This window comes from Folsomia candida, unplaced genomic scaffold (genome assembly GCF_002217175.1).
Source record: "Folsomia candida strain VU population unplaced genomic scaffold, ASM221717v1 Fcan01_Sc007, whole genome shotgun sequence".
Lineage (NCBI taxonomy): Eukaryota > Metazoa > Arthropoda > Collembola > Entomobryomorpha > Isotomidae > Folsomia > Folsomia candida.
The window spans coordinates 5,231,328-6,328,623 of NW_019091199.1; the positions used below are offsets into that span (position 1 = coordinate 5,231,328).

Here is a 1,097,296-nt window from a genome sequence, read left to right on the forward strand (position 1 = left end):
TTAAATATAGGTATCAGAGAACGAAACTCAAAGAATACAATCCATTTCAGCTTTATCGTGGTTACGGACGGACAAATAAATCCCATTAAGTAGCTCTAGTTCTTTCGCCTGCTTAATAAAGCCTAGCCCACAAGGCGCAGAAACATAACAATGGAAGGGTCGTCCACAAACTCATTCTTTTTACTAAATCCTCCTTAAATTTGCAAATTTATTGGGTTACACTCTTTTTACAAAGTTTAACTGTAAATTAGCTTGTGGACGGATATTCGCGAAAGTATATGCATTTCGAAAACAAATATTTGTGAGCTTTTTTGGCTACCAGCAAATCCAAGCAATGAAATACATGCATGTACAAAATTGTAATGCAATTCGGCAACCTAAGCCATGTTGTTGGCTCAAAATGTAATACTTTTTATCACACGCAAAGAAAGATACGTGCAAAAATTTTGATTGGGTCGACTTTAATGTTATGTACATTCAATTGAATAAGAATTATGAAAGAATAAAAATTGATAAGTTTTATTACTATGAGCTTTTATACGACGTAATACAGACAATTGTATTGTGTCAATACGATTGTAATAAAAAAAGTGGTGGTCTGGTCATTGTTTTCATTCATGTTTTCATTTATTAACAATGTCATTTTTTTTAATATTATGTAGTCCTAAGTCCTTGTACTTCCATGAATATGAAAGTGTTACATACAAATATAATGCATCGTATTTCTTTTTGTGACCAAAAATCTGACTCCAGTAATAAAACTGGTCTATGCTAAAAATGGGGTAGGGCAAACGGCTTCTTTTTCCTGGACGTCATTAATAACAAGCTCAACCCCCACACTAGTAAATAAAAATGGAAATATCCTAATTTGGGACGACAACGTACATATGTATATAACTTCTACTTATGTATGAGCGACGCATTAAAAAATGTTGCGGCTTGGATGTAATCTATTTCCAGATGTAGGTATACATACATTCATATGTATTTACATATGTACATATGCAACAAATCAAGCCTTGGGAGATTTCCTCAGTGACTTCTATTACACATTGAATACAAAATGTGTCCGCATTAATTTACATGCCTTTGTTGAAATGGAAAAAAAATAATCGTTTTAAGCTCCGCACTAAAATTAAGAGAAAATTAAGCGTATTTAATAGTGTATTTAGTAAGTGGTAAATATGTGAGTGCTAAATATTTCAGAGATGGAAATGAAGGGGAAATGAAATGACAACATCGAATGAAACTTTTCCCTTACTCATGTAATACTGAATCTGTATTACAGACAGATGCATGTTATGTAAGTACATGTAATGCCCATATCTTAATATGCAGGATCTATGGTACAAATTCATGGTACACATTTTATCAATAAAATACGTACGTAAAACTAATATGTATTTACATAGAATCCCAGATTGTGAGTGGTGGTAGGCTATTTGTATATGCATAAAAGCTATATTTAGAGCATGGGTCGTGTCATGATCTCGACCAGTCATTGTTATCCTAAATGTCATCGTCGGATAGTCCTAAAAAAAGGTGGTCAGCAGATTCGCATACGTACAATGTGCATATGTATTTTTGGTGGATTTTGTTTGCCTGTTCTCATTGCATTGCCTCGTTCAAAGTCAGAAATTCATGGTCATAGCATTATCAAAAATGTCTCGATTTTCTCCTATCAGGAGTCTGGTCAGTAAAAACGAAGGTTATCAAATGGGAAAATAAGTACACAGCGAGAAAAGCATACGATATTGATTTTTCTTGGTTCAAATTGTAGTATGAGTGACTCTTGACCTTTTACCTTTTTACAATAGGAACCTTCTTGACTTTGATATTTGATCTTTTTTTTCATGCTAACCTATCAAGGTAACGTTCGCCCTATAGTTTTAGAAAATATGAATGTTTACGCCAATACGTATTTCGACGTCTTTTTTGGAAAAAAATAGTTTCTTCCTGAGAAATCATGGTTCTTTTAAAATTTTGCAATTTTTTCGCAAAATTCTAAAATTTTGGCATTTACATATTTAAAACTTTCAAAATTGTGAGTAACTTTTACAGAATTTTGATGTCCTTTCCTTTGCATATGTTGTACTTTTGCAAATGACTTTCTCCCTACATGTGCCAAATGGTTGCTTAGAACGAATATTGTGCGAATAATTTGATGAATTCTGTAATAATAGAAACAATAAAAATATGGTAATATTTTTCCTAAGCTCTAAATCTAAATTCAAATCAAAATTCCAAAATCACTTCGGTTCCAACTTAATTTTTCATACTCTTAATCAGTCAAAATAATGTCACGCATTTTCAGCAGCTTTGCCATGAGATCTTTGGCGATTGGATGCGCAACCCTCCTGACAAATAATTACGTGGCCAGTTTCGTAATTGTGAGAAAATGAAGTCAATTATTTTGAAATTTATTGCATAATCAGTGTCACATTGCATTGTCAAAATTTTGCATAATACAATTTGCATATTTTGCATTGCAGTGTACGGGCCCAAGTATGGAACCGCACCTCAACTCGGGAAATATTTTAATCACGGAGAAAGTCAGCCCTCGCCTCGGCTTGGTCGACGTGGGAGATGTCGTCATTGCAAAATCTCCGGAAGATCGTCGTACGCGTATTTGCAAAAGAATTGCAGCCAAGGAGGGGGACCTCGTCATTTTCAGGCACGAGTTGTATCAGGCATGTCAATTAAAATGTATCCTTTTATAAATCTGGTATAATCATGCTGGCATCGATTTCTCGGTGTTAAAGTTGGCATTAAAATTATACCAGACCCTGAAAACTTGCTACTGATATGGTAAAACTTTAATACCGAGCTATTAGTACAACGTGTTGATTATCAGTGTCACTTGAGTAGAATTACGTCCAAAAGCGTCCAATATTAGAAAATGGGGCAAAGTGTTACGATTTCTTTATTAACGACTTTTTTACAAATCTACATATGCAGAGATATGTAATCCCCCATTAATTATTTGCATTTCGGTGTGCAATACCATGAAATTTTGCAAAACTTTTGTTGAAGTTGAAGTATGTATAGATAACTAGCTTTCTAAAACTGTACATATTTACAATATTCTGGAGATAAGTTTCTCACATATCCATTTCAAATTTTATACACAGATCCCAAAAGACCACGTCTGGCTGTTAGGAGATAACTCAAAAAATTCAAACGATTCCAGATCCTACGGTCCTGTCAGAACAGATCAAATCCGATCCAAATGCATTTTCCGGATATGGCCCGACATCAACCGCTCCGTCCTTTACCAATTCGAACAACCAAAATTAAAATATTCAATGCCCTCTGTTCCCGAACCGACTACAAAATCGACGCAATTGACGAGTTGGATGAAAGGGGTTCTCGACAACGGTGAAAGTGGAAAGCCGTGAAGTACCTACACATCGTTTTCCTTGACTTATAAGAAAAGTTCAAGGCCTATTTACACATTCCATTATTGTATCGAGGAAAAAGGGTAATCTTGGAATTCTTTATGATCCGGAAATCATGGTCGAGCTTATAAATCAACTTCTTTACTTCCAGAAGAACGGGGCTCCATTTGAGTAATTAGCAAGTCTGACTGACGATGGGTTGACATAAAATTGTATTATTGTTATCAAACTATATACTCACTCGATAAAGAAATTATTGCATTTTGCTATGCTGGCTAATCAGGCTTTTATTATCCTTCATTCGTCCATAGAAAAAGCTGGGCTGGATTGGATTACACAGGTCGTAAAAGAAAATGGCTTGCAGTTAACTATGTAATATAACTAATAATGGCAACCTCACTATAATAGATTAACCTTAATTACATGTTTGCTTTGCCTGCCCATGCAATCCGACGACAACAACGAGATCATAATGAATGCATACACGAGTATGTGCCAACTATATCGTAACATCATTTGGCTAGTACTTGATTTAGGATTAAGTAGTAAATGTGACTGGGTTGAATGACTTGCTGACTAATCTAAATGGACCATATCATTCCCTAAGTAATATGCTGCACAGATATCTTTCTCCTATCAGATAAATCTCACTTTCATGGGCGTTTTCGGTCCAAAAATTTTCCAAGAGTGTATGTACACCCTAAAATTTCATGTAACTTTCACCAAATTAAATATGTGGAAATTTGCTTCGGTATCGACTCTGATTTTCATCTCAAATCAAAATTGTACACGTTGCAAGATGAGAATATCTTTTTTATTTACATAATAAATATGCACATTTCGAAAACTTTAGGAATTTGCATGCAAGGTCTGTACAAATACAAGATTTCCATGAAAAAGTGAAAGTGACACCACCAACCATCCAGCCAGATATGTAAACTTGATGGAGGTGAATGTCTTTTCCTTTTGATCATCCTCTTTTAATAGATTATTGTACTAAATTAATTCCCGTGACGTGGACGTGACCTTAATGGACACAAAGAACACATTTGACATTACGAATATTTCACACGTGATCAGAACTTTATGCCTGTAACGATGCTACATACATTATAAATGTACTTTGTCAATTCTGGTATGAATCCCGCCCAGTCAAAAGGTGTCAATTGTTGCAATGAGCTAATAATGTTGATAAATTTATGTATGCAAATACGGACATGTTGTTTCGTATCATATAACAAACTTAATCACATCCATTAGTTTTTTGCAGGTAGAATTTTGTCTGGAACGTAACTGGACTCTGTAATCTGTATGCATACACGTATCTTATCTATGTATGTACATACCCATACCGATTACATGTTGATTAGTTACCTTATCCAAAAGTACACATATTTATTTAAACGGAAATTAGCCTGCATTCATATTCATTTAGATCTGACTGAGCTTTCGCTTATTCCCCGACTACTTAACTGCTAAAGTGCTAATAAACAATATGACCATCGATCAACCAACCATTTTGCAGAATATCATTAAAGAAAATCGGAAATTATTGCAAGATCATTTAAAAAATGTCTTAACAGTAGCGGATCACTTGTTTGAACGGGGGCATTTCAGAAGATCGGACTACCATGAAATTGATCAAGTGGAACTCGCAACTGAACGGTGTAACAAGTTTCTAGATATTTTAGTGTCAAAGTAAGTAAGCTCAATTATGTATAATAAGAGACAATTTTGCTAATAATATCGTTAACGTAGAACCGGATGACTCATCGCCAAAAAAATCAGCACATTTCATAATCATTTTTCAGCTCTGGGAATTTATTTTAAAATTCTGGACGACAAATATGTAGAGTAGGTCGTTGCCAATTTAAAAAAATACTCGAGATTTTGACAGTTTTTGAAGGAGATTTCAAGTTTAAGAAGCCTTCAGAAACATTGGAAATCGTCGAAACTGAAATCATCAACTTAATGACTACAAATTTGTCGTCCAGAATTTAAAATTAATTCTCAGAGCAGAGAAATGGGGAAAAAATGTGATGAGTCATCCAGTCCTACGTTCCAGTCCTACGTTAAATGCAATTAATTCATGAGGTCCGGTAAATCATGTACTTTAGAAATGATGACACCGTTCTGGACGAGTTTATCGATTACCTCGGACAAACAAAATCCAAAGCCAATAACAAGGAGGATAAAAGCGAAACTTTGAACGATAGCGAGAAAGCTAATAATACGGATTTAGCCTCGTATGCAATTCTGTTTGAAAAGTTGACACTTTCTCGAGATAAATTTGCCTCAAAAATTTCCAATGTGGATGGCTCAACTACTCCAGCAGTTATTATTGATTCTGCCGACTTTACATGTAAGTTGCATCATGACTGATTGTGAATCATTCTTCAATTCTACGTGTCTTTCAATTTATTTTAATTCTCAGTCTCAAGAATACAAAATTTTAATGCCTGCGTGATTTGATCATGAGTCATAATGCATTGATTATTTATTAGTTATGATTCCATTCCATACTTTTCGCGAATTTGGATTTTTCTAACTTATTAGCATAGGACTCGATGACTCATTTCATGTTATAGATTTATTAAGAAAATTCGGTACTTTAACGTAGGACTCGATGGACGATGATTCACCCAAATCGTCACAATCAACGCATTTTTAATCATTTCCCGGTTCTAGAAATTTATTTTAAAATTATGGACAACAAATTTGTAGTCAGTAAGTTGATTAATAGAATGACGGTAAGTTTTTTAGGCCAGTTTCAATGAACTCCAATTTTTCTGAAGGCTTCTCAAACTTGAAATAAATTCCCAGAGCCGAGAAATGATTAAAAATGTGTTGATTATTTTTACGATTTTGAGGATTAATCACCAAGTCCTACGTTAATTAATTCGCTGCTATTAAAACCTATGTGTGTATTAATTTTAGTAACTCCAAAAGCTCTGGATGAGATTTGTACTCGGATAATTCTCAAAAATGAGAAAGCAAAGAAAAATTGGAGCATCGTGATTTCCAACATGAACGGACTCGAGGACGTGGAATTGCTAACGTATCACGAAACAAGTGACGGGGAAAGGAACAGATTTGACGATGACAATAATTTACTTCCAATGAAAATGAGACTTCGGTTTAAAGGAGAACATCAAACAATACAAAATTACATTCACTGCATAAACTGGGAGGAAATCGCACATAAATGTTTTGCCTTGTGGAAAGAGAGAAATGGTACAAATGCTACTTTCTTCAGTCTCGTTGGAATTTTTCAGCACAGTCAACTCACCGGAATTGCAGGTGTCATATTTATTCAAATTGGTTAAAATAGGACTCTATGGCTCATCACCAAAATCATTAAAATTAGCACATTTATAATCATTTCTCGGCTCTGGGAATTTATTTTAAAATTCTGGACGAACTAATTTGTAGTCAGTAAGTTGATTAATGGAATGGCCGTGAGTCAGTTTCGATGAGTTCCAATTTTTCTAAAGGCTTGTTAACCTTGAGATCTCCTTCAAAAACTATGAAAATCTGGAATGCATATTTGTAAAAAATTGGCAACGACTATATTTATCGTCCAAAATTTTCCCAGATAAATTCCCAGAGCTCAGAAAAATGATTAAAAATGTGTTGATTTTGACGATTTTGGAGACGAGTCATCGAGTCCTACCATAAATATGCTATCTTCCTTACTTATTAATAATTTTTGCATGGTTTTTACGTATGCTTGCACAGATTGGCTCCTGACCAATAAGGATGACATCCAAAAAGGAAACTTTAGGAGATAACATGAGGTATTTAATACGCACATTTTATTCAATTTTCAAATTACTCCAAAATTTTCCAATACACTAAATATTTTACATGTTCTAGCTTGGAAAACTTTGCCACTATAAACTGACTTGTCCCGTGTACATGTACATATACAAAATATTCATAGTTAGTAGATACACACACATACATATTTATATACTAAAGCTTAAATTAAAGTTAACTTATTGACTTAATTTAATTTGTCTTTGAATAATAAAATGGCTAATAAAAATAGTGGTAATTTTCCCGTTGTAAAATATTTTCAAAAATTACAACTCAGTCGTTTCTAAATGCTTCTTCAAAATGAGGCAATTCCCACTTGCGGCGGATTCGATTCGATTTCCGTAAATGAGATTGCGATGGTACGTTCGGTTGAGGTCGTTCCTGCGACAAAGTTCCTTATCCGACCCGCCACCCCCGGATCCACTCCCCCCGCTCCCCGTCCCCAGAAAACTCCTCATGTGCGAAGAGGGCGGAGAAGTGGACTCCGTTCCGATCGCGTTTTCATCCAAAGAATCCCTCGTGTCCGAAGCTTCACTACGTATTCCACAAAAAATAAGCAAATTAATCGTTACAAAGGCATTTCATACATGCACAGCTTTTTCATATGCGTACATATTTATTATACAAAATACCACCCGAAACCAGTAATAAGAAGCTCCCAACCGTATTTATGTAACAATTTAGCAAACAAATATCATTCAATCAATACATAATTCACAACAATGAGGACTTTTTTGCAACATTAAAATCAGCGTTTAACTTTGGGCGTCCGGTATCTTTTTGGACACTACAAAGTCCAAAACGGTCTAGAAAATAATTTGGGCGTCGAAAATATCCAAAAGCGAAACATTGGAAAATGGGGCAAAATGTTACAAGCTTTGTAAATATTAGCTAGTTTTGTGCAAATTTTTGCACATATATGTAATTTCTCATTAATTTTAAGCGTTTTAGAGTGTAATTTAATACCACGAAATTTGGAAAAACTTTTGTTTTGGCATGTTTTCTTACGAGAAATTGAAAAATTTGCTAATGCCATGTCGTATTACACACCAAAATGCTCAAAATTGATGCGAGATTATATAGACGTCAACAGATTATCGTAACGTTCAATAAGGAAAAACTTGTAGCATTTTATCCCATTTTCTATTTGGCCACTTTTGGAATTTTAGACGTCCAAAATTCGGTGTCCAAAACTGGTTAAAACCGGTTTTGGACAGTGATTAAAACCACAGCTAAAACTGATTAAAATGTACAAAAACGGAAGCAAAACTACCATATCATATAAATATTACACATATGATTTATGCACATAAATATTTACAATGCAACCACTCACACGGAAATAGCAAATAAGTATATGCACTTATTCATACTGAGTTTTCCCCATTTACAAACGTTGCAAAGTATATAAATTTCTCCACAGTCAGGAGCAACTTACTACCTGATCGAGTCTTCTTTGTACCAGTTGTTGTGATAAGCTTGCATCCAAATAGGGTTCGAACCCTCGACGCTGTGCACGTTGGTATTCGGCACGTTCCCAGTTCTAGGAATTATTGATGCACTAGATCCTAGATGAGAAGTGGTTCAAATTTGATTCAGTTATGGGCATTTTTATCGCACTAATTACATCTTTAATTTTTGCTTTCATTGTCAGAAAAGAAAGAACCAGAACCAATAAGCAACCACAACCACAAGTGAAATGCATGAAAAATGTCAACCCATATATTTCGTTTGTGCATAGTTATCAGAATTTCTCTCCATGTGCATGGAATTGGAACTTCCAATTTGGAAGTTGGGAGAAAGCAATAAGAAAGTTTATGATCCGAAGAACCTTTCAATATTGCATTTTGGAGAAAGTTTCAGTCCTTAAAACTTATTTACAACTACTCGCCGCTCATAGGAAAGTGCACGTTAAAAGAAAAGTGGTGGTGAAAGCAGTTAGGTATTTATGGCAGGTTGATTTAATAACACAACTTTAATGGCATAATTATAAAAGTAGGAGGAAATATGGCTTAATTAAGTTACATGTAATATATAGAAGTGTGTCGTAAAGGTTAACTAGAAGGCATCTCTACATGAACAGAAACTAGTAAAACCTTAAGAATACCCATTATTACCGAGAATATGCAGTCGTTAAATCAGTCATTAAATTAAGAACTAGAAAACAATAACTAACGAATAAAGGATAGATTCGTCCCATAATTGACTACTTTTTTTCTACTCAGCAATCTGAAGACGGCGGACTAGGTGGGAAGTCATTGCAAGCAAAATTAACATAACTACCGTATGCATTTGTGGTGGCGGCCTTCAGCTGCCGTTGGTACTTTGACCTTTGAGCAAAGCAAATGGAGATGACGACCAGAAGGAGCAACGCCAAGAACAATGCTGTTCCGATTGCGTAGACGAGAAAGAGATTCTTGGTCTCTTCTCGCCCCTTCGTGGCGAAGGTCGCCCCCACGGTGAATGTGGATTTCTGCGTGTCAAGGACGTTAAACTCTTTGAACAGGTCGTCCAATTCTTCAATGTTGAGGTCGATTAGTTTCAACACTTCGTCCGCTTCTAAAACTATGTTTTGGTCGGGGTGGACCAGGTGGATGTAAAAATCCGTCTTGGTCTTGTCCACGGAACCGTCACGATTTTCGTGGTACTTGAAACTCGCGTCGGCTAATTGAAGAATAATAATAATAGTATTGCACCAGCCTTTATAATGACTTTCATAATAACGATCAGAGGGCTGATATGTATTTACGAAGGAAATGCCAAAATATTTACGAAATATGTACGGAAAAAAAACAAAACTATAAAATTGTCGTAAAATTTGTATTTCCGAATATAACGCTCTGGAATTTTTTATACTTAGAATTTCTTTGAAAAAAAATTTTGACATGTGGAAATTTTTGTACCCTAAAAGTAGGGGACCCGCAAAGCTTGACCGTCGGTCGTCATTAAATGAAAAGGTTGTACCTAAATACATATCCGCCCTCTGAAAATAATGCATATTGATAGTAATATTACCGTTAACAATGGCACCCGTCACATTGGACAATGACTGCTTAAATATCGAAATTTCAGATCTAACTTCGATCGGACTCATTCTCACGGTTATTTTCACCTGCAAAAAAGAACAAATAAATGCCGTGACATCACATGATGTTTGAAAATAGTGCTAATTTAGCGACTTACTTTTTGATCATCGCGTAGCAGATAAACGAGCGCATTGGCTTTATCACTCAGGTCAGTGGTATCATTTACCCCCACATTGAGACTGAAGTGGCCCTTCATGTCTGGCTGAGGGTCAAAAGCTAAGCTAAGGATGCCACTGTTTGGGTCGATGGAAAAGAGTGGATTGTCATTGTTTATCAGATGGGATAATCCCTCGGATAACGACATTGTAATCGGATGAATGATAAAGTATGTGAGTTTCGCGTTGGGTGGGGTGTCTGCATCCGTTGCGGAGAAAGTTAAAATTTCTGTTCCGTAATCACTACTCGTTGATACACCTCCGGTGAAAGTTCGCTGAGTAAAAATGGGCCTGTGCACACGTAAGATGTAACAATTAAAATTTGCTACATTGCTAACAATGTAACAATGTAGGTCTCCGAATTCGACCAAAAAACATAAATTCAATTGATATGAAATTTGCAAAAAGGCACCATAAATGCGCAGGTTTAGCTAAGATTTTGCATCCAAAGAGGAGAAAGTGCACATTTAAGTCGGCAAATTTTATACTTTCCAAATTTACTGTGCGTTTTCTCCTTTTGGGTTGCAAAATCCAAACCAATCCGCCAAATCTGAGCAGTTAGAGATGGTGTCTTTTGCAGATTTCATATTAATTAAATTTGTGATCGATTGACACTAGTTTGATCAAAATCTGCGAGCATACGTTGGGAGACCTCCATTGTAAATTAAAACTTATGCACGTACATGTTATCATTCACGTCGGCCACTTCGATTTGCACGCTTAACAATGATCCCTTATCAAAAACTTGCAAGTGTAGCCGCTTTATGTCCTGATGACAGTTATCGGTTGCCAAAATGGTAAAATTATGCATGGGTTGCTTTTCACGGTCCAGTCGTACTTTGGTAGTTAAAACGTGCGAAAGAGCGTCAACTTCGAACAATTCTGTCGAGTTTTTGGAATCAGAAAGGATAAAATAGCAAACTTGAGACGTTTTCTTTTCTTCGTCGTCTTCATCGTCTCGGTCAATCGTGCCAGGCAGTTGGATTCGTTCTCTTCCCGGAGATATGTTTTCTACACATGGAATAAATTGTGGATCAAAATTAAGAAAATATTACACGGATACAAACTTTCTACATGTTCAGGCTCCACGGAAGCCGTGGGGACATGTGAGGACAAGATCATGGGGGGGGGGCACTAAATAACCGTGGCGACATTGTCCCTCTGTCCCCACGTTTCCGCGGCCACTGTCCAGGTTAAACAAGCTAGAGCATACCTGTCAATTGTGCAATGAACTCATTTTTTACAAAGGCCGGCTTGAAATCATCCACATTTTTCACCACAATTGTCAAGTCTAGTTCCGATGATAACGGTGTGGGTTGACCCAGATCGTAGGCTTCGATTCTTAGCTATTATTTATTTCAACCATTCAAACTAAATACTTTTATGTCTAGTATCCTGTATCGGTAGGCTTAACTTTACGACGGAATACTTACGTAATAAACTTTCTGCCGTTCCCGATCCAACAATTTGGCCAAAGTTAGCACTCCAGTTGTTGGATTAATATGAAAAGTTTCCGAGTGTCGGGAAAACTCTTGGCGAAATCGGTACCTCACAATCCCATTGTCTCCGATATCTGAATCCACAGCTCTCACTTGAATAATCGAAGAGCCCACGGTTGCATTCTGTACGTGTAAAGAAACAATTTGTACTTTATTATTAGATTCCAAATAGTTCGCAATTTAATATAATACTTAAATATTCACAGTACCTCTGGCACTTTAATTGTAAAGTTTTGCGCTGGGTTGATAAATCTTGGCTGAAATCGCATCCAATCAAACTTTACTATCAAGCATTCAATTAAGATTTCTAGGCACACTCTTAGAAATCCGGTATTAAAATAATCTCGGGTAGCAAACTTTTACGGGCCGGTATAATTTTAATACCAAAGCAGCTTTATTACCGAGAAATTAATACCATGTGAATCTGCCAGATTTCTAAAAGTGTAGTCTAATTGAAATATGCTTACTTTATTGTCGTTATAGTCTAAGACACACAAATTGAATTCCTTCGTGGCAACATTCGGAGGTCTTCCACCATCCTAATTAAAAGCATAAAATTTTATTTTCAAATACATAAACAAGTTTCATTGAACTTTTCATGCCACAATTTTTACCTGTGCTTCAATCGTCAAAGTATAATTTCCATAAAACCCTTTTAACGACCTGGCAGGCAGCACTTTTGCAATATTTTTTCCCAACTGCAGTTTAAATAGGCCCAACTCATTTCCTGATTTGATTTTAAAGGTTACTTTTCCGTTAGCGGTTGTTTCATCGTCACCTGAATAGGAAATTTTTAATATGCATAATTTTTGTTACGCTGATTTCATTATTTTTGTCTTAATAAAACACGTACGGTCTTTCGCTCGTATTGTTAAGATGAGTTCTTCATGGAATTCTGTGACTGATGCGCACGTGGGCCCACTTCTTAAAGATTTTCCCGTCGCACTTTGCACATCTTCATCCAAGAATTCTGGTGGCGAATCGTTGATATCGGACACTGCGAGATTCAGTTGTTTGAAGGCGTTTCTACTTTCTCCGGAAGCATAGCCGAACTGGAAGTTGTCCCAAGCTTGGATTACGAGGGTGTAGCTGGACTTCTCTTCTCGGTCTAAAGGTTCCGCTACTCGAATCGCTCTAGAAAAGTAATTTATTGGTAAAACATCGACGACGAGAATTATGATAGCTTCGTATACTTCGCAAACATCGCATTACAACATATACAATTTTGCGAAGTTTGTGAGCGAATTTTCTCAATGTTTGCAGCTCAAGCCTTCGCTCGCAGCACAAACTTTGCATTTTGTTAATTTCCAGCAACTTCAAATTCCATTGGAAATGAAAATACAAATTTTAAAATTCGAGAGAGAGATGAAAAAAATGCTAAGTTTGCGAGCAATTTGAAGTCAGGTCGTTCACGAGGACAATTTCGCAAGCCAACATCATAAATCCCCCCAAAGTTAAGAAATGAAATTGTCCACGAATTTAAGGTTATAAATAGTTTATTCTCACCCAGTTTCAGAGTCAATCGTGAATTTCCCCATGCTGGATTTGCGATCCAATAGATACGTGATTTTCCCATAATTTCCAGAGTCCATATCTTTTGCGACCACTTTGGCTATTATCGACCCAACTTGTGCATCCTACGTACATATTTATATTTTATGATATTTAATATTTAGCCATATGCAAATGCACTGGTCTGTCGATAAAATAAAATCAGATAACTCATATTTGTTACAGAGTTTGAATATGAATAAAAAGTTTCAAAATTTCGTATTGCATACCTCTGGAACCGTGATATTTGTCAAATTGTCGACAAACATGGGGGCATTGTCATTTTGGTCGATCACTCGTAAAAACACGGGTACGGATGAATGTCGATTTTTTGGATTTGTTCCCGAATCTTCAGCCAAAACGGTAAAATTAATCCAATCTGTCAACTCCCGATCTACCCGATCCACGAGCTCAATAACGCCAGTCTCAGGGTCAATTGCCAATGGAAATTTTTGATTTTTTCCAATCTCTTTCCCCGATACAATAGAGTACCTACATAAACATATATATTTGTAACATAAGAGAAATGTATGTAGCGATAATGATTTTATTCGGGTTTAGCTTTTAACCACTGTCCAAAACCAGTTTTAACCAGTTTTGGACACCGGATTTTGGACGTCCAAAATGTCCAAAATGGGGCAAAATGACAAATGTCACAAGTTCTCTATTCGATAATTCTAATTCGATAATTCGATAATTCGATAGTTCTCGATCCGTTGATGTATGTGTAATCTCGCATTAATTTTAAGTATTTTGGTGTGTAATAGAACATGATTTAGAAAATTTCGTAATTTCTCAAAGAAAACATGTGAGAACAAAAGATCTTTAAAATTTCGTGGTTTTACACACCAACCAAAATTCTTAACCTTAATGGGGGATTACCTTTGGAAAATCTTTGGCTGAACTTTGGCAAAGATTCTTTGCATAGATTTGTAAAAAAAGATCGTTAATAAGAACTTGTACCATCTTGCCCCATTTTCCAGTGTTGGACGCTTTTGGACATTTTGGACGTCCAAAACGAAATCCTTGACTTCATACGTGTCATTAAAAAATTATTCAAAAAATAATCCTCACCGTATCACCCGATCTTTATCCGGATCATCAGCAATCACCGTAATTATCTTGGTCCCCTTTTCCGCATTTTCCGGCACGGAAGCCATGTACGGGTTCATTCGGAACTTGGGATCGGAGTCATTCTCGTCTAAAATTGTCACTTCAATTCTCGCGGATGCTTTTTGTTCTCCAGTTTCAGAACCAATGTCCTGCACGACCACGTAAAGTCGCACGGTTTCCATTAATTCTCGGTCAAGTCCACCCCCCACGCTGAGAATCCCTTCGGTAGGATCCAGAATAAAGAGTTTGGATAAGTCGACCCCCCTCAATTTGCTGCCCGGTTTGGTCTTCGTATTCGTGAGGAGGACTCTTCCGTCTTCATTTCTTGCGTCAGACTTGTTGAAGTCGATGTTATATCGGAGCACGGCAGAAGTGTCGGGATCCGACGCTTTCACCTGCATGATAAAGTGACCCTTGGGACTGTTTTCAGCCACTTTGGTGAAATAGACCCCATTGCTTCCACCACCAGCGTTTGACTCCTCTTCGACAGCGTTAAATTCAAACTTTGGTTTCTTATTGTTGATATCTAAATGCACAAAGGTCAAAGATGAGCATCGTTTCTGAACAGGTTTTAGACTGACTGCCTAAAAGAACGTTGATCACGATGAAGGTTTTGCGTCACTAACCTTTCAGAGTTATGTTGATCACGCACGGAGCTTCACTTTGTCGTCCGCCCCCATCCTGAAAATGTCAAAGGTCAACATTAGCTTTCCCTGATTGCCAAGAAGCTGCTAATTTTATTTATGTATGTACTTAATCTAATCAAATCAAGTTCATAAACAACCCGTATGAAAATCGTGTGTACAATTTTGCATAAGGGGTCTTCAAAGTCATATGTCTGCATGAAAAACTTGCATGATTCTGCAAAAAAATTCTATCGGCTCTATTCTGCAGAACCGTTTGGGGATATTATGCAAAATTATGCATAGTTTTCACACATATCGCCCTGCGAATAGTTCTTCGTGGAAAAATTGGCGAAACTTCTGCTCTTGAAATTTTCATACGGAATAATAAAACTCAACATTCTAATATTGCCCCATCATTGTTACAACATTTTCCTTCCTTATAACAAGAAATGCAATTACTAATGCGATAAATACCTGTGCAATGATTTCTAAGATGTGATTCGGCTTTATGTTGTAGTCCAATTGTGCTCCCGGAGTCAGTCTCAGAACGCCAGTTTCCGACTCTATCACAAATTTATCCTGACCTCCGGTCTCAATTCGGTAAAATACTCGGTTGAATGGTGAGCTTCCATCGAGATCGGACGACTCAACTTTCGCAATTTGACTTCCACCGACAAAATCTTCCCGAATTATTCGAGACATGTGAGTTCGGGTGAATCTTGGCTGAAATTATTATTAGAAATTATATTTAACTAAAACTGAAAAAATCTAACTCACTTACCGAAAAGTCATTCGTGTCAAAGACGAAAAGAGTGAGGAAACTTAATGCAAAACGGGATGGAATTCCGCTGTAAAATAAAAATCATGATTAGTTTTAAATAAGCAGTAATTTTTTTAACGTATGTATTTACCTGTCATGCGCCCGGATCGTGAAGTTCAAATGTTTAACATTCGACAATGGCGAAATTGGGGACGTGGAAAGTTTTTCAAAATCGAAAGGTTTCACGACTTTCAGTTTTCCAGAGAGATCATCCACCTCCAGCCAGCCTTCCTCATTCCCAGCAATGATCGTGTAATGTACCTCGCTGTTTGGAGTATCTGCAAAATTAACGATTAAGATTAAGACCAATCATTTCTGTTATTAAATATTCAAAAAATTGTATTAGTTAAACCTTTTAAGTCGTTATCTCTCGCTTGGAATCGTACCGGAGACACAAACTCCATCTCATTCTCAAAAATTCTCGCTTCATATCTCGACTGAAGAAATACTGGCCTGAAAATTGTAATGGAATATTTGCAAACATTATTTTGAAATATTCTGAACTTTATAGTAATTTGTGTGTATGTATGCATATTTGACTTACGACTCATCGTTCTCATCTTTTAAATTGATAATAATCTGTACATTTTTTCTGCAAGTAAAAAGTAATTAGGTTTATGTATGTATGAAACTAGTCAATTATTAATGGATTCGGCGTTAAAAACATGCATTTCCTAAAAGTATTACTAAATGTTAGTTCATAAGGGTCGCATATATATGTAGCACTTATTTTATACCTTTTGTACTAACTAAATACGCTAAAATATTTATGTACATACGGTGATATGTACATACATTCGTACATATGTACATACACACATAATCATCGCCATCGTCACTTTTATTTTCCATTGTTGTTTAGAGGTATAGCAAATGCAATTACTCATCACACCCACAAACACCCACAAATCCATTACTGACACGCAGAGACATCATCCAAATGTACACATAATACCCTCTAACTCACAAAAGAAATGCATCATTTCTCCCTTTTTTCAAGTGATATTAAATATATATTGACTTTTTTTACTTTCATTAGAGTCAGGAAATTCAAGAAAAGCAAGAAGAAAGATACAATTTTTTGAACTTTAAAAGCATTGAACTCCTATTTAGACCGTAAAGTGCATATTAACAGAACGTTGACTCAAAATGCCGGTTTTGCCAATTATGTTATTAACCATCATTTATCCATCATTTGCCCATCATCATCGACACTCTGCGATTTTTCCAGCTATCCCTTATTCATTCGACTTGTTTATTCATTTAACACAGCAATTTGCAACCTTTCCGCATTTTCATGTCGAGCGAGAACAGAGAAATTACTGTCTGAATCCACTATACGCAGAGTAAAATGAAAAATTCGTACACTAAAAAAACACAAAATCTGAAGGATGCACGTAGATAATTGCTACTCGAATACCGAGCGTTGAGATTTATTACCCAGTTTGTTGGTGGCTTTCAAACCCCTCGTTTAACTTGTAAAGTAGCCGACAACAAAAAATGGGAAAAAAACTGCCATAAAATGAATAATACCAGACTAAAAAGTTACATATGTAAGATGAGTTTAGGAAATACGTACTGTTTCATCAATTGATTCACTGCTGCAAACTATTTACTACTGCTGAATTTTCGCCAAAAATTGAAATCCTACGCGAAATTTATGACGGGATCTGACACAAAAATTATAAGTCTGCTAGTATTTAACTAATTCAAATCCAGTTTTGATTACTTCCATTAAAACTAAGCCATATCTCAACGTCAATGTGTGTAGATACATTTACTATATTGTGCATATAAGGATATGAGGAAGTGTAAGGTAAGAAGCCAAGAAATCGTCTCAAAAATTAAGGATTTGCCAACCTGTTTCCTCTTCCTTTGTTATCCTGAGCTTCCACACTGAGGTAATAAACTGTGGCCAGTTCACGATCCAGACTCGTTTTATTTGTTGCCTTAATTGTGATTAGACCAGAAACTGGATCCAAGCTCAATCTGCGGTTTCAAAAGAAGAAAACTTATTAGGCAAAGTCTCAGTTTTACTTTGGAAATTCAATAAGTTTGAGAAATTATTCATTAGAGCATTATTGACCGCAAACCGATTAAGTAAGTAAGTTTGCAAAACAGAAATCATGCAAGTTTCATATTGCAAAAAGATGCACTTCCGTATTCTCGACACGTTTCAATTTTTTGCACCCTTCCTTTTTTGGAATTAGCATACATATTATGTAAAATTGCACGTTGGTATCATTTATTTTGTAGCTTACTCATTAGCAATGGATCCCGTAATGGAGGTGTAGCGGATACCACGCGTCCCAAAATTTCCAGAGTCAGGGTCCGTGGCGTTAACTCGGACGATGACCGTTCCCGGGGGAGAGTTTTCATTAATGAGCACTTCATACTGTTCTTTTTCGAATTCGGGAATATTATCGTTCGCGTCCAGTACGGCGACGGATATTGGAACTTTTGAGAATTTGTCACCCGTCATGTCCTCCGCGATTATGGTGAAGTTGATTTCTACACGTTTCATTAATTAAACTCTTAATATCCAGTATTAAAATAATACCAAGAGGTATTTATGTATGTGCATGATTCTACCCTTTGGTAGAATCATCGTGGTATTGATAAGTAATACCCTGTAGTAATGGGTTGGTATTAAAGTTTTACCAGTTCGGTAGCAAATTTTTTCGGACGAGTAAAATTCGGTAGCAACATTAATACCGAGAAATCAATACCTACCTGACTATATTAGATTTCTAGCAGTGTAGCGAAGAATTTTACACCTAAATTGCTTTATACATATGTAAATGAAATAAGGAACTGATTTTTTCCTTACCCTTCATTTTCTCGTAGTCCAGACGTGCCGGATTTTTCACCCGAATAAGAAATGAGACATGGTTTATCCCCTCTGATGGGGTCACCTCGAATATGCCCCCGTCGCCGTCAGTCTTCAGGCGAAAGGTCCCGTTCAGGCCCTATAATTACAGCCGCGATGTAAATATTGTGGATCTTTGAGAACTGCATGACAAATAAATATACCAAGTCGTGATCGAAAACTTCCGGAATTCCTTTCGCAAGAAATGTGACGGGGACTCCTTCCTGGCTATTTTCCGTAATTTCAGCCAGATACGACGTGCTTTTGAAGCGTGGTCTATTGCATAATTCAGGCATAATTATAACCACATAGATAATTGGTACTTTGTACCTTTGAAATAATCTGAATCATTTACCTTTCGTCATCGATGTCTAATAAATTAACAACCAATGTTGTCTCCACGGACGGCTTTGGACTGATTTTGCTTTGTTCGGTGGCCTAAAAGGTTATCGTCAAATATCAAAATTAACCTCAGGCAGGGTATCATAATAATTAGTAAATATTATTAGCAAATTATTAATAATTATCTAATTGTGAAATGTGAACCTGCATTCCAATAAATTATAAACTTTGAGAATTATGACATTGTGTAGTAAATATTTGCATCCAAACATGTATCATAACGAATTCATACAAAGCATGAAATTCTTTTCTCAACTTTTGTGACCACGATCAACTCATATTTTGTAATTTGAGAGAAAACTTTGACATTTGGTTTTGCCTGTGGTTTTATTCTTGGCACAGGTTAGCCGCATTGTGCGTCAAGATTCAGGAATTTGCAGACAACTAGGTTGTAGGTCTCGAGATTTATTAACTGTTAATTATTTTGCGGAGATTGTACGTATGATTTTAATCAAAGGGGATATTGACCACATGAAGGTCCCAAGAAGTATTTAAAATCTTACAACACAACCACACAACCACGTAGAAATTCTTGTTTTAATCTGATATAATCGAGCAATGGAGGTGTTTCAGAGTATGCTCTCAGATTTTGAACAAACTAGTGTCAGTCGATCACAAATTTAAGAAATATGAAATTTGCAAAAGGCACGCTCTCGCTATGCGCAGATTTAGTGGAGATACATATTTGCAAATATTCCGAAGGGGAGAAAATGTGCACCTAATTTGGAAACTGTCAAATTTGTCAACTTTAGGACTCGTTTTCTCCTCTCCGAATCCAAATAAATATATTTGCCAAATTTGCGCATTGGGAGATCGTGCCTCTCGCAAATTTCATACTAGTTAAATTTGTGATCGATGGACACTAATTTGGTGAAATCGGAGAGCATACGCCTAGAGACCTCCATTGTGACGTGCGTAAAATGATACTACGTCGGCATAATAAAATGCTAACGGATAAAAGCATTGATTGCAGAAATAATCATCTTACCACAATGTTAAGTACGTAGGAACCTCCCCGAGCATTTTCTCGATCCAGGGGTTCCTTCGTATATACAATTCCAGAATCCGAATCGATTTCAAAAACTTTTTCATTGTCGTTAACCAAGCTGTATTTTATGGCGTTATTAATCCCACGATCTCCATCAATTGCGCGAACTAGAAATGTTGCATAATTTAATTAGGAATACTTTCTCCATTACATTGCCAAGAGGCCAGAGGTCACCTACCTTGCAATACAAAAGAATTGACAGGAACGTCCTCCCTAATCTTTGTGACGGGTGGGACGGCGATAAATGTGGGACCTGTATCCTCTAAATCCTGAACCTGCACTACAATTGATGCTATGGCCTGATTTATCTGAAATGACGGAATACATACATAATTAAGCTTGTGGAGAGGCTATTATTTGCTAAAATCATACAAATATTTAGCATAGGACTTGATCACTTATCACCAAAATAGTCAAAATCAGCACTCTTTTAATCATTTCTCAGCCCTGGGAAATTATTTACAAATTCTGAGCGACAAAAGTGTAGTCAGTAAGTTGATTAATAGAATAGCTTTGAGTTTTTTAAGCTAGTTTTGATGAGTCCCAAGTTTTCCGAAGGATTCTCAAGTTCTGTGAATTTATTGAAATTTTTAAATTTTGGTAGATTCAGACGCCATTAGAAATACGGTAAAATTTACAAATGCCAGTTTAGTATATGTAGATTTTTTAAATTTATGATAAAAATATGCAAATCTTTGCCCAAATCTTTGCTCTCTTTTTAGTATCCTTTTTAACTAAAATTTAAAAATATCTCAAATTTGTGAATTTTCTGAAATTAAACAAAAAATGATAGATTTGCACGCCATTAAGAATAAGGCAAGATTTACAAATGTCGGTTTAATATATATAGATATTTTTTAACTTGAGATCTCCTCCTTCAAAAACTCTCAAAATCTGGAGTGTATATTTTTACAAAATTGGCAACAACCAGCTCTACAAATTTGTGGTCTAGAATTTTAAAATTCCAGAGCTGAGAAATGATTAAAAAATGTGCTGATTTTGGAGATCGAGTACTGCATTAAACATTATGCTTTCTAATAGGTATGTACATACCTGAGCCTCGGTTTCCGCCCTGTCCATCGCCAAGACTTTGATCTGGTGCAGAAACTTTCTTTCGTAGTCCAACGGTTTAACCAGCTTCACGACGGCTTGTCCATTCACAGTGTTCAGAGTAAAGAAACCTTCATCCCCATCTTCCAATTGAAGCTTGTAAATCACCTGAAAATATTCAAGCAGTGTAAACACTTCCGCAAAAGTTGTACTCAATAATTAGTCAATTGATTTATTATACATACTTGTCCGTAGGGACCTTCATCACGGTCATTTGCTTCCAATGTGGTGATAATTTGGGGAACTTTTCCATTTTCGGTAACCTTAACTGTGCTTTGATACGGTTTGAATACGGGGCTAATATTCGGATTATTTTACAATTAGAAGTACGAAAAACCTATGAAAAGCGTGGTGACAATATGTAGCAAATAATTTCGTACCGTTCATCATTCGTGTCTTCCACCAACAGCAGCAACGATTGTTGTACTGGTTCCGCCAATTTTCCGTCATTAAGTGTTAAAATGATCATGTATTCGTCCTCAACCTATGAAGTTCGAAATTATGTGTAAACATTTGTAATTTGGGAATAAGAAGTGCGTGGAAAATTCAGTATTCGTGACATTTATTGGAAAAATGAAGACACTAACTCTTTTACCATCGCTAATAAATAATGCGAGTTTCCAGCGTATGCTCTCTTTTTTTGATCAAATTGGCAGATAGTGTATTTTGCAAATTGCTAAAATTTGTGATCGATTTGACACTAGTTTGCTCAAAATGGGAGCGCATACGCTGGGAGATCTCCATTCTTAGGATTTGCGTCATGTTGACTAAATGATAGCGTGTCAACAAAAATTTTGTCGAATTTAGCCATAAATACAGCATTGACATTTAGTTGTCCATACTATCGTGACATTCCTTAAAATGTGCAATTTACAATAATAACATTGGACAAGTACATGTGTGTGTACATAGCTGAAGATACTGCTCATGAGACAAGTTGTAGAGTCCAACTTTGCATGCAATTTGATCTTGATCCCGTTTATGTTGTCACTAATTCAAGACGACGTGAATGACATGGCTGTGGTTTCTAATTACATTTCAAAATATGAAATTAAACTCGAAAGACAATGACATTGTTGAGGGATGTGTCTCAAGGAAGAGCAGAGCAGTCTCTCAAAATGTAATTTGTGTGCCTTCATACGGAAAATAAAAAAGGATTATGAAGCACTACAAAAGTCAGTTTATACTGACAACTGACTGGGCAGATGAATGTAGCTGACCTGCTCTTATTGTTTAGAAGGTTACTCGTAATGACAGGGAGGATCAGGGTGGGAGTGAATGATGGGTGTTTTCTTTGTCACAGGAGCAAATATTGCATACGGAAGTATGAAGGAATCTCGTATAATTTCAGTTTTGCCAAGGAATCGGTGCGTACATGTGTAGCTTATCGTCAGTGTTTCGTCGGTTGCAAGTAACCACGTGCAAGAAATATCTACAAGAAAGTGGTTTTTTGCAGGTATTTTGACCTGCAAGAAATCCAAGGCGCGAGAAACTACGCTCCGCCGCGCAAAGTTCATACGGCGCGTGGCTGGCTGGTGCTTATTTCTTGCGCTTTCTTGCAGTTTCGTGCACCTCATATTTCTTGCATTTCTTGTTTCGCTGTACAAAAAAAATGTAGCTAACCCGCAAGAAACGAAACACTGCTTATCATAACTTTCGAGTTTTGTGCTTGCTACACTGCACATCACCCATTTTTCTTAATTTTACGACTATTATCCGGCAATAAATAGTAATGAAACTCTCGCTACGACAGGATTGCATAAATTTGATCACAATAAATAAGTAGACCTCCCCAAAGAAAAATTGCACAACTAAATCATTACTTGGAATCTAAACCGATGAATTTGAAACACAATAGGAAATGCAATACATTATAGTTTCAGTTGAATGATGCAAAATTCCCAGGACATGGGGCTTGGGAATTTTAAGCGTCTTCTTTTGTGAAAACTTAAATCAGCTTATTTATAACAACTTTGATCAATCGAAATGAGGCGAAATGACGAGAACAAATTTCCTATTCAGTTGAAAATATTCCCATTTTCTTCCTTTTTCCCGAGAGAAACGTGTAACAATGCTAACTCCCAGAGATTCTATTATGCTCTCATCAATGGTATGCAATCAGGTAGGAAAAATCAGCTATTACCAAATCAGTTAACTCGATCTTCTAGAATCGGTCAAAGTTTTCCAATCCATCGATTCAATTTTCAGATGCATGAATTTAAAATAAGTACATAATTTTAATTAAGTAAATCCTTATTTACGTATTGATTGTCTACTTATTTTAATCTTAATCGAGTAATGATGATTGGTTTAGAAATCGTATGTTGGATTGATCGTTTTCTATCTCATCGTGATCGCCGAGTAAGGAAATTGATCATGAATACAGAGTTAAAAGAGCATGTCTCATTTTCCCATAGTCCAAACCGAGTATCGTCGAGTCTCAACTTACCTCCCGATCCAACTCCTTCTTCAGATAGAGGTTTGCCGTGTCTCGCCCTATTTGATTACAAGTAAAAGTTATAATATTCATTATAATTGGATATATATTATTGTAAACCATGAATTTACATATGAACATACATACTATTGGCATTAACTATTTAATAATACCTGGATATGACATACATCATTATCATCATAATTATTTACGGAACCACTACTAAATTTTGTAATGGTTATTAAAATACACCCTCATTATATTTCAAAGATTACAAAATGTTGCTGGCTAAATGAGACTGATATGTATAAGAAATGAATAAAATAAAATAAAATTTTGCACGAAACATACATATTTTGGTAAATCCAAACAGTTTGTAATGTGAGACAAGCATATGTAAATTTTTGCATCTTCTCTTCTAAATGAGTATTTGTCAGAAAATACAGAAGAAATGTACAAGCCTTCGATCTTTTTTCCCAGGTAAAAATGGCACGTCTCATTAAACGGGTTTGTTACATCACATACAAACAAATACATTTACAAATTTGACCTATGATTCATAGGCTATGACCACCCACCTCTATTTTCAATCCTTAAAATCTCATTCGCAATTTGCCCCTTGAGCCCGAACGTCAAAGGATCCCCGTCACGGTCGATCCCTTTCAAGGTGTAAATCAGACTACCCACCGGCGACGCAGGGCCTTCCTTAAGTCTCAACACAATTTCACTTTGTCCATCACTCAACAAGAATTGCGGAAGAATATTTGCATTCACTAGAGTAATTTGAGCTATAATAAAGAGTAACAATGGGGGTAAAAAAACAGTTGGACGACTCAACCTCAACTTTTGTATTATTGTTCTGTTATATTTGCGCTGGTGCGAACTTAAATTGGTTTGACGTGGGATTTGTATGGCATCTGAGTCTGATTTTGCATGTCGCAATCTTTCCCCTCTAATTGACGACGAGGTTGAGGTTGGGCTTTGTTGACCCATTAAACAATCTCGATTGGACACACTTTCCTCTCCTGGTGGACGGCATGGCACTGCATTTCTACAATAATTGGAGTAATCATCATACTGGTCAGTGGTCGTATTGGTGGTGGTGGTTGTGATGTGGCTTCTCATTGTTGGTCGTCTCAAAGACCAAGACATTATTCTCTTGTGAATATTCGTAGCGGAAACACTGCTGTCTCTCGCGATTATCTTGCGATACTTGTCCATTTCTGGGGATGAAGAAGAGTAGTCATTCCGACTGAATTTCTTCTTATGGTGGACCCATTCTGTAATTAAGATAGTATTGTGTTAAGTCAAATGCGTACATATTACCCGTTTATATGCATATGTATATCGGTTTTAGAAATGTAATTAAGATGCAGCTGGTAACAATGGAGGTCTCTCAACGTGTGCTCAGAGATTTTGACCGAATAGTCCCAATCTGTCACAAATTTAATCAATATGAAATTTGCAACAGACACGATTTGCGCAGGTTTGGGGGAGATATTTGCATCCGAAGAGGAAAAAATGCGCCCTAAACTTGACAAACTATGTACTGTCCAAATTTACTGAGAGTTTTCTCCTCTTCGGATGCAAATATCTCCGCCAAACCTGCGAATTGTCAGATATTTTATTTTGAAGATTTCGCATATTTAAATTTGTTATCAATTGACACTAGTTTGCTCAAAATCTAGCATACTTTAGTGGGAGACCTCCATTGTTCAATTGCATAATTTACCAAATCTACATATATTTCTTTCTCTCTTATCATCACTTAACCAAAAAAAGAATACGGATTAAATATCTTCGTCATTATCTTCATTACCGCTATTAAGAACTTTGAAGATGCACTTACTACGTACATATACATACAAATTGTTGCTAAATAATGACCATCAAAAACTTTTTTCAAGCCATAAGCTGTGAACAATTCGTTCCATATTGTTAATTTTGCATCCCACAAAGTGTAATAGAAACCAAAACCAATTCTCATTATTTGACAAAATTTTGTACAGGATTAAACTCAAATGTTGTAACTCAATTGAACCCAACCAACTAACTATTCGCAGCTCTATGATCTTATACTTAAGCCGACAAAACCGTCTATCCTCAGCAGCAGCACACCACATTACGTAAAGGACACGGTGGAAATACTTAACAATCAGAAAATACAGCCAAGCAAGCCAGCGTAAAGAAAAACGCATTGTCATCACGGCTCAAATTTAGACATTACAATGCAAAAGTACAACGGGAGAAGTCAACACCTCTCATTCATTGTGATACAGAAAATGGGATGCGCGATGGAATACTTTCAAACACCACCCAAAGCTCAAGAACCTGTCATCTAATCAAATCTGGTAAATCGGAAGTGGTTTGAATTTTACGGAATTCAGTACCACCACATTCAAAAGGATTACCACGACCAATTTCAACCTAGGATTCCATATTACAGTTTTTTAAATCTTCAAATTATGGTGCAGTGTTATATTTGTAAATTGACTCAGCAATAACTATTATGTATTTAATCACGATAACTTTCAAACGTATTACGTTGCATGATTTCCATTTCATCCAAATTATACTTTTGTCGTTCATATTTGCAGAGGTGGGCAAAATACTGCGTTAAAATGGAGTATTTGGAGTCCGTCCTTCCCAGGGTTTAGATTTCTGGGGCGGTTACACCCACAAAAAGTAGATAATTTGCATGGAGAAAGCAACAGGCTTACAAAGGATTTTTTAAGAAATCAATCTTTTTATTGCTGTCGAAATATTCTAAATTTTTTAAAATCGTATTTTGACAGCGATAAAAGGTAAATTTCTTCTCAAACCCTATATTTTTGTGTGACTGCTGTATTCTCGATGCAGATTCTCGTCTTTTTGTGAGTGTAAATCTTTTTGTAGGTGTAACACCCCTGAAAATCCAAACCCTGAGAAGAACAGAGCTCAAAATACTCTACATTTTAAATTATTTTGAAGTATTTTGCCCACCCCTGTATATTTGCACATATCGTCGTGATTTTAAAATTAAAATCTACAAACATAAACATTTGCTTTTCCTCTTATTTGCCTTAAATGCTTAAAAAACGACGACCATTATCTCTCTCCCCTGCCTTGTGATTGTTCCCTTCAAGTAAAAATACTCTTGCGTAATTTTTAAACCAAAGCAAACACAGAGAACAATACAATTCATTCAATGATTTTGTGTAAAACTGTGAAATCACAGAGACAGGCGACAGTCAGTAGTGACGATGATTTGGCAAGATGATGAGACACCCCACAAACAACAGGTCGTCAAAGATGAAGCCATCATAATCTGTTTGACATGAAGCATGGCATGGAATGGAATGGAGTGACAAGTTGTGCAAAGTGATAGCATGCGCAATTAGAATTTAATTGTCAAATTAGCTGACGATTATTTACAAAATTGTGTTAACGATTACCAGCAGTGAAATGATGCAATGCTGTAAAATCCAAATTCATTTGATCCATCCATACCACAGTTAAATGCATTTGACTGCTTGTTTAGTTGGCAAATTATTTGAACAAGCTTGACAAGTCTGGCGACAAAGGATTTTGTATAATCTATCACCAAATGCAGGGGTTTTTACTTCTATTTTTTAGTTAAAAAGGTGCATACATTCGATATTCGATGACCAAATCAGTGTTTCGGGAGCAAGTAACCACGTGCAAGAAATAACGGCAAGAAGGTGTTTTTTTGCAGATGTTTTGACTTCTAAGAAATGTAAGGCCCCCAAAAAACTACGTCATTCTTCGTACGACACGTGGCTGGATGACGCATATTTCTTGCACTTTCTCCCAGTTTCTTGCACCTCCCATTTCTTGCGTTTCTTGCTTTCCATTACAATTCATTGCAAGAAATGTAGCAAACCCGCAAGAAACACTACAAAATAAGCCCAAATTTAATAATAAATTTAAAAGGGTTTATATACAGCTTGTATTGAAAATAAACCGATGTATAACGTGACCATTTCGTAAAAACATCTGTATATTTAGTCCCATTCATTTTTGCAAAATCAAGGTTACACCTAAAAGTAACTTCCTGTTGAATGAAACTCTGATTTATCGCCATCAAATTAGCCTAGTTTACAATTCTAAATCTGTTCAGAGATTTTAAAATTAATGGAAAATGAAGGTTTTATAACAGCATAATGAATGTGCCGTCAAGTTCAGCAACAGTCCAACCCAAACAATAATATCAACAAAACAAAGTAAAAACGTCAACGTCAGCAGCAGCTCCCTCAGTTTTGCTCCTAAAGTGCGGTTGGAAAGCTCATCCAACTTGTAGCAAGTTCGTCTGTAAGCGTTTGAAAGATTGATGCAACCAAACCAAAGATCATAAAAGATAAGGGCTGAGACTTTGACAGGAAAATTACGCCAAAAATGTTTATCTCAACAATGAATGCGGCAAAAGCAATTAGTGGCGAGCATCTTCATCTCGCTGCTACTACGTACTTTAGTAAAAAAGTAATAAGCAGAACGACGATGTATGTATGCCCGCGATGAGATGAGGTTGCAGACATATTCGCATTTTGTTGGTTGATGTGACATGTCGAAATTAACAGGAATTGCGGATTACTCTTGACTTCCTTTCTACAAAATCATTACCATCACCACCGCATTTTCATTGCACCTTTGCCAACTGATATTGAAAAGTAGTTAATAATAAGTCTCATTTTTAGCCTGAGTCAGGTTGGCTGTCTGTGTATCGAGTACGCTCGTAAAACTTATCGGATCAACTTGAAATTTTGCACACACTTAAAATATGCTGAATTAAGAGTAAACTTTGAAGATGGGCAAAATTTGTCGAATAATACAAAAAAATGTTACCCACCTCAATTAGGTATTAATAACAACCTGACTCGGACTAAATAAGGCTACACTGCATATTTTTTTAATGTGCAAATCCTCCCCAAACGGAAGGTTGCAAATTTATATGTACTACAATCATCTCAAATTAGTCGATTCATTGTTATCTAAAATTTGGCCAAACATCTGCCCCGAGAAGTAACAGGAATATTTAGTTGACATGTCATTCTCCTTGTACATAAAATCTTTTTTTGCATTGCGCCTATTTATGTACATATTTTGTGTACATACAAGACCCACCAAAATACTCGAACGAAATGAAAACAAAATTAAAACTTTCGCCCTAAATCCCTTTTTAGAAAGATTACTTATTTAATATTCTCGATCGTGATCTACATAAATAAAATCTCCTGTGACTAAATAAAAATATTTGCCTTTGAGATCAAACGAGAGAGAAAGTTTAATGGCAGATATACACATTTACTGTATATTGGGTTCAGGATATTTGCGTATCTATTACTGGTTGGGTAACGAATACGTATTATTGACTTGAACAGGTAACACTTTAGTTGTATCATCATTATTTATTTACTTGTTGTATTATAGCCAAATTGAAGTACATCTCTTCTGGCGTTGGAAATGAACTGTGACTAAATTTGATTGGTGTGAACTTTAATCTTGCCATTGCATCTTTATTGTACAACATTGCGACGTATTGAAAAATGTTTCAAAACACATAAAAACCGACACTTAAACTAAATTACTTTTTAGAAGGTTATGCTCTTTTGTTGTCTCAAAGTGTGCAGAAAGTGATGTACGAAAACGCCATTAAAAAAGTAAAATTTAATAAGATTCACACGACCGCGAGACACCATCCGACTTGACAAACTACCCGCGAGGTCATAATTCGCCAGTTAGTATTCAACCTCCATATTGTAAATCAAATTTGACTAAACAAACTCGTACCCACAACAGCTTTGTAATTCTTGCGTGATTTGATCTCGGAAAAAAGTGACGCATGCTTTGATGGATTTATGGATCCATTCGACACGATTTTTCCATAGACTAATTTCTAATTAGAATTAGCAATGCTTAAACTAACCCGTCCAACAGTATTTGTCAGAATATTACCTTTACAAAGGTATTAAAATGAAGAATTTGTTGAAGAAGACTGGGCCGCGGCCAAGTTAGTTTTGTCATATGCAGGGTGCATCGGGGTTGTCTAGTCTGTGAACAAACTTGAACTCGTAAAGTTTTAATGTACACAAATTAAGACGTTACGGTTTGGATGCTGGACTGGACTTTTGGTAGAGCAGACGCCTAGATATTTTATTTTTTCCATGCCTTATTATTAGAATGTTTTCAGAAAAATCGCTGAAATATGTGCTTCATAAACGTCAAAATAATTATGAAATTTGTATGAAAAAAAATCATTATAGGATAATAAATTTCATGAAACTTGGATTTTTAAATTTAACTGGATTATTTGCTATCCAGTTGCTTTCAACTTTGAGCAAAAAAATTCGTCTCAATGCGTCTCAATGCGAAATATTTGTAAAACAGATATATGTATTTTAGATAGAACATAAAAAAGATTTACGTATTTTTTAAAAATACTTAATGGTGGAAATATTTATGCGCCTGAAAACCTAGAAATATTTGACAATATGTGAAAATATTTTGAAATTTTTGTGCTCTATGCGAGTTAGGGGACACACCCACAAAGCAGTCAAGGAAAGAGGGTAAGATTTAGCCGAAGAAGAGCTAAATTTAGCTCCGGCTTTACTTATCCGATCTGGAGCTAGATTTAGCTCCGAGAGCTAAATCTAGCTCCTCAAGCTCAATTTTCCTCTGAAAAAGAGCTAAATTTAGCTGATCCTCGGCTAAATTTAGCTTGGTCAGACTTTGAATAGACCGACCGCCTTTATTATGCACTGACGGTTGCTTTTGTCAATTTAGGTAAATTAAGCAGGGTTCACTTAACAAATACGCAATGGCCCAGCTTTGTGTGATCTGGCCCACCGGGGTCACAGAAACTTAAACGTGAAGGTCATTTTAAATTCATAGTTATAGATTGAATAATTTAAATTTGGCGGAAGATTTGGAGCTAAATTTACCTTTCGGAGCTAAATTTAGCTCCGGATCGGCTAAATAAAGCCGGAGCTAAATTTAGCTCTTCTTCGGCTAAATCTTACCCTCTTTCCTTGACTGCAAAGTCTGGCCGTCGGTCGTCATCGAATGAAAAACTTAAAAATAAATACATATCCGCCCTCTGCTTATCATATAACTTAAATTCATAAGGTTCAGAAAATCAGTACTACTTCTTTATAGATCTATGCATGCGTATGTAAAAAGTGCAATAAACTCTGAACTCCCGCCGACATTTATACAGATAGGTTCGATACGATGTGATCTCGCCGAAACCAGAATGATTTCTCACGAGAAAGTTGCTCCACCTTTTGCTTTTGCTTTTGTTATAATCCTTGAATTTGAGTTATGCATACGGCTGTGGTCACAGTCATGCCTACTTTTTTGCTGACCTTTGCCATGTGAGCCATTTATTCTATTGGCAAATGCAAAGTAAACTGAGTTTCATGTATGAATAGTAATTTACTTAAAGCAATTCTCACACTTGAGCCAGACACAATAAGTTATGGATGAATTGTGCACTTATTACCTACTCGTTGAACACGAGTTAATTATTACCTGCGTACCTCAATCAAACTCAGCCATCCTTGGATGAAATTTTCCCACATCATTGACTCTGGAAACTTCATTAAAATTGATGGCCATTTTGGCAAATAAGGTCTCCTTTTAATAAGTGAGATTGTTTTGCAATGTTTTTGCAAATAATTCGCAACTATCTAGCAGATCCGTATGTATGCATGCATTGTATTCATCGTGACTACGAATTTCAGACGCTAAATATTTTTTATGCATGAATTTCTGTCCTGATCAAGTCATGTCATCGTCAAATTCCATGTTATTTTTAAGATAATTTGTTTTTCGTGGGTTCGTGTCTTACTGTAATTCGGCAAAATTATCTATCAACAAACGTCAACATGGTCAGTGGTTAATTCTTATTTTATTTCACCGTTTTTCTATTCTCTCTCTTGAGAAACGATTAAAATAGAAAGACGGGATTTTAACAATTGGGAAGAATGAAACCAAACCAGGTGATGTGAGCGATGATGATAAGACTGACTGAACTGATCAGTGAAACGGATCCCATCAGTTACACGGTAATTGCATAATTGCCCGCCTGTGTGTACGTAACCTCCGTTAACTTTAATTTCTTGTTGCATGAACCAAAATAATGGTCAGCCATTCTGAACCACTGCGATCCATCTATCTAACAATGGAGGTCTCCAAATTTAATCGATCTGCCAATGCTCAATGCTCAGTGTTTGGCATCCGAAGAGGAGAAAACGCGCAGTAAATTTGGAATGTGCCAGATTTGTCAACTTTTGGTCTCGTTTTCTCCTCGTTAGATATCTCGCAAATATCTGGGCTAAACTTGCCTATTGGGAGATCGTGTCTTATGCAAATTTCATATCAATTAAATTTGTGATCGATTATTGACACTAGTTTGATCAAAATCTGAGAGCATTCGCGGAGAGACTTCCATGGTGCGTGTACTGGTCTGGGAAAATCGGGTTTTTCTACTCTGTTTGAAAAGATGGTCTTGTGTCATCTATCAGATAACAATTAAAAAGCGGTATACACTTTTATTTGCAATTATTTATTCCTATACTTCTCCTCCTTATGTAGCATATCAACAAATCCTTGTCCTCGTCAAATACTTAGATATCTATGAGTACCAAGTTTTCTGAGTTTTATGGTCTATCCTTAAACATCATACGCAAATGTATATACGCAACATATAGAACTTATCAGTACAGTCAAGGTATCAGTTTTTTCCCCTCACTTGAAGATAGTTTGTTTTATTTGATGAGCAAACATGATGGATTTTCTCACCAGCAGGTTAGCAAGAATTACTTAAACCACCACAAAGAAAAATGTAGAAGATCCTGTTTTATTCCACAAATTCCCAGCCTCTCGCAGTGGGAGGGATACGAATTTATCTGCGAGTGGAAGTCCGGATTTCGCATCGGAAGTCGGTAAACGTCTTCTGAAATGGCCACTTTGGGTCTTTACTCCGAACAACCTCTCAAAACATAATCTGTCCAAAGGCAGCCTAATGACTCTTGTCAAATAAACGTAGCTTTTTTTCCCTCGTACTGGTCGGTAATCCGGAATACTTTTCTATGAGTATATATTTTGTTCAATCGTACATAACGTAATGATGGCTGGCGTCTTCACGAAATAGTTTTCAACATCTCACCGAAACCTGCTCGGCTTCTTTTATGACTTTCTGATAGTCTCAGGTCCCTTTGCACATGAGCCTCTCAACTTTTTAGCTCTAGTCTATAATTCAACAACAGTCAGTGTTTCGTTTCTTGGGGGTTTGCTACATTTCTTGCACTACAAAGAAACCATATATGAGCGATCTTGTATTTCTCTTCCATGCAAAGAAACGCAAGAAATGCGAGGTGCAAGAAACTGACAGAAAGTGCAAGAAATATGCGCCATCCAGCCACGCGCCGTATGAAGTATAGCGCGGGGCGTAATTTCTTGCGCCTTGCATTTCTTGCAGGTCAAAATATTTACCTGCAAGAAATCATTTTCTTCCCGTTATTTCTTGCAAGTGGTTACTTGCACCCACCCGAAACACTGACAACAATATGTCAATTGAATGTTGGTAAAAATGAGGGACGAGGACAACATATATTTTCTCAGGCGAAACTGACATGTAGCGTTTGACATCGATTAGTTTTGAAAATACGTTAGCCCCGTTTGATCAGGTTGAATAAGTATAAAATATTTGTGGGAGTTGGTTTGGTTCTTCTTATCGCAGATTGCTTGAATGAAGATCATTCGACCAAATCTTGTGATGCCAAACAAACTGTTTTTTTGGACAAGAGTCTCACGTTGACAATACATGAATACAGATACATGATCGCCGATTCGATTGTCTAGTTTTTACATATATTTGTATGATGCATCATGCTCACAACTCACAACGACTTATCATGAAAATCAGTGGCCGAGGAAGCGTGGGGACAGTGGTGGTGGTAAGGGCTGGACAGATACGTTTCGGTTCGTTTCGGAAATGTGTTTCACACATTTTTCGGTTTTCGAAAATACGATTTTATGCATATGAGGTTTTTATAGATAAAAAGAATCACAATAATTTTATTTTGAGGATGACGCTGATTTAATTAATCTAATTTGTTTTATGAAATATCTTGAAATATTATTAACCCTTAGCCGAGGAGAAACGGTAACTATGTTTGGCGTTGCTGCGGGGCGTTTCGTTGACCACAATTGTGATCATTCGGGAAGCCGAAAAATAATAAAAATTTTTCAAGTTCTAAATCTGGAAACTTCAAGCATATTGAGTTGCCTAGATTCGGGAGAATTTTTTTAAATGCTCAATTCGGGAGAACGGCAAAACGCGTCAGGTGAAAATGATTGCTGCGGGACAACGTCAATAAACGACATGTATTTAAAATAATGAATATCAACATTTAACAATTTGACATTGTAAAGCAAAATTCCTTAACTTATGAGAATTATGACGACCACAATATAACACTTTAAAATTTAACATTTAAGGTAACAAGAATTAAAAGTTTTGAACAGTGTGGTACAATTCAAAGCACGCAGTTGGACACAGAGCAACCTTACACTGCTTGCACTGGAAAACGGTCTCTTTCCGTGGTTTCTTAGTATTTGGGGGTCCGGCTTGTTGTTTATTGGCACAAACGTGACAAATACGTCCGCCATGCTGTCGAGACTTAGTTGATGGGTTGTATTCCAAAAAATGACGCTCCGTTAATCGGTTTGGTTGGCCAGAAGAACTTATTGCGCAAATAGCTTGTGTTGGTTGCATTGATCCAATGATTTGGCGAATTAGATTTAGCCGAAATGATAGAAATTTGGTCTTCGTGCCTGGGTGTATCGACTTGAAAATGACGAAGGAGTTGAATATACATAGATCCACCAAGTAAAAGAAAAGAGTTTTATACCATTTCATGGATTTGCGACGAATGTTGTAAAATTTCTTCATCATGTCACTGTAATCGGTTCCTCGAGCATATTTATTATAATCCAACACTGTTTTGGGCTTCATAACTATACCTCCGCCATAACGCTGCGGAACGGATACCATTGAATGGTCATGACTTGTGGAGATCATGGAGACAACCTTCTTATCCCTCCAGTATTCTGTCATTACTCCTTGACATGATTTAACGATTATTTCTCCTGGTTTCATTTTGTTCGGACCTCGTACTGGTGGTGGGTCAGTGTGCTTCCTATTCTTTCGAAGTGTTCCACATATGTAAGTTGTTCTCTCCAATAGATATTTCGCCAAATTGGGAGATGTGAAGTAATTGTCACAGTAGAGATGATGACCATTATTTAAATACGGTTCCAGTAATTTAAGGACTATTGCATCACCGTATCCAAACGTTCTGATATCCGGAAGAAGTCGATCATCCTTTCCAATATAGATCATGCTGAATAGTACAAATCCTGTTGTTTCGTCCACTATAGAGAAAATTTTGACTCCAAATCGCGACCTCTTACTTGGTATGTACTGCTTGAAGGACAATCTTCCTTTATAGAGCATGAGACTTTCATCGATTGATATGTTCTTGTGAGCCCGGAGAGTATTTTGAAAGTTCTGCATACAAAGGTCCCAAATCTTCCCCATTTTTTGCAATTTGTCTCCATTTGGCTGAGTATTATCCGAAAAGTGTAAATACTTCAATATTTCGAAGTAACGATCTTGCTTCATAATTCTCGTAATGATGGGATATTGTAGAAGTGGATCCCTAGACCAATATTGCTTCATTTCAGGAAGTCTAGTAACTCCCATCAGCATTAGCACAGCTATTAGTTTCAATAAGTCTTGCTCGTCAAGCTCTCTCCAGTTGCTCCATCGTCGTGTGCTGCAATCTCCAGTCTTGTCCGCATACGTGTTGGTTTGTTGGATCACTTCTTGCCTAATTTCTTTGGTAAATAGTTTGAGGAAGAGGTCCAGTTCCGTTTCTGTTCTTGAAAATGGAATTGTCCAACCGCTTATCGTGTCGTCAAAATCGGAAACATCTGCTTTAAAATTCGGATCAGTTTGCCATTGCCAAGGCGCAGTGCATCCCGTCAATCCAAATGGAGTACCGGCAGTGAGTGCTAGGTGTCAAAAATTTCAATATATTAATATGCAAACGGGAAAGTAGAATCAAAATTTCGTACCTGGTGACGCCAAGGCAGGGTCAGCAGATTCATCATCGTCCTCGCCAGGGTCACTTTCGTCGCTCGTGTCTTCATTTTGCAGGTCACTAATTGTGAATAGTGGACCTGAAAATTCGGATGTGATCTGTGAAGTTTGTTTGAATATGACGATTAGTGCATACTTACTATTTTCACAGTCTTCGTCACTGCTTACTGGATCTTCTTCAACATCTGCGAACATGTCCGGTGACCCCACTTGTTCTTCCGAATTGGCATCGCGATCCATCAGCATATTGTATAAGTAATTTTCGTTATTTGGATCCATTTTCCACAAATAAGGATGTTTGTGATGTGTGAATTCGTTTTGAATTTATTAATTTAAATTAATTTAATTAATTTACTAATTTATTTTAGTTTAATTTTTAGTGCCAACGTGTTTTGACGTTTCCCGAATCTGCTAAAAAAAATTTATCACGGAAATATCCGTTGTCCCGCATCTGACATGGAAACGTGAAAACGTGAAAAGCCGTTGACCCCGAAGGCAGACACTTTTTTTATTAACGGCTTTTCACGGCTTTCCGCATTAAAACAAAAACTCCAAAACGTTTTTAAACGGTCTCCCATGGCTAAGGGTTAAAACGGAGTTGTTATATTACAATAATGAATAATCGACAATTTAGTGAATGTTTCCCTATAAAATTATTATAGTTTTTGGTTTGGTATGATTCTACGGAGCACAGTGGTCGCGGAAGGGGTATGGACAGAGGGAAAATGTTCCCACGGTTGTCCAATGTCCCCATCATCCCCCCTTCCACCCTCTATTCTACTTAATGTTAATGTCCCCACGGCTTCCGCGGCCACTGATGAAAACTGCATTTTAGCATAAAAATAAGTGATCAACGAAAAAAACAGAACGCATTCACCCGTATCTTTGAGAAGAACACTGCAGTTTTGCTCCTCAACTACATATTTTTTTTTGCAACAGATCGTAACTAGCTATACGCAAATTTTTGTGGCCTGGCCAGCTAACATTATTAAGGAGCTCCTTCTACGCCTGCATGTCAGGACGTGTATTTGTACTTTATTTGTAGTACAACAAGCCATTCATGATTTCACTTAACAAATTTTGTCGTCGTCGTATGTACCAACAATTTGCAATTTTCCACTAGTTTGGAAAATTGAAATTAGTAGGCGGTGGTCTGGTCTCTCGGCTTTCTTTGATCTTTTTTTCAATTTAGCCTGCAATTTGAATTCATATTCAAATTGCATTGACTGTTTTGTTTTGCAAATGTATGATTGCGTTTGGCATTGAATTTTAAATCTGTAATTAGTCGGTGTTCTTACAGAATGGTAAAAAACCTTGATTTGCTTTTAGTGGAGCAGAACGAATCTTTGATCAACTGCTGCTGAATACCTTCACCAACTGCAAACTGCATGTACCTTGGGTCTACTTAATTATATGAATAATCATTAATTTCGCCGGTTTTCTTATAGATAATATAAAAATCCTTAATTTCACGTACAACTGAAAAAGGCGTGAATTAATTTGCTGTTAAAAAGCTGAAAGAGAAAATATTTCTAACCGATGATGGGGACAAAAGTTGTATGGAATTCAAAATGAATTCATTCAGCATCAAGTTATTACTGATATTATTCTTATGCAGTGTTTCGGGTGCAAGAAATAACGGAAAGAAAGTGATTTCTTGCAGCTAAATATTTTGACCTGCAAGAAATGCAAGACGCACAAAACTACGCTATAGGGCGCATATTTCTTGCACTTTTTCGCACCTCGAATTTCTTGCGTTTCTTACTTTGCAGTGCAAAAAATGTAACAAATCCGCAAGAAACGAAACACTGGGTGTAAGTATTTAGTAGTAAAAGTTGCTCAATTCAGTCAACAAAGTATATTTTTTCTTAACAGATTCTCTATTATTTATCATAATCAAAAGTATTCAGACTGAACTTATTTGTCATCCATGTTAGAAATTCCAAAATATAAAAGCCGATGTAATTGTAATTGACAGTAATTAAAATTTCACAACAAAATTAAGAAATTGAAACTCGTATTAATATTAAAATTCATTTAAAAATGCTGTAATTTTTCTTAATGAGCACCAAAAACGTGAATACATTCATAGATAAATACGTTACAAATAGTGCAGGAGCAATTAGCAATTAATTTTAATTGCTTCTGCTTATTGGATTCACTCTCGGGGTGACAATTGTCAATCGCCGATTGTTGAAATTAAATGAATGAAAGTAAAAGTTAAATATCTACGTTCTCGAGTGCAATGTCCAATTTAGAACGTGGTTTTAATGGGCACCCACTGCAATTGAATTCATTTCGTTAATAAATAGTCGGCTAATGGTGAAACCAAGATTCGCTTTCCTTCCAACGACAATTAAGAATTATTTATTCACAAGATGAACAAAAACACCGTCTTAATTAGCTCCTGAAGCCTGAAGCTGTAGAATTTTGTAGCATGCGTAATATTTTGATTATCTGTGATGTAATTGTATAATGATTACAGTATTTAAAATTTATGTATGTCAATTACGTATATTGTAATCAAATCTATATTGTACATTTACATATATTGATTAGCTTCAATATTCAATATTCGCCAATACATAATTGCAACATTTTCTTTAATTTTATTCATGAGATGAAGTTATCATATGACTCAATAACTCAAAAGAGTAAAAATCAGCACATTTGTCAGCTCTAGGATTTTACTTTAAAATTCAAATTTGTAGAGGAGGTTGTTGTCAATTTTGTAAAAATATACACTCCAGATTTCGACCATTTTAGAAGGAAGAGATTTCAAGTTAAGAAGCCTTTAGAAAAATTGGAACTTATCGAAACTAGCTTAAAAAACTCACCCCCATTCCATTAATCAACTTACTGACTATAAATTTGTCTCTCAAAATTTTAAAATAAATTCCCAGAGGCGAAAAATGATTAAAAATGTGTCGATTTTGATTCTTTCGATGAGTCATCGAGCCCTATTCAATTAGGTGAGAAGTTATGAAGATTATTTTTTGAAGGATCTCATCTCACTCAAGATGAAAATTTCTACTCGTGATTTCCTCTACATAAACAAATTCGTCACTTCAGATTTCAATTTCTACGCATAACAAGCAAGGCAGTGGGTCAACATATCAGGATCGACCGCATAAAATAAATAAATAAATACGTTTTGATGTCACCCTGCGGGGGGTCATTACTTGAAAAGGCGGATGCATCCATAAATCCTCACTAAATTGAAATACGGCTTATGTATTTCATTTCAATCACCATTATTCACGTGCAGCTTTTTAATAAATATTTCACGTCCACATCCACATTCACCAGTTTTAATAATAACATTGCCACCACCACCAAGAAATATCTTTTAAGCTCCTTTCGTCAATCCTTGAAAGTGACGAATCAATCATGTGTGAAGTTGGTGCATTGTTCATTGTATTGGAGCGATGAGAGATGATTCTTGTGTGCGAGATTGTCACGAAGAGAAGAACGGCGTCCTCGCCACAAGCCAACGCCAAATCAAGCTGTAATGGTATCCTTGCGCGTTGGTTACTTGGTGAACTATATACCACCAAGTTGTTCAATATTTTTTGGTACTACTGTTGAATTGACGATACAGAGACGAGTGAAATCTGAATATCAGCAGGCTTGAAATTTCAGAGGAAATATTCAAGTATGTAACTGGTATAAGCTCCTATTCATGTACTACAATTATTCCCAAATAATCAGACAAGTGAGATGAATAATTTCTTCACATCACAATTTCTCATCATGTCTGTTTTGCTGTCATCATCATGTCAGGCTAATCAAAAATCTCTTTCTCCACATTCAGGTTACTGTTCCTTATCCACTTACGTGTGTATCATAATCTTTTTATTACAGGACATTCAAGGGGACGAACAACACTTTAATACGATCACTTTAATTTTAGTCGTAAGCAAACCGAAAAACGAAATTCAACTTTGCGGCATTCAATTAGTGGCGATCTAAATCCACCATAAATAGAAAGGTACCGCTTACTCAGGGTGCGTCGGCACAATTTATAAATTTGCCCTTTTTTCTAACATGCCAATTTGCTTGGGTGCTTGCGATTCCTAAAAAAGTATCATTTGATGTCATAAATTGCCAAAAATTATTTGTGTATACATTACAATGACAAGATGGTAGAGTGAATAGTATCAAAAACTTTCAAAATCTGGAGTGCATATTTTTACAAAATTGGCAACAACTTGCTCTACAAATTTGTTTTACCAGAATTTCAAAATAAATTCCCAGAGTGGGGAAATGATTAAAAATGTGCTGATTTTGACGAGTTAGCATAGACGCTAACTCCCAATTTCAATACACTACATATGTACAAGGAAAATTGTAAACATCATTGCGGAAAGCAGAAACGAGTTCATCAAAACTCTTGAGGACTTTGGTGGAGAGAGACACGTTGATTATTTTTTTTTGCATTAGGTTTTTGAATTGAAGCCTGTGAGAACTAATTCCTTCCTTCGATATACAATATGTATGCAACAACAAAAACGCCACTTTTGTATGCCACAGAGTTCCATAAAAAACCAGAGGTAAGCGAACTAACCAAGTGACATGGTGCATAATCGTGACCAAAGGTGTTGTGAATTAAGTCTGTGCATTTGCACTCGTTTCCATCCATGACACTTCAAGTGACTTTCTTTTCACTCCAAATTCGATCCAATTGCGAATTGCCTAGCACAAACTTCTCGAGTCAAATTGCGAGTCATTACTCGATACAATTTATTTGGTGGGGCATTCTCTCATCATGCAGATTTTATCGTGAAGCGAGAGAATGGCTGAGGTGAAATTAATTTAAATCAAACCATAATTTAATTTGGAATTAAATCTTGATTTAAATTGCTTGCCCATAATTAACCCCGATTAAAGATTAACGAATTAGATTAACCCATCAATAAGTTCTTCAACCCGATAGGGTGATTATGACACGTTATTGTATACAAGTCGACACGTGGGTTGAAGAAATTGTACGCACTAAAATTATGCAGCTCAAAAAATGAAACCTATTTTGTAAGCGTATATTTTTACGTTGGACAAAGACCACACATAATAGGCTGAGGGTGGCTAAGCATATTCGAAAAATCGCTGAAATATGAATTTAATATTTACGAAAATAACGCCACAATATTTACGAAATATGTGCGAAAAAAAAACAAAAATATAAAATGTTTCCAAAATTAGTATTTCTGAATTTAATACTCTGGAGTTTATGTGGTCCAATTTCTCCGAGAAAAAATAATTTCATTTCATGTCATTGAAATATTTACAAAATATGTGTATTTTTGAAAAAATTCTAAAACATTTACATATTTTTCAAACAATGGAGGAAATGTGACTGAAAATTGAAGCTCACAACATTTTTGTTTTCAAGACTTTTAAAAAACTTAAGAATCCATGAATGTATGTAACTTTGCATGTGAGACTTCGTATTTGTCTTGCCGATTGTTATTATTTTGCAGGCAGAAGCTCCTATGTATAAGCGGAGAAGTGTGAAATTCGTCATTAAGACCGACTCCCAAACGTCAACTTGACCAACAAGAACTGCAGCAATGATCATCTTCTTATGTACAAAACGATTCACTCTCTGGCGTCGTAACTACAATGTGACAAGCACCAAGTAACAATATCGTCCGTGAAATAAGGAGATTTTTTACGACCAAGAAAAACACCACCGATCAACCACCTTCTACTTCTCCCCATTTTTTAGCCGAGGAGGAAAAAGGAACTCACATGAGCTGACTTTGACGAAGGAGCTTCCCACTTACAAAGTTGATGTGGGGCTGGCTCAGGCTGGGGCTGACATGATGATCATAAATGATAATGATGATGTTGGACATGATTAATGTCTCAGTTTAGTTTGTCAGGGCCCAGATCTCGACAATAATGTAGAAAGGAGATCATTAGTCATATCCATTAAATCTTCATTCCGAAAACACTCTTTTCGATGAAAATATCTCGAGAAATTGTATCAATTTTATACGCTTGTTCCTTCACGTATTTAGTGAAGAGTGCAGGGTTTCTTCGCTCTGGTTTTAACCATTGGCAAAAACGGGTTTTAATCAGTTTTGGACACCGAATTTTAGACGTCCAAAATAGAAAATGGGGAACAATGTTCTTCATTATTTTTCGATAATCATTGACGTACGTATATGTAATCTCCCATTAATTTTGAGCATTTTGGTGTGGAAGACGGCATGGTTTAAAAAATTTCTTACTTTCTCATAGGAAAACATGTTAAAACAAAAGCTGCTCCAAATTTCGTGGTATTGCACACCAACCAAAATGCTCAACATTAATGAGAGATTACATATCTGTGCATAAATTCGCAAAAAGGTCGTTAATAAAGAACTTGTACCATTTTGCTCCATTTTCCAAATTTGGACGCTTTTGGACATTTTGAACATTTCAAAATTATTTTGGAAAGTTTTGGACAAAAACGAAACCATACTGGATCTTCGCATGGGAGTCTGATCTCAAACTGAATTTATGTCACACTACAACTCCTACAAAAACAAATACCTGAGTCTCTTCCTAATTGGATGGGCAGGGTATTCTCATCCTCATTCCCATTCACATCTGAGATTTATTTTATTTGTGCCGTGTCATCTTCTTCCTCTCCCTGCTGCCAATCCAACATCTTAAGAAAATATCTCATCTCTCCTTTCATACCCACCGACCTGATGTACATACACAAACACACATAGTAGCTACCTGCCTGCCTGCTACATATTTAAATATGCACATTGTACTGCTGCTTCTTGAGCTAAATTGAAATGAAAAATTGAAATGTCTCCTCAAAGTAGTCGAGTGGCCTGGCTGGCTGTTTGAATATCTAGATCAGTTTCAACCATGTCGGTCCGTCGTCGAGAAATAGTCGTCTCTTGATGATTCGAAATTTAAAAGCACTTGTCTCCATATCCTCATCTTCTCGACGATATGATACGATATGCCCAAGTGTAGCATTATTGTGTGTCTCTTCCCTCCCTCTGCAACTTCGGTCGGAGGAGTGCTTCCCATGAAATCGCAAAATTGCCACTGAACAGAAATTCAAATGCGAAAAGAGACAATAAACAGTAATAACAATTTATTCTTTGTTCATCAACCTACTCCCTTCTTCTTCCCGTACTTCCCACCAGCAGTAGTAAATAGATGGCTGAATGAATGAATGCCTTGTAATTGCGTTTGAAGAGCAAAAATCCAAAATAAATGGGGATACGTATTTATACCAAAGACGATTTACCCAGTGGCTTGATCCAATCCAATCCACCAGTAGAGAAAAGGTAATTTCGGCTCATTCATTATTCACACGGAGGTAGGTGGGTGGAAATATGTAGGATTCGCGATGATGACGTGAATGAATGGAAACAATCTGTGCAATTTAATGTAGTTTAATCAGTGTTTCGTTTCTTGCGGGTTTGCGAAGTACATTTCTTGCAGTGCAAAACAAGCTAGGCAAGAAATGCGAGGTGCAAGAAACTGGGAGAAAGCGCAAGAAATGTGCGCCATCCAGCCACGTGAATGACGTCGTTTCTTGCGCCTTGCATTTCCTGCAGGTCAAAATATTTACCTGCAAGAAACCACTTTCTACCCGTTATTTCTTGCAAGTGGTTATTTCTGCCACCCGAAACACTGGGTTTGAATACGAGCTAGATGGAGTGTAATTGGAATATTCAATATCTGTTACAGATAAAAAAAAGTGGGCTGATACGGAAACCAGATAGAGAATTGAAATCATGATGCATATTCTTTCTTCCTAATGTCAATATCACGATCACCCACAGCTATTCGTAAATACATTTTCTCGGCTTTTGGGAGGTGTTAATCCGTTTATTGTGCAAGGTGTGGTGTGGTGTAGTCTTCATCAAGAGAAATTTCTTCGACTGCGCCAGTAAAATATTTTTCTTGTATACAAAGAAAAATTATTACAGGGGTGGGCAAGATACTTTATAGAAATAGAGTATTTTGAGGTCCGTGCTTCTCAGGGTTTGGCTTTCCAGGGCTGTTACACCCACAAAAAGACGGGAAATCTACGTGGGGAAGACAACAGTCATACCGAAAATATAGGTTTTGTGAAGAAATTAACCGTTACCGCAGTCAAAACAAATTGTTTTCACAATTACAAAATAAATAAAGTATTTTGACACCGGTAAAAAGTTATTTGTAAATTCTTCACAAAATCTTAGTTTTCGTAAGACTATTGTCTTCTCCGCGTAGATTCTCATCTTTTTGTGGGTGTAACACCCCTAGAAATCCAACCCCTGGGAAGAACGAAGCTCAAACTACTCTATAGTAATAATTTGCCCACCTCTGAACCTTAATATGAAAGAATACATACAATTTAACTTCATCCCGTAAAGCTTATTTTTTAAGTATTTACGATTTTAAGGATTTATTGTGTTGCAAACCAACCCAGATTTTTCTCTCTTAAAGGAGAAAGAAATAACAAGCTTATGTAGCTTACATAAATGAAACTTGGGCACAGATTAATTAAGAAGTTCTTCATAATTAAAAAGTTTACAACCAAAAAGGTAAAATCTTGTTCTGTTCGCCATCAAAGATTTGAAAGTCACTTCAACCAACGTCCAAAGTGCAATGTTCTGCTGCTGAATAAAATACATAAAACTCTGTCCCATGCTTCACATCACCGCAAAAAAGGACGCGGAGTGCACATATTAATCTCATTCCATTCTTTAATTGTATTATCCTTTCTTCTTCTCTGCATGCATGGCTTATGATTTTCGGCCAATGAAATTTGGGTCACTTAAGTTCAGAAAAGTTAAGTACTTTTTACACTTGCTTGGCAGCCGTCATCGTCGCCGTCATCTTTTTGGTGTCCTAAGCTAAACACTTGAAAATCACACATGTCTAAAATAATACATCCTCTTCAAATTTTAAATCGGGATGTTTTGGTTTCATGCTTTTCTTCTACAGTAGTTAGTAATTGCTAACTTCGTGATGATGACCGACTGTCCTGAGTGCGGCATGGTTTTCTCTGTACTTCCAAATTTGTCAGGTGACATGCGGAAGAAAAGCGGTAGCAAATAAGGCATTTACAAGCCACGGAATCAATTTTATGTTGTAATAACAATTGAAATTTGGCTCATTAAATGGTCATAATGATGCATGTGAAGGATCACATATATGCATCATCGCTCATCAGTTGTAGGACTCGTAAATAAATGGAAGCAGAAAGTAGATTTGTAGGCGATTAAGGATTTTTAATAATGTTTTTTTTGCTGTCTATTTGAATAACTAGGACGATAGGTTAAACCAAGAACTATGTAGCTGCTCTCTTCATTACGAGAATTACATGAGAATTTAAATTAAAATAGGATTGACACATTGTTTGTTAACAAAATCATTAAATGTGCCGTAATTTCGATAATAATTGAATTATACGGAGTTTTAGTGTAATCTATGTAATTTTAGTGTGATAAATTTCATTAAATTCCATTAGGTTAAATTCGTTATTATTAGACGTATGTACATGTCCAGAATTTGAGTATAAAAAAGTATTGTTTTGCTGCTCTCAATTTCTGACCCTGTTTGATAATCAGTCCTGATTATCAATTTTGTATAAATTTTGATTCGATTGCACAAACTCTGCAGGTCTCCACATCCCATATTTTATTTTAATCGTGGAGAAAATTGGATTTCACCTGTGATCCTTACGTCATACATATGCGAACTAAGTACGAATAGTAATTTATACCCTGACGAAACGAAACGAAATGAGTTCAAACACCTTTCCATTGTATCTTTCTTATTATGTATTCTGGAGATAATTATACTCGAGAGAAGTTAATCTTGCTTGATCATTTCGTATTTTCCAGATAAATGCAGACATTCTCGACAAAGAGACGAAAACGACTTGATCGTCCATCCACAATACCAGAGAATAAATTTAATGGCTCAATGCCTCCCTGTACTTGAACTTACTACTTCCTCTATCCTGAGAAAATTTTGCTGAAATTAGCAACAAGTCAGCTACATACATTCAACATTATGTTAATACGAGTGAGAAATTGCTATGTACTACAGACGTGAACAATTCCCATTTCCGTCTAGAAAAAAATTGAGACATTTTTCAATGGGCAAAATTACTTGGTCACTTTCGGAAGATAAATTGTTGGAGAAAAATGATAAAATTGCTGATTTCCTTCCTCTTTGGAAGACTAAAAGGACGAAAAATTGTCAAGGAATTTGGAATTTTTGTCGCTCGCTTGAGTAATGTTTATCGTGATTACTGCTTCTTGTATAAAAAAAAAGTAAGATTATAAACGTGAAAATATCCGGATTCCGGATATGCTCGTCCTGATGGAGGGGGGAGAGAGGATGTCCTCAAGTGGGGCAACGAGTATGAGTCAATCTGATTTTATCTCAGGAAGGTTAGGCCATAATAAAAGGTTGCAATACTGTATTACATATGCACATACGCCATTGTGCATCTCTGCTCGTTCCAGTCAGTGAGCATTTCAAAATCGTACTTACTGAGCATAATATTCATTGTATTTCAATGCCACATGTAGAATGTCATTCACATTAGGCGATGAAAATGATGAATATTGTCTGTCTACACATACAACATATTTAAGCTCATCCTCACTTGTTGTTGTTTTAAAGGGTAGTCCCCCTCTATGCACTGATTCGATACAATGCAAGCCTGATAAAAAACACGAATATTTTATAATTCATAGCACAGAGGTTTAGTGGAAAAGTTTGATTTTATATAAAGTCATACTCGAAAGCTTGATAATATGTTATCGAGCTTTTGAATGTTAATCTAGAATCTAGATTCACTCATTTTCAAGATTAAGAAAAGATGGAATATTTTTGGAAAACTTTACAGGAATATTTTACAGATCTTTTCTCGTCTTTAAACGCATTTGTATACAGTTTGGTTTCAGAAAGATAACAACAAATTTTGATCTCAGCAAGGTCTTGTTATCGTAAATCGTGTAAAACTCCTGAGCCATTGATCTCCGATGTTTATCGGGTTGTTTGATCGTCATGAATCATAAATTTTACAAGTGCGATAAAATTCACTTTTCAACAAACCATGGGTTGACTTTAAATAATCATTTGTCGTAGTTGCTTCTACACATTTTACTTTTATCGAAAAAACAAATCAGTTGAAAAATGTGATGCATTTTCTAAACGCAAGGATCCATTCATTAGGATCACGGCCTCTTAGAAACAATGCTATCAACAACGTCTAGTATTTAAGTAACCTTTGCTAAATTTCAGATAACATCATCATCATCAAATTTTTAAACTCTTGTGCGTACCGGAAAACAAATGATAGCAAAAGTTTCGTATCCACTTTCATCAACTGACTTTAATAAAAAAACACTTTTGTTTCAGTTATTTTTAATATGTTATCTAAATAAGCATAAAGTCTGAAGGAACTCGAGCAAGAGATAACTGTTATGTACGTTCTTTCATTGGTACATATATATATTGCACTGGCCTTAACGTAATTGTGTAATTGGGTTCATCAAAGAAAACAAGATTATAAGCATAAATTGCCCTCAAGGTTTTGACGTAATCTGTAATAAATAAAATATTCTGCACCTTCACTTAATCTTCAACCTTCACCTTTGTGCAAGTGAGTGATATCAACGGTGTCATCCATTTTATATACAATGGAGCGGATTCTCTCTGATTTTGATTAATATATTAATGTGCAAATCGATCAGAAATTTAGTTAATAAGACACGATCTCCCAATGCGCAGGTTTGGCAGAGATGTTTGCATCCGAAGAGGAGAAAATGCGCAGCAAAATTTGGAAAGTGTAAAATTTGTCAACTTTCTGGCTCGTTTTCTCCTCTTCGGATGCAAATATCTCCGCCAAACCTGATCGTGTCTTTTCCAAATTTCATACTAGTTAAATTTGTGACCGATTGACACTAGTTTTTTTATCAAAATCTGTGAGCATACGTTGGGAGATTGTCCCTTGAACACAATCCGTATTACATAATTTTCTCTAAAATCCCATCTCCCCAAGAATTTTGAAGCCCCGTGTACATAAATCAATAAAGCATAACAACTTTCCTATTAGCTTTGGTTTCCTCGTGTAATTGTGCATCCCTCGGATTTGCTTGCTTTGAATAGTAAAAATGAGCGTTTCCTAATTTTCTGCTCGGCGGCATGGCAGGGAACTCTTGTTAACCTTGCCGTTACTTTTAACCGATCCGTTGTAAAATTTGAGGGGAGCACAAACATTTTGCAGATCATGTCTTTGTGCAATAATAATAAACAGTCAGTCAGTGGCAGAATTTTGGTGGATGTAATGCTTTTGTTGCTCTTACAGTAAAACGGAGGTGGAATGGAAGCCTCGTCGGAGGAGTGAAATCAGTCAGCCAAGAAGTCAGGTAACGCACTTCCTGCGGTATTATTGTGCACAGTGCGAATGGCAAAAATGTATGTAGGCAATTCACTCACTGAATTCATATTAAAAGAATACAGTACATACATATTTATTCAGAAACAGCATGACATTACATAACCAGCCAGTTTAATAATATTCGTTTAAAACCAAACTTTCAAGCCCGTGTTCTGTTTAGTCTGAAGAACATTTACATAATTGGTCATTAGTGGTGCGAACTGCAATTTAATACTTTTCTATTAAAAAGTTATCAATATTTGTGTAAACATAGATAATTTGTGTCAAATTGACGACTTTCAAATGTACACGTAGTTACATTCTGTGTATTTACGTATTGCACAACTCTAATTACGTGTCCCTAAAAAACCTAGCTTATTTTACTTTTAGCTTTTGTGTCGGAAGTAAACTATGTACGATTGTGTATTACATTACATATTTTTCAAATTAATTTAACGATGTATTCATTATGTATTAGCCAGAAGTTTGAAAATTGTAAATCAATCACTCATTGTTCACATTACACAATGTAAATACATACACAGAGTAAATTGTTAAATTGTTGATTGTCCTGCCCTAATGATGATTAAACCCACTTTTAAAAATCTCACTGATTTGTATATTGAGACATTATTTATAAAATGCCCATGCACATCACGCCATGCTGCATATGCAATTTGATAACAAATTCAGTCTTATTATTGATGTAATTACCAGCCACCTAATAGTTTCACGTAACATCTGTCATGTAACAAGCTATTCAGTCGCAATAACCATCCAGACGTGATATCTAGTACGCACATATGCCTACGTACCTTTTCAAAAATGGTTATCATTTCATTCGTACCGATAATAAAATAATTACAGACGGGGAAGAATAATAATATTCACCTAATATGCAGCTGCCTTTTCTATACCATGTCAATCTTAATACCGCAAAAATCTCAGGCTTTTTTTTTCGACCTAATAATCATCATCATTTGAGCAGATGCTTTGTAAACAGGACAGAAATTGCCAACTTACTTACGGTCCTCTTGTATTGAAAGAATTACACATGCGTGCCGGACGATAAGACCATATGGAATTAAATATGACGCGAAATGTAATCTTCTTTCTTTTACATTTCCATTTGTAAAGTCGTTAAGAGGGATTACGTACGGACATGAATGACAAATTGCTAAAATTCATCAGAATTAGTGTGAACCATCATCAGCACATCGTTTCATTCATCGTTAACAACATGTAAAAAACATTAGCTGTAAATTACCCAAATGATAATAAATAAGAAAAAATATAAGTGCGACAACTTTCTTTTTAAGGAAATCCCATAAAAAATTGGCTGCTTTAGTTCACAAAATTAATATTAATTTATTTGAATCCATTAATACATATGTACGACTTGCAAATATGTATGGGCACAAGTCATTAGTCTGAATTTGATGAGCCCAAATTTAGACGGCTACATATTTGCATTTGGTACTCTAACCCAACCCAAGTACATACGTAACTTTGTTCCAATGAAAACTGACAGTTTGACAACTGCAGTGACATTGTGGCAATCTTGACTTGTTATCTGACAGGGAAACTCTTACAAACATATGAGACGATAAGAACTTGAAACTTAACGTAGGAAGGACTTGATGTCTCGTCAGCAAAATCGTCAAAATCATCATATTTTTAAATATTTCTCAGCTCTGGGAATTTATTTTAAAATTCTGGGCGACTGTAGTCAGTTAGTTGATTAATGGAATGGCCGTAGAGTTTTTTTAAGCCGGTTTCGATTAGGTTCCAATTTTTCTGAAGACTTTCTAAACTTGAGATCTCCTTCAAAAACGGTCAAAATCTGGAGTGTGCATACTTTTTATGCAAATTGGCAACGACGTGCTCTACAAATTCGTCGTTCAGAATTTTAAAATAAATTCCCAGAGCCAAGAAATGACAAAAAATGTTACGATTTTGACGACGAGTCATCAAGTCCTAAGCTGAAACAAAGTGGGGTCCATCATGATTATTGAAATCAATTGCAACAGAAAAATTCTTCTAACAGCAAAAAAAAGTCTGCCAGCCAACACAAAGCCAAAGGTTAAGCGAGAGTCAGTTTTGCTAAAGGATTTTTATTGCTTAGCCATTGCTCATCACTTGAAAAGCTGCGTGTAGCCCGTACAAAAAGTCCGTTGTTTGACTCTCCGATAATATCAACAGGCCGAGAGGCTGACAGTAATGATGATGAGAAACCACTTTTCATTTCGTTTATTTCCTGGCTTCAGCTTCCAGTTTTTCTTTCTGCTTTTCTCACGAAAGAAGAACTCAAAGGCTGAATTGAATTCGAATCTGTCAGTCGTAACAGCCTGTGAAAAAGAAGACCTGACCAGGCCAACCCGTACCTACGCGCAAAAAGGCGAGCTGAATAAATATGCAAAATTACGATTGAACATAAGGAGTTAATTTATCAGTGGTGATGATCTGCACTCATAATAAGTTTGAAATACTTCCTTCTCATCTTCAGTGTGGGATGGGAGCAACATTTCAGAATTTCAGAATTGCACTTCATAAAAGAAATATGTACATGAAAACTAGTACCCGTCATTGTATGTACATATGTAAACAGATCGTTGGCCATGTATTTTAAATTTCTTAAAATAATTCAGTATCAATTTAACAGAAAATAAATTCTGATTGCCAAAATTTTTTATAATTTTGCAAGCTTCCGAGTAAACATAATTCTTCATCAGGAAAAGCATGCTCAATATTTAATCGAAAAACTAAAAATCATAACAGATCCAAATTAAATTGATGAAAATGTTATAATTTTCTGTTTAATTGGAATGTAAATATCCAAGAATTAAAAGTTTTCAAGCCTTTATCCATCCCTACAAGAGATAGAAATCGGTTCTTGTCTTCTTAATAATTAGACGGGCCATCGGCCCGCTTTATTACACAGGTTGTGTTTATTATGCCAAGATGCTTACTCCTTCGTCCGACAACAACTTATTCTGAAATCTAACTACCTCATCTCGACATCAAGTTTTTATGCAGCTTTTGTAAACCTTAGGTATAGGTTTCCTATGCGGTAATTTACATTAAATTGGTCTGACTGATTGAATTCTCTCATGCCAGGCCATGCCACGAAATGAAAGAGAAAGATGACGCTATAAAGCTCAACACGGTGGTGGGCACTTATTTATTATTTACCAATATATGGGTTGGGATCAAGCGAAATTGACTTTTCTTCTTGAATTGATGTTGATCGAGATTCCTTTATCTCCTTTAATTCTAATGAGCCCTGTCCCGTTATTTCCACTTACTTTACAAACATGTGAACATGGAGTACAAAGTGGATTGCATTCCTGGTTGCATGACCAGATCGATTCTTGATATTGAGAAAAGTCAATAAAGGAAATACTTACGTATGTAATCAATCCATTTTGGCTAAGAAGGAATGATGAGTATAATACAATTGACTGAAAAAAGGGAAAATAATAATAATAAGGAAGATCAATTTTTATTAAATTAACATTTTTGGACTTGTACTTTTAGTTAATTTTATGGAGAAAAACAATTATGTTGGATTACTTTTTATTATACGAATATTGTGTAATTTATAAAAATCAAAATAATCGAAATGCTGTAATGGTCAGAGGGCAGATATGCATTTATTTTCAATTTTTTTCATTTGATAACGATCGACGGTCAAACTTTGTGGGTGTGTCATCTAATTCGCACAGGTCACAAAAATTTCAAAATTATTTTACATATATTTCTAGATTTTAAGACATAAATATTTATAAATATTTCCACTATTATTTGAAAACTATGTAACTATTTTAAATATTTTTTCGAAAATATATATATTTTATGACACGAGACAAATTTTGTTGTTCAAAGAAATTCGACCAAAAAAAATTCCGAGCTATATAAATATATTCAGAAATAAAAATTTTGGGGAAATTTTATATTTTTATGTTTTTTATGTACATATTAAATACATATTTCATCGAGGTTTCATAAATCTGCCCTCATTGCAACTGGATTAATGACAAAATTATCGACAAACTTTATAACAAAATTAAATACTAAACCTTTTATCCGTCCAATCAAACCTTTTAACAAATATGTCCTGCAACTTTTCACATTTGTTGCATACATCGCTTTCACCTGCATGCATGCATTTCGTGCGTGACCATGAATATTCTATTTCAATCTAAAAACACATGCTTTCTGTGCGTTCATTGCTTCATTTCCTATTTATTTATTTATTAATAAACAGAATGAACCTGTACGTAATGCATGAAATGAGCTTCTGCCTGCTCAGACCTGAACTAAATAAGTAAATCGGTCCAACGATGGCAAAACAGGAACACGGTGCACATAAACACAAAAGGAAGAAAAAGGGGTTCGACTTTTCAGTGCTGTGACACATGAAATGAAAAATGGAACAAAAAATGATCAAACAAATACAACCCTCATCTTCCATTACATCAAAACAGGAGACTTTTACACGTAATAATAGCTTGACTTCCTGATAACTCTGACTTCATGGGGATATTTTTTTCCATTTCACGTATATTGCTAAGCACACAACTGACCATCAATTTTTTAAGGCTTCCTGTCCTCCCTCACTACGAATTAAGCATCAAGAGGGGAACCTTATAACGACCAAATGTGATGCGTTCTCTACACAATTTCCTCGTTTTCCGGTCCTTTCTTTCAGTCTTACCCTACGACAATCATGCTCCATACTTTCATTACATATGTACATTACATACATCTGTTCCATTAGAAACTTAGCAAACCTACGTTTTTTAAATATTCGTCCCTATCTTTACCTGGGTCAAAATTTCCGGAACCGATCTTGACATCATTCTTGACTGTCCTCTCATTTTTCATATTTTCTCCGGAAATTGTGACTTAACTCAAGCGAGAGATATGGAAATTTATGGACATTTTAAAATATACATACATAGGCTTGCTAACTAAACTCCGTTCCACATTTGGTGAAATTCACATTCATCACATGTACATTACCCGAATGAGCCGAATGAGCCGAATGAGCCGAATTACTTTATTATTTTACACCAGTTATTTTTATTTTGGCGTTTAAATTATTCAATTTCGTATGATTTTTACGCCAAAATGTGCTCCATTTGATGAACTCACCAAATGTGAAACAGAGTTTACCAATTATGTAAGATTCGACCTGGTCAGTATTTTACGAAGATATACATTTGTGTACATCTTATGCTATTATATTCCATGGATAAAATAATATAAATTCTTCCAACTTACCTTAAAATATATAATACTCGAGCCAGCTTCCAAAACCTTGCATACACGCAAATAAGTAAGTAAATATCTTGAATTTTTCTTGCGTATTAACTTGTGTTAAGACAATGAGGTCAAAACATTGTCCTTTATCACCACTTACAATCAGAGTTACCAATGCAATGCTAAATTCACGCAAACAGCATCAATTAAATCCTTTACTGTACTGCAATATGTATCTGTATTACTGGACGCTTCCAACCTTAACTGGTGCTCAGTTAGGGCATGCAAGATTGTAAATATGCACATGCAAAAATTCCTTAACTGTTCACTTAATCAAAAAAAATCACCAAATTTTATTCTTAGAGTTTCTTAATTATCTAAACCATATTAGAAAAATTAGGTATTAAGTAGTTAATCGAGTTCCGAGTATTTATTTCTTAGAAATGATTCACTACTGGGTCGTACGTGTAGGTTAGGTTAGGATTTGCAAAAGTTGTTTATATTTTGAAATAGCATTGTTCAACACAGTTCAATGAAATGTTTTACAATTTCTAATATTACAAAACTTTTATAGTGAAAAATCGTAACTTCTTCCACTCCGCAGTATCTAAATAAATCACCAAATCGAAATTTCACAAAGGTTAAGGAAACTTATTAAGGAAACCGAATAAATAAAAATGTATCAAAAAACGAATGACAGAGCAGCCCACATGCTTTGCTTGTTACTCATGAGACGCACCGCAAAGTACTGAACAAAGCATTCACGCAACTTGGGAAGCAAAGGTAGAAAAGGTGTTGTGCATCAAATACTACTACAACAATTACATGTATTTCACTACGAGAGACTGGTGGTGGTGGTTCATTGTTACGATGTAAATAATGCAGGTGTTGCTTATTATTGCGTTGAAGACTTGGATGGGACAGCGTTCCATGGCGCGTTGGCTTCCATCAGCAGATAGTTCATCGATACGAGATGACGATGCCACCGGTCAACAATGGGTGAAACAGTATGCACACAAATTAATCCCAGGCGCAAAGCTGTCGGCACTCCTTAAAAACTTGCGACAATTTTATACTTTAACTATGGCGCAAGTTACCATTACTGAGGAGTGAAGTATATATGTAAATGTAGCGTAAACCATTTTTAAGTATAACAATAACTAACATTTGCTTGATTTTAATTGAAATATGAATGCACATCTTGTTGAATTATAATACATTTACAGAAATATTTGTACAATCCAGTCAGTGTTTCGGGTACCAGTAACCATTTTCAAGAAATAACGGGAAGAATGTGGTTTCTTGCAGCGACATATTTTGACCTGCAAGAAATGCAAGGCGCACATTTCATGCACTTTCTTGCACCTCGAATTTCTTGCTTTCGTGCTTTGCACTGAAAGAAATGCAGTGCAAGCAAACCCACAAGAGGTGATCCCAGTGCATAAGGAATACAGTATGCATGCAACCAGAGCTGGGTGATTATTGGTTTTTGAGGGTGGATTAAGGATTATGATTAACCACAAAACAATGTGGATTGTGATTAAATTATTTTCGTGAGATTAATTCATGTCAGGATTAATCCGGATTAATCCATAAATTCTGAAAATTTCGGGATTATGGATTATGGATTAATAATCCGGATTAATTTGGTGATTAATGATTTTTCACTATATCTAGCGCAAAAAATTTCAACTACGTGGTTTCACATAAAAATGATATGTATGTAGCACAGGGCAGCGAGAACATGTTGAATCTTCAAATGGTAGCTGACAGAACAACATTGTGAGAACTTGAGACTTCAAGCTACACTGTGGGATGAATGGAACTATGGGAATTGAACTGAGTAATCCAGATTGAGAATTAATCATGAATACGTAATCATGATTAGTAATCATGATTTGGATTAATCTGGATTAATAATCATGATTAGTAATCATGATTGGGATTAATCAGGATTAGTAATCCGTAATCACGATTATGGATTAATTAAATCAAATGGGATTATTCCCGGATTAATTCTAATTCCAGAAAAATCGGGATTATGGATTGGGATTAATCTACAAAAAACTCACATTGCCGGATTAGGGATTATGGATTAATAATCCATAATCCGGGATTAAAATCCATAATCCTTAATCAGGATTATCCCAGCTCTGCATGCAACAAGTCCAAAACTTATAATGACCAGTGGTCATTGACCACCATCGTACATATTTATACGCATCCAATGTATGTCTCAAAGATTCAAACTCAATTCATTCCCAAATTTTTGCTCGGTTGGAAGAGAGGGTTATCGAGATGACGGACAGAATCGCCGGATGGAGACACATTGTCCTGCTTCGGATAAAAAATCGCTGAATCGTTATGTCACAATTTGTGACGCACAAATATAAAATATTCCTCCAGTAAAATTGAAGAAAAGTAAATAGATTCTGTAAATTTGCTTATTACGTTATAAATAACAATATTTCATTAAATTAACTTAGCCTGAATGGATCTGTTAAATTTGAATGCAATGCATAATAAATTTAGTGTTAAGATTGCTAACGCAAAACGCTCGAAATAAAATCTGGGGGTATATGTCACGCAATCGGGCAAGGCATCAAAAGGCATCAAAAAGACGTAAAAAGGCAAAATGGAATGCAAAATGCATGGAAAAATAATAAGTCTGCCCTTTTTTGCGGACATGCACTCTATGCATCATTTCCTGGTAAAATTTCACCTCTTTTGCTCAATGTAAACGCCAAAACACAAGTTTTAAGCGTACAGATTTTATTTAATTCAAGTGTAGTGGTGGCGCTGGTCAACCTACTTTTGGACCACCATTTTTTATTTTTCGTGTTTTCTACTCATTCTCACTCCAGGTTTTTCGCAAATCATTTCCTAAAAATTTCTGCTCCTTTCCAATTAAAATTTTAATTCCGGAAGCAGAACGATGATGTCAAAAGCCCCTCAATCCGTCCCTGGACCTTCTCACGTCGCCGGAAATACCACCCATCGGGTCATCCCTGCCACCATCACGGCGACCCCAAGGATAAAAACCGAAGTCTTTTCGCCACAACCGCTGGGGGAACAGTTTGAGGAGTATTTGAGCAGTGATGACGAGGATGAGGAAGAAGTCGAGATCGAGGAGAATAAAATGGTGAGAAAATTTGAATTTGACGTGGTTCCGAATAATTTTCTTATCAGTTATGACCTGTTGTTATCATTTTTCTAGAAAGTGGCCGACACACTGATGCAAATTTTACGCTGGGTCAAAATAAAGGAAAAATCCTTCAGGCCAAACAACACAGCGGCACCGGTGAGAATATTCGGTCAAATTTCATCAAATTTGGTTTTATTTTTAAAGTCATCATTTTGTGCAGATTTCCGACGAGAGATATCCACCTTCGGCTCGGATTGTCCGCAAGTTGGAAAAACTTGTCATCGCTTTGGAGAACGTTATTGACGTTGTGGACGATAAGAGACGTCGAGGATTTCCCCTCTACGAGATGAGGAGGGCGCAACGGAATAAACTATGGAGAGCAGCAGCAATAGGGCCGGAAATGATGCTTGACTTCGTTCTTGACGAGGAAAGGTCGACAATTCCGCCAGCCACGTCAAGACCATCACCTCCAACCCTGCCTGTCACCCCGCCAGCAACAACAATGCCAGAAATAGTGCTTGACTTCGTGCTAGATGAGGAAAGGTCGACACTTCCGGAACCTCCAGTGACACCAAGACCGTCAACTCCACCACCACCACTGTCCGTCAATCCGCCAGCAACAGCATGGCCAGAAATAATAGTTGACGAAGACGAAGAAGGGTCTACAATTCCAGAACCTCCAGTGACAGTGACACCAAGATCGCTGAGTCCACCACCACCCGTCACTTCGCCAAGGTCAGCCTCAAGCCAATCTGCAAAATCCAGCCGGACTCCGAGACCAATTCTTAAATTCAACGACAAGTCCACACTCAAATCCACCTCGGGCAGAAAGAGGGTAATCTTTTCTCGCAAATTTCAATGGAGGTCTCGCAGCGTATGTTCCTCGATTTTGACTATAGCGTCAGTCGATCACAAATTTAATCAATATGAAATTCCCAAAAGGCACAATCTCCTAATATGCAGGTTTGTCAGAGATATTTGCATCCAAAGAGGAAAAAACGTGCTGTAAATTTGGAAAGTGTAACATTTGTCGACTTTAGGGCCCATTTTCTCCTCTTCGGGTACAAATATCTCGGCCAAACCTGCACATTAGGAGATGTTGTCATTTGCAAATTTCATACTAATTATATTTTTGATCGATTCACACTAGTTAGTCAAAATCGGACAACACACGCTGCGGAGCCCAGCGTAATCTTATGATGGAGGTCTCGCAGCCTCGGAAGCTAATTTTTGCATAATTATTGACTAATTATATCTCTCATTTCCTTTGCCCATTCAGATTTCTAAAACCAAACGCCACCACCGCTGTCACATTTGTCACAAAACGTTCTCCAGCAAAAATGCCCGCATCCAGCACGGTTTCACCCATCTCAATGAAGAAGAGAAGACGATGGTGAAGCAGAGTTGGAGAATCGGGTGCTTCTTTTGCCAGAAGAGGTTTTCCCACCAGTCTGATTATCATCGTCACCTGGTCACCCATACGAAGGAGAAGGCCTTTCGCTGCGACCAATGTGGCAAGCTGTTCGCTCATAATTTTAGCTTAACATTGCACAAACGCAGCCACAGCGCCAACCCAAGACCCTTCAATTGCACGGAATGTGGCAAAACGTTCACTAAAAAAGCTTGTGTGGTCGCACACAAAAAAAGAGTTCACCAGAAGCTGATGAATGTCGACTGTCCCGAGTGTCCCAAGAAGTTCAGCATCAAGTGGGACATGACGAAACATCTGAAAGTTGTTCATCTACAAATTCCGCACCTCTGTCCCCATCCCCACTGCAATAAGTCGTTCATACAGAAAGGGGATCTTCGAACTCACGTTAAGAAGTTTCATCCCTCATAATTCAACCTTTCTCGACTTCCAACGATCCAGCGTCAACTCAATAAGGAACCTTTTTTCAAGCTAGCTACATCAGGATTGTCCACCAGTGATTAATACTTTTTTCATGAAATTTCATTTTTACTTCTGTTTCCTCTCAGACTTTCTCCCCCGCAAAGAGACCTACTTTGTGTAATCTTTCAGAACTTTTTAAATTTAAATCAGTTAAATTGTAAATCGAAAAACTGGACAAGATTGTGGAGTTTATTTTTAAAATATGAATTACTTCGTACCGAAACATTTATAGGAATGTAAATTTTGTTATTTTGTAAAGTTTATGTCCCCGAAATAATTTTTGCGCAAAGTTTGTTATATTCAGTTCAGGCAACCAGGTGTCTTCCATTGCGTTAGTTTACAATTGGTCATCCTTGTTAAATAATACAATTTTACAATTTAAATAAAATTAAAAATACAATTAAATTACTTTATTATTACAAAATTTTAATTTAAAACAGAACCGGCTTCAACATTACTCAATCTTCACCTATTGCGCTGAATTATTACATACATGAATGACCAACATGTTGAAATCTAGATTTTCAAAAACTCAAATTAGACAATAAACAAAACTGTAATAATTAAATTAATTTGTATCAAATTTGTGTTTACCTTTTCACCCAAACCCAAACAGTAACTTACCTTACAAATGCTATCAGTACATATGTAAATTGGCAAAGAAATCACCACCTGTGCTCCACCAGATGAAGACTGTGAGAAAGAAATTATGGCGTTATTCATGTATCTCTGTAAGCAAAAAGTCAAGGCTATAGTGTTGCAGATGGATATATGCATAAACTAAGTATTTATACTTATTTGTGCACTATTTGTACTATAAAGCAAGTCCTAACTACCTGGAGAAGGTGAAACAAAGGCTTTGGTCATTACTTACAACGCAAAACGGACGACTTTTAAATTTCGATCTAGTGAAATTACTACGAATGCGTTTGCGAATATCGATTGCCAAATAATTTGACAGCAGACATTCAGTACTACCTAGCGTTCCCTATCAGTATGCAACCCTTCTCGCACCCCAGGCTTTTGCAAACCTGTCTCAGTCAATCGAAAGATAGAAAAAAAGCTTCTTTTTGGCAACAATTTTATTTCCGACGCGGACGCGACCCACGAATCACACCACACACAATCGAAAATTATTACATTATCTCACGGCATTATTCTTGTTCAGCTGCTGATTTCATTCAACTCAAAAGTACAGCCCACTTTGCTTGCACTTCATTGTTGAATGTTGAGGAATGCGACTTGTTTGTTTCGAATGTGTAGATTCCAATCCAGGGGTGGGTCGAAGTGCGTCGCAAAAATGTAGCAAAAATGAGACGGTATTTAGGTATACATACAAATAATTGCGTTGTAGTGCAGTAATATCGACCTACATACAGTGCACTTTCTCGTAATACTCAATCCATACTCTTTCCATACGTAGGTACTTATTACTAATACGTGTAACTTAATATCGATTAAGTACGTATGCATAACTGTAATTTTTTGCATGGGTTTAAGCAAAAGATTCTGATAATATGATTCAAAAAAATGCTTATTGTTCCCCAGATTTAATAAAATATTGATGTAAATCAAGGTTTATTTTGTGTGATTAAAGGACCTACATATGTACAATATACGTAGTTTAAATGACAATTTAATGACATTTACATGTGGGTTGTGATCCAGTAAATTATACCAGACACTTATTGTCCTTGACAAAATTAGCAAAATAAATCTGTGCCCTGATTGAATTGGTGACAGAATTAAGGCAACTAACTGCGTCGCATGCATGCATATGCGCCATTTCTAATGCCATGCACATTTACAGGTATTCATTCATTGATTATAAATAATTGCAATAATTCCTTTACTTACGTGCCGATAAAATAATGTAACGTTATTGTGGGCGTAAGTAAATTCAGTATCATCTCATCTCTGTATTTATTACAATTAAACTCTGCACCTGTGATGCGACTGGTTTAGTTAAATTAGAGCCAAAGTGCGAATTTATATGTGGAGGTTGAGGTAGTCTTATTACATATTTATTGGTTATAACCATCTCACATCGAGTAATAAATACATGCAAAAAGGGTTGCCTACTTTTGCGAATTAATTATTTTTGCGAGACTTTCAGGTGTGTTGAGCTGTGTGAGGTCAATTTCTTCTGCCAATAGAATGGAATAAGAAATAGAGAGTGAAATAAATCCAATTATTACTGCATATCTATGTACATTCCACTTGCAATTGCACTTCATAATTGCATCTGATCGAATTCATGCATGCATTGATTCTTAAGCACATTGACATGATAGATCTTCAATGCAAAATACGACTTGATATTAATGTTCATATGCAATCTTCTCAACTATTACGTGAGAATATTATATGCTATCGCTAAAAAAGGAATTTTTATTATTCCAGAGGACGGATATGTATTTATTTTCAACTTTTGCATTTAATGACGACCGACGGTCAAGCTTTGTTCCCTAACTCGCATAGATTATCAAAAAATTCAAAATATTTCCACATATTTCCGTTATTATTTTAAAAATACATAAATCTTTCGCATATTTTGCAAATATTTCAACGATACGAGACGAAATTTGTTTGCTCAAAGAAATTACAAATCCAGAGCATTATAGATAGATATTCAGAAATATTTTCGCTAAAATGCTTATTTTTTTGTTATAAGAGTTCCAAGTGATCCACGATTATATTAGCCGAATCAACCGAATTATCATAGGCTGCCTGGGACGCAGGCACAAAAATAATTTCTTAAGAATGATGTTAAGGGCTCATTTTTGGACATAATGGAAAATGGATCCGTAAATATGTGGGGAATGGGTTTCTCCACATCTGACATCATTTTTTAGAAATTCACTGTCCCAGGCACGGTTAAGACCAGTTTCTTGTATTTTGGCGTCAAAATCATCGAATTTCTCAAATTCTAAACACCTAATAGAAAGAGGTTTACGCCAAAATAAAATAAAGTGATGTGAAATAATAGGGACTCCCAACTTTGTAAAAAAATCGCTTTTTTCGCTCTTTTCTCAAAACGCTTTTTTGTCAATTCGTTCTTGCAATTTCAATTTGCAATTTCGTTCTTTTTTCACTCGTTTGGTCCAAAAATAAAATTATCTTAACCTTGATTTTATTTTTAAGCAAAAATATTGGAAAAAATTTCGAAATCACATGCGGAATTGAGAAAAAAGCGTTTTGTGAAAGAGCCAAAAAAGCGATTTTTTTACAAAGTTGGAACTCCTTAATATAATAATTCGGCTCATTCGGTTAATGTAATTGTGGATCATTTAGAACTCTTATAATAACAAATGGAGCAGTATTTTTCGCAAATATTAAACACGTTTTTAAGCGATTTTTCGCAAATACATATCCACCCTCTGTATACCTCTTCTACCACCTTGGTGCATCTAATATCTATCACGGCGTGATATCTGCAAATGTCTAAAGCAAAGCGTTAATGAATTTTCTTATCCCAAATACACGAATGATTGAATTGATTCTACTATTCAATTACTTGCTACCTACAAACGCAGCTGCATCGCATGTGCATATTTTCGTTAAGGGATCACTATCATCAGGCAGGGAGGATTTTATTCATTTTCAGTTACATGAACGATATATAAATTGACAGTTTGCACGTGTGGCTGCACATTATCATTTCTGCATTCTTCGCACTCTCAGGTTATTCGACGTGCGCATAAAAGTAGATCCGAAAAAATTTGCACATTCCAACATCGGAGAAAAGTGAGTCAGTCTGTTTGTGCAAATTTTATTTGGTTGGTCCTTTGTTGTCTGATGTTAACGTTCCAAGGAATGCAAGCATCAGCAACAATCCCATCAGCAAGCTCAATTTCTATAAAGCAAGGTAAGTTAAATACTTATTTTTAAAGCAGTTATTTCAGGTTCACGTATGACTCATCGCTAAAATTGCTAAAATCAGCACATTTTTACTCATTTCTCGGCTCTGGAAAATTTTAAAAATTTGTAGAGTGAGTTCCAATTTTTTTTAAATATATTTTTTTTAAATATTTTTTTAAAACAGGAGATCTGAAGCCTAAGAAGCCTTCAGAAAAATTGGAATGCATCAAAACTGGCTTAAAACACGCACCGGCATTCTATTAATTAACTTACTGACTAGAAATTTGTCGTCCAGAAGTTAAAAATAAATTCCCAGAGTCGAGAAATGATTAAAAATGTAATGATTTTTTACAATTATGGTGATGCGTCATCGAGTTCTAATTGTAAGTCAAAATCCAATATGAAATGTTACATTTGAACTGCATAAGATTTAAATTGAGGAAAATCCATGCATGAACAAAGACGGACAAACTGCGTAAAAGAAAAATAACTGTGTTTCCGGCAATTCAGACAGGAAGATGACCACAAAGCGCCGTGCCTTACTGAATTCATACATACACATCTTAAGATTGGGTTTATTGGACTACCTCAAACTATTATTGATTGATTATCGATCTTTTACGATTATGTATGAAAGATTGCAAGATTCCTTTCTGAATCCTTTTTTGACTACGATACCATCAACAATGACATGAATGTAGGAACAATCATTCATACCAATCGTATTACAAGCAGGGGTACTAATAACAGGACATATAAATAATAACAAAAAACTAATATAGTTCTGATGCGTGATGATTCATTCATACATATTTTAGCGACATATACCACCACCAGCATTCCATGCACAATTTTTGCACAGATGTAAATACATACAAACATAAATATTAAGACCACTGCCCTAAAATCCCCTTTGGCACTTTAAAACAGATGAACAACCGTTTATCAATGCATGCAAACTGACATAACTTAGAGATGGTTTAAATATGTATGAATCAGTGAAAAGGCGAGTAGCCTAAAACTATTTAATCCACATATTAATGTATCTCTGCATGTGTATTAAATTTCGCAAATTGCATCTCGTGTATGCATACGTATTTGCATGTAAGCAAATACCTGCGAATTCGATTTGCGAATCAGTACCTTCACCAACAAATAATAATGTAACTGTGTAACCCAGAGGCTTTTTTTTTCTTACTGAACGCATCTTGCTTATGTAAAATATGTGCATGAAACCACATTGCAGCCTTATTCTTCGATTCATATTTTGTTATTTATCAATCTTTCATCAAACTCAATTGATGAGTTCCATTGACATCGGCATGTATGCACATACACATAGGAAATAGGCGTAATTATTTACATACATTTCTCTTACACATACAGAAGTCAACGGCAGAATTTCTCTGATCATCAACAGTAAGAAGATCACGCCGGATCCGGAAGTAGTGTCCATCGTGCTCATCGACCACTCATATTCAGAGAATCGGTTCAACCCTCCTGTAAGTAAGATTGCATATAAATACGAAACCACGTCTTGGAAATTGTCCCATTTTAAGTTGACCAGTATCTAAAGAAAGTTGTATTGTTTTTGTATCTAGCCTCCGAATTAGTGACTTTTTGTTCATTTAAATGGTCATCGTCCTTATCTAAAAATGGTACTACCGACAATCCAAGCGTCTTCCTTGTTGCCCATCTTATTCGTCATAAGTGGAAAAATTCTACTCAAGAATGTCGATGGGCTTCATATCAGAAATCCTATTTTCATCTCTGACCGAGCCAACAGAGCGTCCCCATTCAATTTTACGGATAATCGATTGGGTGAAAGTGTACGAGATGGGAAGGCCCGATTGGGTGGACCGGGGTTGTCTTTGAGACCCTTTGGTCATATTTCACATCATAAGAAGATGCCACATCATACGCAGTGGCAGTGTGGGTCGGCTAAACTGGATGGGATTGAGGTCACGGAAAGAAGAGGAAGAATTCTGGGAGGAAGGTCAGTCTCTAGTTCAAGCAATTTATAATCAGTGTTTCGTTTCTGGCAAGTTTTCTACATTTTTTTGCACTGCAAAGCAAGAAAGGAAGATATGCGAGGTGCAAGAAACTGGGAGAAAGTGCAAGAAATATGCGCCATCCAGCCACGCACCATATAAAGTTTAGCGGCGCCCAGCGGCGGGCGTCGTTTCTTGCGGCTTGCATTTCTTGCAGTCAAAATACCTGCAAACTTTCTTCCCGTTACATATTTCTTGCAAGTGGTTACTTGTACCCATTATTAATCCATCCACTCTTTATTAAAAATTCAGTGTTTCACTGAATTTTTAATAAAGAGTGGATGGATTTGTTTTAGATATGACCTCTTTTATTTCGAATTTTCTAAAAAGTTTTGTTTCTCCTTAATAAATTAGGACCCGATTTGAACCCATTCCTTGGCAAGCGAGTCTGCAGTCTAATGAAAACGGAAATTGGCGACATATTTGTGGCGCTGTCTTAATATCGCAGCATCATCTCTTATCAGCATCACACTGCATAGGCTTGGAATCTCATACAAAGTACAGAGTTGTGGTAAGCAACAAAAATCTTTTCAGAAACCAACAAATGCCAACAATCGTATTTTATTGATGACTAAAATTATTTATTTTTATTGTATCAGTTGGGGAAAGTTAACCTGAATGAAGTGAGCGATCACGAGCAAGTATTTTACAGTGAGTGCATGTTTAGATATGTTAAAAATATTATAAATGATACATTTATTTATGTATAAATATTTTTCTCTACAAGTTCGAGACGCGGATATAACCACCCATCGCCAGTTCGGTTTTAGCACAGAATTTGAAAATGACATTGCCATCATCAAAGTTGACGGGAGGAACGGTCGCGGTGTGGTCTTTAATAATTACGTTCAGCCAATCTGTCTTCCAGACTACGACGGGTGGGAGCACAAAATGATCTCGAACAAGGAAAACTGTCTCGTTTCCGGTTGGGGCAGTGCGAAAGGTGCGATCAGAAAAAATAAAACGCTGAATTAAAAATGTTAACGTTGGACTCGATGATTCATCAGCAAAATTAGAACTCATTTCTCGGCTCTGGAAATTTATTTGGAAATTCTGCACAAAAAATTTGTAGTCGGTGATTTGATTAATGGAATTGTGGCGAGTTTTTTCTGCCAGTTTTCTGCAGTTTCTGCCAGTTTTTTGCCAGTTTCGATGAGTTCCAATTTTTCTGAATGCTTCCTAAATCTCTGAAAGTCTGGAGTGTATATTTTTTTAATTGGCAACGAACTGCTCTACAAATTTGTCGTCCATTTTAAAATACATTCCCAGTGCCGAGATATGATTTAAAATGTGCTGATTTTAACCATTTTGGCGATGAGTCCTTAAAGATCCTAAAATAATTTAGTATTTATTTATGTCCTATTTATTTTCTGAACAGGTCCATTTGCCGAGGATTACAGCGTCTCTCTCCAAGTTGCTTCTGTCCCAATTCAAAAACAAGAGACTTGTCGAAAACTTTATAATCATGAGAATAATAATGACTTGACAAATTGGCTGAGATATTCAAATCCTAAACCACCAGAGAAAAAGCGTCGTTTAGGAGCAGGTCAATTTGGGGGAAGTCAGCAACGCTTCTTGGACAGCATGCTTTGCGCAGGACCGCTCACTGGAAGGTACGTCGATTCTTCGAGAGGCGATAGTGGAGGTGGATTGGCATGCAGGATGAATGGTAATTACTTAATTTTAAATTGCATATGAATTGAAATGACGAAATATTTTGTGAAAATAAAGTATTTTGAGCTCCGTTTTTCGCAGGGTTAGGATTTCCTGGCCCTTGCACTCACAAAAATACGAGAATTTGCGTGGAGAATACAGCAGCCATACGAAAATGAAAGTTTTGTGAAGAAGTTAACTTTTTATCGCTTTCAAAAAACTTTATTTACAGAAAATCGCGACAACTGCATTTTTGACAACGAATTTCTTTACAAAACCCATATTTTCGTGCGACTGATGTTCTCCACGTAGACTTTCGTATTTTGGTGGGTGTAACAGCCCTAGAATTCCAAACCCTGAACAACGGGGCTCAAAATACTGTATTTTGATAAAGTTTTTTTGGTCATCCCTGGATCAAATACAAATTTGTATATATGAGTATTTATGTATCTACATTACAGGACAGTACTACTTGGTTGGGTTAGTTTCGTGGGGCGATCATTTCTCAGCTCCAGGCGTTTACACAAGAATTTCGTAAGAATTTAACTACAAAATTTGTCTTATATAATGTCCAAATATTAGCCATTCTTGAAATATTTATTCATAATGTAGGCATTATCTTCACTGGCTTGATACAGAAAAATTACTACTCGGACCTGGATATAGAAAATAATTTAATTTAAAAATTAAGAGTTTATGTGGATGTTGTGTTACTACAATGACTTGTGATGAGTCTACATAGTACAAAAGCTTAATTATTTGCTTCCTATTCTATATATCTCGTGCTGTGAATTTAGTATTGCATATTATTATTACTTGCTGCTGTTGTAACATTTTTAAATATTTTTTTTGTACCAATTGACGACGTGGACTGGAGTCGTCTTCTTAGGTTGTGATTTTAATAAAGTAAGAAGTTAAGTGGTTAACCATTGACTTGTTTCAACTTCGATTAGTTCCATCAGATATGCAGGAATCCTATTTACAATTATCCACTGTTTTATGCACAAGCATGCGTTTGTTTTGAGTAGATGATGTGATGCATGAATCATAAGTCATTTTCATTTAACATTTCCTGGATGAGGTTTTGTAGGAGTTCCATCCAAGCTTCTATATAGCATACTACGCATTGCACGAATCTTCTTGAATTTACTGATTAAATCCAACTTTATCGAACGAAAGTGAATTTATAGTGGGACACATTTTGAAAAGATAATAAAGTTCCCCATATAAAGACAATTGCAATTACCACTGCGTCCATTTATCTTACGTACTTAACGCATCTGTAATTCTGGTTTTCGTGTTGTTTTCAAACAAATACAAAATGTAAAGAATTCTTCTGCTGGAGGCATCTGCTTAATTTCTACGTGATTATGGAAGGAGATGCACCTATATTTTTCTGGTTTATTTATACTGAATCATGGCATTTGAACAAAAGCAGTATTGTAATTTTATACACAAGAAACGCCTAACAAATCCTTCAACTAACCAGCATCATCTAAATTCTATTATTATTACATACAATATTGAATATGCATGTACTTATATACCAATCTGCTCTGGTGCTTCAAGTCAACCTTCACTTGCATGCAGCCTATAATTCGCTGAGAGAATTTATGTATTCCTTCTGCATGCTAATTAATTTCTTGACACTTTGTACCATTTTCAACACTCAATCTCAACTCGGGCTCATTTGCATATAAAGTTGATGCTAATAAGTGCTAATAATTTTCTCCCCACACATTTAATTAAACCGTGTATAGGGAGCAAAGAAAAGTGCAGCTCCATGTAAAACGACCGGTTGCCATTCTGTGCCAAATTAATTTGATTAAACGTAGTGTAATTACTTGCGTATTTATTTGTTTATTATTCGCGTCCGTCAAATTACAATAAAAACGCTTCAAATCAATTGTGTTTTAATAGATATTTGCGCTTTCTATGAAATAATAGTGTTGGTTTAGTCCGTGTAGCATTATGCATTTATAATATAACATTTAAATATTTGTTCCCGTAACACTCCATACAAAAAAAAACAAGCACGATGCTGACGACTTGAATACAACGTGTAATGTTAGGTAATAAATTACGGTAAAATTGCCAACCCTGATAATATGTATGTACACATGTGAAGCTACATAACCGATTCCACAAACCAACCAGTATGCCATAGTACTACGTGATCCCACATTCTAATAAATCCACCCCTTCTACTTTTATTTTGTAAGATAAACGCATGTATGTAACATCAGTCAGCCGATACAAATGCACAACTAATGAGGATTTAGGATGGATTCAAAACTAATCACTTAAAGATTTTGATGCCCTTTGGACATAGATGAGTATATTTACTAAAACCCCCAAGTAGCTTGTCGTTTGACCCCATTTTAGTCCTATGTGCAACTATCTGGATCTACAATGTTGCAAGGATTTTCATAATCAGTAGAAACTTTGATTTTTCATGAAGGTTTTTAAACGATCAAAAATGGGATTTTTCGTGTTTTTTTTGTATCTTTGAGTAGGTGTGGGGGACAAATTGGTCATGGAGTCAAACCATACTTACCGAGCACTACATTTGCAAAAGGGCATCAAAATAGGTTAGTGATAAGTTCTGACTCCCTCCTACCAGGGATAAGTACATGCAGAAGTAGCATTAAAAACTGCAAAATAAGCGGTATATGTAGTATGCATGCATACAATCATGTAATGTACTATTCACTGCAACAATGTATTGATACGATTATTAGTTAAAATCTTATGATATATATATCTCTTTGGTTAAAATCAAACCAAACTAAATCAATTTTCAAATCAAACCCATTTCCCATATTTATACAATTATTCCGTCGTGGTTGGTAAATAACTGATCAGTTTTCATACAATTTTTACGATCTACCTACTCTTAACGATTTTCTTCCTTTGTTTGCATATTTACAGAGAGTACGTAAAATTTGAGCTGTCTCATATTTCTCGCACTGTCCTAAATTTTCCCTTCGTAACGCTACGCATCAACCTTATTTTGTCAACCACACACAAGCCCGTATTTGTTTTATATGTACACTCACTCAAGGTCTCAAAGTTGTGCTAAAACCCTAAAAACTTATCTTTCGTTTTAAATAAGAGATGCGTAAAAAAGTGAATTCAAAGTGATTCCATTTCTTTAAAACTAGATTCACAATCGTTGTGTCCGCATTCAAACTGAATTTTTGTCCGCCATTTAAAAATCCATCACAAATTTAATTGATATGAAATTTGCAAAGACAAGATCTCCCAATGGTCACGTTTTGCAGGGATATTTGCATCCTAAGAAGAGAAAACGGGCCCTAAAGTTGACACACTTTCCAAATTTACTGCGCATTTTCTCCTCTTCAGATGCAAATATCTCTGCTAAACCTGCCGATTTGTAGATCGTTTCTTTTACAAATTTCATACTAATTAAATTTCTGATCGATTCGTCTCGTTAAAATCAGAGGGATGGACTCCACGATTCTGAACCTGCTTTTAGCAAAAACCTTGCAAAGCCCATCTTACCCCAAAAGTCGTGGTGATGCACAAGAAGGGTGCTAAAGAAATGCATTGCATATTATTTATTATGCACTGGCTGTAGTATGTTTTCGCTGTTCATCTTCTTTTCTGTGCCGAGGTGGTGGTTGGTTGGTTGGTGGTTGTTATACTTCTTCTCAATTCTTGCATTTGTGATTTTTTGCAAATATTTATTTCACAGTTGGCCGGATATTGAAGGTAGCGAGAGGACACACGGCGCCCCCACACTTTCCCCCCACGACTACCACCACCCAAAGCTGCGCCCCGTTCCAACCTCCAGATCCCGAGATAAAACGATACGACGGCTCAGGTGGTCGAGAAAAATTAATTAATTAATAATAACATACGTCTTTTTCTTGATAATAACGTAAAAATTCTTCGGCTCGTCTTCTCTCTTAGTAAACAGCTTGTTTCGTTCGGCAGCTAAAAGAATAAAATAAATAATGGTCCATAATTTGGCGAATGTTGTTAGTCAGTTAAAATAAATTTAATTTTTAACGTCACGCTACACTCCTTGAAATTGTGATGTGGATGTTAAGTACAGTTCAGTGTCGAATAAAGAAGGAATAGTGAAGATATTTCGTAATTTGCAATTCAATTTGGTTTTGTCTGGGATCAAATACAATATCGGATGATCTGAAGTTTAAGTTTATTAATAATAAATAAATATCTCAGTTATCTGTCCAAGTTGGAATGAGAGATTAGAGATCTGATGATAACTACTGATAATTAAATTATGTGTTAATTCTGTAAAGCAACTGTGTACATGGAGAGAATCAGTGTGAAGTTGATAAGCTAGTAGATTGTACATAATTACAACAACTGGACTTTAGATAAAATACTTCAGTCCATCTTCTTGCGAATCTGGTCAATTCATTGTTGAATAACTGCTCGTTTATGACGGAAAACGGAACTTCATAAATAATAACGCACCTCCACAGTACGGAAAGTATTATGGAAGAAAATGACGATAAGGTAAGTTAAATAATGTCGTAAACTGTTGGTTTTTGGGTACAAAGCTAATTGTTCCTTCTTGATTTGTAACAATTTATAGATTCGAATTGACAGAATATTAGGATCCTCAGTAACCAGCAATGCTCATTTTAGCTCGGATTCAAACGGCCTCGTGGCCTATCCTGCTGGGTAAGCAACAAGTGGTACATTTAAGTATGCAATACAATAATAGAGTATCGACCAAACAATTTACTACGCACGCACGCAATTGGGAGAATTTATTGATTTGGTATGCTTATTTTTCTTCCCTTTTCAGGAATACCATTGTGCTTCTTGACACGGGAAGTGGGACGGTGAGTTGAGTATATACTTTTGCCTTTTGTTTGTCCACTGTCGTTTGCTATTTCTATCTTAGTTGTAATTTTATCTAATTTTGAATTCCAGGTGGTGACACATATAGTTTTAGAGACGCGGAAATCCATTAGTGCCTTGCAGCTAAAGAGCAACTCCCTCCTGTTTGCAGCGTCCGAAGATTCTAATTGTCTACGAGTGATAAATTGGCAGTCTGGAGTTATAAAAGATATCTCCCCGTGTCAAAATGTTGTTTGCACGGTGAGTTTGTGTTGAATTTTTGTTTATAGCATTGGCTAATTACTGCGTTTTAAATATCAGGCCGTTTCGACCCTACTGGGCGTTCTCGTTACTGTGGGATCGGATCGTGTAGTTTCGGTATGGGATTTCAAAGGACTTCTTGCCAACAGCAACGGCATAAGTCGAAATGGGAACGGTGGTGCCACGCCTACGACTACGCCAACCGGTAGTAGTAGCTCGACGAATCGTGGAAGAAAATTGGCATCTAGCTCTGTAGCTTGTAAAGTTTCCTGCGTAGCATTTTCTCCAGACGGAAATTACTTTGTCACGGGGGGTACGAGGCATCTAAAGTTTTGGTATCTTCAACTTGGAAAGGTATTCTAATGACAATGACCAATGCAAATAAATTGGTAGTTTAGTAGTTTTTTGACGTGACATCTATTTAACATAGAACGAGTGTGTTTTAACGGGTCGACCTGCAATCTTGGGAAGTGAACATTCAAACGCTGACTTTAAAGACGTAATCACAGACGGCAATGGGACTTATGCCGTGGCCAATTTTGATGGGACTGTTTCAGCCACATTGTGCCAGTAAATTTTTAAGTGTACGATAGTTGTAGTCAAATTGTGTTAATATTGTTGATATTTTTTGCAGATTTGATGAACGCCGCTTCCTCGACAAGTGGGTTCAGCTCAAGGTACTGAATGAATATTGTAATCATATTCTGTTGTATTTTCTATAATGAAATAATTTAATATTGCATTGTTGTATTTCTATTTGTAGACTAAGCAAGCGTTATGTATGACAATGGACGATGACCTTTTGTACATTGGCTGTGCAGACGGAATTGTGAGATGCTTTCGATCTGGGAGACTAGATTTTGTAGCAACGTTACCACTTCCACATCATTTAGGAGTCGATGTGAGTGTCCAATAAATGAAGGATGAAATTGAAAGTTGCTTTACTTTGTATGTTTTGATCAGGTTGCAAAAGCTACAGATATCGCATCTTTGTCATCTCACCCTCCTAGTTCAAAGTTTCCAAATGTACTTGGAATTTGCGCTCCAGGCGGTAAGAAAATCATCGCATCTTATGCTGATCATTCATTCTACGCCTGGGATGTTCAAGACATCAAAAGGGTAATTATTTACTTTGCTTTTCAGTTAGATAGGTGTGAACTAAAGATATACAATTTTGTGTACAAAGATTAGTTAACTCTTATAAGCTAGAATAGATTGAGTTGACACACTTGCATAATAATATTATTAACTCTTGAATCTATTTTGTGCGTAGGTGGGATTGTCAAATTCTTGGCTCTACCACTCGGGCTGTATTTGGGATCTGGCTCTGGGACCAACCCAAGCCTCAGGCTTGCCTGGTGGAGCAGTACTTCACTGGCCTGCGTTTTTAACTTGTTCCAACGATGACACGGTAGTTGCATATATACGCAATTATTAGCACATGCATAATAAAAAACTAACCGTTGTCTTATTTTTTAGGTCAGAGCGTGGGATATAACGAGTCAAATGAAGACAAATCTCTTAAGCCAGGTAATATTAACAATATCAAATGTATGACTTCTGACTTTTTATTTATCCCATGTGTGTCATTAACTTTGGCTTGTAAAACCTTTGTGTCAACGCGATGATGACTATGATTTCACCTTTTATTGCAGGAATGTCTGGATATCAAATACATTTCTACTCGATATCTGGATTCGCCCTTATTTATTTCTCACGGGAATGGCGTTCGATGCGTAGGCGTTGGATCTTCATTTATATGCTGTGGAGGTTGGTCATCAACTCTCAAAGTTGTTTATGTTACGCTAAATCTATAAATTTCATGAATGATTGTGCTTCTGTTTTTTTTAGACCGGCAAGGGAACTTTAGATTATGGAGGTCCAAATCCACCAATGAATTAATTAAAATCAAAGCGCACAAGGAAGAAATTTTGTCCATGGATGTTAAAGGCTGTTTGGTGGCTACAGCGTCAAGGGATGGTAGTGTTAATTTATATTTAATTGATCAGGTTAGCTCTTCGTTAAAATTAAAATTAATAAAATTATATATTATTAATTTGCATATAAGTATACAATGAGGACATTTTTCTTTTTTTAGGAAATTGAGCGAATCGCATCGCTTCAAGAACATAAAGGATCAGTGACAAGTGTTAAAATATTAACATCTGACCGAACAGTTCCTCATTCCGTTCACGTGGTATCTTGTGGGGCGGATAAAAGTTTAGTGATTCGACAAATGTTTCCCAAAGATGCTAATCAAGTTCTAGACGTATCACAATTAGTAGAAGGGAAATATGATGGCGAAGTTGACGTTCGAGTTAGTTCAGTAATTACCAGCAAAACTCCACTATTTGACTTAGAAGCAGATATCGGAGGAAAACATGCATTGGTGGCTTGTCAAGATGCCTGTGTTCGAGTGTACAATATTGCTACCGGGAAACATAGCAAAACATTACGCAGTTCAGTTCCAGATGTAAACTTGGGAACTATAATTAAAGTAACTCTAGATCCAAGTGGGTATTATGTTGCCGTTGCTTCCACCGATAAGAGTATTACGATCTTCGATTATTATAAAGGCGACGTTGTTGCATCTCTGGTAAGCAACCCAAGTGGAATTACTATACTACCAACTACTTAAAATAGGACTCGATTACTCATCACCAAAATCGTTAAAATCTGAACACCTTTTTAATGCTTTGGGACTTGCAAATTTACTTGGAAATCCTGCAGAGTTTTTTAAGCCAGTTTCGATGAGTTCCAATTTTTCTGAAGGTTTCTTAAACTTGAGCCCTCCTTCAAAAACTGTAAACATCTGGAGGGCAATGTTTTTTTAAATTAGCAACGACCTGCTCTACATATTTGTGAACTTTAAAATAAATTCCTAGAGCCGATAAATAATTAAAAATGTGCTGATTTTTTCGACGAGTCAGCGAGTCCTACGTTAAATTGTTATTAATTTATTAATTTGTCTTCCAGCTAGGACATTCCGAGTTGGCTACAGCTATTGGGGTAAATATTTTATAATGATTCTTAAAATACTTTTATTTTGCAAGTGGAATTTAATCAAATTATTGTTTTCATTCCAGTTTACTCCAGATTTTCAGAACCTCATCTCCGTAGGTGGAGATTCTTGTATTATCGTTTGGTCTCTTTCAAGAGAAATGGTTGTGACAATGGAGACCCGAATGTCGGAAAAAAGATCTCGAAAGAAATCAATCACTCCCGTACATAATACACCGACACCGGTTACGCCAACACCCACACCTAACCCACCTTCACCTGTCAGAGCGGATTATCGGTTGGTTTATGATTTAGTTTGTTTTTATTATTGCTGTTATATTTGTATTTATAAATTCGGATCTATTGTTTCTTGTTTAATTTGATATTTGACACAGTTTCAGCTTTGGTCAGCTTCCCGATTGGGCTAAGAAGCAAATGAAACCTGCAACTGAAAGTTCAAGTCCTATCCCACCAATCCCACCTAAAAAACCTAACGTTTCAATGCCACAAGGAAAATGGAGTGAAAGAGTTGAACAATCATCGGGGGCTTTAACCATCAAGTCCTTTTATCACTCCGATACAGTAGTTCCTGTTCCATTTAGTAAACCCCAAGGTAGAATTATATACACTGTTTTACTATATACCGTATTGTGTATCCGCACATAACCGAATATTAATTGTATTAGTTGCTCCACCTCCTGTACCAAAAGAAAGCTCACTTGAAAGCCATGATAGCTTCGGAACTGAAAATTATCCTAGAGAAAAAGTTGGCTCTGATCGTGAAAATGAAGGCATCAGTTTAGAAGTGCCTGTCACTAGTAATTTTAAACAGTCACATTACAAAGAGGGGGTAAGTACATTATCTGTAGCTTTTTGGTAAAAATAAATTAGCATACATTTCATTGTAACATCATTTCTTTATTTTTACAGGGTCAGGATGGAGATGACGAAGAGTCGACAGATTTCTATTCAGATGTTGGTAAATCAACTGATGGAGAAACAACAGATAAAAAAGCACAACTTCCCAGACCAAAACCAAGATCAGACAGAGATACGGATTCTGACGGAAGTGTTTCTAGAAGTTTTCAGAAACGATTTCACCCATTCAAAGATTCTTCATCATTGAAAGTTGAGCAAGAACCGTATGAAATAGTTCGAAGTAAAAATGCAGAACTTATTATGTCGGTCAAGCTGAAAAATCGTGAAATGTCGAAAAGTCGTCTGGAGCTTGAAAAACGATTAGAAGAAACCAAGAAAAAGTTACAAAGTGTAATTAGAATACCACTGGCTTATGTTTATGTATTATTTAGTGGATATTTATCACTCGATAATGTTTGTTTTTATTTTAGATCGGGTACAAATCAATGAGTCAATCCACACAAGATCTGAGTCTAAGAGGAAGTTACGGGAAAGGTATGTTGATTATCATTGCACAATTCGGACTACATAATGGGGTGTTGGGAAGGCTTTTGGTGCTTTTGGAAGTATTAAATATATCAAATATATCAAGTATATCTTGTCGTCATCTAACAATGGAACCTTTTCAAGCTACACCGGGATTATGAATTACATGACACTTGTTTATTTTTCCGTTGAATGGTTTCCTCTTTGAAGAAAAATATTGAGGGCAAAGTTCACACATTCGCCTTAGTTTTCGACCCTTGGAGGAAAATTGAAAAAAATTAACTCAAAAATTAAACTTTGCCCCCTAATTCACCGGAAAGATAAGTGTCATATAATTCTTGATTTTTTGATATAACTTGCTAGAAAATCCAAGTGTAGCTTGAAACAAGGTTCCATTGTGAGTACATAATTATGTCACTGGAAAATTGTTACTCTGTTTGTCTAGCAAACCCACCTTCACCTCAAATGTCAAATCTTTCAAATATTAACGGCACATGCCATCCACATCACCAGCTTGAGCAAGCAGTAGCTGAATCAGCAAAACATACTGAAACAATTGGACATCGAAGACCTCAATCGCTTGTCATTAGTGGTGTTGAAGGTTCTTCAACTATGTGTCTTTGTCACTGTCACTGTCAGTCTTTTGGATTTTCACCTGTCAAACTAACCACCACTACTCACACTAAAAACGCTTTATCTTCGACACTTCCTAGTTTTGAAACTGACAAAACTCACTCTCGCTTTGTACATAATAACAAAGATGTCCGTCCTTCCATCAATCCCAGGAGAAGAAGCAGCTTATCTGAAACCGTAAAGGTTCCACACCTTTCGTCCAAACTCTGTAGCCCTGATGTAACATGGAGTATGTATATTTGCTGTAAATAATCAATCTTGCTTGCTTCGCCTGTCATATTGCATCCCAGTTTTATTTTATTTATGTATGTGCATGAACAAAATGTATATAATATGTAAAAGAGCCAACGATTTTGTTTACTATTGTTATTTGTTTAGTAAATATGCAGTGACATGAATGAATTTTATTGATTATTATTAACCCTGTGCTATGATTGAGTTTTTTGTTTTGTGTTGTCCCCTTTTCTAGAATATCTGGAGGATTCCGATGATGACATTGGTGACGACGATGGTGGAAATATTCGACGAGCATGTTCCCTTTCTGATTTAAATAACCTGCCTGCTACCAATGGTTCTTCTACGGGACGAAGAAAACGGTCTTTTCATAGACACAGAAATAATGGTGTTTATATATTTTTTAAGTCTTATCCCAATTATCATTTTATGTCTCTATAACATACAGCAAGCTTGAGTTATATTCTGCATGCTGAATAATGCATAGTCAATAATCGTATTACATAATCAATTGCTCAAATCTTCCAATTTTTGTTATATTTAGCTTTGCGACGAGTAGAAATTGTTTTGAATGTTATGTACATACATTTACTTGCTTAGATTTGTTATATAGATATTATTTATAGTTTATTATGAGATTTTTTACAATGCTGTTGCATATTGCAGAACGGAGCCGAAGTGGAAATACGGGTATATTTGATCCACAGAATCTTTTAACAAGAAGCGTATCGGTGTCTGCTTTAACGAATCAAGCGCAGGTATGAATGTCAGTCTTTTAATTTGTTCCTTGCCCGTACATGATGATATTTAATTATTTACCTTCTCTAATTTCAGAGTGATTCAGACCACGAGTCCTTGCATGCTGCTACACCCTCCTACATGTCGAAAACCATCAGCTCTCAAGGTGCATACATAAATAATTAATTTATCTTAAATAGCCTGCCTACTACGCTAATTTGCCAATTGTTCTCATTCTGAACGAAGAAAGACCAAATTTTTATATAGACCTAGAAACAATGTTTGTAAAAATTTTGAACAGCAATACTTAATTATTATTCGTATAATAATTGATGAATATGCCGGGTAGCAAACGTTCGAGATTATGAATCATAATTTATGATTCGGATTTTCATATTTCATTGGTCTAAAAATAATTCTCGGACTTGCCTCGCCTTTATCGTTTTATGCAATGTTTTATCGTTTGTGTAAATGTTTACGCAAAGTCAGTCACACAACGCATGACATGACAATCATGAGGATGCAATTAAATATGTTATTTATGGATGATGCTTCTTACAATCTTTGGCGCACTCGAACCTGACAAGACTTTCTGTGAAGGAATCATGATTGGTTCTTCTTTGAGTAACTATCGACAATTGAACATTTTCTTGGCTGTTTTATTAGGTAAACTTAGGAGAAAGCCTACGACAGTCGTTTCAGCTTACTCTCAATCGCAAGGTATATATACTCTCCTATCGCACATTCTTTCCTGTTTGTTTATGTATGTGAAATATATGTCAAACCTTTCTTTTCTGCTTTTCTATTCCCTAATCTATTGCCTTTTTTATTCTCATTGTATTCATAAATTTACAAACCAGTGCTATATTTTTTAAACCAACGTTATGATTTTTGTTCAATGTTCAATGTATAAAATTTGATTGGTATTATCTATTTAAAGAAAACTTGATGCGGGATGGTGGACCCAGTGGGGGAGGACGTCTACGTGTTTCCGCTAGCGAGCAAAATCTTACCAAAATTGGATCTTCGAAAGCTCCTACACCAATGCCAAGAAGTAGAATGAATGCACCAAACATGAAAAAACCTCAACAAGTTCACGGTATTGCTCGCGGAATGGTTGGAATTGTTACTGGAGTTCGTCAAGGAGAAAATGATGATGGTTCTTGTAAGTCCTTAATTTTTATAGCGTGCATTAAAATTTAATCAAATATTACACTATCCTATTATTGCTGTTGTTTCTTTGTTTTTAGTAAATGTGGTGACTGCATCGACCAGCGTAGACGCTTTGAAAAAGTCACTCGACCAAGTTATAATGCTTCGACATCGAGTCTACCATGAAAGTATTCCACATGAGGCTCCAATTTGCAGAATTCTTGACGACGGTTTACGATCTGTGCAACGAACGCTGCAAGAATCAATCCACTTTCAACAAGAAACTACCACTAGGCCTAAAATTTTCGCGGAAAATGAACCAACCGTATTGTAACATTATGATCCCGGTCGATTAAACTCGTAAATCCAGAATAGTATAATATGAAGCATAAGTTTCTTTCTGACAAATACATGTATGACATTATCAAAGGAAATTCAATAGGCAATAATAATTCTGGCGAAAAATGTGCTCACCTTATGTATGGTAATGACTGATATTGCAATTTTGTCATATTAAATACTAATCACGGAGTTACATTCATGTCCGTACAGCTAATCTTGTTCAAAAAATAAAGGACCAAGTGCTTCCTTCAAGTCAGGTAGGCGTAATGAGTATTACTCCCTGATGAATAAGGTAGTCAGGAAGTTTTTAATTTTATATGCAATTTATTAAAATAAATAGGACCCGAAATTATCTTACCATTAAAATTCATACATATTATACATTGATTAAAGTATTAGTGTAATTGTGATTTTGTACAATTCAATTAATGTGTCCAACTGGTGATTGCTAAAATAAACTTGAGAATAATAAAATGTACTCAATTTCAGCTTGCCATTTTACACGTATCGTATAAGAATTATGTTACAATGGAGGTTGGAAAAAATTTTCCAAGTAAAAACAAATTTAGGTAAGCAAAATTAAAAGTGGGAATTGATAAAAAATGAAAGCAGATTATGGTTTACAGTTCCTATTTTTTAGTTTCATCATCCTAATCTTCATCATCGGAAAATACGTCAGGATTGTCGGACACTTCATCTTCGCTAGTGTCGTTGTTATGATCCATTTCATCCATTTTTCGTAAAATTTCCATTAATTGTTCTTGTAACTCTTCAAATCCTGAAGCAATTCGCTTTCCTGCTTTCTTCAATGAGGTTTTCAGAGTTGTCACAGTAGACTGTAAGACAATACAGAAATATTTCATACAAATTCAAATCTTGTTATAATTTTTAATTCTTGTAAAAAACTTACCGTTGGAGGCATGGCTGCAAGCTTGAGGAGAACATGTCCGATTTGTTCAATAATGTGCTTAGCCTTCGGTTCTGAGGTGACTAATAATTTTGGAAGAATTTGTACAAGGTCAAGGTTTACTGTTTGTCTGGTGAAATGCAGAACGTGGTCAATAATATCTTCGTACAGGTCTGCATGTATGTGCTGCATAAGAAAAATAAGACTGACAGTTAGCTTAATCGGCAACACACCCGTACGTAAGAAATTGAATAACTGACCATGTCCTCATCCTCTCTTGGTTTCAGATGCACATTTGACAAGAATGGTAGTACAAAGTCTACCAATTTAAGGATGTCGACGCCTTGCAAATTTCTATCATTGGCATTTGCGATTCGAACCACGCTACATTACACAAAAATCAATAGTAGAACTAATAACAAAATCAATAAAGTAATTACGTGCTTCATTATAATACCTATGGAACAAAGCTTTCCCAACTAATCTCGCATTATGTGAAGACATTTTGGTATAAATAGGGAGCCAAATCCCGATATCGTATGGAATCTTTGTGCCGTCTGTAAATAGAGGTTTACCCAATTGAGCGTCAAGTAAATGGTATGATTTGGATTATACTAAAATAAAATAAAATAACAATATAAACACGCACCATATGCAGGATTACACCACATGCACAACACATCCGTAACCACGAATTCTGAAGTGATACGATCCGCAGTCAACAGCCTAATGATTCCGATGGCCTTTACACTTTCTGAATCGGGAGTCTGCAAGTGAAAATATTAGTTCACCAATATTTTTTGTACTACGCTCCATAATACTTATATATTTTATGTATAATGTACGTTAACATCCGATTTTGGAAACCTGTCGATGATTGAAACAAACATGGCTTGTAATTGATTCAACCCAGCATCAGCATTATTGAAGTCAGGTGGAGCACCTAATGACAACACACCAATTATTCATAATTTAATACTATTATCTGCCAATATGTAATTAGATTGACTTTGATGAATTTACAGGAATAGGTCTGGTCATTGTTCGCGTCTCCTGTGTAGCGGAATTGCTCAACATTGTAGCGACACAAAAGATCCACCATGCATTTGAAGGCTGCATTCTTAATTTCAGGATCTGTGTCATGTTCTAATGCCTGCAAAACATAAAACTATTTGTAAAAATTTCCCCTTTCAAGGCTCGACAATCGTGGTGTCTCTACTTACAGTAATAGTAAGTCCCATTATCTTTCGTTTCTCTTCAGCGTCAATCATACCCACCAGGCAGAGAAAACTTAAAAGTTCAATGCGAGTTTGCGTATCGTTGAGATCATCCTAAAAATACGACAGTGAATATTTTACAAATATGTTTAAGTATCCACGGTATAATATCACTAAATCATACTTGCTTACAGTAAAGTGGGTGAGGGCATAAAGTTCGTAGAATTGTCGTACAAATGGCATAATTTTAGGACGGCAACTCAGCACGCGGTTCATCATTAAAACACCTTTTAAAATGTTGTGCATTGAAATTCCAATGCGATCACCACCTGCCACCGTCCCTTGAGAACATGGAAAGTCTTGGACCCCTTTTGACGCGCTGTTGCTCGTAGCACCCCTAATCGTTGCATTTGATTTGGACGTTGGCGATGCATCATCATTTTCCATTACATCTTCCATTTCCACGTTTTCCATCTAAGTAATAATCAATCAATCAGATCACTAATGACTATCTGTATTTATTAATCTATCTGACTTGCTCACCTCCATCATTGATGTTTCATTAGTCCTTTGAGAGGACTTGACGCTGGACACATTCGAAAAATCTGACATACTTGCAATGGTACCTTGGAGTGTACAAAAATAACCGTCAGTCAGGGCGTCCCATCATAACAATAACAATAAATAATACTGGATTATACCATTGGTAAGTTCAAGTCTTCCACGAGTTGCTTTCTCTTCTGTTAATAAGTTATCAATCTTTTGCTGAATGCAATGGGCTTTCAAGTAGTCGTCTGATTTTATCGCATTTGTTTTCTCTTCACCCAGATGAAGTCTTTCCAATGCCAACTTGCATAGCTATAAACCACATTAGATAAATTAAATGATACAAATTAGCACTTTAAAATTCATCACAATTGCTATAATTTGTCGGTATGTTACCTTGTCCTTCAAGGCCATTACTTCTTTTGCAGTAAGAACTCGGCGAGAACCTTGAGTTGGGGGACGAGAAGCGGGTGTCTTATTATTATCATTTCTAGATACACCAGCAACTTCTTCATTGACAATATCCATCGGAGTTTCCACTTCTGCCTCATCGGCATTTATGTCGGGAGAACGGCTAGAACGTGGTGGAATCACCCTCTCTACTGAATTAGTCTTACTACGTCTTCCCTCAGATCCAGTACGTCGTCTTGGTGTAGTGCCCTCCACACTTTGGTCCATAAGTGTTTGATCGGGCTCAAACACTGCTTGGAATATTTCCATCATTTTTTCTCCAAATTCACGCTTATCTAAAATCTTGAACAATGCATCCACTCCCATTTTGATAACTGGAGCCTCGTCCATGACAGGGTCGAGCAAAATCTGTCTCAGGATCTCTCCCATCCGCCTACGATTAGCTTCTTCTAGGCCAATTGCAAGTACAATGGGAACTATGTAGGTCATACAAATTAGAAGTGTGCCATCTTCATCTCTGTCATCTCGTCGTGCATTTCTATGCTCAGTGTGGATTGCCTCAATAACCCTGCAATTTGCACCAACACAGGTAAAATATAGTCACGGTCGTACACAATAATATATGGAAAATTCACAAATTACATCTGGAGGTAATCAAGCATGATCTCTGCGTTTGGCAGCATCTTATTTGCGTTATGGCGAGTATTTCCAAACTTTTTAATTAAATACAGCCAGAACATGACGGATTCCAAACTCAAGTTTTCAATCGGAATTAATTTCTCTTCATTTAGGAAGGAGAGGTCGATGGTATCAAATGTATCGGTAAAATTGTTCCTATAAATATATGAGAAAAAAGACAAGTTAGACATTAAGAGTTCAGTCAAATATGTACATGTGTAATTTGCACTAACAAGTAAATTCCATTCATCACAGTTTCCACAACGCTGGGTTTCCTAACTATCCCAAGGTATTTTAAAAATTCGATTGGACTATTATTACAACGCTCCATCCATGCAGGAAGCAATTTTGCTACCACAACAGTCTTGGACTTGTCTGAAAAAAAGTTTTACCCAAATCGAAGTTATTTATTTTGCTGTATAATTCAATTTAAAAAGTACGACAATATACCATCATGAGATAAGCCCCAAACAAGTGCTTTGCAAGCCTCTCCAGCCTTGAGACTGATAAATGGTCTGGCCGCCAAGCCGTTAAACGCCTCCACTCGTACCTTGGCATCAGAGTCAAATACAAAGTCGTAAAAGAATGCGGACTTCATTAAATTCAAGTTCGAAACTGCAGCAAGCACAGCCTTTCGAACTTCAGGACTTGGGTCAAATCTTGCAAAATATTTCAACCGCCGCAATACTTCTTTTTCGGAATCGATGTATAGAGCCAAAGAGGCAACAGCCAAGGCACGAACGGGCGCATATCGGTCCTAATGTTAAAATATGTTACAGTAACAATGGAATATTAAGTAAATATATTTATGCATATTTAAAAAAAACAATAGCACACCTTCAATCGCTCTAAAAAGCATTGGACTAACTGATGTTTCATCCCAGCATTTCCTGCGATAGGTGCAACATTGGAGTACTGGCTGATAATCGCGTGCGCCAAAGAAATTAGCCGAAATCGAACAAGTGGCCGTTCATCCATATGACACTAAATACAAGAACAATTAATTAAATTCTGCACCAATTTGCATCATTTTCTGATTGGATTACTACCTGCAGATAAAGTTTCAATACGTAGTAATATAGAGGAGGCGTGTCCAATTTGCACCCTTCTTCCAGCTTATCATTTGGGGTTCCAGCATTTAAAAAGGTGTACTGTATGAATTTGAGACCGCTCGAAACCGGTTGTGAATTTGCAGCCTTAAAAAATGGGACGGAAAACATCCACATAGTTTGTGCAAAATACTTTTGATAATCATTTGCAGTCTGCAAACAAAGTAAAAGATGGATAATAATAAATTAAACAAATAAATAAATAATTTTCACCATTTGCCAACTTTTAGTTAACACTCACCGCAGTACTCCTATCTTTGTAAAACCTCTTCCTAAAAGTTTTATAAAGACCTTTTCTCTGATGTGCTGTGAAACGTTGGCAGTCATCCAAACATTCTTTCACAAATTCAGTAATTTCCGATTTCACCTCTGCCGATAAGCCCGATCTGGTCACGTCTGTGGCTGTAGTTGCTGTGCTTGTCGTGGAAGAGGCTACACTCGCCGTGGTAGTGTTGGCATTGGATTCAGTCCCTTCAGACGTTGTCGACTCGGCGTCTGCGTCTTCCTCCTCCTCCTCCCGACGTCTCCCTCCTCTGCGCCTTGTCTGCACCATCTCTCAGCTTGTAAACTTGATTTGTAATTATTATTCGGTATGCAGTACTATTCCAAATTCTTGCAGAATTAGTTATCTAATTTTTGAATATAAAAATAAAATATTCTCTTGAAAAAGGAAATTAAATCAAGATTAGAAAAGACGACGAGAATTTAGAAGAACCACTTGGCTTGGAAATCAACAACCAACTGAAAACTGGTCCGTTGTTGATTTTCATGCACGAAAACCGCCGTCGAATATGAACTCAGCGCGAGCCGGTGTCTCACACAAGATTCATCAGTCAGCCAGCCAGCAGGAAATTATTAATTTTAAATTTAATTCCGATTTAATTTAAAGTAATGCTTGTTTAATTTAATTGGCAGTTAGCAAAGCTACGTTTTTCAAATTCCCGTAACTCTCCATATCTCTCGAGTTGGGTCAAAATTTCGAGAGACAATATGCAATATGAAAACGTTGAGGGGAGAGGAGTGATTTTAAGTTTCAAGAAGTTCTATAAATTTTGACCAACAAACTCGAGTGATAGGGAAAATTACTGGAATTTTTGACTAACTTCCTATTATATATTTATATACGCAGTTTTGACAAAATGCCCGGTTTGCCGAGAAAACTCAAGATCAACGTGGCAGCTGACTTGAAGCAGAAAAACATTCTCAGCTACTTCAACAAGAAATCGTCCTCAACCACCACGACCACACCCACGGCGGAAAGAAATGTAAGAAGGTTAAAGTTAAGAATCTAATTTTCTGGTATAAATTGCACAGTTAAATTGGTTTTTCAAACAACTTTTTCACAGAATGATGAAATGACGGACATTGAAAAGCAACAAGTTGGTGAGAACGTCGTGCCCTCAACTCCTCCCAACAAGAAGGCAAAGCTGGATATTGATAAAAATTCGCCAGCATCGTCCTCAGAATGTTTGACTCCGGAACAACGGGCAATGATTAATCGTAAAGCTGTGAGTGAGGGTTATTATTTAAAAATTGGTGGAGCAAGAATTTAAAGGGTTAAATTAATTACAGATGACGGCCAGGATTTTGAAGACTTCACAATCCTTGAAAATCATAGACCCGCTAATGGGGCCAAGCTGGTATTCCGCTTTGGAAGGAGAGTTTAAAAAAGACTACTTTTTGCAGGTAAATAGAAGCAGAGAAAGTTGTAGGACTAGAGTTGTATACAAATATTTTATATGCACATTTATATTAAAGTTAAGCGAGTTTGTCACTGCCCAAAGAAACCGTGCCACAATTTACCCACAGCCCGGTAACGTTTGGGAATGGACCAAACACGGACCAATTGACCAGGTGAAAGTCGTAATTTTGGGACAAGACCCGTACCATGGTCCAAATCAAGCACATGGCCTCTGCTTCAGTGTACAAAAGGGTGTCCCTCCCCCTCCAAGTTTGGTGAACATGTACAAAGAACTGGGAACTGACATCAATGGATTTGTTCACCCACAACATGGCTATTTAATTGGATGGGCTGAACAAGGTACATATAGATACATCAACGAATGATCTTTGCACGTAATGTACGGTATTTCGTTTAATTTTCATTGCTGATGTCGTTCTTTAATTCATTTATAGGGGTCTTGCTTCTTAACGCTGTTCTTACTGTGGAGTCTGGAAAGGCCAACTCCCACAAAGACAAAGGCTGGGAGAAAGTAACAGACGCCGTGATTTCTTGGATCTCTGTGAATCTCAGCTCTGTTGTGTTCTTACTTTGGGGGGCGTATGCTCAGAAAAAAGCTGCATTTGTTGACAAGGTTAACATTATAATTAACTTCATACTTGAGCAGAGCTAATCTAGTTTTCCGTGATAATTAGAAACGACACCACATCCTTCAAACTGTACATCCATCTCCACTTTCTGCACATCGAGGGTTTTTGGGATGCAAACATTTTTCAAAGTGCAACGAGCTGTTGATCCAGAGTGGAAAAACCCCGATTGATTGGACAAAACTTTGAGCATCTCATCTCTGATATCAAATGTATGTACAAGTTACTTGACAAGTCATAACGCATGATTATTTAATCAAATGTAAAGCATGCACGTAATTGCGTTTAAAATTGATCATGCAAGGTTTATTTATATTCATGTTGAACTTTATACTCTCTTGACTCGTGTATCAATTTATTTTTTGCGTTTCAATACTGTTAATGATGATATTGAATTTGATTGTAACCGATGTGGCCAACATTATATAATTCAATGTTTAAAATATGAATTTATCTATATGACAAAAAAAATTGCTGTGATGACATGATTTTTATTGTATAATTGCTTCGAAAATAATAAATTTACATTTATAAAAGTGATCTGCGATGAAGGTAAAATCGACTTCTTCCATTAAGCTCAAACATCATCGTAGCCTGAATTTCTGTCGCTCTTAAAAAGTCAGCCATGCTAACAGTAACTGATCCGATGGGGTCATCGAAAAGTACATCTTTGTCGATCAGGTCAAATCTCCACCTTTGCATTTCCGATGGGACGTATCTAAAGTTGAACCGTTCTTTAAACAATGGAAAGTTATCGTCACCCATTTCACCAGTGATTCCACATTGACGCCAATCCGACGACACAGAGGCGCACATGATCTTCACAACGGTGTCGCAGGCTGACAATTCGTCGCACCCGTTCAGGTCCCTACACATTTTGGTTAGTTAATTGAAGTTAGTTAATGTTACATTATCCATTATATACTTACGTTGCAAACAAGGTCATGGCCACGTCAGTCTCTTCTTGACCAGTCACCACACCCACCACCGCGATTAACAGAGTTATTAACAGTTTCCCCATTTTTTAGGCAATAAAAAATTTATTAATCACTTCAATTTACTGGCAATCGATGAAACACTGGTTGAACCCAACCCGAGTGGCTTAATGACAGTGTGACATTTTTTATCAATTAAATTGGATAATTTACACTATCTTCATTATTATACGACAAGTGCTTATCATATTACTGTCAATCAATCACCAAAATCAAGGATTGCAGTGATTGCATAAGTGCGTCAAATTTTGCATGGATTTTTCAGCATTATGAAACAAAGTACACCGAATGGTCAAAGCGGCGGGCTATCACCGTTGACTGTTTACATCCATGAATCGTGGATTCGTGGCCAAGTAGAAGTTGATATTTTTAGTAATTTTTGTTTTAAATATACAGTATATTATATACTGTACGAAAATAAGCTAATTGGCAATTTTTTAAGTACAACATGGAGTCAGCCATACAATCAACGCTGAACGAGTCGAAAAAAATCGAGGATCAGATATCTTCAATTTTAACAGCGTTGGAAATGGACGAATTGATTGTAAGTTTTTTGATTGATAGTCATTTATTCACATGTTATTCATTGATCAGTACAATTTAATGACTGGTTTACATCAAGTAACACTAAAAAATAGATTGAGTAAAGAAACTAAATTAACTACATGATGTGGTATTTATTAATGTTAATTAAACATGTTTCTAGCAAGAGGCGAATCTATTGTCCTTGCCCACGCCTACAGAGAATGAACAACTTGCAAATTCTGTCCGCAAGTCTACGATGACCGGCAGGAAGGGAAAAGTGGGCGCAATGACGGCGTCACAACAGAAAAGGAAATCGATGGAAATGGATTCTTCAAAAATGCCCATGCCAGTACAATCCAGCATGTCGAAAGATGGTCAAAGACGCCCATTTTCCAATTATCAAGTGATCGAGTCGTCAATATTCCTTGTTCCAGTCATGGATGAATGGGTTTTCGGAATGACGATGGTTAATGCGTCTGAAATGTAAAACAATCATTTTTTAGACAATTATAACACCTTCGTCTGACTTGACTTGTCATAATTAGCTCACTGGTCTTGTATTTAATTATTTAGAGCTCAGAACGTGCCAGAATTGGTGTTAAACCTCGCTCCACAGGAAAAGGACGCGGTGGACAAGCCCTGCAAGGTCTTTCATTACACGGTGCAAATTCATCCATTGGATGTAAAATTCGGAACGATGGAAAGCAGGAATGTTGGAGATGGTATCCCATTCCATGACACGTTCGTTTCAAACTTAACTAGTGATCAGACTATACAGATCCAACCAGGGTGTCAAGTTCTTGCCACGGGTAAGTAAATATTACGACTTAATATGATTGTATGAATCCTGTTTTGACCAACTATTTATTTTGATTTAGCAACTTTTCAACTGAAAGTTCTTGGTAGTACAAATTCATTGGATCTTATCGTTTCCGTGATGTTAAATGGGACGCACATACGGTCTAAAAAGGTTCCCATATTGGCTGACAGTTTGGGAGAGTTGAAATATCATGGTATTTAAAGCAAGCAATATAAAGTATGAAGCTAATTACTCTACAATTGTTTATTAATACTATCCAGAAACCACATTCCTTCTTCACCAGTCCAGCATTTTAATGGCATTGGGAAAATATAAGGAATCTTTCGAAATGAATCGTTTGTTGTCCCAAGGCGATAAAAGTCCTCACAAGGCTGTTGAAAAGTTTCTGGGTACTTTAGGATTTGAAAAGATATGTGACGGTAGGCATGAAACTACAGCTCATGAATTTTTTATTTGTTTATTTATACATTGTCTATGATGTCCGAATAATTAATACCTTCTTATTTGTTTCAGATTCTGTAGGTATTGATACCGTGGTGGACACATTTTCATTAGTCAGCAATCATCTTTCTCCATTATGGGGGAGCACAGTCAAACTCAAGAAATGTTTCCGGAACATCAATACAATTCAATGTGTATTTGCGGCAAGGTACTGTAAAGGAGAGGATCACAATTTATCAGAAAAACCATTCTTTACAATTATTTATCCCTCTTTTTTTAGATCAACTCTACAGTTCCACATTTTTACACAACTTTTTCAAACCTGGCTGGAAAGAGAAGGACGACAAGAAAGAAACCAGGGCCTAACTGGACTCTGCGTTCGAGCAATAGCATCGCCGTCTGATGACAAAAATGTACTGAAGACTATTCACAACGAAGTAGATATTATTACAGATCTCGTAGATTTAAAACATAAATCTCTAGTACAACCTGAAAAGGATTCTTCTTGGATTAACGAGTTTATTGTTTGTTTACGTTCGACGGATGATGTATTCATGAATCATTTGAGTGCTTTATGAATTATGATTAAAATAAGTAAACATATTTTACCACTTGTTTAAAACGAATGTTATTTTTTCCCAAAAATGCACGAGAAAATACACTTATTGTTCTTAAAATAATATACAGGATACATGTTCATATACACATTTTAAAACGGACGACAAATATAAAGAATAAATGCAAGCTTGTAGGCGTTAGTGGTGACGAGCTTTCACGGCTTTTTGGGTAAAATCGCGAATGAGGGAACACTTGTAAAAAGCTCGTCTGGTGCGGTAGACAAGTTTAAATCTTAAAATAGTTAATTGGTAGTTATCTTTCATGAAAACACTGAATTATATACAGCTTAAAACATAAAGTATCATGCTGATACATAACTGGTATGGCTAACAAAATGAAGTAACGAAGTGCGTTATTAAATGTGTAATGCTTAGGACTAGACAACATAAATACTTGGGTGATGTGATTATTACACATGGTGCATTAATCCAAGAAATATTTTCTTTAAGCCAAATTATTATTGTCCAAAAAATCCCACTTGATGGCATCCTGCTCCTTACGAATTTCCTTAATTTCTTCCATCGAGTCACTTAAGCTGTTGATTGATACCTCCGTCCTACAAAAATATTCAGTAAGTACACACACATAAAAATATAAAATGACTCGGGCTCACATGAACACATGCAAGGAATTACATAACTTACTGCACTTTCAAGATTTGCGACTCCTGCATCAGTCTGGTGACGAGGGGACATTGATCCAAAATCTTAAACCCTGTGTTGAGACTAACGCTCATCTTTGCCCCAGTTTTGGTTTCAGTCTCTTCTAACGTGGGTGAAAGCGTTGATTGAGACACTCTGTTATTCAGCATGGTTGAAGAGGTGGGACGATATCCACCGCCACGAACAGTGTAAGGGTTTGGACTTTTGGCAGGATTTGTACTGTTGGGTGGAGAATTTTCTTTCTGGTGAACATCGCCACTTGGGGGGTCAGCAATTCCACTCAACATTTGCACCATCAGAGACTGTTTGCTACACCGTTGTTGTAGGATGTTGGCAGTTAACTGATTCAATTGTGTTACCACTGATTTCATTTCCTCCATTAGCTTTGCGTCGGATTTTACTTTGTCAAGTTGGGTTCTGAAAATATATATAAACGCTCTTAAGCATTCCAAAGTTCAAACTGCATTTTACAACTTTTGTTAACACTATAACAGACAAATGAATGATTTGAGATTGACGTTGGAAAATCACTTTGATAACAAATTAATATTACGTCTAGTAACATTATTCAACATACATAAATGCTATTTGTTATACCTTATATTATATAAGATGGCGTCATCAATTTCATTTCCTTTCACAATAAACTGACAAACACTTCGAAGTAGAATCTCAGTATAACAAAACGGGGAAGAGCTGGTATCGGACGATTTCCAATCACTGCAGGCTTTTAACACTTTGTAGTACCTGATAAAACAAAACAATTGTCCCAATATTTTTGAGAACAAGCATATTTGTAAAAAAAAGTTTTTATGCATTACAATTCTTCCAGTTCCGTAGTTAGTACAGGCTTAAGAACGATGTTGTCAGTCCACGTGTCAAAATAGCCTCTGTAATGATTGTGTAACTTGGTCATCTCAGCGCTCCAAAAGCGAGTTCCCGAGCTCTGGTCACCTTCTTCTAATTTATTTTGCTCTGATGACTTGGTTCCATTAAAATACTGAGCATCGATCGACTCCAATCTTCCTTCGAGTTCTAAAACTGTTCCCAGACTAGATCCAGCTTTTTCAATTTCGATTTGCAGCGCCTTAATTTGATTAGTGTAATTTATGGAGCACCATAATCTACAAACATTAAGTGATAATCATTAATCTTCTCAATATATGTACATACATATATAACTTTTGTTTACAGTACGAGCACGAAAACTCAGTGGTCATATACTTTAATTAGAAGTTACTTACTTGAGAGCCTCAATAGTTTTTTTCACTATCCCAATTTTCCGTAACTCTGCTTGCAAATAGAAAATTGCACAAGCCCAGATTTTTCTCAGTTTCGTGGGGTCCTTCAAACTGTCCCATTGAAGTATGAAATTGTTTACGGCAGTTGGAAACCGAACCTTTAATCTGATCAGGTCTACAGATCGAGGAACCAGGTACAAATCCATCTAACAAAATCAATAAATATTGTATATCACTAAACTCCTCTAAAATTAAAAGCCACTTAAAAGTAAGCTAACTAAGTACCCCAATATATTTCGAAGCAACGTCCGTCTTCAAAACTTCGATCCCATCACAAGTCAAGATAAGCTGGTTTTCCTGAATTAAACCAGTTTTGACAGCAATTCTTTGATTAATGTCCGAAATCTTTGTATGACCCGATTCTCCAATGGGAAAGACTAGTATTTCTTTAATGGCCTGAATTTCTAGAAACTTTGTAGATAGCGTTACGCTAAGTAGCTTCAAATTGAGAAGATCTGATGAAGGGGGTGACGATGAACCTTCATTAATTGTACCGAGAGAGTTGTGTTCTGGTGTCGTCGTTGTAATTCTTCGACCACGACGAGCTGGATCTAACTGAAGCATTGTTCTTAACCAAGCTGTCAAGCACTCTTTCATGGCGCTGAAAAGAAAACAATATTTTGACACAAATTGTCAATCGTTTACATGTGGTCCTCATTTGCATAAATCGCACTAGGTTTTGCACTATGTGTCCGTCTCGGCGATACGAGAATTTCATAACTCCACCACGTCTCTCGCTAATGTGTAAAAATATGCAAATGAGGTAACACGCCGGGATAATTCTAGAGAAAGTATACATACTCAGGTAAATGTGTGTGGAAGGGGATTGTGTTCGAGAAGACAATCTTTCCATCATTATTTCTATAAATGCAAACAACATCTTTTGCTTTTTCTTCAACAAGTGGCAGCCTGGTGAAAAAACAAATATTTTACTCAATGAAAATGAAATGCATGTATGTATTCAATTGTGTGTTAAATTAAACAACGCACCAATTAGCTGGTGACTCTCCGTGTAAAAATGGCCGAATTCCGCACATAATCTCGAACGCAATGATCCCGAAACTCCAATAGTCTACGGTCTTGTCATATCTAGAGTTAAATTTGCAGTTTTGTACAATTATTATTTCATTGTAAATAAATAAATCAAAACTCATGAAGATCCTTACGACTTTCCCATGTAAATTTCAGGTGCTAAATATTGTGGGGTTCCAACAAATGTGCTACACTGATTCTGGGTTTTTGACACGTCTTTAGCAAATCCCAAATCACTAAGTTTGTAAATTATCTGGAATAATGCAAGCAGTATTGTCATTTTAGTACAGAATTTTAATAAGAAACCAATTTCTCTAACCTTATTTCCCGTGTCAATGAATCTCAGAATATTATCTGGCTTCAAGTCCTATGAAAACAAATATAAAACAGTTCAAATGTTTGGAATCATACAATAATTTCACATCGAAAATACTATGCTCACTCTGTGCACAATGTCATTCTTATGAAGAAAGATAATAGCTTTTGAAATGTGATCCAACACTGTGAGAACATCAGTTTCCCGTAAACCACATATATTCTCTGGAAGCTTCAATATATTTCGAAGATTTCCTCCTTGGCAATACTCCATAAACAAGATCGGAGGGACCACAACAGTTCCACCTAAAGTATTTGAAACTTCTTCAGGGACTGGTTCTGCTGACCTGTGGACAAAGCATTTGTAACTGCATAACTTGAGGTTACATTTTTATAACGAAACCATTTCAGAAATGGTTTCGTTAGAGTAATTCAACCATATAATGCTTTATATATCTTAGAATTACTTACACAATGTACGGACAATGTTGAATAGTGGTCATTAATTCGACTTCTTTCCTCCAAAGCCTCTTATACTTTTCCGTCATTTTTTCACTGCTTTGGCCGGATTTACGAATTTCAAAGCGTTTCACGGCTGAAATACAATGTAAAGTATAAATTCAACAACTTTTGCCTTTATAATACCCTAAAACTTTATTTTATACCGTTCATTTTCCCAGTTTTTGTATTTTTCCATAGCTCGACGACTCCAAAACTTCCATTCCCAAGATTTCGAATACATCTCCATTCTGACTTTGATCCTTGTGCCATCATTACCTCTTTATAAGTAATAATAGTATGTTCCTCAATAAAATATGAAAGTAAATATTAGCAGAGTATTTGTATTTGTAGAAGAAAGTACGAGCTAAATGTTTATAGTTATTTAAATACTGAAGTGTAATAATATTTATACTAATGCCATTTCTTAGCTCGTATTTTATATAAACGTATTTTATACTTTGAATGGATGAAAGTGGTCAAATTTTGTGCGATTTTGTAAGTTATTTGGGTGTAACTTTAGGCAGTTAGTTGGGTATTAAATAAATGATTTAATTTAAATCACTCGACTTCACTTGAAATTAAATAGCACCCATTTAAGTGCAGTGAATAATGGCCCAGTTAAAAGTCGTGCTTGCTTGGTGATGATTTCACTATTAGATTTGGAGTCGAGCCAAGCCGGGGAGAATGAGCCTCGGTTTTTAGATTTATCAACGTTGGACTCATGACATGACTCATCACCAAAATCAGTACATTTCTCAGCTCTGGGAATTTATTTCAAAATTCTGAACGACAAATTTACAGTCAGTAGGTTGCTTAATAGAATAGCGGTGAGGGTGTTAAGCTAGTTTCGACGAGGTCCAATTTTTCTGAAGGCTTCTTAAACTTGAGATCTGCTCCTTCTAAAACGGTCAAAATCTGGAGTGGGTATTTTTTTAATTGGCAATGAGCTAATTTACAATTTGCCGTCCAGAATTTTGGAATAAATTCCCAGAGGATTTTGACAATTTTGGCGATAAGTCATCGAGTTCTACGAACTCTTTCTGTTCTGGGGGGTAGTTCTTGAGGAATAATAGTGCTCATTTGTATGCAAAATATGCTGCTAAAAATGCAAGAGGAAAATATAGCCTTAATCATGAAATTTAAATGTTTGCTTTAAATACGGTCATAATTTTAGTTTATTCCAACTTTCAGAAACAAAAATAATGTGGAATGGCATATTCAATATATACTTGCTTTTATTCTACAGTAATAAATCTATTAGAATTATTTACATTATTAGAATGTATTCCACGAAATTCATATATATATGAATTTAACATTAAAATACTCGTCTAGTTAACATTATTTTCTAGTGAACCTCTTAAAGGATGACATAATATAACAATAATATTCAGCTAACGTAACAATGCATCTGCATCTGCAATGTAGATTCTGCATTATAACAACAAAATTGTCATTCTATAAATATTCTATAAATACTTATTTAATAATACAGTAAGTATAATGTGTATGTACATGTACAACTTATGTGTATACCAAAATATTAAATAAAATTAATCACACTAATCAGTCTAATTCATTACAGAATGTTTGTATGTGAATTGTAAACAGTGTTTCGGTTCTTGTGGGTTTGCAACATTTCTTGCATTGCAAAGCAAGAAACGCAAGATGCAGTGAAGAAGCTTGCAGATTTTTTTTCAGAAACTGCAAGAAATTGCAAGAAATATTAAGCCACTCGTCCCATGAAGTACAGAGCCGTGGCGTCGTTTCTTGCGCCTTGCATTTCTTGCAGCTGTCAAAATACCTACAGAAAAACACTTTCTCCCGTTATTTCTTTCACCCGAAAGACATAACATAAATGCATCCTCCTGTCTCATTCATGGGTATTACTTGAAGCTCTTCTTGTATAGGAAGTTTTTACCGCATATATAAATCTAAAGTTTTTACATTGTAAATTGCTTGGACTAAAATGTTGTTGTTTTGCATACTAACATCATTTAACGACACTCATCATTCACTAAATAGTCACCGTATGCAATTAATTACTTAAATGCTCTGAATGAGATTAAAGGATCTCCCGTTACTCCTTCATCTTCCGTAATGGCAAACTCTTCGGGTGCACCACTCCCATTTTTGAACGCCGCGACCGTGTCTGGTAACACGGTTGGGAAATCCATTACGTCATCGTGACTAATTTCAGTCGCTGTGAAGGAGGAGGACGTGTTGTCGGATAATTTGTCGTCGCCGTCCTCATGTTCCACCACTGTTCCGTTCGTTGGGTCTGAAATTGTGGAATTTTCCCCACTTTTTTTCGGGATTATGACCGAAGAGGGGGCATAATCTGTGTTATCGGAGCCAAATCCGGCAGTATTTATTCGATCATCGACAAACACTGATCTCACATGGCACACGCAACATGCTGGAAGACGAAATGTATCCGTGGTCGCTTTACCGTCACGAGTGAAGGCGAGCAATTTTCGATAAATGTATTTCTGTCGGCAAGTGCTTTGATATCCGGTCAGACTTCCTTCCAAGTAAAGGCAGGGGGAACCTTCTTTTCTGAAATTTGAGAAAAATTATATCAATATCGTATTTGCATTTGGTTATAATTTTGCTGGTCAATGTCAAGTAGCCAATACAGTCGCCCAAAACTGGTTAACGCCGAATTTTGAACGACCTTAATGTCCCAAAGTGTCCAAAATAGAAAATGAGGCAAAATGTTACAAGTTCTTTATTATTGAATCTTTCGATAATCCGTGACGTATATGATTAAAATTTCTTAATTTTTCATAAGAAAATTGAGATTCTGTGGATAGATTTGCAAAAAAGTCGCATTTCGCTCCATTTTCCAATGCTAGACGCTTTTGGACATTTGGACAATTTTGGACGGTGTCCAAACAAAAGTAGTTTTGGACGTCCAAAATGAAACACTATAACTAATTAATAGCCTCAAATTCTGTTTAGGTATCATATTAATAAGAGTATACTTACACGCATTTCTCGACGCGAACGCCTTGAATGTACTCGTCATGATTGACAATGTACATAAATTTGCCGTCCTTGTTCTCCGCAACTTTTGGATAGATTGTGTGTTCCTAAAAGTTCCAAATTGATTATTTTTTAAATTAACAAATATAGAAAATATAAAAATGGAAAAATTATATATTTTCATACAATTGACGAGCACAATGGGGAGTCCAGCATAAGATTTAGCCCATCTCTTCCTGCGAGGTCTGACGCCTGTTGAGGTAGCAAATAAATATGTTCACGTAAGTAAGGTAGCCATCAATTACTAGAATTAGCAAACTTGAAACTACTAATTAATTCATTGCGAATAAATGTACTTGAGATGGATATACAAGATTGCGTTGGTAAGATTGTAGAGATACTTGATTTACGTACTACAGAATAAGGAATATATAGCATTATGCTTTACTTGTATTGATCGATCCTTCAATTAATATTTTGTATACTTTATTTTGAACGTTAGAATGACGCACTTATACCTAAAACTACTATTTATCAAGCAACATTACACTAACAACGTCAACGTCTGCGCCCGTGTACTTGGTAAACAAGTTATACAATAATTACAATTGTTAATTTAAGTCAAGTGCAAAACTTTCGCTTACCACTGTTTTATTGTCAACGCTGTCGCCAAAAACCTCCTGGAAAACGTCGGGCGTCAGTGTCAATGAGTTTTTGAGAATCGAATCGAAAAAATCTCTGCAAAAATAGAAAGACAGCTTGATTAGATAGGTAAAGATGTCATCAAGTATGCATTTCATGATTTCATGGCGTGTGTATGAATGACGATATAAGTGAGGTGGCTTAATGCGTAACTTTATTTAATGGTGCCCGAGCCCGACAAATTTCCCTTTCTATTAATTAACTGGATTAATTAACTATGATTAACTAACTGTGAGTGCTAATTAATAAATTAACACTCCATCAGTTCGTTCAACAACTACCTACATACATCAACTAAATACTTAATATTCTATGCAGATTTATACGCCTTTCTGCATCTAGTAAAGTGAATGCATACATGCGAAAAAATGGTTATTGAGCTTAGCACGTGTAAATAGGAATGATAAATTCTCAACGAGTTGTAATATACCGAATCGATTATTTTGTGGTGGACAGCACCAATTGCAACTGCAATTTGAGAAGCTTGAGCTAACCTATTTTAACGATGGATGATTCAATTAAGCCTGAACCACGTAACGAGTTTTATAACTGTCTGTGTAGGGAGTCCTATTTACCCTTTTTAGATACACACATAATGCAGGTCTCATTGTCAGAGAGCGGATATGCACTTATGAAATATAGCGAAAATATGTATTTCATACTTACAAAAAAGATAAGCCAAAATCATATTTACGAACAGAACAATAAAACCTATCAGCACAGCTTTGCTTAGCCCGAACCAGGTTTAGTAAACCCATGTTTGTCAGTAGTTTTCTATAAAATTATGTGCTACTATTTTACACTAATTTTTGCATTAACTTGCATTAATCTTTCGTACTACTAGGCTCCAAATTCTAAAAATATTTACTATCCATTGCCCTTGACTACTTCCCAGTGGGGGTCGCCTCTACAGCCCATATGGTTAATTTGTGTTCATATTTAACTTCGTATTATTTCATGAAAAAGCAGTAAGGATCTCTGGTCCAAATTTCAGCTTTCTATGTTAATTTCTAAAAATCGACATGGGTCACTCCATAGGGTCGCTCTAGATTAAAATTATACCAATTTCATGTCATATTCTTGCATTAGGACCCATAAGCAACCTCTCCACCAAATTTCAGCTTGATATGACGATTTTGAAAAATCAGTATGGGTCACCCCCTAGGGTCCCTCAAGATGAAAATTTTTCCAACTTTAACTCATTTTTATCTATTAGGAGTCATTAGTAACCTCTGTGCCAAATTTCAGCTTTCTAAGACAATTTTGAAATTTTGGTGCATAATACCCCACCCACTCCGATGACCCCCACCGGTCCAAAACTTTTTTGATCGAACCCATCTTCGAACTCGGTCGTTGCATTACCCAGATGCATGTCTGTACCAAATTTGGTCCAAATCGGTCAACTCGTTCGAGAGTTATCGAAAGACAGACGGACAGACGGACGGACATGACGATTACATAAGCCCTGGTTCGGGCTAAAAATACAAATGTTTGCAAAATTTGTATTACTGAATTTAATGCTCTAGATTTTTTGTGATCCAATTTCTTGGAGCAAAAAACTTTCGTCTCACATCGTTGAAATATTTGCAAAATGCATGTACATATTTTCTAACAAAAATATCTACAAGGTTTACGTAGTTTTCAAAGAATAGCGGAAATATGTATAAATATTTAATGTCTGAAAACCTGGAAATATGTGGAGATATTTTGAAATTTTTAGGATCTATTTATTTATGTGAGTTAGTTAGCCAACACACTCACAAAGTTTGACCGTCCGTCGTCATCAAATGAAAAAAAGCTGAAATAAATACATATCCGCCCTCTGCTCATTGTGTACAACCCATTAATTTTTATGCATACCAATACCCATAATTAAAAGCAATAATGCCACTTGAGTCACCCGACTTAACCTGTCAAGTAGCGAATCTCCCTTGTACTTACTTTGGATAAGTATCGATCTCATCACAATAGCCACTGTTTTGCGTGGCACACTTCGGCCTGCCTCGAATATCGAGGGTTGGCTGGGTCGTTGAGGTTGGGCGACCACTCGCATATCCAGAACCAATTTTCGGACTTGCAGTCCGGGCATTTAGCAATTGAGATATTCTTTTCGTTTCCAGGAGGAGCTTGAGACTCTCAAAGGCTGCTTTGTCCAAGGATTTTAGTGGGGGTGGGACATACTCGTCGTCCGTCGTGGAGAATTGTGGCGTGGATGAGGTCGCTTTTCCAGGACGGACGCTACCCCCACCGCCACCACCGGCACGCTTATTCGGCGATCGGTAAACGCTTCCTGCAAACGAGACACGTTTTATAAACATAATTTAATTGATGAAAAATACAAATTTCAATACTAACGAATTCATATTTTATAACAATTTCTCAAAATCCCTCCCAATTTTACCTGGAAATACAATAGCCGTATCCTGCTCTTCATTCGCCATAGGTTTATGCAGCTTGGGTTGCCTTATAGCCACACTTTTCGGAGTGTTTGGCGAAATAGCTTGATTACTAATACCATCCCGTGACATTAGATCTCCTCCACCATAAACATCCTTCATTTCCAGCGTACTACTTATACTCCCAACTTCCGTGGCTGGAGCGGAATTCGTCTTTGATTCCGCCGTCGTGGTCGTGGTCAAGTGGTGTTTCTCCACTGGCAAATTAAAGTGGTCATTATCATCTCCCAACAAACTGGGGAGATTGACGCTGATATCGTTCTTCTCTTGCGGACTGATCTTCTCATACTGCTGAATATTGCCGTTGTAATTATAGTCGTCATTATTGTTGTCGTTGTTTTCCCCATTCGAGAAGATGTTACGATTCCGATAAAGACCCGTGTACCGGTTCACGTTGTGCGAGTTGGGGCTGGAACGGATCGGCAGGATGCTTCTGTACGCGAGGCCGTACGAGTTGAAATTGCTGGCAGTGGCCAGTGATCCTCCTCTGGGTCTCTGGGTGGGATTAAAGGGGGGAACGAGCCAGTCTGAGGAAGATTTCTGATATTGTGGCGACGCAATAGGATCCCTTCTCGTGCGGATGTACTGGCTGCTTCTGCTGGAACTGGTACTTCTGCTATTTTGCGACTTAGATGATGCTGTGAATGGCCTTGTTTTCCCATTGTTATAAATAATTGGGGTAGTGATATTATTTCTAACGCTCTTACTACTACTACTGCTACTGCTAGGTCTAAATGGTAAGTCTGAGGCGCTTCGCCCTGCCATTGGTGTCGTCAAGTGGGGTGGTGGAGGATGAGAGAGTGACGATAAGAGGGGGAGATGGAGGGGAGGACTGGGGGTCGTGGGTCTGCCAGAGTCTTGTGGAAATGCGAGTGTCCTCGTGTCCATGAGGAGGATTTGGCAAAGGAGTGTCTGAAATAAATAAATAAATGCATATAATACAACATTATTTTCGTCAGTGTCTAGTTTTGCATTTGCAAAAGTTAGACTGAACAGCGTCCAACATTGGAAAACTTTTGTTTTAACATGTTCCCTTATGAGAAATTAGGAAATTTTCTAAACCATGCCGTGTTACACACAAAATTAATGGGAGATTGCATAAGTCAAGGGATTATCGAAATATTCAATAATCAAGAACTTGTAACATTTTGCCCCATTTTCCATTTTGGGTACTTTTGGACATTTTGGACGTCCAAAATTGGTTAAAACCGGTTTTGGACGGTTATTTTGAGTAGTGGTTAAAATCACAGTGAAACCCTGTATTTTCATAACGTTTCTCTCTCTTATATTTTCATGAAAAACTAGGACGATTATGTAATAAGACGGCCCTATTTAATATGTACGCTGCTACGCCCAAAAAATACAATCAGAGTGAAAGCAAGTACAAAAACCAATTTCTGAAATGGTGCATGTGTACGTACAGGTACATGTCCAAGACGGATATTACAGGTAATACCTTTAAAGATTCAAGATTCTCAAACTCCAGTAACAACAGATATCATGTGCAGGCAAAGGACTATAAAAACAAGATTTCTCCTCCGTCCAATTCCAATCATCAAATAAAAGACAAGGCAGCCATGGAGCAAGATTTTGGCATCATGCACACAAAGTGAAGTATAGTGTAACAAATGATGTCTTCCAGCGTATGCCCGACGATTTTGACCAGACCTGTATCAATCGATCACAAATTTAGTTGATATGAAATTTGCGTAAGACACGATCCGCCAATGCGAAGGTTTGGCAGAGATATTTGCATCCCAAGAGGAGAAAAGGCCAAGTAAATTTGGACAGTGTAAAATATGTCAACTTTAGGGCACGTTTTCTCCTCTTCCGATGCAGATATCTTTGCCAAACCTGCCCATTGGGAGATCGAGACTTTGCAAATTTCATCTTAATTAAATTTGTGATCCACTCACAAATGGCCAAAATCGGGGATATTCGCTGGGAGACCTCCATCGTAAGATACTATAAAATCAGAACTATGTACACTATAAAACAATGAAACTAGCCATTCTCCACAATAAATAATATGTAGGGCCGATTTGTAAAATTATTATTGAGCATTATTCCCTACTACTTACATATTAAACTAAACATGAATGCACATAAACTTTTGCTGAATATGTACAAGCTATGTATGCAATCTCAACAAAAATTCTCACATCATTTCACAGAATATGCATCAACTTAACGTGATCCACAGAACATTCTGAACAAGAAGACATCACAGATAATGAATGATTGTATGTAGTCAAACATTCCAAAGAACGACTCCAGTAAGTTTTTGCCCAAATTCTCAAAATGAAAGGGTTGGATTTTGTGGTAAATTGGCAAAATGAGAACAAACGAGTTGGTTAAGACCAGGATACTGCTTTTCATCATCATCATCATGATGCGATGCTCTCTCTCAAGTGAAGTCATACATAACATGATTGTGAAATGAAAGATCCAGTTTTTGCGATATATAAATACTTATATATGCAATATCCCGGTGAGCTTTTGCCATTAAAAATTGGTTATACGCATAGTATTCTATTCTATTGTAGATTTGCAACAAAATTCCGAGAACAATCAAGCCCATTAAGCCGTATATTCCTTGTGCAATTAATTTTTAGCAATATGAATTGAAAGACGAGTATGTATCTATCTACTGACGTCAAGTGTTGGGGTATCCCTGATTTAATTATGTATTCTGAGATGGACATATGTACATCATTGGACTTGCTACATGTATGTACATTTTGTAACAAAATCACTTTTCTACAATATGAGACTCGCATTTCGAAAGAATTCTAAAGAACATCTCCCCAAATTAAAATATGCATGCACTGTTAAAAATCTTGTAAAGTCAGATATACACTGGTATTGATTTGGTAATAACTTATTTCTCGATTGGTAGTAGTTTGTTTCTGATTGGTAAATTTTTCAGTGCCACAAGATTACTAAACCGGAATGTTCATTATTACCATGCCGGTAAAGTCAAACATATATGTACTCCGGCCAGTAATAATTTAATACCAGTTTTCTAAGAGTGTATGCATGTACATACTGTTATTTCCACATATATCTTTTTGCGCATATCATGGAAATATGTATGCATTTACTCATTCGTTTTATGTATTTCGTGCTGACTTTGTCCCCTCTTCTTCTTTATGATAATAAGTATGCGGTATGTGAACACTGTATCTCATACCCAACCGGATATTAAGAATGTCTCACGCTTGGCAAACAAACAAATCTGCACTTAACTTACATGCACGTCCACCCTAAATGAGTTCTCAGCATATCATCGTGATAAGATTTTGCTTTATTATGCAACTAAAAGATTGTCACTCACGTAAATACTTTATGTATCTTTATGTACGTAGCAGTAAATTGACTCTGCCTGACAAGTAAGGATGCCAACTACTTTAGTACTTAAAATGAGAACGACGCCGTGTTAGTTACAAAAGTTAGGAATTAAACCTTATTTAAATTCAGAGAAAATGAAAGTGCACAACAATTGTGTGGTGGTTATTAAGCACTGGTTAAGTGAGTTGCTTATTGCTGCTATGTAACGTTGCTCATCACGTCATCCACTTTTTACTTATGCAAAGAGTGCACCTGTTTCTCATGCAAACGTCGAACCACAGTCGCAAGAATTTTGTATTTAAGTACGTCCCTACATATATAGCTTTCAACACCTTTGTTTAAAGGCATCGTCTCTGTCTTGAGTCCCGTGCTGTACATACCTACATAGAAATATACGCTGTATCGAGTCATCCAGCGTGTGTGTGGAATTATGAGATGAAAATAAAGGGTTTTCTCACAAAACTAAAAATCCTGAGTTGGCATCAATACGTAAACACGATATCAACATCGTAGTAAAATGACGCATGATTGTCTTGTTTTTATAAGGAAAAAAATTTACTGCCCATCAAAACGGAATTATGGATCGCCATTGACGAGGGAATTATTTGAAAAGGTTTTACCCAAAGACTCGATGACCCATCACCAAAAGGGTAGAAATCAACATATTTTTAATCATTTCTCTGCTCTGGGAATTTATTTTTAAATTCTGAACGACAAATTTGTAGTCCGTAAATTGATTAATAGAATACCCGTGAGCTTTATCAGCGAGGTTCGACGAGTTCTAATTTTTCTTAGGTTTCTTACTTGAGATCTCCTCCCTTCAAAAATTGTCAAAATCTGATGTGTATATTTTTTTAATTGGAAACGACCTGCGCTACAAACTTTATCGTCCAGAATTTTAAAATAAATTCCCAGAGTCGAAAAATGATTAAAAACGTGCTGACTTTGATGATTCATCCAGTCCTACGTTAGCTCCCTAGTAAACGAACAAACTTTCACCACAAATTCCGCTCAACGCAAGCATTTCCGGAAGAGATTCATTTATTTCTATTTCACTTTTCAATTTCTGCCATATTATTTTGTGGAGCGATAAATCAGAGAAAGCGGTCTTACGAGGATCATGGTTGATGACTTTGATGGATGGAGTCCAGTGGAGATGTTCCGGTGGCTGGCAAGACCACCCCGACGCCTCCGCTGGCTCAGATGCACTTTCTCCTCCAGTCTTTATATTTCTGTGTATATATTTGTGTGGTTTGGTGGCAATCCTCCTCCCACGTCCCACCACCAAATTAATCCACCGACACGGAAGTCCTCTTACTCTCCGAGGTGAGAACTGATTAGGTCAAGCTGCTGCTGCTGCCGACTAATTAATTCCCAATCGCTCTTCCTTCTTTTCCTCACTTTCACCAAAGTGAGACCACTTTTCAGTAAGCGAATCCCTTGTGCCGGGTTGTATTCTGAAAGCAAGAAAAAGAGTTGCATTTTATTTAATACAGCTTCAGAAAATTATTTGTTTGTGTATTTTCATTTTCATTCAAAGTATTTAGAAAAGTCTACTGGAATCTGGAAAACGTGCTCCGAACAATGGAGGTCTCCCAGCGTAGGCGCCCCGATTTTGACCAAATATTTAGTGCTAATCGATCACAAATTTAGTTGATATGAAATCGATCTCCCAAAGGTCCCGTTTGGCAGAGGTAGTTGCATCCGAAGAGGAAAAAGCGCGCTTTAAAGGTGGAAAGAGTTACGCTTTTACAGTGCGCTTTCTCCTCTTCAGATGCAAATATCTCCGCCAAACCTGAGATCGTGTCATTTGCAAATTTCAAATTAGTTAAATTTGTGATCAATTAACGCTAGTTTGGTCAAAATTAGTAAGTATATGCTGGGATACCTCCATTGTAAATAGCTACGTACATATATGCCTATGCTAAATTATATGTACATACGCCATTTATAACATATGAAGAAAAAAATTTCTGCCCATGCAATGATAAATGCAATTTGTATGTGGTGCTTACGACTATAAATTGAGAAATGGTTTCATGACTGTGCTGTGGTCAGTACTTTCTTTCACATGACTGTTGCATGTGAGACATTCAGAGGACGAGTGGGCGAAAATTTCTGGTACGGCATCATGAACCATGGGGTTCGGTAAGATATGCTATGAACAAACAACCCGTGAAAGCTTTCTTATTAGGCAAAAATCTATACCCAGCCAGAACTCATTCAGCCTCTTAATTTTGCATTGCCTTGTCTACCACCGTGCTCACTAGTCAAAACTTTCTCCCTGGCTTGTCACTGTTCACGAAAACCTTTTACGGGCTTTCACGCTTAGGAAAACTAGTATCGATTTTTTTTTTTAACTTTTTGCATTATTGTCGTGCATTCTTGCGTAATTCTTTATTCTCTTTATGCTATATATCTTCATCCTCATCACAATTATACAAGGCATGAATGCAAAAAGACACTGTTAAAAATCTGGTAGAGTCAAATGTATACTACGTACTGGTGTTGATTTGGTAATAACTTCCTACCGGATCGGTAGTGGTTTGTTTCTGAGTAGTAAATTTTTCAGCACCACAGCATTACTAAACGGTAATGTCCTTTATTACCAGTGCCGGTAGAGTCATACATATGTGTACTCCTGTCAGTAATGATTTAATACCAGTTTTCTAAGAGTGTACATAATCTTTCTGTTACAAAATACTTGTAACAATGTACATATTTAGTTTCTGTTTTGACTCATTACAGTCTGCATTAGTATTTGCATGGTTCTGACATAAATAACAAGTTGCGCCATGTTGAAGACCGAAAATCTAAGCTACCGATGCCAACAAAGGTTCGAATTTGACTTATGAAGTAAACATGCTTTTGATGTTTTCCCACATTTGAAGAAGACCGCCTGGGGGGTCTTCAAATCCAATGGGCCATTCTATTCGATTATTTAAAATAGTGGGAACTCCAACAGAGCAAATTAATTTTGCCCGATATCTCTCCCTTCCAGCCCTACCCACCCATATTTGCTATAACCACAATACAGGCAGACAATAGAACAAAGCCCGTCGGAATTTAACGCAATTCACATCCAGTCCAGCTCAGCCATCCGAGATAAACCTGCAGAATAGGCAGCAACAAAGCGACAAACAACGCTAATCGCAAGAAAGATACAGCCCAGCCGATTATCCTTGTCGATCTCCCAACCAAACGTGGAGCATTTACATAACTGGGGGGGAAAGCTCAACCACATCAAGTAATCTAATGAGAGGCTCAATCAAATGTGTTGCCCGCAATTCGAATTATCTGAATGAAACATAATAAAGTGTTTATCCCAGTAGAATTATAGTGTACGAAAATATCTACATACTTATGACGTAAAAGCAGATAATCTACATAATCGGTCTCTGCTGGATTTTGTCCTTTAATTCTCATCCATATCATCATTAAGTTATTAAATTTGATGGGATGCTTTAAGTACCAGTTGGTTGGTTTGCTTTCTCCAGAGAATTGCATTTCCCCGGTTTGAGATACATACAGATAAATATGTAGATAGATAAGTACAGCCCATTATTTTAGGTGGCTGAAAGTTTGTCAAACAGATTTCTATATTTTCATTATTATTGCAAATTATCTATGGTGCCAGGGTAAAAATAGAATCCCGAAATGACGTCGGTATGAATGAAACCCGTGTCAAATATTTACGTCGGGACTTTTTATTCAAAGGTCTCGACGTACTTATTTTCAGACATTGCGTACGTAGTATGCAAGCAGATGCAAATTAAGTACGCCTGCTTTCTCCGGACTTGCATCATTTGTTTTATTTTATATAATACGTACGTACATTGATGGATATCAACAAGGTCTCACGTTTCCAAAAATATCGCAGAAACAAATGGAAGCATTACTTCCTTGGTCTTGTGTACTGTTCATTTGCATATTTACGTATATTTGCAAGTTATTGTATTTTCAACGCGACACCCGACCCACCCGAACCCCGCAATTTCTTACTTATTACTTACACGTTATACGTATATTTATTTATACATGATGGATATAAAACATGCAAACGGTCGATTGCAAAATTTTACAGGTCGCGTCACTTGTTTACTGATTCATGTATTTATATATATCGCACCACACGCTGCAATTCGTAGAAATATTGGAAAACTTGAAATCCCTCGCCACACAGAGACACAAATATACGAGACACGTACGTAATCATAAAAGTTTAAATAGGAAACAAATAAGAGGTAAGCAAAAGCTACCTAAAATCAAAACCACATATAAGAAAAATGCACAATACTTTGAATGGAGGTCACACAGCGTATGTTCTCAGACTTTGACTAAATTAGTGTAAATCCACCACAAATTTCGTTAGTATGAAATTTGCAAAATGCACTATTTGCCAATGGTCTGATTTTGCAGAGATATTTGCATCCGAAGAGGAGAAAGCGCACCAGAAAGTTGACAAATTTTGCACTTTCCAAATTTACTGCGCGTTTTCTCCTTTTCGGATGCAAATATCTCTGCCAAACGTGACCATTGGGAGATCATGTCTTTTCCAAATTTCATGTGACTTAAATTTGCGATGGATTGACACTAATTTGCTCAAAATCGTAGAGCATACGCTGAGAAACCTCCATTGTTAGTTCCATCCACCAGAAGGCAGAATCCAATCCAAAACGATAAATCACACATGGTGGCAACAACGCCATGTAGCTGTATAATTCTAAGAATGCCTTTCCTTTCCTACATATATATAAATAAACCACAAGTATGTAGCATGTGTACATGCGGAGACTACTTATATACACTGCTGGACATTCGGTTTACAACCAAAAAGTAAAACATTCCGTCCTAACAGAATAATAATAGAGAAAGCCTCGTCATAAATAAAATGTCTGCTGAATTCTAAATTTAGCCAAGAAAAAAAATATACAGCCCACAAGACGTTCATTCAGTTTTGTACACAAGCCTTATGCCAAGAATTGTTTTCCCTGCAGCCAAGGAAAAGTTACATGCATGCAAGTTTGAGAAAATTGTCGGATGTACTTGGGTCGGATTCTTGCTGTTTCCATTATTTTTGCTCACACTACATCAATGCAAGTGGCTCTTTGTCTGCTGGCCTAATCTTCCCGGAGCTACTTACTTTCCAAAAACGCGAAATGTATTTCTGACCAGGGAGTCATAATGCATAAAGAATCATCACACTATTCACACGCCATAGGGAAAAGTTCAACCTTAAGAAAATTAGATGAAGTTCGAAGCGTCTTGTTGACTTGTCCGCCGTAATAAATAAACCATTTTTAAAAATAAATTGTAGTAGGTATAAATTAAACTCGGTGTTCCGTTTTTTTGCGGGTTTTCCAAATACATTTCTTCCACGGGAAAGCAAGAAATGGGAGAAATTCGAGGTGCAAGAAACTGGGAGAAAGCGCAAGAAATATGCGCCGTCGAGCCGTATGAAGTATAGCGGCCGGGCGAAGCTTCTTGCGATTTGAATTTCTTGCAGGTCAAAAAAAACCTGCAAAAAACCACTTTGTTGCAGTTGCAGATATTTCTTGCAAATGGTTACTTTAATGGTCACCCGAAGCACTGATTAAAATGCATAATGCTGAGATATATAGCTTCAGATATTGATAAGTACATGTATGATTCGTGATCTTATCGATACTAAATATTTATAAAGGTTACGTTTTAAATTTAAATTTGCTGTGATATGCGCTAGTTATATTTATTTATATGCAAAAGTACAAACCTCAAATGATTACAACGAGATCTCGATTCTTCAACACTTGCTGAATAAATACTTGGACTGGAAACAAAGTATTTCTCTTTGTTCTTCTGGCAAACACTTCCTGGACAAATCAGAGCAGAAACTGTGTGCGTGTAAGCCTCAGGCCAACTCACGGCAAAGTGAAGTAGTGGAACTTTTGGAGAACGAATTTGTACTCCCACGACCGAACTACAGACCCCAAACAAAATGCATACCAATGACTGAGCAGTAGGGAATTTTACCCATCCGGCGAAATCGTGTTATGCACTCGACCATATAAAGACTTTCTGATTCACCATTTCACCAACCAGCCAGAGAAGATCAGGAAGCAAAGAAAACTTCATTGTTTGTATGGTATTTGCTACTCTTTCTTACTTATTACCAGAGGGCGGATACATATTTACATAAAATTTTGAAATATGTATGTACATCTTCAATATTTACGAATAAAACGCCAAAATATTTACGAAATGTGTACGAAAAAAACGTATATTAAATTTTTTACGTCTAATTTCTTTAAGCAAAAAAAATTTCGCCTCACACTTCGAAATATTTACAAAACATGTATTTTTAATAAATATGTGAAAGATTTGTACATTTTTGAAATAATGGAGGAAATACTGAAAACTTAGTGGAAGTATTTTGAAATTTTTGTCATTTATGCGAGCTAGGGAACACACCCACAAAGTTTCACCGGTTGTCGTGATTAAATGAAAAAGTTGAAAATAAATACATATCCGACCTCTGCATATTACACTTACTGACCGTCACCTTTCCTGCTACTTAATAATGTTGGTTCGGTTGCTTTGCTGGATAATCAATCAGATCAAGTGGAATTGAATGGAAGGAAACGTTATTTTCAAGTTGAGAATAATAGTAAATGGTCAAGTTGAGACTTTGAGACTTGCTTACGTAACTTCTTGTACAGTAATTTACTATGTTCCTGCTCCAACTGTCACCACAAATTCTAGAGACGTTTATATGAATAACTAAAAGGTTGACGTAACTACGTCCCATACAGAACAAGATTGATGCAAGGCGTTACAATCACAACAGATAACACACTTAGCGGAACTCGCGAGTGAGTAATTAATGAATGACCAGTGTGAAAATAATGTCACAAAGTATGTATTTATATGTGTAAGAAAGCGAATAAAGACCAACCACCCAAAAATGACAGATTATAAATAATTATGCATATTTCATGTAAATATGGATCGACCGGAATTTGAGCGAATTAAGAAAGTGACTATTAAGTACATTGGCTAGAGAAAGAATGCCAAATAGTTTCCTTACTCCACGATTACAGAATGTGAGTCAACGTATGTAAGTATGTAAGATGCCGAGCTGAAGGAAATGATGACGTGAATTGACGTAAACTTGATGTGCCTAAATATTTGCAATTAATTTCGCACGACATTTATCAGTGGTTGGTTGGTTGAGGCGATGGTTGGCAAATTATAAGAGAAATAGCTTCTGTATAAAGGGTGTACTGTAAAATAAGGTGCATGGCAAGTTTACAAAATGTGGTTAAAGAACTTGTAAAAAATCATATTTTACTGAAAAATATGGACGAAAGTCTTCAATTTGCGGAAAGTTGTAAATTTAAGGTGAATAACTAACTATCACCATATTTGAGTAACGAACCTTCAAATATTTGCAGATATAACGAGACCCAATTTATTGTATCCCCTTCATAGCACATACGTACGTAGTGAAATTATATTGCCAAATGTCAACCTGGGTGGACTGGTTTTCTAATGGATTTAAATGAAAACAATTTGTCTCATCCTGAAAACGTTGGATAAAAGTGATAATATCACTGTGATATAGAAACAGGACCACAAATTTGGCCATGTTTTTCAATAACAGACTCTTCTTCTTGAATGTCAAGTATATTTTTGTCGAGATATTGACCTTGCCTCATGTCCTAAATGTGGGTCGCATACTTCAACAACCAGCTTAGAACTACTTATAAACAGTTCGATTCCTTTGCCTCGCAGGTGTTCAATTAATCAATGGCCCATAAATACACATGGACATCAATCAATGGACACCAAACGAGGCTTATTACATGTGTATATGATTCGCCATGTCGTGTACATAATCCTCGATTACACTAAACACCGACAAATACATATACATAAGTTGGTATAAATTCACCAATTGTTTACTCTTGAACAACAACAACATTATTAATTATGTGTTAGTTTACCTGAAAATGGAGGTATCCCAGAGTGTGCTTTTGGATTTTGACGAAGCTAGTGTCAATCGATCCGAATTCCGAAATTTATTTTATATAGCGAACGACACTATTTCTCAATGGGCAGGTTTGGCAGAGATAAATGTTTGCATCTGAAGAGGAGAAAACGCACAGTACATTTTTGGCCGTCTTTTCTCCTTTTCGGATACAAGTATTTCTGCCAACCCTGCGCATTGGCTGATAATGCCATTTGAAATTTCATCCTAACTAAATTTGTGATCGATTGACACTAGCTTAATAAAAATCGAGTGACGCTGGAGACTTTCATTGTGTGAGGTGAGGAATTATAGAATAAGATCGCCTTGCCCTTGTACGTATTATTAGCAACACTTTCTCCATCCATAATTCCGTTCTTTTGATTATATCATTTTCTACTCCTTAACGAGAAGACGCTACGTATAAAATTAACCATATATGTATTTAATTGGAAATAAATACGTATTTATTTGGTTCCTTACTTTCGAGAGCTAAAGTTCTCTATTTTCTTTCATCATTCTTTTGATCATTCTTTTAAAAATATTCCATTACGAGTAATTATGATGAAAATAATTTGATGTCGCAATCATTTCATATTATTCTCTTGTTGACTAATAAGCAAGCAGGCTGACCACTTTCCTGGAAAATTGTTTTGTTTTCCTGCTTAAGTTCAGTAAGTTATTTAATTATTTCTGAATTTTGTCCAAGTGTGTGTTATAACCATAAATTCAACCACACGACTAGAACTAGAATGAAAATTGACCTTTGTAAACCCTCCGGCTAACTTAATTCCGTTCCATCACTAACCACAAAATGCATTATGGGAACAAAACCTAGTTATAAAACTTCGCAATATTCACTAACCTGCATGCATACGTAAGAATCACCGAGTTGTTTGGATAATGGATATGTATTATTTATTAATGATCCATCACATATTCGTATATACACAGTGCAAAAAAATCCTTATGTAGTGTTTTTTTTCTAATCCGTATATAATCCGTAATTATGACATAGGTCCTTATTTTACTACGCTAATTTGCAAGATTAGATTGAATTGAAAACTAAAAATGATCAAAACTGCGTAGACGCACTTATGTAAATACCAATTTTAACTTTTTAACTGTTATGCGAATAATTTTCCGAGAAAGATGCTTCTATTTAGAAAATGGTTATCGTATTACGTTACGTATGTAAAAAAATATTTCTCTATTAACGATTTTGATCATGCCAGATTAGCTGGATGCACGTAATAATGGCGTGCGTGTTGCATAATTTGATCTGATAATTCCATCCAGTGGACTTAAACAGTACGTACTCCGTGGCAAACTATTGTGTCGTTTTGCTGAACAAAAATTACAAATAATATGCACAGCACAAGTTCTTAAATATTTAGATTTGGCGTTTGACCCCAACAAAGTTTCAATATTTAGGCATTAAAAATGCCAAAACGGCGTCGTCTTGTGTACACTGGGCTTAAGCATGCTCATGAATTACGCAAAACTCTATTGCATACGTTTCGAATTTGAAGTAAAAATATGTATGTACCTGCTCTTTATTTTAAGTAAATCCAAAATCCTTTTATCCAAGCCAATAAGTTAGATTATACGTTTTCACTAAAAAAAATATTCACTTTCTTTTCCAGAACTTGATGAAAGTTTCCCAAAAACGAGAACACTTTACACAATAATAATTAATATGTAGTCTTCTTCTGATGCACTTTTCGTATGCATCTACGAACGGAATTATGTATCTTCCACAAAGAGGGTTACAATAACGTCACATGAATAATAAGAAACAACCTTCCTTGGATTGGACGACTTGGCTTGAATGAAAAATTGACTTGCTCTTCAACTGTAGCACATCAACCATCCATTCTTGAATAATAAACGATGAACGACGAGGCACCACACCACCAAAATTGCAGAAGAACATTGCCAGTAAAGTGAATATTTTTCTCTCACATAGCCCAAAATCACGTTGGTAAAATATAAAGGGCAAAAGATAACTCGAGACAAACCAAACCTGTCCATGTAGATACAACTATTGCTACGTGCTCACTGAATACGACTAAACTAAACTACTTCATGGCACCTTCCACCCCACCAACGATACTTTACGGCTTGGGTACCAACCAGCTAGATACAATTGCAATGCTTCTTAATAGATAAATACCTGCTCCATTCCATGCCAGTTATGACATGACACCCTTTTCTTTCTGCTAAGAACGAACTATTTTAACAGGTTTCGAATCATGATATAGTTGGATTATTAACCAAACTGTTTTACTACTACTGTTCCAAAAGGTTGACGCAGGCAGATGTCCAGTCCAGTCCTGCACGCTATGCAGGTTACCACTTGCAGGATTTATGTATGAATTCAGAGCAATTGTTCGATCCACCAGTTATTACGTGCGAACAGTGGCCGCGGAAGCCGTGGGGACATGAACATTGTAGGATAGGGGAGGGAGGGGTTTATATAACATGGGGAGATGATGCGGACATCGAATAACCGTGGGGACATTGTCCCCAGACTTCCGCGACCATTGCATAAGAAAAAGAAGAATTTTGTTAAGGAGATACGACGCAGAATTACAGATATTAGATTAGGTCATAGTTTGCTACCTGCAGGAGTAACTTTACTACAAAGTATGTAGGTAATGTAGAGCATAGTAAATATATCTTTAATTGTATTTCATACAATGCGGTTGCAGTACAGTAGCGATCACATAATGTATTTGCCTTCATTATTACCTTCTAGATTTCATCCATCCATCCATCCAGTAATTCATTTGTATGTCATAAGTACTTTAGAGACACCACTTTTGCCTGCACTGCTTCACGCTATTTTCTTTGCACTTTATCCTTTGGCATAAAAAGTTGATTTAAGTAAATGAGGTCCTTCCAGAATTCACTTATAAAATACGTTTACATTTCTTTCCTGAGAGAGAATTACTATACAATGTACCTAGTCTTACAATATGTACATAATAGATAGCTGGTAGTGAAGTAAGTAGCAATAACTTCTTAAATAGTAATGTTTTATGGTATTGCATACCAATGGATGCAGTCCCTCCCAATCCATTGGCTACTATTTTAAAAACTGTGAATTTTTCATCGCACGTAACAAATAACAAGTCATAAGAATCATAAAAAATCGCAAGAAATCATAAAAAATCATAAGAAATCCTATTGTATTTATTTTATCTGTTGAAACGCTTACTATCAATTTGTTACTATCAGACTAGGTACAAAGTTAAAAAAAATATGGATTTACTAATCAGCTTTCCATCAACATAATGACCAAGGCGTTTAATACTCGATTTAATTAATTAATTTTTCACTTTCATATTTGCTTTGCTCCAAAAATTTTTGAGAATAACTTTACAAAATTATGGAAAAACTATGTATATCAGTAAAGGTATGTATCACTCGAATCGGGTACGAATAATATTTTCATGCTACACAAGCCACAAACTCTTTAAACTTTAAAACCGAGTTGTCACCGATATTCCATTCCTTGGCCACATTTTAAAACTCGGTGCACGATATTATGTAACACAAGTACAAAAGGCGTTAGGTGATGGTTTTGACGAATTCTCGGGTGAATATCTTTGGCGGGGAGTTGAATTTTGGACTGATTTTTGGTAGGTTGCAAGATAATACTCTCAAAAAGATATCTTTAAAATTTTAGGGTGATAGCTTCACAAATGCACCCTACAGTGCCCCCGGAGTTGGTAGAAGCCAAAAAAACACTTTCCAAACTTAATTGCTTATATAGCATGATAACCAAAGAGGTCAGAGGTGAATGATTGTTAATATAATAACCCTAGATAATCATTGCATGTAATAATAAAAGAATCCGTAATGAATCACACAACGTGGGCCTTCCATCATCGCGGATAGTTTGCCCAAAAAATGATAAATCAGATCGTGCGCGGAAAAATTAACCTGCTGACCTTGAAAGTTGACCCACCGGGTCAAATGCAGCTTGAGGGTAAAGCTGGAAGTGTCCTAAGTAATATTAAAACAAACAGTCAAGATTTTGTGTAAACAGTTTTATAGAAGGACCCGAGCTAATCAGCTGTCGCAGAATCCTAAAAAACTCGTGAACTTATTTGGAAAATTAATGGTCAAATTTTTCGAAAATAAATTTTAATAATCTTTTGGTGTCCCCTGCTGCAGAACTATTTTATCTACAAGGTACATGTGACAAAATGATAAAATTATTGCGTTTTGGTTAGTTAAATTATTTCTGAAGTTCGACATCGAAAACGACGGGAACTTTTCCAAAAAGTTTATAAGGTCTGATGAAAACTCAGTCCGTGGGGTGTAACCACTTATCAAAATTTTGTCAAAAGTACTTACAGTGCAATATACTATATGTACCTTGGATAAAAACCACGTTAGGGATTTTTAGCATCAAAGTCGTAAAATGTGGGGGCCTTAAAAGTGGAAGAGTTGCGTTAAAGAGCGCATTTCATTAGGACAAGTATGAAATTAGACTGTAAAACGGACTTAAAAGATAAGCATGAGGCAAAAGTGGTTTTATATAGTGAAAAGCATGCTAAGTCCCTTAAAAATAGTCGCAAAAACTATTTTTGCATCAGGACCTCAGAAAAAAATATTTTGTTCAACGCCATTTTATAAGAACACTGGTTTGGAAAACTAAAAAAGGACACCTCTCCAAATTTGACCTTGCCTCATTTCGCAGAGTACACAAAATCGGAAGCCAGATATGCTTACCTATAGTTTGAGACATGGGCTTTCAGATAAAAAAAGTTAGAAATCTCTACGACTAAAATCCATCCCGCAATTAAGGCATGAATTCGTCAAAACCATGTCCTAACGCCTTTTGTAATATTTTGGTGGTGTTATTATCTAGTGTAATTGTCTGTTAGAGGAAATAAAAAACAGAAATGGCGTGATTTGGTTTGTTATTTCTTATGCATTATTCAACATTTCGTGATAAAAGTGAGGATTCATCATTTCATATGCATAATAAGTTTGACAATTATTATAATGTATTTAAGTGTGTATATATATGTAAGTCTATGAATGTATTTCATTTCTGAGTCAGAGGGCGAATATGTATTTACTGATTCAGTATTCTCAACTTACCCATTTGATGACAACCGAGCGTCAAGCTTTGTGGGTGTGTTCCCTAACTCGCATAGAGCACTAAATTTTCAAAATATTTCCACATATTTCTAGGTTTTCAGACGTATATTTATAAATATTTCCCCTATTATTGGAAAAATACGTAAATATTCAAAAATACATATTTTGTAAATATTTCAACGATATGAGACGAAATTTTTTTGCTGAAAGAAATTCGACCACAAAAAAGTCCAGAGCAAATACAAATAATACCAGTACAAATTTTGCGAAAATTCGCATTTTATGATTTTTGCATCCATATTTCGTAAATATTTTGCCTTTTTTTCGTAGATATTAAATACACATTTCACCCATTTTTCATAAATACATAATACATATCCACCCTCTGCTTCTGACGCATGATGTGATGGATGATAAGTAGAACTCTATGAACATTGTTTTGTGCACTTACCATGAAATTGAAAAGCCAGTAATATTTCCAGCCAACAAACCAAACTGACTGACTGACAAAAATTAAATGTCACGATTCTTCTCATTATTTCTGTCACTTGATGCATGTCAGAGCAGAAAGAGTTTTTTTACATTCTGCAAGTGACACAATTAGACAAATTAAGTCATGAATATGGATGGATTAGCTTTGTTTTTTGGTGTATATCTTCTTTCTTCAAGTGGTTATATTTTAATACAAAGGATCCAATATCACAAAGGGTTATTCCCAATATTAAATTAAAATTCCAGATCCATTCAATTGATAATGAGTCAGTGTAAAATAAACCGTCTCAAACGAACATACACAAGTGGCGTCATACATTAAATTACAAAATGACACTGCATGAAAATTATGCGATTTATGACCTTTGACTCACGGCCAGGGGTTGGTCAGAGGTCAAAAATATTGACGACGTTGATTTTGTGGTGAAGTTTCCTTTAAAATGACACCTTATATGCAAATTAAGGTTAAATTTAACTTTGAACCACACCCCCTCGCACTTGGAGGGGTGGTCCGACTGGCCCCATTATCCAAGTCAATCGAGAACTAAAAATTAGAGGCACAGTGGCAAAAACGATGTTTGATTATGTTGAGGCGTTCTGGAGATATCCTGCCCATGGACGGACGGACAAAGCGATCACAGTAAACGGCTGACGCGACTTAATAATGATGATTTTCGTTAAACAATACTAATTTATTTACATATGACAACTTTAGCCAAGGTTGATTGGGTGGTATATAAAAGTGCATTTTAAATAATAATAAATAAATATTTGCATATATCTTTTGACATAGAATTTACGACGCCTGGAAATGCTGTCATAAATTTAAGCAGATAAATATGTATTTGCATATCACACATATTAGGCATCTATGTGCGTCAACGTTACGATTAGAAATAGTCATTTTGTTGAGGACGTTTATATTGCATTGCAATTAATTAAGATAATTAAGCTCAACGTTTTAATCAGCATTTGAAGAAGCGGCTGCTTCTAAACTTACTTTGCATGTAAAATAAAATTAGTACATCGAGATTTTGCAACCTCACTCAACTATTAACGTTCGATGACAAGATTCACAATTGTATAAATCTAAATTATCATATAATAATTATTTCAAAAGATTTCTTAACCTATGTCAAAAAAATAAGATGAGCTATAAACATTATGATTATTTAACCCAACCCACGTCTTCTTTTTGACTTATTATAAGCACACCCAAAAGGTGTTGATTGACTCATATTGACTATTTTGTAATAGTATGGACGGGTTGACAATGGTAAATAAGACGTTACCATTTCTTTATCTTCAAATAACTACAAATACGTAGGCAGTAAGTATATATATCACAGTAGCAGGACTTCATTCCCGAAATTCTTACAATTGTCGACCACCAACCAACTTGAAATTAAGAAACTTGCCACTGTAATAAATTAGACACCAGTTAATTAATTACAGATTATAGGAAACAGCCCATTAATCAATTAGACAATACCTTCAGTCCCCCCGAAGTGTCACCTCTCATGATCGCCTCCCTTTCCAACCGTTCTACTTCATCTTGTCTCTTTTGTTGGCGTCTCACCGCTTCGAGATCTTTGACACCGCGATGATCTTGAGCTTGTCTTCTCTTTTCGGCAGCTTCGGCTAATTGACGCCGCTTTTCTTCCTAACAAAATAGTTGAATTTGCAGACTCGTAGGTTGTAAATGACGTTTATAAGGAGATTTTATGTACCTGGTCTGGCTGTACCGGTCCTGGGCGCTGTATTTGCCCTGGTGGGCGCTGTACTGGTCCTGGTGGGCGCTGTGTAGGAAATGTTTGATATGTGTCGCGACCAGCACCGCTGTGGGCATTATTTTCTGTTTCATCAGCACCAATACAACACGACGCAATTGCACCCATTATTTATTATGTATTATCAAAAATAATCTCGTCAGCAAACTATTTTTGCCTTATGTGGATAAAAACCGAAGATTATCAATTACTACTCATTCCCCCAAGCTGTCACGTTTAAATTAAGTCTGAATAATAGTATTTTTCAATAAAACTTTGCTAATTTGTAATCTCAAAATCTTAAAGCAGCAATAATCAAATCAGTGCGTGATATAATTGTACCCGGGTCGTCTCTCTATGTGCCTCCGCTTGCATGGATTTTGTTGCATTTTGCGAATTTGAGGCGAGCAAATGCGAATTATTACTTGAGGATTCATGAGAATTGAAATTAACTGCACAATTAAAGACGCTTTTTAATTAGACATTGCATTGCATTGTTTTATTTATTTGTATTAGCGAGATTGATTAATGGCAAAAAAATCATGAAATATTTTAAGATTAAGGTTTTAAATCCTCCTCTTATTTTAATAATACTTTTAGCACACTTTACTATAATTAATTATTAACTGCTATGTAATTTACATAATCGTGTCAGTAGGATAAGTACTTAGTACCATAATTTCAGTAAATTCATAGATGTGACGAATTTCGGCAAGATTTCATTTTTTTTGTAAATTTTGCAGAATCGGAAATTATCAGAGATGTAAGACTAGTTTTTATCCGTGTTTTTTTGGTGGTGACGACATCCTTTCGACCTCAATTATGGCGCACTTTACTTTTCTGAATCGTTGCAATCATGCTCATGGGAAGGAGTTTGGCGTTGATGAAGGTCACGGAGCCGAAGTGACCTCTGAGCTGGGGTTCATAGTATGAGTACAGCCACATGAAGTAGTTGCGCTCCAACTCGTCGCCACGAACCTCCTGCCCCAAAGTGTGGTAGGTGTCGGACACGGGGGGATATTTGGGTCCGGGGCGCTCGAGAAGGTGCAAGTAGCGGTAATACCAGTGCGCCAAGTCGGTCTCTCGGGACGCGACGTACTCCTCCCATGTCGGCAACTTCTGTGGAGGGTGGGGCCGATGGGGAACCCCGAACTGTTGAGGTACCTGATTTTAGCGTCAAGGTAAAGATGTCAAGGCATATTTTACATATGTGAGGTCATCATTTTCAGTCAAAAAATGCTTACATGGCCATGAGGTTTTAGAAGATTTTAATGCACGGAAATCGATCGTACGAACGAACGCATTTGCATGAATTTTGTTCAAACATAAAATTAAATTAAAAACCTTTTACAAAATATAAATTTCTACTTTGCAAAAATTGTGTACTAAAATTGCATGGTTCATCGTTTACAATTTTTGTCCCAAAAATTTCATCATACAATTCATAATATTTTCTGAAGAACTCGTTTCTCTATTGCAACATTTTAAAAAAAATTTTGCAATATGCATGAATTGCGTCTTGTGTCCCAACAATTTCGTACAAAAACCTTCCTTATTTACAAGGACTAGATAATGTGCAAAATTCTACTATTTCCTGTCATCATCAGACTCACCAATTTTATCTTAAAAATTCATTTAAAAATGATGAAGAGATAGCTTTCCAGTGTGCAAAAATCGTGGAAAAATTGGGCTAAAATGGGACTCACCATCTGACCTCCCACTGGCTGTACAGGCCCATAATTCTGCTCCCACTGCTTCTTCAACTCCTCCCACTTCATCCGATCTTCCTGCGGCAGACGAGAAAAGTCCAAGTCCAGCGGCGCCCCTTTCTCCGCCTCGGCAAACGTCTCCCTCAACGCCATCACAGCAATGAAAGGGTTCACCAGCCCCAAACCTCCTCTTTCCAGGGGCCAATAAACCCACCCATCCACCAGCTCCCCACCCCCAAAGTCTCCCAGGATGGCAAACTTTGACCTCAACAAGCTCACCGGATCCCGCCCACTGCCCCCCAACCCGGCATAAATCTGATTCAACGCGGTTACAATCTGATCCAAGTGCTGTTTTCCCGACGCGACGGCGCTCTTGCCGAAATTTCGGATGAAAAATGTGAAATACTTGTTGAAAATGTTGATCCATTCCAAAACGCAGTCTGCCTTGTCGAGCAGGGTTTTCATTTCGGTGAGAAATTTTGCCACGGCGGCGGTATCGATGTGCCAAACGCCGTTTGACCCGAGTTGTAGGTATCCCCAGTGGATCGACTTTTGCGGGAGGGGCGCCGGACCGGCGACCATTTTGGGAAGGGAGGCGGTCGGCGTGTCGGTGGTGGAGGTTTCGATGGGGCCGAATTTCTCGACGAATTGCTCCCCGGAAAATACTGAGACGGAGCCGGAACGAGCTTCGTTGACTTTGAGGCCGATCATTTCGCCGAAGGTAAGGATCGTGGTCCATGCTGAGGTGATCGTGGGGGCGGAATGGTGCCAGAACCAAAGTTCGTCAGAGATACGGTAGATTCGCAGGCCGTCACATTTCCTGCGGTTTAATAAAATTTAACTTACAATTTCAAATTTTTGCATGAAATTGTCTGAAATTATGTAAGTAAATTAAGTTATAATTTTCATGGACAAATTCTCTGCATTGAAAGAAAATGGTCATAGTTTGCATTCCCTTTTCATCACTTGTAAAAACTTGTCAATTTTTACGAATTTTTAATTTCTCGCGAATTTCTCTGATTTTAAGAAAATTTAACAATTTTACCCAAAAAATTGTAAATATTATTTTCGCAACTATTTAAATTATTTTTTCCAAGAAACCCCCACATCAAACTCACTTTCGTCAATTTTTCTATAAATTCTCTTATTATCCTAACCTGTTCACTAAGAAGTCGAGCAAAAAAAGCAGTGTCTCTCCGAAGAGGTTTGACAAGGCGTGGGCCGTGGGGACGCCTCGCACAACTTTTCTCGCCCCTGCTCCATCTTTACCGAAGTGAATCTCTGGGGTGAGGAACTTGCCGAAAAATTTGATCCAGTCGTCACTGACGCCCAGGAATTGGAGCGCGATGAGGGCAGCGTCATGGATGACGGAGGGGGAAAAAGAGTCCAGGTCAGCTTGGACGACGAGCAGTGGGGTGGTCGGACGAAGGGTGGCGTTCAACTTGATCTCGGTGGTGAGCAGGTGGAGGAACTGCTGTTTAAAGTCCACGTCGGATGGTGGCGGCGGGGGTGGTGGGGGTGCTCTGCGAGCCATCTTTTTGCTCATCAGCATCGCCCTGGGCGCAGATGGACCGCCAGCAGCACCTCCAAAGGCAAAATTTGCAGTGCTCGGCCCAGCTGAGGAAAGCAGTTCGAAGTCGTCGGCTTCATATTCCATGTCCATTGCTTCGACCTGTATGGTACCGGGAAGATGAGAAATAATCATCATCATTATCGAATATGCCCCCAACGGGCATTAAATAAAAACACGTTCAAAATCAGAACTTTGAAGCATTTTGAATGAAAAAATACATCATGTGTTTATAAATTTCGTGGAACTTTATGGTCTTAGACGCTGTTCGGAAATGCATGAAACCAAATTTTCCTCATTTTGGAAGGAATTTTATGCATTTTGAGGACAATAAAATACACCATTTTCAGGTCTTCCCAGGGTTGGAATTTGCCGAGGTGATGGAAGATACAAAAATATGTACAGGTTTTGCAGAAACATTAACTACTTTTGTCAAACTACATTGTTTTCACGATTTAAAAAAAAACTAATAATTTGACAGAAATAAGAAGTTAATTTCTTGACAAAACCTGTAATTTCGTAAGACTACTGTATTCTCCACGTAGATTAGTAGATTCTCATCTTTCTGTGGGTGTAACACCCCTGGAAATCCAAACCCTGAGAAAAACGGAGCTCAAAATACTGGATTTTGACAAAGCATTTTGCCCATCCCTGCTAATCTGCATATATTATTTCAAATATTCATACTTACCCTTGCATACTCCTCCTTGTTCTTATTCTCCTGTTCTGCCACCGAGTTTGGGAGGGCAGAGAGGAAGGCAGAGCGGAAGAACTGACCTCGATAACCCTCCACGCTGGTGGGCTTACAGTCCTCGCGCATCCACCCCTTCGAGTCGTAGATAGCGAAGAACTGGCGCTTGAAGTAGGCCGCCCACTCGACCCCCACGTACTGCAAGAAGAGCGCAGTGATGATGTCCTCATTCAAAAACGGCTTGTACTCACCCGCAAGACCGCGACGAAGCTCGGTCGGCTCGCTCGAGATGTTGGAAGGCCACTCCCACCTAGAATTAAATGATTAAATTAATTAGTAATTAATTAGCTACATTAACCAGTAATTAATTAATCAGATTGGTGGGTAGTAAATAAATCAACTTAATCGGCAATTTTCATCAAGTTAATCGATAATATTTTATTAAATCATGATTAATTAATCGGTAATTTGGCAATTAACCGATTAATGGATTAATCAGTCAAAAAAGTCGCTTGACTGAAATAATCGAAGTTAATCAGACTAATCGATTAATTGAATGGAAATCAATCAATGAATAAAATTCAGACGAATAATTTGATTATTCACTAATTAAAATTTTAAAAAACTTCCCACCTGTCCAAATTTTTCAGCCTAGTCGTCAACAAACTGGCCACTTCCTCCAGCGCGTCGGCATTGTCGGACAATTCCTTCAAGGCGGCTTTCTTCTCGGAGGACAACAGCTCCTCGGAACACAAGCCCTTGATGCAGGATTGGACATCGAAAGTGGAAATGTAGTAGTTTTCCGGCTTGAAAAAGGTCTCCGTGTCTTTAATCACTTGTTTGAGAACGGTCTCGCCAGCCACGTTTTCCCCGAAGGAGAACAACTCTTGGGACAAAAAGGCTCGGAACGTGGCCGCGTTGAAGGACGTGGACTCCGAGGGGGGCGTGAAGAGGAGCGAAGTCAGGGTCGACAGGGCCTTGTCGCGAGAGGCGGAATCGTCAGCCTTTGGCGTGGAAGGTGTCGTGGCTTCAGCTGGAGATACTGGTCAAAATAGATCATGAATATGCTTTGAGAGGTCAAAATAGGTCACTAATATTTTTTGACAGCATTTCGAAACATTTGAAATTTAAATATGTCACTTTTACTTGTGTATAAAACATAAGTGTCATGAATAAATGTCAAGATTTTTAAAATAGGTCACGAATATTTTAGACAGACACAAAAATATTAAATAAACATTTTTTGGTAGAGGATGAAACAAGTCAAAATATTTTTTGGCAGTACTTTTAACAGCATTTTTCTTGCTATGTTATATTTCGAAACATTTAAGTGTAAAATTTTGACCGGCAGATAAATGCCAATCATATTTTGACGCTATGAAAAGGTCAGACTTTTTTAATAGTACCCCTAAAATGTCACTCCAAGGTCATTACTAGATAAAAAATATCTCGATAACTCACCCTCTCCAGGTTCTGCGACGCCCTTTTTTCGCCGTCGCTCCTCCGCTTCCAACCATTCGGAAAGGAGGGATCCGTAGAGGTAGGAATATTCGCACTTTCTCAAGGAGAACTCCACCTCGCCCTGCACACGGGTCGTCCAGGCCGTGATAAGTTGGTCAGAGATGGAGGGATCCTCCGCCGAGTTGGTCAGTACGGATTTGAGGTTCTCGATAAGCACAGCGTCCATCGAGTCCGAAACGGGCGAGGACTTAACGGCGGAATAAAGCAGGGCCAAACGATCCTTCACGCCGCCCGATGTTGCTCCCACTTTCGACAACACGGGCAGAAAGTGGGACGACATCAAGTTCTTTTGGAGCTGGAATTATGTAGCGATAAATATGTAAATTTGCATGAAAATTTAAATTGGATAAGAGAGGAATATTTGGTTTATTTATTCGGAAATTTAACTGCATAAGAATATTGCATGCAAAAATTCATCATACGAAAAAATTGTAATTCGCAATTTTTCTCTGTTGATATTGATAGACATTAATTAATACAATTGCATTTTAAATTTAATTGTTTTTATGCAATTAAAAAATTAATCTTGAACGATATTAACGTCGATTTACAAAAATGTAGAACCTGTGAATTTGTCAAACAATTCAACCAGATTTACAAGCACCTTCGAACCAATTCGTTTTGGGAAGTCAGCCAGACTTGCAAAAAACTTGCATAAAATTAAAAATCTTACAAAAACTCATTTTTTACTTTGTATGAGAGAGTAGAACGTCATTTAGCAAAAATATGCCTCAAATACAAAAAAGATGATCCTTTCTACTTGACGTGAGCATTTTTTATGTAAAATATTTATTTGCATAGCACGTACCTTTAATTCCTCCAACTTCTCTTGGGTAACTTGCTGCAAAATGCTGCGAAACGAGGCACTCATCTTGATCCTTTTCTTTAATTGTCAGACTTTAATAAAATATAACTTGCTATTCAATTCGCAAATGCAAATGCAAATGTGCGACAAAAATCGGACACAGGAAACGGTGCGACGTGACTTGTATTAAGCACGGTCTGTTTAATACTGATCCTAAATACGCATCTATTTAAGTAACAGCAATAATTAGTAATTAGTCAGCATCCGCTCTCCTGAAGGTGGGTGACGTTACTTGACGAATATGTATGCATGTAAACTGTACTAGTTTAATTATCTTATCTTGGCTCCAAAATTAAAATTATGATGATAACACGTTATCTAGTAATTGCTCAGTTAAAAATCCATCCACTTTACGTTACTGCACAGGGAACAAAAACGAAGTGTTGATAATCCTGACTCACTTGCTGGTTAAATTTGGTCTGAAATTGACGATTCTCATTAGACGACGAATTACGGATGATCACGATGATATAAAACCACGAGAAAATGAGTGTTTGACAAACCCGACACGTTCTTAATGGCAAGCGCAAGGGCAGAATGGATCTGGTAAATATTTAGGATGAGATGACTCAGAGGAGAGAAACGTTTATGTAAATATTCGCAACTATAAGTATGGAACGATAATTTGCATCAATTTGTTTGCTAAAAAGACAAACTAGGGAATGAGTTAGAAAATATGCAATTATAAATTTTTTGCACACCTGCTTTGTTCTTGTTGTGGTTTTGATGTCAAATTCAATGTCAAATGAGAGTCGCCAGCCAGCCAACAACGAAACGATAATACGACGAGTATGTATATGTATGAAAGTGTGGAGAACGGGTGTATGGTATGTAAGAGAAGGAGAGTGAATGCTCGCAAAAAAATTGCACAGTATTTTGCGCATACATAAAGATGGATCCTACAAGCCGGTATAGATACGAGTTATATCATGATGACGAGAGACATGACCTTGTCCAAAGTTTGGGTTCATTAAGCACGCATAATATAAAATGCAAAAAAATTGTGTTATTAACCAAGTGAAAGGGAACCAAAATTTTAATACGATTAAAATTAAAATCTCAGTTGTCAATAACAAAGACTGATTTGCATGCGTATTTTTCGCAGAGACATGAAAAATATTTGATGAGGTTTATATTACTAAATATTTCGCGATTTTTTTTAGCAAAGTAGATCAAACTTATGCAACTATTAAAATTGAATTATTTTTAATTTTTTTAAAGAAAATTGTTTTTGTACATCTATTTTTTATAGGGAAAGCTTAAATGTAAATAAAATACAAACTAAATTACAAAATTGTAGAACGTCGACGACGGAATTTATATTTTAAGAGAATTCGACCAGTTCAGATTTATTAATAGATTTCTTTGTAAAGCTTGGTATCTATTAAGACGATCGTATTGGGCTAAATTTCGATGAATTATAAAACGATGAAGCCCACGAACGATTTTTCTGATTTTTTTATACGATATCAAACAACTTTCAAACTACCATTCCTGAAAATTTCAGCAATGGTACATGCCCACAAGTGGAGAAACAAATATTCTCCTGGGCTATGTTTAACACGTATTTAGATAGGCCAAAAACAAAAACGCAAATTAAAATACGAAGCCCACGAACGATTTTGTAAATATTTGCATATGTTGATGATCATACTATTGGTGATTTTTCATCAAAGAATTTAAGATGGTACATTTCTAGATTTCGAGCAATAAATTCAAATGCATAAAAAAACAGGAAACAGGGAATAAAATGGAAACCATGCAAAATTACCACAGGTATTAATAAAATGGTAACCATGTTGCGCGTTGCTACAATTTTGCATAAAATTTCCAATGTTTATAAACCAAAGCCCGACAAGAAAAAAACATTGATTACATTCATGGGTTGGAAGTGACTCAAACAGGACCCTTGGAGTTATAGTAGACATGCTGAATAATTGTTTGATAGTATAATTTGCCAACTCGCCAAGTTTGCAGTTAATCGGGGTTCATTTGACAAAGTTGAAAATGAACAGACAGACGAACAGACAGACTGGCAAAACGGTTCCCCAAGTCTTAAATCGGGGTAAGAATCATTGAGCTCTATTTACCAATCAAAAACCACTGACAACCAAACGAATTTTGATAAGATATATTAGCCCAAAAAATCGCCTTAATTTCTTATCAAAATAATTCAAAACTCATCGAAATTTAGCCCAAAACGATCACCATAACAGATACCCTTCTTTGCAATAAATAATTAATGGCCATTTTTTAAATACAAAAATATTTATACATTTGTCGTGAAAAACAGAATTGAAAATTTAAATTTTACACATTTTGTATGGAAATTGGTCAAAATTTCCCATTTTTCTTAAACTTTGGATTAAAAAATGCATGGTTATCCATGCATATGGAAATGTGTACGAAAGTATAAAAATAGACGCACAGAAAACAAAACAAAAGTGCAGTCTGGCACCGATTTGCATACGTAGTTGACGAATCTGCTTCTCTAATCGAATCAACATGCACACTTATTTATTATACTTACTTATCTTAAATGGCGACACATCACGAGCACTAACGGAATTTTGATCTCAAGATTACAAAGATGTGGTGGAACACACCCTTAAAAAAATTTATGCAAATTTCCATTACGAATTATTTTCATCTCCATTTTATCCGCAATATGAATCTTTATATGAAAAGTTTAGGACAATTTTCTACATTTTTGCTAAACGGCAAATGTAAATAGCAAACGATCATTTTTTTGCGACTGTCTAATTTCGTGCAAACTTCGTCTCGCAAAATGTACAGAACTCGCTGGCGAAATTGCCACAATTTCCAACTAGATATTATGCTTCGAAAATACGTCGTGCAACCATAATACACCTAATTACGTTTATAATCAATAAATTATTTCTGACTTTTTGCATATTGGCTTTTATCTCATTCAAGTTTATGTTTCAACGGCAAATAATTTTCGTGAGGGTTAAGAATGCAACAGAACAAACAGAAATATTTGTGCCAATCTTGCAAAAATATTTGCAAATATATTGAACGCTTTCCCATAAAAATTATGACCATTTTTTTGTAATGGGACAAAATTTCAGAATTTTCCATAAAAACTTTCAGCCCACATTTTTCCCAGTGTGTATCGTCCCTGGTCGAGGTGGGTGCGAGTGGTGGGAGTAAAAGTGGGAAGTTATATCTAGTTAATGGTTGTGTGGTGGTTTGGTTATGCAAAATTAGTTAAATACCCGGGTACGGGTTTCTTCCATCCGAAATGTGATATTAAACTGGATAAGCGCACATATGCCAGCATCCCACATGCATTTCATACGCAGATTTATAGGAAAAAATGTTCGTGCAACCGAGAATAGAATAGATTTCGCCCATGTGGTTTGCCTTCCTCCTCCGTCGGCGTAGGTACACCTAAGTAAGTGAGTGAGTGGATTAGTTAATGAAAAATTGGACCATTTTCTACTCCTGAGAATCCGCTTAAACTTGTCGGAAATCGGATAAATCCCACTTTTCAAATGTGGACGGCTAGAAATGTGGAAACAGGATTGAAATTAAGGGAACAAAGTTGTAAAATTACATAGTTGCATTAAAAAACGTCGACATTTTAATTAAATTCATAGAAAAAATTAAGGTTATTGATAAATGTTTAATTTAAATTGATATTAAACTACTTGCGACAAATCTAGGGTACAGAAGCAATCTACAATCTATAACTTATTACAAGACCCAACGTACCAAACGCCTACATATCTAAAGTGAAATTCTAGTTTAAAGTTTACACTTCTCAAAATCTAAATTCCGTCTTCGAAATTCTACAATTGTATTTTCTCCGGAAAACTCGTAAACTCGTAAATTCGCGTAAAAATTAAATGTAAAAATTAAAAGTCGTCAAAATACACTCGTAAAAGAAAGTATATCTATTTTAATAATATCAAAATTTGGATTCACTATCACCAATAAGAAAAATGAGTGATGACGAGTGTGGCGACGACGTGGACTATTTTATCCAGCCCGAGAGAGAAGAATCCATTCGGGCCGATTTGCTAAATCATATCGAAATTTTGAAAGAAAAAACCATTAATTTCGAAGATCTCTTAAATGAATTGGTCCGTCATGGATGTCTCTCGTTTGAAGAAAAGTTTAAGATTTTAAGTGGCATTGTGGACGAGGTGATCAAATTTTTTAAGCAAATTCGTTTTATATCGAAAAGAATTTAAAAACTGTGTTTGAATTTAAAAAAAATTATGAAAATGAAAATTTTACGAATCTTTTTTTATTTTGTTAAATTAAGCTGATTTTATACGTTATCTCGAAAATTTTGTTTCATGCAAATCATTCCCATTATGGATGGCAAGCTATGAGAATGTCGCGATATGTAAAAATTCATGATTTTTTCATGATTTTTGTTTTCGCGATAATTTGTACTGATCAAATTAATGATTAAAATTTTCAATATGCTAATAAATTTTATCAATTTTCTGAACCATTCTTGTTCAATATTTTCAGAACACGTCAAACAAGACGCTTGGAGAGAAGTGCAACGAGCTTTATCAGACGTTGCTGGTCCGAAAGAAGGATCAGATCGGGTTGGGGAAGGTTTTGCAGGCGTGGGAGGTGACGGGAAATTCCTACCTCGTCGGCCGATTCGACACGCACTTCAGTCTGGAGGGAAGGGACTCGAAGTCACTCAAGTTCCACAAGTTGAAGGCCTTGCCGTCCTACAGGACCGAGTTCCTCACGCACCTCCACCTCAAACAGCTCACCTTGTCGCCCAAAGCCCTCCTTAAATGCTTGAGGAAAAGCAGTCGCCTCGTCGACATTCGGCTCGAGAGGATCAAAGTCCCCTATGGAGGAAGGTGGGTGAGGCCAGATAAAGTTGGTCTAATGAAAGATGGATGAAAAATTTTGGGAGAAAGTCGGAAAATATTTAATTCTCTGGATAGCAGACTAAGAATTTTGACCTGTTAGGAAATAAATTAACTAGTTTTTCATTTAAAAAAATCTTCATAAAATTATTCAAATTCAAAATAGTTGAAGGAAAAAGCGGAGGAGAAATTATTGTTAAAATGAACATTGAAGTTTGGGGGAGAAAGTCGCAAAATATTTAGCTCCTTGGAAAACAAAGTTTGGCCTGCTAAGAAATACTAACTGAACAAGTCAACATTTTCTCATATAACCAAGAATTTTTGTAAAATTATGGAAATTCAAAATAAGTCAAGGAGAAAGCAGAGGAGAAATCGGAGACCAAAATAGGCTTAAAATTTAGGGACAAAGTTGTAAAATTTAAATTACATAGCTGCATTAAAAAAACTTAGAATTTTAATGAAAATAAATATTTAAATTAGTTTAAAATGAAAAAAGTTGTCATTTTTGCAAAAGGTATTCTCAAAAAGATGCAAATTATAAACGTTTGTGAAAGTTGGGAGACTATGTATAGTTGACTAAAAACTGAATTTATATTTTTTTCTGAATTTTATAGAATCACTTTTTGCAAATACTTAATTTGTAGAAATGTTTTCAAGTACACATTTGCCTCTGTCCAGTTGTGAAAGCTCTCTTAAATTCCGGTGAAAGTCATATAACAAAGCTTCCCATTAGCAGGCGTAATCGTACAGGCAGACAGAGCGAGAAGGAAGAAGAATAAAATCCTGTAACGTCCAGATTTTTGTAGAGATGAGAGATGCATACGAAATGATTATCTTATGATTTCATGAAAGTTGAAAGTCAATATCCCGAATAAAATTAGCTTATTTTTTATGTAACAGCTTAAAGTCCAATGTGCAAATGGGAGTAATTTAGTAATTTGGATGTATAGGAGATAGCGCGAATGCATTTGGGGGATATTAATTTACAAAAAATGGCTGGAATATGTATTTATTTAATATTTATAAAAAAACGTTAAAACACGTACGGAAAAAATAAGAAAGATTTGTTTTTGTAAAATTTGTAATTCTGAACATAATGCTATGTACAGATATTTTCTCTAAATTATTCACAAATTTCTCCTTTTTTGGAAGGTCAAGCGACGACCCCTCCTCGGATTTCGACCAGCCCTTAATCCTCCCCAACTTGAAGACCTTCTATTTCGAAGAGGTCTCAAAAGCGGAGCCCTTCAAGTCCGTGAAAGACGTAAGTTAACTGTATGCAGCTATATGCGAAATTTAAGCACAATAAATTCAAGCACTAAAAAAGTTGCAGAAACGATAATACTTATAAGTTTTGTTTAAACCGTTTCGTAACCATATTTTTTGCATGCAAAATTTCAAAATTCATGACCGAATGAGCAAGAATGCATGAAAATGTAAATTTATTAAACGTGTTAAACTTTGAACCTTCTAACAGCATGGGATATCTCAGTCAGTTTTGAAGCTAGAGAGCTGAAATTTTGCCAAATTCTGATGAGTAGATGTGCGCTTTTATATATATACGGCCCAGAGTAAAATTCATTATGAAACGAGTTATTTCATAATGATTTAGATAGAGATTTAGATGATTTAGATTTAGATTTCATAATGAAATTTAGATTTTGGGCTTTTGATTCTGTCTGCTTTGCATTCATTTACACATTGTAACTTTAATCACAGTTCACACTATTGACCATTGTTTATTTTAGGTAAATTTCTTTCTCGACGAGCTCAACCTTAAACCCATGCTATTTTTCGGACTGAACTCGAACATGGCGTGGGACGCCGGGATTCGGATCGAGGTGAGGATGCGGGGTGCAGTGCTGGTCATGATTGACCCTTCCACTGAGGAAGAAGAGGGGGAAGCAGGAGGAGGGCACTTCATCTCCATGTTGAGACGGAGGCCGGTCGAATACGGGGGCTTCATTAATCCAAACAGGGTCGAAAAGGTCGCCTTGTACGAGTGCTATCTTCCCAAAGCACCCTTCTGCGAGGCCTTAAAGGAACTCGTCATCTTCAGGTGAGACGAGAAGAATAATTCGGTTTTCCAAAAATATTGCGAATAGCCAAAAATTTATACGGCAAGAATGTAAAAGCAAACTTCAATTGTAAGGAAAGCGAACATTATAGTCAATAGTAGATTTAACATTTTTAAGTTTTGTTTAGAACGTTTGTAATATTTTTTTATGATTTTGAAATTGTACAACTAAAACGTCAAAATTCATTTTTTTTCGAAATGTTTATTAAAAAAATCGTAAAGCAGATAATAATATCAACGATTTTTGATTGGGTCGCCCATAAAGAAATATATCATGAATCATGATGTATTGCTTTATGGGCGACCCAATCAAAAATTGACCATAATCCTTAACCCAGAGCTGTAGTGTGTATATATGACATATGAAAAAAAAATATGATTTTTATTAAAAAATAAACTTGATATTTCTCTCCTGCAGGTGCAAAGTTTCCGCTTTTGACCCACTCCTCGCCCCCTGTCCAAACTTGACCAAGGTGACCTTGTACGGCGAAGCGGAAGCCAACAACACGGCACAACTTGACCTGAACTGTTTTTCTGCGTCAAAATCGTCCCTTTCTTCCCTCACCTTGGGCTACACGTCCGTCTCGTTTTCCAACTTTTGGGACAACAACCTCGCCATTGGCCTCACCCTTGACTCGCTCTGTTTGGAAGGCTGCCTCGTCAAGTTGGGCGGATCCTCCGACGTTTCCAAAGTTTTCGAAAAAATCGGGAAACTTTCTCTCCTCTCGGTCGGAGCCGGCACACTGGGAGACTTTGCCAAAAGTGGGGCTCAAATTGGGGAGATTTCCGTAGCTGAATTTTCCTGGGAGGATACAAACGTGACGAAGAATAGTGACGACGAAGCGACGCCATGTGAGGACGAGGATGACACCGCAAAGAGGATTCGTTACGAAGAAGTCGTCTCCTTTTTGGGGTCAGAGTTGAAACGAGGGAAAGATTCTGGGTTTAATTTGGAGAGGACAATAATTAGTGAAAGTGGCGAACTTGAGGGGGAAGAGGAGGAGGTTAAAATGGGGTTGAAAGATAAGTGGATCGTGAAAAAAGTGAAGATTGGTGACCCCGCCAAGATAAGCTTCGACCTCGGCGGATTTTCCAGTTTTGTGGGCGAATCGGGGCGAAAAGGCTGGTTTGACTTGCCCTTTAAAAGTGGGGGTGGCGATGGGGAGGGTGACGAGCCGAGAAAAGCATTCAGAGCGATGCATGGATATTAGTGAGTAATTCTGGGATTAAGAATGGTATCAAAAATCGTAAATCCTTCACCAGTAATTGTATTATTTTTACTGTAAAATTTTAAATTTCTTTACCGTGAAAGGATTACATATTAAATAATAACAAAATTGATGGGAAAAACGTTGGTAAAAGTTTAAAATAAATTTTTGAAATTATATAAAAAAATAAAGCGTAAATTTTTTCTTGTAAGTTTTTGGAAAATGAAAACGATACGGAATTATGTGGGCCGAAAGTCAATAATATACAATAGGAATTTCGTACTTTATATTATTTTCCACCCAAAGTGAAAGTAAATACGAAATTTCAACCCAAAATAATTTTAGTAGCTTGACAAATCCCATGAATAAATGTCACTTTGTAATTCACACGTCGAAATTGGAGAGAAAGTGACAAACAAACGGATGGACAGAATAGTCCGAAGGATTAATCCAGCTCCACCTCCACCACCCTGATCTCTTTGACATTTTGGACGTCATATTCGCAAATTTCGCGAACTGTGCGAAATATTTGCTTGGACTTTTATTGGCATATTTTTGTATTTTCGTATTATGAGGTAGTAGTAGAAGAAGCCATTCTAATGCCATCACTCTGTTCGGCCTGAGAGTGACACTTGTGAAATGAGTGGTGAGATTGGATTTTGGGATGAAAGTGGAGTGGAAAGTGGGTGAAAGTGTGTGGATGGATTAGATTCAAATTATTTGGACAAGCAGCTTGTTGTATGTCATCATCACGGTAAATGCTGCATAAGCTCCCAAAATGCTTCCGTGGTGTGGTTCGTGGTTTAGGTTTGGTTATTTGGTGACCCTTCACCTTCTTCTGAGAACAAGTGGGGCTCCTCCACGTGGGGCAGGTCCCACCCAAGGCCAGCACTAATTTCGGCCAGATTGAACTTTAGATAGGCAATAAATAGGAAACTTAATTACCTAAATGTTGCCATTTGCACCGCATCACACGGTAATTATGAAAGCCTAATACTTTCATGGACGAGAAATGGTTAAAAGTGAGTAATTACATTTTACAGGTCAAATTCGTTTCGAAATTCATTCAGATTTTTGGCAAAATGCATGAATTTTCGCATCAAAAAAGTTGCTAAAAGCATGACGAGATTTTGTGTAAAATACAAAAATTAAGGCCTGAAAGGTTAATATTTTAATAGAATCGGGTTAAAAAGCGAATAATTAGATTTCACGGATAAACTTCTTCCAACTTTTGCCACAAAGTAGTGAAAAGTATGGCTCGAAATTCATTGCAAAATGGATACAATTGAGCCCTTTTTTGACACAGATATTAATAATACAGTAATGAAATGAGACATCGTGTTATAAAAGCTATATTTCGTACGTACGTAAATCTCATCCAGCTTTTGTGAAAAATGCATACAATTAAATAACCTTTTGGCAATTATGGTTTGATTTAATAACGCACACGCAGCATCCCACCCGACAAGGTACAAAGTGCAGACAAATAAGCAAAGTAATGAGTTACACGAGGCAGGCAAAGGACAACTATTAGTACATTTAATTTAACAAGCCCATAACGACTCTGAGGATTTGATTATACATAAACGGCTCTGATTTTGATTGAACCTTTTCCCCTTTCAATCAGGCCAGGCCAGCAAAGAGATGAAAGACGAAGATTAAAGGCGAGGATGAGATGTATTTACGTCCATAAGATGACAACTTCTCGTCATGTAGTCGTCGTCATCTCAATTTGTGGAGTTGGTCCTTCTATAATTTGTTTTCCTGGAGAGAAAGTTAACGTCAGAGAGTGGGCTGGTTGCAGAGGTGGCCAAAATAGAAATGGGGGTCTCCATGCGTATGCTCTCACATTTTGATTAAACTGGTGTCAATCGATGACAAATTTAATTAATATGAAATTTTCGAAAGGCATGATCATTCAATGATCACGTTTGGCAGAGATATTTGTATTTGAAGAGGAGAAAGTGCGCAGGAAATTTGGAAAGTGTAAAATCTGTTAACTTCAGGGAGCGCTTTCTCCTCTTCGGATGCAAATATTTCTGCCAAACGTACATATTGGGAGATCGTGTCATTTTCAAATTTCATACTACTTAAATTTGTGATCGATTAAAACTAGTTTGGCCAAAATCTCTGAGTATACGCTGAGAGATCTCCACTGTCAGTTAAAATACAGTATTTTGAGCTCCGTTCCAAGAGCTTGGATTTCCGGGACTGTTACAGCCACGAAAAGATGAGAAGAAATTAGCTTTGTATCGCTGTCAAAACGATTCTACGATTAAAAAATGATCAGATAAATTTTGACAGCAATAAAAATCTAATTTCTTCTGCATTTTCGTTCGATTGTTTCTCCATATAGATTCGCATCTTTTTTGTAGCTGGAAATCCAAGCCATTGGAAGAACGGATGCTTATGAAATATTGTATTTTGACCAAGTATTTTGTCCACCTCTGGCTGCCTGGCACTGGTTTGGATGGTCGGTCGGTCGGCCTTTGTGTAAAAGTAGGTAAAGTAAACTGTAAATGAGTGTGAAGAAGACAGGGATTTAAGCCTTTGCATCCCTGGTGCTCGCACGGTTTCCTGTAAGCCATGAAAATCCTGCTGGTCGGTCGTCATTTCATCGGAGAAAGTTCGACTCCACTCGAACCTAGGCCGATCCAAAGTATGTAAGTACATAACTTGTGTTCTTCTCTTCTCTCCTACTTACGGACGGACGGACGGAACAAGTAAAGCAAAGTGGTGTTCTCTCTTCTTCATTCTGAGCTCCTTGTTCTCTCTGATGTGTTCTCTGTTCTTCGTTCGTCAAGTGAGGAGGATGATGATGATGATGCCAAAGTAGCAGCAGCAGCACCAGTGGGTTCATATTCTTCATATCTTCTTGTCGAAAATCCAATCCAGTAGCGAGGACAGAGCAGAAGAAGGGAGGTAAGTATTACTTACTTGCATAAGAAGTACCGCAGTTCTACTGCTGCAAAAATAAGGTTTGCAGAAAAATTTTTTTGCGACTATAGTTTTGAAACTTGTAAATTTACTTAACATAACTCGTTTACTCGGTGGGAGAAAATTTGGCAAATTTTTGCGACTAATTTTGCCTTAACTTAAAGTTGGAGAAAGTTGTACCTCCACAGCTTAAAAAAAAACATAATTCGTTCACTCGGTGGGACGAGATTTTAGAGACAAATTTGAGATTGATAAATTATTGCGACTAATTTTTGCGATCTGTGAATTTACTTAAAATTGAAAAAGTTTTAAATACCTCAACTGTTACAAAAAGCCTAAGTCGTTTACAAGATTGGAGAAAAATTCGTAAAATTTGTGAAAATTTGATCTGTGAGTTTATTAAAAGTTTGACAAAGTATGTAGCTTCACTGTTAAAAAAGTAAATATTTAGTTTGTTAACTTGGCTGAGGAGGTTGGAAAAAATTGACAATTGACAAAATTGACAAATTTTTGACAAACTTTGACAAATTTGCGACCTTCGAATTTATTAAAAGTTGGACAGTTTTGCAAGAACGGAAGTTGAGCAAGAATTGATTGACGGCCAAGCTTAATTTGTTAACGGGATGTTATTGAACTTTGCAGTTACGACGATTGGATTGGCTTTCTTTCGACGTAATTGGAAGTGTGACGGACGGGAGGGGAGAGAAAGGAGAGAAAGGTGAGAGAGAAAGTTATTTATTTATTTAGTAACTTGATGCTGGTCGAGATAGGTATCGATTTCCCGTAATTTTCGGAAAATCAGACGACTTTTTACCCTCAAAATCAACTAATTAACCAAATATTTCATTGTTTCATTACGAGAGAGAGAAAGAAATTAATGGTTTGATTAAAATTCACATAAAATTGGACAAGTTTAGATCCGATTTGTGAAATTGTGTGTAAATTAGGTTTGCAAACACTAAAATTGTCAGATAGAGGTTTGCAGTTGACTGTGTTTTATCAGCCCATAATTAATTAAACACGTACTCGTGATAAATTATTAGCTAATCCAGACAAATCTTTAATAACCCAGTGAAAGTAAACATTTCTACTTAAAAATGTATACTGGGGCTCCTCAGTCACAACTCAAAAAATTCGCTTGATTCGCTTGGTTAAAAATTTCGCTGCATTAAGCGAACTAGCGAAGTAAATCTGACTGAACTCTTTTCGCTTAATAATTCGCCCAAAGATTTGCTACAGCAAAGAGAGACAAACTGTCAAGGTGAGACTGTGCGCGAATTTTAAAATTCACAGCAGCAGCAGATGAGGAGAGAAAAAGTAAGCGACACTAACTCTACTCTGGAGCCTCGCTTCCCCAGATTTTCGCTCGCTTAGAATGGCGAGCTCTGATTGGTTGTTTGAGTGACGGTGATGATGCACCTTCGCTAACGTAAGCGACATTTCTAACCAAGCGAAGCAAGCGAAATTTTTGAGATCTGTCTGAGGAGGCCCACTATTTATATTTCTCAAACAAAATGTTTAACATTTTCATTTCATCCAAGTTACATAACAATAGTAAATTCCATTATATGCCTGGATTTGTTTACTTTTAACAAGTTCTGTTACTTTTTAGGGGTCAGGAAAGTCAGAAATGTAAACAGTTAGTAAGTCATTCTCAACAACAATCTAAAACTTTGTACACTTTGCCTTACATTATCAGAAGCGATCAGAAGAGACCACTTTTTACCGACTTGTACCACTTGCAAGTAAGTTTTAAAAAGTGCGATATTATTATTATTTACCATCCATCCAAACTTTTTAACAGGTGAGTGAGGAGACTCACAGGTAAATAAGTAAGCACAGGGAAGATTTGACTGCAGATTTTGCACATACATAAGAGTTCTCTGACCACAATAATAATAACACGGTGCAGATTTGCAGATGAGATAATACGAACGAAAAAGAGGTGCAGGATAACAAACATAGCAAAGAACCGTGTTAAATTGAATCCTGGTTGGTTAGCTAGTTAGTTAATATTGGTCGGTATGCAACTTCATCTCATCATTTTGCTTTTGGGAATGGGATGGTACGTAAGTAAGTAAGCAGAGTTTATTTTCTGCCTCTTGTATTTCTAGTTGGATAATGTTATTGTGAATCATATTGGATTTGGACGGACAAAAAATATTCTGAGGGCATTATTTGTTATATTGCCATTGTTGTTCGTCGGTTCGTCAATCTGTTAGTTTTTTTTGTGGTGGTGTAAAGTGAAGTAGTAATAATAGTGATGAGATATATACATATGAAATAATTACAAAATTGCAATCTGGTCGGGTTTTCAGTGCTGTGGTGAGTGACAGAGATGGTCGTAAATTTGTGTCCAATAAGATTAATTTCAATTTGTTTAAAGGCTGGATTTAATTTCGTGTTATGTAAAAGTTTAGTGTGATGTGAAATTGCTGGATGTTTTGTTTGTGACTGGAATTTCACGGGTGGATTGGATTTGTCGCTTTTTCCCTGTAAGAATTGATCAATTTCGTTTAATTAATTAGTTTTGGCATTTTTTCATATAACTTTAGTCTATAAGAAAGGTATGAACCTGACGAAACGTAAAGGCTGAGTTTAATTTCGTGGTAGTTTGTATTGTAAGGGAAGTTTTGTGATGTGAAAAAATACCTATACATAAAGTGAACGAGTTATGTACTGTGCGGGTGGAGCTTAAACCTACGGCCTCCTGAAGTACCTTGTGCTGAGACTAGGGTTTCTCGTGAGTTTAGCTCCATTCGCACAGCACATAACTAACTCACTTCAAGTTTAGTACTTCACAACTTACTTAGGAGGGGAGCTTGCGAGGTTGATAATAACAGATATTGGTGCCCTTTGGATATGTGGTAGGGACCCATGAGTGTACTAAAACCCTGAAGTAGTTTGACTCCATGGCCACATTTGCGCCCGCCACACCCACTCAAAAATGTCCAAAAAACGCTTTCACCCCAGTTTTCACTCACTCAAATCCACGCCAAAAATCCAATTTTACTCGGATTTTGAAATTTCTTTCACCATTATACTCCCAGATAGTTGCTTTCTTCAATCCAATATCAAACTCAATTTTTTCGAAATTTTTAGTATTTTTAAAATTTAAAATTCTGAATGAGCATTGTTGTAGTCATCAACAAAACAAATTATGTTTGCGAAATAATCATCAATAAAATTGAGTTTGATATTGGATTGAAGAAAGCAACTATCTGGGAGTATAATGGTGAAAGAAATTTCAAAATCCGAGTAAAATTGGATTTTTGACGTGGATTTGAGTGAGTGAAAACTCGAGTGAAAGCGTTTTTTGGGCATTTTTGAGTGGGTGTGGCGGGCGCAAATGTGGCCATGGAGTCAAACTACTTCAGGGTTTTAGTACACTCATGGGTCCCTACCACATATCCAAAGGGCACCAAGATCTGTTATTATCAACCTCGCAAGCTCCCCTCCTAAGTCACAACTTTTGACAGATTTTGCATAAATGTAACTTCAGTTTAAGAAAGGCATGAACTTTGTTAAAGTTGAAATCCACAACACAACCAGATCTGATCACATTTTTAAATAGGATAATCATTAATTAAACCATTTGCGTCGTTTTGTCCCGTCAATTCTATTCTCGTCTAGTCTCCTCTCTCAAATGTCCTCCACTTGACACTTTATTGTGCAAATTGAGTGGACAAACATGAATTAATTTGATTTTTATCGTCGACATCATCATCATCATCGCATCTCTACGTACATAATCTAAAAGGGCGACGACGTCGTTGTTTATTGCGTTTTTTTTTTACACACGCGTGCATTTTCCTCTATCAATTAACAACTAATAAATGATTTCAACTCTGATTACATCAAAAATTAGGTATAAAATATAGTTTAGAAAGTCGTATTGTTATTGTTATGCTCCTTGATGCAAAAAGTAGCTCCTTGATGTCGAAAAAGTGCCGAATTTCACAATTTTCACTTCATCTCGCCCAATTATGTGTGCCTACCCATGCGTCTAACTCACCTTCCAATTATATTACCCCTTAAAATTTGGATGATATTATTATTATTAAGCAACAACACAACCCGACTCATGATTTATTTAACAATGTGAACTCTTCTTCTTTCTTCCGGCAGGAAAGAGGAGAGAAAATCGAATCACGCCAAGTGGAATTAGATCAACCATTCATTTCATCCTCATCAAAAGTCAACTCTCTCACGGACCGAGTAACAAACTCTTATCTGAATTTGCACAGAATTTTGCAATATGTGACTACATACTTACGTATACTGCACGCAAATAGTCTAAGAGAATATTGCACCCGAGCGAGGAGTCAATAACAGAACGCCGTTTATTTTCTCACCTCCATCCAGTGCAATCAACATGTTTTCGCAATTTGGCACCTTCTACTTCCACCTCACCGGGCCAGGTAACAAGTATTAATGAGATGAAAGGAAGTCGCAATTAGTCGCGAAGAACGGATGTTGACGAGAAGAAGATGAAGATGACACGAGGCGAGGACGACATCCCAACGAATTTCGCAACGTTTTAACAACAAAATTTGACTTTGAACCTAGCCAATTAAGAAAGCTGCAGATTGCAGAATCAAATCAAATCCGAAGAATAATAACTTCCAAAGAAGTTTCAAATTGCATTACTTACTTTTGAGATTTAACTAACCAAGGAGTCAAAATTATTTATCTATTCGTTCGTATTGTGCCAAAGAGAAAGTTTTGCAGTTTTCGTACGTGGGCGGAGGATATTTTGCGAGTAGGTAGGAGAGTTCTTCTGAGATGGATTGATAAGTGTGTGTCTGTGCAGAACTATAAATTCGTGATCATTATTATTACATACGTACACCATCGTTCATTCTCGAGGTGAAAGTAGAGGACGAAAAACTTTTTGAGATCACTTCTACTCTACCCACACTTGACTCGAGAAGTGATCTTATCTCCAATCTTCCAGAAGATAAGTCTGGAGAAAAAAGAATTTGTCTGGAAAAAATGACGACCAAACTTGAACGGCAAGACTCCGTGATTTCCATCCTTTCTTCAGGGATCGATTTGTGCAGGTAAGAAGAAAACGAGTCAGGATTTTTTTATTGATCAATTAATTCGTCACGTATTGATTGAGGTGCAGCAGGTAAAGAGAGCGGTGTGAGATACATTGCATTACGTGAGAAGTAAATATGCATACATGCAAATTAGCCAGTGAGCTATTAATTATCCATGATTACATGAGCCATTAATTAAGGAGGTGCTGGTGAACCTGATTCGAAAAGGAAATTGCGAATTTCATTCATTCTTCGTTGCAAATTTCATTTTTGAGGTCACGAGTTACATACACTGTTAAAAATCTGGTAGAATTACATATTTACTCTATTTAGGTATTGATTTGGTAATAATACTAACTAGTAACTACTACTACCGGATTGGTAGTAGTAGTATCACGACATTACTGAATCGCAATGCTCGTTATTACCATGCTGGTAGAGCTGATACATATGCAAATACTCCGGTCAGTAATAATTTAATACTAGTTTTATAAGAGTGTATTTGCACTTTAGTTCGATGCAGGGGGAAAACTTGAGGAAATAATGTTTTTAACGGCGTCAAGGATTCACTGAGAAATTTGCTCGTCATGAAAGATTCCAAGTTGTGTTGAAGTGTGTTTGATCCGCTCTTGTCGAAAAATTTATGATTTGACACGTGCTAAATCATCATCACATTCATCTTCCCATGTACCATTCCAGTCAGTAGTTAGTAGTTTGGTAAAGTGGTTATCTTCACACTTTAAAGAGTTGGGCTCGAAAGCAAGCATGTGAATTGTGAATACAATTCATTCCCATCCATATTGCATTTCATTTTAGGTCTTTATTTGTAGTACATCCTCTCCACGTCTGGTTTGGTTTGGTTTGGGATCTTGTTCGCAGAATTGGTAGATAGCGAATTTATGTATTTATGAATGTACATATGTTCGTCTATCATCTGACATCCTTGCGTTCAGGATGTGTCTGAGATGAATGATGAATTCAAACCAATTCAAATAATGGGATTACTTTTATTGGTTTTGTTTCCCATAAATTTGCGAAACGATTTCTTCTTCGAACCGACTTTTTACTTAGGTACGTGATTCTGTTCCGTTATTTGATCAATATTCGAGGTGAAATAGTATGCTAAATTATTCGGGATACATATGTATGTTCATATGTCGTAGGAAAGAGTTGAGATGCGGATTAGAAAAATGTACCCAAAATTTAAGTAGTCTTTCTTTTTCTGAACTTTTTGATTTGAGAAGGAAATTTTGACGTGTAGATTTTTTTATTTATTAATATTTTTTTTGTATGAGTAGTTTTTTTATAATATAAGTTCTACTCCGAAATAGCATTGATTTTAAAAGTGCTAAAATGTTGCCAATTTAGATCATTTAGTGCTGGAAGTAAGAATTACTAAACAAGTATTTCGCGTTTTATTTCCATTTTTGTATAATAATTTGGCATTTAAAGGCAAAAAGAGTTATTATGTTTCTCCATAAAGGAAACTCTTGAACGATTTTTGTTTCAAGTAGTGGTCAAACTTTGCTCAGAATTTGGAGCACTTTTTTCTCAACATTTCTGCTAAACTTCTTTTCTTCCCATTGTCACTAGATATTTTGTGGGCATAATAATTTGTGTTAAAATAATTCTGAACTTTGAGTCTAATAGGTGTTTGAGTTAAGTTTTAGGTTTGAAGTTTATCGTGGAAGAATTCCTAATAATTTACTACTTGGTTTTCCATTGTCCCGTTTACGTCCTTCTTTTAGTTGGTTACTGGATTATTATGCATACATGTGGCTAAATATATGTAAATTATCTAGCAAACAAAGCAAGCAAGTAAAGTTGCTTCCCGTATTTATGTATTTCACATACATGTGCAAAAAAACAAGGTCGAACCGGGGATAAAAATATTCCGCAGAAAAAACTACTCATTTAGATAAGAACAACATGTACATATTTACATACATATACATCCTCTCATTAAATAAGTAGGATAACAAACAAAACGCGGCCAGAAAGAAAGAAAGTGGACGAAAACGTGTGTATGTAAATAAATACTTGACGAAGAACAAACTGGTCAAGAAGACTTGTCTTCTTCTTGATTACGGAGGAGAGTCGATCGAGTACATAGAAATGTAAATGAAATGAAATGTGATTAAAGTTCGTACACAACTAAACGATGAGGATTTTCCTTTGTGTTTCGCATATTCTTTTTCATATTCAAGTATGTAGTGAGTAAGTTACGCTGAAAAGTTGACGTGAAGAGTGTTTGCACAGTTTGTCTGCTTATGTATGTGGATTAGCGAAACATATAATGAGAATAATGAGGATAATTTTGTTTGTTGGCAAAGGATGAAAACTTGTTATGCAAATAAGTGTATAAGTATATTTTTCCAGGGGATAAGTTGCGGTTTTTTGTGGAAATAAATACGTATTTATGACGGAAGAATTGATTAGATGCGCGTTCTTAATTAGTAATTTGTCAAACTTTTTGGAACAAATCTACTTTTTATATGTTGTATGTACATATTTTAATTAAGCATGATTAGGAACCGAGTTTGGCACTATTTTTTGCACCGAATTCTAGTAGTGGGGAAAATATTAATATTAATACTTTGTGAAAATAGAGTATTTTGAGCTCTGTTCTGCCCAGGGTTTGGATTTCTAGGGGCGTTGGCGTTACACCCACAAAAAGATGAAAATCTACGTCGAGAATACGAAAGTCATGGGAAAATACAGTTTTTTTTAAGAAATCAACTTTTTTTCTCTGTCGAAGTACATTATCGTCACAATTATTTTAAATACAGTATTTTGACAACGATAAAAAGTTAATTTCTTCTCAAAACCTGTATTTTCGTACAAATGTTGTATTCTCCACGTAGATTTTCGTCTTTTTTGGGTGTAACAGCTCTGGAAATCCAAACCTCGGGAAGAACGAAGCTCAAAATACTCTATTTTCACAAAATAGTTTCCCCACACCTGACGAATTCCATGATTTACGAATTTGTATGCATGTATGTGACGTAATCGTACAGGCAGGCAGAGCGAGAAGGAAGAAGAATGAAAAACTGTAACGTCCAGATTTTTGCAGAGATGAGAGATGCATACGAAATGAGTATCTTATGATTTCATGAAAGTTGAAAGTCGATTTATTTATCCCGAATAAAATTAGCATATTTTTATGCAACAGTTTAAAGTCCAATGTGCAAATGGAAGTAATTTAGTAATTTGGATGTATAGGAGATAGCGCGAATGCATTTGGGGGATATTAATTTACAAAAAAATGGCTGGAATATGTATGTAATATTTTTAAAAACGTCAAAGTATGTATTAAAAAATAAGAAAGATTTACTAAAATACTAAATTTTAGTATTTTTGTAAAATTTGTATTTCTGAACATATTTAATGCTCTGTACAGATATTTTTTGTGGTCGAATTTCTTTGAGCAAAAAATGTCGTCTCGGATCGTCATTTACTAAATATATATATAGATATTTGAAAAAAATGTAAAAGGTTTACGTATTTATTACATCGCAAATATTTATAGGGCAGAAAACCTAGAAATATGTAGAAATATTTTGAAATTTTTGTGATCTATGTTAAGGCTCACAAAAATTGACCGTTGGTCGTCATCAAATGAAAAAGTTGAAAATAAATGCATATTCGCCCTCTGGTTTTATGAGGCTTAAAAAATTGGATTCGCACAGAGGAAGTAATGTAACAAGCGTGCTTTGATTTTATTGCAGGATTTGTCACTGTGACTCGTCCTGTGGAGAGTTGATTTCACCCTGCTACTGCTCCGGATCGATGCGATGGGTTTGTCTGATAATTATTAATAATTGCTAATAATTAATAATTACTAATAATCGATAAACACATCAGGTTCATCAGATTTGTCTCCAGCACTGGATCCGCGCGTCAAACAACAAAGCATGCGAACTCTGCCGGTAACGAATAATTCATCGATTAATTAGTTTAGTAGTTAAGTTTATGTAATTCACTAATTTGAATATTTAGTTATCCGTACGCAATGAGGACAAAATTGAAGCCGTTATGTGGCTGGGAATCGTTACCAATGTCCACCTCGGAAAAGAGGCGTCTCTTTTGCTCTGGTATTTTCCACCTTATCGCGCTCGCCTGCGTCATTTGGTCACTTTACGTTCTCATTGGTAAGGTCAACCACCATTATTATACCCTAATATATATATTTATTATTATACCCTTTGACATCAATGACAATGACCTTAACCTGTTGCTTATCCAGACCGCACCATCGATGAGGTAACCCAATCCGAACTGGAGTGGCAATTCTGGACAAAAATCGTGGTCGAAGCGATCGGTTGTTTAGGCGCAGCGATCCTAATCTACGTTTGGGGCAAGTCTTACCTCTCCATCGCGAACAAATGGATTGCTTTCAACCGCACCTTTATCGTCGTCTCGTCGTCCCCTCCACCCATAAAGAAGGTCATGCTCCACACTACCACCACAACGACAACCACACCCTCCGCACCTCCTCACACCACCACACCACCCGGAGCTACGCCCACCTCCTGTGATAATTCCACCACCACCGCGACAACACCCTCCCTCACGAAGCAACCGCGTGGCCCGCCTCCTCTCAGATCTCCACCCCCCGTCCTGACCCCACTCCCTCTTTCGCAAAACCCCCGGGACATGGATGTCGACACGGATGCTGCGACAACCACGGCCACGGCGAGTTGTTGTTCTGGATCTTCTAGTCCGTTGATGATGGTGGGATCAGGATCTGAAAGGTGTCGTCGCGTCGGGAGTTTCGGCTCCAGCAGTGATGACAGGCTGGATTTAGAATTGGATCTGAGCAGTCCGGACGGCGAGAGTGGGAGTGGTCGCAGCGGAATCATGAATCGGAATCGGACCGACTCTTCGAGTGATACTGATGGGAGAGAGGTCGTCAGGGCGTTGTTGTTACCGCAGGTCGTCTACGTACCGCCACCTCTGCCAGGAGGTGCCACCCGAACGGAGGAGCAGTATAGGTTGCTAGGATTTAAGAAGGAGGAGGGATAGCGATAAGATAGAGGAGCTTATCGATCGAGGCGATAACTGAATGGGAAAAAATTATTATGGGATTTGTTTTTTACTTTTGTGCTGCGTGCTTATGCTGCTCATTGCTAAATGGGAAGATTTTTCTGTGTACATTTGGATGGCGTATCATGTCGTCGTCGTTGTCGTCAGTTTTAGGTGCATATTTATGTCGTCAAATTGTTATATACTCACATTTTTGGGTACAACCGTAACAGTAATCGACTCGTTGTTAGCTTTTTGATAAAAAAAGTCATACCTTTTGTTTTTATGGTTTTCGGCTTCGGATGGAAAGACTGATATTTTTTATAATTGTTGTGTAAATTAGTTACTTAATTGATGGAATGAAATTGACTCTTAATTAATTATGCATTGTTTTGAAAATGTATGCATGCTTGGAAAAAAATCGGGTAGATTTTTCTAAAAATGTGTAGAAAAGGGGAAAATGTGAATTTTTAGAAGTTAATTTATTTACGATTACATATGCAATCTTTGGAATCGAATGTGATTAAAAATCTAGTTTTTAAATGAAAAAAAGTGACAAAACAAACTCATCCGTACCTAACAAAACAAAATACAATTTACATATTTAAAAATAGGTGATTAAAAACGATCATAATTAAATAATTAACACACAAAAACTAATCATTAGTCATTTAATTGCGCATTTATTTGTATTATTAATTAGTTATTATTGTTAAATACTTAATTTAATTTACGCCGGAATCAAGTATTTATTGAAAGTATTTATCATTTCATGGATCAATGCAAGTAATTTTTTATATCGTTTTTGTACCCTTTTGTTAATTTCGTTATAAATATTAGTATGAAATTTTGTCCTCATGTTTTCTTCTATTAAAATGATGATATGAAATAGTATTAAAAATTAACGTGTTTAATTAAAACTAATTGTTGTTGTTTGCTTTGATTGTTAGTTAAATCTAAATTATCGTCAATGATGTTAATTAATGGACTGACTGTTGGAAAATGAGGAGTGAATTTTAGGAAATATAAAATCGTATATTTTCTCATATGGAGAGAAAAGGGTTGAATTTTTTATAGACTGGGTTTGATTAAAATTTTGACCAGAATTATCCGTGTTTCAAATTAATCTTTGTTTTTCATGTCGTCTAAAAATATTATCGGTTTCAAAATCTGAAATTGGCTGTTGGGAAAGTTTATAAAATTGGTGCGTTTTTAAGGTGAAAAAAATTAGTGTGATGTGATGAATAAACACTTGTAACTCAAGCCATATATAAATGCATGAAATTGTTAATTGCAAATTTTGTTTGTCTTTCCATGCAAGATGTATTTAATAAAATGATTATTGTGAATCATAAAAAAAGTATTTACTTCACATTTTACTTTTCATAAACTTTTCAGATTTATCTCGATTTTGATAACATACATAAATAGGATGTAAAATGTTAAAAAATATTAGAAATTCCAAGTTTTGCAAGCCTAAAAGCCGAATTTAAAATTTTGAAAAAAATGCAATGGGAAAATACTTATGAAAGGATCAAAGTTGACCAACTCCACGCGGGAGAGAAGCGAAATGTGCTGCTTGCTGAACTGCTTGCTGAATTTTCCTCAAGCAAATTAAATTGTTAATCAAGCAAATTGTTAGTCACGTTGATAATCTTCCATCCTGCTTAGGGTTTCTTGCTGCATGATGCTGTTCGGATAAGACGAAGATAAGCTACTTTTTGTTACTGGATTGAATAAAGAATGGATAACGCTGAATTGAGAAACGTGAGTGTTTTTTTTCTCTTCGTTAATACTTTAGAATTCAATTTTGTGGTATTGAACTACTGGATAACGATAAGCTAAAGAGTGCTTATCGTTGCTTTTATCTGCGTGTAAACCAACTAATGATAGAGGCATTGCTAAACTTTTTATCTCTTTAAAATGTAATATTAGATAAACCAATTTGGATTACACGGAAGTTTTAGTAGAAAACGAGGAAACTTTTTATTTTGTCAATATTTCGAATGCTATTTGCATAAATAACAAAGTATAATTTCTCTTATTGCAAATGTCTCTACCTGTACAATATTATTAATATTATGTAACCATTCATGATGTGCAAAAGCTGTTGGCTATGATGCAATAAATCAATTATTATTATGTCTCTAGCTGAAGGAGTTCCTCCTCCTGTACAACAAGATTAGCGAAGACTGTTTCAAAAAGTGTGTTTACGACATGACGACCCGTTCCCTCCCGCCCGGCGAGTCAGACTGCATCGCCACTTGTGTCGTCAAACATATCAACGTGAACCACAAGACGATGGCGCTTTTTGCCGACATTAACCCCCCATTCCAACAAAGAAAGGCGACCGAAAGAGAGGAAGAGTTTCGGAAAATGCAGGAAGAGGCGAAAAAAGCTGAGGAACTTGCAGCCCTCCCGAAACCGTGGTATATTTCCATGTGGGGAAATTTGACAGGAAGTTCGACACCCGTCGTGGCGACAACGACAACCAAGCAGCAACAAGTTAGTGGGACGTCCTGATTTGGAGAGGGGTTCAATAAAGGAGTCTTAAAATTGATCGATTTATTGATAAGTTTACCCAGGATGACATGCATGGCTTATCATTTATTTTTGGTTTAAAGTTTACTAATGCGTTGCAATTTTTGTAGATGCCAATTATTCGACAATAAAAAGTGAAGAGTGTAGTGTAGTTTTTAAAATTAAATTAAATTTGTGTGTCAGCAAATTTTGAACAATTTCGTACTGCGTAGTGTAGTTTTTAGATGGTACAACTTATCTAAAAGAACAATCTAATCTACCAAAGTTTAGTACTATCATGTCGAAAAATCGTCATTCTATCTGTCTCGTCGCCCTTATGGGTCTCCCCGCCTCGGGAAAGAGCACCCTCGCCCAGAAGATTGTACAAGAGACAAATTCCCCTCAAAATAAGACTGGAATGTTTGCCATTTCCCTTAAATACGATGACTTTGTCCCTCACAAAGTTCAAGAGAGACTCGTCGACTTGTCGAGACAGCAACAAGACAAGAATAAGATAAGCCAAGAAGGACACGAAGAAATGATAAGTGAAGAAGAAACAGGAACGAAAATATTTAGACGAAAGTTTATACAGTGTGTGAACCACGTAATTGTTTCAATTCTCAATCCTCAAAACCCAGACGTGACAAATTTTCTGGAAAATCTCGAAATTTTGGAAGAAATTCTACCAAATTCGCACCTCGTGGAGATTACGAGGCATATTTTGGCTAAAATTCATACCGAGCTTAATCCCACTTCCGCCGACCACTCCTCAATCCTCCTCCTCGTGGACGACAACCACTACTATTCGTCCATGCGGGCAGACTTGTTCGCCCTCTCAAAGCGGCACACCCTCGGATTCTGTACCTTCCACCTAACCACCCCTGTCGCCATTTGTCTTGCCAGAAACTCTAGCAGGCGTGACGAGGAACGCGTACCGGACAGCACAATTTTTGAAATGGAACACAAACTGGAGCCACCACGATCCAATGAGCCATTTTCCCTCGAAATAAACACTGACGACGTGTCTGGAATCCTTGACCTCGTCCGTGACGCGATTCGACATCCCGTCCTCAATGAAGAAAACGGTAAAGAGGTCGAGCGACGAATCTGCCATCGGAACGAGGTCCATCAGGCCGACAAGATCTTGAGGAAATGGGTCGCCAGTGAAGTTCAGAGGTTGAGAGGTGAAGAGCAAGAACATGGTGCAAATATTAATATTGGTAATCAACTCAACTCGAAACGGATCAGGTTACTGGATCGCTTGAGAAGTGGGGACGCTAAGATAAGCGCGGAACTAGGTGACGATGACGAGATTAGATCACTCTTTCGACAAGAAGTTATCTCCTTGGTGGAAGAAATTTAAAGTAAAATGTTAGTCAAAACTGTAGAGTGATAATTCATAATTTAGAAAATACTTGTGTAAATATTTATGAAAAATGTTATCTTTTAAAGATATAAATTTTGTGAAATTTTGAAAATATAAAAACTTTAAACAGTTAAATGGTACAATTTATTTTGATAATTGGATTACACGGAGTTTTAGTTTTACACGTAGAAAAAGTTTGCTTTATTTGTCAATATTTCGAATGCTATCTGCCATTCATTATCAAGACATAGAACAAGATGAGGAATTTGTCACTAACTTTATTTTGGGATCAATTCATAAAAATTAAAGAAATAATGAAACTTGTACATTTAAAAAACAAAGTTCAACGCTATCGCATTTCCCATAAATTTTCCACTTCCAGTCCAGAATTTAGAAATGTGACTGACTAATGAACATTTCCACTTCACGAATCTGCAAAATAAAACAAAATATTTAAAAACCTATCAGTACACCTTTGCTTAGGATTAGTCCGAATCAGGAATGTTTAGTAAACTCATGTTTGTCAGTAGTTTTCTATAAAATTATGTGCTACTATTTTGCACCAATTATTACAGTATTCTTAAAATTTCGAAATTCAATCCTCCTAAATTCTAATCCAAAGTTATTTTTCGACTCCATACAAAATTTCAGTTGAATATATAAATTCTTAGAAACCGGTATGGGTCACCCCTCTGGTTACTTTTTGTTCATATTTGACTTTATATTATTTCATGAGAAGCCATTAATCGCACCTCTCGTTCCTTCTCCGTCTGATCCATGACCAATTTGTTGAGCACGGTTTCGAGGCGGCTTTTGAGCGCCGCGTTATCGGTGGTGGCCACCTCCATTTCTTGAATCGACCTCCGCCCACTTATCTCCGTCAACTGCATTTTCAAATCGGCCAGCTGCAGCTCCATTTCCGCTGTAGGAAACAACACCATAAATAATGTACATCACTTTTAAACACTCATAATGAAGGTCAGGTCTCCCAGCATATGCTCTCCCAACTTTGTCCGATTTTGACCAAATTAGTGGCTATCGATCACAAATTTAATTAATATGAAATTTGCAAAAGACACAATCTCCCAATGCGCACGTTTGGCAGAGATATTTGCATCCGAAGAGGAGAAGACGCGTAGTAAATTTGGAAAGTGTAAAATTTGCCAACTTTATGGCGCCTATTGACACTGGCTTAATCAAAATCTGAGAGTATACGCTTGGAGACCTCCATTGTTTAAGTAAGCAATTAGGTACCCTTGGTAAGTGAGGTCTTTTGTTCTGCGGAGGACGTGCGACGTCGCTGTTGCTGTTTGCTCTTCTTATCAGGCGACTTGGAAGTTCGGCCGTGGGAGGAGGGACCAGAGGGCGTGAGAAACATATCTTTCGAGAAGGAGGTCACATAGCTCGACTTCTTGGACGACGAAGGCATGTCCTACAATTAAACTATATATAAGGTAACAGTTTAGATGAATGAATAAAGAAATACTGCTCGACCTGATTTTGATATGACATCGACTGTGAGTCCGACAACCGGCTGCTGTCTTCTTCGACGGAAATCCTACTGTTATCTTCGTCCACATCGCCACGGTCGAGAAGGTCCTCGTCATCCCCATCTGAATCACTTAACGCGTCTCCGAACAGTTCTAGACAGAGAGAGAAATTAAGTCAGAAATGTATTTAATTGAGGATTTTACAATTTTCGTACCGGCAGCACCGACGCGAGAATTGTCCGCGTCGGTGGAGGGTTCATTGGTTTTGGAGCCTTGCATGAGAACATCTTTTACTCCGCCTTCCTTGGTCTTGTCTTCTTCTTCGTCAATTACTTCCCAAGAAACATGGTGAGCCTCATAGTCTGTGCGCAAGAGGCGACGAACCTCCTTCTCAATCTCAGGCTGGTCAAGGTATTGCTGGGAAATAAAGAACATATAAAAAAATGTAAAAACCTATCAGTACAGCTTTGCTTAGCCCGAACCAAGATTGATTATTATAGTAAACCCATGTTTGTCAGAATGTTATACTATTTTTCACTAATTCTTGCATTAACTAACGTCAGTTGGTAGTATTAATTGGCACCAAATACCACGAACAGTGGAGGCTGTTCCCATAAAATTTCGAAATTCAACCCCCCTAAATTCTAATCCTAAGTTATTTTCGAATCCTCACCAAATTTTAGCTGAATATATAAACTCTTCACCTTTTTCTTCAGCGTTTTCCTAAACCTACGTTTCCGCACGTTTTTGAGTGGAGGAGTAATGCCGTGCGGCCAAATAAACTTTTTATCCACTTTGACGCCATCCTTCTTCTTGGGGACCACGGCTTTAGAGGATTCGTCTTCTGGGGGCTCCTCCTCCTCCATGCAAAGCAACATCTAAACAAATCACGGGATCTTTGCAACTATTAAATTTAACTATGTACTATTAATTACTAGTAATTAAGATTTATAAGACATAATTTTTGATTTCTTGATATGGGAGCCAATGTGTATATTATGTATCATAAGTCATTTGAATAAAGATTGAATTGAATTTATTACCTGACAAATATCCGCCGTTTTGTAGACAACCTTCTTATCAATACTTTTATGAGATTCAAGCACACAGGGGAGATCTACGACCTGAAGTAAAAACAGATAAATTATTGATCACGATAGCCTATCAATTATCTTGCTTATCGACACCTCACCTTTGAGGGGAGGACGAAATGATCAAAGTACAACGTGCCGTGTCGCATATCCTCGTTTAATTTTAGTTTCATTCGATCCTTCAAATTTGGATTCCCGATTTTCAGTGCTTCTCGCAACGTAGAGGCAGGGGCCTGCATAATTTATTATATCAATTAACTAATACAACGAACTAATTGCTAACTAATTGCTTAATTAATTAAAATAGTTGATAGGAAAAGTGAAAGGATAAGGGCTCACTTGTAGTATTTGGAGGGGTCCGGATTAGGCCTTTTTTGTCAACGTTTCGACCTGAAGCAATCCTCTTCGTCGTCCTGAAGAAGACCCTTTGAGGTCGAAACGTTGACAAAAAAGGCCTAATCCGGACCCATCCAAATACTACAAGTGAGCCCTTATCCTTTCACTTTTCCTATTATATCCTCACAGCACAATTTACATATTATATTAAAATAGTTGATAGGTTTAGTTAAGACCACATTATGTAGTTAATTTAGTTTCTTTACTCAATCTATTTTTTTAGTGTTACTTGATGTAAACCAGTCATTAAATTGTACTGATCAAGGAATAACATGTGAATAAATGACTACCAACCAAACAACCAATTAAACTATAAATTATTAAAATTATGTATGTTTACCTCTGGAAGTCGTAGAATAAACTGCGATTCCAACTCGGACGGACCATCGGATAAGTATTGCGACATTGTCAACTTGACCTTATATATAACAAAATTTACTTTAAAAACAAGTGATCAATTAACTAATTAAAATATTAAACTGGAAATAAATAAGGCAAATTTTTCAGTTCGGCTGATCTCGGCTCAAACTCAAACTACTCTCAATCCGCCTCGTCTCACTTTCTGTTTCATGATTTCATGAATCTCATGAACTTACTGAAAGAGGTTTAAGTAAAAACTAAGCATTTATTAATTTAACAATTAAAATACATACAAATTAGTTAAAATTGCACTGCACAATTCTACATATTTACAAAACAGAAATGTAAAAAACATAAGAGGAGAACAGAAAAATGGGAACGGCATTATTTGTTTGAGATCCACTTCCAGTAGACGAGATTGCTGCTTCTTATTCCACTATAAAAACAAGGAATGATTATTTTTTGCACGGCAAATAAGATCAAATTTATTATAAATATGGGGTTACTCTTGAACTTCGTCTTCTCCCTGGTCTGGAAGGGGAGTTGGGAGGAGAGGCGCTTCCGAACGCGCATAAATCCCAGAAAGATTAGCGAAAAGCAGAATGTGATCGTTAACAGCATCACGACCACTAATTTTATATGATTCAGCTCGTTCGAGTCCGAATAAACCTGTCACAAAACCGAAAAAGAGGTCAAACATATCAAAATTTTTACCAAATTGTGCAAAACTTGGGTAAAATGTGCAAGTCGTTTTAAAGTATTAAAAACCTATCAGTACAGCTTTGCTTAGCCCGAACCAGTAGTAAACCCTTGTTTGGCAGAATGTTATACTATTTTTCACTAATTCTTACATTAACTAACGACAAGTATTACTTGCCACCAAATACCACGAACAGTGGAGGCTGTTCCTATAAAAATTTCAACCCTCGTAAATTCTAATCCTAAGTTAATTTTCGACTCCTCACTATATTTTAGCTGAATATATAAACTCTTAGAAATCGGTATGGATACCCCTCTGGTTACTTTTTGTTCATCTTTGACTTCATATAATTTCATGAGAAGCCATTAAGTATCACCGTTCCGAGTTTCAGCTTTTTACGACAAGTTCTGAAAATCGGTATGGGTCACCCCGTCGGGTACCTCTGGTTGACAAATTTTCCAATTTAACTTCATATTCTTTCAGTCTAAAAAAAATCCGCCCAATTTTCAAAAATAATTAGGAAAACGAGTACCGTGAAGTAGCCGGTGACCTCTCCGAATGAATCGAATTTTCCTAGGCCGGCCTTAAAGTGGAAGAGACCCGTTCCGTGGAGGGTGATTGTGATGTTTTGAGCATTATAGAACGGACCACGCCCTTCGTGCAGGCGAACGTCACTATTTATCGCTACGTACATAGAAGTAGAATTACAAATTAATTAAGTCAAGTCAAGTAAATTAAGAAAAATGAACTCAATGCGATAGTTGACAGTCTGTCGTCTTACCGTCCAACAGCGGGGTGGGTTGGCCTGAAAACAGTATTACTTATTATTAGTCTAATGGAATTTCATGAAATGCTGTCAACTAATAATCAGCCTAACATACTGTAAAGTGTGAACTCGCGTCGATTATTTATCTCTTCAATGTACACGGAAAAATGGTCCTTCGGCCGAAAAAACTCTGGAATCTGGTCCTGTTCCCGCATAACAGGGTCATAGTCCAAACTGACTTGAAACGATTTTGCTCGTGGGACAGTGTACACCTACAAAAAATTATGGACAACGAAAGTGTAAAAAAAAACAGGCGCAAATTTTATACAATGTTTTACCATTTCTTTACAATCGGAAACTTCTGGATCATCAGCTAACTTGTCCGCGTCGGAACAACCACATTCACTCCGATTCGAACGGAAATTACATTTTCTAAGTTTTCCTAGAAGAAAACGAGAACTTTTGAATAATTTGTGTTTGAAAATGTACACATTTCATTTCGTACTTGTATCGTTCGTAATATGGTAGTAATTGTGGTACGCGGGTTTTGACGGGTCCGCATTGTAGGTGTGGGTCGACAGTGGTATTTCTTCCCCACGGATCGAAGGAGGTCGATAGTTTATCTGAGAAAAGAAAACCATAGTAAAATTTTGAAATTCAATTTGTTCCTTGGCCAAAATTCGAGTCTTTGTAATACCGGAAGTTTGATAAATATGGGGGTCGAATCTTGGATATGGATCTTTTTCGGATGAGATTCACTCGACACGGCGTTTCCAGCTTCGAGAATGACGTGAGGATCAATGCAATAGGGTTTGTCCTCTTTCCACGGCCGATCTCTGCCAAAGTGACCACTCTTACAGATTGGGATCCTAAAAAATTGCACAATTGGCAATTATAATATTAGTGAAAACCTACAGTGTGCAGTGTTTATATAGCCCGAGTCAGGGACAGAGTCCCTGACTCGGGCAGAGTCCCGGACAGAGTCCGCTTCTAAATTTTTGTCAAATGACCCGTACCAACTACAATTAGCAATTGCGAACTGCAGTTTGATATTTTTGATGTTTAAACGTCAAAAATGTTCCCATTATCCAGCATGCAAAATTTCAGCTTACTTGGCCAATTTCAAAAATCAGTATGGGTCACCCTACTGGGTCCTCCTTGCAAAAAGAATCTTAAAATCTATTAAGCTGCTCTAACCCTGCAGGATTATGCCAACTTTTAGTCTTTTACGATTGTTTTCCAAACCAGTGGGGCTGACCCTACTGGGTCATTTTGTTCGTTACGACATTGCACTTTCACTTTAGTACTCAAATATATCCCGATTACCAGCTACCAACTTTTAAAATAGAAACTTTTAGAAAGCGGTGTGGGTCACCCTTTGGGGTTGCTTTTGTTTCACTTTTACTCGGTTTTAACTTCATAAACTTTCATAAGAAGCTATTAAGTATCATCGTACCGAATTTCATCTTTTGAAGACAATTTCTAAAATCGGTATGGACCACCCCTAGGGTCCCTCCACTTAAAATTTTACCAATTTCACTTCATATTCTTCCATTGGGGGGCTATTAGCACCTTTTCTACCAAATTTCAGCTGGATTGGATGATTTTCAAAAATCGGTATGGGTCACCCCCTCGGGACCCTCCAGACGCAAATTTTTCTAATTTCAATTCATATTCTTCAATTAGACACCATTAGCAACCTCAATGCCAAATTTCAGCTTCCTACAACAATTTTGAAATTTTGGTGCATAATACCCTACCCACCTAGATGACCCCCACCGGTCAACCGCTTGACCGATTTGGCTCATATTCGAACTTAACTCCTCATTTGCCCCATACTACATGTGTACCAAATTTCAAGTCGATAGGATGACTTTAACGAGAGTTATCGTAAGACGGACAGACGGACGGACGGACAGACGGACATGATGGTTCCATAAGCCCTGACTCGGGCTAAAAATAGTATAACATTCTGACAAACATGGGTTTACTAATCAAATCTGAAATAGTTTTTTTAATCGGAAACCTTTGCAAAATTTTATAATTAAATGTAAAAATCAGAAAAGTGCTGTGTGCATAAAACTTATAAATATTATATTTAACAAGAAAAATTTACTGCCGACAAACTAACATTGTCCCAAATTTAGAAAAATTCAACCTACGGAAAGTTGACCCAAAGCCGGCGTCCCTTTTCGTGATCGACTTGGACAGTGTAGGTGAGCTCATTGGGTCCAGCACACTGGATGGAAGACAGCGTAGCTCGGATCGTGATGTTCGAAGTCCCAATCGACTTCCCCGTCGGTGACAACATGACCTTCGCCGTCTGTATTTTCGCCTCCGAGTCGTACTCGTGCTTCTTCACAACGCTCAAAACCTCAGGGTGTGAGTTCGTAATGACAAACAGCGGCCGGTACATGGAGAGACGCCCAACTGCGAGAGGCACACAACACACGTATTCCAATTTTGATACAAATTTGGGCAAGAAAAATAGTCAAAATCAGCTCCAGACTTACTCGCAGTCAGCGGCAGGGCCCGAATTGTGAAGGAAATGGAATCATGCAAGTCCCTGTGAAATCAGAAATACAAAAATTATGGAAATTCGCATGAAATAACTTTTGCAAAGATTTTCTCACAACGTAACGAGCCCCCCGTCGCCTTTGAGGACGGGGTTTTCCACCAACTCGATCCTATGATGACACCCAGAGTCCTCAATCCTCCAGAACGTATCTTTCTGCTGAACTTCAAACTCTGCACTTGGCCGACTCCCATTCGCCCGTGGGTTAGAAACATTTAGTTTGGCGTACATGCGATGAGCCACCTCTTCCAAACGCTGCAACGAATTCATAATTAATAACTCCCAAAAATATTTCTAATTAACTTCATTCGAATTTTCCACACTTTCCAACAATTTTCTAACTTAACCAAAATGAAATTCAAGATTTTCAAGAATTATTCCAATGACGTTCACATGTACCTCAAGAGGATCAACAAATTCATCTCCTAGCATTTCTTTCTTCCGTCCGACAAATTCTCGCCACTCAACCTCGTCTAGGTTCTCGCCGCCTGCAAAAAAAACAAAAACATGTAACTGTTTCTTTTATGGATTAATTTCGATGCCCACCCACCTCCAGCTGGGCGACGGAGTCTTCTCTCCCTATATTTTTTGGTCGACATGTCCAAGAAGTAGTTATTGTGAGGGTCTTGTGAGAAGCCGACCTCCGAGTAGGAAAACTGTGTGGCGTAGCCCCACATGATGGAATGGTCCTCAGGGTATGGGAAGCCTTGGAGGAGGACGGCCGTGAACGTTGGAAACCACTGCGTCCACCCGACCTGCAACTCGGTGTAGTTTAGGGCTATCCAAAAGAACAGAGGGGAAAATCGATTTTTATTTTTTTTTGTTTTTAAGGCTCATGATTACGTGTTAATGATTTAATTATATCAGATTATTTTATTGTATGTACTAAATCCTAGTTTTATTTTTGCTATAAAGTTAGATAATTCATATAGTTGTTTATTGTATTTGTCACGTGTGGAAGAGCTGGTTGATTACTATGAACGTGTTAGACACTTGAATAAAGCATCATTCAACGACTTTAATTAAATATAAATTAAAACCAAGAACTCAATTACTTGTCATCATGACGAGCGCGACGTTCGACTGCGGCACGAGGTAAATCACGGCGTACGTCGGGCAGAAAATTAACGCAATCGGTTTTATCACCTGCACAAAAATGGGTGAATTAGTGAAACCTGAAGTTAAAGTGAAAGGAATGAGCCTACCGAGGCGAGCATCATTTGACGGAATCCGATGAGGTGCGAGATCGGTTTGATATGGCGGATGTACAAGTTGCAGTTGTAGTCGGGGTAGGTTTTCGGATCGAACAGGCCAGTATTAGGGTCGGGCTGGCTGTGAAAAAAAAACGGAAATTGAATATTCATAATGTCGCACAAAAATTTAAACTTTATTACAACGACTCACGTGTACTCGCAGGTGATTTGCTTCCCAAGATATGTGGGCGAAATGTAGCTGTCCTCCTCGTCATCCTCGCCCGACAACACAGCCTCGTAGAGGAGCGTGGTCCCTCCTTCGATGAGAAAGGGGACGAGGGGCCCGTCCGTGGGGGGCAGTGTCGTGTTGAGCTCCTGCCCAGCATCAGCCTGATGTAGAGAGGCGTTCAAAATCGCATCTTTCAATTCTGGCCCACGCCCGTCGGAGGTGCGGTTTATCCGACTGGGCTGCGGCGCCAGTTGGGATGAGGTCGAGGAATGCAAGTGGGCAAGGATCGCGACGAGGACGAGAAAGGGCGAAGCCATTTTGTGAAAGAAATGACGACGAATTTTAAGATAACAAACAAGCAATGACCTTGGATTATAAATAACACAACACAATAATTAATTATTAATTAATTTAACAACAAAACGCAATACATTTTAATATGGTACCCTAAATCCTTGTTTTTAAAAGTGAATGACCTAAGGTCGACCCATATATCAAATTGAAGGAATTAATGAGTAGATCATTTCTTCATAAAAATAAAAAATGCCCAACTTTCACACTCAAAATTTTTCAGGAAAAATCAAAATATGCTTAAAAAGTGAGAAAAAATGCGATGCTCGGAACTTTCGAGTATCAAAAAAGTTCGTCTAGTCTTCCCTACAACTTCAAAAAAAAATTTTTTTGACAAAATTTAAATTCCCAGAAATTTCCTAGCCAACGGGATGCGTGGAAGGAGAGCCGGCAAAAATGAGAGGTCGTTGTTGGAGTTTTCTTGCCAGTCGGCTGCAAACATCGTAATCAATCAGTCATCTTCATTCGTCGTCCTCCGGGTGGAATTACGAAAATTTGGAAATAACCTCTTCCTCCCCTATTTTTTGTCTCTCCCCACGTCCGGTCCACCCCCTCTATCCGTTTCTATTGATCAGGTAAGTCGTGGTGCGACTATTTCATCCAAATTTACCGTCTTTTCTGACAAACAAGGACGAGGGAAGTCTAGCCTCTGCCTGCTCTCGGCTTCTCATCATAAATTTTCGAAAAATAGGGAATTTTAAAAAGTTCTTTTTTGGGGGATAACACATTAAATGATGGAATATTTTGGATTTTTATTTATTAACACACATTGATGAAATATAAAATACACTTTGTTTGCTTGGGGTGTAGAGGAAAAACCCGATGTTGGTGAGTTGGGAAAACCTTTACTTGATCCGGATAGGGTCCGAGATCACCATTCTGCCTCTTACACGATTTTTGTAAATAAAATGACCTATCATTTAAAATATAAATAATTCCTCATGAAATTGAAGAGGAGGGCTAGACTTTTGGGGGTAGGTTTTGATTGGTGGGATTTTATTTCAAATTGTCTCGTTGTTGAGGGAACGGATTTTTTGGGATGTGTAGAGCAAAAGTGAGGAGAATCTTGTTGTCTGAGTTTTCGTCGAGTCGTGTGAGAGATAGATTTTTTTTAAAAACGCTTAATTTTCTCTCCTCTCCTTCCAGTGTTAACCACACCCTCCTCCCCTTCTACCCACCACCACAAGAAGAAGAAAGATGGGTGCCTGTTGTGGAAAGAAGAAGCAAGACGCTGGAGCCACGGACGAAGCAGCCGCGACCCCTTCGGAAATGCAGTGTCCTAAATGTGGAGGATGTCATAATGACGGGTCCGCCTGTCCGAACGAAGACCAGGCCCCTCCGGACAATTAACGCAGCGGAGACAACATAAGACTGACACACCAAACGGAAACCTAAAAAAGACAAATCGAAATTGTACGTGTTGAATTGTGAGTAAAATTTCTCAAGTTTATTTTATGACCTTATTTTTTTTACGATTTCATGACTAATTGGTCTTTTTTTCTTTGTCTCAGACTTTGGTGAAGATCTTCTTCATGGCTCTTCAAAATTCGTTCACATTATTTTGTAAGAATGTATCTTTATTATAAACAACTTTTCTAAATTCGAATTGGACCCATTGTTCATGTAATTATATCGATCGATCTGGTCAGAGGAAAATGTGGTCATTATAAATATCAAATAAAAATCTTTGTTTAAAACAGCTCAATTTTGGGGATGTGTTTTCGAGGGGATTTTATTTCTAGTTAGTAGTAATTAACTGACTTAATTAATTAATAATAATTGATTTATTGCATCATAGCCAACAGCCTTTGCACATTACTTAATTTAATTATTAAAGTAGCTTTAATGACATCTTTTTGCTGGGTTGACGGAAATTACTCCAAAACTTGTCATCCTAGGATATCAATATACAATTATTTTGGTCTTCAATTCAATTTACCTTTATTCAAGTGTTAGTCACATTCAGTCTGGTCTTGTCATCCCAAAGGGAAAAAGTGTCAAATTGGTCACGTGTCAGTGGTAGAGGTCAAGCTGGGTCAAATTATAAGACGTCACGAATTTAAAGGATAGTTAATAGAAATTATGGCATCAAATTTCTCAAACAACTGAAATGGTGACAATAAACGCTGTAATAATTCCAAAGAAAATACCACCCTTTCGCCCAACACTACCACTACCACCCGGAGTCGTCGGCGTCGTCGATTCTGTCGTTGTCGAACCTGTGGAGACACTGTCGTCCAAGGGAACGTTAATGTCCTCCCCACGGTCGACGCCATAATGGATATCGACCCCTTTACTGTACGCCCACGCCATTTGCTCCGAGTTCCACTCGAACCCAATGTCACCATTCTTCCCAATAGCGATCGCACCACCGTCCGCGTCCTGAATTCGTGACGCCATCCCACTCAAAACCGTACTTATCGACATGGAAGCATTCATTCCTGTTGAATTAAGAGGATAAAATGGTTACGACCTGAGGTCAACGTCATCCAACGTTCCGTACCCACCTCCCTCCATCAATCCTGCAATACGGGACGCGACCCTGTATCGAATAAAAGCTTCGCCCCACCCAGTCGCAGAAATCCCGCCGATTTCGTCATCCGCCAACGTTCCTGCCCCCACGATCGGCGTGTCGCCGACACGACCATCCATCTTTCCCGATAAGCCACCAGTCGACGTCCCTGCGAAAATTTGTCCGCGTGAATTCACCGCAACGGCACCAACAGTGCCGGCTCTGTTCTGTTTGCGGGGATGATTTGAAGTCCAACCTTCATTACTTGTGGTCCAGTTTGCAATGAGGGACGAGGTGGGGACGAGGTTCATTTGGTTCGAGTTCAGCGCAAAGAGTTCGGCTTGATAACCGACGAGGAAAACGTGCTCGGACGTGTCCTTCACGAGACGGGCGAGAGTTATTGGGTTCTTGATGTGGCGGACGGCACCCACGGCGCCTGAAAGGTCGAGGGTCAAAGGTCATGATAATAAACAGCGTAAAATGATTGTCACCTGTGCCAAGATCCGTGCCATTTATGATTATCGCGTCCATCTCTACTTCACCAGAGGCAGATCGAACGGATCCCGTTCCTAACAATTTTCGTAATTTTAGCAATAATTTTCCAATGATTCACATCTCGTCGTCACACATAAGCTAAGCACTTATCAATTCTTACCCGCATTAAAGGCGGGCGAATCCTCCATAACTTTAATGGCTTCGATAACCGCAAGCTGGGCGTCATCCTCAGTTTGCAGTGCTGCATACCCAGCCCGGATCGCGGCCAGCATGGCGACCTTTTTTGCCGTCCCGTGCGCCGGGGTTATCGTACCTGTAATTGTTATCGAGTAGTTATCGCATAGTTTTAGAAATTGTCTACTTATTCGGACACTACCTGCACCCCCATGAATTATCAAGATCTTGTCACCACCTCAAGAAAAAAGATAAGCGTTTATCATCATCAGAAATCATTACTCTCATAACATTTTACCAACTAACAACTCACCTTGAGCAACAGCGTGAGATATGATCATGCAAAACGTAATGCATGCAAAAACGACTCCTCTCCACAACTGCCTTGCCATTTTCTTACCTCACTTTTTAACCGATATGCAAATTAAGTAATTAATTTAAGAGCGATTTAAACAACTTTAATTCACACACGACCCAAATTCCATTGCAGATCACAAGGAATTCTTATACATGTTACATAATAATAAAATATCCAATTATTAAGTGTATTTAATACCACCAGCATTAAAGATAAGATATATGTACACTCCTCTATATAACTTGGGTCTGATAACACATTATCTTCATCGTACTCGAGGATAACCACCACATTAATAACTGGATTTCATATGATCAATTCAGCTAATTTCAAGTGCATATTTTTTTGTGATATGAAAGTTATACCGTTATTTTAAGTATTTAACTGTGTTAACTTACTTATTAACTGACAAGGTATTTATGTATTTGGTGAATATTTATGAATCCGATTTAATTATAAATACAAACTTAGAAAATATGAGCGGATATTAATTTTGTCGGTGATTATAATTTGCATGTAAATATTTTATTGTTCAATAAATGGTTTGCGTGCAGTTTTGTAATTGTTTGTTTGTCAGACAACAATGGAATGGATACATTTGTACCTTTAATAAATACCTAAACTCTTAATATCAACTTTGCCAAAGTTTTGAAAATATTATTCACTTACTTATTAATAGAAGATCCTATTTCAAAAATTTCATTTCATCATCATTTCGTATTTCTCGAAAGTTTAAAATTTGTAATGGCAAATATGTAAAAACATGCAAACATGTAAAAACGAAATTTTTAATATATTTTTGCACATCATGCAAAACATCATATCTTTAATTTCTTCAAGATATTAACTTCAAAATACTTTCAAAAGGTTATTATACACAAACAGGAACATATTTGTAACAATGAAATATGCAAATGTAGAAGATGCAGTAAAAAAATAATGAATTTAAAAGCATCCATCATCATCGTTGTTAATTTTTCATGGAAGTTTAAAATTTTTAGTCACAAATAGCAATAAACCAATTGTAGACAAAATACATAAAGTACGTATGTACCTTTCAATCACACACGTTAAGCTTCATTCGAAATTTCAAAATTTGATAAATTTGAACGCCACCAAAACTTTGTAGCCAAAGAATTGTATAAATTTGGAACAGGTTTATAGATGAAAATGACTGATTGGTGCGGAGGTTGGCAGATATGTACATATCGGATAAAAACCTAAAAATAATCCAGGCCGAATTATTCTCGCCTCCAGTACCCAAATATCCATATCCATTTAAAAATCTCGCCCTCCAACCTTCCAAATATCCATCTCCAAAGTGGAAATGGATATTCTTTCATGCGAAATTCTTTCAGATGGAAAATTACGAAACGGGCATAGGCCTACTTATTTAATCTTTCCACTAACTAACTATCTAATTGCGACAGAATTAAGTGTGTGACTCAATTTTTGGCATGACATGACAATTAATATTTGGTCAAGTTCAAGAGTGATTCGATCCATTTTACTTCTGGTGACGATTATGCACATTAATTCGAGAACAATGGAATCGACATATGTATGAAATCTCGATATGATTACTAAACTCGACACTTTTAAAATAATTCAATCAAGCTCCTGTGCAAATGGAAAATTCGATTGCGACACAAACCTGTCAATTATGCAAACCCAATTAACCCGTGGCACTACTGCTAATTGACCTTATCGAATCATCGATACGGGAAAATTCGTATCGACGATGATGATGAAGACTCGATAAGGTTGTCAATCAATTAAGCAAGAGAATTGATTTACAATTTGATAATGATTAAGTGTCTCACTTCGGATTTTGCGTTGGTCTGAATTGGATCATTGATTCGATAAAGATGGCAGTGAGAGGCGTTTTATTGGTGGTTTTAGCAGGCGTGACCTTGACATGGGGTCAAGGCACCCAGGTCACTGTGGAGCATCCCATCTTGGGACAAATTGTGGGACAGCAGGGAGTCACTTCGAGAGATCAGACGGCTTATTGGACATTCCATGGAATTCGTAAGCGTTTTTTTTTGTTTGTAAATTGTGGGGAAATGCGTGTGCATTTTTGTAACTGTGCAAATTTCATTTGAGAATATTCACTCGAAATTTCCCATTGTGTCCCAAAATTTTTTGTTATAAGGTCCATGATAAATTTTCAAATATTCGTGGCTTTATCGAATTTTGAAGCATTGAACTTTTGTAATTCAAGGATGATTTATTTACAAAGTTTACGAATTTTACGGCGGTTTGAATTTCAGACAGTTTGTACATAATATAAATCTACATAGTTTACAAAGTAGACGTGACTAATTTTTATGATAATTTCACATTCACTTATTAATTACAGCATACGCCGATAGTGATTCGTACATGGGAGTCAATCGATTCAAGGTAACATTTATAACCCCAATTTTATTTATTTCAGGATTTCACATCAATCTTTGTAAACTCTCCGTTTTTTCGTAAATAAATTTTACATGGAAAAAATCCACTCAATTTGTGCAAACTGTAACTTTTTAAAAAATCCTGTAGCCAGCCCAAGTCCATCGAAAACCTCTGACCGAAAACGGTGAACCGTTTTACGCCAAAGAGATCTTTTCTCTCTGTCCGCAAGAGGCGATCCTGGATATTCCGGGATCACGAGACGACCCGTCTGCCGAGCAGTACTCGAAACCCGTTGACCTCGTCGAGATCATGAGAGCGATTCACACCTCGAGAAAACAACGTGGCGACAAGTTCCGAAGCATTTCAGGGAGGTCAGAAAGGAGGCGAATCTTCCAAGAAGAGCCCGTCAAAGAGATGGGAAACGAAGACTGGTACGCTCATTTTCTACCAATTTGCGCAAATTTGTAGCCTAACTATGGCGCAAGTTAGTCAAGCCATTACATCAATTCACACCTGACTCTTTTAAAATTGACACAATTTTCAAAAAAATTATGAACAAAAAAAATACATTATTTTTCCCTCTCATTTCGTACACCAACTAACAAACCTGCATCAAATTACTTAACTATGGCGCAAGTTAGTAACTTTGTTGAATAAAAAGTAGACCAATTCATGTTCAAATTTTTGTAAACCGTTTAAACCTGACGATTGTCTACAAATTTCTGAACCAAAAGAATCTCACTTTCTTTTTCTTCTCATTTTGCATATGAACTTGCGCCAACGTTGTGCATTAACTATGATGCAAGTTAGCAAATGAGTAGAGCATGGAGTTCACTACCGAATTTTTTGCAAAATGTGCACTGAAAAAATCTTACGTTCCTTTTGCGCCTCACTTTGTAACTTTTTTAAAAGTTTGGTTTACAAAGGTGCCGAGTATGAGTGAAAGTTGGAACTTTGTAAAAATTACCAGGCCCCTATTCCCTATCTTTGATTACTTTTTAATAGAATTCTTCTTCAGAATTATAAAATGGCGTGAAAAAATTACATTAGTTTTTCTAATTTTTTTAGAAAAAATTATATAGAAAAAATGACATTAGAAAAACTAATTACATTAGTTTTTCCTACTTAAGAAATATGTGTACTTCGTCATTTCGAGAATTCTAGTTTAGAGTCAATTTTTTTTAAATAAGAAGTTTTCCTTCTAACATCATCGAAATATTGGTGCATGACATGCATTTTATAGGAATAAAGCTAATTTACAACAGAATAGTATTTATGAAAACCTAGAAATAGATACTTGAAATTTGGATCCTTTTTAGAAAATGTAGCAAAAGCATTTACATTTTTGACTTGGACAAAATAATAATGAAAAGTATTTTAAAAATATTAAACAATTTGAATATTTCTTGATTTCATTTAGAAAAATTGCGAAATTGTGGTAAAATTAATTAAGTATCAAACCACTATTTTTATGATTTTACATATTTCTTTCAGCTTGACCCTGGCGATAAACACGCCCAAAATTCCAGCAAACCCGGACGAGGAGGAGTTACTTCCGGTCGTCGTATTTTATCATGGTGGTGGTTCCGACAGTATTTGGGGCTCTGCTTTCACCGGGCTGAGAATGATGGAGGACAAAATTGTCCTCATCACGCTCAATTATCGGTAAGTTTATTTTTTTCAAGCGTCTTTTGCTAACTTGTGCCATAGTTGAATCATAACATTGGCGCAAGTTGGTAAATAGCGAGTCAAGTACTTGGATATGATAACCACACCTTTTATTCTTCACAATGTCTCGCCGACGAGCGACATTAATATTTTAATTGTCAAACGTTTGTCGACTCAACGGACATTTTTAAATAAGTTTGTACTCCACAAAAAAGTTTATATCAGGAATATTTAAATAATTTACATAATGTAATAACTAATGAAATATTTTTTAACGATTTCCTAAATATTTTAGTTTGGGCGTTCTCGGAGCCTTGAATCTTGGCACGGACGATGCTCCCGGATGTGCAGGAATGTACGACACCGTCACCGCGTTGGAATGGGTTCAAGAAAACATCAAGTGCGTCCACATTTTCATTTTATATTAATCTTCGAAATTACACAACTTTTTAAATAAAAAATAGGTATTTTGGTGGAGATCCGAATCGTGTCACGGTCACTGGACAATCTGCCGGAAGTATGATAGTCGGCAACCTTCTGACAACTCCCCTCACCAAGGACAAAAACCTCTTTCATGGCGTTTGGGGTAAAAGATGCAAAATTTTGAGCCTTTTCCTAGAATTTTCAAAACTTTTAAGAGAAATTCAAAAAATTTCAAGAGAAATTCGATAATTGTTCAAAACTTTTTTCATGCATTTTCCCCTCCAGGATTTTCCGGAGCTGCTATCAGCGTGTGGGCCGTATCGGAAGAGCCCGCGATCGATAACCATCTCGAAATCGCAGAACTTGCCGGTTGTTACGATCCCGAAACTCAAACTCGCGCTGATATCCCAGCCGTTACAGCGTGCATGCAGGTTCGATATTGACCTGAAGCATTAACTTCTTTGAAGACGCATTATTACCTAATTTGCATGTGGACAGTCCTGTACACAAATTGACACATTTAAAATCAAGTTCCACAGATGAATGTGCAGAACTCTGTAGAATTTTGTAAGAATTTTCGGCACAAACTTTCATCTAGCTGATATCTACAGATAAATCGACCAATTTTCATCACGTACATTTTCACACGGGACTGATTATATTATGCAAATGAGGTGGAACATAATGCCCCTTCAATAACAACGATAATTCTTAAAAGTGTGTAGTTTTTCATTCAATCTTGCGTTCCTTCAGACCGCATCGCTGCAAACTTTGGTTAATGCCCTCGCAATTTGGCGTCACGAGGAGGAATCTGTCGGAAGGTTGGGATTTGACGCGAAAATGCCAAGCATTCAGTCGCCCGGGTTGACCGTTCCTTACTTCATGCCACAACATCCGTACGAAGTTTTGGAAAAATTGGAACAGCGAAATGTTCCAGTCGTCTTTGGGGCGACGAAACATGACGGAACGTTCGCTCTGGACGATATCGTGACCAACTTTATCTTGCCGAACGAGCTGGATAAAAATGAGACGTACATGAGGAACGAATTGTTGCCGAATTTGCTGAAAAATTTGGGTAATTAAGTTTTTCTTGTCACGGAATGGGAAAAAGAAAGTCAGGACAGAAACGGGTTCCATATGTCGGTGCAAAATTGTTCTGTATTTCTACGCAGAATAAAATATACAGGATTTTTGCTCCTGCTCACAATTTTCTACATGAGATATGTATTTTTCACTGCCGAATATTTTGCAGACATTCTTCTTAAAATCATAGCAAAGTTTCAGCTCAGACAAATTTAGTCGTTTAAACCCTTGTGAATGAAGATGAATAATATGATTTACAAAATTCTACACAATTTTTCTTCATAAATATTTTTTACTCCGACCCGATTTTCATACTTGCAACTTTACTACTAAGTTGATCTAAACCAATTCAATTTGACCTTTGACCTTGCCAGGAATTCGTGACGCGAGTGGGGAGTTGTACCACACGATGGTGAACACGTACTTGGGCGATGCCGCACATACAGGAACGTTGGAGGATAAATTGCCCGGAATGACTGATGTAAGAGGAGAACGTTTCTAATTAAAATTATGTATGATGCCGACCTGATTATTTTTACCTGTCCATGAAAAAAGATGGTGACCGTGATGGCTTTTAAAGCCCCGCAATACGAGACGCTCAAATTCCAGTCGAGGCTGACGAGGCACGCGTATTTTTACAGTTTGGACTACGTGGGTCGCTGGACGCTGTACGAGCTCATTCTTGGACGCCACTACATTCCGGGAGGAATTGCGCACACGGTAGAAATATTTAAATATTTCGCATCTTTTATCATCATGAGACGCGCATGTAAACTTCGGAAATTATGCCTGCTCCTATCGGAAATTCTGAAACATATGAATTATGAAAGGAGAAAGTAGTAAATACAAGTCTACTTTAAATGGATAGAACAAATTATTTTTGTAAATAAATTTCATACGTATTTCCTTTGTATATGTGGGTCAAAAAATACATATTTAATAATTTGCAGGATGACTTGATCTACTTTTTCTGGTTGGGACCACTTATCAACGAAGACATGAAAGTGAGCAGACGCTGGATGAAGTATTTTATCAACTTCGTGAACCACGGGTTAGTCAAGCTTATTCAAATTGTACACATACCTATATTCGCAGTGATCTTGTGGGTTTACTGCATTTCTTACACTGTATAATAAAGCAAGAAACGCAAGAAATGCGAGGTGCAAGAAACTGGGAGAAAGTGCAAGAAATATGCGTCATTTAGTCGTATGAAGTATAGCGGCGAGGTGTAGTTCCTTGCGCCTTGCATTTCTTGCTGGTCAAAATAAATACCTCCAAGAAACCACTTTCTTGCCTTTGTTTGTGGAATTTTCTAAAAATTTAAAAACCAAAAAATATTCATTTCTTCCCCCCCCCCCTCATTTTGCATACCAACTTGCGCCAAATGACTTAACTATGGCGCAAGTTATGTACTGAATTTGTAAAATAAAAGGCTCTTGAAATCTAATTTCTTAGAACTTTGTGACAACTAAACACCCCCGTTTTTTGTCATCTTTGATTACTTTTTAATATCAATTCTTCGTAAGAATTAGAAAATGACGTTGAAAAATTACATTTAATTTTTCCTTAGTTAAGAAATCATTCATTTCAAGAATTCTATTTTTTGGAGTCCAATTTTTTGAATAAAAAGCATTTTATCCTTACCCATCGAAACATTTAAGCGTTATGCATTTTATAATAACGGCCTACAGCCGGAAAAAGTATTCACAAGAAATGTGGTATTTATTAAAATTTAAAAGCATTTTCCGAAATAGTAACAAAAGTATTTACGCATTTTTAACGTAGGCGTCGTTTCTTGTGCCTTGCATTTCTTGCAGGCCAAAATCCCTACAAGAAACTTTCTAGTGAAAATTTCTTGCAACCAGTTACCTCCACCCGAAACACTGCATATTCGCGATTTTTGATTAAGTCACCTCTAATAATTTGATGGCAACAAAATTTGCAGTGATCCGAACGGTGCAGACGGATCCGCCGTGATTTGGGAACCTTACGACCCACTGACGCATCCCTACATGAAGCTCGACCGTCACGACAAGATGGTTTACGACGCCCCGAACCACTGGGTGGGCAACTCGGACGAGCTCTTTGTCGACTGGACTCCCCCCGTGGACCCGTCCCCCACTCCAACCATGTATTTCTACGAATGGATTCGAACTTCAAGTTTATTTAAAGATTTCTAAACCAAAAATTGTACATTTAAACTCTGTCTTAACGTAAACTTGAAGTTGGAATTCGAAATAAATTACATTTCTAACCAGTCTTGGTGTTTCATTTTTTGTAAAATGCATGCATAATTAATTAGTGATCCACCAACGGGATCAACCACACCGCCACCGACGGGACCCACCACACCACCACCAACGGGATCAACCACACCGCCACCGACGGGACCCACCACACCACCACCAACGGGATCAACCACACCGCCACCGACGGGACCCACCACACCACCACCAACGGGACCCACCACACCGCCACCGACGGGACCCACCACACCACCACCAACGGGATCAACCACACCGCCACCGACGGGACCCACCACACCACCACCAACGGGATCAACCACACCGCCACCGACGGGACCCACCACACCACCACCAACGGGACCCACCACACCGCCACCAACCACACCGCCAGCTACTGGACAACCAACGACGACGACGACGACACAACCAACCCCAACAACAACCGAACCTACGACAACGACATCGTCTGGATTGGCAACGAATGTCAGCGTCCTTGTCCTTTTCATTGTTGCGCTTTTTTCCGTATTTTTTAAGCCTTAATTTAAAAAAAACACAAATTAATTATTCAGTGTGCAAAATGAATTTTAAAAGTCGTCGAAAGAGATCCATGCAGTTTTATTGTTTCTGCATACAAATATTGAAATAAAATGGGTGAAAGTGGTCCACTGGCAAAAACATAAATGGCATTTCATCACGTCTGCATCCACAAAATGTTTGGTTGCGACATATTTTTTTGCAAAATTACATAATTACATGTTCAAAAAAGATTATTTCGCAGAGATATTTATTGTAAAAACCTACAGTGCAGACTAGAGGTGAGCTGGATATCCATTTTTTTGGATAATGCATGGCCCGATCCAATCCAACTGGATTTGGATGAATTGGATCTGAAATTTTTTGGGCCAAATGGATTTGGATGGATTGGATCTGAAATTTTTTGGGCCAAATGGATTTGGATGGATTGGATCTGAAATCTTTTGGGCCAAATGGATTTGGATGGATTGGATCTGAAATTTTTGGGGTGAAATGGATTTGGATGAACAGGATCTGGGTGGATTGGATTTGGTCGAATTGGATAAATTTCGTCACCATAAAGAATATCAGGAAGTGTTCTTTTTAACACTCCGATCTCATCCTAACATTAACTGGGCCCTACTTTTGTTGCATGGAACACACTGTGACACGTATACAGTCCAATCAGATTTATTCCGAACACTAACCATGAGTTTATATATATAATTCTTTGGATAATTCATGCCCTGATCCGATCCAACTGGATTTGGATGAATTGGATCTGAAATTTTTTGGGCCAAATGGATTTGGATGGATTGGATCTGAAATTTTTTGGGCCAAATGGATTTGGATGGATTGGATCTGAAATTTTTTGGGCCAAATGGATTTGGATGGATTGGATCTGAAATTTTTTGGGCCAAATGGATTTGGATGGATTGGATCTGAAATTTTTTGGGCTAAATGGATTTGGATGGATTGGATCTGAAATGTTTTGGGCCAAATGGATTTGGATGGATTGGATCTGAAATTTTTTGGGCCAAATGGATTTGGATGGATTGGATCTGAAATTTTTTGGGCCAAATGGATTTGGATGGATTGGATCTGAAATTTTTTGGGCCAAATGGATTTGGATGGATTGGATCTGAAATTTTTTGGGCTAAATGGATTTGGATGGATTGGATCTGAAATGTTTTGGGCCAAATGGATTTGGATGGATTGGATCTGAAATTTTTTGGGCCAAATGGATTTGGATGGATTGGATCTCAAAAAATGACGATCCAGCTCACCTCTAGTGCAGACTCCATATAGCCCGAGTCAGGGACAGAGTCCCTGACTCCTCCAGGGTCACTCTGGTTAAAATTTGCTCAGTTTTAGCTTCATATCCTTTCGTGAGAAGCCATTAGGTATCACCGTGCCGGATTTCATGTTTTTAAAGTAATTTCTAAAAATCGGTATGGGTTACCCCATAGGGTCGCTCCAGATAAGAATTTTACCAATTTTATGTCATATTCTTCTATTAATACCCATTAGCAACCTATCTACCAAATTTCAGCTTGTTATAACGATTTTGAAAAATCGGTATGGGTCACCCCATAGGGTCCCTCAAGATGAAAATTTTTCCAACTTTTAGTCATTTTCATCTATTAGGAGCCATTAGCAACCTCTGTACCAAATTTCAGCCTTCTACGACAATTTTGAACTTTTGGTGCACAATACCCCACCCACCTAGATGACCCCCACTGGTCAACCACTTGACCGATTTCGCCCATCTTCGAACTCGTTTCCTAACTTTGCCCTATATGCATATGGTAAAAATTTCAAGTCAATCGGTTCAGCCGTTTTGGCTCTATCGTGCCGGACAGACGGACGGACGGACGGACGGACATGACGGTTCCATAAGCCCTGACTCGGGCTAAAAAGCGTAACAATTTTGATCTGCAATTATTTTTATTTGGTAGCTTAAAATTTTTAATGTTTGTATCGTTTGACATGAGCAATTTTTTTGAGTAGACTTGAGATTTTGCCAATAATTTTTGCAAATATGCATTTATTTTTGCAAATAGATAGTATACGCATTTTTATTTTTTATTTCAAAAATTGCAGAATTAATTTTGGTTAATTATTTTAGTACGTGTAAATCCCACAAATAGTCACGACACAGAATAGGTTGTCCTGTTAAGTAAGAAAAAAATGATGAGATAAGATGATAACGGTTGCAGGATAAGCACTGACAAGTTCTCACCCCGAGATAAGTGTAGGTCGCGTACATATCAGAATCCGCGTCCCAGCAGCACTTCATCCCAGAGTGGAAACCACCCCCAATGTGCTCCCCCAACACCACGTGACCCACAAATTTGTACCTGCTCAAAATAATCAAAGGAAATTCAGACAAAATTTCAACATGAATTGGCAAAATCATGCTTTTCATAGTTATACAAGAACTCTGAAATCTGAAGTAAAATTTGTAAAATTTCTTTAAATTAGTAACTACAATTTTGGCGTCGATAAACATTTTGCGTGTCTTTTGCATTTTCGGGTAAGAAAATGCGGATTCGCAAATTTGCAAAAAAAGAATAGTACAAACATATTTATTAAAGACACAAAACCGTACTTCATATTTACATTTACCAAATATTTGCTTGCGTATTTAGCATGAGAATAGTCACGATATAATTAATATTTGTCACAAAAATTTAATTTTTTTATATTTTTTCCCAAATTTTAGCTTTTAATACAATGTTCTAAGTTGTTTGTGACTGACCTTCCTGACGAATTGGACATGTCTTTCTTGACCCTGGCGACACATTCTTTCGATACATGCTCCACCCAATCTTCAGCCTCTACAAAATCGTATGTTTTCCTGGTTGCGAAAAATTCTTCTAAAAAGGCCTTCAAAATTGCACGGACGGCTTCGGCGGAAAAGCGCTCGTGGAAGGCGGGTCGCATCTGGTAACCGAGTGCGGTCAGGTCAGCGAGCACTTGAGGCGACAGGGTCGAATTTGCGGGTGGTTCAACCTCCACAGTCACAGCTTTTCCCTACAAAAAAAAACAAAACCGAAAGTCAACCTTGAAGTCAATTTTTTTGACAGGAAAAAGTCAGAATTTATGAAAAATATTGAAAAATTATGAGAAAATTTACTATATATAATAAATTCCATAATTTGCAAAAAAGTAACCTTCAAATTTATAAACATATCTCGAGACACACTCAAATGCCTAATATCTGTAAATTACAATTTTCGAATTTTTTAAATATAATTTTTTACATGAATTTTTTTACATGTGCAAGTAAAAGTTGAATTTTTAAAGTAGGAGAAGTAACAAATTTTTTTATAAATTGAATACTTTATTTGCGGAAACTTTGTAAGGTCCATAATTTATAAATACAATTATCCCAGAATTTAAAAAAATATTTCCACAAAATTAAATTACAATTTTCCAATTTTGTTTGCAAACCAGAATTTTTAACTTAACCTAAAACTGGGGTGACCCACCCTGTTGGCTGCACTGCCCCACTGACCACCCCCACTACCCGACACCCCATGACTTATACTCCGCTCATCACTTTGACTCTTTTCACGATCACCGCGTTCCATACTGGAACGTAAAATGGGTTGAAAGTCGGACATTTCCAAAATTTTCCAAAATTTCAAAAAGTTTCCAAATTTCTAATTCTTGTCACAAAAACGGAGAAAATACTTCGAAAATCTAAACCACTAGACGAAACAAATCCAATCTAATCAAAGCGAGGAAAAAGTATGGCTTAATTGACTACTCTACTTTCACCTGGCTTAAAAAATAGGTGGAAAATCAGACATTATTCCCATTTCTAAAATTTCCAAAATTTCCAAAATCCAAATATTTATTTCGCTCTATAAAAACCTCGAAAGTAATTCAAAATTTAAACCAGCGACGAGACAAATCAAACTCAGGTGACTGTATTGATTAATTGATTGATCCAACTTTCACCTGAAATGGAAACAACACAACAAAAATCGACCCAAAAAGTTGCATGCATTTCTTTCAAGTCGAATTTTAGTCGGTCGGTGATCCGTTATACAATTTACAAGAACTTTTTTTAGTCAAACTTCCACAAAAAATTGACCAATCTCGTTTTGTCTTTGACGTGTCTGGCTTTGTAAAATTTTCATGAAAATCAAATCGAAAACTGCAGAATTAAGACGCATCGTTGTTTTTCAAGGGTGATTATTTCACTTTCAGACATATGTATTTGCATAACTGTTGCCCATGTTATGAAAGAACATTATGCGAATGAGATGACATAATCAGTGACATTTAAGGATGATAATAAATATTTTAATTATCCGTGCAGTTTTTCATGAAATTTGTTGGCAACACGTCAGTCGAAAAAAAACGACGAAATCGCATGAACATGGTCGTTCTTCAATTCTAGGAATCGAATGGTAAATAAACTAATCCTAAGATCCGCCTAAAATGGATGTAAAATTAAAATTTAAAAAATACAAAAAAATTTGAATTAAAAAATTATCCCCATAAATCGGAGATCATGGTTTGTAAATTTCTTAAAATTTTCGAGGGCAAAAAGACAGAAAAAGCACATATTTAGATTTCTGGTGTTTCATTTATTGTGCTTTCGTAAAGTTGAGACTACTTAAATTAAATTAAATTACGGTAACTATTAACTAACCTTTTAACTAACCTAAATGTGAGAATTCTCAAGTGCATAAGCATACGAAAACTACAATATTTTAATATTTTTAACCTTTGCAAAAGTCTCTTGTTAAAATAAATTCAAATCTAATCTAGATTAATTATTTATATAACATAATAATATTTAAAATGATCTTAAATCAACATTTACATATACATACATTTAAAAAATGTTTCCAAAATATGTATTCTAGCGTATTTATTAAATATGTCAAACTTGTAAAATTGTGTGAATGCATGTATTTGTGGTGTTGTGCTAATTTGATTTTACTTGACATTTTTGATAAAATTTCAAGTTTGTACTCCGTTTTTTAAAAATGTTGTTTGACATAATCCAAACTTACAATTGCTGTTTGACTCATCATGTCAAGAAAATGAAATTTGACAGGACGGTGTTTTCTTATTTTTTTTTTAAATATTTTAAACCTTAAGGAATTTTCTGCATCTTAGATGATGCCTTATTATCAACAAAATTTACGAAATCAATTCAATTTCAAAATTTATATATTTTTTAAATCTCTTATTACCATCTAATTTACGAGATATGCGAAGATTGACGTGGCAAGCTTTTAATACGCACAATAAGTAGCAATAAATATTTAAAATAATTACAAATCAACGTATTTATAAAGCTATTATTCTCCTACTAATCCTAGGCGATATTTTTTTGCAAATTGTCAAACTTTCACACCGGTGGTTAAAAATTTGGAACAATAAACAAATTGTTATAACTGACAATGAGATCCACTCATGTTTGGTGAATTTAAAAGTCTTCTAAAAAGTTTTGATCCCTTCTTGATACACCTGATTTTTAAAATATTTACAAATCCACATATTATTTAAACATGTTTCCACTTAACGAGTTCATGCAGATAATTCAAATCGATGCAGCATTTAATCACGTACATATGTAAATAAGTTGGAGTTTAATTGATCAGGAATCCAAAATGGAGGCGATCATCTTCAACTAAACCGCTTATCAAAGGGAGCAAAAGGGTGGGGACGTTTGCCTCTTCTTCGTCCCCTGGAAAACCATCAGTTTGGATTTGGCGTCATTTTTCGCCCCACTTTTACCCCCCGTGACGCTGCCAACTGGCGAATCTGATTTGGTCGTGGCAACGTTTGTGTCCGTGATGGAGGCGGGCGCAAGGGGGACGGGGCTGGCGTTTGAGGGGGGATTTTTTCCCTGACGCCAAGTGGCCAGCATCTTGCTCACGGAGAACTTGCGCTTGGGTGGGGGCACGTTCGTCGCGATGAGTGAGGTGATCAGCGAGTGGAAGCTGGAATAAACTTGGGGTGAGTTGTCGGCCACGGACAGCTCGTAAAATTGACACCCGAACCTGCGACAAGAAGGGAATGAAAGGAAAATTTGGTTAGCCATTTAATTTCCTTTGCAAAATTAAGGGTTTTTCCGATAGAATAATCAAAAGTGCAAGAATGTGGCTTAGTTTTTTTAGTATAAAAATCTAACTATTTTTCTGAATATTTCTGATTTTTGGACAAATCTAAAAAATCTTGCAGGGCTTGCAACATAACTGCAATTCTAAGAAATAAAGCCCAAAATCTTGTCCTGATTGAATATCTGGATTGGATTTTTTTTTGGAAATCAAACTCCAGAAATCTGGCCCAATTAAAAACCCTCAGTTTTTGGAAATTAAAAGTTTTAATTTAAAACCCTAAAATCTGACCCTGTTTTCTGAAAAATTCCGATTTTATTTGACAAAAAGCAAAAATCTGTCCAGGTTTACAACATAAATGCAGTTTTTAGAAATAAAACCCAAAATTTCAGCCCAGTTTTCCAATTAAAAAGTCACGATTAAAAAAAATCAAACTTAAGAAATCTGTCCCGGTTTAAGCCTCCTTGTTTTTGTATCAAAAGCCAAAAAGTAACTCTTGTTTTTAAAAAAAAAATATACTTTCTAAAAGCCGTTAAAACTATGTCATTCATATTATTTCGTACTGTTCTGAAGCTGCGATGCCCTCCAATGTGGTCACCCTTCTGAGATGGACGAGATCAGATTTGTTCGCAATGAGGGCGACGTGCACGGGAAGGCGTTGTTTCCCAGTCCCCTGCGCGGAAGAGGACGACGAATAGGTCGGGGCGCTATCAGTGGAGGGCGATTTGTAGATGTTGTGCACCTTCAGAATGTCGCGGAGCGCTTGGGTCGCGGTGTCAAAGGTGCTCTTTTCCGTTATGGAGTAGACGATGATGAACCCGTCGGCCCGGTGGATCTCTTCGAGGGGAATGCTTTTCCGCTCAGTGACCTCAGCCCCGGAGACGAAGGAGGTCGAAATGTCCACGATCTCGATGTTCACGGAATGCTCGCTACTAACGGCGAGGGTTTGACGGTAGAGCAGATCTATCGAGAGAGAAATGCTTTAAGAAATTGTCATATTTTTTCTTAGGTGAAGGAAAAGTAACCATAAGGTGATCATGTTAAAAGATCACCATGGTTACGGCGAAGCCTAGGTATTCAATCAGCTGCAACTTTGAAAAGGTCGCACTGAGATTTCGCCCAAACCGTTCGTTGCATGGAAAACATGCTGAAACAAAAAAACCAGAGAATTCTGTTTTACAGATACGTTCTTTTTATTTTTTCAAAAATTCTAATTCCTTCAGGTAGAAAGTCCGATGCCTAAAATTTCAAATCCATTTCTTGGCATCAAGGAAGTGTTTCCGACCGGGGGCTTGTCATTTTTATTATTCTCCAGGATAATACGCAAATTGTAAGCCTTTGTTCGACTTAATCGGATCAAAACTGACGGAATTAGAGCTTTTTGAAATATTTGCATTAGGCAACCTATTTACGTGTTAACGGGGCATTATAGTTTGCTCTGGCCGCTCTATCAGCCAATACAGTCTCTCGCTCAATATTTCTCCCGTATGTTACCCCATGCATTATTTTTTGCACAGGTTTTTGATCTTGTAATTCGAAAACCGAGATTAAATGTGCACTCAAAAATGTGAGACTTGATGTATTACAACTATTGATAGTTGCGCAACAAGGGAGCATGCCCTTTAAGGAATTGATATGCTACTTTTATTTATATTAATCAATTAATCTCGAGGAAAACAAAATTTTGATGGAAATTGATATTGGTCATTTAATATAAATAAAAGTAGCATATCAATTCCTTAAAGGGCATGCTCCCTTGTTGCGCAACTATCAATAGTTGTAATACATCAAGTCTCACATTTTTGAGTGCACATTTAATCTCGGTTTTCGAATTACAAGATAAACATTTTGCAATTTTTCCTGATTCGTCTCAACTCGTCATAGAGTATGTGTGGTGGGAAGCCACCACCACACATACTCTTCCCATTGGAAACCACTAAAAACATAAACAACTCCAAAAACTTTTTGCAGTTTTTTTCAAAAAATTCAAAATTCCCACTGAAACTTGTGAACTTTTTACCCCACCGAGTTCATCAGTTTCGCCACTATGTGATTTATGAGGATTGGTTTAACATAAAATATTGTCAACTCTTAAGTTACTGGTTGCTAACGTGCGGTGATAGTTTATTCAGCATCGCTATTCAATACTCAACATGTCCAATGTTGCTAGACAATCGAATTACGTTATTATTAGATCGCTAAGTGTCAAGGCATCCTTGACAGAACAGAACAATCCTTAAAATTTTGAAACTGGGGGATTAAATTGGCATGCCACGCATCCACACACACTGCGGAATTAAATTGGTATGCCAAGCGTCCACAAACAGGAGAATTAACAACGTTTAAGATTTTATAATTGAATATGATTTTATGCATAAAAGTTCACAAATCACTAAAAATAATTAAATAAATAAATTTTAAAAAACAAACTTAGGTGAAGGACGCGCTTAAAATATTAAAACAAGAAGCATTAAAAAATGTCATAAATCGCTTAATATTTATTAACTTTTACTTCACCGGGGGCCCAACTGTTAAATTTTCAAAGCAATGATAATCAATAATAAATGTAGCTAAACCAACGACTTGATTAAATATGAAGGGCAGCATTACAGAAGTTATTAAAAATACGCCAGAACATGAGCAAATTTCCTCTATAAGAGGTGTCGCGATTTATTGAAAGATAATCATTCAAATCTTGCAAGTTTAATATACAAATACATATTACGCATTTCGTATAATTGTTCCAAATCCTTGAAAGTATACCTTTTTTCCTGTGTTAGTTGGGCCCCCGGTGAAGTAAAAGTTAGTAAATATTAAGCGATTTATGACATTTTTTAATGCTTCTTGTTTTAATATTTTAAGCGCGTCCTTCACCTAAGTTTGTTTTTTAAAATTTATTTATTTAATTTTTGATTTATTCGTGCATCGTTTCTGGCGGGTTTGCTGCATTTCTTGCACTCTAAAGCAAGAAATGCGGGGTGCAAGAAAGTGCAAGAAATATGCGCCGTATGAAGAATAGCGGCGGGGCGTCGTTTCTAGCGTCTTGTATTTCTCGCAAGTCAAAATATTTAGTTGAAACCACTGGGATTTTCTAAAGAGTTAAAACCAACAAAAATTAATTTTTTATTCCCTCTCATTTTGTATACCAACTTGCGCCATATGGCTTAAGTATGGCACAAGTTAGTAAATTTGTGAAATAAAAGGGTCATAAAATTAAAATAAATAAACATTTTTTGGAACTTTGTGAAAACTATATAAACCTTCATCCATGATATGAATGCATATCACATAAATCCTGCTTTATACAGATGCAATCAGGATATCAATCTTTGACTACCTTTTAATATAACTCCTTCCATAAAATTACAAAGTGACGTTGAAAAATTACATTTAATTTTTCCCTAGTTAAGAAATACTTCATCATTTCGAGGATTCTATTTCTTGGAGTCCAATTTTTTAATAAAAAGGATGTCGTCCTAAATCATCCAAACATTGACAGACTTTATGCATTTTATAATAATAACCGAAAAACCAATTTACAAAAGATCAGTATTTCTGAAAACCTAGAAATATATGAAATTTGTTTCTTTTTTTTAGAAAAAGCTGCAAAAATATTTACACATTTTTAACGTAGGCGTAGTTTCTTGCGCATCGCATTTCTTGCAGAAAGTACGTGGAGAAACCACTTTCTTTCCGTTATTTATTCCTTGCAGGCTGTTACTTGCTCGAAAAAGTGGTCATAAATTTTGGAGAGAAAAGTGTACAAAATTTGTATTCAAAAATAGAAATTTCATATAAAAAGGTAAATATTTTAAGACAAATCTGTATCAGTTTGGTTAGAAAATAGTGCAACAAAGTTAACTATTTAGCTATTTTTTTTACCCGTGTTGGACTTGTACTCGCCGATGTATCTTCGCGTCAGGAAGCGCACGGTTAAGGCTGAATTAGTTTAAAATAAAATTAGCAAGATTATTATTCCCGTTATAATTTGACTTGATGAAAGGCTAGTTAGTTAAGTTAATATGCAAATAATTTAAATATTCCACAATTTGCGCAGATTTCCACCTGATTTTCCGACGTCGTGCTCTCCAAAGACGGCAATTCTAAGTTTGCCGATGGTTATGGTGTGTTTGCCTCCCCCTTTCTCGTCTCCTGAGTGTCGGTACATCCCAATTTTTTTAAAACGGTGTCGATTAATTAATATGGAAATTTTCCCTTGGGTTCACCAACCACAACTCGGAAGTTTATGAAAAATTTGATAGTAATTAGATTCCGAGAAAAGTGAGACTTTTTTTAAGGACGAGACGTTCTGCTTTCTTCCAACGATACCTGAACACTGAGGAGAAAGTTGGGCTGCCAGAGTGATAAATATGCAATCATCTCCAGAGAGGAGAAAGGATACCCGGGTATTAGGATGGGTACCCGGACTGTGTTTATACCGTATTGGATGAGGCAAATTGAGACTACGAGCCAAATTCACTATTTTTTGGTATACGTGGTTCAGATATTGTTGAAAAGTGGGGAATTTGAGAATAAGCGAGAGTCGGCTACGGTGAGTTTATTTATTACAAGAGAATCCACAGGTTAGGAAATTTACAATATTTTCGTCCCTCAATTTTTTTAGTCTGTCTAATCATCCTAAATTTTCTTGAGTATCCAACGTATCTTTTTTTTGATTGAGTGAAAGTAGTAAAATTTTCTTAGTGAGAGCAATGTTTCGGTTCTTGCGGGTTTGCTACGTTTTTTGCAAAGCAAGAAATTCAAGGTACAAGAAAGTGCAAGAAATATGCACCAGTTAGTAACGCGCAGTGCGAACTATGTCGGCGTGGCGTGGTTTCTTGAGCCTTGAATTTCTTCCAGGTCAAAATATTTACCTGCAAGAAACCACTTTCTTTCTTGCCCTTATTTTCTTGCAAGTGATCACTCGCACCCAAAACACTAAATCGTGAGAAGGAAATGCTACATAATAATATGCAAAATGCAGCTGCATAAAACTCTACCACCAAGACCATCTAAGGAAGTGACGATGTATAAATAAATTTCTATTTAATTTTGCTTTGTCGGACTTAATGTTACGCAATATTTGCAAAAACTAATCTTATCAAAATTTATTGTTCAAAACTTACTCATATTCTACACTGTGAAATAGTGAGATAATTATCCAAATTTACGCAGACTTCGCGTTTCATGGGTTATTTTAATTTCTGAACTGACACGACTATCAAAATGATGACATGACACTGATGTAATCCTTGACCTGTGACATTTCCTGGAGACGATTTACACTGTTACACAACTTTCTCCTTGTTTCTGTCACTGGATTGAAATGAGACTCAGAAATGTCAAAACATGCTCGAAATCCTCAAAAATTGTCAGAAGAAACTGTCAAAATACGAGTGCAATAATTTTTACTACGCATTTCCATCCGAGTTTTAACCTTATTAATTAATCAATAATTTTACCTGCCGGGTTAATTGTTTCGCTTATGCAAAACCTGCCAACGCGAAAATATTTGCATTCACTTTTTTGCATTATGTAAAGTTCCTGGAGTGACATGTTTATGGTTTTGGTAAATTTAGCGTTAATTGTGGCCAAGTGATACATACGTAAGTAATTACTTAACAGTAAAACTGTCAACTTTGTTTGACTACATAATCGTACCTACAATTTAGCAGTCTTCTTGACAATCCAGAGTGGAAATACACAATTGTTCTCATAATTAGTGACTGACTGTCCACTTAAATATTTGCACATCTACTTCATTATTGGTAGTGACATTGATTGCAAATTTCGCACTAATTGGAGTCTTCTCTCTTGAGCAGGTGGAGAAAGAAAGTAAAGTAAAATAAATATTGGCATGTACTTATGTACACATATGCAATCAGACATCTCCACGATATTCGGGCATAATGGATTTTATTTGAAAATTGCTAGCATTCAATGACCTACTGTCACCTTGATCCGGCATAAATTTAAAGACTTTTTTAAAATTTTATTTCGTATTATGCAAAGATATTATTGTTTAACTCGGTTTGATATGAACTTTGTCCAGTAATTCAGTGTTTCGGTCACCGTTGGAAAGAAATAACTGCAAGAAAGCGTTTTTTCAACTTGCGTAACATGAAGTATTCTCGTAACATGAACATCAAGTCAGACAAGGAAAAATTAAATAGCGTATTAATTGAACGTTCTTTAGATGGTTTTATGAGTGCATTTGATAAATTCTGACTCACAAAGGAACCTCTTTTCAACCTACGTCGGGATTTTCTAATGACTTATATAAAAAATCAAGACAAAAATTAGGAATCGTGCGGAACTTATCTTTCCTGTAAGAAAAATATAGGGGACAAAGTTCAATTTTCGAGTTAATTTTCTCTCGATTTCCTCCACGGGGCGAAAAACAAGGCGGGCGCGTGACCTTTGCCCCCAATATTTTTCTTCAAAGAGGCCATTCAACGGAAAGATAAGTTCCACCTGATTCATAATTTTGGGCTTGATTTTTTGATATCACTCGCTAGAAAATCGCGGTGTAGGTTGAAAAAAGACTCCATTATTGTCAGTGCTTCGGGTGCAAGTAATCACTTGCAAGAAATAACGGGAAGAAAGAGGTCTTTTGCAGACATTTTGACCTGAAAGAAATGCAAAGCAAGAAACGACGCCTACGTCAAAAATGTGTAAATCAATTGTTACTTTTTCTAAAAAGAATACAAATTTCACATACTTCTAAATTTTAATAAAAACCGATTTTTTGCAAATGTTTCGATGAGTAAGAACGTAATACTTTTTATTGAAAATATTGCACTCCAAAAAATTGAATTCTCGAAAAGAAAAAGGATTTCTTAACTAGGAAAAAATTAAATGTAATTTTTCAACGTCACTTTGTAATTTTATAAGAAGATTTATATTAAAAAGTAATGAAAGATGAATACGCTGTGAAAACCATTACCTTTTTATCCTTCCTCACAATTCGACACGTGAAGTCACAATTTCTCAAAATTCTTCCCTTCCGCCGCCGTTGAAGAAAAATAAGAGTTCGAAACAATTTGGATAACACCTCTACGAAGTGGTTTCCTCCTCCCTTTTTCCTATGACGAATACAGGAACGTGTATAAAGTGGTATACATTCATGGATGAAGGAAGGTGTACAGTTTTCACAAAGTTCCAAGAAATGTTTATTTATTTTAATTTTATAACCCTGCAAATTTACTAACTTGCGCCATAGTTAAGCCATGTGGCGCAAGTTGGAATGCAAAATAAATTTAGATTTTTTGGTTTTAAAATTTTTAGAAAATCACAGAAACAACCAAAAATTTACTGTTTCATACAAAATTTCTATTTCCGGACACAAATTTTGTACACTTTTCTCTCAAAAATTTGTGTTTCGGCTAATTGTAAGTAACTACATGCACGAAATAACTGGAAGAAAGTGGTTTCTTGCAGGGATTTATTTTGACCTGCAAGAAATGCACGGCGCAAGAAACAACGCCGCCGCTAAACTTTTTACGGCGCGTGGCTGGATAGCGCATATTTCTTGCACTTTCTCCTGCAGTTTCTTGCACCTCACATTTCTTGCTTAACAGTGCAAGAAATGTACCAAAGCAGGAATATTAAATCCATAGGATTTTTTAAAATCATAAAAAATTGAATCTCCTCAATTTTTAGTAATTTTTTATTTATGCAATTTTGAGTTATTCAAGTTATTAAAATATTTAGCCGTGCTTAATTTAATGGTTTTTTGTGGTGGTAAATTGCTTTAGCGAATTTGTAAAGTAAAAAGATGAGTGAAATCTGTTGGATTAAAGAGAAAAGGTTCTTCTGGATGATCAGATCTTCAATTTTAATTTTATCGTATGTTTTAATGAAATTTCGAGTTAAATTCTGGCTTGTCAATCATTTTTTCTACATTTTTTTTATAAAAATGGGACGAACCTCAGGCTTTGAATGAAGGTTTTCCAGAAAACCATGCTTCATTTACGAATTGCAAGTGTTGTTCACTTTGCTTTAAGCAAACTCTGCGCTCGGAAAATTTGACGTCATTTATTAAATATTTGTTGTTTGTACTCTTATTCGGCAATCTAATGCAGTCCCATTTAAGTCGAGGCGTGGGTATCTCTAAAAATGACAGCACCACAAGTTTTGCAAAAAAAACTGCGACACGCGTTTCTAATGTTTATATGATGCATAAGATATTTTGCAAATCAGTGGAAACTTAATTATCAAAAGTTTTCCAATTTTATACAGAAATTGGTATATTTATTTATTCTCAAAAAGCATCTTATGTCCTGGTGAAAAGTTGAGACAAAAGGTAGCACAGATTCTCAACCTGCCTCATTCACTTCTCTCACTGGTGAGGATGGGGCAAAACGAGATTTTTGCATTTCGTAAGGATATCAAAGCATAAATGAGTCCCAGAGTTAATTTCATGCTCACAAATACATACATGAAAAAATACATAAAATTCCTGACATTAATTAATTTTGATTGACTAATCCGAAGTACAAAATAAGTAAATCGCCACGAGATAAGTTCTCAGCCTGCCTCGTCCACTGCTGAATAGATATGTAATGAGGCAAAATGAGATTTCTGCGTTGCAATTATCCTGGATTTACTCTGAGCTTCAAGCTTCAATATTAAAACGAAATTGAGTCCTGAATTAATTTTCGTACTTGTAAGAACTGATTTTGTAATAAGTATCAAGCATACATGAAAGACGTCCGTACCTACTAACACAGAGATGGCTGACTCCTTCATAAAATAACTTTTGACGCTTAACAATCACAAATTTCATCTTTAGCTGCACTAATCATTAATTTTCGAATTTAAAGACAAGATTATTTTCACATTTATATACTTGAAGCACAAAATCTATTTTTGGCTTTACAATTTTCATAACCAAACCGTAGACGATATCACAACGAAATCAAGTACACAGTTAATTTTCAAACTTGCAAGAACCGATTTTGCATTTTTGAACGACGCATTTACACAAATACAGTGTTTCGGGTGGGAGTAACCACTTACAAGAAATAACGGGAAGAAAGCGGTTTCTTGCAGACATTTTGACCTGCAAGAAATGCATAAAACTACTCCTATACGTCAAAAATGTGTAAATACTTTTGTTGTTTGTTACTTTTTCTAAAAACCACAAATTTCATGTATTTCCAAATTTTCATAAATTCTAATCTTTTATAAACCGACTTTTATTATAAAATTCGTGAAGTTTTACAATCTTTCACGAAATACTTTTTATTGAAAAATTTGACTCCAAAAAAATAGAATTCCCGAAATTAGGAAGGATTTCTTACCTGTTTTTGTTAGGTTTTTTGACCTGCAAGAAATACAAGGCGCAAGAAACTACCCTTTATGTATTTTCTGAAGGAGACAATATGAGATTTCTGCGTTACAACTCTTCTCATGAATTTACACAGATAATACAGATAATACCAAACCGAAATTTAATCGCAAGAACTGATTTTGTCTCGAATAAATATCAATATAAAATTTTTACAGATTTTTGCATAAAGCAATAAATAGATTTATTTCGTGTCGTTTTTATTCTTCACTTTTACTTTATTCTACTGTTTTTCTTGTAAAATAATTAATAATTACCTCAGCCCCCTTATTCGTACAAACAAATAAATCATCCGGCCTCGTCAACTGCTAAACAGATATGTATTGTAATGAGCAAAATGAGATAAAATGAGATTTCTGCGTTACATTCTTCTCATGAATTTACCCTCAACTTAAAGCTCGGCATAAGATACATAATATTAAACGAAATTTAGTCCGTAATTAATTTTCATACCTGTAAGAACTAATTTGGTCTCAAATTAGTATCAAGCATAATACATGAAGGATCTATGGACTTATTAACACTAATTGACTCCTTCATAAATTAACTTTTGACGGTTACTTACAAGTTTCAGTTTGCAACCTTTTTCCTGTTATCGTATTATGTAAATGAAACTTTACTAATCATCCATTTTAATAAATAAATCATTTACCCATCAATTTTCGAATTCAATGACAAGATTTTTTCCACATTATTAGCACGAAATTTATTTCCTGTTGTATTTTTGACTCTACGGTAGTTTTACAATTTCCATAATCAAACACGCCTTAAGACGATATCAAACAAAACAAAATTGAGTCCAGAGTTAATTTTCATACTTATTAACAAGAACCAATATACAGAAATTTGTGTCTCCAAAATGAATATCAATTTCATTTCATCGAAATTTTATATTTAATGGGTAAATATTTAGATCCACCAATTTCTTTTAATTGGCGATTTGACAAACTTTGGTACAAAGCTTGATTGGAAAGTTGGTGAGGAATGAGGACCAAGGTTGTCCAGAGGTGAAGGTGACAGGTGGTCCGAATTTCACGCCCAGTTTATCCAACTTTCACTCGATCAAAAGTTTGACTGGGTTTAATTTAATCATTTTGTGGGCAATATTTACCACAATTATTTACATTTTATTTAACCCGAGTCTCTCCTATAATAATGTACGACAAATAAAATACCCCCAAAAGTTGACAAAATTGTGCACTTTCCAAATTTACTGCGCGTTTTCTCCTCTTCGGATGCAAATATCTCTGCCAAACCTGTGCATTGGGAGATCGTGTCTTTTGGAAATTTCATACTAATTAAATTTGTGATCGATTGACCCAAGTTTCGCCAAAATTTAGAGCATACATTGAGATACCTCCATTGTTAATTATCATCTAAAGTGAAAGTCCGATCCGGATTTGTCATGGATCTTCTTTGTTTATTTTTCTTACCGTCTCGCTTATGTATCATTACTAGTTATCGTCAATCGTCAGTGCCAAAAACAGGTGGACTTTCCACTACCGTTTTTTGCGAAAGAAGGATTTCAATTGCTTCTAGTTGATCGCGAGATTTGGAGAGTATTTGTCTTTGTTATTCGGCACGGTTTGGATGACGGGGTCGTACGGGAAGGGTCTCGTCATTTTTTAGGGCGGGATTAATCTAGGACTCATCGATAGCTTATTAATCATTTCTCAGCTCTGGGAATTTATTCTAAACGACAATCAGGTAGAGCAGGTCGTTGCCAAATCAAAAAAAAATATACACACCAGATTTCGAAAGTTTTTGAAGGATGAGATCTCCAGTTTAAGCCGCCTTCAGAAAAATTGGGACGCATCGAAACTAGGTTAAAAACTCAGCGCCATTCTATTAATCAACTTACTGACTACAAATTTGCCGTCCAGAATTTTAAAATCGATTCCCAAAGTGGAGAAAAGCTTAAAAATTATGTCGACTTTCGATTTTAATGATGGCGGACCATGATCGCAAAAAATAGACCTGGTTATTGATCGCTATTTAATGGTTAGCACACTTTATGCGGGGTCCCTGCCAATTTTTGGGTTTGGTTTTTGAGGAGATTATCAAGTGTTTGAGACTCATATTTACAAAGGACTGAACTTGTCAATACGCCAAAAACACACGCTCGTTCTACCAAAGATCAAATACATTTCGTGCTTTCACATAGATTTGAAAAAATCGTGTCCTTAAAAATGGTAGATTAAAGGTCAGATATTGTTTTTCTAAAATGAGTAAAACACGATCAAAATATGAGCCCTGAATAGATATGTAACATTTAATTAAGTAAATAATTAATTGTCAAAATTTAATTTATTAAAAAATAATGAGTTAGGTTTGTGGAACTTGGGAAAATTAATAAAGATTTTTTTTCATATTTACAACAAAATTTAGAATTTTCTGAGTAACTACGGACTCAATTTTGCAAAAGTTTTCATTTAATCGTAGCATCATGATCAGATTTCAGTAATGTAAAATTTTTACGGAAATCGGGCCCACGCCAAAAATAAGATTAATATCGCATCATCCTCATCAAAGTAAACCAGCCGAATTAAGAAGTATCCAAATGATCATTATAAAATACGATAATGAGAAGAAAAGTGTCCAAATATATAATGCAAACTTTCCTTAACCGTGACGATTTGTAGAAAAATTGCAAAATCAAGCAAATCTATAAATCGTATCAGTTAGCATCTCAATAATTGATTAAAAATACGATGTCATTCGCATCTTCGTCTCAGTACAAAAATCAATTTCATTATTTATTTATTTAACAGCAGTCTGCGTACCACTAGATAAAACTCTCACAAGAAATCGTCTCACTTTGCCTCACAAACCAAGATCTATATATTTCCTTGAAATACAATTACTTTCTTAACCACAAGGAATACGAGACCACTTTCTTATTACTTTCTCGACCACATACACACGTCTTGCCATTCCGACGACGCGTAATAAAACCAATACTCAACAATTTCGTCGCCAGATATGATTAGGATTGCATAATTTTGATGCTGCTTCTATGCACAAATGTATTGCCAGTTCTTTACTTCGGTCCCTTATTGCATCTCAAAGTGTCTCAATTTTCCCAAAAATCCGCATTCTACATACTAATAAAAGCCTCACTTTTCCCAACTAGTCTATACACATGATAACATCGTCTCAAGTGTATGTACATGCATACATGTTCACCACCTAATTTTCTAATTAATTGGTCAAGAATTTTAGCCTAAAATTGCATCACCTCAATTTTTGGATAATTTTGTTATAAAAATATTTTAAAAATCTCATAAGATGAAAAATACGTTCGTTTCATTTATGCGAGACAAAACCCAAAATTAAAATCTTCAAAGTCATAAAATCCGTTCCCTTCGCAACGATACGATACGTTCTCACAAAATTCGAAAGGAACCCAGACATGAAAAAAAAATTCATAAAATTGTACAAAATCTGACAAGAAACTCTTCTCACTCATCCCTCCCATCTCAATTCTCCACTAAAAACCAACTGTTTTACTTAACTATTTCCTAAAAATGGTTGGTGGGGGTGGTGGTGACGGTCCTGTCGACCCTCCAACCGCCGGCTTCGTGTTCGCCGTCGCCTACGCTATTTTTGCCCACCTCAGCGATCTCGAAGTACGGAAATTTCGACTTGTATCGAAAACATGTGCAGCAGCCGGCGGAATGATCCTGTCCCGACGGAACGGAGCGAATAAACAAGCCTACCTCAAGTTTGAGAATGAACAAGATGCAAAAAGTAAAATTGCCCGCCTCGACAAACTTCTCTCCGGAACGGCCTCGCCACGATGTCTTTTACCGAACTATGGAGCCATGGTCATCACGACGAGTTGCATGCGGTATGTCCACCCCGACGTTCCCAGCGTTTCTAGAAAAGTATGGCAGCCACCTGAAGGCCGTCGAGTTCCAGAGAATAGTGGCGACAGTGAACGATTCTGGGATAATGAATGAGGTCAAAACTATCTTTGTCAACTGTCCTAATCTATTGGAATTCGCTTTTTTTTCGTACAAGGCGATAATCGGGGCACAACAGCAGGTGGGAATTTTCCGCAAAAATAAATTGTACATGTTTCCTGATCATGTTCTTTTTTATGTGCAGCCTCACACTTTTCTGGAAGCGATGCGTTGGACACCGACTTTACATGTGAACGACTTTTCGGCGAATTTGCAACCTCTCAAGGTAACCACGTTGGTACTGCAAATTTGTCATCCCCGGTATCTCGCAGTGGTCATTGCTTCATCCCCAAGTCTGCGAAATCTGACCTTCCTCGCCCCCAATACGGGAACACGGACGGATGCGGACGTTTTAGCGGACTGGGAAAATTTCCAGGATGTGGTGAACGAGTTGGGGGGCATGAATCAGATTGAAAGCTTGGCCCTCCAGGATTGGGATCTCATCCCCAACGTTGGAATGGAGAAGTATGCAATTACATACATAAATATGTGAATTTTACTCGAAAATAATCAAATTTTTGCTAAAAATGACGTATCATTTTGATCTCCAATTGTTATTTCTTCAGTTTGAGAACGGTCAAGTTATTCGTTAGAGGAATGTCCAACGTCCCCCAGTCTCAGAGGATCACTTACACCCCCGTGTATCCCCAAGTATAAAAAATATATATCATTTCGATCGGGAACGAGTCCTTAAATTAATCCAAGTCTTCATTTTCTTAAAGGTGACCACGGTTCAGATTTATTTGCGTCTGCCACGGGATAATGTGAGAGAGAACGTTGCCATCCACCGGTTCATGAATAGATTTCCGTCCACTACCACGGTCCTTCTTCATTACCACGACGAACTCCCAGTGGCCAGAGCCGAACGTTATGAATCGTTAGAAGACGCACTTGAAGTGAGTCCAATTGTCCAAAAATATGAGCTTATTCAAAAAAAAAGAAGTACGTACTATTTACGAAATAAAACGTCAAAATCATTCTATGCTCAATTTTTAATCATATTTATTTCGTCTAAAATCGGTGAAATCTTGGCAAAGCTTATGTACACAAATGTGGCTAAAATACATATGCATACAATTTGTATAACTAGATATATGAAAAAATGTGGTCAAATCGCATCAAAATCTCCACAAAGTTTGACCATTATTCCTCATCAATTTAAAAACGACTGAACTAATTGTAAGTACTTAGCTTAAATAATTAATTGTATTTTTTAAGCACCTTGGAGGAATCATCGCCTTCTTCTACCCCACGGACTGTCTCGTAAACGAAAATGTCACAAACCTGCACATCTTCAACGTGCAAATGATTGCATTTCACCGACGAAATCTTGACTGGAAACCACTCACAAATTTCACAAAGGTTTTTCCAAAAGTGAAGGAGTTGAAAATTTCCGTAAACCACAAGGAGACATACTTCCACCGGTGAGTACTTACCATTGGGAAAAAACTCTTATGAAAATACAGTATTTTGAGCTTCGTTCTTCCCAGGACTAGAATTTCCGGGGCTAGTACGGCCACCAGTGTTTCCGGTGCAAAGTAACCACGTGCAAGAAATATCGGGGAGAAAGTGATTTCTTGCGGGTATTTATTTTGACCTGCAAGCAATGCGTGGCGCAACAAACTACGCCGCGCCGCCATACTTCATACGGCGCGTGGCTTGGTGGCGCATATGTATTTCTTGCACTTTCTCCCAGTTTCTAGCACCTCACATTTCTTGCTTTGCAGTGCAAGAAATGTGCTTCGCAAACCTGCAAGAAACGAAACACTGACAGCCACAGAAAGACATGAATCTGCATGAAAAATGCAATAGTCATGCGAAAATACGTGTTTTATGAAGAAATGAAGTCTTTCTCGCGTCAAAATACAAACAAAATACGTCACGTTCACGTTCACGTCAAAATACAAGCATTTTCATATGACTGCTGCAGATTTTCGTCTTTTTATGACTGTTTTATACAACTCGTTAGAGCTCAAAATACAGTATTTTCTCATAGTTTTTTTTACCTACATACTCCTGTTACTTACAGATTTTTGTTAAAATTTTAAATTTTCGTCATAATTTCATCTTTTTTATTCTGTCAGAATGCAATCCGTCAGGTTCAGAGTGGATGACCTGTTTCCCATTTTGAAAGAATGGAAAGAGCTGAGAGACATTGGCGTGGCGATGTCGACCTTTGGAACTGTTGAAATTGTCCAAGCGTTCAAACAGACTGAATTGATGAATCGTGAGATCATTCAGAATTTTATTCATGATTTTGATGTTGACGATCAATTATATTTTTTCTCAGAAATCCAAAATCTGACCCTCCACTTGGCCTCGGTTAACAACATCCGGAACCTCGAGAGGACAAACAACGTTAACAAAGCGGCAATGGACGCAGTGATTTTGACCGCTTCGAAGCTGCAGTCCTTCAGATTGAGTGATTTCCAGGGGGTTAGTATTTTAAGTTTTTTTTTAAATAAATAAAATACCTTGCTCATTTTGGGAATTATTTTATTACAGCATATCTTTTTAACTCGCGTGGCCCCATTTTTGCAAAACTTGACGGTGGAGAAGCAAAATTTTGATGAGCTGTCGGAGACGGGATCCACGGTGGCAAGGAATCTCAAAATAAAATTGTGATAATTGAACAGAATTTGGCTAAATTGTACCAAAATTTATTGAATCTCAAATAATCGGGTTTCACTTCAAATCAATCCTCATTAAAAGTCTGAAGCTAATTAATAAAATCCCCGATTTAAATGTATAATTTTTACCTGGAAATTCCTTCCCTTCAAGAAAAATCTGAAAATATTTGCACCTCAAAATTGCATCCATATAAAGTAATCGTTTTGTCAAAAAAAATCCCCCAAAAAATGGCACATTAAACACCCTCTAATTATCTCATCGCACTTTTGCATTCAATTTCTTATCATTATTTAGGCCGTACATGCAACTAGATTATTAGCGACCCTTAAGGTACCACAAGAGGTTGAATATTTCAATTTTTTCTGGACTTAGCAACATGATTTTTTAGAGAAAATGAGTCAAGACATGAAGTACGGCTCCGCATAACAACAAGGGCATTGGGGCATTTTTAAGAGCTCCCCGAGATGGAGGGGATGGACTTTAAGGTCATAATGGTTGTTATTTGGAATCATTATATATTTCTGCAGGGTGTATAATCGGTTTGTGGGCTCATTTGTGTCTGGTAAAGAGATGTGAACCATTTTTGTCCTCAGAAACATAAAATAATATGGAGGGGCAAGTATAGAAATGCTATTTCGAAAAGTATGGAAGACAATATGGAAATGAGACCCATTATGCTCCCTATGTAAAACTATTTCGCACGATGTGGGAGTCGTTCCACATTTGTGCTCCGTATGGTTTGGACGCTAGGACGTTTTAAAAAAAATTCATCATGTTCGACTATTTTGGCTATAAATACGTAAGTATAAGTAACAGCAAAAGGGGACATTTAGCAAAATTTAGAGTAGTATATTTTTTACAAAATTTGTATTTGAACCAAATTTCTACCTACTATAATTTCTGAGAAAATTACAATCAAAGTGAGTGGTATAATTCCTTGCCAACTCTCTTGTGGTACCTTAACTCATATATTTTTATTATTATTTATTGTCATTTTAATTACCGTCATTTGTAATGGGTTCAAATCCTCTCGAAAATCCAACATCTTTGCCAGCGCATATTTATCATCGCGGAGTTTAATTGTAGGAACGTTAATAACTCCTTTTTGGGGATGTAACCACAAAGGCCGTCGGTCAGTTGCTTCAAACAGATGAGGACTTGGTGCACCATTGCGAGGGCTTTTAGCGAATCTTGACCATTTCACTGTGTACGGCACAACCGTCCATTCCGTAGATGACATGGCGGAGAAAATACGGCTGAGCGATGATCGTGTATCGGATGAGACGCTGAATATTGGTCGAGCTCATGAGGGCAAGGGTTTCGTCAATATTAAGTGGGGAATAGTACTGATGCATTCATGCACAATCTAACTTAGATATTATGAAAAACCAGTCCAACTTTTGGTCGAGAAGTGTCTCACAGTTCTCGGTAAATTCGCCATAATCGTCTGGATTCTTGTCCTTTGAATAAAGGCGAATTCCGATCGCGATGTGCGTCCAATGATATAATTAATTGGGCTTCTCTGTCCCTTTGCATGACGCATGGACACTTTGGTTTCGGACAAAAGGTTCACGTCTTCCTTGGAGAAGACGCTAATCAGGACGGCGGACATTAATTACACACAGAAAATGGGCATAATTCTTATTTATGTAATTATTTAAACTAGCAATGCGATGGTGTGAAATGGAATATGGTTGAAATTTTGAAATTACGTACGTTGTTCATGTCAATACAACTAACGTTTCATCAAGCTGTTTGTACGATGGTCAGATTTGCCAAAATATTTTATGGCAAAGTTAAAAAATATGGGATTTTTAGCACGGGAAGGAAATTTAAGTTGAGTTTGCTTCCTCCGCATGGTAAAAATCGCCCGTTTTTTGTCCTCAAATATTTTGACTAATTCCCACCATCGCACACACTGCCGGAAGAAACATTGATTGTATTGACATGGACCATGTAATTTCAAAATTTCTACCAAATTAGTATCATGATCAGATTTCATTAATGCAAAAAATTTTCACCAAAAATAAATAAGCCTGTTGCAGGATTAATATCGCGTCATTCTCATCACAGTAAACCAGCTCAATTAAAAAGTATCCAAATGATCATTATAAATATGAAAATACGACAATGAGACGAAATGTGTCCAAACAATGCAACCTCTTCTTAATAGTGACGATTTGCAAAATCAATCTCATCAGTCAGCATCTCAATAATTGATTAAAAATACGATGTCGTTCTCAGCTTCGTCTCACTGCAAGACTCATCGTTATCATTTCAGTATTTATTTATTTATTTAGGATTAGCAATCTGCGCACGACTGGATAAAAAAGACTCTACCAAGAAATTGTCTCACAAACCAAGATCGATTTATTTCCTTGTTGCTTGTAGGAAATATTCACAATAAAAGTCTCACTTTTCCCAACAAGGCTGTGTGCATGTAAAACCCTCTCAAGTGTATGCACGCACATACATACATGTTCACCTCATCCCATGTAATTAATTGGTCAAGAATTTTAGCACAAAATTGTACCACTTAAATTTTTGCATGATTTTGTTAAAAATATATTTTTATTATAAATCCTCATAAATATGTTCGTCTCATTTATGCTAGACACGAATTTAGCCAAAATTTCTCAAAATTCTTCAAAATCATAAAATACGTTCTGTAGTCGCCGTATGTGATTTGACTAATGTGTAGTGATATTTTAATTTATTTTATCATTTGATTTCATTATTTTAATATTTTCTTGTATGAATTATGATTATGTATGAATATGGGATGATGCTTAACATTGAATTTGGACAATGAACTTGTCTCTGATTGGTTGAAAAGTTTTAACTAGTAATAACATTGAGTCTACGTGGCAGTTTTGGATACTGCATGGGTGGAAAAAAGAGACCCAAAAATCAGACCCGATTTAACTTTAGAGTGGAGAGGAGTTAGTCTCACCTCTCATATTCAATTTCGGAATTATAAACTTATTTGAATTGGTGTTAATTTGAAAACAACTAAATTTTGTACAGTGAAAACGAGAGAAGAATTACAGTGTGTCAATAAAGTCCCGTCAAATTAGCTCATTAATTTTGCTGGCTTTGAGTGTACTTATTTACAACAAGTCACCCAGTCGCCTTGCATAGTTGGAGCTGCCCCTTGGACGGAGACGCCACCCAGGTCAAGCTGAGGATCCGAGAGTGGAAATAAATAAAAAGCGCCAGAGCGCTTACACGTTCCCTTCGCAACGATACGATACGTTCTCACAAAATTCGAAAGGAACCCAGACCAAGGTTGCTAGACAACTTTAGTAATAATAATTACAAGGTTGCGACAATTGCTTCGACGATGAAAAAACTTCAATTTTCGAAAACCCTGGTACCTTGGCACCAGTGTGCGTCGCACAAACTGTCGCCCAGAAACAAACCGCACAAAAATTGTCAATACTTTGAGAAGTTCAGGGTTTCCCTGCGCGACACTAATTTTTACTTTGCATCATCGCAGCAATTTTTTAAGCAATTTCACCAGCAATCAAGAACAAGTATTTTGTTTGTTTCCTCTCATAGCAGTGAAAGCAGTTATCTCACATCAGTTGCCCCTCACCTTTTAAACCTCAGTGGACAAGAAAAAATGAAAGTTAGATATGCAGTAGTACTCTTTTCTACAACCACGGCCGCGTTCTGGCGCAAAGTTTACCTCAATCGCCCAAAAGAAGCGGAATTCATTTTGCTGATCAATGACTGGTTTGACCTCTTCAATTCAAGAACAGTCAAGGAAGCCAAAAAAACTAAGGTACCCTTTGGACTAAACTTAGCTCAACAACTAGACCTGCTAGATAGGACAGAGTCGGCGATTTTGGAGTTACGAGTAGGAGACGCCAAATATCTGTATCCTTTCCAGCGAGGCTTCTTGATCTCCATCAGCTCAATGAGAGGCCTTTTCCATGAGCTTTCTGGAAGTCATCTGCGGATAAGCTACATACTGACTCATCGTGTGAATCAAGATTTGGCCGAAAACGCCTTCAGCGTAATCAGAAAAATCGGAGCCGGACATGTCAAGCCTTCTGCCGTAGACGCAAAAAGGAGGCTCAAATTGCTGTGCCTAACGTGGGGAGCAAATACATTCAAGACCTCTTCCGTGGAAGCTGAAGATAATGAGCCATGCTTGTCAGCCAGGATGATACATTCTCTAACCACTGTGCAATCAAATGATGCTGATAATTCGTCACCAAGAATAATTCTCCCTAGGTGGAGATTAACATCAAGGACCTGAATGAAACCAATGCCGACGAAGTACTTCAATCAATGGGGATGCCAGAAAGTTGTGAACATGGAGGGAAAGAGTTTATTGCTGGATTTGTTGCCTCCAAGTTGTGCAATATTCTGCCTGGTTTGAAAGCATCACCGGAAGAAGTGGACATGCTGAATCAGAACAGCTGGGTCAAATCCTTGGGTAAAGAGCATCTCACAGTACCATCGTTGAAGTGGCTAAATTGGGTGGAATTATTAGAATCAGAGTTTAGAACATACCATCGTACTGGAGATAAATACAAGATCAACGGAAACCCTGGCGTACTGAAAGGATTCTGCGAAGCCCTATCGAACAAGTACCAAGAAATACCTGTCAAAGCTCTGGAAAAGTACATCAAGACGAGACTTTTCATTAGGATCAAGAACAGGAACAAACTAATTGTGGAGGAAAGAAGGAAAGCTGCCAAGTTGAGAGCCGATCGTTGGACTCCGTACCAGGTTCGCATCAGTACGTCTACGCCATGCGATGACGAGACGGATGAAGAATCATACTCTGATGACGACGACGAGTTAGAAGAATTTGAAAGGGAATAAGGTGGAAGATGTATTTTGTTGTCTTTTTTATTGCATCAATTTAAATAAAATGCTTTTAAATCGTTACGTCACTTCTTGTGTTAGCGTTACAAAATCTTCCAATTTTACTTTTAACATTGTGTTAGCATTACAAAATCTTCCCACTTGACTTTTAACGTTGTGTTAGCATTACAAGATCTTCCCACTTGACTTTTAACGTTGTGTTAGCATTACAAAATCTTCCAATTTTACTTTTAACATTGTGTTAGCATTGCAAAATCTTCCCACTTGACTTTTAACATTGTGTTAGCGTTACAAAATCTTCGTACTTGACTTTTAGCATTGTGTTAGCGCTACAAAATCTTCCAACTTTACTTTTAACATTGTGTTAGCGTTACAATCTCAACCTGCCTCCAATGTAGAGTGCACGATCCGCGAATCAAAAAAGCACACATCAAGTTGCAATTATTGAGATTCTACTACCATGGAATATTTTGCCGAATTAGGAGTCAAAGCTGGAGCCACACCCACTCATATTTACAAGGTGTTTAGGAAGCTGGCCCTCAAATACCACCCCGATAAGAACAAGGACCCTGCAGCAGGAGATATTTTTAAATTAATTAACCAGGCGAAGGAGTTTTTGTTGTGTCCCACCCCTGCAACGGCGAAGAAGAAGAATAAGGTTCCTCCATGTGAGATCTGCGGAAAACTGTTCAACAGCTACGCTGCGAAGTCGCAACACCGTTTCAAGCATTTACCGAAACCGAAATGTCCTGGTTGTTCGTGTCTCTTCGCAAGACCTGATTCACTGGACCGGCATCAAAGGACTTGCCGTGGTAATTCAGAATCATTGTTAATGTTTATGTTAATAAATACGTATTTAAAATTTTAAAATAATTGTTTCTTATTTTTTTATTTAAATAAAATTTATCTTATTATTGTAGGCTATAACAATTTCCTCATGTGTCCTCTGACTTGCTTTGTGAAATTGGAAAGACTAGTGGCGACCAATTTACCAACTGCGCCACAAAAAATGATTGCAATCGCGGTGAATAGGCCAACGATTCGACGACGACTGGCCCGTAAAAAGCTGCCCAGAAAATGTCTCCTTGCAATCAAAGCTCGGATCTCCACGAGCCCAATACGACCGTGGAACCGACTTAAGATTAGGATACAAAAAAAATAATCCCTTCTACGCCTTTTGGCTAAGATCAAAGTGTAGTACCCCCCCCCCCCCCGCCGCCCCTCGTCCCCACCGCAAGATGGATTCTCGTGCCCCCACCCGTGTTAGTGATACCCTCACAGTTCTCCACCCACCTTCCTCATCTTGGCCGTGCACAGAAGATTCGTGTAATAAAGTGTTTAAAGTGACTACCGACTGGTCCTCTGGAAAAAGAAGCCTCATCCGTCATCTGCTCCAAGAACATAAGGTTGAGATAAAAAACACAATTAACATCTGTTTTGGCTGTCGCGCAACCTTGGGGAATCGACCATCTCTCCACAAGTGTCTTCTTCCCGTCCAGTTCGAGGTAGAGGTACAAACTTTCAATCATGTATGTGCTACGTGCCTAGAATCCTTCCCCCACAAAAAAGGCCTACAAAATCATCAGAAAATACACAAAAATCCGGGTGCAGGCTCAAGGACAGTTTCTCAGTCCGTCCCATCCACCTCTCGTCAACCTACACCACCGCATTGCCGTCTTTCCACCCAAGGAGAGAACCACACCCAAACCACACAGTCAACTCCCCTCACTGAGTCCCCCCGTTCTTTGCACACTGCTCACGCCCCCACTCCACGATCACTCACTACCCCAAATCGCCACTTGACACCTCTAATGGCGATCTCTTTCGCAACCACAACTCCGCTGTCCGACCACCTCCACTATGGAGAGGAGGAGAATAACCAGGAGGGAACGCTGGTCAACCACAATCTTAGTCCCTCACATCCTACTCACATTGACCCAAATGGTAGGTCCTCCCTCTATCAATACCTGCCTGACCTCCTAAAAATCCTTAGATCTCTGAATCACCCCGACAAGTGGAAAAGATTCACCGAAATCCTTGACTCCCTAACAGAAGAAGCACGAACCGAACTTAATATCCGCCCCCGTCCTCAACAAGCTGCCGTCCCCCGACGCCCACCAACGGTCACTGAAGCCTTGGATGCAAAACTGATCCAAAAGCTCTACAAGAGAAACAGAAGACGAGCAGTTCGGCTCATCCTGGATGGGGATTCTCCCCCGTGTGTCATTCCCACCAACACTCTCCACCAATTTTTCACCGAGCGTAGGTCAGAAAAACCCTACGATAATTCTTTCTACCAACCATATGGGGGCTCTCGTGAACCACTCCCTTGCGACATGTTCTCACAAACCGAGGTCATCAAACGGCTTCGCAAGTTTGAGAACTCTGCCCCCGGTGACGACCAAATAACTTACCGACACTGGCTCAGCCTTGATCCCGAAGGCAACGTTCTAACCACTATCATGAACATATGCCTAAAATAGCAAAGAATTCCCGAGACATGGAAATCTTCCCGCACCATCCTCATTTACAAGCAGGGAGATGTTTCCGATCCAGGAAATTGGAGACCAATATCAATAACCCGAACTCTCTACAAACTCTACTCAGGATGCCTGGCGTCTCGTCTAACAACGTGGCTAGTCAACAACAAAGTCCTCCATTCTAGTCAAAAAGGATTTCTTCCTTTTGATGGTGTATTCGAACACAACTTTGTGCTTCAACATCGGATGCAAGAAGCAAGGACTCGAAAACAGGACCTTTACGTAGCATGGTTGGACTTCTCTGACGCATTTGGGTCCATCCCCCACGCTGCTCTTACTGACTCCCTCCGCCATTATGGAATCAGTGACTACTTATCTCCCATCATCCAAGATATGTACACTGATGCATCTACACACGTCGTCTCCAGTGACGGTGTCACCGCACCCATCCAAATACGATCTGGAATACACCAAGGTGACCCACTTTCCAGTATTCTATTCAACATCGCGATAAACCCCATCCTAGAGAGGATCCACAACTCGGGCGACGTCAACCACCAAGCCCTCTCCTTCGCTGACGACCTAACCCCGATGGATGAGACTTATGAAGGACTGCAAAATAAAATCAACATCATCAACTATGAGTCCCAACGTCTCTCCATCCAACTCAACCCTAAAAAGTGCGTCTCTCTACATCTCAGCGGAAAAACTCCGGTTGGATCAAGACCATCCATTTTCAGGATCGAAGATACCCCCATAGAATATCTCAATGACCACGAGTCAACTCAATTTCTAGGGAAGCCAACTGGCTTCCAACTCTTCAAAGACAATTCTTCGGTCGAATCTTACATCCAAACCGGACAAAAGATCTTATGCTCTAACCTCGCCCCGTGGCAAAAGATTGATGCAATGAAAACTTTCTTCTACTCCTCCCTAACCTTCCCAATGAGAACAGCGCAGCTTTCCAAGACCCAGTGGGAGAAAGTGGATAAAGCCCTCCGTCCACTTTTCAAAGATACCCTCAAACTCCCACGTGAGGCCGCGAACGAATATCTCTACGGTGGAAGAAACTCCGGATCCTGCGCCATACCATTAGCTGCGGAAGACAGTGATCTCCTTCTCATTGACAACGCCTTCAAACTGCTCACCTCCAATGATCCCACCATAAAAGAATTAGCCCTAGCCGACCTACTCAACACCACGAGTAAAAGAACCAGACCCCAAACTCCCACCCTTGAGGACGCTGCCCTCTACTTATCCGGCTACAATGAAGGCTCATACCGCACCACCACCAATGCCATATCCAACGTGTGGACACAAGCAAGACAGGCATCATCCCGTATAAAAGTCTCATGGACGATTGATGATGACGGTCCCTCTCTCCATCACTTGGACATCACCCTCGAACCACGGCACAGGCAAGCTATCGCCCGCACTCTCCGCCAACAAACTCGACAAGTCAGAGACAAACGTCTCCACAGTCTTGCCAACCAAGGAAAAGTGATGGAGGTTGTTGCCCAATCTAAAGCAAGTCATCATTTCATTCAAAACGGTGACTACATCCGATTTGCTGACTGGCGTTTCATTCACCGAGCAAGACTCAACCTGGTCCCCCTTAACGGTGCTAAAATGTGGCAACGGGGCAATAATCAAGCCTGCAGGTGATGCAACCACCCACAAGAAACTCTACCTCACGTCCTCAATCACTGCATGAGGTACAGTCAAGCCTACACCCACCGCCACAACGCCATAGTCCATCGACTGAAGACCGCTCTTGCCAAGTTCACCATCATCGCAGAAAACCAAACGGTCGTCCCCAACCTAGACATCCGTCCTGACTTACTAGCAGTAAAAGATAACCATGCCTTCATCATTGACGTCACCATCCCGTTTGAGAATCGACCCGAAGCATTCACTAAAGCCCGAGAAACCAAGATGGAGAGATACAAACTTCTTCAACAAGCCCTTCTCTCAAGATACGGTGCAGTCGATATTGTCCCATTCATTGTCGGATCTCTTGGATCATGGGATAATAACAACGACCAATTCCTTCGCTTAGTGTGTGCCAAATCCTATGCAAAACTCTTTAAAAAACTTTGTGTAGTGGACTGTATTAAGTGGTCAAGGGACATCTACATCGAGCATCTTACCAACATTCCCCAATACAAAAAACCATAAAGCAACTTTACATATTTTTCATGTTTTTAGATATAATTATGATCTAGTCTTAGGTACTCATTATTTAACACATTATTTAATTTACTTGTATTATATTATATTTATTTATGCACATGTCAGGTAATCCACTAACTGAACCCCTTTTTCAGATTCTAAGTGATTAGTATTATCTTTTCTAACCAGTTACAAGCCATATGCATTATTTTACCACCTAGTATAAGCTTAAACCTATATTTATTCTCATTTTGTAAATTCAATCATTCCAAACATTCGGTAAATAAAATCTGTTCTTATCAGCTTATTTCTATGTATTTTTATATGCTTAAAACTGATCATGTCGTCCGATAAATCCAATACAAAATTAAATTTGTCAGTTAATCGATCAAATAAAAAAACATTTATAACGGATCATTTTGTAAATGTGTCGGCTATTTCGGCGTGGTAGCAGAAATTTTTGTGCTTTAATTACCGTTAGCGACAGCCCAAATAATTAACCCTTCAAAAATGAAGGTTTTTGAGGCTCTCGAAGCAATTGTCGTAACCTTGTATTATGATAAATTGTCAAGCAACCTTGAACCCAGACATGAAAAAAAATTTCATAAAATTGTACAAAAACTGACAAGAAACTCTACTCACTCATCCATCCCATCTCAATTCTCCACTAAAAACCAACTGTTTTACTTAACTATTCAATAAAAATGGTTGGTGGGGGTGGTGGTGACGGTCCTGTCGACTCTCCAACCGCCGGCTTCGTGTTCGCCGTCGCCTACGCCATTTTTTCCCACCTAAGTGACCTTGAAGTGCTGAAATTTCGACGTGTGTCAAAAACCTGCGGTTCCGCCGGGGGATTGATCCTGTCCCGACGGAATGGAGCCAATAAGCGAGCCCACCTCACTTTCCTGCCTGAACACGACGTCAACAACAAGTTGGCCCGCCTCGACAAACTTCTCTCCGGAACGACCTCGCCACGCTGTCTTCTCCCGGATTATGGTGCCATGGTCATCTCAACAATCTGCATGCGTGCCAAGACCTACCTCGAGGCCACTCCAATCTTCCCACCATTTTTGGAAAAGTAAGGCAACTACCTGAAGGCCGTCGAGTTGCAGAGATTTTTGGCGAGAGGGGACGATAATTTGATGATGAATGAGGTCAAGACGATTCTAGAAAAGTGCGCTAATCTCTTGGAATTTGCGTTTTTACCATACAAGGCGATCTTCGGGGAAGATCAACAGGTGGGAATTTTCCGCAAAAATAAATTGTACATGTTTTCTAATCATGTTCTTTTTTCCGTGTAGCTGATCCCTTTTCTACAAGCGATGCGCTGGACACCGACTCTCCCGGCGAACGACTTCTCAGCAAATTTACAACCGGTCAAGCTCACCACGTTGGTGATGCACATGTGTCATCCTCGACATCTCGCAGTGGTCATTGTTTCCTCCCCAAGTCTTAGAAATCTGACCTTCCTCCCGCCCAATGCGGACACGCAACGGATCCAGAAGTTCTGGCAGACTGGGAAGACTTCCAAGATGTTGTCAACGAGTTGGGGGGCATGAATCAGATTGAATGATTGGCTCTCCAGGATTGGGATCTCATCCCCAACATTCAAATGGAAAAGTATGCAATTACATACATAAATATGCGAATTTTACTCGAAAATAATTAAATTCTTGGTAAAAATGACCTATCTAATTCGGATGTCCAATTGTTTTTTTTAGTTTAAGAACAGTCAAGTTGTTCGTGAGAGGCATCTCCACTTTCACTCAGTCTGAGAGGATCACGCACGCCACCCTATTTCCTCAAGTATAAAAAAATATATCATTTCGATCGAAACCGAGTCCTTAAATTAATCCAAGTCTTCATTTTCTTAAAGGTGACGACTGTCCAGATTTACTTGCGTCTACTACGACAGCATTTTATAGAGAATCATATAATCCACCGGTTCATGAATAGATTTCCGTCCACAACCACCGTCCTTCTCCATTACCACGACCAACTCCCAGTGGCCAGAGACGGGTTTTTCGAATCCTTAGAAGACGCACTTGACGTGAGTGAATTGTCCAAAAAATATAAGTTCATCCCAAAAAGAAGTACATATTTACGAAAGATTTATAAAAGAAAACGTACAAATGTTATTTTTGCCAAGCCTTATTTTTTTAATTAAATTTTTTATCAAAATTATTTGCTCTAAAATCGTTCAAATCTTTGCAAAGTTTATGTAGCTGAAATATGTATAAAAAAAATTCAGAAAACTAGACATATGAAAAAGATGTAGACAAATTACATAAAAATTTCCACAAAGTTGTTCCTCATCAATTTAAAAACTACTTACCTACCTTACATAATTAATGTTAATTATTTTTTTAGCACCTCCAATCAAACGTGGCCTTTTTCAACTCCACTGACTGCCTGGTAAATGAGAACGTGAGGAATCTCTTCATCTTCAATTTCCAAATGCTCGCATTTGGACGCAGAGGAAAGCGCACGCCCGAATGGAAGACGCTCCCAAACTTTGCAAAAGTTTTCCCCAAAGTGGAAAACTTGAAGATATCCGTCAAGCACGTAGGGACGTACTTTGACCGGTGAGTACTTACCATGGGAAAAAACTCTTGTGAAAATACAGTATTTTGAGCTTCGTTCTTCCCAGGACTTGGATTTCTGGGGGCTATTAAGGTCACTAGTGTTTCTGGTGCAAGTAACCACTTGAGAAATGGTTTCTTGTGGGTATTTTGACCTGCAAGAAATGCAAGGCGCAAGAAACTACGCCCCACGGCTGTAAATACTTCATGGCTGGGTGGCGCATATTTCTTGCACTTTCTCCCAGTTTCTTGCACCTCCATTTTCTTGCTTTACAGTGCAAGAAATGTCCTTCGCCTGCAAGAAACGAAACACGGACAGCCATAAAAGACAAGAATCTGCATGGAGGATGCATCAGTCATATGAAAATACGTGTTTTATGAAGAAATTAAGTCTTTGTCGTGTCCAAATACTTTATTTTTACAAACGCGTGAAAAAAATGTATTTCGACAGTGATAAAATGTTAATTTCTTCACAAAATATGTACGCATTTTCATATGACTGCTGCAGATTTTCGTCTTTTTGTAACTGTTTTATACAACTCGTCAGAACTCAAAATACGGTATTTTCTCAAAGCTTTTTGCCTTTCCTCCTGCTACTTACAACGTACAGATTTTTGTTAAAGTTTAAAATTCCGTCATAATTTCATCTCTTTTACTATGTCAGAATTCCGTCCATCAGGCTCAGAATTGACGACTTGTTCTCCCTTGTGAAAGAGTGGAAGGACTTGAAAGATCTTGCCGTGGCGATGTCGATCTTCGAAACTCCAGAGATTGTCAATGCTTTCAAACAGACTGAATTCTTAAATCGTGAGATTATTCAGAATTTTATTCATGACTTTGATTTTGATTTTGACGAGCAATTTTTTTTTTTCAGAAATCCAAAATCTGACCCTCCACTTGGCCTCGGTTAACAACATCCGGAACATTGAACGTAATAACAACGTGGACCAGGCGGCATTGGATGCAGTAGTTTTGGCCGCCTCGAGGCTGCAGTCATTTAAATTGAGTGACTTTGAAGGGGTTAGTATTTTGTGATTTTTTGAAATTTTGAAAAAAAATACTTTCCTCATTTTGGAAATTACTTTATCACAGCATGCCTTCTTGACGAGCGTGGCCCCCTTATTGCAAAACTTATCGGTGGAGAAGGAAAATTTTGACGAGTTGTCTCAGACGGGATCCACCGTGGCAAAAAATTTAAAAATAAAATTGTAATAATTGACGAGAATTTGGCTAAATTTTTCATGTAAATCAAAATTTACTGGATCTCAAATAATCGGGTTTTCCTTCAAATCAATTAATAAATTCCTCGATCTAAATGTACCTATAATTTTTAAGGATGAGACTTATTTCGCGTTGATTTCTTCTATATACTTAGGATTAGTTAATTGGCAATTAAAATTAATTAATATCAGGGGTTTCATATATTATTCAAAAGCGTATTTCACGAAATGAACTTAGGACTCGTTTAGGTTTTGATATCCTTTAGACATGCAAAAATCTCATTCCGTCTCGTTTTGCCTCATCTCAAGGAGACAGAGAGAGAACTTCTCTCAGAGAAGTGGACGAGACAGGTTGAGAATGTATCTCATTTACGACTTTTCAAGGCGAAAATCTCATCATAATCATGACGAGATTTGAGAATAAATTCGTTTTGCTTAAGTTTTGTTTAGAAAACTTTTCATTAACTTTCCTCTCGTTTCAAATTCATAGAAACGTATAGAAATTTGTTTTGAAAATTTGGCATAAATTGCATAAATAACATTGGCCCTATTTTCTTGCCGAGTGTTATCATTTCTCTTCCTGTCAAATAATGATGACTGCCCGATGACCACATCCACCTTAAAGAACAAGGACAACTCTACGACCACCCACATTGCCGACGCCAATGTCCTGTTTCTCGCCACGTGCGCCGTCCCGCTTCCGTCGTTTCGTGCTCATTATCGTACTTCATTATTACCCATAAATTCACCCTAACCACACCCACCACACGTTGCGGTGGATTAGTATAATCATAGACAAGTCTTTAACATGGGTTATTTGTTTGCGAAATGTCGGTGGGGATTTTTTGCTTAAAAAATCCATCCAAAAATTGGGATTAGGTATTTTAAGAATGAAATTAACTCGATAACTTCTGAGCGGGCAGAGCTACCGAGTACCTAAAAATCTCGACCGCCGACAAGCCATGATAATAGGCTTGTTTACTGCTATATGTACGATCCCACTGCAACAAGCACATACATAAATCATTGTTTCGTTTCTTGAGGGTTTGCTACATTGCTTACACTGCAAACCAAGAAACGCAAGAAATGCGAGGTGCACGAAAGTGCAAGAAATGTGCGCCATCAAGCCACGCGTCCTATGAAATACAGCGCCGGGGCGTAGTTTCTTGCGCCCTGCATTTCTTGCAGATCGTCAAAATAACTGCAGGAAACCACCTTCTCCCCGTTATTTCTTGCACGTGGTTACTTGCACCCGAAACACTGACAAAAATTGTACGATATATATTTTTCCAGTTGGAAGAACTCTTCATCGTCACGTTCTACCCCGTTCTGCCCACTCTGGTCACGTACTTCTTCTTCTTCGATCGTTGGGACGATAGCCCCCCAGCCACGCCGTCACCCCTCCCCCTCAATCTCCTCCACGTCGGTATCTTCCTCCTCGTCGTGTCCTTCCATGGGCGGAGGGTCTACTGCAATCCGACCTCCAAATCACGATCAGCCTCACCCCTTTGGGCCTACTTCCTCCGAATGTCGACATGTCTCGGCCTCCTCTTCGGCGCAGTACCGCTCCTTCTCCGCTGCCTAAATCAGCTCTACGCCACTCCTCCCATCGTTCCCTTCTACGTCGCAGAGGTCAGACTGCTCCTCACTTTCAGAGCGGTCATTTCCACCACGGCTGCCATCGTCAGGTCAATATTTCTAAATATGATAATTGCAACTGCATTTTTTTAATTCCTAAAATTTTCTACTCTTGACATGTCCCTCGTCACATTTCTGATTTGGATGACCACGCTTAAAGATGACGATTATGATTAATTTTTAATGTATGTAGGACTCGATAACTCGTCGCCAAAATCATGACATTTTTAATCATTTCTCTGCTCTGGGAATTTATTTTAAAATTCTGGACAAATTTGTAAATCAAGGCGTCGTCAATGTTTTAAAAATATCGCTCCAGATTTTGAGTGTTTGAAGGTGGAGATCTCAAATTTAAGAAGGCTTCAGATAAATTGAAACTCATCAAAACTGGGTTAAAAACTCACCGCAATTCTGGTAGACTGACTACAAATTCAGCGTTAAGAATTTTAAAGCAAATTTCCAGAGCCGAGAAATGATTTAAAATGTCCTAATTTTGATGATTTTGGTGATGAGTCAAAAAGTTTTGGATAGATTTTTATAGTTTCTGAAATAAAATTTCCAAAGTATGGATTTTTTTTCAAGCGGTTCTCTCTTTATTCATGTATGGCGATTTTTGATAATGATCCAATTAAATAGTTTATATGAGCGTACATCATCTTCTTAATTGTTTGTTCAAAGGGTAACAATACTTATTAATTAACTAATTAACATATTTTAATTATAACTCAATCCTTAATTAATAAAACAACTCGATTAAATCAAATCCGTAAAAATTAGTAATTTCGCAAAAACATTTATTTAACGCGAATTATTAAATAACTGGCTCCATTTCAAAACGCAATCAAAGCTGTGTATAACAAGAACAATTAATTAACTGACTTGAATAATCAATTTAATTATAACAATAATAACGGCACTTTTAACAATATTTAACTAATTATAGTTATTGTTGTTCTCCAGAGAATATGCATAGATTGGTGTATGTAAGATAAGGTGATGATGATGATAAGAGCAATTAATTGCAGAGCGAAGGTGTCATAATAAAGCAATTGATAACGTAAATTAATTATTGGATAACATGGTATCATCGCCCTAAATTAACTAATTAACTAACTGTCGTCGTTGTCAGCTCACTCACTTGCATAGTTTTACATCCTAATCAAGGTAATTAATTAACTTAACTGCTATTATGGCGCGCACGGCACGACACATTTTCGTATTTTTAACTTTTTGGCGTAATCGTGATGTCGAAATGGTTCATTAATTAATTCCGTCGTCAGTCTGTCTGTCCGTATCTTAATTATTATTTTGACGAGGAGGCGACAAGATTATTAAATAATTAATTACGCTTATCCACTACTAGATAACAACTAAGCTATTTATTTAACTAACTAAATCTTTAGCGCCATCGTCCTGGCTTATCATCACCTCGTCATATAAATTACTATTACTTAACTACACTTGTTGATAATTACTTATCATAATTATTGCAGTCTTGTCAAAACGTTTGGATTGCTTGCGTACACACTCCACGGTTTCTTCACTCTTCAGGTATACTTTTCTCATGAGTTAATTAATTATCGTAATTATTAGTTAACTAAACCAACTAAATTAACTAATTACAGGATAATTAATTAATTAATAGTGGAGATTATCACATTATAAAGTTTTTTTCCATTCGAAAAACAAAAAACAACGAGGCAAAAAGATACGCAAACCACGAGACGTACAAACCACACCCACTCATGCCAACAGTTAGTGTCATTTTTTACTTACTTAATAATTTGGATAATGCACAATTATGTTGCTAATTAATTACATTGTTACCCTAAATTATTATAACTGATCATAAATTAATGAGACATAAAATCAATCCGGGCATTGGAGCACGTCAGAGGGTGTGTTCTTTTAGTTAGAAGTAGTCCATCCTGCTAAATCTTTACATGATATTTAAACTTATTTAGTACTAAGGAATAGGAGAAGAGAATGAGAAGAACAGCGCGATAGTTAATATTTAGTTAGTTGTAAATAGTTATGGAATTTAAGTTCATTAAAAATTGAAGCCTCCTTGAGGACCGGCCGCGTTGTTGGGGTCGAATTGAAACGTTCCTTCGACCGTTGCTTCTGGAACGAGGTTGGGATCTTCGTCGATCTGTAGATACAAATTTTTCGTGTAAAATAAATAAATTTTTACCCAAAATAAAATTTTGAAATTAATCTGAAATACGTACATCTTCCGAAAAATAGTTTTCAATGATGTCATACGCAATTTTGTAAATGTCGAGATTTTCGTGATTCTGTAAACTCTCGATCTTATCGAGTCCACCGCACTCTTCGATCTGGCCGCAGACACGTTCAACCTCTTCGCTTGTACCGCCACCAATCATCTTTAACATGTTGTGAATCCCATCCAGAACGACTTGGATGACCTGATTAATTCATAATTAGTTAATTAATTGCAAATTTTCCTGTATAATTAATCAGCACGTGTTCAGCTGACTTATTCACCACCACTATTGTTAACCGACAAGACAAGTGGACATTTAGCCGTGGTGCACCACGGCTAAATGTTTTCATTTTCGCATCGTATTTTGACTTACAAAATGTTATTTCACATTTTAAAAATAATAAAAATAAGGTAGGTTAACACGAGTGGTAATGAATTGAATAAGTCGACTGGATCTGTACCCACCTGTGAATCTTTACAGGACAGCAAGTTACAAAATGGTGGAATAACACCGCACGAAATTAGATACGAGACTTGTTCCTTATTCCCACTTATCGTCATGTTAGACACGGCCCACGCGGCTTCCTTCTGAGTTTGGAACTCACCCTGAAAAAAATCAAGTAAGATAAGTCCGTGCAACAATTTTATCCATCACATTTATTTAGCTTATTAATTTTTCTACCCACCTTTTCCAAGTGAGAAATAATGAGCGGGATCAACCCCGCGTCGATGACGGCTTGCACCTGTGCGTAATTTCCGGCCGTCACGTTGCTCAAAAACCAGACGGCTTCCTTGCAAATCTTTTCCTTCTGATGGGTCAGCAACGTAGTGAAATGTCCGAGTGCGTCACAATTGAGGACGGCCTGGGTCTGCTCGTCCGTTCCGGTGACGATGTTTCCTACCGCCCGAACGGCCGCTGTCTGCACCTTGACTTCACGATGGGACAAGAGGGAGACGAGTTTGGGCAGGACGCCAGAATCGATGACCATCTGGATTTGGTCGTTCCCTCCGTCCGTGAGGTAACTGAGGGCCCAAACCGTGTCGACGAGAACGTTCGTGTCCGTGTGGTGGACGAGGACGTTGAGCGCGGGTAGGATTTCGGCCAAACTTTGTTGTGGCGGGGCGGGATCTTTATTCCTGCAGAGGTTGACAATAACCCAGGTCACGTTGCGGAGAAAAGTGATGGGAATCTCGGGCTGGATGAAGTTGAGAAGGGGGGCCACCACACCCATGGAAATGACGTAGTCGCGTAAATGTGGGCCATCCCCGATTATATTGCCCAACGCCCAGACCGCTTGTTCACACACATTTTGATGTGGAGAGGCCAAGAGGGCGAGGAAATGGGGCACGGCGCCGCACCCGACGACCGCCTGGGTTTGCTGGGACGTCCCGGAAGCGATATTGGTGAGGGCCCAGGCTGCTTCAAATTGGAGGGTGGAACTAAAATTAAGAAATTACTTATTCATAATAACTGCGTTTGCGGTGGATTTCGTATAATCGTATGCGACACGCTTTTAACATGTGTTATCGAAATGTCTGTCAAGATTTTTTGCTTAAAAATCAATTCAAAAATTGGGGAAATATAACAAAATATTCAAACATAAAACAACTTTGACCTGCGACAACTTTTGAACGAGGAGAACTATAAAATTTACTTTATTTTGAAATAATAATAATCCTCCTTTTTGGGCTGATTTTTAACCAAAAACCTCGACGGACATATTTTCCAAATCAATAATAACACATGTTGCAGGCTTATCTATGATGGTACGAATTCAATTTTAAAAAGTCCTCTTACTTGTTCGTGCCGCCCAGACAGTTGACCAAAATGGGGAGGATGCCACAATTAATTAGTGGATCGATGGGTGGATTACGATCCGAGGAGAGTAACTTGCGCACCGCGGTCACCGCTTGATATTGGATTTCTGGTTGTGTCGAGTCGGCCGCTTGTTGGACGAGGGCTTGAAGATTGGCCCCCGCGACGGGGGTTTTGTCACTCTCTTCATCCGTCAACTCGGCGGAGGGAACGTTTCGCCGCTTCTGCAATGTTTCTTCCCTTTTGTTCTTGCGAAGCTCAACCGTCTGCTCATTCCGGCGGCGGCGCATTTCCTGCATAAATAAGATTAAATTAATGCAAATTATACATTGATTTATAACAAGTTTGAATTATTTATGTAGCTAAACATCTCATTGTTCGACAAATTAGCGCATTAAAAGATAACCACCGCGAAGCAAGATAAGCTGGAAAAATTCATTATTCACTTACATCCTGATCTTTCCCCTTGTTCTTAAAATGTTCCATGCGACCTCGTGGTTCCGACATGATGACGATTTAACTGTGCACTTAAATAACTGATAAATAATAAATATTGTCTCTCTTCTTTTTCCTCGTCTTGTTGACTGATTCCTGAAATAAAATATTCACAATTTAAATTTATTGTAATTTAATAGTCAAATGACGAAATAGTACATTTCTTTCTCCCCTCTTCTCTTCTTACCTTGATCCTCGGAGACGCCGGCGTCAACCTGACCGTGCCCTTAACGTTTCACTTAACTTAATTGAAATTTGAGACGTTTACGAGGTACGTTTTGCAAATTGGTAAAAAATTGTGATGATTTTTTTTCTCGCAAATTCTCCGTCTCTTTTGTGTGTCTGCTGGATTGATGATGATTCTGGAATGGAATGACTGTTATGTTAGTTTTTCTTGGGCTGCTTGCTTGCACGAGACTCGTGTATGGTTTGGTTACACGAGATGCACTTCGTTCAGCCCTTCACAGGTGGCGACTCGTGCCCCACACGCCAAAAACCAGTAATTTGGGAGGAAATTTTATAGGAAATTTTGTGGAAATTTTTTGTTTTATCAAAATTATGATAATCCACTGTATTTGGGAAGTGTAGATTTGATTTTGTGCATGGATACTGGTTAATAAGAAATAGTATGATTTTTATATTTTATTTTATTTTGCATGAAAAAACGCATTTCGGCGAATTGATTTTACATGTTTTTTTGAGGTAACATTGTGCAAAAATGATAATTACAAAATTTTATATTTACATTGTAGCTTGATGATAATATTAATTTGGAAATGTCGATTAATGCTTTTGTTGATACGTTTCGACAGAAATTCAGCGTGCAATATTTGCATGGACTTTAATTTTAAATGATTTCGGCAAAGTAATTTTATCATGGGCAAAAATGTGAAGAATCATTTTGTTGGTGTATGAAAAAGTCGTTAGTGAAAAAGTATTTTTGGGTTGGGTTTGACCCCAAATACTGCGTAGATGCGATTATTATCTAAATTACGTTGACCATTCAATGATAAATAATGTACTTGACCACACCTCTCTTTCTGTTTTTAACTCTTTATCATTTATTTACTCTTATCTTATCTCTCCACTTGATTTACTATATCGAAAATATAGAAAAGTACAAAACAAATACGAAAAAGTGGAAACTTTCGCTAAAACTTTAATGTTAAATATTATTACTTAAAAATGTTTTATGACAAAATATATAAGAAATCGTAATATTTAAACACAGAGTTAAGGGAAGAAATCTTTAAATATTCGATCAATTTGATTAACGAGATGTGAATTGATGGATTCATGAGATTGAGACGAGTATTATTCCAAGGGATTTTAACTAGTAATTAATTCATTACTAATTGTCAGTGTATATAATTAAGTAAATGAAGGATTCTTGTATTTGATCACATTTTTGTTGGGTAAATAATTAATTAATTAATATTACGATGATGAGTGGTTATCTGAGACGACGAAGTTCAGGTAATTTGAAGATACTTGCGCCACAACATTGGCGCAAGTTACTAATAATACAACGAGTCAAGTATAAACGCACCTTTTGTATAAAATATTACATTTATAACGGAGAGAAAAAGTTATAAAAAAATATTTAAAGGATGATGAGAAACATTTCAGTTTATAAAAAAAACGATATAAATTATGTAACAAATTTCCTCTCTCTCTCGAAGTAAATAGCACCCAAAAATTTCAAATTGTAAAAATTCCTAACTAAAATCTTACTCTATACAATTTTTCGAACTCCATTTCGTTGCATTACATAAAAAATCTCGATTTTCCATCAATTGGCACACTAAAAATATGTAAATCTCTGCTGGACTTTATCCCACCTCTGCCCAATGTCAGGTCGTCGCGGGGAGGACGCTGCCACCACCACCGGCGACAATAATCCCTCCTCCACCCCCTTTATTTAGGCCACTTTTGCTCTTGTTTAAATTCCCGTGTCCCCCGTGATGTCCTCCGGCCGCTTTGGCAGCGTGGGTTTGATGGTGTTTTGCTAAATGGGCTTTTTGGCGGAAGGCTTTTCCACACAGGGCGCAGGCGAAGGGCTTCTCGCCAGTGTGGGTGCGGACCTAAATTAGATTAACGAATATTAATTAATTGAAGAAAAATTAATGAAAAATGACGGAAATATAAATGTAATGTCCTCACGTGAACGTTGACCGAATACTTATCCTTGAAACCCTTCGAGCAGATTGTGCAATAATGAAGTGACCTTTCCTTCCTTGCAGCAGCCGCCGCCGCCGCTACGCCACCACCACCACTCGTCGACTCGGAGGAGTGAGACGACTGCGACGATGAGGAATGGTTCGATCCTTCCTTTAGCAGCGAAGTGATCGTGGGCGTCGTTGTCGTCGTCGTGGAGGAAATAATTTGCTGCTTATTACTCGTCGATGTTGGCGTCGTGGACGAACTCGTCACCATTTTTGCCGCTTTCTTGACACGTTTCCGACCTGTCACTAATTAAATCAAAATCAAAAACTGCCCATAATTTGACTCCGTCTCATCCAAACCCACCTTTCGGCGTCCCATCCGCATTCGTCATTGTATAAGTCCACTTCGCACTGAGAGATTGATTGCTATGCGTCGTTGTAGAGATCGTAAGGGTTGACGTGGAGGAAGGCACTGCTCCCCCGACGGCGATTACTCCTCCCCCCGCACCCGTCAAGGTCAACGTCGACAGTGACCCGACATCGTGATGTCTACTCTTTGACAATTCTTCGACATGTGTCGGAATCACGATTTCCGGTTCGACGAGCAGTTCATAGTACACGTTCCTCCCACTGTTCTCTTCACAATGGGGGGACGAGGAGGAGGACGAGGACGTGGGGAGGGCCGTGTTCGAGACGAGGGTTACATCACTAAGAATAGGGTACGTTGAGAGGAGGACTTTTCTGTTGTGCGGGGTCAGCGCGTTGCGGAGGAGGATGGAATCGCTGGTGGAGTGGGTCTGGTCAATCTGATCGAGCTGTCCTTGGTCCTGCGACGACGGCCAGCAGATGAGGTGGTGGTGATTGTGACTATTTATTTCCCCTGGCGAGAGGGGGCCTTGGCTGGAGGGGTGGTGACTCGTGGCGAAAGGGTCGTCCGACGAGGAGGTGCATGGCTCCCAGTCCACCTTGTTCGAGTCAGTGTCAAAGGGGAGGAAGAGCGGGTCGGCGAGGAGGTTGGTGAGAGGGGTGACCTCTTCGGAGGACGACCAGGTGGACGAGTCCCACCCGAGGAGCTCGACCGGAGCGGCGGACTGGGCGGAGGAGGGGGCAAGGGGGAGGAGAAGGTCGTCGTGTTGCGAGTGCGCGTGGTGGTGAAGGGATGTCGTGGAAGAGGAATTATTATTATTCAGGTCGATTATGAGGAGGGAGGAGGCGTCGTGTTTCGACATGGATTTCGACGAGATGAGCAGCTGCTCCATCGGTGTGGGGCGGTCGCTCTCCTAAAAAAATCAATAAGTCTTCCTTAGTAATTAATCAATACGTAATTAAGTATGTATGCTAATTATCTATTACCAACTTTTCATACCAATACTAAACTAAATATAACAAAAACTATTCTCTCTGCATGCAATCTCATATCTCGTCACACGTGGATAAGCTGTAAAAGCCGGTGAAAAAAAATCATCATCTTATCAACACGTACACATTTTGTCATCGGTATGAATGATTATTCTCCATCAATTCGATTCTCATCTATATCCAGCCATTCCGTGTTGCATTTTATGCAAATATTTATCCGCAAACAAAGCCTGCTTGAAATTTGCTGAATTCGACCACAACAATTTTTTTTGTCTATATGCAAGTTGTATAATTATGCAGATCTACTCCACCACCACCACCACCACGGTAAAGATGCATACCAAGATATGTTCATAATCTCTTCTACCTCGTCTTCATATTGCTGTGGTCCTCGTCGTCGTAATATTCGCAAAAAACTTTCTCTTTTTCATCGTGACAAGGAAATGGCATCTCCATTTGCGTTACTTACTTACGCCGTTACACGAACGAGTGTGTCTCTAGCTATGACTATGACTGCCTATTCGTCCATCCATTAACTAACTAATTTGAGACCATAAGATAGCCGAGACATGAGAAGATTGGTTACTTATTTAGCTCTCTTGCTTGGTATGTATGTGGTCATGTCATGATGCAGCGAATTGTGCGGAGATTTCTATTTGAGGATTTGCAAGTCAACAATAATGTAAAAATTATATGGACGTACATACTTCGTCGCCTGCTGTCCGCGGGGACATCATGGCTTTCATTCTTTGCACAGAATTACGAATTATTTATGGATGGACGCAGCACATATTTTTGAAGATGAGCCAAATTATACGTACCTGTGAGACTGACAATGACTCAAAACGCACAAATTATTTAAATCAAGTGCAACCAACAAATAAAACACTTTCTTTCTCGTGTAAATCTATAATGTAAAGTGATCCTGACCTGACCTAGACAATAATGAGATGGGAAAATAGAAATATTTTTTTAAAGCTCGTGAATTTAGCGAAATGTTGTGAATTTTAGAAATTTTGGGATCAATTCACTACTAAAAACATGTGAGATTTACTTGCACTAATTTCTACATTGACATTTCTGACCCCGAGATGAACTAGTAAAAAAAAACAATGAAAGTTTAGATTGCCACATGTCACAAGTTTACGATTGTGCAAAAAAAGAAGAACTTGTGCACTCGTAAAGTTATTTAGTTACGAAAAATTATGATAATAATAAAACCTTCTTCCGTACATGTAAGTAAGTAAAGCATGCTTTTGTAAATATATCCCCCAGGCCTGAGAGGGGAGTAAATTAGCACTTTACTTTGTGGTGGTGGTGGTGGCCATATGCATATTGCCACAGAAAATCGTGAGGAGATGACTGCGAGGTGTCATCTTTGACCTGGAGGCGGATTACAACAATGCTACACAAACAATCGGAGATCATATCGCGCATCGTATCATCTCATTTTAACGAACCATTCGAATCAAAAACTGTTCCCAATTTGGTTTAACATGTTCAAGATTTCATAAAAAAAGAGGAAATCAAAATTTAGCACCGGTATTTACGACTAGAAATTCACGCCATCAATTCCAACATTTAATCCTCCTATCGTTATTAATTCCGTTTTTTTTCATCTGACAAGAATCAAATATATCAAAATTTCATAAAACACAGCAAACACAAAATTTATTCCAGAATTTTGTTCCTAATAAATAAAAATTCATTCTCATCCATCCACCGTCCCTATTTTTGTCTCATCCAATATATCAAAATTCCATAAAAAAAAACACCAAAAACAAAATTTATTCCGGAATTTTGTTCCTAAAAAATGCATTCTTAACCTCCCGTCGTTAGTAATTCATTCCCTAATTTTTTTCATCTGAGGATTAAATATGCTGCTCTGGCCTGGCCCGAATCTACGAAAGAATGCAGAATACCGCACTTGATCCACCACCACCAGCACCACAAATGACGACGATGTCGACGACCATGATGCTGAATCAATCCGACGCTACACTGCTCGACGTAAGTGGGCCATCTTTTGTGCCCATCACACGAAATAATACAAGTCGGCCAAGCAAGTCGTGAGCTGCTGCTGCCAATCGAAACACACAATCCAATCCAATCCATCCATCCACCAAATTTAGCAACAATGCAATGCAAAATACATCGTCCAAGGATACATGCATAGAGCCAAGCGCCACATACATACATTCGTATAACGCGTCCCTTTTATGATCACTGTTACTTACTTATTTATTTACTAAGGAAGAAACTAAGTCATCATTTAATTTTGTTACTTGGGTTTGGATTCGATTGGATTTTGAATGAATGTCATTTCAAAAGAGAGAGAGAGGTCCCCTTTTTATGGGGACTTGTTGTATGTATGTAAGATGATTAATTAAGACTAGTTGATTGCTAGTTAGTTCGTTAATTTGTACGTACTTTGTTATTGTAGAAGGAGTGACTTACGGGGAGAAAATGGGAGAAGGAGGGAAGGTGACCGGCCGGCATTTTGACGACAAAGTAGAATCACTTGATGATAATGGCGACCAAGTCCGGTCCTCCTCCTCTTTTTCAGTAATTAATCCACGCCAGGTCGTGATAATGATGCCGGCTTTATTTAGCTAATTGTAGTTAAGATGAATACATCGGCCTAGTCTGGTTTCGGTCAGGAAATAAATCTGCAAAAACAAAAATCAAAATCATAAAATTAATGCCAGAGAAAGAACATGCCCACATAATTTGTCCGACACGATAAAAATCACTCATTCCGTGACACATAATTAATTATAAGTAAATAACTGACCCTACCATAAAATAAGCTGAATTAAATTATTACGACATAAAGAAATGCACCCAATTCCTCCTCCTCCCCCTTAAAAAAATTGCATTAGCTGTAGTCTATCCAAACCAACGATTAATATTCTATCGACAATAATAATAATGCACTCGCAAAAAAATACGAATTGCAATGTCAATTTAATCGAATGCAACAGCAGAGTAAACAAATAATGCAATTCTATTCTGCCAATCCAAAACCAAACCCACCTGTATCGAATAGTTTAGTATCGATGGCCATGCAGCCAGACAGATATAGATCAGCACGTACTAAATTTATATAACATATAATTTAATGCTATACAAGATCCCAAAATGACACTTGTTGGTTGCCAGTCTAGTGGTGCTACATTTGATGTCATTTTATCTGCAGATATTATGCACAACCTAACCTGCTCATATTATTATTGCCACTTTTTTACACCAACCACGATAGGACGACGGCGTGGGAATCATCATTACGCAAGAGTGACCTCTTTATGTGGTGCTCAGTTTTGTGTTTGCCCTACACGATGAGCACACCACACGTGCCTTTCGTCACCGTACATATGACGATGCCATTGTTATTATTGACATCGACAACAATATGTTGCACTCACTGAGCTGGTCCCGAGGGAACTAAATACAATAAAATATGGTGTCATTTCAGTACATGTTTGTACTAATTGATGTCCTATTGTCTTCCCTGCACCATTTTTTAGCTTGTTGAGCGATAAATTTACCAACTAAGTAGCACCACAACAAACTAATTATTGCAGTTACACTAATTACTTATTTACTTACTAGTAAATGAACAATGAACCTGAACCTGAACAAAAAAGGCAAGAAAATTCCACGGGGGAATGGGGACGATTTTTGTCACACACGAGTACGACACAAACCATGAATGAATAATAAAGCACGAAGATACGAATCTTAAATTCTTAATTTAATCGTATATATTAATGAAATTTAATTCTTCAATTAAAATCTGAATCTACATACGTAATTTTACCAAATTTCTACATTTGCACGAAAACCAGTTGCAAAATTAAATATCGATGTACCTCAAAATATAAAACAAGATGTCATATTAAAAATAATATTGCCCACTTTTTAACGACTTTAATTTCCAAAAACAGGAGAAGAAGATGAGCAAATAATAAATTTGTAAAAGTCTCGTCTTGTCGTGTCACATTATAAAACAAAACAAAATTCATTCCATTTCATCCTCCTGATTATTACAGGTACAAACATACAAGTTTGACGAGCACGTTATCGTTGTGTGTGCATCTGCATCTGCAAAACTACATCCTCCTCCCATTTAAAATAAAGACATGGTTATTGCGTGCCTGCATTTAAAAATGTTTGAAAAACTTGGTGCATAAGATGAGAAAGAAAGTGAGAGTGAGTTAGTGAGACGACGGTGGTGGTGGTGGAGGATTGGATCTCTGCAAAAGTGACGCTAATTTATGACCACTCGCATCTATCTCTACCGGTGTCCGAAAGCAGATATCAATTTTTTGCTATAATTGGGAGCAGGCATGTTCATATTTGTAAATGCGATGCAACTCGCCTGCATGCAGCTAACTAGATGCATACTTAATTAATTTAACGAACAAACAAACTAGTCGTTTTTAGTCAAATGTTACACACACGAAATGTCAGAATGGAAGAAGATTTGTCTTTCTTTAAATAAATTCTGGTTATTTTTGACCTTTTATTTTTCTTATGACTTGTCGAGGATCAAAATTCTGGTTATTTTTACAACTTTTCTTATTAAAATAATTTGCCCAAGATCAAAATTCTGGTTATTTTTGCAACTTTTCTTACTAAGGTGACTTGTCATGGGTCAAGTTATTTTCGAAAAAGGAGAGCCTCTTAGGTCGTGAATAAGATGTAAAATATTATTATTAGATATTTTTATTAATAAGGTTTGTCTTCTTAATTTTTGGTTTTGTCATTTGTATTTATTTTTCTGTCCCACTAAATAAATTTGTGATTGAACTGGTAGGAGTTTAAGTAGTAAAACTGAATGAAATGAGATCCCGACCTGCAGTGCATGATTCGGTTCTGATAAATTATGGAAATTAGATTTTTACTTGTTTCCTTTTTGTGGTGAGAGAAATTTCATGAGGAATTGAAAGAGATGGAGAATATTTATAATTATAAGAAGAACAATGGCGAATTCATGAGCGATCTTCTCCGAATTTAGTTATTCTGATTGAACAGAATTTTATAAAGTGTCGTTGAAACTCAACAAATAATTATGGACGCGTTTTTATTTATACGTTTACAACTATTTAATTGCCCAGGCTAATTAATGAAGTGACAAACTATTTAAATTTGGATGAGCATGTTTATTTGCATCTTGTATAAGTAGGTAAAAATGTGAAAATATTTGGGAAAATGAGACCGATGTGAAGTTAATTTAGATTAAAAGAAAGGCAAGCAGAAAAATGGTAATAAAAAAGTTGCGAAAAATGGACTTTTGTTGGAATGCAGTTTTTTTAGTTGACTTTTTATTTTTAGGGTGAAAAAGTCGGTTGAGAGAAGAATGTCGTTACGATTAGCGTAGGACGGCTATTTAGTTATTTTCAAGTTTTGTATGTAAAACTTTGCCGAAAAAGTTGCAAAAAATATTCTTCAGCATTTTTCATAGGTTTTCATAAAAATATTTTGTAAATATTTATTTCTGCGACCACTGAACAATATGTACTTATCTTTTAATACATAAATTTTATCAATATTTCGATGATTTTGAACCTGCATGAGAATTTGACCATAAAGAATGTAGATAAAATTTCAAATGTTTCAATATTTCTAGGTTTCCCGAATGTCTATATTTTTCTCACATTGCCTACAATTATATACTTTCAGCTATTATCATAGACTTAACAAAATTTGTAAATTTCAGTTGTTTCTTCACGTCGTCAATATGCTACGATTTTAGTTCAAACAAATTTTTTACTGCAAAATTTTGACTTCACAAAAACAAAATGTTGAATTTAAAAATTAATTTTGGCAAAAAATGTCTGAAATTCATAGTTTTACTCTTTCGTCGCAAAATACTCTGCAATTTTTCAAAAATACATAGCCGTCCTATAGCGTTGACTAATAAAGAAGAGGAAAAACTTGTCACACGTAAATATTTACAAGAATGAACAGAGCAATAAAGTAAACTAGAAGAATTCGCCTTCTTCCCCCTTTAAAAACTGTAGCAATAAAAATTTTATCATGAATTCTGCTTCACTATAATTTTTGGCAGTAATTCAGCAGAAGAATGTAGAGAATTCAATCCACGCATACATGATGAGCCGGTCATCATTGCATACATAGTGACCCAATCAGTCAGTCGGTAATGGTATACTTAAAATAAGTGACCATGTGCTAGGTACATGTCAGGCTAGACCACCACGTCGTGACGTTCTCCCCTCCCCCCCAAAAAAGACAACAAAAACAAGTATATTTAAGTATCTATAACCGGCGAAACATTATCTCATTCTCGACACAATATTTATTTAGTCGAGAGTGAAATCACCACACCAGCACCATTTTGTTTTCATTGGTAAAAAGAAGAACCCCACCCACACGAATAAAATATTTTCTTGCCGGCTTGTGATCACTAACCGTTCATAAATTATGTTATGCAAAAATGTCGATTTTTTCAGACCCTCCATGTGTTACACACTCTTTTAACATGTGGCGCAAATCGGCCTGTCACGCACCACTTTAACCCTCCACTCGAACCCCGCAACCGAGACATGCATAATTAATGGACATCCCCATATTGATGAAATGATGAAAGAGTAAGAGAACCGATACAAACAATTTGCATACGCCAAACTTGGCCAAGTCCATTCCAGGAGGAAGCGTGGAACAAAAAACGGCATATGATCAACAACAATGTGTGACGTGGAGTAGAAGGAATGGGTTTGGTTGGATTTAAAACGAGGGATATTCAGCAGATTAAAAAACAAAAATTTCTAAACTTACCGATTTTAGTAAAATGTAAAATTTCCTTCTAAGATTTCAAAACTTTTCGAAATCCAGACAATGAGCGATGTTTTAACAATCCATGCACTTTTTAACTCATGTCACAATTTGTCTAAAACTCTCTAGACTACGCACAATTCCATAATTCTACACTCGTTGATACGACCTTATCGTCGGGGTCACTTTATGTATGCATAAGTGCAACGCCCAACCCCACAAGTGTAAGTAAGTGGTTGGTTCCTGATGATTGATCGATGACACTTTTGCTCCTTGTTGCTGACTTGATAAATAAATGCACTCAGGTTTTCGTCCTTAATTCAGTCTCGACATGTGACACCAAACCTAGATTGAAAAAAATACAAAGAATATGTACAATCCAAATTACAAAACCATGAAGAAACTAAAAAGAAAATCTACCAACCTTTCCAACTTTACCAGCTTTTATTCATTATTATGCATGCATTTAAAACTCAGCCTACTAAATTGTGTATTCATTCACATTCACAGCACAACAAGTACTAAACCACACTTGACCGACTGGATTGGATTCGGTATTAAGAAATCTAAATTCTTCGCATGGATTGTACATGGATTCTTATTTTCATGGAAGGAATAGAATCGCTTTAGCAGCACGACATTGACAAACAAACCTCTGTGTACGAACAAAAAAGTGGTCTCATTTTTAGTTTCTGGATGGAAAATGCATTTTTAGTCTAACTTCACCAAAAATCCAGCAAATTGTCTACATTACGATACAAAAAAGTCGCCCGGCCGAAAAATTAAAGGTCAAAGGATTTTTCAAGGGTGACGCTTACATTTAAGATTGGCCAAAATTTTACCGAAAAATTCTAGTGAGTACTGTAGCAGCAGGTTGCCTTGTTGAGTATTAAAAGGACCCCGTCCAAAAATACGCACCATTATTTTTCCTTGCGGACCCTTCTGAATATTATCCTTCTTATCAGATAAATATGTATGCACACACATACGTATTTACATGCGTCCTACCTCGTCTCGTTTTAAGTAACAGGATTATCCGAGGAATGCAGCCAAGTAAGTATTTACATATTGTGCACCTTCAACCCGTCCTATTTTTAGCCACAAGTCCCGTAGCGAACCCTTCATGGAATTAAAAAAGTGACCATATTGTCAAGAAATCCTACACAAGCGACGTATGCACTTGTTGACGAGGAAATTGGACCAATTTCTCTTCTGGTCACTCACTCACTGTAAATACGTATCACTGCGTATACCAAATCTGGGCGTCTCAAGATTTGTGATGCTGCTGCTGCTGCCCAACTTTTGCATAGATTACTACTCTGTCCATACCTCATTTCGTGGGTGTGGTTATCTCGTCCACCTCGTCGTCATCGCCGTCGCCAGCGTGTCGTTGTCGCCGTCGTCGACGTCGTCACCTCCGCGTGGTGGTGATCTTGCTAGCTTGCTTGGTTATTATTATTATTATTGAGAGGCTGTCGCTTGACTATAGCAGCAGCAGAGCGACGGGGCGAGACTGGTTGGGGCTGCTTGTTTAGTTTTTTGAAACTGAGGAGGAAGGATTCTATGCATTTGGTGGCAGTGGTGGCTGGTTGGTAGTTGCCGCAGGGCTGCACTTTTGTATTGTTGTGTCGATCTCCTCTCCACCCAGAGACCCACTTTTCTACGAGCCGGTTCATTACACTCAGCAGCTACATGCAGCGTCGTCGTCGTCGTCGTCCTATAGATGCAGATGGATGGATGGCTAGAATAATATGCACAAATATACGCTGTGTCATCTCATCAACATCAACATCTGTAAAGCAAAGCAAAGTTGTAACAGAATCAAATCCAAGAAAATCCAATCCAATGTTTGGGACTTGCTAATAAAGAATGAATATGAAAATCACAGCGTGATCCTACTAGCTGAGGATGAGTGAGTACATGCTGCTGCTGCGTCGGTGGTGGTGGCGTCGTGGCGTGGCGTGGCTTGGCGTTGGTTGCACAATTTAGAAGAATTCTTTCAAATTAATAATATTCGAATATTTTCGTGGCTAATTGTGCTGGTCCTCTGGTGGATCACAGTCCAATCCTGCTCGATACCATTAATTGCGTGGAGTGGAGTCAAAGATTGTGGGACGTTGGGTGGCAGCAGTGGCAGAAGCAATTCCTATTTTGGTCACGACAAATAAATGATGTGTTAATCTGCAAAATGAAAATTTTGTAAGAATTAAAATTATTTTGAGCCAAATTTAATTCGAAAATTATAGGTCGATATTTTTTAGCATGCAAAATGAAATTTGTGAAAACCGTGAATTTGAGTCGAGTTCAATTTGAAACTTATTGCAATTTTGATCTCTTTTTTATATTTCATGGATCAGTTTATTTTCCGAAATGTAAGGATAAAATCGTTAAAATTAATTATACCTACAATTAGTAGTCGATTTATAAAGCGGTGCGTAAAATTAACTAACAATATATTTATGTAAATAGTCAAAACTTTAACGTGACCAGCCTTTTAAGAAGTTCCTGGCGGAAGTGGTGGAACGTAGGGGTGCTGACCTCCTCCTCCTCGCTGCTGTTGAGCGGGGAGAGGTGACTGCCTCCGCCATGGGACGCTGGGCGGGTTGAAATGTTGGTACGGATTAGCATTATTAAAGCGTGGTGGTGGTGGAGGGGGAGGAGCGCCGTGTAGAGCGGCTGGGTGGGTGTGCCACGAATAATCGGGCTGACGAGGGAAATAAGCATGTTGTGGAGGTCGGTAGTAATTGGAGGCTGTCAGATTAGCCAAATATTGCTCGTACTCGAACGCATGTCTGGGGGGTTGAGGTCCACCGTAAGAATTTGGGAAGTTGTTTCGATACTGGGCGGGGCGCTGGTGATGAGGAGGGCGTGGGTTGTAGTGGGGTCTACCGGGTTGGCGCAGGGGTGGTGGTGCCGGTGCGGATCCATTGGACGGATTTTGATTAATTCCGCCAGCACGAACTGGACAGAAAATGAAGACATGTAAATAAATTCGATACAAATTTGGATATGAATTTTACTTCAAGCGCACCTCTAACTTTCCTTTTCTTCCCTTTCTTCTTGACTTCGCGTTCTTTCTCATCATCGGAAAACTCCTGCACTTCGGGGGGAGGTTCGATGTCATCTTTCCATGAGGCGTCCGTCCCTCGCAATTTTTCAAGCTGGGCGAGCAGCACGAAACCTGGAATGGAAATTCATACTGATTCACGATCGATTTTTTCATGTAATCTGGACATGGACAAACTCTGAATTTTTCACATCTTGTTTTAAACTTCGATGAAACTGACACAACTTGCGAAGTGCCATCAGACCAATATGCAAAAAACATGAAATATAACAATAATTTTACAAATTTTGCATCACTTACTTGCATGTTGTGTCGTGGGAGCGCAGTAGACGAGACTCCCCACAGTTACCCCGTTCGCCTCAATGTGCAGCATAGAGTTGAATCGGACGCAATACCAGGGCTGCTTTACAGGCCCCATCACATCAAAAACACGACCCAAGGCACGGTCACCTTGATCCAGAAAGAGGACAGAATCCAAATCTAAGGCCGGCGTTGACGGAAACGCTTCAACGATCACTGGAAGTATATTCAAAAATAAAATTGAATTTTAAAACTGGATAAAATTAGGATTCATACACATATTACAAAATACAGTTGAATTTCAAAATTGGCAAAATAACTAAAGTTTTGACTGACCGAGCGGATCGACAACGCTTTTAATAACTCCGATCGGTTTAGCTTTGTCATGTGGGACGGAAATTGTGAGGTCTTGGATGGGCGGAAGGTCATCAAAGTTCATCTCCCCTTTGACCCGAGGCGGCTGCTTTTTGGCTTTGGATTTCGCATTGGATGACGATAAGTCATACTCCTCATCGGAAGAACTGGAATAAAGTTAATATTCAAATAAGATTAAAAGTTAGGTTACGCGATAATATAAATTTTGTACTAACGATAAGTCAGCATCGTCACTATTTCCGGTTTGTTTCTTATCAGATTTCTTCCCCTTGTCGGTATCGTCATCCGAGTCGAGAGCACTGTCGGGTTCGGAGTCCTCCGTCTCAACGTCATCTGTGACCTCCTTGTTCCGAAATGTGGTAAAGGGGGATGATGCAGGAGGCATAATTGCAGCGATGGAAGTGTCGCTAGTCCCATTTTTTTCGTCCCCTGTATAAAACGATGATTAATTAATGATCAACTTGTATTAACTGAATTTAATCTTGAATTCAAATTTAACTGACCTTCCTTCTTTACTATTGCGAGTAGTGGAGGGACTGCAACACTATCTTCTTCCATTTCGTCTGCTTAATATAAATTACCAATTAATTCATTCATAATTCCAAGAAATAAGAATTAAATTGTTTAATTTGACGTGCCCTTAATTTAATTAAGACCTAAAACTGACCTTCTTTTTTTACAATGGCGAGTGCCGTTTCAATTTCATTCTTATCTTGCTCCATCGTAGAAATTTCGACCTTTTTCACGATACTCTTATCATCTTCTGCCACAACCGCTTCCATCTTCACCTTCTTATCTACCTCCATGTTCTCCCCGGTCGTCGTCGTCGCTATCACCATCACAATGTCCTTCTTGTCCTGTTCTTTTTCTTCCTCCCCTTCGTCGTCATCGTCGCCATAATCCGCTGCGAGGGCGGACAGCGCACCCAGGCGAGAACTTAACGCCATCCCGTCAAAATATGAGTGGTTATCCAAGCTCCTTGTGGTAAGATTATCGAAATTACGTAAAGTTAAGTAGAACAATTAAATCTTACTTTTAAATTATTTGTTATTTTATTTTGAGGCACAGTACAGCAGAGTACAGCGTACAGTTTACGTGAGATTGAGCACGTGCAGTGTCGCGCTCATGGTTGATCCTGTCCATCCATCGAGAAAAGGAAAAAATGAGCCAGCCAAAAAACGGAAGCCAACAAACATTTTAATTTGTCGTCGCTTGAAAAGTTAATTAATTGTTATAAATTAGCAAAGGGAACTCTACCTTGATAAGCCAAAAGTGATAAGGATACACAAGTTCTAGGTTTACAACTGTATGTAGTTAGTTTGATAGAAGAAATAATTAGTGTTAATTAGATGTTGCTATTTCCTTTGTTCTTCGTTAATTTTCATTTTTGTTTCGCGAGTAATTTACAATTTGAAAGCAAGTTTCGTAAATGAATATCTCAACGCTGGAGGGAAGAACAACCAAGAAGAATCAGCCACCTCCACACCCAAAATTTTCTGGTGGACGTGGCGGTTATTATTTCGCAGACATTAACGACATGAACTACAATCATGGTAAGTTACTAATTAATATTGCACTTGATTGATTGATAGTCATTTATTCACATGTTATTCCTTGATCAGTATAATTTAACGACTGGTTTACATTAAGTAACACTTACTTAATTGAGCCCCCCAATTTTACATTACTATTAGACTAATAGTAATGTATATATAACTAATAGTATTAGTTATAAACAGTAGGACTAAACTAATTACGTTATATAATAATTTACGAATCGTCCCTTATTTGAAATTACCTTGTACATTTCTAGCTAATTAAGTTTTGTGCATAGGTTACTCCGGCGGCCCCCCACCTGGCTACGGTCCCCCACAGGAAGGTCCCTACTACGGCGGCCCTCCTCCCCCCGACCAAAACTACTATGATCCTAACTACGACCCCAATTACGCCCAACCAGGTCCGCATCCACCACCACCAGTTAATCATACGCAATACTATCCAGGCGCCGGCTACCCACACGCTCACCAACACACGAACCCACCCCCTTTCCCTCCACCACAACAACAACCACCGTCCGGGTATTACGAAGATCCACAACAGCACCCGCAGCCCCAATTTGCTCGGAGAGAAACGGCACCACACCAACAGCAGCATCAGGAGGACACGAGAATCTTAAGAAATCCACATCCCCACATTCCACTCGGGTCGACAAGGGAAGAAACCTACGATCCCAGCTTGCCCACTTACAATGCTACGCCAATCTACAATCAGCCCCAGCTCACAGGACCACCACAAGTAAATAGATTAACTAATTAACTTCCTCGTCGTCACTTCCCTTCATTCAATAACTAACTAACTTGTTCCTCTAGAAAACCCCCATCGTAGCCCCCACTCTCAGCTCAATCTTTGAAATAGCGGCGGAACGTGTCTCTAAAAAAATCTCGGAACAGCATCAACGCCCAGAACCTGCTGCTGGAGGAGGACAACATGTCGATCCTCGCATACGACAAAGACAATCGGAAGCGCCACCACCACCCACGATGAACGAGGGAGGCGGCCACTACACAATTCAACAACGTGGCGCGGGACAAGAATGTCAGACTGAAATTATTACCGGGGTGGTGACCCAAATGCAGGAAATGTTTGGTATGGTTAGCTCGGAAATATTCTTTCAGACGAGGTAAGCAGACTTATTATATAGTGGTGAATGAAAATCTGGGATGAGTTTATCTTTGTTAAATTAATTACTACCGTGTCAAAAAATCGTCCATCATTCATTTAATTCATTCAGCACGGTGGTTGGAGCGCTACCGGCTGTGGGGGACAAAGTGGTCGTCGAGGCAGAACGAGTGTCCGGAATGCCCTTCAAGTTTAATGGAAAAAGAGTGCAGATTCTCTCGAAGGACTTGACCTCAGAGGCTCCCACTTCGACAGGGACTGACAATTTAGACTTTGAGCGGAGACAGCGCCCTTCGAGAATGTCGATGGACTTCGGCCCCCTTCCGGAGCTGCCCAACTCGTTAAATCTCACTAGTCCGAAAGGGGAACCAGCACCGCCGTTAAAATCCATTCTGAAGCGAAACCCACCTCCACCACCCATGTTGTCGGACCGTGCCCAGGGAAAAGTCGTGTACCGACCGGAAAGCCCGATTGTGGAAGAACAGAAATTTGACCGTAACCGTGACCGTCGTGACCTTGAGCCGCGTAATAGTGCAGGGAAACCTGGCCCTCATCCCCTCTTCTCGCTCGACTTGAGGAACGACTTCCCCATAATCAAGCCCCCCATTCAACCCCTCCTCTCCATTCAAGATCTCTACCCAGAGTTGCTATATGTTAAGAATAACCCGACCAACGGGGAATCTGACGCTCCACCGACTCTTGTGAGACGTAGGTCGAGGACAAGATCAAGATCAAAAGAAAGAAATGCGAGACCTTCGAATAGGAGGTCAAGAACTAAAACTCCACCGAGACGGAGGAAATCAAGGTCAAAGAGTCCAGAGGGGCGAAAAAGGTCACATTCCCCTTCGAGTCGAAAAAGGGTGAAATCTCCGAACAGAAAAAGGTCAGTTTCACCCCCAAGTCGAAAAAGGTCACCTTCTCCGCGTCGAAGAAGGTCAAACTCTCCTCGTTCATCACGAAGAAGGAGATCAAATTCTCCAGTTCGAATTCGAAGGTCAAAATCTCGGAGTCCAGGTCGCACTCGGAGGTCAAAATCTCGCAGTCCAGGTCGCACTCGGAGGTCAAAATCTCACAGTCCAGGTCGCACTCGGAGGTCAAAATCTCGCAGTCCAGGTCGCACTCGGAGGTCAAAATCTAAGAGTCCAGTCCGTATTCGGAGGTCGAAATCGCCTATAAAACGGCCTGGAGGAGAGAAATCTTCGACGAAGACTTCGAGACGAAAAGGCCGTGACGACGAAGGTGGCGACGAAATTCAAATCATATCAGAGAAGAGGAAAGAGCGCGAGAGACTGGAGCGGGTATCCTCATCCCCTGAAGAGCAGGATCCCGACCAACCAACTAATAACCCGTTCGGGGCGAAGAGCGAAATTAAAGCTGTCGTCCAGACCTCCAGTCTTTTTCCCCGATTTCCCAGAAAAAGCAGTCCGGACGAAGACATACACCTGAAATTCTCGGCGCCAGGACCATCAGATTTTGACGAGGCGAAGAAGGCCATTCTATCAGGAAAATCGAATTCGGGGAATTCAAGTAAACCTAAGTCTGCTCCCCCGATTCCGATCAAGTTTCAGATTGGGACTCCACCAGCGCCCGTACAAGCTCCAAAAATTGTGCCAAATCCCACCTTCGGTAAGGTCATTCGGCCCTCGACAGGTACTTGGATAAAATTCAGAGCTGGGCAAAATACGTTGAAAAAAGCAACCCAATTTTTAGTAGAAATTTTGTGCACCAGTACAAATTTATGGAAATCCAGAGTCAAATTTTTAAAGTGGATGGAAAAATACCCTGCACAGTATTTGTTTCAGTTTCAATAAATAATGTTTTTTCGGCTTCCATGAAGGATGATAGCACAGAATTTGCTTTTGAATTTAATTTTGAGTAGATAATCAGTAATATTATTGGTGGAAAGGTTTTCGAGATATAAGGCTAAATGTGCAATTTTATAATTTTCCGTCGTTTCAGAATTTTAATTATAATTTAAAGCGAACTTTGCGACACTTGCAAATCGTGTTTTCTTAATTTCTTACATTAAAGTAATGCTAGCAATTCCTTATTCTGTTCGCAATACTGAATCTTATCCTATGAACCCTATTAACGAAATTTGATCACCAATTTGAGGAACTTTCGACAAAATTCTTGTATTTTTAACCCGAACCAGGGCTTATGTAAATGTCATGTCCGTCCGTCTATCTGTGTTTTTCGATAACGCTCGACCGAGTTGACCGATTGACTTGAAATTTTTACCATATGCATATTGAACAAAGTTAGGAAACGAGTTCGAAGATGAAGAAAATCGGTTCAGTGGTTGACCCGTGGGGGTCACCTAGGTGGGTGGGGTATCATGCACCAAAATTTCAAAATTATAGTAGAACGCTGAAATTTGGTACAGAGGATGTAAATTGGTCTTAATGGAAAAGTATGAATTCAAATTATGAAATTTTCTTCCGGAGGGACCCTACGGGGTGACCTCCACTGATTTTCAGAAATTGACAGAAAAACTGAAATTTGAAATGGAGATCCCTAGGCTTTCTTATAAAATATTTTGACGTTAATTATGAACAAAAGGTAATCAGAAGGGCACTTAGAGGGTGACCCACACAGTAAATATTTTTAGAATTTGGTGCTAAGTAGTACAAACGAAGAATTTACGTTAGTTAATGTAAGAATTAGTGAAAAACAGTAGCGTAGCACATAATTTTATAGAAACTAGTGACAAATATGGTTTTACAAATCAATCCTGGTTCGGTATAACAAAAGTAAGTAAAGCTGTACTGATAGGTTTTTTATGTAAATTCTCAGCGCTCTAAAAAAACTATTATTTTGCTTCAAAATATTTGTCAAGCTTTTATTTGAAATACATTTTCAAACTTCCCAATTTCCAATGTTGATAAAAGAACTATTGTATAAATGTATTTTGCCCATCTCTGCCTAAATTTACCAAATTTATCTAAATTTGTAGTATTTTAACACCCAACTTTTAAAAATACGTAGCTCCCAACAGCGGCGTCCTCCTACAAAACCCCTCCTTTTCTGCGAACCCTTCCACCGTCGTGGCGCAAGTCGAGAGAGCCGTGAAACTCGCAGCGAAAAAGAAAAAGAAGGACGAGCAAGCTCCCGCGTACGTCATCAAGAGCGATAAGCCCACCCCGACCAGCACTTTCACCTCGCGTCTGGGGGAGACCAAGGAACAAGAGCAAGCACGTCGCATCGCCGAGTTGAAGAGTTCCCTCCAGGCGAAGAAACTGGCGCAAATTCAAGCCCAGGAACAGATCCTTCTTGAACAAAAGGCCGCCTTGGAGGCGGAGATTTCCAAGAATCGCGTCACTGAAGAGATCTCCGTTCGTCGGGTGGAACTGCAAAAGAGCGTCGAAGGGAAGTTGAAGGACCTCCGGAGCGCGTGGGAGGCAGGGCAGCAGGCCAATGGGGGTGGTCCCACCGTGATGGCGACAACGAAGGAGAACGAGGAGAGAATTCGGGAGGACATGCATTACAGGAGGTTTCTAGAAGAGGAGAAGCGTCTCCAGGGTGAGTCCGGTTTTCTTGACGTGTGAACTATGACCTCAATTATTGTTCTTCCTTTAGCCGCTGGTGACACGTACGGAATAAGTGAACTGTACAAGCGGGAGGATCGTCGGCGTCGTCGCGTGGAGGAGGATCGTCTCGTCGAGCTGCGCATGGAGGAAATGCGGTTGAAAAAGGAGAAGAATTGGGAGGCGATGAAACAGTTGCGAGAATCGTTTGGGGGGACGGCAGAGCGAGAGACGGAGATCATGCGGCTCCGCGAGATGAGGAAGAAGGAGGAAATGGCGGATGAAGAGGCGGCCAGTCTGCTGGAAGAACAGGAGGTATGCATTTGTACTTAATTGCCCAACTATTGAGTAATTAATTTGAATAATTAAATACTCAGGTATTTCGTCGCGCTGTTGAACGTTCTCAACGAGGTTCTGAAGGTCCAGTCCGACGACTCGTCATGGACACGCAGATGCGTCAACTCGCTGCTGCACAGATAAGCGTAGGTGATGGAGAAGTTCGTGGAGAACGGCTGCCGTCACCACAACCTCGGAAAAGGTCGCCTTCTCCAAGAGTAGAATCGTCCCGACGTCGACGATCATCTCGATCCCGGTCAAGATCACGAACTCGCGTGTTACGAAGGTCGCGATCACGATCTCCACGATCACGGGTCAAGCGGCATAGCCGGAGCCGAAGTAGGGATCGTGGCGACAAGAAAAGTAGAACTCGACGAGACTCTCAATCTCCTTCTGGACGACGCGACCGAGAAATGCGGTCCCACCTTGACGCCGATGCGGCCCGCATGGCCCTGAAAATGGAGGAGATGCAGCGTCACGAGGAAGAATTGATGATGCGGGAGAGAGAAATTCAAGACCGAATGCAGTTCATGCAACAGCAAGAAATGCTCCAGCAGCAGATGCATCAAGAACAACAGTTTCATCATCATGGGCAGCCGCAGTACTTTGACGACCGGGGAGGAGGTCTACACCAGGAAGTCCACTATCAAGACAGCTTTCTGGAGGAAGATGACCACCGACCCGAGGCGGTCTACATGGTGAGAAGGTATTGATCTCCAATGTGCATGGATTTTCTCTGCTGGATTAATCAAATTGGATGGCGAGGTTTGATTAACATCTTTCATAAACGGATTAATTAATAATTGTTCTATTTAATTACCTTCGCAGTTATAGATGAGGAGATCGCTTTGAAATGAAAAAATAGGATTGGACTGATTGGAGAGATGCAGTCAGGACTCTTGTTGGATGACTGAATATTATGATAATTAAAAACACAGATGAATCTTTTAGTCATAATTTTGATTAACTTAATTTTGATTAACTTACTTAAAGTATAAATGTTAATTGTACCTCTTTTTATATTCTTTTGATTTGATAAAAGAATTTAAAAATAATTGTTTTCAAGTGCCATGAACGAATGCATTTAAGTTTCCCGAGGTGAAATTTTGAATGTAAACTTTATACATTGAATAGTTCCTTCTACTCATGATACCGTAGTTTTGTAGTTAATTTAAATAATTATTTTAATTAATAATTTGAAATTATATAGTTAAGTTAGTTAACTATATAATGATGAATCTTACATAATTCTTGTGTTGTACCTGGTACATAGAACTTTGTTGGAGATTTTTTTTCGTTCAATTATGTTTGAAATTGAATAAAATAAATATTACGAAATTTTGGAAAAGTTGTGTTTTTTATAAATCTCAATATATTTTTTATTGATAACATTTCATCATTAATTCGTAATAAGTCATAAAGATAAAGGCGAGAGAGTGATAAGTATTTACGTAAAAACATAAGACTCGGTCGGAACACATTTTTTAAAATTATTATTCATTTCATTCATCTACAGTCATTTCATTTTTATTTTACTTAATTATTTATCTTTGGTTTCATACATATCTTTTTGATAAGCTACAATTTTTTTAAGTACTCAAGTAAAGGCTACACAATTCTAGAGGTCACATTTTGTATTATTATTTTTTGGATTAGGCGACACACAACCAGCTTGATTTATTTTGGCGTTTGAACCTGCGCAATCCGATGAGAGATGAGTGACTGCATGACTTCCAAGCGCTTCATGACGTCCTCCGCCAGCTCGTCGAGCGTCGTGTAACGCACGTCTTGAAAGGAGAAGATCGCGTTGAGGAATTCGAGGAATTTGTCCTGCACAAAAAATTACAGGTTCACTATAGTTTATACATATAACATATAACAGCTAAATCGTAGACAAGCTTTTTAACATGCGCTTTTAGCTTCCGAAGTAGATTTGTTTTAATTAACCCAAAAATTGGGATTGTTGCAAAAATAAATTGACTCGGTCCACTCAAAAGTTATTAAAGGCCAGAGTTTCGCAAACCCAAATCTTATACCATCTAAAACTTTTGACCTTCAATAACTTTTGAACGGGCAGAGCTTCCGAGTTCATTTTAGTTTTGAAATTATCACAATTCTCGATTTGATATTGACGCAAGAAATTCGAGGGATACATTTCTCAAACCGAGAACACGTGTTAAAAGGCGTGTCTACGATTTAGCCGTTATAAACCATAGTTGTTTGTGTGAGGACGATTATTATTTTTAAAAGTTGACCCACTTTGAAAAAGAAGCATATTTCCTGCACCGTTGTGGTTGGGCCGAGAAAGCCCCACGCCAAGGTGGGCATGATCTGTTCGGAGAGGGTGTAAAAGTGAGCCATGAATCCGTCCGAGTAGCGGAGCCATTTTCTCTTAGTTTTCAACACGGACCACACCGCTGTTCCCAGAGCAGATTTCTAAATTTAAAAATACGACAATAAGGCATGCAAATTATGGTGATTAGACAGAACCCTAACCTTGAATGAGTTTGACAACCAACGATTCTGTGTGACAGCAAGAACGGAGGCGGGCGGACTTTCGAGGTCTTCAAACGCATCGAGGAAAATATAGTCAAGTACAATGTCGTAAAATGTGAGGGCGCGGAGACCCCGGTCTTTCAACTCGTTATCGATCAAACCCCAATTTCCGCTTTCTTGTGACCAGTTGACTAAAAATCAAAATAGTTGTGACGAGATAAGTCTTTTTTATTGCTTATAAGATAAGCAATCAATTCAATCAACTCTTGTACCGATTTCGTCGTACGATGACTCAAACTCGGTGGGATCCTGCAGAAGGGATTCATTCATTTATTTAGAACGTATTTCTTTAACATGCCATTTATTTTATAAATTTACCTTATCCGCCTTGATTAGCAACTGACAAAAAACTTGCTTCCCTTTGAGCATGATCCACTGCCGTTTATCCGGATTGGAAATTATTTTAGAAAACGCACCTCGGAGGCAGTGGAGCTTGGCGAGGTACTCATGATCACCACCCGTCGTGCACCCAACCATTTCCGTCTTCAAGGAACTATAATCCAGCAGTAGCAAAAATTTTAGGATTCAAAACATTACAGAACATTCAGTTTTAACCAAAATTTCCCTACCGATACGGCACCGCACCCGCTTCCACGAGTTGGAGGGCATGTTCAAAGAGAGGATGCCGGACACCAGTCCCATCGCTGTCACCTTGACCGCCTGACTCGCTTAATTTGAACGACTGAAATCCAGCGGAGTCCAAACTTTGAAGAATGTCTTCATCGTCGCTCAGCCAGTCTTCTGCAGACATGAAAGAATCCACAGAGCCGACGGAGCGGAGACGACTGCGACGATCGTACGAGGTCAGAGAGCCACCCCCGCCATGCTCCGATTCTGCGTAGAGCACGGACCCCTGACAAAAAAGTTTTAATATTAAATTGCTCCCTGCTTATAATTTTAACAAGCTGCCTCGCACCTCGTCCAAGTAGAGCTCCTGCGCTAAATGTTGCAATTGTTTGGCCGCCTCGAGTATTGGTTGTAGCTGAGCGATCGTGCGACTGACGTTGTTTTCGTCGTCTTCGTCCATTTCGAGCAGACTGGCGTCCCTCTCTTGCTTTAACAGTTGGAGAGACTCTTCCCAAAACGAGACCGATTTTTGAAGTGTTTCCATTCCTGAGAAAGATATAAACAGTATGATTAATGATTATTACTATTTTATGAGGTCACAGGTCATACCTAGAATTCCAAGTTGCGTACAATTCAGCCCGGATTGGCCTACGCCTAGATCCAGGACGGAATTGGAGACGAGGGTGGACTGCGTTAGGATGGAGGATGGCCCACTCCTCCGGTTTCCGGGAAGTTGAGGGCTGATCGTGGAAGTTGATGAGGAATGACCTGATAATTATAATGGTGTGGTAAGATACTTATTTGTTAGATGAGAAGGAGTGACCTTTACCTCTGCCGAGCAGTCTGAGCGCAAATCCACTACTGCCCACACCGTCGGGAATGTCAGCACCACGTCCTTTGCCGAGCAGCGATGACGAAAACGTCGGACTTGAAGGAATGTTCCGTTGTCGACGGAAATAATGAGCAATCAATCCCACCGTGGTTATCCCGGCAAGCGAGGTGACCACCACAAGAAGAATCTATACGGTAATTTTATTTAGTATACTTATTATGAAAACTTCACCTTAAAATTGACTCACCTTCTGACCGCGAGAAAGTCCCCCTGCTGATTCGACACCAGCCAAAGGAAGGACTTGGAGGACGGTGACGGCTGCGTTACTGATTTGTCCAGAGACCGTCGTCACGACCTCCTCGGCTGGCGTGGGGACCATCGTCCCACTCACGCGAAGAAGTGGGGGTGGCAAATGTTCCGCCAGGTTGACCTTAGATGGTCACCTATAGCAATGATTGCGATAAGTTAATTTATAGTTAATTTTGGGTTAATTTTAAACGTGGCAAACCCCCCACCCACTTCTCTTCCATAATGAGCCAATTAAAATCAAGAAGATGACCACTACGAATATTGTTTTGACGTCATTACGTAATTCAAGTTATTTAATAAATAGACAAATAAGGTAATTTTTAGTTATGACTCAGTACAATTTCAAACAGCTAACAATGTATACGAGTTTTTGAGTAATTACTAGTAAATTATGTTGCTGTAAATATTTACCTTTTATTAATAGAATTCATTGCCGGAGTGATGAAATAAAATCTGCTGGAATCACATACTTCTTTGCTGCTCACTAACTTGAATATAACGCCCAGCCCAAAACCGGAGACTGCCCCAAAAAAGTACGTTTTCAATATTTTCATAATTTATTTGTCGAAACTGTTGCATTAATTTCAACAATTAATCTACAAACTTTGTAGTGCAAAGTAATAGTAATAGTGAGCAATACAATAATTTTTCGAAAAATCAATAGCAATTATAAATCTAGACTAGTCTTGCTTGGGTCAACTTTGCATGTATATGTAATAAAAATGGCAATGGTTATCAAGCGGTCGTCGTTGTCGCTATTTTTTCTTCTTCTTGGTCAGCATCTCCTTGTGGGGGTTGTTCTTCATCTCCTCCTCTCTTAGCACCAGCAGCCCCACCCTTCTTCTGCTGCTGTTGAAACTCGACCAAGTGTGGTGTCAAGTCCACCTTAAACTCCTCCCTTGGCCGTCCGTGATGCTTCACGCGAAGGGTGCAACTGATCACAAAGTCCTCCGGACGCTTCCCACTCACCCGGCGGGGAACCACGTCGCGCAGAATTGACATAAAATTAGACTCTAGCTCGGGCGTGGTCATGTTCAGCTAAAAAAATATACATACATTAGTAATATTCAAGAATTGATTAGTGCTGCTTGCTTATCCGTCTCACCGTGCCAATTGGAGTCTCAAAATAGCCATAGTCCGGCTCTCTATCATTCTTCTCCAACCTGATCTTAATTCCACTCTTCAGCCGAGTAATTTCTGGGATCAGGTCGGTACTGATTGTCTTGTTTTTCACCGTGGGAAAATTTCTCTTGATTATGCCACGAATCTGGGACAAATCTGGCACGATAGACGGATGGGCTACGATGTACTCATACTCTTTCGCGTTTATCTCACCCTCCTGGTTAATAAGTGGGTTAATTAATTTTAGAAATTCGGGATTAGTTACTATTTTTCGTACCAATATCATCTTAATAATTTCCTTCGATCCAGCCATGTCGGCCCCGGCGGCAAAAACTGATTCAATATATGTAACGTCTTCCGGACAAAAGGCGAGGATCGAGGGACGAACCATCCCTTCGAGGATGAAGGGTGCCTTCATCTCAATCACGGAGCGCCAACCGTCCTGAAACCTACAATATTACAAATTAAATACTGCTTGATTTTGATTATATTGTATGGACTGCTGACTTGTTAGGTCTGTTGGGGTAGACGAGGTCAACATTGACTCGGAGAATGAGGGGGGCATCTGGCACATTGTACATCGTTGGGTGGTAAAGCTCTTTAAAATTCTCCACCGCCGTGGCGAAAGGGTAGCGAGTGAAGCGGAACTTGTATGAGACGAACACGTCGTCAATCGGGAGAGGGTAAATGGTGTCGTCAAAGGGGCGCTGTTTCTTGTAAGGTTGGCTAGATAGAGGGGAGAGTAATTGTTTAATGCTTAGTTAAACAAGGTAATTAATTACTAGATAATTAATTAAAATATGACCCTTACTCGAGCTCTTTTCGGACTTTGTCAAACATAAAAACCTTTTTAACCTCTTCTTTCTTCACTTTGGCTTTTTCTCGCTTGGTTCTTGTCCCCTTTCTGGCGGCGAAGGAACGGGAGGGTTGCTGAAGGAGGAGGACAACTGGGGGTGGTGGTAATGTAACATTTGAGAATTGCGAGGGCAAGGAACACGATAAGGCTCGTATCGTGGATAAGTTAAGGATTGATGAGACCAGTTTCTTAGAGGAAGACGAGAGCAACATTTTGATAAAATTTGAATCAGATAAGGATCTGTAAGTTAGTCAAAACAAAAATTAAATCTTTGTTAAGTAAAACAAATTAAAAATTGACGATTTCCACACATTTTCTCACCTCTCTTGAGCCAAATTTATGAAACTAAATCTTCCATCGGCTCCCGACTTGACTAATATTTAAAATCAAATCAAGATAACTCCCGTTTTTAACAATTTTTCAAAAATGAATTGAAAATTTGTTTTATTCCGGTGAGCACAGATTTTGCTTTGCGGGCAGGGTTGTGATTGGTGGTGGGGCAAGGTGAGACTTTCTGGATTTGAACCAGCACCGCGTAAGGGGACGAGAAGCCAAAAAAGAAGGGTCAGGTAAATCACAACCGACAACTGAACGTACACAGCTCGCACACATTCCAAGTCCCTCTCATTTCGTCACCACCATAAAAATTGTCGTTTCTTGCGACACTTCCGGTTTTTTTGGCTGACTTGGGTTCGACCTTATCTTGACTTATCGAACCAAGTCCCAAGTCAAGGTGTTCACTCGTTTTTAATGAAAATTTAGGAGGACTTTACGCTTACTTTACGCTTACTTCACTCTTGGTACGAATTTATTTATTTATTTTTTTTAAATATAATTTAATTATTCTGCTGGAAAGTTAATTATATTTGGTTGAAAGTCGAGTTTATTTGTAATTAAAAAATTTAGTCTCTCTCTTGGTACGAGTTTATGCCGTATTTTATAGATTTTAATCATTATTAAATTTAATTAATTCATGTTTCTGCAAGAAAGTTGTTTTTGACCATAGTTAATTAATCTCATTTATATCTTAACTATTGCAGTACAAATCAAACTATGTCTGAGAACGGATCTCCAGTTCGTCGTAAGAGACCCAGTCCAAGGAAACATCCTTACGAGAGGGCATTTGGTGGGGGTGCGGCTACTTCAGAGGAGAATGGGCCCTCCGCCGCACTTTCTTCCGCTATGGGGGCGCGGTTTCCTCTCAAAACTGCTGCTGCTGTGACATCCTCATCATCTTCGTCATCTAACTTCACTACTGTGACCATCATGGGAGGAAAGATCCGCTCACCGCTGAAAAATATTCAGGGTTCGTCAGCTGCACAAAAAGTGGGGAAGGGGGCATCTCCGATCAAGAAGGTGAATACTGTTCAGTCCAATATTGTCCGCTCGCCGTTGAAGAAAATTCAGCCAATTGGTCAAGCACAGTCAAACCAGCCAAAACCACAATTCCCACTTTTCCATCAGCAAGCAAAACAACAGAAACATGCAGCAATTAATATTTACACAGAAGTGGAGGATAAAGATGAAAGTATGGCTCTCGTTGCCCCTCCTGTCGCTCCCACTGCCACCATTACTTCTGCAACTGCAGCACAGAATAAATCGGCAGCACCAACTTTTGCCAGTTTATTTAGGACGACACATGATGAGCCGGATGAGGCCAAAATCCAAGTGGAGGAAAAAGACGAGGGCGATGAAACTCTGTCCTGGAATCCGTTCCAAAGCATCAACATCATGGGGGGAGTTTTGGGACAGGTAAATATTTAAATAAATAATGGTTACTTTTTATTTAAAGGATTAATTAACTTAAATTTGAATTGCATTTATATTTTTGCAGTTGCAACCCCACGGCCTAAATTCGAGCTTCTCAGAAAAATTTGAATCCCGTCTTGGCATAAATTCTGATCCCAAAGTCAAGGATCTAGAGCTAGCCGTCACGAACGATGAGAACGTGGCGAAGGGGAACAATGAACCAAGTTTACGCTTCACAATGGGAGGATTGTGTCGCGGCGTGTTGACTGAGCGACTCACACCACTCTTCCAATGTGGAGAATACGTGGGGAATATTTTGCGCTACTGGGGCCAGATGGAGGCCAAATTTCGTATCAAGTGGGACTACATGGATCGGCACGAGGGGATCTCACACGTCATGAGGACCATCCTCATAGACTGGATTGTCGAGGTCGTGTCAGAATATGACCTCACCGAGGAGTCGTTACACTTAACGGTCAACTACATCGACAGGTTAGATTTTGAATATGAACTATGGTTTACCATGATTTTTAAAATATCCTCCTGGTTTTCAGATTTTTGAGCAAGATGAACGTGAAACGAACCAAACTTCAACTCGTCGGTGCTACAGCGGTATTTATTGCGGCAAAGTTTGAGGAAATGACTCCCCCAGAAGTCTCCGATTTGGTCTACGTCACCGATGAGGCTTATACGAAGAACGAGGTTGGTTGGGTTGATTGGCATATTCTTATTTTTCTAAATTGAGAAATTAAAACATGGCGAATTAATTTCTTCTTAGATTTTGGAGATGGAAAAGTGCATGCTCACCTGTCTCGAATTTGACCTCATGATGCCCACCGCTCATAGTTTTGGTGTCGCCTACTGCTCTCTGCTCAATCTTGGAGATCCGGGAAGGTCACTGGTCTCATACCTCGTCGACTTGTCTCTCATGGAGGGAAACGTTTTTCTCAAATACGTTCCCTCCATCGTGGCTGGAAGTGCCGTCGCCTTGGCCAGATTCGTCTTTCATGTTAGATCCACAGACTTACTAGTTTTCGCTATGTATGCACATTTAACCAAGTTAATAATATATTGCAGAACAAATTTTATGACGCTGATCTCCGTCGCTACTGCCGTCACAGGAAGAGGACGCTTATCCCGTGTGTGCGTGATTTGCATGAGGCCTTTTTCATGGCCCCCACAAAGGGACAGACGTCACTTTACGAGAAATATCAAGCAGTCAGATATTGCTCCATTGGGGACGCCTTAATCCCCCACAATGGGCCTTGGGATGAACAAACTCAGTGATTTTCTCGACTCTACACAAGCCCAACCACCATTTGAGAATTAATACGTATAAATAATTTACAGATTCTATAAGATATAAGATAAGAAGAAGCGGGCGACGATATACATCATATTTTTTACAAGATTATCATTATTTTAAACAATTTTTATACTGTTCCTCTGTTCCTACTGGAATTAGTTGCTTATCAGGAAGAATGAATGACTGGTCGTGTGTTGCATACCATTTATTTTTAATGAAGAATGCAGATTATTTATTATTGTTATTGCGGATTTGTATGTACAATTATATCACGGAATGAATATTATTGCTGTCTTGTTTGTGCTCATGTACGAATATTTATATTGATGTGCGATTTTTTTCGCAAGATTATATTATTACTCGTATAACTTACCTTTTTAATAATAGTTAGGTTAGAATGCTAATTGAATCATGATGGTATGAATGAATGCGTGTTGTTTTTTTTATAAAAAAAAATAAATGGTACGAAAGAAGTAAATCAATAGTTTGTTTAAATCGCTTCTTTTTTATCACATTTTTGAGATTTTTTTGTACAATTTTCATCTCTCTCTTTCTCTCTTTCGGAGACTTATCATCTAAGGATAGTGGAAAGATAGTCGATTTAAGCAAATTCATTTCTCGATGGCAAATTTAATTAGCTTCAAGTTTGAAGTTGATAATAATATTGATCAGAATGGATGGATTATCGATAATAAATCATAACAATTTGTAATAATAATTGATCAATTACATAGGCACAAAATTTTCCAAAAAATTTCGATCGTGTTTCCTTTGCTTTTTTGTAGTCTTTAAAGTTCAACAAGTAAGAAATCTGTCCAAAAAAAGTAAACTATTTTTGTATACTTTTAAATACTAATAGTTAATTAATTAATTAATTAATTGTCACCGTTTAATCGATTGATTGGTTATGTAAATATTTTCATAATTAATCACTCCATTCCGTGATTTTTTAATAGTGGTTGGTTTTCTGAGCATGAATAATTAATTTCAAATTTTTTAAAAAGCTCACAACAGTCAAAATTACTTGTATAGTAAAAAACAATTTTGAAATACAAATATTTTTTATAAACTAAAAAAATCAGTCTACAAAAATTCTGAGAGACGATCGAAACCAGTATTATTTTTTTTTTCTAGAAAGAAACTACTATATGAATTACGTTTTTTTTACATACGTGAAAAATTTTGAATTAAACAAAACTTCTAAATTTAATAATTATTTAGCTATAATTTTCATCACAAGGAATATATTTAATAATTTTAATTTGTCATGTCATATTTTTGGCGTGGGTACAAACAAATAAGTCAAATCAGCCCAGTCACAAATAAGTTCTCCGCTCGTCCGTCCCCAACAATTAAACTACTTATAACTAATTAACAATCTTATCATCTCTTGTGTCAAAATGATAACAATAATAATACACAACATAATATTATTTACCATAATAATAATGTTTTAACAACGCTCATGTAATAATGATGCTTAAAACTATAAATCTTTTTCATACGTCTCTCTCTCTCTGTATTTTCATAAATTTCTTAATAAATTTAGTTAGTTTCTGGAAGAGATATTTCAAAGGAAAACCGACTTGTCAATCCAAGAGTCAAATCTGTGAAGAAAGTATGTCATCAGTCATGACATGGCGACGACGACCGGGTTGGTGGTATTGGTTTTTTGAAGAAAAATTTCCAATTGTTCTCTTTTTTCGTTGAAATAATGTAGTATTTTAGGCATTTTTATGGACTTAATTTCCTGGACGTAGTTAATTTTAGTATAGAGTTTGGCTGACGTATCGTGGCACAGATTGACGTGAATTTGATTTACAAATCCATTTCGAACTGCTCAGAATCATTCGTTTGAGCCCCGTCTCCTGCAAAGATTATTGTCAACAATTAATTTCAATAATTGGGAAATTGTACAAGTAATTAATTAATTACCGGTGGGAGATGGTGGTTTATTATTGGCCCCGGCATTCTTGGCGTTGAGGTTTTTCGTGTTGTCGACAAGCAAGCCGGATTGTGCCTTGACGGGGGAGAGGCCGCCAGTCACTCCGGGGATGAATTGGATATTCTTCGGTGGCGTTTTTGCCATCGGTGAGTTCTTCAGCTGCATCAGAAAGTTACGCTCGTACACGATCCGGGTTCCTGTAAATAAGACAGAAATATTTAAAGCACACATTTAAATGTTATCATCATCATCATTATTTATTTACTATTCAATAATTCATGCCCAGTCAGCACATCAATAGAGACGCAAAATGTTGTAAATAAACCACGACTTCATCTCGTGGAGGAATAAATCATCAATTCTTCGCACATTTTACAAAGCTGCACTTTTTTTAGACACATTCAGATCACGGACATGATAATTGCGAACATGACTCATTCAATTTTTAGAGTCAGTCATAAATACAATACAATTTCATGGCAGGTGGTGATCTGGTCTGCGGTGCGGTGCGCGGTGTCATATGTTACTTTATGTACTACGTCTGTCCGCAGATGAATTCATACTATGCACATTTTCAAATCAAAATCTCTCATTTACAAATAATAAATCCACCCCAAAAATTATTTTACTCTTGACAATTTATCATTAGCTTCAATCAGATCGATTTGCCCAGAGATTTGTTTGGCTAATGAACCCGCACACGACGATCGATCCCTGGCCAGTTATTTAACAAAGTAACTAAATCGTCGTGTCCCCCACTATGTACAGAAATAAAAATGCATGACAATGGAAACTCGTTTGACATCAATAACAAAACGTATCTATGACCAAGTCAATCCGACCGATAAGTCGAAAAAACAAAGTCCGACTCGGTGGGCCGCATGTGTGTTATTGTGGTGGCGTAGTCAAGCAGGCTTTCAGATAAGCGCACGAGGCCTCTCTCTCTCTCTGAGATGACAGACTACAAACTTATCATCTTTTGGTCATATTTTTCCCGATAAGCGCATACACACATAACATACGCAACGCACCAACCAAACATGAATCTCATCAACGTCGACACCATGATAATGAAATCCAGATAAGAAGGGGCATAAAAATTGCGAAACTTTTTTCAACTTTAAACTCAACATTATCTGGGATCAACAAACATTTTCGTGAGTCAATAATAAACAAAATCCACTGACTGAGATAACAAATGTGCAAATTTTGTTATACAACAGACACATAGGTCGGTCCACGTATGTGTAATAAATATGCACGCATATTTATTAATGGGGTTTAAAAAGAGTAGCAAATTTAGCAAATTTATGCACACACTCTCAACGTCAATAAATAGAGAGGTCTTTCCGTTTAGGATCGATGCACCTGGTTATGGTTACACTTATCAGGTTAATTCAATTATTTTCGTAGGTAGGTGGTTGACTTATCATCACTTTCGAGTGCAAGGATCAAATAGTTTCGTCGCAAGTTTGCATATTCTTTTAGTTTTCACCATGATTTCATCATCCCAACCGAAATATAGTAACGATCCTAATTTCCGCTATGCTCTTAGAAAACTCAAAACTGGCATTTAATCATTACGACCAGAGTACATATGCATTTGACTCTTACCGGTAATAATGGGCATTATCGTTTAGTAATGTTGTGGTAATAAAAAATTTACCACTTTGAAACAAACTACTACCAATCCGGTAGGGAGTTATTACCAAATCAATACCAGTACGAAGTATATATTCGACTCTACTAGATTTTAACAGTGTACCGATCTATGATTGCATCCATGTGGACAGGTGGCGATGACGCAGGCAGTTAAGATCATAAAATGACAATTTATTTTTGCCAGTAGCCATAATAATGCTTGCATAACAATAAATTCGTCCACATTTAAAAGGCGAAAGATTCTATGAAATAATAAGTTGACGACGATGGCAATTTGAGCGACTTGTTTTTTACGCCTTCTTGCCCTCAAATATTAAATTACAAACGACTCCAATTTATAGCTCAATTTCTTCATGCATGTCGACGTATCCTTATTTTATTCCTGTAACCGGATACATAACGTCAAATTTGCATGTTGTCGAAATGTGACACAACACTAGTTAAATAATTGCTCTTTCTCACAACATCTTGACAATTGGAAACCATAAGCAGCGACTAAAGTTCAACCACTAACCAAATTAAGTATTTCGACAACAACATCAAACTTTGCATTCATTTGTACAAAAACATGAATTGTGATGTGACTCGAAAATTGAAACCTGATCACTATTATTTTCGCCAAGTCAAAACTAACTATTGTCCTAGACAAAAGTTTATCTAGACATTTCCAGACCGAGGAAAATGCAGAACAAAGAACACTACGAAAACAGAACGATAAAATATAATGTGCATGCATTCATATGTCCTCATCCCTGCCATGACATTTCTGACATTGGAGTAGAATGGTATTTCGCTACTTTGTCATAATATACATAACTTGAGCCATTATTTATACATATTCGCTACTAAATGACTCTCCTACTCTTCTTTCTGCTGATAAGTACAACTTTTCGCATCGAATTGCAATCTTTGCCGTGATAATGTGATAATTTACAGCGAGTCCACTCCTCACTAAATTTAATGACAAGGTAAATTAACAATGGAGGTCTCTCAGCGTATGCTCCCAGATTTTGATCAAACTAGTGTCAATCGATCACAAGTTTAATTGATATGCAATTTGCAAAAGATACCATCTTCCAATGCTCAGGTTTGGCGGAGATATTTGCATCCAAAGAGGAGAAAACACACCCTAAAGTTGACAAATTTTACAGCTATTAAATTTACTCTTTAGTTCTCTCCTCTTTGGTTGCAAATATCTCCGATAAACCTGAGCATTGAGAGATGCAATCTTTTGCAAATTTCATACTAATTAAATTTGTGATCGATTGGTACTAATTTGGCCAAAATCGGAGACGATACGCTGGGCCACCTCCATTGTACTAGTAAGTTGACAACAAGTAAATAATCCCTATAAAAATTACGCCGCCATTTCCATCACTAATGTCGCATCTTCTTCATTACTAATTTATCCAGAAGAAAAAGACTACAAAACAATAGTTACTTTTATTCCTATTTAGTTACCAGCCAGCCAGCCACGCCAACGCACTCCTGCTGCTGGTGGCACCAGACCAGACCATGCATATTGTTGCCATATTATTCGTCTCTCCCTCGAACGAAATGACCTTCACAAAGAAATGGCAAATCTCCATTGTGTTATGTTACACACAGTCGATTGTGAATTGCAGATTACTTTATGTACATGTGCCAACCAGCCGGCCAGCCAGCCAGCCAGAGAGTTCATTAGCATACTAACTCAATTACTACCTCAAATAATTACTAGTCAACAATTACCGGGACATGAGCGAAACAAAAATACGCCACAATTTCTGAGAATTTTATAACTAGGTCAGATGTAGCTTTATTAAGAAAACCCCTCAGTTGTCAATCAATCGACTCCATTTTTCACGGGGAAGAAGGAACAAGTCGCAAAATATTTGTCAATCAATTAAGAATAACTCAGTAATTATTATGTATAAACAATGAAATAAAGAGCACTTTGTAACAACGTGTTTCATTGTTGTGCAGCGTTTAATATAGGAAAAAATACATGGTGAATTACCATTCATAAATTCTTGGTAATACTTTTGTTAATAAATATTTTCATGGGGGATCAATTCAACGACAAATTTGCACAAACCGAAAGGTTACTGGGAACGTTTAATTGGATATTTCTCATCTTCAAGTCTATTTTTGACAGATGGTTGGCCAGAATTCGCTTGCGATCTTTAAATGATACTGATTGGGGGCGTAGCAATATCAATTTGATGCTTAATTATCTACTTCTGGTCTTGTACATACTTGATTTTTGGCCACAATCTGACAAAAATGATGGCTTGTTGATTCAATCAACTCCAGTTTCCTGTCTCCTGAGTCATAATAAATCGGCAGGGATTCTATCCTATAGATTCCATTATCCTTCTTGCCGATAAGATAACGAGGATTTTTCTAGCAATGAAAGGGCGAATCCATACATCATACTTTCATCAATAACGAACGGAAATTGACAATAATAAGGATTCCATAAATTCCAGATAAATAAGTAACTCAAGAAATCGAACGTTATCACGACTGGAAAAATTTGTCACGATTCTATTCCATGATTTCTACCCTTTATTTAATATCTTCCCAGAAATATTGGCCGAGTCAGCAAATTTCAGCAGCCTTGAACTTGTGTGTATGCATCCATATTAATGCTTTTTGGCAGACCAAAACTAGAGCAAACAAACTTGACAAAGAATGAAGGATGCACATATGTAAAACCTGGTCTGCATAAATTACATGTACCTCAACTACCTCCTCCTCCTTTCTGTAAGTAAATATTCGAATTTTCAGCCTCATTAGCATTCAATTAGCCATTGAATGCTATTGTCATTTGTCCAGCGAGTAATGAAAAATCATCGCCATCACAGAATGAACAACCACTTCTCAAACGTGATCAAATTGTCAAGAAACTCGTACATACATGATAAAAGTGTGGTCTCTACGTGATTAATGCTCTTGACCACCTTGGCTGACGTGACCATACCCAGGCACCCCGACGCTCAAAAAAATCTTTTCTACGCAAAAATACACTCAAATCTGGCATGAATATTTTTCCAATTCATCAAATTAATCGTACTCGGGCACCCCAACGGTAAAAAAAGAACATATTTTCTAATTTCTACACAAAAATGCCCTCAAATCTGACACGAATATTAAGTCATATAATCGTACTCGAGCACCCCGACGCAAAAAAATATGTGCAAATCCTTCAAGAATTTTTATAAATAAACAAATAAATCGCGTGCCGAAAAGTAGATGGATTAATTGTCCCAATTAAACGAATCATGGACTCAATTAAATAAATGTGGTACATGCCACGCCAGGCCACCAGACACAAAATAAATAAATACAAATATAATCCTCCTCCTCGTCCTCTTCCTATAAAAACAATGATAAGAACAGAGCAGACCAACGCGACGAATAGTGCGAAGGACAAGACGAACGACGACGCGACGCAGTAAAATAAATGCATACTTTAAACTTACAATGCGATGGTGTGAAGTGTAACCCTCCGATTTGGTTAAAATTTCGAAATTATGTGGTCCATGTCTATACAACCAACGTTTCTTCAGGCAGTTTGTGCGATGGTAGGAATTTGCCAAAATATTTGAAGGCAAAGTTGAAAAATGTGCAATTTTTAGCACGGGAAGAGAGTTGAAGTTGAGTTTGCTTCCTCCGCCTGGTAAAAATCGCCCGTTTTTCAACTTTAACCTCAAATATTTTGACAAATTCTGACCATCGCACAAACTGCCTCAAGAAACGTTGGTTGTATTGACATGGACCACATAATTTCGAAATTTCATCCAAATCGGAGGGTTACACTTCACACCATCGCATTGTTAGCAACTCAGGAGAGATTAGTTTATCGCCCTCATTTCCTATCCAGTCAGATTGTAAATAAATAGATAAATAAATAAATGTCCTACGACTACTACGCACAAGCGAGACACCAAAGAAAATCAAAACCAAACCCTCTAATTAAAATTTAATTAGACATTTAACCACCAGTGATCATCATCGTATCATACGACTACTTTTTTCTTTAATTGTAGTTAGTGCAAGTCGTCATCTATTTAACGATTCCTAACCCCATTCAATATTAATTTGGTCAAGATCACCAGGACGCGATGCGATGATGATTACTTGTATAATTTTAGCAATTAATTAATTAATCAATCTTATACTTAATGGTGTGATGTGAGATAAGCAAGTGGACTGCGTAGACTGCAAGATGATAAGTAAATAAATGCGATTCAGCTCGATTCCTTCCTTTATTTATAAACATTTTGTAAATGTTTATGCAACAAAATTTCGCAACTTTGTGGTTTAAGACGAGAAATAAACCGACTTTTCTCACCTCCTAACAAACCTAACCTAACAAATTGCTTGTTAAATAACTGGCAAAACTCATTATTCGCAAACTTTTGCAAACTCTCTTCCGACCTGCACGGGGACAATTATAAATGAATGGCATCGTTGACGCGATAAATATTTCATGTACTTATAAAACCTCGCAGAGTGCTTGACTTTAGATAATTTTGTGAGATGCAATTTCATTTCATTTCATGGACAGGAGGAATCTTCGTGGATTGGATGGATGGATGGATAGAGATTGCTGAACAAATAGAGGACAAGCATACGTACGTATGAAGCCAATGCCTCTAAACTAAAAGTATGACCAACCAGGCCAAGACCAGACCACCACTCAGAGAAGAACATCTCTCGTCTTTAAAACTCCGGATTATAAATGGCATCGCATACACGACGCTATATATACTGCGCACCACCATTTTGCACATGCAGATTTATTTGCACTCTGTCTCTCCACCATGCACAAACAAACACAGCCAACACACACATGGGTCTCCTAACACAAGATGAGAAAGAGACCTCGACAAAATGTGTGATGTGCTGGTGGGTTCAGTGACGATGATTTCATCTCCTATGCCAAAATGTATTTGCGAATATCTCTCTATCCGCCAATCTTCTACGTAAAACCTCCCCTGCTTGTGCTACGACTTCTCTTTCGGACAACTTTTATTGTACAACTTTTACTCCTCAGTGCTAAGGTTAAAAGTTTGACTTTTAGTTGTATAAGTAAACTGGAATTGGCACGGGCAAATCATGATCAGAATTATGGACGAATGTAAAATGAAATACGTACAGTCTGACTCAAAATTATGTATGCATCTTGGTAAAATGAACTCGGCTGGACTGGAATTTGGTTGGAATTTTTGATAGGATAAGCTATTCCATCCATCCAATAAATTTCTTACTCAATATTAAATGCATGCAAATCACTCATTATTATGGAAATATAAAATATAAACGAGATTTTGCGCAAATTAAGTCCTGACCCAGTTTATTTCCTGCAACGAACTCAACCCAACCCACCGACAGGAAATGAAGATACAGCGAATGTTACGGTATGAGAAGAACAACAATGAAAAATAATTGCGTAGTGGGTTTGCTTTCTTTCAGTAAATATGTATGCATGTAAATACCTCGTCGTGTTAACTAGTTAACAGCCTGCAAATTACGTAAGATCCAGTTGCATCGCAGTTTTTACTCGTCCATCTCGTACCTAGCTACGTATGCACATATCCGTAGTAAGTACTTTTACACTGTTTTATGCGAATATGTACATACACGAGTTATCTCTCTCCTTAAACATTTTCATAAATATTCATCCACCTATCTCCACCACCACGATGTCCAAAAGTCTACAGAGTGAGTGGAATTATTATTGCGTTGCGAAATTGCACAACATATCCAATCCATCTATCCACTAACCCGTTTTTTTTCACGGAGAGGAGAGGAGTAAAAGTGACGCTGCAATTTATGTAACGTGTCGGTCGACAAACAACAACACACCACACCACCATGAACGAAGAACCTGGTATAAAAACTGCTGATTATCCGACTGACTAAAACATTATTTTTTTTTGCAGAGTATGACATTAATATAATGGAACTACGCGTCAGTCAGTCAACTACTTATCATCTTATGTTATGTAATGTGCAGATTACTTATTGTTTAGTGGAGAGATACAACTTGGCCTACATTTTGGGAGATCGGTCTACCACAATGCGGCCTGGACTATGTATAAAATAATGTCCGACTACTCGTGTAGTTTTTGCGAATAAAAAATTGGCACTTGCGGCGCTATAGGTATGGATGGATGTATGTATAACTTGTTGCGAACCGAAACCTTGTGCATGTGGATATATATGTGCGAGTCGCAATTTTGCACCAACCACCAATGAACCACGACACCAGAGAAAAACGTGTTTATTATTTTGTTTACTAAAGTGCAGAGGTGGCTAAGAAATAAAAATGCTGTATTTTTGCCATATGACGATGACTTTGTTGTATAAATTAAATTTTGTGTATGTATGCACTGCTTCTCTCGAACTATACTTCGAGTGAAAGACCGAGGAGACGAGACAAGGTCAAGGCCTCCCCGTGTCGGAGTAATGTCGTCATTAGATAAGCTTTAAACGGGAGATAAATTAAATGTGATGGTCACACATCACACATGCTCGTCGTGAGGACATGGACATTGCGAGAAGTTGCGTAAAAATAGGAACATTTTCTTTAAATGACGAGGTCTTCTTGTGAATTGAATGAACTTGAAAAAAGAACCAGATTTGCGAAAAAGTCAGGTGTCTATATTTTGACGGATTGATTTGACTGAATCTGGCTGAACTTGAATTAATAATTTGGAATAAATTTTGACTGCTCATGCAAAAAAATTGGGAGTAAATAAGTTATAAAATTCGATAAAGTGTTGAATAATTCAAACACTGGGGAAAATTTGAATGAAATGTTTTGCCGAAAATTGATACAAGATGAAGAAGAGTAGCGTTTCCTGCTGATATTGTAGAAAAAATTGGCATATTTGACTTAATTTGAAGGCAATTTCTAACCGAGTGACCAAGTTTTGGTAATGTCTGGTCTATCAGTGCGAAATTGGACAAAAAATGCATAAAGCATGGTCGGATGATGGTTTGATTTGAATATTTGTAAAGAAAAGAAACAAGGAAAAAATCAGACTTGACAAGAAATATATTTTGATAAGATTTTGAAACGAAATGATTATATAAATGATAGTCATCCTTGATAATTGAATATTGAAATTTGTATCTACTATTTTGAATACGATTCAAAATAAACACAAAGCAATGGATAACAGGTAGATGGATAAAACCGATATCTTGTCGCCTATATTGCACCTACGTTCACCTCCCTCTTAAAGACTGTGACATGACCTGTGACCCATTTATCTAATGATCAACGGAAACCTTGTCAAACTGCGAAATGATCGACTAATTTTTTTTATGCTCTGCTAAAGATTACCCGAACTATAATGTATAGTATAATATGAAATAGTAAGTGGGTGTGGTTAACCTTACCGCCAGGGGTTGTGGAGTAGATCGTCCCTCCCGGAGTGGTGGAATAATCTAATTTTCAAATAAATAATCAACAATTAACGTTTGTTTAGTGCCGAAAATAAGTTTTAGTATAAAATGATAAACTTCTAACATTATTTCACAAACTCATGCTTAATTAAAAAGATTAATTAAAGATTAATTAATAATCAACACCAACCTAAGGGCAGCTGACTAGAACTGTTGATAACGATCCGGCGAGACGGGATGACCTGGCTTTGCGTCACTTGACGGGCAACGGGTGAAGCACTCATCCTTCTTCCGATTTATTTACTTATTTACTGAGTTAATTAGGTAATTAATTAATTGTTGGATGGATGGATTGTTGAGCTGATGGAGATGAACACAGGCAGCAGCAGAGCAGAATTATTTACCAGGATCGAACAGCACGAGGAGTGGAGACCAACTGAACAGAGGACGAGAATGATGAAATGAGAATGAAGATGGTGATTTGCCGAAACGAACCACGTTTTGCCTGCTGCGGAGTTTCTTTGTTGTTCATCAGCTACGGCCGTCCAAACATTACGTCGTTGTCGTCAAGCTCTCATATGATAACCACAACCACTTATCCAACCAACCATTACCCGTTGGATAAGTGGTTATCATATCTAGTTTCGGCAAGGTTTTCGCACCTTTGTGATCTAGCGTCATGTCACGCCAAGAAGAAATTTGTGCACCGGGCTGATAAGACGCTGATAAGTCGATATCGTTCTTAGCTTTTAAAGCCCAATACTGGAAACTTGTTGGACTAGAATCTAGATTCAAAGATTTTTACAAAATGTTTATAAAATGTATCTGCTAGGCGTCACAATTTAATTCGAATAATAGCTTTCCACACAATTAATTAGGTATTATATTAAATAGGTAATTAAAATATGTGGGACTATTACTAAGGATTGAAATACGAATAGTTATTTTATTCACTTTTTCTTGCACCATGAAATTTCAAGATTGTATTTGATTCATGTTTTAAAGATTGACCTTAATCGGTCAGAAACAGACTTGCTAATTTCTGGTGCGCCGAACCACCACACCTAAGTTAAGTAAGTGAGCGCACCGGTTCGCCGAGCCAGAAACTAGCAAGTCTGGTCAGAAATAGAGGAAAGTTATTCATGACATATCAGGAATTGGGAAAGACTAGACAGTTAAGATGGTAGGCTAAATTTTCAACAAATTTTTCCTTAATAGTTAATTAAAGGTTAAATGTAATTATTTTCCTAATTTCATCTACAGTCAGGCCGATATCGTATAAAATATGGCACAGATCCATTTTTCAGCAGTGATTGGTTTCAAATTGTTTCAGATGTGTTTTTTTTACAGCAGATTCGTATGTTTTTGGAAAGACGTTTTTTGTTAAGAGTATTACAATTACTCAGTAATTGTGATTACGCACTAAGAATCTCATCAATTATGAGCCATTAAACTTAAAAATTTAATCTAGCTCCATCGCAGATACATAATAAATAAATAATAACTTGAACATGCATTTGCATCGTTGCCCACCGGGGATTGAGTTAGTTATTTAAAGTCTAGACGATAAGAAGCATTATATGAAAAAAATTAAATCCTACCTTATCAAACATAATTAGACTCGTCATGAGCTTAACATCGATTAAAAAGCATAACATTTAAATTAAATAGCTGCCACATTTTAAAAACATTTCGTACTTTCTAACGATTCCTCCATTTTTTATGGCACTACATACAAATAATAATTTGAGTTTTGACACTTTTGACACGATAACAAGAATCTTTGTGTGTGACGATTAAAAAAAGTCTTGAATTTGACGAGATGAATTCTTCTTGGAGCATTTTTTCTCCTTTACGGTACAGATTTTAAGAAAGTCTCGATCGATGTGATAATCTCGTCGCAACGGGGACTTGCCCCTCTAGAGTTGGACGGCGGTGGTCCCACCATCTTCACCAGACCGGGTACCTATGTACCCAAAGGAGAAGAATTCGTTATATTGATTGAAATTAGTACATATTTAAGAATTAACGTCGTCACCTCAGATCTCGCTAGCTGACAACATCTCAAGAGCGACTTTAGTCCTCGCCAGAGCAAAGCTTCCACCGGCTTTTCAGACATGAATTGTAACAACGCCATGGCCAACTCTACCGCAACATCGTCAAATATCTGAAATTTATGGGGCACAAAATATTTAATCCATGAAACAAAATTAAGGCAAGCTTAGGTATTAGGCACGCACTACTTGCTCAGACTTTCCAACTCGGTTACAGCAAAAAAAAACTCGACAAAATTTAAAAAATAGCTTTTAGGAAATCTAAATTTGTAAAAAGCCTTTGACCTGCAGACCTGGTGGGAAAGTCTTGCTTCCACCAACGTTACACATATTAGTTGAGCGATAAGTTAATTAATTTTTATAGAGAAAACAGTTCACACCTTCGACTTGGATCTCGCCGGAAGGATCGACCTCACCAAAGAAGTTTCTCCTAGACGCTTGAAAAAATACACGTACCAGGAATTAGTTTGATTAGTTAATTAATTAGTTAATTCGAACGTAAGTTAATCTAATCTACACACTCTTCTCAAAAGAAATAAAAATCACACATGATAGTAAATAATTTAAACGCCACGAAGGAAAGTATTTATCCATGTGAATCGATAAATCATTTTTCAATCTGCAAAATAATGGAGAGTGTGTCAAATTAGGTTTCGTTACCCACCGCAGATTTTACCTCCTTGGTCACAATATTATAAATCAGGGCGGACCCGACGTCTTTCAATTCTTTCGAGAGCAATGCGTGCACCCCGATTTTAGTGGTGACCCGGATATTCGACGTTGCACCTTTCCCTTCGTTGTCCCATTCCGAGATGTACCTACATACGATCACACGGAACGGTGAGGACAAGGACATTTTAAGGCGGTGCGTGAACTTGACATTGCGGTGGATTCGTATAAAGACAAGCGTTGTTATCGGTTTACCAAAGATTCCTCGAATTTTTTGGTTAAACATCAACTTTAAATTTAGATTATTTCGAAAATAGATTAACTTGGTAACTCCGTTTACAACTTCGTTTAACCTTATAAAAACTAATTAATTTTGACCTGGATACCATTTAAAAACGGAATTAAAAATGGTTTCTATTGCATTTGGGGGCGGATTTACTGGGGGGCAGAATACCATTGAGACCGACTTGTGGGGCGGTGATAAAATCAGTTGGGGACTGAATTAATGCAAACCGATTTTGAATATTCTACTGATGCAGTTATGATTTATTAGGGACCTGGAACTGATTCGACAACAAAAATTAGAACATAATACATTTTTAACATGAAATTGCAACTTATGACTGAACCAAATGAACACGACACGATATTAATTTTGATAAAAAGATCGGATTTGATTTTCATAGTACTACAAAAATAAACTAAACGAATAAATCGTCATCATTCATGTCATCAATTTGATGACACTGATTTTGGGATGCATTTTATATTTTAAACAAGTTATTAGCTATAATTTTGTCCTTCAGTGTTCTGTGACTTGTTCCGATCGGTGGTGACACTATTGCGAATATATATTAGCTAAAGAGAACGTTGTGATAATTTAAAAAAATATGAACTGTATCATATTTACAACATGATACAGGTCAGAGGTCAACGCCGACCAATTTATTAGCGGCGCCAATGTTGGATAATTTTTCGGGGGCGCGGCGTGATGCACTTCCTCTGATGCACTTCCTCCGAGTTCCTCCCCCCACTACAACTACAACTCTAAACTCTAAAAAAATTAGTTCAGGCTTGAAGAAAAACCAACGACAAATAAGGAGGAAAGAATGGAACTGAGAAAATTTTCTCGGTCATTTTATTTTTATTTTTTCCTACACCTTATTGATGTAGCCCGGTCTCAACGGAATTCTGTAACCATACACCTTATTGGTGGAATCCGTCGCCAACGAGAAAAAGTTGGCCTACACCTTATTGGTGTAGTCCGTCGCTAAGGCGAAAAATTTGGCCTACACCTTATTGGTGTAGTCCGTCGCCAAGAGATCGAAATCGCCCTCCACCTTATTGGTGGAATCCGTTTTAGCCCGAGCCAGGGCTTATGTACCCGTTATGTCTGTCTGTCTGTCCGTCCGTCCGTCTGTCTTCGCGATAACTCTCTTCAAACTCAACCGATCGACTTGAAATTTTTACCACATCTATATCTACCCAAAAGACAAATCAAGTTCGAAGATGAGCCGAATCGGTCAAGTGGTTGGCCGGTGGGGGCCATATGGGTGGTGGGGTTATTATGCATCAAATTTTCAAAATTGTTGTAGAAAGCTGAAATTTGGTAAATATGTAACTAATGGCTTCTAATGAAAAGATATGAAGTGAATTTGCGAAAATTTTTATCTGGAGGGACCCTATGGGGTCACTCAAACTGATTTTTCAAAATCGTCCAATTAAGCTGAAATTTAGTATGGAAGTCGATAGCAGCTTATAATGGGAGTTTATGATGTACAATTTTGAAAATTTTGACCCAGAGGAACCCGGTGGGGTGACCCATACTGATTTTGCAAAATCACTCAATTAAGCTGAATTTTGGCGTAAAGATTGGTAAACAAATTCTAGTTGTACCCACCCTGGCTCGGGCTAAGCAAAGCTGCACTGTAGGTTTTTAAAAGTCCCAAAGCCCCAATTTTATACTAGCATCAAACTATGACCATTAATAACTTTTGGGAGGGCAGAATTACGGAGTTAATTTTATGTTTCAAATAATCTAGGTTTTTGATTGATTTTTTTAAGCAATAATCTCGAGTCACATATTTTGCAAACCGATAAAATATGCTAGCGGCTTGTCAATGATAGTGCGAATCCACCGCAACCTGTGCAGTTGACATTGATGCAAACTCACAGGAGCCACTCGGATGTGGACAAGTTTTCAAACAGGTTGCAGAGCAGGAGGGCCACAGCCTCTTGGCAGGGTGGACTCATCTGGTCGATATTATTCGCGTAGCGCATTATGATGTGGTCCCGACGGTCCTGGTGTAGGACGAGAATTACGTCGTCCTTCGTCACCTATGTGAATTAATTGACAAACTGATTAATAGGTTTTCAAACCAAACATTTATGCAACTAGTCACGTACTGCCAACCAGGCTAGAATCTTGCAACAGAAGACTTTACTGTCGTCCCCAATTCCGGCTTCGCCTCCTATCAGGATTCGTGCTGTGAGGAATAATTAATCCGACACTGAATTAGCATATAGCTTTCTTATTTAATTTGATTAATAATTTGTATTGTACCGATGAGTCCTAAAAAGTCATCCGAGAGGACCCACGAGCCCTCGTCGCCGACGGAATATTCTCGCAATTCTTTCAAACAACGCATCTCCTCTTCGTTCAGCTCCACTTTGGCCAATGACTTTTCCAAATCGTCCAACAACTCGTCAATCGAGGAACATATGTCTCTGAAAACATAAGAACAATAAGTCAGTAAGGGCAACGTTCTTCGTAAATTGGTCATCAATCAGGAGAAATATTTTATTCGTTTGATTTATGGTAATCAAATCATAGAAATACCGAGGTAATCTTATTTTTGAAATAATCTCAATTTTTGAGTTGATTTTTAAACGAAAAATCTAGGAACATATTTCTCAAACCGATATTAAAAACACAAGTTAAAAGCATTGTCTTGTTGGGTACGATTTTGGCACGTGGTAGCAATGTGCTTGGCATCAAAACACTTGGGAGTTCTTTTCACTTGTCATCGGGTACTACAAAAGGGCATCAAAATCCTCCCCTTAAATTCTTTCACCTGAAAACGATGGGTGGTTCCCTGTTCTTTTTCTTCTCCTCCATCTCCCTCTTCTCCTCTTCTTGCACTTCGGCCATGAGGTCGCGTCGTTTGATGTTGGCTCGTGGTGGGGTGCCCTCATCCGATGAGTCTCCCATTGTCGCTCCGAGTCCGGTCGCTTGTAGAACGCCTTCACGGATCAGATCCTCCAACGGGGATGGATTATAGGTAAGTTGTTGCTGCGCCGTAGAAGAATTCGTATCGTCCAGCGACGATTGAGCGTTTGGATTGGGCTGGTGGACCAGGTAATTTTCAGAAAAGCGTTGAATCAATTTTCCAATTGGACTGCAGAATTAATTAATTAATCGCAATTTTAACTAATTTTAGATAGTTGGTTATTTATTTATTCATTTACATACGTGTCTTTCACGGTTTCTGAGAGATTGAGAATGTACGTCGGGATCCCTTGACCGCACAAGAAGGAGGCAAACTCTTCCGAAAAGTGGTTACAATTGTGGTGGAAAAGGTCGTAGGTGGCACCTTGGAAGGACGTTTCGCGTAGTTGGAGGAGCTGTTCGTCAACCACGTCGCGGGGGAGGTGTGTACTTCCGAGGGGATGGATATGCGTGGGGCGTCCAAGAATTGTTCCACACTAAATAGAATAAAAACACGAGATTATTATTTAATTGGAGAAAGCACAGTGCAAAGAACAACGACACCACGACGACCACCACCACAAAATAGAGATGACTATCACTACCTTATAGACGCCCTATGCGCTTATTCTAAATATTCTACTACCCGGTGGATGGATTGTATTAACTTAATTTACGGATGGGCGAATACCTACCCGGGTTAAAAATCCAAATGAAACAGAACAGACGTAAGACACGGGTTAAACCAGGTTTCATATTAGTTTGGATATTTGGGTGGGTGGGTGGTGGTGGTGGTTCGAGTTGTTGGGATATTTTTGGAGAGACTATTTCAATCTGTACTTCTATGCAGTGTGATGATCATCCTCATGCCGGGGAGATGCCAAAAAAATAGGGACCGATGCATACTTTAAATACCCGGATGAGGATTGTTTAGAGAGAGAGATTCGTACATTCCGTCCTGTGTGTGAATACCGCCTTGTCGTACGTGTATTTATCATCATCGTGATAAGATGGGCAATGATAGGGCGTTGTTTTGCGAACGGGGACGTTACCCTTTTCATGATATGGAATGCTTTCTTTCTTTCCGGTCTGGCTGGATCATTCATGTCATGTCGGTCGTCGGAATTGGATTGGAATATTACTGAGGTACTGATAAAAAAAGTGATCCATTGCCAGCCAGCAATTTATTGGATTGAGCATGAAACATGGCAAGTTAGATACGCTGCAGTTGCGTGTGTATATGTCAGTATGCCACGACAGAACTAACTTTCACTCTGACTTTCACCAGGGGTGGATTTGGATAAATACTTTGTCAAAATACAGTATTTAATAGAGTTCCCTTGTTCGCAGGACTTGGATTTTCAAGGGGTTGAATACAATAGTCTTATGAAAGCAGAGGTTTTGAGAAGAAATTAACTTTTTATCGCTGTCAAAATCCTTTACTTTTAAAAAATTGTAAAAACTCTAAATTTCGACAGCGATAAAAAGTTAATTTCTTCACAAAACATGTATTTTCGTACGACTGTTGCCTTCTCCAGGCAGATTCTCGTCTTTTTGTGGGTGTAACAACCCTGGAAATCGAAACTCTTGGAACAACTGAGCTAAAAATACTGTACTTTACCAACGTCTGACTTTCACCAAGAGATACATATTGGACTTGACTCACGGGTGGACAAGAAGTAACGCCGCCTGCACCAAAGAAGAATTCCTCCTGATAAACGACCACGCTCGTGTGCCAGATCCCCTCAAGTTGTTGACCTACGACAAAAGAGTTAAAAGAGGTCAATTTTGTAATCGCTAATTTATATTAGTCGTCATATTTACCCAGTAAGACTGAGGAGAACGACTTGGCGAAACCTCTACTGAGGTCGTAGACGTACAAGTGGACCTCGTTCGGTTCCGTGGTGGCTGCTTCTTGGACGGATATAGTTCCTGGAACAGTAGTTCTGGATTTCTCCGAAGAATTCGTATCCTCTGGTGGAATTGAGGATTGCGTGGACGATGACATTATTGTAGTTGACAAAATGACAACAATTTAAGGTCAACTTTTATACAAGGCAGGTCAAGTGAGACAGACAGGGGTACTTGGGAGGGAGGGAGAGGTCACAGGTACACACGACGTTTTGCTAGGGCTACTTTTTACACGACTCCTAAACGAAATAAAGGTCAGGAGGATTCATTCAGGGCGAGGGTAGCGTTTCCAAAATGCAATTAATTATTGAATTAAATTGCTTGCATGCAGCATAATTATAATTTCTGGCTCTTCTAGACAAAAATAAAGGCAATCAATTAATTGACGATTAAAAAACTGTAAATATCTATTTAGTTAATTAATATTTCATTCAATATCGAAACAAAGTTTTAAAATAAGCTCGACCACATTTACGTTTAGAAAATACAATTTAGTTAATTAAAACTTACCAAATCAGCAATGATTTTATTACGAGGCCGAGAATGTTTGATAACCACAGGAAATTTGACAGCTACATAAATAAATACAACACATAATCTTTATTTAGCTTAAATTCCCGGCAATTATTTATAAATAATTAAGTAAATGGCAACGCGCTCGCGACACAAGTTTGTCGAAAATTGCAGCAACCAGACTAAACCCAACTTGACTACTTTGCAGAATGATTTATATGCCCAAAATTAATTACCTGTACAATTACTTCAATGATTTAGCAAAAAAATACATATTCCTTCCTGTCACTTCATAGAAATGACTCGACTTTTTCGCTCTGACTTTTGTGCCGTATCATCCTTAGTGACTCGCACTTTTTGGTGAGAAATGTCTCAATTTTGCAATCGTTTTTGTGCACAATGTAATTGCACAATAAAATCCGATCCGAATTCGGATTACATTAATACGCAAGACAAAGACGACCCGTATCCCGAACTCGTGAGATTCTAAGATTGTGAAATCACGGCATATGCAAATAACAAGCATTTTATCTATGCAAACTTATGCCAATATGAAAGCATGAATATTTTTAACCCATTCATTTCATCATGATACTTCTCAAAGCTCTGGCTAAAATAAAGTTGCAGAGTGATTTGAAGAATATGACCGATAAGATCCCGGCGTAAATATAAGTATTTATTTCATTCCTTATTATTAAAATGGATGACTGACTAATAATGCAAACCTCATTTCGGAGACGTCCTTTAAATATTATTAGATAACTTTAGCTAATTTTTTTACAGTAATATACAAAAATATCAATGAAGATCTAATAACATAATCTATACTCAAGATTCACTTCCAGTCGTAAAAAAAACATTTCCTACTTGTTAAAAAAACTAGTTTATTACAACAAAATCAGTCCTTCATAAAAATTATAGCATATCTTGACTAAATACAATAAATATAGTTTTAAACCAAGTTGTAGATAACCGGGTAGTAATTAATTCATTGATTAAATCTTTTCCCCGTATTTAATCAATTTCAAAAAACACGCAAAAATAAATATTCAAGAAAAATATAAAAATAAGCCAAAAAAACTGACAAAAACGCATGGAACTAAAAACTTATTGGTTGGTACATGCTTAGTAGAAACCAGGATCAAGTTAAGCTTAATTATAATTGTAACTAGAATGAGAACTTGCAATATAACGACTCTTATCATAATTAAGAATATTTAAACCCGAAAGTATTGGTATTTGGTGGCATTGTAAAATATGTTCCCAGTTCGGGAAACATTCACATTTTAAACTTATTACGAAACTAAATTGTTGAGGCGTTTTTACTTTTCTAAAGATAATCAGTCTTGATGTTTCTTTCTTCGTGCAGTATTTGATGATATTAACGATCTTTTTCTAAAATTGAATTGACAACACAAAATAAAATGACGAAGCTGAAGTTCACGGGTTCCATTTCATAAATTCTTCTTCTTGCTGATGTTCGAAATACCATTGTTGCCTTGTCCTCCAAGAGTCTCACTTTTGACGCTATTCTTCCTCTTTGTCGGTGTTGTGGAGAGGTTACCGTTCGGAGACTTATTATTGGTGTGCTGTTGCTGCGGATCGAGATGACTGGCTGGTGGAGTCTTATTACTAGTGGGAGGAGGTGATGGCGACCCTCTATTATTTCCACGAGGCGAAGAAACCCCAGGACTGTGACCACGTCCTCCGTTTAAAGGACTGTTCGGTCTCAACGATCCCATCGTCACAATGCTATTATTCCTCTGGGGGAGAAAGCGGGGTCGGAATGCGCTCTTCAGTCTGTAAATAAATCATAGTTAAAATATACAAAAAAAATCAGGTAACGTAAAATTATCAAGTTCACACCTCATGAATAACTCTTGTCGAATGGCTCTCGTCACCTTATTGACGAGACAGAGGGTGGACGCCACGGAGAAGATGATGTTGTACAGGAAAACAATGTAAAAGTTCCCTAGCCACTCGATCTTTCCATAATTTCCGAGCAAGTCAAAGTTTGTGATCCCTAAAAAAGAGATATGCAAATTGTTACATCACTTTTTACTTGCATTCGAAGTTGGCAGTTAATCACCTAAAATTCTCGAGAGGAGTGGCAACGCAGAGGAGAGGATGAGTACTAGAGCACAATTATAAATGATATGCGAAGTCGGCGTCTCTCCGCGGCGGGGTTTAATCCTCCGCACACCGGGCAGTGAGTAAAGCCCGATGAGTGATGTGGTCATCAAGTACAGAATCAAAATGATCTCCAACCCGGCTCCCCACGCACCTAGGACAGACATTGACGATAGTCCCAGAGAAACCGTCTGCAAAATGGAACCAAATTTAGCACAGAAAAACACATGCCAAGTTTCGCCTTCGCCACATACTCACCTGCGCACTTAGCGGCAAGGCCTTCAACCCGACCAGCAACTGTAACGTGTTCACAACGACGAGGAGCACGGTCAATCCGGTGAGGGCGAGAACCACGAGGAAAGTGGATGGATACAGAACGTTCCGCTTCCATCCGGGCGTCTTTTGTAATTTTTCTGCACAACAAAAAACAACAATAATTATTAACCTGCCATAATTTTTCAACTTTTTTAAGATATCTGAAATACCGAGGACATTCAGTTCTTCCTCCATCCCGGCAATCCTTCCCCTCACGCTGGCCTCACTTTCACCCACAAAATCGTCCCCCTGCTGAGTCAGGGTTATCATTTTGTGATAAAGTTTCACAAACTTGGGATTCCTCTGAGCCAAGAGATCCTCCACGTCGGGGGGCGAGCGAGCAGAAGACGACTCCTCATCGGACGACATCCCACCATTGTTCCACTTCTCCCTCAAGGCAGGTATGTCGAGAGGAGGGGATTTCTTTGTCATGGAATCATCCCCACTGCCGCCGTTGAGAGGAGGTTTATATCGGTCCTTCGGCTCATAGTACATCTCAAGATATCGCTTCATTTCAGAATCGTTACGTAATTTCCGCTTCAATCCATTTTTCAGCTCTTCAATCTCCAACGCTTTCACCCTGTGCTCCTCGCTCAGGTTGCGGAGGAACTGGGGACCGACCAGGAGTTGGGAGAGGACGGTGAAGAGGTGCCCAGCTCCGAGTGGGGTGCACACTATGAGAAATAAGTAATTTATGCACAAATTTTAGTGCCTTGTTGACAGGATCTGGTCAAAATATTTTGTCAAAATACTGTATTTTCTGTTCTGTTTATCGAAGGGCTTGGATTTCCGGGGCGGTTACAGCTTAAAATAACCAAAATCTGTGTGGAGAATACACCCGTCAAACGAAAATACGTGTTTTGTGAAGAAATGCTATGTGAAAACTAAGTACTTTGACAGCGATAATATTAATATTTTCGTATGACCGTTGATAGCCCTGGAAATCTATGCCCTTGGAAGAACGAAGGTCAAAATATATCCTGCATTTTGACCTCTGCTGGCTTCTAATTCGTAGAACAAACTTACAGAGGAGGAGAAGTACTCCGAAGAATGAGATGCACGAGTAGATGAAGGGGAGCTGGTTTGAGAAACCGATGAGGTTGAAAAGCCCTCCAAGAACGGACCTCTCTCCGGGCGACAGTACGGCCGCCAAGATGTGTGAAATTCCCCAAATGGCAAACCCTGACAGAATTAGGACCACCACCGTCTCGTAAAATTTACCTGCCAGTCCCTACAAAAGATTATGACATTTTTGTACCGATTTTTTTATAATCATGTAAAACTGTAGAGTTCGCACCTTCCTGTTGCCCGAGAATCCTTCCGATTCGATGAAGAGGTGCGCAAAGGGGAGCAGGATAAACAAGGAAATGTTGGCAAAGAGGAAGATGAGATTCCAAAGGCCTTGGATAAGCATCCCATTCAGCCACTGGACATAGTAGGTGGACGGATAAAGAAGCAACACCTCGTTCGAAATGATGGAAATTGGCAAGAGTAGCGTTGCCCCCATTGAAATGCTCAAACTGAAGACGCACAACCAAAAACTGGAGGAATTTATAATTAATTAAGTTTAACTAAGCCCAGTTACACAATTATTTAAATTAACAATTTTTACCATACCATATTCGGTACACGATAGATTCATCATCGTCTGCGGAGGATGTCGAGGTTGTTTCCGAACTTTTGTCGTCCTCTTTGTCCTTTCGCCGCATAAAAATACCAATCGCGGTCCAAGATATGATGCACAAGGTGAGGAAGAAGAGGAGGAATATCTGAGAAAAGTATAGACAAACTTGACCCTAGTTTTCATCCAAACACTTAAATCTATATTAATTGCTGCTTACGATATTCTCTCGAACTGTGTTGTGAAATTGTTGTCGCAAGTCGAGAATATCCTGATCCGCGTCTTCCGCATCCATGACGTCCTCAAGCCCTGGGAGGAGGGCGGAAGATGTGAAGATCTTTCCAGCCGAAGACGACGATGATGGCGACGAGGAATATTCATCACTAGATATCCGATTCTTAAATGTGCGCCCCTCTGATGCAAACAGGCTGGAGCCCAAGCCCATAATATTATCTTACGTTCAGGATAATTACAGAGTTAATTAATTAATCAAGTTAACATTAACAGTCGCAGCAAACAAACACAACAATCCGTCTTATTTCTTCTTCCTTATCCTTCCGTCGCCGCCGTAGTGATGAGATGACATTTCGACCTGCACAGGAAGAAGACGACATACATGACCCAGTCAATAATTAATTATTGATACAAAATGTAAACCACCAATCAAATAAATAAAGGTCTTGCTTACTTTTTAACTAACTGTCACAATCACTGGGTAAATAGCTGCATCTACTATTCTCACCCCTAATTATAGATTAGTAATTGTCAAAAGATAAGAAATTTTAGTAGTTGTTAATCAAATGTTAAAAGTTTTAATTATTTTCTTGCAACGACGTTAAATATTTTGCTCATGTTTTGCATTTGCTAAAAATATACAATTTGTGCTCGCTCGCGCCTCGTTCAGACTTTAGCTCCTCACCTGTTCCTCTGCATTTTCCATGAAATTCCTAAATCCAGACCACCTTTGACCCCACTCACTGAAAAGATAAGGATGAATAACCCCATAAACTACCCACCCTATTCGACAAGATAACCCCACAACTACTCAGGTGATGATCAAATATAGCACATAAAAATAAATAAATAGAAACCAAACATTGTACATTTTAACTCTTTTTTATTCCATTTCTAATGCAATTTTTCTAGTAAAAATTTCAAAACAACAAAAGAGTAGGAAAGAAATTAATTAATTGATTAATTAATTAGTGAAAACAAATAATTACTTGCACGAACTCAATTAATAATCCAATCCTGCTGCACCTTAAACTCGACCACCTGCCCATTATCGAGAACAACTTGAAAGTCATCCTCGCCCCCTCCTTCCTCGTCGTCCCCATTCTCTCCGCGCAGCAAGTCGCCATACTCGGTAACCACGTTGACCACCTCGTCGTCACCCGGGTTGCTGGAGAACGAGGGGATTCCGACTTGAGGTATTTGCTTCGCCAAGAAGACGACCCTCTTTCGCTCCACGGTCAAAGCCTGGATGAACGCGGCTTCCCTGTTCTTCGCATCCTGCACGAGCTTCTTGTTTTCTTTCACCAGTCTCTTCCTATCCTTCTCCAGATTGAGCAGATTCTTGTCATAGTTGGACTTGTTTTCTTCCATGCGAGCTTCGTATCCATTCTCATAGTAGAATTTTTGTTCCTTTGAATTCTGCAAGGTGTTGGTCAACAAAAGGTTGCTCGTCTCGGACTTCCACTCAATTCTGAAAGAATCGTTGATGTCCCTCACCACCTGCAGAAAGTGAAGGATTAGTAATCAGGATTATATTAATTGACCCGTGTTTGTGATTTCTGATCGAAACGCCCGAAAATCTCAAAAAATTTAGAGGACATTTAAAAGACAATAACCGAAACAAATATTTCGCATACTGCAAAATAAAAAGAGAAATCTGACACCAATTAGCTCTAGAATTAATGATTCCCACCTTGTTCAGTTTCTCGACTTCATTTTCCTTGTCCACTAAACGCTTATGCCATATTTGCATATTGCTTTCCAACACGCCCACCGTCCCGACAGAAAGTTCCAGCTGGCCAGCCTGTTGCACCTTTTCGTGTTCTAAACAGCGAATGCGGTCATTCTTTTCCCTAAAAGATTTAGATTAGGTAAAATACATGACGTAGTGACAAAAAATATAATAACGCGATCACTATATTTACTTACCTCGTTGACATGTCATCCAGCTCAGACATCTCCATGTACTCTTCTTCTTTATGCTCGGTCACTCCATGCATATCGAGGATTTGTCGTGGCTCCAGGCTAGTCGTGGTCATCGCAGCGACCGTCGTGGAAGTGACATTGACCATCGTGCTGGTTGATGGAACTGCTTCGATGGGTGCAAGTGCGAGACAAGTGGGAGATGGGTCCACATTTTTAGGGGGTTTCGGAGCAGCAGCTTTCTTCACACTTTTTGAAACTATTTCTTCCTTCGGTATCATGGGCTCCTCAGCCTTTTCTTTCTTCGCGATGATGGGTTTCAGAACTTTTTTTTCCTTCGCCGTAATGGGTTTTTCTTTTTTCGCTTTGATGACCTTAGGAGCCTTCTCCTTCTTCGGTATGATGGCCTTTGGAGCCTTTTCTTTCTTCACCATGATGGGCTCCGAAACCACCTTTTCTTTCTTCCCCCTGACGGGTCTTGAAACCTTTTCCTTCTTCGCTATGATAGGTTTTGAAACCTTGTCCTTCTTGACACTTTTCGAAACCTTTCTCTTCGCCATGATGAGTTTGCCGTAGAAGTTGGAGAAAAATTTTCTGCTTTGAAGGAGAGCGAGGCAGCGACCTGTGGACGAAAGGAAAGCCAAACTCCGACTGAAGAGGAGACTTGCCCATGCCCACCACGTACTTGGAGACTGGCGGCACGATGCGGCGGCCTTATGGGGGCAATTCCGGAAAATCCCCAGACATTTTTTTGCAAAAATTTTTATATGCCCTGCCATCCTGAGGGTTGGAATGACCCTCAGTGAAATTTCGTTGGGCCACACCCCCTGGGGGCGAAGTGCCCCCCCGCTTGACCTTTGACATTATAATGTGGCTGAGATTGTAGGTCTATGTGTGTGTAGCTTACATTCCAAATTTGGAAGCATTTGGTCAACCACAACGCCGGGCGCAGTATGGCGACACTCGCAAAACCCCCCTTTTCGGCCCTTTTCAACCGCTTATAACTTCGCTAGGTGGATCGATAGAGCTTAGCTGTTTGGGGGATAAGATGACACACATTCTCAAGATTCATCCCCTGCTAAAACGGTAGACCCACTCTTCCCCCATTCAAAGACATAACGTTTTGAATTTCGGCGTAATTGAACAATGTCGACATTCCCACATTGTCGACACTTCCGTGTCGACACGATCAAAAATATTTGCATCCATCATCTTGTACATATGGATGCGATCACACATATTTTTGATCGTGTCGACAATGTGGGCATGTCGACATTGTTCAATTACGCCGAAATTCAAAACGTTATGTCTTTGAATGGGGGAAGAGTGGGTCTACCGTTTTAGCAGGGGATGAATCTTGAGAATGTGTGTCATCTTATCCCCCAAACAGCTAAGCTCTATCGATCCACCTAGCGAAGTTATAAGCGGTTGAAAAGGGCCGAAAAGGGGGGTTTTGCGAGTGTCGCCATACTGCGCCCGGCGTTGTGGTTGACCAAATGCTTCCAAATTTGGAATGTAAGCTACACACACATAGACCTACAATCTCAGCCACATTATAATGTCAAAGGTCAAGCGGGGGGGCACTTCGCCCCCAGGGGGTGTGGCCCAACGAAATTTCACTGAGGGTCATTCCAACCCTCAGGATGGCAGGGCATATAAAAATTTTTGCAAAAAAATGTCTGGGGATTTTCCGGAATTGCCCCCATAAGGCCGCCGCATCGTGGGCGGTGAGCAAACATAGGGAACGTCCATACATTCCGTCATGGTCTATTTTACTCGTGTTAAGCTTATCATGAATAGGATAAGGATGGGGTTGGTCAAAAAATCGGCATTTTTTTATGACGAATAAATGGACGTTCCCATCCTCGATTGGATCCCAAAAACATTCACGTGGGGGAAAATGAGATTATCTTTGAATCATTTTAATTTTAATTTAATTTAATTTTAGTGAATTAAATGTTAGTCAGTTAATCCTATTGTAATAAGATTACCCATATGAAGATTAAGATTATAGTTTGTAATCGAAAGCTTACGGACAAATAAATAAATCAATTTCTATAATGCCATCCATTCCATGATATCCGTTCTTGAAAATCAGTAACAAAAATGTGCAGAATTTTTCCAAAATCTATTCATTTGGTCAACTTTATCTAACTTCACAATTTCACATATTTAATTTTGACAAGACAGGTAATTTGATGAAACGCCCAATTTGCACGCAAAAAAATCCTGCATAAAAAACATGAACGTCATGGCATACAATTTAGTCGACTCTGATTACTCTAGGGTTTTTCGTATGAAATTTTGAAATTTACAAATTGTAAATTGCAATTACGATTACAATTTAAATATGCCAATAATTATCTTCTGATTTATTCGAATTTGGAATTTAACTTTGAAAGTTATCCGCAATCATAAATATCTGCTAGTCATACATGCACAAAGTTTCCTGGAAACATTTACATCCCGTAACATCCCCAGATCATCATCAGTAACAAGACCTTCACCGCGACCGAAAGAAGTGGTTGGGGGGACGATCCCGAGTCCGATTCCCCTCCCGAGCCCCCTCCTTCCTTTAGGTACCGGAACTGTACACTATGACCAGGAATACTACCCGCTGTAAAAAAAATACCAATTAAAATTAAAAATGCAAATGTTCCACTAATTTGAATATTGTTTTTTACCCTCGTTGAAAGTCCCCATGGCCAAAAGATGTGCGTAGTTTTTGTCGTCAAGGTCAAACTCTTTCTCCTTTTCACCCTTTGGGTGAACCTTAAACTTGGGTGGCAATTCGAACTGGCAGAAAGTCCGTCCCTCGGGGGAAACTTCTTTCACGATGACATTTTGCAATTTCGGTTCGTACACCTACGCAAATTTCATCCATACAAATTTTTGAAGTAATTAAATCCAAAGTTGCTTACCTCTTCCGGAAAATATGACCCCGAAGCCCAGTGTGTAGTCGCAGTCTTGTTTTTGAATTCAGAAGATCGACAAATCATGATGAAGGTGTTCACCTACATAAATAAATGCGTTGTACATTTGCAAAAAAAATTGCACAATATTTATTTACATAAAATTTCTACGTATTAAAAAGTATGTGCATCTTTCTAAAAAATACAAAAAAAGCGGACTATGTTCTCGTATAATTTCTGCATTTTGAAATGTACGTTAATTTCGTTTAAAAAGTTGCACACTTTTTATTCTTAATTTCTACGTCAGAAAGTATTAAGTTTGCAAGGAAAAAACTTTCAGATTTGCATATATATCTACACTAGGTATGTGTAAGCTTGGGGAAAAAATTTCACAATTTGTACACAAAATTCGTGTATGATTTCTATTCTACATGTTGAAAAGACTCTGCAGCTTTGGAAAAAAAGTTGCTCCAATAATTGGCACATATTAAAAAGTACGTATGCATACCATTTTAATACCTTCTTCTGCAATTCCAAACCCCACCCAGGTTGGTTTGTCGGCGTCCTTCATGGTGGACATCGTAACCACGAAGACGGTCCCGTGTTTCTGCAGGGAGACCAAAGTCGTGCACGTGCCTTCTTTGACACAATTCTTCTCATGCGACCCCGGAAGTCCGTAGCAATCGTCCGGCGACTCCTTGCACTCTTCCCGAATCTGGGCTAATGTATCATTCGATGCGAGGGGGGCCTTTGTCGTCATCGTGGTGGCTGCTGTCTCATTCAATACGTCAGGGTCAGCATTCACCTAATTTCAAAGGGTTATCAATGAACTCGCGGGGTATCATGTCATCCATCGGCCTAAATTAATGGACAGGGGTGGGCAAAATACATTGCCAAAGTCAAAGTGTACTATTTCAGTTCCGTTCTTCCAATGACTTAGATTTCGGGGGCTATTACAGCCACTAGTGTTTCGGGTGCAAGTAACCACGTGCAAGAAAGTGGTTTTCTGAAGCTATTTTGACCTGCAAGAAATGCAAGGGCCTTGCATTTCTAGCATTTCATAGCGGCGGGGCGTAGTTTCTTGCGCCTTGCAGCAAGGCGCAAGAAACTACGCCCCGCCGCTATACTTCATAGCGGTTAGATGTTGCATATTTTTGCGCTTTCTTGCAGTTTCCTGCACCTCGCATTTCTTCGCATGGCTTGCTTTGTTTGCAGGGCAAGAAATGTTGCAAACATGTAAGAAAAGAAACACTGGCAGCGACAGTAGAGTGGAGAATACAGCAGAAAATACTCGTTTTGTTAAAAAAATTAACCTTGTCTCGCTGTAAAATACGGTGTCAAAAAAATCGTGAAAACTATGCAGGTACTAAAGTTGTATGTGCATTGACATCGATAAAAGGTTAATTTCTTCACAAAACCTGTATTTTTGTTCGACTGATGTATTCTTCATGTACATATGTAGATTCTGTCAGAAATCCGAGCCCCGAAAAACGGAGCTCATAATACTGTATTTTGTCCACTCCTGTTAATGGACACCTTGAAGGACATCGCGGCGACGAAAGTGAGTAAAGTGGCAAACTTTAAAGTCGCCATTTTCAGGTTTTGTTTTTCCTCCAGAACACGCAAAAAGCGTGGCGTCGATGAAGATGAAAATGTAGCTAATTTTCCCGTCCGAATTTATTGAGGAAAGGGACGAATTATAATTGCTGGAAATTTTTTGGGGCATACAAAAATGCTGACATTCCTTGACAACCCCTGTACATCCATTCAGATGTCAGCTTTTAATTTCTAATATTCAAGTTATGGCCAATTATGATAATGCTGGATGGAGTAAAAGGAGAAGACAACAGTTTGACAATAATTTTCACAAATATACCAATAAATATGTAAATTAAGTCTGCATATTTCTGATCAAAGGGTCACATTGTGTGTTATCTTTAAAGGTCGCTGTTTGTGCAACGATTTTATTTACCAAACCGAACTGGACGACGACGTCGTAATAACGCCACGTAAAAAGTACCCTTCGAATACGTCAGATTTACTACATCGCATAATTCCAGGTTTGTTATGCACATATTTTCTTTGCAAAATTTGCGGTTTGCACACAAAATACAAAATGATGTTTGGACCTCAACCTCTGGTATAATTAATGCTATTTAGCTTAATTGAGGTCCTAAACAGCATTAATTTGTTTAACTACCCAAGCAGTCATTCCCTCATTTTGGTAGATACTATGTATAACTTTTAGGCACAAATTTGCATTTTGTACAAAAAATGCATGTAAAAATGTGACCATAATTAAAACAGAAATAATTTGTCCCTTACTAAATATTAAAACTATCCATGCAAGTAGTACTACATACTTCAAAACTAGTCGGAATGGTTCAAAAAGGTCCGAATTTCTAGAACCAGGCTGAAAACAAAGAAATTTCCAATCAATCGCTATTTCACTTATTTGATATGAATCTCTTTAATGGTTCCGCTCGCTCGGAAAAAAATAAATCAGAACCCAATTTCACCAACCAACCACCAAATGATGACCATAAATAAATAGTCCAGTCTAGCCCACATCCACCCATGCGTTCGTTCGTGTACATTGTCTCCGTCTTATCAAGATCACCACCTTCATTCCCTTGGGGAAAGTCAGGGTCATTTACAACCATCATCATCATTTTCCCCTTAATAAATAATTGTCTCGTCTTCATCTCCTCCTCCCACGCGTACAAACGCTTCATAATCGGTTCAGATTTAACTTTTCCTATTTTTTTAAAAGATTATTTATTTTATTCTGGAATTTTTACTGTTTCATTGCTTTCGTTTCCCATCCCAAATTTCGATTTTTTTTTCGTGCATAAAAATGCAAACAGATTTGGCTTGCATAAAAATATGTCTAAAATCTTTCCCAAAACTGTTACTATTTCTTTTGGTCATCAATTCCATAAATTGGCCTCATTTGCACTCAATCCAAAATTTCAGGTTCATTTTTTCACGAAAATACTATTTTTATCTTTAATTTTTACGAATTTTTTTTTCTGGTCATCCATAAATTGGAGCAGTATGTAATCTAAAATTCCCATTCTTTCTTCTTTACTTACCTTTACGAATAACCCTTCAATTTTTACCGTCTCATCCAACCAAACTTGATATTTCCTCTGGCCATCCATCCATAAATTGCTCGTCGCCCAATAATAATTCACTCCTCTATCTTTCCCCATCTCCATTTATTTCCCATCCTCCTCAACAAGTACATGCCCTTTTCTGACCTGCACGACCACCACCGATTACACTTGATACATTCAATTACCGAGGTGGTGAAAAAATCAGTAATTTACTTTCTCTCTCTCTCAACTTTCTTCTACTATATATTTCCCGTATAATAAAGTCATCACTCGCACCCCATTAAGAAACAAGACAACCCAAAGTCACCCCGATAGCCTGAGAAGAAGACCACCGAATAAATTCAAGGAAGGAAAAACCTAAGACTTTTTCGACACTTACACTTCCTCCACGGACTTCCCGTCACATTTCCCTTCAACAAACCTCCTCCTTCCTCACCGATTCACGAAAAAGAAGAAAATGCATAAAGTAAAGTAAAATAAAATGAAAAAAGAAGCTCGACCCTCAAACAAAGCGTTCAAAATGATTAACTCCGCATAAAGAAAGTGTGCATCACAGAGAAATGCGTCCCGTAAGGAAATGAGGATCACCGAGATCAAGGGAATCTTATACCACCAGAAATGAAATGGCACGACATTTCGACCAGGCCAGCATTTTATTATATTTTATCTAGCTTTTCAATTTAATAAGAAGAAAGCGACACCTTTTTCGTATCCTGGCGTGTTTTTCATCTCATTTGAAATTCAAATTTTTCCAGACTTGGTTCGGCTGAAGAGTGAAAGTTGAAGAGGAGGAGGAGGAGGACGAGCTAAGTCCGTCGGTACGATGGGGTGACGGAGTGAGGGAGGAAATCCCCATAAGCACCTGGGGATTAGGGACGGGTCGCAATCATTCCGACCACCCGGAGTGCCCTGAAAGTACGTCGTCGTCCTGGTGGTGGTGGGTGCTGAGTAAGTTTCTGTGAAAGAAATGACGGGAAGAAAGTGGTTTCTTGCAGGTATTTTGACCTGCACGAAATGCAAGGCGCAAGAAACTACGCCCCTCCGCTATGAATACTTCATACGGCCCATGGCAAAGGTGCAGTGACTGTGGAAGCGTGAGGACAGAGGGACAATGTCCCCACGGTTATTCGATGTCCCAATCATCTCCCCAAGTTATATAAACCTCTCCCTCTCCTATACTACAATTTTAAGGTCCCAGATGTCCCCACGGCTTCCTCGCCCACTGACTTGGGGCGCATATTTATTGCACTTTCTTGCACCTCACATTTCATGCATGGCTTACTTTGCAGTGCAAGAAATGTAGCAAACCCTCAAGAAACGAAATACAGATAGTGGTGGAGCAAAAGCTGAGGAGAAAAGTCAAGTGGACGGGACGGATGAGGTGGAGAAAGTTATTTAGCGATGATGGTCACCACGATGGGAATAATTACTCTCCTTCGCTCGAGATGGATTGACATTTCTGATGATTCAATTCGATATATATTTTTTTTGGCTGGGCGCAATAATCTGGTCGACCCATTGTGTGGTGCTGAGATTTCCTCCTCTCCGCGGGGGGTGTTATCCTATGCTTTTCCTTCCCTTCAATAATTCTAGGAGGAGAAATACGGCTAAAAAAGGGCGGAATATTTTATATCTGCTGTCGTGGTTGGAATTATAATTATTGTGATACCAGAGTGCGAAAGGTCAAATGCTTCATAATTTGAATTTTGAAGTCGAGTTGTCAAAAGGGATAAGAATTTCGTTCCGAAAATTTGATGAAAATCTGACCAAAAAATCGGTAAAGTTGGTTTTTAAACACATGAAGTTTTACAATTATGTTTTGAATTCTTAAAATGTGCAAGAGTTTTGTATCAAGAATTATTCAATTTGATTAAAAATCTGACCAAAGAAATCGCTAAAATCGTTTTTTACCACAAGATCAAGTACATATTGTACAGTTATACTCGTACTTTGAATTCGCAATTTGATTCACTGAAAATCACATCTCGTTTTTTTTAGGGAAGAGCATTATTATTGTCTCATGATCTGTCGGTGCCTTTTTGTCTGTGTAGCACATGGATAGGTAGGAAACCCGGGTGTTGGTAGAGGATACCCGGTCCGGAGACAGTCTCAAGTCCATCCCCTTCAGTTGGTCGTGTTCTTGGGAAATTGTTCCCTTCCTGCAACCACCACTTCACCCTCGTCGCCCTCTTCTTGCTCACTTCACGACGGATACAGGTCACGGCAGCATCGAGAAGAAATAGTCTCACTTTCCTCACAATCGCTTCAATTTCTTCACAATCTTCTCAATTTCCCCAAAATCGTTTCACTTTCTTCAACATCGTCTAAATTTATTCAAAATCGTCTCAATTTCCTCGAAATCGCTTCAATTTTTTCAAAATCGTCTCAATTTCCCCAAAATCGTTTCACTTTCCTTAACATCATCTTTTATTCAAAATCGTCTCAATTTCCTCAAAATCGTCTCACTCTCCTCAACATTATCTAAATTTCCTCAAAATCGTCTCACTTTCCTCAACATCATCTAAATTTCGTCAAATCAGTCTCCAATAACCATAATCATGTGGTTATCACACCACTACCAGAATAACAGTGGTAGGAAACCTCCCTCCCACCATCATCACCACCACCACCCCCACAGCCAGGCGGAGGCAACTCCACTTCTGGGCGGAGACGGTGCTGCGGCTGCGATCAAGCTGCACAGTAAGTTTGGTACGTACGAGTTGCCTCAAATTTCATTCCTTATTGTCTTTTGTGTAAGTTAATATTCAACTACTCTCAAGATAAGGTAAATCCAAACTCGCACAAAGTAGAATAGCTTGCCAAAATAAATCTCATTCTCCCCAATTTGTATTTGCATGTGTTATAAATCCGTGCAAAACTGGAAATCTGGTAGAGATGAGTCGCACTTTGCCTCAAATTGAATTTCATTCGTCTCACATTTGCAAATAAGCTCGCATAAAGTACAAATCAAAATTAATTTCATCTCGCCAATTTTTATTTTCCTGCTAAACAAACTGGAGAAATTTTACGCAAGCAATTTGCACTTTGCCTCAATTTCACACTTTTGTCTCACATTTTCATTTTATTACGTATATAAGTGTTATTGAGCTTATCTGTAGATAAGGGAAATCCCAACTCGTATAAAATAGATAACCCTGCCCAAAGTAAATCTCCACCTCTACACCAATTTTTACATATTTGCACAATAAATCTGTGCAAACTGGAGGAAATTTTGTGCAACCAATTTGCATATCAAAGCCGAAATAGCTCAGTTGGGAGAGCGTTAGACTGAAGATCTAAAGGTCCCTGGTTCAATCCCGGGTTTCGGCAATTTCTTTTTGAATTTCTTTCAAAATTTCCGAAATTTTTGAAAATAGTAAAAATTTTGAAGCATCTTATTTCACAGAACTTTGTGGAGGATCGAGCAACCCAGTCGGAACTAATTCTGGTGCCTCATTTTCTACTCGGAGGGGAAGTCATGCAACGACGCCGTGGACGCCATATTATCACCCAAATGTTCCCACCGCCCCACCAAATGTCAATTTTCAAGGTATTTGACATAAAGATTTCCGGATGTTGGTTTATGTACGCAACAAAATGCGGAAACATTTACATTACAAGCATGAAATTCCAGCAGGTTTTAGTCCGAGTCAGGGCTTACGGAACCGTCATGCCCGTCCGTCCGTAAACATGATAGAGCCAAAACGGCTGAAAAACGGCTGACTTCAAATTTTACAATGCATAGTATCTTGTTCTATGATGTGCACACTTGGAAAAGTTAGAAAACGAGTTATGCTCTATTACCCATTTTCACCTGCCCCACCCACTCAAAGGCACGAAAAGTACGAAATAACCACTGTTTTTCCACCTTCGAACCATCATCAAAAATCCAAGTTTAGTCGGATTTTGAAACCTTTGTATTTTCTTCAGATTTCATATTTCATAGCTGGATTTATGATGCCCAATTGCCCAACGAACCAATATCAGACTATTTTACTAATACAAATATTCGTCAAAAATAACTAGGTGGCGTTAAATAATTACATTTTCCCAAGAAGTTCAAAAATAATTACATTTTCCCAAGAAGTTCAAAAATAATTACATTTTCCCAAGAAGTTCAAAAATAAAAAAACCTGAATTATGAAATACCACCATAATATCAGGCAAATATTGACCAACTATCCCCCCCCCAAAAAAAATAAATTTTCTTGTAAAAAATGTTTAATCTTTAGGATCAGTCTTTAATCGTTAGAATTTTTAATATAAATTAGGTACAAAAGCTTGCTTAAATTAATTAACTTGCTTTAAAGAACTTTAACGAAGTCGCTATTCTCACAATCTTGTTCTCTCCCAGAAGCGTATAATCAACTCATGCTCGCCACCCGGACCTCATTAACGACACATCATCATCACCATCAAAGCACTTCAACGTCCGGGACAACGCCGTCGCCCCCAATTTCGTCGACAACCACCACGACGCCATCCTCGACGACGACGACGACAAGCTCCTCCTCCCCTACCACCACGACGACGGGTCAAATCCAACTCTGGCAATTTCTCCTGGAATTACTGTCCGATGGGGGGAACACATCTTGCATTTCGTGGGACGGTCACAACGGCGAGTTCAAACTGACGGATCCCGACGAAGTGGCGAGACGCTGGGGTGAACGGAAGGCCAAACCAAACATGAACTATGACAAGTTGTCCAGGGCCTTGAGGTACCTGTGCAAAATTATTTTTTATTTCGTGTTCCATGAAGTGGAAATTCTGTGAGAAGCGTAAATAATTTCGAAGTTGCTTTGAAGTGCTTAAACGCCAAATTGATTTTCTACCTTTATCTTTATTAATATTTGTGTATGTAGATATCTTCGACTTTTCGTCTTCGTCTTCGTCCTCGTCTAAACGAATGTTCGTTATGGTTTATTTTCTACTAGCGTATAGCCCGGCCAAGGCCGGGTTCTAGAGTTCCAGTGGGGGGTGTGCCCAAAGCGAAAAATCCGTCATACTATATTTTAAATAATTCCCAGTGGAGACTTTGTCATACTACATACATACATCAGACTGAGGGTTTGCCCAAGTCATACTGCATTTTAATTAACCTGGTCACAGTAAAATTTGATTCCCCCCTGTGGGAGTAGTTGAATAGCTAATTACTTAAATTCCCGTCACGTGGGAGTAACTGCATAGCTAACTATTTAAATTCCCACGCTTCACGCTCCCGTTAAGTTCCATAAACCCCGTTAACTTCTACAATTAACGCCAAGCTATTGACGGATTCGGATTCAGCGTCAAAAATACATTCGAATTGATATGCGACATCACGAATAAGCCAGATTTGGACACCACGGTCACGGCGAGGTCACGGGGGCCTCGCCGGTCAAAACCATTGACGGCGTTGGATTCAGCGTCAAAAATACATTCGAATTGACATGCCACTCGCTGTGGGTAGAGTTTCTCAAACTAAAATAATTAATTAATAGTGTTTATCACGATCACTTATCATGATAACCACTATTGATGAGTGATGTATGTATGTGGGGTGTACATGTTCATGTATTCATTTATTCATGCAGTGCAGTGCATGCATGCAGTGGTTGCTCCGCTTCCTTCTTTGTCTACTGTATGGGGCAATTTGCATTGCGAAGACGGACCCAGGGACCCAGGGATCATACTAACACTTTATTAGAGTAGATTTTCGTTTATTTATTTTGAGAATTTCGTAAATATCAATGTTTCCTAAATATTTTAGCCAGTCAATTCAATATGATCAGAATAAATAGAGACGGTTAAAATTGCAAATTAAATTTATGTCCACACTTTTGGCAAAAATTCCCGAAAATCTATATCTTGCATTCTTTTCGTTATTTTCTCGTAAATATAGCTTTATAGCACCATCGTCCTCACCAACTTTTTAAAACTAAAATAAAATCCGGATGTAATTTATTATGAACGAGTTTTGTACAGGGGACTTAATAAATTTTTCTTATTGCAGATATTACTACGATAAAAACATTCTTAGCAAAGTTCACGGAAAACGGTACGCGTACAAGTTTGACTTCCAAGCCCTCCTCCAACAATCGTGCCAAGCCGCGGTAGCATCTGGATCCGCGGGGGCGGCGACGACAACGACGCCAAATTCTTCGCCACCGGATTACGCCAAGTTCAACTGCCCCTTTTTCACGCCACATGCTGTCATGGGTGTCAATCCGGGTGGTTCCGTGGGGGCCAGTAATCATCCATATTTTCACCATCAACATCATCCCCACTTTCCAACGGCACATCCACACTGGCCCGTTTATCTTAATAATCGATAAGCAACATAGATAAACGTATCTGTATTGTGATTAATTTAGAAAAATAATATCAAAATTATCATTTGCAAAAAAAATTTGCAAAAAAAACATTTTGAAAGATTTATTTCATAAACTGAAATTTATGTCCAACCTTTTTCATAAGGCATTACTGCAGTGTTATCCTTCACTATGGCATAATCTACCAACGGGTGAAATATAAGCGCAGTCGCGTACGAATTATTATTTGCAACCTTTGTTGAAAACTTTGCTTCATAAATTTTATATTTGATGAGAAATGTGGAAATCTTGCATTAATTATTTTTCATGAAAATGTGAAACATCTTGCAAGCTACTAACCCCGGCGAAATACACCACAGTCACACACATAATTACTGAATTAACTTTTTTTCCCAAAATTTTTACCAAACGGTTTCCCAACCGACGGAATTTTTATTTTCTTTTCTTCGCGTCCTCAATTTTCTGACTTGCACTTTTTCATTCGCTCTTCAAATTTTGTTGAGTGCACCTCAAAATTTTCCGTCGGTCCACTCCTCATCCCCTCAAAATTTCCTGTTTTACAATCCCAAAACGAAACTACTAATCAACAATGGCTTGCTGTGCTCCACCCAGGTGTCCAGGAGGTAATTAAACATATATTTCCCCAAAAAAATATCAAGTTTTTCTTCAATTTTTACCTTTTTTGTCCTCTCCTCAGTGACCTGTCCTCCCATCATGATCCAGGCCTCGATGTGTCCTTCCCCCTGTGGTCAGACGTCCCCATCCTGCTGCCCGTCCCCACCATCGTGCTGCTCCCCGTGTCTCGGTAATGGTCAAAAAGCTCTCGAAGGATGCCCTGGGTAAGTCGTCAAGTAATTATGAGAGGTCATTCTCCTCAAGAGAAAGAATATTAATTTTTGCTCAAAATTTTTGAAAATAGGGGACGAAATCGTCGTGAAAAGCGGTGGAAGCAGTGCAACTTTTTGAAGCCTTGCATCGACACGAGAGTCTATCGGAACGGAGAGGCGATGTGCATTTCGTACGCAGGTCATATTCCTGGTGAGTTTCTTCAAATTTTGCACATTTTTCATCAAATTTTGTATTTTTTTCCCTGGTTTTGAAAATTATTATTATTTCAGGCGAGCAATACATCCATGGGCGAAATCTACCCACCACGACGACCTTCGCCAAGAGGAGATTGTGCCAATACACGCCGTACGAGTTTGTCGACCCAGACGGTAAGGAGGACTTTACTGTTAAATTAAATTTCTAGTGAATTTGTTCACTAAATTTGTTCCTTATTTTTTTATGGGCAGGTTGCTGCTCATTCTGCACTTATCCTTGAAGAGGAGGAGGATTCATCCCCTCGGACAATGCTCGACCCGACGTCCCGACGTAATCGTTCTATGACGGAGAGTATTTCGTTTCAAGATCGTCTCGTTGGCCGTCAAGCTTGCTAATTGTTGAAATATAATTATCATTCCTCCCACACAATGTCTCGTACCACGCCCCTTTACCCCAATTTCTGTACATGCATTATTTCTGTGTAAATTCATACGAATTTTTCCCAAATAAATAATTCGTTATTTGGAATTTTGGCGTTCAGATTGTACAATATTTATACAAAAGTTGTGTAATTTATTGTGGTTTATTTATAGTAGTAAGTAAATAGTTGAAATTTTGGATAGTCTATTTTTATAAGGGTCCAGCAAGTATCTTAAATAAGGTAGCATCATCATTCACAGCCTTATCTTAGAGACAGAACGCCACCCAAAAAGCCAAGCTAGTGGAAAGTGGAATCAGAGTTTTTTTAAGTTCGAGTCAGTCAGAGAGCCAGTTGAAGTTTGGACGGCCGGCAAGAAACTACGCAAAAATATTCGCTCTTTCCGAAGCACGATGATTTAAATTCGACAACGTTTTCGCCACTCTCTGAATTCATTATCGGATTGATATCAAGGTAAATTAATTGTCTCCTTAATTGTTTTAAAATTTTTTCGAGTAAAAACAACTTTCTTAATCATCCAGCCATGTGATTTCCTGCCGACGATCCCTTCAACTCCAAGAAGATCAAGATTTTCACTACTCTCTGAATCAAGAATTTAATTAATATCATTGTAAGTTAATTGTTTACTGTACGAATTTCTAGATTTTTCCAATTTAAACAACTTGTTAAATAATATAATTTCTAATATCTCACCCAGGTCACCTTCAAGATGTTCAACTGGACAGAATTCAATAAATGTCTCCCATCTACTGACGACTCTGCTGTTGTTGGTGGTGCTGTCGGTGGCGCTGGTTGCGGCGATGGCGACGATGGCGACGATGAACTATTTCTTCCTCCGGTCCCAAATCGAAATGAAAGTCATCACATCATTGACGAGAAATTGACTTTGACTAGTAAATGCCAAGTTGTGCTAATAGAGGAGCCTTTAGGTCCACAGGACACCTTGAAACTTCAAAGTATCGTCCAACAAGCAGCCTCCGACCAGCCAGCCATTCAACGTAATGCGATCAACGAGATAGTTCAACTCGTCTCGTGGCGACGACAAACTCCTCCCCCGATCGATGCCCTCATCTCTTGTGGAGTTTTGCCCGTCCTCATGAAATGTTTGGGGGTGTGGGAAAAGTAAGTGGGGCAGATAATTAGCAATTAATTCCGTATTTAACTAATTTTCCACGTTAAACTAATTATTTGACCCTGCTCTTCCTTTTTTAGCCCCGCCCTCCAATACGAGGCAGCCTGGGCTATCACCAATATCGCTTCTGGAACAACCCCTCAAACCCACGCTGTCGCCCAATCCGGCGCCATCACCCCACTCATCACTCTCCTCTCCTCAGATAAAGAAAACATCCGTGAACAAGCGATCTGGGCGCTGGGCAATATCATCGGGGATGGTCCATTCCTACGGGATTTTGCCGTTTCCGCCGGCGTGGTTGGTCCCCTACTCTCCTTCGTGCGGCCCGGCGTGCCCACCTACTTTCTACATAGGGTCATCTGGGTCATTCTCAACCTGTGTCGACGTCACTCTTCCGACACCTTCAATTCACCACCACCTGCCTATTTGAAAGACGTTCTAGCTGCCCTCGCCATGCTCCTGTATCATCCAGACATCGACATTCTCACCGACTCCATTTGGGCCATCAGCTGCTTGACGGATGGTGGAACCCACAAAATTCAGTTGGTCATTGAGTCCGGCGTTCTGCCCCAATTGGTCTCCCTCTTGTCCAATTCGGTCGCAAAGGTGCAGGCCGCCGCGATGCGGGCGCTCGTAAATCTCGCCACGGATGGGACCGAAGCTCAACAAGGAGCTGTACTGGATTGCGGCGTCTTGCCAAACTTTCATCAGTTGCTGCTCCACAAGAAAAACCACATTTGCAAGAACGCCCTCCTCTTTTTGAGCAATGTGACAAGCGCTGCGGAATGCGAGGCGAGAATCCAGGAAATTTTGAATATGGGGTTGATGCCGGCGATTATTCCACATTTGGAAAAGGTGGATAATTACTAATTCATAATTTATTAAATATAATTAACTACATGATTTCGTATTTACATACATTTTGTAGGCCTCGTTCCCCCAAGGGGCCGCCTTTATCGTGACGAACATGATGGTGAAAGGAAACAAGGACCAGCTCGTTTGTTTAGCCTCGTACCGGATTATTGGGCCATTTTGTAAAGGACTTTCTTTCACAGATGAGCAGGTCAGTTAATTAATTACCAATTTACTCTCATTAATTTGTTAATTACTGGTTATTTTGTCCAGCTGATTGAAACGATGCTGTTTGGCATACTGACGATGTTAAGAACGCTCGCGAACTATGGTCGTAGCCACGTTGTAGACGCTATTCGCCATGAGCTGCGAGAATGTGGCGGATTTGATAGGATTCGTGGATATGCAACGGTCCACGGCATTTACCAATCGGCGTATCAAATCGTTTCGGAATTTTTTCCACAAAATGTGAGATTTACATAAAGTTTTTAATGTACTCGATTCCTAAACTTTGAACTAATTATGTTTTTTTATAAATTAAGGACGAGGAGAACAATAACAATATCCTCGTCGATGATCGGAAGAACCATTTCGGTCAGCCAGACATTACAGATATGGAATGAAACAGGACTTCTCCGATAAAATTGGTTGAAAAGAAAATCAATTGTATTAAGGCTTATCAAGATTATTAACATATTAACATTCAGATTGTTGGTGACGAAATATGTGTCAATATTTACCACTTTTATATGAACTTTTGTTGCAAATCAAATGTGAACTTCAATTTATTATGAAATATATGTCTCAAGGTTAGTTTGTTATAAAATATGCCACAATTTTGCACTCGTCCTTCTTTGTTATAATGACGATAACCACATTCTCAATAAAAGTGTACCGAGGAGCATAATAATTTTCCATTGTGGAGCAGGATTTTCAACATAAATTAAACTTATTTTTAACACAAAAAAATCAATTTTGTATTTTGCTAGAACAATTTCTCAAACTTCGGTCACACTTTAAAAATGATTTTCATATTTTATAAGTTTCATACACAAACTATTTCATAATTTGGAAATAAATACCAATTTCAGTATTTTCCACAGGAATTTATCATATTTCTCTATTACGCTTTGTCGAGATTTGGAAAATGATGATGTCACAATCTTGCCATGATATTATGCAAATTCCACTTCAACCTCATATTACTAACGAACGAGCAGTAATTTAAACCAAAACTTGCATCAAGGTATGTATTTCAGCATGTAATAAGTTGCAGAATAGGAACTGGACGCATACTCATTGACACTTTCATTTGTAATGTACACTATTAACTTCGTGTTCCATTTGTTCTCATCCTGCTAGATCTTTCCTCCACAAACAGAACAACAAAACAAACCCATAAGAATTATAATTTTTCCCTGGGTTTTGCGCAGATCTGCATGTTTGCCAAAAGTGTATACAACAAAAGTCAGTGAGAAGGAAGATTACGACGATTACGTAATAAGTATTTAGATACATTCATCCAACACTGAGGAAAGAGTATCAGTTTTAGTCTTGGCTTGTGTCTCGTCATACTGAGAGTGACACAAATTTAAGCTTTTTAGGCCACCAACCAACCCCACAAAAATGAGGTCCACCCATATTAGCGGCGTCACTCTCCTCTTCGTCTGTCTTTCCTCCGCTGCCCTCCTCCACGCAACTTCCGGTACTCAAATCCCTTTAAATTCCTTACTAAAATATAATCTGTGATTGCAGGCATAATATGAAATTGTAAAATCGAAATATTAACAAGTAAAAAAATCCAGGTTTGCAGTGTTACGGTTGCGCCAAAAATGAGCAATCTGGTCGATCCTGTGAAGACTTTAAGGACGCGGATGACACCGAAAGAAAGACACGATTCGCCATAACATGCTCATCCTCGGCAACGGGTAAGAAAAAGCAAAAAAAAATCACTATTTATCCCCCCAAAATCTAAAATTTCATTATTTTTTGTTTATAAAAATCCAATTATTTCTTGGGAATGTTACAGGTTGCGCCTACATGAAATTTAATATTGACAACGACCAGGCCAAATTCGTCAGCGAAAGTCTCGAATGTTACGTTCCAGATGCGAAATTGGTCAAAATTTCGGAGATGAATGCCTGTGTAGATACGGTGGAAGGGAGGTCCATGTTTAAAGTGTGTGCTTGTGATGGGGGCAATTTCTGCCTGGATGGCGCCGCCTCTCCGAGACACGTGGGGGGTGGAATCGCCTTACTCCTCCTTATCCCACTTTTTGCAACAGCGATGCAATAAGAAATTCAACAAGTTTAAAAATCTTCAAAAACTTTACTCTAGAAATCTTGAAAAATCTACACTGGAAATTTTAGAAGCTACGATAATCTGGATAAAATTAGGATTAAAGGAACATTCCTTAATAAAAAAAGTGCTAACCTTTTTCACAAACTTGTGCGAAATACGTAATGACTTCATTATACATGTTTCTCCTACGTGGGCTGAATTTGCAATTTCTTTGCTAAATATGTTTTTTCAATGTTCGTCCATTTTTTAATGGTTTGTTCGTGCATGTCAAGCCGCAGTTAGAGTACGTATAATAATGACGTTATTTCCTTAGCTTTCCTAGAGGAGATGAGATGAGAAATAGATCCTCTGGTTTTCCATCCGGTTCGGCGCCTGGTTTTCGTTTCGTGTTTCGGATAAAGAAATCGGGCATTAGTCGACTCCATTAAAAAGCCGTTCAATCTTTTCTTATCCTGAATTTTCGGATTACTCGGTGACATTAAAAGCATGGAACTATGTATCAGCAAAATTTATATAATTTGTTGCAATTTTTGCGAGTCGATATTCAATTTAACAATTAATATTAATTATGTAACTTTCGCTAATATTTATTTAATTATCTATCAAACAAGTAGTAAATACGCACGCAAAAATTACACAGAAAAATTTTCGGATTAAGTATTCTGGTGACTTTGATATTAAAATGAATTCCTCGTAAACTCAATAATTGAAATTGAACCCATGTTATAGCTCAACACGAGTATATATGAATTAATCAACAAATAAATATCCACTCCATGATAATTACATATGTATCTTACATAATGCATTGCTATTTTTTAATCAAATATTTAATTTAATTATTAATTAACTCCCACAAAGATTTAATTATCTGTCCAGTAATAATTTAGCCTATGCATGCGAATCAAAATCCACCCACAAATCCAATCCACCTCACCTATGCAAAAATGTACGCGTGTCAATTTCACTTCGGGCGACAATTGACAAATTGGACACAGTTTTCAATCCATGGCCATCTCCACTGACTTTACCATGCATTCCACACTTAATTTATTAATTGCTTCTTCTTCTCCCCTCCAATTTTTGCGACTTGTTTACAACGTCTCGATGACATCATCATCACCATTACTCACCCACCCCTCACCATCACCAATTAATCGTAAATTGCTGCCTGTCCGTGTACATAAAACAGCCACCATGAAAATGGAACCCTATCATTACAGCATAAACAACGGTATAGCAAGTTCAATTGCACATCACGATGTACTTGTTATGCAGGGCGCAGCGTTACGTATGGTGCCTGGCAGACCCAAGTTTGTCCTTGGATTCGTGTAGGAATTAAGTAAGAAATAAAATAAAAGGGGATCGAGAACGGGTCGTCGTTCAGATTAACTTTACTCGCATAGTACACAATGAAGACCAAGAATGGAGGTCTCCCAGCGAATGCTCTCCGATTTTGACCAAATTAGGGTCAATCGATCACAAAAATTAATACGAAATTTGAAAAAGACATGAACAAGAGTTATTCCCATCCAAAGAGGAGAAAATGTGCCCTTAAAGTTTACACTTTCCAAATTTATTGCACATTTTCTCCCCTTCGAATACAAATATCTCTGCCAAACCTGAGCATTGGGAGATCGTATCATTTAAAAATTTCATATTAATTAAGTTTCCAATCAAGTGGCACTAATTTGGTTAAATCGGAGAGCATACGCTGATAGACGTCCATTCTAAGATTCCTTCTTAAATGAAATGAACGGGATTCTTCTTCGTCCAGCCAGATATTAGTGAGAGTGATGTATGTTGATACTACTAAAATAGTATGGCATAGCAAAAAATGGGAGCTGCTGGACCAAGCAACAAACTGTATTTGTAATACTGGCGTTGGTTTGGTGGTGCAAAATCGATCCACAGGCGCACGCTGAACAGGGGAAGGAATTGTTTTTCTTTTACGACCATACCGATTTTGCATACATACATTTCTTGTCCAGTCGTAATTTGTGTGTGAAGGGAAGCACACGCACACCTTGATTTTCCAGAGTTTTTTAAGGAGGAGAAAAACATGACGCGATCAAATAACGGGATCCATTTGATGTCTTGGATCATCTTAATTGTGTCGGGGGTTTTCCTCTGGGAAAGCTGTGAAGGTGGGAAAAAATAGAAATTTGGAAACCAAAAGTTGGAAAAAGTCTTGAAAAATTATTAACATATTGTAAAAATAAACCAGGAATCATGTGCTACTCGTGTACAACAATTATTGACAACGGCGTTACAAAACCGGGCAATCAGACGTGCACTTTATTCAACACGGCGACAGAGGAGGAACGAAGGGCGAGATTTAGCGAAATTTGTCCCCCAGGAGTGAAGGGTAAATATGCAAACCCATAAGTTTATATTGACAAAACTGCGTAAATTTTGTCCCAAAAATTAAATTGCTAAATTAATTAAATATACGTATAATTATTAATATAGCAAATTTGTAAAGGAGGGAAAGTTAATTGCAAAAATTTGCAAATATGCAGATATATAGGGAAATTTACATACATTTAATCGCGAATGTATATATGTCAATCAAAATTAGCAGGAGTCAAAGTTAATATATAATGGAAAATATTAAAAGATTTCCAATATGCAAATATTTATTTATGTACAAGCACGTTTTCAATCGAAAATGTTCAACTTTTGTAATTTTTTCAGTCTGTTCGCAGTCGGAGAAGCGTGGTTTTCTGGGTCACAGTTCTGGGAGCAGTTACGACATAATTCAGAAGGGTTGTTACGCCCGATCCTTCGTGAACAAGGCGAGATTTAACGTTTGTGAGAACGTGGGGGGAGCGAGCAGTGGGGACGATGCGAGGAAGGAGCGGATTTGTCTCTGTGACACGGATTACTGTGATCTCATGGACGTTGGGGGGGATGACGAGAGGGGTGACGACGACGCTTCTTCAAGTGCGGATGGCACAAGTGTCTCATTTTGCCTCAACTTAATTACATTAAGTGCATCGATAATTATGAGAAGAATTTCACAATTTCGCAATCTCTATTAAATTTCTTCTCCAGTGAAGGACATAGAATTTTAATATTTCCAGCATCAGCGCCCCATTTCATTTTAAGTTTACCAAAATGTCTGTACATAAGCAACATGTATGTATACATGTACATAATATGTACTACATATTATTAAAAGTCGCCCATGTTAGGCTACACCTGTATATCATGTATCAACTTTCAGTATATTTGCAAGCATTCATAATTTTTTAGTGACAAGAAAAATTAACAAATGATTTTAATATTTCTCTCTGCGTTATATTTCAAATTTGATAGTTTATTGTATACGAGCGGAGAAGCCAGTCCTTCGACTGGCAGACATACGAAGCATTTGAGAATGGTCGATAAACTAAACCTCACAATGGAACCTTTTCTCAGGCTACACCGGGATTGTCTAGCAAGTTATATTAAAAAATAAAGTAAAAAATTAGTAGTCACATGACACTTATCTTTAGGTTGCAAACATATATTGGCAGAAAAAGTTCAATTTATACGAAAATTTTAGCTCGCTTTTCCTCCACGGGGCGAAAACCAAGGCGGACGTGTGAACTTTGTGACCAATATTTTTGTTCCAAGCTGTCATTCACGGTACGGAAAGTTTCATGTGACTACTAATTGTTTACTTGAGTTTTTTTATATAACTCGCTAAGACCATAATAGTTAATCCCGTTGAGACAAAGGCATGTTGAGAATTGTAAATGTGAGATTTTTCTGACAAACTGCTGGATTCTCTCTCTCGCTTGCCATCTGTATTGGGATTGGGAGGAACGACGTGTCATCTCACCCCTCCAAATTTAACGTTGCCAGAGTTTGAGCCGGACGGCGTGTCACTTGCATATTGTTGTATTTCTCTCACTTTCGAAAGTTTTTGAAAATTGGTGTTGAAAAGTGTGAAAACTATCATCATGGCGCAGTACGACCTCACTAGCAAAATATCCCAGAATCTGGATCGTCACTTGGTTGCTCCTCGGTTGGAATTTATTGCAGGACAAAATGTAAGTAGAAAATATTAATGATAAATGAATAAATCTTTTCACTAAATAAAATTAGGCGTATTACTATTTTGATGTTTACACTTGACATTTCGTTTTTTTAGATCTACAACCAACAAGAGGTTTTGCAGTCCAAGTTGGATCTCCTTGTTGAGACGAAGATGGTCTGCAATTGCAATGCAATTGATGTTTTTAAAAAGTTGCACCCGGAAAAAGAAATTCCTCCTGTTAGTTTTTAGTTAATTGGCGCATATGCGTCAACTACTAGGAATAATTTTAGAGGTAATTACTAAACGATCATGTTTTACTATTTTATAGGAATTCATGGAGAAACGAACCAAAGTCGTTGAGGAGTACAAATCCGTGCAGGAGAGCTCGAAACCGATCACTGCAATTTTGGAGAGTGCCGAACTTGCTGAACAAATTTCAAACTCGAGAGACTATCGACAACTCGTGGAATATTTAGCAAAGGCTCATAATGTAATTTCAGTTTATTGGAGTTTACTAAAGTCATTGGATTTATTATCTTTTCCATATTGGTTGTGCATCTTGTATATATTGTTTATAGTTCAAACCGGAAATGATTGACTCCATCTATGACTATGCAAAACTATACTACGAGTGAGGCGACTATTCCACTGCTTCACAGTATTTGAATCTTCACAATGAATTGGTCCCCAGTTCTGACAAGGTATCAACTTGTAAATATGCCATTGGAAAGAAAATATCTATTTGTTTACAATTTTTATACTTTCTTCTTTATTTATTTTTAGAATTATTTGAGTGGTCTTTGGGGCAAGCTGGCCTGTAACATTTTACTTCACCAATGGGAGTACGGGTTGGAGGATTTCGAAAAGCTAAAGACTTTTATTGACGAAGATCCCTTTCGAAATGCTTTGCAGGTATAAAATATATAATATAACTAATCAATTAGTTAAGAAAACTTAATTCGTTATGCAATATTCCAACAACGGCATTTTTTTAATTTGCAGACTCTGCAACAACGTACGTGGCTCCTCCACTGGGGGCTATACTTGTACTTTAATCACACCAAGGGCTGGGGCTTTTTACTTGACTTGCTATCCAACAATGCAAAATATTTGAATGGTGAATAATCTAAATATATTTCATCCAATTGAATAGCAACTCATTTATGCAAAAAATATTTCAAGAATATCTTGGATTTAACCTATGCAAATTAAAATTATTTTTAATTTATTGCAGTAATTCAAACAACATGTCCTCACATTCTACGATATTGGGCTACGGCTTCATCATCAGCAAGCACAGTAGACATTCAAGTGCCATGAAGGAATTCGTAGCTGTGATTCAACAGGTTAGCAGAGACATATGATGCAAATGATACAATGGAAATGCTAAACTAATCTACTTTAACTACCTGAATCTTTTAGGAAACGTACACGTACAAGGATCCCATCACAGAGTTTATCAAATACCTGCATGTCAACTTTGACTTTGATGGAGCTCAACAAAAGTTAAAGGAATGTGAACGTGTTTTGTCAAATGACTTCTTCCTCATCAGCTGCTACAATGATTTTATTGATCACGCTCGCCTGATGATTTTTGAAACCTTTTGCCGAATTCATCAATGTATCAGTATCGGGTAATTTTTTTTTTAAATATTACTAACAAATATTTGATGTTATTGCCTGGTCAAGTGAACGGCGTGATTCAAGATTAATTGTGATATATACACAGAATTTTGGCTGAGAAATTTGACATGACCACCGACGAGGCAGAGCGATGGATTGTCAATTTGATTAGGAATGCCCGTTTGGACGCAAAATTGGACTCGAAGCTTGGTCACGTCGTGATGGGCACGAGCAACATATCACCGTACCAGCAAATTATTGGGAAGACCGAGTTTTTGAATATGAGAAGTCAAGTTTTGGCAAACTCAGTGGCAAGAAAGCTTGGAGGTAAGTCATCTTACCAAATATTCTAACTTAGTACTGTTTATAAATCTGAATATTTAGATTAACATTACATATGCTAAATGGTTATCATATTTTCCTTGTGTTTAAGTTGGTTGTAAACTCGTAATACATTAGAGGACTCTAATTTTTTCTTATTTTCAATTTCAAGAACTTGAATTACAAGGCTAAATAAACAAAGTACTTTTTTGTATTTGTCGAAACACAGTGTGAATAGGACAAATTTATTTGCACTGCCAGTAGTCTTCCTCGGTTACTGCTGTGCACACACGGACGCATTCATTTGTTCTTCTCGCCCCTTCCTTCTTAGCACTATCATTTCCGAGTAAGAGAAACTTTATTCACACACGATCGCTTGACTTTTAGGATCCAGGTAACACTTCTCCCTTATACAGTGATAACGTATCAAATAATCTTGCAATGCTAATATTAGATTGTCTTACGATTAGCAACATTGGGTTTCCTGTAATAATCTCGAGTCGAGATTTTCAAGTTGAAAATTTCAACTCAATCCACAAAATTAGACATAGTAGTATGCATACTAACTAATCAAACTTAACTTTTGCCTTTATTATGTTTTTCCAGTGACAATGGCTTCAAGCAAATCAAACTCCGACACTTCTTTAGACTTGCTTGACGAATCTTTCAAGTCGGCAATAAGTAGTCAAGGGGAGAGTAATGAGGAAGATCAACGTACACAGTCTCCAGCATTAAATCTCGGAGCCTCAAGAGATGGATTCATACCAGATGCCGAAATTTCAACATCACATAATTCAACTACTGACGAAGAGGAGCACTCTAATAATGCCGAAGATGATGAATTATTTGAGAATTCGCAATCTACTAGCCATTCCATTATCGAAGAAGATGATGACGATGACACTAACATAGAGGACGACGCAAGCGAAGGACATTCAATTATGGTTCCAGAAACCCCCCCAAGGCTAGATGACCATTCCGAGGCGGTGAGTTTTAATGACAGGAGAGTCACGCAAAACTATTTTTTAACAATTAATATTTGTTTTTTCTTGTCTGGACCTTTAGGTTTCAAAATCTTTGACCGGTGGCGTGATTATGCCCACACCATCCTCTACCAGCATCGAAAAAGAGCTTGCAACACTAACCATTGGCGCAAAGAAAAATGTGGGCTCGCCTTTGTCAGTTAAGTCTCAACGGGATTCAGGAAATGGGTCTGTTCCACAAGTTATTGACCTTTCAAATCCTAGCAGTTTGCCTGTGAGGTTGCCTACTGTGGTTAAGAATTCAATTCCCAGTCACTCTCCTGTTTCGGGCTTGCAAGACACGGTAAAGGTAGGGTATAAATTTTAGTTATCTTCTAATTTAATTAAAATGCAAATCTAGATATGCATAAACTGCATATGCAGTCACATTATTCTAACGAAGTTTCTTTGGTTAACAGGACTTACCGAGCAGACAACTATTCACTCAAAAATATACTTTTAAAGAGAAAAGACGGGCTTCTGGAGTTGAAGCTGAGCAAATAAAATCCATGGCATCGTCGTCATCTCCTCAATTTTCGTCACTAGCTCCGACTTCTTCAAACCCACCTTTGACTAGGAAAATGTCGACCTCAACGCCTTTGTTGTCCAACAGAAAACAGGTATATGCATAAGCATGCATTTAGTTTTGACATTTGTGCTTTTCATCCATTCATTTAATGTGATTTTTTTGCAATTATTAAAAATACACTTTATTTCAGATGAAACATGTTTTTGAAGAACTTGACGTCACTAGTATAGGGGCGGCGGAGGATGGAAATCGGCTGAACTTGACTGGCAATTACAAGGAGACCATAGACTTGTGTGACTCAAACTGCAATGCAGCTACGGAGGTCATAACTTTGAGTCCCAGCATTAGTGGTACACGTACACCCTCTGGTCCGAGAAATCCACGTCGCGGTTCGACCAATGATGGTAGTGATGACGTTGTAGAGTTCAGTGAAGATGACGAAGACACTGATAATGGACCACACCAAATGAACATTCCCCAAAATAAAGACATTGACGAGATTACTGCACGTATGAAGAAACTGCATATTGAGAAAAAACCACTGGAACCACTTCCTATACTGCATAATCCATTTGCAAGCTCAAAACCACGACCAAATAACAATACATGGATGTCAGTTGCCAAAATTAATGAGTATAAAACTGACGTTTTTAAATTAGCCAAGCTCCTGATGGAAATTACTCAAAGTATGCCACACGTTGATGACGACCATGCTGATTTTATTATACCTGAACAATTACGAATCGAACTTTATCCACATCAAATCTATGGATCAAAGTATAATTTCAGTCATTTCATTGTTATCAACTGAATGTATTTAAATGTTGTTTGTTTTTTATTTAGATGGTTGTGCTGGCGTGAGAGACAGTATCCTGGTGGAGGCATCTTAGCTGGTAAATTACACTTGTACCTGTGACAATGTATAATTATTTTCAAGCCATTTTTTATTTATCAACAGACGAAATGGGATTATGGCAATCACGTTGATCCTACATGGGAAAACTGCAGCAAGAGAGGACACAGAAAACTGGTTTACGCCACAGAATAAAAAGTTGGTGCCGTCACGAGCCACATTAGTAGTTTGCCCAGTTGGCTGTATTGAACAATGGGACAAAGAATTGAAGACGAAGGCGAAAGGTCTCCAGGTGCTCATGTTTCATGGATCAAATAGATCTGCGGCCTTGCTATCCCAAAACGACGTGGTAATTACAACATATCCAACCTTATGTAAGTTTGATTTACAAATCAGTTCAACAGACTTCAACATTTCCTCATAATATTGAGCCAAGTTAATTTGATTTTGTTTCGTTTTAGCAAGTGAAATTTCGAAGCCAGATGATGATCCAAATAATAATTGCCGTAGCCCACTTTTTCGAATTCATTGGGAAAGAATTATTTTAGATGAGGGACACATCATTCGGAACCCCAAGACTCATGCTGCTCTTTCTGCTTGCAGAATTAGCGCCCATCATCGTTGGATTGTTACAGGTAATAACAAAAATAATACAAATGATAGTATAATAAGAAATTTGAGAATGTACCACGTGTACTTACTTACATGATGATTTTTTAGGTACCCCTGTACATAATAAACCAGAAGATTTTTATTCTTTGGTCAAGTTCCTGCAGGTAGTTACTGTTTGATTATTTTTTTATAATCAGCAAATTCTTACTATTAGAGAAATAATAGTTTATGATTACTTAATCTTTAGTTGAGTCCATTCGATGACGTGAAGGTGTGGAAGCACTGGATTGGAACAAAAGCAGTGCTAAAGGGTTCTGAAGAACGCCTCCATACAATTGGAAAAGCTCTTATCTTGCGTCGTACAAAAGAAGAAGTCAGTTCCATGTCTCCTGATGCAGGCATAATTCTTCCAAAATATATAGAGGAGATCGAGGTGACCCTATCAGAATCAGAAAATCAGGTGTACACGTACCTATTTGATTATGCAAAGTCGGTCATGAGACAATTCTTGAAAGCCCAGAAGGATCGGCAGGATGAGCTGCAAAATGCTGCTAATAATTACGTTGCAGGCGCCATACGACGTGGAAATAAAAAGAACGAAACGGCCAAGGATGCACGGTTCTCTCAAATTCTTTGTTTGTGTGTTAGACTTCGTCAGCTTGCTGTTTTGCCTTTCTTGATCAAGACAATGCTCGATGACGATGATGTGGACGAGTCAGACTGCGACACGAGTTACAATCCGTTAGATGATCCAATAAATGCAAAAAATCCAGTGTTTGAGCCTGGGTTCAAGTCGGCAAAAATAAGAAAGGTAAGTAACCATTTCTTTAATTGTTCTAAATTTTTTCTCTATGTACAGAATACCAATTGTCTTAACATTTACAGGTCTTAGAAGAATTACACAAGTTAAAATTGGTTGCAGAAGAAAAAGGACAGCTCATGGATAAAGTCATTATTGTGTCACAATGGACTTCGTTTCTTGATATCTTGGCTCAGCACCTGCGCAAGAAGGGTTTCAGCTATGACAGTTTGGACGGACGTCTGAAGGTGCAAGAGCGGACGGAAGTAATGAATAAATTTAACGGAAACCCAAAACGCCCTCAAGTGCTGTTACTCTCCATTACGGCTGGTGGAGTTGGCCTTAACCTCACAGGGGCCAATCACGTATACTTTATTGAGCCTCAGTGGAACCTCCAAATTGAACGCCAAGCTCAGGACAGGGTTCATCGCTTTGGCCAAACTAAGCCGGTGTACATTAAAAGGTAAGACCAGCAATGTCCAATGTTCAATTATTCAGCTAGGACATACATGAATTAATGATGAATATATATATAATTATGTATGTACTAATTTGCTTGCAGATTTATCTGCCAATCTTCATTTGAGCAGAGAGTTATGGAAATTCAACAAGTCAAGAAGGAATTGGCTAACAACTTGGTAAATAACTCTAAAAAGACCAGATCGGCCGGCCTTAACGTGATGGATTTGAAAAACTTGTTCGATCTCGCCTAAGTTATGTATTTACTAACTCGAATAATATATTTTAAACCTGTGACTAATTTAAACCTGTATTTTAAATTGCAAATGATTAATTATTTTATGAAATATGTATATATTATGACAATCCAACCCCACCAGAAGAATATTATGCCCCTCCTCCACCACCCACCGCGGAGACCCCAACAACTCAGCCACCCGTCGTTTACATTCCTCCACGACCAAGAACTCAGCCACCAGTCGTTTGTGTTCCCCGAGCCTGAACCACCAGTTTACGCTCCTCCCACCCCAACCTACGGCGTTCCTCAAGGCCAGCCTCTTGGATACGCGTACACGTACACGAGTAGATTTGGTTACATGGGTATGGGGGCTATTATGGAGGACTGCGGTTCAGACTTCGTAAGTATTTCGTGGGTGTCGGATTTTTGGGCTAGAAAAGACATGACTTGACATGATAATGGACATCAACGCTTTTTATCATCCTTATTGACGATAACAGACATCAAATTATTAATTAACCCTGTCGTTGTTTTTGTAATTACGACAATCATTATATACACTTTTATCACGAATTATATTCACTTACCATGTGACATTTTAATTTATATACTCCAAACGAGTCAAAAAACTTAAGCTATGTATAAATAATGTGAATTCGATTCATTATGACTGGTTCAATTTTAATTCAATCGCACACGATAAAAGAATAAAAGTCATACAAGATAACAAAACAAAATTGTGTATGTAACAAACTGTATTTTATTTCATTTATGAATAAGAATCGCATCAGACAAGAATTTACGGGGATCAGGGAGAATACATGTTGCATAAAAAAATCGACTTCTTTGCTTACATGTGTATTATGTTAAGCTTTTGAGAAATCCCCACAAAAAAATCTACAATTCCTGTTTCAAATTTAAATAATTTTGGTTATCCGCATCTGCATCTCGTCTGTTGTATGTGTGCAAAACTGAAACTTCCTTGGCATCTCCGTACTTATGAAATTCCCATTGAAATCTGTATAGCTTCATTTTCTTAAAGAATCTGATTTGTCTAATTTATTTTTTCCCTTGGATGATGAAACCCGTGGAAAATTTTTATGTTTCATCGCTTTCGCCAATTTTGTTTTTGGAAGACTTGCGGATTTCGAGGATGATGATGCGTCATCGTTTGGTAATAATTTGCTGAATTGTTTCTTTGGTAGTTTGATTTTGGACTGAGATCCAACAGGTTTAACATTCTCGTGTGAGTTTCGATTTTCTCGATTCTTTGGACCTAATGGTCCTCCAGATTGGGACGGCGTCAACACCTAGGAATATTAAATGTCTTGTTTTTAGATAAACAATTCAAATAAATACGAGCATAAAAATGACGAATTTAAACTAACCTTATTATTAGATTTTAGCTTTCTGTTAATTTTTGAACTTAAAGGTCCAGCCTTCCCGTCCAGGTCTAGAGAACTCGAATGTGGATCAATTTTTATGGATGGCTCCGGTCCACCCACAATGTTTATTGCCGATTTAAACTCTGGGCTTAGTTTCAACCGATGGACGAGGGAGCGTTTAACTCCCTCCACAGTTTTCAACTCGGTTGAAGTCAATCGCGAGAAGGGATTTTGTCCCGAGATGTCTAACACCGTCTCAGCCAGTGATTTGCCAATCTATTCATTTATTTATTAATTTTACTATATGAAACAGAATTTATTACTTTCTGGGGTTTTCGTTTATGTTACCTGTTCAAATAGTTCAATTGTATATTTCGGGGGTTGAAATACGTTTGAAGAAATAGCATCGTCAATAAATCCCGCAGCAGAGGGACGGGGGACAATTGCGTTAACGACTCGTCCAGTGTTGTAATTACACTCTAGGGTGTAACTTCTGACCAATCCTGTTAATTTCAAACAGGCTACACGCCCACTTCCTTCTCGACTTAGGCCATCTTTCTTGTCCCTTGATAAATCAATAGATTAGTACTTTTCAGAGCCGACAACCAATGTAAGTAGTTTGATCAAAATTACGTAAACGTACTTGCAACACATGAGCCGTTCAGTAAAATTACAAGCAGCAAAATCGAAATTAGGCGAATTTATACTCATTATACGTGGTAGTAATAAGCATTCTGCTTGCGTATTCACATCAGGAAAGTGGTTTCCATACATGAAAATTCCTGAGAACATTAAGAATTAACTAATTGTCACGTAAAGTTAGATTTTATGATCAGTACCAGTTACCTCGTTTTGTAGTATGGCCGTGCATATCAACATACAAAAACAGACCAGACGAAGGATCATAATATCTGCTTGTACTGCTTGTACTTTTGTACGGTCCACTTTTCTGAGATCGAGTTAGCCTGGAAGTTTTCATGTCAAATGGCCACTTCATATTATCAAAGACACCAGAAGTGCTGGTTCCTGGTGGTTTCTTCACCCTTGTACTAGCACTGCCCAACAATTTATCTCTGGAAATGGTCTCAGAACTTTGGCGTGTTTTCTGTTTTTTATCTTTAACCGGCGATACTTTCTTCTTTCTCCTGTGGCCACAAATTGACTGATATTTTAAAATTCGACTATGATTTTCTCGTATTATTTATTTAATGTAACGAACCTGCTGGATTTGATTCGGCTTCCAGACGACGACGATAATGATAAATCCTCCACGTTCCCAGGTTGCTGCTCAATCTCCATGTTATTATTAATGGAATCATTGAGCTTCATATTTTCATAGAGTACGGAATCTTCATCACATGCTTCAAATGCGCATTGATGGGTGCTGCCTAAAGATTCGTTCAGCGAGTCACAACGGCTTTGACCTCCGGAAGGCATACTCCTTGAAGAACAGTTGGCAGAATCGTCCAACGGTACACATCCCGCGCAAATACTGTTGGTATCACTGAGAACGAAAGTGTAGGGTTTTTTGGACGATGTTGATGACTGGCAGGCTTGATTGTGAGGATTCAAAATGCCTCCATGTTCCGCAGGACCAGGAAGTGGATCAAAGCAGGTGTCCTCAGAGAAAAGTGTAATGGATGAGTCGTGATATTTTACATCTATTTCACAACTATTCGTTCGTCGAGGAATAGCGGTATCGACGCTAATGCTTTCCACGCTGGAGTTGGTACAATCGTGCTGCAATTCAACGTTTTCCTCTAATTCTTCTTCAACTTCGGATGCTTCTGGAGGATCAACTCCACTGTGGTAGTATATCAACAGTTTCCTAGCGGCATAAATCGAAGGATGAAATTTTGGAGACGGCGATAGATATACGCGATTTAAGTTGATCCCGCGTGGATCCGTTCTATAATGTCCTTTGAAAACACCGTCAGGATTGAGGATCGGAATAAACTTAAAAACAAATAATTTTCGTAATATCACAGCTCTTGGGTCCGTTTTGTGCATGATAAATCGTAAAAATCCATTCAAAACCTATACAAGAGAATGACAGTATAAATTTAGTACGTAATTGTATGAAAATGGTGAATCATGCTTACAAAACTTGACGGCGTTTCTCCTGGGTGGACGCGAGCAGAAAGAAATACAACTTTCTTTCCTGGGAATTTAAAAGGTCGAGGTTCTTGAAGAATAGGGAAAAGGTTGGCGAGTCGGTCTTCTCGTTTTTCCGATATCCCATGAATTGACGAGATTGTCAGGAGATCTACCCTTCTCCCTTCAAGGGAGTAACACACACATTCCCGATGATAGTAGATATCATTTTCGGATGATGATGCTGCTAATGGATTGAGCCGCAAATCTCTTCTATTTAGCTTAGCTTTTGGAACAACAAGTTTGTTCAAGAACTCTGAATCCAAGTGGTTGAGGACATCACATAATTCCTGGTATGTATATGGATACGTGAAAGCAACATACAGGGTGGATTTATTAGTATCTTCAGGAAGTTTTATGCGGAAGCTGATGCTGCATCCGTTATCTTGAGGCTTATTTTCCTATAAATTTACACCACAAACGTAATTATTAGTAATTAATTGTGCGTTACAATTTTTTATTAGTATATTTGTGAGTGGAGGTGTATAACACACACGCTAAATACTTACATTTATTATGATTCGATCATCAATTCTCTCCCACTTTGATTTATCAGGCAGGATCCGAGAAACTGGTTGCATTCCTTGTAAAACTACAAAAATAGATTGACAGATAAGTAGAGGATATGCAATTTGGATTTGCAACGTTACGAAAATAAACGTAAGCTTACATAGCTTTGTCTGTTTATTAAGGTTGGCAATGTTAATCTTGACGACGCCATTGGACTTGCCCCCTGAAAATAATTAAAGTAAGCTTTTTCTAATGACATAGCCATACTTGATTAACATTAATTGTGTAATAATATACCATTAATTCCGAAATAGAACCAAGTTCTATTTCCATTTTCGAATGATGTTCCGTAACAGTCAGGCCTTGTCCAGACGTTGAGCTCGTAATCTGCGACGAAATTATATAATATTACAAAACGCATAATCTTAATAAAATTATCAGTTCCTACCTTGATTTTCAAATGGATATGCGAGAGAAAGTGACGCCGACGACGTGGACGGAAGTGCAGCAACTTTTGACCGAAGTAGGTCAACCGGATAAACAAGTTCAGCTCTTAAAACATTTCCAGAATCAAAATCAGCGGAGATGGTCAAAGGTCCACAGCGAATAGAAGTCGTCATTCCAATTTACAAAGTATTGACATTTCCGTCAAAATGGGCGAGGGGAAGGGGATGGAATTCTACAATTTGTACTCGACACAGCCGGTGTAATTAGTCTTTCCTGTGTATAAAACAATAAACAAAGTTAAAATAAAATAAAATATGTGCAAATTTACCAGATATTAGTAAACAATAACAATCGATTGAATGCAATTTTTAACCTCCTTCTTCGTTCAAGCCTTTGTGAAGAGATACTTCCAAAGTAATTTAATCAATTGTATATTTTCACAAGGTTTACTTATGCGAACTACCACGAAACTATTGACAAAAGTTGGTTAATTAATTGTTATTGCATACTGTTCATTATTTACAAATAAATAACTCAACTGTTTGTCCGAATCCTTTACCCGGTGTTCTTCTGAGCCAAAACTGATCAAGGCAGGCAGGCAGGAGATAGTTTGAGATTATTATTACAGTTTGCTAATCAACTTGGTGTGCTAAATCTAAATCCTTTATCGCACAACAACTCGTAAATAATCACCCTTTATCTGTCACCACCACAGCACGCAAACAAATCCAATCTAGCGTAAATAGCTAATCTGGACTGGATAAATAACTAAATCTTGACCTTATCAGTGATAAGTTATCACAAGGAATGTGTGTACATTGTAGATCATCTCTTGAATGTGTCACTCTAAAAAAATTGGGTGTTTTTTTCTGAAAGGAGGAAATTCAGGATGTAAATAAATACCAGCAGATTTGGTGGTGGCTCTGAGCCTTCTTTTCGAAAAGTTTTCCTTCCACGACAACAGAATGCAGGCTCTGTTCGTCGACTCACAAGAGTTCGCAAAGTGTTTGGCGATTGTGTAAATTGCAAAAATTAAGATTCGCAGGGCCACAGATACAAAGAGAAAGTTATGCGAGATGAATACGTCGAACACGAGAATTTTTATGTTTGGGGATTTACTATAAATCGCAGAAAATGAAAATAAAATCGATGCATTTCATGATATTTTATTAGTAAAAACATTTACGTAAATTGAAATTGACATTGACACAAAAATACATTTTTTATAATGATAAGAGTTAAGTATATGGAATAAGGACATTTGAAGTACACGAATAAATATCAAGTAACTAAATACGATTATTATTTTACATAAGTTTTTTTTTAATGTTACGATATATACAACAAATTGTATTTATATTTAAAGAAAACTGTAGGGTACCACACAGTGTTAAATGACGGTAGTGTTTTTCAAATTGTAAAGTAAAACCCCTAATATACAGGATCTATGAGTAAACTAAACCAGGTACAAAATTTCTAAATACATGTTAAAAAATACATACATACATTTACATAATTTACAATACATACATGTATTTAGTGCATCTGCAATTTTGTTTTCGAATATGATTTTTTTTACTGTACATATTTTTTTAGAGGATTTTATTTAATCTAAAACATTGGTCTTGGTCACAGAGAGTTGACGAGCAAAGGTACGTGAGTTAGCTAAATCTACATGCTTATTCATTAGTTTTGTGGAGTGCATTTAAAAACATTTAAATATAGGTACATAATACTGTACATATATATATTGAGTACTTGATAAGTAATTAATTAATTTGCCACTTATCTTGAAATACTGACATTAGAAGATAATACGTTACCCTAAATGATACATAGATGTAACGACATGAATATACATACATTAAATACGGATAAGCCCCATTCATATAGCACGCGTATGTACATACATAAGTTCCAGGGTGAGATATGCACATTTAAAAACTTACTTGACTTCTCCTTAATAAATGTGTAAATAAATTGTGAAGTATGTAGTTTTGTATTTATTCAATGCGCAATGGTTCTCACTTTTTACATGAATTCGCTATTACAATTCGAGTTTTTTCCGTGATGACGATGATTGTGAACGTTATGAGACCGGACTCGCTGATTTTGCCCGTTGTTGTGATACCCATAACCGGGTGGGGCGAGGTAGTGGGTGGTACTGTTGGTGGGGTTGGACTTTTTGCTGTCTGTCGTCGAAGTCAGGACGTGCAAAGGGATGTGCACGTTGGACGAACCTGTATATAGGAAAATTATTTATTAGTCATTAGTGGTTGGTCATACAGGCTTGGTTATAAATAGTTAGGCATCTAGCAAACCTGCGTTTCTAAAATTTCCGTAAGTTGAACTGTGTCAAAATTTCCGGAGACAATATGAAAAATGTTCAGAAGACAGTCAAGACTCTTGACTCAAGAGTGATTTCAAGATCAGCTCTGGAAATTTTGACACAATCAGAGAGATGGGGAGAGTTATGGAAATTTTAAAAGGGTTTAAAAAATTACCATTCGTGGTGACCCTGGCGTTTTCATTTTCCGGTGAGCCTGACACACTGTACCGGGTAGTTTCGGCTCGAAAGCGTCTGTTCGTTTCTGGGTAAAGTACCACTCCCGTTGTTCCCTCAACCTCGCTGTAGTGTATGAAAGGACACCATCGAAATACTTTTTGAAATCCTCTGCGAAATCTGCACAAAGAAAGTACTGATTATGAAATTTTGAAAAAAATTGGGATACGGAAAGCGCAAAAAAAATCACATAATTTAAAAGTAATCGTTTTTATTATCTTTTCGGTAATATAATAAAACCGAGGAGAGCATAAAGCCATCTCAAACACTGCCCAACGTTCAACCATTGCAGTTTATTTAGATTTATTGTAAAAACAAAGATGCACTAGGGTCACATTCTAGTCTGAATTGCAACTACGTGTACCCAACACAATTTTATGTTTCTGAAAATGGCCTCAGATTTTTAAATTGCTTGTTAACCTCAATCCCTAAACTGCATTGTGCAAAAAGAGTGAAAGATTTCATCCTGACAGTCATGTTTTGTAAGAATGACATGTTTTCGTACGTCATCTCATGATTCATTGCTCTTATAAATCTTACTCCTTTCACCCAAGCAGTTTAAATCCGAAATTTATTGTGAAACCGTTCTCGCCTCATTTGCGTTATGGTTTGGTGTAAGATTTTCTCGAAAAACTCAAACTGTCCGTGATACTCATCTCATCATCGTCATCATTGCGGTCAAGTCAAGAAGTAACTTTAGCTTGTTATCATTACTATTTGCTATTTTCTAAAAAAACGACAAAAAATATATTTTTATGTCGTATTTACTTCCTCCAAATTGTGACGAATGAGATGAACAAGAACGAATAAAGACGTTATTGGTACAATACATACACGAACACTGTTTCAAAGAGCGTCGAAGCCAGCCATTCTCACCAGTGGCCCCGGAAGCTTGAGGGGACAGAGGGACAATGTCCCCACGGTTATTCGATGTCCCCATCATCTCCCCATGTTATATAAACCCCTCCCTCCCCTATCCCACAATGTTAATGTCCCCACAGCTTCTGCAGATCCTGAGTTTCGTTCTCTCTATGTTGCGAATTTGTTCTGACACTTTGTCTCGAACAAAGTAAAATTTATAGGGGTGCACCCTTGGTCTGAGTGGTCTCAAAGAAGTTGCCAGTTTGAATGAGAGAACGAAATTCAATATCATTTGAAGCCCTGCATTTCTTTTCTCCTATTTCATCCGTACAATTGTGTTTCTCTGTGTGTAAGCCGACGGAGGAGTGAAATGTCACGGATCATTTCACCGGCCACGACATCGACACTCCGACCACGGCGAGGTCAGTACGTAGGCACGGAAATCTATATGGAAGTTTGGAATTCATATAGAGAAAAGTAATGTGTCGTGGTTGGTGTAAATGTACGTTGGAGAAAGTTGGACAGCCACCTCTCAATCTTTTTCCAGAGAAAAACACCACTTTATACTTTCATTATTTTCTACACTCGTCGTAACAGGTCGCATTTTTTAACAAGTAAAATCCAGTCCTCGCCAGTGGTAGGAGAAGGTCGCATTCAGTGGCCACGGAAGCTTGAAGGGACAGAGGGACAATGTCCCCACGGTTGTCCGCATCATCTGTCCATCTTATATAAAGCCTTCCCTCCCCTATTCTACAATGTTAATGTCCCCACGACTTCCGCGGCCACTGGTCGTAGAATAATTTGTCTTCCCATGGAGGGATCAAGAATTCGAGGGCTCAGCTATATTTAATCCTATTCAGACATATGTACACGCGAAACAACAGGACGAATCATTTGAAAGTTCAATACTTGTTCAAATATTTGAATTCATATCTTGGAAAATTGGAAAATGTTTATTTAATAAACAAGATGGACACTGGAGAGGAAAGTGTGTTCCTCTCTGGGGAGAAGGAAACCGTTTTATCCGGATTTGCGGAATGGACTCGTGTTGATCATGCGACTCGTTTCCTTATATTTGATAAGCTAGCTTTCACTCCTCCCCAACTTTTAGTTTTCATTTTCAACGTTATGAATCAATGCTTTCACAAGATTTCGCCTCGGAGTGTTCAACTACTTTGTATAATCGCTTAAAAAATCGTTCAACTTGTCGTCCAGACGTCGCATCAGGGGAAAAAGTTAATATGTTCGCTTCGTACTTATTGCACTTTTGAAGATTACTTCCCCTCAGTGGCTGCGGAAGCTGTGGGGACGTTAACATTGTGGGATAAGGGAGGGAGGGGTTTATATAACATGGGGAGATGATGGGGGCATCGAATAGCCGTGGGGACATTGCCCACACTTCCGCGGTCACTGCTCCCCCTTCAGTCAGAGACTCATCTGACATTGCACGCTCTATTATTTTGTCCTATCTGCATCATCACTTGACGAGATTCGGCATTGAAATTGAAACCAAGAACTCGAAGGCTGAGGAAGATTGAGATTATCGGGAACTTCCCATCAAACTTTTCTCCATGCAGTATTCACTCACGACTTGCAATGTGTACGTAACTTATATAACTAAAAATGGAGGTTTCCCAACGCATGCCAACAGATTTTACCCAAACTAGTGTCAATCGATCACAAATTTAATTAATATGAAATTTGCAAAAGACACGATCTGCCAATGCGCAGGTTTGGCAGAGATAGATATTTGCATGCACCTGAAGAGGAGAAAGCGCCCAGTAAATTTGGAAAGGGCAAAATTTGTCAATTTTTTAGGGTCCGTTTTCTCCTCTTCGGATGCAAATATCTCTGCCAAGCCTGCGCATTTGGGAGATCGTGTCTTTCGCAAATTGCATGCTAATTAAATTTGTGATCAATTGACGCAAATTTGGTCAAAACCTATGAACATACTTTGGGAGACCTCCATTGTAAGAAGTGGTGGCCGAAAAGTTGTTGAGTTTCATTCTGCTCAGAGCTGCGATAAATCAAGGAAGGCTGACTGACATGACATGACGTTCTATTCTCTGTAGGGCAGTACCATAATCGTTGATGGGAGATATTCACTTCACTCGGATAAAGTATTCCGAGAATGTTTTTGTCTAAAGTTTCTTCGCATTTGAAAATTACTCGGACCATGATCGCATCGCGTATGCAGTACAATGGGCAACGCAGCAACGGATCAAACTGTTTTCTCCAACATTTATTTTATGGCAGACAAGTTAGTTATGGGTCTGCCAGAGGAGAAAACACAATATGCATTAATCAGTCATGACTGAGGAGTGTTGGGCAGAAGCAGAATCCTTTTGGCAATTCCTCCTCCATATCCGTTTAATCTCGAATCAAAATGATGTACATTTCACTTTTCTGGGAAAAAATTATATAAAGGGTTACAAATCTACAGATTTGTAATAATCAGAGGGTGGATGTATATGTAAATATGTGTTTATGAAAAATCACTGAAATGTGTATTTAATATTTTCGAAATGTGTACGAAAAAACCTATAAAAATATGAGACTTTTGAAAAAATTTGTATTTGGTACTGCTCAGCATTTTTTGTGGTCCAATTTCTTTGAGCGAAAGAAATGTCGTCTCTTTACAAAATATATGTATTTTTTTAAAACATCCAAAATATTTACATGTTTTTTCTAATAATAACGGGAATATTTATGAATGAATATATTTGTATGTCTGAAAACCTAGAAAACGTTAAAAAAAATTGAAATTTTTGTGATCTATTTATACAAGCTATGGAACATACCCACAAAGTTTGACCATCGGTCGGTCGTCATAAATTGAAAATAAATACATATCCGCCCTCCGCGTATTAAACGAATTATTTCAGAATCTCAGATTTGCCAAGGGTGAGGTTGATGTGCACTTTGAAATGCAAGCTGTGATCTTTAGATTTCCATAATTGAAAAGCTCCGATTTAAATGCTATGTAGTCTACTTATGTATGTATTATACTTCCTACAAGGTTAAGCTATTCAACAAGGGCACAATTTGGACTGCATGGATCTAGAGACAAAAGTTTAGAGATATCTTCCGCATCATTATCATCCGCACATCGTAACTTTGCAATCTGGTCGGGTGAAAGTAGGAGGACAAAGGACTTTCGTTAAGGAAATTCCCTTCGCCACTGGTGAAAAGTAAATAGTAAATTTATGCTCCATCATTTCGTGGTGTTGCACGAATGAAATGGTGTGTGTCGTTAATTTATTTCCATATTGATCATAGCAATGCACGAGGCTAACCACCGCCGTGCATGCAGCAACTTTCGACCAGTGTTTCGTTTTTGGAGTCAGAAACTATGTACTTTTGGACTGGGCACCGTCCAAAACTGTGCGAAATAATTTTGGACGTCCAAAAGCGTTCAACATTGGAGAATGGGGCAAAATGTTGGACGAAGTTATTAAAGTTTTTTTGCAAATATATACGCAGACAGATATGTAATGTCCCATTATTTTTGAGCATTTTGCATAATACCACGATATTTAGACAAGCTTTTATTTTGACATGTTTTCCTATGAGAAATTGAGAAATTTTCAAAACCATGCCATATTACACATCAAAGTGATCAAAATTAATGGGAGGTCAAGATTCAATAATAAAGAACTTGTGACATTTTGCCCCATTTTCTCCTTTGGACACTTTTGGACGTCTAAAATTCAGTGTCCAAAACTGGTTAAAACCCCCGTTTTGGACGGCTGCTTTGGTCAGTGGTTAAAAAAATCAGTGCGAAACCCTGCCTCGACATTAAGACCGTTAAATAAGTCAAACTTGGAACTTTTTGAGCAAGGAATTTGCATTGGCAGATGCGAACAGAATGAAATTCAGATTCAAGGTTTGAATCTCAATGCAGAATTCTGGTCGAATTTTGAAGAGGAAGAAGACGGTCTCTGGAGATAGACTGCATGCAAAGTGAGTGAGTGAGCTGTACATATGAATGCATTGAAGAATGGATAAGGTAGCCTGTTCTTCTCCTTCTTCTTGCGTGATAACAGTCAAGTTTCATTGAGTGTGGGAGAGAAATTCTGTATTTTAAACATTATTTGAGGAAACGAGGTCACTATATTATTCGCTTTTGTGTATGTATGTACATACACAAACAACACAAAAATATTCAACCTTCAACCAAACCAAGGGAGATTTTCGGATAACAATATTAAATTGCATCTGATTTTCAAAACTCAAGATTCTCAAAGAAAGGAGGAGAACATATCAGTCGACCCAGAGCAGACCACCCCCCACTCAGCCCTCCGTTCGTTCGTTGTGTTGAATAATAATAATAAATATGAGAAAATCGAATAACAATAAAAACGGAGGAAACTAACCTGGAAACGAACCAGCAGTAGATGATGGGATTATACATGCAGTTCGACATGGCGAGCCAATAAATGCCCAGAAAGATTTCGCGAACAAAGTAAAATCCAGTGATTTCGGGAAACAGTGAGACCAGGATGAAATACGAGTGAAATGGGAGCCAGCAACAGGAAAAAATTATGACCTGAGAAATACAAATTTTTTTAAATCCGTAATTTATATTTGAAAGATAAGTATAAAGTTAATTTCTTAGCTACTTACCACCACGATCATCATTTTGACTACCTAGAGAAAAAAATAAGCAATTATTTACATAATATTTAGGATGTTATGCACGATCCCAGCTTATTTTTGGCACGGGACTGACTTTCTTTCAATCATACGTAACACAACCTTCGTCGTATCATTATTTGGCAGCGTCTTTCATTTTGAAATTCAGACAATGGACATTCATATCTCTACGAAATTGAATGATAATATGAAATATGAAAATCGAGAAACTTAATAAAATGTAGTGGAAACAAGGAACAATGCAGACTGGACTGGAATGCGAATTAATTTGTCCAGTTGATTAGATACATGATTAATTTACGCTTCAGAAATAATCTATATATGCATTTACTCTAGTGCGTTCTGCAGAGATTTTCGAACCTTTGGGATATTTGTCACACAAATTTTTGGAAATTCTTACAGCGGAATATATTGATTATCTGGTCTTGTGTGCAGTAGAAATTAGTGCATGCAACCTGTTTCGCCCTGGTTGTTTAGTTGATTCTTGGGTGTGTGGAGGCAATAAGGGTATACTTTTTAACAACTGGCAGGTTTTGTTTAATCAAGGGTACCAAATCCGAGATTTTGGATTTTGTTCTGGTGAACGAGGTGACACACTATTACCGGAGGGATGATTAATGGCCTTTTCAATGACATGAGAGCAGCATTCCTGGCTTGGCTTAAATCAATACCCACAAAGTATGTACGTACGTATGTACCATCGGTTGTTCGCTGGTGACCAAAATTGGACCAGAAAAAGGAAGAAGGATGTTCCTTTCTTCTTCTTCTTCAGCAACAAAATGGAGGACCACGTACACTTTTTTGGTACATTTTACTTTACACAGTTTTTTGTAGAAATGTTGGTTAGGGAGAAAGTAAGTGTGCGTATGAACACTCTAAGAAATTTTACGACCGGATTATCACCGACCGAAAGGCATACCTGTTCACTTTCATTCATTTGACTGATTATGAAGGTGAATGAAAATGAAGTTCCCGTCATTTGAATGAAAATGACTGAAAGATTCCGTCATTTCAGATGAATGAAGGATTTTAGGAGGAACACCCACCAGCAGCTGGGTGACAATCTATCACCAAGCGGAAGCACCGCTACTACCACCGAAATGGTAACAAGTTGTTACCAACAACCCCTGGTCATGTTTGTAACCGGATTTTTTAGAGTGTACGTACGACCAGACATCCCACGCTCGGAGGACTCAAACCGTTCTAATGTTCTTGAAATCATAGTATGAATATATATTCAAGGGTTCCTTGGATGGATGGATTTTTGTGTTTGACTTTACATACATATTCGAGTGAAAGTTGAGTATACCGGATTTAAGGAAGAATTTTCCAAGCGAGGAGAGCAAATGTGACAAAGTTGATAGAGCTAAATGTTATAAAAAGGTCGCAGATTTTAAGGCTAGATGCACTTGAATTTGCTGCCTCAGCGATTTTTTTTTGACTAAAACCTCAATCACCGTCAGTCCCATTGGTGGCACTTGAGTTGGAAAGCTGTTCGTCCCCAGTGAATCACTTTTTCTGCTTAACATGGAAAATGGGGAAACTTTTGTGGCGCATTTAAAAGGGAAAGATTTTTGATAATATTTTCCGCCTACGCGGATGCGAGGATGATAGAAAAAAAACTTTTCAGATTGTTTTTTAATCGATGCGGTACTCATAAAAATTAAATTTTAAGATGAGTTTGTGTGGTTTGAATGCAAATTAAGGTACAGAAAGTCATGATATTTCTGGGTGCGATGATTTTATAAGGCGCTATCAGTAGTGATATGTATGTAAATGAGATACTTGATGGGAGTGATTAGTTAGTAGTGGCCGCGGAAGCGGTGGGGACATCTGGGGACGTTAACATTGCAGGATAGGGGAGGGCGGGGTTTATATAACATGGGCATATGATGGGGACATCGAATAACCGTGGGGACATTGTCCCTCTGTCCACACACTTCCGCGGCCACTGATTATAGTTAGTGGTAGGAAGACTATGACTATTTTATGAAAATTTTAGAGTAATAAACTTGGCTAAAGTGAATCTTAATTGTGTGTCATCATTACTCAATTTTATTGCGACGACAAGAAACTGGTGCCCGCTTAGTTACTTACTTGGGAGGCTAGATGGATAGAAATAAATAGCAGATTTGATCAAGCCAGACAGGAAGGAACATGGTTGATTTACTTATCGATAAAATATTCAGTTTGACTCTGCTACGCACAGAATTGTGATTTGATCTCTGATATTGTATTTGGCAGAAGCCATGAATCAAGGGAAACGAATCTCGGCGGAAGTTATCTCGTAGAATTGATTTCGTGCGATATTCGGCTTATTTGGATAATTGAGTTTGATTGATGATGTAATATTTAGTTGTGGCGGTTTAAATTAGAAGATATGTATCATTGCATAAGAAGAATTATGAAATCAAAATCTAGAAATGGAGGTCTCCCAGCGTATGCTCTCAGATTTTGGCCAAACTAGCGTCAATCGATCATAACAATTAATATAGAATTTGACAAATACACTATCTGCCAATGGCCAACGGAGATACTTATTTGTATCCAAAGAGGATTAAATTTGACAAATTTTACAGTTTTCAAATTTACTGCGCGTTTTCTCCTCTTTGGATCCAAATATATCTAGCAAACCTGAGGAGATCGTGTTTTTTTTTGCAAATTTCATGTGACCGATTTACACTAATTTGGTCGAAATCTGAAAGCATACGCAGATACAGATACCATTGGTATCATACCAACGAAGCAAATATATCATGGATCAAACACAATCTAATAATTAATACTTTGTATAACTATAATTCTAGAAAATCTAAAACGGCGAGAAAATCTTACAATTTCGTTTAAATTAATATCTTATTTTGGTAAAGAAAGACCTCCATTTTTAGTAAAGTAAATCTCTAAATCTGTAAATTGTGGGTATAGATTATTGATTTTTCCTTCGATTCATTGGGTTCGTAAAATAAATCGTCAACTCAACAATTGTGTACTCCTCCTATTACGCTGAGCCCGCTTCGTGTCCGGATGTGTATTGTTATATCGTCGTGATCAGAATTTCGAAAATGCGGTTGTTAGGAATGTGTGCACCATGGAGTTGTATGTACATGCCTAGTTGTTTGTGACCTAGTCCTGCCACGAATTTCAAGTGGATGTGGAGCAAATAAAACTCTGATCTGAAATAGTTGTCATCTCCCATCCCGTCATGGACTATGTCGAAGCAAGGTGCAGATTCTCAATGAGTTGGGTAAAGAACTATATATCACCGTTTTACGCCATGTCAAGCTATTTACGATGTATGTACGTAGCAATAAGGTTGGAAACGACGGGGGTTGTCGATAAGGTTTAAGTCGTCTCAAATCGCCTCGATATACAGTACTCACCAGTTTTCATTCTTTGTTTTTATGTGCGTCGTTATCATTCCTTTTTGCACCAAGTATTTCCAATACTCAGTGCAAAATATGATGAAGATCTTACAATGGACGTCTTCCAGAGTATGCTCTCTGATTTTGACCAAATTAGTGGATCAATCACGAATTTAAGAAATATGAAATTTACAAAAGACACGATTTCCCAGTGCACATGTTTGGCAAGGATATTTGCATCAGAAGAGGAGAAAACGTGCAGAAAAGTTGGAAAGGGTAAAATTGATCAACTTGAAGCACTTTTTCTCCTCTTTGGATGTAAATATCTACGCCATGTAACTTGCGCATTTGCAGGCCGTGTCTTTTGCAAGTTTCATACTAATTAAATCTGTGATGGATTGACACTCATTTGGTCAAAATCGGAGAGCATACGCTGGGACACCTCCATCGTAGGAGACCAGACGTGACGGGGTTTTATATAATCTTATATTTTGTCCAAATACATAATCCGACTATTTTTGGCGTAATTATCCCTCAAATTTATGAAAATATGAAAATGAGCCTTTTAAAGAGCCTGCCTCAAATTTCCGTTTGATTAGCACTATTGATTAATAAATGGGCAAGTTTTGCCAAACTTTGTCAAGGCGAACCTCGTCGTCTCGTCGGATGAAGAAAAGTATAAGTGGTGCAGAGACCCACTAAATACATCTTGGCTGCATCTGGCACTGACTTTTTGTCCTCCCCGTTTTCCGAAAGTATAGCATTACGACTGGACTACAAAGCAGAGAAGTTAACTTGCAATCGAACAAGTGCTTATCGATTACCCATCCCGATATTTCCAACACGGCACACATATGTAGTTCACGAAATTGCGTAAGGAAGGAAGCGAGTGACTATTTATGATGAAAACTCAGGGCACGTTTGATCATAGGATTTGGAATTCATGAGACATGGGACCCACTCTGCCGTCCCACCCACTCGAATGCCTCCTAATCGGTATGTAGATCAACTCACTCACTGGTCGATTTTGGAATTCAATTTAAAGTTACGACGATTCACTACGATACATATTTGTGAATGTGCGTCATATTATGTATGAGTAAAATAAGGTCGCATTTCTACCTCCTCAGTCACACACATGACTGCAATTTATTAGATAAGCAGAGGGCGGATATGTATTTATTTTAAAGTTTTTCATGTGACGAGAGCTGGTCAAACTTTGGGGTGTGTTCCATAACTCGCTTAGAGCACAAAAGTTTCAAAATATTTTTGTATTTGGTTACATATTTCTAGGCTTTCTGACATAACTGTATTTATAAATGTTTCGCTATTATTTGAAAAATACGTAAATATTTTAAGTATTTTTCGAAAATTAATATATTTTGTAAATATTTCAACGACACGAGACAACATTATTTTGTTCAAAGAAATTCGACCACAAAAAATTCACAGCTCGCGTATGTAGATACGTAAAGCATTATCAAGCAAGATAGCCCGGATTAAAATCGACCTGCCGAAAATCTTGCCATTTTTCTGAACAATTTCTTCGCATAAAGTTTTATCCAAAATAAAATAGATAGGATTTTTGGCTGGAGGAAATTTTCATATAAGAAATTAAATTCTGGAAAGGCTTTCCAGAATCAGAATGGAAGACGAATCTTTCTTTATACTTATTTTGGACATATTACAATTTTCTTACAAACGACGTGCAACTTAAACTTAAGCAATAATATTTACACATTTTTTACTGAACAATTTTTCTACATAAAGTTCAACTATCTACTTGTGAAATAGTTAGTTAGTAATCCTTTAGTTCTCTTACATAGTTATATTGCTATTTGTGTCATAGAATTTAAACCAGTTTTTGTAAACTGATTTCTATTAACACTTGAATAAAGGTTTAAATTAAAATCAGATCAACAGGCAGGATTATTTGCTGGAGGAAATTTTCATATAATCCTGGAGATTCTTTCTGAAGAAAAATTGCCAGTACTGTAACAGAGAGATTTTACTATCTTTTTTGTAATTAAACTCGAAAGTTTTGCTACAATTTTAATTTCTTCGTGCACATTTTCGTAAATATTTTGGCGTTTTTTTTCGTAAAATTTAATGCTCAGCCCTTTTTCGTAAATACATATCCGCCCTCTGTTTATAAGAGAAGACTTACCCTGCGTTTCGACTTGATATTGTCCAACTGCCTCTGGGTACACTCGCCGATGGACTTTGAACCCCATAATTCGATCCCAACTCTTGTGTACGTGTATCCCATCGCAGTGATCGGAACGACATAGGTGAAGATCAGGAAGAGTACGTTGTACCTGCAGAAGGAAAAAAGAGACTCGACATAATTTGACCAAATTATCTCGACAAGCAAACCTGTGTAGCAAAGCAAACATTGTGGGCCCAAGACGCACACAAAGCAAACGCAAAGTAAGGAAACTAAACAAATTGAAAAAGTAGCAACAGTCAACATTTCATGTCAACGCGACTATAAAATTGAGTAGATTGTCCGCGACGGGAGTCGAAAGGGGAGAAAGTTGGAGTAAATCATTGTCGGTTAAGGTAAAATTACGCTCTTGCTGAGGATGAACAAGGAAACCGTTTTCATTCACTTTGCTCTTCTCATCTCATCCTTATCTCTCATCATCGCATATCGTGCTCCTCCACATGGCATACGCGAACTCGTCCAGGTTCGCGATGGAGCGAACCATACTTTATTAAGTGGCGTCGAGTCGACTGCTTATTGTGATCGTTTTGTACGTCCGTCTGTCCGTCCGTCCGTACATAAAATATCTCCTGAACCCCTCAATATAATAAACGCCGTTTTCGCCGTTGCGCTTCTAAGCTTTAGTTCTCGATTGAGTTGGAAAATGGGATCAATCGGACCACCTCCTACAGCGCGAGGGGGTCTGGTCCAAAATTGAATTTACCCTTAATTTTCATATGGGGTGTCATTTTAAAGAAAATTTCACCACAAAATCAACCCCGTCAATATTTTTGATCGCCGACCACTTCACGACCGTGAGGACAAGGTTAAAGGTCAAGAATGCATAATTTTCACGTGGTGTCGTTCTTATACTGTATGAATGACGCCACTTTTTTATGTTCCCTTGAGACGGTTTATATATGGGTCTGCTTCAGTCATTTGTACACCTACGTAGTTCCACATTACGCCGAAATGAGATAAATTGTAGGAAAAGTTTCCTTGGTCGTAATTTTGTAGATTTTATAGCTCTGTTTTTGCTAATTTAACCCATTAGTGCTAAAACAGCCTAATAGCCACACTGTGAATGAGTAAGTATGATGATTAGATGTATGTATATTATCCAAAGCTTTATACAACGCAAATTTCCCGTATGAAATCCGCTACACAACATTACAGTCACATTTGTGGGTGGACGTGGACGTACCAATAACGTACAAATAAGCAGTGCATGCGGAAGGGTGGGGACAGAGGAACAATGTCCCCACGATTATTCGATGTCCCCATCATCTCCCCACGTTATATAAACCCCTCCCCTATCCCACAATGTTAATGTCCCCACGCCTTCCGCGGCCACTGCGCCTAACATAAACTTTCTCCGCATCATCAACCGCAAAGTACTCGGTGGGTCGGTACGGAAAAACAAAGCCTTTTCCTCTCTCACTCCATTTCGTGTTCCATTCATTTTCCCTGCGGATGCAATTTGTGCAAGTCCAGGGAAGGAGACGCCATGGTCCCAATTATGATGGGAACCTTTTACCGCAATTAGGCTGGCTGGTTACCTTATTCATTATTTATTGTCAAATACGGATTTTCCATGTAGCGTGATGTGAAACATGAATAAATAATTGTTTGAGCAATAAAGTGATTGAACACGCAGGTTGAGTGCATGGTGTATGTAACATGTCCGTTTGAAAATATTGGATCGTTTTGTACCCATCACTTCATTTGTAAGATTGAGTAATCTTGTGTTTATCGATGAGTAAATATTTAGTGGAATGTGGAGTATATTTTGGGACGTGGATTTTTATGAATAAATTTCTGGGTAGATTGAAAAGATATATTTAGATTCGGCTCGTTATTGAGATGATAACTCGGCCAGATAGTGTTTCAAGTGCAAGAAATAACGGGAAGAAAGTGGTTTCTTGCAGCTATTCTGACAAGCAAGAAATGCAAGGTGCAAGAAACTACGTCCCGGTGCTATACTTCATTTGGTGTGTAGCTGGATGGCGATATTTCTTGCAGTTTATTGCAATTTTTTGCACTTTCTTGCAGTTTCTTGCACCTCGCATTTCTTGCTTTGCACTGCAAGAAATGTATGTACCAAACCCACAAGAAACGAAACACTGGCTGTAAAACTTTCCAGGCTTCCAGGAACGCAAATCTCCATCTCATTAATTTCAAAAGGTTGGGGTTGATTTGATTTAATTTTAAGTAATCAATCAAAATTTTGCCAGAGGGATATCAATTTCGCGAGTTAAACTTGTCAAAATTTTCATCGTCAGATATCAAACTAACGCCAACAAGATCAAAGCCGCACGGTGGATGAAAACATAAACCTGTGATTATTGGTGGTGGATGGAGGGACAGGTTTTGATGGAATGGGATCAGCAGTAATGTCGAGATTGAGGCTATGATTACTTACACACATGTTATGTACGCTTGAGCCATTTGTTTGGGAATTGCATTTCGGAATTTATTGGAGGCAGTGAAACTAGAGGTGGATGGAATTAGTTGCAATTTCGAATGGTGGTAATGATGGAATGATTCTGTTAACGACTACATCCAGCATGTAAAAGTAACCAACGTATTGATGTATTTGAAACAAGGTATACTTCGTACTTTGTCTCATTACAAATGAAGGAGAGACTTGAACAAAGTGCGGAACCGGAGAGATTTTTGAGTAGAATTGGAATGCCGTATTTGATTTCCAAATATCCACACGACAAACATTGTCTAAATTGTAAAAGCTTCATGACGAATTTAAAATATTACTGTGACCCTATTCGTCGTATAAATGATACAATTTGCTTAAATTATATGCACTACAATATTTTTTATTTAATTTGCATTAGTAGATTTATAGAATGAATCGACTGAATCATCAATCAATCAGTCATACAAGTCATCCCTTAATAAATGATATTTCCTGAATCGTTATAAACTTGATATTTTTTTCCTTCGCATCATAAGAACTTGTGTCAATAAGTAAGAAATCCTTGCAATACAATCATGCTGTTTACAAGCATAAACATGAATTTCCTGTAAGAAATAAAATTTCCAAAGTCTCTCGGCAAATTGACGAAGAGACTTGAAAAGAATTGTTAAGTTTTGTCTTTAGATTAGATTAGAGTGGGCCGATCCTGACTGTACTGCAATGCCAGGCCGACCCTTGGACGGGCGGAAGCAAGCTTCACGACCCCATCCCCGTTCCAAAAATCAGTTTAATATACTGGAAGGCCAATGGCCTTCGTATCAGATATTAAGCTGATAAGAACAGATACTACACTTTGATCTTAGCCAAAAGGCCGAGAAGCGATACCCATCAAAAAGTGTGCCCTCTGACCACTCTCCTCAAGCCCTCAGAGACGAACTCAGTCTGACTTTGCAATAAAAAAATTACTAATGATAGTCAAAGGAAGGCCTAAATTAGTATTATTTTTATGTTCTGCTTAACATTGGCTTTGCCGTAATGCATTAAAATTTTCTAATTGTTTAGTGGGAACAAAAATAAAAATATTTTAAAGTAACTTTAAATTTTACCATGAGAGTTGCGGCAAGTACTCTCCGTTCTAAATGTCTACACGACTTTTTGTACAGCACAAAAAAGAGAGAGACATGTAAATTCGTTTGAAAATGTAGTAATTTCGTATCAAAAAATGTGTGGTATCAATTGACCCTTGACCCCCACTTGAAATATAAAAAATTAAACTTGCCTTTACCCTGAAAAAAACTTTGTGCTGCAAAAAAATCGTGTTACCAACTCTCAGACTTTTTGGAATGTAGAGAGAACTGCACATTTCTACATTTTATGTTGGAAATGAAGTATGTGGGAGTAAAATAATGAGAACGAGGTAATTACGCGGAATGATGCATATTTATTTTATTTTTGTTAACTCTTAATTATATTTAAAGTAGGATGAGTATCCTAATTTGCATAAAATAGTCATGTTTTAGTGCTTTAAATTTGTCAATCTTTGCTTTGCTCAAAACTTTCTTATGTAGAAAATCCACTAAATTGCCTTCACTACTTCACTACAAAGAACTTCGATGAAATCGGTGCCGTTATTGGAGGTACCAATTCCGCAAGCATTTTCAGAACATCATGCACGCTGATTAGTTTCATTATAGCTTTATGCATAACATTAAACATAATCTTACGTAGGCAGATGGAAATACCAGGAAATCTGGCAATATCCTGTCGTTTGAGGAAGAAATGTATGTACATAAAAGTATGCACTACACAATGATCATTTATCATTAGAAGGAAGGACTGAACTGCAGTGTGTGTGGATTGCCTAAATTTTCCTCAAAGAACTTCAAACGACTGTATCAATCCTCAATCTTTTTCGTGGTGTACGTACAATTTGGCGAGAGTCAAACTGGCTAAAATAAATTTTCGCGAATGAGGTAAAAAAAATATCATGAAAGTGCGAAATTCATGTCACATTTGGCGTTTCATCGTCATTAGAAATACCTTTTTTTTCATAATCCTCATTTCCTCCTAATGCGAAATTGTTTTCGCAAAAAAGGCGCTTTAAACATTGGGCGTAAAAGTACTGCAGAATTGAGTGAATTTTTTTCCGAAAATTGAATTATTTTATGGCGAAAGTATTTCGTCAAACGGGTTTTGCCAAACTGGCAGTCTTCCATGTGGACATATGTACGAACAAAACTTTGTTGTAACAATGCAGGGCAATTCTATTGTTAGACAATATTGATTTATTCCTCGCAATGTACATCCGTCCCGACTAAAATGATACTTATTACAACCCCGAACTTTCTCTCCCACTACTTTCACCGACCAAGACAATGGAAAACTTGTCCAAGCCAAGCAAAGAAAATAAATACATTATTAATGAGGTTGAAGTCCACAGAAGAAGCAAAAAAAATATCCTGGATAGATAATAAAAGCTCACCAAGATTCCTGATATGATTCCGTTTGAGGACCGTCGGGCCACTCGGCGTAACAGAGAACCACCCCCATTGACGTGTCCTCGTAGGTCGTAAAGAAGAAAATGTTGGGTGCCCCGATAATGCTTCCAACGACCCAAATTGCCGCGGCTATTCCGAGCGTCACTCTTTTGCCCATTCGTGGCCGGAGTGGGTTCATGATGGCGGAGTATCTGCATTTTGAAAAAAAATAAGAGACAACATAATTAGATTTCTTTTTTCGGGGGAAAAACGGTAAGTAGAAAGTATGTGTATTCATACTGTAAGTTCGATTAATGTGCGCAAGCATAAATTTAATTTTACTTAAAAACATTCACTTCATGTCGGACTAGTTGGTTCTGGTCGGTTAACCGTTGGTGGCGGGTACAATTTAATCAAAGAAGAATGTCTTTGGCAGTGTTTCGTTTCGTAGGTGGTGGGTTTGCTACGTTTTTCTGCACCAGGAACGCAAGAAATGAGAGGTGCAAGAAACTGGGAGAAAGTGCAAGAAATAGGCGTCATCTAGCCACGCGTCCCATGAAGTATTTATAGCGCCGGGCGTAGTTTCTTGCACCCATTTCTTGCAGGTCAAAATAAACATCTGCAAAAAAACACTTTCTCCCCCTTATTTCTTGCACGTGGTTACATACTTTCACCGGAAACACTGGTCTTCTTTTTTTCCCTGAATATGCACATGCATACCTGTGTCCATGCACTGTACGAACAAACACGGAAGAATTCCTGCCTTTCGAGTTGGATGGAGGAAGTGGAAGGAAAGAGAGTTTTACCGGATTCACGGATGTCTGAAAGAGCACGGAGGAAGAACAACTTTGTCCACGGTTGAGAGAATTTCTTACCAAAAAGGTTGTTCAATTATGCAAATTGCTTCTGGCAAAAGGGACACTCCACTCATTTGTATCTCGTTTAAGGAAGTGTGTGTCATATTTGCAACGTGTTTCAGCCATCTCTTCTCGTGTGTTGTGTACGCAATAATGATGCAGAATACTAATGAATGCTTTGTTTTAGCCGAACTTATTTAGTACTAAATGTTGCATAAGCATAAAGAAAGTGCACTCATGGAACGATTTAATGGAAAATTCCGACTAAAAAAATAATAAGAGTGTGCATGTGCTTTCTCTTTTCCATGGTTCATTGCTGCTGGCTGGGGTATGCACGTATGTTTCCTGGAGTATAAATCAAACCACAAGGAACGCATGTGATTGTGAAGGGAGGAAAAACAAGAAGTTTTGCGAAGGCTGAGATGTCGGTGAGCCAAAATGGTAGTTTGAAAAAGTTGTGGCAAAAGTAGAATAGTAAAGTGTAAAATAAACATGTTTGTTTCAAGGAAATCCTACTTTAATCCCAAATCCCGTTACAAACAATGAAGTGAAGCGGACATGTACATACATACGTACATTTCTCTTTTAGCCATTTGAAGTGGCAAAGTAAATGGCAAAGTAAGATTAATTTGCAAAGTTTGAAAACCACTAACTACATAAATAAGTACGATTTTTTTGGAGGAAGAGAGAAAAAAGAGGTGCTTTTTTTGTACGGGATTTAAATCGGAGTGTTTCGTTTCTTGGGGGTTTGTTACATTTTTCTGGACTGGGAAGCAAGAAATGTGAGAAATTCGAGGTGCAAGAAACTGGGAGAAAGTGCAAGAAATGTGTGCTATCCAGCCACGCGAAGTATGAAGTACAGCGACAGAGCGTCATTTCTTGCGTCTTGCATTTCTTGCAGGTCAAATACCCACAAAAAGACCACTTTCTTCCCTTATTTCTTGAAAATGGTTACATACTTTCACCCGAAACACTTTTAATCTGTGCTGGAAAAAAACACTAACGAATTTTTTCCTGATTATTACTGCATTAAAAAATCTATAAGTAGGAACGACCAGATTATTATTTTTAATTAATTTTTTCCCGTCTTTTCATCATCTTGAGTGAGTGACTGCTAGCGGCAATAATTAAAAAGAATGTTGTTGTTTTCTTCTTCCTAGTTTGAAGAAAGATTAAGGCGTGAAAAACTACGCAATTAATTTCCGATGGGAAAGGTGCTAATCCACTATTTAGTTAATGACTAAAGTAACTACGTCCTCGTACGTGCGGGGCGGGATGAGTGGCTGTTAAATTGCATACTTTATTGCGTCGTGTACAACCTCGATAAAAGCGAAATTCGGTACTTTCTTCTCCTTTTTTGACGTCCAGAATAGAAATTGTCGCAAAAACAATTGTTCTCATCTGCATTATGAGGCCATTCATCTCGACAAAATTGTCCCATAATTAAATAATTAACAGCAATTATTTCTGCATATACATTAAAGATTACGGCTCGCTCGGCGTGTAAGAAAAGTTATAATTTCACCCACCAAGAAACCCGTTAAATTAAACGAAGACCAAAATCGGGTTGAGCTGCTAGGAACGAAGAACGATTATATAAAAGTGAATTTGCATTTACATAAATGATGAGCCCAGCAGCACTTTCTCAGATTTGCAATTTAACTTAAAACGGGTTCCTTTACAAAAGAGGAGGAAAGTGTTGGGCGAGTAAATTTGAGCTCTTTAGCTCAGCCGGGATCTCACTCAACGCGTTCCTGTCCTGAGAACGGAGTGAAAGCCAACTTTCTCTTTGGAGGCCGTCTTATCTTTATATTTCCATGAGGAATGTTTCCACCAGGGGCCGCGGAAGCTGTGGGGACGTTAACATTGTGGGATAGGGGAGGGAGGGGTTTATTTAACATGGGGAGATGATGCGGACATCGAACAACCGTGGGGACATTGTCCCTCTGTCTTCCGCGGCCACTGTTTCCAGGCTTTTGGATTTTCATGTTTTCTCCACCATGTGCTCCCCCCTTGACATACATACATCCCTGCTTCCACAAAAAGAGAGAATAGCATAAAACCCGGTGTGGGTTTAGAGCATGATTTAAAAAATATTTCATTTCATGATTGTATAACTTCTTCTTCCGCCGAGGAGAAGTAAAAGAATAAGGCGTCAGATCTCATAAAATGTTAAAATCTACGTTCATGGATAATAGCAATAACACGAGAAACACTTTTGTTACCTAATCCTGCAAATAATATGCTCCCATCTAAAACTGGGTATGATGACTTTCTCCAAGGCATTTAGCACACCTTCTTTCGTCTCCTCCTCCCTTCCAAAACCCCCCAAAAAAGAAGAAGTAGAAGGAAAAATGACAACCCAAAATTTATTCCTGACATTTGACACACAATCAACATTTGGGAAATAATGGATAAAACTTGTGCATTATTATCGATTTTTTTCATACTTTGACTTTCACTTGTTTGTGTTTGCTCCCGGCACTTATGTGAGAATAAACATCTGCAAAGAAGAACCCAACGCGGAGTACAATGTGGAAGAAGAAGAAGAGGAGGAGGAAAAATTTATGGAGTTGAGAGACAAATACGCGACGATGGATAAGTACAACAACGAACCAGTGACACTGAGGTAGATACTTTCTCTGCAATGTTGTTACCTTACCTTTTGTCACTTGTACATAAAGAGAGATGGGAGAGTCAGGGTTTCGCTGTGGTTTTAACCACTGTCCAAAACAGGCTTGGACACCGAATTTTGACCGTCGGAAATGTCCAAACTAGAAAATGGGGCAAAATGCTACAAGTTCATTTCGATAATCCGTTTACGTATATGTAATCTCCCATTAATTCTGAACATTTTGGTGTGTAATTAATACTGCATTAATTCCTTACAAAATTTCTTAATTTCTCATAAGAAAACATGTTAAAACGAAAGTTCTTCCAAATTTCTTGGTATTACACACCAACCAAAATGCCCAAAATTAAGGGGAGATTACATAACTGTGTAAAGATTTGCAAAGTCGTTAATAAAAAATTGTGTATCATTTTGCCCCATTTTCCAATCTTGAACGCTTTTTAAGACGCCCAAAACGAAACACTGGGGAGAAAGTACATTTGCACAAGCGGTTGTCACAATAGGAATAAAACTGCGTCTTCTGTTACTTTGTTCCATCCTCCAAGTCAAGAATCCGCTCTCAGGCAGAGATGATGCCGGGGACAGGAAAAATGTGAACTGTTTTGGTTCACTCATGCCTTCTTATCTTTGGTTTTCCTAGTGTTTATTCGATCTCGGAAGACTTTTGTCCCATTCCCGAATTAGAATATGTTTGGAAAAAGTTTACTCTATTTTCTACAATTGGCCAATCCAATTATTTACCAAGATTGGGAAACTTCGTTTCGCTCTCGAGATGCTAGTTCCGTTACAAAAATGAGACTGAATGATAACTTATCCGTATTTGTGCCTAGCCTGAGGCCAGTTTCAACATCGACTTGGCTTATCTAAGTTGACATGAAAATAGTGGATAATTGAAGACCCGTGTTCGCAATCGTAGTAAAAAAATAAGTCAATGCTCTTTAAAAACAATGAAATAATAATGTATCGTAATGTACTCAAGGCGGAAAAATAAATGATAAGATAGGCAATAATAAATACGAATTTTTATGTAAACACGATGCGTAACATTTAAATATGTACAAAGCTGAAACCAGTTTGAACTAGATTTTTCTTTGTTGGTGAAAAGCTGTCCGAGTTCCTTTCATGTAAAACGTGTATTAAATATGACTACATAACGGTTAATCGACAAGAACCAATTCCGCGTGGATGGACGAATGATCATCATAATGTTGGAATAAAGTATCAAATACAGTATTTTATGATACATAAATAATGACATTCCGTGCAACAGTCGGCACCCACGATATCGAGGAATAATACTTATGTACATTTCTCCACTAATCAACGTATTTACATACATTTACAGAAAGTAGTAACCAACCTGTCAAAAGCAATAGCCATGAGGCTAAAGACACTCCCACAAATGGATAATACAGCCACGAACTGGACAAGTTTACAATAAAATTCTCCAAACGGCCAGCTTAAAAAGTTTTAAAAACACATGGGGTTATGGTTTTGAATGAGTAAATAGATAGGTAATTCTTACAAGGGAGGTCTCCCAGGGTATGCTCTCAGATTTTGAGCAAATTAGTGCAACAATCGATCACAACTTTTAATTAGTATGAAATTTGCAAAGGACACGATTTGCAAATACACAGGTTTGGCGGAGATATTTGCATCCGAAGAGGAGAAAACGCGCTGCAAAGTTGAAAAATTTTACACTTTCCAAATTTTTTTGAGCGTTTTCTCCTCTTTGGATGCAAATATCTATTGCGATCGATTGACACTAGTTTGCTCAAAATCACAGAGCATACGCTGGGAGACCTCCATTGTTAGGTTATTTTTTATTTATTTTTGGCTTACTGTCCCGTCAGCATGTAGATGAAGTTTGGTAAAACGTTCAGGGTGGACACCATAGCGTCGGCAATGCTTAAGTTGACTAGAAGATAGTTAGTCACTGTCCTCTGAAAATGCAAGTTCATATTTACTTTGTTAGTAATAAGATTACATAATTTCTCCCTTCCAAGGTAAAATTGTTGGGGCAAAAGGGGAGACGAAATGCAAATTCAGCATGCACACATACGTAACCTTTACGCAAACTTAACACGGAGTGAAAAGTTTCTTTTGAAAACTTTGAGAAATTATTTACAGGTTTTAAATACTAACTTAATTTACAGTTCAGAAAGCACTTGGATAGCATACAAGTTAGCAGGGGCGATGTTGATACACTGTTAAAAATCTGGTAGAGTCAGATATATAGTACTCCGTACTGGTATTGATTTGGTAATAACTTGCTACCGGATTGATAGTAGTTTGTTTCTGCGTGGTAAATTTTTCATTGCCAAAACATTGCTAAACGGTAATGCCCCTTACTACCAGTGCCGGTAGTCTACTATAATCGGTAGTGATTTAATACCAATTTTCCAGTACTCCATACTGGTATTGATTTGATAATAACTTACTCCCGAATTGGTAGTAGTTTGTTTCTGAATGTTAAATTTTTCTTTACTATTACGTTACTAAACGGTAACTCCTGTTATTACCAGTGCGGTAGAGTTTCGCAGATATGAGTCATACACATGCATATGTACTCTGCTCGGTAATGATTTAATACCAATTTTCTAACAGTATAATGATAAAAACCTTATCTTATTTACCATCCGCTTGTGTGCCAGCACTATCCAAATCACGGTAGAATTTCCCACGGCCGCCACGATGACCATGACACTGAAGAGAATTGACCATAGGAGTTGTCGCCACCATGGGATGCTCCAGCCAGCCATGTCGCCGTCCATGCTGTCATTACCACTGCGTGAGGAATCGTTCATTAGCGATAATAGTGTCATGTTCTCCTCCAGGTCGAAGTATGGCCACGGGGTGGACGAAGATAACGAGGAGGATGACTCATGGTAACCCTGGTACGTGTCTTTCCCCATCTTTTCTGAGATTGGACGTCACTGGCGCAGAAATTTGGTCGAGATTGGTCGCTCGAGTATGTAAGTTGGGTTGAGTGTGTCGTAACAAAGGTCTGAAAATAGCACAATAATAATGTTGGTTAAGCAGTTATCCGATTTTATTGTTTATCAATGCGGACAATGACAAGTAGCCGAGGGCGGGTGGGTGGATGTACCTAGCCCTATTTTTTATTTAGTATTATTGGCTTGTCTTGTACTTATTTTTGGCCGCCTGTGGCAAAAAGGTACACGATTGCGTCGGTAATTCAATACTTTCTCCGAGACTGCTTAATTTGGTGGAGGGTTTTTTTGTGTCTTTCTTTTCTATGTGTGTACCAGGTCCGCTACAACAAGTGTAGATGACATTTTTAGGATCTGGTTACGTGGCACAATACAAGTTTCGTAATAATTCGATGAAACCAATTATCGTAGAATGACTTATTCGGCTTCTTTCTTGAATTTTGGGGAGAATGGAAGATAAGATTTTTGGCGGAGTCTTGCCTCAAGGTTAAGGTCTATTTGTGGCCAAAACACTGTTAGAAATCTCGTATAGTCAGGCAGGTATTGAGTTCTCGGTGTTAAAGGAGCTACCGTTTGGTATTAAAATTATACCGGGCCGTTAAAATTTATTACCGATATGACAAAACTTTAATACGGAGCTATTACTACACGGTATTACTTATCATGTGTTGCATAGTGTCATAATGAATACCGCGTGGTATTATTTTAATACTGGATTTCTAAGAGTGCAGCCAAGATCCTAATTTTAGATATAATTAGAGACCTCGGGTCAAATTATTAAGAAAACTAATGTTAAACTAGCCCCAAATAAATGTAGGTTTTACGGTAAACGTATAACACAAAGAGCGATATATTATTATTAGTCCGTCATTGCAAGTGCACAGCTTGAGAATCTCCGATAATGATCCGATGTCATGAAACGGAACGAGATGAGACATTAGTGCTGAAACCAAACAAATGGTGAAAGCGTATCGCATCCGTCTCATCACATATCTCACCAACTCACTCCACTTGTCCGCTCCTTGTCTGAGTAATCACTGAGCAGATTACACGGCGGATGAGACGACGTGACAAGAAAAAAAATTATCCGGCTGTTTTAGCTGAAAAGCATTAGCATTTAGTCCCCAGACGAAATAAACGCAAAAAGAATTGCAGAATTAGGTGGAAAAGCAATGGAAAATGCTGTTAAATGGATAAAATAACCCTCCGGGTCGGTATGAGATTTTGTCGTCTCCGGCGTCGCGATAATTTTTCACCGAAGAAAAATAGCAGAGGTGGGCAAAATATTTTTTTAAATGCAGGATTTTAAGCTCCGTTCTTCCCAGGGTTTGGATTTCCAGGGGTGTTACACCCACAACAAGACGATAATCTGCATGACGGATAAAAAAGTTATACGAAAATACAGGTTTTATGAAGAAATTAACTTTTGAATACTGTGAAAGTATTTTATTTTTTAAATCGTGAAAACAATGCATTTTAATTAAGAAAAAAAGTTAATTTCTTCGCAGGACCTGTATTTTCTATGCAAATTTTTCGTGTTTTTGTGGGTGTAACATCCCTGAAAATCCAAACCCTTTAAAGAACAGAGCTCAAAATACTTTAAACATTTCCCCACAAGTATTTTGCCCACCTCTGAAAAATTATACGCATCAAGTGTCATAGACAAATGAGCGGAATGCAGAAACCGCTCTGTTTTTAGTAGAGGAACCAATTTTCATGTCTTATAAAATACTTAATTTAACCAACCACGGACAGCCACGGGTTTAGTTTATTAAGTCGGCGGCCGTGGTGGGGGATCTGTCGTTTCAGAGATGGAGATGGAGAGATGAGTGCGTGATTAGTGTCACGCAAATGATCCTGACTGCTGGAAGGGTAACTAAAGTGCACCCCGTTAATAAGAAAGCAGCCCGAGAGCTGAATCTATTTGTTTTGCAAAGCACACAAACCGATCGGATTGAAGAAAGGAGAAAGCAGAGAGATAAATTCGAATCCGTCTTCCGAATCGAGGGAATAAGTACACATAAGAGATTGGTGGGTGATTAATTCCAACCCAAACTCCACTTTTTCAGATTCGGTCTCATTTTATGTATAAGAAAGTGCAAGCAATGTCGCGTCGTCTCCTGCGCTTTTCTGTATTCCATCCGAATAGGTTTTGCTACTCATTGTTGGTCGGATGGGAAGAATGTAGCGAAACGAAAGGAATGATATCTGGCCTGGGATTTGCATCAGATTCGGGGAGAGAGTTTTGGGGAATGGATTGTTCTCGTTTGTACAATGTGGATGCACTCTAAGAAATTTTATTACCGGATTTATCACCGACCGGTGAGTATTCATATAGTGGAATTATTTGTGCGTGTCACCACCTCATTTGCAAATTTTGACGCATTCGCGAGAGACGTAGAGATGATTCAGCATGGAAAGCCCGTATTGCTGAAAATGGGAATAGTGAGATTTATGCAAATGAGGTGATAAGCCAAAGTAAGAGCACAGTATATGATTTTACTGGATGGTAATAATATTTCACCGCTCGGTTACAGCGGAATTACCACGTGGGAACACCCACCAGTACCTTGGTGACATTCTACCAAGCGGAAGGACATGTACTATCACCGAAATGGTAACAACCCCGATCCACCAAGGCACGTTTGTCACCGGATTTTTTAGAGTGATATGTATACCAAGATTGCTTACGAGATGCAGATAAAGAACGTGATGGGACGTTATAGGATCATTTGTCACTGGTCGTACTGCTCCTGCTGCCGAGTTTAAATGAATTTCGAGCCTTGTTGCTCCCTATCTTTCGAGTGTTCCATTTACGTGAAAAATTTAATTTATCTCATGTCACAACAAAATGTTGGAGTGTATAATGGGGTGCATTTCAATAAAGAAGTTAGCACCTTATACACATTTCTACACCTAGCATGACAGGTGAAGCAAGTAAGGTGTGAATATTTTGCATATATACAATTCTGTCCTCAATGCTGCATTGTAGTTCGGGATGAAAAGGTCCAGCGGACATGAATGCCGTCGTCGTTCGTACCAAATTACAAAAAAATCCCATGGGCAGAAATGGAGAAAAATCGAGTTCACACACACGCGTCACACGTCTCAGAAGAATTTTATTGACAAAGTTTCTCCAATGAAGGTGCCCTTGATCTTCAATTTCGAAGACAAATAGAAATATGAAAATTGAAAATGTGCAGAATTCTATATTGCTTTGCTTTACTCCAGTTTGATTAAACGATTCCAATATTTTGTGAAAATTAATCAACCACCGTCACGTTTCGCGTCTTATGCGGAACAAATTACGTATATGTTCGATTCGTTTAAAGGAAAAATAGTGAAGGAGGGTGAAAGTTTGTGGCAGTGGCCACGGAAATGTGGGGACAATGTCCCCGCGATTATTCGATGTCCCCATCATCTCCCCATGTTATATGAACCCCTCCATCCCCTATCCTGCAATGCAAATGTCCCCAGATGTCCCCACAGCTTCCGCGGCCACTGGTTTGCTTGCGGGGTAGGTTGGGAAAGTTTTTAACAAAGGAGTGAACTCCTGATCCTACTTTTTTATACGTCTTTTCCTGGGTGAAGCCTTAAGAAGTATTTCGATTCAGGATTCAGATGAGAATTGTAAGAGCCTTATTTTTGTCCATTTCTTAAACCAATAAGAATTGCATAGAGGATCAAGACAGCTTCTTCTGAACTGAATAAAGTGTATTTTCCTTGCCGTGGCGTCATGTCAAAGTAGAATGTGTTAGAGAATGGAAAATGCATGGAAAATGGGTGTGTATGACGCACGACGTTCCTAAATTAGAACATTTGTTAATGACTATATTAAAAAGTAAACGCTATCAAATTACGCATGCAAAATATGTGTATCATATTTAATCGCGAGAATGAATAACTAAATTCAAGTTGTTCCAAAATTAGAGCAATTTTCTACAATTTCAAAAGCGTTAACTTAACTCTGATCCTTTACAGGTGATCGATTTCTACTCAAATCAAGAACGTAAGTAAATACACCTTGAACATTCTCGCCTTTCTCGAAAAGTTTTCTTTCTACGAACGACAGGTGTAGGCAGGAGGCATAATAATGGGCCCGATAATTGTTCCTCGCCCATCGCACGTTTCCTTAAACCTGGTCAGCGTATGCATTCATAAAATAAAATCCTTAACGTAAGACTCGATGACTCATCGCCAAAATCACAACATTTTTTATCATTTCTCACCTCTGGGAATTTATTTCAAAATTCTAGCTGACAAATTTGTAGAGCAAGTCGCTGCCAACTTTTCGAAAATATGCACTCCAGATTTTAAAAGTTTTAGAAAGAGGATATCTCAGGTTTAAGAAGCTTTCAGAAAAATTGGGTCTCATCGAAATTGGCTTAAAAAACTCATCGCTATTCTATTAATCAACTCACTGACTACAAATTTGTCGTCTAGAATTTTAAAATAAATTCCCAGAGCGGAGAAATGATTAAAAATGTGCTGATTTTGATTCACAATTTTGGCGATGAGTCATCGAATCCTACCTTAACAACGTGGGTAGTGCCATTGACAATAAGTTGTACTTATGTACAACCTTTGGACGGTTGAGTTGTCTCAACTATTGTACTCTCGTGAGGCCTTTTCTCAATGACAACAAATATACGTCGGTTCAATCGGACAAAAGATTTCTTCACCTTTTTTTCAAGGCTGCACGTTGCCTCAAGAAGTAACCAACTTTCACTATTAGTTGATCGTGACGTGTCAAAAAAGCTTCAACCAAGTGGTGAAAGCAGAAGTGTTGGTGGATGGATCGACGGACGGACGGGGCTGGTTGCGAAAAAGAAGTTTAACAATTATCATTATCAACAAGTGTTGCCCAGAATAGTTAGTTGAGAACTTTGAGCCTTTGTAATGATAATGTTTGTTTTGCATCGCTTGACACATGCTATGCTTCGTACGTATCGATGGTCTGATCCACTTATGTATGGCGACACGCTAAATCAAGCTAACGACTCGGTTTGTTTGATCACACGGTTACATTTAACGAATTTATTTATAGCATCTCCTGAAATTTTAACAACGGATGTGCCGACATTGAAGTACTCGTATTCTACTAATGTAAACAGAAATCCACTCCATTTTGTCCTTCTGTTGGTAGATTTAGTCTTAAATTAAGTACACACACCCAACTATGGAAATTTCTCGGTGTTTGTTTAGTATAATGTGGAATTGTAATTTCGGGTTGGACTGCGTATAATTATTTATGAGCGGCATATGTATATGAATTCCATGTAATTGTGTGCATTAAGTGATGCGATGGCAGTCTTCTGGTAATTGAAATTGATCCAGTGAGTGATCATGTAGTTTAGCAGACTAACAATAATTGAGAGAGAGACAGAGAGAACAAGAGACAAATGTATTAATATATCCGAATATTCGGAATCCGAATTTCGGATATATCAATTATGAGCCTATGGACAAGTTCAAAGCTCTTTTCTGACCACGATTTCGCACTTGCCGGTCAGCAGGGGTCATAATTCTGTTATATGAGCGAACTGATGGAGGATTCCCTCCTGGAGTTTGGACTGGACTGAAGTTATCCATAATTTTTATTTACAAATTGATGAGTCGTAATTGAGATATAAGTACAATTAAGGATCTGTAGAACAATTAAGTACTTACATACATACATGAAAATTGATAACAGCGTAGAAAATATGAAATTGATTAACCTTTCCCAGATAAATAAAGGACTTAACTTGCTTAAGTAGAAATTTGTACAAGAGAAGGAAGGCTAATAACTTGTACAGGTTGATGATTTATTGCACAGACGGGGAGTTCAGGAGACCACATTTGTAACGAAATGTGGATATCTGGATGTGACATTTCGAGATAATGCCAGCCAGCCACATATGATGATAAAAAGGACCATCGGATTTTCTACATGCAGTGACTAATCGTAAGAGCACACATTTGTTTGTGTAATTAGTCCGATCGGGAAGTCAGTGAACCCAAAATATGTATGAAAAATTCCACTATTTTACAGACGCGTACGTGCGAAACGTAGTGAAAGTTTCCGATAAATTGATGAAGATCGTCATTCCTACGCAGTGGCCGCGGAAGACAGAGGGACAATGTCCCCACGGTTATTCGATGTCCGCATCATCTGCCCATGTTATATAAGCCCCACCCTCCCCTATCCTACAATGCTAACGTCCCCACAGCTTCCGCGGCCACTGTTCCTACGTATATAGAGGAGGAAGGTGTAGGCGTTTGAAGGGAGGTGAGTCGAAAGGTCGACTCGTGCTAGATTTTTTTTGCTCACTTTTGTACAAACCTTTTTGTGAGATTTGAATTCATTAAGAATTGAATTAACTGGAATTTCGGGATGGAACATTCTCCCGGATTTTTGGATGACTTACTTACTTTAGATTTGAAAGGAAGTCTACTCAACTTACTCTCCGGACTGGATTAGATTTCTTTTCCGACAATGTTTCAATTGAAAAACTAAATGAATCTAAATGGCTTCCTTAATGATCTCCATTCTTCATAAGAGAAGTGAGACACGATGCCATGCGACACTCGCTGACGAAATTCAGCCGAGTCCACGTTTATTAACTTTGTTGCTTTTATTTTCATTTTTATTACACTTTTACGCCGTTTCCTTTCCCTTTTCTTATCTCGCCCGGGTCCCAATATGGTTTTGCGCCTCTGACGGAAGCTGACTCTCGAAATAGAATGGGAAGCCGGTGGATAAAAGCTTTTTCAACCAAATATTTTTTTCTGGAGCGATTCTCCGCCGAAAAAATTGCAATAAGATTATGTACCATTTCGACAATACGGACATAGAAATGGGGTTCATTTCTTCCCAGTGGTGGGACTGAATTCGAAGTCACCTGGCAGTTTTGGGCGACACTTTTCTTGTTGAAATGTCCCAAAATGTATCGGAATGTTGGTTCAACTTTCGATAAAAAATTAGGGATGGACAATATTTCGATGGATTGTGGGACATGCTAGGGAAATTTTGGTCGAGGGGAAGGTAATACAATATAGGAGGCTAGACTACAACTCATTTTTATGCACGAGAGGCAATCGACAAGGGGAAGGGTTTCGGGGGTAAGTAACCACTTGCTAGAAATAAATAAGGGAAAGAAAATGGTTTCTTGCAGTTTCTTGCACTTCGCATTTCTTGCGTCTTTTGGTTTTTAGTGCAAGAAATGTAGCTAACCCGCAAGAAACGAAACACCGGGTGAAAGTAGTCAATGCTGGCCCCTTGTTTCGGGTGAAAGTAGCCATTTGCAAGAAATAACGCAAGAAAGTGTTTTTTTGCAGGTATTTTGACCTGCCAGAAATGCAATGCGCAAGAAATGACGCCACGCCGCTATTCTTCATACGACGCGTGGCTGGATGGTGCATATTTCTTGCACTTTCTCCCAGTTTCTTGCACCTCGCATTTCTTGCGTGGCTTGCAAGAAATGTAACAAACTCCGCAAGAAACGAAACACTTGAGAACGCCAAGTTTAGCCGAACTCCATAAAAACCCGGGCTTTTATTGCCCACCGAGTCATAAGTAGTGAGAGGCATATTCTTATCAAATTTTTTACCCAAAATGAGTGCCGAAGCTCTCCTGACAACTCTTCAGAATTGTTCGGGGTGATTCTCGACGATAATAATGAAGATGGAAGGGAGCGATCGGGCTTTCATTTCACTTGGGAAATCAGTGCAAATTCCAAAGTGCACGCAAAACTCCTTGACAAGGTTAAAGGTAGATTTATTTTTACTTTCACCACCACCAACTTGCGCCAATGCTGTAGTTCAAACATGGCGAAAGTCGAAGGGAGTTGATTCCGTCAAATCAAAAGACAAGGACCAGCAGCAAGTTCATTATTTTATTCCAAATATTATTCCAAGAAGACAAGGAACTCGTTGTAAAGTCGAGATCAAAGTCATTTTCGAGGGTTTTAATGAGGGTTTTATTTCTAATAAGGTATTTAATAATGCCTAATACGTTTAATAATGCGGTTTCATTAGTTAGTGATCCGCCTCTGCGAAATATTTATTTTTCAGGAGAAAAGATGGAGAAACGAGGCAGTGAGTGGGCTGCAAGCTTACAGCTTACTTTTGGGGCGACTAGTTCAATAAAACAACCCCAACGAGATATTTGAGAAAGTCATTATAACCGCATAAAAGACGACGAGAGGGAAAAAAAGATGAAAAAAGATACGTCCACAGGCAAAGAAAACCCAGATTTTTTGTATGACGTCCAATCTTAGCTAAAATTGCGATGAGCAGTAAGTAGCAGCAAAAAATAAAAATCGTCCACTTTTTTCGCCGAAAATGAGATTGTATCTTGTCATCAAACCTCTCGAGTTGAAATATTATATGTCCTTCAGTGGCCGCGGAAGCTGTGGGGACATTAACATTGTAGGATAGGGGAGGGATGGGTTTATATAACATGGGGAGATGATGGGGACATCGAACAACCGTGGGGACATTATCCCTCTGTCCGCGGTCACTGGTTGGTGCCCTTGATTAATAAAAAATGGGGCTGGAGTGGTCAACAAATATCTGCCTGTGTCAAAATCATCTCTCCCTCCACCATCTTCGGCTCACAGGTTGGTCATTAAATAATAATGCTGATAGGGGTAGAAGTAGAATATGGTATTTAAGAATTGTTTTGCGGCGGAGGCACGTGTAGGCGATGGGTCTAACTTTCATCATCCACACACACACAGTTTACTCACAAATGGGTCAATTTAGCAAAAGCACCACAATTTATGAGGGCAATTTGGACAAAGGCGAGACTTGGTTTATTTCATGTGACTACTTTCTCCAGAAAAGTAGTAGCGGAGGATGGAATAATCTCTTCCGCTTATGGCCTTGAACCTGCCTGCCTGCAGTCCGGATACATTTTTCTCGGGCTCTCCGCTTGCATTTAAGGGGGGCTTAAATGCAAGCAGTAAAAAAGCGTATGAGTCGTCTTTTAGCTTTTTATGTGGGGAGCGAGCCCCTGAGAAGAAGGAAAATGACGACGAGGGACAAGGACCACAAACAACGGGTCGTAACTTATTTACTATTTGTTCATTCAATAAACTTGTAGATTTTAATCTTGAAATTAGGTTTGGTCCGAATGACTTGTTTCGTGGAGTTTCATTTCATTCTAAGAAGGGGGGCGGTGGGTGGAATTGTAACTTTATTTCAACCCTGAGAATGGAGGTGTACCAGCGTATGCTCTCCAATTTTGGCAAATTAGTGTCAGTCAATCGCAAATTTAATTAGTATGAAATTTGCGAAAGACACGGTCTCCCAATGCGCAAGTTTCGCAGAGATATTTGCATTCGAAGAGGAGAAAACGCGCAGTAAATTTGAAAAGTGTAAATTTTGTCGACTTTATAGCGCGTTTTCTCCTCTTGGAATGCAAATATCTCTGCAAACGTGCCCATTAAGAGATCGTGTCTGTTTGCAAATTTCATGCTAATCAAATCTCCTCAAAATCGGAGAGCAACCGCTGGGAGACCTCCATTGTGTTGTGTGTCATCTTGGTTCCCATTTAATTTCTCGTCTCAAATCTAATCATAACTTGTGAAGAGATATATTTATCCAAGATACACCAAGACCGGAAGCTATGTGACAAGTCTCGCTCTCTCGTCGAGGCCACCTTTGCTGCCGCTTTAATTTTAGAACCACCAACAAACTAATCTTAAACCTCACACGCCAAGAGGAAACCAAACCACTTATGTACAAGATTTTACGAGTTGATCCACTCGAGTGCTGTGGTGGTGGTGGCGACTATCATAGATCGAGTTTCTCCAAATTGGACCAGACCACCAGCCACTAACCAACAAACGTTGTCACAATAATAAGAAGTCGTCGTCGCCAGTGGCCGCGGAAGCTGTGGGGACATTAACAGGGGAGGGCGGGGTTTATATAACATGGGGAGATGATGCGGACATCGAATAACCGTGGGGACATTGTCCGCTCAAGCTTCCGCGGCCACTGATCGTCCTCGTCGTCCATTGTACACCGAGGACATTACATTTCTCTCGATTAACTTGATTCCACTAACAATAATGCTTTCGACCTTGGGTTAGCGAGGCTGCCAGGCTTTATGCTGCAACACCCTCTCAGACCTTTCCCTCAAGTGGCTGATGACGACGAGACCGAGGTGATATTTGTGCTAAATGTCGCCTTAAGCTAAGTATCCAAGTGAGCTTTTCACGCGTGAAATCGACTTCTGTGAAAATTCCACCGGAATTTCACTCGAACGTATCCAGGTCAGCGATGAAAAAGTGGTGGAATTTTACGCGCGTGAAATTTTCACAGAATTGCGAGTGAAAAAGTGATGAAACGGAGGGGTATTATTCCACACGAATGAAATGAAATTGTCGTGAAAAGTCATGCCGCGAGGTTCAATTTTTTTGCACTTCGCCCCTGCTGATTGAGTTTATCTGTACCAACAATATTTACAGTAATTAAATAATTAAATAATATGCTTGCACGAGTATTTAGTGAAAATTTGAAGAAAAAGTTTTGACTTTATTTTCTATTTATAATATTTATAAATGGTTTCTTGATCAATATTGATGCAGCTGCCAGCACAATAATTTATTCCTCTATTTCAAATTACATTAAATACACTTGATACAAAATAAACTTTGACTGATTACTTACTGGATTTTAAGATTTTGGAATTTGGAAAAAGTTGTAGATTTTATTGTACAAAACGAAGTTATTAATTTGGAATTTAATAACTGTTGGTGACTTTTTGAATAATAAATATGATTTTCGCGGACTGTAAGTCCACTTTGAGACATTTTCATCACACTTTGACCTGGATACGCCGAGATGAAAATGGAGTGGAATTCTCCATTTCACCGTTGTTTAACTCGTGTGGAATTTCGCATGAATGAAAAAATTTCACTCGAATTTCACTTTTGTGAAATCTCTCACTTGGATACTAGGCTTATTAGAACAAAAGGAAGGAGGAAGAAGGCGAGAAAGAAAAAAAAATGTGATGGGTTCTCAGCTCAGCCAAACCACTCAACTTCACTCGTCGTCTTATATACAATGTCATCTCCAGTAGAAAAATTCAGTGGCCGTGGTCGTGGTGATCATATTAAAAAAACTGGATGGTCATCTTATCTCAACCTGGATCACATTTTCGATCACCCAATTCTTTCTTCTCGAGAAAAAACCTAATCTCAACTTTCAAAGGATTTGTCTTACTGCAAACACAAGGAGAAAGTTGAGACGACTTGTTTGAACGAGGAGAGAGACAAGTAGCTTTTTTTGTAACATCCGTCATCAAAATATCTTGTATCGAATTTTGATCAAAGTTTTTTTTACTTATCATCAGGATAAGTACATATGTACACCCTTTATTCTTTGAGGGTATAGTGCACTTAAATTGTTTCAGTCAATAAAAAGCCTGGTGGGCAAGCTGGAATCTATTTATGACACAGTGATTACGACCGTCTGGTGAAAGTAATCTGACATTTCCTACATAAAAGACACGTATACAAACTCTTTTCTCGAGCAGTTTACACCGGAGAAAACTGCGACTCGTGTAATCTCTCCCGTACAAAAGGACGACGTGATCCTGCCTCCGCAATGTCACATCAGACGTCACCAATACCAATTGACAGTTCCTGGAGCAGTGCTTCGGGTGAAAGTGACCACGTGCAAGAAATAAGGGGAAGAAAGTGGGTTTTTGGGGGTGTTTTGACCTGCAAGAAATGCAAGGCGCAAGAAACTACGGACCGACGCTACACTTCATACGGCACGTGGCTGAATGGCGCATATTTCTTGCACTTTCTCCCAGTTTCTTGCACCTCGCATTTTTTGCGCTTCTTAAATACCTTGCAGTGCAAGAAATGTACATAACAAACCCGCAAGAAACGAAACCCTGTTTTGTACTTCGAGGGGCTGAATTTTACCAATATGTGTACATATGTACGTATTTACGGACAATACTATCCCACCAAACCACCACACGACTACTCCCAATCTCTGAAAAAGCAACGAGATTCATCCATGGTGCAATGAAAACCAATCCAGTTGAGCGAAAATGGGACAGTTTATCTCTAAAATGTTTTGATGGGGTTTTCGCCGCTGGTGAAAGTGTACAAACTCTCATGTCTCACAAAACCACCACCACCATCATCCTATCACCATCACGGGGAAAGGATGATCCCTACAACTTGAAGGTTCAAATGATGTTGGTGGATAGATTACTTTGTCGACTGAATTTCGATGGAATGATGATGATGATGATGACGACGGAAGGAACGGTTTTGCTGTTACAGACTCTCCTCCTCCGTCTGTTAAACGAACTATTAAATAAACTCCAATTTATCAGTGGGCGCCCTTTTCCTCTTGTAAATTCAGGCTACATAGAGGAAAGAAGCCCAATTCGATTCATGACCGACGACCGACCACGACCACGACCTAGCCACCCAGATTAGATTGCATCTCTGTTGTGGTGTACCGTACCTCGCCTGCATCAAGTGAACAAGTAATCAAATCAGTTTGGCTTGCAAATCGGAGAGCTCAACTCTTTGCAATACTTGGGAATTGAGGAGGAGGAAAGTTTCACCATCGGGCATACATTTTCTCTCCGATATGTAAGCAGAGGGCGGATATGTATTTACCAATATGCTCAAGTTTTTCATTTGATGAGGATCGACAGTCAGAGTTTGTGGGTGTATTGCCTAACTCGCATTGATCGCTAAAATTTTAAAATTTTTTCACATATCGCCGCATATTTCTAGATTTTCAGACATATAAATATATTTATAAATGTTTTCGTTATTATTTGAAAAATATGTAAATATTTTAGATTTTTTTCAATAATACATTTTGTAAATATTTCAATGGTGTGAGACGAAATTATTTTGCTCAAAGAAATTCAACTGCAAAAAAATACAGAGCATTATATTAATAAATAACAATTTTGTGAAAATTCCTATTGTTTAAGATTTTTCATGCATATTTCATAAATATATTTGTGTTTTTTCGTACATATTTTGGCGTTTTTTCATAAATACATATCCGCCCTCTGCTTATACATATTATTCAAAGTGAGTGGATAAATGTGATGTGCATTATCCATCCACCACGATCGGTATGCGGTACACTACACTAACGAACTTTTAGTGTTTATTTAACCTTGTACTTTTCCCAACTATGTATTTGCATAGGATCACTTGTAAGTAAATACATGGGATTTTAAATTCGAAAATCAAGCAAATTCGCTAGACTGTAAAGCATCCGAATCAAATTCAGTCATTGGAGACGTATGAATGTAGGTGTAGGTAGAAGAGTGAGTGGTGACCGTGTGGTCTGGTTGATTTGGTGGACTGGTTTTATCCAAATCTTCACTTTGTGACTTATTACTTGAACTATCTGCTCTTTTAAGAATTGGCTATATTTCATGTTAAACAAATCCTTATCCATCACATAGTGGCGAAACTAATGAACTCGGTGGGGTAAAAAGTTCACGAGTTTCGGTGGGAATTTTGAATTATTTGCAAAAAACTGCAAAACTCATCTTAAGTTGTTTACATTTTTAGTGGTTTCCAGTGGGAAGAGTGTGTGGTGGTGGCTTCCCGCCACACATACTCTATGACGAGTTGAGACTAATCTCAAAAAGTAGTACAATTTTTACATCATTTTTCACTTTGCGGGTTTCAATGTACACGCATAAGTTTGAAATTTTCAGAATATAGCTGTCAATAGTTTTGCAACAAATTACCATTCATCGATAAGCAATTGTGATTGTAGTTTTATTTATATTAATCAATATTTGTGCAAATTTCGGTAATATTGAGATTATTGATTAATATAAATAAATCTACAATCACAATTGCTTATCGATGAATGGTAATTTGTTGCAAAACTATTAATAATTATATTGTGAAAATTTCAAATTTTTGCGTGCACTTTGAAACTCTCAAAGTGAAAAATACGGTCAGAGTTCTGGACTCATGCGTAGTATAGAGAGGAAATGCAGAGCGAGAGCTTTTCTCGCTCAATAGAGCGAGGAGATAAAATATCACGCAGGCTTAAAAGGAAAGGATTATGAATATGAATTTACTTTTTACACTTTATGATTTTTCATTCCGACCCACTGCGTTGCCACCAGCATTTCCAATCCAATTTGGGTGGACGGAATTGAATGGTGTCTCAAAGTATGTGTGTATGGATGTGTAGTTAGTGGGATGAGGAGGCAAGGCAGACAGGAAGACTAAGCTGGGACGGAGAGAAAGTCCGCACATAGAATTTCCTGAGATAAGATGACCTCAAACTATATAAGCTGGGCTGGGCACGCTTGACTTTTGGACTTCGTTATGAGTAGGATGCATATGTACAGGGTTTCACTGTGGTTATAAAATTATAACAGCCGTACAAAACCGATTTTAACCAATTTTAGACGTCCATAATGTTCAGAAGTGTCCAAAGTAGAAAATGGGGCAAAATGGAGCAAGTTCATCATTATTGAATCTTTCGATAATTTGTTGACGTAATCTCGTATTAATTTTGAGCATTTTGGTGTGTAATAGATACGGCATGGTTTAGAAAATTTCTTTATTTCTCATATTACTAAAACATGTGAAAACAAAAGCTTTTCCAAATTTCGTGAAGGTACAAACCAAATAAAAAGCTCGAAAATAATAGTAGATTACATATCTGCACTGATTTGTAAAAACGTGTTACTCAGGAGCATGTAACATTTTGCCCCATTTTCCAATGTTAAATAGTTTGGAACGCTTTTAGATAACCTCCAGTTCAAAAGCTGTTTTAGCATTCAAAACGAAACACTGGCTTCATATTATGAGTTCAGAGAAAGGAATTCCTTGTTTGTGTGGAAATATGGAAAAGAAAAAATTTGTTATTTCGTAATAAAATATTTATTATGTATAAACTGAAATTAGAGATTTTCTCATATTTTGGAACTCGATCACAGCCCACATGGATAATTGAGTTTAGTCATATGGAAATTAATGCGATTTGCATCAAAACCCAAATTTGCAATATTTAAACTTTCTCCATAAAACTTGCATAATATTTAAGTTTACATATTATATTATTTAAACTTTCGCAAATTCATATCACCAGTTTCCTGGAAATGTTGGGAAATTGTGTTTCAATTTTGAGGTGAATCTTTCCTCTTCGTCTGCTCAGATAAGTAAACAAATAAAGCCACACTAAATTTTGTCTCGTATTCGCAATTTTCAATTCCAATCGGAACTCAGACATACGAAACGATGATTACGAAGGCCTATTCGTCGGGATGCAACCTTCCATCCACGGAATGAAATTGAAGATATTGTGTTTTAATACCTAGAACCGTGTGGTTACGGTTTACATTCTCCAATCATTTCGTCATTACTGCTGCCGGATACGCGGTGGCCGCGGAAGCCGTGGGGACATGTGGGGAAGTTAACATTGCAGGATAGGGGGGACGGGTTTGTATAACATGGGGAGATGATGGGGGCATCGAATAATAGGGGGGACATTGACCCACGCTTCCGCGGCCACTGCGGACATACGTAGGTATGCATGTAACAGACTTATGTAGACTCCACTGTCCTCCAACTCCAACTTTTGACCCATTTAGTTGCACAATGGCCTTCGAAATTATTCGCTCATTTGATCCGATCATTTTGAATTTTAGGAGACCTAACTCTAAATATTTTCGAAGCTCTAGCTTTCTTTTCACGGGAATATATTGTATGAGACAAGAATGATGTTGGAGGAAAGCTGCGATATTTTGTGGGATAGATTGCTTTCATGAGAAATAGCGTGCTCTTTCCTTCCTTCATATTATCACATTTTGGTCAAGTTTTTGTGCTTACCAAGAGAAGTGAAACAGTGTTTCGTTACGAAACTTTCGTAAATCTAATTTTTAGACCTCTCACTGTCCAAAAAAATTTTTGGCGTCCAAAATTCATAAAAGTGACAAAATAACAGAATGGGGCGATATGTTACAAGGTCTTTATTTACGACTTTTTTGCAAATTTATGCACAGATATGTAATCTCCCCTTAATTTTGAGCACTTTGGTCAGTGTGTAATATCACAAAATTTGGAAAACTTTAGTTTTAGCATGCTTTTCCTATTAGAAATCAGAAAATTTTGTAAACCATGTCGTATTACACATCAAAATCCTCAAGATTAATACGAGATTACATATATGCCAACTGATTATCGAAAGATTCAATAATGAAGAACTTGTAACATTTTGCCCCATTTTCTATTTTGAGCACTTTTCGATTCTTCAGACCTCTAAAATTAGGTGTTCAAAACTTGTTAAAACCTGTTTTTTACGGTTGTTTTGGCCAGTCGTTAAAACCATAACGAAACCCTGATAAAGGGTTGAGCAGTGAAAGTATTTTTAGTGGAGAAAGCCTGCATGTTCTTGAATAAGCGAGTAACTTGGTGCAGTAAAAAGCAGGATAGATAACTAACAGACACATGTAGGGACACACATGTGCATAAAAATCGTTTGTCAACTCAGCGAAATGTCAACATGCCGCAGTGATCTCGTTTAGAATCGAGCAGGTCATCATTTACGTTGCAAAAGAGGGAAAATTATGGCAAAGCTATTAAATTTTACGAAGTTCCAGGCACAATTAAACACACAATAAAATCGGGAAAATATGAGAATCGTTGCATCGTAATTAAACTAATTGGGGAGATTTGGTAACTGGTACGTGCATTAAAATGGTGTAGTTTATTTGGATACAATACAATGCTTATCTGGGTATGGAGATAACCTAATTCGGCTTTTATAAGCGCTGCTGCTATCAAATATTTATTGGGCATGCAGCAATAATTTTTGCAGCCTGGTTCAGCAAAAGTTTATGCATACTTAAGGATGAATCTCGCCTGGAAAAATTTGCAGCAACTTTTAGATTATTCATTTCGGAATCCGGTCCGCTTTGAATAAATTAGTCCGTGCAAACCTCCTTTTTCTGGTTTTGTGCAGCATCCGAACCATCCCATTTTCCGAAGTTATGTAAATATACGTAGGAAGTGCCAATCATATATATCTTTTTAAAGTTACGTGTTCGAATAATTTACAAAAATCAGTCTAAAACTTACAATGGAGATTTAGCAGTGAATGCTCTCCAATTTTGACGAAACTAGTGGCAATCGATCACAAATTTAATAAATATGAAATTTGCAAAGGACACGATCTCCCAATGGGCACGTTTGGCAGAGATATTTGCATCGGAAGAGGAGAAAATGCGCAGTAAACTTCGAAAGTGTACAATTTTTCGACTTTAGGGCACGTTTTCTCCTCTTCAGATGCAAATAGATATCTCTACCAAACCTGTTTGGAAATAGTGCCTTTTGCAAATTTCATCCAAATTAAATTTGTGATCGATTGACACTAATTCGCTCAAAATCGGAGAGCCTACACTGGGAAACCTCCATTGTGAGAATATGGACGAAAAGCTCTTGTTTCAATAGCACTTTACTTCTGCATGTATCACGTTGATTTTCGTACATCGTCATTGCCAGTGTATAATATTACTACGAGAAAGCCAATACCCAGCCTGCCTGGAGGGAAGTGGTGCTTGACTTGATTCTGCATTTACCAGAATGAGAACACTTTACGAAAAGTGTAAGAATATGGAAATTGATGTCAATGAAATTAATAAACATGAATGAATACATTTCTTTGAAACGCCACTTGTTAACTTTGCTTCCCTTTGTCACCCAATTTTCTCACCACGCCAGACCAGACATATCCCACGGCAAATAATGAAGTAATTCGCCGTCAAAGAAGGATGGACGCATTTGTCGTAGCCACAACTTCATTTTGTAGCAGGTTGCCAATAGTTTGGTACAATTTACGTTTGAAACGTATGTACCAACACGGAAATAAATGGGCGCAGATTTACTGAGAAAGTGTGGCGGTTAGAGAAATTGATGAACACCTGTTTAGGTAATAATTCTATTGTACATTCGTCCACGTGTGTGTATTGTACACCTACACCTGACATCATCCCACGCATTTCACTTATTAACGAGTTTTTTTCAGTGTTTCGGGGGAAAGTAGCCACGTGCACGAAATAACGGGGCGAAAGTGGTTTTTTGCAGGTATTTTGAGGTGCAAGAAATGCAAGGTGCAAGAAACTACGTTCCTTCATACAGCACGTGGCTATGCAGATGGCGCATATTTTTTGCACTTTTTTTGCAATTTCTTGCACCTCGATTTTTTTGCGTGGCTTGCTTTGCAGAGTAATAAATGTTGCAAACCCGCAAGAAACGAAGCACTGCGTTCTTTTACTGGGTTTATGCGAGTTTCTAGTTTCAAAAAAAGGTTATCTAAGGCTAGGTTTCTAATTTCACGGAAAGCCAGAGCAAGTAATGTAGATGGAACAGATACTAGAATTTGACAGCCAGCATAGAAATCCAATAATCCAATGTATTTTACAAAGCTATAAATATATACTGCATGAGGTTGTCAAGTCACGTTATCTCGCACGTGTGGGAACAAAAAGAATGTTTGATATTTCAATTTGTACTTCAATTCCAGATCGGAAATTGTTTTTAAATTCGTTTTACAAGTGAAGCGTTATCCATTCAGAAAAAAACAGGTAGGTAGCATCCTGTCAAATCACATTATATAAGTTCTGGAAAACAAATTACACCAATTTTCGTCATAATTGTGACGCTTTGGTTTAATTGAATTTGAAGAAAACAAGGTAACATTTTTGGAAGCCTTGTGCTATCTGCACAAATGTGGTTCAGGTGGTCGTGTGGTGCTCAAAAATAACATATTTTGACTACGCATATATTTCAAGTTGATTAAACTCGAGTTCTTTTTTCTTTGAGAAATGATACCTTCAAACCCACGCACTAAATTGCAGAGACGCGCAAAATACTTTGTGGATTTTGTTATTCCAAGGGTTTGGATTTCCGCGGGTCCACACCCACAAAAAGACGAGAATCTGCGTGGAGGAAACAATATTTGTACGAAAATACAGGTTTTTGAAGAAATTAACTTTTTATCGCTGTCAAAGTACTTTATTTTTAAAGAATCACGAAAACAATGTAGTTTGACAGCGATAAAAAGTTAATTTCTTCACAAAACCTGTATTTTTGTGTGATTGTTCTTTTCTCGATGCAAATTCTCGTCTTTTGTGGGTGTAACAGCCCCGGAAGCCTAAACCCTGGGAAGAACGGAGCTAAAGATACTGTATTTTGACAAAGTATTTTGCCCACCTCTGAAATTTAGTGTGTGGGTTTGAAGGTATCATTTCTCATGAAAAAGAACTCGATTTAATCAACTTGAAATATATAAATCTTTCACACGTTTTGACAAAGTATTTCGCCCACCCCTGCATTAAATTGGCATACTTTGAGCTAACAAATGGCGAATGAACAGCAGATACACACACCGCGTTGAGCTGAGTTCGTTATCTAACTAAACTTGGCCTGAAATAGTATAGATGCAAACATGTCACAAAGTATGGTTTTTAAATAATGGTTGATGCTATTATTAGATTTCTAATAATACGATAAAGTTCTTCTCATTATGTATGTATGTAAATTAGCTATATAAATATTACGCAGGGGGAGAAAGTTGAGTCTCATAATGCCCATTACGTAACACGTACATATTCCTTTCTCTAATCTCATTTTTGCCTGGTAAATGCTGGATTATAAATACCTACTGAATATAAAATTGAGTTTCGAACCTTTGATCAATCAGCAGGACGACGTTGTCGACTCGGAAACTTCAGGAACTAGGGGCATCTTAATAAATCAGGTTATTCGTTCAAGAGATACGACGAAAATGTCAAAGAAATCAAGAATGCAGTCCAACTTTAAATTATTTTTTGGTTATTAAATCATAAACTAATTTCGAAAAAAGTTACGTCTTTGAGGCGACTTTCTCGTTTTATTATTCTGCTTCTTGCCTCCGCTTAATAATTTTCCTGAATTTTTGTCCAAGTACAAATTACTTATGTAACTTTCTACATTTTTACACAGTTCGAAAGTGCACCACTTAAACAATGATCACGATTAAACAAGTCTCCTAAAATACTTGAACCCACGAATCTACTTATCCTGCAGAAGTAAAAAGACTGACTCCGAGCAAGAATTTGCAAGACTTTGTCAATTTCACAGAGAGAGAAAGTTAGTTGTCGTTTTCTTTGAAATGTTCACACTTTGCTCTATTTTGAAATGAGATACGAGTCTAAATAAGTATCTGAAACAACAACAACGGGATTGTTTCACGTCGTCGCGGTGCTTGGTTTTCTCGGCGTGGTGAATGTACGTATACTCCTTCACATTGCGACTAAATCGAGTTTTGTCCTAGTTGAAGAATTGAATTGAAGTCACTTATTTAACACCTTCTTTATTTTATTGGTGGCGGTGGTTGGTTGGTATTGTGTCCTTGTTGCTTGTGTAGTTTGGCGTCTCGAAGTAGTTGCCGAGTGGTTTGGTTTTGATCAAGTCACAAGTAGTTTTGCGAGTGAAGAAAGCGGAGAAAGCGAGGAGAAAGACGAGACTCGTGAAGTGCTCTGGAGAAAGTCTTGCTTCACTCCAGCCCTGGTCTGGTCTGAGACTGGGCTGAATTTGCCCATTTCACTCTTGGTGTTGCCTTTCTGCCTCGTAAAATAAGGGAAATAAGAGGGGAGTAAGTGGAGAAAGGGAAAGCTCAGTGTGCTCGGACTGAGTGACGTCCTGTTTCTGAAAATATGTGTATGTGCATATGATACGATACGGTTCTGTCTCTTTCAGGGGAAAGTTCTTTCGCTGTGATGGTGATCATTGTGCAATTAAAGTTATATTTCACTGTCAATTCCATCAAAAGTTTGAGCCCCACTTTAATTCGAGCTCTTTTGTTAAGCCAAATCAAACGGGGCGAGAACAATGGGAGAAAATTACGGAGTGTGGGGAAAAGTTGGAAATATGTTATTTTAATATTTTAATCGGGTTTGTAATTAATAGGTTTTTGGAGACGGTGTGAGTAAAGTCGTATAAATTTTAGAGGTATTGTACTCAAGTTATAATGAAAATACGTAATAAAAATCTGGTAGAGTGAGATATACACTCCGTACTGGTACTGATGTGGCAATAGATAACTTATTACTACCGGATTGGTAGTAGTTTGTTTCTGCGTGGTAAATTTTTCATTACCACAACATTACTATAGGGTTCTGCCCCTTATTACCAGGGGCGGTAGAGTCATACATACATACATATGACGTACATATGTGTCAGTAATGATTTAATACCAGTTTTCTAAGAGTGTGCATAGCAGAAAAGTTAGTAATATTTTTGAGAGTATGGTAGATCCGTCTTATTTTTTTGTCAATTTTGCTACGCGAATTATTTAAGAATATGAATGCGTAATACGATCGAGTGAGACAAGGATCCAAGACGAATGTTATGTAGTGCAGATTGGTGCGTGTACTACACAGTTTAATTTACTGAGCTCGAATTTCATTTCATTTCACTTCATTCCTTGTCCTTTAAGAAAACGGGACCCACATCTCAGCCACAACTACATACTACAAATTTCTATAGCAGTAGTCATTCCAGCATAAATTAAGGAACCCGCAGCAGCACTAACCAGTCAACGCAAGAGAGATCCGATTTATGACCCAGGACACAATAGACGAGAGAGTATTAAGAATGCCAAAATAGATTTACATACAAATTCTCCAGCAAATCTGCATTGTTTCAAGAAAGTAAATTGAAGAAGAAGACGACGCCGTAAAAGGTTGTGTGTGGGTGAAAACAGATAATGGTTGACATTCTGAGGTGACTTTATGTAGTTGCACTTTACATACGTGAGAGAGTCCCAATTTGCAAGACAGGACATGAAATTAAGGACTTTCTACTTTCTCTCGCGAGCTGAAATCACTCATTATCCACGAGAGAATGGTGACGAGAAAGGCCGGATGAAGTGACGGAATTAGTTTACAGATCACTGCGTAATTTTGTCCTCGGGGATACGTAACAATGACAAATGGAAGATGTGCATGTTTAGATAGATGCCGGAGTGTCTCCTACTTGAGTGATTTGTGGCAGTGCCGCGGGGAAGCTGTGGGGACGTTAACATTGTAGGATGGGGGGGGGGAGGGGTTTGTATAACATGGAGAGATGATGCGGACACCGAATAACCGTGGAGACATTGTCCCTCTGTCCCCACGCTTCCGCGGCTACTGATTTTGAGACATTTCACGTTATATAATGTCTGCAATATTGTTTTATGTGGTGATCATTCAAAGGGAAATAGATAAGGGGCAAATCTTTCCAGGAAATGGATACATTTAACGACGCTAATTAGTATTATGTCGAAAATGATGTAACTTGGGCTGTTAATGCACTTGATTACTCGAGGGAAATTTATATATAAATACATATTTATGCAATTCAGGAAACAAACCTCGTCCGGAATTAATTATATTTTGAGTTTTATGCAAATGGATTAGTTCATTATTAAGTGATTCATATGTGCACTTTATAAAGTCTCTAAACACTTAAGCAAACATTAATTATTTAGTAAGTGCAGATTTCAATTGTTTTACGAAACATTGAAAGTTTTCAAATGGTACAAACTACAAAATAAACTTTACGTTCGTCACACATCATACTTATTTGTTTATGCTTGAACAAAGCTTTTATCCAAAAGGTGTGTCCGTCTACTTAAAAGGAAATGTAGCCTGAAATGTCTGAGTTTGGACTAGTTTTACACCACAATCGCATTTGGAAATTACTGGACAATCTTTAAGCATATGATTTAATTCGGGCAGGTAATCTAGTAGAAAGTACATTACATGAGAAATCCATAGTCTATCGAACAAATTCTCTCGTCTAGCCATGCAGCAGTGGCCGCGGAACAGAGGGACAATGTCCCCACGGGTATTCGATGTCCCCATCATCTGCCCATGTTATATAAACCCCTCCCTTCCCCTATCCTGCAATGCTAATGTCCCCAGATGTCCCCACGGCTTCCGCGGCTACTGCTATCAGCACTTGTATCTCGGCCCATGTTTCAGCCAGTGACCGCGGAAGCGGTGGTGAGGAGAGAGGAACAATGACCCCACGGCTATTCGATGTCCCCATCATCTGCCATGTTACATAAACCACTCCCTTCCCTATCCGACAATGTTAATGTCCCCACGGCTTCCGCGGCCACTGCTAGCCTTTCCAGTTACTTAATACTGTTTTGTTCTCGGAAGCTCAAATTTTCCCTGTAGTGTTACGTACGCATTAGTCGTGCTATTGTTCCACCAAGCAAAGCATGATGTATGTAATTGCATGTGAAGAAGTCGTAACACAATAATTAATTCCTGGAGTTTGCTGTGTGCGCCATCCTGTAATTCGTAATATCTGTATCAGTCGTCCGTCCCTTTTTGATTACTTTTGCTGAAATTCAGTGAACCTGAATTTCTCCTGAAATCTGTTACACAATGTATTTACTCAATTTTGCAATAAGAGGATCTCTGAAGTATTTATCATCGGGATAGGTGGGAAATAAATTTCAATCAAATGTTGATTCACAACGTGGGCAGGATATATGTGATGGAAAATCAGACCAAAATCCGGGATTTGAAGTATTTGATACTCTATTGTTTAGTGGTTTTAGTGGCTGGAAGAATAAAATGAAGGTAAAGATGGATGCAAAAATTTTCCCGTTTTCACAGAATGACATTGGTAGAATAATTGTCTCAGACGTATTGCGCATTATTCTCAGACGGACTTAGATTTTTCATGAAGGTTTGTTCAACATCAAGGTCTATTGGCTTAAGAGTATCGTTAGTAAATCTGTGTATTGTACAAGTTGTATGCTTAGATTTGTATTGTTTTTCTCTTACATATTTCAATTTAAGTAAAAACCTTGTTGTTCCAGCTTCTAGTTGTATGTATGTAAGTAATTCACATTTCTGGAGAAATTAAAATCATTTGTTTGATAAGAAAAACCAATTTGACATTTTTTTCAATTTTCAGATTTGGATATTTTTAAATTTCTCTGAAACAATAAAATATAAGATTTTCAATCTTGCTTATAAAATAGATCTTACACATTATTTACTATCAAAATATGTTCAAAGGTTAATAAGCTCCATTTTAAGGATTAAGTTTATCGTTATAAGTTCCATTTCCATCTTAATAATATGCAAATAATGGATAAATTGTGCAAAAAAATCTCAAAATTATTAAATTTGATCTACAAATGTAGTCCAAATCGGCGAATATCACTTCATGCATCAGTTTTGATATGTGGATCAAAAGGTGAAAGGGTGAAACACGCCTTGTTTTTTGGTAATAAAAGAATAAATCGTTTTATTAATAGCAACATATGTAACTTATTTCCAAAAATATCGAAAATGTTTAATAAATTGTCTCAAATGTGACGAAATCCCTAGAATATCACGGTTGTACACCTACTACTACAAGAATAATGAACCAACCCACTCCCACTGGAAATCAATTGAATAGATACCCATGTCCTTCCACGTGAATTATTTACTCACGAAATTTGATCTTCTTTACGCAAATGCCATTTCCAAAGAAAATCCCATTATTATTGTAAGAGAAGCAATACGTATGATGACGCAGGAAGGTGGTGACATTTACTCAACTTATTTACACTTCTGCACCTCCGTAACTTTGAAATAAACAATAAAAAAACTTAATGCTAAGATTTGATCTAATTTTTTCCCCTCGTCAATATTTGCTTCCAATTAAAACTTCCCAAGATGGCGAAGAAAGACAAACGAAGAAATAAATCCAATTAAACGTGTACGGGTTACGAGGTACAAACAGTGACCGCGGGAGCTTGAGGGGGTAGAGGGACAATGTCCCCACGGTTGTTCGATGTCCCCATCATCCCCCCATGTTATATAAACCCCGCCCTCCCCTATCCTACAATGTTAACGTCCCCAGATGTCCCCCTGGCTTCCGCGGCCACTGGGTACAAAGACTCAAAATTAAGAAAGTGTTTACTGTATCTGTTAAATTTTTTTGCTCAAGTGCATTCGTTACATGGAAGAAATCATGTTCTTGCATTTGCTTTGCTCGCATAATTTGTTGTCTTAATAACTGCGACGACTAAAACAAAGAAATGCGTCTCAACTCAACTATTGAAAGTTGGGAGAGAGAAATGTATGGCTTTTTTGTGAATCTGGGTCACATTTTAAAGTTGATTCGAATGTATCATGATGAGCATTAAAAAAATTGAAAATATCGATGATTCAACGTCAACTTAGAAAGTAATGTGTGTATGAATGAAGCACATGGGTGGCGAGTATATATGTGCATATTGCAGATAATAAATATCTAGATTTGATCTTGAATCTGGATCTACGAGTAAAATGGGCTGACTTCTTATAATATGCTCTTCGGCAGGGGTGGGCATAATACTTGATCAAAATACAGTGTTTTGAGCTCCGCTCTTTCCATTATTTAAATTTCTAAGGCTGTTACACCCACAAAAAGATGAAAATCTGCATCGAGAAGGCAGCAGTCATGCGAAAATGAAGGGTTTCTGAAGAAATTAACTTTTTTATCTCTGTTAAAATACTGTATTTTTTTAAATCTTGAGAACAATGTATTTTGACAGCGATAAAAAGTCAATTTCTTAACAAAACCTTAATTTTCGTATGACTTTTATATTTTAATTAAATTCTCTATGTAGATTCATTTTGTGGGTGTAACACACCCGGAAATCCAAACCCTGGGAAGACCGAAGCTCAAAATATTCTATTTTTCCAAATTATTTTGCCCACCCCTGTTCTCCGGCAATATTCACCCATGCAGACACAGACAAGAAAAAAGTGATACATATATTTGCCTGCAGTACATACACATAAAACTGAATTATGGAAGAATAGTAGACTTGCATCGCAAAAAATACCGGTACGACTTTTCTGAGACGCACGTACGATTCTACCAAAAAACTATGTCAGTACTATCACCAATCGTATAATTAATGGGTGCAATAATCCGACCATTGACTCCAATTAATCGCCCAGAAGGTAACAAGTAACAACCATTAAAGGGGAAATCCTATCCAAGTGTGAGGATTTAATTAATAAATTATGCAAATTATGTGAACTACATCATACCTACGCACATAGATAATTTCGTCATACAAATATTAAGATGCACACGTTTAAATTCGAAACAGGTCTAATTTATCACGACTACCGGTAAAATGTGAATGAACTACATAATTGCAACTTGACTTATGTACATTTGCTATGTCTGCCACAAGTTCAGAGTTTTACTTACTTATTATGTGACATACAGGTTCAAGTGGTTGGTTGGTGGTAAGATAAATGCATTTGACTGGTTTGTTCGTTTGTGGGTAAAATTATGATCCGTTACTTGTGATGCAAATTGCAGCGATTATTTAGTCAGACAACACGTTAAACAACACATTCCTGAAGATGAGTGAAAGCGAGAGTGGAGTGAACATACATAAGCTTCACCAATTAAATATTAATTAATTAGGATATATTTTCCTTATGGTACTGCAGAAATGTGCAATTGATGTATTTCCGCTGTCGTATAACAATTAAAGAAGGACAAGTGCACGAATAAATAGGTATGAAAAGTTGAAAGTTCATTAACAACTAGTCAGAATTATTGATATGATGAAGGCGTTCAATTATGTATATTTCAAAATATAATTAGTTTTTACTGAAAATTTGTATGTACAATTTGCAAGAATTTTTATTTTATTGAAATTCACAAATTCACTGGTCTAAAAAAGTTATGAATTTTTGACATGATATGTTCAATTATATTTCGAATTTCGAAATGGAAACTTAATAATTATTTAGTTTTTATTCAAATCATTTATAATTTTATTTAGAAATTTTATTTTATTTTATTGAAATTCAGAAGTCGTCTGATAAAAAGTGCCAAATTGGGATTTCGTTGAAGGAATTAAAAACGTTTTTATTTTTGTGACATGATAGATTTATCGTGCAAAAACTAAGCCAGTCAAGATTTACAACTGACAACGAAGATGCCACTCCTCGTTACAGAAGAACGCATTGAAATCGCTCTCATGAATAGTAATGGGTTTACGAAAGAAGAAAGTGAACTTGAATTTATTAAGTAAATGTTTGTAGATAATAAAACTGTTTCATAAAGTTTTTTAGGAATTTTTTTCCCAAGGGAGAAGACCCAAACAATGAAAAAAAGTGAGATTATGGGCATCTTTGTGAGTTAATTGTATTATTACGAATGTGCTTAAACTTACAAATTAATGAACATTTAAGCATCATTAACAAATTCTTTAATTGAATAGATTATGATCCATTGTAACTTTTGCTTAAAGAGTAGAAAAGAAAGGTCAGGTACATATGTAGCTTAAAATTTCAGAAATGCTATGCAGCGAATTCCGTCATCGCTAAATTTAAAAAAGAAAATAAAATTCAATTTATTATGACTTTATTTGGCATTTAATTATTTCTACCTAAAACCTGACAAGGTAAAACATGTGCCAAAATTGACTGAAAGTATTTACATTCTTGACACGTGATGAATGATAAACTGCATGCATTTCTAGTGCAATATCTGGTTTAGTAAGTACATAAATAAATAGTTGCAGATATGTGCATACGCTAAATTTATCGCTTATCTACATATCTTGTATTTACATACGTACATACATTCTAAGGCTCAAACTATTATTTTGAATTCTACTCTAGATTATTTCCTGATAATGAACAAATAGCTGACAAAATTGAAATCTTGAACCTTTTAAAGCACGCGCAGTATCTGTATTGCAATGCAAAAGTTCATCCAGCTTGCACTTATGTACATATATATGTACATTAAATCATATAATATCCCTAATTTTGAAATCTAATGAACGTAACCAAAAACACTAAAACTTGTGTTTTTACGTATGTACGTATTAGTGGACCCACACGCTACACAACTTTCTACTGCACATTCCTATTTATTTATTGGAGATGCTACTATGTACAAGAGAATAACAACAATAGGATGAGCTTGTCGTCTTCTTCTGCAACAAAATTGTGCGTCTCCACCACTCCACAATACCTACCTCGTCAAGAATTCAAAAAACCGGAAGTTTTCTAGGTCAACACATTTCCTTTCGATGAACTTTATCACTTATTTCATACGTGATTGAACATATCCAACAACGCTGTTTTGTGCTTGGCTCACACGCTTATCTTGCGGTTTTGCAGCATGTGCACAAATAACGTAAACATACGTATGTACATATACTTTTATGGCTGATGCTGCATCCGTCCGTTGCCCTACCCTTAAACCAAGTTGATTTTGAAAAAAAAGAATCTCACTTTCATTTGCTGTATGATTTTATGTATTATGTTTCCCTAAAATGCAGCAGTGTGGTTGAACTCAATGTGTGCAATGTCAATGCCTCTCAATGTGTGATGTACATACATAAAACCACCAAGTAAAGTAATGTCAAGTCTTAATTCTGTGCAGGTGTATTGTTGTTGCATATGACCAAATCCTATGGGGATAAGAAGACACTCGATATGGCTGTGATGATAACGTAAACGGTACGTAAAGCTGACTGACAGAAATCCCCCCTCAAATGTGGCAGTTAGTTTACGTACGTATGTAATGTTATAACAAAGTGTTTTTCCACTTATAAAATCACAGCAATATAAAAACAAAGATAACGAGGTCAATTCCATTTCAGTCCTGAGTTGTTCTTCCACGGCGTGTTAAGTGTGGTTATTGAAAGTGAATTGGAGGATCATGCCTCGTGTAAGTGTTTGATTTGAAATCTCGCTTTAAAAGATAAGATAAGATTTGGGCAGGGTTTTTTAAAATTTGGATTAGACGGATAAGTTTTAGTGGAAAATGGGGGAAATTTTTGGCTTTGTAGGGATTTAGAATGTTATCTGCTACTCGTTATCGTAGAAAAATACGAAAAATTGTCAAAAAATACGATTTTTTTACAGGTTGTGGAAAATAATACACACAATTTCGGAAATATAAATATATTTTTTTCGGGATCGGGATATTTAGAATTCTATCTGCCACTATCAAGATATGCGTAGAAAAAAAAGAAAAATTGTCAAAAAAGACGAAAATGATTTTTTTACAAGTTGCGAAAAATTCTTCAGAAATATAAACATATTTTTTCGGGATTTTGTCTATTTTTGGCTTGGTTTTCTCGTGGCGTAACATGTTTTTCTTCTCAGATTCTAATCGAGAAAGGGGAATTGAATATCATAAATCGTTAAAGGTCTACGTGTGGGTGTTCACGGAATAATTTACGTCGTGGTGTTAACGATTCTATTGAAAATCGTTGTGGACAAGGGGTCCGCAAAATTTCCAGAATTTCAAACAAACAACAGGATTGCTCTGGACAGTTGGAAATGGAAGAAATTGAATTCCACAGGAATAAATTAGATTATAGGAAATTGCATTCTCTTTTCGGTGAGGGTGAGACCCTGCTTTGGGCAGATTTGTGTGTGTGTAGGTGTGTAGGTGGGGGAGATCAATAACACAGAGAGAAAATTGAGGCTTTACGCAATATCGTCATTATACATAATTCCAGAACAGGTTTAATAATATTTCGTACCGTGAGGGATTACTTTTCACGGTTTAATAAGGAAATCTATTTTGAGACGCACGGGTAGATTTCTGAGCAAGCAAATTGGTAAAGTTTGTCCTATGAAAATGGGCGGGTGACCTGGCTGAGGATTTACATATTGGATTGCTTTAGTCCAACTCCAAAAATAATGGAGTTTGCATATGTATGTATGCGAAAATGGTGTGGGTGTGGGTGTGGATATGCACGTGTTAGGTAACTGCCTCGGAGAAAGAGGACAGATTTAATTTAATTGCAATACTTTGTAATTTCTTTGTTCTCCATTTCCAACTTTTAATTAGCCATGATTATTAAAAATATGGGAAAGTTATGGGATTTAGGTTCGTTTACGGGTGGTATGATAAATTGACAAAGTTGGGGAGTGCAGCTTGTTGTTTAATTTGGGTTAAGGAAGTATTAAATAAGTTGATAATTTAAGGATGGGATAAGCAATTATAATTATATTTATTCGACGGATATATAATATTTTTGTTCTGTTTTCCTGGCATATAAGTGATGTATCCATAATAGATAAGCACTGATTTAGTGAGGGTGGCTGAAATGGAAAGTGGTGAAATTTAAATTCCAAGTTGAAACTGAGGGAGCAATTAGTTTATTAATAATCTCAATTTTACTTATTTATTTATATTTTAGAAATACTGAATAAGCAGTTTTTCAATTATGCTCATGACAGGTCTTAATCATGTCGTTTTTCTTTAATTGTTAGACACCGGCGTTTCAAATTTGAACTCAATTAATGTGTGTGATACATGTACATATATACCATAGTAGGTACACATACACACATAATATGTATGTATGCGTTTAATGGGTGTATAATGCGTACAACAATGACCGGAAATAAATCCCGGCTCTGATTTCTGTAAGTCTCGTCTTTTTATTTCTTTGATTTTTTACTCAAGAAAAGTTCTAAATGTGTTTAACACTAGATTTTTTCAAGCTCTGTTAATCAAAAAAACATAGCGAAATTAATTTAGTAATGTAGCCACTCAATTAAGTAGATATAATCCCTCATAAATATTTGTCAGATCAACAACCTTGAATATTGCATTTATGCAAATTATAATTTTAAGAATGAAAGTGATCTTACAACTTTGGCAGGCTTACGTAGCTCCCCACCACCACAACGACTTGGCATGCACATAAACAAATCAGGTAACGTAAGTGGTGGTGGCGGAGTGAAAGTGAAATTAGGAAGGAAGGAAATAATGCCTTATCCCAATCAAGCCGTGGCCTTAGATATCTGCCACGGGGGAGAATGAATCAATAAATTGTTCAGTCTGAGGCTCGCAATCTGGCCACAACAAACACATGCCAACATTAATCAGACACTGTTAAGAAGGAAAGCAAGTTTGGTTAGGTATAAATGCGAAAAGTGTAGAATACTGAGAAATTGAGGTCATTTCAGCCTTCTCATTTCAGGTGAGAGGCGAGGATCATGTATGTACAGATATTTAATCCGCAATAAATTCGTGTTTTAGTCAAGACAAATAATAATGTAACACGAGCGAGAGACGGCTTCAGCTTTTGAGAGAATTAGTTTTCAATACTATTTAGAAAATAACATGCCGCCGTTGGTGGTGGTGATTTATCGGATGGCGATATGTTCATCATTACAAACTGATATGTCACGATTCGTTTTGGTTCATTAATTTGCGGCGGCTTGAATCTTGCTTGATTTTTCATACGTTTTTTACATGGAAAACTTTCGATTTCTTGAAAGATAACGTTTCAATTGCCATAATGTTTTTTGATGAAATACAAAAATAAATATGTGTGAAAGTTAATCCATAAAAGTTTGTAGCTAATATGACGAAATATGCAAATGTATTTATGAGATGTGTTGCCATTTTTATGCAAATGTAGAGTAAACATTTTGCAATTCTTATCTTTACCAGGTGTTGAATTCCATGAGGTGCCTCGCATTCGTGCTGACATCGTCCTTATGCAGCACGCTGACCTTAGCCGAGCCCCCGGGGGGTGGGCCCACCTATAACGGAGTGAGATACGCCGGTCCCATCGTGTACAGTAATGAGATGCCGCCAATCATACATTTCCCACCGCCACCAAAAGTACGCAGAATTTAATTTGCATAAGAATTTTTTCGGCCAATTTTACTATAAGAATGTTTACGTAGGGGGCAAGTCTTTCCGGGTCTGGATGGGGAGGACATGGGCCAAGTCAAATTAAATATATTCCAATGCCGCATCACGACCTGCCCGTTTTAATCTATCAGTCCGCAAATAACCCTCCGATTCATGTGGTATCTCCGCCTCAAGGATCGTCATCGTCGTCGTCCTCTGCGGTATGCAATTTCATGGGAAACGTGTAATGAGACGTGTATTTATGTATGTATCTTTCGACAGGCTGAGTATGGTCCTCCTACGCAGAATTCGTTCGAATTTTCGAATAACAAGGTAAACAAAGGGTCAAAGTTAACATGCTACACAGATTAAAATTGGGTTGATGTAGATATGCTGACGTGTGTTTTGGATTTATTTGTAGGTCGAGTACGGAGTTCCTAGTTCGGAATATGGGGTAGGCCAATCTCAACCTTCCTCTTCGTATGGTCCGCCACAGGTTTGTAGCAATCAATTATTTATCTGTGTTGGAGGGTGCATCATTAAATGGGAATTATAACTATTTTTAGAGTCAGTATGGAGTACCAAGTCAAAAGCCGGGTCCAGTTTATGGTCCACCCCCACCAGTTTCTCAGCCACAGGCTTCCTATGGTCCACCCCCAGCTTCTTCGCCACCACAGGCTTCTTATGGCCCTCCTCCAGCTGCATATGGTCCTCCAAAAGTAACAGTTTTAGCGATTATTACAATAAAATTGTGTCTTTAACGAAATTGTTAACTTACTTTTTTTGTTTAGCAGGCCTCCTACGGCACATCAGACCACCAAGAATCTGGGGTATTCGATATTAATTATGAGAATTTAAATTTCCACAATAATTAACTACATATGCAATCAATTTTAAATTTTAGTGGATGCCAGGCCCACCACCGGCGAGCTTATCTGGCGGCGGGTGGGGTCGACCACCACCTCCACCCCCACCACCACGACAAAGGAAACCAGCTCCCCACATAATTTTCAGGGGGCAACCACCCGTGCATGTGATGAATCATGCCCCACCACCACCACCCCCACAGGCTCCCTGGTCCTTCGCTAGCTCAGTAAGGAAAATATCGCCGCACATTTTTTGACTGTCTGATAACACTTAGATTTTACAATTCAATTTTCAGACAAGCTATGGTCCCCCAGCGCATGGTGGTGAAACTCAGTACGGGACATCGTTGTCCTCATTTTATCAGGACAGTCAACAATATGGTCCACCAAAAGTATGCAAGAATAATGAAAATAGTGTATCGTTATCTGCATTTTATTTATTTTTTCTCCAGCAGCATTACGGATCACACAATAGTGGACGTGGATCAAAAATGATAAGTTTTTCTTATGGTCCACCCACTTTCGCACAGAACAACCATCAACATCAACCAGTTGAATCTTACGGTCCCCCAGCTCAAAGTTCACCTTCGTACGGTCCCCCAGCTCAAAGTTCACCTTCTTATGGCCCCCCAGCATCCACACCCGCAGCCTCGTACGGAGTCCCACTTGGCGAGCCAATCTCATCCTACTCGTCTCACGTTGGATCCTCTTACGGAGCTCCCGAATTCGGAGGATATTCGTCCTCAAACTCCTTTTCTTCTCACTCAAACCACCACGGATTCGTCTCAAATTCGTACGGCCGACCACCACAACGTCCAAAGAATAGCTTGCTCTCCTCGATGATTTCATCCTTCGCGTCTCCCTCCTCTTTTAGACCACAAAAGCACAGGTCTAAATACGCCATTGCACCGACGAGTTGGCATAAACCACCAATTATCATCTACGCCGGGATTAAGCCCCCAGTCCACGTGTACAAGAAGGAGGAGAGTGGTGGGTATGCAGAATCCGCGCCCACTGCAAGTGTAGCAAACCCTACGCCAGCATCGACAGGTTATGAGCAATCGTCTCAATCTCATTTTACGGACAATGTCGATATCACGTACGGTACTGGGAATTCGGGGGGAGGTAAGTCGTCTAAATAATTGTGGGGATATAATCAACATAGAGTGGATATGTATTTATTTTCAACTTTTTCATTTGTTGACGATGGTCAAACTTTGTGGGTGTGTTCCCGAAATCACGCAGGGCTCAAAAAATTGCAATATATTTCCACGTATCGCTACATATTTCTAGGTTTTCAGACATAAATATATTTATAAATGTTTCCGCTATTATTTGAAAAATACGTAAATATTTTAGAAATTTTTTCAAAAATAGGTACGTATATTTTGAAAATATTTCAACAATACCTATTGGCATCAAAATTTGATAGACGAAATTTTTTGCTTAAAGAAATTCGACCACAAAAAATACAGAGTATCAGAAATACAAATTTTGCGATTTTTTATTTTATTTTCTGGTTTTTTCGTACAGATTTGGTAAATATTTCAGCCTTTTCGTAAATAATGAATACATTCTCCAGCGATTTTTCGTAAATACAAATCCGCCCCCTGATAATCAAGCACCTGGTAAAATCTCAACTCTGTGTACTCTTTCTTAGGTGAAGTCTACCTTCCTTCCGCCTCTGTTCCACGACCAACCATCATCAAACCACAGGCGCAACCTTCTCTCCGAACAATTTATGTTTCCGGTCTATCTTCCTCCGGATCGAGCGGACCCTTTAAAACATTCCTGGTCACAAACACGAATCCCGTGAAGGTCGAAAACGTGGGTTTCACCCGTCCCAGCGGTGCCCTGCCTTCCGTCGAGTCCTCCTCCTCCTCCTTGACTGACTCCAGTTTCGACCTGGACACGGCAGCCTCGACATCCGCAATTTCTCCGGAAGCGTTCACCGCCCAACTGCAAAACCACCTTCCACGCAACTCGCTCGCCACCTCGTTCCAAAAAGCGACCGTTATTCATGAACATGTCGCAGAATCTCGCATCTTGCCGTCCAATTTGGACAACATTTTTGAAAATTATAAACAAGCTGAAGCTGAATCAGAGTCAGCTCAAGCGGAGCGGAGGTCAGATTCGGCGGAAAATGTGAGCATCAATGTCCCCCTTTCGCTAATAGTGTCGACCGAGTCGACGGAAACTGTGGCATCGACAGAGTCAGATCACACTACCTCCACAACGACGGACGCTTCAACGTAACGTATAACGTAGGAGTCAGGAGTCCGTTATTATGTGAAATAATGCAATGCAAAAATTGTTGTCATTTTGTTTGCTAAATGTGCTCAAAGAGTTTATACTTGAAATTTACATTTTTGATAATTTTTGAAAGATAATATAAGTTATAAATAGTATTTAATTTAACTCAAGTTGCCAAAGTTTAAAGGGGCTCACATACGTAGTGGAAATTTGTTCGTTTCTTGTTGCAAATTCCGCATATGTAAATGATATGTATACATGGATGGAAGTTTTGTATGTTTGAATGGTTGCTGATTTTACAGTTCTATTATTTAAGTAGAACATGTGTATTGAGATTTTAGTAATTTTCTTACTCAATATTATTTATTGAATTTTATATATTTTTATATCTTCTTCACAAAACTATATGTGCCTATTTTTCTATGTATTTCATCTCCTGCGACTTAACGAAAATGCATGTTGTTACACACACAGGTTCAAATGAGAAGTAATAAATAGTATTGAAAAGTAAAGTCTCACGTTATTCTCACGGGTGGATTAAATTTCAGTGTATTTAAAGCCCTCATAAATATTTACAAAATTCATGCGTCATTCACCCCACAATTGATAATAAATAAATAATAATACTACTCCTTAATTATCCACAACATTAATTTTTATTCATACATATATCAAATTTTTTTCAATTATAATATAGAAATTTATTGAATTAAATTCAACAATTATGATTAAGCCGCTTAAAATAAATTTCCCAAAGGTGGTGATAAGTAAGTAAGCTGATTATAACTTTGTATTGGTCGAGTCTCGCCATGATTTCTACCAGACGGACGGACGGGGTGCGATTCGTGAAATGTATGCATGCATGAAAGTCAAAGTCAAGGTTTGTAATTCGATCTGAATTTGTCTTAATATTAAAAATTGGTTTTACTTTTTCCACGATTTTATCAATAGACGATTTTCTCATGCAAAAAAATAAACGACAAATTTCACGCGTGCACTGCATCAACAAGACTTTTAGTTGAACAATACGATACGTTTTATCAGTGCGTATCTCGCTGTATGGCATGCGAACGATGGGATTGTGCCACTACTTCCTCTCGTTGCAGTGGCCGCGGAAACGGTGTGGGGACAGAGAGGCAATGTCCCCAGGGTTGTTCGATGTCCGCATCATCTCTCCGTGTTATATAAACCCCTCACTCCCCTATCACACAATGTTATGTCCCCAGATGACCCCACAGTTTCCGCGGCCACTGTAAGCGTAAGCATATTTTTGATAGGGGTACAGTGGCCGCGGAAGTGTGAACACAGAGGGACAATGTCCCCATAACTATTCGATGTCCCCATCATCTGCCCATGTTATAAAAACCCCTCCCTACCCTATCCTACAATGTTAACGTCCCCACATGTCCCTACGGCTTCCGCGGCCACTGTTTCGTTCTATGCACAAAGTGCTGCTTCCCCAGTGTGCTGCAAAAATATGGCTAAATGACAATTTAATACACCGATTCAATCTTGTAATTACCGAGTCGCATCAAATTTTGAGTCTACACTTTTCCTCGTACTTAGAAATATAAAATGTACGTATGTATGTAACTGTACTGAATGGTTGAACTGTGAGCGAAATGGCATTTATCTACTAGAGTGATGATAAGATCATATTCTATACGATTAGTTCTGCCCAAATGGGAACCATTATTCACGCAAATTACATTTTGAGCAACGAAGACTTGAAAATCGTTCACTATTCATTTGAAGTTTAAATATTGACGAAAAGGTATGTAGCTGAACAAAAAAGAGTTTAAATTTCTATCTTCGTTTGGTCACTGAAAGGGGTCCGATTTCAATTTCTACTTATTGAAAACAATGGAAAAGCTCAAGTAAATGTGAAAAGTGAAAAACATATTAGAAAAAAAATATTACAAATATTGGTGCAAATTACATACGTCTGTGCAAAATTTCTATCCAAGTGCCATACATACGTAATCCGATCACATTGCCAATTTAGAAATATTTATAAATGCTAATTATACAAATTAATAAGTAAAAGTGACTCCCAATCTGGCACGATACCCAGAATTACACCGCAGTTTCTCATCAAATCTAATTAAAAAAAAGTAACTTATCGCTGTATCGCATCGAAAACGAAACCAAGTCAAGAAGCAGAAGAAGAAGATTCCCCTAAATAAAACGCAGGACGCGACTATTTAAATAGTTAACCACGATGAGTCGTAAAGTTAAGGCCTGCTCGTAATAACAAGTTAAAATTAAAAGTGAAACATTTAATGGTAGTAATTATAACCAAACGGGGAAAGGAAATGACATAGAAAAGTGAAGAAGACGAGGAACGAGGTGAAGTTTGTTGCGTATCTTAGGTATTCGCCATGAAATAGAATTTAAATACAAATTGGGAGCACATTATTATTTATCATGAGAAAGTTCTTAGGGAACAATGTGAGACTGGAATTATAAGCAAAGTAAACCCAGCGAACGTTTTACCCACAATGTTTTCTCAGCAAAGTGTGTGTGCACATTCAGCTTAAAGGAAGTGGAAGCCTCAATGTGCTCTAGTTTTAGATAAGTTGAATGTCATGCCTTGGAACTAAGTGGTGCTTATTAAACAAAGCTTGAGTGTGTGTATGACTCCGAATCAGCATCATTTCAACTTCCATTTTTTCATTTCAATCTCGCCAATCTGAATGCGATTATTATTTGCTTATTATTGGTGGGTGGAGGAGGGAAATAATGTAATTACTGGCGTCCGCCGAGTTCAATTTCAATTTCAAGACGTACACACATTTTATGCTCCCCTTTTTCATGCTATCCTTTAAACGGTATGCAGATATTTAGGTAGGTAGACATGCATACGTACATATACTTAATGTAACCGTTTAGAATTCTAATCGAGTTAGTGCTTATGCGCGTGGGATTATTTTTCTATAACTGAAAGTGTTTTGCAGATAGGACAGTATTATTTACGATTGACGAAGTATGTACGTACGCAGTGGGGAGTTTAGTATGAAATTAACTCTCGGGTAGAGCAGCAAATATCAATTTGTTTTTTTATTCGGTACGGTTGGTTAGTAAAGTTTAAGGATTTTTTATTAGGGGAAGGTTAGGAATATTTAGTGACTAAATAAGTAAGTAACTTTACTGTTGATCTTGGGAGAAAGTAAATATATACGAAAAAGTGTTGATAAACAAAGCATCTGCAGTTTAGAGTGACGTGAAAAACCACAAATTACAAAGTCTACGGAACGAAACAAATAAATTTTGTTGCAGACATACATACCACCCGCAAATAAATTTCCGCGAAAAAGAACCCTTGTTTACACAATGCGCCCATTTAGTAGTACTCGTGCGGTTTCTCCTTTACTAATGTTTAGAACCGTGTTGTTGTTTTAGTTTTGAGGTTAAAACTCGGAAAGTGAAGAAGATATGATGAGGAGAAAATCAATTTTTGGGTTTGCACCCCAACGTCAAAACAATTTGGTCGCGGTGTTGTCATCGCTGGTGGTGTTTTTGAGCCTAATTCAGAGCAACAATGTGGTGCAGGGACAAGCCTTAATAAATCAATTGGCCGCCTTGTTCCGGTCGAGATCACCGTGGCCGACGACGTTTCCTTCTGGGACGACGACGGGAACGGGAGGAGAAAGTGGTGGTACTTTGACTGAACCGGGCTCATTCAGTGATATGATTACGAGTCAGATAGGCAAGGATCTCAGGCTGGAAGACTTTTCTCATTTCAACGACCTCCTCACGGGACAATCGATCAATCAATTGAATTTGGGCGAGCAGGACCTTGGTGTTTCAGGTGGTAATACGAACAGTAATGCGGGTGAAAGTGGTAGCGATGGGTTTTCCAGTCTGCAACTCCCCATTCTCGCCACGAGCCATCCACTTCCTCAACTCGAGATGCAGCACGGGAATGGAAAATCCGTTTTAATCGCACATCCCGTCCTGGGACCAAATCCGAACGAACCCCCGGAGAAAGTTGAGCATAAGTTTAACGGGATGGTGATGACGAATCCGTTGAGTAGTCAGATTAATAAAAATGCGGGTTTGTACAATAATAATGGGAATAATCACCAACAACAAGACGGTCACAATCAGCAGGCGCCACGACCTTCCGCCGTGCGATATCCGAATAATAATGAACGGTTGAAAAATAGTTTTCAAAATTTCGCTCAAAAATTATTCTACCCGAATAAGAATAATAATATAGCCAATAAGCAGCCTCACTATCAAAAAGTGATGATCCCAATGATCGGGAAACCACCAGTTGGTGGGAAAATAATTGCAATTCCGGTCCCCGTACCGTCAAATTCACCGTTGTTGAAAAACTTTCATGGCGGCGGAGGTGGAGGGAGACGTCCCACGCCGCAAATTATTGCGGTGCGACAACCATTTCCCCCGATTACATCAGTGCCCAGTCAACCTTACCAGCAGCAAGAGCAACATGTCACCAGCTTTCTGGGGAAATTCAGCCCATCGCCGCTTGACATGTCGACGTCCTATGCACAAGCGACCAATTTTAGTTTTACGGAAAGAGAAAGTAGTGGGAACGGTACGACGGCAGCTTTTTCTCCGCCGACGACGCTGGCAATGTCGTCATCTGTCGCGGCGACGACGCCATCCCCTCCGATTTATCAGAGTCATCGGTATGTCGGGGAACAAATTAGCAGTGGGAGCAGTCATGAATATTCTAGCACGACCCTGGTGACGACGCCAGCGCCCACGACGACAATCACAACAACGACGCCAATCACGACGACGACAACGTCTCGACCCCCGTACAAAAATATCCAGGATGTCATTCTGAACAGTTCTCAGCAACAAAACAGCTTACACAGCTCACCTTCCACACTTGTTGGTTCGTTCCGTTACCCGGACCCTCCCACGCCACCGAAAATGCTGAATATGAATACGCGCTACGAATTGAAACAGAGTGAGAGTGAAGACACTCAGAAGTCCCAGTGGATCCCACAACCTTCACTTTCTCAGAAAAAGGCTGCTTATTTCAGTGCAGAGAAAAATGTGAACAATAATAATAACGCTAATGGATTTCTGCTATCCTCCTCCGCTCCAATCTCGTTGACGCCCAGGGGTTCTCGGTCTAAATGGAGACATGACGACGACAATTCAAATTCTGCATCTGTCCCGGCTTTCAGCAAGTTTAATGGACACAATTCTGGAGATTCGGGTTTTAAACCGTCTCTGCAACTTCATTCTTTTGAGGATACGACGTCAGGGGTAAGTAAAATAAGGAGGAACAATGGAGGTGGCACAGCGTATGCTCGCAGATTTTAAGGAAAATTAGTGTCAATCGATTACAAATTTAATTAGTATGAAATTTGCAAAAGACACGATCTACCAATGGTCATGTTTGACAGAAATGTTTGCATCCGAAGAGGAGAAAACGGCCACTAAGGCTGAAAAATTGTACACTTTCCAAATTTACTGCACGTTTTCTCCTCTTCGGATGCAAAATATTTCTGCCAAACCTGCGCATTGGTAGATCGTGTCTTTTGCAAATTTCATACTAATTAAACTTGCGATCGATTGACACTAATTTTGCCAAAATCTGTGAGCATACGCTGGGAAACCTCCATTCTGACTACCACAAACAAGATATTTAAGTAATTGGTATCTTTTTATACTCTCCAGCTCCGAGAATTTATCACAATAAACCCGCTTTCCAATCGCAACTCGAAATCTTTGTTCCCGACGACAACCTCTCGGAGTACCGGGTCAAACGAGAATGTCGACTTGCCCGCAATGGAATCTGGCTTCCGACCTTTTAACCACTTCGCATTTTCCAATGGGATCTCCAGCGCGTCCGTCTCGTCAACAACGGAGTCCTCCATGATGAACATGCTAAGAAACGAGTTCACAAAGGACATTGTGACCGCGAACGTCTGGAGTGATATGGACCCCACGAAATCATCAAAACCGTATTCTTCTTCTCCCGGAATCCGACAAAACCGACAGTTTTTCTCCAATTCGGGATACGCCAATACAAAGCCATTTTACGCTCCGGCCCCCGCCAGCACCAGCATCACGGTCGGAGCGAGCTATTCAAATGGAGGTGGAGGATACAACTACAACAGAAATGACATGCATAAACCCACCCAAACTGGGAGCGATTGGGTGGGAAGATTCGGGTCAAATTTTCAATTTCCTCCTTTCACCACTGAACCAAGTCATTATTCTGGCGATCATCACGCGGCGAGTACGACGGCAGCGAGTTCGAGCCTCGTTTCGGAGTGGTTGGTGCCCACGACGAAGAGGAAAAAGGAAAATAAAGATCATCATAAAGATGCCAGTGGTAAATCAGAAGCGAACTCGTTCTCAATTTCTGCATCCTCTTCTTCTTCCCTGGAAAGATTTAAGAGCCCACCGGACTGCGAAAAATTCCATCGGTTTGGATTCTGCCCGGTTACGTCGTACTACCCACTGTGAGTGCTATTTGTTAAAGGGGTGAAAGCGCTTTATGAGATCGCTATGTCCGTCCGTGTGTCTGTCCGTTGGTCTGATAACGAAAAATCAGAGACTTGAAATTTTGAACATAAACTCACAGCGTAAAGCGACAGTACTAGTTCAAAGACAGGTCACTGTAGGTCACACTCAAAAACGGTCACCAAATGTTAAATATGGTATATATGTCAATTTGAACTGAAATTTAACCCCGAATTCAATGATGACCTCCATTTTGACCTCAAATGTCACAAAAAGGTCACCAAATTTTAAATTAGGATAAGATGTTATAACTGTCGAAAATACGTCAGCCGTGTAAATTTTAACAGATAACAGATTTTCGATGCAAAAACAATATGACATTCATTTTGCCGTATAACACACTGCTTTCACCCCTTGGTTATATATGTTGTAACTGTTTACTGCACTTAACTAGGATGCATGGCGTCGTAAAATAAGTGCAGTTTGAGTGACTCTTTTATGTGTGTGGTTACAGGGGCAAGGTTGAAGCCGTAGGTGCGAGATGTTCGACCTTGTTATCTCACTTGATCGCCCCTCTGCCGAAAACGGATGTACGCTATGACGTAATTGTGACGAAGAACTCGACCTCAAGTAGTTCTTCGAAGGGAAAAGGCTCCTCCTCGTCTGCGAAAAATACGGCGGGGTGGAGTTGGAAGACATTTTCTGGGAAGCCTGTTTGTGACACGAAAGAAGTAAAAATTGTGCCCGGCTGGGCAAAAAATGAACAAGGACAATGGCTCATCATTCTTCAGGTGGTTTGATTTAAGTACAAGCCGTGGCCGCGGAAGCCGTGGGGACATTAAAATTGTAGGGTAGAGGAGGGAGGGGTTTGAATAACATGGGGAGATGATGTGGCCATTGAATAACCGTGGGGACATTGCCCTTTTGTCCCCTCAAGCTTCCGCGGCCAATGTTTTGATCTGAAATATGTAAGTATGAAATTAATGCATAATTTAACATTGCAGACACAAGAGTGGAAACAGGAAGCGCAAATCAGCCTTTGTGCCCATAATTCCCACCCGAGTAGGGATGACGATATGAAATGCGTGCAGAGATTCACAGCCCAAAGACTCGTCGTTTTAGACCCGCAAAATGAGGAGCGTTGTCCCGTCGTCCGATCTGTATTTTTGCCATCTGCCTGCGTCTGCTTAAACGATGAGGAAAAGCATGGCAAGCAGAAAAAATCCAAGAATCGTCACCATAAGAAAAGCAGTCACAACTCGACGACAAAGTCTGGCGGAGATAAAAGTTCGACTTCTTCTCTCTCGAATTCGAAAACAATTTCTGGTAAAATAAAATAAAATCGGTTTCATCATCAGTCTAGACTTTTGTACAGTGGCCGCGGAAGCTGTGGGGACATTAACATTGTGGGATAGGGGAGGGAGGGGTTTGTATAACATGGGCAGATGATGCGGACATCGAATAACCGTGGGGACATTGTCCCCACACTTCTGCGGCCACTGGGCCCCCACACTAATTTATGTGTATCAAACTACTTCCAATTATTTAGGCCGATCCCTGCTGACATCACTCTTTGGCCTGGATCTTGATCCCGCTTCGTCAGAAGTCGTCCCCGTCCCCCCAACCTCATCATCTATCGAGGCTTCCCAAGAAGATTCGCGTTCTGATAATGCAAAATCAGAGGAAGAAGAAGAAGCCAAAAATCCTTTAACTCCGTCTAATTCTCCTTTTATGGTTATTGCGAATGAAGGAGAAAGTGAGACTTGGGCCGAATCTGGGGAAGAGTTGAGATCGAGTAGTCCCAATAAAAGGTCTGTTCTCGGGTCTTCCTTCATCCTCTCGTCGAGAAACAGTAGCAGAATTAACGGGACAATAAGACCAGATTCAGATTCATCCTCACAACGAAACGGCAATTGATATTGGATGAATAGAGCAATTTTATAAAACCGACAATCAGTATTTATTTTTATAGCTTAGTTTTTTATTTATTTTATTCTCGCTAATAATAAATATCGGGTATGTATGAAAATGTGTTATATTTTGTATTTTCCTGCAATAAATAAAGCTCGAAGATAAGGATTCAAGCAAAAATGGGACGTACACGGTTAGAAAACTGGTATTAAATCAATCCTGGCCGGAGTACGCATATGACTCCACGGTAATAACGAGTATTACCATTTGTGGCACTGAAAAATTTACTACGCAGAAACAAACTATTACCAATCCGGTAGGAAGTTGTTACCAAATCAATACCAGCACGGAGTACATATGTGCCTCTACACCGGATTTTTTCAGATTTTTCAGTGTACGTTTCTATATTTAGGTATATAGTGAGCCATCTAAGATAAGTAGATTCTGAAGAAAAAGTCCCCCAGCAAGCTCATTCTTCTATTTACTTCCTACTGTACATAAAATAAATAAATGTTTACTATTAATTAAGCTGACAATGATGATTTCTGCCTTTCGTATACAGGGAACCGTTTTGGCGAACTCGTCGTGATATGACCTGACGTTGAAATAATGGAAGTCGAGTTGAGAACACTCATCGAAACTATGTCCGTTATGGCCGTGCTATTTCTACTTTTGTTAAACTTTCTGCGTTTCTCTTTGTCTGTTAACTCTTGTTCAAACATGTGTGTGGGAGGCGTGACTGTTATCGCGTATTGGTAAACTTGTCGACTTTCCTCTTGGTCATTATCACCACCACCATTTAATTTCCCCTCGGACTCATTATCCGTGGAGAGGACCGAGTCCAAGAGCGGATTTACGGGATATCCTCCCGAACCGGATATTATACTTGATAAAGGTCGGCTGTATATGTAATTTTGGTGGTGATTGTTGTTGTTATTGTTGTCGCTGTCATTGTCTAGGGTCGGGGAGGGTGATGTAACAATATTTAGTTTTCGACGACGAGTAGTGGGGCGAGAATAATGGGGTCGGGATGATAAGTTTGTACTACTGCTACTACTACTACTAGTCGTTCTTAATTTAGTGCCGTCCGAATCAGTCGGGATGGTTGTAAAATCGTGATAATAATAAAGGTCCTTGTCATCGTCGTTTGGAAATTTAATATTTGGCGCATTTTGAGTGGTGGTGGTGACGTTAGTCGTCTTGTCGGTACGTTTGTTGTCATTGTTGTACTTGGGTCGGGTCTGTAATTGTTTAAGAATATTAGCTTTATTACGTAATTCATTATTCATGGAGGGAGGTGGTGGAGTGGTGAGAGGTGAAGTGGGAGGGAAAGCTAGAGAGGAGGGAGGTCGTGTTACCAAAGATGGAGGGGAACGACGAGGGGGAAAGTTAGAAGGAGCAGGAGAAAAGTTGGAAGGCTTTTGAAATTTAAGCTCATCTTTTCTGCCAGAGTAATTTGATAGTTTGTTGGCTTTCAAGTGTGAAGTGGGGGGAATACCGTATTGTGGAAGGAACTCTTGTTGTTGTGATGCGGCATAGGCTGGATTGTTACTCGCCGCATTCTCTTGATCCTCGGAAACAATGTCCTTCGGGTCCACTTGTGCACCTATTTAGAGAAGTAAGTAGTGGTTAGATGTAAAGTTGAGAAGAATGGGACAGGCCTGACAATGGGATGGAGGTTTGGCAGAGTATGCTCTCTGATTTTGAGCAAATTAGTGTGAATCGATGACAAATTGAAGTAATATGAAATTTGCAAAATACACGATCTCCCAATGGGCAGATTTTGGCGGAGATATTTGCATCCGAAGAAGAGAAAGCACGAATTAAAGTTTACAAATTTTTCAAATTTACTGCGCGTTTTCTCCTCTTCTGATGCAAATGTCTCCGCCAAACGTGCCCATTGGGAGATCGCGTCTTCCGCAAATTTCATGTAAATTAAATTTGTCATCGATTGACACTAATTTGCCCGAAATCTGACAGCATACCCTGGAGACCTCCATTTTGAACTCGAATTTCGTTGAAAATGCCAAAATCAAATTACTAACCAGGCTCAATCATGGAAATGAGTTGGTTAATGTCGAAAGGATGACCACCATCGTACGTGGGAGCGTTCGCATCTGCAAAAACTTCGAATGTCGGATTCCCATCGGCCGCACCATGGTTCACGATCTGAACTTGTTGCTGCTGGTTATTGCTCTCTGCTACTTGAAGGTCTTGTTGAGATTGTTGTTGAACACCTTGATATTGGAAGTTGGAGGGTGGTTGGACCACAGACATGGCAGCGGATTGGTGGGAGTAGTCGGCCTGCATGTCTTGGTTATCGGGGGAGGCGTACTGCTGTTGTTGTGGGGGTTGAACATAAATTGGTTCCTGATGGGATGGAGCGACTTGTTGCTGTTGTTGCTGCTCTTGTCCGTGAAGAGAAGATAAGTCGTAGATTGGGGCAATATCGGGGGAAACGCCGTTCAACATTGACCCCAAGTTTTCATCGATTCTTTGCACTTGTTGTCCTCTGTATTCATAATTTCCTGGAAGACTGGGGTGAGTATATTGTACTTGTTGTTGCACTTGCTGTTGTTGCTGTTGCTGCTGTTGTTGCTGATAATACACCGGATAACCATTTGACGCCGAGGTAACCATCCCATCCAAGGACGCTTGGTATTCAGGATGCCCCGTGGAAAGAACCTGCTTCTCATAGGATACCATTTTTGACGGGATTAGCTCAATATTCCCGGCAGCCTTGGCACCATAAAGGGGCTGTTGTCCTGCACTGTGGTACACGACTTGGCCGAATTGTCCTTGCTGTTGGACCACTTGGTCCATCGAGTGGACGGGTAAGCTTGGTCTCTGTGGAGGAGTTGGGGGTGAACGAGAAAATTGGCTTTGTTGAGGTGACGATCCTCCTGGTTGTTGTCCACTGAAAAAGTTTTCATACCCTGGAGGCGGACTGGCCTGATATCTGCTCGACCCATCGGCAGAAATTATTTGGAAAATGGTATTTTGTGGCGTCATCGAAGCTGAAGGGGTCGTGGAACCGGGCGGCATGTAAATATGGGAGACATCTCCTCCTCCCCCGTGAATAGAGTTGACCGATGAGCCTCCATATTTTGAGGATGAAGACGAAAAGATTACTGGCAGTTTTCCACCTCCTCCTCCGCCATGAATTTGCTGCTTATATTTTTGTTGTGGGAAAGGATTCGAAGGTCTAGCAGACCTAGTGAACGATGGAAATTTCGCCATTTGCGATCCCAACCATCCAATCAAATTCGGACCGGTGGACTTCCCCGGTTTTTTGCCATAAGGCGAGTAAGCCTGTGATTGTTGTGGGTATCCTAAACCTTGCGTGGGTGGGGAGGGGGATCCACGACCAAAATAGCTTGATATTGGTGATCCACGTTGACCATTAACCACCAATACGGTACCGAGGGTGACGATGAGTAAGAGTGAAATTCTTGAGTTGTGCTAAATCCATGTGAAATGAAGGTATGTTACAAAAATTATCATAATGTGGAGTATGAAAATGGAAACAGAAAGCCCAAAAGCGTTGGCGTACCCCGCGGCATATTTTTAACAATGACACGCTTAATTTTCCCATCAAAATCGCTCCCAAGGCGAAAAAATGTATCACTCACAGTTTAAGCTGCATGTGTCAAAAGTTTAAACTGACGAGACATCTCCATACACAAAATTCATAGCTCATTCATTCATTTATAACAACCGAGTTTCCTAAATGGAATGTGTTACACATGAAAGTTGATCTCTCAAAAATTGGTGATGATTTTTTCTTAACAAAAATTTTATTGGTGTTCTTCCAAATATTATTGACGAAACGAAAGACTAATTTATTTCGCTAAAGTGGCAGAAAGGCAAGTTTTTTTTAGAGAAAACGTCTTCTATAATAACTACGGCTAGTTTGTTATGTGCGTGTGCATACATATGTACATACATGAACTATATGATTGTTGTACATATGTACCCTGATGCATGAAAGAAATGTTACCTGCATGCAAAAGGATTTCTTTCTAAGCGTCGGTTAACTGGTTTATTGTACTGCATGCAAAGCGATCAAATAAAATCTACTGGTCTGGTAGATAAGTTGGTTCCACAAAAAAATCCAACCACAAATCAGGTTTGATGATGATCATTCCACGCACGCTTGATTTGATTGTTTACGAAAATGCATTTCTTTTAGAAATCGAGAGTGGTTACAGAACAGACAATACAGAAAATAAATTGTTGCTAAATTCAGAATGTTAATAAGCTGTCGCACGTAAAGTTTTAGAATCCGAATCGGTAAAATACTGACCATTTTGTTCGTTCAGAATTGATGACCTTGACGAACCGTCCTTTTTTAATATGTCAGGCACGATGCTTAACAAACAAATGTGGGAAATTTGCACAAAACTGGTTCCAGGTTATTTTCTCCAATTCACAAAATCGTATTCACTTTATTTATCACTGCCTAAGCTTTAATGTGGTCTTTTAAAAACTGAAAACTTTCTAGAGTGGTGCTTGACTCGGGATAAATAAATAATTTAAATATTGGAAGAAGTATTTTCTAGAGCCAAGTTGCAAATTGGAGTGCAACTGAAGGAGATGATCTTTTATGCAGCTTTCTTATAGACTCGGAAGGAAGAAGCAGATGAAAAAGTCAATCACATTTGCACTTGAAATCTTGAATGAGTTATGTACGGTACAACGCAACGCTGTCGTCGTTGTGGTGCTGAGATGAGATTTGGAGTGCAACAATATTTAAGTAGGTATATGTAGCAGTTTTCACACAAGATAGAGATAACAACTTGTGCCCCCCAGATACGTGTACTCGTATGTACACGCCAGTTGCAGCAGTAGTTCTATATATGCAGTAGTTGTTGTCGTCGTCGTACTTCTATTCTATAATTTGGATATGTTAAAAATTGGTCAAAAATCTTGCACTCGCTTTCTCTGCCTTTCCATCGTACTTACTTATTTGCAGATGCAGTCTCACATTTCTGCAATACATTTGGTTGCCAACTAGTATGTTGGGATTCGTACAGTTTTAAACTTTAGTTCAAGTTTTATCCAAAATAACCTTCAATAATCATTATGCTATGCTTATTTATTTATGTAATTTTGTGCACTGACTTGAGTTCATTCCTTATCGTATTTTACATTTAAGTTACCCATGTAACTTCATTTGAGTAATTGTGTACGAGTTCATTTCCTTTAATCTCTATTGTGACTAATAAGTTGAACCCGAGTTCTAAGTATTCTTATTTTACCTTGACAGTAACTTTCCAGAAGGTCTAATTTTACATACTTAATTGCTCATTTACTTACCATAGGTTATAAATACAAGTTACATATTTTTCCTCGTTGTCATTCTGCTTACACAATTTGTCCAAGTCAGTCAGGTCACGTCAGTCTATTTTCCTAATCTCAATTTGCCTCAATTTGTATGAATTTAATAACTTGTATAAACTGACTACAATCAAGTACTTCACATTGCCATCTTATTTCTCACCGATCCATACACATATTTGCACACATTTCAATACCCATAATCAGGGAACACTCATTTTTATCACTCACACAAACCCCCTGCTCGTTGGGAGCCGTCATCCCCAACATTTTGGTCTCTCCGAACCGGATATCTCTACCGGTAATTAAAGTGTGATAATAGTGATTAAAACCCCCTGAAGCCAAAAGCAACACCCATGGCACCTTCAGCGATCGACAAAGCAGTGCACGACCGCAGCAGCATCAGCGACACCCTCGATTTCCTTGAAGTTGAAGTCACCAACCATGCAACCACACCCCTTGATGAAGCCGGAATCAATCATCTCCTTGTAATGGCAAAAACCAGTCAATTAGAAGTGATGGATATTCATAAAAAGATTCAAGCAACAGCTCCTGCCGATATGACTCCCCACGTTACGGAATACCAACGTCTTCTTCGCAAGGCGTGTCGTATCGTCACAACGATGACCGGTTTCAAGCTGAAGATTCCTGGCACCCCCACCGTCTCGACATCCACAACCAACAGCGAAATCCGACTTCCTATACTGGAGCTACCCACGTTCGACGGTAATCTCCACGAATGGGTGTCATTCCGTGACATGTTTGTAACTGCAGTCCACGACAACACCAAGTTAAGTAAATCCCAAAAATTCACTTACCTCAAAAGCCAATTAAAGGGTGAAGCAGCCCGACAACTCCAAAGTATGATAATCACTGACGCCAATTACGACATCGCATGGAGCCAGCTATCCGACCGCTACCAGAATGACCGTGAGCTCCTTTTTGCAATCATGCGAAAGTTTACAAATCAACCAATTGTTCAGTCCCAATCAGCAACAGCAATTCGTCAACTTGTGGACGTATCAAGAGAATGCATCCGATCCCTTCAAGTCCTCAAACTACCTACAGACCAATGGGATGCTATTCTACTCTTCCTAATGATGATGAAGATGGATTCCTCCTCCAAAGAATTGTGGGAACAGAGCCTGAACGATAGCGCTATCCCAACCCTCAAGTCCTTCTTCGATTTCCTAGAGCAGCGTGCCCGCGCCCTCGCCGCCAGCGGAACCAGCACGACCCCAAAGAATGCAAGCAAATCCAACAACAATTATCATGGCGACAAGAGCCGAACCCCTCGAAGTCTTGTCCATGTCACCGCGACGAAGTCGTCCAATTCCTGCAAATGTTGCGATGAGCCGTCTCATCCCATCTACCGCTGTGAGAAGTTTATCCAATTTCCCGTCCAGCAGCGTTGTGAAGTCACCCGTAAGCACAACTTTTGCTATAATTGTCTAACTGAGGGACATCAGGTCTCAAAGTGTACGAGCAACAAGGGTTGTCGTACGTGCGGTGGAAGACATCATACCATGCTACACCGACCCACGCCATCGGATCACTCAACCGGCACCAGGCCAAGAGATGACCCCAATGGTGGTGCTATTGTGCACCTCACGTCTACTTCAACATCCCAAGGCTACAACAATAAATCAAATGTTGAAACACCCCCTCAATCAAGTCGTTCTTTCTCTTTGGGCAAGGAGTACGACACTCTCCTCGCCACAGCACTGGTGCAAGTCCTTGACAAGCACGGTCACTACCATACAGTAAGAATTCTCGCTGATAACGCCTGCAACACCAACTTCGCGACAGAATCCTGCGCCCGTCGTATCGGCCTACCACGTCGACGATATCTCACGTCAGCAACTGGACTCGGTGGAGCAGCAGTAGCTACGTCATCAGGATTCACTTGGTTCACAATAACTCCCCATTTCGACACATCCGTTACCTTTACTGTCTCAAGGTGCCTCCTTACAAACAAGATCACTGGTAAACTTCCAACTTCCAAATTTGACCACACCAGGTGGCCTCATCTGCAGGGTATCAATCTCTCAGACCCTTCGTACCACGAACCTGAAGAAGTGGATATGCTCCTGGGCGCAGAATTTTTCTTCGCCATCCTAGAAGGTGGAAAGAGGTCCGGTCCTCCCAACAGTCCCGTGGCTCTTGAAACCAGTTTCGGTTGGCTGATTGGTGGTGGATCTAGCGATTCTCCTCTTATCCAGCCCACGGTGCATACCACTCTCACGCCAAAGGAAACTACAACACCAAACTCGACACACTTCTCATCGACCAGTGATCAAGAAGATGAACACCTTGACAGCCTCCTTCGCAAGTTTTGGGAAATGGAGAATGAACCACCCACACGACTACTTTCCCCTGAAGAATCGGCCGCAGAAACACACTTCACTTCCACATACACCCGTGATGATGAAGGAAGATTCATGGTGAGAATCCCCTTCAAGACCCCACGACCAAAGCTGGGTCATTCCCTCAAGATTGCTGAGAAGCGTCTCATGTACCTCGAGCGACGACTTCAAGCAAACCCTACCTATCGCCAAGAGTATCACTCCTTCATGAAGGAATACGAGCAGCTCGGACACATGACAGAAGTTACCAATTTGGACTCCGAATCGGGTAACAAATGCTATTTGCCCCATCACTTTGTGCTGAAACCCTCAAGCACAACAACAAAGTTCAGGGTCGTCTTTGATGCATCTGCCAAGACATCCAACAACATTTCTCTCAACGACACAATGTTAGTTGGCCCAACTATTCAAGATCCCCTCATTGACTTACTAATCAGATTCAGGCTACACCGAATAGCATTTACGGCAGACATCGCCAAGATGTACCGTCAGATTCTTGTCCACCCGGAAGATGCTGAGATGCAGCGAATCTTGTGGAGAGAAGACTCCTCAGGCCCTATACGCCACTACAAACTCAACACTGTTACCTATGGTACAGCATCGGCATCATTCCTTGCCACCAGAGCAGTCAAGGAGGTCTCAACCGTAGAAAAGAAGAACTACCCCCAAGCAGCAGAAGCCGCCGCGCGCGACCTATACATGGATGACCTGATGTCCGGTGAGCCAACTATCAAACAAGCCCTCAACACCCAAACTCAGATTATTGCCCTTGCCAAGTCTGCATGTCTCAGCCTACGCAAATGGAGTTCCAACTCGCAAGCTGTGTTGGACTCGCTGCCCCCAGAAATGAGAGAGACCCAATCTCTCGACCTCTTCGATTTGGATTCAAGCGTGAAAACCCTCGGGATAAGTTGGAATCCAAAATCTGATCATTTCTTCTTCAGATTTAACCCGCAACCAAATGGTAATAAGCCTCTCAACAAACGCACCGTCCTGTCCGAAATAGCTCGCCTCTTCGACCCGATCGGTTGGCTAGCCCCCATCATGATAAACGCCAAGATTTTGATGCAATCATTGTGGAAATTGCATCAAGGGTGGGACGATGAACTTCCCCAAGACGTTCAACAACAATGGATGGAGTTCAAAGTGGACCTACAACAACTTTGCAAACTAAAAATCAAGCGTTGTTTCTTCAAAGATTCAAGCATAACCTGCCCAAGTCTCAATATCCCCTATCCGCTCACAACCCTCAAGATTTGCCTTGCTGGATTCTGCGACGCGTCTGAGAAAGCATTCGCCGCTGTCGTATACTTATGCGCCTACCAAGGGTCATGCTCATCAATTTCTCTCATCACATCCAAAACCCGTGTAGCCCCAACCAAAGTCGTCTCTCTTCCTCGCCTCGAATTGTGTGGAGCAGTTCTATTAGCCGAACTCATTCCCAAAGTAAAAACAGCTCTCAAGATCCCAATTCACTCCGTCAGCGCCTGGACGGACTCCACAGTCACACTCGCTTGGATCAAGTCCAATCCCTCCCGATGGAAGACCTTCGTGGCCAACAGGGTCACAAGGATTCAAGACAAGGTTCCCCTCGAGTCATGGAGTCACGTTCGCGGAGACGACAACCCAGCCGACTGCCCATCTCGTGGAATCAAATGTGACGAACTTATTCATCATCCCCTCTGGTGGAATGGTCCATCATGGCTCAAATGTGGGATACCAAATCCAACCAAGGTCCAAGTCCTCGAATCTGAAGACGTGTCCAAGGAAGAACGCCAAGTAACTTGTCACATCACGTTATCCGATACCGATCAAGCATTGTTATGTGGGACCTCATCACTCCGAAAATTGCAACGAGTCACCGCATTCGTACTTCGTTTCGTAAGGAATTGCAGAAATCCCAATCTCCACCCGCAAAAGACCAAGTCTCATCACCCGTTGACCCCAGGTGAACTACATCAAGCTTTGAATCACTGGGTCAAAGTCGTTCAGCACCAAGCTTTTTATGAAGATCTTCAACAACTGAAGAAAGGACAACCACTCCACAGCAAGAGCAAAATTCTCTCCCTTTCCCCATTTCTGGACGAAACTGGTGTTATCCGTGTTGGAGGTCGTCTCAAATCCTCATCACTTTCTCCAGACCAGAAAAATCCAATTCTCCTTCCGTATCATGGCCAGTTAACCCACCTCATCATCCAAGACGCCCATATCCGACACTTTCACGCCGGACCTCAACTAATGATGGCAGTGATCCAACGCCAGTTTTGGATCATCCGAGCCAGGGACGCTATTCGGTACTTTACACGAAAGTGCGTGAATTGTATTCGACAACGAGCCAGCACCATGCAGCAAGTGATGGCTGACCTACCAGCATTTCGCGTCAATCAATCCCGACCCTTTCTCAAATGTGGTGTGGACTACGCTGGACCCTTCATGCTCAAGCCCCTACTCAAAGGAAGCAAGATCACAATCAAAGCGTATTTAGCAGTATTTGTATGCTGTGTAACTCGTGCCCTCCACCTAGAAGTCGTGAGTGACTTAACTACTGAGGCATTTCTCGCCGCCCTGAAGAGATTCATTGCCCGCAGAGGTCGACCCACCGATGTCTACAGTGACTGCGGTACCAATTTCGTTGGAGCCATGAACGAGATGAAGGATGTCATGAGACTTCTCCTTTCAAAATCCCATAATGACAAGATTGCAAATTACATGTCAACTGATGGAATAACCTGGCATCTAAATAGTCCTGCCTCTCCCCATTTTGGAGGACTCTGGGAAGCAGGAGTGAAATCTATCAAGTACCACCTCCGCCGAGTGATTGGCTTGCAACGCCTCAACTTCGAAGAGATGACGACAGCAATATGCCAAATAGAAGCAATCCTTAACTCAAGACCCCTCACAGCAGAATCCACTGATCCCCAGGATTTAGCTGCCTTAACGCCAGGCCACTTCTTAATCGGTGCCCCCTTGACTGCAATCCCTGAACCGTCACTCGACCACATCAAGCAAAATCAATTATCCCATTGGCAACTGCTGCAGCAACTGATGCAGTCATTCTGGAAACGCTGGTCTGCAGAATATCTCACGCGCCTACAACAACGCCCAAAGTGGATGGCTGGAAACAAGAAGATATCAGTTGGTGAACTGGTACTTATCAAAGATGAGAACCTCCCCCCATTGAAGTGGAAGCTCGGACGCGTTCTCGCCCTTCATCCTGGACCCGATTCAATCGTTCGAGTCGTCACCCTCAAGACATCCAACGGTGAAATCAAACGCCCCATCGTGAAAATTTGCCCACTTTCCGTACCTTCATCCGACCCCAATCAAGACGACGATTTAGTGCTTACTTTGTAATTATTTTTGAAATAGTTATTTCAACCCGGCCGGAATGTTGGGATTCGTACAGTTTTAAACTTTAGTTCAAGTTTTATCCAAAATAACCTTCAATAATCATTATGCTATGCTTATTTATTTATGTAATTTTGTGCACTGACTTGAGTTCATTCCTTATCGTATTTTACATTTAAGTTACCCATGTAACTTCATTTGAGTAATTGTGTACGAGTTCATTTCCTTTAATCTCTATTGTGACTAATAAGTTGAACCCGAGTTCTAAGTATTCTTATTTTACCTTGACAGTAACTTTCCAGAAGGTCTAATTTTACATACTTAATTGCTCATTTACTTACCATAGGTTATAAATACAAGTTACATATTTTTCCTCGTTGTCATTCTGCTTACACAATTTGTCCAAGTCAGTCAGGTCACGTCAGTCTATTTTCCTAATCTCAATTTGCCTCAATTTGTATGAATTTAATAACTTGTATAAACTGACTACAATCAAGTACTTCACATTGCCATCTTATTTCTCACCGATCCATACACATATTTGCACACATTTCAATACCCATAATCAGGGAACACTCATTTTTATCACTCACACAAACCCCCTGCTCGTTGGGAGCCGTCATCCCCAACATTTTGGTCTCTCCGAACCGGATATCTCTACCGGTAATTAAAGTGTGATAATAGTGATTAAAACCCCCTGAAGCCAAAAGCAACACCCATGGCACCTTCAGCGATCGACAAAGCAGTGCACGACCGCAGCAGCATCAGCGACACCCTCGATTTCCTTGAAGTTGAAGTCACCAACCATGCAACCACACCCCTTGATGAAGCCGGAATCAATCATCTCCTTGTAATGGCAAAAACCAGTCAATTAGAAGTGATGGATATTCATAAAAAGATTCAAGCAACAGCTCCTGCCGATATGACTCCCCACGTTACGGAATACCAACGTCTTCTTCGCAAGGCGTGTCGTATCGTCACAACGATGACCGGTTTCAAGCTGAAGATTCCTGGCACCCCCACCGTCTCGACATCCACAACCAACAGCGAAATCCGACTTCCTATACTGGAGCTACCCACGTTCGACGGTAATCTCCACGAATGGGTGTCATTCCGTGACATGTTTGTAACTGCAGTCCACGACAACACCAAGTTAAGTAAATCCCAAAAATTCACTTACCTCAAAAGCCAATTAAAGGGTGAAGCAGCCCGACAACTCCAAAGTATGATAATCACTGACGCCAATTACGACATCGCATGGAGCCAGCTATCCGACCGCTACCAGAATGACCGTGAGCTCCTTTTTGCAATCATGCGAAAGTTTACAAATCAACCAATTGTTCAGTCCCAATCAGCAACAGCAATTCGTCAACTTGTGGACGTATCAAGAGAATGCATCCGATCCCTTCAAGTCCTCAAACTACCTACAGACCAATGGGATGCTATTCTACTCTTCCTAATGATGATGAAGATGGATTCCTCCTCCAAAGAATTGTGGGAACAGAGCCTGAACGATAGCGCTATCCCAACCCTCAAGTCCTTCTTCGATTTCCTAGAGCAGCGTGCCCGCGCCCTCGCCGCCAGCGGAACCAGCACGACCCCAAAGAATGCAAGCAAATCCAACAACAATTATCATGGCGACAAGAGCCGAACCCCTCGAAGTCTTGTCCATGTCACCGCGACGAAGTCGTCCAATTCCTGCAAATGTTGCGATGAGCCGTCTCATCCCATCTACCGCTGTGAGAAGTTTATCCAATTTCCCGTCCAGCAGCGTTGTGAAGTCACCCGTAAGCACAACTTTTGCTATAATTGTCTAACTGAGGGACATCAGGTCTCAAAGTGTACGAGCAACAAGGGTTGTCGTACGTGCGGTGGAAGACATCATACCATGCTACACCGACCCACGCCATCGGATCACTCAACCGGCACCAGGCCAAGAGATGACCCCAATGGTGGTGCTATTGTGCACCTCACGTCTACTTCAACATCCCAAGGCTACAACAATAAATCAAATGTTGAAACACCCCCTCAATCAAGTCGTTCTTTCTCTTTGGGCAAGGAGTACGACACTCTCCTCGCCACAGCACTGGTGCAAGTCCTTGACAAGCACGGTCACTACCATACAGTAAGAATTCTCGCTGATAACGCCTGCAACACCAACTTCGCGACAGAATCCTGCGCCCGTCGTATCGGCCTACCACGTCGACGATATCTCACGTCAGCAACTGGACTCGGTGGAGCAGCAGTAGCTACGTCATCAGGATTCACTTGGTTCACAATAACTCCCCATTTCGACACATCCGTTACCTTTACTGTCTCAAGGTGCCTCCTTACAAACAAGATCACTGGTAAACTTCCAACTTCCAAATTTGACCACACCAGGTGGCCTCATCTGCAGGGTATCAATCTCTCAGACCCTTCGTACCACGAACCTGAAGAAGTGGATATGCTCCTGGGCGCAGAATTTTTCTTCGCCATCCTAGAAGGTGGAAAGAGGTCCGGTCCTCCCAACAGTCCCGTGGCTCTTGAAACCAGTTTCGGTTGGCTGATTGGTGGTGGATCTAGCGATTCTCCTCTTATCCAGCCCACGGTGCATACCACTCTCACGCCAAAGGAAACTACAACACCAAACTCGACACACTTCTCATCGACCAGTGATCAAGAAGATGAACACCTTGACAGCCTCCTTCGCAAGTTTTGGGAAATGGAGAATGAACCACCCACACGACTACTTTCCCCTGAAGAATCGGCCGCAGAAACACACTTCACTTCCACATACACCCGTGATGATGAAGGAAGATTCATGGTGAGAATCCCCTTCAAGACCCCACGACCAAAGCTGGGTCATTCCCTCAAGATTGCTGAGAAGCGTCTCATGTACCTCGAGCGACGACTTCAAGCAAACCCTACCTATCGCCAAGAGTATCACTCCTTCATGAAGGAATACGAGCAGCTCGGACACATGACAGAAGTTACCAATTTGGACTCCGAATCGGGTAACAAATGCTATTTGCCCCATCACTTTGTGCTGAAACCCTCAAGCACAACAACAAAGTTCAGGGTCGTCTTTGATGCATCTGCCAAGACATCCAACAACATTTCTCTCAACGACACAATGTTAGTTGGCCCAACTATTCAAGATCCCCTCATTGACTTACTAATCAGATTCAGGCTACACCGAATAGCATTTACGGCAGACATCGCCAAGATGTACCGTCAGATTCTTGTCCACCCGGAAGATGCTGAGATGCAGCGAATCTTGTGGAGAGAAGACTCCTCAGGCCCTATACGCCACTACAAACTCAACACTGTTACCTATGGTACAGCATCGGCATCATTCCTTGCCACCAGAGCAGTCAAGGAGGTCTCAACCGTAGAAAAGAAGAACTACCCCCAAGCAGCAGAAGCCGCCGCGCGCGACCTATACATGGATGACCTGATGTCCGGTGAGCCAACTATCAAACAAGCCCTCAACACCCAAACTCAGATTATTGCCCTTGCCAAGTCTGCATGTCTCAGCCTACGCAAATGGAGTTCCAACTCGCAAGCTGTGTTGGACTCGCTGCCCCCAGAAATGAGAGAGACCCAATCTCTCGACCTCTTCGATTTGGATTCAAGCGTGAAAACCCTCGGGATAAGTTGGAATCCAAAATCTGATCATTTCTTCTTCAGATTTAACCCGCAACCAAATGGTAATAAGCCTCTCAACAAACGCACCGTCCTGTCCGAAATAGCTCGCCTCTTCGACCCGATCGGTTGGCTAGCCCCCATCATGATAAACGCCAAGATTTTGATGCAATCATTGTGGAAATTGCATCAAGGGTGGGACGATGAACTTCCCCAAGACGTTCAACAACAATGGATGGAGTTCAAAGTGGACCTACAACAACTTTGCAAACTAAAAATCAAGCGTTGTTTCTTCAAAGATTCAAGCATAACCTGCCCAAGTCTCAATATCCCCTATCCGCTCACAACCCTCAAGATTTGCCTTGCTGGATTCTGCGACGCGTCTGAGAAAGCATTCGCCGCTGTCGTATACTTATGCGCCTACCAAGGGTCATGCTCATCAATTTCTCTCATCACATCCAAAACCCGTGTAGCCCCAACCAAAGTCGTCTCTCTTCCTCGCCTCGAATTGTGTGGAGCAGTTCTATTAGCCGAACTCATTCCCAAAGTAAAAACAGCTCTCAAGATCCCAATTCACTCCGTCAGCGCCTGGACGGACTCCACAGTCACACTCGCTTGGATCAAGTCCAATCCCTCCCGATGGAAGACCTTCGTGGCCAACAGGGTCACAAGGATTCAAGACAAGGTTCCCCTCGAGTCATGGAGTCACGTTCGCGGAGACGACAACCCAGCCGACTGCCCATCTCGTGGAATCAAATGTGACGAACTTATTCATCATCCCCTCTGGTGGAATGGTCCATCATGGCTCAAATGTGGGATACCAAATCCAACCAAGGTCCAAGTCCTCGAATCTGAAGACGTGTCCAAGGAAGAACGCCAAGTAACTTGTCACATCACGTTATCCGATACCGATCAAGCATTGTTATGTGGGACCTCATCACTCCGAAAATTGCAACGAGTCACCGCATTCGTACTTCGTTTCGTAAGGAATTGCAGAAATCCCAATCTCCACCCGCAAAAGACCAAGTCTCATCACCCGTTGACCCCAGGTGAACTACATCAAGCTTTGAATCACTGGGTCAAAGTCGTTCAGCACCAAGCTTTTTATGAAGATCTTCAACAACTGAAGAAAGGACAACCACTCCACAGCAAGAGCAAAATTCTCTCCCTTTCCCCATTTCTGGACGAAACTGGTGTTATCCGTGTTGGAGGTCGTCTCAAATCCTCATCACTTTCTCCAGACCAGAAAAATCCAATTCTCCTTCCGTATCATGGCCAGTTAACCCACCTCATCATCCAAGACGCCCATATCCGACACTTTCACGCCGGACCTCAACTAATGATGGCAGTGATCCAACGCCAGTTTTGGATCATCCGAGCCAGGGACGCTATTCGGTACTTTACACGAAAGTGCGTGAATTGTATTCGACAACGAGCCAGCACCATGCAGCAAGTGATGGCTGACCTACCAGCATTTCGCGTCAATCAATCCCGACCCTTTCTCAAATGTGGTGTGGACTACGCTGGACCCTTCATGCTCAAGCCCCTACTCAAAGGAAGCAAGATCACAATCAAAGCGTATTTAGCAGTATTTGTATGCTGTGTAACTCGTGCCCTCCACCTAGAAGTCGTGAGTGACTTAACTACTGAGGCATTTCTCGCCGCCCTGAAGAGATTCATTGCCCGCAGAGGTCGACCCACCGATGTCTACAGTGACTGCGGTACCAATTTCGTTGGAGCCATGAACGAGATGAAGGATGTCATGAGACTTCTCCTTTCAAAATCCCATAATGACAAGATTGCAAATTACATGTCAACTGATGGAATAACCTGGCATCTAAATAGTCCTGCCTCTCCCCATTTTGGAGGACTCTGGGAAGCAGGAGTGAAATCTATCAAGTACCACCTCCGCCGAGTGATTGGCTTGCAACGCCTCAACTTCGAAGAGATGACGACAGCAATATGCCAAATAGAAGCAATCCTTAACTCAAGACCCCTCACAGCAGAATCCACTGATCCCCAGGATTTAGCTGCCTTAACGCCAGGCCACTTCTTAATCGGTGCCCCCTTGACTGCAATCCCTGAACCGTCACTCGACCACATCAAGCAAAATCAATTATCCCATTGGCAACTGCTGCAGCAACTGATGCAGTCATTCTGGAAACGCTGGTCTGCAGAATATCTCACGCGCCTACAACAACGCCCAAAGTGGATGGCTGGAAACAAGAAGATATCAGTTGGTGAACTGGTACTTATCAAAGATGAGAACCTCCCCCCATTGAAGTGGAAGCTCGGACGCGTTCTCGCCCTTCATCCTGGACCCGATTCAATCGTTCGAGTCGTCACCCTCAAGACATCCAACGGTGAAATCAAACGCCCCATCGTGAAAATTTGCCCACTTTCCGTACCTTCATCCGACCCCAATCAAGACGACGATTTAGTGCTTACTTTGTAATTATTTTTGAAATAGTTATTTCAACCCGGCCGGAATGTTGGGATTCGTACAGTTTTAAACTTTAGTTCAAGTTTTATCCAAAATAACCTTCAATAATCATTATGCTATGCTTATTTATTTATGTAATTTTGTGCACTGACTTGAGTTCATTCCTTATCGTATTTTACATTTAAGTTACCCATGTAACTTCATTTGAGTAATTGTGTACGAGTTCATTTCCTTTAATCTCTATTGTGACTAATAAGTTGAACCCGAGTTCTAAGTATTCTTATTTTACCTTGACAGTAACTTTCCAGAAGGTCTAATTTTACATACTTAATTGCTCATTTACTTACCATAGGTTATAAATACAAGTTACATATTTTTCCTCGTTGTCATTCTGCTTACACAATTTGTCCAAGTCAGTCAGGTCACGTCAGTCTATTTTCCTAATCTCAATTTGCCTCAATTTGTATGAATTTAATAACTTGTATAAACTGACTACAATCAAGTACTTCACATTGCCATCTTATTTCTCACCGATCCATACACATATTTGCACACATTTCAATACCCATAATCAGGGAACACTCATTTTTATCACTCACACAAACCCCCTGCTCGTTGGGAGCCGTCATCCCCAACATAGTATGTATTTAGCATGTTTGCTTTACCGTAGTTAGAGGTGATGGACGTATGTAAGATAGATACATGCAACTGTATGATTGTCATGATTTAAATACATGATTATCTTATTGCTTGATCAAATTTGTCAACCTAAGTAGCATCAGAAAGTATCAAGCTGTACACATAAATTATCAGTGCAAAAATACTTAATTCCATTACTTCAAGTAATTAAGGTCGTAGTTCATTTCTATTTAAATATGAAATAAGCCTCCATTTTTCCTTGGCCTGATTGTAGGTCGTTGTTACTTACTCATCCCAAGTAATTTTCGAAATGACAAAAAAATAATAATTTGAATCATTCAAAACGTGACAAAATGAAGCGAACCCAAGGCATTTTATTCAACCAGAATGATTTCGTTCCTATAAAATTGTATTATAGCACTGCCATTTGTTTTATTGAAATTTTGACAATTTTACTTGCTACCGTTTCATATTAGGAAACCGCACAGTGCGAAATGCTGCGAAATGTTGGCAAAAGCTGCCGTGGTACATATAATTTTTATGTGATCGTTGTTACTAACTAGTAATAATGATAAGAAGCGCTTCACCGCAAGAAAGATGCGATAGAAAACTTGCTCGACGAGATTTACTTGTACTGCATTTTTTTAATAGAAGCAAACAATCGTTTTTAATTTTAATTCAGAATACTTGAATTATTGAAAAAGTTTGATTTCGCGCATAATTAATGAGATTTTTTCATAATGCCGATTTCGAGGTTTGCATAATAATAGTAATCGAAACGGGGCAGTGAACCTGTTTCTGATTCGTTATTTTATAGCAGCCATTCACTTATTTATGTAATTTCGGTAAACAACTTTCTGTTTTTATTGGGAAAAATAAGGAGTTATGTATAAAAAATAATTACAATTAGTCATGCAACTTTATATTGTGTCTAAAATAATCAGGATATTTACGAGAATCATTCAATATTCAATATTTACGAGAAATCGATGTAATGTATATTTAATACTTATAAACAAATGGCAAACTATTTACGGCGTATATGTACGAAAAAGCTGTAAAAATACATATTTATTTTCACAAAATTTCTATTTCTGAGTATAGCTCCGGATTTTTTTGTAATCGAATTTCTTTGAGAAAAAAAATCACCTCGTTTCGTTGAAATATTTACAAAATATATATTTTTTAGAAAAATATCTGAAATATTTACGTATTTTTCAAAAATATTATCCGAAATATTTATAAATATATTTATTCCTCAAATATAAACATATTTTGTGTGAATTTTATGTGATCGTGTGGGTCGTCATCAAATGAAAAAGTGGAAAATAAATAGGTATTTAGATATCTACCTATGAAAATACAAACAAAAATTATTATTATTTTGGGAACATTTTATTTTCAAAAATTCACATTTTTACAACATTTAATCACAACAATAAATCATACCAACAAATTATAGCCTCATTTGTTCACAATTAATATTTCAAGCGAGACATTCATTCCTAAAATTCACACATAATTCTGTAGAACACATACAACATTTTCTCATCAAAAACAATAATTAAGAAATTTTGAGGCTGAAATATTTATCTATTTAATAACAATCATTCTCTCATTAGGCTTCTTCTAAATAAAGCGTTTCATTCATAAAAAAAATAATTATATTGCATTGTCCATGCTAATTGTAAGTAAAAAAAGACGTATTATATCACTTTGTATTAAACCAAAGTGTAAAATATCATGGTTTAACATACATAAACTTAATGAAACACATTTCACTTAAGATCATACGTAAAGTTGTCGCAATCATGAAAAAAATTCATGACCACGAATAATTAATAATCATTAATCAAACACAAACATTTCATATTTTTTGGGAATTTTAAAAATTTTCCATTTTTCATACCACTCATCTTAATATGTACCACGTATTCCGGAAAGAGATTCACACAAAACAGTGAGTTGAGCTTGATGCATAAAAATAAAAATAAAAACTTTTTCGTTATTTTGACACATTTTCACACCTCATTCAAAAATTGTTTCAAAGATAAGCATGACACTGACACAAGCTCATTTTTATACTTATTGATTATTGAATATTTACGTAAATTCACCTCCTAAATTATGAAAATATTTAATACGAATATTTATGTAATAATGATGCACTTTACAGAAAACTTTGGGACGGATTTTGATTGGAAACATTTTTCTGGAGGGTGGTCTTCCTCAATAATACTCTGGCATTTAAAAATAAGGAAATATTTATGTGAAAATTATTGCATTGACATTTTAAAAAAAAGATAAGGTTTTTTTCATATTTTTACGAAGATAACATTGATAAATCTTTCGCCTATGTAAAAAAATAAACTGTACAAGTTAAAACAAAAGTAATAAAATCTTGATAAAGTCGATTACAATATTTTAATAAATGGATGCATCCAATTCGGCTGTCTTCGTTCAGATAATTTTTCAATTTCGCCATTGGAAATTTTTAGATTTGGGAATTTTCTAGCAGAGTTTTCGTTCATGATGAATATCCTGTAAAAACGGGGAATCAATTAGTACAGCTTTTTTTGCATGGATTATTTTATGAATTGGACAATACGCAACATTTAACAAGAAGAGAGTTAAATATGTACATTAGTGAGATGAGAATAGTTTATATTTAATATGGCAGAAGGAAATTGAAACTCGTTTTCAATTAATATTTGTATGCAAGCCTTGTATGTATTTGTATCGTAAAAAAGTGTGATTGTATTCAAGAATACATTTTATCGTAGGAAAAATCTCTATTTTTTAAATATGCACATGCAGTTTTAGTAGAATTTACACTGACTGAAGCACATTGAAAGCACGTAAAGTAGTTAAAGGTATTAGTAATTTCTTACCTTTTCCAGCCAAGCGATCTACTACGAGCTACATACGTCTAACAGTTGCGGTTAGATTATTTTGTTAGTAGAACTAAATATTTAAGTTGCATTTAAGGCAAAAATCAAAGTTAGTCAACGTTTGTTAGTAATTTATGAGGAACATTGCACACCGAAAAACAACACAAATTTAGTATTAATTGTGGTCGAGCTTAGAAAAAATGTCCATTTTCGTCAACGTCATCATCACTACTGAAAGACGTGTTTGACGTAAAGTCATGGTCCAAATTAAAGAAATCTGGCTCTGGTAGAGAAATAGGTGCACTCTTTTGAGTAGAAGGTTTAGCTTCTAAAGTTTTATTTGCAACGGAACGTGTGTCGGAAGAGGAATGTGCGGAAATTGTGTCGTCGTCGTTGTTATTGGCGTCGTCGCCATCTTCTCCATCCTGGCCCGGATTTTGAAGCCTACTCGCAACAACTTTCATCAACATGCGTTTAGCCAAGTGCGAACGAGACGGGTACAGCGGTTCGAGACCGAGGTATGGCGTGTCAAAAGTATTACGGGCTTGTTGATCTGCGTCCTTGTAGTGGTACTCGTATTGCAGGGGGACTTCGCGGGGATGTTTTTGGACATCGACATAATTCGAGTAGTCGTCGTCGTGCGGGGGTCGGGTGGACGAAATCCCGCCGGTTTGGTCTAGTTTTTCGTGGATTGGTCCTAAATTGAATGAACACATTTGGAGGTTAAGTATCTAGATTATGACAGCTTATTGGATTCCGGTGGTGATGTGGGATCGCTGTGCAGTGCGTGTTTTTTGCAGTGGTGCAATGGGTCACGTGTGCAAGTTACGTGGCGTAACTTGAGTTGGATTTGTGTGGGTGTGGGTGCGGAAATAAATAATTGATTTGTACTGCGGTGATCAGAAGCATGAAAAAAAATCTCTTTAAGCTGCGGAATCTGTAAATTGGCTTGGTCTATTGGACTTAATCCTCTTGTGTTTCAGGAGACGTTGTCTTTGTCTTCGTCGCCACTCTGCTACGGAGAATGTTTTATTCGGAGGTGGTGATTTTGGACCCAGATTGATCCTTCTTCGTCTTTGGGGTATATTTTCTGAAGGGATTATTGGAGTAGTTGTGGCGTTCTCGTCACTTTTTGTGAGGATTTCCTCATCAGTCTTGATATTACTTAAAGTAGTACTGTTGACAACACTTGCTGCCAACATTGTGGCGTTGGCTACCTTTAAAATAACTGGGAGAGAAGAAGACTGTTGTGACCTATCGTCTATTTTAAATGGCGGAGGAGTATTGCAATTGTGATGATGACTAGTAAAAATGGAGGGCCTAACTCTCCTCATATTTCGGAGCCTTCTCATCATCCTACGCTTTTCTTTATTAGTCAAACTTTTGCCTATTAGTGGTTCTGCATTCGGTAAAGAAAAAGGTTTATAGTTAAAATTTGAATGGGGAGTTAGTGGTACTGCTCTTCTGGGCAAAATAAACTCTAAATTTCCACCCGATTTTGCACCACCTTCTTTCGCGATAGCGATCTCCTGCGCGGTGGGAACATATTCTTGACTACTTTTGATTTCAAAGTCGTTTTTGGAGTAGATTTTTAACCTGTAACCGGCCCCGATTTCTTTTGAATCGGAAAAAGAAGAGTTATTTTCTGCAGAACCACTTTCTTCATAGGTTTCTAATGAAGTATTGGTGGTGGGGGAATAGTCTAAAATTTCAGGTTTGGTGGGGGCCGTGGCCTCGAAACTGTCAAACTCTGTCGTGGAGGGGGCTTCTATTTGGGTTTCGAGTTCAAAGTCTGGTTGAGAAGTGGCTTTAAGATCTGAAATTTCAATTGGGTCAAGAGGTGGGTCTGATTTTATGAGGTCGCTGCTGGCAGATGAAGATGAAGAATAGGTCGTATCTGGATCTGGGTCTGGAATGTGTTTAGAAATTGTGCTTGGTTGGACTGGGCGACGGATGGCTGGTTTCTTGGTCAGAGTGCTAATTGGGAAAAATTTTCGTTCAAATTTCCTCCTTGGTTTAGTAGTCGTTGTTGTTGTGGAGGTCATTTCTGTCGGGGTTTCACTGTGAGGATCAGATTCTTGGTGGTAATATGCGTCGTTATCTGTACTACTGACAACAATGGTGGCAGAAGAGGAAGACATGGTTGAATCCATGTCATCATGCTGAATTTTCTGCGAATCATGAGATAATTCATTGTAGTCTGGTTCGTCACTTTGTTGCCGACTCTCACCATTATTATAGACATTTGGTTCATCGTCATTCGTCACTTGTGAGTCTGTAAAGTCTTCTGAAGCGTTATGCGTATTGTTTGCGGATATTGAATCTTGTTCAGATTCGTTAAGCGATGATGACGAGAAAGCAGTAGCGTTAGTGGCGGAATCATCATCAATTTCAGATTCCGAGACAAACATTGGGTTAGTAAAAGCACGAATAGTTTGGTTATTTTTATCAGACAAGACAGCAACGTCACTTTTTTTCTGGTTTATTTGAGACTGCTCAGTATTCATCGTCGTTACGTTATTATCGTCAGCTAATGATAAATCTGGAGAAAGTTCTTGTTCTACGAAATCCTCACTTTCACGACTGACACTGGAACTAACGGAAACTTTCGACTCGCTCGAAGACGTCGAGTTCGTTCTAAACTTCCGTCTCGGCGATGGTTCCAGGTACGGCCTACCCCTATTTTTTAACGGATAAGACATTTCATACGTCCTATTTTCTATAACTTTCTGAATATCGTGCGAAATGGTGGGGTCCGAGTGGAAAAATTTAACTTTCTGATTCTGAGGGAATATTACTTTTCTCCTATTAAAAATAAACGGTTTTGGAGGAGGTGATGTCGACGAGGAGACAAAAACGGGACGATTCTCAGACTCACTTTCATCCGAATCATCCAAATCAACATCCTCACTTTGCATGTTGTTGTTAGTCAAAAAGAGTTTGTCTACTACATGAAATTGTTTGGTTGTGTGGCTCAACTTGCCTTGAGTAGTTGTGGAGGAATCTGTTGATGTCGAGGGGGAGGAGGAATCGTCAGATTCCTGAGAAGTGGAGGAAGAAGAGTACCTATGTCCAGGGTGTCGATATACAGGGCTAAGGTTTTGAGAGGAGGATTGGTAAGGATCAGGATTAGAGGGGGACCCATACTCAGAATTTGACGCCGGCGCAGGACCCAAAGATAAGCTGCTGGAACACGGCGTGCATGGGAACGACGGCATCACGGATGGCTGTTGTTGTTGCGGTTGTGCTTCTTGCAGGAGAGGGCGATACTCTTGATCCGGTATGGACGCCTGTTGTGGTGCGGGAGGTTGTTGGTACTGCTGGTGGTCATAACTTTGATCGGGTTGTGGGTGGTATCCTTGGTCCGGTTGATAAGTAGGCGACGATGGTTGGAAACCTTGATCAGGAGAGGGACCATCTTGATAACTTGGTTGTTGATAACCCTGGTCCGGAGTGGGCTGGTAACTCGGCTGGGGTACCGGGTACCCCTGGTCGATCTGATTCGTCGTGATGAAACCTTGCTGTTGAGGGGCCGGCTGTTGCGCCGGGATTTGTTCGTAGGACTGAGTATGAGCTAGGGAAGCGGGTTGCAGGGAGAAAGAGGAGGAGGAATACCCGGTAGACGGGAGGTTTGTGGGTGGGGCTCCATAGTCACCTTGTGGAACGGGTCCGGCAGGTTGTCCTCTCATTTTGAGCGTCTCGTAAACCATGAAAACATCTTTATTGTTGGCCACGACCGACGAGTCAGGTGTCCCATAACTGTTTGCGGTCGGTCGGTCGACGGCATATTGCGGAGAAGGAGCTGATGACAAGAGCCCAACAACCCGGTCAGAATTAGAATTAGATTTTATCCTTATTCGCACCCCGTGCGGGGGCAGCATGCTGGCATCATGAGTTAGTTTGTCAGCGTTAGTATTATATTTGTTAGTGTTAGTGGTTGAGTTTTTCTGGTTAGTTGGTAAAGCCGCACTGGTGAAAATGTTAGTTTCAGCGTTGTCATTGTCAGTATTATCATTAGAAAGTTCGTTCAGGGCGGGAGTGGCGGTTGACGAAGCACTAATTATTATGTGTCGAGGGGGTTGAATGGTTGGATGATGATGATCAAGTCGATTACTGCTATTCGGCCGATAAGTACTTGCCATCGGGGTAATTGTTCGTGGTCGCCACGTGGTACTACTACTATGCGCATACGGAACTATGACCGAGGGCGTGGGGGGAGTAGTACTAGAAGCAAGTGCGGTGGTAACTACTACGCCGGGGTGGATTTTACTGGGGGCAGGGGAAGAGTCAAGTGCTACAAGTGGTCGTGGCGTTAGTTCCAACTCGTGTAAAACTAAGGTGGGCGGGGTGGATGGGAAGGTGTTAGTCCGAAAATAAGGTCGCTTTCTATTCTTACCGTGTTTGTTATTGTTATTTTTCGTAAGTTCGATATGATATTGCTTGTGAATTTTTAAGGTAGGGGTAGACTTTCGTCTGTAAAGTTGTCTTTTTTTACCTGGACTTTGACTACTGTATCCAGTCGAGGAGGAGTGAGAGTTAGGACTTGAGTAGGTCATTGAGGAAATTTCTATGGCGGGTTGGATCGACGAGGAAGATAAAGAGTTTGCGTTGAAGCTAGAGAAAGAAGGAGTATTGTAGCCCGATTGGGGGGCTGGAGCATTATATTCCGGCTGTGGCGCGGGGGAATTGTACCCGGGTTGGGGGGCGTTGTATTCGGGGGCGGGGGAGTTGTAGCCGGGTTGAGGGGCTGGAGCATTGTACTCGGGCGCTGGGGTATTGTAACTTGGTTGTGGGGATGGCGCATTATACTCTGGCGCAGGCGCGTTGTAGCTGGGTTGTGGGGATGGCGCATTGTATTCGGGCGCTGGTGAGTTATAACTTGGTTGTGGGGATGGCGCATTATATTCTGGCTGTGGCGCGGGGGAGTTGTACCCGGGTTGGGGGGCATTGTATTCGGGAGCTGGGGAGTTGTACCCGGGCTGTGGTGCGGGAGCATTGTACTCGGGCGCAGGCGCATTGTAACCTTGTTGTGGGGCTGGAGCGTTGTATTCCGGCGCGGGCGCGTTATAACCTTGTTGTGGTGCGGGCGCATTATATTCCGGCGCGGGCGCATTGTAACCTTGTTGTGGGGCTGGCGCATTATATTCCGGCGCGGGTGCATTGTAACCTTGTTGTGGGGCTGGCGCGTTATATTCTGGAGCAGGCGCATTATATCCTTGTGATGGTGCTGGCGCATTATATTCCGGCGCAGGCGCATTATAACCTTGTTGTGGTGCGGGCACATTGTATTCCGGCGCAGGCGCATTATACCCAGATTGTGGGGCTGGTGCATTATACTCCGGCGCTGGCGAATTGTACCCAGGCTGTGGAACTGAAGGGGCATTGTACTGTTCTTGTGGGGTTGGGGAGTAGGAGTTTGAAGGAGCGTTGTTATAAGCTTGTGCCGAGTAGCCTTGAGTGCCACCGTGATCATTATTATTGTACCCATTACCAAAATTATCATGTGAGGGCAAAGGATCTGACGCAGGTGCATTGTACTCAGGTGCTTGAGGCTGGTACTGTGCAGCCGTTGACCCGTGCGAGGAGGAAGAGCTAAAATCACCTGAATGGCTTCCACTGAAAGACCCGTACGAATCGGACGGCACGGGAGGAATACTTCCTCCGTATCCGGGGGATGGGCTCGAATATCCGGTTGAAGGCACTGCCCCATAGCCAGTGGAGGGCACTGCCCCATAACTTGAGGAAGGCACTGCTCCATAACTTGAAGAGGGGACTGCCCCATAACTCGAGGAAGGTGCCCCATAACCGGAGGAGGGAGCCCCATATCCAGACGAAGGCACTGGGGAGATGACGATGTACCCTGCATTTCCTGGAAATTTATAATGAAAAGATTTCAAAACCACAATTTGGAAATGTTAACACCGAATTTTGCAGTGATTTTCAACGCAGACCTTTTCCACCGCTGTATCCACCACCGCCACCGCTGTATCCGCCGCTTCCTCCCTTTCCATACCCTCCGGAACCAGAACTCCACCCACCACCTCCGCCCCCACCCTTACCAAGTCCGCTGAACAGGCTGGAGAATTTTCCCTTGATGTCGAAACCACCGCCGCCCTTGCCGCCCCCACCGCCTGAGGACCAACCGGAAGATGGTGGTGGACCATAAGTAGCCTGGAAGATAAATTGAATTTTATGCATGGTTTCATAATTTGGATTTGTTTCAGCTTTTGATTTAAATTATTACCTTGGGTGGACCGTATGAAGCCTAAAAAGTGCATATTTAATTGTATTAAAAATATGTATTTTTTAAATTTTCTCGGAAATTTATAAAGTCGAATTATTACCTTGGGTGGACCGTATGATGCCTAAAACGAACATTAAAATGTGTTAAAAATATGCGAAATTTTTATTTACTGGGAAATTTATAAAGTCGAATTTTGCATGTACCTTTGGTGGACCGTATGATGCCTAAAGCGTATTTAATTGTTAAAATGTGTTAAAAATACAGATATTTTTTATTTACTCCAAAATTTATACACTCAATTACCTTTGGTGGACCGTATGAAGCCTAAAAATGTAAATAATTTGTTGGTCATACACATTTCAAAAATTTCGTTCACAAGCTATTATAATATTAATAATACCTTTGGTGGTGGACCGTATGATGCCTACGAAGGAAATTAATTTATCAATTAAAATTATTTCAGAATTTTAAGTCAAAATTTAAATATTTATTGAATTAGCTACCTTGGGTGGAGGACCGTATGATGCCTAAGTAAAAATATACATTAATAATTATTTAATAAATTATCACAATTTTAATTATTCAATTTTAAATTTTATTAGACTTTAAACCTTAGGTGGACCGTAAGACGCCTGAAAAAACAGAATCAGTCAATTAATTACTTAATTCCTAAAGTTTACATTTTCACATAAAATTGGAAACCTACCTTTGGGGGTGGTCCGTACGAAGTGGAAGGTCCCTTGCCTAAAATTAGTGCAAAAATTAATAAAGACGCAAAATTCGGCATGGTTTTACTACAGGAAATGTAACATGTTCTAAATAAAGAGCTTGACCATCAAAGAATACAAATTCTTTGAAATGGTGTGATTGAAAATGTGTAAAGATTTGAAATCATTTGTATCGATTTCCCGTGTCGAAAAAAAGTGTAAGTAAAATGCAGTAACGTGTAGGTGTCCAAGTCGTGAGTAATTACCCGTAATTAACCAGGTATAACGGATAGATAAGGTGTAAATAATGACGAAAAGGCGTGCATAATCATAATAAATAATGTGTGGTGTAATGTAATGTAGCCGTGATTGAGCGATATTCAGACATAATTTTTGAAAAATTGTGTGCATGAATTACTGTCACGAGCGGTTGTCATCATCTACGTATTAAGAAAGACGACGATATTTTAAGGATTAAAGTTTGAAACGCATTTTCTTGTAGAATGAAAAGAAATTCGTGTGAGTGAAAAAATAAACCTACAAAAATTACTCGGCAAACAAATTGTGACGAAATCCTGGTACACGCACCTATTTAGTTTAGTGCTTGTACATATTTAGAATATGCCACCGTAATCACTTTCCTTTTCGATTTTAAAGTATTTAAACTTAAGCGAAGGAGCAAGTGTGCGAGAAAATTGGTGACTTCCGTCTTGAATTCAATAGCATTCTCTGTAACACCGCCGTAATAGCAGTGTCAGCAAAGGTGCTGTTATTAATATCGCTACATACACAAGTACTTAAATAGTTAGCAGATGAACTACTTATTTTGGATGTGTTACATATGTGCAAGACATTAGTTTTTTAAGTGACTCGCATTATTCAATAAATTGCAGTGATGTGATGTGGTGTAAATGTCTCTGTGACATTTTTTTGGGAGTGGCTGCGGCGGCGGTGTATTGATTAAGTAACATTTCCTAAGATGATGATTACCTTCTTCTTCTCCCTTATCTAACTTTGTATCGGTTATGTTATTAATCAAACTGGCTAAAACAGTGTCAGAAGAGTCAGCAAGCGTCAAGTCTCTTTGCGTGGCGTTAATATTGTTGTCAAAACTATTGGCACGAAGGAAGTCTTGGTGGTTTTGTTGTTCAGCAGAATGACCACCACCGGGGAATGGAGGGTGGCTAAATATGGGATCATGACGAGGATAATAACCATCATTGAGGACGACAGAGTCCGTATGGCTGTAATGGGGGAAGGGATGTTGCTGAAGATCGTTGATAGAATTTGAGAGATAGAGCTGATTTTGTATTATCTGGTCATTCCAAAGATCATTATGGCCATTGGGAATCCCATTGTTGTTCAGTTCGTAATTGTGCAGGGTATTCATCATCATGTGAGGAGTCATTTGCTGTTGAAGCAGCTTTTGTAGCTGAAGGGGGGACGAGGAGGGAAAGTTTTTTAAGTTATTGGCATTTGAATCGCTGCCATCAGTTTTGTAAAGGGTTGAATAGTTGCTGACTTGATTTTGGCGTTGGCTCATCATCGCTTGGAGAAGGGCGGCTTCGTCCATCATCATGTTCGGATTATCGTTCATAATGGACATGCCTGGTTGCTGTTGTTGCTGTTGTTGAGTCAGATATGCGTCCTCTTCTTGGGAGGAGGCGGTTTGTGGCGGAGATGAAAAGTAAGGTTGGTCAAACCAGGGTAGGTTTTTGTTCATGGGCATCATGGGAGGGGAGCCAGGTTGCTGCATCATCGCCATCATGGGGCTTTGGGGAGGGGGACCTTGTGGGGGTGGGGGTGGTCCTTGTGGATTTGGGGGTGGAGGAGGCCCTGGTGGACCCGTCCCGTTATTGATACTTTTCCAAATTTCGTTCCAATACGGGTCGAAGGGAATGGGTCCAACTGGTCCGGCGCCGGGGAAGGGGATGAAGGGAGGTGGTACACCGCCCGGAGGGAGGAAGGGTGGCAGTCCTCCGGGAGGAAAGGGCCCTCCAGGGAGGAAGATGGGTTTATGCGCGTATTTTGGGAATGGAGGAGGGGGAGGAGGTGGAGGTGGCATTGTTGGGGCTGGTGTAGTGGTCGGTGCAGGCGTCGTAGTGGTTTCTTCACCCCATCCCGAACTATTTGTTTGCACCCATCCACCCCATCTTATTGGGTTTCGACCTCTGCCTTTTCCTTTCCCGTTGAAAAGTCCCTTCTTGAACCATAACGTGTCCTTATAGGCGGCCAAGAGGAAGGAGAAGAAGTCCAAGGGGGGCATAGTTTTGGGCGCGGGGGGTGGAGGTGGACCGGATTGGCTTGGACTGGGCGCAGTCCAACCCCAACCCCCGTTTCCAATAGGAGCACTGTGATTCTTCGGACTAACCCAGCGAGGGTCAACCCAACCCGCACCATTGTTAATTGTGGTCGAGTGAGGGGCTCCGAGTGAGATGGTGACCGTGGGCAGGTGGGGAATGAAGCCCTGAATTATGTGGATCGGGTTTGGAATTAGGGCGAGGATAAACTCGTAAATATTCTGGGGTCCGACGGCTGCCGGGGCGGAGTAGGGGGTCAGTTGGACGTACAAAGTGGGGAGGTGCACTTTGGGAAATCTTGGCAAGAGATTCATCGTGTTTTTAAGACCGTAGGCAAGGTCGCGACCCGGCATTCGGAGAGACCACCGATTTTTATGGTAATTCATCCGAATGTGATCGGGGTACCCGGGGATGGTAAACCAAGGTCCTTCTCCTTGGTCGGTCCAAGGTCCAGTGTCTTTTTTTAAGTCAATGGTTAGTTGGTTAGTAAGAAATATGTACAAATAGAGAGGGATTTCACGTCAAGTTCGTAACCTACGTAACTGCGTTAGGTTTGTAAGTTTACACACTCTTGACGTGAGTTGATTTTGTAAACGTTTTCGTAAACATTTTTTAGTGAAAAAAATATCGCATATAAAATGTCATCAAAATGTTGCTAGCCAACTTTATCCTACCTTACACCAAATGACATGTAATTCTTTTTGAATTTTTTTGCCTAAAATATCAGTTTTTCAGGAATTACACAGCCATTTCATAGGTCACAAAATTCTATAATATACCAAAATCATCGTATGATCAAGACCGATCGATTGACACCCCACTGGATGAAGTGTGTCAATTTAGCCCGGATTTGACATTTGGGGGCTGGTCGGATAGCGACAAATATTTTCGGCTGGCAGCAATCTTTTGTAAAATAATTAAATTAATTTGCATTTGCGGGACGAGATCACAAAAAATTTACAATAGACAATTCGTCTCTAAGACAATTTCAACCGAAAATGTAAATATCAAACTCGAATTATTTACGAACTTTTGTTTACGAACCAAAAACATGCGTTTGAAGTGCGTAAGATTCGTAAAAGTTCGTAAGTCAATTTTCCTTAGAAATGTGTGTAAAAGTTCGTAAAAGTTTGTAAGCTTACAAACCTTACGCAGTTACGAAGGTTACAAACTGTGACGTGAGTTCCCTCAGAGAGAAATCCCACATTTTGGTTTGTAAAAGTTACGAAATTAATTTGAAAATAAAATTTCTGAAAGTATTTGAACTTCAAAATGTGGAAAGTCTCAAAAAGTAGAAAAAATTGGTCTTGTACAATGTTGTCAATTTGTAAGTTTAGTATTGTTAAAAAGGGCAAAGAGGCGTCGTCCGGTCGGTCTCGATTAATTACTTGTCATAGAAAAATCTCATTAAATAAGTGTCAATTTTACATTAATAACTTTTTACAAAAAAGTCATGACATCTTCATATTTTCACTGAAAATGCAGATTATAAAATGTCATTACCACCACTGAATGAAAGTTATAAGTATTTAATTGAGTGGAAAAGTGAGTGTGAAATACTCTTAATTTTCCAATGTCATTGTTCCCCGTACTCACACGGAAGAAAATTTGACATCATTGTCAATTATTATTGTCTCTTTAATTAAAACCGTCCCGCCGTTATTCCACTGATTAATCACATCGTGGTCTCGTAATGTCGACGTCTTCCTTCACATCGTTATTATGACAAACAAAGGAATAAAAAGTCAGTGTCATTGGCGTCTTGGGCGGAAATAAATTGCATCCAAATAAATCTGTGCAACTTCATTACGGCATGGTTTCTAAAGCATAAATTAATTTGTATGCGTAAGTTATGGTCAAGATGGATACTATTGTTAGTCAAAAAGCTAAAAATTGGGTGGATAATTGGCAGCCAATATTGACAGGGTAATAATGAAAATTCGAAAAATTTCGAAAAATTTTTCAAAAAAAGTGTTTCGGGTGCAAGAAATAAACGCAACAAAGTGGTCTCTTGCAGATATTTTGACCTGCAAGAAATGCAAGGTGGTAGAAACTGCGCCACGCCGCTATACTTATGGCGCATATTTCTTGCACTTTCTCCCAGTTTCTTGCACCTCGCATTAAATTCTTGTCAAACCCGCAAGAAATGAAACACTACTGCTCACTCACTTCTCAAGATCTTTTAAATTTCAAAGTTTTCACCCTTTAAAAAATTTACATGGTTGTAACGTGCCTCATAATTTTGCCTGTTATTACTTTTGACAGGAAGGAAAGGGAAATGATTCCCACGAGAGGGAATTAATAATACAATGGCATTTATTTTATGGCGATGCACCTGTTCGTTGAACTGAACTGAAGGTAATTTTTCTACATACATAAATATGCATGCAACGCATATGTACATACACATTCCCCATTTAACACCACTTACTTACTTACAACGCGTTGAACTAGGTTAAGCAAATATTGAGCATGTCTCTCTCCCTACTAAATATGTACACCAACCAATGTTTACATAATTTATGCAGCTATTCGACAATAATACACACGATTAAAATTTGAAATCGCTAAATTTTCTCATATGTACATTTGGAATTCGTCGAAATACAAATGTCTCATCGTTCGTCAAAAAAAAAATAAGTCGCATCATCATTCCATCCTCACTTTTTTTCTGGGGATGGACGACGACTGGGGACGGTTTAATTACTCATTGTTAAATTATTCCCTCTTCTCCCGCTAAATATGGCCATGTCCAAACAAAGTTGTTGCCATACAATTGACCACCAAGACTTGACTCCTCATGGTAAGTAATAAATAGCCATTTTTCTATTTGTAGTATTGGCAGTATTGACAGACACATCATCATCATCGTCATCAGAGAGCGAGGTGAAAGTTGCTTAATTTTAATGATTTAATTTTGTTTAAACTTTTCAAACTTCTTTTTTAAACCAACGAACCAACGACCAATCCCTTTTGTACGTGGAATATTATCTCTGACTGCACTGACAGAATGCATAATTATTACATGGAGGACGGGACACCACCTACCCACCCAGTGCCAATTCTAAATTTGCAATGATATCTACACTTAGTAAGTAAAATGCACTTCCTTGTACTACTTATGCACGTAGCTAGATGAATAGAAAGATCTGCATACGACAAGGTTTAGGGTTGGCCTGGCCAGGCCAGGGTTTTACCAACGTTTTTGAAACGACGTGGCTCCTCGCACGACTCGAGTATCATTAACGGAAATGGAGAAGTCGAAATGAAATAATGTTATGAAGTGGGTTCCCCCTTTTACAATTAAAGTATTAATATTCAGCACCAACCACACAAGTTGACAGTTAGTATTAGATTGCTACTTGAAAGCAGTGTTGGTTGGAATGTAAGTGAGAGTGAAAGTTTCCGCATTTTTATATAACGCATTGTGTCAATAGGACACATTTACTGGGTTCCCCATTCTTTCCTGAATAAAGATTATGAATATTATGACTCCCATACGACACGAGAATGCAACAAAGATGATACTTCAGTTGCGTACCCATTCATCATTTAATATGTATGACTACGTAACAAGCAAGATGCATCATTATTATTTACTTTTACGAAAGAAATGAGTTTGTCTAATCATGGTTTGGTTGGTTGTAAATAAGCCATGTACATAAATGCGTAGACCGGATCTTGACGCGAAATTGCATACCTCTCAGAAGGTGAGGCGTACGTATGCAAATTGTTGTATTGTATGAATGAAAGTGGTAGATTTTGTGTGTCATCGTCATGATTTGTGGGGTATTATGTATTTTGTAATTGTGTTTTTGAGATGTTTGTATGGAGCTCTTATGAATTTTTGGTATGTTTCTGAACCCGATTTGCAAATTTCTTACCGTAACCACCACCTCCGCTGTAACCACCTTTTCCACCTCCTCCTTTTCCGCCAAAGTTAAGATTTGACAATCCAGACTTGAGCCCTTTGCCTTTTTGAGCAATACCTTTTCCAAAACCTTCAATAATACCTCCTTTTGCGGCGATGAGATTTCCCTTGGTTTTGATCACCTTCCCCTTCACTGCGATGATTCCTCCTTTGATGGCTTTGATTGCTCCGATTATTGCACCTGGAAAAAATTAATGGATTTTGTAGGGATTTTTCCATTTTTTAGTTAAAAAATAGGTGGATTACTTACCCTTGATGGCAGCCTTGGTGCGGATAATGTCTCCGATGATGTTACCAGCACCTCCGCCACCCTGAATTATGCGGAATTAATTGTAAAAGGGAAAGGTGTGAGATTTATTAAAATGAATCTGAAAATGTCTCACTTTGCCTCCACCGGAATTTCCCCATCCTCCACCACCCTTTGGAGGGCCGTAAGAGGCCTTAGGAGGGGGACCGTAGGAAGGCTGTTAAATAATTTAAAGTTACATTAGTGACCTACATTTCCTCATTTTACTCGATTATCCAGTTAATTATTTTGTTTGTGAATTGGCAAAAGTTAAGCTATTCCCGAGTGGAATAGTCGAACGAAAGACCACGCAGAATAAAATTGTCAAGGTATGAAACCTGTTTTAATATTATTATAAAGTTTGCAAATTTTTGTCTCAACTTCCCCACATTTTTATGAACTTGCAAAATCTCGCATAGTATCAAGTTCACTTTTCTTTTACTACACTTGACTCCATTTCTTTACGTGTAAATAGAATTTACTTACGGCTGGTGGTCCATACGACGCTTTTGGAGGGGGGCCATATGAAGGCTAATTAATTAATTAATCAATCAATTACGCTGTTTTGAAACAATTAATTACTAATTAATTGCTGACTTACCGCTGGTGGGGGACCGTAACTTGGTGCGGGGGCATAACCACCCCCTTTGGATGGAACACCTACAATTTTTTGCCATCAATTAGTTTGCAGTTCTTAATATGCATTTGAAACTTCAAAATACTCTGAAATTACCATAATCTGAGGCTGGAGCTCCATAACCGGATGACGGAGCACCGTACGAACTTGGAGGTTCTGCGCTGCTGAATACTGCTAAAAGCACGACTAGACCGGTACACTGAAAATAACCATAAGGAAACCAGCATTTAGTACTTAATTGCATTCTTCAACACGTAAATAAAATATCTAAAACTGATTAGGAGAAGAAGAAGCCTGCTAGAATTTCTCCTATCCGTTTAACTTAATTATTAATCCTGATTAGCACCTTATTTATCGCTTTTGTGTGCCACAATGCAGATAAACACTAAAATTAAGGTCATCATCACATGTTCTCTGTCATCCAACGATTCTCAAATGCTTGATTTCTCTGTGTATGTGTCAAGTCGACGACGACGGGTGCACATGAATGAGCATCAAACCGTTATATGTACGGACATACGCTCCATCATCCCAATTTTTTTCCTATCATCTTAAATATGTGCAAATATCAGTAAATGTCCATCTTTTGTCGCTTCCCGTTAATAAATATCTATGAAGTACTTTTTATTGCAATAATTCACACGGTATTTTTTTCGTCAAGTTCGGGGCTACACATTTTTACCTCAATATTTGCCTGATTTTTGTCGTAATTTCCCAATAAAAACGTGTCCAACTTCGGGGAAAATTGATGACTACTAGGAAAATTCTACAGATTCACTGATTCTGTCATCGTACGTACATCAATTTAATTTTAGTTTTTTTTGCATCGCATTGTTTGTTACACTCTGCATCCTATTGTCTTTATTGTCCCCCCTCGATTTGCATATTTGCCAACTTATCATCCCCGAGATGCGATCGCTGTTACAGGGACGCATGCGGAGACAACAGATTAATCAACTTGTAATACTTTCCTTTAATAAAAATAATATCTGTGTGTATGTACAGCTTAAATAAATTAGCTGACGCGGGCTGAATACTTAATGTGCTGAAAGTGAAATTAAGCCGTATTATTAGGCACTATTAATAACGGTTTATTATGGCTCATCAGTAAGAAAAATGCATAGATTTTGCTGATGTGCGCATGCGTATGAAATTACACACATAATCTACCAATTCAAATTAACTGAGCTTTTCCAATAATCTGGAACGTATTATTATCTAAAATTTTCAATTTTATAAAAATCTGCATCCCAATAAATAAATATTTATTTTTGCAAGAAAGTCTTCTTTGATTGTTTTGCTTGGAAGGCGAAACGTGCATCAAAGTCATGCATTTCCTGACACAATAATAATAATAATTCTTCTACTTGTATTCAGGCTCACTGATCGCAATCACTACAAATACAACGTCGCGGCCGCAGCATCCGGAGTAAAATTAGTAATTGAAATTAAAATATGAAATGATACTTGTTTCATATTTGCTCGCATGCAAAATTTGACAGTTGGAGATTTAAATCAGTTTCATAAAGGATTGGATTTATTTAATACGGAGCAAGCAAATGAGTTGGTTCATCTCATGTGAATATTAATGTGGTTGAGAAGACAATCGCCTCGGAGGAAAAGGGAGTCAGTCAGTCATACGGTAGTAGGAACATTTTGATTTTTTTATTCAATCCAAACGTGGTGTTCGATTCGATTGAGCCACGTAATTGATCTCGAGATAAATAAATCTCAATTCAGGAGGAGAAACTTTCTTCACTAGTCAAATTTCCGATTCATTCTAATTTTGAATTCATATCATGATCTCGTCTGGTCAACCAACTTCTTTGTAAGAATAAGAATGGTACTGCAAGTCCCATAATGTAGCAGCTAAAAGCAGAAAAAGATAGTAACGGGACGATCCGTTGTGGTGAGGGATCATTTCATATGCATAATTACTCTGGGGACGCCACGCCACGCCACGCCAAGCCACACCGCGACCATAGTCAATCCACATCCACCTCCTGCAGTGGCATGTCATGATTTTTTGATCGACAGAATGACTGATTACTCAAAATTAATTGATTATTTGGTGTCATTAACGCTAATCATGATTTAGGAAAATTTATGTAGGTACGTGTTTTTGGTGAAATAGATAATTGTGTATGGTAGAAAAAATAAGGTGGTAAGATTATGGATAATTGTTATGTCAGAGTAATTGTACCCCAACAAATATGGATGGAAAAATTTTGAATTTTTTACATCTCAATATCCAAGATTGCAGCATATCTGGTGCATATGCAACAGTTGAAATTGGTTCATAAGCCTGTAAACTGCCCAATTAAGTAAGTAGACGAGAGCTAAGTGTAAACTCAGTCTCGTGGAAAACTCGCCTTATCGTTCGTGCATCACAGTTGAGTAATCTTAATCTCCGTCAATCTCGTCATCTTTGGATAACGCGTAATGATGATGATGAATAATGAATGAATAAAATGTGACTAAAAAGTGATGAGTGAGATCTCGAAAAGTGACTTTCCCATCAGTTCAGATAATTGGAGAAGAACTGGAGTAACGAATTGTGCCCTTATCCATGTGCATAAGCACGTTAACGAGGCGTTAATAAATAAGTAGTGCGGTTTTGAGCACATAGAAGGGAAAAGTTGTCCCATTGTTCTTGTTCACAAAAGTATTGATGTAAATCAAACGTAAGTAGATGACACATACAAAGTCAGATAATACATATGGTCACTCTTACTTTTTAGTCGAGATGGCCTAAATATTTAGGTATATGCACATACATTCAATAATTATAACCAGATGTGATGAATGTGCATCAAATCCTGCTTAAAATCGTACCCATTTTACTTTTAATTGGTCCCCTTATCACACACTATTTAGCAAAACTGCTCAATTTCTTCACAAAATGTACTGCATGCTAACGTAGGAAATTGTATGTAAACTTTGCCGTGGGTGAGTGACCATTCAGTCTTTTTTAATTAGCTTGATATGCACCTACCTACCTTAATTTTAGCAATATTAATACCTACAAAAGTATTTATGTGCTTCTTGTGGAGGGCATCAAATTAAAATTAATAGCATCCCCTCCAAACAACGGGAGGTCGAGAAATATGCAAGTAGACGGGTTGCCGTTGCAGACGATGTTTTTTAACAGGACGTAAAAAAAATACCTACAGAGTGCGGATTTAGGAAAATGAGCTTGTCCAATAAATCCTCCACCTCCACCTCTGCTGCCCATGACTTTCTCGTCAAGTTTAATTAGTGTGTAGACACAAATTGAAATAAAAATAGAAGCAGTCCATCCATTGAAAAGTTTAGTGTGTCAGTCAAATATTTGCTGACATCGACATCGACACCAATCGATAATGCAATGGAATAATCGGTCCCACCTTCGCTTTGACATTCAACCTGTGCGAATTAGTGTGGCGTCACATCACAAATATGCGAGAGGAGAATAATGGAGATGAAATTATTATTGGGAGAGGTTCAATAATTTGATCCTGCATTTTAGTTCAGGTATGTACACACCACGCTAATGGAGCATTTAAGCCGTATTTAGTTACTTAAGCGTGGTGGTAGTAGCATGAAAAAAAATTCATGAAAATATATTTCTCTGCAAGAGTGAACGTCTCAATAATCCATATGTAAAATAATAAATAAGCTGCAACGCAATCGTTGAGTGGAAACATCCGTTTCATTTCATTTCATATTTTCCAACCCTTTGTTTTCCTCAGGTAATCTCCATTTGTAAATAAGTACACAATCCGTCACAAGTGTGTGTTCTGAAGAAGGTGGTGGATGAGCCAGCACGATGGATGGAAGGAATTAGTCTTGTTTGTTATCATAGTTTCTACCTCTTGACTAAAAAGGAAAGGGTTGCTTTTGTATGGCTCGCTCGTTGTCATCTTGTAAATACGTTGGTTGGATGGAATGGATGCTAATTCTAAATCGTCACCAGCAATAACAATATTGGCGGACTTTGGCAAAGCAGGTGCCATTATGTTTGCGGTAGAAATTCTAAAGTGATAATTTGTAGGCCTCCTAATGTACAAACCTTGTTGGTTGCTTGGTTAGTGGCTGGGTCAATCATCTTTGACCTACAAATTCCTCGGAAATTGTTTGACAAAGATGATCGGGAGGATTAACGTTTTGATTTGGATGAAATTTTCAGACAATTTTGAATTGAAATTTATTGAAATTTTCAATAATTCCCAGCTTTATTTAATGGAGGAATCGACAATAATCTTTATATTCAAGTAGCAGTATGAAAACCGTTAAAAAATTATTACCGGTCGTATAATAAATAATGCAGTTTTTTACGTTCATATTTATAGAACTTGTACATAAATATGTGTTGCATCTAGGTTAATGTTAACTACAACCTCACACATGTGTACTTATAATAATGCTTAATAATAATTTCATAACATGAAGAATTAATTGACTCCACTTTTTTAAATGTTTTTGGGTGAAACGACTTTGAACTGATTCCCGTGAAAGCAAAACAATCAGATTTATTAGGTATTTCAATTTCTCCTAAATATTTAGCAATTCATGAAATCTAGCAGCAAAGCTGCGAAACTGTGAAATTCAATCTCATTCATTTAAGAATCAGAATTATAGAAGTATTGAAGAGGAATTATTATTGCTTTAATCATTTCAAAAATTTAAGAAATTCTAGCTGCTCCAAATTAAACAAAGTCGTCTGTAGTGTCACCCACCAGTCATTCACTAATCGCAAAAGATGTGCCCACAGCAAGAATCTCTTTGTTCTCATTAACGATCAAACTTTAATTTCTTTTCTCCGCGTAATGAAATCTGATCTAGAATCTAATCCCTTATTAATCTTTTTCCTAAAGATGAACACTCACTTAATGACTTTACCAAGCTATGTAAAAGCAAAGCCAAGTAAAATAATGTAAAGCAAAATAAACATGACACACACACTGTTTGCATCCGTTTGTACGTACCAAACATCTATCATTTATGCGATGCCGCCTGTCGCCTGATTTTTCCCAAGCATTTTTTTCTGCCGAGTAACGACAGGCATCTAACGGAAATGTTTTCACGAATCAAGAATACAATATCAAAACAGTAGAAGAAGAAGAAGAAATAGTAAATATGATGATGAACGTCGTCGTCCATGTCACTCACTCACGTTTCAAACAACTGAATAGATACGTATAAATATATTTAGAAATAATAACGTTGCGTGAAAATGAATGCATTGTCATTGTCGAGTTGGATTGGATGGTAATGATTGTTCAAGAGTGAGTACTTCCATATCCACTTATTCGAAAAATATGTATTTTCTTGAATCACTTGTACTTTCAGTTGAAATATTACTGCATATTGCGCTTCATAAATAAATATGTAGCTAGAAATTATTACCTACTGCGTGCTCCTGACTTTGTTGTTTATGCGTTTCCCACACATGAAGTAAAATAAAAGTAAAACTGACTGACTGGTGGTGAAAAAGTGGAGCTTTGAACTTTTATTTTCAGTGTGACCTTCCTCTTATAAAATTATTAATGAAGGGAGGATGAAAGAAATTGATAATCAACTAACACATTGTTTGTCGGGTACAAATTGAGAAATTAAAAAAATGCAGGTAATTGAAGTAGTAATAATAATAATTATAGAAATATTAATTATTAGAATTTTTTTAATTGAGAAATTGAAAAAATTCAGGTACATAAACCAGTAATAAAACTAATTATAGAAATATTAACTATTAAAATTTAAAAAAACTGGGAAATTAAAAAATGCAGGTACATAAACTAGTAATAATAGAAATACTAATTATTAAAATTTCCTGCAAAATAGAATCGTTTTTCTTACCTTATAGTGTTTCCAATTCATTTTGGAATAATTTCTGAAACGAGGAAGGAAGAAGAAAAGTCAGAGAGACGGATGGTGTCTCTCACTCCCTCCAAAAACGGTATGGAGGTCGACGCGGACGCGTACGTTTCCCAAATGTTTCTTGATAAGTGTCCGATTTTGCACTTTTTTAATTAGTCTCAGTCACTTGGTGGCACTCACTTCTGCAAAAAATCCGTGTCGTGCTTAAACCGAAGAATGAATTCAAAATGCCGTGGCCCTTAAGTTATTGGAAGAACACAATGCGATGTAATCGGGCCAAACGTCAAAAGCACAATGGTCTTCGGGAGGGGTGGGTGGCTCACTATTTATATTTTCAACCGTAATTAAGTGGACACTGCGTCTGGTGGAGACGCTTCGCAGCAGATTTTTAAAGAGTGAAAGGGCTTTCAGAAGATCACTACTGCGTCGTCTTTTATGTGACCACGGTCCGCACGGAATCCTGGCCCAACTGAGAATAAACCTCGTTCAGTTTTTACCTACCCCTTTTATCCCTTCGTCGCATATTATGTATTGCTAAAGCCGGATGGATACCAACCACATATGTACGTACTCCCTTAAGCGTTTGTCCAATTGCTATTGCAGAAATGTGGTGCAAATAAATAAATACGTATAACACGCGACTCCTAACTTAACTTATGTACCACGGTAGATGAGAATTGCATGGGAGTCACTGTGTTAGGACGGCGTAAGGAAAAGAAAAGTGAGTACCGTTGGGTGCAGCAGGACGCATGCATCGCAGCGTCGTCTTAAATATGAAGACGTAGTAGTAGCAAAAGTGCAGTCTTCTTTACGATGCGGGGGAACGACTTGCCGGCAAATCGAGGAGGAATGCATGCACGTATGGATGATGTACATTTATGCATATTCTCGTCGTCGTCGTCGTCGTCGTCAAATAATGGGTTGACTTGACTTTCTCCCCCTTTCTGTTTGGCGTCTGACATCATCTTAATGTATGTTTGTTGAGAGTTGGAATCGTTGTGGGTCAAATATGTGGCAGGATGAGGTTTGACTTTGGGGGATAAATTCCAGTTGGGATTGTTAAAAAAATAGTAAAATTGAGAAAAGTTTGGAATTGCTAATTTTAAAAAAAGTAGCAACATTTGTAGTTTGATTATGACATTAAGTTTCTGTCAATTCTGCAATGTTGCCAATTTTGGGATCGTACTTGCCTGTTTTTTTTTGCTGATGGACAAAGAGCACGATTAACTGACATCGTTTCTATGGGCGGTGCCCCATACGGTTGCGACAAATGAATTATTTTGAAAAAAAAAATTCATTTTTAAATCTTTGGGCCGAAAGTCCCCTTGTCCGGCCCAACGACTTTAACCTTGAATAACTTTTGAACAGGCAGACATAGAGACTTAATTCCTGAGGAGGAAATCATCCTAATTTTTAGCTTGATTTTTTAAGCTAAAAATCTCGAGTGTACTATTTCGATAGCTAAAACGTTTATTTTGAAGAATATCTCCAAATTATAAGTTTTTCAGCCTATTCTTATCTCACAAAATTCTATAATATACCAAAGTGATCGTATGATCTAGACCGATCGATTGACACCCCACTGGATGGTGTGAGATCACTTGACCCGGATTTGACCTAGGGGGTCATCTCAATCTTCCAACTTAGCAACGGCCCACTCACACTATTTTTTCAGTACATAATAATTAAAATTTAATTTCTTCAAAAAATGAAAATTTGTGTTGGAAACAATTCATTTGTCGTAACATGTATAGAATGGTAAAGTGTCAAATAATATTGGACAAAGAGGTTTTGCCGTCATCATAATATAATAAACCGTAGTAACGTTAGAAGTAGCTCACCCTGGAATAATAATTAGGATATAGTTTTGCACCGAAGGTGCAAAATAAGCGGACAAAATGGATACATAATTTTCATATAGGGTTCGATCGGAAAGTAAAGAAACATTTGAAAAATGCCTGTAAAATCCGGAAAACTTAATTAATTCCAATGACATTTTCAGAGATTATAAACAAGGTCTCGACCATTCAATTTTTTGCTTGATACGAGCCATAGATCCCCATCCTTCCTATCTGGCGAATTATTTGCCTCGCGGTCTCCAGAAGTGCTTTGCCACTCTTTCTCGCTACCACTTTTGAGGTGTGTGTCCAAATGTGACGGAATCTTACCAAGTTTTTGGCTGGTTTTGTTCGACGACTATATTCTCTGTTGCATAATGCCCAAAATCGTTCAATTGGTCTTGTCCGACGGACGTAGGGAGCATATTCCTTTTTTGCAACAAAGTCGATTTTTTTCGACCGCAGGTAGTCCACAACAACTTTTGACTAATGGCATGTTGCTGTGTCCGGTCAGAAAAGTACATTACGATTATTGATAAAGGGGATCAAGATCTTCTTTACACAATCGTTCAGATATCTCTCCGAGGTCATGGTGGCTGTGGTCACGAACGGCTTTGAGACGTCCCCCAATGAGTCAAATCCTTGCCGATTATGTGCTCTGTGGGAATTTTGACTTTGGCGTATATTTGAAGGAATCTTTAAACGTTTTCTTATTAGTACATGAGTAGTACTTCCTCGCAGGGACTTCATCTGGATCAATCGAGCACTTGGTCTCATCATCCATGAGAAGAATCACGGGCATGTTTTGCTTGACTAGTTTTTCAGCAATCTGCCAAGAGTTGGGCTTTGCTCTTTTTTGCTGACCTTGGTTGTACTTTGGTGCAGGGGTCGCCCTATAGGATTTGACCCCCAACTTCGTAGATTTAATGTCATGTAAATTTAATTTTGCTATTTTCAATTTGTAGCCCTAATTATCATCTGATATCCAAAGGTTATTTTGGCATCCCTGCTGAACTTCACGTATTACTTTGGGGGACGCTACACGAGCAGGACGATTTTTTTATTTTTTGAATTCAGCATTCCTCCTCCCCTCATACATATCTAAAACTCTGCAAATTGCTCCATTATGAATTTTTTCTCTTTCGAAGTGGCTATTAACCATTATCCGAACGCGCCCGCACACGTTTTCGTAGTAGTGGCAAATTCTTTTTTCTAGGTGTTCTGAATTTTTTGTTCTCATTTTTTAACTATTCGAGATATCGACTTCTGGTTTTCAGATTCGGGTAGAAAATCGCATGGACTACAAAACTACCGCGTTCCAACTCAGTGACAATTTTTCTTTCATACAAATAAATATACTTTTTCAAATGTTTCTTTACTTTCCGACCGAATCCTAATCTTGCACCAATGGTACAGAATAAACGGGGGATAACGGAAATTTGATATAATGTTGCACCAATGGTGCAGCCGAAATGGTTAAAATGTGGACTAAATTTTGACACGATTTCAAGGTTAAGTTATGTCAGCCAAGGCCAACTAAAACTTTCAGTTAATCCTAACCATTGGTGCGGAATATATCGATTCCTCCAATTATTTCGCACCATTTTGCGTTAACAATTGTTTGATACCAATTGTGCTACAAATTAGGGTTAAAATGGCCGTGGGACTTATTAATTAGCATCAATTGATGCAAAAATATCGCTAACAGACAGACAGACAGACGGACGGACGGACGGACGGACGGACAAGAGGAATTCAATAGCTCTCATGTTACGCAGGGTGAGCTAATAACGAATCATCCCACATATTGATATTCCACTCAGGAAATTATGAATCCTTTTAATGCTTAAGGGATATGAAACTGTGCCATTGTTAATTGATTGAAATTGATCGGTCTAAAATTTAAAACATTTAAAATTTAGATTTTGAAATGTTAAATTGGAAAGCTATTTAAATTCGTATTAAGTAAGCGGACCCCGAGCCCATTAACATGCATGGGAGCACCTCCACCGTCGTCGGCATGTGGCGGATTTAATGTTTCAGGGTGATATCATATACATATTGCTGCTTTTATGTATGTATATTATGAGTCGATATTGATTGATTGGAATTTGTTGACTAACAATGGAGGTCGCCCAGCGTATGCACACAGATTTTCACAAAATTAGTGTCAATCGATCAGAAATCTGATTATATGAAATTTGCAAATGACACGATCTCCCAATGGTCACGTTTGGCAGATATATTTGCATCCGAAGAGGAGAAAACGCACCCTAAAGTTGACAATTTTACACTTTGCAAATTTACTGCGCGTTTTCTCCTCTTCGGATGCAAAAATCTCCGCAAAAACTTGACCATTTGGAGATCGTGTCTTTTGCAAATTTCATACTGATCAAATTTGTGATCGATTGACACTAGTTTGCTCAAAATCTGTGAGCATGCGCTGCGAGACCTCCATTATAAGTACATATTATTTAAAATGCATATTTTAAGGGGTACATTTACAAACTATGGAACAAGTACCTACCTAAAACAATCGAACGTATCTCTAAGAACAAGCTGAACAAAGTCTAGACGTTAGTGAGCAATTTACCAATACTTTTAATTGATTGGAATTGCATAGATTAACGAATGAGTCAAAAAGAATGTTGCAACTTTTTTGTCTCAATAATGTCTGGCTTTACTGCATAGAAAGATGAGGATAAAGCCATCATCAGATTACGTTTATGCATATGAAGTCTTTTATATCTACATGCTGACCAATCCTCTTTAAAAAAACGTGTAATTTTGGGCTCATCCGTTTTTATACAACTTCCTAGAACAAGAAAAACACGAGTTATATAATACTTTTTTGCGTACGCATGCATACATAATCTCTTCCACCCGAGGCCCTCCATAATATAAATATGTCATAATAATTTTATTAAGTAAAGCAAAGTGCAAATGAGGATAATCCGTTCTGCCAAATTAGTTGAAAGTCAAATCGTCATGTCATGCGAATTCTGCTCCGTTTTCATCAGTGCCACATAATAATTCGCCAATTATGTCGTTTGAATGCGATGAATTACCGTCACTTAAGGATGAGGATGAATAGTCGCTCTCTTTTTAACAATGCTGTAAAATTATCCCAATAAAAAATGATAGATCATACCGAGAGGAGCTGACAAGTAGCCAAATATTGTACCAACCAGCAGCAGCTTCCGCTTTCTCGTTCGTCTTATGAAAATTCTGTATGCACATATTTAGACAAGTTTCCCCCAATTAAGTAAATCATTTTTGTCGCAATGGGGGCATCCTAAATGCGAAATATGCAAGTTTTTTTTACTTATTTCATATTTCATGTACAGATATTTCGGAATATTTTCAATTTCAAAATTCTGTTTCCTTTTTGGACATAATTTTAATTATCTAGGTTTTAGGTAGCTGCTGAAAATGGCACGAGTTTCGTGGCACTGGGTTAAACGACACGATACGATATGTATGTAGCTTATTAAACGCAACAGATCGGAACAGACAATACGTAGATACGTACGCACATTGAGTAATCCAAGCAAATTGTAACACAATTTGCAAAGATTTAGTTAATTCGAGGTTTGTTATGTGTGTGTGGAACAAATGTGTTTAGGGTTCTGATGAGGAAACTATAAAGTAACGGTTGATGACACTAAATTTAAGTTAAATGTGTGTTAAAAAACGTTAAAAATTCAGTGGACTGGGCCGATTACCTTCCGATTTACAAAAAAAAACGACTAAAATAACCAGAAATTATGTGATTCTCAAAACTTTGCGATTCTCAAAAAATTATGCGATTCAAAATTGTGCAGCGAAAATTGCCCACGTTAAAATTTATTGATCTTCTTCGCATACTTACTTCTTGTTAGCACAAAAATGATCAGCAATTTTACGATTCTCAAAATTGCAATACATAATTTTCTTCACATACTTAACACAAAATGAGACATGAATTTATCCACCTTCCTTATAAATTACAAGTAATTAATATGATGTCATCATCACCACCCTCACTCTACAAATGTGCATATGAGGAAAGAACAATGATTATGTACATGCAAATGTATACATAATAATGACACATCAACCAGTTTTTTTTTGCACGTGCAAATTTTTGCCCAGAACATAATTGAGATATTTACTTGGAAATTGCATAGAATTTTGCATCATCCTACCTCTGATGATAATGACAATCGAAACACATAATGAATGGACTGCGAATAATAACCATTGTAACAAACTGGGCAGAATCTCAGCTCCCAATCTCACACTGCGAATTGAATTGTATGGCCAAACTTGCGCGCACATGGCGTTTGTTCGTGCCACGTTATTGTTACGATATGGCTCAATTTAATGCATTGCTGACTGGCTTCTGCTTGCCCAAGTTGAGTTAAAAGTTAGCTCGTCTTGGTCCCAATTATTTATTACTGATTCAACAAATTAGACTTCCCATTGTTGTACATATTGCCGAAAAAGAGCATTTTGGTAATTGTTTATTAGCCCAAATTACGTAACTTGCTACCATTTTGTGCAAATTTGGCTGTTTAATTCGTACTAAAACAGGGGATTGCTAGAAAAAAAAATTGCAATGACAATTAGCAAGCAAATTTTCGCAACAATGTGCAATTCGATATATGTATGACCAAAAATGGATATTTCCTTAAAAAAAACGTGTTACATGTATTGTCTCGGTTCCAATCTGGTGATAATAAAAATTGGCCAAAGTAGTCAATTTGTGCGAACATTATTTTAATAACATGTTGCATTCTGTAATTAATTAACACCGCGCTTTGTAATCAATCATAGGTAAATTTAACCTTTGCCTTTAATTAAGATGCGGTTTAAATCGCATGATTCAATTCAAGTCCATCTTGTTACATAATCGACGCTCCTTCGTTGTGTTACATCCACTTTGTAACATTGCTACAAACAATGTTACAACAAACTCCTTGACGTGATTGGAAATAAATTGGCGTGGCCAAAGCGTGGTTTTTGTACATATTTTCAACGAGATCAAGTCTAAACTTTGTATGTTCATGGTGTTTAGCTTAATTTCAATTGAACTGGATGTACATATCTGTAGTTGTTAACTAATTAGTTTAATTATAATATTGAGGGAACTCACGTCAACGTTTGTAACCTTCGTAACTGCGTAAGGTTTGTAAGCTTACAAACTTTTACGAACTTTTACACACATTTCTAAGGAAAATTGACTTACGAACTTTTACGAAACTTAAGTGGTGTTTATGCTTCACGTCATCGTCACGTCCTCCTCCAAGTCCGATTTTTTGATTGGTTAAAATTTTCAATTGTCGTAGTGACAATTTCGCTCAGCCAATCAGAAAATTGGATTTGGAGGAGGACGTGACGATGACGTGAAGCATAAACGCACCTTTACGCACTTCAAACGCATGTTTTTGGTTCGTAAATAATTCGAGTTTGATATTTACATTTCCTATTGAAATTGTCTTAGAGACGAATTGTCAATTGTAAATTTTTTGTGATCTCGTCCCATCAACATGCAAATTAATTTAATTATTTTACAAAAGATTGCTGCCAGCCGAAAATATTTGTCGCTATCCGACCAGCCCCCAAATGTCAAATCTGGGCTAAATTGACACACTTCATCCAGAGGGGTATCAATCGATCGGTCTTGATCATACGATCATTTTGGTATATTATAGAATTTTGTGACATAAGAAATAGCTATGTAATTCCTGAAAACCTGATATTTTAGGCAAAAAAATTCAAAAATAATTACATTTCATTTGGTGTACGCTAGGATAAAGTTGGCTAGCAACATTTTGATGATGTTTTATATACGATATTTTGATTTTACTAAAAAATGTTTACGAAAATGTTTACAAAGTCAACTCACGTCAAGAGTGTGTAAGCTTACAAACCTAACGCAATTACGTAGGTTACGAACTTGACGTGAAATCCCTCATTATAATTAACAGATTATGTAAATATGGCTGGTTGACTGGACTGGATGAACACATTTTTTTGTGGCATTGACATTTCAAATCTTAATTAAAACTGTGATACAATGTTGTGCAGTCAATATTTTAAGCTAAAATTGGTTTTAATGGTGGAGAATTATCGCTAATTTTAGCTAGAATCAAAATTAATTACTACTTTAAAATCTTTTTAAAAAATCTTAAAATTGGCACAAAATAATAAAAAAAACTTCTTTTGGCGTTGACATTTCAGATTTTAATAAGCTAATGAGCTGTTATATAATGTTATGCAGTTAATTGAATTGATTTTATGGGAGTAGGATTATAGCCGATTTTAGCTAGAATCCAAATTCAGGTTGATTTTCAAAATCTAGAAAAAAAATCTTAAACGTGCAATTTCTGGCACAAAAGTAAAAAAAGCATAACGCATTAAACCCGAGTTTCTATTTCATACATAGTTTTAGCAATCCCACCGCACCCCACTTGTTCAATGGAGATAAGTACGATTGCTACTTACCTACACACACTCTTGAGATGTTCATCATCAAGATAAAAAGTGAAAATTATCTCGAGGCTAGACTTTAAGTTAATTTAAAGTCATAAGTCATCCCAATTTCATAATTGCAATGCTGCATGTTTGGTAGACAAAGGATTCACCGTGTGTGTGCACCTACCTACATTTCTCTAAACTGAATGTGTAACTATACACACATTTGAATATTATATTTAAAATCTGTCCTTATCTTATTCTTGCGGCAGATAAGCGGTGGGCCAATACTCGTCGTCAAGCCTGGCGTGGCAGAAGAAGAAGAAGACGACGATGATATTGTATGGTGATCGCTGGCAAGATTACTGTAATATTTTTTGCATAGCATTATTTATTGATGATTACCCAATTTTCAATACTTTCAATTTTCTTTTCCACTGATTCAAATTTCAATCAATAAATTATCAACGGGATTGTCGGACGGGGATGTTTTGTAAACAGGCGAACAATGTTGGAGAGATAGTGTACATGTCAACTTGTAAAGTGAGCCTTATTCAGACGCAGTGGCTGCAGAAGCCGTGGGGACATCGGGGGACATTAGAATTGTGGGATAGGGGGGGGAGGGGTTTGTATAAGATGGACAGATGATGGGGACATCGAATAACCGTGGGAACATTGTCCACACCCTTCCGCGGCCACTGTTCAAAATGACATGACGAGTGTGTAAAAGCTTTTTTTATGATACAGTCGCATTTCACAGATAAATTGACGACTAATTTAGCTCGCACACAAGTCTTTTCATGGCGTGCCTAATTGATTACTTCTTCTCCTTGTGGAATGATGGACCGTGCAATTGGCCATTCTTGCTTGTTTGAAAACCCATTCACAACTTTGTCAAGTGTGTAGAAAAGGAATGTTCGTGTTTCAGAAATTACATATGAGAACTTGCGGAAATTGTGGCTTCCGTGCTCTTCACCAATTGTATTATTTATTTTCCAAATAATAAATCCTGCATCGGAAAATTGTAGCTTATAATCCTCTTTTTATTAATCCTCCTTAACTTTCATTTTGTAACAAATAATTGTGAGAATTACATTCAAAATTTGGAAAATAAAAAGGATATTAGTAGCTTTTTAAGTTCAAAATATTTATTACCAGAAAAATTGTTGACCGATGTACAATACTCACATGAACATATGTACGTACATAGATATGCGTGGTTTGTATTGTTCATTTTATGAGTATTATTACCACTCCTGTGATAAAAGATGACTTTTACATATTAAATTTTTAAAAAAAACTTTGCAAAAACGTAATATAAGAAAGTGGCGAAACCAAATATGCTTTTTAATGTAATCCGCAGAGGGACAGACGGATGGACGGACGGACCAGGAACAAACATAAAGTGGGGTTCTTGTTCTCACTTAATAATACAGGTAAAAGTGACAGCGCTATAAGTAAACAGGTAATTATTAGGCATGCTCATCAAATTACTTAAAATGCTTACTTGTCACTGCAATTTGTGCAAATAGTGACATTTTATGTAATCTGTGGAGAGACGAATACTACAATTTTCTCATTCTCAACTTTCTTACCTCACTAATGTCACATTAGTACACGTGACTGTCTAGCGTCTTTAATTGTCCTGCTGTAATACATACATATTTAGCAGGTGTAAAAATTCTTTTAAAATCGCTGCACGACGAGCCAACGAAAGTTATGTAAGACGATGCGGTAAAAATTTTCTCTGCGAATTTCAACTTATCAAACGTTATTATTATTTGATCTTAAAGTGAAAATGACCAACCTTGGCCTGGTTAATTGATTCATGCAGTCGGGATTTCCCCCCATTTTTACACGGTTGTTGTACTTTCGTCAATAGAAAAGTGTGACACCTGTCTGTCCACAGATTTGTCTGTGTCATCCTTACTAAATATTGAATCATCTTTTGCTTATTAACCAAGCTGACTTTTATAATCTGAACTTGTTATAAAAATAGCATGCAGTAATAAATATGCACTTATGCACACTGATGCAACTTTCATAATAAACATTCCACCGGCTGCTGCCACATCATATTTTTACTGGCAAAATGACAATGACGAAAGTAAGTGCATCGTAAAAAATACATTTGGTCCTATCTCCATTGCACAAGACTTCCCATCCCAAATTGTTTAAATACGGGCAGTGGCCGCGGAAGCCGTGGGGACATTAACATTGTAGGATAGGGGAGGGAGGGGTTTGTATAACATGGGAGATGATGGGGACATTGCCCTCTGTCCGCGGCCACTGAATATAAGCACGAATTAGTTATTCATAATAAATACACTGTAGTAATAATAATAATGCTTTTGCGGATGGGGGATGTACCCCTTAAAAATCGTCATGAAAGTGTTAATGTGTTGGTCCTTAATTTAATTTGGCTGCAACGACGCCTGTCTATGACGAATTGATAAAATAAACTTAAACAAAAAGCGTTGTGCAACAAATTGTGAGAATTTGCTCTTCAACTTGGGAAATGTATTTATTTTGAGTGATTAGTTAGTTAGGATGACAAATTGTTTTCAATGCACTTTGCTGCATTTCATTTTTTATTTCATCCGTTTTTAGTGAAATAAAGTTCAAAATTTTGCTAAAAAATGCAAAATGAATGGACAGACGATGGTGAACACAATGCATATGCAGCACAAGGTTCATATCTGCACTTTATAAATAACGCCTATTGTTTCAAAGTAAGTCAAAGTCAAAACCAATTTAATGCTATCGCTACCTTTTTTTTAGCGATATGAGGTTTTAAATTCAATAAGTGCATTCATTAGTGCAAAAAAATTATCGAAAATGCAAACTTTTTCTCATCATGCTGTTCAACATTAAACCTTTATGCAGCTGCTGCTACCACTGTGATCCTATCCATACAAGTGCATACATACATAAGCTAATTAATTTATAATTCCTCTTATACACAGCTAAGGGCAGACTATTTCATGCTGCGTGGATCTGCTGGCTTGTGCCAGCAACGAACCATTCAAGTCTGAAGTTCATTATAATTGACGAAAGAAACTGAAGATAAATCATGATCGCGTCGTTCTTTCACGTGAATCACCGGAAGTTTTATGTACGATTTGATAAAAAATAATCAGAAGCAAATCCTTGTGCTCCAATTTTATAGTGGATACAAACAGGCAAACTGGAGAATTGAAATTGAGTTGCATTTCTGCATTTGTTGTGAATTGATAATGAACTGCTTAGAAGTTCAACCCAGATATCTGCATATGCATTATTATCTCTGGTAGAAGGATTCACCTTTTTTGGATAGATTTGAATAAAATTAATCCACTTCCGGTCGTATGTGCATGGGTTACAAAGGTTTGCCTTTGCTTACATGCAACGCACACGTACAGACTGATTTTAAGGCTTGGGTTATGTGGACAACAAAAACGATCAAGGTTCAGAGCACTTGTAACTAATTTACCAACACTTAGCTATTTATGTACACAATGTTACAATGAATTGTAATTGAACACACGGACTTACTTATTGGACACGGATTAATAAGTCTGAAAATTATTAAATCATAATTATTAAATCATAAATACATGTAACGTAGCCCTTGTCCCATTTATTGGAAAAATTCGTAAAATCTGTTCTCATCTCTCTGTTTAAATAAACAAAATCTCTTGTATGTACCTATTTTCTTTTCATACAACAAAATGTGACCGAATTTTATGAATGTATTTATGTATAACATATATTTATTTATGCATTACTTAATAAACCCCATGCGACAATCGACTTCCGTGAAGAGGTGCACCGCCCCCACACACCACACACCCGAAGGAAATGTAAATCTGGCGTGTCACAACTAATTAATAAAATGTTGCATAAATTCCTGATGACAATTAGAATTATTCTGAATTACATTTTGAATTGTTGCATCAATTTTGCTCAAGGAAAATTCGCCCTGAATCTGCTACTCCTCGTCATCATCACACACAACACACTTCATTTACAAAGATGAGAAGGTGATAACTCAGGCTAGAGTCAAAATTAAGATTTGGATGGGATAGATACGAGATGGTGACTATTGACAATGACGATGGCCGATTAACGGACTCGAAACGTCTAACTTACCAAAGTTAAAATAAATGAAATGCTTAAAAAAACTTTCTCTTTCTGTGTCCACTAATCTCGGTCACCAAACAGTATGCTTTCAGACGTATGGATGGATGTATTTTGCATAATAATAATGCATGAAAATGAGAATGAGACGCAGACGACGGACGGACCTCATGACCGATGATGATGATGATGGTCAGTTATTTATTTCGCTTAATATTAAAATAATGCTGATCAGTAATTCTTCTTTTTGACACGCTGTTAAGAAGAGCAGTTATGTATTACGCGTTGGGAATTAGGCAAAATTTGTATATGTATTTTAATAAGTAATTAATGCAGCTTAATTAAAGTAGAAAACATACATGCATACAGCGATTTTGCTACACGATACATGAAAACGTTTGCGATTTCGAATATGCAGAATCATAAAAACATTACTTATCTGTGAGGGAAATATAATTTTTAAAATGTGCAAAATTTGTTACATTTTGAGGATTTTTTGTATATTATGAATATATATTATGCATATTATAACAATTAATGAATGTAGCTTGATTAAAGTACAGAAATTTCATTTTACATAGTTGATAATAAAATGATCTGGCTACACGATACCTGAAAATGTGCACAAGCTCGAGTAAAATCATGAAACCCGTATTTGTCAGCGAAATCTTACAAAAATATGCGAAATATGTCACATTTTGAAGATTTTTCATTAAAGGACTGAAATGGGTATTTCATACCAATTTCAAGAACACATTATTATTGTAGCTACACACATACCTGAAAATATGCACAATTTCCAGTAGAATCTGCTAGCGAAATATTATTAAAAAATATGCGAAATTTGTTACGCTTGAGGATTTTACTGTACGTATATTTCAAACCCATCCTGAAAATTTACGCAATTTTAAATAGACTCATAAAAACAGTATCTTTGAGCAAAACATTATTTTCAAAATATGCGAAATTGGTCACATTTTGAAGATTTTTTTTAAAAGGACTTTAAACATATACATATTTCAAATCCATTTCTGGAGCACATACTTAGGTATCTATTTAGCTACACACATCATAACCCACTAACTTTACGTATGCGTACGTGTAGATGGATTGCATAATAATTTTGAGGAAGTTAATATTTAATCAATCATAATCAAGAGTCATCAAAAGATTAGGACGGTCTTAAATGCAGAATCGTACTCAATAAAAAAAAAGTCCACCGCCTTCACACACAATGTTAACCAAACCAATTTTACGATTAATGATATTATCAATCAAAGACAACAGGTGTATTCAGCTCAGCAACCGTTTAAATTAATCCACTCTGTAATTATGGAATAAATTGGAAATGGGGCGTTTCTTCTACGAGAATTAATATACGTACGTACGGATTGTTTTATCATAGATCATGATAATAATTATTGTTTATTTACTTTCCTTTGCATGCATTCAGCTTACTTTAGTAGACGAATATGGACAGGATTCAAAAATTTATGTAATCCTTACTCATTCAAAATAATCTTTACAGTTTGAAAAAGGATTAAGTAACGAGGAGATCACATACTTGTAACTAAATAGTACACGTCATCCCTCCTCTGTAACAATAAATAAACCGTGGAAAACGAACGTAAAAAAGTGGCGTCATACAGTAAAATGTGAAATGACACTGTATGAAAAAATTATTTTATTTATGACCTTTGACCTCGTGTTCACGGCCATGAGATCAAAAATATTGACGGTTTTGTTTTGACTTCGTGGTGAAATTTCCTTTAAAATGACACCCCATTTGAAAATTAAGAGTAAATTTAATTTTGGACCACACCCCCTCGCGCGGTGGGGGTGGCCCGATTGATCCCATTATCTAACTCGACCGAGAACAAAAAATTATAAGCATAATGGCAAAAACGGCGTTTGATTATGATGAGGCGTTCTGGAGATATCTTTTGTGCGGCCGGACAGACGGACAGACAGACGGACGAACGGACAAAACAATCACAAAAAGCGGCCTGACGCCACTTGACTAGTATACGTCATCCCTCCTTCTCTGTAACAATAAATAAAGTATACGCGGACTTAGTCACGAAAATTGTGTAGGTATCTATTTATGCGCTTTTATTTCTTTCAGTGAATCACGCAGTAAACATTTTATTGGCCAAATTGACACAAAACGTTCCTCAAATGTAACGGAATTGTGTGTTTTAAAAGGGCAAAATAAATAAATTTTTGCAAAAATGTTTACACTCTTTGCCTACATAGAGTTGCACAACTTCAAGTGTGCACATTGTCTGCTTGCCAGAATTTGAAAACGAATTAAAGAGATCATTTCAAGAAGGGAAAGTTCCATAAATAAGTAGTAGCACAAGTATTTGGGTGAGTGGATGACAATCTTTGCGTCATTTTGTTATATAAGAAGAGGAATCAGAAAGAATTTGAAATTCTCATTGTAAAAAAACTGGTTATCTATTGAACATGATTTTCACGTTTTTTAATTGATCTTCAATTTAAAAACTATTTTTAAAAATTGCAGATTATGCAAATCTGACTCACCGTACTCTTCCAAATAAACGTTTTTTACCTATGTAACATGCCCATGAAACTGTTCCTTAAATAAATAAATCCTTCTTACAGGAAGTTAAAGTGTCCACATGTGACCACACCAACACGCATCTTCTCCTCTTGAATGGGATTATTGACCCATTTAAAAAACGTACAGTAGACACTTTTCCTATTGCGAAATTAATAAACTATACACGCATTGCGTAAATTATTTAATGAGTGATTACTACCAAACCAATCTGGTTGTACATGCATATCAATGTACATAAATTGACACACTTCGCTCAAATTCAAATGATTCATGCACCCGATTGACATTGTATCCTGGCAAAATGTAAGATTATTATTATTACCACTGATGCATTCGGTAATACATTACCAAAGATCTGTATCGTCCATTTTTTCATACAATAAACTGCTGACTCACGAAAATTAGGGGGACTAATTACTCTGAGATGAGTGAAGACTGAATGAAGGCGGATAAATTGCGTGTGTGTTATCGGATGTTCAAAACGTTTCCTTCTTGCCCGATATGTGTAGTTGGACATTCTTTTAAAATAAATTGTCCATTGAGCTGTCAATAGTCTGAAATTTTAAAGCCATTACAATGAATGACCACAATTACAATTACAATTACTTGACAATTATAATACTTATGTGTGACGATTGATGATGGAAAGATGTGGGTGACGAGGACGATGGCGATGTCATGTCGCAATCGGAAATGGAATCATTCATCATCACTTTAAACGTGATATAAATATGCATCCACTCCGTCATAATATTGTTGTTACGAATTTGTTAGTATTATTGTAAGAATTACGGCATATTATTAGTATTATTCGTTAAGTTCACCATTGTTGTGGGGGAAAATACGAGTAGATCAGTGGCCGCGGAAGGTGTGGGGACATTAACATTGCAGGATAGGGGAGGGAGGGGTTTATATAACATGGGGAGATGATGCGGACATCGAATAACCGTGGGGACATTGTCCCTCTGTCCTTCCGCGGCCACTGGTCGCGGACATGCATATGTATATGCACGTAATAATTAATATTGCATAGTAAACGTATAATTTGTATGCATTTTATTTTAGGGAACATATCGCCTCGATCGACAGCCATACTACGAAACGTTGTACGTAATTACATTTCTCATTGTTGTAAATTTTTAGAAACACTTTCACCGTCTGGTCTGGTCGAAATTACATTGTATCGATTAGCTCATTGACTTTGTGTCTGTCTACTCAGAGTTTTTTTAGTGGTCTCATTATGGATGGGATAACATTCGTTTTTGTAGCATGTGCAATTTCAAAATTTGAAATTTCAAAATGCGTGCCTAACTAACGATCATTCTCGTCACGGCCATAGGACGAAGGAGCATAACAATGTGAAAGAATTGCATTTGCAGCGAGATTTTATCCGCATTCTTTTGATCCATCCAAACAGAGGGGAAATTCCTTGCTGCACTTTCCTCTTTGTCAAATAATTTTAATAATCATCTCAGGTGCGAAGAAGAGATGAAGATGAAAGTTAAAACTAACTGGGCAAGCCATTATTTATAGTTTCATACATTCATCAATGCAACATTATCCTCGGAGGTCAACGAAGAAGAATATGATAAATATCGAGAAATTTTTTACTTATTTAGTTACTGGGAGCGTCTCTTCTTAAGTACAATTAAAAATTGTACGTATACATTTCTATAAAAATAAGCAAGACTGACACTGCAGCATTATTGGTAGAGGATGGATATGTATTTATTTTTAAGGGTTTCATATGATGACGACGGATGATCAAACTTTGTGGGTGTGTTCCCGAACTCGAATAGATCGCAAAAATTTCAAAATATTTTTCCATTCTATTGAATATTTCTAGGTTTTCTGACATATTTATAAATATTTCCGCTATTATTTGAAAAATATGTAACTATTTTTGATACTTTTTCTAAAATGCATATATTTTGTAAGTATTTCGACGATAAGAGACGATTTTTTGCTAAAAGAAATTCTACTACAAATAATTCAGAGCATTATATTCAGAAATACACATTTTTGCGATTTTTTTTTGTTTTTACGGGTTTTTGGTGCATATCTTGTAAGGGTATTTTTTCGTAAATATTAGATACATATTTCCTCTATTTTTTGTAACTACATATCCGCCCTCTGATTATTGGCGATTTAGTGTCGTCCCTCGTAAGAGAATCCTCACTTGAAGACGAATAAAAAAGAAGAGTTACGTGTACCACCACTAATTCACGTTGGATTATGCGTGTATATAGCGTATGCAAAATAATAATGAGTGGTCGATGAAAATAAATAGCGACGCGAAGGTTGAAGTGACCAATCGTGGCATCCACCAAGCAGCAGACACACTTGTGCATGTATAAATATCCATCTGAAAACGTCCCACTGCCAAAATAGCATCGCCGAAGAAGAGTGTTTCCTCCTGACCTAAAAACAGTTCAGCGACAGAAGATCCTGCTAATCACACTAATCAATCCTACCATTTCGCTCTGTTCTTCGTGTCCCTTTTGCCTACAACTAATCGTAGCAGCAGCCAGAGAATTCTTATCAATTTTTCGCATCAGTATTCTTAAAGAGTGGACGACGATGGACGAGTAATATGAAAGCAGAAAATTATTTCGGCTGAATTCCTGTAACAAAGAATTATTATTGGCCTTTGCGTCTGCCTGTACCGCGTTATTTTATTGTCACACTGAATAAATAACTGACAATGGAGGTCTCCCAGCGTATGCGATCCGATTTTGAGTCAATCGATCAGAAATTTAATTAATATGAAATTTGCAAAATTTGCAAATCTGCCAATGTGCAGATATTTGCACCTGACGAGGAGAAAACGCCAAATCTGTCAACTTTGGGGCGCTTTTTATTTGCAAATCTGTAAGCATACGTTGGGAGACCTCCATTGTGAGAAGAATAATTATTTATTAGCGATTCTAACTGTAATAAATTACTCGGGGATGCATAAATACACAAGAATTTTGTATGGGCATGGATAGACATTTTTGGCTTTATCGATACATAATTCATCGGAGAAACTAGTTAAGCACACACATTTTTAATTTCGTCCGAGACAGCTTTTCTACTACACTTTCTTTGGAACAAAGTCATATTGTTGCCTTGCAGCTCGTACTCTGCATCTCTAGACAATTGTGTATTGTTACAATTAACTAAATTAACAGGTAACAATGGATCAAGTGTGAAAAGACAAACAGGTGAGAGCACATCTTCTTCAGCAATTTCATGGCAAAGGGACCGCCTCTACGTACATATTTTTAGCCATAAGTATGTATGTACACATGTACAAATACAGATAAGTAATGTATGATGTCGATGAAAATAATAATGATGTTCACAAAGTGATAAGTTTGTCCAACTGTTTGGGAAAACCATCGGAACAAAAGAGGTTCTCACACAAACTGTTGTTTGTTTGTGGAGCAATTGAGGTTATTTATAGCTCAATGCGTATAATGGCGACGGGCAAATTCTTGTCGGACAATGTGGACATGATTAGAAAACAATTACCAGGTTGGTAAAGATCAATAGAAAACGCGACTTGTTGTCTGTAATGGATTTTGATTTTGACCATGAGTGGCTGCACACAAATTTGTTTTCATGCAAGTTTCTACAAGACATGTACCATTATTTAGTCGTAATAATTGCAGGTGCTAAATATGAAAAGGGAAATGAATTTTCCAGGTTTTCAATGAAAGAAATTGAAGTTTTCTTTAAAGTCTGAAGGACGAATCTGGGTCGTACATTGTAGAAATTTGAGTATGAAAATCTAATTCTGTTATGTTGGCATATAATCTCAAATCTTCAAAAAGTTGGGATTTTTTTATCCAACTTTTTATCGATATTAGTTTTCTAGATGTTTACACGATATCCTTATTGAATTATTGATGAATACATAGAGTAAAGTGGATTTATACTTATTGTTGTTTTATTGCCGCATGTATGAAAGCATCACAATAAAAAATTCATCGGATACATTAATAACAATTTCGCTTCTACACGCACTAACACTTGGATCGACTGGAATCGATATCATAAATCTTCTCCATATCTGTATAAAGTTATATTTTGGTGTAGTTAGTAGTGGTTATGAAAGGGTAAATGTTTTGTATGTATGTATTTATGTAGTTTTCTTGGATAGGACGTTGGTTGCATGTTACCAGACCAGAGGTATTATTTTATTACTAAATAGCTGCATGGGTTAATATTGTACTAGATTCAGCCTCTACTACCCTAAGAAATTTTACCACCGGATTATCACCGACCGGTGAGTATACATGTATGACTTTACCGGATGTTGATAATATGTCACGGCTCGGTTATAACGGAATCACCACGTGGGAAAGATCACCACTAGCTCGGTGACAGTCTATCACCAAGCAGAAACATACTACCACCGAAATGGTAACAATAATCCCTGTAGTCACGTTTGTCACCGGATTTTTTAGAGTGTAAATAGTTATACAATATGTATTATCATAATTCCAGTCGTATCTTCATTTAATTTTTGCAATCTTCATTTCGCATGATAAACTATGGACTATTTCGCTTTGCTTGTGATTTTTCTAAATAAATACCTTTTTTACATAGCAAGTATACATGTGGACTATGTTCTGATTTAATAATTCTGCAAAATGTATTGCTGCCGTGTGCATGACAAGCATTTATGTAGTTCCAATACAAAACTAACATTTGCCTTTTTGACACTATTGAATTTGATTCCTTCGTTTTGTCACGTTTATGAATTTTGATTTGATTTGATTTTATATCACGCTACGATTTTTGGAATATTTTCAGACCTTTTTTGAACTACAGTGTTTCGAATTCGAAAGCCGCCTATGCATCTGCATCAGTCTAGGATCACTAATAAAGTTTTATATTCAACGTAAAATGCAGTTTTGTTATTATAAACATGGACTAAAATAGGTGGGCGATATGTGGTTTGTTGGAATCTATCCAGTATTTCCCATTGCAAATCCAGTCATCTCCCACCTTATCGAACCACACGGGTTTATAGTCGGCTTGATTATTTGTTTTGAGAAATTTTCTTTGTTTTTCTTCAATTATTCCTTTCTCCTCGGCAGCCTTGTCTAAATCACCTTCTTCCATTTTCCGAATGTCGGGTCGAAGCCTGTAAATTAAAATGTTGCGCAATTATTTCGGTACTATTATTGCAACGAACAATGGAGATATCCCAGCGTATGCTCTCCGATTGTTGTAAAATTTTTAGTGTCAATCGATCGCAAATTTAATTAGTATGAAATTTGCAAAAAACACGATATTCAAATAGACACGAATGACAGAGATATTTGCATCCGAAGAGGAGAAAACTGGGGAGTAAATTTGGAAAGTGTAAAATTTGGCAACTTTAGGACCCGTTTTCTCCCCTTTGGTTGCAAATATCTACCCGAAATCTGAGCATTGGCAGGTAGTGTATTTTGCAAATTTTATGTTACTTAAATTTGTGATCGATTGAGACTAGTTTGGTCAAAATCAGAGAGGACACGCTGGGACACCTCCATTCTTAGTTTAACTTGATTTAAATTAATACTTATTTACCTAGAATCCGTTGGACAAATGGAACTCATGTCAGGAAGAACTTGATTTAAACTCATTGCAAATAGTGTGAAATGATAAAACTGTAAAAGATATGAAACAAAATTATCAAATTTCTGTATGAAGAAACGCTTCTGAACTGCATTGCATATCTACATTTCAGCTAGAGTTTTTTTTGAAATTCTCACGAATTCCTGTTCAAATCTGTAAGATCAATCTTATCTCTGGCCAGACCAAACAAACAATGGTAAAGATCAACTCTTCATTCACTTCAGTTCAGCAATGTTCTCAAAATTCCCAAAATTGTTGTAAAGTAATTGAAGAAGCAATCATGGAGATTGGTCTCATGTGGATGGATGCGTTGTAAAAATATTATCAGAGGACGAGGAGAAGAAAATAAGAACTTTTGACCTGACTGACTAGCCATATGCTACTGGTTCAGTTCAACAACAACAATTTCATTTCGTACCAGTGGCCGCGGAAGCAGTGGGGACATTAACATTGCGGGATAGGGGAGGGACGGGTTTATATAACATGGGGAGATGATGAGGACATCGAACAACCGTGGGGACATTGTCCCTCTGTCCCCACGCCACTTCCGAGGCCACTGTTTCGTACCATGGAACTTTAGATTCTGAACAAACATGTGATGAGAAAATTGGAAGCTGGTTGGTAACCAACCACTTACGCCTCCCATTTATTACCCGTCGTACGAACTCAAGAAGTGGGTTCATGAATTATGAAAGAGATTTGTTTGTAGAACAAGTGGGGGCATGGCTGACTTTTGCTCTCTGAGATGAAATTCAATTCTGAGAAGAGCCCAAATTTCGCGTGATATTTCAAAGTTTTCTGAAATTTTTGGGGAAGATTTGTTGGTCGGATATCGCCCCTCTGATTGCACAAACACAATCGGAATATGCAAGTAGGCCACGGAGCAGGATTAAATTCGAAGAGCTTGCTCTTTACCAATTAAGGTCACCTATTATTTCCACATTTGCCGAAAGAGATCATTGCTAAAGTGAGGGCATACAAATTACAGGATAATAAATGCATACCAGCCTAATTGGCATTTAATACCGCAACGTAACCTTCACCCATCAAAGAAAACATAAGTAGGGCTGAACATTTTACTCGGAACTCTGTCGTCAATATACTCTATCCACCAGTGGCCGTGGAAGTCGTGGGGACATCGGGGGACACTAACATTGCAGGATAGGACAGGGGTTTATATAACATGGGGAGATGATGAGGACATCGAATAACTGTGGGGACATTGTCCTCTGTCCCCACGCTTCCGCGACCACTGTTCAAAATGACATGACGAGTGTGTAAAAGCTTATATCCAGTGGCCGAGGAGGCTGTGGGGACATCTGGGGACATTAACATTGTAGGATAAGGGAAAGAGGGGTTCATATAACATGGCCAGATGATGGGGACATAGAACAACCGTGGGGACATAGAACAACCGTGGGGACATAGAACAACCGTGGGGACATTGTCCATCCGTCCCAACGCTTCCGTGGCCACTGCTTTCTACAACTCTACACTGAAAGGAAAGGGTTATTTATCCTCCTCAAAACGCAATTAGCCCACCATTAATGATGGTTTTATGTATAACAAGATTAAGCTCATTGTTCGATCACGTTTCTGTCCTCAGAACTAATGGGAGCTCACCTCGGCGGAATAATCTGGTCGGGCACGGACCTCCCAGAGAGTGACGGAATTGGGGATCTCTGGTATCTCTCCGTCCAACTTGGGAGGCTCCTCGTCATTCCCGGGCGACAAGTCACCATCCTGACCAGAGTTGGGCTGTGCACACATAAACAAACAAGTCAAAGGGTATAGTTCAACAATCTGGAAAATCATAGAGCAATTTTGTGTCTGTAGGTTTGTTGATTTGCTGAAGGCAGAAGACCGGTAAACAATACGTACATCACTAAACGGTAGTTGTACTTGTACATCAAAGAAAAATCGGATAAAAGGAGGATTCAGTGATTCGAAGATTTTGTTATTTTTTTATTTATCAAAAGTTTCTGAATTCCAGTTTGTTTGAGATAAATCGGTTCTCTTTTAAGGAGGAAATATCTTTCATGAAACACATGTTTGTAACAAGTGGAGGAAAATGGGGCAGAAAATAACAAAAGTTTTTTTAGGAGAAAGTCTAGTTTTTGCAAAAAGTCTGCGGTTGCAATTTCCTTTGTGTGAAAAAAGTTGGCAAAAATATATAAAAGTCGGGGCAAAACCGTGATAAGTAAGAAGTAGGAATGAATTATTAATAACACTCTGTTTTTTTTGTCGACGACAAGGTTCGTTCGTCGTAAATGTCACCAAGTGTTATAAACTCATATCCTTTATTTAAGAATGGCCCAATTTGAGCAGCTTTTTTCTGTCAAAGACACGCCAAGAAATATGAGGATTTGCTTTTTCTCTAGGTTAGGAAATCATGGTTAATTATATTTCCATTCTATAAAAGAAGAAGGATAAAATGCAAAGGAGAAAGGTATCCAATTACTTTTCTGTCAGCTTCATTACACTTGAGCAGAGATGTTAACAATGGGATAAAAAGATGTGCTAAAGAGGAAAAAGATGAGATAAATCCAATCCAGTCGGAATATTGCAGGAGACAAGAAAACTTCCAACTTTTCGGATTCTGGGAACATTTGGGCTGTCATTTTTTTTTGGCGAATACTATTCTTGCGCCATTAGAGAATAAGAATGACTGAGCCGTATCAGGAGTCGACATCATTTCTCGTTTTCATTTTCATCCTCTTAAATTCAGTATTTCGTAGAATTTCCGAGACTCCTGCCTGCCCTTTAGAATTTGTGTTGTTCTCTTCTTCATCCGCCTGCTTATTTGGATGTAAAGGATCCTTGACATGGACTGACAAGCGGGGAATAACAAGTAAATAGATTTTCCTATCTATCCTTCTCCTGTATCGAAGAGGGGAAAACAGAATTTAAAATTCAAGAGATTCCGGGCTCATCCTTTTCCATCATTTACATACATGCAGATGATGTTTTCTAGCTAGTTTTTACGACTATAAATAGATAGGTTTCACATTGTGTGAAATAATCCTGGAAATTATGTACATACGTCTTTACACACTGGTTGAAATCTGGTATACTTAGGCAGCTATTTATTTCTCGGTATTAAGGTTGGTATTGTACCACTTTGTATTAAAATTATGTTTTGCGATCCGTAAATATTTGCTACCGATATGGTAAAACTTTAATAATGAGCTATGGCTACTAAGAGGGATTATTTATCAGTACCAACTTGGTAGAGTAAAGTAATCCTGAAAATTACATACATACACGTACGTCTTTACTTTGACACACTGTTAGAAATCTTGTATAATCCAGCAACTATTGATTTCTCGGTATTAAAGTCGCTACCGCTTCGTATTAAAATTATATCGGTCCTTAGAAAGCTGCTACCGATATGGTAAAACTTTAATCATAAGCCATTACTATACGGTATTACTTATCAATACCACTTTGGTAGAGTCATATATATATGAATATGGCTGGGTATTACTTAAATACCAGATTTCTAAGAGTGCATTCCTACCAGATATACACATTTGATGCCATATTTATCTCGAAAATGGAATGTCTCTCTATCCCTGGGTGCAATTTACTTTGATTTCTACATGCTCATCTTCCTCCAGTCTGTACATACGTTCTCTCTGACAAACCATTACGGTCATCCATTCCAATTCTGGCGGCGTTTCTAACAAGGGCAAAGCTTAGCGCATTAAAGTTGCTGGCGGTCTAAGTCATTTATTTGTCTTGCCTCCCAAGTTGGATGGAGAGAGCAAAGAGAAAGTTTCAATAAGCTACGTGAGGCACATTTCAATCGCCAAATATCAACTTCTCTCTATCTGTCCAGACCAGAAATACCGAGATGTTTAGAGAGACCATGAAATTAAATTGCAAGCAGGCGAATAAGTAGTTTCGATGCGACGACTACCTGAAGACAGGCGAATGAAGGTTGTTTATCTAGCTTGAGGAAAATTATCGAACCCTGGTGAAAGTGAGGTCAAGGTGTACACATAAAAAGAGAAAGTCAATACAAAATTATATCTGAAAACCTCAGCAGTTAATAATACTTATAGGAGACGGAAAATGTGTGTTTATGGACGGGGAATGAAGAAATATATGTTTAAACAGCGTTGTCTCCCAAAAAACAGTATTTCTTTTTGCAGGTTTGCTACATTTTTTGCACTGCAAAGCAAGAAACGAAAGAAATGCGAGGTGCAAGAAACTGGGAGAAAGCGCAAGAAATATGCATTAGCCACGTGCCATATGAAGTATAGCGGCGGGCCCTACTTTCTAGCGCATTGCATTTCTTGCAGGTCAAAATACCCGCAAAAAAACCACTTTCTTCCCGTTATTTCTTGCAAGTCGTTACATTCACCGGAAACATTGCCCATAAGACCAACTAGAGTAATGTGTGTCACTTAATATGTATCACGTTTCATCATCATCATCATCATTTCGCTTATCATGAAGAAGAGAGAAAGTATAATAACTCTTTTTCTGCTTTCTCTCCCTCTGAGGCGAACTGAACTACGGGGAGAAAGCGTAATTAATTAAGATCATACAGGACGAAGACACGAGTGAACTTTTACTCTCTGAAGAGACTAAAACTTAATTTGTGCTGTAACAAGGCGTATCAAAGGAGAAATCTCACTTACGTCCACACTCGTGCTGAATGATTTCCCCAAAGACAAGGAGTTGAACTTGGCGAATATCTTCTTTCCTGGGATCGGACTCATGATCGGTGACCTTTTCGACGTGTCCGAGGCAGGTTCTCCAAGTCTGGGGGAGAATACATAATTATTAATATTAGCAGTACGGCAAATTAATAATCAAGTATCTGACCTACATATGTACACTAAAAAAAACTGGTATTAAATTATTACTGACAGGAGTACATATGTACATATATGACACTGCTGGCATTGCATGGTAATAACGGACATTGCCGTTGTGGCAAAATTTACCACTTATAAACAAACTAATACTAATCCGGTACGAAGTTATTACCAGATCAATACCCATGTGTCACTCTACCAGATTTTTAGTACACTCTTAGAAATCTGGTATTAAATCGTTACCGACAGGAGTACATAGATATATATGTATGCTTTACCGGCACGGTAATAACGGGTATTATCATTTAATAATGTTACCACAATGAAAAATCTGCTACTCAGAAACAAACTAGTACCATTCCGATAGAAAGTTATTACCAAATCGCTACCAGTACAGACTATGTACGTGACTCTACCCCATTTTCATCCATCGGTAGAAAACCCCCACCACAAAACTATTTTGATTTATCTACTTTTGATTACAAATGTAATGATACATATCTAATAATGTCTTTTTGAACGAAAAACTTGTATCAATTTCTATCAAGTCGAAGCCTTGTTCCGGGACAAATCTCCTTTTATGATTGAAATTGTTATCCAATCTTCGACTGTCTGAGTGAACCCGAAGAAATGAAATGTCACCGCAGGCCGAAGAAAGAAGTACTTACTCAGCCAGGAGAAAGCAAAGAAAGTCCTTGAAACTTTTGCAATTACATGTTTCCCAATATTTCAACCTGTCTCTGCTTTAACAAACTCGCCTTTATAATACACTGCCTGCCTCCGCTCTTCTTCTCGCCACTCGAAACGGAATATTTATTTACTCTCTACTTGAGAGGAAACTGGTCGAAAATTGGTGAAAAGGAAAGTACATTTACACACCTGAGCTTGTGAGCGTTTGCTTTCATGTAATCTTCGTACGCCTCCATATCACAGGAACGCAGGGTTTCCGTCCACTTTCCGTATACATAGCGGTGCTTCGTCTTCCTGTCAGGGGAAAATTAAGCCATTATTATCAGTGGGTGGGTGGGTGGTGGGTGGATGATGGTGTTTGTTTTGTTAGGAAGTATATTAAACAATTTGTGGGACAATGGATGGATGAGCTTGCTTGGTTCGTACGTATGCAATCTGGTGTGGGTGGTGTGTGTATATGTATATGAGACGGCTTGAGTGTTATCAGCGACGGCAGAAGTTGGGGGGACATGTGGGGAGAATATGGTGTGTGTATTAAAATTAGACCTTTTTTGTAGCTATGTGGACGATGGTGTTTGTTCTGTTAATAAGTATATTAAACAATTTGCGGGACAATGGATGGGCTGGTTCATACGCAATCTGGTGTGGGTGGTGTATTTATATATATAAGAGGATTTGAGTGTTTCAGAGGCGACAAAAGTTGGAGGGACATGTGGAGACACTAACTATGATATGTGAATTAAAATTAGACCATTTTTTGTATGTTTCTTGTGTTAAGAATTGGATCTAATTATAAAATACCAAGCATAGCATTGTGTAATTGGGGGAGAAGGGACTTATTAACATTGGAAAAATGTGCAAGATTTTGCTGAATTTCTGGGAGGACAATGTCCCCCTGCTCTTCCTTCGCCAATGGGCGTTATTGTGCCCAGTGTTGTTGAATTTGTGGTGGAGTGGAGAGAAAGGTAATTAAAAATCGGTGAGGTGGAAGGTAAAGTAATTGCATGGGCGAGTGGGTGGGCTTATTAGTCAAGATTATCTACACTAATGGACTTGAAGAATAGACGCTTCAAAAGTTCTAGGCGAGTTTCGTATGGAAATTTAAAAAGGACAAGAACAGCATAGTTTTCGCAATAAAATAGAAGTTTGAAGGCATGTAAAAAGTGCATGTGTATGATCTTACTTTGAATCCGTTACGAATCCCTCTACCACATGGAGCTCTTTGTTAAACCATCCGGCCGGTTTGAAATGCAGACTAAGGGTTAAACCAGTTTGGACGCAGTGAAGTTCCATCGTTCCGTGATGCTCGATCCACATTTTTCCACCGATAATTCCATGGACCTGGGGCAATTGGCAACAATAATAATAATGAATGTGCACTCATAAATGCTATATGGACCTCTTTCAGTGGTATAATTTGTATATAAAAATAATTAAGGAATAGATGTCTCATACTATTTACTACGAGAACTCGACTCCCAACTTTCTGCTTAATAAGACACTCATAAAAACGTAGCTTAAGTTCCAGAATTTCATAAAATTCGTGCAGCCTATCCCAGAACGAAGAAGTACTCATTATTTCTTCAAAATTTTTAATATAAAAACATACACTTCCAAATTCACGTGCCTAATAGGTAAGCAATAAGCTTTTTTTATAGCTCAACATTTAGGTACACGTCTATTTGCCCTTGCTCAAACGCATCCATCTTCATATAATAAAGGAAGAGAAAGCTTTACTAACCGTACAGTTGATGTTTTTCCACGTGTAGCTCTCATTGAACCTGTAAAAGTGGGTAGAAGATGATAAAACTTGTATCTGAAGACAAAGAGAAAGTAGGAAAAAGGAGAATAAAGTTTTATTGCCTGCCAGGCTTACTTTTTCATGTGCAGCTTCATAACTCCCTTTGGGTGGATTTCGACAGATTTACCCCAAAGCTTCAGTTTTGGATAAACCCAGCCGTGGAAGTCGAAGGAGGGCGAGTCGGCCTGAAAGGCGGAAACTGGTGGGTGGTGGGACACTTGTTCGCAAATTAGTCTAGGGCAGAAAGAGGAGAAAGTGGCCGTTATAAATCTGGAGCTGGATTAATTCCATGCATGCATCGGATGACAAAAAAGTAATAAATGTGACTCACTTGTAGTCATTTCGTCTCAATTCGTACGTCTCTCCAATCACGGGATTGAACGGTTTTCCCAGTCGGTTCCAATTAGAGGCAAGCGCTGTATTTATCAGTGACATAAATACGTATGTAGTTTAGCATTTGAGCGAGTGACGTGTTTAGTAGGGGAAATTAAAGGATAATAAATATCAATTAGCTTACCACTTACGGCAAATGCTGCGACATGCTGTGCGCAAAAAATGTATGCATAATTACCGGAAATACTTCGTCATCCAGCAGTGGCCGCGGAAGCTGTGGGGATATCTGGGGACATTGACGTTGTAGGATAGGGGAGGGAGGGGTTTGCATAACATGGGGAGATGATGGGGACATTATTGTCCCTCTGTCTCCACGCTTCCGCGGCCATTGTATGTATTCACTCGCGAATAATTTACCTGTATCCTATCCACCGGATTTTGAGCTAGTTCCACATTTCCCAACAAATCTGCATACTCCATGTGCTCCGCGGCCCGTTGGAGGAATGAGATCGGCTCATTAAACTGAATCGGCATCGTCACCTTGGACAAATCTTTTCCGACACAGTTTTTCAGCACGGACCAAATCCCACAATCGTTTTTAGACGCTTTCGCCGGCAGTTTAGTTCTCAACGGCCCGTTGGCTTCTTCTTCCTCTTTTTCTGGTAACGAAGCACTCATCTTTTTTTAGTGCACAAAATATGTATGCACAGTCACCTAAAAAACACTCTCCCTCCGCCGCCGGTATCGATTATGTCACACTGTTGATTTTGTCTCTCCCACTCAACTCGTCAGCCTTTCACTTTCACTTTCACCCAGTTTCACCAATAACCACGAGCCCTGTTTGTCTTATCAATCAGGAAAACCAAGACAAACCGCGGCGCGGACTACATAAAATCAGACACCAGTGACTGAAATCAAATCAAACTTAATTTACAAATTGGTCCGAGACACCAGAAGAAGAATCAATACAATGGGTGAAAGTCGGAGTGAAAAGTAATTGGATTAGGGGACTGACTAGTCAAAAGTCAAGAGTTTCTGTGTCCTCCTCCTCTCCTCTGCTGACTAAGAAATAAACAGTTGACTGAGGAGACTTTCTCCCAGTTTCCTGCTCTCGAGAAGCAGAGAAATGCTGTAGGGTCACACGGTGCCTCTTCTAAAGCGAGGGCAGAATGTTACACATGGAGAAAACACTACAAGAGTCACGAGTAAATACGTACATTCACGTCCAGTCAAGGAGTGAAAGTAGTCACTCCTCCTGCTTTCTCTACCACATAAATTCACCGTTTTCTCCAGGAATTCATTGAATTTGCAACCCGACATACATAAAGTTACGTTACGTTACGTTATTCACTCACTGCAAAGTCGGATTGAATCCACTTTTCGCATAACTTTAGCCCCGTGCATCAAAGGATTAGTGAGAGGAGGAAGTTCAGATATATTTAATGGACGAGGAGCAGCAGCAGAGTGGGTGGGTTATCCATGCAGCATACATAGATAAGTACTTATAAGTTCTTATAATGATGAATCCCTCTGTTCTACGGGTGGTGCTGTCTCTTCGACATCTGGTATCGACTTGAGCCTCACTTTCACTCTGCAGCAGTTTGAGAGAAGAAGCGACACACACAACGAGTCCAAACCAATTTTGCCCGCTTGGCTGGATTGAATGAAAGAGAAACTGTTTTTAACGAGGTATCAGAGTATGAAAGAGTCTCGGCATATTTCATATCAGCCAGAATTCCACTGCTTCTTTTCACGGTGATGATATAAGCGGATGATGCTCGCGATCCTCCCGCTGTTTCATGGAAGGAAGGAAGGAAGTCCTGGTTGGAGAAAGCAGAGAAGAAAATTCTTCTACCCGATGAACTTTCCCAATCAAGAACTGGAGGGTAAATACGTACACAATGTTTAATGGAAGGAGATTGTTGCACGACGCACAATGGGTGTGAAAGAGAAAGAGGAAGGTTGATATGATGGTGCAGTTTGTAGTTTATAGTTTCTGGCCGGTTTTTGTATGTGGCTGAAAAGCAGGGAAATAAATAATATGGCGTGATACGATATATGTAGAAGTATTTCTATGATTAATCGTTAGCAAGGAAAAATTTGGGGTGATATGAAAAATATGGAAAACGTATGAAAGTTATTAATCGAGAAGAAGGTGTGGGAGGACAAGTTGTTATTTGTAAGCAGAGAGAAAGTAAAGTAGCATTGTTATATCAATACCTTGTTCCTCACTCCTCCGACCTTCACGTTACACGAGAGAAAGCGAGAGTGGGAGAGAAAGCTCTCTCTGGAGAAAGTGCTCACTGGTTTGGTTTGGTGGGAATGGTGAGAAAGTGTTAGTTTTCCTCCTTGGCAGGCCTGGTGATACTCTGGGATTTCCATTTTACATGGAACGCTTCTTATACTCAAAGAGAGAGAGAGAGATGCAATTTCAGAATTTTCCTACTAGTTTGGTTCCCGTTTCGTGGGAAGATTCAAGTCCATGCTGTGTGCCGCTTTATAGTACAGACTCGGATCGGAGTATTGATTCCTATTTCAAAATTTGCTGCGCATGAGGACACGACACGAAAGCTTTTCGTGTTGCCAGCACCACGGCCACTGCTCTTCTGTCCTAGAACGGTGATAGTTTCGTGCTATCAAGTTTTCTCTCTGGCTGACTTTCTCTACTTTCTCCATTACCTCGTCTTTCTTCTTGCGCTTTCTAACTTTCTCTGGAGATGAGTCGGATGGATGGATGGATGATTGGGGTGTTTTGATAGTCATTGGAGATGATGCATGGGAAATCACGGAGTCAAAATGGGACCAAGATTGACTCGGTGGAATCAAAGTGACAAGTGAAAAAGAGAGAGTGGTGAGGCTGTCGTATATTTAGGAAAATAATCCCCAAGTGCACATTAGCTTATAGAAATAGCAGGGAGACTTGCTAAATAATTTTACCTGGAAGTGGAACTCTACTCGTCCCAGAGATATTTATGGGTACATAGACTGGATGTTTGCTTTGGAGAGAATTACACGAGGGATTATATACAGATTGCCGTTCTGGGAAAGCAGGAGTAGTGCTTTCCTGTGGTTTTGGCTGGATTCAAGACATGTTTTCACATATGTATGTACATGTTTCATGGACGTATGCACACACGCTGGCTGGCTGACTTTGGCCACATTCATTATTATTGTGACTTTTCCCTGCTCGCACGAATCCCTAAAGTTTTATGAACATCAACGCAACGTGGAACAAATGTGTTTTTTTTGGCGAGGTGGTTGGTTTGGGAAAGAATGTATTCGTGTGAGTTGGACACAATCTAGCGAATTACTTACTTAATGGAATGGACGCTGATTGTATCTGACCATGAAATCCGGGATACGTAAAAATGGAAAGGTTCGATATTATCGGGATTATTTTTTATGTTTTATAACGGGAGAAAGTTATCGGGAGACTGGACTGGAGTTCGATATAAGAATATATGTGGCTTATTTTGTAAGGGCGCATGCTAGCCATCTGCACATTATTTGTATGCACATGTACGTACAAACAGTCGCCGCGGAAGCCGTGGGCAATGTTAACATTGTAGGATAGGGAAGGGAGGGGTTTGTATAACATGGGGAGATGATGGGGACATCGCATAACCGTGGGGACATTGTCCTCTGTCCCTCCGCTTCCGTGGCCACTGCATACATACTGACCCAAATTGTACGAAAATACGTTTCAGATTTTCAACAGAACTTAGATAACCCTGTATTTGACATTATTACGTCAACCACACCTGCGGCCTGAATACATATGCAATAAAGTTTCACTCCACATACAACTGCCAAACTAAACATTTCAACTACATTTCCCCCATAAAAGGTCAAGCATTCACTATTCAGACTAATTACTGGCATTATGCTGATGTCTAGTAAAGTGTGGTAACTAACTTGTAAGGATAAACTTGTCGGTATAAGTTTATGACGACAGTGGCCACCAGACCACAAATACCACAATGTATGTACAATCTAATTGATTTCAATGGTATTGGTTTTCTCTAAATAAAGTGCGGATTAAGACACAATTGGAGTGCGAGACAGTTAAATTATACGATGTTCTTCTCTCCCGACCGAAATGGGTCAGCGGACATAAAATGTATCCCTACGTGATTGTAACAGACAGCGGAATGCCGTCACTACATCAACTTCAACACAGTTCATGATCAGTGGCCGCGGAAGTTGGGGGGACATTAACATTGTAGGATAGGTTAAGGGAGGGGTTTATGTGACATGGGCAGATGATGGGGACATCGAATAACCGTGGGGACATTGTCCCTATGTTCCGCGGCCACTGATGTTCATGGTGCAACTTTGTGTTAAATATTTGCGAAGAATAAATGTAACGAAATTCTGCACGTTGTTGATAATGTCGTCGTCTTGTTGCCCTTTCTTCGCTCTAATGGGAAAGTTCGATTGAGTTAATGAATATTGAATCACGACTTGGTCAGTTAGTTTAATGTTGTTCTTTTTGCCCACCCCTTCCATTTATTTAGAAGCTGTCGGTCGGATAATGGACAGGACACCCACCACACCAGACCATCAATTCATCGGCTAATGCAACAAACTCGGCATTATTTATAAATCCTGGGGTGCACAACACACATCACGTTGATTCATGGAAGTCGGAAATAGTAGAAATCGTGAATTGAACCATAACTTAAGTAAATATACGAACGAATGGATGCATGTTGACCACAGATTTTGAGGAGAAAAAGCAGCACAAAAAAACATACACAAGTCCAACCAACAACAGAAATAGAACTCTCCGTATGTATCGTGGAAAGGGTATTAAAGGGCTTTTGTGGTGCAATACAATGTGTCGAATAAGCCGGCGTAATATCACTGTTAGACTTTATTTATACCGAATTGCGCAAAGAATCTTGAACTTTTTGGTAAAATGGGGCAATTTTAAGCTTTCTTTGGCATCAAGAGCTCAGCCGAAGCGGATCTTGGCTGCTGCTTGGCCTCGATTCTATCCCGCAATTGTGCCACCATTTCCAACAAAGCGTCCAAAAATTCCAAACTGCTCGGGATGATTTGATCTGCGGGGAGGATGAAGCCGTATCTGCCGGTATCGCGGAGCTCGAAGGCGAGGACGAGGGACGTATCGTGGATACCTTTCGCCCAATCAACACTGCCCCCACTCGCTGGGTCTGGAAATAAAGAAACATTTCAAAGAATTCAATTACCTCTCCGCCACAACAACAAAAAGCAAATTACACAAAAACTCGTGGAAAAGTCGCCCACTGAAACTAAATAACACATATTGTGCTCCGCGGATTCCTCGTAAACTCATCAGAGATCGGGGAAAAAAATCGCATGAAAAGAAAGCACGGCTTTCTTCAACCCGATGAAATGACGAGAAGCAATCTCATCAAGAAGCAGTGTGAAATTAAGTTAGGGGACAATTGAGTTGGTTGAGTGAGATTTGGTGGGTTGTACATATTCAGTAGATACTTTCTTCCGCAACTATTGCTTTTTTAGGAGGCGGATATGAACTAGTTACTGGGAAGGAATGAAAGGAGCGTTCTCTTATCTTTAGTTTGATTTTTTTTTCTAAGCTTACAAAGAAGATCGACAATGTTTCCAACGGTGAATTGTGTGTTGTATCGTCGTGCAATGGCGGCCTTGGCAGCGTTTCCAATTCTCATCTGGAATAGAATTTGTTGTTATCAAATTTGTTGTATGGTTCGATTTAAGATGGAGGTCTCCCAGTGTATGCTAATAGATTTTGACCAACTTAGTTTCAATCGACCGCAAATCTTAATTAGTATGAAATTTGCGAATGACACGATCTTCCAATGGGCACGTTTGGCAGAGATATTTGCATCCGAAGAGGAGAAAGCACGGAGTAAATTTGGAACATTTGTCGACTTTACGTGCCGTTTTCTCCTCTTCGGATGCAAATATCTCTGCCAAACGTGCCCATTCGATCGATCTTATATTTTGCAAATTTCATATCAACTAAATTTATGATCGATTGACACTATTTTACTCAAAATCTGTCAGCATACGCTGGGAGACCTCCATTGTCACTTTTTTGTCTCGTTTTTTTACATATTCGTTATAGTCTGGGTAGCGCGTGTTGGAGTATCCGTACGGAAGAAGGATGAATTGACTGTAGCTGTGCACGCTCAAGAAAAAGACGGCACGATCAGCAATGGTGTTGAAGTAGTCGGACATGGCTTTCGTCTCAACTTGGGAGAAAGCAGTGGTTCCGTGATAAGTGTCGTCGCAGGGGAGGCCTGAAGACCCTCCGGCTATGGAGCAAAGCAAGAAATATTATGTTTCATGTCTCATATATTTTGTAGTGAAAATTTGAGTGCTTATCGAACTGATAACTCACTGTTGAACTGATACCCCCAATTGCGATTTGGGTCGGCTCCTACAAAAGTAGTTGAAAATACAGTTTAGAAAAAGAAATTGATGGAAATGATGATTGACACTTTCTTCAAACCTTTGCATCCCAAAGGACTGGTCGTATTGGAGCGTGTCTTTCGCCACATGCGGTCGGTCGTGTGAGTGTAAACGTATCTGGGGAAGGGAGAAGATTGGCGAAATTTTGAAAATTGCGATAATAAAATGTATCTCGTTCATATCATCGCATTTCAATAAAATGTCATTTATCATTTACCCGTCTGGATTAGCGACACACATTATTTTCCAGTCAAAGTCCACTGTCAATTGAACAATGGCAGGGTCAGCGCTGTTCAGCAATTCATTGACAATGTAGGTGCACGTTGCTCCACTGATCCATTCCCTGGCGTGGATGGCTATACAAGAAAAGATAACATTTTACATACAAAGTTATTTAGTGACAGGAGTGGGGAGAATAATTCTCATTAATGCACGAGTCCCATGTATTTCCAATCCTTATCAAAATCAGATATGTTTTGGCATTGTGCAACATTTGGGAAACTCTGGCGTATCAGTGGGATTTCATTTGGGGTACGTACAACAGCTTTTTGGTGACACTTTATAAATGACAAAGGTGAAGGTGACAAGTGACGGGTTTATTCCGCCTCGTCTTATCGGAATAGGCTTTGAAATGACGCTGTGGGAGGTTGCCCGTGATTGCAGTGGCCGCGGAAGCCGTGGGGACATGTGGGGACATTAACCTTGTAGGAAAAGGGGAGAGAGGGGTTTGTATAAGATGGAAACATCGAATAACCGTGGGGACATTGCCCATCTGTTCCGCGGCCACTGTGTGATTGTTATGCAAATGGAAATTCCGAAAGAGGCTAAATCATTTTGCACCACAAACTCTGATATGAGAGAGAGATGGATTCGACACAATTCAAGTATTTGCTTTTGCCAACAAACTTTTCTCTCTCTCTCTTGCTCGCTCTCTGATCGATATTAGTTTTGCAAAGCGAATAAATGTGTTGGAGACTTACTTGCATCGTACCAAATGGCAGGCTTAGTATTGCCAGATTTAGAAATGCTGAGTACTTTAAGATCTCGGCCTTCAAAACTGGTGCCGATGGAAATGACCTGAAGAACACGGAGTTGGAAATTAAGCCACTTTCACTAACAATGTTTACATTATGCTGTATAAATAGAAATATTATGTGACATACTTCAGCAATGTCGGAGTGGGCGGCGGCTTGGGCGTCCAAAAACTCATAAATCTGGGGAAAAAAATTAGTGGTTACATAAAGTAAAATACATAAGTTTTTTTTGTAAATATTAAGTGTTTCGTTTCTTGCGGGTTTGCTACATTTCTTGCACTGCGAAGCAAGAAATGGGAGGTGCAAGAAACTGGGAGAAAGTGCAAGAAATATGCACCAAACAACCACGCGCCGTATGAAGTATATCGGCGGGGCGTCGTTTCTTGCATTTTTTGCAGGTCAAAACACCTGCAAAAAACCACTTTCTTCCCGTTATTTCTTGCAAGTGGCTATTTGCAAGCGAAACATTGCAAATAATTTGTATATACGTACATCGGCCAGAGTTCCGTACGAAGTCCAATCCAGAGCTCGTCCCTCTTTCAGAATGGTGAGAGCTTCTTGATCGATGAGTTTTTGTACGTCTTCTACAAAAACAGAGACGCCCATATTCTCCCGTCTGGTCATGGCAGGAAGTAAATCCATCTGCACGTGGGGTGGCACCATCACATCCACCGGCTGCCCCACAGACTTGACACCCTTCCAGAACTTGACCTACGAAAAAGTTAGCGTCAGAAATGCAGACCACGCAAAAGTTATGCTTTCTCCGATTATTTATACAAAAAAAACAACTCACTCCCAAATTGGATTCTTGGAGTTGGATCAAAACCTGTCGCTCTTCCTCAGTCTGAGGGATGAAGCGATAAACCTTGTAATTGTCATATTTGACTCGTTCGGCCGAGATTTGGTTCGAAAAAGCGAGACCGAGCAGGGTCAGAGTTACGACAAGGGCAAACTTCATGGTGGATTTTAAATCAGAAAAGCAAATTGAGAGACAAGAATGTGCACTGGGAAGTGTGTGAGATTCGGTTTTATGCAAATTCTTATCAGCTTTGGTGTCAAATTAGTATTTATATAAAGTTATTGATAAAAGACAATGATGCATTAATATGTCAGTTTAATTGGTTAATTGGATTGTGTAATTGTGATAGATCACATTTGTGTGTGACACGTATGATGCTGAAACTTTATTAAATACGTAATGATGATAAGTTACGTGATGGATAATACCTGTTTTAATATCTGGTTTGAAATGACGCATTAAAATTGTAGATAAACTAGATATGCGCATCTGTACATTAATAGTTAATTTGAAGGAGAATTCTCGGATTACATGATTGAAGGAGAAATCAAATTTATTTTCAAGCTTATTATATTAATATTAATATTAATAGCTAATATTATGTAAATATATTAATAGTTAACCCTGAAGAAAACAATATTGAATTGTCGAAAGCTTGCTGTAGCAAAAATAAATCTGCAAAGTTTATTAAATAGTTCAGACATGTTTATAAAATTTCCGCTATTATTTGAAAAATACGTAAATCTTTTACATATTTTTTCAAAAATGCATATATGTATATTCGTAGACATTAAATACACGCATATGTATTTCAGGGATTTTTTGTAAATACATATCCAACCTCTGTTGTAATAATGTAGTAAAAGCTGTAGTAAAATTCATTTTTCATAAAATTCATTGCCAATACATATGTACATGCATAATAAGTAATCAATGGACGCATGAAAACAGTGAACAAACTCAGACTGGTTGTATGATTTAATTTTTTCCTCCGTACTTATGTATACAATTCTACATTTTACAACTCTCTCATCTACATACCTAAGTACATTCATTGAAATATGATTGCAATATTGCAATTTTGACCTCACTTTTAAATGTCAACTTCTAATTTCGACTCAATATGATTTTGGATAGGATAGAACATCGCGAGACAAGAATGACCGTGAACAACTGATTTTGTTTTAGATACTTTGATAACTATGTCTCCAAATATCGCAGCAATTCCTAATCACAAATACTGAAATCATCCCCGTGAAATGAAATGATCGTTGATAGATTTAATGCAATTTTAATTGTGGGGAGGGGGAAGTATAGGAACAAGTAGGATGGTTTGTAAAATTATGTAATTTGCATGTTCTCATAATAAAAACGGTGTCAATTAACCGAATTTTTATGGATTTTGTTGGTGGTCATTCATGAATGCTTCACACGAGGTACATAAATAAATATATTTAGTCTCACCCCAAGCTGCTAAGAATGTAACAGTTAATGATAAAAATATTTTGATTAAATATTATTATACCTGCAATTGTTCTGTAATTGCTCTAGTTCCAGATAAACTTGACAATGAAATCCAGAAAGAAATGATACCGAACTTTGTAGGTCAATTGTGCTAAAACTTCTTGTTCATCATTACGAACTTAGTAAAACTTAAAACTTACTTAAACCTTAAAACATTGTAAATCATGTCATCAACATTGTTTTTCATAAGCTTTTTCGTTCTGTGTGGAAGTTTTGTGAAATTTGGAAAATGTGGGGAGGTCACAGACCTCCTCCTCTTTTTATATCGTGGGTAAGTTAATCCTTGTAAAAAATTATATCAATTAAAGTCAATAAATCCATTCTATGCACATACTAAAAAAATACTTTTATGTATATTATTTTACAGGGGCAACACGGACAGTTTCCCTGTCCGATTTGACTGCAATGGACCGCAACCGGAAGACCTGGATCCTCAACTGGAGTCATTCTGGGTTATGGATGGCTTCCTCAGTTATGTTAACACAAATATGTCCCAGAATTCTAGGAAAGGTTAGTCAGTCAGGTTATTAAGGCTACCCTAACAGAATTCCGCCATTACGGTACATAAATAAATGTGTTACTTTACATAGCCCTGCAGAGGACACACCCGACGTCCAATGTCCTCGTGTTGGATTGGTCCACTTTAAATGGACATGGAACGGGTATGACACACAGGCTATCGACAGGGCATACCAGCAGGCGACAAGGATTGTTGCCGAATTAGGAGACTTCCTTGGCACTTGTATGGTGCGCTTAGGCATCCGGATGGACCACGCACACTTCATATGCCATAGTTTGGCATGCCCTGTTGGTATGTGCAGCTACTGTTAGAATGATTCTTTATATATGGTCTTATTACAGACGTTTTTTACAGCTGGGGTAGTGGGGACAACGATAGAGCGACTAGCAGGTCAAAAATTAAAGCGAATATCCGGCTGTGACCCAGCCGGGTATTCGGTTGACAATGACGCTGACTTCGCCCGTTTAAACAGTAGCAATGCCGCACTTGTGGATATCTACTACACCAATCGCGAAAGGATGGGGACCAGGCATACTTCCTAGGAACAGTTAACGTTCTTATTAATGGGGGCCAGCGTCAACCCGGATGTGAGGCAATGGACCTTTATTGTGATGCAACCGTTGACAAACTTTTGGCTTGTAAGTCAGCCTAAATTTTATGCATATTTAGAAAATGTTACCTATACTACTCCTAAATAGATTAAGCCAATGGATGATGAGACTCTCATTATGGGAGTACTAATTTCCTTGTTCTTTTTAGGTTTCTGCTCTCATTCTTATAGCACGAAGTTTTTTATAGCTTCGATGGAGTCGAATTATTTTGTAGCTTGCCGTTGTGACGGAGATTCCTGCTATTGTACACAAGACTGCCTTACCTGCCTGGACGGGATACGTGTGGGATTTCAGATGGCATTATTAGAGTAAGGAGAAAATAATGTTCTTATAAATAAATACAATGTACATCAATGCAAGGCTGATCCTTCAATGCATGTAGCGATGAAGACTACGGGACGTACCATGTCGTCGCTGGAGAACTCTAAAGATTCTCATCATCGAACTTCCTCTCTTGTACTGCACCCAACTAATAGTTCGTATATTTATTAATGGTTTTCTTGGGTAATAAAACACGTCGTGACATTTGCTAAATTAAATATTAAATATGCTCACACCGGTTGAGAAAGTTTTTAATTTGATCTAGGACGTAGTAACATATCGACATTTTTAAAATCTAGACATTATAGATTTCTAAATGCTCGAATATAGTTCTCGTAAAAAAACTTGCTCATACCTCAGACGTTTATGGATTTAGGATATTTTTTCAAAATTATTTCCAAACTTTATTCCTTTGTTCATTCATGGATTTAGTATTTTAATAATCTTGTAGTTGTTCCAAGAATAAATTTAATTACGGCACCCTACGCTAAAATTTGTAGATGCAATCTAAATAATAGTAGAATGCGTCCATGTATTCGATGGGATAAGTCTGTAAGAGTTTTAGTACTACAAATTTATAAAATTTGGCATAAAATTAAGTAAGAAGGTCACTCACCCATATGAATGAGTTAATGCTTTGTCGCACTTTATCCGCGAACCCGAGCTTTATCTCAGGTTTGCTCAAGTCACGAAACAATCTCTTTTTGAAGTGTTTGTTCCATTTCTGCACGTCAAACTTCTTGCCGTCAATTCGTAGGTCACCGAAATTCAGGGACAATTCGTCAAAAGAAAGGTGGTCGATTTCCAACTCGGAGAAATAATAATACAAACGCCTGTCTATTGACGAGAAAGCGTAGACTGGGGTGCCTCGTCCCTCCACGAAAAAGTTGGTGACTTGAGCCCCACATCGTGACGAAGAATTGCAGGTCAAGGAGAAATTTCCAGATGGAAGCGTGTGTGGCGAGAGCGGACGGGCGTCAATGTGTCCAGAAATATTTAAATCATCAAACATTACTTCCAAGAACTTCGCTTGTATCGAGAAGTTGTGATGTTTTTGTTCTTCATAACTTGTATAAAGATGCGAAAAGAATAATCCTTGGATGTAGCTAGTGGTCTCAACGGTGCGGTTCGGTTCGGTTCTTGGAAGAACCGGTTTCGAACCGAGAACCGGAATTGAAGAACCGAAACAGAACCGAACTATTTTTAGCTGGAACCGAACCGGAACCGGACCAAACCGTGACCGAACCGGCGGTTCGGGTCAAACCGGTAGTGTTATTAATATGCAATAAACAACAAACAATGCTAATTGACGTGTTTCTGATGAAATTTCACATACAAGCCAATAACTTATCTGTATTTAAACATGCAAATTCTAATACATGTCAACAGCAAAACCACTTATGTATTATTGACGTTAGAAAACAATTCCAAGTTTGGGGTGCAAGTGAATCAATGGAAATTTCATTTCGGAAACTTTGGGGGTGTAACTAAGTTGGAATTTCATTTCGGAAACTTTGGGGGTGTAACCAGATCAAAATTCCATTTTGGAAACTTTGGGGGTGTAACCAAGTCAAAATTCCATTTTGGAAACTTTGGGGGTGTAACCAGATCAAAATTCCATTTTGGAAACTTTGGGGGTGTAACCAAATCAAAATTTCATTTTGGAAACTTTAGGGGTGCAGTCACGTCAAAATTTCATTTCCGAAACTTTTGGGGGTAAAAATTTTGTTTAGGAAACTTTGGGGTGAAAATATCATTTTGGAAATATTGGGGGTGTAACCAAGTCAAAATTTCGTTTTGGAAACATTGGGGGTTTAACCAAGTAAAAGTTTCATGTTGGGAACTTTGAGGGTGTGATCAAGTCAAAGTTTCATTTTGGGAACTTTGGTGGTGCGGCCACGTCAAAATTTCATTTTGGAATCTAGGTGTATTTCGGGAAGTTCGGAAAACTTTTTCGAAAATATGATTAACTTCGCTAATTGATTTATGTATGAAGTTCGGTTCACCCCGAACCGGCCGGTTCGGTTCGGTTCTCAAAGACTTGGAACCGGAACCGAACCGGTAATGAAAGTTTCGGTTCGGTTCGGTTCTCAGTATAAACCGGAACCGAACCGAAGCCATCGGTTCCGGTTCGGTTCTATGAGAACCGAGAGCCGTTGAGACCACTAGATGTAGCTTGCACCAATGACTATTATGACCCTGCATTAAGTAGTTTATTTACATTTACTAAATTTGTAGAAAATAGAAATCCACAAATATTTTGACAACATACCCGTAATTGCTTCCTTCTCGTAAATCGAGAATGGGCGACATGGTAAAATTTACGGTTCCTGGCATAATGATCCAAGGGTCTCGAGGGTCTGGGAAAATCAGTTGATATCTTTAAAATATTTTTCACCAACTTGACGAGTAACTTACGACAAAATTTGTTGGGCCACGGCCAAATGAAGGGGTCCAAAGAGGTTAGAGGAGATGCCAGAAGAAGAGGAACGAGGAAGAAAAACTTGAGAAATGAGTACCGCTTCATGACGGAATTATGTTAAACGGTTAAATAGTGGTTAACCTTTTGCAGTGTTTAATCCCCTGCGTCGTTTGATCAGAAAAGTGAGAAATTATACATTATATAAGACTTTCAAGGGTTGTCGCATTTATTCTTTTGTCTGATGCGTATAAAATGATTCAAATTTATTTTCAAATCGATAATATTTTTGCAAGAGTTTTCCTCAATTGATTACCCGACTAAGATAAGCGAATGTCACACCAGTTGTAGTCGCAGCTATGATTTTATCTGCTGCGTATAAAATGACTTTACCGTAGGTTCATTTCAGTTATGATAAGCGACAGATTGAAGTTTGACAGAACATGAAATATCTGATTTATTTTCAGACTAAAACTGGTGTGATAATCGCTTATCTTAGTTGGATAATTAATTTAAGTCCAATGAGGAAAACTTTTGCAAAAATAAATATCTATTATCGATTTGGAAAAACTTGGAATCATTTTATACGCATCAGACAAAAGCAGAACTGCAATAACCCTTGTAATTCTTATATAATGTACAATTTCTAATTTTACTGATCAACCACATAGCCAACATAATTTCGCCATGAAGCGACACTTAATTCTCAAGTTTTTCTTCCTCGTCCCTCTTCTTCTTGTTGCACTTCCTCTGGCCTTTGGGGTCCATTCATTTGGCCGTGGCCCAACGAATTTTGTCGTAAGTTACTCGTCAAGCTGGTGAAAAATATTTTAAAGTTCTAGACTGATTTTTCCAGCCCCTCGGGACCCTTGGATCAGTATGCCAGGAACAATCGGAAATTTCGCCATGTCGCCCATTCTCGATTTACGAGAAGGAAGCAATTACGGGTATGTTGTCCAAATTTTTACGGATTTCTATTTTCAACAAATTTAGTAAATGTAAATAAACTACTTAATGCAGGGTCACAATAGTCATTGGTGCAAGTTACATCCAAGGATTATTCTTTTCGCATCTTTTTACACCTAATCAGGAACAGAAACACCACAACTTCTCCATACAAGCGAAGTTCTTAGAAGTCATGTTTGAAGATTTAAACATTTCTGGAAACATTGACGCCCGTCCCCTCTCGCTACACACGCTTCCATCTGGAAATTTCTCCCTGACCTGCAATACTTCATCACGATGTGGGGCTCAAGTCACCAACTTTTTCGTGGAGGGACGAGGCACCCCGGTCTACGCTTTCTCGTCAATAGACAGGCGTTTGTATTATTATTTCTCCGAGTTGGAAATCGACCACCTTTCTTTTGACGAATTGTCCCTGAATTTCGGTGACCTACGAATTGACGGCAAGAAGTTTGACGTGCAGAAATGGAACAAACACTTCAAAAAGAGATTGTTCCATGACTTGAGCAAACCTGAGGTAAAGCTCGGATTCGTGGACAAAGTGCGACAAAGCATCAACTCATTCATAAGGGTGAGTGAACTTATTACTCAATTTTTGCCAAATTTGATAAATTTTCTGTACTGAAACTTTTGCAGACTTATCCTATCGAAGTCGTGGATGCATTCTCTTCATATAGAAAATGCATATACTATTTGGACGGCTAGGGGCCGTAATTAAATTTATTCTTGGAACTATTAAAAATATATTTATACATACTTAATCTATGAGTAAAGAGTGTCATTATATATGCATCAAGTTTTTACCCAATAGACTCGACTTTTTTGTCTGAACTTGAAACTTTATTAACAATAAAAAATGTATCAAGAGTATTTTGTCTTGTACGTACACTTTGTGAGATTACATATGTAATTTACATAGGGCACAATTAAACTTATAGAAGTGGGGTGCTACGTTGTGGAATGAAATTGAGAAAGCAATAATTTTATAAAATTGTATAAAATTCTCCTCCATCTTCTGTGTGTAAAGTCGTTGTCGAGTTTAAAACTAATTTTGCAAAAGTATTCGTGGATGAAACAAATAAAACCAAAGATAAAATACAAATGTGTACAAAAATGTACGAAAATTAGTTTTTTTACGAGTTAGTTAATTCAGAAAAATACCCTGCGCATCAGTAACCCGTTAAATGGCATGCATGCAACTGTCGCCAGTTTGTTCGATAATACGATACCTTGGAATTAATAGCATGATTTTATTGGTCTTATCACAAAATACAAATCACTTTACATATTAGTTTGATGGACATGGAATTAGCATGGAGGATATCCATATTGTGGGTAACAATTTTGCTGTGAATAATATTCCCCTTGACTCTGGCCGTAGCAATAAGGATACTGCGGTTGCTGATAGCCTTCGGAGTAACAGACTTGTGGGTATTGCTGGCCATATTGTTGGTAAGGATTTCCGTACATGGCGTTCATATCGTACCCCTGCGGCATCATGTTGTTCTGTCCTTGGTCAGCGGAACCACTGCAACAAGCCTCAGCAGCAACAGGAGCGTTGTTATCACACGTTGGGACAGCATTGTTGTTATCCGTGGGGACGTTGATAACCACAGAGTCACTACTGCCTTCAGGAAAGTGGGTCAATTTAATTGTCGTTTTATGCTGAATTCTCCCCCTGCAGAAAAATAAGATTTGGTACATTGTTTCGAAAGGAATAAGGTGAATAGACTGCATCGTCCTACGGTAACTGTAGTCGGATTGCTCCCTTGTCTGTCATGCTGAGCATGGGTTCGCAACATTCCTCGTCTGCTGGGAGTTTCTCTTTTTTTGACTTTTTACTTTCCTTCTTCTACAAATAAAAGGTTTGCTGAGTACGTTTGAGTCCAAATTTAACTTATAACTTGGACTAACCTTTGACCCTTCGCCCTCATAATAAACTATGCTGCCAGTCTGTCCAGCTTCATCAGAATATACATGTTCCGACCCTGTTTGGCCTTCCGCAAGCGTGGTGGTACCGTCACCCGCGTTCGTTTCGTCTGGGGGTGGAGAGCCGCTGGGTGAGTTTAAAAAGCCAAATTCTGACTCCAATGAATCATCTCGTGTCGCAGTTGTTGGGGGAAGATCGCCTCCCCCACCGGAAGCGGAACCATGTGTCATCATGTAAGTTTGGAAGTTCTGCTCGTGTGGGGGTTTCGACTTGCTTTTACTCCTGCTACTGCCTTTCTTGTTCTTCTTGCTGCCTGGTTTTTGTGATGACGTAGCTTGTGGTGGAGGTGGAGGTGGGTCGAAAACGAAGGAGGGAAGTCTTCCTGGTACCGCGACATTTTCACCGTCCCCGGTGATTATAGTGTTACAGTTGTGATCCAATTTTTCGGTGGGGGGTTTGTCATTTTTATTAGTATCCTTGTCCACGCGGGTACTATTACTGCCTCTGAAAATGTCTGCGGGAATATTTTGCTGCGTGGTCTGCATCGGTTCGACGGCTTGTTTCTCTCGTGAAGTGGTGGTTGAGTTTAGACCGTTTCGAATGCTGCTGTCCATTGTGTAGGGGAACGACTTTCTGGCATTTCTCTCCGTTTTCTTGGTGTCTTTGGAATCTTGCCGTCCTTTTCCGTTCTCTTTGGAATTAATGGGAGGATGCGTGTGGGAGTCTTGGATGTATCGTTCAATTAGGAAATTCGGTTCCTTATCTTCATCGTGGTTTCGGTGGGGTGGGAGATCCCGGGTGTTGGATGGTTCGAGATTTTGAGGCTTCATACTTCGTCGACGTTCCTTGGTAGGGGATGGGCCAACTTGTGGTGGTGGTGGTGGAGGTAATTCTTGTGCTTTTTGAGATTTGTAACTATCAGGGGGAGGAACCGCTTCGGATTTTCGACTCTTTCGGCGTGGTTCTGCGTTGGAAATGAGTGCTGTAGCCGCTGTAGGTGCTGGTTGCGATGTCATTGCTTGAGGGGGCTGGGCTCCTTTGTTGTGGTGACTTTTCCGCCGTGCTACTGGTCCTAAGGTTTCCGGTTCTGGTTCTGGTTTCAGACTTTTTCTTTCTTTTCTTGTTTCAGGAGGAGGCTCTTGCACAACTCCACCAGTATTTTCGATCTCACGACTTTTTCTATGATGGTGATGATGTTCGCTCTCGTTTGCAACGGATAACCTTGTTTTATCCTTATTATCTTGTGGGGGCGGTTGTAATGTTGGCGAAGCGTCGACCGGAGGTACATGGCTGTGTCGATGTTTATGAGAGGTTGTAGGTTCCTCCTGGGTTTGTTGTGGTTCAACTTCCGGTTCTCTGTGCGAGTGACGATGATGCTGTCGGTGATCAATTTTCTCCAAGACATCGACCGACAGTGCGTCACTTTTTCTAGAGTGGCGTTTAGACCGGGGCGTCTTATCCTCATCGGCAGTTTGTCCTTGTTTGTGTTGTTTGTGGGTGTTTTCCACCTCGTCGATGATATTACGCATGGCTTCAATTTCATGCGTGGTGACGGAAGGACCTCCTTTTCCCGATGGCTTTGGAAATTGGTTGGGGTCGTCGTCTTGGCTGTGACGGTGGTGGTGACGATGTCTGTGATGGTGCTCAATGTTTGGATCATTTGGGTCAATTTCGTCTATAATTGTCTCTTCTTCGCCGTCTTTATTCATGGTTTGGTCTTGGTTTGGTTTGATTGAGTGCCTGTGCTTATGTTTCGCAGCGGAATCGAGAGTAGGATCATCCGTCAAGTTGGCGTAGACTTGGATATTTTGGAAATATGGGTTATTTTTATTTGATGATGGGTTATTCTGTGCTGGATCTTTGGTAATTATAGAAGAGCTTGTATGCGGGTACCCTGCTGTGGTTGTGGTGTGCGTGGGGGATGCAGTGGAACGAGAATCAACAGCAGGACGGATCCTAGGAGCGTTTATGTCACGAAAATTTGACGCCCGTTTCAGAGGAAATCCGGAGGAAAGAGGCCGCGTATCATTTTCCAGATTTGTGGATGCATCAGCACGTCGAAGGCTTTGATTTTGATCCATTATGACGATTATGGTGAAAACGAATTATGTATTTATATAGATTTTGACTTTACGGGAATTCTCAAATTTTCATATTGCTCAGAATAAGAAATTTTGAGATCTCTAGACAAAATCGGGATTGAATGACTTTTATTATTGTCCAAGTAACGCTGAAGGAGCGATGTTCACTTTGATTCATTATTTTGTGACCCACACGCTACATTTTAGTCTAACCAGAATCAAAAAAAAATTCATATAAAAAATATTTAATATAAATATTTAAAATCATAGCATATTGATAAAACGTGTTAAATGAAGTTATATTGGTTGGACTGTATACAAATTTATGCATTAACGATGTTGACACTAATTTATAGTTTGTGAAGAGAACGTTCGGTTTTCTATTTTATTTTATTCCTTACGAATTTTCGTTTTACAACTTGAATTAGTTAAATTTTGTCTTTCGGTTAAGTTAGTGGTCGAGAAATTGACTTACATTCTAAAATACATTTTCGATAACGTCGTTTTTGATTTCATTAATTTGTAGTCAACTATGTATGTACTTTTGGCAGTAATTTGTACAAACGCAATACTTCCAAAAGTTTATATAAAGCAGTACCAAAACCGGAATTAATTGATAATTTTTCATAATATTTAGTAGCACAAACAATACTAACCGTTATAAAATTAAAATTAATTAGATTAGTTGCATTAGTTAAAATGATTTTCGGAATATCTGTAATATCGGAATTTTAGTTTTAATTAAAGCTTAACATTGCGAAGAAGTAAAATCTAAATAATAATTTTCATTTGGTACGGATTGCTCACAAAAACATGACTAGAATGAGTATTCATAAATGAACTTTAACGAAGTGATTAACAAACGATTAATTATTAATTAATTAATAATAACAATACTCTTGCAGGTAATAAATGCGATAAACAAGCACGTTAAAATTTCAACTGAATTTGTTTTTACAAGACTGTCTCCTTGATTGGATTTGGCGCAGACGAAACTGGTGGATCTGCTGATAACGCAGAGAATCCATGCGGTCCAGAACCCCTCCTATGGATTACTTGCGGCGGCGGTGGGGGTATTGAGGACACATTTCCATTACTATTACTGTTCCCATTTCTGTTGTTATCCTCGTTATTGTTTTCAGACGTCTTAGAATTTCTCCTTAAACCAAGACTTCCTGACGAGATTGAATTAACGAAACGATTTTGAAAAATGGGACGGGACGAAAGTGGCGAGATTCCATTACTATTATTATTTTGTGGTGGTTGTGTGCCGTCTAAATTCTGAAAAAAGTTTATCCGTGCCGCAGTCAAAGATGCGCCTTTGGAGGATGGATATCTCACGGATGAACTTCGTGGCGAAAATGGAGAAGGTGACGTGGGGCCATTTTCTGTCGTGTCACTCGGACTGGGTGACCCTCCTCTTGGATATTTTCCTAGATGTGGTTGTTTTATTGGAGAATCCAACTCGGATGGTGGTGTCTTTACAGTCTTATTTTTATTGTAGGAAGTACACTTTGGAAACAGGGGATGTTCTCTGGGCGGAGAAGCATCTTGATTTATGTTGCCTCGTTGTGTTGACGAATATGTCGGAGGAACACTAACAACTCTGGTTGTCCTATCAATCGCCTCAATACTGTGAGAAAGTTCGGATGACTTCTTTTTCGTGGTGGTGATTGGATTCCTCTGACATTGTTGGTTATTCAGGCACAGAGATGCCATCGGTGGGAGTGTCTGAGATTTATTCGCCTCTGACGAGGTTAACCTTTGTCCTGTTGAGGACGGAAGTCCACAACTGTTTTCTGGATTGCATGCATATTCTGTGAATTTTTTGGACGTCGAGATAGAGTCAGGAGCGACATTGTTCGCATTTTGTGGAGCAGTTGAGGATTCCTCGGACGAGATAAAGTGTAAGGAAGAGGAGTTGATGCAATATCGAAGGCCGGTAGGTTTTGGGCCATCTTTAAACAAATGACCTAGTAGAAAAAAAGTGTAAAAAATCGTAAATACATTTTTCGCTCTGATTTCTATCACTCGCAAATCTACATCTCATGGTTCTCACCTAAATGGGCGTTGCAATTCGCACAGGACACTTCCGTTCTGGCCAAGTCCGGTTTGGCAATGAGGAGGAGAAGATTTGCTCCAACTATGCGGTAAGAAGATCGCGACATTATGCACTATTTTAAATTATCATGATTCTCATGTAATAATAGAGTCACTATTACTGTGCGATAGATCCGCCGTCAACTTGACCCTCTTGGGATCTACGACATCTGTGAACGCAGGCCACCCGGATTTCGAATCAAATTTACTACATGATTGAAACAACTCCGCATCACACACGACGCAATGGTAAGTTCCAGACTCCCAGTGTCGGTTGTATTTGTTACTGTAAGGCCTGCAATTGTAATTATTATGCAATTAGAAAATAGTAAAGGTGACCCACATTAATCAAAGTTATAATCTTATGTATAATACCTTTCAGTCTCTCGTTCCTGAAATCACAAAGATTGTTTCAATATCAGGAATATTCTTGTTAATTAATTACAATTGTATTTCAAATCACTACCTGTGTAACACGGTACTCGATCGGCGTCAATTGAGCTTTCCTTTCTGAAAAGTCCTTTTTGTTGTTGTTATTATTATTTCCATTTAAGAACGACTTTTCAGTTTTAGAAGAATCTCTTCTAAGAAATCTACTCGACATTTAAAAAACCTGTAGATTTCCTTCTGTCCTTATAATAGTGGCAAAAAAATACTCTGGTAGCTGCACTTGTAGATGAGAATGAGATAAAAGAACGAGTATTTTTGGCTTATTATATGTTCCCACTGTCCCAACTCTTTTGACAAATTGAATTATTTATTATTTATGGAAGATCATTTTCAATATTTATTATGGAAATTAAATTAGTCAACTTTGTGGTCGGTCTCGGTCTGTTTAGCAACTGTTGTTTTGTTACGTCAATTGCGTGAATGTACATGTATGTGTGACCGTATATGCGAGGATGTATTTATGTGTGACCTGACTAGGATAATTGGTAATTGCCTCAATTAAATGACCTTCACTTTAATTATTATGCCTGCAACACGATACCTAGTAATATGTAGTTCCAGCCTAATTTTGAAAATTGTATATTTATTGTTCGTAATTTATTCTCTTTTTTGCAATTTCCAGTCTCTACTACTGCTCCCGTTCCTCTGCAAAACTAAAACTACACATCACACAGTGCAATCCTTCACATTTTAAAGAGATATCTAAAACACGTAATGATCTCGTCTGTGTTTCTGCTAGTGGTGCTGTCATTGTTTTTTAGGGTTATTTTTACCCAGTCGTTCGTGCTTTTAACTTTTTTGCCCTACTAAAACCAACCAACCCTGTCTGACACTGACACTATTTCTGGTAGTTCGAAACGAAATGCTTCCGTTTTCGACAAGCAAATTCCAATCCCACAAAAATTTTATGTATATTAAAGGAAACTTTGGTACAATTTTTTAAGGCGAATGAAGGAAGAGATCTCTTCTATTAATAATATCAGTTGAAAAAGATTCCTTTATTATTGCTACCAACTAAAATGACAGTGTAAAATAATACTTGAGTTACTTCCTTTCACAATTTTTGCCACCTTATATGTCGTCGTCGACGACTACATACTTCCTGCTATCTAGAAGTCGTTAAAGTAAACCCCCATTGTACAATACCGACTTAACTAGACGATACGATAAAGAGACGAATTATGATGATGACGACAATGAAATGAGTGGTTGGTGGTAGTGCTAGTTAGTAGTTATTATATTAGTTAGTACAGCCTGCTAGGTGGAAATTTCCTTTTTAGTTCTTTTCGCCTAAAGCGATCGGATGATGATATATTCTAAATGTTGATCATGTTTTTTATTGCTACTGCTTCAGCAGACGAGATTCTGCTTTGCAATATATGTGTTACGTGAGAAAAGTGGTGGATTTTTAGAGGCCATGTGATGTTTACACTCAGAGTTGGTGGGTGAGTCAACTACTAGTCACTAGTAACACAGACCATATACATAATCTGGACATTGCTCTCCTCCAGCAGAATTTATTGGCAAATTAATTTAATTACGGTGAAAGTTATACTTGTCCTAGAGAAAATTGTGTGTAAGTAATAGGGAGTGAAATTCGGTAGGTGTAGGTAGCAAGAAATGGCGACATCGCTAGACCCCGAGGAATTTAAACGGCTCGAGAGACGAAAACGTGTCTTGATTGGTGCATTACCTGAGGGATTTTTGACCCTGGGAGGTGCAGTGCGAGATGTTCCGGATGGGACACCTTTGACCCAGCAACAAATTCAGGAACAATTGGATGAACAAGCAGCCATTGCGTTGCATCAACAATTAAATGCTTCTGCCGGTCCGAGAAACGCTTATCCACAACCACAACCTATAAATATCAGGGGGAGGTTGCTTATTTCTGTGATGCAGGTGAGAAGAAATGGATGGGTGGTTATGTGTTAATTATTAGATGCAAGGGTTATGGGGCGTTGATTGATATTTGAGCTCAAGGAATGAACGTTTCTGAATGAAAATGGTGTTTTTTTACTCAATAGGCAAAACTATTGAAAAATTATGGGATGACAAGAATGGACCCTTATGTAAGGATTCACATTGGTCACCACAGTAAGGGATTTACTTTATACATCAATCCAATACCTGTTTTTTAAAATAACTTTGTCTTTAATTTGCAGTCTACGAAACTCCTACGGATGTTAATGGTGCCAAAAATCCGAAGTGGAATAAGACGATCCAGTGGTACACACTTATAATTGTCAAAATGCTGATATAGTTTCAAAATAATAGTTCTAATTCTTCTCTTTGAATAGCTTTCTCCCTGTGGGTATCAATCAGATCTACCTAGAAATATACGACGAATGCAACTTTTCCGTGGATGAACTAATAGCTCACGCAAACATAACGATTCCAGAAGAAATCTTCAAGGGAGAAACAAACGAAGAATGGTATCCCTTGAATGGAAAGCTGGGCGATGGAAAAGAGGGGCAAATTCTTCTCGTGTTCAGTTTTATGGTAAGAAGATCATCCTCGATCAGTTAACGACACATAGCATTCTATGTTTAATTAAATTCCGTGTTTTATTTTAGGCTGCACCAGTGGGGCCACAAGCTCCATTCGTTGGCTCAGTACCTTACATTCCTCCCGGCGGTGCGGCAAAAAGACATCATCACCACACGCCCCCCGTTCCACAAGTTCATGTCAGCGGCCAACCAGTCAGTCAAGTTGTCCCGGACGAATCTAGACCACAGTTTAGCGAAGATGATTTCAAGCAGGTAATCAATCATCCCTTCTATTGCAACTAAAAATGTGTAAATTTGATAATTTTTAATCTGAATTGGAAATTTATTCCAGCTGAAAGAAATGTTTCCCAACATGGACGCAGAAGTTGTCCGTTCGGTCTATGAAGCTGGGGGGTTCAGCAAAGACTCTGCAGCAAATGCCCTTTTGGGAATGTGTGACTAAATTATTTTTGTGGTTCCCATTCCGCACAAGTAAACTTTATAATGGAATTTCCTAATTAATGTATTTATCCTGTAACATATATATATTGTATATTGGATACATTGTTCATGTATAGATTGTAACGAGGCTTTAGCTTATTTTTGTTGGCCGATGACTGCTAATGAACCATAAAATCGAAATATTGTAACTTTAAGCTTAACTGTATTATTGAAACTGTGCTTAATATGCTAACAATATATTTACAAATTATCCATATAATTTTCATGGTGGCGATGATGAATTAGTATTTTTGTTACAGTATTGTCTTCTCTGTATCGGTCGCGGTTTAATTTAGGTTGAATTGCTTATTGTAACAAAATGTTGATTAGTTTTACGACGTTGTGAAATTGTGATGAAACCGTTGTTAATTGGCTAGTTTAGTTTAATTTATATAATCGGCGAACCGTTAACAATTTATTCTATGGAACTTGAAGTACCTTTTATAATCAATACTTGTCCTGATTTTCAACGAATATAATTAATTATATAATAGCTCATTAATTGTTAATTAATTATCGGTATTGGTGTGATTGTCCAGTGAAACGATTATAATGATTTTTATTTAAAATTTACAAGATTCCAGTCAAAATAAGTATGTAATATTGAATTCTTTGGCCAAAATAAGATATGCGCTTTGGAATGTAATTTAATCATTTCTATCAATTGTTGTACTCGTAATTATTGTACTGTTTTATGTTAGACATAATTAACTACTCCACAAATTATTATACGTACACAAGTCCCATGAATTGTAATCTCCCAACTATACGACCACTACTAATTAACTAATTATAATTATAGAGTATGCATGCATGTCTATCGGTGTATTATGCAAATTTTCCATGTTGTATGTACGTGTCTGCATTTAATAATAACGATGCTACCTATTTTTGTGTATTGATGTCGTAATCTTAATTGTTAGTCTTTGTATGTGTAACATCCTCCTCCTCCTTACTTCATTGTATACCAATTACTCAGAATAATAAAGACATGAATCAACACACATTAAACAAAGTAGTATTATCTTTATTTATTTCTCCTAAACATTTCTGCTTCCCCCACACGTCCAATCCAATTCTGTACTTTTCTTCATAACTTTAAATGATCAATAATTATATTTACATAACAATTCTTTTCTTCATGATGAACATTTCTTTGTCATCGTCAATATTTAAAAACCTAGCAGTATTACATATTCTTTATCTTATTACACGTTTGTACCCTAGAATAATTTTATAAAGTTTTTTATCCTCCATTCAGACAGGGTTGGAATTATAATGGTTTCTTTAAAGTTTAATATGAAAATTTCACTCCCATAATTAAAAGAAGCTACTTGATTACTTGCTCACTCGGATTTTAGCTAGACTTTCTTTCGAATTTCGATACATCGGGATACATATTTTTCTTGTTTAGTTATTAGTTACCATTATTAGCATCATTATCGAATTATTGATAATTAGTGTGGTTAATAAATGTATTAATTAATTAAGATAATAGCAACATCAACAGGTAGGTTTAGTGTATTAATAGTGAGTGAGGTGCGTGACTCGTGTTAATCAATATGTAGTATCGTTAATTATTAAATAGGTAGATTTTCAATAGAATTTGGTGAGGAATTGCAAACAGTGTGTGTGTACTTAACGGTAAATAATTGATTTGATTTACAAATTATGACAACACGCAGGGAATCGCTTCATGTTTTACGTAGTATAACAGAGTTGCAGATATGTAAACTTTGTATTAAGGAGAAAGGAAAGTTACATTTGTGATTGATTGATTTTAACACAATTTACAATTATTCCTACACCCACGTTAAAATTTTCATACATTTTGGTTGACTATGATCCATTAATATTTTTTCATGTACAGTAGATCTTTGTGGATTCCGTAATGCATACACGTAAAATAATTAAAATTAACTTGAGACAGTGAAAGCATCATAATTATACGTACATAATTCTTTTTACACTGTGTTAATTAATTATTCTGTGAAATAAACATGCTCATTTCACAACTCTACAATAAGGTCAGAGTTTCTTTTGACAATTTTTTGACATTATCCTTGGCTTTTTTGCATAAGGTATGTAAGGTAAAAGTGGGAGTGATGGGTATTGGTAGTGATTTCTGGTTTAATAATATTTAGTAGATTAGTCGTACTACTCGTAATTAGTTAATTAATTGTAGTAATACAGACTACTAATAACTTTCTCTATATCTTCCTACACATGCATACTTCTGTACTTTCACAACAATGACAACATATGTACGTGCATGCAACATACGTCTCAAGATACGATTGGATAAAATTCTATATTAATAATTACATATTACACTATTTTTAGGTACTCTTTTACATAGAGTTATTAGACTTTGACATCATCTCTTTCTTGGAATAGTGAACTCTTGTCGAATATTTTTTTTATCTCAGAGTAAATTAAAATTGCTTTAAAATTGGTTTTAAATCCGGTACAAAATCAAGGAAATTCTTAAAAGGAGTTGCATATTTAAAATAAGTGTAATGCAGAAAAATAAAATTAATTAAAACTCAACCTGGAAAATATATAGTAAGCGGAACGATAATGGCAAAACATTTTCCATCCGTCCTCTTGATCATAAATTTAGTAGTGTGTAAACAAACTTGTATTTTAAAAACTTGATAATTAATTAATATATCTGTATTGTATTGTATTGTATATATAATATATTCAGAATAAGATCTCATTGTTGAGTCACAACATTTTTAAGGATAAAATTGCGATCGTTCATAATACTTTATAATTTTACTTAACGATTTTGATGATTTTTAAACTGTGATGACAAACATTTTTTTCTTATCTTCTTTGGAAAACTGACGTGACATGCGATTCAACAAAAATCCAATAAGTAGTAGAACGTAGTACACTCTGAACTGCTGGGTGTCTTTACTTTTTCTTGGCCATTGGTTTTTGATGTTATTCCATGATTGTGTATTATAACGTGATGTTTCAGAAGAAAACGTTTGGATTCATTACTTTGGAATAATGTAGGATACGGGTAGGTGGGATATTTTTGGGGGAGAGATTACTGCTGTGATTTCTATATCTTTTCCTTGGAAGGAACCCATATATTTGGACCGCCTTGATCAGCGATGACTTGTTTTACTTGGTCATGAATCTCCTCGGGAGTGTCTCCCGACACGATGGCTAAATAAATTCAAAGGCAAATGTCAAACCACTTGTATACATACAAAGTTCAAGGTTGCATAAAATTGCCATGATTTGCAGATAGCGAGCATACCGGTAAAGTACTCGACGAATTCCTGCTCCGTCTTTTGTGCTCGCTCAAATGTTTTTCTTGCATTTTCCTCCGTCGTTCTTTTGTTCATATCCCTGCATTCAAAAATAATTTGCATATTATAATCTTTTGTGCATCAAATATTTAAATGATGACGGTAATGATCTTCCTTACATAATGGACTCGACAGATTTTGGTCGTATAAAGATGGCGATGGGGTAGAGCTGAGCCGAGTGGAGTCTTTTGATTGCGTTCTTAAATATACAAAATTTGTGTTATAAGATGAGACTGACCTTTTTTTAGTATGCATATTGTTTGAAGTAAAAACTTACCCCACTAACGTCCAAAATGCAATGCTTTCCCTGAGAATAAATAAGGAACCATAAAAATTTGTACAAGCTGCATTTACAAACTCGAAGAAAGTAGTCAATACATAAATGATGAGCAACTCACCTTGTCTGCAACCTCTTTCACGGCAGACAAACTAAACAAGAAGAGAAATAAGCAATGATTACGAATTTCAAGTTGCACTTATTCATATTTTGTAGACTCAAACTTAGTATGCATTTATCGTAAAATCATACCTTGTCCCATACAAATTGTCATTGTATTGTCCAGCTTCAATGAAAAGATGGCTTTGAATGTCACGTTCCATTTGTTCTCTTGAGCTGACAAAGTGATAGTCACGTCCATCAACCTCGTACTCACGGCGTTGCCGCGTAGTGTCTGCATAAATAAAGTGTGTAACAAAGTTGCATTAATTTATGCATGTGTATTATTGAACTGTCGAATAAAAGTCTTACGTGGCACACAGCTACCGAATCGTTCAGGAAATTCGGAGATTAAATCGTCATTAATGCGGTCCTTCATAGGGCCGAGAATTATGACGGGTCTATTGGAGGAGCAAAGAAATTTTAGATTTTGCTGGTTGAAATGAGTATCTGTCGGTGTGAGAAAGACCGACAAATTCAACCCACCGCAGAGAAAGTACGAACAAATATTTAGTTCTCGTAGTCAACTTACCTAGCGTAATTTATGGCTGCTTGCTGCACTCCCTCGTACAGCGCGACATCTTCCCCAGCTGCAAAATCCATTTCTAACATTACTTTAGTATGTACAAGAGGATTAAAATGTTTCTCTTCTTTTCATGCCACATGCGGAAATGACAATCAGGGAGAAAGAGACGAGAACGACTGAGAAAGGAGGGATGAGTGAGACAGAGAGAGAGTGAAAGCACAAGCAGGACGAAGAGTTTGCAGGAATAGTATTAGATACATACAAACAGCAGCGAGAGAAACAAACAGGGAAATGTTTTATCTGTTTCAAATACTACTTTTCTTTTCGGGTTCGACTTATTATTATTGCTCGTACCACAAAATTACATAAGCTACTTCCATATAACATACGAATTACAATACGAATACAAGAAAATACAATCTGAAAGTAAGGTACCTTCTAATCTATCATCTTGCATGTACACCACGTACGCTTTTGTGTTTGCAAAAAATAGATCAAACCGCTCATTAATTATAATCATATAATTATTAATTATAATATAATATAATTATAATATATAATAATATAATATAATATAATTATAATATATAATATATATATAATATAATTATTAATTATATTATTAAATATTAATTAAAAATCAATCACATGACTGTTATGAGTCATATATAACTTGTGACTCATGTAATGCACGTTTTACATAGATATGTATACATAATAATGAGTAGTAGAGAAGAGAGAGAAATGTCACACATGAGCAAGCCTTATACAAATGATAGAAAATTGGATGTTTTAAAGTCGAATAAAAAAGAAACATCAAACAAAAAACAGACAAAATGATGCAGGAAAAAGTCCGTATATATATTTAGAAAAGAAGAAATTACACAAACAGAAACAACAACGAAAAATAAGAGAAGATAGAAAATAGTCCCACACAAAAGTCGTTTCAGATATCGCTTTTAACCATGAACCAACCAGTACCACTCCCATCAAAGATGTGGTCTCGCACACTTACGAATGCTTGAAGTATCACCATCAGGACCAGGAGTACTCTCTGCAAATTGTTCATATACACAACTCAAATCGTTAAAAAATAAATAAGTACAAATCGTAACAAAAACCTTGCCCGGAGACTGATTTGAAATAAAATAAAAGAAAACACTTGCTCACTTTTGACATGTTTTCTTACACGAATCAATAATCGATGAGAGAACTATACTACTGTATGGTATAAAATAATGGAACTTACGTTCATCCGATGCATCATCAATGTTATCCCTGCTTTTCATAAATGGGAATTTTCGGGTGAAAGAGAAATTTTTCTTTTTCCTTTCCAACGTCGACATTGACATTTGCTGCAAAAAAGGAAAGAAATATGACTCAAAATCCGGATAAAAAACAAGAGTCACGTACCACCCACTAGACACACACACATAAACGCGACAAATACCAATACAACATATTAGTGTACCACACAAACCTCTAGTGATTTTGATTCCGTGGTTGGGCTTCTTCCCTGGAATTTTACGGAACGATCTCTCGCCTTCTGTTTCCTACGATGGGGATACGATTAAATGCATATAAGTTCATGGCACATAATGCTACAACAACAAAGATTTGGGCGTTCTTTTTCAATGTCGCTGTTATATGTACCTTTCCCATCGCTTCTTTGAGGGCACGATTCCTATTCCTTCCTCTTGTCCATTGGAGAGAACTTTTTTCGCCTGGAGCACAAATAATAAAATAATAATTGGATTCTATTTAGTGCATTACAGAATCAACACGTTGCATTCTTTTTTATACCCACCTGCCACCACTCATCGTCAGAAGCGTTGGTAACATGAAGAATGTCACCGAATTGAAATGCCAACCCCCGAGAGGGCAAATTGTCATCCTTCGCAGGGTCGAAATCATTTAGAGCACGAACGTACTGTGAACAAAATTTAAAAAATAGACAGAGTTCAAGGTTGAGGATATTTTCATGTTGCACATCTTGTATGTAAATCTGTACCATTGTCTTCTTTTGTGAAGTCCGCATCAAGCTTCCCGATTGGCATGCAGAGTTTATGCTAGAATTATTCAAATATTAAAGTTAAGACGTATGCATTTTTAAGGATCAAAGTAATGACTTGTGCACTTTGGCAGATGGGTTTGAGAAATTATTTGCTGGGAAAATGAACAATATATCCTCATATGTACCTCTGCTTCATGTCGTGAATCTTGGCTTCAAATCTATTGTATTCCTCGGGCTTATACTGCACCAACAAGTTCACGTTTTGTCCAGCGTTCTGAAATGAGAAAAAAATCCTAAAGAATTCGTTTGATCCAATGGGGCACACAAAAATAAATTCATTTATATTGGAAAACCAATATTGTTTGCGAATCTGATATACTTTCTCTTCTCCATGAGAGATAGCTAAACAAATGGAAAGTACACGAGATTCTATACCTTTAACGCGTGTGCGGCTTCCTCATGACTCGCAGCTTTTATATCGTGTCCATTAACAGTAATAATTTGATCTCCACGCCTTAGCTGGCCACACTGATCTGCCGGGCCGCCAGCCAGGATGAAAGAGATAAAAATGCCTTCGCTATCTTCCCCTCCCACGATGTTAAAGCCAAGTCCGGACGCCCCTTTGTTCAAGGCCACGATGCGAGGTTCTCTGGGTATATCTTCGTCCGAGAGGGCTCTCGACGTGGCGGAGCTAAGACCACCGCGATCTCCACTCGTACTCGAAACGGAAGTTCGACTTTGTGTCCCACTCACTATTCGTTCTTCACTTGTGGCAGAGCCCATCGTCATGTGGGATTGAGATTGGGTTGGCGTCGGGGTCACTGGCTTTGCCGGTGGAGGAGTTGTCATTCGCTTAAAATCCGTTTGTTGAGATTGATGATGTGTCGGGTGCGTTACTCCAGAATGAGGAGGAGGTGTTCGAGCCCCTTCAATCAGGATGGATCCAGTACCACCAGCAGCGGATGATGGATCTGGTTTTTGCACTAGGAGAACTACCCGATTTTCAGTCGCCTTTAGTGCCCCAACGGCGTCCTCGTGGGTCACATTTTCCAAGTTTTTGTCTCCAGTCTGTCCACGGAATGGAATAGAATAAAACATATGTCAACAAACTTTAACTCGGCAAAACTATAAAGTCACATTAATTTTCTTTCATACAACACAAAATAGCACAAAACTGACCGGAGTGTGGCGAACGGCTATCAATTTATCGTCGACGGCAAGTCGTCCATCAGCGTATGCTGTTGAAATGCAAAACATGTCAGAGTTCAAGAAATGTTGCATAGATTTTAACAATTGTGAAAAAAGAGAGAGCTGCATAAAATCGTAAACGTACCAGCACCACCTTCGGATATTTTGGTTATGTAAATTCCATTATCGCCTGAAACAATTAAAAATAAACAACATTATGTTGATGAATAGAATATCAATTGTAACTGTGTACACATTATTCATTGATATGCAAATTAATATTTCCAGTTATGGTACATATGTATATCCTTTAGTTACCAGGAATGTGTTGATTGCCAATTCCACCCGCGATGCTGAATCCCAATCCTTTATTCCCTTTTAACAGCTCAATCTCCAAGAACCGTGGACCAGCCATCTTTGGTCGTTTACGTTTCACATGCTGCGAAAAATAAATCAAAATCAATACTACTACCACCACTCTTGTGTCACTCACAATCATCATCATACATCATCTGGACTGATCCCACAGTCCAAAATAAAGTAAATCCCATGATAAATATGATCCATAGCAGAACACGAATATATATAAATAGCACTTACCAAACGAACAGTGCTTCCAGCCCGCTTGAGCGCACTGGAATTAATTTCATTTTCATTATTGTCAAGAAAAATTAAATAGCAAACGCAAGATTCATGTCATTTAAGCATAAATGAAGTCAAAGTTAACTATTTTTTAAATCTCAGCACAATCTTAAAGATAGTCATTTTCAAGACATTCGAAAATTTCCGAACAGATGCAGACATACGTCAAAATAAATAAAGGTAACACTAATTCTAGACTTACTCCACCGCCGAAGCGTGAGTTACATCCACTACAGAAACGTTATTGACACGAGCAATCACATCCCCGATCCGAAGGCGTCCATCTATCGCGGCTGCTCCACCTGTTAAATAAAATTAGCCGTGAGATTATGGGGAATGAAAATCAATCACGCCAATTTTATATAATCAGCCCAACAAAATCTACCTGGAATGAGTTTCGTGATAAAGATTGACGGGTCATTATCGACGTGGGGGTTATCCGTTCCGCCAGCGATGCTAAATCCAAGCCCAGAACTACCCCTCTCCAGTACGATTTCTTCATAGACAAACTCCTCCTCGCTCCCGTTGCTCGTCTGTTGCATTAAAATATAGAAATAAATAATGGGCAATTAGGAAAGTTACGTTTTTCAGATTTCCGTAACTCTCTCGAGTTTGGTCAAAAATTTTCGGGAGACAATGCGCAAAATATTCAGATGACACATAATAATGAGCTCCGTAAATTTTGACTAAACTCAAATAAGAGTTACAGAAATTTGAAAAAAACCATAACTTTGCTAACTGCATAACGTACAAAAATCGTCATTCCAAAATATTTACATCATCATTATCACTTCCGTCAACAGGACTTACATGTTTCGCATCTGGAGAAAAGTCAACAGGTGAGAAGCCACCTCCAGAAGCAGGAGTGCTATCCAGCCGCCAACTTTCCCCACCCGAGCTTGCCTGGAAAAACAAAGAAACCAGAACTTAAGAAACAATGTCAACATTTTACTATGCACCACCTGAGATTTCTATCCCTCTTTGTGTCAACGTCACCTCCACCCTACCTCTACTCTACTTATGCAAAGTCTCACTCCGACATAAATACATCCTCAACTTGTATGCATGGAAAGAACTAATTAATGAATTTTTCACTCCTCCTCCTCAACTCTTTCTCTTAAAACAAACCTCCAACCCTGCAGCGAGCGCTCCGGTCCCGAGAGAGAGGTTAATTACGTCGATGGTTTTAGCAAACCTGACAACTTTCCGCTTTCTCCGCTTCCTTCGGGACGCACAGTACTCTCGGTAGCGGGATTCAAAGCGGGGAAGGCAGACGGAGCACATTGCCGTTGGACTTGGTTAGTTAGTATGGAATTAAATATACGAAACAAGATCGAACTATGTTACAACAACCCTTCGAATTCTACGTGGTTGATAACTACATGTGTAGGTACATATGTAAATATGTACGTATTTGCACAAAGTGGTGGAAAAATGGACCGAACGACAATATCGCAGTCAACAGGTTACACTACAGATTCCGTCAAATTCTCACTTTTTTTACGGAGCACACACTTTCTCTTCTTCCTCCTTCACTCACCTGACTAACGCTATCACTACCCCCGCACCACTTCCCCATCAACAACCACTTTCTCCCGACAAGCAAGATTGGACTAATACACTGAGAAAAAAAGAAATTGTGTCCATCTAACTATTCCAGCGATCAAAGTGATCCACATCAACAACAACAAGTCCGAGAATAACGGCATGACGCAAACAAGGAAGAATTGGAATTCATCTTCAAGTGGATTCAGTAAATACTTTCCCTTTGGCGAGGTGTACAATTCCTTTTTCCAAACCCCAGCAACCAAACCAACTCGGATTTCAAGTAGTTGGACAAAATCCTCCCGTCCTCGTCGTCGTCAATGATGATGAATGAAATATGAACACTAAACAAACACCCCTCGGCGGAAAGGCTTATATGTACGAGTTTAAATTAAACTTTGACAACCAAACTTTGTGTAAGTACATGTGTATTTTGTATGTAGGACTTTGTGTGTGCCAATTCTTTTTTACTTGGCAGAATCAAATTCCTCTACATATCAAGAAGAAGAAAGTAAGCGGTGACCGACCACGACGACGACGAGTGTCTGTTCTGTTTATGAATGTTACCACACACGACATAATAATGCTCAATGTTGGCATATATAGGATTCCAGAAAGTGCCTGCCACTCTCTCTCTCTCACCAGCATTTCATTTGCTTATCGACCATCGACCCATGCCATGGATGGAATGGACATATGCATACCCGATATAATCCCACCACCAATGAATTCGGAGTATTCATCCAAAACTATTGGTAGTGCTGCGACGATACAGACGTATAGCACACAGACACACAATAAGCAGCTGTCCTCCTACTCCTTGTGAACAACAAATTTCCGTTTTATCCCACCGCACGATCCTCTTCAACAAATACCAGGCGACTAAACCTAGGCGATATCAAACGGAATCAGATGGATGGATGGATGATGGAATGATAGCTGCTGAACAAACACCGGATCCTGTGCTTTACACTGAAAATCGGATTCACAAAATACCCGTTTGTGGGTACCAACCATGTGGGGGATTAAATTAAGGGGCTGCTTGTCCATGGAACGGTCACATTCACATTCTTTCTCCTCCTCCTGTCCTCCGACTTGACTGGACTCATAGATTTTAAACATAATAATTCCACCAGACCACAAACTCAACCAGACATTAGTCGCAATTAAACACCGTCATTAAAATCCGACATAAATGTTGGTAATCGTCCCGCTTTCTGGTTGAGGAATATGCGGCATAATTTCATGTAAATAGGCGGATACTAAATGTTGCAAATATTTACTATATACTTAGCTTACCATTCGCAAAAACCGATTAAATGACCGGCTCGTCACTCTTACATTCCTTTCACCAATACGGGATCGATACCCAATTAATTTATAAAGAAAGTATTGATGAGTTACATACCGGCAAAAGAAAGAATCGAAGGTCGTATATATCCTTTCACCGACCGGGCAATTAATTAAAATCAAACGCAGTTTAACCATGCAATTTTGGAACCCGCCCGGCTTTCATTGTTTTCATTTAATATGAAAAGAAAACTTGCTTCACGACTGGAGGGAGGGGTAAAAACAATGATGATAAGCGCTGTCATACGAACATGTCGATAAGTGAAGAACAAATTTCCATATTATGACTTTCACTTTGTTGCTTCACGGTGCAGCGGTTTGGAGTGAACGAGAATCTATAAATGTTCACCGGCAGCAAAATGACAACGACGGGTATTTGCTCCCACGGCTCAGAGTGCACACACAATGGGATCAAAATCCTATTTATGAGAAGCATATGAAAAGCGACCGAGGGGGAAGGGAAAGTGGAAGCGTAGTCAAGCGAATGTACATAAATGTCCCTGCAGAACAAGGTACATAGTTAGCTCCATGTGTGTCTGGGAGAGTGAAATTCTTCCCATTTATTACCACTCGCTCATCGCTACTACGGATGGAAAACGGAATCTGGAGTTTTATTGTTAATTATAACAGACCAAGACCCGGCTACGATAGTCTCATTATTATCAAACGTTCATCCAGCACAAGATTTGGTTACTCGTAGCCGGAAGGGATTCATGCAGTTGGATTCATCCAACCAACCAACAAAAGTGAACCCGGTTGGTTTTGAAACTCTCTCTGCCATCATCAAATGTGAGTCAAACTGCTACTTTCACTTTGTCAAATCGTCGGACGACTGAACTCTTGTACAAATAAGGACAAACCTGGTCGCTGCACGCTGCTGCCAAGGGTGGTTATATAAACAATTTTATGTGTGATTTGGGGTTTGAGAACGGGACAAATTTTAATGAAGTATTGACAGAAAAAAAAACTTTTTGAAAAAAGTTGCATGCTAAAAAATTTCCCACGTTTTAGAAAAACATGAAATACTTTTTTTTAGAAACTTATATCCTTCTCCAAACTTGGCAAGTTGTATAACTACCATTTTCTTCAAAAGGTGTTCTGTCCATTCCACATTTTCTGTATTACACAACACTAAATTCAATCCTAAACTGATGTTATATAAAATTAAGTAAATGCTTTCTCCGTCTCGTGGCTGGAATCCTTACATACTCCATTTCACCAACTGCTCAAATTCGAATCGAATCTAATCCAATCCTACCTAGTGGCCACGGAAGCTGTGGGGACATCTGGGGACATTAACTTTGTAGGATAGGGGTTTATACATCATGGCAGATGATGCAGACATCGAACAACCGTGGGGACATTGTCCCTCCGTCTCCACCCTTCCGCGGCCACTGCTCCTAGCTACCTTAGCCTCTCGAATAATGCAAAATCAAACAACTTTCTCCCCATCAAAAGTGTGATAAAGTTTACCTTTGGGCTTTTCGGGATCTCCTTTCCATTATGGTGCGCCGGAGCGGGAACGTTGTGCTGGGTGAAGGGTGACCGTTGACCTGAGATGATGGTCGTCGAGTCCAAAATGTCCGAAATCGCGGATGGCAATTGTTGTCGGATTTGGTAATCCTTCACGGGTGGAAGGCCCATGTTCTCGTCCCCGTAAGAAGATGTTTTCTACGGAAAGATAAACACACCACTGGTTAAGTAAATATTACAAGACGTGATCAAATCATCACATTTCAGGCGTCGTCGTTTTGTAACGAGGAGAAATTCAAAGAAAGTACTCCCAGTAGTTTCAATTATTATTAAGGAGGAGAAGGAGCCTCGCTCGTGTAATTTTCAAGTGATTACAAAACGACATTAGTATTGATTGTCAGGTTCGAGGAACAATCTGTTACTCGAGATCACAAGTGGGTAGGTATACGTACGTACATCATCTTCGAACACTTCATCATCCATCATCACACACTTTACTGGCTCCTTCAAGAGCTTAAGTTGAGGAGACCAAGCAGTACGGCAGCCACGACTTTCAACCACACGGCTCTTGTTTATCTTGTCACTCTTGTTGCGCGCTTATTATACGATGTTAGTAAAGTGACGGGGTTGTTATGCAATAAGGTAAACTTTACCACCGTTATGATTACTATTTCTGGCAGAGATTCAATTAATCAAATCAAACGACCAGCCAGCAGTCCTCCAGATTTGATTACTCACCCGTAATAACAAAATAACTACTTTGAATAGATTATAAACGACAAAATTTAGTTAAGAATTATTACGACTTGGAAAACAGGAAAAAATCCTATATTAATTTTACTCGCAGAGAAAAAATCCGCGAGATACACACACACTCCACAAACCCACCAGCTAAACCGCGGAGGAACGAGTAAGAGAAAGGCGGAGACATTAAGAACACCTTGCCAAATCTTATTTCATCTCAAGTGAATTATAGGCCCAATCAAGTTCCGTCACATCAACCGGAAAATCAATACATTTAATTAAACCACCACGAAAACCGACCAGACCAACCACTATCCACTTGCTCTTCTTCTTCCCCAATATTCTCCCAAAGTCACGATTCATTTCATTTCACTCCTTACATACCCACAACACCAACATAAACCACGCAAAACGGTGCAGGAAACCAGACCACTATTCAAATTACGCCCATTTACTGGCTTGCACCCACGCAAGGAAATACCGAACCAAAATCTCATTTAGTTTACATAAGAACAAGAACAACTTTCTCCTCTTTATTTGCCAACCATATGTCAAAAATTTACCGCAAAAGTTTCCCCCGTAGTAAAAATGGTCTGCCTTTTGTGTATGTATCACCGGACTCATCATCTCATCCGCGAGGAGGAGGAGGAGAGGATCACATCAACATCAACATAAATAACTTTCTCCTCTACGGAGAGGATAAATTGAGGCAGAATTTCGGTGGTGGTGATTTTGTGCAGCAGGACAAAGAAGGAAAGTTGTTTCAATTGAAGACCTCTGACTTCAAATGTCCAGCCGTGGTGTCGACATAACTTCTCATTTGGTCTGGACAAAATCCAACCACGAAACTTATACGTTGCCTCCTTTTCATCTAATTTACAAGTTTGTCTTCTTTTGCTCCCCGGCTATGATACTACTAAATCAAGTTCAATTCGGAGAGGGGAACATTAAATCAAATAATCAAGGAGGAGGAGGAGGAAGAAGATAAGCCGAAAAAACATGGGCAAGCTTTCTTCCCGTGAAGTTTATCTCATTTATTCTCATGTTGAAACGAATACGTCTCATCTCATTTCGAGAACACAGGAGGCGAAGGTAAATAAGGTGAAAGACAGACGTCCGAATAAATGCTACGGAAAGAATGAGGAGTCAGAGCAGCACTTGTAGAAAACAACGGATAGATCAAACTCCAAGTGCTGTTTTTCTCCCTCCTTAAACAAGAGAAAGTTGTGCGACTACTAACTACCTGATGTAAAAAGTAGGAAGAGAAAAATCAACCATGTATGTATTCGTAGGTTGGTAACAACCCCGACCAAAATTGCGGCTAGGAAGAGAAACAAACAGAAACAAACATACGTAAACAATCCGTGATTCTCTTTAATCTCTCCGTGGAAAAAAACTGACCAGGAAGCGAGGGGAAGTTTTAACTTCAAAAGAGTTTTGTTGGAGACTCGACTAATTAGATTAGGAGAGAGAGAAAAGAGAGAGATGGTCAGCATACGAGGCTTCAGTCCACAGTGGCCGCGGAAGTCGTGGGGACAGAGGGATATTCGATGTCCCCATCATCTGCCTATGTTTATATAAACCCCTCCCTCCCCTATCCTACAATGTTAATGTCCCCATCGCTTCCGCGGCCACTGTCCGTCCATTATACACAATAGTACAGGCCGCCCGAATGAAATGGATCATCACGATGATACTGTCACGATGATAGGATTTTCTAGAATTAAAGATACTCCGTGTGTCTTTCTGAGAATTGTGAAAACACATTTTCGTAGGAAAAAACAGGAGGAAGGAAGGAGTTACTTGACCCACATAAACCATCCTCGGGCAGTATGGGCAGCAGCGTACCTTCAACGTCAACCTCTTCTTCGGTTCAGTTCAGTAAAAGAGAAAAAAAACGGTTGAATTATCAATTCTAAAAATACGACGGCGGCGGAGAAAGTCGTTTCATAAAGAGTGTGCCATGCAGGGCACGTCGTCGTGGCGTCCGTCCTCAGTATTATTCGCAGCACTCACTCGCTCTTATTAAGGGGTGAAAGCCCTTTATAAGATCGTTATGTCCGTCTGTCTGTCCGTCCGTCCGTCCGTCCGTCCGTCTGTCTGTCCGTAGCTCCGATAACTTTTGAACGAAAAGACATAGACACTTGAAATTTTGAACGTAAACTCCTAACGTCAATAGAGAGGACGAGTTCGAAGATGGGCACTGTAGGTCACACCCATCAAGGTCAAAAGGTCATGAAATGTCATTTAAAGGTCAAATTGCATACATGCATCAATTTGAATTGAAATACGGATAACACACTTCTTTCACCCCTTGGTTACATTCGTTGTGACGGTTTATTTTTGTTTTATTTCTCTACGTACAAAACACAACATAATACGCACACAAGTCGAAATAAAGTGGATGTGACAGAACCAAGTCAAATTTCAACTTTACTTTCGAGCTTGAATGAAAAGAGGAACAAACACATTTTCGTAGTTTGGCACCCACTCAACTTCGCCTCTGATCCAGATCCCGAACCTCCGTGGTGGTGGTTGGATTGGATTGGTTCCGTGGTTCTGTTGTGGTTTATTCGCTACGTATGTACATATTTATGTGGTTTGTTGGTCGGCTTATAAAGAGACCAAGAAGCTAATCGCATTTAATTTAGGGTGGTCTGGTTCCTACTTATGTGTAATTATCATTACATCATGTCAAGTCATGAAAGTGAAAGTTTATCAAAAACTTACAAGTTTCCCATGTACCTCACACAATGAGTTATGTCTAAAGCTGCCTGATCCGGGACTACTCCCACTCAAAGAGGGAGTCGATAACCGTATTGCCCCCACTCCTCCGCCGGGTGGGGATGAACCAGTCGGGGAACTAATTGCAGAAAAACTGGAGCTGCGAACCGTCCCACCACCAATTTCATCAGGATACATTAAGCCACAAATACACTCTGGTCCTCCACTAATGACCCCACCCCCACTAAAACTACTACTTCCCAGCCCCGCATTATTAATGGCATTTGGTGGACCACCGCTGAACACCTGCCTTTGCAAAATTTGGTCATGCTGCTCCTGCAAGCGACGCTTTCTCCTCTTTCGACGCACCTTATTTGGCACCGAGTTCACAATCACGTTCGAAAAGCGCTGACCCGACGAGCGGACGATGGATACCCAGTCGATCATGGTTGGTGGCGCTGTTTATTTGATGCTCTGCTCTTCTACCTACTACAAAAATCTATTACTGATCACTTTGACTGCTAAATTCACTTTGATTCTGAAAACACAAAGTGTATCACGTCCTCTTATTCGCTATTCTTACACATGGATGAACTCCCTCCCATCCACTATTTAGTGATAACCCCATCATCACCAGCAACACCACCATCGTCAACATCACAGTCATAGGAAAAACTTGGCCAAGTCAGCTATTTTTGGCGTCGCGACAAAGCCATCCCATCCAATCCCTCTAGAATATCGGGACACGACAAAATCTCTGCGAGTACATAAGAGTCAAGAACCAAACTGTCCAGTTTTTAAAGGGGGCACGGATGTGACGACGCCTCGCATCATTGTCATCGGGAAGGAGAAACGTCGCCAAAACGGAGAAGGAGACAAAGTTACGCCGCACTTTATGAACGTGCCACTGGCAAAATCTCACTTTCGCAGTTTACAATCCACTCAATCCTTTCAACAAGCGAGTTAAATGTTTTATGCGAGCTATCTCTCCCCTCCCTGCTTTGTGATATCATGAATCTGTGACATGAATCCTCAATCCTCCGGGTTTTCATACCCAAAGACAAAAAAGTAAGAGTAAGTTCCACTTAAAATCACAATTCACATGGTTCTCTCCTCTCTTTCTCTGCCTGTTCAGAAAATCAGGACAAATGCCAAAACATGTAGAGAAGACTAAGGAAGTTTTGTTTTATCTTGAAAAATCAGGAGACATATTTGAATCCAACATTTTTTCTAGGTTATGACACCCAAAAGGAAAGGACCTTGAACACACAAAGTGCTTAAATATGCTGCTACATACAGAGGTTGAGTATCTCGGGTTTGCCGCGTTTTCAAACTTGAATATTTCTGGCAAGGACTTGAATTTTAGACTAATTTTTGGCAGACTCGAAGACAACACACTCGAAAAGATATTTCCAGAATTTTAAAGTGATACCTTCAAAAATGCCCCCTCCAGTGCCCCCAGAGTTGGAGGGTGCGGTGAAAACACTTTCCAAACTTAATTATTCGTATAGCATGATAATTAAGGAGGTCAAAGGTCAGGGATTTTCAATATCCAAACGTTCGATATATAATATTTTGAAAAATAAAGGAATCCGACGTGAAGCACATGCTGCTGGACTTCCACCACCCCCAATAAAGTGCCCCCTAAGAATGCTAACTCCGACCGTTTTGAGAAAAATTGACCTTTTGACCTCAAAAGAAAGCCCACCAAGTCAAAGACAGATTGCACGCAAAGTCAAGGTGTCACAGTCGACTGTAAAAAATGCAATAAAAGTTTTGAAGAAAAAACTGAGGAGGAAGACCCGAGTCCATCAGCTGACCGAGAAGCACAAAAAAAATCGGCGACGAACTTGCAAAAATTTTTATTCAAATTATTTGACAAAAGGAAAGAGTGAATTTGTTGTGTCACTTGATGAAGCATTATTTTCTTTACAAGATGTAAACGGAAAAAGAAAAGTTTACTACGATTTAGTCAACCAAAAAAATCCTTCAAAGTGGGCCTTCCAGCACAAGGAGAACTTTTGTAAAAAGTTTATGGTTGTTGGTGCAATATCTGGTCGTGGGGTCCTGCCTCTAATTAAAGTTCCCCAAAAAGTGAAAATTAATGCAAGGTACTATGTTGACTGTGTGCTAAAACCACTTTTAGAAAAAGTTGTGCCAAAACTGTACGCAAGGACACTCCAAAAGTCGTAGTCCATCATGACGCCGCAACCTCGCATACCGCTAAGTTGACCCAAGCTTATGCAAAGGACCTATACAGAAGGCTCGGGATAAAAATTATTTCCAATAGTGAAATACCTGTTAAGTCTCCCGATGCAAGTCCCATGGACTTTTTCGGGTTTGGATATCTAAAACAAAAATGTTTTCTACGACGCCCTTCTACAATGCTAGGAGTTTGGAAACTTCTAAAAGCGGAGTGGTCTAAAATCGATCCTGCCACAGTGACCAAAGTGTTCAAAAGTTGGAACCAAAGATGTCGACTTATAGTTTGAGAGAAGGGCTCTCACATAGAAAATATTAGAAATCTCCATCACAAAAAACCATCCCGTAATTAAGGTATGAAAACGCGGCAAACCCGAGATACTCAACCTACATATGTATGACCGGAAGTACCTACGCGCTACAACTACAACTGGTTTAATCTTGGTAACCCGAGATAAAAAAGAATAAATCCATATCACGTACGTACGTATCTGGCAAAACTTTCTACGTTCGTTCGTTCCCAGTCTGTTTTTTGTTGAGGTGTAAAATGAGTCATACGTACGGTTGAAACTGACAAATTATAGGAACACCTGACGACGACTCTCGACGAGAACGAGGGATCTTCTCCGCTTACATGAATCATCGATTCGATAAATATGGGGACCACGAAGGCAAGAGGGAAGAAGAGATTCAACGAAATCATTACCCACAACCAACGCTGGGTAACAAATCACCCAAGAAAAATAATGATGATGATGTTGCGATTCATTATAAAAATAAATCGTTTCTCACTCAACACAAGACGACTCGAATAAAAAAAATCTAAAGGCCAATCCAACATTAAATATGGCATGTTTTTCGGAGAAATAACGATCTCGGCGCTACTTTTTCCTAAAAAATACACTATTAGAAATCTGGTAAAGTCAGGAAGGTATTGATTTCTCGGTATTTAAGTTGGCACCGCTTGGTATTAAAATTATACCGATCCGTAAAAAAATTGCTACAGATATGGGAAAACTTTAATACCGAGTTATTACTAGAAGGTATTACTTATCCACTTTGGTAGAGCCAAATATGAGTACCGCTTGGTATTATTTCAATACCGGATTTCTAAGAGTGCAACTAAAATTCCCTACTTCATTCAGCTACGGGACGTGGTATCGTCAAGAGTGAAAGTTTGAGTACCTTACGTTGTACAATGCTATATTTAAATACGTTTAATTAGTTTAATTTCTCCAACCTCAGGTTTTTCGTTCACGCCTTTTTCTGAGGATTTGTTAGTTCTTTCTTGTCTTGTAGGTAAATTGAATTTATTCAAATGAGTCCCTCATCAGCGTGACACTTGACAGGAAACTTCAAACATTTCCAAAACTATGTATTTATAAATAATTATTAGAAATTGTTAATTAATTCAAACCTTTGAACTTTTACAAACAAAATGAAGTCATTTGTGCGAAACAAAACTTTTGAATGTCTTTTGTTCTAATTTTATGGCACTTTACGCACCCACACAGCTTTCATCCTACATATTATCACTATTTGCATATGAGAATGTCCTCCTATGTTCTTTCCATCAATGCATGACACCCGTCCCGTCTCGAGTGAGTGAAAAGACAAGAATAAATTATGCTGACAGGTTGACACGAGCACACGCTAAAAAAAATCCGGTGTCAAAAATGACCACACCGTCACAATTTTGGTGATCGTGGTGATAGACTGACACTGAACTAGTGGTGGATGTTCCCACGTGGCAATTCCCCTGTAACTGAGCGGTGACATATTATCACCATCTGGTAAAGTCACATATATTCGCCGGTTGGTGATAATCCGGGGGTAAAATTTTTTAGAGTGGGCATGCCAGGTTTTTGACAGTCTGCTGCCGCCTCCTCGTCAAAATTGTACACATGAAGCAACAGAGGACAGAAATAACAAGAAAGTTGTCAATCCATGCTGATTATTAGTTTCGTTATTTGTGCTATGCTGTGGTCACTAATAATGTCCGCGTGTCTGTCTCATGACATTCCAAAGATATGATGTACACATGTGACGACAGTTTGCGTTTTGTTATTAAACGGAGTTGTCACAATGCCAATTTAATTTCAAACCGCTACAAATAAGCCAGTTTGCCAAAGTCTTCATATTTTGTTTTCTCATCTCATCCACAGTTTATTGCAAATATTTCATTCGCCAAAATAAATCAATCGGAACCTTATACCCGAGAAAGTGTGCGTATGTATGAAACAGATTTGTGACCCAGATTCAATAAACATCATAATTTATGAAGAAGAAAAAAAACATCAAAAACAGTTCTCCTCGACATAATGGGAGAAAATGTTGCCAATTTTTTTAAACAGAGTTTTCAAGAAATTTTCTAGAAATATATAGAGCTACATTTAGTCACATATTTTAAAAGCCATACACAAAATAAATAGTTCAATTATTTTATTCCGATTGAGAATGCATGCATGCAAGTGACGACTATATTTCAAAAAATCAGTCCATAATTCTCTTCAACTTTCTCCTTATTTCTTCCGAACAATTAAATTCAACAAGAAAGCCTATTGATTCAGACACGTGACACGTTTCCCCTTTTTTTGTGAAACATCTGGAGCATATTCGCTTCATATTGGGACAAAAATCTAAATAGTTCATCCAATTTCATACAAAAGTCCACCCTCCCCCTTCATATTTACTACTTGTTTCCTTTCATCAACAAGACCAAATCGAGGTCCGTGGAGAAAGCAGCCTAACCACAAATCAATATTTTAGATGATGTACAATTTCCTACACGTTTTTCCACACTCGGATAACTCCTCATCCAACCAAACAACCAAGTCCAGTACAACCAACCACAAAATTATGACCATGCTGTCCATCCCAACGTACATACTTATTGACACTAACAAAACTGCGTTTTAAACTTTGTCCTCTCCTAACCGTTAAATATGTATGTGTGTGTATTGCGTCAGTGCAAAATTTTGGACAACTTTCTTCCTTTTTTCCACCTCCTCCCACCCACACAAAGGATGAAAACATGACCAGCACAAAAAGTTGGATAACTAACACCACCACCACCAGAGTGGATCCCTTGCATCAAAAGTTTAAACTTTTACAACCATCTATCCACGGTGGGTGATCGTGGCGTGGAGAGTTAACTCCCATCCACATCCACCTCCCATCAGATCAAACATCCAGCTAACCAATATAACTTTACTTTACCACTACCATTATGCTTTAACAAAGTATAATAATACCCGCAGATTTACGCCCACATTGAAACCTTGTGATGGAACAAGATGAGAATATCATTATGCATTACGAGAATATAAACCCGACTGCGAGTGGATGATATGATGGTCGACTTTGTAAGTATATTGCGAGTCAAAAGGGAAGCAGCAATGATCTCCTTCTTCTTCGCTACATGCCGCAATGCAACTCAATGTATAAACTTAGGTGGACACAAAAGATGAAGGAAGAAGAAGTGGAAGAACTATTCATAATGCGACGCACGTCTCTCCAGCCCATCACGGAATATCTACATCATCACACAACACGCTGCCTCCTCTCCTCGAGTAATTTCCACTTTCACTTTCTCCACAATCTGTTCGCTTCTCAAACCGAACAAGGAACGCCAAAGCCACCACCACCACCGCCCTCATCATTCTTTTCGATGCAGTTGATTTCCTCGACGACTTTGTGCGTGTGCACAAATCCGACAAAATCCACGCATTTTTACAAGTTTACTACATACCTGATTTGGACAAACACTGGATGGAGGACGAACTTTGGACATGGTCACGAGTAAAAGTACGTTACAAATCAAAATCCGGGCGAAACTTTCTATCAATAATTTTGTCTTTCTCTCATGAATAAACCAAGGCGAACGACCAAAAGCGCACTTATACAAGGGACAAAAAGTCTTTATCTCGATCCGAATTGGGAAAGAGCATCCGAAAGGAAGCAACAAATTTATATCGGGGACATAAGCCGTGATTTGTAGGAGGGAAAAGGTTACAATAATTCTGCTCCGTAAGCCGGAGAAAATAGGAATGTGGGAAGGAATAGGATTGCACTGGAAACGTTTAATGGTCATGTCCACTCATACTTTTAAATAGTGCAGAATTTTTTATGGTAAAAAAAGTTACGTAATTTTTTTTAGACTTTATAAAGATCCTTAATTCCTAATGTGTCAAATACTTTACTAGCGACATGATTAACCTGTTGAACTAACAAATCTTTGAGTTTTGCCACTAAATTATGATGTGTATGCGACCATAAATAAGAATTGTACTCATTACATAACTTAAAATTTGAATATGTACCCACTAATTTTCCAAGTAAAGATCTAAATTCAACAAAATAAACACCCTCCCCCTCCATCCTGCATACATATTGAATTCCTCATTTCGCTGCACTTTCCAGATAACACGATACTGCCGTTGTACATAAGCATTTATTCTCCTTATCAAAGTGACGTCTAGACCGGAAGCCACACATTTCCCTTCTTCCATCAACAAAGATGGGAGAGAAGAAGAGGACATGATACGTACCATGTGCATGAAACTTCTTGCGTCATCTTCTCCTCCATGTCCACAATCAAATCAACTCTACTTCCGCTAACAAAGTGGACGTCGGATGTGGGATGTCACCCAGTGGGCTACCCAAGCCGTAAGTGTCTCGTCGTCAACTCCTCCCGTGAATATTTCCACTCAAAATGCAAAGGAGCAAGGTTTGTCCGCCTTTTTGCATACTACTCTCGAAAATGAAACACCTCTTTCTTTCTTTCTCCAAGAAGAAGAAGAATGCTGCCCAGAGGAGAAAGCAGGAGAGCAGGAATTTTTCCTACGACCCATTGCCTCTTGGAAAAGGATGACACAAAGTGCTACTTAAGTCCGAGGATGCATGCACCACGCTTAACTCATACTCGAACATATCTCGCGTAACGTTATGGTCGGCACATACAAAACTTGACGTGGCATTACATTACGTCTCGTACGTACCAGCGACCAGTGGCCGCGGAAGCTGGGGGACATTAACATTGCAGGATAGGGGAGGGAGGGGTTTGTATAGCATGGGGAGATGATGGGGACATCGAATAACCGTGGGGACATTATCCTCACACTTCCGGGGCCACTACCACCGACGGCAACGGCACCACTAGGATTAAATGGACACGGGAGATTTAAGTGGGACATATATTGTGACGACATACATACCCACGAGTGAGGAAGAGGGGGCTACTAGATTAGCCTAAAATATTGAAATACTTACAGAATTCGAGAAAGCAGGGGAAAAAACTTACTTGGGCCTGAACCGCATTCAGGAGGGGCATCGGACCATCGGACCCCTCCCATTTTGAAGCTATACGAATTGTCTCTTGCGTCTTTTCTTGCACGCTTTTAGTATCGTCCAGCAAAGTCAGCTCGTAGAACTCTTGGATATCTGTGACATGGATATAAATAAATAAGGATGAGTTAGAGTAATATCCAGATATGCACATATTTTGTGCGAGGCAGGCAGGCAGGCAAGCAAGCAATAAGATCTCGTGATAAAAAGAAGGATTTTTATAAACACAAATCACACACTTTCCTCGGAATGGAGTACATGTGACATTTTATAAACTATTGAGAATTCCAGGCTCTTATGCAACACAGAACGTTTGCGTAGTTGGTGCAGAAGAGAGTAATTCAATCCCAACAGTCGGGACGATTTAGTCTCACAAACGGGTGTAACGTAGTTACTCCTTAATGCACTCGGATACCTATAGCTCTCGTCTGGTTTAATCATGACGAGAATCTCTTTACAGTGCATCTTATCTAGTTTGTTAACTCGCACATGTTCCCACTTTTGCTTTGCACCTTAATTTTATTTACTTATTTACTAGTGTCATTAAAAATTAACGGGGAAGAACAAAAACTGCAAATCGAAAGAGATTTCGTGTTAACACAATGACTTTCACTTTCTTCTCGTCGTGTGAATCTGCGTCATAACAAGATAACAAAGTAATAGAGAGGTTGAGCAGGAGTCATTTTTTGTGATTGTGATTGTAATTTCGATTGTAGATGGATCACCTAGAATATATTTACAATCAAAATTACAATCACAATCAGAAAAAATTACTCTAGCGCAAATGTCCATAATTGCAGTAGAAACAAATGGGAAAATTTACAACATTGCATCCTACTTTTAGCAAGTATTGTATAAAATTTCATTTTATGATAGAAAATATTAATCAATTTTAATTTGGAAGGAGCAGAATTTTATCATATTTCTGTTTCTCCCGAGTTAACTAGTTTTTCTAATAAACTTTCAATATCTATAGAATTTCATTTGCAAACTTTCTCTCTCCTGTCAACTCGTACATACATTTTCACATACAATCAATTCGAACTTCCATCCATGTCAAGGTGTGCACACTTATTAAAACATTTTAGTAATTAGTTCGTCAACTTTTGGGGAAAACTTGCCCTGGAAAAATCTTGGAATGCTTGAACTAACAGAATCTGAACCCTGACCGATCTTTCTTTTGTTAAAAGTGGTGGTGAAAGCAGAAGGAATCTGTCAACCCCTTTCTTTCGTTCGACGTCCCGCAGTGCGCACCACGTTCCGTTCGTGAAATGCAATGCACAACTTTTATTATGGACCCTGTTTCACAGCTATTCATCAACCTACATAAACTTGATTTACTTTCCATTTTACGTTGTCGCAACGATTTATCACCCCCGGTTTCAACTTTACGGGAAATAATATCACTTTTACTCGGACACTAAAAACAATCTCGTAATAAATATGACTTGATATTCTGTAAACTTTCTACGTGCTGCTAAAATACCGCACTAAACGTCCTCCTACTTTTGGCGATTACCACCTTTAATTAAAATGATATTACGTTTTCTAACAGCTCTCATCAAGCTCATCTCGCCTAGAGTTTGGCACACTCTTAGAAATCTGGTGTTAAAATTATACCAAGCGGTATTATTCATGCATGACTCTACCAAAGTGGTATTGATACAGGGTCAGGCACGTAAGATATAACGATTTTGGCCTTGAATAACCCCGGAACGGTTTGTCGTAGCGGGTCAAAATTTTAAACCGACGAGCATGTTATCCTCAAATAGCCGTGTGCAAAAATTCAACTCTCTACTTTCAAAAATGCCTCCCCCACAGTCCCCAGAAGGTGAGACAGTCATTTCAACTTGTTCCAAAAAAAATTTCGCCGGTGTTTGCAAAAAAAATTATTTAAATTTTCTGTTGAGGAATTGGAGTGAGTTATTGGTGTCAATTGACGAAGAACTATTTTCCCTACAAGTTACTAATTGGGTTCGAAGAGCTTAGTACACGACAAATGCCGAAAAAAAATTCAAGAAATTTGGTGGTTTTCAGTGAGGAGAACTTTTTCAAACATTTTATGGTTGTGGGTGCAATGTCCGGTCGTGGTATCCTCCCACTTATCAAAGTCCCGCAAAAAGTGAACGTATCTGCAAAGTATGATGTGGACCGTGTTTTGAAACCACTTTTAGAATAACACTTTCCTAAATTGTACGGTGAAAAAATAAATAAGGTGATTTTTCATCATGACTCAGTGACTTCGAAAACGACAACGTTGACTCAAGATAATGCAAACGACCTTGAACCTAGAATGGGGATAAAAATCATTTCGAATAGTGAAATACCTGTAAAATCCCCCGATATAAGTCAAATGGATTTATTTGGTTCGAATACTTGAAAAGAAAATCTTTTCTGCGGAGACCGAATTTTTTAGACGGAGTTTGGAACGAGTTGAAATGACTGTCTCACCTTCTGGGGGCTGTGGGGGAGGCATTTTTGAAAGCAGAGAGTTGAATTTTTGCACACGGCTATTTGAGGATAACATGCTCGTCGGTTCAAAATTTTGACCCGCTGCGACAAACCGTTCCGGGGTTATTCAAGGCCAAAATCGTTATATTTTAAGCGCCTGACCCTACTGTAAGTAATACCGTTAAGTTGTACCTCGGTATTAAAGTTTTACCATATTGGTAGCAAATTTGTATAACTTTAAGTAATACCAAGTGGTAGCAACTTTAATACAGAAAGATCAATACTTCATCAGACTTCTAAGAGTTCAGTGGGTGAAATAAATTCAGAGAAGTGAATTTAATAATTCATTTAAACACGGAACAATGAAATGACACGATGACTGACTACTTGTCGATCACTTCATACTAAATACTCTCTTGGCCAATATTACAATTCAAGAGTTCAGTTGCAAAATGAGAATTAGAATTCAAAACTCATCTCATTTCCAGGCAAGCTAAACTCCTACGCACATACATGCATATTACTATACCTACATATTTACATGAAGCACTAGATATATCATCATCATAATCTCTATGCTGTCCTAGTCAGTCAACTTTCACCGCAAACCGTGGTCTGTATTAGCATCCGGATCGAATCCTCGCCATCAAAATTCTACACTCCAACCGCATCGCATCGCATCGCATGGTGCCACTTGGATTAAGGGTTACCGTTAAACCATGAAAATTGGGAATCATTATAATTTTGGATGTTCATTCTCATTCTGCAAAGCGCAATGAAATTCAACGTTATTGCGGTTTCCAGTGGCTGCGGAAGCGTGGGGACAATGTCTCCACGCTTGTTAGATGCCCCCATCATCTCCCCATGTTATATAAACCCCTCCCTCCCCTATCCTACAATGTTAATGTCTCCACGGCTTCCGCGGCCACTGGCGGTTTCTCTACCCGAGAGTAGTAAACCAAGCTCGAATTATGTTTCAAGTGTGAAACTCTCTCCCTTTTGTTGAGAGGATTCTAAATTTGGGATTCAAATTCGTCCTATTTTCTTGTGCGTAAGTGCAAGCTCAAACAATGTGGAGGAAGAAAATACAAGACGGTTGGGCTGGATTGGCCGTATTTGAATGTAAATCAAATTCGGGTGTAATATTTAAGTAAGCGACTTGTTGGAGAAGGATATACATAGATCTTTCCCTTTGATCTAGTTCCATACGTATGTAGCTCATCATAATCGATATGTACTAAATCCTACTTAACCCAAATATGGATCCTCAATGGTAAAAGATGTTAAAAATACTTGTCATATTTCACCCTAGAAAGGATTCATTCGCATCACAAACCTCACTCGAATCATCAAACAGCTCAAAAATCTTTGCATAACACTTATTCACTTTTACTTCCCGACCAATCTCGCCCACACGACGAAAATAGCGTTCACCTTTCCACCCAAATCTCGTCTCCCACGTAGTCAAATTTTTGTTCAGAAGTTGCATGCACAATAAACGTATCAAATGCTGGCTCAATTTCATAAAAAAATTGCATTATGATTGCAAGACAATCCAAAAAAATGCTCTCAATTTCATAAAAAAAATTGCAGTATGTACACCCATGATTGCAAGACAATCCAGGAAAAAACAAATAAAACTGAGGGTAGGGATCAAAAATCCATTCGAAATAAATCTAGAAAAAAATAAAATACCCATCTCTCAAAATGGCAGAAGCTATTACATAACTTGACATTATTTGCATTCTCTCCATGATCGGTTTCTTTCTTTCTTCCCGTCTCTCCCGTGTCACAATTTCTGTTAAATTTAATAAAAACATGATAAATAAAATAAACATAAAAATGGCAATACGATTTCAGGAAAAAACACATTTTGGGGGGAGCAGCAGTAACACAAAAATTCTGGAATAGGATTATTATTTGATTGCATACACGGATCAAATTTCAATCCGACTGCAATTTATGGACCGGATCTTCATATCTGACCCGGATTGATGGTACAGAAAGGAAAAGTTGGAATTTGGGGGCATAAAATGTGAACCGAAACCTTAAACAGGACACGATTTCTTTTTTACTTTTTCTCTTCCGAAATGTATTTTGCCTTCTTTCCACTTGAGACCCATTTAGGAAAAGAGAATAATAATTCTCCAGCTTAGCATCATCATCATCGTCGTCGATACATGTACGTATACTTATTTAGAATTGCAATAACTAAAGAGAAAGTAAGTAGCTCAGTCCACAGAGCACTTTCCATTCGGAACAACTAAACCGTAAACAGTACAATGACTGACTTATATAACAGACCGACCACCACGACACGACTTGGTTGGTCCCTTAACTGGCGTTTCACAATGTCCTGTAAATTCTCATCAAAATGGTTCAGCCAAAAAAATAAAGGGAGCCGAAAAGAAAGTCCAAGGAATTGGGGCGGTATGGGAAACTACCGAGTTAACGGGCTCCACAAGAACTTAATCTCCAGAAACGATTTAAGTCAACTCAACTGTTTCATGGGATAAAGAATGTGACTATTTTACAACAGTCAGATCCATTAATATCATTTTTCAAGGGGAAAGAGAAATAATGCGCATTGTTACTCCCATCCAGAGTATAGATTGGTTGGTGGATAGAAACAAAAGTGAAAGTATATACAAGGTCCAGCCTACTTTTTCTCTTAATGTAATGGTAATACAAAAGTGGAGTAATAATGGGTCTCTCTCTCTCTTTCTCTCAATCTGGAGTGGAATGCTCAACTCTTTTACTCTCTCTTCGAGTGGTGGAGAAAGTCAAATACATTCTTTACCGGGGTAAACATATTTCACTCGTCGGGAGGCGAGGTTGGTCCTGGTCCTCACTCTTTAGACGAAAAGTCGCTGCTGTGTTTTGCCAGATTTTTTACACCGAAACAAAAAAAAATACCGATACGTATACATCGACATGTGTATGTACATGCTGTTTCCTTTCCCATCTAACTTATTCCCGCGTAATAGCTTACTCACTCTTGGAATCATCAGTGGGACGGCAAAGATCACATAAATACGACTTGTTTAACAATCTTGTCGTGGGGACGTGGATGTAGAAAAAAAGAAACATACACACAATCAATGACCCAAAGGTCGCAAGGGGAAGGGAAAGAAAGAAGAAGAGAAAGTCCTTGACTTAGACTTGACTTTTCCTCTTTCCTTGGAATGTGTTCAAGTGAAAAAATTCTGAATTTTGAATGGCTCCTTGTACTCGTTGTGGTAGAAAGATTCTTTTACGACACTTTCTCTCTCTCTCTCCCGGCACGCCTCAAAGACACGACCACGACCACCCTTTCCTCGAGTAGTTCAACATTTTAACATGACGTCCAACACGCTGTAGGAGTGGAACGAGGAATGTAACACAAAATAAAATAAAAGAAAGACGTGAATAACTTTGTTTCTGGGAGAGAAGATCTCTCACCTAAAAAAGCCTGCATTCACATTTTTACCACTTTATCTAATCTCAAAGTCACCACCACCACTGTATGTATCTCCTCCTGCGAAGAAGAATGGAGGCAAGGTTACTCTTCTTCGAGTACAAGTGGTAGTTGGGTAGCGACCTTTTAACCGGAAGACAGGATTTGGCCATATTTCTCAAAAAGAGAGAGAGAAAGTGAGTGAAAGGCGGGCATTATTACGAGTTTAAAATCACATTTCCTCTCCTTTTCACCGTACTTTTTCGGGTCCAGGAATGATTTAAATGTAAAGAAATATCCCGGCATGAAATAGTCTACCCCCTCCGAAGCCTTTCTCCTGCGGAATAATAAGTTACAATAAAATAACACCTACTACTACCTCTCATCGTGTCTTTACTTTGAGGTGACCGAGTAATTTGGACCAGCTGCCAATCCCACAAAATGAATGAAAAAAAACGAATATTCATTCCAGCCAGGGATTTTTTTACTGCAAAAAATTCATTCTAGCGCAACAGGGAGGGAGGGAGAAACTAGTACAATTCATTCACCTCTAAAAAAATTTTGCCTTCAAACAATTTATTTCCCACCATTTCAACTCTTCATAAAATCAGCCCCCACAAAAAGAGAATAAGAAATAGTCTCGTAAAACACAATGATGTTTTTCATCCCATGGACTCACCAACCAACTTTGAGTCCAATCTGAATTCCAATCCAAATGAAAAACAGATCAGGCCAGAAAACTACCAAGTATCCAGGACCATTTCCAAAGAAAGGAAAAGGAAAAGAAACAACACATTTTTACCCATTGTCTTCTTCTTCTCTTTCCCTTCAAAACCACAACAAAACACTGCAACACACATAACATCATACATACGTCTCGCGAAAGAAAGTAGCGATGCAGTTAACGGAATCCAATCGATAAGTCGGAGCCCCGTTATCTGCAGCATATTCCCCCCGTAAACTGTTGCTACATATGTATGTACATACATACCAGAGCAACATTATGTGCAAGTAGTACAACTTCACGGGGCATAAAAGTTGGAGCAGCGTAATATTGTCGCCAACACCAAACACGATTATGTCGGCGGTACCTCTGTCGTTGTGTCATCATCACTAACCCGCCCAGTAAAGTGAGCTCAGATCCACGTTTTCTCATTCCATGTATGCGCCCACTTTCGCTTGACGGAATAAAGTTAAAGTAACAACTCCGCTACGGATCGGATGGTAAACATCAAAATCTAAACGATAATCATTTACTCCACCCGCGACGATGACCCAGGAAGGAAACAACAGGAGGCAATTACCAAGAGACCAACCAACCACCCACCAAATCATGTACCAAGAGACTCTCAATCCGATAAGAGGGTAGCTGCTGATAAGCACCACTGTTTATATATAAATATAACACAACTTGTAGTGCTGACACGAGAGAATCAGGAGCAGATGGGGGAGAGGAAATTAGATTCGATTTCCGAATTGAAACTTAAACCCGTCCTTCTCCAGAGATTAGTTTGGATAGAGTTTATCTTTTTTTGGGAGAGAAAGCAAGCAAGCAAAACCACCCAAGAAGGCGGAGAATTCAAAGGATCGGATAAAATGATGCGATCCGATTCTCTCTCTGGATGCAATTTCTATTTGTGCAAGGTTCACTTAATCTCGAGTAAAGTTGGAACGAATTTACTTACATATACTTTACCTAGTTTCGTTCCTTCACAACTTGTACGCACGTACACCAGAGATTATCTTCCCTGTGGTTTCATCATGATGCAAATAACAAGTAAAAGAAAACTTGTTTATTTATTTGCCCAAGCGATGAGTTACAGAAGAGAGAACCAACAATTTTAATTGAATCACTTTCCCTAAAATTTTATCTTCTTCCTTTTCGCATTTATTGCGAAAATAAATTACGGAAAACATTGTGTCAATCACCCACCAAACCAACAAATAAAACGACGACTACTACCCTCCGACCTCTCTTCTTCATCCAAAGGATGCCTCAACTTAACAAGGAAAACGAGAAGAGAAAAAAACTTGAGAAATTACACCCACTTCAATTCAACTACTCGTGTGTAAAGAGAAGAGAACTGAGCAAACCTTCGCGAAAAAAGTGCTAGTTCCTTGCCTTGCCTTCCATCTGTCTCTCTAGAAGAACAATAAGGTTGGCAAGCTTTTGTGTATGTGAAGAAAACAAGAGTGTGAGTGTTTTTTATCACTTTCTTTCCGGCCATCCAGACATTTGTTCCCTTCGTGTGATAGATGCGGACTAAGTCAAGTTTAATTCCCTGCAAATCATCCAACTTTCACTTTCAACCCGGCTTTTTCCAATCCTAAACAGACTTTATAACTAAACTGGACAATGTTGGAGTGCAAATTCCTAACAAGGAGAACATCTGCCCCCCATTTTACTTACTTACTCGGGTTTCCTATATTGTGAAAAAAAAATTTCTCTCCCCGTATAAAAATGAGGACGGGAAAATAATAAACTAGCCGTGTCCGTCCATCCAACCAGCTTTTCCCAAGCGCCGGTGTACATTTTCTTTCGGATAGTACAATTCACGTCATTGGTATCCTCCAAGTTTTTAGCCGAGATCTGTATGTACTTATACCGACAACAAACCATCCACGACCAACTTTTTCTTCTTCTCTTCTTCTCAAGGAGTGAAGAAGGAGATTGGGTTTTGGCTTTACTTCATCCATCAAAAGTTGGTGTCAGCTAACTAGAAGCGTGTGAAAGTATTCCCTCTCCTCTCTCGTGGGTGAGTGAGGATATTATCAAGTGCATGGATAAGAATGGGAGAAAGTTTTCATTTCTCCGTCCGTTTGCAGCATGAGAGATGCACACACAAACACAAAGTAAGAATGAAAGCAGAATCTTGGTCGGTGGTGGTGGTCAGTCCAGTCAGTCACCAAATAAACCATTTTTCCACATCCCAAAACTAAACTGCAGCAGAAGCCAGTTTTTTCTTTTTCATTCTCTCTCGCTCGTTGTTCTCCAAATGGGAACAGGATTTGAGGAGAGCTTGGCTTTGATAATGATGAAGTTGAACTAGTAAAAAGATATGGAATTTGGACCACCACCACCACCACCGACCGTGATTAGTCTTCTTCTTCTCCTCGTGAAATGAAATATTGTCCTTTTTCTCTGCTGCTTCTTCTTCTTCTTCTTCCCACCGAGAGAGAAAGTTGAACCATCTCAAGCGGAAGATTGTGCTGTATGTGGTGGTCGAGTTACCATAATTTATTGTACAACTCACTTAAACGTGCGTGTTTTTGGTGGGGTGTCGTCATACACCATGAGACTGCACCTTAAAAACTTTCTCCTCCTGCCGGTTAGACTTACAAAAGATTTCTTGCTCTATACTTGCACTGTCAAATCTTTTCTCCATATCTCACTTTCCCTTTTGCTTCTCTCTCTCTCATCTAAATCTCGACCGACGAGTTAAAGCCACGTCGTATAAAATTTACATTCTCATCACATTTATTTCATTCGCGGAAGATTTAGCGAGGAGGAGAAAAAGAAAGAGAGAAAAAAAAATTGAAAAATTAAAACGAGGTGCAAAAGGCCCCCGTTTAAATGGGTGGTAAATAAAAGAAGGAACATATTTTTTACTAGGTGGCACAGGACACCAGCAACCAACCAACACTACACTACATAAAAAAGGCACCGTTTAAATGCCAACGAGCAGCAGGACTACGCACAGGAAATGGATTTCGAATGTAATAATCGTAAAAATAAATTGCATTACGGGGGAAACACAACCGCGGAGAGAAAGTTGGAAAGGGGTGAGGAGTTTGGAAGTGGGATGATGATTCCATAATGGAGAAAGCAAACGCCAATTTATTTATGTGGGAAACGTGCCACCCTAGTTTTCATCCACTCTAAAACAATATTACGCCACCAACTAATAAATTAAATTAGGAGGGACTGATTGTCATTTAAGTTTTCATTATGGGACATTAAATCGTCAAAAAGGAAAATGTGTGTAGGCTCGCCTCCCGAGAAGAAAAAGAGTTACGGAGGGCAGACAGAGAAATCCCATTTCATCGCCAAAGGTGGGTCGCAAGAGATATAAGTTACACGCATTTACACGAATATAGAAATCATAACTCGACCCGGGGAAAGTTGTAATAAAGAAAAAGCGCAAAAGTTTACAAAACCTGTATCAAACTTATTTTTACAACGGGGCCTAAAATATCTACTCCTTCTTGATAATTTATTAATTAACACGGCACCAAGACATGATTAAAGGTGGTAACTTTATCAAAAAGGTGTCTCAATAAAATATCAAGAGGTGCCGGAAAAACATGACGCCAAAAACTTGCCCCATTTCACACCAAGGAGTCAACTTTCGTCTTTTTCATGTATCGTCTCACTCACTCTTTCAACTTTATCATCACTTCTTCTAAAACGACACCTTCTTTCTCTGGAATTCTTAACACGTACTTTTTTCGCTGGGGAAGCATACCAGAGAAAAGTAGCCCGTTCTTTTTGCACTTTAGGCTCACCCAATCCAAAAAAAAGTCATTGAGCAGGAGGCAGGAGTAAAGTTGCAAAGTTTACATAAGAAGTTTGAAAGAGTTTAGTTTACAATGTGACAATCACTCGGTCCTTTTCTCTTTGGGAGGAAGAAAGAATGCGCTCAAATTGACAAAAGACAATGAAAAAGAGCGACAACTTTCTAAATTTACAAAGTTCAATATCCGTTCTGCCATTGAGCAAGGAAACGATTGGGATTGGATTCACATTCTTTAAGAAAAAATACGGCTTCTCTAATAATGCTATAGGAGAATTAGAGAAAGTCAAAGGTGAAAGTCAAAGTCGGTCTAATTTCCGAAATAAACAAGGTCGAACGGCGGCATAAGAAGAAAAGAAAGTGGGAGAAAGTACCTCTTGGAGAGCGATTTAAATTTAACGGAAGACTTAAAGGTCCATTTCCCATCGGTGGCGCGGCGTTGTACATAAGCGGATCCAAAGGATTACAGTCATCAAAGGAGTTAACGTTACTGTTACTGTTACTGATACCACCACCGGCCGGACTAGGTCCTCCATAGGTGAACATGGATGGGCTATTAGCCAAAGTCATAGTCAGGGTGGGATCATACCCACCATAGTCGAGCACACCCGCGCTCACGCTGGGTAATGGAAGTGTTCTGTTGTAAAAGTCGTCACATTGACAATAAGCTAGAGAAGCATCGTAAAATTCGGACGGCATTGAATGTCTTTGTCTCCCTCCTGTTAGAAAACGGTCGGGCTGGTGCTGCTGCTGCTCCAGATCCAGCAGTGGGGGTGGTGGTGGGAGCAGCGAGCAGTCGGTCGAGGTGGACGTGGAGATTGAGGCAGATGGGAAAGTTTGCATCTGTCGATCTCCTCGGACAGAGGAAGAGTTGGAATTTCGTAGGATTCCTTGTAACTGGGGAGGAGCCTTTTTAGCATCTTTCCCACCACTACCACTACCACCTTGTTGTCCAGATGTTGTCTGTTGGAAATATTGGGGATCACAGCACGGATTTGGGGGACACAGACAACGAAGCTCGGATGCGGAGGGGGGTCCATACGGACACGAGAAGGGATCACAGTCGTAGTATGGAGAGGGTGATTTTGACCCTGTGTGGTTGAATACCCTTCGTTTAAGGGAGGGAGGTGGTGGGGGTGGGGGTAGAGGAGTGTCGAGGGAGAGGTCACCCTCACTTTGGCTTTGACCTCGGCGAGGTTTCCAACCAAAGAGGGACCCACCCCGGCGGACGTCACTGTTACCCGGGTGACCTTGATAATGCTCGTTATCCGAGCTGTCCAAACTTCTATCGCGGAATCGTCGTTGTTGTTGCTGTTGTTGGACCATTTTTCTTCGTGACCCGCCCAAAGTGGCGGTTCCACCGGCATCTTGACCCTCTTGGGGACCTTTCGCATTTGCCAGGACGAGGTCGCACATGACCCGGCCATTGTTGTCCCTCGTGGAGAGGAGCCGCTCCAGCCCGACCCCACCGTTTCTGAGTGGTTTAAAGCCACCATCTTGTTGTTTATTGTAATGTGGATCTGGTGGACAGGCACAGTGGTTGTGGCGACTGCTAGTGTTACTTTGTTGGTTCTGAGCCAGACCAGAACTTCTTGGCGAGTCTTTCTGGCGATGGCTTTCTTTGAGCTCGAGGACGAGCCCGTCATCCAACTCGGTCGTGGGGTAAGAGTCGTACTCGGAGTGACACTGGTCAGACGAAGAGTGACGTGGGTGAAGTGGGTGGTGGCGGGGATGGTAGTGTGGATGTTGATGATGGTGACACTGGCACAATGTATGCTAGTAATAATAATGAGGGGAAGTTTAGTGGTATTCTTATCAAGATCACCGTCATCCTATTTTTTCTTGACTAATTATTTACTAAACAGCAGTAGCTGATCCGATTGGATTCAATTCTCTCAATTTTTTCCCCTTTTAGAAACTTGTACTCTTCTTTCTGCTGACAACTAGCTCTTAATTCAGCAAGGCTTTGTTTTTAGCAATATCCAATTTCCTTAAATGGTTTTCATCCCAATCCTACTGCCATTTTGGAGAAAGTAAAACATAAACTTGGGGGTAATTTATGACCGTGTGTATTCTTGGTATGGTGGGTAGTGTGGGGGGAGAAGAAAACGTGCCAAAAAACAGGATTTGGCCCACCACCAGGATCATAATACATGTGAGTGAGTGAGCTCTTCTGCGTATTCTTCTAGCTAGCTTTGCATTATTACAGGCAAAACCGAATTCAACCAACTTCATCTCTTATACGCAGTGGCCGCGGAAGCCGTGGGGGCATTAACATTGTAGGATACGGGAGGCAGGGGTTTATATAACATGGGGAGATGAAGGGGACATCGAAATACCGTGGGGGCATTGTCCACGCTTCCGCGGCCACTGGTCATTCTATCCCTCCAACTGCGGAACAAACTTCCACTTGGACATACACAGTCGACCTTATGAACTACTTTCACTCACAACTTTCTCTCCCGTCTCAAAACTCAGAATTACAATGGATTCACTAAACGCAAATATTTCATGGAATAAAAGAACGAACCCAGAGTGACACACATTCTCTACAAATCTGTGCCTGTTTTCTGGGTCCCTTTTATCTCTCCACGCTCATCCATCCATACGCCTCGGCACACGAACGAATGGATGAACGACTTCTTCTTGGAGGATTTCATTTTCCGAATAAAGTCAATTTCTACTCTCTCTCTCTCTCTCACCATTATTATTTCAGCAGCAGCAAAAAAACAGAGAGAATTGAATCGAATCATTTGATGCTGACTAGCTTTTTACAGGAAATAATGGATGAACAGTGTTGTCTTGTAGAGATTTTTTTAGGGAAACATACCCTATTCCCACTCGTTCTAATATCTGCTCTCATCTTGAGCAACCAAGCCATTCCGAATAAGGCCATTATTATTGTTTCTATAATTGGCCTCAAAGACAACAGATTGGGGAGCCTGCTTCCTTTCAACTCGGGCTTGTTGTGGGTGTGGTGATGGTGGTGGTGGTGGTGCTGCTGGTAGTAGAAACAATACGCTGTCGCCATGCCATGAGTGGAGATGATGAGGAGTTCTGCGTTCCAACAAAGTTTTGGTGAAAGCCTGCTGCTGCTGCTTGCAAAAAACTGTGTCGTCCTCAACGAGACGGGGAGAAGAAACAAGTTGATGATGAGGGCCACCACCACCACCAAACACCCGAACCACCATTGCGAGCCGTGATGTTGATGTTGATAATTAGACTGGAGAAGAAACTGTCTGGCTGGCGGTCGTCGTTGTCGTCTAATTTGACATTATTCCGCCACGGGTTGGGAACGAAATCGGGCCTATTTACGAATTCGGATCATTTAACACTTGTCGTGAAGGGGAAGATAATGAGGTCGTCATCTTGTCTCGGGGACTAATCAGTTGTTTACTTTTATCTCTTCACATTCTTCTCTGCATTTGATCCCCAGCAAAGTTTCGCCCCATTGCGTTTAAAGAGTATGGTTTCGTTTCGGGTTGGGGGTAAATGTGAGGTCACTTCTTGTCGTGCACCGGGAAGAGGAGGAGAAAGTAGTCGTGATGCAATGTCAACCAACATCCGTTCTCTTTTCACCCCTCTGTTTTACGACACGGCAAAAACGACGACACGTACATAGATCTCCTCTCCGATCAGAAAACAATCTGGACGGAACTCGAGAACAACTCGTAAAATCTTTGGTTCTGGTTTTACTGTAATTTTATTCCTTCCACTTTCTCCCAGATTTCAATTGAACACACAGACACAGAAGAACACACTAAAAATGGAGAGCACTCATCAAACCAAAATTCCTTTCGCTTCACCGGACGCGAAATATGTACACGAATTCGTGGCAGAGGAGATCGTAATAAATCCGAATCACCAACCATTCAAAATTTGAATTGTGAAATGGAAGAGGATTGTCATTCAACTCGACTTTCACCGTGTCAAACGCTAAATTTCGAAATCCTTCCGTCTTATACTTTCACTTTCTTCTTTTCTCCGAATCAATGGTGAAAGTGGGACGATGGCTTTTAGTTTTTCGCTAGAAAGCCATCCCACAAAAAAGCGATGACACCTATTTCATCATCATCTTTGCACACATCAAAGGATATCATCAAGAGGGTTGAGTTGAGCCGGGGCTTTCACTCAATGGCGAAATTCTACACGACTTAGGAACAACTTCAATAGGTGGTCGTGGTCGTTGGTTTATTCGCTCTACAAGAAAAGTTCGACATCAATTAGAGGGGGCGAGAAGGAGGTATTGATGCATTCATGGTTCCTTTTTATCGAAATAAGTCATACTCTTTTATTAGTTTGAATAGTGAATTGAATTGAATTTCGTCACAAAATTCGATCCGTTTCAACAATCAGAACAGAAACAATTTACGTATAGTCACAAAACTCACGAAATATTTATACATATTCCGACCCCGAGAAATAATAGATTACTTATTTATTCCCGCAAGGACACGATTTCACTCACGCGTCTACTTTTGGACGCCTCGCACATGTAAAGAATGAGCTCTATTCTCTTTTTCGGGAAAGACATCACAAGACAAATGAGTATCTATCTCTCGGAATAAAACCTTAGAGGAGCAAACTCGCTCGACACATGTTTCACAACTTGCGCTGCGATATACAACATCAACCAAAACGCAAACAAAAGATTGCCCATTTCCCTGTCGGTAAAGACAGATCGGCTCATTCTATTCTCCTCCCTGCACTATCCTATTTCTCTCCTAAATATAAGAACAAGGCTGGAGAGAAAGTGCGAACTAATTGATCCTACTCTGATAAAACTGTCACGTCCACATCAAATCAGCCCAATTTCCTTCAAAGAACTGCTCGCACAACTTTTAATCTTGCTTCTTCTTCTTCGCCTCCTTCTGTCGGCAATTAGACTTACTTTCTCCTTTTCACACGATCAAGACGAAGAAGATGGAGGAACGCGAGGGAGGAAAAAAATACATACATGGAACGACAAAAAATAAAATAAACCTGGACGAAAACACGCTTTGTGCATTTAAAAAAGTAAACCACTTTAAAATAAACGTATGAAGAAAGGAGAGAAAGCAGCCGTTAAATTACGACGAGTTGTGTAACTTTAATTAAAAAGTGGACACCGACCGAGAGGACAGTTCCGCATTTATTACACAAGTATTATTATGCCAACTTATTGAATCAGAGAGGAAAGAGAGACTAGAAATTCAGCAACCTCATCAGGAATGAATACCAAACTCGCAGAAATGATCATATCAATATACCAGGCAGTTTTAGAGACCTGCTTTCTCCATCATCACGAAATAATCTCGAGACGTTAAGCTGAGCTTGGAGCTTATAGCTGATGTAATCAAATCTTCTTCTTTTCATCTTCCCCATTGTTGTGTAGGAGATAAGAGAGCCAGCGACCGTCCAACCAACAAACGCACCGTCATACTCACTCACTCAATTCCACCTGTGTTGTTGCTGACTGAACGGAAAAGCACAGCACAACCTCAAAGGGAGCAGGAATAAGACGACAGAGAACAATTATTATTGTTGATATAGAAAGAAACGACATGGTCCAATTTATTTAAACGAACCCCTCCCTTTCAATTTCATTATTCGGGAGGAGAGAATGGAGAAAATGAGAAAAAACGAAGCAGATTCATTCATTCAGAGAGGAAGGAACAACAATTTACGTAAGAAGAAGAAGATGATGAGATGACTGATTACATAACTTAATTAAATGATCCAGATCACAATTGAGAATAAATGTGAGGCCGGGGTGGATAGAGTATTGATTTTCTATTTATTCCCGAAGGGAGAAAGTGGAGAGAGAAAGCACATGCATGAATGACAGGTATTTTCTTTGTAAAGGAGGACGAGAAGAATAAGCAATCAGTAAAATGAGATGGGTAATTGAACCTGCTCCGCCTCTTTCTTGGATTGATCAGAATGTAAGACGTTACACATTTATTAACATTAACAGGCAACATACATACGTACATGGAGCATTATTTTATGTATGTATGTACGTGTAGGAAGTCTGATGGAAATCCCAAATCCCAATGCAAATCTAAAATCTTGCCCTCAATCCGGCCAGCATTTCGCTGGATTCAAACCAAACCCACTTTTGGGATTTGGACTCATCTGATTTTGATCCAATTGTTGGCTCACTCAGACAGACAGACAGACAAAGAAGGGAGGATAATGTATGTAGCGAAGGAGAGAGTATAGCGAGGGGATGATGGAGTTGGACTTCTTTCTGCCAATAATAAGAACAAACCTATTCTCCAATTCTATGGACAATATGTAAGCACACATGAGACGTAATAGAGTACAAAATATGCTGATGCCGAAATGTTTGTATGCACAGTTAAAAATCTGGTAGAATCAGATATATATACTCCGTACTGAGATTGATTAGGTAATAACTTCCTACCGGATTGGTAGCAGTTTGTTTCTGACTGGTAAGTTTTTCATTGCCACAACATTACTAAACGGTAATGGCCGATATTACCAGGGCCGGTAGAGTCATATACACACTTCGGTCAGTAATGACGTAATACCAGTTTTCTAAGAGTGTACAAGAACAATAAATAATTTCATAATATCCAAAACTACAAAATTCATCAGAAGTCTACGATTACTTAACCTTTCACAACATGATTTTAAGTTATTATTACGCAAACACTAATAATCTTTGTGGACCCTGGGCCAAAAAAATGCCCCTTTTAAAGGTCAACCTCTCAATGTTTACCAACACATAACACTAACTTTACTTGGTTTCGTACATACCAAACCCATGAAACTCTCTCCTCAGGGTCCGGATCTCGCCCGAAAGTGTTCCGGTCCTGTGACATGGATGCAATTTTGAATAAATAACAACTCCTCGTCGAACAAGAAGGAGAGAGACGACGATACTAGAAGAACGCACTGATTTCGGGAAAAAACTAACGAACCGATGGTAAAGAAGATGTTAAAAAAACCTTTTACAACATCCTTCTATTCCTCATTTCATATAAATAGGATACAAAAAAATGGACACAGTTCTGTATAAATGCACGACTTTCTCCCCGCTCACTTCCTGCCCGTGTGCACACATCCACGTGGAAGAGGCAGTCTTGCGTAATTTATATGAAATTGGATGACTCCATGGGAAAATATTTGACACAATTTATGCTACTTTATAAATGTCGCATAAATATCAAAATGCAAACCAAACCAATATTCGACGTTCTGGAGTAAAATTGATGGACGGATAAATTCAAAATGTGCCGATAAAGCATAACAATTGTATAATGTTATTTTTTGGTCTTTATGCAACCCGAAATTTGCAAAGTATCAAAATCAAGTGGATGGATCCTGGACACGGTTCAAAAACCCGGCACCAAAACAGTTTCGACATCATTTATGCGTCTTGTAATCATAACACGACCACAAAAAAGTTGTGTTTCCTCCCTTTCGTAAATCTATCCCTATTATGCTCTCAGAGATGTAATGTCAGCAATTTCCACATGCATGTATCTGGCTTCCCATCCGTTGACAGCAGACTTCTTTGTAAGCTATGTATGTTATAAAAAAACTACGTGTCCGGATAATTACCCGGGTATTTTTGGTCTGGAACTACATACCACCACCACTTGACTGTATACATATGTATTCATCCCGCATACAAACAAATCTAAACCCATTTCTAGAAATGGAACGACGTGCCTATTTAATCCGAGGCATTGTTTTGCTTGAAAACCAACAATTCGGGTAGTGGTAAAAAAATAAAAACGGGACTTTCTCCATTTTACGGACGGAAATTGCGAGATCTGGCAAAAGTGTAATGGATGTCACATCTGCATTCATTAATCCAGAGACTTATTCTCGTCGTCGTCCTCCCTCCCTCCCTCCCGCTCATCGAGACCGTGCTACACATATATTATCATCCTCCTTCTCTGGGTGGGTGGTTCGCAGTTAGCCAAAGTTACTTACGTATAATAATATTGTATGTATAGTAATGGGACATTGGCAGCAGAACGTAGTTGGCCCAGAATCTGTGTACTTATATGAATACTGAGGAGCACAAAGGAACGAAACGGTCGAAAAACCGGGAGGAGGAGTGACGACTGACTCATCGATTTCCAGTTTCCTTCTTTCAGAACTTTCCGTAGTCAACTTACTTCTTAATTCGATCCTTTACTGGTGGCTGGCTGGTCCAGAGAGGGGGAGTCACTCAGTCACTCAATATCATAATATGACCACATTACATATACGAACCAAGGAATGAATGAATGAATGAAAGGAAAAGAAGACCGAGAACCACCAGCCCCATTATTCCATCTTTTCGTCGAAGAAAAGACATAGTTTTGGCAAGCAGGCCAGTCTCAACGCCCAAATATGTAGGTGCCTACGTAATAGACGATTCAGCATGCAGGGTTGGAAAAATGCAGCAAACAAAACTCTCCATCTACCCCATTTTTTCCTCGTTATAAATACATATTTACCGTCCTTTACATACTTACAAGATCACAAAAGTGACCAAGTAAATGGGAGCCCTTAGAAATGCAAATGCTTGCTTTGCTCTGCGTCCATGGTCGTTCCCCATTCTCATTAAACGAACGAGACGACATCTTGGACAAGGGCCTGGATTGAATCTCAGGCTAAGAATAGCTTTTTAGCATACGCCGCCGACAAGCCACTTGAGAGTCCGAATTACGAATCGATACTTAGGAGGACCAACTTCTTCTCGGTTATCATCATGTCTCTCATCCAGATGACAAGAATTACTTTGTGAAACTACCACCATCACCTAACTACTCACCTCTTTAAACGTCACGTGTATAGCCATCCCCCAAAAATATGTGTAGCCATTGGAGAACCCAATCGTTTTATTACTGCGATTGACGCCAACTTGGAAGAACTAACTTTCTCGAGGGGGAAAGGAGTCTCTTCTAAAAAGTAAAGATGAAGATCGGGACTCATTATCACAACCACATCGCGATAGTCGGTGGGTCGTCACTTTCTCTTATTCACCGATTCCTCTCTCTCGATGAGTATGGAAATTGCCACTTCACTTTATACCCAATTTTTAAGTGTTACGAGGACAGAGTACTTTAAACCTTGGCGGAAGAAAGTTTGCAAATTCGATCTCCATTTTTTCATACGTCTCACATTTATTATTCGAGTTAATCTTCATTCCTGAAGTAAAAATAGTAATCAAAGTTTTGAGAGGACGATTTCCTTATGGGTGCAATTAACAAAAAAGTTTTTTGAGTTATGTACGTTTGATGGCTGGTTTAGAGGAGTTTTGAGAGTAAAAGTTGCTGCTTAAAGTACCAACTTCTTTTAATCCTAAACCTGTATCCAAATAGGTAAGTAAAATTAATCAATTTTTAGGAGAATACTCCCACTTTCTGAAACATGTCTAATTTTAACTTTTATGTCAATCTGTGCTTAAAACTAACACACGACAATTGAAGAATAGCCCCGAAAAGAGTCACATTTGAGAAGAAACGACTACACAATCTCCTATTTTAACACGAAATTAAACGCACCACCTACTTACATACATACCGACTAAAAAAGCAAGATAGACAGACACGACACATCCTCCGGCGGTATGGTAAAGAAAGCTACTTTGTCTTTTTCCCAACAATCTGGCCTCTTGAATCCTACCTTAAACAATTTACTTAATACTTTCCCTCATTTTCTCTCAACTCCTCACCTTTGATCCCGACGGAGGAAAATCTGTCCGACACAAGGAGCAGATTCACAATTTAGAATCTAATCTAATCTTATAGAGGAGTCAACTATCTGCTCTCCTCTCCTCCTGCCAGACCAGACGTTCCCTTCTTCTTTTCCTCTTCACCTACTTTCACCATACTTTCTCTTCTCTTCTATTTCTCTCCGAAAGTGAGTGACAGGTCAAGTTATTCAAGTTTCATAAAATCTTTTCTTCCCTTTTTACAGCTCCTCTATTGTGCTCCTCTCGAACAAAGTGAGTCGACCTGTTTTCTTGGCAAATTTGCATAAGTGAATAAAAGCTGGGGAGGGATGGATAAAGACAGTAAAAAATTGGACGGTGTGGAGGAATAACTCGGGTAAAATCACACCCGGTGGATGAACAGAAGAGTGAAATTAACTCGGTAACAAAAATTGGACTCTTGCATAGAATACTTTCTCACTTTTTAAAAAGAAGCATTGTTGTCAAAAATAAAGAAAGGAGGGAAACATGCAAACCTCATTTTAAACTTTGAAACTTGGCGGACAACATTTCTTATTTGAAGAAGTCACGTCTTCTTGCCCGGAAACACAAATGATCCTTGTGCACAATGAACATGCTACAGAGCACATTATTTGCAACCAGGCGCCGCGGAAGGTGTGGGGACATTAACATTGCATGATAGGGGAGGGAGGGGTTTATATAACATGGGGAGATGATGCGGACATCGAGCAACCGTGGGGACATTGTCCACACCGCTTCCGCGGCCACTTTTTGCAACGAGGCCAAACCGAACCTAAAGTAAGTTTGTATTCCGACTGGGATGCTGCAAAGAATAAGAAATCTGTTCTCCTTTCGCTTCGCCCCTTCTTCCTCACAGTTGGGTTGAGTTAGTTAAGTTTTTGAATCTAGAATCTTGACATGTCCCTCAAGAATGGATAAGATAAACGAGGCCGAAGAAGAAGATGACTCAGTTCAAAGATTTAAAATATCTTTGTGTTCCTCCTCACCAAACCAACTCAACTTTCACTCCTTCAAAAAAATAATACTTTCAGCCCAGCCCGCCTTCTTCTCCTCTTTGTTGGTGGATGAACACGTAAACTTAAAAGGTTGGGATGGGAAGCGAGCGAGAAGTCCAAATTTACATTTTCCAAGGGATTTAATGATTCCTGGAAACATTTGGACTGACAGTGTCAAGGGAGGGAGAGAGGGAGACGAAAATAAAATTGAATATGTCGTAAACCAGGCATCAATCAAGTCAAGGCTTCTTCTTGCACGGGATAAAGTTAAATTGGACAACAAAGGTGGCAAAATTTGAGGACTTTCACTTTCACTTGCTCGAAATATCTCCTTATATGCATGCGTATACATCATCACGACGGTATTCATCTAATGAAAGCATACTTGGAGTAACAAGTGAAGTAATTAACCAAATTTTACGACTAGCTCATAATAATTGCGGTAATGGTGGTTTTCGGTTGGTTTGTTGTTAACTTGTTTGGGAGAACTACAGAGGTAAAAGTTAATTTCCACTTTGGGCTGCTTCTCTCTCTCTCTCTCTCTACTTGTTTTTGTTGGGGAGAGAAAGTAAGGAAAATAAACCCTTCAAACGAATGTAAATAAGTAGCGTCAGAGCGATTGTAGTTTCTTTAATGTTTCTCCGTATATGACCTCGTCCTAACGGTCATGAGGTCAAAAATATTAACGCCCTTGAAATCGCAGTCAAATTTCCTTTAAAATGACACCCCATATGAGAATTATGTATCTTTTGACCTTTGACCTCGTCCTCAAGGTCATAAGGTCAAAAATATTAATATCTTTAAATTCGCGGTGGAATTTCCTTTAAAATGACACCCCATATGAAAATTATGTATCTTTTGACCTTTGACCTCGTCCTCAAGGTCATAAGGTCAAAAACATTAACATCCTTGAATTCCTGGTGAAATTTCCTTTAAAATGACACCCCACATGAAAATTAAGGTTAAATTTAATCTTGACCACACCCCCTGGCACAGTGGGGTGTGGTCCGATTGACCCCATTTTCGAACTCGACCGAGAACTAAAAATTAGAAACACAATGTCGAAAACGGCATTTGATTATGTCGACCCGTTCTAGAGATATCCTGCTTACAGACGGACGGACGGACAGACGGACGGACGGACGGACGGACAAAACGATCACAATAAGTAGCTGACGCTACTTAATAAAGGGTGAGACAATGGCACTCTGCTGTCAGTCTGGGAGTCAGGGGTGAATTCACGGGTTTGAGCTGTGAATTCACAATCCTGAAATGCTGCAGGTTCACGACTTGCAAGGTAAGAAATGCGATGAATTCAGAGTTAGGAAAAAAATTAAATTCTAGAATTTCGCTTCCAAAGAATCAGTTAAGACTTTGATTCGATGCATTTGTGTAAAGTTTTCAGAAAAATTAAAACTTTCTAAAAACCAAAATAAAAAATTCTGAATTCTGTAAATTCACAGCTAAAAGCCGCCAATTCACCGCTGATCCCTAGACTAACTATTCTCTCCGTTTAGTTTCCACGATTTACATATACCTTCTACTTTTCGGTGTACAAAGTTATTTGAATTTCAACCTTTGGAACAAATACATATCTCGGCATACTCGACTGCATACTTATATTCCAGAATGTTCGAAAATCCACGTTTATATTTATACTTTTCCCAGAAAATTAATTCACTCTCTCCCTTAAAACTTTCATTTTGCCAAATTCCCACAATAAATAAGACTGAAAAGGATGTGTGCAGTAAATGAATAAATAAATAGTCGCGAAACAAATCTACAAAATTTCAAAATGCCGCTGCTACACACAAGTCATCATCATGAATAAACTCTCATACCCAACTTACATATTCGCACCACTCACCTTTTTACACCACCCACGAAGTCATTTAAGCTCCCAGGGAGCATTCTTTCAATGGGTTTCAACCGCCGTCGAGTAGTGAAAGTGTGGGGTGTAACCTCTAAATGGTCACGACATGTTGTGCTCGTCTACTACTACTCCCAGTCCCCCCAGACCAAAGTAAGTAAGTAAGTAAGGAAAGAACCCAAGTTTTCCTTTCTCTCGAAGAAACAGGCTTAATACGTTTGTACCAGAGTGACTGTGAGGTAAACAAATACGGGGAAGAAGAAGTTCTCTCTCTCTTAAAGTAACGTGGGATGACGGAAAAGGTAGTCTCACTACAGACTTTACCCACCGTCTCTAAAAAAAGAGGTGGGCAGCAACACCAACCACTCAACTCAACGTTCTTCTTGTACATAGGTAAACCAATCCAAGAATAACTTTGTATGTATGTATGCTGCAGGTGGGCGAATAGCGAAAAGTGGTGGTACGTACATACTAGTAGCCACAAATCACTTTCTCTCCCATGTCATCAAGGGATTTCTTGTATTTTCTTCATTTCGCTCCCTTATTTCATTTCATTCTCTCAAAGATTCAAAGATACCTAGCTAGCCAGCTACGGACGGAGATGGGATGCAAGTAAGATTTCGAGAATCAAGTAAAATAAAAAAAGATTCAGGAAAATGGAGCTTTCTCTTTTTCACATTCTTCTCTCTCTCCTTTTCCTACTCCATCATCAACTTGTACGAGTAAGACGACCCAGAGAAACATCTGTATGAATCAGTGACTGTATAAAAAGAAAGAAGAAACGGCTCAGTCTTCAATTTAGAATTTAAGACTTGATTTGATGATGCTTTCTCTCTCCGTACATCGCTCGCTGCTGCACATCTCTCCGCGCAGTTCATTATCTACGAATCATCACACATTTATTTAGTTAAGCATCATTGGAGTAACGAGCGAGTTCTTGTTCTTCTTTTTTTACGCAGTTTTTCCTCCTTCCCCTTCGTCTTCATATTAAATTAGTAGATGGTGGAGTAGTAAGTGTAAAGTGAGCGTGTGGGATGTTACATGTATCGAAGGAGAAGAAGACGATACTTATTTTAACGATGTATCTAACCTCCCACTTTATTCAATTTGATAAATAATTCACAAATGTATGTACTGTTATTGCGAGCGAGATGGTGATTGGATCGGGAATCTGGGCGAGTTGTTTACCAAATTGGATGCAGCTAGCTTCACGGTCTGCTGGAGGTAGACTACAGGGAAGCAAATCAACCTCCGATTCATGAAATTCTTGCCAAAATATACATCAATCGAGACCTATTTAGTTAATGCCCACTTAATAAATGTGAGGATCCTGGTAAATTGGTGCCCTTTGATGCCGAATTATTTACACTTTTTTAATTTATAACCTGTACCAGTTATACGTGAAATTGGGTTGTTTTCCATAAAATAAAATAAAACGGGATACTTCCCAGATATTGGTATTTTATTATTATTATTCCACCAGAGTCGATCCCAATCCAATTTATGGACACAAACCCTTCAAAACAATTGCATTATCAATATGTTATCCTACTGGCAAAGAACAAGTCTAATCTGGACTAATGATCTGTGAAGGAACTTCTGGTTTACCTCATTCCCTCGAAATGAAATCCAATCCCAACTTTATTTCGCATTGTTATTATTACCAAGCAAGCAAACCAAACCACTAAACTCGATCCGGACCAAACCAGCCAGCCAGCCAACGGACCATCCAATCCACCCACAAATAAATAAATGGAATGAACAGTAATGCATGGAAAGAATTATCAAATTATCTCTGCGTCAGAGGAGAGTCGACTAACTAACCAAGCAACCAAGCAACCCGTATGTATCATCCGAGGCAAATTATCTTTCCCATAATACAATAAATATTGCACAAATGCCGGCATAATAGTCATAAACTCGCATGACATGTTGGTTCCTGCTACTTTATTATTATTAGGACCATTATATAACAAACAATAAGTCGAGGAGAGAGATAATAGCAAACCGAGGCGGAACATACATTCATAGGCACCCGCAGTCAGTGGCCGCGGAAGCCGTGGGGACATTAACATTGCAGGATAGGGGAGGGAGGGGTTTATAACATGGGGAGATGATGCCGACACCGAACAACCCTGGGGACATTGTCCCCCTGTCCGCGGCCACTGCCCCCCCAAAGTCTGAAAAGTTTTTGACATGCAAGCTTGGTCCGGATTTTATCGCAAATATGTATTCGCTGGCTACCTCTGGCTTTTAGTTTAGAAGAGATGAAACTATTACAAAGTTAAAACCCTGACATAATCCAAGCCTCGTTTGTTACCTTGCAAGCAAAGTCGGGATGATCTCAGCGTCCATCCGACCTAGACATATATGTACACATGCCGTGCACTTATCCTTCGCCTGACCAGGGAAACGAAGCAGGAGAAAGCAAATATTAGCCTAAACGTGGAACATTTAGGGAATGAAGATAAGTAGGAGAAAGCTCGTCGTGAAGAGAGAAAGTCGACGGCGGTGGTGGTGGTGGTTGAATGAATGAAAAGAGAGATAGGGTGGACATCATGGTTTATCACGAGTGAGCCTTACACTCATATGTACGTAGTAGCGAGAGAGTTGGTCCTCCTGTCCCCATAAATCCTGCCCTTCTCGCAAGATGAGAACACGGATAATGCATTTCCATCGGGTTTACGTTAACTTGAAAATCTCCCAGAAACCAGAACGACTACTACAAAGAAAGCCGACCCGGTGGGGAGGACATGTTGTTCTTTGTGTGGTGGTGGTGGGAGACTAATTTAACTGGCGTGACCTCTCATTTGTGGTCCATTTACATATTCTTACCTCATTTAAATATGTATGTGTAAGGGAAAATATTGACAATTTTTAAGTCTGCATATCGACACAAGGGACCCACTCACAGGAAATGAACCCCATCCATAATAAACTCAACTCACCGGACACAGTAGAAACCTTTGTAGCGTCGTCCCTGCATAGCCATAAACAGGATTTATTGCTTTGCCCATTTAAATACTGCAGTAGTAAATTTGCCCACTCATAAAACAAATAAATGACCTTAATACGTCTAATGTAATGATAAAATAAACAAGTGAGAGAGAGGAGAGGCCACTACTCCTACACGGAACTAATAACGAGAAGAAGAAGCCTGCTGCCTTAATTTCACCCGAGAAGGAGAGGAAGAAGCTAAATCTAAACTCTACAAGTTAAGATGACAGCTTGTTTCGAATAATATGAGACCGACCACCAGTTCGTCGTGGCACTGAGCATGAATTAAATCTCAAAGCAGTAGTAGACCCAGTTCCACGAGCTCACTCCCTGCCTGCCGCCGACAGCCTTGCAAACTTGGTGAAAGCAAGTAGTAAGCGTACATACTTAAGTAAAAAGCTAACGAAGTATGAAGCGCTCGAGAGAGAGGATGGCTTAAGGGAATAGGCGTAATTATGATGTACAGACAATTCCTGGGGGCAGGGCCCATTTACATTTTTAAGAGTGAATAGTTAGCCACCCATGCACCACCAGTACCACCACTTACTTACCAACTTCAACTTCCTCCTCCAGCTATTTTCCCAATCTTGGACCAAAAACATGCATGCACTTTCACAACTAAACACTTCATTCTTTCACCACCGTAACGAAGTAGCTAACTAACTTGTAGCTGGAGAAAAAGAAGGAGGAAGAAAAAGTGCTCCCGGATCTGTATGTATGCTATCATCTATTTCTTTTAGGTTGGTTAGTTAGTTGAATACTTCTTCTCCTTGGCAAACTCGAAATATCAAGTCTTCTCTTCTGCGAGTGACTTTGTAGAGTAAAAGTTTCTCGTGAATTTACAAATTTAGCATAAATGGTGTTAGACCTGCTGTGCTGTGATGTAGAGAGTCGGCTAAAGCTAACTGATACTTTTTAAGTGAACGAACTTAATTGAATTCTCCACCCTTCTACATACTTGGAATAAATTTGGAAATAGACTTTCTCCCACCACCACCACCACCAAAAGAGGAAGTAGAGTGAAAGACATTTCAAAATTGGGGCAAAATTGCAAGAATACGTAATAAGTTCAAAGCAGTTGGAGGTTTGCAACCAAATTGCATTCCATCCTGGAGGAGCCATGCATGTATGTACAACTAAACTATGTAGACCAAACAACCCCTGTTTTTACTTTAAGAAATTAATGGGTATTAAATTATGCAAATTGTGAAACATCAAGGAGAAATGATTTCTTTTTGGGAATTTCAAATGCAAATTGGTAACAGGAAAAAATACATGTGTGTGTGTGGGAAGTAGGCTGATCTGACAAATTGAGAGTACTCACTACATACTTGTATGATGAAATATTCAATTATTACTAATTTATAAAATGGTTGGATGATTTTCACCGTGTCGAAGTCAGCAAAAATTTCGCAATAATTTCAAACTAGCGACAGAATCTTCAACTTTTACTTTATTACGCAATAATAACTAACGCCTTGATGTCATACGTAATTATCACTATTAATCGGAGGTGAAAGTCGCCCACACGACGCCACTCATCATTATCACAAAATTGCGCAATGATACTCGATCCATTTCATCATCAACATTTGAATCAAACACGATTTTACACTCATCCATCCAGCCCCTTACTCTAAACTTACTCGTTAATGATAAAGCTACGCAAAATCATGTTATTACACAACCGAAAAGTTATTTCTAGAAATTATTATTTTTTTTATTCAACCTTTCCGTTTCTCGATGATGGAGCGGAGAGAAAGTGGAATAAAAGTGTATTATTCTATATAAATCCGAACATGTCATAATCTCAGAATTGTTATTTCAAGAAGCGAACAACGCCTTCCCCTCGAGGCATACACATACATAATATTTGACTGAATAATAAGAGAACAGTGAGAGAGCAGCAGTATGTATTATTATTACTACGGAGAGAAAGTATGCTAGCATTGTCATGAAATCATGACGGGTGTACATTCTGTCTCCTACTTCCACTTCTTTTTTAACCATGTATGTACTTACATACGTACGCAGACAGTTCATCTTTGCATGCAGAAAACAGGAGGCTGCTGCTGTGACGTGTATTATCGTGGTGCCGAGCTATTCTTAGAATTTTAATATGAACAAAGAAGAATGCAAAATTGAATGAAGAATGAACAATTTCTAGCCTCTTTTCCCGATCAATGAAAAACCATGGGGGACTTTGTACATAAAAATATGCCATTTGCGCAATATCGGTCTTGTACGAATTATTATTAAAAACGGGGGAATGATGCAAAAGCAAAAGTCGAAATTGAAATCGAGATTAAATTTTTAATACGTAAATAGCACCCAAATTGTGGCTACCTATGTGTATCAGTCGGTCTAGGATGCCACTAGAGAGGAGCAGATAGCATAAAGCACTTACTAAAATGAAACAGAGTCAATCTGCCATAGCTATTTACACCACATCGTACCATTAAGATTGGCCATAGTAGTTTCCACATGCAGACCGTGGTGTCTGCTGCATTTCAAAATGGTACAATATCCATATCCGACCGAATTACGTAACCACAAGAGAGAGAGAGAGAGAGGAAACCTGTCATGCTGAATTTCCAAAGAACTTGGTCATAAATTACTTTCACTCTCTCTCATTCCACAATTTTCACTCAGAAGAGTTAAAATACCACCACAAGATAAGTAGTGCAAGCGATATGTGCATATAGGCACAACAACAACTCCCCTCTCTCTCTGTTACTTACTTATCTAAGGATAAGAATATCCGTCCCCTTTGATCCCGCGTACTGAACCTGAACCACAAAGGATGTGCAGTACAATATATCTTTTACCGTATTAGATCTACCACCACCACCACTTCGGTAATAGGTACAAAGTAAGTAAGAGAGAGAAAGTAAGTAAAAAGTAAAGACAAATAACACGGCTCAGCCGTAAACAACAAGTGAAAGTGAAAGTGAGTGAGTGAGTGATGATACGTAACACTCATCCCGTACATGGTTCAAAAATTAGAAATAAACTGAGGAGGACAACCCTTCACCGACAGAATGACCGATCTTGATGCCCTTGGGATATGTTGTAGTCCTAGGTGAGTCTAGCAAAAGTGAAGAAGGATTTCATTCCATGGCCCCATTTGCGCCCGCCACACCCACTCAAAGGTGCAAAAATACCCTGTTTTGGTTCATTAAAAAAATCACCAAAAATCCAATTTTGGTCGGATTTTCACAATTTAAGCATTTTTGTGACCTTAGATAGTTGCTCTATCATATCCAATAGCAAACTCAACTTTTTTGAAATTTTGATTTTTTTGAAATCCACGAAATTTTCGAAAATATTCAAAAAATTCAAAAAATTGAAATTCATGTCGGATACGATAAAACAACTATCTGGGATCAAAAAGGTGCAAAAATTATCAAATTATCATTAAAAATGGATTTTTGGTGAATTTTTTAATGCGACCAGTTTGGCATGGGATTCCTCTTTGAGTGGGTGTGGCGGGCGCAAATGGGGCCATGGAATGAAATCCTTCTTCACTTTTGCCCAACTCACCTAGTGCTACAACATATCCAAAGGGCATCGAAATCGGTGATTCTGTCGGTGCAGGGTTGTCCTCCTGAGTAACGAGAAGGGGAGGAAAAAATATAACAAAAAATGAGAAACGATGCCTCACCGTAAATGAATTTGAGTCTGAACGGAAGTGAAAGGTTTCAGAATTTTGGACAAGGAGAAGAATCATCTTCATCTTTACAGCTGGCCGGGTGTACAAGTACACTAACCAGTCGTGACGATGTCGGGGAGGGAATTGGTCGAGTTAGTTAACAAGAAACAGATGGATGGATGGATAGTCTGCTCGGTCTAGCTCTCTAAATAAATGACATCGCGAAGGACCACATAATCGTTCCTAATATGAGCTGACGGCCCTCCAAATTGACACTGCTAGTGGATTTTTTTTGTCTAGGAGACAAAGTACAAAAAAAAGTGCAAGAACGCAATCATGGCGGTGATGATGGTCTCATGTCCAGTTCTAAACTTTGGATTAAAAAAGGGACAAATGTCACAAAAATTGGGAGAGCGTGCTGCATGTCCACTTTCTTTTGGAAGAGGAGAAAAAAGTGACATGATAGTATTGACACCTAATAAAATGGGAAATTGATATTTTCTTCATCCAATCCTCTACACTAGTAATGCATAAGGTGGAGACTTTAATCCTGTGCCCTACTCCTGGAGGGATCTCTCACATTCTTGGCTCGTTTTACTCCACAAGTACGTTTCTCATATGTGTGTACACTCTAAAAATTCCGGGGACAAACGAGCCTACACGGCTCTGAGATGTTACCATTTCGGTGGTAGGATGCTTCCGCTTGGTGATAGACTATAAGTCACCGAGCTATTGGTGGGTGTCCCCACGTGGTCATTCCGATGTAACCGAGCGGTGCCATATTATCACCATCCCGTAAAGTCACACACGGTCACCGGTCGGTGAAATTTCTTAGAGAGAGAAAGTTATTGGTAGGAAAGGAAGAAAAGGGACCCAGTCAGCAAGGTCTAGATTATACGATAAACTTTGAAATGTGAGTGAGTGAAGGAGGGTTTTGGAGGAATAAATCCATCCGTCATCTGCACTCCGTACTTTTCCTATGGCCTGGCCTTGTGGTGATATGAGGACGGATGACATTGGGACAATGGACTGGTGGCAGATATCAGATTAGAGAGAAGAATGGCCTTTGTCTTTTTCAATCCGTCAAATTTTACCCTTTCCACCTTATTCATTTCTACTCGGAGTAATCTCATGTCCCTTCAGACTTTCTGTTCTGAGCGACTTAAGAAAGACACACATTTTGCATACGGGTAAAAGATGATGAGACTCTGGAAACCCGTACTTGTGCGAAATTGAAATGGGCAAAAAGATGGAAAAGGATTTACCCGGGTGACGGGAGACAATGGATCAAGGGAGAAAGCATATCGTTTCTACACAGTTTTTTTTGTGCGAAAGTAGATCACACGGAGAAATTTGCTCTACAAGAAAATCTTAAAGTGACAACTAATTAAATCCAATCCAACTTTCTTCAGGTGTAAATTGTTTTGTGTTAAGTGAGACAAAGATTTATTAGCACTCGATCTACGGGATAAATAAACAGGTATAATTTATGAAGGGAAATAAACCGTTTTTTCCCCTTCCCCGATAGTATAACAGCTATTTCGACGAGGAATTCACAAATTTCCCTCAGGTCCAATAATCACAGCTTAACAAAATAAGTAAAGGATGCGATCAGGTAAGTAAGTAATCAAGTGAGGATGAGAATCGAGTACTCTTCCGCTTTCTCTGCCTGCTTCTTAAAATCCTATAATAATCTTCCCTCCATCTTTCCACCGGGGTTTGATTTTGCGAGAAAACTTGGCATTTGTTAAACCTAGCGTGGTCTGGCAATTACATTTCTCTGGGTATTAAATTCTGCTCAATTCTGCAATTTACCCACTCGTTAACAACTTAACGACGGAGAAAGTCAGGCAATTTATTATTCCGTTCTCCTAAACTTAAAGTAAAACGAGGACAAAAAGTGATACCGCTTAATTAATAATTTTGAAAATTAATTTAATCGATACATACCTAACGTAACGTAACGTAACCGATGATAAATGATACTTTGAAAAGAAAGTGGCAAATTTACCGTGTCGATTACCCAGCCTGACCCCATTTACCAAGACCCACACACAAGAACAGACGGTGCGAGGAGAGAAAGTATAAGAAGCTGTCCTTTCCACCTGCCTCCTTCTTCCTTTTGGTCTATATTTTAACTTTGTTTATCATTTTACATACTGTCACCCACACCACGACCACCACGACCCAATCCACATATTATAAAATTATACAATATCCAAAAGTCCGTTTTCTTAGCCAGCCCAGCCAGCCTTCAACTTCTTCCAAATTAATTATCCACCCTAATGACTCTTTCCCTCTTTCCTCCCTACTTTGCTAATTACTTTACAAATATGGATATCGAATCGGAAACTTTCTCCTCCTTCACGTGTCTCAATCCAGCTTAATTAAATACACATTGCCCCCCGAATAAATAAGGTGGCATGTGCAGGAACAAAAACAAAATTAGTTTCAGGAGCAAATCCTTTGCTTCTTAATAATATAAAATCTTTTACAAATTATAATCCGAAAATAAGTCTTCTACTTGGTAGTTTTATTGCTTTATAACTTTCTCTTGGAGGAGAGACATCAATAATTTTAATTTCTCGGGGAACTTTATCCCAACAAAAGAGTATGACACATTTATGTAGGATATAGAGAAACGTAGAGATAGAGGAACCATAAATTGCATCTGCATCTCGGGGTTTGGCCATAAAATAGGAAATATTCTCGCTGGGTTACCTTCTTCTCGTGGTGGTTCCGCTTCTTCAAAATATGGTGGGGGGAAGAAGAGGAAACGATTTTCTTAAGAGGACCACATCTTATTCCAATTTGTTAACCAAATTACAATTAATTTCGAAATTAATTAAAAGTTTGATAGATTGCAAACAAATTTCTGTTCCTTCCTTCACGCCACAAAATAAGCCCAAGTTCTCACACCAACGTCACAGTTCGAAACCACAATTCAATCGCGTAAAGTAAAGCGAATCATGTCCTTACGTCGGAATTCATTACAAACAATTTCCACTCGGTCGGTTTGCTTTCCCGTCCGGCTTGGACAAATTTGGGAATATTATAAGATCCCCGAGTGGGACCAGACCAGACTGCAATTTACTAAACTAAATAAACTCTTGGTTCAAGTTTTAGAGGGATTTATTTACACTAAGCAAATCCAGTATCACAAATTTAAATTAAACCTTGCTTTCACTTCATTGGAGGAAACTGTTGTATTTCGTTTATTAGAAATCTTGCTAGATTTTCACGATTATTTCACCACTCGTCCTGTATTGCGACAAAACCAGTCATAAAATCCGTTACTTAACGATAAGAGAAGAGAAGAACTACTGCAAACAAGACGGGGAAATGTTTTTATGATATTTTCGCACGGAATTTGAATCGCAAGTGAAATCTTGTTCTGCTTCTGGAGAGAGAAAGTCTCGATGTGGAGTAAGTAAGTAAACGGTGTATGTATGTCGTCCTTCTCTCAATTTCTCTCACGCCTGCCTCCCTTCTCTCCTGCCGACAACAAAGAAGTGAAAGCAGAGAAAGAGGAGCACCCCGACTCACAACTTTCTCTTTCCATCCAGAGAGAGAATATTACGAGAGAGAGAGAAGCAGAGAAAACAGGATGGGAATCGGGGTTGAAAAGTGTATGTGCTGCTGGAGATTGGAACTGGACCGTGTAGAACAAACAAAGTGCAACTACAGTATTCTGAGGGAAGTAGATACTAACCAAGCAAATTCTTCACTATAACAATGGAAATTTGCAGGATGAGGATGCGGATGCAGAATGTCCGACGTTCAAAAGTAGCCTAAACTATGAAATGAACGCGATAAAGTTAGGAGTAAGTAAATGTAAAGAACTTGTGGAATAAATAACACCTTGAATATAATAATAATAATAATAATCCGCATTCGGAACTACATAAATTGTAGAACTGCGTATTTTTTCCATTTCATGGTTTGGTTTTGCAATTGATTTTCTCACCACTATTGAAAAAAGAAAACAATATTTTCCATCTTTCTTCCCATACAAACATACATGACATTGCCCAATTTTCATTTTCATTTCTCCGCAGTACAATAAATATAAAAAACACGAATTCTTGTCACAATCAATTGGTCGAGCAGACCCACTTTTTGAATCCAATTCATGATTTCATCAGCATGAAGGAATACCAATTGAAAAAAAAAATCTTAGCTTTTTGCTACGCTACGCTACAGTCCAGTCACGATTCTTCTCTACTTTTTTGTACTTTTACTTACAACAACTATTCAGAGTTTGAACTATTCCGTGGTGGTGGTGGTATTAAGCTTAAATATCACACATACTACGTAGGAAATCAATCCACAACTACATATATAGCATCATAATCATCATGCCTTTTCTACTTTCACCTACTTTACTTTCACTCTCGATTTCAATTTTCAAGTAGATCCAATTCCACACACGGTCCTTCTTTTTTCTCAGATCGTATATATTTTTTTGCTCACTTCTTCGTCTTCTTGTCTATCTATCTGTCTCCATGAGAAGACTGGGTCGAAATCGGAAAGAAGGAAATGAAAAAAACAGCTTGTGAGAACTTATTCACGAAACAATTTCAGGTATATTTCCAAGGCACGTTCAGACCAAATCTTCGCAGACCAAATGCATAGCAGGAAAAATAACAAATAACAAACAATCCCAATCGGACAGATGTGACGTGATGTAGTATATGGATTCGTTCGTGTACATGCATGCATAGTATTGGCAGGAGTAATAAGACAAGGAAAAGAGGTATTAGACAGACAGACAGACCGACAAAGTCAGGTTCTTTGGCTCCCTGTCAATCTTAGCGGAGAGAGAGAGAGAAAGTTGGGTTGTTTTATTCAATTCTATTTTCCAACAGTCCCACAACAGTTTTCAGGTAAAATTTGTCCGAAAAATATCCAACCAGAAATGTTGCCACCTTATTTCTATTTTATTTCTATGTAGGCGAGAATGTCGCGTGTGATTGATTTCTTTTTGCAGTACGGTGCATGTCAGTGTCAAATTGAATCTGAGAAGAAGAGGACTTGATTGACAAAACATATTATTTTTACAAAATAATTCTCAACAATAATTTGTCATGTATTTCTGTCTGTCACAGGCTTTCGCTTGTCTAGAGCAGAATGAAAAGAAAAATATTCGTGTTGATAAAAATAAGAAATAACTTTATAATTATAGCGTATCTAGCTTCTAGGAACTAAATAAATCCGGATTTTTCAATATTCTACACTCAATTTGTACGTCAATCAAATAAAGTTAATTAATTTTTAATAATTGAAAAGATTCAATTATTAAAAAAACTCAACTTGCATGAAATGAAGGAAGGAACCGACTTTCTCCTTGGCAGAATCTGGCAGCCTTGCCTTCGCCACCTAGCCAGAGAAAACCCAACTTTCCCCACTTTCACTGTGCCAGAAATTCCCGTCTAGATCGGGTAAGGGTGCAGAGAGCTGGTTCATTTCCTCTTCTCCTTTTATAAACTAAACTGCGATTCGTGTCCTAAAATCATCATCTAAAACGAACAAACGAACGATATATCTTGATACTCGCGTACATGTACGTATAAAAAATTTAGGCTGGACAAACGATTAATAAATTATCTCTCCTGCGCTTCTCCAGGGAATTGAGTGTACATTGCATGAGAAAACTTTCACAGTAGTAAAATTAAAACCTGTGAAAGATAAATGCGATACGTGGACTTGGAGCAGTGTTCACGAGAGGTTCATTAGTATGCCGCTGCACCGATGAGTTTAGTTTGGGGACACTTTTGCAGAAATTGCCGTGTTATGTAGTTTCTGAATTTCGTCCTAAAATTCCACCCATACGAGAAGAAGGCAAGACTTCCATGCATTCACCAAGTTTAAGTAGGCCTGGTGGGCCAATCATTTTAAAGAGGGGAAAACCATTGCAAGGCTGACCCTTAACTAGTTTGCTTTCCCAAAAAAGAAGCAACAATTTTGATTATATTGATTTCGAGTAGTAAAAAAAGGTTCATGTTCGTTAACTGTACAAATTTATACCATGTTTTCCATGAGGTCTACCCACCCACAAAGCGATTTTTTTCCGCCTACACACCCTTCCACGAAATGAATCGCTCTCTCCAATTTCTGACAGCTTGCACAGAGAAACGGTGCAACTGTTCAGTTCATTCCATTTCATTTTGGTTGGTCCCAATCCCAACTAAAGAAACCCGACAACCGAGTTTCGTCAAAACCTTTCAGCAAAAAAATATCCTCATTCTTTACTGCGGCTAAACCTAAGGGTGAAAGTAGTAGTCGTATAAAATAACAGCGAAATAACCAACCAGCAGCAGCCTTGTCTGCCTTTCTCTGGCCAAACAGTCATCATAACTTTTCTTGAAGAAATCTTCAAAACGTATAAAGAGAGCAATTCAACCAACCGGACAACGAGAAGAAAGCCAGTCTTGAGGAGTAATCCGCTCAAACCATTCAGTCGTTATGTAGCAGAGTACATACACAGTAATCCAAAATTCAAACAATAGAAAAATTCTGCTTTTCCTTCACACAAAGCAACAGTCATGAAATGAACAGTGTATATAAATTCATTCATTCATCATGAGAAAAACTTTCCGGGTAATTTTCACCAGCCGAATTAACACGCTTTTGTATGTAGCTAAAATTCTGAACTTCCTTCCTCTTCGTATTTATTATGAGAGGGATGCTCGTGAAGTAAAGTAGCATTAAGCTGAGGACAATAGCACACATACACTCTTAGAAATTCGGTATTAAAATAATACCAAGCAGTAGTAATATATAACTCTACCAACGAAGTAATGCCGTGTAGTAATAGCTCGGTATTAAAGTTTGACCATATCGGTAGCAAATTTTTACGAACCGGTATAACTGTAATACCAAGTGGTAGCAACTTTAATACCAAAAAATCAATACCTGCCTGACTATACCAGATTTCTAACAGTGTGCATATAACCGCTAGCATTTTTACTATTCTGAGATTTCAGAAAGTACAAGCTTACATTTAGAAAGCAAGCTGCGCAATTTTTATCTGCGAAATAAAAAAAGAACAAGACTCACCGAGAAGAGCTTGGAAAAGCCGAGACTTAAAAATGCGAATCACACGCTCAATCGCCAATCGGAGCTGCTTATCCTGCGGTCTTGTCAACTTTGAGTGGTAATCCTCCAACAATTCCAGGGCCCGGTGGGCTTCTGAAAATAAAGTCGTCATCTGTTAAGCAATTTCATAATAAAAATGGCCAACCAACATTTTTACGATAAAAAACCTCTCATATTGCTGGGATAAAAATAAAATAACACTAATCGTAGCGGGGAGTCGTTGCATGTTCATGACATTTCATAACCATCTATATTTTGTGATCCCATTTTTTAAGAAATATATAAACAAGTCAAAAATAAGTTGGTGACACAGACTATAAGCTAAAAAATGTAGCAATCCAGCAGGTGTTGCGGTCGTGGTGTGGTGACACCCGAAAGAAATGTAGTAATAACATTATCAAATAAACATATTCCAACTTATTCGGCATATGTATGACACACATCACGTTTTCCTTCCTTTTGGCAGGTGCGTGATGAAAAAATGTATTATTTTGTTGTCACACGCAGCCAGCCATGATTTCATTTCACGAGATAAAGCAATATTCATCACATACAAAGTAAAGTAACACAAAAACATAATAAACCACACACACCACCCTCCACGCCACACACTTAATTTGCATGTTTCTCTTTCTCTTCTTATAACGTCTTAAAGGCAAACATGCGAGGAGACGATGATAAATAAAATACGGGCACAAAAATAACGGGAATATTTTTTACATAATGTAAAAATCACCCAACTGAAAATGGACCTTGGATATTTCTTCGTTTTACGTTTCTTTCGTTACATACACAAATAAGATTTGTCTCCTTAAAAAGGCAGATATTTTTTAAAAAGCCTTGTTTTTTTTTCAATCAGACTCCATGAACATCAATCTCATTGTCTTCTCCCATTCATGAATTGAATCCCACAACGGGATATAAAAATGCTAAATGCAACAACGTGATGTGATACCAGAGTTCCTGCTTGGAATCTGTTAATAGTTAATAGGTCGTTCATCCCACTTAGCACATGCAGCACACTGACTGCGTTACAGACTCACAAGTCGTCTACGAATACATTAGCGTAACTTAACTTTCTTTAATTTAAATACCTTCATGTGCATACCAGGCAACACTCTAGTCTTTGTATTGTATGTACAACCTTAATTTCAGTTTTATTGCATAGATGTAGGTACATAAATAAATTTTGTTGCAGCAATATAACGGAGGATCTAATGAAATGCTGGGCATTTAATTTAGCACAAAAGTTACATTCAATCAGTCAGAGTTTTAGTGCTTGCTCGCCACCGACACTATTATACTTTTTCGTTATATTTCCTGCAGCGAAAATAAGTACACGATTGGATTGACTTCTGTGCGTTTGATGATGATTCGCCATCGCCATGCCTCCCCCGCGGCGCAATGACGACGAGGAGCAGAGTGGAAAACCAGGTTGGGAAACCTTTTGGTTAAATGGGTGGGGTGACAGTACACGGGGAAGAATTGCATCTCATCTCATCTGCAAACTTCGGGAGTAAAAAAGCCTCGCCTTGTATGACACTATTTATTATGGGTTTTCTTTCTGTCCAACTAAAATAAACGGGGGTGCTCTATCACGTCAAAATAAAGTAAAGAAAGGATGAGCGATCTATCCTTGTCTATTATGGAGTCAGATAGAATGCCACATATCTTAGAAACCTCATGTTTATTTATGTTACTTCCTCCAACAACAATTAAGGAATAGCACACACATCTCAGCTTTACATAAGTCTCTCCAGTCTCCAGCTAAACTTTGCTTTTCTTTAGTGTGCTCACTCACTCCTACGTAAATTACTAACTTCTCCAGCCAGGTCTACTTACTTATTTAAGAAACCATTTAACCTGTAATAATATCACTTTGTGAGGAAATGTTAAGAAAATGGAAATTGAGATTGCGTGTAATGGGTTCATGCATGATGGGAAGTTGAGACGCGCAGTGGGGATGCTGAAACTAATCCTAAATACCATTGTTCTTAAATCATTACAGGCAATTAGTAAATATTTGGGGACTTTGTTTATATATTACACAACGTTCTTCAAATATCGAATGTGTCATCAATCATCGTTAAAAATACTTTACGCAACTACGTCTTCTTATTTAACGATATAATAATAATAATCAAGAAACTCATATTTTTACTCGATTCAAAAAGTAGTAAAATTTTGTAATCAACTTTACCTTGTTTGCGCACAGGCATCCTGATCCGCGGAATATCCTGGCGAAGAATGTCTGCTAATTCCTTCAGCTTGACAGAAATAATTGTATAGCACCGGAGGAGAGTCTAATTGAGCAATTTAATGCTGTATGTATGTAATACTAAACAAATAACACTTTAGTCTGGATTAAAGAATTTCCGGTAACAAAGTCAAATCAGGCAACCTGGTAAATCGTGATAGACACTTCTTCTTCGTGTGATTATTTTACAATGTATTCTTGAGGTGGCAAATTGCCACTGGCAATATGTAAGTGGTTGTTTGTTGTAGTAGTGTAGGTCCAGTTTCTTGCGCTTGTTTTACGTATCTGTTTGACGAGGTGAAAAATGTTGAGCAGGAAATAAGTGTTAATCCGAACTCTTTTTAACGACACGAACTATTAGGATAAACTTGTTTTAGGTATTTTATTTTCTCGTGTTAATACGTGAAGAGGTTTAATTTTCTGAGCAGAAAATATGCCAAGTCCAATCCTTGCGCTTTTATTGCTTCATCCTCGCTGCAGGAATACAAAGGAGAGCAGCTTATTCGGGTTTATAATGGAATCTGCAAATTCACAGAGGAAATACGAACAACAATTAGCAATTGCATACTCATTCTCTTTAAATGAAATGAAAAGGATTTAGTTCGGCTCGTTGGGTGCATTGGATTGCATTATTTTGCCAGATGGGGTTGCGAATCTTTTCAAATCAGCTACTATTACTACTGAGAACCAGAACCAGTTTGATTTTCTGGATTATAATCTCCGTGAAAAAATGTTCATTAAAATTGAAAAATCGTAATAATAACGAATAACTTGTTTCAAAGCGGTTTTACAGCGGTTTACTATTCGTTATTAAGATGATATTTTTCTAAATTGTAATCATACATAGTTTGGCACTTGTAATGGGTGAAATAATGTCATGAAAAGTGGACGAATATCATGACATGTTATTAGATGGGATGTGCAATATTTATTTACGAGATAAGTCTACCCCCTAATCTAGTAGCTGAGTTGAATGAAACATGAAAATCGTTGGCATGTAACTCGAGTAAAAAAAACGAATTAAATTTGATGACCACCAATTTATATTAGCCATACACATAATATTGCATCACATTACACTTTGCAGACATTACACCATGTTGTTAAGTAAAACTCTTGGTTCATTCATGAAGTGGGTTATTGACTTAACTAATAACGCTGTACGATTATCTATATCACTGTAACAGACTCACAATGGAGGTCTCCCAGCGTATGCTCTCCGATTTTAGTGTTAATCGATTACGAATTTAATTAATATGAAATTTACAAAAGACACGATCTCCCAATGGGCACGTTTGGCAGAGATATTTACATCCAAATTGGAAAGTGTAAGTTTCAATGCGCGTTTTCCCCTATTAATTAAATTGGCACTAATTTGCCCAAAATCTGAGAGCATACGCTGCGAGTCCTCCATTGTCAGGTCAGCAGACAGTCTGATTTCAAAATTTAAAAAGCTCTATATCCATCTACATAGAATAAGTAAGCTAAGCATGTCGATTTTCAATTCAGACAGGGTAACTAACTAGACGGACAAAATGAACGGACGGAAATTAAATTCAACCAGAGAGATCCCTATTTATTAAACGGATTCAGTTTTCCCTGCCCATTTCCTCACTATACGAAATAGCTCCAAATTACTCATCCATGCAGAAATATACTGACTCTCTCGTCCCTTTAGTGAAGTCATTGTCATAACATAATTGCATTTCATCCCATCTCCTCCATCCCCAACCCGATGACTTGTCGAAATCAGTCAGTCACATCAGTGCAGTACTATATTCATTATCTATACGAATTTAGTCGTATAGTCATGCTATTTGGTAGCAGCATACACACACATATTGCATGTATTTGACATGTGTATTTTGACACGCTGGTTTTAGGTGACACAACCCTACATGGATGAAAATAAGAGATGAAAACACAAACCACCACATGCTGCATCCTCTCTAATTGCATTGAAACGACTGACATTATTATTTTATACTTGGTGACATTGACCAACTATGTATGAATCAACTAACTAACTTGGATACAATACATGATGCACAAAACTAAAACTTGGATTTGGCATTGGAGTTATTATTTAGAAAGTATAAAGTGAGCAAAACAGAATATAATACACCCACCCACCTTTATAATCAAATTCCAAATCTGGTGGGCATGCAAAATCCTATAGTCGTTAAGACCAAGAGCGAAACTAATTTCATTAATTTGAGGCATATGTAACTGGAGCGTGAAAATTCGGAGTTTTCAAGAAATTTGAGCAAACTTTTTCAATGAGAATTTTCGATTAAATTTGAAACCACATGTCGTGTCACCTTTCATTTGATTCTGAAGTCTGTAATGAATTTTGAAATTGGTTCTTTGACTTGTGATCTGACTTGCAAAATGTCATACTCTAAATAATTTGAAACGCAATGTTATTTACATCCGAGTTTCAATCTTGGAGTGTTCAATGTTCATGACAAAAACATAAAAGTCATTTTCCGACACGGCACACAAAGTTTTATGGTTTTGTACTTGTAGCAGAAGGCACAGGCAGTTCTTTCGTCAAACTTGTCAACAGTTTAACAATAGAATATTTATTTTTGTTATCCAATGATCACAAAGATCAGTGACTAAAGGAAAAGATCCGACCGGATTGATTATGCAGGAAGGGAAATTATTATTGTTATCGCTCAACGTCTAGTATTAATAGAAGAGAGTAAAAATAAGATGTAAAATGAAACTTTAGTGAATTTGCATATTTTTCATGCCAATATTGAAATTTACTAATAAATGGCCGGGTGGTGTAATTGAACAATTCAAGTGTTTATAGAGAACGGCAAAGTGTAAATGCAATTAAAAATGTGAAATGAAAGCTTTGTTAGTGAAGGACGGATGATGGTCATCATTGGTTAATTTCTTCATTTTAGAGTTACTAGAATTATTGGTCCATCAATAATTATGACTTAGGGACTTATTTATTTTCAACCTCTGATTCAAACTTTAACGACTTGCATTCTCAAATTGACGATCTATTCAACTAATTTTGTGTTTATTGATAATTTCAACGATCAAGAAATATTGCCAAATATCGCCTAAACTGCGAGTGTGAATGTACTGTGAAATGTAAATAATGCAAAATTATCAAATATTGATGTTACACAACATACAACAAAATCTCGTTTATGCAAAACAAAAAACAAGTAGGAATAAAATTATATATTTCATACTCTCCTAGAAATAACTTCCCTTCACGGTTATGACCTATTTCATTTCACCATCTATTACTTAACTTATTACGTAACCGTCAATCTCCGGAAATACTAAACTTTTCTTTTGTAAAGCATAAAAAAACTTAAGACTTAAATTAACAACAGGAAAGAACGTGTCAACAAACCTATAAAGATGTAATGAGCTTTATCCTTTAAAATCCCATTGGAAATTCACTTCACCAATTACAATTTAAAAATCACTGTTTTTAATACAAAACAAAGTTAAAAATATTTCACTGGCAGTTTCAAAATTTGTGATAATCATAAATCCTTAAAAATTCAGAGCACCATAAAACATTTACAAGTCTTCACCTCAGTTTAAAAAATATTACTCAGTACAAAACACAAAATAAAACCGTTTTAAAAAATTCCGGTAGTCCAGTTTTGGAAAAACAAATGATTCTAACAGTTAATCACCTCCCACACGAGGAAAATAATTATGTAGCAGGAAGGTAAAATTAAGTAACAAGGTGATGAACACTTTTCGATTTTTTCGTGATTGTTCCACGCTTTAATTATTCGCCAGTTAATTGTTGTTGCAGATTTTGGTGTATATTTATTTATTTCTTGCACAAGCGAGTAACGAGACTGACAGGAGAAGAACTCTGGCTGGCAAATTCTCAGGGAGAGAAGTGAGAAGTTGGCTTACTAAATGCGATACATAAGTAAAGACTAGCCCTGCCTTTACGAATCCTGCTGCAGAGCAGATAGAGAGCTTTACTCTATGCTATCAAGTTACCTCAACACTTTTTGGGTCACAATGGTGTCAAAAATATTTTGTCGAGATGTCGAAAATACGGAAATTTGAAATTTTTAGGAAATCTAAAGCTGACAATGAAGTTTGGGGTATGTTGGAGAAGTGGTCGCGTGGGCGGGAGGGTATAAATTGGGATACGAATTGGGAAGTTTGGTAATGTTTTTAAACTGCAATAAGCAAAGTGGAGCCTATTTTTGGGGATAATGAGGCAATTAATTATGCAGCATGGCATAAATAAATTGTGAGCTTGAATCTAGTAGTTTTGGTTTTATTTTCAATTTTTGTACGAAAAATGACTTGGTGTGCGTTACATCCTCTGCAACTTGTTCATATGCTTTTTCATTTAATACAAAACAAATCCACGTGAAATCATTTCTGCGCAATTTGAGCCGTTTCTCGGTATTATCACATTGCTTGATTTGTTGATGTTGAAAAAATTATTGTTGTAATTTGTGAATTAGGTAGTTGTTATTTGCTCCATTAATTGTTAATTGTGTGTGATACAGCAGTTTGACACAATGAGTTACAACGATGAACCGCGACCAGAGCGTGAGCGAGCAGTCCAAGTTATCGAACGAACTCCGGCACAATTTATGAAAAAACCGGAAACGATTGATAAGGAATTGAAGTCAATAACTGCACCCAAACATAAAGGAATGATGGTGATGGGGTTGATTTCAAAGTGGCCTAATTACGATGTGTAAGAAGTTATTTCTAACAATAAGTTTCTTTAATTTTAATTATTTGTGATATGTACATAACCTTTAACCATACATATCATTTACAGGTGGCCATTCAGTTATGGACTTGGAGTCCTCGGTATTTCCTCTGCTGCCACGGCAGGATTTCTTAACAAGACTTTTAGGGACGCGTTATATCTCGATTTCCGTTTAAGGTTTTCGTCCTACATAGGACTCATGGCTCTGTCGGGGGTATCTTCGGTTATTTGGCACCATATCGTAAGTATGCAAAGCTGATTTGATTACCGATGACTTATTAGAATAACATTAATGTATCATTATTATTTTCAGGCCGTTAGCAATCCAATTGTTCAAGAGTCCAGCAGATACAGTTGCCCTATCTGCTTACAAGTCCGAGCAGCAGGGGTCCAGTTGGCTACTGGCTTAGTTTATCCAATGATTTTTGCTCCGGTTGTTAGTTATGTTGTAAGTTTTTCTCCAGAAGAATCAACCAAAATTGAATTTATTTCCCGTTTTTTTAAATGAATTCCTCTATCATCACAGGTCGCCTCCTCTTTTAAAGACAGACACCTCCCCAGAATCTACAATCGTCCCAAAGATGTTCTCTCGTACACAACATCCGTCTACAAGCCGCTTAAAGGGACTTTAGGCGTTCTTGCTGCTGCTCACGTCTTGATATCAATGGGAATCACGTATTTCCAACAAAAAGCATTTTTCAATTCCGTTCTTCCAGTACTGCAAGGAAAAGATTCACTTGTAAAGAAACCCACACATCTACTGTCCGACTAGTATTAATGAGATATATTTATTAGTAAGTAACTTTAATGTTCTAGTCGGGAAAAGTTTTGAATGATCATGATTAGTAAATTTTTATTTACGACTTATTTATTCGCTTTTTGTTCAGTTTATTTATTATACACATTCGACTCGACACTCACAGATTACATGACGCTATAATATTCAAAAATGGACATATTTTTATTTTTATTCACATTGTCACCAATTTCGCAAAAAGCGCTTCTAAAATAGTTAATTATCATGCATGCGCTTGCTACTTTACTTTTACTGATTTTTTCTCGATTATAACAAAAAACCTTACAGACGAACACAGACACCACATTAACCATTTACCTCGCAAATCTTCATCCTGAATGAATCATTCCCAATAACCTTATTGTATAACCCATATTTATAATTAATTATTATGCTAAACAAGTACTAAAACCCATATGTGTAATTTGTGTGGAGAAGTTGCTCATAATTTCACACACTTGGTAAACCAAAAAACCAATCCCAATTCATCGTCAATTCATCATCCCCAGCACCCAAACAAACCTATTAATATTATTATTACATAGCATGTTATGTACAAAACCTGGAACACTGGCTTTTTTGAATATTTACCTACAAAATGTTAACTATATAAAGTTAAACAAAAGATACACACCACGCCACTACCTTTATACAAACGCATAACCACTTTAAAAAAAATGTATCGCATGTATCCACACCAGAAGTTTGTTAGATTAACATTTGTCTTAGTCAAATCAATCAATCATTCGCCATTTTTTTAGTCGTTGTCGTCTTACTACACATCATCAACCGTTTTTCTAATAAGTTATTACGATAAGTTACAACTTCAGTTCACATTTCGTCACAGTTTTTTCAGCAGCCAGTTAAATAATTCAGAATTCCAATTTCAGTTATAAAAAACATTGCATGCATGACCGCATAATTTAGATTCAAACAAGAGTTTTCAGCAAACTATTAAATTAATCTTTTTTAGGCAGAAATACAAAGTTTGGAGTGTTCATCACATGACTTGATATTAGTCGGTGTTTTAATAGCATGGCCTTTTTAACTTCGGTTTTCAGAGAGTTGTCCTTGGACAGGTTTTTACGACAAAACGTTAGTTAATTGCTGTATAAGGCAAAACACAACCAGTAATGGTTGCATTGTTGGACTACGGGAGATAGTATGGGTTTTCGAAAGCGTACATATATATAAACTGCCGTTTTCCTAATCTTTTCCACTTTATGCCAATCAAAATGAGATAATTTTTTGAAAACGAGGTAGTTGAGTATCACTTAAGCGAAGAAAAAAACGTAAACAAATCATTACGAATTTTAGTAATTCTTTTGGGAATCATTCGAAATTTTGGTGTCTAATGTACTATAATTTTGATGATTTCTAAATTTCCACGTAACAGGAGGAAAGAACTACTTTTCGTATTTACTGCTGGATGTTTTATTGGTTGGTTGGTTGGACTGCCTGTCAAAAAAATGCCTAATTCAGTAGGATCTTATACTACCGTTTTGCCAACGATTAGCATAATCAGCGTAGCTAGCAGACACCTTCTCTGACTGGTAGCGAGTTAGCTTGATGGAGGCTCGAACTTCTGGAGTGACGCTTCCTTTATAGCCCCCTTTGCGGAGCAAAGAGTCGATTGTCTGCGTTTGATTCCATCCTTTCGAAATTGCATAGAAATATAATAATAAGTAAGTCTTCAACGGGAGCTCGAATCTAACAACGAAAATTTATTAATTTAATATAAAGTTACCTTGTTCTGGAGCAACTTCCGGAAGATAAGTTGCCGTCCGCTTGGAGCCACGCTCGTTGTGAAACTCTATCCGAATCCCATGAACGCCGACTTGCCAGTCCAAATAATTCGCCCCCTCCTCGAAATGGCAGAGAATGGAGACGGAAACGTGGAGCTTTGAAAACTCATCGCGAGTTATTTGCGGAAAACGAGAATCCTTGAAAGCACTGAAACAAAACTCGATTGAATTAGCGATCAGTTCAGTATTTCACAATATATTTCTACTTATCCTTAGATTAGATCTCTTTATACCTTGTTGCCGCATACTCCCTTAATCCAGAATGGAGCTGCAGCAGAAATAGCATCCCTAATAAATTCGTAATTGCAAAAAAAAACTTTGTGAACTTACAGATAGCGCATTAAATGTTCCCATACAACCCCGAAGACGGTGATCTTTTCCAATTTTCCAAGTGACGAAGAGCGGACTAGAAATAATGATAGTTCATTATTTAGTTACATAGTTGTAATTTCAATTTGTTAGTCGAAAATGACTTGAAAATATATATTGTTACAATGCATCATTAGTGAAACCAGGTGGTTTTGGGGGTTCCACGTTATTCAAGTTGCTGTACAGCACGTCAAAGCAGTAGAAGCACATGTCCGGATGCGCGTAGCGAGTCAAGGTTAAACCATTCTTGCCAGGAACGAGTGCCGCTGCACCATGACCATTCATATGCGCGTGACCGTTGGTCATAGTCGGAGCAGGAGCAGAATGTCCGTTGGTGTTGCTATGACCAGCAGCGGCATGATTTCCATAGCCGTTGCTAGTTCCGCCTCCATATCCATTGCTCATATGACCGTTGTGGTTATGATAGCCATTGCCATGACCGTTGTTCATTGTATGGGTCCAAAAAGAAGAGGATGAGTAGTAAAATTTGTATTGAGCGTCTGTTGTATGTCAGAATTAACGCAGCAAACTGCACTCGCATAAACTGAGTCGTAACAATAAGCCTCCTGAGTTTTTTTTATCTAAAAAACAAGATAAAAAAATAAATAAATTGGGATTCATTTGTTACAATACAGATTCCAGAAGAAAAGAAACCACATTAGGATGACACGACCACACACACGCTCGTGTAGAAAATGTAAATCACCTACTTTATATTGAAAGAAGCAAAGAGAGGAAGAATATATTTATTTGGCATGCTTCCAATGAGGTCAGAAGTGCCTACTGGCGACTTATCTATCGTAACTCTGAACTAGGGTTCTGCTTTCGAACTTATATTCTTAGATTTATTTGAGACTTGAAAAATAGAAAGTTTGGGAAATTTCACGAAATGATGAAAGTTTGGCTCACTTGAATATAAATGCTGCTTGCGCAAGGAACAAATCAGTGTTTTTTTTCGATAAGTTTGGTCTGGTCCAACCTTCTTAGATTAATGTTAACCTTTACCTAGAAAAACAAAACGTTTGAAGAAAACACTATAAATGAGATACCTTATTTAATTATTCATCATTTAGTTAATCTCACCTTTGACCTCTTTCTTTTGTGATGTGACGAAGGCTTGTTTCTTGATCGCCTGCAATCAATCCTTATTTATTGGTCTTCTTCTTTCGTCGTCACTTCACTTCAACGCCACACCGCAACGCCACACCCGACCAGACCAAACGGCCGTCGCCCTTAAACTTCAATGATGATGAAGTCGATCTCTAAAAATGTTTTTTACGAATAATTAGCCAAATTAAATATAATTTTTCGTGACTCATCAACCCCACCATTATCTCCCACAGCAAAGGTATTCATTATCTTTGCCATTTAGTAAATCCCTAATTTTTAATTGAGAGAAAGCTAATCCAAACAGTGCCAAGTACTCGACTCTCTCTCCCACATAAAATACTTATCAAAATCCCAAATACTGAAAAATAGGTCACCTCTCACTTACTTCGCACTTCCTCGTAACAGATGTGGTGATGGGTGACGTAGTTGAAAGAGGTCAAAGGGTACCGTCTCTCTCTCCCTCCAACTTTCGTGTCCTTGTACAAATCAGAACGGGTGGGTTATCTATTCCAACGACTAAACAGTCCAGGTATCCTTCCCCCAAAACGATAACTTCCAGCCCCACTTCCAGCTCCAGAGAAGACCAAGGCAGGCAGCCAACCAACAACCAACCAACACTTTTTTTTACCCGAGACAAAAGAAACGGCAAGCCCACTACTAAAGCGACTCAGCTGCTGCTGTTGGAGAGTTCATTTCTCTTTTGCTCATAGTAACAGTGGGCCTTGTTATGTGGTGGCGTGTGTATAAAGTATACGCGATGTTATGCTTATGCAGTGTAACGAGATGAAATGTAATGCTGGCTTGGCTTATGCATTCTCTTTTGTGTGCTTTTTTTCCCTATTTCTCTCATGCAATTGTGCTGCGAGGCTTGAAATTATCAAGGTAACAACAAGAACCAAACCACTCGCAGGTAGGTTTTAGGTACCTGTCGCGCGTGGCGTACTTGAGAATTTAGTAGGAAGAAAATTGGAAAAATTTTGGCCTCAGTGACACACCTGCACAAGACAGGTCAATAATTGATGCATGGTAATTACAAATCTGACTTGATTGAAGGAGCGAAATAGGTAGAAAGTTCGATGAATCGACCCCCCGTGTTGTGTAATCTTGCTTAATTGAGTTAATTACTTTCCTTCCTTCATCGTGTTTTACCTGGTTAAATTAGAGAGACAGGGCTGCATATAGAGAAGAAAGTGTGTTGCAGTAGCTAAAGTGCCAAGGAGTCTCATCATGCATGACACGGGTTTGGTTGGTGTTACTAAACATACATCAAATAAGTTTTGAGTTGCGCAATGTTCACGTCATAAGTAGGTAAAGTGCAGGAGGAGAGAAAGTAAAACAAAGGAGTTCATTTCCTGCTTTCTTCGTCCCTGCTGTTCGCTGCTTTGGTTTTGAAATACTGGATGAAAGTGGAATTTCAGTGAAAGCATGTGTGAAAGTATGCTAATTTGACACCGATTTGACTTCGATATAAAATATTAGGTCGCAATGAATTTCACCCGACACCAAACTGAGCTGCGAAAAGGTGCAATTTCCATGAACATGTCGTTGCTAAGTTTTATGCTTATAATTTATGCATGTAGGTGAAATACTTTCACACAGGATTCCATCACATGTAAAGAAAATCATACTTCCGTTTTAAACTGTGCACTAGCAAACAAATCATAAACTAAAATGAGTCCGATTAACCTTTCTCCACTAATAATTATGCTGATATCTTTCCAACTTCGCTCGTCGCATGCGTTGAATTTCACTTCAGACGAATTGGACAAAATCAAGGAGATTGTTGACCTGGAGGTAGCCAGAACGACGTACAACAAAAGCCTCAGCGAGGTTTTCAGACAAACAACGGGTCACAGGTGGATCCACTTGATAATAATTATCAAGTGGATTATTAACTCTCCCAAACGTAAAATTTAAAGTGAAAGCTAAATTGCATTTGCTCTAGCCTCGAAACCGTCGTCATCATCTGTGTCATTGTTATGACCATTCCGAGCATTTTGATCAACGTGCTCTTCTTTGCGGTACAATGGGCCCTTCAGACTGGAGCCACCGTGGTTTGCTGCTGTTGCAAGTTGGGAGTAAAAGCTGGAACTACGGCAGTTGGTTGTTGCTGTAAAACAATGTGTCCTTGTCAGAATGATCCTCCTTCGGCGACAGAGTCTACCCCACTTCTACAGAGTTCAGTCGAGAAGGAGAAATGATTTTTATGATACTACTTGAACAAACACTGTAAACAAAACTTGAATATATGCACAATTATAGACGTATACTAATTTGCATATTATTAAGATACAGTAGTAAGTAATACTTTGAACATCAAGCAGCAGCATAATATTGTCAAAATAAGTAGATCATCACCGGTCACCGGTAATTATTTCATGTTCTTTGTGACATTATAATTGCATATAATTGCATAAAATATCACGACATTATTATAAGATAAAAGGTCACTTTAAAGAGAATGTTGTTAGAATTTGCATAGCTCAGGTAAAATTCAAAAAGTTTAGTTTCACAGTTTGTCCATGCTAAAGTCACATGAGCTCTCCACTTTCAGAAAGAATGGACTCTCACTTCCTGGTTTAAAGGTTGTCGGGATAATATGATAAACGCCTGATGGGACGTGGTCAATTTGTAGTACGACGAAGCCGGGTCTAAAAACAAGTAATTATTGTTACCTTTTTTGTTGTGTATAAAAGTAAGAATCAATGAAGGGCTATAAAATTATATGTTACCTATAATTCCCACAAGATTTCTTATTAAAAAATCCGGGAGCTTTCGGATCTGTGACGTTGGAGCATAAAATGTCAAACCCAACATGAAAGTCTTTGGGTCCTTTCAACTCGATGATGAGTGTATTTTCATTGGATGACGTTTTCAGGGCAATTTTGTAACAAGGGTTATTCTGGTAAGATTCGGGATGGTTCAAACATCCTCCGGCAGATTTTCCCTTCCACTCACCGGTGATTTGCTTCTGATATTTACCCACTTCCGGTATTTCGTTCATTTGGAAGGGACACGACGAGTAGGCACGTAACGTGTAGTGGATACTTTTCATTTTCTCGTACTGAGAAATTACTAAGGTGAATCGTTTCGCGGTGGTGCCCTGGACGCGAATCTTGCACAAGTAGTGGGGACTATTAATTCTTACACCATCTATCATTGGGGGTGGCTCGTAGGGGTAAAAGACGCGTTTCCCGTCCGTGTCATACACGACGACGGTGATGTACTCCCGATTTTCCTTAAAGTCTTCAATTTCCGTAATGTGTCTTGTTAAGAGAACCCAAACAGCTGCTCCGTCAGGTGAGGAAGATTTTATTTCTAGACGATACTGAGGATTTTCACTTATGTTGTAGACATCTTTAGCAGGCCCAACTCCGGCTGACCACGTGCTGTAATAGTCAAACACAACAAGTTATAATCAAATTAATGACACAAAATAATAAATATACATCATTAGGCTGATGGTCACCATGTTCGGCCGTTTTGTAAGAAAGAATAAGTCTCAGGGAAGCACGCCGATTGACAAATACTGCCGAATTACATGAATTTATGTCCATTCTTATGAAATCCAATCTTATATTTATTTGTAGCTTTATAATTTTTTGTCCTCAAGTCAGCTATACAGAATCTCATATAAATTAGTCAGATTATGTCATGCCCATCAATCGACTGTCAAAAAAGCCCCTCGCTTATTTTAAGTAGATGTGCTTCGTCAAAGTGATCCAGTACGTTTTAGATTCAATTTTATGTACCTATTTAGAAACTTCATTGCCATGCCATGTGTTCCTTCCTATGACCTCGCAATCGAAAAACTGATCTCAGATTCGAAATCAGCGACCAAAAAACTATAAGAATCGACATTTTCGCAACCTCAACAACGTTGAAATAATTATTTTTAACAATTGTAAACACGGAACATGTGAGGCCGCTTATCTAAGGTGCTATTAATATACATAGGCTATTAATAGCACCCAGTCATGCAGTAGCATCCAGTATGACTGGGTGCTATTTATAGCAGAACTTTCACCGGGTACTATTTATAGCAGAACTTTCACCGTGTGCTATTTATAGCAGAACTTTCACCGCCCTCCAGAGGGTATAAAAGGGGCTGCACCAGAAATTTTTGTCAGTCTGCGGGAGGAGCTCGTGGGGGACGTATCCCTGGGTGAGCTCCCCATTGCAGCTGCGCCCTTGGGCCGCCCTGCCTCTCTGGGGAGTCGGGTCCACCCGTGGTATGTCCCACAGCCCCGACTCTCGTTGGAGGGGTGGTCCGGGGGAGCAACGCTGCAAGGGGAGAGCCTTACGGGAAGGTCCCCCCTCCAATGCTCCTCCCACCAAGCAGGCTCACCGGGTGGGGAGCCGGCGGGGCTTGCCAAAAGTGCGGGTGGCGCTTGGCAAGTGAGAGGGGCTCTCTACCTCCAACCCTTGGGTGACGCCGCTCTTTAGCGATACCTCCCCTTGGGGCCGACCGGGTTCCCGAGTTCGAAGCCTTAATGGGGGCCGATTTACGGGTGCGCTCCCACCTCGTAAGGCGAAGGTCAGACGGGCCCCCTTGGGGAACGCGGTTGCAGAGGCGGTGACGTGGGCAGGGCTTTCCCGGTCGGTGGAGGTAGACCCCCCTTGCGCCTCAGGGCGCAAGTGGGGGCCCGCCCGCGTGGAGCACGAGGGAGCGACGTCCTCGTCGTGTGCTCTGGAAACGCCCTTTTAAGGGCGGCTAACAGCTCCCCCCTTATAAATGCAGGGCATGGCGACAACCTTTGTCGCCATGCCATAATTTCGCCATTTCTCGTCCGATTCCCATCTAATTTCGACAGAGACTTCTTATTGGTGTAGTCGACATGTCGCAATGCTCCACCTACCGCCACCACCTTGTTTTCGCCAAATTTCGTCGCCATGCCATAACTTCGCCATATTTCGTCCGATTTCCATCAAACTTCGACAGAGACTTCTTTTTGGTGTTATCGACATGTCGTAAGGTCACATTCATCGCCACCACCATGATTTCGCCAAATTTCGTCGACATGCCATAACTTCGCCATATTTCGTCCGATTTCCATCAAACTTCGACAGAGACTTCTTTTTGGTGTTATCGACATGTCGCAAGGTCAAACTCATCGCCACCACCTTGTTTTCGCCAAATTTCGTCGCCATGCCATAACTTCGCCATTTTTCGTCCGATTTCCATCAAACTTCGACAGAGACTTCTTTTTGGTGTTATCGACATGTCGCAAGGTCACATTCATCGCCACCACCATGATTTCGCCAAATTTCGTCGACATGCCATAACTTCGCCATATTTCGTCCGATTTCCATCAAACTTCGACAGAGACTTCTTTTTGGTGTTATCGACATGTCGCAAGGTCAAACTCATCGCCACCACCTTGTTTTCGCCAAATTTCGTCGCCATGCCATAACTTCGCCATTTTTCGTCCGATTTCCATCAAACTTCGACAGAGACTTCTTTTTGGTGTTATCGACATGTCGCAAGGTCACATTCATCGCCACCACCATGATTTCGCCAAATTTCGTCGACATGCCATAACTTCGCCATATTTCGTCCGATTTCCATCAAACTTCGACAGAGACTTCTTTTTGGTGTTATCGACATGTCGCAAGGTCAAACTCATCGCCACCACCTTGTTTTCGCCAAATTTCGTCGCCATGCCATAACTTCGCCATTTTTCGTCCGATTTCCATCAAACTTCGACAGAGACTTCTTTTTGGTGTTATCGACATGTCGCAAGGTCACATTCATCGCCACCACCATGATTTCGCCAAATTTCGTCGACATGCCATAACTTCGCCATATTTCGTCCGATTTCCATCAAACATCGACAGAGGCTTCTTTTTGGTGTTATCGACATGTCGCAAGGTCACATTCATCGCCACCACCTTGTTTTCGCTAGATTTCGTCGCCATGACATAATTTTGCTATTTCTCGGTCGATTTGCATGAAATTTGGCACAATGCTTCTTATTGGTCTTGTTGACATGTCGCAAGGTCCCACACGCCGCCACCCCCTTGTTGTCGCCAATCATCGTCGCCATGCCATAATTTCGTAATTTCTCGGTAGATTTGCTTGAAATTGACCACAATGCTTCTTATTGGTGTTGTTGACATGCCACAAGGTCCCACCCGCCGCCATCACCTTGTTTTCGCCAGATTTCGTCTCCATGCCATAATTTCGCCATTTCACGGCCGATTTGCATGAAATTTTGCACAACCCTACTTATTGGTGTTGTCGACATGTAGCAAGACTACACCCATTGCCATGACCCTGTATTCCACAAAAGCTGGTTCGCATGTCATAATTTCGCTATTTTTCATCCGATTTGTCATGTTGAACCAAATTTGACCGAATTTTTAGTCATTAATTTTGTTACATTTAATGTTTAGGAACATTTAATGTTTTTGAACAACCCCAATGTGTTAAAAACACGCTATGGGTCGTATCGCGGATCGACTCCCTTCACCAATATTTAAAACAAAATATAAAGTTGAGGCCACGAATCGGCTCTGATTTACGTAGTCCGTTTTTATGTACATAAAATTACGCAAATTCTAAGCTACCATTCGTCAAAAGCGTTGGAATGTTACTCACTTGTGGATGCAATATGTGAACGGAAACAGGGCTGAAATACCAAGAAAAAATAAGTTCATGTAGGAGTGAAGCGAAATTACATCAGTAAAAATTGTAAATTATGTTATATGGATATTTTTTTAAGATGCTAATAAAATGTCAAACCTGGATTCCAATTCATATAAATCACATCAAAGAACTTGCAGATGGAGTCATAATCAATCCAGAAAACGCCATTATCAAACATACTGGCACAGCTAGGGTCGTAATTTAGCAGTCTTTTCATCTCATCGGTCCAATGCAGGGCGTCAAGTTCTGAATAGTTTCCCTTCCAGCGCAAATGTGACCAAGGATTCTTGACTAATAATAAGCGAACTCCTTTTACTTCTCGAATGTCCAGAACAGCATCTAAAATATACACAGGACTTTACTAAACATGTGTCTCATCTAGTTATTAGTTTGTGGCTAAATAATATACTAACAGGCATGCGTTGGAACCAGTCCTGCCCGGGTAGCCTCTTTGTCTGTTAAATTTCCTGTGGCCACAGTTACAAGGACATCTCCCCTGGCCATTCGGTCCTGCAACTTTAAAAACGTCTTGTTCTTTTCAAATGGAGCATGCTCTGTGGAGTGGATGGACAGACGTTCAGGAATCCAGCCGGTCAACGCATGGAGATCAATGTTGCTGTTACTTCCAGGAAAATCGTATCCTCCCATAACTTTCATGTATGCTTTCTCCAGTAGTGACACCTTCAATAAACCAATAAATAATAAATACATAATACGATACATACAGTATATAAATAATTAAATAAATTATTTTTAACAATCTATAGATAAATTATCTAGATAGTTACCCAAAGTTCCCCCTTATTGTTAGAATAAGAACACAACAGCTCCCCATTCTTCCCCACGGGTAGGTAATCATCGATTCTATTGGGAAAATGTGAGATGGGAGAACTTATTCATTTACTCCATACTCTTTCAATCTCTGCGATGTTTAAGGCCCCATATCTTCGTCATAGAGTTTTTAGTCTCACTTAACCCTTGCTCAATGGCCTCAAATGCAGTTTCTAAAATCGCATCAACTCCATGAGTTTTGAGATAAATGCAACTTTTGATAGCTTAATCGAAAGCTAATTTTTGGTAGTACAAACAAGTCGATTTGAAAAAAATTTAAAAATTCATTTTCGAGGAAATTTATCGTGAAAACAATGGCAAACGAATTTTTAAATTTTTTTCAAATCGACTTGTTTGTACTACCAAAAATTAGCTTTCGATTAAGCTATCAAAAGTTGCATTTATCTCAAAACTCATGGAGTTGATGCGATTTTAGAAACTGCATTTGAGGCCATTGAGCAAGGGTTAAGTGAGACTAAAAACTCTATGACGAAGATATGGGGCCTTAAACTACTCGACCCGACGTAGTCTTTTAGTAAACAACCTGGTGCTTGTTACAAATTAATTGATGTCAGTCACATTAACTAATTGTCTAGTCAATTTAGTCATGTCGTTTAGTGAACTTGAGGAAGTTATTGAGTTAAAGTTTGGTGAGATTGAAAAAAATGGTAAGTTCAGTCACAAATTTGTCTTAAATGAGATGGTGAAATTTTTATCTTGTCTTTTTAATAGTGAAATCAATTGTAATCAGAGTGGAGAGAGTTGGGTCGGACAGATCATCCGAGGAACTTCCTAAAGTGTACGTTGTAAGACTTATGATGCACACATTTAAATTTGCAGATGTGATATTGTTACTTTCATTTTTCGTCAGGGATCGACTAGTGGAGAAAGCAAAAAAATTGGTGCTGGAGACAAATACAGCCATGTGTGAATTACACGATGTCGAGCTGGATTCCACTTCCAAACGCATCAAGACACGAGATAAATTGGCAAAAGATTTCGGAGAGATATTGGTCGGGTACCGTGAAACAATGTGGTATACAAAATTGTATATTTATTATTTATGATGCAAATGTTGACATAAGTATGACATAAGTTTCGATGAACATTGTTAGGTCTGTTCTTAAAAAGAAGAAGAGTCTGATGTCAACTAATTCGGACCAGCCCCCCAGGAGGCAATTGCTTCTTGACGACGTTCCGGATGGTACTTCAGTCTATGTCATTGAAAAAATTGATGATCAATACACCGTGTACGCTAAGCAAAAAACCGAACTGCTTGAAATGAATGGTATAAATTGTTGACATTCAGACAGTATATCGTGTTTCTAAATGTGCATGTTATTATCTAGGTGTTGAATTGAACCGCGTTCTGATACAAGTATACAGAGATGCGTTATTTAGACCAAGGGAGTTGACATATGGAGAGTCTTCCCTGCAAGATAAGTTTCTTTGGGCAAAAACTGCAATTAGATTGACGAATAATCGAAGCAAGGATAACGGTGTGACTGGGGGATCTTGTAGTTATCTGTGAGTTATTTTGTCATATGCAGTAACTAATTCACATTTCATAGTTATACAAAACTTTTAAATTTCAGCGATAAATGGACAATCCCATTGTTTGCTGATCCGATCGAAGTAATTGACCCCTCACTTTTTGGTGCCTCTTTCAAGAGCGCTGGAGCACTAAAAAATTATACCCGAGACTACAAGGAAGCTAAGTGTTCAATCAAGCCAAAAACTGTAAAGAAACTCTTGTCAAGACACTGGGATGTCATAAATTATGCTATTAAGTAATACCAAATGATGAATTTGTAATTGTGTATAGATGTTTACATTATGGCGACTTTTTTGGGTTTGTTTCCTAGTTCAGCAACAGACAACGTCATCGATGTTGTCGAAAAAGAAGATGAAGTGTGCCTTGCATTGGGTGAACCAGAGAAAAAGAAACGAAAGTTCAGAGGAACGACCGGCAGATTAGGATGCGATTTCTGTGATTATAGATGCGACAAGCCTTCAGTCATGATTATGTTGGTTTATAAAAACTGCGTCGGAATCCATTGTGTATTGTTGTAAACATGTTTAATTTTTTAGTCATGTCCGGACTCACACGGCTGAGAAACCTTTCGTTTGTGAAACCTGTCACGTCGGATTTTCAGATAAATCGACTTTATCTCGACACATAAACAACGGATGCACGTTCAAGGGGAAAGGTCGGAAGGTTGGATTCAAGCAGATCGAAAAAAATAGGTATGCCTGTTTACGTAACTTTCGAAGTTAACAGTTTTACCTTGCAAATAATCATTTTTTGTTTCATTCATAGACAAGTTGTCGTTCTACCGTCTGCGCCCAATGAAGGTTCAACTGCCAACACCGAAGTTGCCGAACTGAGGAACGAGATCGTCACACTCAAGTCAAATTTGCAGAAGAAGGACGAGACCATCATCTTGTTAAATCAAAAGATTGCCGGGTTGGAGAAAAAGTTGACAAAAACACACCCGTTTTCCAACGTGCAACCCTCAAACGCCATGCAACACATAATTCCATTTCCGCTGAAAAGAACCTCACAGACTGACAACCCAAAATCTAATAAAAAATCATCAACGGGCAACGATAACAATCATTAATAATATTAATAACATTATTCCCATTTGCACAAATGGCAAAATAAAGAAAAATGAATAAAAAGTACAAACTTACATAATCTTTCTTGGTACACCATTTAGCAGCAGTTTCACCATGTATTTACCACACGGATTGTACACTGGATCTCCAGCCTTATTCATGGGATAGATTATACTCGTAATCAACTTTTTCTTAAACTTTTTCTCATATAGGGCACTGACGGAAAGGGACGCGACAAAACTACAATCGCTAATCACAGTCTGTTTTATACTAAAACAATCAATCCGTTCAATCATTTTTGGGCTAGACCAAATCTCATCCGGTCTCGCCCACCTGAAAAAATTTTTTGCTTGCTTGGGGGAAAGTTGAAGGTATCCGTTGTGATCAGAAAAGGGAAGATGGGTGGCAAACTTTTCTCGGAGATCGACATCCATAAAGGGTAAATAATCGATTCGGTTGATTTTGGAGGTGAACAAGAGCACTTTTTTCTCATCATCAGAATAATAAGATTTTCCAGTCACAGTTTGCGGAATGTCGGAACCATGGGCGGACTCTTGTGGAGGTGGACCACCACTACTGGATGATGATGTGACATGTGGAGCAGGCCAGGGACTAAATTGTTGCCCGGCTCCCCCCTTTGAACCTGTTGTTGTGATGCCTTTCAATTTTTCTGCCCTATCCAATGCTTGAGAGGCTAGTTTAGCTATTTGGTTTGCCATCAGTTCGTCAATTTTAGGGCTGGCTTTCTAAACAGGGATTAATTAATTAGTTGGTAATAATTTTCTAACTATGCAAAATAATAACTTCCTTACAGCTGTAAGACAAAGCTGGACCGCTTCGGTGTACAATCTGACGGCCTCCTCGTCTACTCCGACGGGATCCTCTTCGGCATCGAGTGCCTGACTCACTAGAAATTTGGCCTGTTCGAATAATTGTTCCTCCTCCGATTTTAATTTAGTCATGTGCATATCGTTCAGCTGGTTTTCTATAATTACTAGAAGAAAATTGATAATTCAACACAATGCCCGTATGATATGCTTTATATACTATTTTAGACTCACATCTCTCTAATTCTTCTATCCTTCTCTGATACTCTCGCATCTTGCGGTCAGTCATAGATAATTTATCCTTCCAAAAGTCGACTCGTCTCCCACCCCTACCAGACGATTCACTATCATCATTCCCATTGTTCTCATTTGACGACGTCGAATCCTCCAATTCAGATCCGAAGAGAGAAACAATTTCTACTCTAGCTCGGTCTAGTAAGGATATACTTTCTCCATAAAAGTAAACAGCTATTTCATAGTTTTCCTCCTTATCTTGAGCGATGGCTCGATGAGCGAGTTCGCCAGCATCACGGATAAAGTCGGTGATTAGCGTTTCCGCGGAATCGTCCATAGGAATTGACTAAGATGACCAAATGACGGTTCTCAGAATTTTCTGTAAATTTAGATTTTAAATTTTACAAACTACTTCTTGAATATAATGTGATTCAAGTGAATGCCGATTTTTACGGTATTTAACTAACTGTGATTTCTTCCAATTGGTAATTTCAGCTTTTAAATGTACAAAATAGTTTAATTTTTCAGGTCGTTTAAAAACTTGACACAAATTCCAACCAGATGATGAGGATGACTGTCTTGTTTACTCGAGAAATTCGTGAGTCACACATTTCTGCAACCGCCTCTCAATTCTGGTGGCCCTCGCATTTCGCTGCCGGGAAGAACTCGACGTATTTTGTCAAAAAACGAATATATTTTGTATTAATTTAATTTAACTAATTGTAATTTAGAAATACGACAGATTGTTCCTTCCCTTAATTAAGTACGTTTAATAACCAGTGTGAAGCAGCCACAAGTTTTTTGGAAGAAAGTATGAAAGAATTGTATTATTAACTTTATTATAAATAAAATAGTAGAATTTTTAGTGGTTTTTGTAACATTTGTTTTGTTTATAGAATGGAGCAAAGCGATCGGGATAAGATTCAGGTTGAACACAATAACTGAAATCTTTATGCATTATTTATTAATTATGAATTATTTAGGTAAAAGTTAACTGACTGTGTTGCTTTCAGATGAACTTGGTGACTCTGTCGAAACTAGTAAATGTGCCGCAAATCGCGAATCTACTTATCAACAAAGGCGTAATCGATCGAGAATTTGTTGAACGGACTGAAAAGTTTCCCACGACTTCGCAAAAGAATCAGGAATTTTTCCTAATGTACACGAAACGTGGACCTACCGCATTTCGTCATTTAGTCGACACTTTGAGAGAAACTGGTCACATTAGCGAAGCCCATTTGTTGGCTGGAACTGGGAGTGAACCTCAATTAAGTCAGATGAATAATCGTGGCGTTTTACCTGTTCCCCGTCCACATCATCCGCAAGTGGGACGTTCGTCATCCCTCGAGTCGCCATCCGAATCGGAAAGTGTCTCCAGCAGTGAGGGGAACAGTGCCGAACGGACTCTTTCAGAAACGCCAGAGTCGTCCACGTCTACACAGTCAAGTCGTGGTTCTGGAGAAGGAGTGATCATAGAAGCTGAAAAGAAATTGTATGTCTTGTGTTAACTAAATTAATGAACAAAGTAAATTAATTCATAAATGCATCGTAATTCTATTTTAGACCAGCTACGCTCAGCACTGCAAATGGGCTCCACAACATTTTGCCGAATAATGCCATTCGAGACTTAAGCCTTACTGGAGGTCCAGTGACCGCTGTTCCAACTCCACCAGCGTCGCCTATTAATAGAAAACCAATTAAACGCGCTACACAGTATAATCAGGGAAAAACATCGGATGAAGAGGTTCCTTAATTTGTTTCTTACTTGTTTCAGCTTATTTTTTTCAAACAGAAATTAATTTGTTATTTTTCTAGGCTTATCCAATGATGTCGAAACCCAGAGGTTTCGCTCTCATCATGAATAACATTGACTTCCCTAATGACCCCAATGCTAAACGGACTGGGGCTGAGCACGACTCTGAAAATTTACGCCTTCTATGCCAGGACCTTGGATTTCACACCACTGTTCGACACAATGTTACACGAAACGATTTAAAACATCCAACCGAAGGAATTTTACGTAAATTCCGCGATCAATTCCTTCCGGGACATGAGGACGTGGACGCTTGCCTCGTCGCAATTATGAGTCACGGAACTGGAAATCTGATCAGAACGAGTGATCCTGGCGATACGTATATCGACTTGAAGGAAGAAATCATTAAGCCTTTCAACAATTCCTTTTGTCGTCAGCTAATCAACAAGCCGAAAATCTTCATAGTCCAAGCTTGTCGAGGTGATAGTCGAGATAGGGGAGCGATTCGAACGGAACAGGATGGAAAAATTATGGCCGACATTCGACCCCAGTCACCACCAGGAAATTTTTGTCCGGCACCAACAAACGGAAGTGGAGAGTTGCTGCCAAGTAATGAAGATATTTTGGTGTGCTATTCAACCGTTCCAGGCTACGTGGCCAACCGAGACACTGAAAGAGGGACCTGGTATATAAATTGTGAGAAAAAATGAAGAAATCAACATCTATTAAATCCCAATCCAAGTTGTTTGTTCAATTCTAAATTTTAATTTTAATAGGTCTTGTGGAAGCGTTTCGTGAACATGCTCACGAACTTGAGATTCACGGACTCCTACGAAAGGTAGGAATTAGTTAAACTTTTGATTAAAACCTGAATAAAATACTTTTTAAACATGGTCTTGATTTGTTATATATGGTTCAGGTTGGGTTGAAAATGAGATCTGTGAACAATGAATATGGCGACGAGAAGCAAATGTCGGCCTACGAAGGTTATGGATTTCATCGGGAACTATACTTCAATCCTGGGCTGTACGGCAACAGTAATGATGAACAATCTCAACCTAGTTCTAGTCAGTAATTTTAGAACAAAATACGATACTGACGGAAATCTACTCATGTTTGTCTGTTCCATAAATAATTCATTTTGTTATTTCAATTGCAATTTAAGGTCTGACTTATAGAACACAAGTGTTGTGTTGCTCATGTTCTAAGACTTTGTTAACGTACTAGTAGGTATATGAGTGTAATAATTTATATTTGAGTTTTGCATGTCATTTGCAGTACTTTGATTTCATATTATTTTGGATGCAGTGAAAGTTCAGACTTTCAGACAGAATGATTGACATGCATGCTTAAATGCATTCCATTTTGTATAATGTTTTTTTACAGATTTTGATCTCACTGCTCATTTTGATTTTGTGTGAAAATAAATCAGCACTATAAGGAGGTAAACTATCCTGTCACGTCTATTTATTCACGGATGATTTCAGGTAAAAATACTTTCAGATTGAGTATGTTTTAATTACTACTTCATTTCTGAGATCTAATCGGGATACACAATCTTCGACTTGTTCAGCTTCCAAAAACATTGCATACTTGTAAACGTTAATTGTGATTATATAACACAAAATACGGTTGTTTAATTGCATGACTTGGCCAGTAGCGTCATGTTTTACATGTGTCATTATCACAAAGATAAGGTATTGAAATTGATTGTATTTAATTCTTCTCGTGTTAAACGGCTTATCTGACATGTGTCGACATACCCTTGCCCTTACCCAATAGAATTTCATTAATTATAACCAGGTGTTGGAATCCTATTTGGACCATTCACTGGATTTGATCATATCTTAACTATATATTTACATATTTATAAATTGGGTACAATTAAGATTTAAGATTGCTTACAATTCTTGCAAGAATGGCGTCCGAAGTCGACTGGGTGGATTACTTCGTTTTTGGAATCGTTCTCTCAATTTCTGTCGGAATAGGAATATTTTACGGGTGCTTTGGCAGCAAACAGAAGACGACAAAAGAGTATCTTTTAGGTAAGCGTAAAATGCCATGTCGATAAGTTGTTGAGAACGAGAAGAATCAAATGTCATAAATTATCTATTAAATTGTCGATTTTATTCAGCGAATCGTCAGATGTCTTCCATACCGGTAGCTTTGTCGATGATATGTTCCGCAGTCTCCGCAATTACGTTATTAGCAAATCCTGTCGAGGTTTATAAGTACGGGTTACAATATTTGATGGTCATTTTGTCATTTGTCCCCTTCAATCTCGCCCTGCTCTACCTCTACATTCCTGTTTATTTCAATCTTAACGTGAATTCAGCATACGAGGTGAATACGAGATTCTGATAACACGAAAAATTGAAACAATACGTATTAATAGTTGTAATTTCCACTGGAAATTTGCAGTTTATCGAGATGCGATTTAGCCATGGGGTGAGTGAAGCTACTGCTATTTATACAATTTTGAGAATTGATATTGATTATTAATATTATTTTTGATTTTGATATTGATGATTTTATGCGTTTTTTTACTATTTAGGTGAGAGTGTTCGTATCGGCGTTAGCAGTTTTGCATGTGGTATGAAACTGGTACAAGATTGGAATGATGCGTTATGTAATGCAATTTGAATGAAATATTCTGCCATTTCTTCTAGATTATCAGCATGGCTATTGCGATTTATGCTCCTGCCCTTGCAATTAATTACGGTAATTTGGCAATTCTATTGAGAAATATTTAAAGCAATACTTTGGATTTAGTTATTATTTTTGTAATAGTCACCGATGTCTCCGTCGAGTTGACATGCTTCATTATCTATTTTGTCTGCATCTTCTATTCAGCTATCGTAAGTATTTATTATTGCAGAGAAATTCATTCAAAGACTTTTGTACCATTATAATTTCGTTTTTTTTCAGGGCGGCCTAAAAGTGGGTATAGAATTCAAGAAAAAAATATAAATGGTGAAGTTGGTATACAGCAATATTTTTACGAGTGGGTGTGGTGTCGTTTCATTATCGTGTAGGCCGTTTTATGGACTGATGTCTTTCAAGCAGGAGTGATGCTGCTATCTTTATCAGTCATTGTTGGGAAAGGCGTTGGTGACGTGGGTGGGATGTCCATCGTATGGGAAAGAGCAAAGGAAGGAGATAGGCTCGGAGTTTTAAAGTAAATTGTTACGTAATTTCTGTCATTAACTTAATTACTTACTTGCAAAATTTCAAGCTTTGACCCTGACCCACGTACTCGTCACACAATTTGGACATGTATTTTCGCTGGTTATTTTTTCTGGCTTCCGTCATATGCCGCGACACAACTGCAAGTGCAACGCTTTCTCTCGATGCCAAACATGTCGAGAGTAAAACGGTATGATAGAACGACGCTTTATGGTAATTTTGTCCAGAATTCTGCATTTTTCGTTTTTCGTAGAGCTTTGGCCATAAACTTTTTCGGACTAATTGTCATCGTGGGACTCTGCTTCTTCACGGGGCTCGTCATATTTGCCAAATTCCATGATTGCGACCCTCTTAACAAGGTCAGTGTTTTTAGGTATTTGTATTTTAGCATAGTTTTATATTATTAAATTTCTTTAGCATTATTATTAACTTTCAAGACAGGGGCGGACCCACATGTCGAGAACTCTGACCAATTGCTACCTCTCTTTGTATCCGAGACTTCGGACGGGATTCCTGGCTTGTTGGGGTTATTTATTGCGGGGTTAACTTGTGCAAGTATGAGCTCTTTATCCAGCGGACTAACAGCCCTCGCTTCAATTACGACCTACGACTATGTCAACAAACTCTTCCCAAACTTATCAGATCTGAAACTTTCTCTGATTTCTAAAGTTAATACTTTTGTCTTGGGAATGGTCTCGTTCGGATTCGTCTTTGTTATTAAAAATATGGGGGACATTTTACCCGTACGATTTTCATAATCTTATTGTTTCATGAACAAGGTTGAAAAGTGTCCTTCGATTTTAAGGTGACGAGCTCCTTTCTTGGCGTGATTTTGGGACCAACGCTGGGGATATTTTCTTTAGGAATGTTTTTTCCATGGGCTAATGCAGAGGTCAGTCAGCCAATAAAGTCAAGCTTGTTGCAGTTTTGTCATTTGTAGTATTTTACGTATTTAGGGTGCAACGGCTGGACTAGTTTCAACTTTCGCCATCATGATCACCTTTGTCCTCGGAACCAATTTAAATTCGATTAAAGACCAACTTCCCGTCCAAACGTTTCCCCTGGATGTGTCCGGATGCCCTGGATCTAATGACACCATGTCAATCTTTAGCAGCAATAATGGTCACACAGAATGGAAGGATAAAGAATACTCAGGCTTAGTGAAAATGTTGTCGCTTTCGTACATGTGGTATGTAAAGTAATAAGCCATAAAGCATAGTTTTCTTCCGCTTTGCCCACTTATGTACATACTTATCTATTCTTGCACTTATTTGTCAATTTTATTCAATTCCACAGGTACTCTGGTTTAGGTTGCTGTCTAGCAGTCTTTCTCGGTTTAATTATGAGTCTGATTTACAATCAAGTAACGAAAAGGGAGAGAAAGTTGATCAATCCGCTGTGTATTAGTCCCCCGATTTTAAATCTGCTAAAGAAATTTTGTCCAGATCATATCAAAAACTGGGTGGACATTTCGGCCAAACCAACAATAACAATTAGTATCACTAATGAAGATGAAACTGTTGAGTATAATAAATCGTTTTAGTTATACACGTGCGCTTGAATAGACTCTGGACGTACGTAAATTATGCATATGAACTTATGATTTTGAACAGTATTTCTTCATTGTTTAAAATAATTTTTGCATAATTCGTCACAAACTCCAGAGTTTTCCAGAAAATGCATAAAAGACCAAATTTTGTCATAGTTCATTTATTGTTAATGTTAAAAAGGTAGCATTGCATTGACAAGTGTCAGTATGTATTACACATACGTGTAGCGTGGTATTGGCCGGTTATATGTTCTATTATTTGCATATGAATTAAAGGAAAAAAGTCATAATTCATGACAGAGTTTCTAAAAATTGAATTGAATTAAACACATGATTTATAACAGTTTTAACAACACTACATAATGACCAATTAAACTTATATGTAGCACTAAAACAATTGAAAATATATTTGCCATATATTAAAATATAAAATAAATATATTACCAAATTGCACAGACTTTCTTAAAAAACGTGAATGGAACTTTACCAAATTGCTAACTCAGCATAAAGCTAACATGCTTGAAGACAGAAATAGTGCATTATAATTAATAGTAAATAGATTGGTAAAATTAGAAAATTAAGATACCGATAAGAGATCAAGGAAACAAACTGCAAAATCGAAACAATTACCGACGTAACGCCCCTGCTTTTCCAGCCGTTAGATCCAAAGTGACTCTGCCACCACGGCCCCGAGCCCAAGTCGGTGTCCTACTAGGATGATTCTTTGTTGGCTTTGTTGTTGCGTCGTCAGTCTCTTTCTTGCCGTCTTTGTTCATTAGTTCAGTTTCATACGGGTCTGCGAAACGTGACTTCAAGTCGTTATAATTCATACCGAGACCTGGGTTAGTCGCCACCTTTTCCAGTCTGGAACTTAGGTCATCATCCAACGGAGTGGAAGTGCTTTGATAAATGTGCATCCAAGAAGGAGTTCCGTTCAGGAGAGTGTTCTGAGATTGATTGCTTGCTGAGAATGCAGCTCCAAAGCGTCTCCCACCACTACCTTCATTATTTGTAGCAGAGTACATTTTTGAGTGGGCTGGTTCATTATTATTGGACATAGTGGGGCCAGTAGAGGTTGAATGCGCAATTGGGGAAGGATTATTTTGATGTTGTCCAAGTTGTGAGTTTGCACTCATGGCTAGATTTTGTCTAAACTTTGATAAGTTGGAAAGGCCTTGAAATTCGTTGAGTTGTTTGTTTAACCATGAAATCATGTTTTCATTCGATGTAATCGTTTTCTCCAACTCTTGTATTTTTACGTCAGCATCTTGTTCTGATTTCGTTAGCTTGTCGACATCGGCTTTTGCTGTAGACAAGGATGCAGTTAAAGAGGAAATAGTGGCTTCCAGATCGTTAATAGCTTTGTCTCTGTCCGTGATGACACGTTCTTGCTCCGTAGTTACTTGAGTCTAGAAGAGAAAATAGAAACAAAACAAAATCAATATTTTTTAAGACTATTTATGATCATTCCTAAAGAAAAGTAAGCAATGCTCAACCTCAACGTCGGAAGTATTAAAACTTTTCAAATCATTTACGAACAAAGAACAATAGTCTACTCACTTGCAATTTCGTCTTTGAGTTCAAAGTGCGAATATCATCCTGCAACTTTTTAATAATCTCATTCGCTTTAATCAACTCTGCTGAGACCATTTTGTTCACATTTTTCACCCTTTCGACCTCATTCACCATCGCCGTGGCGTGATCTTCAAGAGTCTTTTTGGTTTCGGACAACTGCATAATCTGTTCATGATTTTTTTCCAGAGTGATTTGCTTCTCTCTAAGTTCACTTTCCAAATTAGTGACGCGATTGTGTAGATTCGTACTCAGGCTTTGCTTCTCGTGGTAATCGTGATCCAATTTGTCATTCTGTTTCCGAAGAAGCGTAATTTCCTGTTGCAAAAGTTTGAGATCGTCTTCGAAATGCTTTATTTTGTTGGCTGCGTCTTGCAGAGCTGTCTCACTTTTATACTTGCTTTGAAGCAGGTCACGATTTTCTGTCTCGAGACAAGATATTCTTTCCTCCACAGTAGAATTTGTCTAGAAAGTTTAGGTTACAAAATTTAATTCATTGTTTGCCAGCTAGTGATATAAGTAAAATTATCTCATCCTTACAATTGAGTGTCGCCTCTCCATCTCGCTCCTTTCATATTCAAACTTTGCAGCAAGTTCCGACTGCAACTTTAATAGCTTTTCCTTTTCTTGCGTCATATCTTGGAAATGCTTGGTCGAGAGGGAATTAGCCTGGGCGTGAAGTTGGTCTCTGAGATGACCAATTTCTCCATTCTTAACATCCATCTGCTCCTTCATCCTGGCAGACTCACTTTCCATGCTGGACATTAAATGATTATACTTGTCTCGAAGGAGTTCGTAGTCCTTTTTTAGCCCGCTAGTTACATCGCAAAGGTATTTCTTGACCTCACCATCCGTCCCGGCGTTGATGTGGAGAGACAAGTGACAAAGGTATTTGAAAGGGTTTGATTCAACAATGTCCAATACTGCGCATTAGAAAACGTTAAGTACAAAATTTATAACCGTATGCAACAATTATGTACTAAATATATATTAAAAAACTCACCAATTGCATGTGATCCAATTTTCATGACCATAACGAACTTTGCTCCTCCACCACCTCCAAAAGAAGAGCCATCCTCGCCCCCATAATTTCCATCGCATCTTTCCAAAAGGGTCACTAACTGATTTGGAAAGCCATAAAAATCCACTAAAAGTCCTTGCTGCGATTTTAATTCGGGGAAGTCAGCCTCGGTTATCTTCAAATGATAGAAGAATCCTGGATTTTCATCGTTCGTGAGGCGCAGTGTGATGTCCTTGTGAGGATTCATGGCTCCACATGCGGGCGACGGATAGGTCAGCGTGACCCGAACGTTTTCCTTCGATTCGCCTTGGGGACGATGAGGACTGGATGATCGCCTACCTCCTCCGCTGGCGGAAGAATCTGACACTGCGGAAAATGACGCGAGTGAACCATCTTTTCGAATTGAAAGGGGGAGAATCTTTGTGAACTTGGAAATCGTGCTGTCTGACGTCGTATTGCTGGATGATATCGGTGGCATGATGAGTTAAAGCAGAAGTAAAATCTAGAAAGTGAAGGGATTTAAACTTTTAACTGATTATTTATCAAACATCAAAATGTTCATATCAAATATGTATTATGAATTATATTTTTCAAGAAATTCAGTTTTACGGTTCAATTGCTCACCTGCAAACTCTTCAATTAGCTGAATCTTTTTTAATTTTAATTTTTAATTTTGTTTTGAAACAAAAAACGGTTAATATTTTCTGCAAAAACCCGCACAACATTTTAATCGTCTTTACCGCAGGATTTTAGTCACTCGATGCGCCATACTAACATATGCTACATGTCTGAGTCACACGGTGCACACAATTCAATTCAACATTGCAAAATAATTGGTTAATTAATTTGTCTAATTAACTATCAAGACAATTGTAGGTGGTTCTGGCGCTAGTGGTTAATTAGATGCACAGCAAACCGGACGCAAAATAATTACCAAAAGTATTCAGCAGCGAGATAACTTGTAAAGGTTTGACTAAAATTTATAGAAATCTGATCTTATTATTTTTATTTTATTTGATGTTAAATTCTTGCAATTCATCATTAAAATATGTAATACAAATTAAATGATATTTTCAGATTTCTATATATCTGAGGTCTGACCATGGCGCATGTACAGCAGTTGGAAGGGGCGAAGTATATTTGCTGTTGTGGCAGTTTAAAACCAATTTGTTCAATCTACTTTTGCCGACATTGTCTACGTCTTCGATGTCCGTATTGTGTCTCGCATGAAGTAGATTCTCATTATTGTGGAAATTGCTCTGAAAATATGCCGTCGGCGGAAGCGAAACAAAAGAAAAACCGGTATGATATAACCGAACTTAGTCCAGAAATTAATTTAATACACCAATTTTTTCTAATTTGTAATTTATAATTTTAGATGTGGGACTTGCTATGATTGTCCAAGTTGTAGACAAACTCTTACTATTCGGGCAACAACAATTCAAATACCTTCGGAGGCAGATCCGGCTAAATTGGCAGTCCAGAAGTTGTACTATCTTGCGTGTGGATTTTGTCGCTGGACTTCTCGTGACGCAGGTCTGCCAGATTCGCCAAGCACATCAGGAACTTGGCAGGAACCAGAGTCCCCTTTTTCAAAGGAAATTGTGCACATGCATGACTATCTGAGAGTGTTGGCCTTACGGGAGAAGAATTCGAAAGAGAAGAAATTTGTGCATAAAAGCAAATATTTGGCTGCGGTAAGTCCACAGATTGCTGTCGCCTCTCTACCATTGTCGCCTCCTCATCCATTGTCGCCTCCTCACCCATTGTCGCCTCCTCATCATTGTCGCCTCCTCATCATTGTCGCCTCCTCATCATTGTCGCCTCCTCACCCATTGTAGCCTCTCAATCCACTGTAACCTCCCACTGTCGCCTCTCTAGCACTGTAGCCTCCCACTGTTTTACTGATAATGAGTTCTCAAAAATAAATCAATAAATAAATTCGATATGTATTTCTATATGTGCAGGGACGCCATGGACTAGCACATCTCCTCCCGAAGAGATATCCAATCTCTACTCCGGACGAAATGTATAAGCCAATTCCTCCTCCTGAATATGTAGCACCCACGAAAGGAGACGATGAATTTCAGGAACTTTCGGACAAGTTTTTTGAAGAGGAAATAAATGTTCCGAAAGGTAGTGCCATACACAATAACTCTTTTATGCATTATGTTAGCCAAAATATAATTTTAAAATTTACTTGACTGTTTATTTGTCAGTAACAAGTTTGGAGCAACGTTTGCATCAATTGGAAACACAACCACACGAAACTTCCGCACTTTTACCGACTCATAAGCAGCTACTTATTAAAAGATCGTAAGAAATTCATATACAATTTAATGTAACTAATTTTTATCTAAGCAAATTTAATATTTTATGCTCCTTCGTAGGTTGCGATGTCGTGTTTGTGAAAGAAATATTAGCAAACCTGAATATTCTCCTGTATCTGTCAAGTTTAAAATTCAACTGAATGCCTTCTACCACGTCGTTCAAGTCCGAATGGCTGCCCCACTATCACAACCATTAAATCCTGGAGGGACAGCTACTATTTTATTAAAACTGTCAAATCCAACCCAATTTCCAACTTCGATTAAATTTCTCCCATTTGCATTCGTGCCTTTAAGCAAGGATGACTTATCGTCACAAATGGGCGCTCTGGATGTAAAAGTTGACCCAGCAAGAGAATCATCAACGGATGTCTCACTCCCATCAAATATTAGCAGTCCTTCGACATCCATTACAATCATAGCCAGCCCATCGCATGGGGGACGTTCTGCTCTTCCGAGTGAGAGTTCATCATCATCTCAAATGATGAAGGAAGTTCACGTCCTCCCGATAAGGAATGAAAAATTTGTCAATAACTGCAGACTCGTTGTCGTACCGGAGGCGGAAGTAGTGTTGCCCCCGAAGGATGAGACATCTGACTTTGTCGACGACTACGCCGACACTCCAGACTTTAACGATGACCCGAAACTCGTCCCGTGGCGAAAAGCTAATAAGGCAACGGTCTGTCTGGACATTGTACGAGACCAGAATTCCAACCCGGAAGAAGAACCCGTTCTCGGCATTACTATCGAGTATGATTACGTTAATACCATAGTTGCTCTTGAAAACAAGTCTTCCCCTGGACCCCAAAAGGTCCGCCTTCAGACCCACGTACTTATTTCCTTAAACACGGGGTACATTCAATAGGAAGTATTATTTTGATGTTAAAAATATCTGTAAATTTAATTATTTGGTTGTTTTGCTATCTAATGTAATTTTGTCCATACATAACATAATTTTGTTAAAGATTAGATAACGCTACTACCCAATAAACTTTGACCAATCGGTGGTATAGCAAATACTATTGATTTAATGATTTGTAACATATTCGGCATTCATTCATGCAAATTATGTAATAATTTCCTTCATTATATGAATGATATATTTCACGCGTTCAGACTGACTGGTTTAATTGTGCTAAAACTTTCATGGAGTGAAATCCCTGACGCGATTGATATTATTGTTAACCCTACTTATCATCATCACCCTGGGCGGAACTGAAATGAATAACCTCCAGCAAAACATCCAAAAGCAATCGTCAATGAAAACAAACAAACAGCATTCCGGAGATAGATAAGTCTCACCCACCCTTTTTCTCATGATGAGAATTACATACGTACACTGACGTACAGCGTGGTTGTAGTTTATTACTACAAATCAAACATACTATGAGGATATTGAGTGACCACTGTGACCAGTGTCAAATCCTGACATGATATGCATGCATTTGTCTCAATAAATAAATACAAAGTCACAAATTTGACTCATGGGTGTGCATGTTCATCTCATGTTCGTTTCATGTCAGATAAATAATGTCACATGTAAAGAAAAAGTATTACTTGATTTGATGGCATGTCCATAAAAATCAAGCAAATTCAAAATATCTATTGTTTTTCATCCTATGGACAAACATACGTATGTCGAATCTCGGAAGAATTTTCCTTATGCATCAAATCACCAGAAATCCTTGAGTTGTCTGAATTTTGTGGATTGCGAAATCGAATTTCATTGATTGAATCCCAAGGCATTTGACTCTACCCAAAAGAATACTGCATTAAGTGGTTTGATTATAATTTTAAATGAATTTCTTAAAAAATCCGTTATGTTAAAGTTGTTGGAAAACATTTGCCTACTGTAAATGAACTGAATCGAGGGCAAAATTATTACAAGATTGACACATGAGAAGAGTATACTAATCTATTCCAAATTTATCCTTATAAATTCATCCCCAAGGTTCAATCACTTCAATTTTTGCAATTGCATATCAATTTATTTAAATCGGAAAAGAAATCGCTTCAATTAAAGGATTTTTGGGTATAAAAGTAAGCCTACGGTATGAAATGAGCCACTTTTACTGCTGCATCGGCAGACGATGCAGTAGAGGAAAAAGTGTTCCATAAATTGGGAGTGGTTTCTGCTCGGGCCGCACCCAGTTTTTTTCGGTTCAGGACAAATTTCACTCATTATTTTAAGATTTCTGTACGGCATACAAGGTATTTTTAACCTTAAATATTTCCATTCTTCTCCGAATTTTACTTGTGACGCATAATCCATTCAATTCTATTTTTTATCTCAATTTGAGTTTTGTTGATTCCTTTGTTGGTTTTTTTAAGTGGAAAGTACACACAAAATAATCCTATTTATGATTAGTCACCATTTTTTACATGTTTCATAAATAATTTCATTGTTGTCATTTAAAGTTCAAGATAAGTAATAGAATGCATATTAATGTGGAATTGGTCGTCATTTTGTAACTTTCTTTCCAGACATTGATGTTACAAAGATAGACAAAGATAGGTCACAAAGATAGGTCAGATAGTTATGTAGTATGGAGTTATTTAACATGTGAAAATTATGTATTATTCGGTCTGCAGAATTTCATAACGCCGTATTCCATGGATGGAACAAGGGCATGCAAAGCTCGGAACTGCACGATCGACTTTTCTCCCACCGAATTCGCTTAAAGCGAATAACCCGACTTGTTCGCAAAAACTGAATAAGTATGTTCTCGCAAACATTGAGCCGTAGTAGTCTTGGGTAAGCATGGCATAATAATAACACAGCCACCAGCATGAAGGAAGAGATATTTGTAGCAGATTATACCTTATTATAGGCCGTTAACTTTCCATAGAGTTGATTATAATCTTGGGGAAAGGGTTGTTGAATTGAGATAAGCCACTTGGTTAAGCCAGCTAAAAAGGTTGAGAGGATTAGCGATTACACGGCTCAAGTGCTAATACTTAACACTTATGTGTGATATACATAACTAAATAGAAACCCTCCATAAATAGATAAAAGTTCGGCTAGTCAATATTAAGCTAATCCTAACCAAATTAAATACAGAGTCCAGAGACCAAATTATAAAAATTGATTGTACCACTTGATAAGTGAGGAGAGGATTGGCTGAAATGTCATAAAACATCAAGCCGCATGAAATTCTTTGATCAGTCACGTTTCAGCAGTCGGATTTGGCGTTCCAATAATTACATATCATAGTAAATCGGGTGCTAATTTATTCTTTTTCGTATACTTACATAATTTTGTCAACGGGTCACGTAGTCAAAAAGTTGTCATCATCAGAGCAAAAAGTGAAATTTGTAATTACTTAATACCCAAAAAATAATAAGACTAGCTAATTCGTCAATTTAAACAGTGATATTTACAAAATACCATAAAGTGCTTCGGTTTAATTACCAATCTAATTATAACTTTTCAATAAAAAATGGAAGCTCTTCCTAAATCTGATACTGTCCGTCTTCGCAAAAGGCATATTGGGTAAGTAATTTATTTATGCAGTATTGATTTTTTTATGAAAATTCAATAATAGCGTGACAATTTTCAACCCACGTTTGAAGATAGAATGAGAATTTTAAATTTTTAGTCCGAGAAAATGACTATGTCAAGTCTGCACTAATTGACTGTAGGTTTTTATTATGTCAATTTCATGCCACACTCTCCTTAATTATTAAGAACATGAATCCAGTCACGACATTTTCCAATTAACATTGTTAAGCTTTCCATGCAATATGTCACTTCCACACTTTCTCGGTGCTAAATATCGATTTTTAATGCATAATGCAATTAATTTTCAATTGATTTCTCCATTTTTTTAGGCCATCTTGTAAACTCTTCTTTAAAAGCGACCCCATAAAAATTGTCCGAGCTGAAGGGCAATACATGTACGATGAAAAGGATCGCTCATATTTGGATTGTATCAACAATGTGGCTCATGGTATGCACCACAAAGACGGGAAATTTATGAGAAATTTATGGGAAACTTATTTTTTGCATGCAAAATCTTTTAACCAGTCGGACACTGCCACCCCGCCGTGGTCCAGGCTGGAGCGACTCAAATGTCCCTGCTGAACACAAACTCAAGATTTCTTCATGATAACTTGGTTATCTGTGCTCAACGATTGACTGACCTCTTTCCACCCCAACTTTCCGTCTGCTTCTTCGTCAATTCTGGATCAGAAGCGAATGATTTGGCACTTCGACTGGCTCGGGCTCACACCAAGCATCACGACATCATCACATTGGATCAGTGAGTTTGTACATATTTGCATAAATTATTTTAAAATATATTTCTATATTTCAATCAAGTCTCATTATTATGAGCAAGTCCTTGCAAATGACCAGATTTTTTCGGATTGATAGCGCATGAAATGAACTTCATTTAATGAAGCAGGTTAAGGCAGGTTACGAGTGTTGGCCAAATCAATCTCACATTTTATTACTTTACACTTTACGTGTACTTCTTGTGTATTTAGTTTCTGATAAAATTCATAAAATGATCTTGAGAATGAGAGGCCAATGGATTTGCTTCGCATGTGTATGTATTCATTATGCAATTTGAAAGCATTTAAGCCACATGTATTTTCTTATCGGGATAAATTGTTGCTCAATTACAGCTAATTCGTCATATCTGGTTATGTATGTATCCTTTTGTGACAATCTTTGCATGTGATGTGCTGTGAAATGTTCTACACTTTTTGACAGATTTTCCTCAGTGTGTCAAAATGTATTATCTTTCCTTTTTATCACTGCATATTTTACACTTTTTTATGACCTTCGACTCATCTCTGAATGAACTTTGATCACTTGCATACAACAAAATTCGAAGGTTTTTTTTGGAAATCGTTGCCAAAAATTTCACGCATTTTTATGCGAATGAATGCCAACAAGATGTCAATGATGTGAATTAATTCTTTACTTATTGACTGTTTGTTAATTTATTTGCAGTGCTTATCACGGTCATGTGACATCATTAATTGAAATTTCGCCATATAAATTCAACATGCCGGGAGGTGGTGGTAAACCTGAACATATTCATGTTGTGAGTGAGATTTATTTTACTTGAAGGAAAAGTGCTTGCAAAAATTATTGCATGTGTTTTGATCTTTTGCATATTTTGACTACTTTTTGACAGGCTGCGTGTCCAGATTCATACAGAGGCAAATACAGGGACAACGAATTTACAGTAGAAGAACTTGGCAAAAAGTACTCAGACGATGTCAAGTCAATGATTGCAGAGGTCACCGCTGGTGGCCGTCATATTGCTGGATTTATTGCAGAAAGTCTTCAAAGTTGTGGTGGTCAGGTCATTTTGCCACCCGGATACTTGAGGAATGTTTACAAGTGAGTAGAAAAAACAATAAAAATTTATCACTCTATTTGATTGATAAATTGAATTTTACAGACATGTCCGCGACGCTGGCGGTGTTTGCATAGCTGACGAAGTTCAAGTTGGGTTTGGCCGAGTGGGAAAGCATTACTGGGCTTTCCAACTTCAAGGGGAGGATGTCGTTCCGGACATTGTCACGTTGGGAAAACCAATTGGAAATGGTATGCAGTTATCATTTAAGATGTATCAATATGTTGTTCAAAGTTCAACATAGTTATGTGATTTGCAGGTCATCCCGTTGCCGCGGTCATTACAACGCAGGAAATCGCTCAAAGTTTTGCAAACACTGGTATCGAATATTTTAACACGGTATGATTTCTTTATATTTCCAAGTCTGCAAGTCCAGTGCACACAAAATTGAATCGTCGTTAATAATAATACTCAATTTGCAGTATGGAGGAAATCCCGTTTCTTGCGCGATTGCTATTGCCGTAAGTGGTTTTGTAAATTCTGTATTTTTGTTAACTTTTATTCAAACTTCACCTTTCAGTTGAATCATGATTTTTCAGGTAATGGACGCCATTGAAAAGGATGGACTTCGGGAGAAGTCCACCCGGGTAGGGAACTATTTGGTCAATTCGCTGACCAAGTTGATGGACAAGCATCCGATAATTGGTATATATTTTTTAAATATTTGGGACACATTCCTTATCGGAATTTACATAATGTTTTCTTTGATCTGTCAGGTGACATTCGTGGCATCGGTCTATTCGTGGGGATCGACTTGGTTCGAGATCGTGAAACTCGAGAACCAGCCACTGCCGAAGCGCAACACGTAATTTCTCGCATGAAAGACGAGTACATCCTCCTGAGCGCAGATGGACCTTATCGAAATGTGTTGAAAATGAAACCACCACTCGTGTTTAATCAAGATAATGCTGACCGATTCGTCTCCGTGCTAGACGAAGTTCTCACCGAATTGAAACAATCCGAGGTAAGTCTACTTATTTTTAACTTTTAATTGGTCCAGAATTTATGAAAACTTTTTCGCAGTTAATTTTGCCCACTGAGCTCTCCTCCGCAAAGGACGCAAGTTCGACCGAACGGAAAAAATTAATTGACGACCCAATGAGCGAAGGTCCCAATGGAAAGAAGCAAAAATTGGCTGACACGGATAACAAGAAGAAAGTTGGGAAAACTGTGAAAGCTTAGAAATCTATTAATTTATGATCTCACACAACTTTCTCTTCTCTCTGTGCTCTAGAAATCTATATTTGAATCTGTTGCTTAATGTCTTCACTTGACTTTGATTTCTTCGGAAATTTAGTATCTGTTCTTGGATACCAAATATCTATTATCAATTACGGGACATGATACACACCATTTTTAAGAGTAAGAGATTTCATGGTGAAGGGTACTTGTAATTTTGTCAGTGAATTGTCTTCTAAATTTACTATACGCACAAAATCCTGTTATAGCATAATTAATCTGCATACGTAATTAACATATGTATTTATAACATTTTGAACGGCATCTTCCAGCGAAGCACACTTGTCAACCTACTGTGATGCTCAAATATAAAGAATTGTTAGTAAAATTAGAATTTGTTATAATTATCTATAAATGACGACAAAAGTACAACTTACCATTTTCGATTCGACAGCTACAACAATAAGTTACAATCTACTTATTATAAGTTATTATTTTTGATTAAAAAATAGATAAATATGTATGATTTGTTAAAGTTATGATTCGGTATTTAGTCATCATAGCATTTCATTACAGCACAGATTAAATGTAATTCTTGAAATCTGATTTTTGTATTATTTTGACTGATTGATTACCCTTTGCAAATAATGCATATCACATCACATACACGTGAAGCTTATCAAAATATGTGGATTAAATTAGGCACAATTTGATGAATTGATAAATATTTTCACGTTGCAATTTGCGGATAATTATTTAGAGGTCAGTCATGAGATATAAAATAACTTTTGTCAGAGACTAAAACAGAGTTATTTTGTTGTGTGCAAATTGTGCAGTTAATTGCAAATATTAGCATTAAACAAAATGGTAAAATCTCAAGGTTTTTTGGCGTTTATCATTCTGGTACTTTCCGTCTCATCCATTTCCGGGCAAGTTTGGTATAATTGCATCCTTCCCAACCAGTATGCACTAACGTTTGGTAAATACATACAAAATTTTGTACATGCATAATTCTAAGATCCAAATTACATTCACGACTGATAACCCATTCTTATCTTTTTCAGACGATGGCCCACACCCATCTCAAACTGCACAAGTTTTGGATCTCCTTTTATCCTACAATGTCACCGCTACCTTTTTCTTCATTGGCGTTGGAGCTTGGGAAGCAGATTACGAAAGATATCAACAATCTGTACGGAGAGCCTATAGAGAAGTACTAAAATTATGTATTTGCATAATTTACTAACTGATCTATTTATTTTCATAACATACGTAATTAATCTGGGTTAAATTAGGGTCATCAAATTGGGAATCACGGCTGGTCCCATCTCGACATGAGGGACATTACGGAGGCCGAAATCCGCTCCGAACTTTCTGGAGTGGAGACCTTGATTTACGGAACGATCGGCGTCCGTCCCACCATCTTCCGACCACCATTCGGTGGATATAACGACAGATTGATTCGCATCGCGAAGGATGAATTTAACTATGAACTCATCATGTGGAATATCGACACGGGGGTAAATTTAAACCTTAAATTCAATTTTACACACAGTTCATTGGGGTGAATATAACAGGACTGGGCACACCCTGGCGACACCGAGGCCGGGATGGAAGAATATTATGCTGCCGTCAACTCGAGTCTGCACCAAAATTATATCGCACTTCATCACGACGTTCAAGGGGGGGCCGTGAATTTGGCTGCAGCTGCAATTGAATTCATGGTCGGGCAAGGGTTCGACTTGGTAACGGTGTCAGAATGTATTGGGGTTCCGATGTATCAATAAAATTATGACAAAAATTGAGGCAAATTGAGACGAGGAATTTATGTCCATGTCCTTAATTTATGCATTTACAAACTCAATGATACGAGGTTAGTAGCAAGTGGGCGATTTCGATTCCGATTGGATTTTTTTTCGATTGGACAGTTACACCAATAAGTTACGATCTTAATCTACTTATCACACTAATACGGTTAACTTTAATTGTTGCATATGCAAATACTTAAGTCTGATTAAAAAGTAGATGAATATGTATGATTTGTTACAGTTATGAATCGGTATTTAGTCATCATATTTAGCATTTCGTTATGTTACAGCATCACAGATTAAATATAATTCTTGAAATCTGATTTGTATATTATTTTGACTGATTGATTACCCTTTGCAAATAATGCATATCACATCACATACACGTGAAACTTATCAAGATATATGGATTAACTTATGGACAACTTGATGAATTGGTAAATATTTTCACTTTGTAATTAGTGGATAATTATTTGGAGGTCAGGCATGAGGTATAAAATAACTTTTGTCAGGCACTAACAGAATTAATTTGTTACATGCAAGTTGTGCAGTAAGTTGCCAATAATAGCAAAATGGCAACAGCTCAAGATTCTTTGGCGTTTATCATTCTGGTACTTTCAGTCTCATCCATTTCCGGGCAAGATCTCAAAGTTTGGTATAATTGCACTCTTCCCAACCAGTATGCATTAACATTTGGTAAATAATAGAATTCTAAGAACCTAATTACATTTATGTATGATAACCCATTCTTATCTTTTACAGATGATGGCCCACACCCCACTCAAACTGCACAAGTTTTGGATCTCCTCCTATCCTACAATGTCACCGCTACCTTTTTCCTCATTGGGGTTGGAATTTGGGAAGCAGATTACGAAAGATATCAACAATCTGTCCGGAGAGCCTATAGAGAAGTACTAATTACATATTTGCATAAATAATTTACTAACTGATCTATGTACTTTTATTAACATAACTAATCTGTGTTAGGGTCATCAAATCGGGAATCACGGCTGGTCTCACCCCGACATGCGGAACATTACTGAGGACGAGATACGCTCCGAACTTTCTGGCGTGGAGACCTTGATTTATGGCACGATCGGCGTCCGTCCCACCATCTTCCGACCACCGTACGGCGAATATAACCAGAAACTGGTTCGGGTCGCGAAGGAGGAATTTAACTATGAAGTCATCATGTGGAATATCGACACGTTGGTTTTAATTAGAGTTGCATTCATAGTGCTGTTCCAACGTAAAATTTTGGGTTATATTCAAATTCTGGAATTTTACAGTTGGGACTGGTCACACCCGGGCGACACCGAGGCCGGGATGGAAGAATACTATTCTGCCATCAACTCGACTCTGCATCATAATTATATCGCACTTCATCACGACGTTCAAGGAGGTGCAGTGAATTTGGCTGCGACTGCAATTGAATTCATGGTGGGGCAAGGGTTTGAGCTGGTAACAATGTCAGAATGTATTGGGGTTCCGATGTATCAATAAAATGACGACTAAATAGAGGCAAATTGAGACGAGATTGAATTTATGACGTTATGTCAATGTCCTTAATTTTTATGCATTTACGAACTCAATGATCCGAGCTTATGATGTAGAGCATTTACGTAACTTTTTGATAAGCCGTTTCAATGTCCAAGATGAGTTCTCTTGCACGTACACGAGTGGCTTATCGGACCGAATTATCTGGAAAATCCAACTTTTCAATTAAGAGTTATCATTACTTGAAATCGTGTGACCAAATGCTCAAATTGATCACACCAGTCTCCGACCTCGACAATTGTTCTCCATTTCCTCATCTTCCCCAAAAAGTCAAACCACCCCCTTTTACATAAAATGAGAGGATTTTCTATCATTTTCGTCGCCCTGATGGCGACAGCGACTGTCTACGGGGCGGACTATGGGGAATTGTGCAACGGTCTCTTACTGCAATGTAATCGTTACTCAGAAACGGTACTTTGCATGTCTCGTACTCGAAACGAGACGGTAGGCGGGGAGGTGTGCCAAGTGGGCGTCGATGTCGACCTGGGTCGTTGTCAATGCAGGAGGAACTGTGGGTCCGGCGGTGTATACATTTTGGACGGAGAATTCGATACCACTCGACAAAAGTGTGTCGGATTTGTGGAAAAATCTTGCCAGGTAAAGAAATGGTCATTAATCTGTATTTCTTGATGCCGTTGAAAAATATTTATTTTAATTGAAATTACATGAATTTTTTGCAGGTTTATCCGGACTGTACTGCAAACGCATATTGCGAACCAGTTCTCCGAGTCTGTAAATGTTCTTCAGGATTTTCCCCAACTCCAGACGGTCTTCGTTGCGCTTAAAGACTTAATCATGAAACAATGTATGCATTCTTATCAAGTGTAATTAAAAGTCAAAAATGTCAAGTTATTTAAAATTGGAACATTTATTATATATTTAATTAGTTAAATAGTAGACATTTCAAATAGTAAAATCAACCCATACCATTTCACCCAAATTACTTACACTCACACACACATATGCAGGATATTATGCAATAATATCTAGTCTCTAAATATGTGCTAACGCAATTAAAATATTGTCGCCCTTAGAAAAATCAGGCATTCACAACAATGCAAGAGATAATTAATTGAAGATTGTCACTATCATTATATTTTCACAAGTGTATCATTCAGGATAATATATTAGTTTAGTTCACAATATTTTTCTAACTTAGGAGCCACAATATTAGTGCACTGTTCATATGAAAATGATAAGATGCATTAAAACGAAACTAATTAATAATACATAAAACGATACGTGCATATATGATTACATAATTTACTTATTTTTACGAGTTATGGTATTATAACAGTTTAGTCACCAAGTTATTTGGTGCGATCAGATTTAATTTAACTAAACACTTTTAAACTATTCTGAATTAGGATTATTATTATTCTAAAGATACAATTAAATTAGAAAACGTTGCACCAAGTGAATTGGAATTTCCACAAGTTTGTAATTTAGTTAATGGGGAATAATCCGCTAAAGATGATCACTACGTGGTATGATGGGATACACTTTAATGTTTCAAAAAGTTTTATAAAAACAGTCAACTTGATGCAAATGTTTTAGATTTTTCGCAAGTCCAAGACAAATACGGAGCCATCGGATGCGGATGCTCCGACCTTATCTCCACGAGAATTCCAGCACACTTCGAATATTCCACCAGTTCCTTTGTAACTGTGGACTAGTTGTCCAGTCTGGGTACTCCAAATATGAACACATTTATCAAAGCTGCCAGATGCTAGCAATGTCCCGTCTGGTGAAAAGGCAACTGAGTACACCGGTTCGGTGTGCTTGGTCAATTTGTGAATGCAGTTGCCACGCTCGACATCCCATAATCTAACGGTTGAATCAAATGAGGCGCTGGCCAGGATTAAGTTCATATTCGGGTTTGCTGTTCCTGGACCGGTCGGTGACCATTTAATAGTATAAATTTCCTTGGAATGGGCCTGCAGATCATGGACGCAACCATCCTGTGTCATTGACCAAATCTGGAAAACAAGCAACAAAATTAGCAATTGAGCGCTACGCACAGATAATTTTTATTCACCTTTAATGTCATATCGTCAGAGCATGAAGCCAATAATTTTCCTTGGGGGTCCCACTTGATCGCATTAACTTCATTCGTATGACCCTGGAAGGATTTTATGGGCTTATCCATTCCTAGTTTACAAACATGAATACACTGATCCGTAGAACACGACGCGAATGACGTGTTCGACTGCCAGTCCACATCTAAAGCTGGAGCAGAATGGAAAGCAAACTGTTGGGTACATTGGCCCGATCTGAAAATAAGTAGATTCATAATCAAATAAGCAAACTCAAACAAATGGGCTGTAACTCCTCCAAAAAATCTTCTATTATACTCACGCAGCATCCCAAATAATCGTTGTTTTATCAACTCCAGCAGAAAGTATGTAGTTTCCTCTCTTGTTCCATTTTAAAGCAAAGATTGGCCCTTTATGTTGTCCCAAAGTGGACGCTAGCCTTCCTTCCGTCGTCCAAATTCGGGCGTAACCATCATACGATCCTGTCGCGAGGAGGGTTCCATCGCAATTCCAATCCAATGAGGTGACATCTTTATTTGAAGGAACTTCTGTTCCACCCTTTTGAATGCAATGTCGCAACACTAGTTGGTTTCCAGTGGTGGCGGCCGAGCTATCTGTCATGTTCCAAATACGAGCAGTGGAATCTCCAGATCTGTGCAATAATTTTTACATCGTGTTGAATTGTTTGCAACTTATTATTTAAACATGTTCACTTTGTGATAAAGATATTGCAAATAGGTAGATTTATTTGATTACCCAGACGCTAACAAATCTGTTGTGGGATTCCACGCACAGATAAACACCTCAGACTCATGTCCTCTAAGAACAGTTGCTTTACTCGCAGGAATTTCAATGGCCGAGTCGATTTCATTATTTCCTTCAGAGCCTCCGACATTTGCTATATCAATTAAACATCACCTTATCAATCAGACTATCTATTTACTTTTTAAATTAGCACTTATTTAGTTAAAATTCTTACAATATGACGCGTGCTTTACAGCATTCTCTTCACTGTTATTGTTTCCTTCTTCATTCTTTGATTTTTGACGATCTGCCTCCTTCTGCCTGGATGCGACGACATCCGGCATCACAGCGTCGATAAGGGAAAGCGATTCAATCATTCGTTCTGAACCATCCTCCCCGATTGAGATCTCCGCTTCGGTATATTGAAGCCCTTTCTGGATAATTGAAAGTAGTGCTGCCGGAGGAACTACATACAAGGGCAAACAGTTTTAAATTAACGTCATCAACCAAAAATAACCTAACTTTGAATTATACATACCAAGGGCTCCATTTATGTTGGACTGAGAAATATGTGATTCTATCCCAAATGTGTATGCGGAATGCTGGAAACCTGCAAGTATAATTTTAATAAGCAATTATCACTAAAAATCGCAAAACCCGATCGTTTAACTACAATTTATATTTGAATCATTAAACAGCAAACTGTCAAAAATTACCAGATTCTTGGAGATACCGGTACACTAAAAAGTTAACTTCGTCGCTTGTAAAACTCATCGTAAAACAAAGAATGTCCCACTTTAGAAAAAACTTTAGTATAACCCCGTCGTCAAAAGGCGAATTAATTAAAGTAAATAAATTGCTAAAACTTAATCATTCTTCTTCATTTCAAAATTAAGACTATAACTTGTTAAAATACTTAACAATGGTCAAGCCCTTTAACAAATTGGTGACTCACTCCCCACTTCTTCAACTCTTGACTAAAATTATTATATTTTTAAATTATAATTTTATTAAAGATATTTTTTAATTTTTAATTAAAAATGTAACTGTTTTTACGTTTAAACCGAGGATTAAACCAATACAGGGAAGCGGAGAGCAGATTTGGAAGTGGACGCCAGAAAATGATGGTGATGGAGTTGTTCAGGGGCGTAAGTAGCAAAATTTCGACAAAACAATTAAAATATTTAAAATTATTGGATACCAAATTAATTAAATTGTCCATTATTTACTTAAATAAAAGTGATATATTATGTTTAGTCGGTAATTGATCTCAGGTATTTCTGCCATTGACATGCATCCCTCCACTCTAACTAAACCTGGTTTTATGCAGTTCTCAGAAAAGCTATAAACAAAAACATTAGCGGAGTTTCGATGTGCAGATTATTTTTTGCAGAGAAATTGTAATTTGCATATTTTATTGATATTTATTTTATTGCATTGAATTGCTCAGTTAGTTAGCAATAATAATGATACAAAGTTATAAATGAGATCATATCATAATGTAACAGTCTTGAATGCTAGGTATGTTTTTTTATGAAGATTTTTTTACTGACAGTTTTATAAACTGCTTCATATCTGGAATATGTAAAGATTCCCAAAATTTGGCGGATTTTGTGTAAGGATTATCAATCATTTTCACTTCTTCGTCTATTTGAAGAATTTGAAAATTTTCTGGATTTATGACACTGTCCCAGAAATTGTATAAGTTTCCGTCTTCTCCGGTGAACGAGGGGATGCTAGAAAGTTTAATATTTGTATTATTATGAAATTTCAAAATATTTACAACGTTCGTTGATAATAAATTTCCTCACTTCGACTTCCCAAAATTTGCATACATATTTGTAATCAGTTTAGTAACAGCGAAACCGTAATGGTTTTCCGTGATTGGGGGTTTGTTTGTACTATTTAGGACGAAAATCAAGTCGTCCGTGTGACTCACACCTGTAAATTCGCCAAGTAATTATTAAAGTGTTATAATATTTGGTGATATATTTCAAACTCACCAAATTCTTTCGGGTCTATTCCCAACCTTTCAGCTCGTCCAATTGGGTTATTGGTGTAATTAAAAATCCCAGCATATGTCGGTGCCAATTGGGAGTGCATTTGGACGCTACGGTGAAATGGTACCGTGAAATATCTCGCGTTCCCAACCTAGTTAGAAAAACATTACGTCAAACCTTTACCACAAAATATGACTCATGATTATTATGTACGAACTTGTGTAAATAATTGCCTAGGGATTAAAACTCGTCGTCCACTAATTCCATAATAGCTTCTAATCTTGTTAACCGTGCTGCGCTCTGAGGTGGATGGAATTCTTCCTCGAAGCCCCAACAGGCTGGCAGCATCGACGTCAAATAATCTTCAAAAAAAATTAAGTGGTAATTTACCAGTTTATTCTTTTATTATCCCAAAAATATTTACCCATTCAGGATTCGTATCCCACCACGTCCCGTTATCTCTGCAATGTAGGCATTGATTTCCTCCGAAGTGACGGTCGTTATGAGAGGAATCCTCGCCACGTGACCCTTTTGATAAGCAGAGTCTGGAGTTTCGGACAGAAATGCTCCCGGCACGGGGGGCTCAATCATGGGGACGGGGAGGGCAGAGCCGAACGTGAATATCTGGTTGGCCACGAGCACTTCGGCGGATGCGTTTTGCATGCAGGCCAACAATGCGGGGGACGCTTGATTGGGGGAACATCGAGCAAATCGGGCACTACTTCGACTCGCACTGAGACCTTGGTCGAGACTGTTGAGACCTGATCGTTAAACAGTAAACACGTTATTCTAATTTATGAGGTCATTATCGCAAGATATTCGAGAAATTCATACCCCAAAAATTATAAGCGCCACCGGAAATGGTTATGGCTGCTCGTAACTTGTCCCTCGCTAATGGGGACATCATTTGAAGGTGGGCACACACTCCGCCGGCGGATTGACCCATTATTACCAAATGGTCAGGGTCACCTCCGAAGGAAGAGATGTGCTTGTGCACCTTAAATGTGGATTTAATGTGTGAAATAAATAGCATTTTTTTTAATTGGGTTGTTCTACATATACAAATAATATGTACCCAATTGATCGCAAAAGCTTGATCCTTTAACCCCCAGTTTCCCGACGCTGCAGAATCCCCCGTAGAAAACGCTCCTGAAAATAGAGCAGGCAATCAATTAAATTTATGTCGCATGGATGTTCAATGTTAACAATGTGCTTTAATTGTGGAATGGTGCATACCCATAATTCCCAACCTGTAAACGAGGACAAGGAAATAATAAAGGTTTATTTAGTTTATTACTACGTTCTCATGAGTCGTGGGAAAAAAGAAAAATGATTATTGCTGTGTATTTAACAATGCAACAATTAAGCTGTTTTACTTGTCAATTGTCTCACCTGTAGTTGAATGTGACTAGAATTACGTTTTCTCTGAGGAGATATGCAGGACCGAAATTTGACCCCGCTCCAGCAAGAAATAGACCTAAAAATGTTTAAAAGTTTTGTAAACTGGACACTAATTTTGGTCACAATTCTTTTTTTCATACCTCCATGAATGAAGATGATGACGGGATGTTTTTGCTGTGTTTTTCCATTGGGAATCTGAGATTTTATGCAAAAAAACTATAGTCCTGCATTTTTTTATGTAGATCATTCATGTTAAATACCTTTGGAGAGTAAATATTTAACCGTAAACAGTCCTCCGAACCCTTTATTCTTCCATAAACCAACTGTATACAAGGCGGTCCAGGGTCTTTAGCATCTAATTTAGTGGCATTCCATCCCAGATGAGGAGCAGTTGCCTATATAGAAAAAATGTGGATCAATTAAATGAGCTCAACTCGCACGTCATAAAAGTCAAGTTGCAAAATTGACATGCTTAATCATGACGAACATGTATACAGAAAGTTTGGTTTCAATGAACCATTCCTTAGCACCTAATTAATTATTGGTGTTGATTTTGGCATCGTCATCTCACCTGAAATCTAAACTTGGTTACGGGCGCTTGTGCGTAAGGAATTCCTTCAAAAGCGTAAATCTGTCGACCACTAACGACCCGCATGTGATACCCTTCAACCCGTCCAAGACCTGGTATTTCGACGATTGGGGGCAACATGACGTGATCATCGTCAGCCTGGTCCAGGTCGTCACCATCTCCGATTTGATTACTAAGGTCGTCATCATTCCTTAAAAGGTGACCTTTCCCTGCGAGGCGACCCCGTCGTGTCACAATTTTTCCCTCGGAGGTGGAACCATCCTCTTTGACGACGATGTAACTCGGACTGTTCACCGTGTTGTAGGCTGACGCTGATAATTGCGGGGTCACGATATTCTGAACGGGGGCTGGATACTTGTGCTCGCATCCCATCATGATGCATATCGCACTCAGAAGCTGCGTGAAGGCGACGGATGCTGGGGGAAATTGCATTTTGGTTGTTTACCTATTATATTTGGCCAAGTGATTTGACCTTTGAGTCAGAAGACCACTTTTTATATGCACACTTTTTTAGGCACTAATAATAATATGTGCAGGGATATGATCAAGGTGATGAGATTGAACTTGGCTTGAAGAACACTATCATCATCACTGGAAAATTATTAATATTCACAAAACTCGTGGAACTTTTTGTTGCAAAAACGGTTTAGAAATTCTGATGAAGAAGAGAGGAATAAATAAATTATCCTCCTTCTTCTTGATACGACACGGTAGAAATGTGAGAGAGAAGTGCCACACCGTCGACGTCGTCGTCGTCGGTACAATAGATGAGACGAGATGAGAATAATATCATGAAAATGAACGGCGATGACGATATTTACCTTGTTTAATAATCAAACTATGAAAGAAATGTAGGAAGGGTGCTTCTTGTTCATTCAGCTCGCTAACATTCACTTCACAAAGAATTTGCAATTTATTTGCGATAGCTTTTTGCACAGAGCTCTGTGAATCTATGTGTGCAAAACTACTAAACATGAAGTAGAAATAAGTGGTGTGGTGGTACAGTATCTAGCAGAGAATCTTTTGTGCGTGGAGTACGATCGCGTGTATGTACAACGAACAGAGTCAACAGTGGTCAAATGACCACTTTTCGCTTCATTTATACCAAACAAGAAGCACTTATGACGACATGTGTATGTACATATGTAGTAAAATTACTGGTAAGAATCAATTTTTTAGCCTTTTTAAGCTGGTTTTTGGATTAAAAGAACAACACATTGTTGATCTCATGATCCTCTTCGACGCATTATTTCATAGCATTGTTTTCATGAGTCAAACGTTTGTTTGGTTTGTATTTTGTTGTTGTCGGTTGTTTATGCATTTGCATCGCATGCACTTTTTTGAAACTGGTCGAGTTTTTAATAAGTGGTTGTAGTTTTCAGACTTTTGTGCGTAGTAAATAAGTACAAATAGTTACAAAGTGAACTGTTATTGTATTTATGAAATGAACCTTTGGACTGATGATGATCAGGAATAAGGAATTAAGTAAATCCAGGATGCAATGACAAACTGCATTTTTTTTTACTTTCGCTACAGAATATAACGATTAAACAAACAATAATGTGGTCAATCTAGCTTTTTATGCTACTTAAGATATTCCTCACACAGAAAAGTGTGCATGGATGGAGCGAAATAATTATTTACAAACTGAATATTTTTGTAGTTATTTAATTAATTGCAAGTTTCTCATCCCACATGGACATGACACTCGTATCAAATGAAACACGAATTTTATTTGATAAGACGAATTGAAAGAATAATAATTTTGACCTATTTTACTTCACTTCCTAATAATTGGATGCAGTATGAAATTAAAATAAATGAATATTTACATGATATTGGACACTTGATAATGTACCAAACCAATGACAAACCCATAGAATAGAAAGAAAACAAACCTGTGCATGTACTTGTAGCACATTTCATTTATCCTCATTTTACTATAATTAGAGAATCCACATAACCGGATTAATTTTATTATGCGTGGTAAAAAAGTATTAATGTTAACACTTCTTTGTAGAACAAAAGTCGTCTTATTCCATGTTTGTCATTTTATTTATCGCGTGATGAAATAGATCTTGAGAGGAACAGAGAAAGACAATTTGATGATATAATAAATCCTTTTTTCTTCAAAATGACAATTACACATGCGAAATAATGTTGCTTTAATTCTAAACTTGTGCTGGTATCCAATCTACAAAAGAAAATTGCGAGCAATTAAATAACGAAATTGACTTGATATAGGTATTCTTGGCTCATGGACAAAAAAATCATGTCGGTGTTATATAAGAGTCATCAAATCAGATTTTTCCAAGACCAGTTTTCAATCAAGAAAAAGACAGGTGCTTCGTGTAGAGGGGTAGAATTCGGCGAATTGTACTGGAGTCAATACTTACATACGATACGATTGATTAATTGCTTAGATAAGATATGTAGTAGTTTAGCTGTGTATTATGTGTAGATTTTTATCCATTAAAAGAAGTTGATTAGCTTAGGTATTAGGACAACAAATTATGTAACACCGAATTTAAAAAATGCAGCCTTTATATGCAAAAATTGGAGCGTGACAAAACTCCTTTGTTCTGGAACTACTTACGGATAAATTAAATGATATGTGACGAAAGGAGTAGGAGATTGCTTTATCTCAATTTCTTCTTAACTTGCATGAAACCATTAAAGAAAGAATCCCAAATTATATCAGCTTCCGTGCCATGAAACTTTAAGGTGCAAGGAGTGAGGGTGAGGATGAGATTTTTTAATCTTAATTTCTTAACTTGTTGCATTCATATTGCACGAAATCATCCTAAATTATATCAGCTTCCGTGCCATGAAACTTCATAAAAGGAACAAAAATTGCAAAATTATGGCAAGATTCATCACATCGCATCTTATAATCTCCACATAATTAGACTTTCTTAACATCAAATTGACCTTCTTTTTTACCCTGTTTACAAGTAAAACTGACCGCAACGGTTTTTTGCTGCCACAAGTCGCAATAATTCGTACTTCTTGGAAAACTCTTGGCAAGATTAAGAATGTATTTAATAAAATAAGTTTCAAGCTGTGATAATAATTTTTTATGAGATATGTATGACATCTGATGAACTATTTAAGCTTGCTGATTCTATCTTGATTAACTGTGGTGCGAAATATCTATACGCAAATTGTAAGAATGACTAATACATTTTAGAACTGGGAGTATTTAGCTTTAGGTTTAGCAAAAAAAGAATTACTTTGCAGAGTAATCCAGTTTGAGCCAACGTTCTTCCCAAGTACGTACATATGTATACGGGTACATCATTTACAGGATCAAAAACTCAGACCAGTTTAGATGAGATTTTAGATGAAAATCATATGTATGGACATGGTATGGACGATACGATAGAGGCAAAAATTAACGCGTCAGCATGACTTATTGCAAACCCAATTCTTGAAAGAAACCTATTCAATGGTCCGGAGAAACAAGATTGATGGGAACAATAGTTTGCTTTCTACTTTTTTTTGTTAAAGATCAGGAATAACAATAAAACAATAGAACATGAAACATTTTACTGATTATAATTCGTGCGGTTGTGCCGTTTAATGATGGCTATCAAATTCCAGCTTTATGGATTCGCCGCAAAATAATGAACTGCAACACCGTCAAGGTAAATGAAGGTGAACTGCGTACAAGACATGCGGAACCTCGATATTTGCAGGGTTAAGGAGAACTGTTAATACTTAAACAGTTTTTTTAGCCCAAGCTAGCAGGACTTACGTTAAAAACATGACAGATTGACTTAAGATTTGAAACATTATCCAAAGTTTTTTTGGTTTTCACATTGGTTTCAAAACTAAAAAGAGATTGACTTGGATGCTACATTGTAGGTTTTAATTAATAGATAAGTCAGACTTATGAATTGTAGTATTAAACTTTATTTATATTCGAGTTGACAATTCGATTAATAAATAGTAGCGATGAAACGTACCTAATAACAAGTATTTATCAAATTAATACGATTTATAACGTAATAACAGTCGAGTAAGAGGATTAGGAGAAAGTATGCTTAACTTGTATCAAGAATTAAAATCCGTTATAATTAAATCTGATATTTTCGAATTTTCACAATAATCTTTGAGGATTACTTTTTTAGTTGTAAAAAGGGTTGTATGTGACCCAGTGGGCTCTACCTTGATCTGCTTCAGACTGATGCGTTGTAAAAAGGGACTTGTAGACTTCACTGGCATTTGGATCTTTTGCCACGCTGTACGCCGAAGTCCCAGCTTTGCTCAATAATTTTGACGTAGAAGCAGCGGCCGTTGGGGGTTTTGGGGGTGGAATAATTTTCGACTTTTTAGAAGTGGATGGCGAATCATCATTATCTCCATTCTTGCGGTGGGCAGATTTTCCATTGCTAGTCACTGCTGATGCGGTTGAAGATGAGGAAATTGCAGATTCTCCATTTGATTCTGAAGTACTCGTCGCTGTTGCAGTTACAGCGAGTCGTTTCTTGCTTCCAGCTCTTTTTGCTTCCTTCTTGTCTTTCGCTATAATTCGACGAAGGCTCATTTTCTCTTGAAGGGTGACAATATCTCTTTCCTCAGTTGGGTTGAGGGTGATGATGTCGAGAAATTGGAATGTTTTCAGACATCTAGAACATTATAAAATTATTAGTCAATAAATTTAAACTGAAAATGATTAGCAGAGTAACTAGCTACCCGGGCAGTAGTGCAGGATTTATGTACTTACTTTGGGCATTCATTTCCTTCCTCTTTCACCTTCATCATCTCTTTAAGCGCTTTCTCGCTAAACACGCATCCACACGACCACAAATAGCAGAATCTGAAACGACCATTCATCTCCATTCCAGAGACGGGACAGACCCATTTAGCTTTTTGCACGTCGATGTAACTATCCCCAGTTTCGCCACGGACTAAATCCACCCACAACGGATTTTCTGTAAGAGCAAGTTCTTTCACGTCCTTTAAGCTTTTCACGTGGGGTGCAACCTAGAAGAAATGCGATAAAAACGTGTAAGAAACATTCTAATTTTGCAATATTTGTATTATTATTATATCAGTGTATTACATCTTTTAATCCATTTTCTTCAGAGGTGTCCAAGAGTGCTTCGATAACTGATTCCTTCGAGTAGAGACGTCCCATTTCGCAGGCAACAATCGGCGCTGTTAGTGATTGCTGCGTAATTGCGCAGTGTTGCCACCGGAAAGATAACTCGGCTGCTTTATCTTTCTATAAACACAAGAACAATTCATAATTAGTTATCTCCAACAGTTCACAGAATCACAGAAGATGCTATTTTTGAAACACTTTACCTGTTCTGGTTTCTTCTTAGTTTTAACGAGCTCATCCCGTTTGGGAATTGTTCCACCATCACAACCCATATTAATTATTTGATACTTTTAATTTTTTAATTGAAATTAACTTTTTCAAAAATTATTAAAACAGCCAACAAAAACAATGTTTGTTGGTTTATTAAGCGATTTTGTAAGGACCGCGTGCATGGGGCAAGTTGGTAAATATCTTAAACTTTCACTTTGTTCGATGCATGCATTTTTTTAAGGATTTTAAAAATATTTATGCAAATAATTTCCAAAAACTTCAAAAAGTACTGTGTTACGATGAATGTAATATATTTTAGTGTTTTTATTTCCAATTAAAACTAGTCAGTAAAATGCACGAGTCGATTCCAGTGATCTAAGATGTGACTGCAGACATTGCTTGAATGTTTTCATAAGAGTGCTTCTTTGCCTCTGCTGAAAAAGACATAAGTCCAGCTGGATTATGATAAATAATTATGTAATTAATGCTCTTGTAAGTCGTGATATCCTCACGTTTTCGAGGAGGTTTATTCGGAAGAACGGGACTATCGGGAGGATCAGCGGTCGGTGTTATTGGCGAATCTGAATCCTGAATTATGTAAAAAGTAATGTAGGAGTTTCACAAAGGTTTTAATAAAATGCATACCGATTTGGAGGACAATTTTCGTGGCGGGCGTGGCGGTGGGGCTGGCCTTGAGGAGGGCACAGGTGTCGAATGGCTGTCCATTAGAAAAAATTGGTAAGGGCGATGCCGGACTAATGTTGGATTAACTATTTACGTTGAAATGAACGGTTTCCGCTTTATACGGTATTCATAAAGTGACGACGTGACAATGAATTGACACTGTATGTACATTGGAAAACACAAGGAAAACCACAGAGAAAAAAACAAATTTGGTTCAATCAGGCTGAATTTTGGTTGGTTTAATTATGTATCGTACTTCCAATTATCAGAGTTGTATAACATGTTTATTTAATACTTTATTACCATGAATCAATAAAGCAAATCGTACTACATATAAATTTATAATTACTGCTAAACTCTAAATATATTTTGCAGCGCGTCCTTCATAGTCGAATAACTGACTCGCTTTTTAACAACTATTTAATACTTAACCATATTTTAAATGCATGTTAACAATGTCAAATATAACAACTTTATACAATATTAAGTTACAACTAGATGTATTATTTAAACACGCATTTATAATGCTATTTACTTGTCAAATGTACATACATATGCAAAACCACAATTCTTACTACATATTTATGATAAAGGTAGAAAAACATTATTGCTATCAATTAATAAGTACTCATACTCAGTCCGTTAAATTTTCCTTGGTCATTGTCATTCATTTTTGTCTTCTTTTAAATTGTCATACGGCGATGGACTTCTTACTACTATATAAAATTATTTACTTCGTTTTACAAAATATTGCCAATGGATAGATTTGTAAACTTGTGGTTAATTTGTTAGTACGATACCTGACTTGTTAGTAGTCGTTCCCCCTCGTGTCCCCCGACTCGAATAGTCGATATACGCAAAGGGGTTAGGCTTACACTATAAAATATCGGATCAAATAAGACTATAATGTAAACAGAGCAGATTTGTGTAGTACTTATAGACGCTTTAGATATTTACATAGGTTCTTGGTGGTGGGGGTGGAGGATTTTCACTGTCATCTTCAACCGCTCCCTTCAAGTGACTAGGTTTTTGAGGAATGGCTGGTGGCTGAGGGGCATCATTGCTAGAGCTTTCATTTGTTTGAGACCCTGGAACAACTCCTGCCCTTGCAGGTTTTTGTGGCACCTTTGGGCTGTTCAGGGGACGAGGTGGGGGAGGGACTTGGTAATCAGCATCGCCTCCTGGTGAATCAGTAGCTGATCCAGGCGGGGGTTCTCGGGGGACGTATGAAGGAATAAATCTTCGGTCCAAAGGATTTCGGTATATTTTTGGGCTACTGGAATCATAACCACCACCACTGCTGCTACCACCCAGATCCTTATTGTTGTCATGTTCCCGTTCTAAGTCCAGCTCGGACACGCCAAACCCACTGTCAGGCACGCTGGTACCGCTCCCACTCCCGTGACTCCCAAGACTCTCACGGTCTGCTGAAGGCCGAGATTGCACTAAATGATTTATGATGGTCATTATTATTGCACATAGTTCGCAAATTTTAAACTACTCATAGCATAAATACTACATAATATATGTATCGATTACATCTTTGTATGTCGTCTGTAGAAAATTTTACTCCTCCCAAATGTTCAAACTTTGGTGATGATGTGACACTAGTTTTTTTCTTTCCTAAAATTATTTTCAGACAGTGTTAGTTTTACATGAGTTCCAAACATTGTAACATCATCAGTTTAAAAAACGATTTTACCAGTGAGGACGACTTTTATCTTGTCCAAAATGGAAGCACCCTTCGTTGTTTGGGTCGATTGTAATCTTTTATACTCTTCCCGAACTTTCTTCATGTAACTTTTCTTATCCTCAATGGATTTTTGGACGTCCGGGCGACATTTCCAATTCTCAAATAATAGTTCAATTTGCGAGATTGAATATCCTGCGTTTGTAAAATCTTTCATCAAGTGAATTAATTCTTCGTCCACAGGATCTAACATGATATTCGGTTCGATTGTTAGACTATTTTTTCGTTCTTCGTTCTTAATAGGACTGGTGTTCGAATTATTCGGAGGTGTTTTCGCCCCTTGCGGTGGGCTGATTGGGGCAGTGTCGAAAGAGTTAGAATGCTGAACCACGCCTGCCGGTTGTTGTACTTGATCATTCTTTGGTGTATGCGAGATTGAAACAAAGGTTCCTTCCTGATATCGAAGATGTTCTTTCAGGACAATTTCTCCATTTTGTTCTTCATGGTCCATGATAAGATATCCGTCATTTGTGATGGGAATAGACCCCGTAGTTTTCTTGACTAATACGGGAGAATTGTCAGTTTTTGATTTTTCTGGGAGCACTGGCCTTGAATCTGGTGGAGGAATGGCGTACTCCTCATTGGAGAATCTTGGAATATCGTAATTCTGAATGGGGGAAATAGACTTGCGCCTTAAATGGTCCCTTGAGGGTCTTCTGTTCTCTCTTGGATGACGTAGACGTACTTCGTCCTGTGATACTGCTTCCACTTGAGCTTTTCCGTCATTCAAAATTTCATCTGCAACATTTACATACGGCTTTTTCAACTTGGAACGATGACTTCTCGCGACAGGCTTTGGCTTTTGGGGAGTTTGGGGTTTCGGCTGATCTGTGGCTTCAGATTCGGCAGGATTTTGATTGAAATTCCACGATATATATGATCCCCCACTGCTAACACTCTTTTGGTCGTCGGAAATAATTGCTGGTGATAAAGATGCATTATTCTCTTGTGTTTCTGCTTCAGTGTTGGACTCGTCAAGGATTGCGGTTTCAGGTAAATTTTCATATTCCGGAAGTGATATCTTTGGCTTGTCAGCCTGCCTGCTTTTGCTCACAATTTCCTTTTTTCTCAATTCCAGAACACTGTCACGAGAGTAAATGTTCTTCATTATTTGATAAGCCTTGTAGGACGCACTGATTTCTTGGTGGACATGATAATCCATAATGATTTGTACGACATTGTCGTTACTTCTGTACTCTGCCAAATCCAACGGTTTCATTTCATTGTCATTGAGAATTTTGCACTGTTCGAGACCATCAGCTTCGTCCAATACGGTAAATGCGGTATGTTCCAGGCCGTAAAAGGCAGCAAAATGCATAATTGTAGGAAATTCGTCCCCTAATTTGAACATGAAAAGTCAGTCTTCCATCCACACATCATAATCCATTTGAGAACATACCTTTACAAATAAGAACGTCATTCATCAGTTCGATGGCAGGATCTGTGAGGTAGTCCGTACACTCGCGGTAGTTCTTTATGAGAGTCTGCTTAATATGTTCGTCAAATAGCTTCAAAAACCCAGGTACCATCTGAAAACAAAAATAAATCATTCAAAAACTGTACTTTCCTTCCTTCCGTGTCCTCCATAAGTACATAAGTAGCACATGTGTGCGAAAGCAGGCAAGACATAAAATAACATAACACACACCTTTGTCATCTTCTCAACCACGTCATCATCGCAAATCCTCGCCTGCATATCTGACTTTATGCATGTGGCCCCCAATTTCTGGTTCGATAGATAAACAGAGATTTCGACATAGGCTACTTTTTCCGGGCATAATGAGTCTGCAAAAAAGGGTAAAGCACTTTATTATCAACATGATGATGGAAATTGGGAACATGCAAATAAAAAAAGTATATATTCCGTCTATTTTTTTAGAGTTCAGTGATCAGTAGCATTAAACAGTGGCCGCGGAAGCGTGGGGACAAAGGGACAATGTCCCCACTGTTATTCGGTGTCCCCATCATCTCCCATGTTAATAAATCCCTCCCCTATCCTACACGTTATATAACGTCCCTAGATTATCTGTCCACAGTTTCCGCGGCCACTGGCATCAAACAATTATGAACTTGCAAAAATACGGAATTCCAAGGTCGCTTGCATACATATTTGCGGTAAAAAGGAAAACCATAAAACGCCGCATGATTTTTTGACATAAATTTTAAACATTAATCAAAAACACGAACCTGGCAGGCGGACAGAAAGAGTGTATGGATTTTCAATTTTGATGAAAGTGGAACCTTCTGTTCTTCGACCGCATGAAAACTCAACGCGCACGTCATCCCCCGAGTCTAACGGCTTCTTCAATATGATGATAATCTTTGGCTGGTCCCGAGTCACCTTCTTGGGAAATACTGTAAAATTGTTGGTGTTGCATTGTTCCAAGTTGTAAATTTTGACGAAATGGTCGGTAAACTTTTTTGAAAATTCCAGATCCAATTTGCAAGTTGATCGTAATTCGACGGGAAACCATTCCCCAAATCGGGCCAACACTAAGAAATTTGATAAATAAACAAACTGTGAGATTGAGATGGCTTCTTTTGCATGGGGCAAGAAAGTAAACATTCCAAGTGAATGTGGTCGTAATTCGTCGAGTCATTTATCTTTCATCACAAAGATAAGAATATGTATGTATGGCTTACCCATTTGGTATCCGTCGCTAATTTCTTGATGGTTCACTCCACCAGCGAGAATGGCGATAACCCTTTTTGAACGGAAAACCCTGTTCACGGGAGAAACCCTGACTCTCGACGACTCTTCGATTTTCAGCCGTTGAAGAAAGTGGTGCGAGATTATAACGATTTGTACTTTGGACCTGAAATTATTGTCGTCAAATTAGTTGTACATATTTACAAATAAAAGATACTTAAACTCAGTTTCACATTTGGTGAGTTCATCGCATTGAGTACATTCCCCGAATTATTGAATAATTTGAACGTCAAAATATTTTTTTTAAATTTTATATGATTTCGATTTTGTATGATTTAAACGCCAAAATAAAAATATGTGGTGTCACTCACATGTGGAACGGAGTTTACATATGTTGTTGACCATGTTCAAGATTAAGAAAATATGGAAAATTTTTGGAAAATTTTAAATTTTGTTCGAAATGTTTGTTTGAAATGAAATATAATTTCTCACTTGTATTATACATAAATCATAGGATAACTTGTAGTGCGGTTAATATGCTCCTACATTTTCAGTTTTCATGTATGAGAACAAGTCTATGAATACAAACCTGTGAACATCTGCAGCTACTTTGGAGTGTTCGAGATCTTTCATATCATAGGACTGGAGTCTGCAAAAAAAGACAATAATGTTGAATGCAGCAGAACAAACAACATTCCTGGATCGACACTAGTCGTTAAATTGAAAGAACAAAGAAAATTCCTCATCCATTCGACTAGACTGCGTGTCACATGAAGAGTCATCTTTAGAAGCACTTACTTAACATCCATCTTTTGCTTATCCGGTGTGACCAACTTGTCCAGGAAGCCACGGATGTGAGATTCGGCATTTTTTGAGAAAAAACACTCGTGGCACGAAACTATTGCCACGTCCATTGTGGGTTCTGAAAAAAGGATACAAGTACAAATGGGTATAATAAAGGCACGGCACGTATTTAATAGGCACTGCACTATTTAGAATCGCAATAAATCAAAAAGGGCGTGTAATCAATTTTATTCTGCTAAATTAAACCAATTAATTGATCATAAAACAATGATCGAAATATTGAGTAATAATTTTTAAGGAGCACATTTTGAGACACCTTTATAAAACTTGTCGTTGTACGAAAAAATTATATGCATTGCTATCTTCTTGTGCAAGTTTCGGTCAAGTTGACAAATAATAAAAGTTACAAAGTCACACAAGGAAAACCACAAAGTCTTAAATATATTGGATTTGGACATACCATGCATATACATACATTTTTACCATGTATTTGTGCTAAAATTATGCAGAATGCAGCTATGTAAAGATACCATAGTGCGTCTAGAAGAATAATGACTTACTATTATTCGATACTGTGTATGAGATACATACTTATTATGTCCTGGACCATTTGAGAAATAAAAACCGGAAATCAGCCATGATACAACTAAATCGAGCACCCATCCCAGTATGACATTGGGAGTCGATAAAGCTTGCAAGTGTGAACAAGACTTGCTTCTAGCTTATAAATATGCAAATATGAACAAAAATAGCTATGGTATTTCTCAATTTTGGCCGTCATATGCAATAACTTTAAGCACTTGTCAGTTTATAAATAATCCTTCCTACGTATTTATAACTAAATACGTGGATAAATATTCCCCCCAGACAAATACTAGGAATATGTACACATAACATCGTTTTTTTAATCCGTTCTGTCAAAATTCTCTGAATGTCACTATCATTACATGGAAATGCAAACTTAAACTTTCCTCTCATCTCAACTATACTGATGAAGATGATAAATAGAATAACGAAGTAAAACTTATGTAGATACATCTTAAATTTAACATTACATCCTTCCTAAAAAACGCAGAGACGGCGACGGCCGTAAAAAAGAAGAAATCTTTGTATGTGTATCATCAAACATGAAATCAAAGCATGAAAAGGCCCATTGATCCCCTTTTGACCTCGTCCACTCGCCCATGTCAGTTATACTCCTGACTTGAGCCGAGCTAGTCGAACAAGTCATAAAACTCGAGGAATCATATCATAATAATACCAATGAACGAACCAGCAGCGGCGGAAGTTGGGGGACATTAGTATTATAAAATAGGAAGAGGAGGACCTTATTAACATGGGCATGATAGGATTTTTATGAATTTCTGAGGTCCCCCTGCTTCCGCCGCCACTGCGACGAACGGCAAAGTAAAAGCCTCTAAAGAATTATTATTACTGGAATCTGGCTGGGAATGAATGCATAAGTGAAATTGAAACCTGAAAGAGCTCGAAAATTATGATGATCACGAGATGTTTGTCCCGTTTGACAGTGGTTTCTCTCATATCTCGAGAAGAGAGAAGACTCCATTTTTTACAGGGCTGAATAAACAGAAGCACAAGGAGATCATCTCCACTAAATGATTTAGATTGAATTAAACTGTAATTACAAGCATTATAGATAGATTAGTGAAGGGTTGATACATAAAAAACTGAATTTCGTCATAAACAATCCATATTTTAGGCGCTGTCTGTTTATCCAACAAGTAAACATGAATTATTATGTTGGATTAAAAGCTTATTTCATTCCTACTGATCTTATTGACATATTTATTACGTCAATTTAATGACGAACGAAACTGAGAATAAGATGCATATAAATGAATTTTGAACAACTTAAGAAACTTTGATAAAATTTTTAAAATTAGGGTAAGGATTTACTTTTAAAGGTTATAAGTACTCGAAAATGTACATAGGCGACGAAACAAAATATGTGTGAAAGATGGATAAATATCTATTTAATATGGACCCAAACCCAATAAAGGACCCACAAAGACGTATTTATAAAGAGACAGATCATTCTCTTATTTTAAGTACTTAAATTTTCCCATGACAAGATTAAAACTGTCGTCCCACCCAACCACACACAATCATTTCCAATAATACATAATCCCACAAAGGACCCAGCCGAGAAATGGAAAGCGAAATTTTGAGATGACAAGTTCTCAAATGAAATGAAGGATTGAACAAGTAAACTCAAGTTGGAAAGAGTTTTGTTTAATTTTTGGGTAAAACGGAAATATCGCAGTCCTTCATTTTAAGTAAGTATGTAAGAATCTCATCTAAACTTCTTCATCCATCCATTTCATTCACTATTGATAGTGATAGTGTTTTTTAAACAAACTTCCGTTGCACTTTTACTACCACGTTCTTACTCTCTCATTTAGTTCAGTTCCGGTGAATTTTATTCGTGCTCTTTAAAACATAGTTTTCATTCATCCATGAAATTTTCTCTCTCTTCTTTTTTTATGAAACAATCTCCACATATTCGTTAATCAACTGCACTCCATCCATTTCCTAAAACTTTAAATCTTCGCTTCCGATCATCAAGGAAGGAGTGTCAAAATTAAAACGAAGGAAGTCAAAGTCCATCCTTCGTAAACAAATCGTCGTCTCGCCCATCTGCATAACAACATCAGTTCAGAAATCAAAACAGTCTCGATATTCAGCAATTTCTACATAGCCAGCAGCCAAGCGCATCGTGTGGGTTCAACCAAGTCGATCATGCTCCTGTATAAGCTGCTTAAATGACCATTTTGCCGTGACACCCGACGCCAGCATTGAGGGCAATCTGGTTTTCACAATAATAATCTAAAACAAGTTGAAATAAACTTTGGAACAAGTTCCTCCATCCAGTTTTGAGACCCACACGCAAGACAGACAAGGCTCAAATAAATGAATTGAGAAGTTTAAACAAATTATTTAAAAAACGCCTCTGACCTACGCCCGAACCTTACAATGCAATGTGTAAATAACCCTTTTAAATGAAAATCTATGTATGAAAGTCTTCTTAAATGTTTAAGGAATTTAAGATCTTAAGGAAATTAAATCCGGTACGGGAAATCGTATACAATTTATGTAAGTAATGCATCTTTGGCTTTCACACGATGTATGAGATTGATTTACATACTCGCCGAATCGGGGAGACGGTCAGACACAATAAAATATGGGAACTCCCAAATTTTGGAAGGTTCCCACACCACAGATTTTATTAAGTAATATTAAGCAATTTATAAAAACTGGGAGATTTATTTAATCAGTCTTCTCAATTTGGACGTCTCAAATTTCTTTCTTTTTACACCCAAGCAATCCTTTCTTGATTGAGCAATTTCCTGTCGTCACTTCTTTCTTCCTTTCCAGATTTAGGTAAAATCCTTCCAGTATTTTTTTTAAATTCGTAATTTAATTGAATAATGGAACACTTGTAAAAGAAAGATTTTCATTCATTCATTAAACTTTGGGTTAAGTTTCGGAACAATGAAACACTTAATTTTCCATTCATACTGAAATTAGCGGATCCTCAATCTTGTGCGAACCACCTCAACGGTATCGTATTTCAAATCTTTTATTGAATAATGAGTCGATCTGAATCAACCCTACATCAACAATGACTAAACCCACTTGTTGAACCTATAAGATTCTGCATGGGAGTTTTAACCCCTCGCACGAAAATAATCTTACAGTAAGCAACCCCTTTAAGTCTACTAAATTCAGTCATATTTCCATTTTCATTCATTAATATTGGACGAGAATCTAAAACAAAATACTGTCAATTCATTGTAAGTAATGTAATATGTTGGTTAAAATTGCAACACATACCAATAAACCACCTACGAAGTTTGCAGTCGAGATATTTTTTGGTTCTTTCTCTGCGTAAAATCTGATTTACCTGATTTCCACAGAGAAACCAAACACGGAACAAAGTGTAAAGTTTATTTGACTCGAATATAAGACAAGAGATATTCAATTACAAGAATAATATCTGTAGAACGAACCCGGCCCACATTTAAATGCTCAGCATGGACTCCCAGTAGTACATACAACTGCACATTTGTAACGCAACATAAATACTGCACAACTGGGATTGAGTTTAAAAGTAAATTTAAAATGAAATGATAACAAAGAAGCAAACCAAAACATAGGTCTCAACCAGACCCAGGCCAAGTAAACTGCTGAATCCTTTACACAAATATTACAAATGCATATGAGTAGCAGATAACATGTTCCTTAAATAATTAAGCCATACTGCAAAACGAAGTTCTTTTAACGATAACTACTGATGATCAGTAATGAGCAGTTAACAATAGTGCGGATGATTTCACAAGTAATTCATAGGTAGAAAAAAATCATGCGTAATGACTTCGTCCTCCTACTCATCTCATCACCACAATTTTGCTCTAAATATATTTATTGTCATCTTATCTCCGACATGAAGAAAAACAACCAGTTTAAGATCACCTTACGTCTCTAGAGTACATAACACAGTTTCATTTTACTTTACCCATTGTCAATCCGAGTCGAAATGTCACGGCCAAAAATAAAACCGGAAATGCCATATTAGTCCGCTAATCAAGTTAACAAAGCGAAAAGCATGGCACCCTGATTAACAACTAGCAAAGCAAAATATACACAATCATCACGAGGTGTGTATATGTATTAATAATACATCATATTTATTGCTACATGTGTAACACCCACCCACGAACGACAACACACTGATTGCGCCTATTCTCGAGCTCATCTCTGCACAAAAGTAATGTTGCACAAATCCCAGAATAAATATTCCAACGGAAGAAAGAGAAAAGATCCGATGAGATTATGCATTTGTAGCCCCTCGGAAGTTAATAGTTCCATAAATAAATGTTCATAGTCATCAACGCCACCATTCCACTCGACATGAATATGCTAAAATATGTATTCCTCCCTTAAAAAATTGCAATGGAAGGTAAGTAAAGCCTCGGATGAGATTCATTACTACGAGCTAACTGACACGGCTGGAAAGAGATGAGCTTCTTCTTTTTTTTATGGACAAGCAGAGAAGGCAAACTCATCTCATTCCTCCAGTTCCTCCAAAGCCAATAATAAGTGGCGTGGCGTGGCTGGCGTAAGTACGGAAGTGAAGTTGGTTCAAAATCACTCGCTTGCTTGAACTTATGACTTCCTTCCACCCTTCGTGTACAATAATGCGACACATTACTTACATTTACGGTTTCACTTATCCGCAGGTTAAGCTCAGAGTTAAGTAAAGCCGTGTTACGTATGTGCGTAAGGACGTTATCTCCTCCTCCCGATTTTCTCAATGTGTAAGAAAAGCCATATTTTTTACAAAATGAGGAATCGGATTAGTGCAGATCTTTTAACATGCGAGGTTTAATTTCATCAAGTTTTACTTCATTAATTTACTCACACCAGGCATATAATCAAATTCCAAATCGAATGATGAGATTTGAAATGTAAAACTACATATCAATTTTGAACTCAAAAAACGAATGACAAACTGGGTTTTTGAAATTTTTTTTAGCAACAATAACAATCTTTTCAACACGTAGTCACTCATTCTCATTCATGAGTTAACAAATGCAAGCCCAGCACCAAAATTGGAAAGCAAATTCAGAATGTATTCATAGTATTTGTTTTCACTCCCTCTATTTTCTTAAAACATTTCAAAATCTCCAAGTTTTCATTTCCGCCCTGTCTCTTGTCGCTCTTAGTCACTACAAAATAAGCAATACGTTATCCACCCGTGTGTCGAAGAGAATCAGGAAAATCTTTGAGAAAAGTTAACATTCTTTTTAAGACAACTTTGGTGAGTGGAGAAAAGCAGCCAGACCAGATTTATGTAGAACGTATGAGCAAACTTAAAAATATGTGTACATTTCTAAGTATTTTTTACATCGGCATCATTAGTTAAAATAATCTGAAACACAACAGGAGCATTTTAATTCTTGGATTCGTTGTCTTTCTTTTTCCTCGTTTCAAACTTGACAATCAAGTCGGGCTGAAAATTTAGAGGAAATGCGAAACCGATAAGTTTTGTTTAGTTTTGGCCCATTGCCACCACACTTTTTGGAATAATAAAGAAGAGAAGAAGCTCAAAAAGTCGACATAGATATTTTTGTCTCGTTGTGAATCCGACAAAATTTCACATCCTCTCGGACGATTATGATCTCAGAAGACAAAAAGAACCAATTTTTATCCACTTTTCACGCAATAGTTGACACATATGGTAACAAAGTTGGTTTTTTAACCTTTTTGCCTTCAAATATGGTAACACTTTAGCGTATGTTTCAGTTCTGAGAAGGTAGGACAAAAAGTAAGCTGATCTCGCACAAGTTCTCGTCGTAACGCTAAAAATGTCTAATCGCTCAATCGTCCCTTTTCCCATCTCTCACTCTTTCAAACATCATCCATCATCGTTCTCTTACGTAATAATTAGTCGAATTCTGTATGTAAGAAAAAATAATGCAACAAAATGTATGTATGTAACTTATCCTTATTTTGCGTATTTTTGAAATGGTAATCCGACCCAAGAATAACCAACTACCTCAATTTTTTGACACATCTGTGTCCAACCGAACAACAAAAATGTATGTATGAATCAATGTCAGATACATAAATTAAGTATGAAATCATACTTTGATTTAGCCAACAAAGAGCAATCCTAGCAAAAAATATCCTCCGCAGTTAATGCTCACCCACCATGACTTCTTCTACCCCTGCAAAAGCAGACCATTAAAACATCCGAACATTCATAACACCCCATCGCGCATATGTAATGTATTGGTTTCAAAGGGCAAAAAAAGTGAAACTTGAATCTGTCTTTCTCCGCAATAATATAAAATGTTTGACTTGAACCGAGATCATAACATGAACATTGAAATGGCACCACCCAAAAACACACAATTTTCACGATGACATCTATTCGACTTAAAAAATGGTTTCGAATTTTACAAATCGCACGAAACGCATTTGCTTGTTTGGTGGTTTGGATAAGCGCAACTGACAAATGCAATAGCGTGAAATGGGATTAAGGAAATGAATCAGGGGTTAAGCTTCAAAGTCAAACTATCAAAATCTCACGGATTGAATTTGCCCATGCATTTCTAATCCGGAGAGGATGACATGTCACAAATCAAGAAGAAACAACAATTTGGCACGAGATCTAGAGTGCAGTATTTCCTGGCAAAAAAATAAATTGCGAATTCATGTCAAGGAAAGGAGGATACTAATTTATGTATCTAGTGTAAGGTTATCGGTGGATAACCTAGTAAACATTATAAAAGCATTGCAATGTTTACTATTACAAGAATAATACAAGCAGTGTATTTTGAAGAGTGTAAAATAAATCTGTAACACAGGTTGTGCTGATGATGATCATCTCATCGAAACGAAGTGGATATCAACATCTTTCTTGGCTAAATTTTCAAAAGTCAAACATTACACAACCGCGGCGGCAGTTATCCTCCTTGTTAAAGGCGATCTTAAAGTTCACAAAGATTTTAATGGCTCAATTATCCCAAAGACGCTCTTCCTGAATTTTATGACAACAATAAGACTTCAAGTTTAGCCAGCCTGCTGTCATCTCCGGATCGTTGAAGCATATGGATTTTATTTTGTTTTCGGAAAAGCAACAACAATCTTTTAACTACGGCTGGCTGGCTGTCCAGTAGAATTAAGCTTAATGAAGAGTCAAAGGTCTCCAAAGTCTGGTCATAGCAGACATCACTGCGTGTCCTCGATCCTTGGAGTAAATGGGTGCGTTTCACTCATTCTGCCAGTCAGTCTTTAACATTCTCCAACCACTATCCATCCATCAAGGAAGTACAAGTAATGTCATGTGTCACATATGCAAAGCATGCTGGCAAGCAAAATTTGGAAAACAAACCAATTTCGACATATGTGGAATTACAACTGATGAAGTATTGAACATGGTATTTTTACAAACTTAATTGTAAAATGAATAGAGCTGAAGCTACAATAGTCCGCAGGAGGAGGTAACTCTGCTGGACAAAAGAGTAAAGGAAACAAAAGGGATATTGACACAGAAGAGACAATGCGATGCATTGTTTCAAGTGGGAGTAGAACAATGTGGCAAAGGGACCATAAAGGCCCAGAATGAATTGCCCCATACACTTTTACATTTAATTTAAGGCAGCTTGCACAATAATACACACACATGTCCAACACACCCACGCATAACCTTTCAAAGTGAGGTTCAAAGTTTAGTCGGGGACAGTAAAAGTGACTCCGAGTAGGGTTCGGTTTAGGGCATGTAATATCGATATCGATATCGATATTTCGGTATTTCGATATTTCGATATTTGAATATCGAAATATCGATATTTCGATATCGAAATATCGAAATACGAATCTTGCAATTTATGAATTACTTTAATTAATTTTATCTTTTCGCGAGTGCCAAGAATTCAATTAGGGAATTTAGGAACTTTGGGGGTGTAACCAAGTAAATAATCACTATTGGGAACTTTGGGGGTTCACCGATTCAAAATTGAATTTTGGAAAATTTGGAGGTTTAACCAAGTCAATCTTCAATTTTGGGAACTTTGAGGGTGTAACAAAACCTAATTTCAATTTTGGAAACTTTGGGGGTGTAACCAATTCAAAATTCAATTTTGGGAACTTTGGGGGTGTAACGAATTCAAAATTCAATTTTGGGAACTTTGGGGGGATAACCAAGTCAAATTTCAATTTTGGGAACTTACGGGGTGTAACCAAGTCAAATTTCAATTTTGGGAACTTTGTGGGTGTAACATAGTCAAATTTCAATTTTGAGAATTTTGGGGGTGTAACCAAGCCAAATTTAAATTTTGGGAAGTTTGGGCGTGTGACCAATGCAAAATTGAATTTTGAATACTTTGGGGGTGTAACCAATTCAAAATTCAATTTTGGGAAGTTTGGTGTGTAACTAAGCCAAATTTCAATTTTAGGAACTTTGGGGGTGAAACCAAGCTAAATTTCAATTTTGGGAACTTTAGGGGGTGTAACCAATTCAAAATCCAATTTCGGGAACTTTGGGGGATGTAACCAATTCAAAATCCAATTTTGGGAACTTTGGGGGGTGCAACCAATTCAAAATCCAATTTTAGGAACTTTGGGGGTGTAACCAAGCCAAATTTCAATTTTGGGAAGTTTGGGCGTATGACCAATGCAAAATTGAATTTTGAAAACTTTGGGGGGGTGTAACTAAGCCAAATTTCAATTTTGGGAACTATGAGGCTGTAACCAAGTCAAATTTCAATTTTGGGAACTTTGTGGGTGTAACCAAGCAAAATTTCAATTTTGGGAACTTTGGGGGTGTAACCAATTTAAATTTCAATGTTAGAAACTTAAGGGGTTGAACCATGACTAATTTCAATTTTGAAAAATGTGGGGTGTCGAATCAAGTCAAAATTCAATTTTCGAAAATTTGGGGGTGTAACCAACTCAAAACTTATTTCTGGAAACTTGGGGGTAGGGCGTAACCATGACAAAAGTAAATTTTGAGAACTTGTGGGGTGTTATGAGGTAAAAATTCAATTATTGGTACTTTGGTGTGTATTTGATTTACCAAGTAAAAATTCGATATTACAATATCGAAATTTCGATATTTCGATATTTGAATATCGAAATATCGATATTTCGAGATCTCGAAATATCGAGATTACATGCCCTAGTTCGGTTCCCTCCAACCAGTTTTATACTGTACGGACAATAAACAATTTAACCTGGAAGTTGAAACAATCCGTTCAAAATATATGTGCTACGATAAATAAATTACGTCTTAACTTTACCTATTTCAAAAACTCATTTAAAAATTTTACCAAAAAACGGTCAGTGCATGCATGTATGTATGTACTACAAAAAAATCAAGATTGAAACCCGATGCGACTACGTGAGGAATAATGGGATATTCGACCCGAAAAGAAAGTCCCTTCTACTCCCTTGCATTTCATTTATGGTCCAGTACAAAAATCGTACCCTTGAAGCGGGCTGTGTTACCAAGTGCAACAACACACGTACGTACGTACACTTTACGTCTGTAAAGATCATCTGCTACATATATTCCCTTCTAAGGATAAATTCATTTATCAGGGAAGGAGACACTTTTTGAAGTCAAGTACTTAATACTTATGCGTGCCGCAATTTCGCCCTCCTCCACAAGAGGACGAGATTAAGAAGGAAATGGACTCAACACCATTAACATCAGTTTCAAAAACCGTGAACGATGCAGAAGGTGCAGCCGAAGCAGATATCTGCAGATAAGTGTCTCCTACTTGTCAGACTCTGCTCGAGCAGTGCAGATGCATTCATGATCAAGAAATGCCGAATGTAATGCGTACGCGTGCCCTTCGAACTCGTAACGGTCCATGTGTGCAACATCCCTTCATTTTCATTTCACTTTCATACAACTCCCTTCCACCCTTAATAATAGCCACCTTCCGCTCTCTGAAATAAGATGCTCCTCATGAAGATGATGATGATCTAACAAGCATCTTCTTCTTCTTCTTCTCCATCACTTCCTCTTTCTCTCTCCTCGCTAAATGAGCTCTGGGCAGGATGATCTCGGGGATGAAATGGAAATTCAAGAAAAAACAGACCCCACTATCTCGCCACGCAAGCCAAGAACAAGTACAAAACCAGGACGAGTGGTGACTGGTGTACGACAAAAAGACCAGAACGATGTAGTAGATATTCTGAACTGCAGCTTCATTCACTGATTCATCCCGAGAATATCGTATCTCTTTATATTTACACCGCAAGAAATAACAAAACTGAACAAATTCATCAGTAGTAAAACAACATGCAAGGCTATGCACCGACTTGGCAGAGGAACACACACCCACGCTCACAGAGAGAGAGAGAGAGACTTGTTTGGCTTTCACATCCGGCCAACGTCTTTGTTTTTAATATCATGTTTTTAATATGACGACCCAGAAGATACCAACCAAACCACAGATGTCAAATATGTGCATATAAATACCTCTCTGGTTTATAAAAAAATGTTTATCAAAACAATTACTAACAAAAAATATTAAGCATCTGCATCTTCATCTTTATTAAGATCAAGTGTCACCACTTCAAGAAACTTATTGGTCTGACACTGGAAGTAAAGGGTGTTAATAAAGTCCGATCCCATGCATTTTTTGGAGCGTGGTTGTTACAAATTCAGCTGGAACTTTTGAACCAGTGAAGTTATTTATTTCAAATTTTTACCATGGGAGGAACAACTAAACGTGTAAGTCATGAGCATCTTAGAGTTGAGATACAAACATTGCATCAGCAGGGGCTTAAACCTACAGAAATTGTGCAAAAATTGGGCTGCAGCCGCAGAACTGTTTGGAAATGGAAGAATAAAAATTTTGTCCACGACAAAAAGCGACCAGGGCGACCCAGAAAGGTGTCACCTACCACAAAAAGAATGATTAAAAACAGACTTTGCAAGAAAACCGGTAGTTCATTACGTAATTGAGCAAGGGAGTTAAATGACTCAAAACGCTATAAAGAGAAGAAGAAGCAAATTAACTGTGTGACCGTGCAAAAATTTGTGAAAACTACGAAGTGGGGTCACACAGCTTACAAACTAACCAAAAAAACCTCTCATGTCACAAAAATATATCGGTGACCGTCTGAAATTTGAAGAACTCCTCCAGAAAAGTGCCCATTTGAGTGAAAAAAGACTTGGTGAAGAATTGCGCAGTCACATCCTTTGGACTGACGAATCTATTATTGAACTATATCCAAAATTGAACCAACAAAATGTTCGTTACAGGACAGAAAACAAATCGGATGTACCATCAAGAGCGATCCCAAAATTCGGGCTTAAAGTTATGGTAGCGGGTGGATTTTGTGCACGTTGCGTGACCCCTCTACATATCATACCAAAAGGCCAATCAGTCAATGCAAAGCATTATATGGAAAAAATATTACCTATCTATTTCGATAGCATGGGGAACAAGGAAATATTTCCGAATGAAAGAAAAATAGTTTTCATGCAGGATGGTGCTATAGCCCATACAGCAAAAGCGAGTTTGAGTCTCATCAAGACGCAAGTTTCAACGGTCTGGAGCAAGGGGGTGTGGGCCGCTAACGGCCCAGATTTGAATCCCCTGAAGAACCAGTGGTCCATACTTAAGGAAAATGTATACAAAGAGCCACAACCCCGAACGAGGGAAGAGCTAGTAAAAAAAAGTTCAAGATGTATGGAATTCGATTTCCAGAGGCACATTGGAAAAATTAGCACAGAGCCTTAAACAAAGAGTTGAGGGCATGGTTAAAGTAAATGGTAACAAGACCAAATACTAAGGTAAATATGTCGAACATTTTTTGTAAGTATCACGGGTAGTTTTTTTTTATACTAGCCTTCACTTTTTTACAGGAAAAATGGGATCGGACTTTATTAACACCCTGTAGATAAAAGTAAATATCGATCTAACACCAAATAAGATGACTGACCAAGTACATATTTGTATTTTTTACACACTTTGACACAAATGTCGTAAATTGCATATTCCAGTAGTTCGAGAGCTCCTCTGGATTGGATGATGATGGTGATTTACAACTTTTCCGCCTGCACAGACAGTGATCACAATAAATGCAACTGTTCGAAACTACCTCGTACACAGAACTGCAGCAGTAGTTCGTACGACACGTACTGAAACATCTAACCAAGTTTTTTTTTCGGTGAATGCCATTCCTCTCATCTCGAGGACCTTATGTCATGTCATGTTTGGGCACAGTTGTCGCTTTTCTCCTTCATTGAAATTGCACTCGTGTGCTCAAATCAAACCCAAATGTTGTCACTAATCCCCATCTTCTTTTCGGTCCTTAACTTTAACTTAAGCCCTTACGCTGCACACATTGCCTCGAGACCAAACCCTTAAATCAAAAATACTTAAGCAACCCGGCTCAACAAGACTGATCTTCTTAACACTAACGAACCGCACAACAAGAATCTGGTTCGAATAATCGGGTCTCAATTAGTTATCCTATTTATTATTGGGATATGTCATCAGCATGGGTAAAGTTCAACCAGATGCGATTTTGGGTATCACGTAGCATTTCAATATGCAAATTGCAAGTTTTTATTTAGCATGTGAGCATCTCTTAGGAGGAGATGCTCAATACTTGGATTATTGCAAACCACAGACACATTTATAGATCATCGTAAAACTGGGTTGAAAAAATTGCATAGGAAAAATATTGTTATCAGCGATTGCTATAAAACAGACGTTCTGACTCATCGTCATCCAGATGCATTTATAAATATCAGCAATAACCAGTGGCCGCGGAAGCCGTGGGACATTAACATTGCAGGATATGGGATGGAGGAGTTTATATAACAAAATAAGATGATGGGGACATCGAATAACCGTGGGGACATTGGGTGATATGAATAAAACCAGGGAAATCCTTTTTCCGGAAAAAATCGGGGAAATGCCCGTAATTATATGAATAAAAATTTAGGCATTTGCTTTTCCCCGAGGGAAAGGAAAAAGGGAATAGCCTTTCCCTCAACCTCAAGATTTTCCCTGGAGACGGGGACTTTTGTATGAATAAAACCAAGGTGAAAGCCTTTCCTTCAGGCAATCTCCCCAAAAATTACCGATCAGCTATTATGCTGACCCTAACTAACGGAATTACCAGTAAAACTTAGTTTTTAAGCATCTGCTGCACCTTTTATGAACGTTGGACACTAGTTGGACATGTTAGGGCCTTAAAACTTACAAAACAAGATTTATCGACAAAAATATGCAGATTTTTATTTGCTATCGACATCGAAAAAATGTACTTTATATTTTCATTAAAAACCTGAAAATGTTTTCTGAAACTTTTTTAAATTCAAATTTCGGGCTCGATATCCAACGGGTCAAGCTACCGGTATCTCCCAAATTGCATATTAAATGCACTTATGTAATTGCAAATGTTTAAAATTTTCCAAAATTTTTTTTTTGGAAAAATTCCGCTTTCGCTCATTTATTAATCTTTTAAGGGTCTATTGCGTGCGGGTTTTAAACTCGAATTTTCGTGTCTCAACTTTCCCTTCTTCCATTTAAAGGCGATTTTGAAACCTGTTCATCGCCGTAGGTTTTTCTTACAAAAATTAGATGATTTTTAGGTCTATACAAACTTAGGAAGTTAGAATTTTAATTTTTTTCCTGGTTAGGAAAATTTCGAAAATCTATAAAAATTCAAAAATAAGTTTGATGTTGGATATTATAAAACAACTGTCAACTGTACGACAACTGGGACTAAAATCGTACAAGAGTTTGTAAATTCCGAGAAAACTGGATTTTTTGGCTAGTATTTGAAGATGGTTTTTTCGGATTACTCTGATTGAGTTTGGAGGGTGTTCAAAAAATCAAATACATTTTCAAACACATGAAATCAAATACCTACACTCATATACAACACTGAAATTTATTTAATTTTTGCAATTCTGAGATTAGCCTGTACCATACCGAATTTCAGCTTTTTTAACCAACATCACAAACCAGTGGGGGTCACTAGGGGTACATTTCTTTAAGAATTTGATCAAAAACATGGTCAGAAATTTTGGAAAATGCATTTGTCTTAGTTGCGATGGTATTATTTTAATTACATGTAATTAAAGTTAGGGGAATTGCCCGAAACCAGGGGGATTTGCCTGGCGAGAAAGGCAAAAGTTTATTCATACGAAAAGGGACAATAGCCTTGACCTGAGAGACTTTCCCTCAGGCAAATGCCTTTCCCTTTTCCCGTTTCCTTGGAGGATTTCCCTGGTTTTATTCATACCAGTCATTGAGTGATATGAATAAACTTAGGCAAAAGCCTTTTCCCTGAAATTTTATGGAAATCCCCGATTTTATATGAATAAAACTTGGGGTCCTTCCTTTTGCCGAGGTCAGGGAAAAAGGCAAAAGCTTTTACCCAATCCTTGACCTTTTCCCCCGTCACGGGGGAAATTGGTATGAATAAAGTTAGGCAAAAGCCTTTTCTCGTACAGCAATTGCCCCTAAAATGCCGATCAGGTCAAACCCATCCCCGATGCCAAGAGAAAAGCTCATTCCGGTAATAATCCGGTGGAATTGGCATTACCAGGCGATGGCTATATATGTGTGACTACCGCCATGGTGGTAATTAATTTGTTACCGAGTGGTATTAAATTTGCTACCGAGTGGTAGAATATTTCTTACCGAGTGGTGGTAAATTTCTTACCGAGTGGTTGTAAATTTATTACCGAGTGGTATTAAATTTGTTACCGAGTGGTAGTAAATTTCTTACCGAGTGGTACTAAATTTCTTACCACGCTAGTAATAAATGCAACCAGGTAGCAAACTAAATACTACCACAGTGGTAACAAATTACTATAAGTCGGTTCCACGGTTTATACCAACATATATAAATATGTATGTATGTACCTGCGTATCATTATCAAAGATTTTCCTATATTTATTTGCACTCAAAATTAGGATTTTATGACAAATTGTAAATATCAACTTTTTAATTTTCATTCAAACTCTAGGCCAATTGATATTAAATCATTACTGAATGGAACACGCTCTACGGGCACTGGTAATAACGGACACTACCGCGAGTAATGTGGTAATGAAAAATTTACCACTCAGAAACAAACTATTACCAATCCGGTAGGAAGTTATTACCAAATCAATACCAGTACGGAGTATATATTTATGTGACTCTACCAGATTTTTAAAAGTGTAGAATTTGCTAATCAGATCAGCAAATATGACAATTTGTTCACCACTTACAATGCAGGTCTTTCACATGTAAAACTCAGATTTACATGGGACCAATTTAAGTTAACCACAAAAAATAAGCATACCCGTATTTTTGCAATTTTCATAATGCGCTAATTTGAACGCGAGGTGCGAATTTTAAATTGTTTTCCAGCCGAAACCCTGGGTTTTCAAAATCCTCTAACTTTTCGAATTTTAGGGCGAATTAAAAAATTCGGAAACATATCTTCTGAATGACTTGCTAAAAATCCAATTGTCGCGAAATTTAAAATTTTTTACCAGCCTTTGAAAATTTGAAAGACAGCAATTCCCGTCTATTCAGTTTTAAATTTACAAGAATTATTACTAGAAATTTGCACCAGAACGAATAAAATAAAGGCAAATGTAATTTTCCCCAGGGAAAAGGGTAAGGCAAAGGCAAAAGGTTATTCATACCACGCAGGGCATTTCCCTTTACCTTGACCCTTTGCCACAGGCAATAGCTATTCCCTTTTCCCCTTTCCCCGGAGCTTTTGCCTGAGTTTATTCATACCAGTGATTGCCCCTCTGTCCCCTCGCTTCCGCGGCCACTGACAATAAGAATGAATGTATGTATACAAGTATTATGCGCCTTATTTTTGCTTGTGTAATGCGTATGTGTGCAAAGAAAAGTTATAAAAAGCTGCAACCTAAATCATAAAACTAGGCGAGCAAGTAAACTAAAGTAAAAGAAAAGATCAGGGTTTGACTTACTAAATGTTGAGGCAATCATGGTGGAAGCCAAGCCACACAAGGAACAATATGGTTCGCAGTCGGACCCAATTACTCGCCGGATCCGGCTTAAGCAAACAGGAGCGAATTTGCTGCCACTGCCAATTTTCTCATTATTATTGTTATTTTTGCCCTCATTATCTGCCTGACACTTGCTCCCGTTGGCTTCAAAGGATAATGACGAGCCTGCTCCATTTTGATAAAACGGGACGTACGATCCAGAGCAAATCGAGCCCGCAAGAAGCGTGGATTGAGAATCCTCCGTCGTAGCACTTGTCTCAAAATCCCGACGAATGTGATTCCTTGATGATGAGTTCAAAGCTTCAAATTCGGTGGTGTCGTAGCTTAAGGAGGAGGAAGCAGACGTGAGGGTCGGTGAATGGACATCTACATGAACTTGATGAACTTTTCTTCCACTTTCTGCTGGAGACTGGGGCTCATTAATGTAATAGACATTCCTCGAGTTACGAGGTTCATTAGGTCGCAAAGGTTTTAGGTAGCCATCCTTGTCGTGTTCAATGTCGATAATTTGACAATATTTCTTAGCCTTTCCTCTCCCAGTTTGCTTGGCCTTCCCAACATTATCGGAGGATGATGTAGCCGACGAGTAAGCTACAGAGTGTCGGCGAGCATTTGGAAATGTTGAGAAAGTTGGATTCATATAGTAATCATGGATTTCGTTTGGGTTATCTCTAATAATTCCTCCACCATCAGCGGCTTTGGACGATTGATGCGTAGTGGCAGCAACAGGCACGGAATTATTTCGAGGACGAGATGATGACTGCTGTACTCGGCAAGTGGTATAGTTTTCACCCATGTTGTAGTACATGTTGGCTGCATAGCGTTCGCAGTCATCAAATCTATAAAGGGAAGCACGTTCTCGTTCCTCTTCAGCAAATAATAGGCTGGGAGCCGTTCTTCCATTCAATTTGTCGGTGGACCTTCCTTCTCCTTCTTCATCTCCGTCCTTTGGAGAGATTTGGTTAGAATTTGAGGATGAATTGGAAGAGTGACGATCTCCTTCGCAAGAATTTGTGTATATGGAGAGGGACGAGTCTGGAGTAAATCTGGGCGAGTTGGGGCCATTAGATTCATCAATCGTGGAGGATCCACTTACATGACTCTCACTGCCGAGAGAGTGCTTGGACTTTGATTTCCAGAAAAACTGACCAAACTTTTGACTGAATCCTCCTTTCCTTTGATGGTCAGAGTTGCTGCTGCTACTGTCGTTTCTTCGATTTCTTGCTGATGCTCGGATCGACTCGAAGGAAGTTTCTTTGATGGGATGGGACATTAAATTATCTACGAAACAGCTACCACCATTGCTTTCACAACTGCTCAAGAAGACGTCTAGCTCAGTAGCGTCAGTATCTTCCGAGGACAGTGGTTCTCGGCGTCCGCGTCCAGTAGTAATTGGTTCTGGGGGAGGTTTGCGATTTCTGTTGTACCCGAATTTCTTGTAAAGGGAAGGGTGCATGTCCCCGTCGTCAAAATAAGATGGGTTTTCTGGAACGAAACAGAGATGACATAAGAATAAATGTGTGAATAGTAGAACAATGTATTTAGATTCATGTAAGGATTATAGGCGAAGGAGTGAATTTGATTCTCATTTTGAGACAAATTCTGCAATGTGCATTGAATTATTATTTCATTAGGTTTCATTAGACCAAAACCAGCAATAAGAAAGGCTATGTCTCCACCGATCCCAAAGGATACATAAGTAAAGATAGACTACGTATGTATGTACATACGACAGGTTAAATGGAAGGGCAATAATTTTAGTCAGAATATCAATAGGAAATAGGATTCTGGTGTAAAAAGCGTAAAACAAAAACCAAAATTCCAGAATTTCCGACTATAAACAACTTAATCCGAAACCCAAACAAAGACAGACGTCAAAAACCACAACCATTATCTTTTATAAGTTTAAAGACACAAGTATTTAGCACCCGTGAAAATTAATGGGATCCAAAAACCTAGCTAAACCTAAAAAAAAAGGGTGAATTTAGATTTCTGGATTTTCCTTCGTTCCTGTCTTAATCAGATTATCGAATGTTTACACTAACGACAAACCTCTGGATACCTTATCTCGTAGAATGTTGACAAATTCCGAACCCTCCAGCTCGAAAATTTAGAAAACATTGAAAACAAAACACGTCGAAACAAAAGGTGCATGACTGCTGCAGTAAATCTCAAATTGTCAGAGAGAGCACCCACTCACAACACACAGCACGCACATTCACCCACATATGTACAACATATAAGATTTCTTTTGTCTTCGAATTTAGCAAACGATTCCTGATAAGAACATATCACCCAATAAAATTAAGAAAAAATTGATGTGTTTGTTTGTAACAAAATGAGACTTTCGCCGAACCGGATGTGCCTGTTACACAGAATCTGATGATGCGAATTCTACGTAAAAACTAGATAACAAAAACCCACGCCAGAATCAGATCTGGCTAAAACTCAAAACACCACCAGGAACACATACAATAGCAGCACAAATTAATTCACAACGCCAAAAAGATAGTCAACAGTTTTGTACACATGTCAGAGAGTATGCATACGTATCTGCATAGGAAAAGCTAAAACTAAACTGAGAAGTAAGATGAGAATTTGGAAATTGGAATTGACGAGCTTATCTCGAGCTACATGAAGATGCCGTCGGATGAATAAAATTATTCTTGGACTCCATTACATGGGTGTCAACATGATAAAATGAGAGCTTCAACTTTTACATGCATATGAGCGATGATTCAATTCATAAATATACAAATCCATATACATGAAACGCAATTTTACTGATACAGAGCCGAGCTGGTAACGATTAATTAATTAAACCTAATCCAAAACTACACATGTCCGATTAAGGATTTGACATTAAAATTAATGTTTTTAATAGATCATACCATTAAAACCTGTCACAACTGGGAGACATGTTGGAGAATGAAATAAGAAATGAATGAAAAAAACTGTTTAAAATTACCTTGAATGATCGGCATGGTGTTCTTTTCTACGTATGCTGAATGGTTTGGCTTTAATGAAGCGAAACAAAGGAGAATGGTTTCGTGTAGTGGTGTAGCAGTGATTTGCAACTGTCAGATTAGCAGCCAATTTTCAGCATTCCATGAACAACATCCGTGAATCTGGAAGAGCTTTTTTCTTTAGTTCACGTTCTTTCTTCCGCACTTTTTACGCACAGTTTATCAGTCCATCCAGTGACAAAATTCCCGAGATGGGAACGTGTCACAGCGTCGAGTCAAATCTGAAGAATGACGAACAGATCTGCAGCGTCTATTTTGCAGACATTACAAATTTCAGGATTTGACCAGTAATTAAAGTTGGGAACTTATTTTTACCACGAAATTGTCCCACAAGTGATTCTCCTATGTGACAAAGGCGTTACGGGAGAGAAAGGGTTGCGTTGAACTAATAGTTTTGGCAGTAAACTAAAGACTGGCACCGGGACGGGTGAGTAGTCCAAGATATCCCTCAGGATCAGTCACTCTCATCCTGAGTTGTTGGCAACTCATTTGGTTCGAGGTTTGTTTGTGAGTGTGTATGTGTTGAAGACCTTTTAGTAAATGGTGTTGTATGTATGGGTACAGGGCGAAGAGGGTTTAGTCGGATGGCCGGTGTATGAAAATAGGATCATTTTTCCGTCTTCGGAGATGAAAGAAAGCCTTCTTCACAGCTTGGGTCTGGTCTGGCTTGGGTTTAGAGTTGGATCTTCTGCTCTTCTAGCTGGACTGAATTGATGTACAAGAGAAACAAATCATTCATAAGGATAGCATTGTTTGTAGCTAAAAACAATTCATAAAAACAATTCATAAAAAGGGTTGGAACTTAGAAGAGATAGAGAGGAAAGGCTCAATTATGTTGTACTTGAAACAACTACTTTTGAAGTGGTTCATCTGTGGACTGGACGATATAAACAGCATTTGCGATGCTAAAGTTAATAATTATCGCAAAATGACAGGAAGAATAAATGACTCATCATCACCATATGCATAAGAAACACCGGCATAAAGAATTATTTTTGTTACCTGTCAAAAAAGGTGTAAAAAATGGGAATGGGCATTTTATGAGTCACACAGTCCTGATGGATTCTAAGAAATCTTCCAACTTCGATTTCATTGAGTTTTTTTAACCTACGTTGAACATAAGAACAAATTGCCTAACCAAAATCGACAAATTCATATGTATTTAATGCATCCTACTTAATAGTCTGTTTCTTAACAATAACTTACCAACGATGATACTGATGAATTGATGACCCTTATTATTTCGTCCTTGTCGTCGAGGTCGAACTATCTCGTTTCGGGTTAGGCAGGTCTCCGGACTGGACTTGATAGCATAAATGACAACTTCCCCGTCTTCGTTCCCACCCGAGATAAGATAAGCTAAATTCCCCTACATTTTTCTCCCCCTCCTTCGAACAAATTGTAAATACAAAAATTAGTATAAGATTCAACTAACTAACTAATTCACTAACTGCTGTAGCAGCCAGGACCTAAGTGTACACATATCAAACAAAAGTTCCACGTTCTTTGAACAGATGACGTGTGATAAAGTTATTTTTTGTACCACTCAAACTGTATTTTGGAATCAAATCGCTACATTTCATTTGAGTTATAATATGAACGTCAATGACAAAAATTAATATTACTAATTTTCACTTTATTGAATTTTCAATTTTCCTCTCAGCTTTAAAAATTTTTTATTTGATGCATTTTCAATTTGAAACATGCGAAAATCTATTCAGAAAATTCGAATGTTTTATTATTGTGTAGGTATGAACTTCTAATTTCAGGAAATGCGTTCATAAAACAGGATACCGTGGTTGGGGAAAGCACATCCGGTTAACTTTCTCCTCATTCTTGGGCAGTGGATAGTGTGCACCTTCCATGCAATTTGCCTCACTTTATTACTTTAACATGGCGTGTTTAATAGCAATTAATCAAGTCAACGTTTGCATAATATGTATGTTTATTTGACAGTAAAAGAAATTCACAAATATGAAATTGCGTAAAAATTAACCAACATCTTGGCTTCACACGTTTATCCATTCATCGCTTAAACTTGGTCAAAATAAAATTCAAGTATTCCATCTTTTTCAAAGCCAAATTTTTCAGCTTATTCTCCGGCACGTCCAACAACTCGTATTTAAACGAATCCACACACTTTTGCAAATATACCTTCGCCAATTTCACCGTTTCGGGTTTATGTCTCAAAATCTTAAAGTCATCATCAACCTCACCCCCACCCATCGCCAAAATTGCGGATTGCATCTCGTAATAGATAACCGCCGTGTAAATATTCAACTTTGCTAGTCCGGGGTCTAATTTTTTAATAATTTGAACAATCCTGTTACAAAGGGCGACTTTGTCTTCGAGCATTTTTGCATTGTGCATCCTCACGTTTTCATCCTCGGAATCATTCTCACCATCCTTATCGCCATATAATTGAACGAGTGAATGATTTATGACGAAACTCAGGTAGTAGTCAGGATGGACTAACTCATCCATTTTACTGACGAGGTTCTTATAATTTGGCAGGCTGGGTTTGGTCTTTGACACCATTTCGCAGAGACGAGAATCCAGCTTCTTAACTTGCCAGGGTGGAGTTATCTTGTTACATTTGGTGCATTTCCACTGCATTTCTGGAGTTGGAGGAGTCACCGGAAATGGGACGGCGTACCCTTTGCACTTTTCTAGTAATTTCAGTTAGAAAAACAGCTTTAGAGATATTTTCCTTGAAACAAACTACGTATCAGAAAGGAGATAAATTACATATTTAAATATGTATACCTTGGGTACAAATGATGGTGGAGAAATTCGACCCCAACTCAAAGGGATCACTACACCTGACGCAGTTACAGAAAAATCCTCTCTCCTTTTTGAGAAATTCTCTCCTCTTTTCCGTATTCCACATCAAGTTTGAGTAAGAAATGGCCAAACTTTCGCCTGAAAAAAAGTCACACCTTGTTACATATCACGTAAGTATGTAACCAAAACCTTCCACAATAGTTTAGTTTGGCAACATACCCTTCTTGATTTTGACTGCGGATCGACAGAACAGCTCCACCACATATTTTCCACTAGATCCATTCCCAGCGGTCCCTCCGACCGTGGTGGTGTTGGTAGGACTGAGATAAAACTTGACGTTCGGGACGCACGAATGTTCGAGCATGGAGAAAGTGGGGAAAAGTGCGGTGAGCTCGATTTCTTGCGAGATATTAAAGTGAAGCGCATTAATGTCGAGAATTCCGAGAATTTTATGAATATCTGGTTTGTGCACTTGATTAATCGTGGCATGATTGATGTGGGAGAGAATGGTCTTGATCAGGGTGAAAACTCGCGTCGTCCGTTCCAACTGTGGCAGCGGGATTACTACGCCGTCTTTTTGACGACTTTCTTCATCATTTTGTGATTGGAGACTCATCATCTGATCCCATTGCGTCTGGGAAGCGAATTTGAGCAAAATGCACCGAAAGTAAATTAAGTTGCGGAGAATTGTCTCACGAACATTGGTGATGGCATTGGTGGCAGCCCCACTTTTCCCAGTTGAGCCTAAATAAAGTAGAGAGAAAGTCATCACGAGAGTCCTATGAGCACAGTATAAATAAAGCGTCAGCATCATTTTTAAGTAGACTTGACGATGACGACTATTTGATCTGCTCGTCTTTTAATTCCCTGGAGGGAACCCTTCTCCACTTTTCTAATGTGGGTCTACATAGTTTAGTTAATGTGAGAAAATTGGGAAAATTGTGGTCGTCTTTTCCCCTAAAATTTCCCTAGAGTCGTTACATATATCTCAACTTTGAGGGAAATTATGACTGAATGATTCCCTTCCGCGTAGCAAAGCGAGACGGAGATGATCATCATTGCTGCTTTGAGGGAGAGAATGTCTGCATTTAGAAGTATAGCACGACCATACATTCAATCAGTGGCCGCGGAAGCTGTGGGGACATTAGCATTGTAGGATAGGTGAAGGAGGGGTTTATATAACATGGGCTGATGATGGGGACATCGGATAACCGTGGGGACATTGTCCCTCTGTCCCCACCCTTCCGCGGCCACAGTACTTACACCCAATGTCTTTGTATAACTGGATAATTGAGTTCCAATAATAACAATCCATTGATTTACCTTGCTCATCACTTTTCAGCTCTGGTGCGAAGGGGGGAGCTTCAGAGATGAGTCGACATTCCAACACTTTGTGAAAGTGTTGTGAAGCGCATTGCTTGGAACAGACGGGTAGGTCGCATTTGGAACAGACCTGCTTTCTCCGGCTGCTTTCACTCCTTTTCCCACCACCACTTTCACCCTCAGACTCTGATGACGAGGAGGAGGAGGAGGAAGAAGAATCAGTTGATGATGAGTCTGACTCGTCGTCATCAACTTTTATTTCTTTGTAGCATCCCAAACAGATCTTGTGCGGGGTGAACTCCAAACTGTTTGCTTTCAGACTTAGCACGATTGGTCGATCCTTCAGGAGAATCCAGTCTGGTTTGATATCCTCGCTCGCCACCAAATGACGACCCACCGTTTCGCTGCACTCCAACTGAAAATAATGACGGGAGGAGATAATAATAATACAAATCTCTCTCTCTCTCTTTGAGCCTGATGACGATAATTATTTTGAACGGCTCCATGCCGAATTGCATTTCAAAGACGTCATTCTCCATATTGAGATCAACGATACAAAGTTATTCGAATGAGATGCGGAGTGGTGTAAGGACGTTTCAAAGCGGGGAGGAAATTGGCTCCACTTTTTCACGGACAATTTACAATTTATTCTATCATAATGCCCTGCATTGGTTGGTATATGGAGTGATGGCTGTTCGGGTATGGTCCGATTTTTCAAAAGGATATGTACGTATCTATCTAGTCCTTCCTTCTTCGGACCAATTTCGCCATGAATGAGATGAAATCGCTGTTGCACTCTTTCTGACTGACTGAGCATGTAGATTGTTCGTTCCCCATCTGCTTTATGTATCATTATGGGCTGGTTGGATGGAATAAATTCGAAAAAGTGGATGAAACATTCATTTTTATTTTCTGAAAAGTTAGATATTCGCATTGGGTGGGATACAGGCTGGAAAAATCGTGTCAACCGGATGCTGGAGCACAGCAGCAGAAGGTGGCTGATTTACATGTCATGTATGTATATGTTCCTTAGTGGGTATATGTAGTTTTGTAAAATAGTATGTGCTACTTGCGGGTTACGGTTGAGTCGACTGGTGAAAGCTGTTTCGTGCATATGACATATGAACATTGTGTAACCGGTATATGTACATACTAATCCAGATTATCTATACCATCCAAAAAGCAAATCGTGACTAGCCGGAAGGTTTTTCATCTCTAGGTTTTGTAAGCACATATCAAATTTTATATTACAAAGTCATGCATGTAAGCCCAGAGGAGTTACGATAAATTAAAGGGAAAACAAAATGAGAATATGTTATGCATATGGAAATTGCAAAATTTAGAATTGCAAAATTGACCCATGAATTATACCCGGGTACTTCCTCTCACGCGAATGTGTACACAGCATTTATAGCGCTTTAGACACGGGGTCGTCATCCCTCAGAGTAGTATAAATCTTTCGAAATGACTGTGTGGACTGGACACATATGCAAATGCGTTGTGGTGACCAAAGCCGCTCTGCAGCAAGAATCAGAATTATGTGCATTGAGCTTTATGCATCATTTACAGGATTTTACGTTGCAGTGGTCGCGGAAGGAGTGGGGACATTAACATTGTAGGATAGGGAGGGAGGGGTTTATATAACATGGGGAGATGATGGGGACATCGAATAACCGTGGGGACATTGTCCCTCTGTCCCCACCCTTCCGCGGCCACTGCTAAGAATCTATCCAAGTTACAAAATACAATATATGCCTGGTTATGTCTATTATATGATTTCTCTGCATTGTTAACATTTCATTTCATACTTTTATACAAAGTTTCAAGTAAAAAAAAAATATTAAAAAAATAATGTGAACTATATTCTCACCGAATACTTCTTTTTATTGCAAGTCGCCTTGTGAGCCTCCCAATCTTGCTTTTGATGTGCTTTCGAGCAGTAAAACACGAGACGACACCAAGAACATCGTGATTCCGAAGTTTTCGAACAAACTTGGCATTTCCCCCGTTCAGCCATATTTCATTTCTGCGGAATAATAAGTAATGTAATAATCACTAATAATAATAATAAGTAATGTAAAAATCTCATAATTTTTCTTCTCGAGAAGAAGAAAAACTATGCACAAGAGTCAAGTATATGATTAGCCGAGAAAAATAAATTTATTTTCACGCAAATCTTGACACTTGCTTGGGCAGGGTTCAAAAGAAGGGATAAATCTTAATAATGGGGTGTTGCACTTCTTTCCGAATTGTATAAATCCATCCCACCAAATTAATACGATATATTTTTGTTACAATGAAATTATGATGTTGATATTCTCCCCCCGCAAGTTTTTTTTATACTTTTTTGTTCCACCAAACCAACCATGCAGTCAACATGAAAGAGTTTGAAGAAAAGGTGAAAATAAGCCAAGTGAACAAAAGAACAAATCCAAGAGACAAGAGAAAGCAGTGTGTTTTCCTTTCCGGAGAAATTTTCCACCACTTTTTGGATTTGCAGAAAATACAGTGAGTTGTAGCAGTGAACTAAAGGCCAGTGACCGCGGAAGCAGTGGGGACATCTGGGGATATTAACATTGTAGGACAGGGGAGAGAGGGGTTTATGTAACATGGGCAGATGAAGGGGACATCGAATACCCGTGGGGATATTGCCCTCGCTTCCGCGGCCACTGCTAAAGTCGGTTGGTAGTGGTTTTCTCTTCGGTAATAACACGAGCAAGTGATATACTATACGTTGTGTTCTTCTGTCGGAAGTTTTGTGTTCCTGCTTGAAATATGGGACAGAAGACCCCAGGAGGCCAAGCCTGCTTGGCACATAGTGCAAGGGGTCTGGATCACTAAAAGCTTCGAGAGAGAGAGAGATTTTCAAGTCGAAGGCTGAATTGCTTTTCCCACACCCACCCACCCACAAACAAGCTGAAGGATTGGAATTAGAGAAAATAAGTTAAGTTTTAGTAGGTGGAAATAACACACGCGGATAGTTTTGGAGGAATTACAACTGTATTTTTTTCCAAATTAATGATTACCTGACCAGCCTAGTAATTTGAAAACTTACCCAATTTATAAATACGAGGAGATGATTTGTAAAAATTTCGGAGAGAAAAATGAATGTGCACGCACGTCTTACTTAAAAGATGGAAGTGTATGTGTATGAGACGAAATGACTAAAAATAGTTTTAAAATGGTTCCGAATCCGTACGAACGTTGAGACCGGGTCGTTAAAAAACGTATGTAAAAATACATGCACGAATAGGATTATGTTGTGCAGATCAAGGCAGTGCTTTGTTCGGAAATTATTTATGTGCATGTGAGGGAAATTGAGACAAAGTGGTACATTTTTCATCATTTCATTTGTACACACATTTGTAGTGTGGATAGGACAATTACACTAATTTTATTAATTAGATTCTGAAAGCAACATGCAGATAGCACTAATAATTCTACATATGAATGTACATACATCAAACCCACTACTGAAGAAATACGTCACACGTGTCTGAATAAAACTTGATAAAGTTATTTACATATGGTTAAGCTGTTAAGCTATATCTACACTATCGGCATTGGTAATAGTCCTGTTGCTGCACAGACAGTTCTCTACCCGTGATCAGTTTACCTCTTGATACGTACATATGTACATAAGTTGTGCACACATCTTGATAAATATCCTTGACGTTAAGGAAGTTGTTTCAAATGCAAATCGTTCCTCGGTACCGGTGGAGGAGGCGTGTTTCCATCCACACATTTAACACAAAGCCCTTTGGGTGAACAGCACCGATAAGGGTTTCGATCCAACTGGCTCTAAATGCATAAAAGAAAGAAGAAAGAAGCCATCCATATTAGTATAAAATATGTACAACTCCTCGGGAGCAATAAATGATGAGGGAAGATAAAATAGAATAATTGTCCAATTTACAATAAAGTAAAATAAAAGGGGAATTGGTATTGATACGGATCCACAAAAGTGGTCTCCTCGTACATAACATATCACATCATTTTATCTAAGCGAGACACACAAAAAATAGAATAGAAATAGAATTGCTTGCACCCATCCGACTGACACAGGACAAGGACACGATGCGAGTAGTGTGACAAAGACATGAATTCACATTGAGGCGTGACAGAAATAAGTTTGCCTACGTATAAGTACAATATGTACGTACCTCGGGACAATCCGGCGTCCAGGAGAGGCGATGCCCATTTGACCGCTTCCTCGTGAAGGGGTAGTGACACCTACAGATTTGTATGTGGGATATAGTAATAATAACCCCTTACGAAATTCCTTCTTCTTTTGCTCAAACTTGAACTCACCCACAATGATAGTCTTCCCTCAATACGCTCATAACTGTAAAAGGAAGAAGAAATTACGAAGAGTGAAAGAGACATTAGTGTCAACATTATGACCATCCTTGAGACTCAAAAGAGAAAGTTATGGGGTGGCTTTATACAAAATGTATACATACGACCACCACCACTCACTCACCCACTTTCTCTCTCTCTACAAACTTTCTCTCCCAAAACCATTCTTTTCTCGCTTTCTCTCTCTCTCTTCTAACACGAATGTAAATGTAATGCAACGTGCCCGTAGTAGTGGTTGTAATGGTGTGGTTGGTACGTACATGGGAAAAAAGTAAAAGTTGGAGTGAGTGCAACTAAGGAGGGGAGCTTGCGAGGTTGATAATAACAGATCTTGGTGCCCTTTGGATATGTGGTAGGGACCCATGAGTGTACTAAAACCCTGAAGTAGTTTGACTCCATGGCCACATTTGCGCCCGCCACACCCACTCAAAAATGTCCAAAAAACGCTTTCACCCCAGTTTTCACTCACTCAAATCCACGCCAAAAATCCAATTTTACTCGGATTTTGAAATTTCTTTCACCATTATACTCCCAGATAGTTGCTTTCTTCAATCCAATATCAAACTCAATTTTTTCGAAATTTTTAGTATTTTTAAAATTTAAAATTCTGAATGAGCATTGTTGTAGTCATCAACAAAACAAATTATGTTTGCGAAATAATCATCAATAAAATTGAGTTTGATATTGGATTGAAGAAAGCAACTATCTGGGAGTATAATGGTGAAAGAAATTTCAAAATCCGAGTAAAATTGGATTTTTGACGTGGATTTGAGTGAGTGAAAACTCGAGTGAAAGCGTTTTTTGGGCATTTTTGAGTGGGTGTGGCGGGCGCAAATGTGGCCATGGAGTCAAACTACTTCAGGGTTTTAGTACACTCATGGGTCCCTACCACATATCCAAAGGGCACCAAGATCTGTTATTATCAACCTCGCAAGCTCCCCTCCTAAGGCAAAATGCAACACCACGGCTAGACCAACCATCAAATGAAATGCTTTCCTTCCACTTCCTGACTCCACTTCAGCACCAATTTCAACAGCGTTTTCAACTCACTTTCTCTCCCTCCTTGTCTTCCTTTCCCATCTCAAAAGGCGAGGAACAGCATGCCATATGCGGCTAGCTACCAGGAATATAAACGTAGTACTGCTCCAGTGGGAAAGAAGAGAAAGTTGAGAGAGAGAATGAACTGTTGTAATACTGCGTCGTAGTGGTGGTGTGGTGAGCTAAAGTCGTTACGTGGTTGCACACATGCATTACATATTCTCAATTTCTCCGCATTTTTTAATAGAATCGTCGTCGTCTTTTGAGAAAGAGAAAAGACGACCTGAGTGAACACGAAATCGGTCATTCTTTGTAGACGAGAGGAGCTCTTATTATAAAACAAGTGGTAACATTGTTCATCATGCGAAAAAAGCTATATTCATGCATAATTCCGTATGTATGTAAGTACCCACCTCCTAAAACAGCCCCGGGAGCATCTCTCAAGTTCGAGAAGCACTTGTCATTCCTAAGATAACATTTATGATCTCGAACCACGACGGCGAAACACGTCTCTGTGAAATAGCACCACCGCAGACAGTCGATCCCCGTCGAGTTGTCCAGCATCACGTCATCCCCGACAGGGTTGGACCAAGCTTCGGCACTAAATTCTTCACCGGGACAGTCCCTGTCAACTTCCGCCTGACCGGCGTAACTCTCCACTTGAACTGTGGGCCACAAGAGAAAGTAAAAAAAAAACGTCGAAAATTTAGTTTTTTTCAAGGAAAACAAAGTCGAATCGTTTTACATTCCCTGAAAAAATCTGTATGACAAAGTCAACTCGAGTAATAAAAACGATCTCGCCCATAAATCAGAACCTGTCCATGATGATAACTTAACTACTAGTGTGTAAATCATTTTGAAAATCCGTGAAATGTTCACTTACACCCGCAAATATTGACTCCTCTCGTTTTATTGCAGTATAAGTGGAATTCCTCATAGTAAAAGCAGTCCTCATTGGTCAAGCAGGGACTCCCAACTTTGGAATCGATGCACTATATATAAAACCAATTCGTACATAAAATTCTCACCATAAAAAAGATCATTCTCATATTTTTTCTAGCACATCATCACATCGTTTTCTACCTGTTTCGCACCCCCAGACATGCACAGACTCAAGAAAACAGTTATTATTAACAGGACTTTCCCCACTTTCTCCGGCATCACGGCTTCCATCAAATTCTTACTTTGCTCCGACTTGATTTTTGCAATCTGTTACATCATCACATAGTTTGGGCGCTCATTAAGTTTTGCAGTCTTGTGTTGTTATTATTATTTTGCAAGTTCCGTGTGGGCCAAATTTTTGTCGTTTTAAGAAATCGTCCCTGGGTTTCGTGCAAAATTAAAGATTTTAAAAAATTCGGGGTGCTTACTCGCTATGCCAACGGAGAAAGTGGACAAGTCAGCTGCATTTGGCTGGTTTTGGAGAAGAGGAGGAAGACGGAGATGAGTATGAGGAAAGAAAATTCCGCCCAGTCGAGTTTTGCGTTTCGTTAGACGAAGACGTCGTCTCTCTCCGTTCTTCTTCTAGTTCTCTTGTTCAAGTTTCAGAGTTCTTGAAAGTTTTGGACAACATTTTTGGCAGGTATGTATATAACTGGGTGCGTGGTCTTTGTGGTGCACGGGGGGTGAGAAAGAAGGATGACCTCGTGTATGAAATAGTGTGTTTTTTAACTCGATCTTTTTTCCCATTTCTGACTACCACAGGACGGAAGAGAAAGTTGAAGAGGAGGAAATTGGGAAAATATAGAGAGCTGTGCTGAATGCAAGAATTAACAACGGAGTCTCAACAAGATCAGTACACTAAAAATTTGCGGTTCTGTTGCATCCAGAGGTGAGGAATTTTGTATATTTATTTTTATTTTTTTGGGGGGTTCGAAATTTTTGAAGCGTTTTTATTTTGTTTTGTTCGTAATCATTCCTTCTATACCGTGACAACGGACGGACCTGTTTGAAACATTTTATGCAAAGTCAAGTTTGATGAAGTTTAGAAAACCGTTTAGTAGATTATTAAATAATTAATAAATTTTATTAATTTTGGGTGACGGCTGTGGTGTGCTTTGCACTTTGGTTTAGTGGTCTTTATTGCCGTTTATCTTTTAATAATATTGATCGCTTTCAGTCAGTGTTTCATTGTTGCGTTGGTTTGCTGCTTTCCTGACGTTTCCTTCCTACAGTCACTGCCGTTCGTTGGATTACTGACTGACTGAGATTTGTTCTTGTTTCCGTATCATCGCTTTGCTTGGTTGGTATTCCGTCACAATTTGTAACTCGACTATTACGGATATTTTGTTTCGCACTGTAACCATACTCTTATCTTTTTTGTACCAAATTCCAACAGCAAGGATTGACAGAGAAGAACACAAGATGGAAGTCGAAATGAACGGAAATCTTTCAAATTCCAGCACGAATTCCAATTACAACGGTTTCGAGTCCAACACTGTTGGGTGTGGTACTGATTCCGGCGGACCATTGACTTCGACACCAATTTCCGACCGGAGCATTGACGGTGAAGTTGAGCAACCCACTTCCACATCGTACATTGAGAATGGAGGAGGAGGAGGAGGAATGACAGCACCGAAGTATGGGACGTTGATTCCCAACCGGGTCTTTGTCGGTGGGATTTCATGTCAAACGAGGTACTACATGCATCCTTGCTCTATAAGTCGTTCTATATATTTTACTATATGTATGTATGTATGTTGTGATTGTGAAAACAAATTCTTCCCATTTTTCACCAGTGAATCGGAGTTGATGCAGCTCTTTTCTAAATTTGGTGCAATTCGGGGAACCAAGATTATAATGGACCGTGCCGGAGTTTCTAAAGGGTATGGATTTGTTACTTTTGAGACTGAGGATGAAGCAAAACGGCTTCTCAACGCCATGAATCATCGGGTATTAAAACCATCAGATGTAATAATATGTAGTTCAAATTTTAATATGCCTGTCAAAGTACACTCCAATTTTTTGTTAGCAGGAAATGGCACCCATAGTTCATCGCGACCGTCGGTTAAATATTGCTCCCGCCGTAAAGAAACAGGTAATATTAACGTGTTTAATAAATTAGTCAATAACATTGCACAATTGTACCATTAGTGCTTTTACACACAATTTCAGCCAATGATGCAACGGCAAAACGTAACTTATGGGTCGCAAGGCTCCATCGGCGCCTCTTCAACTTTTTCTCCCCCACCATTTGATTCTTACTACTACGCTCCTGGACAATCCCCACAAGGGGAATTTTTTGTGCCACCGGTGCCAATTCAAGACAACTATTTTCAACAACAGACACACGGATTTAGCAATGGTGGATTCTCAAATGGTATCTCAAACGCACTTTCGACCGGACTCACCAACGGGTACTCTAACGGAGGACTTGCCAACGGCTACTCGTCGACAACTCAGGTGACTGACGGTATGGGTCAATTTTACACGGTTCCAAATCTCGGAATGGGACAAGCTATTCAAGGACCGAACGGGAGTATCATATTCGTACCGATGCCATCAATGCCGTCAATGCCGCAATGTCAGCAACTCAATTCAGTCAACTGGATCGTGTAAACTTATTAGCTAGTCAGTCAATCATCAATGAAGTTATAATTTACATTCATATAGAAGATATTGGAGATACTATCGTCACACGTTGTTAGCTAGTGAATGACATGAAAAAATGAATAGATTTATTACCGTATATATATTATCTCAAAATGTGCCACAACTAAAATGTACAAAATATTTATTCAACACTTTTGCAAATTAGAATATTTAGCAGTGCAGTATAAAAAATGTGACAACTGCTTTATCTGTGATGTAGTAGAACATGTACTGTAATAATAATTAAGTAACGTAAAAAAATGGCATGTACTGTAGATTTGTAGTACACACTGCAACTAAGAAATTGTTAATTTAGTCTAAGGTAATCATTTGTTAAACCCCAAAATTCTTTTGTACCTTGCATTATTAAATGTAAATCCACGACTTGTGGAATAATTGGTTTAAAAAACTGAACAAGTGGGAGAAAATCTTTGGAAAAGTGACTAGTTTATACCGTAGTTCAGCACATAATACGTAAATAATGAATTATACTTCAATCGTATCAAATAACAACCAAACAGTGTGAGTGACTACCTATCCTGATGCTAAATATGTGAAAAATATTACACCTTGAAACATGAAAAATAAACTATCCTTATGAGGAAGTTGATCGGGTAAGAATATAAAACATTTTTACATTTCATGTGAAATTATTTATTACCACCTGACTTTTTCCTGCACACGCTACGATGGTCTGGATGGACATATTGCATTTAATGTAGCTATTAAATTATATAGCTTTAAGTGAAATGATGAAATGACGCTATATGAATTTCATTATTGTGAGAAATTGAGAAAATATTGAACCTTTGGAGCGAGCAGCAGGCAGCAGCGTGGAGTTCAGTAAACCATCATATTTAATCATCTGTATCCACAATCCAGTCAGTCGGTGAGCTGTCATTCCTGCAGCTCGTTCTTTTTTTAACTTTTTACATATTTTTTTTAACCTTTATTTCATACTAATTGTGTATTTTTTCTAAAGGAGTGTTTTATGGCTCTATTTTAATCTTTAATGTGAGATAAATACGGATCACGGTGTATCTGATTCCTGCTCAAATATATAGGTAGGAATTGAAGCAACCACCTGTTGTGTAGCAGACTTGAAGAGATTCTCCTCAATGAATGATATCGTAATTTAATTGTGTAATTGTGTTCACCGTCGTGGTCTAATTGTGAGACAACTCCTAGAATTAAATTCAAGGTGGAATCAATCAGGTAAATTTTGACATTTCTGCTGACCATGTGGTGTGACATACATTTTTGAATTTTTGCTTGATTTTGTAGTGTAGGATGTATTGTAAAATTTGATGATGTATTATATTCCTTCTAAGCCAGTTATACTCTATTTTAAATTGACTGTTATTGTTTATGGCTTTGCAGTGGGATTGTGATTGAACATTGGATCGTCAAACAAGAATCACCCTCTGCCTGCGTGTCAGTCTGTTCTGCTCAACTTCTTTTATCAGTACAAGACCGGTATCAAAGCCAGAATTGCCTTAGAGTAGAATAGAGAATAAGTATAATTTACATAATTGCATAACAAGATTTAATCTCGGACGAGGCAAGAAGGAAAGTTTATTGCTACACGAGGTGTTTTTTTTATTTCAGATTTTGTTCACCAGACCAGGCTAGTCAGATACATAGCTGTACTACTACAATTTCCAAACCACGTTGTGTCCACTTTGAAGTTTAATTTGTACGAGAGTCAAAGAAACTAATAATTTGTGAAATATCATCATGGTGGAGCTCAAAACGGGAGAAAATCTCGCGTCGGATCTGACAAAAAGGATCCTGATTATCGATGGAGCAATGGGTAAGAAATTGTCTTGCTATTCATGGACAAGGTAGTAAACATATACTTTCGTTATGCATTATGCAGGTACAATGATTCAAAGAGAAAAATTAGAAGAAGAAGATTTCAGAGGAGAACGCTTCAAAGATCACTCGAAATCCTTGAAAGGAAATAATGATTTGCTCTGTATTACTCAGCCAAGAATAATAATTGACATTCATAAGGTTGGTGGATTTCTATGAACATCAATTTTGCAAATACATACATACAAACTTTGCTCAATTTCATGCATGAATTTATTTTAGAAATACTTGGAAGCTGGTGCAGATATATTGGAGACCAATACGTTCTCGGGGACAAGGATTGCTCAGTTGGATTATGCCACTCAGGACATTGCGTATGAACTTAATCTCGAAGCAGCGAAATTGGGTTAGTAAATTTGAACGACAATTTACAATTATCTTTCTTCATCTTCCCCGTGATTGAAGTGATTATGAAATGATTTCTGTAGCGAAATGGTTGGCTAATTTTGATTACTTTTATCTTGTTTTGCGTTTAATTTCAAGCCAAGCAAGCTGTCAAGGAATATCTGGAAGAAAATAAAGGAGAATCAGGAAAATACGTAGCTGGAGCTTTAGGACCCACGAATAGAACGCTATCCATTTCTCCATCGGTTGAGAAGCCAGAGTATAGAAATATAAGTATGAACTTGCATAGCATTTAAACATTATTTTGCATTGAGACTTGTCCTTGGCTAATTCCTGCTTAATGTTTGTAAATAGCTTTTGATGAACTAAAAGATGCGTACAAGGAACAAGCTAAAGGTCAGTTCATTTCGTTATAGTGTTTGATATGAATTCCCGTGAACAAGATATGATGGGTCATATAGGTCTCTTGGATGGGCTCGTTGATATTCTACTCGTCGAAACCATTTTCGACACGGCCAATTCAAAAGCTGCTCTTTTTGCCATACAGGAGCTGTTTGAGGAGGAAGGATATTCTCCCGTGCCGATTATGGTGCGAATTATCATTACTTATTAACGGCCCTATTAATTTTGATTATTGTTTTATATATAAATTTACTTGTTGCAGATTTCTGGAACTATTGTAGACAAAAGTGGAAGAACGCTATCAGGGCAAACTCCTGAAGCGTTTGTGATAAGCGTGACGCACTCCAACCCCATGGCGTTAGTGATGATAATAATATGATATATTTCGTAGCATGTTTTTATAATTCAGTTTGTGCTTACAGAATTGGGCTAAATTGTGCCCTTGGAGCGTCAGAAATGAGACCATTTATAAAAAGGCTTGGCGATATGACGGACAAATTTGTAATTTGCTACCCAAATGCTGGTATTTGGACCAATATATTTATTAATCTTTACTCTTGACTCTTGACACGTTTTTCAATTAATTTGTTTAGGTCTTCCCAATACCTTCGGCGAGTATGATGAAACGCCAGAAAATATGGCTGAAACTTTAAAGGGATTTGCTGAGGACGGAATATTCAACATTGTTGGTGGTTGTTGTGGAACTACTCCTGCTCACATTCGGTAAGATCATCCCAGTTTTTTGTCCTCGCTTAAATGTTTTAACCAGTATCTCGTCTTTCTTAGAGCCATCGCTAACGCCGTGAAGAACATTAGTCCTCGTGAATCGGGTCATAAGAGGTTCAGTGACGACATGATGCTCTCAGGACTAGAACCAATGAGAATTGGGTTAAACACAAACTTTGTAAATATTGGTGAACGATGCAATGTCGCTGGGTCCAGGATGTTTTGTCGACTCATAAAGGACGGGAAATATGATGTAAGAAAATAACAATTTTATTGTTTTTCTATATTTACTGTATCTCACTTTTAGTATTGTTATGATATTGCAGGAAGCCCTTAGTGTTGCAAAGAAGCAGGTTGAAAACGGAGCCCAAGTTTTGGATATTAATATGGATGAAGGAATGGTAATAATGTCTTGGTTTTAGTGCAAGTGTCCATTTAAATATCAATCAATACCTTTTTCAGTTGGATGGCGTATTTGCGATGGGTAAATTTGTCAATTTGATATCCTCAGAGCCAGAGATTTCAAAGGTATGATACAACATAACAAATACTTAAACCAGTATGTTAAGCTGACTATTCCGGTACTTGTCTACCTTTCAGGTTCCATTATGTATTGACTCGTCAAATTTCAACGTAATTTTGGCCGGATTAAAATGCACTCAAGGAAAGTGCATTGTTAACTCGATTTCCTTGAAGGAAGGTGAAGTTGACTTTGTAGCAAAAGCAAAGGTTGTAAAGAGATTTGGGGCAGCAGTTGTGGTCATGGCCTTTGATGAACAAGGGCAAGCAACTGAAGTGGACAGAAAGTTGGAGATTTGTGAACGATCTTTTCGAATTTTGGTGGATAAAGTAGGATTCAATCCCAACGATGTCATCTTTGGTACAAATCTTAACATAATTTATATTTATAAAAATATCTCCCAGTTTGAATATAACGTACATTTATTTAAATCTTAGATCCAAACATTCTCACGTTAGGTATGTGTTTTTAACCATAAATGTGCATTACTTTTCCACGTACCAATTATTGTAATAGCCTGAATTTGATAGGGACTGGCATGGAGGAGCACAATGAGTATGGAAAAAACTTTATCGAAGCGTGTACTGCAATCAAGGTATATTTATTACTTAGTCGCATCAAGCCAAACTACATATATAGATTTATTTACTCGTATTTAGGATAGTAACATTAATCTACATACATATTATGTTATATTAATTCATAGAAAAGATGTCCAGGATGCAGAATTAGCGGCGGAGTTTCCAATATTTCGTTTTCCTTTAGAGGAAATGACCTTGTTCGTGAAGCCATGCACTCAGTATTTTTGTACCATGCAATTAAGGTTAGAAAAAAACTGTAAATTGCTTTGATAAATAAAAACTCTTAAACAATCTTCGTTCTTCTTTCTAGGCGGGTATGGATATGGGAATCGTGAACGCAGGAATGCTTCCATTATATGACGACATTGACAAAAAATTGTTGCAGCTCTCTGAAGATATTCTATGGAATAAGGATCCTGAAGTGAGATTATCTAATCTCTTAATTTGAATCTTATCCAGTTATTGTTCATGACCTATTGTTTTTAGGCAACTGAAAAATTGCTAGAATATGCTCAATCAAATGCGAAAACAGCTAAAAAGGAAGAAAAGGAGGCAGAGTGGCGAACATTAAATGTAAAAGAGCGTTTGGCACATGCGCTCGTTAAGGTATGCATGCTTTTGTGAAAGCTTGATAATATAATTCACGACCAATTCTTACAATATTTGTGCTTATTTATTATCCAGGGAATTGATCAGTATATTATTGAGGACACAGAAGAATGTCGTCCCTTGTATGGCCACCCTCTGAACGTTATTGAAGGACCATTAATGGACGGTATGGGACAAGTCGGAGATTTGTTTGGTTCCGGAAAAATGTTTTTACCTCAAGTGATAAAATCAGCACGAGTGATGAAGAAAGCAGTGGCATACCTGATTCCATTTATCGAGGAAGCAAATAAATCGCAGTCGCAGGAGGTACACATTTATGATCAACAATCAAAGTAGAATTTACAACAGAGAAACATTTCATTATTTCAATATTTATCTGTTTGTACATACTTTCGTAGGCCCACAATCACGGAACAGTTGTCCTTGCCACGGTCAAAGGGGATGTGCATGATATTGGGAAAAATATTGTTGGGGTTGTATTAGGATGCAATAATTACAGAGTAATTGATTTGGGAGTAATGTGTCCGTGTGACAAGATTTTAGAGGTAGCCATCAAGGAAAAGGCTGGTACGGATCACTATATAATTAAACAGTTAATGCTCAATTGAGATATTTATCATGTCTTTTTTTTCTGGATTTCAGACATTGTTGGATTATCGGGCCTTATTACACCATCGCTCGACGAAATGATTTATGTGGCAAAAGAAATGGAACGCCTCCATTTCCAAGTTCCGTTATTAATTGGAGGAGCCACAACGTCCAAGCAACATACTGCAGTGAAAATTGCTCCTCGATATAAAAATCCAGTTGTGCATGTGCTTGATGCATCGAAGAGTGTGTCTGTGGTAAGTAGTAAATATGATCATCCGAAACGGATGAGGTCATGCGGGCATGAAATAATAGACATTTAAATTAGTATTTTTTAATGACTTCAGTGTTCCGCCCTATTGGATAAAGTGAATCGCGACACATTCTTGGAAGATATCAAAGATGAATATGAAGACATTCGAGAAGACCATTATGATAATCTTAAAGAAAGGAAATACTTGTCGATTGAAAAAGCAAGGGAAAAGAAATTGAATATCAATTGGAATGATTATCGTCCCAGTAAGCCTGTACTTTTCATGTGTGATTATTAAATACAAGTTATCATGGTTGACCTATTTTTTGTGGTTAATTTTCAGCAACACCTTCTTTACTTGGAACTGCGGTCTATAAAAATTATGATCTAAATAAACTGTTGGATTACATTGATTGGAAGCCGTTCTTTGATGTGTGGCAACTCAGAGGAAAATACCCGCACAGGGGGTTTCCAAAGTTGTTTAACGATCCTACAATTGGTAATATTATCGAATTACTGTTGGGATTACATGCTTATGGATATTGTTTTTATTTTACTTATGCCTATGTACAGGTCAAGAAGCTAAACGAGTTTATGACGAAGCTCAAAAGATGCTTGGTGAATTCATTAAAACCAAGAGTTTAGCAGCACATGGAATTGTGGGATTTTATCCTGCAAATAGTAAAGGAGACGATATTTTAATCTACGCACCTGGTAGTGAAACCGGATCTGAGCCGATAGCAGTCTTTCACGGTCTTCGTCAACAAGTAATTTTAATTTTGGAAGATTTTGTACGATATATGATTCGTATAAGTGTAACATGAATTTTCTTATGTAGGCCGAGAAGGAAGTTAGTACCGAGCCGTATTTATGCTTGTCAGACTTTATCGCCCCTGTGGAGTCAGGCATTGCTGATTACATTGGAGTATTCGCCGTGTCTGCTGGATTTGGGTGTTCCGAAATCGTTGGAAAGTATGTAATCAAGACCATACAGATGTTATTGGGAAATAAAGTGTAAATCTTAACAAATATTTTAAAGGTTTGAGAAAAACTTGGACGATTACAACTCCATTATGGCAAAAGCTATTGCTGACAGGTTGGCAGAAGCGTTTGCTGAAGAATTACATCTCCGAGTTCGAACCGAGTTATGGGGTTACAATTCCAAAGAAGCCCTCGAAGCTGGAGATTTACTAAGTATAAAATACGAAGGAATACGCCCTGCTCCGGGTTATCCCAGCCAGCCCGACCACACGGAGAAGAAGACCATGTGGAAGTTGTTAAATATCGAAAAAGATACAGGAATAACGCTGACCGACTCGCTGGCGATGGAACCAGCAGCTTCGGTGTGCGGTTTATATTTTAGCCATCCTAAAAGCACTTATTTTGCGGTTGGAAAAATACAAAAGGACCAAGTACGATAATACCATTCTGAAATATTACTTTTTATGTCAAACTGACATATCATCAACTTTTGTTCTGTTACAGATTCAAGATTACTCCACCCGAAAGGAAATGGGAGTGCCAGAAATAGAAAAGTGGCTCAACATCCAACTGGCGTACGATCGAGATGAAGAGTAGTATTAAGTTAACAACAAACGTTTTCAATTCATCCATTAGTATTTCAATTTGCAACTGTTTTGTTAAATAGTTTAAAGGTTAATATTGTGTTGTATGCATACATACTCGGTGATTTCATGATCTATTTTGCCAAATCGGAAATATATATCTTATCTAACAATTTTGTTTCCCCAGACAACTCTTCCTTCCCATCAAGGAAGCCATAAACATATTTCCAAATCTCTATCTCTATTAGCGAACCTACATGCACGCCATCCACAATCATCCTCATCATCAACATATTTATGTATTTACGTATTTAATATAACTATCCAACGAGCATTTCTTCCTACATGCCGTACCAAAATTCTAGTATTTTAAAAATTATTACTTCCGCTTGACTACCGTCGAATCATGCCTTCTCGAAAACCTTCGGCGTCGGATACTGCAAGAGTCACGTTCAGAACTGAGCCATCCACTGGATCCATCAGCAGAAGATCTCTTCGACCCACTATCGCCCCACCTCCAAGAACGACCTACCAAACTCCATCAAGTTTAATACCCAGAACGCCACCAATTTCAATCCCATCCACGATCCCAGGAGTGCGGTCTCGAGTAGGATCGACTCGTCGATTTGAACTGAGTGACCTTTCCACTCGTAGGGCAGTAACACAGAGGGCAACCCTCGTAGGTAAAAAAAGTGGTCACAAGTATCCTGTCAATTATAACCACCCTGTGATTAAAATGTGTTTAATAATTTAACCCACAGCTGCACGGAGGGGGAGAGGAGCTACCGCAACTCCAACGATATCCACAACTGGAGAAGAAGGAATAAGATTCGAAAATCTTGACGCAGCCCGCAGAAGTTTTACTTTTGACTCTCCAAATCACAATGCAAACGATCGATCCAACGAATTCGAAGGGCCACAAAGAATTAGTCTGCTGTCCTACACGAACAGTCTTCTTCGACGACATCGCGACGAGTCTCCATCCATGCGAAGAATTAGTCCTGGAATGAGGGCGAGCCGGAGCCGCGGATGCATTTCCAATTCCAATTTAAGTCGGGGATCAGTCAGCAAAGTTTTGGAAGGAAAGGGGGATAAATATCTGCCAAAGATATTCCAAAGTTTCAACTGGGCCGAGTTACTCCCGATGCGGCGTGTCTGTAAAAAGTGGTTGGAGGTGATTTCCACAAACCCCGTCGTATCGGATCGCTTAGGAGTCATCGTGATTACGAGTAACAGCTGGGAAGATCAGCTTCAATTGTTCAATGAGTCTCCAGTTATTTGGACAAAGTTCAGAATTGAAGCCAATCTATTTATCGATTTGATGGATTCAATTCAGCTTCAATTTTGGATGAAGCATGGGTCCATGATGAAATCGTTGGAAATTAAAAACAAGTCTATGACGCTTACTGGATTGGTGGAAGTGTTGTCACGATGTCCAAACCTGTCACGATTCCTAGTTCGCTGGACACCGGAAATGTACCCGTTTAATGCAGAGTTAATCAAGAAGGTGTTATGCTTAGAAATTTAATGTTTTGCTCAAACTTATGATTTACGTTGTATGTTCTTCCGAATTGCTGCTTAGTATTACGGAATCAATTTTTACAATGGTACATTTGCAAATATGAGAGAGATCAGTGTGGAACGAAGCTGCTACCTTAATGACAACGCGCTGATGAGTCTTCTCAAATGGTGTGGTGGTACTTTGAAGTAATTAGTTATTCATAATTTTATAGTTGTCATATAAAAATTCCGTAAAGGAGTTAATATATTAAGCTTAACATTTAAATAACTTTGATGGATTTAGATCGGTTTTATTGACCTATCCTCCCGAAGAAGAGCAAGACCCACTCACACGATTAAAGCCCCGATGGACTATCCAGCCCTTGAAGAACTACATTGACCGATTTGGCTACACAGGAAATCTTCAATACTTGGACTTTTCGTGGAGTAACATTTCTCCTGCGGATATGCATACGCTCGCCGATATTGATAACTTGTCCATGTTGAAAGGAATTTCTTTAAATCATTGTAAAGTGGATGATAAATCCATCTCCTATTTCCTGGTGAGAAAGGGTGGACGACTAGAAAAGTTGGAAATTGAAGATACTCCACTTACCGATGTAATCTTTAGGACTTGTGAAATTAAGCAAGGTGATTAACTAGTCAGTAGTCACTAACTGCTAATGTTACCCATTATTTACCAATAATTAAACCTATGAATTGATTTTCAGTGTCAGTTCCACGACTCAAGTCCCTCAACATTTCTGGGCCTCAGGGAGACTACCAAAATATAAATTTTCTCCATCACCTCCAATTTTTGGAAGAATTTATTGCTCGAAATACTTCTTGGCTTGATTACAACAAACTCATGCCTGCCATCCAGTCGAGAGGGAAACATTGCAATTTGCGAGCTGTCGACATTTCCGGGACGATTAAGGTTGACGGAACCAAGCAAATCGATTGTAATATGAATCGTGTCTGGTTTACATACTTGGCAACTACTTTGTCAAAAGTGGTCCGATTGAACTTGAATCAATGGACACAGTTCGGCAAGAACGATAATTTTCGATTGATTTGTCAATTAATGCCACTTCTGGAAGAACTCCGCCTACGAGGATGGAAAGATGTGACTGATTCGGGCGTTACGGGACTTCCTGCGGAAAAGTTGCACAGTCAAAAGAATATTTCACTTGGGTCTAAAGAACAAAAGGAGAGGATTTATGTTGGCTCACTGACCCGTGAGCTGTTTAGTAATCAGTTATTACTAAATTACGTGACAGATTTGTCCCCACATTTTCGCATCAAACAGGTTTGACTTGCCTCGATCTGAGTGAAAGCAGTATCACGGACGCCTCGATTAAATATGGAATTAACTCCATCCCGTATTTGAGAAAATTTGCGTTCGATTATACGCAGGTAAATTAATTACATGTTAACATAGTACTTCAATACTAATTTTGATGCTTCCGTAGATCAGTGACTTTGGCGCCAGCTCATTAATCCACGATAATCGAACCATTGACAAAATTTCATTTACCGGCTGCAGCAAAATGGTTAATAAAAAACCAAAACTACAGCGCGACGATGGCCGAATTATTCACACCGGAAGCATTTAAATTGAAATGGAGATATATTTAACGGAATATGATTCCTCATGCTATTTAGAAGAAAATTGCTGCGTATAATAAATTTCAAATTGATGTATGTATGCCATATCACGGCAAAAAAGTATATGTATGTTGTAGACACCGATATTTCGATTTTATTTCACCATAATTCAGTGAATTAAATACTCTGTAGTTTGTAACTCTTGGTAAATTTATGGTACATATATATGTTTAAGTAATTTAGTTGATCAGTTCGTTTTGTTTACGGCAACGTCCCTTCGTCCTTCAGCACTTGCAGGGCAGCAAGGGCCCCTTGAAATGCGGCATTGTAGTCGGTGGCCACCTCATTTTTGATGTAGTCACCTCGGTCATCAACATAATCGTCGTTTGGCCCAGGTCCTCCGACAAGTGCGCCCCACAACGTTTGGTAATTTGGACCTGGATTGTTCATTCCATTATTGTAGTCGCAAGGACTTGGTCGGTTTGGGCATGAACTATAGTTTATAGTAAAGTTTAGGATTAGAAAATGATAGATCTGCGATTAATATGTTAAAATGTTTCACCTTGATCGATGATGCGGACTTTTGGGAGGATTTACTCCAAATCCGACGACAAAGCTGCGACCCCCATCGCCCAACGCGTAGTTGATTTGCTGCTTTGCAAACGCTCGATATACGTCTGGTTTTATTCCGACGTCGGCTGCTTGGAGGCAAATAAACGCCACGTTGCTGGAATGTCGGAGGGAACCCCATTCCGAAAGCCACACGAGACCTTTGGGTGTTCGACGCACGTCGTTAATAATGTAGTCACAAAATGCTTCCGCGGAGTCCTTGTACATTTGGTTGTTCGTTATGCGAGCCAGAAGAACCTGGGATAGTAATAAATACAGTATTGTTCAGCCCATATTTCGTCATTCAACAAACTGCTGTACTAAAATAGAAATTGCATGTACCTGGAGACCAGCTTTCTTATCATCCCAACTGAACTCCAGTGGACGTTCCCCTAAATTAAATTCCTGCCAATGTGTAGCGACATCATCCAAGTAACGTGTAACGTTGGTGGCCCGATAAAGCCACGCGGCTGCCCAACCAAGCTCATCACCATAGCCGGACCATGAACTAAATATATGATACATCTTCAGTGATAAGGGTTGAATAATTTCATTAATTTGTTAAAGCAATACTTGTAAAATCCTCCAGCAGGAATCGCGTCTGTGTAAGTTCCACGGAACTGGTTGGCAAAGTCGTACAAGGTGGTGGCATGATTTAAAAGCGTGGAAGCGTAGGTTGGATTTACATCCTTGAAAGCCAAGTATCCTGAAGCAAATGCAGCCGCAGCTTCTCCAGCCAGTTCGGAACCGGGTTGTTGTTGCGTAATTTTGTACGAGTTTCGTGCCCCCAAAGTCCAATCCTCTGGGCGACCCCAATAACCGTGATCTTGTCCTCCATCGCCCGTTTGTCCGTAAAACTAGAGTATTTAATAATTATTACACATCTAGTTTAGCTGGCTGGATATTGTGTCTGATATTATCGGCTTATATGTAATTACCACGAAATCTGAGGGATGTGCTTTAATAAAATAGTCCAGTGACCATTTCACAGCGTCCAACGCATTCTGCAACTCTCCAGCCGACTCGTAACCTTGTTTGTAATCGACAATTCCCCAATTAAGAACCGTGGTAAAGTAGGCGAATGGAAATCTAAATTAAATTAAAATTTTGTGTGAAATGAAATTTAACCTAAATTGCAGCTAAATTTTTTCATACCCAAATTTTACGTGATCTCCAGCTAAAAATTGACATTAAAAATACTGTAATTGGTACAAAATGTCAATTATGAAACAACTCACCATCAAAATATCCACCAACCAGATCGATGTCGCCGTCCTTGTCGTCCAAGAACGAGTCACCTCGATACATGATTCTGTTACTTTCAGGAAGCCTTCCAGATCGTTGAGCTTCATAAAATTCGATCGATAGACCAAGAACTTCCTCGTAATGATAATCACCGTCTGGAAGTGGGGGCCTCGTTGGACGGACGGTTGGAGGGGGTGGGTCAATGAAGTCTAAATCATGATTTAGTTAGACAATCAGAAGCATACATTAGTAGAACTATCAGATAATTGACATTTAGGTATGTCCACACCTGTATTTAAGTCTTCCCCATTATAAACTGCAAATTCTAATTGAGGCATGGCGCAACAATAGCGGACATAAAAATCGATACTCCATTCGCCAGGGCCGTGTTGATCCTGCGCCGCATTTCCAATGACCACGACATTTCCTGCTTGTTCTCGAATCTGAGAGCCTGGATTGTGAATCTGTTATTCCAGTCAAATTCATATCAATTTGATTCCTTCAATCCTTACAACAAGTAATAGATAATTACCATAAATCCATCGATGTCAAACTCAAAGGTGAACCTGGCTTCCCAGTTGATCACTGTTTGGCTCAGGTTAAGGTACAATTTCGCCTCGTAGTTACCAGAGTTATGTCGAACATACTCCAGTCGACCATTCGCCGAGACAAATTGTCCTCCGTGAAGAAGAACAAATATCAGGACAAATAAATAGTGCTGCATGGCTACTTTATTTCTTTTTGACAAGCTAAGCAAATAAAACGCTACCGAAGACTAACTTTTGGTCAACTTAGCCGAACCTTTTTATACCCGGTGAAGTGCAGATAAATACGTCAAAGTGACAAATTGGATCAAAATTTGATTGATTAAGGTGAACTACACCCATATCGACACCCTTTAACATGACTTCCATTTGCACACGAACCCTGATCTGTGTGTTGTTTATGTTTTCATGTTATTTTTCCCATTGCGGGTAGTATGATAAGCATACGTCGGATATTAATGAAAAATAACTTTTTCTATGTATTTACCTACGGTCCCCAAACTTTCTGAGAATGTTTATGGTCAATAGTAGGTCACGTAGGTCAAAGCATATTTTCTCATATTGGTCATATTTTCGGGTTTTGGGATATATTTATTAATATTCTCGGTCATATTTTGGGCTTTCATCATTCATTTTATGACTTTTGGCCAAATTTTAAGATGTTTTATACCAAATTGCCAGAAAATAACACAAATTCATTTTTTTTTCAAAATGATTAATTGTGAGAAATTTACAGGAATTTATACTCACTTTTGTCTTGTGCGATTTAATTCATTGTTAACGAATTAAATCATCCCATGCAGAACTTGTTTTTTTTATCAAAATAATCTCACACAAGCCAATACATAATTATAAAAATTAAGTCATTTTTGTGGTCATATTTTGGGAATTTTTAAGGTAATTCTGCATTCATATTTTGAGGTTTTAACGATCATTCATATCCGACGCACTTATCGTTGATAGGTGCGTTGTCAACATTTGGGGACGTGATATGTATTTAGGTATGGATGAGATTCGCATATCACATCACTCAAACAATGGTACTTTTCATATCTAAACAATTCAAATAACACAGATAATCAATGTCACTTGCATGCAGTTTATCAATTTCATGTGGCATTAGAGTTAAAAATAAATACTGGAGGTAGTGATTAAATACTCCAACATTTGTAGACTTGAAAAAGATTAACCAAACATTCTTGAAAATGGTTATATAACTACTGTACTCGTACGCAAAAATACTTATGAACGGTAGACCGATCGTGCTAATCTTCGAGATCATGTAAAAATTGCATATGAATAAATAACTGGTCAGGGTTTCTCAAGGCTATGGATTGACGACATTTTTGTTAAATGCATATGTATCTAGGATAGGGGAAAGTCCATGAGAAAGCTGGGTGCATCCAGTGGCCGCGGAAGCCGTGGGGACATGTGGGGATATTAACATTGTACATACGTAGGATAGGGAAGGGAGGAGTTTACATAACCTGGCCAAATGATGGGGACATTGAATAACCGTGGGGGCATTGTCGTTCTACGCTTTCTTGGCCACTGGGTGCATCAACGAGAAAACTTCAAAAACTTGAAGGAATCCTGGTCCTCGTTTTGAAAAAGTGTCGAAATGACGCCTAAAAATCAGAGGGGTAAATTTTTAAATTGGTAGGTCACTCTTTGTATAAAATGTATTCCAGAATTTAAATAATGCGATCAATTTATCGATAAATCGCATGCTGTCGACTGGGTTCATTGATGGTGGGGTGGAAGAGACGCAGGGTAAGTCGGGGGAGAGGGGAGTCGGAGCAAATTAATAATTCGAAGAATTACAACAAAATTACTACAAAACCCTTATCAGCAAGTAAATTATCATGGCTTAATTACAACCTTCTCTTATTTCGCAAGGAGCATTAGTTATTTATTCATAGAAAAATTCTTAGATAATTCATTTATTAATGGGTTAAACATTCGTCGCAGTGAATTTACGGACTTAGGATTAATTTAGGGCGAGGTCATTCCGCTTGATGGAAATTCGAGGAAGATTTAATATTAGTTGTTGTACTGTACCCATTATTTTAGATTCTTTGTTGGCTTCCGTCTAGCGTTAATTACTAACACCTCATTTCACGGCTATTACTTATTTTAATTTTGATGATTCCGTAGATCAGTGACTTTGGCGCTACGTCATTAAACAACGATGCGGTCGCCACACCCACTCAAAGTTGTCCAAAAAAACTAGAAAAGGAGAAAGTAGTACTTTCACTCATTCAAATCTACGCCAAAAATCCTTACTGATGCGGCGTGTGTGGTAGCAAGGGGTATTTTGGTAATTGGGTGGCGTTGGTAAATTTTGCATCTGTCGATTTAGTATTACCATAGCCAGCTAGCCTATGGCCAGGGAACAAATTTACGGTCGATGCCGGCCTCAATTCACTCAGCATGTCTCATCTTACGAGAAATTAAAACCCTCGACTGTAAATTTGTTCCCTGGCCTGCCTTAGACTAGCTGGTTATAGTAATACTGGAAGTATACAACATATTTGGTTTGAGACATAATAACAAATTATCACAATTTATGACGTTATAGAATACAAGTTAAATGAATGAACAGAAGAACATTACCGCGTGTAATGACTTTCAAATTGGTCTATGCATATTGCAAAAAAGTATATTATTACTAATAATTTGACTTTATTTCACCATAATTCATTGCACCACATACTTATTTAGCAGTGTACAACGATTGGTAAGTACATGATTTAGTAGGTCGTTTTGTTTACGGCAGGTTCCCTTCGTCCTTCAACACTTGAAGGGCAGCAAGGGCCCCTTGAAATGCGGCATTGTAGTCGGTGGCCACCTCATTTTTGATATAGTCACCTCGATCATCAACATAATCGTCGTTTGGTCCAGGTCCTCCGACAAGTGCGCCCCACAACGTCTGGTAATTGGGACCTGGATTGTTCATCCCATTGTTGTAGTCGCAAGGACTTGGTCGGTTTGGGCATGAACTATAGTTTATAGTAAAGTTCAGGATTAGAAAATTATAAATCTGCGATTAATATGTTAAAATGTTTCACCTGGATCGATGATGCGGACTTTTGGGAGGATTTACTCCAAATCCGACGACAAAGCTGCGACCCCCATCGCCCAACGCGTAATTGATTTGCTGCTTTGCAAACGCCCGATATGCGTCAGGCTTTATTCCCGCGTCGGCTGCTTGGAGGCAGATATACGCCACGTTGCTGGAATGTCGGAGGGAACCCCATTCCGAAAGCCACACGAGACCTTTGGGTGTTCGACGCACGTCGTTAATGACGTAGTCACAGAACGCTTCTGCGGCGTCCTTGTAAATTTGGTTGTTCGTGATGCGAGCTAGAAGAACCTGTGCAATTCAATAAATGCGGATTAATAAATGTTCTGCTATCACATTTTCGCCGTTCGCCAAATTCTGCATGTACCTGGAGACCAGCCTTTTTATCGTCCCAACTAAACTCCATTGGACGTGCCCCTAAATTAAATTCCTGCCAATGTGTAGCAACATCATCCAAGTAACGTGTAACGTTGGTGGCTCGATAAAGCCACGCTGCAGCCCAACCAAGCTCGTCACCATAACCGGACCATGAACTAAATATTTGAAACATTATCATTAAAAGTTGGACAATTTCATCAATTTATTAGCGCCATACTTGTAAAAGCTTCCAGCAGGAATCGCATCTGTGTAAGTTCCACGGAACTGATTGGCAAAGTCGTACAAGGTCGTGGCATGATTCAAAAGGGTGGCAGCGTAGGTTGGGTCTACATCCTTGAAAACCAAATATCCTGAAGCAAAAGAAGCCGAAGCTTCTCCAGCCAGTTCGGAACCGGGTTGTTGTTGTGTGATTTTGAAGGAGGGTCTCGCCCCCAAGGTCCAATCCTCCGGGCGACCCCAATAACCGTGATCTTGGTTCCCGTCTCCAGTTTGTCCGTAAAACTAGAGCATTTGTAATAATTATTAGCTTAGCTGGTTTGGTGGTTATTGATTGTGTTGGATATTTAAAACTGTAGGCTTCATTACTTCGAAATCTGTGGGATGTGCCTTAATGAAATAGTCCAGTGACCATTTCACAGCGTCCAACGCATTCTGCAACTCACCAGCAGACTCGTAACCTTGTTTGTAATCGACAATTCCCCAATTAAGAACCGTGGTGAAGTAGGCGAATGGAAATCTAAATTAAATTTAAAATTTTACGTGAACTGAAATTTAACCTAAATTACAGCTAAATTATTTCATACCCAAATTTTACGTGATCTCCAGCTAAAAATTTGACATTAAAAATACATTTATAACTGTAATTGGTAAAAAGTCAATTCACAAACAGCTCACCATCAAAATATCCCCCAACCAGATCGATATCGCCGTCCTTATCGTCCAAAAATGAGTCCCCTCGATACATGATTCTGTTACTTTCAGGAAGCCTTCCAGATCGTTGAGCCTCGTAAAACTCGAGGGAAAGACCAAGAACTTCCTCGTAGTGATAATCACCGTCGGGAAGTGGGGGCCTCGTTGGACGGACGGTTGGAGGGGGTGGGGCAATAAAATCTAAATCATAAGTTAATTAGACTGTTAGATGCATACAAATACATTAGTAGAACACTTAGATAATTGACATTTAGGTACACACCTGTATTTAGGTCTTCCCCATTATAAACTGCAAATTCCAATTGCGGCATCGCAGCTAAATAACGAACATAAAAATCGATACTCCATTCGCCTGGACCGTGTTGATCTTGCGCCGCATTTCCAATGACCACGACATTTCCTGATTGTTCTCTAATCTGAGAGCCTGGATTGTGAATCTGCAAGCCAAGTAAAAACCAGATTAATTGGATACCTTCAAAGCTACCTTAACAAATTAATAATTACAGTAAAACCATCGATGTCAAACTCAAAGGTAAACCTGGCTTCCCAATTGACCACTGTTTCACTCAAGTTAAGGTACAATTTCGCCTCGTAGTTGCCAGAGTTATGTCGAACATACTCTAGTCGACCGTTCGCCGAGACAAGTTGTCCTCCGCCAAGAAGAACAAATATCAGGACAAATAAATAGTGCTGCATGATTTATTTATTTTTGACAAGCTAGGTAAGCAAATAAAACGCTACCGAAGACTGACTTTTGGTCGACTTAGCGGAACCTTTTTATACCCGGCACCCGGTTAAGTAAGTGCAAATAAAAATGCTTCAACGTGACAAATTGGATCAAAATGTGATTGATTAAGGTGAAATACGTACACTCATCCATATCAAATAGTGTCACCCATTAATATGATTCCCATTTGCACACGTCCCTTGCTTGCACCGTGTGTTGTTTATGTTTACATCATTACATGTGATTTTGACCATTGCGAGCAATACGATAAGTGCGTTGTTAACATTTGGGGACGTGATTGCTTCAAGTAGTTAAGTAGCTTCATGTTGGTATTCATGAGATTCGCGTATCACGTTCAGACAATGGTACTTTTTATATCTACAGAATTCAAATAACACGGATAATCAACGTCACTTGTATAATGCAGGTTATCATTTTCATGTACTAATTTCATGTCGCAATTGTTTTTTAGTAGGTATGACGTTCGAGTTAAAAATAAATATCTACTGAGGTTGGTCAAGTATTCCAACGGTTGAAGACTTGAAAAAATTTAGAAATTTGGACTCATATGCAGAAATATTTATGAATGGTATAGGGCTCATGTAAAAAATTGCAGAAAAATGACTTAATTTCAAGTCTATCGGTTGACTACGTTTTGGTAAATACATCCAGAATGGGGAAAAGCCTAAGAGAAAGCTGCTGCTGCATCAACGAGAAAACGTCAAAAACTGAAGATTCTCGATTTTGAAAAATGTTTCGAAACGCAGGTTTAAATCCTGGTACCCTCTTTCTGGGTATTGAGGACAAGACAAGGACAAGTTTTTAAAATTATCATTTAAAAACCGTTTCATAATGGCTTATTTCACTGCAGCATGAAAGGAGCATGGCATCCCCGTGCTCCTTTCATGAAATCATCCACTTGTTTGCATTATGTAGCAGAATTTAAATAATCAATCGCATGCTTTCTGCGGGTGCATTGACGATGAAAGAGGTGAAGGGTGAGTCGGAGGTAAAAACAATTAAAGATTGCGAGAATTAGGACAAAATCGACATTATCAGCAAATAAATTGGCATGACTTATTACACCCTTCATTTCGTAAACAACTTTTGTTTATTCATAGAAAAATTTTTAGTGCACAATTCATTTCTTGTTATTGCACATTCGTCAGGGTGAATTTACGTACTTAGGTTTAGTTTAGGGCCAAGTCATTCCGCTTGATGGAAATTCGAGGAAGATTTAATATTAGTTGTTGTACTGTACCCATTATTTTAGATTCTTTGTTGGCTTCCGTCTATTTACATATTTCAGAAATATGTATTAACATTTCAAAATGGTACCAATTTTCATGTTTTTACCTTCTTTACCCCACGACCATATTGCAGAGGATGGTGGTGGACTTGGCAAGTCTACAAATTTAATTAAATTTAATTATTTAAATCGTAGATTGATACAGTTCGAAATTCGTATCGTACTATTGTCCTGAGGTTCCGGTGGTACTGCTGGCCCTACAGGTTTACTTGGTTGTGGGGCGTATGAAGAATTGGGGGCTGCTAGAAAAATATGTGTGCACGATTGACCCATGAAAAACTTATTCTAATTGTATTCAATTAATTACCGAAAGTTTGTGGCTGATTGTGTTCAAAATTAGTCGTACATTTTGGTTTCTGAAAGGTAACACACTTGCAGCAATAGCAGCATAAAAATATGGCAAGCATTATGACCAAGTTTGGTACGATGATGATCACGATTAAAATTGCAATTGCGGCGCCCACTCTATTTATTTATTAATTGAGCGAAATGCACTACACCTTTAGTGCATAATTACAAGTGGTGAAAGTCTGTTTAGTGCCTTACGTAATGCCGGTTAAGTCTTCAAACAGTCCACCGACATCGATATTATTAACGACGTCGTTAATGATTTCATTTTGCTTGTCCTTCTTGTGTAACTCACTTTCGATTAGGTCAATTATTTCTTTCTTTTCTCTACATGAAAGTCCGGCAGTTATTTCCGTCAGGTAAACCCCAAGAAGAAGAATCCCCACGAAATATTTCCTCATGAAAACTTGTCGCATTTTAGCATCAATTATAAATACTTCGCAAAATTCGAGTTTTGTTATTGATAAAATATAAAGCACATTTAGGATTAGTTGGCTTGGGGAGTAGAGGAACATGATTCGGATAAGCGTCCGAGATAACCATTCGGCCATTTACAAGATTTTATAAATAAACTGATCTATCATTAAAAATATAAGATAATTCAATCGTTGTTGTAACTGGGAATTCATTTTCCACCTCTCTGATAAGGATCCGTTTGTGAGTCAGACTTCGAGAGTTGTCATTTGGGAAATATTTTTTTAATTTCTACAAAATTTTGAGACTTTTGTAAAGAATCATCCGAAAATTATATTTATGCAGATAACTAATAATTACGATTTATTTTTAACATAAACAATGATAAACTATGAAATACACTTAATTGGCTTATTTGTAAAGAATTCAAAAATTCCTGACACTTCTATTACAATGCAATTTGGGTTCCTAAGACACCAAAAGTAAAGCAATCGTGGTGCTAATGGTAAAGCGTCCAACCACGATTAACCTTATAAAAACTAATTAATTTTGACCTGGATACCATTTAAAAACGGAATTAAAAATGTTTTCTATTGCATTTGGGGGCGGATTTACTGGGGGCAGAATACCATTGAGACCGACTTGTGGGGCGGTGATAAAATCAGTTGGGGACTGAATTAATGCAAACCGATTTTGAATATTCTACTGATGTAGTTATGATTTATTAGGGACCTGGAACTGATTCGACAACAAAAATTAGAACATAATACATTTTTAACATGAAATTGCAACTGAACCAAATGAACACACGATATTAATTTTGATAAAAAGATCGGATTTGATTTTGATAGTACTACAAAAATAAACTAAACGAATAAATCGTCATCATTCATGTCATCAATTTGATGACACTGATTTTGGGATGCATTTTATATTTTAAACAAGTTATTAGCTATAATTTTGTCCTTCAGTGTTCTGTGACTTGTTCCGATCGGTGGTGACACGATTGCGAATATATTAGCTAAAGAGAACGTTGTGATAATTTTAAAAAAATATGAACTGTATCATATTTACAACATGATACAGGTCAGAGGTCAACGCCGACCAATTTATTAGCGGCGCCCATGTTGGATAATTTTTCGGGGGCGCGGCGTGACCTCTGATGCACTTCCTCCGAGTTCCTCCCCCACTACAACTACAACTCTAAACTCTAAAAAAATTAGTTCAGGCTTGAAGAAAAACCAACGACAAATAAGGAGGAAAGAATGGAACTGAGAAAATTTTCTCGGTCATTTTATTTTTATTTTTTCCTACACCTTATTGATGTAGCCCGGTCTCAACGGAATTCTGTAACCATACACCTTATTGGTGGAATCCGTCGCCAACGAGAAAAAGTTGGCCTACACCTTATTGGTGTAGTCCGTCGCTAAGGCGAAAAATTTGGCCTACACCTTATTGGTGTAGTCCGTTGCCAAGAGATCGAAATCGCCCTCCACCTTATTGGTGGAATCCGTTTTTAAAAGGTTAACTGACATCGTTTCTATGGGCGGTGCCCCATACGGTTGCGACAAATGAATTATTTTGAAAAAAAATTTTCATTTTTAAGGTACCACAAGAGAGTTGGCAAGGAATTATGCCACCCACTTTGATTGTAATTTTCTCAGAAATTATAGTAGGGACAAATTTGGTTCAAATACAAATTTTGTAAAAAATATACTGCTCTAAATTTTGGCAAATGTCATCTTTTGCTGTTACTTATACTTCCGTATTTATAGCCAAAATAGTCGAATATGATGAATTTTTTTTAAAACTTCCTAGCGTCAAAACCATACGGAGCACAAATGTGGGACTCCCACATTGTGCGAAATAGTTTTACATGGGGAGCATAATGGGTCTCATTTCCATATTGTCTTCCATGCTTTTCCAAATAGCATTTCTATACTTGCCCCTCCCTATTATTTTATATTTCTGAGGGCAAAAATGGTTCACATCTCATTACCTGACTCAAATGAGCCCACCAACCGATTATGCACCCTGCAGAAATATATAGTGACTCCAAATAACAACCATTATGACCTCAAAGTCCACCCCCTCCATCTCGGGGAGCTCTTAAAAATACCCCAATGCCCTTGTTGCTATACGGAGCCGTACTTCATGTCTTGACTCATTTTCTCTAAAAAATTATGTTGCTAAGTCCAGAAAAAATTGAAATATTCAACCTCTTGTGGTACCTTAAATCTTTGGGCCTTGTCCGGCCCAACGACTTTAACCTTGAATAACTTTTGAACAGGCAGACATAGAGACTTAATTCCTGAGGAGGAAATCATCCTAATTTTTAGCTTGATTTTTTAAGCTAAAAATCTCGAGTGTACTATTTCGATAGCTAAAACGTTTATTTTGAAGAATATCTCCAAATTATAAGTTTTTCAGCCTATTCTTATCTCACAAAATTCTATAATATACCAAAGTGATCATATGATCTAGACCGATCGATTGACACCCCACTGGAGGGTGTGGGATCACTTGACCCGGATTTGACCTAGGGGGTCATCTCAATCATCCAACTTAGCAACGGTCCACTCACACTATTTTTTCAGTACATAATAATTAAAATTTAATTTCTTCAAAAATGAAAATTTGTGTTGGAAACAATTCATTTGTCGTAACATGTATAGAATGATAAAGTGTCAAATAATATTGGCGTCCAACAATCTTGCCTTCTCATGTGACTAGAATATTTATTAATACATGTATGCCACAAAGTCTTGTCTTTCCTACTAGGTTTCCCGTGATGGCTTGTTCTGATAATTCGAACCTTTCAGAATTAGAAAATCTACCAAACCGCTCACATTCGCCCCTCCCACAAAACCGAGATGCATGGGTGTCCGAGGCGTTAGACTTGTTTTACAAAGAGTTTAACTACGTTGATGTCTGCCCTGAAAAGAAAGCCGAACTTTCAAATGAGAAAAATGGCAAATCGTGTTGCTGCGATTTTACCCAGCTCACTAAATTCATGCAGCAACAGATCCAACTTCAACTCCAACAGCAGCAACAATGTGGTGGTCAACAATCCGGTGGTCAACAATGCTGTGGTCAACAATCCGGTGGTCAACAATCCGGTGGTCAACAATGTGGTGGTCAACAATCCGGTGGTCAACAATGCTGTGGTCAACAGAACCAGAAACAACAATGTCCAATGACAAATACTGAACAAAATGCATGCCCACTTAATCCACCAGTGCCACCACCACCACCCGCACCTGCATCAATTTGCTCATCAGTCCAACAAAGTCAGGCATGCTGTTCGCAATATTTCACCCCTGTCGCCCCCGTACAGCCACCATGCCAAGGTCAAGGTGAAAGTATTGCTAGACCCCCACAGAACTTGGCGTGCCCTAACAATGGACCCACTCCGAATTTTGGGGGATGCTGTGGTCAAAGATGCGGTGGCGCAACAAATGTCTCAAATAACACAGGTTTCAAGCTTTCACTCAACAACTTTCTTCACATTGAGTTGAGTGTGATCATCATGCTCCAATTTTTTGTCCTGTGTGTACAGCATGTCATCAAACGCCTCCTTCCACCAGCGAAGGTCAAGCTCGTTGCGGATGCCGGGCAGCAGCTCTAGGGACGAAATCCAACCATGCGGGAGTCGGTGTAGCAAAATGCCCGCAGCCACCACCACCACCACCACGTAAGTCAGCCAAGCAATGTGGCCACTCATGCATGAAGCCCGTGTGTATTACTTTCTCCTGTGTGTGACATGATATGGCAGAGGTTCATTAATAATAACATATCGTCCCACCCGGATTTTATTTAGCTTGTCCACCACCTCAAGCAACAATGCAGACTGGTGAATCGCCTCCAGACCCCGGAACGCAAAAAAAGGAGATGATTGAAGGAGATGGAGAAGAAGACGGTTATGGGGGCTGGAAGTTGAAAGACATTGGCGAAACTGATGGAAATCGGGGAAGCGGCGGTGGCGGTGGTGGAAAGGACGGGGAAGAAAGGTCTTGGGCGTTGAGGGACATTGGCGAAGTTGACGCAAATCGTGGTGGTGGAAGCGGCGGTGGTGGTGGTAAGGACGGGGAAGAAAGATCTTGGGCGTTGCGGGATGTTGGCGAAGTCGGACCCACTTCAGAATTAGGTGTTGTAAAAAAAGACATCTGCTAAGCCATGCTTAAGAGATTTGTAATCTAGTAAAAGAAATATGAACAGGGTGGAAACCAATGTTTGGCAGTCGTGGTGGTCCGCCGGGCGATGGAAACGCTGCCCAAAAAGGAGACTGGACCGCGCTGGATGTCGACGTGCAAAAACCTGAGCCTGTAAACGTGTCTGTCGTTGAAAATGTGCAAGCGAACGCAGCAGTAGCAGGGGCACGAATGCCTATGCCTACAAGTACAAAAACACTAAAATATGTCTCATCTACCCCACAATTATTTATTCAGGAATGGCTTATCTTGTTGCAGATTATCGCTGTTGTCCGCCCTGTCCTGGACTCCCAACAGCTCCACCAGCTCAAAATAGCAGTAATAATGCTGTTAATGACCTCCCTCCAAAATGTGAAACTGCACAAGAAGGTACAAAATACTGGATTTGATGCCCCCTTTTATCTCCGGTCACTGTGTATTAATCGCCAAAATCGTCTAAATTATTGAAGTTGTGAATAAACCAAAAACTTGTTCAGATGCATTTTCCCCCTTTGCGTATTCCTTCCTTTTCGGTGGTGTCGTGGGTTGAGTGAATTACCCCGACAACGTGTTATCATTATTTCATGTCTAAATATGTATGTCTGTAAATTTTACAATGTCTGAGAATTTGAGTAATTGGTGTCATTTTTTTAGAGTCTGAATCAGAGAGTCAGTAGGGTCATTATTTCATGTACGTATGTCAAGTTAGTACTTATGCATGATTACTGATGCCCGATGTATGTACTCTAAAGTAATAAAGCCAAGTTTATAAGTTGATCAACACAAGTCGTTGTTCAAAAGTATATTTCGGAAGACATAAGTCGTCGCCCGAAACAGGTGGATTGGATATACATGCCTCGAAAGTAGTCTCAACCCGGGTAGTTTTCTCCCAGATTCGGACGGGTGAACACATACATAAGCTACTGCATACATACATTCACCGGTCTCTCTGTGTTTATCTGTTTTCAGCACACATTTCCACATTTCACGGTTTTAATTGCTCAGCCGAGACTCGAACTGTTAGTTTGTACTAATTTGGTAAATTGGTTTGTTTTCGCGAGGTGGTGACGATTATGCTGAAAGTTTAAACTGCCAGAGAACCTGCATGGGCACACCCACTCACCCGAGCCAGTCACTCAGTATTAATTTAACGTGCCAAATTGAGACGAAGTCATTTCTGCATACGTACTTACGGTAAGATAAACAGAACGCTTTCAGTATATCGTGGCATACGAGTTGCATTCTCATTCGTTTAATGTAAGTGAAACGAGGAGGATATAAAATTGTTTGTTTTTGTGCGATAAAATAAATGGCGTCATTTTTTCTTGGGTTGAGTTACACTGATACATTTTGACATGGTTCTAAATAATTTGGCTTAAAGTAATGTCCAAAAATAATTTATGGATGTCTCTGTAATGTTTATGATTCAAGATTTTTTTAAAGTTCAAAATTTGTAACTGTAAAAAATCTTTAAACATTTGAAATTTGCGTAGAAAAAAATTGTATGCCGCATGAAAATGTGCCCCTTCAGTTTCTTGCTACGTAATCTCTCAGTAATTATTTATAAAGACTTATTTATGCAGCGGTCTGGTCGGCCAGAGTCAAATTACTGCTGCATTTATTGTTTTACAACACCATATCATATCCCACCACCACAACTGGTGGTACTAGATATTTCCGCACAAAACTCTGTTTGGATACGTACGTACGTGTTTACGTACTTATTTCCAATAAAATCAATCAATTTTTATACACTTTTCTCTCTCCACGCTGGTTGACCACTGAGGAGTGGTTGTAGTAGCCGAGAAAGAAAAATAGCCTGGGAGCCATCGAAGCTCTCCAAGTCTGTTTGGCAGAGTGTGCAATAACTAAATAAAGCTAAGATGGGATCAAGTTCAAGTCCAAATAGGAGAAAAAAATACGAGGTCTCTGTCGTTCCGGTTGACTGGGTTTGCATCCTTTTCCCACAGACACGGGAGGAGAAAATAGTCCATTCAAGAGAAAGTAAATAGTCGTGACATGCAGAAGAAGACGTTATCAGCAGTGGCAGTGGTCAAGAAATATGTAACCACCACCACCAGCCAAGGTCTCAAGAAATCCTTATTTTTGTCCTAATTTAAAATTTGTGACCAAAAATTCATTCATCATTCGTCATATGAAGGATGGTTTTAAGTGCGGGGAGTGGTTATTCGTGTCAAGCGTGACTTTTACATTTTGGATTTTTTGCCCTTAGAGAAAGTTAGGACGAGGAAGAAGGAAAGGTTGTCACCGTTTTTCATCTATGTATCCAGTCGCAGCATGGGAAAGTAAAGTGTGAAACCGACGTTTATCGAGATGACCAAGTATCTATTGCGTAGTAGATACTGCATTTTGGTTGTTTGCACTGAAATTTAATATGATCTGCCTGCACGTCTTATTCAATTGACATCCGTCCGTGATGATACGGCTTTTTGCCCGACTTGGTTACTTTCTCCACCAAGCTTTACTTTGTGTCATCCTCCTCCTGTCATCTCGTATGTTCTGTCTCGATGGTTGTGGTGAGGATGGTAAAAGTCGATGTAAATTATTCCTTGTTTGTTCCTTCATGTCGTTCGTGGCACGTTTACTTTTCGTTTAAAGTGGGAAAAATCTGAGGAAAGTGTTTCTCTCTGTCTGTTGAGAATGCAAAGTTCCCTGATTGTGTGATTGGTAATGATGCTGTGTGATGTAAATCTCTCGTTCTTGAAATGAGGCACGTTGAGACAAAGCAGTTATATGTCACTTAAATTATTTATTTGGGGCAGTTTGCGACTTAAGAGCTTGAGTGACAAAGTAACTGGTAGACCATGGACAACAGAGTGACATCGAGATAAGAATTGTAACCAATATTTATAAGCTTCGTGTGAATGGCCGGACAAGGTTATGATTAACATGGAGACTTGTAAGTAAATTACATTTATGCTGGAAGAGCAGAACAAAATGATAAGCCGCAAACTCTTAACTAGTCATTTACCTTTAATATTAATTAGTCAAATTAATAAATAATGCATGTGCGTCAGAGGGTAGGATAGGGAAATTGAATTATACAACCTTTTCATACATAATCTTAAAAATACAAATGCAGGAGTCAAATACTTAAAATTTCCTCAACATTCCGCCGGCCTTGAACCAACGGCTTCAATAAAATTAAAATTGACAAAACTGTATACATTACAAAAATTAGAGAATTTCATCTTGGGAAGAATTTTCAATTGGGAGCAAACATAACCTTACAATGGGACGCTTGAAAACACCAGTAGACGTCTTGACCGTGACGACGCGCACTAATGAGTCATTTCCAGGGTGCAGGGCGAGGATACGACCAAGTTTCCAAACGCATGGGGGTAGGTTCTCCTCTTTAATGACGACAATATCGCCAACTGCGATCGCTCGAGATCCACTCATCCACTTCGGGCGCTGTTGGAGTCGGGATAGATATTCGGCTGACCAACGCTTCCAAAAAGCCTGGATCATTTGTTGGATTAACTGCCATCGGGAAAGGCTATTGATTTTGAGATCCAACAAGTTCGGTTCTGGAACGGCTGTTAATGGAGCACCAATGAGGAAATGTCCAGGGGTAAGAGCGGCGAGGTCTTCTGGATTGTTGGACTCAGGGGTCAACGGACGGGAGTTCAGGATCGCTTCGATTTGGCACGCTGCAGTGGTCAGTTCTTCGAAAGTCAATCGGTGCGATCCCATGATTCGCTTTAGGTGAAATTTACAGGATTTGACACCAATCTCCCAGTTTCCACCAAAATGGGGGGCGGCAGGAGGGTTCCAATGCCATCGGATTCCATCTCTTGATAGGTTATCGGCCACTTGCTGGTTATGGGATGAGGAATTTACCAATTGAACCATTTCCTTCATCTCGCGATTGGCACCAATGAAATTTGTACCATTATCGCTGTACATGTCCGTGGGTAGACCTCTTCTGCTTATGAATCGGCGAAAGGCAGCGATAAACATGTCGGTTGAGAGGCTGGTAGCTACTTCCAAGTGTATTGCTCTGGTGGTGCAGCACACAAATACTGCCAGATATGCCTTTAGAGTTATTTTGCTTCGAGGCTGGATGGGCCGAACAGAAAAGGGTCCAGCGTAGTCCACTCCACATTTCAGGAAGGGTCGAGCTGGGTTGACGCGAAATGAAGGGAGGTCTGCCATCACTTGCTGTAGAGTTTGAGCCTTTGTTCTGGTACATGTCAAGCATTTTGCAATTTCTCTTCGGACTGCATCTTTCATGCGGATGATCCAATAACGCCGCTGAAGTACTGACATCAGAAGCTGAGGACCAGCGTGAAAATGTTTCAAATGTTCAGATTTGATGAGTAATTGTGTCAAGTGATGATGGGATGACAGGAGAATGGGATGTCTTTGGTCTTCAGAAATCTTGGCATTTTTTAGACGACCACCAACCCTGAGCAATCCTATTGAATCGATAAAGGGCAGCAGAGAAATTAATTTGCTCTTCTTCTTGATAGGTAGCCCATTGGCGAGGGAGTGAATTTCCTTGGAAAATTCTTGCTGTTGAGAGTGCTTAATCCAGTATGAGAACGCCTGGTCAAGTTCTGCTGGAGTCAAAGGGGGCACATTCGTGGTGGATTTTGTGGACTTGGGGCGAACTTGCTTGTGGACTGGGTGACGTGGTTCCACTGTAGCGACATCTTTACCGGAACGAGTGACGACATGGCACAACTTGAGATCTTGGCGACATTTGAAACTTTTGACAAATCGGAATATGAATGCTGTTATTCTGACAAGTTTTAGTAGAGATGAATATCGGTGCAGGATTGAATCATTGAATTCTATCATTGAATGGAATACGGTCGGTTTTGGTTTTCTTTCTTCACTGGCAGCTAAGGAGTGATTGAGTGGGACACAGCATTGGGGATCAGGTATTCCGTTCTTGAGCCATGGAGGTCCTTCCCACCAAAGGGGGTGGTAGATAAGATCCTTTACAGTGATTCCCCGTGACGCGCAATCTGCAGGATTTTCATCTCCTCGGACATGTCCCCAACGCATGGGCGGAATTTTCTCATGGATACTTGTGACCCTGTTGGCCACGTACGTCTTCCATCTTAAGGAGTCAGACCGGATCCATGCAAGGGTAACGGTCGAATCCGTCCATGCCGTTATTGAATGAATCGGAACTTTTACTGCTGATTGGACGGCGAGTGTAAGGTCGGCGAGAAGACTGGCTCCGCATAGCTCAAGACGAGGCAAGGATATCTTCTTCAAGGGCGCCACGCGAGTTTTGGATGTGACAAGTGAGATAGAACTATTTTGACCATCGTAGGCACAAAAATAGACTGCGGCTGCATAGGCGTCCTCCGAGGCATCGCAGAACCCGGCGAGGTAGTACTTGGTGGTGGTAAAACTAGGGACATTGAGACTGGGGCACAACAATTGAGAGCCTTGCAAAAAATAACGATTGATGGAGAGTTTGACTAAACCTTCGAGGTCAGTGCGAAATGCATTCCATTGATTGTGAATCTCCATCGGTAAAGATTCGTCCCATCCCTGCTGCAGTTTCCAAATTGATTGCATTATAATCTTGCCATTGATTATGACAGGGGCGAGCCAACCAACAGGGTCAAACAGGCGAGCGATCTCAGAAAGAATGGACCGCTTGGTTACTTGAGTAGTGGATGGAGTTGGCAAAACCATAAAGGTGAATTGGTCTGCTTTAGGGTTCCATCGAATGCCAAGAGTCTTGATCGAGGAATCAGTGTCAAAGTTTAGAAGAGATTGCGTCTCTCTCATCTCAGGCGGTAGGGTATCTAATACGGCTTGGGAATTCGACGACCATTTTCGTAGGCTCATCTTTGCGCTTTCCATCATCTTGATCAATTGATGCTGGGTTTCAATTGCCTCCTCGACTGATGGTTCTCCAGACATCAAGTCATCAACAAAGAAATCGCGGAGGGCAACTTCTGCTGCTCGAGGGAAAGAGTCCTTCTCCAGGGTTGCAACTTCCTCCAAAACTCTGGTGGCTAGGAAGGGGGCTGCAGCAGTTCCATATGTGACGGTGCGAAGTCGGAAATGCTGCACTGGTTTGCTAGGGTCTTCACGCCATAAAATGCGATGAAACTCTCTGTCAGGCGACGAAAGCAGGATCTGCCGATACATTTTCGCGACATCGGCTACAAAGGCAATCTTGTGGATTCTAAAACGAGTCAAGAGATCAGTTAGGCTATCCTGAATGGTGGGGCCAACCATCATCGTGTCATTTAGTGAAACACCGTTTGATGTCTTCGCGGAGGCATCGAATACAACCCGAAAACTTGTTGTTGTACTGGATTCCTTGAGGATAAAATGATGCGGGATGTAACAGGCTGAAGTTGAATCCTCTGGTGTAACACGTTCCATGTGGCCTAAATCTTCATATTCTTTCATGAATAGTGCATATTGTTTCTTGTGGTCTGGATTCTTGGCAAGACGTCGTTCCAAATAGAGGAGACGCTTCATGGCAATATCCATAGATTTACCAATTGCTGGTACTCTGATTGCAGGATTTGACAGACCTGCTGACGGTGGAGGAGGGTGGCATACCTGAGATTTGAATGGAATCTGCACGGTGAATTGACCATTCTCTTCTCGGCGATAGGTGGAGGCGAAGTGAGATTCGACCTTTGATTCGTCTGAGGTTTGGAGCCGCTGCAAGGGCGCACTCTCAATTTCCCAGAATCTCCGTAGCGTAGCGTCGAGGTGCTCATCCTGATCACTGGCAGAGGAGATTGAATTGGTACTGCGACCATGTTGCGAGGCGAGGGTGGCATGGACCTGAGGATTGATTAAAGGGGCGTTTGGGGCACCACCACCAATCAGCCATCCGAAACTAGTTGAGATAGCGAATGGACTGTTGGGTGGGCCTTTCAACTTGGTACCCTTGAGAATGTCGAAAAAGAACTCAGCACCCAGGAGCATGTCAATGTCTTGAGGCTTGTAGTAGTTGGGATCGGCTAATTGGAGGTTTTGGAGATGTGACCATCTGCTGTGGTCGAAGGTTGAAGATGGGAGTCTGCCAGTGATCTTCGAAGTGATGAGACACCTGGAGACAAAGAATGAAATGGTTGAATCAAAATGTGGGCTGACTGAGAATTCAGTAATTCCAGTAGCATTGACAAGGGATACTCCACCTAGACCTGTTGCCGTTGCGAAGTACCGTCTGCGAGGAACTCCAATCCTTTTGATGCAAGAGTCCGTCACATAGTTTGCATTGCTGCCATTGTCGGCCAGCACTCGGAGGGTGTGGTAGTTACCGCTGGGGTCTGCTACCTGGACGAGGCATGTTGCCAGTAGGGTGTCGTATTCCTTGGGAGTGGAATGAGACTTGTCACGTGGGGGATGAGGGGCGCTGTTTTCTGCATGTAGCACCACTGGAGGAATGGCTGCGGCATCGGCTTGCCTGGGTTTGTGTAGAAGGGTGTGGTGCTTACCATTGCACGTCCTACACGTTCTGTTGCTGGGACAGTCTTGGATTCTGTGGGGCCCAAAGCAGTTGAAACACAAATTCAACTTCTTGACGCCATCAACTCGTTGCTGAATTGGGAGTCCCAGAAACTTCTCACACTTGAATAGAGGATGAGGACTTGCTTCACATAAATGACAATTTCTGCTGGCATTTGTGGTGTGGACCATATTACGTGTCTGAACTCTGTTGCCATGCGGGTTGTTGGGGTGCACGGGCTTCGATGATGATGATAATGATCCACTTGCTGCTAGTGCTCGAGCTCTCTGCTCGAGAAATTCGAATAGGGATTTTAGTGAGGGAATGGAGCTGTCCTTGAGCGACTGCTCCCACAATTCTTTGGATGTTGAATCCATCTTCGTAACTAGGATGAAAAGGAGATGCGCGTCCCACTGATCTGTAGGAAGCTTGAGGACATCCAGTGATCGGATGCACTCACGAGAGACATCAACTAGGCTACGGATTGATGTTGATGACTGCGGCTTCACAAGAGCTTGGTTGTGGAATCTACGGAGAATGGCGAAAAGTAGTTCGCGATCGTTCTGATACCTATCAGACAACTGGGACCACGCAATATCATAGTTAGTGTCCGATATTATCATACTAGAGATTTGCCTGGATGCTTCATTCTTGAGTAGAGATTTTAGATAGGTAAGCTTCTGTGACTTACTAAGAGACAAGTTGTCATGCACGGCAGTGACAAACATGTCCCGAAAAGTGACCCAATCTTGCAGATTGCCGTCGAAAGAGGGAAGTTCGAGACGAGGGAGTCTGATATCCGTCGTGGTTGGAGTGGTTGAACTGGTTGCAGCACTTGAACTGGAGGCGGAAGATGAGACTGGGAACTTCATCTTGATTCCAGTAAATGCTGATAATAACTTGGTGGACTTGGTCATTAGTCGCTGAAATTCTTGTTGGTGTGGTGTCATGTCTGGAGGTGATGCAAGCTGTATCTTACGGTGAATCTCCATTACGTCGGTCTGGCAGGCTTTCACCATCGACAGAAGATGACTGGTGTGTGCTTCATCTAATGGGGTTGTCGCGTGAGAGGTCAATTCTGTTTCCAGATAATCAATGAGGTCGCTAGTGGTGGAGCGTTCACTGGTTGCTTTATCCAGCACTGTGGGTGCCATGATTGTTGTTGCTACTGGGGTTCAACCCGACGCCCGATGGCCGATTCTGAACCTCCTATCCAGTAACCCACAACAATGGACTTAACGAAAGACAGCGCTTACCAAATTTACACACTTGCGAATGGACGGTTTATATCCGGTTGAAGCGAGACCAAAATGTTGAGAATGCAAAGTTCCCTGATTGTGTGATTGGTAATGATGCTGTGTGATGTAAATCTCTCGTTCTTGAAATGAGGCACGTTGAGACAAAGCAGTTATATGTCACTTAAATTATTTATTTGGGGCAGTTTGCGACTTAAGAGCTTGAGTGACAAAGTAACTGGTAGACCATGGACAACAGAGTGACATCGAGATAAGAATTGTAACCAATATTTATAAGCTTCGTGTGAATGGCCGGACAAGGTTATGATTAACATGGAGACTTGTAAGTAAATTACATTTATGCTGGAAGAGCAGAACAAAATGATAAGCCGCAAACTCTTAACTAGTCATTTACCTTTAATATTAATTAGTCAAATTAATAAATAATGCATGTGCGTCAGAGGGTAGGATAGGGAAATTGAATTATACAACCTTTTCATACATAATCTTAAAAATACAAATGCAGGAGTCAAATACTTAAAACTTCCTCAACACTGTCGATTTGGCATCGAGTGTGTGTGTGCATTCATTGAGATACATATTGAGGTAATTTTTCTTTTGTAGCTGTGTTTTTTTGGGGGTTATGTAACAACACGTTTTGAAAATCATAGATGAGAATGGAAGCATTATATTCTTTTAGGAAGGACGTGTTGTTTATGTGCATGTAATTTTTTGCGTTGGTTGGGTTCATCGATGCGTGGTGAAAGTTTGCTAACTTATTAATGTTGCGTAATGGAAATTTAATGTATTTTAATTTAGGTATGACATAAAACCAGTTACATAGTGCATGAAAAAGTAAAAATAGGTGGTAGAAATTTGTAAGGACAAGTTTGGGGCAATATGATAATTTCAGCCTAAAATGACATACAGATTGTTTAGCATAAATGCATAAGTAATATTACAAAACTATTGGATTTTGCAAATTCTCCGAATTGCAATATAATTGTCACTAGTGTGTGTTGGATTTGTACACAATTCGCGAATTGTCGGTATCAATGTGACATATAATCTGAAAAAAAAAAGATTTTCATACCCGTCTATATAAATAAATACGATTTGGCGTTAAACTCGCACATATACTTTTATGTAGTTGAGTACTCAATTCTTTAGCAATTTAATACGCACACAAGTAGATACTTAACCTTCTTAAGACAATTGTATCGTTTTGAATCAGACAATCACCATAAAATAAATCCACCCAATCCATTCAACTCCTTATATTGACGGGCAATAACTTCATCCAAACGTAAATACTTTCCAACCAAAGTCATTCATGAGGAGACTAATACAACTTGGTTTATATCATCATCGTTTGAAAATTCACCACCCATTCATCCCTGATCTCTTCCTGGATCAAATCGACTTTCCTCCTCCCCAACCTTGTCGTCGTCATATATATAAAACGTCAGGAAACGAATCTCTTCTCCTCGATAAAAGATTGATACGTAAATAGATCTCTTTCCGCACTCACTTTCAGTGACTCACTTACGCCAACTTTTTTTAACTGGGGCATCAATGACGACGACGAGGATGAGATGAGATCAAATATCCACTCTTGCTTTCGTTTCGTAGTCGAATTCGAACCCAAACCATTTCAGAAGAAAGAAGAACGATCCACTGCGTGTATGTTGTGTTCTGTGTCCAGTTTACTTAACAAAATGAAATTGGTCCACATCATTGCCCAGCCAGCCCTGGGTTTGGTTTCATTTTCGAGTTTCTTTTTTCTCTCTCGTATTTCTTGTCGAATTCAAAGTCAAACAGACTTCAATAAAGGTTTGTTTATTGTTCATCAGCTCGACTACTTGGGAAAAAAGGAGAAGAAAAACATGGAGGAGGATGGATGATAGTCTTTGATTTAAATTTAACCTTTTTCGCAAACGAATCGAATGGAATAACAACTTTTCTTCGGTTGATGTATTATTTACCCGGTCCGGCTTCTTCTTCTTTTCGAGATTTAGATGAGTTTTGAAATCTGCCATTTATGAGTTTAATTGCTGCTTAACTTATTTTTTGAACTTTAGATTCGTGGTTCAAGGCTGAAAATAATTTGGGAATGGAATGATTATGGGAATAAATTGCACAACTTTTTTTATTTCGCTTTTATGTATTATGCGACAGGAAACTATTGATTTTTTTCACCTATTATATTCTAAGTAATGCATAGCCGAGGAGTAGATTGGATTGGATTTGACGAGATTTTCACCTTGATTTCACCCCCGGAATCATTAACACTTTGATCACGCACAAGTCCCATTATTTCCTCGCCCATTGTCAACATGCCCTACCATCCAATCCACTATCATCCAAGTATAGTGATCATCATCATATTTACGGTGGGTGAACATTCATTTGCCTGGGCCAACACCTCGCAGGTTCAATTTACTATTTAATTCTGACTGCTTTCACCACCACCTACTTTCTCCGCCTCCTCCCTCCTCTCCTCTCCTCTCCTCTCCTCTAATTGACAATGTCAACACGAATCTTGCTCACCGAAATCTGATTATGGCTTTCGCGAGAAGAATTAATGGGAAAACCTCTTCTAATTAGATTAATCACCTTGCGGATGAGTATATCATGGAATAAGTAAGTAATGTAACGGAACGTATTATGCGGGTTACGTGTGAGACTTGATATGTGTAAAGGTATTCGTAGAGGTGAGCTGGATCGTCATTTTTTGAGATCCGATCCTCGCAAATCTGTACAAAAATTCCAGATCCGACTCACCAAAAAAATTCAGATCCGACTCATCCAAAAGATTTCAGATCCAATCCACCCAAAAATTTCGGATCCGATCCACCTAAAAATTTTCAGATCCGATCCATCTAAATCCGATTCGTCTTAAATTCTCCAGATTCAATCCATCAAAACCCAGGTCGGATCTGGATTGGATCGGGTCGGGCCATGGATTATCAAAAAAAAAATTAGTTATCCAGCTCACCTCTATTCTATGCATTCATGGGGGCGGTGTCGATCCTATTTAACCGATACCTCACTTACATAAATAAAAGGAAGACATTCCTTGCGCAATAAATCTTGTCCCATAATTTCGAAATTATTCTGATCAATACTTTCCCCGTGACGTATGGCACTACTCGTAGAGACACTGACATGTCATTCATTGTTAGTGGTCTCTCTAGTTGCGTCGTCAAAATGAATGACAATCGACGTGAAAGAGACGGATAAAAGAAAGGAGGGCGGCTGCTTCACATGAAATTTTGTACCTTCCCCATTGCAGTGTTGTGCATTGCATAAATATCCTTCATTCATTTCGTACCTCCTCGTCTGCTGTCTTTTTTTAAAAAAAGAAAGAGAGAAATGCACCCATTCCATGGAATGAAGCTCTCATTTATTTCATTTTATGTATTTACACAACGAGTAGGCAGAGGAATGTGGTGAAAAATAGTTTTCTTTCCCATTTTATTTCAATGCTAATATAAATAATGCCGTAAAAAATCTCGTAGTAAGCACTTGTCGTTGTCGAAATACGAATACTTTTCCCATTTCCATACAATACACATTCAACAGCCTAACAATCCACGCATCCGGGCGACTAACGCTTCATTTTGCTTTATTTAGCGGAAAAAGCGGAGAAAGCAGACAGCTGCTGGTGGGCCAGGCGTGCTTTCGTTTCACATCATTTTAACTGAATCCAATTACAAGAGAAATAGAGAGATGAGTGCATTACCAAGTCAGTCGGCCCAGTTGTTACTCAAGCAGGCAAGAGGAAGAATATATGTACATGCATAAGCAGTGACCGCGGAAGCTGTGGGGACATCGGGGGACATTAGCATTGTAGGATAGGGGGAGGGAGGGGTTTGCATAACATTGGAGATGATGGGGACATCGAACAACCGTGGGGACATTGTCCCTCTGTCCCCACGCTCCCTCCGCGGCCACTGTGCATAAGCACCACGAGTAGCGGTTGGTGGACCGTTCTGTTATGATGAGATGAAAGTAGAAACGCCAATTTTGCATAAAATTCACCGCAATGGAACCCAAACCGCGAGGCAAAAGGAGGGAGCAATAGTAAGTAGGAGAAAGTTGGGTATTATTTGCTTTCACTTTTCCAGACTAAACTAAGGAGACGAGACTGCATGGTTATTAGTTTGTAAGAGGCCAGACCGCAGCAGGAGTGTAACGTGGTCAAGGGAAAAAGGATGAACAGATTTCGTTTCCGTTGGTTAAATTAAAATTCAGTGGGGAAAAAAATTGACCTTTTGACTTTGGGTTTTTTGGCATATTTTCATAAATCGTGCAAATTTATTAACTTTTCAAGTTCAGAGCTGTTACCTTTTTCTAATATATTTCCAACACGAGAGAAATAAAGGTTTAAGATATTACACAACCGTCAAAGGGACTTGGTCCTTTGTAAGTTTTTCCTGAGTAATAAATAGATTACGCTCTTAGATTACGGCTCAATCTGCATAATAAATGATATATGTACTATATATCGTAGTACAAATTGACCGTATGAATTTTTAGTAGGTTAGGTAGGTAGGAAGAAAAGCAATAATATCTTATTGCCCCAGAATGACTCGAGACAGACTTTCCTTGTTGTTTGGCAATCGTGCAGAATTGCTACACGTTCACAAAGAAAGACTGAATTAAGGAATCAGTCCCAAAGGCCACCTTTCACTTTTGCATGCAGTCTCATTCTTGCCTAACACTCTCAATCGGCAGAGCAGTGGCCGCGGAAGCGGTGGGGACATTTTAACATTGTAGGGGAGGGGAGGGCGGGGTTTATATAACGTGGGGAGATGATGGGGACATCGAACAACCGTGGGGACATTGTCCCTCAAGCTTCCGCGGCCACTGATCGGCAGGAAAATAGGAGAGGTACATAGAAATAGAAAAGAGAAAGCAAAGCATGTGGTGGCTTGCCTTTTGTTTACGATATGCGGTAAGAAAATTAGAAATGCAGCGTTGATTTCATACATTCTCCATCCACCTTTTACGACAAAGCTTTAATACCTTTTCTCCGTGTGCATGCAATCATTGCAGACTACGCGCTGTTACTCCGGCTAAATACTAACGAACTAACGGCATGTGAAATAAAGAAGCAATCTTGCCTTTCAGGGGGACGAACTGCTTTTCTTTTTTTATTTTATGTATGTACGCAAACATATGCATAATTGGATTGGTTGGTACGTAGAGTCAGGTCGCATTATGTATTGATCATAGACGTAATTTGGGTTTTGCAATACTTAACATTTCCACAATTTAGGCTTAAAAAAGACTTTGTACACTGTTAAAAATCTGGTAGAGTTACATATGTACTCGGGACCGGTATTGATTTGGTAATAACTTTTTACCGGATTGGTAGTAGTTTGGTTCTGAGTGGTAATTTTTTATTACCACAACGTTACTAAACGGTAATGCCCGTTATTACCAGTGCCCGTAGAGTCATATAAGTATGTATGTACTCCTGCCAGTAATGATTTCATACCAGTTTTCTAAGAGTGTATGTACTTGATGAAGGAATTTATGCAAATTTGACATAAATAATATGACTCTCTAGGTTATGTACAGTTTATCATATTTAATAGCGCCCCATTTATTTTAGAGTTGTATAATTGTCATTAGAATTTATTTAATAATTTACCTTGGTCTATGCATTACGGGTATTGATCCATTCTGTAACATTGCTTGGTTATGTATGTAGAGAGACATTTATTATTTTGCGGAAATATATAAGCAAGTCGTTCTTGATGGAGTGGAATGGATCTTCTTCTTCTTCCTCTTGAGGTGATTTTGCGAAAAAGAAATAAAAAATGAAACGAAATACTTTTCCGAAGGTAGCTAATGCAAAGGAGGAGAAAGTAATATGCCAGGTAAAACCATGGCTGGGGGCGAATCGGTAAAGAAAGTGTAGTGTTTTTTATAAGTTAAGAAGACAAAGTAAGTGCATTAGCATTAATCTCTTTTAAAATCCCCTTCTGCAAGTTACTTATTTTCCACTGAGGAACATTTCCTTACTCGCTCGCTGTTTTTTTCTACCACGACGCGGCGGCATTAAGTTTAGTGGAAAGTTCGATATTGATACTATCAAATAAAATAGTGGAATGGAGAGAATGGAATATTTAATGGGCATATATGTACATATTCCGATCGAGTTCAATATGGTGGATCCATCCGGTTCAGTCTGCCTACATGCGTGGCATGGCGTTTGAATTAAATAGATCGGGTCAGGTCAGACCACGTGGAAAATGGAATATTTATCGGGTTAAACCCACTTTTTGGTAGAACAATGTACATAAATACGCGATGGCTGCGTGATATTACAAGGTGTAGAAGTACATGCAAATCTAAATATGAAGAAGAACACGAAGTTTGTTGTGGTTTTAATTGATTTTAAAAGGTGCAGGGGCCGCGGAAGCGGTGGGGACATGTGGGTACATTAGCATTATAGGATATATAAGGGAGGGAGAGGTTTATATAACATGGGGAGATGACGGGGACATCGAAAGACCGTGGGGACATTGTCCCTCTGTCCCCATGCTGTTCCGCGGCCACTGCAAAGGTGTGTTTTTAAGGGGAAGAAAAATTTATTCTGGAATCTTCATAACAATTTTGATTTTAAAACTTGATACTGAAAACTTGTTTAATTTAAGATGTTTTTCCTACAAGAAAAGAAGAACGGAAGAAAATTCCTGTTGGCTGCGTCAATATTTATTCGGAAGGAAAGTATGTACTTGGCTTGATTAGTATTTAGGATAAAAAATTTTTTAGAACAACTTTCCTTGGCCAATATTGATGAATATTTTAGATTTGGTTTCGAAAATTGCGAAGCTCTGGGTGGTCAGCTTTCTGGCATATTAATACATTCTGAAAGTAAGTAATAAGCTTGGCCTTTTGTGCCGTAATTATTTTACAAAATGGGTTTTTCTCTGAGGAAAGGTAAGAGTGAGTTGTCTATTTGTTTGGTCTATTTCATAAGTAGGATGAATCGTAGGAAGGACAAATTTACTTTTGTGTGATGGTTCGTAGGTAGTGAAATAATGTGAAAAGTGACACTTTACCTTTGCTTAACTTTATTTCATGTTGGTTGGAATGTGGTGTTGTCGATATTGGCTCATAAATTATTTGCCCTTTGACGTGACGACTGACTTCATTCGGCTAAATTGGTCGTCGTTTCTGTTTGGAAGAGTTTTGGCTAATTATAGGTCAAAGGATTATATATTAATAAAGGGTTGCAGAAATTTATTAATGTGAGTGATTATCTCGGAAAGTATTAATAAAAATTTTTATATAACCGGAATTTTACACTGTTCGAAGCCTGGTATACAGATAGTCAAACAGGAAGTATTGATTTCTCGGTATATTAGATAAGTATATTAGACTTGGAAATTCTTGGTATTAAAATTATACCTGACTGTAAAAATTTGCTACTGATATGGTAAACTTTTGTACCGAAAGTGCGAAACGAATGAAAACTTTATGCAAATACCAATTATGCGAAATTGTTGTTTTGCATAATTAAAAAAAATTGTTTTAAAATGTAATAAAGTTGTGTTGCACAATGTGAAATTTAATAGACCAATTCCCTTTATGCGATATGAATGTTATGCAAAATAAATTATGTAAATTAACCGGAGGCGTAGCTTATTCACTCACAAAAAATAAAATTTTGTATACGAATCGGATATTCGGATTTGATATCTTTCTGGGTCAAACTTGTTGCCAACTTTCACCCAGAAAAGTACAAATAAACGACCCGTGAGAAATGAGGATAAAGTTGACTTTTGTCTGTTTGACTTTTCCCATTGGAACATAACCAACCACCACCATCGAAATCGTTCGTAATCGTTCATGCACAATTGTCCGCAAGTTGGTATACATACGAATTTATGACGGACGTTGATTTCGCCAATGTTCTTTAATCATCGTGTTCTCTAACGTGGCATGCGGATGGATATGAAATGAAAGTTGAAAGTCTGGTTGGTTTGATTTTGTGAAGAGAAAGCAAGCAATGCGAGTGAGTGAAAGGCGTGGAAAGAGCACATCGTGAAAATGTGGCGTGGCTTATTAAAGTGTATCTCTGCTCCCAGTGGCCGCGGAAGCCGTGGGGACATTAACATTGTAGGATAGGGGAGGGAGGGGTATATATAACATGGGCAGACGATGCGGACATCGAACAACCATGGGGACATTGTCCCTCTGTCCGCGGCCACTGTCTGCTCCCTTTGATATTTGACGTTTCCTACGAGTTTGTTCGTCTCTCGCACTGTTTTGTGTAACTTGGAAAGTCCTAGAATTTCACAAATTATCTCTCTGATTCGCATTTGATCCATGTGTGTGGTGCGTGAAGGAAGGGAATGAATTTGCACAGCTCGCCGATTTCGGGAGAATTGGAACGGATGTAAACTAAACTCTGGACTTTGTTGTAGGTTAAAAAGTAATAATTGAAAATGAAAGGTTTCCACCGTCTGTCTGCAAATAGCCGAAAGGGGTAAAATTTTGTTACAAAACTTGAAATGACAGCCTGGATTTTAATCTTGATTTCTGTAATTGAATTGTTATTGACTAAACGAGCCAGCCTATAATTGTTTCCTTTTAATTTCCTTGGACAGGAAGTGGAGCAGCGTGGGATCGGAATTACCAGAGGGGAGGGAGGGAGAGAAAACTACCATTTTGCAGAGTTCAAATACAAGTCTGAAAGTAGTGCAATCAATTCGTATTCAAGAAATAGTCGAGTCAATCATTCCGGACAATAAGTAATGGGACAGCATTCATATAGAAAAGTAGTAGAGACCTACATTCTACTAATAAGTAATCCTCCCCCATCATGGGACGTGGCCACATGTGCGAAATATTTGACTGGTGGAGAAGGAATCTAATTTTACAACCGGGGAGCGATGAACGTTCTTCTTCTTCCAGTGAAAGTGAACTCGTAAAGTGATCAATTCAGTCAGTCAGTCAGTAAAGCAGAACTAGACTTCCGCCTACTAATGGGCGCCTATAACTGAGAACTAAGGATAAGTAAACTACGTACGGACGGACATAATTTCAATAACCGTAAATAAGAGGACTCGTCGACGACATCGACGCTGTAAACAACCATGGGACCACCACCACCACTGCTGGTCCTGGTGCTGCTGCTGGTTCTCCATTGTGACCAGTATACCGCTACCAGTGCCGACTTTAATGTGGTCATTCCGGAAATATGCAGCGTTTCGGGGGAAGTACAAAGTCCCGTGAATACATCTCGTATCAAGGAAATGGTTCTGCTGGGAATTCGAGAGGACCGGCCGCAGCTCTCGCTCAATATCGCGTCACAACGGGGTAAGTACTCTTCAAGCTTTGGACGACAGATTTTCACTTTTTAGCAATGAAAAAACAAGTTGAGAGGAAATGAGAGGTTTAATTTTAGTATTTTATAGGGAGTTGAAAAAGGTTATGAATTGTTGAGGTTTGACGTCGTAAAGTGAATATTGAAAAATTTGATGAGTGAAATATTTTAAAGATTTGTTTCAGGACGTCTTTGAATTATCCCAAATACCGTAAATATGCATAGTTTACACATGTTTTCGTCACAATCCACCCCATAACGGAACGTCTCTCCAAAATGTAATAATCTCATCTTATCTCTCTGTCCAAGTAAACATTTAGGGTTTTAATCACATAAAGCAGTCTTTCCGTCTTAAATAAGTATCACTCTGGTCGTTATCTCATCCGACCAAGCCCTTAATTAAGTTACTTATTCATTAAGTTGATACCCCGTAATTACGCAAATCACATGCTACACTGGCCCATTAAATTCCACTCAGTCTCAAATTACTCGTGAGAAACCTGGAGTGGAGACACAGGATGAGATGGAAAAGTTAAGAATATGAAAACCACTACCACCGTCGTCAGCTTGCTTATTACTTTCACGATATGGTCATCTTATCAAATTTTGGTGTCTTTCACCCAAGGAGAAGATTGTCACATTAAAAAAACTTTGCCTTATTATGTCATCACCAACCAACCACAACTTATCCTTACATAAAGTTCTAATTGGAGAAACGGGATGATGACTCTTCATTTCGTGTTTGTTTGTTTGTTTGTGAAAGAAAACGACTTTTCTGTTTCTGCAACTTCATCACGAATTGGCAAACTTGGGGAGAAAGTCGACACTTGTTTTCTTCCAAGGAAAGGAATGAAGTGAAAGAAAACACATTATTTCTAACGTATCTAGCAGCCCTTTCTTTTTTTGTGACACGTAATCAGCATAAATTATAAAACGGTAGGAAAATAAATTGAGACGTTTTTAATTAAATTTCTGGGGGGAACACATTGAATTAATTTTGGAAAAGTGTCATCTATTCTTGATTTATGATTGGGTTTTACGCAAGGAAAACAAGTGGTTTTGATGAGTCATGATTATTTTAAAGTTTGGAATATTTTGGTCTATAGACTCGAGTATTTTTGGGGTTAATAATCAATAAAGTCGATAAATGGGGAATATGTATAATCCATCTGATGAGATCTTATCGCATTTTTGCAAGTTTTTGTATTACTCGTTATATAACCTGCTGAATACCGGGCGAGGTACACAAATTACAGAGGATACCAGACCAGACCACCAATGTGATTATACTGTGTATATACGACTAGTTGTGCTCATTGAAACGGAATAAAATAAGCAAGAGTCGCCGTAATTTCTAATTTAATTGGATTTGTCTTTGTTTCCACTGCTCGCCTTTTCAGCGTTCAAATGAAAGAATAGCAAAGTCTCATAAATATAATTTCCTAGAAGACCAGGCGACTCTATAATTGTCCCCATCCATCCATCCACTAACTAACGCTGGATACATAGCAGAATTAAATAGAAAGAACTAACAACGAGAACGACTGCTCCAGTTGTTGGCTCAAGAACAAAGAAAAGGATGGAAATCCAATTATGTAGAAATTCATTGAAATTCGGAAACATGGTTTGTCTCAAAGTTGCATCCATCCACTCCATTATTCCATCTCACGGAGTACAAATAATAAAATTCATTTGCTAATAGGTTTAGCGACGGAGTGAGAATTACTGCAAATTTTAAGCACTAATTCAATAATCATCATCAGAGAGGATCTTGTATAAAGATGAAAAATACAAAAAACACTTTTTTAAGCGGATCTACATTCCTCTTCTCTCTGCGTAACGTAACATAACGTAATTAATAACGAAACGAATGCCCAACTCTGACTTTCACCTCAGTCAGTTCAGTAGAGATAACTTGAAGCGACTTGCCATACATATTACACCGGCAACAAGAGATTTTGCCTATTTTCTACCTCAGTGGCCGCGGAAGCTTGAGGGGACAGAGGGACAATGTCCCCATGGTTGTTCGATGTCCCCATCATCTTCCCATGTTATATAAACCCCTCCCTCCCCCCATCCTACAATATTAACGTCCCCATTGCTTCTGCAGCCACTGTTCTACCAAGGTGGAAATTCCAACGTAGGTTTCCGTTTGATGATTCCTACAGAATTTAGAAATGAGTTATTACATTAATTTAAACTTATTCTATTTTCTGCGAAGCAAGTGTCTACCTGTTCTCTCTCTACTAATGGTTGAATTTTCTCCTCCTTAAATAATAATTCAAACCCTTTCCTTCCCAAGAATTTGACCTTGCTGAATGAAGATGAAAAGGAATATGTATATGAACCAGTAGCAAAGAATTTTCATCCCATTTCCGGAAAACGGTTGGAAATGCTGCAGGCCAAGAAATTATGTGGAGACAAAGACAAAGACAAAACCAACCAAGGGATGTGACTCCGCGAGAGAAAGTGAGATGAATAGATGGATAGCACTTGTCGGACAAGAATAGAATATTATTACTGGAAAGTTGAGAAAAGATGAAACGTCCTTAAAGTAAGTACTTTACCTGGCCGTAAACTTCTCAAATTACACAACACCATTAAGAGTGAGTATAACTCGAGTCAAAAGAGGGGAGACAGAGGAGGGCAAAATATAAGTTTCAAAGTCAACGGTTAGTTTGGTTTTGGTTGCCTATCAGTTTCATATAGATTATTAAATTTCCTAATGTGATCAAACTTATATAAGAAGCAGTGAATGTAAAAGGATCCAAATCGTACATTTCGTAACTTGGAGGAACAAAGCTTGTTAAAAATTTAAGTCATTTTCAATCTTCTTATGTCCTACTCGGGGGAGTCACTCAATACGAGATACGTATCAAATTTTGGAAACCTTTTATAATGATGACAAGATTAAAAGGAATTGTTTAACACTGACTCAACTTTTGTATTGTTATAACAGAACAAGAAAAACGCTTTGTTGTTTTTATTCTACGAGAATAAATGTAGGAACAATAGGAGTTTTTCTATGTTACGAATTAGTTTCTGTTGAGCAATTGTCGTTGTAGTTTCTTTTTCGAGAGTTTTGCTTTTTTGAGCTTTTTAACTCGGGCGGCTGATTGTTCTTCCTTGGCTGGCGCGACGTAGTCCTCCTTCTCGGTAAGAACCATTTCGATATGGCAAGGACTGGTCATGTAGGCTGTAAGTAAGATGAATATAAACATAAGGGTCAGTCAAAAATGAATCGAATTGTATTGAATTTTGAACGTATGATAAATATCTAGCTATATATTTTCGAATTACCTGTAATACGACCATGTGCACGATAAGTTCGTCGTCTAGTTTTGGTCGCCTGGTTGACCTGAATATGTTCAATCACCAATCTTTCAGAGTCCATCCCCTTGTTTTCCGCGTTGGATTCAGCATTTCGAAGAAGATCGAGCAGAAATCGGGCCGACTTTTGAGGCCAACGTCCTTGAGTTACGCCCCATTGTTTAGCCTTAACATAGAAACAGTATTAATTAGTTAGTAAAGTTCAATTATCATATAATTAATTAAGCCATACCTGTGCACAACGGCCAACACCGCCATTATAGCGTTTAAACGGGACACATTCCTTCCGTTCGATAACGTTCCTCAAATATCGAACCGCCCGAGGAAGGGCCATCTTTTTCAGGACAGCAGCTGTTTCATGCGTGTTCTGGAACAATTAAATAACACCAATTAAATAATTATCCCAAAAAATCCAGTACTGTCAACTTTCCATACACCATATGTTTCTCAATTTCTGCTTACCTTGAAATGCACCCTCAAATTAGTACCTCTCGCCTTGACAGATTTGCTCGGGTTTTCTGGTTCTCTGGAGTACTTGGTCATCTTCGCTCTAAATTGCCTTTTGGCCAACGTAAGTTGTCACAAAAGAAAGAAATTTCGAAAATTATGATTATAATTTTTCAAAAAAACTGCAACTCAAAAAAAAAACTATTCTCGCTCGACCACACACACTCTCTAAACTAAACCGACTGCCAGATCATGACGTACTTTGAGGGTGTCTCACATTTCCCAACAAAGTGAGACTTCCGTCGGTTGATGGATAAGTGGTTGGTTGATGGATGACCGATGATTACATACTAAAAGAATGTTGATAAGCAGGATATCATGTCCGATGGTCAAAGGACTGGAAAATATGCTCCATACACCATCACAATTTGTCCCCAGAATTCACAAATTCTGGGCACATCTGCCACCACCCAAAATTCAATATTGTTGTCGAATAGTAAGTAGCTGCGCCATAATGACGACGAGAAAAAAACATGTCATGAATATAAATGACGCGGACATCCAGTTTCATTTAATTGAATTTGCAATTTGCATGCAATTTTGAGAAGGATTTTTTAGTTGAAAAGACCAATAATATTTGTTTACGAGGACGACGATGATTACGAAAGTTCCGCAAAATCAATACAGTGCAAAATATTTATTTATTTTTTGCCTAGTGAGCAGTGGCCGCGGAAGCGTGGGTGTGGACAGAGGGACAATATCTCCACGGTTATTCGATGTCCCCATCATCTCCCCATGTTATACAAACCCCTCCCTCTCCCATCCCACAATGTTAATGTCCCCACAGCTACCGCGGCCACTGCCCAGTGAATGTCTTCCTGGTATGAATTTTCCCTTCCGAACCGACTCGAAGCATAAGTACCTACTAAACTTTCTCTTTCAGGAGAAAAAAGTCTCAATTTTATTTATTTTTATTTATTCTCCTTTCCACGTCCACGTCCACGTTCCATCATCCGTCTCATGTCGAGTCTCCAGTGACTGACTTTTACTCGTCGACTTGATCTCATGACATGACACGGGGGAGGAACGTTCAACAAAACAACGAGCCGTCATCCTCCCTCCCTCTCGTTTTTCTCCTGTTGAAAGTTGACGTTGAGTATACACAGGAATTTTGTTGACTAAAAGGAGCAGAGAAAGTTGGTCTAGCCTGACAAAAGCTAAACCTCGAGAGAGAGCTGCTGCTTTTCTATGCAGGACCACAAATAAGTACGTACCACTTCTTGAGAATATGATGTCGTTGCATTTCCCATTTTCTCCGTGATGATGACTTTTCTCTTCTGCAAGAGAAAGTCGTCGTGGAAAGGACGACAATTTGCAGTTTTGTCTGTCTCCTCATCATCTCATCGTGGAATTTATTCTATTTTCTAAATTAGGTTTAGTTTAATGGAGTGCGAGATAAGGGAAGAGAGCGAGAGAATAACAACTTCCGCTTGAATCCTATTTGTCAGCCTCATTTAAAATTTAAAGTGTCTGCCTTCCTCCCGTCTGTCATCCTTATTTTGAGGAGAGTGGACTGAAAAACAGATAATTTTATAAAATGACTGATTTTTATCAACTTTTTGTACTCTTCTCAACTCCTCAACTTTGGTTGGACGTGATGATGTAAGAAGTTTGGAGATTAGGGGGAAAAAATGGAGGAGCGAGTGGGAGATAGATAAAAGTTGGATGTCCGGATTATCGGAGATATTCCACAAGTTCGTCTCTCTCTATGTGTGTGTACACCGAGTGAAAGCGATTCCTTGCCCAAATTCCAATTCAATTTTGATAATTGAGTTAGCAAAATTCAAGCCGGGGTTCAAAAAGTTTCGAGATAAGGACGCAATTTAAATTAGGACACTCTATTGGTTTTTCATTCACGTTTCGAGGAATGGAACGAACGCTTTTGCTCGAAAAGTGGAAATAATTTAAAGTGCACACATTTAAAGGACTGGCGAAAAGCAGGAACGGCTGGAGATGGATGAAAAAGTCTCTTGAGACTGTTTCTTCTTTTTCTTTGCAGAAATCTGCGACAAAAGTTCGGGATTGTTGGAGTTTATATTTGCAGCCAAGCAGGAGAGCGCTGGACAAATGGTGGGCTCATTAAAACCTCATTACTTGTGCGAAACGGCCGCAACTTTGCTTCACTCACAGGGACGACATTTCACATCGTGGACGTGTCCAAAGGTATTTCGTGACATTTTGGAGATAATGCTGCATACCAAAGTTGCCTTAACGAGTCGTTCGTTTATTAAATTTGTCAAAGTAAATGACTCCTGAAATTGACGGGCAGTATGTACTTACATACGGACAAGTAGTAATAATGACGGGGAAGAAGATATGTTTCTTGAGTTGGGAGTAATTTCTTTGAAGTTTGTGAGATGGTGGACGAACTAGTAAAGTAAATTGAAATTGAAGATGAGGACAAGATGGGACCTACGCATTTAGATTTTAGTGTTTCGTTTCTTGCGGGTTTGCTACACTTCTTGCAGTGCGAAGGGAGAAACGCAAGAAATGCGAGGTGCAAGAAATTGGGAGAAAGTGCAAGAAATGTGCGCAATCTAGCCACGTGTCGTATGGCGACGGGGCGTAGTTTCTTGCGCCTTGAATTTCTTGTAGGTCAAAATACCTGCAAGAAACCACTTTCTTGCAGTCATTTCTTGCAAGTGGTTATTTGCACCGGAAACACTGCTTATCTTACTCATCCTTTGTCTTATGTACATATTTCTGTATTTCTCTGTATATATGCAGATGCCCGGAGTGGTCTCCATCAAACCAGCCCCCACTGATGTGATATTAGCAATTAATCGTCTCGTGACACACTTGTCCTGGAGAAACTTTGGTTTCGCCAAGCTACAAGCGGGTAAGGAATGAATCGTTCATTGCAAATCTATGGGTGGTCAATTACTTTGTGGTTTTGATATTCAATGATATGATTTGTGGGACTGGTGGTGACACGAAATTCTATTTTGCGATTATTAATGTAATTAATACCCAGACGGGACAGGTTGACGAACTTGTTCTCACCATACCATTTTCTGTTCTCACAGATAAAAGTCCGTACTGCGACGAGATTGGATCATCTCTCGAACAGCATCGCAATCTCGACCCAGACACGAACAATTCTATCGTGATTCTGGCAAAGTATGAGGATGTAAACTTGCCCCAGTATGCTCCAGTCGTGGAGAAACTTCAAGGTGGGTGGTGTAAAGCAGTGGCCGCTGAAGCGGTGGGGACATTAACATTGTGGGATAGGGAAGGGAGGGGTTTGTATAACATGGGGAGATGATGGGGAATCGAACAACCATGGGGACATTGCCCCTCTGTCCCCTCAAGCTTCCGCGGCCACTGGTGAAAGTGATAGTACGCACACGTAATATGTTAAACAACTTTCACAACGTGTCCAAACTTACTCCTCCAAACTTTCCGTTTCGTAATAATATCCACTTCTTGTCTCTTTTTCATAGGCATCTTTCTATGCATTTCATACGACCACGGTTTTACGCACCAAAACCCAAAGACTGAACGGGTGAAAGCACCCCCGTCTTATCACAGAGGTCCGCTCCCTCTCGTCCTCCTGCCCGAATGGCCACTTCCGCTTGACGTCGTCATGCACTCGTCACATGACCATCATGACCATGACCATGACCAAAAGTCGAGATCGAATCCGGTCGTCCTGGCCCTTTTGTCGCATCCACACCCGTACAATTTCAAGTCGCAGGGAGGAGCCCAGTCGTCGTCCTCGTCGCCAGAACCGGAGGAAGCGATGCGACCCTCGTGGGAAAGTTTTGCCGAATTTATTCCGCTTGAACCCGCAGATCGGAGCAGTTCTTCAAAGCAGAGGATTTTGGTGAGAGAAAGCTTTACTGTTAATAAAATGATTGAGTGGGCGGATTTTAAAAGTACAACTGTACTTATTTGCTCATGGGATGGAGAATTTCGTAATATTTATTACATAAGGAATGACGTGCAGGAGGCAGGGTCCTTTTATACAGTGCTAAAAATTCGGCTTATGAATGTCCCCTGAGGTTTGGGACTAACTAGAATTTTTCGTTTTGCGAACTTTCACTTTCACTTAGAGACAAGTCATGTACATTAAAAAGTGTTTATGAAAGAATGTATGGGATTTGAGTTATCCAACCAAAAAATAAGTGCAGTTGACAGGGAAGATAAGCGTGCTGAATTGTTCAGCGTTTTCATGCCCATTTGCGATAACGCCAAGGACAAAATCATTTATGGTTTGATTTTTTTAAATAGAAGCTTTTTTTTAATGCAAAGGTTATCGCGGACAGGCATATCATTTAAATAATCAAACCATAATTATTGAATGTTCGTTTAACTATCCCGAAATGCTCGTTTAGTTGGTAACTTGCATATTTTATTGCAAATATTTACGAAAACTTTCACCAATCCTCAGTCTCACCTTACCCCAATCATCTCTTCCCCAATCGAGTCATATATTCCTCATTTTTATTCTTATAACGAATTATCAATCTAATTTTGACTCTTGTGAAGAAAAACTGAGTGACAAGATAATGAAAATAGTGACTGATTTGGTCCTCTGCTCGTCACAGGAGCCGTTATTGGCCCGCCTCATCCTGCGAAGTATGAAGGTATCGATGGAATACGACGTATGGAAACGGATGAGAGAAAATGAGGTGGATGAAGAAGATGATCAATCAGGACCAAATGCAATCAGTAGGCGACGGGATGACGAGGCGAAAGCGGAGAAGAAGCAGCAATTCCACCTCCAATTCAAGCCCTTGTCATTCCGCTTTCTCGTCTTCAAGTTCGAGAAGGACCGGTAAGTTGGTCGGATTTGGAATTTGGATGGATGAAATTATGCAATCTACTTTTTTCTCATTTCTTCATTTCACGACATGATGGAATGAATTTCTTCGCCATCTCTCATCCCGACGATCCAGTCTAATCAAAAACGTGTCAGAATTTATTAAGTTTAAATTTTTATGATGATTAATAGTTCCAGGGCATTTTGATTTTGGGCCAAGGTTTGATCAGAAATTCGGGAATTAAGGGAAAGTCGAAGAGAAGAAGGGAGTTAAAATCAAGATTCAGTGTTTCGCTTTCACCATCCAAAACCTCAAACCTGCTCAAAATGCCTGAAAAATGTGTAACATTGTAGAATAGGGCAAATTGTTGCAAGTTCATTATTAACGACTTTCTTGCAAATAAATGCACAGGTGACAGGCACAAAATTTTGAGCATTATTTGGTGCGTAAGAACACAAAATTCGGAAGAACTTTTGTTTTAACATGTTTTCTTGTGAGAAATTCAGAAATTTTCTAAATCATGCCATATTACGCGACAAAACGCTCAAAATTAATAGGAGATCACATATAAGTCCACTGATTATAATCTAATTAAGAACTTGTAACATGTTGCCCCATTTTCTATTTTGGACATTTTTGGACATTTTGGACGTCCTAAATTCGGTGTCCAAAACTAGTTAAAACCCGTTTTGTACGCTGTTTTGCACAATATTTAAAACCACGACGCGAAACCCTGATTCTGTCGCACAGACAAAATCTATTTGCCCGATGGAGATTGCCAATTACTAATTTTTGCTGTCAAATTGATGTGATCATTACGAACTTGCTGATTAACTGGCTACGTATGTACATAAATACGCACCCAATCAGAATCAGTCGTCGTCCTATGTGCTGTCCCGGAATTGATTGATTAGCCAGATTTTATTGAGCCGGGTTTTTGCAGGTGGCACCCGGTCGTAAATCTGGTTCCTGGTGACAACCTCCCACTCCAATCCAGCCCTCTGGGGGAACGCCACCATCACAGTCATCACTCCGAAGTGGGGCTCCTGGATCGGGGCAATAATCGAAACTTCGGTATGTTCATTTCATTATTAATTTGTCCCCACGACGAAAGCGGAGTGTTTTGTAACTTGTTATTGGGCGATTATGTGTAGGTAGGCATCGTAATTAAGAAATGACTACATTTCTTGAGCAGGTTAAATTACAGGGAGACAAATATATGTATACATATGAGAATGCACATATCGTCGCTTTTCGTACAAAAGTGGTCGCCCTCAAAACCATTCAGAAACATAAGTTATCAGATGAAAGAAAATGCGAGAAAAATGTGACACAATGTTATGCTTATGACGTCTCATATTTCCCAAAAGTGCATCCGACAACCTGTTTCCGACTGATTTAGAAACTGTTTAAAACTGAAAAAAACTGTTTGACTCCTGTTTCCGACTGGTTTCTCAACCAACAACTTTTGCACGAAGAGCGATGATATGTTGGCACCCATTCAGACCGGAATATACAAGTAATCGATTACAACGCCTTAAATCAATAGCTATTAATGATCCATGCCTCGCACAAAGCTACTTTTACTTTGCTCCATTAAGACATGAATTTAGAATGAGGTTAGGATGAAGAAGTGCTTTCGTTTTGGTGGCATTAGCGCACATTTGGTGAGAGAGACACGTATGTATGAGTCCTCTCGTATCCAGTGACCCCGGAAGCTGTGGGGACATCTGGGGACATTAACATTGTATGATAGGGGAGGGAGGGGTTTGTATAACATGGGGAGATGACGGGACATCGAATAACCGTGGGGAAATTGTCCCTCTGTTCCAACCCTTCCGCGGCCACTGGTCGTATCCGATATGACAATGCACCTTCAAATTGCAAACTAATTGAACGGTATATGCACTACGCGTTAATGACTCCGGTTGAATAGGACCTTTGCCTTTTAGAAATTGCGTAATAAAAGGTAATAGCACTTTTGTTTTCTTGAAAAGGTTTAATGAAGCGGTTTAATTGGTTGACGTGTGCATTTTTGAGCTAGCCAAAATTATTTACATGTTTAGTTAGTTAGTTGAAAAATGAGGATAGGTTTATGTAAAAAAAACTGTATAATGAATATGGTTTTAATTAAGGTCACAATTGTCCAGGAATAATTAGTTCTACTTATTTTTGCAATAGGGAAAAATCGGGGATCGATTGTGGGATGGGCACAAATCATGGGATGCATTGCAGGTACGATTCAACGATTTCTTTCATTTTTGTGTAAAACTATGGGCCAAACTAATGATTATTATGCATATTTATGCATTGTTTTAGGTACGATTGCAGTCACTGGACTTTTTTTGTGGGGCGCAAATTATGCAAGGTGAGTATTTTAAAATAATTCTGAACCAATTTGCTTTTACACCGTTTGGAGACCTATACACCTTATAAATACGCGAAAATTAAGCTATACGAAAATTGACTTTTAACCTTAACAATTTCCAAAAAGATGATAAATAACTCTTAGAAATCCAGATTAAAATTATACCAAGCGGAATTCATATATATGTATGACTACCAAAGTGGATAAGAAGTTAAGATAAGATAAGAAGTTATAGCTCGATATTAAAGTTTTACCATATTTGTACAGACCCGTATAATTTTAATACCAAGCAGTAGCAACTTTAATACCGAGAATTCAATGCCTGCCTGACTTTACCAGATTTCTAACAGTGTAATTTTATTTTCACCCACTTTCTCAAGTACGTTTGAAATTAAATTTTATCACCTTACAAAGTTTCACCTAAAACTCCTGAATAAAAAGAACTGAGAGTCGAATATCTGCTTACTTAGCGCTGATTTCCCTAGATGAAATATTTCAATTTGCGCAAAACAAAGAAATTCCTTTCCAACCAAATAAGATTATTATTACTTGCAAAGTTTTGTTCCACGAAATAAAATAAGTAAATAAACGAATCGTGTTGTGTATACAGATTCAAAATTGACTTTTTGTTTGCTATTTACTCAGCTACACGGAATGTGTGCCTAAATCAGGCAGGTGGTGAAAGTTGCAAGTGATAAATAACTCGTGGTTTTCCTGGTTTTGGTCGGGTTGGTCCTTGCCCACTTCTATTTACAGAACGATAAATCCTCCTCTGTCAAGAAGTCTGCTGTGGTATTCCATTTCTCTGTAATTGCGTACGTATTGTTTCTTCAGAAGTGCATCAGCAGCCAGCAAGCAAAGTTAATTTTCTTTGGGGGAAACACTGTTTAAAGAACAATATGCCTGAGTTACTCCACTTCTGACAGATTTTGATGCTCCTCTTGCCACCACTTCTTTTCATGTGCTCGTCAAGTCAACTTGCCTTTGTAACGAACGAATCTGATCAAAGTGCATCCATTAAAATCGAGATCAATCAATCAATCAGAGTTCAAAGGGAGCAGAATAACGGTATATTTGGCAGAATAATGACGAGGTTTGCCTCAGATCTGCGACATCCAAACGAAAACCAGAGTCTTTTGATTATGTATTCGCTCAGTTTAAAATGAATAACGGATTTGATGCAGTGCAACAAAGCGCAGTTTTTACGGACGGATGAAAGTTTCAAGTTTTTTTCCACCACTTGTTTGTTAAACCTGTCACTAAAACATATGTCCATTTTTAAAAAAAACATGACCATGAGCCAGAAACATGACGATTTACGTACATAGGAGAAAACAAGCACTACATAAAAATGTAAAAGTCCGCCTCCTTTGACTTCCAAACTTTTTTTATGACTTTGAAAACTTGAAATGACTTTTGTTCCCAATTTGTGTTGTATTTGAGATGGTGTTTGACAACTTTGAAGGGAAAGTTGATGAATTTTGGTTGTATTTTTTCAGGGAAAAGTATCAAAATCACGTATACAACACGACCACAAATAACTCTGCGGCAACCACCACGCAAAAGAATCGCCTCGTCAAGAGATCCCAAGGACCGTACAAACTTCTCTTGACGAGCAGGGATATCTGCTTTAGCAACAATGTGCTCCCCATCATCTCGAGTAATAAATCTGTAAGTGAAACTATGTACAAAAATGTAGGTACCGGCTCAGCAGTGGCCGCGGACAGAGGGACAATGCCCCCACGGTTATTCGATGTCCCCATCATCAGCCCATGTTATACAAACCCTTCCCTCCCCTATCCTACAATGTTAATGCCCCCACAGCTTCCGCAACCACTGGTACCCAGATAGTGAAATTGAGTCAGAAATTCACAATTTATTGGGTCATATAATCCAATCGATATAAAGACTTTCACCCCAATCTCCGTTTTGATGATGATGATGATAATAATGTCCATTGAGTTTGACATGATGATTTTTATTGCCCCAGGTACAGCCCTCCCTGGAAGGGGTTCCCTCCACCATGACCACGACGACGACAACAACCACTGCAATTCACCATCAACAACAACAAAACTCTTTGGATCCACATAGCAATCTCTCCTTTTCTCGAGCTTCATCCGCAGAGGAAAATTCATCCTCTGGTTGCGGAACTGCCACTGCTGCTGCTGGTGCTGCTGCTCTTGGCAGCAGTACTGAGAGACCAGACTTGCTTAAAGTCGGGGGTGTGGTGGCCGGACCGCAACAAACTCTCAAGAAAACCCTGAGCATCGCCAACATGAAGAATGACTCCATAATTCTGTCAGAAAATCAGGCCCGATATAAGGTGAGGGTACTAGTTGGCTGAGTGTGTGGGCGGTTTGTGGAGAGAAAGTAGTTAGTCGTAAATCCCCTCGGACTAACTGGAATCTCATGTTATTTTCCTTTTCGTAGGGCGATTTGGTCCATCTCCGGAAATTGAGTGAACCCACGTGCGAACCTTTCGAGATAAAAACGAAGGCGATGAATGTACTGGAAACGGTAAGAATTTCTATACGTACTGGATACAAATTAGGAAGGAAGGTTCTTTGGGGGGATAATTACTTACGTCGCATTAAGAGGATAATTGCGTTACCTTACTTAATTAGAGATTTGTTTGGGAAGGTGGACGATCTTTTTGGGGGGAGGAATCAATGAGCTTTTTCGATTAGTTGGGAAGGATAGGCTTTCCTCTGCCCGTTCTTTAGGTTATTTCACTTCGATTGAATTTCTATTGGCCTGATTGGGCTTTCAATTTCAATAAAATCGCATTACTTTGCTATATATATCGAGATTTAAGTCAAGGTAAGAGCTATCTATATATAGCAGATTGGGGAAATTCGCTTCGAGCTTGGTTACATTTTCTGCTGGAATGTGAGTTAGATACCTGCCTATAAACCTTATGTTTCCAGCTTTCTCTCCAATTTTGTTAGGCCACATAGTAGTCACAGAAGATCGGTATCATCCAATTCGCATCTTCTTCCTGGAACAGAGCAAGGACGCGTTACTGAAAAAAAAGATTGGTTTTCTTTTCTCTCCTGGATGGTTTTTATACTGATCTCAGAGTCATGAATGAATGGGTAGATGAAGGAAAGTCCAGGTGGTAAAAAAAATGCTACACTGTGTGAAATCTGGTATAGTCAGGCGGGTATTTATTTCTCGGTGGTAAAGTTGCTACCACTTGGTATTAAAATTATATATGTATGCCGGTCCGTAAAAATTTGCTACCGATATGTTAAAACTTTAATACCGAGTTCTTACTACCCGGTATTATTTGTTAATATCATTTTAGTAGAGTCATATGATACCAGTTGGTATTATGTTAATACCGGATTTCTAAGAGTGTATTTCGGTATTTTTATGTTCGCACACATTTTTTTAGCATTCATCACGAAGAATGAATGTCCTTGACTTTCTAAATTTTACATATCTGCGAAAAATGAGAAAACCCATTGTTTCTCGAAATGGTACATCTCTATCTCCTTTCAAAGTGGAAAAATAAATATGAAACGAAATATGAAACGTCAAATAAGAAACGTGCATAATAAAAGTTTTAATCTTAAGACAAAATGTGGCCATACATACATAACAGGAAAAAAAACATGAAAAACTACCATGTTTTTTTCTGTGCCACGAACAATGCGCGTCTTTCACGTGGAGTTCATCTCCATTGTGAATTGAATAAGTATTTACTTGTCCACTTTTTCTATAGATTCACGGTCTGCGTCATGAGAATTTGGTGGCGCTTATCGGCGTGCTGACTGAGGGGATCCCAGCCCAGGTTTGGGAATACTGCAGCCGTGGCTCGCTCCATGATATCATCCGACAACAAGACATCAAGCTCGATTGGGCCTTCAAACTTTCCCTTCTCACGGATTTAGTTCGGGTAAGAAAAACACGGACAAAAAACAATAGGACCAAAGAAACAACGGCCGCCGCCGTGAAATCATTATGTCCTAAGACTTGTTGCAATACACTTTTCGCGTATTTATTGTGGAAAGAAAAGCTTGCAGTTTTGTTGTTGTCGTACACCCGCCAACGTGTACTTATTTATATACGCCCACGATTTAATCTCATCTCGAGCATTTATCTGTACTTCATTATCGGGATGAGCAGTGTTTCGTTTCTGGTGGGTTTGCTACATTTTTTGCACTGTAAAGGAATAAATGCAAGAAATGCGGGGTGCAAGAAACTGGGAGAAAGTGCAAGAAATATGCGCCACCAAGCCACGCGCCGTATGAAGAGTGTAACGTAGTTCCTTGCGTCTTGCATTTCTTGCAGGTCAAAAAATCCGCAATAAACCATTTTCTTGCAGTTATTTCTTGGAGGTTGTTACTTTCAAACAAATCACGGAGTCAGCAATGACTACTTTCACCAAGTGTTTAGTTTCCTTCGGGTTTGCTATATTTTTTGCCCTGCAGAGCAAAAAGATGCAAGAAACTGGGAGAAAGTGCAAGAAATACGCTTCATCTAGCCACGTTCCCTATACGAACTATAGCGGCGTGGCGTAGTTTCCTGCACCTTGGATTTCTGGCAGGTCAAAATACCTACAAGAAACCGCTTTCTTCCCGTTATTTCTTGCGCGTGGTTACTTTCACCGAAACACTGAGGACGAAAGACCAGACACAGTAAACGGAACGTTTCATACTTCTTGACAGGGTAATGTTTTGCCTGGTCAGTGTCTGAGTGAGAGTCAGCGTGCTTATCTCTCCGAGTGAGTGAGTGAATTAACAAAAGAAGGCTTTTCTACTTTCGCTCAGTACATAGATATTTTCCACCCGATGAAAAAAAGTAAGTCGCACGTTTTCCCAGAAAAATGAAAATGAAATGCGTTTTAGTAGTGGAAAGAAAAGTGGAATAGGATAGAATCACGGAAGAGCAGAATGGTAATTTTGCACCCAGATTTTCCCTTTCTTGTGACTTTCTTCCCGTTATCACTTTTTCCGCACTTGTGAATCCGAATGAGATTCTGGAGAAGAATCCGACTAAAAATCAGGGAACAAAAGGAACAGGAAATTCTCCGATTGGAGGATGGGAACGACGATCTATTGCGAATTTATACCATTTGATGTGGAACATACGAGATGAAAGTGTGGGACACGATAAGTACTTATCGAAACCTGTTCCTTCTTCTTGTCGATTGGTTCATCCTCTCAATACGAAATGGCAGAAAGAGATGGCAAACTTTGCCCTGCATTTTGGTCCCTCGTGCTTTCAACGTGACTTTCTTCTTCCCCGACTTTCTCTTCTGACTGAATCTCATCTTTTTTTGGCGTGAAGTGGTGGCCCAACATTTTACACTCTCGATCCTTTTGTTCTAGGATGAGTTATGATGTCGAAATAATATGTGGGTTTTATAGAAGGTCAATATTTCACCTCACTTTTTAACAGACTTTTCGAGCACAAGGTTTCAATTTATCGCATTAGAATTCCGAACGTTACTTACTCTTTCACGAAAGGCCGCGGAAGCCGTGGGGACATCTGGGGACATTAACTTGTAGGATATGGGAGGCAGGGGTTCATATAACATGGGGAGATGATGATAACATCGAATAGCCGTGGGGACATTGTCCCTCTGTTCCGCGGCCACTGGTTGGTCTAACAAAGTCAGAAAATTTAAGTGAAAAGGGGCACAAATCTTGTTGACATGATAAGATTTCATTGCGTATTCGGGACATGGTACAAAATATGAAGTGGTGTTGGTCCTCCATAATTTTTGTCTTGTTATTCAGGGAATGAAGTACCTGCACTCGAGTTTGGTTCGAGTTCACGGTTTTCTCACGTCGTACAACTGTGTAATCGATGCCCGATGGGTGTTAAAGATAACGGATTATGGGGTGCTCAGCTTCCACCATAACCAAGGTCTGCCACTCTTGACAAGATCGAATAAAGGTAAGTGAACCGAGACGCCATAATTTCTCGAGTTGAGGTCGTGATCATGCACATCCTTATTTTCCGTCTGTCTGTCCGTCTGGCTGACTGATCGTAATAATGATTGGTCTCGTTTTAGAACTCTTGTGGACAGCACCCGAGCTATTGCGGGAGGAGGGTTTACGCAAACATGGAACTCAACCTGGGGATGTTTACAGCTTCGGAATTATATTTCAGGAAGTCCTCGTTCGAGGTGAACCCTACTGCATGTTGAACATTTCAACAGAAGGTGAGTGTATTCAGTAATGTGTAAGTAAGTGTCTGACAATGGAGGTCGCTCAGCGTATGCTTTCAGATTTTGACGAAATCAGTGTCAATCGATCGCAAATTTAATTAATATGAAATTTGCAAACGACACGATCTGTCAATGCGCATATTTTGCAGAGATATTTGCATCCTAAGCGGAGAAAATGGGCCCTTAGAGTTGGAAAATTTTACACTTTTTCAGTTTTCTTTACGTTTTCTCCTCTTCGGATGTAAATTTTTCTGCCAAACGTGACCATTCGGAGATTATATCTCTTGCAAATTTCATATAAATTAAATATGTGACCGATTGACACTAGTTAGTCAAAAATCTGAGAGCATACGTATGGAGACCTCCATTGTGAGTACCGTACGTATTAAATACCTACCTGATTGCATGGCGAGACGAATTTCTACCCAAATTATATATCCAACAATGCATAACGAGCAATAATGGATAACCGGACAAGAATTCAATTGTGAAATCCAATCCGGTCCAATAATAGTGACGCATCACAGGAGTAGCACTTAACTTAATTGAATAAGATTTCTCGGGGTTGGTCGACAACAATGACATCCGTCCAATTTTTTTCGCTAACGATCCAATCCTTTGTTGGCGAGCACGCACGTTGACTCGAATGTGGGACAGGCTTGTGCTATATACTCCTCTTTTACAAATTATTGTCATCAGCTTTTCTCACCCTTCTTGACAAATGTTCATTCATGTATGTTTTTGCTTCCGCAGAGATTTTGGAGAAAGTACGAAAACCACCACCGCTAATCCGACCCTCCGTTAGTAAACAGGCTGCTCCACCCGAAGCTATCAACATAATGGTAAAATAATATATAACATCTTGGCTAAATATGTATGTAATAAAATGTATTTAATAAATAATATTTTAGCGTCAATGTTGGAACGAAATTCCTGAAATGCGACCAGACTTTGTCCAGATTCATGACCAATTCAAAACTCTCAATCACGGCAGGTATGCATTCACATCGCGTAAAGAAATAAGTTTTGGTTTTTCTTTGCAACTCATAAGTTGTGTACTACGCCGTAAACGAAACGTCTTGGCCAGACAAGCCGGATGACGAAACAACATTCATTTTATTATCCCAAGCACTCACAATGGAGGTCGACCAGCGTATGCTCTCCGATTTTGAGCAAACTAGTGTCTATCAACCAAAAATTTAGTTAGGATGAAATTTGCAAAATACACGATCTGCCAAAGGACACGTTTTGCAAAGATATTTGCATCCGAAGAGGAGAAAACGTGCAGTAAATTTGGAAAGGGTAAAATCTGTCAAATTTCGGCGCGTTTTCTCCTCTTTGGATGCAAATATCTTCGCCAAACGTGCCCATTGGGAGATCGTCGCTTTAGCAAATTTCATATTAGCTAAATTTGTGATCGATTGACACTATTTTGCTCAAAATCGGAGAGCATACGCTGCGAGACCTCCCTTGTTATCGTGGGAAAAATAGTTTTCCCAAGAAATGAAAATGTGGTAGGATTTAGTTTACCAAGGCAGAAAATAATTTAAGAATGGAAAAGTCTTTAGTAAATAGTCAGCGAACTGAATGAGTGGCTGGAGTGAAGATTAGCCAAATAAATACGGTTTGCCTAGATACAAACTTGGTGCTTTCTTCTCTCCAGCTAATCTGTCAGGTTCTCTCCACGATCTAGGCACGACTAAATATTTGTAGCTTGACCGAGTGAAAGTAAACTAAAGCGGAAATGGCTTTTAGACTAATCTTTTAGAAGCACGGAGTCATCCCAGCAGTAGAAGCATGGCAGAAAACTTGAGGTGACTTGATTCACCGATATAAAGCTCTCGTCCTCCTGTAAATAAATCCCATTTGACTCGAGTCGACACTTTTCCAACTCTAACTCTAGTGGAGAAAGTGGAGAAAGTAGAGCTACCTAACTTGAAACTTTGGGGAGGGATGAGAGTGAAAAAAGTCCACACGAAGGAACGAGGTAGCTTCTTTTGGTCAGGGAGTGGGTAGTAAAAGGCTTATCTTAAGTGAGAAAGTTATTGATTTCTTATTCTTTACGAGGACTAGAGTGCATCAGAGTATGAACTGATTGCGGACGATTTATAGGAAAAGATTCTTTTTACCTTCTGAGTAAAGAAGATTCAATGTCATCCTTAAAATCTCAAATTTTTCTCTGATGGGAAACTGGTCGTGATGATTCTTTTATTCTTTCTTTATCATTCAGAAAGGCGAATATTGTCGATACGATGTTTGAAATGCTGGAGAAATATTCGAACAATTTGGAAGAATTGATTCGAGAAAGGACGGAACAACTGGATTTCGAGAAGCGGAAGACGGAACAACTGCTGAATAGGATGCTACCCAGGTAAATACATACACTTTCTCAACTCACGCGAATCTTACTCATACCTGTTCAAAAATATTTCTTCATTCATTCAAAATTCATTCAATTAAAAAATATATATATTCATTAATGATTCATTTATTCAAAATTTGATAATTAATATTTATTCATTACTCATATTTAATTATTTTAAAATTATTAATTAATATGAAATGAATAAATATTTATTCAATATTTATTCATTCATAAATTTTGAAAAATTATTCACTCATTATTCATGAATTTATAGAATTACGAAAGCCAAATTAAATAAATGAGTATGATACAATTTTACCTAAACTAAAACCCTAATTATCACAATTATTTAGCACGGTTGCCGAAAAGTTGAAGCTCGGCTTACCCGTGGATCCCGAAGATTTCTCCGAAGTTACGATCTACTTTAGCGACATCGTCGGCTTCACCACCATTTCCGCGTACTCCACCCCGTTCGAAGTGGTTGACCTGTTGAATGATCTCTACACCGCGTTCGATGCCACGATCAACGACTACAACGTGTACAAGGTAGGTGCCTACCCACCCAAATCCATCCATTCGTGTGTCTGGTCTATGTATCTCGCTCCTCAACTTGATTAAATATTAACTCTGGTAAACACGTTTATGTTGTCGTTGTCTTTCACACAGGTCGAGACGATCGGTGACGCGTACATGGTTGTCGGCGGGGTCCCCGTCCGCTCGCCAGACCATGCCGACCAAATTGCCACGATGGCGTTGGATCTGTTGCATCAAAGTGGACGTTTCAAAATCCGACATTTGCCATACACTCCGCTCCGCTTGAGAATTGGCATTCATACAGGTGCGCATTTATTTTGCGAAAGATTGAACTTTTGGGAAAAGAGAAAGCAGGAGAAAGCAAAAACAGGACAGAAAGAGGACAGAACAACCACGTACGCAGTGAGAATTCTCACCCGCGTTGTGTTTTCATGCCATGTCGTTCCCATTATGCTTGGAGCAGTGGCCGCGGAAGCCGTGGGGACATCGGGGGGCATTAACATTGTAGGATAGGGGAGGGAGGGGTTTATCTAACATGGGCAGATGATGGAGAGATTGTCCCTCTGTCCGCGGCCAGTGCTTGGGAATCCCAACTTTGAACGGAAAATGGGGACAACGCTAAACTGAACTGATCCCTAGTTTGGGGATTAACAAAGTAGAATTTACTTTTGACTTACTTTGCTTTACACTTTGCAGGACCTTGTTGCGCTGGTGTCGTAGGACTCACGATGCCACGCTACTGTTTGTTTGGAGGTATGCATAGTATTTTTAAAACATGTAATAAATTGATAAAGTCTTGCATTACAGTTCTTGTGAAATTCAACAGATACTGTAAACACAGCGTCCAGAATGGAGTCCACGGGTATGTAAATAATATCGTTTCTCGCTAAAAGTTTGTTAATTTAGAGAGAAAATTACTACAAAATCTGGGCGATCGTGACATTTTGTGGGAAAAGTGCGACTCATTTTATGCATAATCCAACAATTTTCATACTTTTACTCTCACCATAATAAATAAGTAAAGTCCTCTTAAAATCCAAAATTTTGCTGAAAGCATACCCAATACGTAAAATTTTCTGGATATGCATTCATTTTAATGACACGATTTATAATCGAATCCTCTGAAGGAGCAATTCCAATATGAAAGTAAGTAATCCTCCCGTCTGTCATTTCCATTTGTCATGTTTTTTCAGGCGCGCCCTGGCGAATCCACATCTCGGCGAATACCAAGTCGAAATTGGAAAGCATTGGAGGCTACGTTATTGAATACAGGTGAGTACTTACATACATAAGGACCTATATATATATACCTACGTGCAGAGTTGCTACATATACGTATTTACTGGATGGATGGCTTGGTCGGTTATTTTCATCTCTCTTCACCAGCAACTAAACTCTACAACACGCCATGTAAATTGCTGTTTTCTTCTCTTCTCGCACCGAGATTTACTTACTTACTTAGTTGAAGCAAGAATCAATTTTCCGGGAGAAAAAGCACAACAATCTGAATAAGATTGGTGTCTGGTTGGATTTGTGCTTCTTGCGGAGGGATTTGCACTTTCTCCGCGGCAGCACCATTTTAACAAGAATTTACAGCTTTCTTCTTATTATTCCGTGTTCTTATTCTCTCTCTCGAGCACGTTATATATGCACTTATTTGTTGGCGAGTATGGAGAACGTAATGTCGGTCGTTGATGGGATTTCTCAAGTTTTATGTGGTTTAAGTTTGCATACGCTTCTTGTGACTTGGGGGCTTCTGGGGGCTTGAGATTAAGGAGTGATTCGGCATGAAAGCGATTTATTTATCCGCTCCCTCTTCTCTTCTTTCGCAACTTTTCATTTATGTATTCATTCTTTGAGCCTGTGCATTAGATTTGATAGCTTGCACAAAGCCGGGCATGAAAACGTGTTCATTTCCGATATGTATGTATGTAGGATATGTGATGTTTAAATGGGTTTATTAAGGAATTGACCGTGTATGTCATCATTATTCTTCATTTCAATGTATTTATTATTTTTTGGGTTTGTTGTTTGCAGGGGGATCACGGATATTAAGGGGAAAGGAAAAATGTCGACGTATTGGCTTCTTGGGAGGGAAGGGTTCGACAAAGAACTCCCACGACCGCCACAACTCAAGTGAGTCAAAGAAATTATTATTAGTGTTTCGAGTGAAAGTAAGCACTTGCAAGAAATAACGGGGAGAAAGTGGTTTCTTGCGGGTATTTTGACCTGAAGGAAATGCAAGGCGCCGCCGCTATACTTCACACGGCGCGTGGCTACATGGCGCATATTTCTTGCACTTTCTCCCAGTTTCTTGTTTTGCATGTAGCAAACCTGCAAAAAACGAAACACTGATTATCATGTACTATGTGTTTACTAAATATGTAATGTCTTATTTTCCTATTTACAACCAATCCAAACAACGAAGTGAGGATCACGGGTAAGTAAAGAGTCAATTGAATATCTAAGCAGACGGATAAGCCGAACGACATTATTGTCTCATCTGCCATTTCATAAATATACAAATGCACCGAGTGAAAGTTAATCTCTCATCTCTTTTCCCACCCCGTGTAGACTGGATGAGAAATCAATTTTGTACGGAAGAACCGGAATTCCTCCCAGCTCACAGGAAACTCTCAACCCGAAATCGGTAGGATTTCGTGATTCCAGACCAAATTCGACGGAAGGAAGTGGAAGCGTTGGTGGTGGTTCGAGTAACACTCTTGATCCTACCAAAGCAGGACCAACTTTCTCCGTACTGCATGGAGAAGCGATGCGGTGTTTGTCTCCGGCGGAAGAGGTGATGATGACGATGATCATTTTATGACTGATTTTTTATTAATCGATTTATCCCTCAGGTTGCCCATCAACTGCTAAACGGTCGTCCCGCAATGCGAGGACTCCGGAGACAATTTAGCCTCGACCAAGGCTCCAATTATTACCTCCCCCTCATCCCCGGTGGCTCGACCCCGGCGAGACCATCCTACCGAAAAACACCGTCTTTAGAAGAGACCTTCATCACGGATCATAACAAGTTCTCCTCCTGCCATCCCCAGCTATCGATAGAAGTCCCGTGTAAAGTGTACACACCGAATCAGACGTCATCATGCTCGTCCAACACGTCCCCCACTTCCGCGTTCTCGTTTAACAGTAGTTTTAGTCCGAATAAGTCGTCCTCCTCGGGACATCCTGCTCCTCCCCCGGCAAAAACCCCGCCTGCTCCGTTATCTCCGTTAGAAAGTAATATTATTACAGCATCGTCATCACTTTTGCAACAATCCTCATCATTATCATCAGACAATAAAGAGCTTCATTCCACTTCTAGTCCCAACTCATCATCAGCTACAAAAGTATCAGCATCCAATAAAACGTCTACGCTTAGTCCGAGAACGGGGGGAAGGATTTTTATAAAGTCGTCGTCTCTGACGAGAGTTGAAGAAAGCCCGACGCAGGAATAGATTTATTTTAACTTATTTATATGAGTACTTGATCCTAAAATTGTGAAATCTGTGTACCTGCGTGTGCCGCTGGAAGGTGTGATTGTTATTTAATTATAGATTTATAAATATGTAAATATCTGACACTTGTACATATATATTTCGAGGACCTGATGCCACCCAAACGAAACAAATCATTTATTATCATGGTATTAATTAAGTATATTTAAAATGGTGTACAATCAATCGTATGTATATGTAGTTAGATTTTATCATGTATGTAAATGAGCATGGATTGTTGTGCATGTATTTTAACAATACAATAAAATGATGGCAAAAGTTTAGCATTGCCCATGCAGCTTGGACTTTGGACTTTGTCTCTATTTGTACACAAAGCGGATAAAAGGTCTTCATATACATTCATTCATACCATGAATTTGTGGTGAAAGTGGCTGTTTCATTTTCATTGATAACAAAATATTTACTGACTTAATCATAATGGCGATTCGAGCAATCGACGCCTGGGCGCAAATAGCGATGCCCAACTTTTTGAAAGCCTTGCCCGAAGTGCGTCGTCTCTTTGTGCAGTCGAAGGCACCCATCGCCCTGCTGGAGAAGGGGCTCGGACCAGAACAAACGATCGCGTTGATGGACCAGGGTGGCGTGGATAAGGTTTGTCTCTCTGCGTGGACACGACCGGGTCAAGTTTGCATCAGCAATGAGGTCGTTGCGCAGTGGACGGCTGCACATCCCGACAGGTTTTATGGGATTGCGGGAGTGGACTTACTTAACCCGAGAAAGGCTTGTCTCGAGTTGGAGAAAGCTGTGAAAGATTATGGGTTCAAGGGTCTCAGAGTTATTCCTTGGTTGTGGAAACTTCCTCCAGATGAGAAACATTACTATCCCCTCTTTGTCAAGTGTATCGAGCTAAATGTACCGTTTTTTACGCAAGTTGGTCATACAGGTAAGGAGGCAAGAGAGCCAAATGGCCAGTAGCAAGATAACACAAGACATGACAATATTGTTAAATTAATTTGCTAAACTTTTTCTTTCTTTCTTTCTCAAGGTCCACTTATGCCATCTGAAACGGGACGACCAATCCCCTACATAGATCAAGTTGCATTAACTTTCCCCGAGCTAAAAATTGTTGGTGGCCACATAGGATACCCGTGGTCAAATGAAATGATCAGTCTTTGTTGGAAACATGAAAATGTTTATATTGATACATCCGCCTATCTGCCGGCTTACTATCCGCCAGAGTTGGTACATTACATGAAAACGTATGGAAAGGACAAGGTTTGTTACGGATCGAACTTTCCGCAACTTGGATGGAAAGCGACGATGGATCAAGTGAAAGATTTGGGATTGGAGAAGGAAGTCGAAGAGAAATTTTTGTACAAGAATATTTCAAAGGTTTTGAATATTTAGGTAAAATGTGGGACTAAACAAGTTAATTTTTGCTATATATCGTATTTGTTCTATTATTTTCTGTTTATGCATGAACATAAATAAAATTAAGACTGAATTGTCTACTTTAGTTTATCCAAATCCTTTAGCGACACATCCGGCCTTTGTTGCGGTAATGGTTTAGGCTGGGAAGGGTCAGGTTTCCACGCAATCATGTAAATTATTTGAAAAGTTGCAGGAATTGAGCCGTCTTCATTCCCATACATTTCTGAAAGACGTACATTATATTATATATTAATTAACAAATCCAAGTGTTTTGAGATATTAAACTATTTGTACTAACGTTGATAAATAGACCCGGCTGCAAATAAAGTTTCTTTATTTATTCTAATTTTCCTTCGCCAGTTTGCATTATTTTCTGCCATCCCTTTCAAGTCGTCCATGAGTTCAAAAATTGTTGGATAAGCGACTTTAATTTCTTGTGTGTCCTGCGGATATTAACTGATTAATCAATTTTCTAATGAATATTTTCTGTTGAAACGTACAATGGTGAGCATTGTGAACCCATTAATCGTTAAAAGTCCTCCGATATCTCTAATTTCAGCAAATGGTGAGACATGCGAACCCATTCCCTGTGGTTAAATGGAGAAAATTAATTTTTAAACAATTTAAAAAATGACAATTGGATAAATCTTGAGTGCTTACCCCTTCCCTCTCTAATTCAGCCAACTGTAATGCACATCTCAATTCAAATAAGGTTTGACAACCAAACATTGCTCCTATAAAGAAAGTACGTAAAAATATCATCAATTTATGACCATACTTTCTCCAAGATTTCTGCATTACACACCTATGAAGGCACCGTCCGGTTTTAAGCATCTTTGAATAGTTGAGAACGTCTTTGGTAAATTGTTAACCCAGTGTAAACTGTAATAATTCACAATTAAATTATACGGTTCTTCAAGTAGGATCTCTATTTTTACGAACTTTAGACTAGAGACGACTAGATCAAAGTAATTGTCTTTAAAGGTAATATTTTCCTCGTCCATCAATATTTTATGGGTCGGGATGTCTTCAGGTACCTCAGCCGAGTCAAGCAATTCCTGACAGCTATCCGTCGCAATTGCGGACCCCACAACACTCTAATCACAATAATTAATATGGTTAATCATTTTTTAGATTTAATTACTAAGTAGTTCAAACCTTACGCTATTGAAATGCTTCATCACATAGCCCTTTCCGCAGCCGAGGTCCAATACCGTGCTCAAATCCCGTTTTATGTCAATCACTCGGTCAGCCATGATAAAACCGACCTAAACAATTTAATCAGTAATTAAACTACAAATCAACAAAAACTTCAGACTTTATGAAATGAAGTAAGTGAATTCCTTAATTACCTCGTCCTTTAAATAGTCAAACACTCCCGAACTGTTCCCCACGAGTGCTCGTTGTCGCTGCAAAAGTTTGGCTTTGCGATCAAACACATTAAGATAAGTCGGCTTTGCCGGCGCTGTTTTTGGCGAATTGGTAAAATTTCTACATTGCTGGAGTCGGAAAAATTCGCTAAATGAAGGAATTTCCTTTAATTTTAAGCTACAAAAGTGTCTACTACGACGAGTTACTGAACAACACGACGACATGATGATGACATTGATGACATCAAATTATATAAATCGCAATCAAAAATTCACTTCACACTTTCAAAAAAATATTTATTTATTGTCAACAAAGTGAAATCCATTCCCGGCCGGTTTTGCTCATTTCATTTTACCCAACTTGGCATTATGTTTATGCAAAATAGGTTCTATTTCATATTGAAATACCGATAACAATTTTTCCTCTAGTTTGTGGTCATGCTTTTGTGGTTTAGATGAAATTTGGCCACACCAAAATATTTGTTAACTAATGAAATATGCATTATTAATTAGTTTGATTTGTGTGCATTTGTAGAGTTAATCCCAAGTTGAAACAACGAATTTTATCATATTATTTATCATTTTTGGCATTGACTAAGGAGTTAATTACATAATACAGAATTGCTTACCACTTAATAATTAATTAGCCTATTTTTCTATTAATTTTTCAACGACACCCACTTCTCTTGAGTCATCTTAATTTATATACACTGATGCTCAACATTTTCATTTCATAAAAAGATTAAAACAGAAAAGCTTGACAAAATTGTAATTAAATATAAATAATGGCGTCACCTCCCTTGAATTACAAAGCATCCAAGAAATCAGTCTCCAGTGACGGTAAAATTCAACATCTTTCTTTAGCTGAAAGGTCAAAACGGTTAAAAATTACGGTCGTGGGCGATGGAAATGTTGGCAAGACCTCTTTGCTTATGTAAGGAAAGTATTTAAAATATCGGAAGTATCATTAAAATAAATTTTTCTTATCTATTAAGGTCGTACACGATTAATGGGTTTCCGGAAGAGTATTTACCTACTGTGTAAGTAGAAAACTTTATGCATAAAAAAAGGACACTTCAAAGCGAAGTATAGCGAAGCTTCATGTTAAAATTAAGTTTTGACTTTGCAAAAAATGTCGAAAAATCCCTCCAGACCGTGTCGGTGACCGTCGTCGTGGCTCAATTTTATTTTAGCATGCTCCCTTGATGTCAGAATAGCTTTAGCTCCTGAATTTGAGCGTGATTGGGGAATTGGCCTGATGCAAAATGGCCAATCCCTTCGACGCTGCGTGCGCAATTGGACGATAAGAAAAATATTGGTTATCTTTGCAGATTTGATACTCACCCCATGCACATCAGCCTCCAAGATGTCGAATATCCGACTTGCCTGTGCGCAGATAACATTTAGATTTTTCGAGCTACAATCGCTGAAAATTCTCCACGAAGGACAACGCGTGATTTTGGGGGCTGTATGGCCACTGATCTTTTTGCCCTCGATTTGGGCTTAACTATTGTCTTCCTCACGTTATTGATTTGTTATTACTCCATAATAATCTTCAAAATTAAAAAATAAAAGCCCGTGGCCATCCAGCCCCCAAAATCACGCGTTGTCCTTCTGCGCGAAATATCCGCCGAATCGATGGCGAATCGCTAACGAATTCGTAGAGAAGACCTCGTGGAGAATTTTGAGCGATTTTAGCTCGAAAAATCTAAATGGGTCTTATCTATGGGTGGGACACTGCGGGACAGGAGGAATACGCAAGATTGCGACCCCTTTCCTATCCGAAAGTATGGATTATCTAACAAATTTTTAGACATGAATTTACATTTACCCCAAATGCATAGACGGACTGTTTCATCGTATGTTACGCTATTGATAACCCAACCTCTTTCGGAAATGTGAAAACATTGTGGATTCCTGAAGGTTTTGCATATTTTGATATAATATTTATGATGTGACTTTCCAAACTAATGTTATTTTTTCCTATCCTTTATAGTTCGGAAGTACTGTCCGCGAGCGGCAGTGGTACTTGTAGGAACAAAACTCGACCTAAAAGAAAGCGGAACGATCTCGACCCTTGTGGAATTGGCTGAAGCAAAAAAACTAAAGCATAAAATTGGAGCTCAATTCGTTCTTGAATGTTCTGCAAAAACGAGAGAAAATTTGGAGGAGGTCTTCACTCGAGCGATCCTTGCAGTGATTAAGAAACGCTCTGCAAACAAATCGGCGAGGTCTGCTTGCGTCTTGTTATAAAAGAAATCTTTAAAAATAAGAATGTATTGCGCCATAGAATGCAAGACTTTTATATTTATTTTCTTTCAAACAACTCGTCGACTTGTCAATAAAATCTTAAACACTAGAAATTAACAATATTATCGTCTACTCAATTATCATCATCATCAGTCTCAATGGGGGTGACAGCAACCAACAACCTACCAAAAAAAGCTAGTGGGCTATCCTTAATTATTTTTAGGCCCTCCGCTAATTATAATTCTTCAACAAGGAAATATTTTTTTAACAAGTTGGGTTTTGAAAGACTGTATCGATTATCATCTTCAGCTAAGTATTAAGAGACATATCAATTAAGAAGTAGAGAGGGGACAAGAATTAGAAGGAGGAAGGAAGGAGGGTGCACAAGACCAGGAGAATAAAATATGTATGTACATAATATTCTGATATATATTTCGTCAAAGCCTTAAAAATATTTTACTTCGGAAACATTCAAGCAACAAGGGAGAAAGTACAAACCAAAAGTAGAGTCCTATCAAAGAAATTTCAATTTTTACTCAAGTTCAATACGTTTCGTATCCTGAGTTTCATACTTACACAGATTTGTACTGGGGAGCTATGTCATATGTTATCGTTAAATATAGGGTATATAATGATGGTATGGTATAATAGGTACCGAATAGCCTCTCTGTTTTCTTTGTTAACTTATTATACTGGTTTTTAGGAGAGGTAGGATAAGTAGGTTGATAGAGCTTACAAGTAGACAGTAAAAGTTTTACACGCTCTCACTCCGTCAACGGAGCCCTTCATTTCGTTACAGATTCTCGCAAGAAGAAGAGGAAGAAGACAAAATTTTAAAAAAATTTTAAAGACTTTCACTCAATCTACAGATATATTATGTCAACTCTGATATGCCAGCTCGCAACATTTTTAAACAACTACAATCAATTTCATTTAAATTAGACCGTGAACACAGTTCAGTAAAGTTGACAAAGGCATTACGACTCGACTATTTTACTCTCAACCTATGTAAATCATCTAATAAACCTAATTATTTAGTATTTTATACTGAGCACAAATTGATTGATGATACAAATAATAATCCAACTGCTTTCTCAGAAGAAAGACAATCGATTACAGATGTATGTATAGCCGAATTTCAAATCAGGTCCGTTCCACATTGGGGTTTTCTTCTTTAAACTTTGTCCATTCAACTTTCAGAAAGTTTCCATAAGTCGTTGCCTCATATTTTGGGATGTGATGGTCGCGGCGAGTCGTCCGGGGACGTGGTGACAGATGCGAGGGGGGAGTCAACAGGTCGAAAAAATGGCGAGTCGCATCCACCAATGGAGGAAACGGAAGATTCAGTCTCGTTTGAAAATGGTGAGTCTTCAACATGATTTGTAATCATGGACATTAAGGAATTAGAAGACGTAGAAGAGTTGTTTGGATTGAATGAAGAGGTTGACGAATGCTGCTGTTGTTGCTGCTGCTGTGGTTGATGAGAGGAGGAGGAAGGGTTATTAGTTTGCTGTAATGGGAAGTACTGTTGATGAACTGCAGTGTTGGTGTAGCTGAACGGATATCCTCCACCAGGCCCCACAGTAGAGCTAGGACTTGAAAATTGACTAACAGGACTTGCACTACCACCAGCGGCAGCATTAAACGAGGACAAAAGACCTGGGCGCTTTGCAGGTTGGGGGGAGCAGTCCATTTGATTAGAAGATGAACCGTTCGAATCCCAATCACATTTTCTTTTAACGCCTACGGGAAACAAAGAAATCAGTACTTGAGTATGTTTGAATTACAAAATTTCGACAATAAAACAGCGTACCTTGTTGACCTATGGCTAGCACACTTGGACGAACTGCAATCGGAGACAGACTTCTCCTTGTCGTAAAGCTTTTTCTAGTTGGGGAAGGTGATGAAAGACTTGGCGAGAAACGAGACATGACTCTAGGTGATGCTGCGGGGGATGATGGTGCTGATGATGGTGGCATTGACAACCATAACTGATCCGATATACTCGGTCGTCGAGTTCCCACTTCCATCGACATGGAGTCCTGATTTGCAAAAATAATAAGTCAATTGTTCTGTTAGATTATCTTTGATTATTCTATCAATAAATACTCACCAAAGATAAATCCTCCCATGACTGTGCAATATTTATCGTCCCATGAAACTCTTTTTCACTCATCGTCTCCCAATCTGCAGTATTTTCTTGGCGTAGTTGACTAACTCTGTTGGGTGCAGGGCCAGGCGATCCCTGATTTAAAAGAAACAAGAAGTTATTGTATTGTTATGCAAAGCAATTTCAATTATGAATATTCATTATATGAGTTTTACTCACGGCTGGACTAAAGCTGGCCGAGAACCTTCTAGGTCTCCCTCCCAGCGATGACAAGAAAGACGAGGCGTAAGAATCCAAATCCGCGATTGACTCTTTATTTCTCGCAGAACTGTGGTGCGGAAGGCTACCCGAACTTGGCGTTGACGACGGAGATATATTATTCATCGTTTCCGGTACAATGGCACCAATACCGAGTTGATTTATCATTGGAGCTGAAGATGACCGTTTCAAATGCATCCTAACATAAAACCAATTATAAAATAAATCCACAAAAGGGGCGTTATATTTATACATAGTTTGTATTGTCTCACTGATTTAAAGCTGTCCCCACAATGGAAGAGACAGGACTTGGACACGCTCTTGAAGGCCGATGGTGATGTCGCAACATTTCCGTGCTTCCACTCCGTGACCCCGACGTCATTCCAACCTCGGCGTCATCCATCGAGCGGATCTGCCCTCCACCAAAAATTCTCTGGCCAACAACCCCATTCCTCATACTCACATCGTTATCGTCGTTGTTATTGTTATTGTTATTATTATTATTGCTCATTAGGATCGCACCGTGACCGTGAGATATACCACGTAAGTGACCTCCCCCACCCACCACCGTATTAGTGGAAGGACCAGTGGGGTTGGAGGAACTCATTTTTTCGTCATTTCCGGACGTATATAAATTAGTTTGTTGCTGCTGCTGTTGATGAAGGTATGACTTGTCCGGCTCCGTCTCCATACTTTTTTCATCCATAGTTTTAAAATCACGGTCACAGTGGGGGCACTTATTTGTTCAGATTATCACTTTCAATTTGTCACACAAAAAAACACATTTACTACACAAACTAAAAAAAAGTAATTAAACAACTTAACGTCGCCGAAATTAACTAAAGTGGTGGCTGTTACTGCTGCAGCTCCCCCTAAACTTCCAACGCCTATCCATTTCCAATAAATTTCTTGTCGATAAACCGTTTAGAAAACATTATCTGGTTATTCTATTGTTGATTAATTTCACGACATCAAATTCAGGCCGGTGTTGCTATCAACTGTCTGAAAACCACAAAGATATACCAAATTAACCTCAATCTCACACAACTTTAATGAATATGCACAATTATATAACTTTAATTTCATGCCCAATCCGACCTACAGTTAACCGGATTATTACTACTTTTACTACATTCCACATTACTACAGCTGTTACGTTACAATTGTCCGTATCACTAATCATCACTTCTATCTCCATTATACTATTAACCACTCCAACTTTGACCCTGATTTCTAGTACCACATGAGTTGGACAATCTTTATAAAAAAACGTGAACAACTGTTCCAGGTTATATTAAAATATGTCGTCGACTTTGTCGGTCTCTTCCCATTGTCACTTTCCCTTCGCTAAATTGAACCATAACAAAACAACAAAGAGCCGGAAATGACTTACACAACAGTATTTTCACCTCTAAATTGATAACTACCATAAGAATAAATTAATACTTGCTTAAATACTTAAATACTTACCTTATTAACTAATATTATAACTCTCTCATAAACTCTAACTCACGGCTTCTTATTTTGCCCACTGATGATGGTGATGAGACCATCCATCAGCACCGTTTTGCAACAAAGTATATGATAATACGTTATCGAAATTTTGTAAATTTTTCGAAATTTGATAAATTTTCAAGTAGGTTTTTCAAAATTTGGATAACTAATCCAAGTAATTTGTGGGACGACGGAATGGATGAATGGAAACTCAATCCTGTTGCCAGAGAAAGAACGACAGACGCATTCGTTCGTGTAGTGAGCGTGAGACATGATGAGATGACGTGAGAAATTGAGAAATTCATTGAGAAATTAAATTAAATTATGGAATATGAGATTTCTTTTTGTGTAATGGGAATTTGAGATTTTTCAGAATTTATAACTTTTCTAATTGAGAAAGGTTAATATTAATAATAATTTGGATAAATTGAACACTGACGTTGAACTGTGCCAAGTCTAAATAATTTTTTAGAGTCCACACCCAAATTCATAAATTAATTAAATATCTACCGCATATATACTTTCCCCACTTTCATGTCACTCGATCACGGATGAGGTATCACAAATGAAGTTATCATTATGACGATCAAAGAGACCAGACCACCACTATTTGTATGTAAATACTTGATCATTTATACATTTACTACCGTCTGTACATTTCGTATTTTCGTTCGTGATCTGAGAAAATGTAAAAACTTTTTTAATAATTCATACGTGGAATTGCACAAAAGCTCGTGTGTGGTTTGGTCTAAAAGGTTGAGGTGGCGAGGGATCACATCACATCCTCTTCGACGGGCACGCATATAAATAAGTACATACGTCGTTTAGTTATCATCAATTTGAAAGGGTTTCGCTCCTCTGTGGAGATGATGACGATGATTGCATTGCTACATTTACTTTACTTTATTAGCGGACAAAAAGACGCTAAAATGTTATTGGGTAACTGATCCTGAGCAAATACGGCTAAAAGTCAAGAATCAAGTTGAACTTTGTTAATGAAACCTGGTGTAAAGTTAAATGCATGTCTAAATTGTTGATCAATTGTATTTGTTCATAAAATGTATGTATAGACGTGTTTAGTTTTCTGAATGGAAAAAGTTTGCAATTTTTTAGTGGCATGATTTTTTAGGGAAAATTTTGTTTGCACATTTTTGTCAGTTATTTATTTGTTTCTATTTTCATACTGAATATGAATAGATAAAATCTTTATTGTACAACGGGTTGCATAATATGAGTTTTGTTTGTAAAAAATATGCATGTGCAAATAAAAAAAGACGCGGCGATAATAGGACGAAATGGTAATCAAGTTTAAAGATGTGCTCACAAATAAGTAACACCCAACATAATGCTTTAAAAACGTATCGCTAACTAAATACTATTATTTGTGTGAGTCTGGTCATCGTTGTTGGTAAATTTTTGAATAAATTTGCAGGCCCGATGATCACTTACTTGCACTTTTAGTGTATCGCAAAGATGAGGTTTAAGTTTAACGACTTACTTCATACTGACCGATACCTAAAACGGAAAACAGGGCAATTAAGGTGTAAGGTCACATTTTGTTAGCGCCTTGGCTTTGAGATGTTCTCAGTATGAGGGAAGTATGTATAAAAGGCCTGCGTGCACGGGCACTTAAATCATTCCATGAAGAGGAGCAAGATCAGTGGTACAATTTCATATTTTTTAAATCATGACGTCCAAAAAGATAATCTTGGTAAGGAAATATATTTAGAATTCGGGTGCAGTTTACGTATTTAGTATTTTGTACGAGGATAAGAATGATTTACTATTTTTTAACTGGCGCCATAGTTATTCGACCATGTCGAATTTGGCAAGCTGAAAATATGTAAAATATACATAAACCCGACTAATTACCTAATTACCTTTGATTCCAGGCCTTATTTTGCCTGGTCACCTTATCACACCAGTCGACATCCTCTAATTCCATCAAGGAATCGAGCAGTACTTCGCTCAAGGCGTTACTAAAATCAAAGGACCTCTCTCTAAAAAAGCCCATCCAGATGGACCTTTCTGACGACGATCTGAAGAAATATGTTCCCTTGGCCATTGTCGAATTGGAGTCTGAGTTGCTAAAGTCTTTAGAAACTTCAGACCAGCAGAAGCATCGCAGAGCTAAGAGAACCTTGCTAAAGAAGAAGCTTATCATTGCCAAACTGCTTATCTTGAAGGCACTCTTGGCCGGGGCGGGGGCCGGTGCGGGGGCAGGAAAACTCAAAGGTGGTGGGTATGGATATGCGCCTTCCGTACCTTCCAAATATGGACCTCCACAAGTTAGTAAAAGACTTTTGGAAATTTTTAAATTGATGGAAATAATGATTTTTTTTTAAATTTATTAATTTAGCAATCATACGGACCACCTCCAGAACCAAGTTATGGACCACCCCCAGAACCAAGCTATGGCCCACCCCCTGCGCCTCAATATGGGTATGGACGATAAGGCCTCGTATTTTTTATATTATGCAAATTGTGGCATTTAACCACGGGATTCGTGTTCTTGGGAAGTTTTTCCTATTACTAAACCAAATTGGATTTCAGGTGATTATTGTGTTTTTATAGGGTCAGATTTTTTATACGATTTATAACAGTTAATATTCAATGTTTCAATAAAAGTTGAAAATTGATTCGAACTTGGCATGCAATTTCTTTATGCAAATCAATCGTATTTATTACAAAAGTAAATGGTTTTCATATTTCATTTTATTTTAATAATGCAAAAATATGTAGTAGTATTGATTACATGATTGATTTCATATTTACTTACACGTTAATTCGGTAGAAAGTTTTATCTTGTTGTTCTAATCAATAATTGGTGAGTTATAAAGTCCTAACAAAGAAAATACAACATTATCGTTAATTATATACACACAAATTAATTAATTATGATTACAATTGTTAGTAGTTTCATACAAAACTAAGCATCATCTTAACCCCTGTTATTCCACCGTCTGCAAAAATGACGTGAGTGCAAATCTGCAATACTTAAAACTATTTTCTAGACAATTATGAATTACAGCTAAGAATTATAGATATTAATTACTTTTAATTATATTAGTTACTTATTAATCGTATAATTTTGCATTATTTTATCGTGTATCAGTTATTAGCTATGTATTAAATCTACTGCAAATCAGTTTTGCAAATACCTCTCAGTTTTAATTTGCAAAATAAAATGCATGGCCACAATTCAACCCCTCTAATTTTCATCAATCGAAATTTTCCTTTATCAAAAACTAAAAAATTACAAATAATATTGTAATATGCACACTTTTACTTATTAAAAATCGCAAACATTCCGGCCCCAAAGCTCATAAGTTATAAGTACGTTTTTTTTACAAAATTGCAATGTTCAAAATAAATACTTACCCTCTGCTAATCGAACTTACTTAAAATAACTAAAATAATTCTGAAAACGTAACAATTTAGTACAAAAAAGTGACAGTTACACAAAATAATACTATCCATGCATGATTTTTACTACGAGAAAGGGTCACACAAACGTAAATAACACGGTACAAAAAATATTCAGACATGTAAATATAGCGAAATGCAGGTCAGGAGAAAGTAAATATGTATAAAAAGTCGTACATAAGTACGTACGTACGTACACAAACAAAGTATAACATATTTCATTTTTAGAAGCACAATCCAGTCAAAAAATAATAATTTATTAAGTAATTAATTAATTACTCATTACGTAAATATTTATTAAGTAGATTAAGTTAATTTAGCTTGATGGAACGACACCGATGGAATGTTTCAGATATTCGGGATTGTCAAATCCGCCCGCAAAGACGGCCGTTTTCCTGTGAATGGACCTCACTCGGACGAAGAGGAATGCGGCGACGAGCGACGCGACGACGAGGAGGAGGAGAAGCATGACCAATCCGACAACAAAGGATGACACTGACATGCAAATTCCATCAATATCGCCACGAGAAGAAGATTCAATCACTACAGAGTCTTGGGAAGTGGAGTTGTTGTTGGATCCCAAGGAAAATGCGACATCTCCGGGAGCCACGACCTGGAAATTCATAAAATATTGCGATTTTTTGTAAACACATTATTGCATGGCCTTTGCGGGACTCTGCCGTAATGCAACGAAGCAACCCCCAAATTTTGGTCGTTCATGTACTACATGACTCAAACCCCACGTGGGAGCAATCATAAGGGTTCGTATTTTTGAAGTTGCTTCCAAAAATTATATAAAATACGAACTTGTAAGAAAATGTTGGTGTAAGGTCTCAGGTCATGACCTTGAAGGTCACAGGTCACATGGACGACAAATGTGTCCTCTTTACCCCCCTCAAAAATGGTGTCATTCGAAAGATAATCTCAAGGGCTTCAACTTTAGTCCTTATCGCTTATGCTCTCCGACCACACCCAAGGCCTGTGGGAGTGGTTAAAGTTTCTTCAATATTTATTTGTAAGAAATTGATGCAAACTTTAACCACTCCCACAGGCCTTGGGTGTGGTCGGAGAGCATAAGCGATAAGGACTAAAGTTGAAGCCCTTGAGATTATCTTTCGAATGACACCATTTTTGAGGGGGGTAAAGAGGACACATTTGTCGTCCATGTGACCTGTGACCTTCAAGGTCATGACCTGAGACCTTACACCAACATTTTCTTACAAGTTCGTATTTTATATAATTTTTGGAAGCAACTTCAAAAATACGAACCCTTATGATTGCTCCCACGTGGGGTTTGAGTCATGTAGTACATGAACGACCAAAATTTGGGGGTTGCTTCGTTGCATTACGGCAGAGTCCCGCAAAGGCGCTGCATTATTGTTTTTTTGCAGCGTTTCGTTTTTTTGTGGGTTTGCCACATTTTTAGAACTGGAAAGGAAGAAACGCAAGAAATGCGAAGTGCAAGAAACTGGGAGAAAGTGCAAGAAATATGCGCCATCCAGCCACGCGCCGTACGAAATATAGCGACGGGGTTGGTTTCTTGCACCTTGGATTTCTTGTAGGTCGAAATAGCTGCAAGAAACCACTTTCTCCCCGTTATTTCTTGCACGTGGTTACTTGTACCCGAAAATCTTTGTCTTTGCACTTGAGGTTAATTTTTTACCTGAATAACTCGCGTCGTCTCAACATCCGTCATTTCCTGTGCACTCCTCTTATAAACGTGATTAATATGAACGGTGAAAAATTGATGGTCCGGATTTCCCCCGATATTCTCAATATCACGTCGTCTCCTCGCACTTGGGGAAAGGTCATGAGCTCTCGGCATACGTTCAGCCTTATCAAAATCGACGGATCGTGGTCTTCCTCCCAACGCGGCGAAGGATGGTCCACCTCCGCTGACGGATTGTTGTGGTTGGTCTTCTTCCTCTTCTTCCTCCTCGTCATCCTCATTGTCCGCGACGGTTCCTTCCCTCTTGACGTTGGGATAGCCGGGTGGGAACGGACCGCGTGGGGGTGGTGGCAACATGACGTGGCTGGGTTGAGGCAGTGGTCCGCCGAGTGGGTGTGGCTTGTTGAAGACGGGAAGGGGTGGTCCGTGTCCAATTTGCTGTTGTTGTTGGTGTTGCGGTTGTGGGGGTGGCACTTGAACGGGTTTAACAACACTTTGAGCGGAACTTTGGTCATTTCCGGCGGGCGATGGGGACGCGGCGACGTTTTCTTTTGCTTCGGAGTAAGCACCGTGTGGGATTCGGGGGTCTGAAATATTTAGAAATTAAGCAGTGGATGATGCACTAATTAAATTTACGATGTTATCTACTTACCGATAGGACCACCCAACCCGGGAGGACCGTAAACTTCCTCTCCACCACATTTCGGTTCAGGACACTGGTAGCGACAGACTTGGATGACACATTGGAAATGGACGTTCATGCTGTCGGGGAATTTAAAGGCTTGGAAATAGGCGTATGACACGACAGAAGCTGACGCCCCAAAGTTTTTGATTTTATGGAATCGTGACATAATCTTGGGTCGAGTTACGCATCCGTATTGATCAACCAATTGGATGGGAGCACGCTTTCCGTCATGTGCGACGCAGTTTCGGACCTAGAAGATATAGAATATGGATGCATAAGATTCAAATATGCAATTTTTGTAGTATAAAACGTTTGAAATGTGCTCCTTACAAGCATGTCAAATCTGAAATGAAAAACAACAATAATTGTTATTAAAGTATAATAAATTATGAGTGGCTCAATAAAAAATGTGTCATACTTGTTCTCGTCGTCCTTAATTGCCAGCACCATGGTCATGGTTTGACCTATCTTTACAATTCCGGAGACTTCTGAAGCCCATGGTCCCTTTCCGACCTGTGTACATTAAAATTGTATCATTTAGGACTGACTTCTCTACTCATGGGGCTCGTACATAAGTTTATTCTGGATTAAAATTTTACCTGGATTTGCATCCAACACTGCAAATTATCTGTAAATTGGATTAGCACAAATTAGTTTAAATTCTCAAACACTTATTTTTTTATGGTGTCACTCTCACCTCCGAGAAAGTTGGCAGTAACGGCGTGCAGCATATCGACCTGGAAAGGTCTGAAGGTGACGGACTTTTCATAAAAGTCGTACCAAGTACACCTACATAAACGAGAAATGGATTACAAAATGTTCTTATCACCAATTTTTCGCAATATTTTGTAAAAATTAGTCTCAAAATACCTCAATTTCCTCGCCTGATCCCAAACTTCCTGCACTAACGGATCATACTGAATGATGATCGTGTTCTCCACAAACGTTCCGGACGGTGCTGGCCCATATCCACCATTATTATTGGCTGACGACGTCATTCCACAAGCGTTAAGATAAATATCAAAGGTTGCAGAGAGATGTCCAGATCCGGGGGCCAAGTGGACGCAGTGCGAATCGGAGTAGTGCCCTTTGGAAAAAATCATTCCGTAAAAGGGTCGATCAAACTCGATGTTGACGCGCATATGGGATTTTTCGCATTGAACTTGAAGAATCTTAATTTGCGGCATGTCATGCGCCGATTGGAGTGGCCAGGCCTCGACTTCGCCTCCTTGTGCGGGGTGTGGCCCACCAACGCCGCCACCACCTCCACCGCCAAATCCTGGCGGTGCTGGACCATACTGACCCCCACCCCCACCGCCACCACCACCACCACCGCCGGGGTGAAGCCCGATCCTGTGTTCGGCAGCCATGGCTATTTGATCAGGGATGTTCTCAGAGGAGGCAATCTGACGAGGAAAAATCATCATTTAATATTTTGTATGGATTAAGTGCCGTATTTTGATTTTAATCAAATCATTTAAAATTAAAAGTACATAGGTCCATCGGCCACTCAAAATGTCTGGTTATTAATAATTATTACTTATGATTACTAATTTTTTTATAATGATAGAAATAGATTAATAATTATAACATTTTCATCCCCAAAATAAATTTTTCTACATGAAAAACAATTACTAATTACTAATTCATCTTTCTAAAAATTCCTCTTCATTTTTCCTCCGAGATTTTGCCCGTGATTGTGACAATTAATAAATAGAATAATTTACTCCTCTCATTACCAAGTGTGTAAGTAAACCTTTCCTTCGTTTTTTTGTAACGCAGCAAAGCATTCATTACTTCCGAGAAGCCCACCCCTAACCAACCACGATACGTATGCGTACATATCTACACAATAAGCTACTTCTGGCTTATCTATGTGGATCATCTTCACCAAAAATCAGTGAGCATGGCCAGAAGAAGAAGAAGGAGCAAGCAAGTTGACCATTTTATTTATATGTTGATGGCACGGGTGCTCAGCTTTTGATCATATTTTATGTAGCTAGAGGCAAAAGCGAGCAAAATTAATATCGCATTTTATTTTAAGTCGATCTCGTATCTCGAGAATTGAAGTGAATGTTTCACATCCGACCAGTTTTCCAGGTCAATCCTGTCCGACATGCTCATCATATTTCGCTGCGTCTTCTTTATTAAGTGCAATATTTTTTTTAGACCTCGCATTTGTTGTACTATTATTATTGAGACCGAGAGTTGTTTGGTTTTTGGTTTGTTGAAAATTGGTACGATGCGATGTGGTCTCACATTGTTTATGATTTGGAATGAACGCACTAATTTATTTTTTTTATTTACTTAGCCATAGTCCAAATATTTTGTGAGGCAAGAACCAACTTCTCGTTTCGTTTTGCTGAAGAAGTGTTTGTATTATTTATTGGGAAAGAAGAAGACAAAGTACTGAAGAAACTGAGAAGATTTTGGCAAAAAATGCGAGTTTTTGGTATTAGGGATTTTCCTAAATTCGTCAAGTACTTACTTGCCTTGAATTATTTATTAAGAAATTTGGATCTGGTTTAATTCTATTATTAAAAAGTAATAACGTTTTTAAATAAAAAAAGATGAAACAAATGGAATAAATTGTTATTACGAAATTTCCTGTAACAAAATTGCATCCTCGGCTTACTTACTTACACATGTGACATGACCCACCCAAAATGTTTCTCAACAGATGGATGAGATTTATTGGCCAATGGATACGTGGCTTGGCTAGTGTGCATAATTATAATTGGATCTGTATTACTTATTATGTGATCTGGTAATATATTTTTTTTCTAGTATGTAGGTCAATTAAGGGTAGATTTTGCTAAATTGAAGATTGCAACATGATGCACCTGAACTGCACTTGACAGGTTGTGGGAATTGGAGAAATTTAGAAAAAGCATGAATCCGGTTGAGAGAGTGTAAAATAAGAATGAAAACAAGGCAAAGGGAAAATTTAGGGTATACTAAATTTAGTAATTAGTTCAACCGGAGGAGTTGAAATAGGGTCATGTACATACATATGTCACTCATTATAAATCAGAACAATACCTACAAAATCCAGAAGAATTTACTAATATTTACTTGGATGGATTGGTCAGCGGAATTTCAAATAGTTTTTCATAATATAATTTTCATAATGTAATGTACTTCGTAGTCTTGAAATTTTCAGCATTTTATAACCGGGTAAATACATACATCTCAAATTGAGCAATTAAATGTTTCTGCTTAACTTGAATATATAAATAGCTTGATTTCAACGTCGATATACATAAAATTCTGAAAATATAATTACCAGTCAAATCATAGGTCAGAAGATTATCATCAAACATTGATAGCAATGCCAACAAAATTTAGGCCTATACAAAGTAATTTTATGATAATGCATATCTCATAAAGAGCATCCACTAAGGTTTTTGACTGACGTAATAAAATGCTCAGAACTTTTTATAAAGTTAATGGAATTTCAAAAAAGTTGCATATGTTTACTACCAAAGGGTTTGGATTGCCATACAGTTCAAATTTTAATGATTCAATTCCGCTGTCTGCTACAGATTGCATTTTCCTCTTCCGATTTCGCGTCAAATTCCTCCCATAGACTGCACCTATTTTCAAGCTGATTTTCTTCTATCTGTTCTTAAATTTTCGTAAGGTGTCTGGCGTTTCTGAAAGCTTAGAATGTTTGGACTTAGTCAGCGCTCAGAATTTCTCAATTGGTCGCAGTTGAGGAAAATTTGGTGGGTTTCCATTTTTTGGCACAAATTCAATTTTTTTCAGATGTCGGTACTGAGTGACCTTTTTGGCGTCATGGGACCTTGCGAGGTCAGGCCAAGACAAAACTTTATTTTTTTATGATCTTTGGTAATAAAAGATTCCAATCCCCCTTTAATGCATGATTTAAGATAAACCCCCTGGTTTACAGTGCCCTCCAAAATAACGGGATCGGAAAAATGACCAATGCTATACATGCGTTGCCAAATTCTTCACTGTTTTGTGAATTGGTCTTTCATTTGGATTTTGCCTTCATACTTTACTTCACAGGGGTTGGGACTATGGAAAAAATGCCTTCCTGGAAGATTTGAAGTGTCATCTGTGACGTGGGGCTCATCGTCCATGATGACCACTTTTCCCCGAATCTTCTTCAACAATTTCTTGCAGCACGCATGAATCCTTTCCTGTTGTGTTGGTTTGTAATTTGGTGCAGGTTTTTTTGCCCTGGCTACAATCCCTAGTTTATGGACTTTGATTTTGCACAGATAGCTTTTTGAAATCTTGACCTTACTTGCGGCGCCAGCCGTTGTCGTTGATGGATGATTTTTGAAGATTTTTTTTATCCGATTTTTGACTTTTGTCGTCGCTGGCTTTGCAGGTCGACCAGTGGGGACTTTGAATTTGAGTTCATTGGATTCCTCGTACTTTTTTATGAAAGAGTTGACATTTGAATGAGGAATACCTTCTTGTTTGAAAAAGTGCCAAGTGATTTTAGAATCATAGTTTGTTCGATTTTTGTGAAACTCAATCACTCTTTTTTTCAACCCTTGCCTTTCAACCCAAGTTTTTCTAGTCTTAGCCATGACTCAATAATTGGTGACATATATCAATGGAAAGCTTATAACTTGGTCTATTCAAAAATAATTTTTTCGAAATTTAATTTCGCTGTGTTCCCGCCTAGCGCGCCTTTTACGGGGCAGTCAAAAACCTTAGTGGATGCTCTTTAGTTTACCTAAATCCGCAATTCAAAACTCATTACTGCCGCTTAACCTAAATTTTCAACGTTAGCTTATCCGCGATATGAATGAGTGTCACCGTAAAAATGTGTGTCTTCACAAATATTGCCAAGTACAATATTAAATTACATAAAGGAAGGGTATATAACGACTTTAGTAATGTTTGCCGGTGGTGGTTTGGTTTAGTTTTCACCCGAAACTTACATACTCGTTGTCTTAATATTGCCACATTTTTTAACGTTTTGAATTCAAGTGTGACTTCCTTTTGTTTTTGCGTGATCCTGCTAATCCACAACTTAACACTGTACACATTCAAACAATGGCAAAAAGCACGCTGAAATAACTCGGAATTACTTACAATCCTTCGTACATACGACTTTGTGCCGGGGTGCAAATGCAGTTATGTTATGTACGTATTGTGATGTGATTGTGTCGTTGTTACCGAAATATTATGCATCTGAGGAGTGAAACGAACCCAATTTCCACCCACTTTGACCACACCACACGCTACATTTATATTTTTCTTGAACAATGCTTCATATTCGCACTGCTTCATCAACCAAACCACGTACTGTGCAAATCTAGGGACGATGAGATGAGATGAGAGGATGATCAACTACTGGGTTTTCTTGGCCCATTGTTTTTGACACATTATTTTTGCAGTTGTGGATCGGAGTAGGGTTGACATCACAATGGGAAATTGCCTATTTGCAGTGATACATATGACGATGCGAAACGTGAAAGAGTGACAAATTTGATGAAGATTTCACATACAAAGAGTGTTGTCTTAAGGGTCAAGAACATTATTTTTGGGGTGATAAAATATTGTCGGATTTGTTATTTAGATATTGTATAATTGAACGAAATAAGGGATGAAATGAAATGAAAAAGCGGACCGTAGAATGATTACGATAAGAGCAATTTTCAAAGTGACAATTTTGATTATTGATTGACGCAAAGTTTTAAAAGTAAAATTAGGCCAATTTATTATTACATCAGGAGAAAAGTTGTGCAACTACAATTAAGAATGTAATATATGAGAACTGATATTTAATTAATTATTGCTAAAATCCAGCCACTTTACTAATTGTTTTTGCCATGCAGTTCTCTAATCACATTTGCATATTTATACTGCATCTCAATCTAACCCAGCCACTTTCCAATCATGAATACATACCCTCTTGGCCTCTTATTATTACTTATTTCCACGAAATGTATAAAACTGTCCCCAATTTCGGCCCCCAATTTTACAAAAACAATCTCCTAATCACTACCTCAATTGAGAGAAAGAATGTAATAAAAGAGTAATTAAAGTAATTTTCAGTTTTTTTACTATGAAAAAAAATCCATCCAACAATAATTACACACACACATCCACCCTCTCCTCCCAGTTCATTTTTATTTCTCGTAGGTTTTCTGAATATGCGGCACACATTTACATTTACCATTCGTCTTATGTACATATGTGTGCTTAATTTGTTTAAAGGTCCTAATTGGACTTTTACCTCTGTTAATCAAGACATGTAAAGTATGCTGCTGAATAAAAATGCAAGTCTTTCTCATCCTCCCTCACATGAAATCGTCGTCGTTGTCGTCGTCGTCGCCCTATTGGCGACAAGACGACTTTGCTGACTAGGTTGGCATCCCCACCACCACCACTACTGAAGCAACATTGAACTTGAAGCAGAAAGAAATTGAGATTAAAGACGAAATAAAAATGAATGTCCTTTGTCATTTGGATACGGTTTAGTTGAATCCTATTCACTAAACTATTCAGAAACTGGGATGCAAAGGCAAGTCGGATCGAGAGGAGAGGAACGTTGAACGTTGGTGTAGAGTTACTTGGCCCACTTTCGGATGTGATGTGACATGCCGGTCTTTTATTATTTGCTCATTCATTTTATTTATATCTTTCATTAGCATGTCTTAAAAAAATCAAATGCGCTACCAAGTTTTCTGTGAGATTGAGAGAATGAAGAATATGATACAAAATAGTGAGTGCAGTGCTGCTGCTTTTAGAAAATTAGTGCACCTTGTTTAAGGGGGAAAGGGGGAGGCGAAGTGGATTTCATAATTTTGAAGGTGTCGCACGTCGAATACGAAATTTTGGATAAAATTGGAATAATTCTGATTATAAAAGATGAAGGATGAGGGGTCTAATTCAATTTGGAAATTCGAATTTAATTTAGTCGCCTGTACCAGGCGGATTTTTTGGATAATAAATTTGCAAAAGTTTATAATTTCTAAATCTCCTTAAAAATTGTCACTCTTTCCATTCCCCACATCACTTACTACATGATTACTTACACGAAGGCAGTGTTTTTCGCAAGTAACGAATAATAAGAAGGAAATTGAAGCCTCGTTTACTTTCTGCTGCTTCATGTCATGTCACCAAGAAGATCGTGCTTTTTTGGTTGCATGGAATAACGAGACATGTTCGTTGTATATGCATGTAAATACATGTGTATGTATCATGTCTGCGAATCTATTCTTAGGATTATTTCGTGGGACAATTGTTGCGAATTTTTCGCGGAATAATGAGGGAAAGTTATTTATCCAAAATTATCCCTACCTGTGAATTGATGACTAGAAGGAGGCAGCACGTTAACAAGGACATGACGACCGCGGTGGTGGTAGATCTCCCAGTCCAAGACGCGAATGGAAATGATAATGACCTGGAAGAATTCCTCCTAAAAATCAGTCCATGGTTTTTGTTCCCCGAAAACAAATTGGGGATGAATTGTGTCCTCTCGTCCCCCTGATTTTTTTCTTGAGCGTCATTTGAACTGTGGGCGGCGGCAGTAGTGCTGCTGCTGCTGGATAATGATGATAACGTGTTATCGGCCGATATCAAACTCCGACAACGTCTCACGGCTCCTCTTCTCGTCATTGTGGATGATGACATTTTTTTTGGCAGGTTGAATAATAAGGGTGGATTATCTGTGAGAAAATAAAGTTTTTGTTGTTATTATTATTAAATTAAGATTTAATTTTTAAAGGGGTCGTGGCTTACTAAGAATCATTTATAATTAAATTTATAATCAACTAGTACACACTTTGTTAACCGTTGGTTCCGGATCGTTAAAGTTAAAACTTATTAATTGTAATCAGATTGGATGCACTTCACGCTTAACCAATTTACTTACCCACATTCGACTCGTGTCGATAGTGTAATTTCTCACTGTTTGATTTTCTTGCACTTTTTTGCATGACAAAACCAGCGTTCTTTTTTAAGAAATTATAACAAGGATATTAAATCGAATTCACTTTTACGTAAAATAAAACATCATCCCAAAGGCAGTTAAACCAGCCCAATTTTAATGCATGCATAATAATAAAATAAAATCGAGATAAATGCCCAGACAGCGTAATTCCTACAATTTCCCCAAAATTAGAGTCGTCCTTGGAGTGCAGAAACTAAGTAAATGCGAATAAAATATTATTCATTTTCTTCTCTTCTGTTGGAGTGATTGATAGATGGACATCTTACAGAACGACAAGAAAAGTGGAAGTGGCAGCCGTGCATGAAACTTTGAAAATTTCGAAACTTTTTGCCTCAAAATAATTTAATACGTAAAATAGGAGAGTGTTATAATAAAATGGAGAATTATTATCTTCATGAAATGAATGGCCTGCACAAAGAACTGAACTGATTTGTTGCAGGTGGTGGAAAGAAAATAAAAAGTGAATCTTTTCAGTCAGACTGCAATTTTCCACTAAAAAGAATCTAACGGGTATTTATTTATATTTTAGAGTTTAGAGTTTCATCAACCGACTAAAACTAAGTAAGTAACTGGTTCACTCTCTTTTAAACAAGATAAAATATTGCTCAAATAATGGAAGTCGGGTCCACCAACTCCTAAAAGTAAAAGTTGGCAAAACTTTGTTAAATTACAAACCCACGTATGTACCTCATCTTAAAACGGTTAATTACAGATATTCCCATGTAAATCTCTTAATTGGAGAAGAGAGAAAGTGCATACATGGTGACCCACGACACCACGGGAGCATTTATTTGGAACACACACACCCCAAGTGGCCTGTGGCCAGAATTATGTGTGTACCACCCTGACCTTTTACTGCAACATGGTCAACTCAAAACAGCCAAGACAAATATTAATGATCCCGAATTATCTCTGTGTGTTAAAGAAAAGTGACCGTTGCGAAACGTGTAATTGCCATTTTTTAACGACTGTAAACACTTAATAAGGTGAAATGTATGCGTATTAGCAAGCGACCCACCACAAGTTCTGGTTCACAACTGACCGTACCCTGATTATTAATGATTTCTGTCATAAAATTAGAAATTGAAATGGATTGAATTTTTTAACTCTATCATCATCCCATTAGTAGCGTAAAGTCATGGCATGCTGATTATAAATGTGTACGAGACTGTCCGTCCGTCCTTCGTTCACTCATGCTGGCCCAGATTAAGTGACAAAGTGACATCCTGCTGATTCGATTCGGCCATTTCACTATTCAAACTCAGGAGGGGACTCGAATTAGTAACAAGACTTCATTCATCAGATGCGATGATGGGGGATGGTATTCAATAATATTTGTGATTATTGACGCAGTTGTCCCATTATTTCGTGTCTTTCCTGATCTCGATATGCGATGCGAGATGCCCCCATCCGGTGTAAATAGGTAGGCAAAATGAGATTGCATTTTTTTGCGTGGTGTGAGAAAATGGAAGGATTTCCAAATTGAAAATTTTGGAATTTCGATCGACTAAATTGTTAAAATCTGTATCAGTTAATTTGTATGTTTTTAATTAAGTTCAAAGTCGTGACCACTTTTAATTCCAGAGAAGACCAGGCTATTTAGATGCAATTACGATGTTTTTTATGCATGTTGGGCAAGGTCGTATGAGATGAGAGCCACCAAAGAAAAAAACGTGCCGAGATTTTAACCACCACAACACAAGAAATCTGACCCAGAGATGATCTTTCCTTTCATTCATGACTTGTTCCTCGTTAAATATTTTGAATCTTTTCGAAGAAAAAAAACTGATCACCTCGACTCGACACGATACACGTCTCACTTTCCGTTTCTACTTGTCCGACAACTTTTTGAGGAGAAAGAAGTCGTCGTTTTACGTGCATATTACACAATATTGAAACTTTCTTCCCTTGAAACTCGTTTCTTACCTTGAATGATAAGTCTCGATTTCGTATTTCCTCGAAACGTTCTCAATTTTCCAGAAATTTTGTTTTTCACTTATTTAAAAACTGAACAGTTTTTCATTTCAACACATAATTTTGTGTAGCCTTTCTTCTTCCCTTATCTTATCCGACAACAATCCGCAAATCTTTATGATTAACAAGTCCCATTTTATTAAATCGGCACTTATCCACCAGACACAGTTAATTAGGTATGTACGGATTCACTGAAAATGGGAAATTGAAAACACTCACGAAATCTCACACACAAAAAATATCACTGACAGCAAAAGTACAGAAATCAAGAAAAAAGAGATGCACTCCAACAGGGAAAAGTAAGACTTTTTCCTAAATCGGAATTTTAATTTTGAGAAATTATGAATAATTGTTACAGATTTTGGAAGACAACGGTGTATACGAGTTCACAAGGTGTATGTTCACCCACTTTTACGTGTGGCGTTACAAATTTGACCACATATGCGACGACGACCGACCACTGCGACACAAGGCGTCTCTCTCGTGCGATGTTGAAAATCAAACTGAGATTGGAGTCTGTTTGTCGAACTGAAGTGTAGGCCAGGCTCAGGCTCAGGCATAAGAAGCGTACATAAAGTAAGCAAAATCAAACCAAGTAAATCTTTCGTATTTGTTTCACCCCACAACAAAAGACGTTCCTTTCGTAGCGTTGGTGGTGGTGATGGTGGTGGTACTTTACGTGGAGGGCTTATTGCAATTAGAAATTTGGTGGAAGGAGACAGTGAAGAAAAATGCATGGGGAGATGATGTTCTCTGAATTGTATTCTTCTTCATCGTAGTCGTCGTCATCAATCGTAATAATAACTCTTCTGCTACCAACCACTGCACATTATACTACTGCCCTACTAAGGAAAGAAGAAGGAATCATTTCACCAGAGTGTGAAGTAGCGTCGGTAGGTCCGTGGTGGAATAAGGTTTGTTAGTTAAATCAGACAGACATCCATCCTAATGTTGTCTTATGTTAATGTGTGTATGTATGTACAAATGCGTATGTATGTGAGGAAGGTAAATAAGGGATCATCAAAATTTTGGGGAAGGTAAGAAATGGAATAGGTGCAATTTACTCTCCTTCATATTATCGTCATTACCGTGGATTTGGTGGTGGTACAGGTACGCGTGGAAATTACTCATGAAACAGGTGGATGGATGGATGGATGGTGAGAATTCGTCTTATTTGGTTTTGGCTGAGGAGAGTGAAGAAGAAAGAGAGAAAGAGTCCCGTTATTTACGTGAAGAATTTGGGTAGTGTGTCAGTCTCGGCGAAAAACAGCGAATTAAGCGTATATGCACTTCCTATCTTTGTAAAGGTGTATGTATGTACATATATTGGGAGCCGTATGCACCGCAATTACGAGATTTACGTGCTAAAGATAAATCCACAAAGTCATCAATTGTGAAGGAAAATTAAGGCATGAATACACACCGTTTAGAGGAATGAATCCCCAAAAATGTGGGAATGCCAAATATTTTTTAATAATTGTGATGTAAAGGAAATACCAGAGGCTGAAATGAATGAGAAAATTGGGATGATTTGCCTTGTTTTTTGGTATTTAGTGTAATCCCCCGGCATTTATTGGCTGATTAGCATCTCCTCTTCTGATTTATTTAGTGTAGTGCTTAAAAAACTTGATTAAAATGCGTATGGACGTATTTATTTACATGCGAATTCGTGATGATTCGCAAACACAATATTTGCAGATATGATTATTAATATTTTTACCCGGAGAGGGTGAAGATGACGAATGAATGGAGGAGATGAGATGATGATACTGCACTATTTTAGCATATTATTTATTATCATTGTCCGACACGGTAGCATCAACGGCAGCATGAGACATCACATCTTAACAAGTAATGAATCAATAATATCAATGAAATCAATCGGTTACATCTCGAGATTACAATGTGTACTTAATTTGCATAAATGATTCAAATATTTTTTCGGCTAATCCTAAAACCAAGTTCGTCACGGTATGCATACATATTTCGTTTGACAGTAGATAATAAAAAATTAAGCTATATCCGCCTCTACGTAATGGTAAATATTTGCCTAGCTAGCTAACTAATACCCACACCTCCTTCATCCACATTCCAATTGTTTATTATTTTGGCAGGATTAATGCCAAGATGAGATGCGGTACGGATGAGATGCAAGTAAATTTAATATGCATGAAAATCGGGTACTCTAAAACAATACGAGAAACAATTTAGCATCGCAACAACAACCTAATTTCATTCTGTGTGGTGGCAAATGAAAACTTCCAATTAGTTACAAACACAGGGCTTGAAGGCTCAGAAAAGTAATGAAGTAATGCATCTCAGGCATGTCATAACTCATCAAAGAATTGGGACACCTTTCTCACCGTCCCCGGGGACTAGAAGAAGAAGATGTAGTCGTTCTGCTGGGATTATCATATTTAAGACATAGCAGAAATTAGGATTAAGTGCACGTGTACATACATACATATGCAGAAACAGTGGCCGCGGAAGGGGGAGGGGACAGAGGGACAATGTCCCCACGGTTGTTCGATGTCCCCATCATGTCCCCATGTTATACAAACCCTCCCTCCCCTATCCTACAATGTTAATGTCCCCAGAGGTACCCACAGCTTCCGCGGCCACTGTTCAGAGGAGGAGGAGGAGGATCTCGTAGATTTTTTAGGAAGCGGATCAACCCTGCCAGGATTTATTATTACGGTAGAAGAATGACGCCGAGCTGCTTATACAATTACATTTATGCGCATATTTAAGAAATGTGTGTTTGCTAAATAAGTACGATTTAAGACAGACACAGATTTAAAGTCAAGTACAACTTCTTAAAGAAGATATGAAACGAAATGAACCGCAAAAATTATCCCATTCTTTCTTTCTTCACAAGTATTTCGTTGAGGTGGGATGGGATGCGGATGAGATGTAAATATCTGAATGTAGTACAGAAAAAAGCGTAATGTGGGTAACTTTGAGTGTGACGTGTTCTACGTGTTATAATAATCTGGAGGCTTTGTCAATGTCAAGATTTCAATTGTTTTTCTTGTCGAGCTACATCGCTACATCGTACTTATTTTGTGTTCAATCTGTGTACACGTAATGAGATGTAGGTGCACAAAAGATGCACATTTTTACTCGGTGACATGACAGTAGTAGTAGCAAACTAATCAAGGTTAAAGGAATTTTTGCCACCACTTGTCACTCTACAATGGAATATTTGAATCGCACAAATCTTTGGATGACAGATTACCACATCAGGAAGGAGAAGAAGAAGATCGGCCTAATTTACGTACGTACGCAGTGGCCGCGGAAGCCGTGGGGACATTAACATTGTAGGATAGGGGAGGGAGGGGTTTATATAACATGGCAGATGATGGGGACATCGAACAACCGTGGGGACATTGTCCCTCTGTCCGCGGTCACTGTGCGTACGTACCCTTTACGAGCAACTACCCCAAGGTGGTAACAAATCATTTATGTATAAAAATCAGACCAACCCATCCATTATTTTGTTTAATTTGACCAAAAGGAAGATGAGATGATTTCCCAAAAATATTTATTGCACAACAATCAACATCACATCAGTCGCAATACTGTACTTACTGTATTATGATTTGTGTGTGTGACGAAATGTAGATCAGTGGAGTGTGTACGTATAAAAGTCATGTTTTATTTGAGGTTTTATACTCCAAAAAGCGGACTAAACTGTTTCCCCGTGAAGAAGAAGAAGTTACTACTGACTGACAATTGCAGACTTTGTGTAGAAATATAATATACATAACATAACATAACAACTTGACATTATGTATCATCATGTTAACAAAAAAGTGGGATGGATCCACATACTGTACACATTGCGATAAATTGCTCACAAAAAAAATCACTTTACTACGACAAAACTGAGACAAATTTCGTCGAACATGATTATTTTGCCGTAGTTTTGAGTGGATTTTTAAAATGGGCAAGGCAAGGCGATGAGCTGAGTGCATTCGTTATTATCGGGCGAGGAGGATATGATGATATTATTCTTCCCGTTGTTACAAAAAGTGTGTAACGTTTATGTGCATATGTGTAACACTAAAAATTTCAGATGCAGTGGCCGCGGAAGCGTGGGGACGAAAGGACAATGTCCCCATCATCTGCCCATGTTATCTAAACCCCTATCCTGCAATGTTAATGTCCCCAGATGTCCCCACAGCTTCCGCGGTCACTGTAATCACATGCATTTATAGATGACACTAATTTTCACAATTTTTTCTCTACAAGAGACAAAAAATCAGTCCACATTAGTCGGTCGGTAGACATGTAGGAAAGCACTTTTACTAATTAGAATATCACCCCGGATAAGGAACGACTCGTAAATGAGTGAGCAGCAGTAGTAGCAAATCAAATCACGCATTAATTGCAGGCACGCAAAACAACTTGTAAAAATAAGTAGAGCACATTTTTCATTATTTACTAACGAAATTTTTTTGGAATTTTGAAAAGAAAAGACGAGACGACAAATTAAAAAGGTATACATTTGGCATGATTAGAATATGTGGAGCGAGGAAATTAATTGATGTTTAATTACTGCATTAAAATTGTGGACAAAGTTTGCCTAAAAATTTGCAAGAGTAAAATTAAAATTCACCACGTGAAAAAATATGTCGTATTGTTGACTAAATAATTTTAATTTATTGGTCCAATTCTTTCATCTGTATTTAAAAATAGAAAAGAAAACTAGATCAACTTTTACCTAGTCGACTTATTACTTACTTATTGGTACCACCCAATTTTCTCGGTACTTGTGCCTCAGTGGCCGCGGAAGGGTGGGGACATTGTCCCCACGGTTATTCGATGTCCCCATCGTCTCCCATGTTATGTAAACCCCTCCCTCCCCTATCCCACAATGTTAATGTCCCCCCAGCTTCCGCGGCCACTGCTTGTCTTCTCCACTCTCGAATTTAAAATATTATTTATTTATGTATCAGCCCTTTATTTCAGACGTGACTCACGCTTAAATCGTGGTATGAAATGTTTTCTGAATAATAAAGACACAGCGAGGAACGGATTAAATGGCGAAGAATTAAAATTGCGATCGAAGTGAAGATGAGATGAAAACCATCGTCGTCGAGTCGACAAGGTATCGATTTCACTGCCCGAATCCAATTACCAATATCAATATTATTTCTTTTTTTTGAGGGCACGGGAAAATTCGTGATGTTGTTAATACAATTGGAATAAGTGACACTTCATTGTTTCTTAAAGAGGTGGATTGCAATTTAAAGGGGAGAAAGAAAACGGTGGTAAATTCACAATTAAAGAAATCGACACGAATCAATGTCATCCAATCAGCGGTGAAAATTTTATGTGCGAATTAAATCAAAATGTTGAATATTTCGATTTTTTTTTACTTAAGCTGACCTAAAAACTTAGTGGGGTCGTTCATTCTTTTTTTCGTAATACGACGTACGTACGTAATATCCGTATCCGGTCAGGTAGGTAGGCAGTTATCCATGCATGCTAAATATTTTGTACATTTTTGCACTGACTGACGTATGCAGCCTGACTGACTCATTCACTTTTACTTTTGTCTTAGTTTGGCCAAACCCAAACTCTTAACCCCAAGAAGACGAAGACAATCTCAAAATTATACGAGACACAGAGTCAGTCCTGTTGTTTCTAATTGCGTAAAATCCAGTTATCTCATCCCAAACGAGGATGTTGAGAATATTGGAATGAAACTGGTTTTAAACTGCATTTGGTATTGTGCACTGCAAAAAATGAAACTCGATGATAGCGTTCAAATACATAACCAAGAACTTCCAATATATATACCTCCAAAGTATTTAGCACCATTTCAAAATTTTAAATTTCCAAATTTGTCGCGAAAACTTGTCAAATTTTTTTTTTCAAGACGGACTTTAACCTAACAAGATAAGTAAGATAAGATCAAACCCTAAAAGAATCCCAACATCCGGCAGTTTTCACATACTTACATACCTAATTGTCAACACTTTAAAAGTAAAATTTAATTTTTTTTTTGCATATTCATTTCTCACAAAGAGATGACATGCCGATACGGCAAGAGCTATATATGTAAAGTGTGTACAAAACACTTCTTCTTCGTTACACTAAATATTCATTATCTGTTCTTCTTTCCTTATTGTCATCCATTATCCGAGCTCATCACGAAACCACGTATTTAGTAACATTCACACCAAACATTGCTCTCTTAAAAGGACACTTTTTGACTTTCAAACTCATTTTGTGTAATGGATGTACTTTTGTGTTAGTAAACATGTACTCATCAGCACAAAGAGATATGCGTACTATTCACATGATGGGGACAATAATAATTATCATTGTTACCATTTATTTCTCTTGTATGCATTTATTACAAAGTATAAAACATGGCGATGATGACAATGGAGTAGGAAAGGGGAAAGTTAAATTTAATTTGTAACTTAACTCAAGTGTCCAATCCAAATTTAAATTTCTGAATTATTTACTTATTTATTACGCGGATTAATAAGAAATTTAAGGGAGCAGGAATGTAACGTCATGCACAAAACAAACCTTGGATTTTGATAATGTGTGGAAATTGGTCTCATTTTTTATTTTTATTTTGAGGACATTTGCATTTTCATCTCTCTCCTCGAATTAATTTATGCCTACATTATTACACTTTTTGGTACACGTACATAATAAAAATAGCAATTTTTTCTTGACAAATCTGGCCCAAGGATTAGGAAGGAGAAATTTTTCGGTGTTATTACGAACGATCTTCCTAATGTATCTCACACCCAAAAAGAGACGAGTGCTGACAGTTGTACATACTTTTATAGATATAAATATTCAACCATTGTTGAAACAGTGTAAACCCAATAAATTGCTCTTTTTAATAAATGTCACAAATAAAATAGTAACGCTAACAAATGATTGAAAACCTGAAAATTTCTCCATTCTTCTTGTAAAAAAGGCAATTTTGTTGTCAAATTTATTTCATGTTTAGAGTTGTCGTCTGACCAAAAATAGTAAGCAAGTAAGCGAGCCATCCCATAATAATACGGCTTATTATTAAATAGTTGGTAGTGTCACTATTTGCAAAGCAAATACCGTCAAATATTCCCCCTGAAAATTCCTCCCCGTTAAAAAACATCTCATCCAATGTACAGTTTGCTTTCGAATTTTAAAAAGTAAATCTGAACCGAGGCCAACAATGCAAAGGTGGAGCGGATGCTGGCTGGGAGTGAGGACCATATGCAATCTTTTCCACTACAAGAACTCAATAATACTCATTGTATTATTGTGTGAGATTCATGCTTAATCCGTCCAACGAAAGTTTCACCCTGCCTGCCAATCTCGTAAACGAAGCCTTTAGTACAGACAACAATACCCCCAAAAATTCAAGATTAGACGCTTAGCTTTTTTAGCAATGAGAGTAAAACTATCCGAGATAAATTTGTATTTTGCAAATTTGGAGCAGATTAAGAAATGATGATGGCGAAAAATCGGATAATTTCATTTCACTTCTTGATGATAAAAAATACTGCCAAATTTTGTTTTTACTACGCATATTTTATGTACATACACTTAACTAACCGTGTCTCTTTTGGCGTGTGTTAGTTAGTCGTCAGGTGGTAAAGTTATTTATTTATTATTCATGCATGCACATTTTTGTTTAAATGTGGGTATGGGTGTCAGTCTCCAATCAAGAATTAGAATTCAAAGGGTTGTAAATTACGGGTAAGAAACACTTTAAGAAAGAAAAAATATTAAAGATGTGTACATATTCATGAACATATGCACGTACTAGGAGTTAGTAAATACCTATGTTCGTGTTCACATTAGGTTTCGTAAATCTTGGTAAAATGCAAAATTAGTGAGGACTCAATGAACATGTAACAAATGGTCATCATCCTGTTATTGATGCACCTGTTGAACAATCATGTTCATTGTAAAATTCTTCTTCTTAAAGGACGAAGTGAGAGTACGAGGTGTGGATCTCCTCCACCCTTCTTCCATTATTAGCACTACTTTACTAAATAATTCTTGTCCCCCATTCAGAAATTATTCTACGATACGTTCATGATCTAGGTCTTAATTTGAATTTATTTAGTTGACGAATGCGACAGAGGAGAAAAATACAAACTTTCATCGCCAGAAGAAAACCAAGAAGGGATGAATTCGAGACGCGAGTTAAATTGCTGATAAATCGAGTATAAATGTAAATTGAACCGATTGTGTGAACAGAATAACGAATGAGAACGAGAGTGACAGTTTAATTTTAATTCACAATTAGCAAGACAGACAGACATTATTCATTCACTTACCCACTGTAAGTAAGCGAGTAAAAATGTGGAATTTAGTGGGATAAATTGTGCTCATTTTGTACGAAACCTTTAAATGTGCACCGTTGCTATTTAAACTGAAATGTATGTGCAGTTTTTCTTTTAAAAAAGAGGACTACACACAAATAATGCCTGCACTTTTGAATCGAGAATCTTATCCGAAACTTATCTCGCAGGACAGTTTTGTTCTTTGGTTGGTGGAAATTGGGCCATTTAATTGTACATGTTTTGTTTTTTGATTCATGATGTTCATTACTCCACCATGCTATCAGAATCCACCATGAATATATAACAATGACGAGAATAAATGGATGGTTGAGACAGATTGTTTTCCGTAAGGGAAATGGTAAAATAAGACTTGTGTATGTATCAAATGGCTTTATTGTGAGAATCGCACTTCAACTTCACTTCTCGTTCCCTTGTTTGATTTGACATTGACATTTGTTAGATTGGGTTTGATGGGTTGAAGAGAAATCGAAATCTGTATCCAAATCCACACCGGTTCGCATCGTATATTTTGTTTGTTTTATATTTAAAAGTTGAGCAAACATGGAAAATGAATTAAACGAGTGCACACAGCTTCTAAGGATAAGTAAGAAGATGGCAAGTAAAAGTATTTATGTACACAGATAAAGTAGAATTCCGACAGAAGACGGACTCATCCATGTATAAATGTCCTTGTTTATATAGGTTTTAATTGTTTGAACTGTGTAATTGATGAGATCGAGATGAGAGTAACCAATTGATAAGTACCTATCTAAGGGTGGATAATGATGCTTCCGACTTTTGGGAGTGGAATATGCATCTAAAGACCAGTGGCCGCGGAAGTGTGGGGACAGAGGGACAATGTCCTCACGGTTGCTCGGTGTCCCCATCATCCCCCCATGTTATATAAACCCCTCCCTCCTCTATCCTGCAATGTTACTGTCTCCACATGTCCCTACGGCTTCCGCGGTCACTGCTAATGACATACTTATGACTTGTAAATACATATTTTTACTGTGTATGGTTCCTCAATACCTCCTCCCGGTTCTGTTTGCATTGTCAATGTGCATGCATCTTTAATTATAAATACGTCGTAAATTGTGTCCGAATGAAAAAAGTTTTCAATTTAAAGATGGACTGACATTCAATCATATAAAGTTTGAGTGATTGATTATTGATTTATGGATTGGACGGATTATCGGTATTTATTTGCTCCCGGCCAGAAAAAAAGACGGACAACATTGTATTTCAAAGTCCAACCGGGAGCGATGGTCTTCCGATAAGGAAAATAATCAATCATTGTTATTTTCCATTTATTTATTGCGAATGGTTGAATTTGTATGGTTTAACGCCGTTTAAATTATTTTGAGTAAATGTAATATTCTAGTTTGCAACGTAGATAGAAAGGAAATTGTTCCGTAAATAATTTGGCACATTTGCTAAAAAATTTTGGACAAAAATTCAGGTCATTTTTACAAAACTCAGTCAATTTTCACCCGTCTGTGTCCGAATTCATGAACAAAATTCATTTTTGCACAGACAATCGAAACATAAAGTTGAACAATGAAATCTCATCACAGCACTTTTTGAGAGTGATCATTAACAAAATCCACTCGGACAATTGCACCTCCTTCCTCTTTCCCCCACGACGTTAAACATGATCATCATATTTCTCTCCTGTCTTCATTATTATGCAGAATATGTATATGAAGGAGGGATAAAGGAGGTGGAGAAGAGGGGTAATTACACGTCAAGTAGACTTTTGTGTCATTCTCAAATTATTATGGATAATATCGGGATCAGAATTGGTACACACTTTTGTAATAAATCGCCTCCGTCATGATGACCCACACTTCTTAATTCTTTTAGGGTGCTGGCTGATCAAACAAAAAAGAAGGGTGTATAATTTCTTGCAGTGGCCGCGGAAGGGTGAGGGGACAAAGGGACAATGTCCCCACGGTTGTTCGATGTCCCCATAATCTGCCCATGTTATATAAACCCCTACCTCCCCTATCCCACAATGCTAATGTCCCCACACAGCTTCCGCGGCCACTGAATTTTCTAGAATAAATAATAAGCGTCGTTCGTGGACTGAACTTGATAAACTAAATATCTCCTCACTTTTTTTACCGAGTGAAACATTTCACTTTTTGTAATTTATTTAAAACAAAGAAGTCTTACATTGTAAATATATGGGACATTTCAACATTTCTTTCCTTTCAAAATTAAAATGTAATGTATACAATTTTCTCTGCGTAAAAGTATGAAATTAACCCATTCAAAAATTTGAATGATGATGAAATGGAAATCCTACATTATTTTCGTCATACGTAAAATAGCATTCTGAACTCAATTGTTTTTGTCTGCTTATAATAAAAAAAGAAGACGAAGAATCTTCATTTCATCCTCACAGATAGTTCGGCATCATCATCGTGATGAAATGAGTCCTGCTTGTGCCAACTCAATAACAATGAGGGTGTAAAATGTAATGTTGTCGAGTTTGAAAATTGAAATAATCATATCGCCAATTATCCCAATTCTCATTCACTTCTGGTGCTGCGCTGGCTGGGCTGCAGCTACCCTCAATTATTTATTAAGCTGTGCTTCGTAGTAAGTAAGGTCTAAAGTTGGGGGAATAAAATTCAAGTAGGAGGCAGAAAAAATGGCCAACAGTCCGTGAAACAAGCTCATCTCTGAGATATTACTATTTTATTCGTCTTCTTGGTCAGTTCGTGTGGTTTTCCTTATTAATTTCTCACTCACTCACTCACCTCGCGTAAATAAAGAGTAATAATGATGATAATCCTTCAATATTAAGATGAATGGGGGGTGATTGTTGTAATAATGTCAGTAATAACAGGGTAGCAAGGGTATAGTTACGGAGTGAGATAGATAAGTAAGCACTACTTGATAAGGTGAATATGTATATCAATCATGTCATCTGTAAATGCATCGACTTGCATTTTTTATGAAAAATGAGACGCCAAAAACATAAAACTTTACAAATGAAGTGTTCAAATTTCAACAAAAGTTTTGGCGTTAGGTGAAAATGAGACTTTTGTTATTATGCACTCGGCATAATTTGATTTCTTAAATAAAACCGAGATTTTGTTTAAACCGTGGTTTTTTCCTGAATGTATATTTCGTTTCGTTTTTAACCTCACACGATGACGAAGTCGAGCTCTTTCTTTATTCTCTACTTCTTTTTTTTAATGGAGCTATTCCCAGTAGGAGACTTTTCCCAGTTGGTGGTTTGGTTACCAACAGGCTTTTCATCGGGACAATGGGCAACATAAATGTAAAACATAAACACAATTATGCCAACTTCGTCCCTGACCAAAAGAGCGAGGATGAAAATAAAGCAGCAGCAGATACGCCGAGTTTGCCATGGTTGGCGGAAGTCGGCTTTGTTCTCGAATAAAATTTGGGGGCGATAATTGCATCTGTCAACTTGGCAGAGAACAACTCTTCTTGTTCTTCTTCTCCGAATCTAATCTTTGCAATCGCTATGTTTCGAGATGGAAAAACAAAACGCGGAGTGAGCGATGACGACCTGAAGAGAAAGATGTGAATGGAATGCATACAAAGAGAGATGGCCGATTATTATTTGAACATATGTACCTGCTCCATTTTCGGCAATGAACATGTCATAAAAAGTGTCAATTGTGTGAAAAACAAGTCTTTCTTGGAGATGAGAGTCACAGATTACGCACTTTTTTTGCGTCACCACCACTTTCTTCACATACTGTAACTGACACGAGATTAAGAGATATGCATGATTTGTGGACTGGACTGGATTTTATAATTGGATCACTTTCTACACATAAATATCCAGAAGAAGAAAAGGATACAAATTGAGAACAAATTGACCCCGTCATAAAATATGCCTAACTCTACATGCGGATTAGTTCAGCCCCAAAAACTCGTAGTTGGGCTAAAATAAGCTCAAACTTAGATAATAACATACTTTTAATACGTAGTTGAGGTGAAGGTAAAACTAAGAAGATTCCGACCAAGGGAAGGAGGAATTCTCTTTGTTTAACCAGAATCCCGTTACAGATACGCAATTCCAGGCTAAATTTATATCCTTGTTATTGTCAGCGTCTCACGACATCCACACCGCAAAATGAAGGGTTGAAATGAAAATAAATGACAAGCAGAAGTCCCAGACCACCAAAACTCCAGATAAATATTAAATATCCGACCGACCAACTTCCGGGTCCCGTTGGGTAAACCTTAATCGCAATAATATATCTTCGAGTTTGGTACCCTTCACCCTGTCCATCCTTCACCTACGCGTACTTAAATAAGTACCTGTGCGTCTACGTATCCATGTCTTGCGTGGTCCACTGCCTTAGTTCTGTCATCCCAACGTAAGTACACGCTGGTTATTATTATTTATGCCCGAGACCAATTTCCCTTTTCAGATTTTATGTCTTTCTAAAAATAAAATTATTATTGCGAGGACGACCACGACCCTTCCTTCCTAAACAGAATATTTACTTATGGATCCCCATCTAAACAGGACGCTACTACTAAAAAAACTAAAAGTGCAGCTTTATTTAGCCCGAGTTAAGTTGTTATCAAGAATTGACGACCACAAAAACTGTATATTTTTCGAAAAATTTTGCTCATCTGAAAACTTGATTCGTAATTTTGCATATTCTACATGTGCATGTGCAAAATTCCAAGTCGATACATTGGATTGTACGTTTTACGAGCGTAATCGATAGACAGACAGACAGACAACCATGCCTGGTAGATAAGCCTTTATACTCTCCCTAAAAAGCCGACATTTTCTTAAGCAGCGCTTTAATAACGTCTAACAAGAGGAATTATTATGACGGAATGAGAATGGACAATTAATACGTGACCAACCAAATTAAGGCAGCCGCACTATTTGCATTTTCTACATACACACACGATGAAAGTGGATGGATAGATGAAGAAAAATCCTTTTTGGACATTACCAAAAATCGCCCTGCACCTGACCATCGAATCGTGTGGAGCTGCATTATATCGTAAAAATATGTGTGTATGCATGCACAATTTAAAACTCTCATCATACGAAGAATGGGAATCCTTTCACTGCCAAGGAAGGATGAAAAGTGGGTCAACCAACAACGTGTAGCATTTCTTCCTCTCTCATCAACATGATTAACATCGTCTTCTTCTTGAGCATTAAACTAAATGTGCATCCAAATCCAACACCCTTTCCTTCCTCCTCTTCTTCGTTAATATATGTGCATAGAGAGAGAGATGCACTACCACCACCAATTTCTTGCTATATGCAGCTGCCGTATCTTTCTGCATTCATTTTGGTTTACAGATACTTGGTTATGCCTGCATTTTCAGATTGGTTAGTTTGGGTGAGACGAAGCTTGTGAGATGGACGGTGGGCATTGTTGTAATGAGAATGTCCAAATCTAAAATGAGGTCAAATTCCGACTCTGGTCTACATTCATGCATATGCCGAGAAACGAGAAACACAAGTGTGTGTGGGTATTGGGGAGATTATTAAAAGTAATTTTGGGCATTATTTTGAGCAATTAAGTATATTTTTTAATTAATAGGCTTTAATTAATTTTATATCATCATGCAAATATTGTGAGGTTAATATGTATGATGTTCGAAAGTTACATGGTAAAGATTGGAGTTCATTGGTGGCAAAAAGGTTTATATAATGTATTTACTGCTTATAAACAGTGGCGGGTAAACCGGGTATGTGGCATAGGTGCCACCTAGGGGCCCCCGCGGAGCGGGGGCCCCCAGCCTGGCGTCATCCCGGTGCAGTGCTGGGTAAACCGGGGAGGTGAGGTATTTGTGACGTAGGGACCCTCACGCAGCGGGGCCCAGCACGCATAGTCCCGAGTGGGACTATGCGTTTGTTACAAGAATTGCAAGCGAATTTCTAAGACTAAATTCATGGATACTACGGCAATGCAAATATAAGAATTAATTAGTTGCATTTACTCATGTTCTAAGTAGCTTGCGAAACCACGAACAAGTGGTTCAGCAGCTACATACATACGTAGATAATGTAGACATAAACGAAAAAGGTACTATTTAAGGGTTCCAATCATTTTTGCACGTTATTCCGCCAAATTTCTGCATGTTTGCCAGATAAATAATATTGAATACAAGTGGGGGCCCCTTGACATGCTAGCCAAAATACTCGATTTTTAACGTATTCTTGCGATTCATGTTGTTGTGCATACTTATTTGGTCAAATAGAAAAGAATTAGTTCTGTTTAAATTATTAAATTTCTCTTAATCTAGTCTTTAATCTGTTATCCGGGTTGCGAATTCTTGGCTTCCCGTCTTGCCGAATGAAAGTCAGATTAATTCTTGGCAAATAATGTAATTTTCACCGTCAAGCTAGAACTAATGATTTAATTCAGTTGAAAAATTGCGTATGCCTGCTAACTTAACTTAGGCATGCTCAGGGCATTTTCACTGAAATAACTTATAAGTTATTCACGCTCATAAATAAATGAGAGAACCCTTATTTTGAATTTAATTGAATACGAGTATTGCCAAACGTGAAGGGATTTTTGATAGATTTTCAGCATCTGATTATGAGTTGTTCATGACTTTTCAAAACCGCTACAGCATCTCAAATTTTAAACAAATTTCAAACATTAAAGTACACGTTTACTCAGAATTGCCTTACATAGCTTTACAAAATTCCCTTACCAAAAATATCTATAAGGTTTTCAGTTATTTTACTGTATTTTGCATTTGCTAAAATTTTCAAATACATGGATGAAAATTTTAAATGTCACGTTTTTAGAAGTGTATTTTCCTAATTTGAGGTAGGCAATTTTCAGGAAGCTGGTTTTTAAATTTGTGACATCGGCTGAAACTAAGAAAAGTAATAGGGTTTTGAAAAATCCTTAGTTTGTCCGAAATTTAATTGAAAATTCCGCCACGAAAATTGCGAAAACACGCGCCTTCAAGCAAAACTCTAGGTTTCTTTTTTGCTGAGCAATTTAAAATTAAAGGTCAATGTCGAAGAGGCCCAAGTCTGCACGTTGTAATTATATTGAATAAATCATCACAAAAAAGTCACATAGGGGCCCCGAGCTGGCTAAACCCGCCACTGCTTATAAATATTGTAGAATTTTGGCAGGTCGGAATTTCCGACTCGGAAAATATGTGGAATTTTAAATGAACAATACACAGCACATCTACAAAGTTGCTTACTTTATTTTCCAGTTTTCCAAATTTAACCAATGCGACGCTCCACTATTGCAATTCTTCTTCTTTACAAAACAGGTTCAATCAAGCTGGCTTCACCAAAATTTTGTATGAATTTGTAATTGAGAAATACCGGTCCAACATCAATTTCTCTTTCGTCCGTCAGTCAGTTCACCTCACTTTTTTAAATCTTTCACGGAACACTCGCTTCCTAAATTTACTTTCACAACAGATAACGGTCCAGTCAGTTAGCAATAAAGCTTACGAGATACACGAGCTATGTAAACAATTTGTTCATGTATCTTACATACAGTATTTTTGCATGCAAAATGCAGCCAAGCCTGTGTACGTAGAATTGTCTGAAACGGATCCTCTCTTCACGAAAAATATTACGGTCTTAATAACTCAAATCTGCTTTATCACATCATCACAAAGGAGTAATAGTTGGGCAGTGGTTTAGTAGATCACTCACTTGCAAGCTCGTGTCAGGGTAAGGATCGTGTGAAAATTTAGGTAGTCTTATTTATTTACCATACGAATTTTGCCCTAGACGAATAATTCTTAAGATGATAGTGCTACTTAATTTGCTCAGAAGGAATAACGCACCGCGGTTGTTGCAGAGATTAAAAAAATAAACAAAAAGTGTTAAGATGCCGTTAGTTATATATGGCTGCGTGATGGTAGGAAAGTTAGTTAAGTTGTACATATTGCATCTCTTGGTAGGAGGATGGATGGATGATAATGATGCAGTAATTGTATTTTGCTTGGTAGTGAAATGATGCCGAATACATTTGTAAAGATGTACATATGTAAGTCATTTATCTTTGAATGATGCATATTTGTGCACTTGCGGATACTGATACGCACGTCACGATCGTACAGGTGGATGTATGAGTATGATTAAGGAAGAAGATCACCCTTACAATGGCGATGCTAATTATTAAATGGAGTGGACAATGTCCTTTTAAAAGCGTGGTTGGTTTGTCCACCTCCCCCACACACAAAAACTATGGGATACAAATTGTATGTGTGCGAATTTTGTATAGGAAAATTTGGGGAATAACGGTGTCGATTCATTCGTTCAACAAAGGTGCAGTAGGATACGCATTTTGTAGGGATTATGAAAAAATTTATAATTAATACGCATAATTAATGTACAATTTTAATTCCGTTTGGGAATTTTGCAGGATGTTTGAATATTTCAAGAAAAATAAAAAGGTTGATGGTGGGTTGCCCGTTTGTTAGGATTAAGATTGATAAATTTTAAGCAATATCAGTAAAGTGTGAAGTCGTTCTTAAATTACTAATTAATTCACTCTCAATATTTGTCATATACTAGAAAAACATGACCTTACCAAGGAAAACTAACATACACAACAACCTGCTGCGAAATGGCGTTAACGATCTAATCGAGAAATCCTACCACGCCACACCTCGCCCACACCCAAATTCCTTTTTTCGTAGTTTTCAGTTTTACTACTCGCTGCATAATCAAGTCGTCTTTTACCTTAACGGAAGTCTATAGTTTGGCAGAGACTGCAGTTTTATAGAGGATGTTATTTTTTAAACGTTGCATCTCTCATCTCATTTTAAACCCACTACTGACCTCACGTACGTATACATCTGCTTAAATACGTATGTATGTACATATGAATGAGAGACTCCTTCTTAGAAATGGATGCATTGTTCATTATGCATTTTTTATGAATGAATGAGTCACCTGGATGGGTGTATGTACATAAAAATATTTAAATTATGGAAAGCAATGCATATCGTATCGCAATTATAGCCAACAAACAAACACAAAAACAATGGGCATAACTGTGTGGTGACGTTAAGAAACACTTTCACCCGGACAGACCGGATGTCATCAATAAGTAAATGTGACGGACCCAAACCCAATTTGCGACAATACGTAGATAAATTCTACATATGTCGAGTTTTTATAAATTTCATAAAATTTGGCGATATTCTTCTCGTACAAAATTATGTTAGAAAAACAAAGTATAACAACAACCTTCACCTAACTATTTATCTATTTGTACCAAATACGAAACATGAGGCACAAACATCACGCTACTTTTGTATGTTAATGTAAGTAAACGTGTGCAACTAAATAATTGAAACGTATCTAGGAGCAGATTTATAAAACACGAATTCAATAGAGAATTAGTCCTGCTTCGCTTATTTCTTCTTTGAAGCTTAGTGGGCAGAACTGTAGGTAAGTTAAGCAAAAGAAAAAAATTTCTCCTTCCACAATTGTTAATCAACAATCGACAGCTCTCAATGAAATAAAGTCATCAATTCTTTAATCTGTAAATAATTGAATTGTTTTTCAACCTTTTTCTCCTAAATTTCGACCATTGATATTATTTCATCCAGTTGAAGTAGTAAAAGAGGAGACCGGCCACGACGACATGTTAACACGTCAAAAACAAGCGAATCGACATGATTTCGACGAATTTAAAGGAAAGTGAATGCTGCTTAGGAAATTATAATGGAATCCTCGTGCTGGTTAAAAGCCGTCATGCCATGCAGACCAATTATTCAGGGATGGATGAAAGGGCTTTAAATTGGGACAAATAATTGTGAAATGGGTGCCGCGCATACATAGTTTTCAGAAATTTTCAATCCGAATCTAAAACTATGTGCAAACACTGATTTTAGAAACTCTAAATCCAAATCTTAATTAAGGGAGTACTTGACTCTTTAAAAATGTAAGTACCAATTTCTCCCAAAATTTGTCTCATAATGAAATCGAGTATGAAATGCAATGCATCGCCAATTTTTTAAGATTACGACAATTGTAAACAAGAAATTGCATTATCAAGATTTTACTTCCACACCACCACAAGTAGTTTCGTTGGACTCACCTGTCAGCAAGTCGTAAGTATGAGATGATATGATGCTGAGCAAAGATTATATTTCGAAATTGACTTTTAATTCGAAATTTGGCAATTTCCATCCCTTTGTTATCGACTCAGAACAAAGGAGCGGAACTTGGGTGTAGGACACCACCGCCTCCACCTTTGACATCGTTTTGTTGAAAGTCATGCATCGTCATCAAAAATGTCTGTACATATGTAATGGCATGTCACCATACAAACGCACACACAATTGTAATCACGAGGGTTGAGTGAGAAGTGACATTTTTCTACAGAAGAGAGAAAGCTAAAGAGCAAAATTGTCCTGACGAAATGCAATGAGTAACATTGAATTAGCAACAAAAACAAACAATGCAATGTATAACATTCATCATGTAATGGAGAAGTTTGTAATTTTTTAGAGGAAACCACAATTAATTTTTGAGGAATTACGTAAAAGACAAGGCAGACACTTAATTAGGCTACATAAATTGGTGACATTTTGGTAAAATTGTGCATCAAAAGTCATGGAATTTTTGCTCAAGTGGCTGAACTGACCTTTAGAGTGGAAGTATGAATGAGTGAAAGCCATATGTGAAGTCAATGCTTATGCGAGGTCAATAATTGTTTGTGATGGGGAAATTGGGAATGTTTGGTGACAGGACAAACAAAGAAACAGTTATTAATGGAATGTAATTTGACTTTAATTATAATTAAATATTTTACGTTATATCACAATGCTATTTCTTGAAGAGTGAACAATACGCACACTTTGACCATGGCCGACAAATTAAAATGACAAAACTGTTAAAATCCTTTTAAGAGAGATACCTAAAATCTACACGTATGTAAGTGTCACACAAATGGTGAAACTTTAAAGAATATTTTGCACAATTTCAAAAATTTTTTTGAGCAAATTCACTGTAACTAACCTGTAAAAAATATGTAATTCTATTATAGTCGTATTATGCAGTGATGCTCCGTGTCTTGGGGAGAATATTAAATCTACTACGCTCAAAACAGTTAAGGTTACACTGTGTAATTTCTCACATACCTTAACGTTTGGGGGTAGTAGATTTAACATTCTCCCCAAGACACAGAGCATCGCTGGTTGTATGTAGTATTTTTTCTAAAATTAGTTTAAGATTTGGTAGGACTAGAAATTATTCCAGGAAGAGAAGGAGTCTCGTATGAAAACACTACCGAAAAGAGATCTCCTCCAAACCGATTGGCCAACCACTTGTTCTTAATCACTGCCAACTTTATGACTTCACATTTAAACTTGGTGTAGAGATTTGTATGAATTGTTCGCCCCATTCCCTCTATAATTACGAGGTCTGTTTCCATTAACATAACTAGATTTATCAGGTCTTGCGATACTCGAGATAAATCCAGACATGGAGACGCCTGCCCTGTTCCTGCCAGTTTAAGTTGACCAGAATCCAATCCTTCGCGCAACCACTGTTGACTAACGGAGAGCTCTTGAAGAAGTCCAACCATTTCGGGATAAGTCATGTCGTTTACGGCAGGGCAGGAGTTTGAGCAAAGTATCACCTAAAAAAGTTTACATATTTCAATTTTCTAAACTATTACTATATTGAATTGTTAATAGACTTAAGTTTTATTAGCCCGTACTTACTTTTGTGCCTCGAGAAAGAAACTCTCGAACAAAGGGTAGCACACCCAGGACAAAATCAAAACCAGAATTATCCACAAAAATTGCCACACATTTATGAATTTTGGACGGATCTTTAAGTCGGTTTATCCATTCGTCTAAACGGTCGACGAGCCAAGGTCGTTTCTGAACCTTTGCTCTCGCCTCAGCAAAGCCAAACTGGTCTGGACCTTCGAGGAGGGAAGTAACCTCTCGAGCTCCCCAGTCGAACACGTTGCCAGCAAGGAACGAATAGATAAGCTAATGAATGCATACATTACGGTTACGATTATGTTCAAACCGGTCTTTCATTTAATTTTCTTAAATATGCACATACTTCTGCTTGGCGATCCTTCCACTTTAATTTGTCCAAATGGTCAAGTTGTAATTGCAGCTCGGAAACGGCTGCGGCATTTTCACATTGCTTTAAATTCCAGTATGGATCTGGGAAATCATACTCTCGCAAACTTTGCTCAAAAGTGTCCAATAAACTTCGAACGGTAAGAAGACCATATGCACAAGGGTTAGATTGTAAGTAGTTGAGACGAGATTTCAGTTTTTGTCGACAACGCAGAGCACGGTCTGTCGAGGTGGGTGAATCGGTTTGGCTCTCCATTGCAATTAGTGTAATTCGTTCAACCCAACCTGCAGGATATCAGTACTGATTATAAATTTTGTGGACTAATGACAACTAATTTTTTGTGATTGACTCACCTTGAAAGCAGGTTAACCAATAATCTCTCGCTTCAACTTCCTTTGTGAGGTCGACACAGTCAGGAAAATACTCAGAAGAGGAGCAAAGCAAAGGGAAGAAGCCAAAGGGTCGCTCCGTTCGATCGATCTCTAGCTGTTCGACATTAATTCGGAGAATATCACTAGATTTTTTCCTCGTCAACTTATGACCGAGACTGTTATGTCGAAGATGCAATTCTGGAGCAGTTGGGATCAGCTCTTCAAATTTAGGGATTTCTGTTGAAATAACCAGAAATTAGTATACATTGTATAACATTTCATAGTTTTTTAAAAAGTTTTATTGGTTTTATTTTACCTATTGTTGGTGACCGTTGATTATCCACGTGAATAAGACCAGAACTACTTCCAGCAAAGTTTTCTTGCCACGAGTACTTTTCACAGTCCAGTTCCTCTGTTCCTTTAAGGAATGCTCCAATTGCGCCAAGATATCCTTCATGTCGTAAAAAGAGCGCTTCCACCTCCCCCTTGCTCCAATACTTGATTGAATAACTAACAGCGTACATTGAGAGGGGATGATTTCTTAGAAAATAGCCACCAAAATAGATTCGCTTCAATCCATGTTGCAAAGCATAAAGGCACGCGATTTGCCCAATATCGTTGGAAATGGTGAAGAGAAGGGAACGAATAGCGTCATTAGGGTTGATATCATTCGGACCTTGGGCAACCGCTTTGCCAAACGACGAAGCAATTAAATCTCCAGGAAGGCCTGAGAACATGTCTTTTTATAATATTATACAAAGCTTATAGTTTGTGTCGATTTATTTCATTTACCTAATTTCGCGTAATCTCCAGCATAAATGTCTCTTACTAGCATGTCCACATTTCGATGATCGCCCTTCTCCGCCATTGATAACAATTCGTCAAATTCCGTCACGGATCCGCCGGTGAGGAGTGAACCCAGTCCCCAAAATGTTCCACCCCCTGATTCATATAATTATAATATTAGCTGAGATGCACCTTACAAAACTTGTCAATATTAAATATTTACCCGTCGCCGTTCCTCCAATCCGCTGATATTTATCTTCACCCTCGACCTTAAGAATACTGACCCCAGATCCAATATTGACCAGAAGATAGGGGAACATGACGGGGCCCGCTGATTGAAAGCGGTACTCGGGATTTTGCTTCCTTTCAAATACAAACGCTTCGTCGGGGACATTTTTCAAGAGAAAGTTTGCTCCTTGGATTAGACACGAGATTTCATCTTCTTTCTCCAAAGTGAGACCAAGCTTCTCCTGGATAAGTTGCGAATACTTGTAGCTCCCACCACCTATTTTACATTAATTAATTAATTAACCCGGGCTATACATAATTACAATTTTAAAAAACCTTAAAAATGTGACGAATTTTAAACTCACCTGTCGCCTTAATTCTTTTTCCCGTCGAAAAAACGCCATCCTCCTCCTGCTCCACTCTGGGAGCTAAATGTTTCTGAATAAAGTCCAAACATTCCTCAATAAATAAGGTTTCAAACTTGATAAAGTGAAGACGCGCCCCTTCCCAGACGTCATATTCGAACTCATTCCCCCCACTTTGCGACACCTGACTGGAAGATAAGTCCTCATCTCCAGATGTCGGACTGCTACTCGACGGTGGTGGCGGAGACGTTGGCGTCGCAGGAGGAAATGGCGACTTTGACCGTGACCTTATTCGTCGGTGTGAAACTGTAGAAAAATATGCAATTTTTGTAAGTGAACCACCAATGTCAATGGCAAACCGTTTCGCGTTCTTCAAATTGCGGAACAGCGTTTCACTCGTGGTGGGGTCGATGACGGGTTGATCCGTCGTTGATGATGACCCACCCCCCGACCTTCCTGACCCTTTTGGCGATTGGGAACGGATGGATTCTTCTGAGGCTTGATTTTGTGCAGCGAGTAGATTTATTGACTTTACGGGGCATAAAATTTCCCCTGGGGGTAATTCAGTGTCACCCATATTTGGTTTAAAACTTTTATAAAAATCCGTGCATGTTTTAATTGATAGTTTAACTAAATATTTACACACAATAGACACAGATCTGACTTCAGAACATGAATGTAAATACTATAGTATTTACATTCATGCTTCAGAATCAAACAAATCAGATGATGATAGTTTATTGACTTTTATCGCATGTTGCTTGTGCGTGGTTGTGTAAAGTTCACGGGTTCACGTGTAATAAGCTGAGCTAATCATGCATCACCTCATGATCACCTTTCGTAGGTTATCTTGACTCAAAAACGCTGAGTAAACCGTGTAAGTGTAAAATGACGAACATTTGCAAATACACAACTCGATTTTCAGCTCGCACGCTTGCAAATGACAGTTGGGCAATGTGCTAAAAATTTAGTAGCATATAAAATTAGAAACATTTTCATATGAATTTGCAGTGACTTGTACTATTTCATATTTGGAGGAAAATTCAGAAAAATCAATTTTTACAAAGGATGAAATAATTCTAGGCACGTACTTATAACGTTATAAAATGAACTACTTTGAAGCATGCATATTTACATACATACATCACCTAAATAAGTCTTTCTAATTTTTCGAGATTTATAAAATTCCAGTAAACAAAAATGTATTTTAAAAAGTTTTTCATCGACGTCAATAAACCTCAAAGTTTTTTACTTGACTCCAAAGGAGGAGACGCTCTTCTTCGTTATCTTCACGATTGTATTCATCTTCATAGTTGCGGTAACGCGGATCAAAAATGAACCATCTAGAAGGCAAAGATTTTAAGGGTCATTATGTAAACTTATGTTTTATATAATTTTATATCGTATTATTACAAATAAATCAGAAATCCTGGAATCGAAAGGGCTGCCGAGAGGAGGAACACTGAGCCAGGAAATGTTCCCACATATTCTGCATACATCCAACTGTAGAGGGGGATGAATGCGAGGGGTGCAACCGTCTCGAAAATCATCGTCAATGAAACCGCTTTCCCCACGTCGCTCTTGCCCACGATTTTGGATAACATTGACCTCGCAATGACGTACAACAGAGCATTTAACATATCCACTGCTGGAGCTGTTCGTAAAAAATTATGTAAGGATACGAAAAATATTGCGCACAATTCTGGGAGTGTTTCGTTTTTTGCATTGTAAAGCAAGAAATGCAAGGTGCAAGAAACTGGGAGAAAGTGCAAGAAAAATGCGCCATGTAGCGACGCGCCTTATTAAGTATAGCGGCGGAGCGTAGTTTCTTGCGCCTTGCATTTCTTGCAGTGCAAAATAGCTGCAAAAATCCACTTTCTCGCCGTTATTTCTTGCAAGTGGTTACTTTCACCCGAAACACTGAATTGTGACTATTTACTTGCCTATATAAATTGTGGTATGATTTATGGCGAACGCATATATAAAACAGGCGGCCAGTTGACTCCAGCCAGAAATGAAGCCGATGCATGGGTCGCTAGCTTGTAACCATTTGCTAAACAGCGTCATAGCCACGCTCATCCCGATAACTTTTATGACGTTGTCGTAAATGGAAAAGTAACCATATTCAACGACATCCCAACCCAGACGTTGACGCAGAAAAAGGTACAGGATGGAGGAATCGCCTAGAAAATAGTAAAATATTTATGTATCATCTTATTAGCTTTGTAAAAAAATTTCCAATTTTTGTACCATGAATTGGAGCCGCAGCCAAAATATGGAGAATAATTATCAACCAGATAACCACCTTGCCATACAACGACCTTGGTTTTGTTAAAGGTCTAAATACTTGACATAGTGAAGATCCTAAAAATCCGCACGTTGAGGAATCTCTTTTCATCTCTGATCGTTTCATTAAACTTGAATAGTTATTGTTTCTAAAATCTGATGGGGCCCAAGTTTTCTTCTTTAAACCAATTAGCACAATTACTAACGTAATCAGCGAGCAAATTAACGCGACTCCGAATCCGACTGTGTTCGGGTATTTCACATCAGATCGGATAATCAAATTCAACAGACCAAAGCCAACTAGTGCGCCCAGTTGATAAGCAGCACTGAACATGCCGGTACGAAAAGTACGTGACGAGAGGTTCGTAATGTCGCAAATGTGACCATAAGCTGACATAGTAAAACCTACTTCCCCCTAAAAAAAGGTACAATATCTTCATGTTTATGCTTCTCCCAGATCTCCCAGAGTATTCTCTCCGATTTTGATTAAATTAGTGTCAATCGATCACACAAATTAGTATGAAATTTGCAAAAAGACGCTATCTGCAAATGCTCAGGTTTAGAAATATTTGCATCAGAAGTGGAGAAAGCACATCCTAAAATTAACTTACACTTTCTAAATTTACCTACCCTTCGGATGCAAATATCTCTGCCAAACCTGGGCGTTAGTGGCTCATGCCGTTTGCAAAATCATATTTATTAAATTTGTGATCGGTTGAGACTAGTTTAGTCAAATTAGGAATTATTGTTAGTATTTAATTTTGTCAATTTCTTACGCCAAGAATAGAACTCGCCGCGGATGTAATTATGGCCAGCCAATACGGATCTATCCTGTCGTATAGCAAGGACCCAGCTAACATGCCGGCACAGGAGACCGTGTTTCCTACTACGGTCAAAATTAGTGGAGTTCGTCGCCCATTACGGTCACTCCATGGCCCCGCAATCAGAATGAATAGCAGTTTGAAGACGTTGTCCACAATTGAGGAGTATTCTTGTACGCTGGCGACAACTTCTTGAATTGCTATTTCCTCGTCTTCAAAAGACCCGTTACTAAAATTTAGTAAATTAAATTATTTAAATACGAATATGAAATTTATCTGATTATGTAATGGCACAAACTTTTTAACGATTTCGCTGCAAATTTCTCTACTATTATTTCTCGTTACGGTGCAGACAGATTCGATAAGCACGTTTTGCATAAGCGTCCCACTTAAGACGACAGAGATCATCATGAAAAAGCTGGCCGGCTCGATTGTCACGGATCGAAGTTTTTGAACCCATGATTTTAATTCTAATTTTTTATAGCTGCAGTAAATAGAATTTCATATCAATAAAATTGCATAATTCAAAAATTATTTACATATTTCGTATATTGCTGTTACCTCATTTTTATTACCTCATTTGCCCACTTTTTCCCATTCCAGGCCAAAATATTCTCCTCAGTTTTGTGTTGTTAGTTATATGAAATTAAATGTTACACTATTTAATAGTGCTTAATCGCAAAAACTTAACCATGTGATTTATGCAAGTGATGCTTATCATTATGATATTAGGAGGTGACGATAGCAAAATATTAATGAACTTTAATCATGCAACGATGCTTATCTCATTCATTCATTTATGCGATAAAACAATAGATCTGCACAGTGAACCGAGAAATTATGGGCAAGTTCATGATAAGTATGAAACGTATTTATTTCCATCACTTTCATAGTTGATAATTCATTACTTTTCGTCTTCTAATCTAAAATTCTCGACAACCGACAAAATTTCGTGTCAGTCAGGATGAGGTATATTAGTTAATTGTTTGTTGGTTGTGTTAAAATAACGTTAATTATTAAATAAAAACAAGGTTTAAAGTACTCATGTACGAATAATGATTGTTATCAGTCCATTATGTTTTCGTTTTTTTGGAGCACAATTATTCTCCAAAATTGATCAGATCAGTATAAAATAGGTTGAAATATCACAATATCTTCTATTTAGCAACTAGTAAAATGTCGACGTGTAAAAATAGTTCATTAGAAAAAAATGATGGCAGTTTTGCTAAAATTTTGCATGCATACTTAATTTGGCCAGATAGTTGATTGATACTAGCAAGTTATTAATCAGTGTGGAATCCAAGATTGGTGTGACCACCGTCAGAAATAATTCCATTTTTTTTCTTGGTCGGTTCCGCACCACTCGAAGTTTGCACGTTGGGTGGCAATGAGGGCTGGTCACAATTTTCCTCGATTGGATTCTTTTTAGAGGTGCGATTTTTAATAATGAACCACCTGCAAGCACGTCAATGTCAAAATCAGTGATATTTAGTCACATGCAAGCATTAATTTCTAGTCAATTATTCAATTATTCCTTACAAGTATATAATTTGCGGCGGAACGGTCAGTGCCGCCGAGAGGAGGAAGAACGCCCCCAGAAAATACCCGTTTTTCAGCGTGAAATGGAACAACTTGGAATACGTGGGGTCCATTGCGAGTGGTGTAAGCGTCTCTAGTATTGCAATTAGCGAGAAGAGTTTTCCAATTTCATTGTCATCGACAATTTTTGACAACATGCTTCTCGAAATGACGATCATTGTTCCATTCATCATATCGATTGTGGAAGCTGAAAGTTCATTTCATTTATTTTTTATTAATTAGTTAGTAAGTAGGTTAATTTAGGGTTATGTGGTAAATTCTAACCAAGATAAATCATGTATCCACAGCCAGTGCAGATAAAAGCGTACACAAGACTCCCAGCCATTTGACTAATGCCTGCAATAAAGCCGACCAAGGGATCCGACAACTTCATCCATTTAGAAAATAGTCCCATGGACAAAACGACACCTGTCATATATGCAAAAAAGCTTAGTTTCCGAGTAAGAGACGCCACGCTTCATATTTATATTTGTGCACACACCTGCCACGCCGATGAGCGTGTTCACACTGGAAAAGTACCCATATCTGCTCGCATCCCAGCTCAGCTTGCTCGACACGTACATGAAAATAACGCCAAACTCGCCTATATAAAGGAGGAAGAGGGTCACTCAATAGCTCAGTCTTGGCGTGACCATCGACTCACTCACCATGAATCGGAGCTGCCGCGCAAAGGAAGGCGACCAGCAAGAGGATAAATTTTATCCTTCCAGAATTCTCGCGTTTTCGAAATGGTAGTGAGACCACCTTGAATAAAGTGTTTTTCGGATTCAGTACATCTCTCCACGTAGGATTCGGCCCCAAGATGTCTTCCTCCTCCGCGTTTTTTCCACCGGTGTCGTCATCCCGATCACCTTTCTCCACCCTCTCCAGCGCTAACCGGTCAGCCTTTGTCAAATTGTCAGCCCTGAAGAGAAGGATCAGCAGTCCCGTGGTGACGAATGCGATCGAGATGGCGAAACTGGCGGTGTTGGAGACATTCTCGTCGGCCAGAAGTCCTCCCAGAGAGAAGCCGCAAGGGACTCCGATGGTGTAGGCGGCACTGAGCAGACCGCTATAGATCAGAGAGACGTAAGTTTATAAATACGTATTTTTGAGTAGTTTTAAGGTCTTCCATCCACAGAATTCAAAATTTGGAAAATTACGATTTACGCACATGTATTTTTGAAAAAATTACAAAAAAAATTCTCTCTAACCTTCGAATCGTTCGACTTTTATGCGTCGTAATGTCGCTGATATACGCATAGGCGGCCATGGCGTAGGCAGGTTCGCCCTGAGAAGTCCGTAAAATAGATACAATTTTAATTATGAAGAATAAACGCTGCCAAATTTTTATTATTCGTTCCCCCCCGATAAAAAATCGATTTCATTTTCGTACCCCAGTAACACTTCTTGGCAGGGAAGTTAAAATGTTCATGGTGAAAGGGTCTGCAGAATCGATGAAGAATTGGGCGCAGATTAGGTAGGCTATTGACTGCACGATGTACCCCACGAATGGGATGATTAGTGACAATTTCCGTCCATAGTGGTCACTCCATGGCCCCATAAAAATTACGTAGATCACGGGAAAGGAATGGTCTAAAATACTGCGGTAGATCTTCGTCTCGGCGAGAATTGTGTTGATCTGTTCGGTATCATTTTTGTAGGTTTCATTTCTGAAATTATGTAAAATTTTCATATGTATTTTCAGGTTCTTTTCCAAATTCATGAACAACGGACATACTAATCAATTCATCAATGGACGTATGCAAATACTCAGTACCTTATCGATAAATAAGTGTAAGCAAATATTTGCAGACATATTTTTGATAACAATTTGCAAACAATAACATTTGGTTAATATGACGCAGAGGCTAAAAAAATTGCATATATGTAAGTACATATGTAGTAGTTGGTAGTTTCGTTAGTTAACCTTAGGTTGGTCGTGAACTTGCATAATACGCATATGTAATCAGGATCAAGATCATGATGCTCAATTTTATGTATGTATTTGCTTAACAGGTTGCTGACGAGGTTGGTGAACCGTGTTTGATGAACATGTCATGCAAAATTTTGGCAAATCCACAAAAATTAAGAGCAACATTCAAAATGAGAACAAGGTTATAGAGACAGATTTCCAAATGCATATTTCTGCTAAGAAAAAATAAATACATTTTTAGGAAACTTACGCCTTTATGATTTCTTTGCAGACGTCATGGTCCAGTTTGAGTCTAACTCTGCAGATATTTTCCACCATGACGTTCTGGAAGGTGAGATATGACATGAGGACTGATGTCATCAAGAGCAACGATGCTGGCTCGACGGACGCCTGGATCATTAATCTTCCACATTCTGCAACCTTTTCCTGGAAAGATTTCTTGTCCTCGACTTTCTCCAGAGATTGCAAAGATTGCGATTTTCCTTGGTGGTCCATATTTTATTTAATAAGTTACTGTAAAAATTTGTAATTCAACTGTTTCTCACTTTCACGACACACCTGCAAATTTTGACTAGATAAGGCAAAGTGTTATCTGAATGTTAGAGTCACATGTCTGCCGTATAACTGATCCCATTGAAAAGTTGTAAAGTAATTTATTCCATTTTTTATCCAAGCAGACGGGAAACAGTTGATTTTATTTAATGTCAAGAAACTTCTTGTTATTAGTTTTCTAAAACCCGTTTGCCTTGCCTTGCATTGAAGGAAGTCTGACTGAGGAGATGTCTAAAAGTTTGTAATCTTGGGAAGAGCAGAGCGATATTTTTATTTACACAGTGAATCACGTATTTCTTTTCACCTAGAAGTGTAATTAGTCTAAATATTTGTTTTATCCGCAGCTACACGGTGCGTTATGTTATGTCAAATAAAAATTAAAAACAAACAAAAAAAATACAATGGTTTAATGTCTTTATTGAACGAATGCATGCTGACAATCCAGCATCCTCGACTCGAATGAAAAAATTGGTAGCATGTTCCCTGGTTTTAAAGTTTAAAGTAGTTAATAGTTTAGTTAGTGTGCAGAATTTGATGGGCATGTGCACGAATCTGAATGAAATAGTGCATCATGATGATCATTAAGACCACTTGAATATACTTTTGACAATGATAAGCAAGTCCTGTCCGATCTTTGCATCGTATTATCGAAATAATAAATGCGTACACGGGCAGGGTCGGAATGTGCATGGGAAGTATGTGTATGCTACAGAGGTCAAATCAATGTAAATTGTGGGCAGATTGCAATATTTTCGTAACATTTTTGGAGTAAACATCGTCTCGTGGTTATCTGCATGATGCGATGACATTTGCGATTTACATATGTACCTGTTAAAGAAATTGACAGAATTGAGTCGCTTGTGAGAAGTTAATGAAATGACGGACGGATGACATTGCGTTAAAGTCTGGGATCTGCTATTCCATCTCGGCATAAACTTTATCTAATCCTCGACTCTGTTGTGGTGAACTGAACTTTGTGAATTGAATGCATGCAAGGAATGAAAGCATGACTATTTGTAATGGGATAATGAACTGAGGTGAATATGAATTACCTGCTCGCACATTAAGTTAAATATTCTTCATTTATGTAAGTAGTTAAATCCATTGTTGAATTCAATCAAAGTTATAGCAGAAATTTTTGGAGTTTGGCAGATTTGACAGGAGTTTTAATGCTTTCCTCGTCTGTACAAGTGGGCAAGTGTAGGTATTCAATCCAGTAATAATAGCAATACATACATACATAAGACCCACACGTCGTAAAAGTAGTAATATATTCCAAATAAGTTTATTACTTATTGTGTGAATCTCATTTTTGCCATTTGAACTCTCATTTCATCTCACTGCATGGATTTAAGTCGTGCTAATGCATGTACCATATGAAATGCAGGCTGGACTTGACTGGACGCAAGGTATTTATACTGCCTGCATGTGTGAACTGTGAATGGGACAGAGTACAATGCACCTGTCCATTACATACAATGAGATGATGAATTATATAATGTGTAAGTAAGAATAATGTGGGGGATGTGGCAGTGTCGGGAGGATTGTAATTTTGCATTAATCAAACACTTGACCGAGACGACGGAGAGGACAGCATCGACGAGACGAGAGATGATGAGAGTGAGAGAATTATTTTTACAAGGTCTTTTACATAGATTTGTGCATATGTATTTAGTTTGTTACCGAATCCCTGAACAAATGATTACTCTAGCTAATAAGTATGTTATCAAATCTGTTCTAACAAAGTTCTGCTGTAAGTCTAGGATATAAATAGATAAATATATGCAAATAAATAATTTCAATTTCTTAACTATGAGATTCAAAAATTCGACACGCGCTTACTTTCACTTTGGTAATTGACGCCTGGACATAAAATTTTCATTGGATTTGGTAATTTCCACATGTGGGTTTGTTGGGACGCTTTTCGGGTGAATTTTTCTTCCACAAGAACCAACTGCAGGAGATAAATCAACAATATTCATTTGACTTGTACCCTTGTCACGAAATTAATTGTAGAATCGTACATGAAAATGAGTTGTGGTGGGACCGTAAGTACGGCGGAAAGGATGATAAACGACCCCGAGAAGGTTGCGACAGTCCAGCGATACACGGCCGAGTAAAGTGGAACCGTACAAAGCGGTGTTAACACGTCTAAAATAGAAATTAGCGACATGAGTGTCCCAATTTCACCTGGTAGGACAAGCTTGGACATCATGGACCTCGACACCACGATCATCGTTCCGTTCATCATGTCCACGGCGGGGGCTGAAATGTTAGTGGCAAAATTATGTATGCAACTTGGTCAGGAATTTGTCTAAAATGTGTAAAAAATAAAAATATATATTTACCTAAATACATCATGACCTTATTAATGGCTACAGCATAGAGAATGCATCCACCAAATTGGCTAATTCCTCCAAGAAATCCGACCATTTGATCGGATAGTTTTAACAATTTTGAGCATATTCCCATCGAAAGTATGACTCCTACATAAATGAGAGAAAGATTTACTTTCAGGATTTCTGAACCTGTTTTCACTTCAACTTTCCCATGTCAAATGATACAAAAAACCAACCTGCCACAGAAATGAAGGAAGGGTACGTGGAAAAGTCGCCATATTCGACCGCATCCCAATTTAGTCTTTCTCGGAGAAAAACATACATCAATGGAAATTCACCTGATATCATTATAATAATTTAGTCATTTTCAGATGCATAGAATTTCGCATTTCTAGCTATGTAGACTCATCACCAAAAATCGTCTACATCAACACATACATATTTAATCATTCCTCAGCTCTGGAAATTTATTTTAAAATTCTGGACGACAAGCTTGTAGTCAGTAAGTTGAGTTTTTTATATGAATATCGCCAGCAAGTCATAAGTTCCAATTTCTTTGAAGACTTAAACTTAAGATCTCATCAGTCAAAATCAGTGAAAATATGGGATGTATATTTTTTTAATTGGGAACGCCCTGCTCTACAAATTTGCCATCTAGAATTTTAAAACAAATTCCTAGAGTCGAGAAATGATTTAAAACGTGATCATTTTGACAATTTCGGCGATGAGTCATCGAGTCGAGTCCTATATTAAAGTATGTACATACCGTGATATGGGGCTGATGCGAATGTAAAAGCGATCAACAGCAACCATATCTTTAGACGGTCGTAATCTTCTCGTCGCCTAAACGGAAAGCGTAATACTTGATAAAAATTATTCTTCGGGTTAATCGCGGCCAAAAGTCCGGGAACTTTCTCCGATTTTTCTCCCATTTTCAGTTCAGATTCAATATTTTCTTCTTGCTGGTCATTCTGAGAGAGATTAGTATTTCTTTTTCGTTCCGAATATTCGACGTCCTTCACCCTCAAGAAGACTATGATGACACCGACGGCCCCAATGACAGCAGAAATCCAGTAACTCTTCGAATATCCCCACCCCCTCCGAATAGACTGCCCAGCCAGCGAAAATCCTATTGGGAGGCCGAGATTAAAGCATGCGAATAAGATTCCGAGCCGTACCGTTCTCGTGTAACTGTTCGATATGTCGCAGATATAACTATTTGCACTCATCATGAGTCCAAACGTGCTCTGTAATCATTTTAATAAATTAGTTTCATTATTGAATATTAGGGAATCCAAAATCAGTTTTTCACATTTTGTAAAACCGGTTTTCGATTTAACCGAAAACTGATGTTACAATTCTCAAACAAACCAGTCTTGTAAAAAAACCGGTTCTAAATTTGTTCTAAAGACGGGTTTTATATACCCGAAAATCGGTTTTCCATTTGTAATAAGACAAACTGTTTTGGACCTAATATTTAATATTTCTTATTGGTGAGATAAGAATCAATGGTTATGAAATACCTTATTCCCAAATTTATATTTAATTTTAATTTTGTATTAAATTTTAGCTTGACATACTATATTTCGAAACTTTTTTTAAAATTAGCCCTAAAATCGGTTTCACACAGAATCTAAAACCGCTGTACCCAAATTTTTTAAAACTGGAATAATCGAAAACCGGTTTTTCAAAATCTTCCGATTTTGGATACCCTATATAATGAATATCTGCAGCATTTGTACTATGCGGTCTCACCCCCATTAAACATTGTGGAATTCCTGCCAATAGCATGAGAAGAACAGGATCCATCGTATACATCCTGGAGGAGAGAAAATTCGTCAAAATGGGATAAGTCATCCATCCCAGGGTGCTACAGAGGAGGGGGATCTTCCTCCCGTAGTGGTCACTCCATGGCCCCACAAACATTATGAAGATTAGTGGTAAAGCATTATCTAGGATGGCACGATAGGTTTGATTTTGACTAAAAATCTTTTGAATTTCTACTTCTTCATCCGCAAATGTCTCATTTCTGCAGAAAATATTTAATTTACAATGGGGACCCAAACCATGTTCAATCCAGATTATTTTTTCAGCACCTCAGTTTGAAGCATCAACTCTTTAGTAACATTTAGTATGGAACTTGCGCAGATTAGCAAAATTCAGAGCGTTATTGGTGCCGCAAGTTCGCGAAAAGCTCGATTTTCGAGCGGAATCCCTACCTTGCGGCGACTTTTTTCGCATTAATTCCTCGTGAAAACCAAGCCTTCTCGCTAATTTTCGGCACCAATAACGCTCTGAATTGTGCCCACGTGCGAAGTTCCGCACTAAATATTTTTTCTAAAGAGTTGGTCCTTCAAACTGAGGTGCTGAAAATATAACCTGGGTTGAACATGGTTTACTCCCCCATTGTAGTACACTAATTTAGACTCAATTCATATGAATTTGCACAACCAATATCCTCTTACACTTTGACAATCTCTTCGCATATGCTGCCAGAATTGTTTCTGTCGACGAGACAGATATTCTCCAGGTAGAGATTTTGACTGATTAGATGCGTCATTAAGCAGGACGTCATGGTACAAAGGATGGCCGGCTCTACGGAGATAGACTTCAAAATAGGGATCCATTTGTGACGAAATGTTCCCTTCTTCGTTTCAGAATTTTCCGAAAATTGGGAAAGTTTCTCATTCAACGACATGTTTTAAAAGCTCTCTCTTATTAATGCAACTGACCGTTGTCTGAATATTTAGTAATGCCATTTAAAGATTTATTTAAATAGGAGCTAATTTATTTATTGTTAACAATTATATCATTGATGAATATGTAGATAATCGGTAAAAATCGCTTCATAATTTTGTGATAACCTGTTCTGAGAATCGATTTGCGTCCATGATTAAAAATTGCATGTCTGATGGCATGATATAAATATTATATCGTATTTATGACTTAAACACAGTACTAAATTATTGTATAATTTGTATTATATTGTAAAACAGTTGAATGCTTAGTTTCAGATCGAATGACCTGATTAGCGTGAGAACTATTACCCACTTGTAATTTTCCAGATAATAACGTATTTAAAATCAAGCCTTACGATTAGATCAACTATAATAGACATTATGTGAAAAATTGTTGTGTCCATTTTCTGTAATTTTATCAGAGTCTGTAATTTATGAAATTTATGAACAGTTTCTGAGTATCAAGCATCCATTACTCCCATTAATTAAGTATTTGTACAAGTCTATGATTAATCCTTAACATTAAGCATTATTTATTGTTAAAACTTATTGCATTTTTTAACTGCGCGTTCAAAACTTCCCCGAGTATTTATTTACTTATGTGTTATGGTAGGTACATGGATTTAATATGGAAAGCATTTAAAGCAAAGTAATTATATTACCATTTGGATAAATATTAAGCTCCACTTTCCCCAAATTTCCCATTTTTTGAAACTTTGTGGCCAAGTCTATTGTTCCCCTCTTGTCCAATTGCCTCCTGTTCGTGTCCCTTCTTGTTACAGATAAACCACCTGAAATAAAAATCATTACATATAAATTTTCAAACTATGAAAAATGAATCAATACAATAAATAGCGTGTATTCTAACATGTAAATAATTTGTGGTGGGATGGTCAGAATTGCAGACAAGATGATGACCGAGCCAGAGAAAGTTTGGACCGTTAAGCCATACACGGTCGCATAGACGGGAATTATTCCGAGTGGGATGAACGACTCAAGGACGGCAATTAGTGAAAATAGTTTGCCAATCTCGTCCCGATGGACAAGTTTTGACAGCATCGAACGTGCAATTACGACCATCGTTCCGTTCATTAAGTCCACCGTGGAAGCTGGATTGGAGAAGAAGAAAGTTAGAAAAAGTACTTGCACGCATGGACGTATACTTGAAATAATTAGTATTTACTACTTGCCCAAATACATCATTGCAGCATTTGTCGCCAGAACGTAGATTAGACAGCCACCCATTTGGCTCATTCCGGAAATAAAGCCTACGATAGGATCGCGAAGTTGCATCCATTTCGACAGAATACCCATGGACAGGGCAACACCTAAAAATTGATGAGAATTTCCGAAAGGTACTTTAGTATTCATTGTATTAGTTCAGTTTGGATGTACCAACCGGAAACTCCAATGAACCAATTGAAGCTGGAGAATGACCCAAATGCAACCACGTCCCAGCCGAGTCGCTCCCTTACGAAGAGATAGAAAACCTGGAATTCTCCTAGATAAATATTTCAAAATTCAAGTTACAATTTCTATATTTTGCCTTTTACCACTCACAAGGAGGTCTCCCAGCGTATGCGTTCCAAGTTTGGTCAAACTAGTGTCAATGCAGTCACAAATTTAATTAATATGAAATTACAAAGGACATTATCTGTAAATGCGCAGGTTTGGCAGAGATATTTGCATCCGAAGAGGAGAAAATGTGCAGGAAAGTGTAAAATTTGCCGACTTTCTCCTCTTCAGATACAAATATCTCTGCCAAACCTGCGCATTGGAAGATCATGTCGTTTACAAATCAAATTTTACACCAATTAAATTTGCGATAGATTGACACTAGTTTGACCAAAATCGGAGAGCATACGCTGGGTACGCTAATAATAATAATAACGGATACGCTAATCTCCATTGTGAAATTCTCTCTATTTTTGATGTACCATGAATTGGTGCCGCTGAGAAGATAAAGGCCAGAAGTAAGAGTAAAATATTCATCCGTGCATTTCCCTCCCTCCGTTTAAAGGGTAGTGCAATCACTGAAATAATATTATTCCGAGGGTCGATAATGCTCCAACAAGTCGGATTACTTTCACCCGACTCTCTCTTTTTTGAGACGATGCCACTCCCCGAATTCCTCATTCTGTCAAATTTCGTCTCGTTTTTCACCGTCAGCGCCACAATCACGACGGCCGAGAGAGAAAAGACGACAGAAATGGAGAAGCTTGTCGAATAAGATAATCCCGATCGGGCAGCCAGACCAACCAGGGAGAAACCGAGGGGTACCCCGAGTTGATAACCCGCATTCAACATTCCCGTCCTCACGGTGCGATATTTGTGATCAGTTTTGTCGCTAATGTAACTGTAGGCTGCCATTCCGAATGCGACCTCGCCCTGAGATAACCAAAAATTAGTTTTGCCGATGAGTTCTGATAGTTGTGAATGAGTTGAAGATGAGTTAGCCTTATTATCTGTATAACTAGTCACCAACTTGTGCAAAATAGAATTTTTAAGCATTTTGTACACTCAGATAAATTTGGGATGAAATAGGTAGTAAATAAATAACTAAAATGCAAATTGATAATTTTTAGGCCAGCTCATACGCTCATTAACAGTTCCGACTCAAAATCAAAAAGTTAATTGTATTTTTATGAAATTTGTACTATTTCATCCCGAATTTATTTGAGAGTCCAAAATTACTTTAAAATTCAATTTTGCACAAGTTGGTGACTAGTTGTAACGTCCCTTCAACTCATTTAAAAACTCTTCGGCAATACTATGCATTACACCGCTTTCGAAAAATTTTAAAACTTTTTTTTTGCTAAATTGTATACCCACCCACCCCGGTCAGACAGCGAGGAATAGCAGTGATAAGGTTGACCCAAAGTGGGTCCATCGTCCCGACATGGAATGAACAGTAGAGTGAGACCATCGCATACAATGCTGTCCCCGTCGACGTGACCAACAGAGGAATCTTTCTCCCATAATAATCACTCCACGGACCCACGAACAAGACAAAAATTATGGGCAAAGTAAAGTCCAAAAGGACCCGATAACTTTTATGGTAGGCGAATATTTTCTGAATTTCTTGCTCCTCTTCGGCATAGGCAGGATTCCTGAAAATATTTACAAAATAATTTATAAAATTTCGAAATTCTTTCTTCTTAAAAAATCACTTACACGCTCACAATCTCTCGACAAACTTCTTCCGAATGGTTGCGCCCAACTCGGCAGATATTTTCGATGAACAAGTTTTGAAAGAGGAGGTACGTCATAAGGTTTGACGCCATCATGCACAAGGCTGCAGGCTCGACGGACACGGAACTCAGGACTCCTACCCATTCTCGTACCTTTGCTTTCACCCTGTGTTGCTGTTCGACTTCCGGTGGGGGAGATGAGACCATTTGGTCGGCCGCCTTATCTTTCTCAGCAGGTGGCGAGAACATGATGTTTATCGACACCTTGCTCTGTCGTGAAACGTCTTATTACTGCTCGACACTGTGATTGACATTGACAGTGACGGAGGAGTGAGATATGTATGAACATGCATATGCAGATAAAAGCATTGAAATGCTGTATGTATGTATGTATGACGAGCAGTGGCCGCGGAAGCCGTGGGGACATTAACATTGTAGGATGGGGGAGGGACGGGTTTATATCAAATGGGGAGATGATGCGGACATCGAACAACCGTGGGGACATTGTCCCTATGTCCCCTCAAGCTTCCGCGGCCACTGATGAGGAGACTGTATGGGGATCTATTAATGTAATGCATACGTTATAAATAGGTGCGACTTGTTTCCACATAAATCTCGTCCATGTCATAATAATTTTTATTAGGAGAGGCTGGACTGGACTGGACTGGAGCTGAATTGAGGTTACGACATTATTTTGGCTACTTAATTGATAAATACATAACAAATATTCCACCTTTGTTTTCTGATGCCGCTATTTAATGACTCAACTCCCGTTTTAGGCTGAACTATTATCCTAGATTTTTTGTATCCCACGATTCCCACGGCTTCGATAACGTTGAGACGACACGGTAAATATTTTCGGGGTGGAAAATTCCAGACGGAGTGACATAATTTCATCCCCATTAAATTCCAAATTCCACTCTGGAATTAGGAAGTAGTGATGAAAACGGTGTTGGCCATGTTAAAGCATGAAATTACGTAATTGAGACATTTGCACATGCATAAAATGTGTACCAGGAAGGGAATACTATTGGGCGTCAAATGTCAATCTGAACGACGGGAGGGGAACAAGGTTTAAATAATTAGAGTACATTTTTAATAATTAAGTATGATGATCTACTTGGATTATGGCCAAAATATTTAATTATGCACTTAATACCATAATTTAATTAAAGTGTGACAAATAGTTAGAAAATATTATGTATGAATGTGTATTTAGTTGCTTAATCACTTTCATATTAATAATTAGATAAGGAGACTCAAACTAACTGTGTGAACTGGTCAAAAAGCACGGCCAGTTGAGCACACTATGAAAATTACTGCGTGAACCTGTCAGTTTAAGTTGAAGGTTATTTTACTTCGTGATATTGAGAAAATCTCATATATTTTATTTATACGAGAGAAATGATATGTATGAACGCATATTATGGGTTAAATATGTATGATTAAGATAAATACCAAAGTCACCCTCCTGTCAAAAACTGAAAATATTTTATGTCTTTTATGTATAAACTATTTAAAGAGAATCGTATTTAGCTATCGTAAATAGTAAAATGAATTAGATTTTTCTGCAAAACTGTGTCAATTTATTCCTACCATTTTACTTAAATACGTACAAAAAACTATGCTACTAAATATTAACTCTAATTACGTAATAACTTATTAGCTATAATAAATACTTACAAAAATTAACTTATAATAAATAACAATACTCTCTAACTAAACTGAAATAATGTCATCATCTGAACTATAATTCTTCGCTTGTTCCGCTTCCCTGCCTAAAACGACGTCATCATAATCCGACTCCAGCAAGTTTGCGGTCGAGTTGTGGACGGGAGGCAGTGTGGGACACGCCCTGTTCCAGGGCTGCTCATCCGCCGACGCGAACAAGAGAAATACCAACGTGTCCACAAAGTAGACTGCGGCCGCGATGTAAAACACGATCTGCCACCTTTCCAACGTGGCCTTTTTTAAAAAGTGGGACAATTCGTAATAAGTTTTAAACTCTAATTAAGTAATAATTTCGACAGTTATTTACATTTCCATTGATCAACACTCCGGCGACGTAAGGACCCAAAAATCCTGAAATGTTTGCCACCGTGTTCGTCACACCCATCAAAATGCCGGCATGGTTTGACGCAATGTCGATGTGGTTAACGCCAAAGCCGCCGAACGCGGCCCCATTTGCGCCACCCGCTATGGTGAGGAGGATCACGGTCATGGTGGTGTTGCATCCTGAGTAAGATGCTCCGATGAGGGCGAGGGCACCACCGATGTGGGCTGGAGAAAAGGAAATGAATGACAATTAATTTTTTTGTGTGAAAATGGGACTGGGTTAAAAATTATCGTGATGCAAATTTAACTCACAGATGACTTGACACGCCTTCCTGACGTTGACCGTCGCCAACCATTTCCTTTTAATGAAGACGTCGGCCATGGGTGGAATTATGAAGCTGGTCACGCACATCAGAGCGTACGGCATGGCAGACATCCAACTGTTCTGCAGGGTTTAGAAAGTTTGGGTTAAAAATTTATGGACATCTTAAGAAATTTTGATATGCAAATTTATGTAAATATGTATGTACCTGTTTAATGTCAAAGTTGAGAATGGTCTTCATATAAGTTGGCAGTTCGGTGAGCAGTGTGTAAAGTCCCCACTGAGAAAAGGTTAAGATTTAATTGGTTACTTATGTATTGCACACAGATTATAATTTTACTGTATAATTTTATTACCGTGTGTCCCGTATGAGCCACAATGATAACCCAGAGTGGAAGTGAAGTAGCCATTTTTTTCCACGGCGTGGGTGGTTTGACCTGAATTAATTATGAAATTTGTATTTATACGCGTCGATTTAGGTATGAAATTGTGTTATGGATGAATTTTGTACCTTTGACACTTGATCTCCAATCGACCTCTGAATATAGTACAGTTCATCGCTCCCAACTCGTGGATGTTCTTCCGGGGAGTCGAAGACGAATACGACCCAGAGCACGAACCACGCCAGGGTGAGAGCTCCTGAACAAATGAAGACGGAAGGCCACCCCCCAAATATATTTTCTTGGATTAGATATCCGCTCGCAATCATAATTCCTGCAGTCCCAAAAGAACAGCCAGAGTACGTGATACCTGTGCAAATATACGTTTCGGAATGAATTTAATAATGAAACTAAAATGATATTTTTGATATTTTTTTTGTCGGAAATTGCAAAAAATTAAATTAAATTAAATTACTTGCAAGAGTTCCCCGTTCAGCGGGGGGAACCCATTTACTGAGAAGACTGTGCATGGCAGGTGTGGTTAGACCCTGTCAAACGACACAAAAATTTATGACTAATGTTGGTCACATTTAATGCTTAAATATGATGATTACCTCTCCAAAGCCTTGGATGACTCTGGCAGCAATGAGGAGTCCAATATGTGCTCTTTAATAATGAGGAAAAATTATAAAAATTCAATTAAATACAAAAATTTCCACTGAAATGTTTGTAATTTATGTAGATTTTTCAGAATTTACTTTACCTGGCCATGATTGGGGTCAATAAAGCGAAAACCGCAGTGATCAAGAGACCCAGCCCAAGAGGCCATTTGCCTCCATATCTGGGCAAAAAATTCTCAAGTTATTCATATCATTCCCAATTATCCTATATTATTATGGCCAATTAAATATTTGCATACATACTTTTGTGCAATTATTCCCCCTGGAAGTTGTGTACACATATACCCCCAGAAGAAGCTGCCCAGGATGATACCTTGTTGGACTTCGTCCCACTCAAATTCACCTTCATCGGATGATCCACCCGCTGCCGGGTTGGAGTTAAGTCCGAAAAGTCCGGAAGTATGGACCGGAATTGGGCACGCTTTTTCTGCCGAGAATGACTTGTTGTTGTACGTGTAGTGAGAAGAAGATAGGAGGAGGTCGTCGTGATGTAGGGAATTATTTAGTGGTGGAAGCACAGGAATCGGAATGTTGGACGAATTACGCTTCACCATTGCTACGATTGCAATGCTGAGATTAAATCGCATCGCGTAGGACATGGCGAAACCCCAAAAGCCGAGGAAAACGACCAAATGTCGAATTCCCCATCCTAAAAAGATGATAAGAATTATATGATAAGCATAAAAAATTTGCAAATAAATAGCTTACCCTCAGGTTTATTTAGCGACGACGGCTTTATCGAGTCTTGTGGAATCATTTTATGTGTGAGTTGAACTGAACCTGCTAATCTGCTGCAGAGATATTGCACTTTCACTCGCGAATTATTGACTGCTCAAATGTCTACCAAGCCACATCCGTTTTAAATAAGATTAGGACTGCAATTAAAGTCAAGATTGGCATCATGCCTGGCACCACGCACAGTAGCAGCAGAAAGTCCAGCAGGATTCAATGCACTTGGCCTCTTTTAACTTTATTGCAAGTAAAGTTATCCTCATTCATGAGTTTCTGTAAGAGTTAGGTCATAATTATTTTGTGCAAAAATGGTAGGCACACGAGCACATATTTCGTTCGGGTATCGTGATTTGCATCACACACCATCATCCCACAATCTAAATCCATACTTAACACAGATCGACCATGATAAGTCTTCATGAACATGATCGTCATCATTTTGTATTGGGTTGACCTTAGCATAATATTAAATCGATGAACGAGGACGACATTGACCCACCAGAAAAAGTCACTTTAAGCAATCAATCAAGTGAGAAATCCCATCCCACGAAATAAATGTTAAGTAATAATTAATGAAGAAATCCGGACTTTGGTCACGGTTTCAAAATAATGCGCAATATTCATTTTTTTAGCAATTAATTAAGAGTTACGACATCTTCCTGTTAAGATTAGTGGCGTCTTATGACGATTTTGATAAGAGGATACCCAACATAATAAGTTTAATGAACTTGTTCAAATCGGAATTAATCATAAATCAAAACACATAACAGAAGATAAGCACACATAGTAAAGCTGCAATGCATTCATTGCAGTGGTACAAACATTGTGAACCAATTTGTTAAGATAAGTTCTTATATTTAATGGTCATCTTGGGGGAACGTGCAGAACGGCCTTCCTTTTAATCAGGATTTAGCTGGATAGCGCAGAATTTTGTATGAGTTTGAAGAATGATGAGATGAATGGACGCCTTTGTCCGTGGTCTGGTCGTTTAATTAAGCGTTAAATTGCTGGCTTGTTAGGGTATGACTGAATTTGATCGAGATGTAAAAATGTAATGATAATTAATTAAGTAATTAATTGGTTATGCAGAGATCATTCAGTATGTACATATTTACTACCAAGTACCACCAAGACATCGTCGAGGTGTAACTTATTTCCATGTCTAGACTATTAAATTAGCTTGTTGTGGTATTTCTGACATTATTAACGATATTTACATGGTCAAACTGTTTTCATATGTATGCAAATACCAAATATTTAGCATTTTGCGGTACTGGAATGACCCATGATCAAATTTTATCACTGGAATTGGGGTCATTTTCATAAAAGTTGTCTTTGCCGTGAAGGATGTCTAGGAAAATGAAAGTGTATAATAAATTAACTGGATGAAAGTGTGAATTCAGTGAAATTCATGGATTTGGGTTGAGTCCATGAAATTGACAGGAAGACAAAAAACCCGATCCGGGTATTTTGCCGTGTATGATGTCTCCATGCAACCCGTCAGCACAACAAATAGCAAAGCAAGACACATTGACTGACTAACTCACTCAACTTATTATTGACATGTTTTAAATTACTTGTACAATTAAACTCTTTCACTTTCATGTGGATTTCCTGAAAAAAATGAAGCTAAAGTTGACCTTGGACAACAAACCGAAACATTCCGACGTTGCGACAGGAGTTGCTTGGAGTACTGCGGACACTATATTTTCCTTAGGGTAAGAAAAGTCCAGCATTTATTTGAAACCATTAAACAACTATATTTTAATTATAATTAATTACCGTTCTGCCAGCGACGATCACCAACTCCTCCAATGGAACCTGGCCAAGAACGAGACGACCAAAGTAACGGATGTTTCTTCCGAATTATTCCCCACAGGGATGCAGTGGCCTCCGAAAAACGGTCTGGTCGGTGGAGTTGGCGGAAACGTTAGGAAAGGGACAGAACTTCTCCTTGTTACGGCGGCTGATGGTCACTTTCATCTTTTGGGGAGGGGTGGTCGTGCCGAGAAGAGTGTACAGGCACACAAAGGTTACACAGCTACTTATAATCAAGGTCACCCTTGATTATAAGTTATAAAGTTCCTAAATTATAAACACCCTATAAACATTACGACATGTGCAAAAGACACAATCTCCCAATGGTCAGGTTTGGCAGAGATGTTTGCATCCAAAGAGGAGAAAACGCACAGTGGAAAGTATAAAATTTGTCAACTTTAGAAAACGTTTCTCCTATTTGGATGCAAATATCTCTGCCAAACCTTAGCATTTATAGATCACGTGTTTCGCAAATTTCATCTTAATTAAATTAGTGCTCGATTTACACTAATTTTCTTAAATCAGAGAGCATATGCTGGGAGTTAGGTGTCGTCCATTGTTAGTGAAATTAATATTTTGCAAGCCTTTAAAAAACTAGTTTAAAAAATTATACATCGATTTGCAGGCGCCGTGCTGTGTGGTCAGTGGAACTGGGACGGTTCAGAACTTTTAACTTCTGGGGAAGACGGTTGCCTGCGAATTTGGTCGAGGTCAGGAATGTTGCGCTCAACGCTGGCACAAGCTCCTGAACCTATTTACGCCGCCGCTTGGGCACCCGATAACCTCGCCGTGATTTACGCCATTGGTCCCTCTCTAGTCATCAAACCCACCGTTCCAAACACAAAAACGGTGCAGTGGAAGGGTCACGAAGGCGTAATCCTTTGTCTGAGTTGGTCCCCTACGTCGAAACTGATCGTGTCTGGGGGTGAGGACTGTCGTTACAAGGTTTGGGACTCGATGGGACGCTCACTTTTTTCCAGTGGACTGCATAATCATCCCATCACTTCGGTAGCGTGGGCTCCCGGTGGGGATCTTTTCTCAGTGGGAAGTTTCAACATTTTGAGAGTTTGTGATAGATATGGGGTCAGTAGCTTATTGTGCACTTTATGTCAATCTGACTTTGATCAATGATCATTCATCACCAAAATCAGCAAAATCAATACATTTTAAATCATGTTCACGGCTCTGAGAATTTATTTTAAAATTGTGGACTCTCAATTTTGGTAATAAGTTGGTCAATAGAATGACAGTGACGTTTTTTCATTAAAATTAAATTGCCAATTTTTAAAATTGGCAACGATTTTATCTACTGTCATCCAGAATTTTTAAATAAATTTCCAGAGCCGAAAAATGATTAAAAATGTGCTGACTTTGACTATTTTATTTTGGCAATGAATCATCTCGTCCTGCGTAAATTACTAAAACTAATTTTATTTTAATCAGTGGTCCCACTGCCTCGAGAAACTCAAAACCGGGTCCATTTACAGCATGCATTGGGGTGCAGATAGTACACAATTTGGCTGTGCGACATCATCTGGTCATGTCTTCTTGGCGAGTGTGATTGAGCGTGCGGTGTCGTGGGGGACGTATGAGGCCGTCCTCAAGGCGAGAAGGACCGTGGTGGTGACTGAATTTTCAGGAAATACGCAGGACAGGCTGGAATTTCGGGACCGAGTGATCAAAGTAAGGATTTTAAGTTAATGAAAATGAAAATTAGTTATAATACGAATTATAATTATTTCTCTCAAGATGTCGATGGATTACGGTTATCTTGTCTGCGTCACGATTTCTCAGCTCTATATTTATAACGTGAATAACGTAAACACTCCAATGGTCACCGAGTTGAGGGAGAATAATTCAATTAGTCTCATCCTTCAGGCACCCAAGTAACTAAATACTTTCATATTCATAGTCTATAATATCTTGATGATTATTGTTTCATCTCAGCCACTTTGTCCTCTGTGGGGGATTATCCGTCACGATTTGGAATTACGATGGGAAACAGATCGGGACCGTGAAGTGGGGTGGAATGCGAGGGGAGATGATGAATCGAGAAAATGTGACGACTTCCACCGACGTGGTCGCTTTCATTGACCACTCGGACCCCAAAGTGGTTCGTCTCTTTGACACTTCTTCCGGGAAACCGTTGCCCGAACTAAAGATGAAATCTGACCTGAAACAAATCGCTTTGGCGAGAGACAACTATCCCGGTTCGACAGAGAGACAGCTCGCCATCCTCGACAATAATCTGGACCTGATTACGGTGGTCATTCGCAAATTTGGTGCCCCCGTAGAACCTCAACGATTAACGACGATGGTGTCGTCCCTCACGTGGCATAATCAAGCACCGATGCTCGCCGTGATACGGGATGGACGACTAAGAATTTACTATTTTCCACAAATTCTATACGTCGACGGAGCACTGTTGGATTATACGTGGGAGGATCGTGACTTGGCGTGAGTGGTACCGATTTAATTGGAAACTGATTAATTAAGTGGATAGTTAAAAAAGTATTAATTTTCTCAATGAATCAGAGATCTTGGTCGCCAACCAGAAATCCTGACTTATGAATCGAATCGTGTCTCCATCCGTAAACCGGACGGCGTCCTCATCGTGGGGACAGCGTCCCCCTTCATGGCTCACCTACATCAGCACGCAATGCTGGGAAAGTTTCCTGAAGCAAGGCGGATATGTCGATATGTTAATGTGAGATTATAATTGGTCATATAATTAATAAATCTTAATTAGTAATTTTCTGCTCAGAGTAAACTCGTGTGGGGTGTGATGGCTGGGTTGGCCTCGTGGAAGCAAGATCTCTCCCTGGCCGAAATATGTTACTCGGAACTACAACTTTACGATAAGGTCATGTTCGTGCAGGATATCAAGGTAATCAATTTGATAGGTTTATAAAACTGCTTATAAAATATTGTGGTGTATTTTTTACGTTTTTAAACTTCAGGAAAACGGTGCAGATGAACCAACACGAAACGCCCTGCTCGCTATCCTCTCCGGAAATGTGCAAGAAGCAGAAAACATTTTAATGCATTCTGGCCGAATTGAAAATGCGATCGAGTTGAATGTTAACTGTTGTAAATGGGACAGGTTAAGAATATTAAATTAGTTACATATTTAAAAGCCACCCTAATTAACTATTTGTACAAATTATTTTTATTCAGAGCAATCGAACTATCTACAAAGCACAACCTCCTTCTAAACCTTGTCCTCAGCGCACGGAAAGAATATTTAGAAGAAATCAATGCAAAAGAGAGTAATCAACTTTACATCGACATGGCGAAAAAACACCCCTCCGCTGGAAAGAGTAAGAGGTCGACACAGAATAAGAAAAAGAAATCGGCCGGTACTGAGCAACGCCAAGCACCACAAATGGAAGAGGACCCCTCAAATCCGGTCGCATCAACGAGCAAAGCATCAATAATACATTCATCTAACATTGGCGGTGGCGATGCAGGGTTGCGACCTAAGTCTAAACCTCATCCAGTAGAACCAAGAAGTTTAAGCCCAGATCCAGCAGATGAAGATCTCGAAATGGAATTACAACTCAAAGGAAAGTTTAAAGAGTTGGAATTGGAACAGGACTTTTATTAATAAGTGAATTACTAATTGAACAAAAAGAACAAGGTTTATCATATTCTATCAAAGTTTAAAAGTAAAAAGTATTCCAAATATTCTAGAATTTTGGTTAAAGTAACATATTATACAATAGCGTAATTGAAAGTATTTCTACTTTATGTACTTTTGCATGAATTTGCGGTGAAAATCGGACCTCAGACAATCGTTAATAAAACCTTTATTTTTATCGGCATCGTCCACACGAGCACAATTTTTGAAAACGACGTCTTCATCCCATCTTCGCTTCACTTTCATATCACTTTTCGCCACGGCGGAGGATGCAGAGGTCACATTGAGGAGCGGGTTTCCACTCAGAATGTTCTCGGCACGGATTCTTTCTTCCTCTGCGCGTTTTTCAGCCTCTTTCTTCAATTGTTCTGCAGCACGTTCCTTTTTGATTCGCTGCAATTCTGCCATTAGGGCGGCAGTGTCGTCCTCATCGTCGGAGGAGTCGTCTTCATCGGAAGCCTCAGAATCGTCAACGGGATCATCCGCGTCAAGATTTGTGTGATCAGAGCGAGCTTTTTTGGCAGGTGGGGGTTGTATGGCGACTCGGGGTTCTTCTGGTGGTGGTGGAGGTCGATTTCTGATGTCCTGAAATATCAAAAGCGTTTATGTTAAGTGGTGAGTTGCTTGAAATGACAGTTCTTATTTTGTATTAAAATTTGCTTAATTTGTGTGCACAATACCTTATCCTTCTCCTTGCGAATTTGTCTTTCTTTCTCTTCCAAGTCTCGTCGGTAGTCCTTGTTCTTAAATTCATCCGAGGTTCCCTGGCCTGGTTCTCTAATTAAGTTAATCATATATTATGAGTCATTAGTAAAAACCATAAATGCGATACTTAATTGTACATAAACTGTTAGTTGGAATCTAGAAAAGGTTAGGTCAGGTCAGGTCTGCTAAAATTACTAGCTAGATTCTTATCTTTAATTCAACTTACCGATATTTAAGTTTTGTTTGTCCTGGCAAATCCCTGGACGAGTATTGTCTGGACAAGGCGCTCAAGTCCTTCTCCCCCTTGCCACTCCCACCTCTCGCGGGTTCGAATGTGGGACGAGCTGCTGTCGTCATTTTCAAAAAGTTTCAAACTTTTTGACCAAAACGACAAAAATCAAGTTTTAACTAACGGACAACAAAATGTAAATCTGTATAAAACTTCGGTGTCACAGTCGGTTCTACTTTCACTAATCACCGTTCCAAACTGCAAAAACAATATATTATTGAAATTCAAAATTTCAGAAATAACGTTTTAAGTTTCCAAAATCAAAAATATTAGAAGAAGCAAGAGCAAGCTTTCACGACGAATAGCAATTCAATTGTGTAAGTTTAGGGTTGCGCGAATCACGTGGTACAAAGACTAGCGGCAATTTTAAACCTCACGATCCGTCTTTAGTGATTTGCGTGTCGGGAAATTTTAGGTTCATTTTAACTTTTCATTTGTTTATCGAACAAAGTATTATGCAAAGTTGATTAGTGATTTTGCACAAGTGAAGTTTGGCCTTATCATCATCATCGAACAGAGGATTTACTGGAGATCAAATAACGTCTTTTGAAGGTAAGTTCAACTTGGTTAATTCATGATTTAAAAGTTATTAACGATTCGATTACTGGTTAAATTTAAAAGTGTGATTTGAATTATTAAATAACTTTGACATCGTTTGAATTTCAGCAATTAGTTCTTTAAGCTATAACCAAGATGGACATCCCAGAACCGATGCAAGTTGACGCCAACGACATCATGCTCGTGGAGGACATGAACGAAAACAACGAAAACGAAATGATCCAACCTCCCCCTCCGGGTGGAGGTGGGGCGCAATTTCTTCTCGGAGGGGAGGAGGAACCACCAGAAGATGCCAATTTTTCCGTAGAAAATCCATCCTTGGTATGGCATCAAAGTATTTCTAACTAAAATGTGAATTATAAATTAAGGCAGTAATGTTAATTTAATTGTGCAGGATTTGGAAAGCTACGCTGCAAGTTACACTGGAATTGCCAAGTTATTCCGACTCATCCACATTGCTGATCATTGCCCTTCTTTGAAAACGGATGCTTTAAAAATGGCGATTGTTCATGTCAAACAAACCTACAGTGTCGACATGTATCAACATCTCCATAAGAAGATAAGAGGGACAAATACCGTGGCGTCGTCAACTGGGTATTTACAATAAATAATATTGTGTAGAATCTTATGGAGCTTCCAGTTATTTTGCAAATTATAAGGGATTGATTATTTTGATTTGATAGGAACAATAATAATGCCGCTGTCGTAGTTGGTGACGCTGACGCTGGAAATGGAGCCGTGGCCGCACCGGGGGTAAACAATAACGCCAGCGAAAACGAAGCTGGTGGAGAGGGTGGTGCCGCTGCTGCTGCTATTGTTGCTGCTCCACCCAGTTCGACAGATTATCCTCCATTGGACGCTCAGTGGATGGAAGCAACGGTCAAGAAGAGTATGCTCATGTTGGACAAGTTAGACGCAGAATTGAAGAATCATAAATCAAATTCCATCAAGGAAAGTATCCGACGGGGATACGATGACTTGGGAGAATATTGTAAGAACTGTCAATAGTGTCAATGGCATATAATCCTTATAAGGGGTAGATATAAAATTTCGTTTTTTTTTGCAGATTTAGAATGTGGGGATTTGTTAAATGCCTTGAAATCTTTTACACGATCGAGGGATTACTGTACTTCAGCGAAACATGTTATTAACATGTGCCTCAATATTATTAAGGTGTGAACATAATTCGTAGAGCTTTAATTAAGAAAAGGACTGGTTTCAAGTACATTTCTAAATTATAGGTTTCGATTTACTTACAAAACTGGTCTCACGTAAGTCTTACTTTACCGCAGTCCCCAAAACTGTTCAAGATTTTAAACATTTAATTTGCTATTTAAGGTTTCGAACTATGTGACGAAAGCTGAAAGTACCCCAGACCCCTCAGAAGATAAGAGGGCAGCAAAGACAACGGTGAGTAAATTATAATATTAATTGAAGTTGCGCATACATAAAATTGTTAACCTTGTATTTATTTATTTAGACGAATGCAAAGGAAACGGGTCAAGTTGCAGCGAAACTCAGGTGCGCCATGGGGTTGGCAGATCTTGCTCTGAAAAAGTACAAGACGTCGGCGAGATGTTTTCTTCAAATAACTTTCGACCATTTTGACTGCCCCGAACTTTTATCTCAAAGTAATGTCGCGGTATATACGGCTCTCTGCGCCTTGGCGACTTTCAATAGGAAAGAAATGCAGGATGAAATTATATATAGCAGGTATTTTCCTACGAGCAAATGTGGTATGATTAACAATAGCTAATAATAACAGTTAAAATTAATTACTTTTAGCTCATTTAAATTGTTCCTGGAAGTTGAACCACCAATTAGAGAAGTAATTCATTCGTTTTATGACTCCAAATATGGAAAATGTCTCCAATTGCTGGATGAAATGAGAGTAAGAGTTTTGATTAAGCATCATTATGTTATGTTTTTGCCGATTAGTAATTAATTACCACATTAATCATTCTGCAGGACAATCTTATGTTGGATATTTACCTAGCTCCACATGTGAGAACGCTATACTCTCAAATTCGAAGTCGAGGACTGATCCAATATTTCGCTCCATATGCTTCCGCTGATATGAGTCTAATGGCACAAAGCTTCAACACGTCAATCCAACAATTAGAGAACGAACTGATGAATCTCATTCTATCGGGTCAAATTCAAGCCCGGATCGATTCTCACAATAAGACTCTCCTCGAAAGGAATGACGACGAAAGGTGTGCCATCTTCGATAAAGTTTTAAAACTGGGGAGTGAATATGAAAGAAAGACTAAACTTGGGATTTTGAGAACGGCAATTCTTCGGGCACATATTCAAGTCAAGGTAAGTGAGCACTGATAATTAAGTAATTAGCAGTCAATTTTACATAAATATCGTCACTCTATTGTTTTAGAACCCATTAAAACAGGACCAAGAACAGGCTTCCGGTCGAGGAGGACGTTCTCACCATTTCAACAACCACATTTGACCCCGATCCCTCTCAACGCGCCTGTGACGTACCGTACCGTATATCCATTGTCTTCAAAAATATAGCGTACCAATCGATTATTTGAAACCAATACTATTACTACTACACCGTACGTACCTTATACTACAGAAGTTATGATATGTGATGATAATTCATGTCATTATTTAATCCGTCGTTTGAGAACACTGTTAATTTACATCTTATTTCTTAATGTTTCAAACTCAATTTTCATTCAATTTAATCAACAATTATCATAATAGTGTAGGAACAACAATAATAATTATTTATAAGAATTAAAATGGTTTAAAGCTATTGGTATTGAAAACAGTACATGTAATAACTTAACATCTATTTAACAAAAAAACTGGCTGAATAGGTCCATGCATTGTTCGTGTACTTTTAAAATTACATAATTATTCAGTCTTTTCCCAAGCAGCAGTTTTTCGTGGATACTTAATTTTACATGAATATATTTTTAGTCTTAAATCTGGATCAATACGAATCATGAATAATTATCATTTCTTTCACTCAATTAACACTAGAAACTTATAAAACCCTCGAGATCTTTCAGTCATCAATATTTCACTCAATTTTGTATGTCTAAATATTTATATCGAAATTTGGAGAAATTTTCATACTTCTTAATCTATACCTCTTATATAATCTTATTTTATATCAAACCCCATTTGCACAAAAAAACATTAGTATTTGTACCATCTATTCATCTACAAGACCCAAACTCCTCCAAAACTTAACCCTCTCATTAAACGGGTCGTTGACCATTTCCGGTTGTAGCTTAATGTCCATAAAATTGATGGGGGACGTGGGCGTCGCATTTCTTGGGACTGGGGTCCAAGTTAGAGTATTTCGCAATTCGTTGTTGTTTTGGTTGTGAGTGCTGGTCAAGTATGGTCGCCTGATAAGTAAAATAAGAACCAATTAGAAATCTGATTATTAATTGTGTTACAAATTTAATTACCCTGTTCTTGCAAAATTGGACCACATTCTCGTCATAATTTTCGACACCTCGTACTCTTCATCCTCCAAAGCGAGGTTTGGATAGTAGACCGTGTTGTTGAAAAGGTAGATCAAATCGTCCAAGTGGGAAACGCCATAATCTTGCGGGCTTTGTCCGAGGAGTTGAACAATACTATATTTCCCACGGTACGCGAGTCGATAAGCGTAAACTGGTTGAGGGCTGTACCGAGCGTGAAGTTGCATCCCTCGGATTCCACAAGTAATGACGTATCGGTCTCCAAACATCTGAAGAATCGATTTTAATTATAATGTCACAAAACAAGAATAATAATGTATTTAAATACCTTGATAAGCTCGTCTCGATTTGCCAGAGAAATGTTCGAATTTCCCAAATAATGATTTCGAACTTGATTCGAGAGGCGGGCAGAATTGTTGGCTTCGGTGTTTTTAAAGTCGAGGAATATCGAACCGTACTTGTCCCATTCGGTATTTAGTTGGTCCACACTTCCATTTCCGATAAACAGGACGGCAATATTGATCCCTCCTTCGTCCGCGTTAAGCCCAGTGATCCAGGGGACGGGGGCAACCCCACCCCTCTTGTAAATCGTCTCTGGTAATTCGGACAGGAAGGAGCCGGCGTGGGCGGGTTCCAGGACGGGGCCGAAGATGACGACGGGGTACATGGTCCACTCCTGTAAATATCGAAAATATCTATGAATTCAATAATCACTTTTGAAGAGAGAATGTATGAAATAAAAACGGGAGCACGTACCAAAAATGCGAGTTGCATAAAGACCAAATCTTTAGCGTCCTTTTGTTTCAAACATGACAAGATTTCTTTCGAATTTCCCGTGCAGTTGAGAAGTGCAGAGTATTTCTGCGCATTTTCAGCCGCTTTTTCAGTAATGCTCCAGAAACACGTGGCACACCCACTTTGGGAAATGGCACCGTGGAAAAGGCCTGCAAAATTATGCATGCATCTGAATATACATATGTAAAATAATAATTTATTCCTTTCCTACCTCGAGACATTGGAGAAAACATGTGAAAGTGGACAGATCCTGCGCCAGCACTCTCCTAAAAAAAAGAAAGTACTTGCTTGAAATTTTGTCTAACTTAAAAAAATGAAAATCATTACTAATCTCTCACCCCAAAAATCGTAATTTTGTTGGGATCACCCCCAAAGTTGGCAATATTTTCACGGACCCTGTTACATATTTGAAATTTTACTTATGCATTAATATTTTGCATAATTTCGATTTCATATATTGAAAAAATTAACCATTTTAGAGCCAGGGTTTGATCTTTGAGGCCATTATTGCCAGGGCTGGTCATATCCCCGGTGGACAAAAAGCCTGCATAATAAGTAAGGTAACATATGAACAAGAATATTAAGAATTCATCAAGATAAATAAAATTATTTGTATTAAAAACATGAAAACAGCATGGTAATTAATGACTTGGAACTTTTCTCGAAATAATTAAAGTCTCCTCCTGCCATGCATTTTTACAAAAATCCACACTATCAATATCATCCATCAATCTAGACGGGAAAGTGCCAAGAAGGACAAGGTGCAACAAGGTAGGTTGGTTTTTCTCATGATAATGAAGTCATAATCATGTGGGAGAAAACACCAGACCGGATTTTCCAGTAACATCAAACTCTTTCTCACCTCACCGATCACTCACTCACTCAATTCAATTATGAATTATGATTGGCTTAATGTGTTTGAGAGATGATGTCAGATCCGCATACAATAAACTCAGCCTTTTGCAACAAAATTAATCTGTGCATAATCAATTGCAGGAATACTATGTATCTACTTCTTGACTGAGGTACCTCTCTAATCGTGTCATGATTATGTCCAGATAACCATTTTTTCCCAGACCTACACGGACTTGCAGAAGTAGGAACGATCCTGTGGCTCCCATTTTCAACGTTAAAATGCCTATAAAGCATAAACCGGTCCAGCTTTTTGTCAATTTCATAAGTCAAGATGCCAACTTCGTTCATCACGAGATTTGGCTATTTTGATCACAAAAAAAGCATAACTGACCCTAGCCAATTATTCATCTGTGAACCTTAGCCCATTTATAGATAGGGAGATTACGTGATAATTGGTATGTCGACTGACTGCCTACATATGTAGTCGTAAAAACCAATCTTGTAGGAAACAAGTGCACAAATTTAGCGAGAGAAGGTCACGAATATTTAATTGGCAACTATCACAAGAAAGAATGATGACCATTATTATTTAAGTGGGCAGGAAAGTCACTGTGCAAAAATAAGATTTTATGCAAAAACCACCATAATAACCCGGCTACCGAACCTTCGTCATTCATCCTGGTTCGCTATTAAATGTGTAAAAAGTGGGACCCAATTTTTGTCCCTGTTTGGATAAGTACCAGGTGTATGGAAAATTACCAATGACTTTAGCTGTGGAACTAACTTTGCGGCTTTGTGCATTCGAATGACGTCTTTTAATTTTTGCCGAGGTGTCTTGTTACTTATTATTTAATTATTGGTTCATTTAATTATTGTTCTCACAGCCTCCATATTATGTAAGAAACGGGTTGTTATGCAGAACTGGGACGGTTTTGACAAAGGGTTTCATGCAAAATGTTTGCTATACGGCTTGGTCAGTTTTTTGTCACGTTCTTTTTTAAGAAATGCATAACTGGAGGTATTTCATAACGTCTTACATAATTTATTTACTTTGTATGTATGTCGTTTAGTTAGCTTTAAGCACCTTCACGTTTAACTGACCATGTCCAAAAAATGTGCATAATGAACCTATTAAAAAATCCATGGACATAATTACATCTCGAGCTACTTGTATGCCACCTTCATTTGCTACATTTTGATTTTATGAGGCTGGAGAATTCTCACGAATGAATATACGTGGGTGTTTTATTATTAATTTTCAAAAGGTATGTTCCGCACTGTTTCTCGCCAAAATTTTGATGAAAGAACAAACTTCAAATACATTTAGGAGGCTGTGATTTTTTTCAGTTCTGTAGGTTAACATTAACACTAGCAATAACCCATTAAAATTTACCTCGAAAATATGCCAAAATTTACGACTTGATTTCATTATCATCCGAAAACCGTTTTCCCCTGATGTTTTTCTTTAAGTTTCGAAACGAATAATAATCACTAAGGGTCAAGTCCGGACTGCACGGGGTGTGGTTTGTGCAGGTAAAGCGATTTTCGTCTGCACTAACCCTCGCAAAAAGCCAGGTATGAGGTGACGCGTTGTCGTCTAAAAAAAAGGCCAACTCTTTATTTTGACCCCACGTTTCTTTTCAACCGGAGGACGCAGCTCCTTCGGGGTTCCTGCATACACGGCCCCATTTATTGTAGTATTTCCAGCAATAAATTTTATAAGGAGGGGACCTTTGGTATCCTTGAAAATGGTCATCATCATTTTTTTGTCAGATTTTTGCACTTTTCAATTTACGGGCGGTGGCAACCCCTCGTGCTTCCATTGAGGGAATTATTATTTGGTCACCGGGTCATAATAGTAAACCCAAGTACCATATGCAACTAATAAAATATTGAGCAGGTTCAAGTCTTCATTTAATAGGTTAAAATTGGCATTGCAAAAGTCGACTCGATCCTGTTTTTGAGATGCTGAAAGCAATTTTGGTACCCAACGGGCGGAAACCATTTTCATACCTAAGTCTTCAGTTAACATGGAACAAATTGCTGGTTTTGAAACACCCATCTCATCTGCTAAATAGGACAGTTTCAATCGCGGATCTCTCATTATTTGTTCCTCTAGTTTCCGGAGCCTTTCTGTGGAAGAAACGGATTTTGAGCGTCCTGGCGACTTTTTGCCCGAGACCTCGTTTCGCCATCATTTAAAATTATTGACCCAATTGAATTTGTGTTTTGTGTTGGGCAGTCTTCATCGTAAATTTTAAGCATTCAACCATAAATCTGCGACACGTATTGCCGATCCAGCATTAAAAATTAAATCACACTACGATATTTAATTTGCAAATCTAGCATTTTTTCCGTCGAGGTAAAGTTTGCCGATTTATTGCTAGTGTTTATGTTAACCCACAGAGCTGAAAAAAATCACAGCCTCCTAAATGTATTTGAAGTTTGTTATTTCATCAAAATTTTGGTCAGAAACAGCGCGGAACATACCTTTTGAAAATTAATAATAAAACACCTACGTATAGTAGAAATACCTAAACCAATTTCTTAACTCGTTACAATTATGCATATAAACTTTGTATTACAAAGTGGGACTGACTATAGTGTTTGCAAATTTTCATGGAAAAAGCATAACTTTTAAATATATGCAAATTTATGGACAAAGCGTGGCATAAGTATGATTAGTCGTATATGTAATTTGAAATTCAATTGAATATTATCTTACCTAATGACCCCAATCTGAAATTCCAAAAAAAATCTCAATTATAATATACTCTTAGAAAACTGGTGTTAAATCATTACTGACCGGAGTACATAGGTGATTCTACCTGGACCGTTTAAATGTTTTGGAGAAGAACGAGAAACAAACGAGAAACAAACTACTACCAATCCGGTAGGAAAATATTACCAAATCAATCTTTTAAAAGTGGTCAGTGCGAAATAACGAACAAGGAAGCCATTACATTATTATGACACTCATTTTTGACCTTTGACCTCACCTGTAATTCATCGACACAAGGACAACGTCTTCATCCAAGAGGTAAGCTGGACCATACAAACTACTCGATGAAAAGAACCAGCCCCCTCCGTGTATCCTGAACGAAGGCAAAATCATTCTTCAATAATTATCGGTAATTTCGGTAAATTGTAGTTAATTACTTACCAAACCATAACTGGCAGTGGGGCATCTTGTCTCCTCTTGGTCGATGGAAGCTGCAAAAATTTTGGTACAGATTATAATTGGGTTGCATTTTATAATTATTATTGCTGAAAGTTATGCATATTCTCAATTTGTATCAATTGAGGCTTTTGGACTCTTTAATTCATTGGATTTATTTCTGCTGAGGTGGCAAAATTACTGGACAGCAATGACTCTGACCTGACATATGCCATGCGGGTCAGACACTTTGTTTTGATGAAAGAACAGATTGATCAGCAATTTATGCAGAATTTAGTAATTTAGGTAATTAAATTTAGGTAATTAAAAATTACTAACCTTTGGAGTGTACACGTTTAAATAGAGGCAGTCTTCCTGTCCATGAATGTTGTATTGGAGGAGGTAATCGGCCTGAATGCAGGTTGGGCTGTCGGCCATGGCGTCACGGATTCCGGTCCAGGGGGAATTTTTGACCGGGGGCTGGATAAGTAGAAAAACGGTGTGTAAAAAATGAGGTATGGCTTCAGTATTGGGGTCATAAATTAAAATGAATTTTGTCCCAGAAAGACAGTCTCATGAAAATTTGCATAATTCATACTCATTTAATATGCACATCTCATCCTGTAAGGTCCTCATTTACACGCGGAATTGTAATGATCTTGCACATTTTTCTTATCACGGAAGGAAGTAAACTTTGACCAGTATACGTATATGTGCATCTCAAGGAAATTATATTCTGATGACCACAAACGATGGAACTTTAACCAATTAAGATAAGCTTAAAGGGGTCAGTTGAGAAAAAGTGATGAATTGCATTTCCTAATCTCTCATACAAAATTTCTGAAGGGATATTTTTACAAATATTTAACCTTAATTCCAAACTTTAGATAAGTACTTACCTCAAAACGTAACGCTCCCACTGGCGGCTGGGCGAACGGGATGCTTTTGAACGCGGAAATATTCCGATTATTGATCGTCTTCATGGTAAACCCTTTCAAAAACCCGTCCAAAATTCCAACCACGGGATACTCATCCGCCTGCTGGGAAGATTCGACATGTGGCGAATCCGCGAGCAGCGGTGGCGGCAGATATTCCCCACTTCCCCGGCTTTCTCCCCCCTGAATAACCCCCCCTTGATGATCACTGCTATGAATGGCGACATAGTTGGGCGACACGTTATAAACTTTGGGGTAAATGACACCATTGATGGGGAGGTAGTAGATCGATGTGTGTGGCGCCTTGGTCAGGTCGACCTCAATTTGTGCACTCGTCGGACCTTCGACGACCTGGGTGCAAGGCAGCAACGTGCAGACGAGCGTGACGGCGAAGTTGGCAAACATTTTGAGAAGGGTGAAAGTGTGACACAGTTTATACGGAACGAACTTGATCCAGTAACACGACGATCACGACCACGACCACCTCCGCCTGGAAGACAAAGGACACGAATGGGGAAAATTTGAGATGCAGTTGCGAATTTATACGCTCGCCGAGATCGAGATGAGATGATGCCGCATTAAATACTACGATGAGCTACTACATGCAGGCATACACCTCTCCCTAGCTAAACAAAGTAAGTATATTCTGTGTAGTAGTAAATAGTAGGAGCTTACTTAATAATGTAGTTGTAACCAAACCAGTGCTGTGGGAAATGTAACCATTTACATTACTTAATTTTTATATGTGCATGAGATGCGTACTTATATATGAATAAATGTGCAGTGGCCGCGGAAGCTTGAGCGGACAGGGGGACAGTGTCCCCACGGGTATTCGATGTCCCCATCATCTCCCCATGTTATATAAACCACTCCCTCCCCTATCCTACAATGTTAATGTCCCCACATGTCCCCATACGGCTTCCGCGGCCACTGCAGATGTGTATGCTGTTCTATAAATAAGTAAATTTTTGGGTAGTTTTAAATTTTTTCCATTTTTTGTATTACCCAACCACGTCTGAGTCTGCAATTCAAAGTTGTGGCTAGAAAAATAGTTTTATATGTGACTGGTTGAGGTTGGATTAATAATTAAAAAGTTGGACTGGTCAGGAAGTTTAATGGTTGTTTTGTGTGGCGGTGGATGGATGAGGAATAAAAATGGTTATGAAAGGGTGTAGGTACTTAAGCATTTTTGCAATCGGAGCTAAAAGTATTAAGCCTTTTCTGGTGTAGAAGTACCTAGAGCAGGAGATGGCCGCATGCAAAATTTGTTGATGAATGAGTAGGTTTTAAGTAAATTAAAGAGAAGGGTGTACTTAAGTATTTTGGCAATTGGAGCTTTTTCTGGTATGGCGGAGATATAGAAGCATGCAAAATTGTTGATGAATAAGTAGGTTTTAAGTAATTGTTCTTTTAATAAAAATAAAAATGAGTGTGGGTTTTTATGCCCCAATTTAAATAAATTATTACGGACATGAACAGCACTTAATTTGCAAAGTGAAATAATTAGGGCTGCATTTATCCGGTTTATTGTGTGTGGTTAGTTCCAATATGGTTTAATTGAAGTATTCAGGGCGCATTTTGATTTTTTGATGGAAAATTATCAATTTTTTTGCATTTAGTGGAAAAAAGCTAACTGAATTATGTATGTACTCATCGCTATTTAAAGCCGTTACGTCAGATTTCATGCAAATAAGGCAATTCACAAAGTACTTAATAACTTTGTAAAACGTAAATTCTATAAATAATTTTACAAATCTTTACTAAATAAATAGACGCCTAAAAGTTTGTGAGCTAATTTTCGTTGGAAATATTTGTAAAACCTTGTACGTTTACAGAATTTATGGGTTTTACAAAGTTACATGCAAGGTCCGCGTGCATTTCCTCAAGAATATAAACGGCGTCAGAAACAACGTTTTCTGAAAGACTCGTTTGGTTTTTGACTGGATGGATGGGATGGGACGAGGAGATGATCTCCACGTGCCGAATTTTTTTCAAAGTCCTGTTATTCAAGGGTCCCCTACTCACTCTCAGGCTCATTCATGCCATAAATTTAGGCTGTACTTTTACCTTTACATACATACATTGGCTCCCCTTCACTTTGAAAACTCACCTGTCTCCACTTCTTCCTGATGCTATTTAGGCCAAGTTGCTTCTACACGTCTCGTGGCATGAGATTTCATTCCATTTTTTGTCCGGATTCAATGCTGGTCCCCTCCAGGAAATACTACGCGTGTAGCTACACAGATTAGAATAAGCATGGAGATGATGCACGGGTACTTTTGCATGTCTTCTCGTACACGTGGAAAGAGGTCCAATCTAAGTGGTACATCTGCTTTTTTAAGCTGGAATGATGACCATGATTTTAAAACTACAGACCTAACGGACAAACGTGGAGCATGTTCTACGTTACGTTACGATTTCGGTCCGTTGTGTCATGCCTGTGAATTTCAAAGTATTATTTGGAAAACGTTGATGAAGTGGGACGATCATCATTCATATGCAAATTAATTAAGGGTTCTTCCCATGTCGGAAAGTGTACAGGTTTTAGGAGGGATTTTACTCAGCAACCCTTTTCATGAGGAAAAGGGTTCAAATCATGACGTTCCACGTGCCGGAGGAGGACTTAAGGATCAGATTTAAGGGCCGCCTCTATTCTACAAATACGTAGGTTTCATTTGAGGTAACCGTTTTTCATACACATCTTCACAAGAATTAGGATCTCATGATGCCACTGCCTGCTTTTGGGTTCACCAGAGATAATTTTATTGAACAATAAGTTATTACGCACGTACATAAACACAATTCAATTGTCAATAAATTAATGTAATAATTATATGCAGCATGACATTCATACAGTTCAAAGTGTATTTAGTTAATGGGTACATTTTGAAGTGCAGAGTTATCTGCACTCTAAAGTACAAATACAACAATTATTATATTCTGTTACACACAAAATTATCAGATGTTCATGTTATCGTGAAGAATTTCCATTTATATAATCCCCGCATTTTTGTATTTATACTTATCCGAAAACTCTGTTATGCAACTCTGCTATGTACCAAACAATTAATACTACACGGGTTGTACTTGAACGCGTATGTACATATATGATTTATTCATTCGAGTATAGAACTGCATTCGCATAGAAAGAATGTGTTTATACATAAGTATGTTTTTCGCAGAATATTATTATCATTTGATGAAATTGTCTCGCATTTTTCAAATAAATGTGCATGTGCTATCAATCAAATCCTAAAAGTCAAGTGTCCACTCGACTTATTACATATGCAACGTAAACAAAATTACACACTACGTAAAACGTGATATAGGGGTTAAACAATCGTATAAAAAATATTGATCTACGTGCAAATATGTGTTAAATATATGTGTCTGGCTAAAAAGTACCTCGTGGTGTGGTATCTCTGCTCTGGTGGCGTGGCGTGGGTGAAAGAACTCACGCCTTTCTCTCCACCTTCTTCGCGTGGAAGAAGCTTTTTAGTGATTTCTAGTGCATTTTACTTGCAGATTTCCCATCATGCTCACAATGCCCACGAGGAAAAACAGATTACTTAGTGGGCTAATAAATGCTAACAGCTACTGACTGAACTTTTCATTGTGGTTAGAATTGGGAATTTCGAGGTGTGAATGAATTTGGAGCGGATTTCTAAGAATTTCTTAAGCAGTTTCATCCACCTTGGGGAATTCCGAACTGAAAATGACGGCATAGCTGAGAATACGGGGTGAAAAAGTGGCTTGTTTTACCACTACAAATTCATTGACTAGACTCCTTGTTGGGACATTATGTCATGCATTATGTAACAAGAAGACGTTGGTAAACCCCTATTAATAGTCACACTTGAGTTATTTTTTATGTTTTAGTAGTGTACATATGCACATATGTAAGTAATAGCTCTATGCATGCAGTCGGATGTAAAAAAAAAGAGGAGCCAGACCAGGCACATGCAAAAAAATGTTATTTGCGAATGGCCATTCACTTCATTGGATGGATGGACGGACGGCGGATTAAACTGGGTCCAATAATTGGCTTTAGTGCAGGTACAAATAGTTACAGTAATCGCGGTAACGTATTGTAACAGTAACGATACGACACGTGTATGTCTGCAGAAAGATGTACGCACACAATTGGGAGTTCATCGGGATGGAACATGGTTTGAACTCACATTGAGAGTGATGATCTTGTATTGTATGTAATTTTTTGTAAGATGTCGCATTTTTAGGGCAACGTAATGCTAATTTACCATTTGGAGAGACGTAGTAGTAGGGACAAAGATAAGGTAAAAGTCAGGTGTATGTAAAGAAAAAAAAGTTGAAAAAGAAACGACGACCCACTCCACGTGTGTGCCTTGGAGGCTTTTTATATACACATATTTCTCATCCATTTTTACATATACCTGGCCCTGGAGATCTGCTGGAGACATGCTGACGATGAGATAGATGCTACATTATCGGTAAAATTAAAAGTGCAAAGTTTTTTTTGCATACTAAAAAATGCTAAAAATCTTAATTGACGAGCAATTCAATCAACTATACTTTATACAAACTGGTTGTTTTCTCGATTTTATTATTTCTTCATGTGACCAACCAAACAACGTCATTTCATTACAATAAAAATCGCGTTACAATTGAAAGAGGTTTTTGATTGGGGATCTATTCACTCCCTATTAAATTGTTTTGACGGATTATTAAAGAATATTACATGTTTACTTATGTACATACAGTGGAATTTTGCTTGTATGTATGTATATTTAGGACCATTATTAAGTCATTACTTGAATAAAAGTTATCAACCCCGCAGACAATCATTGACGGTCTAGACTTTAATTGGTATGATCCAATTGTCTAATTTATTTCGTTACTAATTTAGGTTTAACAAAGGATGGGTTTTAATTTATAAGGACTTGCGCAATTTAAAAAAAATGTTCAAAAACGAGATCTGCTAAATAATTATATTGAAAGCAGGTTCTTTAAACGTGTAGAATTTTTAGGATGAAAATCTGCTCAGTTTTTTAACAACCGAGTGAAAAATCCTGTTGCATCGGGTTATGCAATATTACTACTTGCTCGAGTATCTATGTAGTTTGATCTGTGCGTACACGTGGTGGGGGTGGGTGTAAGCATAATTCACTTTTACTTTTCATTCGTACCCAATCACACAATTATATTGCAACTGAATGCATCGCATCACGATGACTGAGCCAAAGCCAGCTTTACAAACTTATTATCTACACCTTGGACTTGGACTTGAGAGAAATTTCAATGTCACACGTGTGCATAATTCGTGTTAACAAGTCCCATTTTATAGTTCATCTTTGCCTTTTGGTTGGCCACTTTGTAGGCAAGTAGAACCGTAATTTGGGCTGGTTTTGCAGTTATATTTCTTGATTGTACTGGATTTCTAGTTTACTATACGTGTTCCAGACTATGCGAAAAAATTAAGAGGCATAAATTAAGAGGCAACATTGTTTTTGGGCAAAATCGTTGTATGTAATCAGGAAGAATTTGTCCTCATTTCGATATCAACATTTTTCACACTCGCAACAAAACAATTTTATTTTTCATGGAATTCTTGCGAAAAAATCGCAACCTTTAGCTCGTACATAGTTCAAGTACACACAATTCTCAGTATGTATTTACAAAAGTTCAGTCATTGTCACGGCCAGGGCCAATATCATCGCCAAGTTCGAGTATTTATTTACAACGTGGAATAAAATCTGCATTCATTACTCACCCATGAACAGTGGAGAATTACTAAAATACATGGATGCAGGTATATAAATATAATTGACAATTAAGTATGCTGCACGTGCACCTACGTATTTATGTTGTATGAAGAAGTCTAAACCTGCTCAAGCTACACTGTATGAGCAGTTTTACACATTGTCGTTAATTGCCCAAATAAATTATATGTGTCGAAAGTCAAGTTCTTCTAGAGACTGGACATAGATCCATAAATAACAATGAAACGTGTTGTCCAGTCCCAACAAAAGGCTATGCATTCCAGCACGAGACGAGTTGCTGCAATTCATTTATTTAGTTAATTAGCATGCACAATTATACTTTGCAGTTTGCCAAAATTACACCACGATCTACGTCTTTCTTTTGCATTTGTTATTGTTTTGTGTTGTGTATTATTAAAAATCAGTGATGCATGCATGACTGGGAAACAATAGGAAATTTAGGTAGCAAGTAAGTAATTCCTGCAAATTTATAACGTTTAATGGAGGAAGTTTAATTGTACATACATGTGCGAATGTGAATATGTACTTATTTACTTGATATAGGTACGTCTTTTTTAGTTGGTATGCAATAAATGAATGAGATTCATGAACGAATGTCATGGTCAAAGAGAGGTGTGTAAAGAAAAAATGATGCATTTAATGGCTTAATTTTTACATATTAATAAAAAAAAACACTTCAATTATTGTACGAGATGGGAAAAAACGAGGCGAATGTATTTACCTTTAATTTAGCATATTTTTGGATAAAACATTGCTCGAGACTGATACAACAAAGATGAGGAGGATGGGATCAAGGAAAATATTCTTATCTAATGCAGCCTTGGCCTTCCAGTCTGAAAACTTGTAAAGTTTGTGTTTATTTGTTCTCTTTTTTTGTGTACTAAAAGTGCGAATTTGAGGGTTAAACCAAAATTCAATATGATTTATTTGGGACAAGAATTCTGAGAAATGTGTAATTTTTCACAACGAAATTTTAAAATTCATCGATTGTCTGACTGATAGGATAGATTCAGACTGAAAGTAAGATTAGCATTTTTCACGACAAATTCAGAAAATTGTCAGTCTTTGACGTTAAAAGTTGAAATCAATGATTTTGACTTGTTAAAAATTAAATACAGATATCATCTCTATCTTCAAGAACAAGAAATTTTACCCTATGTTACAATTCAACTTGGTCGTCCATTCAGACAAGCCTTGAATCGTGGTTCCTTGTCCTCCAGCCTGAAAGACAGGGTCAGAGTTGTACTCGAGACCGATCCAGTTTGTGTATTTTGCTTTCTCTAGCACATCAAAGATGTAGGAATAGTTTAGCTCTCCAGCGAGATGCGGCTCGTTTCTGAAGGGAACTTGTGCTATTTGGATGTGACCTATTGAATAAAATGAGTGAATAAATTGGATGAAATATTTGTTTCAAAATTTGCTGGTAAAATTACATTATAGAATTGAAATTACCAGTAAATGGGAGTAACTGTTGCAATCTGTGGGTCACATTTCCATGAATATGTTGCAAATGAAAGATGTCAACTTGCAGCTGAAGGTTTGGACTGTTGACTGCTTTCACCACGGATAATGCTAGGTTAAATATTTTCATGGATTAATTTAATGTATGCATTTTTATTTGAAATTCTATATTTATGTCGGTATGCATGTATTTATAAACCTGCATCAAAATCGCTGAGTAGATAACCAGGTATAGTCAAATTATTGATTGGTTCGATCAATCCAATAATTCCTCGCTGTTGCAAGTCTGGAAGAATGCTGGTTAAGTTTTTCTCCAGGGTTTTCAATACAACGGGACTGTTTTCGCTGCCAGGGTCGAGTTTGCCAGTCATAAAGTGTACCCTAAGGATTTATAAGGACGGAAATTGTAGTTCTTTTGTGATAATTGGAATTGTGATAAATGTTACTTTTTGCATTGCAAAGCATCCGCATATTCAAGAGTAAGTTTGACGGCGTTGTTAAAATCGGTTTCACGCCCGGGAACACCAGCCAATCCAAAATCTCCACTAGATAAGTCGCCTTAATGAGAAGAAGATGAACAAATTACGAATTTATGCCCACAATTTTAATTTCGTTTTATGAAGCTCACCTGGATAAGCGTTTATCAAAATCTGTTCCAACCCGGTTTCTTCCTTTTTTCTTTGTATCTCTGAGATAGGAATTTCATACGGAAATCCGATTTCAACAGCGGTGAATCCAGCCGATTTTGCGGCATCGTAACGATTCAGGATTCCATCAACCTCTTTAAATAGAAAGTTTAGATTTGCACAGAATTTTAGGGAACGCATTTCTAGCGGATGGAGATTTATCAAGTTATCAAAATTCAAATTATCAGATTTAGATGATCAGATTGTTTTATTATTTGTGCAGGGAAAGGTTGTTCTTTCCACATGGAAAAATAGTGAAACCCGAAAACTAAGATTATGTAGTCTGATATATACATAGATATATTATGTCCATATTATATACAAATCGTCTTATGTACAAGTTACAATCATGACAAAACCAGGTAAGAACAGGTTTTAGTTAACTTGGCTTTTATGGAGGTACACAATTGGTCACACACGTACGCAGTGTTTGACATCGTGCAATAAATTAATCAATTAAAAATTCTTTCGGCAAAAAATATACACCTGTAAAAGAAGCATTATTTTATTACTTTGTGCAATTTACGGTGTGATCTTGAAATGCCGTATATCATTTCCAAATATCCACATGACATACATTTTATCTACAATGTTATGCATAATATGCACTTTAGGTCAGTCATGCATGCAGGTCATCTCCTAATAAACGATATTTACTGAATAAACCCCATCGTTATAAATTTGATCATTTTTATTTCTTCATAATTCATCGCATCATGAGATGAGAATTTGCGTCGATAAGTACGAGTAAGAAACCCTTGAAATGCTGTTATGTTGCTTGTTGCTTAAATACAAAAATACGGATAAAATTTCCAAAGTCTCTCGGCAAATTGACGGAGAGACTTGAAAAGAGTATTGGTAAGTTTTTCTTTGGATTAGATTTGAGTGGGCCGATCCTGACTGTACTGCAATGCCAGGCCGACCCTTGGACGGGCGGAAGCAAGCTTCACGACCCCATCCCCGTTCCAAAAATCAGCTTAATATACTGGAAGGCCAATGGCCTTCGTATCAGATATTAAGCTGATAAGAACAGATTTTATTTACCGAATGTTTGGAATGATTGAATTTACAAAATGAGAATAAATATAGGTTTAAGCTTATACTAGGTGGTAAAATAATGCATATGGCTTGTAACTGGTTAGAAAAGATAATACTAATCACTTAGAATCTGAAAAAGGGGTTCAGTTAGTGGATTACCTGACATGTGCATAAATAAATATAATATAATACAAGTAAATTAAATAATGTGTTAAATAATGAGTACCTAAGACTAGATCATAATTATATCTAAAAACATGAAAAATATGTAAAGTTGCTTTATGGTTTTTTGTATTGGGGAATGTTGGTAAGATGCTCGATGTAGATGTCCCTTGACCACTTAATACAGTCCACTACACAAAGTTTTTTAAAGAGTTTTGCATAGGATTTGGCACACACTAAGAGAAAGAATTGGTCGTTGTTATTATCCCATGATCCAAGAGATCCGACAATGAATGGGACAATATCGACTGCACCGTATCTTGAGAGAAGGGCTTGTTGAAGAAGTTTGTATCTCTCCATCTTGGTTTCTCGGGCTTTAGTGAATGCTTCGGGTCGATTCTCAAACGGGATGGTGACGTCAATGATGAAGGCATGGTTATCTTTTACTGCTAGTAAGTCAGGACGGATGTCTAGGTTGGGGACGACCGTTTGGTTTTCTGCGATGATGGTGAACTTGGCAAGAGCGGTCTTCAGTCGATGGACTATGGCGTTGTGGCGGTGGGTGTAGGCTTGACTGTACCTCATGCAGTGATTGAGGACGTGAGGTAGAGTTTCTTGTGGGTGGTTGCATCACCTGCAGGCTTGATTATTGCCCCGTTGCCACATTTTAGCACCGTTAAGGGGGACCAGGTTGAGTCTTGCTCGGTGAATGAAACGCCAGTCAGCAAATCGGATGTAGTCACCGTTTTGAATGAAATGATGACTTGCTTTAGATTGGGCAACAACCTCCATCACTTTTCCTTGGTTGGCAAGACTGTGGAGACGTTTGTCTCTGACTTGTCGAGTTTGTTGGCGGAGAGTGCGGGCGATAGCTTGCCTGTGCCGTGGTTCGAGGGTGATGTCCAAGTGATGGAGAGAGGGACCGTCATCATCAATCGTCCATGAGACTTTTATACGGGATGATGCCTGTCTTGCTTGTGTCCACACGTTGGATATGGCATTGGTGGTGGTGCGGTATGAGCCTTCATTGTAGCCGGATAAGTAGAGGGCAGCGTCCTCAAGGGTGGGAGTTTGGGGTCTGGTTCTTTTCTGCTTGATATGAACTTTGACATTATGCATTAAAATTTTCAAATTGTTTAATGGGAACAATTGCAAAAATAATTAAAGTAACTTGAAATTTTAGCATGTTGAAGTCCCATTCATTGAGTGAGACGTGCTGAATGCGCATTCCGTTTTCTGTCTTCCGTCTTCCTGTCACTTTCATGCAAAAATTTCAAGTAATTTTGTTTTTGTTCGCACTAATTAATTTGAAAATTGTAATGCATAATGTCAAAGCCAATGTTAAGGAGCACATACAAATAAAACTAATGTATGACCTACTGTGACAATAATTAGAAGTTTTTTCATTGCGAAGTCAGACTGCGTTCGTCTCTGAAATCTCTTCGTTAATTTGTCGAGAAATTTCAGAATTTTTATTCCTTTTTTTTATAACATTTCATGGATTTCTTACTTATCGACGCAAATTCTCATCTCGAGATGCGATGAATTATGAAGAAATAACAATGAAATATGCATAAAACTGTCACTTTTGAATGGCTTTTTAAAAATAAAACATGTGTATTTCGGAAGTTTATTTTTGAAGTAAGGTATTACAGATTTATAATTTGATAAAGGTGAACAACTTTTTTGCTACATTGTGAAATCATGGGATTACTGGATGCATGACAGAATGGGGAGTATAGTGCGGTAAACTGAAGATGAGACGATGATTGAGTTTGTTTACGTTTCTTGAAAAGTCAAATATTTCCTATCTTTTAAATATGATATTATTTTAGAAAATCTTTGTAACTTTTTTTTACGCCAAGGGCCAATTGTTTAACTTGAATCGAATCAGAGAGATTGTTAAAAATGCCTTCGCAAAGGCAGCAATTTTGGTAACTTGATAAATTAATCATCTGATCTCTCTAAATTGTAAATGTGGTTTAATTTCTGTATTTTTGTTCAGGTATACAAATGTGAATGCATACAATTGGAAGAAATCTTCAAAAGTACAATTAGAAAGGGAACATGTAGGGAAACACCCACTGCAAAGTTCTCCAGCACATTTGGTAAGCACTTTGATTTAATTTCGTGACAATTCAAATTGAAAGTTTTAGTCAATCATCATTGGTAAAATAATAAATATTGCATTTGTACAGGTGAAAGTAAAGTCGGACCCTTTCGATGGAATTGATCCACTCACTGCAAACCTTAATGAGCTTGACCCATTAACCAGGATGGTCGTGGACCAGGAGCAAATAACGCCATATTCAAATACAAATATTCGCTCGTCTAGGGACACTTTCGAACCATGGTCGTTTCGAAAGTCTGCAATTTTGAGTAGATTTACAACACAGGAAAAATTGTCAATTACAACTTCAATTTATGTGACAGAGAGTGGTAAGTCTGTTATCCAGTCAAAACTCTGCCAATCTTTATTAATTTGTGTCATTCTTATTAAAGAAGTTCGAGGTGTAAGCGAGAAAGTTCTGCATCGTTTGGAACAATTAGACCTTGACAGTGGATCCAAACAATTCTTTGGAGGTCTTTCTCAGGAAGAATATACTCATAAGGTTTTTTGTCAAGTTAAATTACTACTATGTGCATAATAATTGACCGCACTTTCATTTTTACCGCAGATTAATCAACTTCATCAACAATTAACGGAAGCATGGCAGTCAGATTTACGAGTTAACGCTCTTAAAATTTCAATCCAGGTATTAAAGTTTTATGGCATAATTATATATATTGGAAACACGTAACATGATAAAACTTTCATTTATAGTGTTGCAAATTGTTGGGGGATACTTCAGTCATATCATTTTATCCCAGCAAATTTGTCATCATTACAGACATCCTGGACAAGTTTGGACAAATGGTGTACACCCGACTGAAAGGGAAGCAAAGGTTTGAATAGAACTGAAACTACTATACGAGAACAATAGATTAATATATTAATCTAATTTTCACTATTAGATATATTTAATAGTGAAAAATAAGTAAGTAAATGTATGCAATTTTTGAAACAGTGACATCCTTCCTCCTGAAGTAGCAAAGGAAACCTGTAAAAATTGGTTCTTTAAAGTTGGATCAATTCGGGAACTTCTGCCGAGATTGTGCATAGAATTGGCCATATTGAAATCATATTCTTTCATTAATCCCAAGTAAGATTTGATTTAATAATACTGATATTATTGTACATGCATATAAAATCTTACACAGTCGTTAATAATGGATTTTAATTTTTCTATATACAGCCCAGAATACAGTAGAATTTTAATCCGGTTATTAAATTGCATGTGGGGAATTGGTGACCCTGTCGTTGCAATTTATCTAAGGTGCTACTTGTGTCGAGTGGCTATGGAGCTGGTGCCAAACGATAGGGAACTTTTCATGGTGAGTAAAATCAAGTTTGATCGTGTCTAACTTTGCTCGACTCCTGTTGAGCCGAGATGTTGTGACTTTTGATCAAAGTTGGCATAGTGGGCAGTCAGTAGTGGTGGTCAGGACGACAGTTATAATGTGAGAGAAATTACATGATGAGTTTTAAAAGGGCACAGTCTGAAATTACCAACGACTACGAGGGAGTAATTAAAATAAAACCAGGACCCAAGTCCAAAACACAAGTAGTTGTGCAAAATAGTGACAGTGATTCGGACGGCAGTTTATATGACGAAGATAAATATTTTTTTAGTGTCTGCCGAGGTTATCGTGTCCAAATTTTTCTTGACCTAACTGACCCAACCAACTATAGTTTAAAATTATCTGCTGTGACAGGTATTAGGGGTTTCGGTCGTGATTGACGTATAAAAAAGTGGAGGGGGAAGAATTTATTTACACCGAAATTCAGAATCCCAATTTCCGACTTTTTCGACTTTTTGAGATTGAATTTCAAGAATTAAGTGCTAATAATTCCTGTACGAACGCTTCAGAATGTTTCTTGTTTTTGATGTCAAGAGTTATGAAAAAACAATATAGAAAGGACAATACTAAATATCTAGGTTTATCTCCACGAAGTAAAAATACAGAAGTAGCAAAGTATGCTCAGCATCTTATTGATCTGCAAACTTTAAAAGCAACAGTGAAGAGTTTGTGGAGAACAGACATTTTTAGCATAGTTGTGGATGAAAAACTAAATGATGTGTTTAAGGGACTTAAAATAATCACGACAAATTTTTACAACATTCATTGCACCAGGGAGGATATTACAAAACTTATGAAAACCACGATTCATCCAATCATAAAAACTCCCAAAGTTAGTGCAAATACGGCTCGGCAGTCTGAACAATTAAAGTGCAGTTATTGTGACACTTCTTTTTCATGTCAGAAAACTCTGACACATCACCTAAAAGCGTCTCATAACAAAGAATCGAAACGCATTTGTCCAACGTGCAAGTTTCAAACAAATAACTCTGACACATACCAAAATCACTTGGCAAAACATCCTACATTTGACTGTGCAAAATGTAGACGACCTTTTGTAACCAACCAAAGTAGAAAGAAGCACCTTACGAATAAACTCTGTCCCCTAAAGATCCAAAGTCACTCACATCTTAGTAAATAATTGAAAAAATGCTAAAGAACTTTTCTTTTCGCCCAGAAATGTTTTCAAGATTTGCTTCTTTTACACGATCAGGTATGCACATAAGTAAAAAGTTAATGATATTGTTCTTTATAAATGAAGAAAACTAAACCATGTTGCAAAGGTTCTCGACAATTTTCGTAACTCGCCTCAACTTGCCGAAGCCAAAGTGTCGATGGAGACCTACATGATTGTCCTGAGTCCTGCGATTGACTGGATTTTACAATGTCTAGTGCATCGCGGAGAACATTTAAGGTAAGTAATCTTTTATTTAAATTTCAAACCATATCAATCATGTAATTCAGACTCAGCAAACACACGTATGTTCAAAATGTATTAAAATTTTTCAGTTACACACTACAATTGGTGTCGAATGTTCCTCCATTGTACGTAAATATGTTACGTTTATTTCCATGATTTTGAAAAATTATTATCTGAATAGAATTGTCCTTCATGCTTTGACAGTTGGAAATCCGTCTTGTTAAGTTCTGTTTTGGCCACATTTCCTCCATCATTTGTTGCAGAAGAGTCTTTGAACATATTGGACGTGATTCTATCTTTGGAAACTAATCTTTCCGAAATTATCCGAAACTTGGGACTCTGCCTAATAATTGTACATCCACAACATATCCATTCAAAGGAAATCTGGCCCAAAGTTTGGTTTCTTATCAAGAAACTTCAGAATCGAGATTCATATTTGGATTGTTCAGTAGTGTGGATGGAATTTGTCGTAAAAAACTTCGGAGTAAGTTATCATGTTATATACACGAGCACCACCTGCTAATCCTGCATAAGTAGTCGAGTTATGTCACTAGAACACTTTACTTATTATGCGTTTCTTCTCATTTTCAGCCGGACCTTGTCAATTTGTTTATTGAAGATATCATGAATCACGTCTCGCTTAGAAATATTGAACAATATCAAGGAAAACTGGCGAATGTTGTCGATAAATTGCTGACCTACTCAAGTGATATTACTCAGTTGTTGAGAATGGTGTGCATAATTGATTTGAATTATTTTTTTACACTAAAGTATTAAATATTCAATGATTATAATTATGTTGATGTATGCAGAACAAGTTTGTCAAAATGGTGAGCATTCTCCCTGTGGATAATGCCAAATCCGTCATTGCAACATTTAACGCTAAACATCAAAACGCACTGGGCGACAATATTCTGATTAGCACAATTATGCATTTTGCTTGTATGCTTCATGATTCCGTAGAGTAAGTGAAATATTTCATAATTAAACAAGGTCGACATTATCTAATGGTATGATGTTTTTGTATCTCAAGTGCACTTACACCGGTCGATGAAGTAAAACAGATTGGAAGTCTCATCAATGGATTTATCCTTCGAGTAAATTATGGCCGTGATTATGAGAGACAGATACAATTTTATGACGAAGCGAGAGGTTCCTTCACCAATATTGATACCGTCCTAGTGGAGCTAATTCAGGTTTACTGTAGATTTTGCTTTGCAAACTAGCTTAGGAAAATGACTGAATGAAGTTTTTTAATCTGCAGTGTGTTTGCCGACTTGGAATGGAAGTCGGATATATTGTCGGAGGTCATCATACTAAGAGAACCAGAGGATTTCTCTCAGCTTGTATAGCATACGCTTTCATTACCATTCCATCACTAGAAAATTGTTACACCCAAATTCAACTTTATCATCTTACTAGTCAAGTGGCTTATGCGAATCAGTGTGTTAGTCAAGGCAAGTAAAAGTTGTACGAATAATTGTTATATAATTTGACGAATTAATGAAGATGTAATTCTGAGTAGGCGATGCATGTCTGAAAGCTGCCATAAATTCTTTAAACGAAAATCGGAACGAGTTTGATTGTGGAGAACCAATTTTGATTGAATTTGTCTGTAATCTGGTAAGACTATAAGAACTTTTTTGTTCACGAAAATTATTTTGCTAAAAAATTGTATTCCTTTTACAGCTTGGAACACTTCTTGCCGTTCCAGACCATCCAAAAGAAACAATGCTATACATGCTTAAAGCCTTGATGACTATTCAATGGAACTCTGACGTAGTTCAACTGCGATATTTGGCACTGCTTGGAGCCTATGGACAAAAAGAATATCCATACAAGTTCAATTTGGGTGGGTAATTGATGATTTGATGTGCGAGTACATAATTCTTCATTCTTTTTTATCAGAAATTATTATTGCTTATTATAGTCGAGACTAACAGCGAACTATACGGAACTGCCAAACCCTTTATTGCAGAAGTGGACCTGTTGGCGGACAACGTTCTAAAAGAACTACTCTCGCACCTCAAACAATTGAGTGACCAACGCCAGACGAAGGCTCGGGCTAAACTAAGCTTAGACATCTTTTGGGAAATCGTTAATTGGGGGGACATTTCTGTCATGACAAATTATGCTCTCGATTTATGGGAAGTGTCCAAGAAGGGATTGGATCCAGCCGTTATAAACCGTTCCACCGAGCCATTAAGGAAAAAAGCAAACGTTAAACAGGAATATCAACCCTTATCTTCCAAATTGATGATAACCACATAGTAGTAGTAGTAGTAAAAATAGCAATAATGTTGAAACGCTTAAAGATTTAATTGCATTACGGACATTAAATACTATTTATTCTTGTTCAGTTAATTAATACATGTATAATGAGTGCAGTAAATATATAGACTCGGACACACATAGATGTTGGAATCAAAAGTCATGAACGGTTTGGTTTTTAGCTAGCTGTTGTTATAATTTCTTCTTGGCTGCAATAATAATATTGTGAGTGACATTACTAACCAAGAGTAGGACCATTGTATTACCGGTTAAAGGTATATTTCTATTTCTAGTTTCGTGTACTACGTGGAGAGGAGTTTGGAAACTACATCAAAAGACATTCTGTCCTTATTATTACATTCCACTAATTAATGTGAATATTTCAGTACCAGTCAAAACTGAATATCAAATCATTTCAAAATAAGTAATGTAACATCCAGCACACCAATAATAACAGGAATAAATGGCGAGAGACTATAATAATGATTTACGAATACGGATACGTGACACTATTATTGTAATGCATACTAGTAACAAGACATTGATTATGATGCGGTTTTTCTACGTCAACAATCTAAAGTAATACTACCAATTATTACTCAAATCTTGTTAGAGTTCTGGCGACAGTACCATAATTCTCACAAGATTGGAGCAATCATAATTAGAACTAACGACAAGTGATGATTTCTAATGGTATTAATTTAAACGAAAATGTGTGATGATCGTGCAAAGTACATTATTATCAGCGAGCGAAACGAACATATTATTGTTTCCATTCCACAAAACCACTGAAAGTTAATACAAAGCTTACATTCGTAAATAAAATTACAAGTAATTAAATCAATATTCGTAGCACGTTGAGTTTACAGTAAGATATATATGTATAATATATATTATAATGTGTACTTTTTGTTTTTTATAGCGATGCATTGTTAGAAATACACTAAAATTTACCTCTTTGTTCTTTGATTTGACACATTATCAAGAAAATGCACGAGTGATTTTTATAGACAGATATTTGCTATTAATTTTTTGCCCTGACTATGTAATACATACATGTGGTCTTGTCTTCTACCGTTACATCAATTAAATTTCAATAATCAATCATTCAAATTCCTTCAGCTCAACTGAATCGATACTTAGCGTCATGGCGTCATTGTACGCTATAACTATGCAGTAGTGATCAAATAGTTGCTTCAATAATTCGTGCTCGTCAAGCATCTCGATGGATTCTATTCGTTCGATTTCTTTCGGAGCTATAGACGCGTAAACGTCATTCATCGTCCATGCCTTTACTCCTTGCCAGCCACAATCGGTGAATCTAATTGTCATGAAAGAATAAAACAAATTATGAATAACTTGTGAAAACATTATGTTATAACAGTTATAAAATGGGGTATACAACTTCGGTGCGGCTGTATATGCATACCTTTGCCTCTGCGAGGTTAAGTCTTTACAATAATCGACACCAGCCAAACGACATCCCCTCAAATTAAGGTTGTTTAGCATAACTTCTGCGAATCGATCCGTCATATTAACCTGCACAAGGAAATGTAAGTAAATTAAAAATTGACCATTTCTTGATAACTACAAAATGAACACACTTGTTCATAATTCAGAAACAGCGAGGTTCGGAAATGATCATTAATCCACTTAAGTAAACTAGCTGACGCCTTGGGATCCATGTAGACTAGAACACACTCTGCAATAAAGATTGTGGGGAGATCGAATTTGATTCCACAACTTTGTAGCTTGGGTCCAAGCTGTGTAAATTATTAGACACGTTATAGCACATTATTTTCAATAATAGTTAATTATTAAAATTATATACTAACCTGATCCACATCTCGTAAGTCAATGCCAACAACGTGGTAGTCGAACGCATTAAGTTCATACTTGCTAATGCTAATTTCTCCGTCTGAAATTAGACCACGAAAAATTAGCTCAGCCTTTCTTACTACTGTCCATTTTAGTATTGCTTTTATAAGTAAAGTTTCAAGTACCATCATTGTTGAGAACTGCCAACAAAGCCATTGTATTCTTTATGTTGTGCACCTTCTTCATCGTTGTGGTAGGAAAGTCGACATCCACGAATGACGAGATCCTTATCTTGCTCCATTTTTCACGAATATGTCGATCATGTTTCAACCGCCAGTACAGCGTGTCAAAGCCACAACCCAAATTGATGATTTGGACTTCCGTCTCACAAACAGAGTTACTCCTACTTCTATTCCCCTCACCAGGACCAGCCTTTGGAATATATACCTGCACAATAGAATCATAATTTTAGTACACTTGCATTTGCATAATAATCATTCATTAGTTAGCTATTTACCACATCCGATGTCGCAATCTTCTCTAAAGTCTTGAGTATCAGCCTATACACTCCGTAAGTTCTGGCATAGTAGCCCCTATTGATCTCGGGAGGTTTTCGAATCACAGGTCCCCTCATAAAGTACTGAAGGAAGGGGTCGTTCCAATATCCTAGCTGGATGGCAGACCGTTTGCAAATGGAGGCGTCGTCATTGGTAGCTTGTACTGCTTCGTCCCCTTCTCCAAGGGTGTGATCCGGCGATGGAGGGACCGAGTGGGAGTGTGGTCCACCGTGGTGACTCAACCCAATCAGTGAACTCAGCCCGGACGAGGATCCTGAAGGAGTGAGGGGATTAGAATGCGGATGGGCGTGTGGGGGTGGCGATGGCGTCGTGGAGGGAGGTGGCATCGACATCTTGCTTGGCGCAGACAGGTCGAGTCAGATCGCAAATCACAACTATTTTTCTTAATCACGGTGTATTAAAAAACAATTGAAATAATACTGGTTCGGTTTCGTTCGGGCTTGATTGCGTATACTATTTAATTTTGTGTGCACTAAAAAACTTGACGGGTCGCTCTTTCTAAAGTCTCGTTTATCCTTTCCCAAGTTCTGATACTGTAAAACCCCCAACTTTTGATAAGTGGATATCCACCAACTGCTCCATCACGGTTCAATCAACAGCGTCAACAAGCAAACTTGACTAATTATTGATTGAAATCAATTATGTAAATTTGCGCAGCGCATAAAAAATAAACACGAAAACAAATCAAAATACACGACCCAACTATAACTCGAATCAAGTAGCGATCCGGTATAAACTTCGGTGTGAGAAGCGGACCAAGTTTTAGCAACGATTTTCAAATTATTTTCGAAAAAAACTGAATATTTTCATCAAAAATAATAAAAATTTCAGCTCCGTTGTTGACTGGACTAGCTGGACTGCTGATGGGCGACTGGAGTGGATGGCATAGAGCAGTCGATAATTAGACCGGCAGCGGGTGAAGGCTGCAATGCGGAGGCAAACCAACAACGAAATATTATCGTAAAAATAATATTGATTTTGTACCTGATTAATTAAAGTTAATTGATTATTAATTGTCTATTGCGGAGGAGATCTTATCGACATTAGATCATCATGACGTTACCGGTAGACCAAGTTTACCTTGAAAATTTGGAGGAATATATCTTTGATGATGAGAAATTCGTAAGTAGTTTAAAAAAAACGACATGTCGACGATGACAACGTTTTAAGGTTCGTTTACAGTGATAAGCTTTGAATTTATTGCAGGTTTCGTACAAATGGCTCAGTTGCAAGCTTGGGGTTCATGTGAATTTATCGAAGCAGTAAGAAATACATGCTTTATTTAGATTGACTTGTTTCCGAGAAATTGATTTTAGAATGGGTATTTTTTCAAATATGATTTCAGAATGCTCTACCAATTTCTAGAAATCCAGAAAGAAAAGGGCAAGAAAATCCATGCCATGTACTACATTTCCGGAATGGCTCCGCAGAAATGGATTTCAAAACTGAATTCTTCTGATGACGCTGGTTCCAATGGGTCATCAGCATCTTCCTCCCCGGAATTTGTTGAGAATAAGTCGCCCCCAGCGGATGAGGGTTCCCCAGACATGTTCCTCTTTGACAGCAGTGACGAAGAGGAGGATGACGACTTTGATGAGAATGGGGACGCCTTCATAGTCTCGATTTGCAAAGAGCAGGAAGTTGAAGAGTATCGAAAACACTTTTCGCAAATATTTTCACTCCACGTTTATGGGCTCAGCTCGTTTCCAATGACCAAACAGAGATTGGATGACTTTACCAAAGTTTCATTGTTTGATGACGACGGGAATGTGCCACAACAGTGAGTGGACCAAGTTTTAATGTATCTTTAAATGTGTTGTTTAAATTTTCTTAAAAAACTTCTTGGACTTGCGATTTGCAAGTTCCTGTGTCTCTCCTATATTATGTGGGCCATTTTTAAATTAAATTAAATCATTAATTAAATTTACAGTTATGGACCTATGGTGGTTAAGACAAACATTGAATTCAGACCTGATCCACGCAACGTTCAAAAACTGAAAGACATCGCAGAGGTGAAAGCAATGGTGAAAATACAGAAGGAAAAATGGGAGAAGGAAGAAGCATTGAAAGAACAGAAGAAGAAAGAAGAGGCTGCCAAGCCCAAAACGTTTAGTATTTTCCCTCAAACTACTACGTCAAAAAGTAAAAAGGAGGAAACGACGACCAAGAAGGATACAACTAAAAGTGGTGGAGGTGGAGGTGATAATCGATTAAAGAATATGTTTGCTGCGGCAGCAAGTAAACCCCCAGCGCCGAAAAAGATTGTCGAGGAAGAACCGAAAAAAGCTGACCCTCCAGTCAAAGAGAACAAGCGTAACACGAAAGAAGCCAGTGATGATGAAGGTACGAAAGGGGAATGAATGGGAATTTGGAGCGTCGTTGTATGGTGATTAGTTTTTTAATAACAAATTAAATTGTATTCTCTTTGCAGGATCTCCGTTCCAATCCAGGAGAAATAAGCCCAAAGGAAAGGGATCTTCTACTGCAAAGAATAAAAAGAAACAAAGTGAAAGCCAAAAAAGGAAAAGAATTCGCGACGTGTTTTCCTCTTCAGAAGACGACAGTGATACTGAGCGCAATGCAAAAATGTCGGATAATGAAGGTATGCTAACAGTTTAATTCCAAACTTGTACGATTGAAGTTGTTAACCATTGTATAATATTTGGATGGAAAGAACTTCCCGAATCTCCAGTTCCTAGGAAGTATCAAATTCAGTCAGACTCAGACTCAGACGACGCACAACCTGAACCGGCCCGTCCCAATAAAACTAAACAAGGTTCTAGTGAGGATAAAGTTGAGAAAACAGGAAGGAAGCGAGTATGTAAAACTGTTCCGCATCGCCACGTTGATGATGAAGGGTTTTTAGGTATGTCAGGATATATAATAAAATAAAAACAACAAACAAACTATGCAAGTTACTGTTAAATTATGACAGATTGAATGCATTTCCATCATTTAAATTCTAGTGACCGTAATGGAACAAGTGATGGTATCAGAGTCAGATCATTCGGAAGGGGATGAGCCAATGAACACTGACGAGGAACCAGCTCCTGTTCCCCGTGACATTGTGAAGAAACCAGAAGAACCATCCAAAACTTCCTCATTGCCAAAGTCAAAGGAAGTTCCAAAGCCTGCGGCGACAAGCAAAGCTGCCAAGGGAAAATCTGCTGCTGCCGGAACATCAAAGCAAGCATCTATCATGTCATTCTTCAAGAAAAAGTGAGGGCTTCCGGTTCATGCAGTGACCAATCATCATCTGACTGATTATATTCAACGTATTTCACAAACAAACCAAAACCACGAGTCTTACAATTCTTAAAATTTATTAAAAATTCAATTTTTGGAAACCTTATAAATATTGTAGTTTGACAACGTAAAAAAACTTAAGTTTTGTTCTGTATTACTTTTTCTATAAGTTATACATACGCCATCCAGTTTTCTGCTAGGGTTGATTCGAATCTATTCAAGCTGCTGCCATTCGTAGAGAAGTGCAATTTCAGCAAGATTGATTTACAAGTTTACAAATCAACTTGCAAGAATAGGATCAATCTAAACATTTGATGAATAATTGACCATTATAAAAGTTACAAGGTTATTATTAAGTAAAGTTAATGCATTTCATAATCAGCTCTACTCTCTTGTCTGCTACTTTAATTCACTACTCTATTACCATCTCTTTTATGTATTTAATTCAATCTATTTTTGCCTCAACTTTTTCAACAGGCTAATAAACCGATGTATTATCGATGAACAAAAGGACACGTGATTAATTCAATCTCGCATTATGCATACTTAATTTACAATAATTCCAATTCACATATCCCTAAAAATCTTCAAAACGTAGCTAGCTACATAAATAGATAATAAACTGCACCACAAATTCAGGTCGTCGTTTTATGTCAATTAATGCCATCCTATCAATTCTGCTTCATTTCATACATTGAAATAATTAAATTACACTTTTTAGTCTTTGTCAAAAATGGATTGAAGATAAGTACTTATTTCAATTACATGATGATTGATAACAAGACGTGCTCAATCTCACCTAATATTTATAACAGGCTAAACTCGATTCATTTACTAATTTTTACTACAAATACTTTCATTTTAAGTATAATTAGGTAAAATTTCAGTTCTTCGTGTCTCAGATTTTAGAATGCATACATATCTTTCAAATTTAATTAACCTTAATTAATTACATAATTTTTCATATCAGAGATCTTCACACAGTTTTTGATTTCAAGTGATTTCAAGTTTTCAGTGAAAGATATCATGCAAATTCGTAGGTATTTTCTTCTTCTAACTGCAAATATAAGTTAACTAAACCATAAAAAAATTCTAATTTACTAATTTATTAAAACCTTACACATTTAATCAATTATAGCAGCTCGTATTTAGCACAACTCATTTTTTTACACAGTGTTCTTAATTTACACAAGATAATGCGATTGACAAAAACTTTCTCCAGTTATTATTTCTTTAAATATGTAATTAATTAACAGATATTACGATAATAAATTGATTGAAGTGAGATAAATATTATTACAAGTTTTTATGACATTATGATGTCAATCCAGTTCAGGAGGAACACTGATTGGTGTCATATCATCATGGTTTGGGTTGATTCAAACGAAATTTCCCATCGTCTCAATAATTATGAAGTATTTAAGTAAACGATAAACCTGCCGATTAAAAAATAAATAATAGAGAAATACTTTTTTTAACAAAATGACTGGTGCAGGTAGGTATATTTAAATTATACATTTACATTTCTAGGAAATTCTTGATGGAGAGAAAATAATAAGTTAACCTGTTTTCCACACTATTTAAAAAAAGAACGGAAAGAAAATAAATTCAAAATAATGAGAAAAAAATATGTATCATGATTTTATCTAATTGTTCCATCCATCTTCTTAAGTGTTGACTGACCGTTCATGCATTAAACATTGCTTCCTCGCGATAAGTCTGTAATAATTAAGGGTTGATAAATTATTAACTTATCTTTTACTGTTAAAAATTGCAATTTGCATACCTATGTATTCTGAGAGATCGTTCCAAACTTGAGATCCGTGCAGCGCATCGAGCGACGCATCCTTTTTTCTCCAACTTCTTTTCGCGTCTTGTAAATTTATCGAGGTTTTCTGGACAAGAAAATTACAAATTTTTGAAAATGATAATGAAAGTAGTGAAATTATTGAAATTACGAAATTGCTTAACTTAATTACTTTCATTAGTTGCGCCGAGCAGGGTAAAAGTCTGTCTGGTCTTTATCTCATTAAAGTCAGGGAGAGATATATACTTTGTGGAAAACTGTGTAATTTCGCCATCTCTTAGCGTCCATTCGTGTAGATCGACCTGTGGGGACGTGTTGCGTCGCTGCTTGATGAATGCAAAGTTGACCAGTTCCGTATTGTTCAGCCCGATGCCGTGCGATCGGAGAGCGGTCACTTCTTGTTTACCAGAAACGCACATTTTCGACCCGTCTAAATAATTCAATATATAAGTAAATTAAGCTTTGTGATTTAGTATGTACAACTTGAGATATGGGTTACCATTGCTTATCATTGAGGTGCAAATTGGGCAGCAGTGACCCTCCACCTTGACCGGTTTTGCACACGGGAGTTCCTTCTTTGGGGGGCATTTTAGACGGCCACAGTCAATCTGTCCTTTCATACACTTGCATACGACACACTCCATTGTTCCGAAGGGACCAATGACTGGGTGCCAGGAGGATCCGTGCATGTAATATCTGAAAAAAATGCATATGTCATCGAAATGCTAATAAAATAACGTGTTTCTTTTCTTGTGGGCTTGCTAATTTTTGGCAACCCCAAAGGAAGAAATGCGAGGTGCAAGAAACTGGGAGAAAGTGCAAATATGCGCAATCTAGCCACGCGCCCTACAAAATACAGCGGGCGGGGCATAGTTTCCTGCGCCTTGCATTTCTTGCAGGTCAAAATACCTCCAAGAAACCACGTTCTTCCCGTTATTTCTTGCAAGCGTTTGTTACTTTCGCCCGAAACACTGCTAATAAAATAAAAATAACCCATCGTCTCATCTCACCTCCCAGCCGAAACACAGTCATCAAACTGACTAGTTTTCTCCTTGTTGCCTCCTCCTCCTCCAACACTACTCCCATCAAGATTATTACTCATCGTAATACTGCTCCCACTTCCGGGCGGAAATGCTCCCCCATCTCGAAACGTGATGGAACTCTCAATCGACCCCGAAGAGCCACTCCCACCCTCATCAACAGGTCGTTGGGTCTGGTCTCCGAAACGGTCCTTGGTCACGGAGAGGCTCGAATCACCCCCAAAACCGAGGGACGGTGGTGACCTAGCCTTCGGATAGTCGAGGTCCCCACTGTTTGAGGTCTGGTGCTGGTGAATAATGTTCGTGTTGGACTCCGACCCGCGTGGCTTTCTCCATGCTGTGAATGAAAAAAAGGCGAATAAAGTATTATCATTGAGCAATAATAAAGCAGAAAAGTGGAGCAAGTTTCACTCATCAGCAGAAATAAACTACTTTACGGGCAAGTTCTCAGACACGATAATTTTATGCTCTCGCATCCCCGAATAAATTGTGCTCTGGCACTAATAATCCTGTCAATGGAATGGAGATCAAGTGTAAGATCAGAGACCATGCACCGACAAGATTACTCACTTAGTTAGAGTAGTAGGCCACGTTCCTATGTATGTATACGGATGAGATTAATAGATTCGGTAAAAGTTTAACCGTCTCAAAGTCTAAGATACGATTTGAGCTGAGACGGACGGACGTATTCGGGGAAAGCAGACAAGAGTCAGACAGCATTATCAAGTGTGCACGTATCATCCGCATGGATGTTGTTGGCTGAATACCTTTGTGTATATGTACGGTATTGTAATTTTACTCTTTTTTTCTTTACTCTGATATTTCGCAATTTGTGCATTTTCGCAAAGTTTATAGAGTAACTATCTGCAAACTCGTGGTGGCAGTGATGTTGTAATCCGTACTCCGGCGGCGGCATGATTGATTGATGATGAGAATATTCAGATTCAGTGAAATTTCTCCTCTTTAGCTTTACTATTTTTTATGGGGTTTTGTGTATCTATTTCAATCTGCAAGTACGTGCTTTCACTCTGCTCTTTGCCTGCCTCCGATCCGACCCAATTTTACTCACTGTACTATTTATTTGGGGCATGATGTATATACAGTTTGTCAGTTTGTTAGTCAAACTTTCACTCAAACCTGGACTGGATATCTATAAAAAGAAGAAAAGCCAAAGTCATTCACTCAGTCAGTCAGTCAGTCGTCGGCACGTCTGGTGGCTAGAAAAGTAACGAGATTCACCATATTTATGTAAAAAAAATGTGATTGTATGCACGTGCATTATTGAGAAATATGACACCTACACGTCTACAAACTTGGCTTTGTTAGTACAAATAATTCCGAAGATTGGGAAATGTTTTTATTCTGTTTTCAACTTCCTCGACACGTTTACAAGTTAACAAAATTGCTGTCAAGATATGATCTCGACATGATTTTCACTGTCTCCACCAACTTTCACCCGAAGCAAATCATGTACATACATACACAGTTCCATAATCTGTGTAACATCACGAACGAAAAGTGACAGCAGCAGCATTATCGGGGTGGGTGACGCATCCGAGTGAAATCTACCCCAATCCAGCCACAACATGTATACATACATACAGATACATGCACCCACCCAACTGACAAAAAATGCCACCCAAAAACCTGGTCATTAAACCCTCCCACCCACCCACGCACGACCCCTACAACCGATAGGAAATCCAGTATTTTGATTGAATTCAATTTCCCATCAATCCTCACATCCATCCATCCGTCTATCCATCATCAACTACTAAATCTCGACACACTATTTAAAAGAACAGGAGCGAAGAAGGCAGGCGTTCGTTTCTTGTTTGTCTGGCTGGTCCTTGTTACGAGGGTTCCATTAGTAATCCACCCTGCCAAACCAGGCTAGCTGCCCTCCTCTTTTTCTCAAGCCTTAGTCTCGATATAAACTGTAAAAGAATGATTACAAAGAGAAATAATGGGATGGTTCTTCCCGTACCACCAGCAGCACCAGTTTGTGTACGTATGTATCTAGTTTGTAACACTGTTTGACGTCAATTCACTACTACTGCATTGATAAATGTTCTTATCCGTCCACAATTCACGAACGAGGTAGGCACCTATCTGGTACTACACTTCATTCAACTATTCCATATCCGGTCGTGTTAGGTATTACGGTGGTGGGGACACTGTACATACAAATTGTGTAAGGAGAAAGAGACAGGGATTGTGTAACCCTGTGCATATGCTTTCTCCTCAAGAATGCGTCATCCGTATACATACGCAAACGGAGAGGGTCTTCTTGGCGTCTCTGGTTTGGTACGCGAGGACATTATTAAAAATGTTAAGAGTGGTTGTGGTTCGATTTGGAGGAAAAAGAGTTTCACTTCATTACTAATCCGCCGCAACACGGAGAGAAGAGCGAGACCGGCTTAAAAGGTTCAAAGCACCCTGCCTGACATCCCTCGCCCCCTATAAGACTGACAGAAAAGGCTTGTCTGCCACCAGCCATTCTTGCCAGCGATGTGTGGGTGGATTGGATGGATATATTGGATTCCTACAATACGACCACGACAACGACGACGACGATGTCGACGACAACGTCGAGGAGCAATGTGATGATAGTGAGTGCGCTACTGGTGCGGATCGGATATGAGGGAACGACTATTAATCTAAGCTGGGCAGCAATTGCTTTCTCTCTCTCTCCTTCTTTTTTTAGAGGTGAGTGAATCACTTATGCACTCCATTAAGCGTTTGTTATTAGTTGATACGTACGTACAGCTGCCTATGTCGTCGTGGGCAGTATGCGTATATCGAAATCTGGTCTGAGGGGAAAGGCACATGATGTTATGAAACCATGACCTATCCCACGACGTAGTTGGTTGGTTAGCTAGACGAGAAAAGTTTTAGCACACAATGTATCCAATCCACACACACACAAACACATGCAATGCAAAGCTTTTTCTTGCACGAATGCCGCCAACGTCTGTCTGTCGAGTTATTCTATAATAAGCTAAAAGATTGTAATCAATCATCCACTTGAATCGTTTCCAGCAATTTTTTAGAAGATTCTGATTCGTTCCTCTCTCACTTTTGCGTATTTACAGCAGACAAATGTTTAGCAGGATTTCTTTTCTCACTTCTGTGAAAAATATGCTTAAACAAAGTCAATCATGGGGCAACGGATGGAAAAGAGCAGCTCAACCCACAGACAACGCCACGCCACAGACCATAAGCCATTTGCTATTAACGCTAACTATGATAAGTAAAAGTGAAGGCGACGACGTGAACGTGGTGGATACGAAGACCGAACAGATTTTTAGCTCTGGTGCATTTTTTATGATCTAAATAAGTGACGTCCGTCCGACTTTGACCATGATTCTCGTTTTCGTTTTTCTTGACGATTAGCAACACCAGCAGAAAGGTTGCGGAGATATGTAAATATACACACTCACGGCGTTACTATCGGTTAGGTTGGTATTTAGTGAAGTGTTTATATTAAAGGTTACCGAGGAGCAGATGTAGGATAACCTGTGTCATACGATACAGCCATAATAAATACCGGGACAGACCAAAGACATGTTCTCCGATAAGTACTTATTTGCTGATTGGGTCTGGTTCTGGTTCGTGAATATGACATGACGTTACCCGATATTTTCACTGATTCAATCCCATCTTAAATTTTTTTGCTCTCACGACTTACGACTTACGACACTGCAGTGATGATAAGTGTGTGCGTGGGTGGGTGGGTTGATTTATCACGCCTTTAATTTGTGACGGATGCTCTCCTCTCTCCTCTGATGGATATTTGGATGGAGGATAACGACGACGAGGATGATGATCATGACGATGATATGAAATGAATGAAACGCAGTGCAATTTCCGACTTTTGGACGTCACCTTTCATTCATTTGTGCCGACGTGTTTCAGAAACAGAGAGCATTCCATTGAACCCTCGGGACACAAATGCATGTGTTGTCGGCTGCTTGTTACATTATAAATTATTATTGAAATTTACTACACGGGCGAAATTTCCGTGAGAATTTGTGAGAACTCTTTGGAATGAATGAGGTGAAGTATTTATTGCCAATTTGGCGGAGACTTTGGGGAGAAACACCTACGTACACAAAACAAACGCTTCTACATATTTCCCAATTGTCTCCTTTACTTTATCCATCCAGGAATCAGGCCGCGGAAGCCGTGGGGACATTAACATTGTGGGATAGGGGAGGGCGGGGTTTATATAAGATGGGGAGATGATGGGGACATCGAACAACCGTGGGGACATTGTCCCCACACTTCCGCGGCCACTGATTGTGTATCGAGTGAGCCACGAAAAATGGTGAAAACACGATACATACATGAGAGAAAGTTAGTAACCAAAGATAGCAGAGAAAGTACGCTGAGGGGCTAATGGATATACGTCCGTTGAATTCCGGACGAGAAGAAGAAAGGTTTAGGAAACAGTAAAACTGGTTTCCGTCGGAAATATTAATGGGCGAGGGTAACAATAAAGGCTAAAAGTGATGGTGATAATAATGGCATATTGTAGTCCTGGGTGGGTGGATGGATGGATGGATGGGTGACTATTATTATAACGTGATCCGGTCTTCTTGCATGCGGGGACGGTCTGATTATTTTATGAGGTTCGGCTAAAACTGGAAATATTTGGCCATTTTCCCTTTTCCATTTCTAAAAAAAACACACAACTTTCCCCAGACGAAGAGAAAGTGGTGGATGGATGTTTATTTATTTTGAAATTGGGACATTTATAGATCCCATCGCAATTTGGTGGATGGGTGAATCATCCTGTGGCATTTGCCATTTATCAATAATAATCAGTGAGTGACTGAGTGACCAGTTGGGCAAAAGTGGAGTGGAGATAAAGATATATAAACAACAACCTGTTATTCCTTCAACAACTGGACTGGACTAATTAGGCTTGACCTTTACATCAGCCAGCCCACTACCCTCCATTGTCATGTCATGTCCAGGCCTACTTTCTCCCACCATGAACGAAACATCCCGCCCGTAGATACATGGAAAAGGCCTTGAAATTCAAATGTGACCTAAATACCCGCATAATTGTGTTAGTGGTGGTGCGTATGAGCACATAAATGTATTTACAACAACGTTCCTCCGATGGCGTGATGTGAGCGTGTCGTAGATTTCATAAACAACAAAACAATCCAATCCAAATGCGCATTTCGTACAGTCTGCCCCCACAGAATCACTTACTCGAATCGTGCCTCATGACGAGTGAGTGACTTTAAGAGTGACAACTTCCCACGCTTTCACCCAATTTCGCTCAGTGAGTCAGATAACGCAGAAAATCTAGTTAAGCTGGTAAAACTAAAGTACATACACAGCTGTAGGCAGACTCAGGTGGGTGGTCCGATCTGTCCTACAAAAAGTCAGTTGCAGAGTGGGTGATGAATTTCTGTTTGCCGGTAATAATATTTTTCCGATTTGCGCATCAGTTACGATTTGGCAAGTACATATCAACTTGCAATGCAAATCTGTATGCATAAAAGCGAAACTGAGTAGATTTTGGAACAGGTTGTATCAACAAATCTCAAATTATTCACAACGCACTTTCCTCTTTGTTTACTTTACCTACCCCGGATCAGTTCTACTACATCTTCGCCTACCTCCTATCTACTACCGTCGAGAGGAAACTTATTTGTACGAGTAGAGAAAGAAAGCATCATCACACGCAAGGGAAAATAATGATCCATGTCTCCCACAATTTTTGCTCGTATTTATCTAAACCTACGCAGAATTCTCGTGTCTCGTCTGGTTAAGTGTGATGTTGATGTTACGCAACATTTAGCAATATTTTCGCCAAAGTTCTGTATGTATCCTTCTTCTACCACTTTTCTGGTAAAACTGCTTCCTTTCTTTGCTTCCTAAATGTATGAATAGTTTCTTAAAAGGAACAGAAAAACGGAGGAATTGTGCAGAAACTATATCATTTTGCCCCATGTTTTAGCTTTGGCTTTCTTATTTACAAGATTTACATTAACACGTCAAGGGCAAGTCATTTGTAGATACGTGGATCTCCTTCTTCTGGATTGGAATGGATTGGAAAGTGCATCGCATCACGGGGCTGATGGAGGAGAAGAAAGTGAAAGCCATAAATTACTGGGCATGCATCGTGTATGTTTATCCACTAGTCTATGCATTTACTAAACGCACCCACGTTACGGACACAAAAATACATATGTACGGCACTCCTGGGCTTAAAAATCCCCCCATTTCGTGTATAATCAAACTATAGCTAACAGTGCGTTGTATGTATGCAAGTCGATGGACGTATCTATATTGTTATATTGCGAGGCAATAAATATTTAGTGGTTGTGCGGAAGGAAATCGATGAGTGAAAGTAAAAGTGCAGAATTGAACCGGGTTGGGTTGCATCTGTTACGTACGTAGACTTCATTTTCCTGGGTTTTGTACCATGTTCCATATTTTATTTGGTACTAATTTCCATCTGTTTACAGAATCTATCTACTACTTTTCCAGAAATTAGTCGAGTCTTATCGACTAGCATGAAGAAATTGAAGGTTCTTATCGACTAGCATACATAAATTTGGAGGTATAATTTGTCAAGAAGGAATGGAACGTACCGATGTATACACCATGTCCCATTATTATTATTAAGAAAGGAGGCGAAATGTAGCCTTGCTTGGTGAAAGAAGCAGTCATGATCCACTCTAAAATCCAATCCACCCACCCACCCCGAGATCTTGTATCTCATCGCTTCCTCCCTCGTGAAAGGTTGTTATTTAGCTGATCGCCCAATAAAGGTGATCATTTATCATGCTTTCTTCACTCGAGTTCAGTCACTTACGACGACGACTATGTACCTACTACGACGCATTTTTCCGAGGGGACGATAAAAAACAAACGCATCTTCTCCTCCAATCTGGGCCTTCTACTCTAGATTTTACTGGTGAAACCAACCGATAAATTTTGTTCGAATCATGTACTCGCAAAACAGAAAATTTGTGGTGGGCACAACGATACAAAGAAAGTAAATAAGCAGAATAAGTAAGGAGGAGACCCCGTCGTGCCGAACTTTGTCCTCCCGGCGAGCATGCTGATGACGGAATCATTGACAATGAAAAATAGATTTGGTCACACGCACCTTACGCCACGCTCGTAGGATATGCGTGTTATGCAATTTGTTTGTTTTTCAAAGGGACGATGATGTAGTATTTAGTCAGTTGCTGGAGGAGGAGGAGGATGGTAAAATTGATGGAAAATAAGTATGTTACGCAATGTTTTCCTAAGTTATACCACCACCACGAAGACCACTACTACGAAAGACAGAATAATGGATGGATGGAATCGCAAGGTGTGGATGGAGAGGGATTGATGAAAAATAAACGTATGGAAATACGGGGCACGACACGCACCCAATTTCCTTCCGGTGGTGGTTTGGATGGTTTGTTTGTTTGGACAAGTTTTTTTTATTCATTCCAATTTTGGAATGTTTTCGCATTTCGTCCAGTTCACCTTTTGTACGTAACACACTTTTGTCTCATTTTCTATTTTCTGTGTGTTTTCAGGTCATGCTTTCTGCCGATATACGTAACGAGTGACGATTGTTGTAAAACCAAACGAACTACCAGCTTGAAAGGTTCTACTTCTTAAAAAGATTGGGTCGTTGCTTAAAAATACTACTACTGTGGTGTAAATGAAATTTGTATAAAAACTCAAACTTTAATTTTACTCACATCGAGCAATAACAAATCAATTTATTTAATTATTTCAATTTAATTAAATACTAGACAAAACCTTTACTCTTTCTTGATGCTCTCTCGCATACATACATTCACCTACTCACTGACAAAAGAAAGATCTGGAAAAAATGCTGATACCACCAGCGCTCAATTTAAATTCTTGGGGAAAAATAAGACTATGAATTCAAACAACGATATATAATAGTTTCTAGACCGACGTTCCGAGTGGCATTTACGCCAAGCAAGCAGTGGCCGCGGAAGGGGTGGGGACATTAACATTGCAGGATAGCGGAAGGAAGGGGTTTATATAACATGGGGAGATGATGGGGACATCGAATAACCGTGAGGACATTGTCCCGCAGCCACTGCGAAGCAACTAAATGTCACAGGTACAATTGCACACAGAGAAAAAATCTAGTATAACTGATTGATTAATTATCTACCTCACTCGCACATTCACTTTTATTTGTTTCATGATAACACGCGACACAGCTCTCTAATAAGGATGACGTACATACGTATAATTCGTCACCCGTCCTATTTTTGTGCGTATCCAGGACGGACGGAATGGAATAATGATGGGAAAAATTGAGTCGTTATTAGGACAAATTATTGTTATTTTTTCCCCTGCGTGGGTGTTGGATGGAGATATTGAATCACAGACTGGGAATGAATGAAAGTAATTTTGTTGTTGTAAAAAATTGCGACATTTGTGAGCAAAGTTTTCTAAAAATACGAATAAGTTAGAAAAAAGTTCTTTAATAATAGGACGACTTTTGACTTTCAGAGAAAAATATAATTTTAGGGGGAGATGTTGCCGAGTCGTAATTAGTGTCGTCGTTACGATGTCAGGTTTGTATTTTGGGAGGTATCTAGTGGGACAAGGTCGAAGGACAATAAGTATCTTGGGATGTATGTATGTGGAATAATTGGGGGAGCGAAGTTTTGCTGTAGGGCACGACGTGATTTTAACAAAAAATATGTCGGACAGATATTTATGGAATGGACTTGTCAAATGAGAAGGACTGAATCTTTTGTGAATTAAATCTTGTGACTAGGACTGCCAATGAGTTGAGTTGAGCTGAGTTGAGGGTTAACTCAACTCAACTCAATAAGAAAAATCACCGACTCAAACTCAACTCAAGAGGAGAAAACTGGCCTTAGAGAAAACCCGCAGTAAATTACATAATTTAGACTAATTATGTAATTTACTGCGGGTTTTCTCCTCTTTGGATGCAAATATCTCTGCCAAACCTGTACATTGGCAGATCGTGTCTATTGAAAATGTATTACAAATTTGTAATCAAATTTGTGATTAAATGTCACTAATTTGACAAAAAATCGGAGATCATACCCTGAAAGACGTCTATTGCACGTGCTAGTTAAATTTTGTAGGGTAGCCTAGACTCTAGACCTTGACTCGGTCTATTTAAAGGTACCAAATTAATCTCGACATTTCATCTGGACAGAGGATACAATAAAGCAGTCTTTTCTCCAACTCTGGTGCATTCATTCTCTTCTCTTGTAGTCCTGCAATTTGACCAGTGCAGTGCATGCACACCCTGCATGTTTTTTTCAATGGTTCCTTTCTTTCTTCCTAATTCCATCATCCACTCTTTTCAAGCCTTCTTAAGTCTGCCGTTTAGCTATTGAGGACACAACCTCGAATCGGATTCCAGCAGGAAGAAGAAGACGAAGCAAGTCTCGATTCATTCATTCATTCAACGCCCACATCAAAGTTCATTCATTGTGGAATCCTATCCGACCACTTTCTTCTTCCCCACTTTGTCCACCACTTGAGTTCGATTTAGTGCTAAACACTAAACTGTGCAATACCACGACAAAAGCCAACACATTAAACAATATGTCACCGTTTCGTTATATAAGTCTAAAAAAAGTTCCACCAAGTTGGTCTTGAAGCTATGTACAAATTTCTAAATATTTTATTTCCTCGTGGAAATGAGACGGATTAAACAAGCGTTTAAATGGACGTGACTTTTATAGGTTAAAAGTAAGTAAGACACGAGACAGGAAGAGTTAACACGTCCCTTTTTCAACATGATTTCCCTCCCACTAATGGATGAACAGAGACCAGACGGTCCTCAATTACGTACAGTTGGCGAAACCAATCTGCCATTTGTCTACGAGCCGATAAGTTAAGCTGAGCCGGTACACTCTTTTTTGGTAAGTACTAATGTGTGTATATATACGTGATATCGTCGTCGTCATCGATAAGGAAAATAGGCTAAAGAGGAATGATCTCTCTTACCTGCACATCGTTGACAGCAGGCTTCAATGCTGGACTGGCTGGACGCCCCGGCAGCCCCACCCGGACCGAAACTGGACGTGAGGGAAAATCCGCTCGAACTTGAACCACTCCCACTGCTCGAACATTTAAAGGAGGAACATGCCTTCATCTGACAGAGGACCATGCCCGTCTGAAATTTTAATAATTCTCATTATAAGACCTTGAAATGTGTACAAGTCAACGTATTGATTGCCGACTATTATACTACCTGACACATGCACTGCATACATTGATCCGTGGCCTGAATCGGTAAACCGCTAACATTTGCAGTGAATGATTCCCCATCTCGATAGATTTTTCCTTGGTGGAGACCTACAAATTAAATAATTTTTCCTAAATGTTTTATTTTTGAAATAATTTTTGAAATAATTTTTAATTACAAGAGACAAATTCCGAATTCTCCGTGACCAAGTCACCATCCTCGTCTTCCTCTTCGCCAGATTCTGGATCGGATGCCGTAACGACGCCGCCACCACTGAAGGATTGTGCTCCACCCCCGCCACCCGCGCTCTGAGACGAGTCGGAATCTCCTGTACGGAAGTACATTAGGAATTTTATTTGGCTTTACTTTGGAGAAAAATAGTGAGAAAACGAAGAAAAAACTTCTTACTTTCATCGCAAACTTTACAACACGGATGTTTCAAGTGACTCGGACGATCGAGGTGACAGTCGGAGGGACATTCTTGCTTGGTGCAGTTTTGACGCCCAGTCTAAAAATTAAGTTTGCCAACATTATTTATCATGTTTGAAAAGGTCCCCGGTCAACATGCCAGCAAATGTTTTTTTTAGGAAATATGCATTTTTTTACCGAGAGACACGTGCAAATTATGCAGCTTGATCCATACGAGATTGACGACGTGGGGTACCAAACATCGCCTGGAGCATACTCCTTGTTCCGGAAACGACAAAACACTTTCTCCGGGAGGGACTGGCTGTGGACGCCTAGAGAAAAATGGGAATACAAATCGGTTAATATTCGTATAATAATGAAACGCATCAATTCGGTGAAGATGAGACTACTCACTCAGAAATCATCTCTAAAATGTATTTACATAACCACCCTTTTATTTCTGAGAACAAAATTTACTGACAACTCTGGACTCACGGATTTTTCCCATTTATTCGCTCGCATCTTGTTGACAACAAGAATCAACAATACCAGGAAATTCTGTCACGACCTAATTTCTATCTCTCATCCGGAACATACACATTTCTTGCTTGTGTCTTTCGTTCATATAAATTTCCATTTCTAATCTGTCTCATCATGATGAGACTCTCATCTCGAAAAATTAAGACAGTCTCACTTTCCCCAAAAATCAGTAAGGACATTTTTCTTGGAAAAAGGTGTTTTAATTACGACCTAAGATATTGCTTCGCACTTTTTCCAATCAACATGATGAACATTCTTGGAAAATCGTGCCTCTTTTCCTCCTTCCTTATCACGTATTTACATTCTCCTACGTACTTCCGCACTCTACGTTCGTATTATTGCGAGCAGAATCCACTTGATATATGCAATCTGTCCCTCTACATGCTATGTCCCGTTCTACGTACATTTGTACATATGCACAGAAAGCCGTACAGTTTTTGTTTGTCGCCTACTCCTCCGGACGGTCTGTGTCTACGCCATAAAATAAAATAAAATGAAATAAGTCGACATAGTCAACAGCAGCACAACCATGACCGTGGCTTTATACGTATGTACAAATTCATATCTATACTTTCACTACAGTGGATTGACTCTTTCTCGCTCGCATTAAAATTTGTACTTGTTCCACTACTACTGACGGACAATGGAGGTCTTTCAGTGTATGCTCTCCGATTTTGAGAAAAGTGTCGCTAGATCACAAATTTAGTTAGTATGAAATTCGCAAAAGGCACGATCTGCAAATTCTTAGGATTGGCAGAGATATTTGCATCCGAAGAAGAGAAAACCCGCAGTAAATTTGGAAAGTGTAAAATTTGTCACACCTTCCCCTCTTCGGATGCAAATATCTCTGCCAAACGTGCCCATTGGCAGATCGTGTCTTTTGTAAATTTAATTTTACTTAAACTTGCGATCGATTTACACTGGTTTCCCCAAAATCTGAGAGCATCCGCTGGGAAACCTCCCTTCTGAATGTATGTAGTACTACTGGTGTGTAGTACGTAATAATAAGTGGAGAGATTATGAAGACATTGGAATTTTATGTGTTTTGTTTGATGTGATACATTATTAGGGATATAAAGAATAAAAGTCTTATGCAATCATGTAGGGCTGGGATGGATGATGGTATTATCCGACAGGGTTATTATCCTGCCGAGCTTGTTCATTTGGACAATTTCCCAGTTTCTTATCTCACTTATGGAAATAATGGACGGACCAAAAACAAGAGAAAGTTGTGTCCTCGTCGAGTGGGCTCTATACCAACGTACGTACGTTCCCAGCCAAGAGACGTATTAGGTATTAGTGTTAAGTTTTGTGTAATCAAGAGAGATAGATGTGCAGTATGTAAGGCAGTAAGTTAGTTCTGGCTGGAAGGAGAGTGCAGTCTGCTGCATCCCACTTTTTTATGGATGTAAAAGGCACAGGACAAACAATCACCAATGTTCCTGCTAAAAATTTTCGCAAGTAAATGCGCAATTTCGAGCTTTATTTTTGCATCGGATTTTTAATGAAATATGAAAAATTTCGAATCCGCACGTGTTAAATCGTCCACTTTCACCCTGAACGGATCAAGAAGGACAAATCTACTAACACTTTTCGCAAGTACCAAAAATGCGCAATTTCGAGCTTAATTTTTACATCGAATTTTAAATGAACACGGATTTTTTGAAAAATTTCGAAAATTTCGAATCCCTACGGGTTCAATCGTCCACTTTCACCCTGCCGGATGAAGCTAGGTATGCCTGCATGGATGCACACTAGCGAAACGGAAAAAAGGCCCAAAGTCAGCAGCCAAAGAAGAATAAGGGCTGGTAAAAAATATAAAAATTGCATGCATTCCGTCCACAATATGGCTTCGACTTGTCCCATTTCATTGCTGCAACGCAAGGCCGTCTCCCCGAAAGAAGGAGTGAGATATCTTGGACAGCCTCTGATAGAGAGGAATTAGATGATAACACCATGTGCACTCATCCTTGTGTAGCAAGTAAGCATAACTCTGTGACTTTCTTTTTCTTCTACTTTTCTCCTCCTCGCTTTCCAATAGTTTTTCTACGAAATATTCTTCTTCTTGTTTCATCATAAAGGAAAATGAAATGCAATTTGGTTCAGGCGACAGGAGAGGAATTCTTCTTTTACTTATTTTTTGGCTGCGAGAGGCCCGGCCTTGTTCTGGCACAATCAGTACATAAAATTGAGGCCTGCTTTCTTTCTCTTTACTTTCTCTTTTTCTTTTTGTCCTTATTTCAGATAAGAACAGAACAGAGCGGAACAGGACAGACGAGAACGGAGAGTCAGCATCAGGCACGACTTGGAATGAATGTCGGATGCAAGGGAACGTCATTCCGTTTTGGTGATTGCGAGAGATGATGTTGTTTGCAATTTTGCCCGGCTATATGGCCTGCATAGTTAGCTGGTAGTTACAGTGGCCGCGGAAGCTTGAGGGGACATAATATCCCTACGGGTATTTCATGTCCCCATCTTCTACAAACCCCGCCCTCCCCATCCCCCAATGTTAACGTCCCCACAACTTCCGCGGCCACTTCTAGGACAATATACAATCCGAGGTGAGGTGGTTGTACTCATGAAGTTGGCGAGCTCGTGGAGGAGAAAGCCGGTGAAAGTGGTTTTTCTCCTCGCCTTCTTTCTTTTTAAGACTTTTTTGGCACGATTTTTTCCCCTTGATGTGCTTGCATATCGAAAAATACATAAAAGGTTGGAAGACTTGCTGCAAGTAAGACGTGCAATAATTGATTCGATTTTGATATTTGTGTAAAGGGGGAAGAAAAAGAAATGCTATGCATACATGAATAGTGTCGAGTTATTCGAGCGGAATAAAAAAGGTCTCGTTACGTAAGACGGGAAAGAAACACATAAAGCTAAATAATGGGAATGCCAACGAACCAGTATCTCGTTTTGAGGCATGCACTGCTGAACAGGGAGAAGAAAACCTGGTACAGAAAAAAAAATTACTTTTGCCCATAAACCAGAACCCAGGATTGGCAATCAATCTGTAAAATTTTCTGGGAACAAATTTTGCCTTCGGTAAATCATAAATTCTAAATAAGTAAACTGAAAAGAGGGCATCATGACCTAGGACAAGGAGGCAAAGGCCTTCATAAAATGGGTGAGGTTGACTTTCATGAAGGATGAAACTAACCCAGGGCAATATTTTATACGCCAACCTTGATGGACTATGACTTGCTACCTGTCATGTCATGCAATCGACGACTTGCTGCAAATTTAGCTGCAAATTTAGATATTCGCTTTTATGGGTCGTTTCTGGGAGAGAAAGGATCACTCAAATTTTGATGGTTTCTCATCCTCTCTCGGGGATAATTTGAAGTGGAGTTGGGACCATCAAAGGAGAAGTTTAGGATTTGAATCAGAAATCAATCGATGGTGGATGGATGACCTGGAAAATTAATTAATTTCTGAAGATCAACGAGAATAATGGGCAGTGTTTCGGGTGAAAGGGACCACTTGCAAGAAATAAGGGGGGAGAAAGTAATTTCTTGCACCTCGCATTTCTTGCATTTTTCATTTTGCAGCGCAAAAAATGTATTTCGCAAATCCACAAGAAACCCTGTAAATGCCCCCAAAAAATCCCATTTCATAATCTTTGACGCCTCTCTAGGACCATGTAAGTACATCCCTGTTTTTGCCAAGTACACTTTCCCCGGATTAAAAATTCTACCCGATTTCTTACTTTTTCCCCAACAACATTTAATAGTTGTTGTGTCTGAAAAGTTTGTAGGACAATTTCCTCGTAGAGACGATGAAATTGGCAAGGAATTCAACTCCAACTAAAGTAAAATGTGATGTGGATATGACGTTTGAATAAATGGTCAAGTTGTGAATTGTTTAGCATCCAAACAACTGCGTATTTCCTACTACCGGTCTGTCGTGTCCTTGTCTGGTCTGTCTACTACTTACATAAGTTTTAAGCCGATGCGACAATCGTTTGTCTCAAAAATTTACGAGGAACAAGAACGGACCGCCTTTACAAGCAGGGCACATGGTCGTGGGTCGCGGTATTGTTTCATTTTATTTCAGTTGTCACGAGGTCACAAAAACTTAGTCCGGAAATGTTTTCATCCTAAACCAAGTTAGTTAACGTAGGTACGCGCCGAGGCCATCAATCTCATGACCTTTGTTTAAAAAGTAGGATGAGAAAGTTGACGTGAGCACATATTATTATTACGAATTGAGCCAAACGACAGGCCAGTCTCAAGTATCGCCATACAGAATTCACCACCAAACCAAACAGGCCGATACTTTACGACTTAATTTTGTCTGCAATAATACAATTGCACCACTCGGATTAAGTATGAGAGGTAGGAATGAACGTAATCCGAGACCTTGATGACTTAACGGCTGAAAAATATTAGTCTTATATAAATTCCCATTGCACATTATGTATTTCATGTCTGAACCCCGATTACCGCAGACTGCATGTAAAGAACCCACCACGGAAAGAAATTATGTGCCACGGTTGCATAATAATAATTAATTAGAGATGCAGTAGCGGTGGTGAGATGGGGATGAAGTAAAATAATTTGGATTTGTGGTTGGTGACTGTGAAGATTGGTGTGGCCTGTCCTGTTTTGCAACATGTACTTTTTGCGGTGGGTAAGTACAGTACAGTAATTGTGTAACTACATATATCGTCAGTCATCTCTCGAAATTATAACGTCCTAATAAGCTATTTTTCTTATTAGCCAGGGAGCCAAATTAGGGAACGTGTGACTCGCTCTTTTTTCCAGGATCGAATCTATCCATTTATGTACAAGAATAGAAAACTCAGCAAAAAATAAAGAATTGCCATTTCAAGGCTCTTTTTTTCACCCTATTAAAGTCAATAATGGATGGATGGGCGAACGTTAAACCGCATTTGTTACGAAAGGTCATGACTCAAGTGTGGTGGAACTGGAATAAGTTTATGCATACGTAACTATACAAACTCCATGTTAAGATATTTATTATGAGCTACTACCACCAAACTGAGGAGACGGAGGTGTTCTCCTCTCCTGCCTGCCTGCCTGACGACAGATTTATTTGAGTAAGGTTAAGATTACTAAGAAGTCCAAGTCATAAAATAAAATCAAAGTGGGCTTCGAATCCTCTTTTTTAGTACCAGAACAAACCAAAGAACGAGTAATAATAAAGACAGATAAATAAAATAAAGATGCCACTAGGTTAAAAAATTTGAACAGTAAAAGTGGGTAGGAATAGTGATCAAATGGAGGCAAATATTCTGGAAATTTACTCAAAAAACCAAGTACAGACTGCAAAAAAGTGCATATCTTTACATGGAGAACAGGGGGACAAAGTTGTTCTGATAGGAAACTGGAGCACGGTGCGTTATTTTATCCTGTTACCATGCGGTATATTCTTCTGGGTGGGGATGAAAACGTGCTATTTTAATGCTCCTCATAAAATGAGGCCCTTCCCTCTCACCTCCAGAAAAAAAGGACCATTACAAGTTTATATGTAATAGAATTGCATCACTGCACATTTCACGGATGCGCAGAAATTAAGTACTTGAGGGGAAAAGTCAATGTCGTCAATTCCTTCTTCGTACCCAACGAACGCCTGTCCCAAAAATCTATTCTTTCCGCTGCTAAGTATTTTAATGCCGCTGATTTTAACTACCTTTTATTTTGGACACACTAACAAACACACATGTTTCCCTATAAACTGCACCCACACTTTTTATGACCCGTAATGGCAGCGGTAGGACCGCTTGAACTTGACGACAAGGCCTGGATATTTTTTTCTCTCCGCCAAAATGGGCATGTTTTGCCTAGTAAATCGAGCTTAATGGTCGCCTTGTGTAAGACATGAAGGCGGATAAGTAGAAGATCAAGAATAATGAATAGTAGTCTTAATTAATTCGTTAACTTTGCTGTGGAGGAATAATGAGGTGGATGAGGTCGTAATGAAAGGCGAGTTAGCGTGCCTTCTTCACTGGTGATCTTATCCATTTTCCTCACAAGTTTATGTGTAGGTGTACACTTAATCGAGGCCCGCACGCATTTTCTTGAGTCTATAATTGAATCAGAAAGACAAGTTTGCAAAGTTTTATTCGAGAGAAAGTTCCCTTCTTGACAGATTTGAGTGGGAGGGTTGATTAATTGAATTGAGAATATGGTTAAAAGCATACATACGCCGTAGAAGAAGACGATGATATCTTTGGTGGGGAGATATCTATCCAGCTAGATTTTTAGGAGGACGAGTTGTGTCTCTGTTTTCAAAGAAAGTTTGCCTACCGAGGAGAGTGAAAATAAATAAGGTGGAAAGTATTTTGGGTACGCTGAGAGAGGCCTTTGATCCGTAATCGCATGTTCTTTTAAGGATACTCTCAGAGACTAATCAGCGTCACATTTTGTTAAGGTTGGGCAGAGTGGGGACTTGATTTGGCTGTCGAGTTTTTTATAGTTTTTGTGACACCTACATATGTAACGGGGATCTAAATTTAGTCATGTCAGAGTTAAGATTTAAGCTGAAAATAAGTGTTTATTGATGGTTGTGTTACAAGGCGAGATAAGGTTAAGAATCGGTTCAAAGTTTCCGATTTATCAAACTTTCACTTTGGACTTGGACTTGTCAAAGTCAAGGACGAACATATGTAACGAATACGAGTAGGAATGTGTCGCGCAATTTTGCAATGTCAATGCAATTTTGGCAATCCAAATTCTTTATGAGACGTGCATATGTACCTATTTAATCGAAATGACTGCATCTTTATAAACAACATAAATGATCTAGTAAAACTGGAATTTAAAGATTATCTATTAATAAAATTCCTCCTACAACCAAGCAAAATTTATCATCTGCACGTTGCTTATATGCAATCGATCGAGGGAAAAAACCATATTATCGGAAATATAGATTTCTTGCCACTAATTCCACCCAAAAAAAACTTGTCCCTTTGCCAGAATTAAATGCAATGAATTGCAAACAAAGCACCGCTTCAGTAAATTTTCGTCATGCAACAAGAAGAATACTTTCTTATAGCACAGACTGCATCTGGTCCATTCCAGAAAGGATGTGGATGCAATAGATCGTATTTTACGGAGAGATCCAGTTTTATTTAAGTTTTGCCATAAAGATTATGCTCCTCGAACGTGGCTGGAGGTTGGTTTGGTGGATTGGATGAATGGTTCTTTTCCCTGGCCTGGTCTGAATTAAAGGCTACCAGAAAAATGAAACCAGATCCAGTTTTCCTCTTATTTTTGCATACTTGAATAAGAACAATGATTGTCTCAAGTTCGAGGTTTAAGTCATAAAATGACGAACCAAGTCATAATGTGGTTGCTGATTTAATTGCGTGCAAAAATAGAATTCGTACAAAGGGATGGACTTAGGTTAACGAATAATTTTAAGAATATTAAACCTGGTCAGATTGCAAACTAGGTATGTTCAAATCTCTAACAAGGGAGGTCTCCCAGTGTATGCTCTCAGATTTTGGGAAAATAAGTGTCTATCGATCACAAGTTTAATTGGCATGAAATTTGCAAAAGACATTATGTGCAAATGCTCAGGTGTTGCAGAGATATTTGCATCCGAAGAGGAGAAAACGTGCCAAAAAGTTGACAAATTCTACACTTTAAACATTTACTTTCACGTTTTCCCCTCTTCTGATGCAAATATCTCCGCCAAACCTGCCCATTGGGAGATTGTGTGTTTCGCAAATTTCATACTAATTAAATTTGCGATCGATTGACACCAGTTTGTCCAAAATCTGAGAGCATACGCTAGGAGACCTCCCTTGTAACGTTATTATTATTATGCTTGTAACTACTCCTGGTTATTTTTTATCTCGTTCTGAATCACTACACAAATAGAACTGCTGACTCGGCTTGTGGAATAATTTGTAGTTTTTTTCTTTATAAATTGTTACAGATTTTATTTTATGGTTATCCTGTATGTACATACACCCAAATAAATAAAGTACACATAAATAGTACCTGCCTACCTAAAAAATGAGCTGATACATATTTACTTTACGCCTATAGAAAATAGTAAGCATATTATGGTCCCCAATTTGGCCAGAATTATGACCAAACTTTCCCCATTGGGGGGCACTGATGTGAATAATTATTCTGCACACGGTGCAAGATTAAGGCTTTCATAATACTTCATGAAACAGTCAAACTGGATTAGAATCGGTTAAATGTATCGAAAAAGTATGTGTAATTTCGTCCCGTCGTCGTCCTAGTCAGATCAAACCCAACTTGACAATTTCTCTGATGGGTGGTTTGGTTTGCTTGGTTTTGTGACATCTGTACTAAATCAGTCTGGATGAAATTACAGAAGAGACGAATGACATAACGAGTATTGAATTCGTATATACAAACATGGGAAATTCTTGATTTATCCGCATTCCGGTGAAAGTGGCGTACGTGGAGCAAGTCTCACTCTGATTTCGTCGCGAGATAAGAACGAGCACATGATAAGCAAGCGAGTCAGTTAGTGTGCACCGCATTCTTTCTTTCTGGCGGAGAAAGTTGCTACATTTTCATTTTTCTGGGGAGAAAGTATGCATGGAAAACTTTGTGCCGGCCGGGTCTCCATCTTCTTATCCGTGATAATACGTACGTACTGTCTGCTGGCCTAGTGGGGTATACATGCCACTATTATGCACTACTACTACTACTACTACAACTACTTACTATTATCACCACCACCACTTGGGAAACATTTGCCAATTTTTTGTCTAGTCCATCCGACTTCCCTTTTCTTCTTTCCTTTCCTTTCTTTCTTTCCCCCTTTTCTCAAGTCGTAATCGCGATCGTAAAGTAATGCGTTATCAAATCATCGTGACACTACTGTTGCCTTGTAACGTATAACATTCCACATTTTAGAGGAAGAGGGAAAGTTTACAAATTATGTGTACTTATTTAAATACTACTTTTAAATTTTGTCCCTGCCCGGCCAGACTGGTTACGTATTTTGACAGGGAAAAACAGTTTTTTGAACGGTGACACAACACGTGTTTGACCATTGCGGAAGGAAAGATGCCAGAATAGGAAGGCTACTACGTATGTACGTCGAGTTACTACAGAGTCACAGACAATGTCACAACTTACAACTTTCTTTTTTGTTGTGACATTGCTTGCATCCCTTCTTGCAAAGGGTTGACTTGACGAAATATATAACATAATTCCTCCACGGGACAACAAGGTCTGACAAGTTTTATGTGCGGAAGTGAAAAATAAGGTAGTGAAATAACAAGTAACAATGCACGATACGGTACAATTGATACATACACGACTGCTGCATGCAAGTTATGCCAATCCCGTCAACATTTCCGGTTTGCTTTCTTTACAACTTTTACTTTTGCTTGTCAGTCTGGGGTAGATATGTACGTAACGATTCGGATTACGTGGTATGATTGGAAGGTCGGTCGGTCATTGGGTGCAAAGTCCGAAAAAAAAACAGAAATTGGTACGTATTCAGATCAGTGTTATTTTTTTAGGAAAAGTGAAAGTTGAGTCGAGTCGAGTCCAGTCTATTGTCTGTCCCAGGGGCACGGTTATTATGTTGGGGAAAGTTGGCCACTTTGTTTTCTGGTCATGTCAATGTCGGGAAAAAGTTTTACACCGAAATCGGGATTGGATTAGGCTACGGCTACGATACTACAGATATTTGCAAAGTGGATGGAGTAAATATTTGTGGTTCGGTAACATACAAAGGAAAGAAAGAGGAAAGGATACACGGTTGTCTGGCCGGAGGGAATCGGTGTGGTGATAAAGTTACCGGGAGAGGAATGGGACTTGTAAGTAGTGTCGTTGGAGAGAGGTGATTGGTGTGAATTGACTCGTTTGTGGGGTGTAAACTGGGTGAAAATGTGTGTAAAAAAGGGTACATTTTTGAAAAAATCAAGGTTTTTTCGAATTTCGCAACGTGCTATATATAGATTTTTGTTTGTTTGTTTCCAGCTACTTAATCAGTTTTGAATTTTAGATGTGCCCGTGATGACGCAAGGTGAAGTCATTTGCAAAAATAAATGACACTATGTGATGCGAAACTTTCATTTGATTCATTTCGCAATTTGCATATTAGTCTGGATTTCACTCTGGAGATTTGATATAATTTGATTACGAACATGCAGGTGAGTGAGAGTTGAGCAGAGAGACACAAAATCAGGGTCACTTTCTCCCGTCATGCAGTATTTTGGCGAGGCGTGGGTGGATTTTGGGTAATGTGTTATCATCCGGAATTTGCGCAACTTTTTGTGTAATCTCTCTCGCTTGGGTTAATATTTAATCAAGTCAATTTCAATTTTGAGCTATGTTTTGTCACTCAGAACGACACTGTTACGGAGGGTTTGCATTGTTCTGCTGGTAAATTTATATATTTACATAGCGTAGGTAGAGGTTCATACCCTTTTTCTGGGATTACCTGATTTTTATTAAATTATGATATGCATAATTTTGATCTATTAAATGTTTAATGAAATGAAATGAAAAACAAATTACGAAACTTGAACCTCTTAAAATGAAATCAAATCCTCGTAATTCTACCTGAAAGTTGATCCCATAAAATATTCCGCCTTCTTACAACGTACTTATCTACTAACTAACTAATGTCCATACCAATTCATTCATCCCCGTCACTTTGTCTTCACAATTCACATATCGTGACCTGAACTAACATACACACGGACTGACGTCAAATGCATAATGTACATCATCATCTCCTCTGTTATAAATGTGACGCAATAAAATAATAATAATTATTGATTGAATGAATGTGACTGAATAAAAGCAAAAGCAACGCATGATTTCCAGCTAAGAAAGAAAACGTTCCTGTATAACATGCATGACTTGATGAATTGATCTTGATCTGATGCGTGGTACGTACAGCGGTCGGTGGTGGTATTGGTCATCATCGTGCAATATTTACCCAGATAGTCGTCATTTCGTGTATGTAGTATGTCGTTAGTTTATTACATTACTCACTCACCTGGCCAAGGCATGATGTCTCATCATCATCATAAACAAGTTACTTATTAGTTCTAGTTAAATCTATGCTTTTCTTTCATATTCGTCATCAATATTTTATGCCGAACCACTTGGCCAGATTCTTGCTTAAGTAGCAGTGTCACATTTTTAGCCCGAGTCAATAGGTGTGCTTGTTTATCGATTAAGTACGTTCGTAAAACTTATCAAATCGTCTTGTACACTTGTAAAATATGCAAAATTAAGTTCGCAGATGAGGAAAATATGCAAAAATTTAAAGTTGTAGAGGTCGTACCCGCACCTCAATTATTACCATTAAACAACCTGACTCGGGCTAAATATGTGAGGCTGAAGTGTGGATTTTGTTCCTCAAATCAAGTCAAACCAACCACCTGTATATTTATGTATTAAAAACGACAAGCATGAAAATATGACGACGACCGACGCCACCTTATTCTATTTGTTCTTGTACCTCATCATTTCACAATTACTGTTATTTATCACTCTCTTCTTCTACCCTTACCTAGCTCACTTTATGGTATAAATTCAACATTACAATTCCTGGAATTATTCCAGTATAACAACAACATTCAGGCTGTTTAAGAATCGTTTTTTTTACACAGTTTTAATCAATAAACCGGTCGCATTTCATTGCTTGGGGTGGGAACTAAAAATTCATGTTTTTAATGAGCGTAATTATTTGTTTTATTGGGTGTCAGGTGTCACGCGGAGAAGAATAAGTTGTTAAAGATTTGTAAATTGAGCATCATTCATGCCGGTGAGCGATTGAACTTTCTTGTTATTGGTTTAAGTGGAAAGCACTTGACACTTATTTGAGTGTGAAGAATGTCGCATAACTTTGCCAAAATAAGTAAGTTGAATGCCGGATGGAAATTTTTCTTTCTTTGCTTTACGATGACGAATGAGGATCTCGAAAGATCAAGCGAGGCAAGGCCAAGTGCATTCCTTTTTTTTTGTTGGGTGTAATATTTTTATTAGTCATTCATCCTCTGGGAATGAATTTATTGCTGTTAGTGAACTGGAAATTTCTTGTTTTTCTGTTAGTTTGTAAAACGTTTCTAAGAATTTGAGACGAAATTAGTGTTTGTTTCTTGTGGATTGTCTACATTTCTTAAAATGCAAAAATTGCAAGAAATGCGAGGTGCAAGAAACTGCAAGAAACTGCAAGAAATATGTCCATCTAGCGTATGGTACGTGCATTAAAATTAAACCCTTTTTTGTACGCATTTCTTATATAGAGAAAGGTCTAATTATAAAATACCAACAATAGTTTCTTGCGCCTGGCATTTCTTGCAGGTCAAAATACCACTTTCTTCCCGTCATTTCTGGCAAATAGCTACTTACACACCCGAACGAAATACTGGACTCGATGATAAAAAATGTATGTATAAATTACCAAAAATTAGCAGGTTCAAAATAGTAAAATTGTACTACTTGGATGTCCGGTGGGTTTATTATTAGGATGGGCATCCATACATACTCCTATTTCCGGTGGAATATTGTTATGTCATAATAAATTGTAATGTTTCCGATGCCTTCATAATTTGAGGCGAGAGAGGAAGGTGAAGCCTGACTGACACGTGTATCTCTCCTAAGTGGGTTGCATTTTGGATGCCGTTTTCGTATGCACATACCGAGCAATGTGTTCCGGAGACAATACGTACGGAAAATCAGTAATAATTTACCCCTCGCTATTTAATACATGCTCTATACGTAATGGGCATGGATAGGTCAGATCACTTAATTGACATATGTAAGAATTATTAAATACTAATGATTTTTTAACCGTGCCCCATAACTTGTCATTACCGTTAACCCAGTTTTTTTACTGTCAACAATTTTTCGTCATTTTCAGGCCTAGGTTAGTTAAATTATTGAACCGGCTTAAATTCATGGTCAAGCAAACAACAGATAAAATAATTATGCTATTTTTGGAGCACATAAAAAAGTGACATTACTATATACGAATTACGTTAATTGGGGGGCTAAAAATAGCAGAAATAAACCATCCAGGGGGACATAAATTGACGGTTTGGGGAGGAAACACCGGCCGGGAGTTTGTCACCAAAGTTGAAAGTACGAACGTCTCGTATTCATGCTTTTATGTATGTAGGTGCTACTACTTTACTAAATATTACCCATGCAGTGACAGGTCTGGATAAATTTGCATAATAAAAAATACACAAGAAGAATCATTTTTTATTACCTTGCATCCACCAGGAAGTGAGGACGATGAGGATGACAAAGGAATAATACGGGCAGCCGGAGCAGGTGGATTGCAGGAGTCGACCCATTTTCTGTGTAGATTTTGATTTAACGGAACTTCTTATTTTCTTGTGGATTAAGTTAATTTCCGAAATATTTTTCCGCTTTGTTTTCTTGATGGAATGTGTGTAACAATTAATTTCTGACAATTAGTTTAATATGAGATCAAAAAATTGTAAGTATTTTTTTCTTAAATGTCTTCTCGTTTTCCACAATAAATAAATGTTCAAAAAGTTTTTGAGACTTGTAACTTTCTCAGTTTTCTCGAAAAACTTAGGAATACTTTCGACCAAAGTGAGACTGTGTGTGCCGTTTAGCGTGGAGCCGAAGTTGTGTGTGTAATGGGTGACGTTTGTGGAAGTGGTGTTTGCTCGGGCAGAGGTGAGCTGAGACTGATTCTCAATATTTTTGTTCTCATCCTTATCATGAGATGGACAAATGGTTGGTGTGTGTGAGTGTGTGGACGTGTATTGTATGTCGTGTATGGTATGTATATTTAGTCAGTTATGATTACGACGAGCTTCTACTTCTTGTGGATGGAGAAGATGAGCGACCGGGTAGACGGATTCGCGTACTGACGAGCTAAACCACCAAGCTGCAGCAAGTCTTTAGGAAGAAAAAGAGTCAAAATTCAAGAAAGCCAAAAACCGGCATCCATACCGTATCCATTCCATGGATGCCTATGGATCGCTACAAATGGACAGAATCAGCCAGCCCTACGTTAAGTAAGTAAGTGGTTGACTGAGGAGAGGAGTCTTCTTATGTGCGAATATGTACTTATAACACAATCCGAAAACCGGGCAAGTACTAGAAAAGCATGTATGTCAGTGCGATGATGGGGCTTATGTACATATGTATGGATTATTACTGTAAATGTGCATACATGCCAGTAAGTAATTCCAGCGGGTGTGTAGTAAAGTATGTAACTGGTGGTGCTCATTTAATTGGTTCATTTAATAAGCTCACTAGATTAGCACTAGTTTCGGTATAAATTAGCAATAATACTAAATTTTAAGTATGTATGCGATACACGATTGGAATTTGAATATGTTGTTGCGTAAAGATTTTTTTTCTACCTTTATTGTGTAACATATTTATTCGTCTGACAAATTGATTTTGTGAAGAAAAAGTTATTTTAAGTAGTTGAAAGCACGTCTTAAAAAAATACAATAAATTCTTCAACTCACTTTAACTTCACTTCCAGTCCACCCACGCCGTTCCACGTGTGCACCTTAATCCAATCGAGACGACCTTCTTTCCTGATTGAAAAATAAGAGTGGAAGAATCAGGAAGGAGGTAGCCAGTGGTGGCGGAAGGAGGGGGACAAGTGGGGACAATGAAAGTATGGAATTGGAGGATTAGGAACTTATTAATGTGTCCAAGATATGTACGATTTTGCCGATTTTTTGGGGACATTGTCCCCCTCCTTCCGCGGCCAATGGACGCCATATAATATCCTTGTCCTTGTCATGTCATCTGAATAATACGTGTTGACGGATATATTTTTTGAGGCCGTATTTTCTCTTTCTTCCAAATGGAGAGGAATATGAGATTAATCTTTCAGCAGGGCTAAGATGCATTTTTATACAGATACGTTCGTATTATTCGCATCCGTAATAATCCAACAAGTGCAAGGAAATAATACAGTCACCGGATTTTCTCCAAGTCTCGAGATTTATTCGTATTCTCAGAATTACGATGCCCGTTTTTGTTTATGGCTCTACTTTCACTACTCATCCGCTGGCTGAGTGATTGTCATTCCTTGTGACATGCAGGAACTAAATATAGGAAATATTAAGCCAAATGGTGACTCTCTTTCTCTCTCCTTGTTGATAAGATGGGAAGTATTGCCGACAAAATTAGGAGGAAAGGTCGCTCTCATCATAAATATCTATCCATGCACTCGACTGATTTTATGGTAAAAATGAATGAATGGTAAAAGTGTGTGCGAAAATTAGAAGAATAAAATTTCAGTGTAAATATCTTCCCAAATTCCTGCATGGATTTGTCCTTGGTTGATTTTGTTTGGTTCACTTTCACTTTTTTGGTAAAAAAATTCTCCCGAAATGTGTGATACATTCGAGCCTATCTACTTACCCATATTATGAGAAGTACATATTAAAGTAGAGGCTTTTCTCTCAAAATGTGGAGAAATTGGGTCAAACAAATCCCTTCTAATTTTATCGTTATTGTCACCAATTCACACACTTTTTACACTTCCTCCTCCTCCCTCCCTCCCGAAAGTCGGAAACACTTAAAGAAATTGGAAAAATTTTTGCTATGTACCAAAAGACGAAAACTTTACTAATATTTTACGACTTTATAATAATTCCAAACCAATCCACAACTTTATTATGATGGGATGAAGTAAGTGAAAGTTGTGTGTGTGTCTGGCTGGCTGGGTGAAAAAAAATATGTGCGTTGCGTAATTACATGATGGAGGGAAACTTACATATTTATCTACTTACACAACCAACAAAGGCATTATTATGATAACCACCAACGAGCCACAAATAGCACACTACTTTTTGACAATATTTATTATTCTGGGGTTGAAATGTATCCCAATTCGTCTCAATTTATAGTTTAATCGTCTATTAGGCTTTATTTATTTAACTTTTGCATGTCGTGGAGTGGGTGGGTGGATATGAGACTCCCTCAAGAGAGAGGTTTTGTTACTTGGTCGGTTATACAAGCCAGCAGTGGCCGCGGAAGCTGTGGGGACATTAGAATTGTAGGATAGGGGAGGGAGGGGTTTATATAACATGGGGAGATGATGGGAACATCGAATACCCATGGGGACATTGACCCTCTGTCCCGCGGCCACTGCAGCCCAGGCTAAAAACGGATACGATTAAACTATGGTTCGCTGCTTGGTGAGTAAGTAATTCGATTTAAAAACGATTTGTCCTCATAAAACGATTATATAAATACAACGATTGGATTGGATTACATAATATTTTTTCTAACTGGACTTGTTTATAAATAAGAAGCGTTTTGTTATGTTGTGTTGTGGTCCTGGTATTCCGTCCCGTTCGTCCTCTACTACTTAATTAATTCCATCGTTAAGAATCACGAGTATGACACGGGATTAAAAATTCCAGAAGGGTCGGTCTACAAAGTTTGCTTGTTTTTGCTTGGTATGCAAATATGTGTACATATCTGTACAACCAGGAAGTAGGCATCTCGTTTAAATGAATGGGAATAAGAGAAGTGAAAGTCAAGAAATTTGTATTCCGGGCTACCACCTTAGACACAATCTTTCCCGGAGGACGAGGAAGGGCAGAGAAAGGACACAAAACGAGTTGAACTTTCAGTCAACTCAACTTTCTCTTGCAGAAAGTACATAAACTAAATGCCTAACTAAACAAGGAAGGAAGGAAGAAGAATCCGTCCGGAATGAAGGCGAGACGTTTGGAATTCTGGACATGCAAAGGGAGGAGGAGAACCTCAACCCTGAAAATTAAGGATCCCATCCGGGCGTAGTAAGTAGTAAATAGTATTTTACTGGAACCTTCCACGCGCTGTTTGTAGAATGGAGAAGAAGAAGTGTGTGTACCCTTTCCCAAGGTCACGGAGGGTGATAATATTGAAGGCTAGAAGGTTCAGTGTTGCGTTTCTGGTGGGTTTGCTACATTTGAAAGGAAGAAATGTAAGGTGCAAGAAACTGCATGGGAGAAAGTGCGAAAAATAAGCGCCACCCAGCCACGCGCCGTATGAAATATAGCGTCGGGGCGTAGCTTCTCGCGCCTTGCGTTTCTTGCAGGTCAAAATATTGACCTGCAAGAAACCACTTTCTCCCCGTTATTTCTTGCAAATGGTTACTTGCACCCAGGCAAATTGAACGCATACATATATTTGCAAGTCGCATCCATACGTAGGTAGCTTGCTTTGTTCCGTGGTGACAAGTAGGTTTTCCCTGCGATGCATGAGATAAAGGAAAAGAAGAAGTGTTATTTTCTGCTACCATTTGACCTTCAAGTCAACTTGGGTGCTGTCACCTTGTCGGGTTTCATTCCATTTTATCATTCGAAGATAAAGAACTTGGTCAAGCTCTGGTCTGGTTATTGTGTCCCACTCAAATTTTGTATTGTTCCTGAGAGAGAGAGATTCAGATCATGGATCATCAGACAGGAGGAAGTAGTACAAGTAGTTTTCGAGTAGGTTGTTGGTGGTGGTTCCATTTCGTGATATTTATCAAGGTAAAGTAAAACTAGGGGAGAATTTCTCTTGGCCTTTTGTTTGTTTGGTTTCTCCTCCTCCTCCTCCTCCTCCAGTTCGTCTGAAGGGGTCCGCATATTTATTTTAAGGATTCGTGTAGGAGGTTGTTTTGTACACATTTTCTCCCTGAGTGAAGCAAAACATGATACAGTTCAATTGTTTGGTAAAGCTCGGCATTGTCGTCGTACGTACTTGGGTTTGTTCTTTGTGGTGGTTTGGTTCGGACCAGTGGCCGCGGAAGCTGTGGGGACATTAACATTGTAGGATAGGGGAGGGATGGGTTTACATAACATGGGGAGATGATGGGGACATCGAACAACCGTGGGGACATTGTCCCTCTGTTCCGCGGCCACTGGTTCAGACTGGCTGAGGACCCAGTTGACGTGGGCATTTAGAGGTAATTACTTTCGCCAATTACGCGGAAATTCACGTGGGTGAAAGTCCTCGTAAGAAGAAGTTGACAATATTTTGTCTCATATTTACTTGACATTTTAAATATAAGTTTTCGCGTACGGGCAAAAATTTACGAGGAGAAAAACTGTCGCATATTCTTTCTTTGAGGAGACATCTTCCCCTATTTTTTTAGCTCTTAGAACGTGTAAGGTCACGGCCGATGCTTTTTGTTAATAAAAATGGAGTACATACACAACTAGAGATTTACGTGGGGAACATTATTATACGACAAAGACTATATACCTACATTTCAGAGGGGATAGATTGGTCCAACTGGTAGACTGCAGTGGCCGCGGAAGGCGTGGGGACATTAGCATTGTAGGATAGGGGAGGGAGGGGTTTGTATAACATGGGCAGATGATGGGGACATTGAACAACCGTGGGGACATTGTCCCTCTGTCTTCCGCGGCCACTGGTAGACTGTACTGGACTTGTAATGTGATGACCATCCCACTATTCAGAAAAGTAAGCAAGCAGTTTTACTGGGTAGATAAGGCCGAGCGAAATGTGTGCAGAATTTCAGCCATGAAATATGAATCCGACTCAGTCATCCAGAATTAAGTAAGATTGTCATCATCAAAGTTTTTTGCAAGTACTCGTATAATCATAATGGTACAAGTTGTGTTGTAAGTAGTGCAAGAAATGATAAAAAGGTCATCCTGGTGGCATGGGCTGGCTTTTTGGCGGAATTTTATTGCCTGCTGGGTATTTGCAAAACTAAACTACAAAACACACACACACGTGTCGGCAGTAAATTTTTGCGAAAAGGACGAATTGTACTTTTCTTTTCAAAAGTTGTTGATGTTGCAATTGGTCCAGGAAACACTTCCTCGTTGGGATCACGTTACTTTAAGAGAAGAAGAAGAAGGCCGCCGAACGACTAATTTGGGATGTTGGGTCTTGTGCGGAAATGAGTATTTTGATCTCTCACCACGAACCATGAAAAGTCGTCTTTATTTTTGTAAGGTGTGTACTTATCGGAAATTTTATTGCTCAATGATAACTCCACCAACATAACCTATTTATATATCTGGCCTAGATTTGAGTGTTGCAATTTCCTGGAATTTTGAAAAGAGAGAAATGTGCTCAACACTTTTCGCTCGGTAGTAAATTAAGTAGTGTGAAGAGAATAAATGTCAAACCGGAGGAGGCATAAAGTTATAATGAGTGATATGAAATGAAATCACGGTGGAGGAGGATGATTTTTGGTTTGAAGGAGCCTTATGTACGCGTTATGTCGGTTTGTCGAGGATAGCTTGATCCGCCGATTTTCATCCCATTTACATACAATGGAGGTCTCTCAGCGTGTGCTCTCCGATTTTGACCAAATTAGCTTAAATCGGTCACAAATTTAATGAATATAAAATTTACAAACGACGCTATCTGCCAATGATTTGGCCGAGATATTTGCATCCAAAGAGGAGAAAATACTCAGAAATTTTGGAAAGTGTAAAATTTGTCAACTTTAGGGCCCGTTCATTGGTCAAAATCTGAGAGCATACGCTGGAAAACCTCTATTGTTACGTACAAAAGGCGTTAGGTGATGGTTTTGACGAATTCTCGGGTGAATATCTTTGGCGGGGAGTTGAATTTTGGACTGATTTTTGGTAGGTTGCAAGATAATACTCTCAAAAAGATATCTTTAAAATTTTAGGGTGATAGCTTCACAAATGCACCCTACAGTGCCCCCGGAGTTGGTAGAAGCCAAAAAAACACTTTCCAACCTTAATTGCTTATATAGCATGATAACCAAAGAGGTCAGAGGTGAATGATTGTTAATATAATAACCCTAGATAATCATTGCATGTAATAATAAAAGAATCCGTAATGAATCACACAACGTGGGCCTTCCATCATCGCGGATAGTTTGCCCAAAAAATGATAAATCAGACCGTGCGCGGAAAAATTAACCTGCTGACCTTGAAAGTTGACCCACCGGGTCAAATGCAGCTTGAGGGTAAAGCTGGAAGTGTCCTAAGTAATATTAAAACAAACAGTCAAGATTTTGTGTAAACAGTTTTATAGAAGGACCCGAGCTAATCAGCTGTCGCAGAATCCTAAAAAACTCGTGAACTTATTTGGAAAATTAATGGTCAAATTTTTCGAAAATAAATTTTAATAATCTTTTGGTGTCCCCTGCTGCAGAACTATTTTATCTACAAGGTACATGTGACAAAATAATAAAATTATTGCGTTTTGGTTAGTTAAATTATTTCTGAAGTTCGACATCGAAAACGACGGGAACTTTTCCAAAAAGTTTATAAGGTCTGATGAAAACTCAGTCCGTGGGGTGTAACCACTTATCAAAATTTTGTCAAAAGTACTTACAGTGCAATATACTATATGTACCTTGGATAAAAACCACGTTAGGGATTTTTAGCATCAAAGTCGTAAAATGTGGGGGCCTTAAAAGTGGAAGAGTTGCGTTAAAGAGCGCATTTCATTAGGACAAGTATGAAATTAGACTGTAAAACGGACTTAAAAGATAAGCATGAGGCAAAAGTGGTTTTATATAGTGAAAAGCATGCTAAGTCCCTTAAAAATAGTCGCAAAAACTATTTTTGCATCAGGACCTCAGAAAAAAATATATCGCTCAACGCCATTTTATAAGAACACTGGTTTGGAAAACTAAAAAAGGACACCTCTCCAAATTTGACCTTGCCTCATTTCGCAGAGTACACAAAATCGGAAGCCAGATATGCTTACCTATAGTTTGAGACATGGGCTTTCAGATAAAAAAAGTTAGAAATCTCTACGACTAAAATCCATCCCGCAATTAAGGCATGAATTCGTCAAAACCATGTCCTAACGCCTTTTGTAAAATATGGGAGATAACTTTGGTGGGTGGCGTCTTCTGTGAAAAATTAAGTGGTCATAGAACGCCGAATTTATTGCCTATGTAAATAATGACTTCTACAATTAAATGAAATGATACCCAATTGCAAATATTCAATTAATTCATCTTTAGCGTTATCATGTAGCTACTGAATCTGGTTCGGGCATTTCAAGGCAAAGTATTTTTTTATAACGGGAAGGTCACAAGACCTTACACTGAAATTGGGACGACACGTGTATTCTCCAATTATTTAACTATACCAGCAAGTTTTATGGTGTTGCTTCATGCACAATTTTACACTGCGTTTATTATCATCTTTATTTTTCTATTGCACAAATTTAACTATTCATCAATCGTCACATGTAAATCTTTATCGTGAGGCAAGGTGAGCTAAAAATGGTCAATATGAAGAGGAACATAAAACTTACAGGTATTAAACAAATATCAAACACGAAAATCTGCTAATATTCTTTATGTAATGTACTCCTAAAATATATATTCATCTATTCAAAAAAGTCCTCTTTTTTCTATAGATCACAAATCAACGCGAATCAATGCAAATTGCAACTTTGAAGATGATTTGATCAAGCGAATCGTACATTTTTTCCAGGTCTCGTCGGACGTAGTTTTATAACCAAACTTTCTACATTCCTATTAATTACAAGGAGAGCTACACACATACAGTGGCCGCGGAAGCCGTGGGGACATTAACATTGTAGGATATGGGAGGAAGGGGTTTATATAACATGGGACAGACGAAAGGGACATCTAACAACCGTGAGGACATTGATCTCCTGTCCCCACGCTTCCGCGGCCACTGTACACACACACATAAATTGTAATCTTTTACCTACTTTGCTTTGTTAGTGTTTACTTCCAGATTACATATTTCCATGAAAAACTGAGACTCGAAAATTACTTCCATACGTCTAATCATGCAGCCATTCTTGCACGTAGACAAATTTGATATGATTTCTTCTACCCGTTCAATAAATTATAGTGTTTTACTTACTTTACCTCGTCTCTTTTTAGGGGACGATATGATAACTGGCACCACGACCACCACCACCATCGTTAGTCTACAATTAAGCTAGACACATGTACATACACACACGTCCATTGATCTTTAATCGGACGTAACAAGAGCCACGATTCTAGTGAAATCGGTTGCAAATCGGGCATACATATACTTAACCAAAGAAGAAGACCAGACCACACAGAGGAGAGAGAAGAGATCACAAAGATCTCATGATGGTGAAGAATAGTTTGACAGTACTTGGTAAAAATATGAAGGAAATGGATGGATGGACGTGTGTATGCAGTTTGAGGTGACTAACACACTTACTTCGGACTGGTTTGGTTATTTGGCTGGGTTTGATTAAGGGCAAAGGCTTACGAAATACAATAAATGGTTTAATTAATTTGGGACTGGCTGGCACCACCACCGACAAGTCTTGAGTTTCTGCAGGTTAAGTGGTTATCTACGTGTCACCAGTCGGCAGACGGCATAATTAGCACGATTAGATTGACCGGAAACAGGAATTAGAGAGGAGGATGGAATATGTACACCTTTTTTTTGCGGGGCCAAAATCTTATCCGCTAGAAGAATGAAAGAAAATGTAGGTACATGATTTTTAAAATGGCTGTGTTCCATGTAATGTAATTATTTAACGTCGATAATTATTAAGAAATATGTGTGACTAATTTAAAGTGTGGACAGGTTCCTTCACTTCTGTTATCAATTACATTATTTTTTGGGCTTTTCAATATTATTTTGCTCAAAATTAAATTAGTTCATACTTGATAAGCACTCAAAGTTATCCTTTCATTATACGAATTACTGGCGCATATACATAGATGCACATTACAACATACGAATTTAGTATATATGCAATATCTGCATGTGTAGTAATATGTTCGGACTAGAAGAATCAACCCTTCATTAAATTAACATCCGAACCTCATCACATTTTATGTCCTATATTTAACAAAGAATTGTACGTTTCATTTCATGCGTTTCTGGTGAGACTCGCACCAAAAGAAATGAGCCCGTACTTTTCCACTATCTTTTATGAATATGCTTACTACTCATAATATGTTTTATTCAACTTCTTTTTCTTTTACAGATGTATCCATAGTCCATACACACACCAAACCAACGAATTTACCAAAATTCAATCCAATCCAGGAAGAAGGAACAATAAATAGTTAGCAAATGGAACATGTTACGCATCACGCATTATTTCTCACACTGTTTCAAAGTTGTTCTCTTTCTGTTATATAATTATTACGGAATGGGTGCCCATTTCCATGCGTAAAAGCAATGCCAGCAGTTATGTAACAGGCATGAAATGAATACAATTGACTGCGGTGAGGTTCACGAGGTACGTGCATAATCTGGCAACTTCTTGTTGCATAAGTAAGTATGTAACATAATAAGTCGGTGCGTCGGAACTTCTTGGGGTGGATCGTAAAAAAATTGCTCGAATCCGGACAGAACCAGATTTTTCAGACTTTAATAGTTCAATTTTCTGCAGAAATAATGTCCCCCGCGTGTAATGAACAATTAAAACTTTGAGTCCCCTTTTAACCAGCTCGTTTTGTGGTACGCATCACGGGGGAAGGATTTGTTTTGCATGGAAATGAAGTGCACATAAAGCAAATGATGTGTACAAAATGGTTTGGTTTACTTTTGTGGTTAAACTTTCTGATAATGCATAATTATTGGTATTTAAATTTAATGGGGTGATGTAGCCTGGTGGATTTTGTGCTTTAAGGGAGTCGTCATCTTATCAACAACACACTCATTATTTTTGGCCTGGCTTCTAAATGCGTATGGTGAATGGTTGGATGGATGAACTGTACAGTTAGTTGTTCTCCTGGAAAACAGGAAACTCGAGCAGCACTAAAAATTCTGACTAAACGGTTTCAGTGTACATAGTAGAGTTGAACCTTGCCACACGAGCCATGAAATATAGATTTGTACCTATTTCCTTACAAAATTAGGGGTATTTGTTAATTTTGTAGGGTTAAGTTTTAATGGGGAACATTTTTTAGAAAAATTTCGAGCTAAATTCTCAAAATACAAGATTAATCTAAAGAATTTGGTAAGAAATAAAGGACGAAGTAATAAAACGAAGGGTTCGAGCTTAGCAAAACTTATAATTTGTGAGAGGTTTATTAATTATTACAAAATTCCCAACCATTAACTACGTACATATTTTTGATTTTATGTCAACATAGTTAATGGAATAATTAAAATTAGCAGTGAACAATGGTTCCTGTCTGACTCATCACACCATTCATGAAAAACGTGACGTAATACTTGTGTAAAAATTGTCCTCGTCAATGTCACTAATTAGCACTACGGGACGGAATACGTAGCAAGTGAATAGTGCGCAAACCGTCTCAACTCAACCCTTTCTGGAAATTTGCATACAAATAAATGGAAAATGTGTCACAGAAAAAGTCTCGGAAATTATAATTATAAATTCATGCAATTGTGGTTAGCTAAACACAATTAGTTGTCTAATTTACCCAATGACAAGTTCAAGCTGAAATCTCCATCCAACCATTAATTACTTCCCTGAACTGAACAATAATAATATTTAATAAGCACATACTTAAAATAAAAAAGTGCGATTGAGCGAGTGCATGTTTGCCCTTCGTTTCGTGTAAGAGAATCATAATAATTGTCATGTTTTCATCAGTACAATAAAAATACGTATGTATAACAAACAACGTCTCGTGCATATGCATGCAGTGAATCCTTTACTTAATAATGTGAACAGTGTTAAGAAATTCTTTGCGATAAAGCGAACTAAAAAAACATTTAATTCTCACGATTCATGGTTTGTTTTAGTTTTTCTGTTTTTACATAAACTTCAAGTTACGAACGATGCACCAACAACCATCTTCGTCCAGCCTGTAAAGAAGATAGCAAGTGACGTGAAGAAGGGGGATTGGATTTAGCAAGATTTTGCTTATTTTGCATGCATAGTTTCGCAACATCAAAGGGTTGTTGATGCTGCATGCAAGTTGTTGTGTCTGCTTACCTTCAGAAGAAGAAGAGCTAAATACTACTTACTTACTACAGCAAATACTTAATAATAATACCATCATCGTAACGTAACGTTTTAACTCTGGATTTTTTAGTCGGATTATAAAGAAGAAATCAAGTTTTCCGTGTGCACGACCGTGTTGTATGTGGTTCCCAGCCAGCTAGCGTCATCATTAAAATATGATGAGAAAAGTATACTGTACTGTATGATTTTATAATATGAGGGATACTTCTGGATTGGATTGTTCACCTTGTTCTTTGATATGAATAAGCTGGGTTGGTTGGTTTGCTGGTGGTGTGAATAATTATTATTGTTCTCCAAATTACTCACCTGACTTGAAAATATTTGGATTTAGAAAGTTTGTTGATGCATTTCGTTTCGTGGAATTGACCTGGACGGTTTTGGTTCAGAGTCCAAAATTGAAACTATTTTGTGCAACAAATACATATATCCAATACAAGAAAAGGGTTGAACTTTGCGATTCATGGAGTGAAGTGGAGTGCAATTTTGTTGAAAAACAAAAAAGATCCCAAATTGGAAAGGACCTTTTTTAGGATAGACTTAATTATTGCGTAAGAAGTCGACTTTTGAGCAATAAAGCGGAGAGATATTTTGTTTTGTTTGGAAAAAGAAGAAGATGAAGGAGTTGGATACCTTTGTAAAGATTGTGGTAATCGGGGACTCCAATGTGGGTAAAACTTGGTTCCTCTCAACGTTCGTGAACAACCACAAATTACCTGAAAAATGTGAACCTACGCTGTAAGATGATCACAACTATTTTTTTTACACGAAGCAGAAAATATATAACGTCATGTTTATGCAAGAAGGGAGGCATTATGTAATGTAACTATATATGTAAAAGAGTAGTTTAGTGGGCCCGATGTGGTTCTAGATTCGAGTATTGATGGGCAAATTGGTTGGTGCGGTTAAAAAAACGGATAGATGATTTAGAATTAATAGGAATTTTTTAAAACAGAAGTTCAATACACAAAGCAACCGGTTTTTATTTGCGTGTGTTATGTAACAATGTGATTTAGGATGTAAATAAATATGGGTAGACCTTTTAAATCGAGGATTTGGCTTTGTTTTGTTGGATGGGATCCAGTGGAAAATTTCCAATTTTAATTAATTAAGTTACAATTTTAGACGAGATGACAATACATAATATGCAAAATCTAGAAAGCTTTTACAGTTTGATGTGTGTATGTAAAATACGAAATTTTAAGTTTTTATTTTATGAATTTTTCCCTAGATTTGACAACCTATCGACACAATTTGTATTTCATGGGATTGAATACGAGCTAAGTTTGTGGGACACTTCTGGGGCTCCTGAACGGAAGAAGCTACGATGTCTTTCTTATCAAGATGTATGAAATGAAATGACATTTTGAACAAAATTAAGAAATTTACATAGAGATCATATTTTTCTCGCCTTATCAGGCCGACGTGTTTATCATGTGCTACTCAATTGATAACCGAAGTTCCTATGATAATATACGGTTCCGATGGCTGAAAGAATTACGGCGTCGGTGTCCCGGCGTGCCAAGGATTTTGGTCGGTTTAAAAAGCGACCTTCGTTCAAAACTGACTTATCCATTGTTACCAAAGGATGGCGAAATTTTACAATTCGATATCCAGGCTTCAGCCTTTTTTGAGTTTTCGATAACTACGCCAAAGAAGCATGCAGGTTGGTTGTGCTCTTATAAGTTAGCAAAATTAATTAGTAATTAGTAAATAATAATAATTAATTGGTTATTACTCGCAGATATATTCGCGGAAGCTGTAAGACTCGCATTGCTGAAGAAGGTGCATGTCCGGAGGCAGTCATGTTGTATGCAGTAGTTTTAATTAAATATACCAATAATTACTTGAAGGGGTTATGTTTTAGGATGGTAAATAAATAAATAGGTGACTGATTTATATATTTATGTTTTTGTAAAGATAATTTGTAATTAAATTGAATGTTACCTTTTTAAAGCATATTTATCGGGTGGGTGGGGTGGGATAGCTAAATAAACCAGTCAACTCTCAACTACAGTACGGTGGGGAGTAATTTAATAATTTAAAAATTAAAGTATTGTCAAAATTTGGAAATAAAAAGTTGTTCTTATCTTTCGCATGTGTTAAATATTTCTTTTAGAAATGCGTCTCATATTTTGGGAACTTTATATTTTTGACATATGTATGATTTTGGCGACCAAATTGTAAAGTTTTACTTTTAAGCCTACCTACACACCAAATTAATCAGATTCATCTCTCAATCCCCGTTCGACGTGGGAGTCACTCAAACTCTGAACTCCATGTGCAAAATTCTGCACTGCTGCATTTTTATTGGAGCAGTTATTTACTTTTTAATTGTTTAAACTAAGTTGCAATTAACAAAATGAATATTTGGAGCAGCAGTGTTACGAGTAAGAGAAAGGGGGTTGATGAGGGGCGTGGTAAGGCAACAACAGTTCCAGTGGAGGAATCTGCCATCGCTGACGATGAAGTAGGCGACGGAAAATCAAACATTACTTTTGAAACTTTAGGCCTTAGCCAACTAATTTTGGAACGAATTAAGAATCAAATTGGTAATTACAACTTATAGATAATTGTTATGTAGTATTGATTCTGATTTAAATAGGGTTTAATTGTTTTAGGACTGGTGAAACCTACAAAAGTTCAATCAGCCTGCATCCCTGCCCTGCTGAAGAATCAGAGTTGTATCGCCCAAGCCCCCACAGGAACCGGAAAGACGTTAGCCTTTGGGATTCCCATGATTCAGAAATGGGGGCGAGATCCGTACGGAGTTTTTGGACTTATTGTCACCCCCACGAGAGAATTGGCGTTGCAGATTAAGGATCAGATTTTATTTATGGGAGGAGAAAGGGCTAAAGTTTGTCTGGTGATTGGGGGTGTGGACTTTCAGGAACAAGCGATAGAGCTATTTAGCAAGCCGAGTTTTGTAGTGGCGACTCCTGGAAGGTTAGTGTTATTTGATAAATCAAATGGGGTGCATATTCTGAAAGGTTTTTTGTATATTATTTTTAGGTTGCTGGATCATCTCCAAAGTGCGGAGTCTACGTTTCGAAATACTTTTAAGAACTGCAAGTACCTCGTTTATGACGAAGCCGACAAATTACTAGATGGCCAGTTTGACGAAAATTTGACCGCGATTAGTTCTGCGTTGCCAAAGAAGAAACAAGTCATGTTGTTCAGTGCGACTATGCTGTCGCATGAGAAGATGGTCCCTGTAGTAAAGGAGTTGTCACAATCGACGGAAATGGTGAGTTTAAAGAGAAGTTGGCCTGGTTAAAAATTATTTAACTATTTAAATGAACTTGATTTGACAGCCCTTCATTTACGACTATCAAGAAGAGGATGAAGATAAGAGTAAGGAAGACAACAAGACGCCTGAAGATGGAGGTCTTGAAACTCCAGCTAAATCCTCTGAACCACTACTTTCCAAAATTCCCCTTACCCAGAAATACATCCTGTGTCCGAGAGATTTTAAAGATGGTTATTTAATGGAGTTGTTGCGTTCGATTAGAGATAAAGAGATAAAATTACCTGTTCAAGTGCGGTCCATGATTATTTTTGCGGCAACAATTCGGTGAGATGGACTAATATTTGTAAAATGATTTGAACTTTAATTTCCTAACTTTTCTTATATTTTGCAGAGAAACTCAAGTATTATCCTTGCTACTGTCAAATTTGGGATTTACCAATACCACATTACACTCACATCTCGATCAAAAAGCTAGGGCTAAAGCGTTATCAGATTTCAGATCATCTACGGTAAATACATTGGTTGCGACGGATGTGGTTAGCAGAGGTAAATCCATCATACTTTTTTATTCTCGTTGTACATATTTGAGATAAATAATAATTTACATACTTCTGCAGGCCTCGATATTAGAACAGTGGACCTCGTCATAAACTACTCCATTCCAATGCCTCCAGATTACGTTCATCGAGTTGGTCGAACAGGTCGTGCCGGTCAACCAGGGCTAACCATAATGTTTGTCATACCCACGCGCGACATTCCTTTTTTGACCAATGTGGAAAATTATATTGGGGAGAAATTAACCGAGATGAAAATTGACGGTAATTTTTTCGTCCACTGCAACCCTTTCAAGATATACCTGCATGTTTTAACTTTTTATATGCATACATTACAGAAAAGAAAGTTCTAAAAATACTGACGGACGTACAAGCAAATAGGAAAATTGCAGATTTAACAGTGACAGAAAATGATCCCTTTGAAGAACGAGCTAAAACCAACAAATTAAAGAAGGAAATAGAAGCCGCACTAGATGGGAAACCAATTATTAGCAAGAAAAAGAAAAAGCGACAATTATTGACAACTCCCACTCCTCCCCATAATCAGAGTAAATTACAAAAATTACAAAATACTGAGAAATAATACATACGTAAAGTACCTGCCAATAAACTATTTTATTATGACTCTTATATACACATACCTACTTACACATAAATTCAAATTATGCATCGCATTATGCGTAGCCAAAATAACTGTTATCAAAATTTTTAACGAGGTTTACACTATGTACACTTTTCTTCACGCTTCTTGACCTACGACTGCATAGGTATCTGCATACAGTGACTTGCAGTGGGAGTAAGCTGTAGTACTAGTAAGCAGAATTAAGTGAAATTCAGTTTAGTGTCTCTTACATTGTTGTAAATATTATCACTGTACAGTTTTGCTTTACTCGCTTTACTATTCATTTCTGTTTTAAATATTCCTATTCATTTGGAATTTTTTTTATGAAAAGTAAAACATGATTGACGAATTTCCATCATTTCTTGATCCTGATTCAATCATAATTAATATTTAAGTGCAATGGTGTGGCAGCAGGCGTTGTATTTGGTTAATTTGTTGTGCAAATTCGTCCCCTGTGATTACAACTTTCCATACCCGGATACCTCGCTCAGTGAACCACAAGCATTTAAGGTAATCCGGAACAACTTTCTCGTATTATGCATGTGTTGTTTTACCCGGCATGGCGTGGGTGAAATTTTGAAATGGGTGTGGTGGGCACAAGTGTGGCCAGGGCATCAAAACTTGGGGGTTAGGATACCATAACATGTTCAAAAGGCATCGGAATCTGAGAGGGACAAGTAGGGAAGCTCTGCTCCTTAAGGAAATCGCCTTGTTGAGACGGACCCCCGCCCGCTTATCATTCACAGTCTTATCGCATCTTATATTTATATTGATTTTCTTAAAGGATTTGATCACCATCGGTTTTGACGAGAAGGACAAGAACAATCCAGGCACGTTGCGGATCGGTGGGGGAGATGGGAACGGATGGGGGTGGAATCCACAAGGTCACATTGATGAAATCGACTACACGGAGAATGATCCTCTTGTCGCAATCACGAAAACGGGGAAATTGCGGGGGTACTGGATGCAGGTTGTGGGAGGGAGGAAGATACGTGCTTTCGAAGGGATACCTTACGCAGGTGCATTTTAAGTATAAAAATTTGATATATGATGATTTGCATGGTCATATCGCTAAGGCAAATTACCTTTCGTGATTGGTGATAACATGAGCAAGTGTACTGATGATGCACCATCCCCAGCTCCAAAAAGAGTGACGCGATTTTTGTCGCCAGAAAACTTTCGAATGTTATTCTGCACCCAGTGCAAGGCCATAACCTGATCCTTTAATCCTAAATTTCCTGGAACTACATCATCTTCTGTGTGTAGGAATCCTACATTTCATGTGCATTCATTTAAAGACATGTATATATATTAAGCGAGACAAATTTGGACAATATCTGAGTATTGATATGTACATGCCGATGCCGAAACAAAGGGATTAATGCGATCAATTATTATTACGCAGAGCCACCCATTGGCTACTTCCGCTTTTCGGTGAGTGAGCACGCACCTACGCATGAATACAGATTAAAATTAGTTAATGTTTTATGTTGCGTGGTATTTAGGAACCTAGCCCAAAAATTCCATGGTCTGGACTTCTCTGGGCGAATAAAAAGGGTCCAAAATGTCTCCAGTTTTCACAAATAGAGCTAAAACGCATAGTCGGTAGTGAGGACTGTCTTTGTCTTAATATCTACTCCCCGCAGGTACGTGCGACGCTATTGGTCATGAAATGATGCTGGACGTCTTACTATGTATTTGCAATGTTCTGATTGGATAGGTCCAAAGTGGTGTATTGGCGAAAAAAGAAAAGGAAAAATTTCCAGTCATTGTATTTATTCATGGAGGTACGTTGTAAAACTTTTGCCAGTCTTTGGTCAAAAATATTAAGTCTGATTTTTGTGCAAAGGTGGTTTCCAAATTGGTGGCGCAAATGATTACGGACCGTCATACCTTCTACAACAGGTACTTTGTATATAATCTTTATAAATAAACGATTAAAGTTTAAAAATTCAAAATAAAATGTACTTGACCAATTAATAGGATATTATTCTGGTTACTTTTAATTATCGAGTTGGGGTTTTTGGTAACGTTTTCAATATTTAATTACTTACTAATCTTACTATTAAATAGACTATGGAATATATCTGTTAAAATTACGTATTTGACCATTTATTATTTTCAGGATTTATGAGTACCGGCGACAAAGCTAGTCCAGGTATGGATTTTTTTTATTTTTGACTTCCCTGATTTTAACAAATTAATCATATTTTGAGAAAAATTTATATATTTTTGTAGGAAACTATGGACTAAAAGATCAAGCAATGGCGATCCAGTGGGTGTATGAAAATATTGAGCATTTTAATGGCGATCATTTGCGAATCACGTTAGTTGGACAGGAAGCTGGTACAAATATATAAAATTTGCAAATCCTTAAAAAAGACACTGCATGGTATATCTCCGTGTAAATTATTAGGAGGAGCAAGCGTCCATCTGCAAATGTTATCGCTTAGAGCAAGACCATTTTTCCAAGCTGGAATTTCCATGTCAGGGACAGCCTTTAATCCGTGGGTATTTTGTAGTAAAGACGCAGCTCGTGATCTTACAAAGTACTACGCGAAAAAATTGCATTGTCCAGTGCACTCTTCTGATGCCATTGTTTCCTGTTTGAGACGAGCTGATGCTGCCGAACTGGCGAAGGCACAGATTCCGCTTTTGGACGATCTTCCCATCCCGATTTACTTGTTTCGGGCTGTCCTTGAAGATAATGACCAGAAAGAGGTTCCCTTCATGACTGAAACTCCGGAACAAATATACAGAAAAAATTTGGCCGCACCGATACCTTGGATTGCTGGGTTTACAGAGGACGAGGGACTCACTTTTTTACTACGTAAGCAAATTAGATGCTTTTTTATTGAGAAACATATTTAATAAGCTCGTTCTTTATTTTAGCATCCGTTTTCCGTGGAACTATAAAACAATTGAGGTCACATTGGAACATTTTAGCTCCTGATTTCCTGGATTATCAGAATTTGAAGAATGTAGATCAAGACGACGTTACGAAAAAGATTAACTGGCTTTACTTCAAGCAGAAAACGCCACTCACTGCAACAATCAAGACGTTTAGCGATGTAAGACATTTTGGTGAATTTGTTGATTGATAAGATTACATAGATTGATAAGAGTTTTAACTTTGTTAAACATTGTTGAGTAGGCTGTGTCGCTGAGGTTTACAGTGGCTGGTGTCCACAAAGCGTTACAAGCACATTCCACTCTTGCTCCTACGTATGGCTACATGTTTTCGTATAATGGGAAGTATAATTTGGCTACGCTTGCAGGAATTAAACCACAGGAATGGGGTAAATCGTGATAAGCTTGTAAATACTACTTGGGGGATGTTAATTAAGTGAGATATTTATTAATTTATAGGCGTCGGCCAAGGGGAAGATTTATTTTACGTCCTGAACAGCACCCATTTGTATCAAGGTAGGCAAAAGCATTCAACCACAATTTTTCGATGTATAACATTTTTTGATGTATGACATACTCGCTTTATTTTGATAACTTTTAGGATTTCAAAAAACCGATCATGAAATGATTCTTGCAAAAATTATGGTGAACTTGTTTGGAAATTTTGCATCGAAAAGGTGAACATTTTTCGGATATTATTTTGCTCATTTTTTTGTTATTTGCAATTTGTAAAACTTGATTTCTTATTAGATATCCAACATTTACTCTTGAAAATCGAGAAGATTTCCAAATTTGGCATCCCATCACGGATCCTCGAAACATGTCATTTTTGTTAATTCACAAAAAGATCAAAATGATTCCAGAGCCATATTTGAAACAATCCGTGTACTGGGAGAGCATTGGACTTCCGGATACAACGCCGTACATAAATACTACCGAACACTATCGGGATTATCATTTCATTACGGCCACACCTCAGCCTCCTCCCCCACGAATTTTTTATTCAGTTTCCAACCCAGATATTTTTGATTTGAGGGGAAATCTTAGCCTACGCGAGGCGAAGGCAGAGCCCCCAGAAGATGTCAAGCTTGTGGAGGATGAAGGAGATAATTCTTTAAATTCGAAAGAGGTTCAAGACTCAGAACCAGATTTTAAATTCAATTATAACGACGTTTTTGATGGGATAACGTCGACGAGGGCTATTTCTACAACAAGTACCACACCAAGTACAACAACTACGACTACTACTACGACGACTACTTCTGCTACAACTACCGAGATCCCACCACCTTTTGACGAAAATATGGTATTTCTTCCTCCCTGGAATCCATACGGTATTAAAATTACTCCCTCGACAATGACAACTACCACAGAAGAACCACATACCACTCCAATTACTACAACTCCTAGTAGTACGACAGATCCAAGCATTTCTACAAGCACTACAACTACCGAAAACCCACTAACTGTAACTACTACAACAAGCATCTCTCCATTTCAATTTGAAATAGACGCTCCGCTCCTACATGTTCCAACAGACGATTCCCTTCCAACTCAAGAAGTGATCAATGAAAGTGGCAATGATGCCACCACCACTACAACAATATCGCCAGAAATATATTTAGACTTGTACAAATTTGAGAACGAGCTATTGAACGACATGATCAACAAGTACCCTGTTTTTCCATCTATTCCACCACTTCCCCATTCTTCGCTGCCAAATAGCTTTGATTTACTGGAAAGTGTTGATGTTACGGACAACTCACGTGAAAAGGAAACTGAAAAACCAAGCTCAGAGGAAGTTATCAATCCAGTCAAATCTGGTGATGAAGCTGTGCACCCCTTAAATCCTGATGTCGACCCCAGTACTCCAACTCCACCAACTACTTTACATGAGAATACTTCTACCGTTAATACCACTACTCTACCGCTACCAGCAACAACAACCACGACCTCACCGGAAAATATTCGTCACCCTGACAAAGCATTGGACGATGACAACATGGACTTGGACAAGTTCGCTCTGGAATTTAAGCAGGATCCGTACCCAACCGATGACACGTCTTCCGAAGAAGCAGAAAAGGACAAAAATATTATTGTCAGATCGACATCTTCGACCCCAAGAGATTACAATTATCATAATCATCATGACGAACGGTCGAGATACTCGTCAACTTACAGGATGCCACATTCTCCACACATATCCAATGAAATATCGGACCATGAACAGTATAATATTATGAGATGAGTCGATCAAATAATTTAGTTAATTTTACAACTTTATTTTAGAAAGTAGATATATTTCAAATTAAATCAAGTTAAAATAGATAAAATTATTAGGTTTGTACAGTCAAATGTATAAATTAGGCCAGAATTGTGTCATTTATACTAAAGTTGAGCAGAATATGTCCTGTGCGGGTGGAGCCTAATAGTGAAAAACCATTCATTTCTCCTCTCTCCAACCAACTCTCTTGTCCTGAGGCCTACGGTTTTTCACCATTAGGCTCCATCCGCACAGTACATATCCTGCTCAACTTTAGTATAGTGACCATTAACTGTGAGAATAATTGTCCACAATGCAACCACTTTTTGCGGTGGGCTGAGAACTAATTTGGTACAATAATGGTGGTGGGTATTGGTCAGTCGGTGTTGGTCATTATTCTTTTTTGTTGCGGTATTATTGCATACGTGAGATTTTGTTTTTCTTCACTAGGACTTGTTACATGTATTTCAGTTAAATTTTCAGCTTTGGGATACCTATCGCAGTCAATAATTTGTAATGATCATTAATTTTATGCAACAAAGTATGAAAAACGGTACCTTAATTTTATGCATTTTTGCTTCTGCACAACCACCAAACTGATTGAATTATGACATTCAACAAAATCGTCATCCTGTGCGTTTACGCGTAAAATTAAAGATTTTTTGCGACAAAACCGCAGATCTTATTTCTCTTTTTGTATTACTAATCCTAAGAGCTTTGTCCCAGTTGATTGGTGAAAATAAATAAATGAACTAAAATTGTTTATGAAGCGTGAAATTAAGTGGATCAAATTAACAACTAAAGCTCTTTCTTTACGCAACATGCATCCAGTACGGATTCTCTAGGCAAAGCTGTTGATCTCATGAAATAAAGTTTTGGACATTTTTCACAATTTCTGAAAATTACAATTTATTAATATGAACAAAGTTTCTTAAAAAGTATTTCAAAATAATAATAAATGGTTCTCGCAACCTCTGCCGTGTTTTTGGTCCAACTTTTGTGCGTTCTAGTGCCATGCAATCCTCGCTATCCAATTCCAGACTTGTCACAAGATGAGGACAAAGTGAATGATCGTTTCGCTGGCATTGCGGGGTCAAATTTTCTAAAGAGGTTGTGGCATAGTCATTCCGACGAAGGTCACCATGCCCTTCCACCTCTGGTTAAAACTGAGGGGGGAGTGGTGGAGGGCTACGTTATGAAAGTGGTGGGTGGTCGAGAGGTAATTATTATGAATTTATAACTGATTGATTAAAGAAGAGACTCCAACGTAGGACTCGATGATTCATCATAAAAATCGTCAAAATAAATACATATTTTGAATTATTTCTCGGCTCTGGGAATTTAGTTTAAAATTCTGGACTACAAATTTGCAGAGCATGTCATTAATTAATAGAATTGCGGTGAGTTTTTAACCCAGTTTCGATAAATGTCAATTTTTCTCAAAGTACTCTACACCTTCAAAAACTGCTAAAATCTGGAGTGTACTTCTTTATTTCTTAATTGGCAACAACCTCCTACAAATTTATCGTCCAGAATTTAAAATAAATTTCCAGAGCCGAGAAATGATTAAAAATGTGCTGATTTTGATGATGAATCATTGAGTCTTACATTACATAAGTGACACTTTGAAGGTGTATGCATTTGAGGGGTTGCCATATGGAGAACCTCCCACGGGAAATTTGCGCTTTAGGGTGAGTACGTACATATTTTCAACAAATTGTTACATATAATAATAGTAGAGTAAAATAATAATTGGCCGAAATAATTAACAATATTTTTTCAGTCCCCAGTGCCAAAAAGTCCTTGGAATGGGATCCTCAAAGCTGTTTCCCCTGGGCGACCATGTCTTCAATATAACGTTCCGAAAGGTTTCCGCGTTCTCGGAGGGGAGGATTGTCTGTTCCTGAACGTCTACTCCCCGCAGGTCATTATTTTTCAACTTTGACTGTAACTATTGTTATTTGTGAATAGAATTTAATGATTTTTGATGAAATTGTTCAGATGCCTTCTCCAGTTGGCCTCGATGCTAAAAAATTACCAGTTATTGTATTTCTTCACGGTGGTATGCATTCAGTTGACGAAATTAATGTAAATTGGGTGATATTAAGAGTCTGGTTTGATTAATTAGGAGGATTTTTCTTCGGGTCGAGTGGATTTTATGGTCCATCCTACTTGTTGCAAAAAGATGACAATAAAAATGATGTCATCTTATGCATTTTGCAATACAGGTAAATATTTATAAATGCTTACAACCATTTGTATTTTAAATTTCGTAGGACTCATGACTTATCGTCCAAATCGACACATTTTTATTAATCTCTCGGTTCTGAGAATTTATTTAAAAATTCTGGACGAAAAATTTGTAGAGTAGGTCATTGCCAATTTAAATAAAATAATTTGACAATTTTTGAAGGAGGAGATCTCAAGTTTAAGAAGCCTTCATAAAAATTGGAACTGTTCGAACCTTAATTTAAAAATCTCACCTTCTATTAATCAACTTACTGAACAAATTTGTCAGACCAGAATTTTAGTCTGTAAGTGATAGAAAGCTATCTTCAGTTCAGATTATATTTATTTTATTCTGATTTTCTAGGTTGGGCGTTTTGGGTGAGCAATTTGCGATTTTCAATTCGTCCAATTCTTATAGAGTGTTTTCCATAATTGAATTTTATCTGTTTTTCTGAAATATAAATAAATTAAGGTTTCCTGAGTTCAGGAGATGCAGCAAGTCCAGGTAAAAAATATGGCGTAACAAACTAATTGAAATCTTAAACAATGTGGATCGTATTTATTTTTAGGCAACTGGGGTCTCAAGGATCAAGCTCTAGCGTTGGAATGGATTTCCAAAAACATTGAATCTTTTGGTGGGGACAAACATCGTATCACAATTATGGGACAATCTGCAGGAAGGTGCAGAAATACAGAAATACTTATGCAAATCAGGAAATTAAACAATTATCTTAAATTGCTAACTTATTACAGCGCACTCGTTCACTTTCACCTGTTATCTCGACGCTCTCGACCCTTCTTCCACGCCGCGATATCAATGAGTGGGACCGCCTTCAATTATTGGGCCCTTCACAGCACGCATCAGGCGAGGAATTATAGCCAAACTTTGGCAAAATTAGTGGGGTGCCCCTCATTTGATTCGGAAGAAATGGTGGAATGCTTGCGATACACGAATTCAGCCTTGTTGGTGACACAGACCCAGTTCTTCTTGGTATAAATCTATATAATTTGGTCGAATATTCTGTATGCAAATAAAATTGATAAGGTCATCAATTTGACCCTCACACAATTCGGTTGATAGGACGATTGGCCTTATCCATCCAACGCGTGGCGACCCTGTATTGAACCCTTGGAAGGAAATTTGGACCCGTTCCTGACAGAAAGTCCACTTGCCCTGTATTCCAGAGGAGATGTGGCGAAAGTTCCCTGGATTGTGACAATAGTTTCGGGAGAAGGATACCAATTTTTGTTATGTAATGAAATATATAATCATGAATTACTTAATCATGAATTATTGACGATTATGCGCCTTTTCTGCAGATCCGTATATAACTTTCCAGATGAAAACTTTAAGAAAAAACTGGGAAAGACTTGCTCACGATTTGGCTGACGTCGACACGTTTCAAGATTCTCTGGACTTGAAAAAGATCACGAAAAAGTTGACACGATTTTATTTTAGAAATGTACCCCCGGAAAAGTCTCCCGTGCATAATTTTGCTAATGTATGTAAATATGACGCAAAACGGTCAGATTTTAAAATCGTGATTAGATGATAACTATTTTGCATTGTCTTTTTACAGATTATCACGGACAGATTCTTTCTTAGTGGAATTTATAAATCGATCCAAGCTCATGTACAAATTGCTCCGACTTATTCGTACATTTTTGATGTGAATGGGCAGTACAATATTATTGAAAATTTTGGATATTCGAGAAATGAATGGGGTATGAACCTTATTCATAAATTGTGACACTTGATTTTGGAATTTCTTATTATTAAGAAATGTGCTAAATATCTTTCAGGTGTGGGCCACGCTGAGGTGTTCGATTGAAAGAACAATTTTATATTTATTTCGTACAAAAATACAAATTACTTACATTAATTTTATATTTAGGATTTGTTCTACGTGTTTAATAGCTCGTTGACATATCACGGATTTAATAGAGAGGGTAATTTTATTTTATATATGCACCAAAATTTGTAACTTTGATACGTATTCATAAATATATATTTTAGACCCTGAATTTCAAGTTAGTCAATTTTTGGTCAACGTGTTTACAAACTTTGCTGCCAAAAGGTAACAAAATAATTTTAACTGTCACTCCAACGAGGTCATTATTGACCTATCGACTTATCGTTTAGACAACCACTCTTCACTCGATCGGACGGGAATGCCATCCAGCTTTGGCACCCACACGAGAGCCCCACGCAATTAAACTTCCTGAAAATTGAAATGGACACTGCTTACATGGTGTCGGATCCTTTCCGGAAAAGAGTCCGATTTTGGGAGAGGATCCGCATCCCTGACACGCCCACCGAAACAGACATACTATTTGTTCACAATGAGGCAGCAAAATAATAAATTACTCAACATACCCTGCATTTCAAGCACTTGGCGTCATTATTCCTGCTAAAAATCGTCCTCTTAAACTTGCACTTGACCACGTTAACCGTTCCCATCGAACTATTAATACTCGAACCACCACCACTCTGTCCATGCTCGAGAACTTCGAGCCTGTCCCCACTCACCGAGTTGAGAACATGCCCCCACCCGTAAACCCGCAAAACCTTCTTGCACACCACATTCTCCAGCTTGTGACCAAACCCGTTAATGAGGATGTAATGACACACGACATTCCTCAGTATAAAGTAATTAGCCTTTGTACTAAAACAGCTGAACCCCCACTCGGAGAAAGGTCGTTTAGAAATGTGGCACGTTAAACCGTCAACTTCGTTCTGATTTCCGGTTCCGTGACGAACCCCGGAGTAGCCCATGTCCAAATTGGTCGACTTTGCGGTGACGACTATGGCACTAAATTGGTTTTGGCTGCCGTGAATATTCACTCCGGCATAGCCCGATGCGCAGGACAGATTTTTGACCCGGTTACAATTTCCATGGATGGATAAGCCGTTCCACGTGGCAGATTTTATGACCAGATTCGTCACGCTGTTATTGGCTCCGTGTATCGTGACGGCGTTCTGGCTGTCTTTAATTTCCAGGTTTTTAACCGAGTTGGAATCTCCGGTGACAGAAAGACCCCAGTGAACTTGCGTCGAGTCGATGGAAATGTCCCGAATTAGGCAGGAATTTCCGATCACTTGTAAAACGGCGAGGGTGGAGCTGGTCAAATTGTGGGACTCGTTCCGGATTAGCACGTTCCCAGACTCGACCCCTTTTAAAACAATGTTGTTCTTCTCTCGAAGGATAAAAGTTCCGCTGTAGACACCGCTGTGGATCAGGATGTGATCCCCGTCGTGACAATGGGCAAAACATTGAGCTAATTGAGAGGCACTGGAGACATTTAAGAAATCAGAAGTGGGCATGAAAACATCTTCAATTGAGGAGAATCGATCACTCGTCTTTTTTCGGGTGAGACGAATCACTACCTGTTTTGCATTCGGGATGAGGCAATGTTCCAAAATTAGGTCGGTTTCATTGTCGTTGACGATCTTGTCGAAAAGTGTGTTCCTCTCGGAGTGTGGGACGAGTTGGAGGACTTCGAGGAGAACGAGGCCCAGAGCGTAGAGATCGGCAGGTTCGGCGTAGGTGTGAGAATTCATTTCTGGAGCGCGATAAGCCATAGTTCCTGAATAAATTAGGGAGAAATTATTAAGTATTTTGAGATGAAAGGTGCAGTGTTTCGTTTCTTGCGGGTTTGCTACGTTTTTTCCACTGAAAAGCAAGAAACGCAAGAAATACGAGGTGCAAGAAACTGCAAAAAAATGCACAAAAACATGCACCGTATGAACTAAAGTGACCGGAAGTAGTTTCTTGCGCCTTGAATTTCTTGCAGGTCAAAATACCTCCAAGAAACCACTTTCTTCCCGTTATTTCTTGCCAGTGGTTCCTTGCACCCGAAACACTCCTGAAACCTGCCGTTTTTCTCACCTTGATTTATCGTCAGTATCCCCGTACAACTTTGTTCCGTATGTATCTGCCTTGATAACCCGAAATCTCCAATTTTAACCGGAAGAATATACCCAATTCCAGAAAACATGACATTTTCCGGCTTAAAATCTCTATGAATGATTTTATTCCGATGTAAAAACTTCATCCCGTCCAATAATCCTTGCACAATGGCGGCCTGCACAGTTAAGAACGATTTATCCCACAGTTTACCCTCAACTCGTTTCTTATCAGGATGACACTGACATTTCAACCAGTCTCGCAAAGTTTCTCCGCACAACTCCATTTTTAAGCAGAACGCACGAACTTGTCCGAATTCATGGACACGATCCAAATAGTAGGCTCGCATCATGAGGTATTGCCTCTCATCTTCGATTGTGGGGGAGGACACGTTACTGAAAATGTCGACTAGTTCCCCTGGACTGAAACACTTTTGGATGAGGTGCTGAGCGGAAACGATGTGCGGGTGGGTCTTGCCTTTGAGGAGTTCGTATTCACGGGAAATTCTGACCTCTTCCTTGTCAAGGTCGTGGTCGCGGTCGTCATCTTCCTCGTCGTCGGCATTGTTTTCGAGAAAAATTATTTTCACGGCGGAACATTGTTGTAATTGTAAATCTGATTTTGTTTGTGTGCTGGTGTCGTCAACGGCTTTAAAAACGAGACCAAAACTTCCAAAGCCGAGACAAGTTTGGAGAATCGTGGAGTCGAACCAGCTCATTTTGTGACGAAATTTCCTGAATTATTAGTATTAATTTATTTAGATTTAGATTTTGTGCGCACATTCAGCCAGGTGCATTTATATAGATTCGATAGAGTACATATTAGTATAGACAACTTTGTTTTTAAAGAGTTATAATAATCTTACTTGCCGTATAACCTTTTTTTCATTCGGTTTGGATTTTCCTTAGGAGGACAAAAAAGTTTATGTGCCCTGCCTGCCTAACTTTTAAGATTTGACTTGCTAATTCGCAGTGTAAATAGAGAGAATACAAATGAGCATAAATAACTGTCCGATTCCTGTATGAATTTTAGCTTGAGTAGATAATATGGTAAACATATGTATGTATTTGTATAGATAAGATACGAGTCAGTCAATTCCGTTGTACTGCGAAAGCATCAAAATTTCAGAGAGCCATTGAACTGCATGGCACGCATGCCTTGGGAATTATTATCTTAATTGTGTGTGCACAAGACAAGAATTTAAATTTACAAATTGATTAAGGCGACAAAAACTAGATGCAAAAATATTTTAAGAGATTGAAGCTTATGCATACATGAAAATATTTTGATTCCTAGTAAAAATTTATTCTTCCAGGGATTATGCAGATTATAATTTAGCAATTGTTAGTAACTAAATATTGTTTGTGTGGGTGTAACTCGGAAACCCCCTGCGACGTGACTTCATAAATCGAAAAAAACCCACAAATCTCATCTTCATGTAAATATGCAATATTCATTCATTATCTCCTAAATATTTAAGCCAACAAAAACAAAATATGTAAAATCATGCTGGAGAAAAATCCCCAAAAAAACGTTATCATCTATGAAACATTATGTCACAGATGGGATAGAATTTTTTGAACAGAGGACCCAATCCATTCCACTTCCGGTGCTGTTGTGGAAAAGAAGAATACATACATATGTACATACACATAGTATAATAAATATGTAATAACGTACAGATTTTTATAATAAAAATCCGGCCACATGCAGTTCTTAAATGAGTCTCTCTTTATAGGTTTTGGTTCTCTGTCACCAACTGGGATTTGATACGTTGCAGTAATGAATCAAACGCTAGTACAATAACGACCCTACCAGTCGACATGACGCCTCAAATTGATTTCGGAGGGAAAGGTCATAGGTACTGGGGGATAACACGTGAAAGAAATATTAAACCGTCTCAAACGACCATACATACAAAAGTGGCGTCATACAGTAAAATTATACCAAAAATTATGGAACTCATGACCTTTTACCTTGTCCTCAAGGTCATGAGGTCAAAAATATTGAGGGTGTTGCTTTCGTGGTGAAATTTCCTTTAAAATGGCACCCCATATGAAAATTAAGGCTAAATTTAGTTGTGGACCACACCCCCTCTCGCGTGGGGGATGGTCCGACTGACCTCATTATCGAAATCGACCGAAAACTAAAACTTAGAAGCACAATGGCCAAAATAACGTTTGATTATGTTGAGAAATTCTGGAGTTTTTTCTGCCCACAGACGGACGGACGGACGGATAGATAAAGCGATAACATAAAGCAGCTCTGAAAATACTTACTAAATACAAATAACATCTGTATTAACCATACTTTGAGAACCATCAATGCAATCGTGACATTCAAAATTTAATTCTCTCATATGTAGAATAAATCCTTTCGTGGAAACAGATAATTTCCAAAAGAGGATGAATAAAACTTCCATCCGAAAGGTGAAGATACTTAAATGAGAATACTGCGAAATGAGGTGAAAGAGACCTCGGCCAGCCAAAGCAAGCAAGCGACCCACACCTACGCACTTTCCCTCTGTGCTTTCTTTCCCTGCTTCGTTTCCCGGCTGTTGTACGTAACTCGACTCACTTGTTCTCACTTGGTCTCAGTTCTGTCCCAACTTTCACCCCGAGTGGAACAACGTTTCGTCTCACTTTGGATCGCCATCATCATTTTCGATAGCATTGTCCAGCCTGGAGGTTTTTCGAGGTGAGGTGAGATTACGTGATTTTCCTTATCTTAATTATATTTGTGACGGGTTAGATAAGTAGTAATCGATAATTACATATTGTTACAAAATGATTGCGTTACTTGCATTACGAGATGTCGTACATATTTAATAATGAGGAGAGAAAGAGAAAAAAGACTCCTGAGAAAGTAAACAACTTTCTTTGATTGTTTGTCATTGTGTGTGTGTGTAAATACTTTGGTGTGTTTGTTGAAGCTGAGGTTTGAAGTTGAGAGGAAATTGTTCTTCGTTTTTCGCAGTTTTTCTGAGTAGTGGACAGACAGGGATACATATCGTGAGAAGGACGAGACAGATATGAAATGGAATCAATTATTAGTTTATGTATGGCATACACTCTAAGAAATCTGCTATTAAAATGATACCAAGCGGTATTCGGATATGACGCTACATACCAAAGCGGTATTGACAGGTAATACTGTGTAGTAATAGCTCAGTATTAAAGTTTTGCCATATCGATAACAAATTTTTACGGACTGGTATACATAATTTTGATACCGAGTGGTAGCAAGTTTAATATCGAGAAATCAATACCAGATTTCTAAGAGTGTTTGTACATACGTATTCTGAGTGGATAAAAGATTGGTCAGATTGTTGAACAATAGTTGAAGTGATGGTGGGCGAAAAAGTAATAAAAAAACACAAGGAGATCAAGTCCCGATAATGTAAAGAAACTTATCCATATTTTTCCTAGTAACGTTTTTTTTGCATGAGAGCACATCGCAAAAATTGATCGATAATTTTAGATAGCTGACACAAAATTGATTCACGATTCCACAATCAGCGCTTACATACTTTCTTCTCACCTTGAAGAATATTAGAATTTTGTCGTGTCCAAACAAACACGAAGGATGACACGACCATCCATCCATCCATCCATAAATAAATACAGATATGTCTGCAGCATGACGACCGATTTTGATGTTTGGTTAGCAAATAAGTCGTATTTGCATTTGTGCTTTCTCCAGCCGTGTGGTGGTTTGGTTGGACTGGACGAATTGTTATCTGGTGCTTTACTACTCAATATTTGTCCAGCTTAGGTGGGATAAATTCAAAGAGACGAGTTATTACGGGAGGTGGTAGTGGCTATACTTACAAATCATATTTTGTGTTTGCATACATATACAGTTGGTCGGATTTTGTGCTACTTGTCATATTTAGAATTTGAGTGAAAAGGAATACATACACGTCCAAGGTCAGCAGAAGTGATTTAGTTTTCGCAAATCCGCCATGAATTGGCAAAAAAATGAAAGGGAAACTTTCTCCAAGTTTTTATTTTTATCTTCACCTTCGCAGTCCAGTAGTCCACTTGAAGAATGCAATATACCGTAAAAACTCAAATAGTAGCCGGGGGCTACTATTTAAAAAATCAGTAGCTGGGACCCGGCTACTATTTGAGCAAGGCTACTATTTGGGCACGGTCACTATTTATAAAATTATGAAAGGATGCACTGCTACTATTAGCAAACAGCTATTGTAATTTTGTTTCCAGAATCAAACTCAAATTATATTTTAATAAACCGTAGTAACGTTAGAAGTAGCTCACCCTGGAATAATAATATGGATATAGCTTTGCAACAAAGGTGCAGAATAAACGATCAAAACGGGCAGAATTTGGATTTCATTTTGCATCAAAGGTGCAGAATAAGCCGACAAAGGAGATACATAGTTTCGACACAAGTTGATACCAATAGTGGGACGTAGGCGTGAAAAACACATACATAATTTTAACATAATTTCGACTCTTATCCAGCTCCCCCAGAAAACGCGGTGTCAAGATTGCTTAATTGACACTGCACATTCATCAATTGCCCCCATTGTTTTGCACTATACAAACTAGATACATAACTTTGATATAATTATGCACCAATTATGGAAAATAAGCGGGAAAAATTGTTAAATAATTTTGACATACATTAATGCATACCAAATGTGCAACCAATTAGGGTAAAAATGGTTTTGGGACTTTTTAAATAGCATCAATTGACGCAAAAAACTCGTGAACACACGGACGGACGGACAGACAGACGGACAAGAGGAATTCAATAGCTCTCGTGCTACGCAGGGTGAGCTAATAATAGCACCAAATTCTCCCTTAGATTCGTATTAGATGACAATTCTATAGGTTAGGCCTGCCCTTAATTTTAATAATTTCTTCGATGATCCGAATTTCGTATTCAATTCAATTTTGTATAACTGAGATTAAATTGAAGTGTGATTTAATTACTTAAATGAGCTGGCTAAGCGATATCTGGTTGTATGTATGTACATTGGAAATTGACGAACGCCTATAATTCGAATAAGGCTACTATTTGGGCAGGGCTACTATTTGAGTAGGGCTACTATTTGAGCACGGCTACTATTTGGGCACGGCTACTATTTGAGCAAGGTCACTATTTATAAAATTATGAAAAAAGGCAGGGCTACTATTTGGACACGGCTACTATTTGAGCAAGGGCTACTATTTGAGTTTTTACGGTATACTTTATTTTTTCTGTCAGGGTTTAGTCTTTCCAAGAGAAGAATATTTGTGTCACGTAGGTAAGCAAACTAATGATAAGCATAGACTCGTTATAAAATAAAATGACGTTGAATAATCTGTCCAGGATGAACAGAATATTCGTGCACGTAGATAAGTGCGTGGGATTTTGGGGGCCAAGTGGTCGTGGTTTGACTGACTCACTTTCTTGACTTGGCTTGGCTTTACATCCGACAGGGAATTTGTCAAAAACGAGTCATATTATGCACACTGGCGACTTATGACTTTGAAAGTCAGACTTTCACCCTAGACGCATCATGAATTTTGAGGTTTGGCTATGCTACATGGACATGGAAGTAATTTGACTTTCTCTTTGAAGTGCTGGTTGGCTAGCGAGTAGGTGGGTAAGCACGAGGCGACGGCATAGTGTTTGTGGTCTGGTCGAGTGGATTGAAGAGTGTCGATTGAATTTTTATTGGGTGCCAGACCAGCCACGTTCGCTTCACGTAGAGTTGAAACATTTTATAATTCATGTAAAGTGTTCGACGAGAAAGTATGTATTGATTTATTTACACGAGGAAGAGGAACGAATGAGTAAAAGTGATGTGAGGACGTGATGTGTTTGCAACCAGCCTAATCGGAAAGTGCATGTGTCCTCGTAGGCACTTGTGTTTCCCGACTGTCACTTACTTGACTTCTGGCACAACAAAATTTAAAATGCAGGCAAAACTGTTAACTTCATTTTGAGAGAGAGAAAGCAACCAAAATTCATGAGGCTGCGGCCAGGCCACGGGTTCGACATGTTTTTTTCAACTTTCTCCTTCAAAATTCCGCAAAGAGAGATGGATAGATGTGACTTATTTCCTGAGTAGGTCGGTAACATTCTAACCAGTTACATTGATCATCATGCGGTCGTCTAAATCGTGATTTCCTCCCACTTTTCGCAAAGGCACGAAGACGACAAAATTTCCAGGTGAATTCAATTGTCTTTTCTTTTCTCGGCTCGGGTCTAGAAATCTCCAGCCAACTTCCTCGCCAATCTGACTTCGCCAGGAGGAAAGAGGTAAACGAATAGTGCAGCCAGAAGATAGTGATGCTGCCAGGAGAAAAGAAGAATTGAGTGAGTGGAGATCACATCTTCTTCTCGTCGACGACGACATGATCTAATCTTGTTCCAGATAAAATTAAATAGTTTTCCCAACGGGGGTAGGTACGTAGGTAGGAAAAGAATCAAAAGCACGGCTTGTTTGAGGACGGGGAATTATTTAGACTGGGCTGAATAACGAAAAGTGGACGTAAAATATATGTACTTGTGGTTTCCTTGTTGTTGTTGTGGTGCGGACCAATTTGACATGATTGATACTTGAACCAGTGGTGAAAATACGAGCGGAATCGGACACACCGCAGATTAAGAATCATGTTGTCAGGAGAAAGGAAGCCAAACCACCAGCAGCCGCAGAATGGATGCCACACTACCGTTGAGACATTGCCAGTGTGAATACTGCATTTTTCAGCAGCGGTGATCCTACACCGTGGTGAAAGTGAAAGTGAGAATATTTACTTCGCTTCGAGTGACTGGGAAAAGACGGGGAAAGTTTTTTTTTCCTGGGACGAGTCATCAATCGTGTCAGAATAATTAAGTGACTTGTCTTCAGCTTCATTCACCTGCTAAGACGGGAAGTGGAGAAGAAAAAACTTGAGAAAAAGTTGGGACGGAGAGAAGTGCGTTGATTTGTAATTATATTAGAGCTGCTGTCCGTCTATTCGCCACAATTAATGCCGAGACCACCTCAAATCCGCAGGGGGAGTGACAAGGTACGTACGTACATACGTTAATCAGTGTTTTGGAGACGTTTTTTCCGTAGTTTTTTCGTGTTGCACTTTTTATTGCCTCGTGTAAACAGTTGGTAATTTCGATGTAAAATCGTATTATCCAACGAGAAATTGGCAAAAAAAATTTGCAATTTTAGGATAATGATCACTCTGAATAATGAAAAAAGGCGCTATGTCGCGAAGGAAAGGAGAACGATCTATGAATTACGTAGGGCTGATTGCATTACGTAAAGTCAACTACTAAATTATTGACGGAATGCACAGGAATTTTGATGGGGGCGGGTTGGAAATGTCAATTGTTATGTGGGTACTGCATTAACTTTTTATCTTTTTAGTCCGCTGGGTATCGAGTGATTTTTAAAGTTCAGGCTAACTTTTTTCAGTCCCTTTGGACAGTCTGGTGGTATGGATAGCTCTTGACTTTGGAGTGTACACATTATTTGTTTGCGGACCTAAGTAAGTAGTTGCATAGTAAGTTACAATTCTGGTTTTAGCAAGTTATGTAAGTCATCATTTCGTGTTGGTTGTTCGGTCAAATGAATTGGATGGGGCAACTGGAAAATTTGGAAGGTTAAAATGCCAATTAGGAAAAAATGTGAGAGATCACTATTAAACGTACACTTTAGGTTGATCCATGGAAGAGTGTTAGAAAATAATAGTTCATGTTGTAAATTTTTGCGTGATTTTGAAATTCCATAAAGAACGAGATAGTTCATGACTGCAAATTAAATATACGATTATTTGTATATTTTACATTAAGCATTACTGGTGTAAGTACTTGTATATTAAGTTGCTTAACTTAATTAGTTAAGTCATTATTTCTTGTCGGTTTATTTGGTGAAATGGATTACGTAGATGGGGCAACTTGAAAAATTGGAAGGTTAAAAAGCCAATTAGAAAAAAATGCATCAGATCCTATTTGATGAACACATTAGGTTAATTCGTGGTTGGTTGTGGTAGGAAATAATAGTTCAATAATAATAGTGCTGTAAATTCTGGCATGATTTTGAAATTCGATAAAGAACAAAGATGGTTCAGGACTGCAAATTAAGTATCCGATTATTTACATATTGGATTAAGCACGCATGTATTTAACAATGTTTTTTTGTTAAATGGATTAGATGGGGCAAATTGAAAAATTGCAAGGTTAAAATGCCAATTATGAAAAAATAGATCAGATCACTATCCAATAATAAATATAAAGGTTTGGTTAGCGTGACGTATTAATAACTTTTCTCCCATTGTGACTTTAGGAAATATTAATTCATGCTCTAAATTTTGACATAATTTTGAAATTCGACAAAGAACTGAAATAATGGTTCATGAAAGCAAATACGTGATAAATAGCCGATTATTTACATGCTATGGGTTAAGCATTTACATATTTTAGTACTGTTTTAAACTCTTGACATAACTTGAACCTTTTTAAAATGTACTGATGACGAATAAAACAAAGTGAAAATCAATCCCTCCTCCCAAACTAATAGCATTTCACTACTCGCATATTTACACAAAAGTTGAACATGTACTTCTTTCTGTAATGTCTCAAGTGGTAGTAATATTTTAAACTGTTTTATATACTAGCCTGCGTCATTCCAGGGAATAAATACATCTAAAAGTGACACTAGTTTATCATCACGTCGGAAATGGTGAGGTTTGAAGGGTCTCATCTCGTCCCACCTTCTTTTATTTCATTCCGAGTACTTTCAGTTTCAAGAGAATTTCGTTACTGTCACTCAACATTTTTCCGCCTTCCTTCCTCCTCCGCGTCCTCCCACCTCAATTACGTCACTGATTGAAGGGCGCAAATAAAAATAAAGACGAAAATGTAATTAACACCATCGTCACTCTTCTCCTCTTGATCGGCGTTTCTACTAGTTTGGAAAAAAAAGTTTTAATTGCAACAAGAAAACGATGTGATGATGCAATTCTGCTCTTTGGATGTGCTACATTTCCTACAATGTTACGAATTTAAGTATGTACATATGTACTTACAAGGGAGGTCTCCTAGCGTATGCTCGCAGATTTTGAGCAAACTAGTGTCAATCGATCACAAATTTAATTAATATGAAATTTGCAAAAGACATAATCTCCCAATGCGCAGATTTGGCGAAGATATTTGCCTCAGAAGAGGAGAAAACGTGCCCTAAAGTTGACAAATTCTGCACTTTCCAACTTTACAGCACGTTTTCTACTCTTCGGATGCAAATATATATTAATATAAGTAACCTGCGCATTGGGAGATTGTCTTTTGCAAATTTCATACTAATTAAATTTGCGATTGCGATTTAAATTTATTTTGTCAAAATCTCTGAGCACTTGGCAGATAGTGCCATCTGCAAATTTCATATTAATTTCTGCAATCTATTGACACCATTTTTCAAAATCTGAGAGCATACGCTGAGAGACCTCCAGTGTTGCTATTTACTTATTGCTAGTTGTGTACAAAAGGCGTTAGGACATGGTTTTGACGAATTCGCGGATGAATATCTTTGGCGGGGAGTTGAATTTTGAACTGATTTTTTGTAGGCTGTAAGATCATACTCTCAGAAAGATATGTTTAAAATTTTAGGGCGATAGCTTCAAAAATGCCCCCTCCAGTGCCCCCAGAGTTGGAAGGAGCCAAAAAAACACTTTCCAAACTGAATTACTCATATAGCATGATAACCCAAGAGGTCAGAGGTGGATGATTGTTAATATTACAACCCTAGATAATCATTGCATGAAATAATAAAAGAATCCACAATGAATTACATAACGTTGTGCCTCCATCGTCGCTGATACTTTTCCATGAAAAGTGATAAATCGGACCGTGCACCGGGAAATTGACCTGCTGACCTTGAAAACGGACAGACTGGGTCAAATGAAGATTGAGGGTAAAGCTGGAAGTGTCCTAAGTAATATTAAAACAAACAGTCAAGATTTTGTATAAACAGTTTTAGAGAAGGACCCGAGTTAATCAGCTGTCGCGGAATCCTAAAAAACTCGTGAACTTATTTGGAAAATTAATGGTAAAATTTTTTCGAAAATAAATTTTAATAATCTTTTGGTGTCCCCTGCTGCAGAACTATTTTATCTACAAGGTACAAGTGCCAAAATAATAAAATTATTGCGTTTTGGTTAGTTAAATTATTTCTGAAGTTCGACATCGAAAACGACGGGAACTTTTCCAAAAATTTTATAAGGTCTGATGAAAACTCAGTCCGTGGGGTATAACCACTTATCAAAATTTTGTCAAAAGTACTTACAGTGCAATATACTATATGTACCTTGGATAAAAACCACGTTAGGGATTTTTAGCATCAAAGTCGTAAAATGTGGGGGCCTTAAAAGTGGAAGAGTTGCGTTAAAGAGCGGATTCCATTAGGACAAGTATGAAATTAGACTGCAAAACGGACTTAAAAGATAAGCATAAGGCAAAAGTGGTTTTATATAGTGAAAAGCATGCTAAGTCCATTGATAATAGTCGCAAAGACGATTTTTGCATCAGGACCTCAGAAAAAAATATATCGCTCAACGCCATTTTATAAGAACACTGGTTTGGAAAACTAAAAAAGGACACCTCTCCAAATTTGACCTTGCCTCATTTCGCAGAGTACACAAAATCGGAAGCCAGATATGCTTACCTATAGTTTGAGACATGGGCTTTCAAATAAAAAAAGTTAGAAATCTCTACGACTAAAAACCATCCCGCAATTAAGGTATGAATTCGTCAAAACCATGTCCTAACGCCTTTTGTATATAATCAGCCAATACACACAACAATTTTGTTCTATTCCCCCAAAAAAGTTATCTGTTATCAAAAAGTTTTGGCAATATTTTTACTTTTTTCTCCCCAACTTTAAACTAAATAAGTGGGTGGTAGTGATGGTCATTAAATGCGTAGGTTACATCACGTATTCATTTTCTGCTCGAGTGAATATCCACTTTAAGTGGACGAGTTTCAATTTATGTAAGTAGTTCGAATAGGTGAAAGTTATTGCACCCCGAAATAGCGAATAAGTAATATCGCTTCGTTTCACAAAACAAGACGATAACTCATACTTTCCATCATCACCACGATGCCAACAATAGCCCCGCTGGAAAATGGGCTTATCACCTGAATAATTTATGTATAAATTCAACTCGTGCCTGATCTCATGTACGTACGTAAAAGCAGTGGCCGCGGAAGCCGCCGTGGGGACATTAACATTGTAGGATAGGGGAGGGAGGGGTTTACATAAGATGGGCAGATGATGGGGACATCGAACAACCGTGGGGACATTGTCCCTCTGTTCCGCGGCCACTGGTACGTAATAGCAATACATGGCAATATTGTTTCTTTGTTAGTGTTCACGGTTAAATTTATTCGCTACGTATTTTCGTCCGCATAATTTTATCCGGGTAAGAAAACCAGGCCAGGTTGATCTGGCTGGTCGTAAATAAAGCGAGGCGATATATCTATACCCATACCGAAACGGAGAGAAAGAGGTGGCTTGAATTACAAACAGGTGCAACACAACACCTGCTTAATTACAATTCCGCGTGTGGCGAACGAAACCTTTGTTGTAATAAATCTGAGCCAGAAATAAATCCGTGTGTGTGTTTTAGTCACCTTCGAACAGGTTCAAGTTCACGGAGCTAATATAAAATCTAGTAAAGTAACAAAGAGAAAGCACATATATTTGTGATCCTTTTCCATAAACATTAAACTCTTCGACCCACACAAACCGTGGATCGGTGGTGCTACCGTGGATTGGATTTGTTTGTTTTTAAAGCATTCTTGAAAATAAATGGATTTTATATCTGATAAAAATAGACATTTTTAGGTATATTCCTTTATCTTCAGCAAGTCCGGTTTTTGCCTCTTGTTTTTTATGGAGCCTTATTTTTTTTTGGTGGTCTTCTTTTGTTGTGGGTCCAATTTGCGTAGAGAATTGGAAGTTGGAATTTAGGAACAAAGAAGAAGACGAGAAGCAATTCCAATACTTCAATTTCTTTTATGCTATTACTTCCAGACATGAATTGTAAAGATGGCATTTGGTGCGTTGTTCTACTTCTGATGCTGCTTGTGCTGGGTGGACAAAGGGGTTTGGGAGAAATCATTTCATATGCGTGGATGGCAAGGAGGGTGAATCGTAGCAGTTTTTTATGTACGTGTATTGGGAAGAATTTGCTTTGTATTGTTTTTTTGTAGGGGGTTTTCTCAGAATTTCAAAATTACGTAAGGGTTTTTTCTTAGATTTTCGAAATTACATAAGGATTTTATCGAGTTGGTAAACTTATCTAGTTTGTGCAACCCTGAAACAATATTATGCAATCTTAATTACTGAATAGAAAAACAAAACAGACCCAAAATTAAATATTTGCTAGAATTGCATTACGTGAATAATCTTTTTTTAGCGATCATCTTATATACCATCGCATACTCGTGCTTATCTCTAAAAGAAATAAGGTGTAAATTGAATACGAATTTTGGAACGCAACTCCCTCCAGCAAATTCCATCAAGCGATCTAATCTGATAGAATATAGACAGATATTTATGTACATTCGAGTAGATAGTCGACGTACGTAGGAAAACTGGAAGATCGTGCCTCACCGAAGAACGATATATGTACTTTCTCCCTCTCTTCAAAATTTAATACCACGTCCAACTTTTTTTTCTATATGATTTTCAACTTTTTTTCTTCTTCTTCTTCGCGTGGTTGGTTGTTTGTTCGATGAGAAACACAAATGTGAAATTGGCAACTTTTTAAAAAGAAACAAGTTCACTGGAGAAAAAAAAAGAGTTTAAAAAGTAGACAAGTTCAGTTCTCAGGTTAAGTATAAAAAAAAGTTTCGTGTATGATCCTCCATACTTTTTTTTTGAAGAGGAGGCATATTTTTGATGAGATACTTAACTCTTATTATTTTGAAGAGGATATATGTTCAACGTGCGCCGTGTTGTGGTACGCAGCAGTGGCCGTGGAAGCCGTGGGGACATGTGGGGACATTAGCATTGTAGGATAGGGGAAGGAGCGGTTTATATAACAAGGGGAGATGATGGGGACATCGAATAAGCGTGGGGACATTGCCCCCTGTTCCGCAGCCACTGATGGAACGTATAGGTCATGCTGATGAGGATCGCTCGAGACATAAATCAACCATAAAAACAAAACGAATCGCAGACAGTAATAAATTCCCGGTATATTTTTACATGTTCGATATTGCCCATTGTTGTTGATGCTGGTGGTGTTATTATCCCAGTGAAAATTCGAGGACCTTAGTTTAGTTTGGTTTCTGTGTGAGAATCATTCAACTCAAAAACTTATTATTGTCAGTTGAGGATTTATTGTGGGAATTGGGCCAATTTGCGCTGTTGTCGAGAAATGGAAAAAGAGGAGAAACACTCGAGTTTTTTTTACTGGTAGATTTTTTTCGACCGAATTTTTTTTTCAATGGAAGATCCCAAGTTTGGTTTGGAGTGCGTCTCAAAATGGTGAAAGTTTTATTCGATTGAGTCTTGTTTCGTGTCAAGTGATGATCCTCTCCGTGGGTTGGATGAATGGGATCCTAAATTCTGGTTGTACACGCATTTTTGATGCTCCTCCTCTTCAAAAGGTTAAGTTAAACGCAGGAATGTTGGGAATTATGAGATAAGAAAGTCAATAAAATTCCGAGGCACGACATAAAAATATTTGTGTGCGTATGGATGAACGGATGGCTCGTGTGTGGTGATAACCGTTCATGGAATGATGACCCATTTATCTTTATCGTACGTACAATAATGATTCCGAGTATCTAAAAGTGAAAGTTCCTGTTAAGAAGAAATCATGATTGGAATTTTTAGGAGCAGTTTTTACGAAGGGAAAGAGATATTTTTTATGAATTGGAGGATCATTGAGTACGATAGAAAAGTGGTGGTGGGCTGTATTGCATTGTGAGAATTGGATCGGGTGGGAGAAAGTTGTTGTATTGGAGATGAGCTTGATTAGAGGAAATGTTACGTTGTAGGTACGTACACACAATGTGGAGTAATTTGCAATAAAGGAACATAAATATATTTTATGTAGTTAGATACGTACGTTGTAGTAATAACGATCCAATCCAAGTATTGACCAACTGGGAGAAATAATAACATTTCTGTCTTGTAGTTTTGTTCTGTAGCTCTTATACGATGTCAACATTTCCTTTCTCGCTTGGTTGGGTTGGTCCAGTGTCATTAACTTTGTACATTCGTTGCAAACTTGTGTAGTATATACATATTGAAGAATGTGCAGTTTCTTCTGCCGATTCATGTTTGCATGGTGGTAAATTAGGCAGTGTTTTGTATGTCTAAAAACTAGTCTTGTCCAGTCTAGCATAACCAAATTGATGTACATGCATACACAGTGGCCGCGGAAGGGTGAGGGGACAGAGGGACAATGTCCCCACGGTTATTCGATGTCCTCATCATATGCCCATGTTATACAAACCCCTCCCTCCCCTATCCTACAATGTTAACGTCCCCAGATGTCCCCACGACTTCCGCGGCCACTGTACATACGGCAGCAGAGACTGTGTATATTATGTGACGTGCCCCTGTAATTAACTAATTGAAGCATGTTTCTCTCATTGAGACAGACATGCTCTGGGAGATGTCATTAATTTGGAGGACTCGTCCCAGATGAGATTATTTATTTGTTATTGGGATCGTCTCGTCGGTCCTTTTCTAAAATGTTTGTGTGGTTTGTTATGCAATGTAATGTAATGTTTGGTTATTTATTCTGTTTCGCTTGCAGATGGAGGACGACGAGGAAACAGGGGACGCAGGAGGGTGGCGTTGCTGGTGTAAATGTTGTGATCCTTGTTGGCAATGTTTGAACGGACTTTGGTCCTGGTGCTGGGGGCGTGGGGAACGAAACAAGGCGATCAAAAAGGAGGATATCACATACATTTTGCAGGTGAGGGAAAAAAATCTGTATATTTTTTATAATTACGAAATTCAGAGAAAATTAGGCGTAATAATAGTTGGAGGAAATTGGAAAAGTGTACAAATTATTGGTTCATAACCATTTCGATTATCATCACATCAAATAAAGACAAAATTTTTGCGATAAGCTTGTCATAATTTGACAAAGAAGACCCGAAGCAATTTCCTTTTTACTTCGTCTCAAAATCCCCTCTTTATTGGAGTTACATAAATAAAATACATATGCAAGTATGCCCAATATTAGGATTTCATATACCGAAACGTCACTCTATTTGTTATCATTGCTTAATGAAGACGAAGAGCGTGTCTTGATTCTGTGTGAACTCTGGGACTGACTCCCTCTCCAGAAACGGCAACAACTTTCTCCACGATCCTTACTTACTTACTTGTGTATCTGTATCTCTGTACTTGTGTAAATAAGGAGTGGGAAGAAGCGAAGCAGATAAAGTTGCGGTCTTTCCTACAGCTTCTTCGTTTTCCTCTTGCATGATTGTCCACCGATTCGGACAGTGGCCGCGGAAGCATCGTGGGGACATTAACATTGTGGGATAGGGGGGAGGGAGGGGTTTATATAACCTGGGGAGATGATGGGGACATCGAATAACCGTGGGGACATTGTCCCTCTGTCCCCTCAAGCTTCCGCGGCCATTGAATTCGGATGCCATGCCACCACCACCACCACCCCCGGTGTCATGTGTCCCAGTTGAATCCGGGTGGATTGCGTGACAAAGAAATAACGAACCATCTGCTCGTCTTCTTCATGCTCATCATATCATTCACATGACGAGAGAGGCTCAAAAAGGGACTGGAATTCTTCTCATGTCGGGTGTAATAGGGTGGAAAGAGAGACAAATTTGACCCAGTGAGGGTTAAATTGGGTCGAAATTAATTTCCGGAGGGGTGAAAATGCCAAATTATGATGTATGTCTATATCGTAATCTAATTGGTGATGATGCTCCTTAATTACAGGGGCCTTCCGAGGGTGAAGGTGAGAGTGACGGGGGGTATTCTGAAGGTGGTGGGAATGGGGAGCGTCACGGCTCTTTTACGTCCGCTTCCTTGTCCATGGGTTCCAGCCATTCCGCCGGCGGAGGTGGAGGTGGGAATGGGAACGGGGGGAGTGGGAATAATGGGACGGGAGGGGGACATCGAGACCTAAAGGAGTTGCATTATGATATGATTGAGGTGATAAATTTGGCGTAGGGGCCGGAAATAAATTACGTAACGCGAAAAGGGGGAAGGGGTCTAAGATTCCAATGATATCGTGTCTATCCCGAGTAAAAATTTGAACAGATTTCCTGCGGAAAATTGGCCCAATTTTCTGCAGAAAAGCTTTATGCAGAGAGATTTCTGAAGAAACCTATGCAGAATTATGCAGATATGGTTCTGCAGAATAATAGCGACACAAATTTTCTGCAGGATTATGTAAAAAAAAATATGCATAATACAATATGCATAGAGTTTTTGTCGATTACTGCAGAATTCGACACATAGGTTTCTACTCGGGATGTTACACATGCTAAAGGGAATCGCAATTTTTGCGTTACGAAATTTATGGACGGCCCGTACGAATTTTTAAGACGGTTTGTTAACAATGAATTTGTTATGTATGTCCCACAGCAAAATCGGAGAGCGAGCGGATGGACAATGCGAAAGGAATCGACGGCCACAACCGCGCCATTATTGGACCTTAGAGCGCTCGACTTTTGGAGCGGTTTTACCGGAAGTACGAGATCTTCGACGTCCGAACCGCAACCAGTCCAGCCCAAATTGTTGCTAAGTCCGGGACGGAGGGATACGATCAGTTCACAGGTTATTCAACTTATTCAATGTCTTAAAATAAAATACTTAAGAATAAGTTGAGATAAAATTATGAACAAATTATGGGCAGATTTAACAAGAAAAGTTTTAAAACTTACATTTACTTTAAATGATTACTTATTTCTACCGTTTGAATAATACACTGGCAGAAAATAGTAAGTGATATCGCAGTAGAACGCATCTCATCTCATCACAAGAAGAACTTTCACTTTTCCAAGAAACTAGCCAAACTTTAGATCTGAGTTAAGTTGCGTACAGTGGCCGCGGAAGCCGTGGGGATATTAACATTGCAGGATAAGGGAGGGTGGGTTTACATAACATGGGGAGATGATGTGGTCATCGCATAACCTTGGGGATACTGTCCCTCCGTCCCCACGCTGTTCCGCGGCCACTGGTTGCATAACCATTTTACACATAACTGTTATGTCTACCCACCCACCTGACATTACATTTAGCCGACTTTTGATTTGGATTTTCCCCCCAGGGAATTCAAACTTTATTAACGTTTGTGACATACATATGTAACAATTGCATAACAATCCTCTTTCTACACGTATTTCTGCATGCATGTATCTGACAGGGCTCTGCTGACCAAATCCGACCCGACCTTTACGAAACGATATCTGCCGAGGACGACATGGCCGCGAGCGAACCATGTCCATCCGGACCTTTCGGAGCACTCCACTTCTTCCTCAGTTACGACATCAACTCGAAATCTCTCATCGTTCGGATCATCGAAGCTCGCGATCTTCCAAAACCCATCCAACTCGACTCTTCCAAAACTGATCAGGCTCATTCCAACCCTTACATAAAGGTCAGTGTCGCGTCTTATTTTCCCATAAAATTTGAGTTATAATTAGAATTCCAAAAACCAGAAAGTTTGGAGAAAGTTTGTGTTTTCGCGAATCACTCAACTTACTTTCGTTACCAATTTAACTTGCAGATTTGTCTCCTCCCGAATCAGAAAGACTCAAGACAAACAACGCTCCGGAAGAAGACTCAGAATCCACGGTTCGATGAAAGTTTTTCGTTCGAAATACCCTTCAGAGAATTACAGAGAAGAACTCTACAGGTTAATTATAGATATTTATTCTTCCTTTTGCTTGCGTGTGTACGTATTCCTTTGAAAAGTGAGTAATCTAATCATGTCACGACCACGCGTTTTCGTTCCAGATCGTCGTTAAAGACTTTGATAAATACTCGAGACACCGCGTCGTTGGGCAGGTTATGCTCCCATGCGAGGATATCAACGTGGTGAAAGGAGTCCATTTCTGGAAGCAGTTGGAAGCCGTGCAAGCCGTGAGTTTACTTTTTTTTATGGATACATTTTTTAAGGGTATGTTTTTTTATTAAGGTCTTCGGAACAATTGGGATGATGTAATTTTGGAAAAATGTATTGCATCGTTAAGTTAAGAGTTGTGAGAGTGAATCATGAAGGCGAGAATTAGCTGGGGAGCATGGGCTACATAAATTTGTAGTCATGTATTTATATACAGTGGCCGCGGAAGTGTGACAATGTCCCCACGGTTGTTCGATGTCACCATCATCTGCTCATGTTAGGTAAACCCCTCCTTCCCCTATCATACAATGATAATGTCCCCACATGTCCCCGCTTCCGCGGCCACTGTTTATGTACGTAGATTTCCATTGAGAACGACTATGTTTTTTCAGTTGCTCGTACATATATTTTTGTATGTAATTCCGCCTATTTCACGTTATGAATGGCGCACTTATACGAGATAGGAAAGCACTCGAGAAGACGTAATAATTCTTAATTAACTCGCTCAAGTCGAGAGTCCGGTCTCTGAACTTGGAGAAAACACAAAGCCCAGTAGGACATGAATGTAATGGTCAGTGGCCGCGGAAGCCGTGGGGACATTAACATAGTAGGGTAGGGGAGGGTGGGGTTTGAATAACATGGGCAGATGATGGGGACAACCGTGGGGACATTGTCCCTCTGCCCCCTCAAGCTTCCGCGGCCACTGGTAATTCTAGTCGGGCTGGATGGAATTCTTGTCAGAAATGGTTTTGCTGCCCAAAGAAACAAATGTAAAATGAGACAAAAGAAAGCTTCTTCTCTTCAGAAATCTTGAGACAATTTACCCAGAAAACAAATAAGTCCTGAATTTGGATGTACTTTACTTTGGTTTGATGAAGATTTCTAAGAAATGGTTTTGACTTGAACTGCTATTCAGCGCCACGTCGCATCACATCGGATTGCTTGATGGGTTAATCTTATGATGAAATAATTGGATAATTAAATGATTGATGTTTCTCTCAGATGTCTCAAGAGGATTTGGGCGAAATCCTTTTCTCCTTGTGCTACCTCCCGGCCGCTGGCAGACTCAATGTTGATATCCTCAGAGCCAAACAGCTCGTCCCGACGGATCTCGTCGGTGGGGCGGGTAAGTTATTTAGAGAAGAATAATTGATCAAGAAAGAGCTTATTCCTTCTTGATCAATTTCTTTGGATGACATTTTCATCTCACAATACATAACATAACGCCATAAAGTACACTATACAGGCTGCTGGTTGACTGAAATATTGATCTTGCAGCTCCATATGTCCGAGTTTCTGTCGTAATCAACGACAGACACATCAAGACTAAAAAGACGTCGTATAAAAAATACACCTTGGACCCCGTTTTCAACGAGAGTTTAAGGTAATCCATTTCACTTTTGGGCGTCAATCTGTAAGAACAGATAAGTATTTATGTAAATCTGCGTACGAGTCAGTGTTCGGGTGGAAGTTACCACTTGCAAGAAATGAGGGGGAGAAAGTGGGTTTTTGCGGGTATTTTGACCTGCAAGAAATGCTAGGCGCAAGAAACTACTTACGCCCCGACGCTGTACTTCATACGGCGCGTGGCTAGATTGCGCATATATTTCTTGCACTTTCTCCCAGTTTCTTACAGTTCCATGCACTTTCTTGCAATTTCTTGCAGTTTCTTGCACCTCCCATTTCTTGCTTTGCAGTGCAACTAATGTAACAACCCCGCAAAAAACGAAACACTGATCCCACCAAAGTTATTGCGTCAATCCTTAAACTGCAAAAGTTTCGTAATTCCAATGCAATGCACCCAAACTTTGACCGGGCATGTCTCCCGAGATAAACTGCTATCATCACCAAACTTGTTTGGTTTTTCATACATATGTACCAAACAAAAAAGTACGCTCCATATTGCACTTTATTGTTGTTTTGTGTCTCCTTATTATGACCTCTCTGCCTCCCACTCGCACTTCATCGCGTTGTTTGTATCGTATTCGTATGTTGGCGTTATCGATTATTGATGAGGCGAATGACATGACATGACTGACTGACTAACTGATGGGATAAGCAGGATAGAAAGTAATAGAAACAACACAGCACCACATTTATTTTACCGACTGACATGACAAGAGCTGACGGACGGACGGATGAGGAGAGAAAATGCATGCTCCAGTTTTCTTCGGGGAGGCAATAGTAATATAATTCTCGGCAAGATACTACATACGATTGCACTCTGTTGTGTGTCCTCGCAGTGGCCGCGGAAGCCGTGGGGACATCGGGGGACATTAACATTGTAGGGGTTTATATAACATGGGGAGATGATGGGGATATCGAAATACCGTGGGGACATTGTCCCTCTGTCCCTACGCTGTTCCGCGGCCACTGTGTCTTCGTGTATATCGTGGTTGGTCATTATTATTGCTATCATGCGTGACGTGTCATGCTATGTACGAGCAGAAAGAAAGAAAGCATTGGTCCAACTTTTGCTACTAGACTACTTGACGCAATTCTTCTTGTCTATTTATTCTGGAGAAAGCAACAGCATCTGTTTGTTTATTATTGCGGTGGACGGACGTACGTATGTTGGAGTTATTATTAGAAATTTTATATCGTAGCTCGGATATGAAATAGGATGTGCTGATCACATAGATTTTTTTCTGTTATTTATTGTCTCTGGTCAAATGTTGGTTATAAATAGATGGAATAAATCACAATTTTCTGGCTTTCATGAAAATTTTGGGTTGTGTTAAGGAGGAGGTCACTGATGCATTCTTTTCACAGATTTTGATGCCCTTTTAGGATGTCATAGTACTGCCAAAAGTGAAAAAGGGTTTTACTCCAGGGGGTCCAATTTGCGACAATTTTTGTCCTTTAAATAAAATACAAATTGTTAAAGTATAATACGCAAAAAGAAAACACTTGTTTATGATGTGTGTATCAAAACAGAAAGAAAACAAAATTTTTTTTGAGTAGTGCCCAAAAGTGCAAAATATGGAGAAAGTGATCTTCCCCCCTTTTAAATAAGTTTTGTTAAAAAGAAAGCAAAAAAAGAACATGTTTTGTCTAGCTAGACAAAATACAGAAAGATTAGCTTCGTTACATCATATGTTGTCATGTCATGCAATAATGGGATGGAGGAGGAGGAGGTGCGAATTTGTGGTGAAAGTTGATATGCGTAGGTTGGACTTCGTAAAATACATACATAATAACGTCCCCTAGGCGAGGTCACATTAGAGAAATGGTTACCGTTATATGCATAGTTTACTACTTGTTCGCATTGAGTCTGCAATACTTCTGTTTCTCTACGTACATACTGCGAATTGGATGGATTTAGTTTTACGCAGTTTCGTACATACATAAGATTTAGCTCGTTACACATTCTTGGAAGAGAGAACAAAGCAGCCCAACCAACCAACCTACACAGTTGATACTGCTGCTGTCTACATCCTAATTGCAATCATGGTAATGAAGCTGGGAGAAATATGTCTGATAGGAGTTTTGTTGGTCCTTTATCCTGACCGAATATAATGGTTTCCAGGTAGGCAGACGTATACCCGACGCAATTTGACTTGATGGTCTTCTTGATGTTTCTTTTGATTGGGTATTTAGTTTAGTTTACCAGTTTAGTTCCCCGTGTCAAAAGACGACTTTTTAGATTAGGTGGCTGCACTGAAACCAGATCAAAGTCTTTTCAGGACGACGATTAGCCGAAAAACAGCATACATATCATGAAATGGAAATGTTGTGTTGGGTGGAAAATCAACTATTATTCTTCTTCTTCAATGTCTACGCAAATTGCGAAATGTCAAAAGGCTGCTTCGCCTTTGAGACACTTGTCCTTGGTTTTCGGAGTGATTTGGCAAGATCCACTTTGATGGATTGAGAAAGGAATTCTGGGATTTTGCATGAATCGAATGAATCCAAAATCAAAATTCAGACAAAGACTTTGGCTTTAGGGTGACAATGAGTGAGTGGATGCTTAATTGCGTTTGCTTTTAGGTAGACGTACAATCTTTCTTCTTCTTCTAGAGAGAGACCTGGAGCAATACCACGTCTTTATCTTGTAGAGTTGGACGACGAATTCGTGACGAGACTCAGTTTTGGTTGGGTTACTTGCTTAGTTAGTTTACTTGCTTGGGCACCTTTCTCTCAAATCCAAATGCAGTCCAAATATACATAATTGTGCAGTTTCCAAAAGTTGGGAACATTGCATCCTCCTAACAATCAAAAACTTTCTGTAACAAATTCGTGACACATTTCTTCCATAAATATTTGTATTTATGTCTCCGATGCACATGTTTTCCTGGTATTTGAGACATGTCAAGGGACCAATTAGAGTCAGACGCAACTTTCTCCGAGAGAATTTTTACACACATTTTAATTCTAATTTCTATTTCAGCTTTGACGTCAACTCGGTCCAACTCGCGGACTGTGTGGTGGTCGTGTCCGTCATGGATTTTAACGGGGGCGTGGTGAAGGACAATTTCGTCGGGAGAGTGATTCTCGGGAAAGAATCGTCCGGTAATTTCCTGAATAATTAATCACCTTACATAATTATATATGTGTTTATACTCATAATCATCACATTTTCTGATGGGAGCGAACCACAGTAAAATCAACGACCTATGTAAAAGATTTACTAGTCTTGCATACTTGATCTCTCCTACAAAATATATAAATTCCCGACTTTTGGACCAACTCAAAAACAAAACTTTTCCCAAGAAGAGCAGTAAGAATGCAATCCTGCAAATAGTGAGATTCCAATTAGCAAGTCGTTCATTGTTTGGCTGCTCTGTCGTGGCGGTGTGTCGTGTATTTTCCAGTTTGAAAAGTACAAGGAGAGGACTTGTGTATTATTCAGTCATGCATTATTTAGTGCCTCCACTTTCACTCGGGTGGTTGCTGGCTTCCGTCTTCAAGCAAGAGTTCCATTATTCACTTACTTACTTACCCACCTACGTACGTACCTTTGTTCACTATCTTTTACATGCCACCGCTGCTACTATTATGAATGTACGACGACGACACGAGGGACGTAATGCAGCAGGGACCAAGTCACGCTAACTTATTGTTCGAACAAGTCAAGTGAAATAGATTTGGAAAGTATTATTAGCTTTGTCAAGTTTCTGGTGAAAGTTGAGGAGAGGGTATCAAAGCTAGATTTAGATTAGCGCACATAGCCCCAAAATTCCTATATATGTAAAGGATTGATTCAGGTATATTTTGAGCTGCATGCATAGTTAGTCCGTAATTTTAAGGTGATTACCCTATCTCGTATGCATTTCTATAACATTGCAAGACAGGATAATCACCGTGAAATGATGGACTTTGGACCCTCTAAAAGCTAGGAAAGCAGTGTGGGTGGGTCACTCACTATTTGTGGAAATATTGCTAACCAATTTTATCAAAAAATAAATTTTCCCTTGATGACTATAATGACATCAAAAGTTTCTCAACTTTTTCTAATTTAATCTCACCCTTCGCCAAGCAGAGAGAAAGAACGGCCCGATTTTATTTTAGAGAATGGCTGTCAAATGTCAATCTGTTTACAGCGTTTAGTGCGAAAATGGAAAATGTGTAGGTTAGGTTTCACGAGAAACACTTTCCCTTATTCGACAGGGAAAGTAAATGGGAGCGAAATTTCTCTCTTTACGTACAAACCTCAAGCTCAAGTGGATCGGTTTCCGCAGTTCTGCAAAACTAAACCACAAAAGCTTACAAGTAATATTACGTAGTATTGATCCGTCATCATCGACGTCGTTATGAAGGGTGACACCCACCACTCAGGCGGGGGTGGCTCGTCATTATCCGTGGCAGCCTGAAATTTTTTAATACCAGCAACAACAGCAGTGGCCGCGGAAGCCGTGGGGACATCGGGGACATTAGCATTGTAGGATAGGGGAGGGTGGGGTTTATATAACATGGACAGATGATGGGGACATTGTCCCTCTGTCCCCTCACCCTTCCGCGGCCACTGACCAACAACAACAACATGCAGCTTTTCGCATCACAATTTTGTAGGTTAAGTAAGTGCGTCCTTGTTTAGTGCGATCTTCTCGTTCTCATCGTCCCACTTTATGTTAAGTGTCCCAAAATCATTAAACCCATTGGAGAGGAGAGAATTCGCCTGTGAAATTGTGGTAGCGTGGTTTCCGAGATTTTCCATTTCTACGTATCTATGAACCAAGAGAGAGAGAAAGCTGCAATTTTGCTCGTGCGTGTGTTTCGTGGTTATTGGGAAACCTAAAACCGCAATATCCGATTAGAGAAATTGAGACAGGTTGGGTTCGAGAGCTGAACAGAGATTGATGTAAAGATTGGATTCTCTTGTTTCCATTTTATTATCATTATTATTATTACTTGTGCCCCGGAGGAGACAAGTACGGAGGATTATTGCATGAACATATGAGCAGAGAATCTATGCATACTTCTAAAAATAGAGTATGCAAATGTATCTGTGCGAAATGCAAATATGCAAATATGCAAGATGACACAGAAACCAGATCAGATCGCGAATCTGCAAATTGTGATGGATGATCGGGATGATGTACGATTTTTGAAATTACGTTGATCCATATTTTATTATGCATGCTTCAGGTCCGCATGAAGTCAACCATTGGAAGAACATGGTGCAGTCGCATCGAACCGCCATCGCGCAGTGGCATTCTCTCAAATCCAAGTCCCATTGTGACCAACAATCCACCGCGTCGAGGGCGATTTCTTAACACGGACGGAACAAAAAAACGAGGTGTTATTTCAGTTATTTATATAACTCGAATTTTTACTTAGAAATGTTTTCACATTCTTTAATTTGATAAAAATTAATGAATTTCGTAAACTTGTTTATGGTTGGTCGAAACTTTTCAAACGCAGGTTAGCATTGAGAAATTTAATCAACTTGTACATAAAACGAAACCCTACAAATAGTTCATAAAAATAGTGTTATGTACTTATACACACGTATTAAGGTCGTTCTAAATGTCAAGTTCTTGTAAGACTTCCATGCATTACTCTGATGAGGTAACGACCAATGTCATGTTAATTATGCAACCTAAAAACTACTCCTTACTTAGTTGACAAATCATGTTCGTGTTTATCCCTAGAAAGAGAAACTTTTACGAATTAAATACGTTAGCAAATTGTTACAGATTGTGATTCTAAAATAAAATATTTAGTTAGATAAGTACGTGAGGCTGTGTAAAAATAACGTGATGAATTTTCCGGTGCTGAGAGAACAAGAGAAAAACCAGACGTATTGTGTTACATATTGTGAACCGCCTCGGACTAGAATTGCATAAAAGAATCCTCCGATCTGACCAGCAGGCAGACCTCTCTCGTTGGTCACACTACCAGTCGCTGCGGAAGAGTGGGGACAATGTCCCTACGGTTGTTCGATGTCCCCATCATCTCCCCATGTTATATAAACCCCTCCCTCCCCCATCCCACAATGTTAATGTCCCCACGGCTTCCGCGGCCAATGTACAGAACTACACAATTCCTTTACACCAATGACCAACGGCAACGGTTACTGCTGGTGATGACATATCAAAATCAGACCTTATCTAAACAAAGGGGTTTCTCTCTTTGTTCGTTTAAGTACTTTTAGTCACTCTTCCAGTCCAGTCATGCCATGCGACGGCACGGTTACTTGAATACAATGGGAGCGATGCCGAGAAAGTGCTTCTGCCCCTTGTAATGGGATGATTCGGAGAAGTGTAAAAATAAAAATGTTGCAACAACATGTTTTCTTCGCCGTTTTTTATTATTCTTTTTTGGCTTCTTATATGAGGGACTCGAATTTTCTCCACGTGAACGAATGGTGCTAATAATAATTATGATAAGTACTTATATATATTTTAGGCTAAATATTTAACACGACTGGATTGCGTGAATGTAATAAATCTTATACCTACTAACCTTTTACCATGGTCTGGTACTAAATAGTTGTAACTGTATGTAACCATTACCGTAATTAGTTCTGTTACGTATCTATAATCTAATAATTCGATGTATTTCTGTATCGGTAGCATTTACCTAATTAATAACCTTCACCTCCTCAATCAAGGAATGACAGGTCAGGTCACTCACAACGAAGCTTTTCACGTACTATACGGATCCTGCTGGTATACATGCATGCATAAGAAGAAAAAGTCAGTGGCGGCGGAAGCAGGGGGACATTGTGTCCCTAGAAATTAAGCAAAATTGTATTTGTCCCAATCCCAAGATGCAAATGTCCCCCCAACTTCCGCCGCCACTGGAAAAAGTCCCTTCATATGCAGCACAGAACAACAACTAGCCAGTAATATAGACAGGTTTCTGTATGTACCTTTATTGCATGACTCTAATTAAGTAAATCCATGTATCTATCATTAGTAAATGATATTCTATGTAGGTAAGTAAATTGTACTAATAAATGTACTATATTTTAAGAAATATGTATCTACTATATGTCAAGTCAACTTTAATGATGTCCTCCTCCCAAAACTTATTACGATACGATAGCCAATTCCATGTAATGTAAATGTGCATGCCTGTTACTTGTCATGTAGCAATAAGCCAACAATTGAAGAGGGGGAGTGAAAGTAAAGTACGGAAAATAAAGTAAATTTTGATAGCACAAGCGGCCTTATTTGCATACTTAATTTAATCTTTGGAGGCAATAAGCAAATTTAAAACCTTCATCTTTCCTCCAAGACAGAATCGTCAGAAAGTAAAGACGACACGACAAGACAATGACAAGGAGTCCCTCGAGATGAAGTGGCAGCAGCAGCAGCAGCAGAATTGCTATTACTTTAGTAAAGCAGTTTTCCTCCGCTTTTACTTTGACTTGCATTATATTTTATTACGTTATAAGTCTCCCACCCAAAGCAACAAAAATTTGCACAGTTTCGCGACATTGTGCTGAAAGAGGAGAGTCCCTCGAGTTTCGTGCTGTGGAGAAATTCGCAACGAGAAATCCTGTCATCCTTCGCCTATTCATCCATCCATTTGTGCATCTCGCTGTAAAGGAGTTGTATGTACGTGTAATTCCCTGGGTGAAGAAGGAGGCAGCCTTGTTGGTTGGCTGGTTGGTTGGAATTGCTTCCATTCGAGGAGAAAGTGAGAGTGGAAGTAAAAGAAGAAAATGTTGGTTGGTATGCAGGGAAGAATGTCTTGTCACTTGTTGTTGGTGCTATTTATTGAATTCTGCTGCATTCACATTCGATTTGGGAAGGTTTATTTTATTCGAGTTTTAAAAAAGGGAAAGAGGTTGATTTTGATATGATCCGATTTTTCTATGTTTATGAATGAAAAATTTTAAGTGAGTTTTTTAGTTGGATGGATTTCTTACAAAATTCAATGTGACACCATACATACATAAATAAACTTATTATTGCATAACACAAGTCATGGCATAAAGGACGGCAAAATTTAAGATTGGACGAGCTGGCTGCAATGTAAATAATCTTATTAATCTGCCAAATGACTTATAGTATGCATTATTTAAAAAAAACAATGTGACACCATACATACATACACTTTTTATTGCATAACGAAAGTCCTGCATAAATAAATGGATGGCAAAATTCAGGATTTGGAGAGGTGGCTGAGTTGAAAATAATCTTATTAATCTGACAAATGACCCTGTATGAATTATTTTGCAAAAACAATAAGAAAATTTAAAATTAGACGAGGTGCCTACAATGCAAATAATCTGCCAATTGACCCTATGCATTACTGTGCAAAAACGAGTGCTGATTTTCCACACGCGTCAAAGAAGTGGCCAAGCGTAGAAACATAACAGATTCGTTAAAATCAATGGTGTCATTTGGCAGATGCGCAAAGAAGACATGCAAATAAGATATAAAAAACTGCTCACAATTTTTAAGTTGTAAATATATAAATAACAACCAATAAAAAACGTATGGAACCATGTAACAAATCATTATGAGGATTAAGGATAAAATATTACATATCATATTTTTTTTATCGTAGAGATGTGGCACACTTATCCATATGAATTATTGTAAAATACACGAACGTCCAATATTTATTATCCGTTCAATCAGTAGCCGCGGAAGCTTGAGGGGACAGAGGGCCAATATCCCCTCAGCTATTCGATGTCCGCATCATCTGCCCATGTTATACAAACCCCTCCCTCCCATATCCCACAATGTTAATGTCCCCACGTCTTCCGCGGCCACTGCGTTCAATTGTCCTTTCGAGTTGGACAGAGAATGCATTGTCTTTCGTTATCTCGTATCACTCACTTATGTACGAAAAGCGCATAAGTATTATTATTCTAACCTGAGCTAATCAGCTTCTGTGCATGCATACGTAAAAAATCAGGGTCGACCATATTAATAATTTCAGCCAGACCCAAAGCACTTCGGAGTCAATTGTTTCTTAATTAAGTTGTCCGGTTTGGTTGGTTGGTGGCATTAATAAAACTGAATCAGAGAATGGTAATGCTGCCAATAATGTAATGTGCTCGGCCCGATTCATTCACTTTGCATGTCCATGTGCAGCCAAGCCAAGAGATAGGGTTTTATAGAGCCAAGTAAAAAGCACATGTAAATTATTAAGTGACGAGTCAAGTGCATAATCTAGTCGTCTCGTCCACTCCACAACCCACAATTTACTAAATTGCAACTATTTTTGATGACCAAGGGCAATCTTTTTTTCTAAACGAATCAGTTAAACAACAGCGGAAAAATACGTATTATTTATTCGTGACAAGATGAGCAATGACAAAAAAAGTCAGAATGCGATTCAAGACTTGAATGAATTTTATACTAAACTGAACCCAGAAATGGAACCGTTGAGCAGTCCGACGAGTGATACGGGGAATGAGGTAAATTACTATTTATTTTATAAAATGGGACGATTTTTTTCAATTATTATTGAGAAATTATTGTAAATCAGAGCCCCAACACGCTGAAGAATGGGGGTAAAAGTGGGGGTAAAAATGGGAGGAAAAAATGCACCGATTTTGACGACATCCTGACCATGATTGGATCTGAGGGAAAGTTTCAAAAGATTATTTTATACGGGGTCGTGTGCCCGTTTATCACGGTTTCGCCCTTCCTAGTTTTAAACAACATTTTTCTCCTGGACATACCCAACCATTGGTGCACCGTACCGGGGATGGGGAACGATACGGATATCGAGACTTGGAAAAATTGGACTTTGCCGACGTATGTGCATAATAATTTTTATTGGAATTGTATTTTAAACCAGGGTTTCGTTCCTTGGGGGTTTGGTACGTTTTTTGGACTGCTAAGAAAGCAACGCAAGAAATGCGAGGTGCAAGAAACTGGGAGAAAGTGCAAGAAATGAGCGACATCCAGCCACGCGCCATATGAAATATTGCGTAGTTTCTTGCACCTTCCATTTCTTGTAGGTCAAAATACCTACAAAAAACCACTTTCTTCCGTTATTTTTTGCAAGTGGTTACTTGATACTGTTTCAAAACTGGAAATTATTTGTAGAGAGATAGGACCCGATGGAGAAACGCGATACAGCCAATGTCTCATGTACGACCCGTCCGATCCTGACAGAAATACGACCATGATGTGCAACAATGGGTGGACGTATGACAAAACTGATTACGACTCCACGATACCGTCCGACTTTGACTGGGTTTGCGACAAGGTGGGCTATGCGACGGATACTTTCACCGTGGGCACGCTCGGAAGTGCGATAGGAACTGTGGTGTTTGGAATCCTGGCTGATAAGTGGGTGCACATTCTCTTATCAGTAGAAATATTGTTAAATTTACAAATATTTTTTTAGAATTGGTCGCAAACCCGTCTATTTTGCGACATGTTTGGTCAACATTTTATTTCGAACGCTGAGCTACTTTGTTCCGCATCATTTCTGGGCTTTTCTAACCCTGCAGGGTTTAGCTGGGACGGCATTTCCTTCAATTTTTTCCATGCCGGCGCTTATCGTTGCTGAAATTTGTGGAGCAGGTACAAAAAGTCACAGAATAACGATGAGTACGTATTCCTTTATCATTAATTCGCTGAAATTGGATAACATGTTTGTTAAGAGTATCGTTCTTGGACGTACGCGGCAACGTGGATGGTAATCTAAATGCATAAATTTTTATTATGTTTTTAATTATCATATCCATTTCATAAAGATATTTATAATCCAGATCTGGGTTGTGGGTAACTCACTCCTGCCATTTGTGGCGTGGGCGTGTAGAACCTGGTTCTTTTTCGGCATAATTTCCGCACTGCCGGGGCTTTTTCTGTTCTTGTATTACCCAATAATTACAGAATCACCGAGATGGCTGATAACTGCGGGGAGGGGGGAAGAAGCACTTCAAGTGAGTGAACATATGCATAACTATGGACTATCACTAACAATGGAAGTCTCTCAGCGTATGCTCACAGATTTGATTAAATTATTGTCAATCGATCACAAATTTAATTAACATGAAATTTGCAAACGAAGCTATTTGCCAATTCTTAGTTTTTGCGGAGATAAATATTTGCAAGAGGAGAATGCGTGCCCTAAAGTTGGTGAATTTTACACTTTCCTTTGTTGCACGCTTTCTCCTCTTCGGATGCAAATATCTATCTCCGCCAAATCTGAGGATTGGCAGATCGTGTCTTTTAACTATTGACACTAATCAATTGACACTAATCTGGTCAAAACATGAGATCATGTGCTGGGAGACCTCCATGGTACATAAGTTATTTAAACAATTCCACTTCAAATCATGGTGATTGTGCTGCACAGATTATTAAGAAAATTGCTAAAACCAACCGGGTTGAAATTGACAACGACGAAATGGCAGAAATGGTAGCAGAATTGATTCAAAAACAAAAGAATGACCAGAAAAGGAAAAGTATCGGATTTTGGACACTGTTTCAGAATTATCGTTTAGCAAAGTAAGCATAATCAAAATTATTTCCAGTCTGTATTGAAATTTAAAAAAAATCCGAAACTTATTTACTTAGAAATACGATATTCCTGGTAATCGCGTGGTCTATGAATTGCCTTCTTTACTACGGAATCACCCTGAACACGACTTCCATGGAGGGCAACAAGTTCGTCAACTACTTTCTCCTCTCCATTATCGAACTTCCTTCCGGTTATTTGGCCGGAGTGCTTGTCGAAAAGACGGGGAGAAGGTGGACGCAGGCAGCTTTCTTCTTAATGTGTGCCATCTCATGTGTCATCTGTGCCGTGGCCGTGGTCCAAACGGGCGTCGATTATTTAGTTATTGTGGGAGCTTTGGGGATCAAGTAAGTCGATGAAGATGCAATTTTTCGCGATATATAATTAACCCCACAATTTGACAGGTTTGGTATCACCATCACTTCGATGGTCGTTTATCTTCAAGGAGCTGAAATATTTCCAACACAGTTGAGAAGTACGGGATCTGGATTGGCGTCTACGATCAGTTCAATCATTGGGATTACTGGGCCGTACATTATTTTCACGGTATTGTTTCAATGTTAACGTAGGATTCGATCACTAAAATCAGCACATTTTTAATCATTTCTCGGTTCTGGGAATTTATTTTAAAATTCTGGACGACAAATTTGTATAGCAGGTCGTTATCAATTAAAAAAAATATGTACTCAAGATTTTGACAGTTTTTGGAAGAGATTTCAAGTTAAGAAAAATTCAGAAAAATTGGAACTCAAAGAAGCTAGCTTAAAAAACTCAACGCCATTTTATTAATTACTGACTACAAATTAGTCTTTCAGAATTTTAAAATAGAGTCGAAAAACGATTAAAAATATGCTGATTTTGGGAATTTTTGGTAATGAGTCCTACGTTAAAAAGGATTACAAATTTTACCCTCCTTTTATAATTACTTTTACAGGGTAAATTTAATGCATCTCTACCCTACGCAATTCTTGGCTTGATTTCTGCTGTTGGCCTCTTATCGTCTGTCAGTTTGCCTGAGACTTTCAGACAGCATTTGCCCGAGACAGTGGAGCAAGCTAACAGGTTCGGAAAGGGGGTGAAATTTTGGAGCTATTTACCGAAACCGGACCACATAACGGAAGATAATAATAATGCGAGTGATATTGAAAAACTTAAAGAGAAAACTTAATTATTACTCATTTTTAATAAAGTTGAAGAAATGTTTACAAAAAACCATATCTGGAGAAAAAAATTAAAATTAAAAAATGTCACAAATTAAAAAAAATAATCTAGTTTTCTTTAACATACAGCGATTTCATAAGTGACGAAATACACGTTTCTCACGGGACTTGTTCTTTGTCCACAATTCAATTTCGTCAGAAAACTTCATCTTTTCTTCCACACAAATCAAAAACTTCTTCGTATTTGACTTTGATGACGTATTTAGTTACTCGCCTTAAAAAGTTTATTGATTGTGGCAAGGTCACATTTATTGGTTACATACATTCTTTAGCTGACCGCGGAAAGTTGTCGGATGACCAATTGGGATTTATTTAATCAATTCTTCAAACTTTTCTTCCGGTCAATTCTCCGTTCATTTTCCCTTCTACGATCTCATCAACCTTTCCAATACAAAATTTCAATCCAGTCAGTGAAAGTATATCCAACCGAGAGTTGGACAAATTTTTTTTTGACCAATCCGTCCTCCAGGGAGAAAGAAAAGTTGTACAGAGTAAAATGGCACCTTAATTGGGTCAAGATGTAAAGTAAAAGTCCTCTGTGCAAAAAAAAAGACGAGATTTCTTTGCACTCTTTCCACTTGAAAGTATTTATTGTGATTGGAATAAAATTAGCAGATGTCAAATTGCAAAAATGAATGTCTCTGTGTGACATGGCTGGTGGGTTGTTAGGCGAAAATGAAAGTGTAGAGTGGATTGGATTCTTTTGAGCTTTAAGTAAGTAAAAAAACGAGAGTGGAACAGCTTTCTCTTTTCTCCTTTTTCTCTCACTTTCTCCCCACTTTCTCTCACCCTTAAAAAAGAAATCTTGAAATCCTGGCAGGCTTAAACAATCATGCATCCATCCATACATCCCACTCCTCCTCCGCGGCCACCCCATCAAAATGCAAAGGCAGCAGGATCTCATCAAAGAGAATGTTATATGTCCCGTTAGCTCGGTTACATGCAGTTGGTTGGTTGGTGGATTAGGTAAAAGAAGAAGACGGGGAAATAATAGGGTTACATTTTACTTGCAAAAATCTTAAATCCGACGCGAGTAATCTTTTCCTCTCTTCTTCTTTTCACTCAAAGGGAAAAGAAGGAGGAGGAGGAGAAAGGTGAAGGTTATGCTTTATTATGGTTCGCTTTCTCTTTGCTGTTTGAGTGAGCATCAGTGATTCGTATTTTGAGGAGGGGACATAAATCCGTCTTACTAACATTGACACCATAGAGAGAATAGAGGTGTGCCGGTGCCTGTGACTACCGATCTACTGTGGTACCCGAAATCCCCGGTTTTTAAAGTGAGTGACCTCGGGGAGACCTACATATATATCAAATTGAAGGTTTTAATGAGTAGATCATTTCTAAATAAAAAATTCCAAAGTTTTACACTCAAATTTTTTTTAGGAAAAATCAATATATATGGGCAAAAAATGGGAAATTTTTTTTTTTTTTTTTTTTGTAGATATCTATTCTGATCTTTCCTAAAAAAATTTTGAGTATGAAATGTGGGATTTTTTTCTATAGAATTGATCTATTTATTAAACTCTGTTTCACAATGGATGATCGCGAAATTTATGGGGCCCAAGTCACGCGCTTATTTACTTAATATTAGAGCTTGGCTGAAATTCAATTTGAATATGCAATTACCCACTGTGAAACAAAGTTTAATACCTTCAATTTGTAAATATTAAATAAGTATTAAATTAAATAAGTATTAAATTTAGGGTACCATCCGGTAGCTAAGTGGTTATAGGTAGCGGTACACCTCTGCCATAGGCGTTCTCTAACCGTCGTCTAGCGCTTTCCCTACTTTCTCCAAAGCCTGACATTATCTGAAGACTTGTAGAATAGAAAATGTGTCTGCATTGGCATTCTAGTTGAGACAAATGCATGTACGTAGAATTATATACGCGAAATCCACACTGCAGCTGGTCCTATTACATACTTTTTCTCTTGGTCAAAGTGCAATTTTTTTTGCTCATGTATGCTACGAAACGTGATACTTGCGATTGTGGGCGATCTTGCATGCAACTAACAACTAAACTCTGCTTCGTTTTCCGGTTCTTTTACACTTTTGATACGTATCCGATCCACCTGCAGAGAAGAAATCCATCCAGACCCACCCAATCCAATTGTCCAATTTGTGATTGTTCAAAAGTTTTCCTGGCCCATTCAATCCGAGAGGATGAAAGGTTGGTTGGTAAGTTTTAGGTGGCCACTTGACATCAAGTTAGTTATACGGACGAAGGGTGAAGAAAACGAGGAGAATAAAAGGTGATGGAAAAAGTTGGTAAATCGCATCTTATTCCTTCACAACTGGATTGAAATGGATCCTCCGGTCGTGACAAAATCAAGGTGAAAGGAAAAGAGAAGGGAATTATTTTTAACTTGCTTATTTTCTCCCATTCTTTTTTAATAAGGTGGAATAAATACTTATACTTATTTACTTATTTAACTGTTACGGTTGAGATATTTTCTAAAGAATGTTAGGTTCAGAGTTACTATTACGACAGTGGCCGCGGAAGCTTGGGGGGACAGAGGGACAATGTCCCCACGGTTATTCGATGTCCTCATCATATGCCCATGTTATACAAACCCCTCCCTCCCCTATCCTACAATGTTAACGTCCCCAGATGTCCCCACGACTTCCGCGGCCACTGTACATACGGCAGCAGAGACTGTGTATTCGATGCCCGCATCATCTCCCCATGTTATATGTATAAACCCCTCGCTCCCCTATCCTACAATGTTAACGTCCCCACAGCCTCCACGGCCACTGGGGTCTCATTATTATTAGATTATTGTCAAAAATAGGGAGAGGAACACCTTGTAAATATTTGTGGTTGGTGATTTGAAGAATGGATAATAATGACTCCAAGTTTTGTTCCAAGTTTTTGAATAGAGTTATTTTCATCTAACTTAAAGCTGGGAAAGCCTTGAGGCTACAAGGTGTGCATGTATTGAAAGAGAAAGCACAACGTCACGTCAATACCAGACCAGGGTCCACATCGATCAGGTTTAATCTATTTCGAGCAGTTCTTTCTTCTGGGGGCAAAAGGGTGACGGTGGAAAGTTATTTTCCCAGAATTCTCACCCATTCTAAGAAAGTATGAGTTGCATAAGTTCCCTTTGCGCGGGAATTATTTATGACACATTTACATGCTGAAAACATGAAAGTGCCGGATTTGATCGGTTTTTCTGAAAGGTAAAATTTCCATAAAAATTATGCAATTTTGTTAAAAATATGGCGACAATCAATTGATTCAAGAATACAACTTACAACTTACAAACGATTATGAGAAAATTATGAATTAGCAAAAAAACACGTGTTTGAATTACGTAGCTAAAAAAATCCTTGCAAAAATTTTGCAAGGATTGCATAATAAGACACGTGTTATATTATATAATTCTTTTCCATCCTTTCTCTCTCTCTCATTTCATCTCATCTCAACGGATAAAAAGGAATTGGTGTCGTAAAGAGTTTAATTGAATGGACAAGACATTTGTTTGTGGGTGGATGGCTGGTAGCGTAGAATGTGGTTACTTACACACGAGATTTGCTGGCCCCATTTTATTATCGTGTCACCAACATTACAACTAAATCTAATCCACTAACTTTTAAGACCACGACGCTTCGTGACAATCAGCTCAATGAGACCGGTTTATAAAAGGTTGGCTGCCCAGAAACACGTTTCGTTCCCGAGAAGAGAAGTACCCAGAAATCGCAAGGTTTCATCTTTAGGAGAAATTTAACAAGATTTCCGAGCGGAATCCTCTTGCAATTCAGCCGTAACACTTTTGCGTAGCTCACTTTATGTAACTTGCGACTTGCGTCCGTAACATAATAAATAGAGTTACATACACACTCCGACGGTAAAGACAAGGCAGCAGAGAAGAAAGTAAAGTGGTTCGTAGCATTTCTTATTATTCTTTTCCATCACCTTATCTCACTTATCTTCTTCTTCCCTCCAAAATAATACCACACATGCAAAACAGGACTTATCTCTGGTTTTGCATGTGGTTAAATTTATTCCCCAGAGCGGCACTTTCACCTGGAGGCTTCCACCATACCACCCCGGGTTTGGTCGACTATGCGTATCTGAGCATAAATGGGGCACATAAAAGCAGAGAAAGTGCAACAATAAACGGGTTATGCTTTTGTATTTTATTTAATACGTGGCTTACTTACGTCTCTCTACGTTTTACGATCCTGCAGGGAGGAATGCATACGGGTGCGATAATCTAATAAAGCCGTGCAGATTTTAATATGCGAGGAGAGAAACAAATATTGAAAGACTTGTGCAAACTGTCCGCCGATTAAAAGAGCGAGATAATTGCAAAAGATTCGAGATTTCGCGTATGCCCATCGCTTATATATTTCGCATCCCATCGCCGGGAGCCATTCTTCTTCTCCAGACTGACATTTAACTCGACTTTGGGACTAAATAAGAAAGATTTTCTTGTTTCGAAGAATAAGAATCAGAAGTTTTGTTGGATTCCGAGAAGTGGATTTGGTTGGTTTCGTGGGGAGAGAAACATGTTCGATCTTCTGGACGGATGTAGTGCCCCTGAGGAGGAGGAAGAGGTGATGGAAAGAGATGCGGTTTTAGCTCTGTCTGTGTTGGATTTCTCTACGATACGATACTATGATGATAGTACTTATTTTGCTGGGTTTTGTACTTTTAGGAGGACGACGACCAAGGACGCTGAACAAGAGGTGGAATTTTACTCTCTGCTTAGTTTCAAAGAACGATAAGATAAATTGGAGGAAAGAATTGCTCCCCAAAGGTCCATTATCTGCAAAAAGCGTGTAATGAGAAGTTACAAAGTGCACATTTTGTTGGACTGTTCACTTACTCATTCACAAGGTGGGAAGGAGGATGACGACAATGGGGGAATTGTTGTGTTTAAGAAGAAAAACTGTGATGCCAGAATATTTTGGATTGCTTACTTGCTAACTAAACACAATTTTCAGCAAGAAAACACGCATCGTTTTCAACTTTTTTCACAGCTAATCTCTGTAAACACATGCACGCATGTTCCCGAATATTTCCATTTTTTATTACGATTTCTCCACAAAATCTTGCAAATGTCCGTAGTAAAAGGGAGAAAGTGGTTCCAGGGTGCGTGGGTATTTATGTAGAATGGTGGCGTAGTAGTACGGGTGCCATAAGCTGTAAACCGTTTCACTTGATTCCATGATCTCTCCACAACAAAATGACTATCGGGTAATTCCTCGAGGCTGTAAAGAAGGGAAGTAAGTTGACCCAGAGGAAGGAACATTGGATTGGATAGTGTAGAAGCTGAAACGCTTTCCAGAATCAGGAATCATGAGATAAATGCATTTAAAGGAAATGGATTGTAATATAAAACATAAAATCTCCGCCACCGTGAAAAGCAAATGTTCTTTCATCACGGGAACAATGCAAGCTCAGAGTGGAGGGCGACCAGCGTATGCTGGCAGATTTTGGGCAAACTAGTGTCAATTGACCGGCAATTGGCAAATGACACTATCTGCAAATGCGCAGCAGAGATATTTGCATCCAAAGAGGAAAAAATGCGCCCAGAAACTACACTTTCCAAATTTACTGCGCCTTTTCTCCTATTCGGATGCAAATATCTCTGCCAAACCTGCGCATTTGGAGATTGTGCCCTTTGCAAATATCATACTACTTAAATCTGCGATCGATTGACACTAATTTGCTCAAAATCTGAGAGTATACGCTGGGAGACCTCCGTTGTCAGATTTAAGCAGAGCAGTTCTGATAAAAGGGAAATGAAATGGATCAAATCAAAATTAAATTGGGACATTTTCCTAAATGTTGTTTATTATGCATTCCTAGATGTGTATCTAAAGTAGGCATGTTTTGTTCCCTCTAAATTGCGTGTGTTCTCCCCTAAACGATAAATTTATTCAGTGCTATTTATGTATGTATAAATTGTGTAACTTATCTTCGTAAAAAGAACACAATGTCAAATATATTGCATACATTTTTTCTTGTGTTAAGAACTTTTTTAAAACGAACGAACCAAGGAAAGACCACCACCACTAGATCGGATAAAGGTTCTTTGAATAGGTGTTGTTTAAAGTTTTATGTCCTCGTTCTGAATGAGATTAAATAAGTCGCACTTTTTCATTGACGAAGATAATAGAGGAATATTTAATGGAGTTAAAAGTATAGATTTGTTTGTACAGATTAATTTTGTTGTTTCGATGTTTTTCTTACTTAATATGCAAACATACAAAAGAATGATTTCTAGTGATTCTATTTTCATCTCTTATTAATGAGTTTCACTTATTTTTTAAGTTTGTCTCATTGCGTGTGCTTCCTTTGTCTACAAATGCGAACAGTTAACTAACTGACAGAGCCAATCCACGTGCGTAGTAAAATAATGGAGAACAAATATGTAAACAACAAAATGTTAAGAAAGGACACTTTTTACATTGCTTGTGCAAATCATCCCTGTCATTAACCTTGGCGAGGTGTGTTGCATTGTAGCTGTCCCTTGGCGTTGTAGTTCACATGTTATTCAGGATCAGGTTAATAGGTATGTAACAGCGATGCATATCAGTAGATAGCTCAAAGTCCTATCCACTTCATCCTGCATTTTTGGCTAAAACAATTCCATACTTTTAGGTAATGCATAGTGCGAATTGGCTTGATTTGTGCGTGATAGCATGCAGCGAATCTGTGTCGCAAATCTATTCCTTACACATATGCTACACAATCGTATATACTTACATTTGTTATGTACTACAGGAACATGAGTACCTGCATTTAATAGCTAAATGAGATTAGCTTTTGCATCTTGTATGTGCAGTATAATTACTTAATTGTATTGCATTATTATCCTGAAATGGCTGGACATACTTATTATTATTCACTGGCAGGAACTAAAAGCAATTACACATTTCTGGTTCCGGATATTTTTTTTGAGGAAGTTGGATCAGAAATACAAATACACATAGAGGAATCGTGATTAATGACATTTTCTTATTCGACATGACAGTGATACATACTTTTTAAGGTACATAACTGGACTGGATGTCGGGTAGTTGCTTGTTTGTTTCTTTTTTTGGCTGTGTTATGTACATTTTAATGAATACGTAATGAAACACAACCCGAAGAAGAATTTATTACCGCATTGCATTCAAAATACTACAAGAGTCATCCCCCAAGATTGCGAATGACGTAAATGTTCCATTTGTAGTAAAAAGTCATGCTGTTGCACTTTCCTTATTTGGTGTGACTTGCATTTTTTAAACAAATAATGTTGAGGTCCCGTTTAATTTAAACGGAGTATTATTATTAATTGAATTCAAAGCCATGTAAATAAACAATAGTCTCGGTCTTGTAATACCTACAAAATAGTTGGCAAAATACCTTCAAGAATAACCCCGACCATGTCTCAAATTAAACGGTAGTCGAGCCATGTATTTATTTATAAGGTGTTAAACTAATTTGCACCTGTCACCTCCCATATATTGCAAAAACCCAACCCTCTTAACAGGCAATTATTATAAGTATGAATGGATGATCAGTCGTGTATATTTTCATGCAAAGTAAGCGATTCCATGAAAAAAGCCGGAAAGTTGAGCGCAAGATATGTTAAGTGCAGTTATCCAATGCATCATCACGAATGTAACCAAGTCATGATCAAAGTCAAAGTCATCTTCTTCCTGAGGAAGCAGTGTCTGTGGTTTGGTTGGAGTGAGGCGTTGATGTGCAAGAGGTGTAACTTCCTTCCAAATAAATTAGCCAAGATCAGTAGTTTCCTCCTTCCTTCCTGAAAACCAGTTCCACTTTTTTTCGTGTATCGCACATGTACAGATTTACGTATGACGTTTTGCTGGAGTAACGACAAAACAAGATTTCATCACGGTAATAATGGTCAGTTCACGGCAATCGTATATTCGGCCAAGATCAAGATCATAACGCCACGCCAGGATTTAGCCTTATTTTTAATAGTTTAAGTTTAAGTTGGGATTTTTGCCCAAAATAATAATACAAAATGGTACTGGTCTCGGTATTTTTTATGAATTTGCTCTGCGCCATGGTGCCTTGTGATCCGGCGAATAGTTTGCCGGAAATTGATGGCGTGAGGGTATCAGGTATGAGTGGTTTTCGTGGGAAGCGGTTGATCAGTGGGGGTGGCGAGGATTATCCAGTTGTCGAGTCGAGAAACGGAGCTGTGAAAGGGTTTCCGATGATGGTGATGAGTGGGAGGAGGATATTTGCGTTTGAGGGGATCCCTTACGCCAGTGCGGCGAGATTTCAGGTAAGAAATTCAGGATTGTCTCAATTTTCCCAGTCCGGAGTCTTAAATGCAGTGATAACTTATCACTGATAAGTGTAACGCAAAATTTTGGTGGTATCGTTTAGGACCCTGTGCCAGCCAAGAATTGGACAGGGATAAGAAAAGCGTTCTCTCCCGGGTCTTATTGTCTGCAGATTCATCCGGGTAAAATGCTGAGGGTGTTTGGATCCGAAAATTGTTTGACGATTAACGTTTACTCGCCAAAGGTAACATTTCTGGAGTATGCAAACGATAATTAATTTCTGCGAAACTGGGAAGGTTTCCAAGAATCTATTGTAAGTAATGATACATTTTTACGCAACTAATAAAAACAGATACCGGCGTCGGAACAGGCTAAAAAGCTGCCAGTGATTGTTTTCATCCACGGAGGATCATTTACTTTCGGTATTAAAATTTAACCGAAATTTTAAATTTTAAATTTTGAAAATTGTTAATTTTTATTCATAAATAGGAAGTGGTACTGAATTTGGCCCCTCGTATTTACTAGAGAAAGACGTGATCTTTGTCAGCTTTAATTACAGGGTATAATTTTTGACTTCTTGTTTACTGAATGTAATCATAATTGAGTAATGAATTGTATGAATTATTTAATTACAGGTGGGCGTCTTGGGTAAGGGTTGATAAAATATTGCATGAATTTTAGAAATTTCTCAATAAATCGTATCAATTGAAGGCTTCATGAGTACCGGGGACAATAACAGTCCTGGAAATTATGGTAAAAAGCCGAGTTATCAAAATTACTTGATATCTAAAGCAAATAATCTGGATCGCATTTTAATTAGGCCTCAAAGACCAAGGTCTAGCGTTGAAATGGGTTTCTGAAAACATTGAAAACTTCGGTGGTGATAAGGACCGCGTCACTTTGATGGGACAGGTAAGCACATTCGACTCGTCCACGGTTATCATAATCTCATCTGTAATTTGCAAAATTTTTATATTTAGTCCGCGGGGTCAGTCAGTGTCCACCTGCACATGTTGAACCCCACCTCGCAAAAATACTTCCATCGTGCCGTGCTCCTCAGTGGGACTGCCCATAATCACTGGGGCCTCCAAAATTCGACCAGGGTTCTCAAACTGACTCGCGCCCTGGCAAAATGGGTCAACTGCGGGACGGCAAGTAACCAGGAAATTGTGTCATGTTTCCGAAAAATTGATCCCAATTGGTTGGTCGCTGCTCAAATGAATCTCTTCGTAAGGAAAAATCTTAATACCATTCGCCCATCAAGTCGAATCTGATTTTGCATGACATTCCATCCTCAAAATTATTTACATAGGACTGGATCCCATTCCCCGCAGTCTTGTTCGCTCCCGTTATCGAGCACGCTGAAAGCCCATCGCCTTTTATAGCGGAATCTCCCTCGGTGATAAGTCAGAGTGGGAGAGAGGCTAAAATTCCTGCCATTTTTCAAATGACTAGCCAAGAAGGGTTGATGTTAAATTATGGTAAGTGTGGAACTGACGCCACCTGCTTAAAGCCTTCTTCTTACGTAAGAAGAAGCATAATATCCATGAATAAAGCAGAATTCACTTTGCTCTCCCAATAATTTAGCGCTTAACGGCATGATGAAAATTGGAGGGTTTCGTAACGCCGTGAAAAAGTACTTGTCCAACTACCTCGACTACGACTACGTCACAAATGATAACCTAAATCTACAGGGGAACATTACGGATCGGATTTTAAACTATTATAATGTTACGAATCCGAGAAACGCCCCCCTGTCGGCGTACGGAGAGGTATGTAATGTACATGGATAAACTTATAATGGAGGTCTCGCAGCGTATGCTCTCAGATTTTGAGCAAACTAGTGTCAATCGATCACAAATTTAATTAATATGCAATTTGCAAAAGGCACAATCTGCCAATGGTCAGGTTTCGCAAAGATATTTGCATCCGAAGAGGAAAACATGAGTGGCAAAGTCACAGATGACATATTTGGATTATTATACATGCAAATTTAGATTGGCGTCCATGCGCTCATGATACGCAATGTAAATAGTTAAACATTATTTTATAATGAAAAATATTTGCAAAATTGTACACACAGCAGAAAATTAATAGTTTTCAAAATTTCCCAATGATCTGAATTTCTGACTTGAAAAGTGGTTATAATCTGCTGACACTTTTAAATATTCAAAATTGTAACAAAATTTATATTGGCGTCGAGCACGGTCGATCGAAAGTTTTGCTCTCTTGATGCACGATGCAAATAGATAAAAAGTATTTTGTAATGCAAAAATTTTGGCAAAATTATACACAGAAAATTAATGCTTTGTAAAATACAATAATAGCCAATGCACTGGTTTGGCAGAGATATTTGCATCCAACGAGGAGAAAGCGTGCCCTAAAGTTGACAAACTCTACACTTTACAAATTCGCTATTTCCTTTTCGGATGCAAATATCCTCGCCTAAACTGACCATTGGCAGATCCTATCTTTTAAAAATTTCATATTACTGAAATTTGCTATCTATTGACACCAGTTTGCTCAAAATCTGAGAGCATACGCTGGTCCATCTCCCTTGTCAGTCTAAAAATAATCTTGACCTGAGATTGTCAACATCCATTAACATCTCACAAACTACGCATCTTCTCCGTCCAGATGGGGACTGACAGAATGTTTTCGGTCGGGATTTCCAAGGGCATCAAGCTCCACGCCAGAATTGCTCCCACTTATGCATCCCTTTTCTCATTCTTTGGCAAGTACAATCAGGGCAAATTCCTCGGAGTGCCGCAAAATGAGCTGGGTAAATCTGAGCATAAAAAACTCTTGGGTTGTAAATACGTAATAAATAATTATGACCATATTCTTTCCTCAAAAGGTGTTGCGCACACGGAAGACCTATATTATTATTTCAGTAATTAATTCTTATTTTAATTAATTAATCAATCAATTAGTTAATTAACTAATCTCTCCAAAAACTTAGACGCATCGATTTACTTGCCCGGATTCAAGCAGCACGACAAAGAAGCAGAATTGAGCAAAATTATGGTCAATTTGTTAATAAATTTTGCGTCAATGGGGTAAGCTCAGGATTAATTAGGTAGTTATTACTTATTTGCATATTATTCAAATTCATATTTAAATAGGGAACCACTCTACACTGATAAAAAGAGTGGGAAAGATCACAGGATTTGGGACGCCGTGTCCCCCACGGACGAAGTGATGCAGCTTCTTCAACTGGACAGGGACGTTTTGATGGTGGACGATCCGTTCGCAGAGCGGAAAAGGTTTTGGGACTCGTTGCATCTCAAAGATACAATTCCACTCGTAGATTTTTCACCACTGTTAAATGAGACAGGGACTGATAGCAGTAATGATATTTAATACCATGACATACACAACCTCAACCTCATTTCGATAGATTAACCTATGGGAATTAGTGCAAAACGGTGAAGTTCCTATTTTGTCGTAGGATTTGTTAATGATAATTTGTGTTGTTTTTATTGTTTTTATGTATTTATTGATTTTTGGGTTTAATGAATTATGTAAATTATTTATTTGTTGTTGATCATAAATAAAACGTAATTTAATATGAGATTTGTTTGTGTGATTTGTGAAATAAATTTTTAATGAATGATTATGTAAGAGGGTCTCTTTGCAAATTTGACCTGATGCAAGTTCTCAAATTGTATAAAAATGGAGGTGACCAGTCATTCTGTGCTCAGTTGGATATTAAGACTCAAAAAGTTTTTTTTACATATTTTTTGAAATTTCATAATAATGGTGCTAATTCTGCCTTCATTCTTACTGAACATTCTCTGTTCCTTATTCACTTGTCGGAGTAATCATGTCAGTGTCGAGTTGGGTTCGGTCAAGACAAAAGTGGGGTTGATTCCCATACGGTTTATGACATTTCCTAAAATCGGGCTAAATAATAAACCTCTTCATCCTAGCGTGAACTTCAATCCGAATCAGGTATTTTTAGTGTTGTAGTGCAAAAATTCAATAAATATTGATCAGCTACTAATTTATTTGCAGATTTACCGATATGAAAACTATTATGGTCATCAAAAACGGTACGGGGCCAAATTTCTTGGCAGACGGAGGAGAAGATGAGACTCATTTGTTTCTCAGTTGCTAAATTTAGATAATTCGCCAATTTTTTTCCACGCCTAATAAAAACCTCACGGTAAACATCACCTCCACAAAGTCAAGAGTGACAACGACGCCACGAGTCAATCAAAATCATGACCACATCTTTTTAGCTCTGTAAAATGTTAATAAAAACAATGTTTTAATTAAAGTGATGAATGCAACAACTGTCACTTTTCACTGTTTAAAATAATTAAGGATTAGCATTTAATTAAATGGAATGGATAAAGAGTGATGTTGATGAATTGAATAACGAGGCTAATTTTGCTTAGGAATAGAACAAGATGGTCATGTTCATGCAGAGGGCGGCTATGTATTTACGAAAAGTTGTTGAAATATGTATTTAATATTTACGAAATATGTGCAAAAATAAAACAAAAAATAAATATTTATAAAATTCATATATGCGTTTTCGAAAAAATTTCTAAAATATTTACGTATTTTTTAAATAAAGTGGAAATGTGAATAAATATATTTGTATATCTTACCACCTAGAAATATGTGGAAATATGTGAAAATATTTTGAAATTTTTGTGATAGATCACATGGGTGTGTTCCCTACCTAACTCTTACAGATATTTAGGTAACACACCCACAAAGTTTGACCGTGGGTCGTCATCAAATGAAATAGTTGAAAATAAATACATATCCACCCTATGATAATTCTGTTTAGGAATAGAACAAGATGGTCATTTTCATCATGATGATGGCCAGCCTTGACATTCATCTTCATCTGACATTCAGTTCTGAGATTTGAAATCACAAAATGCCTCCACGACTCGGCAACAATATATCAATCGTCGTGCATGTATAAAACAATCTCATCTGTCATTGTTTATTTGCATTGTTCAGCAAATGCTTAATTAGTTGTATCCAATCATGCTGGCACGTACGCTTATATATTTTGCTTTGTACACAACATGTGCTAGTAATAATTCGTTCGTACCAGTTTACAAAAGCGAATGAGTTAGTGATCTAATAAGTGGTGATGAAGAAATATTCATACCAAGTCGAGAGGTGTTAATCAGCAATAAAAAGGAAAAAAGGTGGATATACAAAAATTATCATGTACATTTTTTACGAATCCGAATTATGTATTTATTTATGCATTGTGTTAGAAGTACATATACGAAGTAAAACTTAACATTTTGTTGATCAGGTTTTAACAATTTCATGGAACTGTTTCGCATCAAAAGTAAGAAGAAATCCGATTTTGGTCAATTCCAAGCAAACAGAAAGTTTTATTTACCAATGAATATCCTACACGTTCACCTAACATTTCTTATTTTATTCCATTTCTTCGGTGGATTTTGATGTTCGGCGTTCAATTCCGTAAAGGTGTCGTTTATTTGGGGAATTTCTGCCCAAATATTATTTCATATTTTTTATCATTTTCGATTTTTGTTGCATTCTTATAAATTCGATGCTCGTAGTTCTAGTATTATCCTTCCTGACTACTTATCATTCATACAACAAGTACCGCACATAAATTCCTGTCTGCATGCATGAAAACCCATCCTGGAAAAATAGAATTACCATTGTTTAAACTTTTTGTGTAAAGTTGTTAACCAAAAATAGATATGGGAATAATGCAAGTAAAGTAAATTATTTTTATACGAGAACACGCATCTTTTCTTATCCTTCTTGACCGTAATCAAGTAAGTTTCTAGATTGGACATCACAAAGATAATTATAAGGATTGTATCGTGCCACGTGGTGATAACAATGGATGGAGGTGGTGGTGGTCTAATAATTTTTATTTTTGATAATTGTACACCCACACACAATTGTACATTGCATGTCTCCAGTGGTAAACAGTAAAATTTTCTTGTGCGAGCAATTATTTTTGCCTTGGTGGTCATAATTTTTAACGAATTGTGGCAATAAATGTAAAAATGAATTGTTTTTATCATTACACAAGTCATAAGCAAACGAGCGCATGACGACCTTCATTAACCTTCATACATATTGTCATTCCTCCAGGAATGATAATCCTGGACTTGAAAAATTTAATAATTGTGTATGAATGAATCATGAATTAGAACTGCGCATCGCGTTCATTTCATGGTGTTTATTGTCCAATTATTGTCCATACTTTAACTAAACGGCTATTTTCGAGACGTGGTTAATTGTTTAATTTGGAGTCGTCAACATTTTCATATTGTTGTCCACTTGTACATAATTTGAACCCCTCACAACAAATACATATGTACAATCAGCGAGACAAATTTCTTCACAGAATGTCACTTCAACTGGAAAATGTCCTCTGGGGGTAAAAATATGCCAGGGTTTCATTTTCTACGGGTTTGACACATTTCTAGCATTGCAAAGGAAGAAATGCAAGAAATGCGAGGTGCAAGAAACTGGGAGAAAGTGCAAGAAATGTGGGCGTAGTTTTGTGGGCGCCTTGTATTTCTTGCAGGTCAAAATAAGAAACCACTGCAAGAAACCACTTTTTTGCCGTTATTTCTTGCAAGTGGTTAAGTATTTGCACCCGAAACACTGAAATATACGCTACTTTTCATTTCATCCAAGTCTCTAGTTCAGGAATAATTCAGGAAACAGACCAACAAGCACGGCGACAACATCTTGTCTCCTCTCCTCTCCTTTGACAATGACAACAACAATTTTGAAAAAACAATGACATAAAAAGTAATGAGTGGAACAATGCTTATGGAAATAACAATAGGAAGATGAGTCTAGTGTCAGTTTCATGTCAGTCGGTCTTATAATGGCAGTTTTTTTAGGGTTTTGGATGGGATTTTGCCTGACTCTCTTGGATAGAGGACTGGACACGGTGTACAAACACGTTAATTACTTTTTTACATGGAAGGAATATATACTGTGCCATTTCTAAAGATGAATTAACTGATTTCTTTTGATAAGGATGAGGTTGTCGAGGATGAATTAATTTGAATTTAGATATAAAAATGCAGCTTCATCCTCCAATTAAATAACAAAGTCAGTGTCAGGGTCAGCAATTAATTATTATCACATTATTTTAGCCTAAGGAAAATGACACAATTCAAAATTACCAGTTAAACACCGTGTAATGGAAAAGTTGCTCAAGTTCGTCTTCATCAAGTAATAAATGGGTAATTGCCATCTAAAAGTGGTACTGACGCACGCACATAAAGTTGCAGGTGAGGTGAGAGGGCAGATTTTTGTATCTCGTAAAAACTTAGTCATTGAATTTATTACTTAAATTGACCAATTTCTTGATCTTGTTGTTAAAAATTTTGCCGAGTGATTGATGATGATGCATGCACGCGAAGACAAAGTCCACACAAAAATTTGCACATTTTTACGAAATTGGAACTCGGATTTGACATAGATGCAGGATCTGAGAAGTCATAATGAGTGATGATGATGGTTATTGTCTCTACTAATCTGATCCACTGACGCAATTTAGACCCAGCAACTTTTTGACGTACTGAATTCTGAACTGACGCGTGGGTCGAGGTTCGATAATGAAAAGTGTACCAGCAATTAGCACATTCTCACCTGCTGGATAAAAAAAGGTAATCATGGACCCGTAAAGATCGTCCTATTTGTGTTGGCAACAAATTTGAACTTTTGCACTTTACCCGTCTCTGAATCATTTGTAATTGTGCAACCATTTCCAGGAAAAAAGTCACATAAATTAGTAGGTTTTATGCAATATTATGTACATATGTAACTATTTATCGATATTAGTCATCAATTATTTAAGTCGTTGATGCGCAATAAACCGACAATTAGTTACAGTTTTTTAATATAATTACTAGACTAGTGTTTTCTTCTGGGGCGATAACCACATGAAAATATCTACATAAATATCTGCGGATGTACTCCTATTACTTGCCGACAGACTGGTGTGGTGATGTATTCCCACGAGGTTAAATTTTTTGCAGTCACCTTCAGAAACCGGTCCAGCATGGTATTTAGCAGTGTGTATAATATCTACATATGTCCGTTTATATTACTTGAAAGAAATGAAAAAAAGGTAAATTTTGTACTGCACCGTGATTATGTTTGGGGGGAAGTTAAATTAATGTGGTTATGATACGTGCTTTTCATACTTTCATACAGATGTACATATGCATTCATATGTACGTATTTTGTATATAATTGCGCAATCAAATCAGAGGCTGGTACTGGATATGAGGCGGTGATAGGGTATACCGGGAGTACATCCCTTCTTTGCTTAATTAATTACTTAATATGTGCCAGACATGCGAAGAAAAATGTGTGAAATATGTATTAAGCGTACGTAAATATCCGTGGGGGGTGTCGTGTAATAGAGGAGGTTTAGAAAATTAGGCGAAATTAGTTTTGAAATCAGGCGAAATTAATTTTGAAATCTGGCAAAATTAATTTTTAAATCTGGCTAAATAGTTTTGGAATTTGAGGAAATATAAAACCTACACATGAATGTCCACGAATGTTTTGAGTTGACCTTGATTTAAAGACGAAACCCGAATTATGCATATCCGAGCAGAAATTAATTATAGGGACGACTACTGGATTTGTCTTTGGACTACTTATTAACTCCACGAGTCGAGACCTTTCTTCCCCCTCCACGTGTCGTATGCAAATGAAATTTACCTACAAAAAGTCTCGAATTCGGCGATGTTTTTTTGTAAATAAATGCGAATTTGTAATTTACCCAGTTTTTATCCCTGTATCATATCAGAAGAACGTCTTGAATCTTGTTCCTTAATGCTTATTGTGGTACATAAATAACTAGAGGAACAACTTTTTATCGGTCCTTCGGGACACGTCGATGAATGTAGAACAAGTTGATGTGTAAATGTGCGATGCGCATTAACTAATATGCATAATAATATAAAAGCCAAGGTTTTAGCACATGTGGGGAGACGGATTGCACGGGGGGAATAATTTGATGCAAAAACCTGGAGCTGATTATTATAACTCGATAATTTTCCCTTCTGTGTGAAAAATTGTGAGACCAGTTTTTTTTTGCCTTTCAAAACTTGTCTGACCTGGATGACTGGACCGGTAATTGATGAATTCAAGAGATAACTGATGGCAAATACTTGGTATTGATGACAACTTTTCTGTGAAATGGACTCGTCACAGACAATTAATTAGGCAAACTTATCACCCAGTTTTATTTACATACTTACTTATATTCAAGCTCACCTTTTGTTTTATGGATTCCAGACAAACTTTATTATGCAATTATTTTTACATCGTCTACTTTATGTATTTTCATCTGCTGAGAAGGTTCTGCTCCATGCCGTAAAAAGCATTCATATAATAAAAACTTGCCTTATGTATTGCGACAAAGAGATTTTTGCATAAAATTCACTCCATTTTCTGCCAGACCTTGTTACACGCTTGATTACCTTTTAAATTAAAATTCCGGTTTTTTATTCGATTTAAATCTGTTTATGTTCTTTCCCACGAAGAAAGTCAAAGTCAAAGAAAGTGTTAAGAATAATTCTAAATTTTCCGGTGGGAATCACAATTGTTTGCAAATTTTTGCCAAATTAGCAAATTTACCTGATGATAATAGTAATGATATTGAGGAAAAAGTAACATGTTGTAAAGCTAGGAATGTTGTACTAATAAGGAAAATTAAATTAAATGTGGCATAAAACTTTATGATCGGACAAAACCTTATTTTGATGATACAAAACGTGATAATTCACTCCCATCCACAAGGTAATTGTTGAGAGGTATGCATGTTAGTTATGCGCATTATTTTATTTTACGTTAACAAAAAAATTATTAAGTGTGGACATGCATACGACGAAATTTCTTGAAAACTATGTAATTTCCGAATGAATAACCTACATTCATCCTGCCACCTTTCCAGAATTCCCCAAATTTTCGTCTGCTTCCCTTCCGTCCGTTCGTACAGCAAAGATTGGAACGTGCAAGAAAAGATAGTTCCGGTCCGTTATCACAAGTTTGGAGGAAAAACTAGTCACAAATTAGATAAATAGGTGCATTTTAATTGCATATTTACCATTCCAGGCAATTTTTAACAATTCACAAACATATGCATCTTACATCCGCCAATCTATTATGTAATATATTATATATTAGTTGTTGTTTTGTTTTGTTAGTTTACAATGTTGGCTCAAAAATCCAATTCCAGAAGGACGTCTACCTGTATGTAGCTTGTTATCAAACTCTGTGACCTGTTGATTACAGATTTGCCCATCAATGTCTTAGCAAAACTACCCAAATCACCCAATTCTGCACTACATTACTTCCACACATAATCATAATTGCATCCCTGTGTAAATAATAATTGACCAGACCACAAAACTCTCCAGGTATACGTATACATAATTGTTCTTAAAAAAACGAATCCTTCCATAAATCTGGGCTTTATCATTTATATACCAGTCGAGTTTTGCTTAATACCTACGAAAACCAAGCGAAGCAAGACTTCTCAAACAATAAAAAGGAAGACCACTCATTATACAGGACTAGTTCTTAATTCTGATCATCACACAGTACCACCACCTCCTCTGCAAGATTAAGATTTACCATTTTTCTATCCCACATAAACACTTGCACTGGCACGGAAAGCGTCTCAATTGTTGCCGAGGCTTGGTCGAGTTGAGATAGGACAAAACATAGGTTTTATCTTTATTATTTACACAACAATATTGTGCTAAGTGCGTTTACGTCTCGTGTAATTTGTTACGTAACGTAACGATAAATCGTAGATTAAGTATTTAGTAAAGGCCTCGCAGTGCCTACGTATGGAGAAGCATGGTCACCAAAATGTGAGGTAAAGTAATTTAAAAAATTAAGATGTATTTATTATATTTCTCAATAGTCTTTTTACTTTGATAAGATACACATTGTATTGTCTCATCAGTTGGGCAAGTAGGTAGTGCAAAAATATGTAGATATGCAAAAATATTGCATGTGCGTGCGTGAGGCAGAGTGAGACGGTCAAAGAAAAAGTATTGCTATTATTACAGTTTGCTCAAGAGTAATGCGATAATAACAATGTGTGATGGATGGCCAGGGGTACGATTATTTAATCTCACTCACTGCCTATTTACTTACTTACTTGGAGAGGAAGGTTGCCTTATATTTAGTTAGATGAGTACACACCTGTCAATAATTAAGACGCTTTTTTGGACCATTTTAGAGGACGTGGAGTTGCAGTATCTAGTAGTCGTAAAGTAATAACCTTACTAGCGTGCAAATGACCAAACAATGGTGGACAATGTCATCTCCTTCCTGCAGTTTCTCAATTTCATCTCAATGTGATCCACTAACTCCTAACTGACTTACTTACTTACTCAGAGAGCATTGCAAATTTAGTGCCAGTCGTAAAATCAACAACAACATCGTAAAACAAATATATCCAGTTGAAACGTCTAAATCAACCATGGTGTTCACGGCAGCGGCTCATTTAATCAACATGTTTTGCAACATGGTCCCCTGCTCGGTTACACAGCCCCCTCCACAAGCCTTCATTCGGGACAATTACAACTGGGCGGGTAGTAGTACCACGACACCGACCCCGTTTTATTATGATGTTCCCCCAACGTCGCACCTCCCTAAAAACTCCTCGAGTGGCCAAGAACAATTAGAATTCAATTTTAATTCGGATGAGCTTGCGCTAAGTGCGAGATCCAAGCGGCTACTTGGACATCCGAGACATAGATCCAGGTCTAAAAATCCATACCCGCAAAATAATCGGGGACAGAATCAAGCAAGACAGTCTAGAATGACGGTGACCACTCCGTACTCGACACCGGTGGCGAGAAGGTCACGGACAGACCAACTTTCTGGAGGTTCACCGGGTCAAAGTAGAGGGCTTAATTCCGTACTGCCAAATATCTTCTCGGCCGTTCCAGTGATTCCGGTTTTGTTCAATAATCTCAACGGTCTCGTGAGGTCGATGACGAACACGATCGAGAGTTCGGTGGGGGGACGAGGAGGGGACGGAATTGGGGATCGGAGTGGGAGAAGTGGGGCTGGATTTGAGCCCCCTCTGCCCATCGTGAGCACACAGTATGGAGATTTGGAGGGGTATTTCATGGGGACGATGAAGGGCAGGAGGATATCAGCGTTTGAAGGCGTGCCTTTCGCAGAACCTCCCATTGGAAAGTATCGATTCAGGGTGAGTAAACAAAAATGCATGCACAAAATTTTCATGACTGTACAAATTTGTGCAAATAGTAGGTGCAAATTTGGCATATTTTTTGTGTCGTAAATACAGAAGTATGTATTTACTGTGTAGTTTTGCGATAAACTTTTCCGGGTTTGTCCAGCCATTAGTAGATTAGTAGGTGACACATTTGTTTTGTCCAAGGCGAGTTTAGTATTTGCTTTAATTTTATGATTGCATAATTACATATGTGCGCAAAAAAACTTGGAAATTTTTAATGATTACTTTGATTGAAAATCTCACCTTGGAATTATGGTTGACAAATTACATGCATGCATTCATTATTACTGCACACCTTTAAACAAGCAATTGACTCGAGAGAATGCAACTCATAGTTTTGTAGAGTGAAGATGACGACGGTTACGTAATAATGATGCCAATTTAATTGATTATGAGGGATGAGATGACATTTGTATTTGTTTGTTTGTGGCATATGCAGTTGTATTGTATGAATAAAAAGGTTGCATGCAAAACCTTACATAACAATTAAAACTAACAATTGACAATTAAATCTGTTCAGCCACCCGTTCCAAAATTCCCGTGGAAATCGATCTATCCCGCAAAGAAGACGGGGAGCAGTTGCAGCCAGGCACACCCACTGGATTTCTTCATGGTGACGGGATCAGAGGATTGCTTGTTTTTAAATGTTTACACTCCACAGGTGATTAAAGTTACGAGTTCATAAAAAATGTAGACAAAAGCAGTGGCCGCGGAAGCTGTGGGGACATCTAGGGACGTTAACACTGTAGGATAATGGAGGGAGGGGTTTGTATAACATGGGGAGATGATGGGGACATCGAATAACCGTGGGATCCCTCTGTCCTCACAGTTCCGCGGCCACTGGACAAAAGCCATACATAAATTTGGAGATAATCTGCACACATAATCGGTTTTTTAATATGTAAATGTACACAAAAATAGATTCGGCAAGGGTCAACATCTCCGAAATTGCCAATCCTCTTTTTAATCCATGGGGGATCTTTTCAATACGGTAATGACAATTCCAATATGGTGAGCTGAGCTTACATGCATACTCCACCCGATTAGATCATTTAATTTAGATGACATAATCCGCTCAAGATTTACATACAATTTGATGGATATTCGCAGGATCTTCGGCGGAGTATGGTCCCACCTACTTGCTAGACGAAGAGGTCATCTTAGGTGAAAATTTGTTTGCATATTAACACCTACGTACGTACAATTCTTGTCCAAATAATAATGCGATTCATTTTTTTTTGTTGAAATTTTAGTCACGGCTAATTACAGGTAAAATAGAGGATAATACTAGTTTGTAGGTACACAATTTGCAGATATTAATGAGATTTCATTGTCTGTCGGAATTCTAGGTTGGGACCATTAGGTACGATTTGTACATATAATTGCATTGTTAATTATTGTGTAAATATGGACGGTTTTTAATGAATGTGATAATCCGTGCAGGATTTCTGAGTACTGGAGATGAACAAAGTCCAGGAAATTATGGTAAAAATATTTACAGAGGTATTAAAATACTAGCAAAAAATAATTTGGATCGTGTTTTGATGGATTAGGCCTCAAAGACCAAGCTCTAGCGTTGAAATGGGTTTATGAAAACATTGAGGAATTTGGTGGGGATAAAAATCGTATCACAATAATGGGTTAGACAATCTTATGAAGCATCTTCATTTTTGGAATGCAATGTTTCTAACAAATTTATAACTTTTATACTTAATTTGCAGGACAATCGGCTGGAGGTAAGTATACGTAATTATTTATCACAATTAACCTAAAAAACTGATCCGACTAAAATTTGTTTCACTTTTCCCAGGAGTCTCAGCTCACCTCCATCTTATCGCGAATAAGACGACGGCCTATTTCCAAAGTGGGGTGAGCCTTTCCGGATCAGCCTTCGGATTTTGGCCCATCGTTGAGAAAAAGAGGTCACAAGAGTTGGGACGAAAATTAGCATCTGCCGTAAATTGTAGGCGGTCGAGTTCACGCGAGATGATGAGATGTCTTCGATCCGTGAATCCTCATGTCATCACGGCAGCTCAAATGCAACTCTATGTAAGCATAATGCATATAAGACTTTATTATTCACTAATTATAATAATTAGTAAACCCCAGAAACTTATTACTTACTAAATTTTAACAGGAATGGATCCCATTCCATCCTCTCGTGCTGTTTGCCCCCGTGATCGAGGACGAAACTCCCGACGCATTTTTAACCCGACGGCCCGAACAGGCTTATGAGACCGGAGAAGTGATGGATAAACCTTGGATTTTCGGTCAAACTTCGCAAGAAGGACATTTCGATATTTACTGTGAGTTGCACTATTTTTTCTGTTTTATTTAAACCAACAAATATCTGTGTACATATTTAAATCCATGAAAAACTGAACGATCTATGTATTCAACAGTCATGAGACTGATGATGCAAGCCCCCAGCATTGCCTTGAATGGGAGGCGTTATCTCCCCATAATTCTGGACTATGGGCGAACCACCCGACAACCCCTCACGAGCCAAATTACAGAAAAACTACTACAATTTTACGGAGGTGCATTAATCGGTCAAGGGATAAATATGCGTTCGATAAGTGATGTAAGCTATATATTTTAGCTAATTATTTTCATAATTTTATGAAAAAATGATTAATAATTTGACAATAACTTTCACCCAGATGTACACGGATCGTTTTTACACTTCCACGATAAGAAAAGCCATCAAGTCGCATTCAGCCATTGCCCCCGATTCTACATATGCGTATGTCTTTGATTACAAAGGGAAATACAATTTGGGATCCCTGTTCGGAAGTCCAGAATCAGAGTGGGGTACGAAAGTGTATGAAACATTGTGTAGTACCAAAAAATATTAACATTTTCACTTTTTAGGCGTTTCCCACACCGAGGACATGTTTTTCTACTTTAATTCCTCCGTCTATCACCACGGTCTTCAGCGAGACGATAACGAGTACGGATTGAGCCAAATAATGACTGATTTCCTGGCGAACTTTGTGTCGACGGGGTGCGTAATCCATCTCCTGAAAAAATTAAGGACATTTTCATTAAATTAATTAACAAGTAATTGTAATTTAGGACACCAATGCACATGAATGCCAATAATTCCGAGGTCCCATTTTGGGACCCTGTGAACCCTTCCTCCACGAGTGAACCACTCCAGTATTTACGGATTCGGAAAGAACTCTCCATGATGGCTGACCCATTTTCTGAGCGCGTTCAATTTTGGGAGTCATTAGGTTTAGATTAATTCGCCTCCAAGAGAACATAACATTTTTATCGAGAGATTATTGACTGATTTGCATAATTAAATATTAAATACTTATTAATCCTGTTAATTAGTTAGTTAATTATGCAATGTATTTAGGTAAGTTATATATGGTTGTTTAAGTTTGTAAAAAGGATTAATTAATAATAACAAATGAGTAATAATGACAGATCAATTTTAAAATTTTTAGATAAAGTTTATTTTTCATCATCAGGTGTTATTATTTTTATACTTAATTAATTCATCATCATTACATTTTATGCAGTATGTATGTAACGTAGTGAAGTGGACGTGGCATATTTATTTAGCATAGATTCAAACTATTCATTACGCCATTCGCATTACGCTTTAATTGCAACTTTCTGGAACATATTTAATATAATATTTAATTAAGAAGAAGGTACCAATGTCGTCGTGTTTATATTATCATCATTTTCATGTCGTCATCCATAAAATCAACATCTACCCGACAGAAAAGGTACACATTTTTTATTTAAATTATGTAAATTAAATTCTTTACTATTCTCTTTTATCTAGATAGAATTTTTAACCACACTTATTTATAAATATTATTTAATGGTCAATAAATTTATTCACGGAGTATAGAAATTTATTCGCAGAGATATTATTTCTACCTAAAAGTTCAGTTTTTAAACGGGTCACTTTTGATTTAACTAAATAATTAAGCTAGCATGGGCGTATCCTTTCTTTGGATAGTGTGTAGAATGCAAGCATATTATAAACTATCATGATGATGATAAGCTTTGATAAGTTGGGCAGTATGCTTTTCTATATTGGTTTAAAACTATGTACAAGAATGAGTAGAAAGTGATTTGCATTAATTATGTAGTTAACTAATTATCATATAACAAATAAATCTTAAAATTTGCAAACTATAAGAAAAAATATGTGATGTTTTTTTTATATACGCAGATATACAATTTTGGGTACTTTTTTTACACAAGAGAGAAAAAGAGAAGGGGTAATCTTTAGTGAAAATAAAAAACGAAAGCATTTCAAAAATTTGTATGTAATTAGTTGATCTATTTTCTACGAATATGTCCAAAACCTAAGTGGTAGTAAAGTGGCGATTTGTACATTTCTTTCTTACTCTTCTTCTCTCCTTCGCTTTGTTTATCGTAATTTCGGTATATCAAAAAATTGTGCATACTCACTCAACTTCCTAATTATTTACTAATTATTTTACATAATAATTAATTTACTAAAATTAAAAATGATTTTAAATCAGAGACAAAAGTAATGATGGGACGAGAACTTATACATTTTTGGCATAGTTGGTGTTAATAAGATTTCTTATTGCATTTCTAAAATTATTGAATTTTTGTCTCATTAAATTTTCAATAATTTTCCCAATAAAATAAAAATATATTTAACACTTAATGTTTACTTGAGGCAAAGAAGGATCATGCATGACAAATACTATTATTAATGAATTGAAATTGGTATATTTTACATGAAATGATATCAGGGACGATATAATAATACAACATTGTGTGTGGGTGTGGAATTATCTAACGATACTGTTTAATTATTATTATTTTGCACGATATAACATTGCTACATCTCGCTATTAAAACATCATTTGTAGTGGCTAAATAAATATTTTGCATGCAATAATTAAATTCCTATTGGTTAATGTTAATATTTTCAGTGTTAATATTACAATTCACGGCAAAGTGGTCAATTTAATGGTATTATCATCATCATTATCATCATAAACCAAGTCAAAAAATAAGGGATTTGACTTGTTCATCAATTACGTATTTCGTAGTCTCTTAACAAAAAATAGTGAGGTGAAGGTAAATCTTTCGAAATAAATCATGATGTCCTTTCTTTCGATCGTTAATTAATTTATGTAGTCAAACTAACTAACTAATCTACTACTATACCTCTGAAAATTGTCTGGCGAGAACAAAAATGGAGGAAAATACTAGATGAGAAAAGAAAAAAAAACATCAACAGCATCGTCATCATCATCGGGTCATGTCCATGTCATCCATCTGTCTTGCTGCTCCAGAAGAAGGTTTCGATCTGCTATCCGTAATAAGACTAAAGAGATTTTACGAATTATCATTAAAATGCTAACCATTTCTGGTAATATGGTGAGAGTCGTTCCTATGGGCTAATTTCCAGCCGAGCACATTCTTTGATCTTTCATAACTTGTTTACACTGTCATTTACTCTGAGAGAGGGTCGTCGTCCTCAGCGTCATCACCATAACTTTCTTCGTCCATGTCACCGTCATCAACTAAATCTTGAGCAGCGTCTGGGTGAAGGGATTGGATAGCTGCTTGCATTTCAAGATCTTCCACAGACATGTTAATCCCGGATAGGTCTCCGGTAGTGGAGAGACCGAGGGTAGAATTACCGGTGACTTCGAAGCAGACATTTTCTGCGTTGTCTTCCTCCATGTCGCCATCTTGGTAGTACTCTTCATACTCTAAATCTCCAAATTCTGCACGCCAATCATTCGTTCGTTTGGCAATTTGGTCGACATAGATTCCCAGTGCTTTGGGAAGAACGGACTTTGCTTTTTCAACGTCCTCGTCCGTACATTCGCCCTTGTCCAAGCCGAGAGCGAGGCCCATTCGTTTCAATACTTCGATGTCGTCGTGAATTTCAAACGTTCCATCAAAGTTGAACAAGTACTCCATTCTATTATTAAACAGAAATTTCAAGGTAGGGAAAATGATAGAATTCTTAAAATAAACTCGCGTGTTAACTCACTTGTCATTGGAAATGGAGCAATCGATGACAGTATTTTTCGCAGTGTTGACAATTAAGAAGGGTAAATGAATTGATCCGTGAGGAGGTGGAGGACCGGTTTCTTTTTCTTTCTGCTTATTACGTTCCACCAGAGATTTAAATGCCACTTGCTGTAAAGAAATAGATTGGGCAAAAATGATTAAAATTTGTTCAAATGATTCGATTCTATATCATTGTCGTCGATAATTGTGATACTAACCTGAATTATGAGGTCATGAAGTTGTTGAGTTTTCTGTTTGAGTCTTTCAATCCTTTTTTGTCTATCCTTCTCAAGGGTGGTACATTCTTGCATGGAATTCGTAGGAAGGCCTAACCACTTGATTTCTTTTTTCTCTTTGGAGATGATATTCATAGCCATAAGGACGTTGAGTGCATCGTAAACTCTTCTCCGAATGTTCTTCTGATCAAATTGTTGCTCTATTGTGCTAAAAAGCGAGAAAAAGTATGTTACTGCCTGATACAAAATAGATCGAGTAGTTCAATAATTAACTAACCTAAGTCCAACACCGGGAGTGGCAAATTCTTGTACTAATTCATCTGCGACCTCATTGTACGTTGTGATGCCCTAGATTCGTAATTAAAGCAAATGTTAGGTAACAATGAAACAAATGTACAAATTATATATGCAAATGTAAAATTTAAAATCCTAACAAAATGTACTACTCACCTTATTTCTAACTTTCTCACAAACTTTCATACTGAAATGTCTTAAACCTTTCCCCCCCTTTTCGGACTTCCTTCTTTTGCTCTCATAAGAAATATCGGAAGGAAAATCTACCCTTTTTCGGGCACCCGTGTGATCAAGAATAGGAGAGATAAAGTTTTGCTTGAAATTTAGATTGGAACCAAGGCTGAGTGTTTGTGACCCTCCTGGCGAAGAAGGGGATGCTGCCACTAATTGAATTTGTTGACCCATATGGTTCCCTTGACCAAACTGAGAAGTCTGCATCAATTGTGGACCGTTGGGGGTTTGTGTGAGGAGGAGTCGTTGGTTCCCGTGCTGTATTACTTGCTACAAGTGATATTTTCAAGATTTTAGTTTGGGTGTAAAAGAAGCAAGAAAGTACTGACAAAAAAAAACAATAAATAATGTTAACCAACCATAACTTGGGAATTTCCAACAACCATTTGACCTCCGCCTGATCTCTGAATAATTTGATGTGTGCCAGGCTCCATTTTAATATTGGCTGCATTAAGAATTCTGGTCTGACCCATTCCTCCCTGATGCTGAATTGGAATTGCCATCATTTGACGACCTAGTAAAAAGTACACAGAAATATGCATTAGCAAAAGACCCGGCTGGTTTTCGCTACATCTTAATCAACAGTACCTCCTTGTGTCACAACGCCGCTAGGTTTTGTAACAATGTTAGATGTTCTAATAAACTGCGACGATCCACCGGTTATTATATGTTGGCCCTACATTATTGGTATAATGGGTCGTTACACAAAATGCACCAATTTGTCGCATGCAAGTTAAAAATATTCTGATAATTACATATACCTGCGTCCCGGACGATGTCCTAATGATCGTTTTGACACCTCCCGGCGTCCCCGCCGCCTTGATTGCATGACCACTTGCTGTCACAAATTTTCCCGGAGCCGTCTGCACGACTTCGATCATTTGAGTATTTCCTGTAAGCACAAAGTTGCTCATGACTAATGACATGAAACTAATGACTTGATTAACCCAAACTAATTGACCGACAATAGATAAGCACCCCACCAAATCAAATCACAAAAAAACTGACATCGCATCTTTTGCCGCCATCATCTCCACCCCTTACACCACACCCATACCCACCCCTCCCTCACCAATCATTGACACAATGATGCCCCCAATTAATGCATCATTACATGTTATCATCTCCTTAACAATGCATTCGATTCATTCATTCATGAGAGTGAGACCGAGAGCAGCTTTTTATGAAATGGACTCCTCCGACCACCACCATTTATACAGACGGCACATAAATATACATTCCATCCTACCCCGGGCATAAAAAACCGAAAGTTCCCTTACCACTGGCATCCTTGATAAGTAGATTCTTAACGACCGGATTCCCCGTTGTCGTTGCCATGCTGCTTCAAGAGATGATAAGCGCCGAAATGACGACAGTATAACAACTTTTAAACGGGCCACAGTTTAATACCCGGCTGCAGGTTAAAACTCGAACTATTTACAGGGAGGAATTTGGGGTCGACAATTTTTTTATGCCGAGATGTTGACCTGACCGTGACGTGACGACGTAGGCGTCAAGGGACGACTTTGGCGAAAATCTTGTGGCGTGGTTGGTGACGACGGATCGTCGAGTCGTATCCAGTTTTGTGAGTGGTTTAGTATATTTCTTGGTCTTTTCTTTTCCTCGCTGACTGGCAAGCATACAACTAAACTAAGCTCGGAGAGTTTTGGCTTGGAAGGTGGGAAAAAGTTGGTTTTTTGCGCTAAAAGTCCGACACCATCTGCACAACCAGGATCCAACAACTCTTTGCCACCGAAGGACACAAACATAAGAGGAGGATTTTAGGACGGTGGCTAAGAGTGAGTTCAGATACGATGTGATGGGATGAAATTTTAAAAATTTTAAGAATATGAAAATTTTGGAATTTTGTTAAAAAAGGAAGTTTGTAATTTGCGGGAGTCAAATGGGGAAGCAAAGACAATTTTTTTAAGTAGTAAAGATAAAATGGGAAACGGTTAAAGAATCATTTTTGACTTGGGTATGCTCTTTAAGAAACAATATTATGATTATATGATGTAAATTTATCAAAATTTTATAGATTTATGTTTTGATTGAATAATTATCAAGGTTTTGATTAGAATTTAGTAGATTTGGGGTGTAATTTAGTAGAAATTTAATTTAGAATTGTAGATTATAGTCAAATTTCGGATTCTGGCGTTCAGAAATTACAAAACTGAGCTTTAGCAAGTCAGGTAAATCGTTACACTTGACTTATTCTCCATTCGGATTGATTTTGAATTAGTTTTTTAACGATGCATGATTTGCATGAAATTGATCTCGAGAACAAAGAGAAATCACGAAATGTCTGATTTATCCAAAATTTCACCTTTTTGTCCGACCATTTGTACAAGTCAGGTGATATTTCTGGTTCGAAAAGTGTAATCCTTAGATGTCACATCAATAATCCTTAGGCAGCGCAGTTGGCGCAATTTGAGAGTTAATTAATTATCGTCATTAAAGTAGAATCATAATATTTATAAGTTTTTAACCACGACAAACAGTAGGTGATGTAGGTTTAAAGTAAAGACGTATATTTACGAAACAAGTATTAAAAAATAACAACTTTGACGCATTCCAAAAACCACAAGTACAAAGTAAAGAACAAAAGTGATTTTTATTTTTGAGTGATTTTAATAAATGTTTGATTTGACACGTTTGCAAATAATTGCTGGGCTGCTGAAGGATGGGTTAGATGCGAGGGTTGGTGAGGGGGAGGGGTGGTAATGGGAGAAGGACAACAGTTAAGAAATGTGCAAGGGATTTAATAATAAGATTGGATTGAAGATAAAGAAATTTCAAGTTTAGGTCGATGGTGGTATTCAAATTGTGAATTACAAGTTGTGGCGACTTCAAGTCACATCTAGTCAGTAATAATCTAGTCAGTAAATAATTACCCAAGTTGTACAAAGTATAAGTGTCTACAATTGTGGAGAAAATACTGATCTGAAGTACACAATTTAGTAAGTAAGATTTCAGATGGGTTTGATTTTACTGCAGAATAATGACAACAATATTCAATAGTGTATATTATTGCAGATGTCAATTTGACATTTAATTTGTTCTTCTAGGTGCTGAGTGACTGATCTCATTGTACGCAATACAGTACCACACCCTGATAAGATAGATGTCTCATCGCCAAACAGGCCCACCTCCTCCTCCTCCTAAACACCAGTCCCCCAAACCAAGCAGTAACAATCACCATCATCACGGAAAAACTCGTGCTGGACCGAGCAATGGGGGACCCAACGCTACGACGACGACAGGAGGATCACCCTTGATCTCCAGTCCCACTCACAAGCAGAATGGTCGAATAGCAGTTGCCGCCCTACCATCGACGTCGTCGTCGTCATCATCATCAGCAACTTCTGGACCTTCTGTTACTCCTACTGCTGCTGCTGGTGCTGTTGGTGGGAAGAAAAGTCCCCTCTTGTCCAGCCTCGCCCAGAACAAACCTTCGACATCCAGTGCAAACTATAAGGACATGATGGCAGCGAAAACCTTACAGAGCCCGGCAGGCGTCGTGGGGGACGAGAACAACACTGTGGACGATGTCATCGATCCTGCTGGAGGGGAGGGTGTACCACAAGATGAAACCGCCACTTCGCCAGATCAATTTGAGGTGCTCTTTGGGTCAACGGATTCAGAGGATGACCAGTCTAGCAGTATTAGCATGATCCCGGATAATGTTCTCGAGAATTTGTTCACCTTTCTCGATCTTCCCGACATTGTGGCGGTTGGGTGCGTATGCACTTTGTGGAACAGGGTCATCAGCGATGAAAATGGGGACGTGTGGCGGAGTCTCTGTCTTCGCAGGATGGATAGGGAGACGCTAAATTCAGAAATGTTGGCAATGTGTCCGTCATACAAGACAAAGTTGAGGGCATTTTATCACGCGTGGAATCCACTCGATTGCTCGAGGAATATTTATGTTAAGCCGAACGGATTCACGATTCATAGGAATCCTGTCGCACAGAGTACAGATGGTGCCCGTGGAAAAATTGGTAACCAACAATAAATCTCAATAATAATATTGTGGGTGTAGTTGTTTGTTTGCAAAATATTGTAATATTGCTGTTTCTTAATTTAATTAGGGTTTTCCCATGGAAGACACGCTTGGGAAGTAAAATGGGAAGGACCGCTCGGAACTGTGGCCGTTCTTGGGGTAGCTACTCACGACGCAGACTTGAGGATGCAGGGTTATATTGCTCTCTTGGGGAAGGATGAGAGATCGTGGGGTTGGAACCTTGTTGAGAACGTTCTTCTCCATAATGGCGACTCGCAGGGGAATTATCCTCTCGTTAATAATGCGCCACGCTATCAGGTAAACTCAATCAATCGCTGGGTCAATTTGTCGTGGGTCAATGTGACTGGGTCAATTTGACGCGTCACCAACTCAATCACTTAATTTTTGTTGAAAGATTGTCTAATTGAATTGACTGTTGATTTAGGTGGGTGAGAAAATACGTGTCATCTTAGACTGTGAGGACAACACGTTATCATTTGAGAAAAATGATGAATTTCTTGGCGTCGCTTTTCGGGGGTTACCTCAGCACGAACTTCTATTCCCTGCAGTGTCTGCGGTGTACGGGAACTCGGAAATATCCATGATCTATCTGGGACCTCCGCTTGACGGATAGAAACATAAATCTTACTGCCACCGGTTTGAATTGGACATCGCATTTCGATAAAACACATAATCCCCTTTCCCTCTATCCCCCTATTCAATTTCACTCTCAGACAGAATCAGATCAGGCATATGTGTATGATGTCTCAGTTACAAAAACAAACAAATCGTCGTCATTTTCCACCGTTTTAGTACTTAAAACTATGCAGTACAAGTGATGGATGATTCAAAAACATAATGTCAGTCAACTCAGTCGCTGTAAAAATTAAGAATTCCATTCTTCTAGTCGTTGTTGAACTTGTCAATCGTGCTATTCCAGATTAACACTGATTAATTAATATATTACTATCCTGCGATGATCTCACTCATGCTATATATTGAACCAAATATAAAATTCCACCAACCCAAGAATGAAAACGAATAGAGAAAACTCTTGCACTCTCTCTCCATAAAATTTTAAAAGCTGCAGAAGCTATAAATATTGTGTACCAAATCAAACCCAAATCCATTCCATTTTAATAAGTGTTGCATAATTACTAATATTTTATCACGACAATGAATGAATTGACTAAAGCTAAGATAAAGAGATGCAGAAGGGACTTATCACTCGTATAGGAAAGGAAACTCATTTGAAAATTATGTCGATCTCAAGTTGAATCTCAATATTGTTGTGCTCGTAGTTTCGTAAAAAATTAAATTATTACTTATCTTGCTTGCACTGCAAGTAATCATCATACTTCAGCTTCCATTATGACTCCTCCTCCCCCAAAAGAGAGACGATCCCCATGAGCATGAGTAAATTTTAGAAAAATTGTAACAAATCTAGTCGTCAGTGATAAATGTACACCTCTAACTATGTAATAATCTATCCTCCTAATAATCCTATAATTACAATTGTCGTGCTGCCGTACCGTTTATATAGTTGTTGTTGCTGAAAAATACATGCACTCGAAAGGAAATGAAGAATATGAAATAGAAAAGAAAAATGAATCGGTAAAAATAAGATGAAAAACATAGAAGTCGGTTTTAAAAAAGGTCACGCAAATAATGATGCAATGAAAAATCAATGAAAAACGAAACGAAAATGACACGAGTTTAGCTTTTAGAAACACAAGTGGAGCTTTGGACTGCAATTTAATCAATGTTTAAAATACTTAATATTCGTATTAAATTTAAACAAAATAATCTCGGTATGTTTAAAATATTATGATTGTTTATTTATTCATTATGATTACGGCGAACATTTATTGTGATATTTGAAAGCTTGGTTGGTTTAATCAAATAAAGATTTTTTTGATCGATGGCTTAGAAAACATGCAAAAATCTGCCTTGACCATCACACTTTTTAAGCTGTATTAAATTTCATAATGTAGCAAAGTAATCTAACCAGGAGATTCTTATTTAGTGCGAATAATCTCTTGCCAACCAACAATTGCATAATTTCTGTAAGACTTGAATCATCGAGATGAGTTGGAACTTGAGGAAAAGGATGCAAGTTTTGATCTTGATCTTGAACTTGGTTTCATGTAATTGCTATGCTCACTCTGCATCAAGTATCCTATAGTGATCTTTACTTACGCAAGTAACAAAAAGTTAGAGAACCACTTGTTTTTCATAGCATCATCAACATCACGCCATGCATTATAACTCATCTTCAACCTAAAACGGGACCAGATCTCCCAAAATTCTCAACCTGGCCTGCTGATGGTTTTCCTGGTTTGACTCGTGCTTACAGATTCCCTAAACCATAAATATCGGACAGAGGCACGAAATATTTTTATAAAATTAGAACATTACAATGGTGGATGTAAATAGTAATAAGAATGGTGGGGTCAAGGAAGCCATGGATCAAGCTTTCTCCACTCTGCAAACAATTTTTAGCTATTTCCTACTTCCGGTTGCATTGCCGTTCGTCTTCTTTCAGGAATGTTTAACTTGGTTTAGAGAGAAAGTTGGGCTTAATAAACGCAGTATGGAAGGAAAGGTATGTAAAACTTGGATTTCATGTAATACAAGGAAAAATTGAAAAATATGGTGAAAGTTAAAGAAAAAACATTTATATTTCAGGTTGTGCTCATAACAGGAGCAAGTTCCGGTACACAAATAAAAAACAGATCGCATAAAATATGGGAATTTGAGACACATTGTTGTAATTTATACCATTTCGAAATGCAGGAATTGGAGAAACTTTAGCTCACAATTTTTACAATTTGGGATGCCGACTAATTTTGGCGTCAAGAAGGAGAGAAGAACTTGAAAGGGTGAAAGATGACCTCGTTCGTCAAAAGTCGGTTGGTTAAAAATATGCATAAATAACACAAAATAGTGATATTTATTATTTTGCGATGCATATAATTAATTACGTATGTGTTTCTAGACCGGATGCAGAGTCTACGTCCCGGCAGTGTTGGAAATGGACCTCGGTGAAATTAAAGCCATTCCTGCCAAGGCGAAAGCTGCTCTCGCAATTTATGAACGGATCGACATTCTCGTCAACAATGCTGGGATTCTGCATACCGGAAATGTGCTAGCTACTGATATCGAGGTGGATAAGAAGATCATGGATGTAAACTATTTCGGAACACTTTCACTCACAAAAGGTGCACAAACAAGTTACTAAATCGACGTTTTCCTGATCATGAATGGGAATTTGTAAAATAATAAAACACTATTTTTTCTCCCTAGTTGTCGCCAATAGCATGAAGGAGAAGAAATCCGGTCACATAGTTTTCATGAGCAGTGTTTCCGGCAAGATTGCAACCCCACACAGGTGCATTCATCATCTAAAATTGTCAAATTAATTATGTTTCCTAAATATTTTTACTTCTTAATTTCTCCCCAGTTCGGCTTACTGTGCGTCGAAACACGCCATGCAAGCTCTCGCCGACAGCCTTCGTGCAGAAGTTGCCGATGACGGGATCGAAGTGACCTCGATCTGTCCAGGTTACGTCAAAACCAACATTTCCGTAAATGCCTTGACCGGATCAGGCTCAACTTTTGGACGAACCTCGAAAAACATTGCGACCGGACTTTCTCCTCAAGTTGTTTGTGATCGGGTGGTGAAAGCGGTCCAAAACGGAGAGAAGGATCTCGTCATTTCTCCCTGGATTCCAAAGATTGCTATATTTCTGCGATATCTGACCCCGAATTTGTTCTTTTACTTGATGCGAAGAATGGCTAGAGCTTACAATAAAAGAGATAAGGATGAAAATTCGTCCAAACAGTAAAACAAAAACTTTCCACTAATGTAAGGTACCTTACATTATAACATAACATTGTCACTTGTCACAAAAATGCAACGAAACCAAAAACTCTTGTTTAATGCAATTATTATATTAGGAATGGCGTATAATTAACTGTTTAATAAACTAAAATCATTTACTATTTGAAGTTACTTTTAGTTATACTTTCACTTACTTTCACCATCTTTCATTATTCATTAAAATACATTGATAACCAATTTTGCGAACATTTTGTAGCATGAAATAATAACTTTACTAAAGTGCAGACTTTTGGCAATTCGTGCACTTCGTTCTTATCTAACGAACGATAAGCACAAATCAACGGCCAAACAAGGAAAACTGCGAGGACGGGAAAATGAGACGAGTCGAGTCGAGTCGCGAGAGAGACTAAATTTTGGTGAAAGACGTGCTCATTATGTTGATGCGGGCATAAGAGTGGAGTATAAAACATGGCAAACAACTTTTTATAAATTTCTTTCAAGTCGAAAAAACAAATAAAGAAAATAATGTCTTCATTTTGAAATTTAATTTTTCGACTCTATATTTAGTACTTGTGTGAAAGAAATTTAGCGATAAGTCGGTGGTAAGTTGGTTATCTCAATTTGTCCTTGTACTTTTTTGTGAGGAGGGGTTTAAGTGCAGAATATTTAATTTATAATGGTTTTGTTTGATTACTTGTTGAAGTTCTATAGAACAGAATATTGATTTGCTGATTAATTATGTATGTATAGGATAACATTTGCTCGGAGGAAGGCTTTATACTAAATAATCGATTTGACTGACCGAGAAAGATCATCTCGAACTTTGACCCGTTTCTCTTTACCTTTGGGAGGATCTTTTTCAAAATGGAGCCCATTATTTGTGAATATTTATAGGTATAATTTAATTAAAAATGTAGCTATTATTAAAGTAATGTAATTTGTGGTGTATTTTTTCGTTTTTTAACTATATATTTGAATATTTAGGTTAAAACTGTAAAGATGAACAACCGATCTCCCTTCATTCCCAATATCCCCACCCCCCAAGGTCACTGGAGTGACCCCCAACTCTTCGGTAACCCTAACCCGTCGTCATCATCATCGTCAAATCAATCGAACGGACAACAAGTCCCATTCACAGCTCATCAGCAAATGCAGCTTTCCTCATCATCTTCATCGTCATCTCACCAACACCATCAATCTTCGTCACAGCCACAATTTTACAATTTTATTAATACGACCTCCCCGTCGGCAATGAATACACCGGGCAGTATTTTCACCTCGGACCCTTGGGCTACAGCGAATCTAAATGTGACCTCCCTCTCAAACCAGGTCAACTATTCCTACCATCAACTCAATCAACAAGCCAACAACTATCAGCAACAGTTGCAACAACAACAGGTCCAAGTTATGCAAAATATTGTGAATCAGACACCACGAGGGATGCAATTGACCCTTGATACGCCACATTTTGTTCACTTTCCCGTAAATCTGTCGCCTCCGGGAGGATTATTTTCGACCGGGCAGACGAATAATAGTAACAACTCTCAGCGGAGTAGCTCGAGTGGGTCTTCGAGGCCAAGTAATATATTTCATGGCGAGAGTCCCCCACCATCTCCAGGATTGGATTCCAGATCCATGGAGTCGATTTATGCTAATCAGCAAACAGTTTCAAGATCATCTACTGGTGGAAGTAGCAGCAATAATAATCACCACCAGACTTCGAACATGATGAATGCAACGTATCTGCCCTTTTTAAACTTAAACTCACGCCTCCCATCCATGCCCTACCCGTCCTCGACATCCCCGGCGGCATCCCCATCTCCTTCATCAAACATGTCCCCCTATTCCGGAGGATCTTCTTCCCCCAGCCCAACGCCACAGTTGCAACAAATTAATTCCATCTCTTCTGGAAATATGGGAAGGTCACAACAGACTGGCCAGCAACAGCAACAATCGTCGTCATCATTTCATTCAAGTGGTGGAAATAATACGTCAACTTTCAATCAGACCTCACCTGGAAGTAGTGGTGGCGGTGGAGGCGGCGGTGGTGGACGGATAAGTAATAGTTCCAGATTGCCACAAAATTCTCCATCACCCGCACCCTCCCCTCTCCCTTCAATGATAATTGGTGGACACCAATATTTTAGCTCGTCGCGAACCCCACAAGCCCCACAACTCCACCAACTTCAAACTCCACCAGCGGCTCATATGTTGTCCAGACAAGTAATACCCACGCCTGGAGCGTACGTTCCCCTTCCTTCGCCAAATTCACGATCCCCTGTTCACCATCAGCAACAGCAACAGCAACAACACGCTCAACAAAATATTCATTCTCATCACCAACAACAAATTGGAAATCAAATCCAACAGCAGCCAAAGGCACAAAGCCCACCTCCACCAAAGCCCAAGAAACCACGCGCCCCGAGAAAAAAGAAGGAACCACCAAAGAAACCTCTCGCGATACCAGGAAGCACAATCCCTCCACCTGCATCCTCTCCCATGATGGCGAGTCACCTCAGCATGCCAAACTTGACTAACTCTTGGGGACATGTGTTGGATCTCCCTCCCTTTCCGGCACATTTGGCCGCCTTAGCTCAACACCAACAGCAGCAGCACCAAAAACATCAAGCTGCTTCGCGAATGATGACTCCAACTCCTAATAATATGAGGCAAAATTTAGGTCAATCTGGGAACTATGTACCGATTCAACAGCAGCAACAGCAGCAGCAACAACAACAACAGCAGCAGCAGCAACAACAACCTCCTCCTCCTCAGCAGCCTCCTCCTGTGATGAACATTAGATTTACTCCACCCATCGGAGAATATCCGAAACCACCGAATTCTACGAGCTTGCCACAATCCGTTATACGAACCACGTCCGTGATACATCAGACTCAGCCTAGTTTTGTCTCGTCAGCAGCGCACCGTCAATCTACTCCGGTCACAGTGACGGCTTCACCACAAAGAGCGCCTCAGCGAAGAACGTCATCACAGCCTCAAGCTAAAAATGTCCCCACCACCACCACCCTTACTGCCAGTACTGCTGTCAGTAATACTACGACTACGTCAGCAGCCTCGAAACAATTGTCTATGTTGGACTATGCGATGGAGAAAGCGGGCATCCCCTCCAGTGTGAATCAGATCAAGGCGGAACTATTTAGTGGAGAGGAGGACGCCGAAATTATGCGACTCGTCAGCGAGTTACCCGATCAGGCGGGTAGTGAAGCTGGTATCCGCCCCAGCGGAGATTTTGATCTCGAATCGGAACTGAATCGCTTCTACAGTCCACCATCGCCAGGGAAAGATCAAGCGAATAAGTCAATTTCTGTGACATCAGCGACGCCCACTACTGGGACAGCTAGTCAAACTAAAACTACAACAACTACTACAACGACGACGACTACGAGTCAGTCATCTACGAGTAGTTCAGCCAAGCCAGCAACAAAACCACCCCAGTTTTCTGACGATGACGACTGCGAAGTCATCCTTGTAATGCTGAATAATAAGAAGAGGAAGCCGCCTCCTCAAAGGAGGCCACCCCCTAACAAAAGAGCAGTTGCTGGTCAAGGACCTCGTGGCCAAGCTCCTCTCCCTGGTCGACCAAACGTTACAGTGGCCGTGTCCCCAAATACAAATGCGTTACGACATGCTGCCCCCAACACTCGAAGAAATGCTGCAGCACAGGAACCCAAAGGAAAAGATCCCATGGTGCGAGCTGCATATCCCAATGGCAGAGTTGTTGCTGTAGCTCCAAAAACTACGGTGTTAATTCCACCCCTTCGTCGAGGAGGAAATGCGAATGCAGACAAAAAGCCCAACACAAAGACTACTGCACGCAAGAGTACGGCACCAATCCCACAACCTCGTAGTGGGCCTGCTCCTCCTCCAATTGTTGTTGCTACCGGGAAGCGTGGTGCTCCAAGCACGAATAGTAGACAACGCTCGAAACGGGGCCTGGACGAGTTTGAAATCTACCCCATTAGTGATCCAGAACCGGAAAAGAAATTGACCCGACAAGCAGCAAGGGCCCTTCTTGAACGGGGAATCAAACAGGAATTAGACAGTTTAACCCTAAACTCACCAACGACCAGCTCATCTTCTGCCCAGTCCGTGACAAAACGTAAATCTTCAACGGATAAGCCACCCATAAAGATGAAGTTGAATTTGAAAGATGGCACAGCGAAAAATGTGACTGCTTCATCTCCATCTTCATCTCCTCCAAAGCGCCCTGGCCCCAAGAGCAAGACAAAAGCAGCTGCTGTACCGCAAGCACAGAGTAAAACCAACCCAGACGAAGATGACTTGGTAATATTAGACGAATTTCTTGCTGATTCGGACGACTCATACGATCCTGACGGGGAGCGAGATGAAGCGTCTTCAGAAAGTGATACTGAACCTGAACACGATGACGATGATGATGACGCACCCGTGACGCGAAAAAAGCGATCAAGCCCAGCCAAACGGTTGAAAGGTATTGACCTAGACGAGGAAGAGACGCCAATATCAAAATCAGTGGAAAAAGTAGTCAGCAAAGAGGATGATGGAGCTCTGCCCATTCCTCCACCGCATGACGAAGACGATAACGAAATGATCTCTGCCCCATTCGATGATGGCTATGATTCTCCTACCAGTTCCTTCTCACCGCCATCCCCTCCATTCAAAAACATTGTGTTGGAACCGGAAATGGATATTCAAGAAAAAATATCACAGCCTCCTCCCTCCTTCACCGAGACTGAAATATCAGACCAAAACTCCTCAAATCCTGTCAATGATCACGAGTCAAGTGATGAGGACGGCGACGACGACGATGACTCGACCGTTGCCACCCCCAAGTTTGAGATGCCCAAACCCGCAGTGATTCTCAAGGGGACGAAGGAGGACGCAGACAAAGCTGTGAATAACATGAGAGAAACGCTGGCCCAACTTACGAAGTTTAAGCTGCCATTTTTTGGTAGATAAATGGAAAGTATTTCAATTAAATATACAATTCAATTATGTATACCTTCTTTTTAGTTAACCTTGTGCCTGCTAATTAATACTATAAAATACAAATCTAGTTAATCTGTGGCACTATTTGATATGAATAATTCTAAGAATTATTATACTTATAATCCAGCCCAGAAGGATATTCATATTTATATATATGATGTTATGAATTGCTTTTAAAATTTTGATTATTTTATTTTTTATTGAAGGAACCACAAAATGCGTTTGTGTATATTCATGAGTTATATTTTTTGTTCATCTATCAAAATGGTGATTATATAAAAATGTATCGTGTGTGAGTGAACATTAAATATCGCCATTTATTAAATATGAGAGTACCTCAAACACGCTATTGTTGTGTACCATGTAAGTTTTACCTTGTCTGTTGACAGTTTTAAAATACTTAGTTCTAGTATTAAATAATCATGAAGGTTAAGTTTATGCTATATTGTTGTACAAAAATTGTTGATATTCGTTACATGTAAATAAACTGATCAATCATCACAAACACAAGTTGTGTTCTTTTATATTTTTTATTATTTTTACTTAAAGGAACAATTCTAAAATAAATTATCGTAAGAAATTAGCCCCATCAAACCAACTAAAGGACTAATAATAAAACAAAAGAACTGCCAAAAATATTCAACCTCACACAAACAAGCCTAACATTGCATGAACATTAAATATTCGGATTTTAAAAAGATTTAAATAATTCTTCAGCTTTTCTGACGAGTTTTAACTTTGTAAATTCAGTACATAACTATGTAATAACTGTTAATGACTAAATGAAGCTGAAGAATGAATCGCATATCACAAATGTATGTATTCCAGACTCGATCATACTAATATTAAATACACTGTGTGTGTGGGGACCAATTCTTGAAACGACAAAAGGCACTCATCATGTCGTCAATCATTTTTCAAGTATCTAGTTTGCATAATGTAAGATTGTTGAGAAAATTAAATCGAGTCAGGCGGCGGATCAAGATTGTTCATTTGTTCAATTAGCTATTAGAATTAACAATTAATCAATAAGAAACCCATCTTCAGTTCATATCATGGCAATATTTTATGAGCTACGAACTGTATACGAACTTTGAGAGAGAATAACCAGTAAACATTTTTTTATAATCAAAACCTATTAATCTAGTATAAATATTATGCGATCGATACCTACGTACAAACATCCGAATTGAGATAACGTCATACTTATCATATTATTATTTAAACCATTGTAAACAGGTAATTACATCATTCTTGCACATTTTTTTAAAACTTGAATAAAGTCGAAACCCAGAAGAGAAGTCTTAAGTCCGCGTGATCGTATCAATTTGTTTGGTCAATAATGGTGGTGAATGTATATAAATTGTGATTGTTGTTGGTATCACCACATTAATTGGAGTTGGTTAATTTAAACGCTTTGATAGCCTCGAGACCTGGAGCGGCGTCTTCCAATGAGATAAGCAATTAGGACAATCACCACCAGTCCAGCAAGAGCAGCTCCTGTACAGGAAAGTTAACAAGAGATTCAGAATATTTTCACAAATTAGGATTGTAAATGTAAAATTGACATTGACTAACAACTTACCCACAGCGATGGGGACAACGTCAGAAGCATCATCAGCAGGGCAGTCGATTGCTATAAATTAAAGAATAAAAAATTATGTATATGTACATATTGCATACCTAGATTAAAGTTAAAGGCAATTGTGTAATGTATATAGTTATAACATTTCACTTGGGTTAGAAATAAAGTATTTCCAACGACAGGATACACAATGTTTAATATTATAATTTATAAACTCGTGTGTTTAAAGCTGGACTATTTAATTTTCCCTTCATTTAAATAAACCATAATAGCAATTGAATTTTATATGCTTATTCTGGTGCGTTGAGAGGGAGCGTGCAGTTTCACAGACTCATAATTACTGCCATACTACATAAATAATTAAATCAATTACATGGGTTGAAGTTTGTGTCATTCTTTCCGGTTTTCCTGAAAGCATCCAGCCTCATGTCAGTCAATTTGAGGGTGACAAATCCATCTTCGGACTTTAGTGTTTCTTGCTGCAGACAAGAGTACGAGTGGTTGAATGGTGTTTGGAAAGCAGCCTTATCCAAGATGTTAAATGTAAAGTCTTTATCTGTAATACACAAAATGAGGACACATTTACATGCATTATTGATTTAGCGATAACGCAGAATTATGGAATTCTGTCGTCTGAGCTTGAGCACGAGTCTCAAAGATTTATGCTATAGTCTTCTACACAAGTTGAATATTTCCATCGACAGGATACACATATCAAATATTAATTTAATCATGAGTTTGAGATGGAATTTCATAATTGATCTCCCCATTTGTAAATAAAACCAACTCAATCAACAGAACATGAAAGAATTGGGCGTTGAATGGGGTTGATTAATACCTAATTCTTTTTAAAATTATTGCTTACTTGGGTTGGTGGCGTTCACAAAAACTGCTGGATCCTTGTACAAAGTTCCGGTGACGTTTTGAAGGGCATATTTTCCAGCGCTAATTCCATCCGTGGTGATCGATGCAGTTTCATTCTTTTCAAAAGTGAACTCAACAGAATTTGTGTGATTGGTAACAACAGTCCATGTCAGTTTAATAACACCCAGGGAACAATTGCCAGAAACAGTGACGCCTTTAATAGGAATATCTACATTGGCTGTTCGATTCTGTAAAAGTATTAATAGAATAGGTGATAGTTCATAAGTTGTAAGTGTTGATGGTAAATGTATCAAGTCTAATGTACGAAATAATGATTACCTTTTTCTCAACGTCAAGATAAGTAATGCTAACTTCGATGGCACCCTTGATTATGATACAAGTCTCATTGTTCGCATTTTCCAAGGTCCATTTACCATCATTTCCTGGGTATTTTGGGGCTGGGGCTGGCTTAGCGGTTGTCGTGGTAGGAGCAGGGGCTGGTGTTGTTGGCGGCGTTGTCGGTGCTGGCGTCGTTGTTGTAGGTTTGACAGTTGTAGTTTCTGGAGGGTCTTGCTGTGCGGAGACTCCGAAAAGTAAAACTACACAAAGAAAAAGATAATCAATAATACAAGAAGCAAATAAATCAATTTCTCATATCAACAATTCTTACCAGAAACTCCCACAATTAGAAGGGCGCTTCTTAATGAGCTCAGCATTTTGAAAAGTAAAAATCCAAGGACCAAACTGTTTTCTTTTTCCACAAAACAATGATCTATTGGAGAAGAAACGACATAATAAAAATAATTTAGCTTGAAATCTTGAATAATAAATAATTTAAAGTAGAACGCCCCTTTATATATTAATTATTCTAATGTGTGACGCATCACATTTAGATTTCTTTATAGGTTTCTATTATCAAGAAGTAAAAGTGAGTCCAGACGATGGTCTAATAGTCTAGAAGTGCGGTGGGTGGATTCCTTTCGAGTTTAATCTCTTAACCCCTAATGACTAACAGAGAAAGGAATGCTATATCGCCATTACAGAAATATAGATGAGTCACACGGTTAACTCTCATGGACGGGTACATGCAATTTCCTTCAAGAAAGGATAAGAAACTGTTTCCATCGACAGGATACACGTTATCAAATTTGTTTTTTTGATCATGCGTTTGAGATGGAATTTCATAATTTATTTCCCCATTGGTAAATAAAACCAACTCAATCAACAGAATATGATAGAATTGGGCGTTGAATGGGGTTTATTGAAGGCACAATACCATGCAAAATAGCAGGCTTAACTAAAACGTCATGTAATCAATTTTTGCAACCTATGGCTTGACTGATCATTTGCAATATCTTTATCTACTAAACTAATAATTTCTATTAAACTTGCAAGATCGACAAAATAATAGAAGGAAGACATGACTAATGTGATGCATAAAATATGATATTAATTGTATTAATAGAGTGGAGTTACTCATCATATTCACCCAAAATTGCATAGATGGGAGTTAATAATTCTAATTTAAGAAAAAAACAACGCAAATCATGTAATGTAACCAACCACCACCAATTCCAGTCGAGCCAAGCCAAAACGATACTCCTGCTGCTATAACTATAACGTTTTATACCGTACTTTTCCAATTGTGTAATGTAATGTGGTACTATGCACGACTTGTAAGAGTGAACAAACGAGTTTCGGTGTTATATATAGTTTTTTCTTTGATTAATCGATGATCTCGATCTCAATCGACGAACTTTCTTTGCTAAAAATATCAATAGTTACAAAAATCACGCTATCTAATGTACAGACACTACCTTCCAAATTTAGAAATATAATATGTGAACAAGCTAAAAAAGATACGTGACAAGGGACAATGCAGTATGAGCCAATTAATTTAATTTCCAAAATTAAAATGAAGCCCTCTCTTACCAATTAGTTTCCTCGTTCGCAGAGCCCAGCTGCTACAATTTATTGATTGCGTAAGTAATACTTGACTGGACAAGATGCGGATTTAATTGGATATTAAATCTGAGTGACAATATCTTCGTATTTAACTTTTCTAACTGCAATGTCGCTGGTTTGCGAGATGGAGCATGAATAAGTGAACTTTGAAGTGAATGATGGAGAAGGAAGGAAGGCAAAGCAATGTAAAGTTAGCTGTTGTGCTATGGTTGTGCTAAGGAGCCTATTCTGTTGTCGCGCAAAACAAAACTCGCACGGGTAAGGATCCATCACATAATGTGTGACGAACAAAATATGTTATTTTACATAGAAAAATATTAAATGTATGTGTTGTGAAACTCGTTAATTTTGTTGAGAATTATATTCCAGGTTAAATACGGCAACAAAATTGATGGGAGCTATTTTGTGTACTATTTGATACGAAAAATTGTGAAACGCCCATTTCCATCTCCTCGTAAGCTGGGAGGACAATTTAACATGATCAGTATTGACTAAACATTGTGTGTAAACGCTGTAACCATAAAATTATCCCTGGAAGCCGTATTATTTAACACGGGCGATCAGACTAAATAAATGTTGGTGGATGGAATTATGTTGATTAATTATGTTTGCATGTAGCTAATATAATCTACAAAATATACATACATTTTAATTGGCTTGCTACTGCTATGCCCGTAAATAATAAGTAGAACAATTGTAATGCAACGACCACCATCATCCAGTCAGTCCATTCTATTACCTAACAGATGAATTATTATTCTATTCTACCCAAAATTACTTGTAAAGTTGGACAGAAATTTTGCATTCATCTCAATCCACCCCTGTAAATACAGCATGCATTGCATAATTAATGTCAACTCCAGTCAACTCAGAGTCACATGACAGGAATAGACAGACAAAGAAGTGTTATTATGTTGTTGTTATAATACGGGTTGGGTTGTTGGCAAGGGCGAAGTGACGAATCTCCTCGACGACCAGATGCAAAATTTGCTACTCCCGCTTCCACGTAATGGACAAGGTTGCTCGAAAACGTTGCGGGCTCTTGCATCAAAATCGGGCAAAATGTATGAAAACTTGTATCAATTCAGTATCACTCTAAAGTACAATTTCATGATAAAACTTGTATTAACGAGTTAAGTTAATGCATGTAAATCTAAACCTAATCAGCATTATCTATTTCTTTGCAAGTAACCAATGTTGGCAAATACTATTTTATCCTCAATTAATACCTTGATTTTGTAATTATTTTGTTAATCAGTTTGATAATTAATGAATTGAAGTTTGATACAAAAACAGAGAAAAAAATCAAGAAATTGATGCAGGTTCCCCGTTGCCAGTGGGGCAGTGTGACTGTTTTTTGTGTGGAGTTTTCTAATGTGGAGGGCACGCTTAACGCTTTTCTATGCTCAGTAAATGCGAGCTCTATGATGATGAGTTACATCATACAATACACACACACAGACAAACTCTTGTACTTCATCTTTCATCTTCTCTCTCTCTCTCTTCTCCTGTTCAATCTCATCAATCAAGTTTTGAAAATAAATCAAATTTAATTATCAATTATTCACCATAATGGAGAGGAAAGGACCGAGTTTAACACTGTTCCCTCTCCCACGTTGGTAAGAGAAAGGTTGTCAACTTTGATTGCAAAGTTTGTTCGAGACGAGTGACGAGGGAAAGCTTTTCTTTTTGGAAATTAATAAAATAAACAATCAGAAATTGAGTAAGTTGGTCAATTAGCTACATTGCCGACAACAAACAAGGTGGTTTAACGACATGGTGGAAATTGGAGGGCGACGATGGGAAGACGGGTAAGAAAATTGAAGAGTTTGATAATTGGTCGTTTTTTAGTGGTACTTAGATATTTATTGTGTATTGAGGATTGAGAACTGAACCGATTCAAACTTATTTATTAGGGTGTATAGTGTATAGAATTTTAATGATTGCAAAACTATTGTTTCTTTGATTTCAGTTGATGAACACAACGTCAAACCTCGTCCAGGAATAGTTAATTTGTAAATAAATTGAAGAAAAGCCACATTCTTTAAATAGAAGTAAAAAGAGAGTTCAATCAATCCGGACAGAATCGTCTATATTGAAGGTGTATCATCATTTTGACGGATGTTAAAACAAATAAAGACCAACAACCTGGTCAAAATCGTAGTCGATGAGAAAAAAATGGAGGGAAGCACTAGAGTCAATAATAAGGCGAACAATGTACAGCCGCAACAAGATAATGGATCAAACAAGTGGGTTAATAATAATATATTAAGCAAAAATTAAGTAAATCTAAACAAAAATGAAATCGTTGCAGGGTTTTATCTGTCGGGGATAGAGTTGAAGCAATTTGGAGCTCGGACGGACAGAAATATCCAGGACGAATTGTCCACGCGTTTCCAAATGGTACTGACTAAAAATATCTAGTTAATATTAATTTCAAGTTCACAATTTTCTAAATTTTGTATAAAATTACTTGTAGATTCATATGAAGTGCTATTCGACGATGGAGTCAAGTCACGTAGAAAAAATTATCAAATTTTTAAACTCAACTCTTCATCTCAACCCCAAACGACAGATTCTCCTCTTCCACCTCCACCCCCTCTCCTACCAAAAGGTCGGCAGACTCGATTTGTTGGAAGAAATAATGCGGCACATAACAAAACGACGCCAGTCAAATCATCTCTATCAAGGCAATCTTCCACAACTTCAGTGATTCCTCCACCTCCCCCACTCCGGCTTGGAATTGTTAATTCAAATAAGAACAGCATAGAATTGATAGAATCATTAAAAGAAGATGAAACCTCATCTCCAACTGATGTAACGTTATCAGGATCCAATTCCTCTCCCTCTACTACCACCAACACGACAAGCACGGCCCCAGCCCTCACCACAAAATCCTCTGTGTCATCAAAAGCTAAAATAAAACACGGAGCGACGGGGAGACCACCCACATTGATACCCAAGCCGGCCAAACCTTCCAACGCGAATTCCTCTCCTAAAAATGAAAGTCCTCTCAAGAGGAATAAAGTCACGAGTGCTGGTGATGATAATGCCAGCATGTTATTATCATCTATAAATTCAACTACGACGATTGACGACGGCGTGGGCAATGAAGTTGTTTTAATCAATACCAACGGAAATGCAAGTACTAGTAGTAGTCCTTTAACTATCACTACAAACCGTAACAGTGATGAAAGTCTTGTTAATAGTGATGCTAAAAGTTTAGAACATATTGCACATTCTTTAAATTCTCCATCATCCACTGATTCTAATTCAAGTACAAAGAAAGGATTCGTATATGTTCAACAACCCCACTATTCAGTCTTTGACCCACCCCCTGTCGACCTGGGGAAGCGGCAAAGGAGGGTCCACAACTATTCCATGCTGGCAAAAGGTCCTTCATTGAAGAAAGGATTTGCTACGAATGGACTGGAAGAATTGATTGATGGAGAATTTATTACCCCAACTTCGACTCCCTCCTCCTCCAAGCCAAACTCTAGAAGTTCTTCGCCTAGTATCTTTATCTCTTCGTCGTTAATTAATAATGTTAATTGTACCGCAACCTCAACATCACCACTACTTCCTGGAGCAACGCCAACAGCAACTGGTACCAAAGGCACATTGTTCTCTACCAAGCAATCAGTTGCACCACATGTCAAAGTATCCTCATTACCAACCCCTGAAGGAGGCTCCCGATTCGTGAGAAAGAGACGCTTTCTTAAATCTCCCACAAAGTCGACAGATAAATCACCAGTTCCTAAAAGTGACAGCAGTTTTGATTTGTCAAACTTGAATCCTTTTGATGACACAGATACTTTATTAATTGGAAGTAGTGAAACAGCAGCAACAACGACATCACCGACAACACTCAATTGTGAAAGTGTAGCACCACCTCCTGCTGAAGCTGAAAAAACTACTCTGACGACATCCGCGACGACCCCAAACGCACCATCACCAACGACGCCAAATATTGTAGAATCTTCTGATACGACTACCCCACCCGTTATTAAGAGGAGGAGGAGGAGGAATTTACATTTGATCAGTACACCAGAATTCCTAACTCCGCTACCACCATCGGCGGGAGACTCGGACGGAGATGCAGTTCCATCGAAGCGATTGAGGAAGCCTTCCTTTAGATTTAGCGCAGAGGAAGGATATGTCAATGTTTTCGCGCAACAAAGAAGAACAAGACGATCGGTATGCTATAAAATTACAATAATTAAGATGCATTTTTCCTTAGTTGTCAAAGTTAATGTTTGGCTTCATATTTCAAAAATGATTTGATGTTGCAGTCGCCATTATCTACGACGCCACTAAAAACGAAAGTCGATGAAACTGCTACTAAAGAGAAATCCCCCGCACCTCAAACCCCAACAGCACCATCACCAACATCTTCAACTACCTCGCTTTCAAAATCTCACGGAAGAAAATCCAGAAAAGGGCTTGGCCATCCTGAACCTTCACCTGCTTCCTTACTACCTCTTCCTCCTCCCATAGTTGATGCTGCAAAATCCAGCAGGAGTCCGAAAAAGGTGTCACAAAAACAAGACGAAATCTCAGAAGAGGAAGAACTTTTAGATATTGGAGAGTACACGATCCCACAATCTTCTCCATCGCCATCCAAACAACAACGGGTAAACAGCAAGTCGCCAACTAAAAGACCTACCAGGCACACGGCCTCTCCAACATTATCGGATAAAATAGTGCCATCAGAACTCCGTGTTGAATCTCCTTTGACAGCAGAAACAAAATCCACGGCCGACACTAGTACCACCGAAACCTTGAATAATAATCTAGTCCATTCTCCTCCTCCTCGACCATTAAGACAAACTTCTAGGGGACGGATAGTGAGACCGGTAAGTAAAATGTCTTGATGGTAGAAATGTGCACACACATACAATAAAATTAAACTAATATGTATTTTCACTGTTTCAGCCTCCTCTGAAATCGGACACTGCTGTCAAAGAAGCCTCCGTCGTACTCGACCGTCTCCAGGCTATTCCAAAAGTTCAAATTCTCGTTGAAAAATGTGATAGTGCGATTCCAGCAAACCAGTCCAGCATTGGGAAGAAACTTGGGGAGAAGCCAGCATCCATTAATTCTTCCTCCTCCTCTTTTCGTAAACTACAAGACAATGACGATGACATTGTTGTTGTTGATATTGATGACGGAAGGGAAGCTGACATTCCTCGTTCAACAACTTCAAAGTTCGCTCGTAGTAGGAAATGGAAAAACAAGAAACGTTGGACCAAGGGACGTGGGCTTCTTCCTGGTATCAGGTCAGGAATGAGAGTAAGTGATTCACATGCGATGCATCTGCTCAAGAGGTCACGACTGCAGAGAAGATTTGATAACCGGGGACGTCCAAAGATCGTTTTACTCAAAGGAATTACAAAGAAAAGATTCAAAAAGATCATTGAATCCATCAAGAGAAGGAAGATAAAAAGGAAGAAAATCTCTGTTCTGACCAAATTTAAGGATGTGCGTGTCGATATTATTAATTGTGTTTGTGGAAGAACTGATGAGTTTGGTTTGATGGTTCAGGTATGTTGAAAAATATGTTATAAAAAAATGTTGAATTAATCGAAACTATAATTAACTAATTTACTTAATTATTACACGTTTTACAGTGCGAAGTATGCATGTGTTGGCAGCATGGAAATTGTTTCGGTTATTTCGATGACTCAAAACTCCCAAGGTTTTATGTTTGTCAATCTTGTGCAAATCCAAAACGTGTCCGTCCATCGTACCATACCGAAGGAGTGCGACAAGAGACTTATAAAAAGGGAATTTTGCCAACGTAAGTCGTCTCCATTAACTCTCTTTCTGCTTAATTAAATTACTCCATTATTTAGTCAAATCTATTCTTGCTAGATTCCAATTTGCACCGAAAACATCACTCAAACAGCAGCGGATATTTAAACGATGCAACGATCTCACCAAAATGATAAGTGGAATCGAGAATGCTATCCGGCAAAATCGACTCAAAGAACTTATCGCCACATCCGAACCCGAGCATAAAAAATTGTACCAATGGAGTGCTCCCAGAACTCACCCGAAAGATTTAATTCAAAAGTGGCAGTTTCGTAAATATTATAAGGCAGTCGTACGCCGCCTTATAATCAGACACAAGGGAAAGCCCGACTACATGGAAAAGCTTAATAATACGATCGCATTCCGAGAAAAACTGAAAAAGTACTCGCAAGCATTTGACGAAGCCAAGTTAGCAATCAGTCGCAAAATTGGATCCCGTGGCCTAATATTGGTAGAAAAGCTATCCGAACAGGAATCTAAACTTAATAAAATACATAAAGTCAAGGACAAATTGGATTCTGAGCTTTCAATGATACCCGAAGCTATGAGGACATCTCTCTTGTCTCAAGTTATGACTAATCAACACAAATCTCTGCTAACCACTGCGAGTGGATTTAGTCTTTCTATGACCCCTTCAACTTCCACCCCAAGCAGTGAAAGTAGTGACCCGTTGGCTTCTGCTCCTACTACAATTGCAACACCTTCTATGATTCAAGAATTCCTTTCCCAGTTTGATGGACTAATAGATTCAGACGATTCGGACGATGATGTACTTCAAGAAAGTGTGAAAAATGCATTTTTAAGCGCTGGAGAAGAAAATTTTGTCAAAGATAAAGTGGACGACGATACTATTGGTGCAAGTAGTAGTACTACGGCCGAACAACAACCTGAAAATCTTGACGACTCCAACAAGTCAGAACTAGACACGAGTCTAACAATCACAAATAATGAAAATGCAGACGTCATTGAAGATATTATTCGATTCAACTTGGAACAACTGAGAGATCATAACATTCCCATCTTGGAGGATGACGATAGCGATAATTGGATGGAAATGAAAAGGACTTCCATTTCTTCCACATCTGCTGACAGTGACATGATTAAGCTTACACTGCCAAAAACTAGCAAAAAGGCAGCCTCGACAACACAGAGTTTAGGAACAGAATCGTCATTATCCGTTCTTGCCAATGTGGACGTTGAGAGTGAGAGTGAAGCTACCCTTTCAGGAGATACAACTGTTTCTGTCGAGGATAGTGAGGGCGGAGAAGAGTATTGGTACAATCCCATAAGTCATCTCAATTGTGAACATGATGCGATGCGGAGTAAGTAGCCATGAATTTTCAAGTCTTAATTAAGTCAAATAAATTTTAAATTAACGGTCTAATTGTAATTTAGAACTCCTTCTTCACGACCCTTTGATTGAGTATGACAAGAAGACGGATGGCTTGTGGAGATCTCGAGAACTTCAAACTTTGAAGCGTGATTGGATCGACGAGCTTGATTTTTATCTGAATGGTGATCTCGGCCTCGGTCTGGACTCAATTTCTGATTCGGATTCTTCATTATCACCATCCGACGATGAAGACGATTGTCCAGAACTTGCCTCCGACTCAACAGATGAAAGTGAATCGGATGACGTTCCTACTGCTGTAGAAAATGGAAAGGAAATGGCTGAAGGGACGAAACAAAAATCCTTGCGTTATTGGCAAAAAGAAGTCTTAGAACTTGGGAATAGGTCTCCACGCGAAGAGGAAGATGATGAAGAGGAGGATGAAGAATGGAAAGCTGATGAGGATTATTTGGAATCAGATAATGTCATGTCAGATCCTGAAGAAGTTGACATGTCCTCTCCTACTCCGAACAGTTCTAGTACTATAAAGAGACAATTTTCCTCAACCTTAACAAGTGAGACCATTACTCCTCCAGAAGTTAGTGACATGATGTTTGTTACCAGCAGTGATTCAACAGACACTTTGGCTGGGGTCGGAGATGTTATTGATGTTCGTGTCAGAGTCGAAAACAAGCCTGTCATAAGCAAAGCCATCATTCTTGGTGGAATCAGAGGGGAAAATTTTGTTAAACTGATAAGCACTGAAGGAGTGGAAAAGGATCAGCAGAGTTTAACAATGTCCAATTTCGGAAATATGCCAATCTCGCAGTCGCTTCTATGTAAATCGTGTCAAGAGTCTGTAGGCGTAAAGTGGAATTGGAAACAACTAAATTCTGCAAAAGGAGTCAACATCGTTTTGGAGGATACGGTACAAGTTTTATCCACAGAAATTAACCGTTGCAAGCAGCTCGCGCTTAATACCTTGGATGCTAAAGCTTCTCTAAATCTTGGTCATATTTCCGACTTCAAACCTTACCTCAGAGACGAGATGCAGATGACGTCCGAACACAAATTCTTGCCCCCTTTTCCCAGGTCATCTACATCCATGCTTTATGAACCAAGGAAGCTGACAGAATTGTGTCGTGACGTGTTGAGCAAACCAAGAACTCGTACAAATCGAAAAGTCACGAATCACTTGTCCAACAAATCCAGCAACAATAATACTGCTGCTTCTGCCGAAGAAGAATCCATCCTCACTCTGCTCTCCCTAAGTAAAGCTCCTGTAGACTCCAACGGTGAGAATGTGAGTGAACTCAGCATCGAATCTCTGAGAAAGTTGACAGATCGTCTCCAACACAACGGACCTCTGAGCGAAGACTTGGCCAAAGCAGTGACCGGCCTACCTCTTACAAATGGCAAAATTGGTTTACAAAAACTAGACAAGTTATCGTCACAAGTAAATACGTTGTCGTCACCATCTTCATCCCTCTTGCCCTCAACTACAGAACCAATTTGCACCCGTTGCAATTTACAACACGACAATGCTCAAAAGTTATACATTCTCATCACTCAGAATCCATCTCTTGTAAATTGTGAAGAAAACAAGCAAAAGTTGCAACTCTGGTGTAGCAGAATTTCTAAAGCCATAGAAGATCTCCGCCTAGCGACGCATGCCATGAGGAGCATTCTCTACTTCAAAGTGCAAGTCATCGCGCAGAGAAAGAGAGCAGAAAAAACAGCGAGGGATCTGGGCGTCAAAATCACTCCGGACAGTATGAAAAAACGACTCCAAATCTTAAAGCCTGACCACTACCTGACTAAACTGAAGGCAGAATTTGTCGACGCTCTCATGCCCTACGCGACCTACTTTATCAGCCGTTTTACCAAAAAGGATGAACTTTCCGCGGCCAAGAAATCTTGGATTGGAGGCATGATTCAAAATTATAATAATGTCAAGAAAACTCTGAAATGTATGTACTCTGTTGAAAATGAGGATGGTCGCCTTCAGTCGGAAGATAAGTTTTACGCATCACTGGACAATTTAAGGAAATCTTTTGATATCGTACTCACCAAGAAAGATATCAAGATGAGAAGACAAAATCAATCCTTTAGCCAATCCGATAGTACCCAACAAGGTGAAAGTGGTGGTGGAGAAAACCAAGATGCTCCAAAATCTGAACAAATGGAAAAGTCGGCAGAACCAGAGCTGGAACAAGTTATTAACGCTAATAATAACATGGATGTGGATGCCGACACGACCACCCCTCTAGTCAATGGTCTCAATAATGATGATGAAATTACCACCGCAATCCTTGAAGAAACTACTGCCCCTGAAGTGAAAATTGGAGATGATAACCCAGAGAATAAACCGAGTCCAGAATTATCTTCAACAACAACTCAGGACGACAATGGGACGTCATCTCCTCCTCCTCCTTCCTCACTACCAGAAATATCAACAACAAAAGACGAAGAGCAAACTACAACTAATAACGAAGAGCAAACTACTACAACTAATAACGATCTTCAACCAGTGGTAGTGGAACAAGAACCTTCAGTTGATCAGAATAATATGGCCGAGCAAGTCGACGCGGCAACCGCTCGGCAACTACAAGAATATGAAATTTTGACGCGTTTAGCCAACTATCCGATTCAAGTTGAAGATGTCAATGCGTTACTTGGAATTGCTAACGAGGTGGCTGAATCCGCAGCAGTATCGACGAATAACACCGAATGCCCCGTCCCACCATCATCAGTGGCAGAACAAACAACTGACCCTCAACAACAACAACAAATTTCTAGCAACAATAATACCGTGACAGAACAACCAATGGAGCTGGACGATTTCGGCACTTGTCTCGAAAACTTGTCATCATCCGGAGGGAATTTGGTGGGGGATTTGGACTTGATTAACACGATTGGCTCTTTGGGTGCAACTGGAGGCCTCAACAATGGCGGGACAGCAGAAGAGTCCGATCTGCTCCTTAATGTTTTTGACGACCCAATTTTCTCTGATCCACCAGAAGAACCAGTTCCATGTTCTAGTCGAAGTATTACCAATACAAAACAGACCCAACCGTAAGTCTTTTCTTTATTTGGAAGTACTTGCTTCAGTTCGAGATTTTTTGCCTTTAACTAATGACCCTTTTTTCCTTCAGATTACCACCACAGTCAATGGCACCATCCCTTGCAAAACTAACTCCAGAAATGTGCAAAGGATTCTTACTAGATGACATAAAAGCGCACCAACAAGTTATAGATTCTCAATTGGATAAAGTAGACGGAGAAATTATGGGTAAGCCAAACTAAACCTAAACTAAGTAAATTAAACCGTTCTTAGATATGCATTCATTTTCAAAACTTCGTTCACAGAACTTGAGAGACGAAGAGGCAACGGACTAAAAGACAAAGACGATCACAAACTGTTTGAATTTCTCTACGCCAACATGCAAATTCTGTTAGAAAATGCAGAGGTCCTCAAAGAATTAACGAATAACTGTGCGGGATTGGACAATGCAAAAGTGCGCCCTGATGACATGGAACTGGACGACGGTTTCGACATGGACGCAGTAATACGTGAAAATAGCATGAGGCGAGATGCTGCTTACGAATTTTCAGATAATATCTCATCGGAGTCAGAGGAAGAAAAAGAAACAGATAATAATGTGTATGGTTTAAAATCGTAGCGACAATTCTTAATGGAACATTATATGTAATGTGTCCCCTACCCGCTCTCTTGTATTCGCTGTATTAGTTGAAAATATTTATGTGATTATTTCCTTTCTGGATTTTATTTACTGAACAATTGTTTTGTTAAATTTACTACGTTGTCCCTATCTTATAGCAAAAAATTCAGAATTGCAGACTTCTCAAGCGTTGTAACGGAATTAAGGAGCCCAAAACGCCATAATGTATAATGGCCTAGCTAAGTAAAGTAAGACTAACTACAGAAAGTATTTATATTGCATTTATCATGGATTTTTTTTATCATATTTACAATTTAGCGCACACAACACACCCACTTTGACTACTTTTGTAAACAATCTCTCACTATTATTTGCCATTTTGCAGAATAATTTTTATATTCTCTTCTTGATTAATCTTTTTTTGTGAGCTTCCTCTCAAACCAACCACTCTTTTGATGATTATCGTTATCATCATCAGGCATGTAAAAATAAAATTATTATTCAAAAGAAAGACCCGAATTTGTGTACCGTCAGTCAGTCCGATTTGGTCTTGCTCTTGATGAGACTGAATTTTAAAATGCATAAAACGATTTGCATATTCAATATTTTGTGTGTGGTATAAGAATTATGTGAGTGAAAGGGTGCCTGAGTGATGAGCCTGTATGTATTTAGAATGATGTACATTTATAGATAGATTATTGATCCAGTCATAATATACACAAATTTATATCAACTGGTAAAATTTCGGGGAAAATAAAATGATGGTGATGATATCTACGTTTTGACCGTGTAGTAAAGTAGTAGTTTTTTAGTAATGCTAATGTATGGTACGGTCAGTCAGTTAAAAAGAAAAAAAAGTTGCTACTTTGTAATTTCAAGATAAGAAAAAATAAGAAACAATTATGTACCTTGTCTTTGATGAATTGATTGACAACTCCAAGTTTCTGATCGTACTCCTCCTTCTCCTCAAACAGTAGCAGTGATTTTAACTCCGAAATCTTCAAGTTGATGATAACGAAAACTTCCGTCGTGGTGAAGAAGAAATATTGACTCCACTTTTAATTATGTATGTCCAAACTCTTCCTTCCCCTCATTCACTTCACTAACCACATATTTTATATATATCTTTCGAGATACAAATTATTACTTTCTTCGTATTGTTTCTTGTAGCCAGTTGTTAGCATAATATTAATAATAGTAGTACGATTCCACTAGTGACGAGGACATAATTATTTACAAGTTTCTTGTTAAATATTTGTAAGTTAAATTATATTTAACTCATGATAAAGCTATGATTTAGCCTGATCGAGCAGAATTTAACTTTATATAAAAATGATGAATATATTAAATCTGTATTTTGTACTGGATATTTAGATAGAAGAAGATGATAAACTTGTTGTTGTTAACTAAAATTTGGTCAACGGATTCTCCGAAATATTAAATCTACGACACTATCACCAAAAAAGTGCTACTAATAAAAATACATACTTTTATCAAATCTTTTGTTTCTTTAATATCACTGATGATCATACTTTGCCGTTGGGTTTCTTCTTGTTATTATTGTCATTATTTAAAGTTTCGTATAATGATTCGCCAAAAACAATTTCTTCCGGTTCGGTTTCTTCCACTTCTGGAAGGAGTTTTGCCGTCTTCCGCTTTTTGTTCTTTTTCATGTTGTCCAAATTGTCTAAATACGAATCGAATCTCGTCACGTGTTCGTCATCCCCTTCGTCATCAGTGTTTAACTGAGTGGAGTTCCGATGCCATAACCCATCGCCAGAGAAGTGAACACTTTTTTCTAAAAAGTAGAGAACCATATGAAGAAAGTAATCGTCTGTTAGGCTGGCTTCCTTCGAGTCGAGGACCGCTTGGAATTTCTGCTGCAAGTTCTCCCTCGGATACAGGATAATCGGCAGGGCGGAAAATATTTGAGATTTTGTGAACACTTTGAATTCTTCAATAAATTGGAGTGAGTCTTTCATATTTATTGAGCTGCTGTTGAGCCAGTGGGGCTGCATGTGAATCGCTTGGCGAATTTCTTTCTTCGTTTTGCTAAAGTACGTTTTTAAATATGTAAGGATATCCAGTCCCCTCGTGCGTGGTCCACCCTTTTCCAGTTGCCTCTTGAATTTATTTTTGTCCAATGAAAGTAAATGTAACGAAGCTCCGGTCATATTGATAGAGCGGAAGTATTCGACGCGTGCTTTTGCCTTCTTTTGATAATAGATCAGCCTTGACACGCGAGGATGATTTTTTAAGACGCTAAATTCTGGGATGCTGTCAAATTCCTCGAGTCGTTCTCGAAGAGTATTTGCCGACAGGGTGTACAACTCGGGATGTCGGAGGAGGGAATCTGGAGGGATGCCGTGTTGAGTAAATAGAGATTCCACTTCAAGCAGTGTCTTTCTTGACGACATTAAAATTTTGGGACGTTTGTGTAATAATTTTTCCATCGGGATGCCTGACAAGGACTCGATATTGCGGAGGACGTCGGCCGTATTCTTTGGATTTGCTTGAAGGAGATAGCCGTGACGTAAGATCTTAGAATGAATGGAATTACAAAATTAAATTATTAATTTAAGATTATTAATTATTACTTAATTAATTAAGCATTATTAAATTAGAGGATTATTAATTTAATAATGTTTTACCTTATCCTTTTCCAATGTGGTTTCCTCCATTAATATTTCGAGTGATTGTTTAATCCAATTCAGGCATCGATGACTGATTCTTAAATACTTTGGAAAGACTAGATGCACTTCTGCTGGATCACAGTTTAATTTCCATGCGATAAATTGAGCCATCACAATTTGTCTGAGTTCCTTGAGAGTCAACTGCAATCGATTAATTAAGTAAAAATATAGATAATCCAAAATAATGACTAATTAATTATACTAATGTATTGTTGTTGCACCCTGCTCATGTCATGCGGTAACGCATTCCATACGGAATCTTCAGCCTGAGTATTTTTCTTCATTTCCAACACGGCAAAATAACTTTGAACAATTTCTGGTGGCGTTGGAGTCACTTTCATTTGATGGAGAAGTTCCACCGATCGTTTTTGCAATGGACTGAAGCTGTGGAAGTTTAAAATTCCAAGCATTAAAGGTAAGTACATATTAATACATATTTAATGCATATTTAAGTACATGCATTATTCGCATACTTTAAGATTTGAGACAGTCCCACGGAGGTGAAAAGCGACTCCTTCATGATTTCGATATAGTTAAACGTAGCCATCGGGGACATCATAAACAGATCAGGGTAACAAAGCACTTCTCTCGCGAGGAACCCATGCTCCTGAATAACGAGAAAAGAGGACTAGAATTTCATTTTTTTTTTACAAAATTTCATAATTTGTTTGAAAATTCTTATAACCAAATATAATTTAGTGAATATTCTCGGAAATTTTTAAGACGGCAAACAAAACATTGTGGTATCTATTTATTAATATGTATGTACATATATGTTCCCCTATGCAGCTGGGAAATGAAACGGGCTTCCGAATTCTACCAAGAAAACACGTGTTCGTACTAGTTCGTGTATGCTCACGGTCATAAGTAAATAAATGACATTCATAATGCACCCATTAAATGATTAAAATTTATATTTAATTAACCACTCACCTGTAACACGTTGAAAGTTTCTCTCGCATTTTCCTCCACAATCAGCTTTCTTGGAGGTTTCCTCACATCGGATTCTGACACACCTGTGATATTATTTTTCGATAAAATAACGATATGAGGTGAGATATCTAAAAAAAAAAGTGTCCAACAACTTTCTCCATCATATCTCACCAACCACTATATCATTACCATAACATGATGCCTAGCATTTAACATGTATAGAGCACCACAGTCTTTAATGTCACGTTGAGCAATTATGTATTAATACATAGAGTATGAAATGAATGCGAGTCAGTTAACTCTAACCACTAAACTAATAAGTATTAACATGAATATTATACAATCCAATATTAACAATACCTTACTTCTCACACTCTATAATATTACTAAACAAATCGATGCGCTTCTTTCCACAGCCTACTTTGTGTAGTAGCCATATGACTTCTGATTCGGCTATCATGTAATCAACCTTTTTACAATGGGGCCAGCATTCTTAAAGATGTAGATTTATGGCACAAATTCGGAAAAAGTTTTCCTGGCCAAATTTCACCTCCAGAGTACCAAATTATAAAATAATAAAATGAAAAAATCCTATAAATTTTGCTACACAGAAACAAGAGAGAAAAAACGAGAGCTTCTTTCTACTGCATAAAACGGGACACATGTTGGCTTTACTGGATGTGGAATTATGTGGACGGATAAAAGGATGATGCTTTGCTTAATACGAGTATGAACATGAATGAAGGCCAGGTTGAAAAGCAAGGGTAAATTCCGATGGAATATGTTGTAACGCTTTGTAATGTATGTTGGGGTCAAAATTTGTTTAAGGTAAAATTTTGAAAATTGTGTGACTGGGTGTAAATTTTGATGGAATTGTTCTTCTAGTGAGAAGAACAGCAATTATAGCTTTAGTAATAAGGAATGACTAGTTAATTGCTGCTACAATTATAATTAAACGGGTGATGATTAGATTGGATGAAACCATTAAGAATTACTGTACACTAATTGAGGGGATGATGATTAAGCAATTATTTCAAAATCTTGGACTAATAAAGTGATAATTTACAAATGTTTCACTTGCCTTGTTATCATGATGATACTGAACTGAATGAATATCATATGGATTGGTTGGATGGAGGAGGAATGAAGGAAAACGTAGGCTAGCTAATTAATGGGTTTTGGTTGGTGCTCGCTTTTCTTTTACTGTCAACTCAACAATATAATGAAATGAAGTCAGCTATCTCACAATAATGATGGAATGTATTAACTCATTAGTTAGTTAACTAACTAACTATTGACTATTGTGGTGGAGAGTGAAAATAAAGATATGCTTTCTCTAACGAAAAAAATGTTAATGCTGGGAAAAAATATTTGTGTGTATAAAAAGATGATCCTCTGAAATTTTGGCCCCGAATAAAAGATTAGGGTGAAACTATTGTTGACAAAGTTCACATTCATACATAGGCGAACGAGTTTTAGTAAACAGACTTTAAAGTACAAATTCAGATGGGCAGTAAATTAAATAAGTAATATAATGCAATGATGCCGAAAATTATGAAATCTTGAAATATAAAACGAAAATATAAAATTTTATGAATGTGATGTCAAAATGAAAGAAAAGCGATGCAAAAGAAAGTTTACTTTCTCCCAGCCAATAAAAAGTGAGTAGAACGGGGAGTGTATGAAAATCAGGAAATGGTCCGACTGTTACACCGATGCAAAATTATGATTTAGAAATTGTAAACAATGCACAATTTTTTACCAAAGTTATGACACTTATCATTACATTATTGATTATAATAATCCCAAGTTTTTATGTGTTCATTCAACTCAAAATTTAATAAATTCTATTTACCCAAAATTCTTGCAATAGTTCCAATATTCTTCTCCCGAAAATCTGGTCGTGCCGATTTCGATTCCTCCGTCACGCTATGATCTTCTTCCGGTGGTAAGGATGACGATGTCAATATTTCTTTAGACCCTGAAACCTCACGCAATCTCATCTTCACAAATCTACGGGTGAAAGTCTTTAATCCCACGCTACCAGCATTAATTTTCATCAATGTGGGAAACATTTTCTACAAGAAATATGGAATCAATTAAGCTTTAAGTTTATAAAAATTTTAACACAACGACTTACATTAATTGACGATACTAATGGTCCAGATTCAGAAAGTAGATCCAAGTTAGTGAGACCAACAGCGCAAAAAGGTATGGCTTGACGTCAGATACAATTTTTGAAAGTATTTCAGAAATATTTATGCAGCTTGTTTCGAAATCGTAATTAGTAACTTAATTGGAGGGGAGCGGTCTTTATTGGTGTGGCGTTTGTTATGACGGTATGGGAAATGAAAATGCTTTTCATTCTGCGAGAAGAAGAGATCATGTAAAGTGGTGTAAGTTCTGGTTTTCTTTCGCGCTGGGGTAATCATGCACAATGTCGTCTGAACCCGAGACAGGTTCAACTATTTCTCGGGGCTTTAAAATTAAATTGTGCAATTCGGGGGGTGCGGATAATTGTTGCAAAATGCCGTGTAGCGAAACTATAACTAATGAGAATGGAACATTATTTCTGGGGTTTATTCTAGTAGCATAGATCATTCATTTAGTACCATTTAGGGCTTGTTTTTCAAAGCGATTTACTTAATTTTTGTCAAAATTTTTTTGAGCTTTGGCCTTCATGTCCATTCGTCCGTCCGATCTACACGATAGGATGATTGCAAAAAATATTTTGTATAATAATTATACAAAATATTTTTTGCAATTGGGTGTGTAAGTAATTATTACGTACACTAATTAATTGCCGGATGGTTAAGTGTTTCCATAAACACTGACCTTATAAATTTGAAGTAAAAATGTCTGTCTCGTCAGTCTGTATTTATATAGACTTGAATTTGACGCTTCACTTTTGTTTATGTTAAAAATGTTAGTCAAAATTAAAAATTAGTGAGTATAAGTCAACCTGGATTTTGTAATATGCCAAAATCAACAAGGTCCTCCAAAGAGGATAGTAGTACCAGTAAGACGAAGTCTGAATATGAGTATGACCCCAACAATGGTTTCGATCTTGTTGAGTATGAGAAAAAGTAATTGCTTTATAATACTGACATTACTTTTGCTTTATGCTTGTGTTAAATTTAGTATTATATTTATTTATGTATATGTTTTTCAGGAGGAAAGGCATTTATCTGATCGGTTGTCGGTACGATGTAGTTTTACGAGTCGCAATGGAGTTCCATTTCAAAATTGTGAATGAAAACGAACCGTGGGCCATGTGCTGGAGTGACCTTCCACTTTTGCCAGATAAGATTGCCGAATTAAAGAGGAAACAGGTGTTTAAAATTGGTTAATTGGTTAATTGACTGATTAACTTCTTATTAATTTTACACTGCTTACTGTTTAGTTGGTGGGTGGACCAAACTCGCCTGTCGTACAGAAGTTCAATCATTTCCCAGCAATGTACGAAATATGTCGGAAGGATCGCCTGGGTCGAAATCTTAACCGTTTTAAACGAGTCTTTCCTCAGGACTACAATTTTTTCCCGTTAACCTGGGATCTGCCGTCAGAGTTGGTATTCATTTATTTGTGTAGTCTTAAAATTTGTACCAGTTTCGAAATTCTGCAGCATCAGTGAAGTGACCGAGTACTGGAAGAAGCACAGGAACACGATTTTCATTATAAAACCGGACGCAGGAAGTCAAGGGAAAGGAATCTTTCTGCTGAAGAATATCAAACTTTTGTGCTCTTATGTGAAATGTGTGTGTCAGCAGTATATTTCGCAGGTATTTTATAGAATTTAGAAATTAGAATGAATTTCATCTTTTTTTCGGAAACATTATTGTATCCTTGCAGCCACTTCTCTTGGACGGATTTAAGTTTGACTTGAGGATTTATGTTCTTGTCTCGTGTGTCGACCCGTTAAGAATTTATATTTATCGTGGTGGAATTGCGAGGTTTATGAATAATTAATTGTTGATAAGGTTCATATAGTTATGCATGATTTGTAGATTAAGTTCGGAATTTTTGTTGTAGATTTGCCACAGTGAAGTACGAAATGCCATGCGACGCCAATCTGGAAGTGGCTTATATGCACTTGACAAACTACAATATCAATAAATTTAGCGATGATTTTTGCGATGATATTGGCGGTGGTACTAAAAGGTTTTATAATGTCTCTCCTAAACCTTTTAGTTCTATAATGTAGTAATAAAGTTAATTATTTTTCATGCAGGCCATTGACTGAAGTTTATAGTCAAATGTGCGATCTTGGTAAGAGAAATAACGGTATTTACTTAAAACTTACAAAACGTAAGACTTATTAAATTATGTAGGATACAACGTTAAGCAACTCCAGGACGATATTGATGAAATTGTCATAAAAACAATCGTAATGGTCACCCCGTCTCTGCGACATAATTACAGAGCGACTTTCCCCAAACGGGACAGAGGTTGCTATTGCTATGAACTTTTAGGATTTGACATTCTGGTTGATCGTGATCTAAAACCTTCACTGATTGAGGTGAAGAATAATGCAAAAATAGAAATATTTCCAAACAGTTTTATGAATAATGTTTTAATATATAATCTAGGTGAATTCTTCGCCCAGCTACAATCTGGACACTCCGGCCGACAATGTTATAAAATTTAACCTGGTGCGTGACCTTTTCAGCATGATTTACTTCAGCAAAGACTCTATGCCACCCGGTCATTTGTGGAAGAGCAAGTTAGGCGCTCAGGACAAGTTCAACATTCAGCGAAAACCAGGCACCGCTTTTGCATCTTCAATTCCTGACGCTTTAAAAGATCAGTTTGTTCACGAGGAGAGGAATCAGAACAACTTTCGACTAATATTTACGGAAGAGGATCCTGGAAAGTATTCGAGATTTATTGATCAAGAATATTTCATAATGGATGATGACGACGAAGATAGGAGATTCTTCAAGAAAAAATCGGACGCGTCCATGTCCATGTATTCCGGGTGTTCCGAATCTTTTCACCACGAAGCTGGAAAAATGCCTTCACCGTTTCGACATAACCCGATATTTGGGAGTCGACTGAACAATTTATTCAAGTTCAAGAATAATTATTCCCATTTTACGGAAAGGACAAAGACATTATTATTTAGACCGCAGATAGGACAAGCTATAAGCAGGACGTCGACTGAGTTGAATAGAACAGCAAGTTGGGAGAGTAGAAGCAGCATCGTGTCAACTCCTTCCTTAAAGTAAATAGGAATTTTCATGCGTACTGGAAACATGCAATTTGTATACTTTGCCATAATTTCTCGTTTTCATTTAGCACTGATATCGGGAAACCTCCCCAAGTACCACGATCTCCCCCAAACCCTAGGAAATTTACTCTCGTCAATGTCCAGTCTTTAGATGAATATGGCATGCCCATTCTCAGCCCAAGTCAGCGTGTCCAGAATGCACTCGAACAGCTTAGGAAAAAGAACTTGGAAAAGTTTAAGCTCATCACGCAGCAGAATCAGGCCGTGTTGTCACAAATTTCTGGACTTGACATGACCCAGTTGACACAATCGTGTCACCCATCCTCGCCAGTACTTCAGCCCGACGCCGAGTTACAAGAACCAGTGAAGGTGAAAAAGGGGAAGAAAAAATCCGTCAAGTTTGATGAGAGTGTTATTGCAACTAACAATAAGTTAAAGGTATGTGTGTCAATTTATGAGTGTGATGATTTTAGTTTTTAAAAAATGCAGTAATTATACAATTCTTCAGGAATCAAATAGCAGGGACACCATACTGCCTCGAGATAGTACCACATCCTTCAAACCGCTTGCTATGGACATGCGAGAAGAACGGAGAAGAATTCGAACCTTGGCTTCTAGAAAAAGAGCTCTTGGTGTGTTTGGAATTACAGATACGGTATATTAATGTTTTTTTAAATGCAAACCTCGTTATTAAGCTTATTATTATCAAGCTATGCATTTTACAGATACGCCAAGTCGTAGAACATGCTGCCTCAATGAATCCAACACAATCTCCTGAAAACGAAACATAAGTCATCATCACCGAGGGATGGATAGCGAAGGGAAAAAGTAATGATGATGAAGTTAATTAATGACTAATTAATCATCTCTGTATGAAACCTTGTGGGCCCAAATTATCGTGTTTAATAATTAAACCAGTGTTAAGATGAGATTTTACTGTTTTTTTTTCTGGAGAATGGTGGAAGGGGATCACCATGAAAGACTTGCACAATGCGTTACATAACGAAGGATAGCAGTCAAACTCATGAATCATTGTCCATTTTTCTGCATATGCGAATCGTTACGTGACAATCAATCAAATACCAATTTACCGACAAGAACTTGAGTTAATTGTTAAAATTATTTATGTATTTATGTACCCGTTCTGCTCATACTGAGAAAAACAATTGATACTAAAAGCTGAGTATTTTTCAGCTCTTTCAATTCACCATATAGCAAAAATATAATACATTATATGAATAGTTGGAATGAAAATATTGATAGATTGATTGATTGACCTTCGGAATATTGAGAGAAAAAATGTTACATTATTAACTAAACCCACGTATTTAACTATTGCACCCACTTTACAAATAGTTACATAGACAGTTAGGCTCATTTAGCGAAAAGAAAACCAAACTTTCGCTTTTAAAACAAAAATAAATTTCTTTGTTTCGTTATTAATTAAATTGTACAATTGCAATTGTTGTCAAATTATAGTCTACACAATAATTCTACGGGTCCACTGTTACCTAAACTTGGTTATGTAAATTGAAAATTTGTCACAGTTTTTTATAAAAAAATATCCAATTTTTTAACCAAAAGTAGACATGAAAATTAAGGTGTCACAAAGTTGTAAATTTTCTGTAAAAAATTTAACCCTTTATTTTCTCTTAATTTTCCTCCCGTGTCGCCTAAATGGGGCTAAATTGCATTCTCAAATGAAAATGCTGGTGTCCTCGAAAACTTTACATGTCAAAAATTTCAAGCCTGGCGTTAGCGCAGATGCTCTCCCGGAAGCGATTCATTGTAAATTAAAATACATATGTATTTACAAGATATACATCAGATTTACATATATTTTGAATATTTGACAGATAATAAATACATCCCCCTCGTCTTCCAACTCAGGGTCCCAGAATGGTCAACAGAGACGCTCCGATTGAATTCAACCCTGCACTGCAACTCGGACTCAAGTATTTTTTTATCACATATTCTGTTGTCAATATGCGTGAAATATTAATCACACTGATAATATTGCGTCTTCCAGTCCAGCCAAACCCTCTTTGTCCCGTGGCGTATCATTTGGACCGTCTCTTGTCCCCGATTGCAGACTCGATGAGATTTTCCAAGAATATTTACACCCCAACGGAAGGTATGTATTACTAAAGAAATTATAACATAATCATTATGCTAGAAATTTATGAATAATTAAATTAGGATGGGCCTACTTTGGAAAATTCAGCTGCGAAGTGATTGAACCTCACTTTTTCCACTTATCCGCTCACGTCGATGAACTCCACTTATACACTGATAAGTTAAAGAAGGACTGTCCCCTTGCAAGAAACTTGAACCCTGTCGTCAAAAACATGACGCTTGCCGCTGCTCACCATGTCGTCATGGCCAGCACCAAGTTCAACAGTTACGCCCCCTCGCCGGCCACAATTAAGCAGGACTCAAATGAGGCCAGCTTGGTCCAAATGGCTGGATTTATTGGGCTTCAGACAGCCCATGTTTTGAGCAAGTATATCGACACTGTCCGGTGGAACAACGCTTTCACGCAGTGTCAATCGGCACGGTTGAGTATTGGACTTGTCAACTCTTTCTGGTTGCGGAACGCGTTGAACTCTGTGCAAAGGACGGCGGAGATGAATGGGTACAAATTGTCCATTCCGGTGCATGAATATCTTCCCCATTACTACAAGTTGCCATTGACTGATTGTGTTTTGGGGATTCAAACTACGAAGAAGACCGTGTTGATGTTGCGAGTACTCATCCCAGTAATGAAGAGGGACACGAAATATACCCGATTTCGGTACGAGAATTAATCAAAATTTTGGAAAATAAGGTTTAGGAAACACAATTTTGTAATTACAACAGGCTCACCAAAATTCCCTACCTCGTGACTGAAGGAGAGGAGAAAAAAATATGCGAGATTGACAGTTTCGACCCTAAGGATGATTTCCTCGTGGAGGAGACACTCGGCATTCCCGGCGGAAAACCGGTCGTGACCATGGCCCCAGAATGTTTTGAAAGTGAGCTCTGTCATATCTCTGAACAGCCGAGGTCACTCGTTGTCGACCCGTGCCTCAAAGGGCTGATGAACGGATCGGTAGACCACATCCGGGACTATTGCTCTTTTGAATGCTATCCAATCGAGAATGAGGAACTGCTATTGCCCATCATTATCAAAGTGGCGAACAATCAGTACTCAATTACCGGAAGCCATAAAACCATACCGATCAATGTGTATTGTGATGACCACCTGCAGCGGGTTCTGGGTGAGTTACTTATTAATGGAAACTTATTACTATAGTTATTAATTAATTAATTATTTCATCAATTTTAGATCCGAATAAGACGAATGGCGTGATGCAGGTAAATAATACGCAAATAAACATGTGAATCATCATCTCTTTACTACCATCACTTTAATATTAGCTGTATTTGTAGGTCATTCTTCCCTGCAATTGTGAGATTCGTTTCAAGGCTGAAGTATACCGAAGTTCACGTCCCTGTGAGCAACCTTTCGAGGTAAAAATTATTTATGTACCCACTCTGCATGCGTATGCGGAAAATAACAATAGATACTAAACACTGAATATTTTTTAACGTTCAATAGTACCACTACTTGAGCTCAGTCCCGTTCAAGGTCGATTTTACCGGAAGTCATCCAACTCCCGAGGCTATCGCGGACAAGATTGATTCCCTGGATTCAACAAGTAATCCTGAATCGAAAACGGAAAAAGAACAAGAAAATGTCGACACTGCGGATCAAACTATTCCCGCAAGTTATATTTTGCCTCCTGAGGGCAGTGGCGTATTCGAAGCTTCCTCTGGCATACCAGCCGTACCACCTGCTTCCTTATTGACGGGTGGATCACACCCACCCCCACCGTCACACACAGGACAACTCGTCATTATTTGGCTCCTCCTGATCCTCCTCTTATTGAGCAACGGGCTTCTCATTTATGTCGCATATGTCAACCGACTCATCGATCTGGGTGGGATACGAGCAACCCTGACAAGATGGGGAATAGGGGGCACAACCCCTCCCAGAAGTCGGTTAGAAGAGGATCCCCCAAGTTATCCTGGAACGATAACTTCAGTACATCACACTAACGGAGTTCAGTCTCCGAACGTGGTGCAGGAGAATAATCGAAATAGTGCGGCTAGTTTACAATCCGACAATACGATGTGGCCTGCAAGTTTGAATCGGTTGTAGTGCAAGATTTTTCCGGATTTGTAGTTATTTTTATCTAGTAAACTATTTAATTAATTGATTCATTAAAATTCTGACTAAATTTAGACAATTTGTTGTCGGTAATGTACAGGTTTTTGGACAATAACTTTAAGCATTTTTCATTCTACACCTACTTCAACCTGTCCGTATATCCACTCCACAGTTCAGGTCATTATTAAATAGATTCTCCATAAATATATGGACACCTTCCTGAATTCCATGACTCTATTTTACCTTTTATTACTGTCGTACCATCCACATTGTTAACTTGCTCCCAACTTCCGCTCTATTCAGGAGATAAAATAATTTCTATTCCTGTTTATCTTTAACTGTATTCTGACTATCTCGCTCTAATGTAGGAAATACCGAATGCATGTCCTGTACGTATGTACATACGCTCAACTGTAATACCGAGTCATCAAGGAATTATAAATATATGGTGAAGCAAATCACTAATGATGAGCGTAACCGGGCCAGATTGTTGTTTTTTTCGTTCAACGAACGACCGACTAAAGCATCTATCTACTGATATGAATGCATACGACGTAAAGTTTGTGTGGATGGAGATCATGATGAATTTGCAAAAAAAACTTTGCTTTTTCATCTAATTCAGGATAAATGTGACAGCAGCTTTCTAGAAGTACCACCAACCAGCGATCTGTCCAGTAGCAGGAAGCTTAGCTAAGCTTGGCTAAATAGTCAGTCATTTTGGATTACAGCATCAATCACACACACTCATTCACGATTTTATGCAGTGCGGAGGGCAATAATTATAAAAGACATTGAGTCGTTTCAGTGACATTGGTGGCCACATTATTAAATTTTTACCATTAAATTCATCATTATTTATGAAAATGAAGACAAGCTCCAAATTTGTCCTTGTGCTGGGTGAGTAATAAATTATGCAATTTTTATTTATTTATTATTTGCATATTATAAAATCTCATCTGTTGAAAGGCGTCCTTGTCTCATCATCACTGGCGGAGCTTCCCAGTCTGGAGTATAACTCGGCCGAATTAAATTTCGTGTCAGGAACTGTAGCCGAGTACTTGGAGGATCCCATCTTCTACGATGCTTATCTTCCATTAGTCTTCCAATTTCAAGTCCCAAAGCATATGGATAATGCAATGAAAATCATGTGGCAACACGCCACCGTTTGTAACGTTTCAGATTCAAGGTATGAGGGCAAGTTGTGTCCCGTGGTGCATCATTTGCACAAAGTCGTGGCCAACTTGAGTCAAGATATGGGATTTTGGAAGGATTTCCTACCCCACATTGATACAGGATTGGGTAGGGAAAAATTATGGAGACAAATTTCTGAAATTTATAAAACTACATAATTTACGCTTCAATCTTTAGCCGATGGAATGACCACTTCTTCCGATCAACACGACATACATGGAAACCTCATCCCCACCACGCAACCCACCACGACGACAGGGAAACCAATAAGTCTCACAAAATCGACCTCTCGTCCCCCCGTTAAACCAAACTGTGCTGAAATAACGTCACATTTTCGCCATACTTACACCTCCCCGGAACACTTGGAAGAATACTTGGACGCTTTACAAGGCTGTCCACTCGGTTCCCACGTCCATCCTCCCATCACCCCACCGAGCAACTGGATAATCGACAAGCAAATCTACTACACGATGGTGGACCGATTCTACTCCGAGTTTTACCGGACCCTTCCAGGCACCGGGAACATCGACTGGGTCGTGACCCTCAATTCCTACGTAACAATCCAAAGCCTCCTTCTCGCCAATAATTACATGGAATCGAACCGCGTCATGAACGCTTTTTTGCAATGTGGACAACAACTGATTCCAAGCTCCTTCATAAAACCGGAACTTCTTCGAGCCGCCTTGATCCTGAATAAGGCCAATGTTTACAACAATCACCTACAATACTTGTGGGATTCTGATTCGACGGAAGAAATTCAATCCTATTACAAACTCCCCATCGCGGATTGTACTTTTACAAAGGATTTCAAATTAGTTATCAGGATTCTCATTCCTGTCAAAGTTCCGGACGTGGAGACGAGACTGCTGCAAGTTAGAACGTTCCCGTTTATGGAGAAACTTCCCCTAAAAAAGGACAATAGCGATGTCACACGTTCCCATCACGATGAGGAGTATGCTTTACAACTGTGCAAACTCCAGAGTCCCGGAAGTATCGAGATGATCCAGTCCAATTTCGGGCTCTTGTTTGAAAACAAGGATAATTGTGCGTCAGGAAAGCTCTGTGGGAGAAATAACCTCAATTCCTTCCTCCCATTGGATGGGTGCATTTCGTCAATTTTGTCCGGAAATGAGAGCCTGGTCAAAGGTGGGTGCAGACTGGGCTGTTTTCCCGTCGATGAGAGGTCACTCCCCATCTTTCAGAGAACCTCGTCCGACACGTTTCTCGCTGTGGGGACTTCGAAAAATAAAATCTTCATCCAATGCAACGGACAACCTTTGGAGAAATTGGACCTCGTTGATTTGGGCGTGTTGGAAATTAAGTTGAGTTGCAATTGTCAGATTTCGTATAGGAGTTTAGTCCTCCAACCGAGCTCTCCGTGCAGCAGGGAAGAGATGCCAAAAGTGAGACGATTACTTCCTCTGCACTGGAATGATTTCTTAACGGGGAGGAATAATGAGACCGTTTCACTGGAAAAGATCATGGCTGACGAGAAGGACAATTACTACCATTACGATGTCGATAAGCATGATCAGCACCAATTTACGACTACGACTGGGGGGTCTGCTGACCAGCATGAAAAGACGGACAGACAAATTTCGATCCAACCTACTCAGGATTCTGTTTCGACGGGGATGATTGTGCAGATTTCTTTGCTTTGGATCCTCGTCGTCGTTTTGATTGTGGCGAATGCCTACTTATTTTACGAATTGCATAGATTGCTGCAATGGAAAAAGATTCAGGTTTATAAAGATACCAGGATTGTGTATAGTGTTCCTCCCTCGCCACAATTTCCGAATAAGTTTTGATACAATAAATAATAATGTTGGAGTCGATGGCTCTTCACCCAAATCGTGAAAATCAAAACGTTTTTGATCATTTTTTCGGTTCTGGGAATTTATTTTAACATTCTGGACTGGACGGGAAATTTGTAGTCAATAAATTAAATCCCGGTGAGATTTTTTGAAGTTAAGATAAGTCAGTTCGATGAGTTCAAATTTTTCTGAAGGGTTCTTCAACTTTATATATTTTTAAATGGTAACCATCTGCTCTACAACGTTGTCTTACAAAATTTTGAAATAAAATCCCAGAGCCGAGAAATGATGAATTTGAAAATGTGCTGATTTGATGATTTAGGTGATGAGTCGTCGACACCTATAAATAAATATTTTGATTTTTGAGGAGAATAAATTTTATAAAGTTATTATTTATTTGATTAACGATGTGTTGTTATTAAGACGATGGCTACCGAAATATAGAGATTGGACTGGTCTCCTTTATTCTTTAAAGTCATAATCTTCTTTAATGAGACTGGATTTATTGGGATCGATTCTCGTGATTTGGCGTCGTCACATAATTATCCGTTCCAGCAGCCAGAAGAAGATTGATCCTGTCCTGAAAGATATGAAAAGTTCAATTGGTTCGACAATCATGTCAACCGCAATTATAATTATTTGAATTCAGTATCGACGTATGTATTGGAGGCGTTTTCATAAAGGAATGTCAAATTGACTTTTGATCAGACAAATTAAAATGTTCTTTCAATTTTCCTCAAAATTTCGTAAATTATTCATTCCTTTTCTGTTTGTTTATTTTCCTACGTCAACATTTTCTGCCGGAACAACAACAGTTTTACAATCTCATCCTGAATCCGGCATTATTAAATATTGCACAATTTTTGCTACTGTTTCTGTCCGCTTAAATCCAATTCTTCTCATAAGTCGCCCGTTGTTTCATTCACTGGAGGAAAAGATATCTGAATTATCAGACATCTCAGGGAACAAATAAATTGTTGTGGATCTCTCTTTGCATACTTTTTTTTCCTGATCCGCTTACACAAATCGTCATCATCATCATCTCAGCCCACATGTCGTGATCGGTATTGGACTCAAGGCGTGTTCTCCTCCAAGTTATTAGCAACGAGGACAAATGTGATTATTTTATTATACGGGATAAATCGTGGATTAAGAAGCAGAGGCATTAATGCCCTCGTCGTCGTCATAAAGGGCTTACACAGTTTGGATGGAAAATGTGACGCTCTTTTTAATTCCATAAATCCAATCAGTATCGATCGACCCAACCTACTGCCTGCCCACCACATGACACGACACAAGACTGGCTTCCAGCCCACCACGTTCGCATGAAATGATAAGCGTCTGATGGACAGTCGCCGCGGAAGACTGTCTCTGGGGACAGAGGGATAATGTCCCCACGGTTATTCGGTGTCCCCATCATCTGTCCATGTTATATAAACCTCTCCCTCCCCTATCCTACAATGTTGATGTCCCCACATCCTTCCGCGGCCACTGCTGATGGATATGAGGTACATAACATAAGTCATAAGTCTGTACATATTCATTAAATATGTTCATAATTATTTAAATTTTACATGGCCGAGGTTATTGTTCAAAGTAAATAGTGTCCAATTTTAACTGGACAATGTCACGATACATAGATGACTAATGCAAATATGACTACTTTAATAATAGTTATTGTGTAAATCTATTGTGTGGACTAAATAAATATATATGCATATAAATAGAAATAAGGTTTATTCCCCAAACTGATACCAGTACCTTCCCTGGGGCAGTAATCCAACTTTTGCACAATATTATCGTCCCACTTGTGGACGGGATTTGGACTTGACGCATGTAGGAAAATTAAGAAAACGTGTGCATCCTCCAGTCCAGACCCGTTAATAAATATGTCACGAACAAGGAGCTGCTTCTTAATTATAATATTTATGAAATATAATCCGTCCCAGGCGAGGAATTGAATGAAATATAATGCAGGATGAGACATTGAACACGAATTAGTTCTGATCTGTTCTGGAATCGGAAACAACACTCAACGATCAGTCTTACATTTCAAGTCGAGGATAAGAGACAGACATTTTTTTTTGAGGAAAATCTCACTTTTCTCAATTTTCAATAATTCAATAGTCAACTTTCAGTAATTTAGATTTTAATTGAAAGTAAGAGTAAAATCAATCCAGGGAAATGACTTCCTTAGAGAAATCCTATCTCCCCCAATATATCCAGTACGACTCAAAACCTGTCGGCGAATATGCCCGACTGGACAATGAGGTCACTGAGTACTCCGAAGTTCCTGAGGTTGTCACCTTCCCCGCAATCCCCCACCACGGCATTGCCATTCACAGTGACACCGGCGGATATCAGCAAAACCTCGCCAATCAGACTATCTATCCACCCCTGACGCCACAAAAAAATGGGATCGAACCAACCCACAAGACTCCACTGCTCGCCAAGAAGAAGAAAATTGTCCCGACAAAGACTAACTTTTTCGGAATTTTGTTAGCTTTCATTTCTGGAGTATTTTTCACCCTGTGTTCCGGTACTGTCAAATATTTGACGGATATCGATCCGATGGAGTTGCTCATTTTTAGGTCACTGTTTCAGGTATGAATTTACAGTTTGATTTTAGTTGAATATTCAACAAGGGAAGAAATATATTTTTATTGTGAAAATTAATTTACAGGTCGCAGTGACGCTGCCTATCGCAATATACATGAAACAGAACCTCATGGGTCCGGAGGGATCAAGACTGCTACTCTTTTTCCAAGGAATCATTGGAGGTACGACGCTCGTCATGTTGTTCTATTCCTTCAGGCTGCTTCCACTGGGAGATGCGGCCACCATTATTTTCAGGTTAGTTAATAACTCAAGTTAATAATTTAAAATACTCTCACCTTTCTTAATGAGAATTTACACCTCAAAATTTCACTTTTTTACGTAGTTCTCCCGTCTTCGTGATGGTCATGTCCCACATCTGGCTTCGAGAACCGTGCGGCTTTTACCGCACTTTGATCGTCTTCATGCTCGTTACTGGCGTCGTTTTCATCACAAAACCACCATTCCTCTTTGTCCGTGAAGGTGAACACGAAGATTACAACATGCTCGGATATGCAGCCGCCATTTCTGGCACGATCTTCACCGTGAGTATTTACGTTATACATATCGGTCATTATAGTATAAAAAAAGAGCCTCATTATTTTTCCAGGCCTTGAACATTGTCATCATGCGAAAGTGTAACAAGTGTCACTTTTCCGTGGTCGTGTTCCAATTCTCCTTCTGGTCTCTGGTCATCAGTACGATTATCCTGTTTGTTGGGGGACAACCGGAAGTTCCGCATTTAGAAACGGTGCAATGGGTGTTGGTCCTTTTCGTGGGGATTTTCGGACTTTCTGGTCAAATCTTGGTGGCTATTGCGCTCACGTATGAGGGAGCAGGAAGAGTGGCGGTGACCAGGTCGATGGATATCGTGTTGGCTTATGTCTTACAAGTATGTGCATCTGATAAGTGCAAAAAATGGTGATGTCTCAACTTATCCAACTTAATTTTTACTCATTATTAGGTCATCATCTTTAATGAAGTTCCCGACTGGCGATCGGTCATGGGGGCGAGCATGGTCATGGTACGTATTTATCAATATTTGCCTTTATCAATGCCAATCTCATTCAAATATGTGCATCTCTAGATTTGCGTTATCGGGATGGGAATAGAAGATGTCGTTCACAAATGGATGCATAATCTCCCTTAAAAAAATTGATCCCATATAATTTTTTCACGAGATACATACACAATAGTGGGTAAAACTCGCCATATTTATTCTACTCTAATCATACAAACTTAATATTACTCTAATCGACATTGTACATATAAATATGTTACTTGATACCTTAAAATATTTATGGTTTATTTTACAATGATATGAAAAAAAACAATGGAACAATTAATGCAAGCATCTTGCTCTCTCATGACCCCATCGTTCTTCACATTAATACTAAATACATATATGTACGTACGTACTGCATGTCATTATATTGTGTAATACGAGCAAACAAACAACGGACGGATGCATGAAATGGAAATTCTGTGTACAAAACCAAATAGCAACAAAACCGAGATGAGCAACGCTAAAAATCTGCACAACCATCATCACCTCGTTTGACTTTGACAGTTGGCAATGAACCAGGCCACCAAAGGAAAAAACATGAAAAGCAGTAAAGTTAGCACAACGGCAAAAAGTGCACAGAAAAATACGCAAACCTACCAAATTGCAATAAACCAGAGCCCAAATCTTGACTCAATGTTTACACTATACACCAAGTTTGCTAAAAGTGACACTATTATAAATGCAAACAAGCCCCCAAACAACTAATCCTTATGTGCATGACATACATTACAACATACGGCAAAATATGCAAATATATACGTCCAGTTGCACATCCATCGATGGATGGCCATCCAGTAACTGGTTTTCCATTCAACATTGATTTGCATCTCGTCCATGTTTGTCATGTTATTTATTTACATTAAATTTGCAACACTTTGTTTTGCAGAATAAATAATTCATCCGCACTAGATAACATACATATCAAATAAACGTGTCGGTCAACGTATAAATTGCAAAGTCAGGACTGAACTCGACTCGAAATTATTTATATTCCTGTCATCAAGGAAAACGTTCCTGTTTTGTTTGATTAAGTAGTTGAGTCACATTTCTGGAACAATGTAGAAATTTTTGCATTCTTGATTACCCTCAAATGTGAAAGTTTGTTGATTTGAAAATTACAAAGTTATCATCATGATAAGCGTTATTTTTGCGTGGACATGAACTCTTACTGTTTACTTATTACTCATCAGTTCTTTGGCTTGTTTTTAAAAGCCCTCTAATTTATGCATTGTTGTCGATCTGTAAAATAAAATAACTTATTTATTTACCCCCCTTGTTAGTAGCTAGTCATCACACATACATAATATGTACTCAAGCATTGTTGTTATTCGTTTCATACACATTATTACGTATTCCTCAACAATATTATTATTTATTATGCAGGCTACACACTTTTATCAAGGGAAATGCTAACTAACGAAGCCGTGATAACGTCTAATATTAGTACAGTACCGAGGAGATAGATATTTACATCACCACCACCATATAAAGATATCCACATATATATATATATGCTGATGATGACTAAAACGTCTCTCATGGTCCAAACAAACTGCACTCTAACTAATATTCCTTCACAAAAATAATCAACATATTATTATTCTCCTTAATAACATCATGTACATCATCATCCACTAACTAACTAACTAACTAACTAACTAAAACCACGAGTCAAAGTCGAACCTTCGTTAGTTATTTTGCACTTTAAAAAACACACATCGGCATCATCACCATCCAAATCCAACCAGTCAGTCACATCACATTTATAACATTTTAGTTTGCATTACAACACACATTGCATGAAAGTAAGTAACGTCAACAAAGAGAAATTTCAATCCAACTGCATCCATCCACCAAATCCTAGGAGAGCCGACTCGCAACTCGAGGCTTTTAAACCAGCTCCTCAGTTCTGTTACCAAGCAAGCCCAGGCTGAAAAGTGCAGTTGGTTTGGTAGCAGCAGGAAATGGGAAGGTTAGGTTTTTAGCCAATCCATTTCATTTGATGGCATGTAAAGATCAGCTGCTGTTGTGCTGGCACTAAGGCTTTTATACATTTCTTCTCTTCTCTTCTCTTACCTAGTAACTAGGCGAGAAGGAGGAACGAGTCCCGTTTAATACCAGCAGCTCAAAGTAAAGAAAGAAGCAGTAGGGACCCGGCTTCTCTGCCCAAAAGTGCTATCTCATTCCCTGCTCCTGGAAAGATAAGATAAGATAAGATAAGGTTACTTTCTCCTAATAGTTTCCAACGGAAAGAGAAAGTTGTGATAATGAGGTCAAAGTCGTCCTCATTTTCGGGCGAGGTGTCGTCCTCCGGGGCAGGGGGAGATGTACGGAAGTTGGTTTTTATTGGGGATGCCGGGGTGGGGAAGACGTCCCTGCTAAGTTCTTATCGGAAAGGGGAGTTTCACGATAATGAGAAGGAACCCACACCGGTGTAAGTTATTTGATTAGTTTTGATTGGATTGGAGAAAGTAGGGGTTAAAGAAAATTTGTTAATTGGGTAATTTTTTTTTTATAGGCTGGAAGGTTTTACAAAATCTGTTTCTGTACAAGAGAAAGATCACGTTTGTCTCTTGTGGGATACGATTGGATCTACAGACTTTGAAAGACTAAGGCCACTCTCTTATCCTAAGGTGAGTGAGAGGGTGTGACAAGTGTGGTGTGTTATCATATGGAAAATATTTTGGGAAAAAATTGTACAAAAACAAATAACTTATTTTATTATGAGTAGACTGACTGCTTCGTAATCTGTTTCGCAATAAATGATCGGACTTCATTCGATAATTTGAAGACGATTTGGATCCCAGAGATTGGACTGCATTCGCCAGATGTGCCGTATATCTTTGTCGGTAAGGTTTACATAGTTTTTTAGAAGGTGAAAGTCGGAGAAAGTTTTCATTGACAAATTTTTTTCTACTAAAGCTACCAAAACGGACATCAAAAAATCAATGGAACCATTATCATCCAAACCATGTACTAAATCAGAAGATCTCACTACCACCCCACCCTCTACGATTCTAAATATTGAAGAAATTATGGCCTATATCACTTCGACGGATGGACTGGATTATGTCGAATGTTCCTCGCATGATTTGGTCAGTGTGGAAAATATTTTAAAATCCGCAGTGAAAGCCATTCTCACGCATGAGGAGAAACTGAAAGCTATCGAGGAGGCAAATAACTCGAAATCTTTTTGCGTCATTTGCTAAGAAGAGTAAATAAGAATGATAACGACAACTTTCTCCACTTTCTCCGCTGCACATGTGCAGTTAAAATTAACCAAACACTACCAAACCCATCGTAACTTTCACTTTTGTTAAATTTTGATTGAAAGACATTTCTGAAAACAAAGCAACTAATTATTCAGTCGTATTATATTAATTTACTAGTAATAGTAGTTTATAGTAGCTAAACTACTAAAGGGAGGGCAGCCTGGTGGATACGAATTTGGCCTTGAATAACCCCGGAACGGTTTGTCGTAGCGGGTCAAAATTTTGAACAGAAGAGCATGTTATCCTCAGATAGTTGTGTGCAAAAATTCAACTCTCTACTTTCAAAAATGCCTCCCCCACAGCCCCCAGAAGTTGAGACACTCGTTTCAACTTTTTCCAAACTCCGTCTAAAAAATTCGGTCCCCACAGAAAGATTTTCTTTTCATCTATCCGAACTCAAACAAGTCGATTTGACTTATATCAGGGGATTGTATAGGTATTTCACTATTCCAAATGATTTTTATCCCCAATCTAGGTTCAAGGTCATTTGCATAATCTTGGGTCAACTTTGCCGTCTGGGAGGACGCTCCGTCATGATGAAAAATCACCTTAATTATTATTTTACCGTGCAAATTAGGAAAATTGTATTCTAAAAGTGGTTTCAGTACAAGGTCCACATAATACTTCGAAGATTCCTTCACTTTTTGGGGGACTTTGATAAGTGGGAGGACACCACGACAGGACATTGCACCCACGACCATCAACTGTTTAAAAAAGTTCTCCTCACTGAAAAGCACCAAATTTCTTGAATTTTTTTTCGGCATTTGTCGTGTAGTAAGCTCTTCGAACCCAATTAGTAACTTGTAGGGAAAATAGTTCTTCGTCAATTGTCACCAATAGCTCACTTCTATTCCTCAACAGAATATTCAAATAAAATTTTTTGCAAACACGGGCGAGATTTTTTCTGGAACTATTTGAAATGACTGTCTCAGCTTCTGGGGGCTGTGGGGCAGGCATTTTTCAAAGTAGAAGGCTGAAATTTTGCACACAACTATCTGAGGATAACATGCTCGTCTGTTCAAAATTTTGACCCGCTACGACAAACCGTTCCGGGGTTATTCAAGGTCAAATTCGTATCCACCAGGCCGCCCTCCCTTTGGTATTGATTAGTTACCGGCTATGGGTGGATAGATAACACCTAATTTAAGAAATTAAATGAATCCCGAGCTAAATTATTGATTTATCGGTTGCTTTAAATTTATTAATAACAATGATTCAACATTCCGAATGTAACCTTCTCTTGTCAGAATCAATCATCCCAGTTAATAATGTATGCAATAACCTATCCCACTGTTTTACAATAATTATTATTCTCCCCAGCAATCAAATGCATGATATGTAAGTATACATAATAATTGTGAATCTTCTGCAAAAACAGACATTATTATTATTAGTTTTATGAATTTAAATGGTAATGAATCCAATCAAGGTATTATCTACTCGTGTAATTTAATGTTCAACTCAACTGTGAAAAAAAAACCTACGTTTAGTTAGATTTAGACACCGAAAATATACCGCAGGCAGAACCAGAACAGAAAATAATTGACCCAAGACCAGAAAATATAAAGACTTTTACTCATCATGTACCACCTTTTTTCGAAAACACGAATAATTTGATGTATGTAATTACATAAGAGTAATAATCCTAAAGACACATCAATTATTGTATTAATTAATACGATAACAATTACTACGAACCCTTGTTACAATTACAAATTACTACCTATGCAATGTATAATTTCTACATTTATGATTTCAACTTGGGACAGAAAATGACGTGATCAATAGTCTCATCCGTTTACATGAATAAGTTTGCAAGTACTACTAATACATAAAATATTATTAATTCATTCATTTACACCAAACCAACAACAACTAAGTAAAACTGAGAACCGAAAGAAATGGAATTTTAAAGACTGTAAAACATATTAAAAGTATTATTAGTTTTAAGTACTTTAATTGATTGATAAAATGCATATTACGTATGTACGAGACAATTTTGTGTTACTATTTTGTTCATCACTAAAAATCCTTACAAAAAAGGTGAAAATGTATGTACCACCAACAAACACAGTTGATGATTTCCTCTATTATGATCCTATTATTTTTACGATACGAATTTACTGGTCTTATCCTAGATGATATTTATTTACAAATTTATTAGTTTATCTCATTGAATTATGAATTCTGCAAAAAGTTTCTATTGAAAGCAATATTTCAAATAATCATGAATTGTGCATGTATGCAAGCGGAATCCCATAATAAATCGGAAATGACGAGAAGATTATTTTATCATATTTTATTCCCACTATTTTACTAAATTTTAATTAAATTATGCATGTGCAAATTTTATTACAGAAAATAATTTATGATATGTATACATTTTTATGAAGATTATTTAAATGTTTTTGGACGTTTGGCTTCGCTAGATTCAAGTTGGCGATGAAAATTCAAAATTATCAGTCATTTGCTTGGAAATGACAAAATTCGAATTCATTCCGGCAGAATTCAAACGTCTTATCAATTACATATTTACGTAGATAAGCCCAAAACTCCAAAACAAAATATCACTAATTCCATTACTATTCACATTACTCACATACTTTTTTTACGCACTTTCCAATAATTAGTTTTCACACAGGAAGAAGAAGCTCATCAAAAACTTTCCTGACTCGACGAGTTTTTTGTCCCAATTCTATTTCCAGCAATACGCTAACTGTTAGTAGAACTCTGGGAACGTGGGAAAGTGAGACGTTCCATAACATGCTTCACTCACCATGCTTCAATTATTTGGCCAAAGTGCACAAAAAAACGCGACACACTTTATCTTTGTTGTTGCAGCAAAGCGTGCAAATGCAAATTTTGGCAACATTTTCATACATATCCACGACAAGTGTATTTACTACCCGGGTAGTCAACAACTTGCTATTAGTCTTCATTCCGGTTTGCTGTTGTGACATGGGAAATCCTGGTGAATCTCTTGTAACCGAATTCTTTTACGAATTTCGGCCAAATCTCACAGTTCAAGAGTACATTTCCAAAATAAATTGATACAGATTTAGTGCTTACTTACTCAATTAATAATTAAATTAGTCCTGTCAAACAAAAAATATAAATCATCACAATCGTCATAAATCGTCATAAATCAATTCCTCATTCCAAACAACTGTCCTGCATTTAAACCCAATCGATCAAGTTGCATATGTACATACAAATTTCTCCACCACACTCATTTCATTTTATCGTCATCGTCCATGAATTTAGCAACATTGGCAACCCAACCCACGTACAGAAATCTGTTCCATTTTATCGAATTGTACATATAAAACTGAGGAGTGAAATGGCCATCCATCACTCGACAAGAATCACCACCACCACCACCAGTGACCATGGACTTGATAAGATTATTTTATTATTTTGACATTCATATCCGTTTCAGGATAATAATATTAATTCATACTGTGCATGCATTCATTCAGCAAGTTTTGCTCAGTCTTTCAACCCACATACACTACACACAAAATAATACAATTTATTATTATATAGGTGGCTTGGCTGCAAACTAATAAAACAGGCCAGAAGAGTTTGTTAAGCACGTATAAATCCTCCTTTGTCTCGGTCTGGTTTATTGTTGCTGTTTCTCCATCACACCATTTTTAAAGTGTCCTCCTTCTTACCACTATTCTTCTTCTTCTCGCCAAGTTGGTTAATAGCTGCATTCAATTTTAAGGCGTCATCATCATCATCACAGTAAATTAGGATTTTCATTTTCATTTGCATTCACTTTTGTCCAAGTTGACAGACAGAAAATAGTTGATACCATATTATCATCATTCTTAGCAAGTATTATTACTCTGTATAAAAAGTTAGAAAGGAACAAGGTTGACCAAAACAGACCAGACCACACAATTAAAAAATAAGAAGGAGAGGAAATACTAATACCACAATTGCATACGCGACTTTTAATCAATTTAAATCAACTTACACATAAAAACTGTAATGATTTTAACTTTTGAGTGTTGAAACTTTTTAGTATTTAAAAACGGCAACGAATCTTTGGAAATAAGCTGATAAAGTAAAATGCAAGCCATAAAATGCATGTTAGTTGGTGATTCTAAAGTTGGGAAGACGGATCTCTTTCTCACGTTTACAACTGGTCGTCCTGCTCCAGGCTACAGTCCGACAGTGTAAGATTTTATCAGGTTTTATGTATAACAGATTTTGATTTTTTTATAATTTACCACAAGGTTTGACATATTTACAAAGCAAGTCGTGGTGGAGGATGAATCGTACAATTTGGCTTTGTGGGATTCGGCAGGAGCTTGTTTGTATGATGAGATTAGACCAATTTCATACCCTCATGTGAGTCGTGAGACGTATTTATGCATGGTTAATAAAATTGAAAAGGGTTTTCGAAATTGTAGACGGATTGTTTTCTAATCTGTTATTCGGTGGATGATCGAACCTCCTTTGAGAATGTGGAAGTGAAATGGAAACCGGAAATATTACGGTTTGGTGATGGTCCCACGGTCCCATTGATTTTGGCTGGTAAAACACATTTGCATAATTAAAAATATAATATGCATACGTTGATTTATTTTCGGTCGGCCTGCTGAAAATGATAATTTATTTGCTTAGGTCTTAAATCTGATCTCAGACCGAAGGAGTCAACAAATAACGAAGGTTCCAATTTTGTGACAAAAGAAGAAGGAGAAGCTCTTCAGAAGAGGCTTGGTGCTCAACAATTTTTTGAATGTTCAACAATCTCAGGAAACAATGTGGACCTCATTTTACAAAATATGATTCAGTCCGCGATGGCGAAAAAGGCTGGAGAGGATAAGCCAAAAAGTAATAATTTAATAATTTGTAAGGCATCATTCGTAATTATTTAATTTTGACGGAATGTGTGGTACAGATCCACTCTGGGGGTTTGAAGATCTCAAAATTTTGCTGGTTGGGGACAGCACGACGGGAAAAAGTAGCATTTTAAACGCCTACATGACGCAGAAACCGATGAAGGACGGGCATGATCCTACCACCAAGTAATAAGCAGAAGATTTTTCAAATGTCTCAAAATGTGTGGATAATTTATCGGAAATCCAATTTTACAGAGGTGTTCAGCCCTACCAAGATTCTGCGTATAGCATTCTTGTGCTGGACGGAATTGAGTATTTTCTTGGCATATTTGATGTACCAAGTACCCCCGAATTTTTGCACGATCGTATAAAAGAGTATCAAAAGGTACTGATCATACTCATCCCTGGAAAATAAATATACTGTTGACTGTAGATTCTACAATGCAGAATATCATTATGATTTTAATTGTGTAGGCGAACGGAATAATACTCTGTTACGCTGTCAATGATCCATTTTCCTTTCACAACCTCGAAAATCAGTGGATTCCAGAAATACGGAAATATTGTCCGACCGTTCCCTTGATCATTATTGGTGAGAGAATCGCTTAAAACACCAATTCTAATCGTGAGTTTATTCAATTTGCATATACCGTTTTCGTCCAGGTAATAAATGTGACCTGAAGGAAGATTCGGAAATCTTAATCCCCACCGAGGACGGGGAAGAGCTCATGCGTTCCACTAAAGCGGTCGCTTTTGTCGAATGCTCCGCAAAAACTTTAGAAAATATTAAAAATGTTTTTATCACGGGAGTGAAAGCATTTAGAAAATCGATAATACCAGAGAATGTAAAAGATTCTAATGGTGAAAGTGATAATACAAATTGTGTACAACGTTTGACGGCTTAACAAAAACAGAGAATTAAAGTAGAAAAAGAATACAAAATCACATTTTATTTCTATATTTATTTCCCATTTATTCGTGATTTATAATTTAATCGGGACCCACGGAGTGACATCCGTAATGTTGAGATTTTGCCAAAATTGTAACGCCTTCAGATCTGGATAGTCAATCATTTTCACTTCTTGGTTATATTGCAGCATTCGAAATTGCGTAGTTTCATTAGTGTTAGATTGCGTAAACGGGTCCCAAATGTGGATTGATTCACCAGCTTCGGTTGTGTAGGTTGGTTCAATGAGGGTGATAAGTAATTAATCAATTAGTTTTCAATAAGTCTCCTCTTTGGCTTCCTCCGTGCACGACGTATCTCTCTCTCGCTCTGCATCTGGATCCTCTTCCATCTGGGTCGCGGGTGTGCCAGGGCAAGTAAAGTGTGTCCTAAGGGCTTTTCGCCACGTGAGCCTCGTCCACTCACACCCCCCACCTGCGTGCCTAGTGACACCCCCTGCCACACCCGTCCCAGCAACGACAAGCTGAGCCAACAGGCGAAGATGGATTCGCAGGACCCAGTGCACAGGAGGATCTACGCCTTGGAGGGGCTCCCCCAGGTAGGTTTTTGTTTGGCATATCGGGGTGGTGACCGTGGGGAGTGGTTGGTTGAAGAGTGGAGGAGGGGGTCGTGCATGTCGGAGGGCGGCATAGTCGGGTCTACGGGGGTCCCATGACCTGATTGTGTTGTGATGGGAGAAGGGGCAAGTGGGGGTGTCGTCGGCCCCGGCTACGGCTTCCATGGGGGACGTGGGCAAGATCCCGCGGTCCGTGGACAGCCCCCGCCCAACAACCTTCAACCGTCTACTTCCGCATGCAGACGCCACCCTCATTTGAATATCACCACCACCCCACGGAATCCGCCTATGTATCCCTGCCATTCATTTTCCTACCTGGTGTCCAGCAGTAATGGGCCGAATGGTGTATTGGGCCAACTTCCCAATACATGTAGAGGTTTTCCGAGACCATCTCCGGTTTTTCCTCTACACCCATACTGCTACATACATATTATCATTAGATTTTATAAATTTATCATAGTGTGTGATTAGCCTGTATTGGGATGCCGTGTGCTACTTGTGGATTATGCCCACAACTGAGCACATACTTTGTTAATTCTTAGATTTAATCATTATGAAACTATGTATGTAATTTGAATGAACTTTTGTATGAAATGAATGAACGATGATGATTGTAAGAGCTTGCGCTTTATCAATCTTGAATAAACCTACCTACCTAATATAAATTAGTTTTCAATATATTTTGCAATTTTGCAAGTATAAAGTACCCCGTCGTGACGAAATTCACTAGAAAATTAACCATCACTTGGGACATTTTATAATCAGGGTCTGACTCTCTGAAGCCCGGGTGTTGTGTGGACGTGTTGAAGTAATAATATTCATCTTCTGCATGGCCGGGGCCTAATTAATTTAATACCAATTAAATGTTATTAATTACGAGATAAATGACTACAAATGGTTTAACATAGGACTCGATGACTCAAAATTGTCAAAATCAGCACATTTCTAATCGTTTCTCGGCTCTGGGAATTTATTTAAAATTCTGGACAACAAAAGTCCGTACTCCGTAAATTGATTAATAGAATTGTGGTGAGGTTTTTATTTTAAGCCAGTTTCATTGAGTTCCTATTTTTCTGAAGGCTTGAAATCTATCTTCAATGACTGTCAAAATCTGGATTTATATATTTTTTTAATTGGCATCCCTGCTCTACAAATTTGTCGTCCAGGGGAGGAATTCAATTGTAATTTGCGCAACGCGTAAGCATAGATTTTGAATCAAAATTTATGCTTACGCCTTAAATTAATTTAATAATTTATAATTAATTTAAATTAATTTAAAAATAAATTCCCAGAGGTGAGAACGATTAACAACGTGCGGCGAGTCATCTTAATAAACGCACCCCACTCTGACGATTTGTGTCCATACATATTTCCCATGTTGTAGTTTCCCTTGTCAAATGAAAAGTAGTAAGCGTAACTTGGAGCAATGGCGGAATGTACTTGGAGACCTTTTAACACTCCAAATTGAAAGAATCGATGTGAAATTATCTACAAATTGTTTGATATAGTGAAAAAATTGCCATAAAATTATTATTAGTTTTACACACGCACATTTGTATTACGTAAATACTTACGCTGGCAAATTCAAAATTACTTCCTTGCATTGCGGGTTTATTCCCAAAATAAAATTTTGTAACCTTCTCCACAATCTGGTCAACGTCTTCAACACTTTGTCCAAACACGGTGGACAAATAGTTCAAATCCAGATACGATTTACTGGTCAATTTCCAATTTAGCCGGAATGGTAACCAGCGTTGGAAAATTTCCAGGACTGAAATTATCATTTAAATGCTTAGCTAATTACAGAAGACATTAAATTGAGTAGCACGAACCCAATACTGCCGTCATCCCTTCATGACTAGTTGTCCCCGTGATCCACGGTTTTTTAGCTACGTGACCCCGATTATAAGCATCCTCAGGACTTTCCAGGAGAAAAGCGTCAGAATGCGGGGGTTCAACTACAGGGGCAACTAACACTGGAGGTAATGGAAACCAGTCCTGGAGATTAAAATGTTTAAGAATCAACTCAAATTTTAAGAAAATCTGAATGACTTTCTCCTTATTACAAATAAATTCAGCGAGTCTGCCACCAACGTGTTGACCGGAACTTTTTTGAGACATTGGACCAATTCCGTGCTATCGTTTGTAGGACAGCCTAACCTTCTTCCTACCCGATTAGCATAATATCTGGCCCGTTCTTTGGACTGCACTGCCCAATATTGCAAAGCGCTGCCCGTACCGAGTGACGCCACTCGTATGAAGAGGTGTCGTGTCCGGTTAGAAATCATGTGCAGATGACTAGAAATTCCACCCTGGGCATGATCATTTAAATTAATTTTGAATTTCTCTAGGCTTAATTTAGGAGATAATTCTTTTAATTACGGCGGAATATCCGACCAAGTTGATATTGTCGGGATCACCACCGAACGCTGCAATATTTTTATGCACCCATTCGAGCGCTAGGACTTGATCTTTCAATCCGAAATTTCCGGGCAGAGAAAGGTCGCCAGTTGAAAGGAAGCCTGATTTTATGGCAAAAATTAAAATTAGCTGGACTGGTTTACAAAATATGAGTTTCCGGAAAGTCACCTAACACTCCCAATCTGAAAAATTTTTGGAAAACTCAAATGAGTGAGAATTGTTAAAAATCCGCGAGATTTTCTGAAATGTAATTTACCTATAGTTGACCGTGACCAGTACGACATTTCTCTCCAACAGGTACGCAGGACCGTGTTCTGATCCGGATCCCTGTGACACACGCATAAGTTTAAACTCATCAGCATTTATCAACCCTTTGCGTTATGCACAATAAGGATTTTTACAGTAAATTCTCTCGAAAGCGCTAATTTACGCTATACACATAATGATAAGGGTACATTAGTAGATATTTCAGTGAAAATTTAGTGTAAGAACCTCAATTCGCAATAACCCGAATACGTATGTACAAACCATAAAAAATGCCCCCGAGTGGAGATATATAATGACTGGATATCCCCGATTATTTCCACTCTCATTACAAGGGAGCTATGCACAAAAATTTATTTATGTAATTAAATTTTCAAAATTCGAATTTTCATAACTCATGTGCAGAATTACCCGAGGGGAAAACACATTGGCGAAAAGACAATCTTCACTCCCATAAACACGTACATATTTTGCAAGGCTTAGTTGGAGGCAGTCACTTCCTCTTTTATTTGCCTTCAATGTCCCTGTCCATTCTTCAGCAGGTGTTGGAGACTACATAAAAGTTATTTGCATATTATATTTTATTTGCATATATTACAAAATTTCGCAGTTTTTCGAAATTATAAATTTTAGCATGCAACGTATTTTACATGTCACGAACCTTCCATCGCTCCGCTCTACCGTAACGAATTCCTTCAAACGCAAGGATCGGCCGACCCTTGACCGTTTTCATGCCATAGCCTTCCAGCCTGCCCCCGCTTGGAAGTGTGACCACGGGGTCACTGGTCTCGGACTCATTACAGGTTCTTCCCTCCCTGAGAAGATCACTTTCCTTATAAGGAACCGAACTCACGATAGGATCACTGTAATTGGGATCACACGGAACCAAACCACACAGCAAGTTAAACAAAAATGTTGCAAATAGTAGCATTTTTGAGTAAAATCTGGGAGGGAGCAATGGCAGCAATGAAAGGTCAGATTGAAATGGTGGCGTCAGCAGTACGTGCATTGTTAGGTAGGATAATTTATCTAAATATGAAGATTTTGATTGTATCAAACTGTCCATAATTTTAGTCGATTGTTCTCACTTACCTCCTCGCAGGTACTTGTACAATACTTGATATGTGATGATTATGCCTTACATAAAAGGAATATCTTTGAAGCAATCGCGTTATTACGAAGAGGCTGATCAAGTTTTTTAAGGTAGACGAATGTACATAGATATGCATGTAACTTTGTTGTTTACAGTCTTGACCAATCCAAGGCGTACTAAATATACATGCAATACCTTCACTGGAACCGGTTAGCAAAATGGAAAATTCACAGTATTCACATTTCCAGATAAATGGTGAATTTGTTATTATGATTCTTTTAATTACTAATATGTACATCCAGACTGTGTATCGTATAAATTAGTCTAATCGTTAGTATACATATACATACTTATGTTACACCATTATTTTACTACAACTACCCAGAAATGTTACAATGCGTCTTAGATATTTTCATACTCAGATGAGAATTATGATAACCTCTTCTTGAACTGATGAGCCTGTCGGGAGACGAGCAAAAAAAGTTAGATTTTTCCCAGTGCACAATTACAATTATGGATTGCATTCTTACATAAGCCGCATATTCCAGCTCGTTAATGGCATCGATGGGGTTTTCTCTTTCGAGAAGGGTCATCCTCTTCAAATTGTCTAAAACTTCTTGACCTTCTTCCTTAGCACGTTGGGTCATCGGGACAGAGTAAACGTTGAGTTGGGTGACCACGGATAAAATGACAGCCATAACTTTTTCAAAGTCTAGGTGAATTATTTCAGCTTCCAACATGTTTTGCTCAAGTGCCCCGATCACTGCGAAAAAACGGAATTTGCATATTTATCATGCGAGTAAGAAATTTACATATGGTATCAGAACTTACATTGAATATAAGTCTGCAGTCGTCTAAGAGAGAAATGTCGTAACGTCGGAACTTTCATGGGACGTTGGGCCAAGAAAGCTAAATTATGCTTGGCAAAGAGTTGGTAGGTTGGAGTGATGTCTAGATGATTAATAATGAATCCGTCCTGGTGTCATGAGTTTATTGGTATTGTATGAATTTCATAATCGAAATTTAAAAAATATATATATATATTTCGAACGTTAGTGTCCAACGGGTCATCATTCTATAAATAAAAATACGATTTGATTATTATTATTACTGTAATAATGGAGGTCTCTCAACGTGTGGTATCCGATTTTGACCAAATTAGTGTGAATCGATCACAAATTTAACGAATATGAAATTTGCAAAGGACACAAACTCCCAATTTGGATGCAGATTTGGTAGATATATTTGATCCGAAGAGGAGAAAATGCGCAGAGTAAACTTGGAAAGTGTAAAATTTTTCAACTTTAAGATGCAAATATCTCTGCCAAACGTGACCATTGGTAGATCGTGTCTTTTGCAAATTACATGTTAATTAAATTTGTGACCGATTCACACTAATTTGGTCAAAATCTATGAGCATAAGTTGAGAGACCTCAATTGTACGTTGCATTACAATACATAAAATGCGAACAAAGTTACTCACGAGTATCTGTTCTTCCCTGCGTTCCTTCACAGATAGCTCTAAATTCGCCACAATCACGGCAACAATCAAGTTTGCAAAGACAAACGCTCCCACCGACACGGCCAAGATGAGGTAGATCGAGAGGAGAGCGAAATGATCATGCTAAAAAACAGGCATATTTCTTATCACTCATTTACATAATAAATTAGTACATATCATTGTGTAACCCTACAAAAGACCGAAACTCATCTAACGCTGAATTCCATCCATCCTGAGTAACACAAATGAAGAGAAGATACCACGCGTTGAGAGCATTTAGGAACCATTGTGTCCTCAGATCGTTCAAATCGAACAGAATGACGCCCATGACGGCCATGACGAGCATGAAAATGATCAACACGAGGAGAATGTTGCCCATGTCTTTGCCTGACTTGATGACCGTGTGCGTCACAATGGTCAAGCTGGAGAGAGAGCTGAAATGGACGTAAAAGTTTATTATTCATGATTTTAGTGGCATCATCACAATTTTTTGCATGCCTGATCGATTTCAAACTTCGAAATGCCCTCACGACACGGACAATCACTAATGCTTTTGAACTGTCATCGGATTCGCCGGTGATTGGAAATATAGCGATAAGCACGATAACTGCGACTATGAAGAAATCCAAGATATTCCAGGATACCTTATATAATAATTATAATTTGCTGTATTTTTGGTAATATGTAAATTAAGCTATGGTTTAGTAAATTTTGGTAAATTTTGGAAACATACTTTCCAAAATAGACGAAAATCATACATCCATTTGACCACAATTTCGAATATGAATACGCTCAGGATGACTTGGTCGATAATTTTGAACCATTTTTGATACTCTTCAAATTCAGTGTATGTAGTCAATCCGATCATCAACGCGCTCATCATGACGAGCGTGAGGATGAGAAATCTGACGACAAAATTAGTGACGGTGGTATTATCAATCTTGATAAGCATGAAAATTAATAGATAACTCGTAATACCGGAACCATGCACTTTGCAGGACGGAGTTGAGATACGTATGAAATACAATTTTATGATACTCGAAAGCATCGAGGTCTACGACGTGGTAAAAAATTTCCGTCTTTTTCTCCTTGTATTGGACCTTCTTTCCGCGAAAATAGTTATCGCACTCGGTTCCAACGTCGACATGGAAGAAATTGTCGTCACCTTTGATAATATCTTCGTAAAAGAATTTATTCTTCTTGTTCCTGTAATGCAAAAAGTTTCCAGCTTTGGGGCCATCTTCATTCTCCAGGGAAATCCTGTCCTTTTTGGTCAACCTTGATCTTTGTTCCTTCTCGCGGAGAGATTTTCGTGAGTGTAAGTTGTCGACTATGTATAAGTTGAATAATTATTTCATTGTGGTACAAGCATCATTTACATATTTCGAAGGGGAGCATACTTATCGATCCAGATTTATTTTTGACCGCATTATTTCCTGGTTTTGACATTTTAATGTAGGTTTTTAAAATGTTAACTTCTTATTTAAGGTAAGTAATTTATGGTGGAGATGCATATGAAGTTTGAGAGTCACACCTTGTGACGCTGCATAATAGCCAAATCTATAAAATCACGGATTGACACCGTTTCTATGGTTCGGTGCCTCACAATCGAGTTACAAAATGCAAAAAATATTACAAGAATTCAAATTTCGACAATTTGTGAGTAGACACAGCGAAAACTAGATCCATGCCAACGAACAAAACTGGCGTCGTCAAATTGGGGGTCGCGAATCTCGAGAAAGTTGGCCAGCAAAAAACTGAAAAAAACTCTGAAAACAGTTTTGTCTAAAAAAAACTGATTAATTCCAACTTCCACTCCCACCTACCTAACTAAGCAAAAGGTGACCAGTGATCACCAGTGATGGATTCCGACTTGGAGAGCGACAATGAGTATTCACCCGAAGACGACAGCTGCAACACATCAGCGAGTGACCACAGCAGCGAAAAGGATGGAGATACGTCAGGGGCGGAGGAATTGAACGAAGAATACGAAGAGTACGAAGACGTCGAAGAGGACGAGCCGAAAGACGATGAAAAGGGCGAGCACGACGAAAAGGACGAACAGGAAGCCGAGGAAGAGGACGATGTGCCAGTAGAGGAGAACGTTAACGGTGAACTTCTCCCAGAATTCTGCTCGGGGAAGATCCAGGGAGGGAAACAAAAGCGGCTTGATACCAGAAGTTATTGCGGACCAGGCCCGGATGACTGCCCCAAGCCAAAGGATCCCCCAAAATGCGAGAAGCCACATCCTCCGGCAAAGGTCAAACCACCAAAGAAGGAGAAGTCACCTCCCCCACCGCCAAAACCCAAGTCACCTCCTCCTCCGAAAAAAGGCAAGAAATGTGTACCTCCACCCCCAAAGAAGGAGGAAGAGGGGGGTTGCTGCACTGCCGCACCAGAGAAACCCACAAAAAAGAAACCTGACCCACCTCCACCTCCACCTCCGAAGCCTGTTCCCAAGCCCAAGGAGGTTGATGAATGTGTACCAGACAAGAAGGTGACCAAGAAACCGAAAGGCAAGAAGAGAAAGCAGTCTCGTTCAAATAGCCGTAAAACGAAAACCAAGCGGACCAAGAAATCGAAATCGAAGTCGAAATCGCGAACTAAGGTAAATTTGCGTCATGTCTACTCTCATGAACCTGAATTATGACGTGACCCAATTTAATTTATACATAATCCCCAAATTAATCTCTCATAGGCTGCCGGTGGTACGAAGCGGAAGTGTCCTCCATGTAGTCTCCCTCGGACCAAGGCAACAAAGCGTCCACGCCCTTCAACCAAGACCCCAAAGAAATCAAAGCAAAAGGATAAGAAGAAGGACAAAAAGACGGATAAGAAGAAGGTCACAAAAAAGGTCCCGAAGAAGGCCACAAAAAAGGTCAAAACAAATCAACGGGGATGCTAGAAGAAAAAGTGACAGCTCCTCTGAACCCAGCCGATTATATGTATGTATGCCTGCGTGCTAAAAAGATTCAAATTGTATCTACAAAATTCTAATGAATCAAATTAACATTGTGGAACTGTAATTGGAAATAAAATGTTGAACTCAAGCGTAAATTCAAGCTCTTTGTAAAATGGTTATAACTTGATTTCCTTAATTTTATAAGTCTAACTAACACTAACTTATAGTTTTATTTCTATTTAATATTAACTGCTCAATGCAAACTATTAGTTTTTAAAGAATTTAATCCGCAGATAAATTTATTTCACTATTTATTATTTACAACATGCAACTTTGAATTAATCAAAAAAATCACTTAACGTCGTCGTCATTGTTGTCGTCGACTTTCTTCGCCCAGAGGTACGCCTTTTCTCGTTTTTTCTCGAGCTGGTGGCCTGAGTCGGTGGCTGCGCTGGCGTGTTTGTACCGCTGTTTATCAACTCTGTCGCAAACAGGGACCTCCGATTCTTCAATATTTGCATCTACATACACGCAATTTTGTCAATTATAACGTTTTCTTCGAGCAGAATAAGTGTGCAAAAACTTACAAAAGCTAAGTTTGCTGTCGCACTCTTGTTCGCAAGATCAGGCAACGTTGTCACCATTTTTATATTTTTTGCCGTCATTTGCCGAACTTGGGACGGCGTTGGTGGCGGAATTATGTTAGTCGCTCCGTCAATTTGCTTACTTTTTGCCAAGGCCACGTTATACGTTCGCTTCAACTCGTTTTCATGAGCTTGTTGTTGAGAATACATGTCCAGTTGGAGGACAACGGATAATATAACGCCGAGGATTTTCTCCAAGTCCAAATTGATTATTTGGGCTTCCAGCATATTTTGCTCGAGAGCGACGATCACTGCGAAGAGCAATTCAGTAATTAATTTAATTAATTAACATTTAATTAAATACTTGAAGAACGTACGACTAATATAAGTTTGGATTCTTCTCTGCGTCAACTTTTTCAAATTTGGGATCCTCAACGGTCGCTGGGACAAAATGTGCGAGTTGTGTTTCGATAACAGATCGTAAACGGGTAACATTTCGACAACATTGTTGGAAATTTCGGGCTGGAATATTCATTAAGATGAAAATCATCCCAAAACAAGACTACTTTTGTTAATTTCTTACATGAAATTCCAACGGATTGTTTGACGCCTTTGCTTCTTCCCTCATTTCTTTGACGGACAACTCCAAATTCGCCACAATCACGGCAACAATCAAGTTTGCAAAGACAAAGGCCCCAATTGAAACGGCCAAAATTAGGTAGACAGCCAACCACGGAAAATATGTAGTATTCTGGACAATATAATTTCAGAGTAATTTATGCAGATTTTTTTATCAAAATTTTACATATTTAGTCAAGTAAATTTTATGTAGAAACCGGTACCGATCTAAATTCATCCAAGACTTGATTCCATCCGTCTTGTGTCACACAAATGAACAGGACAAACCAAGCGTCCACTGCGGTTAAAAAGTGTTTGGTTTCCAGTTCCGGATAGTCAAAGAGAATCACTCCCATGATGGACATGACCAGCATGAAGATCATCAAAACGATGAGAATGTTTCCCATGTCCACGCCAGATCGGATGATCGTGTGCATCACAATTTTAAGACTTGATAGAAAACTGAGAAATACAAATATTTGTAAGTACATGGAATTATTTGTATAGCGTGATTATTGGAATTTGCATGGATTTTGCACATGCCTCACAGATCTTAAACTACGGAACGCTCGTACAACTCGGACAACTACGAGGGCTCTACTATTTCGAAAAGTAGGTATAACAGCGGCCAGAATGATGAGAAAAATAATTATAAAATCCATAATGTTCCAACCGACCTGGAATAATCGAATGCGCAAAATTTATTATGAAATTTTCAGATTTTTAAATTTTACTGTTTTACATACTTTCCAAAACAATCGAAAATCATAAATCCACTTGATCAGAATTTCAAACAGGAACACGCTAAGGATAACTTGATCAAATATGTAGAAATACGTGGCATAATTGCTGACCATGTTGGGGTCAGTCTGTAACCCGATGATGATTGCGTTGACCAAGACAAGAACCAGGATGGATAACCTGATTTCAAAATTTTAGTAGAAACATGTAAAGTTTTCTCAAGCATTTTAAGGATTTTTAATTATTTAAAGTGTTTCGGGTGCGAGTAACCACTTGCAATAAATAACTGGAAGAAAGTGGTTTCTTGTAGCTATTTTGACCTGCAAGAAACTACGCCCGCCGCTATACTGTCGCTAAATGGCGCATATTTTTTGCACTTTCTCCCAGTTTCTTGCACCTCACATTTCTTGCGTTTCTTAAATGTGGCAAACTCTGATTATTTACCGAAAGAAGGAACTTTCCAAAATCTCATTGAGAAAGAGATGAAAGACAACTTTATGGTATTCATAAGCATCCAAGTCCACGATGAAGGCAAAGTGCTCCGTCTTCTTTTCCATCAAACGAACTCGCTGAGCTTTAAAATATGTTTCACATTCAGTGGCAACATCGACGTGGAAGAAATTGTCCTTTCCTCTCCGAACGTCTTCGTAATCGAAGCGTCTCGTTTTCTTGGGAAAATGTTGAAAGTTTCCGGACAATCCTTTCTCCGGTTCGGCCGCCTCCTTCTCATCTTTGTCCGACGATTTTTTTGACGGCTTGGGATTATTTATGGAAGCCGCTGAAGCAGTGTCCTTGTTCACATGCTCACCAGCACCGGAAGTTGAATTGAGATCAGTTTGAGCTGTTGTTGGGGCGCCATGGTCTTCTGGGCGTTTATGATGCTTACTGTAATGACGGTGATGATCATTTACGGCGAGGCGAGATGTCTGCTGACCAGATTCAGTGACCAGAGTGGTACTATTTTCTTGGGTTGGTTGAAAGCTCTCGGATTTCGCAAATTTTTCCGAAACTCCTTGAATACCTCGGCCCATGATGGAAGTTTTATTAGAGAGGAATGAATATCATGCATAAATCGTTAATACAAATCTCATTTCTTATTATTTTTAGTCGAGTAGGGAGAATATTCTATTTTGGGTTTGATTTTTAAGAATTACGGCACAAAATGGAGGAAATTTCTTGTTGGTTGGTAGGACAATGAGTGACGCTAGTAATTTTATCACTCAGAAAGCAAGATTATTTGACACTTTATCAGTCTATAAGGTTACGACAAATGGCCGAGTTACAAAAGAAATTTTCATTTTTATTAGCCCGAGACAGGGCTTATGGAAACGTCATGTCCGTCCGTCTGTTTTTCGATAACTCTTTAACGAGCTGACCGATTGACTTGAAATTTTTACCATGTATGTACATCTTGGACAAGTTAGGAAACGAGTTCGAAGATGGGCGAAATCGGTCAAGTGGTTGACCGGTGGAGGTCATGGTAGGTGGGATTCGAAATTCAAAATTGTCGTAGAAAGCTGAAATTTAGTACAGAGGTAGCTAGTGACTTGTTTTTTAGAAAAAAATGAATTTAAGTTGGAAAATTTTTCTTGAGGAACGCAATGGGGTGACCCATACTGGTTTTTCAAAATGGTCATATCGAGCTGAAATTTGGTAGAGACGTTGCTTATGGGGCCTAATGGAAGAATATGAAATGACATTGGTAGAATTTTATTTTGAGGGACCCTATGGGGTGACCCATACCGATTAGAAATTGCTTGAAAAACATTAAATCCGGCACGGTAATACTTAATGACTTCTCATTAAAGAATATGAAGTTAAAATGCAAAATAGTACAAAATATCTAACAAACATTTAGCCATCCACACCAAGGAGGTTGGTAATATTATCATGTCGGTGAATTCGAAAAAAATAGAAGTGAGCTCGGACTCACCGAGTCAGGGACAGAATCCCTGACTCGGGCTAAATGGACTCTGCATTGTAGATTTCAAAAAATAAAAGTTGTTAAAAATATCTCATGGAAATCTCATTTTTAGGCCTTTTCAGATGGGCTTATAGATTTGTCAAGATGTCTGTGCGCACGATAACTCTCTTTAAACACAAGCTAGCGACCTGAAATTTTGCGAAGTTCATCTTGGGGTCAAAAGTAAGGTTTTATTTTTAGAGACGGGCATGATCGGTTAGGTCGGTGGGGTCTTTTAAGTGGTTAGGGGTTGACTGAAAACATATTAAATGTCATAAAAAAGTCCCAAATTTTTCGTAGGAAGTTGGAATTTTGATAACGGGTGAGACCGTAGGGACTAATCCATACAGATTTTTCAAAAATATGCCACTCCACCAGTCAATGGTCGTTTTGACCGACAACCGCAACGCCTGACTCGGGCTAAATAAAGGCTGCACATTGCAAATTTCAAGTTTACTATTAGACATAGTACCCTCGAGATTTTTAGCTTAAAAAATCAATAAAAAAATTACGACGATTTCATCCTCAAGAATTAAGTCTCTATGTCTGCCCATTCAAAAGTTATTAAAGGTTAAAGAGTTGGTTCTCACGCCCATGGGAGAAGAACCAAAGATTTTTAAAAATAATTATTTTATTTGTAACTCGACCATTTGTCGCAACCGTTAAGGGAGACGCGTTACCTAGATACTTAATGTCAAGCAATCGTGCTCAGAAAGTCTGAAGTCAATCTGGCAAAAAAATCCACACCAAATATTGCCACATAGATTTCTAATCGTCCTGCATCGTAACAATCTCAACTACAAAATGTCGCTAAAAGTGTCTGAGAAAGGTTCCAGGTGGCAAATTCCTATTGTGGTCATCGCTGCCGGCATTTTGTGGTGTGTCGTGACCTGGGTCAAGTGGCGCTTGCGAAAGCAACGAATGGAAAAGTACCGCCTTGAGAAGAAAAAGCTGGACGATTTTATCCATTTTCAAAGCACTTCAGGCAAAACTGCGGCAGAGGTTGGTATTAAAATTCATGTTGTCCGAATATATCAAATTAAAATATAAGGCCAATTTTTCTAGGCTCTGAAATCATTTCATGAACGCCAAGAAGCCGAGGGCAGGGCAAAGATGGGGAAAACCCTTTTGGATGAGCTTGAAGAACGCCAGAAGAATAAAGGCAACAAAAAGAAACCGACCAGTGGAAAATATTCGGCTGAAATGGTGATGCATACATATTTACATAATTGACAAACCAGACTATAAATTCTAATGTTTCCCTAATTATTATCTAATCTCTTATAAGTAGTTTGAAGACTCGGTCAGCAAACATGTGAAGGAAGTTGATATCAAGAAAAATACGGGGGACGGAAATAACAACAACAATAACAAGAAATCCACTGATAATGGTGACACCAAGCCGGAGAGTGATCGCTACAAAAGCTGCACCAAGACCAAAAACTTCGTGGCTGAGATGGGACTCAAGGGTATCAATGCCAAAAAAGGTTTCCTCAAGAAGAAGGATGTCTAGTGTCAATATCGACCATTCGTTAAATATTTAATCTCTCACATATTCTGAGTCAGGCGTAAAAATATCCACATAAGAAAGTATCCGAAAGACCTTTTTGTTCATGATGAGTCATTGTTTTTTAACAAAGTGCATGTGTCTTGCACATAAATTGTGATGTTAGTGAACGTGTGTGCTTACTCATAGACTAGTTTACTTATATTATAGCAAGTTCTGCATGTATATGTATGTATGTATGGTATCTAATCTGTATTCAAGTTGGGGAAGTAAATCTGTTCGTATATATGTCGATAGATTGCGAGATGGATGGAGAAGATCATTTACTTACTTTATTTCGCATTTAACCAGACGACATTATTTACTCGCAGAGAGAAATCTATTACACATTTGTTATTCTTCCAAGTGGAAGAAGTTAGTTATTAGTAAATAAATTATAATTGTAAATCGTTTAATACATTAAGTCTTGTGCTACTGAACATTAAGTTCGTAGCCCGGCTTAAACTATGTAGTGTGAGATATTATTATTAAGTGTTTGTTCTTGTTGAATTGCAACTTTGTGTCGAGTGTGAGACTGCATTTACACGAATTGCTTCCTAGTCGTTTATGTGCAATTGTGTGCATCTTTGTCATACACAAGCAGCTAATCCTAAGCAAATGAGTGAATAATAAACTGGAGCGTATTTAACACTGTCAAAACACACTCTGTAAATACCAGAGTTTATTGCAAATTGATCGATATTTCATGTAATAATCGTGTCAAGTGCGATATATAAAGTTTGCTGATCACAGTAATTATTGCAGTGATATAAATATATCACCATACCGGAAATGGCCGTAATAATATTTAGCACTTGAATTGAAAATATAGTGCAGGAGAGTATGTACATAAAAATATGCATATAAAACTGAGGATGAGTGAGATATTTGAGGCATCTGCTCCTCTGCTAAAACTCTCGAGATAAAAAAAGAGGATTATTTATTTGTGAATGAGTCTCATTCGGTGATAATAATACTGCATATGCAATGTAACTGGTCGGAATATTAAAGCCTCTGCATATGCATGTGAAACTTGAATGATATCACGTTATCATCCATCACTGTGCAGAACGGAGATTGAGATATTTGACTTTGTGCATACCAGGTCGAACCAGTAGTTATTGTGCTGAAGGGTAGAAATGAGTCAATAAAAATACGAGAATTGTGTTATTACTCTGTTTTGTGTAGGATATATGGAAATGAAATTGTGAAAATGAGTAAGTGATACTTTATACGTGTCCGTGTATCAAATTTCTGTGGCGTTTTTGACTGGAATTTTCCTAAACGGGAGGTGGTACAGCTTGGATACATATAAAGTTTGAACAAAAGTGCGTACTTGGTTTTAGTCTGAACCGGCTCAACTTGCTGAGCAGATTTTAAACCAGACTTTTATCTATGTGATCTCAAAACACCTCCCAATTTACAATGAGACGTCCCAATTTGCAAGAAGACTACATTCCCGACCAATACCTGCAATATTCCCCCGAAGAATATAACCAATATCCCCCTCAAAACGAACTATCTGGTCGTGGGAGACCTGCACCGCCAATCTGGCTCCCACCACCACCCCCACTCTCATCGGAGGAAAATTCTCGTGCCAGTTCCGCCCTGTCACTTTCTCATCGTCAACATGAAGACGAATTTGACGACGACGAGAATTCGAACTATTCGGACGATGGTGATCGACAGCAATATGTCCCGACTGCTGATGACAGTGACCCCAACCAACAAGCTCGATGGGGTCGGAGTAACTTTACACGGGACGAACTTATCGCGCTAGATATTCCCCTGCAGACGAAAAATAGTAATTCTCGCCCTCCAATTTTCGCATCGAAAACTGTGCAACTGACGCTGTGTCAGAAAATCGTCATCACAATTATCATCATCCTTCCGGCGTTATGTTTCACCGCGGCGGCTCATTTTATTAACGATATCATGACAGACTTTAAACTTTTTAGTGCAAGTTTCTCCGTTTTTCAAGGCGTTTTCTGGCCATCGTTCATATTTTTGGTGATTGATGCCATTTCCGGAGCAACTTTACGGGATGGTGGGGACGAGCCTTCGTCGCGATGTCTGGGGCTTTGTTGGGCGAATGGGAGGTGGAAATTGACGCTTTGGTTGATTGTAAGGATTTACTCGTGATAAAATGTTATCTTAATTTGTACATGTGTGTGAATTAATTTTGTTGATATTTCAGTTTCACAGCATTCTTGCCTCAATCTCCGTAATTGCTCAACTGTTATCAATTCAACGATTAAATATCAGCGTGTCTCTGGCACTTTCCTTTAGTTCGACGATATTCGTAATCTTACTCGCGCAGATAAATCGAGACAAAAGGTTTAGTCTTGAATTGATTGCGTTTTCGATTTTGGGATATCTCGGTTTTGTCGTGGTGGGAATTCCTGCTATGACATCGACTCGCCGGATGGACTCTGTAGACTTGACGGTAATTAGAAAATTAAGTTAGGAATTCTAGGAATTAGAAAATTTAAGGTGGAATAATTACGTCGTAGATTTTAAATCTCACTTCATTCATACTCTATTCTATCTGCAAATTTAACTGCAAATCCCTAAAAATGACACAAATTCCATCAGTTTTTAGATAGCTGCAACTTTTACTTTTTCTGTAAAATTAATTTTTCGTACTACAAGTATCCATTTGAAGAGAAATTGCGAATTTATTTCAAATCGATAGTTTTATAGTGCCAAAAATTAAGTTGACATTAAAGTATCAAAAGTTACAGTTATCTCAAAACTCATGAAATTGATGCCATTTTAGAAATTTGCATTTAAAGACATTTAATAAAGTGAGATTAAAATCTATATGCCACATCAAATCATCATCCTACGTAACCTTAATCCAACGACTTAATATTATATTTACGATAGGCCGGAGTGATCGCATCCCTCATCGCATCTTCCACCGCAGTCCCGGCCACCTTCATTTTAAGCAAGCTACGCCAAGAAAAAGTCGCCGATTCCGTAATAGCGACCTCTTTCTCCTTTCACGGCTCTGTGTTCAGTCTCATCATAAAAATTTGTATAGACACCTCCCCCCATTTTATCCCTCGGTTTGACCCCACGTCGATCCAGTGGGCGGCTGCAATCACGGCACTCGTCATATTCGGCACCGTTTTCACCATATTGGAAGGAAAATTCAGCCAGAATTACAAACTCAACGTGAGAAGTGATGGATTCGGATATTGCAACATTTTAAGACTGCGACTCCTCATTTTTGCGTTCTCGTGTGCCTGGGAAATTATCCGACAAGGGATTTGGAACACTTTTCCCGACGCTTTCGACATTTTTGGCAGCGTTTTCGTCTTCTCCGCATTTTTACTTGCGGTCGGATATGAAGCCTGGTCACTCCGAATGTCGGAAGAAGTAAAGAATTCCAGTCGACCGTTTCAATTCTTCCCGTGGCTTTTATCCACTAAAAAATCTCCCAGCAGTAACAATACGTGGAAATGAAATGCGTACGCTGGATATACGATTTAATTTATTGACGAAAGTGCCAATTTTTATGACTGATCTGAATTTTAGTTAGCTATTTATACAAACATAAATACGTAGCAATTAGCAATAAATCTCGATAAAATGCCATATACAAAATAATTACGAATTATAGCATCGCTAACATAACGTGTAAATCATTTCAGTGTAAATGGCTTCATGATAAGCTCTCATTTGTTTAATATCAATTGCATCGTTCAAAATCTTTATACGCCATTTGTTCAAACCCGACAATTCTACACCTCGAAGCTCATTACTGAAATCATACGACGACGAGTACAATAATGACATGACAACGCACACTGTCACGAAAACGAGAGTACGAGACGACAAAAATTGGCAATTTTCATAATGCATCATCTCGAGCAGCTCTTCCACCATTAAAATTTTAGATCCCACCACGCCCATCAACTTACAGGATGGTGGTGGAAGACGTTAAGAAGAAGTTTGGCGAGTGGGTAGACAAATACGACTCAAACTCTGACGACTATTCGACCTTCCGCCTTCAGCAGAACAGCAATGGTCCAAAGATGTCACAGCCACCCGCGTCCGCCAACACGTCAGAATGGGCTGGTGTCTTATATGACCTTACGTACCTAACGTGCGTCTTCGTGGTGAGCATCTTTGCGATCCATTTCCTCTTGGAAATTGTTCACTTCTTTCGAGACCAGCTTCGTCGGAAGGTCGGTCATAATGCGGCAAATCGAAAGGTGCTTTTTGAACCTGTCTTTCGAGAGGAGAGTGCCAGCTGGCCGACTGGGGCCGCGTTGGCTTTCACGTACCCCAACGACAACCGAGACGGTATTTACAATTAGATAAAGTTATATTTTTAGTGATGGATGCATTATTCATATTGTCCATGTTTTTCCAGTTTCGATAAGATTTCGACCACCAGACCATGGAATGGCAGCTTTCGATTTTACGTAATAAGAGAACATATCTATATGCTGTTCGCGCAAAAATTGTCGGTTGAGAAAGCAGTCGGAAATAGAAGTTAACACCTTCGTCCGAAACATAAATTGTCTATGAAAATCTATGAAAATTCGAGAAAAATGAGACCCCAGGAAGTCTCATACATATCTCCTAGAAATAGATCCGACCACGTCTCTGGCTTTGAAGGCGACAACTTTTTGCACAAACAGCTGCAAATGCATATCAGTCAGTTAATAATAAGATACTAATTTTATAATTTTGACCCAAGGAACAAAGATGACCAGAGAACAATCACGTATCTCGCCCAGTACGGCCCCATCCCACGCGTTTTTGAGGAGGGACCATACATCGACGACCACAAGCCTCCCAGACCACCAACACCTCCGCCACCACCACAGGCTGGGGGAGGAGGAGGAGGAGGAGGTGGCAATTTCTTCTCAATGCCATCCAGCCCTCACCGTGACTTGTGGTCATTCAACGCTGGCGTTCCCCACCAGACACGACCTGGTTTTTGCTCCTCCACTTCAACGCCTTGCCTGAGCCCGACTAACCAAATGCAGAACCAGTGCTCGAGAGGACAAAGGATTCACAGAGGACAGCAATCCAACTCCACCATCAATTCGCCATTTTTCTCGACGGGAGGAAATCGCTTTGGGTGCGGAACAACACACACAAGTAGTAACACCAAGTCAAACGTTGGACTTGGGGTTGGACGTGGACATGAGATGACCAGTTTGCGCCCAAAATTCACAAATTACAAGCTAATGTGATGCATATCATAGGTGCAAATTTAAATGCAATGCAAACTTGCGACGTATTTAGAACCAGGAAATTCCAAAACGTATAAAGAGCAATGTAAAAATATGTGTAACTGAACTGTCTCAAAATGAATAATTTTTGCTCGATTAATAAACCAAACCTCTGCAATAAAATATTTTGCCAAGTTGTCACTGTATTCGATCACCAGACAAAAAGTAGCCTAATATAAGTGCAATGGGGGTGGAGTTGTTTCTATGGACATGTCCGCATAAAAACTAAACGGGGCCCACTTTCCACATTCGCATTGCACTTTTTGAATTCCAAAATTCCACTCCGAAATGTCTCATTCGGAAAAGAACCATTGGGACGTGTGGTCCGCAGACCCCGATTCTGAAGATTTTGATCAACATCACGGTCATCGAGTGAGTTCACCTCCTTCTTACGGTCATGGTTCTCCCTCTGAAGGAGGAGCGTCCTGCTTCAGAACTTGGTTGAAGACGGCGACAAACTTTCCCTTCCTGATCGTCTTTATTATTCTCGTCGTCTGCGTCTCGTCATTGCTTTTGCCAATGGTCAAATCTCTCTGGCAATTCATCGTGTCCCAGTGTCAACGAGAACTGGGATATCAAGATAGGAGGATTTTTTTCGAACCAGTGTTCAGCAAGGAGTCTGGCATTCCCACGGGAGCCGCGTTGGAGTACAAGTACCCCAAGGATGATCGGAATGGTAAGTAATTTTTATTAACATTTGACTCGATGAATCATGACAAAAATCGTCAAAATCAACACATTCTTAATCATTTCTCGGCTCTGGGAATTTATTTTAAAATTCTGGACGAAAACTTTGTAGTAAGCTGGGTAATGGAATGGGGTGAGTTTTTTCAGCCAGTTTCGACGAGTTCCAATGTTTCTGAAGGCTTCTTAAACATGAAATCTACTTAAAAAACTGTCGAAATCTAGATTATATGTCTTTTAAATGGCATCAACCTACTCTATAAATTTATCGTCCGGAATTTTAAAAGTTTAAAAAATTCCCAGAGCTGAGAAAAGATTAAAATATGTTGATTTTGACTACGAGTCATCACCTCCTACGTTATTAACTTTGGTAGTAAATATTCCCGTTTTGAAAAATAACCTATTATTTCTATTTTCTGCAGTCTCCATACTATTCCGACCTGCGGACAAGGGGAAAGTTCGATTTGATCTCATTCAGCGAGACATTCCTGACAAAAAACCCCAGAGCACCGGTCTTATCGGGAGGATTATGGATGAGTATCAGTAAGTATTCCCATCCTTAGTCCAACTGACTTTCTGTGACTTGAAATACTTCAATTGTTACACAATTTTTAAGGGATCTCTTATCTTGTCCCGAGGACGAAGTGGCGACGAAGCACAGCAACCGGAAAATGATTAACTACACCGCCGAGTTCTACCCAATTCCGAGATTGTATGAGACCCGGAAACCACCAGGAGGATTTCATGACCCAGGGTTACCACCACCGCCACCACCAGGAGGAGGAGGCAGAGGGGGTGGTACTAACAACTTGATGCCATCCAGCCCTTACCGCGACTTGTGGTCGCCACCAAACACTGGAATTCCCCACACACGACCTGGCTTTTTCTCTGCACCGCGACATCAGTATTATGAATCAACTCCAGGAAACCAGGTCCCAACATATTCAGACTTGGACTACAATGTCATCAATCGAAGAAATGGGACAACGAATTTTGACACCACTTACCAGTCATCTCACATTTGGAATAATAATAATCCGAATCAAGGCAGGCAATTTACACCTTCCATGAGAAATGGGTACACGAGAAATTCAGGGATCATTTATGGCGACTTTTTGTAATTTGACGACTCTCAGAATGACCTTACATTTGAACTGTGACGTGAAAAATATGTAAAACAAAACAATCTGTCCCTCTAATGATTACATAAATTTGTACCAATCAATTTAGGGATTTGACATGATATACGAAAACTCTGAAATAAATAGTCACAAAAAATATGTTCTTTTGTATTAAGGCTTTATTATCACTATTCATGTTTGACTGATAATCTGCAAATTTATCTGCCTCAAATCTTCCCTTCTCCCCAATTCTTTTGAAAAAGAATGCACCACGAATACGGAGTAAAGTTGTAGCACGATAAACCAAAGATGAAGGACTTGGCCAACCGATGATGATGAAGATGGAGTTTGCCTTGGTATTAGCACGTGGTCAATGAAGAGGTACAAGCTGAGGGCTACAATCCCGTAGTGAATATTGACCCAATGGTCAGTATTGGTTTTATTGCCCTTCATAAAAAATGTGACGACATCAAAATATGTTTTTCAAAATTTTACAAGTATTAAACCTATTCCAACCTTAATGCTTGCATCCCAAAGTAAAATTCCCAAGATAAATATTCCAATTGAGAAAAAAAGTCGGGCATAAAGTTCCGCGATAAGCAGGAGAGCTGATTAGTTATGAAATAATTAGTGGATAACTTATCCAAGATAAGAATATTTACCGATGTTTTGCTTACTTGCCCACCCTTTCGTGTACTCGAAATCTTGCAATCTTCCGGAATGATCACCTTGAAATAATTCCGATGTCCACCAAGAATGTGGGTAATGTTCTCGGATTAAATCCTTGTCCTCCTTCTGACTCGTCATTTTACCAAAATTGATAATAATTGGGGTTGCAATGATACAGGCGAGGATAAAACATCCTGATAAAGCCTGCGTAAAATACCTTTAGCTCTTTTGTGATAATTTTTTTTCTATGAAATACGGTTTATTTATGTACCATTTCCATCATGGCGATTAATTTGACTCCCTTTCTAAGCGAGTATCCACAAAAATTGACAAGTGGGATGCACGCCATGATTGATTACCAATTTTTTTATTATGTTTTATCGGTTTGCATGTAAATATGAACTGATAATATTTTATGTCTGTTCTAGTCTGATGAAAGCGTTTTGTGGTCAAATTTTTATGCAAATGTTTTCCTCGTAATGTTAATGAATTAGGAAATTCGTACAATTCCAGGATTTCCGAGCAGGAAAAGAACAATTATTAGTTTATTACGAATAAGATATGAATAATGTACGTACATTGGTTAGTTTTATGCAATTTACAACCATGCCTTGATATTACACCCAATAAATATTAACATAAATCGGTATATGTATTAATTAACATACATGTTAAAATAAGTATTATTATGTAAATTCGTCAGAGATAAAAATTGCCAATCAGATTCTGGGTATATCTACATCTTGTTCCATGGTATTACTTAAAACTGGCAAAATCCGCACATCGGTTCCCCCCGAAGCAGTCGGATAAATGCGTACACGACAACAAGCGTGTACAACTCGACGACGAACTCGGTGAAAGTAATAAAAATCCAGAGTGCCCCGGATGAGGCGTCGACGAGTCCTCTAATGAAGGAAATGAGATCCCAGGTCATCACGATGTAGCGAAATAATAGCCAAATGTGACACTTTCGAGCACAATTCTGAAAATATTTTACATAGTTTAAATCACTTGAAATTTCAGTATCAGTTTTGTAATAAAAATGACTTTACTTGATCCGCTCCCTTGTAAAGAATGGCCCCAAAAATGACACCAAGAAATCCAATGATGCTGATACCGACCCCATTTACGAGCACTAATTAATAAGTAGTTACACTTTTTCCGTACCACTCGGAAATTTGAAGAAAGTTTCCTTACCAAGTTCCACAGATTGAAAAATAGTTTCAGGCTCAGGAACCTTTTCACTTTCTTCGATCGAGAAGTAAATGTAGTAGCTCAATCCAAAAACTGCCATCGTAGAACTAAATATCTGTTCATCAAATGTAATAGAATACTTAATTAGTTGCCCAATTTGTGTTAATATTTTACAAATTCATCCTTAATTTCCATTAGTCTTACAATATCTAGAATTGCCACGACTTTTGTGGCTGATTGCGGACTGAGTAGGCGACAGCAAGGGTTACATGATGATGATGATGACGACATGATTAACTGATAACGCAAAAAAAATAATTTAGGAAATTTACAAATTATCAGGAGAGCAGATTTCTATCTAGATTTTATTTACCGAAGAAAGTGACATGAGTTTTTTAAGGTTCTTTGACCGAACAATGATTGTCACCCTACTGGAAGGAATCCTGTAAAATTATTTGTTCTTATTTGGCATCCTCTTCTGCTCCGTCTGGAGAAATGGATTGGATGATGATTGGATGCGTCGCAAAATTGAAACCCGATACACCTTCAGAGCTCTTGTTTATGTTATTCTAGTCCTCATTTTATTTTATAGCTTTGTTTGCTCACTTCCCTTCAAATGAAGTAATGATACCGAGAAACGTAGGGTTTTAAATTTTATTGAATGAGGATAATTGTAGCAGAGAGGATCATAAAAATGAATCTGTTCCCCATTAAGAGTTGGGGACATAAGATCAGTGGTTTAATGTAATTGTGACATCATGGTTATCATCAGAGGGCGGATATGTATTTATTTCCAACTTTTTCATTTGATGATGATCGACTTTGTGGGGGCGTGTTTCCGAATTTTTGCGGGTGACAAAAATTTCAAAATGTTTTTACATATTGTCGCATATCTATTTTTAGGTTTACAGACATAAATATTTACAAATATTTCCGCCATTGTTTGAAAAATAGGTAATTTTTGTAGATATTTTTTAAATACATATACCTAAGTATTTTGTAAATATTTGAACGCTGTGAGTCGTGAGACGATTTTTTTGCTCGAAGAAATTGGACCACAAGAAAATCAAATGTATTCAAATGTATGAGCATCAAATTCAAAAGTATGAATTTTTCGAAAATCTTATTTGTATGGTTTTGTTGGTACATATTTTTCGAAAATCTTATTTTTATGGTTTTGTTGGTACATATTTTTTTAAATATTTTTTTCCTAAGTATGAAATAAATAACCGCCCTCTGATCATTATCTCTACGAAGTCATAAAGATTATTGTAAAAGTTTGTGTAATAATAATGAGAACAAGAAAATTCTGGAGAAATTGAGACGGGAATATTTAACAAGAATCGTTTTCAAAGCCCTCGCATAAAGGAGAACACGACGAGGGCGAAATATGTGTGAACAATGACGCTTCCCAGTATGATTGAGATGAAGAATGGGTTGGTAGAATCTCCAATGGAATTATCGCCATCATTAAAAACTTGAGGAAATATGATGAACACTCCGATTGCTGCGATGATGATGGTTATCATTGTGAGGTTGATAATCATCCAAACTTTGCACTGGATCCGATTTTTCTGATAGAAAAAGTTACAAAATGATATTCTCGCCAGTGTTAATAAATAGTCGAATTTCTTAATGAGAACTCGATGACTCATCCGGAAAATCGGCACATTTTTAATAATTTCTCGGCTCCAGGAATTTGTTTCAAAATTCTGGACGACAAATTTGTAGAGCAAGTCGTTCCCAATTTTTTAAAAATATACCGTCCAGATTTCAACAATTTTTGAAGGAGATCTCAAGTTTAAGCAGCCTTCAGAAAAGCATGGTTAAAAAATTGAACCTCATCAAAACTGGCTTAAAAAAACTCACGGCCATTCTATTAATCAATTTACTGGCTACAAATATGTCGTCCGGAATTTTAAAATTATCCATTTCCGAGAAATTATTAAATACGTACTAATTTTGACGATTTTAGTGACGAGTCCTAAGCACGTTAATAAGGATTTACATGTCTAAGGAGGGGAGGTTGTGTACTATCAACTCCCGGATCTCGATGCCCTTTGGATATGTTGTAGTGTCCCATGAATGTACAAGAACCCTGAAGTGGTTTGATTCCATGGCCACATTTGCGCCCGCCACACCCACTCAAAGGTGCCCAAAAATCGCTTTCACTCCAGCTTTCACTTATTCAAAACCACGCTAAAAATCCAATTTTACTCCGATTTTCAAATTTCTTTCACCATTATACTCCCAGATAGTTGCTTTCTTATTTCCAACATCAAACTCAACTTTTTTGATGATTATTTTGCAGACATATTTTTTTTTGTTAATTACTACAACATTGCTCATTCAGAATTTTAAATTTTTTAAATACTAAGAATTTCAAAACGTTGAGTTTGATGTTGGTAATAAGAAAGCAACTATCTGGGAGTATAATGGTGAAAGAAATTTGAAAATCGGAGTAAAATTGGATTTTTGGCGTGGTTTTGAATGAGTGAAAGCTGGAGTGAAAGCGATTTTTGGGCACCTTTGAGTGGGTGTGGCGGGCGCAAATGTGGCCATGGAATCAAACCACTTCAGGGTTCTTGTACATTCATGGGACACTACAACATATCCAAAGGGCATCGTGATCCGGGAGTTGATAGTACACAACCTCCCCTCCTAAGAAATACATATATGTACATACATCTCGAGCTCCTTTGTACAGCGTAATGGACGCCATAAAAGCCACCAAGCTCCAACACACGATAGACATGAGCATAATCCAGTCTAAAATGTAATTTAAATATGTACATATTTAGTTACAAATTCAAAACGAGGTCTTAATTTATGAACAAACTACGTACCAGGATCATTTTTCTCCTCGTGGTGTTCAACAATTTCTGCATCCTCAGCATAATCAGATTTAACCGGAAAACAAACGAAGCGAAGAATCGCTAGGGTTGAAGAGAGCATAAAAATCGCCAAATAAACTACCTGCACGTTTCATAGTGTCGAATAATTTAAAATTATTAGTTGAAATTACTTCAAAATAATTTTTTTCAAAATCGTTTTTTTTCTCATACCACTTGAAATATAGCGACGACTTTTGTCCCAGTTTTTATCGACATCCAGCCCAAACAAGGGTTAAAATTAGCGGAAGATGACATGCTTATGCACTTTTCTTCCTAAAAGTGCAAATTTTGTGCAAATTGTGCAAATTTTCAAATCCTTACTAAAAATATGTATGTATGCAAATGAACTAAAATATGTTCACGAGATGACTATGCACTTTCTTTTGCTGCTGGTGTTCTGAAACTGGAAAGAGGTTTGACAGATGGACGAAGGGATGTTGTGGGTGTGGGTCCTCATGTTCTGCCTGGTGATAAAATCCTGTGCCAGACCAAATGGCTGTTTTTGGACCATATATTATTTATGCATGTCAGAAAAAGAACGAGAAATGCTGAACGTGTCAGTCTCTGCTTGCAGTTTGTGTGAAATATGACATTTCACAGGAATCTGGTCCTGTACTTGGAATGGGAAAGTGTATAAGTGAATGGTCTGTTACATTTTTGGAATGTGTGTTACAGGAATTAACTTGGAATATTTATTTATGACGGGATGGAATGGAATGCATATCTCTCAAAGTACAGATTTACATAAATGGTTTCGTTGCCCTTTACAAGATAAACTGTATTTGCAATTAGTGAATTTTTGTCATCCATGCTGATTTTTTTCAAATTGGTTTTTTGTACAATTTGAAAGACGAATTTGTGTTTAATAAAGTTTAATATGCATCAATGTTCCACTTTCACCAAATCAAATTCATTTCAAAATGCGTTTATTTCTGTTATGCAATAGCAATTTCTGATTTTTACCTAACCATAACACAAATTCATTGTGAAAATGTAAAAATCAGACCTGACTCAATCCAAAATAAACACATACTACGTGTCAAATTCACTACTTTCACCAAAAATAGAAATCAAATTTGTTTTCAATTCAGAGTTTCCAACCAGCAACTTGTCAACAAAACTAGTCGAATTTACTTTTACACGCAAAAACATTCCTATACATATTTACGTTCATAAGTGAATTTGGTCCATTTTTAGCGTACTAAAATAGTGAGTGGGAACGAATTACATGAAATTCATAACTCATGTCGTGCCCTGTTTTTTATACTCGTCCTATTTTTAACCCTTTATTGCCACCAAACCAACTTTTATTTTCATGCAGTTTCGCAGATACACAGAATACCAATAGTTATTAGACGGTAAACAAGTGGTGGTGGTTTCAGGTTTGTGTTGAATGAAAGGGTTGAATTGAAATGGTGGTAAGAATCTGAAAGAGAGAGAGATGAGACTCTAAAAGGATGTACTACAAGTCTCTGAATACGGTTTGCACATCACGTACACATTTCTCGTTAACGTGGCTGGTGAACAACGGATGCGGTGTTTCTTCAACTGCAACTGGTTTCGGTCGTATTTTGGAAGAGATCACATCCCGTCTGTTTCTGATTCGGAAACATTTCTCGATAAAATTTTGGACAAATAAATTTTTAATCAAAATGCTGAATCCGTGTTGTGGTCGAGATTTGGCCCATGTAGCGAAAACAGTGGCTGTCTTTGACGTGGTACGTAGTTACATACACGTGCAAAAGTTGAATTTGGCTAATTACTCGGAAACCTTTACTGGAAATTTATTTAATTTGTTTTCGCAGATATTGTCAATTCTGGAGCTCGCAGCCGCAATGGTGTTGGAAAGCACACCCGTGACAATTCTCTCGACGGATGTGGCAGATCCGGAAAAACGAGATGTGAACTACGTAGGTAAAATGCAAAAGTTTTTATTTACCTACAGAAAAGTTGAAAACTAATTAGTGAAAGTGACATAAAATGTAAAAAAACGTGGTGTTTTGCAGTTTCAATGACGCTGTTATTTGGGATTTGTCTCGTTATCATGCGAATCGTGCAGCTTGGATGTTCAATTTTACTGTTGTATGGAGTTGTGGAGGTTATTTTACATTTAAATTTTTTTGTAATTGATGTAAATCAACGTTTAATTTAAAAATTTTAAATCAAATTTTGTCTTATTTTTTTTTCAGAAAAACTACAAAAAATGTGAAGTCTGGTTCATCTTTAGCTGTGTCGTAATTACGCTGGCAGCTCTGCAGATTCTGTACGAAATCATGGTCCGGGACAAATTGGTGGGACAAGGGGCTGAAACAAGTCCCCCATTTCTCCTCAGAATTGCTGTCCCTGGACTGGAACTTTTGCTGACGTGGTACTTGATGTGGGTCATTTTGGCGTTTATGCATCAACTGAAAAGGAGAAGTATTGAGACACAGACTTCATCAAAGGATGAGACGGAAATGATGAAGATATAGAAAACCGTTCATTGTATTATCAGTCTGTTTTTTAAGTATGTATTCATGTATTTTGTGTTTTTTATACTTGAATTATGCATATTTTACTCTTGTTACAAATACAAATCACAAAATATGTTAACTTTAAGTGACAAATATATCCTAAAAATCGTCCATTCAATCAATCCGTCTCCTTGTTACACACAAAATAGTGGTAAGATTTCAGGTAGGATAGGTTCACAGACCAATAAGTTTCCCACTCATCCATGACTTTGTTACTGGTACCGTACGCGTAGATATACATGTACAAAATCCTATCTAGTTAGTTAGTCGACTACTATTGTCATAGACGTAGCAAAAAAACGGCAAAAAATCCCACCACTACTACTGCCCCGTTTCGTCGTTCAACCCGATGTATGGTATGTACCACTTACATAACTTGCAGATAATGCAAGCTGCAAGTTAAATGCAAAAATCCAGATGATTCTCGTCCTAACGCCATTTGCTAAGTAAAACCATAGGCTAACCAAACCTTGGAAAATGTCTCCCACGAGTTGTTGTTGTTTGTTTAAAGAAATTGTTTAAATAAAGAAATACAAATTGAGGATGGATAAATTATTACCAAATTCATTTTTTGGTCGCTCGTTACAAACTGGGTGTAAATTTTCAGCTTTGGTTCAACTGGTACATATTTACACTTTTAAATTCATTGGGGCATATTACTTTCATATTTAAATTAGTGTATTTCTCAGATTGTTGCATTTCCCCTCTTAATTCTGACCATTAAAGACGTCGTGAGTTATTCAAATGGTAATAAGCATGTATTTACAATAATTGCAAAAATAAGTACATGCAAAATTCCTTGGTACAAAACCACATGTAAAATTTGCAGCCATAAACATCACAATCGCCTCTGGAACCTTTGTCGCAGTTCAAGCTCTCCAACTACTCTTTGCAGGCTGTCTCTTTAACGGGAGCAAAGAAGTAACTAATCAATTTCCTGCCTGGTTAAGTTTCAATTGTTAAAATATGATTTTTTCTATCAGAGAAATCTGCAAGTCTGCCAACTCTGGGCTGCAGTCACCTCCATCCTCACCGCGGCCACGATTGTCTTCATTCCATACCGAATTTATGCCGGAAGTGACCTTTCCGACCAGATTCGCAATTCCTCCCCATTAATCATCCTGTCAATCTTGAGCTTATGTTCAAATCTCGCCTGCTTGTGGGTGGGCCTTGGATTTATCAACGTCCTCATCGAAGAAGGCGAAGAAGGGGGCACCGTGTATAACACGGAATGATCAGTGTTTCGGGTGCAAGAAATAACCGCAAGAAAGTGATTTCTTGCAGAAATTTATTTTGACCTGCATGAAATGTAAGGTGCAAAAAACTACTTTCCCCCGATATTCCTTCATACTGCTTATTTTGCATATTTTTGCACTTTTTTGCAGTTTCTTGCACCTTACATCTCTTCCATTTCTTGCTTTGCATGCCTGAAATGTAGCAAACCCGCAACACTGCGAATGACAGATGAATGATTGCCTCTGATATTTTTTTTGTGAAAATCTTGTCAAAGTACAAATCTTGTCTGATATAGATCACTACATAAAAGTGACGATCATGTTTTCATATTTGTGCATATGCCGCAGAATTTCAAACTCAATAAATAATCTCACATTTTTGATCATAACATAAACCCATCCGACAATTTAAGCCGAGTCGATCTATAAGAAGTTAAACGACTACCCACCCGGAATAACTGGTCGTGGCAGCCAGTTGAGAATTTTATTTTGCAACGGAGAAGGACTTAGTTTGGTGGGTGAAAGCGAAAGTGAAAGTAAATAAAGTAATCCGCTTAGTATTGTCGACTATTAATAGCACCACGACCATCCAATGTCTGTCTGTGTGACCCATTGGCCGCGGAAGCTGTGGGGACTTTAACATTGTAGGATAGGGGAGGGCGGGGTTTATATAACATGGGGAGATGATGGGGACATCTAATACCCGTGGGGACATTGTCCCTCTGTCCGCGGCGACTGATGTGTCCACGTCTTATCTCCACGTTCAGAGACACATTACTCACAACATTACATTACATCAATTCAATCCCCAGCAAATATTGAGAAAGCGTAAATAAACCATGGCATGACATGACACGAAGTGACACTGGAGTGGGTCCATTAAAGTTTGATGGTGGATTGCATACCCCATAAACCTGTGATAATAATAAGTAATAACACTTAAATTGAGAGAGAGGATATCAAGTAATTCTTCCATATACATTTCCCAGTTTTATACGCCGAGGTGAATTTGATGAGGGATTATGGCGCAAATAATAAATCCATCTTATAATCCTAAAAGCCTTCTCATGCGAGGAATTAAAAGGCGTAATGGTGATGGTTATCGTCATCAACGTCGTCATCGTCGTCGTTGTCGACGTCGTCGCAGCCATAATAATAGTTTCTTTTGAATTTGGGAGTAACCTAAGAAGAGATGAGATGATGGAAATAGGAGGAGGAGGAGATTAAATTACGGGTTACCTATAAGACCTCATTATTCACGGCCACGTATTTACAAATATATTTACAGTTGGCGACATTAGTCAGACAGAAGTATTAATTCTAGAGGGTCTTGTTATTTATATCGCAATTATTTTAACAAAGGATTTAGAATTATGTAATCACGAGATTCTGAAATTAAATTAAATTGGGGAGAAGTTGCGAAACCCGATTTGTTAAGCATCTTAAAAGTGAGTCGTTAAGTTTTAAAAGCAGAAAAGGGTAAGATTAGAGTGAAACTGGAATTGAATTATCTTTATGAATTGCGAAATAAATATGTAGATACACAGTACACGTGCAAAAGTAAAATATTTGCTGAAATTGTGCAATATTTTTTATTTACTTGCCATTTTGCTTTCCATTTTACAATTTTATTACTAAGAATTCTGTATACTTCAACTTGATTCCAATTTTTGCAGGGAATAAATAATTTTGGCATTTTGTATGGTTTAAAAGCCAAAAATGGAAATTATAAATTAAAATATAATTAAACGTAATGCATTTCAGATGAGTTAACGTGTTTACTAAATTCAAATTATTATGCATACGTACATACATCTGCAAAGCATGCAAAATCTAAATATTTTCGCATGCAGCACATCCATTCGTTCGCAATTTAGTGATCTCCCAAGAGGCAGAGCTTTTACTTACTCCACTTTCCCTACGTACATAATTTGTTGTGAGAGTTGCGGTTTTGTGGTCCATTCCACCACCGTCATTTGGAAAACAAGGTCTTTTTATCCCCGCTGTGCTTTTATGGAAATTCGCCACGCAACGCCACGAGAGAGGAAGCCAAGCAGGATTGAAACCTGTCATTCCGTGTACATTTCAATTCTCCTAAAAACACTCAACCCTCAAATCTGCGACATCATTTCAATTCAATGTAATGAGATGGAAAAATAGGGCCACTTTATTCCTCTCCTCAAGGTTGCAGATAAATTCAGTCGAATCAATCTTTGCAAATTAGACCCCATTTTTCAAAACATGTTTTTGACAAGCTTTACAAAAAGTGAACAAAAGTAGGAAAATTGGAGGATTCGGAGAAATCTATTATTTCCTTTCTTTCTCTCGCGTCATAGATAATAGTGGATTGGAGAAAACATAGCAAAACCAACTTCTCCCAATTTTTTCTTTCGTGGAACGGCGGACGGAAAAAGAAAAATTAATTTTAGAACTTGCCAAATTGGAGAAACTTTCAAGAGCTCGAAAGTCAAGTCAAAAAGTCAAATCCGTGACACGATCTCTGCCAACATCTGCGTCTCAAAACGCTTTATTTTTCATAGCGGAATAGGCGAATGACGACGTGAATGACGAAATTGGAATTTGTCATGATTGAAGTCGCAGTGAAAACATGGTAATTGGATTAGATTTCCAGTGTGGGTGGGATACATGGTCTGTCGGACATGAAAATCGAATAACAATTAGCTTTGATGACTAAACCCTGTCTGACGCCTAAGGTTATTATTGTATTTCGCACTAAAAGAGATACTGACATTTGTACATACATACACTAAAACTCAATAAAGTTCAATTTAATTCAATCTATTTCTTTGACGAGCTTGTAAGTAAATCTCGGAAAAAGAATGCATAATGAAATGAATTGCTACGTAAGTAAGAAGAAAGCAGGGAAAGTACGTGGCAATCCAACAATAAAACAGAGTGCCTGCCGAGTTCCGATAATTTATCATAATCAAGTAGACCTCATTACACGGACTGAACTGAACATGGACTAATGTTCAGAAGAGAAGAGTTAATGGAGGAGGGAAACCCAGGGTCAGAAATGTGTACTGTACGTACCGTTGCCTGGCTTTTCTCAACCGGAAGAGAATGACATGGATTGGTTATGGTTGGCTGGTTGCATTACACACCAACCAGAGAGAGAAAGATGTGGAGAAAGTGTACGTATGTAGCTAATAACCAGCAAACCACCACCACCACCGTCATCATCATCGACCACGTACTTATAGAAATGAAAACTAATAAAATCGAGTCGGATCTATCTGGTCATGACAAAATCTGTGGTGGTGGTGGTGGTGGTGGTGTCGGTGGTGGTCGGTCGTGTGGGTGTATCGTACTTGTCAAGTTGATTAGAACCAGGTGAACGGATCCTATTAAAGTTGATGATTTCGTCCATCTGCTAATTTTCGTGTGGTCGGAAGAACGACAGCGGACAGAAATTCATACTTAGCAAACAAATGTTTTTGTGGGTCTATCCTTTGTACGGGTTGGATTGGATGGATGGAACTTGTTGATAAATCACGACAGGTGTTCTGGATTTGTTTTCGTGGCGTGGCGTGGTGGCGTCTAGCCTGGAGGGCATGAAAGAAAATGTGGATTCAAAAATATTGACGTAGATGAAACTACTGGATTTGATTGGTGGCATGAAATTTTTTGAAATCACATCATTTTCTGTTATTCCTACCAATAACCAACTTGTTATTTTCTGTTCTCTTTGTGCCACAGTTTTTGCACAAAGGGAGCCCCCAAAAACAGATCGATGCTGCTCCATGGTGAGTTGGCATGTGGGCATGTGTGTACATATGTATCTAGGTGTGCAGGTATGTACGCTAGAAATTGTGCAGATGTAGACTAATGTCGAAAATGGAGGGATAGATGGATGGATGGATGGATGAGTTGTTGTCAGGATAAAAAAGAGGAGGAAACGAGGATGTTGCTGTTAGTGAAAGTGCGAGTAAGATTGGAGGATAATTCCTCCCGCTCATCTCCTCCCCCTCGTTTGCTCCCGCCCAACCCCTCCCGCTCGTCTCCTCCCGTATACATTTTCCTCCCCGCAATATCTCCTCCCCGCTGATCTCCTCCCGTATACATTTTCCTCCCCGTTGTGTCGCTTTTCCTCGGTATTCTATTTTGTCTGACTACCCAATGTTATAAGATCCGAGATTTGGGTCCGTTCAGATTAGGTGGCACGGTTTTGGGGATTTTTACAAATCTTCAAATAATTATGAATATCATCTACAAAAATATATATTTCTGTCTTAAATTTTGATTTGAAAGTTTAAAACCGAAATTTTACCGTCTCCCACCATATGCATAAAGTTGATTTTAATATGTCTTCTGAATTCTGCATATTTTGGTACCAAAAGGTTCAAAATCAGACAATTAAAAAGTTTTTCCTATGACATTTTCAAACTATGTCCACGCTAAAGTTTCCATGCATATATTTATCATTTAATGATGCACACATCAAATTATTGCACGTTGTAAAAAGAAATGCCTCACCTAAGTTTGTTTTTGATTTTTTTTGTTTTAAATTATGATGATATGGAAACTCGTAATGAATACCCTCAATTATTTAAAAAATCGTCAGAACCATGTCACACACTTTGAACGGCCCTAGATCCCCTATCTTGAATATATTGGGTAGTCAGACAAAGTTGAATACGGAAGGAGGAGACGCAACGGGGAGGAAAATGTTTACGGGAGGAGATCAGCGGGGAGGAGATAGTGCGGGGAGGAAAATGTACACGGGAGGAGACGAGCGGGAGGGGTTGGGCGGGAGCATATGAGGGGGAGGAGATGAGCGGGAGGAATTCTCCCATCACCTGCGAGTAAGTGCCAAATAAACTTTCTCTCTCCACGACCTTTTCCACCGTGTGTCATCAGCATCCCCGAAATCCAAACCTAATCCAATCCTCCTCCAGCTCAGACAGAACTGATTGCGAACTTTATTTTATTTCGGCTCAGTTTACCAAACTCTGTAGTTCCTGTTGAGGAGTGTGAGAAAGGGCAGCTGAGACAAATAGCAAATAAAGCCGGAGGAGGAGATGGATGGGTGGATGGAAGGCAAAATACATTTTCAGATATTATTATTATTCCGGGGGAAGTGCAGAGAATGATGAAATGCAAATAATAGTAATAGTTTGACCAATCTGAAAACAAACAGAATTTTGAAGGGGGAATAACTTTGTCTGCCACATTTTAGCCTGACTCGGGGCTTACGTTCCCGTCATTGTGGTCTGTCTGTCTGACTTTGTCTATCGATTACGTTCGTAAAATTTGCATACAATCGGCTTCAAATTTTGCATACATGTAGAATTCGCAAAATTAGGGGTCAAAATTGGAAGATGGACAAAATGTCTGGAGTAAATACAAAGGTTGTAGTGGTCGTACCCACCTCAATTATTAATAACAACCTGACTCGGGCTAAATACCGTTGCACGGTGGGTTTTACGTACGCAAATGAATCATGGGCGTAGAATAACAATATGCAAAACTAGACACAACATACCCACCATGACACTCTTGTAGCTACATAATAACTCTTCATTACCCACTTTCGCCTCCAACCCAACGTCTTCCCTTCTTCTTCGTAGTTGGAGAGGAGAGGAGAAAGTCGACATAATTACAAAGTGTCATTTTCCTCTCTCTCTCTCTCTCTTCTGAACACGATAAGTGACACCCCGAACTCCACTTTTCCCAATTGTGTATGTACATATACCTGGAGAAAGTCCTGCCTACCTGCCTATTTAAGACCCACTCACTCACTCAATGCAATCCATACATGAGCCAGCCAACCAACCAACCAACGAGGCGCAAGTTGGCTTAAGCTGCACTTTTCTCAAGTCGGAAGCAAACACGAGATTGAACAGGTAGACGGACGAAAAGGACACAAAAGAAGAAGCTCAAACTCGTAATGGAGCTACGTCGCAGGTACATTCAGTACATGCTTTCTTTTCTGGAAGGGAGAAAGTGAGGTTATACATACATAGTCGGGCACGTTATTTCGGTAGGTAGGTAGCCGTGCAGGCACAGTTGGATAGCACAGCTTAACTACTTTCATCGTCTCTTTTCTCTCGCCAGAGGAAAGGTTGCTGGGAGAAAGTTTAAGGTAAAAAGTGCTTTTGTAGAGGCCTCCAAATATCACAAGAATTCATGATGGGACGTTTTGATTCCCAAAAACAGTGGCCATGGAAGGGTGGGGACAGAGGGACAATGTCCCCACGCTTATTCGATGTTCCCATCATCTCCCCACGCTATACAAACCCCTCCCTCCCCTATCCTACAATGTTAACGTCCCCACATCTTGCGCGGCCACTGCCCAAAAGTACAATACATATTTACCCAACAACATCCTCTCTCTGGGGTAAATATCTCCCCATTTTTTTATTGTGGAGCATTATCCATCCCGGATTTTTGATACGGAGAAATATGTGGCACTGTTGTCGAAGAGTAAAGTGAGCCTGGATCCAGATTCTGCTGAGGTCTAGATCGAGATATTAAACACAACGGGGCTTTTCCACGGCACGTTACCAAAAGCTCGACGACGACTCGATCCCGGAGCTTTCTCGTCGTCGCACTTCTCTCTCTCAGCTAGTCGAGTTTTGCTGGTTGGCTGGGATTGTGGCATGGTTCTTGGTGGTGAAAGTTTTTTTTGTATCGTCGTCGTCGTGGACGAAAAAGCAGCACTCGTCCTGCCACAGAAAAGCTAGGTCGTCTCAAGTCGGAAGAAACACGTTAAGTTGTTGTAGTGCAGTAGTTCATAGAGATTACTCCTTTCAACACTCATCACACTTTGCTAAATAAGTGGAACTGCTGGGGTGCTGGAGAGAAAGTGAGACAAAATTCACCAAAACGTGGAGAGAAATCAATCGCAAATCTTTGTCGTGCTGCTACTGCTTTCTCCAATCCATCCATTCATCCACCACGAACACGACTTTCTTCTTCCTCCCCTCGCTCTGAGGATAAGAAAGAAGGGGAAGATCGACCCAATGGGAAATCTAATCTCAGAATTTAACTCCAGATTTTCTTCCTTGCCAAATAATAAAGTACTGGGTGGAGTTGGAGGTTGGCAGAGTAATTTGTCCCAGAAAAGCTAAATCCAGAAAAAATATATATCGTTACTACAACTTATAAATAAGGAGAGAAAGAAAGTCAGCACCATGATTTCGCCCTGTTGTGGGTCGTCTCTTCAACAAGGGACAAAATTCCTGGCCATGTTTTCAATGGTAATTTCATTTTATAAATACGTAAAAGGAATGTTTGGACTTTATTTTTTTGATCTCTATTTGTAGATGCTGTCCGTGGCCGGGATGGGTATTTCATCCATCATTCTTTTCAGCCTGCTCGTAGGTGGCCCCAAGTCGAGAGGTTAGTTTTTAGTGACGACTCAGAAGAAAGTCTGCTGTGCCAGCCAACTTTGTCATAAATTATTGATATCATTTCTTCTTCTTTCTGAACATTTCTCGTATTTTTTTTTTGCTTTTCAGGAGAGCCCGGTGAAGGTGAAGACGATCCGACCTCCATCGGGATCAAGTACTTCATTGCGTTGTTAACCTTCATATTTAATCTGTTTCTTGCAATCCTGCTTTTTATCGGGGCCGAACAGGTAATTAGAGTGCACTAATGGACCAATTTGTGTTGTACTGACGTTAGATTCTTGTCTTTTTTTAAGAAAAATCTCCGCCTCTGCTACGTCTGGTTCAAGGTGACGATATTCCTCTTCTGTTTGGACCTCGTTCTTTTGGGGTTTTCCATCTACTTGGACCTGGCTGGGATTGAGGACTACGTGGTAAACATTTCTGGAATTTTTTACTCTCTGTACGAACTCTGGGTCGTTTTCGCTTTCACCACCGAGATCAAAAGCCAGAAGGAAACTATTTCCGGATGTCATACGATTAGCACGTCGATGACGGTGTAAAGAAAAGAAAGAAACCAAACTCTCTCCTAAAATTTAAGTTAAGAAATATTATGATATGTAAGAAATGTTTTATTCCAAAGATTTTTTCAAAATTTCTAAAAACTTTTGCATGGGATGATGAAACAGACTAAAAGTACATACATTTACGTAGATAGGTAGGAGGAGAAAGTGGAGGGAGAGAAACGACAAAAATGGAAATTGAGGAGTAAATGGAGTGATAAAGATGAGAGGATGAATGATTCATGAGGCAAATTGAGATTCATAGCATGCAAGTTATTTATATAGGAATCAATATGCACGATATTCATATGTACAACTACTATGTATTGAGTATATATACCCATAAAAAAGAAAACCACACTTTTTTGCATGCAAAAATTAACCAGTCTAAAAATAACACTATTAATTTTCGCACAAACTAACATGATTCGACGTGAATTACTTAATTATCTATTAATTAAATTAACTGCAATGCACGGACCAATGAACACAAATTCAAGCTTATATAAATTGTGTATATGATTTTTCTCTACCATTTCCAAACTCTCACTGAAAAGAAGATGTTCAAACCTGAGATTTACGATTATTAAAAGACTTCAAGGTGTCGTTAATGCAGGACTCGATGACTCATCACCTAAATCGTCAAAATCCGAGCATTTTAATCATTTTTCGCATTTGGGAATTTATTTTAAAATTCTGGACGATAAATTTAATGGTGAGTTTTTAAACTAGTTTTGATGAGTTCCATTTTTTTAAGGCTATGTACTTGAGATCTCCTCCTTCAAAAACTGTCAAAATCCTGAGTGTATGTTTATAAAAAAAATGGCAACGACGAATTTTCTATAAATTCGTCGTCCAGAATTTTAAAATAAATTCCCAGATATGAGAAATGATTAAAAATGTGCTGATTTTTACGATTTTGACAATGAGTCATCCAGTCCTACTTTAAGTAATTAACGATGCGAAACTAAATCGACCTTTACTCGAAACTTTCACTCTCGTTCAAAATCTCGGAACTATTTATAAAATTCTTGGAAGTCTCAGTCACTCACATGATAACGATGATTTATGTAGCTTGATTCAAACGCTTCTTCTAAAATTACTTTATATTTACTCTACAAGCAACAAACCAAACGTAAACCTATGCACTTTAACACAAAAAATCACCAAAAATTAACCCACAGTCTGCGGCACGGCCTTCTTGGAATGAAACTGGATCCATAAAAATATGTATTTATCTCATGGTTTAGTTAGTTAAGAAATTGCACGTCACTTTCTATCGGCTCATTATTGAACACGGTATATTAATTCAACAGAATGACATTTTCAATTTTGAAAAAAATTGATAATACTCAAATCAAATGACGATCCATTTAAAACGACGATACTCATTTTACTTACATACTCAAGGAAAAAATAACCAAAAATATTTGTAACAAATTATGTAACGTAACTGACTGTAATTTAGCTGATTGAATGTCAAATTTAGCCGTAAATCAGGAAGAAAGTAGAAAAGAATCGATATCCAGAAGGGAAAAAATGAGCTGGAGTGTAAAGTTCGTGAGATTAGAAAAAGAAAGTATTTTTATCTCAAATTACTAAATGGTGTCTCATCTTATTGATGATGCAACAAGCTATGTTAAGGTGCTAAATATGTATCTGTTACTAAAAATGTGTCACAATCTCTGTATTAAATTTTGGTGTGCATGCAACTGTCATGAAGTAAAAAGTGATTATGTGACGCAAAATGAATAAAAAAATTGTGTATAAATTGTTTATTTTTGCATATATAAACTTAATACGTACACAGTCTAATCAAACGTAAATTTTACAAGTGATGCACGGTAAATAATGATGAATAGTTTAGCTTTGAAGTTTCCAATGTTTTTGAGGCGTATCGGAACATGAGGAGGACAATGAGGACAAGGACACCGCCAAAAAGCAAGTTGCACATCAAAATGGTGGAAAATCCTGGGAGAAACTTGACCATGGCGAGAATCCTGACCTTATAACCGGCCAGGCTGGGAGGGGTGGGAAGCGTCCAGATCGCCGTGAAACATATTACGTAAACTAGAATTGCCCCAATGTTGAGAAATATCCACTTTCTTGCTCGGTAAGTGAATGTCTGCGTGGGGAAAAGGTCAATTAAAATTTGGAAAAAATTTAGAAGCTCAATTTTGAGTACCTCGAAATTCTCTGCGAGAAGTAGGTACGCCGTCAAGACGAACTGGATACTAGCCATGATTCCACAAATGATGGAACTCGTGGTCAAAATGGAAATGAATTTTTCCAGAAATACTTTACACCTTGCGATCTGGAGGACTTCATGGGATCCGGACGCGTTGAGGAAGACTTGATGACATTTTTCGACATGGCCGACATCAGAATATTGATGCGTGGTGAATATACAAATGCTGATGATGAATGTGGAAGTGGCCAAAAACTATAGGGGAATGTGTTACATACAAGTTAATGAAGAAATGAAAAATGAAAATTATACGTATTTTTTCCATAAAAGTTATTTACTTACGACACTGGTGCATCCGATGATTTGGGTTAAAAATGGGAAAAGCACCACGTGTTTTATCTTATTGTTCATAACGGACTCAAAATTACTTGAATAGCTTCTTTTTCTTACAAGTTCCTCGGATCCGGATAGGTTTTGAATCATTTGCAAATATGTCACTCGTAAAACAGGTTGGACATCACCATCAATAATTTAAAGGGTTGAATTTTCTAAATATATTCTCAATGAATTTTAATTACCTACATATTCATGTAAAATATTTAGTACAGAATTTATTCCCCACATTTACACATATTACGTAGATAGAAACGTTACAAAGGTATTTATGTTAATGCGGTTTTGTGTGGTCTTGGTAGATTGCGGGTGGTTGTGGTTAACCAAATCGAAGGTTTGAGAGTTGAATACTTTGGGACAAATTAAGTATCTATTTTTATAGAGATAAAGTTAGATATGTACTTATTAAGCATGAACTGGATATTGTTGAAAGTGCATAATATTCAGTATACCAAAATACCACCAAACCCAGCTTAAGTCATATGCACGATTGACTACTTACAGAGCTACTTTTGCAGAGATGTGTATTTACCCAGGAGTAGCATGAATATCTTGATAATTATATGTGCAAGTTTACTTTTCTTGAGACTAATGTTGTGAGATGGGATAAGGAAACGATAGCTGTTCTGTGTATTTAATAAAGATGAAACAAACCGAGTTGGGGACACGATTCTGCACTAAAATGTAATGACTACGGATAAATGCAATGACTTCTCGTATTACTTACATGTGACAGAAATACTGAAAATGAATGAATCCTACAGTATATGTATGTATCCGGCTCGCGTCAGGAATGATAATATTGTTGATATTTTATGCATTGTTCAACTCATATGAAATGCGGAACAGATTTTCGTGCGACTTTAACAAATAAAATAAAATAGGTTATTGAATGTAGACTGACCCGGTGCACACAATTGATTGCATGCTTATTATTTATAATTTATTAAGTTACCATATTGTAAGATTTTTAACAGGTCAATAACATTTTACTTTTTTATCTTTTCTTCCGAAGCACATTTCAAATATCATACAAATAGTGATGAAAAATTTATTAAATAATACCACCGTGAATTACATTGACTGCTACAATCAGGAGGGTCAATGGTTTTGCTATTGAAGCTGGAAATTCATTTTTGTTAAAGATACCTATTTGTTTTTAATAACTACAGAGAGAATGAACTACTACAAAACTTAAATCCTGGAACTTCTGCTGAGAAACAAGTGTGCATACAAATAAATAATGATAAACTAGAAACAGGCAAATTGAATACTAATACAAAAAATATTCTTAAATAAGTTTTGCTCGCTTATAACCATTCCTTTTAACCATCGTGCAATTAAATAATTTTTCTTAGTTTTCCGAACGTATGTATGGTATTTACATTTGCGTTTGTAGAAAAGGAGGAGGTACATCTGTAAGAAAAATACAACATTTGTTAGTTAGAAGTGACATTTTGTGATTTTTTTAAAAATTGCTACCTAATGATGAATATTTAATCTATTATTCGTCGAGAGTAAGGGGATCCTCCGCTGTTCCTTCAGTTAGGTTCATCAAACCGGGTGGGGCACGTTGTATTCTGGCATTATTTAGGAAATAATTTGGGTTCGGTAGAGTCTGAGGCATATTTCTTTGCGGAAACATTCGTTGACTTAGGGAAGGAACTGGAGGTCTGCGGATAGTTCCTGGATGCTGAACGACGTGCTGCATGTTTGCCATCATTTGACGCTGGATCTCTGCGACTTGAGCAGGATTATGATTTGCCATCATCTGATTCCTGTTTTGACGAATAATGCTCGGATATGTTTGTTGATTGTTGTTAAAGTTTATTGGGTTTAACACTCCGACAACACCAATTCCTGGGCCATTCCCGTTGGTACTGTTATCGAGTGGGATTCCACCCATGGCTTGTGAAATCCAGGCTTGAAGTTTTTTAATCTTTTCGTCCAAATGTCTTCTGGGTCCTTCAAGCATGGTGGGTCCTTCATAATTCAATCGTTGAAGGAGTCCTCGCAATTCTTGTATCTTTGTCACAACAATCACCGCACTTGCAACAACTTGATCATCGGTGGCATCGGGGAAGCGTTCGTGTAGTTTCAGCTTCACCTTGTGGAACGTGAGAGCATCATTTTGACCCATATTTGGAATTGGAGGGGGACGATGTTCATTCTCGTGTCGGTACTCCTCCCAAGCCTGTTGTCTCTCTTCCTCTGTCAGCGTTTCATCTTCCTTATTAACGAGGAGGGAGTCGTGTTCAAAGTACGTGTCGATCCAGTTCTTGTGTGAAATAAGGAGGTCAGCTAGGAGGCGATCCTTAGGTACTGGTGGCGTTGGTCGGTCAGTCTTCTCGTCTGGATTGTATTTATACATTTCATTTATGTCGTCAAATTTAAAGTGCCGTTCGACTTGGTGCTCATCCACAACGCGGGATGACAGGGCCAACTTTACAACTTGCCGATTGTAAATTTTTTCTTCCATGGTAGCTTGAGCTACGAACCGGTAAATGTAGCAAGGTTTCTGTTGCCCGAATCGGTAGACTCGAAAGATGCTTTGCATATCGTTCGAAGGATTCCATGACGCGTCAAAAATGACGACACGATTTGCACCAAAGAGGTTGATTCCCAAACCTCCAGCTTTAGTTGAAATAAGGAAAAGTTTGGCTCTGAAATTGAATTCATAAAATACATGAAGCTTTAGTTAACTCTTGTTGTTGTACAATAAATTAATAAACTTACTTTGAGGCAGACTTCTTATTAAAAGTGTCGCAATGCTTTTGCCGATCATCCGTCTTAGTCTGCCCGTCGATACGGAAATATTCAATATTTTGTCTCCACCTTCCTTCAGATGATGCCACAGTTGGTGGAAATGTTACAGGGGCAGCACCCTTTGCGGCTAAGGCTTTAACCGCATCCTTGTCCCATTCTGCCAAAAATTCTTCAATAATGTTCAGAGTGGTAAGATACTGACTGAAAATGAGGACTCGATCTCCAATAGCTTCACAGGTCTTCAAAATCTCTTGAAGGACGACCAATTTCCCACTCAAATTTGTGTCATACATGTCTTCCTTCTTTGCAAAGTGAGAGCACCACCAGGCATTACCTAAGCTAGTTTTTGCTTCCTCTTCTGACTCGGCAGGAATTTCGTCTTTGCGACTTCGAGTCCTAATTTGACGCTTTTTCTTTTCTCCATCCAACCACTCAACGTCAGATCCCGATTCGGCGTTTGGAGTTACATCGTCTTCACTTGTATCGTCGCAAATGAAATCTTTTATTGATCCTTCGTCTTCATCGGTTAATTCATCGCTTTCCTTTTCTTTCATGAATGTGAGCACAATTGGATGAGCCAATATTTTGACGAGCACAGAGTAGTGTAGTAGAATCTTTCTGCTTCGCTCGACCAAGTCTTCGGAAACATTTTTGGCCAAGTAGTCGCGATACAAGTCCTTCTGTTTATCAGATAACTTGATAATAATGCAATATTCATGCTTGGTGGGCAGGTATGGGGTCAGTACGGAGTAGTCGAGACGCTGTACGCATCCGTCAAGTTTGCTGTGAAGTACGTGTGCCCGTCGCTTCATAATTTTGACGTCATATTCGCTGGAATCTTTACACTGTCCATTTTTGATAGGGTTAACGAAACGATTTTGAAATTCTTTTAGAGATCCCAAGAGATTCGGTTTTACAAAGTTCACCATGGTGTGATACTCGACAAGATTGTTTTGAAGTGGAGTTCCAGTTAAAACGATACGTCGAATCGTTTGAATTTTGGAGAGAGCTTCGGACAACTTGGACTTGTGATTCTTGAGCAAGTGACCCTCGTCACAAACTACGATATCTGGTCCGGGATCGAGCAGTGTTTCACGGATGATGGTTTTGTTAGAGGAGCTGGTCTTAGTCTTGGTCTTGGCAGTACCCGTTGCATTATTTACCAAGAGTCGGAAAAAGTCGTAGTGCATAATTCCTACGCCCCCGCGACGTTTCCAAGTCTGCAGAGCACTGGTGCGTTGACTAATTGTCTTCCCTTCCCAGAGAGCGTGGAGCCTTGGTCTTCTTTCTGTCTCGATTTCTTCGAGCCAGGTTTGATACTCTTTATACCAGTTGCCTACTGTGTTGAGGGGACAAACGATCAAGACACATTTAGCATTTGTCAGTTTCCTGTGGTCCAACATTGTGTGGGTAAACGCGACCGTCTAACAAAGACAAATTATTACTCAATAAAGTTTGCCTTAATATATTGTTTTAATTAATTACAAGCCAGACTTGTGCTGTGAAATTACCTGCAATGTCTTTCCCAGACCCATACAATGAGCTAGAATGCAACCTCCCCCTTTGTTTCTGCTCATCTGCTCGATGCTTTCGAAGCAGGTCGTATACATGAATTTGATCCCCTGCACTTGATGGGGCTTCAGCTTCTTGACGATTGACTCGTCCACTTCGATAATAGGTTTCTTGGTGATCGGGTCAACGTCCAAGACTAATTTGGTCACTTTGCCATCTTGAACGGGAGCATTTTCAAAGATTCCGTTAAACTGGAACAATTATATAAATTAATCGTCAAAATTAGGTGAGACATAAATTAATTATAAGAAAATTATTTAATTATTATTAAAAATACCAATTTCTGTTTCTCTGCCACTCGCCGTTTTCGTTCCTCTTCTTCCTTTTCAGCCTCTCGGGTAGATTTTTTCAATTTAGAGTCGTCCATGATCTTTTTAATCTTTTTTCGTTTCTGTGAAGAAGGAATGACCTAGAAAAATACGAGAAACCATCAGTTTTAAAATAAATAAACAGAAATATAAAGCAAGCTTATGTCTTTCTACCTGAACATCACTATCGTCAGAATTGATAGGTGAACCATCAGAGTCTTCCTCTTTTATCCTACGACGCTTCTTCTTCTTTCTGTAGAAACAATATTGAACCACATAATTAGTCAAATTAAGTCGAAATGCCTAAATAAAATTTAAATAACTATATACGTTTTCTTTCTATCTTCATCATCGTCATCGTCGTCGTCTGATGAGCTGTGTCGACCCTTAGGCTTCTTTCTTTTCTTTTTGGAATCCTTAAAGTCCGAATCATCGCTAAACACGGAATTGTCGCTGTCACTTTTGATGCTGATACTGACGTCATCATCAGACCCTGATTTTTTCTTCTTCTCTTCATTAGAAGAATCGTCGTCACTCTCCAGCTTGACTCTGAAATTTCATTATTCATTAATTTCAGTTCAGCTAATTTGATTTAATTACATTTGGTTGTTACACCTACCGCTTTGAGCGAGTTGTCCGCTTTACAATGACTTCGCTATCACTAGAATCACCAGAGCTTTGCTTTCGCTTCTTCTTACTGCTTGGAGTTTTGGAATCGCTATCCTCCTTGTCACTGTCGCTGTTAGCGAGGACATTCTTTTTCGCTCCAGACTCTTCATCACTGGAGCTGTCGATAGTAATTTGAGGTGTAACTGTCTTGGAACCCTGAAAATGAGGCAAAGACAAACAATACAATAATAATACGTAATTGACACACCTTATCTTTTAGCTGATAATATATACTGACCTTTCCCAATTTAGACTTCTCCGTCTCGCCACTCACTTTCTTTTTCTTTGATTTTTCATCATCATCCAAGTCGGGCAAATCGTCCATCTCTTCTAATTCGTCATGGTCAACAATGTCTCTCATGTTTTTAAGCTTAATTGCAGGTCGGTCAGACTCGCTACCACTACCAACTAATGCAAAACAACAACAAAATTAGGAATATATACAACCAGTTCCTTCTCCAAACGACTGATAAAAATGAACACATCATTGCATACCTAGTAACCCTTCTTTCTCCTCAGCTTCACTTGCTAATTTAACCGTCTTCTTCTTAACAGTTTTTTCGTCCTTTTTCGAAGCTGCTTTGGTTTTCTGGACTTTCTCTCTTCGCTTCTTGGAAATAATAGCATTCTGTCTCGCCATTCTAAAAATATAAAAAATAAAATATTTAAATTTAAAAAAAATCCATTGCCATCTTCCCATCATAATAAATTGAATATAGATCGGTGTGATTTCGAAAGCTCGAGAAAGTAAAGTGAGCGTACCAAGCAAATTATGTCATTCAATAATTCCATTGAAAATAAAAATAAAGTTTGCCTCTTACTGTGTTATAGCACGATCCAATTTCTTTAGGCTAGAATCAGAATCTTCATCATCGCCGTCGTCGTCGCTCAGTTGGTGATCCTTCCCAGTGACAATGTAGCCTCTGTCTTCGAGTTCCTTTTGAATTTCGTCAGCCAACCTGACAATTTTCACAACTGCTTTCTTGGACAGCTTTGAATCGTTTTTCTTATATTCGTCAGTGATGGGTCCTCGCGACTTGAACACTTCATCATCATTCTCCCCTCTCTTTAATGACTTCCGCTTGTGTCGCTTAGGTTTGGCTTTCTCGTGATCAGATTCATCAGAAGAAGTGTCTAGTACGCCCTGTCTCGCAGAAGCCTCATCCTTGCCAAGTCCTCCTTTCGCTGAACCAGACGACCTGTTTTTCATATCAAGTCGCCTTTTTTGGCGTGCCATTTCAGCAACCACCCGTTTGGAAGTTGAAGGTTTCTGTATAAGTAAATTATTAAATTAGGTATTAATTATGGAAGTCAAATGTAAGACCACGTTATATATTTAAGTCAGTCAGTCTATTTTTGAGTGTTAAATTAAATGTAAACCAGTCAATAAATTGTACTGATCAAGGAACAACATGAATAAATGACTACCAATCAACCAACCTGTTTGTCCACGAGCAACTTGACTGGGTTGGATTTCGCAGGTGCTTCTGGATCCTCGGTTGAAGAAGAATTCGTATCCACTTTTTTGCGATTTTTAAGTCCAGGGGCTTTTGTCAGTTTCACGTCGTCACCAAGCGGTTCTTCTTGGGTGACATCCGAATCTTCTGAAGAATGCTTGGACGATTTTTTTCGAGGGGCAAAGACGGTCATAGCTGGACTAAGAGAATTTGTTGACTCTGGTTCTTCTTCAGTTGGGAGGGGAACAACATCATCATTAATATCAAGAACTGAGTCGACTGCCTCAGACGGCTCCACATCTTCTTGTATATCATTATTTGGCTCTTCAGTTGAGGAACTATTGGACCTATTTTTGCGACTTTTACGAGGGGCAAAAACTGTCATAGCTGGACTGGGAGGGATACACTGTTCTTCTTCGTCGTCACTTTGAAAGTGAAGAATGTCGTCAATTCCAATGGCTGGGCCCGTCGGAGTATGACTGTCATTGCGGTCTTCCGTAATTGTGGAAGATATGTTGGATCCTCTTCTCTGGCGTTTGCTCCGTATAGGCGCACGAATCGTCATAGTTGGACTAGGAGGACTGGAACCTTCGCCATTTTGAAGAGGAACGACACCATTAATTTCAGGAATTGGGTCGACAGTATTCAAATCCCCTTCAACGTCACTACTCCCGAATAAATCGACACTTCCGGCATCATCGTCGTTATCGCCTGCTTGATCGACATGCCCATTTGTGATGACCGCTTCTTTTTCAACCTCTTCATAGGTGACCAACTGGGTAACCATTGACTCATTGTTGGGGGGTGCAACATCCTCGGTAATTTGTGTACTGCCACTACCACCACGTCTCATTAACCTCTCACAACTAGAAGGTAAATAAAAAATTCAACGTTATTTATCACGCAAACTCAACAAATTATTTGAATTCAAACCACACTTACCATTTCCTTAACCCATGAGCCTTTTGCTTCCAATACTTAATTTCTGCCGCATAAGTTGTAAACTTATTCGGAGGATGGGAAAAATCCATGAGTTCGTCCATATCCAGAATTTCGACGTCGTCCCCTTCGCCCCCGTCGACTTGTAGCTTTTTAGTCGACCCCATTTCAAATTATATCACCTCACTGTACGTTTTTAGCACATTTTGTGTAATTAACTGTCAATTTTAAACACAAATTTACACTTTGTGAATAAAAAATCAAGAAAAAAATGATCACAAACTGAGGTGAAGAAAGAGAGAGAGAAATGACCCGCTGCTGGCCGGGGAGGGACTTGCAAACGTCAGTGATTCAATTTTCTCACTCAAACTCAACTTGCCCCATTAAGGCTGTGAAAATACGATTAGACTCATCCTGGTGGTTGGTTTGCAAAAATGATCTTATCTTAGATAAGGCATAATAATATACCTTATCTGATTCTTATGGGATGACTACTTCCTCCAGTTGTCGTTTTCTAATTTAACAAAATTTAGATGGGAACATCTTTATGAAACGCGAAAATAACACTGTTTTATGAAGCGTTTAACGATTCTTAATAGAACGTTTTAATCAAATAAGATATCAAAAGAGTAGAAATTTTTAAAAATGTAAAATTATATTTATTTTGAAAAACGTTTCCACCAGGTCGGAGCCACTGGTTGAGTTCAATCACCTTAAAAATGCGAGCAAGACAAGATCAGTCCTCCTGTCCTCCTGTCCATTGGCTCGCACTTTTGAGTTTTTCATGCCGTTCACTTTTCTGCTGAGTGAATTTTTTTTAGATCTTCACAATTTATTTGAGAAAAAAGTATTCAGCTTTTTTATTAAAGTAGAATTTTTAAAAGTTTACAAAGTGGTTAAGATAATTGGTCAGAGAGATTTGAAATGTACGCACAACAAGGTCGGGGGTCACAGTTGACCATTGGTTTGCATCAAACTGCGAGGGGCGACGGTGACGAAGTTCTGTTGAAGGAAGTCAATCAACTTTTGGATTTTTCCACTGCTCCGACTTCCTTGTTGGAGATTTACCTGCAAGAAGTCAACTACTGGAAAGAGAAGGCTCATGGATTGAAGAAATGGTGGGGATGGTCATTAGATTAATATATAAATTATAATTTACAGTAAATAATATTGGATTTTGGATTTTTTTCCAGTTGTGAAGAGCTGATGCAACGTCTTGGCAGCACTGGCGATCAAGGTGCCGTGGCTGTTGTCCCCGTCAACAATGATCCAATTGTTGCCCAGTTGGCTAGCTTTGAAGCTGAGGTTGATGATGAAGCTGTCTTGCAGGCTGGACATGACGATGTGGCGCCGTTTGACCAGGTAGTCGGTGTTGAGCTGAACCAGAACGGTCAAGAGCAGAAGGAACAGGCTGATTGCGTCGATCATCAGCCTACTCGGAAATTGAAGAAAACGGTTGTTGCGACCATGAAGCAAGCACTGCAAAGTAAGTTAATGTATCTTTTATACAGCTTGTAGAAATGTTTTTTTATCAAGACTTGCATTCATAATAATATTTATTTATGTACAGGTATGCTGGTTAGTAATGAAGATTTTAATCGTCCCTTGATTAATCCAACTCAGACGATGTATGAAACGGATTCCAACTATCGTGCGCCAATCTCTCCTACACCAGCATCCCCGGAAGCACGATCTCCGGCATCGTCTGCAACAAAAATTTCCCCGGTACCAGCACCAATAAAAATTTCTACAGTACCGCCACCAGCAATTACTCCGGTAGCTATACAATCACCAGCCGTAATTTCTCCGGCACCAGGGCCAGTCCCAGCAGTAATTGTTCCGGAACCAGCGCCAGCAGTAATTGCACCAGCAATGATTACTCCAGCGCCAGCAGTAATTCCTCCAGCGCCAGCAGTAATTCCTCCAGCGCCAGCACCAGCAATGATTACTCCACCACCAGCGCCAGCAGTAATTGCCCCACCGCCAGCGCCAGCAGTAATTGCTCCACCGCCAACGCCAGCAGTGATTACTCCAGCACCTGCAGTAATTGCCCCACCGCCAGCACCAGCAGTAATTGCTCCAGCACCAGCAGTGATTACTTCACCACCAGCGCCAGCAGTAATTGCTCCACCGCCAGCACCAGCAGTGATTGCTCCACCACCAGCATCGCCAGGAATTTCTCTGGTAGTAGCACCACCAGTAATTTCTCCGCCAACGGCATTATCAAGTGCATCTGAAAAATCTGCTGACGAGCCGATATATGTACCTTCACGATATTATCGACCTGCTCCACCCCCGCGCCCAATGCCACCAATGAATTGGGAAGACAGGGAACATTATGGTTTGGCTGCTCTGCGAGCTATGCAGCTCGAAGATTTGTACAAGGCTCGAAATCTAATTGAAGCTGGATTGAAATACGAACAAGAATTGGAAGATTGGAGCGAAGCCGTTATCACCGAAGTGCACAAGGCTGCTGCGCATGAAGACCGACGATGCATGTTGAAGAAACGAAACGGTGACTACCAGCAAATAATTTTCTAATTTTTATATCACTTTCTGAATCATTTTCTTAGAATTCTTTTAAGTTAGTTAAACTCCTACACAAATCTGGTACTTAAATGAATCATAGGGTAGCATGATTTGGTTAGGATAATCTCTGTAACGTTATCTGCAACGTTTGGTACGAGAAGGGTCTAAATTATGTTGTTTATGCAATACGAATTTTCTATGAAAATTTTAGGATATTTTGAGATGATGTTAATTCGGCTGATTAATTATACATGCTTTAATAAATGGAATGTCATTTCTGTTACTCAATATTATTTTGAATATGTAATATTAAATCTTTATATCATTGCATTTTCCATATCATCATCATCATATTCAGATTTAGCTTTGCTTTGATTAGTTATGTTTCTTCATTTCTTAAAGTATATTGTCCATTAGCAAATTCGGAGCATTTATTTTGTAGTCAACTATTACGAATTTCAATTATATAATTGCTGCAATTAGCGGCGTATGTATGTACAATAGTAACATTGCATAAGCATTCATCTCTATTCCAGGTGAGAAAAAAGATTTCAGCTAATTACAAATGATTGCATTTTGAATACGTGCATAACGCTGCATAATGGCGATGATGTGATGGTTCGAGATATACATCGAATAATATTTTGTATTATCATTTACGAGTCGTGTGAGTTTAGTTGACTATGAATTAGACACTAATCACCCACCACGAGACCATTATTTCTAAAACTGGGTACGTGCATCCTCTGTTCACATTGTATATTTTACAAAAACATGGCCTGGTTACACCCCGCGTGTGGATGTCCCACCCCCTTCATTGCAAAAGTTATAGCTGTATGCGATTTGGTGAGAAACGATATTTGTGCAGTTGCCAATTTCTGAGAAGTTTATTGCAATTGAAAGTTTAATATTTTTCTCTCTTAAATAGATTTTCGGACTCATCGGAATATTTTGGTTCGTTTACATTTTGGAAGGATATGATCTTCTCATGAAGGAACCTTCCTCCATATACGAGGCTGAGACTACGACGACGCTCCTGATGACGACGTCCAAACCAATTTCGACTGGATTTATTAATGGTACAAATTGGAATATGTCGACGATAGTGACCTCATCCTCATCGACATCTACCAGTCATAGCCCCTTCGTGACAATTACTTCCGGTGGTAAGAAAATACTGCTCAATAATGTGCATATTTTTGCACAGTTTAATTGGTTAAGCTTTTTACTAGTTTCTCTGACTTTTTGTGTTTGTTTCAGGGATCATGATAAACGGGAAGAATTGTAATATTATCCTCTCCGCATTTTACACGATTGTCAACCTGGTGGCGTTCGTTCTCTTGTTAAGTGCAGCGAATGATGTACGTATGATGGCTTAAAAAATTATGATATGCTAATTATGCATTCTCAAATTTTAGTCCTGTTTTTGTTGTTACTATTCTAGAAAAATATTTGCAAACTAAAAACATGGTTTGCCATCCGACTTTCAATTTTCACTTTGAAATGCTTCCTCTATGTGATGTACATCGTCGTTGGTGCGAGATTGTATGACCACATCCCTCACATGCTGTTCATGTTGATTCATCTGTACGGTCTTTGGGTTGTTTACGTCTTCATCCATGAAATTAGGGAGGAACGAAGGACTAAAAGACTGAGCAGTGGAGCTAGCAATGTTCCATATACTGTGGAGAACAAGGCAGTCTAGTTAATTAAGCAAATGGCTTACAATTAATTTTTATTCTTTAAGTTTGCCCTAAAACTACAAACTTGTCTAATAAAAAATTGTACAAATGCATTTCTTACAATAAGAGTGCCTAATTTTAAGGGAAATTTTGTCATGAATAATGGATCAACGCTTCGGTTCGTCTTCTTCTGCAACAATTTACACTGAATCCCTTCAACTTTTTGTATATTGTAAAGTCTTTTGTACTAATTTATAATCAAACTTTGTGCTCTTTACTTTGCTTTTGTTGGGCGTGAGGAGAGTTCTAATTATGTCAAATTCACACATTTTGTTATACGCTTTGGGATTGCATGGCTAAACCAGAAATTAGTTGAGGTATTTGCATCATTGTCTGTGTAGAATCCAAATTGGCCCTCTTCCAGTTCCAGTCAGTTATTTGAAGTGAAGGTGGAAAAACAGTGAGTTTTTTTGTTGGAAATTTTTGTAATTTTTGATACCAAAATGGGACTCCATCCAACATGCAACGTAATATCTTTGCAAAAAGGGGCAAAACTGATGGCATTTTTGGACATGGTGAGCATTTCATAGTTTTTTAAATCTAGATTAACAGTTCAAGTATATAGTTTTTTAAATTTTGCAGATTTTAGGCCTCTTTGGCGTCATTTGGTTCGTCGTCATGCTGGGAAAGTACGACATCATTTCATTAGACCCATTTGAATCCAATATGGACGGGAATAATACAAAGATTTCAAAACTAGACGAATTTCCCGATGCCATGTCCAACCGGAAAGGTGCATAGAGATTTGATACATAATTATTAGTACACAAATTGGTTAATATTTTTGTCACTAATTTTATTTCAGTGTCAACAAATCACAAAATCATAGGACTTACATTATCCGGTCTTTTTACTGCGATAAACTTGCTCTTATCTGTCGTGCTCCTGATCGGAATTCATAAGGTGAGTTGATTTTCACATATATTGAAAATTCCCAATAATTTTTTATAATTTCATAACTTTCAGAAACACGTTGGCCTTTGTCTCACCTGGTTCTACATCCGATGTGCCGTCATGGTCTTTAAACTAATAATTTTCACCATGTACCTGATCGCTGGACGTCCTCTATTTTCACAAATCCCTTTCATCGTCTTCATGCTTATCCACGCCTACGGTTTGTGGGTGGTCAACAACTATATCGAAGAATTGAACGGCTTCAAATACGAGAAGGAACTGACCGCGAGACAAATGCGGAGCAGGGATGAGAGCGTTTGTTCCGTGTCAGAACGGGTCAATGGGATTGAAAAGTTAGCCAAGAAGCGGAAAGAACAGTATGAAATGGGCAAAGAAGGTCAAGGAGAACACAACGAAGGATGTGTTTAGAATATAAAAATAAATAAAAAATCTTGATTTTATGTGTGTTTAAAAAAATACACAATCACGTAATCAGTTTTCATACTGAGGCTGTTTACGTCACTGGAATTAATTATGGATGCTAAATGCTAATTTTATGCTTTTCTAATTAAAGGAAGAATCTAATTAAAATTTATGATGCGCTTTAGTTTTACTTTAACTTGGCAGTTCACCAAAGTTCCATGCATGCTTTTAGAACATATCGAATACGGATAAATACAATTTATCTCTGGCTTTTACAAAATAATTTCGCTGCAAACAATGAAAAAATAATTGAGAATGATCATTTCTTCATGAATTGAATTATAAATGACGATAAGTTTTGCATTTCATATTCTTCTTTCATCTTTTATACTATTTAAAGTACGATTTAAAAAATCGAAATTTTTTTGACCGGTATTTCTGTCTAAAACTGCTTATGATTTCTAATGGTAAACTTTTTCTATTATTTCAGGAAAATTGGAGTCCCTCATATTAATAATATAATTCCTAAGTCAAAAAATACATAATGGATAAATAATGGCAATAACGGCAATGAATGTTTTATGCAATCCTTTATTTAACTGTCAACAAATGAATTAAATTAAATGCATGTATTATGTAATAAAATTATATGTACATACATCAATTAATATTTAATCACCCAATCTTATCAGTAACTAAATCCATGACCCTGGTCGATCATTGGCTGCTACAGGCATGTATAGGAGAATTTAACAAAGAGTGTACAAAATGCACAAATCCTGATCAGAAAGTAATAAAATAAATATCCAAAGAATGGATAACAAACCATCACTAAATTTAAAATAAAAATATTATCATAATTACTAGAAAAACTAACGCTTTTTAGTTTTGTTTTAATTTTTCAATGGAACAGTTGGGGTTGGGATGATCAGCTTCACGAGAAGATTCTTACTTTCGATCAAAGATGTTGTAAGCATCTTGTCCATACACACGATCCAAGCATAAATTAAGTTATCCACAGTTTTGAGATACACGGTAAGCTCTTGTTCCTCTGTAAACTTTTCAACATAGTGATAGACCTCGTCTTCACTTACACCGGGGAGTATTTCGATTGGGATTGAGACTTTAAGAGCAAACGCTTTGTCCTTGCAAAAGTAAGACGGGAGGGGTTTTATCATTGTAGAAGTAATGACATCATAATTTCCATAATCTAGAAAAACGACTTTGTACGCGTTTTTGGCTGGACAAGCCTCTAAAATTTTAGCTCTATAGTAGCGTAAATCATCTTCAATGTTTTGCCTGGCCGCGACGTAAGTTCCATTGGTCAGAGATGAAGGATCCAGTTGAGGAACGTTTTTCCAGTTATTCAAAAATTGGGTCAGTTCTTCACTTACTCCATCCGCTCGATGGTCGTCACCTTCTAGCTGAATACAAATCGAGTCATAATTTTCTATGAAAGACACAACTCCTTCATATTTAACTCCCGACATATATGCTGAGGGGCCACTAAATAATTCCTTCGCAAGATCCTGGTCGATCATTGGAAATTCGTGGTCAACGTTTGTATAGTACTTGCAGAGATTTGGCTTTCTTAAGCCAAAATCGTCAAGAAGTGGCGTCCCTTCTTCTGAAGCGAGGGTCACTACACACCTGGTGGAAGGAGAGAGACGAGTGTAAAGGTTAAAACGCAGTTTAAATAAAATAAATAAATCTCTACTTCTTTTCCTTATCTTACTTTCGAATTTCTCGGGGATCAACGTCATCAATGAAATTTACATGACTAATGTAGCATTCCAGATTTTTTTCAATAATCAACTCCATCAATTTGCCGTTAGTTTCATCTGAAGGAAGTTTGCTCGGGTCCACAGCCAATAGTTCAATTAAGTAGCAGGGTGTGGCTGCTTCAGGAATCTCAACGAGTTCATTCGGAATTTTGAGCATCTAGGACATAATTTGTGACGATTTAATGGGGCATGAACTATGTCATCAGTCAGAGTTGATTAGAGTTTCTATTAATACCATTAAAACTTACGTCTTTTTCCTGAATATTGACAAAATCTCCATAATCTACCAGTTTCACCAAGTATCCAACTGCTGACTTTTGAATAATTGTAGCTCGATAATTCATTCTATCCTCGCCATACGCAACAAGAACAGCATCGCCAATATCCTTTGAAAAGTCCTTCGCCTTTTAGAAAAGTACACATTATTAATAACACAAATTTAATTGAGTGATAAGAAAGTACAAATAACTTTACGTTTGTACAATGCGGTCTTTACTTCGCAGTGACTAGGGAGTAATATTACTTACCTCATTGGAAGTAGAGTCATACTTCAACATTCCAGCTTCAACAGCTTCCATTATAGATGGATGCAGCTGAAGATGAACTTTGAAATTCGATCCCACTTTTGAAACCTTTGTCCCAAAGACTCCGATTTTCTGTCCAATCCAATCACTGTAATCATATCGAGGATACTTTCCAAGCATTTGTGGCTCTAAATTATGTAAAAAAATTACAATATATTAATATATATATATATCTAATTCAATAGTAATATCGCACAATCAGATTTATTAGCAATATTAATTGAGGTCGATCAATATTATGTTAATGAATTGGGAATATTTTACCTTCATCATTGGTGGCATGAGTACTTAGCGGAACAAAATCAGCTAAACCCAAATTCATAACAATTTCGAATCCAACATCCTTCTTGTCACACGTGAGCCGAACTTCAGAGACTCCACGGTCAATTAGAGAAATTGAGAACACGGATGTATTCTTCCCTTGGAACAGCGACTTGTAGTCATACTTTTTCCACTTTTCCTTTTCCTCAAATGGGACAACTTGAGCAAGACGACACATTAGCGAAAGCTTCGGAAGTCGCAAAAGCTCAGTTGACGACGGATATATGGAATCTGCTGAGATTAAAATATCCACTCCTGAATCCACCATATACACGTTCACGCCCTTCTCGTCAACTAAATTGACCTCTGCTCGGTGAAGTTTCCTATGAAGTATACAAAATATAGTTATTATTTTATCGTAATCGTATCGTATGCTAATTAGCAATGACATAAATCCCATTCATTATCATATCATACCCATCCTCAAATTTGACAGTTACAGGAAGTCCGTCCTTCAGACAAGCAACGTCAACCGGTGCACAACCGGCAATTTCGTGCAAATGAATATCCATTGCCTCCTTAATCTGCCTTTGAATCACCACGGAAGTATAATCCATCACGATGATTGAAAAACTGTCCGGGCTAATAGCATTCAGCAATTTGTACGAATACTGCTTATTAATCATCAGTGGACGATCCGGATAGCACCATTCGTCCTTAAGAGTATCCAAATCCTTATCAAGCAACATTTCGGCGTAATCACTCGTCGTACTTGTTCCTACAACAAGAAAGAAAAGAAACGGCGATATTTAACTCTACTTACAAATTTATCTCTAGTTACCTGACCTTTTGACCTACCTGCACGTATTTTTTCTCCCTTTCCCTAACCAAACCTTCCTTCAATTTTTTGTCGACAGGTTCGTAAAAAGATAACCAACGCTTCGATAATCAATTTTTTTTCCTAGAGGCAGTTTTCTTCGGTCGGTGAGGAGAACAGACCAAAATGGTGACTAACTTTGAGTGAAGGAAGAGTGAGAGTGAGGCGAAGTTGGCAATGCCAACTTGGCATGTAGATTATTACAAAAATTATCACAAGGTGGCAGATGCAATATTATGGGATATTTCACTTTCACTTTCAAACTTGCGACTCCCAATCAAAATCAGCGACCAAAAAACTATAAGAGTCGACATTTTCCAACGTTGAAATAATTAATTGAATTACTAAATAAATGTGTTTGCGGCGCACAAGTAGATGAACTAGGCTTACATGGTCTTTCATGTAAAAAAAGTGCTGGCAGGCACTCTAGACATACGCAAGCCAATGACATTATAAAGAGAGCCTTAATTTCTGCAGACATACCAAGCATTAGGGAACCATTAGGGTGTTGTAGGACAGATGGAAAAAGACCGGATGGTCTAACACTAATACCTTACAAACAGGGACGCTCACTAATATGGGACTTTACATGTACAGACACTTTTGCCCCCTCTTATCTCTCTCACACACTTAGACATGCTGGCACAGCAGCAAAACTAGCCGAGACCAAAAAACACAAACTGTACTCTGAACTTAAAACAAACTATATCTTTGTTCCGGTGGCTATCGAGACATCAGGAGTATGGGGGACGGAAGGGTTGAAGTTCATCCAAGATGTTGGGAGGAGGATGAAGGATGTCACTGGACCAATGTCGACAACTTTTCTCATTCAACGGATTAGTTTGGCAGTTCAACGCGGGAATGCGCAATCAATCATGGGAGCTGTCCCCAGTCAACGAGGATTAGAAGAATTATTTTATATTTTAAATCATAGGTCGTTTTATTTACAAAAATCATGTAAGGGGCCGAATGGTGATCTCGGACGCCTATCCGGATCAAGTAAAGGTTTTCCCAACCCACCAACATCGGGTTTTTCCTCTACTCCCCAAGCCAACTAAGTGTATTTCATAGTTTATCAATGCTTATGTTAATAATAAATAAATTGAATTACTTGTAACAATTGTAAACACAGGACATGTGAGGTGTGAGGAGGTATGTTAGGTATGTTAGGTATGTGAAGTATGTATGTATGTGCGTACGGTATACACATGTCAGCCATACATCACCCCTCGTTTTGAAAACCCCCGCTGACCTTTTTGAAACTTTTAATGCACTAAATGCAAGATCATACTGCCCTACTACCGATAAATAGGCTGATTTGATCATTTTCAAGTCCGGTCATTGAAATATTTTCTTCCAAAGATGACCACCTTTTGTGGTTGGGGGAAAAAATTGCCTGGTACTAGTGCCGTTCCTCAATTTTTTTAGTCTGCGGGCGGAGCTCGTGGGGGATGGACGTGTCCCTGGGAGAGCTCCCCATTGCAGCTGCGCCCCTGGGCTTTCCGGCCTCTCTGGGGAGTCGGGCCCGCCCTGCCAGTGTCCGACTCTTCCCGTCGGAAGGTTTGCTCGGGGACAAAGCTGTAAGGGGAGAACCTTACGGGTCGGTCCATCTCTTGAATGCTCTTCCCACTAAGGAGTAGAAGGTCACTACTTGTCGGGCCCAGATTTCGATCTCCTTTGGATATGTTGTAGTACTACATGAGTGTAGAAAAAGTGAAGGAGGGTTAGACTCCATGAGCCCATTTACGCCCGCCACACCCCCTCAAAGGCGCCCAAACCCCCAGAGTTGCCGCACTAAAATCATCGCCAAAAATCGAGTTTTGCTCAGATTTTCAAAAAATTTACATTTTTGTGATCCCAGATAGTTGCTCTATCATACCCAATAGCAAACTCAACTTTTTTGAAATTTCGATTTTTTTCAATACATACCCTTGGTCAGCAAATCTTCGAAAATATTGAAAATTTCAAAAAGTTGAGTTTACCATTGGATATGATAGAGCAACTATCTGGGATCACAAAAATGTAAATTTCTTGAAAATCTGACCAAAACTCGATTTTTGGCGATGAATTTAGTGCGGCAACTCTGGGGGTTTGGGCGCCTTTGAGGGGGTGTGGCGGGCGTAAATGGGCTCATGGAGTCTAACCCTCCTTCACTTTTTCTACACTCATGTAGTACTACAACATATCCAAAGGAGATCGAAATCGGGGCCCGACAAGTAGTGACCTTCTACTCCTAAGTAGACTCACCGGGTGGGGGGCTTGCTGTATAGCGGGGGCGCGCTTGGCAAGTGAGAGGGCCCTCTACCTCCAACTCTTGGGTGACCGGGCTCTTTAGCTTGCACTCCCCTTGGGGCTGGCCGGGTTCCCGAGTTCGAAACCTTAATGGGGGCCGATTTACGGGTGCGTTCCCACCTCGTAAGGCGAGGGTAAGACGAGCCCCCTAGGGGAACGCGGTCGCAGAGGCGGTGACGTGGGCAGGGTTTTCTCGGTCGGCGGGAGGTAGACCCTCGCGGACGCCTTCGGGCGCGAGTGGGTGCCCGCCCGTGCGGAGCACGAGGGAGCGACGTCCTCGTCGTGTGTTCTGGAAACGCCCTTCTAAGGGCGGCCAACAGCTCCCATTCAATACATGCATCTACCCAGAGATCCGTGATTAATTAATCGTGATTAACGGATTAAGGATTGGGATTGGATTAATAATCCTTAATGCTTAATCCCAACAAAAAAATGTGTGAAATCAATCCTTAATCCTTAATCCCGACGAAATATTTTTGCTCCATTAATCCTTAATGCTTAATCCCGACGAAGCATGCCCAAATTATTAATCCTTAATCGTGATTAGGATTAATTCTCACGAGAGATTAATACTGCGAATGAGCAAGGTAACAGTTATTCTCAACCATGTGATATTTTTCCATTCTTTCTACTTTCCTCTCCTGAAATTATCTAGCATGCATTATATTTTTTAACTTTATATTGTTGCTTCCATAAAAGTACTGATTCAATCGTTAATCATGGCGAACAGGAATCTAACTGAACTGAAAGGTTTGCCATTCGTTTTGACCGGCACATTTTTTGATGTCGAAGAACTTGACAAGTCTTGTGGCTCTGTAAAGGCCAGGGGCATAGCTTGTGCACCAAAACTTGCCGTAATTGGCGGGGATATTATTCCAACATTGATTTTTATTACGTACTTAACGCAACACTACTATATATTGCACGTTTTGTAAGTATTTGAGATTTGACACATTAATATCGCTGTGTCGATAATTCTGTGCAGGAAAATAAAAATTATATTAATCCTTAATCATGAATTAATCAGGATTAATTAATCCTTAATCCCGAATTCAAAAGCATTGTGAATTAATCCTTAATCCTTAATCCCAGCAAATTGAATTATTTAATTAATCCTGGACTAATCTAATCCCGGAATAACATTAATCCTTAATCCTTAATCCCACAAAAAAATTCATTAATCACGGATCTCTGCATCTACCTACATTAGTTGGTTGGTAGAAAAATAACAATTACTATAATTAACAATTATTATTATTAACAATTTTTTAGCAGTTCGGAAACTTAGGTTCTCTTCTTCTCAATTTAATTCATAATTAATTAATTACTTATCATTGGAGCAATATAACAAATACGAGCATTTTTAAGCAGTCTTACTCTTACACAATGTTGTTCAACTGAAAATAGTATACATAAAGTGAACGAGTTATGTACTGTGCGGGTGGAGCTTAAACCTACGGCCTCCTGAAGTACCTTGTGCTGAGACTAGGGTTTCTCGTGAGTTTAGCTCCATTCGCACAGCACATAACTAACTCACTTCAAGTTTAGTTACAATTGATAAGGAGTTTTACCAATTTTGCATGGAAAATTTTTCATGAACAGATGAAATGCTCTTGTTGCCCTGTTGTTCAAATGCGGGTGCGCAATTCAATCATCCTGACAGCAAAGCAAATTAAAATGTATCCTTTTGTATAGTGAGATTTTAATTTGTGTAACCAGTTTTAATTTGTTTAAATGTTGATCAATTAAATTGCAATAATTGAGCAATAGGTTAAAGTGTCAAACCTGAAGAATGGGTGGGGGCAGTGGGTCCAAGTCGCGTCACAAGGGGTCGTCGTAAGTTTATATATAATTTTACATTTTTTGATGTGATGTTTTTTTTATTTGAATATCATTGAAATTAATTTCGATTTTTTTAAAATACAATAGAGCCACCAAACAGCCCTATGTGGCATCCAAAACGCCAGAGGATCGCTCAATCTTGGACGATATAGAGGGAACTGGGCGAAAGAAGAAGACACTTCCACCCACCGTCAACAGAACTGCCAATGACGACGACGCTGATTGTGACGACTTTATTCGTGATCCGTACTGGTCGCCGACCCCATATTCTGCTTTCAAACTACTCATTTCGGCTAGATTTGCGGCAGGTTTATGGACAACTATTTCGGATTGTGACGAGACATATAATTACTGGGAACCGGTACGTGTTGAACTAATTATTACGAGTTTTCTATTCGGTGAACTAATTATTTATATCGCAGGCACACTATCTTTTGTATGGGAAAGGGTTTCAAACTTGGGAATATTCACCGGTCTATGCACTTCGATCCTACACCTACATCTTATTCCATGCGGTCCCGGCAAAAATCTACGACTACGTTTTAAGGCCGACACCACTGCTTATCTTCTTCTTTGTGAGATGTTTCCTCGCATTTATTTGTGCCTGTGCTGAGGCATACTTGTATCGGTGGGTAAACTTTACAGATAAATTATTATATGATGAGTTAAAGTCATCTGTCCTATCATGTACTAGATCTGTGCGGAAAAAGTTTGGAGGAAATGTCGCCAGAATCACGCTAGTCACTGCATTGTTCTCGGCTGGAATGTTCATCTCGTCCTGTGCGTTTTTACCATCCGCATTTTCGATGTGAGACTCGTTTTTTGTTTGGACTTTTGTTTGCAAAAATAAGATATACATACAATGTTTTACTTTTCTAGGTACATGACGGCCTTTGCGTTTGGAGCATGGTTGGATGGGCTGGATGAATTGGCAATATTTTCAGTAGCCTTGTCTGGATTATTGAGCTGGCCTTTTGCGGCTTTGACTGGGTAAAGCAATTGGAACGAAAGTAGCGATGGGGCGATGAATACATTTTTTATGTAAATACTTTTTGTGTGCTGTTTTTAGTGTCATAATAGCAGTGGACATTTTGTTGATTAGAAGAAAACTCTTGCTGTTCATTAAGTGGTCAGTCGTATCATTGTTGGTCATTCTGGTATGATTTTGGACGATTTGTGAAACAATATTGCTATTGAAATATTATTTTACTTGTTCTTATGCAATCTGTGTTATGTACCTCAGATCCCAGTAATAGTTTTGGATTCAAACATGTACGGAAAACCTGTGATTGCACCTTGGAACATTGTCAAGTACAATATTTTGTCAAACAAAGGGCCAGAACTGTACGGAACGGAGCCCTGGTCTTTTTACTTTACGAATGGGACACTCAACTTTAATCTTGTATTCGCATCCGCCTTAATATCTCCATTCCTCATGTTGGCCAATTATAAAATGGAGTCAAATTTGATGAAAAAGATGGGAATTGTTGGAACTATCTACGTGTGGTTGTTGGTCTTTGTTCTGCAGCCGCATAAGGTTCGATTTAATAAATATAAAAATTTATTTCATATTTTGAAACCTTTTTTATATCTTTTACAGGAGGAACGGTTCATTTTCCCAGTATTCGCCCTTATTCCGGTCGCAGGTGCTCTTGGAATTGATGCCATGCAAAAAATTGCTGATCTCGTCTGTTCTAAAATTTTCCTCTGGTGGATCCAAAGAGTAAAAGACATTAAAAAAGTTAAGGTCTTCGACTACAGAAAAATTGTATCATCCATTGGCGTCGCTGCTATTCTGACTTCAAGTGTGATTGGGAGTTCAAGAATTCTTGCACTGTATTACGGTGAGTATATACATATATAGCAATTTTACTGTTAATTAAGATATTAATAACTAATTAAAAATTATTATTTAAATTAAGGATATCGAGCCCCATTCGACGTTTATTTCGCTTTCAATCGCGACGCTTCAACACAACGAGCCCTCGCCACCGGCAAAAATTACACCGTCTGCTACGGAAAAGAGTGGTACAGATTTCCAAGCTCATTCTTTCTCCCCAGTTTGGCATGGGATGTACGATTCATCGAGTCAGACTTTAAAGGACAATTACCAGACTTGTATTCACCCTTCGATCCGGCTGGCACGAAAAGAATACCGGAACATATGAACGACTGGAACAGAGAGGAGCCGACTCGATATGTGAGAAAATGTTAAATTAATTGTACAAACAAATTATTATAAATTATACTAAATTATTATTGTATGTCCAGGTCAACATAAGCGATTGCGACTATCTCGTCGATCTCATCGATCCGGACAGATTCTCAGCTAAAGAACCAAACTATGCCGCAAATACTGCCGACTGGAGAATTTTAGCAGAACAGGATTTTCTCAATTCTGCAAAATCACATCAATTTTTTCGTGCATTTTACGTTCCCTGGTTTTCCTCTCAATACACGACCTACGATTCTTACGTCTTTATGAAACGAGTCAGAAAGAAGAACGCCCGGCAGAAAAAAAGAGGAAAGGAATTTACCGAAGACGATATTTGAAGAATCAATCGTAATAAATGAAACTATAACAGCAACTTCAGCGTTCCACCAACCAATAATAATTAGATGGATATAGTAAGTATCTCTGTTAATTCAAGGTTTTTGCACTTGGGGGATTGCTTGGGGATTAATTTGATGCTAAATAATACATATTTACCCCCAAGGAATCCCCCAAGTGCAAAAACCTTGCTGTTAATTATTAGCCTTGTTAATAATTGCTCATTGTTTTTTACTTGTAAATGGTCATGCTTATTATTTAACTAACAATGGAACCTTTTTTCAAGCTACACGAGATAAGCTTAGTGACATATGCTAAAAAATCAAGCTAAAAATTAGAAATGACGTGGTACTTATCTTTCCGTTGAATGGGCACTTGGAGGTCAAATATTTGAGGGCAAAGTTCACAGTAGCGGCAGGTTTTTTTCTCAAGCGGGTGAGCGGAGGAGTGAAAATTTTCTCCTTCGAGGTCACTCTCGCACGCTCGCACTTCATTCAATGCATATTATTTTTGACAAAATTTCACAATCTCGTAAATTGGTGTATACATTCATCTAATTTTATATTTTCTTTTTAAAATCCTACTATCCACCGATCCGTAATAAAAAAGTGCCGATATGTTCAATAAATTATTATTATTTATATTATAAATTAAAATTATAAATCGAATATTATCCTCGAAAACCGCAGAGATGACTACTAAAAATTATAACTGCGTCTAATTATTTAATTAATGTATTAATTAGAAATCATAATCCTTAAAGTTGACTTATTTTTATTGCCACATTTCATTGTATATTTTTGGAAATGCATACTACTAACGAAACTAGCGCGACAGTGAAGGGAGCGGAGTGACCTCGAAGGAGAAAATTTTCACTCCTCCGCTCGCCCGCTTGAGAAACAACAGGCCGCTACTGTGAACCTTGCCCTCAAATATTTGACCTCAAAGTGCCCATTCAAAGGAAAGATAAGTACGTAATTTCTTATTTTTAGCTTGATTTTTTAGCATATGTCACGAAGCTTATCTCGTGTAGCTTGAAAAAAGGTTCCATTGTAAGCAATAAATTAGTTTAGGCAAAATTAGTCAATTGTCATGTGTTAGCCTTAGTCAAAGAAAGTAAGTAAAAGAAGAAGAAAATTGATGTTTGTACCATTCCAAAGAATCCATATAAAGACATTGCTAGTTTTAACGGGGCATTATAGTTTGCTCTGGCCGCTCTATCAGCCAATACAGTCTCTCGCTCAATATTTCTCCGTATGTTGACAACATGCATAATTTTTTGCACAGCTTTTTTACGTTGTCATTCTTATACCGAGATTAAATGTGCACTCAAAAATGTGGAATTTGTTGAATTACAACTAGTGATAGTTGCGCAACAAGAAAATAAGGCCCTTTAAGGAATTGATATGCTACTTTTATTTATATTAATCAATTAATCTCGAGAAAAACAAAATTTTGATGGAAATTGATTTTCGGCATTTAATATAAATAAAAGTAGCATATCAATTCCTCAAAGGGCCTTATTTTCTTGTTGCGCAACTATCACTAGTTGTAATTCAACAAATTCCACATTTTTGAGTGCACATTTAATCTCGGAATTAGAATGACCAGGTCAAGATTTTGCATTTTTTCCTGATTCGTCTCAACTTGTCATAGAGTATGCGTGGTGGGAAGCCACCACCACACATACTCTTCCCACTGGAAACCACTAAAAACATAAACAATGCCAGATGAGATTTGCAGTTTTTTGCAAAAAATTCAAAATTCCCACCGAAACTTGTGAACTTTTTACCCCACCGAGTTCATCAGTTTCGCCACTATGTGATTTATGAGGATTGGTTTAACATAAAATATAGTCAACTCTTAAGCAAAGGCGTGCTTTAGCATGTACATAAAGTAAATATGCAAATAGTGAGTGATAATATTTATGGTTGTGTCCATACGTTTACAGTTGTGGCGTAGTTTATTAATTAATAGTTATTTATTTATGATGATGATGAATAATGCCGCAATAAATCAGGCACCCAGAGTGCAACGATATGCATATGAAATCAAATGAAATAGGATACCAATAAGACATGAAAAATCACTCGGTTGTTAAATTTTCTAAGTGAGTGTTTCTTTAATTCGTAGTAAAGACTTTAGAAGAAGACTTTACATGGTAAAAACAATTTAGAAGATGGATAATAAAAATCCGGGGGCGGTCCAGTCAATTATTTTTCGATCAAATCAGTCATCTACTTCTTGAAGTAAGAAAGTCCTCCGTAGCTGTAAGCTGGGTATCCAGAGTAGCCTGCGCAAAACAATTAATAATTTAGCCAAATCGTTCAAAATCTCATAATTTTGATGGTAAAACCAATATATTTAGCATGCATACCATAGACTCCGCTGGAGTAACCGGTGTAGGCAGGGTAGGCATAAGAAGAGTATCCGTATCTAGAAATGGGAATGAAAATTTAAATCAATATTTTTAATTTTGGAACGAATTTTCAAAATTATCTTTCAAAAACTCACGAGGGAACGTAGCTGCCATAATAGCTGCCGTAGTATTGGGCAGAGGCAGCGGCGACGATGGCGAGGAGAACCAACTAAAAGATTCAAAATTGTGTAAGGCTCGAAAATATTTTCGAAAAATGGGAAATTCCACTCTTTTAACAACTTACGAGCTTGAACATCTTGAAGATTTTGTGGGGTAGCTTAAAGCTGAAGTTTACGAGAAGAGATTAAGATTGCAGTTGTGGCGAAACTGAATTGATAACTCGTACCTGGAATAGCTTCGTATTTATACCTGAGCCCCAACCGGACCACAAGCCGACCCCGCCCAAACATACCAAGCTGTGCATCCAACAATACATACTGAAGACGCTACCTGCCAACCAATTAGCTGTGATTCCTCGCAGGTAACAAATATGTACACGTTATTACACTAGATGTAAAATTTGGTCATGAGTTGACTTGACGCTATACAGCTTTTGGCATGTAGTACCACCACCCGTTCCAGAAGAGTCGTACGACATTAGGCAAAAAATAAAAATAGGATGATGATACACAACCGAGTTCAATAGATGATGAAGATGATCACTATAAATTCCAGACCACCCCCTTGGCATCAAATATCTGTATTCTCTCTCAATTCTGTAAAAAAAGTTACATCACTAGACAGGATTAACTCTTGGAAAGTTGTACATTCGGCCTTGACGTGATCTCGTCTTCTTCTTCTGGATTGGATCTGGTGGGATACATAATTGATGGAATTTTGATTGTAGATTTCATCCCAAATTTTTTGAGGTGGGTTTGATGATTTTATACTTACTTATATAACTAACTGCTCAATTTTGCATACTGGATTTATTGTACCGGCCGGCTCTGTAATTTTGTGGCGTGGCGTGGCGTGGTGGTGATGATACATTACACATGACCCACAATTTTTACAGTCATTATTTTATTTATTAACCATCCGTCCAAGTTTCATGAGAGGTTGCAAGTTAATTATTATTGCAATCATCATCCGTAATAATAAATGTTACTGGTTGAGATCATATTCTTAATATCGTATCATGCAGAAGAATCTGATTTGAGAATTTTCTTCACAAATTTACCTGCGGTATCGCATCTTATCTCTGATCGATTGCAGTCCGTATAATTTGCAAAATTTGCATGATACATCCACGTGTAATTAAATATGTAGGTAGCCAAAATTCATTCCAGTTTATAACAAAGTTACATAGGTGTTTGTGTTGATATTATTTTATATGGAATGCTTGCATGGAAAAGTTGCAAATCGGGTTTTTGAAGGCTGTTGAAGGTTGCCCTAAATTTTTTGCAAGACTGGAATTTAGAATCTTCTGCCCATGCAATGTGCTGGCAATCTTACCATGAAATGCTGCGATTTTTTTGTATATACGTGGATTGAATCTAAAAATCTTAACGTGCTAATTTGCATATTAGGAAAAGTTAAGTTTTCCCGTCATTTCTAATTTTACGGCAATAATCACTGCGAAACTTGAGATTTTATTGGATACATATTACTTATTTCATGTTTGCAATTATTGAATATTGCCAAAAATTCAGGGCACAATAGACCAGCCCGTTTTAGAAATATTACACGTAACGTGACATAAATGGGATGTGACGATCACTATAAAATTAGTCCGACTAAATGACCAACCTTACCACACCAAAACTCAAAACACACCACAAAAGACGTGGTGCTACTATTTTTATTAATTTACGTTTGTCATGCTCGCATGTGTAATGACGTGGCTTTTGGACTATTATGACTCTTCTCGAAGAAAGAAGAAACAGGTTGAAGGTCACACATACTACATAAATTAGTAGCCACTTATTATGTATGTACTATTGGGTAAATATCAAGTGGAAATTATGGCTAAAACTGGTCCAGGCAAATACATTAATTTTGTATTTGACAGGAGCACAGTCAGAAAATTGTGGAGATATTTTATATTGACGTGGGTTTGAGAAAAATGAGAAAAATGAGACGATCAAGTCAAGCAGTGCTCACAATGCGAAGTTCACATTCATCAACGAGGAGGCAACATGAGACGCTTCGATTATTTAATATTCTGCGTTGAGCAACATACATTTTGCGTACGATGAGAATGAGACGGCGTGGAAAATACATTATTTTTTGCTTCACATTCCGAAATTTGATCATTCCCATGTAAGTATTTGAGCTTGAGGTTGATGCCTATGCTATATATTATGCGTAGTAATACCGAAAATTCTGCCTGATTCTGCATCTCCAACTACATCATGTACATGCAAAAAGCATCCGGGTGAGAGGTACCATGTATGTACTAAACGTTTGCAAGGTCAATCTTCTCATCACATAGTTAATATCACAATGGCAAAAGTGACTGGTGGGTGAGTTAAGCATGTTATGTATAATATCCCAACTTTTTTCAGTAGTCCAGTCCAAAATGCTTTGTTTCATTTCATGTTTGTCACATCACAATCGTAATAATTTTGTCACGCATGAATGCAAATTTACTTCTGATCTCACACTTTATTCGTTATTCGTTCAGCTTCTGTTGAAAATGTGTTGTAACCTGGGAGCGATTTAGTTTCCAGTTGATCCGATTCCTTCAGCCCGCTTTCTGAATCTTGGACCAGGGTTGGGTTATCGAAGGCCATGTTGGACCCTTTTCTGGCCTCATTTGTGGTAACATCGTCCGGACTAATGGTCAAATTTCCTCTCCCGGCGCCACGTCCCCCGACGACCAATTTCCTCGCCAAGAAGACCCTGAGACGGTACACGCCCCATCCCATGACCAAGTGGAGCAGACCGGCCCCCAAAATCCCGACGACTGAGGCGACACTCGCCATTCCCGGCTTATGTCGCCAGTTCAGCATGGAGTAAATATATTCTAGGCCTTGCGCGTATTGTCCGTTTCCTACCTCGTACATTCCTCTGGATGGATAGATATTTTAAGATAAGATACAATTTTTAGGTAGGATAAGGTAAGATAAGGTTGTCTTACGAAAAGAAAATGTACAGAAATCCCACAATGATGGGGAAGATCATGTGACTTATTCGGATCGGGACCGCCATGACCATCACATCCAGCAACGCTACGGGAGAGTTGAACGCATGAACGATAAGATCACTCGCAACCTCGCAGGTCGTGTGGTCCTTGAAACCTGGGTGAAATTGGGGTAGAAAATTGGTATAAATATTTTTAGGTTAAGCTTTGTCTTTAGTGTTTCGTTTTTTTGTGGGTTAGCTACATTTTTTGCACTGCAAAGCAAGAAATGCAAGAAATGCGAAGTGCAAGAAACTGGGAGAAAGTGCAAGAAATATGCGCAATCCAGGCACGCGCCGTGTGAAGTACGGCGGCGTAGTTTCTTGCGCTTTGCATTTCTTGCAGGTCAAAATACCTGCAAGAAACCACTTTCTTGCCGTTATTTCTTGGAAGGTGTTTGTTACTTGCACCCGAAACACTGTTTATATTATTTAAAATGTACATATTTCTATATACTCACTTCCACTAAAGATGAACATCCAATACCCCAACGTCACGACGTACGGGACGACCACGATGAGGTTGACACCAACCCAGATTATCTTCTCCGCCCAGGGGAGACTGGGGTCGGGGTTGACGGCGGAGCTGGAAAAAAGACGATTTTCCACATTTTCTCGCTTCCACCGCACCCACACGAGTCGAAAGAAGAATAACGCCGTGTAGATTAGTTGGAGGGTGAATGACCAATTTGTGAGGAAGATGAAGTACAGGTTGATGTCTTGGGTGCAGTACATGTTGTAGATCGTGCCCCCCAGAAAATAGGCCAACATGCCGAACCGGAAGGCGAGATAGGGCAGGGAAACGTTACATAAGCGATCGGAGGGGTTGAAACGTTCCCACTTTGGATAACCCAAATTTTAAGGATAAGCTTGCAGAATAAGGGGTTATGCATTTTTGCTTACCTCGCTTTTCCAAAAGTAAATCTCCTCGGTCGTATTCATGTTAAAGTTGGCTTTTAATTTTTCTAATGGCTTCATTTTGCTCATTTTGGTAATATTTATCTAGGATTACACGATTTTACAGGTAAGAAAAATTTTGAATACTAATTAATCTCGGTATGAATTTAGGTTCAGAATAGAATTTAAAAAAATTATTAATGCTATAATGTAAAATTTTAAATACAAGTAAAAATTTGACCCGGAGTTGGTCCTGATTTTTCTTGTAAAACAGAAAACTTAAGACTAGACGCTTATTTTAATTTCCATGAGAAGTTCGAAAAACAATTTTTTAGTCACGTACAAAAATTTTAAAAATATCACTTTCGGAATTTCACTCACTCAACCACTAAAAAAATTCATGCAAGTATTTATTAACAGAATGGAATGTGTTGTTACTGTAAAAATCATCATGTGCTCGAAAGAGTTACGTAACAGCCTGCATGATAAAAGGCTTATCTTGCCAAACAAAAATGATTAATGTTATCAAGCAAATATTTAAATGTCAAGGTAGTAAAAAATGTGACACCTCTTACGAAAACTTACAAAATATTTAAAAACTTGTAAGTAATTAATATTGATCGATTAATTGCACCAATAAACAAAATTTTTCACCTTGTCGTTCTCCATAAATTCTTTCATGAAGGCCGGATCCAAGCTATTTTGCGAATGCGACTAATTTCAATTGTATTAATTCAGCCTTGCCCTCTCAACAAACAAACAATTTTATGCCGTGAAAAAGCCGTTAAAGAAATCGTATAAAATACCTAATTCCATTGTATTTTTATGAAAATATGACAATAATTATTTTCATTATAATTATTATCCTGCTGACGTATATCCATTTAAAAATTTCATTTTTATTTTTTCCACAATTTTTCTCCACCCACAAATTCACCTTCTTCTTCTTTTATTCTTTTTTCCTCCCTCACATTATTTATTTATTCAGAGTTAATTGTTCGTTGGCGTTTGATGTCTTGTTTTATAAATCTCATAATTTATGTAAACTTTACATTGCGTCGCTGGCTATTGTAAAATCATCTCCCTCGACATTTTCCAATACATAATATTTAATAATAATAAGTAATAAATAATACTAGATACGACCACCTTGATTTATACTTTCACTGTAATTAATTATTGTGTAGTGAAGAATTAGTTAATATATTTTTAAATATATATAAAATGAGAAAATGTATTATTTTACCTGAAAAATCATAGTTTATCTGATTCTTTTTTTAAGAAAAAGGTTACCTCATCTGGATTATTTAATAAGTAAGTTAAGTAGGTGAGAAAGACAGCATCTTCTTCTTCTTCCAGTTCAGTACATTTACAAGTAATTTATAAAATACATTATCCGTTAAAATCACATTTTTCGTCAGATGCTGCTAATTACTTCTCTGCCTGTTTGACTGGATGCTTAGTTTTCTTTCTCAGTAATGAGTAGTTTTTCAAAGTTGTGGATATTTAAAAAGAGAGAAGACGTTAATGTTTCGTAATCCAGTTATTTTTTTGCAAGTTTTTTAAGTGAATTTGGAAGATATTAAATTGATTACTTATTAGTTACAAAATTGCATAAATGGGTATTTGAGAAAGTGACGACGACAAGGTTACTTACAGTTTGTGTGGCTATTTTGTAACATATTTTTATTAGTAGTACAACAGTACGAGTACAAGGTGCGGATAGTGATAAGTAATTAAATATTTGATTAAAATTTACACTAATTAATTATTTACCCCTACGAAAAATCATGTTTATTTAATAAGTCTCACTGCGTCATCATATTCATCACTCAATATCATCATCATCATATCATCATGACCTGACAATTCCTAATTTTAAGACTAGAAAAACCAGAATATTTTTATCACAAATTATTAAACCATCTGCTCTCATTAAGAATCTAACTAAGAATTAAGAATAAAAAGTTTTATGTATGTCTTTGGCACCTTGTTCTCATCCTTCCGTTAAGAAAACTAAGTATGTATGTTAGTCATGAATTGTTTTTTAAGGACTAAAATGTGTTGTGTGCTATTTTACATAATCGCTGTATTATTATTTTTAGCTTAATAGGCCACCGCGCGACTATCATTATTTATTATTATTATTATTACAATGTAGAATAGTTAATTACTACATATTTAAAAGTCGGTATGGTCATTATTTGTGTACTTATTGGGAATGTTTTTATGGGTTAAAAAGTATAAAATTTTTTGGTGTTTTCAACTGGTTTGGTTGGTATTACAAATCAGAGAGTAGAATAGATTATTATTTTTTTTCCTAGGTTTTGTTTTTATCCTCATCCTCAAAGGTTTTGTTAGTTTTTGGCATATTTTCTTGGTCAATAATAATTCATTGATGTTGTAAATATGTAGATTTTTATATACAAATTGGAATCTACATCTTAATTTATGTTAAATAACAATGATAACAACAAGAATAATAATAAAAAGATCTCATTTTGGTGGTTTTAAATGGCGGATTCCTTATTCCGTTCCTCATCCGCGCTCGAGGCCGCACTGGAAGCGCCGCAAATATGCATTTCAATCTCGGCCAAACGATGCTCAACTTCCCACTGTTGCTGGGAAAGTTTTAAATTAAGAGTTGCATTTTCCGTCTCCAATGTCACGAGACGTTCCCGCAGGCGGCGAATTTCTTGGAGGAGGGCGGCATCCTGTGTGGCGTCGAGTAAGGCGGAGACGCCCATCATCATGTGACTAGAACTTCCCGCAGATCCGGATAATCTTCGAACTGGAGGAGATACAATTTGTATTTTTAGTACAAAAAAAATTTTAATTGAAAAAATTAATAAATTTCCGAGAATTTATATATTTCCTTACCCGTGGAAGGATGAGGATGATGGTGCTGCTGGAAGAAGACATGGTCCGCGGAGAGGGGTGAAATTGAGAGGTGGGACGACTCGTGGTCCGGCACGTGTAGGAATGACGACGGCGTGACGCCACCCCCGCCCGGGGCAGCCATCAAATTAGCCGGGGAAAGGACGGTGGCCGTACTTCTCGATGCGGCAGATGCCATCCGAGCATCACTTTCGCGTGAGGAAGTTACACTGGCACCTAGCCAAACCAATTACCAAATTATTACTCCAAAAGCTGAAAAAGAGAGAGAGCTAGGTTCCATCCAGACGAGGAGGAAATAAAAAAAATGGGGTGAAATAAATGCAAGAAAAGAAAGAAATGCAGTTGATGCAGTGTGCGGGTGGGTGAAGGAAAGTTGGATAAGTAATGGAGGATTGAGAGGAATTTGGCTAAATAGTTTTTGGAAGATATTTGTGACAGAATTGTACCCAAGTCCACCAGGCTAATCAATTCAATCATGTCTACATAACAAACAAAATTCTCTCATTTTCTTTACGAGACAAGAATGTCTCTTAAAGTTGAGCTTTAAAATCCAGTCCAATTTAAAGTTGAGTATTTCACTTTGCCTTTGACTTTCTCTTTACTTTACCTTGGTCTTCTTCTTCTTCTTCGCTTTTCCTCCATCCAAAAAACCTGATCGATCGATCACTCTTTCCTTTTGGCTGCGTTTCTTATATAACTTTATTTCTCTTTCCGTTTAGCACACGGAGGACTCGGCGGATCGTAGACTCACTCAACTTGGGAATTTGGACGTGGACCAAGAATAAGGACGAAGAATGTGGACATGATATACACTCGAATTGGTTGTGATACCTTGCCCCGAGTGAAAGTGAGACTAAGCGAAAATGGACAACTTTTCCCCTCCTCTCAGGCAGGTATCATATTCTGTATCACTAATTCAGATCATGTGTCAGACGGGGATTATTATTGATAAGTTGGTAATTATCGGTTTTGAATATAAGTACTTAAGTAATCGCCTTAAAATGCGGGGAAGGCTTTAAGTACTAGTGGAAAATATTATACGTATCGTGCCAAATTATGATCCAGCCTGAATAAAATGCAGTTTGATACGATGACAAGCATACATAAGCACTTTTGATGGCATGATTAACTCCACTTTTTCCAGGATCAAACAATTTTGGTCATGTAAGAAAATATCGTCCATCCAAAAACTCGAACGCAGCAGCTTCTTATCCCAAGAACCCAACAACCTTCGTGGCTGAAAGACATCGTCATAACCAAAATGAGGCGTCTTTTCCCCACAAACAAAGAAGCGAAAAGTGGAAAAGAAAGCCGTGTATGTAGCCGTGTAGCTACTTAAATTTCGTGAAAACAGTTCGTGACTACAAACCACCAAACTTTACTTTATTCTCTTTTCTCCTTTGTTAATGCCGTCTCAAAAAATTGTAAATTAGCTGGGTCGGCCTGACTGGCTGGGCTGCTTTGTAGGGGAAAAAATTACTTACTTGGGGCTGTAAGCATTAAAAATCCACTCTATTTCTCTTTTCCTCCTCCTCCTCCTCATGATGAAGCTGGTTTGCATTCTAATCATGAAAGTTCAAGGTGGTTGAGTATGTAGAGAAGAAAGCGCTACACTGTATGTCCCGGCATGTGCAAGTTTCCACTCTAAAAGTGTGGAAAGGCAGAGGCAGAGGAGGAGATGGAATATATAACTTGTCTTAAAAAAATGGGAAATTACTTGTTCACCAAGGAAAAGAAGTGGATGCATGCTTGAGATAAATTAAAACTTTGCCAGCCTAAAACTACTCATACAGCAGCAGCTTCACCTCATTTATGTGAACAGGCTGTTGCTACTGCATGAGAGTTGATTGGCTTGGCTTGCTGGGTCTCATTTCTTCACGGAGAAAAGCATACACTTCTGCCTCGCACATCGTGAATAAAATCGAACGAGAGATGAGCTAATAGTAGTTACTAAGTAGGGAAGGAAGGAGAGGAGAAAGCAGAGCCACCGTGCAAGAAGTAACTAGTTTTAAATAAGGAGAAAACTTTTTCACTCGAGCCCAACAACTAATGACTTTCACTACCGTTTTAGGAATTAAGTGTGCAGTTTGGTAGGTAGGTAGGTTTTACCGTGTATTGAGAGAGTCGGTGCCAATTATGTATGTTTCGAGAATTAAGTAATGTGTGTATAGTATGTAATGTAGGATTATACGGGGAGGAAATATTTGGGGTAAAATGGGACAGGATTTGTGAACAGAAAAGAACTATGCACACTCGTAGAAAACTGGTATTAATTTATTACTGGCTGGAGTACATAAATATATGACTCTTCTGTCGGTACTGGTAATAACGGGGGTTACCGTTTAGTAATGTTGTGGCAATGAAAAATTTACTCCTCAGAAACAAACTACTACCAATACGGTAGGAATTTATTACCAAATCAATACCAGTCCGGAGTATATATGCCACTCTACCGGATGCTTTACAGTGTATATAACTCTGCCAAAGCGGTATTAACAAGTACTACCGTGTAGTAATGGCTCAGTACTAAAGTTGTACCATATCGGTAGCAAGTTTACCACTCACCAAAAAATTACTACCAATCCGATAAGAATTTATTACAAAATCAATACCAGTCCGAAGTATATAAGTAACCCTACCATATTTCCAAAACTATCCATATTTTTACCTGAGGTATAAAAGTTAATTTTTGGAAGATGTCCCTTATTCGACTTGTCCTCCTCGGACGAGGGTATGGAGGAGTTTGAGGTGGCCGAATTTTGTCCATGTTGTCCATGACTGTGATGGGCGGCGGAGGACATTATTAAGGGCTTGTTCTCGGGTTCTTCAGGGTTGACCCACATCTCCTCGAGAGGCACTTGACCCAGCGTCTCCACCAAACCTGGGGTCGAGTTACAGCGGCCCAAAGCGGCTACATTATAAATATCAGAGAGAAAAGAGAAAGGATTCATGCAGACAAGACGAGACACGACACCCACACACGTACATCACTCCCCAGACTGGGAGGAGTTTTTTTTGCGGTGGAAAAAGTGCAGAAAAACACACAAAACTCACCTTTCTCCAAGGGCGCTTTCTTATACTTTTCGAGTCGCTGTGTTAATTAGAATAAAAAAATATTAATCACTCAATTACAAAGACATATTAGAATAAAAGTACCAATTGTTTGTTACCTTGCAAGCTATTGCTTCCAATCGGACCCGCGCTGCAGGATATTCTTTGAGGACATCCCACATGTCCGTTTTTGACAGGACTAGAAAAAAATGTAACATTTCTTATCAAATAAATTCCAAACGCATCCATATTTTGAGATGTACTACTAACCGAATAAATCACTGTAACCCACAGATCGAACTGAAGCTGTCCGTCGGTTACCTGAAAAGAATAAGAAATAAAAGAAGCATGTAGGAAACCCAAGAAATATATTTCATTCTTTTTCTAAAATAAAACACGAGCAGGAGACAGAAACTCGACTCAATTTTTTCGTCTTAAAACAACTAAGGGAAAGTTAAATACTGCGTAAAAGTAAATTCCCTTCCTCAAATTCATTTCCGCTTTTACTCCTCCAAAATTAATGCGACTTTGTCGTCGTCGTCAACGTTGGGGCAATTATACCGAAGCGAGTAGAGTAAAGTGAGTGGGCTTGTTATGCAGAGAATGAATATCTGTCCATGTTTTATGTAAAGATTTTAAAAGCTTTTCCTATCTCGTCCCATTTGTTCCTCGAGTGTTGACTGTTTGTCCAATTATTTTGAGAGTCAACTTAAACAATTTTGTTGTTTGGTAGGCAAATGAGCGAGTGAGCCAGCGTAACGTGAAGGAAAAGCAAGGTTTGTTTTTGCTTGGATTGGATCCCTTTAAAATGTAAAGTGGCTCTGATAAATGAAATGTGGCATCAGTGTCAATATCAGGAATTACATGTATGCATTATGTATTTGCACAATAAATACGTTCACTACAAACCGCACCACGAGGATATCAGCCCCCGCAAGGTGAACCGTTTCCCAGCATTTGGCGTGTATGTGGTCGGGTATGATGTGTATTTATGTAGCTCGGAATTGCAAATAGTGAAAGTAAATTGAAACTGGGTCTCTGTTCTTGTTGGTCTGTTGGGACTTGTACTTACCTTATCCACCATATATATATATGCATATCTGACTATTTATACATAATGTCGCCCTGTGTGAATATACGGATCCAATCCAATCCAGCAGCCAGCTTTCACCAAGTCTGCTTTTACCAATGATTGATTGCTAATCCAACATAATCTCGTTCGCTCGTCGGGTACGTACGTTCCATAACTAACGAAATAAGCTAAGGGAAAGTTGGGTGTGCAATTAATAAAGCCGGTCTGAAACCAACCAGTGAAATTGGTTTAATTTCTGCAAATATTTAGGTTACAGATTGGGAATATTATGCCTTATGTAAGGCACATATTTGCAAAATGACACATTTGCAAAATTTCTCTCTCTCTGTGTAATATAAAGTAAACCATTTTTTATTCTCTGCGAACATGACTGGGAGCAGAGAGAATAATATAAGAAATGTGAAAAATCCGCTCAACTTGTTCCTTAAGAGGGGAACCACTTTGGCACTAAATCACCCGATGTGTCTGTCCTCACCGTGCTCTAAATCTCCAACTTTTACTTTCAACTGTGACTTGTGACTATGCGAATACTGAATCAGTCGCCGCGGAACCAGCGAGGGACAATGTCCCCACGGTTGTTCGATGTCCCCATCATCTCCCCATTTTATACAAACCCTTCCCTCCCTTATCGTACAATGTCAACGTCCCCACAGCTTCCGCGGCCACTGCATGAGAAGCATGAGAAGTATATCGGAGCAGCGGTGTGTGTTCAATTTTTAATGCCGGTCTTCAATTCCTTCTTATACTCCTCGTACATAAATCTATTCATGTCATCAATCTGTTGGGCTCAAACTTAGTTTAACTTATGGAGCTAATCTCTCTCCCCTCTTTTTCCTCCATCACGCACCACTACCACTTTATCCTCCGCCTTCACCTTTGCTTTGGGTCGGATTGAAATTGGATAATTTGGATTTTGGAGAGAGAAACTAATCCGAGACGACATAAATACTTTCACTTCTCGGGGGCCTTCTTTTTCCGTTTTGCATATTGTTTTGGCACAAGTTTTACTTTCTACGACGTACACACGTAGGGAAGGAACTTTTACTATTTTGTTGATCGACCCCCTGCAATCATAACTAAAAACGTAGCTGGGTAGGCATGGCCATGGCACCTGTGTAATGGGAAAGAAGTTATTCTGACTTGCCCATTTAATAATGCGACTTTCTCCCCTTTTGTGTACGTAAGGACAAGAATGTGCGTGCCGTGTTTGACGATTGTGGTAAGAATGTGTCCCAGGCATGCCATAAGTTGGGTGGAGGGGAAAACTATGGATGTAAGTTGGCACAAAACTTTTCATTTTTAATGCTCATTTCGACAATGTCGCAATAAAAAGTATAACCCACGGTGCAGCCCTACATATTTAGCTAGAGTCAACTTGTTATTAATAAGTAATTGAGGTGGGTAAACTTTTTACATTTTGCGACAGATTTTGTTTAGCTGCGAAATTGATTCCTAATTTTGCATATTCTCCTTGTGTGCAAAATTTCAAATGGATTGAATAACCGTAATCGATAAACAGACAATCATGACGGGTACTACATAAGCCCTGACTCAGGATAAGGTTAAAAAATGACATCAAACGAAATAATTGAACCTGATCAATCACAACCGAAAATAATAAATTAAATATTTTTTTTTCATATGAAACATTGGGCAAAAATATAAAAATCTCATCGCTAATTCATGCACAGCAAAAATAAACACATAACATACTTCACAATCTTTTTCTCGTCTAATTTGTGCTACTTTAAATTCCTAACACAAATTTAAATCAAGTATGACCTCCAAGTCCAACAATATACATTTCTGTATTGATTTTAACCCACATTTTCATAAATACTCCAAAAATATTACACCCATGAAACATTCGTCTCACCCAAATGCCTACATATTTATGCACGATCAACATATGTACCATTCCTACACCAAGTTCCCTCCCCAACCAAATAATTTCTCCGCTCGTATATGTCCACACAATGGTTTTCTTTCCCTACTTTCTATTTACCTACTTTACTTTCACCCGTCACACAGTCCAGTCACGCCAAGTGGACATAATGTCTCTTACTTTATTTAGGAGTGAGTGAAGTGAGAACAGAGTCCGTGTGTCACTTTCAACAAAGCTCCTGCTGCTGCTGCTGCTGCTGCTGCTAATTCCTTTGTATTTGTTCCCTTTCTCCATCCACCACCAACTTCCTCTCTCTCCCACTATTATTACGTGGGTGAAGGGTGGGTGGCAGGCAGTTGTACGTAAATAAACAAGTCACAAGAAACAATAATGTTCTGTTTTTTTCTGTGTGTCCCGTAAGTTTTCCTGTATTTGAGCTGACTCAACTTTTCCCAGGGAAGAGAAAAAAAATCAGCAACAAACAAGAACTCGAGAATGAGTAGTAAAAGTCAAAGGAGTAAGTGTAAAAATGTGCTTTTCCCTTGTCGTAAATACATATGTCACTTTCAATTTGATGGGAATTTCATTTCAGTTATTGCGTAATGGAAACGCATCAAATTTTGAGGTTGGTTCGTAGTGAAAATGTAATGTAATGTAAACTACACCAAGAAGGAAATCAGGAGCGGAGTCGTGTTATCTATCCGTCCAGTCAGTCAGGCATGTGGGAATCAATCTGTTTTTCGTTCAGGTTGTTGATGTCATGTTCCAAATTGAATTTTGAACCGAACCTGATGTAAGGTAGGAATAGTTTCGTACCTGCAGTTCCCATATTGAGGATTGAGATTTCTCCGAAATATGAGCCCGGCTTGAGGGTGGCGAGCACCGTTTTCCCGTCGTCTGCTACTACTTGGAGTCTTCCCCGGTTCACGATGTACATTTCTTTGCCAACCTCACCTATTAATTAAGGAAAATATAATTATAATTATGACGGCGTATGCATTTCATAATCATATTAAAAAACTTCGTTATCATGAGTATGTTAGTGGAGGTATGAGATCATTTTGACCTTTAGACTCATTATAATTTCGCTATTTTTAGGTGATATTTTGGCAAAATTGGTAAGTTCAAGGACAAATTTTTTTAAGTCGGCTCACTTAATTTAAGTGTAACTGTATAGAAAATCTTAAAGTAATCATGTAGCCGAATAAAGGTTAAAATTTTATAACGGCGTATACCTTATTCTAAACTGAGGTAAATAATTTAGTAGAGAATTTTTTAAACGATATGAACTTATACGTTTTCAATAATAATGTAAAAAGTGAACATTTATAAAAAAACTTACCCTTTCTGCAAATGTAATCTCCCGGAGAGAATAGAACAGGCCGAAGTCGTAGGACGAGTTCACTGAAAAGTATGTAAAGTAATATACAATATTTGCAAAAATATGCCAAAAATACCTGTCATCTGCAAAGTTCCTTATTTAGCCTTGAATAACATACCATAGAAAACCAGCTTCCGTGTTTTGGAATATTTCCACTCGTCGCAATGTGTCCAGATGCACGTTGATCGCAATCTCTGCCTTGAGTTTGTCTGAAATTTGAGAAAAAAATCGTTCAAAAATCAAACACAATTGAAACCCTCGCCTGTTTCTGAAGCGTCAATAAAGAGTCAAATAAATAATGAAACTTTATACCTCATAAATTCTCAACTTTCAGGAAATATTTTCCACACAAAATACGTAATAAACAAATACCAGAATAAAATCTACACTTTCCACGTGGGGAACAAGCCAAGCTAATAAAAAAACGGGTAAAATAGTTTAGTCGATGGTGTTCAGCATGCTCTCCGAAAAGGTATCGGATATCGGCCAACTAAGAAAACCAGGCTGTCTGGCTGTCTCGATAGGAGAGGAGAGAGAAAGGCCTGCTTTCTCTTTTCCCTCTATTCATCCATCATCATCACCACGACCGCAAACTTCTTCTTCCTTCACTTCGCAGCCTGACATGTTCACTTATAAAAAATAATGAACACAAGTCGCCCACACTTATCGGCACAAACACCCGATTAAATAAGGAAAGGTTGGTGGTTTTGCAGATGGAAAAAATTTCACAATTTTCTCTCCAGTAAATTAAGATCTTCTTCCTCTCTTGCTCAACCATTTCTGGAATGATTGGATTGGAATTTAGTGGTCACGGAAGCCGTGGGGACATTAACATTGTAGGATAGGAGAGGGCGGGGTTTGTATAACATGGGGAGATGATGCAGACATCGAATAACCGTGGGGACATTGTTCCTCTGTCCACACGCTTCAATGGAAACTGGATTGGATCCTGGTGAAAGTGAGGAAAGGGAGAAAAATTGGACAATTTTTAGCCTTGATGAGATGATGCTACTACATACACAATACATTTCCTCCTGTCTCGTGTGCACCTTTTCTGGCTGGTTGGTTGGTTGGCTGGCCTTGTTTTGTGATTGAGAGGAAAAGGTTTCGAAACTTTTCAAGTGTCAAACGTTCACTTCATCAATCATTACGAGAGGTGGAGGAGGAGACGTTTGTGTGGCGAACGAACAGCAACTTTGTCTTGATTGTTGGCTACTTTTTGGTGTTGTTGACTCGCACTTTCCTTTCAGGGCCAAAAGTGCTCGTTGTATGTATTTTATATATTTTAGAGAAAGGGCAGGCAGGAAATGATGGTGGAGGGTTTGGTGGGGATGATGTGTAAGGTTTGTTTGGGGTAGAAATAAACAAATAAAATAAAATAAAATCAAGTGCCAGTGCCCCACAGATCAAGGTATCTATCTTGTTATATGGAAAATCCCCCACCAATCTTTTGATACTATAATTATATTGAAAATTAATTTTTTCACTTTTAGGCGACAAAATCACGCAAAATATATAATTTTTACTTTCACCAATATTATGTTTCATACGAATTAACGAATTTATATTATTTGATTCTCAAAATTTTCAAATAATTCAAAAAAATCTGAAAATTCTTCAATTTCGCCAAACACTATTTACTCCTCAATTTAATGAATAAAATAATATACAACTTTGGACACGTAACTTGCGTAGCCAACAATAATCTTTTAATACTACAGCTATATTGGTAACTAATATGTCTCTTTTTGGCGACTAAATCACACAAAAATATATAATTCCTACTTTCATCAATATTTACGTTTGATTCGAATTCATATTATTTTATTCTCATAATTTCCAACTAATTCAAAAAATCGACAAATTCATCAATTTTCCAAGCACAATATATCCTCCTCAATTTAAACCCGTAATAAAACACTGGTCTAAATAAAAAGGAAAGATTGGAATTTATTACTTCTCCCCATCCCAGAAAATTCGACGACTTGCAAATCCATTCATAAAAAAAATATAAAATATGAACGTAATTTATAACCCATCATCGTCCCCTTTTGTTACCCATATTTGACATTTCTTCATTTTGCAGCCTTCGTGAAGGGGGGAGCAACAGATAAAATAAGAATATCCCAGGCAAGCCTTTGCTTTCTCTCAAACTGGGGTAATTTCCAGCAAAAGTCATAACAATTTAATGGCCCCATCCCATCCGCGATTGAGTGGGGGCATCACGTGAATAAATGAAAGATCACCCACTATCACATGCTTGCCTCCAGACTTTACTGCCTCGCCATGAAATGAACATTACATTCCAATCCAGGAGAAGAGCAGGCTGAAAACTGACAGGTTGGGCACATCGCCCACGAGAAGAAGCAACTTTTATTTGCTTTCTTCCTTAAAAACAAAACCATTTCATCATCCTATTCATATAACTGGACATGTTTATTACACTGTAAAATGGGATACTTGCATAGAAATTATTATGACAGAGTCTGGTGACACTTACTTCTCGAACGAAGGGAGAAGGGAAAATATCTTTTTGTTAAAAGAAAAATCGATCAGGTTAATACTAAATTTTGTGCGCATTTTCAACACAAATTTATGTACAGGGTGGTTTAAATGTCTCGTTACAATGGGAAAAATTCGTAAATTTCCATTAGTTAGAGAAATTTTGCCCTTGAAATTCAAAATTTTAAGAATTTTGTCAGGAGTGTTATATCAATTTTGATAATAATTTGTAAAAATCTCACTCCTAAATTCTAATAATTAATGACGATTTAGGGACTTTCCCCTTATGCAAAATTTCCCATTGTAGCGAGACATTTAAACCACACTGTACATCTATCCGGTTCCCTATGTCTGAATATTTAGATAAAAAAACAACAACATAAGAAATCAACAGGGTGTTAGTCTCAACAAATAAAGAAGCTCTTGAGAACAATGAATTTACGTATGTATGCGTCTCCCTCGTTCAACAAAGAAATGATCCCTGTACTCCCCAAATTCGGATAGGTTTAGGAGACGACGACTAAGCTACTAACTCCATAAATAAGAAGTCTAGTGAAACTTAAATGAGCACTTCTTCACCTTTCCACTTCTCTTTGAAGATAACAGGAAATTATTTTATTTTCCCCTATTCAAAACAACCCCGACCCATCCAATTCATCTCCCCGGATGGAGATGGATGGATGGCTGGCTGCACTTTGAGTGAAAGTTGAAGTTGAACAAGTCAAAACCTTGGCTGCATATGAAAACAAAATTAGGTACATAACTTTCTCCCCACTGAAACTGACTTGGATATATACGCTTCTCTGTAGGATTTGTGCAAGCGTAAATAAATATTACAGGAGACGTAATTACAAGGAACAGCACGACCACGGCCACCCTTTAGTGGAAAAATATTTGATTCTTCTCCCTCCACATTCACATCGGGTGTTTGTGGCGAGGGACAAATTAAATTAATTATACACATTCGCCCCACTTTTCTACTACCAGAGAAAATGCATGTTTGCACAAGTCAGCAGAATTTTAAACGGTGTGTCCCACATAGTTGGGCTTCTCGAAAAATTTGAAGCCAGGTTGGAATTAATCCCGGCTTAATTGCACGGTTAAAGGGTTTAATTACTACTGGAATTCGTGAATGTCAGCTATTCCGCTGAACATTATGGGGTGCGAGAGGCAAGGCAATAAATCAACGAGAGGAAGAAGCCCGTCATGTCGTCGTCGAGGAATTTATTTTACTAGAGAAATGAATCTAAATCTATACGTACGTGAGCACAGGTGAACATTATCGTTCAGCAGAAATTCACTACTACACTTGGTGGTAAAAGTTATCACTTCCTCTCCAATAATTTTCTAATTTACAAGCCTCCCTTGCCTGCAGCGATGCGATGAACTGTTGACTTTTTAACTTGACGGGAATGTTGCATGTTGCACGCGAGAAATCTATAATTTTATTCGCTGTGTTTGTATTTCTTGTAGAAAAAACATGTCCTTTTTTAACCAGGTGGTACATACTTTTGGCAGTGTTACGTGTGTACAATCAGGAATAGATAGAAAAAAAGTTTGTTTGTTATTTCATTTCAGCTCGTTTTTTTCTAATGGGGAAAGGAAACTTTGGGGAGAAAAGACAAACAAGTAAAGTTTTTTTGTCAAAGAAAAAGCGTGAATCTCTGCGATTGCGACATGGATGGACAACAAGTTATAAATTGGGCGGGATACAAAGTTTTTGGAACATTACCTGGAAGACAGCCGACCGTTTTATCCTCATCCGAACACTTTTGAGTCAACCACAAATAATCGAACCATTTGATCACTTTGACTTGTAAGTAGCTAGGGACACGTCGCATCCGCATGTAAGTCTTCACACCGTCCAATCGCCCTGAAAAGAGAGATAAAATTGTTTAAAGCTTTCATAAAGTGTCATAAATGTTGGCGTAATAATATTTATTTATGAGGATATTCGGTTCTTTTATGGGGGATCGAGTTTAATTGCAAAGTTGATGAGTTTTTTGGTGATCGAGAGGTGTGTGGGAGGAGGTGGAGGCATGAAAATGGCGACATTTTTGTAATTTAGGGCTTCATTTTTTTGTATCAAATAAAATGATTTAGATTGACTATGTATTTTCGCCATATTGATCCATCTGAATCGACCAGATTGAAGGGAAGAAGAGCGGGGAGGAAATAATAATACATGACAATTTCCACTCACTCAATGATGATTGCTCTGTTACACCCTCCCACCGTCGGCACCAGTGGCCGCGGAAGCTGTGGGGACATGTGGGGACGTTAACATTGTGGGATGGGGGAGGGAGGGGTTTATATAAGATGGGCAGATGATGGGGACATCGAATAACCGTGGGGACACTGTCCCACCCTTCCGCGGCCACTGTAAATCCCTCCTAGTGAACCCAACCTCACGGCTGCCTGCCCATTCTTTGAAAAGGAAGCTCTACTTTGGTCAACTATTTTGTTTTCCTAGAACTGCGAGTACACAGAAGAAGGGGATCAAAAACTACAAGTTATCCGACTGGACTGGACGAAAGAGGATGGATGGAAATTGGACCAAGTCAACCACATAACAGGGAGAGCAAATACAAATCTGCTCTTGTGGGACCTTCTTTCTTCCCTCGCGATACACAATAGGGCCAAATCAAAATCGCCTCTTTTTCGATTTCTTATACTTATTCGGTGAAAGATTTCCTAGATTGATACAATCCGCTCTTGCTCCTCACAATAAAAAAGTAAAGAAGTCACACAATCAAACGATGCTGGAGTCGAGATAATAGAGCAGATTGAGCATTGGGGGAGAAAGTGGGCACACAATGGGCCCCGAAATTCGGTGAAATTCGTCTTTTCTCTCACATTTAATTTTCTCCCTTTTTCCACTTTGCTACTCGGAATCGAAATCAATCTCTTTTCTCCCTGAATCATATTTTTATCTCTTTTTATCTTGCAAATTGTAAGTTTTCTCGTCAAATTAAAAGTTTATTTCGTGGTTAAACCTTTCGGGGAAGTTTTGATAAAGAAAGTTAAACTGGTTGGTGAGGTGCTCGGGCTAAAAATATGTCCCACGAGAGAGGAGAAAAGTGTGGTTTGGCACTCCTACTTGTGGACGACGAATTCAATTTAAAAAATGAAAAAAATGGTATAAATCACTCCTCCTGATGTCCCTTATTCCCATCATGTCCCACCTGAAAAGGAACAAGAAGTGGAGGCACGAACACGTCCGTGATTGGTGTATCTTACACGTTTTCATATGGTTCTGAAGATCATTTCATATTTTTCTTTTGGGTGAAAGTGGTTACGTAACTGGACAATTTTTTGAGCCGCCCACATAACCGTCTGAAATAAAGGGTCATTGTTTCCTAAGTGTGTAACAATCGTTATAATTGTCATTACAGGGATGGGGGATTGACCAAATATTACAGCCTGACTGACTGGCTGTCTGGCCAGCAAAAGTTGAGCTGAATGGTCGATTACCTTTCATTTAATCCAATCACTCCCTTTCTTTTGCTTTCTCCACAAAAACGGAGGGAAAAATCCCTACCGGATTCATTTAAATTCAGCGTGTGTGCCCCCGTCCCACCTACGACGAGATGATTCAACCCACACTATTACTGCCAATTCGAGTACTACTACTTTCTCTTTTATGTTGTGTCGGGCTGACTTGTACTGACTGAGGATGGAAATGGAGGTCTCCCAGCGTATGTTCGCAGGTTCTGAGCAAACTAGTGTCAATCGATCACAAATTTAAGTAATATGAAATTTGCAAATGACACAATCTTAAAATGCTTATTATTGGCAGAGATATTTGCATCTGAAGAGGAGAAAGCGCGCAGTAAATTTAGAAAGTGCAAAATTTGTCAACTTTAAGGCCCGTTTTCTCCTCTTCGGACGCAAATATCACTGCCAAACCTTCCCATTTGAAGATCGAGTCTTCTGCAAATTGCATACTAATTAAATTTGCCATCGATTGACACTAGTTTACTCAAAATCCGAGAGCATACACTGGTCGACTTCCATTCTTTGTTCGCCAGTCTAGTCACTAGTGCTTCATAATAGGCGCACGTTTGAATAGGAACCAGCAGGAATCGTTAGATCGTCATGTCACATCGTATCGTCGTCATTCGAAACGACGATTCAAACATACAGGTCCTAACTTTCACTTTTCGTGATTCCCTTTCAACGCCCTGTGTGTTCCTCGTGGTCTTAATTAATTTGAGGTCTATACATAGAATATTGCTTATTGCATTGTATACAAGGTAGATGTCGAATCATGGTTCAATTACTGGATGGGTGTGGCTGACAGAGCGTTTCGTTGAGAATAATCCGTCCGTTACAATATCGACATTATTGGACTTCTCCAAACAATAAAGTCGCACTGGTCCGTTATGAATTTATACAGCAATTAATTTCTCATGGTCCACTAACCACCCACCCAGTCCACCAGCCAACCTTGTCGTTAACCACACCACATGCACCAAGCAGGAGGGATGAATATTGTAAAGTCAAATGAATTGATGATGCCCTGGAATTTGCGTATGCACAATGCAGCCATACACAACTTTCCTATTCAATTCCTCATTCCGCACGGATGAAACAACTCCTCTTCTCCTGCTATAAAACCAACAAGGTGGAAATTGAACTAATAAATAGCTCCAGAAACAGTGGCCGCGGGACATGTCCCCACGGTTGTTCGATGTCCCCATCATCTCCCCATGTTATATAAACCCCGCCCTATCCCACAATGTTAATGTCCCCACGGCTTCCGCGGCCACTGTGCCGAAGATATTAAACGCAGTATAAAGGTATGAAATGAAGGTTGGTTGGTTTCATGGTGGGGCGATGGTTTATTATTATGGATGATGCGACATGGTGCCAAAATACACCAGAATCGATCCATCTCGCTCTACCTTAGGATGGAATTATGAAACACGTTTTTGAAAAATGGTTTCAATAATGGCCTCTTTAAAGTCATTATTATTATGAATAAAATAATCGTAAATATTTTCCACTTTTTGTGAGTGGGTAGCACAACAATGGGAAAGTTTTGCCAGGGCCCACTTCTCTCACACCGTTTAACTCATCAATATATCATAAAAATTGCTATTCTCCTCATAATAAATGTGACAAGGGTGACACAAGTTGGGGGAAAGTTGGTAGGATTTTGTTAGGCTAAAAAAGTGATAAATTTCAATCTCAGTGACAGCAGAACTGCATAAGTCTCCAACTTATCGAATGTAATCCCATACAAAAAATGGTGCCTGCATAATAAATAAAATGCGAAAACGATACATATTTACAGAATGCATTAATTACCAGGCAGAATATTGCATTAAGCAGGGAGTTATAATGTAATTACGATCATAACACCAGGCCTAACTCTAATCCAACCAAATCCAATCCACACGCCAAGTTTCAAGTAAAACTCATTTGCTTGATTACAATCTAGATAAGGCTAAATTTAGCCTTGTGTAAAATTCCATATAGGCTAAATTTCCTCCGAAAATAGAACTACTCAATTCTCGAGGAGAAAGAAAAGAGGAGAGATTTCGAACCGAGGTCTATATTTCTACTTTTAGTTACGTACTTAGGTACATTCAAGTTGGGGTGGAATTATTGCGAATTATTGCGTGTACGGAATCCTATTAAAGTTACGACATCACTGTAGCTAGCATGACCTATATTATTATTCTTCTTCCCGTAGGAAGTTAGGCTGGCTGGCTGGCTGGTGAGGGAGTAAGTAAGTGAGTCGAGAGATTATTATTGCAATGATGCCGATACTACTCCCACATTCCGTCCCTTTAAACTTTCTCCAAATGGACGAGCAGGAAATCTATGGACTTCCGCGTCTTCTTCTTCCAAAAATAGAAACCAACCACTCTTTCCACTCCACCTTGGTGCTATATCGCCGAGCTAAAAATACACGCAGTCGTCATCAGCTTGTTTATTCAACTAATTTTGAAAGGAATTTCGTAACTATATGCATAGGTCTGGCTTGGTCTGGGGAATAAGAGTCGAGGAGAATATATAAATATAATGACGAGAATTTGAGAGGGATAATAATAATACATGACTTTTGTATGTATGTATGTGCGTCTTCTCTTTTATGTGGAAAAAGTCTGTATGTAAGCTTCGAAGATCTTGTGAATTTTGTCTTTTGGGATGTCAAAGATTTTTCTGGGAATGATGTCATGTCGCTGCTTCTTCTTCCTTTTTACGAAATATTATCCTCATTTCAACAAATAACGCAATATGACACTTCCCCTTCCTCTGAGAACAAGTGTGTGTCGTCCAGTGGCCGCGGAAGCGGTGGGGACATTAACATTGTAGGATAGGGGAGGGAGGGGTTTACATAACATGGGGAGGTGATGGCGACATCGAACAACCGTGGGGACATTGTCCCTCTGTCCGCTGTGTCTGTCCTATAAGTTGGATGAGACACACTTTGATTCAGATGGATTGAGGACATGCCCACTTAAAATGAGAATGGGGAAGATTGTTCATTCCGTATTTGGTCCGTTCCTCGAATCCATTGTATGCAAGTAAGGAATCAAGTAGAGAGAAAGTAAGAGAGGGGACGAAATGGGGTAGAAAGTGGGATGAAATAACGTTTACTAACAACAACAGTACAGCCTTTCTTTCTTCCTCTCTGGGAGAATACTTATGAATAGGAAGCTGCCTCCTCATCTCGGTAAAAGTGAAATCGTCGTAATGGATGCAATTCCCTTTATTTTCCCAGGACCAATTCTTTCTTTCCTCTTTTTTTGTGTCCCTCAAGTGACACACTTTGCCCTGCTGGCAGACCAGACCGACTTTCTTGCTTTCTCCTCCTCCTCCTTTCTTTCGAGGGGGCTTACACGCAGACGAGTCCTATGATTAAATTGTGGTGGTGGAGAAATGGGTGTAGAGCACGGCCCGAAAATGGTGGGTGATCTCGTGGGTGAATGAATGATCTAAAAATTTGCAACATTTCATCTGATTCCCAAGCATGTATTTAGCAGTGGTTCGCGTACATGTAGCCGGGTTCAAAGAAAGAGGAAGGAGAAAAGTAAAGAAAGGGGGAGAGGAACAACAAAGAAGTAAGTGTAAGTCAACCAGGCAAAGTTTTCTATTTGTGTACACTGTCCATGTGTAATGTGGATAAATGTGCTCTATTTTTAGGATTTTATGACTTATACGCTACGCTATAAAGAGCGTGGAGACCAAGGGAATCGATTTCTTCTTTTTGCAAGGCCTTCTTCTGGCTGGTTATTCGGGTCTGTGTTACTTATTTTGTCGAAGAGATAGAAAGAGAAAGATGTGAATTTTTAAAGTTTGGCACATGATTTTTGCAAATTGCAATATTAACATTTTACATATTGCAATTTTCCATACTGCGAAATTGAGTAGGTCAGAAGGGGTATGCAAATATTTCCATTTCTATTTCAGTTCAGCATTATTTAATCCAGTAGAGCAAAAAGATTGTGAGAGAGAGAGAGAGACCGAGAGATGCGAATTTTTGCACACGATTTCAGCATACTGTGAAATTGAGTAGGTCAGAAGACTATGCAAATATCTGCATTTCCATTTCTTTCAATTCAGCATTATTTAATCCGGTAGAGTAAAAAGATTATTTAAATTTTGACGAGACAGAAGGAGACAGAGGATCACATGAATAATTTAGATTTCAGTTGGAACTTCGGTGACCACGGTGCTTGTAGGACCGTCAGTTTCAGTAACAGCCGAGGTTGTCTCGGTAATCTGGATGGTCGTGGTTTCAAGAGTGGTGGGTTCGGCAGTCGATGTTTCGGCGGTGGTGGTGTCAACTGTTGTAGTTTCGGCGGTGGTGGTGTCGACCGTTGTAGTTTCGGCGGTCGTGGTGTCGGATGTAGTTGGTTCGGCGGTAGTTGTAGTTGGTTCGGCGGTAGTTGTAGTTGGTTCTGCCGTGGTGGTGTCGGAGGTCGTTGGTTCAGCCGTGGTAGTTGAAGTCGTCGTGGTCGTGGTGGAGGTGGTACCTTGATTCGAAAATGGTCACGTGAATAATGCATGTTCTACATAAATCTAGGACCTCGTGACCATTAATTAAGTACCCTGAGTCGTGGTGGTGGTAGCGTCATTGGTACATTTCCACCTTGTGCTCAAAAATCCTGCATGCTCACACTTGCAAGTTTTCTTCTCGTTTGGGAACTTTCGTGGTTGACGGTCAAAAATTCGGCTACAACGGCCTACATTTTTACACGATTTTTACTTTTTAGCCTCCTCACTCTTAATAATAAAAAAACGATAAGATTTTGAACCTACGCCCTTCGAGATCCTTGCTCGTCCTGGGTTCCCTGGCCAGCCCATCGATCTGTGGGTGCGCCTGGATGGCGACGATGCTGGCGAGAAGCACAACTGCGATAAGACCCTTCATCTTTCTTATGTTTTTACCAAAATGCAGCTTCAACTAACTTGTTGAATTCTACTTTGTAGTTTAAATGATGACTTTGACTGGGAAAGGGGGGCTTGTTTTATACCCCGAGAGAACATTGTACTTTACTCTGGGAGACCATTTATCACCCCGAAACAATAGGATTTCGACAAGAATACGGATATTAAACTTTTGGCATTGTCCGACAACGCGACTCAGGGTTTAAACGACGCAAAATATTCGCTCGCATCCTGCCCATCAATCAATAAAAGTGTCGTAAAAATACATATCCTTCATCATTTACGCAACAATAAAAATAAGGTGACCGCACATTTATTTTTCACATTAATAAAGTCGGGCTGGCTGGAGGAGGGATCAGTGCCAATAATGGGGTGCAGCAATTTATTGTTAATAAATTTCCAATGGGTGACGTTTTTACGAGCGAATTAATCATATCGGTGGGAGCACATTGTCACGTCATGATCATGCTTCGTGTCTGGTCCGCGTCTGTTCATGGCACAATTTTCAGGTAATTCTGGATCAAAATTTACAACATCGGTGATATTCTGGTACGTATTAATTAGCATAATTCCGACTTTCCGTAATACTCAGGTCACAATATTCTCCTCATAATTCTGTTCTGCAACGATTGATTCGGATTGAATTTCTGGGGAGAAAATGTCACTTAGTTGTTCTCCTCTCGTCCTCCTTCTTGAGGCATTTTCATCCATGCTCATCCATCCATTGGCAACTGTGACGCTTCCTTGAATACTAATGTCGTCATGTCTTTTGTCCATGATTCGTGTTCCTGTGTACCAACCACTACTTTTCACCTTTTACTTTCTCTCTCTCTCTCTCTTTCTAGCAAACCCAGCGACTTGTTGTTATTCAAATGAAGTCAAGTGAGTGAGTAGTCACATCCGGAATGCGGTTAATTGGCTCCTGATTAATAATGGCGGTTCGTCTTCGAGTGGGACATGCAGCTTTAATTAAAATGAGAGCACATTCAAGCATTTGTCCTGATCCATCCGTGGAACGCTCTCTACACCGAAATTAAATTGAGTTATGCAACTCTGGTCCTTATTTACTTAACAATCGAGCAGAGGAGATACCGACCGCAATGTGGAGGGTGACCTTAAGTGGATGCATGCATGTAAGTAATGAGGAGGGGCTGCTGCTGCTGAATATTTTAGCAGGGCAACGCTTTCTCCCCGAGAAAAAAGGCAGAGATCAGGAGATCCTTTAAGTATTAAGCAATCTGTAAGTGGGCGCGTGTAAGATGATGAGTTTGCGGTGGTGGTGGTGATAGGCATTTTTTTGGCGTCCTACCGTCGTCACCACGGGTTTTGAAGGAAAGTTGTTGACTTGTTATTTGTTCGTCGTCGTCCTCTGAGTTGGTTGTACTTTCACCTTTCTTTCTCTTCCACATGAGTGGAATGATTCATTGAAAAATGTCGGCTGTCTTGGAATCTAAGTATCCACTTAAACAGCCTCGTCGCAGCATAGGAGCTACCCCGGTGAGATGCTCACTCACAAACACTCAGCGCACGACATCAAACAAATGGCGGGACTAGATTACTTACTGAGCCACACACCGCCACGGCACGGTACTCTCGGCTCCTGATTTATCGAGGGTTTAATGAATATCTCTCTTTCCCTCGACTCTCGTGAAACCTGTCCCCCCTTCCCTGCTTGGTGACAAATCCGTGAACATTACCGTCTTATTAATCAAAATTGTTAATGTGCAGTGGCAGCAGAGTGTCATCGCGTACAGGGAGAAGGAGATCGTGTGTCATGCATGGGGGAATTTAGGGTTTCGTTTGTGGTTTGGGTACATTTTTTGCACGGGGAAAGGGAGAAATGCGAGGTGCAAGAAACTGGGAGAAAGTGTAAGAAATATCTAGCCACGTGTCATCTAGCCATCTAGCCACGTGCCGTATGAAGTATAGCGGCAGGGCGTAGTTGCTTGCGCTTTGTATTTCTAGCAGGTCAAAATACCTGCAAGAAACCACTTTCTTATGGTTATTTCTTGTATTTAATGTTTCGTTTTGTGCAGATTTACACACATTTCTTGAACTGCACAGATAGAATGCGAGGTGCAACAAACTGGGAGAAAGTGCAAGAAACTGGGAGAAAGTGCAATAAATATGCGCCAGCTAGCCACGCGCCGTAATGTATGAAGTATAGCGGCGGGACGTAGTTTCTTGCGCCTTGCATTTCTCCCAGGTCAAAATATTTACCTGCAAGAAACCACTTTCTCCCCGTTATTTCTTGCACGTGGTTACTTTCACCGGAAACACTGGGGAAATTGTGTCTGAATTTTTTGTCACTTTTATTTAATTTCTTACCTTGGAACTCTTTCCGTGCCGCGGACACGTTCGTGACGATGTTGGCGACATGGCCCAAGACGGTGGCGAAGAGGAAAAGGCCGAGGAGGAGTTGATAAATCACCTGTTAATTCAAAGTAAAATTAAGCTCTGCAAAATGTCATAAAGAGACACACCACGATTACTTGACTTTATCCTAGTAACGCTCTCTATAACGGTTGCGCAGAATGGCCGAGTTATTTTTAAAATATTTATTTTTGAAATCATTGGTCAAAAAATGGCCACTTTTTGGACCAACTCAAAAAAAATCGAGAAAATCGCTGTTGTAGCCTTTCTGAATTTGTAGACATGGAATGAGAACATGAGAAAATGTACACCCGCGCACACTAAAATAATAATCATTCCTCTTGCCATACGTTGAATACCAAAAAATAATCAATCATTAAAAAATGAATTTTGAAAGGACCCCACCCCCTGCAGGCAGTGCTTTCCGGTTCGAAAAAATAGAAGGAGGAATATGGTTTGGACTTGAGGATTCAGTAGTTTCAAAAGGTCAGTTCGAAATTTCAAAATTTGTGCATGTTAGACAATATGTAAAATTATGATTATTTACTGCAGATTATTGTCAATATGGCATGGAGTGGACCGACAACAATAAAATCCTCACTGATGATAGGTCAATTGCATTCACAACAGGAGATATGCACAAAGCAGCCTCAGCTGTTCAATCGAATTCGACAAAAGAATCGTCCCCCGAGTCGAGGGAATTATGCAATGGGTGCAGTCTTCGGTGAATATTTTTTTAATATATATTAAATAATTAGATTTATATAATAAATTTCAATCTCGTTTGTTTGTTTGAGTGACTTGTTTTTACTACTCTGGACAATGAGACCCTTTCATCTCTATATTTATACGTCGTCCTTCCAGGAAGCTTGTTGGGTGAAGTTTGCCCTAAAGGACTTGTTTGACGCATTTGGGGTCATCATGCCTAGTGAATGTTTGAAGCTCATTCTCCCTCATGCCGATCAATTGTTGGAACATTTATCAAATGTACCGGAACTGGCTAATTTAATGCCTGAAGCAACTCGCCGTCTGAAGGGGAAACCAATGTCCCAATTACTGAGGCGAAAATTCTTTCGTGAATTAGTCACCAAATACTCAATGTGTAAAGCCGTACTATAATTATTATCCTGATTTATATTTTCATTATAGCACCAATTAATTTAAATAATTCCATTCCAGTGGCGGAAGAAGAGAATATTTCTGAACCAGTGAATGAACGGTCGGTCATGATGGAAATCAGTGAACAGAAAGTTTACACCAGAGTCGGAAAAGGACATTTGGCCCCCACAACAGTAAATAATGAAATATCAGACTGGCTCATTCAGAAATACGAGCACGTTGACGACGAAGAGAAATGGATTGGAAAATCAGTTGTCCATCAAGAATATGTGAATCATTTTCCACATCCGGATCCAGATAAAATATTGGTTTATAATCGTTTCGGCGCCCTTTTCATGTCCAATTTTCCTCTCACAAAAACCAGATACATTGGCACCTCTCCAAACTGTTTCAACGTATATGCCAACATTCAACGCAAGATTCCCGACGCCACATCTCAAGAGAACATGACAATGGGTACTATAGTTAAAAAGAAAGACAAAATTGAAAAAAAAGTGAACCCGTAGAAATTCATGTCATGGTCTCATTTGAAATACTTAATTCTATTGTTGAAGTAGGAAAGAATGTGATACAAAAAATCTCAGATAATTGCGACGTCAAGATTACGATCCCGAAATCCAAACAGAAATGTAACCGTGTTCAGATTGAAGGAGATAAGGTCTTGGTTGAAAAGGCAAAAAAATTGTTCTTAGATTTAGTCAAGATTGTTGAGTAACTTAATATGTAGTGACAATCTATAAAGTTCTTGTGAATTATAATTTTACGCTTCTTCCAAAGGATTCAATAAATCTTTTGTTTTGTATTGATAAAATTTTGTAAGTAGGCAATAATTTTTCATTTTCTATTAAAAACTCACATAAAGGTATTCCATCTTGACTCGAGGCCGGGGCAGGTCGCCGACCATGGACAGAGTGAGGGTCGACCAGTAGAAGCTCTGGAGATAGTGCATCACCACGTCGGACGAGTTGTCCATCCGGTACACCCAGGAGGGGTCCCCGAACCCCTTGTTCTTCTGAATTATGTGGAAAATGCAAGCATTCCAGTGGTAAATGGCGAGCAGGTAGTGAACTAAGCTTATTGACCTGGAATGAAGTTATTAATTAGTATTTTGGGCTGGTTTTTGGGGGTCTAAATAACCACCCACCTGAATACATTGGGGTAATTAGTATGTCTTTCAGTTCGGTCCATGAAGGCCCAAAATCGATAAATCTTGACCTGGAATTTGAAGATTATTTGTACAACTGACGATGAGTAAAATCCATTAATTAACTAAATACTTGCTAGATATTTTCTTATAAAACTCTTTATGCTAATTTCTACATATATGCAAATTTTCCCTTACCAGTCGGAAGCACCTTAGAATGGAATTGAAGCCGATGGAGAGGTATAAAAAGTCGAGTGGGAGGAGGCAGAGGCAGTCGATGTAGAACGTGGTCGAGTTCATGTAGTGATGACGCAGCTTGGTGGAATCCGTTTGGAGAACGCCATCCTCCAAGTAACCGGTCCGGAAGTGGACCCCAATGTCGATCAGGTACACAAAATCGGCGCAATAATCCAGACAAAACCAAACGATGAGGGTTTGTGGGGTGATTTCCTGCAAAATAGAAAGAAACAGATGGGGTTTTACTACAGGACTGAACGTGACGATGAATCCGATACATATTATTATCATCAAAATATGCGGAATTGATCTACGCCCCACTGTTTGACGACATCGTAGGTGGCGAAATTCCGTCGTCGGTGGTGGTGAAAGTATGCAAAGAATTTTTTTGTCACACATTTCTTTTCCTTGAGTTATGGACCTGTTTTATCATCCTTCTCCAATAAACGTGTGTCGGTCGGTAATAGTATCACATCGTCGTATCATTTTCGTATCATCGTCATACAGCAATTTGCACGACACTTTCCTCGCCAAGGGGGAGATAGATAGATATTGACTTTGTGAAAACTGGTATCAAATCGACCCATAAAACAGCACCTGTCACCTGCTTCTTCTTCTGCTTCCATCATAAGTAATTCCTCCACCGTCCATTCCCGAAATTACACTTTTACTCGGTCGGTGCAGCAGCAACAGACAGAATAAATTGCCAACTATGTATGTAGTACAAGGTCCAATTCCTTCTCCATCTTATAACTAAATGACCCATCACGCGGTGGAAGAAGGGTCGTTATTTCGTCCATAAATTGTGGACTCATCTATTGCTTCGCCCCATCGGATGGAATTATTATTCCGAATTACATGCATTTCTACTCTGATGGAAAAGCTGAAATTTTTACGGCTGCTGGTGAAAAACACCATTCGGTTTTTACTGGGAGGATATTATTTTGTGGGTGCGCGAAGGTAAGGCAGGCAGACAAGACTGACTGACTGACAGAGACACTCACTCAGGGAGGAGAAAGCTTATCAATAATTTCGGACGGACGGGGAGTGAGTTAGTCAAGGTCGTGGATATTTTGGGACGAAAATAAAATAATCTCCATCTCTCCATGTAACGAATGTAATCCTTCACCTCTCTCCGTGTGCAGTAATAAAAGTTTACCGTGACCAACTAATTGTCCATCTGCCGTGTGTGGTCTACTTCACTCACTCAAACGGGAGAGATAGCGACCTTACAGGCAGACTATTTATTACAGAGGATATAAAAAAACCCACGGGGCAGACTTATGTAGGTAGCCCGAGCCAGGTATAACTTTTTTATTTTTGCACATATTTTGCCAATCTTTCAAATTGCCTCGTAATTTTTGCATGTGCAAAATTCCAAGTGGATTTGACAACTTTTACGAGCATGATCGATAGACAGACAACCATGACGGGTGCATAAGTCCCGATTCGGAGTATAAAAAAGTACGATATGTTATTATCCTCTGGGGTGACCTCGTTCATATCCAGACTAAAAATAGGGCAAAAGTCATCATCATGTCATTCTTTCCCCACTTCCTTCCTGTACCCTAGTTCTCATGGTAAATAAATATCAGGTATGTCTGCCTGCCTTCCTAGTCGCACTAAACCGCGTGTCTACCGTGCAGGCAGGTGCTTTTAATATGTGAGTGATTCAGTCTCCGGCCTGGCTGATGATAACGCCGTCGTGACATGATGAAAACGCGAATAATGAAACTTGTCCCTGTTACGTTACGTTACACAAATGTGCACCAGCCGAGGGAATCATAAAGCTTGATTTGTTGTGTTATGAATATAAATGTGGCAGTAATGTCATAAATCGCCCCGTGCCATCCAATCCACATCTCCCCAGAGATGAGATGACACTTGTCAAGACGAAGCAAACGGAGAGAATGATGCGATGCATAATAACTTTACTCCTTTTTACAAAACATGACATATATATTGCGACTCGAGAACAGGAGCCGTGGAAGCCGTGAGGACATGTGGGGACATTAACATTGTGGGATAGGGGAGGGAGGGGTTATATAACATGGGGAGATGATGAGGACATCGAATAACCCTGGGGACATTGTCCCTTCATCTTCCGCGGCCACTGCACAAAAATCTACACTGATATCATCTCTGCTCATGCCGCACGCCACACACATTTTGCAGAAAGTGTTTCAATTTCGGGATAAAATGTTTTAAAAATATGTCTCCTTTGATCTTTTCCCTCAGTTTCATCTTATTTTACTTTTGAATCTTTCTCCTCAGTAATCCCGTGACTAATCTGGACATGGTTTTCCATACGACCACGACCACCACCACCACCCACCACATCATGAATGGCGAGAAAGAGAGAGAATAAGAATAGGAGAAACATGTGACTGCAAATTTTCGGATTCCAACCGACTGGCATTCTTCTCCTTCTCCTCTTTTCTCTCAGAGGAAGGAAGGATTAAGATGTCAGAAAGGATTGACTGCTTCCTGAGGGAATATTGCTGCTTATGTACACTCTTAGCCTGGTTTGGTTTCGATGCGAGCGAGGAGGGAGACGAAGAATAATGAAATCTGAGAAGGCTCCCTTTCTCATCTTGCAACAACAAGAACAAAAGATTGTTGGTTATGTGGTCTGGTGGCTCGACTTGACTGGTATTATTTCGAAATATGGACATCCCAAGCATACCCAAGTAGTATGTGTAAGTCGTCGAGTACACACACTTCTCTCCTCCGTCGTCACTTATGTACGAACGTCATAAAATTGTTGTTTTAATTTCCTCCACTTTCACCTTGGATCTTTCACATCCTTTCAGTCGTCTTCTTGTATCCTTCTTTCATCATTTCTTGAGTAGTGAGTGATGTTGACCTAGTTGGGGTTAGGATTAGGTCCGCCGTGGTGATGGTGGTGCTATGGTTTGTGGTGGTGGGTGAGACGGGGTTTGTTTGGAGAGAGGAGGACGTAATAGTATGCGGGCGGTGAACCAACCTCGTCAGAGTATAAATATCACTGCATCGGAGAAGACAGGGCACGAAATACTTGTGGCTTTTTCGCCAAGGCAATGAAAACAGAGAGTGACACGACCAACACTTTCGCCCAGCTTGGATCCTTCGCTTCTAATAAGTCGGATGTAGAGCGTGGGAAAGGAAAGTAGACGAGGACATAAGCACTCGACAAAGTCCACAATGTGGCGTGGCACCCAGAAAGAAAATATCTTCTCATAACTTCTTCTCTTCTCCCCTCCGAGAAGAAAGTAAGTAGTCCTAAGCCGGTTGTCATGTCACGATAGATACGCCGTGAGCCGGCTTTGATGATGCATTCATACAAAAAGGGTCATTTCACAAGTTATTTACTTATTTATACACACCACGCCAAATGTCACGAAATTATTGTGGATGACATTTTACAAAGTTGTGCAACTCTTTGAAACAAGAAATCAGTGGGGGAAAAGTCAGGCTCGACAAGGAATAATGGGTTCGCATTTGTTTCCCATTTTAGTACAGGGACATACAAAGAAGGAACGGTACGTACGTACGGATGTGGATGAAGGTGGCTGGAGTTGAAGGAGTCGTATGTACAATGTGTATGAAAGTATTAAAGCACATTAAATGTTGGAAAGTTGCTTCAGGGCCTTGAAATATTTTGACTTGATGAAGAGCTTTTACCACAAAGTGAAGTGTTCTCTTCTCTTCTCTTTCGTATAATAAAGGGCGAGGCAGCCTTGAAACTCGCCTTCTTCGCTCTCCGGCTCCCTTGATTTATTCATTATTCATATTCATAATTTACAATTCACAATTTTGAGACAAAAGCATCCGCCGTGCAGATTCTACGGCCGCCTCCTTCGTTATACGAGAAATGTGTAAGATTTGAGGAATTTTGATGTAAAAAGTATGCCCTTTAAAAAACAATTCAGTTTCAAGTGCGGGGAGACGACTAACTGCGTCGTAATAGAGAAAAGTATGTCGTGAAATTCACGCTTTTACAGCAACAGTCTTTTGATAAGTTCTTATCGCTCGTATAATCATCATCACCATTATATTATCACTACTAGTATGAAAGTAGTGAGACTGCATTTCAACGGAGGTGATAATGGTGCGGGTGGATGGTAGACTTTTAGTTGTCACACTATTTCACTTATCGAGGATGAGTCTTCTATTCAGCGGGATTAGGCTCAGTCACTTCCATCCATCCGGTCTTGGTTGACTTGATGATAAGCTTTTCATACACAACTTGATTTATCCAATTCAACTTTCTCCACCTCCCACACCGCCGACGCTGCCACGACCATTTTAGTCTCGTTGAATCTCCACCTCTTTAAATTTCCACTTATTCTCTCCCAATTTACTTTGTGCCACATTCCCCGCTTACGTACGTACTTTCTCCAGTCGGAGAAAGTTGTGAGATAGAGCTGTCAGTGGCCGCGGAAGCGAGGGACAATGTCCCCACGGTTATTCGATGTCGCCATCATCCCCCCATGTTATACAAACCCCTCCCTCCCCTATCCCCCAATGTTTATGTCCCCAGATATCAGCTTCCGCGGCCACTGCCACCGTCACTTGCATCCGTCTCGTCTTCTTGGATGGATCCTCCAATCCAATCCAATCCACACCTACTCGCTCACTCAAACACGCTCTGCCTGGCCTCACGAAGAAGGATAAATCTCATTATGTTTCCGCCGCCACCATCTTGAGTGAATGTGCCTTTCCGATTTTATTATTACGAAATTGAGAGAAAAGGTTAAAGGTGCGGGTACACTTTAACAAATCGAATGAGTGAATGAAAAAGGGTGAAAGCAGGTTTTGTTTTTGTAGTGATGCGTGCATATGGATGAGGAGAGAAGAATTTGCATATTTTGTATGTAGGTTTGCCATTGGCAAAGTAAAGTAAAATGTTACGGGTATGGATATGTACGTGCACCACCCACCAGAAAAGATGAGTCAGATGACTGACTACGTAACACGGTAAGGTTTTATATACTCACGTCGAAAATATGGGTGTACTAAAAAATTTAATTTCCGGAAGATGTGTCAACGATAATAAACCTGTACACTTGTTGAAGGAGTGGCATGGTTGTAAAATTCGAGGGAAAGTCAGGTAGTGATATGTATGGAGGGAAGTTAATTGAATAAATTTAGAAATTTTATGTGTAACGAAATGTTATCGGGAATATTTCTATCGAACGAAACAAATACCTTGCGATCTAGATTTTAAGCTCTAGTCAGGACTTATTTACCCGGCATGGTACTCTGTCTGCCTATAGATTAGGCAGTAAAACTCGTAAAACTTATCCAATCAACTGGAAATTTTGGACACATGTAGAATACTTATGCAAAATTATGAATCAAGTTCGAACATGTGCAAAATCTGTCGAAAAATAAAAAAGTTTTTGCGATGAAATTACACCCACCTCAATTATTTACAACTTGACTCGGGCTAAATAAGTGCATGGGTCTCATATCAGAAACTAGTTCACATCTTCTTCCCCCGACATGACTCCAAATACTAAAAAAATCCCTACCTGGAACGCAAACCGGTACAGTAGGACCCAGAAATTGTATAGAAAGGCGAGCGACACGACCATGGACCAATAATAGCACAATCTTCCAGCCGGGTCGAAAACGAAGGTCCAACGGCACCCCGTTTTCTCCGAAGTGGTCGTCGAATTTTCCCACTTGTCCAGCTTCAACTTACTCCTCAAGTCTTTCCTCTTGTCCCGCGACCGTTTCGAGGACACGTCCAACTCCGAGGCGGACGCGGGTGTGTACTGCGACTGTAAATTACTCCGCTGGTTACCACCCCCACCGCCGACACCCGCGTTCGCTTGTGCCGAGGCGGAGAAAGACTCGCGAGAGAAGCGCTTATTCCTCCCACCGAGTCCGACACCCTGCAAATATAAAAACATAAAATTACTTCATCAAATTAACCAACTTTTTCGCAATATGCAAAAATTATTTCGCCAAAAACTCTTTAATTCCCACCCACATACCCACATCGAGGCAGATATCACTCCGACAACGCCGCGTCGTCAACCCACTACCACCACCACCACCACCATGCAAATTCTTTCCTCAACCCATCCATCCACGTTATGAAAACGGAAAAACGTCTACGAATCCACCACCACCGACTAAAAACTAATTTGAATTTTTGACTTTCTCTCTCTCTTATTAATCCTGATCCCAACTTCTCTTCGCACATATGAATTAAATCAAGAGATCCAATAAATAAATTGCTTTCTCCAACTTTCTCCCGAACACTGCAACTCCTAAGACAATGGGAGCAGCAGTAGCAGTAGCAGCCTCCTCCTAACTGCACACCACCACCACCACCAAACTGGGCGAGGACGAGGACACAACTGTTACAACAACCTTTTAAATTTGTGAATCTCATCTTAAGCAGGATGGCTTGGCAATGTTATGTATAAGGAAGTGGAGAGAAGAGAGTCCATGTGCTGTAAGTTCGCTTCTGCAAACAAATTCAATACTGAGACTGAGCCAAGTCATGCGAAAAATAAAAAGCGTTATTATTATCATCCACTGCGATGGAGCAAGAGGCAGAAGAAGAACAAGAACAAGGACAAGACCAGGAAGCAGAGCAGGGTATGAGTATAGGTTATTATGTTATGCAGCAAAATTCATTCCGTGTTCTTCCTACAAATTCGAATTCAAATAAACATAAGCCAAGTCCCGACGGAGTTGGAGGGTTCACACACAAATTGAGACTGATTCCTTGCCTCTCGAGAGGAAGGGAGAGACGTGTCCCAACACGACCACGACCACGACCATGCCTGCTACTTGGTCGGGTCGCTAAGACTACTTTGGCAGAATGAATCTTCAAGTGACCATAAAAATAGGAATAAGTAGCCAAACAAAATATGCCTGGTTTGGTTTACTCTGCTCAGTTTTTGGAGGAGTCAAGTGGTATTGTGGGAGGAGGAGGACGGCATATGGAAAATATAGAAGAGATGAAACTTTCTCCTCGTATTATTATCCAAATGAGATCCTCGTGTGCGGCATGTGCATGCAGTTATTATCAAAGATAGTTGACGCAGGGAAGGTTCATGGATTTTGCAACTTTCACTTGCAATTTTGATGGCTCTGTTCTTTTTTTCATTTATCTTATTGCACCACATCCTCAATTTTGTACATATTTAGATAATCGCCTCTCTGTGTAACCCGTAGGGCGAAGAAAAAAATACAACATGGCATCCAATCGGACTCAAAAAGCAGTAGCAAATTCACATGTGGACCACGACGAGGACTACGACATTACATTATTCAACTCTAAAGTTTCTCTCCTTTTAGGAGAACGACTCGGGAAATGGAACTCATATATCGGGCTATTTACTAGCCAGGGAGAGATCCAAGCCAAATCCTGGAACCAGTGGCCGCGGAAGCTGTGGGGACATTAACATTGTGGGATAGGGGAGGGAGGGGTTTGTATAACATGGGCAGATGATGGGGACATTGAATAATTACCCCTCTGTCCCCACCCTTCCGCGGCCACTGCCTGAATCTTGTCCACTCTCACATACATACAAAATAGTACATATGTATACCCACATCTTTATCTTTAGTTACTTTTCCCCATCAAAAAGAAACTTCAGTTTCACGGTCCACTACGAGTCTTTCTTCACGAAGGAAGAAAGGCGGAGAGGAGAAGAATGGAGAAAGCACAAAAAATCGGATGCAGCAGCATGCAAACTTTTTTTATAAGAGAACAACGACGACCAAACCAGCCCGATGGTCAGGTCGGGTTCAGTGTACGTAAGATTCCATCAGACAATATGCATGAAATAGTTCCGACATCCAGCCCAGAAAATGGAATATTGTCCAATTTTCTAATCTAATTATGCATAAAGGAAGGATTCAAATAAATTCAAAAAGTTGCCTTCATTTTAAAAAGTAAACAAATCTTTTTCAAAAAGTTGGTAAGTAAATTTCATAAAAATTTGAACCCTTGCCAAAAAAATGTATCCATTTCTCCCTCCTCAAATCCGAACCATCCACTTGACGCCATGGATTGCATGCCTTGCAGCCATCCATACCCGTAATTGATTCGGATAATCTATCAATTCACATGCACAGCAGTGTGCCCATCAAAGTCAATAAATTTGAGACGAGTTTCTCGCTCTACGTATGAACATTTCTTTCCGTGAACTTATCAACCTTCCTTCATTTTCTTGCGGTCTATATTTATTACGAACGAGCGATGCAGTTATGTAGTCGAAATGAAGTGAAAGAAAAGACCAGCGTATAATTTACTCGGCATGCGAGGAACAACTAACTGCAAAATAAGTCGATTCATGTGCAAACAAAAAGTAATACGATTTCGGGGAAATTTAGCAGTGTTTCGGTTCTGTCGGGTTTTGTAAAATATATTTATTGCACTGCAAAGAAAGCAATGCAAGAAATGCAAGGTGCAACAAACTGCAAAAAATATACCATATTCACGTATCATACAAATATACGCGTTAGAAAACTGGTATCATTACTGACCAGAGTACATATATAACTCTACCGGCACGGTAATAACATTACGATTTAGTAATGTTGTGGTAATAAAAAACTTACCACTCGGAAACAAACTACTACAACTCCGGTAGAAAGTTATTACCAAAGCAATACCAGTACGGAGTATGTAAATATGTGACTCTACCAAATTTTTAACAGTATAACGGCATCCCGTATTTTCTAGCACCTTGCATTTCTTGCAGGTCAAAATACCCGCAAGAAACCACCTTCTTTCCCCTATTTCTTGCAACTGGCTACTTCCACTCGAAACCCTGGGAAATTGATGGAGGAGGACTTGACACCAAAAGAACGCATAACGCCACAACGCCAGCTAGACCACCACTGATTTAATCTTTTCCCAAATTTCTCTCCATCTTGCCCTACTAATTATAACTTGGTTTTGTTGATTGAGCCCAGTTAATTGTGACGACGACGACGATTTGCCTTTGACTCTCCAATAATCAACCCCGGAAGGGAAAGCCATATCAAAATTTCCATCTAAAAACTGCTTACTTAATAACCTTGAGATTAATTAACAAAGTTGTTGCAGCCCCCTAACTTTTCCCGTAGTCTGGCAGAGAAATTAGTCTCCTGCCCTGTTTTTAGTCCGGCTTCAATCCCCTATGACTAATTATTATAATTATAATTGAATCTGCAATATATAATTACGGGCCGTGTACTATTTCCGGACAATGTAATAATTTATTTGCTCCACTCTGTCCTCCTAAATAAGATGTTATATGGCTTGTTAAATTAAATGAGGGAAGAGAAAGGTCGTGCACTGTGGTGATGGAACTAATTGGAAAAAGGAGAATGAAAAGGTGAAAGCAAGGTTGGTAGGTTGGTGAAAGTACGGCCTGTGACACCCACTGACCGCAAATTATAGGAGGATCGATATCGGGAGGGCAGATATAATTATCCACTCTTCTACACGGGATGCAGTTCTCAGCTATCTATGTTTTGGGAATTTTAAGTGGCAGTTTGGTTTTTAGAAGGGTTTCTACTCGATTTTCTTCTCAAAGGCAAAAATGTGTTGGTGAAAGTATTTATTTCTCCACCACCTTTCTCTTTCAGTTTGGAGCACAATCTCATTTTAAAGCATGATTCCACTCCAAATTGCTCCTCCTTTTGTTGAATCCCCTGATGAAAATGAACTACCACCTCGAAAGGTGAAGTTTAAAGTAAATGCAGCGTCTCTCCACACATTCATCTCTTTCTCCTGTCTGCCCTCCTTGATTTCTCTAAGCTGCGCTACTACTACCACCACTACTACGACTACATAGTAGTGATATTGGTAGTAAAAGCGTGGCCTACACTAGTCCGTCCGTCTCACTAAACCATCATACCTACTAAAGCACTCTGCTCTTTCTCTGTGGTTTGGTTTGGTTGAGATTCCCTCATCCATCCGTCCAGCCTCCGCACTGGGCTGGCTGACTGGAGAAAGCAGCAGAGGGAGGATCGATACGGAGAGAGAGAGAGCAGACCCAAAGCCAAGTCATTCCTCGTCCTCGTCTCAAATTAAGCCGCACTTTCTCCTACAATTCCTTGTTCTCGGAAAAACACAAACTCTCAACTTTCTCCCTCCACTTGAATCATGGGTTGAGGACGCAGTCAAGTTGAACGGACGGAGGGAAGAATGGAATACTTGGTGGGTTAGGCTTTTCTACTCCCAATCCAACAAATCAATCCTTCCTATTTGTTTCGTATTTCTTTAAATCTTATTTCAATGCATGGATATGCATCATCTCCTGAACTGGACGGAGTAGTAACTTTGGGACCCTGTTTACATACTATGTAGTACGACTGGTTGATATATAAATACCCCCCACCGACCAAGCCGGCCTGCCTACGTTGGTGGATTAGGTTTTGTGTCTTTGAGAACAATGTTATCTAACAAAGGTCGTATTTATTTGTACCGTACGGTACGTTACGCTAGGCTGCCGCAAATCTCAACTATACGGGTTCCACCACGAATCTATTTGTTTAAAACTGATTGATTGTGAAGGACTTTGTTGCGTAAGGCGGGTATCTAAAAGTAATAATGGGTCGGGACCATTAAGAGAAGAGGGTATAATTACCGAGGAGGAAGAAGGAATAGCATACGTACATAGTTCTTTCTCCTATTTGGCATTACTTGCTTACACCGCTTAACGACATTGTGACATATGTCGACAGAATGTGGATGACAAGGCCAATTTATTATTTACAAATGTGTCTCTTCCATCCAGTAGTCGACCTAATTAACTAGTTTGATTCTCATCGGTTCAGTTCTTGTTGTGGGCTTTGTAACAAGGAATAGTTCACAGTTTTCCTTTGTTTCATTAAAAGAGGGAAAGTTGTCAAACCAAATTGTACGTATGGATGGATTCATTCGTATCAGTCAATGGCCGCGGAAAGGAGAGACAATGTCCCCACGGTTATTCGATGTCCGCATTATCTGCCCATGTTATACAAACCCCTCCCTCCAATGTTAATGTCCCCACAGCTTCCGCGGCCACTTCTTTGTCCATATATATCGAAAATATGGGGGATGGATAATTAGAGACGGCTCTTTTTTCACCCAGTATTCACCAGATTATTGCATCATCGTCACTATTTTCGATGTGTTGATGACAAGGCGCAGCTTATATTTATCTCCTCCTCTGGACAAAAACAACGAACTAATTTAGACTTGAAAACTAATTCCCTCCCTGAATCGAACCTTGTTCTCGTTGTGTAACGTGGCCTGGCGAGTTGGGAGAAAGCTTATAAATTTGTGTTAAATTGTAAAAGAAATGATTATTATTTGCAGCCTGCTTTTCCACTCTCGCGAAATCCTTGGCCTAATCAAAAGCCTACTTTTTACCCCGGTTTTTCAGTCAACTTAGGAAAACTAGGGAATAAAAAAGAAGAAGAAAGAGAGAAATAGAAACAGAGATAAAACTGTTGCTTGTTTTTTCATGTTCCACCCGGGAATTGGACATTTATCACTGTCAACAAACAACATAAAGTGTGGAAAGAACTGCATCCAAATAGCCTTTGCCGTGTTCCATTTCGTTTTGTACGAAAGTACGTAACACACTTTTTTATCAAAAGTTGTTGCAAATTTTGCTCACAACTGGCTAGTCGAAACACATCAGTCTTGTTATTTTTTTGCGATGCAGTTCCCTACCAATCGCGATATGGAGAGAGAAAGTTTGGTTGGTGGTGCCATTAGGGACGAAGGGATTTCAAAAGGTTGGTGGTGGTGATGTTTTGTTATATTTGGTTTTGTTGTTACTGGTAAAATTGTACAACAAATAGTTCAGACACCTTTTTCTTCTTGTACATGCATCGTCCTGTCTTCGCATGTCAGGTGTGGATGTGGATTTAGCATGGCTAGAGAGTGAGTGAGATGAAGAAAGAAAGACGAAACTTTGCAACAATTTCATCACTCCGTTCCAATTTATACGAATTTGGGAGGAATGAAAGCAAAGCAATTTCCCACTTTGGTAATGAATGGGCGGAGGTTTTACCAAGTATGTAGGCAGGCAGCACTTCTTTCTCTCTTCTCTCGCATCTTAGGGCAGGGAGAAAGAAAGTGTTATCCAAAGTGATAGACGGACGAAGGGGAGGCGGAAGAGGTGGGGGACATTGCCGTAGAAATTTGTATACGCTCAATAATTTTTTGGTACGATTGTTACCGACGGTGATACTAATTCTACCGCGTGGTTACAAGTTGTCTTCTGAGGGTAGGAAATTGCCCCCGGTGTCGGTAATGTTTTTACTAGCGGATCGTTGACATTGTGGGCTGAGCAGGATTTAGCCTCTGTATATTTGTAACCCTTCGGTGATAAATTATTACCTATGCGGTAGAATTGCTTGGTACCTTAGCCGGTAATAATCGTACCGTAAAATTATTAAGAGTATATCTTCCCTATGTTGATAAGCCCCTCCTCCTACTTCTATCTCACAATGCTAATGTCCCCATATGTCCCCCAACTTCCGCCGTCGCTGGACCTACTTAGAAAGAGAAAAAGAGAAATAATCCTCTCTTCACATTCACATTGAGAGTCCAAAAGTATTCAGAATAATCCATCCACACCGAAAGAGGTAGGTATACACATGATGTATACGAACGACAACGACACAATTTTCCTAGTTAGTTAGTTAGTTAGTTAGTTGGCGAAGAAGAGGACGGAGTGACAAGGAACGAAGCTATCCCACCACCACCACCACCACCACTCGCAGGCAATTACTTAGTGTGTCAACAGAGACTAAACTAATTCCCAAGAATTTCATTATAACAAAACTTGTTTTACTTTTCTCTCCAAGACGAAGGATGATGACAAGTAGATCGAAATAGTAGAAATTCCCGATCCTCCTCCTTACATACTTATGTACAAACCAAACTTTCCTATTTTATGCAAATTATATCCATACAAAGTAGGACACGGGTCGGATTACTTACTTATTTGCATGAAATGTTTAAAATTTCCATAACTTATAAGCCGATAAGTTCAAAAAGGGATGGATTTTCATTAAAAAAAGTTATTTATCTACTGTCCGATCCGTATTTACTTCTATATCGAAACTCGAAACTCGAAACGAAACGTGAGAAACGGCATAAACTTGCCTGCCCGAGAAAGCGGAGGTAGTTTAAGACGTAATAAAATCTAATGCCACCTTGACTCGGACGAAGAGAAGAAGGCGTAGTGTTTCTCACGGGTCGGGTTCTTGCAAATCCGAAACCCGAACCCGAACCCGGTACCACTGATCCGAAACCCGAGGCCAACCCGAACCCGAAGAACCCGTACCCGTTTGCAGGGACCCGAACCCGAACCCGAACTGGCGGTTCAAATCCGAAACCCGAACCCGAAAACCCGAAAATATTTTTAATTTTAAGGCATGGGCTGAATTTGTACTTAAAAATTATTTAAAAGCTTAAAAATCAACAATATTTATAATATTTCAAAAACTGCCCCAGAATGGCTTTCCGAGACCTTTAGAAATTTGAAAATCAGTCAAATTGGATTTGAAAATTAAAATTGGATAATTGTTTCCAGTTTGACGTTTCCAATATTATTACTTATATCATTAGGTATGATTCAGGTAATTGCATAGCAAAATTAGGATAAAAATTCGATTTCTTTTATAGTTCGCACCGTAACACTAATTGAATCAGGCTCTTGTAAATCGTTTACCTTTTTGGAAACCATTGAAATTAAACGAATTTAAGACAACTAGAAATTGGAATTACTTACTTCAGTATTGCAACCGCTGAAGAACATGTAGTTCAACAATTTTTCTAATATCTTTTTGTGATATCGATCCAAAAAAGTTTGATTCGGGTTTCGGGTTCTTAATCCGTACCCGAACCCGACCCGAACCCGAAATTTTGACATGACATTTTTCGGACCCGAACCCGAAAGTTTCGGGTTCTTAAATTTCGTATCCGAAGCAGAACCCGAACCCGAACCCGAACCCGAACCCGAAACCCGAAGTAAGGACCCGAACCCGTGAGAAACACTAAGAAGGCGTGCCCATTTATTTCAAAAAGGGGAAGATGATACCCGAATACGACCCAATTTCAGTTTATGGGCAGCTTCTTCTTCTTCGGACTTTCATCTTTCCTCTTAATATTCCATTCTTCCCGACGTTCTCCTCCTCCCTTCATATTCATGGCCCATGAAAGAGTAATTTCTAAAAGAAATTTACCCAACTTTCTCATTCAACCTGGTCGAGATAACTGGTCTTTAATGTAGTTGTGGATCCCTGGAGAATATTTGGCTGGATGGGTCGTAGGGATAATAGTAGACGGACGTAGTATAACAATATATAGTAAGTAGTGCATACATATCTGACCAGGGAGGGATTTAATGGGCGACTTAAAAATCTCTAGTACAGATCCCTTCCTTCCTTCCTCCGCTGTCTGTCTAAAGTTTGAGTGGAGTACGGATTTCCGGGAAATGTTGTTATCCTCGTCATGACAGTTTTAACGAGTGGAAGTGAAATTGATGGACACAACTTACCCCGAGGGAAAGGCCACCAGAAACTCCTAATCGATTCCCGACCAGATCTAACAGACTTTGTTTAGAGGCTGATCGCGCGTTACGACCTCCACCGAGGGAGGCGCGGGCCGTCGCGCCGCGGCCGGTGAGGTAAGTGGGTGGTTCACCAGCGCCACCTCCGCCACCTTCGGTCCCATTGGTCAACTCGGATCCGTTGTGGTGTTCTCCGCCTAGAAAAAAAATAAAAGTTTGAGTTTTATTTGTGTCAAGGTTGAGACAAAATTCAGCGAATTTTTCTGGAGGGCGAAAAATGCATCATTTCGCAAATCGAGGCTTTTGCTGTGCCCACTAAAATATTGCATTTCCCTTCTCCAACCTGAAAAATGATTTTGCAACCACACTCGTAACACGGATTTGACCTCAGGGCTATCAATTCTCGAATAAAATCCGTCACAAATGACAAAGTTTGATACTTGGTGAGAGAGACGTAGTCATCATGAAACAAGTCTGAAGCTATAGCCGAATACAACGCATTTATTTCCCGAGAAAGCTTATAAACTTGTTTTATTTTGATTCCCCATCAAAGCCTGCTGAGTTGTTGGGTTGTTAGTACGTAGGACATGACAAAAGAGTCAGCATCACCCACCACGAGGTCGTCGAGATTGAGCCACATTCCAGATTTTATTTAGCAATCCGAGATAAAATGAGTGACCACTCTGTCCTGCTTCCCTTTTGATCTGCTCTCGTCCACCGAAAATAATATAATATCTGGGCACAAATTCCACCACCCGGGTAATAATAATTCCCACCCATCGTAAATAAAATATAGGGGGAGAGAAACAACAATCAAAATCCTGTCACATCTGCCCAACCAACCAAACAAAATACAGATACAGAGTAGTGCCAACATTTATCTCTTCTGGGACTGCTGACTCGTAAATTTTTGCAAGAAAAGTGTATACGTACGTGGGAACGTGTAAACGAAATAAAAATAAAATTGGACATAAAAATTTACATGAAAAACAACATACATGTCACGTAAAGTAAAGTAGATGGATGAATATTCTTCTTCTCCTGCGTCATGTTGTGCTGAGTGAGTCGTTTTACCCGTGAAATTACTTGATTGCATGACAAAGGTAGGCAATTTCATGGCCCAAGTAATTTGTTCCTCGCACTGTCAGTCAGTCAGTGTCGATCATAATAATTACACCAGAGTCAGTTCAGTGTCACGTCGGTGGAATCGGCGAATTATTCCGGAATCGGAGTTATTTTTATGTTTGACAAATTCGGCCCGATTTTTACGATGTGATGTGAATAAGTGGGGTTATTTTCGCTCTCTTTTCTCGGGGGGCATGGGAAAAAAATGTGACTGATTCTGGGTAAGGAAAGTTGACAATGTTATTTATTTTGTGCTTACCCAGGAGCGGACTTCCGACAGAAAGGCTTCCTTGGTGCTGTAAACGTTCACTCACTGTGCCCACGAAGGAGGGTGGAGGACCTCGGGTTCCGGCGCTTGTGATTATTCCTGGAAATTTAAAAATTTAATTCAATTTTAGGAAGTAACTTTTTTAAGATAACTTTGGTTTTATAATTTCTGTAAATTTGTTCTCCTGATGAAGGGTCAAGTATTGTCTTGAAAGCTTGAGTATGATAAATATTCTAAAAAATGACTTCCTTGCACTCTACTCAAATTGCAACTAATTTTTAACTTGATAACTTGTATTGTATGGTGCTATCCACTACCACTGAAAAAACACTTATTAGGAAATATTGTTAAATTAGTGCGCTTTGCTCGTCCAAACCATTTATCTTTTTGATGTTTACTATATTAAAATATTCTGCGATTCAATTTGCGGCTGTTAACACACGCAATTTCATAATTTCTGTCTTTCTTTATTCATACCAGGATTTATTTAATTTGCAAATTGGAAACATTTTCTAATTATGATCTATTCAAAGATGAAGATTAAGCCGAACAAGATTAATAATACGTGTCTTTTGTTACATTTTAATAGATCATTGATTTATTTTTCACCAATCTTTTCCCCACAGGATGCCCGCCATGATTTGGTTATAGGTCCCCCGTTTTAAATAAATAGCCCCGATTGCATCAGAATTTCCATCTTGCGCGTCATACGTATAATGCAATTCAGTCCGTGTGTGCGGAATAAATCGTAAAGTTAAACTAGTGCAGAGATCCTTGTTACGAAATCTACTCACTTTCTACTTTCTCTCACTTTCTCTCACCACAAAGTCTCTCTCTCACTCACTCTCTCCTTAATGTTACGATGACATGGATGGTGTGTTACGCCACACGTGGGCAGGGGCTGGGTCTATATCCATAATAATAAGATAGTACCTATGTATGAAAGTACGTATGAAAATGATACCGTTTCTACAACCGACCAGATCACCTTCTTTTCCTCGTTGAAACTTTTTTTTTTTCATAGAAATTCTACTCGTGCTGCGATATTGATATTGTGATTGTCCTTGCGAGTCCTCCTCCTCCTCCCACTCGTACGAGTACGAGTGGGAAGTCATGGCTCGATTTCTATGCAAAGTGTAAAAAGTGGATCGAGACTAACGACTTGGAGAAGCGGAAACGTGATCTAGCTTTCTCTTAGGGCAGAATGTAGTGGTGGTGGTGGTGGAATGTCCAATATTTACAGTATTAGAAAGGGGTGGAAGCCCTTTATAGGATCGTTATGTCCGTCTGTCCGTTGGTCCGATAATGTGCGATAACGGTCGGATAGTAGAAAGTTCAAACTTTCAATGTAAGCTCACAACCTTAAGGCGCATAACACATTCGAAAATGGACACTACAGGTCACATCCGTCAAGGTCAAAAAGGTCAAAATAGGTCACATAAGGGTCAAATTGCACACATTCAATTGCACAGTCAGTTTAATAGGAAATTTAACCTCAAATTCAATGGTGGCATCAACTCATACTATGTCTCAAAAGTCGAAAACAAATCAGATATGTCAATTTTACCAGATTTTCGACCAAAAAGAATGTTATATTCATTTCGAAGTGACAAACTGCTTTCACCCCTTAGCTACACGCGTTGTAACTGCTTATTATTATTATATATGTACATATCTATCTATCTACCCTCCACATTGTGGGTCTCCTCTCAAGGGAAATAATTCCACATTTATGCCCGGATTATCTATCTGTCCTGATTTTCAGAATTATTGGGAACATCGACGAAGGAGAACATTTCAGTTTCCGATCCTTCCCTTCCCCCACTCGAGATACATACGTACACGCGAGAGCTTCATAGATAACAAACACATGCTGGCTAAACTAAAATTCCGTAAGGAAGACGAGCCCCAGCACGCCGAAGAAGTAGGAGCAGCAGACAGGGGAAATCAGTTAACAAGATTTATCGTATTTGGTGAATAAACAAATGGAGATAAACTCTGTAATAAAGCACACACCAGAATTGGATGGGAACGAACAGTGAAAGTGGAAATTATTTAACGAACAAACACAGGATTTTGGCAGGGCTGAGTTGTAACTTATCATTAACATGGAGGAAGGAGGCTATAGGAGTGAAAGTAGGATACCAGTGTTTACTTTGCTATTGTATTCTGCATAATAATGATGTATGCGTGGCAATATGCCGTCCGTCCCTCGTTCTTTTCACGCCAGTAAAGATTACGAGTATTATTATGAGGAGAAAATGCTAACATTTCGGATTAGGCGAGTCAAGGAGTGATTTACATACTGACGAGATCCGCATGCACGTAATTTTACGGCATGCATGCAAGATTTCCAGAATAATTCCACTTTACAAAAGACAGAAACAATTTATTTTGCAGTTTATTTTGCAATTTATTTTGCACAAAAAAAATCTGCTAGAAGATTGTGACGTGACAAGTCCATACATTTTTAGTCCGACTTCATTCCAGGGAACATATTTAGCACAAGTTTAGAAGAAAGTTGATACGTATTGATCTCAGAATCCGACAAATACAGGGTCTCCTCTCACAAAAGTCGTCATGATTTATATAAATCCGAAACTCTGGCCCGATTTTTGCCTCACTTTCAATGAGAAATATTCTTCCTGTCACTTTCACCATTGCGTGGTCCATCTCAAAGGAAAGGCTGGCTCTCCATTTTTCATGACGAGGAGGCCTCCCCCAACCAGCCATCCATCCACTCCATCCAACACTTACAATATATTTCTTCCTCTGTCGTGTGAAGCACAACTTGTAGTGGAGAAGAGAAAAGAAAGAAAGAAAGAAAAAAGAGAAACATTTCACATTTCCGTTTTAAAAATGTCTATCTTTTCAACTTGTGTCGTTCGTCTGGATAGAATTGTGTTGTGTTACGTTTTCGTAGTGGGATTGATTTTAGGTTCCCATCGGTCCCGGAATTTGGTTGGAATCCGATTCTAATTTGGTTGAAAGTGGTGGTAGTAGTTGGTTTGGGGACCTCGAAAATTCCAAGTATTTGCACTCTCTCGCGGAACAGTGGCCGCGGATGGGTGTGGACAGAGGGGCAATGTTCCCACTGTTGTCTGATGTCCCCATCATCTGCCCGTGTTATACAAACCCCGCCCTCCCCCTTTCCTACAATGTTAATGTCCCCACCGCTTCCGCGGCCACTGCTGGTTTGTGAACTCATTTGTGTTACACAGCGTTTCTTCCATTCAGCACGAGAGAGTTGGTTTGGTTTGGTTTTGTGGACTTAGATTGGGAGGCATAACTAATGAGTAAAAGCTTCCATAATAATCAGACCATGCCAATGCCACACTTCGCTCCTCGTGCAACTTTCCAATCTTATTTCCTCCCTTTTTCTCCCTCTCGCTCTCTCTCTGGTCTTGGCAGTAGTGAGAATGGGTTGGTTTTCTCGGATTGGAATAATTCTGATGCTAATTTAACTCCATTTTCTGGCCGGACTATAAAATAAATTCTAATCCGATGCGATCCAATCCTGCTGCATACATGAATCTGAATAATATAAAAGTGCTCCTCCTGCCAATTTTTATTTGCCAAGGGTAAGTAGTCGCCCAGTTTTCGTGACATGGCGAAATTGCATTTTATACGAGTCTTCCGTAATAACGATAATTACGGGAGGTTAATAATACAATTATTACTGGTGCATACACTCTTAGGAATACACTCCTTAGAAATCCGGTGATAAAGTAATACCAAATGGTAATAATTAGTCATATATGACTCTGTCAAAGTGGTATTGATAAGTAATATGGTGTACCTAGTAATAGCTCGGTATTAAAGTTTTACCATGTCAGAAGCAAATTTCTACGGACCTACATAAGTTTAATATCAAGCGGTAGCAACTTTAATACCGAGAAATCAATACCTGCCTGACGATACCAGGTTTCTAACAGTTTACACTCTCAATAATTTTGTAATACCATTGTTACCGGCGGAGGTACTATGCAATTCTACCGAGTGGTTACACTATTGAGGGCAAGAAGTGTCCTCCGGTGTCGGTAATATGGTTATTAATAGATGGTTGACATTGTGGGTTGAGCAATTATTCTTCTGTAATAAATTATTACCGAAGTGGTAGTACCTCCTCCGATAAGAAATATATGTACCATAAAATTATTGAGAGTGTGTACTACATTCGCAGTCTTGAGAGAAAGCTGGGCACGAATTTTAGCAAAATAAACAATTATTGGCGTCTAGACAAAGGCCAAATATGCTCGAGACGAGACTATACAATTCTTCTCAGGATCATGATATTGCATCCACGCCGTAATAATAATAATGTATAGAGAGCAATTCTAAACATTTGCTGCCACCCTCCTGCTGCCTCCGCCTGATCGAGAAAGAGTGCATTATAAGCTCAGCTTTGTATGTACGACACCCACGAAATGGCAACTTTCTCCGGCTAATAGTTCCGATACAACAGCTCCTAAAAGCAACTTGACTTGAACCCGTGGAGAGAGCAAACTGTTCGTACGGATTCATTTCATAGGAGGGTGCAAGTCTTTTCTCTTTTTATTCCTCGTACACAAAATATTAGTGTAACAACCCATTTCCTTTGAGGCGAAATTGCAAAAGTGAAGAAATAGAAATTCTTATTGCTTTGAAAATAATGAAAAATAAATCAACCTCAATAAAAGTAGTTCAAACCCCATCAAAGGAAATATTGGATTGGACGGGATAGAAGAAGTATGTAGGACTTTAAAAATATGGTTTGATGGACAGTTAGCATAAGCAGAGAAAGTTGAGGAGCAGACGGTGCTGTTGGAGTAGCAACACTGAATAAAAGCAGTGTTTCGGGTGCAAGAAATGCAGTTGCAAAAAATAACGGGAAGAAAGTGGGGTTTTGCGGGGATTTTGGCCTGCAAGAAATGCAAGGCGCTAGAAACTGCGCCCCGTCGCTATACTTTATACGGCGCGTGGCTAGATGGCGCATATTTCTTGCACTTTCTCCCAGTTTCTTGTACCTTGCATTTCTCGCTTTTCTTGATTTGCACTACAAGAAATTTAGCAAATTATCTAGTAAATAACGAAACACTGATTGCAAGTAACCATTTGCAAGAAATAACTGCAAGAAAGTGGGGTTTTCCAGTGGGAATTCTGACCTAACGCAAGGCACAAGAAATTACTTTCTTCACTATACTTCATACGGCTAGATGGCGCATATTTCTTGCACTTTCTCCCACTTTCTTGCACCCCGCATTTCTCCCATTTCTTCCTTTACATTGCAAGAAATGTAGCAAACCACCCATGATAAACGAAGCACCCCGAATAAGCACCACTCCACATATATGAACACACACGCCATGCCACACCACGCCACGCCACACGGAAACCTTATTCTGTCCTCGCAGATGCGTCTTCTTGTTCAAAATGCAATAAATATTGAATCTGGCTGACTGAGTCTGCTTTTGGCAGGCGTCTTTCTTTCGTGGAGCGGAGAGAAAATGATTTTATTATTCAAATCCATCCCGTTCCAAAATTCTGTTTACATTGCCAATGTTCTCTCTTCGAGGGTTGACTCGGACCCGGTAGACTAAGCAATGGGTACGACTCTAGGGCATGCATCCACACACCCAGTTGGTCCCGATGGTGTGCTAATAAGTATTGAAATTGTCAGAATAAAATCATCAGAATAGAAAGAAAGACGGGATAGAAAACCCGCAATTTTTCACGCTTCGTTATAAAAACATGGCAGAAAAGAAAAATCATTTCTCGGTGAATAAGGAATAAGAATATGTAATTTTGACAAGAATCGCATCTCTCTATCGAATTCATTACGTCGCATTTATCCGTCTAATAAGGAAGCCTAATCAAGTCTGGTTGGGTGAAAGTTGGTCAACTATTGATGGTGGCATTGGGCCTTTTCTTTAAGACGGGATCAAATTAGCTATGTAGGTGTCAGACCTGAATCAAGGTTCAATTTACAAGAGAGAAAGTTAATCCACTTCCGATTCAATGGCGTGGACGAGGTGTTGCTTGCTCATTAGTTGTTTTTGGTGAAATGAAAGAGGAGGAAATATATAAAGGCGTCTATTTCTACTTCTTAATGGAGCTGTGTCATTGGATTTCAAATTATATTATTCTTCGAATCAAGTTACTTAAAGTAAACAACGTTGTCGTTATTATTAGAGGGACGACTGGGTTTTGTAAGGTGGCGTAATTTGGACTATTTATTTCGTTGAATTGGATATCTAAACTTTTCTTGATTAAATATGAGGATTTTTATGTTTTCGGGAAAGAATAGGTCGACGTCGCTCAGTTTTGGTGTGTGGGAGCGACAATTTTGGTAATATTTCGGCGGGATCGGCGGAATAATGTTGAAGGGATAGGAAATCAGGTTTATCGGCGGGGGCGGCGCCGAAAATGCTAGCGGCATCCGCGATATGCAAATGCTATCGACGTTCGGCGGGGCGCAAAATGCTACCAGCGTTCGGCGGGGTGCACAATTTTTCCGGTGTGTCTAAAATGCTACCGGCGCCCGCCGACGCAAGATCGGCGGCGCCGACCTCTTCCCCAAATTATTTACACTTGTTTTGTTTGAATCACTGCAATGTTTTGCAGGTTTTGATAAATACTACCTGGGTATTTTATGTTTTCTGCAATTCCCTCCCTTACATAAACTTTGCTTGTTATTCTGAATCAGAATTTCTGATCGATGCGCTAATTGCGTTACATTATGTTATAAAAGCTGCTTCCGTTCACTATTTTATGCAACAACATACTTATACACATACATTCATATATCGCTATCAGAATCAGGGTTCGCTACCCCGGGTTTTTGTGGGTTGGGGTTTTTGGGGTTTTTGTGGGTTTTTGGGGTATCAAATCTCCGGAAAAACCCTAATGCTTAATGGGGTTTTTGCGGGTTTTTGTGGGTTTTTGTGGGTTTTTCCGGGGTTTTTGTAGGATTTTGAGGTAGATTGAAACAAAATCCCTTAAACTACAACGTAGATCAATGCTAATTAACTTTTCTACTTCATCTTGAAATTTTGAGAATCTTCATTTGCGACTTGAATTTCCAAATATCATTGCATATATCCAGATTTACATGTCAAACATAAATTTTCGATGTAACAGTCCAAATCAATGATAACGGTTAAAATTGCATGTTAAAATTGTATATAAAATTAGTTTATCTCTAATATATAATTTTAGGAATTCTGGTTCAACCTGCCCCAAAATCTACAAAAACCCACAAAAACCCACAAAAACCCACAAAAACCCCAAAAACCCCGGAAAAACCCCAGGGGTTGGGTTTTTCTACAAAAACCCCGGGGTTTTCCAAACCCTGATCAGAATATAGTCTTGTTTCTTTTTTCACAGGAATTTTGGCAAATGAACTTCCTTCCAATTTTTTTCTCTGTAGTAAAAAAACAACTTTTTGTTCATACTTTAAGTAGAATTGAATATTTTCCAATTGATTTCTTTTGACTGAACTGAATTCCAAAATAAAAAGCCTTGTAATTTAAAATGTATGCATGCAGATGATAGCTTGGTGGGTTTGTTAGTGGCACAAAATTCTGGCCCTCCACTAAAAATCAAGAGATCAAAGATAAAATAAGCTCTTTTATCAATTGTACATACCTCTACGTCTAATGCGAAATAACTATATTTAGCTCAATGTTATAAATTGGTGCCTGAAATAGAAAGGAATTTTACTTTTCCTCTCAAACTTGGCGAAGTAGGAGCCCTCCAAAAGTCTAAATTTATCCCGTTTTGTATGCATGTAAGCATGCAGAAATAAATAAAAAAAACTTTCCCTTCAAAGTCACAAGTTCATAATGTCAATCTATTGATGAAAGAATTTCCTTCTTTCTTTCGACTAATGCAAAATTGCAACTTCTCTTTTTTTCTCCTTCCAATTCAAGAAGATCAAGTCAGTCATGTGCCATTCAAAGGTTGTTCCAAAGTTTTTATCCAATTGAAACGAAGTAAAGTTATTTCTGTTTCAGAAAAAACTTGAGACAGGAATGTTTTCCGAGTATTGAATTGAATTGAGATGAAAAGAGAAGGGGACACCTTAACTGAAAAGAAGACTATGGAATCCTCTAACCATCTTCCTTGAAAAATAAAGAAAACACCGAAAAACATGTCCCACTTGACGGTACAAATTGCACCGGATAAAGAAAAATATGTAATAAAAATTGAAACAGTAAACTTTAGAAATTTTGGGCAGGTTTCAAATGTCAAGGCTGAAACTTTCTCCCAGTCATGATTCGTATGGCAGCGATCAGTCTTAGCCACCCACCACCCACCCACTTTCTCCCACTCAACAATTCTCTCGACTTACTTACATAATAAATACTTAGGAAGTAAAATCCCTTTATGGAAATGTATTGTCTGTCTGTCCGTCCGTCTGTCTGTATCTACGATAAATTTAGGACGAATTCAAATTTCGACATGTGGGTTTCACTAACGTGTTTCTAATTTTTTAAGTATGGATAAGTTCGAAGGTGGGCGTTGTAGGTCATAAGGTCACGCCGCCACGGGGGTAAGACCCACAGTCGAATTTTTTGTTTCGACCATTTTAGACATAGTTTTAGGGCGAGGATTTCAGAAATCGACATGGTTTTTATCATGTGGCTTCACCCTTTTGCTACATTTCATTTGCCACAGTTTACGTATTTACCAGGAACAAAGCCAGACTGAAGGGACGTCTTATTCGAGTTTATACCTCATTTTCTCTCGAGCACATAAATTTGGCTGACATTGCAATCCAACAACAACACGAAATGCGCCCGAATTAAACCTACTTTAAGGAAATATCTGAACCTGCACGACCTGACTGAACTGATAGACCTCGGCTTGTTCCTGCTGAGCGAGTGAGAGAGAGAGAGGAAGGAATAAATATATGCAAAATGTTTGGACACGATAAGAAAAGTTGGACGAGTTGCTATCTTGAAAGTGAGGTTATGAAATGCAAATGAGTCTTGTGTTTAGTTTGTCATGACGTGTTTGTTGTTACAGTAGCAGCAGAAGCAAAAGCACGGTTTTCGTTCGGGTTGTTGAGAGGAGAGAAAGTAGCAGTAAAGTCAAGTCAGTAAGTAAAGTGTGCTGGTGGTCTGGTCTGAAATGTGTGTGTGTATATCTATGTATCTATCTATCCGTGGTTGGTTGGTTGGTTGGTTGGTTTTGTGTATGTAGTTTCCTTACTTATTGACTCAGAAGACCCGAGAAATGATCGATACGTACGTATACGTATACTACGTGTTTTGGTGCTTTCTTTCTAAGGGTGTAGCGAATGAGAATGCAGTTGATGCTGTACAAGGTAGAGATTTATGGCTTTGGTTTCCTATTGTTTGCCTGTGAAAGAAAGGATTTTGACCGAGACGGGTTTTTTGTGGGATGTGTAATAATGGGTCTTAATCATGAATTGTTGAAGTAGTGAATATGATGGGTTGGAAGGACGTGTGATTATGCTGACGGGCGGGGTGGGTTTGAAAAGAAAGAGTTGAATTACGGGGTAGGTGGGCAATTTGGAGTAAAATTCATGGTGTGCTATATTCCAGTAATTGATCGTTTAACGTAGGGCTTTATTTTTTCTGAAGACTTAGGTCTGAACTTGAAATCTCATCCTTCAAAACTAAAACTTTTGAGTATATATTTTTAAAATTGGCACCGAACAACTCAAAAAAATCGTCGTCCAAAAAATTTTGAAATAAATTCCCAGAGCCCAGAAATCATAGAAATATGCTGATTTTGGCAAAGAGTCATCGAGTCGTACGTTAATACAGTTTTTCCAAACAATATTACTTTTCCTACGCATAACAATCATGCAAAAACAGTCCACATTTGTAGATTTCCTATCAAATCAAACGTGTCAAGATGGTGCATTTTTTATGAGACTTTCACTACAAGAGAAGGAAAGAAATTCCCATGTGTTGCAATGTGTCTGATGATTATTGTGTGCCCGACGCGACTCATTCTGCAGGTAGAAAAGGGCTGTTTACCAGGTACGGGAATAAGAGGACACGTCTCTGGAGACTGGTTGGAGATGAAGCGACCCATTTTTACGAATGGAATTTGTTATGAGATCAACCTCCAGGAAAAGACGATGAACTACGAAGGTGAAGATAAGCCGGGTAGGTAATATTGCGATTGAATTTTGTTACAGACTTGTCGTGATTTTATGTAGATTGGGTAGAATGAGATTTTGCCTGTCAGACTAAAAATTACACCAGCTACATAAATATTAGAAATCCAGTATTAAAATAATACCGAGTGGTATTCTCATGCCTCAATTAAATTGGTATTGATAAGTAATATCTGTAGTAGTTGCTCGGTATTAAAGTTTTACCATATCGGTAAGAAATTTTTACGGACCGTAATTTTATTACCAAGCGGTAGCAACTTTTACACCGAGAAATCAATGCTTGCGTGACTATGCCAGATCTCTAAAAGTGATAAGCATAAAACCTCTTCTACAACAAAATAGTGCTATTTTTCTCGTCTTATTACATTTAAAACTAGCAGAAACCTTACCCCCGACTTTAAAAATATCAAGATCCGCATATTTAATATAATTGGATACGAATGTGACATTACAAAAGGTGACTACCTGCCAACCCTGATTTTACGAGTATTTTTTTTTCTAGGAAGAAAGCAATCGTGAAAATTGGAGGGATCAAAAATATCCTCCTCCACCTCTCGAGCTGGATATGCAGTCGTACTGCCTGACTGGCACTCGTGGCAGGGGGAGGATTACTGACGAATGTGGGATTGAAGGATAAGTGACAAGTGAAGGATCATTTCTGTTTGTTCAATTTATAAAAGGATTCCATAAATAACGCTGCGTCATTATTTTCATACTTTTCATGCTGCAAACCTTCTCCCATTTTCTGACATAAATTATTATACCAGAAAAAAAAATTGTTACAAATCTCACCTGGAACGAGCCTAGGTCCATTGGCCTGTGAGTAATTGGGAGCCTGCCCACCTCCATATGTCACCTGTAATCAAGGAGCAGTTTAATATAATTCTTTTTTTTTCAGAAAAATATTTTCATTCATATAATTTATCAAATGAAAAAATTCAGTCCCATATTTAGTGATGAAGAATCTATAATTCATTCGCTACTACAATTTCAAAAAATAATAATTTCGACTGTCAAGTATTTCATCCCGATTTGATATTCGTTACAAGTTTGTTTGAATTGCAACATTTTTTTTGAAACTTTCAATTTTTGTGTATGCTAAAAACTAGTCGAGTTGGAGAAGTAAAAGTTTGAAATTATGTAACGATGACGCATGATAAGTATGAACTTTACTATCGTACTTATTATCATTAAACTCTTAGAAATCCAGTATTAAAATGATACAAAGCGGTATTCATATAGACTCTACCATGACTAATACGTTATAGCAATAGCTCGGTATTAAAGTTTTACCATATCGGTAGCAAGTTTCTAATCCCCGGTATAATTTTAATACCAAACCGGTAGCAAGTTTAACACCGAGAAACCAACACCTGCCTGACTACACCAGACTTCTAACAGTATATTTAACCTCCACATTTATTCCCACGCTTCCCTCACCTCTCCCAAGTCGGTATTGGACACGATGGCGATGTCTTCTAAATCATCGTCCTTATTGTCCGAGTGAGAATGTCCCGTCGAGTACTTGACAATCCGCTCCCCACTTCCCACCGACCCCAGTTTGCGACCACCGAGCGAAAACACGCGGCGTTTCCCAGACATGCTATAATTCGTGAGAGTCCCACCACTAACAAAATTGAAACGGACACACTTTCACCACCACAAAAACGACCACAAGCACCACTCTTGCTGCCAAGTAGTCGAGGAGTAAAAACAGTTTCAATTTCTCGCCTGTAATAACATTCCGCACTTTTTCTCACCACCAGTTCCTCCTCGGAAGCATGATCTCGTCCTACTATTTGCAATCCTGATTTATTACCAGCACTACGAGTAGCACTTGTCCTTGATAAGAATAATTCCCCCCAATTTGCTCCTCTTGTCAGCTTAACGCTTATTATTATTACGCCAAGTAGGAGCGAGGCTAAAAATGACAATGAGTCGGGGTCGTCGTAATGATGAGTCGTTGGCGGCGTCTTCCTCGTCCCTCGTGACGAATAGACCTGTAAATTATGCTGATGAAGATGATGATGATGATCTCGACGTGGCGATGAATTTAAAAGCTTCCGTGTTGTTGATGATGATGCAGATGACGACGGAGCTAACCCATCCATGCTCCACTACATTTCACACGCCCAAAAAGGGTTGGGTAGGCACACTCACTTTTTTTAGATCAGCGGAGGGAAGTGGTCGCGTAAAAAAATCATCATTAACATTCTTCGTACCCCCATTGTTGCAAAGGTTTAGTTAACAAGTGCGATTTGGTCATTTATTAAACGGTTTGTTCACCTGTAGCTGGCTACATAATGGTTTTTTTTGCCTCTTTTTGAAGAGAAAGTTCAGTTCAATTCAATCCAATCTCCGACCAAGCACTCGACCCTTCTCAACCACTTTTTTATCTGGTGGGCCGTGAATCAAGTCATCATCATAAATTTTCAAGAGACAAGAACCAACAACGGACAGAAAACCTGGCTCGAAAACACTTAACACTCTTTCACTCAAGAGAGAGTAGTATCACTTTACTTTACACGGCTCGATAAGCCATCAAATGATGAGTGGGCTCTCATCTCTCGAGGAGTTTTTGTATCGTGGTGGCTTGTTGGTGGTGATCGTGGCTGGCTTTTTCATCGCTTCGTCTGAGCCGGTTCTGTGGAGAGAAAAGAAGAAAAAAATCACGTTTTTCATCAGAAATGTATGTATAAGTGAAAGAAGGAAACATAGAAAGAAGAAAAAAGATGAAAGAAAATTCAACAAAATTTTGCAAAGTTCTCTTAATAAATAACGAGAAAAGTTGGGCGATTAAGGATTTTTTACTTTTTTATTGTGATTATGAATGACGCCATAATAATATTTACGAATCATTATTATTTTCATAACTTTGCAGATGATACTTTGCTTGTCAACTTTTTGCAACAAAAGGTAACAATCCCTATTAACAATTTTGAAAGAAATTGTCTGTTTGCCCTCCAATTTCTCGCTCAGTGAAACTTATTCATTGTTGTATTATTTCGTATTTATGTGAGGAAAAGTCAGCAGTAAAAGGATTACGTAGTTGATCTCTCTCTCTGCAAATTTTACCTTTCTCCCATCACCGCGCAAATCTATAATCCTCTCACATACAAATTGATAAGCTTATAAATTCCCAATCCTCTCACTCAACCGTACATACACAACCTCTCATACGTACAATTATTATTACCAGACAGAGAGGAGAAAACTAGTCACCAAAAGAATGAGGTAATCCTTCTCACCAACCGCAATTCTATAACCGCATCATATCTTTCATCCAAGAATGGATCGATATATAACAAACATCAAAAAACTTTTACTTTTTTTTCCTACTTCATCTTTTTTTATCCACGTGTGACTTTCTCTTCTTCTTAAAAAAAAGAACTTTCTTTTTTAAACTTTTCCCCACCAAACGAAATCAATAAAGTTTTTTTGTCCCTTTAAGAAAATACATACATTGTTGATTGGCGACACGAATTGTTTCAACGGGATGATTGAAGGGTCCCGCAGTAAAGGAATTGTGTGTGTCCGGATTTTTGGAGTAAGTGGACATTGATGCAGTCGTGAATTGGATGTGAAAACGGAGGGATTGGATGCCGATCAAGGCAGAGACAAAAGTAGACCTAAACCACACCGCCGTCGGTAATATTACTAGTCCAGTGGCCGCGGAAGCTACATGTGGGGACGTTAACATTGTAGGATAGGGGAGGGAGGGGTTTATATAACATGGGGAGATGATGGGACAATCGTGGGGACATTGTCCGCGGCCACTGATTACTACATGGGCGACTCTACTACTACCACGGTCAACAGTTCAGGCTGGTTAGGAAATACGTGGCGTAGTTTTTTTTGTGTCTAACTGTTCAGCATTCAATCCGGCATCCTCCATTAGTAGACTCATCCTAGTCGTGCTGTTTTTTCTCTCTTTTTGCTTACTTTCTCTCTGGGTGGATGGATGGAGGGATGCATAGTTGGTTTGCTACTATTTCGCAGTATAGGACTGCATACTCGGCGGAATCAAGGACTCGAATCTTACCAAAGAGAAGTGGAGCGATTCTATTAGAATTACAGATTCCGGCCGTGGTCTGTCCACATATTGTAGGGACACGTGTCACCCATAATTTTTGGTATGTGCAAGTATTTCGGTGGAAATTAATGCAGATTTTGACATTATGAACTCGGTGAGGGTTTGGTTTTAGTGAGAAAATTGTGGTGTTAAGGAGAGAGAGAGAGAGTGACATTTTCTCGACGTTCTGTTTAATCATGCAGTGGCAAGAGTGCTGTGTGAAGAATGTATTTATGTACATTAACCAAAAACCAAACCAAACCACACCACCCACTACTTTTGATGTGTGGTTAGATATGAACTCGTGGTATGCAGCTTAACGTGACGATCGTGACGACATATTCCTTCAAATATGGGAGATGCTGTGTAGGAAGAGAGAAAGTCAAGTCAAGTCGCCTCACTCGACAGTGGCCGCGGAAGTCGTGGGGACATTAATATTGTAGGATAGGGGAGGGAGCGGTTTATATAACATGTCGAGATGATGGGGACATCGAATACCCGTGGGTACATTGTCCCTCTGTCCCCATCCATGCTTCCGCGGCCACTGCTCACCCACCACCATCACGCCGTCTTAACTTCCTGGTTGCACTTTATTTCTACGAAGGAGAGCTTATCCTTTCCTCATTTTACTTTATGTAGAGAAATATCCCCCCAGCTTGTAAAAGTAATGGGAGTAATTCTTCCAAATTGGTGGAAACTAACAAGATACGCTCATCCCGCATAATACTTATGTCGTAGCCTAGATTAAGAGAAAGTAGTCCTCGCTCCTAGATGTTGGACAAAGTCGTGATGAGAAAGAGGGAGGAAAATAGTGCTCTGAATTCCAATCAAGTCCCTAAAAATTAAGAGAAAGTCAATTTTCTTGTCCATGTTTATTTCTTCCTTAAAGAAAACGGTGTTACGTACAACACCGATTTTTGAATCTGATCCAATCTAATCTAATCTTTACTGTGATCCACTACTTGTAAAACAGTTGGCACTCTCTGCTTTCTTCTTATCCTTCATTTCATCTCGCAATTGTTTGGACAATTAAACTTTATTTCGTTCCTTCTTCCTTACTTGTAACTCCCTGAGGCTCAATCTTTTTCTTTTCGTGTGTTGACAAGGCGTGAAAGTGAAGGCGCGTTGTTAGTAATTGACGTGAAACACACGCATTTATTGAAACAAGTAAAAGTTTTGTGATTCTATTCACGTCCTAAACATTTCAGTCAGTCAGTCAGCTATTTAGTAGGTCAGCGGGGTAAATGATGCTGCATTGACACCTTTCACCACCAACCAGGAACCAACCAATTCCTTACTTTTTCATCACATCATCGTCTCGCCTAATTAATCTTAATCCTTGATCCCTTACTTTACTCGGGAGGAGAAGGTTAGTAATCAACATTGGGAGAAAAGACCTACTTGACACCCGTAAGTAAAACTTTAGATTTTTCTCACTCTTCTTCTTCGTGACCGCTTTCTTCCGTGTGAGAAGAGAAGAGTTAGTTTGTTGGCGTAGTGGACTTGTGGAAATTTGCAGGTGGAACAGAGAGCAAAAAACTTATTGGATTTGTGTCGAAACGAAGGAAAAGAAGAAGTTGTTGGGAAAGAAAAGACAAAGTTTCACTCGCTTCCGACTTACGTATTCCATTAAGAATGACTAGTTACTTTTATATATTTCACACTTTTCCCCGTATTTTTAACTTATTGTAGTCTCAACTTGGGAAAATATTGGTATGCCGTGGTTGGTAGTGTTACATAAGTCTCTTGCCATTTATGTAAGATGCATCCACATCTCCTCGTAGAGGAAAAATGCCCATCTGTGAGAAGGGAGAGAAGAAAAAGAAGACTGTCTAAAACTCGACTTGAACCTATTAAAAGTGAGGAGAAAAATATATAGCCAAGTTTCATCCGGGTTGATGCAATTCTCTAAATATTTTAGTAAGAAGTATCAAGAGATTTAGAAATTGGGTATTTAGACGAACATGGCCTGAAGAAGAAGAGAAGACACGTTTCGTTCCTTTCTATACCTACTTTTCATCTCTTCTTCTTGAGTTTCACGTTTTTTTACTGCGAGTAGAACTAGACATAAAAGAGAAAATTGGGAAATGAAGTAAATTTTGGTGAAAGGGGAGATTAGTCAAATTGGAAAATTTTATTATTGCATGTCGTAATAAAATTCTTAATAAATGTGATTGAATAACGTCGTGGTTGAAATTATAAAAAAATATTTAATCAAGTTGGTATAAGGTTTCATTCAATAAAAGAATTAATCCAATTTTTCATTACTTTGTGGCAAATTGGAAAATTTTTCGGCATAAAAAAACCTACTACTGTTGATTACTTTTCTCTGTATTTTAGTATGCAATAATAATTCCAATTTTCACCAAGTTTTTATACTTTTTTCTACCATTTCAAGAAAGTTAAATAAATGTAATTTTCTACTTCACTCTAATTTTTCCCGGATAACATTTTCCTTCAAAAAATCCTATCCTTTTCCCCTTGATTCCTTCCTGCTTAAAGTTTTTTTTTCATTATATAGCGGATTAACCAAAGTAATCCTACCATTGTTGTTTTGTTTGAAAAATTTTTCCCCTCAGTCCTCCTGCACCACCAGCCAACTGAGCAGCAGTAAGATTTGGGATCAGATGGAGGAACGCCGACGGAACGAGCGAGTGAAAAAAAGTGTAAATATACCACTTCAATATTTCCGGCCGAATATCCAGTCTCTCTCTTTTTTCACTGCACACACAATTTCACTGCACAAATCTTCAAAAAAGTTTTATTCAAACCTATCCAGTTCAAAAAAAATTTCTTTTTTTTTGTATAATTGTTTCCCACAAACTTTTTGATAAATATGGCCAAGAAAAAAAAAACTTTATTCTAAAAAATGTGAAGGCGGTAATAATAAAGCCGTTAGTACTTTTATTATTATTTACTAGAAGAAGAAGAAGAAGAAGAAAACGGAGCCAGGCCAGCGAGCTACTCTTCTTCTTCTGTCGGTCGTACTAGTACTTACACTATTTTGCTGCTGGGAGCACGACTTTTTTGACGATGAAAATACCTCCGGATGAGGATTTCTCTACTCTCTTTCTCCCTGTCTGGCTGGGAAGGTTGGAGTAAAGTGACTGAGACGAGTTGTTCCTCCACCGTGGAGTCAAGTGTGGAGAAAGCAAGCACGGTTAGCTAGTAGACGAGTAGAGAGAGAACTCAAAATTCTCCAAAAATCGATTTATGCGCAAAACTAGCCCTACTACACAGTGTATGCCGGGGTGGTTGGTGGGTCCTACATAGGACAAGTTCAGTCCTCCACTACTATGTATGTGAGAGTTAGTGGTGGAAGTTGCATCGCAGCATTCATTTGGTTTCTTGTCGAGTTCATCCTTCATATGGAGAAAGAGAGATGCTGGGTTTGGTGGGTGAGAGTTGGAGGAGGAAAGAAAGCAGGAAGGACGGATGACGGGTTTTACTTGGAGAAGCAGTTTATATCAAAGGCAAAGAGAGAGATCTATTTGGTACAGATGGAGAGTTGGATTCTTCAAAGTAGGTGTGACCCTTTTATGGGGCTTGAGTGATAAGTCTGATTATTTTTTTCAGCGTGAAAAATTATTTTGTTTTATGGGAGAAAAGTAAATTGAAAGGGGGATAAGTTTCACGGGATTTTTTTCGGGTTTGTTGATCTTGTCAATTTGTCTGTAATTTTACAAGTTCGATGGACCAGGAGTGTGTAAGAATCTCACTCCACCATAATTTCATATCTTGTCTGCTGGAACCACGAAATAGGGACTCGTCTCTGATATCTGGACTAATGGAGAAAGCATATAAAAGACCATGTTTCTCCAAACCGTGTCTCAGACTTGGCGAAATGCTGGCCTGGACTGGACTGGAGGACGGCTTCTTGCTGAGCTGCTGGATGGATGAAGAGAGAAAGCAAAAAAAGTATGATGATGAGGGAGGATGATAAACTCTCCAAGAAGAAGGCTGCACCATTGCGACGTCATCTAGCCTCCGAAGGGAGCGACTTTCACTTCCGGATCCCATGAGTTTTACGCTTTTCCTTTGTTACGTTTGAGTCGTATTTCGACTTATGCATTTAGAAATACGCGTGTTCATGCAACTGTTATGCTCTCAACTTTTATTTCGTTCCCCATTAAATTAATTCGTGGTGGTAATGATCATATACAAGTCGTATCTGATACCACCACGCCAGCCACCCGTACATATGCCCAACCCAACTTATGTATACACTAATGACAGGAGGAGAGAGAGCGAAAAGTGACTCTCACTATGAAACAAAGATAACAATAACAATTATACTTGGTGGTTTGGTGCGACGTTAGCTAAAATACGCCACCAAATCCGGCACTTCCACTACTAGTACCGAGCCCATATCCTGCCAAACCGTCGTACAACGAGGGGGACGCGGGTGACATGGCGGAAGCGGCGGAAAGACCGTTCAGTGCATTAGTGAGAAGTGGGTAATTATTCAATTGGGACGTTAAGGGGGCAGAGAGTCCGAAATTTGCAGCGTTGGTGAGTTGAATTTGATTCTGGTAGTCATTCTCGGCACTCAGCATGTACGGCGAGGTCGGACTTGGGGGTGTGGTGGGGTATGAATTTACTGTGGATGTGGTGGTTGGATAACCGTACTCGTTGTAGCGGATAGGTCGTGACGATGAGGATGGTGTGGGTGCTGGTGGTGGTGGTCGGTCAGTCAGACCGCTATAACCGGAAGTGTCATCGTCATCATCTTGATGATGATCATCCTCGCCATCGTCCTGTTTCCGTGGTGATGATGATGACGTCTTGCGTGACACTGCGCCATAGCTTTCGACTTGCGTGGGGGCTGAGGCGTGGGGAAAGTGGTCGTACGGTGAGGATGGGACGTACCCTCGGCTATAGCTGGTTTCACGAGAGTTTGCCTTCTTATTTCCTCTGGGGTTCGATTCCGGGTAATCTTGTCCACCGAATCCGGGCGGAATTGGGGGAAGTGGGAGACCGTATGGGAAACCTTCACCGCGACTCGGGCTCTTGTTTCCGGACGCGTATCTGGAAAGAAGTTGGTGATGGCGGGTCGTGGGGTCGACGAAGTTTGGGTGGCTGTCTGGGTGGTGGTAACCTAATAATTCGTTATTTACGCCACTACCACCACCACCACCACTGCTTCCTCCTCTCCCTCCAGGATAGTAGGACATGGACAAACCTAATTTCTGATTAGAATTGGGAATTGCGTTATAATTTTTTCCACGCAGACTGGCAACACCACCGTAATTATTCGTGTAGAGAGGAAGCCGATACTCCTGCGGGGTTTGAAGGGGTCGATACGACGGCGCCTTGTGTGGGCTGGTGGGGACTCCGTGGGATGGAAAAAATGGCGTGTCGTCATTATTATCTCCGCCACCAGATTGTTTTTTATTATTACTGTTTGAATCTTCCGTGGGGTAGTACGTGTTATCAAAGTAGCCTCGATCACGATCCTTATCGCTGTAATCGTCATACCCGTCATTACTGGAAAAACTGTCCTTATTCCCCTTCGAGTTCCCATCCTTTTCGGTATGATGTCGATCGGAGCTGAAATCTCGGAAGATATCTTCCGGCGGGGGAAACCGTGGGGGGAACCGTGACCCGGGAAAGCTGTTCCCACCACTGTACCGACTTTTCGGTGATGAAGAGGTCGTTAAGCTTCTAATGTCATCATAATTATTCTTCCCTCTGCCCATTTTATCACTGTTGCTGCTGCTGCTCTTATCATCATAGTTGTAATTAGTGTCGTAATTGGACCCGTCATTTTGTCCACCACCACCACCGCCGCCACCATTCCCGTAATCCTCAAACCCAGACGAACTGGAGGAAAGGGAGGCTGGAAGATTGCTGTGTAGTTGAGAAATCTGTGCAAGTCCGCCCAGTTTTTGCAAGTCTGTGATGTGATGGAGAAGAGATGCGATACCGGAAATGCTTCTCTTTTCAGCGACGCTTTGCCCTTGTTCGGTCGTCGTTGATGCTGCAACGGTGGCGTCCTCTTCGACTACTTCTTTAGAACTATTGCTGGATTTGGCATGGGCTGGACCTGAAATTATGAAGATTTCGAAAATATTTAATAAATTTTTACGTATTTTCAGAGGTTTTTCAACTTAAAATCAGATACACCACTCACTAGACACAAACACGATCAGAAGAAGAAACTGGACAAGAACACCGACAAGCCTGGAGGATAACATGTCTCAAGAGAAATCCAATTCTTACAAGGCTCCAATTTCCGGTTCAACTAAACACTAATAATTTTTTCTACAACTTGCTCCTTTTTCCAACCATGTTTTTCATTTATTTTGTCTCTCTCGAAGAGAAACTAATCAAATAAGCCTTCTAGTATAACTTCCTCTCTGTTAAATAGCTTTGCATGAACAATTGCACAAGAACAAATTCACACAAAAAGAGGAAGGCGAGCAGATGCAGAAATGAAAGACTTTATTTGGCATCATCGCTTGCATAGCGATTTACATACGTACATAGCTGCCTATAAGTAAAGCAAACTCCTTAATCCAATCCAATTCATCTCCCCACGAGCAAACAAAGAAACGACGACGCCACATTATTATCCGTCCGACACATCAAATGAAACGCTACCGTCTTTGAATAATTGTCTTTTTGACTCTCATTTTCTCAAATTCAAATTCTTGCAGTCTCTTTTTGTGACGCGTGGTGTGAAGTGGATTGACTTTTGTGCATATGCAGTAGCCGCGGAAGCGTGGGGACATGTGGGGACATTAGCATTGTAGGATAGGGGAGGGCGGGGTTTATATAACATGGGCAGATGATGCGGACATCGAGCAACCGTGGGGACATTGCCCCTCTTTTGTCCCCTCAAGCTTCCGCGGCCACTGTTCACGTACCATACCGGGTGCAAATACTGCATAACGAGTGAGCGGAAACCATGCAGTACTTGAGTGAGTCAAAGAATCAGATGAAACAAAGGGATTTAATCTCTTTTGTGACTAAGTGACTTGGCTTACTGAGCAAAGTGACACTTCCTTAAAGACGTCGTCTTCGTGCCATTATTCTCCCATTGCTAAATGCAACTTTATTATGTAATGAATCGTGTATTTATAAAACAATAATGAATTCTGAATTTTATAAGGTTTTGTTTTAAGTATGGTTTCGTTCTTGCGTAATGAACACCACTCCACTTCCTTCCGTGATGGGATTGAATAATGCAAAATGTTTTTAAGGGAAATTGGGCCCAACTGGTGGAAAATTGGGGAAAATGAGTGAGTGGTTGTCGATACACAGATAATCCGTTTTCATGTCATTATATTTCAAGGTTACATTAATAGTTTAGACAATATTTTGTATATGTATGTATGCACGTAATAACGATACTATTTAAATCACTGTTCAGGTTTGGGAAATTTTCAATCAATCAACCATCAACACCATCATCACACATTGTTAAAAAATTTTGATACAGAAAATGTCTGTCTGTCAGTTACACACTATTGATCCCACACCTAAACTTAATAGTTCAGTTGTTGTTACATAATATTGAATTATAAGAATGAATATTTGACTCATATGTAGAAATCACTCAATCATCAATTATTATTAAAAGTATGTATATTTTAAATTATGTACGTGTGTACTTTTGTAAGTAAGATATAATAACAAAAGTTAAGAAACAATGTATAACATGACACGTAGTATTATACACTACATTGAGAAGAAATACGACGATAATGTATAAGGTTATTATTAACCGATGATATAATATATATTTGCGAATACACGAATAGATATTTAAGTAATGGTACGATTACATTGTTGATCATAAGGTAAAATAAATAAGAGAAAAATCTGTAAATATGTTTTTTTTCCATGAGAAAGGAATAAATCACTCAGTCGTTTCGTCTTTAACACCAAGAGTTGAACAAAGAAAAGTGTCCTGGGGAATTGTAGCGTGTGACCGTCGTGTAGACCGTCGGGTGGGTTGTTGAGCCTCACCCCGTTGATTATTAGCATGAGAGGATGTCGACGGTTCGCTACATCCAATCGTACAATTGGAACTGGTAGTAGTAGATTGACGCTTGTTGTTAAGCCAGTTGCGAAGACTGAATGGATTCTCTTCTTCAGTTCGTCGAGAAGGAAGTTGATTCAATTCTTTCTGCAGTTTCCGTGCAAGTCTTAAATCCATTTCTTCCTGGAGTTGTCTTTCTCGAATGCGCTTCAGTTCTTCTGCTTGTTTTTTGACCATGCCTAGGTCGATATTGGCCGAGACTTGGGAATCTTGACTGTCTGGCAAATCTTCATCGAGAAGCCAAGAAAGATCGTCGTCCATGACTTGTGAATTTTGATCAGTGGTACTTGTTAGTTTTGTTGGTGGGTTTGAATTACCTGCTTGTGCAGAATCTGTTTCATCTACTTGAAGAGTATCCAATGGTGCATTGTCGTCAAAATTAATAGTTGGCTGAGCGTCATGATGCTCAACATAGAATGGTGAATTTGTAACGTTCAATTGAGAGTTTGGTGAACCCTGCGTGTTTTCAGACGGATCTTGAAGACTTTCCAGTGGAATGCATGAAATATTGAACTCTGACTCTCGTTCTGGTTCTAAATCTGTCAAATTGAAGAATACGGAGATGCAAAATCAGTTAAAATGCCATTTACAGTGCAAAAATCCTATTAATCTGATATTACCGTAATCATTATCCATACGTTGCGAATTTTCGTCATCATCGTTTCCAGAAATATCTATGATCACACAGGGAACAAGTTTTACAGGCGTGGTCTTCACCATTAACGGTTCGGGTAGGAAAGAACCATCAGGTAATTTCTGTGGTGGCGTTTTTGGGGCCGATCTAATTGGACGAAAATGATAATTGACTTCCAGATCAATTGAATTTGGAGTTGGAATATCGCGCTCGCTATCTTTTGACGCTCCTCCAGTTTCGTCAAATTCATTACTTTGCATCAATATTTCTCCTTTCTCTGTTCGATTCATAGGCTTCAGAATTGACTGCTGATAAATTAGCGACTTTGAAGGTACGACTTGCGCAGCCAGCCCTTTGTTAACTGGTTTTATAGATGAGAAAGCGGACGACGCTGATACAAAGGATGACCCGGGTGTATCTTGTTGTGCTAACTTATATTGCAACTTGGCGGCAGTTGATGTCGATGGTTTAGGAGAGCTTAAAATTAAAACCGAAGATGAACTAGATTGTGAACATGGAGAAGTGTTGGATTGTTGTTGCTGTTGCGATGAAGAAGAAATATATTTCAAAATTGAATTCTGAGAGTTTTGGCCACTACCACCACTGGCCGGAGAAGGCTGTGATAAAGTCAGTCGTCCACTCTTTTGTTTTTTATTATTGGGCCGTTCCGCTGATCCTGAGAGTGAAAAGGATGTCCTCTTCCCTCCAGTGTGTCTACGTGGCGTGGTAGCCTCGCTATATGATTTCTTACTGTTATTTGGCGTTTTAGGCAGATTTCCACTGAATGATGATGACCCTGCTGTTAGTGGGGTTGACTCTGTAAACAGCTTTCGTCTCGCATTAATTGCAGCACCCAATTCTTTCTTTTCTTGTTCTGCAAGTTGTTCTGCAAGACGGCGATCTTCTTCTTCCTCCTCATTAGCTCGGTTAGTTGCTTCAGTCTGCAATTGTCTTATCAGTTGTTGACTCTCGTTCTCTTCCATTCGTCTCTCATTTTCTATGTCTTCCATATGTTTTTTATTCATTTCTTCCAGCTCTCGTTTAAGCTCGCCGTTTCCCAAACTAATTTCTCCATCCCGTTTTAATATTGCCTCAACAGGAAACTTGTCGTTCTCATTGTCATCAACATTATTTTCATAGATAGCAAGAGGAGACGGACTCTGATTAATATGTCCTCCTCCCGTTGATAGAGGTATATTCTTATCAAAAATGGATACTAAATCGTCACCCTGTAAGTTTTGTGAGTCCTCACCCAACAAACGGGTTTGAACCAATTTGGGAAACTATATAAAAATAAACGGTTGTTAAAAGTATTTTTCAATCACCATCAAAAAAGTATTTATCATAAAAATTCTATCTACCTCACGCTGAATTCGTTCCCATAATTTTTTATCCACCAGATTATTCTGCTTAAAAGCACGCCTACTCCAAACCGAAATCCGCATCCGACAACACGGACACTGAAGGGACGTCTCGGCTACATGTTTTTTAAAGCAAGTACAACACAGTGCATGACCACAAGGAAGGGTCACTGGCTCGATGAAAATACTCCAACAGATAGAACAAAGAACATCTTCGCGTTTCAGCGGTCCGGGACGGTCAGACAGCTGAAAAAAAATTAGGTTTTAATAACCACAATAATAATTATTGTTGTTAAAAGTAATTATTACTTTAAAGCAGGAAAGATTAAACTTGTCAGGTCAATTAACTTACCGGAACTTTTGCCGCAGCCTTACTTTTGGATCCTTTACCTGACATGATAATGTCCACTTCTGTCCACTGCTATAAATCATGCATTAGCAAATTACGAAGTAAATTTGCGTTATATATCTTCACTCGTCCTTCACCTTCACCCACACCTAAAATTAATCAGAAACCACAACTACGTTACTAAAGCACAAAATTGTCTTATACACAACAATATTTTCGACAAAATCAAAATTAATGGTCACCTTACAAGTAATAAATATAAATTAAATGATTAACTCACCAGTCAGTCACCACCCTACTACACTATTAAATATTACACGAAGTATAATGTCCTCCTACCACATAAATCACATGTTTTAATCAAATCGAACACGGAGCTGGATGGAATAAATAAAACCGGGCAAAGTCAAGAACAGCTCACATTAAATTTTCAGATGGATCGAATAATTAATGCATTTTATAATTTAGTTTCAAATTTTAATTAAGACACGACTCAAATAATTACTCGGCTGTTTTTACAGCACAACGACATTTTTCGTATTTTCCTTCTTTTTTTAAGCGGACTGACTGGATCTGTCTGGATCTTTGCTCACCAAGCTGATCAAAAAGTTTTTTTTTAGCCCTTTGCGCCAAACTCGGATCGGAGGGGTAATTCTTGCGGTTAAAATTTTAGATGCATTGTCAATTATTTTCATTTTCATTAATTTTATAAAATTAGGTTTAAACCGTGAATTAAATTTTCATTGTATTTTGGTCATAAGAGAAAGAGGAATTCATGAAATCATGCTTCATTACATTTGCAAGGCAAAAATTGAGACTCAAAAACGTTGTCTCATTTTGAGAGAAAGTTGAACTTGTTGAGTGGAGAGTTTGGTGCCGCATTTTGGAGAAAGGAGCGGACTTTCTCTGCACTTTCTTCTCGTAAGAGCGAGCTTCTGCGTTAGTTTTGGACTTGAAAACTAACTAAACTTTGTGCAATTTTGACAATTCTGTTTATCTCACCCAACTTTTAATCTCTTTATAATGACAAATATTTAGAAATTAACGACAATGGAAATCTACTCGTTAATTGGGTCGAATAATGTTTTGTTTTCATTTTGTCGGATGTGTGGGCGGGTGAGGAACGATTAAAGTAAAGTATGGGATTTCTATCATAAATAAAATCTGTGCAGGATTTAACAGAACTATTTGTATACAGTAACTCAGGATGATACGCAGAATAATATAATACAAATAATTAATTTCAGCCCAAAATAGACAGAATGTTTGTAAACAAGCTAATTTGAGGTGGGTTGAAAGTTTGCGAAGGATTGTACGGATGATAAGTCGAATTACTTGGTGGTGAAAGTACACAAGTAAATATAAATAACTGAAAGAAGTGACAAGTTAGAGTTGTTTGGATGGATTTATGGCTGGCGAGGTGACGTCGGTATTACTTATCATTTGAGCAAAACAATTAATCAGGGCTGGACTTCTTACACGTTTCTACTGCTGCTTTCTACTCATTTAAGGGTCATATACTTTATTATATTTAATCCCTGAAAAACACTGCGTCGTTTTTTTATTCTGCACCCGTGACACCAAGAAAAAAGTGTCCAACTTCGTAAGAATTATTTGTCTCAGTCGCAATATTTTGATCTTTCGGAACAGCAGAGGGGACGTGACACAGCGGTACAAACAGTAGATTAAACGGGTGGATCTTGTGACCCAAATCTCAGTCAGTCAGTAATAATTGTTTTTGGGCAGAACGACAAAAAAGTGTCAACAATCTGCTGAACTCTTCGGTACACAAATATCATGCGACGTACGACGAGATCATCATCGGCGTCATTTTATGACTGCGTATTTTCGCGAGAATCATAGAATTGTAAACAATTAGCAATGTTCTTACTTCAAAAGAATTTTAATCAGCCTGTAATAAATTGTTTTCTGTTATTCAAATCATCCAGTCTACTATTGCTTCTCTAAAATGGACAAAGTTCAAAGAAAAGAGAAAGTTGATAGTTGTTTTCTACGTCGATTTTCCAATATTCTACGTATTGTTTTACCTATTATTTTACGTATTTTACGTTCTACGTAAAATTTCAGTTTCTTATTTCCACAATGAAATAAACAAGACTTGAAATAGACTTTGTAGAACAAAACCATAATACGCAGCGAACTATTGCAGGTAGTATTTATTACCAATAAGATTCACAAATCATTAGAAACCAGATATATTTATTTGGGTGCAATATCTACGGCACGATACACACAACGTTTTGGCTTCAGCAAATAAACGAAAACAGTATTTGATTTAATGCTAGATTATTTTACAAGATATTATTTCCGGACTTTCTCCATACCTCGGCTCCCTCATACGTAGTTTATTTCTGATTATGTGAAATGGGCCCCTTAACTTACTTCCCACCATGATCGTCCCAAATACGGAATGTTGGTCATTTTCATCATCATGCAGTGCGCTGACCTAAGACCAGGCCGATTTTGGTTTGCACACAATGCATGCTTTTTTATTACAGCCTCGTAACGTAATGAGGGCTGAACCACTCAGCTCTCGCAATTCTAATGACAGACAAACCACATTTATTTCCGTGTTTCTCTTTGTTCCCGTCCGTTCTTTCTGGGAAAAT

At 38.4% G+C, this 1,097,296-nt stretch overlaps 153 protein-coding genes, 11 long non-coding RNA genes and 3 other non-coding genes across 267 annotated transcripts; 82 read left to right on the top strand and 85 right to left on the bottom strand.

Moving 5' to 3' along the window:
• Positions 1-2,230: 2,230 nt before the first annotated feature.
• Positions 2,231-3,737, top strand: LOC110852671 (mitochondrial inner membrane protease subunit 1). Its single transcript, XM_022100780.2, has 4 exons — positions 2,231-2,390; positions 2,493-2,690; positions 3,132-3,481; positions 3,550-3,737. The coding sequence occupies exons 1-3, from the start codon at positions 2,298-2,300 to the stop codon at positions 3,396-3,398; spliced, it is 558 nt and encodes a 185-aa protein (XP_021956472.1). The 5' UTR covers positions 2,231-2,297; the 3' UTR covers positions 3,399-3,481; positions 3,550-3,737.
• Positions 3,738-4,812: 1,075 nt separating this feature from the next.
• On the top strand, positions 4,813-7,471 carry LOC110852413. Its single transcript, XM_022100481.2, has 5 exons — positions 4,813-5,096; positions 5,516-5,760; positions 6,336-6,698; positions 7,137-7,195; positions 7,275-7,471. The coding sequence occupies exons 1-4, from the start codon at positions 4,894-4,896 to the stop codon at positions 7,187-7,189; spliced, it is 864 nt and encodes a 287-aa protein (XP_021956173.1). The 5' UTR covers positions 4,813-4,893; the 3' UTR covers positions 7,190-7,195; positions 7,275-7,471.
• Positions 7,197-54,603, bottom strand: LOC110852672 (cadherin-23-like). 3 transcript variants are annotated; one of them, XM_035853688.1, is made up of 34 exons: positions 53,792-54,603; positions 24,512-25,213; positions 23,946-23,992; positions 21,877-21,980; positions 21,682-21,793; positions 21,440-21,604; positions 20,565-20,694; positions 20,327-20,493; positions 19,292-19,374; positions 19,101-19,212; positions 18,898-19,036; positions 18,329-18,578; positions 17,928-18,056; positions 16,612-16,659; positions 16,420-16,520; positions 16,159-16,345; positions 16,029-16,095; positions 15,722-15,970; positions 15,248-15,302; positions 14,583-15,147; positions 13,739-14,000; positions 13,464-13,594; positions 12,811-13,091; positions 12,572-12,735; positions 12,425-12,496; positions 12,167-12,214; positions 11,892-12,080; positions 11,672-11,804; positions 11,142-11,469; positions 10,401-10,749; positions 10,233-10,329; positions 9,501-9,881; positions 8,680-8,785; positions 7,197-7,751 (listed from the first exon to the last, which is right to left on the bottom strand). In XM_035853688.1, exons 2-34 carry the CDS (start codon positions 25,152-25,154, stop codon positions 7,484-7,486), a joined length of 6,162 nt encoding a protein of 2,053 aa, XP_035709581.1. In that variant the 5' UTR covers positions 25,155-25,213; positions 53,792-54,603; the 3' UTR covers positions 7,197-7,483. The 3 variants fall into 3 exon arrangements, with proteins under 3 accessions (XP_035709581.1, XP_035709580.1, XP_021956473.2); XM_035853687.1 differs by having other exon boundaries at positions 8,656-8,785; XM_022100781.2 differs by having other exon boundaries at positions 8,659-8,785; positions 53,792-54,601.
• Positions 34,444-36,345, bottom strand: LOC110852676 (piggyBac transposable element-derived protein 4-like). The gene is made up of 3 exons (XM_022100784.1): positions 36,240-36,345; positions 36,075-36,179; positions 34,444-36,011 (listed from the first exon to the last, which is right to left on the bottom strand). Exons 1-3 carry the CDS (start codon positions 36,343-36,345, stop codon positions 34,444-34,446), a joined length of 1,779 nt encoding a protein of 592 aa, XP_021956476.1.
• A 1,954-nt stretch (positions 54,604-56,557) lies between the features above and the next one.
• Positions 56,558-58,983, top strand: LOC110852677 (zinc finger protein 691). Its single transcript, XM_022100785.2, has 4 exons — positions 56,558-56,912; positions 56,988-57,071; positions 57,136-57,750; positions 58,195-58,983. Exons 1-4 carry the CDS (start codon positions 56,706-56,708, stop codon positions 58,753-58,755), a joined length of 1,467 nt encoding a protein of 488 aa, XP_021956477.1. The 5' UTR covers positions 56,558-56,705; the 3' UTR covers positions 58,756-58,983.
• Positions 58,978-60,255, bottom strand: LOC110852554. 6 transcript variants are annotated; one of them, XR_004835357.1, is made up of 3 exons: positions 59,643-59,940; positions 59,227-59,535; positions 58,978-59,158 (listed from the first exon to the last, which is right to left on the bottom strand). It is a non-coding gene; the product is annotated as an uncharacterized LOC110852554 (long non-coding RNA). The 6 variants fall into 6 exon arrangements; XR_004835358.1 differs by lacking the exon at positions 59,643-59,940 and adding an exon at positions 59,947-60,255 and having other exon boundaries at positions 58,978-59,499; XR_004835356.1 differs by having other exon boundaries at positions 58,978-59,499; positions 59,681-59,940.
• A 2,173-nt stretch (positions 60,256-62,428) lies between these two features.
• Positions 62,429-67,297, top strand: LOC110852678 (transmembrane protease serine 9). 3 transcript variants are annotated; one of them, XM_035854063.1, is made up of 10 exons: positions 62,429-62,674; positions 62,852-63,050; positions 64,054-64,173; positions 64,269-64,663; positions 65,073-65,229; positions 65,318-65,369; positions 65,446-65,661; positions 66,097-66,387; positions 66,833-66,905; positions 66,984-67,297. In XM_035854063.1, exons 4-10 carry the CDS (start codon positions 64,323-64,325, stop codon positions 67,042-67,044), a joined length of 1,191 nt encoding a protein of 396 aa, XP_035709956.1. In that variant the 5' UTR covers positions 62,429-62,674; positions 62,852-63,050; positions 64,054-64,173; positions 64,269-64,322; the 3' UTR covers positions 67,045-67,297. The 3 variants fall into 3 exon arrangements, with proteins under 3 accessions (XP_035709956.1, XP_035709955.1, XP_021956480.1); XM_035854062.1 differs by having other exon boundaries at positions 64,054-64,169; XM_022100788.2 differs by lacking the exon at positions 62,852-63,050 and having other exon boundaries at positions 64,054-64,169.
• Positions 67,298-69,886: 2,589 nt separating this feature from the next.
• On the top strand, positions 69,887-79,455 carry LOC110851689 (mitogen-activated protein kinase-binding protein 1). 4 transcript variants are annotated; one of them, XM_035854071.1, is made up of 27 exons: positions 69,903-70,022; positions 70,090-70,883; positions 70,963-71,051; positions 71,179-71,215; positions 71,307-71,474; positions 71,535-71,828; positions 71,905-72,044; positions 72,109-72,151; positions 72,238-72,375; positions 72,438-72,593; positions 72,748-72,885; positions 72,954-73,004; positions 73,130-73,244; positions 73,326-73,483; positions 73,573-74,070; positions 74,451-74,483; positions 74,561-74,772; positions 74,870-75,087; positions 75,161-75,324; positions 75,405-75,743; positions 75,824-75,887; positions 76,324-76,479; positions 77,412-77,503; positions 77,580-77,649; positions 78,150-78,203; positions 78,424-78,648; positions 78,734-79,455. In XM_035854071.1, exons 2-27 carry the CDS (start codon positions 70,863-70,865, stop codon positions 78,967-78,969), a joined length of 3,909 nt encoding a protein of 1,302 aa, XP_035709964.1. In that variant the 5' UTR covers positions 69,903-70,022; positions 70,090-70,862; the 3' UTR covers positions 78,970-79,455. The 4 variants fall into 4 exon arrangements, with proteins under 4 accessions (XP_035709965.1, XP_021955253.1, XP_021955252.1 ...); XM_022099560.2 differs by lacking the exon at positions 76,324-76,479 and adding an exon at positions 76,981-77,133 and having other exon boundaries at positions 69,895-70,883; XM_035854072.1 differs by lacking the exon at positions 78,150-78,203 and having other exon boundaries at positions 69,887-70,883.
• Positions 79,286-84,564, bottom strand: LOC110851690. Its single transcript, XM_022099562.2, has 18 exons — positions 84,087-84,564; positions 83,786-83,998; positions 83,574-83,720; positions 83,187-83,493; positions 82,970-83,111; positions 82,701-82,892; positions 82,044-82,626; positions 81,803-81,959; positions 81,645-81,727; positions 81,294-81,575; positions 81,108-81,215; positions 80,908-81,037; positions 80,730-80,827; positions 80,534-80,651; positions 80,342-80,441; positions 80,145-80,268; positions 79,888-80,070; positions 79,286-79,813 (listed from the first exon to the last, which is right to left on the bottom strand). The coding sequence occupies exons 1-18, from the start codon at positions 84,396-84,398 to the stop codon at positions 79,628-79,630; spliced, it is 3,465 nt and encodes a 1,154-aa protein (XP_021955254.1). The 5' UTR covers positions 84,399-84,564; the 3' UTR covers positions 79,286-79,627.
• Positions 84,565-84,615: 51 nt separating this feature from the next.
• LOC110851825 (uracil-DNA glycosylase) lies at positions 84,616-86,698 on the top strand. Its single transcript, XM_022099736.2, has 7 exons — positions 84,616-84,733; positions 84,975-85,110; positions 85,192-85,353; positions 85,418-85,531; positions 85,604-85,886; positions 85,982-86,160; positions 86,222-86,698. Exons 2-7 carry the CDS (start codon positions 84,985-84,987, stop codon positions 86,360-86,362), a joined length of 1,005 nt encoding a protein of 334 aa, XP_021955428.1. The 5' UTR covers positions 84,616-84,733; positions 84,975-84,984; the 3' UTR covers positions 86,363-86,698.
• Positions 86,645-87,296, bottom strand: LOC110851826. The gene is made up of 2 exons (XM_022099737.2): positions 87,103-87,296; positions 86,645-87,041 (listed from the first exon to the last, which is right to left on the bottom strand). The coding sequence occupies exons 1-2, from the start codon at positions 87,192-87,194 to the stop codon at positions 86,702-86,704; spliced, it is 432 nt and encodes a 143-aa protein (XP_021955429.1). The 5' UTR covers positions 87,195-87,296; the 3' UTR covers positions 86,645-86,701.
• Positions 87,297-87,485: 189 nt separating this feature from the next.
• Positions 87,486-89,562, top strand: LOC110852084. The gene is made up of 7 exons (XM_022100061.2): positions 87,486-87,712; positions 87,875-88,176; positions 88,267-88,502; positions 88,572-88,706; positions 88,774-88,932; positions 89,027-89,162; positions 89,235-89,562. The coding sequence occupies exons 1-7, from the start codon at positions 87,617-87,619 to the stop codon at positions 89,530-89,532; spliced, it is 1,362 nt and encodes a 453-aa protein (XP_021955753.1). The 5' UTR covers positions 87,486-87,616; the 3' UTR covers positions 89,533-89,562.
• A 4-nt stretch (positions 89,563-89,566) lies between these two features.
• Positions 89,567-94,031, bottom strand: LOC110852083 (inhibitor of nuclear factor kappa-B kinase subunit alpha). Its single transcript, XM_022100058.2, has 14 exons — positions 93,841-94,031; positions 93,548-93,686; positions 93,354-93,477; positions 93,010-93,229; positions 92,887-92,934; positions 92,702-92,820; positions 92,526-92,624; positions 92,337-92,444; positions 91,761-92,136; positions 91,479-91,681; positions 91,056-91,358; positions 90,832-90,981; positions 90,217-90,651; positions 89,567-90,128 (listed from the first exon to the last, which is right to left on the bottom strand). Exons 2-14 carry the CDS (start codon positions 93,654-93,656, stop codon positions 90,017-90,019), a joined length of 2,406 nt encoding a protein of 801 aa, XP_021955750.1. The 5' UTR covers positions 93,657-93,686; positions 93,841-94,031; the 3' UTR covers positions 89,567-90,016.
• Positions 94,032-94,540: 509 nt separating this feature from the next.
• LOC110852423 lies at positions 94,541-113,073 on the bottom strand. Of its 2 annotated transcripts, none has more exons than XM_022100491.2 (8): positions 112,438-113,073; positions 103,994-104,337; positions 99,475-100,441; positions 99,015-99,363; positions 97,016-97,109; positions 96,558-96,623; positions 96,375-96,478; positions 94,541-95,942 (listed from the first exon to the last, which is right to left on the bottom strand). In XM_022100491.2, the coding sequence occupies exons 2-8, from the start codon at positions 104,000-104,002 to the stop codon at positions 95,426-95,428; spliced, it is 2,106 nt and encodes a 701-aa protein (XP_021956183.1). In that variant the 5' UTR covers positions 104,003-104,337; positions 112,438-113,073; the 3' UTR covers positions 94,541-95,425. The 2 variants fall into 2 exon arrangements, with proteins under 2 accessions (XP_021956183.1, XP_035709639.1); XM_035853746.1 differs by lacking the exon at positions 112,438-113,073 and adding an exon at positions 108,633-108,798.
• Positions 110,094-111,370, top strand: LOC118436205. Its single transcript, XR_004835283.1, has 2 exons — positions 110,094-110,260; positions 110,351-111,370. It is a non-coding gene; the product is annotated as an uncharacterized LOC118436205 (long non-coding RNA).
• Positions 113,074-117,169: 4,096 nt separating the features above from the next.
• On the bottom strand, positions 117,170-118,622 carry LOC110852197 (small VCP/p97-interacting protein). The gene is made up of 3 exons (XM_022100192.2): positions 118,232-118,622; positions 117,994-118,164; positions 117,170-117,921 (listed from the first exon to the last, which is right to left on the bottom strand). The coding sequence occupies exons 1-3, from the start codon at positions 118,397-118,399 to the stop codon at positions 117,907-117,909; spliced, it is 354 nt and encodes a 117-aa protein (XP_021955884.1). The 5' UTR covers positions 118,400-118,622; the 3' UTR covers positions 117,170-117,906.
• Positions 118,623-118,904: 282 nt separating this feature from the next.
• On the bottom strand, positions 118,905-125,462 carry LOC110852291. Of its 7 annotated transcripts, none has more exons than XM_022100322.2 (9): positions 125,328-125,462; positions 125,130-125,230; positions 124,570-125,045; positions 123,702-124,056; positions 122,874-123,282; positions 122,241-122,550; positions 121,137-121,651; positions 119,977-120,799; positions 118,905-119,434 (listed from the first exon to the last, which is right to left on the bottom strand). In XM_022100322.2, exons 3-9 carry the CDS (start codon positions 124,630-124,632, stop codon positions 119,087-119,089), a joined length of 2,823 nt encoding a protein of 940 aa, XP_021956014.1. In that variant the 5' UTR covers positions 124,633-125,045; positions 125,130-125,230; positions 125,328-125,462; the 3' UTR covers positions 118,905-119,086. The 7 variants fall into 7 exon arrangements, with proteins under 7 accessions (XP_021956014.1, XP_035709490.1, XP_021956010.1 ...); XM_035853597.1 differs by having other exon boundaries at positions 125,130-125,169; positions 125,328-125,389; XM_022100318.2 differs by having other exon boundaries at positions 124,570-125,230.
• Positions 125,463-127,905: 2,443 nt separating this feature from the next.
• On the top strand, positions 127,906-132,952 carry LOC110852337. The gene is made up of 5 exons (XM_022100376.2): positions 127,906-128,798; positions 129,136-129,485; positions 130,647-130,758; positions 131,243-131,553; positions 131,990-132,952. The coding sequence occupies exons 1-5, from the start codon at positions 128,595-128,597 to the stop codon at positions 132,780-132,782; spliced, it is 1,770 nt and encodes a 589-aa protein (XP_021956068.1). The 5' UTR covers positions 127,906-128,594; the 3' UTR covers positions 132,783-132,952.
• A 978-nt stretch (positions 132,953-133,930) lies between these two features.
• On the bottom strand, positions 133,931-135,581 carry LOC118436174. Of its 2 annotated transcripts, XR_004835275.1 has the most exons (3): positions 135,484-135,581; positions 135,225-135,423; positions 133,931-134,543 (listed from the first exon to the last, which is right to left on the bottom strand). It is a non-coding gene; the product is annotated as an uncharacterized LOC118436174 (long non-coding RNA). The 2 variants fall into 2 exon arrangements; XR_004835274.1 differs by lacking the exon at positions 135,484-135,581 and having other exon boundaries at positions 135,225-135,448.
• LOC110852352 (E3 ubiquitin-protein ligase MARCHF8) lies at positions 135,567-147,146 on the top strand. Of its 7 annotated transcripts, none has more exons than XM_035853664.1 (8): positions 135,567-135,701; positions 136,359-136,434; positions 137,329-137,461; positions 139,845-140,779; positions 144,490-144,559; positions 144,626-144,690; positions 144,761-144,912; positions 145,008-147,146. In XM_035853664.1, exons 4-8 carry the CDS (start codon positions 140,712-140,714, stop codon positions 145,784-145,786), a joined length of 1,134 nt encoding a protein of 377 aa, XP_035709557.1. In that variant the 5' UTR covers positions 135,567-135,701; positions 136,359-136,434; positions 137,329-137,461; positions 139,845-140,711; the 3' UTR covers positions 145,787-147,146. The 7 variants fall into 7 exon arrangements, with proteins under 7 accessions (XP_035709557.1, XP_021956092.1, XP_035709559.1 ...); XM_035853666.1 differs by lacking the exon at positions 135,567-135,701 and adding an exon at positions 135,850-136,106; XM_022100400.2 differs by lacking the exon at positions 137,329-137,461.
• Positions 147,147-147,326: 180 nt separating this feature from the next.
• Positions 147,327-148,577, top strand: LOC110852208 (mitochondrial import inner membrane translocase subunit Tim10 B). The gene is made up of 3 exons (XM_035853637.1): positions 147,327-147,553; positions 147,938-148,291; positions 148,438-148,577. The coding sequence occupies exons 1-3, from the start codon at positions 147,530-147,532 to the stop codon at positions 148,456-148,458; spliced, it is 399 nt and encodes a 132-aa protein (XP_035709530.1). The 5' UTR covers positions 147,327-147,529; the 3' UTR covers positions 148,459-148,577.
• On the top strand, positions 148,574-149,807 carry LOC110852207 (L-seryl-tRNA(Sec) kinase). The gene has a single exon (XM_022100207.2). It carries the CDS (start codon positions 148,605-148,607, stop codon positions 149,667-149,669), a length of 1,065 nt encoding a protein of 354 aa, XP_021955899.1. The 5' UTR covers positions 148,574-148,604; the 3' UTR covers positions 149,670-149,807.
• A 42-nt stretch (positions 149,808-149,849) lies between these two features.
• On the bottom strand, positions 149,850-153,193 carry LOC110852209 (transcription initiation factor TFIID subunit 7). The gene is made up of 9 exons (XM_022100209.2): positions 152,990-153,193; positions 152,355-152,486; positions 152,206-152,286; positions 151,867-152,040; positions 151,378-151,579; positions 151,167-151,315; positions 150,927-151,104; positions 150,425-150,594; positions 149,850-150,104 (listed from the first exon to the last, which is right to left on the bottom strand). Exons 1-9 carry the CDS (start codon positions 153,053-153,055, stop codon positions 150,063-150,065), a joined length of 1,194 nt encoding a protein of 397 aa, XP_021955901.1. The 5' UTR covers positions 153,056-153,193; the 3' UTR covers positions 149,850-150,062.
• Positions 153,194-153,273: 80 nt separating this feature from the next.
• On the bottom strand, positions 153,274-159,212 carry LOC118436166. The gene is made up of 17 exons (XM_035853635.1): positions 158,919-159,212; positions 158,455-158,838; positions 158,256-158,382; positions 158,106-158,196; positions 157,601-157,828; positions 157,450-157,538; positions 157,109-157,305; positions 156,989-157,041; positions 156,638-156,905; positions 155,173-155,344; positions 154,981-155,098; positions 154,814-154,917; positions 154,591-154,747; positions 154,491-154,514; positions 154,242-154,393; positions 153,516-153,678; positions 153,274-153,445 (listed from the first exon to the last, which is right to left on the bottom strand). Exons 2-17 carry the CDS (start codon positions 158,787-158,789, stop codon positions 153,438-153,440), a joined length of 2,286 nt encoding a protein of 761 aa, XP_035709528.1. The 5' UTR covers positions 158,790-158,838; positions 158,919-159,212; the 3' UTR covers positions 153,274-153,437.
• A 31-nt stretch (positions 159,213-159,243) lies between these two features.
• On the top strand, positions 159,244-160,528 carry LOC110851929. The gene is made up of 3 exons (XR_002548092.2): positions 159,244-159,398; positions 159,970-160,250; positions 160,335-160,528. It is a non-coding gene; the product is annotated as an uncharacterized LOC110851929 (long non-coding RNA).
• Positions 160,529-162,525, bottom strand: LOC110851928 (isoaspartyl peptidase/L-asparaginase). Of its 2 annotated transcripts, XM_022099872.2 has the most exons (7): positions 162,318-162,524; positions 162,207-162,242; positions 161,991-162,143; positions 161,827-161,904; positions 161,331-161,771; positions 161,043-161,264; positions 160,529-160,717 (listed from the first exon to the last, which is right to left on the bottom strand). In XM_022099872.2, exons 1-7 carry the CDS (start codon positions 162,394-162,396, stop codon positions 160,713-160,715), a joined length of 1,014 nt encoding a protein of 337 aa, XP_021955564.1. In that variant the 5' UTR covers positions 162,397-162,524; the 3' UTR covers positions 160,529-160,712. The 2 variants fall into 2 exon arrangements, with proteins under 2 accessions (XP_021955564.1, XP_035709529.1); XM_035853636.1 differs by having other exon boundaries at positions 160,529-161,264; positions 162,318-162,525.
• Positions 162,526-164,170: 1,645 nt separating this feature from the next.
• Positions 164,171-170,863, top strand: LOC110852506 (fatty acyl-CoA hydrolase precursor, medium chain). Its single transcript, XM_022100595.2, has 13 exons — positions 164,171-164,393; positions 164,725-164,768; positions 164,910-165,193; positions 166,257-166,427; positions 166,726-166,830; positions 166,895-167,016; positions 167,139-167,284; positions 167,607-167,928; positions 168,311-168,417; positions 168,492-168,656; positions 168,887-168,987; positions 169,882-170,067; positions 170,239-170,863. The coding sequence occupies exons 1-13, from the start codon at positions 164,231-164,233 to the stop codon at positions 170,720-170,722; spliced, it is 2,400 nt and encodes a 799-aa protein (XP_021956287.2). The 5' UTR covers positions 164,171-164,230; the 3' UTR covers positions 170,723-170,863.
• A 1,892-nt stretch (positions 170,864-172,755) lies between these two features.
• On the bottom strand, positions 172,756-174,792 carry LOC118436240 (tctex1 domain-containing protein 2-like). 2 transcript variants are annotated; one of them, XM_035853854.1, is made up of 4 exons: positions 174,190-174,792; positions 173,457-173,731; positions 172,938-173,055; positions 172,756-172,867 (listed from the first exon to the last, which is right to left on the bottom strand). In XM_035853854.1, exons 1-4 carry the CDS (start codon positions 174,322-174,324, stop codon positions 172,820-172,822), a joined length of 576 nt encoding a protein of 191 aa, XP_035709747.1. In that variant the 5' UTR covers positions 174,325-174,792; the 3' UTR covers positions 172,756-172,819. The 2 variants fall into 2 exon arrangements, with proteins under 2 accessions (XP_035709747.1, XP_035709748.1); XM_035853855.1 differs by lacking the exon at positions 174,190-174,792 and adding an exon at positions 173,872-173,983.
• A 790-nt stretch (positions 174,793-175,582) lies between these two features.
• LOC110852679 (ras-related and estrogen-regulated growth inhibitor-like protein) lies at positions 175,583-180,952 on the bottom strand. The gene is made up of 4 exons (XM_022100789.2): positions 180,850-180,952; positions 180,667-180,723; positions 177,348-177,747; positions 175,583-176,727 (listed from the first exon to the last, which is right to left on the bottom strand). The coding sequence occupies exons 1-4, from the start codon at positions 180,950-180,952 to the stop codon at positions 176,367-176,369; spliced, it is 921 nt and encodes a 306-aa protein (XP_021956481.1). The 3' UTR covers positions 175,583-176,366.
• Positions 180,953-189,663: 8,711 nt separating this feature from the next.
• Positions 189,664-191,263, top strand: LOC118436199. Its single transcript, XM_035853725.1, has 6 exons — positions 189,664-190,023; positions 190,160-190,183; positions 190,247-190,566; positions 190,668-190,752; positions 190,824-190,997; positions 191,192-191,263. The coding sequence occupies exons 1-6, from the start codon at positions 189,664-189,666 to the stop codon at positions 191,261-191,263; spliced, it is 1,035 nt and encodes a 344-aa protein (XP_035709618.1).
• Positions 191,264-199,385: 8,122 nt separating this feature from the next.
• Positions 199,386-202,232, top strand: LOC110852680. The gene is made up of 3 exons (XM_022100790.1): positions 199,386-200,016; positions 200,182-201,715; positions 201,776-202,232. Exons 1-3 carry the CDS (start codon positions 199,386-199,388, stop codon positions 202,230-202,232), a joined length of 2,622 nt encoding a protein of 873 aa, XP_021956482.1.
• Positions 202,233-208,236: 6,004 nt separating this feature from the next.
• Positions 208,237-212,593, bottom strand: LOC110851754 (importin subunit alpha-3). The gene is made up of 7 exons (XM_022099647.2): positions 212,392-212,593; positions 212,160-212,300; positions 211,692-212,002; positions 210,580-211,333; positions 210,359-210,499; positions 209,898-210,095; positions 208,237-209,818 (listed from the first exon to the last, which is right to left on the bottom strand). The coding sequence occupies exons 2-7, from the start codon at positions 212,214-212,216 to the stop codon at positions 209,717-209,719; spliced, it is 1,563 nt and encodes a 520-aa protein (XP_021955339.1). The 5' UTR covers positions 212,217-212,300; positions 212,392-212,593; the 3' UTR covers positions 208,237-209,716.
• A 648-nt stretch (positions 212,594-213,241) lies between these two features.
• LOC110852568 (protein glass) lies at positions 213,242-223,741 on the bottom strand. 4 transcript variants are annotated; one of them, XM_035853410.1, is made up of 6 exons: positions 222,951-223,741; positions 222,530-222,871; positions 218,159-218,397; positions 214,734-215,649; positions 214,368-214,669; positions 213,242-214,288 (listed from the first exon to the last, which is right to left on the bottom strand). In XM_035853410.1, the coding sequence occupies exons 3-6, from the start codon at positions 218,225-218,227 to the stop codon at positions 214,058-214,060; spliced, it is 1,518 nt and encodes a 505-aa protein (XP_035709303.1). In that variant the 5' UTR covers positions 218,228-218,397; positions 222,530-222,871; positions 222,951-223,741; the 3' UTR covers positions 213,242-214,057. The 4 variants fall into 4 exon arrangements, with proteins under 4 accessions (XP_035709303.1, XP_035709301.1, XP_021956357.1 ...); XM_035853408.1 differs by having other exon boundaries at positions 214,368-214,675; positions 222,951-223,738; XM_022100665.2 differs by having other exon boundaries at positions 214,368-214,675; positions 218,186-218,397; positions 222,951-223,731.
• Positions 223,742-224,845: 1,104 nt separating this feature from the next.
• Positions 224,846-227,369, bottom strand: LOC110852196 (H/ACA ribonucleoprotein complex non-core subunit NAF1). 2 transcript variants are annotated; one of them, XM_022100191.2, is made up of 7 exons: positions 226,936-227,369; positions 226,772-226,831; positions 226,484-226,697; positions 226,230-226,414; positions 225,894-226,109; positions 225,558-225,707; positions 224,846-225,487 (listed from the first exon to the last, which is right to left on the bottom strand). In XM_022100191.2, exons 1-7 carry the CDS (start codon positions 227,213-227,215, stop codon positions 225,021-225,023), a joined length of 1,572 nt encoding a protein of 523 aa, XP_021955883.1. In that variant the 5' UTR covers positions 227,216-227,369; the 3' UTR covers positions 224,846-225,020. The 2 variants fall into 2 exon arrangements, with proteins under 2 accessions (XP_021955883.1, XP_035709300.1); XM_035853407.1 differs by having other exon boundaries at positions 226,772-226,834.
• Positions 227,370-227,445: 76 nt separating this feature from the next.
• Positions 227,446-234,158, top strand: LOC110851913 (serine/arginine repetitive matrix protein 2). Of its 3 annotated transcripts, none has more exons than XR_002548091.2 (8): positions 227,446-227,821; positions 228,103-228,563; positions 228,638-228,948; positions 229,060-230,597; positions 231,936-232,469; positions 232,527-232,789; positions 232,852-233,575; positions 233,639-234,158. XR_002548091.2 is itself a non-coding variant. In XM_022099850.2 (8 exons), exons 1-8 carry the CDS (start codon positions 227,698-227,700, stop codon positions 233,646-233,648), a joined length of 3,906 nt encoding a protein of 1,301 aa, XP_021955542.1. In that variant the 5' UTR covers positions 227,446-227,697; the 3' UTR covers positions 233,649-234,158. The 3 variants fall into 3 exon arrangements, 2 of the variants coding, with proteins under 2 accessions (XP_021955542.1, XP_021955543.1); XM_022099850.2 differs by having other exon boundaries at positions 232,852-233,516; XM_022099851.2 differs by having other exon boundaries at positions 229,060-230,573; positions 232,852-233,516.
• A 4-nt stretch (positions 234,159-234,162) lies between these two features.
• Positions 234,163-237,173, bottom strand: LOC110851914 (mitoguardin). Its single transcript, XM_035853405.1, has 10 exons — positions 237,013-237,173; positions 236,763-236,952; positions 236,543-236,701; positions 236,283-236,479; positions 235,936-236,219; positions 235,685-235,859; positions 235,579-235,615; positions 235,307-235,497; positions 235,070-235,246; positions 234,163-234,640 (listed from the first exon to the last, which is right to left on the bottom strand). The coding sequence occupies exons 1-10, from the start codon at positions 237,142-237,144 to the stop codon at positions 234,488-234,490; spliced, it is 1,695 nt and encodes a 564-aa protein (XP_035709298.1). The 5' UTR covers positions 237,145-237,173; the 3' UTR covers positions 234,163-234,487.
• Positions 237,174-237,498: 325 nt separating this feature from the next.
• LOC110851917 (cyclin-A2) lies at positions 237,499-242,798 on the top strand. 2 transcript variants are annotated; one of them, XM_035853406.1, is made up of 6 exons: positions 237,499-237,607; positions 240,093-240,804; positions 240,887-241,293; positions 241,356-241,503; positions 241,580-241,810; positions 241,879-242,798. In XM_035853406.1, the coding sequence occupies exons 2-6, from the start codon at positions 240,106-240,108 to the stop codon at positions 242,086-242,088; spliced, it is 1,695 nt and encodes a 564-aa protein (XP_035709299.1). In that variant the 5' UTR covers positions 237,499-237,607; positions 240,093-240,105; the 3' UTR covers positions 242,089-242,798. The 2 variants fall into 2 exon arrangements, with proteins under 2 accessions (XP_035709299.1, XP_021955549.1); XM_022099857.2 differs by lacking the exon at positions 237,499-237,607 and adding an exon at positions 239,716-239,852.
• On the bottom strand, positions 237,609-239,546 carry LOC110851916. Its single transcript, XM_022099856.2, has 6 exons — positions 239,374-239,546; positions 239,008-239,292; positions 238,704-238,922; positions 238,474-238,645; positions 238,180-238,413; positions 237,609-238,112 (listed from the first exon to the last, which is right to left on the bottom strand). The coding sequence occupies exons 2-6, from the start codon at positions 239,262-239,264 to the stop codon at positions 237,810-237,812; spliced, it is 1,185 nt and encodes a 394-aa protein (XP_021955548.1). The 5' UTR covers positions 239,265-239,292; positions 239,374-239,546; the 3' UTR covers positions 237,609-237,809.
• On the bottom strand, positions 242,593-253,576 carry LOC110851918 (eukaryotic translation initiation factor 4E-binding protein 1). Its single transcript, XM_022099859.2, has 4 exons — positions 253,309-253,576; positions 253,113-253,160; positions 244,043-244,249; positions 242,593-243,975 (listed from the first exon to the last, which is right to left on the bottom strand). Exons 1-4 carry the CDS (start codon positions 253,400-253,402, stop codon positions 243,926-243,928), a joined length of 399 nt encoding a protein of 132 aa, XP_021955551.1. The 5' UTR covers positions 253,403-253,576; the 3' UTR covers positions 242,593-243,925.
• A 468-nt stretch (positions 253,577-254,044) lies between these two features.
• Positions 254,045-261,867, bottom strand: LOC110852407. 2 transcript variants are annotated; one of them, XM_022100476.2, is made up of 13 exons: positions 261,710-261,867; positions 261,471-261,532; positions 260,874-261,314; positions 260,716-260,807; positions 259,314-259,546; positions 258,916-259,239; positions 258,405-258,568; positions 258,248-258,327; positions 258,015-258,178; positions 255,849-255,990; positions 255,553-255,609; positions 255,157-255,285; positions 254,045-255,084 (listed from the first exon to the last, which is right to left on the bottom strand). In XM_022100476.2, exons 3-13 carry the CDS (start codon positions 261,055-261,057, stop codon positions 254,971-254,973), a joined length of 1,683 nt encoding a protein of 560 aa, XP_021956168.1. In that variant the 5' UTR covers positions 261,058-261,314; positions 261,471-261,532; positions 261,710-261,867; the 3' UTR covers positions 254,045-254,970. The 2 variants fall into 2 exon arrangements, with proteins under 2 accessions (XP_021956168.1, XP_021956170.1); XM_022100478.2 differs by lacking the exon at positions 255,553-255,609 and having other exon boundaries at positions 255,837-255,990; positions 261,710-261,866.
• A 238-nt stretch (positions 261,868-262,105) lies between these two features.
• Positions 262,106-266,416, bottom strand: LOC110852405 (protein Lilipod). Its single transcript, XM_022100474.2, has 10 exons — positions 266,228-266,416; positions 265,760-266,131; positions 265,536-265,687; positions 265,216-265,459; positions 264,945-265,149; positions 264,089-264,592; positions 263,862-264,016; positions 263,563-263,794; positions 263,340-263,496; positions 262,106-263,273 (listed from the first exon to the last, which is right to left on the bottom strand). Exons 2-10 carry the CDS (start codon positions 265,982-265,984, stop codon positions 262,928-262,930), a joined length of 2,220 nt encoding a protein of 739 aa, XP_021956166.1. The 5' UTR covers positions 265,985-266,131; positions 266,228-266,416; the 3' UTR covers positions 262,106-262,927.
• A 223-nt stretch (positions 266,417-266,639) lies between these two features.
• On the bottom strand, positions 266,640-268,366 carry LOC110851837. The gene is made up of 3 exons (XM_022099751.2): positions 267,703-268,366; positions 267,467-267,626; positions 266,640-267,273 (listed from the first exon to the last, which is right to left on the bottom strand). Exons 1-3 carry the CDS (start codon positions 268,254-268,256, stop codon positions 266,773-266,775), a joined length of 1,215 nt encoding a protein of 404 aa, XP_021955443.1. The 5' UTR covers positions 268,257-268,366; the 3' UTR covers positions 266,640-266,772.
• Positions 268,367-270,106: 1,740 nt separating this feature from the next.
• LOC118436311 lies at positions 270,107-272,210 on the bottom strand. Its single transcript, XM_035854096.1, has 5 exons — positions 272,145-272,210; positions 271,117-271,413; positions 270,618-270,710; positions 270,381-270,561; positions 270,107-270,313 (listed from the first exon to the last, which is right to left on the bottom strand). Exons 1-5 carry the CDS (start codon positions 272,199-272,201, stop codon positions 270,156-270,158), a joined length of 786 nt encoding a protein of 261 aa, XP_035709989.1. The 5' UTR covers positions 272,202-272,210; the 3' UTR covers positions 270,107-270,155.
• A 4,774-nt stretch (positions 272,211-276,984) lies between these two features.
• Positions 276,985-277,057, top strand: Trnaf-gaa. Its single transcript has one exon. It is a non-coding gene; the product is annotated as a tRNA-Phe (tRNA).
• A 4,888-nt stretch (positions 277,058-281,945) lies between these two features.
• On the top strand, positions 281,946-284,453 carry LOC110852623 (importin subunit alpha-4). The gene is made up of 7 exons (XM_022100731.2): positions 281,946-281,974; positions 282,043-282,131; positions 282,219-282,643; positions 282,734-283,508; positions 283,582-283,716; positions 283,779-283,973; positions 284,048-284,453. Exons 3-7 carry the CDS (start codon positions 282,231-282,233, stop codon positions 284,126-284,128), a joined length of 1,599 nt encoding a protein of 532 aa, XP_021956423.2. The 5' UTR covers positions 281,946-281,974; positions 282,043-282,131; positions 282,219-282,230; the 3' UTR covers positions 284,129-284,453.
• Positions 284,454-284,954: 501 nt separating this feature from the next.
• On the top strand, positions 284,955-286,594 carry LOC110851945. The gene is made up of 3 exons (XM_022099895.2): positions 284,955-285,210; positions 285,311-285,433; positions 285,535-286,594. The coding sequence occupies exons 1-3, from the start codon at positions 285,132-285,134 to the stop codon at positions 285,798-285,800; spliced, it is 468 nt and encodes a 155-aa protein (XP_021955587.1). The 5' UTR covers positions 284,955-285,131; the 3' UTR covers positions 285,801-286,594.
• A 1,002-nt stretch (positions 286,595-287,596) lies between these two features.
• LOC110852543 lies at positions 287,597-289,344 on the top strand. The gene is made up of 3 exons (XM_022100645.2): positions 287,597-287,953; positions 288,034-288,174; positions 288,504-289,344. Exons 1-3 carry the CDS (start codon positions 287,869-287,871, stop codon positions 288,848-288,850), a joined length of 573 nt encoding a protein of 190 aa, XP_021956337.1. The 5' UTR covers positions 287,597-287,868; the 3' UTR covers positions 288,851-289,344.
• Positions 289,345-289,485: 141 nt separating this feature from the next.
• On the top strand, positions 289,486-294,462 carry LOC110852767 (eukaryotic translation initiation factor 3 subunit E-like). The gene is given in 16 exon segments (XM_022100880.2): positions 289,486-289,846; positions 289,948-290,070; positions 290,162-290,323; positions 290,412-290,534; positions 290,617-290,745; positions 290,836-290,950; positions 291,068-291,112; positions 291,115-291,179; positions 291,256-291,467; positions 291,563-291,783; positions 292,384-292,763; positions 292,843-293,109; positions 293,219-293,419; positions 293,519-294,105; positions 294,172-294,221; positions 294,287-294,462. Coding segments are annotated over 16 exon segments (2,799 nt in total). The 5' UTR covers positions 289,486-289,756; the 3' UTR covers positions 294,316-294,462.
• Positions 294,463-294,729: 267 nt separating this feature from the next.
• Positions 294,730-296,305, top strand: LOC110852682 (transcription termination factor 2-like). The gene is made up of 4 exons (XM_022100792.1): positions 294,730-294,816; positions 295,041-295,604; positions 295,679-296,055; positions 296,155-296,305. The coding sequence occupies exons 1-4, from the start codon at positions 294,730-294,732 to the stop codon at positions 296,303-296,305; spliced, it is 1,179 nt and encodes a 392-aa protein (XP_021956484.1).
• A 721-nt stretch (positions 296,306-297,026) lies between these two features.
• Positions 297,027-301,809, bottom strand: LOC110852766 (cytosolic carboxypeptidase-like protein 5). 2 transcript variants are annotated; one of them, XM_022100878.2, is made up of 12 exons: positions 301,325-301,809; positions 300,787-301,058; positions 300,636-300,725; positions 300,499-300,561; positions 300,338-300,420; positions 299,777-300,229; positions 298,894-299,711; positions 298,521-298,819; positions 298,318-298,456; positions 298,023-298,239; positions 297,678-297,950; positions 297,027-297,599 (listed from the first exon to the last, which is right to left on the bottom strand). In XM_022100878.2, the coding sequence occupies exons 2-12, from the start codon at positions 300,956-300,958 to the stop codon at positions 297,318-297,320; spliced, it is 2,889 nt and encodes a 962-aa protein (XP_021956570.1). In that variant the 5' UTR covers positions 300,959-301,058; positions 301,325-301,809; the 3' UTR covers positions 297,027-297,317. The 2 variants fall into 2 exon arrangements, with proteins under 2 accessions (XP_021956570.1, XP_035709991.1); XM_035854098.1 differs by lacking the exon at positions 301,325-301,809 and adding an exon at positions 301,159-301,304.
• Positions 301,810-301,926: 117 nt separating this feature from the next.
• LOC110852683 (tachykinin-like peptides receptor 99D) lies at positions 301,927-346,341 on the bottom strand. The gene is made up of 10 exons (XM_022100793.2): positions 345,490-346,341; positions 325,470-325,840; positions 324,676-324,776; positions 324,194-324,292; positions 319,350-319,556; positions 314,395-314,545; positions 308,836-308,859; positions 308,586-308,758; positions 303,290-303,468; positions 301,927-303,025 (listed from the first exon to the last, which is right to left on the bottom strand). Exons 2-10 carry the CDS (start codon positions 325,746-325,748, stop codon positions 302,817-302,819), a joined length of 1,422 nt encoding a protein of 473 aa, XP_021956485.1. The 5' UTR covers positions 325,749-325,840; positions 345,490-346,341; the 3' UTR covers positions 301,927-302,816.
• Positions 317,558-317,750, bottom strand: LOC118436344. The gene has a single exon (XR_004835382.1). It is a non-coding gene; the product is annotated as a U2 spliceosomal RNA (small nuclear RNA).
• Positions 346,342-354,439: 8,098 nt separating the features above from the next.
• Positions 354,440-361,103, top strand: LOC110852503 (extensin). 4 transcript variants are annotated; one of them, XM_035853798.1, is made up of 12 exons: positions 354,469-354,535; positions 354,733-356,250; positions 357,287-357,460; positions 357,526-357,693; positions 357,755-357,805; positions 357,894-357,968; positions 358,039-358,191; positions 358,264-358,302; positions 358,377-358,565; positions 358,635-358,730; positions 358,791-359,463; positions 359,999-361,103. In XM_035853798.1, the coding sequence occupies exons 3-12, from the start codon at positions 357,299-357,301 to the stop codon at positions 360,592-360,594; spliced, it is 2,202 nt and encodes a 733-aa protein (XP_035709691.1). In that variant the 5' UTR covers positions 354,469-354,535; positions 354,733-356,250; positions 357,287-357,298; the 3' UTR covers positions 360,595-361,103. The 4 variants fall into 4 exon arrangements, with proteins under 4 accessions (XP_021956283.1, XP_021956285.1, XP_021956284.1 ...); XM_022100591.2 differs by lacking the exon at positions 354,733-356,250 and having other exon boundaries at positions 354,440-354,535; XM_022100593.2 differs by lacking the exon at positions 354,733-356,250 and having other exon boundaries at positions 354,440-354,535; positions 358,794-359,463.
• A 2,046-nt stretch (positions 361,104-363,149) lies between these two features.
• On the top strand, positions 363,150-369,155 carry LOC110852496 (putative mediator of RNA polymerase II transcription subunit 26). Its single transcript, XM_022100584.2, has 5 exons — positions 363,150-365,841; positions 366,256-367,046; positions 367,562-367,838; positions 368,052-368,373; positions 368,597-369,155. Exons 1-5 carry the CDS (start codon positions 364,027-364,029, stop codon positions 368,962-368,964), a joined length of 3,573 nt encoding a protein of 1,190 aa, XP_021956276.2. The 5' UTR covers positions 363,150-364,026; the 3' UTR covers positions 368,965-369,155.
• LOC110852495 (ataxin-2 homolog) lies at positions 369,021-373,666 on the bottom strand. The gene is made up of 4 exons (XM_022100583.2): positions 373,265-373,666; positions 371,004-372,420; positions 370,457-370,564; positions 369,021-370,199 (listed from the first exon to the last, which is right to left on the bottom strand). The coding sequence occupies exons 1-4, from the start codon at positions 373,265-373,267 to the stop codon at positions 370,177-370,179; spliced, it is 1,551 nt and encodes a 516-aa protein (XP_021956275.1). The 5' UTR covers positions 373,268-373,666; the 3' UTR covers positions 369,021-370,176.
• Positions 373,667-374,654: 988 nt separating this feature from the next.
• LOC110852685 lies at positions 374,655-380,018 on the top strand. Its single transcript, XM_022100794.1, has one exon. It carries the CDS (start codon positions 374,655-374,657, stop codon positions 380,016-380,018), a length of 5,364 nt encoding a protein of 1,787 aa, XP_021956486.1.
• Positions 380,019-380,730: 712 nt separating this feature from the next.
• LOC110852686 lies at positions 380,731-386,094 on the top strand. Its single transcript, XM_022100795.1, has one exon. It carries the CDS (start codon positions 380,731-380,733, stop codon positions 386,092-386,094), a length of 5,364 nt encoding a protein of 1,787 aa, XP_021956487.1.
• A 2,000-nt stretch (positions 386,095-388,094) lies between these two features.
• On the bottom strand, positions 388,095-410,066 carry LOC110851780 (pro-resilin). Of its 5 annotated transcripts, none has more exons than XM_035853590.1 (19): positions 409,556-410,066; positions 403,814-403,916; positions 403,682-403,740; positions 403,567-403,611; positions 403,178-403,258; positions 403,045-403,105; positions 402,748-402,975; positions 396,563-396,600; positions 396,468-396,488; positions 396,360-396,383; positions 396,257-396,280; positions 396,160-396,180; positions 396,060-396,080; positions 395,957-395,977; positions 395,857-395,877; positions 395,564-395,783; positions 395,215-395,481; positions 390,154-390,309; positions 388,095-389,262 (listed from the first exon to the last, which is right to left on the bottom strand). In XM_035853590.1, exons 1-19 carry the CDS (start codon positions 409,574-409,576, stop codon positions 389,249-389,251), a joined length of 1,446 nt encoding a protein of 481 aa, XP_035709483.1. In that variant the 5' UTR covers positions 409,577-410,066; the 3' UTR covers positions 388,095-389,248. The 5 variants fall into 5 exon arrangements, with proteins under 5 accessions (XP_035709483.1, XP_021955368.1, XP_035709484.1 ...); XM_022099676.2 differs by lacking the exon at positions 390,154-390,309 and adding an exon at positions 392,596-393,414 and having other exon boundaries at positions 409,556-410,064; XM_035853591.1 differs by lacking the exon at positions 390,154-390,309 and having other exon boundaries at positions 409,556-410,065.
• Positions 390,316-392,589, bottom strand: LOC118436157. Its single transcript, XM_035853592.1, has one exon. It carries the CDS (start codon positions 392,528-392,530, stop codon positions 390,536-390,538), a length of 1,995 nt encoding a protein of 664 aa, XP_035709485.1. The 5' UTR covers positions 392,531-392,589; the 3' UTR covers positions 390,316-390,535.
• Positions 396,612-400,107, bottom strand: LOC118436158 (protein transport protein SEC31-like). Its single transcript, XM_035853593.1, has one exon. The coding sequence runs from the start codon at positions 399,247-399,249 to the stop codon at positions 397,417-397,419; it is 1,833 nt and encodes a 610-aa protein (XP_035709486.1). The 5' UTR covers positions 399,250-400,107; the 3' UTR covers positions 396,612-397,416.
• Positions 410,067-419,054: 8,988 nt separating the features above from the next.
• Positions 419,055-419,793, bottom strand: LOC118436322. Its single transcript, XR_004835363.1, has 3 exons — positions 419,681-419,793; positions 419,469-419,521; positions 419,055-419,324 (listed from the first exon to the last, which is right to left on the bottom strand). It is a non-coding gene; the product is annotated as an uncharacterized LOC118436322 (long non-coding RNA).
• Positions 419,794-428,491: 8,698 nt separating this feature from the next.
• LOC110852687 (oxysterol-binding protein-related protein 1) lies at positions 428,492-440,457 on the bottom strand. Its single transcript, XM_022100796.2, has 12 exons — positions 440,066-440,457; positions 438,263-439,862; positions 438,030-438,054; positions 437,844-437,928; positions 437,588-437,746; positions 437,453-437,492; positions 436,895-437,052; positions 435,901-436,005; positions 434,842-434,965; positions 431,816-431,950; positions 430,145-430,224; positions 428,492-429,716 (listed from the first exon to the last, which is right to left on the bottom strand). Exons 2-12 carry the CDS (start codon positions 438,521-438,523, stop codon positions 429,503-429,505), a joined length of 1,386 nt encoding a protein of 461 aa, XP_021956488.2. The 5' UTR covers positions 438,524-439,862; positions 440,066-440,457; the 3' UTR covers positions 428,492-429,502.
• A 2,246-nt stretch (positions 440,458-442,703) lies between these two features.
• LOC110851728 (zinc carboxypeptidase) lies at positions 442,704-446,333 on the bottom strand. Its single transcript, XM_022099617.2, has 10 exons — positions 446,114-446,333; positions 445,813-446,031; positions 445,450-445,500; positions 445,267-445,363; positions 444,504-444,642; positions 444,327-444,403; positions 444,216-444,254; positions 443,927-444,129; positions 443,436-443,520; positions 442,704-443,022 (listed from the first exon to the last, which is right to left on the bottom strand). Exons 1-10 carry the CDS (start codon positions 446,276-446,278, stop codon positions 442,778-442,780), a joined length of 1,320 nt encoding a protein of 439 aa, XP_021955309.1. The 5' UTR covers positions 446,279-446,333; the 3' UTR covers positions 442,704-442,777.
• A 2,199-nt stretch (positions 446,334-448,532) lies between these two features.
• On the top strand, positions 448,533-449,307 carry LOC118436335. Its single transcript, XR_004835376.1, has 3 exons — positions 448,533-448,801; positions 448,923-449,082; positions 449,157-449,307. It is a non-coding gene; the product is annotated as an uncharacterized LOC118436335 (long non-coding RNA).
• Positions 449,308-449,504: 197 nt separating this feature from the next.
• On the bottom strand, positions 449,505-450,396 carry LOC118436280. The gene is made up of 2 exons (XM_035853997.1): positions 449,712-450,396; positions 449,505-449,645 (listed from the first exon to the last, which is right to left on the bottom strand). Exons 1-2 carry the CDS (start codon positions 450,105-450,107, stop codon positions 449,583-449,585), a joined length of 459 nt encoding a protein of 152 aa, XP_035709890.1. The 5' UTR covers positions 450,108-450,396; the 3' UTR covers positions 449,505-449,582.
• A 1,805-nt stretch (positions 450,397-452,201) lies between these two features.
• Positions 452,202-453,340, top strand: LOC118436233. The gene is made up of 4 exons (XM_035853844.1): positions 452,202-452,312; positions 452,371-452,461; positions 452,535-453,048; positions 453,114-453,340. Exons 2-4 carry the CDS (start codon positions 452,394-452,396, stop codon positions 453,180-453,182), a joined length of 651 nt encoding a protein of 216 aa, XP_035709737.1. The 5' UTR covers positions 452,202-452,312; positions 452,371-452,393; the 3' UTR covers positions 453,183-453,340.
• Positions 453,341-453,765: 425 nt separating this feature from the next.
• LOC110852688 (serine/arginine repetitive matrix protein 1) lies at positions 453,766-456,689 on the bottom strand. Its single transcript, XM_022100798.2, has 3 exons — positions 454,392-456,689; positions 454,223-454,329; positions 453,766-454,155 (listed from the first exon to the last, which is right to left on the bottom strand). The coding sequence occupies exons 1-3, from the start codon at positions 456,486-456,488 to the stop codon at positions 453,786-453,788; spliced, it is 2,574 nt and encodes an 857-aa protein (XP_021956490.1). The 5' UTR covers positions 456,489-456,689; the 3' UTR covers positions 453,766-453,785.
• A 152-nt stretch (positions 456,690-456,841) lies between these two features.
• LOC110852266 (putative uncharacterized protein DDB_G0277255) lies at positions 456,842-460,401 on the bottom strand. The gene is made up of 5 exons (XM_022100285.2): positions 459,055-460,401; positions 458,964-458,980; positions 458,711-458,883; positions 458,548-458,631; positions 456,842-458,461 (listed from the first exon to the last, which is right to left on the bottom strand). Exons 1-5 carry the CDS (start codon positions 459,190-459,192, stop codon positions 457,443-457,445), a joined length of 1,431 nt encoding a protein of 476 aa, XP_021955977.1. The 5' UTR covers positions 459,193-460,401; the 3' UTR covers positions 456,842-457,442.
• A 104-nt stretch (positions 460,402-460,505) lies between these two features.
• LOC110852267 (toll-interacting protein) lies at positions 460,506-463,036 on the top strand. The gene is made up of 6 exons (XM_022100286.2): positions 460,506-460,937; positions 461,063-461,132; positions 461,201-461,264; positions 461,336-461,537; positions 461,612-461,797; positions 461,877-463,036. The coding sequence occupies exons 1-6, from the start codon at positions 460,659-460,661 to the stop codon at positions 461,985-461,987; spliced, it is 912 nt and encodes a 303-aa protein (XP_021955978.1). The 5' UTR covers positions 460,506-460,658; the 3' UTR covers positions 461,988-463,036.
• LOC110852265 (disks large 1 tumor suppressor protein) lies at positions 463,037-528,574 on the bottom strand. Of its 8 annotated transcripts, none has more exons than XM_035853835.1 (29): positions 527,903-528,574; positions 524,461-525,038; positions 522,222-522,353; positions 485,501-485,640; positions 474,529-474,726; positions 470,971-471,063; positions 470,546-470,693; positions 470,363-470,462; positions 470,119-470,152; positions 469,837-469,957; positions 469,664-469,708; positions 469,510-469,568; positions 468,766-469,398; positions 468,516-468,604; positions 468,328-468,385; positions 468,124-468,246; positions 467,970-468,040; positions 467,797-467,869; positions 467,566-467,671; positions 467,332-467,370; positions 466,752-466,787; positions 466,323-466,395; positions 466,103-466,191; positions 465,884-466,025; positions 465,753-465,783; positions 465,632-465,661; positions 465,474-465,553; positions 465,303-465,394; positions 463,037-465,208 (listed from the first exon to the last, which is right to left on the bottom strand). In XM_035853835.1, exons 2-29 carry the CDS (start codon positions 524,477-524,479, stop codon positions 465,102-465,104), a joined length of 2,961 nt encoding a protein of 986 aa, XP_035709728.1. In that variant the 5' UTR covers positions 524,480-525,038; positions 527,903-528,574; the 3' UTR covers positions 463,037-465,101. The 8 variants fall into 8 exon arrangements, with proteins under 8 accessions (XP_035709728.1, XP_035709722.1, XP_035709721.1 ...); XM_035853829.1 differs by lacking the exons at positions 522,222-522,353; positions 524,461-525,038; positions 527,903-528,574 and adding exons at positions 496,320-497,721; positions 498,776-500,145; positions 517,884-518,667 and having other exon boundaries at positions 466,323-466,380; XM_035853828.1 differs by lacking the exons at positions 522,222-522,353; positions 524,461-525,038; positions 527,903-528,574 and adding exons at positions 496,320-497,721; positions 498,776-500,145; positions 517,884-518,667.
• LOC118436235 lies at positions 483,618-484,584 on the top strand. The gene is made up of 2 exons (XR_004835297.1): positions 483,618-484,005; positions 484,078-484,584. It is a non-coding gene; the product is annotated as an uncharacterized LOC118436235 (long non-coding RNA).
• A 22-nt stretch (positions 528,575-528,596) lies between the features above and the next one.
• On the top strand, positions 528,597-530,119 carry LOC110851723. Of its 5 annotated transcripts, none has more exons than XM_035853839.1 (5): positions 528,597-528,623; positions 529,041-529,234; positions 529,322-529,493; positions 529,566-529,700; positions 529,779-530,119. In XM_035853839.1, the coding sequence occupies exons 1-5, from the start codon at positions 528,612-528,614 to the stop codon at positions 530,022-530,024; spliced, it is 759 nt and encodes a 252-aa protein (XP_035709732.1). In that variant the 5' UTR covers positions 528,597-528,611; the 3' UTR covers positions 530,025-530,119. The 5 variants fall into 5 exon arrangements, with proteins under 5 accessions (XP_035709732.1, XP_035709733.1, XP_035709735.1 ...); XM_035853840.1 differs by having other exon boundaries at positions 529,044-529,234; XM_035853842.1 differs by lacking the exon at positions 528,597-528,623 and adding an exon at positions 528,645-528,775.
• On the bottom strand, positions 530,120-534,129 carry LOC110851722 (uncharacterized protein CG5902). The gene is made up of 8 exons (XM_022099609.2): positions 533,718-534,129; positions 533,306-533,484; positions 533,132-533,227; positions 532,347-532,803; positions 532,184-532,259; positions 532,087-532,121; positions 531,796-532,001; positions 530,120-531,702 (listed from the first exon to the last, which is right to left on the bottom strand). Exons 4-8 carry the CDS (start codon positions 532,670-532,672, stop codon positions 531,527-531,529), a joined length of 819 nt encoding a protein of 272 aa, XP_021955301.1. The 5' UTR covers positions 532,673-532,803; positions 533,132-533,227; positions 533,306-533,484; positions 533,718-534,129; the 3' UTR covers positions 530,120-531,526.
• Positions 534,129-535,561, top strand: LOC118436234. The gene is made up of 2 exons (XM_035853846.1): positions 534,129-535,188; positions 535,278-535,561. Exons 1-2 carry the CDS (start codon positions 535,004-535,006, stop codon positions 535,531-535,533), a joined length of 441 nt encoding a protein of 146 aa, XP_035709739.1. The 5' UTR covers positions 534,129-535,003; the 3' UTR covers positions 535,534-535,561.
• A 32-nt stretch (positions 535,562-535,593) lies between these two features.
• Positions 535,594-545,101, bottom strand: LOC110852260 (calpain-7). Its single transcript, XM_022100276.2, has 10 exons — positions 544,963-545,101; positions 544,496-544,874; positions 544,247-544,428; positions 543,510-544,180; positions 540,770-540,845; positions 540,395-540,662; positions 540,078-540,320; positions 539,934-539,964; positions 536,065-536,721; positions 535,594-535,983 (listed from the first exon to the last, which is right to left on the bottom strand). Exons 2-10 carry the CDS (start codon positions 544,830-544,832, stop codon positions 535,842-535,844), a joined length of 2,607 nt encoding a protein of 868 aa, XP_021955968.1. The 5' UTR covers positions 544,833-544,874; positions 544,963-545,101; the 3' UTR covers positions 535,594-535,841.
• On the top strand, positions 541,216-543,491 carry LOC110852261 (zinc finger X-chromosomal protein). The gene is made up of 9 exons (XM_035853838.1): positions 541,216-541,480; positions 541,545-541,611; positions 541,684-541,848; positions 541,928-542,100; positions 542,162-542,339; positions 542,408-542,602; positions 542,678-542,839; positions 542,904-543,059; positions 543,133-543,491. The coding sequence occupies exons 1-9, from the start codon at positions 541,381-541,383 to the stop codon at positions 543,434-543,436; spliced, it is 1,500 nt and encodes a 499-aa protein (XP_035709731.1). The 5' UTR covers positions 541,216-541,380; the 3' UTR covers positions 543,437-543,491.
• A 52-nt stretch (positions 545,102-545,153) lies between the features above and the next one.
• LOC110851739 (caspase Dronc) lies at positions 545,154-547,697 on the top strand. Its single transcript, XM_022099631.2, has 7 exons — positions 545,154-545,306; positions 545,392-545,422; positions 545,509-545,987; positions 546,059-546,239; positions 546,311-546,944; positions 547,025-547,086; positions 547,168-547,697. The coding sequence occupies exons 2-7, from the start codon at positions 545,393-545,395 to the stop codon at positions 547,321-547,323; spliced, it is 1,542 nt and encodes a 513-aa protein (XP_021955323.1). The 5' UTR covers positions 545,154-545,306; position 545,392; the 3' UTR covers positions 547,324-547,697.
• Positions 547,698-547,834: 137 nt separating this feature from the next.
• Positions 547,835-551,024, top strand: LOC110852263 (sodium-coupled monocarboxylate transporter 2). The gene is made up of 14 exons (XM_022100279.2): positions 547,835-548,293; positions 548,383-548,591; positions 548,670-548,696; positions 548,803-548,841; positions 548,918-548,969; positions 549,039-549,106; positions 549,177-549,188; positions 549,284-549,426; positions 549,484-549,624; positions 549,688-549,793; positions 549,872-550,177; positions 550,240-550,326; positions 550,391-550,623; positions 550,731-551,024. The coding sequence occupies exons 1-14, from the start codon at positions 548,167-548,169 to the stop codon at positions 550,975-550,977; spliced, it is 1,797 nt and encodes a 598-aa protein (XP_021955971.1). The 5' UTR covers positions 547,835-548,166; the 3' UTR covers positions 550,978-551,024.
• Positions 551,025-551,134: 110 nt separating this feature from the next.
• Positions 551,135-554,342, bottom strand: LOC110851838 (spindle assembly abnormal protein 6 homolog). The gene is made up of 5 exons (XM_022099752.2): positions 554,201-554,342; positions 553,559-554,078; positions 553,096-553,478; positions 552,544-553,020; positions 551,135-552,392 (listed from the first exon to the last, which is right to left on the bottom strand). Exons 2-5 carry the CDS (start codon positions 554,052-554,054, stop codon positions 551,610-551,612), a joined length of 2,139 nt encoding a protein of 712 aa, XP_021955444.1. The 5' UTR covers positions 554,055-554,078; positions 554,201-554,342; the 3' UTR covers positions 551,135-551,609.
• Positions 554,343-554,369: 27 nt separating this feature from the next.
• On the top strand, positions 554,370-556,922 carry LOC110851768 (dynactin subunit 4). Of its 2 annotated transcripts, XM_035853837.1 has the most exons (7): positions 554,370-554,543; positions 554,654-554,878; positions 554,955-555,273; positions 555,544-555,712; positions 555,796-555,892; positions 555,967-556,361; positions 556,694-556,922. In XM_035853837.1, exons 2-7 carry the CDS (start codon positions 554,679-554,681, stop codon positions 556,834-556,836), a joined length of 1,323 nt encoding a protein of 440 aa, XP_035709730.1. In that variant the 5' UTR covers positions 554,370-554,543; positions 554,654-554,678; the 3' UTR covers positions 556,837-556,922. The 2 variants fall into 2 exon arrangements, with proteins under 2 accessions (XP_035709730.1, XP_021955353.1); XM_022099661.2 differs by having other exon boundaries at positions 554,375-554,543; positions 555,967-556,922.
• Positions 556,923-557,980: 1,058 nt separating this feature from the next.
• LOC110851792 (5-phosphohydroxy-L-lysine phospho-lyase) lies at positions 557,981-564,265 on the top strand. Its single transcript, XM_022099692.2, has 14 exons — positions 557,981-559,396; positions 559,735-559,853; positions 559,931-560,165; positions 560,864-560,957; positions 561,051-561,259; positions 561,321-561,466; positions 561,535-561,614; positions 561,698-561,736; positions 561,815-561,920; positions 561,992-562,239; positions 562,299-563,433; positions 563,519-563,667; positions 563,750-563,974; positions 564,032-564,265. Exons 1-11 carry the CDS (start codon positions 559,344-559,346, stop codon positions 562,455-562,457), a joined length of 1,488 nt encoding a protein of 495 aa, XP_021955384.1. The 5' UTR covers positions 557,981-559,343; the 3' UTR covers positions 562,458-563,433; positions 563,519-563,667; positions 563,750-563,974; positions 564,032-564,265.
• LOC110852689 (peptidoglycan-N-acetylglucosamine deacetylase) lies at positions 563,319-564,241 on the top strand. The gene is made up of 4 exons (XM_022100799.1): positions 563,319-563,433; positions 563,519-563,646; positions 563,750-563,974; positions 564,032-564,241. The coding sequence occupies exons 1-4, from the start codon at positions 563,319-563,321 to the stop codon at positions 564,239-564,241; spliced, it is 678 nt and encodes a 225-aa protein (XP_021956491.1).
• A 467-nt stretch (positions 564,266-564,732) lies between the features above and the next one.
• On the top strand, positions 564,733-566,669 carry LOC110852466 (peptidoglycan-N-acetylglucosamine deacetylase-like). Its single transcript, XM_022100546.2, has 5 exons — positions 564,733-564,958; positions 565,025-565,173; positions 565,250-565,470; positions 565,552-566,416; positions 566,500-566,669. Exons 1-4 carry the CDS (start codon positions 564,835-564,837, stop codon positions 565,763-565,765), a joined length of 708 nt encoding a protein of 235 aa, XP_021956238.1. The 5' UTR covers positions 564,733-564,834; the 3' UTR covers positions 565,766-566,416; positions 566,500-566,669.
• On the bottom strand, positions 566,669-569,694 carry LOC110852151 (F-box-like/WD repeat-containing protein TBL1XR1). The gene is made up of 7 exons (XM_022100138.2): positions 569,316-569,694; positions 569,138-569,209; positions 568,835-569,065; positions 568,612-568,753; positions 568,178-568,507; positions 567,858-568,092; positions 566,669-567,798 (listed from the first exon to the last, which is right to left on the bottom strand). The coding sequence occupies exons 1-7, from the start codon at positions 569,371-569,373 to the stop codon at positions 567,373-567,375; spliced, it is 1,494 nt and encodes a 497-aa protein (XP_021955830.1). The 5' UTR covers positions 569,374-569,694; the 3' UTR covers positions 566,669-567,372.
• A 303-nt stretch (positions 569,695-569,997) lies between these two features.
• LOC110851873 (venom carboxylesterase-6) lies at positions 569,998-573,673 on the bottom strand. 2 transcript variants are annotated; one of them, XM_022099799.2, is made up of 12 exons: positions 572,572-573,668; positions 572,261-572,395; positions 572,141-572,195; positions 571,992-572,076; positions 571,836-571,849; positions 571,675-571,748; positions 571,434-571,596; positions 571,024-571,360; positions 570,817-570,961; positions 570,603-570,750; positions 570,411-570,540; positions 569,998-570,335 (listed from the first exon to the last, which is right to left on the bottom strand). In XM_022099799.2, the coding sequence occupies exons 1-12, from the start codon at positions 573,019-573,021 to the stop codon at positions 570,131-570,133; spliced, it is 1,941 nt and encodes a 646-aa protein (XP_021955491.1). In that variant the 5' UTR covers positions 573,022-573,668; the 3' UTR covers positions 569,998-570,130. The 2 variants fall into 2 exon arrangements, with proteins under 2 accessions (XP_021955491.1, XP_035709729.1); XM_035853836.1 differs by lacking the exon at positions 569,998-570,335 and having other exon boundaries at positions 570,491-570,540; positions 570,833-570,961; positions 572,572-573,673.
• A 2,811-nt stretch (positions 573,674-576,484) lies between these two features.
• On the bottom strand, positions 576,485-578,086 carry LOC110851715 (replication termination factor 2). The gene is made up of 4 exons (XM_022099597.2): positions 577,903-578,086; positions 577,658-577,819; positions 577,319-577,578; positions 576,485-577,220 (listed from the first exon to the last, which is right to left on the bottom strand). Exons 1-4 carry the CDS (start codon positions 577,969-577,971, stop codon positions 576,719-576,721), a joined length of 993 nt encoding a protein of 330 aa, XP_021955289.1. The 5' UTR covers positions 577,972-578,086; the 3' UTR covers positions 576,485-576,718.
• A 110-nt stretch (positions 578,087-578,196) lies between these two features.
• Positions 578,197-603,887, bottom strand: LOC110851714. 4 transcript variants are annotated; one of them, XM_035853617.1, is made up of 16 exons: positions 603,683-603,887; positions 603,310-603,617; positions 600,303-601,826; positions 583,792-583,915; positions 583,583-583,642; positions 582,987-583,159; positions 582,531-582,836; positions 581,992-582,128; positions 581,743-581,872; positions 580,296-581,681; positions 580,133-580,216; positions 579,551-580,038; positions 579,394-579,469; positions 578,555-579,309; positions 578,422-578,497; positions 578,197-578,343 (listed from the first exon to the last, which is right to left on the bottom strand). In XM_035853617.1, exons 2-14 carry the CDS (start codon positions 603,323-603,325, stop codon positions 579,257-579,259), a joined length of 4,557 nt encoding a protein of 1,518 aa, XP_035709510.1. In that variant the 5' UTR covers positions 603,326-603,617; positions 603,683-603,887; the 3' UTR covers positions 578,197-578,343; positions 578,422-578,497; positions 578,555-579,256. The 4 variants fall into 4 exon arrangements, with proteins under 4 accessions (XP_035709510.1, XP_035709511.1, XP_035709509.1 ...); XM_035853618.1 differs by having other exon boundaries at positions 578,197-578,340; positions 603,310-603,887; XM_035853616.1 differs by having other exon boundaries at positions 603,310-603,887.
• A 1,407-nt stretch (positions 603,888-605,294) lies between these two features.
• On the bottom strand, positions 605,295-610,673 carry LOC110851895. Of its 2 annotated transcripts, none has more exons than XM_022099827.2 (6): positions 610,530-610,673; positions 609,345-609,500; positions 607,475-607,889; positions 606,371-606,895; positions 606,134-606,289; positions 605,295-606,036 (listed from the first exon to the last, which is right to left on the bottom strand). In XM_022099827.2, exons 2-6 carry the CDS (start codon positions 609,489-609,491, stop codon positions 605,393-605,395), a joined length of 1,887 nt encoding a protein of 628 aa, XP_021955519.1. In that variant the 5' UTR covers positions 609,492-609,500; positions 610,530-610,673; the 3' UTR covers positions 605,295-605,392. The 2 variants fall into 2 exon arrangements, with proteins under 2 accessions (XP_021955519.1, XP_035710020.1); XM_035854127.1 differs by lacking the exon at positions 610,530-610,673 and adding an exon at positions 610,208-610,225.
• Positions 610,674-610,878: 205 nt separating this feature from the next.
• LOC118436321 lies at positions 610,879-614,120 on the bottom strand. The gene is made up of 6 exons (XM_035854130.1): positions 613,955-614,120; positions 613,755-613,863; positions 613,285-613,536; positions 611,786-611,819; positions 611,638-611,707; positions 610,879-611,275 (listed from the first exon to the last, which is right to left on the bottom strand). The coding sequence occupies exons 1-6, from the start codon at positions 614,042-614,044 to the stop codon at positions 611,150-611,152; spliced, it is 681 nt and encodes a 226-aa protein (XP_035710023.1). The 5' UTR covers positions 614,045-614,120; the 3' UTR covers positions 610,879-611,149.
• Positions 614,121-614,285: 165 nt separating this feature from the next.
• Positions 614,286-617,090, top strand: LOC110851823 (DAZ protein 1). Of its 4 annotated transcripts, none has more exons than XM_022099734.2 (7): positions 614,286-614,453; positions 614,576-614,702; positions 614,991-615,113; positions 615,210-615,507; positions 615,610-615,763; positions 615,843-615,908; positions 615,986-617,090. In XM_022099734.2, the coding sequence occupies exons 4-7, from the start codon at positions 615,236-615,238 to the stop codon at positions 616,427-616,429; spliced, it is 936 nt and encodes a 311-aa protein (XP_021955426.1). In that variant the 5' UTR covers positions 614,286-614,453; positions 614,576-614,702; positions 614,991-615,113; positions 615,210-615,235; the 3' UTR covers positions 616,430-617,090. The 4 variants fall into 4 exon arrangements, with proteins under 4 accessions (XP_021955426.1, XP_035710021.1, XP_021955425.1 ...); XM_035854128.1 differs by having other exon boundaries at positions 615,046-615,113; XM_022099733.2 differs by lacking the exon at positions 614,991-615,113.
• A 237-nt stretch (positions 617,091-617,327) lies between these two features.
• Positions 617,328-624,099, top strand: LOC110852023 (methionine synthase). 2 transcript variants are annotated; one of them, XM_022099983.2, is made up of 29 exons: positions 617,328-617,677; positions 617,843-617,979; positions 618,071-618,275; positions 618,342-618,478; positions 618,560-618,683; positions 618,821-618,955; positions 619,037-619,078; positions 619,144-619,271; positions 619,347-619,441; positions 619,507-619,607; positions 619,678-619,807; positions 619,871-620,063; positions 620,137-620,211; positions 620,273-620,338; positions 620,411-620,690; positions 620,768-620,788; positions 620,861-620,925; positions 621,037-621,153; positions 621,222-621,332; positions 621,398-621,517; positions 621,596-621,826; positions 621,919-622,087; positions 622,163-622,365; positions 622,456-622,627; positions 622,705-622,860; positions 622,935-623,128; positions 623,200-623,333; positions 623,401-623,773; positions 623,847-624,099. In XM_022099983.2, the coding sequence occupies exons 3-29, from the start codon at positions 618,200-618,202 to the stop codon at positions 623,937-623,939; spliced, it is 3,741 nt and encodes a 1,246-aa protein (XP_021955675.1). In that variant the 5' UTR covers positions 617,328-617,677; positions 617,843-617,979; positions 618,071-618,199; the 3' UTR covers positions 623,940-624,099. The 2 variants fall into 2 exon arrangements, with proteins under 2 accessions (XP_021955675.1, XP_021955674.1); XM_022099982.2 differs by having other exon boundaries at positions 617,843-617,938.
• Positions 624,100-624,230: 131 nt separating this feature from the next.
• LOC110852691 lies at positions 624,231-627,068 on the top strand. The gene is made up of 7 exons (XM_022100801.2): positions 624,231-624,609; positions 624,688-625,433; positions 625,509-625,633; positions 625,731-626,077; positions 626,158-626,664; positions 626,736-626,842; positions 626,899-627,068. The coding sequence occupies exons 1-7, from the start codon at positions 624,333-624,335 to the stop codon at positions 627,040-627,042; spliced, it is 2,253 nt and encodes a 750-aa protein (XP_021956493.2). The 5' UTR covers positions 624,231-624,332; the 3' UTR covers positions 627,043-627,068.
• A 93-nt stretch (positions 627,069-627,161) lies between these two features.
• Positions 627,162-629,659, bottom strand: LOC110852749 (endoglucanase E-4). The gene is made up of 9 exons (XM_022100856.2): positions 629,421-629,659; positions 629,178-629,352; positions 628,882-629,097; positions 628,799-628,820; positions 628,582-628,732; positions 628,217-628,500; positions 627,986-628,151; positions 627,597-627,901; positions 627,162-627,527 (listed from the first exon to the last, which is right to left on the bottom strand). Exons 1-9 carry the CDS (start codon positions 629,610-629,612, stop codon positions 627,296-627,298), a joined length of 1,743 nt encoding a protein of 580 aa, XP_021956548.1. The 5' UTR covers positions 629,613-629,659; the 3' UTR covers positions 627,162-627,295.
• A 2,435-nt stretch (positions 629,660-632,094) lies between these two features.
• LOC110852751 (endoglucanase A) lies at positions 632,095-634,586 on the bottom strand. The gene is made up of 9 exons (XM_022100857.2): positions 634,331-634,586; positions 634,089-634,263; positions 633,791-634,006; positions 633,700-633,721; positions 633,482-633,632; positions 633,114-633,397; positions 632,886-633,051; positions 632,505-632,809; positions 632,095-632,435 (listed from the first exon to the last, which is right to left on the bottom strand). Exons 1-9 carry the CDS (start codon positions 634,520-634,522, stop codon positions 632,204-632,206), a joined length of 1,743 nt encoding a protein of 580 aa, XP_021956549.1. The 5' UTR covers positions 634,523-634,586; the 3' UTR covers positions 632,095-632,203.
• Positions 634,587-639,415: 4,829 nt separating this feature from the next.
• LOC118436200 (basic salivary proline-rich protein 2-like) lies at positions 639,416-641,237 on the top strand. Its single transcript, XM_035853726.1, has 5 exons — positions 639,416-640,100; positions 640,184-640,318; positions 640,445-640,771; positions 640,843-641,022; positions 641,094-641,237. Exons 1-5 carry the CDS (start codon positions 639,416-639,418, stop codon positions 641,222-641,224), a joined length of 1,458 nt encoding a protein of 485 aa, XP_035709619.1. The 3' UTR covers positions 641,225-641,237.
• Positions 641,238-641,354: 117 nt separating this feature from the next.
• On the top strand, positions 641,355-641,597 carry LOC118436282. The gene is made up of 2 exons (XR_004835325.1): positions 641,355-641,410; positions 641,469-641,597. It is a non-coding gene; the product is annotated as an uncharacterized LOC118436282 (long non-coding RNA).
• Positions 641,598-641,720: 123 nt separating this feature from the next.
• On the top strand, positions 641,721-682,712 carry LOC110852693. Its single transcript, XM_022100803.2, has 28 exons — positions 641,721-642,008; positions 658,145-658,856; positions 664,700-664,863; positions 665,428-665,539; positions 665,727-665,873; positions 666,144-666,526; positions 667,251-667,480; positions 668,410-668,540; positions 669,648-669,701; positions 669,786-669,834; positions 671,334-671,505; positions 671,825-672,160; positions 672,268-672,354; positions 673,565-673,738; positions 675,585-675,744; positions 675,863-676,012; positions 676,772-676,860; positions 676,930-677,012; positions 678,249-678,389; positions 678,737-678,929; positions 679,050-679,221; positions 679,614-679,670; positions 679,744-679,779; positions 680,111-680,189; positions 680,955-681,053; positions 681,346-681,357; positions 681,492-681,717; positions 681,776-682,712. Exons 2-28 carry the CDS (start codon positions 658,634-658,636, stop codon positions 682,373-682,375), a joined length of 4,359 nt encoding a protein of 1,452 aa, XP_021956495.2. The 5' UTR covers positions 641,721-642,008; positions 658,145-658,633; the 3' UTR covers positions 682,376-682,712.
• On the bottom strand, positions 644,013-649,433 carry LOC110852692. The gene has a single exon (XM_022100802.1). The coding sequence runs from the start codon at positions 649,431-649,433 to the stop codon at positions 644,013-644,015; it is 5,421 nt and encodes a 1,806-aa protein (XP_021956494.1).
• On the bottom strand, positions 661,804-662,883 carry LOC110851729 (60S ribosomal protein L17). The gene is made up of 4 exons (XM_022099619.2): positions 662,656-662,883; positions 662,426-662,560; positions 662,164-662,359; positions 661,804-662,059 (listed from the first exon to the last, which is right to left on the bottom strand). Exons 1-4 carry the CDS (start codon positions 662,734-662,736, stop codon positions 661,899-661,901), a joined length of 573 nt encoding a protein of 190 aa, XP_021955311.1. The 5' UTR covers positions 662,737-662,883; the 3' UTR covers positions 661,804-661,898.
• A 10-nt stretch (positions 682,713-682,722) lies between the features above and the next one.
• Positions 682,723-683,886, top strand: LOC110851820 (2,3-dihydroxybenzoate decarboxylase). The gene is made up of 2 exons (XM_022099727.2): positions 682,723-683,318; positions 683,421-683,886. Exons 1-2 carry the CDS (start codon positions 682,853-682,855, stop codon positions 683,780-683,782), a joined length of 828 nt encoding a protein of 275 aa, XP_021955419.1. The 5' UTR covers positions 682,723-682,852; the 3' UTR covers positions 683,783-683,886.
• LOC110851819 (arginine-hydroxylase NDUFAF5, mitochondrial) lies at positions 683,805-685,535 on the bottom strand. Its single transcript, XM_022099725.2, has 8 exons — positions 685,159-685,535; positions 684,970-685,074; positions 684,749-684,903; positions 684,612-684,688; positions 684,467-684,540; positions 684,307-684,393; positions 684,105-684,249; positions 683,805-684,029 (listed from the first exon to the last, which is right to left on the bottom strand). Exons 1-8 carry the CDS (start codon positions 685,399-685,401, stop codon positions 683,884-683,886), a joined length of 1,032 nt encoding a protein of 343 aa, XP_021955417.1. The 5' UTR covers positions 685,402-685,535; the 3' UTR covers positions 683,805-683,883.
• A 158-nt stretch (positions 685,536-685,693) lies between these two features.
• On the top strand, positions 685,694-687,539 carry LOC110852029 (ras-like GTP-binding protein RhoL). Its single transcript, XM_022099992.2, has 6 exons — positions 685,694-686,110; positions 686,172-686,216; positions 686,508-686,564; positions 686,906-686,963; positions 687,021-687,099; positions 687,173-687,539. Exons 1-6 carry the CDS (start codon positions 685,962-685,964, stop codon positions 687,427-687,429), a joined length of 645 nt encoding a protein of 214 aa, XP_021955684.1. The 5' UTR covers positions 685,694-685,961; the 3' UTR covers positions 687,430-687,539.
• LOC110852028 (serine/threonine-protein kinase pakG) lies at positions 687,456-691,411 on the bottom strand. Of its 3 annotated transcripts, none has more exons than XM_022099989.2 (6): positions 691,265-691,411; positions 690,067-690,796; positions 689,756-689,993; positions 689,540-689,671; positions 689,240-689,468; positions 687,456-689,169 (listed from the first exon to the last, which is right to left on the bottom strand). In XM_022099989.2, the coding sequence occupies exons 2-6, from the start codon at positions 690,498-690,500 to the stop codon at positions 688,649-688,651; spliced, it is 1,554 nt and encodes a 517-aa protein (XP_021955681.1). In that variant the 5' UTR covers positions 690,501-690,796; positions 691,265-691,411; the 3' UTR covers positions 687,456-688,648. The 3 variants fall into 3 exon arrangements, with proteins under 3 accessions (XP_021955681.1, XP_035709317.1, XP_021955682.1); XM_035853424.1 differs by lacking the exon at positions 691,265-691,411 and adding an exon at positions 690,897-691,130; XM_022099990.2 differs by lacking the exon at positions 691,265-691,411 and having other exon boundaries at positions 690,067-691,130.
• A 1,479-nt stretch (positions 691,412-692,890) lies between these two features.
• Positions 692,891-693,927, top strand: LOC110852241. The gene is made up of 3 exons (XM_022100254.2): positions 692,891-692,999; positions 693,181-693,576; positions 693,648-693,927. Exons 1-3 carry the CDS (start codon positions 692,976-692,978, stop codon positions 693,741-693,743), a joined length of 516 nt encoding a protein of 171 aa, XP_021955946.1. The 5' UTR covers positions 692,891-692,975; the 3' UTR covers positions 693,744-693,927.
• A 58-nt stretch (positions 693,928-693,985) lies between these two features.
• Positions 693,986-723,081, bottom strand: LOC110852240. Of its 2 annotated transcripts, none has more exons than XM_022100252.2 (10): positions 722,500-723,081; positions 704,359-704,726; positions 697,939-698,474; positions 697,766-697,857; positions 697,668-697,696; positions 697,487-697,581; positions 697,399-697,411; positions 697,036-697,318; positions 696,378-696,970; positions 693,986-695,327 (listed from the first exon to the last, which is right to left on the bottom strand). In XM_022100252.2, the coding sequence occupies exons 2-10, from the start codon at positions 704,689-704,691 to the stop codon at positions 695,031-695,033; spliced, it is 2,271 nt and encodes a 756-aa protein (XP_021955944.1). In that variant the 5' UTR covers positions 704,692-704,726; positions 722,500-723,081; the 3' UTR covers positions 693,986-695,030. The 2 variants fall into 2 exon arrangements, with proteins under 2 accessions (XP_021955944.1, XP_035709643.1); XM_035853750.1 differs by lacking the exon at positions 722,500-723,081 and adding an exon at positions 706,937-707,493.
• A 2,955-nt stretch (positions 723,082-726,036) lies between these two features.
• Positions 726,037-730,048, bottom strand: LOC110852134 (4'-phosphopantetheine phosphatase). 8 transcript variants are annotated; one of them, XM_035853784.1, is made up of 10 exons: positions 729,947-730,048; positions 729,123-729,752; positions 728,753-729,034; positions 728,536-728,685; positions 728,060-728,470; positions 727,726-727,980; positions 727,349-727,656; positions 726,997-727,272; positions 726,515-726,911; positions 726,037-726,308 (listed from the first exon to the last, which is right to left on the bottom strand). In XM_035853784.1, exons 2-10 carry the CDS (start codon positions 729,697-729,699, stop codon positions 726,232-726,234), a joined length of 2,733 nt encoding a protein of 910 aa, XP_035709677.1. In that variant the 5' UTR covers positions 729,700-729,752; positions 729,947-730,048; the 3' UTR covers positions 726,037-726,231. The 8 variants fall into 8 exon arrangements, 7 of the variants coding, with proteins under 7 accessions (XP_035709677.1, XP_035709676.1, XP_035709681.1 ...); XM_035853783.1 differs by having other exon boundaries at positions 729,868-730,007; XR_004835289.1 differs by having other exon boundaries at positions 726,037-726,289; positions 726,412-726,911; positions 729,123-730,007.
• A 77-nt stretch (positions 730,049-730,125) lies between these two features.
• Positions 730,126-732,858, bottom strand: LOC110852694 (proton-coupled folate transporter). Its single transcript, XM_022100804.2, has 7 exons — positions 732,791-732,858; positions 732,528-732,713; positions 732,185-732,458; positions 731,373-731,823; positions 731,066-731,305; positions 730,536-730,776; positions 730,126-730,465 (listed from the first exon to the last, which is right to left on the bottom strand). The coding sequence occupies exons 1-7, from the start codon at positions 732,793-732,795 to the stop codon at positions 730,351-730,353; spliced, it is 1,512 nt and encodes a 503-aa protein (XP_021956496.1). The 5' UTR covers positions 732,796-732,858; the 3' UTR covers positions 730,126-730,350.
• A 209-nt stretch (positions 732,859-733,067) lies between these two features.
• Positions 733,068-736,763, bottom strand: LOC110852338 (proton-coupled folate transporter). The gene is made up of 8 exons (XM_022100377.2): positions 735,994-736,763; positions 735,204-735,480; positions 735,022-735,098; positions 734,476-734,879; positions 734,310-734,411; positions 734,093-734,236; positions 733,769-734,015; positions 733,068-733,684 (listed from the first exon to the last, which is right to left on the bottom strand). Exons 1-8 carry the CDS (start codon positions 736,236-736,238, stop codon positions 733,513-733,515), a joined length of 1,668 nt encoding a protein of 555 aa, XP_021956069.1. The 5' UTR covers positions 736,239-736,763; the 3' UTR covers positions 733,068-733,512.
• A 1,177-nt stretch (positions 736,764-737,940) lies between these two features.
• LOC110851875 (proton-coupled folate transporter) lies at positions 737,941-741,366 on the bottom strand. 2 transcript variants are annotated; one of them, XM_035853680.1, is made up of 8 exons: positions 741,100-741,366; positions 740,390-740,663; positions 739,401-739,881; positions 738,871-738,972; positions 738,644-738,781; positions 738,320-738,560; positions 738,138-738,249; positions 737,941-738,054 (listed from the first exon to the last, which is right to left on the bottom strand). In XM_035853680.1, the coding sequence occupies exons 1-7, from the start codon at positions 741,330-741,332 to the stop codon at positions 738,174-738,176; spliced, it is 1,545 nt and encodes a 514-aa protein (XP_035709573.1). In that variant the 5' UTR covers positions 741,333-741,366; the 3' UTR covers positions 737,941-738,054; positions 738,138-738,173. The 2 variants fall into 2 exon arrangements, with proteins under 2 accessions (XP_035709573.1, XP_021955493.2); XM_022099801.2 differs by having other exon boundaries at positions 737,941-738,249.
• Positions 741,367-741,881: 515 nt separating this feature from the next.
• LOC110851874 (proton-coupled folate transporter) lies at positions 741,882-744,894 on the bottom strand. The gene is made up of 7 exons (XM_022099800.2): positions 744,547-744,894; positions 744,209-744,482; positions 743,310-743,760; positions 742,772-742,873; positions 742,563-742,700; positions 742,241-742,481; positions 741,882-742,163 (listed from the first exon to the last, which is right to left on the bottom strand). Exons 1-7 carry the CDS (start codon positions 744,810-744,812, stop codon positions 742,049-742,051), a joined length of 1,587 nt encoding a protein of 528 aa, XP_021955492.1. The 5' UTR covers positions 744,813-744,894; the 3' UTR covers positions 741,882-742,048.
• Positions 744,895-746,037: 1,143 nt separating this feature from the next.
• Positions 746,038-748,901, bottom strand: LOC110852213 (putative inorganic phosphate cotransporter). The gene is made up of 11 exons (XM_022100215.2): positions 748,709-748,901; positions 748,244-748,649; positions 748,084-748,161; positions 747,935-747,986; positions 747,796-747,868; positions 747,452-747,690; positions 747,297-747,377; positions 747,149-747,220; positions 746,931-747,063; positions 746,602-746,843; positions 746,038-746,528 (listed from the first exon to the last, which is right to left on the bottom strand). The coding sequence occupies exons 1-11, from the start codon at positions 748,755-748,757 to the stop codon at positions 746,283-746,285; spliced, it is 1,671 nt and encodes a 556-aa protein (XP_021955907.1). The 5' UTR covers positions 748,758-748,901; the 3' UTR covers positions 746,038-746,282.
• Positions 748,902-749,825: 924 nt separating this feature from the next.
• On the top strand, positions 749,826-754,269 carry LOC110852695 (intraflagellar transport protein 80 homolog). Its single transcript, XM_022100806.2, has 10 exons — positions 749,826-750,450; positions 750,526-750,764; positions 751,176-751,633; positions 751,994-752,233; positions 752,300-752,436; positions 752,498-753,007; positions 753,086-753,257; positions 753,315-753,437; positions 753,511-753,653; positions 753,728-754,269. The coding sequence occupies exons 1-10, from the start codon at positions 750,356-750,358 to the stop codon at positions 754,155-754,157; spliced, it is 2,547 nt and encodes an 848-aa protein (XP_021956498.1). The 5' UTR covers positions 749,826-750,355; the 3' UTR covers positions 754,158-754,269.
• Positions 754,131-755,504, bottom strand: LOC110851757 (protein CWC15 homolog). The gene is made up of 3 exons (XM_022099649.2): positions 755,122-755,504; positions 754,871-754,967; positions 754,131-754,775 (listed from the first exon to the last, which is right to left on the bottom strand). The coding sequence occupies exons 1-3, from the start codon at positions 755,250-755,252 to the stop codon at positions 754,293-754,295; spliced, it is 711 nt and encodes a 236-aa protein (XP_021955341.1). The 5' UTR covers positions 755,253-755,504; the 3' UTR covers positions 754,131-754,292.
• Positions 755,505-755,579: 75 nt separating this feature from the next.
• On the top strand, positions 755,580-758,539 carry LOC110851616 (COP9 signalosome complex subunit 1). The gene is made up of 11 exons (XM_022099470.2): positions 755,580-755,736; positions 755,851-756,063; positions 756,137-756,336; positions 756,426-756,733; positions 756,809-756,915; positions 756,984-757,013; positions 757,081-757,152; positions 757,223-757,455; positions 757,528-757,633; positions 757,711-758,064; positions 758,135-758,539. Exons 2-11 carry the CDS (start codon positions 755,878-755,880, stop codon positions 758,207-758,209), a joined length of 1,671 nt encoding a protein of 556 aa, XP_021955162.1. The 5' UTR covers positions 755,580-755,736; positions 755,851-755,877; the 3' UTR covers positions 758,210-758,539.
• On the bottom strand, positions 758,423-765,435 carry LOC110852696 (venom carboxylesterase-6). Its single transcript, XM_022100807.2, has 12 exons — positions 764,910-765,435; positions 764,350-764,490; positions 764,017-764,066; positions 763,853-763,948; positions 763,579-763,592; positions 760,470-760,542; positions 760,337-760,394; positions 760,210-760,264; positions 759,960-760,147; positions 759,532-759,879; positions 759,189-759,472; positions 758,423-759,125 (listed from the first exon to the last, which is right to left on the bottom strand). Exons 1-12 carry the CDS (start codon positions 765,348-765,350, stop codon positions 758,927-758,929), a joined length of 1,947 nt encoding a protein of 648 aa, XP_021956499.1. The 5' UTR covers positions 765,351-765,435; the 3' UTR covers positions 758,423-758,926.
• Positions 765,436-771,317: 5,882 nt separating this feature from the next.
• On the bottom strand, positions 771,318-773,200 carry LOC110852195 (putative hydroxypyruvate isomerase). Its single transcript, XM_022100190.2, has 5 exons — positions 772,794-773,200; positions 772,612-772,723; positions 772,365-772,546; positions 772,157-772,276; positions 771,318-772,071 (listed from the first exon to the last, which is right to left on the bottom strand). The coding sequence occupies exons 1-5, from the start codon at positions 772,990-772,992 to the stop codon at positions 771,854-771,856; spliced, it is 831 nt and encodes a 276-aa protein (XP_021955882.1). The 5' UTR covers positions 772,993-773,200; the 3' UTR covers positions 771,318-771,853.
• A 531-nt stretch (positions 773,201-773,731) lies between these two features.
• LOC118436345 lies at positions 773,732-773,912 on the bottom strand. Its single transcript, XR_004835383.1, has one exon. It is a non-coding gene; the product is annotated as a U2 spliceosomal RNA (small nuclear RNA).
• A 1,878-nt stretch (positions 773,913-775,790) lies between these two features.
• LOC110852808 (VPS35 endosomal protein sorting factor-like) lies at positions 775,791-781,690 on the top strand. 2 transcript variants are annotated; one of them, XR_002548164.2, is made up of 20 exons: positions 775,791-775,985; positions 776,057-776,159; positions 776,250-776,490; positions 776,554-776,663; positions 776,730-776,807; positions 776,876-776,997; positions 777,120-777,254; positions 777,348-777,486; positions 778,691-778,726; positions 778,797-778,927; positions 779,023-779,058; positions 779,138-779,417; positions 779,525-779,665; positions 779,746-779,897; positions 779,967-780,129; positions 780,198-780,390; positions 780,459-780,556; positions 780,623-780,785; positions 780,864-781,429; positions 781,498-781,690. XR_002548164.2 is itself a non-coding variant. In XM_022100937.2 (19 exons), exons 1-19 carry the CDS (start codon positions 775,960-775,962, stop codon positions 781,202-781,204), a joined length of 2,688 nt encoding a protein of 895 aa, XP_021956629.1. In that variant the 5' UTR covers positions 775,791-775,959; the 3' UTR covers positions 781,205-781,690. The 2 variants fall into 2 exon arrangements, 1 of the variants encoding a protein (XP_021956629.1); XM_022100937.2 differs by having other exon boundaries at positions 780,864-781,690.
• On the bottom strand, positions 781,250-784,493 carry LOC110852810 (leucine carboxyl methyltransferase 1-like). The gene is made up of 6 exons (XM_022100939.2): positions 783,540-784,493; positions 783,208-783,469; positions 783,040-783,122; positions 782,809-782,967; positions 782,634-782,743; positions 781,250-782,525 (listed from the first exon to the last, which is right to left on the bottom strand). Exons 1-6 carry the CDS (start codon positions 783,930-783,932, stop codon positions 782,309-782,311), a joined length of 1,224 nt encoding a protein of 407 aa, XP_021956631.1. The 5' UTR covers positions 783,933-784,493; the 3' UTR covers positions 781,250-782,308.
• Positions 784,492-787,356, top strand: LOC110852809 (DNA polymerase delta subunit 3). Its single transcript, XM_022100938.2, has 7 exons — positions 784,492-784,722; positions 784,807-784,862; positions 784,946-785,380; positions 785,531-785,943; positions 786,032-786,202; positions 786,275-786,466; positions 786,567-787,356. Exons 1-7 carry the CDS (start codon positions 784,654-784,656, stop codon positions 786,821-786,823), a joined length of 1,593 nt encoding a protein of 530 aa, XP_021956630.1. The 5' UTR covers positions 784,492-784,653; the 3' UTR covers positions 786,824-787,356.
• Positions 786,907-814,703, bottom strand: LOC110852697 (chordin-like protein 1). Its single transcript, XM_022100808.2, has 13 exons — positions 814,079-814,703; positions 800,546-800,679; positions 800,348-800,447; positions 800,118-800,267; positions 799,946-800,049; positions 799,699-799,867; positions 789,664-790,030; positions 789,153-789,349; positions 788,826-789,083; positions 788,633-788,741; positions 788,530-788,565; positions 788,369-788,422; positions 786,907-788,282 (listed from the first exon to the last, which is right to left on the bottom strand). The coding sequence occupies exons 1-13, from the start codon at positions 814,164-814,166 to the stop codon at positions 788,255-788,257; spliced, it is 1,794 nt and encodes a 597-aa protein (XP_021956500.2). The 5' UTR covers positions 814,167-814,703; the 3' UTR covers positions 786,907-788,254.
• Positions 814,704-824,564: 9,861 nt separating this feature from the next.
• LOC110852562 (rho-related GTP-binding protein RhoG) lies at positions 824,565-827,636 on the top strand. The gene is made up of 4 exons (XM_022100661.2): positions 824,565-826,467; positions 826,961-827,075; positions 827,149-827,395; positions 827,474-827,636. Exons 1-4 carry the CDS (start codon positions 826,346-826,348, stop codon positions 827,548-827,550), a joined length of 561 nt encoding a protein of 186 aa, XP_021956353.1. The 5' UTR covers positions 824,565-826,345; the 3' UTR covers positions 827,551-827,636.
• Positions 827,637-827,992: 356 nt separating this feature from the next.
• On the top strand, positions 827,993-830,163 carry LOC110851901 (ATP-dependent RNA helicase DBP8). Its single transcript, XM_022099832.2, has 7 exons — positions 827,993-828,281; positions 828,351-828,675; positions 828,742-828,976; positions 829,044-829,303; positions 829,371-829,525; positions 829,597-829,797; positions 829,872-830,163. Exons 1-7 carry the CDS (start codon positions 828,092-828,094, stop codon positions 830,114-830,116), a joined length of 1,611 nt encoding a protein of 536 aa, XP_021955524.1. The 5' UTR covers positions 827,993-828,091; the 3' UTR covers positions 830,117-830,163.
• A 391-nt stretch (positions 830,164-830,554) lies between these two features.
• Positions 830,555-836,169, top strand: LOC110852698. The gene is made up of 15 exons (XM_035853737.1): positions 830,555-830,665; positions 830,940-831,174; positions 831,498-831,589; positions 831,661-831,805; positions 831,904-831,942; positions 832,005-832,060; positions 832,139-832,181; positions 832,281-832,313; positions 832,394-832,501; positions 832,572-832,985; positions 833,048-833,226; positions 833,310-833,454; positions 833,525-833,581; positions 833,667-833,742; positions 833,816-836,169. Exons 1-15 carry the CDS (start codon positions 830,555-830,557, stop codon positions 835,311-835,313), a joined length of 3,231 nt encoding a protein of 1,076 aa, XP_035709630.1. The 3' UTR covers positions 835,314-836,169.
• A 7-nt stretch (positions 836,170-836,176) lies between these two features.
• Positions 836,177-839,612, top strand: LOC118432868 (venom carboxylesterase-6-like). Its single transcript, XM_035853738.1, has 12 exons — positions 836,177-836,547; positions 836,960-837,019; positions 837,112-837,252; positions 837,330-837,390; positions 838,030-838,062; positions 838,127-838,238; positions 838,311-838,548; positions 838,639-838,810; positions 838,878-839,059; positions 839,138-839,282; positions 839,361-839,377; positions 839,453-839,612. Exons 1-12 carry the CDS (start codon positions 836,287-836,289, stop codon positions 839,540-839,542), a joined length of 1,512 nt encoding a protein of 503 aa, XP_035709631.1. The 5' UTR covers positions 836,177-836,286; the 3' UTR covers positions 839,543-839,612.
• On the bottom strand, positions 839,387-842,436 carry LOC118436153. Its single transcript, XM_035853568.1, has 4 exons — positions 842,331-842,436; positions 841,448-842,199; positions 839,935-841,145; positions 839,387-839,861 (listed from the first exon to the last, which is right to left on the bottom strand). Exons 1-4 carry the CDS (start codon positions 842,351-842,353, stop codon positions 839,712-839,714), a joined length of 2,136 nt encoding a protein of 711 aa, XP_035709461.1. The 5' UTR covers positions 842,354-842,436; the 3' UTR covers positions 839,387-839,711.
• Positions 842,437-844,068: 1,632 nt separating this feature from the next.
• Positions 844,069-868,150, top strand: LOC110852699 (synaptotagmin-17). Of its 2 annotated transcripts, none has more exons than XM_035853571.1 (12): positions 844,069-844,162; positions 847,692-848,493; positions 856,252-856,413; positions 857,412-857,627; positions 858,063-858,254; positions 858,844-859,077; positions 859,207-859,335; positions 859,437-859,562; positions 860,545-860,668; positions 860,821-860,926; positions 863,933-864,054; positions 866,131-868,150. In XM_035853571.1, exons 2-12 carry the CDS (start codon positions 848,455-848,457, stop codon positions 866,256-866,258), a joined length of 1,578 nt encoding a protein of 525 aa, XP_035709464.1. In that variant the 5' UTR covers positions 844,069-844,162; positions 847,692-848,454; the 3' UTR covers positions 866,259-868,150. The 2 variants fall into 2 exon arrangements, with proteins under 2 accessions (XP_035709464.1, XP_035709463.1); XM_035853570.1 differs by having other exon boundaries at positions 844,074-844,167.
• A 1,729-nt stretch (positions 868,151-869,879) lies between these two features.
• On the top strand, positions 869,880-873,691 carry LOC110851848 (organic cation transporter protein). The gene is made up of 10 exons (XM_022099764.2): positions 869,880-870,367; positions 870,439-870,710; positions 871,005-871,250; positions 871,309-871,487; positions 871,568-871,602; positions 871,676-871,849; positions 872,266-872,417; positions 872,487-872,774; positions 872,832-872,973; positions 873,362-873,691. Exons 1-10 carry the CDS (start codon positions 870,254-870,256, stop codon positions 873,593-873,595), a joined length of 1,836 nt encoding a protein of 611 aa, XP_021955456.1. The 5' UTR covers positions 869,880-870,253; the 3' UTR covers positions 873,596-873,691.
• A 7,617-nt stretch (positions 873,692-881,308) lies between these two features.
• Positions 881,309-885,483, top strand: LOC110852700 (esterase E4). The gene is made up of 14 exons (XM_022100811.2): positions 881,309-881,906; positions 882,011-882,151; positions 882,260-882,329; positions 882,397-882,467; positions 882,543-882,555; positions 882,619-882,660; positions 882,728-882,819; positions 882,888-883,136; positions 883,220-883,388; positions 883,495-883,679; positions 884,545-884,689; positions 884,765-884,800; positions 884,870-884,966; positions 885,033-885,483. The coding sequence occupies exons 1-14, from the start codon at positions 881,640-881,642 to the stop codon at positions 885,268-885,270; spliced, it is 1,815 nt and encodes a 604-aa protein (XP_021956503.1). The 5' UTR covers positions 881,309-881,639; the 3' UTR covers positions 885,271-885,483.
• Positions 885,484-886,984: 1,501 nt separating this feature from the next.
• Positions 886,985-887,654, top strand: LOC118436304. Its single transcript, XR_004835339.1, has 2 exons — positions 886,985-887,084; positions 887,198-887,654. It is a non-coding gene; the product is annotated as an uncharacterized LOC118436304 (long non-coding RNA).
• A 4,839-nt stretch (positions 887,655-892,493) lies between these two features.
• Positions 892,494-897,641, top strand: LOC110851807 (venom carboxylesterase-6). 2 transcript variants are annotated; one of them, XM_022099714.2, is made up of 16 exons: positions 892,494-892,792; positions 893,162-894,142; positions 894,711-894,851; positions 895,112-895,181; positions 895,301-895,354; positions 895,444-895,459; positions 895,540-895,553; positions 895,634-895,675; positions 895,744-895,830; positions 895,912-895,926; positions 896,001-896,239; positions 896,328-896,496; positions 896,593-896,774; positions 896,854-897,004; positions 897,065-897,197; positions 897,269-897,641. In XM_022099714.2, the coding sequence occupies exons 2-16, from the start codon at positions 893,405-893,407 to the stop codon at positions 897,438-897,440; spliced, it is 2,223 nt and encodes a 740-aa protein (XP_021955406.1). In that variant the 5' UTR covers positions 892,494-892,792; positions 893,162-893,404; the 3' UTR covers positions 897,441-897,641. The 2 variants fall into 2 exon arrangements, with proteins under 2 accessions (XP_021955406.1, XP_035710002.1); XM_035854109.1 differs by lacking the exon at positions 892,494-892,792 and having other exon boundaries at positions 892,864-894,142.
• Positions 897,642-898,030: 389 nt separating this feature from the next.
• Positions 898,031-902,710, bottom strand: LOC110852774 (transcription factor Dp-1). Its single transcript, XM_022100890.2, has 9 exons — positions 902,268-902,710; positions 901,749-901,879; positions 901,576-901,663; positions 901,347-901,501; positions 900,913-901,257; positions 900,740-900,810; positions 900,445-900,670; positions 900,207-900,355; positions 898,031-900,134 (listed from the first exon to the last, which is right to left on the bottom strand). Exons 1-9 carry the CDS (start codon positions 902,323-902,325, stop codon positions 899,657-899,659), a joined length of 1,701 nt encoding a protein of 566 aa, XP_021956582.1. The 5' UTR covers positions 902,326-902,710; the 3' UTR covers positions 898,031-899,656.
• A 650-nt stretch (positions 902,711-903,360) lies between these two features.
• On the top strand, positions 903,361-906,934 carry LOC110852775 (F-box/SPRY domain-containing protein 1). 2 transcript variants are annotated; one of them, XM_035854110.1, is made up of 4 exons: positions 903,361-903,951; positions 904,056-904,988; positions 905,079-905,308; positions 905,436-906,934. In XM_035854110.1, exons 2-4 carry the CDS (start codon positions 904,112-904,114, stop codon positions 905,622-905,624), a joined length of 1,296 nt encoding a protein of 431 aa, XP_035710003.1. In that variant the 5' UTR covers positions 903,361-903,951; positions 904,056-904,111; the 3' UTR covers positions 905,625-906,934. The 2 variants fall into 2 exon arrangements, with proteins under 2 accessions (XP_035710003.1, XP_021956583.1); XM_022100891.2 differs by having other exon boundaries at positions 903,361-903,947.
• A 284-nt stretch (positions 906,935-907,218) lies between these two features.
• Positions 907,219-909,001, top strand: LOC110852776 (dehydrogenase/reductase SDR family protein 7-like). The gene is made up of 6 exons (XM_022100892.2): positions 907,219-907,595; positions 907,679-907,706; positions 907,787-907,902; positions 907,989-908,211; positions 908,297-908,381; positions 908,454-909,001. Exons 1-6 carry the CDS (start codon positions 907,410-907,412, stop codon positions 908,836-908,838), a joined length of 1,023 nt encoding a protein of 340 aa, XP_021956584.1. The 5' UTR covers positions 907,219-907,409; the 3' UTR covers positions 908,839-909,001.
• Positions 909,002-909,276: 275 nt separating this feature from the next.
• On the top strand, positions 909,277-914,331 carry LOC110851965 (flocculation protein FLO11). Its single transcript, XM_022099912.2, has 3 exons — positions 909,277-909,436; positions 909,585-909,728; positions 909,819-914,331. The coding sequence occupies exon 3, from the start codon at positions 909,834-909,836 to the stop codon at positions 913,791-913,793; it is 3,960 nt and encodes a 1,319-aa protein (XP_021955604.1). The 5' UTR covers positions 909,277-909,436; positions 909,585-909,728; positions 909,819-909,833; the 3' UTR covers positions 913,794-914,331.
• A 3-nt stretch (positions 914,332-914,334) lies between these two features.
• Positions 914,335-930,520, bottom strand: LOC110851967 (lysosome-associated membrane glycoprotein 1). Of its 2 annotated transcripts, none has more exons than XM_022099915.2 (7): positions 929,973-930,520; positions 916,943-917,044; positions 916,612-916,871; positions 916,274-916,520; positions 915,782-915,964; positions 915,409-915,459; positions 914,335-915,323 (listed from the first exon to the last, which is right to left on the bottom strand). In XM_022099915.2, the coding sequence occupies exons 2-7, from the start codon at positions 916,986-916,988 to the stop codon at positions 915,232-915,234; spliced, it is 879 nt and encodes a 292-aa protein (XP_021955607.1). In that variant the 5' UTR covers positions 916,989-917,044; positions 929,973-930,520; the 3' UTR covers positions 914,335-915,231. The 2 variants fall into 2 exon arrangements, with proteins under 2 accessions (XP_021955607.1, XP_021955606.1); XM_022099914.2 differs by lacking the exon at positions 929,973-930,520 and adding an exon at positions 918,205-918,357.
• On the top strand, positions 919,682-930,562 carry LOC110852701. Its single transcript, XM_022100812.2, has 11 exons — positions 919,682-920,048; positions 920,210-920,486; positions 920,552-920,640; positions 920,717-922,434; positions 922,530-923,093; positions 923,173-923,781; positions 923,868-924,037; positions 924,112-925,373; positions 925,447-928,456; positions 928,537-928,673; positions 928,751-930,562. The coding sequence occupies exons 2-11, from the start codon at positions 920,359-920,361 to the stop codon at positions 929,062-929,064; spliced, it is 8,001 nt and encodes a 2,666-aa protein (XP_021956504.1). The 5' UTR covers positions 919,682-920,048; positions 920,210-920,358; the 3' UTR covers positions 929,065-930,562.
• Positions 930,178-935,096, bottom strand: LOC110851966 (transcription termination factor 5, mitochondrial). 3 transcript variants are annotated; one of them, XM_022099913.2, is made up of 7 exons: positions 934,831-935,096; positions 934,546-934,768; positions 932,691-932,773; positions 932,231-932,364; positions 931,979-932,141; positions 931,716-931,898; positions 930,178-931,604 (listed from the first exon to the last, which is right to left on the bottom strand). In XM_022099913.2, the coding sequence occupies exons 2-7, from the start codon at positions 934,763-934,765 to the stop codon at positions 930,591-930,593; spliced, it is 1,797 nt and encodes a 598-aa protein (XP_021955605.1). In that variant the 5' UTR covers positions 934,766-934,768; positions 934,831-935,096; the 3' UTR covers positions 930,178-930,590. The 3 variants fall into 3 exon arrangements, with proteins under 3 accessions (XP_021955605.1, XP_035709831.1, XP_035709832.1); XM_035853938.1 differs by lacking the exons at positions 934,546-934,768; positions 934,831-935,096 and adding an exon at positions 933,051-933,502; XM_035853939.1 differs by lacking the exons at positions 934,546-934,768; positions 934,831-935,096 and adding an exon at positions 932,880-933,033.
• A 550-nt stretch (positions 935,097-935,646) lies between these two features.
• Positions 935,647-939,004, top strand: LOC110852702 (tubulin polyglutamylase TTLL6). Its single transcript, XM_022100814.2, has 12 exons — positions 935,647-935,776; positions 935,863-936,022; positions 936,094-936,257; positions 936,316-936,472; positions 936,543-936,643; positions 936,723-936,851; positions 936,922-936,959; positions 937,022-937,209; positions 937,280-937,914; positions 937,989-938,358; positions 938,429-938,575; positions 938,646-939,004. The coding sequence occupies exons 1-12, from the start codon at positions 935,667-935,669 to the stop codon at positions 938,709-938,711; spliced, it is 2,265 nt and encodes a 754-aa protein (XP_021956506.1). The 5' UTR covers positions 935,647-935,666; the 3' UTR covers positions 938,712-939,004.
• Positions 939,005-940,136: 1,132 nt separating this feature from the next.
• Positions 940,137-942,581, top strand: LOC118436133. The gene is made up of 5 exons (XM_035853417.1): positions 940,137-940,714; positions 940,780-941,180; positions 941,249-941,277; positions 941,353-941,433; positions 941,522-942,581. Exons 1-5 carry the CDS (start codon positions 940,269-940,271, stop codon positions 942,122-942,124), a joined length of 1,560 nt encoding a protein of 519 aa, XP_035709310.1. The 5' UTR covers positions 940,137-940,268; the 3' UTR covers positions 942,125-942,581.
• Positions 942,582-942,777: 196 nt separating this feature from the next.
• LOC118436285 lies at positions 942,778-945,530 on the top strand. Its single transcript, XM_035854010.1, has 3 exons — positions 942,778-943,030; positions 943,100-943,432; positions 943,502-945,530. Exons 1-3 carry the CDS (start codon positions 942,991-942,993, stop codon positions 945,130-945,132), a joined length of 2,004 nt encoding a protein of 667 aa, XP_035709903.1. The 5' UTR covers positions 942,778-942,990; the 3' UTR covers positions 945,133-945,530.
• Positions 945,514-946,421, bottom strand: LOC118436286. Its single transcript, XR_004835330.1, has 2 exons — positions 946,138-946,421; positions 945,514-946,063 (listed from the first exon to the last, which is right to left on the bottom strand). It is a non-coding gene; the product is annotated as an uncharacterized LOC118436286 (long non-coding RNA).
• A 703-nt stretch (positions 946,422-947,124) lies between these two features.
• Positions 947,125-949,446, top strand: LOC110851774 (solute carrier family 35 member G1). The gene is made up of 6 exons (XM_022099668.2): positions 947,125-947,742; positions 947,822-947,991; positions 948,080-948,278; positions 948,344-948,625; positions 948,698-948,757; positions 948,821-949,446. Exons 1-6 carry the CDS (start codon positions 947,323-947,325, stop codon positions 948,881-948,883), a joined length of 1,194 nt encoding a protein of 397 aa, XP_021955360.1. The 5' UTR covers positions 947,125-947,322; the 3' UTR covers positions 948,884-949,446.
• A 939-nt stretch (positions 949,447-950,385) lies between these two features.
• LOC110852471 (ras-like GTP-binding protein RhoL) lies at positions 950,386-952,078 on the top strand. Its single transcript, XM_022100550.2, has 4 exons — positions 950,386-951,233; positions 951,318-951,432; positions 951,531-951,648; positions 951,722-952,078. The coding sequence occupies exons 1-4, from the start codon at positions 951,067-951,069 to the stop codon at positions 952,006-952,008; spliced, it is 687 nt and encodes a 228-aa protein (XP_021956242.1). The 5' UTR covers positions 950,386-951,066; the 3' UTR covers positions 952,009-952,078.
• Positions 952,079-955,010: 2,932 nt separating this feature from the next.
• LOC110851755 (ras-related protein RABE1d) lies at positions 955,011-957,874 on the top strand. Its single transcript, XM_022099648.2, has 8 exons — positions 955,011-956,258; positions 956,319-956,433; positions 956,496-956,619; positions 956,710-956,919; positions 956,987-957,113; positions 957,183-957,312; positions 957,402-957,519; positions 957,591-957,874. Exons 1-8 carry the CDS (start codon positions 956,152-956,154, stop codon positions 957,830-957,832), a joined length of 1,173 nt encoding a protein of 390 aa, XP_021955340.1. The 5' UTR covers positions 955,011-956,151; the 3' UTR covers positions 957,833-957,874.
• A 1,184-nt stretch (positions 957,875-959,058) lies between these two features.
• LOC118436231 (esterase FE4-like) lies at positions 959,059-962,138 on the bottom strand. Its single transcript, XM_035853824.1, has 11 exons — positions 961,797-962,138; positions 961,547-961,687; positions 961,400-961,474; positions 961,128-961,198; positions 961,040-961,053; positions 960,833-960,972; positions 960,517-960,762; positions 960,283-960,448; positions 960,025-960,221; positions 959,791-959,938; positions 959,059-959,290 (listed from the first exon to the last, which is right to left on the bottom strand). The coding sequence occupies exons 1-11, from the start codon at positions 962,064-962,066 to the stop codon at positions 959,106-959,108; spliced, it is 1,653 nt and encodes a 550-aa protein (XP_035709717.1). The 5' UTR covers positions 962,067-962,138; the 3' UTR covers positions 959,059-959,105.
• A 3,348-nt stretch (positions 962,139-965,486) lies between these two features.
• Positions 965,487-966,791, top strand: LOC118436269 (serine/arginine repetitive matrix protein 1-like). Its single transcript, XM_035853969.1, has 2 exons — positions 965,487-966,337; positions 966,428-966,791. Exons 1-2 carry the CDS (start codon positions 965,591-965,593, stop codon positions 966,632-966,634), a joined length of 954 nt encoding a protein of 317 aa, XP_035709862.1. The 5' UTR covers positions 965,487-965,590; the 3' UTR covers positions 966,635-966,791.
• Positions 966,792-966,969: 178 nt separating this feature from the next.
• Positions 966,970-969,605, bottom strand: LOC118436202 (cation channel sperm-associated protein 4-like). Its single transcript, XM_035853740.1, has 8 exons — positions 969,019-969,605; positions 968,580-968,754; positions 968,377-968,510; positions 968,058-968,295; positions 967,799-967,966; positions 967,593-967,737; positions 967,219-967,526; positions 966,970-967,152 (listed from the first exon to the last, which is right to left on the bottom strand). The coding sequence occupies exons 1-8, from the start codon at positions 969,603-969,605 to the stop codon at positions 966,970-966,972; spliced, it is 1,938 nt and encodes a 645-aa protein (XP_035709633.1).
• A 2,732-nt stretch (positions 969,606-972,337) lies between these two features.
• Positions 972,338-975,705, top strand: LOC110852033. The gene is made up of 3 exons (XM_022099996.2): positions 972,338-974,207; positions 974,281-974,529; positions 974,973-975,705. The coding sequence occupies exons 1-3, from the start codon at positions 973,509-973,511 to the stop codon at positions 975,552-975,554; spliced, it is 1,530 nt and encodes a 509-aa protein (XP_021955688.1). The 5' UTR covers positions 972,338-973,508; the 3' UTR covers positions 975,555-975,705.
• A 1,921-nt stretch (positions 975,706-977,626) lies between these two features.
• LOC118436203 lies at positions 977,627-979,250 on the top strand. The gene is made up of 3 exons (XM_035853742.1): positions 977,627-978,014; positions 978,445-978,565; positions 978,639-979,250. Exons 1-3 carry the CDS (start codon positions 977,627-977,629, stop codon positions 979,141-979,143), a joined length of 1,014 nt encoding a protein of 337 aa, XP_035709635.1. The 3' UTR covers positions 979,144-979,250.
• A 54-nt stretch (positions 979,251-979,304) lies between these two features.
• Positions 979,305-980,234, bottom strand: LOC110852572. Its single transcript, XM_022100672.2, has 4 exons — positions 980,084-980,234; positions 979,821-980,016; positions 979,660-979,751; positions 979,305-979,590 (listed from the first exon to the last, which is right to left on the bottom strand). Exons 1-4 carry the CDS (start codon positions 980,159-980,161, stop codon positions 979,336-979,338), a joined length of 621 nt encoding a protein of 206 aa, XP_021956364.1. The 5' UTR covers positions 980,162-980,234; the 3' UTR covers positions 979,305-979,335.
• An 85-nt stretch (positions 980,235-980,319) lies between these two features.
• Positions 980,320-984,321, bottom strand: LOC110852540. Its single transcript, XM_022100644.2, has 8 exons — positions 984,072-984,321; positions 983,853-983,982; positions 983,693-983,775; positions 981,380-982,580; positions 981,211-981,303; positions 981,010-981,121; positions 980,865-980,947; positions 980,320-980,794 (listed from the first exon to the last, which is right to left on the bottom strand). The coding sequence occupies exons 4-8, from the start codon at positions 981,392-981,394 to the stop codon at positions 980,573-980,575; spliced, it is 525 nt and encodes a 174-aa protein (XP_021956336.1). The 5' UTR covers positions 981,395-982,580; positions 983,693-983,775; positions 983,853-983,982; positions 984,072-984,321; the 3' UTR covers positions 980,320-980,572.
• Positions 984,322-985,361: 1,040 nt separating this feature from the next.
• On the top strand, positions 985,362-988,043 carry LOC110851949. The gene is made up of 7 exons (XM_022099899.2): positions 985,362-985,618; positions 985,706-985,814; positions 985,907-985,998; positions 986,090-987,034; positions 987,103-987,160; positions 987,243-987,334; positions 987,397-988,043. Exons 1-4 carry the CDS (start codon positions 985,553-985,555, stop codon positions 986,369-986,371), a joined length of 549 nt encoding a protein of 182 aa, XP_021955591.1. The 5' UTR covers positions 985,362-985,552; the 3' UTR covers positions 986,372-987,034; positions 987,103-987,160; positions 987,243-987,334; positions 987,397-988,043.
• Positions 988,044-993,942: 5,899 nt separating this feature from the next.
• LOC110852794 lies at positions 993,943-997,003 on the top strand. Its single transcript, XM_022100915.2, has 4 exons — positions 993,943-994,871; positions 994,938-995,013; positions 995,133-995,251; positions 995,318-997,003. Exons 1-4 carry the CDS (start codon positions 994,806-994,808, stop codon positions 995,561-995,563), a joined length of 507 nt encoding a protein of 168 aa, XP_021956607.2. The 5' UTR covers positions 993,943-994,805; the 3' UTR covers positions 995,564-997,003.
• A 318-nt stretch (positions 997,004-997,321) lies between these two features.
• Positions 997,322-998,640, bottom strand: LOC110852065. The gene is made up of 4 exons (XM_022100038.2): positions 998,374-998,640; positions 998,094-998,299; positions 997,749-998,006; positions 997,322-997,688 (listed from the first exon to the last, which is right to left on the bottom strand). Exons 2-4 carry the CDS (start codon positions 998,232-998,234, stop codon positions 997,392-997,394), a joined length of 696 nt encoding a protein of 231 aa, XP_021955730.1. The 5' UTR covers positions 998,235-998,299; positions 998,374-998,640; the 3' UTR covers positions 997,322-997,391.
• A 399-nt stretch (positions 998,641-999,039) lies between these two features.
• LOC110852781 (transcriptional regulator ATRX homolog) lies at positions 999,040-1,006,222 on the bottom strand. The gene is made up of 13 exons (XM_022100896.2): positions 1,005,859-1,006,222; positions 1,004,900-1,005,782; positions 1,004,281-1,004,729; positions 1,003,955-1,004,100; positions 1,003,698-1,003,867; positions 1,003,410-1,003,615; positions 1,003,121-1,003,339; positions 1,002,965-1,003,043; positions 1,002,760-1,002,891; positions 1,002,422-1,002,673; positions 1,000,881-1,002,334; positions 999,627-1,000,807; positions 999,040-999,560 (listed from the first exon to the last, which is right to left on the bottom strand). Exons 1-12 carry the CDS (start codon positions 1,006,020-1,006,022, stop codon positions 999,649-999,651), a joined length of 5,313 nt encoding a protein of 1,770 aa, XP_021956588.1. The 5' UTR covers positions 1,006,023-1,006,222; the 3' UTR covers positions 999,040-999,560; positions 999,627-999,648.
• Positions 1,006,223-1,006,625: 403 nt separating this feature from the next.
• LOC110852782 (SH3 domain-containing protein C23A1.17) lies at positions 1,006,626-1,008,677 on the top strand. Its single transcript, XM_022100897.2, has 3 exons — positions 1,006,626-1,006,973; positions 1,007,049-1,007,341; positions 1,007,426-1,008,677. The coding sequence occupies exons 1-3, from the start codon at positions 1,006,780-1,006,782 to the stop codon at positions 1,008,394-1,008,396; spliced, it is 1,458 nt and encodes a 485-aa protein (XP_021956589.1). The 5' UTR covers positions 1,006,626-1,006,779; the 3' UTR covers positions 1,008,397-1,008,677.
• A 368-nt stretch (positions 1,008,678-1,009,045) lies between these two features.
• LOC110852194 lies at positions 1,009,046-1,011,726 on the top strand. The gene is made up of 7 exons (XM_022100187.2): positions 1,009,046-1,009,230; positions 1,009,313-1,009,550; positions 1,009,645-1,009,745; positions 1,009,829-1,010,641; positions 1,010,709-1,010,859; positions 1,010,932-1,011,029; positions 1,011,093-1,011,726. Exons 4-7 carry the CDS (start codon positions 1,010,570-1,010,572, stop codon positions 1,011,447-1,011,449), a joined length of 678 nt encoding a protein of 225 aa, XP_021955879.1. The 5' UTR covers positions 1,009,046-1,009,230; positions 1,009,313-1,009,550; positions 1,009,645-1,009,745; positions 1,009,829-1,010,569; the 3' UTR covers positions 1,011,450-1,011,726.
• Positions 1,011,727-1,012,018: 292 nt separating this feature from the next.
• LOC110852193 lies at positions 1,012,019-1,015,123 on the bottom strand. Its single transcript, XM_022100186.2, has 7 exons — positions 1,014,931-1,015,123; positions 1,014,550-1,014,850; positions 1,014,076-1,014,455; positions 1,013,755-1,013,939; positions 1,013,476-1,013,631; positions 1,013,179-1,013,384; positions 1,012,019-1,013,093 (listed from the first exon to the last, which is right to left on the bottom strand). The coding sequence occupies exons 2-7, from the start codon at positions 1,014,819-1,014,821 to the stop codon at positions 1,012,337-1,012,339; spliced, it is 1,956 nt and encodes a 651-aa protein (XP_021955878.1). The 5' UTR covers positions 1,014,822-1,014,850; positions 1,014,931-1,015,123; the 3' UTR covers positions 1,012,019-1,012,336.
• Positions 1,015,124-1,018,630: 3,507 nt separating this feature from the next.
• On the top strand, positions 1,018,631-1,023,847 carry LOC110851910 (alpha-1,2-mannosyltransferase ALG9). Of its 12 annotated transcripts, none has more exons than XM_035853435.1 (12): positions 1,018,631-1,019,077; positions 1,019,171-1,019,444; positions 1,019,506-1,019,711; positions 1,019,778-1,019,891; positions 1,019,963-1,020,073; positions 1,020,153-1,020,240; positions 1,020,327-1,020,620; positions 1,020,684-1,020,927; positions 1,021,006-1,021,283; positions 1,021,355-1,021,711; positions 1,022,703-1,022,750; positions 1,023,237-1,023,847. In XM_035853435.1, exons 1-10 carry the CDS (start codon positions 1,019,034-1,019,036, stop codon positions 1,021,634-1,021,636), a joined length of 1,935 nt encoding a protein of 644 aa, XP_035709328.1. In that variant the 5' UTR covers positions 1,018,631-1,019,033; the 3' UTR covers positions 1,021,637-1,021,711; positions 1,022,703-1,022,750; positions 1,023,237-1,023,847. The 12 variants fall into 12 exon arrangements, with proteins under 12 accessions (XP_035709328.1, XP_035709319.1, XP_035709322.1 ...); XM_035853426.1 differs by lacking the exon at positions 1,023,237-1,023,847 and adding an exon at positions 1,021,813-1,021,878 and having other exon boundaries at positions 1,021,355-1,021,734; positions 1,022,708-1,022,881; XM_035853429.1 differs by lacking the exon at positions 1,023,237-1,023,847 and adding an exon at positions 1,021,813-1,021,871 and having other exon boundaries at positions 1,021,355-1,021,734; positions 1,022,703-1,022,881.
• On the bottom strand, positions 1,023,732-1,024,457 carry LOC110851911. The gene is made up of 4 exons (XR_002548090.2): positions 1,024,298-1,024,457; positions 1,024,149-1,024,222; positions 1,024,012-1,024,070; positions 1,023,732-1,023,927 (listed from the first exon to the last, which is right to left on the bottom strand). It is a non-coding gene; the product is annotated as an uncharacterized LOC110851911 (long non-coding RNA).
• A 2,183-nt stretch (positions 1,024,458-1,026,640) lies between these two features.
• Positions 1,026,641-1,028,959, bottom strand: LOC110852549 (protein rolling stone). Its single transcript, XM_022100650.2, has 4 exons — positions 1,028,080-1,028,959; positions 1,027,638-1,028,016; positions 1,027,136-1,027,295; positions 1,026,641-1,027,065 (listed from the first exon to the last, which is right to left on the bottom strand). The coding sequence occupies exons 1-4, from the start codon at positions 1,028,161-1,028,163 to the stop codon at positions 1,026,654-1,026,656; spliced, it is 1,035 nt and encodes a 344-aa protein (XP_021956342.1). The 5' UTR covers positions 1,028,164-1,028,959; the 3' UTR covers positions 1,026,641-1,026,653.
• A 558-nt stretch (positions 1,028,960-1,029,517) lies between these two features.
• Positions 1,029,518-1,087,408, bottom strand: LOC110852704 (cyclic nucleotide-gated cation channel alpha-3). Of its 5 annotated transcripts, none has more exons than XM_035853605.1 (20): positions 1,086,820-1,087,408; positions 1,081,644-1,082,847; positions 1,080,996-1,081,059; positions 1,070,060-1,070,167; positions 1,068,664-1,068,872; positions 1,059,679-1,060,044; positions 1,054,124-1,054,375; positions 1,053,926-1,053,996; positions 1,053,638-1,053,863; positions 1,051,618-1,051,720; positions 1,042,616-1,042,756; positions 1,038,500-1,038,590; positions 1,038,343-1,038,404; positions 1,037,817-1,037,954; positions 1,034,293-1,034,343; positions 1,034,142-1,034,221; positions 1,034,026-1,034,062; positions 1,033,640-1,033,852; positions 1,030,954-1,031,187; positions 1,029,518-1,030,864 (listed from the first exon to the last, which is right to left on the bottom strand). In XM_035853605.1, the coding sequence occupies exons 2-20, from the start codon at positions 1,081,803-1,081,805 to the stop codon at positions 1,030,584-1,030,586; spliced, it is 2,889 nt and encodes a 962-aa protein (XP_035709498.1). In that variant the 5' UTR covers positions 1,081,806-1,082,847; positions 1,086,820-1,087,408; the 3' UTR covers positions 1,029,518-1,030,583. The 5 variants fall into 5 exon arrangements, with proteins under 5 accessions (XP_035709498.1, XP_035709497.1, XP_035709494.1 ...); XM_035853604.1 differs by having other exon boundaries at positions 1,033,640-1,033,882; positions 1,087,274-1,087,407; XM_035853601.1 differs by having other exon boundaries at positions 1,033,640-1,033,882; positions 1,086,820-1,087,407.
• LOC110852319 (integumentary mucin C.1) lies at positions 1,048,435-1,049,350 on the bottom strand. The gene is made up of 3 exons (XM_022100356.2): positions 1,049,161-1,049,350; positions 1,048,950-1,049,084; positions 1,048,435-1,048,874 (listed from the first exon to the last, which is right to left on the bottom strand). The coding sequence occupies exons 1-3, from the start codon at positions 1,049,270-1,049,272 to the stop codon at positions 1,048,540-1,048,542; spliced, it is 582 nt and encodes a 193-aa protein (XP_021956048.1). The 5' UTR covers positions 1,049,273-1,049,350; the 3' UTR covers positions 1,048,435-1,048,539.
• LOC110852318 lies at positions 1,051,797-1,053,592 on the top strand. The gene is made up of 4 exons (XM_022100355.2): positions 1,051,797-1,052,148; positions 1,052,215-1,052,386; positions 1,052,460-1,052,764; positions 1,052,842-1,053,592. Exons 1-4 carry the CDS (start codon positions 1,052,046-1,052,048, stop codon positions 1,053,285-1,053,287), a joined length of 1,026 nt encoding a protein of 341 aa, XP_021956047.1. The 5' UTR covers positions 1,051,797-1,052,045; the 3' UTR covers positions 1,053,288-1,053,592.
• Positions 1,087,409-1,088,366: 958 nt separating the features above from the next.
• Positions 1,088,367-1,090,593, bottom strand: LOC110852705 (probable ATP-dependent RNA helicase ddx17). The gene is made up of 2 exons (XM_022100817.2): positions 1,090,409-1,090,593; positions 1,088,367-1,090,321 (listed from the first exon to the last, which is right to left on the bottom strand). The coding sequence occupies exons 1-2, from the start codon at positions 1,090,470-1,090,472 to the stop codon at positions 1,088,595-1,088,597; spliced, it is 1,791 nt and encodes a 596-aa protein (XP_021956509.1). The 5' UTR covers positions 1,090,473-1,090,593; the 3' UTR covers positions 1,088,367-1,088,594.
• A 952-nt stretch (positions 1,090,594-1,091,545) lies between these two features.
• On the bottom strand, positions 1,091,546-1,095,274 carry LOC110852355. Of its 3 annotated transcripts, none has more exons than XM_022100404.2 (6): positions 1,094,947-1,095,274; positions 1,094,670-1,094,815; positions 1,094,318-1,094,563; positions 1,092,943-1,094,239; positions 1,092,640-1,092,861; positions 1,091,546-1,092,549 (listed from the first exon to the last, which is right to left on the bottom strand). In XM_022100404.2, the coding sequence occupies exons 2-6, from the start codon at positions 1,094,712-1,094,714 to the stop codon at positions 1,092,140-1,092,142; spliced, it is 2,220 nt and encodes a 739-aa protein (XP_021956096.1). In that variant the 5' UTR covers positions 1,094,715-1,094,815; positions 1,094,947-1,095,274; the 3' UTR covers positions 1,091,546-1,092,139. The 3 variants fall into 3 exon arrangements, with proteins under 3 accessions (XP_021956096.1, XP_021956095.1, XP_035709670.1); XM_022100403.2 differs by having other exon boundaries at positions 1,091,546-1,092,861; positions 1,094,947-1,095,001; positions 1,095,088-1,095,272; XM_035853777.1 differs by having other exon boundaries at positions 1,091,546-1,092,861; positions 1,094,947-1,095,272.
• Between the last annotated feature and the right edge of the window lie 2,022 nt (positions 1,095,275-1,097,296).

What these genes read in the sequence shown, in the direction of transcription:
- LOC118436202 (XM_035853740.1), bottom strand. Translation starts at nt 969,605, where the DNA reads ATGGGCCGAGGTATTCAAGGAGTTTCGGAAAAATTTGCGAAATCCGAG. An exon ending in AATCCAAACTTATATTAGTC is followed by an intron (nt 967,527 to 967,592) that starts GTACGTTCTTCA and finishes TGCTCTTCGCAG; the next exon opens with TGATCGTCGCTCTCGAGCAA. An exon ending in CGACAGCAAACTTAGCTTTT is followed by an intron (nt 967,153 to 967,218) that starts GTAAGTTTTTGC and finishes GCGTGTATGTAG; the next exon opens with ATGCAAATATTGAAGAATCG.
- LOC118436233 (XM_035853844.1), top strand. Translation starts at nt 452,394, where the DNA reads ATGCCAGGAACAATCGGAAATTTCGCCATGTCGCCCATTCTCGATTTA. An exon ending in CGAGAAGGAAGCAATTACGG is followed by an intron (nt 452,462 to 452,534) that starts GTATGTTGTCCA and finishes TACTTAATGCAG; the next exon opens with GGTCACAATAGTCATTGGTG. An exon ending in GCATCAACTCATTCATAAGG is followed by an intron (nt 453,049 to 453,113) that starts GTGAGTGAACTT and finishes AAACTTTTGCAG; the next exon opens with ACTTATCCTATCGAAGTCGT.
- LOC110851714 (XM_035853617.1), bottom strand. An exon ending in AAGCAAAAGATGGATGTTAA is followed by an intron (nt 583,643 to 583,791) that starts GTAAGTGCTTCT and finishes CTTTTTTTGCAG; the next exon opens with ACTCCAGTCCTATGATATGA. An exon ending in TACAGACGACATACAAAGAT is followed by an intron (nt 580,039 to 580,132) that starts GTAATCGATACA and finishes TAAATCATTTAG; the next exon opens with TGCAATCTCGGCCTTCAGCA.
- LOC110852683 (XM_022100793.2), bottom strand. Translation starts at nt 325,748, where the DNA reads ATGGGGAAAGACACGTACCAGGGTTACCATGAGTCATCCTCCTCGTTA. An exon ending in GAATCATATCAGGAATCTTG is followed by an intron (nt 314,546 to 319,349) that starts GTGAGCTTTTAT and finishes TTCCTTCTGCAG; the next exon opens with GTACAACGTACTCTTCCTGA. An exon ending in TACTGCTGGTTCGTTTCCAG is followed by an intron (nt 303,469 to 308,585) that starts GTTAGTTTCCTC and finishes TTCTTTGTGCAG; the next exon opens with ATTTCGCAGAGGATTTCAAA.
- LOC110852671 (XM_022100780.2), top strand. Translation starts at nt 2,298, where the DNA reads ATGTCACGCATTTTCAGCAGCTTTGCCATGAGATCTTTGGCGATTGGA. An exon ending in ACGTGGCCAGTTTCGTAATT is followed by an intron (nt 2,391 to 2,492) that starts GTGAGAAAATGA and finishes TTTGCATTGCAG; the next exon opens with TGTACGGGCCCAAGTATGGA. An exon ending in TCAGGCACGAGTTGTATCAG is followed by an intron (nt 2,691 to 3,131) that starts GCATGTCAATTA and finishes TTTTATACACAG; the next exon opens with ATCCCAAAAGACCACGTCTG.
- LOC110852195 (XM_022100190.2), bottom strand. Translation starts at nt 772,992, where the DNA reads ATGCGTTCCCTAAAATTCTGTGCAAATCTAAACTTTCTATTTAAAGAG. An exon ending in TTTGATAAACGCTTATCCAG is followed by an intron (nt 772,724 to 772,793) that starts GTGAGCTTCATA and finishes CTTCTCATTAAG; the next exon opens with GCGACTTATCTAGTGGAGAT. An exon ending in ACAGTTACTCCCATTTACTG is followed by an intron (nt 772,072 to 772,156) that starts GTAATTTCAATT and finishes TTTATTCAATAG; the next exon opens with GTCACATCCAAATAGCACAA.
- LOC110852407 (XM_022100476.2), bottom strand. Translation starts at nt 261,057, where the DNA reads ATGTCATCGTCCACGCAATCCTCAATTCCACCAGAGGATACGAATTCT. An exon ending in TGACTTTTTAGGACTCATCG is followed by an intron (nt 258,328 to 258,404) that starts GTACAATACAAA and finishes TATTCCTCACAG; the next exon opens with CACGAATCCTGATAGGAGGC. An exon ending in GTCAGCTAGCGAGATCTGAG is followed by an intron (nt 255,085 to 255,156) that starts GTGACGACGTTA and finishes TTGGGTACATAG; the next exon opens with GTACCCGGTCTGGTGAAGAT.
- LOC110852151 (XM_022100138.2), bottom strand. Translation starts at nt 569,373, where the DNA reads ATGAGTTTTACAAGCGACGAAGTTAACTTTTTAGTGTACCGGTATCTC. An exon ending in CCGGTATCTCCAAGAATCTG is followed by an intron (nt 569,210 to 569,315) that starts GTAATTTTTGAC and finishes TTATACTTGCAG; the next exon opens with GTTTCCAGCATTCCGCATAC. An exon ending in ACGATTATTTGGGATGCTGC is followed by an intron (nt 568,093 to 568,177) that starts GTGAGTATAATA and finishes ACTTATTTTCAG; the next exon opens with ATCGGGCCAATGTACCCAAC.
- LOC110852240 (XM_022100252.2), bottom strand. Translation starts at nt 704,691, where the DNA reads ATGTCATCATCCACAATGACGAGAAGAGGAGCCGTGAGACGTTGTCGG. An exon ending in CGGGTTGGGTGGTCCTATCG is followed by an intron (nt 696,971 to 697,035) that starts GTAAGTAGATAA and finishes TAAATATTTCAG; the next exon opens with ACCCCCGAATCCCACACGGT. An exon ending in AGACGACGCGAGTTATTCAG is followed by an intron (nt 695,328 to 696,377) that starts GTAAAAAATTAA and finishes ATGAATTTCCAG; the next exon opens with GTCGTGGCTCCCGGAGATGT.
- LOC118436200 (XM_035853726.1), top strand. Translation starts at nt 639,416, where the DNA reads ATGGCTTGTTCTGATAATTCGAACCTTTCAGAATTAGAAAATCTACCA. An exon ending in AAATGTCTCAAATAACACAG is followed by an intron (nt 640,101 to 640,183) that starts GTTTCAAGCTTT and finishes CTGTGTGTACAG; the next exon opens with CATGTCATCAAACGCCTCCT. An exon ending in GCCACCACCACCACCACCAC is followed by an intron (nt 640,319 to 640,444) that starts GTAAGTCAGCCA and finishes GATTTTATTTAG; the next exon opens with CTTGTCCACCACCTCAAGCA.
- LOC110852687 (XM_022100796.2), bottom strand. Translation starts at nt 438,523, where the DNA reads ATGAGTGCTTCGTTACCAGAAAAAGAGGAAGAAGAAGCCAACGGGCCG. An exon ending in GGAAAAACATCAACTGTACG is followed by an intron (nt 437,053 to 437,452) that starts GTTAGTAAAGCT and finishes CAATTGCCCCAG; the next exon opens with GTCCATGGAATTATCGGTGG. An exon ending in GACCAGATTATTCCGCCGAG is followed by an intron (nt 430,225 to 431,815) that starts GTGAGCTCCCAT and finishes TATCTTTTACAG; the next exon opens with TTTTATCATTTCACACTATT.
- LOC110852543 (XM_022100645.2), top strand. Translation starts at nt 287,869, where the DNA reads ATGACGCGATCAAATAACGGGATCCATTTGATGTCTTGGATCATCTTA. An exon ending in CCTCTGGGAAAGCTGTGAAG is followed by an intron (nt 287,954 to 288,033) that starts GTGGGAAAAAAT and finishes AAAATAAACCAG; the next exon opens with GAATCATGTGCTACTCGTGT. An exon ending in TTGTCCCCCAGGAGTGAAGG is followed by an intron (nt 288,175 to 288,503) that starts GTAAATATGCAA and finishes TAATTTTTTCAG; the next exon opens with TCTGTTCGCAGTCGGAGAAG.
- LOC118436280 (XM_035853997.1), bottom strand. Translation starts at nt 450,107, where the DNA reads ATGTTTGATGATTTAAATATTTCTGGACACATTGACGCCCGTCCGCTC. An exon ending in GCATTAACTCATTCATATGG is followed by an intron (nt 449,646 to 449,711) that starts GTGAGTGACCTT and finishes AAACTCTTACAG; the next exon opens with ACTTATCCCATCGAATACAT.
- LOC110851895 (XM_022099827.2), bottom strand. Translation starts at nt 609,491, where the DNA reads ATGGCTGAACGGGGGAAATGCCAAGTTTGTTCGAAAACTTCGGAATCA. An exon ending in GCTGAAAAGTGATGAGCAAG is followed by an intron (nt 606,896 to 607,474) that starts GTAAATCAATGG and finishes TACTTTATTTAG; the next exon opens with GCTCAACTGGGAAAAGTGGG. An exon ending in CACCATCATTTGTACCCAAG is followed by an intron (nt 606,037 to 606,133) that starts GTATACATATTT and finishes TGAAATTACTAG; the next exon opens with AAAAGTGCAAAGGGTACGCC.
- LOC110852680 (XM_022100790.1), top strand. Translation starts at nt 199,386, where the DNA reads ATGGCGATCTCTTTCGCAACCACAACTCCGCTGTCCGACCACCTCCAC. An exon ending in GCTCAGCCTTGATCCCGAAG is followed by an intron (nt 200,017 to 200,181) that starts GCAACGTTCTAA and finishes AACTCTACTCAG; the next exon opens with GATGCCTGGCGTCTCGTCTA. An exon ending in GGCAATAATCAAGCCTGCAG is followed by an intron (nt 201,716 to 201,775) that starts GTGATGCAACCA and finishes CATGAGGTACAG; the next exon opens with TCAAGCCTACACCCACCGCC.
- LOC110851823 (XM_022099734.2), top strand. Translation starts at nt 615,236, where the DNA reads ATGGAAGTCGAAATGAACGGAAATCTTTCAAATTCCAGCACGAATTCC. An exon ending in GGGATTTCATGTCAAACGAG is followed by an intron (nt 615,508 to 615,609) that starts GTACTACATGCA and finishes ATTTTTCACCAG; the next exon opens with TGAATCGGAGTTGATGCAGC. An exon ending in TCAACGCCATGAATCATCGG is followed by an intron (nt 615,764 to 615,842) that starts GTATTAAAACCA and finishes ATTTTTTGTTAG; the next exon opens with CAGGAAATGGCACCCATAGT.
- LOC110851910 (XM_035853435.1), top strand. Translation starts at nt 1,019,034, where the DNA reads ATGGGTGGGGGCAGTGGGTCCAAGTCGCGTCACAAGGGGTCGTC. An exon ending in TTACCATCCGCATTTTCGAT is followed by an intron (nt 1,019,892 to 1,019,962) that starts GTGAGACTCGTT and finishes TTACTTTTCTAG; the next exon opens with GTACATGACGGCCTTTGCGT. An exon ending in TATCATTGTTGGTCATTCTG is followed by an intron (nt 1,020,241 to 1,020,326) that starts GTATGATTTTGG and finishes TATGTACCTCAG; the next exon opens with ATCCCAGTAATAGTTTTGGA.
- LOC110852568 (XM_035853408.1), bottom strand. Translation starts at nt 218,227, where the DNA reads ATGCCGGCCGGTCACCTTCCCTCCTTCTCCCATTTTCTCCCCGTAAGT. An exon ending in ACTCCTTCTACAATAACAAA is followed by an intron (nt 215,650 to 218,158) that starts GTACGTACAAAT and finishes TGATTTTTTTAG; the next exon opens with GAGAGCGACCGCCCCACACC. An exon ending in TGCGGATGGGACGCCGAAAG is followed by an intron (nt 214,676 to 214,733) that starts GTGGGTTTGGAT and finishes TGATTTAATTAG; the next exon opens with TGACAGGTCGGAAACGTGTC.
- LOC110852065 (XM_022100038.2), bottom strand. Translation starts at nt 998,234, where the DNA reads ATGATTCAAAACCTATCCGGATCCGAGGAACTTGTAAGAAAAAGAAGC. An exon ending in TCATCGGATGCACCAGTGTC is followed by an intron (nt 998,007 to 998,093) that starts GTAAGTAAATAA and finishes ATTCCCCTATAG; the next exon opens with TTTTTGGCCACTTCCACATT. An exon ending in TTCTCGCAGAGAATTTCGAG is followed by an intron (nt 997,689 to 997,748) that starts GTACTCAAAATT and finishes TTCCCCACGCAG; the next exon opens with ACATTCACTTACCGAGCAAG.
- LOC110851838 (XM_022099752.2), bottom strand. Translation starts at nt 554,054, where the DNA reads ATGCCACCGATATCATCCAGCAATACGACGTCAGACAGCACGATTTCC. An exon ending in TGGAGAGGCGACACTCAATT is followed by an intron (nt 553,021 to 553,095) that starts GTAAGGATGAGA and finishes TAAACTTTCTAG; the next exon opens with ACAAATTCTACTGTGGAGGA. An exon ending in ACTCAAAGACGAAATTGCAA is followed by an intron (nt 552,393 to 552,543) that starts GTGAGTAGACTA and finishes TTTCTCTTCTAG; the next exon opens with ACTCAAGTAACTACGGAGCA.
- LOC110852705 (XM_022100817.2), bottom strand. Translation starts at nt 1,090,472, where the DNA reads ATGTTATCCTCCAGGCTTGTCGGTGTTCTTGTCCAGTTTCTTCTTCTG. An exon ending in TCTGATCGTGTTTGTGTCTA is followed by an intron (nt 1,090,322 to 1,090,408) that starts GTGAGTGGTGTA and finishes TCATAATTTCAG; the next exon opens with GTCCAGCCCATGCCAAATCC.
- LOC110852263 (XM_022100279.2), top strand. Translation starts at nt 548,167, where the DNA reads ATGGCGTCCGAAGTCGACTGGGTGGATTACTTCGTTTTTGGAATCGTT. An exon ending in AACATGTCGAGAGTAAAACG is followed by an intron (nt 549,625 to 549,687) that starts GTATGATAGAAC and finishes CGTTTTTCGTAG; the next exon opens with AGCTTTGGCCATAAACTTTT. An exon ending in TTCCATGGGCTAATGCAGAG is followed by an intron (nt 550,327 to 550,390) that starts GTCAGTCAGCCA and finishes TTACGTATTTAG; the next exon opens with GGTGCAACGGCTGGACTAGT.
- LOC118436203 (XM_035853742.1), top strand. Translation starts at nt 977,627, where the DNA reads ATGTCTCATTCGGAAAAGAACCATTGGGACGTGTGGTCCGCAGACCCC. An exon ending in CCCCAAGGATGATCGGAATG is followed by an intron (nt 978,015 to 978,444) that starts GTAAGTAATTTT and finishes TATTTTCTGCAG; the next exon opens with TCTCCATACTATTCCGACCT. An exon ending in AGGATTATGGATGAGTATCA is followed by an intron (nt 978,566 to 978,638) that starts GTAAGTATTCCC and finishes ACAATTTTTAAG; the next exon opens with GGATCTCTTATCTTGTCCCG.
- LOC110852496 (XM_022100584.2), top strand. Translation starts at nt 364,027, where the DNA reads ATGATGAGGAGAAAATCAATTTTTGGGTTTGCACCCCAACGTCAAAAC. An exon ending in GTTACGTCGTACTACCCACT is followed by an intron (nt 367,047 to 367,561) that starts GTGAGTGCTATT and finishes GTGTGGTTACAG; the next exon opens with GGGCAAGGTTGAAGCCGTAG. An exon ending in GAATTCGAAAACAATTTCTG is followed by an intron (nt 368,374 to 368,596) that starts GTAAAATAAAAT and finishes CCAATTATTTAG; the next exon opens with GCCGATCCCTGCTGACATCA.
- LOC110852696 (XM_022100807.2), bottom strand. Translation starts at nt 765,350, where the DNA reads ATGTTTGCCAACTTCGCCGTCACGCTCGTCTGCACGTTGCTGCCTTGC. An exon ending in TAAACGTGTACACTCCAAAG is followed by an intron (nt 764,067 to 764,349) that starts GTTAGTAATTTT and finishes AAATTTTTGCAG; the next exon opens with CTTCCATCGACCAAGAGGAG. An exon ending in ACAAAATTACGATTTTTGGG is followed by an intron (nt 760,265 to 760,336) that starts GTGAGAGATTAG and finishes TCTTTTTTTTAG; the next exon opens with GAGAGTGCTGGCGCAGGATC.
- LOC110852318 (XM_022100355.2), top strand. Translation starts at nt 1,052,046, where the DNA reads ATGAATTTTGAAAGGACCCCACCCCCTGCAGGCAGTGCTTTCCGGTTC. An exon ending in GGATTCAGTAGTTTCAAAAG is followed by an intron (nt 1,052,149 to 1,052,214) that starts GTCAGTTCGAAA and finishes TATTTACTGCAG; the next exon opens with ATTATTGTCAATATGGCATG. An exon ending in TGCAATGGGTGCAGTCTTCG is followed by an intron (nt 1,052,387 to 1,052,459) that starts GTGAATATTTTT and finishes TGTTTGTTTGAG; the next exon opens with TGACTTGTTTTTACTACTCT.
- LOC110852676 (XM_022100784.1), bottom strand. Translation starts at nt 36,345, where the DNA reads ATGCTGATGGATCGCGATGCCAATTCGGAAGAACAAGTGGGGTCACCG. An exon ending in TGACGAAGACTGTGAAAATA is followed by an intron (nt 36,180 to 36,239) that starts GTAAGTATGCAC and finishes CCGAATTTTCAG; the next exon opens with GTCCACTATTCACAATTAGT. An exon ending in CCCTGCCTTGGCGTCACCAG is followed by an intron (nt 36,012 to 36,074) that starts GTACGAAATTTT and finishes TTTGACACCTAG; the next exon opens with CACTCACTGCCGGTACTCCA.
- LOC118436157 (XM_035853592.1), bottom strand. Translation starts at nt 392,530, where the DNA reads ATGCAAAGTGAGGATGTTGATTTGGATGATTCGGATGAAAGTGAGTCT.
- LOC110852766 (XM_022100878.2), bottom strand. Translation starts at nt 300,958, where the DNA reads ATGACGACTTCTATTCGCTGTGGACCTTTGACCATCTCCGCTGATTTT. An exon ending in GAGAAACGCCGTCAAGTTTT is followed by an intron (nt 299,712 to 299,776) that starts GTAAGCATGATT and finishes TCTCTTGTATAG; the next exon opens with GTTTTGAATGGATTTTTACG. An exon ending in CAATTGAACTATTTGAACAG is followed by an intron (nt 297,951 to 298,022) that starts GTAACATAAACG and finishes ATAAATGAATAG; the next exon opens with ATTGGCAAATCACTGGCTGA.
- LOC110852337 (XM_022100376.2), top strand. Translation starts at nt 128,595, where the DNA reads ATGAGTGATGACGAGTGTGGCGACGACGTGGACTATTTTATCCAGCCC. An exon ending in AAAGTCCCCTATGGAGGAAG is followed by an intron (nt 129,486 to 130,646) that starts GTGGGTGAGGCC and finishes CTTTTTTGGAAG; the next exon opens with GTCAAGCGACGACCCCTCCT. An exon ending in AAGGAACTCGTCATCTTCAG is followed by an intron (nt 131,554 to 131,989) that starts GTGAGACGAGAA and finishes TCTCTCCTGCAG; the next exon opens with GTGCAAAGTTTCCGCTTTTG.
- LOC110852352 (XM_035853664.1), top strand. Translation starts at nt 140,712, where the DNA reads ATGACGACCAAACTTGAACGGCAAGACTCCGTGATTTCCATCCTTTCT. An exon ending in AAAGCATGCGAACTCTGCCG is followed by an intron (nt 144,691 to 144,760) that starts GTAACGAATAAT and finishes TTGAATATTTAG; the next exon opens with TTATCCGTACGCAATGAGGA. An exon ending in GTCACTTTACGTTCTCATTG is followed by an intron (nt 144,913 to 145,007) that starts GTAAGGTCAACC and finishes TTGCTTATCCAG; the next exon opens with ACCGCACCATCGATGAGGTA.
- LOC110852689 (XM_022100799.1), top strand. Translation starts at nt 563,319, where the DNA reads ATGGTAAAATCTCAAGGTTTTTTGGCGTTTATCATTCTGGTACTTTCC. An exon ending in CCAGTATGCACTAACGTTTG is followed by an intron (nt 563,434 to 563,518) that starts GTAAATACATAC and finishes TATCTTTTTCAG; the next exon opens with ACGATGGCCCACACCCATCT. An exon ending in ACGAAAGATATCAACAATCT is followed by an intron (nt 563,647 to 563,749) that starts GTACGGAGAGCC and finishes GGGTTAAATTAG; the next exon opens with GGTCATCAAATTGGGAATCA.
- LOC110852623 (XM_022100731.2), top strand. Translation starts at nt 282,231, where the DNA reads ATGTTCAACTGGACAGAATTCAATAAATGTCTCCCATCTACTGACGAC. An exon ending in TTATTCCACATTTGGAAAAG is followed by an intron (nt 283,509 to 283,581) that starts GTGGATAATTAC and finishes TACATTTTGTAG; the next exon opens with GCCTCGTTCCCCCAAGGGGC. An exon ending in CGGAATTTTTTCCACAAAAT is followed by an intron (nt 283,974 to 284,047) that starts GTGAGATTTACA and finishes TTATAAATTAAG; the next exon opens with GACGAGGAGAACAATAACAA.
- LOC110851901 (XM_022099832.2), top strand. Translation starts at nt 828,092, where the DNA reads ATGAATATTTGGAGCAGCAGTGTTACGAGTAAGAGAAAGGGGGTTGAT. An exon ending in GTAGTGGCGACTCCTGGAAG is followed by an intron (nt 828,676 to 828,741) that starts GTTAGTGTTATT and finishes TATTATTTTTAG; the next exon opens with GTTGCTGGATCATCTCCAAA. An exon ending in AACCGAGATGAAAATTGACG is followed by an intron (nt 829,798 to 829,871) that starts GTAATTTTTTCG and finishes CATACATTACAG; the next exon opens with AAAAGAAAGTTCTAAAAATA.
- LOC110851807 (XM_022099714.2), top strand. Translation starts at nt 893,405, where the DNA reads ATGGTGTTCACGGCAGCGGCTCATTTAATCAACATGTTTTGCAACATG. An exon ending in TTGGAAAGTATCGATTCAGG is followed by an intron (nt 894,143 to 894,710) that starts GTGAGTAAACAA and finishes AAATCTGTTCAG; the next exon opens with CCACCCGTTCCAAAATTCCC. An exon ending in ACAAAGTCCAGGAAATTATG is followed by an intron (nt 895,676 to 895,743) that starts GTAAAAATATTT and finishes TTGATGGATTAG; the next exon opens with GCCTCAAAGACCAAGCTCTA.
- LOC118436285 (XM_035854010.1), top strand. Translation starts at nt 942,991, where the DNA reads ATGAAAATGAAGACAAGCTCCAAATTTGTCCTTGTGCTGG. An exon ending in CAAATTTGTCCTTGTGCTGG is followed by an intron (nt 943,031 to 943,099) that starts GTGAGTAATAAA and finishes ATCTGTTGAAAG; the next exon opens with GCGTCCTTGTCTCATCATCA. An exon ending in CCACATTGATACAGGATTGG is followed by an intron (nt 943,433 to 943,501) that starts GTAGGGAAAAAT and finishes TTCAATCTTTAG; the next exon opens with CCGATGGAATGACCACTTCT.
- LOC110852686 (XM_022100795.1), top strand. Translation starts at nt 380,731, where the DNA reads ATGGCACCTTCAGCGATCGACAAAGCAGTGCACGACCGCAGCAGCATC.
- LOC110852698 (XM_035853737.1), top strand. Translation starts at nt 830,555, where the DNA reads ATGGTGTGGCAGCAGGCGTTGTATTTGGTTAATTTGTTGTGCAAATTC. An exon ending in GTGAACCACAAGCATTTAAG is followed by an intron (nt 830,666 to 830,939) that starts GTAATCCGGAAC and finishes ATTTTCTTAAAG; the next exon opens with GATTTGATCACCATCGGTTT. An exon ending in TTGGCTACTTCCGCTTTTCG is followed by an intron (nt 831,590 to 831,660) that starts GTGAGTGAGCAC and finishes CGTGGTATTTAG; the next exon opens with GAACCTAGCCCAAAAATTCC.
- LOC110852423 (XM_022100491.2), bottom strand. An exon ending in GAGATCGATACTTATCCAAA is followed by an intron (nt 97,110 to 99,014) that starts GTAAGTACAAGG and finishes CTATTTTTGCAG; the next exon opens with AGATTTTTTCGATTCGATTC. An exon ending in GTTCGCGTCGAGAAATGCGT is followed by an intron (nt 95,943 to 96,374) that starts GTAAGTATACTC and finishes CTCAAATTTCAG; the next exon opens with AAAAGAAGGTTCCCCCTGCC.
- LOC110852679 (XM_022100789.2), bottom strand. Translation starts at nt 180,952, where the DNA reads ATGTACCGACACTCAGGAGACGAGAAAGGGGGAGGCAAACACACCATA. An exon ending in GCACGACGTCGGAAAATCAG is followed by an intron (nt 180,724 to 180,849) that starts GTGGAAATCTGC and finishes AAACTAATTCAG; the next exon opens with CCTTAACCGTGCGCTTCCTG. An exon ending in CGAGTACAAGTCCAACACGG is followed by an intron (nt 177,748 to 180,666) that starts GTAAAAAAAATA and finishes CTCTCTCGATAG; the next exon opens with ATCTGCTCTACCGTCAAACC.
- LOC110852355 (XM_022100403.2), bottom strand. Translation starts at nt 1,094,714, where the DNA reads ATGTCAGGTAAAGGATCCAAAAGTAAGGCTGCGGCAAAAGTTCCG. An exon ending in GGGAACGAATTCAGCGTGAG is followed by an intron (nt 1,094,240 to 1,094,317) that starts GTAGATAGAATT and finishes ATTTTTATATAG; the next exon opens with TTTCCCAAATTGGTTCAAAC. An exon ending in ACGTATGGATAATGATTACG is followed by an intron (nt 1,092,862 to 1,092,942) that starts GTAATATCAGAT and finishes TCAATTTGACAG; the next exon opens with ATTTAGAACCAGAACGAGAG.
- LOC118436199 (XM_035853725.1), top strand. Translation starts at nt 189,664, where the DNA reads ATGGTTGGTGGGGGTGGTGGTGACGGTCCTGTCGACCCTCCAACCGCC. An exon ending in TTCCCAGCGTTTCTAGAAAA is followed by an intron (nt 190,024 to 190,159) that starts GTATGGCAGCCA and finishes TTTTCGTACAAG; the next exon opens with GCGATAATCGGGGCACAACA. An exon ending in CCCAACGTTGGAATGGAGAA is followed by an intron (nt 190,567 to 190,667) that starts GTATGCAATTAC and finishes TTATTTCTTCAG; the next exon opens with TTTGAGAACGGTCAAGTTAT.
- LOC110852810 (XM_022100939.2), bottom strand. Translation starts at nt 783,932, where the DNA reads ATGTCGATGCCACCTCCCTCCACGACGCCATCGCCACCCCCACACGCC. An exon ending in GGCAGTTCTCAACAATGATG is followed by an intron (nt 783,123 to 783,207) that starts GTACTTGAAACT and finishes GTCTAATTTCAG; the next exon opens with ACGGAGAAATTAGCATTAGC. An exon ending in TGTTTCTGAATTATGAACAA is followed by an intron (nt 782,744 to 782,808) that starts GTGTGTTCATTT and finishes TTCCTTGTGCAG; the next exon opens with GTTAATATGACGGATCGATT.
- LOC110852503 (XM_022100591.2), top strand. An exon ending in CTTCGTATGGTCCGCCACAG is followed by an intron (nt 357,969 to 358,038) that starts GTTTGTAGCAAT and finishes AACTATTTTTAG; the next exon opens with AGTCAGTATGGAGTACCAAG. An exon ending in CTGCATATGGTCCTCCAAAA is followed by an intron (nt 358,192 to 358,263) that starts GTAACAGTTTTA and finishes TTTTTTGTTTAG; the next exon opens with CAGGCCTCCTACGGCACATC.
- LOC110852572 (XM_022100672.2), bottom strand. Translation starts at nt 980,161, where the DNA reads ATGGCGTGCATCCCACTTGTCAATTTTTGTGGATACTCGCTTAGAAAG. An exon ending in TAATCGCCATGATGGAAATG is followed by an intron (nt 980,017 to 980,083) that starts GTACATAAATAA and finishes TATTTTACGCAG; the next exon opens with GCTTTATCAGGATGTTTTAT. An exon ending in TTTGGGATGCAAGCATTAAG is followed by an intron (nt 979,591 to 979,659) that starts GTTGGAATAGGT and finishes TTTTTTATGAAG; the next exon opens with GGCAATAAAACCAATACTGA.
- LOC110852701 (XM_022100812.2), top strand. Translation starts at nt 920,359, where the DNA reads ATGTTAAAACAAATAAAGACCAACAACCTGGTCAAAATCGTAGTCGAT. An exon ending in GGGGACGGATAGTGAGACCG is followed by an intron (nt 923,094 to 923,172) that starts GTAAGTAAAATG and finishes TCACTGTTTCAG; the next exon opens with CCTCCTCTGAAATCGGACAC. An exon ending in TGAACATGATGCGATGCGGA is followed by an intron (nt 925,374 to 925,446) that starts GTAAGTAGCCAT and finishes ATTGTAATTTAG; the next exon opens with AACTCCTTCTTCACGACCCT.
- LOC110852266 (XM_022100285.2), bottom strand. Translation starts at nt 459,192, where the DNA reads ATGTCGAGTAGATTTCTTAGAAGAGATTCTTCTAAAACTGAAAAGTCG. An exon ending in GACGGCGGATCTATCGCACA is followed by an intron (nt 458,632 to 458,710) that starts GTAATAGTGACT and finishes CTTACCGCATAG; the next exon opens with TTGGAGCAAATCTTCTCCTC. An exon ending in GAATTGCAACGCCCATTTAG is followed by an intron (nt 458,462 to 458,547) that starts GTGAGAACCATG and finishes TTTTTCTACTAG; the next exon opens with GTCATTTGTTTAAAGATGGC.
- LOC110852083 (XM_022100058.2), bottom strand. Translation starts at nt 93,656, where the DNA reads ATGATGGCACAAGGATCAAAGTCAGAATGGAGATGTATTCGAAATCTT. An exon ending in AAAAACTGGGAAAATGAACG is followed by an intron (nt 93,478 to 93,547) that starts GTATAAAATAAA and finishes ATTGTATTTCAG; the next exon opens with CCGTGAAACGCTTTGAAATT. An exon ending in TCATTGACACGGGAAATAAG is followed by an intron (nt 92,821 to 92,886) that starts GTTAGAGAAATT and finishes GCATTATTCCAG; the next exon opens with ATAATTTACAAACTTAGTGA.
- LOC110852692 (XM_022100802.1), bottom strand. Translation starts at nt 649,433, where the DNA reads ATGGCACCCACAGTGCTGGATAAAGCAACCAGTGAACGCTCCACCACT.
- LOC110852241 (XM_022100254.2), top strand. Translation starts at nt 692,976, where the DNA reads ATGACGTCCAAAAAGATAATCTTG. An exon ending in CGTCCAAAAAGATAATCTTG is followed by an intron (nt 693,000 to 693,180) that starts GTAAGGAAATAT and finishes CTTTGATTCCAG; the next exon opens with GCCTTATTTTGCCTGGTCAC. An exon ending in CCAAATATGGACCTCCACAA is followed by an intron (nt 693,577 to 693,647) that starts GTTAGTAAAAGA and finishes TTATTAATTTAG; the next exon opens with CAATCATACGGACCACCTCC.
- LOC110852506 (XM_022100595.2), top strand. Translation starts at nt 164,231, where the DNA reads ATGGCAGTGAGAGGCGTTTTATTGGTGGTTTTAGCAGGCGTGACCTTG. An exon ending in TGGGTTCAAGAAAACATCAA is followed by an intron (nt 166,831 to 166,894) that starts GTGCGTCCACAT and finishes AATAAAAAATAG; the next exon opens with GTATTTTGGTGGAGATCCGA. An exon ending in GAATTTGCTGAAAAATTTGG is followed by an intron (nt 167,929 to 168,310) that starts GTAATTAAGTTT and finishes TGACCTTGCCAG; the next exon opens with GAATTCGTGACGCGAGTGGG.
- LOC110852197 (XM_022100192.2), bottom strand. Translation starts at nt 118,399, where the DNA reads ATGGGTGCAATTGCGTCGTGTTGTATTGGTGCTGATGAAACAGAAAAT. An exon ending in GACCGGTACAGCCAGACCAG is followed by an intron (nt 118,165 to 118,231) that starts GTACATAAAATC and finishes CTATTTTGTTAG; the next exon opens with GAAGAAAAGCGGCGTCAATT.
- LOC118436158 (XM_035853593.1), bottom strand. Translation starts at nt 399,249, where the DNA reads ATGAATTACCATAAAAATCGGTGGTCTCTCCGAATGCCGGGTCGCGAC.
- LOC110852549 (XM_022100650.2), bottom strand. Translation starts at nt 1,028,163, where the DNA reads ATGAGCAAAATGAAGCCATTAGAAAAATTAAAAGCCAACTTTAACATG. An exon ending in TTTACTTTTGGAAAAGCGAG is followed by an intron (nt 1,028,017 to 1,028,079) that starts GTAAGCAAAAAT and finishes GGTTATCCAAAG; the next exon opens with TGGGAACGTTTCAACCCCTC. An exon ending in GATGTTCATCTTTAGTGGAA is followed by an intron (nt 1,027,296 to 1,027,637) that starts GTGAGTATATAG and finishes AATTTCACCCAG; the next exon opens with GTTTCAAGGACCACACGACC.
- LOC110852023 (XM_022099983.2), top strand. Translation starts at nt 618,200, where the DNA reads ATGGTGGAGCTCAAAACGGGAGAAAATCTCGCGTCGGATCTGACAAAA. An exon ending in TAAAGGACGGGAAATATGAT is followed by an intron (nt 620,064 to 620,136) that starts GTAAGAAAATAA and finishes ATGATATTGCAG; the next exon opens with GAAGCCCTTAGTGTTGCAAA. An exon ending in TTCACGGTCTTCGTCAACAA is followed by an intron (nt 623,129 to 623,199) that starts GTAATTTTAATT and finishes TTTCTTATGTAG; the next exon opens with GCCGAGAAGGAAGTTAGTAC.
- LOC110852672 (XM_035853687.1), bottom strand. Translation starts at nt 25,154, where the DNA reads ATGGACAAGTATCGCAAGATAATCGCGAGAGACAGCAGTGTTTCCGCT. An exon ending in GGACTACGAGAAAATGAAGG is followed by an intron (nt 18,579 to 18,897) that starts GTAAGGAAAAAA and finishes TGAAACGTGTAG; the next exon opens with AAATCAACTTCACCATAATC. An exon ending in GACGGGTGCCATTGTTAACG is followed by an intron (nt 9,882 to 10,232) that starts GTAATATTACTA and finishes TTCTTCAATTAG; the next exon opens with CCGACGCGAGTTTCAAGTAC.
- LOC110852782 (XM_022100897.2), top strand. Translation starts at nt 1,006,780, where the DNA reads ATGTACGCACAACAAGGTCGGGGGTCACAGTTGACCATTGGTTTGCAT. An exon ending in GCTCATGGATTGAAGAAATG is followed by an intron (nt 1,006,974 to 1,007,048) that starts GTGGGGATGGTC and finishes ATTTTTTTCCAG; the next exon opens with TTGTGAAGAGCTGATGCAAC. An exon ending in CATGAAGCAAGCACTGCAAA is followed by an intron (nt 1,007,342 to 1,007,425) that starts GTAAGTTAATGT and finishes ATTTATGTACAG; the next exon opens with GTATGCTGGTTAGTAATGAA.
- LOC110852405 (XM_022100474.2), bottom strand. Translation starts at nt 265,984, where the DNA reads ATGGGCTTGGGCTCCAGCCTGTTTGCATCAGAGGGGCGCACATTTAAG. An exon ending in ACACAGTTCGAGAGAATATC is followed by an intron (nt 265,688 to 265,759) that starts GTAAGCAGCAAT and finishes TACTTTTCTCAG; the next exon opens with ATATTCCTCCTCTTCTTCCT. An exon ending in TCTATCGTGTACCGAATATG is followed by an intron (nt 265,460 to 265,535) that starts GTATGGTAAAAA and finishes AAATTCCTCCAG; the next exon opens with TTTTTGGTTGTGCGTCTTCA.
- LOC110851949 (XM_022099899.2), top strand. Translation starts at nt 985,553, where the DNA reads ATGCTGAATCCGTGTTGTGGTCGAGATTTGGCCCATGTAGCGAAAACA. An exon ending in CAGTGGCTGTCTTTGACGTG is followed by an intron (nt 985,619 to 985,705) that starts GTACGTAGTTAC and finishes TTGTTTTCGCAG; the next exon opens with ATATTGTCAATTCTGGAGCT. An exon ending in ACGAGATGTGAACTACGTAG is followed by an intron (nt 985,815 to 985,906) that starts GTAAAATGCAAA and finishes GGTGTTTTGCAG; the next exon opens with TTTCAATGACGCTGTTATTT.
- LOC110851616 (XM_022099470.2), top strand. Translation starts at nt 755,878, where the DNA reads ATGGACATCCCAGAACCGATGCAAGTTGACGCCAACGACATCATGCTC. An exon ending in ACCGTGGCGTCGTCAACTGG is followed by an intron (nt 756,337 to 756,425) that starts GTATTTACAATA and finishes TTGATTTGATAG; the next exon opens with GAACAATAATAATGCCGCTG. An exon ending in AGAGGGCAGCAAAGACAACG is followed by an intron (nt 757,153 to 757,222) that starts GTGAGTAAATTA and finishes TTATTTATTTAG; the next exon opens with ACGAATGCAAAGGAAACGGG.
- LOC110852213 (XM_022100215.2), bottom strand. Translation starts at nt 748,757, where the DNA reads ATGATTCCACAAGACTCGATAAAGCCGTCGTCGCTAAATAAACCTGAG. An exon ending in TTGACCCCAATCATGGCCAG is followed by an intron (nt 747,987 to 748,083) that starts GTAAAGTAAATT and finishes TCATTATTAAAG; the next exon opens with AGCACATATTGGACTCCTCA. An exon ending in TGAACGGGGAACTCTTGCAA is followed by an intron (nt 747,691 to 747,795) that starts GTAATTTAATTT and finishes ATATTTGCACAG; the next exon opens with GTATCACGTACTCTGGCTGT.
- LOC110852134 (XM_035853784.1), bottom strand. Translation starts at nt 729,699, where the DNA reads ATGGGTGACACTGAATTACCCCCAGGGGAAATTTTATGCCCCGTAAAG. An exon ending in TCAACGGTCACCAACAATAG is followed by an intron (nt 727,981 to 728,059) that starts GTAAAATAAAAC and finishes TTATTTCAACAG; the next exon opens with AAATCCCTAAATTTGAAGAG. An exon ending in GGAAGGATCGCCAAGCAGAA is followed by an intron (nt 727,273 to 727,348) that starts GTATGTGCATAT and finishes TGCATTCATTAG; the next exon opens with CTTATCTATTCGTTCCTTGC.
- LOC110851826 (XM_022099737.2), bottom strand. Translation starts at nt 87,194, where the DNA reads ATGGGGAAACTGTTAATAACTCTGTTAATCGCGGTGGTGGGTGTGGTG. An exon ending in GCCATGACCTTGTTTGCAAC is followed by an intron (nt 87,042 to 87,102) that starts GTAAGTATATAA and finishes CAAAATGTGTAG; the next exon opens with GGACCTGAACGGGTGCGACG.
- LOC110852267 (XM_022100286.2), top strand. Translation starts at nt 460,659, where the DNA reads ATGGCGACATCGCTAGACCCCGAGGAATTTAAACGGCTCGAGAGACGA. An exon ending in TGCTTATTTCTGTGATGCAG is followed by an intron (nt 460,938 to 461,062) that starts GTGAGAAGAAAT and finishes TTTACTCAATAG; the next exon opens with GCAAAACTATTGAAAAATTA. An exon ending in GATTCACATTGGTCACCACA is followed by an intron (nt 461,133 to 461,200) that starts GTAAGGGATTTA and finishes TTTAATTTGCAG; the next exon opens with TCTACGAAACTCCTACGGAT.
- LOC118436269 (XM_035853969.1), top strand. Translation starts at nt 965,591, where the DNA reads ATGGATTCCGACTTGGAGAGCGACAATGAGTATTCACCCGAAGACGAC. An exon ending in AGTCGAAATCGCGAACTAAG is followed by an intron (nt 966,338 to 966,427) that starts GTAAATTTGCGT and finishes AATCTCTCATAG; the next exon opens with GCTGCCGGTGGTACGAAGCG.
- LOC110851848 (XM_022099764.2), top strand. Translation starts at nt 870,254, where the DNA reads ATGAGCAATGACAAAAAAAGTCAGAATGCGATTCAAGACTTGAATGAA. An exon ending in CGTACGCGGCAACGTGGATG is followed by an intron (nt 871,603 to 871,675) that starts GTAATCTAAATG and finishes TTTATAATCCAG; the next exon opens with ATCTGGGTTGTGGGTAACTC. An exon ending in GGGGGGAAGAAGCACTTCAA is followed by an intron (nt 871,850 to 872,265) that starts GTGAGTGAACAT and finishes TGTGCTGCACAG; the next exon opens with ATTATTAAGAAAATTGCTAA.
- LOC110851917 (XM_035853406.1), top strand. Translation starts at nt 240,106, where the DNA reads ATGTCTGAGAACGGATCTCCAGTTCGTCGTAAGAGACCCAGTCCAAGG. An exon ending in ACGGTCAACTACATCGACAG is followed by an intron (nt 241,294 to 241,355) that starts GTTAGATTTTGA and finishes CCTGGTTTTCAG; the next exon opens with ATTTTTGAGCAAGATGAACG. An exon ending in TGGCCAGATTCGTCTTTCAT is followed by an intron (nt 241,811 to 241,878) that starts GTTAGATCCACA and finishes AATATATTGCAG; the next exon opens with AACAAATTTTATGACGCTGA.
- LOC110852260 (XM_022100276.2), bottom strand. Translation starts at nt 544,832, where the DNA reads ATGGACGATTCCGCGGAAACGCTAATCACCGACTTTATCCGTGATGCT. An exon ending in GATAGAAGAATTAGAGAGAT is followed by an intron (nt 544,429 to 544,495) that starts GTGAGTCTAAAA and finishes ATTTTCTTCTAG; the next exon opens with TAATTATAGAAAACCAGCTG. An exon ending in TTCACATATTGCATCCACAA is followed by an intron (nt 536,722 to 539,933) that starts GTGAGTAACATT and finishes TGACTATTACAG; the next exon opens with CACGTGGTCAGCCGGAGTTG.
- LOC110851945 (XM_022099895.2), top strand. Translation starts at nt 285,132, where the DNA reads ATGAGGTCCACCCATATTAGCGGCGTCACTCTCCTCTTCGTCTGTCTT. An exon ending in CCTCCTCCACGCAACTTCCG is followed by an intron (nt 285,211 to 285,310) that starts GTACTCAAATCC and finishes AAAAAAATCCAG; the next exon opens with GTTTGCAGTGTTACGGTTGC. An exon ending in ATGCTCATCCTCGGCAACGG is followed by an intron (nt 285,434 to 285,534) that starts GTAAGAAAAAGC and finishes GGAATGTTACAG; the next exon opens with GTTGCGCCTACATGAAATTT.
- LOC110852261 (XM_035853838.1), top strand. Translation starts at nt 541,381, where the DNA reads ATGTCAGTCACATTAACTAATTGTCTAGTCAATTTAGTCATGTCGTTT. An exon ending in GGGTACCGTGAAACAATGTG is followed by an intron (nt 541,849 to 541,927) that starts GTATACAAAATT and finishes GAACATTGTTAG; the next exon opens with GTCTGTTCTTAAAAAGAAGA. An exon ending in AAGCCTTCAGTCATGATTAT is followed by an intron (nt 542,840 to 542,903) that starts GTTGGTTTATAA and finishes TTAATTTTTTAG; the next exon opens with TCATGTCCGGACTCACACGG.
- LOC110852562 (XM_022100661.2), top strand. Translation starts at nt 826,346, where the DNA reads ATGAAGGAGTTGGATACCTTTGTAAAGATTGTGGTAATCGGGGACTCC. An exon ending in GATGTCTTTCTTATCAAGAT is followed by an intron (nt 827,076 to 827,148) that starts GTATGAAATGAA and finishes TCGCCTTATCAG; the next exon opens with GCCGACGTGTTTATCATGTG. An exon ending in TACGCCAAAGAAGCATGCAG is followed by an intron (nt 827,396 to 827,473) that starts GTTGGTTGTGCT and finishes TATTACTCGCAG; the next exon opens with ATATATTCGCGGAAGCTGTA.
- LOC110851757 (XM_022099649.2), bottom strand. Translation starts at nt 755,252, where the DNA reads ATGACGACAGCAGCTCGTCCCACATTCGAACCCGCGAGAGGTGGGAGT. An exon ending in CAAACAAAACTTAAATATCG is followed by an intron (nt 754,968 to 755,121) that starts GTAAGTTGAATT and finishes TAACTTAATTAG; the next exon opens with AGAACCAGGCCAGGGAACCT. An exon ending in TTCGCAAGGAGAAGGATAAG is followed by an intron (nt 754,776 to 754,870) that starts GTATTGTGCACA and finishes TTGATATTTCAG; the next exon opens with GACATCAGAAATCGACCTCC.
- LOC110851914 (XM_035853405.1), bottom strand. Translation starts at nt 237,144, where the DNA reads ATGGTCCCCACGCCAGCCGAGGAGGTCGTGACGACGGTCTCTGGACAA. An exon ending in AGGAGCTCTACTTGGACGAG is followed by an intron (nt 236,220 to 236,282) that starts GTGCGAGGCAGC and finishes CTTTTTTGTCAG; the next exon opens with GGGTCCGTGCTCTACGCAGA. An exon ending in GCGGGTGCGGTGCCGTATCG is followed by an intron (nt 235,860 to 235,935) that starts GTAGGGAAATTT and finishes GCTGGATTATAG; the next exon opens with TTCCTTGAAGACGGAAATGG.
- LOC118436153 (XM_035853568.1), bottom strand. Translation starts at nt 842,353, where the DNA reads ATGAAAAAAAGGTTATACGGCAA. An exon ending in AAAAAAAGGTTATACGGCAA is followed by an intron (nt 842,200 to 842,330) that starts GTAAGATTATTA and finishes CTAATAATTCAG; the next exon opens with GAAATTTCGTCACAAAATGA. An exon ending in GATACTGACGATAAATCAAG is followed by an intron (nt 841,146 to 841,447) that starts GTGAGAAAAACG and finishes TAATTTATTCAG; the next exon opens with GAACTATGGCTTATCGCGCT.
- LOC118432868 (XM_035853738.1), top strand. Translation starts at nt 836,287, where the DNA reads ATGGTTCTCGCAACCTCTGCCGTGTTTTTGGTCCAACTTTTGTGCGTT. An exon ending in TGAACGTCTACTCCCCGCAG is followed by an intron (nt 837,253 to 837,329) that starts GTCATTATTTTT and finishes GAAATTGTTCAG; the next exon opens with ATGCCTTCTCCAGTTGGCCT. An exon ending in CCGTGCATAATTTTGCTAAT is followed by an intron (nt 839,060 to 839,137) that starts GTATGTAAATAT and finishes GTCTTTTTACAG; the next exon opens with ATTATCACGGACAGATTCTT.
- LOC110852540 (XM_022100644.2), bottom strand. An exon ending in TCGTGGCAATTCTAGATATT is followed by an intron (nt 981,122 to 981,210) that starts GTAAGACTAATG and finishes TTTGATGAACAG; the next exon opens with ATATTTAGTTCTACGATGGC. An exon ending in TTTACAAGGGAGCGGATCAA is followed by an intron (nt 980,795 to 980,864) that starts GTAAAGTCATTT and finishes AAATATTTTCAG; the next exon opens with AATTGTGCTCGAAAGTGTCA.
- LOC110852193 (XM_022100186.2), bottom strand. Translation starts at nt 1,014,821, where the DNA reads ATGTTGCTTGATAAGGATTTGGATACTCTTAAGGACGAATGGTGCTAT. An exon ending in ATGACTCTACTTCCAATGAG is followed by an intron (nt 1,013,632 to 1,013,754) that starts GTAAGTAATATT and finishes CTTTTCTAAAAG; the next exon opens with GCGAAGGACTTTTCAAAGGA. An exon ending in GATCCCCGAGAAATTCGAAA is followed by an intron (nt 1,013,094 to 1,013,178) that starts GTAAGATAAGGA and finishes TCCTTCCACCAG; the next exon opens with GTGTGTAGTGACCCTCGCTT.
- LOC110852749 (XM_022100856.2), bottom strand. Translation starts at nt 629,612, where the DNA reads ATGCAGCACTATTTATTTGTCCTGATATTTGTTCTTCTTCACGGAGGA. An exon ending in GGAGATCACGTAAAATTTGG is followed by an intron (nt 628,733 to 628,798) that starts GTATGAAAAAAT and finishes AATTTAATTTAG; the next exon opens with ATTTCCATTCGCCTACTTTA. An exon ending in AGTCCGCATCATCGATCAAG is followed by an intron (nt 627,528 to 627,596) that starts GTGAAACATTTT and finishes TATAAACTATAG; the next exon opens with TTCATGCCCAAACCGACCAA.
- LOC110852677 (XM_022100785.2), top strand. Translation starts at nt 56,706, where the DNA reads ATGATGTCAAAAGCCCCTCAATCCGTCCCTGGACCTTCTCACGTCGCC. An exon ending in AGATCGAGGAGAATAAAATG is followed by an intron (nt 56,913 to 56,987) that starts GTGAGAAAATTT and finishes TCATTTTTCTAG; the next exon opens with AAAGTGGCCGACACACTGAT. An exon ending in CAAACAACACAGCGGCACCG is followed by an intron (nt 57,072 to 57,135) that starts GTGAGAATATTC and finishes CATTTTGTGCAG; the next exon opens with ATTTCCGACGAGAGATATCC.
- LOC110851774 (XM_022099668.2), top strand. Translation starts at nt 947,323, where the DNA reads ATGACTTCCTTAGAGAAATCCTATCTCCCCCAATATATCCAGTACGAC. An exon ending in TTTTTAGGTCACTGTTTCAG is followed by an intron (nt 947,743 to 947,821) that starts GTATGAATTTAC and finishes ATTAATTTACAG; the next exon opens with GTCGCAGTGACGCTGCCTAT. An exon ending in TGGGGGCGAGCATGGTCATG is followed by an intron (nt 948,758 to 948,820) that starts GTACGTATTTAT and finishes GTGCATCTCTAG; the next exon opens with ATTTGCGTTATCGGGATGGG.
- LOC110852194 (XM_022100187.2), top strand. Translation starts at nt 1,010,570, where the DNA reads ATGGGACTCCATCCAACATGCAACGTAATATCTTTGCAAAAAGGGGCA. An exon ending in TGATGGCATTTTTGGACATG is followed by an intron (nt 1,010,642 to 1,010,708) that starts GTGAGCATTTCA and finishes TAAATTTTGCAG; the next exon opens with ATTTTAGGCCTCTTTGGCGT. An exon ending in TGCCATGTCCAACCGGAAAG is followed by an intron (nt 1,010,860 to 1,010,931) that starts GTGCATAGAGAT and finishes ATTTTATTTCAG; the next exon opens with TGTCAACAAATCACAAAATC.
- LOC110851729 (XM_022099619.2), bottom strand. Translation starts at nt 662,736, where the DNA reads ATGACCAAGTACTCCAGAGAACCAGAAAACCCGAGCAAATCTGTCAAG. An exon ending in ATTTGAGGGTGCATTTCAAG is followed by an intron (nt 662,561 to 662,655) that starts GTAAGCAGAAAT and finishes TAATTGTTCCAG; the next exon opens with AACACGCATGAAACAGCTGC. An exon ending in TGCACATGGTCGTATTACAG is followed by an intron (nt 662,060 to 662,163) that starts GTAATTCGAAAA and finishes TCTTACTTACAG; the next exon opens with CCTACATGACCAGTCCTTGC.
- LOC110852704 (XM_035853604.1), bottom strand. Translation starts at nt 1,081,805, where the DNA reads ATGTCTGGGAAACGCCGCGTGTTTTCGCTCGGTGGTCGCAAACTGGGG. An exon ending in CCAATACCGACTTGGGAGAG is followed by an intron (nt 1,081,060 to 1,081,643) that starts GTGAGGGAAGCG and finishes CCTTGATTACAG; the next exon opens with GTGACATATGGAGGTGGGCA. An exon ending in AATTAACTTTTATACCTCAG is followed by an intron (nt 1,031,188 to 1,033,639) that starts GTAAAAATATGG and finishes TGGTTTGGCTAG; the next exon opens with GTGCCAGTGTAACTTCCTCA.
- LOC110852207 (XM_022100207.2), top strand. Translation starts at nt 148,605, where the DNA reads ATGTCGAAAAATCGTCATTCTATCTGTCTCGTCGCCCTTATGGGTCTC.
- LOC110852702 (XM_022100814.2), top strand. Translation starts at nt 935,667, where the DNA reads ATGCCAAAATCAACAAGGTCCTCCAAAGAGGATAGTAGTACCAGTAAG. An exon ending in CTTGTTGAGTATGAGAAAAA is followed by an intron (nt 935,777 to 935,862) that starts GTAATTGCTTTA and finishes TATGTTTTTCAG; the next exon opens with GAGGAAAGGCATTTATCTGA. An exon ending in TAAAACCTTCACTGATTGAG is followed by an intron (nt 937,210 to 937,279) that starts GTGAAGAATAAT and finishes TATATAATCTAG; the next exon opens with GTGAATTCTTCGCCCAGCTA.
- LOC110851768 (XM_022099661.2), top strand. Translation starts at nt 554,679, where the DNA reads ATGGCGCATGTACAGCAGTTGGAAGGGGCGAAGTATATTTGCTGTTGT. An exon ending in AAAGCAAATATTTGGCTGCG is followed by an intron (nt 555,274 to 555,543) that starts GTAAGTCCACAG and finishes CTATATGTGCAG; the next exon opens with GGACGCCATGGACTAGCACA. An exon ending in CAGCTACTTATTAAAAGATC is followed by an intron (nt 555,893 to 555,966) that starts GTAAGAAATTCA and finishes GCTCCTTCGTAG; the next exon opens with GTTGCGATGTCGTGTTTGTG.
- LOC110852682 (XM_022100792.1), top strand. Translation starts at nt 294,730, where the DNA reads ATGAGGGACACATCATTCGGAACCCCAAGACTCATGCTGCTCTTTCTG. An exon ending in AGTCGGCAAAAATAAGAAAG is followed by an intron (nt 295,605 to 295,678) that starts GTAAGTAACCAT and finishes TAACATTTACAG; the next exon opens with GTCTTAGAAGAATTACACAA. An exon ending in AAGCCGGTGTACATTAAAAG is followed by an intron (nt 296,056 to 296,154) that starts GTAAGACCAGCA and finishes ATTTGCTTGCAG; the next exon opens with ATTTATCTGCCAATCTTCAT.
- LOC110851837 (XM_022099751.2), bottom strand. Translation starts at nt 268,256, where the DNA reads ATGGCGAAGAGAAAGGTTTCGAAAAGTGTCAAGAAGGACAAGGTTTCA. An exon ending in CTGGATGACATGTCAACGAG is followed by an intron (nt 267,627 to 267,702) that starts GTAAGTAAATAT and finishes TAAATCTTTTAG; the next exon opens with GGAAAAGAATGACCGCATTC. An exon ending in AAGTCGAGAAACTGAACAAG is followed by an intron (nt 267,274 to 267,466) that starts GTGGGAATCATT and finishes CACTTTCTGCAG; the next exon opens with GTGGTGAGGGACATCAACGA.
- LOC110851689 (XM_035854071.1), top strand. Translation starts at nt 70,863, where the DNA reads ATGGAAGAAAATGACGATAAG. An exon ending in TGGAAGAAAATGACGATAAG is followed by an intron (nt 70,884 to 70,962) that starts GTAAGTTAAATA and finishes AACAATTTATAG; the next exon opens with ATTCGAATTGACAGAATATT. An exon ending in CTTTAACGAATCAAGCGCAG is followed by an intron (nt 77,504 to 77,579) that starts GTATGAATGTCA and finishes CTCTAATTTCAG; the next exon opens with AGTGATTCAGACCACGAGTC.
- LOC110852694 (XM_022100804.2), bottom strand. An exon ending in TGCAGCGAAATCGTTAAAAA is followed by an intron (nt 732,459 to 732,527) that starts GTTTGTGCCATT and finishes ACTAAATTTTAG; the next exon opens with TAACGGGTCTTTTGAAGACG. An exon ending in CGGCGAGTTCTATTCTTGGC is followed by an intron (nt 731,824 to 732,184) that starts GTAAGAAATTGA and finishes ACCTTTTTTTAG; the next exon opens with GGGGAAGTAGGTTTTACTAT.
- LOC110852028 (XM_022099989.2), bottom strand. Translation starts at nt 690,500, where the DNA reads ATGGATGAAAAAAGTATGGAGACGGAGCCGGACAAGTCATACCTTCAT. An exon ending in GTGGGGACAGCTTTAAATCA is followed by an intron (nt 689,994 to 690,066) that starts GTGAGACAATAC and finishes GTTTTATGTTAG; the next exon opens with GATGCATTTGAAACGGTCAT. An exon ending in CGGCCAGCTTTAGTCCAGCC is followed by an intron (nt 689,672 to 689,755) that starts GTGAGTAAAACT and finishes CTTTTAAATCAG; the next exon opens with GGATCGCCTGGCCCTGCACC.
- LOC110851819 (XM_022099725.2), bottom strand. Translation starts at nt 685,401, where the DNA reads ATGTCGTCGTGTTGTTCAGTAACTCGTCGTAGTAGACACTTTTGTAGC. An exon ending in TGATGAAGCATTTCAATAGC is followed by an intron (nt 684,904 to 684,969) that starts GTAAGGTTTGAA and finishes TATTGTGATTAG; the next exon opens with AGTGTTGTGGGGTCCGCAAT. An exon ending in ACCGGACGGTGCCTTCATAG is followed by an intron (nt 684,541 to 684,611) that starts GTGTGTAATGCA and finishes CTTTCTTTATAG; the next exon opens with GAGCAATGTTTGGTTGTCAA.
- LOC110852033 (XM_022099996.2), top strand. Translation starts at nt 973,509, where the DNA reads ATGAGACGTCCCAATTTGCAAGAAGACTACATTCCCGACCAATACCTG. An exon ending in AATTGACGCTTTGGTTGATT is followed by an intron (nt 974,208 to 974,280) that starts GTAAGGATTTAC and finishes TTGATATTTCAG; the next exon opens with TTTCACAGCATTCTTGCCTC. An exon ending in TGGACTCTGTAGACTTGACG is followed by an intron (nt 974,530 to 974,972) that starts GTAATTAGAAAA and finishes TATTTACGATAG; the next exon opens with GCCGGAGTGATCGCATCCCT.
- LOC110852208 (XM_035853637.1), top strand. Translation starts at nt 147,530, where the DNA reads ATGGATAACGCTGAATTGAGAAAC. An exon ending in ATAACGCTGAATTGAGAAAC is followed by an intron (nt 147,554 to 147,937) that starts GTGAGTGTTTTT and finishes TTATGTCTCTAG; the next exon opens with CTGAAGGAGTTCCTCCTCCT. An exon ending in CGACAACCAAGCAGCAACAA is followed by an intron (nt 148,292 to 148,437) that starts GTTAGTGGGACG and finishes CAATTTTTGTAG; the next exon opens with ATGCCAATTATTCGACAATA.
- LOC110851722 (XM_022099609.2), bottom strand. Translation starts at nt 532,672, where the DNA reads ATGAACAACGGTCATGGCAATGGCTATCATAACCACAACGGTCATATG. An exon ending in AGGGAGTATGCGGCAACAAG is followed by an intron (nt 532,002 to 532,086) that starts GTATAAAGAGAT and finishes GTTTTGTTTCAG; the next exon opens with TGCTTTCAAGGATTCTCGTT. An exon ending in GGAAGTTGCTCCAGAACAAG is followed by an intron (nt 531,703 to 531,795) that starts GTAACTTTATAT and finishes CAATTTCGAAAG; the next exon opens with GATGGAATCAAACGCAGACA.
- LOC110851873 (XM_022099799.2), bottom strand. Translation starts at nt 573,021, where the DNA reads ATGCAATTTCCCCCAGCATCCGTCGCCTTCACGCAGCTTCTGAGTGCG. An exon ending in GGGATACGAATCCTGAATGG is followed by an intron (nt 570,962 to 571,023) that starts GTAAATATTTTT and finishes TTTTTTTTGAAG; the next exon opens with ATTATTTGACGTCGATGCTG. An exon ending in GCAAATTTTGGGAAGTCGAA is followed by an intron (nt 570,336 to 570,410) that starts GTGAGGAAATTT and finishes TAAACTTTCTAG; the next exon opens with CATCCCCTCGTTCACCGGAG.
- LOC110852029 (XM_022099992.2), top strand. Translation starts at nt 685,962, where the DNA reads ATGGCGTCACCTCCCTTGAATTACAAAGCATCCAAGAAATCAGTCTCC. An exon ending in GACCCCTTTCCTATCCGAAA is followed by an intron (nt 686,964 to 687,020) that starts GTATGGATTATC and finishes CCAAATGCATAG; the next exon opens with ACGGACTGTTTCATCGTATG. An exon ending in AACATTGTGGATTCCTGAAG is followed by an intron (nt 687,100 to 687,172) that starts GTTTTGCATATT and finishes TATCCTTTATAG; the next exon opens with TTCGGAAGTACTGTCCGCGA.
- LOC110851715 (XM_022099597.2), bottom strand. Translation starts at nt 577,971, where the DNA reads ATGGGTTGTGATGGTGGAACAATTCCCAAACGGGATGAGCTCGTTAAA. An exon ending in CTAAGAAGAAACCAGAACAG is followed by an intron (nt 577,820 to 577,902) that starts GTAAAGTGTTTC and finishes TTGTGTTTATAG; the next exon opens with AAAGATAAAGCAGCCGAGTT. An exon ending in GAAGGAAATGAATGCCCAAA is followed by an intron (nt 577,221 to 577,318) that starts GTAAGTACATAA and finishes ATAATGTTCTAG; the next exon opens with ATGTCTGAAAACATTCCAAT.
- LOC110851739 (XM_022099631.2), top strand. Translation starts at nt 545,393, where the DNA reads ATGGAGCAAAGCGATCGGGATAAGATTCAG. An exon ending in GAAAAACATCGGATGAAGAG is followed by an intron (nt 546,240 to 546,310) that starts GTTCCTTAATTT and finishes TTATTTTTCTAG; the next exon opens with GCTTATCCAATGATGTCGAA. An exon ending in TTCACGGACTCCTACGAAAG is followed by an intron (nt 547,087 to 547,167) that starts GTAGGAATTAGT and finishes TATATGGTTCAG; the next exon opens with GTTGGGTTGAAAATGAGATC.
- LOC110852699 (XM_035853571.1), top strand. Translation starts at nt 848,455, where the DNA reads ATGCCGAGACCACCTCAAATCCGCAGGGGGAGTGACAAG. An exon ending in GGGATACGATCAGTTCACAG is followed by an intron (nt 858,255 to 858,843) that starts GTTATTCAACTT and finishes TGTATCTGACAG; the next exon opens with GGCTCTGCTGACCAAATCCG. An exon ending in ATTCCAACCCTTACATAAAG is followed by an intron (nt 859,078 to 859,206) that starts GTCAGTGTCGCG and finishes TTTAACTTGCAG; the next exon opens with ATTTGTCTCCTCCCGAATCA.
- LOC110852700 (XM_022100811.2), top strand. Translation starts at nt 881,640, where the DNA reads ATGGTACTGGTCTCGGTATTTTTTATGAATTTGCTCTGCGCCATGGTG. An exon ending in CCAGTGCGGCGAGATTTCAG is followed by an intron (nt 881,907 to 882,010) that starts GTAAGAAATTCA and finishes GGTATCGTTTAG; the next exon opens with GACCCTGTGCCAGCCAAGAA. An exon ending in TAACAGTCCTGGAAATTATG is followed by an intron (nt 882,661 to 882,727) that starts GTAAAAAGCCGA and finishes CATTTTAATTAG; the next exon opens with GCCTCAAAGACCAAGGTCTA.
- LOC110852466 (XM_022100546.2), top strand. Translation starts at nt 564,835, where the DNA reads ATGGCAACAGCTCAAGATTCTTTGGCGTTTATCATTCTGGTACTTTCA. An exon ending in CCAGTATGCATTAACATTTG is followed by an intron (nt 564,959 to 565,024) that starts GTAAATAATAGA and finishes TATCTTTTACAG; the next exon opens with ATGATGGCCCACACCCCACT. An exon ending in ATCATGTGGAATATCGACAC is followed by an intron (nt 565,471 to 565,551) that starts GTTGGTTTTAAT and finishes GGAATTTTACAG; the next exon opens with TTGGGACTGGTCACACCCGG.
- LOC110851913 (XM_022099850.2), top strand. Translation starts at nt 227,698, where the DNA reads ATGAATATCTCAACGCTGGAGGGAAGAACAACCAAGAAGAATCAGCCA. An exon ending in GAAATATTCTTTCAGACGAG is followed by an intron (nt 228,949 to 229,059) that starts GTAAGCAGACTT and finishes TAATTCATTCAG; the next exon opens with CACGGTGGTTGGAGCGCTAC. An exon ending in GTCTGCTGGAAGAACAGGAG is followed by an intron (nt 232,790 to 232,851) that starts GTATGCATTTGT and finishes TTAAATACTCAG; the next exon opens with GTATTTCGTCGCGCTGTTGA.
- LOC118436166 (XM_035853635.1), bottom strand. Translation starts at nt 158,789, where the DNA reads ATGGCTTCGCCCTTTCTCGTCCTCGTCGCGATCCTTGCCCACTTGCAT. An exon ending in CAAATCACCTGCGAGTACAC is followed by an intron (nt 158,383 to 158,454) that starts GTGAGTCGTTGT and finishes TTTTTTTCACAG; the next exon opens with CCAGCCCGACCCTAATACTG. An exon ending in GTCAAATGATGCTCGCCTCG is followed by an intron (nt 158,197 to 158,255) that starts GTAGGCTCATTC and finishes ATTTTTGTGCAG; the next exon opens with GTGATAAAACCGATTGCGTT.
- LOC110851928 (XM_035853636.1), bottom strand. Translation starts at nt 162,396, where the DNA reads ATGGCAAGGCAGTTGTGGAGAGGAGTCGTTTTTGCATGCATTACGTTT. An exon ending in TTCGCCCGCCTTTAATGCGG is followed by an intron (nt 161,905 to 161,990) that starts GTAAGAATTGAT and finishes GAAAATTGTTAG; the next exon opens with GAACGGGATCCGTTCGATCT. An exon ending in TGGCACGGATCTTGGCACAG is followed by an intron (nt 161,772 to 161,826) that starts GTGACAATCATT and finishes TCGACCTTTCAG; the next exon opens with GCGCCGTGGGTGCCGTCCGC.
- LOC110852495 (XM_022100583.2), bottom strand. An exon ending in CATTTCCATGATTGAGCCTG is followed by an intron (nt 370,565 to 371,003) that starts GTTAGTAATTTG and finishes TTCTCTAAATAG; the next exon opens with GTGCACAAGTGGACCCGAAG. An exon ending in AGAGTTCCTTCCACAATACG is followed by an intron (nt 370,200 to 370,456) that starts GTATTCCCCCCA and finishes AAACAATTACAG; the next exon opens with ACCCGACCCAAGTACAACAA.
- LOC110852808 (XM_022100937.2), top strand. Translation starts at nt 775,960, where the DNA reads ATGCCTTCGCAAAGGCAGCAATTTTG. An exon ending in AAAGTTCTCCAGCACATTTG is followed by an intron (nt 776,160 to 776,249) that starts GTAAGCACTTTG and finishes GCATTTGTACAG; the next exon opens with GTGAAAGTAAAGTCGGACCC. An exon ending in AGGAAGAATATACTCATAAG is followed by an intron (nt 776,664 to 776,729) that starts GTTTTTTGTCAA and finishes TTTTTACCGCAG; the next exon opens with ATTAATCAACTTCATCAACA.
- LOC110852691 (XM_022100801.2), top strand. Translation starts at nt 624,333, where the DNA reads ATGCCTTCTCGAAAACCTTCGGCGTCGGATACTGCAAGAGTCACGTTC. An exon ending in TGGTGTGGTGGTACTTTGAA is followed by an intron (nt 625,634 to 625,730) that starts GTAATTAGTTAT and finishes TGATGGATTTAG; the next exon opens with ATCGGTTTTATTGACCTATC. An exon ending in TTGCGTTCGATTATACGCAG is followed by an intron (nt 626,843 to 626,898) that starts GTAAATTAATTA and finishes ATGCTTCCGTAG; the next exon opens with ATCAGTGACTTTGGCGCCAG.
- LOC110852695 (XM_022100806.2), top strand. Translation starts at nt 750,356, where the DNA reads ATGAAGCTAAAGTTGACCTTGGACAACAAACCGAAACATTCCGACGTT. An exon ending in CTCATCCTTCAGGCACCCAA is followed by an intron (nt 752,437 to 752,497) that starts GTAACTAAATAC and finishes GTTTCATCTCAG; the next exon opens with CCACTTTGTCCTCTGTGGGG. An exon ending in GGATATGTCGATATGTTAAT is followed by an intron (nt 753,258 to 753,314) that starts GTGAGATTATAA and finishes TTTTCTGCTCAG; the next exon opens with AGTAAACTCGTGTGGGGTGT.
- LOC110852685 (XM_022100794.1), top strand. Translation starts at nt 374,655, where the DNA reads ATGGCACCTTCAGCGATCGACAAAGCAGTGCACGACCGCAGCAGCATC.
- LOC110852688 (XM_022100798.2), bottom strand. Translation starts at nt 456,488, where the DNA reads ATGGATCAAAATCAAAGCCTTCGACGTGCTGATGCATCCACAAATCTG. An exon ending in ATGAGGGCGAAGGGTCAAAG is followed by an intron (nt 454,330 to 454,391) that starts GTTAGTCCAAGT and finishes TTTTATTTGTAG; the next exon opens with AAGAAGGAAAGTAAAAAGTC. An exon ending in GCAATCCGACTACAGTTACC is followed by an intron (nt 454,156 to 454,222) that starts GTAGGACGATGC and finishes ATTTTTCTGCAG; the next exon opens with GGGGAGAATTCAGCATAAAA.
- LOC110852471 (XM_022100550.2), top strand. Translation starts at nt 951,067, where the DNA reads ATGAGGTCAAAGTCGTCCTCATTTTCGGGCGAGGTGTCGTCCTCCGGG. An exon ending in GAGAAGGAACCCACACCGGT is followed by an intron (nt 951,234 to 951,317) that starts GTAAGTTATTTG and finishes TTTTTTTTATAG; the next exon opens with GCTGGAAGGTTTTACAAAAT. An exon ending in TGTGCCGTATATCTTTGTCG is followed by an intron (nt 951,649 to 951,721) that starts GTAAGGTTTACA and finishes TTTCTACTAAAG; the next exon opens with CTACCAAAACGGACATCAAA.
- LOC110851875 (XM_035853680.1), bottom strand. Translation starts at nt 741,332, where the DNA reads ATGTCGTTGAATGAGAAACTTTCCCAATTTTCGGAAAATTCTGAAACG. An exon ending in TTCCTTCATTTCTGTGGCAG is followed by an intron (nt 738,782 to 738,870) that starts GTTGGTTTTTTG and finishes TCATTTATGTAG; the next exon opens with GAGTCATACTTTCGATGGGA. An exon ending in CCACCACAACTCATTTTCAT is followed by an intron (nt 738,250 to 738,319) that starts GTACGATTCTAC and finishes TATCTCCTGCAG; the next exon opens with TTGGTTCTTGTGGAAGAAAA.
- LOC118436231 (XM_035853824.1), bottom strand. Translation starts at nt 962,066, where the DNA reads ATGCTACTATTTGCAACATTTTTGTTTAACTTGCTGTGTGGTTTGGTT. An exon ending in GTAGAGCGGAGCGATGGAAG is followed by an intron (nt 961,688 to 961,796) that starts GTTCGTGACATG and finishes ACTTTTATGTAG; the next exon opens with TCTCCAACACCTGCTGAAGA. An exon ending in ACACAAATCGTCAGAGTGGG is followed by an intron (nt 959,291 to 959,790) that starts GTGCGTTTATTA and finishes TAAATTAATTAG; the next exon opens with GCCCCGGCCATGCAGAAGAT.
- LOC110851874 (XM_022099800.2), bottom strand. Translation starts at nt 744,812, where the DNA reads ATGTTCTCGCCACCTGCTGAGAAAGATAAGGCGGCCGACCAAATGGTC. An exon ending in TGTCGAGAGATTGTGAGCGT is followed by an intron (nt 744,483 to 744,546) that starts GTAAGTGATTTT and finishes AAATATTTTCAG; the next exon opens with GAATCCTGCCTATGCCGAAG. An exon ending in CCACCACAAATTATTTACAT is followed by an intron (nt 742,164 to 742,240) that starts GTTAGAATACAC and finishes TTTTTATTTCAG; the next exon opens with GTGGTTTATCTGTAACAAGA.
- LOC110851967 (XM_022099915.2), bottom strand. Translation starts at nt 916,988, where the DNA reads ATGCTGAGCTCATTAAGAAGCGCCCTTCTAATTGTGGGAGTTTCTG. An exon ending in TCTAATTGTGGGAGTTTCTG is followed by an intron (nt 916,872 to 916,942) that starts GTAAGAATTGTT and finishes TTCTTTGTGTAG; the next exon opens with TTTTACTTTTCGGAGTCTCC. An exon ending in TGTGAACGCCACCAACCCAA is followed by an intron (nt 915,965 to 916,273) that starts GTAAGCAATAAT and finishes TGTGTATTACAG; the next exon opens with ATAAAGACTTTACATTTAAC.
- LOC110852209 (XM_022100209.2), bottom strand. Translation starts at nt 153,055, where the DNA reads ATGTCGCAATACTTATCCGATGGTCCGTCCGAGTTGGAATCGCAGTTT. An exon ending in TTCTCGCGTCGGTGCTGCCG is followed by an intron (nt 151,316 to 151,377) that starts GTACGAAAATTG and finishes CTCTCTGTCTAG; the next exon opens with AACTGTTCGGAGACGCGTTA. An exon ending in AGACGGAGAAGGAACGAGAG is followed by an intron (nt 150,105 to 150,424) that starts GTGCGATTAATG and finishes TTTATTTTGCAG; the next exon opens with ATTCGTGAAGTGGAAATGTT.
- LOC110852678 (XM_035854063.1), top strand. Translation starts at nt 64,323, where the DNA reads ATGGTACTACCGACAATCCAAGCGTCTTCCTTGTTGCCCATCTTATTC. An exon ending in ATACAAAGTACAGAGTTGTG is followed by an intron (nt 65,230 to 65,317) that starts GTAAGCAACAAA and finishes TTATTGTATCAG; the next exon opens with TTGGGGAAAGTTAACCTGAA. An exon ending in GGCGTTTACACAAGAATTTC is followed by an intron (nt 66,906 to 66,983) that starts GTAAGAATTTAA and finishes TTCATAATGTAG; the next exon opens with GCATTATCTTCACTGGCTTG.
- LOC110852794 (XM_022100915.2), top strand. Translation starts at nt 994,806, where the DNA reads ATGATTTCGCCCTGTTGTGGGTCGTCTCTTCAACAAGGGACAAAATTC. An exon ending in TCCTGGCCATGTTTTCAATG is followed by an intron (nt 994,872 to 994,937) that starts GTAATTTCATTT and finishes CTCTATTTGTAG; the next exon opens with ATGCTGTCCGTGGCCGGGAT. An exon ending in AGGTGGCCCCAAGTCGAGAG is followed by an intron (nt 995,014 to 995,132) that starts GTTAGTTTTTAG and finishes TTTGCTTTTCAG; the next exon opens with GAGAGCCCGGTGAAGGTGAA.
- LOC110852774 (XM_022100890.2), bottom strand. Translation starts at nt 902,325, where the DNA reads ATGGCAACGACAACGGGGAATCCGGTCGTTAAGAATCTACTTATCAAG. An exon ending in ACTCCCGGTGTTGGACTTAG is followed by an intron (nt 900,671 to 900,739) that starts GTTAGTTAATTA and finishes CTCGCTTTTTAG; the next exon opens with CACAATAGAGCAACAATTTG. An exon ending in TGCTCCATTTCCAATGACAA is followed by an intron (nt 900,135 to 900,206) that starts GTGAGTTAACAC and finishes GTTTAATAATAG; the next exon opens with AATGGAGTACTTGTTCAACT.
- LOC110851966 (XM_022099913.2), bottom strand. Translation starts at nt 934,765, where the DNA reads ATGTTTCCCACATTGATGAAAATTAATGCTGGTAGCGTGGGATTAAAG. An exon ending in AAACTTTCAACGTGTTACAG is followed by an intron (nt 932,365 to 932,690) that starts GTGAGTGGTTAA and finishes CTCGTTATTCAG; the next exon opens with GAGCATGGGTTCCTCGCGAG. An exon ending in TACCGCATGACATGAGCAGG is followed by an intron (nt 931,899 to 931,978) that starts GTGCAACAACAA and finishes AATCGATTGCAG; the next exon opens with TTGACTCTCAAGGAACTCAG.
- LOC110851916 (XM_022099856.2), bottom strand. Translation starts at nt 239,264, where the DNA reads ATGTTGCTCTCGTCTTCCTCTAAGAAACTGGTCTCATCAATCCTTAAC. An exon ending in TACCCCAACAGACCTAACAA is followed by an intron (nt 238,646 to 238,703) that starts GTCAGCAGTCCA and finishes GTAATATTGTAG; the next exon opens with GTTTCAGGACGGTTGGCGCT. An exon ending in AAATTATTAAGATGATATTG is followed by an intron (nt 238,414 to 238,473) that starts GTACGAAAAATA and finishes CTTATTAACCAG; the next exon opens with GAGGGTGAGATAAACGCGAA.
- LOC110851918 (XM_022099859.2), bottom strand. Translation starts at nt 253,402, where the DNA reads ATGAGTGCTTCACCCGTTGCCCGTCAAGTGACGCAAAGCCAGGTCATC. An exon ending in TTCTAGTCAGCTGCCCTTAG is followed by an intron (nt 253,161 to 253,308) that starts GTTGGTGTTGAT and finishes TTTGAAAATTAG; the next exon opens with ATTATTCCACCACTCCGGGA. An exon ending in CTACTCCACAACCCCTGGCG is followed by an intron (nt 244,250 to 253,112) that starts GTAAGGTTAACC and finishes TCTTATTTACAG; the next exon opens with GAACCCGGATCGTGTACGAG.
- LOC118436240 (XM_035853854.1), bottom strand. Translation starts at nt 174,324, where the DNA reads ATGTCCGACTTTCAACCCATTTTACGTTCCAGTATGGAACGCGGTGAT. An exon ending in ATGTCCAATTCGTCAGGAAG is followed by an intron (nt 173,056 to 173,456) that starts GTCAGTCACAAA and finishes TATTTTGAGCAG; the next exon opens with GTACAAATTTGTGGGTCACG. An exon ending in CGACCTACACTTATCTCGGG is followed by an intron (nt 172,868 to 172,937) that starts GTGAGAACTTGT and finishes CTTACTTAACAG; the next exon opens with GACAACCTATTCTGTGTCGT.
- LOC110852809 (XM_022100938.2), top strand. Translation starts at nt 784,654, where the DNA reads ATGACGTTACCGGTAGACCAAGTTTACCTTGAAAATTTGGAGGAATAT. An exon ending in AAAAATGTCGGATAATGAAG is followed by an intron (nt 786,203 to 786,274) that starts GTATGCTAACAG and finishes TTGGATGGAAAG; the next exon opens with AACTTCCCGAATCTCCAGTT. An exon ending in TGATGATGAAGGGTTTTTAG is followed by an intron (nt 786,467 to 786,566) that starts GTATGTCAGGAT and finishes TTTAAATTCTAG; the next exon opens with TGACCGTAATGGAACAAGTG.
- LOC110852775 (XM_035854110.1), top strand. Translation starts at nt 904,112, where the DNA reads ATGTCTCATCGCCAAACAGGCCCACCTCCTCCTCCTCCTAAACACCAG. An exon ending in TGGTGCCCGTGGAAAAATTG is followed by an intron (nt 904,989 to 905,078) that starts GTAACCAACAAT and finishes TAATTTAATTAG; the next exon opens with GGTTTTCCCATGGAAGACAC. An exon ending in ATAATGCGCCACGCTATCAG is followed by an intron (nt 905,309 to 905,435) that starts GTAAACTCAATC and finishes CTGTTGATTTAG; the next exon opens with GTGGGTGAGAAAATACGTGT.
- LOC118436234 (XM_035853846.1), top strand. Translation starts at nt 535,004, where the DNA reads ATGAGTCCGATTAACCTTTCTCCACTAATAATTATGCTGATATCTTTC. An exon ending in AGACAAACAACGGGTCACAG is followed by an intron (nt 535,189 to 535,277) that starts GTGGATCCACTT and finishes CATTTGCTCTAG; the next exon opens with CCTCGAAACCGTCGTCATCA.
- LOC110852413 (XM_022100481.2), top strand. Translation starts at nt 4,894, where the DNA reads ATGACCATCGATCAACCAACCATTTTGCAGAATATCATTAAAGAAAAT. An exon ending in CTAGATATTTTAGTGTCAAA is followed by an intron (nt 5,097 to 5,515) that starts GTAAGTAAGCTC and finishes CATGTACTTTAG; the next exon opens with AAATGATGACACCGTTCTGG. An exon ending in TCAACTCACCGGAATTGCAG is followed by an intron (nt 6,699 to 7,136) that starts GTGTCATATTTA and finishes ATGCTTGCACAG; the next exon opens with ATTGGCTCCTGACCAATAAG.
- LOC110851825 (XM_022099736.2), top strand. Translation starts at nt 84,985, where the DNA reads ATGCCCGGTTTGCCGAGAAAACTCAAGATCAACGTGGCAGCTGACTTG. An exon ending in CACCCACGGCGGAAAGAAAT is followed by an intron (nt 85,111 to 85,191) that starts GTAAGAAGGTTA and finishes ACTTTTTCACAG; the next exon opens with AATGATGAAATGACGGACAT. An exon ending in AAAAAGACTACTTTTTGCAG is followed by an intron (nt 85,532 to 85,603) that starts GTAAATAGAAGC and finishes TTTATATTAAAG; the next exon opens with TTAAGCGAGTTTGTCACTGC.
- LOC118436311 (XM_035854096.1), bottom strand. Translation starts at nt 272,201, where the DNA reads ATGGCGACTTTAAAGTTTGCCACTTTACTCACTTTCGTCGCCGCGATG. An exon ending in TCGCCGCGATGTCCTTCAAG is followed by an intron (nt 271,414 to 272,144) that starts GTGTCCATTAAC and finishes CTTTGAAATTAG; the next exon opens with GTGAATGCTGACCCTGACGT. An exon ending in GGTCATATTTTCCGGAAGAG is followed by an intron (nt 270,562 to 270,617) that starts GTAAGCAACTTT and finishes AAATTTGCGTAG; the next exon opens with GTGTACGAACCGAAATTGCA.
- LOC118436321 (XM_035854130.1), bottom strand. Translation starts at nt 614,044, where the DNA reads ATGGAAGCCGTGATGCCGGAGAAAGTGGGGAAAGTCCTGTTAATAATA. An exon ending in AGGGAAGACTATCATTGTGG is followed by an intron (nt 611,708 to 611,785) that starts GTGAGTTCAAGT and finishes ACAAATCTGTAG; the next exon opens with GTGTCACTACCCCTTCACGA. An exon ending in GGACGCCGGATTGTCCCGAG is followed by an intron (nt 611,276 to 611,637) that starts GTACGTACATAT and finishes TTATGCATTTAG; the next exon opens with AGCCAGTTGGATCGAAACCC.
- LOC110852693 (XM_022100803.2), top strand. Translation starts at nt 658,634, where the DNA reads ATGGGACCACCACCACCACTGCTGGTCCTGGTGCTGCTGCTGGTTCTC. An exon ending in CTTCAAAGCAGAGGATTTTG is followed by an intron (nt 666,527 to 667,250) that starts GTGAGAGAAAGC and finishes TGCTCGTCACAG; the next exon opens with GAGCCGTTATTGGCCCGCCT. An exon ending in GGGCAATAATCGAAACTTCG is followed by an intron (nt 668,541 to 669,647) that starts GTATGTTCATTT and finishes TTTTTGCAATAG; the next exon opens with GGAAAAATCGGGGATCGATT.
- LOC110851792 (XM_022099692.2), top strand. Translation starts at nt 559,344, where the DNA reads ATGGAAGCTCTTCCTAAATCTGATACTGTCCGTCTTCGCAAAAGGCAT. An exon ending in GACATCATCACATTGGATCA is followed by an intron (nt 560,166 to 560,863) that starts GTGAGTTTGTAC and finishes ATTTATTTGCAG; the next exon opens with TGCTTATCACGGTCATGTGA. An exon ending in GGGAAAACCAATTGGAAATG is followed by an intron (nt 561,467 to 561,534) that starts GTATGCAGTTAT and finishes TGTGATTTGCAG; the next exon opens with GTCATCCCGTTGCCGCGGTC.
- LOC110851820 (XM_022099727.2), top strand. Translation starts at nt 682,853, where the DNA reads ATGGCGATTCGAGCAATCGACGCCTGGGCGCAAATAGCGATGCCCAAC. An exon ending in TACGCAAGTTGGTCATACAG is followed by an intron (nt 683,319 to 683,420) that starts GTAAGGAGGCAA and finishes TTCTTTCTCAAG; the next exon opens with GTCCACTTATGCCATCTGAA.
- LOC110852319 (XM_022100356.2), bottom strand. Translation starts at nt 1,049,272, where the DNA reads ATGAAGGGTCTTATCGCAGTTGTGCTTCTCGCCAGCATCGTCGCCATC. An exon ending in GAGCAAGGATCTCGAAGGGC is followed by an intron (nt 1,049,085 to 1,049,160) that starts GTAGGTTCAAAA and finishes GTAAAAATGTAG; the next exon opens with GCCGTTGTAGCCGAATTTTT. An exon ending in TACCACCACCACGACTCAGG is followed by an intron (nt 1,048,875 to 1,048,949) that starts GTACTTAATTAA and finishes TTTCGAATCAAG; the next exon opens with GTACCACCTCCACCACGACC.
- LOC110852338 (XM_022100377.2), bottom strand. Translation starts at nt 736,238, where the DNA reads ATGGACCACCAAGGAAAATCGCAATCTTTGCAATCTCTGGAGAAAGTC. An exon ending in AAAAGTCGAACGATTCGAAG is followed by an intron (nt 734,880 to 735,021) that starts GTTAGAGAGAAT and finishes TCTGATCTATAG; the next exon opens with CGGTCTGCTCAGTGCCGCCT. An exon ending in CACGCTCATCGGCGTGGCAG is followed by an intron (nt 734,237 to 734,309) that starts GTGTGTGCACAA and finishes CATATATGACAG; the next exon opens with GTGTCGTTTTGTCCATGGGA.
- LOC118436133 (XM_035853417.1), top strand. Translation starts at nt 940,269, where the DNA reads ATGACGCTTGCCGCTGCTCACCATGTCGTCATGGCCAGCACCAAGTTC. An exon ending in ACGAAATATACCCGATTTCG is followed by an intron (nt 940,715 to 940,779) that starts GTACGAGAATTA and finishes TAATTACAACAG; the next exon opens with GCTCACCAAAATTCCCTACC. An exon ending in CCTGTGAGCAACCTTTCGAG is followed by an intron (nt 941,434 to 941,521) that starts GTAAAAATTATT and finishes AACGTTCAATAG; the next exon opens with TACCACTACTTGAGCTCAGT.
- LOC110852697 (XM_022100808.2), bottom strand. Translation starts at nt 814,166, where the DNA reads ATGGGTCGACTCCTGCAATCCACCTGCTCCGGCTGCCCGTATTATTCC. An exon ending in CTGCTGTCAACGATGTGCAG is followed by an intron (nt 790,031 to 799,698) that starts GTAAGAGAGATC and finishes TTTCATTCACAG; the next exon opens with CATGGAGAAAGCCACGCGGG. An exon ending in GCTCGGCGCAACTAATGAAA is followed by an intron (nt 788,742 to 788,825) that starts GTAATTAAGTTA and finishes TTTCTTGTCCAG; the next exon opens with AAAACCTCGATAAATTTACA.
- LOC110851723 (XM_035853839.1), top strand. An exon ending in CGGTTATTTGGCACCATATC is followed by an intron (nt 529,494 to 529,565) that starts GTAAGTATGCAA and finishes TATTATTTTCAG; the next exon opens with GCCGTTAGCAATCCAATTGT. An exon ending in CTCCGGTTGTTAGTTATGTT is followed by an intron (nt 529,701 to 529,778) that starts GTAAGTTTTTCT and finishes CTATCATCACAG; the next exon opens with GTCGCCTCCTCTTTTAAAGA.
- LOC110852751 (XM_022100857.2), bottom strand. Translation starts at nt 634,522, where the DNA reads ATGCAGCACTATTTATTTGTCCTGATATTTGTTCTTCTTGGCGGAGGA. An exon ending in GGTTGGGGGATATTTTGATG is followed by an intron (nt 633,722 to 633,790) that starts GTGAGCTGTTTG and finishes TCAAATTTTTAG; the next exon opens with CTGGAGATCACGTAAAATTT. An exon ending in CCTGCTGGAAGCTTTTACAA is followed by an intron (nt 633,052 to 633,113) that starts GTATGGCGCTAA and finishes TCAAATATTTAG; the next exon opens with TTCATGGTCCGGTTATGGTG.
- LOC110851965 (XM_022099912.2), top strand. Translation starts at nt 909,834, where the DNA reads ATGAACAACCGATCTCCCTTCATTCCCAATATCCCCACCCCCCAAGGT.
- LOC110852084 (XM_022100061.2), top strand. Translation starts at nt 87,617, where the DNA reads ATGGAGTCAGCCATACAATCAACGCTGAACGAGTCGAAAAAAATCGAG. An exon ending in GTGTCAAGTTCTTGCCACGG is followed by an intron (nt 88,503 to 88,571) that starts GTAAGTAAATAT and finishes ATTTTGATTTAG; the next exon opens with CAACTTTTCAACTGAAAGTT. An exon ending in ATTTGAAAAGATATGTGACG is followed by an intron (nt 88,933 to 89,026) that starts GTAGGCATGAAA and finishes TATTTGTTTCAG; the next exon opens with ATTCTGTAGGTATTGATACC.
- LOC110851754 (XM_022099647.2), bottom strand. Translation starts at nt 212,216, where the DNA reads ATGTCGGAACCACGAGGTCGCATGGAACATTTTAAGAACAAGGGGAAA. An exon ending in TTATTTCTCACTTGGAAAAG is followed by an intron (nt 210,500 to 210,579) that starts GTGGGTAGAAAA and finishes GATTTTTTTCAG; the next exon opens with GGTGAGTTCCAAACTCAGAA. An exon ending in TGTCCTGTAAAGATTCACAG is followed by an intron (nt 210,096 to 210,358) that starts GTGGGTACAGAT and finishes TGAATTAATCAG; the next exon opens with GTCATCCAAGTCGTTCTGGA.
- LOC110852776 (XM_022100892.2), top strand. Translation starts at nt 907,410, where the DNA reads ATGGTGGATGTAAATAGTAATAAGAATGGTGGGGTCAAGGAAGCCATG. An exon ending in AACGCAGTATGGAAGGAAAG is followed by an intron (nt 907,596 to 907,678) that starts GTATGTAAAACT and finishes TTTATATTTCAG; the next exon opens with GTTGTGCTCATAACAGGAGC. An exon ending in CATAACAGGAGCAAGTTCCG is followed by an intron (nt 907,707 to 907,786) that starts GTACACAAATAA and finishes TTCGAAATGCAG; the next exon opens with GAATTGGAGAAACTTTAGCT.
- LOC110851728 (XM_022099617.2), bottom strand. Translation starts at nt 446,278, where the DNA reads ATGAAGTTTGCCCTTGTCGTAACTCTGACCCTGCTCGGTCTCGCTTTT. An exon ending in CGTACGGAACTCTGGCCGAT is followed by an intron (nt 445,501 to 445,812) that starts GTACGTATATAC and finishes TTTTTTCCCCAG; the next exon opens with ATTTATGAGTTTTTGGACGC. An exon ending in CAGTCCTTTGGGATGCAAAG is followed by an intron (nt 444,255 to 444,326) that starts GTTTGAAGAAAG and finishes CTACTTTTGTAG; the next exon opens with GAGCCGACCCAAATCGCAAT.
- LOC110852781 (XM_022100896.2), bottom strand. Translation starts at nt 1,006,022, where the DNA reads ATGGGGTCGACTAAAAAGCTACAAGTCGACGGGGGCGAAGGGGACGAC. An exon ending in GCTCATGGGTTAAGGAAATG is followed by an intron (nt 1,005,783 to 1,005,858) that starts GTAAGTGTGGTT and finishes TTTACCTTCTAG; the next exon opens with TTGTGAGAGGTTAATGAGAC. An exon ending in GATGAAGATAGAAAGAAAAC is followed by an intron (nt 1,003,044 to 1,003,120) that starts GTATATAGTTAT and finishes TTGTTTCTACAG; the next exon opens with AAAGAAGAAGAAGCGTCGTA.
- LOC110852196 (XM_035853407.1), bottom strand. Translation starts at nt 227,215, where the DNA reads ATGGCGTTAAGTTCTCGCCTGGGTGCGCTGTCCGCCCTCGCAGCGGAT. An exon ending in CGCCATTGTAAAAAAAGAAG is followed by an intron (nt 226,835 to 226,935) that starts GTCAGTTTTAGG and finishes ATTTATATTAAG; the next exon opens with CAGACGAAATGGAAGAAGAT. An exon ending in AAGCGTTGTCGATCCGCTCG is followed by an intron (nt 226,110 to 226,229) that starts GTCAGTCAAAAC and finishes ATATACTTCCAG; the next exon opens with TGATCGTTGAAGCGTTTCCG.
- LOC110852291 (XM_022100322.2), bottom strand. Translation starts at nt 124,632, where the DNA reads ATGAGTGCCTCGTTTCGCAGCATTTTGCAGCAAGTTACCCAAGAGAAG. An exon ending in ACAAGGAGGAGTATGCAAGG is followed by an intron (nt 121,652 to 122,240) that starts GTAAGTATGAAT and finishes GGTACCATACAG; the next exon opens with GTCGAAGCAATGGACATGGA. An exon ending in AGCCAGTGGGAGGTCAGATG is followed by an intron (nt 119,435 to 119,976) that starts GTGAGTCCCATT and finishes CGCTAAAATCAG; the next exon opens with GTACCTCAACAGTTCGGGGT.
- LOC110851755 (XM_022099648.2), top strand. Translation starts at nt 956,152, where the DNA reads ATGCAAGCCATAAAATGCATGTTAGTTGGTGATTCTAAAGTTGGGAAG. An exon ending in CCAGGCTACAGTCCGACAGT is followed by an intron (nt 956,259 to 956,318) that starts GTAAGATTTTAT and finishes ATTTACCACAAG; the next exon opens with GTTTGACATATTTACAAAGC. An exon ending in GGTCCCATTGATTTTGGCTG is followed by an intron (nt 956,620 to 956,709) that starts GTAAAACACATT and finishes TTATTTGCTTAG; the next exon opens with GTCTTAAATCTGATCTCAGA.
- LOC110851780 (XM_022099676.2), bottom strand. Translation starts at nt 409,576, where the DNA reads ATGAATTGGAAACACTATAAG. An exon ending in CGTACGGACCACCCCCAAAG is followed by an intron (nt 396,489 to 396,562) that starts GTAGGTTTCCAA and finishes CTGTTTTTTCAG; the next exon opens with GCGTCTTACGGTCCACCTAA. An exon ending in CATCATACGGTCCACCCAAG is followed by an intron (nt 395,878 to 395,956) that starts GTAATAATTCGA and finishes TGCACTTTTTAG; the next exon opens with GCTTCATACGGTCCACCCAA.
- LOC110851690 (XM_022099562.2), bottom strand. Translation starts at nt 84,398, where the DNA reads ATGGTGCAGACAAGGCGCAGAGGAGGGAGACGTCGGGAGGAGGAGGAG. An exon ending in TTCCAAAATCGGATGTTAAC is followed by an intron (nt 80,652 to 80,729) that starts GTACATTATACA and finishes TTTCACTTGCAG; the next exon opens with ACTCCCGATTCAGAAAGTGT. An exon ending in TTGCAGCCATGCCTCCAACG is followed by an intron (nt 79,814 to 79,887) that starts GTAAGTTTTTTA and finishes ATTGTCTTACAG; the next exon opens with TCTACTGTGACAACTCTGAA.
- LOC110852265 (XM_035853828.1), bottom strand. Translation starts at nt 498,976, where the DNA reads ATGGCGACAGCGTATTGTTTCTACTACCAGCAGCACCACCACCACCAC. An exon ending in AAGCCGCACACGCGTTAAAG is followed by an intron (nt 468,605 to 468,765) that starts GTATAGAATCTC and finishes TTCTCATTTCAG; the next exon opens with AACGCTGGACAAAACGTGAA. An exon ending in GACAATTTGTATGGGACAAG is followed by an intron (nt 465,784 to 465,883) that starts GTATGATTTTAC and finishes CTTCTTGTTTAG; the next exon opens with TTTGTCTGCCGTGAAAGAGG.